Raw genomic sequence first — 1153433 nt, 5'->3', positions numbered from 1 at the left:
TTACATGAACTTAACTTACCTTTGGGTGTGAGCAGCATGCTATTTTGAAAAAAGAAATATTAGTATTGTAGGACACAACAAATAAATAGTTACTCACAAAGTCTTGAAGCCAGGATGTCCAGCAGGTCCTGCTCCCGGTTGAGGATGTTGGGCCCAGCGTTGCGTCAACTGCTACTGGGTACGATGGACTCCAGTTCTCCTCTGCACACACAATGCAGCCTCCCCCACAGCAGCAGCTCCTGCAGGCCATACCTCCTCATAGATCTTCCGCCTGCTGTCAGTATAGACGGGAGGTGACGCTGCACAAACAAAATGAGTGCAGCCACCTCTGAAAAAAATGGCACAGGCTGCATCCCTTGGCAGCACCGTCGACCGCAAGGTATATGTTTAGCACCCACACTGGCACCACGTCCCCCATGCTCTGCTATGGTGCTTGGTGGGGAAAAAAATAATAGGAAAAAGGAAGAAATGAGGAAGTAAAGGGAAAACTAAAATAAAGTAGAAAATGTCACAGAAAAATAAAAAAAAGACAAAAATGTAAAAAACACACATACACACACAAATATAATAAAGGTAAAACAGGGGTGGATGAGTTGGATATGGGCGGATTACAAAGATTTAGGGTAGATTAATATATAGGCCCAACACCATGTGCAGAACAGGTAAAACAAAATGGCTGTGCATGCAACCATGTGGTGCCATTCGTGCTCACTGTGCACTGGCACCAATCAGCGCGAACGAGCAGCCGAGCATATCTCCTCCCACTTGTGGAGTGAGGCAGAATCTCACAGAGCTTTTTACACACTCCGTGGAATTCCAAGTAGCAGAACTCCACAAGTTCTGCCTAGGCTTACCCTAAACTGTCAATAGCTCACGAACAGTCGTACACATTGTTCTCAACTAGCTAAGCAGACTAAGGACCTGATTTAGATCTTGGTGGTCGCACTGCCAATCAACGGTGGACCCGAAAAGTGAACTGTGTTCCACCCGCTGTATTTAGATGTTAGAGTTCTCTAAGGAGATTCAATGGCAACAGATTTCTGACGGAGGAAGACGGCGATGGATCCCAATGGACTTCGTACAATGGCACGGGCTATAGAAGAGAATTAGTACATACATACACCCCATACGTACATATATGTACCCCTGCACTAGACACTACACAACACACCACATTCACAAAATAACCCATTGCTATCCCAACACAACACAACTCCTACATGCCGAAAACACATATTGACATACATCATGACAAAACCCGCACACCATTTACGCTGCACCTACACACCACACAACCACAAGAACCAACACAACTACACACTCAGCTACACAAACACACACAAGCACAACACACAGCATGACAGCAACCACCACACAACAACACTCACCTGAATGTGTCACACAGCAACACAACTTAAACAACATCAGTCTTGCATGCAAGTGACACACATAGAGACACAACCACACCACCGAGTGCAGCTCCCTCTACTTCAAACAGCCAATCCACACACACAGACACACACATACACATAATGACTCACATGCACAACAGCTAGCACAAACTTACCTGTAAAGGTCCCCTTGTAATGCGTACAAATGGACTCCATTGTCCAGTGTGCGTGTAACATCATTGTGGTGACAGCATTCATTTTGCAATGAATGATGACACCACAATTACAGTTGTGTGTGTGTGATATGCATGTTGTGCCAGTGTGCCCCCAGCCATGTTTGACACAATTGTGTACCCTACATATACAGTACATATCACAGTAGGTTTAAGAAATTACTGTGGCATGTATATGTCTGCAGAGGCCCGACCTCCCATGCAGGGCCCACCCAACGTACCTTGGCAATGTAGAGTCCCTACCTTTGAACCCTGAGACGGGTGTGCCATGTTTTCTTCGTGTGTTTGTGGCAGCAGTGGAGGCAGATGTCCAGTTGTGTCCAGTTAAAGATGGGGGTGGAATGTGTAAAAAAGTTGAGTTTTCAAACATTTCCCTCCCAATCGCCAAATCAGACAAGGAGGTTTGACCGCCACTTTTGTCTTGGTGTTATGGCACATCCAAATCTGCACGACGGGAAGGGTGTCTGAGGTTTCCCCTTCAGCCACTTTTCCCTATTGAGCTATCAACACGGTGGTCTTTCTTGTCGGAGACAGCGGTTTGAATGCAGGCTTTGCTCTATGGGGCCACCAACATCTAAATATGGCTGGTGGACCGATGCAGCAGCGGATGAGTTTTCAGTGAAAAAGTCGTCGGCGGAACAGTTACCGCCAAGATCTAAGTCAGGCCCTAAATCAATTATAACTTGCCCTGGTATGATGTTGGTATATCTGATGTTATTTCAGATGGCTTGAGTGTTGTTACAAATGCTATGCTTGAACATGCTATACCTGATGTAATTGGAAAGAGAATGAGCAGTGCATGATGAAGACATGAGTTGTAGTTAGTTTAGTCTGCCTAGCAAGTTGAGAATACTGTCTATGAAGGTTCATGAGTTATAGAAAGTTTTGATCAGGGCAGATATTATAACTTTAAGCTATAACTATAATTTTTAGGTTCTAAGGTTTGTGTAGTTTGCATTCTATTTATATAGAAATAATAAATAAAGTTTTCATAAATATAACTTATCTTCAATGTTTTTTTTTTATTGAAGTTCTATATTTTGTTTTTGGTAAAAATTGTATTTTCAATTATATAATGTTTATTTTGGTATTCATTCTTTGATATATAGTACAGTGACGTAGAGTAGCATGGTATAGAGTACAATGGCATAAAGTAGACCGGGGTAGAGTGAAGTGGCATAGAGTAGAGGGGCATAGAGTTGCGTATAGTAGAGTGGCTTAGAGTTGAGTGGAGTGATGTAGAGTGGAGTGGCATAGAGTGGACTGGCATAGGGTGTTGTGGCGTACAGCAGAGTGGCATAGAATGGAGTGGTTTATAGTGGAATTGCATAGAATTGAGTGGCATAGACTGGAGTGGCATACAGTGGCAGGCACAGAGTGTAGTGTGGTAGAGTGGAATGACAGGGTGGAGTGGCATAGAGAGGAGTGGCATAGACTGGAATATCGTAGAGTGGAGTGGTGGAGAATAGAATAGCGTAAAATGGAGTGGCATAGAGTGGAGTGGTGTGTAATACAGTAGAGCGGAATAGTGTGTCATAAAGTGGCATGTGGAAGAATGCCTTAGGGTGGAGAGGCATAGAGTGAAGTGGTGCAGAGTGAACCTGGATGTCATAGAACTGAGGGGCATACAGTATAGTGGAGTGTTGCAGGTTGGAGTGGTGTATAGTGAAGTTCTGTACAGTGGAATAGCGTAGAGTGGAGTGGCATAGAGTGTAGTGGTGTACAGTGGAGGAGTGTAGAGTGGAGTGGCGTAAAGTGGAGTGGCGTAGATTGGTGTGGTATAGAGTGGAGTGGTGTGCAGTGTCATGACAGAGATTGGAGTGGCGTAGAATGGAGTGATGTAGAATAGAGTGGCGTAGAGTGCAGTAGCATAGAGTGGATAGGCTTAGAGTAGAATGCCATAGAGTGGAGTGATGTGTATGTGATGTAGGACTGGCCTCCTCATTCTGAGCTTTGTATAGGGCAAGAACTCTATGTATAAAAAGCTGAGCCTACTAATAAGTGGTGGGTGTGGTGAGGGACTAGCCTCTTTATAGTAAGCTTCGTTAAGATCAGCTGTATGTGAAAGAGGCTTGCCCTACTATTAGATAATGTTTATGGAGGGCGGCTGGTCTCTTGCTCAGGGGGATAGCTGCATGTAAAAAAGGCTTGGCCTAGTAAAAGAACATTCCTTATCTTTTTCACCTTTACTTTGAAAATTAACTCTGTGTTTTGCCACATGCTGTTACATATATTGTGAAAACAGGAGCACAATTTCAAAATATGCGTGAAAGACTTTGTTGAGAAGGTTCATGGGAAAGATGAGAATCTTGAGTGCAACTTACTGAATCTCTTGGGGCGCCAACCTGGAACCAAAGTGTACTGGTTCTGTAGGCATTGTGATCTCAAGTGCATGTTGTTTAATTTAGGCCCACCTACCTGGTTCAGAACTCTTATCCATGCAGAAAATGCATGAAATGATTTGTAAGACTGCCTTAGTGAAGCTAACTTCAATATTGCCTGAATCAACTTTAAAACACCAGATGACCCGTGCTTGATAGATCACGCCAATATATGTAGGTTCTTTAATCATAGATTTTAAGTTATTCTTCATTTTATCTACAACAAAATAAATCGTCCTCTTGGTGAGAATGTTAACTACTTTAGGAGGAAAGCATACAAATCTGGAGGTCCTCCAAGTATTCACTTGTGTAAAAGGTGCGCTAAAATCTGTACAGTTTATTGTTGAGTCAGTACTGTTATTCACTGAGCATTTTATAAAATGCAAGATTCCCCATGTGAGTGAGGACAGAACCCTTAGACAGCAAGTGTTGCAAATTCAGTCCCACAGGTGTGACAGACACTGTTCTCACCAATACAGCGCCAAAGGTAAATGCTACTTAATATATCTATTTGGGTGTCCTAGTGCTGTTATCTGTAAAGAAAGAGTAAACAGTTTCATGCCTGCAGACAGATATACAGTCACTGGCTGTGAAGGGACTGAGGGAACCAAGGAAGATGAGGCAGGATATGTACCTGTGCTCTGTCTGCTCCACTGGTCCAGTTTCCACTCGATTCACGAGGCAGAGAAAGGCAGTGCTTAATTTGTGCTTGTTGTTTCCGGTGCTGAGCACCGGCACTTATTTTTGGGGGCCGGGGCTTATTCTTCTGCCTCACGCATTCGCTGCGAGCTGTTGTAGTAAAAGACACATATCCGAAAGACGGAGGAAGAGCAAAGCGAAAAAACGTCACAAAGTTAGAAAGCAGAAAGCTGCGAGAGTGAGCTGGAGGGGCAGGGTGTGTCTGTAAATAGATGAAAGAGGCCTGAGATGTCTTCAGGGTTCCTCTACCTCGGTATCCTGAGTTTGCACATTTAATTGCAGCAGCCGCGTGTTTCAGAGGAGAGCTTTGAGCACCGGCACCTTTTTATTTACAAATTAAGCTCTGGAGAAAGGATTAAAGACAAAAGAAGTACTTACCAAGGGAGACAGGAAAAGAAACATGGAATGAGATAAAGGACATTCTCTCCCTCCACAGGAGGAAAAATAGGAAGAGGGTGTAAAGAAAGGAAGGAAGCTAGGCGAAAGGGAAACAAAGAGTGAAGAGTAACATAATGAGTAGTGGAGTCCCAGAAACGAGAGTGAAGATGCAGTGTGCTGATCCCAGTGGGAGAACACCGAAGAGGAATGTGGCCATTCCCACAGGGAAAGTGAGCCTTACAGGAGGCAAGGTGTCAAGCTGCTGTGCCTCCAAGAGAACAGAGGCACTACAGAGGCACTCAGCTCCAGCCACACTCACCAGGGAGTCATACAACGGCTCTGAGTATGCTTTCGATGCAGGTAAAGACTATATTGAAGGTTCAGTATTTCCTACTTTTTTTTAACATGTTGGAAGATGAGATTTAACAAGGGTAGACAATAGCAGCCAAGATTGCAAAGGATAGCTCACAAAGCAGTACATGTGAATAGTCCACCCATAGGGGAGTGCATTGAGAATGAGCTATCCACAACACTGAATAGGATATCCTATTTGGGTAGAGGAGTTATTTTTGTTATGTGTTTTCAGAAGAACACAAACAGCAGAGTTGTTTCTTGACACTGATGGCCCTGAAGAAGCAGGCTTTCCCACGAAACGTGTTGGTTGCTTATTTAGACACTGGCTGCTAACTGCACTGTTACCTTCGACATTGGATGCCAATATTGAACTGCCTTAGCTTTGATTATGAAATTTAAAGCCTGCAATGTGTTCATACATAGTTCATACATACAGATAGCACTATCTAGTTTTCATTCATATTAGTCATATTAAGTCATAACGCATAGGACAATAAATTATGTTATTTTATGATACATTGCATCTCTAGGCTATGTTGCTATCCAGAGAATTGAAGTGATAATTGAATCCTCCCTGAAACATTCTTGAATTAGTTAAAGTGTGACCAGTAAGGTATTTCTAGTCTTTTTCAGGTAGATGATAGCAGGGCCTATACAGCAATTATTTACAGTCTATACAGAACTTATTCAAGTAGCATTAAAAGTGTATCATCATTTTCTAGTTCTCACATTATTTATATGTATTTTGAGTGCATGAACAATCCTTCTTTCACACCAACTACAGAAGACAGAGAGCTGCTACAGAAATATCACCTTACATTTTAAAAATGTATGAGAAAAACAATTTATGATGATTTCGACATTTTTATACATTTTAATCGTTGTCAATATCAGAAGAAAAAGAAGAAGAAGAGGAAGAAGAAGAAGAAAACTATTTAAAAGTGGTTGAACAGCTAGTGATTGCATAATGGACTGTTTGCTTTTCTATATTATTTAATAAGTGGTTTTACTATAGCCCTTTGCCTGTACATACTGAAATCAAAAGTAGTGGTAAGTATTTACTATAAACATTGAAAACCCTCTTCAAAGTGCTCACACAGGTAGCCAGCAACAGATAGACACAAACAAATGAACATATATTTTCACATACATGCTCACATACACAGCTACAGATACATACCTTCAACACTTAGGGACAGATACAGAGACACAATCTCACAGGAAGAGAACCATATACAACCAGACATATACATATAACTTTAAAAAAATCAACATAAAAAACGGACACAAAACACACTCACACAACTACATTTACACACAGACACACAGTCAGTAACACACATACACACACACACACACATACAAATCTACACCCACACACAACCCCCCACACTCAGTCACAGCTACATGGAAAGATTCATACAGTCACACACCAACACTCCTCAGCACACATTACATCGCATAGACACACATACACAGCTACATCTAGTCAGTCAGAAACTCAGTGGCACACATACATACACCCGCACACATGCATTGACATACACACTCACATGCACACCTATATATACCTCTACAGACTTTATTGCAGACATAGAGTAGCACAGGCACATACACATGAACACACACTACTAGAACCACACACACAATCCGACACACTTAGGCGGTCATTACAACATTGGCGGTAAAAGCCGCATACCGCCGTGCAGAAGACCGCCAACACACCGCCCCGGCCGCGGCAAACCGCCACAGCTATTATGACCCACAGCACGGCACAGCACAGCACCCACAGCACGGAATCCGCCAAAATTCAGACACCCACACAAGTCCGCCACACCAAAGGTCAGTGATGAACTGGCGAAAACAAAACCTCCACCGTCACGCCAACAGAAATACGCCCACACTATCACGACCCACGAATCCACGCGGCGGTCTTTCAACCGCGGCATTCCATTGGCGGTACACACCGCCGCGCTCAAAATACACCCACATATACAAAACACTACCACATTGGACAATTCGAAATACACACACCTGATACACATACACACACCACTCCCACACACCCAATACAATATAAAACACACACCCACATCACCCACAAACCCCTACGACCACAAATCACAAACGAAGGCCAGAGAGAGACACCACCATCAACAATACAAGCATCCACAGGCACACAACACCATCACCCACATAACTTCTACGCACCTCACACTACACACCACACATATCAGCACACTTATCACCACACACACCACCACACACATCACCTACACCACCCCATGGCACGGCAAAGACACCCCAGGTTCTCGGAGGAGGAGCTCAGGGTCATGGTGGAGGAAATCGTCCGGGTAGAGCCACAGCTATTCAGATCACAGGTGCAGCACACCTCAATTGCAAGGAAGATGGAGCTATGGTGAAGAATAGTGGACATGAAATGATTTGTAAGACTGCCTTAGTGAAGCTAACTTCAATATTGCCTGAATCAACTTTAAAACACCAGATGACCCGTGCTTGATAGATCACGCCAATATATGTAGGTTCTTTAATCATAGATTTTAAGTTATTCTTCATTTTATCTACAACAAAATAAATCGTCCTCTTGGTGAGAATGTTAACTACTTTAGGAGGAAAGCATACAAATCTGGAGGTCCTCCAAGTATTCACTTGTGTAAAAGGTGCGCTAAAATCTGTACAGTTTATTGTTGAGTCAGTACTGTTATTCACTGAGCATTTTATAAAATGCAAGATTCCCCATGTGAGTGAGGACAGAACCCTTAGACAGCAAGTGTTGCAAATTCAGTCCCACAGGTGTGACAGACACTGTTCTCACCAATACAGCGCCAAAGGTAAATGCTACTTAATATATCTATTTGGGTGTCCTAGTGCTGTTATCTGTAAAGAAAGAGTAAACAGTTTCATGCCTGCAGACAGATATACAGTCACTGGCTGTGAAGGGACTGAGGGAACCAAGGAAGATGAGGCAGGATATGTACCTGTGCTCTGTCTGCTCCACTGGTCCAGTTTCCACTCGATTCACGAGGCAGAGAAAGGCAGTGCTTAATTTGTGCTAGTTGTTTCCGGTGCTGAGCACCGGCACCTATTTTTTGGGGCCGGGGCTTATTCTTCTGCCTCACGCATTCGCTGCGAGCTGTTGTAGTAAAAGACACATATCCGAAAGACGGAGGAAGAGCAAAGCGAAAAAACGTCACAAAGTTAGAAAGCAGAAAGCTGCGAGAGTGAGCTGGAGGGGCAGGGTGTGTCTGTAAATAGATGAAAGAGGCCTGAGATGTCTTCAGGGTTCCTCTACCTCGGTATCCTGAGTTTGCACATTTAATTGCAGCAGCCGCGTGTTTCAGAGGAGAGCTTTGAGCACCGGCACCTTTTTATTTACAAATTAAGCTCTGGAGAAAGGATTAAAGACAAAAGAAGTACTTACCAAGGGAGACAGGAAAAGAAACATGGAATGAGATAAAGGACATTCTCTCCCTCCACAGGAGGAAAAATAGGAAGAGGGTGTAAAGAAAGGAAGGAAGCTAGGCGAAAGGGAAACAAAGAGTGAAGAGTAACATAATGAGTAGTGGAGTCCCAGAAACGAGAGTGAAGATGCAGTGTGCTGATCCCAGTGGGAGAACACCGAAGAGGAATGTGGCCATTCCCACAGGGAAAGTGAGCCTTACAGGAGGCAAGGTGTCAAGCTGCTGTGCCTCCAAGAGAACAGAGGCACTACAGAGGCACTCAGCTCCAGCCACACTCACCAGGGAGTCATACAACGGCTCTGAGTATGCTTTCGATGCAGGTAAAGACTATATTGAAGGTTCAGTATTTCCTACTTTTTTTTAACATGTTGGAAGATGAGATTTAACAAGGGTAGACAATAGCAGCCAAGATTGCAAAGGATAGCTCACAAAGCAGTACATGTGAATAGTCCACCCATAGGGGAGTGCATTGAGAATGAGCTATCCACAACACTGAATAGGATATCCTATTTGGGTAGAGGAGTTATTTTTGTTATGTGTTTTCAGAAGAACACAAACAGCAGAGTTGTTTCTTGACACTGATGGCCCTGAAGAAGCAGGCTTTCCCACGAAACGTGTTGGTTGCTTATTTAGACACTGGCTGCTAACTGCACTGTTACCTTCGACATTGGATTCCAATATTGAACTGCCTTAGCTTTGATTATGAAATTTAAAGCCTGCAATGTGTTCATACATAGTTCATACATACAGATAGCACTATCTAGTTTTCATTCATATTAGTCATATTAAGTCATAACGCATAGGACAATAAATTATGTTATTTTATGATACATTGCATCTCTAGGCTATGTTGCTATCCAGAGAATTGAAGTGATAATTGAATCCTCCCTGAAACATTCTTGAATTAGTTAAAGTGTGACCAGTAAGGTATTTCTAGTCTTTTTCAGGTAGATGATAGCAGGGCCTATACAGCAATTATTTACAGTCTATACAGAACTTATTCAAGTAGCATTAAAAGTGTATCATCATTTTCTAGTTCTCACATTATTTATATGTATTTTGAGTGCATGAACAATCCTTCTTTCACACCAACTACAGAAGACAGAGAGCTGCTACAGAAATATCACCTTACATTTTAAAAATGTATGAGAAAAACAATTTATGATGATTTCGACATTTTTATACATTTTAATCGTTGTCAATATCAGAAGAAAAAGAAGAAGAAGAGGAAGAAGAAGAAGAAAACTATTTAAAAGTGGTTGAACAGCTAGTGATTGCATAATGGACTGTTTGCTTTTCTATATTATTTAATAAGTGGTTTTACTATAGCCCTTTGCCTGTACATACTGAAATCAAAAGTAGTGGTAAGTATTTACTATAAACATTGAAAACCCTCTTCAAAGTGCTCACACAGGTAGCCAGCAACAGATAGACACAAACAAATGAACATATATTTTCACATACATGCTCACATACACAGCTACAGATACATACCTTCAACACTTAGGGACAGATACAGAGACACAATCTCACAGGAAGAGAACCATATACAACCAGACATATACATATAACTTTAAAAAAATCAACATAAAAAACGGACACAAAACACACTCACACAACTACATTTACACACAGACACACAGTCAGTAACACACATACACACACACACACACATACAAATCTACACCCACACACAACCCCCCACACTCAGTCACAGCTACATGGAAAGATTCATACAGTCACACACCAACACTCCTCAGCACACATTACATCGCATAGACACACATACACAGCTACATCTAGTCAGTCAGAAACTCAGTGGCACACATACATACACCCGCACACATGCATTGACATACACACTCACATGCACACCTATATATACCTCTACAGACTTTATTGCAGACATAGAGTAGCACAGGCACATACACATGAACACACACTACTAGAACCACACACACAATCCGACACACTTAGGCGGTCATTACAACATTGGCGGTAAAAGCCGCATACCGCCGTGCAGAAGACCGCCAACACACCGCCCCGGCCGCGGCAAACCGCCACAGCTATTATGACCCACAGCACGGAATCCGCCAAAATTCAGACACCCACACAAGTCCGCCACACCAAAGGTCAGTGATGAACTGGCGAAAACAAAACCTCCACCGTCACGCCAACAGAAATACGCCCACACTATCACGACCCACGAATCCACGCGGCGGTCTTTCAACCGCGGCATTCCATTGGCGGTACACACCGCCGCGCTCAAAATACACCCACATATACAAAACACTACCACATTGGACAATTCGAAATACACACACCTGATACACATACACACACCACTCCCACACACCCAATACAATATAAAACACACACCCACATTACCCACAAACCCCTACGACCACAAATCACAAACGAAGGCCAGAGAGAGACACCACCATCAACAATACAAGCATCCACAGGCACACAACACCATCACCCACATAACTTCTACGCACCTCACACTACACACCACACATATCAGCACACTTATCACCACACACACCACCACACACATCACCTACACCACCCCATGGCACGGCAAAGACACCCCAGGTTCTCGGAGGAGGAGCTCAGGGTCATGGTGGAGGAAATCGTCCGGGTAGAGCCACAGCTATTCAGATCACAGGTGCAGCACACCTCAATTGCAAGGAAGATGGAGCTATGGTGAAGAATAGTGGACACGGTGAACGCAGTGGGACAGCACCCAAGAAATCAGGAGGACATCAGGAAGAGGTGGAATGACCTACGGGGGAAGGTGCGTTCCGTGGTATCAAGACACCACCTGGCGGTTCAGCGGACTGGCGGCGGACCCCCACCTCCTCCCCCACAACTAACAACATGGGAGGAGCAGGTCTTGGCGATTCTGCATCCTGAGGGCCTCGCAGGAGTAGGTGGAGGAATGGACTCCGGTAAGTCAAATCTTAACTATTACATCCCCCACCCTACCTGCATGCTATCACATACACCCACCCTCGCCCTCACCCCCATCACTCCAACTCCTCACAAATGTCCCAATATCACAAACCACACATCCCAACACCAAGCCCTGCATGCAACACCAAAGCATGGACACCCATCATCAAAGCATGTCCACTGCACATACCCATACACCCCACAAACCATCATCACACAAGGTCCCACACAGGAATGCAAGCACTGGGGTACACAGTCACCCACCCATTGCACACCGTGGCACACATAGATGTAATAAACATCCTTTTATACCCCTGCAGGACCCCTACCCAACGTCACCGGACAGGAGGGTCCACACATGTCCACCCCACCAACAGAAGAGGCCCACAGTGATGACAACATCTCTGTCCAACTGGATCTAGATGACCAGCCCGGACCTCAGGACAGTCGGTTCCCCTCACCCGGTCACAGGCCACCACAGAGCTTCCCCCCTCTGGAAACACCAGCACAGCACCCACCCAGCGGGCCCATACCTCCGTTCCCAGGACACGTCAGTCAGCAGTGTGTCCACCACTACAGGGAACCCAGGCTAACCCACCACCCCAACAACAACAGGGACCTGGGGGCAGTGGTAGTGGGCACACGGTCCAAGGGACGGAGGCCCAGGAACACAGGGGAACTGGGAGGGCTGCTATGCGACAGGGGGTGGACAGGCCCAGGGAACCCACTCTCCACGAGGCCCTCTCCAACATCATGGGAGCCTACCACCACTCCCAGGAGACGATGGCAACGGTACTGGCCAAGTTTCAGGAGACCCAGCGCCTGCAGGAGGAACAGTATTTGGGCTACAGGGAGGAACTCAGAGCCATCAATTCCACCCTGGGCACCATCGTAGGGGTGCTGAAGGAAGTACTCAACACCAGGAGGGACACTGTGGCACCACAAGGGGCCCCTGACACTAGCCTGGACGATGAGCTGCCCACCACCTCCGCAGGCGCTCGTGGACAGGAGGCACCGCCACAGGACCACCACACCAGCACTCCACCCCCTGCAGAGGGAGAACTACCTCGCAAACTGTCCCTGAGATCCAGGACAAAGACAGAGAACGATGCCAAGACCCCCGCCAAGAAATGAGACCACCCTGATTGTCATCCTACTGTCCCACTTTGTCACCCTGTCCATCCATAAACTGCCCCAGCTCCACTTCCTATGCCCATGTGGCCAATGCACCTGTGAGACTAATAGACTGGACTCTGCCATGGACATTCCTCTGGAATCACCCCTCACCATTTTGCTACTCCCTCCAATTTTGAGCACTAAAATAAACACCCTTAAAGCACAAAACAATCTGGAGTCAGTCTGTGATTTCGGAATACTGTATTAGCAATTACTGTGGCAAAAAGCTCTTTCATTTGTAAGGTCAACATACCCATGTCACACAGCTGTAGTCCATGAGGAATCAAAGCAGATGTCACACTGTGGGACCCACATCTGTAAAATCGTAAGGGAAAGTGACAACTCAGTGACCACACACTAGGTGAAAACGACAGACAGTAGAGAGGTAGTAGTGTTAAAGTACATGTAGTAGGCAGGTTTGTATTCTTACCTGTGTTTCACTGGAAATATTGCTGGATCACTGAATCCCTGTTGTCCATGTCTTCTTCTTCTGCTTCCTCGTCTTCACTGTCCACAGGCTCCACAGCTGCAACAACACCGCCATCTGGACCATCCTGTCGTTGCAAAGCCAAGTTGTGAAGCATACAGCAGGCCACGATGATCTGGCACACCTTCTTTGGTGAGTAGAATAGGGATCCACCTGTCATATGGAGGCACCTGAACCTGGCCTTCAGGAGGCCGAAGATCCGCTTGATCACCCTCCTAGTTCGCCCATGGGCCTCATTGTAGCATTCCTCTGCCCTTGTCCTGGGATTCCTCACTGGGGTCAGTAGCCATGACAGGTTGGGGTAACCAGAGTCACCTGCAAATGGCAAGGGACAACTGTTAGACACACACTAACCTGTAGGGATATCCCCAGACAACCATTCCCACTGACTAGCTTCCAGGTTCTCACCTAATAGCCACACACGGTGCCTCTGGAGTTGACCCATCACATAAGGGATGCTGATATTCCGCAGGATGTAGGCTTCATGCACTGAGCCAGGGAACATGGCATTCACATGGGAGATGTACTGGTCTGCCAAACATACCCTCTGTACATTCATCGAATGATAACTCTTCCAGTTTCTGTACACCTGTTCACTCCTGTGGGGGGGTACCAAAGCCACATGTGTCCCATCAATGGCACCTATGATGTTGGGGATATGTCCCGGGGCATAGAAATCAACTTTCACTGTAGGCAAATCCTCCACCTGAGGGAAAACGATGTAGCTCTGCATGTGTTTCAGCAGGGCAGAAAACACATTGGAAAACATAGGCGGGACATTCCTGATGCTATGGCCACTGTAGTTTGAAGTGACCCACTTGCAAGGAAATGGCGCACTGACAGCACCTGCACTTGAGGGGGGATTCCTGTGGGATGGCGGATAGCTGACATCAGGTCTGGCTCCAACTGGGTACACAGTTCCTGGATTGTGGCACGGTCAAGCCTGCATGTGATGATCACATGTCTTTCCTCCATTGTCGACAGGTCCACCAACGGTCGGTACACCGGAGGATGCTGCCATCTCCTCACATGTCCCAGCGGACGGTGCCTATGAAGGACAACAGCGAGCACAGAGTCAAACAACTCAGAGGTACGTACCCACAGCTTACACAGACCACCAATCATAATCTAAAAAGTGGCCTGTATGTGTGTTGAGTCTAGGCCTAGGTATGTGTGATGCAGTTGAAAATGAAGCCATGTGGACCCCTGAAATGGTGGCTGCCTGACCTGTAAAGTGGGACAATGGGATGTGAGGTAACTGCGCTGGCGTTGTACACCGTCGCGGTAGGCGGTCAAAGACCGCGGCGCAATGCTGCATTGGTTAACATTGGACCCTATGGGTCCCAGGAGCCAATGACGATGTACGCCGGCGGTGACGGTACGCACCGCTGCGGACGTGACCGCCATTTTCTATCACTTTAATCACTCAATACCTGATCTTCGACAGGAGAGGACCTACACTGCAAGTGGTGCTGTGACCTCGGTCTGGAAGAGACAATGGCTCGAGTGTCTGGGGAAAGGGCCCCTGCCTTCACATCGGAGGAGTTGGAGAAACTCGTGGATGGGGTCCTCCCCCAGTACACGCTACTCTACGGTCCTCCAGACAAACAGGTAAGTACTCTGGGAGCATGCTGTATGGGCTATGCCTGTGTGGAGTGGGGTGGATGAAAGATGGGGGGGGGAGATCGAGGCGTGCATGAAACGATGGTGAGTGCATGTGCCACATGCCAAGGGTAGGGATGGGGGCCAATGACTGTGACGGTGCAGTTGGTAATAAGTTTCTCTTCCCCCTGCACAATTCATGTAGGTCAGTGCCCACCAGAAAAAATATATTTGGCGGGCCATCGCCAAGGACGTCCGGACCCTGGGGGTCTACCACAGACGGAGCACCCACTGCCGGAAAAGATGGGAGGACATTCGCCGCTGGAGCAAGAAGACGGCGGAGGCTCAGCTGGGGATGGCCTCCCAACGTGGGAGAGGTGCCCATCACACCATGACCCCCCGATGTTCAAGATCCTGGCGGTGGCGTACCCGGAGTTGGATGGGCGCTTGAGGGCATCACAGCAGCCACAAGGGGGTGAGTACACTCTCATTCTGCTGATTTTGCGCGCAGTGGAGGGGTCTGGGTGGGGGAGGTGGGCTGTGGGTTTCTGTAGGCAAGGTCCCTCCATAAGGCAGGCCATGTGGCACCCCACCGCACCTCTGTAGAGTGCCAAGTACACCTATTCATGCCCCTGTGTTATCCATGTGTGCAGATGTCGTCTATAGCCTAGTAGGCCATTTCCCAGGAATTGAACAGTGGAGCCCAAGAGTGCGGCGTAGTGCAGGGGGCTTGTGTGTCTGTTGTGTCTGCCAACGGTAGCGGTAATGCATACACTCAACATGTCTTTCTTCTGTCGCCCCCCCTTTTTGTGGTCTCCCTGTTCTTGTGTGCATTAGTATCATCAGGCGGAGGTACAGTGGCACCGGAGCACGAGGGGGCTGGATCCCACATGGCTATGGAGGGCCACACTACGGAATCGGACTTCACCAGTGGGACGGAGGGCGAGGGGAGCTCCACGGCAGGGACAGGAGCTGAGACCAGTAACACAGACTCGTCCTCTGATGGGAGCTCCCTTGTGGTGGCGGCAACATCTGTTCACCCCCCATCTACAGGTACAGCTGCCACCCCCCCTTCCAGCACCGCCCTCCCAGCAGCCCCTCAGCCTTTGCCCCGTGCCCGCTCACCCAGGAGGGTGGGCATCACCTTCGCCCCAGGCACCTCAGGCCCTGCCCCAGTCACCCCTGCTGCCCTCAGTGAGGAGGCCATTGACCTCCTCAGGTCCCTCACTGTTGGGCAGTCTACCATTTTGAATGCCATCCAGGGTGTAGAAAGGCAGTTGCAACAAACAAATGCATTCCTGGAGGGCATTCATTCTGGTCAGGCAGCCCTTCAGCGAGCTTTTCAGACTCTGGCCTCAGCACTGATGGCAGCCATTGTCCCTGTGTCTAGCCTCCCCCCTCCAACTTCCTCCACCCAGACCCAATCCCCTGTACCCCAGCCTATCCCAAGCACACCTCTAGACCAGCATGCAGACACGTCAACACACAAGGGAAGCTCAGGTAAACATAAGCACCACACATCCCACAGGCACTCACGCAAGCATCAGACACATGCAGACACACTAACATCCACTGCCTCCACTGTGTCCCCCTCCTCCTCGTCTCCCTCCTCCCTCCCAGTCTCGTCTACACTCACACCTGCATGCACTACCTCTACAGCCACTACTACCATCACCAGAACACCCACCACCACACCCCGCTCATGTACAGTCACCACCCCCACTACCATTCACACGTCCCCTGTGTCCTCTCCCAGTGTGTCTGTGACGCCCCCTCCCAAGATACACAAACGCAGGCACACACCCACCCAACAGCCATCCAACTCATGACAGCCTCCAGCGCATGCACCTTCACCCAAAGTCAGCCAACGAACACCTCCTACAACCACAACCTCTTCCTCCACTCCCAAACCCCCTCCAGCTACCCGTCCCAGTGTATCCCAAAAACTTTTCCCGTCCAACCTTGACCTCTTTCCCACACCTCCCCCACCCTGTCCGTCTCCTAGGTCCCGAACTAGCACCTCAGCCACAACATCTCCTGGACCAGTGGTGCCTGTAGTCACCGGAATCTGGAGTGCACTGGCCACCAGGGCAGCCAGTGTGGCACGGAGCCACAGCACAGACAGTCCACCACTTGTCAAGCATCAGAAGTTGGCCAGTGCCCGGCGGGAGAGGGGGAAGACTCCAGCCACCAAAGCCACTCCCAGGGGTCCCGGTGGGAGTGGGAAATCAGCTGCGACACCTTCCAAGGTGGGGAAAGGGCACAAGAAACTCAGCAAGTCTGGGAAGAGCAGCACGGCGGAGAAGACCGCCATCATCCCTGCTGCCAAGGAGGCCACCGCCAGCACCAGCCCTGCTGCCCAGGAGGCCACCGCCACCAGCCCTGCTGCCCAGGAGGCCAGCACCAGCCCAGCTGCCCAGGAGGCCACCGCCACCTGCCCTGCTGCCCAGGAGGCCACCGCCAGCACCAGCCCAGCTGCCCAGGAGGCCACCGCCACCAGCCCTGCTGCCCAGGAGGCCACCACCAGCCCAGCTGCCTGGGAGGCCACCGCCTGCACCAGCCCAGCTGCCCAGGAGGCCACCGCCAGCAACAGCCCAGCTGCCCAGGAGGCCACAGCCGTCATCCCTGCTGGGACAGAGAGGACCGCCAGCACAAGCCCCGCTGGGCCATGAAGGACCGCCAGCACAAGCCCCGCTGGGCCATGAAGGACCGCCAGCACAAGCCCTGCTGCGACAGAGAGGACCGCAAGCACAAGCCCCGCTGGGCCATGAAGGACCGCCAGCACAAGCCCCGCTGGGACAGAGAGGACCGCCAGCACAAGCCCCGCTGGGACAGAGAGGACCGCCAGCACAAGCCCCGCTGGGCCATGAAGGACCGCCAGCACAGGCCCAGCTGGGCCATGAAGGACCACCAGCAGCTGAGTCACTGCAAAGGAGCCCGCCGCTCCAAGCACCGCAGAACAGGGCACTGCCGTCTCAAGCAACGCTGAACAGGGCACTGCCGTCTCAAGCACCGCTGAACAGGGCACCGGCGTCTCAAGCAACGCTGGCCCATGAGCGCCAAGGGCACTGACGCTACTGAGTCCGTCACGGGCAAAATGAAGCACTCTGGCCACCATGCCCCCTCCAGAACCAGTGGAGAGATCCATCCACTACCTCTGTCCTTAGCAGCATGAAGCACTCTGGGCACCATGCCCCCTCCAGAACCAGTGGAGAGATCCATCCACACCTCTGTCCTTAGCAGGATGAAGCACTCTGGGCACCATGCCCCCCCAGAACCAGTGGAGTGATCCATTCACTACCTCTGTCCTTAGCAGGATGAAGCACTCTGGGCACCATGCCCCCCCCAGAACCAGTGGAGAGATCCATCCATTACCTCTGTCCTTAGCAGGATGAAGCACTCTGGGCACCATTCCCCCTCCAGAACCAGTGGAGAGATCCATCCACTTGAGAGACTGTGGCTTTGCACTCCCCAGGATTGAACAGTGGGAAAACCACCCACTGTAGAGACTTGAGAGACTGTGGCTTTGCATGCCCCAGGATTGAACAGTGGGCAAACCACCCACTGTAGAGACTTGAGAGACTGTGGCTATGCACTCCCCAGGATTGAACAGTGGACAAATCACCCACTGTAGAGACTTGAGAGACTGTGACTTTGCACTCCCCAGGATTGAACAGTGGGCAACCCACCCACTGTACAGACTTGAGATACTGTGGCTTTGCACTCCCCAGGATGGAACAGTGGACATGTGGCCCTCTCGTGGATTTGGCATCGTGCACTCAACCGGCTGAGGTGCCCCCCCTTTCCCTCCCCTGAGGTGCCTGTTTAGTTGCTCTCTGATGCCCCTGCAGTGTTCTCTACGTCATGGTCGGGGATCTTGTGTGGGCCTCCCCCATACCGTGTGGGCCCAGTGTTCCACGGACTTAATTGGAGCACTACCTGGAGTACTATGCTTGGTGTATATTTTGTTAATGGTGTATATATATATTTTTGCCTACTTGATTTTAATATAATACAATGGTTACACTAATTTTCTTTTGTCTTTGCATTCTTCCGGGGGGATGGGGGTTGTAACTGTGATGTATCAATATGTATTAGTGTGTGTGTTGTCGTGGGTGAGGGTGGGGGTGTTGCGTGTTGCGTCTCTGTGTCCCTGTTTTTTCAAGCCCCCAACCCCTGTGTCATAGGTGCAGTACTCACCGTGGTCTTCGCCGCCGGCGTTTGTGCTCCTGGTAGAGGAGCCGATATACTATCGCAGGGAGAATTTAGAGTTCCGGCTCCATGGTGTCCTGATTCCTCGTGGGGTGTGTAGAGGTGAGCGTTTTCCCTTCGAAGTCCTGTTTCCACCGTGTTTTTATCCGCGGTGAATCCGCCATGGAAAAGTTGGCGGATTGGTAGGTTGTGATACTGTAGGTGGTACTTTGTCCTCCACCTGTCTGTTGGCGGTGACCACCGCGCTGTTTGTTTGTACCGCTGTGGCGGTAGGAGTGTTAAAGTGGCTGTCTTTGTTGGCGGTTTCCGCCACGGTCGTAATTGCACAATTTTTACCGCCGGCACTGGTGGTGTTCTTACCGCCGATTTAGCACCGACCGCCAGGGTTGTAATGACCACCTTAGTCACATATATACACACATACACAATCACACACAATGTCACACACACAACTAGACATGCACATACTAGCATGTCCACAGATATTCACTTACACACATGCACAACTAGACCCACACACATACCCTCACACACTCAGGCACAAATATACAACCACATACTCTGCCACACACACCCAGACATGCATTACTCACATGTCCACAGACATTCACTCACATTCACACACAAACATACACACATCTAGACCCACACACAATAACCTCACTAAGGCACATACACACTCATCCTCACTCACTCATTCTCACATATACACATTCAGACAATCTGTTTTACACACATAGATACACACATACTCAAATGCCCACAGACATTTACTCACATACACACACAACTACACCTACACACATGCCCTCAAACACTAGGACTCTCATTATGACTCCGGTGGTCTTTTCTCAAGACCGCCACAACCGCGGCCACTGGAACACTGCCAGTGCTGGTGGTCTTTTGACTGCCATATTATAAGTGCCACCGGATATCCGCACCGCTGGTGGTCGGATATCCAGCATCAGTCACTACGGCGGTTGGTGGCGCTTATGCGGTTCCAATGCTGACACCACCATGCCAGATAAAGACCACCCACAGAATTATGACCAGTAATTCTGTGTGGCAGTCTTCTTCTGTTGTGGCGGTGCCGGCGGTGAGAGCGCCAGGTCCCATCCCCTCACAGAGGAGCACCTCGTCAGATGAGGTAAGTGTCATCTGCAAGGGGAGGGGAGTAGGGGTGTGGGAATGGGTGTGTGTGTATGTGTCATGAATGTGGGGGGTTTGATTGCACGTGCATGTGTGTAAATCTGGTGATGAGTGTGCGTGCATGTGGATGGGGTCGGGGGTGTGTGTGGGTGAATGTGTAAGGGGAAAGAGGGTGTGAGAGTGCGTGTAGGTGCATGTATGTTTGTATGTGTATATGGTGTGTGTGCGGTGAGGTACGATTGGGGTGGGGGTGTGATTATATGAAGATGAGTGAGGGAGTGGGGGTTGTGTATGTATGTAGTTGAAGGGAGGGGTGGGGGATGTAGAGTGTATGCGTGCATGTGTGATGTGTATGGGTATGTATGCGTGTCTATGGGGGTAAATGCTGTGAGTGCATTTGTGATTGGGGGTGTGTTTGTGTGTGTGTGGGTGCATGCGTGCGTGTGTGCGGAGTGTTTGGAGGGTATCTTGGAAACAGGAATGCAAGTTCCTGTCATCAGGATACCTTTCCGCCAGCATTTTGTGGCGGTGAGACTGCCAGGAAAATTCTGGCAGTGTCTCAAGTCGGAATAACCTTGGCGGTTAACTGACTTCCGCCGGGCTGCAGGTGGAAAGCTCCAGGCTGGTGGGCCGGGGTAAAGGGGCGGGACGGGCGAGGATGCAGAGGTTTGGCAGTCGCCAAACCACTTTGGTCATAATATGGCGTTCTGCACCGCCAGTCCCGCAATGGTGAGACCACCACAGCGGCCCTGGCGGTCCATGGATTGCCAGGGTCACAATGAGGGCCTAAGTCAGACACATGCACAAACCCCCATATATTCAAACATACGTATACATACATAAACTACTACACACTCTTTCACACACACACACCCAGACACATATGTGCAGACATATCTACAGACATTTCCTCTCGTATATACACGCACACTTAATGTCACACCCCCACACTCTGTTACATACACACCCAGACACACACACATCCATATTTATTTGCACTCACACAGAGAAACACATAAATCGAATTACACACATCCCCACCCACTCAGTCAGACACATACACACAGAACCACACACATTCAGTCACACATATATACAAATACAACCCCACACCTTTGTGCTACACACACACACACACACACCCACACAGTCAATGATACATATAAATAATATTACACTATCACACAGATACCCAGACCCATGTACTCAGAAATCCACAGACACTTTCTTGCACATAACATTTACACATAAACACATATACAGCTGTACACACTAACAAATACCATGTAGTTTTTTTTTATTTTGGAGCCAAAATAGTTGGTTCTAAAAAGAACCTTTTGTTTTGGGTAACATTTTTTAATTCTTTTTTTTGGGTGATTGTTTTTCATTTGAACATCAGAAAGTTTAACGACGGAAAAGAGGCTTTAAATTTGGCTGTACTGAACTGCAACCGAACAAAAATCACACTTATGGTCTGCCACAACGCTCATAAATGCAGGCATGGACTGCTCCACATTGCTCACAATTATTTAAACAGCAAGCAGTATGTTGACACTTTCTGGAGCTGGGGAAAGGTGGATGTTAAATTTGTGGTGATATTGTTTGGTACAGGGTCTCCTGCAGCCACAAGTGGTGAAGTTGACGAATGTGATGCCTGCACAGCATCTTGCGGGATCGCCGCTCTTGCAAACTGCGTTGGGTGAATTTTCCAAAGGGGCTTAATCATACTTGAGGTGCCATGGGAATAGTTTTTGCCTGTACCTTAAGAAAGGTAATTTTGACACTGCCTGGGTTTCTCCTGATCAGATAGCAAAGAACTCCCAAACCATTTATTGCTTCTTAGTAGATGTGCCTCTTCCTCCTGTTCTTCCTCCTGGTGCTTCTTCTGAAGTCATTAGAGATAGCTGTTCAAGTACAAAAATAAAAACCATGAAAAATATGGTACATAGGTTTAGAAAAAATCCTTTGAAAGTCTATTAAAAACTCACTTGAAGTTCAGTTATCCTTTCAAATCAAAACCACAAAATCACTGAAATTCACAAGTTATAGTTAGCTGTGCTCAGTGGGCATGCAAACCATAACTACCCTTATCTTGCCATCTTCAAAGTTTTTTTGGTTTTAATTTCATAACAATCACTGCACTTTAACTGTTATTTTTATTAGAATTTCAGAGGTTTTTCTTTAAGCATATGGTATAGTATTATGAGCAGATGCAACCAAAACGTCCCATAAATGAAGTTTTTTCAGCTAGTATCTTGGATTTTTGATGATGGTATGCATTCATATTCTAGGAAAGAAACCCATGCTGTGTATGGCCTTTGGTTTGCCCACAGACCCTGTATCCAACCCTCCAGAACAAACTAGCCCTACCCACATTGCCAGCCCCTGAAGCAGCAATGGGTCCCACAGTGCACACCGTACACGGTCTTTGCCATGCATATTTGTGTTCTGTGATTTTGTTTTGTTCTTTTACATTTCTGTCAGGATTTCAAAAAATGATGTCATTTTTTTCTTTAAAAAAATGCAGCTTCACTGGCAGATTTGATGATCTGCGGGTCCAAATTGTAATCCTGCAATTGCATGGGATTTTCTCTACTTTTGGGGGGAAATATCTGTCAAGAGGGGCAAAAGGACACTTCCTAGATGCTCCATCACCCTCCCTATGCCTGCTCTGTCATTTTCTATAAGACACAAGCTCCAGTGCCTAGCCAGATCCTCAAATCCTCTGAGAATGTGGGAATTCCACATTAGGCAAAATGAAAAATGCTCCTTCTTCCAATGGGGTTTTTAATTTTCTAATTTTATATTATCTGAGAAATTGAGGATCAGGATCCTTAAAGGATCTTTAAACTACCTGTCAATATGCCTTTACAATTCCCTTTGAAGCCCACCCAATGCCTTTTTGTAACACTAATTCTTTAGAAACTACTCAATCGAGGCATATCAAGCCAAGAAAAAGTACATGCCAATTCTAGTTTCATGCCAAGCCTGCTGTAATTCCATTCAGTGGTTCTTGCTGTGGTAGAGAGGTAAGTCTCTTATGGGAGTTAAAATTTGGAAACACAAATTGTTTCGCCACCCCTTTATTTTTCCTCCCAGAGTAATCTGCATGAAAATTAACATGATGAAATATAGTCACTAATGCTACTCAAATTTATATTTTTGTACAGATTTGCCAAACAGAGCTAAAGGTGTGGCCAACGCAAAAATCACCTAACCAGAGCCACCTGTATCTACACAGTCTCTAACACCAACTGTGTAATATATGTATATGTATGTTACATGTTTGAGTTCTGTTACTTCACAAGAACCTGTAATTTAACAAACAGTATTTAAAATCCCATATTTCACTGATATGACATAATTCCCGTGAAACATGGATTCCATCCAGTAGGAGGCCTAAATTCAGTCTGCAGTCCTTCCCTGCAGCTAATGTGTGATCTTAACAGTACATTTACATAATGACAGCCCTAAACCACTATATAGAGCACCATCATTCCCTGTGTTTAACCTGTAGTCTCTTAATTAAAGCTAAGACAATTCTCAATATTCCAACTGCAAGTAGGGCCTACTGTTAAAAGAGCACTGCAAATGCAACTTTAAAAAACAGTGATATCTGGGCACATTTTTAGCATTACCTTGTTGATAGAGGCTTCAGAAATCTCTGATTTATACGGACAGAAACAAAGAAAAGACTATTTTTCATACCCATATATTATGAACAACATGAAATTTCTCTTAATTTTACTAGAAACAGTCAAACAGTATAGTCAAGTGTACTCCACGTACTGCTTAGAATAAACATTTCCCTGTTCGAAAAGAAATATTTACACTCTAGCGGCACCAAAATACAGATGTAGTATACAGACACATAATAGGTTACATGTAAAATCCCCTTATGTGCCCCCACCTGCCCTCCCTTCTCTCTGTTTCTTGCACCCACCCATCCTCCCTCCAGTTCTATCCATGTGTGTGCTTGGCCCCACAGGCCCTCCCTTCTTCTGTTGTTGTCCATGTTGCTGCTTGCCCCCAGCTGCCCTCACTCCTTCCATTGTCCATCAGCTTGCCCCGCCCCACTTTCTGTTGGCAGTGTGGTTGCTCCCAGCCCCTCACTCCCACGCCGCATAGTTTGTGTTGCTCCTTCCCTCTGTACTACCTCCTGCCCACTCCCTACATGTTCTCTCCCACTCCACTCCCTCCGTCTTGCCTCCTGACTGCCTTCCATCTATGTTGTCTCTTTCCTCCCACCCAACAATAAACAAAAAATGTGCTTTTCGCCATATTTTCTGCTGTCTGCGTTGCCCTGACACATGCTGTCCCTCTGTGTTGGTTCCCGTCCTCCAGCAATTAAAAAAACACTGACATTTTAAAAGTCATCAAAAAGGCTCTCTTGTAGGCAAGGTTTACTGGTTTCGCCAGTGATTGTTCATAATGTATTTTTTGTATTTTTCAAAGGTATTCAATAGACTTCTGAACTCATTTTTCTGTACTGCTGAGGTTTTATGGAATAGCGGGTTCACAGTTACATTTGTTTGGCTTTGTGGTTAAAAATGAGTTAAGAGTTACTTGGAGTTGGGTTATATGCTGGCTACGGCAAGGATAGTTGGGATGGAATTTTTGGGAACTGTAAATGTTTTACAACTGAATTATGCGTTTTTTACAGATGGGCATGTTACTATGTGTTTTTAATTTAAGGTTTCCATATTATGTTGTTAAGGTGATGAACTGTTGAGTTTCTTAGAAGTCATTGTTCAGCAAATGTCATCATCATTCTAGGATTAGCCCATAAAATCTGATATTACTTCAATTAACAAACAACACAGTAAAAAAGAAACAACCTTGCTTAGTGTGTGATAACAATGTGCTTTAAGGGCTTGGTAGCAAATTGGTTAAGTTTTGTTTTCAGTTGTGGCTGATAAACTGTTTTAGCAATCTGGTGTAGATTATCAGACATATGGTAAGCATAATGCATTTCCTGGAAACTGTGGGCCTGATTACAATCTTGGCAGATGGAATATTCCTTCACAAACATGACGGATTTCCCGTCCACTTGTGATCTCCGTAGGATATAATGGAATCATACGTAACACGGCGGATGGGAAATCCGTCACATTTGTGATGGAGTAACCCAGTCCACCAAGATCGTAATCAGGTCCTAAATTCTCTTTTTAGAATGTACACGCAATTGTAAAGTGGTGATCAGCTTATACCTATAGTTGAGAACAGGAACTGTGCCACCTCTCCCCTGAAGTAGCAGAAGTAGCATTTCCACTAAGGTACAGAGTATTTGGGAGGCCTTCTATGCCCAGACCTTTTTCAACAATTACTCTAAGCATCTTCTAAGGAATGCAATATGCCTGTCAATGTTTCTTCTGGTTCTGTATAAAGTTTTCTTTCTGCCAGTTGGTTGTAATGTTCATCTACATGTATGGGAGGAAAATACATTACAGCTGTTACAGTTTGCTGTCAGTAACATATATTTTATTTTACAGTAACTGCTAAATCGGCAAAAAGCATCCAGGTGTCGATGGATATAACTGTCTAATGGCTTGAGTTATTCGTTGCTCGAAATCAATTCGAGTTTGTAGGACATTTTTCCATTTTTTCAACCACTAAAGGACTGGACTGAAGAGTAGTAGATGCACCTACCTGGGACAGGTGAAGTCCATAAACCTATCAGAGTCCAGGAGGGGTCCGGCCTTGCCAGTTGGGTGTCAGGCAGGAGGGTGTCATTAAATCAAAGAAGGTAGTCAGAAGGTCCAATTGCCAGAAGGAAAAGAAAGGAAGAAAGAGAAGGAAAGGAAACAAAACTAAAAGAAAGAAGGAAAAACTCTAGGAGAAAGTTGTTCAAAGGGTTAATTTGATTGATGCCCACTTAATATTTATAGCACGAGGGAGAAATAGCTTGCAGAAAACCAAATAACCCAAGGAGCTTTGTTTCCCTTTATTGCTTTGGTGTGCTCAAGGGTAGAAGGTTGAGGGTGAAGGGGTTGTTTACAACAGAGACTTTCACTCTAAACAATAGATGGTGGAGGAACTTATGACAGGATATGGAAGAGAAAGAGAAAAACGGTGAATAGTTACTTGTTTTTTCCTTTCGATGTATTTATTTATTTTGTGGCTTGTTAGACCTGACAGCCTTAGAGTGGTCACCCCTAACTTTTTGCTTTCTTCCCTCCACTTTTTGGACACTGTTTTTGCTGGTTCTTAGACTCTGCGCACTTTACCACTGCTAACCAGTGCTAAAGTGCATATGCTCTCTCCCTTTAAACATGGTAACATTGGATCATACACAGTTGGACTGTTTAATTTACTTATAAGTCCCTAGTACTGTGCACTCTATGTGCCCAGGGCCTGTAGATTAAATGCTACTAGTGGGCCTGCAGCACTGGTTGTGCCACTCACTTGAGTAGCCCCTTGACCTTGTCTTAGGCCTGCCTTTGCAAGGCCTGTGTGTGCAGTTTCACTGCCAATCCGACTTGACAATTAAAAGTACTTGCCAAGCCCAAAACTCCCCTTTATCTACATATAAGACACCCTCAGGTATGCCTTAGGTAACCCATAGGGCAGAGTGCTGTGTAGGCAAAAGGCAGGACATGTACCTATGTAGTTTACATGCCCTGGTAGTGTAAAACTCCCAAATTCGTTTTTACACTGCTGTGAGGTCTGCTCCCTTCATAGGCTAACATTGGGGCTGTCCTCATATATTGTTTGAGTAGTAGCTGCTGATCTGAAAGGAGTAGGAAGGTCATATTTAGAATGGCCAGAATGGTGATATAAAATCCTGCTGACTGGTGAAGTTGGATTTAATATTACTATTTTAGAAATGTAACTTTTAGAAAGTGAGCATTTCTCTGCACTTAAATCTTTCTGTGCCTTACAATCCACGTATGGCTGGGTTTAGTTGACAGCTCCTTGTGCATTCACTCAGACACACCCCAAACACAGGATACTCAGCCTCACTTGCATCCACCTGCATTTTGAATGGGTCTTCTTGTGCTGGCAGGGTGGAGGGCCTGCTCTCACACAAAGGACTGCCCCCCCCCCCCACTGGGACCCTGAACTGAAAGGGGGCCTGGTGCACTTCTAAGCCACTCTTTGAAGACTCCCCCACTTCAAAGGCACATTTGGGTATATAAACAGGGCCTCTGCCCCTTCCAACTCAGACACTTCCTGGTAAAGAAACTTGTAACCAAAACCTGCATCTTGCCAAGAAGAAATGCCTGGCTGCCCAAAGGACTCACCTGACTGCTTTCTGTGAAGGACTGCTGCCTTGCTGTTGCCCTGCTGCCTTGCTGCTCCCTGGCTGTAGTGAAGAAGTGCTCTCCAAGGGCTTGGATAGAGCTTGCCTCCTGTTCCCTGAAGTCTCAGGACCAAAAAGACTTTTTTCTTGCAACTGGATTCCTTGTGCGGCGAAAATTAGACGCACATCTTGCTAAAACCGACGCACAGCCTGCCCCGCGGTAAGAAATTCACCGCACGCCGAAACCGGAATGACGCAGAGCTTGTGACTTCGCTCCACGAGCCCAGGATTCCATGCACAGACCCCGGGGCGTCTGAAAACCCCACAACCCCAGGAGGATCCATGACCTAGAGACGTAAATCGACGCACAGCCGTCCCTGCGTGGAAACTAAACAACGCATCACCGTGTGCGGCCCAAGAAATCGACGCACACCCCCTTTGTTTCCACGCTTCTCCTCCTCTATGGCCCATTGCGGAGATTTTTCACGCGAACCAGGTACTTTGTGCTTAAAAGAGACTTTCGGGGTCATTCTGACTTTGTCGGGCGGCGGAGGCCGCCCGCCAAAGTCCCGCCGGCAGAATACCGCTGCGCGGTCAAAAGACCGCCGCGGTAATTCTGAGTTTCCCGCTGGGCTGGCGGGCGACCGCCAGAAGGCCGCCCGCCAGCCCAGCGGGAAACCCCCTTCCATGAGGATGCCGGCTCCGAATGGAGCCGGCGGAGTATTAGGGGGCCCCTGCAGTGCCCATGCCATTGGCATGGGCACTGCAGGGGCCCCAAGGGCCCCACAACACCCGTTACCGCCAGCCAGGTTCTGGCGGTCAAAACCGCCAGAACCAGGCTGGTGGTAAGGGGGTCGGAATCCCCATGGCGGCACTGCTTGCAGCGCCGCCATGGAGGATTCCCTTGGGCAGCGGGAAACCGGCGGGACACCGCCGGTATCCCGTTTCTGACTGCAGCTGTACCGCCGCGGTCAGAATGACCATGGGAGCGCCAGCCTGTTGGCGGTGCTCCCGCAGTCGTTGGCCCTGGCGGTCCATGACCGCCAGGGTCAGAATGACCCCCTTTGTTTGCTTTAAAAAGACTTAAGACAATTTGGCCCATATTTATACATTTTTAGCGCCGCATTTGAGTGGTTTTTTGACGCACAATCAGCGCAAACTTACAAAATACAATTGTATTTTTTATGTTTGCGCCGTTTTTGCGTCAAAAAGCGGCGCAAATGCGGCACTAAAAAAGTATAAATACGGGCCTTTATATCACTTTTCAGTGATATGTCTACATCTACTTATTGCATCTTTGATCATTTTGATCTGCAAATACCCAGATAAATCTTATATATTTTTCTAAACACTGTGTGGTGTATTTTTGTGGTGCTATATTGTGGTATTGTATGATTTATTGCACAAATACTTAACACGTTGCCTTCTAAGTTAAGCCTGACTGCTCAGTGCCAAGCTACCAGAGGGTGGGCACAGGATAATTTGGATTGTGTATGACTTACCCTGACTAGAGTGAGGGTCCTTGCTTGGACAGGGGGTAACCTGACTGCCAAACAAAGACCCCATTTCTGACATGGCTGCTTTGTTATCATAGATCAAGAGTAAAATCAAAAGTGAAATCAGAAGACCCCCAAAGAGAGAAAGAGACAGAAGTAAAACAAACAGTCAGTTATAGGGGAAGATTGCTTCTTACCAGTCTCAGCAGATAAAACCAAATGGACTTTCAACTGCTGGAAACAAAGCAGGTAAGTTCCATGTGGTGGCATCCCTCCAGCTGCATATGTTTTTTTTACCTTACGGGACTTCCTCCTCCACCACCCCCTGCAGTACTTGTTTTTATGCCGACATCCTGCATTTACTATTGCCTCGGGAAAGAGCAGTCAGGACCTCCGGCAGGATGAAACCTGGAAATAAAACCCCAAGCCATCTTCCTTTATGACCAGTTTTTTCACGGTTTTATTTTATGTGGGGCCCCTACTGCCCGTGCCTGACACAGTTTTAAACAAGAAATGTCCACTGGCCCCATAACACATTGCTCCACAAAGGTGAGTTACACAACAGCCACTTGCAATGCAGTAGGAGACCGAAGTGACTCTGGCTTTCATTGATGGTAAGAGGAGTAAACCTTCAGTGTTGCTGACTTTGTGCTGAGTCATCATAGGATTCTACCAACCACACCAGTGCACAGGAGAGAGGCATTTAATTAAAAAGTAGCTGTCCAAGTGAGAAACGTTGGCACCGTGGGATATGTGCTCAGGCCTTAATTAGATATGCTGATGCAACCCATTAAAATAGTACAGGCGCGGCTCCTCCGCTATGCAAACCTTTTACTATAAAATAATAATAAACTATGCTTATTATAGTTTTATAGTGAAAAGAGCGGGCCATGGGCTATGATGAGGACGGAGGGGGAGTGCATAGCACTCCCCCTTACCGCACTTGTATGTTTGGCCGGCCGGCTCGGGCTTCCCAAATATACATGCACTCTGGGCTCCCTCCAACCTGGCAATGTGTTGCTGGGTTGGAGAGAGCGGAGCACCCTGGCCGGGCACTCCGGCCATTCTGAAGGCCGCCGTCATGCTGCCAGCAGCATGACAGCAGCGTTCAGATTGGCCGCAGGGCAGGTTTGGAGCCTGTGCCTGCAGCTGCAGCACAGGAACGGTGCAGCGCAGGCGAGAAAGGTAAGTGTTTTTTTTTATTAATTCCAATCCCACTGCATGCGCCACCCCACCCCTTCAAAGCGCCACGAGCCGCTCCTGAAAGAGTAGCAGTCCAACTAAGAAATTCTGTTATGGTCTGTTAGACCTGTCAGCTCTTGCCATGGTTTCTTCTGTCTTTTTGGCTTCTGACCTCCTGTTTTCGATTCTGTGCTGAGTTTAGTTTTTGCTGGCTTTAGGACTCTGGGCACTTTACCACTGCTGACCAGTGCTAAAGTGCAAGGCCTCCCTGACTAAATTGTGTTGGTGATTGGTTTATCCATGATTGGCATATTTGAGTTACCAGTAAGTTCCTGGTATAGTGCACCATGGGAGCCCAGGGCCTGTAAATCAAATGCTACTAGTGGGCCTCCAGGACTCATTGTGCCACCCACATGTGTAGCCATGTGTCAGACCTGCCACTGCAGTGTGTGTGTGTGGAGTTTTAACTACCAGTTCTACCTGGCAAGTGCACCCACTTGCCAGGCCCAAACCCTTCCTTTTACTACATGTCAGTCACCCCTAAGGTACGCCCATGGCAACCCCAAGGGCAGGTGCAGTGTACTTAAAAGGTAGGACGTACTAGTGTGTTTTACATGTCCTGATAGTGAATTACTGCTAAATTCATTCTTCACTATTGCAAGGCCTATCTCTCCCACAGGATAACATGGGGACTGCCTTGAAATATATTTCAAGTGTAATTTCCCCTTGGCAGCAAATAGAGATATAGAGTTTGGGGTCTTTGAGCTCACAATAAAAAAATACACTTTTTGGTGAAGTGAGTTTTTAAATTGTAAGTTTGAAAATGCTGCTTTTAGAAAGTGGGCATTTTCTTGCTTAACCATTCTATGCCTCTATGCCTGACTGTGGAATACACGTCTGGGTCGGGGTTACAGTTGTGCTGTTTCTGAATTCACTCTAGACAATCATACTAAAGGAGCAGCGGTGTGCCCTGCATATCACGATGGGTCTTCCTAGGCTAGAGTGTTGGAAGGAGCTGACACTTGCACCTAAATAGGACTGTGTCTGTCCTTACACAAATCAGTCTCCAACCCCCTGGAGTGTGTCTGGGGCCAGGGCAAGAAAGGCAGGGTCTAGGCACTACAAAGACTTTCCTTTGAAGTTTGCCTACTTCAAAGGCAGAAATGCGTATAAGTATTGGACCTCTAAGATCACAACTTCTGCCAGGAAGAAGAACTAAATGCCATAGGAGGGAATGTCATTTTGGCCTGTTGCTCTGTTGTGCTGCCAAAGATCGAATTTCTATGGCCCAACTCTCTCTTCCTTTAGAATGCCCTTTCCTATGCAATTGAGGGTGATCAGATGGGATATGGACCAATTTTGCCCATTGTCAGAGTTTTGAAGTTATAAAGGATTGAAAATCCACATTGTGAATCCAAAGTTATTTATTAATGTCCATTTCAAACAAAGACGTAGACATTTAAATGGAGAGCCATAAAGCCCAAGGTTGTTATTTATTAATGTCCATTTCAAGCAAAGATCGTAGACATTTGGGCAAAGAGCCAGAGAGACGACATGTGTTTTGCCCCCTTTGGTGGGTCTACCTGGGGCTTTTTCAAGGCTGCAAGATATAGAAGATAAGGGTTCAGTATGTGAGGAGGCTAATATAAGGGTAGAAGGTTTGTTTCATGCATATTCTTAGGTGTGATGTAGGAAGGAAAAGTGCCATGAGGTACCCAGTGAATCCGGTGCAGATATAAGAAAGGAATATATAATTGAGGGCACCAACGTGTGAAAAAGAGTATAGACGAAATCCAAGAAAAAAAGAAAAATGAAAAGATTTCCAACCAATATTGTCAGTGAATTAGGTATTATGAAATATAGTCAAATTAGTCATTCTCTTTACTAATTATGGGTGAATCATGCACGTATAAGTGTGCTATTAATTAGTAGGGCAGATGCTGGCAAGGGATGGTTGTGGGTGCATTAGCACAGGATTATTTTATTATTTTTGTGATGCCAGTAGGTGACAAATTAAGACAACTCATATCTAGTAAACATCATGAAAGTAAATCCAGTATTGAGAACACTTGTTGGTTGGTCACTATATTCAGTCTGTTTAAAAAAATAATATCGTATAAGATATGGTATCAATAATGGTTCTGTTGGGCTAATCATGTTGCAGGTAAATATGTCATTCAATGGTAATACCATGATCATATGTTTGTCTAGTCATAAGCATAAAATATTGCCAATATTGATCAAAGAAAAGCAGAACTGTTGTACACATTTTGAAAAACAATTCAGAGATGACATATTTACATATACAAAGATATTGCCCAGGAGAGAATGCTTGTACACAGTAATATAGACATAACAAATCTTTTACAAATATTGTAGATCTTATGATATAAAGCAAGCGAAACTGTTATGCGCATATGTAAAGGATTTTCAAAGGTGACATGTCTGCACATATTAGAGACAAGTTAATTGCCCAGGAAGGAATGGTTGTAAGCAGTAGTTGCTTCACAACTAATTTTATTCCCTAAGTAAACTTAGAGTGACATTGAGTGTGGTAGGTTCTCTAAAATGAATCGGGAGCTGTGTCTTGATTAATGTTAAAGTAGTGTGTTCGTTATGGCTCACTTAGAAAATAGGTAATCGGCAGTTAGTCAATTCGTTGCTTTATCAGGACGTTTTTCGAAAATTAAAATGAGATAAGCAGACTGCAACTATGTCATAAACTGACTTATTATTCTGTCCGTGTAAGGAAGAGGCGCTTGCTAGAGTGTTACACATCTCTGGCCCTTTGTTATCGGGCCGCTTACCAGTCTGAGGGCAGAAACTATGTCATATGTCGATCGGCCATGTCCTGGGGTGAATCCCACGCTGCGCTACGGCGTTTTAAACCAGCGCCATATTTGTTATGAACCGGGTTAGATGTCCTTTTGTTAATATAGCCAGAGAGACAGTCAGATTAAAGAACGTTGTAACCACGGCCATATTTAAAAGGTACTTGTGTGCAGTAGATAGAGAATTTGGGCTGACAAAGCATTGTAACTGCCAGTGGTGACTGAAGTAGCCATAAGGTGGATATAAGTACCTGCCCTGTGACATATGAGGATGCCACTCTTAATTATAACAGAAACTAGTATTATATTCAAAAACATTTTATAGTGTGTGCCTATGCTGGGGTAGTCCTTGTTATAAAAAGAGTCTGATTTTTCTAATTAGTACTATTAACACCCGAAAGTTTGACCTTTATGTTCCTCTGTTCTTTTGAAAGAGATCGTAGTGGAAAATAATGCGTAAGTATCAAGAATAAAAAATAAATATGATTAGATATAGAAACAAAGCTGGATCATTCTTGGCACTGTAAAGAATAGGTATCTAGTATGAATATCTACCTATTTTTGAGTACTCTTACAGCTCTTAGCACAAAGTGGGTGTTGTTTTGGATACATTAAAGATTTTCAGAGATGCAGAATTCATACACCCTGAACAGTGTTGTAATTGAAAGAATCTCAAACATGGTAACTTACCCTCCTAAGCTATCCCAATTCTAATATTGATGATTTTATACCTATGTGAGTTAGGGTAGTAATTCTAAAAGTCTTTATACATGTTGAGAAAACATTACTCCGTGCTAGTCCTCGTGTGATATCAAATCCAACCTATTCAAAAAGTTAAAAATGACAGGTGAACAAAGACAATAAGTAAACATTAAGTGAGTCAATAGTCACATGTTCAAGTCTATCAGATATTCAAAGGAGCCAATAATGCCATTCTGCATCTTTGTTGAGACCACGTTGGAGTGTGTCAAAGCGGATAATGAGTACTTTCAAATTTTCATAGTTTTAATTCGAGGTCCCCACCATGAGGATGTTGTTTGAGTTTTTGTATACCACAGAATTTAAAAGTTTGTGTGGAGGGGTGACATTTGACAAAGTGTTCAACCAATGGAAGTCTTACATAGTCCTTTTGTATGTTTCAATAATGCTCCTGTATTCTCAATTTCAATGCTCCAGTTGTGCTGCCTATATACGTCTTTTTACAAGGGCAGGTGATAAGATAGACTATATTGGTGCTCTCACAGTTAATGAAGTCACGTATAGTAAAATGTTGTTCATTGTTAGCGATCTCTTTAGATTTTGATAGGCCCAGTTTACAGATTGAGCAATTAGTGCAGGTGTAGAAGTCTTTGGGTTTTTTCAAGAAATGTTTAACACTTTTCTTTTCTTGGAAAAATGAAGAGAATGTTCTGTCTCTAATATTTGGTGCTCTTTTAAAGCCCATCTGTGGATCTGGTTGAATATTCTGTACGATTGAGGGATTTTTAGTGAGTAAGTACCAATGCTTGTGAAGCAATTTGTGGATATGTTGTTGGCCACTGTGGAATTGAGTGGTGTAGCGGAGAGGTGTCTGGTTAGTAGTGGCTTTGCCCTTGTTCAAGATAGCAGTGCGGTCAATTTTGGCAAAGTGCTCTTTTGGTTCAATCCAGAGGTGTTGTACCTTCTTCTGGATAGACGTTCTGAAATTTCTGATACTGCTGTCTCATAATCCCCTATGTTGCTGCAGTTACATCTGGCCCATCTATAATCCCCAGCTGGAATATTTCACATTGTACTTTGTGGATGGCAACTGGTTGCATGAAGAATAAAGTTGGCAGCTGTTGTTTTTCTATAGAACCGGGTATGCAACTGGTTCTGGTCTATATAGAGTGTGAGATCCTGCTATTCAAGTGATTTCCTCGAAATATGATGGGTCACTTCAATACCCCACTTGTTGGGTGTAAAAGTGCATAAGAATTGTTGAAGGAGGGACACTTGGCCTTGCCAGGTAAGGAGAATGTTGTCAATATATCGACCCCAGAAGATCAGGTGTTGTGAGAAGTTTTCTATATTTTCATTCCAAAGCCAATGTCTTTCTAGTTCACCCATCAGGATGCAGGCGTACGGTGGAGCAACGTGAACTCCCATTGGTGTCCCTTGTTGCTGAAGGTAATAATTGCCTTTGAATAGGAAAACCTTTTCTCAAGACAGAAGGACAGCATAGCTATGATCATTTCATTTTTTTCAAGAAGGTGTACTGATCTGGTGGATAAGCATCTCTGGACTGGTCCGATACCGTCTTGATGTTTAATTTGAAGTGTAGAGGCTGACCACGTCTATAGTTATGAGTATATAATCTGGTTGCCAGTCCATATTTTGAAGTTTCTGAAGTATGTCTTTTGTGTCCTTAATGTAGGAGGGTAGATTCTTCATGAAGGGTTGTAGTTCGGAATCAATAAAAATGCCCAAGTTCAAGCATATTGAGTTTATGCCTAAAATGATTGGTCTACCTTTGGGTGGACAGTCCCCCTTATGTATTTTTGGAAGAAGATATAGAGTGGGTGTAGACGGGTGTTTGGAAAATTCCTTTCTTCCAGGGAAAGGATTTCCCTTGAGTACCAGTGGTCTAGTAATTCCCCTAGTTTTTCTTGAACCTCCTGTGTTGGATTGCATATAGATTTTGTGTATCACGTGATATCATTGATTTGTCGGTACGCCTCTTGAAGGTATTCTTTGCTGTTGAGGATGACAATATTGCGTACTTTATCTGCTTCCTTAATCAGAATTTTATTATCTGCTTGTAGTTCTTGTATTGCCTGCCTTTGCTTGAAGTTGGTATTCAAGGGAAGATATTTTTGTTTTCTTATATATTTTGGATATTCCTGCTGAAGGTCCTCCATCATAGGTGTGAGGAAAAGGTCAGTGATGTTGCCTGATGGTAACATAGGTGTGAATGTAGATTTTATCAGTAATCTAGATTGTTTAGCATGTAATTTGTCAATGTTGAGTTCCAGTGCTATCTCTGTTAGTGATTGTTCATATTCCGCAGTACTGGAGAGGTTGCTAAGTAGTTGTATTGTTGCTAAGTCTTGGACTGTGAGATCACTTGTGGTATATTGTTGTGGGGGTTGGATTGTGTCTCGCTCCTGTGTTGCAAAAAAAGATTGAAGTTTCAGTTTCCTGGTGAATTTCAACAGGTCAATTTTTGTTTGGACTAGGTCCCAATTTTGGGTGGGGCAAAAAGAGAGACCCTTTGTTAGGATCTTAGTTTGAGGCTTAGAGAGAGTTTTGGCAGATAGGTTGACAATCAAATCCTTGTATAGTTTTTGTGCCTGGCTGCTTAGCTGCGAGCCTGTGTCTGTATGCCTGATGTACTGGGTTCTGGGGTTGTGGAACTTGGTGGTCTTGTGCAATTGTCTTGTGCTGTGCCCAGACAATGTCTTCTTACTTCTTCGTAAAAATGTACTCTTGGTCTGGATGTTTGGCATGCTCCTGTTTCCTCTAGAGTTTCTATCTCTGATGACGGTAATGTCTCAGAGCAGCTTTGTATTTCTGTAGAAGAGTTTGATGTCTTGATGTTGTCATATTTCCTGCTGAAGGTATAGACTAGGCCAAGTTGGTAGTCAGTAAAATCTCGTCGGAATTTTCTATTTTTCCTTTGGATTATGTCTTCTTCATATTCATCAATGATTTTGTTGAGAATGTCGTAGTTTTTCTTGGTGATATCACCCCAGTTTGCTTCTTCAATTTGTTTGTTAAGTGTGTCCACTTCATCCCAATATTTTTTAAATTCCTCTTATGCTATTTCTATTAATTGTCGTAACATGTTGTTTAAGGCTGTCTGTAGGTTGGCTGCCCATTGTTTGAACCTCTCTTGGAAGGTGGTTTCAATAGGTGGAAAGATCAGAATTCTGAGGCCTCTTGGTATAAGATTACGTTCAACATATTTCTTAAGTGAAGCTGCGTCCCACCATTTGGAAGTTTCTTTTTTGACAGCTCGTTCCAAGGCTTGAAAGGTATTTCTAGCAGAGAACGGGTTTAAAGGATTAGACTGATTAAGACCAGCACCTGTTGTGTTAAATACTTGATTAAGTCGGCTATTTCTTTGTTCATGTCTATTGTGGTGACCTGTCATATTATTATGATTTGTAAACGTAAAATTTAAAAGTTGGGGGCTTAGCGGTAGAGAGACATGAAAGTGATTCCAAAGATCAATTTTCTATGGCCCAACTCTCTCTTCCTTTAGAATGCCCTTTCCCACGCAAACATGGGTGATCAGATGCGGTATGGACCAATTTTTCCCCAAGTCAGAGTCTTGAAATTATAAAGGATTGAAAACCCACTTTGTGAATCCAAAGTTATTTATTGATGTCCATTTCAAGCAAAGATCGTAGACATTTGGGCAAAGAGCTAGAGAGCCGACACGTGTTTTGTCTACTTTGTTGGGTCTACCTGGGGCTTTTTCAAGGCTGCAAGATATAGATGATAAGGGTTCAGTATGTGAGGAGGCTATTATAAGGGCAAGAAGGCTTGTTTCATGCATATTCTTAGGTGTGATGTAGGAAGGAAAAGTGCCATGAGGTACCCAGTGAATCCGGTGCAGCTATAAGAAAGGAAGATATAATTGAGGGCACCAACTTGTGAAAAAGAGTGTAGACGAAATCCAAGAGAAAAAGAAAAATGAAAAGATTTCCAACCAATATTGTCGGTGAATTAGGTATGATGAAATATAGTTAAATTAGTAATTCTCTTTACTAATTATGGGTGAATAATGCACGTATAAGTGTGCTATTAATTAGTAGGGTAGATGCTGGCAGAGGATGGTTAATAACCTTACTTCTTGCCCTTATAATAGCCTCCTCACCTACTGAACCCTTGTCATCTATATCTTGCAGCCTTGAAAAAGCTCTGTTATGCTGTCCTGCTGCCTGCTGCTTCTGTCCTGGGAGTGAAAGGACTGGACTTTTACTTTCTATTTCTACATCCTGCTTTCCAAGGTTCTCCAAGGCCTTAAACTGAGTGTGTCTCCTGCAAGAGGTCTCAGGCACATCATAGACCTCACCTGCCAGTGCCTGGGCTCTTCTGCTGAAAATCCTAACTTGGTTTGTGGTGCCAACTCCAGATCCTGGGCCCTTGGAAGTGTAAGCTGGTTACCTGAAGAAGAAAATCCACGTACTGACAAGTTGTAGTAGAAAAAGCGATGCAGCACCTGTCCTGCGGCACTGTAGAATCGACGCAGCACCTATTTCAGCATGGTTTCATCAACACAGCGCATCTGGATTTTACATGCATCATCCCTGGGGGGTCAATTTCTCATCAAGCCCGCACTGCAGTAAGGAACCGAGGCTGCATGTCCAGAAATCAATGCATCACCTTTTCTGCAAGGAAAGAATTGACACATCACCTCCCCTGTGCAGTAATGAACTGATGCATTGCTTTGCTTTTCGATGCCTCACCTCCCCTGCGGCCCACATCCCAGGTACTTTGTGCTAAAAAAATACAATCATTGATTCCTACGGATTAAGACTCATTTCCACTTTTAAAAGGTGATATCTATACTTGTGTATGGTTGATGTTTGTCATTTTGGTCTTTTTTAATTCAGATAAATATTGCCTATTTTTCTAAACTGGTGTAAAGCCATTTTGTGGTGTTTTTACTGTGTGTGTGTACAAATACTTTACACATTGCCTCTGAGGTAAGCATGATTGCTTGTGCCAAGCTACCAAATGGGTGAGCAGGGGTTATTTTAGCTGTGTGACTTCCTTATCCTGACTAGAGTTAGGGTCCCTACTTGGATAGGGTGCAAACCACTGCCAACTAGAGACCCCATTTCTAACACTGGTGGCCAGCGGTGAGGATTGGACTTACATTTGTACTTTACATACAGTGATTGGTGTACACTACTCCCATATTGCAGACCACTGCACCTCAACATACTGATTTGATTTTTCTCTTTTTTGCACCTTTTGATTCACAATCATGTCTCAGGCTGGTGAGCCATCAGTTGGAGCTGCAGAGTTGATGTTTGAGCAGGAGAGGTGGAAACCTATTCTGTGTCTCACCTCAAACGTTCTGCAAGGCCTCAATACAAAGAAGGAACTGCAAAAGGCGCTGAAGGCCTCATTGGCACCAAAGGAGGCTGATGACCACACAGGGGAGCAAAATGTTATTGTGGAGACAGCAGGATGATTTTGTGGAGAATCAGGATCTGCCTGTGAAGAGAGCACCTTCCAGGGCAAGCTGCAGTGTTTCCTCAAGAGGTCTGACCCTAGAGAAGGTAAAGGACATGCGGGAGGCTTCAAGGCTCCAGATGAAGCTGGAGAAGCTCAAGCTTAAGCACGAAATGGAGTTTCAGTTGGAATTAGCCAGGTTCAAGAGAGAGGCAGAGAAAGAGAAAAATGCTATGAAGAAAGCAAAAATCACCATAGAGAAAGAGAAAATCACCATAAAGAAGAAGAAAATGCTCTTAGCTCAAGAGCTGAGCTTGAAGGAGCTGGATCTAAAAAGTTGGTACAGCACAGATGGTGGCAGCAGTACCGCAGTGCAGTCTGAGGGGAAAGTACACATACCCACAGATGTGGAAAAGGATTTTCTTGTGGGGGATGACATAGAGCAGTGGTTCAGGGGTTATGAGGAGGCACTGAGAATGCACAGGATCCCTGAAAGAGATTGGGGGAAGGCCTGTGAAAGTAATTCTCAGTAGAGGAGAGGGGCACCTTGTTGGCTTTAGAAGAAGAGGAAAGGATGAAGTACTCTGTCATGAAGGACGCCCTGACCAGGAGGTATGGTCTCACCCCCGAGAGTTACAAGGTAAAGTTTAGGGGGGCTAAACTTGGGTCTCAAACTTGGGTGGAATATGTTGATTCTTTCTGCAGAACAGTGGATGGTTGGGTGAAGGGCAGTGTGGTAACAGACTATCAGGCACTGTGTAATGCTATCTGTATTTTAACCCCAGCTCCATCTTGACCACTGACTCTATTTTGTGCTTAGCTTGGCCTCAAACACCGTCATATTGGTGGTGCAGGTATTTTTTCGTGCACAACTTATGCAACATGTTTTTCGCTCCTTTCACTCTCTTTCTCACCAAGGTAGGGACATAACATGGAGGAGTGAGGGAAAGATAAGGATGTACCAGAAAATGTTAATGGTACGGCAGGGGACAGTTCGGTCTTGGGAGCGCACCTTGGGATGAGGCCACTCTCTAAGCATGTCCTTTCAACACAGACCTCAGTACAGCCAGCGTTTGAACAACAGCTTACAGTATGGGAAGGGGGAGTTTCTAGAATTCTCCTCTCCAGCTTGTTTAAGGTATTTAGGAGAGAAGCTTGACAACCGACAACCAGGTTTAGACAGATCTTTCCGGGAGGGAGACGCCTTTGCTCGGATTCCCATTGTGGTTAGTTCTCTCTTTTCATTGTCGTTTGGATTCACGGCTTGCAGCTGGCAAAGAGATGATGTCTATGTCACGCCCCATGGTGATACATTTTTAATTCTTATTGTTATCTTTGTGTTGTGCATGAATATATAATCACTATATATACATATATTATCCATGGTTGATGTAGTGTATTGTCTTTGTTTGTTTCTATGATCATTATTATTCTACTGCTGCGATTATTTTCAGAAGTGTTCTTGTGTTGCTGCATTTGACCTACACTCTTTCCCTGTACAAACCTTGAGAAATGCCTTAACAAATTCATTACTCAGACTAACAGTACGCTGTTGTTGGCATTCCTTTCATTTAGTCTTTTCTCAGTCTGAAGTATAGCAAAACACTCAGGTCACACTTGGGGATGTTAGGATTGCCAGAATAGACGTGTATGATCATACGCTCTATGGCCACCAGAGAGGGTGATCAGAAGGACCTGAAGTCTGAAACAGTGGCCCAGGTGCCTGCCATGACCAGGAGGGGCAAAGCGTGTGGAAAACCCACTCCTGAGATTCCCACAGTCTAGGAGGAGGCTGAACCTGAGAGGGACGCCACAGAACCTACAGGGGAGGACATGGCTGAACCGGGGGACCCACCTGATCTGGCTCATTGGCAAAGGGAAGGAGGCCCCACCAGGGAGGAATTCTGCACAGTGCAGAATGTGACCCCCACTCTCGAGGGTCCTTGAAGACAGGCCAAGGCCCAGGCAGCTGGTGACACCTCTGGATGACACCTGATATGCTGGGAGAATGATCTCCTGTATAGCGAGCCTAAGGTTGCTCAGCCTGGGGCAGCCCATGTGCTGGTGGTACCCCAGTGTTTCAGAGCCTTCCGACTGGGTCTGGCTCATGATGTGCCACCGACAGGTCATTGTCAGTGTCACCCACTTCTATGGGCCTCACATGAGGAAGACCTCACATGCATTCTGCAGGACTTGTCAAACCTGCCAGCGAGAGGCAAATCTGGGAAGAGGTGCAAGGCTCCTATTCAACCGTTTCCTGTCATGAGCACCCCTTTTGAGCAGGTGGGCACTGACATTGTGGGGCATCTAGATCCCAAGACAGCCATGGGCAACAGGTTTATTCTGGCCTTGGTGGACCATGCCACTCGGTCTCCGGAAGCTAATCCTCTGAGAACAGTGACTAAGCCCACAGTGGCCAGGGGATTTATGAGGATGTTTACTTGTGTGGATTTCCCCAAGGAGGTGGTATCTGACCAGGGTACCAATTTCATGTCATTGTACATGAAAGACAAGTTCACCACACCTTACCACCCCAAAGCAATGAATTGGTTGAAAGGTTCAACTGTACTTTGAAGGGCATGATTATGGGTCTCTCAAAACCCATGAGGCATAAGTAGGATGTCCTGTTACCATGCCTGTTGTTTGCCTACAGGGAGGTAATGCAGAAGGGGGTTGACTTCAGCCCTTTCAAACTTCTTTAGGGGCACCCTGTGAGAGGGCCTCTCAGTTTGGTGAAGGAGGGCTGGGAGCAAGCTCCTAAGAAGCCACCCCAGGGTGTATTCAGTTACATGCTTGCCCTAAGGAATCCGCTTCTGGAAGCTCACCCAGTAGAATCTGGAAGCTTGCCAGGAGGACATGAAGTGATGGGACGACCAGAATACTACTCTGGTTGAGTTTCAGCCTGGTGAGACGATGTGGGTGATGGCCCCGGTAGAGGCCCCTGCTCGCCAAGACCATTGGGCTGGGCCTTTTGAGGTAAAGAAGCGCAAGAGTGATGTCACCTACGTGGTGGACATGCAGACTCCTAGGAACCCTTTGTGGGTCCTGCACATGAACCGCCTCAAGCTACATTTTTAGAGGTCTGAGTTGACCATGCTAGGTCATGGATGATGGGGTGGAAGAGGAGAGTGAACCTCTCCCCGACTTCCTGTCTTCCAAAGAGCAGGATGGGTCAGTGGAGGGTGTGAACCTCTCCGCTACTCTGACCCTAGAGCAGCAGAGCGACTGTCACCAGTTACTGGGACAGTTCGCCTCCATGTTCTCACTCACAGCTGGAGTCACCCACTGGTGTACTCATGACATTGACACTGGGGGCAGCCTACCTGTTAAGCACAAGTCTTACCGGGTGACTGATAGAGTCAGGAAGAGCATAAATGAGGAAGTCTCTAAGCTGCTGGAGTTAAGGGTAATTGAGCACTCTAACAGTCCTTGGTCCATCCCAGTGGTTCTGGTCCCCAAGGCTACTCCACCTGATGTCACACCTGAACTGAGGTTTTGTATTGACTACTGGGGGCTCAATGCCGTCACTAAGACGGATGCACACTCCATCTTCTGGGTTGATGAGCTCATCAAGCGGTTGGGAGCTGCCAAATTCCTTAGCACGTTTGATCTAACGTCTGGGTACGGGCAGATTGCCTTAACCAAAGGGGCCAAGGAGAATTTGGCTTTACCAGTTCTGTGTTATGCCCTTTGGGTTGAAGAACACCTCTGAACCACATTCCAGAGGCTGGTCAAAAGGTCTTGGCTGGGTTGGAGAACTGCAATGCCGCTTACCTGGGCGACATTGCAGTCTTTAGCTGTAGCTGGGAGGACCACTTGGACCACCTCCAGGAAGTGTTGAGGACTCTGCAGAGTGCAGACCTCACTATCAAGGCCAGTAAGTGCCAGATAGGGCAGGGGTCTGTGGTGTACTTGGGACAGCAGGTAGGGGACGGCCAGGTGGTGCCTCTAGAAACCAAGATTGACACTATCATGGCTTTGGCACCCCCAAGACCTAGACAGAGGTGAGAGCCTTTTTAGGTCTCACCAGGTACTACAGTGGATTTGTCAATGGGTATGGCAACATTGTTGCCACCTTGACAGAGCTGACTTCTAGGAAGCAACCCGTCAGGTGAACAGAAAAGAGGTGTGTCAGCCCACTTTCGGCACCCTGAAGGAGGCCATATGCACAGCACCAATGCTCAAGGCTCCTGACTTCTCCAAAGAGTTTGTGGTGCAGACAGATGCCTCACAGCATAGTGTGGGAGCCATGATCTTACAGCTAAATGAAGAGGGCCTAGAACACCCTGTAGCCTTCATTAGTAGGAAGTTACTTTTCTTGGAAAAGAGGTTGAGTGCATTAGAAAGGGAAGCCTTTACTGTGGTCTAGGTGCTGAAGAAGCTAAGATCCTACTTGTTTGGGACTCTTTTCTGGGTTCAAACAGACCACGGGCCCCTCTGATGTTTAAAGCAGATGAGGGGTGAGAACCCTAAACTGTTGAGATGATCCATCTCCCTACAGGGAATGGACTTTACGTTGGAACACTGCCCTGGCACAGAACACACCAGTGCTGATGGTCTGTCCAGGTTCTTCTGCCTTAGTGATGAGAACTGTCAGCTGGGGGGGGACATGTGTTAGACTTGTCAGTTCTTGGAATGGTTTCCCCTGTCTTTCTGGCTTCTGACCTCCTGTTTTTGATCCTGTGCTGGATTTGTTTTTTTCTGGCTTTAGGACTCTGGGCAATTTACCACTGCTGACCAGTGATAAAGTGCTAGTGCTTCTGTCTAAATTGTATTGGTGATTGGTTTATCAATGATTGTAATATTTGATTTATTAGCAAGTCCCTAATATAGTGCATGATAGGTGCCCAGGGCCTCTAAGTCAAATGCTACCAGTGGGACTACAGCAGTCATTGGGCCACCCAATTGAGCAGCCCTGTAAACATGTATCAGACCTGCCACTGCAGTGTCTGTGTGTGCAGTTTTAACTACCAGTTCAACCTGGCAAGTGCATCCACTTGCCAAGCCCAAACCTTCCCTTTAACTATAAGCAAGTCACCCATAATATAGGACCAAAGCAACCCCATGGGCAGGGTGCAGTATATTTAAAAGATAGGACATGTATTGGTGTGTTTTACATGTCCTGATAGTGAAATGTTGTTTTTCACTATTGCAAGGCCTATGTCTCCCATAGGTTAACATGGGTATTGCCTTGAAATATCTTTCAAGTGTAATTTACCTTTGGGAGCAGATAGAGATTTGGAGTTTGGGATCTCTAAACTCATAATATAAAAATACATATTTTGGTGAAGTTGGTTTTAAATTGTAAGTACGAAAATGCCACATTTAGAAAGTGCGCATTTTCTTGCTTAACCATTCTGTGCCTCTGCCTGGTTGTGGATTACACGCCTTGGTCAGGATGACAGTTGGTCTGTATGTGAATTCTCTCTAGGCAGTCACACAAAGGGAGCTGAGGTGTGCCCTGCATATCTTGATGGGTCTTCTTGGGCTAGAGTGGTGGGAGGAGCTGACACTTGCACCTGAATAGGGTTGAGCCTGTGCTTACACAAAGCAGTCTTCAACCTCCTGGAGTTTGTCTGGGGCCAGGGCAGGAAAGGCAGGGTCTTGTGCACTACGAAGACTTTCCTTCGAGGTTTGCCTACTTCAAATGCAGAAATGTGTATATGTGTTGGACCCCTGAGACCATAACTTTAGAACACTTCTGGACTGAGAATATTCTGCCAGAAAGAAGAGCTGAATGCCAGAGAAGGGACTGTCATTCTGCCTGTTGCTCTGTTTGTGCTGGCCTGCTATTTGCTGCTTCTGTCCTAGAAGTGAAAGGACTGGGCTTTGCTTTCTACATCCTTCTTTCCAAGGTTCTCCAAGGGCAAGAACTGAGATTGCTTCCTGTTGCAAATCTCAGAGACATCAAAGTTTTCATCTGCCAGTGCCTGGGCTCTTCTGCTGAGAGTCATGACTTGCCAAGTGGTGCCAACTCCAGTCACTGGGCCCTTGGAAGTGTAATCTGGTGACCTGAAGAAGAAAATCCACTCACCAATGAGTTGCGGCAGAAATATTGAAGCAGTTCCCACGGCTGAAGAATCGACACAGCACCTGTCTCGTGGCTGAAGAATTGACACAACACGTATTCTCAGAGACCTGCAGACAGACATGCTTGCAGTGCAACATCTACACACAAGGGACAACAAAACGCACTTGGTCATCAGAGTAATTGCTGGTGCCATTGGTTTCACCTATGTAATGTTTAATGAGGGAGAGACCGTCCCGATTGCATACAAATCACATTTGTACTCAGCAGCAGAACAACGCTTTGATTCCACTGAGAAAATTCTCACTGCTGTTCAGATGGCTGTCATTAAAGGAAGACCTCTAGCCCAGGGCAAACGCATTATAGTCGTTTCTCCCATCCCAGCCCTTGAGGCTGTCACAAAAGCCAGCGTTCCTAACGCTGAAGCATTATATCCACGTTGGATACAATGGGCCACGTCTTTGACAGCCACTGATGTAGAATACATTTTTGACCCAAAATTACAAACTCAAGAATTTTTGCAATATGAACTAGAATACCCAGTTCCTGCAAACACACTGCCTATTGATCAATATCAAAGAGTCCTATACATCGATGGCTCTGCACAACCTGCAATTGGCACAAAGCATCAATACTCCAATGCTTGCACAGTCATAAGTATCTACATGGAGGGCAATACATTTTGGGGGTGATTCTGACAGCGGCGGTCGGCGGTCGCCGCCCGCCAAGCGGTTCCCGCCGAAAGACCGCTCCGCGGTCAAAAGACCGCGGCGGTCATTCTGGCTTTCCCGCGGGGCCGGCGGGCGACCGCCAGAAGACCGCCGGCCGGCCCAGCGGGAAAGCCCCGTCAACAAGGAAGCCGGCTCAGAATTGAGCCGGCGGAGTTGAAGGGGTGCGACGGGTGCAGTGGCACCCGTTGCGAATTTCACTGTCTGCAAAGCAGACAGTGAAAATCTTTGTGGGGCCCTCTTACGGGGGCCCCTGCAGTGCCCATGCCATTGGCATGGGCACTGCAGAGGCCCCCAGGGGCCCCTCGACACCCCACACCGCCATCCTGTTCCTGGCGGGCGAACCGCCAGGAACAGGATGGCGGTATGGGGTGTCAGAATCCCCATGGCGGCGCAGCAAGCTGCGCCGCCATGGCGGATTCCCATGGGCAGCGGAAAGTCGGCGGTACACCGCCGGCTTTCCGCTTCTGGCCGCGGCTGTACGGCCGCGGTCAGAATGCCCGGCGGAGCACCGCCAGCCTGTTGGCGGTGCTACCGCCAACCTCCGCCATGGCGGTAATTACCGCCAGGGTCAGAATGACCCCCTTTGTCCCCAACATACATACACGCAAACCCCAAGGGGCTTGCACAGCTAGCAGAGCAGAAGGCTCTGGTGATGGCACTGGAACATACGAATCCTGCAGAGCTAACACTGATTGTTTGCGATTCGTACTAGTGTGTCCAGTCCTTCAATGAATACCTGCATTACTGGCACCAGAATGGGTTCAGAGACTCTAAAGGTAACACCATTAAACACAGATTACTCTGGGGGAAAGTAGCGGATCTGAAGGAAACACTACCAAATGTCCATGTTGTACATACACTTAGACACCAGCGCGTTGGAATACACGTGGCTGGAAATACACTGGCTGATGAAGCCGCAAAGTCAGCAGTTGCTACGGCCACTGTTGCTGCAATAACCCCCCCCCTTAAGTGCGAAACCAGACGAAGACATATGGGCTGCCGTGAAAGCTACAGCTGATAGAACGCCCTATCCAAAAGCATTTCCTGCCAAACATATCTACCGAAAGGGAGGCTGCCTAAACCCTGAGATTAAGATACCAGGCGTAGGGTTTCGAGATATTCTCAACAAAGATGTAAGACCAGAGTTCATTAAAGCAGCGCATGAGGGGATAGCATCTGCCCATGCTGGTGTGGTGGCTACGATATCATTGTTACAAGCCCATTATTGGTTGCTAGGCCTATATAAAGAGGCCAAGCAGTATGTCCTTTGTTGTAACATCAGCCAACAAATTAAAGTTTCCACTGCTAAACGCCCACTGCAGACACCCCTCCTAATCATCAACAAACCCTTACAATGTGTGTCCTTGGACCATTGCCGTTCCCTAACACCGGACAGTGCATACAAATACATCTTAGTTGCTGTTGACTCCTGCTCCAGATTTCTATGGGTGTGGCCACAACCCTCGGACTGTTATTAAAGATTTGCGAGTCTTTATCGGTACATATGCAGTTGCGGCTTTCCACACGGACCAGGGCCCTGCTTTCGCCTCAAGGGCATTCAGGGATGCCATGGCTTTGTTGGGGATCCAACTCCAGTACTCGTCTCCATTTCATCCCGAGGGAAATAGTGTTGTGGAGCGAGTCTTAGGTACGGGTCATAGTTGGCTTAACCACCATGGAGACCATAGAGCACTTAACAATCTGCCTAGAAGGTCCCTGGGGGATTGTACTTCTTATGAGTGTCTGTTTGGAACTCAAATGTATGTTACAGATCTTGATGGTCCTGGCGTGGAGGGGCAGAAACACCCTTTGACATAAATGAACATGTCACTGTCTTACAGGATTTGCAACAGTTCAGTGACGACAACGCTTCTGCCAGTGCTGCCTCCACAGGAATTAAGGATGTACCTGTAACGCCTACAGGCTGGATTCCTAAAGTTGGGGATCGAGTACGTGAAAAGGCTGCTGTGAAAAAGGAATTTGGTCCTTCTTATTGTCCACCAGTCCTAGTCCCCTGTCATTCTACCACCGTTTGCAGGTGTCAAAGAAAACCGCTTTGTCTCCATCAACAATGTCAAACTACACCGTGTGGCCGATCCTGCACAGCCGACCAAAAGGAACAACCAGTAGTTCCTGAATCCCTCTCACTACTGGTCAAGAAGTTCCTCTACAAGTTGTAAGCAGCAACACTGACACCTCTCCGAGCTTGGGGAGGGTGGAAAATAATCTTGCATTAGTTCCACTGACATCAAATAATACAGAAATAACTGATCGATTTGACACAACTTCAACACAGACGGATGGTGCCATTTATTCTGTGCCACCTCGGGAAACACCAACACCCTCTACTAACACGGCTCTAGTTTTTGCACGAACTGCTTCTGGATACTTTGCCAACATCAACGACGACGTTTCGGACTCATTCGCCTCTTCGACACCTGAACTGTCAAAAACACATTAGCTGAAACTTGGCTTAAAACAACTTATTTCATTCTTCCATGGAACTATCCGTGGCTTTCTTTGACTGTATTGGCTTTCCTACTTTGGATTGGGTTTGTTATAATATTCTTATATGAAGTATATAATGAAATCTGGAAGCTTTCACAACAAGAAGCTGCAGCCCGGGTAAAGCAAATAGACCAGGAAAATTTACCGAAGGCAATAGCTGTTGTGGATAATGGGATTAACACCCTGTCCGACCGAATGTACACCCTAAATAACATTGTCTCTTCTGCAATACACATTATACAAACAGATATGTCTTCATTACACCATGGGCAGAGTCAACTGAGGTCCATTATGCAGTTGACTCCCTTACCTTGACTAGAGTGAGGGTCCCTACTTGGACAGGGTGCAAACCTCTGCCAACTAGAAACCCCATTTCTAACATGGTCCACAAAGAATATACTTGTCCTGCTAAGATGTGTTAGTTCAGTCCCATTAAGATACAGCAGCCTGCCTGAGAAGCACTGGTACAATCCAGGCAGATGTATAGCAGAATGATTGACACTGCTGCTTTAAATTTGAATATTTGTCAATCCTATTGAGAAGCATTGTCACAGTATTATAATAACAGCAGGCAAGAGAAGTATTGGTAATTTTGTTGAAAGTTAAAGCAACCATGCAAACAGGAGCAGCTAATGCCCAACACAGCCATGCCCTGGAGAAAAGTGCAGGTACCATCCAATTGAATTACAGCAGTACTACTGAAATATGCTGCCACTTTCAAATCAGATATGTATCACATGCCCACAGGTAGTCAACTTTCAATTTGTTTTACTCTTTATGCTTGCTTAGATTGCATCCTGCCTCAACATTCCAAAAACCTTACATAAAAAAAACTTGATTTATTGTTAGGGACTATTCTCCCTCCTGCCTTCCTGTTAGAAAGATACTATCTTTACACCCCATCCTCTGCATGTCTTAGTGCCACTGAGTTTACCCTACCCCTGCACATGCCTGCTGCCTGTCTACTCTACTCAGTTTCAGTAAAATAGCCACACTCCTCCTTAAAAGCTTAAACTTGCCTTTAGAATAACAGTTCCTAGAACAACAAAACCTATCTACTTTAACTGCTCCCAGGGATCACAATGTCTCAGTCTTAAACTCTGATTGCTATCTCACACTATGGGCCATATTTATAGTTTTTGATGCAAAACTGCGCAATGCAGTTTTGCGTCAAAAAGTTTAACGCCGGCTAACGCCATTTCTTTGCGCAACCCGGGCATAAAATTTATACTTTGATGCTCCGTGGCGCAAACCACGGGTTAGAGTCATTTTATTTGGGCTCAAACCATTGCGCCATATCGTAAAGAAAAACAACCTTAACGCAGCGAAAAAGACTTTTATCCGGTTTACGACGTCGCAAACCAGATACCACCTTTTTTTGTCACAATAGCATCAAAAAGCGGCGCAAACACAGCAAAATGTTCAAAGGAGCCCAAAAATGGATCCCAGAAGCCATGAGAGACCCCAGGAAGTCTACAACCGACCAGGAACAAGCCAGGAGGACCCAGACAAGACCCAGGAGAGGGAGAAGAAGAAAAGGAAGTGCCGTTTCAGTGCAGAGGAGCAGGAAATACTGGTGAAAGAGCATCAACTTTTTGTCACCTCAAAATTGCCAATTGGGAGGAAAGAGGCAATTTGGCAACAAACTGTCGACAAGATAAACAGTGTGGCAGAAGTACGGAGAACAGTCATTGAGTGCAAGAAACGCTGGCATGACTGCAAGCGCAGGACCAAGGAAAAGATGGCAAGGAACAGGAAGGCAGCACTGCAGACTGGAGGTGGGAGTCCAGCACCGCAGGAGACTCTGGACCACATGGAGGAGATGGTGGCAGCCGTCATCCCAGAGGAGATCGTCACAGGGATTCAAGGACAGGACAGCGCAGACTACCAGGAAACAACACAGACGCAGAGTAAGTTGCATGGGGGACAAAAATGCCTAAATGTTAACTGTAAGCAGGGGGGGACATACCTACTACACAATGCATTTCAACCATGATAATCAGGTAGTGGAAAGGGCAAAGGGGCACGGTACGGGTGCATGGGCTGTGCAGGGGAAACCTGGGGCACAGCACAACACTACACAAACAACCTTTGCATGGGGGTACTCTGCCATGCCAAGGCTGTTGGAAAGGCAAGGCCAGTCCTGGAGGGTAGGGTATAACATAAAACTGGCCTGCTGTCACACGACAGCTGGTATTGTTGCTACATGAACCAGGGCTCAATTACCAGTCTCAGGCCATATCCACTAGTGGTATTTACCATTGACAACAGTTTCCACTACCACCTGTGCTGTGTGTGCAGGTGAAGTAGCCAATGGCAGTTACGTGCCCATGGATCAAACACACATTAAAAAATAGAGGGTTCAGGGTGACAACGTTATCAATCCCCTGTAATTCCTAACAAAGTGCAAATCGTGTCAAATGCTCATGTCTATAGGCGCAATAAACATCAGGTATTGTTATTAACATTATGAAGTACACAGCAGTAATCTCATACCCATGCTGCACATTTCAGGGTCTACCCTGTGCCAGTGTTGCAATAGCTGCAATGCCACCTTGCAACATCCCAACTGTCATACTGCTAAGACAACAGCATTGAGGCGGAGGACATGTGTCTAGCTAGTTAAACACACCCGCACAGTCATAAGAGGAAATGGAACACTGCCAGGACCATCAGTACAATCCAATGTAGCACACATTCCCCAACATCAGCATTACACACTACCAATTCTGACACCTATATCGTGCCATGCCAATGCTATACATAGTATATGCTAAGTCTCAGCAACATATAGGTGGATGTGAAATATCTGAGACTGGGTCAGTTCCAGATTGTTAAGTGTGGTGCAAGTGCCATCAGAACACCCACAGCCAGTGCAAGGCCTCTCACCATGATAATGGAAGTAGATGGAGGGTTGAGTAGGACAAGAAGGTGGCAACATACAATTTGGACAGAACCTACACCTAGAGGATGTGACACAGACAATTCCCCAAACTGCCCACACTACATGTGACATGCAGGTGGGGCATTGGCCTGTGAGAATGCTAATCTTAATGACTGGAACAATGAACAGGATCCAAGATTACAATGTTCCACTAAGTCAGTAACGTCACATTACAAATGCCACAACACAGACACACTAATTGTACAATATCTAATTGCAGAGGACGATGGCTCTCCTGGGGATATGCCTGTCCTGGACTTCCCTGATGACATGGATGACGAGCTGACAAACATTAGCCAGCAGACCCTCCAAGATGTCCTTGGAACCCTCCAGACCCCACCTTCAGTAGCAAGGAGGAGCACAGAAGTAGCAGCCATCACAGAGGACCCACCCACCACCCCAATAGTACGACCTGCCAGCTCCAACTCAACTGAGGACTCTGAGGACACTGGTACCACCTTTGAGAGGACTGTAGTTGGAGTACAGCGGGAACTGGCCAACGAGGTGCGGGTGGGGATGCAAAATATAGCAGCCAGCCTTGAGGGGATGCGTACGTGCATGATGTCATCTGCAGAAAAGGCAGCAGCCATGCAAGCGCTAACATCCATCCTGCAAGGACTACAACAAAGTGTAAGGGAATTCACCACAGCAGTAAGGGAGTTGCCACAACACCTGGCACCCCAAACCTTTCACTGCATGCACAAATGCAATCATGACCCCCTCAGGGCCGGCCTGGCTGCCTACCACAGTGATGTAGCTGCTATACTCAAGAATCACCAGCTCCTCCTTGCTGTAGTAATGCCCTTAATAGCCCTACCCTTGGCAGCTATCGGGAATTCTGACTCCACGTCTTCAAACAATGAAGTGTGTGTTGCCCCTTCAAACCCACCGCCACCAAGGGCAGAGGAGACAACACACACATCAGAAGATGAAAACGTGCAATAGATCACCTTCACCCGTAGGAGTACCCAGTAGCACCAGTCCATGCCACATGGGCACTGATATCCTAGGTCCTGTGCTTGTTAACATGCCAGTCTTGCTACAGTTGGTCACATGCACTGTTCTCCAGCACACTGTTTACCTTGACACTATGCACTGTAATTGTCTCTCACTACCTCATTGGCAATTCATGTACTACTGCACTGTATGACACTTCACCACAGCATGTCGAATGACATGTCCCATTGTACTTGTGTTGCATCACAATAGAAGGCGTCACACTATTGGACTCACAATCCTGGACTATGTTATTATTGCACTACAGCACTTTAAAATAAATAGCACTTACACAACCACTTTGTCTCTGTGTAATGTGACACATAAACTGTGTAGGGGATTAGTGATGTATATCACGTCAATGGCCATAGAATGGCAATACAACAGTGTAGAAAGAATGTGGGCTGATAACTATGCAATGGGGTCTGGATTGTATCATCATCTGCGCTTCCTGAGGCTTATTTCTGAAGTAAATTGAAAACAAACAGTATAATGCTGTGTTGGACTGAGAAGGTCCGCTTCAAGGTATGTATAAGCTGAAAATCAATGTGGCCAACATTCCCTTCAAGACAATCTTTATGTATGTGACATCTGACTATAAACTTTAATCACACACACACCATACACCAGGAATGGATGTGTACGAGTGTATGGACAAATATGTAACCTGGGAGTACAATGTAAGAAATGATAGGTGTGATTTATGTATACAATACTACATAAGATTATAACACACTCAGCTTATCAGGGTTCACATGAACATCAGGCTGCAGGCAAACGTACCACAGTGCCCAAGATTCCAAATCAGGACTCAAACGATGACAGATTTAAAAACACATCCAAACTTCACAACACATTGGGAACCATAGTAACCCTGAGTGGTGGGTGCAATGGATGGCAGATGCATAGAGAAGTAGCTTTGGTGTAGCTGCCATTGTGACTGCACATTAGGAATTGTGAATAACCATGTCAATAATGGGATTCGGGTGCAAGATGGAACACAAATGCAAATCTAAATTGACACTGCTCACCCATGCCAAGGCCCTGATCCCCAAGCATATGACACCTACTGTAAATGAGTACCTAAAATTTTATTTAACAGTAATAAGGGATACTAAAACTAGGGGAAACACCTTAACTAATCTAACCTATCCTAACTACACATTACCCACAACTGGCCCTAACTACCCTAATCTAAACTTACCTATCACATTTAACTAAACACTCTAAACATCAACCACCCAACCCCCTTATATGACGGGACACATGTAGGACAACATATACTAACCTAAATACATACTATCTTATTCTAAACAAATATATATTTTTCGGGTTTTTTTTAATTATATTTTTATATATATATATATTTTTTTTTTATACACTTAAACCCCAACATCATCCCCCACCCACAAAAAACACATGTAATAATTTAACACCCTCCACCCCAACCCACTTATACTAACTAAACTAACAGCCTACTCTAATATAACACTAAGCCCCCTAAACCCACTAAAAATAAGAACCAGGAAAGAGGAGGGAGGGGAGGGAATCATGGATGAGGATCCAAAAGTCACAAATTGGCCCTTTGCAGGATCTTCTTAATACCCTGCAGTCTCCTGCTATTGCGGGACACCTCCTGCTGCAGCCTGTCCATCCTGTGCAACATCCGTTGCATGTCACGTCTCATGGACTGAAAATCTGCATTGTCTATCACAGCAGCTGGGGTTGTCTGTGTTCCACTAGTTGATGGCACTGCTGGTGCTGGTGCCCTGCTTGGAGGGGGAGGTGCAGGAGCTGCTATCTGTGGGCCTGGAGCAGATGAGGTTAACGGACCTGCAACAGTGGCTGTCATCCTTTGGGTGACTGTGGTCTGAGCTGTAGTGCTGGTGGTGGGCAAGGCTGGCCCCCCTTGGGAAAATTCCCTCCAAACCCCTATGGCTCTCTCATGGTGATAACGCCGTGCCATATTGCGGAACCCAGACTCCACATCTAGTATGTGGCAGTAATGCATTGCCGCCTCTGGAATTCCCTGATCTCATGGGCATTCATGTTGGCAGCTGTAAAAATAGAGAAAGCCAAACATTAGTAACATCATTGTGTGATACATCTACAGTTGATACTCTAACACTTCCTCAAAAATAGCACATACAGTCCAAATCACAGTACAGATCATAGAATGTCCCTGAGGAATGACATGCCAATGCAGCCTACACATCTACTATCTAACAGCACAGCAATGCACAACAAGGTGTGTACGCACTTAAATGATCTGTTCCTCTTTGTACTGCTATTAGTCACATAACAAATGCTGTAAGTACTCCAAAAGTGACAGGCCAACTAATGACTATCTTCTGGATGACAATCAAGGCCCACAAGACCTGTAATTTGTAAATGGAATTGCCTAGACGGTATGCAGTTGCTAATCATGAGGGGGAATCCTAGGTTGGAACAAATGAATGTTGAAATTACATGTCTGTCTTCTACACTGGGATCCTCACACCTAGGTACACATATTTCATAACCCTAACCCTGTGCCTCAGGGGGTGATGGGCATGCAACACATACTTTCAAACATCAAGGACAACCAGGAAGCTTTGGACAGCTGTCCATGGGTTTAGTCAGTCCACCACAGGTAAGGAAGGCTGCCAACTAGGATTGACTTAAACATTGGACAATCACATCCACATTTATGTTCCTAATTGCAGACAATTGTCAACATCATTTGATCTCACTGATACCTTTCCAAAAACAAGCACATAGATGCAAGCACCCATCTGGGCTTGAGCTGAATGCACATCTATGACATTCTACTCAAGTGCCACATAAACGGAGCACAACATGTGGAGCTAGATGCTGCTAGGAAGTCATACATACAGTCCTACATGTTCATCAGTTAACAGGGATGCTCAAGTCTGTGGGTAAGACTTCGGCATCACTGGTCTGTGTGAATCAGGGTATGACTTGCTGACTAAATCATGAAAATGGCCACCTCCAAATTAATCATTGGCATACATGTAGCAACAAATATCACCCTGCTCACCTGCCCATGCCTATAGCGCAGCACTCGACTCCCAATATATGACTCTCCGCCACAGATTGTCCAACTCAAACATGGAACAAAATGTCAAACTCCAGTCAAGTCACATATCAGATCATGTGCCAGCACATCATACCTTGCAATGAGTCCAACACACAGGAGTCAATCGCACAACCGCTGCGAACACAACACGGGACAAACATATCAACACTTACTGGATATGTCTGGGTCCGCAAATTCAGCCACTTCACCAATTGTGTAGGGGGCTGGTCCACCTGTAAAACATGGAAGGGTGAAATGTGCTCAGTGTCTGCTCCTTGTACAGAACTTGGATCAACAAATTATTGTGTGTGACATTTTATATGATAGAGCAGCACATCAGGCATGTAGACACCCCAAAAGACATACTACTGCAAACATGCATTGATCCTGTCACTCCAGTGAGTGATAGACACACATATACACAGACTCACAGGCCCTAACCCACAAACAGCCCAATAATACCCCAACTAACAATACCCACTACACACTCCCAACAGTACAAAGACAAATTTAAACCCAAAAAATGACAAAAGCACACTTACAATGATTTACACAGACACTTACAAAAACAACAGATGACAATGGAAAAGGCACAATATTAACAAACACCACTCTCTACGCAGCCACACAGTCTAGAAGAATCACAGACTGCAAAGTGAAAGTGAAAGTACATCCACTGTGCCATTTCTGTAAACAGGATATCCTATTACATCACTTCCTGTTTAAAATGCGGTGCATTTTTATTATGATGCGTGGAATATTATGACGCTTACCGGCTTTGCGTCAATATTTCTTTACGTATATGCTTAAAAATTCCCCCGCATTCAAGGATCAATATTTTTTTCATGGATAACTGATTTCATGGGGTGCAGTGTTGGAATTACCGTTATGGACCAATCGATGTATAATGGGTGTAAGCGTCATTTTTTAACGCATATGCTTCTTTTTTTACGCTTTTGTGTCAAAATATCTGTGTATAACTGTGATTGTGTAATTTTTCTCTTGTTATGGCCTTCTATGTGTGTTCTAGTGTTTGGGCACATGTGGCAGACCACATTACTGCGGACCATAATACTCATGTTGTTGTGCAACACAAACCTTTGGAATTAAAATTGGTATTTCCTAGTTTGAGCAGGTGTTGCATCGACAGAGGATAGCAAGGCTACGCAACTTAAAGAATTCACTCATGGCCTGTGTGTTTATGTCTGTAAATTGGCTATTTCAATTGTTGTTGTGCCTCTGTGTGAACGTCACAAGATGTGTTTTGCATAATGTGCTTGTATGCATGTGTTGTAATTGTGGATAAAAATCAGATGCCATTCATTGAGGTACATCAGTCATGATATGTCTTTGTCATATCTGTTGCGTCTTATGCTGTGTGAACTTCCATGACTTTGGGGACAAAACATCTCCCATGACAAACTTTACACAGGATAGATAGAGGACAGTTGATAATGGCAATGTCAAAAATGTAAGCCATCACATGTAATGGAATGTTGGATACCACTTCATGGTCTGTTGTGTGTATACTACCTAGGAGTCAGGCATTTGAACATGCTAGGTAGGTACACTGTTTGTGACACAGAGTCCCAACTCCAATCCAAAAATGTTTTGGTACACCACAGTTTGAGTCATGTAAATTACCTATGTTTTTCCTGTGGCTGTGGAGGACCAGCAGTCCATCCTGCATGTGTTCACATATTTCCAGTGGTTCATTGCACAAAAGTGTCCAGTTCAAGTGTGTGGCCATGTGTACCATGTGTCAGTATTCGCCTCCATATTGTCATAGTTATGTGCAGGTCTAGTCATGAGTCTGTGGAGCCATTCCCTCAATTAACAGAGTATCCTTCAAAGCAGATTTGCCCTAAAACCAAAGATAAACTAACAACACACATGGTGATAGCCCAGCTATGGTACAGCAGAACATTTAGAAGGCTGACAACAGAGCAACCTTGGTGTGCTCAAATACGTTATGGATCAGTAATATGAAACAGGCAGGTTTCTTCACAACATTTAGACACAGGGTGGGCTCTAAAATTCCCACTGCAACAGGGAACATCAGTGCCTCTGTGCTCATTAATCTCACAGCTAGTCACCACGCGAGCCCCATCAGAAGGTGGCGGCAGAAGTGAATCTGTGTCTGGACCGTCAGGGCACACACATGTTTTGTCCTTGAATACACATTAGCAACCCTTGTTTGTTGTGCTGTAGGCACTGTAACAAATCCATGCATACAGCCATAGCACACTGACACTGTTTGGCACTAATGAATACATGCAAAACCAGACAAGGGATGGAAGCTGGAGTAGGCCATTTGAATACATGTCCCAGAACAAAATACCATAAGTAAACTGATTAAACTATACTGTACATTTGAGGATTCATTGTAGTCCTACCAGACACAATACCCCAGGAGGAGACAGAGGGCATGGAAAGCAACTATGAGACAAATGTAGCCACAGGGAACCTCTATGGCTAACACAAAGACTGGAATCAGTCTGGCTAACAGGATACAGGATCTGTCGGGAACAAACATGAACAAGGCAAATACACAGTGAGCAGACTCTGACTGGGACAAGCAGGAACAACACTCTGGGATCAAAAAACAGTTTTTGTTGTGGTCTGCACTGTTACACAATCCCCCAAGGCCCCTGGTACACAAGTGATTTTTACGCCAATTCACAACAAGGAGATTCAGAAAATGGCAGCTTCTAAGAAGTTCCAGGCAGCAGCAAGGGCAGGATCAAATGCCTGGTCTGCATGGTAGTGCTCACAGGTGTGTGCAGCTTCAGTCTCTCTCAAATTGTGGAGTTGGGAATCAAGTTTAAAGGGCCAAGCAGACCTTTCACATGGGAAGCAATGGACAGCTGATTACAGGTCTTACCGACTACCAGGCAGTGCATTATTTGACCCGAAGTCCATGCAGACTGATGAACTGACTATGGCATGCCATCCTGAATTGGGAAGCACACAGGAGTCAGAATGGGAGTCTGGGTGTGTGTAGCTGAGGAATCTCAGGCTACAGATAGTCAATTTACAGGGCCCCCTAGAAAAGTGTGGGGGAGGCTTAAAACATGTCACTGGCAGGACTTATTACCTGGGATGGACTGTGCAGGGCATGTTTTGTGAGCAATGCTGGTCATACTTGGGGCACTCGTGCTAACCATTTTTAGCCTAGATGGACTTCTTGTCACACATGCTCCCTGCAGAGAAAGCTGATGGCACACTTACTGCTGTCAAGGGTCTGGTCATACATTCCTGTTACCAATGCAATAGCACATCCACTGCCTCATGTATGAGACACTTTTTTTCCTTATGATTGATGGTGTATTAGTTGTGTGTCATGTGCTGCAATGGACCACGTTGGGAACAAGGATGTGTCTCATAGCTGTGGTCTTCTGATATTGCCCTTCACATGTGAAATAGACAGGGTATATGTCATTTACACTGTGTGTGATGTTGGGTGTACATTCATAGCCATCAAATCTGATATGGCTTTTTCAGTATCCTAATCTGTATTTCTGCAATGCACCATGAGGCTAAACTCGGATTATGATTCCTAGGGATAATGTGATGCATAACAATTACCCAGAGCATGATTGAGTGATGAAGGGAGGTGTTTAATGACATATGATAACAAAGTGGTGATGGTGACTATAGTTAGAAGAAGTTTTGTACAATGTGTTGTCTCCGATGCAATCCTGCTGTAGTGTTTGGATGGTCCCCCTTATTTTCACGGACAGCATCCTCCTCTTCCTCCTCTTCAGGCATTTGTGGGCCTGGTTCACAGAGGGGAATGTTCCTCCTTACACAAATGTTGTGCAGGATGGCACAGGTCAAAATGATCTTGCAGACCATTTCAGGTGAACATAGGAGGCTGCCTCCGGTGATGTTGAGGCATCTGAATCTGGACTTCAGGATGCCAAAAGTCCTCTCAACTATGGTGAATGTCCTACGAAGTACCTCATTATAGGCATGCTCTGCTGCTGTGCTTGGGTTGGCAAATAGGGTCATGATCCATAGCTGGATACCGTAACCCTGATCAGCTGAAAGAGAAAATGAGGGTAAATATTTGGTTGTTGGTTGCACCTTGATTATCACTTTGCATGGCAGTTGTTATCTTGTGTCATCTGTGTCTCATCTGTGTTTGTGCTATTGTGTGGGATCCTCGGCTTCTAGGATGTTCTTTCTGCATTGGGTTGTTTAACTATCAAAACTGGTGTTTGGCTTGTTCGTTGGTTAATTTGTATTTCAGGAATATGCCACAACAATACCAAGCGCTGACAAAGCCAATAGGTCTCACCTTTATAATGTGATGGTTGAGTAGTTCGCTTTAGCAATGCTTGTCTAAAAAGAATTGTTTAAATAAAGTAAAGGAAAAGCAAACAAATATCTCAAAACTAGATGAAATTCAATGTTTTTGATCCTATTTTTAAAATACATTTCACCCAGGAAACTCTGGACAAAATTAAAACAGAATATGAAATTGTCAGAATGTAAGGGGAAATGCCTGCCAAGCCCTAATTTACTTTCCACAGGATTCAGCCTTTTGTTTTTCTGCAGCAGGCCAGTGAGTAGATTTATGGGCCTCTAGGAGAAGTGTCATGCTAAGTACATCTGCCTCAGATGCCAGCTGAGTGATGGTAGCAGATGGCACTTCTCCCAGTGCCATGAAATCCTTTGTAGTCTACAAATAGAGTGCTGAATGAAAAAAAGAAAGTTTCTTAACTGTGAGCAGAAGAGAGATACAAGTCAGACAATCAAAAAGATTGTAAAGAGGCTATGCTCCAGTGGAGGACAGGCAAGACATTGAAGGAAGTAAATGAGAATGATACCCAAGCCAACCAATGGTAAGCAATGGCCGGGCTGTAAATCCACTGTAAACTCACAATCGAACTTTTAAAGTTTTTTTTATTGACCATTTTACAGTAATTCAAATGACATACATTATATACTCCTTGGATGAATGAGAAACATAATAGAAGCATTCACATTGCTTCATTCCAATCGTAAATCTAGGCATTGTGAACCTGAGACAGAAGTACTCAATCATAAATTTGCTTTGAAGTACCGACCGGTTGCATCTACTACTGACCAACGGTAATATAACAATGAGTACAGTAACAGTTATCCTCAGTTCTGTTGTTGTTTGCCTTACACATCTGGGCTTGATGTGGAGGGAGGGTAAGGGTGATCAAAGGAGGCTGTCTTAGGGTTATAATAAATAAATGAAATAAAAAAACAAAGATGCAGCTGTTTTACTACTGATTGTTTTAAACAACAAGCTTTTCAGTTGTGCTGTAATTATTTGTGAAGGCGAAAAGAATAAAACACCACCTAAACAAGCACTCAAATTGCAGGCAGTTTCAATGCCACTTAAAGACCTAACATAGACTTTTAAAATGAGTGCATGCACAATAATTAGCTAGCATTTATAGCTAATAAAAAAGGAAACTTTGAACCAGCTTTCCACCTGAAGAAAATGGAACTATTTTAGGCAGTCACTCAAAGTGAAATGAGTCGGAGAGCATAGTGGGGTGACCCACCCCCCATGCCACATACTGTGGTGAGTGGAACCAAAATGTACGTGACAGTTTAACTTACTAATGGATGAAGCCCGCTCACAAAAGCCCCTCTATGTAAGTAAATTATGTACGATTTTTGGTAAAAACAATAATTTGATGAAACTGCTAAAGCTGCCTCAAAGGCCAATGCAAAATATGGAAGACAAAGGAGAGGAAGCTGATGGAAAATAGATGAAGAACAAGATGATGAAAGTGGGGACAGATGTCAAGGAAGAAGAATATGCACCAGTAACCAACCAGTAATACAGTGGAAAATTATGGTGAACAGGGGGAAAATGACACAAAAATGTTGAAGTTGACAAGCTGCACTGCGTGATATAAGGAATATAGACACAAATAAAGAAATAGAAGAGGTGAAAAGCGAATGAAGAATAAACACTAAGATGGAAAATCTGAAAAAAACTCAAAGAAAAACATTTTTAGTCAAGGACAATAATTTATTACGCAACAATATTCTTCATTTTTCTAAGATGCGTGTGCAACCAGAAAGGTCAAAGGTTGGATATCTGGCAGGGCTGACTCAGCCTTGCATCATTTGAAAGTTCTTAAATCGAGGCCCTGTTATCACAGTGCAAGATGAACACATCTGAGGAATTCCTTAGTTCACATACATTTCGGTAAGGTATTGCATAACAAGGCCTTAGCAGGCAGAGCTATTTTTTCCTACTCAGATGTGGATAATGCCTAAGACATCAAATCTATACCACAGGTGCTAGAGTGAGTGTGCTTAACTAGGCTCAGTAGTTGTCATACATACATACCACAAGTGTGCATCATACCTGTTCAGGAAGATAAACTAAGGATTAGTATTTCAGAACCATTTAATGCTGGGCTTCTCTGCTGAGGCAGCTTACATGGCACAGTCCTGTATCTTTAAAAGTATAGCTGCCTTGTTGAGGAGTGGGGGCACAGTATAGCAAGTGACAGAGGCAGGGGTATCCCTTTAGAGATGAGTTCCCTGGTAAAAAGTGTCCAGTTCATTTTCTAACCAGCAAAAGACTTTGTTGAGATGAGTTTGATCTCATATGCTTTACAGACCTAGAAAACTAGATCAGGGGGTGTGGTTTCGGAGCCACACAATATGGTCACCTAATACGGAGGCTCCCGCCGTGGATGGAACATTTCACCACACCACTTCGCCTGAACATCATGAAACGAGGTGAGTATTTCATTCCTCGTTTTCTATAATCTAAGAAATTCTTTTTTATGAGCAACAGTGTGGGAGACAACCACTTTCTTTACTTTTTCTGCATTTAGCGGTGGCGGAGTGTTTTCATTACACGGCCACCATTTTGTGGTTGTATGTGTAAGCCCGGTTTCCTGAGAGAGCATTTCAAATGGCTTAAATTTTACCAAAGGGATGATTTTCACCTATTTTGAGGAACTTTCAATCTGTTCTTTCTACTTTCCTGAAATGTGACCCATGTGAAAGACCTTAAATCAGTTCTACCACACGGATGCCTTATATTTAGGAGTTCCGCAGACAGATGTGTGGAAGCTTACTTTACATCCTGTAAGATAGTTCACTGGCAAATACTCTTTCTTGGTGTTAGTAAAATCTTCTGTGAGGAGACATCTTTATTGAATGATATTCAGTGAACTGTTGATCCTAGCATTCAGTGTAAATCCATTTATATTCTTCATATCTGAATAATCACTCTTGTTGTTGAAGATCATCTTATGGGAAAACTGAAAAAAACATCTTATGCTTGCAATTTTAAAACCTTGCAGCAGAGTTGTCCTTCATATTTTCTCTCAAATTGTTCCATGATGGGTAATCCAGTTTCGTGTGAAATAGTGCAGTCGACTCATCCTTGCAGTGTTTCTTCTGCTGGTTCTTCTATGAAATCTCAATCACCAACTTCAACAAAAGAAAGACTTTAGAAGAATCCCCGTCACCAGAAAAATCTGTGAATCCTATTTCTATGGAACTGGTTCTGAAAAAGAAATAGAGCTCTTCACCCATTTGTTAAACAAACTAGTGACCATATGCAAAATTGGGATGTCAAATGGTCTCAAATGGACTCAAGAATTTCTGAACTGGGACAACGTGTCAGATTTCCAAAATAATATTAATAAAATGATGGTCTTGGAGAAGGAAGTCATTCAACTTAAACAGCAGACAGAAGATTTGGAACACAGAAATATATACAATAATCTACAGATCTACGGGTTACCAGAAGGAGTTGAAGGCCCTGACCCTGTTGCCTTTTTCAAATCTTTCTTTCCAAAATTGTTAGACTTTCCTCCTACATCTAATTTTAATATACATAGAGTACACAGCTTGGGCCCCCGTTTGACTAATTCATCATCACCTTTGAAACCTAGATAAGTAATCTTACTTTTTTGGGAATTTACAGACTTACTAACAGGTCTGGAAGCAGTAAAATAAGCTCTTTATTTCTCAAGATGTCTCCAATATTATAGCCAACAGAAGGAAGGAATTTCTTGCACTTCGCCCAATGTTGCGATCTCTGGGTGCTCAATATGGGTTGTTTCATCCCTGTATTTTCAAAGTCACATACCACAATAAGACTACTACATACAGTAAGCCAGATGAGCTTAAAAAAAGTATTGACTTACAGTCAACATTAAATATGGATACTGCTGGCCCCTCTAGTTAAAACTGATTGTATTTTTATCTATTGACGATATGCACAGTTGTCTCTTACTGAGTTTTTCTGTAATATGTGTATATCCTTCAAATTATTAAGTTAATATTACTTTTTCTTGCAGAATTATTTCATGTGTTACCTCGTTCGTTCTCCCCTTCTTCCTTTGTTTGGTTCCGTTGTGGTGGAGATTTCATCTGTTGGTTATGCCATCATCATCTTTGCATCATCACCACCTCATCGTGTCTTTTTTTTTCTTCAGGTATGTATTTCAGTCATCTTTATAGACATGTATTGTCTCTCTTTTCTATCTCTGTTTTCTTCTTCTTTTTGTTTCCTTTCCTATCTTCCCCTTGTTCTCTTTCTCAATTCCCCGTACTACTATATCCCACTGTTTTTCTGTTTTTTATACATGTTTTGTTTCTTATTTGTTCAAAGTATGGTAATCCGCATTCTTTCTAAATACTTTTATACTCACAACATTCAGAGTTATTTAATGGAATGTGAAAGGTTTTAATAATCCTGTTAAAAGACAGAGAGTATTATCTCACCTTGCCAAATCTGCTCCTGAAATTGTGTTATTGCAAGAAACACATCTTGATAAAACAGAGGCCTTGAAGCTTAAGCGTAGTTGGGTTGGTCATGTAGTTGTATCTCTTTGCTGACAATAAGAAAAATGGTACCATTATTTTATGTAACAAACAACTGCATTTTGCTGTCTTTTCATAAGAAATAGACCATAAAGGTAGATGGATTATTCTAAAACTTGCAATCAACAAAATACCTGTAGTTATTTTTAATATTTATGCCCCGACTCGAAGTGACTTAAATTTTTGGCCTACAATTTCTCATAAATGTATTCAGTACCTGGATACTTATAAGATTTTTGGTGGAGATTGTAATCAAATTATGGATCCTTTTTTAGATTGACAAACTTCGGTTAAATTTTCTTCTCATAAAATTCATAAACAATTTCACTGTACAATAGCAAACTCCTCATTCATAGATTCCTGGAGACTCGCTAATTCCATCTGACCTGATGTACATCCACTCATGATTCACTCACTAGGTTGGATCATATATTTATATCCAAACCTATGGCACAACATATAATTCAATCTTTTATTGGTCCTATAATGCTTTCAGATCATGCCATGGTGGTTACAGATTTGGTTCCCCTGCATATTCATTCCCATAGATGGTGTTTCAATAATTTCTTGTTAAATGATCCACAGTTCTCTAAATCATTTATCTCATTTACCTGCAAATTTGTTTAAATTAACAACACCCCCAATTTGTCACCCCCTCTTATTTGGACTTGTTTAAGTCAGCTGCTTGAGGCTTTATTATAGACTACACCTCTAAGAAAAATAAACTTCACATTAAAGAACTTAAGTCCTTATTATCAACCATTAAGAATTTGGAAACAAAATATTTCACATCTAAATCATTCTGATCTCAATAATTTGCTTAAAGCTAAGTTACAGTTTAATACTCTTTCTACTGATGAGGCCTCTTCCATTTTATTAAAAAGTAATGTGCGTTATTATGGAGGTAGGAATAAAGTTGCCAAGTTATTAGCTAATTATCTTAAAGTTAGGAAGCAACACTCTCAAATTGATCGTTAATTAGTTCAGATGGTACTATGCTGAGGAAACATGACGATATTTTTAATGAAATTTGTTAACTTTTATAAAACATTATATACTCCAGGGACACAGGTATATCATTCTCAAATTGATGACTATTTATCCCACACCCCTAATTCTGAATCTTCTAATCTTGATTTTGCTTCCATTGAAACAGATATTTTCAGATGAAGACATTTTACAAGCCCTAAATACATTAAAAAAAGGTAAAACACCTGGCCCAGATAGTTTTACTGTCTATTTTTATCTACATTTTTCACACATCCTTATTCCTCGTTTGTTCTCTTTATTCAGTTACTTTACCATATCTTGCGATACTTCAGGCACTTTTCAAGAAGCTACAATATGTCTAATACCTAAAGATGGGAAAGATCCTACTCTATGTAAGAACTAAAGACCTATTTTCTTGATTAATGTGGACTATAACATTTTTGCAAAGCTATTAGCATTAAGATTAGAATCTTTTCTTCCAAGGCTTGTTGGGAAGGAAAGCTCAGGTTTTATAAAAGGTAGATTAGCATCAGATAATACCAGATTCTTTTTTAATGTTCCTTTTCTTAATAAATATTTAGCTGCCATAACTATTGATGCAGAAAAAGCATTCAATAGAATTAATTGGGAGTTCATGATTAAAACTTTATCGTGGCATGTATTTGGCCCTAAAATAATTTCTCTTATGGCTTTATTGTATGAGTCCCCATGAGCTTCAGTTCTAGTTTATGATGCAGTCTCTTCCTATTTCTCTCTTACCCGTGGTGTGTGACAGGGCTGTCCTCTTTCTTCTTTACTATTTGTTTTAGCTTTTGAACTCTTTCTCACTCGTATTTGTCCAAATTCAGACATTTCTCACTGTATATATGGCGATAAACAGTTAAAATTAGCGGCACATGTGGATGATATCCTTCTTTTATTTCTCAGGTTTCTGGGTATAAAGTTAATAAAGATAAAACTGAAGTCCTTCCACTGAATAAATTTACATTTAAATATTATTTTATTGACTCTGGCTTCAGTGGGCATCCTCATCTAAGATCAAACATTTAGGTATTTGGTTTACTTGTTCCGTCAAAGAAACTATTGATATTATTTTTAAAGAACTCCGTCACAAAATTTAACAATTAATTTCCTCTTGGAATCCTTTATATTTATCTTGGTGGGGACGATTTTACTCTATTAAAATGATGATTTCTCCTTTATAATTATATACGATTTCTATGTTACCGGTATCTATTCCAAATATTATTTTTACCAAAATAATTCTATATTGTCTACATTTTTATGGAAAAACAAAAAAGCAAGAATATCCCTTACCTGTTTACAAAAATTGAAAACTGAGGGTGGGGTGATTTTTCTGAAGTTTGCTAAATATCATAATGCTTTTGGCTTACGTTAAGCTTCTGTTCGGCTTTCTGAGTCTGTTCATCCATTTCCCTATTATGGTTTCAAATTGAATCAGCCTTGTTAAACCCTTTTACAACACAATAAATTCTATCTTTTACATTGAATTGCTCTCTTGTTTCTACTCCAGTTCTTAAATATACATATTCTTTATTATTATTTACTTTCAGTAAACAATTATTAACTTCACCTATTTTTCTCCCTAAATCTCTATGGTATCATAAATTAGTTAAAATCAATGATAGACTTATTTTTTGACGTTCTTGGAGGTCTAAAGGTATGATATGAATTAAACAACTTTTTGAGGGAGATGTTCCTCTTTCCTTTCCTCAATTTCAACTGAAATTTAAATGTCCTTCCTAATTCCATTTTATGATTGCGATTTTAGATACTTTATTTTCTATATGAGTTGATCCTCCTATCATTTCCTATATTTCTAACAAATATTTTGACTACTTTAGTTGTTTCTGCCCCTAAAGCTTCTAGTATCTATAAAGTTTTGTTATCTCGTATTTTAATCTGAGCCAAATCCAAGTCTGATCTTCTATGGGAAAAAGATCTGGGGGTTGAGTGGGATGTTATCTTTTGGAACAATATTTGGTCACGTATTTATAGAATTTCTAGAACAGCTAATATCACACAAACTCTTTTTTTATATTTACACACCATCAATGTTCAAAGTTTTCACCTTCTAATTTACCTAACTGCTGGTCTTGTGACTTTCCCAAACTATTTTATGCATTTGTTATTTTGGTGTCCCAACACATTGGAATTTTGGCACAACATATGGTCACTACTAGGTCACATATTCAATTTAGGACACTCCTTTAACATTTTGCATATATTGTTGGGTACTTTATCTAAGGAACTATTTTCCAATGCTTCCGATGATAAATTATTTGATATTTTTCTGGCTATTGCTGTTCAACAGATTGTGTATCATTGGAACTGTTCTTCTAAAATATCATATATGGCATGTGGTATAATGTTTTATATCATCATAAATTAAATACTTTTTTTTTGCTTTTGCAATGTCCTAAAGATAATAATGCTCATATGTTATGGGTATCCTTAACTAGTTTTTTTTACATAAGATAGCTAATTTTACAGATGATACCAATTGCATACTGTCGGAGAATTTTCTCCCACCATGATCTTTTATCTCTCTGTTGTTTAGTCTTAATCATATTCATTTATTGTTCATACTATGTTTTATCATAAAGTACTATTTTGTACTCTATTGTACTGCAATTTAAATATGAGGAAATCTTTTTTCTCTCTTTTGAATTTATAAAGATAAATATTACCCATGTTCCCTTTCCCTACCCTTCCATCCCTGTTTTCTCCCCAAAAAATGTCGAAAGACTTTAATTGTGTTTTCATTATAGCACTTCATTGTTTTTAATGATAAACTAAGTGATGTTATGAATTCCTATGTTTTTCTTAATAAATCTAAATAAAGTATTTTTAAACACGAAAACTAGGATTTTCACATTTGTACCAACCCAACTCCTTTCTATAAACTATACACATTAAAAAATATAATTTAAGACTTCCGTGAATACAGGTAGATCACAGCAGTTCTACCTACACAACATATACTGAGATTGTTCTCAGAGCAGTATAGGTAATGGAAGCAGCATACTGGCACTTACTATACATGGAATGACAGTCGCAGCACTACATGTACCACATGTACAAAAGCAGTGTGATGGGGAGTACAACCTGCATGAGTTACAAAGATAGCAATACTAATTGCATGAGGCGTAAAGAAACAGAGTGCCCCCAATTGTACTACCCACAGTATACAGGGTTTAAAGAAAGAGCAAATGAGACAGCAGATGTGCTACAGGCAGCAGATATCCATCAAAAGGGCTCCCCTGTACAGCTACCAGCACTACAATGTCATGCTGATTGTAGACTGCACTAGATCAGTGCCAATGACATAACATAACATAACATAAACCATGCACAAATGATGTAGCTGCAACAGTGTAACATGCACCAGCTCTATGGAAGTGGACATTGAGACAATGCCATTTGGTACCCAAAAGAAGAAATATTCATTTTATGAACCTATTGTGAGGCCTTGTACAATATTAACATGCACTCCTTCTGGCACTGTAGGTAGCCTATGAGGTGGGAGGTGAGGTGGTCACACATTAGATTGAACATCAGGCTGTTCTCTGAGTGGCAAGAAGAGGTCAGAATGGGGGCATTGGACCTGGGCTTGTGGGCTAAGGGATGAAGGTTCTAGCTCAGCTCCCTTGTACTGAATAGCTTGGAGGATGCAGAAAGAAGTAATGTCATACCCCCCTACCCACGTCCTGCTTACTTCCTCCTCCTGAAATCTGTGGTTGGACTTACCGCCAAGCAGCATGAATAATCTCAGAGCCTAGCCCTCAAAGGAGTCAAACTCCTCCTGTGACATCAAAAGAGAGATTGGCTGGGGCTCTTGCCATGCCAAGAAAGGAGTACTGGACACTATCCACTTACTTCCCAGCACCCCAGGTCCCTGAACAAGGTTGGTTATGCTTTAGGCAATAGAAGACATCCACCTCACAGTGCCATCTACTGGTGGCACCTAGGTCCTGCCAGTGATCCACAAAAGTGTCCATTCGCATAAGTGACAATTCTTGCACTGCTCCTGACCCCAAATGCACATTTGTGGCCAGGTTTTGTGAAGAAATTTATTGCATGGCTATAGGGGAAGTCACAAATGAGAGTAGCATTGGTGTATTAGCTTTCTCAATATAAGTCCTGACCCTAGAACCACCTGCAACTCTAAAGCCCTGCTGGTGACCCTATGGGGGATGAGCCAGCCCTGTGCCAATCAAGGACTCTTTGAGGTTGGTGTTAACCTCATTTATTAGTTTTTATATTTTTTTCCTTGTTTATTCGTTTTTCATAGTGTGGAGCACATCTGTGTGACAACAAAGTGCCTTATAATTGAGGCAATGATAAACACAAAAATATGCATTGAGTTTACAAATTTGCATTATCTGAGAATATATATAATGAATGAGCATATCAAATAATGTTATGGCAACTTTGTGTGCAAGAATCCATAGAAAATTATGGTCTATATTTATACTTTTTGGCGCCGCGTTCGTGTCACTTTTTGATGCAAAAGCGGCGCAAACTTACAAAATACAATTGTAATTTGTACGTTTGCTCCGATTTTGCATCAAAAAACAACGCAAATGTGGTAATAAAAAAAGTATAAATATGGGCCTATATTTCCTATTTAGCCAGAAAGATGGGGCTGTAGCCCTGGAGTCTGTGAAGAGCCCCCATTCAAGGAATTGATTTTTTTTCATGCTTCTTGTGAAGGGCTATCCTGAGCTCCTTGGTAAGGTTATTCCAGATTCTCGGTGATGCCTCAGAGAAGGCTTGCTTTAGTGATTTTTGCTACTTGTGCTTAGGTATTTAAAGTACCAATTCTTTCTTGCTTCTGGAATTTCTTTAGTCCCTTATGCCAGCCCCACACCTTTTCTTCCTTCAAATGCATTGTTGATCCACTGCTTTAAACAGGCAACTGCACAAACCAGTGCTTGAGTTTGCTTATGGAAAATAATTTACCATAGCTCCTAATAGAGGACTGACTCAAGGTGATGTAAGTACATTTAGATTAACTGTGGTCTGTTTGAAAGACAGATAATGAACATTCAGTCATATAGTAGACCTAAAAACACTGTAAAGAAGGGACCCTTTATTCCGCTGGTCATCCACCAGAAGTTGTTTGAAAGGGAGTGGCCATAGAAGGCTCCTATTGGCTGGGTACAAGTTTCTCGTAGGGACATGGAACACATTTTGTTGCACAGGTAACTTAGTGCTGACTATTACAAGCATATAGAAAACTGGATACACTTTTAAATTGAATTCTGGAGCCATTTGAGGGTCTATGGAGGCAGAGGCATCTGAGAGATCTGCTGTTTACACTGCTCTTTACTAGGCCTTTTACATTTCAGTTGCCTTCAGACTCTGCATTTCAGGGGTGTTAAAACAAGTCCATACCTTTTATTCTTCAGGTCCATTTCTAGTTGGTACACAATGGGGCATATTCACAATCTCATTTTGGAGTGTGCTTTCTCATACATGCCTTTGTGGATTAGCCCAAAACACCTAAAATAGGAATATTGAGGGAAAATTCATATTTAATTGGTACAAATAACTGTGCCTTCTTTGAGCTTTTACTAATAGGGAGTGGAAATTATAGGGCTGATTCCAAAAGGTGAGTATGTAAAAAACTACTACTGTAATACCATATACAAGAAGGGTGACCGGAACCTGCAAACCAATTATTGGCCTTTCAGCCTTATTGACTCCATACAAAAGGTGTTTGCCGGGCAGCCTTAGCCAAAATTCAGGATTGGCTTGAGCATAACAACATCATTACTACCTTGCCTGCTGGATTCAGAAAGAAAACCAGCACAACAGAGCAGGGGCAGATTTAAGAGCCCTTAGGTGCCTCCTTGTGCCACATTAGCATAATTTTGTTTTTACGATAATGTGGCCCAACGAGGCCAAAATCGCGGCACCACATTTACAAAGTGGCACAATGCATGCATTGTGCCACTTTTTAACCCTTTGTGCTACATTTTGTCTGCGCCAGGCATAATGTATGCAAAGGGGGCTTTCTCCCGTTAGGGGGGGGGCAAACAAATGGCGCAAGGAAATCTAAGAGATTTCTTTGCATAATTTGTTTCAGCACTTTTAATGCCTACAAAGCTCTGAACTAGCGGCAAACATGTTTGTCTGATGCACCATTGGGTGGACATAATCGACCAGGAACAGGACCTGCTCGACTTGATGGATGTTGAGTTGTCGGGCTCAGTGAGTAATATTTATTTGTTGTGTGTTCCACAATGCTATTTTTTTTCTAATTATAGTGCTGGCTCTCAGAGGTAAGTTAAAGTTACGTTTATTTAGTATGTGATCCAGTTTGAGCTAGCCAGGTGAATCAGCGCTTCCTAATTGTACTCATGGGTGCGTGTTGGGGTTGATTATTTAAGAAGACATGCAGACAGAGGCCCTCATTCTGACCTTGGCGGGTGGCGGAGGCCGCCCGCCAAAGTCCCGCCGGCAGAATACCGCTGCGCGGTCAAAAGACCGCCGCGGTTATTCTGAGTTTCCCACTGGGCTGGCGGGCGACCGCCAGAAGGCCGCCCGCCAGCCCAGCGGGAAACACCCTTCCATGAGGATGCCGGCTCCGAAAGGAGCCGGCGGAGTGGAAGGGGTGCGACGGGTGCAGTTGCACCCATCGCGATTTTCAGTGTCTGCATGGCAGACACTGAAAATCTTTGTGGGGCCCTGTTATGGGGGCCCCTGCAGTGCCCATGCCATTGTCATGGACACTGCAGGGGCCCCCAGGGGCCCCACAACACCCCATACCGCCATCCTCTTCCTGGCGGCCAAAACCGCCAGGAACAGGATGCCGGTATGGGGCTCGGAATCCCCATGGCGGCGCAGGATTCCCCAGGGCAGCGGGAAACCGGCGTACACCGCCGGTTTTCCGTTTCTGACCGCGGCTGTACCGCCGCGGTCAGAATGCCCATGGGAGCACCGCCAGCCTGTTGGCGGTGCTCCCGCGGTCGTTGGCCCTGGCGGTTTTTACCGCCAGGGTCAGAATGACCCCCAGAGTCTCCTCCTGTCACCAAGAATAAGATGGTGGTAATAGTAATAAGTAATATCAGTGAGTCAGCATTCCCTTCTCTGTGCCTTTCTTTATGTAGCGTAAGCAGTTCTTCCCAGTCCCAATCTTCTGGTGATGTGTAGTATGATTTCATCATAGTATGTATGCATCGAAAAAAAATGGAGGTTGAGTCACTCCATCAATAGTGGTTGAGAAGCAAAGATCATTAGTTGCAATATGTACGCATTGTTAGTAGTACATAGTTGTAAATATAGGGCCATATTTACAAGGCCCTTTGTGCCACTGGAAGTCATGTTTAGTGACAGTCCGGCGGCACACACTGCAGGGCCATATTTACAAGGCCACGTAAAGCCACTCTGTGTGGCTTTTCGTGGCCTTATAAACGTGGACTGAGTCACCGCAATGTAAGTCGCTGCATTGACTCACTGTGCGAAAGGGAGGGCATGCCAGGGGTGTTACAGTGGGTGTTCCAACATAACACCCATGGCATTTGACATGTTTTTGTAAACCTGGAAATGCGCCAAGGCATAAGGGAGACACAAACAGGAGAAATACCTTTATTTCTTCTTGTTTTTTCCTTTTTCTATGTGTGCTGCACTCTGCAGCACACATAGAAAGAGTAAAACTCCTCTTGTGATTTTTTTCTTTTGCAGGAAGGTGTCCCCTCCTGCACAAAAAAAAATCATCCCTGCAAGGCAGGCACCCATGCAGCATGGTGCAGGGGTGTCGGAACTGACTCATGACAGCCCATTGTACGTCAACGCAAGGGACAAGTACAGGAATGTGCTGTATCTTGTAGATTCAGCATATTCCTGCCCTTTTCTTTTGACGCACGGCAGCGCTGCAAGAAGGCTTGCGGCACTGCCCTGCATCAAACGCTTGTAAAAATGGCCCGCAATTTAGTAAATTTGGAGTACGGCTTAGTGTAAGAATTAGGAAAGTCGCTGCATTGACTCACTGTGCGACAGGGAGGGCATGCCAGGGGTGTTACAGTGGGTGTTCCAACATAACACCCATGGCATTTGACATGTTTTTGTAAACCTGGAAATACGCCAAGGCATAAGGGAGACACAAACAGGAGAAATACCTTTATTTCTTCTTGTTTTTTTCCTTTTTCTATGTGTGCTGCACTCTGCAGCACACATAGAAAGAGTAAAACTCCTCTTGTGATTTTTTTCTTTTGCAGGAAGGTGTCCCCTCCTGCACAAAAAAAAAAATCATCCCCGCAAGGCAGGCACCCATGCAGCATGGTGCAGGGGTGTTGGAACTGACTCATGACAGCCCATTGTACGTCAACGCAAGGGACAAGTACAGGAATGTGCCGTATCTTGTAGATTCGGCATATTCCTGCCCTTTTCTTTTGACGCACGGCAGCGCTGCAAGAAGGTTTGCGGCACTGCCCTGCATCAAACGCTTGTAAAAATGGCCCTCAATTTAGTAAATTTGGAGTAGGGCTTAGTGTAAGAATTAGGAAAGTAAAAGTAATAGGTCAACTCAAGTTGAGTTGATCTATACTAGGGCCCTCATTGCGAGTTTGGCGGTCTTTTGGCAAGACCATTGTGCTGGCGCCGCCAAAAGACCGCCAGTGATGGTGGTACAGTGACTACCGTATTACGAGTCACAAACTGAAGACCTCTCAAATACAGCCAAAAATCCTAAACCGCCAGGCCCACCGAGGGCAAGCGAGAGACAGACCCACCACCAGCACCACCACGCCGACAACATCCCGCCCTCCATATTACGACCCACAAATCAGCACAGCGGTCATTGCATGGTGGAAAACCATTGGCTGCGGTCTACAAATCACCTCCATCAGAACCCAACACTACATTGGACAGTCTGAATACCCCACACCTGACACACACACACACACACACACCACAAACACCTGTTCACTGCACTATATAACACACCCTCACACACACACACAATCCTTTCCACCCACATCTACTAAAAGAGACATCAAGGAGCACAACAACGGAGGACACTGCACGTCAATACCATGGGCACCAACACACTTCCCACACATCCCACACCACACAACTGCACGAGCAACACAATACACACATCGCCACTGCACACACACACTAGATACCATCAGCACACATGACCAAACACCCCCACCCTACCAAGCACCCTACACTGCACCCTACACACACAACACACACCCCCACCCACAGCACAACCACCATATCCAGTCAGAAATCGTCAAGTTAGAGCCACAACTGTTTGGAACTCAGGTGCAGCAAACCTCGATAGCCAGGAAAATGGAGTTATGGCAGAGAATCATTGACAGGGTCAACTCAGTGGGCACCCATCCACGCAAAAGGGAGGACATCAGGAAGAGGTGGAATGACCTACGGGAAAAGGTGCGTTTCATGGCATCATGTCACCAGATTGCCATCAACAAAACTGGTGGCGGGCCCCCACCTCATCCCCCTGAGTTTACATCGTGGGAAGAGAAGGTCTTGGACATCATGCATCCTGAGGGCCTGACTGAAATCATCAGAGGACTCGACTCTGGTAAGTGAACAACACTCCCCAGGCACCAACCACTCCTGTCCAGCATTTGTCCCCACCACCCATTACTCCCTAATCCACCCCATCTCACACTTCTGCACCCCCATCACCCTACGCCCTTCCCCTGCATGCCACACCACCCCACTGCCACTATCCCCACACAGTCCCTCCCTAATGCACGGATACCAATCACAATGGCAAGCACCACAACTCCCACAATGCATCACTTCCTACACATCAAAAGATCACAGTCCCACTTCACAGTGGAACACCTGAACTGAAAACCATAGCGCAATCCACACCAACTGGATGCTTCGACTGTGTTCCAACACATGGCAATGATAACAATGCTATCCACTATCCACAACCATAAATGGAAATTGGAAACAATGGCACAATCCGTCATCCGCAAGCAATGTCTGCAGTGCTGCGTCTGTCATTGCCATCACTAGGAAGCAAGTCAAGCTGCTCGATGCATCAGACGATAATATGAACAAGTACATCTCCACAATGTAACTCTATCCCTTTCCAACCACAGGTCCAGCGGATGCCAGAGACAGACATCCCTCCCCAGGATAAAGGTCCCAGTGGATGTCTGGATAGTGACGAGTTGACTGGCCCAGTCAACACTTCATCCCCAAACCTGTGTCCCAAGGACAGGTCAATCAACAGTGTGCCCCACAGTACAGGGACCAGAGTCATGGACACACACCCAAGTCGATAAAGGTCCTGGTGAAACTGGGAGTGGGCACAGGCACAGGGGGCCAGGGGCAGTGGGAGGGTACCTGTGGTCCAAGGGATGGGGCACCCACACCAAACAACTGACAGGAGGCCATCTCCCAAGTCTTGGGAGCATACCACCATTCCCAGGACACTATAGGCTAGATCCTCGCAACCGTGCAGGAGAACCAGAGGCTGCAGAGGGAATACCACCAGAAGGCCATACAGCAGAGGCAGACCCTCAGTGCCATTATGGCCTCCATTGCAGGGGTGCTGAAGGAACTGACCACCATCCTGTGTGCGTCCTCCACCCACCAGCAGGCCCCTTCCACTAGTCACATTCCAACAGAGCCCTCCACTTCTGTGGCAGCTAGTGTAATGGAGGCCCTGACAGTGGTCCCACAGACCACCAGCACCCCTCCCACTGGAGCTGAGGAACCCCCAAGCAAGCGAGGACGTCTATCCAGACATCCTGCAGGACCTGATGCCAACCCCAAGACCACTGCCAGGAAGTGACCCTCTTCTGAACATTCTCCCTTGTCTGTCACTGACACACCCTGTTGACTGTCCACTGTCATGTTTCCAATTTCCCATGACCCATTGGATACTGGACCTGGACTACCTATAGCTCGGCCAACTACTCTGATGATTTCATCCACCATGACCCCACTCATCATCCATTGCACTTGTGAATCACAATAAACACCTTTGAGCACAGCTACTACCTATGTGTCTTTATTGTAATAAGTAAGATTTTCTGTTGCATAACATGTCATTACAGTCAACCCATTGTCCTGCAAACGTCTGTGAGACAGACAGAAGGGGCGCAATATGCAGCAAGGATGATAGTAGAGCAGACATATTCTGGATACATGTGTCAAGGGAACCAAGGCAAGGCAGGAACCACAGTTGCACCACACGAATGCCCTGCAATTAGACCAAGATAGGGACAAATATCACAAGCTGAGTCAATGTGGGCCACACATGCAGTACAATAATGAAATTCCTAGTGTGATTTGGCAGGTCGTATCTCAAACCATATGCCCATGTCAGATCCACATTTCCTAGACATCCATACCTAATGGTCCTTCCCTCGCAGCTGACAAAACTCAACTAAAGGCATGTTCCACAGTCAGTAACAGGTTACACATTCTCCCATTGTGGACTGTGAGGATAAGTAGCAATACTGAGGACACCACTATGTTTGGCACTACAATTACAGTTGACATAGCAGTACAGGGAACATAGAACATGGACAATAAAGTGCATAAGTGATGCAAGACAACAGCAGTGTGAAAATAGCACGGACTTTTGAACAGTAACACCTCCTCTGATGGGCAATATGTCCCCCCCACCAAACCCACCCAGAGGGAGAGCTGCACTCAACACCTCCACTGATGACAGACACCAGGAGGAGCTATGTCACAAGGCAGACAGGAGTACAGGTCACATACAAAACAGTTGACACATACCTGTTTCTAATGGGAAGTACACATTCTGACTAGATTTAGATACATCTGGAGTAGAAAATCTACTCCAGGTGCATTCACTCTCATGAGCGGGACTGTTTTGGCTGCTGCCGTGGCCGGATGCCCTAGCCCTAGTAAATGCAAACTTTTGAGCGTGCGGCTGGAAACAGAGCGATCAAATGCAAAGTCTTGCTTGAGCTTGATAGCTTCCTGGGAGTATCCTGACACTCGAGAAAGAGTGCCAAAACCCAACCTCACACGTGCAAACTCTGCTCCACTCTGGATTGCAAAATTCAGGAACTACGCACTACTCCGCATAGCACGAACTGCCTCAATTCTGCAAACTCAGCTGGCGGAGCGGGTTTCTACTCCCGGGCCTACTAGGAGCACATAATGAGGTCTTTCTGTTTGTGTTTTCTCTTTCTATTCTTCTATTCTAGCTTATGAGCCCTAGTTCACTGTGGGCGCTACTTAATATTCAAGCTCCCCGAAAGCATTTTCAACTTGCCATCTTTGTGAACAAATGCTCCCAAACACGAAGCGCCACTCTTTATTGAAATGTGTCTAACTAGACCAGTGTTACTCAAAGTACGGGCCGGGGGCCACATGCGGCCCTTTTGACCTTTACATGCGGCCCCCAGGACACCAGTAGGGCCAGGATGCTGTTTACTCAATTGAGCACCAATGTTAAGAGGATGTTAAATTAACAGGCAATCCTTTATTTAAACATTATTTGAAGTAAGGAAGTTGCCCTGCACTGCTTAAATGCAGGAACACTTTCATCCTTTAACAAATCTTGCAGCAAATGTCTACACTATGATAAGGGTTCTTAAAAATTCAAAAAGTGCATTTCATTAACACAGAACCATTTCATCATAGTACATCGGATAATATCAGTGCATGGAGAAGTATTTTTTTTTTAAGTGATAGATATCAAACATAAATTCAGCAACATTAATTCTTCCCCCACCTTCATAACAATGCCAATAGCGAAATAAGAGGCAAGTCAGTTGTAATCTGCACTCTTTGATTGGCCTGATTTCCTATTATACATGAACAATTTCATCATTTATTAAATTAAACACAGGAGAAAGGTTTGCTCGGCGCACATCCTGAAGCCATGCATTGATAGGTCCTCTTGCATACAATAATGAAGAAAATGAAGGGAACATGAAATAAAACTGCCTAGGATCACACAATTAGGTAAAGAGGGGAAGCTGGTATTAATGCCAGGTTTTCTGGTTTCACATTGTGCGATTCATCTACTAGATCTATATGCTTTCCTGCCCCCTAAGCCCACCATAAGCTCTCCCCACCCAGAGCCCCCTTCTGCCTTTCATCGCCACTCTGCTAGCATCAATGCGGCCCTTGGTCACACAACAGACCAAACGTTGTGGCCCCCGGGAAAATGTTTGCGAGTACCCATGAACTAGACTATGTTTTACGCCTGTTAAAGTTGTGTTGCTCCCTCGAGTAATCCTGTGTATATTTATTTGTGTCATCTGTGCTTCAAGATGTTCTTTTATCTGATCTTTTACTTATGCAAAGCGCAGTCAGAATGAATGTTTTAATTGATGAAGAGTGATGGTCACTCAGCTGGGTATTCTGCTTTTTCTTCTATCTTATGTTTGTACTTTCAAGGCCTCGGACCGAAATAAAGTTTGTTACCACTACTTCTCCTTCCACTGCTCATACTTTTGTGAATGGGCCTGATATGTTGGCATACTTTATTTTTCAGGTTGATACAAGTTGCACTATTAAAATTCAGTGCTTCTAAAGTGAAGAGTATTTTTCAAGCTGAAACTATTTTTTCAGCTTGCAGCACTAACCAGCCTTACCACAAAGCCACATTGCGGGCTACTTCTGTAACTAGTTCCTTGTTGAGAAATGTTTTTCAACCGTGCTTTGCTTAGTGGATTTAGGATTGCAAAGGAGGGCGAGTTCTGAGCCCAGGAACAATTCATCTTCCCGAACTGGACTGTTGTTTGTCTCGAGACAGGAGAGATCATAAGAACCACAAATGTCTCATAAACAGCAAGGGCACCGCCCATCTGCCAACTCACAGCACACAAAAAGCATCTTCCTGCGCAACCGCGAAAGCTTTACACCACGTAAAAACAGACGTATCGGCTTTGACAGTTTACCTTAGCAGGTGAATGAATTCTGCCTCACACAATAGCAAACTTGGATCCAGCTCCTCTGGTCGAGCCATATTATGAGACGTGCAAACTCAAGCCTCTGGTCAGCAGACTCGCTCTGAATGATTTCGCTTTCCTAAGGGAAGTCAAACATTTCCGGTGTTCAGGAAAATGTGACTCAAGCTTCTTGCCCCGAGCAGGACTTCTAGACCCCTTGCCAGAATGAGAGCTTTTCTACTCACGCAGAGTTCAGGTCATGTACCCTGTGGTGTACAGCGCCTGGCATCACAGCGCCCAACAAGTGACTGTACCGCAGCTAAGAAGCAACAGGCCCCGCCAGGCTGCACGATCCCACCCCTGCTTCTGCTTTCGAGTTCCCCTTGTTTCTCGTTTCCTCAGAGTGGTGCCTCTGTCAGACTGAATTGCGAGGTTTATTTTTAAACATCTCCTCAAAGTTTTACTTTCGCTATCCTCTGGGGGCGAAATTGCTACCCAGTGCTAGAGATGGAATAATTTAGGTTCAGATGTATAAATAGTTGGCTGCAAAATACTGGTCGAAAATTGTAACCGGTATTTTAAGACAAGTAAAGATTGTTAAGAACGGACCCATACACTTAAAGATCTGAATTTTAGTGGGTCGCAATCCGACCTACTTCATGAATAATAATAGGGTAGGTCACAACTTGTGACTGATTATCGTTAGAGGCCATCACAGGGATGGTGACATGCTGGGGCCAGCAGACCCACGTCTCTGATTGCGTTTCAATAAAACTTTCTTTAAAGTTGCCAGTGTTCCTTAAAGGAAAATGGACTGTGTTTAAAAATAAATGTTTGCTATTTTTTAAGTGTTGGAAGTGGTCCTGTGAACCACCAGATACTCTGCAAGAAACGTTTTTTACATTTGCAAAGGGTAAGGAATTTATGAATATTTATGACTCTTACAAAGGGATTAATAAACTAGAAAAGCATTTTAACAGTCTTGGTGAATTGCAGAGTTCACAACCGTTACATTGCTTATTACGTCTAGCCAATATTTGGGAATTTACTCTGTTTAGAGAGTTTTTTTGTAGGGGGAGAGGCTAGGGATGGAAGAGGGTGGTCTTGGCAGAAGAGAAAGTTTTACATGCGCACAACAAAAAGAATCAATGCTTTTGCATTATGATTATTATTCAATTTATAAAGCATTCTAATATCCAGCACAGATGTCTGGCACTTAAAAGCATCTGACATAGGCCCAGAGAGTGCTGATGGAACAGCCACAAATCCCAACAAAGCTCATTAATGCATCCTGGTTTTTAGGTGCTTCTTGAGCAGAAAGTTCGCCTATCATCCTAGTGTGAGGGGCAGGTCTTGGACCTAAATAAGAGGATGCATGTCCACCACAGTGGCTGCACTCTATTTTTGAAAAAGGTAGCAAGTTCACATTGGATGAATGAAGATTACAAGAAGAATACCTTGCCCTGAAATATTTCAGGAAAGTTCCATTTACAAATAAAATCAATAGAGTGAGAAATAACTGATTGGTAGATCCAACCATCCAACTCATCCCCTAACCCTTCCAGAGGAAAATCCTTTCTCTTTTTAGAAAGGACTCTCACCCACTAGAAATTCTTATTGGATATTTCATCGAGTGCTCACCCATACACCTTCCGTATCTGGGTTGGTTCAACCTTTGTAAACATGGAGTTCTTTTGAAGTTTGATGGTGGGATCTGAGAATCTTTGATTTTGATCCTACATGGGAAGTGTTTTAATGTCCAGCTTGATGACCACAAGGTGTGGTTATTGTGTTATGGGATGCAGTGCCTGGTGGTGTGATATGTTGAGGGTATGTGAGAGATAGACATGAAAATATAATTATAATTAGCACAAACCAGTTTAGCCACAGGGGCAATGGGATTCTGGCTGTCCATAAACCAAAAACGGAGGTAATCTGACAAGGCCCAGCAATCGGTATAGTGTCATGTCACCAGGAAGAGATGCTGTCAAACGAGTTAAAGGATACTAAAATGGCAAGCATAGGAATTGAACACATAAGCAGCATTCATGTACCATTTTATTTTATTTTGTTTATTATTTAAATGCGGGAATACTGCCTACTGCTGAATAAATACAACCTATAAAGGGGAAAGATCTGGAACAACGCGTCCAGAACCATGCCTGCGTTGTTCACGCAAGTGGAACGACGCTTGCCTGAACAATGCAGGCCTTTTTCTCTGCCTTAACCACCCATGTGCTGAACAACGCACATGCGTAGTTAAGGCAGAGAGAAAGGAAGATCCATCGGGAGACGATGCGGTCAGGTAAGTGGGGCTGGGGTAGGGTTGGGGGTAGTTTTTAGGGGTGGGGCGGGGGGTGAAGGGGTTGGGGTAGTTAGGTTATTTTATTGTGTTTAAGATGCAGTGGTGGGGGGTCAGTACTATGGTTTTTAGGGTGTGGGTGGGGGGTCGGGGTTATTTTGTTTTTTTTAGGGGCAGGCGTGGGGGGTTGGGGTCATTTTGTATTTAGGGGGTAAGGGGGTTGGGTATTTAGGGGCGGGGTTGGGATAATTGTGAATTTAGGGCGGGTGGGGGGTGGTGTTTTTAGGGTGGGGGTCAGGGTAATTTTATATTTGGGGGTTGGGGTAATTATGTTTTAGGGCAGGTGGGGGTGGGTTTTTAGGGGTGGGGTAAATGTGTATTTAGGGTGGGTGTGAGGGCGGGTTTTTAGGGGTGGGGGTTGGGTTAATTTTGTATTGGGTTGGGGTAATTATGTTTTTAGGGCGGGTGGAGGCGTTTTGGTTAGGGTAATTTTGTATTTAGGACATATGGGGGGTCAGAATTTTAGGGGCCAGGTGGTGCGTTGGGGTAGTTTTTTATTTAGGGAGGGTGGGGGCGGGTTAATACGGGTGGGGATGGGGGGTCGGGGTAATTTTGTATTTAGGCTGGGGGTTGGGGTTTTAGCGGTGGGGGAGGGGGTAATTTTGTATTTAGCTCAGGTGGGGTGGTCGGGTTTTTAGGGGCGGGGTGAGGGGTTGGGGTAATTTTGTTTTCAGGGCAGGTGGGGGGGTCGGGATTTTAGGGGCGGGGGTTGGAGTAATTTTGTATTTAGGGTGGGTGGGGGGCAGGTTATTAGGGGTGGTGTTGGAGGGGTTGGGGTAATTTTGTATTTAGGGCGGGTGGGGGGGCGGGATTTTATTGGCTGGGTGGAGTAATTTTGTATTTACAGCAGGTGGGGGTGGGTATTAGGAGTGGGGGTGGTGGAGTCAGGGTAATTTTGTTTTTAAGGGTTGGGTAGTTTTATTTTTGGGGTGTGGATGGTTTTAAGGCTCAGGGTGGGTGGGAGGTATCGGGGTAGTTTTTAAAGGTGGGGGGTCGGGGTACTTCTGTTTTTAGGGGCAGGGTCAGGTAATTCTGTTTTTAGGGGTTGGGGTCAGTTTTAGGGCTCAGGGTGGGTGGGGGTATCGGGGTAGTTTTTAAGGGTGGGGGGGTCGGGATACTTCTGTTTTTAGGGTGGGTGGCATCCAACAACCATGCATGCCATTTCCACACATGCCTTTACTAGGCATGCCTTTACAACGAAAAATCGTTGTAAAGGCATGCGTAGTAAAGGCATGCGTGGAAACAATGTGGTTGTTGTTCCGACTGCGTTGTTCAGGCGTGTGTGGTTGCCGCATGTGTGGTTCCTTCATACAACCCTTATAAAGGAGGAATGAAGTGTAAGAGGAGCAATTAGGGCTGGCAACCTGAGCAGAAACTACACCAACTTTAAAATGCGCAGATTCCACCTACTCCTGCTAAGGCAAAAGAAGCAAAAATTTTGAGCAGGGGTTCATGCCCCAAGTGACTCTCACGATCTGTAAGGCTTTAAAAGAAGATGAGCACCAGTTTGACTATCCATAGCAGGGTTGTCACTCAGATCACATCCAGACTGTCATCCTGCACAATCAAGGGCGAGACAACGTGCTTGGCTTGCTGCTGACCTCGCAGCGCAAGAGCGAATGAGCCTTCCTCCTGTTAACCTGCCATCCTCTCCCTCTCCACGCAAGCCCAGTACTTTTCTTAGATTTCAAAGATCAGTGTAATTTTAAGTTAATTTCATGATTTGGATTCATATAAAACTTGTCAAAATATAAACGGAGATCAGTAGAGTGTGACATCCTGCTGGAAACTTCGTACTTGTATAGCGCAGTACTCACCCGTTAGGGTCTCAAGGCGCTGTACGCATACCGCTGTGGAACCCCTCCTGGCATTTCCCTGTGAGGTGCCCACTCCTGGGCAACCTCCAAGGTGAAGTCAGGCATCCCAGCGCTGTTGGGGCCGTTGTGGAGATAAAGCAATCTATTGCCCAGAGTTACAGAGTGGGACCCATGAATTAGATTAGGCACTGATGCGAGAGTTATCAGGTCCAAGGAAATTGAGCCCAAGACCCGTCGAGGCGGGAATTGAACCCTGGTCCTGGGCCAGATTTCTGCATCAGGGTTTGCCACTCTAACCATTGAGCCACACTTCTCCACACTGCTCTCTGTAAGGGTTCTATCCTACCTGGCAGCATTTACCCAGGAGCCTTTGCACGTCGCTCTCCCAGGGTCAAAGGCTGTTGCTGCTCCAGCGACCGAGAGCTAAGGGGCAACCACCTCAGTGAAGGTCAGCTTTCTTTTAATGAATAGCGCTCTTCCAGTCTGGGAAGCAAGTGCTTCAAAGTAAAAGGAACTCCGCAGATCCTACTGGGGGTAGGAGGAAGCTCATTTGATGCTGTGCAGAGGATTTCAGGTAGGGACAAGTGAGGCACCAACGTAGGCACCATGTAAGGATGTTATAATACATACTTGAGGATTCAAAGCTGCCTATGTACAGTCAATGTGCCCTTGCCTTTGCTTACACCATATGTGCCCACAGTGTCAAATTAAATATAGAAATAATATGGGAGGCTGAACCAACCCACTTTCAGTAATGTTCCAGAACTGTATTTCTTGGTCCTTCATTTTCAAATGAAAGGAAGCAATGCCCTCACGTGATGTGCTCAATAAATGCTTCTTCCGGGTAGATGCAGGACCTTCACATTTTTGTGTAATCGTATGAAATATTTGTTCGGAGTGCTGTACGTGTATCATGGCCCCTAAAATGTACATTCACATCAGATGCTCAATCTGCCCTGAAGAAGCGGTTCATTCGCACAGTTTCCTTTGAGCTGGTGGAGGGCACAGGCATTCATTTTTGCTTACCATTGTCGCTTACCTTTTCAACATCAGACATTTACAAGAACAAGAGAAGGAAAACACACAAAATGGAAAGATGGAGGAAGAGAAAGACGGAAAAACTGTCAAAAAGAAGAAAGCAGGAACCTGTAGGAGTGAGAAAAAAGGAACAGGGAGTGTCTGGTAGTGAGTTATAGAGGAATGAGGTGGATACCTCCCACCGTTTCGCTCAGACCCCACCGAGATCATCTGCGGCGTACCTCAAGGCTCATCGCTCAGCCCGACACTCTTCAATGTCTACATGAGCCCCCTCACCGACATCGTACGCAAGCACGACATCATCATCACCTCCTACGCCGACGACACCCAACTTATACTCTCCCTCACCAAGGACCCCGCCAGCGGCAAGACCAACCTACAAGAGGGCATGAAGGACGTCGCAGATTGGATGAGGCTCAGCCGCCTAAAGCTGAACTCTGACAAAACGGAAGTCCTCATCCTCGGCAACACCCCATCCGCTTGGGACGACTCCTGGTGGTCCACGGCCCTCGGCACCGCACCGACCCCCGCAGACCACGCCCGCAACCTCGGCTTCATCTTGGACCCTCTTCTCACCATGACCAAGCAAGTCAACGCCGTGTCCTCCGCCTGCTTCCTCACCCTCCGCATGCTCCGCAAGATCTTCCGCTGGATCCCCACTGACACTAGAAAAACCGTGACCCACGCCCTCGTCACGAGCCGCCTGGACTACGGCAACACCCTCTACGCTGGGACCACCGCCAAACTCCAAAAACGCCTGCAACGTATTCAAAACGCCTCGGCCAGCCTCATCCTCGACGTACCCCGCAACAGCCACATCTCCGCACACCTGAGACACCTGCATTGGCTCCCAGTCAGCAAAAGGATCACCTTCCGACTTCTCACCCACGCACACAAAGCCCTCCACAACAAGGGACCGGAATACCTCAACCGTCGCCTCAGCTTCTACGCCCACACCCGTCTCCTCCGTTCCTCTGGCCTCGTGCTCGCTTCCGTCCCTCGCATCCGCCGCTCCACGGCGGGTGGGAGGTCCTTCTCCTTCCTGGCAGCCAAGACCTGGAACTCCCTCCCCACCAGCCTCAGGACCACCCAGGACCACTCCGCATTCCGGAGACTCCTAAAAACCTGGCTCTTCGAGCAGCAGTAACCCCCCCCTTTCCCCTAGCGCCTTGAGACACGCACGGGTGAGTAGCGCGCTTTATAAATGTTAATGATTTGATTTGATTTGATTTAAAGACTATGCTGCCTGGGGATTCTGAGCAGAGCTTTGGGCACCAGCAGATTTTCTTTTACAAGGTAAGGACTGTATTCACCAGACTGTAATGGGGTTCTTTGCCTCCAGACGGAAGAGATATTGAAATAACTCTATAGGCGCAAGATTTAGTGGATAAGTGGTTTATTTATACGTAATTAAGGTTGTCCTTTTGATTCTTATGTTTCAGGTTGGCTTCTTATTATATTCATCCGGGTTCTTTTTTCTCTGGTAGGATTCTGGATCGAGATTCCGGTGTAGCCCGTTCCCGGATAGGAGGAGGTCTGGTCTTTCCCTCGTGGCAGCAGCCCAGGTTTCCCCAAAACAAAAGAAGAACAGGACAACAGGTAAGTGTAGAGGTAAGGCAGGGGTCTTAATAGGGTTAATAGGTTGGTGGGAGGGGAGGGAGGTGTAGGGTTGTGGTGGGGTAACTTCCTTCAGTAGTGAGTGTCACCTTCCCGTGAACCTTCTGGTTTATTTTCTCTCTTTGGTTTTATATCTTTTCCTAAGGAGGATTCCCCTCACAGTGAGGTTAGTGGTAGGGTCACTAGATTTCCCCTTCTTTATAGGACCTCCCCTCCTTGCTCCCCGTATTCTCCTCCCTCGGTTTCCTTCCCCTTAGCCAAGCCGGCCAGAAACCCCAGGTTAGGTACGAACGTACCTGTGGGTGCCACACCCCTCCTGGGACGTGGCTGGCCCCTTCGTAGTATCCTGACTTCTCCCCGGTAGTGGCGGGAGGCACTCCGTGGCCTCCTTTCTTTCCGGCGTCTTTCCGGTCGTGTCGCGTTCTTCTACGACTTTCTCCAGTTCCAGCATCTCTCTCTCTTCGGTCTGCGTCTGTTGGGCTCTTTCCTGCTCCCTGAGACGGCGTTCTTCTCGTCCGTCCTCTCTTTCAATGGCCGATGAGACGCCTTCTGCGTCTGACGTCACCCCTTAGGGACTCTCCTGAGTGCCCCGGGGGTATGTTGGTACGGGCTCTGTCGGCGCGCGGGTAGCCGCGGCGATAGATGCCCGGTTACACAGACCAATATGTAAAGTGTGTGTGTGAGCCATTCCATCTGTGCCCTTTAGTAGAAAAGGAATTGGATCAACGGGAGCAATTAGGAGTGATTGAGAAAATAACCCCTCATGATAGCGCCCAAGTTCAAGCAGCCAGGAACCATAAGACTGCGTATGGACATGAGGCTCCTAAACAAAGCAATACACCGCAAATTCCACATCACTCCTACCAAAGGTGAGATAGTGACAGACCTCAATGGGGCTGACTGGTAATCAAAGCTAGATCTAAACACAGGCTACTACCAGCGTGAGCTTGACGAAGCAAGTCGGTATATATCACCATGTTCTCAACTCACGTGGGCCTCCACAGGTACAGATGCTTCCTTTTTGGCATCTCGTCTGCTCTGGACGTCATTCGGGAGACCTTGTCTTTGCTAGTTGGTGTGCTCAGTGTGAGCGACGACATCTTGATCTTCTCTGACACCCTGGAAGATCATCACACAAGGTTGCGGGCCACACTGAAAAGGCTGGTGGATAGTGGGCTGACCCTCCACAGGCAGAAATGCTCTTTCTACATGAATGGCATCAAATTCTTTGGATGCCACTTCTCGAGCTACGGCTTGCAGGTCGACCCAAAGAAAGTACAAGCTATCAGAATGGCAGCTGTGCCTCACAATGCATCAGAGGTGAGAAGTTTTCGTGGGATGGCCACATATTGTGGGTGATTCATCCCCAGTTTGGCCACCCTGTCTGAAACTCTGAGTTTTGACAAAATGCGACCGCCGATGGGAGTGGGACCGCACAGCCGAAAGACCATTCAGAAGTGTGAAGGAAATGCTCCTGGATGATGCAACAATGGTATATTTGAATTGGAGATGCAAGATAGAGATGCAAGATAGAGCGGGTTGTGGATGCGAGTCCTGTGGGACTGGGCGCAGGAAAAACAGAAAGGATCATCGGTCCCCATTGCCTACGCCAGTTGGGCCCCCATTGATGCTGAGACAAGATACACACAAATTGAATGTGAGGCATTGGCAATTCGGTGGACGTGCCAGCATTTCCACCTATATATCTGGGGACAGAAATTTTGGGTGGTGACCAACCATAAACTGCTGGTCCCCCATCTTTACATGGACTGCCAGGAATGGACCATAGCACATTGAGTGCTAGGTGGTGCAGCTGCAGCCTTACTCTTTCAAAGCTGTGTACTGGCCAGGGATCAACAACCCTGCAGACAGCCTGTCCAGACACCCCATCACAACAACCAGTAGTAGCGACCCAGAAGAGGACAAAGGTGTTGAAGAATTTGTACGAATGATAGTCCATGCCGCTTGCCCAAGGCTTTATCAATGGAAGAGATCAAGGAGGCCACCCTAAAGGGCGTGAGCATATCCAGAGCAAAGGAGGCACTTGAAGAACATTGCGGGTGAAACTTCTTCGATGAGGTGAAAGCCCTCAAACACAGAAGAACAGGAAACAATAAGCTCCCTGTGGCACCTGCGAGATAAGCTCAGCATGAGTGAAGAATGACTATTACTCCAGGGTCGACAGATCATGAAGCTGAGACAACTGTGGTCACATGTAGTTGAGCTGGCACACCAGAGACACCAAGGCACTGCGAAAACCAAAGCCTGGTTAAGAGATGAAGTATGGTTTCTTGCCATGGTTAAGCTAGTCGATGAAAGGGCCCAAAACTATCCCCATGCGCCATCACAGACGAGGACCCACCCATTGCCCCAGTGATTACTCAAGAGGCTTGCATGACACCTTGAGCCTGTGTTAGCATGGATTTTGTCAGTTTTCCCGAAAGCTGCCTCACTGCTGTCATAATGGACAGACTCACCAAGTAACCTGTGGTGGAACTGATGCCATTCGTTGCATATGAATATGGCAAACCTGCACTCAAAAAGATCTTTGCACTTTTGGGAATTCCTGAAGAAATTAGGACAGACAACTTTCAAGGGCAAGAATTTCAGTTGTATCTTCACTGTCTGAACATAAAACATCACATGATAACCCCACAGTGGCCCAAACCAAATGGTAAAGTAGAGAGTTTTATGCGCAATGTGAATAGAGCACTAAAAATTGGAATGCAGCATGGAGAAGATGAAGAATACTGCTTGCACCAGTTCTTAAGAGCGTACCGGCAGACGCCACACAGTGCCACCGGGTGTACTCCAATGGACCTGCTGATGGCAGGGCTGAGTTGGAGTCTGGCTGTCATAGACACTCAAGCCATCCAGGAGAAGTGACTAGCCACAAATGACAGAGCCAGCAAAGACTGGAGGGCTGTGATCCCAGACGTAGTGGTCAGGGACAAGGTAATCATGAAGGATCGACACCCAGGATGGAAGTTCCACACTCCATTTGAGAAAGAAGTGTGGGAAGTCACTGACCTCTAAGGAACTCTAATAGCAGTGCAACACCGCCCATCCACAGTTTCAAGAAATGTATCCTTGTTCAAAGTCAGGCCAGTGGAAAGTGAACAAGACAACAGCCAGGATGCAGTGGGTGACGACCATGAACTGGTGATGGACATGTTCGACATCAACATGGGCACCACACCTGCCTGTTGAGATCCGGCATTGGTGACCCTACACCAGCCAGGTAGTCAAACGCTTGCCACCCAGGCAAACAATGATGATGGGCAGGCCAGGAATCAAGAAGTTGGTGGTCGCAGCCAGAAGTATGGACTATGGCCCAATCCTGCTCCTAGCCAGAGACTAAGAGACCCTGTGTGTTACATCACAGGGTTGTGAACAAACAGCCATAATTCTACATTAGTAAAAGTTGGGAGGGATGTAGAGTGCCACCCGGCCTCTTTACTACAATGTAACAAGCACACAACTGAGGGCCCAACGTATAAATAAAATGTGGAATGACCGCTTCGGGTCACTCAGCACAGCTGTTCGTTTTGTCCTAGAGTGCGCTGCATGGCATAGCTGTAGTAGGCCTCACCTTAGCCCAGTACACCATTCTACAGTCTCATCAACAAACAAACCTCTATCAGGTAAGTTGTCTGCCAGAGTGGTATTTCGTTTTACAGAGAAAAACAAGACTTTTTTGAGTGCCAGATAAAGATTGTGAATCTATATTTTAGCCTAATGTAAAGAATTTTTTTAAAAAATATTTATTATTTATTGATTATTCAAAAGAACAAGGATGTCAAATAACAAAGCTGCCCATCAAACAGGATTAGCATGATAACCACATTTTACAATCCCAAACAGGGCCAGGAACTGCAGCCGAGTGTAGAACACCAGTTATAAACACATAGACGCTCTGCACCCTGTCCATCTGGAATGCCTGGGCAATATCTCGGCCCATGGTCATAGAGCATATACAAGTCAAAATCTAGGGGCAAGAAACCAGGTGCAGGCATTCACAAGGCGTGAAACATCTGTGATCAACTAGAAAGAAAAGGGCAAAGAACAAACAGGGATAGGAGGAAGGAGGGCAGGACAGTTAACAGACCCCATATAGCAGCTGCGGCGCTGAAGGAAGGCAACAGTAACCTGAATTCCATGCTTGCGGCCAGCCAGAACACACCTAAGCAGCCTCACAGAAGAGATTCCAAAAAGGAACGCAGCGGGCCCCATATATCCCGTGGCCGGGAGCCCCCAGGAATCAGCTCCCAGAATATCATCAGTTGTTCATGGCAGAACGAAGCATCACGCAACCAATCCGAGCCGCGGGGGACCCGGCCTCGACCCAAGCACATTGCGACCCTACTCTTCGCCAGCAGCAGCAATAGGCCAACCAGACGCCTATGGACCGGCGGCACCTCATCCACATACCCAAGCAGTGCAAGTTTGGGGGAGAAAGGAAGCCCCAGCCCTATCATCTCCTCTATCATATGCAGTACCTCCACCCACCCAGAAAGCATGGACAACCCCGCAGCGCCACGCAAGGTGTAGGAAATCAGCATCCGGAGCTTTGCACCTCTCACAGCACGCATCCACGCGTAAGCCCATAGCATGTAAGCCTCTCGGAGTGTAGTACAAGCGATGCAGAAACAAAGTGTATAAGCCGCAGCCTGTAATTAGGTGACAGGGCTCTCATGTGCGCACAGCATTTCTGTCACGTTTCCTCTGTGATGGGCTCGCCCAAATCCAACTCCCAGCGAGCTCTCGCAGCCGATGCAGCGCCAACCTGCTGATCTTGCAGACAGGTATATAGTTTGGTAATGAGCTTTCACGGCGACTGCGCCAGGCACAGCACCTCAAGAGCCTGGCACACCTGCGGGGCCTCCGGAAGACTGGGGAAACTCACACGCAGCATCGCGCAGACACGCAGTACATACAACCTATGCAGCGCAATATCGCACCCATTCTCCAGCACAGCTTCCAGAGATATCAGCCACCCGTCCGCAAACCAATCTCCCAATTCAGTTATGCCCGAATCGCGAAGAAAGTCATGCAGCTTCACATCAAGGAACATTCCTTCGTCTGCGACATCTAGCACCGACAAGAGAACAAAAGGCTCGCCCACACCAGACCGGCGCAATAAAGCGGTCCAAGCTCTAACCGTGCACTGCACTGTATCCACACCGCACACCCTGTGCCGAGGAAGATTGCCGAGAACTCTAGACAGACCAGCAGGCCACACCGCATCACTCTCAGAGGCAAGATGCGGTAAGTACCAATTAGGGTGCAGCCAGTAATACGCAAAGTGGGCCTGAGTGCAGAGATAGTATAGCTCTAAATCTGGGGCAGCAAGGCCGCCCAGCTTGAAGGGCAATGTCAGCTTCTGCCAGGAGATCCTGGGCTGTCCACCCGCCCAAACCAGATGTACCATGGCAGACCGAAGACGCCGCAGAAAACTCGCAGTGATAATAAGAGGAAGATTCACAAACAGGTACAGGAACCTGGGCAGCACCAATAAGCGAAAGCGGCAGCAAAGGCCACGTCTTAACTTTATCCTCCAACCACACAATAGCCTTAATGTAATTGCCACTGTTACCATTAATAATACCAAAATGTTCTTAAATATTGACCTTCTTTAATACACAACATGCGGCGCATTAATCCCCAAATTCTTCTGTAAATTGAATCTTTGCATCTATTTTCCACTTTTCGCACTGAAGTCCGTGCTATGCCTTCTGCTTTTCTGTACGGCACGGTATTGGAAGTTTACAATGAATCCACCCGGCCTGGTACCGGAAGTGATGACGTGCGCTGGTGCCATGGTTGCTTAAACAGAAGCTTCACTGAAGAAACAGGAGCCCCGCCTACCTAACACATCGCACCGAGGGAGCCTTAAGCAACAGAAGCATAACTATGAAATGACAGACACGTGGGAGCGCAGCTCGGTAAAAGAAACATTATGGCAGGAAACATATGGGAGCACGCGTTAAGATGCAGTGCAGACGGCCTTAAATCGGGAAGAATCATGTAATACTTTCTAACTCGAGCTTCATTTTTCTTTCTTCGACCTTGGCAAGAGTGCCAGAAAGTTCTGCTCTAATGACTTTTCGGTTCCCTAAAAACCTATATTTTGCGTCACTGGCAGCGTAGGAATTTGAGGAACGCGTTTCCCGTCTGCTAAGGAAACCACAGCCCAGCAGCCGAGGTTGCTTGCTGTACTGGTGCCAGGCTCATGTTGGTAACTTGTTCTCTTGTTTAACAGGGGCTTCAAGTGATGTAGCTTAGCAGGCGTGCTCTTGAAATTCAAGTTAACCAGCTACAAATGGTTTGCAATAGATCCAGAAGTGCTATAGAGGTTTTTGGAATTAGGCTCTACATGTCTCCTGAAAAAAATGGAAGGCAAATCCTACCGATTAAAGAGAAAAACAGACTGAAAAAGACAACATTAGAAACCAGAAAACACTTCCAAGGTTCAACTGGAATCCATTGGTAGTTCTTCCACAAAACTTCAGCATTTGTCTAAAATGTATAAGCCACCAAATATAATCAGTGCAAATCACCGGTGAATGTACCCATTGTGGAAATGTGCAGAGAATCGAAAAGTCACAGCTTGGAATTATGCAGGACCATTTCACCTGTCATCTTTCTCAGGGGCGTTGTGAACCCCCGCTTTACCAGCCACAGCAGAGGTGAGATTCTTTATCCCTCACAGAGACCTGGATGACCCCCCCACCTCAGCCCTGAAGATCGTCACCACCATACTAGACAACTGCAAAATTGTCCATAAAGACTGAGTCAACCAACCAGGAGGAGGCATCGCCATCGTCTACGGGAACACACTCCACCTGATGACCATCACCGAGGCACAGACCCAGTTCACCACCTCTGTACATCTACACTTCCAAATCCAGACCGACCCCAACACATCCCTCTGCGGCACCCTCATCTACAGATGTTCTCGACCCCAACCCTAATTCAGCGAAGCCATCGCCGACCTTGTCATCCCACACGCACTTGCCTCCACCGACTACATCCTCCTTGGTGACCTTAACGTCCACCTTGAAAGCCATGATTACCCAAACACCACATCCCTCCAGCATAACCTTGCCACCCTCGGCCTCAAGCAACTAGTTAACGTCCCCACTCACTCAGCAGGACACACCCTTTCACTCCGTCTTCTCGGCAGGAAAGAACATTGCCCTCACACACCTCAGAACACTACTGGACCGACCACCAATGCGTCCAATTTACCTTCACCAAGACCACCCCATGCCATCATATCCCCCCACCCCTCTGGCAGAAACTGGAACAAGGTCACTGAAGTCCAGCTCACTGACGCACTCAGCCACTCCCCTCCACCTGACACCACAAATGCTAATGACTGGCACGCAACCTCCACTGCTGGATCGCAGACTGCATAAACATCATAGCCCCCCTCAGGAAACCCTACACAAATCAGCACAGCAAGAAACCCAACTGGTTCACAACAGAACTCCACGAGTCCAAATGCACCTGCAGATGAATGGAACTAAATGGAGAAACAGCAAAAACACTGCTGATCACACAGCCTACCAAGACGCAGTCACCACACACCACCAACGCATCTGAGCCTCAAGGAAGGCTGCCATTCAAGAACACCTCAACACCAATGCACACAACAGCAAGGAGCTATTCACCATCGGCAAGGAATTCACGATCCCCAGAATGGACACCTCAGACATCCCCCAACCCCCTCAAGACTCTGTGACAATCTCTCCACCTTTTTCCACCGGAAAATCCAGGGCATATACAAAGGATGCAAGTGCCAAATCCCAACACCCCCCACACACCCACCAGGACCACCACAGATCCCTCCCCGCAGTTGACTCTGAACCAATGGACCCCTACTTCCACAGAAGATACCCAGAAGCTCATGAGCTCCATCCACTCAGGGGCACCCTCGGACCCGTGCCCACATCACATCTTTAACCGCGCCAGCGCCACCATCGCCCGAGCTATGCTGGACTGTCAACTGCTAAATGGAAACCACCAAATGACTGGAAGCATGCAAAGATCTACCCGCTCCTAAAGAAACCCTCCACCAACCCAAAAGACATGAAGAACTAAATCCACCTTGATCTCTCCACAGCATTCAACACAGTCTCCCACAACACCCTATGCACCAGACTACACAACACTGCGTTAAGGACCTGGTATGGATCCGCTCCTTCCTCACCGGAAGAACCCAGAGAGTCAGACTCCCACACTGGAAACCCAAAGAAACCTGTTGTGGAGTACCACAGGGCTCCTTCCTGAGCTTCTTCAATATCTACAAGACTCCGCTCGCCAAATACGTCAGACAGCACAGACTCAACAACGTCTCCTATGCTGACAACACTCAACTGATACTCTCCCTCACCAACGACCCATCAACAACCGAGAGCAACTTCCACAATGGAATGAGAGCAGTCACCACCTGGATGAAAGTCAGCTGTCTCAAGTTTAACTCAGACAAGACTGAGATCCTTGTGGTGGGCTCCACACCCTCCTCTTGGTGTGACATCTGGTGGTCAGCAGCCTTAGGAGATGCCACCCCACCCAGTGACCATGCACGCAACCTGAGCATCATCCTGGTCTCCACACTATCCGTGACCCGCCAAGTCAACGCCATCTCGTCATCACGCTTTCACACTCTCCGTCTCCTGTGGAAGATTTTTAAGTGGATCCCCCCTGAGACAAGGAAGTTCACCCACACACTTGTCAGTAGCAAATTGGACTACGGCAACGCTCTCTATGCTGGAAAGACAAAGAAGTTACAAGCAAGACTCCAGGGAATCCAGAACACAGCAGGCATACTCACCCTGGACATCCACAGCCACATCTCCACCAACCTTAGAGACCTGCACTGGCACCCTATCAACAAACTCATCACCTTCAATCTACTGACACACACCTACAAGGCACTGCAGAACATCGGACCAGCCTATCTTAACCACCAACTGACATACTACACCACCGCCAGAGAACTGCGATCTTCCCAACTCACCCTCTTCACCATACCAAGAAACAGGAAGAGCACAGCTGGCGGTAGATCCTTCTTATACCTCGCAGCGCAGACTTGGAACACTCTTCCAATCCACCTCAGACAGGTCCCCTCGCTGAAGCAGCTCAGGAAGGACCTCAAGACCTGGCTCTTCGACTGAGCAGCACGCCCACTACAGCCCCTTGAGACCCCACAGGTGATAAGCTGCGATTTACAAATACTTGATTGATTGATGGATTTATGGGTCTCTTCTGTCTGCAACTCAGCAGAAAAAAGCTCATTGTTAACTCTGGAATAAAGCCGCAATAGAAGAGCAAGCCGAGCAAGGAAAAAAACGACAGCTAGGTAAATAGAACAGAGAAAGAAAGAAGGAATATTAGAAGGAAGGTTGAAAAGAAGGAAGTATCAATGAATGAGTGGATGAAAAGTGGGTGAAAGAATGACTTAATGATAGGTGGATTGGCAAGTGAAAGAATGGCAGACTAAAAGGATGGATGAGTGGGTGGGAAGATGAGTGGATGGGTAGCAGAGTGGATGGATAGATAGAGTGGATGGATAGCTGGATGGCAGAGTGAATGGATGGCAGAGTTGATGAATGAAAGGATGGTTGGCAGAGTGGATGGATGTATGGATAGCACAGTGGATGCACTGATGAATGAATGGCAGAGTGGATGGATGGATGGCAGAGTGGATGGATAGATGGATTGGTGGCAGAGTGTATGGATAGATGGATGGAAGGCAGAGTGTATAGATTGCAGATTGGATGGATGGCACATGGGGTGTATCGATGGATGGATGAATGGAGGGCAGGGTGAGTGGATGAATGGAACAGTGAATGGATAACAGAGTGGATCAATCGATGAGTGGCAGAGTGGATGGATGGTAAGGTGGATAGATACATGGTTGGATAAATGGATGCAATGGGAAAGATTGAATGATGGATGAAAAATGAATGGATTTCAGAATGTAAATTGAAAGAGTGGGTATCAGCAGGTGGGGTGAATGAATGAATGGAAAGATGCATAGATGGAAGAGACAATGAAGCTATTCTAGAGAGGGTTCGGTTCACTTGCTTGGTGGCATCAGTGCTTCAGTTAAAAGTGGTTTCTGGCTACTCCCTTTAAATGAATACTGTTAAAAAGGATGTCAAAACCGTCCACAGTGAGTGCATAAAAGCGATTCACTGCGTTACCCCGCATTTAAACCATTTGACGCAAGTACTGCAGTGTGAGTTGTAAAAACATCCCCAGATTATGCCGCTGTAAAACGTGGGGGGCAGATTGTTGAAATATATTCTCCATAGCTCTCTGAGCTACTGAATTACTAACGACTAGAAAAAAGGTTTACCGTTGTGACGTGAAGTTAAATCTCACAGGTATCGAAACTCTTTATACATATGCACTTGTTGGGTGGGTAAAACAGGCCATGTGGTAAGTCTAAAGCGACCTGAGTGAACGGCCGGCGGGATCTCCTGGTTTTGACATGATGTGTTTTTAAATTCTCAATTTGGATGGCTACTGCGTCGAGGATAAACAACGAAATCGGTTTAAAAAAAAAAAAAAAAAAACTGACTGTCACTGAACTCTTAAGCGCCTGCTGCCACCTAGCGGCGTAAGAAGTTGTTACTGCTCGTGGGGTTCTGATTCTACATTGGCGAAGGCTTGCAATGCCCCTGGTTAGTGTTACTGCCACTTATACCCCCCGCCCCCAAAAAAGTCCTTTTTCCAACGGAATATTCATATTTTATCTTGAAATCATCAAAGTGTTTATATAAGTCTACACTATTGCACTGGGTATATTCTTTCGACCTGATCAGCCTCTAAGTTGGAACACAGCTTGTTGGCACCAGATTAATTTTCAAAAATGATTTTTCAACATTAGAAGTGGTAATAGGAACCATTGAGTTTGGGCCCCTGTATAAGGAAGTGAAAGAAAAGGGGGAAATGCTTGTGAGAAACAGAAGATGAGAAAGACAATCATATGAGGCAGGGAAGGCTTAGTGTAAGGGAGTGGGGGTCACAAGGGAAAAGAGGATTTGAAAGAGGGAAAGCAATGTGAGCACATGTTTGTGAGAAGAGCATTTCTTTGAGAGGGGATGCTGTGTGAGAGCATATGTGTAAAAAAAAATTGTATTGAACATAAAAGAGGATCTTTGAGAGAAGGGTGTTAAGAGAAGGTGAAACTAGAAGATATGTGAAAGGACTATGTAAGAAAGGAGTGCACGCGATACAATAGAGAGGTGGCTGTCAGGAAAAGTAATATGTGTGGTGAGTTTGAGGGAAGTTAGAAGGGCAGAGAGCGGGGTATTAGAGGACGTACAGACGGGTGTGCAAATGAAAAGTGTAAATGTGTGAGAGGATAGTATGTGAGCTAGAGAAAGGAGTGGAGGGGTGGAAAGAGAAAGTGTGAGGCTCGTTTACTTAAAAAAGGGAAGACGTGAATGATAAAAAAGAGTTAAAGAGAGTAGCTGTGAGACGAAAGAACAGTGAGACACATGAGAACAGGGACAATTTTGGGGGAAGAGAATACTAGGTGGATGCATAGGCTGCCACCATCAGGGGGTGTCAGATTTCTAGTAAAAGCAGTGAATGTGGTACCAATGTGAGGCGATGGCATGGAAAAATGTAAATTGAGCTAGGGATGACAAAAATCCTCGTGTTAGCCCTAGGTGGGTACAGAATGAAATGGAAGTACAACAGATAAGTAAGAAAGAGAGAGGGTATGAGAGCAAAAGAAGGAGTAAAAGTGGGAAAATTAGAAAAATGTGACAGTGGTAAGTAAAATGTATTAGAGTGGAAAACAAAGAGTGAGAGATGGGCAGGTGTGAATGAAGAATATAAGGTTATTGAGGGTAAGAGAAAAGGGCGAAAAGGTAAATGAAGGTGAAGGTGAGAAAAAGAGAAGAAACTGAGAAGAATTAGAAATATATTCCAAAGAGGGGCACAATAGCGGGGAAGAGAATGTGAAAGAAGGAAAAGGTAAGTTAAGAGGGTGGCTAGAAAGAGTGAGAGAGAAAAATATTTATCCATTAGAGAAAGAGGAGCTATAAAGACAGAAGGGGCAATGGTCAGGTGGCATAGAGGTATATTTCTGTTTTGCCATTTTCTTAAACTGGCCATATGCAGCACATGCCCCTCATTCCAACACCGTTCTCTTTATTGGTATGGCAAGTGAACTGCAGCAGTTTATTCTAAAGGAAGTGATAGCAGAAGACTGCAGGATATAACTCTAGGAGGTACAGCAGTGACAGCAGGTCTCCGAGGGGCAGCAGCAGGACTTTCAGGATGCTGATGTAGGATACCAAATTAGTGCAAATTGTGTCACAACTTGCACATTCACTCACTCATCCGCCTATATATTCATCACCCCCACACCAGAGATCTGACTGTAACCAGCATGTTACTTGCACCTTAACTGTGCATGTTCTGTGAGCAATGAAAGCTTGTATTGGTCTGCCCACCTGAATCTGGTCTGTCCAGGAATTGAAGATTGCACTTGCTCCTTTTTGTAGCAAACTTGCTTTGTTACTGCTATATTGTACCTGTTCAGTGAGGAAGAAAAGCTTGCACTGCTCCTACCTGATTTGAAGGTGTACTGGGAAGGGGAATGCTTGTGCTGATGCTGCTTGAGCTATTCCTGTCCTCTGACACACAGAAGCTTACATTGTTTCTGAATAGATGCACTTTGTATAGGGTTGTTTCCAGTGCTTTTGTCCCATCTTTCGAAAAAACAAATTATTTATTGAATGCACTCATAACATATCTTATGAATCATGCCTTGGTTCACAATATTTGATGCAAGATACCAAGACCTTCAGTCTTGAGGATGGTAGTGAACCTGCTGCATCAATATTCAATCTTCGAAACACTGTGAGGAAGAGAAGTAGCGTTGATTGCTCGACCCTCCTGTTTTTAATCTGGTAGTGAGTAAACACAAACATTTTAGCTCACCCACACACAATTTTTTTAATAGGTCTTAATTAAATAAGGGAGAACATAAATGTTGATTTGAAGGAAATAAACTCACCCAAACTAGGAAATCATAACATAGGAGACTGTACAACCACTAAACAATAGAACTCTTGGATGCTTCCCAGTGCTATATGTGGAACCCATTGAAGAATAATACCAAACTAGGCAGGTGAGGGCTCATCATCCTCTGTGAGTACATGAATGTATGGTAATTCCATAGAAGATTTGGTTCTTTCTTCCAGGACTGTTGTATTTCTTGTAATGTTTATGTCTGTTCACGGAGAGCATTCAACAGTCCTTCATTTCTCTGACTTCTCCTTTAGGCCCATATTTATACTTATTTAGCGCTGCATTTGCATCATTTTTTGACGCAAAAGTGGCGCAAACATACAAAATACAATTTTATTTTGTAAGTTTGTGCCGCTTTTGCGTCAAAAAGAAGCGCAATTGCGGCGCTAAAAAAGTATAAATATGGGCCTTAGTGTGCTAGCCACCTACACTGTACTTGAGCTATACAACTGAGAGAGCCATGTGATAGGGAAGGGTACACTGCTGCTGCCCATACTTCACCTTTGTTTAAATATGTACGTATTCAATTCCTACTTCACAATAGACAAAACGATTTGTGCTACTAATGCTTGCTTTAATGCATGATGTGAGTGAAAACTCACAAAAATGTGTGAACAGTTTTCTTTTGTTTTTTGTGTAAAACAAACAGGTTTTTTTAAATAGGCTAGTGTGGCACGTGGTAAGCACAAGAATGAAGGAAACGTAGATGCCACAAATTGGACCACAAGGAGATGTTTATTTCACACAAATATATGACCCACAGCATTGCGATGACTGCAAGGTTAGAAGGCAAACGTCCCACTGCCTTTTGCTCAGTCATCGCCAACCCCGGGTGCTAAATAAAGAATAATGGTACCAAAACATTCTACATTCTAAAACAGTGGACATAAAGGAAATACTGCTAATACTACAGCTACATTACTTTATTAAAATGTAAAACATAACTGACAAGTGGCTTAATGCCATCACACTTTAGGCTAATATAATGCTGGCATAATTGCTAACAGCACTTTGCACGCCATAGTTTAGAGCCTATGTTGGCAGCGTTCAAAACAAAACTATAAGCCCCACATTTCAACTTGCTGTTGACTGAAAAGTCAGGAATGGTGGACAGTATTAAATGCAGGGCCACTGGAACTATGCAGCAGAGGAACATGTTATCCAACAGAGTATACACACTTGTGCAGCAAGGAAAGGCAAATTATGCAACATAATTTGACAAAGCCCATAGCCAGTATTATTTCTTCCTTTATTTTGACATTATTAAAAGTGTTTGAGCAACGTTGCACCACATCATTACTAGTTTAATACCTGAATACATCCATGAGCAGCTGAAAGGTGACCCATTAAACTTTACAAAGGAAGTCACTGCTGAAAATTTCAGGTACCAGTTTTTGTTTAATATGGTTGGATCCTTTTAAGAAAAATCATTTTTTGTTTTTAGTTACATCTTCAAATCATACAACATATGGTCCATGATGTGAAAAATGAGGAAAATCCATGTTTATGTGGAAAATGCTGCAGCTTTAGAGATGTATAATTCCAGTAGCTCTTGTTATATGTCGTAATGCCAATTGGCAGCCTTCTTAAATGCAAAATAATTTTAGTTCCTGATTTACTGCTTTGTTTTCCTTGTAGCCATTCAAGTCTCAAAGGCAGATATGACCACCTCACTCCTCAAATAATTAAATGGGCGTGTTAAAAAGACATCTACAGACACCAAAGTGTTTGAAGAGTCATGGAGAAAAGAAAAACAATGCGCTGGTACCTCTCTTCTTGATCCCATCATCGGTCCACAGGCTGAGGTGATTTAAGTGGAGCTCCTGAAACAGGCCTTGATTTGAAAAAATGCAGCACATCCCATAGGCGCTACTCTGCTAGGGCCACCAATGTATCCAGCTTTTTCCCCCATCAATCCATCTTTTCACCCTTGCATCCATCAAGTCATCTAACTATTCCTTCTGCCTTCCACCATCTAGCCATTTACCCATCTATTGCCTTTTCTCTTCATCCATCCATTCCATGATTACCCTCTCCCATCCTTTCTTAAACCCTTCCTTTAATCTGGTACCGATCCGCCTTCTCGCCCATTATTTCTTCCTTTTACCCAAATATCCTTTCTTCCTTCCATCCTTTCACCATTTCCTGTTTGACTACTTTCACCCTTCCACCCCTTTTACCCATCTGTCCTCTCACTCTTTCACGTATCCTTTCAACCTTCCATCCTTGCTTCCACCATTGCTTCCTCCTTTCATCCTTCCTTTCCCATTATACTTCTGTACTACCAGACCTTTAATGTACATTATCCATGGTCATGTTTTGATGCATATTGCGCCGTGGGCTTTCTCCCTTTCCACTTTCCTTCCTTCCTGTTGCGTGTATGTATACACCTGTGAGTGTTTCCGGGTCACGCTCTTCATGGAATGTTGGGTTTCGCAGGATGTGTGGGTTCTAATGTAACTTATGAATTATATTTAGACATTTGAGGTATTGAAGTGCTGGTTGTCCTCTTGTGCAAAATAAACCTGCCACAGTAACACTACGTGTGTTGTCATCACCATACAACATTTTCGGTGACGATGTCAAGACATGCATGGAGACTGTATGTTGCTGCTTCCTCCGGGGCCGCACAATTCATTGAAGTGTTGTATCCTAATCGCAGCCAGAGGACCACTCAAACCTAATGCACCATCTTCTCAACTGATGCCATCCAGGAGTGATGGGCCACCTCATATAACATCAAAAAGACGTGTCCATCAAAACTTAGGCGCCTTCTGCATCCATTTCAAGCGGATTGTGCGTACTGCCTGAACGCCCGCCTTCCTTGCCACAGTCATATGGCATGAGCGAATACTCCTGTGGACAGAAACAAATCAAGCAAAAGGAACACGTTTCCCATCCCTTCAATATGGCTGACTTCCTTATTTGTAATTTGATTTATGTAACAAACAAAGCCATCCCTTTTCACCATGTTTTTTTGTTTCTCTGCAGGTAAAGGTCACCACGCACAGGTTGTGTTAGGTGGGTAATATGTCTTACTAATGTGTAATGTAAGGCGAGAGAATCCGCTTTGGTAACTGCCTAGCTGGTAGTTTTCAGTGGTAAGAGGTCCTTCTCTAGTGGACCCGGTGCAACATTGTTCATATTGCTCCACGTTAAAGGTCTTGTTTTAGCCGAGTATCTTTTGCTGATTCCTGCACTGTTAAAACAGAGGGCTGGTGTGAATAATAAGCTTCTACTGTAATCAAGCGTGGTGAGTACCGTGGATGCAAGCTCCACCTGGAGTTAGGATGGCGGCGTCTTCTAGAGAAATTTGGTTGCTTGGCAACAGATGAATTGGCCGGTAGCCTGCATTAGAAGGAGTGCAGCGATTGTTACTGTAGACTTTAGGTAGGCAAAGGGAGTGTTAGATCACTTTTTGCATAATGGAGCACTACAGAAAATGTGGGGAGAAGAGACACCATACTGAAGAGGACATTTCTGGCCCTGAGAGAGAGACGGCGCATGAAGGAATATTTTCCAATGCTGACATACAGCATGATTGAAGTGCCCATTGCGGCAGCTTTTAAAGTCCGAGACAATCCTCCCCTCCAAAAATGCAGTCTGACCTGCCTGATATAGAAAGGCAGGAGAATGAGGAGGATGATGTCAAAGCGAGATTTATTAAAAGGGCTGAATTGAAAGAAGTGTTGCAGTATACGGGAGAATAAGACAACCATTGGTATGCCTTTGGTTGAGGGAAGTGAAGAATTTCTGTCAGTACTGGAAAGCACAGAACCCAAATCACTTTCCCTCCGTAGTGCTATCAACAAGTCATAGATACGAAGTGAAAGGAGATAGACAGACATTCCTTTGCATGATTCGTATTCCAAAAATATCCTATTCAAAATGTTTCACATGTGTTCCCAGCGGTGGTGAGAGTGGACTGTCTTGAGGCAGGACTAGCCACTCGGGGCACTACAACTTCAGAAGTTGCTTCTGCTGACCCAGTCATTAAACAGGTAGATCCTGCACTGAAAGGAGAATATGTTGTTTTTACTTTATCTATTCGAGCCTGAGCCTACTCTAGCTATGCTACTGAATACCTTATTACAGATATTGAGAGATTGGTGGATATATTTTTGAGCGCCTCAGCGGCTGGACTATCACTTGTATCTAGGCATCAGATTTGGCTAAGATCGTGGAGGGCTGATCCAAAGAAGTCACGCTCCAGGAAATTCCCTTTCCTGGAGCCTAACTGTTTGGAGGCAAGATGGAGAGAATGGTAAAAAAATACTTGGCTGAAGACAGAAGTCATATGGCACCAACTAGACCAAAAAAGGGAAGTTTTATTTGGAAATCACAGAGATTTTGGGCTGTCTTATCAAGCCAAAGGCGTAAATCAACCCGTTTGAGGAAGGCGGGGACCATCCTTGAGATAAAGCCTGGTCTCAGCAGGCTCATTTAGGTGATAACTATAAGTTATAAACTATAAGTTATCAACTATAACTATAGGTTATTAGCTAGATGACCCAATGAACCTCATCTGTTATCAGGTGCATATTCATTTGTAATCATACCTATAGTACTCAGTAATAAAGGATATCAATTTGTTTTACTGCCAAGTATTTTTACAATTATCCGAAACTTTGCAATTAATCCGTCTTGCACTTACATAAGAACTCCCAGCAGTGGTGAAGTCCACTGAGATGGTATTTACCTGCCAAGTTGTGGGGAACCACCAATGATGTAGCATGACACGATACATTGTGGCTGAGGCATCTTCCCCAAAATCTTTTGGATTCCTGTAGGTCTTTAAACATACATTCAGCTAAAAAAAAACCTCGGCATCCTTTGTGTGTGTTTTTTTTATTTTTTTTAACAGACTCGTTTTAAAGACAGTGATCTGTCCTCATGTGACGCTCAAAGTGCTGGAAGCAATCTTAGCATTTGTAAGAAAGGGATTTTTCTTAGCGTCTTCAGATATGCATAATGCATATCTTTGCATTTCAGTTCATCCAGCATCCAGAAAATGTCAACACTTTTGTGTCCATGTGACTGTGAATATTCTGACACAGGAGATCTATCTATGGAAAGAAATCCCTTTGCTGTCACCAATCATCTGCCAGGAAAAGACATTTGGACAGCAGACCACTTCAGCTCATCTTCATTGAGCAGTGTATTTCAGCAGTTGACGAAGAGATTTAGGGTATCGAAGACAGACTTTGCATTGAAGGAAAATGCTCTGCTCCCTTATTTATGCACAATTACACCCTGCCTACAAGCATGAAGAGTGGATACAATGTCATTCAAACAGCCCAAAATCCTGGTATATGCTTTCCTCCCATTCCCCTGGGTCTGAAAGTGTTACAGAAGATCAGTGAAGACAATGTTTCTGGTCTGCTGGTTATTCCAAGCTGGAAATTATGTCCTTGGCACCCCTGACAATTGAAATTGTCAACCGAACCTCAGTGAGAATTTCCAACAGAGCCTTACCCCCCTGAGGGCATCCCTGCTCCCTCAGCCAGTATTATATCAACTACACCAGGGGGCATGGGCAGGGAAAGGTTGAATTTGTTCCACTGGATTGACTTGAGTCAGCAATCTAGGCATCCGTTTACATTAAAGTCCTATTCAGGTCATTGGAGTTCATTTGATAAGTGGTGTAGGGATACAGGTCTTTCTGGTATGACAGTAGAACCCATTTTAATTTTTTAAAGGATGTATTCTTGTTGGGATGGCAGCATCTATTCTGTGTGCCCAGTGGGCAGCCATAAGGTCATTTAGATGTAGCCAATTAGAAAATATAGAACCTTTGGTGTCCACATTGTTGAAGGTTTTTATTCTAAAGAGAGCTATGAATCATTGTCTAACGTCACACTTGGATCTACCTTTAGTGCTACAGGCTTTACAGGAGTCCCTGTTTGAGCCACTTTAGAAGGCAGAATTGAAATCAATTTTTGACTTCTAAAGTGACATTTTTGGTAGGCATTTTTTCAGCGAGAAGGATTGTGGACTAGGGGGCATTGTTTAGTACAGTCGTTTTTGAAGGTTTTTCCAGCCACAATTGTTTTGTGCCCACGTCCAGAGTTTGTGCCCCCAAGGTTCCTTCCGCATCTCATTGTAGCAATGATGTAGTGTCGCCAGTGTCTGTTCCTTTCCCATCTTCAGTAGAGAGGACATTTTACATTAATTGGATGTGAAAAGGGGTCTAATGATTAATTTGTCTAGAAACTAGTCTTTTAGAAAAGTTGATGCTCTGTTTGTAAGTTTTGTCGTAGCTGGACAGAGCTCGAAATCTTCAAATTCTACTCTGAGTACATGGATTAAGCAGACTAATATTCCTGCAAATGAGATACAAGGAAATACTTTTTTGGAACAGGTAGAAGAGAGGTCAACCAGAGGGATTACCACCCTCGAGCACATTAAAAAATACATCTGTGTTATTTAGTTAATCTTTTTTCAATGTTTTATTGTAGAAAAAAGGTTTACATCAGTTAGCATAACAACACATAACTTTGACTTACTGTAATCCCAATAAGTGAGCAAAAGGGGTATGCATGATCCCACAAGAAATTATTATTAACTATAGTTTGTTGTAGCATCTTCACCAGCACTGGAGCATACATATACATATGAATTACGCCATAGGGGAGCTGTTTTCAAACGTTACTTTATTCCTCAGCATACAGTAATGTACTGTGCATTACATCATACTTTCTGTTAACACCTTAACTCCTACCATCCATTAGGTCCATCTTGCTCCAAGTCCTCCCAGAACCATAAAATTTCTAGTGCGCATACCTTCAAGATGCCACAACCTGAAAAGGATCAGCAGCAAAAGGAATGTCCATTTTGTGTCTGCATTTCTGCTTAACCAATACCCAGTCTCCGTTGTCAAAAACTGTCTCTTGGGCATGGCGACTCTAATCTGCTTATGTTTTCATTTTTCTTTTCCGAGCTGCATTGGCGTCTCAAACTTTGTCAGTATTCACTGATCGATCTGGGGTCCACTGAGGTAGTTTTGTTCTGATGGCTATCCCAAGTAGTAAGGTGGTTGGGCTCACTAGTTGTGGAGTAAGGAGTTGATCGATAGGTACATAGGGCCTGACACATGGCTTCGTTCAAATCAATTCCTTTCAAGGATGCTCTTTGAATGACCCTCTTAAAGGTGCCCATGAATTGTTTGACTATGGCATTGGCTTGGGGCCAGAGAGGTGTATTCTTCTGATGTTTGACATTGAGTTGAACGAGGAACTCTTTGCACTCTTTGCTGTTAAAGGACAGGCCATTATGAGATTTGAGAATTTCAGAGATGTACCCATGGTGCAAACATGTCATCAAGCCGTTCTATAACTGTGTCATGGGTTGTTGAAGATAGGTCTTCCACTAAAAGAAAACATGGGTATTCATCTATGGCTACCATGAGATGGTGTCCATTTCCCAAAAAACCCAAAAAGTCAACTACAACTCTCTCAAGATTTGGCAGGAAGTTCAGATGTTGTTACTTGATGATTTATCACTTTGGGGGACAGAAAATTGCAAATGTGACATTCAGCATTTTCCCGGCTCTCTCATCTAGCCGAGGGAACCACACCCAATCTCTTAGTGCTCTTTTAGTGGCTGCAACACCACAGTGTCCTTCATGGGTAAGCTCGATGATCCACTGCCTGAAGCTTCTAGATATGATAATTCTCAAGCCTCGTAGTATCATGCCTTCTTGGGTGACTGCTAACTCATCCTGTACATTCTTAAACTTTTGGAATTCAACATCGTCTGCAAGGGGCCAGGTCTTTCTCCTCCATGACTGCGTGGTAATCAATTCTTCGATTAAGTTCATGTCTCTGTCTGCATTGGCTGCAGCAATGATTTGTTCCACAGAAAGAGCTGCTGGTGTGTTGGAGTTCAAAATAAAGTTAAGATATGCTTCAGCTGTCTTGGATGTCAAACTGCGATGATGCAGCGGCACTCATGAAAAATAATCTGCTGGATCTTGATCCTTCTCCGGTTCGTGCACAACTTCATAGTCATATTCTTGTATTCTTAACCCCCCCTCCCCTCTATGCGAGGGGGCATGTTGTGGGGTATAACGTAGTAATGAAGGTCTACTAGGAGTTTTGCCATTTAGTTTATCTTTATTTCAATTGTCTGAGGTGGGGAACATGTAACTTCATAGGCTGTTTTTCTTTTTTCTGTCTCTTTAGGTCGTGTCCTGAGTATTCACCCTTCCCAGATTTACTTCCGTGGCTTGGGATAGCTTTCTCTGGGTCAAGATCTAGACTAGTCCCCCTTGGAATAAAGTAACATGGACTAGTGTCAGGTAAGTGTGTCTAATATTTAGTATGGGGGTTGGGCCACCGGGGAGGTGCTCGTGGAGGTAAGTGGGGTATATACATTAATGGTGATTTATTGTTCAGGGGTGATTCTCATGCAAAAGGTGCTATCTAATAGTCTTCTGCCACCACCAATCAGGATAATTCTATGATTGTTTCTCCATGAATGACCTCTTATACTCACTCTCCCTCCCCTCATTCTTCGTGAATAATGGCCTTTTTTGACCTAAATACAGCCGCACCTTGTTCAGCCACGTCCCTCCAGGAACGTGGCGTGACTGTCCAGTGGTGTTACTCTCTCAGTGTTGCTCAGTGCTCGTGGCCGGCTTCGTTTCTTCTCCTCTTTCCGCTCTCACCTGTTTACGTGGTTCCCATTTCTCCCGGTCTGGTCCCGCGTCTTCTTCCTCAGTGTCTCCTTCTTTTATTTCTTCTGGTTCCCCCCTTTGCACTGTCCTCTCAATTCCTTCCTCCGCTTCAGTTTTCTGTTCTCAATGCTCTTCTGGGGTGTGAACCCAGAACCACTCCTCTTCTCTGGGGGAGTTTCTCCACGTCGTACCCCTGGGGTGCCTTGCAGGGGAATCCTCCTCTGTTGCGTCCCGGCACTTGGTTTTACTCGTAACAGGACTTCCGTTACAGGGCATCTTAGCCTTCGTGTTCCTAAAAATTGTAGAGGAATACATGAAAGTGTTCACAGATCCACACCACAGCCAGACTCTTTTTTATCTGGCAGATAGTAAGTACGTTCTGTATCAGACAGCCTTCGACTGGCATAGGCCACAGTGTGTCTCGGAAGAATCTGGATGGCCATTGTGTTGAACATGGCTGGCTTCTAGCCCTACCGGGCCTGCATCAACAATTATATCAGCAGGTAACTTGGTATCAAAGTAGGCCATTTCTGTTGCATTCTCAATCTCATGTTTAATGTCTTTGAAGCTCTGGTTGCATTTTGGAGATAGCCGGAATAGTGAATTTCACTTTGTAAAGTCTCTCAATGGGGCACTCACTGTAGCAAAATTGTTGATGTATCTTGAGCAATAACTGGCCATGCCTAAAAAAGGATCTCAGCATGGTGACATCTTGGGGGAGTGGCAAGTGAATGATAGTGCTTGCACTTTGTCTGGATCTGGAGTCAACCCCCTTTAGAGAATATGTGCCCAAAAAATTGGAGCCTGGTCTTGTGAAACTCACATTTTGTGGCATTTAGTGTTAGGCCTGCATCAGTGAGTAGCTGGCACGGTTGGGTCAGGGCTTTATCATGTTCTTTTTGTGTTTGCCAAAAACCGGTATGTCATCACTGTAATGGATGCCTGCGTAACAGGTTGAATCACTTAGCGAATAACATCCTGAAATATTTCAACAGCCAAAGATACTCCAAAGCTCAGTCTCTTATATCTGAACAAAGCAACATTAGTTAAGAAAGTAGTAATGTACATGGAGTTCTTCTCTAGCTCTAGTTGATGGTACCCTTTATTCAGGTTGATGCTGGAAAACGTTTTTCAGTTGCATGATCATGTCTACTATGTGTGGACCAGGATGTCTCTCCTTCTCAATGGTTTTGTGTTGCTGGTGCATATAAATGCAAGGGCGCACCTCTCCGCTACTGTCATTTTTTGGTACTACTACTATGGGTGAAACCCATAGTGTGGGACCTGTGGAGTGTTTAATGATGTCATGTTTCAAGAGGGCTTCCAACCCTTTCTCTACAGCTTATTGTAGATGGAAAGCAACTCTGCGGTTTCGCTGAGCAACATGGCGAATGTCTTCATTGATATGAAGCTGTATTTTCCTGAGTTTTCCCAGGCCATGGAACAACAATGGGACTCAGCTTGTAATTTCCAATGGAACACATACGTTGTAGTTAAGGGATATCAGTCCCATGTCAGTAGCAGTGGCAAAACTGAATAGACACGCACTCAACGAAGTTCCTTGTAGAATGTGAATGGTGGCCCACACCAATTTCTTTTTGTATTGCATTGTTGCTAAGAATGACCCTTGGCTTTGCAGTGGTTCAGAAGCAACCCAAGTATATACCTTTGTGCCTGATGGAGTGAGGTGAGGCACAGACAATAGGCTGTTAAACTTTTCTAATGGCATGATGTTATTCGATGACCACTGTCTATGATTAAGGTTATTCGATGATCGTTCACCTTCAACTCGGTTTTGGAACAGTGTCTAAATGATAATTGCCATCTGTTTGGTGAGCTTTCGTTGTGTTATAGTCCTCTTCACATGTAGCTAACCCCACATATGCACGCCATCTTTTGATGGATCTCATCAGTGCACATTCATCTTCTTCGCTGGTACTTAATAGTGACGTTGAAATACATTTGCATGATGAGCTCAATGACAATTGATTTTACCTGGATTCTATTTGTTGTAGCTGATGTTGCTCTTTGATGTTAGGAGTGTAACATGAATGCTTCTGGAACGTTCTCGCTGCCATTTTCTCTTGTGTTCGTTACGCCTTCAAGTTTTCTTTAGCCTGGCACGCGGTTATGAAGTGGTTCTCTCTTCCACAACCTTTGCAAACCTGTCCCATTGCAGGACATTTATCTTCATGGGGAAATGAAAGCCTGCAATAGAAGCAGTTTTGTTTTCTTTGAAGGCGTCGATCAGCTTGTGTCTTGTTTATGGTTCTGCTTGCTTTTCGCAGTCAATGCCAACTCATGGTGTGCTGATCCTGCTTCTATGTCAGCAGCTTGTCGATCTGCTCATTCTTCAGCTCTCGCAGCCATTAGTATTTTTTAACTGTGAGTTTCTTTTAGCATGCGTCTTCTAAAAGAGTCTAAAAGGCAGCCATAAATATTTCTGAAGCGCATGGCTTTTTCGTCAATGAAGTCGCAGAACATGCAATGTTTAATGAGTGCATTGAGTCTTTCAGACATCAACCTGTTGTCATGTCTGGCTGAAGATATACCTTTCATAGTCGACATTTGGCATTGGATTGAACTTGGTATCTAATGCTTCTTTTACCTTTTGGTATGATTTTTGCATCAGCCTGTGAGATTTCCATTAGCACTTTTTTACTCCATCACCTGCAAGATTTTTTTAAATATTTGATGATCTTGTCATCTACTTCCTGTAGTGCATCTATGAAGTTGTCAAATGTTTCAATCTATGTAGCCCATCTGGCACCGATGTTTTCCTTCTTAGAAGCATTGAAAAGCTGTGGTGGCTTCAGGAACATGGCTGCATTATATTTCACACACCCTTCTGCCGCCTTAGAGAGCATGCGCTATTCAGACAGCTTTCACCATGCAGAGTGGCACTGACGACTTCTGCAAGCAGAGGTCGCAGGAGGAGTGTATGTCGCCGGGTGCTTCAGTCACCCTTGATGATGAGTAAATTTTCTGCCTTTAATACCTTGCTGATGTGTTTGTTATTTCTTGCTTCAGTTGAATTATCGTTCTGTATTGGATGCACGGCGCAGCATCTCTATCAACCACCCCCTCTCCAGTTTTGGTGGGGATTTTGAATGTGCTCCGCTGCTGTATACGGGCTAGAACAGAGCTTTGACTCCACATGTGCCAGTCACAGACCACTCTATATTGGTTCTGGGCACGCACGAGCAGTTTGCTGTATGGTTGCAAACTCTCAGGAAGAGTAGTCTTGTCTTCTCGGGCACATATTCCCTATTTGTCGCCAGTTGTAGTGTCTTCCCCAGCCCTGGAGCATGCATATGAAGTATGCCACACTGGAGCTGCGTTCATACATTACTTTATTCTTCAACAAATACTAATGTACTAGGCATTACATCATACTTTCTGTTAACCACATTTTAACACTTCCCATCGATCATGTACTTCCTGCTCCAAGTCCTCTCAGACGTTTCTAGTGCGCATACATTCCAGATACTACATTTGTGACAGCCTAAAACTATATCCCAGTGTCCTGCAGGCAGTACATACCATCACACTATTATGTTGACAAATCCCGAGTGCTGTGAGTCACAGAAGTCCTTGGGTTGTCACTTAGGAGCATATTTATACTCTCTCTGCACCAAATTTGCGTCAAATTGTTTGACGCAAATTTGGCGCAAACCTAACACCATATTTATACTTTTACGCCTGACCCCGTGAATGTCAAAATTCAGCAGTGTGCGTCATTTTCTGGATGCGTGAAACCACCTTGCGTTAATAACATGCAAGGTAGGTGTTCTCGTCCAAAAAATGACTTTAAGGCATGTGCGCCTTATTTATACTCCAGCGTCATTTTGACGCACAGGAGGGAGCGGGCCTTATAAAATGGCGCACAGCCTGATTTGTGCCGTTTTTTAACGCCTGGGTGAGGGCAGGCATTAAGGGACCTGTGGGCTCATTTCCATGGTCTCTGACCATGGAAGCAGTCCACAGGTGCCCTTCCCTGCCCCCAGGTCACCCCCTGCCACCCTCCCTCACCCCTGGAGGACACCCATGGATGGGGGGGGGACCCATCCCAGGTAAGTACAGGTAAGTAGTGGTAAGTTTTTTTTTTAAAGTGGCATAGGGGGGCCTAACTCGGCCCCCACCTACATGCCTCTGTGCCCAGTGACCATGGCCAGGGGACAGAAGTCCCCTGAGCATGGCCATTGGGCAGGGGGGCATGACTCCTGTCTTTCCTAAGACAGGAGTCATTTCAATGGGGGTTGTGCGTCAAAAAATGGCGCAAGTCCGGTTAGAGCCATGATTTTTCACTCTAACCTGACTTGCACCATTTTTTGATGCACAACCCCCATTCTTACCTATGCCTGCGTTGCCCGGTTAGAGTAATTTTTTTTTACTCTATCCAGGCCGCAGAGCTGGCTAATATCAATCCATAAATAAGGCGCCCGCTTGGTGCGTTGGAATGGCGTTAGCCGGCGGTAAAATTTTTGACGCATACCAGCACTGGTGCTGGTTTGCGTCAAAAATTATAAACATGGGCCTTAGAGTGTAGTCCCTCTACATAAGTATCTAACAGGGCTCTGCAATAAATCATGTCTTGATTCCAGAATTCAAATTTGAGGAAGGACTCTCTAATGCAACTCATCGCCACACATCTTTTAGTGAGCAACAGAACTATACTGAAAAAAATCTGACTGTAGCGAGATTCACTGCGTTAGCTCCCAGAAGTGCTAATTGTGGATAAGGTGTCACTGGAACGCTAGTCATAGTGAGTATCAGTTCAAACACCTGTCCCCAATATCCAGTCAACTTTAGACAAGATCGCGCCATAGGTATAAACTTCACATTTGTTTGACCACTTTTCTTAAATGCAACAGTTGTGCTTGGAGTAAATGTGCCTATACGCTCCAGTGTATAATAGTAGCGGTGTAGGAATCTAAAGTGCAGTAGCTTATGTCGTAGTTGAATGCAACCTGTTGTAGTTGAGCACAGCAGTAGGACCATCCTTTGTCTGGTAATTCAGAACCAATCTCCCTCTGACAGACCAGAAGTGGACCCAACCGCCAGCCGGTCTTGATTTCTGAGTACAGAAAGAAGATAGATTTCCCGGCATTAGCTCATTATATGCATTTAGGGCCTGATTTATACCTTTTCAGCGCCACATGTGCGTCATTTTTAATGCAATAGTGGCGCAAACTTACAAAATTCAATTATATTTTGTAAGTTTGCGCCGCTTGTGCGTCAAAAAATTACGCAAATGCGGCACTAAAAAAGTATAATTCAGGCCCTTAGTGAGCAGTGTGGGCTCCCTCGAATGGTGCAAGAAGCTCAGAAAGGTGTCTTTTGCCGCCAACAACAGGTCTTGATAGTAGAACATAGCCAAAGGTGAGCGACCGCCCCGTTCAGTGTAAGTATTGAGGGACATAAATTTGCCATAGGAGAATAGATCCCATATGACTCGAATGCATTCTGGTTAATCTGGTCTCCATACGGTAGGAAACAAGGGGTTAGGCATCACGGGTAACAGCAGGGAGTAATATCGCATTGCAAATAGCGTACTATATGGCCAACATGCCCTCAGTCATATCCATCCCACTGATGTGGTCCCTGGTGCCAGTAGGTGTATTGCAGATAGTTGAGAGCAAGGAAGTCGGGTGAGCCAAGGTGTATTCAATGCGAGCATGCATGGGAGCTAGTTACGGTTGGAGGCAGTACTCCAAGTAGTGGGCCTGTGCTACTAAGTAATAGATCTATAGGTCAGAGACAGAAAGACTGCCCTGATTTATTAGGCGAGACTGCACAGACCATCTAATATGCACTTCCATCCCCCTTATCTTCAAACTAGGTGAGTGAGCAGTTGGTGCAACTGAACGAAGAAAGCCATTGGGAGTTGGACAGGAATATTTAAGGAAAAGTAGAAGAAGTTTGTATGATTAACATTTTAATCTAAGAAATGCGACCATACATTGATATGAGCAAGTGCAACCATCAATGCACATTAGTTGTAAAGTGGATCAGCGCAGTCCTGAAGTTGCTTCTCTAGTTAGAAATACCTTTTCTAACATATATACCCAAATATTTAACTGTGCCCTGCGTCCATTTAAGAGGGTGTTCTATTGTGGGTACTGTGGTAAAATCCGTGGGGGGAAACATTTTAGATTTGCATTAGTTTATCTGGAGTCCAGATAAGACACCAAAAGACATAGCTTCTCTTATGACAGGAAGAAGGTTAGTGTTAGGTTTCTGTACATATGGAATATCATCGGCATATAGAGACAGAATCAATGAGTGATCTCCCATACACAGGCCTCTATGCGAATGACATTCACAAAACAAGCACGCCAATAACTCATTGCCAGTGCAAAGACCAGCAGCGACAGCCATATCGGGTGCCCCTCCCAACAGGTCAGAAAATATTGCCCTTTAACCCTAGTTCTGGCGTTGTGTGCAGTATACTGTAGGGTGACCATTTTCATTTCCAGCTCCACGCGGCGTAAAACCTCGTGCATGAAAGGCCATTCAAAGGCATCATATGCCTTTTCCATGTCTAGAAGCTTTGCTATGGCTGGCAATGAGAGCCCACATGTTGCAAAAACAATCATCAAAAGTACAAAGGCTGAAAGCTGTGGACCTCAGAGGAATAAACCTGGACTGATCAGGTAGTTCAAAAAACTGTATGAGGGATTGAAGACGCTGAGCTATGATTTTTGCAAAGAATGCATTATCCCTGCTGAGGCGGGACAATGGTCTTTACAAAGTGCATAATGCTGGGTCTCTACCAGGTTTGGGTAAGACGGTTATGACCACTTCCAGCATAGTGGAAGGAAGATGGCTGGTTTCCAAAGCTGCTTTGTCAACTTCAATCAAGCAATCTAGGTGCTACGATGTCAACATATGCCTTGCATGCCATCGCCTCCTGAGGCTTTGCTGCTGGAGAGATCTTTGATAGCAGCCAATACGTCCTCCAAAGTAAGCAGAGAATAAAGCTGTTCCCGCAACTCACCCTCCACCCAGGTCAAGGTGAACACGTCCAGGTACGATGCAATCTCCGGATTCATATGGTGAGATAAGGGAACATAAAGATTGGTATAATATTGGGCAAAAATAATTCGAATGTCTGCAGTGACAGAGAACACTATACCCAAACCATTTGTATACTGAAGATTTGGTTGGTGGCAGCTGAAGACCTGAGCATCCAAGCCAGAGTTCTTCCTGCTCTGTCACACTCCCCCCAATCTTTGAGCTTGGGAGTGCTTTCCAAGATATAGGATTTCGTGATCTGCCCCTTTACAGAACTCTGCAAGCAGGTCCTGTCATTTAGCAAGTATGGTTTTTGCCCCATTGGGAATATACTCAGTTTTCAACATCTTAAGTTCCTTTTCAAGCTGATCTAACTCCCACCCCCCTCAGGATTTTAGTATGCCTACTTCTTTAGAAATGTAGATCCCATTAATATAAATCTTAAATGCTTCCCACAGGGTCTTTACTGATGAAAGTCTTTGTTTACACTGAAGTATTCTAAAATAGCAATTTTAATCTCAGAGCAAAGTAATATGGACAGTCCAATTCTGTCCTCTGCAGCCACAAGCTGTAAAAGTGCAGGGAAGGCTTGGGATTATCCATCATGAGCAGCACTAGAGGGTGATCCGACAATATTCCAGGAAGAATGTTGACATCTTGGAACATGGCCAAGGGGGGCTGGGACAACAACCAAAGGATGATGTAGGAGGACATGACGTGAAGAGTAGGTGTATTCCTGTTCCGAGTGGGGTGATGAGCCCTCCATTTATGACGATTATTTTGTTAAAGAAATCAGGAGCATCTAAGTTTTGGTCATAGATATTAATGAAAAGTCAGGATGAGTGTCAAGCCTACTTGCCAGCACTACCAATCTTCAGCTGGTTTCAGTCAGGCATTCTGTGAGAGAAGTTGCAGCTCATGGATTGCAAAAGGGGCGAGGCGGCACACGGGGGTGACACCTTACATTACATTTAAAAAAAAAAATTACCTTCTCCCGAGCCGTGCCGCTCCTCTGCTTTGTCTCTGGGTCAGGCAGGCACAGGCTCCCAACCTGCCCTGCTTTGAGCAGCGTCAGGACTGGCTGGGAGCCCCTAGCGAGTGCGCTCCAAGGCAGAGTGGGAGCCTGTGCAGGCTCTCTCCAGCCCAGCAACTGTGTTGCTGGGCTGGAGAGAGCCTACTGCGCATGTGTGTTTGGCCGGCCTGAGACGGCCAGCCAAACACACATGCGCTCTGAGGGGAATGCTCATCACCCCAATGCCCCGACCCTTTTCAAGAAAATGATAATCAACACTGTTTATTATCGTTTTCTTGAAAAGGTTTTGCAGCTGCCGCTGCTGCCGGGGGTACAACACTACTCCGCCCTAATGGAGGAGCCACCCCTGTGTAAGAGTGACCCCCCAAAGTCTTTCCTATAAGAGTTACTGTCCACTGGGGATAAGTAGAATATGAAGAGAATTATCAATGAGTGCCCTAAGAGGATGCAAAAACAGGACAATCGGAGGGTGAGAGATGGGTTTCATGGAGTAAGGTGATGTCTATCTTATGCCATCTAGACAGGCGAGGACCTGCCAGGCATTAAACGGGTTGTTCAGTACATGGGTGTTCTAACTTGGACCATGGGACACGGGCATATGTGTGCTGACTGTGCGGTGGACTGTGTCCAATTGATAATGAATCATCAAGAGGGAGATGATTAAGATACTGTAGTGTGTCATACAAGGTGAGGGTGGGGGTTGCTGTGGTGTGCAAGCCTGCCTCAGAGAGCTGAGTACAATAGAGAATCTTAAAGTTTCCATAGCTAATTGATGGGCCATAGAGAGATACAACCATTTTGCCAGACTGCAATTGGTGCAACATATCCGATCAATGTGTGTGCATGTGGCTTTAGCACGGCAGGATGTAGCAAAATTAACTGAACATGACATTAACGATCAAAGCAGCTTAGACAGTACAGCAATACACTGAACAAGAGCCAACCAGTTAATCATGAGCACTGAGTTTGGAGTTGCTGCTTGTCTGGCCTCCTCTGGATGCAGCTGGACTAGCGAATGCTGATTTGGGGGAATCACTGCTTCAGAGGAGCAAGTTGACAAAGTCCAGAGTGGCACCTGGTTGCAAAAAGAAGTGTGTTTTGCCATTAAATTCCATTTGCAGTTGGGACAGGGACAACATGAAGTGCTTGATAGCACGTGTGTAAAAGCCTCTTGAAGTTCTGAAAGGAACATCTAGATGCTTGGACTGTGAGCATGAAGTCAAGATAAAAGACGACCAGGGAACCCGCATACTGTGGTTTAGGGGTGGCCCTGTTGAGTTTAAGAACTTGGTCCCTGTCGAAATAATTACAGAGGCATACTAGGAGCTACGGAGTTGTGACAGCATGCTCCATGATGAAGACCGAGGAAAAGGAATTGTGGCTAAACAGTGATTCCATTAGTTGTTTGAAGAAAAGTTCCATGTTAGCCACATTCATGGACTCCGCTATCCAAAAGATGTGAAGATTAGTGTGCCTGGAGCATCCCTCAAGGTCCTCGTTCTTGGCCTCTAGTGCCAGCAGGTCAGTTAATCGGGTGACTGTGTTGAAGAGAGTCTGATGTGAGTCTTTCTCATCAGATATTGTGGATTCCACCTGAGTGTGCCTCTGGTCATGCTTGTCCGTACGATGTTTAAAGGGATCGCTCTGGTTTGTCAATTTGTCAATTTTATCAATGTATCAAGTGTCAATGGATGTTATGACTCTTTCATATAACGCAGCAGTGCGGCAATATCATTGGAGGTGAATACCACAATGGGGGTCCTGAGCATCTGTGGCTGTTGGGGCCAACACTTTTTATCAAACTGCATCTTTGATTATCTAAGATCCACTTTGCACGTGGCAAACCCAGCCCGGTTTCCAGTCAGGGAGAGCAGCGTGTGTCCCCTCGGCCATCTATGTCTCCAAGGAGCTAGGTCAGTGGGGTCTGTTAGGAGACCCAGTCAAATTGCTCACTGTAGGGGAGTCAGGCCAGTTGATGTAGTTATACTGAACATAAAGACGGTGCACACCACAGAGAAAGGTGTAACACCTCGCAGCACCAGAGGCCCAGGGTGCTGGAGCAGGAACACCTAAATTAGGAGGAGCTCCTGATGGTTAAAGCTCAGTATCTCGGCCGCCCATCCAGTGGCAGTGACAGGCCATAGCCCCAAGTGCAGTCCTCAGCAGGAGGCCCCTCAAAGTTGCAGAAACACTCAGTGTGACTCTAGTGAGCCTGACGCCACCTGCAGGGATGGCAGTAGTGATCTCGCCCCAACTGCTGCACCTTCTGCAGGTAGGCCTTCAATGAGGGATGACAGAGGCAGAGAAGGACAATTTTCCACGGGGTTCCAACAGAGACAAGTAACCAGTAATGGCCCATGGCCCATCCCAGAGTGTATTGCCCCCCCCACAGAACCCCGGTCAGCCATCAAGCAACAAAAGAGGCCCTGGCAGGTCCCAGACAAAGGCAGCAGCCTGCGGCAGCCACAGGCCCCACTGGTGTGGGTGGCTCTCTGGCATCACAAACGATCAGCTCCGGCACCCCTGCAGAGTGGTCATGGGACTAAGGGGGCAGATTTTCATGGGGCTGTGGTCCCAATGGCAAGGCAGTCAGCATCACTCTGATCAGCCGGTAAGGAAAAGCCTCTGATAATCTGCAGCTGAGAGTGGTAGCCCAAAGCCAGTGAGGCCACAAGGAACAATTATTCATGACAACCCCGATGACAGAGCTATTCTCTAAGTTCAGCCCCCTCCTGGCTCACACAATACCCCCACTGGCTGGCTGATGGTGGAAAGATAGGCCCCAACAGGCGCAAGCCAAGAGCAGACGCCCAATGCAATCATGGGTCCCACCAGTACAGGCAAACACCACAGTCAAGGTATAACCGGGTATAACTCCACAGCGTGGCTCTCACTGCTGGTGTTGGAGCAACAGATCACATAGCATCAGTTTAGGGCAACTGCTAGGAAAGCAGCTTTTGGAAAGATGGGCTTGCGGAGCTCTATGATTAAGCCGCCATCTTGGTGCTTGCTCTGGCCCCCCCAAAAATACATCTATGTTAGACATTAGCAATAATGAACCTGCCCACATCGCTCACATACATTTATGAAATATTATTGGAGGAAATCTGCCTTTTCTGCGTGGTCAACCCTTATTTTTTGCCTTTTGCTGGCCCATATATTGTTGCTCATGTTAGGCCTCTGTGCATTGTAACCCTGCTAACCAGTGGTAAAGTGCCTGTGCTCCCCCTTTAAACATGGACAAATTGACATATTTCTTGTCTGTATGATTAACTTGCACTTAAGACCCTGGCATCTGGTACAAAATGTACCTAGGGCCTGTAAGATAAATGTCCTCAGTGTGCTGCAGCACTTATTATGCCAACCACTACAGTGACAGTATAAAACATGGCTTCAGGCTGACGGGTGATGTTTGATTGCTGCAGTGCAAAAACTGCTATTTGACATGTCAAGATAAGTCCTTTTGACAGGTTAATACCTCCCTTTTAAATATTAATGAGCCAACCGCATGCTGGCCTTGTCACCCATAAGGCAGGCTGCACTGAATTTAAAAGCAGGGCATGTCGATGTTTATATTAACATGTCCTTACAGTGGCTAGAACCCAAAAGCTATTTTTCACTGTGGCAGGCCTGTGTAGAAAACCAGAGTATAGATTAAAAATCCTAATACTGTACATTATCTTGACTATGCGACTAGCAAGATAAGAAATGAACTATTGTTAATGGTTATTAAGATCCAATCCAATGGTTATGTTGAATTTTCAAGGAACAGTAACTTTTAGAAAGTTATTTTTTCCCCTGCCTGAAGTTCCTGGAGGCTAATTTGCATTAGCTCTGAAACATCTCTCAGCAACTGATTAGCATTACCAGCATCAAAGAATAGGCTGACCTGAATGGGCAGAGAGACCTCCTTTGAACCTACCAGGATATGTGGGGTAGTGGCTGTGAGCATCCTTTTTGACATTGCAGTGTCAACTCCTGCTTGAATGTCAAATCCTGCTGAACAGGTCTGCTGGGTTTACATGCAGCATGAAGCAGGGCGCTCAAAAGGAAGGGAAACAGGATGCCAAAACTATTCTTGTATCCATTCAGGTGACCACCCATCCATAATTTTCACGGACTGCCCGTAATTTCACCCTAATGTCCGTTGTCTGGGATGAAAGATTCAACAGACAGCATTTGTCTGTAATTTTGGCCTTTCAGCCAAAGGACAAAATTAATGAAAATTCTCCAACTGAAGTGGAAGGGAGGAAGTCTCCTTTTCTGTGTTCCAGTGGGAGGGGCAGAAACATAAACAAAAACAAGATTTCTTCACAGGGTGCCTGCTTCCCAGAAATAAATGCAAATGTGTGCATTTGGTTAAATCTGCAATCATAGAAGGTATTCTGGAACCAGGATAGGCCTTAATTGATGGAATCACTTGAAGCTTCCTGTGACAAAGATATTTTTCGTTTTGAGAAGGACTGTAAGGGTGCTACAAGCTGAGCTGTGGAGTGCATGAGTTTTATAGATAGTTATGAAAAAAAGGTTTGAACTATGTATAATGTGTGTTTTATTGTAACATATACTTTAGAAGCTCTTTTTATCGTAACCTAAATTTATATGCACATTTTGTGGCAGACTATATTACACTATGTGTAATGCCAGTTTAAATGATGACTTACACATTCAGAGTGCTTCCAGGGACTTCCGAGCTCTAAAAATACATGTCACTTTTCCCTGCTGCACCAAATGGGATTCAATTCTATGGGCCTGTGGTTGCACAAATATACATCTGTAGTGATTGCATTAGCCAATAGTGGTTTCATGACATAAAATAGTGCATTTCCCACGAAATAGATAAACTTTCATTTATTTTTCAATTAGGGTCTGTGTTATTTTATATATATTTACTTGATGGTGAAAGACCAACCAAATAGTTACAGAATATTTTGTTATTTTTAGCTACGTCTTTGATTCTGCCTCATTGTTTCCTTGTTCACTGACCCCATCCCCATTGCAGTATTTAAACTTTTTCAATGCAGTTCAACTGCTGGTTTGAAAAGTTATGTAGACCCAGCTTTAACATTTAATATTTTTTCATGCAAAACAGCAAAGTAACATGCTGCTCTGTTTGAAGGGCGAGGGCAGGAATATGCCCAATCAAAATATGATGTATTGCTGTCCTCTTCCTGCGCTAGCGCACAATCTGCAGGCTAACGCCAATGCAGGTAACCATGTGCCATGGAGCAAGGGTGCCTGTGTTACAGGCAGGATTGTTTTTGTGCAGGACAGGACACCTTCCTGCACAAAAATAATCCGTAAAAGGCATTTTTCTCTGGTAAATCTGGGAATCCTTAAGCCCCACCCATGTAACGCTTTTCCAGCGTAATGTACCACAAGGCAATGTCTTGTGCTGCCTTGCGTTATAACAGATTTACAAAGCCTTGAGGGTGCACATGCGTGGATTGGCAAATCTCATTTTCGGTTTTGCGCCACCTTGCATGGCACGAGGGAAATGCAAAACCTTGCTAAATCTGCCCTGTAATTTCCAAAAAAAGCCAGTGTTATTGGGATATGGTGCCCTGCCTTCCTTTACCTTCATTATGTACCTTTTTTAGTGTCGAGGCTGCGAGTGCATGCACTTCGCTTGCAAGACTCTGTTGTGTACAGTAAAGGGCTCAGAGCCCGCCTGTCGCTTACCATTTGTTGGCTTGCGTGGCACTCTTCTTCACAGCCTCGTAATTCATCACTACAGGCCAAGCATTATTTTCATTCCTCTGTGGGCGGCAGTGACCAAGCACTAATTGATTCAACGTCATCAGTGCCCATCTGCTGCTCCCAAAGTGATTGAAGTACTATTTTGTTCTTTTTAAGTTCCAGTGCCCTGCAAACAGAAGACTTGTGACTTGAAAAAAGTGCACAGCGGGACAACATTTTTAGAGCTAACATTTTTATTATTATTTTGCCAAGTTGTCTTTTCCCACTTTGAACTCATGTTTTCTTTTGTTTTTACACATAGGTGCTGTTCTCAAAAGATGATGAATATCTTGTTCTAAATATTGCAAAGTAACGTTGTTTCTTTATCAACTGTAATTTCTGAAATTATGCTCTAACACATAATCGTGCAGTACACCCCACTCCAATCCTCCCCGCTACAATCCACTCTACCTCGCCCACCCCAATCCGTCCCACTCAAATTCAAACCACTACCTCAGTACACTTCAACCCACCCTCACCAATCCAAAATCGTCCGCACCACTCCAAAACAATCTGCCCACTTCAATCCAAAACAATCTGGCCCACTCCAATCAGTCCCACTCCAGTTCAAAACAATATACCCTACTCCAATCCAAAACAATATGTCTCACTTCCATCTACTCCACTCCATTCCAAAACAATCTGCCCACTTCAACCTATCCCAATGCAAAACAATCTGCCCCACTGCATTCTGCTGCAGTACAATCCAAAACAATCTACCTCACTCTGATTGGCTACTGCAATCCTAAACAATCTGCCTAACTCCAATCCAAAACAATCTGCCTCACTCCAATCCGCCTCACTCCAATCTGCCCCACTCCAATCTAATCCAAAACAATCTATCCCACTTGGATCCAGCCCACTCCCATCTTTCCCACTTCAATCCAAAATGATCTGCCCCACTCCAATCCAAAATAACCTGTCCCACTCCAATCTGCCCCACTTCAATCCAATCCACCTCACCCAGTCCAATCCACTCCACTCGACACCTCCCAATTCACTCCCATCCAATCCACCCCACTCCTATCCAATCCACCCCACACCAACCCAATTCACCTCATTCCAATCCAATCCACCCCACTCCAAACGACCCCAGTCCAATCCAGTGAATCCAATCCACCTTAATCCAATCCAATCCATCCCACTCCAATCCAAAGTAATCAAGTCCAATCCACCCCAATTCACCTCAATCGAATTCACCCCACCCCTATCACTGCAATGCAAACCACCCATCCCAATCCAATCTAATTCACCCAATCAAATCCACCCCAATTCAGTCCACCTCAACCCATTTCACTTCACCCCACACCAAGCCATCATACTCAATCCATCCCACTCTACCCCAATCCAATCCACTTCACTCTACTCCAGTCCAATCCACCCAACTACCTCAGTGCACCCAAACCCACTTCACCCTATTCCACCCCACTTTATGACACTCTCTGCCACTGAACTGTACGTCCCTCTACTCAGTTCTACAACACTCTACTCCCCCACTCCGACAGCCCACGCCACTAACTTTTAGCCACACTGAACAGACTGGTGTACAACAAGGCAAAACACATTGCCAAAGCCAGTAGCTCTTGCATAAGCGAGACCTATTCGCTTTTCCAATGCTTGATCTTTTTTAGTTATTGTGTCAGATTATCCTGTGATCCGTATCTACTTATCACACTGTACTGTAAATTTTACAGACTTGTACCAAAACATTGTCTTCTAGTTTTAAAGGGGATTGGGAAAAATAAATTAATCTATTCAGTGGCTTAAGTACAATGTGTGTGAGTAGGAATCCTGGGTTAAAATCCTGGATTACTCAAAGGGAAGTTAAATTTGCATTACAATGAATATTATGTGATTCAGTTTGAGCTAGCCAGGTGCTCAGTCAGTGCTACCTAATTGTACTCACCAGCGCGTTTGGGCTGATTATTTAAGAAGCCATGCAGACTGAAACTCTCCTGTCACCAAAAATAAGATAGTGGTAGTAGTAGTAAGTACTCTAATTCTCTTCTCTGTGCCTTTCTTTATGTAATTTATGCAGTCCCAATTTCAGTCTCCCAGTGATGTGTAGAATGCATGTATGCATTAAAAGAAAGGGAGACTTAGTTGGCCCATCAAAGGTGGCTGAGAAGCAAAGATCATTTGTTGCAATATGAATGCATTAGTAGTGGTATGTAGTTGCAAATATAGTTAAGGTTTAGGACATTTGGAGTAGGGCTAAGGTGTTGGAAATTAATAGGCCAACTCGAGTCAATACTAGTACTATATATCGATTTAATTTAGAAAAGTACAATGAGACCATGTTTGCCTTTGCCTGTCAAAATCGTTTTGGGAGATTAACTGTACCACTAATCTATTTTTTTATCTTCTTCATTTCTAACCTCAGCACTCAAGGAGAAGAAGAGGGCAAGATCTGAGGCAGCCCAGGAGACGAGGGTGCCAGTGCCACCACCAGTGCGGCAACTGGCGGATCTGCTGGCCCTAGTAAGTCTTCCTGTTAGATTATTTCCCTAACTTTCATCTCTCCTAATTTAGAATTATTTATTTTTTTACTGTGCCTGTCTACCTTTTTTTGTACATATTTTCATTCTATCTAATCTTTGTTAAATTCTTGAAACCCCTGCATTTTTCATGTTTCTGTACCCGATTTCCTCCTGCCTGTACCAGTATGTAGCTTTCCTTCTGCTTTGTAACTAAGCTTACCTTTCCTTTCTCCCCTAATGTATCTTGTGGACAGGTGCTGTAAAACTAAGAGGGTAGATTTTTAGGACAGGTACTCTACCAAGAAGATTGCATGCCCAATTCAGCTTTTCTATGCATGTTTGTGAAGGTTTTATTTCCCTTGCTTCTGCTCAAACAGTAACTGAAACAATAAAATGAGACAGTAATGATGGTCATGGTGCCCGTACCCCATGTTGTGTGTATGTATTATTCATTTATACAGTAGTATATCATACCGCCACTTTCGATGACAGTGCAACACGACTGGAAAGTATTATGAGGATGGTTTCATTGCATTTGCCTACCAAGACCTCACCATAGGTCCTTTATTGCACTTAAGCGACTTAGCTCTGGCCCTTCATTATGAAACATTTGCGATTGACTTGACTACCTGGCTTTTCTAACATATGTAACCAACAAAATTCCTAAAGTGAATGATAGAAGAAGATAAAACTGTAGTGATCTATTGTGGATGTATTTTGTTGAATTAGTTCTTAAAAGTAACAAGGGGAGGCGTATCTGGTATCTAAAATGTGTAATGTTTTTACCAGCCGCACTCACCATTAGTGCCGGAGCCAGTAGCAGCACCAGTACGCCGGTCATGGCAGCGGTCAGAGGGGGAGAACTGGCGGCAGCAAGGAAGGGCAATGGTAAGTCATATTAATTGCTTATTGTCTCACTGCAAGGAAATTGCTATGAACACCCTGCTGTGCAGCCACAGCGGGGTTGAGTTCTTAATGGCCTCTTCTATCTGCAACTCAGCAGTCAAAAGCTCATAATGAAGGGATGCTACAAATGATGGATTGATGGAAAAGGAAACAAAGAATGGACGGATAAAAGAAATGATGGGTGAAATGGTATATGAGTTAAAGGAGGTGTGGGTGGGTGAAAGGATGCATACGTGGGTGATAGGAGATGCCTGGGTGAGTGAAAGGATGGATGAAAGGGCATATGGGTGAAAGGATGCCTGGGTACGTGAAGGGTGGATGGGTAAAAGGAAGCTCAGATGGCTTAAAAGATGGATGGTAACGATGCATGGGTAAATGGATGAATGGGTGAAAGAATAGTTGAAAGGCTGGATAGATGAGTATATGGATGAACGGGTGATATATGGATGAATGGATTGGCATGGTGAGAAACTGGATGAGAGAGAATGTAAAGCTTAAATGGTGGATATCAAAGGGTGAATAGAACAATGAAATATGAATGGATAATTGCTTGTATCAAGAAATAAGGGAGCTCTTCTGGAGAGGGGCGTGTTTACCTTGGTTAGCAAAACTTTGGTTTAAAGGGAGGGATATTTTAATTTTCTGTCTACTCCCTTAACTCACTGTAATTGTTATGCAACGCAGATATGTATCCTCCCAGCCATCATCATTCATTACCTTCCTATCCATGACATTTAGCTACCCATGCTACTATGACGTAACTGCAGCATGGTTCAATGTGGCAGTACAATAGTGTTGTCTATGCAGTGTGCATCTGCTTCAGTTAATGCAGCATTTACAAAGTTGTCAATGCATTGCAATCTTAAAACAAGTTTTATTTCCCTTTCCTCCCAATGCCTACTGTGTCACCCCCTAGTACTTCAGTCCTTTATTCTTTCCTTTGTTTTGTCACAGCCACCCAAAACAAATTGAAAAATCAGTTTTTGGCATGCCCCATATTTATGTACAAGTGATTTATATTTCATGCCTTTCATAACAGAGTCATGCCAGCTCACATTTTAACCTTTTGGCATTCATCAGCTACAGTGAGGCATGTGGGGGTAAGAAAAATGGCCCTGTGACTCTTAATTAGCCACATCAAGTTCTAATGGCCCAAGCAATGTACTGCCACTGTGCCACTCTACTTTTTAAAAAGTTGTGTGAACAGAGCACTGTTTACAATTTGTCACTTTCCTTTTTCTTTCTTGCTATAACTACTCATGGTGGATATCTTTATACATACCAGGAGATAGCAGCCCGGCTGTTGGGGCAGAGGGTGGGAGCCCTCTGCATGGAGTACCAGTGGATGGTGGCTCTGTAGGAGGAGGAAGAAGAGGCAACTGTCAACATGCCTGGGGTCCGAGCTCCTCCAACCAATTGCCAGCTCATCCAGCCTCCCAGCAGCAACACCACCGTCAGCACCATCGCCAGCTGGCAGCAGCCCATCTGCGTCTCACCACTGCTGCCCCTCCCTCATGTTCGGACCGCATGTTACAGCGCTGCATCCAACAACACCTCTAGCGCCTGGACTGCTGGGTGGTATAGATTGAGGCAACCCTTAATGATCTCCAGACCCACATGGAGAACACCCTCTTTAAAACCTTGTTTTCATTTTTTTTTTTTTTTTGGGTGGGAGGGACTTGTTGGTAGAGAGGGTGGAAAAGGGAGTTGGTACTGTTTTTTTCACTTTGGACTTTTTCTTTGGACTTTGGTAGGGGATGAGGCTATTTGTTTGGGGGAAGGGTTGGGCCTGTTGTGGGTGGAAAGGAAGGGCTTTATAATTCTAAAAGATAAAAGGGGAATCACTTACTTTTACTTTATTTATGCCTCAAATCCTTATTTTGGTTTTTAGTTTGCACTGCTGTCTTTTAGCACAGCCCGTTTTTTAAAATCTGCTTAAAAAAGTGTATGTCATTTAGTTATACCCTTGCTCTACTACCCTCTGTAACTATATTGACGACTAGATAGGTGACTGCCATTGCCTATGGCTTCCAAAACCTAGGTACACACAAACAACATCTTCAGTAGAAGTTAATTATTAACTATACGAGTTTACTTCACTCCATAGTTCTCTTACCTCAATAGATGAAGCGAGGGCTGCTATCTCAGTCTTCTTATTGCAGGATTTTCCCAAGGTGCCATCTTATGGTGGTGGTGGTGGTGGTGGTAGTAGTAGCAGGCTAGCACACTAACAGACAACACAAGCAAGGTTCCACGCCCACTTATGCAAACTCCAAATCAAAGGGTTATCTATCATTGTCAACTAGATTGGAAGAAAACAGACAGTTAGTGGGTTATATTATGTCACAACTTTATAAAGGGTGAGACCAGACTGCCACGATGACAGTATGACAAACAAAAAAGACTTGATATGATAATAACAACTAACAATATCAACTTCTTCTGAGCAATGGGGAGCTAGTAATTAATGGAAACTAAACTTAGGAAATGAAATCCTTGAGTCAGGAGAAGTGGCTCAGAGTCAGGAATGGAGTGGACAAGATTAAATCTTTACGCAACACAACACAAGGCCTGAATTATGATGTTGACAAATGATGATTGGTGGGAAATGGAGCTGGTGTGGATAGAGGAATCAAACATAAGTGAGTTGGTGTTGCTTTCACCACATCCACCCCAACAAGTGTGTGATCCACTTATGGGGTAAAATTAAGTTACACCTCAATAAACAAAATCACACAGCCCGGGGGAAGAGGGACAGAGGTTCGATGAATGGATGGGAAATGGGATTTGGGGAAAGGTGTGACAAAGAAAAATTACATAAAACAATGACAATATTCATCTTGGCGCTGAGCAGCACAACATCATCAATCTGTTGAGGAAGGAATTGAAGGAATGAGTATGACACAGTTCATTTGAATGCATTGCAAACAGTCGTTCAGCCCAAGAGAGACCTGAGGTAATAAATCTCTAAATGTTCTGCCTTCTAGGTTTGAAAAATACAAAGTATAGAGGAGTGAAGTTAACCCACCCAGTTCTAAAAATTATGATTGTTAAAAGAAAAATTACACTGTATGCCAAAGGTGGAGGTGCATCTGCATTCTTCTTGGAATGTCACTCTTGGGTGTATGGCTGAACCGGTCCGTTCGATAATTTTCTTCTTCTAGATGTTGAGGTAGACCCACCATGAGTCCCTTCATCCTCCCCTTTCTGAATTCGAGTAACTCTATCCCACTCCGAACTGAACAAGTTAGCCCTGTAGTGCACCGCTGTTGAAGAACAAACAGAGAAACAGAACTGGGCTATTTTGTGTTGATGTGTGTTTGTTAACTAGAGTGACTGGTCTGGTCTCTGAAGAACCAGAAAAAAGGAGTTGACCCTAAAGGTAAATTTTGCCAAGTTTGAAAGGTCAATCACCTTCAGGAAAAATTATTACCTATCAGCCCCCAAACATTGTAAACTATCGAAATCAAGTTTAGGAATTTGTTGAACACCCTCCCTCACATTGTGGTAGCAATGTGCCAAATGCTACCACATACATCAATCATCACTCAAAAATATATCGGCACTCATTTGTGCAATAGTTAGCAGTTACCTCTTCCAATCCAAGCACAATGGTAGATGCAACATTGTATCGCCTCTTTGATGCTAGCAACACATTGGAATTTGGCACTGGCACTGGCAGTCTTTTAAATCAATGATCCTCTGCAGCAGCCCTGCTAGGTGATGCAAAAAAAGGATAGGCAATGCATGCGAAGGAGGCAGGCATTTTCTCCAAAGTCCTCAAGAGAATGTGGAGGCTTTTTCACTGCACACTGGTCCAACTCCAATCTGGCCATGTGTGAGACTGAAAAATGGTGGGGCAGCGTAAATCCAATACAAATATAATGTTCCACTAGCTACCTTTTTTAGCTAAGAAAAGTTCAACAAGAAATAATTAAAAAGTTCTGTGGTGGAATTGGCATACTCAGTCTGGGAAGTAGAGTTTGTCCTCAAACCCAGAAGTTGGTCAGCGAACACACTTGATTCTGACCATCCTCCTCCTCCAGTGCTGTTTCAGGAATGGTGTAATCAGGTGGTATGACGTGTTGGTTCATTTTGATCATTGTCAATCTCTCCATGTGTTGTGGTAAGAGACTGGCCCTTGTCACTGTAACAACTGCACCAGCTGCACTGAACACACTGGCTACAGGACAAACCAGATACTTTGCCAGCCTGCTGAGATCTGGCTATTGGCAGATCCTCCAATACCAATAAACCAATGGGTTTGGATCCACATACACCTCTTTTGGGTAATCCAGATACTCCTGGAACATCCTATGAATGGTAATAGGTGCAGCCACTTGCTCGACCTCTTTAGTCTTCACCTCTACACTGGACTGGACTTAAGACCTGTCACTTGAAACCAAGCCAATGCATGTCTTGGGTCTAATTCTTCTGTTACTGTTGTTGCCAATGTTCTTGCTGCTGGTGTTGGCTGCTGTAATGAGACAAGACTGCCCTCTCTGGAAGTTGAAGGCAGCACCCCAGAACTGTGCAGTGGAACTCTAAGTTCCAGCCATTCTTTTTGGTGTCCGGCTTGCTCAACAATCCACCTCTCGTATTTTGAAACATCCCCTTCAGAAAAAGGAATGAAAGTGAGAAGAATTTTTTGTCCCGTGAATCAAGTAGGGTGGCACAGATATACTCTTTGGATGAGACAATGTAATTTTGCAGCCTTGCATTACAAGCCAAACGAAAGATTAAGCTCTCAACCAAGGCATGCACCTCTGGGTTTTCGTTCACACCTGCGAGAGTGAACCATTTAGACACCACCTTTAGCTGGTCCTATGGCAGATACAACAGTGGAATAGCTGTCCTCCTTGCTAACTGCCTGTATGAAACCTCAAAAAGGAGTAGCATCTTTTTCAAGCATTTGACTACGCCCCATTTGTCCGCATCAATGGTCATAGCTTTCCCAATGTCATCCCCTCCTCTTTGAATGACAGTCATTGATCTGTCTATACTGCTTAAGCAGACATTGCAACATATAATAGGTTGAGTTCCAATGTGTTGGCACCTCCTGTCTTATGGCATTAAGTGGTACTGTGTTAGGACTCTGAATAGTCTGAAATTGCTTCTGGGCTTTAAAAGAATGGCTGAAATAAGTGCAGATTCTTTTGCAGCTGGTTAGTGTGTTGCTGACACAGGACCCTGAAATAGCCAACGTCTGACATTGCCTTGACAATGTTACTGCCACTGTCCATGGCAACAAATCCATTTCTGAGACCTCTGGGTCACAGCCATTCAGATTAAGATTGCTGTTAAATTTATCCAAGATGTTTGCATCTGTATGTGGTTTCTCCATGGCAAACATGGCTACTTTTACATGCTTCTGAAACGTTCTTCTGGGTCAAGACCTGTAGATGGCATTTGCTTTACCCCCACAAAAGAGATCCTGTGTGCAATGATGCACATGGAATTAGTCGCCTGATAACGTTTCCACATGTCTGATGTCAGGTGGATAGTATGGACAACACATTGCTGCAAAGCTTGTCCAACCAATTGCAGCACATTGTGATGCAGCGCTGGAACAGCAACTCTGGCAAAATACGTCTGACTTGGAACTTTCCATTTCGGGCAGATGGCTGCCAGAAATTCTATGAATCACACTCCTTCCACAAAAGGAAAAGGGAGGAGGTCCAGCACTAACAATTTTGCCAGCTTCTCTTTATACAAATGTGCCGTTGGGTAGTTTCGGTCATAGGGCCCCTCTTGCCTAAACATGCTCAAATTAGTAGCCTGGACTTTCTTCTTTTCTGGGGCCACTGACAGACAACTTTCGAGAAGTAAGTGGTGGTAGACTCAATGTGCTTTGTGGGGCAGTCACTGATACGGACTGGTGTCTCCATCTGATTCGGAGTCTTCCTGTGACATTATGAGGTCAATGAGGAGGGTGATTCTGACGCACTGCTGGGGACAGGGCAGCTTTGTGTGAGGATGTCACCCTCTTCTTCCTCATCATCACATCCCACCATGACTGGACCTGTAGCTGATGTTTCCCAGCTCTCCTCACCTTCACCAGCACAAGCACGTTCAGCAATTTCTTTAAAGTGCTCCTTCCATCCGGCTTGTGTGATGTTTTTTCATATGGGTCATTTGGCTTACAGTACCATAATGTGAACCAGGCTTAGCCCGATTAACACTTGTGGAGCAAATGGAGCATATTGTAATGTTCTCCTCCTGTTTGCTATGCGTAAAAAAATACAAAACCGGGGAGGAATACTTTCTTACTGTGCTACTGCCAAAGCCTGAAGAAGAACTGGAGGTAGGTGGGTGTGTCATCGATTGGCTCTCTGCAGTGCATACTTCTACTGAAGGGGTTGGTGCAGGTCACATCTGGGGCCTTAGGAATATGGAAGCTGGTGGTGCTGCCTGTGCCACATCTCTCGGAGCAGGTTGAATGGTAATGTCGGACTCCTCTGTGCCAGCTTCCACAATGACTGGCTTGTCATCATTATCCTCCTTATCATCCCCTTCCATAATTCTAAGACTTTCAGGAACTTTTATTTTCCCTTGCCTCTCCTGGCATATCCTGGACTGTCGGGGTCCATTCCTTGTCCCTGTCATCATCATCAGAAGTGGTGCTTGGAGAAGATGGTGGAGTAGTACCCTTCCTTTTTCTTGCTGGAGATCTGGGAGCCAATGATTCTAAAAGAGAAGGTTCTTGCTCGGCAGGAACCTCGACCTCCTGTTCTACTCCAACTTCAGGAAGATCTACTGTTGCTCACTGCGCCTGCTGTCCACTTTGCTTTATTTCCTGAAACAAATGCAATTCAGCATCACTGCTTGTCGACATCGTCATTATTGCAGTGACTGCCTCACTGCAGACCTGGTCCTGTGCTTAGGTTGGACAGGTGCTGTTGATGCAGGGGTGCAGGGGTGCTGCTCCCAGGTTCCTCTCTGGAAGCCAGTGTGGCCGGCACACTTCTGCCAAAAAAAGATTGTGGTTGGCCCACCACTGGTGGAAAGCTGCTTCTTCTCACTGACCACTTTCTTGGGAGCAACTTTCTTTGTGCCCATTTTAAAGCTCTCAGTTGGCAGTAGCATTACACTTCACAAGCGGAAGAGATTGGAGGACTGACATCACTGTATAGGCCTTCCATTTGGCAGTACTGTGGGTGATGTCTCTTCTTCTCTTGTGCACCTAAAAGCAAACAAGCAAGACAATAATTTAGTGAAACATATCATTGTTGTAGTTTGAATTTGTACAGACAAAGGCAATATTAGTGGGGTTGTTACTTCGGTAATAATAAATCAACCACTTTAAAGTGAAACCACACCATCATACCATAAAATGTAAATTCCAATCATGATAACATACAGCATACAGATATAGCTCTTTGCTTTATGTCCGTCTATTAGAAAGGAGACACCTGTGCAGGGCGGGAAGTGCATGGGCAAATGGAATAATCTTTAAAAAAAAATTAAGGTTAGTGTGCACCTATGGCAGGCAATGTGGTCTGTGGGAAATGGAATAATCATTAAAAATGAATAACGTTGAATGTGTCTGCAGTGAGTATCCAGGAGGAAATGGGATTTACCTAAAAAAACCTGATTGCTGTTGTATGGCTGGGTGCCTTGGTGGATGAATGGATCGAGGCAAAAAAGGAAAAAAAAAAAAAAAATTTGAAATAACGAAAAAATAAAAAATAAACAAATATTTTAAAAAAAATTAAAAATTTAACAAATAAAATACAAAAATAAACTAGAACAATAAAAACAAAAATTAAAATAAAAATGTTTTAGAAATCTAAAATAAAAATTACAAAAATAAAAAATACAATACAAATAAAAATGTAAAATAAATTTAAATGAATAAACAATAATTAATTTCTGATTCTTGTATGGGAGGATGAGAAGCAACCTTTTGGGAGGCAAGGAGGTACAAAATAAAAAAATGCATGCAATATAAGCACTGTTCATCAAAATCATATTCATAATATGCATATACTACAATGATCCTCAAGCATATTGTTAAACTGATATCACCTTCATCCATGCAAGCCTATGGCAAAAACATACTGGCTGGATGCACAAAATGGCTGCCAGTCACATGGTCAAACAAGAGCAGCGAGCAAGAAGGCATAGAAGACAAAGAACACATGCAAGCCTATGGTGAAGACCCACTGGCTGGATGCACAAAATGAACCCAGCCACATGGTCAAACAACAACAAGCAAGGAGACATGGAGAACAAATAACACATGCAAGCCTATGGAAAAAGCACATTGGCTGGATGCACAAAATGGCCACCAGCCACCTGGTAAAACAAGAACAGTGAGCAAGGAGGCATGGTGAACAAAGAACATATTCTGTCCTATGGACACAGACTTCACAAAATGAAGCCAAATGGCATAGAGAACAAAGACAAATGGTGGCCGATGGGGCGCATGCGCGTGCATACAAATCAAATCAAATCAAATCATTAACATTTATAAAGCGCGCTACTCACCCGTGCGGGTCTCAAGGCGCTAGGGGGAAGGGGGTTACTGCTGCTGGAAGTGCCAGGTCTTGAGGAGTCTCCGGAATGCGGAGTGGTCCTGGGTGGTCCTGAGGCTGGTGGGGAGGGTGTTCCAGGTCTTGGCTGCCAGGTAGGAGAAAGACCTCCCACCCGCCGTGGAGCGGCGGATGCGAGAGACGGCAGCGAGCGCGAGGCCGGTGGAACAGAGGAGACGGGTGGGGGCGTAGAAGCTGAGGTGTCGGTTGAGGTATTCAGGTCCCTTGTCGTGGAGGGCTTTGTGTGCGTGGGTTAGAAGTCGGAAGGTGATCCTTTTGCTGACTGGGAGCCAATGCAGGTGTCTCAGGTGTGCGGAGATGTGGCTGTTGCGGGGTACGTCGAGGATGAGGCGGGCGGAGGCGTTTTGAAAATATTGCAGACGTTTTTGGAGTTTTGCGGTGGTCCCAGCATAAAGGGTGTTGCCGTAGTCAAGGCGGCTAGTGACTAGGGCGTGGGTCACGGTTTTTCTGGTGTCGGTGGGGATCCAGCGGAAGATCTTGCGGAGCATGCAGAGGGTGAGGAAGCAGGAGGAGGACACGGCGTTGACTTGTTTGGTCATGGTGAGCAGAGGGTCCAAGATGAAGCCGAGGTTGCGGGCGTGGTCTGAGGGAGTTGGTGCGGTGCCAAGGGCCGTGGGCTACCAGGAGTCGTTCTTTGCGGTCGGGGTGTTGCCGAGGATGAGGACTTCCGTTTTGTCTGAGTTCAGTTTTAGACGGCTGAGCCTCATCCAATCTGCGACGTCCTTCATGCCATCTTGTAGGTTGGTCTTAGCGCTGGCGGGGTCCTTGGTGAGGGAAAGTATAAGTTGAGTGTCGTCGGCGTAGGAGGTGATGATGATGTTGTGCTTGCGTACGATGTCGGCGAGGGGGCTCATGTAGACATTGAAGAGTGTCGGGCTGAGCGAGGAGCCTTGAGGGACGCCGCAGATGATCTCGGTGGGGTCTGAGCGAAAAGGTGGGAGGTAGACTCTTTGAGAGCGGTTGGAGAGGAAGGAGGCGATCCAGTCCAGGGCCTGGCCTTGGATCCCGGTGGAGCGGAGGCGGGTTATTAGGGTGCGGTGACAGACGGTGTCGAAGGCAGCCGAGAGGTCGAGGAGGATGAGGGCGTCTGTTTCACCGTTGTCCATCAGGGTTCTGATGTCGTCTGTGACTGAGATGAGGGCGGTTTCAGTGCTGTGGTTGGTTCGGAATCTGGATTGTGAAGGGTCGAGAACGTTGTTGTCTTCCAGGAAGTTGGTAAGCTGTTTGTTGACGGTCTTCTCTATTACCTTGGCAGGAAAGGGGAGGAGCGAGATGGGGCGGAAGTTCTTCAGATCGCTTGGGTCAGCCGTAGGTTTCTTTAGTAGGGCGTTGACTTCGGCATGTTTCCAACTTTCGGGGAAGGTAGCAGATGAAAAAGAGGAGTTGATGATGGTCTGGAGGTGCGGGGCGATGATGTCGTCGGCTTTATTGAAGATGAAGTGAGGGCAGGGGTCCGACGGGGCGCCGGAGTGGATAGAGTTCATGGTGGTTTTGGTCTCTTCAGTGTTGATGTGGGTCCAGGCGTTGAGGGTGATGGCAGGGGATGTGGGTTCGGTGTTGCTTGGCTGGGTCTGGTGTCCGAAGCTGTTGTGGAGGTTGGTGATCTTACGATGGAAGAAGGTGGTGAGGGAGTTGCACAGGTCTTGTGAGGGCGTGATGGCGTTGGCGTTGGCGTTGGGGTTGGAGAACTCTTTAACGATGCTGAAGAGTTCTCTGCTGTTGTGGCTGCTTTTGTCCAGTCTATCGGTGAAGAAATTCCTTTTGGCTGCGCGGATCAGGTGGTGGTGTTCGCGGTTCGCGTTCTTGAGTGCGGTCATGTTGTCAGCGGTGTGGTCCTTGCGCCAGGCTTTCTCGAGGGCGCAACAGGTTTTCTTCGATTCCTTAAGGGTGTCAGAGAACCAGAGAGGTTTTTTGGTGTTGGCCTGTCGATGCGTGCGTCTGAGGGGAGCAAGGTTGTCTGCGCAGTTGGTGATCTAGGTCGTGAGGCTGAGGGCTGCGTCGTTGGGGTCGTCGGTGGTGAGGGTAGGTTGGTTGACGGTGAGCGTGGAGAAGAGCTGTTCTTCGGGGATTTTGTTCCACTGTCGACGAGGGATGGGTTGAGTGCCGAGGTGGCGGGTCTCGTGTCGGAATGTGAAGTGGACACAGCTGTGGTCGGTCCAGTGTAGAGCGGAGGCGTGGCTGAAGGAGACGTGTTTGCTGGCGGAGAAGATGGGGTCAAGCGTGTGTCCGGCGATGTGGGTGGGAGTGTTCACCAGTTGCTTGAGGCCGAGGTTGGCGAGGTTGTCGAGCAGGGCGGTGGTGTTGGGGTCGTCGTTGTGTTCCAGATGGAAGTTGAGGTCACCTAGGAGGATGTAGTCCGGCGAGGCGAGGGCGTGCAGGGAGACGAAGTCGGTGATGGAGTCGCTGAAAGCGGCGCGCTGTCCGGGGGGACGGTAGATGAGGGATCCTCTGAGGGTGGTCCTGGGGTCGGTGCGAATCTGGAAATGCAGGTGTTCTGCGGCGAGGGGGGTGTCTTCGGTGGAGGTGGTGACGCTGATGGAGTCTTTGAAGACGATGGCGATTCCTCCTCCTACTTGGTTGGTGCGGTCTTTCCTGGAAACAACCAGAAAAAAGGAAGCATGGTGATAACACTGAAGAAAACACTACCATTAACTCAGCAAGGCGAGAGGACAGAGGGTTTCAAGATTGCCCATGGGGTTCACAGGGATGTGTTTTTGTTATACATAAATGACTTAGGTCCTTCTCTCTCCGTTAAGGTCTTGTAGCCGGGCGATCCCGGCTACGGACACGGGAACTGACGTATCGGCCAAAGCCGATACGTCATTTCCGCGTCTTCCCGTTGCCGGGGAGACGCGGCCGGAACACGGCCGGCAGGGTAACGTTGCCCGGGAAACGACGTGTGTTTCCCGGGTTAAGGAGATTGAAAAAGGAGACGCGGGAGAGACGAGGAAGAGGAGAAACGCGGTAAAGGAAAGGCGAGAGGAGGAAAAAGAAGACACAGAGAGACCAAGGGGAGAGCAGCGCGAGGAGGAGAAGGACCCCAGGAAAGAAGCAGACGAGGAACTGACTGACAGAGAGGGAAGAGAAGAGCTCCTGAACCTGGAAGCAGGACGCCAGCAGGAGGAACACTACCAATCCAGCCACGACCCTGGAGGGTCGTGGCTTAACAAGGTACGGTCCTTTTGGGACAGAAAGAAGGGAAATTGGGGAGAAGGGACTGGGGAGGGGTCATAAAGGAGGGTTGGAAAGGGAGGTAAAAGGAAGGGCACTATAAGTAACGCACTGGGGTCACTTATTTTCTACACTAATAATAGAAGTGTGCGCACTAGTCCCTGAAACCACTTCCCCACTGGCACCAACCCCCTCCTTTTGTGTGTACCACCCCCCCAGTCCAAAAGTAAGAGTATAGGAAAAAGCCTATTACTAAAAACCAATACTTACCTTGGCGTTCTCCCTTCTATTTCCGGCACCATCCTGGACTCCGACGAGCGAGTAAGACAGCTGGGTTACCTGTAAAATAATAAGCAAAGATATACCATCACGAACCTGGGAAGCGATACAAAGGAAGAACAAGTGACTAAGAAAGACGATAAAACTTGTGACTTTGGGCATACTACTCCAAAACCACCCCCCTATCATAAGGAAAATAAACCACTTACCATCACCTAAAATACGTCTCAGTGGTCTTTATACTGTTCGACCTGCGACAGTGGTGTCAGAAGTGGGATTTAAACCTGTATAGTCCTCGCAGTAATCGAACAGTATAACCATGAGTGACCAACCCTCATTAGAGGATATGATAAAGCAATTGGCCGAGGGCCAACGGCATCTCCAACTGGTGTGGGAGGCCCACCAGCGAGAGGCCAAGGAGGACAGGGAGGCGTTGCAGTCAGCTTTGAAAAGTCAGGCAACTATCCTCGCGAATAATCAACTGGTACATGAGACAGCCATGAAAAAATTGACCAAGACCATTGCTAGTAGTAAAGTACATCCCAATGTCCCAAGTTCCGTTTTACAGAAGTATCAAGACGGAGAAGACCCGAAGCTTTTTTCACTAATTTTGAGAGAGTGGCATCCTCCTCCCAATGGCCTGAGGATAGATGGGGTCAGTATGTCGCCCCCTTACTTACAGGGATTTTACAAGCGGCATATCAAGCAGCAAACCCGGGCGGAACCACGCCATATCAAGAGATAAAGACTAGTATTTTGGAACGCGTGGGACATGACACAGAATATTATAGGGTTAAGTTTAGAAAAATCAAATGGGGACCCAATGAAGACCCCCGAACCTTTTATTATCGGGTAAAAGACTTGGCCTTAAAATGGTTGGGGTCTTCCGGAAATAGTAGGGAGGAAGTGATCCAAACAATCGTCCTTGAACAGTATCTAGAGTCCCTGCCTACCTTCACTAAACATTGGATACGTCAACACCCAAAGGTGACTACTGACATGGCAATTGATTTAGCGTGTGCTTATCATCGCTCCACTGATGTAAGAAATATGCCCACCCGACCCAGCCTAAAACCAGGACCTCCCATTCCTAAAACTGCATTTAAAACCTTTCCGGAGGAACCAGTACCTCACCGAGTTCCTAACCCTCCCTCGGTAGCAGGACCCCAATGTTACAGCTGTGGGGAGTGGGGCCACATTGCCCGAATGTGCCCCAGGAAACAGGATAGTAGTGAGCCAATGGAAATTGGAGCTACTAGGCGACGGGTACTGTGTACCGGAAAAGGTAACCAAAAATTTAAACAGCTTTTGACAGTCAACGGGAAACTCATATGGGCCCTTGTTGACTCAGGGTGTAGTCAGTCGGTGGTGAGAACAGATATAGTCCCCGTAGAAGATGAGAGAAAAGAACAATGGGTGAATATATGTTGCATACATGGAGATAAAGAACAATACCCTTTATGTGACGTCACAGTCGAATGGGGAAAACACCGAGATATCTTGTCGATGGGTATAATGCCTAATCTGATTGAGGAGTGCATCATTGGAACTGATTATGAACATTTCCAAGAAATACTAGATTATGTTCGACAACCCAAACTGACACAGGATTGGTGGAGAGAAGCTCCTTTCTCCAATAGCAGTATAGAAAGCCCCACAATCCGGAGGAAGTTATCACGCAGAGAGAAACGAATAGAAAAATTAACTTACTTGGGGAAGGAGAGGACAGGACCCGACACAGGCATTATTGCAGAAACACATGAAGTCCCTGTCAGTTTTCCCCATCAGCAAAGAATAGATCCTTCTCTCGCTCACGCTTGGAAGTCGGCCAGAGAAGAAGAAACCGAAGAGGTAGGTCCCTACTTCCTCATTAAGAAAAGCCTCTTATATCGGATAACCACTACCAATACCGGAGAACATAAACAGCAATTAGTGGTACCCGATCATTATCGAAATCAGGTCCTAACTATGGCACATTGTCAACCAGGGGGAGGCCATTATGGGAGAGAAAAAACAGAAGAATACCTTCTTAGACGGTTCTATTGGCCGGGAGTGTTTGCTCACATACGTAAGTTTTGTTCCCAATGTCCCCGATGCCAACTCACTGAACCCGGCAGACCTAAGAAAGCTCCTCTAATACCACTACCCATTATTGACATTCCCTTCAGTAGGATAGGAATGGATCTAATTGGACCTGTAATACCATCCACAAAAGGTTATACGTACATCCTAGTCCTGGTTGACTATGCCACCCGATACCCCGAGGCCATTCCCTTAAAAAGTATGACAACTAAGACAGTGGCCCAGGCCATGATTAACTTTTTTTCCCGAGTAGGATTCCCACATGAAATACTCACTGACCAGGGGACTCCTTTTATGTCCACTCTTATGAAGCAAATATGTAAAACCTTAGGTGTTTCCCAAATCCGTACCTCGGTATATCATCCTCAGACGGATGGATTAGTGGAAAGATATAACCAAACAATAAAAAACTTACTAAAAAAAGTGATGGAAGAGTCAGGGAGAGACTGGGATCAAAAACTACCCTTAGTGTTATATGCCATTCGAACACATGAACAGTCCTCTACAGGACACAGCCCCTTTGAACTGGTGTTTGGAAGACAGCCAAGATCTCTTCTTGACATGGCCATCGAAACATGGGAGGAAGAGGCCGAAGAAGGGGGAAGACCCCTTCTAGAGTATGCTCACAATTTAAGGTCGCAACTACAAAATCTATGGGATATGGTCAAAGTAAATATGGAACAAGCTCAAAACACTCAAAAACGATATTATGACCGCAGAAGTAAGTTACGGGTTTTACAACCAGGGGATCAGGTCTTAATTATGCGTCCGACCTCAGAACAAAAACTAATTGCTAAATGGCAGGGCCCATATAAGATAATAAGAGCCGTATCTCCAGTTACCTACCTGGTTGAGTTATCAGATACTCCCCGGAAATCACAGATTTATCATATAAATCTTCTAAAAAAATGGGAAGACCCAGACCCCTCGAACACTGCCGGCGTGTTGGCAGGAGTCCTATGTCCCAATAATAAGTCAAGTATTGAGTTCTGTCCAACCGAACCCAGTAACGAGGAAAATCTACCCTCAGTAAATGAAACCTTAACAAAAGCCGAAAAAGAACAGGTATACAGAGTACTTGAACATTTCCGGGATTTCTTTTCAGCATTACCAGGTAGAACCACCTTGATAACTCATAAAATAAGAACCATACCAGGGAGGATTGTGAGGTTACGGCCATATCGTATTCCTGAAGCAAGGAAACAGATTATGGAGACTGAAATACAGAAAATGTTAGACCAAGGGGTGATTGAACCGTCAAATAGTCCCTGGTGCTCCCCGGTGGTTTTAGTACCAAAACCCGACGGTACTATTAGATTCTGTATTGATTTCAGGAAGCTAAACGAAAACTCCCTGTTTGACACATATCCTATGCCCAGAGTTGACGACGTATTAGAGAAACTAGGGAAAGCCAAATATATGACTACCTTAGATTTGACAAAAGGGTATTGGCAGATTCCCTTAGACACAGAAGATAAAGAAAAAACAGCATTCGCCACCCAGTCCGGTCTGTATCAGTTTACTGTACTACCCTTTGGTTTACACGGAGCACCAGCTACGTTCCAGAGGTTAATGGATAGACTCTTAAATCCCTTCCAGTCTTTTGCAGCGGCCTACCTAGACGATGTAGTAATTTTCAGTGAAACCTGGAGTGATCATCTAAAACATTTACAGCAAGTTTTCCACACCCTTGTCACCGCAGGGTTAACTGCCAATCCAAAAAAATGCGTCATAGGAACTCCCGACATATCATACTTGGGGTATAAAATTAGTCAAGGGAACCTGAAACCCCAAACAAAAAAAGTAGAGGCCATCCTAAATGCCCCTAAACCAACAACCAAGAAAGAGTTACGCTCCTTCTTAGGGTTAGTAGGGTATTATAGAAGATTCATACCTGAGTATTCTACCATAGCTGCCCCTCTCACGGACCTTCTATCTAAATCCCATCCTAATCGGCTAGCACCCTTTTCGGCCCAACAGACGTCCAGCTTTGAACAACTAAAATCCTTCCTAACCAAAGATCCGATACTCCGTTGCCCAGATTTCTCCAAACCTTTCCATCTCTATACTGATGCATCAGATGTGGGTTTAGGGGGAGTATTGGCCCAACCTGACAGGGACGGTAGAGACCACCCGGTAGTATACGTCAGCAGGAAACTATTTCCCCGGGAGCAGCACTATCCGACCATTGAAAAAGAGTTTCTGGCCATAGAATGGGCCGTGGATACGTTACAATATTACCTTCTCGGCCGCCCCTTCATACTTTTTACAGATCATGCTCCCCTCACGTGGTTATCTGCCCACAAGGATACCAATTCTCGGATATTACGATGGTTCCTTGAACTGCAACCATTTTCCTTCCAGGTCCGTCACATCCCAGGTCGCCAACAGGCCCCAGCTGACTATTTATCTCGCTTCCCAGACGCTGCCACGGTCCTCGACCAGGACCTTTCCTGGGGAGGGGAGTGTAGCCGGGCGATCCCGGCTATGGACACGGGAACTGACGTATCGGCCGAAGCCGATACGTCATTTCCGCGTCTTCCCATTGCTGGGGAGACGCGTCCGGAACACGGCCGGCAGGGTAACGTTGCCCGGGAAACGACGTGTGGTTCCCGGGTTAAGGAGATTGAAAAAGGAGACGCGGGAGAGACGAGGAAGAGGAGAAACGCTGTAAAGGAAAGGCGAGAGGAGGAAAAAGAAGACACAGAGAGACCAAGGGGAGAGCAGCGCGAGGAGGAGAAGGACCCCAGGAAAGAAGCAGACGAGGAACTGACTGACAGAGAGGGAAGAGAAGAGCTCCTGAACCTGGAAGCAGGACGCCAGCAGGAGGAACACTACCAATCCAGCCACGACCCTGGAGGGTCGTGGCTTAACAAGGTACGGTCCTTTTGGGACAGAAAGAAGGGAAATTGGGGAGAAGGGACTGGGGAGGGGTCATAAAGGAGGGTTGGAAAGGGAGGTAAAAGGAAGGGCACTATAAGTAACGCACCGGGGTCACTTATTTTCTACACTAATAATAGAAGTGTGCGCACTAGTCCCTGAAACCACTTCCCCACTGGCACCAACCCCCTCCTTTTGTGTGTACCACCCCCCCAGTCCAAAAGTAAGAGTATAGGAAAAAGCCTATTACTAAAAACCAATACTTACCTTGGCGTTCTCCCTTCTATTTCCGGCACCATCCTGGACTCCGACGAGCGAGTAAGACAGCTGGGTTACCTGTAAAATAAGAAGCAAAGATATACCATCATGAACCTGGGAAGCGATACAAAGGAAGAACAAGTGACTAAGAAAGACGATAAAACTTGTGACTTTGGGCATACTACTCCAAAACCACCCCCCTATCATAAGGAAAATAAACCACTTACCATCACCTAAAATACGTCTCAGTGGTCTTTATACTGTTCGACCTGCGACAGGTCTCTAATGTACCTGCTATAGCTGGAAAAAAGGATCTTCTATTAGTATATGCAGATGATGCCGTGCTTAAATCTAGAACTCCCAATGGCCTAAAGACACTATTCCATGAATTTGTCAACTTTATGGGTTTGCTAAGCCTTACCACAAACCTTCACTATGACATGCAACTTAAAGCAAACCAAGATGAGGGGTGTCAAGTTGCAAGGCCATCTTGTGCAACTTACCCAGGAATTTCCTTACTTGGGTGTAGTTTGTGACTCCAAGAAAAACTAGGGGCTCTGCACCCCAGAAGTACAGTGTAAATTCTCAAGCTCGGCTGAGTACCTTTTTTAGCCTGGGCAGATGTATTGGAAAAAACCTGTGCCCCCACCCCCTCCACGGCAGGTATACAGGAGGAAATGTTTCTCCATTTCGATGTATGGTGAAGGTATATGGGTTATAACAATGCCAAGACACTCCAGGGGTGCAATATGGAGTACTGAGGAGAGTTCTGGGAGTCCCACCCACCTGCTCCACCTTTATCTTACATCAGGAGCTAGGGATTCAATATGTGGAGGACTCTATCCATCTACCTCTTTTGCTGTTGTGGTGCTCGATATGGATCAACCCGCATGCTGCTTTTAATAAGGAAGTAGTTTTAGACTACCTGGGCTGTGACAGAGGGCTAAAAGCCCCCTGGATTCGTAATGTCAAGTCTGTGTTTGAGGACCTGGGGGTGACAGTTTTTGAATCAGTCCTGAAGCCCTGTCAAAGCAAGATGTGGCTTGGGTTAAAAATCTGTTTAAGACAATTAGATATTATCTTAGAGCTGCAAAAGAATCCTCTAAAACCACTGTCAGAGAGTATGCAGCCCTGAATAACACCTTGGTTAAGGCACCATATCTGGGGTGGATAGGATCTTCATGGGAGAGAATGATATTAACGTGTTTCCACTTGGGCTTTGTAAGATGGCATCTGAATTTCCCTCTGGGCCAGCATGACGTAGCTTGCATAGTGACATGCCCATGTGTTGAAATCTCTCCACAAAGTCTGCTCCATTTAGTTTTTTTGTAAATTCTATCAGGACCTTACACAAATGTACTTACTCCCTATCATTAGGAAGCAAAGTATTCACTCCTCCCTGGCTGCCCTGGAGCACCTTCAAGCCCTGGCGAGCCCAACAATGTGTGTTAACGCTTGATCCTTTTTAAGACGTGCCATCAAAAGAAGGAATAGAATGTTGTTTTAACCCATTTAAACCAGTTTAATTCTTCTGTAAGAATGTAGCCCTTTTTAGCTTTGATAGATATGCCATGAAGTAAGTTTACACATTTAATAATGAATTATCAATTGCTTTTTAATTAACCTGGGCAGGTGTCTAATGTTGGGGGTGTTCTCCCCCATGACATCTGAATTTCTGCTAATATTCTGATGCCTTTTTTAATGAATTTCTTGTTCTGGCCATAGTGCTTATAATTTAATGTAATTGTGATTAATGATGGGTCCGTACTTTGTAAGGCCTGGTTTTTCTGTTCCTTTGTGTTGAACTCCTATACTGTAATGTACTGCTTTCATATCTGCTGTATGTTTATGGCCACCATTGTGGTTGAAACAAAGATTTAAACTAAACTAACTCAAAAAGTCTTATGCACCCACTTATGATAGGATAGTGATTTTAATATTCAGCTGTGTGAAAAAAATTGGGCATCAATCTGTGGTTTTGTTGACATGTGGAGATACTCTTAATACTCTATTGCTAAAACACAACCTGACATATGTGACAGATCTCGCAGACTCAAATGAATTTGGGTTACCCACCTAAATGGGTGGGGGTGTCCATAGTGGTATAGACCATATTTGTTATCATTTGATCTATTGTTGCATGTTATGTTATATAAGGTCCTACCCAACTGCATTAGTTACCACAACCCCTTAGCTGTCATTTTTAAAGAAGGTAAAAGGTTTTAATCCCCTGTTAACATTGGAGAAGGCTTAGACTTTTCTAAGAACAAAGGGTGGCAAGACAATTGGTGAATATTGATCAGTCCATTGTTTTGAGCACAAGTTTTGATTGTATAGATGGCCCTGGAATGAGATGAGAATACTTCAGCAAACATTATTACTTCTTTTGAAACTTTATTAATATTAGTTAGTTCCGCCCTTCTCTTTATGCCTTAAACTGGTCAGGATATTTCACAAAAGTGGTTTGACCACTCTTGTACACAAACACATCATAGCCTTTCCCCAGCCTTAAAAAGAGAGGCACATTCACAACTAGAAGTACATTTTTGTAGGAAAGCATCTAAAGCTGCTCTGGCTGCAAGAAAGCAGTTTATCAGAGATGAAGCTTGGGAGGCTTTGCTGACAGCGAGTAAGACTAGGGATCAGCAGAATTTTGATTGTGATAAATTCTCCCTTTTTTTTGCAGAAGATCATATGTACAAGATGGAGAATCTGACCCTATCTGAAACCTGGGGTAACCACTTTAAGGCTGTTTACTCAAGCTTACTGAATGATGGGTGAGCGGCCCTCTCTGGTATAGAGAGATGACTAAAATGAGTCCCATCGAGAGTCTTAGGTGGAACATGCAATAAAAGGGAGCCTCAGCAATAAGACACTGGGCCCTGATGGGATCCTGGTGGATATATTTATGGGAAATATTCCACTGTGGGTCTGATTACTTACAAATGTGTTTAGGGCCGCAATCACGTATGGCTTGCCAAACTCATGGTTAAGGGTTATTATATTACCTATCTTTAAGAAGGGAGCCAGGAACATTCCACTGTGCTACCGTCCATACTCAATACTGGACTCCTCTGTAAAACTTCTAGGGAGAGTTCTGCTGGATAGACTAGAGGCTTGAGTGGAAGAGACAGGAATATTGCTAGATGTTCCGTACGGATTCAAACATGGGATTGGTATGACAGAGCAATCCTTAAATCTCCATTTGATAGCAAGTAAATAAATGTGTCTATGCGAAAAAGTCTCCTGTCTACCTGCCATTTATGGTCCTCAGCTCTGCATTTGATAATGCTGACATTCCTAGGTTTTGGGTGTTGATGCCAAAGAGGAGGGTAGGGAAGCCGTTGGTCAACTTATTGGCGGAAATAAATAAGAATGTGTCTACTAGGGTCCCTGTATGGTCAAAACAGGGAACACACCGATCCATTTTGTATAAACACTGGTGTGCTGCAAGGGTGCATGCTGGCACCTCTCCTGTTTTCAATCTACATAAATCAACTAGAGGACTTTCTTTCTTTAAGGTGGTGTCTTCCTCCAAGTTGGCAGAACACCAATTCTCATACTGCTATATATGGACAATGTGTTCCTGCTCGGCCAGACTGCAAATGGGCTGCAACAATTACTTGACTCTTAATTTGTTTAGGAATCATTTTGAGTTATCTACCAATTTGTCCAAATCCTACACCATGGGATGTGGCTCAAAAATCTTCAAACCTAGGGTTCACTATATTGTTAGTAGAAGGGTGAGTTCAGTTACCACTTTTAAATACTTGACGATCACATTGGATAAATCTCTAGCATAAGATAACGCAATTATGATGAAAAACTAATAGTTTATGAGAGCAACTGAATCAGTTTTTAGATTTGCGACCAACCTGGGCCAAAAACCTTTGCCCTAGATATTGAAATTATATATGTCCAAATATATCTCAATGGTGTCCCATGGAGCAGGACTGTGGGGCTATTCCATCTCTTGTTTAATTCAGAGAATGGAAAACCACTGCCTAAGGATATTGTTGGCAGTCCCACAGTCATGTTCCAGTATGGCTTTAAGAGCTAAGGCACCATATGTAGAGGATGTGATAAAGATTAAACCCATGCTCTTATGGATTGCAACATGGGTGAAACCAGACAAAGAGCCACTGTGAAAGACTGTCATGTCTTCACAATGGATCTCTTGCTATTCTGTGGCTGAACTTTTTAAAGAGACCATTCTATAAGATGTGGGTGGGAGATTTTTGTTGACAGACCAGACCTATTAAATAAGTCATCTAGAGCTATAAAAAAACATGTTTGAGTAACACGTGTCTAAGTCTCAATGGATGGCAGAGACCAGTAAGTCAATGGTTATGTCATATGCTATTATTTCAACACGATCGGTAATTGAAAGCATGTGATGAGCTACCAAGAAATGTACTGTTTGATCCACTTTAGGCTAAATCTGGTTTGGTGACCCTGAGTATTACAACCCAAAAGCACACTGTACTTCTTTTTTATTCTGTAAATTTTATACAGGCCAGATGTGAGAAAAAGATACTTATTACCAATTTCCCATGTGGCAAGGACCACTCGGCTCTGGCCCTTTCACAAATGCTTTCCTCATCATGTATTGCGGCATCGATTAAAGCATTTAGCCAGGCTGCTATTAAGATGTGGGACAAATTGTAGTCTGCAGTATGGTCATACATATGTATTAGTAAGATTTGTCTTTCATAGTTTGTTTTGAACACTTTATTTATAATATTTAAGGTTTTTAATTTTTAGCGACGTGATGTGTACTGTACTATGTGTATTCTTTCATTGTTGTAATTGACTGATTAAAAATATATTTGATTTGATAACTAGGATACCAATAGGTTCTATAAGCTCATCCACAAATGCAGGGGAAACTGATGGACAGCAGAAAACCACCACAATACAAACAGATAAAGCAAGAGAAGGGGAGAGCTGACAAACCACGACCTCCTCCAGGCAGACACCTGAAATTAACATATAGACAATATTCAGATGAGACTTAAAGGCATCAACAACCTGCCTGCAACACAATACTTTCTATCAAGATGTAAAAGATCTACCATGTTTTGGGCTGAGGGACCTTGCAATCTGGTTTCCATCACAAAGACTGATAATCAGCTAAGATCAGGTGCAGCTCACTCTATGCAGAAGAAGGCTGGCCCAAAAAGTTACCTGTGGTGAGTGACTCAGATCATGGTTATCTAGTAAGGGTTACCACCAGAGAGACTAATTCTAAGTTTCTTAATCCTATCAATTACAGAAGGTGAAAGATGGCAATAAGCAACACCTGATATGCAGATGTAGAATATTCAAACTGGCATAATTTCCCGCTGGCCCACACAGACTCTGCACAGATGGCCTTCCCTTTGGTGCATAGCCTCTATATCGACGTTACTCAAAGTACGGCCCGCGGGCCGCCAGCGGCCCCACGGACCTACCTTGGCGGCCCGTGGACACGTCCAAAAACACCATATAATAATGGCCGCAGTACATAAACATAGAAGAGGGCCGCGGGAGCATGCGCAATAGTGGCTTCTTTGCGCATGCTCCCGCGCCCCTCCTCTATGTTTACGTACGGCGGCCATTATTTATGGCGTTTCCATGACGATCCTGGCTAGTGGTGGGAAGCCAAAGCCCCTTAAAAGTCAGCGCTTGCAGCTAACTTTTATGGGGCTTTTTCGTCTGCTTCCTGTCACCGGCTCCACGTCTGCCGCCCGCCTGCCTGCCTGCCCGCCTGCCGTTGTACATTTGTGGCATCTTTACAGTGCTTTATTGAGGCAGGTAAGGCTCTTTGGTTATTTATTTATTTGTTTTTAATGTAGTGTGTGTGTTACTGGGGTAGGGGTGAGAGCAGATTGCGCTGTGTGTGTGTGTTACTGGGGTAGGGGTGAGAGCAGATGGCGCTGTGTGTGTGCGCTGTGTGTGTGTTACTGGGGTAGGGGTGAGAGCAGATGGTGCTGTGTGTGTGCGCTGTGTGTGTGTTACTGGGGTAGGGGTGAGCAGATGGCACTGTGTGCAGATGGCGCTGTGTGTGTTACTGGGGTAGGGGTGAGAGCAGATGGCGCTGTGTGTGTTACTGGGGTAGGGGTGAGAGCAGATGGCGCTGTGTGCAGATGGCGCTGTGTGTGTATGGCGCTGTGTGTGTTACTGGGGTAGGGGTGAGAGCAGATGGCGCTGTGTGCAGATGGCAATGTGTGTGTTACTGGGGTAGGGGTGAGAGCAGATGGCGCTGTGTGTGATACTGGGGTAGACGTGAGAGCAGATGGCGCTGTGTGTGTATGGCGCTGTGTGTGTTACTGGGGTAGGGGTGAGAGCAGATGGTGCTGTGTGTGATACTGGGGTAGGGGTGAGAGCAGATGGCGCTGTGTGCAGATGGCGCTGTGTGTGATACTGGGGTTGGGGTGAGGGCAGATGGCGCTGTGTGCAGATGGCGCTGTGTGTGTATGGCGCTGTGTGCGTTACTGGGGTAGGGGTGAGAGCAGATGGCGCTGTGTGTGGTACTGGGGTAGGGGTGAGAGCAGATGGCGCTGTGTGTGATAGACCGGACCCTGCAAGGGTAAGAACTGTGCTGCTGTATCTTTGTCTTGTAATGCTTAGGCAACAAGCTAGACCTTTGTTTGTGCAACCTCCAAACAATAATGCTTACTTTTATAACCCATACCCACCAACCCAGTACAGCCAGAGAGAAACCACCCACCCATGAAAACTACCAAAAATCAGATGACAATCCCAATATAAATCAAACCATTTGTGAAGTGTCCAGTGGGGTACACTTTATGTGATGGGCAAACACCTTCAGCTTACTCCTCCTCCCAGGGGTGTGGTTGATAAATGGCTGCTGCATTTAATTAAATGTCTCTTGTGATTAGGATAGGGATATACTCTGGAACATTCCCATTTGGCTCTTGTGATTCGTGTAGGAATATACTACTAGAGCCAGGGCTGTTGAAAATGTCTTACAATAATACACTTTTTTTTATCTGGCCCCTCGCATTTCGTGCACAGTTGATTTCTATTGCTGTGTGACCCACCATGCTGAAAAAAAACAATCTCTAAAAAGGGGCCCGTATACCATTCATTGGCCTCATTATCACTCTAGTATGCCTAGCAGGTTGCAAGCATAATTGCAAAAAATACTTTTTAAAACATGGTTCTCTGGGAATCGGCAAAGGCCAGCATGTGTGTTGACAATTGTTAGATCACGGTATGCTTCGTTTCCTTTTACACATCACTTTATATTACTTTGGTGTTGTGCACAGAGGTCTGTAGCGAGACGCAGTGTTGGTCCATTGGTCGTGAGGCGGTGTCGGTCCATCGGTCGCTCGTGAAGTGTTGTTGGTCCGTCGGTCGTGAAGTGGTGTTGGTCCTTTGGCTGTGAGGGGAAAATCAGATTCCTGACCCTTGATACTCATTACACAAACTCGCCTGAGACCAATGGCCTACAGTCCAGTTACCAAGCCTTGCAAACGACCCAGATCCATACAGAGTGAACACAGATCATTCCAGGCAGCATGGGAAGAAGAGTACTTGTTTGTTGAATGGCCAAAGGAGAAAGCTACCTGTTTGCTTTGCAAAGAGAAAGTAAATGTTCTTAAGAGATATAACCTGGAACGGCACTACAAAACTCGACACGCAAGTTATAGTGAGAATTTCCCATTGCACTCACAACTGCATTCAGCAAAAGTGGCATCGTTAAAGCAAACACTTCTTTCCCAGCAGAAGCTCTTCCTTTGCCAAATGAAGGAATCTGAGGCTGTTACAGAAGCATCATTCAAAATATGCTACCTGCTTGCCAAACATAAGAAGCCATTCACGGAGGCAGAGCTGGTGAAGAAATGTTTCCTTTCAGCAGCTGAAATTTTGTTTGAAAACTATAGCAACAAATCCAGCATTTTAAAAGAAATCGGTGCATTACAGCTATCGGATTCCACTTGTGCACGCAGAATAGAGGCAATGGGTGAAAATATCCAGGAGCAGGTGATCAAAGTTGTCAGAGAGTCACCGTTCTTCAACATTGCCATGGATGAGTCCACAGATATAGGCGATGTGGCCCAGTTATTAGTTTGGGTGAGGTATTTGGACCAATCGCTTCATCCCAAAGAAGAGCTTCTGTGCCTTCTACCACTGCACGGGCACACAAGAGGAGAAGATATTCTGGACAGTATCTGCAACTACTTCGAAACACATCACATACCACTGGACAGTCTTGTTAGCATCACAACAGATGGCGCTCCTGCTATGGTAGGCCATGATAGAGGCTTTGTATCTTTGCTTAAAAATAAGCTCACTGGACAGCCTGTAACAGACTACCACTGCATTATTCATCAGGAAGTTCTGTGTGAAAAATTAAAGCATGGAGAACTGAATAACGTCCTAAAACTTGCAGTGAAAATTGTTAATTTTATTCGTGCCAAAGCCCTTAACCATAGACTTTTTAAGGCTATGCTGCAGGATTCTGAAGCTGAATATACAGACCTCTTGATGCACACTGAAGTGCGATGGCTAAGCAAAGGGAAAGTTCTGGAGCGGTTCATTGCTTTGCTTCCTGAAATTGAACACTTTGCAAACAGCAGAGATCAAACATTCCCAGAACTAAAGGATGTGAAATGGCTTTTAATGCTCCATTTTCTTTCAGATCTATTTGCACACTTCAATGCTCTTAATTTGATGCTGCAAGGCAAACAACAGCTTTTGTGGTCCATGATGAATGGTATTTACTCATTTGAAAGTACGCTTGTGCTATTCAAAGAACAACTGGATGTTGCTGACTTCACCCACTTTCCAAAACTGTTGGCTGTAACTCAGAGGTTTCCAAATGCACAAGAAATGCTGCCAACGCTAAATCTTGGTGCATGTCTTGAGGAAATTTCTGGGGAGATCAAAAGGCGATTTTCTCAATTCAGAACCCTCACCCCCCTGTTCAGGCTGGTTGAAAACCCCTGGATGGTGAGTGCACAAAATCTTGATGCTGTTGAACTTATTGGCGTGAAAAGACCGCAAGCACAAATGGAGCTGATAGACATACAGCACAACTCAGCTCTCGAAGCATCTTTTTTTGGGGCAGGCACCAGAAGAATTCTGGAACACTGTGCCTTCTGACAAATTTCCTGTTCTTTTTACAGTGGCCCAGAAAATAATTTGTATGTTTGGGTCAACATATGTTTGCGAAAGTTCGTTTTCCACAATGGGACTTTTGAAGAGTAAACTCAGAAATAAGCTAACAGACTTACATCTGGATCAGCTCTTAAGGCTTGCCGTTTCAGACATAATACCAGATTACAGAACACTAATAAGAGACATGAAGTGCAAAATAAGTTCTTAGTATGTCTTCCTTTGACATACCTATTTTCCAGACTCAGAGAAAACTGTGCTGCATTGGGCCTGTGCTGAATATCCTGTTCACAAGGATTACCATGCCATGCCTCTTAAGATAACTATTGTCTGATAATAAAAATGTTTTTCAAAATGTCCTCTTTGTAGGCTTGTAGTTATACCTGGATTCAAAATGCAGCATTGTTTAGCAATGTTTTGAAAAAGGGGGCGGGGTGGTTGTGCCCCCTATAAGACAAACCCCCCACCCCCGCTATCAATTCAGAGCGGCCATCGGCCGCAAACCATACTGCAATTTTGGCCCCCGAGAAAAAGTTTGTGAGTACCCATGCTCTATGTTCTTTCCACCCAAGATGGTGTCAGGTAGAGATAGGAAAAAGAATAACTTTGTGCAAGCTACTCAAAACACCAAGAGTGTTTTTTTTTTTTTTTAAAGATGCCAAAAGGCAAGATTTAGTGCCAACTTTAAAGCCTATTTAATAGTGAGATAAGTGCACAAATTGGAATCACATTCAGAAGATTTACTTTTAAAAACAAAAAATCCTCAGACTTAAAATACATTTTTAATCTGTGCTAAATCACATAGCAGATCAAGCACGACAAACAGATGGGTATGATCAATAAAAGTAGTCTTGCCTTGCAGGGTAAAAGAAGTCTGCTTCTATACAGGCACATGCCTCACAACACATGGCCCAAAGACTAGACTGCTACCCACTAGTTAGGTCCTCCCCAATGATAGAGCTGGGTAGAGATAGGGAAGAAGACAACATAGGTACAAGCAACTTAGAGAATAACTGTGCTTCAAAAAAAGTATCAGAAATAAAATTCAGAAGACTCACAATTAAAAAAGAAGAATTAGTAATAGCTAACCAGTGCAAAACCACCAGCCGATCAAACACATGTTGTCATTTGAACTAACAGCTAGACATGAGCTAAACAAGCAGTCCCATTTTTAGAGTACTTCCTTTTTTATACGATACTTGGCTTTACCACCACTTGTGTTATGTGCTTAAAATATGCTTCGGCATACAACATGCCTGGCTCTTCTCCACTCATACAAATTACAAGAGGTTGATGGTTCTTCTGCTGCCACAATGTATCTTGGTCGCTGTCCTCTTTAATACTTCAGGTAATGGTTGCCTGGACTTTCTATATAGTGTAGTTAAATACACAAATATTACATTGCATGCAGACATATGTTATGTGGTGAAACCATATTGTGTATGATGTACACTAATAAAACACTGTACTGATTCCAGGTAATATTCCTACATACTGTTAGTATATTCTGGAGCCATCCTGAGAAACAAGCAGAAACTGGGCACTTGCTTTTCTCTAATTAAGAAATCAATGTTCTTACTTACAGGCAGTATGCAAACCAGACTATAAAGGACAGGGTCAGAATCCTTCGGGTACAGAGCTTTAGTATCTAGATCACCTTCCCAACAGCCATGAAGCTGCAGACAAAAAAAAAATTCTTGAGGATCCCACAAACAAGTAAAATGAACTGACACCTCAGGTACTCAACTGAGTGATGCAGAATGGGTATATTGTGGGTGGGCAGGGCATGGCACTTAATAACCTGCATCCACCTCCCACCATAAATCACCCCTCAAAAGATTATCTTCTATTTTGAGTATCATATAACTCCCTCAATGTTGATGCAGATCAGTATTTATGATAGATTAAATGTATTGACCTTTCTAATATTATACATACAACTACATGCACATTACATTCCAAAGTAGCTGAAAGTCAGCATGCTGGCGCCATAAAAAACAACAAATAAATAACCAGTTGATCAGATAGGAAAGGGGTATTGATAAGATAATATATTTTATTATACACACTAAATATTTTTCTTTCTTTAATGTAGATAGAAAAATGGGTAGTCAAGGAGATGAGGAGGCTGTTGAAGGAATGCTATTCTTTTTACTTTGCTAATATGCCAAGTTAGAAGACAGGTATAGTTACAAGGGAAGGGCTGCAGACCATGTTTAACATACTTTAGATAGTGTTAACTATACATACAATAAAGGTGAAATTGAGGGCAGATGTAGTAGTTAGATGTGGAGACTATTTATTTTGGGCTTTATGCATGCTGTATTCAACTATTATTAGGGTGAGTGCCAAATGGATACTTAAACTGCGGGCCGTTGAAAAAGGCCTTAATATTGACATGTGTTCCTTACCTGACAACTTTCCTCTGTAATATATCTGTGGTCACTTCATACACTGGGTCCTTAAATTGTGTACATACTGTTAACACCCCTCTTTGTCTATACCTAATTCTTTTCAGACGAATACACATGTATGACATATTTAATACTGTGTAGTAATTTCATTTGTTCAACCGCTTTGTTTAAATGTTATGAGCACTCTGCTCACTGCAGACATACTGATATTTACAATTTTCTTTATGTCCGTATTGTAACACTTGCTGTTGTTGATCAAGTAGTTACAGTACTATCTTACTCTTTGTATAAATGTTTACTATGGTGTCTACTCATATTAGCAAGTTTTGTATTAGTTACTCAATCTGATGCACTTACTCCGTGCCCTTTCTTGGACAATGAAATGTTATATGTTTACCTGTTATCCACATTACCCTGACTTACTTTACTATGTAGGGCTGATTGACTCACTAGTAGGTACTTCATCTTATGTACCTTTTGGGATTTCCACTTTTAAGATCTCTATCCAGTCCTTTTACACTATTTTGCACTCTTTTGCAGGGTTTTCTCCCTCACCCAAAATGTCCGCCATCCTTTTCCAATGTCTTAGCGTTTGGTCCTACTTCGCTGTCCACTGTTCTCCTTACCGTTCTTTCCAATCCCCTTTTCGATTTTGTGACCCTTTCTAGCACATATAAGACCTACTCGAGCACCGTGTTGCCACGTACTACTGATTTTGCAACATGAGCTTCACCCTGTTACGGCGTTATAGGTAAGATTTAGCACCCCGACTTTCTTGATCACTGCAGCCTGTTTTTTATTACTTATCCCATAGTCTCCTAGCCTCTTGCAGGTCTACCTATTTCCATATTACCGGCTACGATACTTGCCAACACGCTACCACCATTATTACTCTGTATTCGAGTTTACTGCTCGTTATTTAGGACAGCCTATTTTTTTTTTTTACTTCACCGCTTTTTAATATTGCGTTTATTTCACATTTTCACTTGTACGTTTTTTCATGTGCGTTATTCCTAGCGTTTTATGCTTTTACACGGACTCTCGTGCCTTGCCTTACCCACTATTACCCCTATAGCCCCTACTTTATGTTTTACTTTAATCTATGCCTCCCCTTGCTTTCAGGACTTTACCAGGACTTACCATGGTCCTGTGAAATACATTACCGATTTCATTCTGGACACGACCTTTCACTACAATGTGATTTTTTTAATCTAGCCCTTTTTCTCTACACCAACTGGAATCTCAGGTAACTCTACCATACCTTACCCTTCCCTACATCCCCCTTTAGTTTAATTGCCTGCCTTTCATTTACCTGACAATTTTTTGTCCTCTCTCTCTTACTCTCCAGCAGTACTGTATGCGCTTACCTCTACTCGATATCTTCCCTAATTTGCATTTATCTTAGGTAGGTCCTAGTCTGTCTGTTTTCTTACCGTACTCACTCACCCGTACTTTGTTTCACTTCTTATTAATGTGACGGCTTTTACACTAGTTATGGGCACTGTATATATTTGTTTCCAATCTCGGCATCTCACAGGCATGTCTTATCCAAATTTAGGAAGTGGGGATGTGTGTGTGGAATTCTTTTCTGATGTTTTTTCTTATATTCGACTACTTTGCTTTCAATTCACGATGGTGCTGTCTCTTTTTTAGTTAAAATCTTTGTACTTCCATTGCCATGTCTGTTTACAACTCAATTTTACACTACTTACCTGGATCACTTACCAACACTTTTTGCACATAGTTCTATGTTTTCACTTGACTAGTCGAACAAAATATATATTGTATGTACATCTTTTACAGCCTTGAAGAAGTCACGTTGTGATGAAACACGTGTTGGCTGTGCTTGATGGAGTTGTTATTCTATTCTCAAGACTGTTGTTCAAAATAAAGAAACAGTGATTCACTTTATTTACCGACGGATTCTTCATATATCTTAATTTACTGGCTTACTGCATTATTATTTTATACTTTGTGTGCTGTGGTCGGCTTTGTCTCTTGAACTAATATTAATTATGACAATTGGGAATTTGCAACCGGATGTGGTAAGGACTACGCTGCTTACCTGCAATAACACTTTTTTTGTTGCCGTACATTCACATGCTGTACACTCACCTTCTATTGAGTACTTATCTGCCATCTAATGGTGGATTCAGAAAATTACAAGGTGTTTTTCTTTAAAGATGCTCTCCGTTGCGAGTGCGCATAGTAGTCTATATAACGTGTAACACAGGGAGAGTTACTAGAGGAAATAAGGAGATCATTTAAGATATGACATACTATGTACAATTTTATAGTGGTAAAGTGGAGGGAAAGGCGCAGTTGTAAATGACAGGCATGGAAATCTTTAACTTAATGTATAAACTATTACAGTTCAGCACCAGCAAAAAATTATATATATATATATATATATATATATAAAGCGGTCGCCAGTAGGTATAGTTAGGACCTAGTTTCCATTAAAAAGTTATTTTGTTTTGCCAATAACTTTGGCACCGTTTGACGAATCGTCACAAAGGTTCACAGCTAGTACGCACCTGAGTTCAACTGCTGTCTTGGAAGTTTTGGGGTGATTCGTCAAGCAGGCGCAGAGAAAAAGGGGTGGTCCCAAAATGCATTTTCCCCATGCAATTTACCATAGAGATTTGACTACAGCCTGAATCACTGGAGGGAATTACACCAAATTAGTTATTAAAGAAAAATAGAATTTGTATATCTAGGGATGCGAATCCAACAGAACTCATGTTGAGATATGATTGGCTGCCAACACTTCAAGAAAGAAGTGTTGACCGTAATAAAAAAAAAAAAAAAATTAAAGGGAAGGGGGTAGAGTTGGAATATCCTGACACCCTATGCCTGGCGGTGGGGTCCACTGAAGCTAAAAAGCATTTTTATGAATTTTTGCCACAAAAATAGGGGAGGATCTGTGAATCTTGGCAAAAATTAAAAAACAAAAACAAGAGTGGTCTCCTGCGCTTGTTTTTACTTAAGCCCCGTTATAGGCCAGCTCCCGGGACATAATCAAATTAGTATACATGCCCCTCCATCCCAGGCCATTTACGGGGCCAGGGATCACCACCTCCCCGGGACTAGGCCAATTTTCCAAAAGTGGGAGGGGGCCACATGGCCCTCCTCCCAGGCCATTTTCGGCCCCGGGTATCACCACCTCCCCGGGGCTAGGAGGGGTTTGTGAATGGGGGAGGGGTCACACAGCCCCTCTCCCGGGTCGTTTTTGGCCCTGGGGATCACCACCTTCCCAGGGCCCGCCCTTCAAATAAAAAGGAGGGGGGCAACGTTGCGCCCCATCCTGCAGCCATTAATGGCCCTGGGGACCATCATCCCCCAGGGCTGGCTCCCTATGTCCCGAAGTGCCCACCCTCAGGACATAGATGTTTGCTTTCACTTAGTGGGAACTATCAAAGCTAAGCCAAGCAAGAGCAAACAGTCCGATCCCAGCAGGCAAGAGCAGGAAAACTGCTCCCGGCCACTGGGAGCAGGCTTTTCATCTGTTTTCATGTCCACTATTATGAAGTGGGTGGGGCCCCTGGGGATGGTGTCCCAGGACCAAAATTGGCCTGGGGAGGTGGGCCACATAGCCCCAATCCCCTTTTAGTAATTGGGTGGGCCCTGGGGGATGGGGTCCATGGGGTCGAACTGACCCAGGGAGGGAGGCTTCATGTCACCCTCCAGGGTTGGCTTCATAAAGGGGGTAAGGCCAAGGGCCAAAGGTTGTGTGAGGTGCAGTGGTGGGTGCCTTGAGGGGTTAACTGCAGGTTCTGGCCACATCTCTGTGCACGGCCAAAGGCTGTGCATGGTTGGGTGCCTACGGGGTGTTGGCTGCAGGGCCAACCCCCACCACGCATGGCCTAAGGCCATGTGGGAGTGGGTGCCTACAGGGTTTGGGTTCAGAATCTGGATGCAGACCGGACCCTGTGCCCAATCCCCACTGTGCATGGCCACAGGCCAGGAGTGGCGTGGCGTTGTGTGCCTACGGGGGGGGTTGCCCGCAAGCCAGGCCGTGCAGCTAACCAGCACCACGCACAGCTAAAGGCCTATGTGGCCAGGCCCTGTGACCAACCCCTAATGTGTATGACCAAAGGCCATACATGGCGGGGATTGAATTTACGTTAAGATAATTATTTATTACTTAATTTAAAAAACTAACTAGAAATTCACTAGAAAAAAAACAAAGGTTACATGGACGTTACAGTTAGGAAATAGAATTAAAAAGCCTTAGAAATTCACTAAAAAAACCAAAGATTTAGAGGGGCGTTATAGTTAGGTTCAGATTTTACATTCACAAAACCATAGAAATACAACAGTTATACTTATCTCAAGAAACTATAACTTGAGCTCTAAGCTAATTATAACTCGCGCCCTCGCAATGCACTGCTACTTATTCCACCTATTATATCAATAATAATATCTTCCATGACATAATTTATAATATAACTGCAGCATTTGCAACAAAATTACTTATGAGGAAACTGTGCATGACTGTTGCATTTTTATGGTTTTGTGTGTGTCCAGAGAGGCCAGATCAATTAAAAAGGTTGCATTTCTGCTGTCTTCAAGTGCTAGCTCTCTTTCTTATGGACGTTTGTAGAAAATATATAAACATATACATAGTTAAGTAGTTAGGACCTAGTTTCCGTCGGAAAGGTGATTTGTCAAGTGGGGGGCAAATAAAAGGCAGAGGGGGAAAAATGCTTTATTCTCATGCAATTTCCATAGGGGTTTTTAGACATCACTACAGCCCCAACTGCTGGACGGAATTACACTAAATTTGACAGAAAGATAGCTTTTAGTCCAGTATGCTTTTTGCTATTTGGTGTAAATCCATTCATAGTTTTTGAGACACCAAAGGAAAAAGAAATTTGTGTATCCAGGGGGAGCCTAAGCACAGATCTCATGGGGAGATCAGATTGGCTGTCAGCACTTCAACCAGGAAATGCTGGGGCATCTATATTGGGACCAATATACATGATAGCACCCACTGAAATGCATTACAGTGAATGGCAGGTGTTGAGGGTCACAAAAAGGAGAACATATAGAGGGTAATAACAGATTTTACTTAGAATATAAATCATTTGTGGATGGTACCATACTAATTTTAGGAATTTTAGTGTGTTCTAAAATGATTTTACCCTGTGAAAAAGCCTCCTGCTGGGATTTAATCAATCATGTTTGAGAGAAAACGGTTTTCTCATGATTTTCCCACAGAGGTAATGGAAGGAGCTCCAGAAGCTAAAATGACAGCATGTTTTCTGTAAACTCACATTATCTTTTTCAGCCACATGAGAATGAAGTTTGACATTCTCAGTAAAACATGTACTTCCAACAGGAACAGCCTGTCAGTTGATTCCCTTCTGTTCTACTGCAGCCTCCCAGAGATTTCTAAAGAACAACTATTGCGCTAACAATCTTACTTATGGCAAAAGGATGGCACACCTGAAGCCATTGTGATTGACTCAAACTTGTAAAACATTTAATTTAGAAAGGAATACATTGAGGTGGTTCATTTTGTCATAGAAATTATGGTTAGCCCTGTAGAAAGAAAAATTATGAAACGTTTAAAGTTAGTTCTCAAATATCTTCCTTTTCTATTTCATTAAAACATTCTGACATGTAGACTGAAAAATGCACTTTCAACAGAAGCAGCAGACAGCCAGGTAATTCCCTAGTGATCAGCAGATTTACTACAGTATTCTAATGAGTAACTAGAGTGCTAACATTCTGAATCTGTGGCAAAAGTGTGGCATATGTGAACACCATCTTGACGGAATTAAAGTGCAAAACTGAAAGCATTTTCTACTGAGGATACTGCAGTAAATGAGGAAATTAGGGGACTTCATAACAAAAATGTCTCCCAAGATAGCCACCACCGAAAAAAAGAGCCCAAATGTAGCAGAACTTTCACCCAAATGTAGCCCAAGTATAGTCAAATGACAGACGTTTGCAAAACACTTATTTTGCTTTTGTTTTTTGCAGTTTTATACAGTGCAGACTTGACCCAAAGGTCTAGGAGTGCTTTAAATGAGCATCAGTTACATTACACACGGACACCTTTATTTTGGTTTTAGGCATAGAAAGATTAAGTGATTTGCCCAGAATCACAGGATATAGAGCTGACGCTGAAACTCAAAACTGGTTCCCAAGTTGCAAAGTCTTCCGCTCTAGCCATAACATCACATCCTCTACTCTAAGTTTAACTTATAATCAAGAGATCTACTGGAACAGAAAGATAGCAAATAATTTAAAAGTGCTCTGTCGCTATTGGATAACTCTGAAAATATGTCCTCATTTTAGTTTTTTAGAGCACTAACCATAATTTCTATGGGGATAAGACACTCACTTTTATAATTTCTAAAGGAAATGCTGCTTTAGGTATTACAGTTTTGATTACATCAAGATAATGTAGGCATGCCACACTTTTGTAATAAATATAAAATGTTAGCAATCTAGTTGTTCATTAGAATACTGTTGGGAGGCAGAGGTCATGGGCACAGACTCGGATCATTGAGGGCAGGGGGGGGAGGGTGCAGAGGCAACAAGTTGACCCCGATGGGCAGGCAGGAGGGGCAGTGGATGCACAATGGACCACTGAGTGTAGGGGAAAGGGGGCAGGGGCAACAAACCAACCTCGAGGAGAGCAACTCTCTGGACCCATCCCAATCCGGATTCTGCAGCAAACACAGCACCGAAACCGCCCTCATCGCTGTCACCGACGATACCAGGATCATACATGACAATGGCGAAACCGTGGCCCTCATCCTCCTGGGCCTCTTGGCCGCGTTCATCACCGTCTGCCACCACACCCTACACACATGCCTCAATGATGCAGGGATCCGTGACAGAGCCCTGGACTGGATCACCTCCTTCCTCAGAGAATCCGCCTCCCTCCATTCCGCTCTGAAGCCACCAAAACCGTCTGCGGCATACCCCAGGGATCGTCCCTCAGCCCGACCCTCTTTAACGTCTACATGGCGGTGCTCGCAAACATCACCCGATCTCACAACCTCAACATCGTCTCATACGCCGATGACACCCAGCTGATCCTCTCCTTCACCAAGGACCCCGCCACCGCCAAAACCAACCTCCACGAAGGAATGAAGACCATTGCCGAATGGATGAAGAACAGCTGCCTGAAACTGCATTCTGACAAAACTGAGGTCTTCATCCTTGGCTCCACTTCCTCTGCATGGGACGACTCCTAGAGACCTACCACACTGGGAACCGCACCCACACCCACCGATCATGCATGGAACCTGGGATTCATTCTGGGCTCATCGCTATCAATGACCTAGCAAGTCAACTCCGTCTCTTCTTCCTGCTCCAACACCCGCTGCATGCTTCGGAAGATCTACAAATGGATCCCCACTGAAACCAGAAGGATGATCACCCAAGCCCTTGTAAGCAGCAAACTAGACTACGGCAACGCCCTCTACGCAGGAACCACGGCCAAGCTCCAGAAAAGACCTCAACGCATACAGAACACCTCTGCACGCCTCAACCTGGACATCCGCTGCCACATCACAGCCCACCTGAGAAACCTGCACTGGCTCCCTGTCAACAAGAGAATCACGTTCAAACTCCTCACCCATTCTCACAAGGCACTACACAACACCGGACCAGAATACCTCAACAGATGGCTCTCCTTCTACAACCCGACCCCACAGCTTTGCTCCCCTGGTCTTGCCCTCGCCACCATCCCATGCATCCACAGAAGGACCGCCGGTGGCAGATCATTCTCCCACCTCGCCGCCAAGATGTGGCACACTCTTCCCACCCACGTACGACAGACACAGGACCTACCTACCTTGAGGAGGCACCTGAAGACCTGGCTGTTTGATCAGTAGCAGGTCCTCGCCTCCCCCATCAGCACCTTGAGATCCTCATGGATGAGTAGTGCGCTTTACAAATGCTTTGATTGATTGATGCAGGAGCAGCAGAAGAGGCTGTGGCAGCAAAACAAAACATTGCGGGCATAAGGAAGAGGCAGTAGCAGTACAACTATAAATGCCAACAAACCTGATTCAGGTAGGAGACTCCTAATGTTTTTAAGCCCAAAAGGGCTTTATTTTATCTGCCTCCTGCCTAAAATCTCCTCTTTTCCAATGTAAGTCAAAGGGGAACATCAATAACTCAGTTTTCTTTTCAAAATCTCCCCCTTTCTAAGTTCAAAATGTTGGCAAGTATGGTACATTAGATCAAAAAGGGCAGGAAGAATAGGGTAGGGACATGGACTCGGATAACAGAGGGCAGGAGGGAGATGGCCAGGGCAGGCATCCGGGGTTGCAGCAGCACAATACACCACACATGGCAAGCGGGACAGCAGTGCAGCACAAGGGACCATAGAAAGCTATAGACAGGGGTCAGGGCCATGCATATGGACAACAGAGAGCAGAGACAAAAGAGGCAAGGGTAGAAAGCTGACCATACCGGACAGACAGGAGGGACAGCTGCAGCATAACAGATCATGAAGGGCCACAACAATGAACCAGACAAGGCAGGAGGGAGAGGATAGGAATCTGTACATGGAAAACGGAAGGCAAGGGGCAGGGCAAGAGCAGCAGGCTGACCATGTAGGGCAGGCGGGATGGGCACTGGAAGCACAACACACCACGGAGGGCAACAGTGAGACTATAATAGCATACAAACAGATAACAGGGTGAAGGTGGGAGAGGGTCAGAGGCAGCAAGCTGACCACACAGAGCAGATGGGAGGTGCTGGGGCAGCACAGAAGACCATGCATGGCTAGCAGGAGGGTTAGTGGAATCACAACTGCCAAGGTGGTGCAAGAGGGAGGGAGCAGGGTCATGCACAAAGGACGAGGAAGGACAGAAGGGAGGGGTATAGGCTGTTCACAGACAAGAGAGGGCAGGGGAAGGGGCTTCACAAGAGGCCATGCAGGACAGGCAGGAGGAGCAGTTGCAGGACAACAGAGCATGGAGGGCAGAAGTGCGGCAGCAAAATGAACCATGGAGGACAGGAGCAGGAGATAGGGGCATGGAACTGTGACAGACAGAGTGGAGGCGGCAGCCATGTGATCATGCTAGGCAGGCGGGAGGGGCAGTGGCAGCTCAACAGAACACTCAGGGGCATATTTACAAGCCCCATGTGCCACTAGAGCATTCTGCAGCACACAAGAGAAAGAGGGGAAACACCTCCATGGATTGTTTTTGTGCAGGAAGGTGTCTCTACCTGCACAAAAACTATCTCGCATGCAACGCAGGCATGCTTGCACCATGGTGCAAAGGTGCCTGCATCGGCACAAGGCAGCCAAAAGGGTGCCAGCGCGGAGAGAAAGGACAGAAATGCAGAGCATTTTGTAAATACTGTGCTCTTCTGCCCTTTCCCTTTGAGGCAGCGCAGCACAAGGTCACTTGCTGCGCTACCCTGCGCCACTTTATTGTAAATATGTCCCTAAGAGTAGATAGGAGCGGCAGTGGCAGGCCCATGGAACATGGTAGGGAAAAAAGGAGGGAGCAGGGGCATGCACATAGATATCGAAGAGCAGGGGGAAGAAGGGTAAGGACAGCAAGCTAAGCACAGAGGCTAAGTAGAAGGGTAATGATGGGGCATAGAATTGGACAACGGAGGGCAGGAGAAGTGGGCAGGGACATCAAGCTAAATAGAGGGCAGTGGCAGCACATCGGGCCTTGCAGGGTAGGAGGGAGGGGGTTGGTGCATTGACTCGGACAACAGATGGCATGGCGGAGGTGAATGGGGCAGCAAGCAAACTGTTCAGATCAGATGGGAATGGCAAAACAATGGCCACATAGGATTGTAATGAGGGAGCAGGGGTATGAATTTGGACAATGGATAGCGGGGGGGGGGGCAGCAAGCTTCGGTGAGGGCAGCACATTGCCAGGCCCTGTGTACAACCCCCGTGCATTGTAATGGGCATCTTACTTAACGTTAAAAAAGCCCTTGAAATTCACTGAAAAATCTAAAGGTTACAGGGATTTTATAGTTAGGATTTAGAATTTTTTTTAAAACAGAAATTCCTTGAAAAACCAAAGGTTACAGGGACATTATTATAGTTAGGTTCAGATTTTACACGCACAAAACCATAGAAATTCTGGTGTTAGAGTTATTCCAAGTAACTATAACTCATGCCCTATGGTAACTATAAGTCGCACCCTCGCCATTCACTGAAAATTACCCCAGATATTACATCACTCATGACATCTTCTATGACATCACTGATAATATAATTGTAACATTTGCAGTAAAATTATTGATGAAAGCTGTGCATGGCGAGGGCACAACTTATAGTTACCTTAGGGCAACGGTTATAGTTACTTGAAATAACTAACTAAAACAGCTGAATTTCTATGATTTTGTGCATGTAAAATATGAACCTAACTATAATGTCCCTGTAACCTTTGGGTTTTTTTTGTGAATGAATATATATATATATGTATATATATATATATATATATATATATATCATGCTTTGTGTCTCTACCACAGCCCCAGCGTGATCATGCTCCAATATGCATGAATCAGGATGCTGTGGCCATTTTCTTTTCAATTTACCACTCCAAAATGGTGGACAACCGTTGATAAGTTAGGAGAAAAAAAACATAGGAAGTGCACCAAAGTTCTTTTCCTTTCAAGAAAGGACAGCTGGGTGCTCCAATTACGATTTTTTCCCCTTAAAAAAGTGACGGGGAGGGGAAGTAAATGTCGACAAGTGGCAAGAAACTGGGGGAAGAACGGATGAGCAATACAGAGAACAGGAGTGAAGGTGTGTGACAGGGAATTAGGACATAAGGGAGAGAGAGGAAGAAGAGCAAGTTATGTACCTTCAGGAACACCTTCTATGGTGGCTAGTCTATCTAATGGCAGATTTATCTCTTAGAAAATGTATGAGCACCGGACTGGCTCCGTAGATTTTTGCAGCGGTGGTCACATGCACCTCTAGGTGAAGTTGTGCAGCTCTGCAGTGGCTCCATACTGCCCAGGAAGTGACAAAGCGGATAACCCTTTAAGCGCTATCACTGAGCGCTGACCTCACTTTCTTATCTTGTCTCTTTCTGTGCTCTCAGAGGCACAGTATGAACAATTGTTAACAGTATGCGGAATATTAATATGGGATGCTTAGATGCTAAAGAGGCCACAGTATAGGAAGGTGGGAGAGATGTCAGGAATCTGCAGTTAGATAGAGTAACAACCAGAAAGCAAAGGTAAGTAACTTGTTCTTCTTCTGGGTCCTTCTAAGAGTAGATTCCTTACCTTAGAATAGATATCAAAGCTGTTCCTTCCTCTAGGTGGCAGATGTGGAGGGTGGACCCAGACCAAAATGTCTAGCAGAACTGAGCTTGCAAAGTGACCTCCCCACCAGACCTGGTTGTCAAGGCATTAGAACTTCATGAATGTATACACCCAAAGCCCATGTTGCAGCCTGACAGCTATCAAAGACAGGCAAACCTTGCACCAATGTAGTGGTAGCAGTCGTGGCACTCTTGGAATGGGCCCTGAGGCCTTCCACTGGCTGCCTCTTGGCCAATGCACACCAGATCTTAATGCAGAGGACTATCCACCTCAACAAGGTGCTCTTGTGCACCGCCTTCCCTTCTTCTTTGCTCCAGAGAACCACACAGAGGGTTGATATTTTACTTAATGGACCTCTGTGCAATTAATGTACAAGGTAATAGTCTCTTTGGGGTCCGTCCAAGGGAGCCTCTTTCAAGGGCTCAGGAGGGTTAAAAGAAGCTGGTAAAGTGATTGCTCAACGTGAGAAGGAGTCACAATTTTTGGTAATAAAGCCACTTTGTCCTCAGCACCAGTTTGTCTGGGAAAAATGAGGTGTATGGCATTTGAACCAACAGTGCCTGCAGTTTAATCACCCGGTGAGCTGTCAAGATTGCAATGAGGAAAACAGTCTTCAAAGTCAGGAGAAACTGTGAGAACAGGCTTGAAAGGTGTGCACATAAATTTTGAGAACAAGTTAAGGTCCCACTGTGCCATCACAAGGTATTTAGGAGGGAGCATTTGTTACAAGCCTTTAATACATCTCATCACAATAGGTGACTTAAGGACAACTAGTCCGACAAGCAGGACGATTGTAATGACTGATGTGTAACCTTTTACAGTGCTCTCTGCAAGGCCTTGCTGGGCTAAGAACAAAACAATCAAATGAACATCCAACAGTTTAGCTTTCTAAGCGGTCACTGAGATGAGCACCACACCCTGGTTATAAACTTGTTGCAGTCCAGCATAGAAGGATTTTTATGGATGGGCACTAGTTATTGAGGATAACATCTACTACATCTGATAGCAGACAAAGGTTGTAAGTTGTCACCATTCAATCTCCACGGCTTAAGTTGGACAGATTCAGGTTAAGGGTTCTGCTGCTGGGACAGGACGTCCTTCCCAAGTGGTATTGTGATTGGAGGACAGATGCTCATGCTCGGAAACTCCAGGTTCATCCTAGACTAAATTTGTCTCCTAACAAGTGTTCTAATGGAAAGTCCAAAGCATGAAACTGTGGCATTGTGCGTTCTCGGCAGTGGCAAAAAAAAACTAGCCAGTGTTCTTCCTACTTTGCCAGGTGACACCTGCTCAGTTTGTCTGCTCTACCATTCAGGGATCCCACCATTTATCAACCAGAAAGATGCTTTGGCATTATTACCAAAGCTTCCTTGCCACAAAGCCAAGGGCCCCACTCTGCCCTTCCTGTTGCAGCACAACATGGTGGTGGTACTGTCCATAAGGACCTGCAGCAGCCTTATCTTAATGGATAACAGTTAGGTGTTCAGGGTCAGACGAATGGCCAGCAGCGCTAGAAGGGTAATATGGAGATGGCCCTCCCCTGGAAGCCAAAGGTCTGACACCTAACTCCCCTAGAAAACCACCCCATCCCAGCAGCAATGCACTCATCACCACTGTGAGCTCTGAGTGAGTAAGGGAAAGTGGCCTGCCACAAGACAGAGTGTAATCTGCAAACTACCAGTGCATATATTGAGCCATCTCCCCTGAGACCTGGATGGTGTCGGAAAGACAGTCTTTTGTGCTGTGCTCACTGGGATTTTAGGTTCAACAGGGGGGCTTGCATGTGCCACCTAGTGTGGCTGACAAGAAGGATGCAAGAAGCTAGGAGGCAAAGAAGCCTCACCGCCAGCCTCACTTGTATCCAGAACCACACCTGAAACATTGAGATCATAGCATGAATACTGTGGACTCGGTGCTGCAGCAGAAATTTTTCAAAATCGTCCCAATGAACTGAAGCCTTTGTGATGGATTCAGATGGGTCTTTAGATGGTTGATGGTAAAATCCAGTGATATCAAAAATTCTGCCATTGTTCAGGTATGCTCTGATATACCCAGACATGGGTCCAATGCACAACGTGTCACTGGAACCAAGCTATACATGGGTGTTTAAGCCTTTAATAGGGCAAAACCGGTCCTGGATGGCTTGTGTTCTGGTTCGCTGAGTACCTGACCTGGGAGTTTGTGCTGGACTGTTTCCGTTGGAGCAGGGTCAAGACTAACTTCCATATGGCTGGGTCCAAACTGCAGTGGCATGGTGTGCAGAATAACAATGGACTGAATGCAGCCCCAGTAATTACCAGTGGCTGAGCCTAATTCAAGCATTCAATGTATCACTTTTTGTATACTTCAGTGTCACCTTAAGTGGGACTAGTATACCTAGATGTGGGTTCCATGCACACTGTCACTGGAACCAAGTAACACCTGGCTGATAAGCCCAAACTTGGGCAAAACTGGTCCTGGGTTGTTTTATGCTCCTGTTCATGGAGGACAGGACCTGTCAGTTTGGGCTCGGTTGTTCCTACTGGAGCAGGATCAAGACTGATTTGCAGGTGGCTGGGACCAAGAGGTGGCATGGTGTGCAGAATAACGATAGACTGGGATACATCCTAAGTGATTACTAGTCTCTCAGATTAACTCAAGCACTCTATCCATCTTTTTTGTGTATTTTGTTTCTAAGGTGGTCTGCGACTTGAATGCAGTGAGTCTGCCTACAACAGATGTATGTCAGCCCCCTAGAATAGCCCCTACATTTCTAGAGTTGTATGGAAATAGACTTGCAGGGGTCAGAAGCCCTAATGAGTGTCTTATTTCTAATGTCTTTGAGGATTTCTAAAGCAGAGTTCCCCTTCTCCCTAAAGAGACAAGACCCATCAAAGGGCATATCCATTAGTGAAGCGTGTATGTCACCAGTGGAATCAGTGGACCTCATTTTATGTGTGCCTGCAAAGAACACTGCCCTAGCAATTTAATTTGTGGTATCTGGGATGGCGCAGACAACACACTTTGCTGTGTTCTGCCTGTAATGTATTGTCTGAGCCCGACAGGCCCCAGGATCCCCAGCAAAGATCTTGCTGGCCATGTCGCAAAAGGTGAGTGTATCGGCCCAATAAACAGGCCACTTTTACAGGATATAACATGAAGCTGTCAGAGAAAAAGATGCCATTACCAATAGTGTCAATATTTTTAAATTCCATTTCAGGTGGCGTAGTTAAAACAAGTTTTCACTTTGCTAGTTGAGGGGTGTACAACAAAGCTATCTGGAATGGGGTTATCTGGAATATCCTCAGCACCAGTTTGTCTGGGAAAAATGAGGTGTATGGCATTTGAACCAACAGTGCCTGCAGTTTAATCACCCGGTGAGCTGTCAAGATTGCAATGAGGAAAACAGTCTTCAAAGTCAGGAGAAACTGCGAGAACAGGCTTGAAAGGTGTGCACATAAATTTTGAGACCAAGTTAAGGTCCCACTGTGCCATCACAAGGTATTTAGGAGGGAGCATTTGTTACAAGCCTTTAATACATCTCATCACAATAGGTGACTTAAGGACAACTAGTCCGACAAGCAGGACGATTGTAATGACTGATGTGTAACCTTTTACAGTGCTCTCTGCAAGGCCTTGCTGGGCTAAGAACAAAACAATCAAATGAACATCCAACAGTTTAGCTTTCTAAGCGGTCACTGAGATGAGCACCACACCCTGGTTATAAACTTGTTGCAGTCCAGCATAGAAGGATTTTTATGGATGGGCACTAGTTATTGAGGATAACATCTACTACATCTGATAGCAGACAAAGGTTGTAAGTTGTCACCATTCAATCTCCACGGCTTAAGTTGGACAGATTCAGGTTAAGGGTTCTGCTGCTGGGACAGGACGTCCTTCCCAAGTGGTATTGTGATTGGAGGACAGATGCTCATGCTCGGAAACTCCAGGTTCATCCTAGACTAAATTTGTCTCCTAACAAGTGTTCTAATGGAAAGTCCAAAGCATGAAACTGTGGCATTGTGCGTTCTCGGCAGTGGCAAAAAAAACTAGCCAGTGTTCTTCCTACTTTGCCAGGTGACACCTGCTCAGTTTGTCTGCTCTACCATTCAGGGATCCCACCATTTATCAACCAGAAAGATGCTTTGGCATTATTACCAAAGCTTCCTTGCCACAAAGCCAAGGGCCCCACTCTGCCCTTCCTGTTGCAGCACAACATGGTGGTGGTACTGTCCATAAGGACCTGCAGCAGCCTTATCTTAATGGATAACAGTTAGGTGTTCAGGGTCAGACGAATGGCCAGCAGCGCTAGAAGGGTAATATGGAGATGGCCCTCCCCTGGAAGCCAAAGGTCTGACACCTAACTCCCCTAGAAAACCACCCCATCCCAGCAGCAATGCACTCATCACCACTGTGAGCTCTGAGTGAGTAAGGGAAAGTGGCCTGCCACAAGACAGAGTGTAATCTGCAAACTACCAGTGCATATATTGAGCCATCTCCCCTGAGACCTGGATGGTGTCGGAAAGACAGTCTTTTGTGCTGTGCTCACTGGGATTTTAGGTTCAACAGGGGGGCTTGCATGTGCCACCTAGTGTGGCTGACAAGAAGGATGCAAGAAGCTAGGAGGCAAAGAAGCCTCACCGCCAGCCTCACTTGTATCCAGAACCACACCTGAAACATTGAGATCATAGCATGAATACTGTGGACTCGGTGCTGCAGCAGAAATTTTTCAAAATCGTCCCAATGAACTGAAGCCTTTGTGATGGATTCAGATGGGTCTTTAGATGGTTGATGGTAAAATCCAGTGATATCAAAAATTCTGCCATTGTTCAGGTATGCTCTGATATACCCAGACATGGGTCCAATGCACAACGTGTCACTGGAACCAAGCTATACATGGGTGTTTAAGCCTTTAATAGGGCAAAACCGGTCCTGGATGGCTTGTGTTCTGGTTCGCTGAGTACCTGACCTGGGAGTTTGTGCTGGACTGTTTCCGTTGGAGCAGGGTCAAGACTAACTTCCATATGGCTGGGTCCAAACTGCAGTGGCATGGTGTGCAGAATAACAATGGACTGAATGCAGCCCCAGTAATTACCAGTGGCTGAGCCTAATTCAAGCATTCAATGTATCACTTTTTGTATACTTCAGTGTCACCTTAAGTGGGACTAGTATACCTAGATGTGGGTTCCATGCACACTGTCACTGGAACCAAGTAACACCTGGCTGATAAGCCCAAACTTGGGCAAAACTGGTCCTGGGTTGTTTTATGCTCCTGTTCATGGAGGACAGGACCTGTCAGTTTGGGCTCGGTTGTTCCTACTGGAGCAGGATCAAGACTGATTTGCAGGTGGCTGGGACCAAGAGGTGGCATGGTGTGCAGAATAACGATAGACTGGGATACATCCTAAGTGATTACTAGTCTCTCAGATTAACTCAAGCACTCTATCCATCTTTTTTGTGTATTTTGTTTCTAAGGTGGTCTGCGACTTGAATGCAGTGAGTCTGCCTACAACAGATGTATGTCAGCCCCCTAGAATAGCCCCTACATTTCTAGAGTTGTATGGAAATAGACTTGCAGGGGTCAGAAGCCCTAATGAGTGTCTTATTTCTAATGTCTTTGAGGATTTCTAAAGCAGAGTTCCCCTTCTCCCTAAAGAGACAAGACCCATCAAAGGGCATATCCATTAGTGAAGCGTGTATGTCACCAGTGGAATCAGTGGACCTAATTTTATGTGTGCCTGCAAAGAACACTGCCCTAGCAATTTAATTTGTGGTATCTGGGATGGCGCAGACAACACACTTTGCTGTGTTCTGCCTGTAATGTATTGTCTGAGCCCGACAGGCCCCAGGATCCCCAGCAAAGATCTTGCTGGCCATGTCGCAAAAGGTGAGTGTATCGGCCCAATAAACAGGCCACTTTTACAGGATATAACATGAAGCTGTCAGAGAAAAAGATGCCATTACCAATAGTGTCAATATTTTTAAATTCCATTTCAGGTGGCGTAGTTAAAACAAGTTTTCACTTTGCTAGTTGAGGGGTGTACAACAAAGCTATCTGGAATGGGGTTCCTTGTGAGAAAAGATCAGGCCACCAGGCACTGATCTATGACATCTGGACACCTGTCTGTTTACAGGCGGGTAGGGGCATGAGGTCGACGTAGTAGCCACCAGAGTATGTGAAGGCATCACTGAATGGGGTGAAGGGCTTGGATGTAGCTGTCCTGGACTGTAAAGTTTCTGTCAAAATATTTGTCTTAGTTTCAGTGGAGGACAACTGTAATTTTAATAATTCAGGTGCCCTCTGAACTACTAATGTAAAAGATGCAATTTCTTTCATTGGTGGCCCAGGTGTTGAGTCCAGCGCTATTTCAGGGGAGGTATCAAGCCTGTTGGCATTATGTAAGCCATGGTATATGACATCGTCGGTATAATGAGAGGGAGAAGGCCATCACCATCACCATCAGTATCCAGATAGGCAATTTGTCCTGGGACACGATCAGAGTCAGTGCCAAAGATAAAATAGAGCCTCTAAAGGTAACTCTGATATGGCGAAAGCACTGGGTTGGAGTCAGGCTGTATGCCAACTGGTTCATAACTTGGTCATAGCATGACATCGGTCAAGCCTGGGCTGACATCATCTAAGAGTGAGTATATGGGCACTGGTCCCAGATCATCCACCGGCACTGGTGGAGTCGGTACAGTCATCCATGTGATAGGGATTGTTGTAAAGCTCAGGGCCAGTGGGGAAGTCTGTACTGGTATTTGTATTTGCAAAGCACGTTCCAGCCGTAGCATCGAAGTGCTAAGCGGAAAGAAATGCAAGTGAGAGCAGAAAAAAAGATGGAGGAGCAGCAGCAACTTTTCATGGGCAAAACGTTATAGGGAAAAGAGCCATGTTTTTAGTTGTTTCCGAAAAAGTATAAAGGTTTCCTCTTTCCTGATACGGAGCGTGGGAGAATTCCAAAGCTTAGCTGCCACCACCGAGAAAGCTCTGCCACCCCATTTAGATTTCCTGCAGCGGGATACTGAGGCCAGATGGAAACTGGTGGATCTTAGGTGGCGACTAGGCGCATACAATCTCAAAGTTGTTCAAAGGTATTTGGACCCCTTGGAATGGAGAGCCTTATGAGTGAGGCAGAGAGCTTCAAAGAAAATACACTTCTCCACAGGTAGCCAGTGCAGCAGCCTCATTTCTGTATGAGTTGCAGCTTGTGGAGAGAGCTTTTGTTGATGTTCAGCATCAAAACATTGCAGTAGTCTAATTTAGATATCACTAAAGCAAGAATCAGTATGGGCCCAGGACAGATCCAGGGAGTGACCCGCTATTGGTAATCCAAATGGAGGCTGTGGGTCCATGGTGCCTTAAGGCACACCACAGGGCGTCAAAAAAACATTGTCATTTTTCTGCATGGCGTCCTTGAAGGCCTCGATCTGATGTGGTTTGGAGGACAGCCCCGAGAACTAGGGGCACATAACAACCAATGGAGGGATTGGCTCCAGGGCCAGCAACCTTGAAGGAGTGTGACTAATATCTTGACACACTCACAACTTCTCTTTGGAGTCAGAGTGACAGGAAAGGGTAGAGTCAAGCTTCGTTTTATTTTACTTTGGCTTAGTCTTGGGACTTTGACTAAATTGTAGCATTTTAAGCGGGAAGTGGAGTGGTCTTAGGAGCAGTCCTGTAACTAGTACCGAGAACTAGCCCACAAAGAGTGGGAGCTATGTGAAAGCTGTGACTATTTCTTCTGCTTGGCAACATACAACTTCATCTCCCAGTTTCAAATCACCTTCAAACTTAGAGTTGTGTTCTGAAGCCAGATAACAAAGACACACTTCACATGTGTCTGTGAATGAAATCTGCTTCTATAGGCCACATAACAGTTTAATCTTGTTGTTTTCGGTGGGGACATTGTTCATGTGAACACTGTTTATAACAAAGTTTAAAAACGTCAGAAAACTGACAAATATGGGAAGAGAGCCCCAGAACCGCGTCACAAGGTGAATGAAAAAGGAACAGATGGTAGCGTGCAGGGGTGGCGCTTATATGCATCTCTGCTCTTGGGATCACTGCTACTAAATCTCTGGATCCAGTCTGACACCTAGGGGATATTCCAAGGTGAGGAATCTACCATTAGATGTATCAATCAGAAAACACATACTGAAAAGAAAAAGGAAAATGTTACTTACTCAGTAGCATCTGTTCGTGGCATGTAGTGCTGTAGATTCTGGTAGTGCAAGTTGTTTTTCTTCCAAGAAGCATTTCAAGTCACAGGATGGGGTGATTCCTCTTCTGGGTGATACTGTGCATGCACATTGACTCCTTCCTTAGATTGTTTTTCCACAGAGGCGGGGGTGAGAAAGGAGTGCAAGTAAAGAAAGTAAAGTATGGAAAACAGAGATCCATACAAAATGTAAATAAATATGTACGAATTTATATACAAGTATAAAATAACTGCAGCTTCCACAGGCATCCGGGGAGGAGTGAGGGCCGCATGTGAATCTACAGCCCTACATGCCACAAACAGATGCTTACTAAGTAAGTAACATTTTCAGTTTGATGGCATGTGTGCAAGTAGATACACATGCTCTGCATAAACATAAAGCAGTTCCTCCTTAGAAGCGGTGGCTAGCCTGTAGGAGTTGTAGTAGATTGGAAAAGTGTACGGATCTACATTAGCCTGTTGATGAGTTAGTACATCCACATGCTAGTGTTTCGTGAAAGTATGTGCTGTGGGCCCGTATAGCTGCCTTACATATGCCAGCGAAATGGATGTTACCTCAAAAACCCATAGTAGCACCCTTTTTCCTAGTAGTGTGTGTGCTTGGGGTAGCAGGCGAAAGCTTCTTAGCTTTAGCATAACAAGTTTGTATGCATTTGAATATCCATCTGACTATGCCTCATTTGGATATTGGGTTATCTTTATGAGCTGTTTTACTAAAGTCTTTGGTTCTATCAGTATAGCACATGAGTGCTCTTTTGACACTTAAAGTGTGAAGGGCCCCTTCTGCAACAGAGTCTGGTTACAGAAAGAAGACTGGTAGTTCAATGGACTGGGTAAGTGTGAAGAACTACTTTATCCCTATGAATTTGGAGGAAAGGTTCTTCCAAGGTTAGTGCCTGGAGCTCATTAATATGCCTGAGCGAAGTGATCGCAACTAGGAAAGCGACTTTCCAGGAAAGAAATGCAAGTGGACATGAGTGAAGTGGTTCAAACGGTGGACCCATGAGTCTTGTTAGGACAATGTCAAGTTTCCAGGAGTGGGTTGGGGGTGGAATGACACATTTGAGTCCTTCCATAAAAGCCTTTATGACAGGAATTCTGAATAAAGTAATATGCTTTTTTGTCGATATGCAGCTATAGCTGCAAGATTTATGCAAAAGTAAGTGTAGTAAAGATTTGCTTTCTGCAAGTGGAGCAGATAGCAAACAATTTATTCTACTGTGGCTTTCATTGGATTCATTTGTTTAGATTTGCAGTAGCAAACAAAGCATTTCCACTTTGCAGCATTAATGGGCTCTAGTAGTGGGCATACATTCTGCGGGCAAGCCCAAGAGGTTCAGTGACTTGGGGTCTGGATGCCTGATCGGTCTGTGGTTCTGAGTCAGAAGGTCTGGTTTGTTGGGGAGCTTCTCATGTGAGACTACTGAAAGATCTAGTAGTGTGGTGAACCAAGGTTGATGTGCTCAGGTGGGAGCCACAATGATCATGGTGCGAGACGTATACCTGATCTTCCGAACCAGAAATGGAATGAGAGAGAAAGGTGGAAAAGCATAATTCTAACTTGTGGACTTGTTGCTTCATCCTGATAAGCAGGTCTGCAAAGTCGTCGTCCTTTCCAGGAAGATACTCTGCCAATGAGTGAATGTGATGGGTGAGGAGTCCAATTCCATTGAGTCTGAGACAGGTGTGATAGTTGTGAAGACCCCCCCCCCTCCTGTTTTTGTAAGTAATACATGGCTGTCATGTTGTCCGTCCGGACTATGACAACTTTGTGAGAGAGGTGAAGAAGGAAAGCTTTTAGTACTAGGAAAAACATCTGATGCTCTAGGAAGTTGATGTGTAGGGACTGATGTTTGGCTTCCCAGAGACCTTGAACTGTTAAGTTTTAGAGGTGAGCACCCAAACCCGTCCATGATGTGCTTGTGGTGAGTGTGATGTGAGGAACAGGGTCTAGAAAATGCCACACCTTAGGAGATTGTTGGTGTTCCACCATTGCATAGAACGGTGAGCTTGGGAGTCTAACAACACTAGATCTCCCAGGTGACCCTGTGACTGAGAGCACTAGTGAGCCAGACACTGCTGTAGGGGCATATATGTAGTCTGGCATGGGGAACTGTGGCAATGCAAGAAGCCATTTTCCCCAGGAGATGCATGATGGACCTGACTGTGTAAAACTGTTTTTCTGAAACTGCAGGAGGTGTCTGAAAACTCTGGATGTGGGCTGGATTTGGGTACTTTAACACTAACTCTGCGTTCAAGATTGCTCCTAGATAAGTTTGAACCTGAAGTGGCTGGAGATGAGATTTGGGAATGTTAAGTGTGAAGCCCAATTTTTTTTAGGAAATCCAATGTAATCTGAGTGTGTACTTGCCTCTGATGCAATGTACTGACTTTGAAGAGCCAGTCGTCCAGGTAAGGAACGACATGAATGTTCTGTCATCACAGTGTGCTGCGACTACTGCTAGACATTATGTGAACATCCTGGGAGCGGTAGTGACTCCAAAGGGAAGGACTTTGAATTGATAGTGTTTCCATCAATGATGAATCTTAGATATTTTCGGTGTGCAAGGTGAATTAATATACAAAAGTAGGGGTCCTTTAGATCTAGAGCTATTATAAAGGCGCCTTGTTGCAAGAGTGGAATGACGCCCTGAAGAGTGACCATGTGGAAGTTTTCTGACAGAATATATTTGTTTAAAGGTCTGAGGTCGAGTATAGGTCTGAGAGAGCCGTCCTTTTTGGGAATGAGGAAGTATAGGGAGAATACTCCTGTCCCTTGTTGTGGTAGTGGAACCGACCATACGGCCCCTTTGAGTAGAAGGGATTGGACCTCTTGTTTGAGAAGAGTCAGGTGTTCCTGAGATAGTTTGTGAGTGTGAGGGGGAATACTGGGAGGAGTGGTTGTAGGCTCCAGAAAATAACCATGTTGGTTAATGGAGAGGACCCATTGGTCTGTAGTAATGTTGTCCCAGTGTGAATAAAAAAGTTGGAGTCTTCCCCCGACAGGAGTGGGATGTAGGGGGTGTGAGGTGGAAGAAGTCAATGTTTAGCAGTGGAGGAGGAGCCTCTTGAGGCGGTGGTCTTTCCTCTTCCCTTATTACTGACACCTCTAAAAGAGCCTCTGATGAAGCCTCTGTAATAGGCGGATTGCGTCTGCCCAGGATGGGAGGTGGATGCCTCAGAGGTGGAGGGCTTGTAGGAATCTCTGAACCCAGGGCGAAGAAAAGTGCCTCTTTGTTTAGGGGACTGAAGGGCACCCATGGCCTTAGCGGTGTCTGTATAATTTTTAAGTTTCTCAAGTGTGATGTCTAGTTGAGGCCCAAACCGATGCTCCTTATCAAATGGCATGTTAAGGACTGCTGTACCTCGGGTTTGAAACCAGAGCAATGCAGCCAAGCAAGTCTCCAACGAAGGATGCTGGTATTAATACCCCAAGCTGCTGTGACTGCGGCATTCAGGGCACACAGAATTGAGTAGTTGAAATCACTTGCCCCTTTGCAACTATCTGTTGCCACTCCCCCCCCCCCCCCCATTTTGCAAATCTGGTAAGCACTGGAGGAGCTTCTCCATTTCATTCAAGTGAGACAGGTCATATCGGGCTAAAAAGGCTTGGAGTTGGTGATACACCGATGATATGAGGCCTGTGCAGCGACTCTCTTGCCGGCAGCACCGATCCTATTGCTCTCCTTCTCAGGCGGGAGGAGAGTCCCCAGTAGCCTGACTATTGGCTTGTGTGTGAGCTGTGGTAGCTACAATAGAGCCAGGTGGGACCGGAGACCAAAGGTACAAGGAATCAGGAGCATTTGACATATTTCTTATCCACCCTAGATGTGCTGACCCTACAACAGGCTCTTTAAAGATCTCCTAAGCATGGCAAAGCATGCCAGGGAGCTTAGTGAGATATTGTATGTCCCTGTGAGTGGTAGTTAGTGTATCAAACAAGAAAACCTGCTTGATAGGGTCCTTAAGCAGCTCCATGTTATGGAACGCAGCTGCTCTTGCTATTACCTTCTGATATGAGGTAGTGCCTTCAGGTGGTGAGGGGCCTGCGGGATAGAGGTTGGGCTCATTAGGGGCAACAGGGTCAGGATCATAAGTGTCCCAAGGGTCTATGTCATCTTGAACCCCTCTGAACCTCCCAGTGGAGAGCGAAGGAGAACCCTGGGGTGTGTATTCTCCCTATGGCGGTGAAGTGGGAGAATGTGGAAGGAGTGGAGGTGAAAAAGGAGGTGGAGGAGGTCTACGTGGAGGACTGGTAGCCTTAGCCTTGGTCCTCTTTTTGGCTGGTAGAGGAACATTCAAAGCCTCCTGGAAAGAGTGCTTCCTTTCTAAGGAAATAGAAGAGGAAGATGTGGCAATAATCCTGCCAGTACCCTCTTGAATTTGGAGACAGCGCTGTCAAGCATCCATAGTTTCCAAGATGGGCTACACTGGAAAAGGGGTAGTAGAAGACTGGCCTGAGTCTATCTGTTGTGAAGATTTTGGCGCAGTTGATTTCAGCACCGAAGATTTCGGTTGGTATGGTTTGGTTAGCACTGAAGTGGAGGCTGAAGGTTGTCTGCTCGGTGCTGAGGTTCGAATCAAAATAGAGGGGATCTCTTGGCCTGAGGAGACAGAGGTCATTGCCGAGGACGGAGCATCGGACTTCGCAGATGTTTTCGGTGCTGAGCTGAAAGGTGGGGCATCCGAACAGCCCTTTGGTGCTGACCATGGCCTGGTGGCAGTGGCAACCCAGCAATTTCCAGGAAGGGGTTGAAGCAACTTTTTTACAGTTTTATGGTGGATGGGAGGGGCCACGGTACTCATGTGCAGAGGTGATTTTGTGACTTTTGATGTCCGACTGAACTTCCGAGCTGTCCTGAATGGAGAAGGCCACCTTCCTCCAGTGTATGCTCCTCTTGAGCGTGCTCCTCTCCAAAGATATCAGGGTGTCGCTCGGTGTCTTGTGGGCTATTGCCAACCGACATGCTCTTTGGTCAAAGAGTCTTCTTGGAGCGTAAGGAAATAGAGGAGTCGCAGTTGGCCTCTCGATGTTTGGGGGAAAGACAGAGGTTGCACACGAGATGGTGGTTAGTGTGTGGAGATTTGGTGTGGCACAGAGGGTAGAAGCAGAATGGAGTCTGTTCCATCAGGGAAGCATTTTCTTCACTGCTGCGTGGAAGGTAGGCCCGAGGCAGCCACTGGGGCCCCGAATGGTGGGTGGTCGTTGCCCGACCCAACGAACCAAGGAGAGCTCTAAGATGAGGAAAGAGCGAGTGAGGACAATACCATTGAAATAGGTAAAGGTTGAGAGAAAACTGAACTGAAGCAAGTCGACAGACTGAGCAAAGACACACACGTTCAAACCAGATGGCAGGGAGAAAACAATCTGACAAGGGTGTTGATGCTCATGCGCAATATCACCAAGAGAAGGAGTCACTCGATTCTGTGACTAAAAATACTTCTTCGAAGAAAAACAACTTCCACCACTCCAGACGCAACACTAGATGGCAGGAGTATGCAGAGCATGTGCCATCAAACAAGTAGTTTCCTGGTGTGAAATGATACAAGCCATTGAATCAAACACTCCAGGGAACGGACAAAAACAAGAACAGAAAGGAAATCATCTTCTTAGATGGAAGTCAATGAGATTGACAAGAAAGCCACCCAATGGCAAGCAATGGACTAACCCAAAGATCACTGCAATTCTTGGTATTGACCACAATGGGTCTTTGACTACTGACTGCTAAATGTGGTATGTTGGCAAGACTTTCTAAGGAGGACGATTAGGAACTGAGATGTGTAGGCCATCTTTTATTTAATAAAACACTGAATTCTAAATGAACTAACGGGTCTATAGGGAAGGGTATAAAAATAAAAAAAAGAGTGACTAAAAGTTTATTCTATACCGTATTTTATATGTTCTAAGGCATGAATATGTTTTAGTGGAGCCTCGTTATATCATGCTTGGGCACACTGCTGCTTTCATATTCTACCTGGTCTTCGTGTACCATTGAGAAAAGACTGTTAGATCTTTAAGGGAGCTTAACTCATATTGAATATCACCACACTGCAATGGACACTGGACACAATGTTATTTTAGACAAAGCAGAAACTCAGACTATACTGAGGACCAATTGGACGCCAAGGAAGCTCAGTACTGACAAAAACCTGGAGATCAACCTGCATGTTAAGATTATCTGTTTGCATATATTTTAAGACTGAATGGGCAAATAAATGTAAATAAATTAAATAAATGTAAATACATTTGCATGCTCAGCCAACATCGAGGAATCTGTACATGAACAGCCATCAAGGATTCAACGCATACCCAGACAAGGATTAATCTCATCTTTACAGAAGGTAGGCATATCTCTTCTTAACGTCATGAGGGAAAACGTGTTCCCCCTTATGCACAAAGTTGTTCTACAACGTATGTGGTAATAATACCTGCATACGTAGAAGTGGAAAAATATGTGTAAAGCAATATTTTTGTGCTGCATAAAGGGCAGTTTGTATAGCTGAATTGGAAAAGATGATGCACTGGTGAACATGCACTAATCAGCCTGTAACTGCACACGGAGATGTTTCTTGATAAGAGAATATGCCAGAACATGTACAGAAGAAATTCAGAATCTGTGGATAGGTGGACATCGGGAATCTGTGTCCAACTGGACCCGGACGAGTCAATGTATAGCTGCACTAGGCAGAATCCGCATAGTTGAACGGGGGAAATGAGGATAGCTGGACGAACATCAGCTTCCATAACTGTAACTGGAGTAATCTGTGTGTCGGTGGACATAAAAGTTACCTGACTGCTGCTCTACCACAGTTGTGCAGAGAGCATCACCAATCTCTGGATGATTCTACATAGCTGAACAAGGTGGAATCTGTGCATATACAGTATGGTATAATCTTTACACATCTGGAAATGAATTACTTTGTGCATAGCTGGACATGGAGCAATCTTTGCATAGCCGGCCGAAGAGGATATACATAGAATTGGTGCACCGCATGACATGGAGGAATTAGCAGCGGTGCCTTCTTTAGGGTACGTGAGAGTCGCCCACCCTGGCTGCCAGTGCAGCAAAAATGAAAAAAGCTAATAAAATCATGTTCGGACCGTTTTATTTTTAAGTGCCACCAGACAGCCTGAGATAAGTTTGGGGTGGGGCGATGACTGGCAGCAGGGGAGTAGAAGTGGGCACTCCAGTTTAAAATGTGCATGTCACTTTGACCCACTGTCTTGCGACGGCCAGCCTGACATGCACACTTTAAACCTCTCCACCTGAGCTGTCTTAGAAAGCTGGATGGAGAGCAGGCACAGGCCCCCAGGGACTAAAGGAAGGTCGAACTAGCATGCTCCAGCCAATCCTGGTGTTTCTCTCATGCTGCCCAAGCAGCATGAGTGCAGCACCAGGATTGGTAGAGGGGAGTTGACTCAGAGACCCCCTTGCTGCTGGACTGCAGGATGGAGATGACCAGAGTAGGTAAGTATGTTTTTTTTTTAATTATTATTTATTGTGCCGTGTTATTTTGTTTTACACACTGCTAGGCAGTGTGAGAAATTTGCACTAACTTCAGCCTGAACTCCAGAGCTCTTAATCATGACCCGTTATAAACACTGTTCATAACGACCACATTTGAGAGTTTTGGGTTTGGGCCTTAGGGCATTCCTGATCACCCCACCACTTTAAACAGGAAGCGGCCACCACTGGGAGGAATCCGCGTATAGCTGCGCATGGAAGAAGATGTCTATAGTTGCACGTTAATTAATCTAAGCAGAAGATTTTGCAAGATATGTGCATGGCTGGACATGTTTACATCTGTGTATACCTGCACATGGAAGAACATGTGCATAGCTGGACATTGCATAATCAATGTATAGCTCTACAAGGAGGACTCCGTGTATATCAGGGCATGGATGAATCTGTGCTTCACTGGATATGGAGGAACCACTCCATGTCTAGACATAGTAGGATTTGCACTATATGAATTCTATATGTGGTCAATAGATTTGGTTAAAATGGAGCGAATAAGGGATTATTTTCTTCACCATTCCATACGTTAAGAATTAACATGTCTTAGTGGAGGAATCGGATGGTAGCAAAGCACTAGGAACGTTAAGGAAAAAACAAGCACAGTGTAGTAAGGTAACATAATTCCAACCCAGAGCATGAGCTTCTCTTGTGCTATGCCTATGCACACAGACACTCACTAGTAGCTTAGTAGAGAAGGCTGAGAGAATCAAACTGGTGAACACCTTCAAGTCACAATGTGTTTTGGAGTAATGATTCAAGACGACTGAGGAGCAGTATTCATCAAATGAACATAGAAGTATATGTAAATAGTGTTGTAGTGGAGCGCTTACCGTCTCTTCTGAGTTCTGGTACATGAACGCCGCTGATCGCTCTAATAATCCCAGTGGCACTGCACTAGTAAACCTATCCCTGACATATTCACAATGACCTGGACTTACTCAGTGGCCATTTGCAAGAACCAAGATGTCACTTAGAGAACAAATGAATCGTATCCAGGAAGGTGCAGAGCAAACTAGTCCACCTAGCAGTGCAACGTGTCTAACCCAAACTATGCCAGGAGATTTTAAAGGGTTAAATTCGTGTAAGCTTCTCGAAAATATCAACAGTCAATGAAATAAAAGAAGCGGGGGCTATACATCTGTGCAAACGCCGGGGCTTTGCCTCTTTTATTAAGTTTTTTTTTTCAAATTGGTTTCCTCAGGTTTTGCTTCAACCCATTCAAATGTAATAACATACTACAAAAACTGGACTGTAACACAATGACAAAATTAAAATAAAAAATTATTTCGTAAATTCAATAGTAATAAGACAAGTGCGTGCCAAGATGCGTCTTAGTCTGCTCAAAGGGGGTAAATTAACAACCTGGAGCCTGCTTCTTGGTCCTTGTGGATCCGGTCATACTTTAGCTTGATGAAGTCAATTTTCTGGACTGGGCTATCCTTTACATTCGTTCGCAGGCATGTTTTATGTAGATTTATTTTGTTGGAGTATAACAGGAAAAACTCTCCTGTTCAATGTCCTGTACCCAGCTGTATATTAACAGTACCTTGTCTGACTTTAGCACAACATCAAGTCTGACAACATAAGACTCACCCGGCTTCCTTTGAACTGGGTCCTGCTTTCAGCAAAGTGGCCAGTGCTAAGTGAGTCCAGCTGACCAAAGAGTTGCCCAATAACACCCAGAAATTTGCTGTGCTTCACAGACACTTTCAGGAGACACAGACAACACCCTCTTTAAAAAAAAAAAAAAAGTCATCCTGTGACACAGGAAACCGCATCAGTCAGAAGCAAGTATTATTACTGTATCCCACAATCCACATTTGAAATCCACGCTACGCGTACCACCAACTTGTACACTCTAGTCTTCTGGCTGGGACGGTCTGCTCTGCTTTGACGAAGTCTGAACATGTTGGGCCATTCGCATTTTCCTCCCCGAGGATACACAGTATAAAAAAATAGAGTGTGAATCATTACACACGCAGATGCATGTATTTGTGTGTGCATAAATGCACACACAACTGCATATACACAAATATGCTGTGCTAGTGTATAGCTGTACACACACACATACAACTGTATATCTGTGTGCATCAATATAAAACGCACACATCTGAATATAGACTCACACACATTTGTGTTTCCCAACATTTTCGAACTTCTCACTTGTCATATTAAAAAATTGCTGACATCGAATATCGCTTTGCCCCATCATGGTAAAGGGAACCGTACCCTGACTTGTGATCCAGTTTATTTCAGATGATTCCCTCAACTCATCCAACAAAAGAGGAAGATTAATTTGTAATTAGAAAACAGGAAACTGCAATAGTGTTTGGTAAAGGATCTTTGTGGGTGCACCACAGATCGGGACTTTAGGGGGTAGCTCGTGAAATATATTTCTAGCAAAAAAAAGATCGAACTCTCCTGGATGAAAAACCCATCTATCGGAATTGAGAGTGATCTGAAGTTACAGCACACCTTTACCGTTTAGCAGGTTCTTGGGAAGGGCCATAAACGCCACAAAACAGTATTGCCAGGGGTGTGACCATTTTTCGACTTGTCTCAAAGTGAGTTCTTTTTTTTACCCTTTCATAATTTGTCACGACGTTTTAATTTGCGTTGTTTAATGCCAGTTGCACAACCCTTCCCCCAGAACATAAAGTAAGCTACGGAGCTATATTTACAAGCGAAAATATTCACATCATGAACTGAATTTAATACAGTTCAATAATACGCCCTGATCACAGGCTGATGCACTAATCATTATCGAAAAAAAAAACTCGGTATGCATAAGCCTTTCAGATGCATCAGTGCTTAATCACTCAAGCATATTTCGATGTCCTTTTTCAATCGAGAATTCTCGTGAGCGTGATTTGCATGATCAACACAAACTCCTATCCAATCACTTTAAAGTTTAGTGGAATTTATGCATCTGGCCTAGGTTAATCAGGGTTCAATTTATCATTCTGTTTAATTTGAAGAGAGCCACGAGTGTGCTAATAGAAAGGTTGTTTGCATTAATTTAGAACTACCTCTGGCAGTATTTGACTACATTAAGTTCAAACATATAGCACATTAAATCGAATTTGAAACCTAGACAGATCTATAGTGATTCGATCTATACTTTGGAGGGCGTGGTCAGTCCTGGTGACATCAGCTGTGTCGAGGAACTCCTTGGGAGTACACACTATTCGAGTTCAGTCCCCGGCGCTAGCACAACACAAGGAAATCTGTAGGGAAAAAGTACCTGCTTTAAAGCCATACTCCATTCCTCTGCCATGGCAAAACCTGAAAAGAGATTCTGAAGGACAATGGGTCCCAAATATCTCTTCTAGTCCAGCTCCACATTTAGCTCTGTTCCTGCATTCCAATGACAGTACCCACTGAAAGTGCTCCAGATACTGTTTTGCGGTGTCCAGCTAGAGTATGATATTTGGTGTGATAAGGAAATGTATATTTTATGAATTCTGCAATCAACCATGCTGCAATCTGTGACATGTCATGAGGGAAGGAGCACAACGCTGAAAAATACAAAAAGTGCTATCCAGAAACCCAAAAACAAAACGTACGCTTGCCCCATAAAATATAATGCCATGCTCGAACCCACCGCCCACAATAGAAAAATGTATCTATTTTGTGTTCTTGGACTCTAAAAGCAGGTAAAAGGGCTGGCAGAATGTAGGATGTACCCTTCTCTTCTTAAAAACAAGACAGTCAAATCCACAGCTGAAATGTTGTCCTGTCCTGACCGCGTTTTCCTATGAGCTTCAAATACAAATGGATAGATCACCAAAGGAAGCAAGGATATCATCAAACCCCAAAAGGACAGCCTCAAATCAAAAATCCAGCAAAAAAAAAAATTAGCTATTTCTTTGTTACAAATATGCAGAAAAATTCCAGAAATGTACACCTCCGCTCCTATACAAAAAAAAAAATCTTGAATATTAGAACAATGTCTTGAAAGTTTCAGATCCTCATCCGTAGATGGTGGATCCATGAATAGCCGCATGCACGGCCGGGGCCCAATGCCTTCTGTTTGGGGTGAAGAGGTCTTCAGAGATGTTGCTTCCTCTACAAACCCCCATAGTAATGATATTGGAAGTGTGGAAGGTGGTGTACTATAAGATGGGTTTTATACTGGGGTGGGGGGGATAACTGGGCAGAGGGGACTGGGCAATACTTGGCAGACAATACGGACAAACAGTCATGTGCAGAGTCTTCCAGACAAGTTTCCAAAGTCATTGCAGAAAATGCCACGGCAGGCCAGAGGGGTGCAGAGAAGTGTCCATTGCGCCCCCAACAGCCTCGTATGCTTTGATTTTAATTTAATGATTACACATAAAAGAATGGCTCAACTCGGAGGAGTCAAGCACTTGACGAGCACGGGAGGGAATATGATGTTGGTTTCCCTTGGTACACCTGACGCAGAGGTCTCTGGGCCACTCCTGCCCTTTGTCGGCTCCGTCTCGTTTCATTCACAAGTCTGCGCTGCAGCCTGCAGGAGACTGGACTTCTGCCACTCGCTGCCCCTGGTTACACGTCTGTGGAGAAGTAGAGTGTGTTGCGTTTCAGCTCTGTGAAGGAGATGGGCTGGTGCTGTAGGTAGTACAGGAGGACCTGGACCTGGAAAGGAACAAGCAAGAGTTCAGATGGTGCACCCGGTGTCTGACTGTAGGACCAAAAACAGCAACAAGACATGATTCTGGCCCTGAACAGTTACTCATCACCTTGTCACAGACCATGGCTAACAACCTCAAGCTGTAAACACAACCTGAAAGAGACCGCGACCTCAGCTCTAGCTTGTTGACGTTCTCACAGCAGTTACAATATCTGAGACTGCTGCAAACCACCTTTCTGACTATAAGTAAATCCTGCCTTTGGCAGATTGCAATTATTATAAAATGACCACACTCCTGGAGTTTTCCCTGCACAAATTTCTCCATGCACAATTGTGAGGAATTTCCATGGGAATACCAGATGGTAATGGGTTCATGTATGATTACTGGGTGCAGTAAAGGGGCCCTTATGGGAAAAAGATGAACGGTGCAGTAATACCTACCCGATCATAAGTGTCAAGGCTGTGACTCCCTCACGTAAGCACCTTTAACTGCAGGGCAGGAGTGCCTTCGTTCTTGAACAACTGTACACATGTCCGTGACATCATTCTTTGCCAACCTTCGACACAGACCATGTATCACCAAGGACTCCAGAGGAGTCTGATAAGTGCCGAAGAGACTAAACAATATGGTGCGGCGGCCCTCTGCGCAGATAGCGCCACTGCGGGGTCTCCAGGCGGGGTCTCCAGGCAGAGTCCCCGGCCGCCTCTGAGGGACTAATGCAGAACAATTTTACATCCGTTTGTCGGCAAAGCGATGGTCTTTCATAACATGACCTTCCTTTTTGCAGTCAGCACAGAAGTGTAAATTATAGCGACACCACAACATATCAGCAGCGGGAATAAACATGGAGAACACGTATTTCACAGAGCTAAAATAAGTTCCTGTAATATAGGAAACAAAGAGAATAACTATTGTTTATTACTTACATTTAAAGGATGAAACTAAGTTTGTGAAAGCCAAATTGTTCCATTTAGCATTATAAAATATTAAAAGTTGTGCAAAATCATTTTTGTGTATTTTTAAATCATTAGTCATTGCGCTGTAATTTTTTGTTACCAGCTCTGAGTCCTGTAACTGCATCAATACAAGGTACCCTGGCATATCTTTCAACGGAGCTGCCCACGTGACTAAGAATCGGAGGCTGCTTTGCAGTGGTTGTGTTTGTGAGTTCGTAGCGCCGCAGCGACGGCTCTCTAGAAGTCATCACATACTCCGTGATTCAACACACACAACTGGGACCTAAAAGTCTATTATTTTAGCGAACTAATGCTCTCAAAACTGTTCATCATTCATCAACACTGGCTTAATGCTTCCCTTATAACCTTCCGAGGGGTACTGGTGCTCGAGCCCCAGCGCTGCTGCTTTTGAGGGGCTCGTGACTGCGCACAGAGGAGCCCGCCCGCAGCCAGGGCTTCCTCTCATCCACTCAGAGCTCAGCTGTATCTGCTGCTGCTAGTGAACACTCAATGGGTGGATGCTGCAGATGATGCTGTGATGCAGGCCCCTCGTTGTGGTGCCAATGTTTTTAGCAAGCCACATTGTCCTACTGAAATGTTTATTTTCTAGCACTAGAGGCGGGCAAGCCATGAAACCTCGAGCGAGAGGCCTAGCTCTGGCTCAGCTCGCCCTCTGGGACCCTGAAGCCCAAAGAAGCCAAGCTTACAGGGAAGAGCTGCGGACCATGCATCCTTAGACCGGGTGGGAATCCACGCCTCAGTTTATCAGAAAACAAAATGTGTATATTAGTCTGTGCTTGTTATGGAAGGGCTCTAATGTCATTCCGCAGGGTTATTTCTTTATAAAACTGCCTACAATAAAATGTTGATTCTGCTTGTCACCACTTATGGACAAAGCATTAACCTTTGGTTATCATCTAGTGGCTGAACTGCAGTGTGAAACTGGAAAATGTGGGATCAATCCCAGCTTCTCTGCTTGACCAAATTGTGTGATCTTAGGCAAATACTTTATTTTACCAAGCTTCCTGTTATTTCATCATCACATATGACAGCACCGTCATTACGGGAGTTCAGGATTGTTCTGTACAAAAAAAACTGTCTTGCGTTTAATAGTCTGTACTGTTGTGTAATCTAGATTAAGAACCTAGATAACATTTAGGGTATGCATGACAAATGACCTACCTTAGATCATCAATAGCATTGTCAATGGGGCGAAGGCAGGAATGTTTCTTAGTTCATGTTTAGACATTTAATACTTTACTAAGGTAAAATGTTTTGTGTGTTAAAGAAATACATTTTCTTTAATTTTGAAGTCACCTACCCTACTATAAAGTGATGTTTCTTGCATAATTACAAGCCAAATATTTTCAGGGCTCCGTTAATGCATGGGTTCTTAGAGCCAGAGATGACCCTTGGATTGGATCTCCCTGTTAATGTATTGGCTCGTCCACCTCAACTTAACACCAACATCTGCACATGAAATGCCATGTTCGTCCATTTACCATCGACTAATTACACTTTAGTCGTTTTCAGGACGAAAGGGCAAAATTAAGACTGAAAGTTGATTTTCTTAAACTTTTTAATAAGTTGCAGAATGTCCTGGCTTTTCAGGCACGACAATGCTGAATTCTGGTACTTGTAGTCTTTTCTTAATATTGTATGTAAGGCCTGCAAAATCTGAACATTAAACGCGTTGCTGGATAAAAGTCAGGACTGGCAGTAGGAGTAAGAACATCATTTGACTTCTATGCTACGTATTAGATTTTTGGCCACCTGTTTCCAAACTCTATGAGAATGCTGAAAGAAAAAACTACAACCTTCTCACACAAATTACTGTTCTTTGGGAGTTTCGTGGACATGAGAATAAACATGCAACAACTTCCTGTGTCCTGCAAACTCCATGATTTCTCCCCAACGTGTGTGCATGATTCGACAAGCGCAAGCTTAGAAAAAAGGAGGGGGGCTAAAACGTGTTTTCCCCATTCCATAGGGAATTTGAACACAACTACAGCCCGAACCGCGGAATGGAATTACACCAAATTTGGCAGAAAGGTAGATCTTGGTCCAGAAAGATCACTTTTTGTGATCTGGTGTAAATCTGTTAAATAGTTTTTGAGATATTAATGAGAAAAGAAATAAACTAGGGAAGCAGATCTGGCATATCTCATGCTGAGATCTGACTGGCTGGCAACATTTCAACCGGGGCGTGTTGGCAGCCATCTTAGGACTTGGACGCAGCTGAATCCCAAAAAAAAGTAAAATAAAAGGAGAAGGGGGCAGGGTACCCCCATGTAGGCCAAAAAGCATTTTAAATAATAAACTTTTTGCCACAATAATTGTGGAGGATCCTTGATTCTCGGCAAAAAAAAAGAAACGTGCAGTGCCGAAACTGTGTAAACTACACTGTGTGAAAGGAAACTTCTTCACTCCTTACAACTCGTGCTAATTATTCAGAGCTTGGAATAATACAAGTTGTGGGGTAACTTTTATATCCTTCCTGTTTCAGTTCCTCTTTATTTATTTTTTAGGTCTTTTCAATTTAAATGCAAATTAGTGTTTTGTGGGTCAGCCCCTGCCTTGTCCACTGTAACGGATATGGTATTTGCGGCAGGAATGGAAAAAACCACACCAGTGATATATAGGGCTCTAAAACGCGTTACTGTGATTTTTTGGGTGGGCTTCCCAAAGATGGTGTACCCATAATAGGTATGTCTTAGCCTGTATTTATGTTCCTACACGTACTTGTTGACAAGAAAGCATTCTATCTATCTTCTTGTGTGTTAGTTTATCTAGATTGGCATCTCCCTCTGTGCGTATTTTTGTTATCCAGGCAGTGTACTGTTGTGCGTCTTACTGTCCCCATGTGTGTGTGTCTACCTATGTGATTTCACTTGAGATCCCATGAAAAAGAGTTAGTTCAGAGTGATCAATAACACATGGAAGCAGCCAGGACATGCATCTGAGCAGATGTGATTAACAGTGCAGATCAGGGTGATTTAGGGGGGGCATACAGAAACACCTAACAGCGCACTAACAGGCTGGTTGATGGCTGAGGTGTTTAAAAATATCCCCGCACCAGGACAGTCACCAAGACATCCCAGGCCCTTCTAGTGCTGCAAGGCTGGCACAAACACATGTGGTCGCAGTTACCCTCTGACAAGTGCACCCGTGTGAGGCTGTATTATAGGCACAACAGTCAAATAAGTGTCAGCTTATGTGTACTTTCAATTTAGTTTCTTAAATACAAACCCTCCGATTGCCAATGAAACTACAAAAGAACAAAGCCGCAGTACTTGGAGTCAGCCGTGTCTAAGACATTCACTGTGAACACTTCAGTACACATCAGCCAGCGCCAAAAATACGCAGTTCAGAATAAGAGATCAGGCTGCTATTTTCTGAATTTATGTGGCTATACAGCCAGGCAAGCCATGTATACTATTTTTTGAAAGACAAGGAGTTTTATGTATTCCAAAGAGATCATCACATTTCATTTATATCGCCTAAGAACGTCCCTCTTCTAAATCTGCACCTTCCACATGACCTGAAACTGTTATTATTTGTGACAGTTCGTATAACATCTGTACGTTTAAAAAATCACACAGGTCAAAGGGCTTTTAACCTTGTGCAGTAATGAGCACAGTTTAATTTAAAATGGGTGTGAAATTGCGGTACAGTTAGCAGTGTTTTGCACTATTTGCCAAACAGGCAGAATTTGAACCAATCTTTGCAGAAATGCTCCCCTCTACATTCAGTAATTGGCTGGGCTCCAGGAAATGGGGTATCTGGGCTGAAATTGCCTGGGAGGGGGTGCTGCATGGTCCTCTTCCCCTTGCAGTATTGCAGTAACTGCCTGGGCCCCAGGGTATGGGGCCCTCGGGCCAAAATCAGCCCGGGAAGATGGGCTGCAAAGTTCCCCCCGCTTTTAGTAAGTGGGTGGGCCCCAAGAGATGGGGTCCCTAGGACCGTAATTGATCCTGGGAGGGGGGCTGCATGCTCCCCTCCTGGGTTGCCTGCACAGTTATAGTTATCTCAAGAAACTATAACTTGTGCCTTAAGGTAACTGTGACTCGCGCCCTCGCCATGCATTGCTACTTACCCTGCATATTACTTCAGTAATGACATCTTCAATGACCTCGTGAATAATACAACTACAACACCTGCAATAAAATTATTGATGAGAAAACTGTGCATGGCGGGGGGTGAGTCATAGTTTCGTCAGGGCCTGAGTTATAGTTTATTGAGATAAGTATAACCTTAAATGTTGAATATGTATGGTTTTGTCCGTGTAAAATCTGAACCTAACTATAATGACGATGGATTAAACCCAGATCTGTGACTGGGGGTGAGTGTTTGCAAAGTTTCAACACTCCGTCCATCATTTTATTTTGTTTTGTGATGTTGCTTTGTGCGCCCTAAGTGGCAGGGGTATGCCCATACGTGGGTCCCTTGCTCGCTGAGCCACTGGAATCAAGCTAGCCTGGCTGATGAAGGGTGATACCCTGAAACCGGTCCCAGGATGCTTGTTTCCTGTCCAAGAAGGACCTGGCCTAGCAGTTCGGGCTGGACTGTTCCCATGGGGAGCAGGGTCAAGACTGATTTGCATATGGCTGGGTCCAAACTGGGGTGGCGTGACGAGCAAAATAACGATGGATTAAACCCAGATCTGTGACTGGGGGTGAGTGTTTGCAAAGTTTCAACACTCCGTCCATCATTTTATTTTGTTTTGTGATGTTGCTTTGTGCGCCCTAAGTGGCAGGGGTATGCCCATACGTGGGTCCCTTGCTCGCTGAGCCACTGGAATCAAGCTAGCCTGGCTGATGAAGGGTGATACCCTGAAACCGGTCCCAGGATGCTTGTTTCCTGTCCAAGAAGGACCTGGCCTAGCAGTTCGGGCTGGACTGTTCCCATGGGGAGCAGGGTCAAGACTGATTTGCATATGGCTGGGTCCAAACTGGGGTGGCGTGGCGAGCAAAATAACGATGGATTAAACCCAGATCTGTGACTGGGGGTGAGTGTTTGAAAAGTTTCAACACTCCGTCCATCATTTTATTTTGTGATGTTCCTATCTATAATGTCCTTGTAATCTTAGTTTTTTCAGTGAATCTATCTCTCTCTCTCGCTCTCTCTCTCTAAATATATATATATATATATATATGCCATCAAAAAGAAACGGCAGTTCTTCTACTAAACTCAGAAAGCCTCTTTTCCTGAAATCCCTGTGAGAACACTTCTAGGTTTCAACCTCTTTTAAAGAACTTCATCTCCAAAACATTCAGCCAGCAGAGGGCACAAGAGACAAAGACATGTGAAATGAGACTGGCAAGGTTGGCTGTCTCTCCCATGTTAAGTACAAGGTTTCATCAGTTAGATCTATAAACAGAGCTATAATCTTAAAAATATTTTAGTTACACTATTCGTTTTTGCTGTATATACGAAGATATATTCTTGAGCAAACCAGGAGATTGTAAGTGGAACTCGAGGTGATAATGACATACAATAGCTGCATGTGCAACGGAGATCCACAAGCATGCTCGATTTCAGGCATTTCTAAGTTACTAGAATTTTATTTACTTTTGTTCCTTTCATGCTTTAAGAAAACCGTCGAAGGTCAACCATAAAAGCAGAGGTAAGTGTCCTGGTGCACTTAAGGCTGATGAAATAGAAACTACTTACTGCTCCAGAAATATTTATGGTCTTCCAGGTGTTAGCTTAATACTGCGTGGTGGTTGCTGCCTTTCAGCAGTAAGGTCAAAAGAGATTTATCAAATAACAGAACCTGTCGAGAACTGTCATTTGGCAGGTGAGTACTCTCATGTTTCCTCTAATAGAAGTACTCAAGCAGAGTGGTTGCAAAGTTGAGAAAAGATAACTTTTATCTCTCCGTGTATCTATGGTAGCCAAATTCAGACACAAAACACGTAGTAGCAATTGGTTTCATTATTTGATCTCTCGTCACTAATTGAATGGAGCTAGTTCTAGTCCCTTCATAGTTATGGCTAGGAAGTGATGAAGGAAAGGGGCAATGTTAAGCAGTCACATAGGCAACATTTACAGTTCTATCGTCCAATGAAGAGCCTCTCCTTTTCAATGAGTAAGACTGCACAATGTACAGGTCCACTAAATGAGACTATTCTTCAAATTAAAGATACCTTCTTCCAGTAGAAACCCTCCCTTTTAGTGAAAGGGTGCCCTTCATATGATCTACATCCTATTTGGAGAACGATGTTCAGTGAATGGAACCATCTTCAAAAGAACAAGTTAGGCCGTTCAATTAACACGGCTCCCCTTTCAATAAAAACTCAAGCTTAAGAGCATATTTCAATAAGTAATACCTTACTTTCAATAAACTACTCCCTTAAGATAAATGCAACACACACTCCAGTGTCGAAGCTCTGATGCTTACATGTTCAAAACCGTGTTTTCCAACTTTTGAGAGATGAGGTATATCTTTAGCTTTCAAGAAAACCCTATCAACGAGAACACCTCCATAAAACAAATGATCGTAGTGGCTTTAAAAACTCAAAAACACTTAATGAAATTCTAGAGACATGACTGCTTAGTGTCAACCTCTTCTGGAGAGATTCTTCTCCGAGTAGTTACCAGCAGAGGGTGCTAGAAACCATCGTATGTGAAATAACAGCAACGAAAACCAAGACAGGCAAGATCGTCTGGAAAAGAACCTCCCCAGTTCCTAAGCAGCACCACCTCCCCACTGCCGGGATGCTGCGTGTGTGGGGAAAAGGGCCAACGTTTAATGAACTAAGCATCAGACGTGCCAACTCGCACAGTGGCACCTTATGTCACTCAATCACTCACAAGGTAACATTATTTTCATAGGTGGCAGGTGTTAAGTATCTTCCAGATGAAGGTGTGTGCACAGTTATTGACCTTTCCCTCTTTCTGGAATGGTCTTACCTGTGCCATGACGTCGTGTGACCAGATGTCTGACGCAAGGCTCATGGACGTTTTGCTCTCTACTTCAGATGGCCTCAGTAATGTTGGGCCAAAGACTGTGGCCAGATTGTGGAGGGACATTTTGTTGATTGGTTCCTTTTCTGCGACCCTGGAGAATGAAATTGGGAAAAGAAATTAAACATTGAAAGAGGGAGAAGGAAAAAACAAGGGGACTCAGAGTGGGATGTGATGAGCATAGGAAAAAAGAGAAGAAAGGATATGCGTTGTAAACTGAGAAAAATACTGTGTGCAAGAAAGAGGGATGCTGTGAAGAGAAAAGGGAAAAAGAGAGCCCAATGTGGAGTAAACCTAGGAAAGAGAGCAAAAGCACCACCAAGCAGCAAATATCTGCGACAGGTTGTTCTTTTGCCAATTGGAGGAGGACCTACGATGCAAAATCCCTTCTCCCATACTTAAACTTCAGAGTGCAACTTTTAAGATAGGACTGTAGCTCAGAACGCTTTTTTGAAAACATGGTGCCGTGCGTGTAAGTTTGTTAAATCATAGAAATTTCCCTCCGAGGACGAGACTAGAAGTGAAAACAAGTATTTAGTCATGGTAAGCATTATTGAAACCACCATGCACTGGCAAGGAAATACTTAATGGTTAGTGCCAATTTCTTTTCCATGTCTCTGAAAAATGTATTTCGTAATTGATTAAAAATATATGCAGATCAGTGGAGAACTCAATGAAAAGGACAAAACTGAGAAAAAAATTCAAAGTCCAGGTGGATCAGTAAACACCATATTCTGGATCCACCCAATTACGTGCCCACACTGACATCCTCATTATCTTCACTGGCAGCTTCTGAAGCTCAACACCACTGTGCAAGGTTGCTTGAGCTATCTCAGCACAAAGGTTACATGGCTGAAGGCCCCATCAACGTCAGTGAAAAACACTGATCTCAGGCAATGCCTTTGTGCTGAGACACCAAAGATGAAACAAGCATTTGGACTGTTTAATGGAGTCCAACAGCTCGTCGATATGTAGAAGTGAGATATCTGCTGGTGAGCAGGATGAAGGCTTCGCTCTCATGGTAAAGCAGGCCACCGCCACATCTGAAGCAGAGCAGCTGTGGTCTTCTTTTAGCTCTTTCTGATGGTGAAGAATTCCTTAGTCCGGCCATCCTCTCTATGTGGTCAGTCACAACTGGAGGCGTAAGTACCTTGCATCTTCTTGAGAGGAGGAAGGGTGGTCGTGCATAACCACTCTTGGCGGAGATATCCTTCTACCCAATTAACCACCGATAGCTACGTCTTCCCCCTGAAGTCCAGCCAACACATTCTCCCTTTCCTCCTTGACAGCCCTGGGCTTTGGTCTTGCAGTGCCTGCAACCACTAGGGCCATGAGCAGCAGGGCCGAAGCAACACAAAAAGGACAGTACAGTATAAAAACGTTGGAAATGATCCCCACAACATTTGTACTGTCAGGAAAAAAGCCCACAGTTATTCGGAGATCCTAGCCCTGCAGAGTGGAAACAAATAGTAAGAAAGACAGGTGTCTTGGAGTAGTGCATCGTGGTAACCACCTTACAATGGAAGTGAAAGGATGAAAAGGGCAGAGTCCAATTTATTAAGGCCCTTGAAATATATATATTTTACATTTACTTTAAAAAATGTTCCAGGGGTTTTGCCGGGCGGTGTGGAAGATATTTAAAGTATATACGCCTAAGGAGGACTCCTGGATGAAGTACTGTTTAGTTGTAACAATAAATAAAAACACACTTTGGAAGCAATGATCTATTAAAGGGTTTAAGGTGCACCAATGAGACACCAGCCGCCAGGCTTTGAATCCTACCCTACACTCTTTGTGCTGGCGCTTTCGCAGCTCCAGATATACTGCCCATGCTCCCATCAGCATTGATGGCATTAGTGGTGTCACTGAGATAAGCAAGCACCAGCTGGGGGATGGCTGCTCTTCAGATTGGCTGATGTACAGTAATCACCATCCAATGAAAGTTGATGGATTTTTCCCATTTGAGACTAAGCCTTCAGTCACTAAATTCACAGCGAACCCTCCACAGCATGGGCAGGTGCATGACTGTCATCGGACACATGCTAATGCAATGAAAACAGCAAAGCCACAGCAGATTGTGAAGTGCACAACTCATCATTAGGCAATGGAATCAGAAGCGCACAAGAACTGCACTGAGCTGCCATGGAGCTAACAGTGGACGTACATTCCATTAAGCGTTACCTATTGAGAAGCACAAGAGTCATTGGTAACCACATCATCTTGCAGCCAACATGACCAGCTGCGTATGGGAAAGACCAACCAATCAGTTTCAGTTGGAACTTCACTAGCAAAAGGCTTGCTGACGCCATCAGACACACAAAACTGGGAGAACAGTACACAGAGCACATATAAAGAATTACTGCATGCATGATAAATGCACTCCAAGGAGGGCAGCTTAACACAAGCCTGAAGGGGAAGATCCACACTGGATGATGGAATGAGTGGCACTTGGTCACAATAGCATCTGTCCCCATCACACACTTTTACCTTTTTAAGTGCTCCAAGAGGAAAAGGAAGGTGATGAGGTTGGGGTCAGGCAGGGAGCGGAGAAGGTGCATCATACAGTTTTCTCTGGCAGCAGGATCAGAAAGTGCTAACGATAAAAGGATACAGTGTATTAAGACATTATATCACTTAACAAGGAGCACAGAAGAAACCGGCTATAGGCAACAAAAGGCTTCAGCTGAATACAAGAGAAGCCTGGCTGAGAATGTAACGACAAACACATTGGCTAGTAAACACCCATACGATACCTGAAATCGTGTACATACATCTATACAGAAAGAAGCAATGGCCGAAATTCTGGGCAGAGTCCACATATTTGTGATTGTAATATATTTAAACCGCAGGTTTAGTAGGGCATGTCGTCCTTAAATCATGGTGGAGTATGAAAGGCATCTCTGACAGAATGCAGTTCAGCCACCTAACATGCACCATGGACCCTCCTGTTATAGAGTATGTTCCTGCTATGACATCCAAGCATCTTACTTAAAGGGAGTAAATAACCAATTCATACACGAAATAGGCCTGAGGCCCTTACTACTTAATACAGGGATCAATTGCTAAAGGCATGGTCTGCTTCATGGTTTTGGCAATTAAGAACATCTTCCGCAATGTTATAGGTTGCCTATAAAGGATATTGACATAAGATACATTTACATAACTTTTAATCTAACTAGAGCTTATTTAAATAGTCAGTGGTTATCATAACACTATGGTATGAATACAGCCCTCTTGGACTTTTATGAAACACTTCAAAAGGAGCTGGAGTTCACAGAGAAGGAAAGTGTCTTGCACAGAATCACACTTTCTACAAAGTGGTCTAAAGGGAATTCTTAGAACTGGAGGATCAATTACACACACACACACACACAGTCCTCTTAATCAATCCCCCAATCATTCCTAGATATGTATCTCTGACCATTTACCTCTTGGCGCTCAGAAGCATTGTGCGCCTGGTATGCAATGCCTAAGAAATCAAAAATAAATCTTAAAATACTCAGAAGCTGATGATCCAACCATACCTCTTTCTCAAACTGAACTGCCTGGTTCAGGTACAAGATCACAAGTGTTACCTATGCATTCCAGGGCACACCTCAAACTTGCTGTGTCAGCACCTAAACCTGCTGCTGGTGGCGTCAGCCATCTCAGAACTATGCTGATTCTATTGCTTTGGATGTCATCGGCTGTAGCATGGCGGCCAGCTCTGTAGCTTGTTTTTCCGGGTATCTAAAATTTCACTCAGCAGAAAACTTACCGGCAAGACCACTGCTGAGGTAGGCAATTTATCAGGCGGCTCAGGTGGAGATAAGAGTGTGAGCGGAAGGGAACAGAGAGGGCGAGGATGATAATAAGAAAATGAAATAGTGGAGAGGCAGAAGAGGGGACTGGAATGGAGAATCCAAGAAGGGGCGGAGAAGAAGAGGGGAAGGCAGAGCTGGAGAAGACGGAAGAACGGATGGGGAGAAAAGGGAACTGTAGGTAGGAAGAAGAGGGAGTTGACAGTGGGGAGAACAGAGGAAGGTATAATCAGTGAAGAGTTGATATTAGAGTTCGAAAATAGAGGAAGGTAGAGTGTGAAAAGACAGAAAGGTGCATAGGTAGGAGAGGGCTGTGGATGGGGAGGAGAGGGCTGTGGATGGGGAGAAGAGGGCTGTGGATGGGGAGAAGAAGGCTGTGTGGATGGGGAGAAGCGGGTGCTGTGGCTGGGGAGACAGGGCACCGCGGCTAGGGATAGAAGGAAAGCAAAAAAGCAGAGGGTATGGTATAAGAGACTACTGGCACAATGAGCTGAATAGGAGATGCAGAAGGAGAGATGAAGGTGGAAAATTGAAGGGAAGGTAGAGGAGAGAAGCATGACAGAGGATTGGGGAAGGCACAGAGGGTACGTGTGGGGAGATCAGAAATGCACGATATGAGAGGAAGCTGAAGGATGAGAAATGGAGGAAGCTGGAAGAGCAGAAGCTAGAGGTGGAACACCTACTGAGGGAAGACAGCCCTCTCCAGGGAGAAGAAGGGAAGGGTGGACAGCCAAAGAGGGTCTATGAGGGACGCTGGGTGTATAAAAGTTGCGGGTCAGACGAGCGGAAGACGGGAAGAGAAGAGCAAGGTGGAAGGGAGTTAAATGTGAATAAAAAGCTAAATGAGGATGCAATTGTATTGGGCAAGCAGAAAAAGAAAAAAAAACACTTGTTTGAGAGGTAATAATGTATACAGCTGGGGAAATAGATGCGTGACAGGAAAACAAGGCTAGATTGAGAGGGGAATATGGGTGAAACAGAAGGCAGAGATGCGCAGGTGTCTGTTGGGTTTGGCCACATCAATGGTAACACAGGTATGCTGGTGAGAAAATTGATGGGGTGAAGAAAGAGGAAGATATGGAAGATGAAGGTGAAATGGAGAGAGAAGGGTGGCAGGGAAGAGAAGGAGACTATGGGTAAAAGAAAGAATGGAGGATCGGGCAGTGTTTGGAGTTCCAGTGGGAAACATGAGAATAGAAGATCATAACAGGGAACCTCTGCAGACAGGAGGGTGATCTAGGAAATGGAAAGACCTACAGATGTTGGGTGGAGATGGGTCATGAATGAAGAGAAGAGTATGAGAATGGCAGGGGACGTTGCAGAACAATAGGCTAATGGTTAAAAATGAGCCATTGTTTTCTAAAAAGGAAAACTAGAAGAGTTTGAAGTGAAGGTAGACTCGGTCTGCTATTGGCATCATGGAGTGCCGGATTACACTACCTACACAGAAAAAGTTGAAACAAACATTTCTGGTTGAACCTCGCCCTTATCCTTGCCTTCTGAACATCCCCAAAGCCCTCTAACCATCAACAAATCCCAATGAGTGATGAGTGCAATATCAACAGCGATTACTAGCATCAGTACCACAGAAACAAGCTTTGGGTGCAGCACTAAAATTCAGAAACCTCTCCTCCAGCCCTGGAGGGATGCAGACCACATGCTTCCCATACCCACACATTCACTATCGATGCTCTGAAGCTCGGACTGTGTGAGAATAAAACACTAATGCAGAAGGTGATTCGATCACCTGACTTATTACTGCATATTTTGACAACGGTCAGAGGAAGAGCTGTAAAGACAAACCCCCTTGCAGATCACGAGGGGAGTGTTCATAATGGACTTACCTATCCCTTGCATGAAGGCGCCGTACAGCCGGTCCGTGAGGAGTGGCTCGGGGAGCTCTCGAAAGTAGAGTTTCAGCGTCCCCGCGATAGCATTGATGTCCATGTCGCTTAGCATCACCAGGATGTCTTTGTTATCTGCATATGTTTAAAAAAAAACAGGAACCGTGTTTATATCCAGCAAAGTATAATTACATCATTAAGTAGAACAAATGAAAGAGGCCATTAGCGGTCGCTTATGTGCATTGTGCTGTCCTTGGACGGTACAAATAAATTATGAGGGATGATGGCAAAAAGGCTACATCACTAAGAGCAGGGTGTGTGCTGTGCTCTTCATCCACATTTCACTAAAACTAGATATGACACATGCAAACACGTTAACAATGCTCCCATTTATATGGACTGAGATCCAAGCAAATCTTAGGATGGAATCCTCACGCTGGAGAAGCCTCATCTGTCTTAGACAAGTCATGGGCGCTCCTATTCTCCTTCCTTTCAGAGCAAACACAGGAGGATGAAAAGCAGGTGCCTTTTTAAAAACATAGCAGCTGAGCACTTGTGAGGTCAGAAAGCAGCTTGCCAAATCCATTTGAAGCAATCTCTGAGCAGAATTATAAACTAACATAGCTGCGTTCGCAGAAAGCAGGATGTTTACGGTCTGAAGCACAGGGTTCCTGCCAAATCTGAGGCTTGGGTCCTTTAAACATCCTCAGAATAGCCATCTTCTTACCTCCGTCTGCAGCCAACCCTCCCCACCTGCCTATCACTTCCTTTCTAAACTGAACCTCACTTTGGTATGATAGACCAGCCCAGTGGCACTATGGGATAAGAGTAAGGCACCTCTGGCAATTACTGAAGAAACTACAAGGTCAAAAGTGCCACTAATGAACTATCGAACTGCTGTGCAGGAGCCTGGGGTCACTGCCCCGAAGGAGGATGGAAGCATCCTCACCCACTCGAAGCCCTCCCTCTTGTGAATCAAGGCCCCGCCCTCGACAATTAAAAAGGGTACTAAATAATATATCACACTCGTCGCTTCCCTAGATGTAATACAGTTTCCTTTTTTCACGACCTCTTTGCCATAGCATCTACGGTGATCCCCTCCACTGATCATCGCAGCCTTGCCTTCTCCCTAAATATATTGGTTTGCATCACTTTTGTATCTTTGTTAATGAGTCTATTGTGTTGTCACTGCTCAAGCTTCAAAGGAGTGATTTCAATGAAATGTCAAAGAGCCTGCTTACAGGGGTTTGCTCTTTTGATAATTTCAAAATAGGCTGTTTCTTTAAGGAAGCTGTTTCTTTAGGGGAATTGCCATTATATGATTCCCCATTTGTCACCCTTTAGTGCAAATCACCCATCTTAGCTTTTTTTTTTTTTTTTTTCCATGCAGCCCCTTCATTTATAGCTGTTAACAGAAATTCCTCGAATTTCGATTGCATCTGAGTGCCATTGGTTGGAGCTTCTCCATTTCCCTGCTCTGATAACTCTTTCTTTTGTTCGGTCCTTCCCTAGGGACCCACCTCCCCGCAATGCACTCACTTGCGTCAAAAGCTGCCTTCAGAGCCTGAATGTCGGTGGCCACACCAGAGATCCTGTAGATGCCCACTTCCTCGATGCCGCGTTTCTCCACCTCCTCGACACACTGCCGCACGATGTAAGGCACTTTGGACCGTTCTCGCCTGCAAGATGAACACATTCATAAGAGGGAGATATTTCCATGCCTCTCCAGAGGCCAATTTCTGTCACTATTCGCTTCAAGAAGAAAAGGGAGTTGCAGTGTGCAAGAAGTCGAAGGGGTTTAGGTTGAGATGCTACATCAAGTCTATGAACTGAATGAACGGAAAGCTGAATGAATGGAAGGATGAATTAATTGTAGATTTCTTCACAGAGCTTCATCCTGTGCTTAAATACTAGGTCCCATAATCCTAACCAAGTCCTGCTGCAGCCCTTGCTATTTCAGGAGTATATTTTGTCAGCATCCATCACTCCTACTCTGTGGAAGCCCCAACTATTGCATTAGTATTGGCAGCATAATCCTGCTATGCAGCATCTCTAGTACTGATGAACAGGAATCCACATTTAAAGCTTCCCACTGGGCCCCGACATAGCCATGCTAATGCACCCCAATTAACAGTGTGCTTTAGCGTTTACTGTTCCAGTACTGAAACCTGCACACAGCTCTCCTGGATCCACCTGTCATGACATACAGTGTGCACCACAATTCCAAAATTGGAACACCGCACTGTTAGTCTGCAACACTGTTATTACAATACTGACTTTCATACAAATCTCTATCAATGCACTTGCTTACTACACAAGAAATGAGAAAATAATACTTCTGGTAATCTGCCTAAATAGGCACCTGCTGAACCCCATCCCCTGCTAATGCAGAGCTGTGGCCAGAATATTGCTTTGTCAACGAAGAATTGCCATGTGGTTTTGCAGGAGTGGTAATATGCATCTCTGCCATTGCTCCTCAGTCCTGATCAGAACTACACTTCTGTCATTCTAACAATAGCTCACCCCTTTATTAATTTACCATTTACCTCGTGCAGCTACCTTTTGTCTGCCCTTCTCTCAGTATGTCCTGGATGAAATGGGCTACTATATGGACATTAGAACATCCAAAGGATATACAAGTTGTTCTTCAGACAGGCACTTTTCTTAGGAAGGATACGTCAGTATCCGATCAAAGTACTTACTAATAATGAGCAGATGGTGCGAAAAAAGCAACAATGGGACTTTCGAAATGCACAGAATGAGAAAAGAGTATTAAACTAAGTGAAAAAATAAATAAAAGGTGTCAGATTAAAAGTTACTGATAATCACTGCTTTCAAAAAGACCTGAAGAGACTGGAATATCTTTCTCTCTTCAATAAATATATCATTTAAACCCTCCACTTTTTAACAGTCCATAAAGTTCTACTAAAAAAGAAAAAAAATCGCCCGGGGACTTACAATCACACCTCTACCACTGGACTTTGATGGACAGAATACTAAGATGAGCAAAAATCCATCTGAACTTCTACCTCCAGTAGTTCTCACATTTCACAGTTCTACAGCCTTCAGGAGGTAGGGAGGTACAATGCCCCACCTCACTCTTCCATCGCCCCCTCCCTAAAAAAGGGGTCTAGTGCCCCAGGCTGCAATTCACGAACGAGTCACAGAGGTGACGTGGATTAAATCAGTCACATGCTCAGTGCTTTAATACTTCCCAGTGACCACAGATAGCTACCTCTATCCTCAAAGGTCACAGGTCTATCAACCTTACCTCTGGCGTCCGAGACAATACATTCCCACCTATCTAATGTCAAGGCTTGAAAATCGTAAGCACGTGCAGCACGAGGCCTGGGAAACAATTAGCTGGACTGGTACCATGGGCTTGGGAACCAATGACCACATCCAGCCACAGGCTGGGATACGGCGAAAGCTGCCGATGAGCAAGCTAGGGAGGTAGTCACCACTGCTGCATGTAGGAAAAACAAGCTTCCATTTGTGTTTAGTTCAAATAACGTGGTTAAATGACGACAAATCCTACTGAATGGAAGGCGGCAGCATCCCTTAGCCCGTTGCTCACTCTCGATGACTGAGTCCCTGTCTCCAGATAATAGGGGGCGTAAGCAGCAGACGGAGGGGTCAGAGAAATGCCAACACTAGGCAGGAAGGTGGATCCTTCTCACTTACTTTGTGACGACGCTGATTTTAACTCCGAAGACACCCGTTTGTTTTTTGGATGGAGTTCGCTTTAGGCTCATGTCCCGACTTGTGAACTTCATGGAGAACTCCACTTTGATCTAAGTGAGGAGAGAGTGAAAATAAAAAGTGAGGTGAGATCGTAGAAGGGTAACAAAGGGAATGAAGAGTCGGCCAAAAAGATGTAGAAAGCGATGGGACGAACAAAGGCAGGAATGACAGGAAAGAAGTGACGTAAAGACTAGTTGGGATGGGAAAAGTTGAATGGAGTGACTGGGGATCAAGAAAGAAGTCAGAAAGAGGGGGATAGAATTGTTAATAAGATGTTAAGACAAAGATAGGAGGGGAAATCAAGAGGAAAGAAAGTTGACAGCAAATGGAAGGCAAGCATTGGCAAAGTCAATAGGTCGAGCCCTTGGGGCCTATTAAGTTTGTCAATGGTTCTATCCATGCTGTAAAGCATTCCCCAATCCCCAAGCATGGCTTTAAAAACAAAAACCTAAAAAAAAAAATACATACACCAGGCACTACAAAATGACACAAGTGCTTTGTTTTTTTTATATCCCAGTTCGAGTTGATGGGTAAACTAAAAAAAAAAGTTACTGGTGGAGGGGAAAGCAAAACGGGAGAGACCAACATGGATGGGACTACACAAAGGTGGGGAAACAACAGTTGAGGATGGGCAAAGCAACAAGGGGGTGCGGTGGGTAGAAGCAACAAGGAAGGCGCAAGGAAGGAACATGAAGGGCAGAGCAAAAGGAAAGCAAGAGCAACATAAAGGCACAAACAAACGAGAGAAGGCTCACTGCGAGCTAACAAAATGCCTCCCAACAGACAGAGTATGCACTGCATTAGGCGAGACCTAAAAAAATTGGGAATACAAAAAGGGCATACAGAAAGACAGAGGGTTAAGGTACTGAGTCCACAAGGCAGGCAGGAAAATAATAGGGAAGTGGATGAGAGGAAAAAAGGGCAAGTAAGACATGAGTAGTTACTAGCAAAGGGGAGTGAAGGAAGAAAGTCGATGTGGGATGGACAGTAAAAGTGATAGGACAAGGAAGACAATAAGATCCGAAAAAAGGAGAGGAAATGTAAAACAGAATGGAAAATGTGTGGGTTAAATCAAGGTGATTTGGGAACTGTTAATGGAAAAGAGAAAAAATGGGAAATAAGACATGGTACATCCATGGAAAAGGAAAGGGGAACTGTGAGTAGTAAAAAAAAAAAAGAAAAAAATATGGTCATTGAGTGTATGGAGGAGTCAGAGAAAGAAAGGGGCGTTATATACAATTTTCTGTGACCATACAATACTCACTGTTGCCATGTTGAAATAAATACGTATGAAATAGTGATAGTAATTTGATGGTAATCTGTAATATCACACAGCGACTAAAAATCAAGCTTTTAATCAAAAACTTCCTTTTCAAAAATTCCCATTTGTTACAATCTTTGGCAGCAATGCCAAGACTTCGTACTTCAAAACCTGACCAGCTCACTTCAGCGTCTCCTGCAACGTCTTGCACACATGATCAACAACCTAATCTCTCCTTTACTCCCCCTCCTCAGTGAAAATCACTACCATAAGTAGACATCTCACTAAGCTACGAACTTCTCCACTATATGATCACACGGCTCCACACCCTCCATTCCCCACCTCTATGCACCTCCACATTCAAGGTTTGATGCAACATCCACAAAGGAACCTATTCCTATAACCAAAACTCCCAGCCCATCCTGTGCACCACTGGGATGTCTCAGACCTCACACAATCATATCTCTTTCCACCACATCCAGCATTTTTTTTATGAAGAGCCCCCATTTCAACTATTCCCTCGCAACCTGCTTCAAATTTGCAATGGTGCTCTCTCTTACAAAGAAAAGAACTGCTGGTCCCTCGTCTCTCTATGACTCCACCTTTTCTCCAAGACACCTGAGTCACTGGTCTTAAATTGCTTCACTCTTTATCTGTACTTCCAGAATATTCTCAACTCTCTTGAATATGGTTTCAATAATCTACACTCCAAGCAAACAGCAAGATCACACTTGCCAACATTTGTCACCACCACCCATTACAAACTGCTTTCTTCCATTATCATACCTTTGAACCTATCTGCAGCCTTCAACCCTGTCAACCACCTCTATTCTCCTCCTCATGCTCAATTGGCATCACCAGCTCAGTACACAAATAGCTCACCTCCTCTTTACAACCTCTCAGCCGCCTGGAACTCACATGTACCACCTCTTACTCCTTTACCAATGGGCATCATATACGTTTCTTATTCCCTTTCATTTTCTCATGCTGCAACACTTTTATTCGTGGCCTTACCTCCTCATTGTATTCTCCTCTCACTTTCATGATGCTCAAATCGTTTTCTTCTTTGCACCTTTAAAACACACCTCCAGTCCTGCATCACTAACTGCCTCACCTCCATCAGACATTAAATTGCACTCAGGTCACTCATGCTAAACTCCTCTAAAATTCGAGGTCTACACTTTCCCTTGACCACTGCAACCATCTCTCGTATTGATGCCATCTACTTTCCTTCCACTGTCCCTCACTTCTTCCTGAGTCTAAGAAGTTTGCCTCCCGGTCAGAAGCCGTAGGGTTCTCTCCACCCTATCCATTAAAATCACTGGCAAGCCAATAGGTCTAGTGTTGGCAAACTGGTGTGATGGTTAAAATATTTATTTTTATTGTAAGCATATTCCACTAAAATTAAAAGGATAAAAAAAGTAACCATGCCACCATGGCCTTATGCTAGCATTAAAAAAGTAAAAATTAAACAAAATTTAACCATCACATATAATTGTATGAAAACAGCATGGGTGCTTCGTAGCAAGCAGGGCAGGTGTACAAAGAAGCGGTACAGATATACTTTTTAGTTTTCATGGACATCACAGGAAAATATGATTCTTATTTTAGGATTACAAAAATTTGCTTTAAAGGATAAAGAATTGAAAGAAAAAAACACCTTGACAAGGTAAAGTACTGTCCCACCTGCCCTGGCATTGATGTTCACTTCTGTCTAGATGTGCACAAATCAGGCAACATGCCGCCCGTCACAGTGCAAGAGCATCAGTGGCGGACGTGAGGTGGCCCTTTCAACCTTACCTAAAGCTGTGGTGTGCAAAAGCAAAATGTGAATAACAGATGAACAGACCAATATATAAAGAGGGCTGACTCACGGTCTCTCTATGTATGCTTAAACCTGTATGTATTTAATATCTATTGATTACATGGTGCTGCCAAAACACCTAATGTGACCTCACAGACAGACCTAAAAATAGAGACCTTTAATTTAAGCACAGGTACAGCATCTCTTGCAACTGAAGAATAAATATTAGCTATGCTCATGTATATCACTCAACACTGCCAACATCTTAATCAACTCTACTTTCAGTAGATTCGACTGCTGTAATAGTCTTTTCGTAAACCTCAGCCTTTACACATTCCTGTACCATACATTTTGATAGAAATACCTTTTAAAATGTACCCAGGAATACCAAAACCAAGCCAAATAAGCTCGCTGAAAAGATCTGGTAGCTAAACAAACGATTGCAACTCACTTTTAAGTTATAAATGGGCTTGCTCCAAAATATTTTTCTGACATCCTACCCAGCTACACCCGGACATGAATTCCAACATCCATTCTTTTCAAACTTCTAGTAACTCACATGCCACTTTGTGGCACAACAAAATTCAGGTCCTTCCATCTTCTGAGCCCTCTACATTGGAACTCCCTGCCGGCAGACCCCTGTGCTACTCCCGCTTGACAAAAATTCAAATTAATGCTGGAAATTCGTCTTCTGAGACCTGACACAGGAGTGTGACTACTTCTCCCTACCCCGGTGCAATATGGACATTTCATACCAGTAGGCCCCATTCGGTCTATTTTTTTTAACATTAGCTGTGTATATTCCTCTGCTAATTACAATCACACAACTGTACACCTTCGATATCTAGAATACATAAGTCATTCCACCCTCACTGGGATGTCACAATTGCTATGCAAAACATTCTGTTTGAAAAGTTACTGCTAAACAAATAACCTCCCTTACTCTGAACACATTTCCAATTATTTCCACCTGCAGCCTGCCAACCATTGAGTTATCCTGCATCTTTCCATTCCTCTGGGTAGAAGACCCCTGAAGAGTTTACAGATGGATCTTCCATCTTCTCTTCTGATTCGACTAATGAAGTGTGATCTGAAGAGTGAACTGTATTGTGCTGTGCTAAGAAACAAACGCATTTACAAATTACGAACAGCAAAGCATCTCTCATGAGAACTCTAGCACTGCTCACCCCATTCATCTCTATGACATCCATGTGCCAATTCTTCGACTGCACAGTCTGTGGGTCCAGCTGTTGGAAATAAGAGGGGACGGGTGGTTATTATGGAGGAACAGAACATCAGAGATCTCAGGGTTATCTGCAGGCACCACGCAATGTGACGACGAAGACAAACGAATAAAATGTGAAACACTAGTGTGCTGCTTCAAGCATCTGAATACATAGAAGCATTCAATGTCATTAAAGAGTCAATCAGTAGGAATATAGTCAATAACCTGTGAAAGGATTCTCTGATTTATAAAACGAGCCTACTAAAATGTTCGGTTTTTGTCAGCTTAAAAATAACATATTATAAGCAAAACAGGTTAGGAGGCACAGATACCAGCTGGGGAAATATGGAAGCAATGGTACCGCTCTCAAAGTTTGTAAAAAAAAAACTGCAACTCATTGCGACTGACGCTTGCCCTACTAACAGCACTCTTTCACCAAGCCGAATTAGTGCCCAGACTGCCCTGGACTACGGCACAGAAGTTCAATGTTGTGCGTTATACAAGTGCTAGTTAACAATAACACTAACTTATGGAATCAAAGGGAAAACCATGAGCACGAGCCAAACAGGATATACCTTTGAAACAGAGGTGGGGGGAAATTAGAAGTGGGATAGAACAAAATGCTGGGTCTCCATTGCTGGTAAGGAAGCTGGTAGCAAATCTTGTACGAACATGACGGGTGAGCAGTTGTATGTCACACACACTGCGGACTGAAGTGCTCAGGGAGACGACAGAGTACAGCAGGCAACAAGAACACAACCAACGCACAGGGTGAATGCAGGAACACCTAGCAGACTACAGTAGAAAATCATGCCAGCAGGATAATGGGTGCCAGCCCTATTCAGGGGTCCATATACGAGTCCTCTCCGTCCAGCAGGACTCATGATTCTACTTCAGTTGCAGTCTTCCCAGGTACAGTAATGTTCTGAGGAGGAGGTAGTGGTGGAGGACGTACCAGATTTATTGTGTGTATTAGCCAGTACCTCGGGGAATTCTACTGCCCAATCCTAACAATTTTTGTGCAGTCCCCCAATCCCCTTTCACGGCACATCCTCTTTATCTTCCTGTAAAATTACACACGTACCCCTGTTTCAAGATGGCAGGACACAGATCCCACCAGGTAAGGTCTGTCTTCAGCTTCTAGACCCCACTCCCACCTGACAGGGTCAAAGCTGGTATTCCCTCCTACTAAGGCTAGACGTGAAAATAACAATTTTAATCCCACTTAGACCGATAAAGTATATCTTGGTCTAAATAGCGTTTATTTCACTGCAAGGGCACAATAACTTCAATAATTGTCCTATTTTTATAAACTAGTACCCTTCCTCATGGGTCTACAAGGCACATTTTAGGACTGACCTTCCAACATATAAAATAGACTTTTCCAACATGGCAAAGGCATTTTTCCTACCATAGGTCACTTTGGTGCATGTAGAGTGCAGTTTAGCCAAAGCTCAGTGGTGCTCCTGGCAGAAACAGTCATACATGTGGGTGTAAATACACCCTGCGCCCCAGATATAACAATAACATTTCCATGCCATAGGCACACTTAATGTACCTTTTACAATTGACTTATAGGGAAGTTAAATCGGCCAAGTAGGGAGTTCCAATGCACAGCAAATGATTTAGAGAAGAAGCACAGACGCGTTATCATTGTAGGAAGTAGTAAAGTACACATAGTCCTAGAGCCAGCAAAAATAGTACCTGGATCCTTGGGGCTGAGCATTGGGGGATCACAAAACACAGCTAAATCTTTCTGGTAGCTCCCACTTCCCCCTCGCACCCCCCCCCCCCCCCCTCCAAGTGCTATCCCCTTTACAGCCAAGTGTCAATGCATATAACATTTTCTTTGAGCCTCCACCCCACACTGCAGCTGTAACCATGTGTTGTGCTTTACATTAGTCAGACTAGAGGAGAGCATGACAAGCTGACCTTTGTGACCATCTGGGCAGACTGCTGAGCGTTTGGACCAATGGGATTGGGGTCCTGAGACAAGACTGGCATGAGGGTTTATGGATCACAGTGTTTTACCAAGCAGGTTAAATAGGAGATGCCAAAGTTCAGGGTTTGAGTGGCTACATAGGCCCATTAACAGATACCCAGTCCAACACATAATGACATGTGCTCTTGGGCAAGTCGTAAACTGTTTCTCAGTTATGAGGTGAGAGAGAAGACTGGGGTACCGCTAGTCTCTAAAGAACTGTGTGATTAACTGTTACAGGCAGCTGTAAACATTTTGTGTACACACAAAGGGGGTCATTATGACCCCGGCGGACGGCGTTAATATGGAGGAAAGTACTGCCAACAGGCTGGCGGTACTTTTCTCCATATTAAGACATTGGTGATTTGGCTTGTACCTCACCGGGCGCCACACTGTAACGACTGCTAGGCTGGAGACTTCAGTCTCCAGCCCGGAAGCCGTCACCTGCCCATCTGTGGGATTATGACCCCGCCTACCACCATGGTTTTCGTGGCAACCTTACGGCCACGAAAACCATGGCGGTAGGCACTATCAGTGACAGGGAATCCCTTCCCTGTCACTGATAGGGGTCTTCCCCGCCCCCCCTCCCCTGGTTTCCCCCAGTCCTCCTCCTGCCCAGACCTCCCACTACATACACGCACCTTCATGCACACACGAACACACGCATACACACACTCATACCCACATTCATCCACGCATGCATACATCCATTCACACACACATCCACACACGCTGACAAACATACAAGCACACACGCATTCACACAATACAACATACACGCACACATCCATACATGCACGCACATACAACATGCATCACACACCCGCATGCACACACACATAGACATACACACACACCCCACACCACCCCCCTCCCCTGTCGGAGCACCCGACTTACCTGATGTCAGGGGGTCCTCCGGCAGGGAATGGGACAGGGCGCTGCTGCCAACAGCAGCCTCCACCAGCAGAACACCGCCGGGCAGTATCGTGGGTCATGATACGGTCTGCGACGGTCTACTGGTGTGTCGCTGCTGGATTTCCGCCATCCTTCTGTCAGAAATCAGGCTGTGGTCATAACCCAGCTGACAGCTGCGGCAACGGTCTTTTGCCGGCCGTAGCCGCAGCGGTAGGTGGTTTTTACCGCCAAAACCATAATGAGGGCCAAAGTGTTATCGTAGCACAGGAACTCACAAGTAGCTAATTTATGTTAGATTAAGGCCTTTCTGTGTTTGTATATTAAACACGGCAATTATAAATATCTTTTTTAAATACCCATCGTACTGCCCATGTAATCTATCAACAAAGCGTCTGGACATTACACTGTCACAAGCTGGAGTATAATCTTCGTGACTTGTCTTCAGTCAACCAACTAAATATGTAATTACCAATTAACAAATCACTTTACAGACTGACTGCACTTAACCAGATGCTGCCCCTCCACTATGGCGGAGGAGTGTCTCCCTGCTGCTGAAAGCAGGAAAATAAAGGGATAATAAAAATAAATGGATAATAATTTTACTATGCCTTTATTTTGCTGCTTTCGAAGGGCAGGCTGGGGCCAGCATCCTCCCTGTCAACAAGTAGAGAAGTGGTGGTGCGCCTCTAATTGCGCATGTCAGTTTGGCCGGCCATCCAAGGCCGACCAAACTGACATGTGCACTTAGAACTCTCCACCCAAGCGCAGTGTCCCACTCCCTCCCTGGGCGGCATTTCTGCCCACTCAGGCCAATCCCTGTGCTTCTCTAATGCTGGTAGCAGCATGAGAGAAGCATTGGATTGGGAACGGAGGGAGGAAGACGACGAGAGGCGGCTGGAACGGTGGAACACGGAGACAGCAGGTACGTTTTTTTTTTATAGCACTGCCCCGCTCAGCATACTGTCCCCCCCCCCCCACCCCCTCTCCTAGCAGCAGCTGCTACTGCACTTAACTGGCTACGTTTATCTTTTCTTTAATTAACCTTTGCAGAATAAGACATTTCTGTGTTTCCCAGGCATTGTTTAAATATATCTTGTGACCCCAAAACTATTCACTGAGTACCGTGTCCAGTACTCATAGCCATGAGCACAAGGACAGAAGCCATGTTGGCCTATGATCCAGAAGCCACAGTATGATGAAGTGTGCCATTTATAAATCATCAGAACTGTTTTTAATCCATGAGAAGCTGGGCAAGATGTCAGAAAAAGAGCAACGAGACCGAACGAAGGATTTCAAGGTCTGGCCACAGTGACCATTACAAAGAGGCATGGGACACCAGTAAACTCCAAAGCTCTTGGGTGCAAGACAGTGGTACTGTCCGCTCCTGGCGCCGAGCTTTTAAATGGCTCCAGACCACTAGTCGGGCATCTAGGCATCTTTACACGCAAAGAAAAGGATTCATTAGAATCAAAATCGTTTTTTCAAACTATTGCACTGTTACAATCAGAACACTTTCCACGTGTGGGTTAGAACTGAAGTCAACATGCTTTTGTTCCTAAGTAATTCATAGCCTTCTTCGTGGCATTAAGGAGACTTTTTAATGTTTATTCAATCACAGTTAAGATCCCTTACCGGACTTCATATCAACAGCCATTGGTTACTAGTGGTATCTTTTCACAGATAGTCTGGTTCCTCCTTAAGGATCGTGCGTGTCTGTATCAGTGTTGCCATAATCACGGAGAGGGGGGGTGAGTATTTCACCGATTATGATGCGTTCTGCAGTGTCAACATGTCACCTTTGTCCTGCTGCAGACTATTCTGTTGTACGTACTACTATGACAGTTATATAGTGGTTGTTGTATTAGTAGTGTTAGGGTGCATGTTTTCAAATGTAAAATTATTTATTTTAATTATATGGCTCTCCAGCTCTGCCGATGTATTGAATTACTGTGGGTGTAAAATAGACCATGACAATTTCCATGCGAGTTACCTATGTAATTCAAATGTATTCCGGAAACAAAGTGGCTGATGGGAAGTGAGACGGGTATACAGGTGCTGGCGGCAGACGGGCCGTGGAGTTGCATATGTTGGGGGGGTGGGGGTTAGGACGGGGGCTGTGGCAGGAGGTACGTGGGTTGCTGATGGCTGAACTGCACAGGGACAGGGCGTGATGCAGCAGAGTGGAGTATCAATGCTCCCCTGTGGGGATCATTTAGGCAAACTACCTGGAACCTTTTTATGATCTGACAGAACAGAAGGAAGGCAAAGAAACAAAGAGATGGAAAAATAACTATATTTCTTTATTTTTGATCACGTAGTGCGTGGAGGGTCCTTGATCTTCCTGACAGCTTTTGGGTAAGAGAGCAGAAGGAGAAGGTTACCAGAGTTTGTGTCTGGCAGAAACTAGAAGGATAAAATGCAGACTTAAAGAACCGTGATTATTGTCCTAGCCGCAGAACAAAATGGCTGCCCTGAGCCTGTGCTTTCTAGCTTGGACAGCCCTATGCTGCTTGATACAGGGGTGTGCTGCAGGCCCCTGTGGTGGAAGGGTGCCCCAACTCTTCAGGGGCCCCTCTTAAGCTGAATGACAATGCATATCTGTGATGAGATGCCCGAGTCTCCCATATCTCACATTTTGCAGTGGGGCCCCATCATTTTGGTCACGCCACTGGATTGATGACCACAGGTCGGTCATGCTTGCCAACGAGACCATCCACTCAGCATTTTATCCTCTATAAGACTTTTATTTTTCCTATGAGACACCTTGCGAAAGGAAATCCTGCAAAACTCAGCATTTCAATAAAAGCATTTTTTTCATACGAGTCATCTTCATGCAGTGAATGTAAACTGCTGTACAGCTGATCTTGGATGTTGTTAACAGTAGGTTAAATGATTCCGTGGTATAATCAGTACCCAAGCATCTCTGGTCACGCAGATGTTTCCTGTAGGATATTTTAAGGCCAAAGTCTTGAAATATTCCACAGGATGGGAAGCCTATGCACAGATGGGTCCTACAGCACGGAGCGTATACGAGTAGCAGTAAGATGAATAGATTCATAGACTGCCAACACCTGATCAATACTGCATCCAAGGAGACAACTCCCTGAATGCAGTAAGGCGCATGTTTGGAGAGGGCTAGACCCTCCTTACACTCAGTGCGGGGTCACTGGCAGGACTAGTTTCACCTTCAAGAACACCTTAGGCAGCGCTGTCCTCAATCCTGTACATGTAATAGAAGACTGGGTCATCACTACTCTCGTGCGTGCAAAGGACAAGCCCTTCTCAAAAGCCAAAGTAAGTGGTACCCACAGAGGCGCCGAAGTAATGTCCGAGATGCCCTATTTACAATCGCACTCCACGCAGCAACTTTATAATCTGAAATGTGAGCAACTGGTTTCGCTTTTACTAACTTCTGAATAAAGGTAGGTAAACACTTCAAGGGATAGGATTAGAGAGGTGATGAAAAGGAACTATTAAGCTAGTGTCGGTGCAGAGGACCAGGATCAGAAGCAGACCAAGGACCGGGAGCCACAGCTCATGTGATTTCAGAGTTCTCAAAAGGCCAACCCAGAAGGTGGCACGGTGTAGCTAGGACAATGACAAACTAATCTCTGACATGAAACTGTAGCAGTGCTTAGCAACTTGGCTCTTACCGTCCTCCTGTTGTGATAGTAAGAACAGCCCATTAAAGGGGCGGCTGTGTCCAGTCAGAGTCAATAGGAGTCTTTCTGATGACAGTGAATATGGTTACATCTATGGGGAATAAGAGTGTATCCATTGATAATGCATGAACTATGCAGCCTGGGTGATCAGGAACTTTGCTATACGTAAAAATCTTAATGACAGGTTCCACTACTGGAATGCATCCCCTGCTCAGGGTAGACTGCTTCTAAAAGTGCATGAAATGGAACCTTAGTGCACGGCTAGCCGGAGAGATTTCACTGCATTTCTTGAAAAATGCTAAATACCAGTGGCGTAACTGGAAACAGACTGGATGGGCTATTTTATGTCAACTGGATAGGACGAATGCTTCCAAGGTAACACACCTCCAAGGCTCTTAAAAATATCGGTGCTTGTAGGCATGTCAAAGCGCATTAGGCTATTCACAGCGGAGTATCTGAGAATGCAGAAGACCAGACAGAGCAACCATCTAACCACAGATAAGCTGTGATTCTGGGTTTCACAAGTCCACCAGAAACACATTTTTAGAAGTTCCTCTTCCACACTCTATGCCTCTTTCTACACTACATTCCTTCTTGCTTTACACTCTGTTGTACTCTCATTCTGACTTACGGATCTTTCTACATCCAGTTCTTCTCTCCTTACCCTTTGTCTTTCTCTTGCAATTTTTCTTACTGCCTTTTTGCACACACTTCTCCTTCCCCGCTCAACGCACCCCTCTCTCGTTTCATTTTACTACTGTACTCCACTCTCTGCATAGGTTACCTCTACAGCATCATGCAGGCTATTTTTCCATCTTCACAAACAGCACCCAAATTTGGTTCACGAGTCGGAAGCTTCCAAACCTTGGGAAACTGCTCCGATAGATAACCTTCTTTCTATTAATAGGGCAGATTCGAGTCACAATAACAACTCAGTGGCGTTCCCACGAGTTGGCCAGCGGATAGGTCCAAAGACCACTTTCCACAAATCCGAAAAATGTTCATCAACAACAGAGTGTATATTTTGCGCCCCTGGGATATAGGTTCATTTCGAGGATTCATTTTCTTTTCTGATGCCAGTTTCCATCAATTACTGGATCCTGTAGCCACACTGATGTCATGCTTAGAGGGGGCATGGTCACCCACTCTGAACAGTGCCACAGAGACCCTGGTGAGCTAGTTAGGAGAGTGGAAACATCATTCTGCAGTGATGAAGGTGAGATATTTCTATCTGTATATGACAAAATACTGAGAACACATTTATACAAGCCAGAGGTGTGATAGGCTATATCTCTGGGTCACACAGAAGTCTGGAAAAGCACACAGCTCCTATAAACATAGAAACATAGTTAATCCTACCAAAGAGGGCCTGGATATTTTGACACATCATGCCCATCCCCATTTACTAGCCCATGTCTCTCGGAAGTGTTTTTATGCAAACAAAAGCTTTATGGTTATTCAGAGACAAATGTTTACAGAATTGGAGAGCATGGTCGATCTTGGAGCAGTGCTTATAATCAACAATGACTTCATGAAGAGGTCTAACGTGCTGACCTAGAGTGAAATAATACACAACTACACATTAGCACACCTCTGCATTTCCAGATGTTCGCAGGCTTTTTCCACACTCTGCTTCCAAGTCCATGTGGCATCCAAATCTAAAGCCCTGAATGGATGGGTTCAGCCAAGCCTCGAGATGGCTGTGCTGTGATGTCATGTCGTCCTTGTGAGAGATTCGGTGCCAAACAAATGAGTTAATAGTCAAACTGTGCCCAGAATCAGCAATAAACCTACTATTACTATTGCTGTGAATTAGATCCAAGAAGAATACTGATCCAGGGTTAGGACGCCGGGATGTGTGTCATACACGTCTAGGCATTTAAGATGATGCATGGATAAAGGAGAGGAATGGAGTCCAAGAAAGAGTTTGCCTACCTTAAAGGTCTATACAATTAAGTTTCAGGAGTGGATGAAGGATCTAGAATTACTTAGAGGACCGACAGGGTGGAGTGGCTTTTAGGAAAGCCCTCAGTGTCTGGAATGAAGGTTCATTCACCTTAGAGAGTAATCAATTAAGCATATGGGATGAATAAAGATTACACGAAGAAAGGATTAAAGAAGTGAGATGGCTTTGAGTTTAAGACTCTGCGGAGGTCAAGAACAAAAGAGTCTCCACTTATAAGAAAGATTTGGACCAGCAGAGGTATTTAGCTTTAAAGAATGGGGAGGAACACGATATGGGTTTCAGATGTTGATGCTGACTAATTATAATAGTGCACAGCAGTTAAGAAGCCATGTGTGGAACTGAAGTAACAAAGGTAAGGAATGGACTGAGCCAAGGAATGAAACATAGGAGAAATGGCTCGGGCAGCTTCCAATATAGGCTTTGAATAAGGATGCGTACAGATTCACAGAATGCGCTAGAACTTTACAATCAGAGTAAATATATAAGTACAGGTCACCCATGTAATTTACAACAATTGTGTTCCCTGCGAGAGTCTGTTTAGGCAGCGACCGATCTCGGAACCTGTACTCTGAAAACGGATTCTAATATTGTAGAGAAGGCTAGCAAGAGTATTTGGGCAAGAAATGTCTATGTAAAGAACTCAGTCCCCCTCTGGATCCGGTCCTCACTATGTAAATGTGCGAGTAAATATAAATAGGGAATAAACAAGACAACGCAGCTACACCTGCAGGTGAGACAAAGCTGAGAGTGATGGTTTTGGGGCACAATCTGGAAGACTACGCTGTGGGATTAGCTCTTAAACCAGTGGAGCTCGCTTAACACGATCCTATGTAGCTCTAATTTTAGGTTTTATTTGACTTGGCCCCAACTGCCCAGATGGCTCTTTTATCTGTTTATTGTGACTCATTCTAGCTCATTGTGAGCTTTGCTATTTTACCTAATATTGCGTTCACTGTTTTAGATTTCTCATCTTTATTTACCTATAATTTCCCAGTAGGTGCACATGAACATTCAAACTCCCAGGAGCGAATGGGCTTTCTTTCTTTTAGTCCTATTACTTGAAGCGGGTTCCATCTGCTTCACGCGCAAGTGAATGAATGTGATGAGCATGGCCTTCAATAAGTGACCGCTGCTGCAATAAGGTGCAATGGGCGCACTGGCGGCGCACCAAAGGTAAATCTGTTTGCGCGGAATGACCAATCGTGCTACTTACCAGCACCAAGCAGTCCACCCTCCACGTCCTTTTATGCTACTGAAGACATCTTGGCCTTGACCTAACAACTACATCAGCCTGCCTGCGGCTGCTATCACTAAGGTGCGCTCATCTGACAACTTACACAGCAAACCCAAGGTGAGCCACATGTCCTCAACCAATCTGCATACTCTCTCTTGTTAAAATGTGACTTTCTAAATGCACTGCAGAGTTAAACAATCTCTAGATACTCCTACAGACTTCATCAGTAATGGAAACATTGCTCAAGGAAAGCTCAACTCCGGCTCTCATTGGAGCTACCCCACAAGGCTACCACACTCTCCACGTTGGCTGCGAAGGAGATAAACGCGGGAATGAGGTGGGGGACTGCCATTTTCTTGCAACAGTTTTTCATTATCTGCTTACCTGATTCAGATACTCACAACTCAGACATTTTAGCAATTGAGATCTCACCTGATGCTTACATCACTTACAACTGTTTGCTTGTCGAAAACCTGCCTAACTATCCCTAGAATATTTAGCTAAATGTATCAAAGCGGTCCCTTCTTTCACCTCCTCACAGAGCTGCGGCATTATTCATGGTAATTGTAATTTACAGCTAGACAAGTGTGCGGACCCCCAGAGCTCAGCCTGTAGCTTCATCCCACATTCTCACTCCTTCCAACTATATGTAGAAACCTCCACCCACGTAGCAATACACATAACTGACTTCATTCTCTTTTCCATAAGAGCCTCTCCTGTGGGCTGGTCTGACCATCCCTTAGTATTGTTCCACATTCTTCTCAGTCCTCCCAATAAAGCACCTGCTTGTGCACACAAACTAGTAGGTAACTGAAGAAAAATAACCCTGACATGCTTTGACCTCTACTTACATCTACACTTAGCCTAGGCCTCTGTATTCTGAGCCATCCTCTACATAAGAGATATACTGAAACCAAATCACAAACAGCCTTGCCCAGTAGCCAATCTCATACATTGCTCTGATCGCAAATTCTTGTCTTATGATGACGATACCCAGATACTGGGTAACCTATCCAGCCACTCTAATGGCAAACAGGACCCGCATCACCATTTTCTCAAGTTTAAAAACTGGCTGAAGCTCACCTCCTTTAAACTTAACATTGACAAAAGAGAAATCATGATGATTGGCACCAATCCTAGTCTATAGAACTCTGTGCTCTGGTCATTAACCTCTGGCCTCTGGCCTCTACCCAAAGCTTAGCCTGCAGTTAAACGTCTAGGGATCAAGACTAACTACAACCTATTGACATCTTCCCAAGTTTCGTCTTTCATCTCCTACGCCTTACAATTATAAAACTTTGCAAAATTAAGCCTTCTCTGACTCCAGAAGGCAGACGTGCCTTGGCACTAATACTGGTGGGCTCACATGTGGATTAGTGTAAAATTGCCTAGCTCGGCATCAGGACCTTCTTACCGAACCCAAGTCAAGCCATCCAAAACCAAGCTGTGTGCTTGTTTTGGATCACAGGTTTTCCAGAGCACATCTTTACTGGATGCCAATCTGCATCAGGATTTCATTCAAAAGTATGACTGCTGTTTACTGCCTCTTCTGCTGTATGCTCTCAGGTCCATCTCAAAACACCCTATCTAGTATTCTTCCTTTGGCATTGCTACTTTGGGAGACCTAATCTACTGCACATTCCAAGACTCTGAAAAGACAGATGTTGTGGCTGCATCTTCTGCATATCTGCTCCCTTTCTCTCAAACTCACTTCCTTGAAACCTCTTGGCATCTTTTCCAGTCTTAAAATCAGAAAGTATTTGAAGATCTTCCACCTATCATGATCATTTAACACCATTCCCCACTCCCTTTTAGCATGAAGAGACCTCTATGGTAATAGTACCCTGTATCAATGGCTAATATAACCCTCTGGAAAAAAGGAAGGTCAATCCTTCGGGTAGCCCTGCTTTGAGCTGGGTCTCCAGGACTTAACTTTTTGATGTCCCATTGGAGAAGAAAATATGGACAATGAAAGAATTTTTTTTTTCTTAGCAAGGCCTGATCTTTATCTCCCTTTTTAGGTCGGGCCTAGGCAGTGCATGAGCTGTCTCTCGACATGCTGTAATCTACTTCTGTGGGCTTTCACCATGCCCATCACTTTCATTCGTTCCTTAGCCTGCCTTTCAAAATTCCTTTGGTTTGTTAGATAAATGCTTTATGTTTGTCCCGCCTTGAGGCTATTTTGTTACCGCCTTGGAGACTGACCCTGTTATATGGATTATTGCATGAATGGCCACATACCTTAGTGTCGGCACACTATCTTTTTCGTTTGCCTCTCCATTTCGCGCTCCGTGACCGTATGTTGTTGTTTCTTCCTCTTCCTTGTTTTCAGGCATCTTGCTGTTTCTTTGTGGTGCCTGCGCCTCACAAAGGCTGCAAGCTGGAGGGGAGTTCTTTTTTATTTATTAATTAATTTTTTTGCAGTTTTATAGAATGCAAACTTGACTCGAAGATTGGAGTGCTTTACACAAGCACTGGTTACATTACACAAGGACACATTCATTTTTGGTAGGCACAGGTAGTTTAAGTGATTTGCCCATAATTACAGGATGTTGAACCGACGCCGAGACTCAAACCTGGTCCCATAGCTCCAAAATCTGCAGCTCTGGCCATTATGCCACATCCTTTCCCTTATGCTGCACTATGTGTATGATGCTTGTACTACATTAGTATAGCGTTTGTATGGCGCATACTACCTCTTTGTGGGGTGCGGACACAGCACAACTAGTTTTATGTGTACAACTGCATTACTCACACTGTTACTGATTTGAGAATCACAGTCCTTCAAATTTGCAACCCCATTCCTAAATTCTTCTCAAGTTCAGCAGTTGAAAAAAAAAAAAAATGGTGCCTTTTATATAGAAAAAAACACAAGGGAAATCCTCAACACGGCTCTTACCGGCACAGTGGGAGAGCTGATACTACAAAATTCACTTCACTAGGAAAACTCATCCCATAATGCTTTATAGGTCATTCCTTTTATAGCACATGTTTGCCCATAGCTCCGCCTGTGCTGGTCCTAGGATAATGGGACAACCACCAAAACGTTCAGCACGACATGCACTGTCTGTCCGGGTAATCTTCTGGGTTCCCACGCTAGGTTGGAGGGAGACCAAAATCATGACCTCTCCCACTGCTCAATGTCTTTTTAAGCTCTCTCATGGCTGAAGCTTTTTGTTTTACAGCTGGGAGTAGCTTGTGTTCTAAGGGCCGTGTTTGCAATAATATTCCAGCACGCCTGCTAGGCCTGAAAATGTGTAATGCACTATGCCCTCTACGGGCTGAATATATGGTTACACTGCAATGCTCCAAGCCATTCTGTCATCATGTGGTTATGCCCTCTAGGGACGGACATTATTATCACAAGAACATGTTTCTTCCAAATGCTGCTTTTATTGTGGGACCCTCTAGCAGCTCTTCTGACCATTACAGTCTAATGCCAAGTGCATGAAGGAATGCACAAACAAAGTTTATTTCTTCGCTACCCTGTGAGAGTCAAGCACTACAATGTGGTGTTTGGTTCCTACTGAGGACAATTGAGGAACTAATACTTGTGTTGGCCACCCAACTAATAGCCCAATTTCCAACATTGGAAATAGTATCTGGCTTTGGTACAATAACCTGCAAGTCAGAGCCAAATGAAATGTACAATGTTTGTACAAATCCAGTTTTTAAACCTTATGCTGGTACAGTCAGACAACCCACCTACCTTAATTTGCATACTACTATTTCTTAAAAACGTTTCTTTAAATAAGTACTTCTCAATGCAGTGCTATAATGTGCATATTAATGTCAAAGCTTCCACGTTAAAGAACAACATAATGTGCTACATGCGGAATACTTAAAAGTTCCCAAAGGCAAGACCTATTCGCTATGCCAATGCTTGTTTAAAGACTGCAGTAGGAGGACTAATCGTATTCATTTCTATATAAACAGAAGTAAAGATTAGACCACAGCTTGGACTACTAATAGAAATATCAAATACAGTAGAACCTGACGCAATGGTCAGAAGGACGGAGCAAGCAAGGACATTAACAGCTGACTGTGCAATAGGGATCTGACAGGATTCCAGGCAATAACTGCAATACTAGACATGACACCAGATGGAATACAGATACCGGTCTTGGCAACAGTCAGTATATAAGGAAAGAGACTGTTCTAAGGCCAAAACTGCAACGACAGACAGAATTTGGTATTCAAGTAAATGTTAGTATCCCATAATTCTTTCACTAGATGTTTCAATGTGTGGCTTTTCTTGCTTTCATGTATTGAACCTCGCTCTTATTGTCTTGTTCTCCGACCACCAAGACCATCAGCACGTACGTATCTGCCCAAGCTGCTAAAGTCCTGATGTGTCATGTCCCAATGTGTGATGGCCTGTGTGACACCCTTCTCACCACACCTGAGCTCCACAGTGGAATTTCTGCAAAGTAGAAACCAGGAACACATGGTGTTGTAACAAGGAGTTGAAGAAGAAATAACTAATACCGTCACATGTTAAAATTAGTTTGCAATTGTAAAGGATAGCACTAGACTGATAGATTGACTGACCAATGTGATTAACTAACTCTGTTAAGGAATGTTAGTCTTTCAAATGCCCAAAGGCAGAACTAGAATCGTAAGTGGTAGGGTGGGCACCAGGTGGCTGCCTGGACGTTAGAGAATCCTAATCTCAACATAACTGCTCAACTACATGAATCTCCATAACAAAATAACTGATGTGCAACAATGTGGCAATCATGCTACCAAGCATCCAAGCAAGTGTCGCCAGATTAGGGACAGTGAGAGCGAGCAGATGTGGGGCCGTGAGAGCATAGAAGGAGGAGGCACTGAAAACATCAAAAGACGGGGGCGGCTAGAGCAAGCCTGGGAAAGTCGTGCTCTAAGAATGCCTCTGCAACTCTAGGGTGAATGTGGCGATGGGGAGCAAAATGTCACGGGGGTGGTGGTGGGGGTACAAATAATGGTCAAAATGAACATTCCCAAACTAAAATAAGCATTGGCAAAGTCAACAAGTCTCTTCTTATTGCCCTACTGGCTTTGCCAGAGTATTTTACCCATGCTATGTAATACTAGTTTAAAAAAAAAAAAAAAAAAAGCTTTTTGCCATTGCAATGCAGTTTTGGCAACCACAAAAAAAAGCACTGAAGCTGCTGGACAGAGCATCATTTTCAAGGCAAGTGCATGTGCTACCATGTTGAGTTCCTATATGCATGATAATGAAAATGTCACTTACCCAGTGTACATCTGTTCGTGGCATTAGTCGCTGCAGATTCACATGTTTGGCACAGTCCGCTGCCTGGTGTTGGGCTCGGAGTATTACAAGTTGTTTTTCTTCGAAGAAGTCTTTTTGGTCACGGGACCGAAGGACTCCTCCCTCTTCGGCTCCATTGCGCATGGGCGTCGACTCCATCTTAGATTGTTTTCCCCGCAGAGGGTGAGGATGGAGTTGTTTGCTATAAACAGTGCCCATGCAATGGAGTGAATATGTATGTACGTTAAGAGTTTATAATAATTATTTACAAATGTACAAATGTTTAAGATTTATGATCTACTTCTAAACGGCTACAGGCTTCCCGGGGAGGTGGGAGGGTACATGTGAATCTGCAGCGACTAATGCCACGAACAGATGTACACTGGGTAAGTGACATTTTCAGTTCGATGGCATATGTTGCTGCAGATACACATGTTTGGCATAGACTATAAAGCAGTTACCTCCCCTAAAAGCGGTGGTTTAGCCTGTAGGAGTTGAAGTAGTTTGGAATAATGTTCTTAGTACAGCTTGGCCCACTGTAGCTTGTTGTGCATTTAGTACGTCTACACAGTAGTGTTTAGTAAACGTATGAGGCGTAGACCAGGTTGCAGCCTTACATATTTCGCTCATAGGAATGTTTCCTAGAAAGGCCATTGTAGCACCTTTCTTTCTGGTTGAGTGTGCCTTTGGTGTAATAGGCAATTCTCTTTTGGCTTTAAGATAGCATGTTTGAATACATCTGACTATCCATCTAGCAATGCCTTGTTTAGAGATTGGATTTCCTATGTGTGGTTTTTGAAAAGCTATGAACAGTTGTTTTGTTTTCCTGATTAGCTTTGTTCTGTCAATGTAGTACATTAGTGCTCTTTTGATGTCTAATGTATGTAGTGCCCTTTCAGCCACGGAATTTGGTTGTGGGAAGAACACTGGCAATTCTACTGTTTGATTTAAATGGAATGGTGAGATTACTTTTGGCAGAAATTTTGGATTTGTTCTTAGAACTATTTTATTGTTGTGTATTTGAATAAATGGTTCTTGTATGGTAAATGCCTATATTTCACTTACCCTTCTGAGGGATGTGATTGCAATGACAAATGCGACTTTCCAGGTTAGATATTGCATTTCACAGGAATGCATGGGTTCGAAAGGTGGACCCATGAGTCTTGTTAAGACGATGTTAAGATTCCATGAAGGAACTGGTGGTGTTCTTGGTGGTATAATTCTTTTTAGCCCTTCCATGAATGCTTTAATAACTGGTATTCTAAATAGAGACGATGAATGAGTAGTTTGTAGGTAAGCAGATATTGCTGCGAGGTGTATTTTTATAGATGAAAAAGCGAGATTTGCTTTTTGCAAATGTAGTAAGTATCCTACTATGTCTTTTGTAGAGGCATGTAATGGTTGTATTTGATTGGTATGGCAGTAGTAAACAAATCTTTTCCACTTAGATGCATAGCAGTGTCTAGTGGAAGATTTTCTAGCTTGTTTTATGACCTCCATGCATTCTTGTGTGAGGTCTAAGTGTCCGAATTCTAGGATTTCAGGAGCCAAATTGCCAGATTCAATGATGCTGGGTTTGGATGCCTGATCTGTTGTTTGTGTTGTGTTAACAGATCTGGTCTGTTGGGTAGTTTGACATGCGGTACTAGTGAAAGGTCTAGTAGAGTTGTATACCAAGGTTGTCTTGCCCATGTGGGTGCTATCAGTATGAGTTTGAGTTGGTTTTGACTTAACTTGTTTAATAGATATGGAAGGAGAGGGAGAGGGGGAAAAGCGTATGCAAATATCCCTGACCAACTCATCCATAGAGCATTGCCTTGTGATTCGCGGTGTGGGTACCTGGATGCGAAGTTTTGGCATTTTGAGTTTTCTTTTGTTGCGAACAGATCTATTTGGGGTGTTCCCCAAATTTGAAAGTACTTGTTCAGAACTTGGGGGTGAATTTCCCATTCGTGGACTTGTTGGTGGTCTCGCGAAAGGTTGTCTGCTAGTTGGTTTTGTATTCCTGGAATAAATTGTGCTATTAGGCGAATGTTGTTGTGAATCGCCCACTGCCATATTTTTTGTGTTAGGAGGCACAATTGTGTTGAGTGTGTTCCTCCTTGTTTGTTTAAATAATACATTGTTGTCATGTTGTCTGTTTTGACAAGAATGTATTTGTGTGTTATTATGGGTTGAAAGGCTTTTAACGCTAGAAATACTGCTAACAGTTCTAGGTAATTGATATGAAATTTTGTTTGGTGTATATCCCATTGTCCTTGAATGCTGTGGTGATTGAGGTGTGCTCCCCACCCTGTCATGGAAGCATCTGTTGTTATAACGTATTGAGGCACTGGGTCCTGAAATGTCCGCCCTTTGTTTAAATTTTTGCTGTTCCACCATAGAAGCGAGAGGTATGTTTGGCGGTCTACCAACACCAGATTTTGAAGTTGACCCTGTGCCTGTGACCATTGTGATGCTAGGCACTGTTGTAAGGGTCGCATGTGTAGTCTTGCGTTTGGGACAATGGCTATGCATTATGACATCATGCCTAGAAGTTTTAGCACAAATTTTGCTTGTATCTTTTGGTTTGGAAACATAGCACTTATTACCTTGTGGAATGCCTGCACTCTTTGTGGACTTGGAGTGGCAATTCCCTTTGATGTGTTGGTGGTTGCTCCTAGATATTGTTGTGTCTGACACGGTTCTAGGTGTGATTTTGTATAGTTGATGGAAAACCCCAGTTTGTGAAGGGTTTGTATGACAAATGTGGTGTCGTTTGCGCATTTTTTTACTGTGTTGGTCTTGATTAGCCAATCGTCTAGGTAAGGGAACACATGTATCTGTTGTCTCCTGATGTGTGCTGCTACTACTGCTAGACATTTTGTGAACACTCTTGGTGCAGTTGTTATTCCGAATGGCAACACTTTGAATTGGTAATGTATTCCTTTGAATACGAACCTTAGGTACTTTCTGTGAGAAGGGTGTATTGGTATATGAAAGTACGCATCCTTTAGGTCTAATGTGGTCATGTAATCTTGCTGTTTGAGCAGTGGAATGATGTCTTGTAGTGTGACCATGTGAAAATGGTCCGATATGATGTAGGTATTTAGTGTCCTGAGATCTAATATTGGTCTTAATGTTTTGTCTTTTTTTGGAATTAGAAAGTACAGGGAGTAAACTCCTGTGTTTTTTTGTTGTACTGGTACTAACTCTATTGCATCCTTTTGCAGTAGTGCTTGAACTTCTAGTCCTAAAAGTTCTAAATGTTGTGGTGACATTTTGCGTGTTTTGGGAGGGATGTTTGGTGGGAATTTGTGGAATTCTATGCAATAGCCATGTTGGATTATTGCTAATACCCAATTGTCTGTTGTAATCTGTTGCCAAGATTGGTAGAATTGGCTTAGTCTTCCCCCCACTGGTGTTGAGTGAAGGGGTTGCGTGACTTGAAAGTCACTGTTTAGGTGGAGGTGTTTTTGGAGTCTGGAATCTTCCCCTACTCCTTGGGAATTGACCCCCTCTATATCCCCTGAAACCTCCCCTTTGGAAGGAACCCTGATATGGTGTGGTTCTTGTTTGTTGGCTGGTGGTGTCTGTGGGTTGGCCACGAAACCCCCCTCTAAATGGAGTTTTTCTAAAAGAGCCTCTGCTCTGCGGGGAGTAGAGTGCGCCCATGGCCTTGGCCGTGTCTGTGTCCTTTTTAAGTTTTTCAATGGCTGTGTCCACTTCAGGGCCAAAAAGTTGTTTTTCGTTGAAGGGCATATTAAGGACAGCCTGCTGGATTTCAGGTTTGAAGCCTGAAGTGCGGAGCCAAGCGTGTCTCCTTATGGTGACAGCAGTGTTGACTGTTCTCGCTGCAGTATCGGCTGCGTCCAGTGAAGAGCGGATTTGATTGTTTGAGATCGTTTGTCCCTCTTCTACTATTTGCTGCGCCCTTTTTTGGTATTCTTGGGGAAGATGGTCTACGAGAAGTTGCATCTCATCCCAGTGAGCGCGGTCATATCTGGCCAGCAGCGCTTGAGAATTTGCGATGCGCCACTGGTTGGCTGCCTGTGATGCTACTCTTCTGCTTTCTTTGTCCGGAGGTGAGGCGTCGCCAGATGTATGGGAATTTGCTCTTTTGCGAGCTGCCCCTACTACTACGGAGTCAGGTGGTAACTGCGAAGTAATAAACACTGGATCTGTGGGTGGTGGTTTGTATTTTTTATCCACCCTTGGGGTGATTGCTCTTGATTTTACGGGCTCTTCAAAAATTTGTTTTGCGTGCCGTAACATCCCTGGTAGCATTGGGAGACATTGATATTGGCTATGTGTAGCCGAGAGGGTGTTAAATAGAAGATCATCCTCTATAGGATCGGAATGCAGTTGGACATTGTGGAATTCTGCAGCCCTAGCCACCAGTTGTGAGTATGAGGTACTGTCCTCTGGCGGTGACGGCTTTGTGGGGTATGAATCTGGATCATTGTCCGGCACTGGGGTGTCGTATAGGTCCCAAGCGTCTTGATCCTGATTATCTTGACTTATGGTAGTTTGCGCTGGTGAGTGCATTTGTGGCGGTGTTTGTGCCGGCGATGCCTGTTGTGGTGGAGAGGGCGGAGGCGTGACTTTTTTAACCACTTTGGCTTGTGGTTGTGCGTCATCCTTGAGGAGACCGATTCTTCTTTTCCTCATTATTGGGGGAAGGGTTGATATCTTCCCTGTGTCTTGCTGGATGTACAGTCTCTTTTGTGTGTAGTCTGATTCTACACTTTGGAGCTCTTGTCCAAATCTGTGCATCTGGCCACTTATTCCTTGTTCCTCTATGTAGGATGAAGGTGTGGAATGTTTCGGCGCCGAGAGAGAATCTTTTTTCGGTTTCGGCACCGACAGAATTTTTGTTCCTTTCGGCATGGATTCTCGGTGCCGATGTTTTTCGGTGCCGGTATCTTGTTTTTGTCTCTCGGAGCCGCTATCTCGGCTCCGAGGTTGCTCCATGGCGGTCCCTCGACCGGAGTCGGGTGTCTTCGCTATGGGCGTGCCCTTTTTCGGCGCCTTCGACGGGTCGCCTGTTTTATGGGTCGAGCCATGGCCTGTTGGCAGTGGCGTCCCCTGGGCTTTCGTTTTCTCGATGGTTTTACTTTTCGACGTCTTACTCACAGTTTGTTGCTGTTGTTCGACGTCGGAGTCTCCGGATTCTGAGTCCGGAACCGAGAATGTTTCCTCTTCGTCGTCGAAACGTTGTTTTGTCGGCGTGGACGCCATTTGTAGACGCCTGGCTCTTCGGTCCCGGAGTGTTTTTCTGGACCGGAAGGCTCGACAGGCCTCACAGGTATCCTCCTTGTGCTCGGGGGACAAGCACAAGTTACAGACCAAGTGCTGATCTGTATAAGGATACTTACTGTGACAGTTTGGGCAGAAACGGAACGGGGTCCGTTCCATCGGCTTCGATCTCGCACGCAGTCGGGCCGACCAGGCCCCGATGGGGGAATCGAAGCTACCCCAAAGTCTTCCGATGATCGGTGTCGATGTACCTAACTATCCCGATACCGAACGGAACAATACCGACGCTTTCTTCCGAGATTCTGACTAACTTTCCGAACCGAAACACGGAGCGAAAAGGAATACGTCCGAACCCGACAGCGGAAAAAAAACAATCTAAGATGGAGTTGACGCCCATGCGCAATGGAGCCGAAGAGGGAGGAGTCCTTCGGTCCCGTGACCAAAAAAGACTTCTTCGAAGAAAAACAACTTGTAATACTCCGAGCCCAACACCAGGCAGCAGACTGTGCCAAACATGTGTATCTGCAGCAACATATGCCATCGAACAGTTAGTTTCTTGTGCACAGTTCTATCTTGTATATTAGTTTTGAGTGTTTTAGTTACTACTTGGCACAGTGATGTGTATGCAGGGCTGGCTTTTGGACGGTGCGACCGCACTGGGCGCTGACCTCAGGCGGGTGCTCTGTTTATCAATAACTTCAGAAACTTGCGATTTAAAAGCACCTGCTGAAAAGTTCCTTGTGCGTTTAGCCTTCAAGAAACAATTAAAATGTCAAGATACCACTTGTGATTAATGTTTCTGCTAGAGAGAGAGATGGGAGTTTGGTCCAGTGGCAGCTTTGTCTCAACATAAAGTACCATAGAGGGTTAATATGCCTGCTGCAAAAAACAGAACTATGGGGCATATTTAAGAAAAGTGGTGCTGCACACAGTGCAGCGCGACTTTTCTTGCACCCCTTAGCGCCCCCCTAACACCGCCATGTGTGCGTCATATTTATAATACGGTGCACCATGGCGGTAGTTAGGGGACTAGCGTCAGAATTTTTTATGCAAGTCTGCACGTTGCAGGATCTTGCAAAGCACCCAAAGGCCCATTGTAACCAATGGAAGCCTCCTTTTAATGCCTGCTCTGAGCAGGCTTTAAAAGTACCGGAAAAAAATGCTGCAAAGAAATCTAACAAATTTATTTGCATCATTTTTTTGGCCCCCCTAACGGGGAGATGCCCCCTTCGCATACATTATGTCTGGCGCAGGCATAATGTAGCACAAAGGGTTACAGAGTGGCTCAATAAATACATTGCTCCTCTTTGTATATATGGCGCAGTGTTTTTGGCCTTCTAATGCCCCATTAGTGTAAAAAAAAAAAAAAAAAAACACTAATGTGGTGTTAGAATGGCATTAGGGGCTCTTAAATATACCCCTATGGCAGTGCTTAATTTGTGCTCGTTGTTTCTGGTGCGGAGCACCGGCACTTATTTTTGAGGGCTGGCGCTTATTTTCTGCCTCAAGCATTTACTGCGAGAAAAAGACATTTGGGAAAGACTGAGTAAGAGAAAAACAAAAAAGTGTCACGATGGGAAAAAGCAGAAATCCGCAAGAGTGAGCTGAAGGGGCAGGGAGTGCCTGTAAATGGATTTTAGAGGACAGAGATTGCTTCAGGATTAAGCTGCCTCCATATTCCGTGTTCACACATTTAATTGCAGCAGCCACGTGTTTAAGAGGAGCGCTTTGGGCACCTGCACCTTTTTATTTACAAATTAAGCACTACCCTATGAGACATATTTGAAAAAAGTGGCGCTGCACACACTGCTGCGCCACTTTTCTTGCACCCTCTAGCACCCCAGCTAATGCCACCATGTGTGCGTCATATTTAAAATACAACGCATCATGACGGTAGTTAGGGGACTGGCAGCAGAAATGTTTATGCTAGTCCGGAGCTTTGCAGGATTAGCACCAAAAATGTTGATGCTAATCCTGCAAAACACCCAGAGGCCCATTGTAAGCAACAAAAGCCTCCTTTTAATGCCTGCTGTGAGCAGGCATTAAAAGTGCCGGAAAAAAAATGACGCAAAGAAATCTCTCAGATTTCTTTGTGCCATTATTTTGGCTCTCCCTAATGGGGGAATCCCACCCTTTCCATACATCATGCCTGGCGCAGGCATAAAGTAGCACAAAGGGATACCAAGTGGCGCAATGCATGCATTGCGCCACTTTGTAAATATAGTGTGGCGTTTTTGGCCTTCTAGCGCCACATTAGCATAAAAAAATGATGCTAATATGGCGTTAGAGTGGTGCTAGGGGCTCCTTAATATGCCTCTATGTTTTATGTGGCTAGCTGAGTGGATTAGTGAAGCCAGCCTTTATAAGTGCTTTAAAACACATGAATGTATGTGAAAGGGGAGCAATGAAGATTAAGGGCCACATTTGCCGGGTGGTAGTGAGTGAAACCGAGGAGGAGGTCATGGGGTGGGGGTGCCACAATAAACTTGCACAGGGCGCCACCAGTCCTTAAGCCGGCCCTGTGTGTATGATATGCTAGATCCAAGAGATCAGAAGTGTGGCACACGTAGGTGAGTGAAAGAACCAGGTAGTCGTACAGTAGAGCTCAATCTATGTCTGGTGCTGAGTGTTGCATTGCCAATGAGAAGTTTGATGCCCTTATGATGCGTATGGATAATGCAGGCAGAGCAGATGGGAGAAGTAGAATGTTGACGTGAGTTAAGCAGGAAGTGCACGTGGACTTAAGATATCCAGGATGAGATGTAGTCTGAGTGGGTTGTGGGTGCAACACATAGACTCATGCTAAGCAACTTCCAATAAGGTCAACAACCCAACACCCTCTTTCTCCCGATGCACAGAAGAGGAGACCATTAGATGTCTCAGCAGCATTTACCAACACTGACAACAAGGTATAACTTTACAGACTGAAAAAGCAGCCTTGGTGATTCACCTAATTGCTAGATGGTTGCACAAACTAAGGTATGTCTTTCCAGTTCTTCACAAAGGTCGCTAAAATCCCCTTCCACAAAGATAAACTTAATACCTGATCTCATTTCAGCATGTACTGGGTTCTGCTGGCACCCCATACAAGCTTTGCCTTCACATGTACAAAACCCAGATACAGTTAAAACCACATAAAGATCATCAGTAACAAATTGCCATATATTTGTCATGTGACCAGGGCTAGATGCATCAAACAATGCTTTGCCTCAGAAAAGAAAAAAATGAGATTCTGGACACGGCAATCCCTAAAGCCCAAACATTCAGCTGGCCAACGATGATAGGTGCTCGCCTCCCTCCTCCCGTTGCACAAATGATGCAGAAGTATTTGAAATCGCAGTAATCTTCAATGCTGGTTTAACTTTTACGACTCAAAAATGTAGTTACCTTAAGAGCACTTAAGGGGTTGCACGAGTGATCCTATCATAGCCAACAATGGTAGCCAAGATTGGATTGGTGCTGACCTTGTGAATGTCTCGCCATCTATGCAAACCCCAACAAACCCGGATCTATACTGCTGTGTGGCTTTAGGACTAAAACGAGGGTCACAACACTGCAGCACTGAGGCATTTCAGTGGCTCTTAGTACAAGGAAGAAGAGAATTCAACCACATTGTGGATCACAAAGGGCTGCATAGCTAAAAGTCAAGCTTCCCTCCAAATACCCCCTAACCCTGCTAGCGAACCGGACATCCAGGATCCATAACTCACTTGTTATTTGTGCAGCCAAAGAACAAAGGTATGAAGGGAAGTTGCTTTGTACCCAAGACTCCTTATTTTGGTATCTCCCCTTAGAACTCAGACACAAGAAAACTTCATACATATGTGCCTAAAATACACAACCTTGTGATTACAGAGGCTGTGGATGAACTGAAAACAGACAACTGACATCCAGGCATTGTATCAAAAGACTGGTTGTCCTTTCCGAGCCCCCAATCTAGACCCTCTGCCCTGCATTGGCTACTTACTAGCTTTAAAACAGCAGCATTATTAGCAGGATCCCACATTCAGAGGCGTCTGCCCTAAAACCCAAAGCACTTAAATGACAGTCCCCAAATATTACAGAAATATATGATGTCCTCCTGATGGTGCCCCTTTGAACATGTTAAGAAAAACTCTTGCGCATTCATATCACACAGAATGTGGCAGAGTTTACGAGCTCCTGAGCTCTGAAATTTCTGATCGACTCTTGAATTCTCAGATCTGCCCTCAAGCCCTCAGATCTTTCGGGATTGGTGCCACCGGAAAACAGAACATTATGTTCTAGGGACAAGCTACAAAAGCCTAAACTGAGGGCCTTTATATTTGCTGCACAGCCTGGCATTTCACATTTACAGCTTTGCTTTTTTCCCTCCAGATGTTAAGGAGGAAGATGGAAGTCTGCCAGCGGCGCCACGTAGCCCATCTAATGGCCCAAGCGGAAGGAAGAACAGGTGCAAGGCTCGTGGCCAAGTGGTGGCTATGAGGGCAGAGAAGAACTGGAAGGAAGAAGAAAGATGGCGTGGGAGAGAGACCGAGGGGTAGGAATGGAAGCAGGCTTGAGTGGGTAGGCTCCAGGGCTCAGTGTTTTTCTAAGACGGGGTGAACAAAGGCCAGGTCAGGAGTGGTAACAAGAGTCCAGTTGTTTCAGGGAATTCACTGGGCTCCCCACTGGAAAAATGATCACGATGAAGGTAGAAATGTGGGGGTAGGGTAGTAAGACTGTAAAGACTGCTTGGTTTCCTTCAGCTTCCTAAATAAAAACTCTATCCAGTTTTGTCTTTTGTATAATGTAAAGATTTGGCCGAAGCTTCCCAAACACTGAACACAGGTACAACATGAGTAGCTTCTCTAACAAAAATCCTTACGGGGCGATGTCAGCCTGCAAGCTGCACAGAGAACAACTCACCTCGTCTCTGTCCAGTCAGTTACACCGTGTACAGCAGACATGCATTGCAGCCTGTACATATACAAAGGTAGAACATATACAGCATGTGCAGAAACAGTGCAAGCTTCTCTCACATACACACACCTTTACAGTACAGGAACGTCAGTGCAGACTGCTTCACGCAGCACATATACAGCATGTGCAGAAGTAATGCAAGCACGTACAGTACAGGAACGTCAGTGCAGACTACCACACACAGAACATATACAGCATGTGCATAAGCAGTGCAAGCTTCCCTCACATGCACATACCCTTACAGTACAGGAACGTCAGTGCAGACTGCTTCACGCAGAACATATACAGCATGTGCAGAAGTAATGCAAGCTACCCTCACATTCACACACGTACAGTACAGGAACGTCAGTGCAGACTACCACACACAGACCATATACAGCATGTGCAGAAGCAGTGCAAGCTTCCCTCACATGCACATACTCTTACAGTACAGGAACGTCAGTGCAGACTGCCTCACGCAGAACATATACAGCATATGATATGCAGTGCAAGCTTCCCTCACAAACACACCCTTAAAGTAATTTAATGTCAGTGCAGACTGCCACACGCAGAACATGTTCAGCATGTGCATAATCAATGCAAGCTTCCCCCACATACACACACCTTTACATTATAGGAATGTCAGTGCAGACTGCCACACGCAGAACATATATAGCATGTGGAGAAGCAGTGCAAGCTTTCCTCACATGAATAGCATAAGCAGTGTAAGCTTCCCTCAAATACACATACCTTTTACAGCACAGGAACGTCAGTGTAGACTGCCACACGCAGAAAATATACAGCAGAAGCAGTGCAAGCTTCCCTCACATTGTTTATGTGCGAGTCATAATTTGAGGCATGAGAGTGAAACTGCTTGCATAGAACTGTTGGCTAAAAAACAGGATTGGCAGAAAGTGTCCAAAGAGGCTTGAGCTGCTTGGCAGAAATAAGAAGGGATGCTGTGTACACTGGGCCTGAAGTCCCCCCTCCAAAAAAGCAGTACAGCTGCCTACCGCACCTTTACATAACAGCAAAGATAATTTGGTTCTCCTTGTCTGTGATCTTCCACAGAGCTGCCCTGGTCTCATCTTCACGTGCATTAACCTCTTCGTTGCGGGTGTCGGCCACTGGCCGACGCCCACACACCCTCCCTGGTGCGGGTCACGACCAGTGGCCGACACCAGGAAGGGTATCAATAAATCCTGATTTATTATTTTTTTTAAACCCCCCCCGGAGACACGGAAGCTTCCGTGTCTCCCCCCGCCCCCCCACCCGCCCCTTTGTGACGTCAGCGCGCCTCGCGGCGCGCTGACGTTGCAAAGGTGTTTTCCCCATCAAAGCAGGAAGCAGCCTTGCGGCCGCTTCCTGCTTTGATGGGGAAAACGGCCTTTCCCACGTTCGGGAAGGCCTCGTAAGAAAGGGGAGAGTCTCCCCTTTCTTACGAGGCCTTCCTGAAAGTGTTTCCTGGCCCCCGATCGCAGCACAGCTGCGATCGGGGGCCAGGAAACACCACTAGACGCCAGGGATTTCACTTTGGGGGGGCGGCCCCCTCGGAAAACGGGCCGCCCCCCCCGGGGGCATAATTAATTAAAAAAAAAAAGGTAGGTGCCCCCAGGGGGGGGGGGGTCGATCGCGGCCCCCCCCCCCAGGGGACTGTTTTTTTTTCAAAAAAATAAAAATAAAAAATAAATAAAATGACAGGGGGTCGCCCGTGGGCAGGGTGACCCCCTGTGGGGGCAATTTTTTTTTTAGATGTTGTAGGGTTTCCCTGGGGGCCATTTTGGCCCCCAAGGAAACCATACAACAACTAAAAAAAATATATCTATATATAGATCTATATTTATATATCTATGTAGATAGATATATCTATGTACATGGATATATCTATAGATATATCTATGTACATAGATATATATATATAGAGGTAGATCTATATATACCAAAGAGATTTATAAAGTGTGCTACTCACCTGTGAGGGTCTCAAGGCGCTTGGGGGGGGGGGGGGGCGGGGGGAGGGAAAGGGGCTGGGAGGTTCACTGTTCGAAAAGCCAGGTTTTGAGGCCCTTCCTGAAAAGAAGTAGGTTTTGGGTCTTGCGAAGGTGGGTTGTGAGGGCGTTCCAGGTTTTGGGTGCAAGGTAGGAGAAGGATCTGCCCCCGGTGGTGGTGTGTTTGATGCGGGGGACAGAGGCGAGAGAGAGGTCAGCTGAGCGGACGTTTCGTGTGGGGGTGTGGAAGGTGACTCTCGTTGAGGTAGGCAGGGCCTGTGTTGTGGAGTGATTTGTGTGCGAGGATGAGGATCTTGAAGGTGATCCTTTTGTCAATGGGGAGCCAGTGGAGGGATTTGAGGTGTGGAGAGATGTGTTCGTGTCGGCGGAGGTCGAGGATGAGTCGTGCTGCTGAGTTCTAGATACGTGTAGTTTGCGCTTGAGTTTTAGAGTGGTGCCGGCGTAGAGGGCGTTTCCGTAATCAAGCCTGCTGCTGATGTGTGCGTGAGTGACAGTTTTTCTGGTCTCTGTGGGGATCCATTTGAATGTTTTTCAGTATACGGAGTGTGTTGAAGCATGAGGAGGTGAGAGCGTTGATTTGTTGGGTCATCGAGAGGGAGGAGTCTAGGATGATGCTGAGGTTGCGTGCGTGGTTGGCGGGGGTGGGTGCAGGGCCTAGCGTGGTGGGCCACCATGAGGGGTCCCAGGTGTTTTTGTGTGGGCCAAAGAGGATTATTTCGGTTTTGCTTGAGTTGAGTTTCAGGTGATTGGCTGTCATATATATATCACTTTTGTCAATATGTGTGTGGTTTCCCTGGGGGGAAAAGGGTCCGACTTGTCTAGTGGCAGTTTTAGTGCCATAAAGAAGCGCAGAAGGTTTATATGCCTACTGCAAAGAGCAAATCTGTATTTTATGTAAATAGCTGAGTACATTAGCAAAGTCTATGGAGAGATGAAGGGCACTTTTGCTGGGTGGTAATGAGGGAATCCGAGGAGGAGGGAGTGGGAGCACCAATAATGATTGTTGGACTGGGCACAGGAGGTGCTAAAGACTGTGACGAATGGTATGTGACAAGGTGTTTTTTGAGTGTCTTGAAAGTACGTGCTGATTGAGGGAAGAAGCGCAGGTAAGGTGGCCTCTACTGTTGCACGTATCTCACACACCATCGATTTTGTGACTGTCTACGTAGGCTAGTGTTTTAGAGCAACAGTTTAGCCAATAGCAGAGATGGCATCTTGATGGATGACTGCTGCCTGCACTCGGGTTATAGAGGACCGCTCTGACATAGGATCAGAGACTGAGACATCAGATACTGAGACAGCATCTGAGGGATAGGACAATGGCGCAGACTCTGGGAGTGATTTTTCAGTCAGAGGAGTCCCATTCGATAACTCCTCTTCCAGTACATTATGAGGGAGGTGATGAGGACAGTCCTGCTGTCCCTTCGCAAGCTGTTTGTGCAACTGGGTAATAGTGGGTTAGGCCAAACCAGAGAGCAGGTGAATGCGGCGGCAAGCAGAGAGAGAGTGCTCTCTTGGGAGCTCCCCAATTTAGTTCAGCCCCAAATTCCACCACCCAAATCATATTGTGGAGACATCAAAATTATCCATGGCAAAACAAACTGGTTTTGTAAGGCAGGCACCTGTGTTTTTGGTCCTGGATTCGGCGGCCATATAGAGAAACACACTAAACCCAAACATTTCTGGAAACTAGACATTCGGGGGAGTCCACAGAGGTGTGACTTGTGTGGCTTCCCCAAAGTTTTCTTACCCAGAATACCCTGCAAAGCTGAAATGTTGAAAAAAAACTCAATTTTTCTCGCATTTCTGTCACACAAACTACAGGAATATGCTGGGATCCACAATATTCCTACCACCCAGTGACTCCTCACCTGTCCTGATAAAAACACTACCCCACTTGAGTGCCTACACCTAGTGTCTGTGTCAGGAATGGATCACCCCAGGGTCAACAGCTGCCTCACGTAAGGACCAACATTGACCGTTGTGTGATCTATTCCTGTCGCAGGCACCAGGCCTAACCACACAAGTGAGGTATCATTTTTATCGGGAGGCTTGGGGGAACGCTGGGTGGAAGGAAATTTGTGGCTCCTCTCAGATTCCAGAACTTTCTGTCACCGAAATGTGAGGAAAACTTGTTTTTTTAGCCACTTTTTGAGGTTTGCAAAGGATTCTGGGTAACAGAACCTGGTCCGAGCCCCGCAAGTCACCCCTCCTTGGATTCCCCTAGGTCTCTAGTTTTCAGAAATGCACAGGTTTGGTAGGTTTCCCTAGGTGCCGGCTGAGCTAGAGGCCAAAATCTACAGGTAGGCACTTTGCAAAAAACAGCTCTGTTTTCTGTGATGTGTCCACGTTGTGTTTTGGGGCATTTCCTGTCGCGGGCGCTAGGCCTACCCACACAAGTGAGGTATCATTTTTATCAGGAGACTTGGGGGGACGCTGGGTGGAAGGAAATTTGAGGCTCCTCTCAGATTCCAGAACTTTCTGTCACCGAAATGTGAGGAAAACTTGTTTTTTTAGCCACTTTTTGAGGTTTGCAAAGGATTCTGGGTAACAGAACCTGGTCAGAGCCCCGCGAGTCACCCCATCTTGGATTCCCCTAGGTCTCTAGTTTTCAAAAATGTACAGGTTTGGTAGGTTTCCCTAGGTGCCGGCTGAGCTAGAGGCCAAAATCTACAGGTAGGCACTTTGCAAAAAACAGCTCTGTTTTCTGTGATGTGTCCACGTTGTGTTTTGGGGCATTTCCTGTCGCGGGCGCTAGGCCTACCCACACAAGTGAGGTATCATTTTTATCGGGAGACTTGGGGGAACGCTGGGTGGAAGGAAATTTGAGGCTCCTCTCCGATTCCAGAACTTTCTGTCACCGAAATGTGAGGAAAACTTGTTTTTTTAGCCACTTTTTGAGGTTTGCAAAGGATTCTGGGTAACAGAACCTGGTCAGAGCCCCGCGAGTCACCCCATCTTGGATTCCCCTAGGTCTCTAGTTTTCAAAAATGTACAGGTTTGGTAGGTTTCCCTAGGTGCCGGCTGAGCTAGAGGCCAAAATCTACAGGTAGGCACTTTGCAAAAAACAGCTCTGTTTTCTGTGATGTGTCCACGTTGTGTTTTGGGGCATTTCCTGTCGCGGGCGCTAGGCCTACCCACACAAGTGAGGTATCATTTTTATCGGGAGACTTGGGGGGACGCTGGGTGGAAGGAAATTTGAGGCTCCTCTCCGATTCCAGAACTTTGTGTCACCGAAATGTGAGGAAAACTTGTTTTTTTAGCCACTTTTTGAGGTTTGCAAAGGATTCTGGGTAACAGAACCTGGTCAGAGCCCCGCGAGTCACCCCATCTTGGATTCCCCTAGGTCTCTAGTTTTCAAAAATGTACAGGTTTGGTAGGTTTCCCTATGTGCCGGCTGAGCTAGAGGCCATAATCTACAGGTAGGCACTTTGCAAAAAAACAGCTCTGTATTTTGTGAAAAAATGGGATGTGTCCACGTTGTGTTTTGGGGCATTTCCTGTCGCGGGCGCTAGGCCTACCCACACAAGTGAGGTATCATTTTTATCGGGAGACCTGGGGGAACATAGAATAGCAAAACAAGTGTTATTGACCCTTATCTTTCTCTACATTTTTTCCTTCCAAATATAAGAGAGTGTGTAAAAAAGACGTCTATTTGAGAAATGCCCTGCAATTCACATGCTAGTATGGGCACCTCGGAATTCAAAGATGTGCAAATAACCACTGCTCCTCAAAACCTTATCTTGATCCCATTTTGGAAATGCAAAGGTTTTCTTGATACCTCTTTTTCACTCCTCATATTTCAGCAAATGAATTGTTGTATACCCAGTATAGAATGAAAACCAACTGCAGGGTGCACCTCATTTATTGGCTCTGGGTACCTAGGGTTCTTGATGAACCTATAAGCCCTTTATATCCCCGCAACCAGAAGAGTCCAGCAGACAAAACGGTATATTGCTTTCAGAAATCTGACATCGCAGGAAAAAGTTACAGAGTAAAACAAAGAAAAATGGCTGTTGTTTTCAGCTCAATTTCAATATTTTTTTATTTCAGCTGTTATTTTCTGTAGGAAAACCTTGTAGGATCTACACAAATGACCCCTTGCTGAATTCAGAATTTTGTCTAGTTTTCAGAAATGTTTAGCTTTCCGGGATCCAGCATTGGTTTCACACCCATTCCTGTCACTAACTGGAAGGAGGTTGAAAGCACCAAAAATAGTAAAAATGGGGTATGTCCCAGTAAAATGCCAAATTTGTGTTGGAAAATGTGGTTTTCTGATTCAAGTCTGCCCGTTCCTGAAAGGTGGGAAGATCGTGATTTCAGCACCAGAAACCCTTTGATGATGGCATTTTCAGGGAAAAAACCACAAGCCTTCTTCGGTGGCCCTTTTTTCCCATTTTTTGGGAAAAAACTAAATTTTCAATGTATTTTGGCTATTTTCTTGGTCTCCTCCAGGGTAAACCACAACTATGGGTACCATTAGAATCCCTAGGATGTTGGAAAAAAAGGACGCAAATTTGGCGTGGTTAGCTTATGTGGACAAAAAGTTATGAAGCCCTAAGCGCGAACTACCCCAAATAGCCAAAAAAGGGCTCAGCACTGGGGGGGGAAAGGCCCAGCAGCTAAGGGGTTAATTACTCCATTTACCCAGTAGTGTGGGGAGGCAGGCTGGAGGTGGTAGTAAGCACTCACTGTTTTCCCCATATCTGAGTAACGTTGATGTAAATGCTTGAGTTAGGCTAATGCATGCACAAAACAACAACAGAGGAAGACTGTTTTCACACTAATGAAGATCTACCAGGAAAAAACACATTTTTGTTGGTCCGTTCACTACTAAGAAAAGTTATCTAAGAGAGTAGGGAGAGTTACAGAGCGAACTTCTTGACAGAATTTGTGTACTGATATGTCAAGACATGCAGACGTCTACAGTTATTCTACACATAGTTGCTCAGAATTGTGAGGGTACGTATGTAACCTAAGGCATAAAGTACCCTCCACCATATACAGGGAGTGCAGAATTATTAGGCAAGTTGTATTTTTGAGGATTAATTTTATTATTGAACAACAACCATGTTCTCAATGAACCCAAAAAACTCATTAATATCAAAGCTGAATATTTTTGGAAGTAGTTTTTAGTTTGTTTTTAGTTTTAGCTATGTTAGGGGGATATCTGTGTGTGCAGGTGGCTATTACTGTGCATAATTATTAGGCAACTTAACAAAAAAAAATATATACCCATTTCAATTATTCATTATTACCAGTGAAACCAATATAACATCTCAACATTCACAAATATACATTTCTGACATTCAAAAACAAAACAAAAACAAATCAGTGACCAATATAGCCACCTTTCTTTGCAAGGACACTCAAAAGCCTGCCATCCATGGATTCTGTCAGTGTTTTGATCTGTTCACCATCAACATTGCGTGCAGCAGCAACCACAGCCTCCCAGACACTGTTCAGAGAGGTGTACTGTTTTCCCTCCTTGTAAATCTCACATTTGATGATGGACCACAGGTTTTCAATGGGGTTCAGATCAGGTGAACAAGGAGGCCATGTCATTAGGTTTCCTTCTTTTATACCCTTTCTTGCCAGCCACGCTGTGGAGTACTTGGACGCGTGTGATGGAGCATTGTCCTGCATGAAAATCATGTTTTTCTTGAAGGATGCAGACTTCTTCCTGTACCACTGCTTGAAGAAGGTGTCTTCCAGGAACTGGCAGTAGGACTGGGAGTTGAGCTTGACTCCATCCTCAACCCGAAAAGGCCCCACAAGCTCATCTTTGATGATACCAGCCCAAACCAGTACTCCACCTCCACCTTGCTGGCGTCTGAGTCGGACTGGAGCTCTCTGCCCTTTACCAATCCAGCCACGGGCCCATCCATCTGGCCCATCAAGACTCACTCTCATTTCATCAGTCCATAAAACCTTAGAAAAATCAGTCTTGAGATATTTCTTGGCCCAGTCTTGACGTTTCAGCTTGTGTGTCTTGTTCAGTGGTGGTCGTCTTTCAGCCTTTCTTACCTTGGCCATGTCTCTGAGTATTGCACACCTTGTGCTTTTGGGCACTCCAGTGATGTTGCAGCTCTGAAATATGGCCAAACTGGTGGCAAGTGGCATCGTGGCAGCTGCACGCTTGACTTTTCTCAGTTCATGGGCAGTTATTTTGCGCCTTGGTTTTTCCACACGCTTCTTGCGACCCTGTTGACTATTTTGAATGAAACGCTTGATTGTTCGATGATCACGCTTCAGAAGCTTTGCAATTTTAAGAGTGCTGCATCCCTCTGCAAGATATCTCACTATTTTTTACTTTTCTGAGCCTGTCAAGTCCTTCTTTTGACCCATTTTGCCAAAGGAAAGGAAGTTGCCTAATAATTATGCACACCTGATATAGGGTGTTGATGTCATTAGACCACACCCCTTCTCATTACAGAGATGCACATCACCTAATATGCTTAATTGGTAGTAGGCTTTCGAGCCTATACAGCTTGGAGTAAGACAACATGCATAAAGAGGATGATGTGGTCAAAATACTCATTTGCCTAATAATTCTGCACTCCCTGTATGTTTTGAAAATACTGCAAGTCACTGAGGTGTTCTGTGACCAAACAGAGGAACAAGGCAAAAATATGCAATATCTTTCCAACGTAAGGCAGAGGGTATTTTATTCCTTGGTGGCACCATTACCCTTCTTCCAACAAATCTTGCTCCATCCTACGAACGAGAAGGTTGCAAATCTGTAGAATACATGTGAAATCAGTACTGTAAAATATACAGCTAGTATTTTTTAGGAAAACATTATATGCATTGTAAGTCACTCTAAAAATAAGAGATGTTTGCTGTCGTGATTAAGTTAGCAACGTAAAAAAGAAAATCTGCTGTAATGGCTCATTTGTGGTAATGCCTGTTCATTTTAATAAAATAGTTAAGAAGATCTGAATGCTTGCTTGTTCTCATTCTCATTGTTTAACCAGCAGTTGTAATTCTGCTCTGTGACCTGCATTTACAGAGAAGGTTGACTGCAACAGGCAGTGGAACATCACAAATCAAATGTAATAAGTTATGACAGTTGAGCAGTTATCTATTTTTTATTACAGGTGACTAGTGATGATACTACTAGTCTGTAATAAGAAAACAAGCATTTGCAATGCAATGGGTCTCACATTTGCTCGAGTTACAGCTATTAGCACTGTAAATTCCTAACTGGACTTTTCTTGCCACTTACATTGAAAATGAAAAGTAAAACAGTTGACTTAAGCAAGCTGAATCAAAGCGCTATGAGTGCGAAGGAGAGACACAAACAGAAAAAGAAGTTAGTTCGCAGACAAACGTATCAGCAATCGTGCAATTATCCACGTAACAGGGACACTCTGCAAGATGGTAACAAAACCGCGCCAAGGAGCGACAAACGTGAAGCATTTACCAAAGATAAAGGATTTTTGAAAGGCAAGCCCACGAATGAGTGAAAGTGATGGGCGTGGTTAAATGCCCAAAATGCTTACTACAGGTCCAAGTGCTTATGCACTCGACCTAGTCAGAGACTGTTTTTATACAGTGATCACAGGCTACCTAATATATATACATGGCTATCGGCAACACGAGTTTTACTTGAGGCCCAGGTAGTGGACACAGTGTAGCTACAAAGGCCAAGAATAGTGGAAAGGTGAAACAATGTGTGTCATCAGTCACACCAATGCACATCACCGGCACTGGGTGTAGCCGACACGAGGTGCAAAGTAACTGGTTGCCAGGTATGGCAAATGCCTACTAGCTACAGCTTTCACTGCTGTGAACTGAAGGCAAAGGTGCATGAATATTCTAGGCACCTCTTCAAGCACATTATAATTTGTATTTATTTTTAAATCACGGAAAAAATGATTGTTAATGGAAATTATTGGTTGTCCACAAAGATCAGTAACTAAACAATTTTCATTAAAAAACAAAACAAAAAAAATGTCTGTAAAATTCTAGGTGGAAGGATGATATTGTTAGGATCCCAAATGACAAAATACACTGAAATACAAAAGTCATGATGAGATAGGCATCCATAACTATCTCCCAAATCGCTGGACATAAGCTCAGAGATGACATCGCAAGTTACATCATTGATAACATTAGCGATATTATTAGTGTCAGTGTATTTAACATCAGCATTTTCTACTGAACCTGCAAACAATCCACATCTTGTGATGAAGAGTGGGAATGCGGGGTTTTATCATTTCTGTGGGAATCTGCATGTTTAACAGTATCATGCGGCCGCAACCTTTCAGCTAGGATTATACTTATGGGGATCTGAATTAGCAGGGCGCGTACATTCAGTCGTATGTAATCTCTATCTACCCAGAAGGCGTCAGAAATGATAATCGACAACTTCAGCTGCTTATGTCTGCATCTGTTTGCTAACAGTGACGATACAGCCTTCTGTCTGGAAGTATTAATTGCAAGGAAATACATATTTTAAAAGTTTGCTGCGGTCTTGCAACAACAATTAATATTTAAGTGAATGGGCATAGCTGTAGCAGTCTTTCTTTTCTAAAGATTTGTTACAATGAGCCCTGGTTGCCGACAGTGAAACACCACCTTTACAACTGCACTTAAATTGCTAATGTTACCAAAGTCAACGGAGATTTCCTCTGTGACATCAAGTATGAGTGGGCGCAGCGTATTTGGGGTGATATTTGCTTACATCACCATTTTGGAGGAATGTCAATATTATTGAGAATTTGAGCCTTAACCCTGATGCCCCTTCAACTAAAGGTTTTGGAAGATTTCCTTTGTGTTGCTTAGCTTTTGATGTTAGCAGACATCCTCTCATCAAATGCAATGCTTATGACCTGGCAACACCTATACCAACACACAACACCTAAAAGCAAAATGTATTTAAACAACAGTAGATACTCAAACCAATAAATGATACTTCATTCATAGTCATCTCTGTCACAGCGGTAAGCAAAAGGTAATATAACTTCATATGTAGGATGGTTTACATCATTTATAATTGCATCTGTTTCGTTACAGGTGTGGTCATAAGCATTACACTACAGGTGTGAAGTATGAGTTGCATGACTGTTGTGTGAGTTATGGATTGAGATACAAACTGTAAATTCAGAATGTCAGTGTTTTTTCTGTTCTATTACCAAACTGGGCTTTATCTGTGGTTTTTTAAGAGGTGTTCTCTTTTTTTTTTTTTTTTTTAAGTCAATGTGTTTTAACCTAAGCCAACCACAGTTCCACTGTTTTTCAAGTGAATTTATATGTATGTGTGTGTGTGTCTGTGTATATATATATATATATATCTCAGCTCCAACAGATCCAAACAGGCGCGCTCTTCTCATGTTGGTGCCCGCATGGGAAGGACCTTTTCCCATCAATAATCTTCACACCAGTTTGACAATTAGGTCAAAAAATGCGGCACTCACGGCAACAAGTTTGAATCTCGGCAAGGCTGATTCAGGATGGTCTCTGAAGTCACTCTTGTAGTCCCAAAGTTTCTACTGGTTCTTCCAAGTTATTGTGAGATGTTGGAGCACCTTATTTGCCCACAGCTTGCACATTGATATGGATAGCTAATGAACGCCGGCAAATGTGATATTTTACTATATGTGAAACCCCAAATCTTAAAGAATGTAGAAATATATATACAAATTCCCTCCAAAAACTAGGAGTGCTACTCGGCAGGATAAAAACAATGAAGAATCCTGCAGCATGAGTTAGGCCCATCAGAAGTGGGACAATATTACTCTGTACATGCTTGTCCATTTATTTTATTGTTACAGGCGTAAGACCCACGAAAAGAAAATCGTTTCACTATGTGTAATGCTTTTGCACAAGCGTTTACAGACACGATGATAACATTTCCTCCTCATCATAACTGGTCCTATCAGTTTATGGTCTCTCTCTCTCCTCCAACACTCTCCTGTCCCACCACCTCACCTGCACGGTATGAACGTGCGCTTCTCCTGTCCCTGTGTGGCTGCACAAGCACATCTGTAGCTGTTGCCTCTTCCACATATCAAATAGATTGCCAACAAAAGTCATAAGTGTTTTGCTGCTCCACATTGGAGAAGTCTGAGACCGAAAACATTTGGTTTGGCTGCTTGGTAGCTCCCTTATTATACGAGACAAAATACCCCCTAACAGAACTTATGAAAGAATGTTTGAAGCCACCTCAATGGTCTGTAACGTCATAGAGGCCCTCGGCTGTGACGTCATGTTTCCATATAGTCACAGAGCCTCACTGACAGGTAATACAATGTCTATGACGCACAGGTGGGGCTTTTCTATCCAATATGCTGTTAGCGTATGTTTGTACCGGATACTGCAGCGGATAACATCTGCCAGTGTAATATACTGTGCCGAGACAGAGCCACGAAATATTCATAGATCATATGATCATGTCACAAATGCAGGTGCAAACAAATACAAAGCAAGATCCAAAAACACACGAACAATAACAAACAAAACCTCTCTAAGCTTGCTCATGTTTCTTTAGATGCCAAAATTATCAGGGGAGATGCTTGGCACCAGTCAGAAGTACACTCTGGGAGCCAGCGGAAGCGGGGGAGGAATGCTAGCCGGAAGCAGTTTCTCTGCTTAGAACGCTAATTTGACTGCAGGATGGGAGGCCAGGGTGCAGAGGTGGGAGGTTTGTACGCAAGGTATTTAAAAAGGGACCGAGAGACTGAACAAGCCCCGGCCAAATTTCTTCCTTCCCTTCAAGCGCCGCATTTATGGTCCTAGCGGCGGTGCAACTAGGCGCAGCCTGGAACAACGACCAGCCAGGGAATCACTGGCTTCTGGTTAGGTTCTAAGGGGCCCCCACTCGTATGAATAACCGGGACACGAGCACAAGGACACAACCATACAGCGCTACTTCAGCAACCTTTGGTCGCGTGTCTTCAAGACTCCACCCACCCCCATGTGAACCTGCTACATGTAACACACGGGGGCCTTCTGGCTTCGGTTAAGATGTTCAGGAAAAGATGGCTTCTCAAATCCAGCATCCTTCTTCGGCTGATTAAAGGACATGATGTGCCGGAAGAGCCGACTGTCGACACCGGTGTGCCAAGTTTTCAATCCTTGGGGGCTTTCGATGTGGTCGGGTGCGCTGGAAAAATGGGGTTCGGGCATAGGAACAACCCGTCTAGCACCGCGCAGCTTACTGCTTATCTCTGTTGTAAATGTCCCAGTGAGAGCGGGGACCCCTCACCTTGCCCAACTCTCATTACTTTCATATTAAGGCTACAGAGTGGAGGAGCCTCTCGGCCTGCTGTCCCCTACACAACGCCCATAAATATCTCTCAAATACCACTTGGTTAAATGCTCTACCAAAGTCACACCCACAAACAACAAACACAATTGTTTAGGGGATTTCCCAAATCCACTCGGAAGGAGGCCCAGGGACACAAGTCCTGTGATAATACATCGACGGTAGTGCTATACAAATGTGAATAACATGCCATGTCTATGGTCCTAACAGCAACAGCTTTACTTCACACAGGAGTATATTTCATTCTCATTACATCTGTCTGAGAGTATATAAAGAGCACACGACCCATCAACGCTGGCCCTCTTCCAGTCCCATGGGAAGGTTCTGTGATGATCAGACACTTCTCACGGGGTGACCCGCATGATACAATCGTAACTGCTCTAAGCATCCTATAATCCACCATAAAGAATTCTATGCATCCATCAATATAAAAAAAAACTGGATCGTTACTATACGGGCAGCGGTAAATCCATGAAATGCAGTAAAATGGTCACCTGGAAGTGGTTTCCTGATCATGTGATTAAAGTTGTACCACACTGTGCCAGAAGAACAGCCCTTTATGAGTGCAAGGTGCACCACAGCCGCCCCGTCCCATGTCCTCCTTAGCTTCTTCTGATACTGGGCTTATAATATTTGTCAGCCAATACTTCCCCACCTGAAGGTGCTCCTGAGCACTGACTACAGCATCTTTCTGCCAGGAAATATAGTTTGACATCCCTAATGTTCAGAATCCAGATGGTCCATAAAACTACAGCTAATTTACTGAAGTTTGTAGCATGCACAATTTAACTGCCAACTTATGCAGAAAAACGTTTATAGCTGGTTTGGTCATGGTTTTCTCACTGTTGTGTTATTTGGATCATAACTGCTGTCATCAATGTGGCATCTAGGCGCTAAAGATAAACTAAAACATCCTCCGTAAATCTATGGATACTTCAATAAGGCTAGGAAAGTGCAATAGTTTCCAGGTTCCATCTAAACAAAAGACGGTTTTAGGCTGCCTTAGGCAGATAGGAAGATCGCTCCAGGGAACAAGAGTCAGGACAGAAAAAGCTGCCCTCAGAGTTGCTTCTTCTATTTTGGTTTAGGTAGTAAGGAGGAGTTGGAAGAGCGCAGGATGGAGATCAACTGTATGAGTAATGCAGAAGTTTAAAATTAAACCCTGATGAAGCAAGAACGCGTGGAGGGCCAAAGAATAACAGGGGTGCTCTTTGGATTTTGGACTCAATTTTGGGCAGGACAGCCCTGTTTGGTGGGTTATTTGAACCCTTCAAGTCCACTCCTCTCACCTCACCCCTTCATATTAAATCTGAAAATATCAATCATGACAACATTCCCTACACGTGGCTGAAAACGTTCTGCAGCTATTTTTCTATGTACATATATATATATATATATAAATCATGGTTGTCACTGAAGCGCCTAAGACGAGGTGATAACTTGTTGGATAGACATTACACCTTTAGGATTAACCAAAGGAAAGTGCACTACTCAACTGTCCCTAAACCAAGTTCCATGTTCCTCACCCTCATACAACTCCCTCTCATGCAAGGGACACTTCTGCTTGACCCTAAACCAAGCTCCAAGTACCTCGCCTTCATGCAACTCTCCCCTCCAGTCACACAGGGGACACCTCTCCCTGACCGCAAAGTGAACAGCGAGGACATCACACTCATGTAAACTCTGCCCTCCGGTAACGCAGAGGACACCTCAAACTGAAGTGCAAGTGCATCACACTCATGGAACCCTCGCCTTCAGTCATGCAACGGACACCTCGCCTGGACTTTAAACTGAGCTGCTAGTACCTCGCCCTCATGCACCTCTCTCCTCCAGTCATGCAGAGGACACCTCTCTGAACCTAAACTGAGCTGCTAGTACCTCGCCTTCATGCAACTCTCCCCTCCGGCCATGCAGAGGACACCTCTCTGATCCTAAACTCAGCTGCTAGTACCTTCCCTTCATGCAAGTCTCCCCTCTGGCCATGCAGAGGACACCTCTCCTGGACCTTAAACTGAGCTACAAGTACCTCGCCCTCATGCAACTCTCCCCTCCGGCCATGCAGAGGACACCTCCCCCTTACCTCAAACTGACCTTCAAGGGCAACACACTCATGCAACTCTCCCCTCCGGCAAAGAGGACAACATTAAACTGAGCTGCACATACCCTCTTGCAACTGTCTTCTCAGCTCATGGAAAGGACACTAGATCCTGACCCTAAACCGGGCTCTAACTACCTCTACCCTAATGCAGCTCTCTCCTCTGGTCACACCAGGAGCATGAGGATCCTCATAAATAGAGGTGGACTAGGGCAATGGGTGTGTATTTTAATCCCCTACATTTGGGAGCTGGAAGTAATACATATAATGTGTACAAAAGGTAATTTATCACACTGATGAAAAGCATTTTTAAAGAGCTAAAACATTAAAAAATATCTTGTAATCATAAACTAGATGTAGCTCATGCAATCATTCTTGTAGAGGATATTCACGTAAATGAAAACGTGAAATTTTCACCCTAAAGCGCTTCATCATCAATATCATCCTGCAGCAGGAGTACAGCACTTTCTTGTAGCAGGTTCCTGCAGATGCCACGGATTTAGACATATTGCTGATGCAGGTGGTATTAGCATGGTTCCCTTTTTCTGCGTGGAATATTTGCTACTTGTAGGACTTGAAAAACAAACACGGATCTTATCTGGTAGTCAAGAGAGCACAGAACTACATCAACCTCAATCCTCTTCCCGAATCTCACACTATCACTCATCGTTAAGTTCCCATATCCTGCTGGCCTGGACCTAATAAATGTCACTCTGTCACAATGACGGCCATGGCATCAGACAGACAAGGACGGAGCAGACAAATCAGATACATAAAGACATCTACACAGTAGGCCACAATTAAGTACACTGGCAGCAAAGCTGGTCATCCTGAAGTCTTCCAGTGGTCTGACTGGCACTGTAAACTTCGTTGTTCACCATTTTTATACACAGAATTGCGAATTTTGAATGGCCTACTCGAGTCCAGTCTAGTTATGGTCAGTCAAGTTAAGATCTTCCAATATTCATTTCACAAAAAATCCATTTGATATCAAGCTGATCACGCATACCAAAATTCAGTCAACTTTTAAGTCCAGCACTCTAGTCTTTTATACAAATTGCAAACAGCAACATGACAATAAACATGGTTCAAAAAAGTGCTTCAGCCACCCAAAGACTGCTTAAAGTGTAAGGACTAGGAGGGGTGGAAGATGAGAAAATGTAAGCAAAGAATGTTACTTTTATTCACTTTGTCACGGCCTGTTGCCAAGTCGAAAGGTTTCCACACAAAAGTGGTTGGCACCCTTTTGCAGAAGACTAAGCAAAATATGACACAAGAGATCTGGCCAATATGGAATCGTTTTTAACATTGATGAGGCTCAGTGTACCATTCAGTGGTCATACCATACACAACCCTCCACAAAGCAATACAGCGAATGCGCCTGCTTATTCACAACCTGGTTGGTATTCCGAGTGCTCTTAAATTGATAAGTTATGTCACAAAACTCATTGCGACAGAATTTAACAAGTGCTGGCTAAACAGAGTCGTTAGACTGAAAGGCAGATGGATGCAATGAATGCATTCCACTAGGAGTGGAAGGACACATCTTAACAGCCAATAGCATTAGATGATAAAGAAATATTCTGCTCGGCTGAGTCAAAATGTGAATGACAATGTCTCAAGCCAACGGCTGAAAAAGGTTGGCCACAAAAAGCGAATGGCTCAATGGGCTGGCTCAAATTTCAGTGTGTATGTTAGATACAATATGTCTGTTTACATAGCTGCATTGGAAAATCCATTCCTTAAAGTGTAATTTTTCGATGTGAGTCGGGCTCCAAAAACAGGGCAAGCCCTGTACAAACATAACGTGGCTTTTTGGGATTGAGCTGGAGAAGTTATCATGCAATTGCTGGCCGTGCTCCTGGAGGGCTATAGTCTCCCTTCCTTTTCGATCGAGACTGTATAGGTTTGTACACTAGCAAAGAGCAACCATCATGGCATAATGTGAAGACCAGACGCCGAGGCCTGTGCCAACACCTCCTCTTCCTTCCCGCCCTCAGTGAGGAACTGCACAGCAGGCAATCGGTGATTCTACTTAAGGCTCTAGTTATAAATGGCATCTGTAAACCGGCTCTGCAGCCGCCTGTCCCCCGGCAGATGAGCCCTGACCTGGAGAACGGAGATGCACCCACCAATGCCGCCATGGCGAGGTGAGCCCTGTGACGCTGCTGTCATATCAGAGGAGAGTGAAAGAGAGGAACTGTGGCATGAAAGAACTGTAAGTCATTGAAAAAACTTAGATCGAGATGATGTTACGAACCAAAAATCACAAAACATTGCCGGCTATGCTTAGACCTTGGCCGTGCTCTGTTTATACTTAGCACAAGGTATAATCATTAGTTACGTCTTTTGCCCAGTACGCATGATTGGTCACACCTGCAGGTGCAGAGCATATGTCATTGCCTGCCACCATGATCTGGCGTCAGAGCCATAACTTTTGTCATATATTGTTTTAATGAACCTTTAAAAAAAAAATTTGACCAGAACAAATATAAAAATGTGCATGGTGGTCCACGAACCCTGCAGATAAACCTGTTTTTTTTTCATTTGAGGAGCATTTCTACCACTTGAACACCCAAGGATGGCATGTGGTCATCCTGTTCATAAATCACTTCAACATTTTTGTTAGGGTATTCTTTGATGGAGCAAACATATTTATTTAATTCTTTACAGCTAATCACAATGCTCAGATATAAATTACGGTTGGCAGACCCAAATGTCCCATATCTTTACTCATTACATCCTCAATATATGATTAAATGCTGATCAGAACTTCAACAAACCAACCAAGATCCAATTTATAATATACACCCATATTCGTAACAAACACTTGTCACAAAAATGAATATGTGAAACAAATCAAGCCTTAGAGGGAATAAAATACAATATATCTTATTAAAGACATAGAAACAGTTAAACATACTAACAATGTTAGAGTTACACAACCAGAATTAATTTAAACTTTAAGACGAAACTTTAAAAAGTAGAACTAAAGTTTAGTTGCCATTCAGGACGTGTCTCACGAACAGTACCAGTAAAAGCAATGCAATTGCTACCAAATATATTACATCCCTTTAGTGTACACTGAATTGCACATCCCTTGAAAACAAACAGAACGCACAATGAAGGGTACATGAAAGATTAAATAATGATAAAACAGTGAGTCAGCAGATTTAAAAAAACAGATATAAAACCAACTACAACAAATAAAATACAATATTTTAAGGCCTATGCGACACATACGAACATGATGCAACCAAACGTCTTACTATAACTACACAAATAACACCCAATTGTGACACCATGTGACATAACAAAAAAAAACAAAAATGGCGTGCAACACTCAGACGCCATAATACATCAAGCTACATAATAGCTAGACTGGCAAACGATGAAAAAAACTTGCAATTTGAAAGTGAAAATGTTGCAATGGCATGATCACTTTTGCATTTCCCTTAATTATTACACTTCTCTGTTTTAGGTTAATATTGATTGCAACTTATTCTTGCTTTTTAAAAACATTTTAATCGCATGCATGTGTGTTTGGAAGGGAGGATCCCTTTGTTCCCTGTTAAAGACAGCTACACAATACAAACGTTTACAAAATTACAGTTCACAAATGACATATCCAAAGGCAGCATACATGACAACAATTATAGAGAGTGACTAGATGCCTGCAAACTGAGTAAAGGCTGCTAGAGATGTCCTGATAGATCACACACGGATGCTGAAGCCTGAAGTACAATCAATGACTCAAGCACAATATGTGGTATGTTATTTTTTTTGTAATGCCCACATTCGAAAGTGAGAAGCTGAAATTGATCTAAATACTTGGCCTCCTATAAATTGTTTGAGCGGCAAGGTTGCAATACCACTCAGTAAACCAGTATATACAAGTCCACAAATCGGATGGGTACCAACTTTTCTACTCACGTAACAGATATTCACAGGTAATTATATGGAGGTGTAAGACCGTGGTTCTACTCACAGAAACTAAATCTTGCACAGAATATACAGAAATGGATACTGTCGTTTCATTCACAAGAATCATATGGCTTTACAGACATTAAACACGAGTCTGTTGTATTGCTGTCGACGTGTAGATGTCCTTACAGACATTACATACTGAAACAAGTTACCTCTTACACTGTCAGTAATATGATGTGAAACGTAATTCTTTTATGCTCTTACCTTACAGCCACTCTGCATGGTGGCTATAGAATGCAGCCATGCCAAGTAGACTCTGGTATTAGTCTATAAATACAACCTATCCCCATTCTTAGCTCCCCCCCCCATGTTACTGCACTGTGTCAAGTGGCATGTGAGGACAGGAACTGGCCTTCTGTCACATCCTGCTCGATGGCCTCGTACTTAGCCAGTAAGCAAAAAGCGTGGCTTCTGCTCATGCCAAGTGCATGTAATTTGTTTTTGTTTCTATCTACTTCATCATGTCCTCGAGTATGCTCATTAAATGTTAAACAGTTACTAAACATTTACACAATGAGGTTGGGTACTGGGGACCCAGGTGCAGAAGCCTGGAGAGGTTTCACGAACCTGCAATATTTAGTCACACTTCATTTCAGGGAAAACATCTGGCACATCTATAGGGTGTGCAGTGGCTCCTTCTAAGACTGGGTGGGGGTACGTGAGGTGTGGGAGGGAGAGAGGCACGGCCCAGCAACCTTTATTACATAACAGTTCTTTAACCAGAAGTTTTAGCTTAATATCTGCCAGTTCACAAACCAAGAGAACCAGTTCACAAACCCCAAGCCTAAGATAGGATGAGAGGGCTTAAAGTGGGACAAGGGGGCTCGAGATGCAGATCACTGTCCTTTGTGCGGAAAGCACTCAAATTGGGGCCACCTGGTGGGAAAGCACCGAATTTAATAGGAGACACAGTGGATCAGGTTTCAGTGCTGGATATTGCGGCGAAAACAAGATAATTCAGAAGACACACTGTGACACAGCAGTGAAAAAAGCCCCTCTGTTCTCAACTGGGCAACAGGAATGGGTTAAGCCACTGCACAAAACAATGTGTATACACAGAACATGAATGACACTTGAACAGACAGAAAAGGTCTGACCCAAAAATCCACAATGTATGTATATGTATATAGAGTTTTTATATTTAACAAGGGCAGCCAGCTATACCAACCAGGCCCTCCTAAGGGGGCCTGACAAGGTTGTTTACTTGCAAATATTCTACTCCCAGGATTTGACCAGAAAGGTAACTAACACCAGAATCCTTTCCTGTTATATCAATCTGCAAAAATCCATGTAAGGCAAAATCTGTCTACAAGCTTTAACACAGAATAATAACAGACACCCTTACAGTCTATTGGCTTTAACACGTGGTTTTCACAATAAGTTATGCATACTGCCTTTGTAATAAAGTTTTATATTAAAGACATCAAGCCCATGGTGTCTGAAAAAACTTTTACCAATGAACTTATCAGGCCTATAGCCTTGAAATATAGCTTGCCACCGTTAAAAAACACTCAGGGCTACTGTACAGAGCATAACATTTCCTACTGGGTAACTACCAACTGTACAGTCAAACAATTACAAATATGTACACCTAGCAAAATAAAAGACACCTCCTTCTTACTGTTGGCAAAAAATATGCAACCCTTCCTAAAATGGCATATTGACTATCTTCAAAGAGCTAATTTTCTACCATGAAGGTTTGTCACATGGGTAACCAACATCAAAATCCTTGCTTGCCATGGTAATTTGTGAGATTCCATGTAACAAATTCAGTCTTCGAGCTTTAACATAGCGCAAGGACAATCCATCCTTAAATGCCTATCAACTTTAACACATGCGTTTCTCAATAAAGAATTCAGGCTCACTGTCTTTCTTGTAGCTGTCCATAATAAACAGAACAGGCCTTATTTAATGTCTTGTCATCATAACCAACTCAGCCTTGCTGTGTTGAGCATAAGCCTTCCTGAAAGGCAGAATGTACAATCCAAGCACTCGTTTTTTTTGCGCAAGCACACAACTTGTGCCACATCAAAATCCATACTGAAGTTAATCTACATTTGGGCAGAGCCAAGATCCAGTCTCGGTAGAGCTTTATAAAGCTCTTTTTCTGTTGATCATAAGAGGTATAGTGAGGGCTGCACTGTCACACCAGACCTAAAATGAATGCCGACTTGACAAAAAATGACTTTTTGTCCCAAACTCAGCGTAAATTCCTCAAATGGATTTTTGCTAGAGCATAAATTACTTTGTGAAATTTAAAAGGAAACAATTGAAGTACCCTCCTCCAGTTTAGAAGACTGCATCCCTTGGTCAATCTGAACAGATCACAGGATCATAGTTACTTGTAAGTATAGTGTTATTTTTCAAAACGTTGTGCAGGTTTATCAAATGAGACCATTATCTTTTTTGGGTAAGGAGTAGAAAAAAAAATATATATATATACACATATATATTTACACACACACACACACAAATGCGCACACATAAGCAGCCCAAGATCAGCTTCAATGAACAGATGTATTACAAGTACTGCACAGAAGGAATCACTCACACAGAGTTGGACATTTTTTTCACGTCCTGCTAACGTGGCAAAAGCTAGGGCATCAGCGCTACCTTGGGAGGGTGCCTTAAAATAGAAAGCTGGCATACCCTTCCGGAAGCATCTGGTAGTCTGTTTCCCTATGTTTGAAAAAAACATATATAATCTTGAAAACATTCACCAACAGTCATCCCACAAAAGCCCTGCTATAAACACCAGGGCTCAACATTACTCTCACATTTTGAAAGAGGCTGTGATGCGCCCTCTTTGCTTGTTTGCTCTAGCACGACCAACATTTTCTCGAGTAGTGAATGAGAGGCTAGAGACAACCACCATGCACTTGGTGGTGACACTCTTGTGATGAAGGTGTGTGGTCAGACAGGGCAGAATGAGCCTTTAGCCTGACAGTGAAATGCACTACTATGCATAATTCTCCTCTCACTGATGATGGTGTTTGAAAGAAGTGGGACCCAATGGAGCAAACACACAAAGTCTCTAGGTGCAAAGTTTTTATAGCTAAAAGTTGTGTGTTCAGCTGTGGAAGACTATATACAAGGAGAGACCTGATTGGAGTTTAATTATGGTAAAAATGCTCGTGCAGTGAGGGTTGAGAATACTGTACTTTTCTGCAATGTGGGTCCAATCACAGAACAAGAGGACTACTTAGCATGCATAACGATGTCAGCAAGTGACCTTATGTGAGTGATGGCACATCCTTCATACCCTGGGCTTTAATGAAAATGGGCTATTTCCCACAATTACATTCTGATGTTCTGTGCGAGTAGGTAGAGAGGCTTAAACATCTGGACAAATATAATTGTATATAACTCGTGTACTTTCTTTGTTAACTTTTAGCTTTGATACAATGGTTATATGATTTAAGAAAGGTCTCTTGATCATTGCTGGTTTAATAAGTTCACATCTAGGATAATTAGCTCAATCTTTTATTCTTATAAGGCCAATTAAATAACGACTTTGCTACATACTGAACAATAATCACATACAGAATGTTCCCTTTAAAGTGCTTTAGTTTAAAGAGCAACATAAGTGGCATTGTCCAGCACAAAGGCGCCTCCTTCAACTCGTTCCAGTTAGATTCTCAGCATATTGAGGCAGAAATGTATGAATCAAATGGTGGATGGGGCAGTCTGCTCCGCAAACAAAATAGAGCTGACATTGTCCCCTCTCTTGTGCCGTTCTCAGTGATAATGGGGGTTGCCACTCTCTTGAAAGGCACCCTCTGAAGCCACAATAAAGGTATATCATTACTCAAGCTGGGAGCGGTGATCATGGGTCCCAAAGAAAAGCGATTTTGTGTCTCACAATAAAGGGGATGCCGCCCCCTCCAGTCCTAGCTACAGGGGAGCAGCTTCCTATAGTGCAAGGACACTACCCACTGCGTCAAAGGAGATACCAGTGCTTGCACCATTCTTTAAGTGCATTTTGCCGGCTTCGAAGTACTTACAATTTTGGCAGATGAGGGCTATGGGGAAATGAAGGACATATATTTTTGCCCGAGATCACACAATTCGGTGAAGTGGAAAAACATATGACCAAGACACGTCATAAAGTACCGAAATGGTTATGTTGCGTCATCAACCAGTATACTACAGGTCACATGGAAGACAAAAAACATTCACTATTTAAATGTCGCTGTGTTTGTGGGTAAGCAGGTTTCTACGGTAAAACTTGTCAAAACTCAGAGCATAAGGAGTAGGGAGACACAATGGGAGATGCGTCACGGGCTTTGTGACAAACATGATTGTTTTTTTGCACGGACCAACACAAAAGGCTGCACTTTGACATATAAAGGCACATAATTTGATGGAGAACTCTACCACAGCTAGAGTAACTATCTCCCCTCGGCTTCAATCTTGCGTCCTTGGACAGAGGACACCATTATCACATGTTGGGAGTTTGCAAGATATGTGCACGCACTTTCGGCATAACAGGCTCCCCTGACCCAGACGGCGTCCTCCTGACTTATCAGAAACCTCCCAGATCTAGAAAATTACCCGCCCAGACCTTCCTTCAGATGCCGTGGACATGATTATAGCAAAAATCACTAAAAAGAGACGTTCTGCAACTGTGCGCCAGGGCAGGGTTTGTATATGGCTCATATCAGCACATGAGACATGAAACAAAAACAATTCAGAGGTTTGGCGGATAAAATGTCTTATCCTCACTGGGGAGAGAAGCGACGCTAAGAGTGTTAATCTATTAGTCACAACAGATCGAGACTACGCTTCTGGTAAAGCACCCACTGGCAAAGCCAACAGGCCAACAGCTCCTCTTGACCATGAGAGCTGATGGATTGGGCATTGCTTTGTAGCCATGCTGTACAGCATTGCAGCTGTTACGCAGCATGGCCTCCAACGAATAAGAAAAAAAAAGCGTTATAACGTGGCCAGCGCTAAATATATATATACATTTTTTTTTTAACAGATTACAACGCATATTAGCACGGTCTGCGGCTCAATATATTTGTTTAAATGTCCATGTTCACTCGTATTCCAATTCTTTGTTTTTTCCCAACCGCCTGGGCAGTGGGTTGGGGGACGAGGCTACGCAGTGGGAGGGGGAGCAGGAGAGAAGGACACAGGCGCTGGACACACAGGAGAAGGGAGAGGGCGAAGGCTCCGATAATGCAGGGCGGGAGGGAAGGGCTGTTGAAAGCATGTGGACAACTGAGGTGGGCGAGGGTTCTTAGAGGTGGGCACACAGACAAAAGAGGGTGGGCTGCAGGCAAGCACACAACAATAGTGGGTGGGCTGCAGGCAAGCACACAACAATGGAGGGTGAGCAGAAGGGGCTGGGGACAAGCACACGGACAACAGAGGTTGGACAGGAGGGTCTGGGTTAAGCACAGACAACAGGGGGTGGTGGGTTTTTAGGGATTTGTAGAAGCAAGCACACAGACAATGCACGGTAGGTGGGAGTGGTTGAGGGAAGCACTCGGACAACCCAGGAGAGACAACAGAGGGTGAGCATGAGCAGCTGGGAGAAACAAACGGAGAAGCAAGCAGACAACGGAGAATGGCAGGAGGAGCAGAGAAAACACACCGACAACAGAGGGTTGGGTGGGAGACTGGAGCAAGCACACGGACAACACTGGGCTGGAAGGAGTGGCTGGGAGAGGAACATGTAGCGGGAGAAGTACATGAGGAGACCAATGAAATACACATGCACTCTCAAAGAGAACTTTAACTAAAGTAAAAAAGTAGCGCCTGAAAAAGCAAGCAGTGGAAGGACAGAACGCAATCCATGCTCCAGGGGAGAGAGAAACACATGAAGAGGAGAGAAGCCTACAGCAGCTGACGAAGAAGAAGCAAGCCAATGAGAGTCACAAGGAAGCCAACTAATGGGAAGCAATGTGTGGCCTCTGAGCTCCCTCGTAGGTAGCAGAGGATCTAAGACACACTATGTGCTGACTTAGGCGACATCTAAAAAACAGAACAAGGGTCAGAGATAAGAAGCAGGGGACTAACCAGTCAAAATAAACCTTAAATTGCAAGGCTTCCTAAAAAATGAATAAACAAATATAAAAAATATGTTCTTAAAATAGGGAACAATAAATAAAAGTCCAAAAGGGCATTTCTAAACTATCTAAATCTAATTTCAATTATCAATGCCATTCCACTTATTTACATTCTAATCACTACTTTGCTGTGGGGGTTGTCATGAAAGTCCCTTTCCTGTGCATGAAAGTTCCCAGCTGTTTAAATCAGTTAGCCCGTCCCACTACTTTTGCTGTGTCCCCAAATATGTAACCACATTTTTTTTTTACGTTTTACGTTGTGACAGTGACCTCCCATCGAAGGACGTACATGAACACCAATTCAAGTACTCCACAGGGATCACAAATTCAAATCTGAACTGGTCGCTAAATCCAGTCAAAGGGTCGGATTTAAGTCCTGGCAGATGGCCCACTGCAGAAGTTAATTCATGAATGAGCCACTGCCAAGAGAAGGGCAATGCAATGGCTTAGCACAGTAACAGAAAGACCCCCTGGAGTTGCCAAAGGTGTAAAAAAAAAAAAAAAACAACATGAGACGCTCAGATTTCTGACAGAGCTTGATTGAGTCTGTTGACTAGTATGGTTTGGACCAACTGAAGGGGGGCACTAAATTACATCCAGAGCCCATTTGCTTAATGCCTATTTTGCTCCATGCAGGTACAAAGAGTCTTATGTTCTCCATTGCTGTACAAGGAAGAGGCTACCTTTGACAGCACAGTGGTTACAAGATCACTGGACAAACTAATATTCTATACCAGTGCTTGCAAAACTTTTTAGAACCACTATTCAATTTTCGGAATGAAACTTTTGCAACTCATCTAACTGTAAAGGACATGAGGAGGGGTGATTTTCTAAAGCAATTCATTTTTAATACTGTTTATTTACACTAATTGTTCAAAAAAGAAATCTGCAGCTTGCAATAACGACCCCTGGTAGCCGGTGCATGGTGCAGCTGTGTGCATTGCCAAGGGAGCTGAGCTATGCTACGATCATGAACATCTGATTTTGGAGCCTGAGGGACTTTCTTCATCTTGTGTTACTGACGATAAAATATGGGTATAGTTTGCTTCGGTCACTTTTTTAACAGAAGCTGTAATCAAGCTCCTTCAAGACATGATACACAGATATATCTGACTTTGACACATGTGCATCATCTACTTTTCAGTTAATTTTGCAGATCAATAGCCACGACCTGAGTTTGGGGCTGCCGCCTGCAGTGTCTTGGTCTTGTTAAATGCACATGCCTCTCTTCAGAGCTACATAGGGTGACCAGCCTACACAGACAAATAGTAATTACTTGCATGCTAGTCCTGCTGGAAGGCCAGTAGGGCTGAGTGTTCTCATTGACGATGGGGAGATGTGAAAACGTAGAAATATGTTAGCGGTCAATGTGCTGTAACATGATTTAAACAGGACAATACTTAAAACGCAGAAGTCAATGGAAACGACCAAAAATATATCAGCTTGTGGCCCACCTGTAGATTATAAGTGATGCTCTGGAAAATCCACTATTTTGCATGGTTCCCATCTTTTTCCCAACCAGATACTGCTGACTCTGAAGTTGGCGGGGGGAGGTTGTATGACCAGTTAGCCTCTGAGCCCATACTTGTGAGGACTTGCAAGGGACAAAGTACAGCTAGAATTCTAGGAAGAGAATACACACAAACTCATGCAGGTTTGTGCGGTGCATGACTTGGAAGTGGACAGAGGATGCTGAGCTGTGGGTGGGGCTGTAACCTACCCTGACCAAGGCTTGTGTGTTTTATTCTAGCAAAGGGTCAATGTTGGCTGATACCTGCTTAACTAATCAAGGCCATACAATAGCATTGGAGGACTTATCTTGTGAAGGAAACCGGACCCTCCACAGGAAACAAAGACTTTAGAGTTAACACAGAGGACTGGGCAGGCACCTGAGAAGGAGGTGGTACTGTTTACTGCCTTAGGCAGACTCGGAAAAAAACAGAGAGAATCTGCTTGCAGTGGAGGCACACACACTAGAGACACCCGCAGAATGACTGAAGTTTGAGAAGCTGTGAACAATTCCTGACCATGCAAGGTGATTGACTCTCATGCGGCCCCTCTGGCCTGACTGAAGGCTAAAGTCAGCCTGGAGCTGGAGCTGTGACTGAAGGCGTAGAAGCCTCAAGTAGCTACTTGTGAGTACTGAGCAGGGACTTTTCACCGATTGTCCATGCAGATTGGAAAAGTCATGTGAAATAGTCGCTTTCTGTGTGTTCTGCACGGGGGTGCACGTGGCTGTCTAAGAGTAACAATGTTTGCCTATGACCTAGTTTTGCACAGAGATAGGAGAATTTGCGCCACTGGGCACTCCAGCTTAATATAGCTAGAGGCCAAGGTACTGTTGGTATACAATGCCGTAGCTATTAGTAAGGATCGCAAGAGGTGTAATATGTTTACTAAAGAGCACCAGAGATATAGAATATCTTTACAGCACACCATAGCTCAATCTAGTGGTTTCTGAGAGGAAGGAATTAAGTATTCAATTGCTAGTTATGATTTGATAGCAAGGTCGAAAAACACTGAAGTTCCACCCCGTTCTATTTCACAGAAGGCATTAAGCTGGTTGAGGAGTATATTGTGGGAATGCTGAGGAATGAGGTATAACACTGCCTCTAATACTGATGGGCAAGCAGTTTCCTCTGGTCATTAAGGTCATGTGTATCCCTTTGTAAGGTGACACCATCTTGATAAAATTTGCAAGAAATGGTAGTTGAAAGACTGGGCTAAAATTTCTCAAGATTTTGCGTTCAACATTCTGCTTCCTTAGTGGCGCTATTCCAGTGACATGCTTATGTTTCTGTGCCACAACCCGGCATTAATGATGCAGTGATGAATATTTTTATACTAGGCGTCATGTGGGACTCCGTCTGGTGACGGAGTGTCAGCCTGTTCAAGACTGGACAGAACAAGGAGATTGCATCACTAAAGAGACATCAGTTCACAAAACAGCCATTGAGACAGTGCTGCTTTACACAATGATCATTCTAAACAGAAAATGTACCCCCAAGCAGCCATTACAGAGAGCTCCAAACCAAAACAAACACAGTACTTTCAGTGACCCGTGACCGTCAGTGCCTACAGCTATCGGCCACTTAATAAACTCTGCTTCCCCGACAGCGCCGGTTACCTTCACTCGCACAGCAGAAACAGCAACGTCTCTCAACCCTGACCTGCTGGAGGCACCTGCTGAGCATCACAGCCCTGGGCGCGCGGTGAGTCAGCGGCTGGGAGTCCGTCTGTGCGGCCTACTGCACCCCGACTTCCGGTACGGCAGACTAGTGTCACACAGCAGGGGCCAGGGAGGCACTTCCGCCTCCTCCTGTGAGACTCTGCCCCTTCAACTGCAGACAGTCTATAAAAAGAACACATCTTAGGGGGAGCGTCAGCGAGAAGTGATCGCATCCCGGAACCAAGTTGTTAGCGTCTCTTGAAAAATATACACTGACTGAGAAAGCACTTACCCACGCGGTCAACATCTCGTCAGCAGTGACACACTTATTTACCAGCATTTACTCTCTAAGCTCACTTAATCATACATGGGCTTTCAACGATGTGGTAATAACCGAAATACTTCCTTGAGCTCTGGGCAAACGTCTCGTTCACACAGACGGAGCATTAGCGACCAGGCTACAAGATTTCAAAATGTGCGTGTGGGAAGCAGAAGGGACACAGGACCGCCAAAAATAAAAATAATAAGCAGTGCACGGAATCCTTGTTGCTAACTCAGCAGAAGTGCCTAGAGGAGAACAAGTGTTGTTCGGGCTGATGTTTTCAATCCAGTGATCACAACAACTCCTCCCAAAAGCACAAAATGTACACAAGTGACCAGAGGCTGTTCATGCCTTAGCGTGTTCTACTGGTTCCCTCAATCACATCCTTGGAAAATGCAGATTCTAAACTCATTAAACATACAAGTCACACACTGTCCCCATAACATAATACTTTATATAGCTCGAGCTCATTTAAAAAATCAGTTTTGTATCCTCAGCAAATCAAATGCTGCCTCCTAGGTAGGTCAAAATGGTTTGAGTGAAGCTAACTCTGCGCACTGGAGAATGGAGGCAGGGGTAATACCTACAAACACAGAAACCCACAGGGTCCAGATTTCTTTTCCTTTACCATGCACTCTTCACCATGCGCCCAGCACAACAGATGAACCAATTCCCGTACCCAGCTGCACAGACACCAGACTACCTCAGTCTGAATGCCAAAATAGGCATATAATGAGCTATTGAACAACAGTACAATCGGGAAATGCCAAACGTATGCTAAGATAGGTGCTGCTGCCAAACTCTGGTCCCACACTTCTAAGCTCTTAACCTGCACTTTCTTTTACACAAGGGATTAGACAAAGGAAATAATGTACCCTCTGCTCTACATAATCAATCCAGGATTTCCGATAAAGTAGCTACTGTGTGCACTCCCCCCTTACCCACCAATAGAAATAGGAGCTCCAGGGCCCTGCCCCTCTTATTCCAAGCAAGTTCTTCTCATTAGGAAATGGCCCAGTGGACTTCCTAAGCCATCCAACTGCCAAGCCTCGTCCTCAGATCAAAACTTCACCATTTCAACAAAACATCTCTCCTTGTAAAGCGTCCATCCTAGGGATGGCTCGAAGTGTGTTCTCGAAGCAGAGTGGCATTCTGAGCACAATGTGCCTATCTCCTGTCAACCACATCCGCCCCAAGCCAGCTCGTAGCGCCTCATTCCATACCACGATGCAACAGGGCCCTTAGAAGCTTTTTTCGCAGAGCCGTGAGGTATGTCCCTGAGGAACCACCCCGTAAAGATCTCCATTAAGGACCCCTAAACATTTTAACGGCTGAGGGAAATCCAAATGGCTAACGCTCATATGTTTCATGGAAACACAATATACAGAAACAAGTGTGCGCTCAAAGAGCGCGCGCTCCTTGGTGGGCCATGTTTAAAGATTCCTGGTGGGTGGGCTAGCCCTGATGCCCTTTCCATAACATGAGCCTGGCAGATCTGTTTATGGGGTTTCGCATTTACGTCCTGTCACGTTAAGTGCTCTGAAAGCCAGTGGCCTCATGCTAAATGATGAGGATTCCCTACAGAATGTGAAGATGGGCCCTTTAGTCCCCATATCGTACAGATGTTCACTCCTCTTGGGCTAAATGCCCACCCCCTCTTGAAGGGTTATGGGATCCCGTAAGGGTTGGGGCCACCTTGTAATGCAGGGGCCTGCCTTACACCCCTACCGAATGCCAACTCTTAGTACACACTGCCCGAGATCAGGGTACAGCCCCATGATCTGTGACAACGGTTCTATGGGCGATCCTTGTCCACTGTATAGGCGCACAAGGACTGTAATATTTAGCAGACTCTTGAAAGCAACTCCCGACCGCCTCCCAACACCCATCGTCAGTGGCTGCCAACTTTCTTGCAATCCTTTTCAAGCATACAACATGCCAAGTGTCTCCAGGTATCTCGGTGACCTCACATGCCAAATATTCCAGCACCACCCTCAACAAAATAATTTAGCTTCACTGACCAATAGAATCACACCTCAAACATCTGGTGTCTCCCCCCTTAGGGGGTTTAGAGGGTGAGAGGCACAGATGTACCACGCAGCTATCACGGGCGCGCTGTATATACAACACCTCCTGAACACTACAGAGAGCATCCTCGGGTGCACACTCCAGAGTCCGGTCTCGGAGAGCCAACTTCCAAAAGGCACCTTCGCGCTTTTGCTACGATCAGGAGCCGGGCCGCGCCAGAACTCGTCCATCTTAATTACCGGCATCTACTACTGTGGCTATGAAGACTCCTGGGGTCTGAGGCACGTCAACTTGTTTTTTTCACCGAAAGCACCTACAAGTGGGCAAAACGTTATAACTAAGAATAGTTATGGTTCTACGTGGATCACGGTCTCAGCAGGTGGAGCAGGACTCTGCCATGAATTAGAAGGAGGGGCTGTGTCACCATGACAAGTAGGGCTGTCAGTAGGAAGAGTAGGGCTGTCAATAGGAAGAGTAGAGCTGTCAATAGGAAGAGTAGGGCTGTCAATAGAAAGAGTAGGGCTGTCAGTAGAAAGAGTAGGGCTGTCAGTAGAAAGAGTAGGGCTGTCAGTAGGAAGAGTAGGGCTGTCAGTAGGAAGAGTAGGGCTGTCAGTAGGAGGAGTAGGGCTGTCAGTAGGAGGAGTAGGGCTGTCAGTAGGAGGAGTAGGGCTGTCAGTAGGAAGAGTAGGGCTGTCAGTAGGAAGAGTAGGGCTGTCAATAGGAACAGTAGGGCTGTCAGTAGGAACAGTAGGGCTGTCAGTAGGAACAGTAGGGCTGTCAGTAGGAAGAGTAGGGCTGTCAGTAGGAAGAGTAGGGCTGTCAATAGGAAGAGTAGGGCTGTCAATAGGAACAGTAGGGCTGTCAATAGGAACAGTAGGGCTGTCAGTAGGAGGAGTAGGGCTGTCAGTAGGAGGAGTAGGGCTGTCAGTAGGAGGAGTAGGGCTGTCAGTAGGGTAGGGCTATCAGTAGGAAGGGGAGGGCTGTCAGCAGAGGCACTAGAGTGCTTTCAGCGGGGGACTAGAGTGGAATAGGGATGTCAGCAGGTAGACTTCCAAAAGGAAGAGTAGGGCTGCCAGCAGGGGCAGAATGATTACTGCCAGGAGGAGTGAAGCTGTCAGCAGGAGCAGAGGTGTTGTGAGCTCGCAGGAGTGAGACTGCTAGCAGGGGGAGTGAGACTGCCAGCAGGGGGAGTGAGACTGCCAGCAGGGGGAGTGAGACTGCCAGCAGGGGGAGTGAGACTGCCAGCAGGGGGAGAATAGCCATCAGCAGGAGGGGTAAGACTTCCAGTATGGGGAGAATGGCTGTCAGCAGGGGGAGTGGAGGAGTGAGTCTGTCGGCAGGGGGGAGTGGCTGTCAGAAGGGAGACAGACTATCAGCAAAAGCAAAAGGGTGGCTCTCTTTCCAAGCAAATTAATTTTTGGTAAATCACACCCCAGTAACCCGAAGTCCTAGATCCACAAATTCTCCAGACACAGACCTGTTAGGGAGAGGATATTGCAAATAAATCTACAAATTTGCCTCAAATATCAAAATGAAGCAAATCTGCCGAGTTTAGCGGTACATTCACCTATACGGGCCTGCATTAAAGTGGCAGGTTCCAAAACAGGAATGATCTTAACATGCTGTACCCGTTGAAGTGTGCAGGGGATTTTTAAAGGGTGGGGCTCGAAAGAGCAGAGACCAGACGCTTCAGCAACCCTCAATCAGGGTAAGTCAGAGGTTGGTGGCGAGAATGCCCCAGGCTTTTCACTTTAATCCCTTCAGCACACACTACAGGATGGTCCAGGGCCGCTGGAGGGGGTGGGGGTAGTTGTCGGAAAGCTGTAACATTACTGCTTCGCTACTGAAGTAAAGTAGCTTCTCAAAGTAGTCTAGGCCCTAAGGAAAAAAAAAAACGAATCCATTGTGGAAGTTAATTCATGTTATTGCAATGACCCTGGTGGTAATTTCCTGAGCAAAGGCCCTGGTGAGGCACCTCTCAAACACGAGAAGGTGTGCCGGTGCCATCCCAAAATGGACAACCAGTTTTTTGATTCCCCAAAGAGGCATCTCTCAACTTCTGTGGCAACACCAACTGCGTATTAGATTCATATAATTTAGTGGTACTTTCTGGAGGCCCTGATAGCTCAGAAAGCTGACGCGTCTGCTGCAGAGGTCGGTGTGATAGTTATGTGTCACAGGCTGCGCCTCTGACGGAGCTTGGACAGCATTTCACATATTGCTGATGTCAACGAAGGGAGTCACATTAAGTAATACTGTTTACTATCGAAACACCAGGAGACAACGTACTTTGCCATTCCAGCCAAGCACAAGGATCAATGTGTATTACTCATACATACATAAGAACGCATAAACGCATCACTTTAAAAGGGAGGCAGGCTACAGTTTAAACAAATATCATAAAAAGTAAAAGTGTTCTCTTATATGCGAGTAAGTTCCGCATAATGCATTAGCATAGCCGAGTCGGAGGCCGGTATAAACACGGCAGGAAGATTCTCGACAGAGCCTTTCATCACACATTTCAGCCGAGGTAAATGCTTTTATGACAGCAGAACCCATCTGAGAATTGATACTGGAATGTGGGTCCCATCAAAACTGTTCGACTTTGATTTAAACGAAACCAAAGCTTCAAAAAAGACTGCCAAAGATGCAGTTAAGATCAGGACCTCAAATCCGGCTCAGTCACACACCACTGGTGCTCCGGGTACCAGTAACAGAGAGGCCACCTAGTGCTGCCAAGAGGCTAACGTTCTGACCCTAGGCCTGCCTAATTGCAGCATATGGAGAGCTCTCTGGGGGCTGCTGGGCAGCAGCCGAGGGCAGCTGCAGGACATGGGCCGCCATCTGCCATTCCAGGGTGTGCCGGGGATTTCTATGCAAGAATGTTCTGGCATTCCACGGTGCCACCTGCCAGTTGGCATGCACCGGTTCCCTGCTGCAAGGCCTTCTTGTGTGTAACGCTAAATTCCGGGGGTTCCCGCCCAATGTCTGTGACAGACTGGCTGTAAGAGCATTGGGTAATTCAGTAAAACAGCTGCACTCGCACAGCAAAGACATGAAGACGATTTCTCAAATATGTAGAAACTCCGGGATGGGGTCTCGCCTCGTTTTTTGGGAAAAATGCTCAGTAAATGAACTACTTGTAACTGAAAAAAAACACATTTTCAGGGCGTTGAGACCTAATGAGACACAAACAAGATTTATGCACAGAACTTCTAACATCGTGTACCTATCGAGTATTTTTAATGTCGAACACCGATGGCTCTGTGCTCCCAGCATTCTCAGCAGCGGCGCAGCATCCATTGGTGCAGTGACACAGGACCAGAGACCCGAGGGTCTCCCTGAACCTTTAGTATTGCTGTATTTTCCAGTTCATGCAACGACTGGGGGGCATTTCTTTCCTTGCACTAGGGTTCCTGACACACTGGCTCCACCACCATATCTCAGAAGGAAGAAGGCCGCAACGATCTGCAGTAACTGTACTAAAGAGATGCTCCTGAAACGGTCCATTCTGCTGTGATCAGCGCACACCCTCCTTCGGCCTCGAACACGAGGAAGTCCAGGAGCGGGGTCGGGCCTGGGGCCTTCTCCTACATCGCACCTACAACCTGGAACGACAGCGGGCCTCCCCACACGAGGAACCATACTCTCCCCCCCCCCACCCCTCATGGAATTCCACAAAAAGCTGAAGGCCTGGCTCTTGGACTAGATGCAGGGAGCTCAGCATCACATCGGCTCAGCGCCAGGGTACCATCAGGAATGATGGAGACCTCTACGAATATCACAACGCAGGGTGCCTAGGAGAGCAATGCCATGGTGTCTGAGGCCTCAGCACCCTTGAACCCTGGAGGGCTCAGCTGTCCGCGGGGAATGCCCAGGCTATGTGCCAGGATGGATGGCTGCTAGCCCTGCGGCTGGTCTGGGGTCCTGGAATTTGGCGATGGCATGCTGGCCAGCCCCTGTGTGCCCTGCTCAGCAGGGCAGAGCTGCACCTTGGGGGGTGCACACACATAGCATTAAGACTGCCCATTAAGATGGCCGCCCTTGCCATCGCCGCCCCCACCATCGCACAAACTTGGCCAACCACCTATGGAGTCATCTAGAAATCACCCTGGAAACCGTACATCTTCCACAAATCTAGCAGCGGGCTCCTCTAGCCATCCACCAAACATTTCTTCATTTAGAAATAGAGACCCTATTGATCCGTTATACAACATACCTGTGAGTGCTGTTTTCAAGAAATTCAGCCATCTGTTTATCCATGACAGTTTAGATACCTTCGGCAATCCAGTGAGCTCATTATTAATCTAGTAAACCAACCATCAACATGTAAAGGTTGTTCACAGTACACCGGTCATTACGCTCTATCATTCACAACATGGATTTAGGAATCTAGCCAACAAATTGTTTGCCCAACCGCCATCTATTACAGAAATATTAAGCGCCGGGGGTACAAAGTTTGGTTTCGAAGCCAGACCTATCAAATGTCGGGATTCTGAACACCGATGCTGTGTATTCTTGATTACACCTAATGCCCCCTTAATCCACTCACACTCACTCCCCGCCTCTATCTTACTCTTGCAGGGTCTTTTCACTCCTGTTTTCTCCTTTGTCACTGTTTTTCTGTCTTTCTCTTCCTTTCCCTATTTTGTAGATTTCTCTCTCTTGTTCTGGATCAATGTTCATTGATGAGAAATTACTGGCAATCCCCAAAAATAAGTGCTGGTGAATCCCACCTGCAACCTACGGCTCAAATTAAGCACTAGCATAACTCATCCAGCACTGGCGTCTATTAGTCCATTAAAGAATACAGACTGAATCCTTTCTTATATTTGCCTATTAACTCATCTCTCTAGATCTTAAGAAATACATTCATCCACCTAAGAATTCAGTCATCTTTTCCATCTATAAATGTATTTTCTTTTGTCTGGCAATCTGTCCATGTATACAATTATATAATAATGTATTCATTTTTATAACTTTAGAATTCCTTCAAACCACCAATCAAATGGAGTAAGAAACACATCACCTACTCACATACTTAAACCACCCTCCATCTAGTCACCGCCTTAAACACTCCACCTTCGATTTATACAAATTGCTGTTCCGCTACTGATATAGTTACTGTACTAATATATGTGGAACTGTGCATTCATCCATGTCTCATGCGCTCTGATGTCTATCGATCTGATTCTCTTTCTGTCCATGAAGGCACCAAATCATCAATCCATCGAGTCACCCATAAAAGCATTCAGCAATGTATTCACTTTGCCAACTTCCTGAAAAACCACGGTTCCAACTTTGAAGTAAACACTAGCCAAACACTATCCGATCCTTCCTTGAAGCCACTCACAAACTTATCTGACATCCACCTGGCTACGGCTTAGTTAGTGAACATACCAGTGCCTTCAATGAGGTAGTCCATACATTTCTCAATGGTTTAGGACATAGTACATCTGTTCTGTAGATGTGTTTTTGTTTACATAGTTGTGAGGATAAACTGACTGTATAACACTTGCTCCTATAGCTTATTGCACAAAGTTTCAAGAGTTATTTTTGCATTATATATTGTCTTTCCGTTTGTGTGCAGCATCCCTAGTCATCTCACAGGTATTGCAGCAGCCCTGCATAACATCCTTGAACCAAGGGCATCCAGTAGCCAGCGGCTCTGGCCTAACCTCAGTTTAACTGCAGCAACCAACTTACAAAACCCTAAACATCTCAAACTCTAGAAAAAAACAGATCAAGCCAGGGGTTACAATAGGACCATTCAGCAGACCTGAATGTCCCACTGGAAACTGAGCCCTACAACTCTTGTCAGGAAGACACTGGACAGTGCTTAATTTGTAAAATAAATAAGGAAATAAACCAGGAATTGCAAATGCCAGAAGTTTGTGTCAGGAGCCTGCTGCCAGGGCTACTGTATACCAGCATTTTCCAAAACCAAGGTGGACTAATCTTGTTTCTACCTCATGCCTCTTTCTTTCACCACCCCATACTTTTGTCTTTGTGTCCCACTGTTGCAAGTACTTTTTCTCCCAGTCTTCTCATTTTAAATCTCTTTGTCTAGCTTTCTTTTCCTCCTTCATTCTTCCTTTGCTCTGGATCAAAGTCGATGTGCCGGGGCCCGTGCCTGCTTGAGTGATGCACTGCTGCTCAGACCTGAGAGTAGACCCCAAGCATAGGCTTGAATTTATAGGGGGCTGCAGACACCCCTGAGCATTCTGCCACATAAATACAAGCTACAAGCTAGCAGCTGGCCTCCAATCCACTGGGTATCAGACACACCACAAAGACGGACCATTTCTCGTCAGGAGACTTGTGTCAGCGGGGGCCGTGGCACTAGTGAGGCCCATGTCCATTTCTCGCCTTTTTAACTCAAGAGTGCTTGTGTCGCTGCTGTGCTCAATAACAAATCTGCTTGAGTTTGAAGCATTAAACTCTTCCACCCACGTGCCCCGAGTGGTTCGCAAGAGTACCCCCTATTCCTGGAGAGCCCTCAGAGACGCCTTTCCACGTCACTCCTCTCTTTCGCTCTCTGAAACCTACAGGCAGGACTTGATCACGAAAGAAAGTGCCTGACCTCCGCCTGGGGGGTAGATGACCTTCAAAAGTAGTAGTCAGGATTCTGGCGCACAATAAAAGGTCCCAGATGTCAAGCAAGCAGCAGGTTGGGAGCCTTAGCTGACTAGTATACAGCAAATCTTGAGACCCTCACGGGTGACTTGCCTGGCTTATAAATCCTAACTGATTGAAATCGACACATGGCCAAGGAGGGCGAGCCACAAGGGGGCTCAGGGGAACTCCTGCATCGGTGATACAAAACCAGCGAGGGTGTCCTTCTGCCCCCTCCCCCCAAGATTAAACACAGGTCACCACACAGACAACAGATGGCTCTGCTTTTCTGACCTTGCTGACCGGGACTGCAGTCAACTAATCTCTTATTCTAGTCTTTGGTTTGCACCTTTATGTAAACAAAACTCTTAATATAGTAGTTACACCGATACAGGAATAAGCAAAAGGAAAAAATGGCTAAAAATCATTGAGCATTATACTCCCATCAAAATCCTCATATTTCCTCACTCTTCTCAGAAAAGTCTTCAGGGATCTTGAGAGTTTGTAAGTGGAGCTTGTAGCATCCCTACCATTACCTACATGAGTGCATTTGTATCTGGACCAGCACGGCCTTATAAGTGTATTTTGTGCATACTGACCTATAGTAACAATTCAGACAGTATTCCCACCCAGAATAACCGTGTACTGCCTCCCCGATGTGGCTTTAGAGAACTGTGGACATGTAGCGTTCACATTTCAAGTCTTTAAAAACACCAGCGTGTTGTGGTCTCAGAAGACTAATTCGTAAGCAAATATGTGCAGAGCCCCCAAACGGAATGCCTAGATTACTAAATACCAAGGTTGCCTAGGCTGGAATCCACTTTAAGCTTTACCCATCACCCTACACCCCTGGTTTCTTCGTCTCATTCTTGCATCTTGTTTACATCTCAGCTTTAACCTTTGTCACGGGTTTCTTTCACATATTTTCTCTATCTCCTTCTGTCTCTATTTTCTGGGAATACTCTCTTGTTGTGGGTTTAGGTCCGTGCCCACCACCTACACGAAGTCAGCCCTGTTGCTGTGCTGAGAAAGGGCCAGTATATCCTATTCCCCTGGGGGATTCTCCTGTGACCACCTTAAGTCAGCTGAATGTCTCACTCTAGAATCGAGCACTGCAGACAACTGTCCACTGCACACAGAAAAACTCACTACTTGTCGGCACCAATCAGAACACGCATATTCTGGGTGAGAATAAAATGACACATTAAAACGCGCACAGATGCCTAGAATAACACCAAATACAATGTATGCAGTCAATGACACCAGGGAAGAGTGTGACCTCTGACCCCGTGAAAAAAAACCTGTTTTTGCTTCTACCACCCCCTCGGCTGTTCTCTGCAGCATGACAACAGCTGCTCCCCAGGTCTTTGTTACAGCAGAAAAACAGTGTCAGCCCGCAGAGGCAGGTGCCCCACCTGGGACCAGCCCAGCGTCAGAACAGCACCGAGGCAGCGACGCTTGGTCCGGCCAGGGCTCCAGTGCAGATGGCTTGGAAATATTTCCCAGCCACGCACTGTGTTTTTAATTTAACTCGACGCGAACAGCTTAAGCACATTAAAGCCCTTCCAAAGGCTATCCTGTTCTGCAAGTCCCGTGGTTCAGCCAGCAGCTCTGAGCTTTTACACCGGTGCGCCACACAAAGGGGCAGAGAAATGCACTCGGGCGAGGTGGGCATTTAGACATCTCTTTCGATCATCCGAGGTTTAAGCAAGCATCTTTAAGTACCCCAACACCTCTAAATATCAAGAATCCCATCTAGCGGACATTCGGACCATGATTTACAAACCACTAGAGTACACACTTTATCACCTACAGCGCAGCAGGACGACACCTCAAGGAGCAGTGTTCTAAAGACCAGGGCTTACGAATAAAAGGTGCCCATCTTTTATTACCAAATAATAATAGATTTCAAAATAAGCAAACTCTGAGAGAAACAGTGTGCTCAGAAAATAGAAGGATAACAAGTCAATTCCATATTTGACTATTCCAGATGGGCTGAATAGAACGAGTACGGCCAAACTGCACTGCCAACATGCACACTTTCAAACCCCAAAAACAACATTACAAAAGCCCCCTAAAAGAACTAGGTAAGGATGAAAAGGCACCTTCTGCCGCAGCAGCTTGTTGCGGACCCGGCCCCACAGCCTGGCCCCGGTGTTGGGGAGCCGCTTGGTCCCCGCGTCCAGGCAGCAGTGCTCCACGCGCTCGCACACGGAGTTCAGGTTACAGTCAGGTTGGACCAGTACTTCCGTCATGGTGAGGGGGGCGCCGGGACGGACGATACTCCAGGCCTTACACCGCCGTGCGCAGAGCGTGACCTCTGCTCTCGAGATGTCTCCTGGAGGCGAGGGGTGCGGGCTGCGCCTCTCCCGGCCCCGTCTCCAGCGCTCTCCGCGAGACCCCCGCAGTCCACCCTGGGAAACTATGCGCTGCCAACACGTTCTTGGATGAGGGTTGCTTCAAACCTCCAGCACGAAAGAAAATCTCATTCTTGGAAGAAAAAACAAGAACGCGGCAGCGTGGTTATTCTTCCTCGGCGATGCCAGCGGCTCGTTCCAAGTCTGCGTCTTCCAGAAAGTCGAGGATTAGCACTGGCAAAGGACACCGAATCCCCAGCCCCCGGGGGTGCGCCTTCCCGGATCACTGTGGCGCTTAGGCGCAGCGAGCCTCAGACCAGGAGCAAAGGGATGATCCCAGGGTGACGAGAACTGTCCCAAGAGTGCTGCAGTGCCCTGCCAGCGAGCTGCGCGACTCAGTCTCCCTCGGGCTCTGCCTCCGAGATGCACTGACGCATCCTCTCGGTACCAGGTTGTGCGAGGCAGCAGATGCGCCTCAGCATCACAGAGTGAGCTGCCTCGCCCCCTCCTGCCTTAACTCTTTCAGCACCACCGCCTGGCACCTCTCATCGAGGGCCACCCCCTTCGAAAACCTTTGTAATATCAAGTAAATAAAGTTTGACAGCATGTTAAACATTGGCCAGCGCCAGCAGGTATAAGCCGGGGGCGCAGAAGTTAACCCTTCCCGCTGAACCCTTGTCAAATTTTCCCAGGACAAGTTCTTAAACCTACTGCTTTCCCAGAAATGCAGAGCGTGTTTACATTCGACAGTAATTTAAGATTATAAACCGAACACCAATCTTTCTTAGATCCCGCACTCCAGTTGGGTTTCCGATACCATGTAATTAGTCCTCCACTATGGCTCAAAGTTTCTTCCTACCACATTTTCCTCCTCCAGCCAGAAAACGACAATTTATTTCGCAGTGCAGCGCCATATGCTATGTAACCTTTTGTGTATATGTACAGCGCATGAGTCGCCCAGGAGAGTATTTCGGCCCTGGTACAGATTTGCACATTTGCCACTTCCGAATCATGTCTGCTGTGTAATAGTTCTCATCTTGCTGATGAAATGTTTCAAACACTCCAGGGGATATATTTGCCCTCATCAGAGCCTAGGATTACTCATCCCCGGTAAAATAACCACTACCAAGGCAGACTGCTACTTACAAATTGTAGGGGACATATTCACTTCTGTAGTTGGGGAGGCTACTTACTACAACCATATTATTTTTTTCCTAATAATGCACAAAACTCTGTGTTTAACAATGATTTCTAATCTTGGCACCTATAAATGGTTAGGTCCATCTAACACGCGACGTGTGAAACAAGGCAGGCATTCATTCCTTAACCAACCCTCATCTTCCATTAAAAAGATCTGCGTCGTCCTTTCTAGAAAGGCCAGTTGTTCTAGGACTCAGACGATAAGTGGTCTCAGGCAGGCCTTGCGCCTCACAGCCTTGTTTGCAAGTTGGACTCAAGCGCCTTAAGGAGAATCTCAGGGGATAGCACAAGACTTGCTCATTCTGCTTCTGAGAAGTCTGCACACTGCTTACTACCACTCACTCAGCACTAGTCACTCCTAAGCCTTCACCTGCTCTGCACCTTTCCCTCTCCAGACGCCCATCTGTGTAACACCACAGACTACTGCAAACCCTACTTTCTATTCATCATTCCAGGATTCCAGCCGTCACTCCCCTTCACCTACCCCACATTCCTACCTCTTTCCCTCTGTGCCCTGTCCATGACAACTCTCCACTACCAATACAATTTAATCCTCAGCCCTAACGCGGTCTCGACTGTGTATTTCCACCTACCACCCATTCATCCGCAGACCTAGCACGTCCATGTCCTGCACTACACCCTCCCTCCACTTACCACTATCGCCCTCAGCTTTCACCAACCGCCAAGCCCTCACTACTGTAGCGCCACACTCCTTCAACGTACCACCATTCACTTCTCAGCACTACCACCGCCTAACCGTGCACCACTGTCAACACCATCTCCTCCGCCTGTCACACTGCCTCCCTCTGCGCTACAACAGCCTCACCCTTTCAAGGCATCTATGTTGTCCTCTCCACAGCCCATCACACGCCACCATGACAATACACCCCTGTACCCACCTACTGGTTCCTTGCCCTCCCCTTTCCCCATCTCTCCCCACTCCCTTCTCAGTCACAGACAGCTGCATGTCTAGGGGAGGGACAGAAAGAAAGCCAGAGCAGGAGATCTGTCTACAGAGGTGTGCGCGTGGGAGGCAGCAACAGAAAGGGATGGGTGTGGTAAGCAGGTGAGGTCTGGGAAAGTAAATCACCTGCTCCCCACGGGTGTGATGTGCAACGTACCACCCGCTGAAGGGAATCTCCCTTTTCTTTAACAAAAAGCTGCCACTTCACTTCTTACGCTACAGCATTCTGGAAGAGTCTCACACCCAGCTGTTATTCGCAGCTTCCGGTCTCACTCATCTCACCCTTCCATCCTTACTCCGTGGGGCCTCTTTTGGAGGTCTGTGCTCTTCTTTATCATTGGCTTTTGCCTCATGTTTTTCCCTCGGTGTTTACTGCAGCGGAGTTAAATGATATAACCCTGACCTATTTCTGCCACAATACTGTCAACTCCCTACTACCAGGCCCCTCTTACCCTACCACTACTCCTTCTGCACCAAGTAGTACCACTGAGCATGGTAACAACCCCTAGTACTTACAGATAATCCAGCATGGTACACTCTACATTAGTAGTAAATATTAGGACCTCCTCTAACAATAACACATTTATTGCTCTCTCCATCAACAAACACTATTGCTTTCGCTGGCCATATGACATGTCTTCACATCCAGCCTTTTCTGCATGAGCTAACACATTTTTATTTAACCTCTGAAAACTCTCATGTTAGAGGTGGGCGAGCCTATAGTTCAGCAGGGAGAGCAGAGCTAGAGCACAGCCAAGGGTCTGGCTCGGATCTTCGAGCCCATGCGTGACCCAAGCCCAAAAATGTTTGTGATGTCAATCACACAAAAAACATCAAGTAAAATATGATAAAATCTGCTCAAACTTAAAAAAAAAAAAGTCTATTTCTGTAACACGTAGAAGCTTTGACATTAATAAGTCACATTATCACACTGCGCTTACCAGTACTCAGTGAAGTGATAGTTTTTAAATATGAACTATTAGTGAATTAAGAGGCAAAACAATTGACAGATAAACACTAGTAATTTTAGGGAGGAGGAGGGCGGATGGGACACACAAGCACACATACCTACACCCACGCCTTCACACATACCTACACCCACGCCTTCACACACACACACACACACACACACACACACACACACACCACAACACACCACAACACACCACTAACTCGGAAATATTTATGCACCAAACATTAAAAGAAAAAAACAAAATCACTCTTACCTTCACAAGTCTGCCTCGGAGGTTCCAGGAGTGTTGGGACTGCTGCCTTCTTTCATTGGCAAACCAAAATCATTGGCTGCCCTTTGGACAGCCAGTGAGAGGAGGCAGCATTCCCTACCTTGTTACTGAATGGGATGGGGGTCAGTGAGAGTTGCTGACCTCACCTCACTCTTTGACACCGGGTCAGTGATTGACACGCAGCCTTGGGCACTTCTGGGCTTACAACTGAAGCGCCCAGGTCCGAAGCAATGAGTGACGCTACTCCTCGTCCCGAGGGGGAGGGCCTGAAGGTGCTTTGCTAGGTTGAAGAGGTCATGACCACAAAAGCTGTAACATCTTCAGCCTGGCAAAGTTGAGCTCAGGCAGCCAGGTGCCTACACATTTAGCACATGTATAACTCTTGGCTGCCTGACCTGAAAATAAAGAATGTCTGTCAGGCTGACCTCTGCTCAGCCTGACAGACACTTTTCTTGTTGGCAAAAGGTGAGGAGGTGTGGCCCCTTTGCGCGTTAGCACAGGCCATGGCTGATCAAGTCTGAAAATAGTCCAGATTATTATACAGCAACACTATAGCGTGTTAAATTAAACACTACGTTTTTGTACAAATGGCATTCTGAACACTTATATTTCAAAGTGCCTTTATATGCAACAATTAATAAAAAAAAAAGAGTTTTGGTGAAATAAAAAATATTTGCCTAAGATCACACCATTTACGAGGGGAAGCTGAAATGTATCCATGTTTTCTGGTTCCTTCTTGTAACAAACAGCCAGTAATTGGTTATCTACTGGTCTTCCCATATGCTAAGGCTTTGTTTTGACCTCTGTGCGTTTTTCTGCAGTTTCTATTTAGTAGTAAGAATTTGACTCACACATACTGGAGTGCTTTCCATTAGCATCTCTAACATTACACAAGGCCACCATTCATTGTTTATAATGATGGGGAAGTTAGGTGACTTGCCAGAATCACAGGATGTTGAACCTAAGCTCCCCAGTTCCGAAGTTCGCTGCTCGGATCGTAATGCAACACCCAGACACGCAGGGAGGCAGGCACAAGGCTCAGGAAAGCTCGGCTCTTCATGGGCTCTAGGTTCCAACAGAATGTTGAGCTGAGCCAGTGCGAGGCTCCAGGCTTGAGCTTTCAAAGGCTCGCCCACCTCTACCCAATATGTGTTGCAAAAGTGCATGAGAGGTGCTATACCTTGGCTGTCATTAATTTGCCACAATGACTTGGAATCTGTAACATACTGCAATACTACTGCATTTTGTGCATGGATGTAAAAAACAATCTTTTTACTTTGTGTGAACTGCAGTCATTATGAAAGATGACCGGGTGCGCGGGACGTTTAGTTCAGCACAGCATTGTCTTAAACATGCTACCCTTGCTAGCCTAAAGTAAACTTAAATAGGGTCAGTTTCTGTAGTCCACACTCAAATCCATAACCATTAAACCATAACTCTCTGCACTATTTACCAAAGGAATTAAATAGGAAGTGCCTCCCTCCTTGGGGTTACTACAGTAGCACAAGCTCTACCCCTGGACTCCGTAAACATTCCCCGTGTCTCAATCCACTCTACTGTGAGAGAAGATGAGACAGTTCAGCATCACACCTTTAACAGTTTGCTTCAACAGACACTAGTCAGCCAAACACTGGCTCGGAAAGAAACTGAGGCATTTTCAAACACTACAGAAATGATTCAGGTTCTAAAGATGAGGAAAATAAAAAAATCTTTACACACCTGCCGAAATTAAAAATATTTTGATTGTGTCAGAGGAGGAGGGGCGTCTGAAGGGTGGGATCTGAAGAGTGTGGAGCTTAGAGCCCCTCATTGTCCATCCAGTTATGTCCTGGGCGGAACTAGTGTAAGAAGGTGGCGGTGCTTCGAGTTTGATAGGCTTGAGCAGAACCTTCTACCCTCCTCCCAAAATACAAAAAAAAGCTGCTGATGCTGCCACCGATGTTTCACGGATGCAGCAAAATCCATGATGGACCTAAACAGTGCACAGCCTCTAACCACAATAGAAAAGACACCATTGCGGAGATTAAAGCTAACCTTTAGCTAGTGTGGTGTGACACACCATGGCACAATCTGACCTGGGAAATCTGCATTTCAGAGGTTGGAAAGAAGCCTCACTGTCAAAAGTTTTTAACCATGGCTCACGACAGAGCAATGGTCACCTTTAATGCGAAGGACTTACAAAAGCAATTAAGGGGATTCACACCCCGGAAATGCCTATTCGGAAACGTCACAATCCCATTGCCCCTTTAGTGTACTGTGGAGTGAACCAAAGAGCTACACAGTAGTGTTAAACAGATTAAATTCAGAGACCCAAGAGATGGAGTGTGACTTCCTCTCAGCCTGTATAGGTTGAGCTTCCTAAGTGATGTCCAAGGAACAGTTACACCGCCTCAACCCCTGGATAAGGAGGCACATATAGTGTGTTGTGGAACCATGACTTCAAGGATGGCAGTGTACACTGCACTTGGTGCTTGATAACCCTCAAATCACCGAGGGGCATACATACTCCTAATTTCAAGTATAGCAAAGTTCCATCTAATCAGGCCAAACTAGACAGCAGACCAGTACAGACGGAGATAAAACAGTGGCTGAGGCTTCAAATGTGATCCGTAGACACCACAGTAAATGATTGTGTCCTTTGTAAAGTAGGGCTATAGATCCAGGTATCTGCACCAATTTATACAGGGATCAATTTATGTGTTGCAAGCGGGTCAACCTATTGAGTGGTTCAACCCATGAAATCCACAATATGATAATGATAAAGTAGTTGAGAAATAGGTTGTACCTTGAATTATAACATTCAAGATTCCAAAATAGAAACTAGACCATAACGTCCATGGATCATCTCGTTAGATATGTTATGTTATTATTCATAATAATCATATATCTTGAATGGTATCTTGAATGCTATATTACAAGGGTGCAACCTACTTCTCAACTACAGTAAAAGACGGAAATACCTTTCTTTTTAGTACATTCTGGATGTGTGGCATTCAGCACAGTAACATGGATGCCGCCATCCCTGCAGCCCCAGGTCTTTTCTCCTTTCTAGCGGGAGGGGGGATGGATGTGGTTTAGAAGGGAGACACCTAAAAACGGCACTGCACCAGTAGCCATTTATTAAAAGTGCTGGGAGAAGCCCACAGACATGCAATGCCAGGAAGAGGATGGAAGTCCACAAAAGCATCCGTGTTTCTCATGATCTGAAATACAGATTCATATAAAACAGTTTACAAACTAGGGAAGGGAGCTCTCAAATAGTTTTTATCCTCAATATGGCAGCATAGATAAGTTTATTTAACATTGCAATTAAATCAGTTGGTAGTAACCTCATGCCGACTGACTGAACAAAGTATTTTAGCTGAAGTCCGACTCTAGCAAAACAGCGATCTCTAAAAACCTGATTTGCTTTGATCTGTGGCCTTTCTTTTATTCCTGCAGCTGACCACTGCCAACGCTTCATAGTGACTGATAGGTAAGAAGGCTCTTCTACACTATATTGCCTACTTCTGATTAGTAGCAGGCACCGCGTGCAGCACTCCAGCCCCTCTCTACAGAGTGTGGTCCACACCAGCGCAGACTGGACTAGCATACACCCCAGACACCTCAATGGACTCTAGTATTTGGAAGATAGCTCCAGAGTTTCCAGGCGGCTAAGCTCTTACATGATCATATTTAATCATTGTCTTTTGATAATAGTTTAACTGAAACTAACTTTTCAGGAGACAGCAAATAAGCTGGCACACAGCAGAACCCGGCACCACTCAAAGATACTTTCTTGAATATCTTTTGAACGATTAATAACGAGACTTGCTAGGTGTTATTCTTTTTACAGGACTATCCCTCATACGTTTTTGTTAAAGTACTGTTAAATTTGAAGTGTTTCACTTTGTCTGTCTCATCATTCACATCATGCTCCGCAAGCTAAGCCTTGACTGTTCAACAAAGCAACCCCTTAGAACCAAGGAGGATGTGAAGACCAGTTCTGTTGTGTCAGTCCAAGTACCTCGTGTTAGGTTTCTACACAACTCTTGCAGTCTTACCTTTGCCACCAGTAGGTAGTTTGTGCAACCTCTAGTAACTGGAAAAAAAAGCCCTATTCAGTCTTTCACCATATCCATCAGCGCACGGTGGTACTAGAGGTGCTTCATCCTTCAAGTACTTCTGGACTTCCACAGAAGCTAGTGCTCTCTCTTGCCCGTGGTAATTTAATTTAGAAATGCTACTACATCCTGTGACACTTTCTTCCACAGGACATACATACCTTTAGCCATCCTTCAGATCCGTGTATTTTTTGTGCAGTATGTCTCTAGGCAACTCTGCAAGCATTTTCCAAGTGCTGGTCATTTAACACCTTCACAAGGCTGATTTGCCGTTTTCACGAGCCAAGTGAACATTGCATCTGCCCTGTTGCAACTCAGAAATTTAGTGCTCTTTAGGTTGAGTATAGCAGCGCACATGCGCTGCTTTTCCGACATGTTAGTATCTATGTGGGCTTTCAACCACACCCATCTCACGCCCATCACTTTCACTTGTTTGTGGGCTTGCCTCTCAAAACTCCTTTGATGACATTGGTAAATGCTTTACGTTTGTCCCACACTGAGGGGGTTTAGTTACTGCCTTTACATGGATAATTGCACGTTTGCCAATACGTTTCACAGTGAGTGACCTTCTTTTTCCTTTTGTGTCTGTCCATCGTGCTCACGCTCATAGCGGCCGTGGCGCTTTGAATTGACTTGCTTATTTCAACTTTTTTACTTTTCATTTTCAAATTATGTGGCAAGAAAAGTCTAGTTAGGAACAATGCTAATAGCTCTAATTTGAGCAAACATGAGACCCACTGCACATGCTTGTTTTTTTACTGCGGCTTCCTCAAACATTTATCTGTTTTGCATACAATGAAATTCGTTTAGCGGCAGCACTATTTATATAGATGTCTAAAGTCTTTTTGCCGCTGGAGCAGAAAGGGACATTTACATTTTCGGCTTTGGTTGAAGCCAAGATTTGGACACATGTATTAACAACAATATTCACAAATTAAAGCAATAAAGTGCCATTAAAATCATTTTAAATTATTTGTATTTTCCAACAAGGCATACTCCACTTTTCATAGCTCTCCTAGCTACCGATAATTATAGGTATGGCTAATGTTAATCCCAAAATCTGACAGTTACACAGTTTCTTGTAGAGCAGAATGGCCTGGATAAAATTTAAACTCAATATATACACATACTTTTATCAGTTGTCACAAATATTCCTTGTGCACGATCAGTCATTCCTAAATGTGTATGGAAAAAAACATATTTCCATGTAGAGGTTTACATGATTATTTCTGAAAACAGTTTTGATGCACTTCCACAATGTACATTGCTTACTCTTGATTAAAAGTGGTACTCAAATTTGGCTCGTTTACTCCAGGGAAGAAACCATCAGCTTCTCAGAAGGTGCTTTTCTGGCAATGGGATGCACAGGGGACCAGTAAAATATTTAGGCGAACTGACCAAAGACACAACAATGGTGAGAAGGTCATCTTGAAGATCCTCATTAGCAAAGCCAGGAAGGGGATTAGTGCTCCAAGGACATCTACTTGTCCTACTGACACTGCATTTCAGGAAGGAGAGTACAACAAACAGAGAGGAAGTCAGACACATAACTAGGCAAGTAATTACTGGTGAACCTTCTGTCTCATAGCGCAGCTCAGTTTGAGATGATGTACTACTAAAGTGCCAAAGTGTGTGCAGGAAGCTGGATCTCTATTTAGTGTACTAAAATGAAGTACACTGTGCAAAGAGACCAGTGGATCCACCAAAGATGAGCAGAGGCATAACTAGATAGGTCTAGAGTTCTGTTTGTGGTAGTGTGGGCAAGCAGCTAGGCTTATCAAGGAGTTGTGTTACGCATTTGTTGAACTCAAGAAGCAATAAATGAGACATATTCAAAGAATAAATCTGAGATCAATTTGAAAAAAACAACAATTGCTTTTATATATGCTTTGAACCCAAGAACTTTGTTAGAAAGCAAGCAGTTTTTAAGTTAAAAAAAACTTTGTTGTTTCAAAAATCGACAGTGCAATTTCCAGAATCTTCATTGTTAGTCTATGAAAGGAAAACAAAAATGCAGTTTCTCAGGTAGGTACACAACTTACAACCCCAGTCATCAGGGTCTCAGGCTAGCACCGGGCAAGGGTCAGGTTGGTACCAAGTGTGCACCCACAGCGGCACCCAAGGTCGAACTCGGAACTGGTGGCCCAATGTTAGTCAACGGAGACTGTTGGGGACTGAAGATGCACTACTCCCAGGTAAGTACAGTTGGTGTCAAAGGTTGGTCTCTGGTGTTGAGATAAGCAACTGGGGGACCACAAGGCAGCACCAAACTTACACCCTCAGCAGCACAAGGGCAGCCGGGTGCAGTGTGCCAATTCAGCGTTGGGCTCCCAATGCTATCCAATGGAGACGGGGGTATCTGCTGCAGTGCTGCTTACAGGGAAGTAGAGCGGGGTCAGGGTTGGATCTCCCGGGGTTGAAGCAAGGACAAGGGGGGGGGGCACAAGGAAGCACCAAACGTACACCCTCAGCAGCACAGGGACAGCTGGGTGCAGAGTGCCAACACCGCCTCAGGCTCCCAATGTTAAAGTAGGAAATCACTTTCAGAAACTGGCTGCCGGCTCTGGCCGGGAGAGGTCACGCCACAGCTCCCAGGTAAGTTAAGATGCCAGGGGTCGTAGGGACACCAACAGTCTCACCAAGGCCCAGGGGCTCTGGGTGCAGGGGTGTCTTTTGGCATCCGAAACAGATTATCAAGCAGGTTGTGGTCAGGGGAAGCCTTCCAATTTAGGCTGCAGGCTTTGCTGTGGAGTCCGGCAGTGGTCAATCCATGATGGACTCTACATCCGAAGTGCTGGGGAACCTTCACTGGACTGGTGGGGCATTTAGTCTCGGGCTGAGGGTGTCAGGTGCAGAGGTGGCTCCAGGCGATGGTTTTGAGGAGGAATGGGGAAATGGGGGGGAGGGGTTGCTGGTCATCTCTACAACCAGGAGAGACCTGGGTCACATAACAAAGGAGGCAAGACCTTTGAAGCTCCCCTCCCTGGAATGTCTATCCTGCTTGGGAGAGGAGGTAACACCTCTGACCAGTGCCAGCTTTTGTCTCTGGGTCTCGAGAGCCCTGGCTCTCACCGTGGGGGTCCAGAAAAGCATCTGGGGTGGTTAAACTGGCCAGGACCAGTCAATCAACACATTACTAGCTGGTAGCTTTTCAGGGGCACCTTTTACGTGCCCTCCGTGTGCATTTGTTTTAAATAAATCCATCACTGGGATCAGTGAGCGTTTGTTATTCTGAGATGTTTGATACCAATCATCCCAGGATTCTGAGAAGCCATCATGTTGCTGGGGAACTCGTAATGACCAGTGTCCAGCACATGTATTTAAGATGGCTTCTCTGCACACTTATTATGTCTAAGAATCAACAGAGATATAGAGATATTGCAGGGGCATAGCTGCTCAAACAGATATGCCATCACTTGTAATATAATGCACTCTGCCTTAGGGCTGTAAGGCCTGCTACAGGGGTGACTTACATATATTGCATACAGTGATTAGGGGACATGGCACAAAGGCTTTGTGACATGTTGGTCTTTTAAATTTTGGGAGCACCTTGTCATGCAGCCTGCAATGGCAGTCTGCATACGGTTTGTGCTGGGTCCCTCAGAGTGGCAGAAGGTGTGCTGAAGCTCTGAGGGCCCTCTCCAGTACCCATGCCAAAGGTACCAGGGCTACCATTTACTAGGGGCTGAAGGGCCTGGCCACTTGGGGATCAAGTGACCAGGTGTCTTTGTTTTAGGGAAGGACCACTGGAACTGGAGACCTGGCTAGCAAGAACCCAGCGCACCTCAGTCGAAGTTGCATCCAAAACCAGGCTGAAAGTAGGGGGTACTGCAACCAGAACCCAGCTCCCGACAGTGTGGCACACCAGGAGCCACAGATTACTCAAAGTCTGGAAATGTGCTCAAATAAGGAAGGTGTCCTATAAAGGAAAGTATCTTATAAATGCTGCTTTGTGGGTCACACAAACTGCTGTCTCCAGGAGCTATATTTTACCTTATTTATTGGTATTTATTTTTGCAATTTTATATAGCTCAGGCATGGCCCGAAGGCATCAGGGCACTTTACAAAACACATAATACAGGGTTACAGCAAGTTACATTAATAGTAGTTGAACTCGGAAGTCTACATCAGTGTATGTATGCAGGAGTTACCACAAGAGGCAGTTACAACAATAAGGCAGAGGACATCAACAGTTAAATAAAGGCAGATAAAGGCACATTGAAAAAGTAAATAAGTCTTGTTGAGGGTGAGTTAACCAAGATGTCTGTCAAATAGAAGGAGCTTGAGGTCCTTTCTGAAGTTTGCTAGGCAGGTGGCTAGACAGAGTGAAGGAGGCAGAGTTTTCCAGATTCTGGTAGCGCTGCCAGAGAAGGAACGATTCATGTATCATTCTCACCCGAAGGTGGAGGGGTTCAGGAGCAGGGATTAGGCAATTCTGGAATGCCTATTTGCTCTGGACATTTTCAGTTTCTCATTTAGATTGGAAGGTGAGGGGCAGTGCTCAGTGATGCAAGTGATTCAGAATTGAGCCTGCTCTTCAACGGGGAGCCATTGGAGGGCTAGCAAGGCTCTCAGTGGGCCTATATGAACTTTGGTAATGCCCGAGAAAAGGACAATTCCAAAGTCTAGTAAAGAGAGAATGAGAGATTGCACCACTGTTTTGAGGACTTGTTCCGGAATCATTTGCCTGATGTCCCAAAGCTACCTAAGTTAGTGTTGTGAACTGTTGGCCATGGCTGCTATGTGGTTGTGAAAATTAGGATGATTGTCCAGGACGATACCAAGTGACCTGGCATTCGTGAATTTAGAACGGCGGGTCAGCCTACAAAGGTGGGAGAGTTGGGTATCCACTCTTGTACAGGCGTTTTTGCTTTCGGAGGTGAGATCAAAAGAAATTCCATTTTAGTTGAGTTTTAAATGGTGGCTTGACATTCAGTTTTGGATTTTTTTAAGAGTGTATTTGACAGCAGGGCAATGTCCTCAGGGGATGATATTTTCAAGTATATTTGGGAACTGACGGCATAGAGGTGGAAGTGAATCCCAGAGTTTCTGAGAACGGCACAAAGAGGTTCTGGGTAGAAGCTGAAGAGGGTTGGGGAGAGAATCGAACCTTGGGGGACACATTGGTGAACGCTGACTGGTCTTGAGAATGAGTTGCCCATTTTCACAATTTGGGAACGGTTTGATAGGTAAGAGGAAAACCAGCTGAGGACCGTTCTTTCACCTCCCATGCAAAGTTCAATAATACCGAGGAGGTCATGATGGTTGACACTGTTGAATGCGGTGGATAAATCCAGGAGGACCAGGAGGCAGGAGTTGCTGGAGTCGAGGATTCTAAGGGAGTCATCGACTATTTGGAGGGTCGCAGTTTCTGTACTATGGCCCTGAAGGAAACCTGATTAAAGAGTGTCTAGGAGAATGTTTGTTTGGATGTGTGAGGCTAGTTGGGATGCTAAGCAGCTTTCGATGACTTTGCCTAAAAATGGGAGTGTGGAGACTGGGCAGTAGTTGTTCAGGTTCTCTGGATCGAGAGGCTGTATTTTTAAGAGCAGAGTGATTTCACCCATTTTTAGTTGTTCAGGGAAAAGGCCCTGATTGAGAGAGGAACTGACCAAGGTGGTCCATATGGGGAGTATCTGTGTTACAAGAGATTTGCGAATGGATCCTGGAATAGCGTCCTGAAAATGGTTTGAGGGTTTTACTTTGGAGATAGTTCATAGTAGGTCCTGCTCGGAGACTGGAGAGAAAGAAGACCATGATTGTAATGCTTCGCACGGTAGAGGCGAAATATGGATGTCTCTAACGTTATCAAAGAAATCAACAAAGTCATTGCAACGGGCCATGGCTGGCTTAAGAGCCAAAGTGATAGCGGAGTTAGTGGACTGTGCAATAACCTCGAACAGGTGCTTCGGTCTATTGTTTGCGGAATTCACAAGGACTCTGATATGGGAGGATTTGACTCCGAGGATTTGGTCTTTGTATTGTTTTCTCGCTTTGCGAAGCTTAGTCATACTCAGGAAGGCACTTTTCTCCATCCTTTCTCATACTTTCTGATAAGCTTTCATTCTTCGTAAAGCTCTTTAAAGAACCAGGGCTTAAAGTGTTTTGGTCTGGACAGTTTGCACTTCAGTGGTGCACATTTGTCAATAAGAGATTCCAAGCAAGAGTTGAACTTGTCGTTGGCCTCGTTGATGTCATGATGAGGTGTGATTGCAATTAAGGAGTGAAAGGCCATGTTGGACATGGTTTCTGTGTCAATGTTGGATGTGTCTCTAAACCATATTTTCTTTTTCTTAGGTTGCCAATAAGTTTTGGTGTAAGAGCTGGTTAGAGAGAGAACAGGCTCTGCATATGATTAGATCAGTCAACTGTAATGGGGTTGCATGTCTTTAGGTAGAGGAGATTATCAGATACTGAATGGCACCTTTGTGGTGTGTAGATTTAGGGCAGTGCTGTTGGAGATTATTGGCACTGAAAAAGGAAGTAAAAGTATCCACATAACTATTGCCAATGTCTCCCCAGTGGATGTTGAAATCACCAAGGAAGATATTGTGTCAGAGCTGATAAGTTGAGAGGTGAGGAAATCTATGCATTCCTTGATGAAGGTGTTGTTTTGACCCGGTGGATGGTAAATCACATTCAATCGGAGGTTGGAGGTAGTGGATGTGGACAGTTCCACTGACAAGCATTCGAAAGACTGAAAGTGAGTCGGTGGGAGGGTTCGGCATCTCAGAGAGTTACGGTGAATGAATGCGAAACATCCTCCATGTCTATCTTCATGGCCCTGCGCAAAATGGAGTAGTTGGGAGGAAGAAGAAGGTCAAGAACATGGTAAGATGAGCACTGAGCCACGTTTCCATGAGGATTAGGATGTCAAGATTATGGGTCAGGATCAAGTCTGATAGCTCAAGACAATGATTGACTGCAGATCGACAACTGTGAAACATGCAGTTCAGGGAGAAGCTGCTGTCTTTCTAACTTGGCAGATCCGGGAGGGTTGTTGGGATTTGTATTAAGTTTCGAGGGGATGAGCGTGCACTGGGGTGGTGTGTGTGAGTTTTAATGCAGTCAGAGATGATAGTGGAAATTTGGCAGCCCACTTTGGGAAGGCAGGAGGAGGGGGTAGCGGGCAGATTGAAGGAGATGGGTAGTGGAATTTGAAGCTGCATAATTATTTAGGAGATGGAGTAGGTCTGAGTTGTCAAGGGGAGGTAGTGTTCATTTGGGTCTGGGTAGGTGGCTGTCTCTCGGTATGATGGAAAGGTGCGAGGAGAGGATCTGCAGGGGCTGATGAGAATAGGAGTGGCAGGAAGTCAGAGTCACAAAGATGGAATTAAGCCAAAGGGAGGATATCCAATCTTCGAGAGAGGTGTGAGAACGAGGAAAAGAACTTGTTGAAAAGAGGCCAGTAATTGTGGGTGGATTGGGGTAAACTGTCAGGAGTGGACTCTGTAGGGTTAAGGTGCAACAGGGGGAAGGCGCTGGTTGTCGGTGTCTGGTGGTTGGAGATGCTGGAATGAGGAAACAGCGGTGGTGACGGAAACCGGAGTGGGTGATAAAGGTTTGAGGAAAGTTGGAGAAAAATGGTGTAGAAATAGTTTTTGGGAGGGATGTTCGTGGTCTGGAATAGGTGGTGGGCAATGGGTTGTGGAGGGCATAATGGACTGCAGGAGAGTCTGGGGTGAGATAAGTTGTCTGGATGGACGGGAAGGGGGGGGGGGGAGAGTGGGTAGAGGGTATTATGGGTGGATGGAGAGGGGGAACGTGGAGGATCCTAGGAGGGCCCAAGGGTGAGATAGACTAAGTTGATTGTATCCAGGATTATGTTGTTGGCTTGGAACATGATCTTCCCAAAGGGGCAGCATTTGAGTTTGCATCCAAAGGGAATGCTACAGAGAGAGGAGGTTGGGAGAAACATGCTTAAGGATTTGATCCATAGGTCGGTGTTGTATATGAAGAGGAGGAGGTATGTTCAAAGGGAACCTTTGTGTTGGCAGTGATAATGGCCTGCGAAGAGAGTTTTGGAAAGGGTGCAGGGGGGAGCTGGTGGCAGCGGGTGTCGACGACATGTTGGGGGCAGATGCCTGTTAGGAAGTTATAGGTAATAATCCTTTGCTAGGTTAAGGATGATCTGGCAAATCTGCCACATTTTCATTTTATTATTGAACGGGCCAGCTGGGAATTCGATTGAAATGATCCTATGGCTAGGGGAATCACCTGTGTTAATTTGCAATTAGAAGGACATTTGAAGTTGAGGGCTCCTAAATGTCAGTCTCTGGGAGACAGAGATGTGGTGGCATAGAAATTGCAGGAAACACAGGAGAGCTGTTTGGGGGAGATGAAGTAGTGGCATTTCCAGCTGCCAACAGGCACTTGCATTAATGTGAAGAAGCTTGTGCCATCACAAGTAGCAAGGGCCACTGCAGCATTCAGGAGGACCACACAAGCCGTAGTGAGCCCACTAAGGAGTGCGGCATCAGCAAGCAGCAACCAGGCCTGGCCATTTCTCTGCCCCAGTAGTCTTGAGTTAGGGCCGGAGCATGCTGTTCAGCCAGCGTCCCTGACAGACTAATAAGCCACTGCCTAGTGCTGCCTCGCGATTGCCTATAGTAGTAAGATGGCTGCCTGCTGTTGCTAACACAATAGTCACTCTTCACTGTCCATTGCGGCCTCTCGGTTGCCTCTGTAGTGGTAAGATGGCCGCCTGCCAGCACTCACACAGCAGTTCCTCCTCAGTGTCCAGTGCTGCCTCTCGGTTACCTCTATAGTGATAAGACAGCCGTCTGCCAGTGCTCATAAAGTAGACACTATTCAGTGTCGCCTGCTGCCTCTCGGTTACCTCTGCAGTAGTAAGATAGCTGCCTGCCAGTGTTCACAGAGTAGTCCCTCTTCAGTGTCCAATGCTGCCTCTCGCTTACCTCTACTTCAGGAGATGGGGAACAGACATGACTGTCACTGCTTGATCCACGTCAGGCAGAGATGGCCCTCAGCTGGTACTTTATGCTGTCTAGAATCACCTCAGGACCGCTAGGACACGATTCCATTGCCAGTTCCCAGGGCGGACCTTCCCCCCACTCTAATCAAAGTCCACGTTGCAGCTCCTTCACACACTACGGGCAAACCAAGATGGGCAGTGCTCGACTCCGTGTGCCTTAGATGATTGAATGTAGGTGTTCTCTGTGGCTCTGTTCGCCCCCCAGCCACCGTGCCTAGCCCTTCTCCTTTTATCTGCAGAGGACCACGCCTCTCACCTGGGTAGGTCTGCAAGGCTGCCTCTGGCCCCTCAGATTCTCATGATGCCTTCCATGCTCCCCCAGCAATCTGGTCGGCCCCTGCAGGTGTCGCTCACAGCAATGCTATTAGATCTGGAGCAGAGTTTCTCCTTGCGACTCTTCACCAATCCCTGGGTCTGTATTGCTAAAGCGTGTCAGAGGGTTGGGAGGCAGCAACACAAACTGGGTGGTGGGCCCTCTGAGGCCCCAGGGCCCAGTTTTCCTTCCAGGCTCGTTCTCACAGTCCCCAACAAGCCCGCTCTCAAAGGGGGCAGAGAAGCACTCACCGGGAATCCTGCGTGTCCGGGAGGGTTTCCTGTTTCTTGTGCAATAAAGCATTACTCACTGACCAGAAGGTTGTGTACTAGAGTAGAAAGAAAAAGAGACTCAACCCCGACCCTCCTGCATTCAGGGTTCTTTGCAGCATCTGAGAGACAGCCATACATTCCTCTATTTTCCACCTTCCAACATTTTAGTGTATCTTAATAAATCATATCCCAAGTATGGTCTGTACGTCAAGCGCTCTAACTGATTGCAACCGTGCCTACTGAGAATCACTTCCCAACACCTCTGTTGGCGGGATGCCTTTGAGCTCAGCTGCTGCCTCCAGTGCCGAGTCAAAGGCCACAACAAAGCAGGCTTTCTGACTGTCTTAAAACATCTGGATTTGGGCTGCCGTAGATCAACTAAACCACTGAACTTATAGCCGCTATTCCACTACTGCTCTGCCGGATGGTTTCTTAAAAGTCACTATCTAAAATAGCCATGTAAGCTCGTATATAGTACGGTGTAACGAAACCGTAATAGCGATTAGTCAATATTTAGTGAAACTGTTCAGGAGAATTGTATCGCCTGAAGTAACTTGACATTTTGGTAGATTACAGTGAATTTAATCTTTTAAGCATTTGAAGTCCATCCGGCTCATTGTCTACAAGCAAAGAAGCACACGTGCTTGTGAAATTAACTCCACCAATTTTGCAATTTTCTTATTTGGGGTACACCAGATAATTGCAGTTTGGTTACTTTACACACATAGGGAGTCGAAGGTAAAGTAGATTAGGATGGGTTTTAAGTAGACATCCTGCTTTCTCTGAGCCAGACTGAAATTTGAAGGTCCTCTTGGCCACAAATATTTATTGGCAAGAGCCACTGCGGTGAAGCCCAACTAGCGGAGCACACTTTTCCTGATTTTCTAGACATCATAGCTGTGGGGTGGTGCAGGTGCTGCTAGGAAACTCATAACTCGTTCATTATAAATGCTTTAAAGTTTGGAGCTACAGGTCAGGGGGCCACACAAAGGGTAACACATAAGGAAAAACATAGGAGGTGTAAGACTAATTCTTTAACCTAAAACTGCAAATGCAGGTGGTGCAAGATCCCAACATAATATCCTCTGCAGGAGGATGCCATATCTTCTGGATGCAACAACCACTTCGGCTCCACCTAGGGAGAAGACACCACACTCATCAGATGATACAACCACTTCAGCTTCATCAGGGAGAGGCAACAAGTTCTTCTGATGGCCAAAACCTGGACAAATACAACAAACAATGATATCATCCATAAAGAGAGGTGATGCCAAATCTTAGAAGAGACATCTACCCCAGTTCTTGCCTGGAGGAAGACAACAAATCACAGGATGGCACCCTAACTTGGTATTCTAATTAATGGAAGGGTTATGCTTGCTTCTGTATTCAGCTTCCCCAAACTCCTTGAATATCAATAGGTGGGGGGGGGGGAGAGTTATGTGGAAGGATGAGTTAACATGTGGGGTGAGAAAACAGCATAATGGGCAGATAAAGGGAAAGCACATTTTAAGAATGTCTTCATCGTGTTACTTTCATTAAATACCAACCAGAAACCACATACTGGGTGGACGTAGCTGATAGATGTCATTTCAATGGAGTCTATAAATAGTGGTTAGGGTCAAACTCTTACTGCAGATACCTCTGTGTAGTCTGAGCTTCAAGGGTTCAAATCGCAGTCAGGTTGAGTCAATTTTGCATTTTACTGAGACTGATGCATGTAGTAAGAACGTATTTAATGGTATCTGTAAAGCAGAAAACTAGCTGGGAAGCAGCAACAACTGGTGACAGTCCAGGGGTACGATTCAGATCGTCTGGAAAGGGACAGGTAACAAGTGTGCTCCCATTGAGTAGCTGCTGATGTTCCTAGAAGGCAGGAGGGGCTAATAAGCATCACATACGTCAGAAGTGCTATTTCAGATCCAGGTTCTAAAGATGGAGAAAGGCTGTGTTCTGTTTTTGCACGCTTTCGTTTCCAGTTTGGAGACATCCTGGATTCTGGTGTGACACTTTCGGCTGATGTGGTTATCTTCGTGGCCAAATAAGTTTGGCAATAGCAACATCAACTTAGATACACCCAGATGAAATGCATTTTAACGTGCTTGCTCCATGGATTATTGAATAAAAAAAGACTCCAATAAGTGCCTGTAACAGAGCCTTTGCGCTCTTCTTGTGTAAGAAATACACGTCCCCGAGATCCGAGCATCAGTGAGTGTTCATTCATAACCAACTGGTGAACTACCCAAGTTTGTCACTGAGGAGGAATGTCTGGATCGTTCATGGAGTGGACAGATCCCAAATACCTGCACCCCCTCCCCCTCTCTCTCTTGTGCATGGATGTGCTTTGAACTGCATGCACACATGTTAGCAGTCAGAGGGGAGGCCCTACCAGAGGCGCCCCATAAGGAACCACTTCGGCCCCAGCGCCGAGGGATTTATCTGACACATCGGCCTCCCGGCACGTCCCCCAGGCAGGCACAAACACGGCTGCTCCAACCCCTTGCAGATGGATGCAGGAAGCAGCCTCGCCACGCTGCTGGGCAAGGCTGACGAATGGCACGAGGGCAAGGTGGGTGGCGGCACGGGAAAGGACAAGCACTGGCAACGCCCACTGGTCTCGCCTTTGCGACCTATCTACTTTGCTAATGCCGTCCAGCAAGGTTAAAGAAAAAAAAGTAAAGCTTTTAAAGTGGCCGGTCATTTATTTTGTGGGCGCGATCATCATGCATGCAGGCGCCTCCAAAATGAATCCGCCTTCCTAGCTGCCTTTTTCCATATTAGTTACCGATCAAAGATACCGATTTTTTTTTCCTTAAAAAAAAAAAACACAAAACTGGTCAGCAGGGTGCGAGTGGGGGCGGAGGGCACAGGAGAGGGGAAGGATAAGACAGAGCAACGTGCAGTGCTGCGAAGAGGGATGGAACGGGCGAGAAAGATGTGGAGCTGCTGCGAATAATTACGGGGGGTGGGGGGCAACGCAGGGAGCGTGGGAGGGGTGCGCACAGGTAAGGGAGAGGAACACGAATGCAGCGGGAGTGCAGAGAAGGGCACAAGGGAAATAACTGGGACACATGCGCTCTCGTGGAGTGCTCAAACAAAGAGAAAACGGTAGCATGTTAAAAGAGAGCACTGGAAGGACACAAGTAATGCGTCTGGGCTCCGTGGAGCGGCAAACACAGGAAGAGGGAGGGAAGATTGCATACATTCACTACTAAAAAGCAAGTACATCTGATTGTCAATGACGCCAACCAATGGTAAGCAATGGGAAGGCTCTAAGCACAATGTAAGCTAACAATACATCTCACAACAGTAAGGGGAGACCTAAAAACTCAAGAGGCAACACACGATCCGTGTGGAACAATGCTGCTTGAATTTCAGGTACCATCTCTTTGCTCAGTATTTTGTTACTGGTCCAAGAAAAAAAATACTAGAACATCTTAGACACAGTTTAATTTTAATGTCCATTTAGAAAAAACAAACTAAAACACTATATTGATTTGGTAGTACTTTTGAGGACCTCAGCAGTATATTTCCTACGTTTAGTTGATGTGGAGCGCCCGACACCTAAAGAGGTAAAACAAACATTCCTGCACTACCCACTGCAAATTTAACACGCTTGTCCAATGGGTCTTGGTATGGGCGGGTATGATAATCTTTTTTCCTCATACCTGCAAAACATCTGTACCAAGATCTGATTAAAGATAATTCTAGCCTTTCCCACAACAACCATAACTGATTTCCTCATCAAAGCTCCCGCCACCTTATTGACATGTCTGTCAGTTATGGTTTTGTCTCATTGTCACTCCAGATGCTCTGTATTCCAGTGAGAAAGGTCTAGGTTTGATTTGTTAAATATCTTTAATCAAGCTACAAACAGTTATGCCAAAATCTAGTGCCCCACTGACTCCCCAAGCAGAGGCAACTAAGCACTGCATACACTGACAGACAGAATACATGAAACAGAGAACTATTATGTATCTCATGCATGGCAACCATTTTTAAGCTGTAAGTGTATTCCGTAATCGAGTTGGACCTTGAACCGATGGGCATTACCACCTTCTCCAGGGATCTCTTTCACATATACAAAAAAAAAAAGGTATAAAAAGGGTCAGATATCTACTTGTGGCTCTCCTGTAAGGTTGAATCCTGCTCTTTTAATACATTGAGAATGTGTGATCTTGGTTGTGACATCTACATAGGCTGGTAAACCCGGAAGCAGATATACATATGGTCACAACAGTGACTAGTCAGTGATAAGAAAGGCCGCAGGTTGGCCCCAAAACAGTGTTCCTGAATCTACAAGTTCAGATGTACTCTATCCCTTTCCTGTGCTTGCATTTCCTGTCTGCGCTTAGCTCAAACACAGACTCCAACGGGAACTACAGAAAGCGTGGAGCCAGGCTAACCATTAAGAGAAACATTGACAGCTCCAGTTTAAGCACCCCATCCTTCTGCCTTCAATCATTTCATTCACTTAGTTTTGTACCAAAGGGCAAAAGGAAGAAGTCACACGAAGAATTTGACCACTGCATGTTTGAAACTAGGCTGACGGTTCAAAAATAAAGATTAGGGTTGGCAAGAGTGAGAAATGTATAGTATTAGATTTATTGTGGCCTGTGTAATTGAGAAATACGTTTGAAAGCCTAACACATATAGTTTCCATTTTTAAAATCATACATTTAGCTTATAAGTGTTCTCACCCTCACTGTAAAACATCCTGCCTCTAGCTCCAATTCCGTCCAAACCATAATACTAACTGTAAACCTAGCCCACACCTTTCCCTATCTGCAACTCAGTCCAAGGTTTACTCATTACCAAACCCTATCCTAAAGCCTTGGTCTAACATTTACCCTATTCACATCTTTCCCCTCAAGCTACCCTTAAGATAATCCTAAACCTTGCTCAAATGTTAATCTTATCCAGGATGCATAACGTAGTTCTAAACTGCACCCCAAACTCCAACCAAGACCATTAAACTTAAGTATTAACATTTACAAACTTTTTTCGGACTGTCTGCTTTTACAATCCTTTGTTTTCAAACTCTGTGTTTCGCTTTGTTTTTTTCCTGACTATTTGACATGAGATTCAGGCTTTGTACCACACTTCTGCCCACAGAAATCATTGGTATCAATGTGGAGGTACTGGTAATATCTTGGGTAGACAGCCCGGTCAACTAGTAATGGAAGGGTAACAAGATCTTGGAGGAAGATGTTCAGCTGAAGTCAGACCAACCTTTGCAGTGGATTTGGCCAAAGCCCTTTCAACCCCAGACGTGCTGAACCTTTGTCTGAGACACTGACACTTCTTCCCACATGATGCAAAAATACAAACAGGTATTTGAAGATTCTTGATGTATTCACCCAACTAATGTCGGCCGTCCCTGAGTGGCTACTTTCACTGATATAAGTCACAAGGCTCTCTCTCTTCTCATCAACAAAGGGCCGAAGGTCTGTGTTATATGGTAAATGGAATCCGTAACTGTTTATTGTTGATGGTACCATACTCAATTGCTGGTCCCTTCTTACCCATATCTGATCTCTGGCAGCCATTGATAAATCTAAATACTGAAAAGAAGAGGGACTGAAAATACTCCTTGTGTTCTGTACGGATACTCATTGTGATTGTGGCATATCCTCTACTACCCTTTGCTGAAAAGTATAAGCAACAATGGTTCCTTCAGAGTATTTCAAGCACATTTAACAACTGGTGTATACATATCAAGCTATAGCTCATGAAATACATTATACTGTACAGAGAAATAAATGAACTCATAGCCAGAAAAATTTAGGTGATTTATTTTGATATATGAATAGCGAACAAAAACATTCGAAAGGGTGCCCCAAATAGGTGATACGACTCAGTGCATGCAGATTGTGAAAATGGGCTAGAACAATACACGCTAGTCACAGACCCTTTCATTGTTCTGGTTAGTATCCATATAGCAAAAATAAATAAGTAGATCTATAATCCCGACCCAAAGCTGGTAATATATCAGGACCACAGGAAGCACGCTCTCAACAGATGGAACTCAATGTCCTTTGACGAAAGATGCAAGCAGATAGCATAACATCCTACAGATCGCTAGATATTCTGTGCTGGACCATGTCAACTCCTAATAATAACTGAAAAATTTGACTGGGATTTTTTAAATCTTCTGAAAGATATCCATCTTTGAAAATAACATGAACATATCAAACTTATTTTGTTCATAATTTTGATTTAAGCTTTAACAAAAATCTAAGAACACTTATCTTTGAAAGAAGAAACTATTTAAAAATACTAACAGATATAAAAAAATAAGTAAAAACACATCACCATCATCACTTAATTGGAAGCATCATAAATACGGTAGGAGTGATCCTAAATATCCCCATTAAATCTTTACAAAACCTCCACTTTATGACAAATGAAGCATACAATTGATGGCACCTGTCAATAACAAACTGGTTGACTAGATGACCTTTAAACAATACAGCCCCATCAACTAGTATCCGGTGACCATGTTGGGCATTACCATAATCACTCTCAGAGCCTTTTTCATACATGTTATAGTTTCACCCAAAAATACTATGAGTGAAAGCAATTTAGGAGACTAAAAGTTGGAAGCAATTGATTGCCTGCCACTACATGGCAAAGGATAAGCCATCTCATACTATTTGCCCTGTAAGGATTGTGTGTGTAACAATTGAAAGAACACACATTTTCAAGTAAATGTGTCCCTTGCTTTCATCACATGCACCCAGTGAAAGCACCTGGGGAACAGCCTCAATTACATTCCAATGCTGCATAAAATTAATACTATACAAAACTTGGTGTAACATACTCTAATCAAGAAAGATTTTAAATAAAATTGAAATGCACATAGTGACTTGGACCCTCAAGTGGATAAACAAAATCCTAGGCCCTAGGACACTAGAATAAACCATGCTAAGAGAACTCTTCCGAGCAAGTTCCCGTTGTCAGTAGAGTGTGGAAAACTGGCAATCAAGAGGAGTCTGCACAGGACAGGTTGCAGACCTCTCTGAAGGCTAAGCATGAACAACAGGCTGTGTTGTTGCTTTTTATTTAGAAGCCTTTGAAGAAGTAGTTACCTGTCTTGTTTTAGGGTCTCAACTGGTTGGTAGCATGAGAGACACTGATCTATAGAGCAACGCATTGTATTGCTATTTATACAGCGCTACCGTACTCCTTGGGAGGCCCAAAATACTTTCTGGATTGTCAATTAAGTACCTACTCCTTATGTATTTATATTCATTTTCACATCATGACTGGCTACAAAGCACTTCTAATTTGCATCGGTTTCTGGGGCGCCCTTCGGGTGCATAGCAGGCAGGGTGTTGGCAGTAAATTGGCTTCAAAGGGAACATCAGGGTGGAGTGCCTAAAGTTTGAAGAAGGGATGCACGAAACTTCATTGAACTTGGTAAGCAGGAGGTGGTGCAAAGAAGGTAAAAATAGAAGTGATTGCGCATAAGCAGGTATTTATCGTTGCCTGGTATAATGTTATGAAATAAAAGTAGCTACTGATGGAGTTGGTGTGGTTCACAAATAGATTTTTTTATAGACTGAACTACGTAGTGAAAAAGAAGACATCTCCATTAATATTGTGCCCATCTAGTGCTGCTTGGAGGCCTTACCCATTAGGGCACTGAGAAACCATCAGGTAGTATGTAAATGGGTCCTTACTATGGCTGATACAGGCAATGCCCATTAGTGCCCAGATTCATAAGATGCACTGCTAACCTGCTGGGGAAATGGCTCTCTAGTTTATCCTGGATGAGAGGGTCACAATCCGGATCAGTGGATGACTTTATGCTATGTACCAGACTGCAGAGCTTCGTAGTAGTAACCAGGAAACCGGGGCACCCCATACTTGAGTAAATAAGAGAATAAATGACCATCTTGAATTCAGAAAAGAAAAACTGAATTTCCATCAAAAATGTGACTCAACCTATTCTAAGTTAGGTTGTAACCCAAAGGAGAACCTTAGATCAAAAATGGCCCCACTCCTAACCATTCCCCTTCATAGGAAGCCACACAGATGGAAGAGTCTTCGTTGTGCAAACCAGAAAACTATGGAACACGATCCTCAAACAAGTGTGAATCAGGAACCACCCCGGATTCAGAAAAGCAATACAAATTAGGCTTTGCCTGAAAATCACTCAACTTGCCCTAAATTATGTGAGCGAGAAGTTTATCGTTGTCCTTATTCATGCCTTGAGAACAAGGCACAAAAAAGACTCAGGCCAGTGCACAAAATTTAAAGAGGGTTAATGGCATTATCGACTATATGGGAAAAAATGGAAATGGAATGAAGAAAAAAATAGGCAATGCAGTGCACATGTGCTGTAACAAGCAGGGCAGGCTTTAGCGCTGGTGGCACCCAGTGCAACAATGTTTATTAGCGCTCCCCAATGACCATATCCACCATGAATTTCCTCACTACCACCCTTTAACAGAGGCCCTCAAGTCTCCATAACCACTTTCTCTCAGATGCGTTTAATTTGTTTTATACCGCCACTCATACCAGTGTAGGGTGTCCGAGCATGTTACATCACACACACATTATACGGAGACAATCAATCATACATGTGTAAATCGGTGAATATGAAATATAAACTAAGAGAGGACTAAAAGGTGTAGGAGTCACGTCATCCATACTGGTAGGCAGTAGAGTTCAAGAATATAATTTAAGAGTGCTTGGTCTTGAGAAGCACAAACTCAGAAGTTAAAACATAACACCATCTCCTTACTGATAATAATTGATTTTTACCCGAATGAACCACTTTGCATCATTAGGATACTGAAAGACTGTGGAAAATTCACAATGCTCTAATCTATACTTTGCAGTTTTCATGCGTCTCTTTGATGACAGTTAATAGCTCACTGTTCTTTTTAAGGATGTTAAATTATAAACTGCAAGTAACAAAACGACCTCTCTGACAAAATCAGTTACCCACTGACCTATTTGCATTATATAAATGTTGAGGTATGCACGGTACACGTTCTTTGCAGCAGGCATATTAACCCTCTGTGCTTCCTTGCGATGAGTCAAAACTTCCACCAGACAAAACTCAGATCTCTCTCCAGGAAGAACGTTAATCACCAGAGTCATCTCGACCTTTTTATCTTTGTGTGAAAATTGCTGGAGGTAAGAAATGCAGGTGCTTTGAAAACCATAATAAACTTGCAATCAGGCACCCCACCCGAAGTCAATGTCGCCGTCACACTGCCCTAGAGCCAGCTCTGGTAACAAGTCACACCCAAGGCACTGTCACCAAACTGAAAAATCTTCTACGTGAGGCACCACATAATGCAGGCAGCACAAAAGGAATCTGCTTTCTAGCAATAAGTACTGGTGGGGCTTCAGATATGAAGAAATGTGAGGCTTGTTAGGTCGAGCATGCAAGTGCTTTGACCTGTTGTTAGAATTGTGGGCTTTTAACTACGCCAACCTCACGCCCATCACTTTTACTTGTTTGTGGGCTTGCCTTTCAAAAACCCTTTATCATTGGTAAATGCTTTACATTTGTCCCTCCATGATTAGGTTTTGTTACCGCCTTGCAGACTGCCCCTGCTACATGGCTAATTGCACAACTGCCAATTTGTGACTGCGAGTGAACTACTTTTTCTTTTTGTGTCTCATTCGCGCTCATGCTCATGGTGTCAATGGCGCTTTGAATCAGCTCGCTTTTGTCAACTAATGATTTACTTTTCATTTTCAATTTATGTGGCAGGAAAAGGCCAGTTAGAAATTTACAACGCCAATAGGTCTAACTGGAGAAAATGCGAGACCGACTGCATTGCAAATGCTTGTTTTTAATATAGCTAAAACACCAGAAAACAAACAGTGTGTTGAAATGTGATCTGACATCAACACAAAGGTGTCAAAGTGGGTATGAAATACACATCTCACACCATATTAAATGTGTTGGCTTGGGATTTTGGGGAACTTACACTTTAGCAAGCATTCTCGGCAGGTAGCAGCATCTTTTCTAACTGAATCTCACATTGTGCAGATTGTAACAGATGGCCATGGCTGTCCCACCGCACGCACCTGCGAACAGCGCTCTTGCATACGCAGAGGGTTTTTGCAGCAGTCAGGGCGCCAGGAGAACAGGTGCAAGAGCTGTACAGGGCTTCTCTATCTGTGCTACAGAGAATGACCTCTCCTTTCACCTTGAGCCAGAGCCTGACAGCAAGATGTGCAAGGCCGGTGCAACAATTGAACTAGAATGTGCAGTCCCCATGGGGTGTTGCAGCTTGTAGTTTGTAATGTAATGAGCATCAACATAGTCTGTTGCGTCACTTCAGCTGTGCCAGCAGATTTCACATTCAACATGCAGAACAACCCGCCCAATAAGCATTCACTGCAAGGAGGTGGTTCACAGAAACTGACATGAGCTGGAAGTAAGGACTAGAACAGGAACTGGGGTATGCATTATGCCTTGACCACATTCCTGCTTTCAAGCAACCATTGAAGCCCTCCTCTGGTGAAATTCAGGAGTAAAACGTGCATCACAAGTTAGACTAAAGCAAAAACATAAGAAATCATAATTATCATAATCTATTGGTGCTTAAATCCATTGGGCTTGGTGCAATTTTGATGCAACAAATGAACTACAAAATGACGGGGTCGCAATGTAAATTTGCAGTCTGCAACTTTACACCTTCACTCTCTGAAGACAATCAAGCATTTGTTAACTCCTAGACACTGGAAGGCAGGAGCCCGTTCATTGATAATTTTACTCGGGACGAAGGCAGCATCATTCTAATGCAGTACCTTGATCGCTCCACGAGCCTCCTCAAAGCGTTCTTCATGCTAGAGTGAAACTCGCATCACTTCAGAGAGGAAGTTGGATCCTATCCTGCTAATAATTAAACCGTGGAGGCCTCTTCCAACTGAGGTCAGGATAAATAAATCCTCTACTACGCTGACTCACAAAGTTATCCACCTAAAATACCCAGTATACTTCACCTTTTTTCTTACCATTTTGGGTGGCTTGCATGGCTTCAGCAATAAGAACCCCGTCCAACTTGAAGCAATATTATAAACCTCACAAGCACACAAACAGTCAATCACAGATGCAGCAGCAAACTTATGGAACTCATTTCCTGCGTCAACCAAACTTACTCTTTCAGGAAGTCCTAAAATAAACATCTCTTCGAGATCCTCCTGAATTAACTCCAATCTACACGCTACACATGGTGTTAGGTGCCTTGCACTGCACTGTGCCTTGCATTGTCCTATTCACTTACTACCCAGTGTATCACACTTCTTGCTGTCTGTAAAGTGCAGTATCTCTTTGGTGCAGTAGCACTTTAGAAGCCGGATCATAAAAATGGGAAACCAAAAAAAGAAGAAATGCTACTAAAGTCAAGAAGCACTCCTGCAAATCATTAATGCTGGCTGCTGGAGTGTGTGGACTATGTATGTTTGGGAGTTAAATATGCTCAAGATGCCTCGTCTCACTTGCCATCTCTCACTCTCTGGTGATGTCATATCTAAGAACTGCTCTTTGAAACGTATGTGCACATATTTCTCTATTGCAAAAAAAAATGAAAATTAATTTTGAATAGAATATCCGTCTACAATGCTTCAACATGTGGAGGTGGGGTGGCTAAGGGGAGAACTGGTTCCCAGGTGGAAGTTTACTTACAGAAGCATCAAGTCATATTGCTGCTACGTGGCTTTGATTTCATCGTAGAGTGCTTGGGTGCCCCAGACATCAAAGTCTCAGCTAGGAGGGGCGTTTTCTGTCTTCCGCTCTCCCCCGCACAAACTAAATGTGAGCTCCGGCTTGATATAAAGCATCTAATTTGCAGCTTGCTTAGGTGTCTTCGGTGCTACTCAAAATGGAACAGCAGAGGATAAATATAAAAAGTACTCCGGATTTCCGGGAGGTTGCAGATTCCTCTGCAGAGAAGAGCTGTAGCAGTATCCCAAGAATTGACAAAGCGCACGTGCGCAGAACCGCTAGCTGCACCTGCCCGCCAGAGTTGAAGCATTGCTAGAATGGTCAGCCTCGTCTCAGAAACCCTTGCACTCGCTGAATCCGAGGGATGGGCTCTGCTGGGGGTATCAGTTGCCCTGCCTTTAGAAGTGCCCACTGCAAGAAGTGCCTCCCTTCTCAGGGTATCTAGCTGCGTCTCTGCTAGAAGTGGCAGCCATCTTTCACTTTAAACCACCAGATCGTGTCCACCCCTGTGTTGAGGTACATTAACCATCTTTGGTCTCCCGTTGAGCTTTCAAGCTGGGCACGACAACGCTTCTAAAAGAGTCCATACTGTTTCAGGATTCATGCCGCATGTAGTCAATTTCTGCTGCTCGGGGACTACCCATGCATCTGCAGTGTTCATATGTCACATTACAAGTCGTTTTAGACTGCCATTAATCTCTGGACGCAAACAGTGGCATGGATTGGGCTCACAAGAGGCACGCAGCTCGCCTCCTGCAGGATGTAGTGGCGTAACGAAAGTGGACCGCCCCCTCCACACTCCACCCGTATAGAATATGGGCCTCCCTCCCCCACCTTTCCGGACTCCCTCAGGCCAGGTGTTGTGCTGAGGGGGGTCCCTGGAGCTCTGGGGACCCCTGCACCGCGGGGTCCTTTGTTTCGACCCTGGCCAGATGGTGCATTGCACTGACCGGAGTTGTGCTCAAGTCTTCACTTGCAAAAAGAGAGCACATTCTGCATAGCAGTTATAATACCTGGGGAACATGATGGGGCATCACTGAAGAGACGACGGCGCTGTCCCGCTGCCTGCCGGAGGGTAGCGCCAGGATAGGAGACGGGCGCGCTGGTACCAGGCCTGGAAAGGAAGAACACCTTCCAGGCCATGGCCGACTAATCGAACTTTCATCTCCATCAGAACAGATTCTAAGTAATTTCCCGCACATACCATGTGACGGGTGGCTGGGGGAAGGGGCGAAGCATCACTCTTAAAGAGCACGTGGAGAGATGTCATCCAGTACAAATGTTACACTTGAAGGGCGAGAATCTCTGACCCCTTTGTCGGATTTACGAGTCTCTTCACTCCGCAGAGGGTCAACAGGGAAGATAAAAGGCCCGAGAGCAGCTGCAAGAGCATAACCCAGCAACCCCCACATCTGCCCTCCATTGTGCGCTTCCGCTTTCAGCGAGTGCAGGTCAGTGGATCCAGATGGGCCTGGAGGGAGGTGGGTGAGTGACGTACACGAAGAACAGGGTGGTGGGAGAAACGAACGGAAGAGTGAGGACGTGGTTTCATCACACGTCAGCAGCACAAACACACCCGCCACTGGGAGCTATTGAAGGTGGAGATCGAAACAACGTCGCCTCAGAGGCGGTCAGCTTCGAGTACACGTCAGAAGGCCGCAAGGACCGTGGCCTCCCGAACACGTGGCCATTCTTAAGTGTACATTGCAGCTCCAATGGCTACTTTCCCCTTGAAACAAGTTTAAAATAGGGAGGCTTCAGAAACGTTTAATAGCGCTGGCAGGGTTAGCTTTTGGCCTGAGCACTGGGCCCAGGCCCGGCACCCCTACAGTTAGTGGGGCGCACAGGTCGCTCACCTCCCCAGCGCCCTATAATACTTCCAGTGCAGGCCACCGTTTAGTTTGTTTCTTCGGGGGTGCAGGCGGTATACTTTCAAATCCGGGGGTAAAGTGGAAAATGTGTGTTAACACAATGATTTTGATACTTATGAGCACTCGTACATGTTTCTATGTTAATAAAAGCGGCCAAGTTGTATCTACAGATAGATCGTTGTGCATTGTTTGGTTGTTTTGAACGCCTGTTGCGGGGTAAACATGGGCAATGTAAAAGGTACAGGAGTGAGACAAGTGGGGGAGTTAAAGGAGGGCGCCAAATGTAGTTTCTCCCAGGGCGCTGTCAGAGAAAAGGCCTGCCCTGAGTGCTGGGAGTAGAGCTAGCCTGCAGAGGGGCACCAGACCCGTGAGGACGTGAAAGCTCCCCTATGACTTTTTTGTGGAGAATTTTACCTAAAGCTGGCTGGCATGTAATAATATAAAAGTCGGTCAATATATTGGGATCTAGATTAGGTTTTGAAAGCAGATGGGCCTGGAGCCCGAAGATTGCTTACCATTGGTTGGCTGTCCTTGTTACACTCATTTGTTTGCTTCTCACTCGTGCCTGATTGGCTGGCATTACTGCTTGCTTTTGAAGCACTACTTTTGTTTGCTGTGTGAAGCACTCCATTAGAGTGTGTTTGTTTTTAAGCCGTCTCCCTCATGTAAGTCTCTCCCACTGCACCTCATGCTGCTGTCTGCTTCTCCCTACAGTAACATATAATCACAAGAAGCAGGAGAAGCATCAGCCATTGAAGCCCTGCAAGGATGGGAACTGGAAGCTTCTCAGTAACAACAATAAATAAGGAGGGCCTTATAAAAAGCTGAACTGTGACACCACACATCATTGCCAATTGATGTCTGGAGGAGTCTTAGCTCAACTAACAACTAACCTCATTCCATATTGAGCAGGTTTCTTAAAAATTGGAGACATGTAGCCATGCATGGTGACACAGAAGGAGACTAGAGTTAATGCTGCGCATAGTGGTGTCTGCGGCAGCCAGAGCATAGCGAATGTTGGAGATGATTTTCTCCTCCGTCACCAACTCATGCCCCTATTCGCTGTATTGTTCTGGGAGATGTAGAATAAGATACTCCATCTGATCCCAGTGGATTTGATCAAACTGGGAGAGCAAGCCAATGGAGTTAGCGATGCACCACTAAGTGGCAGATTGTGTTGCAACATGCTTGCCAGCTGCATCTATTTTCTTGCTCTCCTGGTCTGGAGGAGGCACATTCCCTGTACCCTGGAAGATTTGCTTCTGAGCTTTATGAACCACCAGTGAATCTGAGGGGGCGGGGTGGTTCAAAGGCTCCTTGAAGAAGTCCCCTGCAGGTTTCAGCATGCTCTTCAACATGGGTAAGTGCTAGAGGGACATTTGAGTGGAGTAGAGGGTTTCCAGAAGGAAATCATCCTTCTCAGGGTGAACGTGCAGTTCAACCTTGTGAAAAGCAGCTGTCCTGTGATGTACCTTTTGGTATGAGGTTGTGTTGCCAGGGGGAGCTGGCTTGGTCAGGTACCAGTCCAAGTCCATGTTTGCTGGGGGTTTTACTTGGTAGTCATTCCAAGGCTCAGAAGCCAGGGGATCATATGGGTCACAGGGAGACCCTGGGCTGTCCCTACTCCCTGAATGTGAAGATTCCTGTGGTGAATGTGGGTGGGGGTCCACAGGCAGCTAATGAGAGGTCTTTGGGTGGCTCCACAGAGTTAGCCAGATTCATTAGTTCAGTGTTAACCATAACCATGAGGCAGAGGTGATCCAGAGCTATCAGATGAGGCATGGGAGCTTGAGGCTGGTCCCTCCGAAGGATGGGAGATAGAAGTACTCACTGTGGTCCTTGGCAGCAGGAGTTAAGCCAGCAGGGGCCCTTCAACTTGGACATCGGATTCAGAGTCAGAATCTTCCGATGAGAACATACCTTCAAACTCGGTGCTAGATGCACCCAGTTGCTGCAGAGCTTCCCCATCATGTTCGCCTAAGATGTCCAGCGTGCCCCCTCTCCCAGCACTTTGCCATTGAAGCAGAGGGAATGCGTTATGTCCTTCAGTTCCAAAGTGTCTTTTCGTTGCAGAACACAGGATTCCTCTTGATGATCTGTGGACAAGCACAAGCTCCAGACTTCATGCGGGTTCATCCTGGGGTACTTGGTGTGGTAAGTTAGGCAGACTCGAAAAGGAGTCCTGTCCATCACATGGACATTCTTGGCTGCCGAAGTAATGGGTGTTGAAGTGGGGCGTTTGTGGAGGCAGAGCCCCAATGTAGATCATCTATGGTTACTTAGAGTTGTTGACCATGAGACTGATTCAAAGCAACACCGGACGGTGAGACCTACAAACAGCGAGAATGTTTGGACTGAAAAGGGACGGTGCCGAAGGCCTGGTGAGAAAATGTGGCTTTGAACCAGAGCTCATGTATACACGTCTGAACCCGACAGCAGAGAAAAACAATTTAACTACGGAGCCGACGCCCATATCTACCTAGAGGTGGAGTCACCACACCTCATGAATTGAAAGACTTGTACGAACATAAAGAACTTGCACAGGACTAGACCCAACACTAATTGGAAGGAGTATGCACAGCATGTGTATCTACAGCTACACATGCCACGAGCATATGAGCTATCAAGATTCAAAAAACAAATTGCAAAGTGAACTTTTTACAGCCAAATGCACCAAGGTATGACATACATTTACCTTGTAAGGGCTACAACAGGAATCATACAGCAGGTAAGTATTTTCACAAAAGCTTACCACCTGTAACGCTGCGCCACATTCATTGCGTAACATTGAGCCACATTCACAGAACAATCATCCTTGATGTTTGGACTAGCTTGGCCAACGTGCATACTCATATTTACTCGATCACACACCACCAAGTTTGCTGATCATTAAAAAACAAACAAAACAAACAAAAAAAACCAGCATAGGGTCATTTTCCTCTCCCTTTCTCTATTTTTCTATCCTTACCTCACCCATATCCACTATTCCCTAGTTAGGGGCGAGCCAAGCGCTCCGTCCCTCTTCTAATCTCTCTTTATGGGGATTTTAACCACACCCATGTTACGTCAGTCACTTTCATTGGTTTGTGGGCTTGCCTTTTAAAATCCGCTTGTTTTCACTTGTGAAAGGCATGCATACGTCATGCCTTTTCAGGTGTTTAGCCCTCCTGGAGAGCCTGTTTTCCGTATGGTTTCTGGACTACTTTTTCTCTTTATTTTGCAGAATGCTCACGCTGTGTTTTACACAACGCGATTGTTATTTTTTTTTTCCATTTAATGTGGCAAGAAAAGTCCGGTTAGGAGCTCACAACGCTAATAGCTCTAACTCGATGTAATGCGAGACCCGTTGCATTGCAAATGCTTGTTTTACTAGAGGACATATGGATTGAAAAAGCAGAGGAAGACCATTTCCTCTACTGAATAACAAGCACTTAGTCACTCCGTGCTCTTAGTTTGGTCTGTGTGAGCAACTGTTTGCTGAGGGATACGTCGAGGGGGGAACACAAGAAAATGTAAACGTGAAGTACGAATACTTAAAGCCCCTCAACCCCATGAGCATTAACTTTACCCAGCCGAGGGTATCACTTTCATCTTCCAGTTTGCAGATAATGGGATCTTCCTTTATTAAAAAACACAAGCACAGGAGAAATGAGTGAACCATTTGCCTTTTCATTAAATAGTCATTAAGCAGGAACAAAGCCAACCCACCCCAATTAAAGGTCCGAAGCTGGGTCTTCAAGGGAAAGCTACAGTGCGATATTGTTCAGAGGCATTCCAAAAACCCATTAAGCAAATGGCAGCGTTTTCAGCATCCCTGGCGGTCCCCTTATAAAACCTTCGATCGCTTCTTCCATTCACAACCTGCTTAGCACACAGGGGCATCTGCGGCAGTCTTCGAAAGACTTTGCCGATGGTCTGCCGAGCCTATCTAAAGGAGGGCGCTCAGAAGACTAGCGTGGAAAAGGCAGATAGCCAAGGGCGCCTGTTACTGGAGACGTCTAATCTAGTGTATTCGTACATCCACAAATAATAAAGTCAGACACAACTGTAGTTTTAGCTCAAATTATTTGTGCAACTAAGCTGGATTTTGGAAAGTTTAGTGTCGTTTTTTTTCAAAGCACGGAAAGGTTATTGGGGGTTGGTGGAGTCTGCAAACGTTCAAATTAAAAAAACTATTGGAATCGTGATGTCAAGGAAAGTCCAAAAACTGCTTGACAGATCAACACCATACCTGGCATGAATCTATCACTTGAGTGTTGTGCTTTGGTGTAATTCTGTTAAGCAATTTCAGAAAACTTCTCCTAACAAAAGAGCAAAATATTTTAAAGGAGGTTCAGAGACAAACAAGTTTAATCTCAATTGGCCAACTCATTAGTTGAGAGGAGCTTAAAGTTTTTACTTCTTAAACACCATGGCTACCGGAAACCTATAATTTATTTTGCAAACTTGAGAGGGATGGAAGTTTTTGTTTGTCGGGAATTATCCAATTTCTGGCATGGTATCTGTGGACCATCACTTTGTGTCCATGCTGAACTACATCAGGCAAGTTTTTTTAAATTTTTTTTTTTTAATTTGAGCCTACACTTAAGGTGAGCCCAAAACATACAAATTAAATAGGACTAGGTGATGTATTAATATTGCACTTACAGCATGGCCAAAGGACATGACTTGGGTAGATGTACTGCTGTACAAAGAGTGCATTCGTTTGATAGCTTTGCCTCCTGCTTCTCTTTTTCACCCGGTTTTTACCCCTAAAGTGTCAACACTGACCTGCCATCCGGAGAGGCTCCTTCTTGATTACTCAACCAGCACGGTACTCAGCCCATCTGGAATGCAGTGTACACAAAGCATACTGCTATTCCATAGTGAAGAGGGGTTACTGGCCCAGCACCAGGCAAAGGCAGAAGGAGTGGTACTGTCAACTGTCTGGTATGCAGAAAGTCATGATTGTGGAGCTAACTCATGAGTGAGAAGCATACAGGCCTTTCAGTCAGGTCCAATCACCCACAATGTAAGGGGTTCTGTTATGTGCACAGAAAGAAAGGAGAAGACATCATGCAGTAGTAAGCATATTCCTTTACTTGAACTTAGTCTTCAAGTGCAGCAAATACTGTGCGTCCCTTGACGACCAACTGACCACTCCCAACGTTGCCCCTCGAACCACCTTCGAACCTCCACCCTCGGATTCAACTCAAACATTCCGCTTGCTGTTTCTGTGCACACCAACTAGCCAGGTGTAGCGCGAGGACACAAAGTGCTATAATATAACACATCTTCCCCTTTAACAACACAAAAACCCCACAAAAATACGTTAAACCAACACATAATCTTTCAGATACTTGGGCTTCCTGACAATCTGGTTGGGTTTTTGAAAATCACCTTGAACCCTCTCTCCAAACTCCTCACTATCCACATTAATAACTTCTGCACACACACCATTATTTGCTTCAGTCACCTCCACCCTTGTATTCAACTCAAACATTCCACTTGCTGTTCCTGTGCGCACCCACGAGCCAGGTGCAGCACAAGGACACCAAGTGCGATAATATAACAGGTTTGTTGCCACAAGTGCGTGCTGTATGGCTGTATCATTTGTGGGATGCAGGATGTTTTTGTGCTGCAAAGATTGTGCCCTTCTGGAGGACCACATAAATAGCTCTAGATGAAGGTACCCTTTATTAGGGTTAAAGCGTTTATGATTTCCCTTTTGTTGGGAGTGCCATTTGGCCTGTTCCACAGAGATCACAACACATTCAGTATGGAGACCTTCCCTGAAACACCACCAGTCTAAAACCAATGAGGATGCTCGACTGCTTAGCAGTGCAGACTCCTGATCAACCTACCAAAAAATTATCTCACATAGGAGTTCTGTCCCGTGACCTACCAATCCACTTGCCTTTGGTATTTTTTTACTCGCTCCTCCTGCAAATGCAAGAATCCAGGACTGGGTTTCTGGAGGCAGTACTTTATCATCATTTTGGACTTCAAACATATGCAGTCCTGCACCAAGTCGAGGAAAGATGGGCTAGAGGTAGGACACTCTCTTACCTCAAAGCAGGGAGTAAAGCTGAAAATAGAGAAAGCTGAAATTGCTGCTGCTTGGGCTATTTGTTGCAAAGAGGAGCTGTCCTGATAGGGAAAAAGTCTAGACGTGGCTGACTGACACTCCATCACAGACTGCTTCCCGAACAACATGTCCACATGCTATAGATCTGCTACTCAGCTCTCAACACCAGTATGCGTTGGTTCCAGTAGATAATGCACAGGTCATGGGCATCGCCCATGACCTGTGGGTACCTCGGTCAAGGACTAATAAATGAACTTGGTTAAGGTCCCAGGATTAGCACTGGAGCATAACACAATATATAGAAAATATTAAGTGAAAGGTTCTGATCACCATATTTGGAAAAGGGGAGGAATTGATAGACATGCGTTCAATGCCAGGCTTTTAATTTGTGTTTTTGTCATTTCCTTTGGCTCACCATAAGGAATCTGTTAAAATGATGACTATTAAAAGAAAGCTAAACTCAGCTGACCTTTTGTTTTTCAAGTATATTTATTTATAACCGGCTGACTATGTACATCTCAAATCTGTCTTTCTTCTATTCCTGCTCGCTAAAGCTATGTACATCTTCATACAGTTATTGTCTTCAGTAAACTGTGAAAGCTGCGCTGGCAAAGCCAAACCAATGAGAGGGGAGGGCAACAGTTATGTGGGAAAGGCCCTCCGTTTCCCCAAACTGATATAGATAAACCAAAGTGGAAGGTGTCTCCCAAAAAAAGGAGTCACCATGGCCTGCTCCTTAGTGCTCACAAGGATCACTACATGTGTTCTTATAGAACCCTCACCCACATGCTAATCATGTGCCACACTGCATCATAGGGTCCCCATCCGGTGAGGATCCGATGTTGAAGGATGCCACATGATTAGCATGTGTTTGATGTTTCTTTAGGGGCACATGTAGTTTGCTTGTGAGCACTAAGGAACAGGGCATAGTGACTGCTTGTTTCGGGAGACACCCTTCACTTTTGGTTTATGCACTTACAAAGCAGGCACATGAATCTCTGAAAGTATACGCATGTCATGTACAACATGGGTTGCGGAAGTTGAAGAGTTATGTGAAGGTCTACTGTCATTGCACCTCTAGACTGCTAGGAGACATCTAGAAGAGTGGCAGAACCCTCCAAGTAGTTAATTTAAGGTATTGCTTTGAAGGAAATAATAAATTTTGTGATTATATATATATATATATATACACACACACACACGCAGTGGTGGTTGATAGTTATGGTTCAGGCTTACTTTCCATTGAAAAAGGCATTTTTTGATTTGCTTATACATTTTGGGCAGATTTACAAGATATTTGGCAGTTCATTAGCTTAGTCAACTAAGCTTCATCATATCAAGCTTCATTAAGATCTATTCATGAGAAAAAAGTTAAGGGGGGGAATAAGTATTTTCCCATTTAGATGCCATCATAAATTTTGTTCAAGCCTACAGCCTGAACCTCTGAATGGATTTACATCAAGATTGCTGAGAGGGTTTTAAAGGATTAAAATGTTTGTATATATCTGTCATTTGGGACAAGCAACTTGTGGGACAATGTATAGAAAAAAAAAACAGAATCTTGATTGGATGAAGAGGTCCTTTCTTCTGCATCCTTTTTGGATCCACAGTTCCAGAGTTGACACATTGGTTCCGAGAGAGCTGGCTGGCTGCTGCAAGAAAAACATTTCTCTTGCAGCAGCTATTTCAGGACGGGTGCACAGTCCCCATGCCCCATAGTTTACGGGATAAGAGTAAGCATACCCTAATCCACAGGCCACGTGGTGTGGACCCTCAAAGAGCCCTCAAGCACAAAACGCGGGATTTGCAAATTGTATTTCTGACTTGCGAAACCCCACCACCTGAAATGGCAGCCTTTGTAAGTGGTGTGGATTAAAGTTCAGAGATTCAACTCTCAATCCCGATAGAAGCTTTAGGATCCTGTGACACTTGTAAACGACTCATTCTTGTGGTTTATGATTTCATCGGAATCCCTTGATAGGATCATATTACACGGTTACGTGTTATATATCCATGTCTCTCTCTCTGCATTGGTACAACAATGAGACCTGTCAAATAGGGTCACTGATCATTATGGTTTATGGCGTGGACCTTTTTACCATCTGGAGCGAGGCTCGACAAACACGGGCCAGTGATGGTAATGTCTTTTCGGAACCTACCAGATACCATAGATATGAAAAACATTTTTGCCAATTGCCAAACACTAGAGCCACTCAGGCAGTGCGGAAGCTGCCAGTGAATACATGCATCTGTCAACTATGCCTACTTCTCAGTCCCAGTCCCCTCAAGCAGAAACAAGCAAAGGGTCTTTGTAATCCTGGATCTCCCCGGGCACTCAGTCGCCTATGCTGACACGAACCTGCAGCATCTGCCGCACCTGGAAGAGTGAGAAGGTCCCTTAAGGATCCTTGAGCTGCCACGGAGCCTACACACAACCAGAATCCTCTTCTCACACCAAGCAAGCATCACTTAAAAATATATTGTCAATCATTAATTGGAATTCTGACACCTGGTGTAGTACTTCCTGCTAGGCACGACAAGAAAACACTCAACTGCTTTTGATATCATACAAAGCGCTACAAATGTAGCTCTCCCGAGGCGCTACCCCCAATCATGTTACAATGCCAGACTGCCGGCTGCACGGCTATTAATATCCCGCCTTTGTACACAGAACAGGATCCTGGGGCCACCCAGGCATCGGAGACGTCTGTGCAGAGCCTCTGATGATCGCTATCTCTGCCTACTCCAAGTTCAAGTCAAGACCCCAGAGCAAACATGTCCTCTAATCGGGAAGATCACGTCTCGCTGGACAAATCCGAAGAAATTAAGGCAGCTAAATCCCGGATGCCGCGTGCATGACGAAGTGGGCTGACCTCTGCCCCCTGACATCCGGCGGCGCAGGCACTAGAGCCTGCTGCAGGTCTAATGGCGCTCAGAGGCGCCTCACCCGGACTCTCGAGGAGCCGGCTCTGAGCCCCAGCGGTACCCCGCTGGCCGAGCAGCCCTGCACGGCACCTTCAGCACGAGGGACATGTGTGATTACTGCCTAAGATGCTGGAGCACTGTGTACAGAGCGGAGACCTCACAATGAACGCTCTTCCGTGGGTAGTGACCTTTAAAGGGATCTAGACCCCGAAGCACCCTGTTTTGAGTGATTCCCTTGAGAGAGGGGAACCAGCCAGACATTCTGGCAAAGGAAGACATTAGCGACTCTCCTTGAACGCCACTGAACTCTCTCTGACCATAGTACGCACTGCCATCTTATTGGTGGCTGACCTGGTTTCTCTTGTGCACAAGACTGGGATCCCCAATGCCGGTGCTTCAGACTACAGGGGTCCCCAGCCTTCAAGGGTACACAAGCCTTGATTTCTAGTGTATTTAGACCAATTGCTCTTATGCATGCAGCTTCTCACCCACCAATCAGTACCAGCTTTTCTCGCTGCCCACCAGAGCTGGCTTCTCATGCTTCCCTCTTGTGAGACCTTCTCACCCTACCAGTAAGTGCCAGGTTCCCACAATTCATGCCAGTATGAGTCTCTGCAGAAAAGTAGAAGTTTCTGATGTTGAACACTGGCGCTGTTTTCATGCTAATATCACTGAAAGGTTCTTGCACTACGCATCAACATGCGGTCTTACACAACATAATAAGGCTTCACACACGTCACCATCATTGTGAAAACATATTTGAAAGGGATGTACATAGCGAACACAACAAGACAGTTACAGCTGCAGGTGAAGGGTTTAATACCAGTACTGCAGAGAAGTAACAAGTGATTTGATTTTCAGTATATGGCCTAGCAGCCACTGCTAGCTGCAGTGTAAGTTGAATAGCCAGCTAGTGACACTGGAGGCTCCAGTCCTCCAAGGCAGAGGAAGCCGCATCACATGCCCACCTTGCTTTCTCAAGGCAACTCAAATATTATTACTTCAGTTTGTTTCTGGTAAAAAGCAGCATAAGCCATTATTTCCCTTGTCCAGGTCATCTTGATTTTAAAGGTTGCATTGGCATCTTGGATGTAGAGGAGTGATGAAAATGAGAAAGGATTGAGGTTGTGAAGGTCAAAATTTGGAACCCATAGTGGAGGAATAGGTGGATTCCTTCGCCCTTAAGACCTGCCAGAAGCAGATATGCACAGTTTCGTATGAATCGCTGCTCAGACCAGCTTACTTTCTCCTTCCAGGGATGCAGTTCCAATATCTGCTAGAATAGAATGCTTTCGGCTTGAGACTCGCAGTCCTAATATATCTTTTCGTGCCTCTATATTAAACTCCCTGCAGACATCTGCATGACCCGGTATCTCACAGAAGGGCTAAATGATGACTTTGAAAGTCCTACTCACCGTAAAGCATCAAGCACCTTTCAAGTCTCTTCCCACATTGAAACTTAACTGCCACTTCATATCCTTTGTGCGATTCAAAACTACTCCCAGGGCTGAAGACCCACAAACTCATCAGATGCCAATGTAGCCGGTAACAGTTTCCATCTCCTGTGAGAGCCCATGGCCTGCAATGCCTCTTCCTCCTCTGAAGCAGTCCAGCTCCTGTGAAACATTTTTATCCCTTGTAAGTCTTCCTGTCCTTGTGGAGTTTTTGTGTCCATCCATAACCTTGATGTTCCTCCTAAACCACCATATGCTATCCTTCCCTTAAGGGTGAAAGGTAGATGTGCATGACACAACTGAGATTCTTCTATCAACTAAGTATGTGTTGAAATATAAAACATCACTTAAGGGCACCTTCGATTAGTTTACATGTCCTTCAAGAGCCCAACAGCATAATTTGAGTCAACAACCCTAATATTGCTACCTTTTAAAATGTCCTCTAGAAGCACATGTGATAGTGATGGCATCTGTACAGATAATGCATACACTAATTTTTCATGGAACCAGATTCTCAAGGTCGTCAATAGAAGGAAAGGGCAAAGAATCTGCCATACCCCTGCCAAATTTAAGCATCTGGAACTTGAGAAAGCAAAAGAAAATAGCTTTCTGACAGGTACAAGAAGAGAGTGAAGACTACAACTGGTGAGAGCAGAATTGAGACCACAAAAATATCACTAATTTAGTGTATGTATTACCTTTAATGGGCAGTCTAATAAGAAAGCATCCCGGAGAAATCCTTGCACTAACCCCCTCTACCTATCCCTCCCTCCCCCCACACACACACACCCCAACTTCTGAGCGGGAGGCGAACTTGGGGCAATTAGAGTTGTTTTCATAGCAAAATGATCTATGAATAGAAAAGTCCAGATGAGTAAAACTATGTATATTACAATCCAGTTGATTTGCCACGCAGGGATAGCATGCCGAGTCTGCTTAGAGTATCTGTTTTTGACATTCTCCTGTCATCAGAAAGAATGTTGTTTTCTATAATCTTGACCCAGAAATTATTTGTAAGCAGGCAATAGGATTAAGAGGAAATCACAAAAGTTTCCCTTTCCCTGTCTATGCAGGTGCAACAAGAGCAGAAAATCAGAATTGTCTGTTCTCAGTTGGACAAATATACCCTGGAAAAGAAGGAACAGACTGAAAAACAGTCTTGGGCTCCATCTTGTTGATGTGGATCATCTAATCACCGTACATCAGAGGCCCAAGACAATGACTCCAAGCCATACTTCGCCAAATTAGTTGTCTTAATTATTTGTGGAACAAGATCCAGAAAAGGAGAACATTTTAAAGGAAAAGTTTCTAGACACCATCTCTGGATTAATTGGCAAGTGAAATATTGTTTGTTTTGTGCTCTGTGGTCTGGACCTAGTGAAGAGACAGATGTAACTTTAAGCTTCTCATTCCCTGCCTTCCTAATGGAACCATATCAAGCATGATGCCACAATGCTCGAAAGAGTTGTTAACTGCCCTGCTGATCACACAGCACGTTTGGCAGAAACTGCATTATCTGATTCAATACCAGAGTTCTCTTGATGGGAAGACTTATTAGAATCAAATAGGTATCAATTAGTGCTCCTATAAAATGTGCTCTTCGATAGGATATGTGCGGGATGTGTTTTGGTTGACAGGGAACCCAGCCTACACAATAAAGACTCACTGGGCAAAAGGGTGAGATGCTTCTGCCTCCCAGCACCTCTTCTCTCCACTCATCCTCTGTCTCCACCGTTTCCCCAGCTCTTACGGGCTCATCCTGCGCATTCTTTCACCACTTCCTCTCACGTATACTCTGCTCTCACTCGATGTACAGCAAGGGAAGAATCTGACAGTTACCGATGTTATAATTCTGTTGTTCTATGCACTGATACCATGCATTTTATTGTGGAATGTGGAGCACGCTGACACCTTGTGTTGGAACGTGCTTTATAACAAATAAATATAATATATAGGTCTGGGTACTCAGAGAGCGAGACTCATGGATGTGTAACGGGGGAAGCATGAAAGTTAGTATGATCATTCACTTAAGTAATGCTATGCTTGTTAGCTCATGAACCCAGTTCCCTGCCTCTCTGAAGTCAACGGTTCCCTGCTTCTTTTTTTGTGTTGTGATTTGTTTATTGAATGGATATAACAATTCTGAAACACAGTGCACTACAGGGTAAAGCATAATGACAAAACTGCAAAAAGGGACTACGGGGAGGGTGGAGTGGAGGGGGAAGGGTGACATACATTTTATGTGATATGGCAAAACAATAACAGATGTGAGGGCATGAAAATGCGAAAAAGCCCGGTCTGCAGGGAGTAAAGGTCCAGGGTGTCCCACAGGGGAGGGCAAAGCTCCCATGTGGCAGTTAGGAGGGGACACGGGTGCAGTGAGTAGGTGTAAGGGGGGGAATATATTAAGTAGGGGTAAGAAGCGTCTGGGCCAATGGGTAAAAGTGTCTAGTGGTGTGTTAGCAAGAGGGGTGCATAGGGGGCATGCAAGCCGGAGACAAGGTCGGTGACATAAGCGGGTGTGTAGAAACGTGGTAGGAATGTGATAGGCCTGAGTAAGGACGGAGCGCTCAGCATCCGGGTCAGTCTGAAGTGGGGAGGGAGGTGGATTAGGGTTGGGGGAAGGAAGAGAATGGGGTATAAGGACACAGGAACACTGCAGTGGAAGGGAATAGAGGGCGAGGCGGGAGAGGAAGGGTGAGAGGGAGGGAAACAGGAAAGGGGGGATAACACAGGATTATGGTGCAGGAGGAAGAGCCAGGGAAGTGGGGGGGGGGAGGGAAAGGCGAGTGGGTCATGAGTGTGCCTGCAATGTCCCACGCCACCCTGGTAATGGGGAGTGCCATGAATTAAGAGCTGTCTCTGAGAAAGGGTGCCCATTTTGTCCAATTAACGTTGACTGGTCTTGGAGGCCGTAAGTGACACATTCATGGGCAGTCGTCTGGATCATTCCCACTGTCTACTGCCCCGGGTTGGTGGAATGGGAGATCTCCAGTGACAAAGAATGCAGATCTTGGCAGTCGCAAGGGCAGTGTGCAGAAGGCAACATTGTGATCTGGATAAGTCAGGGGAATCCCCTGCGTCATGAAGGATGATGAGAGAGGTGTCTGAAGGGCTATGGAGGCCTAGGGTTGAACCGATTGCCACCTAGAAAGGCTGAATTGAAGGGCATTCGCAGAGGATGTGCACAATGTCACAGCGAGTGGACATGCACCGCCAACAATTAGCATGAGGCAGGAGTCCTGCCCTATGTAGTTTTACCAGCGTCCAGTGCTAATCATGCAGCGTCTTAAATAGGCAGCATTTCAGACGGGTTTCCCATGTGCCCTTGTCCAGGGCCTTCACCATATCTAGTAAGCCTTCTTCTTTGGTTTCCATCTGGAGACAGGATTGCCATTTAGTGCGGAGAGTGTCAAGAAGGGGTTTTGAGAAAAGATGGTAAGGACTCCATAAAGGCCCGACATCAGGCCCATAAAACAGCCCCATGTCATAAGATAGGACACCACGGATGAGGGTTGTAAATTCCAAGGACCGGCTCCCATACAATGGCATAGAAAGTTTTGCAGTTGCAGATACCTCCGAGCCTGCGGAGGCATTTATTGCCTCATAGTGTGGCCTGCGTATGAAGGCGAGGATGTACATCAAGAAGGAGGTGCACCCTGCGCCAGGCTTTATGCATGGCCTGAATCATTGGGTTGACGGGGCGAGGCCAGGAAGGGCTATCCCTCTACATCTATAAGGCGAAGGGTCGATAGAGGCACCAGAAGGGGAGCATGCCCAGCATGTATGTGAATTGCAGCAGTGTGACCATCCGTACCGCTTGCACTAGGCCCCACATGGAGAGACTCAGTTGCGACCACTTCTCAAAGTCCAGCGGACTATCAGGGGATCTAGGTTGTCTGCCACCACGCGGTCTAGCCCCCTACTGAAGCATTGAGGAGGATCCCCAGGTATTTAAGATGAGGTGGTGTCAACCGAAAGGGGTAGCTGTGGAGCGCCAAACTTGTAGTGGTGGATAGTGGTAGTGCCTCGCTCTTGTCCAGGTTTACCTGGTACTAGGACAGAAGCGTGAAGCAGCTGATCTATAGTAAGGCCAGGAGGGAACGTTGCAGGTCCTTCAGTGCGAGCAGAATGTCATCTACTTACAAGTAGAGTTTTGACTCTCCCCCAGAAGGGGTATCCCAGTGAGAAGTGGGGAGTGGTGGATGGTGACCGCTAGAGGATCCAGGACCAACAAAATCCCTGCTTCTTTTAACTGACTTGCTATAAAGTTTATTTGTCTTGTCACGCCACATTGACAAGATACCCTTAAGACGTTTGATTCATATGAAAAATGTGGGGTCTTTGAACTGTGTCTAAGGACCTGCTGCCGTTTTTCCCCGAAACAGCCCTTAACACAGCACAACATCTTAGGAGAGAGGCAGCGCAATGAATGCACACGGAGAAAGAAATTCTGGTTTCTAACTATAATGAAACCCACTAAAACACCTAAAAGCAGAAATTCCAGAATGTTCAGTTAAAATATTTTAATGTTGAAATATTTCATCCTGAAACCCTACGTAAAATATTGATTTACCACAATTTAAAACTTTTGTAACTACAACGTTAATTCTTAAAACGTTACCTGCTCTCTCGTTTTTGCTAACTTTTAATGCATTTTAACACAATCCGTGTAATTCTCACAAGTGCTATGGGTGGTCCCAGTGTTAGTACTGGGCTCAGGGCCAGCGCTAGGATTAGAATTATTTTAGATGTAGGCTGCGAGTGGTCTTAAAATGCGTTTAGGTTCTGAGTTCGGGGTGACGTTTTTGGATGAGGTCAGTTTGGTTCACTTTCAATTCATTTCGGGATAACAACTGTAATCATGTTTTCGGTATTCACATTTCTGCGTTTTGTTTGCCTTATAACCGTTTTAGTCCCTAATGTTTAGGTATAATGGTTTACAAGCGAGGCTCTGCAAACAAGTGGGGGCTTAGCTTTACGGGGCTATTGCATTTTTCTTAGCCGTTAACTTAAGCCATGAAAAGATTGATCCGTTCAAACGACCTTCAACACACTCCGGGGCCGGCAACTCGCTTCTCCACCGCATGCTTCAGAGCTGAGGTTACCGCACATTACCTACACATTCCTAGAGGGGGGGGAGGGGTAATGGTTTAAGATTTCTCCAAAAGCTAGGTTGCAACCTCAATGGAGGTCACGGAGAAGTCACCCCAAGGTCATAAAAACCCCAGTGGGGCATGTGCCGCTAATTAGTTTTGGACTACGGAGTGTTAGAATCTAATGCACAGGGTCACATTCCGTCGACCAGCATGTTTGCATTAATTATTCTACCCCCATCGGTCGTGGCCGGCTTACTTTTTTTCAGGAAAGATTTCTGGGTTCAAATTACAAATGTTTTGCAGAAATTGCTGCAGCCGCAGGATAAGGATAACCTTGGCCGGTCGCAAAAGTGTGCAGTTTGCATTTCCGCTGCAAACGCTTACAGAACGACCGAGGTCGGATATGTACGCTTATGGTGCCAGAGTAAGCATTTTTTGTACATGTATATTTACCATGTATGTATGTATGTTTCATATAGGTCAGTCGGTATGTGTTTACGTTGCTGCGTTTGAAACTGTGTCACGTGTCTCTAGATACCTGTTCACGTGCACGTGCGTGAATCTGCACGCGTGGGTTTCCTTGGGTTTTCTGTGCGTCCGAGTACAGCGATCTTGTTTGCTTGCGAGACCATATATGTGCCTGCCTTAAAGGCGGTTCTCCCCTCTCCTCCTCCTGTTTCTGATCAAGCCTGGGCCCTATCAAGCCTGGGGCGCCATTAATCACTGTGTGCCAAGCTCCAGCATCGCCGGCGCCAGCAGAGGCCCCACCGACATGCCAGGGTCCAGCTGCCCGCCTTGGGGGCAAATTAATATTTACGGAGTGTGCCCAGCTGGAGGCAATCAAGGCGGGATTCCGCCGGCCACTTCCAGGCCTTTCCAGCGCATTCCTTCCCTACAGGACGGGAGTAGAGCGAGTTCCGCGGGAGCGCTGCAGCGCCAGGCAACCTCCACTGGCACTGGAAGCCACGACAGCATTCCTCGCTGCAGGGCCCGGCCGGGTGCTGGGAAGCAGCGCTGCAGATGTCACGCTGAATGGACGTGCCGCGCAGTGCCTCGAGGCTTGATATTAGCCCCATGCCCCCCAGTCCTCGGAGCTCAGAAGCGCTCCGGGCACGTGGGACGGCAGCCCAGTCCTTGCCTCCCGGTTAGTGCTGTGCGGCGCAGACACTGGGCTCCAATGGTCGCGCAAAGCACTGGGGACCTCAGCGTCAGTGGTGGATGCGCTGCATGGGCCCGGCCTGGGTCTGGCCGCAGCACTGACAGTGTAAGGCTGCAAACACTGTAGTTGGTAGTGCTGTGAAATGCAAGCTGTGCTTAATTTGTGCTTGTTGTGTCCGGTGCTGAGAACCGGCACTCATTTTTTAGGGCCGGCGCTTATTCTTCTGCCTCAAGCATTTGCTGCAAGCAAGAGACACATGGGAAAGAGGGAGGAAGAGAAAAACGACCAGAGTTGGCGGAAGGAGCCCAGTGTTGAGTGGGGTTAGGGGATGAGAAGGGCGGATGAAGGGACAGAGGGGAATATTGAATATGTGGGGTGGCACGGCTCCAGAGCAAAATGCCCATCAAAAATAATTGGGCATAAATTCAACATCGGTGGAAATGAACCAACGCAGGAGACAACCTGCCTGTTGGGTGGGCGAAAGCAAGTCCTGGGAGGCTGGCATCATCCATACGAGAGTGGGCGAGCGGAATGCCTGGATTCGGAAAGTTCTAGGCAGAATCTCAAACCAAATAAGGCTAAAGTAACTCGGCATGAGGAGGGACATGGCACTGAGAAAATATCTGTGCTCTTTAAAAGAGGGCAAAGGGTAAATCTTCTCTGAAGATGAAGGGCAGGCACACAGCTGAACAAAGTAACTAAAAACATAAGTATTTTTCAGACTATCCACTTATAACGAACGTATGTAAAAGACTAAGGGCCTGATTCATAGTTTGGGGGGGTGGTAGGGTTTTTTCCATCACAAATGTGACAGATTTCCCATCCGCCGTATTACAATTGCATTATAGCCTATAGAACTTCAAATACCGTAAACAGGATATACGTCACGTTTGTGAAGGAGTAACCCCTCCGCCAAACTCTAAATCAGGCCCTAAATCTAAAAATAATAAAAAAAATATATTGAAAGTGGGTACCCCTGAGAGTAACCTAAATCAGGACAGCTAAGATCCACACTAGCGAGCAGACACTGACTGGCATCAACTCTATATTCTGTAAAATGTCAAACTTTGCCACCCTTAGCCAAATTCAAACCAGACATGCAATATCTACTGCTCCCAAAGAAGTGTGCTCTTCATGCCACAGTGTGACACATCACATGCCTGAATAAATAAAACACCATCACTGGAAGAGCTTCTCTGTCTGTGCATCTCCAAAACCAGTTGCATCAACTTTAATGCAGTAACAGGTCACAATCCAACAGATTTTGCAGAAAATACAACACCCAAAGCCTTCATATTGCCAAACAGGGAATCACAAACTGCATACAATGAAAAGACTGGGTTCTGAGCATTCTCAAACAATGCACCAAGGCAATGGAATAACATCATGCCACAGGTCAGGTTAGCTTCTTAACTTCGCTACATCACAAACGACCTGAAAATGCACCCCTTCAACCAGCACCTCGTCAACCCACAATCACCACTGTCAGCTGCGCCAGTCCCTGGAGAGCCAGATAAGAACTCTCCCCTCCCCCCACAATATTCATAAACGACCTTTCCCTATAACTATGTGCAGCGTGTTGTTGCTTACCAGCTGGGAATGTGCTACACATATGTACATCCTCAAAGAACTTGCCTCTCTTGCCAAAAGATCATGCCATATATGCATAACAGCCCAAGTGGCTAAATAAAAAAAAGTAAGCATTGGCTTAGCCAGTAGGTCTCAGATGTGAAACCTAATGGCTTTTCAAATGTTTTTACTTTATGATAATGGCCGCCACAAACACACAAGCATCCACAGCGGCCAACTTTTAAGAGGAGTTACAAAAATATAAGAAAATCCATCTACCACAGATGTACTTGCATCCATGGAGCCGGGGGGGGGGGGGGGGGTCATCTTGGAAAGCATTGCATTCTAGTTTTACAACCCTTGTTTAAAGACGGCTGATGTGAATGAGTGTGCTTCAATGGTAGAAGTATCCGAATGGTATCAGTAAAATAATACAAAAATTATTGAAAGATGCACGTTTCAAAAGTGGAGTAATAAGGTGATAGTTGACAAAAATGTTTTGACAGCATGACAAACACAGCAAAGCCATAAAAAGACAGAACAGAAAAATATTTTTATGAATAGGTTGAAAAGTCCATATAGCACATACAATGATCCCCCTGGAGACCCAGATCTGCTCTTCCAGTAGAGGGTCTGTTGACGGTGGACTCTTTAGTTCAAAAACATTTACAAGAAATATTTGAGGCATCCAAACATCTCCACTGACAAACCACACAATTGGGTCCCGTTCTCACAACTGTACGTGTATACAAGCCTCCTACCAAGCTACCCGCTTTCCCTTATCCACACATTTGCCTTCAATTATAGCAAGGGGTAGATTGTAAGCACCCACCAGACCCAAAGGGTGCAAGCCTGGACTGCTGTCTTAGTTCTATTAAACTAAGATACTAAATCCGGCTGGTGCAATCTGCAAACGTACACAATTACGTTTTTGATTTTTAGATGTATCATCTCTGGTTCAAGCATTTTCTAAGTCCTTGGAAACCTGATATACTGCTACTCAGGTGATTTCTTTCCTAGCCACAACTACAGTTTGCAGCAATGTGGTGTAATCTGGCACCTTCTTGTGGTGGCTCTGCAAGGCAGCTGCCAATAGTGGCTTTAATAATGCACTTGCAATGTTTAAGGTAATGTCGGACCTCCATAGTCCCCGACTGTGGGAGAGGTAGCAACACTAACTGTCCTTTCCAAGTGGCTTAAAGGTCCAAATGTTCTATTACAGGAGCACAGTTCTCTAGGACCTCAGTCTATGTTCCTATTCCTCTGTTTTTTTACTTTCTCTCCAAAAAGAAGTTCCCAAACCATCCACTCTTCCTTTTTTGTTTGCTGTTTCAACTTTTGTGGGTATGTAGAGAAACTAAGCATCAGATGTTTTAGGTTGGAAGGAAGATATTGTCTCCTTCATACACGAAACAGAAAGGTCTCTGGGATCTAAAATGAAGTATCGAGCCTACATGGTGGAGAAGACTGAAGGATGATGTGGTGCTGGCCTGAGAAGCCCTCTTCTGTCAGGGCATCAACCTACCAAATGTTTCACATCACCCTTCACGTGTACAAAATGGGAGTCTTGCGAGGGTTTGGGTCATGGCCCTAATAGGGCTCTCCTGCTTGACATCATTATTCTTCCGAAGCATGAAAGGGACTTAGTATACAAACGCCTGTTAAAAATTAGCCTCTCCAGATCTAGAAAGATTATTAAAATCCAGGCTTTTAAAGAGTTTTGAAGATTCTTCCTGTGTAACCAAATGTGATGATTGTTTCTGTATCTGCCTTTAATAGATTTTGCCAGTCCTGCTTGCCTCCAACTCTAATTGCTGTTGCAAGTGCGGTTCCCTCATTTTGCATAAGTGTACATAAGTAGGCAGTCTCCCTGCATTTAAAAGATTGCATAGCTTCTGCTTATGTCACCTTCTGAATCAAGTGGCCTGTTTCAATTATGTGTTTTTTGGTGTAAGCACACGCAGGATGCCACTGCCCCTTTGTCAACAAATGTGCTATGTATATTCCTATGGGCATTTAAAACCCCAGAATGCTTGTTACCAAGGAAAAATGAATGGTGTGCACGTGTATCAAACTAACTTCCAAGTTCACACTTAGGGCCTGATTACGACCTTGGCGGATGGGATACGCCATCATAAAAGTGAGGGATTTCCCATCCAGCATATTACAAGTTCCATTATGTCCTATGGAACTTGTAAAACACAGGTGGGATATCCGTCATGTTTGTGACAGAGTATCCCATCTGCCATGGTTGTAAACAGGCCATTAGTCTAGGACAGAGCAGAAACACCAATTAGCTGGCCCTAGGGTATTCACAGCAGCCCTTTTCAACATGACAAAGCAACTAACATCCCCAAATGCATCTGCCACCAAGAACCATCATACACACAGCTCCTAAAGCATGTTTATGGATCTAGAAGATGCTTTGGTATGTGGAAAGTCCTCCTGACTAAACGTTTAAAAAACAAAGCCATACTGCCACAGCTGAATGAAACCCATATTGTTACTTAACCGAGACTAGGGGCCTCATTATGATCCTGGCAGTCGAATGAATGCCAGAGTCGTGGTGGTGGTCGGACCCCCATATGGTGGCGTTCTGACCGCCATATTACGACCGCGGAGGTAGTGCCGTGGTCGGTCCACCAGCACTGCCAGTTTTTGTGTCCGCGATGGTCTGGCAGTGCTGGCAGTCCTAATCCGCCAGGGCAGCGCCTTGAAGCGCCGCCCTGCGGATTATGACCAGTGCTTAATTTGTGCTTGTTTCCGGTGCTGAGCACTGGCACTTATTTTTGAGGGCCTTCACTTAGTTCTCTGCCTCAAGCGTTTGCTGCGAGCTAAAGACACATTTGGGAAAGATGGAGGAAGAGAAAAACGAAAAAGCGTCACAAAGAGACAAAGTAGAAAGCTGCAAGAGTGAGCTGAAGGGGCAGCGAGTGACTTTAAATGGATTGAAGAGGCTCGAGATGGCTTCAGGACTACCTGCTTCAGTATTCCATGTTCGCACATTTAATTGCAGCAGCCGCGTATTTAAGAGGAGGGCTTTGGTCACTGGCACCTTTTTATTTACAAATTAAGCATTGATTATGACCCCCTTCTTCGCCAGTGGTTTCATGGCGGTAACCCCACATGAAAAGGCTGGTGGAGACGGGGTGCAGGGTGCCCCATGGGGGCCCCGGCACTTGGCATGGGCAGTTCAGGTGCCCAGTGGCCAGCCCTGTCGCAATGTTCACTGTCTGCTGAGCAGACCCATTGCAACGGGTGATGGTGCACCCTACACACTACAGCATTGCCGCCGGCTCCATTACGAGACACTGCTGTAGGCCGTAACCCGCTGGGCCAGCGGGAAACTCGTTATGGCCCCGGAGGGGAGGCAGCCACAATGGCGGCAACCTCCCTGTTGGAACTTCAGTGGACGGGCTTTTCTGTCCGCTGAAGTCATAATTACAGTCTAGGTCCAGAATCTGTGAAACCTCATCAAAAACTCCAACCGGCTCTGGTCTGTGAAGGGGAATACATACCCGTGCGGATAGTCACCAGACTGTCGACTGGCAGCACGTGCGCTACATAAAAGTCATTATCATATCATAAGCAGCATGAAATTCCCTTCACATGTATTTTCTGTAATTAGGGCACATCAAGAATTACATTTTTACAAATTGGAATGTCGAGGAAAACACCACTGAAAATCTATAATTATGAATCCATTAATGCCAAAGTGTCATGCAATGAAGACGCATTAAAAACAAACTCAAGTACCTTGACAGAAAGAGAAACGATTTATAAACGTAAAAAAATTTTTAAAAGCTATTTCTAAAACGTAACTCATAGTACAATAAAGAGACACTATCAACTTTCAGTAGGCCCAGTAATGCCCACACGCAAATTAATCCAGCTCTTCTTGAATTGACATCTTTAAAACGGAAAAACACTTTTTTGAAACTTTCTGCGTGTACAGGTGTATGCTACCGACTGCAACAAAGCCTGCTCCTGGACTATAGAGCCCGAGTGCCCTTGAGGTACCGTATAAAACTGATGGAGGTGTACGTCCAGAAAACAACCATAATTTACAGGTAGAGGAAACACTTCATGAACATTTTAGTTAAAATGTAGTAGCAGTTTGGAACGTTTACTTTCGACCCCTCATCCATTTATACACCAATTATGCATTCTTGCTAGGTCTGGTCAGGAAAACAGTCGAGGACCCCGAATCCCAGCCTGCCCAGCAAACTACCGGGAAAATGTAATCGCCATTGGAATAAGAGACCCACGCCGGGGGGGTGATAGGATGCGTTATGGCACTGCCCACCAGCTAGGGCCACCCTTAAGGCATCTTTCCAGAGCCCAGATTGATGCAAGGACGTCATCGTCATTGTACATAACAAACGCCTCTCGGGCTACGGCTTGACATTGAGAGAAACACTTCCGATCTTACGTTTCCCATACCCTGCTATGCCAGCAATATATCGTGACATAGATTTTCCAAAATCATAAATTCCGCTCCTTTTGTAGAATTTAGCTCGACTCCAGATAATGAGAAGTCATTCTTTTGTTTCCTTGTACGTCACACCCTCACATATCCGAGGAGAGTACTGCATACGATTGAGCCACCGTTTCTCATACGAGACTGCTTTCGCATCCCACCTGAAGCGCCCGCCGACAGAGCTCCGCACAGGTAGCGGTCTAGAACGGAATGGACCAGCTTTTATGAACACTGAGAGGCATCAGACACATCTTGAGTGGTTTACAGCATCACTTTTAAATCTTAGGCAGAAACCCCATGCCTCTTGGTTCGTGTCCCTTGCTCTTATGCTACATCGCCACTGGGAGTTTTCTGTAGCGAGCCGGTCATGCTACGCACGGGATGAGAAAAGGAGGCAGCGGTAGGTTACCGGGGTCCTCCTGTTGTGGTCAGTTGCGCACCTGAAAGGCCCTCTTGGAAGAGTTGGATTTGTCGTGCTGTATCTTTCTACAGTCACGTCCTACCGTCCAGTGATGCTGAATGGATCGAAATGCTGCAACCCTTGAGACAGAGGTCCAAGGCAGCCATAAGGAGGCAGATGTGCAGATGCCCATGTTCACATGTCTGAGGGCCCTGACGTTATGACCACCACTATACTGTCATTGGATGAAAAAACACGAGGCTGGTCTATGAACATGGACTTTAGCATTTACAAACATTTGAAAGAAAAAAATTCTCCCTACATTGGGTCTGCCTAAAGAAGCATGTTCTATTCCAGAGATAAATGGAAAAAGAAAGTCTGGACAGTGCCAACAATACACCCATGTGATCATGCTGTAATCAACAATCTGGGAGGATTTGTGGCAGACATAAATGCAGCACCTAAAGGGACCAAAAGCTTCCTGCCCCAGTGTGCAGTACATGGAAACTTCTTTCATGGTGCTAACTTCTGGCCGTCTGCCTTCTCCATCTCTTACCCTCCCTCCAGGGAGCTCTGGTGGGAGAACTTTCCCAGGGCGAGGGTTGGGGTCAGGACTAGGAGGGCACACTGTGCAAATATCCCACAGGAAAGCATGGAAAGTTTTATTTTGGGACTTGGTGACTTTCTCAGCGTTTGCTGCCTGTTTACTTATGCTTATGTACTTAAAAAGGAGAGCGGTGTGGTGGTGGCTGGCAGTGTCATGGCATCTTAGGCAAATAGGTGTCCGTGCCAGGGTGCAGGAGTCACAATCTGCCAACACGATGGATTCCCTTCTGAAGCCACAGACTAAATGCGTAAGTTGCCCAGGAATAGAAACTGTCGAAATGGTAAACACTAAACAAATAAGTAAACCTCACTAATTAAGATACGTGTAAGCATGCACACTTGATAAACATACGCTGGGTATCTCACATTCATACTTAACTTGACAAACTCAGGACACTGCATAATTATAGCTCGTTATAAGAGCCAGACCCCAGTTTACGAAAACAAAATAAAATTGTACAAGCAGCTTTTCCTGCCTGGTCGCTCAAACATGTCTTGCACTCAATTTCGTTTTTTTGAGCGACTTGCATTTTATTCCTCTTTCGAAGTCAGAAGCTGCATTTGTTTCTCCATTTTTCAGGAATAGATGAATGTAACATCACAGAAGGTGTACTCTGTCTCCTGCTTCTGGTATTGCAAATGCAGAATCCAAACAGCCATGACACAGCAAACAACCAAATAGCGGACGTTTCATCCAACATGTGAGGGGAGACTGTAAACCCTGGAGCAACACGACTGTGCTCCCATCACCTTGCAACAAGCAGACAATGTCTGCAGTGTTATTTGGAAGATACTGATACCAAGATACAGCAGGCAAAGACTGCAATGGAGGACAGAAGTCAATGATGTTCAGTGAGCAAGTCCAAAGCTCTGCTGGGCACGAAGGTCGTTGGAGCATAGACTATAACACCACTGGCTGTCCCAAAGCTTCCTATGCTGCCATGCAACGCGCTTAAACCTCAAAGTGAACATGGAGATGTCAGAATGGACTTTAATTTAAAAGGAACCGTAGAGATCCGTTTCCATTTTTAGGCACGTAAAAGCTGAATTACATTTCACCCTATTGCCCTCTTCCAAAAATGAATAAAACAAATTTTGCCAGATGTTCCCCAGTTATACAAAAACATTCTTTGTCGCAGCTGCTGCGCCCATCTCACACTACTGTTGATTCAGAAAGGAAACAAAAGTGTTCCTGTCCATATTAAGCCAACAATACTATGCAGCTTGTGCCTCTGAGCTACAGTATTAGTCACACTTCGTGACATTGACATGTTTTTTTAATCTAAATGACAGCTGGCCTTAAGTCTGCTCTATGAAGATTACTATTCTATAGTCAAGGTTACTTCATGAGTCCCATCTACAGGCATAGTTTGGATGGAGTATTACTTCGATACTTCTTAATTCATCTGCAGAACAATCAGCTTGGCGCACCATGCAGTTTTACCATGTTCGGGATAAAGCTCAGTTAAGTTGAGGGAACAATGGGAGAAAGAGGGAGCAGAAAGATACAGGCTGAGGGGATGGGACCCCTGTGTGTCTAAGGTGCTGTAGTGTGTTAGGGAGTGCTGGGATACAGGATATGAGAGGAGAGTGAAGGGTTGGTCTAGCAGCCGTGCTCTCTTCCTTCAGGTGCCGGAGCAGCCACAGGCCTTCTGGGAGCAGATGGAGAGTGGTAAAACGGTGGTCAGGTCCCCATAAGCCTACTGAAGAACAATGTTTAGGGCTCTGCCCTGTCAAAGAGCTAGGCCCTGAGGGGGTTTTGGAAGGCATGGATAACATCACACACTATTTCTGCCATGTCTTTATAAACTGGGTGATCTATCATCAGCATTCAATACGCATTACAAAGAGCTCTCTCGAAGGAAGTTACTAACATATATTTGTTTTTTCAGAGGCAGGCTGGCCTGTAAGGAAACCTGGGTGCATCTAAAGGACTAAATACTGATGTTTGTGCTCAGAATACCCAAGCACTGTCCACTTTTCCCCCCAACGCTACTGAGCCGAGGTTACCCCAAATATGCATGATTTGGAACTTGGCTGTGCAATGCCAGTTTCCCTATAGCTCCTTTCACCTCCCCGGTCCTTTTTTTTTTTTTTTTTGCACCAGTCATCTATTCCGTGCAGTAGTGCTCAGTGGTAACCCCTGGAAATAGTGTTCCTCATACTACACAGCACCACAGAATACACTATTAGCTGTGCCTTGGTACAGAAAAAGCAGTTCTTATTGCACAAACCTAGGTGGGCACATACTAACAAGGTGAGAGCTTTTCTGCTGTGCCATTTTCTTCTTTGCCCATCATAGACCTGTGAACAATTCCAGTGGGCCTACCTCCAGAAAGACAGTCTAAGTTCTCTAGTAAATGAGTCACATTTGAGTCCAATTTACTCCCAACCTAATTGAGATGTGGGTTTATATAAAGCACAACATGTGTCAATCTGACACACCTACATAGTATTTTTCCTTATCGTCCATTCACTGTGGAACACTCTCCGTAAACCGAGAATCACAGCAAACTGCAAGAACTCACTGCAAACTTGGTTTTATATTTTGTGGTTCACATACCAGCTGGACTTTTTGTGAGAGATTCAAGTTCTCTTTTCACAAATCATTCCTCCCTTTAGCCGAACAGGTACCCAGAGTTTAAAGAGAAATTAACAAGAATATTCTTTGATTACAGGGATACAGCGACCAGGGCAAGCAGGCCAGGAGTTTAATTCCTTGAATCTCTCTCGAAGGTGTCTTACCTGGATCTGTCCTTTCCCCATGATCTTGTCCACGATCTCGTTGTTATCTTTGTTGAGCTTTGTTTTGTCATAGCATTTCTCATAGCAAAGTATCCGGAAACACTGGGAGCCTTCCAATTCTATCTCAAATTCCTAGAAAAGCAAGGGAAAGACAGAATCAGTAGAGACAAACCAAATTCGCATCCAGACATGACATGAGAGGAAATAATGACCACTCTACAACAATCAGTGGTCTTCCTATTCTTGACATCTGGAATGCCGTACAACATTTAACAAGTACCTGAAGTTCCTGCATTAGAGAAGAGTTTCAGGTCACATTCAGGTCCATCTGGTCTCATTCCTTGCATTCATCTAATAAATGTTCTCAGGCTCTGTTAATTAAATTTAAGTCAACTATTTCCTCAGTGCTTCTACCATGTTTCTCCTTCTTGACTCATTTGCCATATTAGTTATTTCCATTTAAGAACCCCTGTCTGAGTAGTGACCTGTTAGAAACAAAGTTTCTTGAAATTTCAGCACTCCCAGTAGATCCTTCAAATTATTTTTCCAACGCGAGAATAGCTTTGTGAAGCAACTCAATATTTTTTTTTTTTAGCCTTGAAAGAGTTTTTAGGCTAGGGTGAAAGCTATACATCATATGACTTTTGTGAGTATGATTCTTTAATTGAAATACATCGGAGTTGTCACTTTGCATACCCTGTGCCCATGGCTCTCTGTGTATGTAAATACCTCTTCTCTGCATCTTTATCCACGATCTGTCAGCGTAGCAATGCTTATGTTCCTTACATCCCTTGCTTGCATTTGAACATCTGACCAATTAACCAGGTTCTCACCGTTACAAGAGAATTTCACAGATGTTGAGAGGCAAACTTCGAGTCTTGCGAGGCATGGGTCTAAAATGATATTTAATGGTATGGGATACGAGTGGAATCTCTTCCCCCAAACATTAGCAACCAAGAGAGGTAGTAATACAACATATTAGAACATTGGAACGTTGGCAGCTCCATTGAAAACAATGGAGTGCTCTGGGCTGTAAAAGCCCACAGCGCCAACATTTCAATCTTCTTTGTTCACAGCAGCAGCTGTGAACAAAGCCTCACGGAGCCTGAGGGGATTTTAATCCCCTCTGGTTCCGTGAAGCCTTTGTTTTATTTAGGAGAACATTCTGCCCTCTAATAGGAGAATGTTCTAATAGCCTTTGAACCCGCCGTAGCGAGCTCTACCGGCTATTAAAGGCCCTCTCCCTTTAACACGGGAGCGAGCCTTTAATAGCTGGTAGAGCCCGCTACGACGGGTTCTAAGGCTATATTAAGTCAGTGCATTGATTTCAAGAGTTCCGGCTCTCCGGAGCCTCAGAACCTCCATTCTCTTGTCCCTTTGTATCTTTCCTCATGTTCCTGATTTAATGTCCACCTGCTCCTTTGCTCCCCGGACACACTCACTGTATTTCTAATTCCAAGTTAATGGGTGTGATTTGTGCTCTATTGGTGCCTATGGACTCCTCTCATATGTTCTTCAATTCATATTCCCTAGCTACGTTTGTTTTTTTGGCCAGGTTAGCACCGTGACCGCAAGTTCCTGATCATGTTCTCTTTATTTCCTATGGAATATCTACTTAGTTTATAGGTAAGACATGTCACTTCTCACTTACTTCATTCCACTGTGGTTCTGTCGTGTCCCGAAACACCCTGGTCTTGGCTTTGCTGACAAAATAACCAAAAGAGTCGACTTCCAGTGTGCAGTAAAGATCTGCAGACGAGAATGGAGAAAAGAAAGCAACCAGGGTTTTAAGTTTCATTACAAAAACGGACACACACTGGTAAAACTTTGGATAAATACACAAATTGGCTTGCAGTGTTTGAAATTAGAATGGCTGGGATTGCTGGAATTTAAGAGAACCATGTTCTTTTAAAGAGCTGTACAGATATCTATGTGAGCACTAGAATAGGGGAAATGCATTACATAAGCAACAAGAAATTAAAACATTCACCCTACTGAAACAATGAAATACAATATTTTCTTGCTAAGCACTTTATCTTTGCAAGTTGTGTGATAACAATTAAGAAAGCAAAGCTCAGGTCTGTGGAGCCCAGAGTTGCTTTGTAGTGTTAGCTGTAAGTTTTACTGTTTTATACTAGGCAACGTTATCATAGCTAGGAAACTGGTTAGTTGCATGCATTTTCTAGTGTAGAGGTAAGTTAGGTTTTAATTGTTTTTATTAATGCAGGTGCTCTAGTTATGTATCAATTCCCTTCCTAATTGTGCCTCTGTGCCCAAAGTGAATATGTATTTTCCACTGTTTGTTTGTCCTGGTGCATTTTGGTATTAGATGACAAAAGTACTCTTAGAGAATACAGTTCTGAGCATTAGGGGTCATGCTTATGCAACCTGAGCCATTGAGTCTGGTGGAAAGAGCTTAGTAGTAGCAAGTTCGGAATGTTAAAAAGTATAGGACAGAAAGAGACATGGACTGACACGGATTCAGCTAGCGGGGGCATGAAACACGCCTATTACGCAAGTGATGCACATTTTGGTGATTGCTCACATGTGCCATGTCAAGGACTATGAATACAGGATGCGGTGCTTTTTTTTTGTAATGACAGCGTTGCATCCTTCAGATTATGTGAGAACTGAAAGTTGACAGAATTTGATTGGTGCTGCTCAAGCCTCTGCAGATGTGTGTGACACAAGCAGGACTTCATTTTTTGTAAATCTTTCTTTATTGGCACTTATTATTAAGAGACAGTAAGGCACAGACATACATATGTGCTTGATACACCTTCCTTGGTGATAGCGGCAATAGTATTTCAGGACACAACGCAACAAGGATTATCGATAATGCAAGTGTTTTACCAATACTTGTCTTATGTCTACATCCAGCCATACATAGTATTAACGGAGTGAGAAGCAAATATACAGACATGTCGGAGGATAAGAACAGTCATATGCGAGTCACACTCAATCACATAGAAATAGAAAGAACAACATTGTAGCAACTAAAGCATAAGCCTTAGGGCTAGAGCGAAACCAGACACAGGATAATACGCTTACCACCCATCTGCAGTGACAAGTGTATGAACCTATGAGAGGGTGTGCGGGTATGGGGGCGGCCTACCAGGAGATACAACTCCATTATCTAGAACTCAGGGGTACTCCAGGCGGGAGTCCCGGTCCCGGTTAAGTCAGTACAGTGAAGTGTGACATATTACTTGGAGAATACAGGGTGTCGAGACCAGGCATCTCAAACATTTGTGTGTTATGTAGGGGCTTCCCATTTCTCCCGTAGCTAGAGAACATATACATCCCATAACGTAGCCACCCCCACTGTTCCTGTACGTTGAGAGTCATAGGACATGGCATCCGCCTCTGCAGCAGCCCATTTGTATCTCACCCATAGCCAACAATCAGTCATAGGGTGTTGTGCGGCCTTCCAAGACATTGCAATGAGATGCCTATAGAGAGTCTTAGCAAGGTCGGAAAATTTCAAATAACCTTTGGAACGTTTCGATCGCTTAGTAACTCCTAGTAGGCAAAGCAGGGGATGTAGTTGCAGCTGCACATCAATCACGTCTGAGATGTGCCCCATAACTTGTTCCCATTCCCGTCCTAGTGCTGTGTGCATTCCCATACCATATATGAGAAAGTTGCGTCGGGATGACTACAACATGGATGCAAAGTCACAGCTGGGAACATCCTGTGTGATCTATGTGGTGTAAGGTATGTGTGGTGAAAGTAGTTGAAATGGGTGAACTTGAGGCGTGAATTGTGTCATACGTGTTGCACCTGTTCCACAGCCATTTCCCACTGTTTAGGCGTCAGTGCAGTCGCCAGGCAGTCCTCCCATCTGCATCTGATAGATATAGCACGCCCGAATCAGCTCTCTGCAGAGCCACATATAGCAGAGTGATTGCCTTGCTTCCCAGGCCATGTCAGGATACATTGCAAACCATGATGTATGGATGGACCCTCATACACCACTTTCCAAGTATTTCCGAGCACTAAGAGAAGTGCGTTATAAGCCAGAAATGATCCCACTCTTAACCCGTAAACATCCTGCAGATTTTGAAAGGAGCGTAGGGCTCCATCTTCGTAAATGTCACCTATTGTGACTACAGTCGCATTGCACCATTGAGTCGGGTCATGCGCTCTCCCCAGGGCTCTCATTCCAGGCATGCTCCACAGGCAGCAGCTGTGGTGCGTAGGGTGGTATAATTTGTCTGGGCTAGACATTTCTGTTCCAATATACATTGGTGATTCGTGCCAAGGTACCCAACCCCTCATACAGGCAATCTCGTGAGAGCAGCCAGTCCAGGGCAGCCACTTCATTCAAGTGAGCCCTAATAGCCCTACTCTAACCCATCGGATCACCTGCATGGGCCACTGTAGCTGTGATGCTGCGAAGTAGAGCTCAAGGTCGGGGACACCCAGACCCCCTTTCAGCATCGGATGCTGCAGTATCTGAATGGAAACCCTCATGTGAGCCCCGCCCTGCACAAGGTCAGATACCAACCTACATAGGTCATGAAAGAACACTTTGGGTAGGTCCACTGGGGCTGCTAGGAAAATGTATAAAAATCGCGGAGGTAGAATCATTTTGGCTATCGATGCCCAGCACATTGGAGAGAGGGGCATGCGCGTCCAGAAATCCAGAGAGTCCGGATCCTTGTATGATTTCTGTCAAGGCAGCCACAATCACTGTGATACACATCGATGCCCAAATAACAGAATGTCTCATGATACCACGAGAGGCAGCCACCCTCCACTTGTCGCAGTCTGTGCAGGGGAAGATGCAGGATTTACCCCAAATCACACGGAGCCCTGACATCTCACCAAAGAGATCAAGTAGGCAAAATAACTCTGGCATCACAAACTCATGGTCCCACAGAGAGATCAGAACATCATCTGCATAAAGGGATATCATATGCCAGGTTGGTCCCACCACTATGCCCCAGTCAAGGCCCTTTGCTCGCAACAGGGCAGTAAGTGGTTACAAAGCCAATGCTAAAATTATAGGTGATAAGAAAAAGCCCTGGTGGGTGCCCCTGTTGATGCATACCTTGCATCCCGTTCGAACTCTGGCCCCAGGCATAGTATAGAGTAGCTTGATCAACTGTAAGATAGTCGGTCCTATTCGGAGGACCTCCTGCACTTGGAGCAGGCCACCCCAAGGTGTCTAAGGCCTTTTCAACATCTAAGGAGACTGCCACAGGTAGGTCTCTAGTCTCCCTAACTGTGTTCATAATATAGCATTATCGTCGAGTATTATGAAAGGATGCTCTATGGGGGATGAATCCACACTGGTCAGATTGTACTGGGCATGGGAGCAGGGGCAGCAGCAGATTAGCAAGTACCTTACTCAGGGTTTTGTATTCAATGTTGAGCATTTATCAATGCAATAAGAGCTCACGTCTAGGAAGTCAATACTGGGACCCTCCACCCCCTTTGGAAAGATCAGGAATCCAACACTGTTACAGCTGGGGTGTCCCTCTAAGTCCTCCACTTTCATCTTAAGGTCTTGCACCTCGGTTTGTAGGGCGTTCACTTGCTCCTGCAGGGTGACCACACAGGGGCGAAGCAATGACAAGGAAGACCCCACCTCATCTACTTGCTCTGTGAGCTTGCCCTGATCAGCCCTGAGCAGGCCCGTCTCAATTTGAATTGCCCCCAGCTGAGCCTCCAGGCTGCTTTAGAGTCCTGAATAGCTTGTAACACCTTGGCGAACATCTCCTTGTGGTTCTCAGGAGTACATTCAGTTGATGGATCAGGTCCAGAGGCATTGGGGGGGGGGAATAAGAGGGAAGAGGGAAGCATATGCTGCAGATTTTGGAACCGACGAACTATGTTTGATTCCCTGCATCAGCTCAATATCCTGTGATTCTGGGCAAACCACCTCATCTTGCCTAAAATAGATTTGTGTAATGTAATTGGTTAGGCACAAACCTGTCAAACTCTCACCTTCCATTGTTTGAACAATACTGATTCGAAGCACTGATGCAACACTTTGCCTTTCATGACAAATCTGAAGCTGCATTTGTAGGGAGACGGAAGTAATAGAATAAACTTGAAGTAGCAGCCTGCAATTCAGTCACTTCATGTGGTTTCTGCTTTGTCTCAGAATATTACAATTGCAGCAACATTTACAATGATTTCTTGAATCTTTTGACGTGTAGGGTGAGGCTCAAAACACAGACACAGCCTTGTCAGTTTATTTCAATAAGTTCAGTCCACAGCAGGAGAAATGCTGGCAAGTCGTATCTGAAGTAGGTGCAGGTAATATTTGCATAATGGCAATACACTGCTCAGTGTTTTTGTGCCTACAAACATTCATTATGTAAATAACCTACAGGCATGATTGTTATGACCGAGTTTAGGCTTCACAAATTAGGCAGTTACGCCCCGGCTGCATAAAAAGTCCAGGGATTGAAGAATGGTTAAACTCCCAGGGAGTAGCTTTGGTCTATTTATGACAAAAATAGTTTTGAAAAGTGCGCTAAAATACCCCCCCAAAAAAACCTTTTCATAATCATCAGGCTTGCTCGCTCTGCTCGTAAAAATTAATTCATTATGCTTATGTCCCACCACTTTCGAATTCCACCACTGGGAATATGTAAACCGCAGAAAGAGCTTTCCAAACTACCTGAATTATGTACAGCAGATTTAACAAGCGCTGACAAAGCCAATAGGTTTTGCCTTTGTTTTTTTCTTTAGCATTCTTACTAACTGGACTATAAGTATTAGAAAAAGTTTATAATAATGTTTGTTTTAAATTTGATAAACCGTTAATAGTTGTTTATGTTGTGATGCATGTTTAGTTAATATCCCAGGGTTTCAAACTCAAAATCTGTACCTTATTTAATATGGCATTGTATTACAGTATAGTAATGTGTAATTAGTAAAGTGCCACTACACCTGTTGCAGAATTCAAATCATGCCCCTTTTAACTGCAAGGTAACCACAATTGTGACTGCCTGTTTAATAGTAAAATATAGCAATATTAGGAGGAGTTCTGACTACTTTTGGGCCTGGTGCCACTGCACCATTCAAATCATGACCCTAGTGCCTGCAAGATAACTGCACTTGTGACTGCCTGTTGATAAGTCACTGAGAGAATAACAATTTGAAATAAAAAATAAAACATCACCCAACTATACAAATGACTTTTTTTAAAATATGAGTGAGTGGTAACTTAAGAAAGAAACAAACACAAATAATTTCAATATTTACAAATGTTATTAATCAGAAATTTAATTAAGTCATTAAAAACACAACATAATGAGCCAACTTGCTGCTTGCTTTATATCTGCATTCAATACTCTATTGCAAGATGGCTGACATCTTTACACACATTTCAATGCAAACTGACTTGCGTTCAGTTCATCTTTCCACGTACAAACACTAACACGTAACCAATCATAAAAACTGGAAGGTGTACTTCGGCCACACTTCACACAATGGCAAAAGCAGAACAGAAGGCAGAGCAGAAGAATAGAAAGTGACTTGCTAGCCAATGAAAAGCAAGTAAATTCAAGCAACGTTAGAGAGACGTGTGAATGAACAAACTGGAAGTTCAGGTATGTAAGGGGTGAAATAGGGACATTTTTTTTTTAGTAACATGAGACTTTGCAAGCACAGCGCAAGCACTGTGTAGGCTAAATCTAATAAGGAAAAGCCCTGTATGTCCTTATAGAATCAAGCTCGCTGTCATCCCTTGTAACGTATTTGCTTCTTGCACAAAAGCTGAAGACTAGTACTGGCTGAGGTCACGGCGACCCTGGAGTACACCTATACATTTTATGGACAGCGTTTCTCCTCCCTTATGGCTACATCTGTACCCTAGTATAAACAACCTGCTAAATACCTTGTAAAAGCACTATCAAGATTGCTTAAAAAAGATCACCTGCCTCTTTTGTCATGCAAGACTTCAAAGGTGAGATTAAGGAAATACCTTGATTATTCTATTGACAAATGCACATGGGATCTACGCAAAGTCAATCTCCAAAGAAATCATTTGCCTGTAAACAGAACATTTTCAGATCTGGGACATGGATATGGCACCTCCTGCTGAACAGGCAGTTTCACAGATTCCCACGAAAAAGGGAATTTGCATTATTATTTTAGAACACATTTTAAAATAATGCTTATGTTTTTTCAGTGGCAAACATAAGCCTATGGGACAAGATTGTCAACAAAGGTTTAGAAGGCCACAACCATGTCACATTTTTAGCATATCAATATGAGATAAATTTACACATCATGATACTAAATGGAAATAATTAAAGGTTGTCTTGAAATTCTGGAATGCCACGTGGTTTAAAATATGTCTTGATCAGATCAAGAAGATTCCCGTTTTGAAAATGTGGTTATATCTGCTCCATCCCCCTCCGTTTAAACAACTTTGCCAGGGCTAACAAGATATAGATACACCTGTTACTCAAGAAACTTTAGATGTCAAACTATCCCATATCAGCTGTGAGAAGCTCAGCTAGGCCTAAATTTACATTGCATTCTGAGGCATATAGTACGGCACCTGTGAAGGGAAAATAAGCGAAGTTGAAGGATCCATAAGAAAAACTGGGACTGGCTATGCAGCTCACACCGGTCACTGAACAACCTGAGGGCTCAGAGGACTAGTGTGACTGCGCACCTTCTAGCAGGCATACAGAACAGTGCAGAACTTTACGCAGCAACATGATGGCCTACAGTTATAATGGACCTTAAAAGAGATCTCTGAAATCTTCCAAAGGACAACTGCATTTATACATATGTTATACACATATGTGTTGTGATATTTTTGTCCAGTAAAATAGGTCACTGCACTGGTCTTTTAAATGCTATCAAACATGCTTTCCTTTGGAAAGACCAGTGTAAGAAAACGAGGAGGTTAAGGACTGAAGTGAATAAGCTCAGTTCAGTCTTCCTGTGCTAGCAGCTACATAGGGCCGCATCAACAACAAGCATTGGCAAAGTCAATTGGTCTTGCCTTCGAGATTATTGCCTCTCACTTTTCCTTTTGTTCCTGTGGCATGGATTATTTGGCGTAGAGCGAAATGATGTGATGTTCAAGTAATGGTGTGGGGTGGAAATATGTGGCATGGAATTGTGTGGTGTGGAACACGGTCACTGAATGGAATTATATGGAGTGTAATTATATTGCATTGAGAGGAGTGAAATTATGTGGAGTGGCATTGTGGTGTGGAGTGGTATGGATTGGAATTATGTTTCATAGTGTTGAATTATGTTTTGTTGGACAGAATTATGTGATGTGGGTGTAAATGTGTTGTGTAGTGGAATTATGTGATGTGGTATGAAATTATGCAGCACAGATTTGTGTGGCGTTGAGTGGAATTTTGTAGAGTGCAATAGTGTTGTGTGGATTTTATATTGTGTGGTGTTGAGTGGAATTATGCTGAGTGGAATTATGTGGCATGGAGCGGAGTTGAATTTTGTGGAGTGTAATATGTTGTACACAGGAATTATGTACATAGGAATTATATGCCATGGGGCAGAGTAGAATTTTGAGGAGCTGAATTAATTATGTAGTATGGCGGGGAGTGGAATAATATATTATGGAGTGGAGTAGATGTATGTGGTGTGGAGTTGAAATATGTAGTATATATGTGACCTGGTGTACAGTGGAACTGCGTGGAGTGTAATTATGTGACATGGGGTGGAACTGAATCTTCTGGAGTGTAATTATGTTTTTTGGAGCTATGTGGATTGTAATTATGTGGCATGAAGTGGAATTACGTGTAGTGGAATTGTGCTGCCTATTGTGGAATTATCTGAAGTTGAATTGTGTTGCGCGAAGTTTAATTATGTGAATTGGAGTGGAATTATGTTGCATGGAGTGGTGTTATGGGAAGTAAAATTATGGGGTATGGAGCAGAGTGGAAATATGTGAAGTAGAACTTGTTGGACTGTAATTATGTGGCATGGAGTGGAATTATGTATTATATTGTTGTATTGTAATAGTATTTATATAGCACTTACTACCCCCTGACGAGTCGAAGCGCTTTTCGGAGAGTAGCACACAAGAGGAATTAGTGGTGGATTAGTATAGGGAAATATGAGTTCAGTTTTAGTATTTTTTTTTTTTTTTTTAGTTAATTTGAGGAGATGTGTGTGGAATTGTGAGATGTTGAAATGTGTTGTTTGGAGTGGAATTGTGAGGTGTGGATTTGTGTGTTGTAAAGTTGTGTGGTACAATTGTGGGTGTTGTGTTGAATTATGTGGAATATAATGTGGCATGCAGTCGGGCTCAATTATGTGGAGTGGCATTATGTAGCATGGAATGGAATTATGTGAATGGACAAGGTGGCAGGAGGGAGAAGAAGAAAGAGGGATGGGGCAGGAGGGGAATGGACTCAAACACAAGCTTCCCAGTGCAAAAATAAATAACGCCAACAATGTCTCTGTCCCTCCCACACCTCTGCTGTACCGCTTCATATGCTGCCCCTCCCACTGCACCCCACCCCTTCTGTGCCAGCACCGCAGGCTTGAGGTCCCCCGGGCTGGTCTGCCTCGGTCTAGGCCACACTTCCACACTTCCGGGTGTGAGGAGGGACAGGCACTCAGAACAGTGGCGTAACAAAGGCCCCTGCAGTCCCTGCGGTGCAGCCCCCCCCCCACCACATGCCTCTGACTGGGTCCAGTTGGGACCACCCAAAGGTACTTTGCAGGGTGGCCCTCTCAAGTTTCAGTTCGCTAATGGCTCAGAATAGAGTAGAGCGGAGCACAGATGCACTATGCTTCACGCATGCCCCTCTGTCACCTGACCGCCCGCTTGCTAACTCCAGAGAGATCGGAAGTGGAAACTACCATTTAATGACAGACTGCTGATTACTAAACACTTCCTGGATGTTGCAGTCAGTCGCGCTGGTCAGTCACATGTTGGACCAGTGCCCCTGAAAGGATGGCAAAGCTGGGGGGCACGTCCACACCTTCTTTTTAATAAAGTATGGTTAAAGGTACTGCCAGTAAAATTTTCCGTGCTTCCGGAAGTGCGCAGGGATTGGGGAAATGTAACTAAAAAATAAATAAAAAATAAAAAATAAAAAATCAAGCAAAGAGACAATTGAAATGATTCAATAAACATGAGTAGTTGACATGGGGAGAGGCAGTGGCCTAACAGCTAGCACTGTAGACTGTGGATCGAGGTTTGAGTATCGGCGCCTGCTCAACACCCTGTGATTCTGGGCAAATCACTTACCCTACCTGTGCCTACACAAAATGAATGTGTGCTTTTTTTAAAGTGCTTCAACACCACTGGGTTGAGTTTGCGCTATATAAAAGCTATAACAAAAAAAGGTCAAGAGGACAGGACGAAGGTATCGGGCCTCCCTGCTCACTTACTGTGCTGTGCGGGTGCACGGCAATGGGAGGGAGCGGAGCAGGCAAACACAGACACCGGGAGGCAGCTGACAGTCAGCGACAAAAGATGCAAGAAAAAGGAACTGGCCGCTGCAGAGCCGACCGGAAGGAAGCAAGCAAGCTATTGAGAGTGGCTCTGAAGTCATCCAGTGGCAACTTATGGGTGGCCTCCAAGCCCATTAACAATAAACAACATGTCTCGAAGAGACGGCGCACCTAGACCTAGAAAAAGTGTCAGCTACAGCAGAGACCTAAATCAACTACACAAGACTGGGTCAGCATTAGCTACGGGGACTCAAATCAATAAGTGTCCTGCACTTCCCCGTGCAGCACACCTCAATTGAAAGGTATCATTATAGGGGGATACATTAAATCACCTCCACTCTGCCAAGAGATGGTCTAACGCCGTATGGTATCATGTTTAGTTGAGTGGCTCTTGTATAGCACCCTTCTGTCCCTCAGTCATGGGTATGCCCTCGCAGTGCTTCGGGTTGGCTTGCAGTGTCTTCCCACCGGCTGGGTTGTGATAGGTCAGGGTCTCATTAATGTATAGTTATACTTAGCGCTGCTGTTGCTTTCCTGGGTTGAACTGATACTTTTGCCCGTTTTACAATATCTCGAGGATTTACATTTTGCTCGTGCTTTTATGGCCTTTGGCACTCCGCTGGGTAGCAGAGGGTGCGATGTAGGTCAATCTTGTGTGTGCTGCCCTGTGGAGTGATGCAGTCTCCTCACTGAGTCAGCTATAAAGATTAGCATCAAATCTGATGACTCCTCCTAGCTACATAAAGCTCCTCTCTGCTTATATCAATGGAAATGACGGCTCACATGATCCATGGGTAACCAAGATCAACATCGGCACACCTGCAGTGCCACCGGAACCAGCATCAACCACAGGGGCCCACGGCACAACGGGATCAGTATCGCCCACTCCACTCTACACCATCCACTGAGACATACATCAGTCCCTGGCGCCCTCAGAGCTCCTGCCAATCCAGGGTTGGTCTACTGAGACCAAAATGAGCAGCCTCAACTGCAACCTGCACCGCCCACATCACCCTTCATTAACAAGATGAGGTCACGTCAGCCACAGAGCAAATATCAACTAAAAGGGCCCACGTCAGCCATCAGGAAGCCCCTTTTCAACGAGCCAAACCAACATCATGAGACGATGCAAAAGCAAGCGCGTAGCCCTGCATTACTCCACAGCCCTACGCTGCAGCGGCCTCACCTGGAGAAGGACTGAGGTTTACTGGAGAAGGGGTGACGTGACGCCACTTCAAATCCCATTCATCTCAGTCTGAAGTAGAACATGGGGCCACCTCTCCAGCCAGGGACTGGCCACAGTGGCTCCCCGCTAACAGGCCAAGCGGCAGCCTTGCACTCCCAGGCTTGGCAGCTTTTAGGCCGCAGCGCAGAAGCGCCCCTTGTGCTTATCTCCTCAACCCCAGGCTCAGGCGTTTATCCCTGGCAGGGCAGCGCACACGTGGCCGTCACAGTTCAAACAAAAGCCATTATTAATGTCTTGTCAGCTGCGAGCTCAAACTGTGCAGGAGCCACGGATGAAGTAAGATTAAAGGCCAGAAATATCATCAGCGACTTAAAAAGCCCGCAGATTAAATGCTCAGGCCTTGCCTTTCACTGACGGAACAGGCAGACGCTCATCAGAGCTGGAGGGGGGATAACTAACAATTTAACAGTCATCTTTTTTTTTTTTAGATAATTTTAAACAAATTATACTCAAAAGATAATTAATTTCGCCGAGTAAGTCTCTGCATCTGCATGCCAAATAAAACGTGTTTATTTTATTGTTAAGAGTTGTCCTTTAGAGAGCTCTGCAGTTTTAACAAGCATTAGGTTTCCTCTATGCAAAATCTATTGGCTTTGTAAATGTTTTACAAATTCCACAGCAGCACGTGCTGCTGTGCAACATCGCTTAAAGTAAAAACAAGAAAAAAAGGCACTGACGCAGCCAGAATGGACAAGAGCATTGATTCAGCAGAACGTCAGGGGTAGCGAAAGTGACCTCACAACTCGTTGACATCACAGGAAGTGACATTATAAGTCCTTTGATCCCGAATCCTAGGATATAATGGCACTGGGAGTTGTGAACAACATAAACGTGAAAACAGAGGAGAATGATGAGGTGACCAAGCCAGGGAGGCATCCCAGAAAATGAAACCACACATGGCTGTTGTTCCCCCAAATCTAGAAAAAAGTGAAAAAGAAATGCAAACCTTTGGATTTTTCATGTGAACTGCCAAGGTGTGCTGCCCTCTATTACTCACTTGTTTCCTTATCAGAAGTCTGAAGTGCCTTTAGGAGGAGGGAATCTCAATTCGGCTTGGATCAAATTATCCAAAGAAGAAGATAACGAGATCCAAAATCAAATGAATTCAGTATTTCAAAAAATGTCTTCTATATTTTACATTAAAGTTCAAAAAACGTTTTTTTCTTTACTCCGTTATACAACTTAAATTTAAAACCAGGACATAGCAAGTTCACACATGCCTCATGACTATAAATGTAGCTTGTTATCAAAACTGTTGACAACTGACCATCGTAAACGTGGCTAAATCACGGCTTAAGATAGGAGAATTTTGTGAAAGACATACTGGTTGCTCCCTCACTTCATGGAGTTAATTTGGAAGGTGAATATGAATGTGATCACAAAGGGATTCAGAGTTTAAGATTGTATTCCTCGATTGAAATTCTGATAAACTAATACCTCATTTATAATAAAACCTGAATTAATCAGGCCCTTGAACACCTATTTAACTTGACTTTGGACCTTATTATCATCTTCTCTGGAAATCAATTTCGCCGTCACAGGCTGAGGGTTAACACTGTTGAGGTCTGCCTTCTGCCAGTTATTTTTTCAGCAATTTTTTGGGTCTATTCACCCACTATAACCAGGATCAAATTATGTAGTTGTGACTCCTCTCCGAAAGAGGTTTTAACACCTTGCCTCAAAAAAGTAAATCCTTCTGGGTCTAGACTGCAGAGTTGTGATGGTGAAACCATGACAGGTGGAAATACTGAGCGCAGGGGCAGGGTACAGGCAATAAATGCAGTGTTCATTGTGCTGGGTTCATTTCTTATAATGCCTGATTTTGCCATTTCAACTGTAGTCCATCAGAAGCAAGTTTTTGAGGAGCAGAGGCCCAGGATACTGAACTAGCTAACTTTGTTAAGGCAGTCGGAGAGTCTGCTAGAGCGTTTCGAATGTTGACAAATGCAGTGCTTAATTTGTAAATAAAGAGGTGCCGGTGCTCAAAGCCCTTCTCTTAAACACAAGGCTGCTGTAATTTAAATCTGCCAGCACTGAATACTGAGGCAGCGTAATCCTGAAGCCATCTCGGGCCTCTACAAAGCCTTTACGGCCACCCCTGCCCCTTCAGCTCATCCTGCAACTTTCTACTTTCTCCCTTTATGACGCTTTTTCGTTTTTCCTTCCTCCGTCTTTACCATATGTGTATTTTGCTCGCAGCAAATGCTTGAGGCATAAGAATAAGCCCCGACCCTCACAAATAAGTGCCGGTGCTCAGTACCGGAAACAACAAGCACAAATTAAGCACTGAAAAAAGGTATCTTCTATGTGCATATTTTTCCAGCCTTTTTCAAATAATATGATTAAAACAAAACAAAACTAGGTGAAGGTGTAATAGCTGTTTCCAGGACACTCTCACTTGATGTGCAGTGCAAGACTCCGACATTGCTTCCATAGACGGGGCTACAGCAGGTTTATCTTACTGGTGATAACATGAAATGACCTGAGCTGCTTCCACAGTAAGTTCTGAACTGATCTGGTATTACAGTAATCCGCATTCCCAACCTGACTACAAGGGACATTTCAAAAGTCACCTGGAGAATCCCACAGAACACTAAAGTCACCGTTGTACAGCAGCTCGGGCCCGAGACTCACACCGCAGTCATTCTGTGCACTTAGGATTGTACTTGCATTTCTACTTTCTTTTACCCAGAACCCCATACTACAATCCTGCTCTGCACAAAGCCTCAAACAGAAATTCTTCTGTACACAAAGCGTTGAAAAATATAACATTTGTTAAGCAAAACTCATTTAGGTAGAAACAAAAAACAAAACAGGTTAAGCTGCTTCTTGGCTTGAAACAGACAATTGAGTGTTTAGCAAACTGTGTTCAATTTAAATTTCTCATAAAGAGTTTCATCGCCTTGAAAGGAAAGTGCCACTTGCTTGAGATGTCAAGTATTCTGAAAGTACCAAAACAACACTTTGGAAAGGGAAGTTATACAAAATGACACTATACAGCATGTTATGTGCGTGAGGTCTGGGGGTAGGCGACGGCACTGCAAGATGAATCATGTAAAATACAACTAAAGGAAAATATACTAACTAGCATGTAGTAAACCCTGTCCTCTCTCCATAATGTACCTTCTCATTTACACCACAATCGTTAAATATTTTATCTATGACTTAGCTTATGCATAACCGTGACACTGTGGAGATCACTGTTCAGTGGATGAAATAACACAAATTCTTTGGGTTGTTCGATTCTAGATTCATTGGCGTTCTGAATATTCCCCAGTGTTGAACTGGGCAGCCAGGAATAAAGCAGTTAAAATGCATTTGTTGATGCAAAAATGTGTATATGTCTACAATATGGCCTTTATGTGAGATGCTCTATCTTTCCTCCACCTGCCCTTACACTACTGAGTTAGGCCTGTCCTTGTAAGAAGTGGCGTTTTGAGATAGGCTTGAAGGAGATGTAAGGTAGGCGCAAAGCGCAAATTGTCTCTGTTCTGCAAGTCGTAAACTTCTTCCATAGGACTCAGCCAATTAGTGCTTTCTGTTAAAGGAGAGGTCCCACCCCTTCTCCTAAGACTCCTAAAAGAGGAGGAAGAGATTGCAGTTAGACAAGGTGCATCCTCTGGGCTATGAGATTCAAGGCCTAGTATGTGGCATCTAAGTGTCCCATCTCAGAACCGAGGAGGAGCCCGGCTACCTGCGTGTGCTCTGACTTGTGATCTACAGGGAGGACATTTAAGCGAACCAACAGATATGTGCCTATGTACGTGTCAGTATACAGAGTGAAAACATAGCTAGACGGCAAAGGTGCAGTCACTGGTCAACATGGCAAGGCAAGAAGAGATGGTACGCAAAACATATGACAGGAGACGGAGAGGGTAGAGACCAAGCAGGTGGAAAGAATAGGGACGTTCTTATTAAAGAGGGTTGACAGGTTCTTGGAAGAGATGCGTTTTCTGTTCTTTCCTTAATTGCACAGGATAATTGACAATACTGAAACACATGTATTTCGCAACTGGAAAAGGATTGCCAACAGTTTTCTTCTAATTTATATTTATTCATTTTTATCTGACAACGTCCTGATTCCTTGGGTTGCATTGGTCCTCGCAATAGTTCAGTCTTTGGGCCCGATAGGACGTTGTTACTTTTTGATGTGATGCATCATGCCAGTAAGATAATGAGGCATAGATCTGCAACCACTGTTGATGTGCCTCGGTAGGGTAGATGCTGTTACATTTCTTTTATCCCCTTCAGAGATGTGCCAAGAGGAAGGAGATGCTCCTTAGTGGTCACAAATTAGAAACGTGGACACTGGCAAGTATGGAATGGACTCTGTCCAAGTAAAAGCTTGAATGGGGATTGTCAGCTTTGAGGATGGCTTCGCTTTCCATAGGAGAAAGAGTTGACACCATGCTATTTGTATTTGCATGGTGTAATGGATTTTAAAGACAAGAACTTCTTTTTGCAACCTGTCAGAAGTGCCAGTGCACTTACCTGGTGCAAGCACACATGCTCTGCTACACTTTCTAACCAATTATATTAAGAAACTTAGAGCCGCATTCTGAGTCTGGCGGTCCGAATGTCACATTACAACCCTGGTGGTTGGGCCGCTAGGGAACCACCAGATCCCAGCGGTCTGGCCAAGTTGGCGGTCCTAATCCGACTACCCTCTCTGCCAGCGGTTTCATGGCAGTACCACAGCCATGAAAATGCTGGCTGAGAATGGGTGCAGGGGGCCCCTTCACTGTCCATGTACTTAGCATGGGTAGTGCAGGGACTCCCCTGGTGAGCACCATTGCAATGTTCACTGTCTGCTGGTGCACCCTGCGCTCTACAGCATTGCAGCGGCTCAATTATGAGCCAGAGGCAATGCTGTAGGCTGTTTCCCACTAGGCCAGCGGTTAGAAACTCAGGTTGCCGCCTGCTGGCCTAGCGGGAAACTCTTAATGGGGTCGGCGGGAAGGCAGCCACTATGGCGTCAACCTCCCCATCTGAAGTTCGGCGGATGGTGTAAACCATCCACCAAACTCATAATCAGCCCCTGAGTGTCCCTAGCTGAAGGAAGAAACATTGAGACGGGGCAGAAAGTAGGACAAGGCAGGGTAGTGAAAAAGCCTAGCAAATGTCCTCACCAAAACTAGAGGAACAGAACATTGAAGGTTCCATGCCAGAGGAGGCAGCTCCTTAGCCCTGGTTAGAGAGGCAATAATCTGAACTTCCATAAACCCTATCAATGAAATACAGATTGTGCAATTGTGGGGACAACGAATTGCACCTGGAGATTCCCGAGCCTGATCAGGTCACAGACAGTAGCTAAGCATCAACTTCAAGCAAACTGAACTAGTGCTACGAGCTTTCAGAGCTTAGAGGCCAAGTCTGAAGTAAGGAAGTTGGTGTCCCTGTCATGGGAAGGGCGTGACACAGGAATCACTCCTTGAGTAGCTTTAAAATTTTAAACTGCCCAACAAGATCCAGTGGCCCAAACACCCCATAAATTTGCTAATCTGCCTCTCACCACTCATGATCCAACCATTCAACGAACATCCACCATGACACCCCTTCACAGTCCAGTGAGCCTTCATACTGACAGATGTGATTGAAAGGGAGGAGGACCTCCTCTAACCTTTTGTGTAAGACCGGATGGCCCACATCGTGACCTGGAATACGTACTGACTATGCAGGGTTATGTGACAGAAGAATCACGGAACCAATGGCAAAAGGGAGGCCTGCATCCTAAGGTTTTTTTTTTTAACTTGGTTAAAGGGAAGCAATTGTGACTCAGTCATCTATCTCTACAGGAAGTGGTGAAGTGCAGGGCAGAATTAATTTAGCATTTAGCCTATGAGGGTGTATTGGCGTTTACAGCATCATTCTATTGCCAACAGGCACCATCCTCAAAACCAGCTGCATTACCTAATAACCCTCCACGACTGGCAATCCCATCTAGCTGGCTAACAAGTTCACCACTTACAGTGACCCTCAGTACACCTGAGGAGGGGGCACTATCAGAGTGGGGATTAAGAAGTGCAAAAAAGAAAGAACAAGGCAACAGGTCTTCATCTATGCACTCGGGATCTGGAACAACATTCCCAGACCCAATTTAGAAAAAAGCTGAAGAGGTAACAGTCCACTTCCCCTCTTAGGATCCAGCAAAAGCTCCAATCACCAAATGACTGTATCTTTTCCTTTGACCCAGCACAGCCCTAGGTGTGCAGTATACAAATACCACATACATTCATACGTTAGGCCTCAAGGGCACCTTAGAACCATAGCAGGTGGAATTAGGCCTGGATACCTCAGATCAAGAAAATGGTGGCTTCAGGCCATGTTTCATCTAAGAGGACCCTCTATGTTTTCTGTCTAATTATACCTCAGGTTTACCTGAACCCCTGATGCCAAAAGACTTCAGTTATATATTCCCTGACAGAGAGAAAATATAAAAAAAATACAACTCTCCAGTTCAGGGGCCTTTGGAACAAAACAGAGTGTGGGCCAATCAACTAGAACTTTGGAGGTCTCTTCTCCTTTATTGGTATATATTCCTGCATGCTCTGCGTAGTATACCTGCCAAAAACCATAGGCCACTGGTGAACCCAATTTAACAACACCTTAGAGGAGATAGCATTGTAGCTAAATAAACAGGCTGCGAGTGCTCAGCATCGAGGCACTGCAAGCACATGATGTATGCCAGATTTGGAAAAGGCGCCCTTACATGACTGGCACATTTTGAAACCAATCATCAATTACATCAGTATAGGCAGAAGTCAGATGAATAAAGGGAGCCATCAAGAGCTGCAGAAACCTAAGAAGAGGGTAGCAGTCTGAGAAGCCATATTATTTCATCCCAGATGGAGAAAGTGACGGAGGTGTGAGAACCGACTGGCACTTAAGTAGCAGGATCCAGTGGTGTGCACGAACATGGAGTTCAACACTTCACCTCCTGCTTCCCAGCTGTTACTATGCCTCGTCCTTTGGCTACGAACCGTGAACGAGTCTCCAGGAAAGGGGACCGTATGTGCCAGTAAGAAAGGCAAACCACAAGCCTAGAGTGTAATGAAACATTACTAAACACTAAAGTTATAGATAGTTAGAAAAACATGTGAATAATCAAATAAACCTGCTTCTGGTGAATATACTTTAAATAACCTGATACACAAAAGTGAACAATAAATCGATAACGTCATTAAGACATTGACGTAATATATTCTGTCACGTGTAACATAATGGCTTGTGTGCATAAAATGCATACCTGCGTGAGTGCCTGCCCAGTTAATCAGACTTGTTGAACACGTTGCTTGTGCTATGAGCTGCACTGAACCAGATGGCAATATCATTAAGGCTAATTCTTTACTAGAGGGCCAGTCCTGAAAGACTCGCTGTCTGCTTGTAAAGAACGCTCACCAGTCTTCAACCATTAATTGGAGGTGAGTCGCTGCCAATGGTGAGCTCGCTTCACTTCACGATAGTGAGGATACGCAGTCCCACACCAAAGCTTACACTGCGGACACCTTGAGAAGAACTACGGAGAAACATTGCAGCGTGCCTCATGGCATCGCCAAGTGGCCCGGCCTCTGCTCAAAAGTCACATTCCAAGCCACATGAGGTCTCAGGGACTTAAGGATGGAGTGGATTCTCAGTTTCATGTTCCCTTCCAAATAAATCTCTTCTCAGAAGTGTGCCAGTGCTTGGTTTTCACCTGATAATGCATGAGTTGACTTCCAACACTGGTGATGTAATCGTTAAGAGCAGGCCACATTCCACAGGAGTCAAAGCCAGAGGCCGAGAAAGCCTGAGTGCAACCAAATAGCTTTAGCTCCCAGGAGGACTTGCTGCCAGATCCATATTAAAAGGACCTAAGCCTTTGTTCTTTTCATTTTAACAAAATCTGCAGAATGTAGGCTCCATAAAAGCATCTGCTCCTATACATAAGTATTTGGTTCCAGCATAAGTAAAACATACATTACTGGACACGCTCTGGTGCAAGCTTTACTGACGAGGAGCCAAGTAGAGGTTCTGACCTCTTATCGAGCCGCAGACATAATTTGAATCAGAATCTGTACCTGTGGGATACTGAAAAACCATGTCACGACAGACCCATCAATATCGCTTATCAAAGAAAAAAATGCCTAAGACATTCCCATTTCAGTGCAGCATTCCTTAATACCATGATACAAAACTGAAAAACTCCTAAAAGGAAATTCGATTTGCATAGTTTACTGTTTGCTAAACATGCCACCGTTGGACCTCATCGAGGCTGTATAATACCCAAACACAGATGTTTGCCACAAGAGAAAATGTAAATCAAAGACATATAGGAACTAAAAGACATAATTGACTCCAGAAGAGGCAGTGATGCTGTACAATTAGGCAGCCAGGTCTGGATTCAAGCTAGATTTTTAACATAACCACTGGCTAGGGGTTCAAATTAGATTACTGCATGGAAATTTACCTTGCATGTATATCCTGTAAATCTGGTTTGGGCCCGGACCTTCCATGATACAAACACTGTATACAAACACTGTATACAAACACTGTATACACACACACACACACACACACGCGCGCCTGATCGAGTAATTAGCATGGTATACCCATTTGAGAAGTGCCTGACTTTCTTGTGGGCGGACAGACCAATTAAAGATTGTTCTATTTGACCTCTACATGCACTTTGTGCTTCTTATATTTAAGAGCAACCAATAAAGTGAGAAAAGCTGATGATTGATTCCTCAATTAATCTTTTTGGCTCTTTGTTCCACACAAGGCTTTGTCCTGAAGGCTCAACAGGCAGCCAGTGCAGGCCTGCTCAAGCAGATGAGCCACCGTTTCCCGCTTCGGAAGCCACCATTTGTTTCACTTTCGCACCATCACTGCACCATTTCACGATAACATCACACTACGACTTTTACCTACTCCCACCAAGACTAAACTACTTTTCTCAGACACATCCTATCCCTTGATTCGTGGCTGCTGTGGGCAGAGCACCTTGGCTCCTCTCAGCAACTGGCTTTATGGGTGTTAGGGCGTTAGTCCTTCACCATCTTTCCGGCTGCTCTTGGCTAAGAAACCCTTCCTTGCCTGGTGAGGTGACCATTGGCTTGTTATCTTCTCTCCATCCTCTTCAATCCTCCTGTCAGCATTGCTATTGCCCTCAGTATCCCTGGACCCACCTCCCACTAATGACTATCCTACACGAGTCTCTTTGCTCCTTAAAGGGAACCTATCCTCATGTCCTGGCATTGGCCCCAACTCCCTGCAGCATTCTGCGATGTGGGTGCTAAAGATACTTTTATGATCACCAGAGTCACGCTCTGCATTTGGTTCATACTATCATTAGCCCATGGTCCTGGGACTGTTGCTCTTCTAGACTTTGCCGATTTTACTTCTGCATTCCTGTTGCACCGGTGTCTAGTAGGAATGATGGTAAAAACTGCACAACGTCACATTGGGTTAGTCTCTTCCCTTTCCTACGGGTATTTTGTTTAATTTAGGGACAGAGCCCAAGACATCCCTTTACCTATTAGAAAGACACTCAAACATGTTTGGCAGTCAAATACAATGGTTAAAAGTTAAACAGTGGGCAGCTGCCTTTTTAGGCAGCTTAGAGCTCCAAAGGCCGCCCTCTTTACCCCCTGACAATTGCCAGACACTGCCATTTAAAAGTCACCAGCTCAGACAAGACTGAAGGTTCAAGTGATCTCACACTTTGATTATACACCCGAACAGCCATGGTGGTTTGGCTTGACGTGACAAACCTGCTTAATTTACAATAGGCTAAGGCCTAAGGTACATAATTCCTCTCTCTAAAATAGCAGAAGGGCATGATCCACTAGTGTACACGCAACACTGATACCCTGTTAGACCTTTCAGCTCTTGGCATGGTTTCCCCTGTCTTTTTGGATCCTGTGCTGAATTACAATTTTGCTGGCTTTAGGACTCTGGGCACTTTACCATTCCTGACAAGTGCTAAAGTGCAAGTGCTCTCTGTCTAAATGGGATTGGTTTATCCATGATTGGCATATATGATTTTATAGTACGTCCTTATTACAATGCACCAGGTGTGCCCAGGACCTGTAAATCAAATGCAACTAGTGGGCCTGTGGCACTGATTGTACCGGCCACATGAGTAGACCTGAAAACATATCTCAGACCTGCCACTGCAGTGTCTGTATGTGCCATTTTAACTGCCAGTTAGATCTGGCAAATGCACTTACTCGCCCGGCCCAAACCTTCCCTTTTTCTGCCTGTAAGTCACCCCTAAGGTAGACCCAAGGCAGCCCCATGGGCAGGATGCAATTTATTTAAAAAGTAGGACATGCACTGGTGTGTTTTAGTTAAATTCGGTATTTCACTATTGCAAGGCCTATCTCTCCCATAGGGTAACATGGGAATTGCCTTGAAATATCTTTTAAGTGTAATTTCCCAATGGAAGCAGATAAAGATGTGGATAGTGGAGTCTCTGAACTCACAATTTAAAAATGCATTGTTTGGTGAAGTTGTTTTTTAAATTGTAAGTTTGAAAATGGGCATTTTCTTGCTTAACCAGTCTGTGCCTCTGCCTGGCTGTGGAATACACATCTGGAACAATTGGGCTGTTTGTGAATTCACTCTACACAGTCACACAAAGGGAGCTGAGGTGTGCCCTGTATATCCCAATGGTTCTTCCTGGGCTAGAGAAGTGGGAGGAGCTGACACTTGCACCTGAATAGGGCTGTCTCTGTCCTTAAACAAAGCAGTCTCCAACCCACTGGAGTGTGATTGGGGCCATTTCTGCGGCCTGGGCAGGAAAGCCAGGGTCTTCTGCACTACAAAGACTATCCTTTGAAGTTTGCCTATTTCAAAGGCAGAAATTAGTATAAGTATTGGACCTCTGAGACCACAACTTTGAGTTCTGGTGTAACCAGGAAGAAACCAAGTACATCAACTCCAGAGTGACTTCGGAATCGGTGCCGGACTATGCACTACTGCCTGCACCGGAGCCATGGTCCACGGCGAGTGCGATTGCGACTGATGCTGCAGGACCAACGCTACCGCACCGCCTCTGAAGTCCTGCCACAGCATGAGTCCTGAATGCTGTCTCCCCGACATCCAGGACACCTGACTCCACCGCAGCACCTGTGGCCTGGTGGTGTGATCGCGACACCACAAAGTCAACGGATCGTAAGGAACCGATGCCTCGCCACTGATGCCGTATCACCTTCCCAGCAACTGTACGGAACCGAAGCTTCACCCTGCCGGTAGCAGTAAGGAACTGATGCCACACCGGCTCCAGTGATGCCTCACCTACCGGACTCCATACAGCATCTTTGTTTCCTCATTGTTTTCAGAGGTACTGTGCCTGGAATTTGTGCGACTCTGTGACTGGCCTGCACTCCCTTGCGAATGGCGTCTATGGCGTTTATGGAAGGCCTAAAGAGAATTATACCACCAAGAACACCACCAGTTCCTTCATGGAACCTCAACATTGTCCTAACACGACTCATGGGACCACCTTTTGAGCCCATGCACTCTTGTGAAATGCAATACTTAACGTGGAAAGTTGCATTTTTAATTGCCATCACATCTCTAAGAAGAGTGAGTGAGATTCAAGCATTTACCATTCAAGAACCATTTATTCAAATACACAAAAATAGAGTTGTTCTACGGACCAATCCTAAATTTTTACCAAAAGGAATTTCACCGTTCCACCTAAATCAAACGGTAGAATTACCAGTGTTCTTCCCACAACCAGATTCTGTAGCCGAAAGAGCACTACATACTTTAGACATCAAAAGAGCACTAATGTACTACATTGACAGAACAAAACTAATTCGAAAGACAAAACAATTATTTGTCGCCTTTCAAAAACCTCATACAGGAAATCCAATTTCAAAACAAGGCATTGCTAAATGGATAGTTATGTGCTTTCAAACCTGCTATCTTAAAGCTAAAAGAGAACTGCCTATTACACCAAAGGCACACTCAACCAGAAAGAAAGGTGCTACCATGGCCTTTCTAGGAAATATTCCAATTAACGAAATATGTAAGGCAGCAACATGGTCTACGCCTCATACATTTACCAAGCACTACTATGTAGATGTGCTAACTGCACAACAAGCAACAGTAGGTCAAGCTGTATTAAGAACATTATTTCAAACTACTGCAACTCCTACAGGCTGAACCACCGCTTTTGGGGAGATAACTGCTTACTAGTCTATGCACAGCATGTGTATCTGCAGCTACACATGCCACCGAACGGAAAATGTCACTTACCCAGTGTACATCTGTTTGTGGCATTAGTCGCTGCAGATTCATATGCGCCCACCCGCCTCCCCGGGAGCCTGTAGCCGTTTAGAAGTAGATCTTAAACATTTGTACATTTGTAAATATATTACTTAAAACTTTATTATGTACATACGCATTCACTCCATTGCATGAGCACTATTACTAGCATACACAACTCCTACCTCACCCTCTGCGGGCAAAACAATCTAAGATGGAGTCGACGCCCATGCGCAATGGACTCGAAAGGGGAGGAGTCCCTCGGTCTCGTGACTCGAAAAGACTTCTTCGAAGAAAAACAACTTGGAACACTCCGAGCCCAACACCAGATGGCGGACTGTGCACAGCATGTGTATCTGCAGCTACACATGCCATCGAACATATATATATAAAACACACTCACACACACACATACTTTACACCAGTAGTTCCCAACCTTTTGACTTATGTGGACCCCCACTATATCAATACTGGAACCCGAGGACCCCCACTGAATCATTATTGGAATGCGGGGATCCCCCACGGAGTCATTACTCAAAGCTGGGGACCTAATCTATTAAAGAATTATTAAATTTTCGAAGTAGTTGTGGACCCCCTGAGGAGGCTTTGTGGACCTCCAGGGGTCCTCGGATCACAGGTTGGGAACCACTGCTTTACACATTGCCTCTGAGCTAGCAGGATTCTGTGCTACTTGAGACAAAGGGGCAGTACTCAACTCCGCAAGGATTATGTGCTGCTAAGACTGAGGATGCGTTAAACATCAACTCTTGTACAACATTGGCTTGCTAGAGTGAGGATGCGAGGAGACACTGGTCACAAACAAATCCTTCTCCATGGGGAAAGCATTCAGTCTCAACTTTCTCAGGACCTCAGCTTCACAAAGTGACAAAACTGTAGAACTCATCTTTATTAAAGGTGCTGGATCTTCAAAGACTATGGGGATGCAGCACAACTCTCAGAAAATTGTTTGCTCATCAGAGGATGTGGAAGTCACAGGATTCAAGACTCACAGGGCTCAAAGTATAACATAAAATCACAGATCAAAGGCCCAGAACGTTATCGGGTGTCTAAAGATGAAGCAAAAGCACAGTTTGCTCTAAGCCTGACTCACATCCTGCCTACGAGTGTGGATAGTTTATTAAACAAGATAAAGCCTGTCAGACAACAGTGACTACAGACAGTCAAAACAGCAAACTTCAGCAAAAAGACAGCTGGTCTACCCTAATCTGTGTGCTGACTTCAGTCTGGTAAGTGCTGGGAAATGTTAAGATGCAAGGACACATTAATAAGTGGTGTGTAAGGCAATGCAAAGCCTAAGAATGGAAAGTGCAGTATTGAGTATTTTATCTGTAGACTTCTCTCAAGTGTGACAACAGAAAGCGTTCACACTAGGTCAGATGTATAATTGGTAAACAAGCATTCAAAACATATATAAAGTAAACGTAAAGCTGTATGTGAAGTGCTGTAAGGTTTTATTAGTACAGTAATTGGTGGTCTGGGAAACATGGTCATAAAGAGGCAGACTGAGATGAGTTGTAGTTGAGAGTTGTATTACACACTAACCTGCACCAGATACTTTTCAATACTAGAGCAAATTATAGCCGCTTTGTACAAGCCAGATATGTGGGATAACACTGCTAAGCCAGCCAGCAAACCGCCCCGTGATAACAGCAACAACAGAAATCCTATAACTTTATGTATAGGTAATTTCATGTTCTAAGATGTTCTGTCATTTTTAATCTAGTTTAGTTTTCGCAGATGTATGTAATTATTTTGAAATAAGGCCGAGGATAATTGGTACAGAGATCATCTCTCTATGTGCAGGCGCTCTACCCACGGGTGAAGATATAACACAGCACCCGGGACAGGGGTCTTTCTAGGGGGAGTTTTCTGGGTGGGAAGCAAGAGGCGAGTCAGGTGAAGAAAGGAAGCAGGGGTGGTAGGAATACAAGAGAAGGCGTGAGGCAAAGAAAAAAAAGAAGTGGAGGAAAGCAGAATAGGGAGAGAAAGAGCCTTGCAATGCGTGTTAGGAGCCCAGCAGTGAGAAAAATTAGTCAAGAACTAAAAAAAAAAGGGTGCAGCACAAAAAATGTAGTGGGAGTTAAAAGACAGACAGTAGAAGAATTGTGACACTTACTGGCAGACTGCTGGAAGCCTTTGGCAGAGTGGACGATCACATGGAGGAAGCCGTAGAGACCTGGAGACTCATCATCTGCAGAGAAAGAATATAGGGTGCACCATTAATCTCATCCAGAAATAAACTGACCGCCGAGTACTGGATTCTGGTCTGGCCAACGCAGAGGTCCGGTGGTAGGGCTGGGGAGAGATACAATGAATTGCATGCAATGCTGCTGCCGGATATGGAACCAATAGTGTCCCACCTCTACCACTATACAGAAGTCCTAGACAGAGACATTTTTTGGTTGTGATGCCAGAGGTGCTAATGTTGGAATGGGAGAGATAGCACAGAGGAGTCTCTCTGGTCTTTTATCTGCAGTAGAAGATGGTGCACCTCCAGAGGACGACCGAGGGGCCTGCTGGGACAGCAGTGGGTAGAGCAAGATCAGATGGACGTGCATAAAGATCAAGTTGGGATTCAAGCAATGGAGGAAAATAAAAAGTCTTGCAGGTTAGGTTTCAGGCACTTCAAAGGGGCTGTTTGTGTGCCTAGTTTTGGACCAGTAGATTATGCCACAGGACTAGAGCAACAGAACGTGCAGCAGATCAAGCAGCTTCTATAGAGCTATCTGCGAATTCCCAGCACTTGGTGGGGCAGGACTGTGGCGTATTAACAAATCTGCAGGACTATCTCATCACAAACAGTGGTACTGACTGTAAGTCAGGATAATTGTACAGTGGCTGAATGTCTGAAAACAAAATAAATGCAAAGGCCTTTGTGAAAGGTCAAGGGACAGGAAAGTAGCACGGAATAGTTGGCGGTGCTAATTCCATATACAGACAATATTGACAGATTTTGAAAACTGCTTTTTGAGGGCACATAATATATCTAAACATGCAGGCTGATCAAATAAATACTTTCGTTGGTACAGTTTGCATTAGCCACTGAATTTGTGGACTGTGGTACAATGTCTGGGATCAGTTTAAGATTGTAATATTTGGAATGGGGGTGCCAGGAAATCGAGGCACAGAGCCTGGCATCAACTGAAGAAACCCCCCATCCAAAGATCAACGTTCCTAGCCAGGGACTGGCCGATAGAACACTTTTCTTCTCAGTTGCATGTCTCGGAGTCTGCTATAGAAACTGACATTCGCTGAGGCGGCATGGAATCTGTACACAGGGCCGGCTCTAGGGCGGTGCGACTGGTGCCACCGCACAGGGCATTGTCTTCGGGTGGGGGCGCCGTGTTCTAGCTGCAAAAGCACCTGCTTCCGTGTTTCCTGCCTCCAGCAATTTTCAACAGTTAAAATGCCAAGATAACTCCGGTGATTCAATGGTCCTTCTGGAGAGAGCTGGAGTTTTGTCTAGTGGAAGTTTTGACTCATCAGAAAGGAGGGCAGTGGGTTAATATACCTGCTGCAAAGAATATGTACCATGCAGATCACAAAGTGCATATAATTTAAATAGGTCAGTGGGTTACTGCTTTTGTTGGGGGATACTTTAGTTACTTGCAGTTTATAAGTTAAAATCCTAACATAGAACAATGAGCTAGAAACTGTCATCAGAGAGCTTTGTGTAAACTGCAAGGTACTCTTCAGAGCGTTTTTGATTGTTTCCATGTCTTTCATTCCCTAATGTCACAAAAAGGGTACATTTGGGTAGAATTCAATTCCTATTCATAAAGGCAACCCCAAACTATGGATAAACCTTTTTAATTCTCAGTCTGTGCTTCTGCAGATCAAGCACTATTGAACTATACTGCCTACCAGTATGGAACACGTGACTCATACACCTTGTAGTCCTCTGTCTGATGTAACATTTCCTACACACTGATTTACACAGTATAAATAATTGTATCTGTGTAATGTGTGTGTGATGTAAAGTGGTATGAGTGGCGCTACAAATCTAAATGCATCTGAGGGAGTGGTTATGGAGTCTTGAGGGGCACTCTTAAAGGGTGGCAGAGAGGGAATATGTGGCAGAGGTAATCACTGGGGGGCGCCAACAAACACTGTTGCACAGGGCGCCGCCAGCACTAAACCCGGCCCTGCCTGTGCAGATCTATTTATGTTAATTGTACTGTAGAAGTTATGAACATAGCAAAAGCTATTGGACAAGAGCTGATAATTAAAAAAAGAGGATGCAGCAGTTCCTTGAATGGGCAGTTTAAAATAGTCTAAATGTCATTCTTTTACCAACACCCAAACCAAGAAAGAACACAGGAACCTTTTTGGTCAGGAGAAATGAACATCCACTTCTGGGGGCAGAGATGCACTCTCCAGCTCTACAGGTTATGTGCTATGTAAATATGAGTCCAAGTCTGAGTCCAATTAGCTGATCCAAAAACCTGCAAGTGGAGAAATGCACCTGCTGGAAGATCATATGTGGATTTCATGACCAGGTGGATCAGAAGGGTAACTGAGCAATCAAAAGGATTCTCTTTCTGGGGCTCAGCCAGTTCTCCGTTTCGATGTCCACTAAGTGCTATAATGAAGCAAGCACTGTCAAAGTCAATCGGTCTGGCTTTGACTGTAAAGGTATTAACTGTGCCAGTGCTTGCTTGCTTTCCTATAGTTTGCGCTTAATTTACCAATCTAAACAGGAACACAAGTGGGCATATTAAAATGGTAAAGTATAACAAAAAGCATTCTCAAATGGCCAACAATGTGCTCTGATACATATGGATAGTTTGCTAGCCTTCTTGCAATGGTTTTTGTTAAAGTTTGTCACAAACAATTAAAAGATGACCACCTATGCGCGCACGTGTGGCCATCTTGCTATGGTTTTGATAAACTATAACAAAGAAAACATTCAAAAATGGCCCCCTGTGCAAGACAACACAGGAGTGGCCATCTTGGAATTATTTTAAAGCTCACTTAATGATGGGCACCTCTAGCAGTGAACACACAAGATGCAGCGCGCTGTAAGTGGCAGCAAAGGCCCATTAACAGTGTCTCGGGAGCTACTGGGTACTCACAAAAGATAAACCAATTCAATAAAAGATTTTTTTTTTTTTAAACAGGACACAGCTGTCCACCAGTTCTGGGAACTGAGGGGGGCTACTTTTATTTTGTGGCAGATGTGATACATTCCGTCACTCACTAGCTAATGAATGAAGTGGGCTTAAATAAATGTAAATGACACTTCAGTTGGCAAATAGGTGACGAGGGTTGACATAGAGAGAGGGAGAAGAAAGAGTGTGAGAGTGTATGTGTGTGTGTGTGTGTGTGAGAGAGAGAGAGAGAGAGAGAGAGAGAGGGAGAGGGAGTGTGTGAGTGTGTGAGTTTGTATGGATGTGTGTGTATTTTTGAAAATCTCTTTTGTAGTAAAAATAGGTCTTGCCTACAGTAAGATCTGAAAATGAATAACAGGGTCTGGTTTTTTTCAGTACAGCCATGGCCATGGCCAACAGCGTCAAGTTAGTTCCACAGGTTTTGGTGCCAAAGACAGTGCCTTAAAGGCTGTCCAGAATGGCCAGCAGCCCAACTTTAGGGCTGCTGGGATGACCACTGTGACTTTTACTCAAGGCATAACATGTTGGTACTTGATCAAGTAGCCTGCAAAACAGCTGCAACTGAGCATGTACTTCTGGAGCAGCCTCTGCTCAGATTTAAGACCTTGTACGAATATGCATAAATAGCACAGATAAGGATTGCCTGACAGGGCAAATCCAGCCTCTCCTCCCTTTCCCAAAACTACGAATACTTGGTTTCCAGCTTTACCCTTTATTTCGTATGAGGCCTATAAATCACTGCATAATGAAGCCACCTCCTACAAGCCACTCTCTCCAAACCAAGACTACTTAGCCCAAGATGAAAGTGGACGACCTAATTACTGCGTAGGAAGGTGCCTTTTGATAGTGGTGAATGATATGGTGCCCTGTCAGTAAAAATGATCTCAAATATCGAGCTCTGGAGATCCTTTTGCTGCTGCAGCCATCATCTCAGACTCTCTTTCTGCCTACGCAAGGAGGGCTTGCAGTAATTTTGGTGTCTGCCTCAGCCTGATGGGTCTCACCCACTATGCACTGGCTGGAGATACCGCGTGGTCTTCAGGGACAATGCTTCAGCTTATGAGATTTCCTACTGTTGAAAACTTTAATGTTCCGACTGGTCACCTGTCTGTGCAGAAGATGATCCATCTGGACCCCAGCTGGGAAGTTTTTTATGTTGCATTAACCGATTCTCCCAAGCTGCTGGGGTCTGTATTATTGCAGGTCTCTTGGCATGTCCTTACATTGGCAGTAATGTTCATCAATGGCGAACACAGCAGCACCAAGTGCTATCCCTGAAGTTCTCCTTTTTACGTAGATGCACACCCTCTGGCCACACCGTAACAGGTTTCTGAGCAGCTGTACATGGCACAAACCCAATCGGAAAGGCCTGGAGGCTCTTAAAACCCATTTCAATCCCAACTGGAGAAGTACCTTTAACGCCACAGCTCGCTTTGGACCTTGCCCCAACCCAGCCTTGAATTCACATTCTAACCACCTGGCACGGCCATATTTACACCCTACACGCAGAGAGTCCGCTGCTGCTCCAGAAATGTGAAAGGGATGAGGGTGATTTTATATTTAGCTGACAGGGCACGTCATGCAATATGCTTCTGCATCATTCTCTGCATATGGAAATCGAAAATATGCAGCTCGCGAGGTGTTCCCGACCTCTCGGCGCAGTCTGCTTCACCTTGTGACGGTGGTGCACAGCGAGCTGCACATTCTCCATTAATGGCCATGGTCTGCGCTCAGAAAGCGATGCAGACAGTAGTAAGGTAGCAAATATTGCGGAAGCCTTTGGTTTGCACTCCGATTGTAGGACTTCCGGGATGCACCAGCAGTGACATACACCATAGGAAGGGGATGGCCGCCAGCAGGTCACGCGCAGGACATGTTCTGCTGCGCAAAAGAGCGACCCGCTGGTGGCATCTAAGAAGCCAAGGAGTACAGCGGTCCGCAGATGCTCAAAGGAAAGGCTGAGCCACCATTTCAGTTAATGTCTATACTTTTATCAACTTTATGCACTGTCGGTGTCCGCTTTGCCAGTGCCAGTCTTTCTGTTGTGCTGATAGTGTGCACTGCACCATCTTACACTGAACATGGTTCAACCAACACACGGCTTTTATCATAACTGAAGAATTCGCTTTGCCTTTCCAACAGCGCCATCTAGTGTTACGAATCCCCAACTCCACAAATTAGTACTGAAATGAAGGAAAGACATCGGCACTATTTTAATGCTTTGATTACAATGCGGTAAACCTCATCATTCTGTGTTCCAGCGCAATAGCAATCAATAGTGCAGCATGTGCAGTTGCACCAGGTTACAAGGGGCTTACAGGACATCTGAACCCCAATTAATGTTTTTGTTTTACTACCTGACCCGAGGAGTGGGGTCCCATTCTCATAGCTCGCACCTGAGTCCATGGATCCCTTGCTACAACCCTGCGTATTCTCGACCTTGTCCTCTCTCAATAAGGCGAGAAAAGCCCCCTCCTAAGGCCCTTGTTTCCAACCCCATTCTCCAGAGCCTCTGCGGTTCCTATCCAGTTTGCTGTAAGAGGAAACAAGAACAGACCCCAGCGAGTAGGAGGAGAAGGGCCTTAAAGGTTGTTATGTTCGAACAGGGCCTAGTTACTTTGGGCTGTTGCCTTCCTGTGCTTTTAAAGCTGCAGAGAATTTTGAACTTTGTGCCCCGCCAGGTGCAAGCGAAGGGCCTTAAATGGAAATGAGGGGCAGCCTGACACACAACAGACTAATTGAAGATTATTATTATTGTTTGTAAGGTACAAATGCCCGAGGTCCAGCTTCAAGGTGCAGCAACTAATGAAGAAGGGCAAATATCACAATTGTGTTATATAGTTTTGTATAATAACACATACAGCTAGAGCAGGGCATTCAAGTCTGCAGTAAGTACACAATGCAGACATTCGACCCAAGGATGGGAAACGTACAGTAAGTGGAACAGCTGGATCTGGAGGGACAGCCAAAGCCATCGTGACTGATGCTTAAGCAGAAGATGTTTTAATGTTTTTCTTCAAGCTGGTGAACGTGTTGTCCACCATTAGGTATTTGGAGCGCTTGTTCCAGAACTTCAGTACTGACGTTTTTTTTTTTTTTCCATCAAATTTGCACAGTCGCATTTTGACATCCACTGTTTTCTCTTACCCTTGGAGTCAAAGGATGTGAAAGGCTTTAGAAATTAAATAGATCTGAGAGGTACTTCGGGGCATTTCCACAGACATCTTTCGAAAGCAGGCATAACACACCGGTCCTGGATTTGGAGCCCTTGGGTAACCAAAACACCCGAGCTTTTGTTTGTGGTAGGATAATGGGTGTTTTTTCTTCAGCCCAGGAATGATAGCTATAGCACTGCTTTGTGGACGTTGCACTTTCTGACGGGAGAGTTTAGAAAGGTTTAGATAAGATGCTCTGTTATAATGTAGCCTGGGCATCACTGCTACACGTATGAGTAACTTGCAGAGATCAGTACTCAAGATTTAGAAAGGAACATACTTTTGATAAAACATTTGCAATATAAAACACATTGTCAAAGTATACAAGTGGTAAGTAGAGTGGTAGAACAGTATGAAAAGCGAAAGATGAAAAGGAGTGAAGGCGTCCTTCCTCCTATGCTGGGTGAAGGGGAAAGGAAACAGATTAAAAAAAAAAATTGCGCCGTCTCCTCATGCAAACAGATCTTTTGGACCAAAGTTTTTTCAGTCACATTTTTCACTATAACCAATACTTTTGATCACTCTTTGTCAATGTTTTAACTTTTTATTTAATGACAGTTAAACAGATGTTTGAGATCACACAGGATCCTACTTTCTCGAAAGTGGAACATAATCATTTTCTGGTTGTTAACACACGACGGCCTCAGTAAAAAAAAAAAAACAAAAAAAAAACAAAAAAACAAAAAAAAAAAAAAAACAACCAATGGTATCAAGTGCAGCCGATGAAAACACAGGCACGCACCCCGAGGCTCGGAGCCTGGTGCACAGTGTCGGAACATGTTGGATGTGGATTACAGATAGGAGCCCTGTATTCTGCAAGTCGTAACTAATACTGAAGATTATAAAATATTGGCAGCAAAACGTTATAAACTTCCATCTTCATGCAAAGATTTAGTCCTCTGCAGAATGTAATGTGATACCGTTTGCATCCTACCCAAGGAAAGGCTCATTTAGAGGGTGGTCCTTCAGTGACCTCTGCTTCTGGCACCGTGGGTTGTAAGCCATTTAGCAGCAACCGCACACAGTTTACTCCCACATGTTAAATCAACCAGGTGCTTGTAGCTAATATGCACTTCTCTACAGCGTCACAGATTCCAGGTGTTCTTTTGTTAGGTTGCGCATAGCTGCGCGCAAGCCATGCTTTTCCGACATGTTGGTATGTATCCAGACTTTTATCCACGCCCATCGCTGTCACTCGGTCATGGCTTGCCCTTCAAACATCCTTTATTTTCATTGGCAAATGCTTTACGTTTGTCCCTCCTTGGGGCGGTTTAGTTAGCGCCTTGGACATCGCCCCTGTTATATGGCTAATTGCACTTTTGCCGATACATTTGACTGCGAGCAAACTTTTTCCTTTTGTGTGCTCCTTCATGCTGTGGGCACTATGAATCGGCTCGCTTATGTGAAACTATTTTACTTTTCATTTTCAATTTATGTGGCAAGAAGAGTATGGTTAGGAGTTTACAACGCTAATAGCGCTAATATGGGCAAATGCTAAACCCATTGCATTGTAAATGCTTATTTTCATTTGTAGTGCCCTCAACATAGCATGCAACAACGGGGGCTGTCTTGTGGTACCTGCTTTACAACCAGTTGACGATCGGGAAACAAATAGGAAACAGATATGCTCTTTTTAGGATGGGCAGATTTTTAAAGCCAAAAACCGGGACGTTTCATAAAAAATTGAAGAATGACTACAATTTTACCACAACCAAACATATAAAATGACAGCTCTCATCAGCATACAGTTAACAACGAGGCACTGAGAATGTAAATTACGAGCATGATACTGGCTTTAAAAATGCAGTTTAATTAAATTGCTTTCTCATAACAACTGATAAATATACCTGCTTTAGAAAACATAAAACCGCACCCCCCACTGTTTTCAGCCGACTCTCTCTAAAAACCAGGACATCAGCTACATTTTCTGAAATCTGCCAGGACAGCTGGTGAAAAACTGGGACTTTTCCAGCAAATCCGGGATGTCTGGTCAATCTAGCTCTTTTGAAAACTGAGAACCTTTGTTATATCATCTTAGAATCTGGCGTGATAGAGTATAGTGCAGAATTTGTAAACCACTGGGCAGATGTCTTACTAACACAGAGGGAGACTGAATGTAATGGGTGACGAGAGAACATATTTAATGGTATGAAATAAAAACAAAAATTTACTACTGTTGCTGCGTCCCAGACACTTGAAAACGTAAACTATGGTGAACGTTGATATTAATTTGTGTGTTTAGATGAATTTATCTGAAAAGCATGTGAGTGGAAAAGAGATAGTGGCATAAATATAGAGGCATTGGTACTGCAACCAAGTACTACTCAGCCAGATATTGAATTGCTTTAACATTAATATTCTTTAAACATCACATGCTTTAAAATGCATTAGTCAGAATGGATGAATATGTGAATTACTGATATTAATTAATTTCTTAATATACGAGGGAAACCGGACACTGGAAAGTTGAAGTCAAGGCCAGCCTTTCTGCCAGCTAACCTGCACGAATATTATGTTATATTGATGTGTATAGTGCACTAATCACCAAAGATGGTATCTAGGCACTTGGACAGGTGTGAGGTGCCCAAAGTGCTTACGGGAAGAGCCAGGTCTTCAGCTTCTTGTGGAACTCAAGAAACGAGGAGGAGGCTCTGATGTGTTGAGGGAGGTTGTCTCAGGCCTTGGGTTTGAGAGCCTCAAAGGCGAGATGCTTCCCTTTTTTGTAGGACGTTTTAGTGCTAGCGTAGGAATATTAGTGCTGGACGTATCTGCTATCAGTAGCGAACTCGCGCTACCAGTGGTTGCAGGCGTTGGCAACGATATGGAAAGTTAAACCGTGAGGCTAATGAGTTTTAACTGGGTGAGCAGTTTTATCAAGGGAAAAATCTTAGATTATATTTGATATTTAGCTTTATTATGTATGCAATAATAATGGACAGCCAGAGCATATGGAGGTCACTCATGTGGCATGCATACGAGGAGATAAGAATCAGAGGTGGCAAACAGTTTTGTTACTCCGGGTGCATTATTTAACTGGGCACTAGAGAATCAGAGTCGACTTGACAACGAAGCGATGCGTAAGACTGCGCTGCAAAAGTGTTCGAATTTCTGTGCACAGGGACCATACCAAATCAGTATTTACATGCATGAACACTGTTTATAGAAAATACGACAAGTGCACATACCCACCACTTGGAGACACAATATTTGGATAAAATCAACATTTTCATATTTAGGGCAAACCCTTGGACCTGACAAACATAAACGAATCCAATGCACAAGGATCATACCATCAGCCCTCATTCTCTGTCTTTTCAAAGCCAAGCAAGAGATGATAGAGATCTGATTGGCAGCCTGATCAACAGTTTTCTTTTCACTTTTAAACATCTGTGGGTGGCACTTACCATCTTTATTGCTGGTAACAGGAATGCTATGAACTGTCCGAAGCTTGAAACAGGCACCAGTGAGAACCTGGAGCTCCAGAGAAGAGAGAGAAAAGGTCTGCAGATCTGTGGGAAAAAGAGAACATTGAAGAAAAAGCATGTTGAGGAGATAAGATAAGAAGCAGGCCAAAGCACGAGGATATGTGAAAGGAAAGTGACACAGGGTACTGGAGGTTTTAGGGTCTGTGGCAGATTAGGTATCGCCAGTGAAGACAGTGGAAAGAAACTAGAGGCCTGGGGCTTTATTTGTAAGGGAACATGGCAGGGCTCAGAAAACAAGAGGGAGAAAAGGGTATAGATGAGATATTCTCACGGAAAAGACAACAAATAGTATTAGAAGAATATAGCTCTATAGAGAAGAGAGAAGTAGTGTTGCACATGGAGAGGGCTGTGAATGAACGTAAAAGCAGCCAGTGAGGAATCAAGATCATGAAAAGAAGCCGAGGGGCCAGACAGTCGTCAGAAGAAGGATGATGGGCCCCAAGTAAGAACACTTGAGGACATGAAAAAGAGGACACATGGTCATTGAGGAGATAATAGCAAGAACGAGAAGAATCTGTTGAGACGCTGCCAGTGAAGAGATATATCTGAACAGAATCTATGAGACAGGTGGCCTAGTAGCAGAGAAGAGACAGTCACTGAAGGGGAAGAACTTCCTTCTGAGGGAGGCACCAAGATCAGAACAATAACATGGGGAAGTTTGAGTGAAGTCAAATGGAAGGGTTAGATTAAAGGGGAAATGGTGGATACAGGAAAGACAAAACCAGACACGATGTTCAGTTGTACGTAATCTTGCGTGTCACAGCTGCGGCTGGATTGTATGACTGTTGGAACTTGGCAATGTCACGTCTTATGCGGATAGCTTGAGTCATGCAAAATAGTTATAACAGCTGGTGGTTAGAAGCAGCCAGTGTTCATAGCTAAGCCAAAGTTTATAAGCACTTGCTTGCCAGCAGTCTCGCCTGCCAGCCATACCACAATTCGAGACAAGGATGTAATGTCATTTATTTGAATTATCTTTGCTGTTGAGGGTGTCTTAGCCCCATGTACTTTACCACACAACACCCCAATTATCAGAAGGCTAACAAACAACTAAACTGGACTTTCTATTTTGCTGCAAAAACTGCAAGGGGTGTCATATCCTCTTTTCTGAGTAAATTTCCAAGTCTTAAATATACTTCAGTGATTAAAAGTGAGAGTATTAGTGTTCACAGGGCATGGTAATACCAGCACACCTCCTGCCACCACAAACAATATATGTCTTGCTTATTGCATATTTTACAGTCATGATACAAACAGGAACTGGATATCTGTGCCCAGAGCAGCCTCAGCACTACCCGAACACTACTGGAAACACATTCCGGCCTCACCCTTCTTCAGGAGATTCTGTATCGCTTCCCTCCACTCTGACCTCTCGTAATCCGAGGACAACAGGAACAGGTAGCTCTAGAAACAGAGGACAACCATTACAGCTTTCAAAGAAAAACATTGAGAAGTTGTGCAAAGGTTAGCATAGGATCCATACATTATAATGAGTGAAAATACTTAAACGATAAAGAACCACTATGAAGCGATGCAAAAATATGGGTAACAACATTGATAACTGAACAGTCACCGCTATACAGCATAGTTGCATGGCATATTGGTATAGCTCCAACTGCACACATCAGTACCTGCCACTTCATGAAGACGTAAGACATCTACATCCAGACATGGGTAGGGTACCTTATAACATATATCCATCTCAGATAAAATCTTAATCCCATATTTGTCAGTCCACACTTTCTGCAATATGTATTTAGGTGTCCTGTTTCGACCCACCTTACAAAGGCATGAGTACATCTTTCTGGGCTTTTAAGTTCTTCATCAAGTTTGTTTCTGAAATGTTAATTTACAGTTTGCCCAACGTTGACAGCAAGCAGTGCAGAATTCTATATTTGAGGATAATTTAGAAACATAGCGCCTTATTTAGTGTTTGGCGGAGGGGATTAGTCCATCACAACGTGACGGATATCCCATCCGCTGTATTTCGATCCCATTATAGCCTATGGAGATCATATCTGATTGGCTGAGATATCAGTCATGTTTATGACGGAGCAACCCGTCCACCAAACTTTAAATCAGGCCCTTAGTTTTTTCTGTGCAGTACCAAACACTGGTTTCCAAGCACTGGTGGACATGAGAGTATGAACATACACCATTGGTAAATGTTCATCTCCTTTTTTCTAATAGTGCCTTGGTATATAACAGGGACATGCTGCACATCAGTGTGAACATTCTCAGTGGGCTGCGATTCCTACTCCTATTTCTTTATGGCTCGATAGAGTGCAAGTCCATCTCTTCTAGCATGTGGAGTTTTTTGCTATACTTCTCAAAGACATCTGCGCTTTACCACCAATGTTTCTTGCATTCTTTGTAAACATCACAAAAGTCATCCCTGGGGTGTCCATCTCCTGATTGTTATCTTTAATATGTTTGATTACTTGTGCTGCAGACATCCTTGAATGCAGAAAGGGTCTCTTCAAAGTTGCTGGTTTTCGCTGATTAGGTGCCTAAATATGAACTGTTGATTAAATATGTTTCAACTGAACCCTTTTTGCAGCGAGAAGATCATCCCCTCCCTTTCATTTGAATAATTGTATTTACTAAAATTGTCATCGATTGATTCACTGAACTTACAAAGATTTGAGGTATACTTCTGTTTTGTGTTTCAGTAGTTTCCCCATTGCAGTCTAGGATGCCACTTGTGTTTTATCTGTGCTTCAGCTTGTGTCTCTACCCGACAAGGACCTGTGTGATGCTGCCGCAGCAGTGAGGGATGCACCCAGTGTGCTACTCCTGCAGTAATGTCACATCGGAATAGGAGGGCGCTGCAAAAAGTACGCCTTTGAAGCGGATATATACACAATACTGGTGTCTCACAGTGATGAAAGTGCTGCTCTGGCACATCACATTGTCACGGCACCGCCAATCCCAGTGTGATGTCACTATAGAAACCCCAGGTCTCCAGTCAGGCTTGCATTCAGTACATGTTACTGCAAAGGCAGCAGCGCTCAGTAACATCTGCCAGCTGCTACTACCGTAAGCATAGTAGCAAGTGTGCCGCCCCGTCAGTGGGAGCGCATTACCGTGCGACGCCACTGGAGGCGCCCACGGCTGATGTGACTGCAGTGCGACCAGCTCGTCCAGTGTGATGGTCCTACAGCAGAGGTTTCAGTGGGTAGAGGAGCTGCAGTGTTTCCAGCTCCAGCGGGGTACAACTAGGGTAAGGGAAGATTCTACTGATGTCGCTGCAATAAGGGCAGCGCCCAGTGCGATATCAGTGCAGGGAGGGTAATGCCAAGTGTGATGTTGCTGTAAGAACGGAAGGGTCCATTATGATGCCACTGCAGCGAGGATAGCTCCCAGTGTGATGTCACTGGAGCGAGTGTAGCGCCTAGTGTGATCGCATTGCAACGAGAGAACCCACAGCAGTAATGTTGCCATAGCAAGGCACATCCGGGTGCATAGACAGTAGAATGGCCTTTTGAGGGCAAGAGAGATGCAAACCCGTGACCCTCGAGTGTGGCATCAACAATAAGAGGGATTCAGCAAATACACAAGCATGCAGGGGGAAACGAAAGGAGTCCAGAGCACAAGCAAACATGCACTGGGGAAAAAAGAAAAATTAGGGATTTTTTTTGTATAAATTTCTCTGGGGCGGTCAACTGCTAGTCCTTACTCCAGAAAATGTATCCGAATTAGAATCAGAATTGCACTAACCAGGCAGTCATCTCGCTGCCGCTCTGGGAGAGTCTTCACTCTGCCAGCAGTATAATGGGGCCGGCAGCTATGTGGACAGGTGCTACCAAGTGAACAAGGGGTGGTCTACGGGCCCGGACAGCCCGTTTTTATCACTGGGCCCTTCCCCAGTGGTCCGGAGCCCTCGGAGGCTGGTATTTAGGAGTGGGGACCACTGGTCGCAGCTCTGTCACTTTCTCCAGGTTCCCCTGGAAATTAAACCAGACGCGCGGGGCTTCAGGAGAGGGGTGGGGGGGGGGGGGGAAAGGAGAGAGAGAAGGAGAGAGAGAGAGAGTGAAGGAGAGAGAGAGAGAGAGAGAGAGAGATAGATCGATCAGTGAAGGTGGAAGAGAGCAGTCTTAGTTTGAACATTTGTGCCAGGGCTGCTTTTGGTTCCCACTTCAGCCCTAGTAGCAAGTCAGTTCAGGTGGCGCATTCATTGCCTAACTATTGTCCTTGGCAGATGCATAAACAAACCCACAGAAAAATGGAAAGAGTCGGACATAAAGATAAAGTTTCAGGCAATACCATGCACATAAGGAGTCTAAGCACAGCGAAGGTTACTGCCTGATGTGACTATCGGCTGTCCACACACATTTTCATTAGTATAAAATGACATCAGTGCTGGTTGATAGGAGTGGGGTTAGGATTTTACTGAAGTTGTTCGGTCTTGAGGGGTCCGAGCGATCGGTTTAGTTGCTGTTTTGTTCTCACATTCAGGACGGGTGCGTTGGGCAGAAAGATCTCTCACGGAGGAGGGGTGGGCAGAGGTGAGCTCCAAGAAGACTGTAAGGGGAGTATACACATTTGCTAGGACTTCGAGGCCTCTAGTCTTTTCCTGATTTCTAACCGCCCTAGCTATGGTGAGGTCTGCTTTGTGCACGGAACGAGCACAGGGAACGTAACACTATCCCTGAAAGAGAACACAAAGAAAGATCAAAAGTAGGGACTAAAGAAATAGTTTAATCCCTAATTAAACAAGCATTGGGAAAAAACTATGCCTTTCCTTAATAATGTGAGTGCCGAGCTGCAATGTTTGTATTGTTAAAAAAACAGGTATGAGAAAAAAACATTTCAAAGTACTGGAAGAAAAGCAAACATTTTATGGTACCTCAAAACTATACATTCAATTAAATGTTTTTAATCTTAAATAATGCCATAATTTATTTTCCAAATACTTTTCAATCAGGAAACACTGAAAGAATTTATGAAGCACAAAGAAGTGTCAGAGTGTTAAGGGAAACGATTGACAAGTATAAACCAGTGATGCCCCCGCTGGTAGCGATGAAGTCTTGAAAATCCCCAAATTTGAGATGGATGCTGGGAACTGACTTCTCCTTGCCAGGGTTCTTCTTTTAAAAATGATTTTGATGGAAAACGCAGTGATGCCACTTTCTAAAGAAACTGTTGCTAGGAAACGCAGCGCTGTTATCTCCAGTAGAGTAAGATACTGGGACATTCGGAGGTGGCATCCTGTTGTGATGGTTGATAGGAAACGAGGTCCGCCTGCCTGGCTGCCTCTTTTATAGATGGTTTTAGCAGGAAACATATCTACAATGGTAATTTCAGATTTGGCTGTTGACTAACGATGTGTATTGTCTTGCTTAGTTTCTTATGCAAACGTTTATTAGGAGGGGTCTACTGTGGAAATGCAAGACTTATAGAATTTCTGACTCGAACAAATTATTTCAAACGCAAAGAGAAAACTACTGTGTGAGGCACATGAAAAAAACAATAATAGAAATGTCCAGCAGGGGGCTCAATGAGCTAACAAACCTAGTATTCGGAGTTAATTTACAATGAAGTAGAATGAGGGAGTTTTTGCACCTAAAACAAGTCTTGAGCTGACAAGTGGATATTTTAAGACTTGTGTTGAGTGAAAAAAAAAATACAAACGCAAGTGTGTTATGAAAGACAATAAGAGCAAATCAAAAAACAAGCTAAATAACTTTGAACGATTGAGTAACAACTGTGTAAGAAATAAAAGAAAATGACATTTTAAAACTGATAGTAAATGTTAACTGTGACTACTGACATTGCTAAGGGCACAGACACTTTGCAGCCGCAGTTATCGGCAACTTGCTGAAATCCCTGCACTAGTTAAAAAGACTTCCCCAGCGAATCAAACATCTTTAATAGCCACGCTCGAATGAAGGGATATTAATTTCACTAAGATCATTGCCCCCATTTTAATTCATGCGCAGGGACTCAAAACCCCATCAGACCTTGATAATAACATCAATTTAAACTGAGAGCTTCACGTTTGGAGTTACACTACTTGGGATCTGCACATTAGGCCAATCGGAGATAGAGCTTCGCAGGCGTAGACCACGACCCTTCCACAGGGTGTGGACGGTGCATGTCTTACCTTTCCATTCCTGTTGTGGACCCGGAAGGGAATGGTGGGCGAGTTCATCAGCAGCCAAGACTCGCTCTCAAACATCTTCTTCTTCATGCGGTCAATGGCTCGACTCTGTCCCTTGCTCGCTTTCTGCTCAAGGAGACACAACACAATGCACTGTGAGTAATACAAGCATTGGCAAAGCCAACAGGTATCGCCTATGCAAGAGCTATTGGGTTTGCCAATGTGTTTTAGTCATGTTGTACATCTATTCAACAGAGACATCACACCCTAGCACCCAGATACCACCAGGTTGATAGTGCTGCGCTATACAAGTACTGATTGATTGACAGAGCGGAGTAGAGTGGAGTGGGGTAGAGTGGAGAAGAGTCTCAAAGAGTGGAGGGTTGTAGAGTGAAATAAAGTAGTGTGGAGTGTCAGAGTGGCATAGAACAGAGTCGAGGAGTGGCGTAGCGTATAGCAAAGTAGTAGAGTGGAGTAGTCGTAGAGTGGAATAGAGTGGCCTAGAGTGAAGTGGAGTAGAATAGCCTAGAGTGAAGTGGTGCAGAGCGGAGGGGCGCATAGTGGGAGAGAATGGAGTAGAGTGGCAAAGAGTGGAATTTTAGTGAGTGTCATGGACTTAAGTGTCTGCGAGTGTCAAGGAGTGGAGTAGTGTGGAGGGCTGTAGAGTGGAGTAGAGTGGAGTGTCAGAGTGGTGTAGCCTAATGTCTCAGCGATAGGCATAGAATAGTGGCATAGAGTGGAGTAGAGTGGAGTAGAATCACAGAGTGGAGTGGAATTAGAGTAGAGTGGAGTCATAGAGTGGAGATGTGTAGAGTGGTGTAGAGTGGAGAAGAGTGGCCTAAAGTGAAGTGGTGTAAAGTGGAGTGGTGCATAGTGGCATAAAGTGGAGTGGAGAGGCGAAGAGTGGAGTACGGTGGTGGAGAGTGGAGTGTCATGGAGTGGACTGTCGTGGACTGTCGAGGAATGGAGTAGTGCGGAAGGGCATAGCGTGCAATAAAGTGTTGTAGAGTGGAATGTCTTAGTCAGGAGTAGTGTAGAGTGGAGTCAGTAGGGTGGATTTCAGTGACGCAGGGTGGAGTGGTGTACAGTGAAGTAGCATAGAGTGGAGTAGAGTTGCATATAGTGGCATAGAGTGTCAGAGTAGAGTGCACAGGGCAGCATACAGTGGCATAGAGTGAAGTAATGTGGAGTTTAGTAAAGTGGGGTAGAGGTGAAGGGAGTGGTGTAGAGTGGAGTGGTGTACGGTTGAGAAAAGTGTCAGAGCGGCGTAGCATGGAGTGAAGTAGAGTGAAGTGAAGTAGAGTGAAGTGAAGTAGAGTGGAGTGAAGTGGAGTGTTGTAAAGTGGCATGGAGTGTTGTAAAGTGGCATAAAGTGTCGTAGAGTGGTATAGAGTGCCGTGGAGTGGTGTGGAGTGGCATAGATAAATGTGGAGTGTTGTAAAGTGGCTAGAATGAAGAGGCATAGAGTGGTGTAGCGTGGACGGGAGTATTGTGTCATGGAGTAGAGTAGTGTGCCGCTGAGTGGGGGTTGTCGTAGAGAGGTGTGGTGTAGACTGCAGTGGCCTAGAGTCGAGTGGTAGAGTGGAGTATGCATGGTACAGTGACGCACTGCCATCACAGACAACACACTTTCAATTGCAATGACCATTACACATTTGCACATTCAGTTTTACTGAAAAAACTAAACAGTGCACAAATGATAATGTGTGGAAAAGCCATCAACTAGTTTACTGATTTGTTTTGATCCTATTAAAATGATTGTTTCCATCATACTTCCAATATTACAAGAAACGTGCTTAATTTGTACCTTCCTAAATCTGATATATTCTGAACTTTTTGCACCCTTCATTTACAGATTCGTAAATCGTGTTGAGTGGAGCAGGATGAGCTAGAAAGTAGGCTTGCTGCACAGACCTTACTGAAGGAGTAGGGAAAAGAGAAGAAATGCTTGCAAGTTGAGACTGGAGTAAAGAACTTTCATAAAGGGCTGTGGCTACATCTTGCTCTTGGTGGATGTGACTGTATCAGGAGCGCGTGCATTGACGAAAAACTCAAGAGTTAATTTCCCTGTACGGGAAAAAAAGAAACAAAAAAGAAAAATCAGAAAAGCCTAAGGGCTCAGTGGGCAAAAAAAAAAAAAAAAAAACAGGCCTAATGGAGAGATGCGAACCAAATCCGAGTGATGAAGTAAGAAGCAGAGAGGACAACACAAGAAGAGTCAATTCTGCTGCAAGAACAGCGCGAGATGGGATCCAAGGTAATGGGAAGCTTGAATATGGAGGCGATCTAGAGGGCAGATTCAGGCGCAGCAAGCGTCTGAAACTGAGGTGCTAGGAGACAACACGCAGCCGACAAGATTTCAAAACGTCTGCTTAAAAATAGCTCGAAAAAAATATGCGAGAAAGGCACTCCACATGTAGCTTAGGCATACTTTGAAACAGGATATTTTAAGACGAGTATGTGGTCGGCTTTGATTCCCTTTAAAAAATATCCGTACTTTGTTCACTTATTTTGCATCTTCCATGATGCTCTCATGGCCCCTACAGAGGACAAGCGTGCAGTAACAAAAGCACACAGTCACCTAGAGCCCAATACACAGGCTTCAGAAAACATATACGAGTTTTGAAAATGCTCCAGTGTGGTGGAATTGGTACATTTGTTAGGTATGGGAGAGTGGGCTTTCTGTGAGGGTACCATGCAGAGGAGGCTGAACATCCATAAACTCGTAACTGGCAAGTAGTCACATAGTTTCTCCCCTGTAAACGCACATACATGTAATCATATGATAGGCAGGTGCCAGGGCATTACCAGGGTGTGAAAGGATAATAAACCAATGTTTAAGGAGTTTCTCCACAGAAAGAATCATTTCCTTGCAAAGGTTAACAGGTCACGGGTCCAGGGTCAGATGTGTCCTGCACCGCCTATGTAAGACATCCCTCTCCTCATTTTCTCATGCTGGCTGATCCAATATGCTTTATCGTGCAGGAAACAAACGTGCCTTTATTTGGGGATCCCTTTAACTTGTATGCAACTACAATTGTGGGGTGCTCCCGCAGGGTTTAGTAGCAATGAGAACTGCTATTAAACCCCTGACTGTCCTCTTGTACTATTCATCCCTCTGCAAAAACCCACTGAAATTAGAAAATTAAGTGTCTGTTTAGAAATCACATGAACTTGGATTTTAATGGAGCACGAAAGAACCTTTTTCTTATTTTCCCTGGATTAAGCCCGCCCAGCAGGTTAAACTTTGACCTATGAGAAGAAACACCTGAAGAAAAGACTCTGGACAAAGACAAGGTCATAGCTGCACACCTACAAAAAGGGATGCGCTGCCTGCCTATCCCCGCGTCCTGCTTTCAACTCTGCCAAAATAATCAGAAACATCCTCTCATTGGACAGAGGCTGACATTCGTCAATTTACAAAAGAATGACAGGTCACCTTGGTTGCTTGTTGCCATGCAGGCATGTTACACCGAAAAGAAATATACTTTTGAGTGATTGACTCCTTCCTAAAACTTCACACCAACTTGGGCATGGTGGGGCCAGTTGGCTGGTGACCAACTACCACCGTTTCGGGAAATAAAATTAGGGCGCTGGGCACATTTACGTTTGAAAGGTCTGTACCCCTGCACAGATAAAAGCTAAGACCAGAGACAGGGACTTCGGCTGTCTTTCCACAAGGGGTAGGGAATACACCCTAAGACCGAGGAAAAGACTTCCTGCCATAGAGCCAAGTTCAATGATCTAAAGTGCTGCTATGAGGAGTTTGGTAAAACTAAGACTGCCAGGATCAAAGGCCTCTGACTGCTTGACCTAGCACTAAGTGACGCCGGCCCAAGTGTTTGACACAAAGTACCTCCACACTCTACTGTTGTGTCTTCTAGTTCCTTGTGCAAATGGTGCAGTTGAGCATGAGGACCCGAGTACCTTCACCTGTTACCCAGACTCACAGTGCTGAGCAGGTCTGAGGGCTCATGCCTTTCTGTTAGCCACAGCATTGGTTTCCCCAGACGTGCACTGTTCAGCCAAACATGTCGAGTCCATGTGAGGACTTTGTGAACCTTCCTGCCCCCACCACACCTACATCTGTCCACACCTTGTCACTACAGATGGTAGCGCCTCTGCTACCTTGCAAAGACCTGCATCCACTGCTTCTAATCCATTGCAGAAAAGAAGCGTGACTGCTCCCAGGCACAGGCAGCGCCCGGGCTGAACGACTGCAAGACACAATCAGACTGGGTGTGTGCGCTGTCCCACACAAAGGCAGGTTAAGAAACATATGTGCTGAAAAAAACATACACTATATGACACTGCATCCTTCCACTAAGGGGAGCACATCCGGATATAGTACAGAAGCAGTTACAGTAGTTCAAGAGTAACCACTGACACTTACTTAGAAATGTTATTAATGCCTCAAGACCTTCCTGAAGTTACTAATCATTTAAATACACCATGGATAATGTCTTATTCATTGCTGTGATACAGATAGACTGACTGGACAATACATTTATTGTGCAATGCAAGTGCAAGCTGAAGTTGGTGGGCAACCCCACACTGCCTAATAAAAGTAAGCCTTGCCTGTTCAATCTCACAACCCACCGAAAGACACAGCCTACAAAGGAGGTATTTGGAAACTGATATGAGCTCACAGGAGTAACTTGCCATGAGGATTACCTCATTACCCCCAACTCCACCAGGCCCTGGCGAAAAGAAACATGTGATGTGCTAATGCACACTCATGCGTGCATAATTCCTTATCTGGTGGAAATTATGCGAATGTCAATTTAACATATTTGAGCATTCTAGCAAATATATGAATTTTCTCGAGTACTCCTGGGCACTCTGTGAATTACTAAAAAAGTACTACTGTAGGGGCAACCCTTCGGGGTGGATTTTTTACTTTGAGCTTTGTGAATCGAATTTCTATATCAACTTTCTAAGAAGGTCTACCATAAAATGCAAAAACTTTTTTGATCAAGGTAGTCACAGGCAAGAGCCTTCAGAAGCATCAAATATTTGAAGTTTTATATATGATAATGCTCTAATACAATAGGCTCAAACCTGAACGCTCCAGGAAAACTTATGTTTTGAAGGAGTTGTAATTGAAGGTTATTGACAAAATATTAGATAAGGTGTACAACACGGGATACATTTTCTGCTGCAAGAGATGTCGCTTTTAGTAGTAACATAATATGTTCCTAAGAACAAAATTTAAATTATCGTTGTCCAGGAAAGCCTGGGAGTAAGATACTTTGCAGGGAAGTAGCAAGCAGGTGGTTGGGAGAAGAGGAAGAAAGAGGGTCAGTTGCAGATGGATGCAGAGGGAGATTCAGGTGGGTTGTTTGAAATATGGGTGATAACACAGGCGTAGCTCCTCCTTTGGATGAGAATTACTCAGACCACAGATGTATGGGAGTCGGCAGCACACCTCACATTTACTGGTGGACAGTGAAAAGACTAGAGGAGGACTCGAGAAGTCAGAATTTTTCTCCTTCAGAGAGGACAGATGTCACTACAGATTTTTTTCTCCAGCTAGCATTCTCGGCACCTAAGGCTTGCCCAATAAAATTACTGCGCTGCTCAGACAAGTGGCCACCCTTCAATACCAACTTGTCATCCACACACGTCCTGCAGTTTAAAAGACTAAGAGTCAAGCTTTTCTACAGTTTGGTGTCATTTGTGACTGTGTCCTTCATAAACCTGACAACAGCCCCACAACGTACCACTAGGGCACTGACCTGGGAACTCCAGCAGTCACCCACTTTTCTGACCATTGTTATCTAGCAGAACAGTGGCTGGGCTGTTATATGTTTCACTTTTAACCAACAATGGAGTTGCATGGAAATTGTTCAGGATCACCACCTCTCCCTCCACTCCAAGCTGGGAGAGCCATGGACACCCCCTCACCAAGTCTGTAGGACACACAGTCACTTAGGGCCTCCGCTTGGCTCATTACTCGTGCTGGAACATAAAGGATGCCGGAGGTCCATATCTGCCATCTGCTATCTCTATCTTCCCACTTCATGCAGGAACCATCTCGGTTTGCACTCCAACTCTTCAGCATCACAGGTCACATGAAGCCTGTGTTCACACCCAGGCTTTTTGATTAAACACCACTCCATTTAATTCAAATTTTTGCAGGATCCTTCAGAGACTGTGCCTCCGAGAAGTATTCCGAAGATTCTTAGAGACTGGGTTTATACACAACCTATTGTGAATATATGTGCCCATCTATTCAGTTTTTTATTGCTTTTACATTCATTTGTGTACACCTAGCGTCTTAACAAGAAACTATGTATGAAACAAAGGTTGTACGGAAAGGTACAGCAGCTGATGGTTACATAAACCAAAGAAAAGTTGCTGATGGGGCGTGGGTGAAGTACATGGATAGACTTGTAGACGCAAGCAATATTAATGTCCATCTGGATGTTTCTTGAAGGCAGTGTCAGTCTGTTAATGGAAGGCAACATGTCACGGGATTACTGATGAATTCTTGCAGGGGGTCCTCATGGAGCACGTGGTAATCACTGAGAATCTCGGTGAATCTTGGGGACGTGAAGAGAGATCACCTATCTTGTACAAAGATGTTTCAAGTGTAACCGGGCAATGAGTGAGAAGTTCCCAAACCAGGAAGCAGTGAAAGGAAGCTCGGGGTGTTATGAAAAAATACCACAATTAGGCCAGTCTCTTGTATTTAACCCAACATGTTTTCTGCCAGCACCTTCAACTGGGTCAATATTTCATATTTAAATCACAAATTACCAATTATTGTAGTAATTAACTACCACCACCTGAAGATGAGGACAATTAACAAAGAATAAGGAGTTCTTCAGCTCATTGACTTCCCCAGAAGCCACTGCTATGGATGGATCCCACTTGAAACTGAGAAGGATCCCAGGACTCCAAAACTACAAACAAGTGGGAGGAACAACCCTGGAGCCATATTAGCTCCTTTGTATACACACTTCATGCGGTGGTGGGAGTGATGGTCGTGGTAGCATGGTCAGGTAACAACTTACGACACAGACAAAATATCGTTATGTAAAAATATATCAAGGACCCGTTTGTCAGTTGAAACTGCAATATGTGCAAATACTACGTAATCCACCTTATCTGAAATATGCATAATGGTACGGAGAACAGAACTTTGCATATTTAACTTTTAAAAGTGTATGAAAGCATGTCGCTGTCCTCCATTCAACTATCAAGCACAGGAATTATCTCACAATGGTTTTCTAAAGACCTGAAAGAATAATTCTTTGCATGATGTTTTTGAGGCAGATTTACAGGTGCAACAAAGGCATTTATTACATAAGAAAGCGCAAGGAAAGCGCCAAATCAACCTGATTCCACAGATTCACTGAAAGAGAGTCAGATGAAAAGTCTCATCAAATCGCCATCTTTTAAGGTTTTTTTGATATTGTTTTTTTAAAGTATCTGCCTCAAAAATATATGAAATAGCTACCAGTGCTCCAAACCGGTTTCAAATCACACACATTTCCATTTAAAACAGTTTCATTTTAAACATGGACAAGAAATTTGCTTTTGTACGAACTTTGAAGATTAAAATAATTTCAAGGCAGAGAACTAGTTGATGCCAGTGGTACTCCAAGCTTACAAATGCATTTAATAAGTTTGAAGAGCTCTAGTGCTTATGAGTTTAGGCGCGCCAGCCTTTATTATCAATACATTTCCATCGAGACTCCTCTGTGTTAACTGTGGCGCTGCAGGCTTTTAACTTCCTTTCCTGTCACTTGAGAACTACAAATTACGAACGCAATTCTATCAGCATTAATACTCTAAAATGCACCTGAAAGACATCTAAATGTTGACCGTGTTTTTCGTAGCCTTAGAACTGCAATTAACCTGCATGACAGCACATGGTGTACAGCTTGGAAGTGCAGATGCTATTCATGTCGGCATATTTAACATGAAGGGAACTATAGCCTTATCGTTTTTATTATTTGAAGCTGAGCATGACAAAGACATTGAGAGCAGAAGGCCCTGCCAATATGAGGCCATCTGACCACAGTTCTTCAGAAAGGTCTTATAGACCTGGGTTTTCATGCTATATGGAAATCCCCAGCATGTTTGATAATCTGTTCTGGCTGAATCGGACCATAGACTATAGCGCCTTTACACCTACGGGCATTTGCTGCGCTTTATAAATCTCGTTCAATTCAAATCAAATCAGACATTTGGTTGGAAGAACTGAGAGGGCTCCTCCCATCAGAGAAAGTAAGAACCTATTCTAAACTTCTTTTGGAAATGCAGCCAGCATTTCAAAACAATACCAAAGTACTCAAATCCCTGCACTTTCATCTTCTGGTCTGGGCACTTGTGGCAGCAGTACTGCTCTGAATGAATTATGTGAACAGTATTTAACACGAATCCTCTATTACAATATTTGAGGATCTTTTAACATCCCTCCTCAAATATTGCAAAACAGGATTGAAATGTTGTAATTCAACATCAAGCAGAATGCCAGTGGCGGCTCTCCTGAGGGTGCAGCTCGAGTCTGAAAACAAGGAATGTTGTTCTGGAATGAGACAGATAAGTAGAATAATAAAAGGAACAATCATATCCAGTTCAATATGTGAACCAGCCATTTTCATAAAATGGAATATCTGCCCCAAGCTTATGCTGTGACAATGCACAGCAATGGAAGGACTCTTCGGTGGGAGGGCGGGAAGTGCCCACAGTTGAATATGGTGATGCGCATGTCACTGCCAATCCAACTGCTTCCATCTCCTTGAAATACCACAGCCAAAGGCGAAAGATTTAAACAAACAATAAAAAGAGCGACGTGGATGATTATAGTTTTGACCTTGTCAAATTTGTGGAAAAAACACATTTTGTGAATTAAATGTAAAACTCCCTCAGGAGTCGAGTGGTCTAACGGTGCAAGGTCAAGAGCACAGAAAAATGAATCTGGTGAGACAGGCTATTTGTCTCTCAACTACCTTCACCCGCTACACTTCATCAAGTCAGAAAATACACCGGCATCAATATTTCAACAAAATTTTAAGAGATGAGAAATCAATGTCACCATAAAAAAATATTGGTTATATCATAAAGGGAAACACTGCCTACGTTTCACGTTTCTTCCGATTCATCCAATGGAAACGATACATTTAATAAATACATTTTACGAGGTAAAAGAGTGAGGAAGGTAATGGCAATCCTTTTACCTGTTTTCAATCTAAATAAAAAATAAATCTCTTTAAATGAAGGTCATCTCGTTAATTGCAATTATTTTTTCTGTGAGAAAAGAACCTCTGCTAACTTAACGCCACGGGGCTCCTTCGATCGACACCTACAGCTCCTTCTGCTCTTTCATGCTCTGTATAATCTCATCCACTCGGGATTCAAACAAAGATCAGCCACAGAGAGGGATTTACATCCACTTATGCTGACTTTCTGGCCAGATGCCAAACAGTCTAAGGCAAGGTGTTGTTCACTAGGTCTCCTATGTCAGCTGAATTCCTTACAGCATGGTTAGTCAGCACCTGTGCTTCTGTTATCACTTCTTGCCTTTTTCAGTGTACCGGCAAGAACTGGAGAAAATACTCAATATTTTCCTGCATGTTCCAGTGACATCTCTTCAGAGATGCTGATGCATTTGTAGCACTCACCATCGGGGCCCCTTTGGTAGTAATTTTAATTTCACCCCCATCTGGCCACTTGACTATCATCGGGAAGGCCAGTCACCACAGAACCCTTTTCCTTTCCACTAATTTAATTACAATAGAGGGTCAGGTATTTTCTCTAAATCCTGTAGACCTGTGGGCATCATCTTGAAGTGCCAGTGGTGCTAATTCAATTGTCTCTTTATTAGCCAAGAATTCCCGATAACAGGAATGCAATGACTAGAAAGGACAGTGTAGCTTTCACAGCTCTTCTTTGGTAGCTGAGGTCGTATAGTCGACGCTTAGATAAAAAGAGGTGGTTGGAAAGTAAGCATCAAATGCAAAACAGCACAGTTAAGAAGCACAAACAATAAAGATCAATGTTCATACGGGGATATTCTCTTTCAAAAGTATACATATTGAATACAAATGTCTCTAAAACCATTAAACTGGGGATCCTCAGTGATATTTGAAGACTCAAACCCAAATCCATCAAACACTGTATCCCAAAACACAAAACCCATGGGAGTGATCGCAATCCCTAAAATCTAGAACTCTCATAGAAACCAAAGTCCCAAGATTAGTCTATGGGCAATGTTTGTAATCTATTTTAACTGGCAGGTAGGTTGTAAAGAATGGCCAAATGATATCCAGTGGGCAAACATTACCTGACAGACAATCCGCACCGTGCATACCCCAGAGATTACCTACGTTTTTAAAATTCTATTCTGGGGGTCTGGGAAAGGGAAGAACTCATTGAAACATATATTTTGTGCAATGGTAAAAACATTTACAATTTTGTTTTATGGGTACCACATGGTTCTTTGCTAGCAAAATACACAATTTACTGAATAAACTAGATACATTCAATAAGTTACTTTTGTTAGTTAGTTTGATTTCTTCATACTATTGACAAGTAATTCCCACCTCCTTGGGTTCACAGTTCTGGTCTGTACGCACTTAGTGGTAACTAGGAGGCAAAATGGTCTATCATCACTTCTTTCATAATTTATGTCAGATTTTCTGGTGCAACAAGGGTGCCTGACATCTTGTGGTTTGAGTCTGGTTCGTTTAGCAGCCCAAATTAAGGTTTGTCCTATATTTTCACTAGTCCATATGCAGATTTACCAAGGTGAGCTCCTTCCCGCTGGGCAAATTTTCAGCAAGGGATAAGGATTCTTATATTTTAGAGTCTGTTTACCCCAACTGCGCATGCACACTTCTGTACCAATTATACAGTTAAGCATGCCAGAGTTTCACACAGCCATGTGGTTTGAAGAATCTTTATTGTGCACCGTAGCTATGCCTGCAGCAAAGGTGGAGTACAAAAGGGGTATCAGAAGGGAGGGCCATCCACCCTAGCACATGACCCACGCACAGGGACTGTGCTGTGGACCTTTGAAGTGGCTCCTGGGTTGAAGCTCATGAGAAGGCTTGGCTTCTACTACTGGATTAGAATTCACTCAGGTTGATGATGAAAGCAGCTGGGCAGGCATAGTAACCATATTGATATGTCACGTGCAAAGTGCTCATTTCATTATCTTAGTCTTTCTCAGGCTAGGCTCATAATCCTGTACAGAGGTCAGACCTATGACTACCAGGACCATGGGGCAGGCTGGTGTAAACACGCACCTTCAGGTTTGACCTGGCACTTCCAGGGAGACAGATAGGTCCAGGGGCTGAGCTTTACTCAACTGCATCACATTTCCTGTTTCACTCTCTACAGCCTTCAATCAGTCACTCATGTATTCAGGATAGTTCAAAGTACTGGCTGGAATCGGCTGAGTACCTGTATTGATATCGACTGTTGCATACTTGTGCAATTCAAGTGAATTTGTGCATCGCTCAAAGTTTGACAACTCTGACCAGCATGGACACTCTACTTTTTATAAGCACTATTTCTATGTGTTTGACTAATGGGCAAGTTTTTGGGAAGGATGTGTATTGGGGCAATCAAGTCCACAAATTAGCAGATGAGAAACAAAACCCCCAAATAAAGACATTGTTGATCTGGTGCTGCTCAGGAAATGGGGGCTTATAGAGAGAGGGAAGTATGTTCATAGCCAGCATTTCATACTCACAGATCTGAGACACATTTCTGCAGCTGGCATTCCTGTACCAGAAAATACACTGAGTCTTATATCATCAGTGAAGAAAATAGGGACACTGTAAGGTGGGAAATGCTGGTGTACTTGGCGTGGGAGGAATATATCACCCTTTCTAGATAGACACTTGTATTATCCCCACTGTTAGAGACTGCAGCCACCAGTAAGGAGTTATGGCCACACAAGGCTTGGGATCGTTGGAGGACACTGGTTTCACTTTGCATATAATGTGCAGATTTGCTGGGTACAGCATGGCATAGTCTATGTCCATCTGTTGAAGGCAATTTTTGGATGGGAAGAAAGCCAGTCTTGCCTCCTGGACAGCTATAGTGAAGGCAGGAGAGACGGAAATTTTGGAGGGTTCATAGTTAAGATCTTTGTACTCGCAGGGCCAAACAAAAGACAATGTCTCAATCACTTTAGTTGTGAACTGATGCTATGATTACACCAAAGAGTTTTTCCAAGATGGTGTAGGGTTTTAGCATGTGCAGTGGATTCATCCTACAGGTCTGCAGGAAGTAAGCATTTGATTTTCTTATCAATGGTCTGCAGGCTGCTTTGAGTGTGTAGAAGCAGTACCTTGATGTCATGGAAGCTAGCATTTGTAGCTTCCTTCCCATCCCATACATGTTTCTTGTTGCCTTTTTGACCTTAAGAAAGGAATCTTGGATTGCAGGTTGTTCATTTTCCCCATATTAAATGCCAAGGGGTTCACTGCTGCAGAATTACTTCTGGTAGTCTGCGGGGGACCCACCCCTTCTCCCAGAGTTGCTCAAAGTAGTAAAATGTTGGTAAGGACTGGTGAGTCTCAGCCTACTGATGAAGTCTTAGTTCATGGTGGTAGTGAGTCAACAGTTTCAGGGTATGCATGAAGTGAAAAGGTGATGGCCCACCCATGGTGGGGTATAAGTTGTGGGATCAATGCTCTGCCCCCAGCAAGCCCTTGATTAAGTGACCTCATGCAATGCACAATACGCAGCTCCTCTCAAGTTAAATCAATCCACAACCAGCTAAGCCACTACCATAGCACCATCCCCAGGATGCAACACCCAATTCACAGCCTAACAGGTTGCTCACAACACCACCATGAGGACCAGGTCGTGCCCTCCCCCACTGGCCAGCAACCACCGCGCATGTCAGTAGCAACAATGATCACCTACATCCGTTGGGCGCCAATAAGCTGGTGCCTTGGATCATGAAACTTTAGGCATGGCTGGAATGGGCCAATCATTGAGTCAAATAATGCCCCTGGCACTGCCACAGAGTAGGCCAACCACCAGGATCTTGGGGTTCAGCACATGACTCAGCTGATGCAGGTGTTTACAGCTCAGGCTCCCAGATGTGGAAAGCCTGATAACAGTTGAGCAAGGCAAGTAGGCCGCAACTCAATTCTTCTGCTATCACTGGCCTTGCTGGGCTCGGATGTCACCCAGAGTCAATGGAGAGTGGCGGGTGTGCCGGAGCCTCGGAAACTTGCTCAGCTGTGCTGCACTGAAAGTAGGAGTCACAGGGGCATATGGTCTGTACAGATGCACTCTGCTGCAGGATAGATTTATAGACTTATTACAGGGGCCGGCGGATCTCTGTCATTTTGAAGCCATTTTGGACGATGCGCTCTACAGCTCCCTCCCCCTTGCTACAAATGGACGAGTGTGGAACTTCACAAAGAAAAATAGATGGCACTTCTCTTCCCCATCAATCACCAGCATCCACAGGCATGATCTGTTTTATCACTGTAGCAGTATCTGAGGACTAGAGACATCAAGTGGAGGCCAAAATAGGGTCATTTCACAAAGGCAAAGTTAAAGATCCAAGGGTGGAGCTGCTGCTACTTTCAAGCTAGAATGCCATCCTTTCAAAACACTGAGGAAATCGTCTGGAGTCACGTCTTGTTTTCGAAGTTGCCCAATTCCTGAATAGTGCAGTGGCTAGTTTTAATGTGTCCCAAACCACTGGAGTTTCATCCTATTCTGGGTCTTAACCACAAGGAGGGCAGTAAGGAGCGGTTTGAAATTAAATATCAAACTCAGTCGCAGCCCGCTGTGTGAGGTGGTCTATTGTGAGCTCTTCTGAAGGACAGTGCCTTGCACAATATAATGAAACTGCCCGCATACAAATGATTCTCTAAGCTTTCTAAATGGAAACCTGTTTTCTGGGACATTGAGCTCATCGGATGAATGTTGTTTTACCACCTGTGTGACAAGAACTTTGCAAGATTGAAGAAAGATCCTTATAAGAGTCACAGTGTTACAAGGTGAGGTTCTCATTCCTTGAAACATGGTTCTCTACTGCACCATGCAATACACTACTGATGACAAGTACCTTAACTGTTCTGTACTAATTGTATGGGACATCGAGCTGGGCGCCTTTAGGAATACTACTCCTTCGATTTACATCAGAGACATTGAAACCTACTTTGATATAAGGTGAAGGAATGGCATTACAGAATGCAACAGACTTGGAATATAAAGTACTCTCATTTTGACAGTGACGCGGTTGGACAGTTTACACTAGCTATGGTGCTGAGGACCTAGAATAGACTCCCAAAATGCAGGGTAGTTCCCACAGGATGTCACAGACACTGAAGACACCTATACCAGTTCCCACCTTACAAACTTAATATAATACAGGCTTATGCTTCTAAGCCCATTCTGAGAAGACAACAAATTGTAGGTAAAACCTGTTGTGTTAAATTCATTCTCATCTTGTTTTTATAAGGTGTGTCTTAGCATGCACACTTCAATTTATGGAACAGACGGAAATATGGCTTTTGAAATGTTTTGTTACAGCTTCCCTCTTGTTTAAGGAGGAAGATATTTCTAGTTGTGTCCAGATCAATAGCAGTTGAAGGTAACAATTATGCAGCCATCACACTAAACCATGGCCTATCCAAGAAATACAACCAAACTGATAATTTGGACCGATCTCCCAATAAAATCAAACACCAGAAAAAAATCAAAATTGGAATCAGGTTGGTTATAGTATTCAGTTAAGCAGGTAGACTGAAAATCAGGTTACTTGTTGTGCCATAAGATGGAGGCTGATCACAAAACAGAAGTTAGATCCATAATGTTCTTAATACTGTTACTGAGTGGTTAGACTAGAAGAAAATGTGGAACTCTTGCATTACAAGACCACTTGGTTGCCTTAAACTGAGGTCCCTAGCGCTTCTGCAGTGAACCCACTATCTGAGTCCTGGCCTCATTTTTAGGTCTGGTGTTAGCCAAAGTATTTAGATTTTACTAAAATTAAATAAATGTATATGTATATCACTCTTACTCATAGAGGTTTGCAGCCAGTAATCTTTATTCATTGGTCTGCTATTGTGTCATTCACATTTATTCTTACCCAATCTACAGCATGTGGCAATGGGTCAGCCCAAATCAGCCATTGGCTAACTTCACTGAGAATGATGGCATTTTGCCCTTTCAGGAGCACATCCACACACAAAGTAGTTCCCTTTAGTGCCAATGATGACTATGGCAATGTGTGCTTTTTGAGACCAAAAATATTTTTGTGTCTAACCAGTGTTTGTGTTTTTGATGAGGGTACTAGCAGCTTTCATAACAATGTTTTGCAAAAAACATGACAAAACAAAAGAAGCAGTTACAAAGCCAAAAGGCTGGCAGCCAACACCAGATCTACTGGTTTTCCCAATGCCTACTTGTCCTGCAGCAGAAATAATAACCACCTCTGCTCCACCCAGTCTTCTTCAAACGGAGTCAGGGAAACATCACTCAAACAAAAAACTTGATATATTTTCCTGCAGAAACGTAGTACACCATAGTGACTCTTGCATTCACATGAGGGTATTATAAGAGAAGGGATAGAGTGTGTCAAATTGACTTGAGCAGTTTTGCTGCAGATGAATCCCCTGCTGAACCTTTCAAACTCTTGAGTTCCGCATATGAGTATGGGGGCAAGGTGGGACAACCGAGCAGGAATGAGTGCAGCAAAGAGGGGCTGGAACGAACAACAGAACGCAGTAAGACACTAACCTAGAGGTGTCTCAAGGTTGGCATTTAAAAAAAGCAGGAAACTGGCCATAACCTCATGGTGCCGACCCAGAGGGGAAAGGAAGTAGTAGATGGCTTCAGCAGGGAGGTATAGGCAGGGAGATAGGGTGGCGGGCAGAAAAGGAAATGACAGCCATGCCGTAGGCACGGAGGTAGGTCGCACCCAGAAGCACAGAGGTTCGGCATCCAAAAGATCACAGATGAAGGAAATAAACCACCATTTAAAAAAACTGAAAAGAAGATATGAGTAATCAAGGACACATTTACACACCTTTCTGTACAGCTGCACAGGATGAAAGGAGAATGTAGGTAGCAACTAACATGCACATAATGATGAATGCAGGGAAAGGTCACCAATGAGGACAGTCAACTCCACGTGTTGAACTAACCTAGAACCATAGGCGTATGTCTCCAGGGAATTAAGTTTGTAATGCAAATTATTGTGGAATATGATAATCACTAACGATTACAGTGTCAAAGCATGTTCCTGAGTTTTCAACAGAAATACTAGTATTAATTACAGAAAGATGAAATGCTGAGTGAAGCTGTCATTAAACGAAGCTATAAACAGATGTAACAGTAAAGAGTCAACGTTAGCATGCTTTTGTGCAAAAAAAGAGCTAAAAGTCCTATCCCCACACCACTGCTGCGAAAGGACCAGCTGGCCATCCTTCTTCACCTGCCGAGAGTCAGAGTGAGACAGACATCTGCAAGGAGTGATGTGACCAACACTTACCTTTTCCTTCAGAATCTCCTTTTTCATGCAGGATATCTTTCCCTTCATGTCCTCGATCTCGTCGTCAGGTATGGCGTGGAGCTGAGGCAGGGGTTCCGACTCCTCCAGGGAGGGGAAAACAAGGTCAGCCAGTGGCATGTACCATTTGCACTCGTACTGCTGGTTCTTTCTGTAGGATGATAGAAGAGAACAGATGCTCTTACCTGTGCCCCTCTATTCCAAACATTAACATAATTATCTACAATAATAATACTCTATAGTTTGGCCAACGTGCTTTACCTGCTATGTGTTATATTTAATTATTGTACCCAGTCTTATTGCATCAAATGCTATGTTGTCTATCATTTCCAAGACCAGAAGGCTTGTTCGGAGGGTACAGCCGCTGCTCTAACCAGCTCTCTCTGGTGTAACGGTGGAAAATCTCTAGAGAACCGACCACTAAATTCCCCTCCCCTTAAGTTCATCTTCAACTCAGTCACCACCTTGGGAGACGTGGACGATTAATAATAAATCTGCAGATGTTATGGGTGGAGATAACGCCCCATTATGTTAGCTCAAGGGATAAAGTGAATAAGGAGGAATGGTGGTTACCTAATGAGTCTGTATGGTATGTTCCTCAAAGGCTTTATTTAGTGCAGCTCTGAAGTGGATGAGAGAGAAGAAATCGGATCTTAGGAAGCATGCCATTCCAGTTCCTTGCTTACAGCGAGATAAGTCTTGTTTTTCTAGTAATTTATTTTGTGCACCTCTTTATGCAGAAACGGGCGATGTCACTGTGGTTTTGCACTGACATTTTGAGATGGTGACTTATTGGCTGCTATTTCCTTGCATAAGACCGTGCGACAGGAGCCTATAGCAGTAGTCAATTGTACTCTCTCAATGTGGAGGCAATGTCGTCACACTTCCTTAAACAATTTAATAGTCTGGAGGCTGGGCGGTAGATGCTCTCGAGCAGTGGAAGGCTGGGTGCTATGACATGGTCACTGTCCAGGTGAAAGAGGGCAAATGTTTCACCAGTGAGAGCTGTCAGGAACCACTTTTGAGAACCTGAACAATATCTGCAATGTATTTTTTTTAAATCAAAGTACTGTGAGACATATTTGGCATGCGTTTTTTGTTGAAGTAATATGATAAAAAACATTTGTGTAATTGTTTTGAGAATATTTGGCTGATTTCTTCTTTTTCTGGGACTCAAGGCACAATATGCAGCTCCTCTTCTTTGTTCATAATGCGAGTATCCGCATCTATCACTAGTCAACGCATTCTTTTTTCAGCACTTACTAATGTGCCCAATGACGGCCAAGGGAAGACGGGGGCAGCTCTCTGACTTTGGGCTATTGTGAGCCCACTGTAAGAACAGTGTTAAATAGACTGAGAACCCGATTTTAAGTTATCGATGAAAGAATACCTTGCAGGGGCAATTATCACCTTTTGCCATTGTGTTTGGAAATAAGCACTAACACAATGCAGGACCGTGTCTGCAAAAACACTACACTTCTGCTCTAACCATCAGTCAAGCTGGTAAATGACAAACACATAGCAGCCTGTGTATGCATCATCCTTTGTGTGTTAAAGCCACCAGTTGTTTTAAAATAAAGTTCATAAAAGCTTGCAACAATACAACAAAATATTTCTAGCGATCTCACCAACTCGGAGACAGTAGCTTAGAAAGACCACTCATCGCAAGTCAAAGTAAGAAGTTCCTAAGGGTTTTTATGTTAAACAATCTTGTGTCCAACTTTTATGGAATCTCTAAATTGCACAAGTTCACATGCCCTGTAAGAAGTGAAATATGTCACACACTGAGTGGAATATGAGGAAGTCAACCACTTACAGAATACTAGAAAGAGTCTATGTTGGCCAGGGGTCTCCTCTTGTATGCATACTGATGCATGGCTGTGGTGAGACCACACAGCACTGCAAGAAACACACATCAGGCAAAACCAAACTGTCTGTCTTGCAGAAATACTAATGGCATTTGTTTTTCAGTTTCAGAATTGAAGAAATTAATGGATGACCTTGATGGAGACTAAGGTCTGTAATTACATCAAGGTGACTACGAGAGGCGCGATCGATTAAGCTTTGATACGGTTACCAGAAAGCATCAGATGGAATTACAGACTGAAGAATTTACAGGATATTAATACACATTTATTTTGCTTTGGACACAGCATTTCCTTCCACTGGAAGAAAATGATATTCTCATCCTCACACTGTTATCTGGCCTATGAAAATAAGGAATGTGATAACTTTGCATGATGTGGCATACCAACCAGGAATGCTGCAGTGTATGAATCATTAGGTGAAACATATAGCTCAGTACCCCCAATAATGCGCACACTGATGGACACTGTGTCCCCTTACAAGAAGCTTTATCTTTGAAATATTCCAGCCACTAGGACAGGAACCCAGATTCATTTTTACACCATCATAGTGCTCGGAAGAGGGGCTGCACTGTTGACCGGTGGTGAGCATGTCCTGTTGGTCCGAGATATTTGCAGCTCAAAGGGAAGCCCATAATCTAAGGAAAATAAAGGGGTTCGATGACTAATAAGGAATCTATAGGGGAAATACTATGTTATTCAGAAGCAACATGATGAAAGGTTTGCAACAACTTTCTATAGATGTCATTTTCTCCATGTATTAATTATTTCTCATTTCACTACGAAGCAATAGCAAACACATCTGGATGGAAGGTCCTAACACCGTGAGAGATGGTAGATCACTCAGTTTCAGCATTTTATTTTGGGCAAAGTGTTTTGCATGGGAAGTCTAAGAGACCACTTCGCACACCTTTTGCAAAGGTGTCCCATTTCAGAAAGTAGTTACAGCTCTCTGCCCGATGAATCTCACAAGGATACCAGAAGAAGTGGTATAATTGCCTGCTTCTTAGCACTCTTTAGTAGAAGCATGTATCAGCCCAACAACGTATGGTCTGTACATTCTGCTGCACTCTTGGTCCATTTGACATTCTTATGCAGTAAACAGTTGTCTGATGATCAGACGTCACTGTTTTTGTTATGTGTCATGGTGGTGAGCTTTTTCTGGATCCAATCTATACAGCTTCTCTTCAACCTTGGACATGGCGGGGGCCGTCAACAAAAAAACAGATAGCTGCACAGAATGGTTCAGACAAAAATCTGTTGTCATCTTGGAAAACTACAGTATTAATAGTATTCTCAGAAACCACTGTATATAGTAAGTCCACAACTGTTTAAATGAAGTTATGGCCTCCAGAAGCACTTTTTTAGGAGTAATGGAAATCTAATCACAGACCCATCAGTGGAGCCAGCACCTGACTCAAATCGCACTACGAAGAAATAAAAATATATTTATTCACCAGAGCCTTCCAAAACTTAAAGACCAGGCTGCTCACAAAGAATAACAGTTTTTCTGAGGTTAATATATATACACAGCGAACACACAAAGGTAATGGGAGGAATGCTTGCAAGAAATCACTCGGGTAGCATTCCAAACACATTGTTCTTTTGCCCTCCATTCAACCTCCGATTAGACCCAGTCATACGTAAGTCAGTCTTGGTCCTGCTCTCCTAGAACAGTCCATACCCAAGTGCCAAGCCAGGTTCTCTCTGAACTGGAACACAAGTAACCAGAGACCAGAGTAAGCCTAATTGGGTGTATTCAGTCGGGTTTATCTTAGTCCCAGTGGATAAGTAAGCAGTCGGAAATACCTTTGGCTAATTAGGGCAGAGGTCTTCCACCCTGGGGTTAAGAGGCTCCATTCTCAGGTGCGGCGCGAATGTGTCTGCCAGCACTTGTAAACAAAGATGGCCAGAAAGCGCTACCTTTTTGATGCATTTCCAGGCTGTCTTTATTTACATAGAAAAAGGGGCATGAACTGTGACCCAGAGTGCCACGTGGCAGGGTCAAAGATGTGGCTGGAAAGAACAAAGTGTTCTGTAAGTATTTTGTTGTTTCTTCATGTTCATGTAACTCATTATAAAACAATAGTGTGTAAACCATAAATGAAAAATAATGCACGCTAAGTTAATTGGCGGTAAATGTACTCATGTTGTGAAAACTTAGTCCATGAATGCAATGTGTATGTGGCAAGAGTTTCACAGAATTAAATACTGGCTGATGCTGAGGAATAATAACTTGTTTATTTATAGTGCTACAAGGTCCAGACGGATGACAAAAAGCACTGTGAATATGCAAGTTGTTATTTAAAAGTTGTATTATACACATTATAAAATAGGCTGCCTAAAAAATTCTGAAGCTTTTAAGATAAAGTAAGGGCTTTAAAAATATTTTAGTAATAACTGATCAGACTGTACCTATTGAAACATTATTGTCTCCATTAAAACAATACACTTCAAAATTCCTGTGATACCTCCCTTATTTACCTCAAAAAGATTATGGCCCATGTTCACTAATATGTAACGCAAGCCAGCGCAGCAGCCAGAGCTTCTGCACTGCCTTGCATCATAGTGGGAAAGAAAAAAATCAGGAAAGAAATTTGCTATATCTACCAAGATATAACACATTTTTTCTCACCTCCAGCACTGGTTTACTTTTAGTTGCCATTTGCTAGTGCACACACCCTTGCCCCATAATGCAAGTGTGTGTGAATTCTCTAAAGCATAGGTTTTATACCAGAAGGGGATGCTTCCAGCACAAAAAAAACTATTCTTTAATACTTTTCCCACTTTGTATGTGTGCTATACAGGGCAACACACAGGCAACGATTGAAAAATAAGGAGAAATGAAAACATTTCTACTCTTTCCACCAGCATTGAGAAGACGTAAGGTTTTGGCACACATTCTCACCTACCAATGTTAGTAGATGGGGGTTTGCATAAAAATCCACGGATGGATGTATGAGAATGTCTAGGTACCAATCATGACACAAAGTAGTGCATAGCACAAGTTTGTGTTACTTTGTGAACCTTTCCAAGGCAACTTCCAGTTTGCGTTGAATGGTAAATCCCACCCCAATCTTTTGCCCTTGGTTTGTGTCACTTTTGTGAAGCAAACTTGGAGCGAAGTGTTAGTAAATACAGGCCTAGTTCTTTGTCACCTTGAAGTTTCAAATGACTTCATCAATTAAAGCCTATACTTGCTCCCAAACAGCCTTTATAATTGGTGATTAAACAATCGGACACATCTACATTTCTTTAAGGCAGGAAGCAGCCTGGCAAGAAAGCTTGTTTCTTCTTTACCCCTTTCTTGCTCCTCCAACTTCACAAAACAGGAGCCTTTATCTAAGCCCCCCCACACCTCCCTCTACACCCCCCCTCTCTTTGCTTTCAGGCAGAGGTACCTCAAGGTTAACAATAACTGTTTAGGGATTTGTTTGTAAAACTTTGAGTCCAGGGGTGGCAGGGAGGAGGCCAGTAGGGCTGTATTCTGATGCAGAGCCCTGGTCCTCCAGACCCCTACGGCCGCAGAGTAATGGCCCAGGAAAAAGAGGAAAGGAGGACAATCCTAGAGTACTGTCAAAGAGATGGTCCAGAAGGGGTGGCACCATGTGGGGGCTCATTACTTGTTTTCAAGTAGAAAGTGAAAGCTTTTTCGGAGGAATAAGAGGTCGATTACATAGGGGTCCTTTATTTTTATTATTTTCATTATTGCTATTATTTTTAGAGTGCTCTTAATGCAGCAAGTGATGGGCAAGGTGTGAGTGGCCACTGCACCACAATTCTGGTTGTCTTAGTACAAATAAGGGACTTGGGAGCTTATATGTTTTCTAGCTATAGGGCCCAGCTCAATGTTGTTGCACAAAGAACAGGGCCCAATCAACAGGGAGCGAGTTGTGGGGCTTGCTTTTACAAATGGCAGAAAGCCTGCTTTGGGCCTCTGGTCTAGCAGTGATGGTCCAGTGGAGCGGATACAGGACACAGTCTATGGAAGAGAGCTGTTGCTGTCATTAGTGTGGTTTAGTTGGCCCCTCACATCACTGGGCCCTGATGCAACTGCACCAGGGCCCAGTGATATGAGGGGCCAACTAAACCACAATTCCTTCTGTTTTACTATCCTTCCTTGCTTGCATTAGGGACCAGTGCCCTCTTTCTGTGCTAATGTTGCTTTGGGCCTTGGAGCAATGGCCAAGGGAGGGAAGAACAGACAGAGAAGACACTTTAGTCTGAGCATCAGAAGGATAACAGGGAAGTAGATAGAGAGAGAATGCAGCCATCTTTTTAAACAAAAGGCAAAGATGTAAGCCTGTTCACAAGGCATTAGCTATCATTAGCGAAGTAGGTCTAGCAGCACTGGAACTCTGGGTCGTAGGGGCCAAGTGCATCACAATTAAGTCTATCTTTTACAAAAAGGCATGGTAACTGATTTCCCTTGCTAGCACTGGGGTTCAGAACACCCTTGCTGCAAAAAAAGAGGGGCAACATGTGGGAGCTTATATTCTTTTTTTAAAGGGACAGAAGACCTGTGTCACGATTGGAGTGATGGTCAGGCATGGTGGGGTAGTATTGAAAGAGATAACTTGACACTCAGGGTTGCAGCTATCATTAGTGCAGTGGAAGCAGTTGCTTTTCAGCCCCAGAAGTGCTAGGGGTTCGCAATACAACAGCTATGTTTTTTGTCCTGCACTGTTTTTGGTTAATGCTTTTTTAGAAGTCTCACATTTAGTGTGGCTTTTAAGCTACAGAATAAGCACCTCTGACATTATTTCATAAACCCCGCCCCCTGTGCTCAGCCCTGCCGCGGCTCCTCCAATCCTTGCCAAAAATGTTTTAAAGGGAGTCTCTCTTAAACACCTTTTTAGGGGGGAAGCAGAGGAAAAAAGTTTGAAAACTTCTGAGTTAGGGCATTAGGTCAAACACAGAAAAGATGATGGAAGGAACGCTTGGAATATGTCTAACCACTGACTGTCGCTTGGGGTAGCATTATAACACATCATTCTTTAGCCCACCACACCACCTCAGATTAGACCCAGCCTTAAAGTACATATACATAAAGCAAAACTGAAAGTGTGAAAATGTTCTGTAAATATGAAGGATCTTGAAATGTGATGCTAAAAATGTAGTTTGCATCCTTATCTTGATTCCTGGGAGCAGCACAAGTACAGCAAACTGAATCTGGAATGGCTGATTGGTAGTCTCAACTGGAATAGCACTGATGATGCACAGAGAAAAAAGGTGCATCCATTAGGAGCACAAATGAAACTCATATGCAGGAGAGCAGCATATTGCTTTGTCTTTTGGAAACAAAACTGGACTGTGAAAAAACTCCAGCCTTCTCAGTAAAATTCTATTTTTTACATGTATTTGCTTATGAATTAAATACAATATTTCAGAATAAATGTATTTGTTTGATGTATACGTGTTTCTGTATTTGTGAGAATTATTTTGTGGTTCAATCATACAAATTGCTTATACGGGGATCCCCTGATTTCCACTAATGACTCTCTAGGGGTCCACTGAAGTCAAAAGGTTAAGAATCGCTGACATAGACAGTGCTGTCACAAACTCTTACATTAGGAATGTGTAACCACTTACATGATAGTTGTACAACACAGCATAGTATAACTGCGAAGCATGCCAAATGTGTGACGTTGACAGCAACACTGACCGAATCGGTGCAATATAATGGCATAAAAATGTCCTGTACTTGCCTTGCCTCTCCTCAAGCATGATGCCAATCGTTGCAGGAATGGAAAACCCCCAGCATTGTCCAACATCATAACATTACTGCTGCCCAGCACAGCTTCATGGTTTACACTCTACTCTCCCAGACTTTACACACAGTGCATGACAGTGAAGTTGTCGGTTAAGACTATATGATAATTACCTTACAAATAGTGGATGATGGATCGAATGGTGGCTGACACCTCAGCTCCAATAGTCTGGTATGGAGCTCTCTCTACTTGACTGACTATACATCACTGACAATTAGGCCTGCTTAGTAAGCCTCCCTTCACCATCAGTGATGCATATTGTTTTCCATCTGGGTGCAGTATTTCTGTAAAATCAAGTCTAGTTTCTGTGGATGTTTAATGTCTTGTATACAATAAACCGGTATCTGAGATTCTGTTCCTTCCAGCCACCAACAGTAAATATGACTATTGTTCTACTTGCTCCTGGTACCTATACCCACTACCGAACTGAAGCCTGTTGTGTTAAAACGACACATTTCACTCAGTGTACTTTCACCTTAACATTCTTCAGGGCATCAGTGCAGGTCAGGATCAGCGGAATGACAATCTGACATTTCATTTCATGTTAATTTGGTCTTACATCTAAGCCTATTTGTGTTCTGATAAACCCTTGTAAACTACAACTAAATACTGTCTGTAACTGCAAATACACTAATGAATGAAATTTTCCTGTAGGAATATAGTTACATCACATACAAGATATTTCTTCTGGATACCTTGTGAGTTATGAAAGCCAATATTTGGGCCCGTTGTAAATCAGAGCGGGCCGATCTCAAGAACCTAAAGTTTGGAAATATCCACTGGGAAGTTTGGTCACCCTCAGTGTGGTGCAAGGAATTTATAAATCACTCCTGTTCAGCCAACTCATGGGCAGTTCCAAACCAAGAGCCACATAAAGACCCAATGCTGTTACCTCAGCAATCTCAAATGCCTCCCGAAGAGGGATGTCGTCACCAAAGACCTACAAGTAGAGGCAACTGTGTAAATCCTCAAACCTGACTAGGAAAAATGACTTCTTAACTCGCATTTTACCCACCAGTGTGCTTATGAACGCCATGATTTTTGTGAAATATCTTTTGCCTTTTAAAATGTTTTTTAAAATGTAATAAGTGTATTGCAACCATTTAAAATAACTGTACAATAATCACTATTCTGAGTAAAGTCTCAGTTAGATAAGGTGCCCTAATGTCTCCATGATCTGGCATATTTCAAAAGCTCAACCCTATCTTTTTTCACTATTTGACTTAAAGATTTCGGATCTAGACAAATTATTCAAACAATTAACTGACCTAAAATCTAAGGAAGGTAATGCAAACATATACTGTCATAGTATCAATTTGTTGTGCCAGAGTCACCATCAGAAAACCTGTATAAACCATGGGCCGGTCCCGAGCACTCACGTCATGTACATCCTAAGAATCCGCTAACAGGTAAAAGGAGTCACATTACATATAGGCAGAGGTATTTACTTTGCACGCATCTATGTGAAACCAATGAAGTACTGTACAATGAAAGGTGTCTGGAGAGGATAGTCATGTACATTAAGAGGAGGAATTACATCCTTCAGTTGATCAACTTCATTATGTTTACAATTGCATTTCAAATATTTACATCTCTAAGCACAAGGCGATCGAGAGGCCCGCCAAGAATCACACGAAAAATGCTGCGGCCGAGTTTGAACCCAGCGCCCCAGGTTCCAAAGTCAGCTGCTTAGCTAGTGGGGGAGCTTTGGGAAGCAACTCATTGAAGACAGTCTCTGGAGCTGATCTGATGCACGTTCTGAGCAGTCTGAGCATCCGAATTCTCACCAGGCTAAGTAAACACTCCTCTTCCACCTAAGTAGCACACTCCCTGGCATCTAGGCCATATGAATTTGCTGAAGGGGAACTGCTCTCTTCCGCTCCCTTTCATAATTATTTTTCTTTGCTTGATGACTTAACAGTAATTGACATTTTTATTTTATTTTTAGTGCAGCAGTATCTCCCAGGCTTACCTCTGACAGACTTGTCACCTACGGGACCAAAAGAAAGACAAATGACCATGTCTCCCTCATGCAGTATTATGACCAAAACCGTGGCTGATGTAACCCTCTCACAAGGTGAAAGGTCATCTAGGTCACCAGAGGCCTGACCCGCACTGTTCATTTTTAGGGTCGAGCCTGCGTTGCGTGCGCTCGCGCATGCGTATCGCAGCAAGACTCTTTTGTATTTAGAAAAGGGCTTGGAGCGCTGTCAACTTCACGTCAGTGTTTTTTATTGGTTCGTGGGCTTGCCTAATAAAATCTGCTTGCTTTCATTAGTCGAAGGCAGGCATAACTCATTCCTTTTCCGGTGGCTAGCCCTCCTCGAGCGCAGCGACCAAGTACAGAAAACATGAGAGGCTCGCTGTTTTCCATCGGGCTCGTGGACTTCTTTTTCTCTAATTTACGAGCGCGATCTTGCTTGGCAGAAGTCGAGCGCTTTACATAGTTAATTTCACTTTTTCGGGTTATGTACATAAATGCACTTTTGCCCGATAGGTGAAAAGTCGGGTTAGGAGTTTACAACGCGATCAGCTCTAACATGAGCAAACGCGAGACCCGTTGCATTGTAAATGCTTGTTGTAAATGCCACAGCCCCGATTTTGCACCATGTAGTGGGTATTGTAAAACTCACCTAAGTCCTTTTCTACTTCATTTGCATCATGATTGGGCCTGACTGAAATTTTAATTGTGGTGTTCTGGTACATGTACGTTTTGAGAACTTTGCATTAAAGCTTATTCCGAGAAATTCCTGCCACTATGCTATAACTCCATATCGCGGGGACATCTCTGATACTGAAGGACCTCCCACATTAATTCAATGTTATCCCACTCAGTCATCTCGAAGGCTGCAGACGATTAATGCGACTTCACCTGCAACGTGCCCCCATCTACTATGGTGCAAGTAAACCACCAAGAGAAGTGTCTCTCCACGGAACCCCAAATATTCACATTATCTAAGGTGCATGATACATCATGTAACAGTATGTACAGTGCTTTAAATGGGCCGGTACTGTCCGGTACTGAGTACCAGCACTTTTTTATTTTGAGAGGGAGAGTACGGCACATCTCAAGAAAAACGTAATTCTTTTAATTGGAGAGTACCAGCACTTCTCAGAACAAAACAGGTACTCTGGCACAGAGTACCTGCACTTTAATTTTTCCATTTCAAGCACTGAGTATGTAGGCTCTTTGTGCCTTATGTAGGCTCTTTGTGCCTTAAAACTTTACACCATTTTTGTTGATACGTGAAAGTTCATGAGGCAAATACTTTTCCAGTTCAGTCATCCCAATGCATCCTTATTGCACTCGGGTAAATACAACAAAGAGTGAAAATGTCTCTGATATCAGCTTATGAAATGCCTTTTGGATGAAACAACTGATCTTTGAATGATAATACATTTTCATTAATACCCTAGGTTCTTTCTCTGGCTGAAAAAACAAGCTCCTTTAATGACTTGAGAAATCAGTCAACAGTGCTCAGTCTTAGAGCCCATGGCTTCATCATCACTCCACCTAAGATAAGGACTGAGTGCGCCCTGACCGAAGCCTTTGTGATTTCACCTATAGAAACAGGCGTCCATCACATATCCAGAACAGCCAGATCCATGTGAGGTGCTCAGTACATCCACAAAAGATACATTCGCATTCAATGAGTGTAAGTGGGACAGATTTACATAGTCAGTGGTTCCCTAGTATCAATCGTGGATCAGGTAGTCGTGGATGCATCTGGTATTTGATGGCCGGGATACTCTCCAGCCATGATGCAGCCCTCAAACAGGGATAAGAGCCACGTGGCTTGCGTCTGATAGGATAAAGAAGGTGGATCCGGTCTGGTCTTTTTCGATTTCTTTTGTGCAATACCCTGAACTATGAAATTTTGAAGAAACTCATCTGCAACCACTCGTGAGTTTTCACTTCTTCCCAGAGGATTGCAAATCTAAAGTAGCGAAAGGGGAATGCAGCATGGTGCTTTACATGTCTGTTTAGTGATGAAAAATGACACTTGCCAGAGTCAAACAAAATGTTGCGTTTTTGTTCCTTTTTTAGTAAATAAACTTTTTTTTTTTTAAGAAAAAAGTGCAATTTACATGTCAAGTACCATAGTCACTAAGGCGCCTCCATAAAGGCATACAACAAGAAATAGCAAACTGTGATGTGATGAACTGCCAGGCAAGTGACCAAAAGAGGCGAATCCTTGCAGTGAGTTTGCACATTCAGGTCATTCCACACAGTTGAACCCCATGCTTCCCTGCTCACCAATACGAGAATGCCTCCATTCAGCAGTACATCTGGAGGCAGTAGTGAATCACCATACTCCGGTCTGATCATGTCCTGTCTGTAAACATTTCAGCCAAGCCCAGCTCGGCTTTTATTTTGTTATGAAACAGGCCAAGTCCCCACTAAGTGAACTTATCAGAGATCCTGAACGTTCTGGGACTGATTTCGTGGTCTAAGGCTGCCCTTCCAAGAGCTGGGTCAAATTATATAGGGAAATATGTGGCATTTATTTTATGTGCAGATAAATGCGCATATGTGCTAACATCTTCATAGCATGGACCCTGACAGGAAGCAGTACTCCATTCTCGGAAGGGAATGCAACTTGTGGAATCAAATATTTCAGAAAATTCAGAGCGGCAAGGCACACTGATATTTTTGAGACTAACACATTCTGTGTCACCCCTTCCTGAACCATGTAGTCAGTCCCATTTGGTTTGATATGTGTGGGCTTAGTGATTAATACTTTGAACTATTTTTAAATGTAATGTTCAGTTTGCAGACACAGAAAGAGGTCATTAACCAAGCCCCAAAAGGCAACAGCACCAGTTTAATTCATTACTAACCCCAAGATTCTGAATACACATATTCGCTCAGGTTGGTTTTGTGTTTGATCATAAGGAATCAAGAGTCGATAGCATGTTGTGCTTATCAAATTACGTAATTGTCTCTCCCTCCCAACCAGCATTCACAGCTGCATTACAATACTAACTCCTCAAGTGCGACATCCACCAACAGTGAGACACATCATCTGCACCTTTACTTCTGGCTCATGATAGCCCCTTTTTAGGGTCGAGCGCACAAGCGTTCTAAGCCTGCTGTAATCTCTCTGTGGGCTTTTAACCATGCCCACTGCACGCCCATCAGTTTCATTGGTCCGTGGGCTTGCTTTTTAAAAATCACTTGATTTCATTTGTGAAAGGCATGCATCCGGCATGCCTTTTCCGGTGTTTAGCCCTCCTCAAGTGCACCGCCCAACTACTGAAATCATACGAGGCTCCATGTTTTCTGCATGGCTTCTGGACTACTTTTTTTTTTTTTTTCCTACACAGCGCGATCTCGCTGGGCAGTAGTCGAGCACTTTGCATGACATCGACCCTACTACATGGATAATTGCATAACTGCAGATACGTTTCACTGCGAGCAAACTTCTATTCCCTTTTGTGTGCTTCTTCACACTCACGCTCATGGCATGGCGCTTTAAATCAGCTTGCTTATGTACAACTGTATTACTTTTCATTTTCAACTTATGTGGCAAGAAAAGTCTGGTTAGGACATTGCTAATATCTCTAAGTTGAGCAAATGCGAGACCCATTACATTGCAAATGCTTGTTAAGTCTTGTCTATGATAGCTTTTATCTCTCTGTAGGCAAAATCCTCTTGTGAAACATATCAAGAACTTACAGTGGGCATAGAACTCACTCGCTCCTTGTGGATAATAGGTTGACTTTGTCACTCATTTCCTTACTTCTTGGTTCACCTTCCTTTGCTTGTGTTTGTCCCTTCACTAGAGCATAGCCTCTTTACCATCCTTTTGATGGGATGCCTTGTATACTTCCACTACTCACTTCTTGGGATCTATTTTTTGCCTTTTCTGTTAGGCTCTCCATTAAGCTGCATGTGTTTTCTATCTTTCCTTAGTTTGCTTCTCCTTTCCACCCAAGCTCAGGGATGCTCTCTCCCACTTATGCTGCTCTTCCTGTGATTCTCTACTTGCCACTTCCCTGTGCTACGAGTCACTCTCGACTTCTTGTGCAGCTTTTCCCCTCCTTTATCCTTTCTTTCCATATTAAGCTGGTTTATACCCTGCTGCTCCTCTGATGTCCCCCCCAGTCCTCACAGTCCTTTATTTTTTTTTCTTTCTTGGAGTGCCCAACAGCTCCCATTTGCTGATGGGCTTCTATGCTGAAATGTTCTGTAGCACAACAGAAAATTAACTTTTTTATTTGCTGCACCAAGTGGCATTCTCTATCGCAATATGCAAATAAACACAAAAATAACATAAAATGATGCCCGTGTCATTCAGAAGGTGCAAACTGCATGGTGACACTTGCACATATGTCCGCATGTATGTGCCTAATGAATGATAAAGGCCTCTACAGTGTTATGATACGTACATGTTTTCCATGGCACCTTTTTGTTTTTTTTTGTCGTTGCTGGACAGCATTTTCAAAAAGCACTGGCAAAGCCAATAGGTCCCAAACAAGAGACTTATTGACTTTGCAGAGGCTAAGTATCATGTGCCTTTGCACCGGTCTGCTGGGGTCTCTAGATATCCCTTACATTTACTTCTCCTCTCAGATCAAACTTGAGCCACCTTTAACAGCTGTAAATATGTACAATGCTTTGATTTACACTGTTAGAGACATTCATTTAATTAATCATCAAAAAAGCACTCTCACATATTACTCGGGTATTCTCCTAAATAACAAAGCTCTCTATTTACTTTGACCCATTGCTATGTTAAGTGTTTCTCTCTGGTATACCCCATGCCTAGGTCTCAAATAAATAAAAAATACATTAATCTAGATTCCATTTCAAGTGTTTTTAAAAGAAGTCGCAAATACAAATTGATTGTCTTGTGAACACTACTATATCACCGTCATGAAATGTAACTGGAGACTGTGGTGTGGGTTTTAAGTGAGAAGAGTAATCCTTTGCGAGTCTGTCTTCATAAATTCCAGTTTCTCTCCAGTGTTCAAGTTCATTAGCCTAGTTAAAAATGTTGATGCGTTTCGATCCAACCGTATTAGGGGGCTCCTCAGGACAAGAAACGCTTAGGCTAGTCTGCCTAGTGCAGGTTTCTGCAAAGTCCGTCCTGGAGAGCTGTGCCATGCCAGGTTTTTTAGCATATCCACATTTAGAAAAAAGATGTTTCAGAAATCTACATTTTTCTAAATGTGGATATGCTAAAAATCTGGCATGGACCCGGCTCTCCAGGACCAACTTTGCAGAACCCTGTGGGTAGTCAACTGGAAGACCTAATGATAAATCCTTGTCAGGGTGTGTCTGGATTTCAAATTGATTGGCCTCAGATTATCGCAGTGCATGTGGCTGGTAAGTATCATATTTCATTTTTTATTTTTATTTAAAGAGTTTTATATAACGCTGGCAAGACCCTAGAGTATTAGAATGCTTTACAACATCACAAGGCATAAACAGTCATTTAGTCTAATTGTAGTGTTGAGAGTCCAATTATTATCAGTTAATAACAATACAGTACAAATGTGGTTGAGTGTTGAGTCAATGTAAAAAACTTTGGGCAATATCTGAATATAACGTGGTAGTATTCCAATGTACGTTAGAATTTATATCCTGGAGGGTTTAGGTGCTGATTTAAGAGGAATTCTTTTGTTTCTTGAAGCTCACAAATGAGGGGTTAGTTCTGATATGTATTGTGAGAGAGTTCCAGATTTTGGGTGCGTTGCCCGAGAAAGCCAGAGAAAGAGCGAGAGAGGGCTTTTTATTTATATTTTTAGGGAGGATGAGAAGAAGTGTGTTGGAGCTTCTAAGATTTCTTATTTGGCCTCTTGTGACTTTAGATGCAAGGTAGTCTGGGGTTTACCAGTGTGTACAGAGTTGTGGGTGAGACCAACAGTTTTGCAGCAGCACAGTGTTTCAACTGGTAGCCACTTCAGCTTTCTCAGAGAGGGGGAGATGTAATCATATCTCTTAGCTCTGGAGACCATCTTGCTGCTGGATTTAGAGTGGCACTCAGGGGAGGCTAGGTATATTTTCAGTGCGCCTGTGAGGGTGGCATGCCCGTAGATTGTCTGAATAGAACCAGTCAGTACTTGTGTGGTGATTTTTAGGTCATTTGGTAGGAGGAGAGGCTTAATTTTGTTGAGGACTTTTAGGTTATAGAAGGCTACCTTCACTGTAGACCATATGTGTGTGTGCTCATTTTCAAACTTAAGTCCATGGTGATCCCCGAGATTTAGTGGAGTCTTCCAGTCAGGTCTCCATGTAGCTGTTGAAGAGTGTCGGCGAGAGGACTGATCTTTGGGGGATTCCTTTGGTGATGGCAGAAATATCAGACATCGAGTTGTTTATTTTTACTAGTTGGGAGCGGGTGTGCACAAATGAGGTGAACCACTGCAAAACTGTGCCATCTGCTCAAATTCGTTGTTGTAGTCCAAGAGTATCTTATGGTCGACCGTGTCAAAGGCCGCTGATAGGTCTAGAAGGATGAGTAGGCAGCATCTGTTTGTGTCTTGGGATGTGTGTATTTTGTCTACTATATTCAGTACTGCCATTTCTATGCTGCATCCCTTCCTTGAACAGGACTGGTGTGAGTCAAGTAGGTTATTGGTGTCAATGTGTTGGTTGAGTTTGGAGGGAACACATTTCTTGATAATTTTTCCCAGGAAGGGAGGGTTAGAGATGGGCCTGAAGTTGATGAGGTCCTCCGGGTCTGCGCCTGTTTTTTTAATATTTTTTTTTTTTTTGCGGGGGTGGGACTTGGCCCAGTTTGAGGTAGTCAGGCATAGTCCCTTTGCTCAAGGAGCTGTTTTTTGCCTTGGTCTATAAAGGGGTTAAGGCGTGGTTGAGGCTTTTTGCCAGGGAGGATAGGAGTGGGTCTACGTAGAAGGAGGATAGCTCGGCTCTTGCAATCACCGTTGATATGTCCGCCTCTGTCACAGTGTTGAATGCCTTTCAACTCTTTGGTGCTATGGAGGCCCTTGAGCACTGGTTGAGTCCAGTAGTCATTGGAGGAGAGGCCTCTGTTGTGGGGATAGAGGAGCGTGCTGAGGTTGTATTTACCTCTGTTGTGGGGGAAGAGTTGTGAGTGGAGGTCCGCATGTGATGGTCCAGGGAGGATTCAATCTTTGTGATTCAGTCCTTGAATAATTTAGCAAAATTGTTGCAGTCTTCCTTTTCGACAGAGCGAGCATCTTTGGTAGGTTCGGCAGGTTGTTGTTTGATGATGTTTGGGGCGGTTTCTTGCTTTGTCTAGTGCATTACGTAAGAAGGTGGCTTTTTCTTTTAGATGCAATTTTTGTATTTCCTGCATCCTCTTCTGAGCTGGAAAAGGTGGATTGTAGATGGGTTAGCCCTCCAGAGTATTTCAGCAGCTCTAACTTGTCTTCTTTCCAAGTTGAGGTTTTTGTTAAACCAGGATCTTGAGGGAGTGGTCTTCAAGGGCTTCACATTTTTTTCAGAAAGCTTAAAAACCGCAGCAGCGTTTAAGAGTGAATCAGCCCATTGGTCTAATTAACTGAAGTAACCATAACTTGTGCCCTTTTCATGCACAGCTTATGACATCCCATATTACAACACTCATGACATGTTCTATGATATTGTTATTAATAACATCACTGATCACAAGTGAAAAAATGCCATTGATGACAACACTGTGTATGGTAAGGGTGCGAGTTATAGTAACGTCTGTTAACTATAATTGGTGAATGTCAGTGAATTTTTTTTCTTTAAAAAGGTTATGTTTTAACTGTCATTTCCTCTACCTATAACGCCACTTTAACATTTGTTTTTTTCAATGAATATATGTACATCCACATGTCACTATGTGTGTACTGATATATGCTACAATCAAGTATGGAGGGCATTTTTATTGACCGAAAGTGCTTTTTAGCCTCAATTGTGCTTGCCAAGTTTCTTGGCACTAGTAGGCCCAGAAGCCACTTTACTCAGAGTAGTACATTTGGACATTTCTGCAAAGTGTAACTGCGTTTTTAGTGTTGACAACTGGAAGGAGAATAATGAACTCAAAATAGTATTCAGGAATACCTTCTCCTCAAGAATGTCTTGTGCTTCCTCCAGGAGAAGATCCTGCCATCTTCTCATTAGATGAGTATTTGCTGAAATAACAGGTTTCTGGTACGTGATTAGGATACATAGACTTGATTTGAGAGAAAACATGTATAACCCTCCAAAATTTAATGTGCTGTAACATTAGGCTTTAACTGACAGTTTTCTAGTGAGAGCTCTGGTCAGTTGAAAGGACAATTATCGTTTCATTATTTGCTATGTTGCTTGCTATATTTCCATTAAACGCATTTTAGACGGAAGGGTTTTCCGGTGTGATGTGTTTTATTTATAACAATGTATAGCAGAAATGCATCATCACACATGCCCATGTATGCTTGATGATGCGATGACTGCTGCATGCATCACTACTGATGCACACATGTGTGATGATGCTGAAGTCATTCTGTATTTTGTTTTAATTTACTGTTTCAATATGGTGGATCCCCTCTAGTAGTGGTAATATAAAAATCAAAAGCACCTTTTTGTTTTTCAAGACAGGAGCGGTGCAGTAGCAAGTTACAGCTACCAGGCCCTCCAAAAAAGTGAAATCAGCAACACGGGAAGGGAGCGAGGGAGTATCAGTGAAAAGGGTGGGGTGAGGGGAGCAAGTGCCAATGAGCACCAGAAGTAACGCGGTGAGGTGGAGTGAGTGGAGAGGTACATTAATTTCTTTTAAATCAACATGATGGCAAGGGTTGCAGTAAGCAATGAGCAAGCTGTGTGGAGCAACAAGAAGATCACAGATTTGAGTGGGGATGCAGCACATGAGAAAGCAAGAAAACACATTCACCCCAATAGAATGCTGAATGAAAAAATAAAAAGTAGTTTCCTGAATGCAAGCATTGGAAGGACACAATTATCCAATCAAAAGAACGGTAAAGAGACTATATTTTAGTACAGGGGGCGACACAACAACGAGGAAGGAAAACCATCAAATAAAAAGCAAGCAGAATTGACTGACAAGAAGGCCAACCAATCATAAGCAACAGGAGTCCGCAAAGCCTATTGTGCGTATTAGTATTGTCCATAACTGGATTCTGGCCACAGACAGTGAAAAGCTGTCCACAGGTCAGACCTAAAATGTGGTCTATAATGTGCCATTCTACCCCATTTAAAAGTAGTTCTCAATTATTTTACTCATGACCACAATCGTCATCACAGAGGCCCCATCCTCAAGTCCTACCAGCAAGATAGGGTCATTTTTGTGCTGAACATGTAGAATTTTTAATAAGTCTGCATTTTAGGCTGAATAATAAAATGACTATTACTTTGCATATTTTATAGGGTTTGGTATATGAGTAATGAGTGTCTCATATAAAATATGATAGAGGGAATTTTGCAATATGCACACTTAATTGAGGGAGCGGTGCAATTTATGTATCACCTAACTCTTATTAACAGAGTCCAATCGTGGCCACTGAGACGCCAGGACTCAGTCATTTCTTAGAAGAGTACTTTTTCTTTAAGATCTTTATGACATCTTAGATGGTCAGATGGATTTCTATGGTCACATATTTCTGTGGCCTTGGTAATAAAAGTGTCCGCCACAGTGTCTTTTGAGCCTAATGGCTGAAGGCTACACTAAGAACTGATGTGACCCTAATAGAATGTTGGGGAGGGACTGGATAGAAAGGTAAAAGTATTCATCATCAACCAATGTCTGCCAACCACCCCAGTTCATTGTTAAACCACAAACATTTCCCAATGTTACCATCTACCACTTTCCAACAACCACCATCCTCTAATCAGTAATATCCAACTGTTTTCTATGTAAACTACTGTCCGCTCAGCATCAAGCACCTTCTTTTTACTGACAGGCAATGTTAAACACTCCCTATCCAATCAGCTCCAGTCAACAACTTGGCCCATAAAAGACCCATTATTCCAGATCAAGCATATAGTTTCTAAACAGAAATCTTTTTGTAGAATTTACATTGCACTCAATATTGCCTGTATTAGCAGAGATGAACATACTATGAATGTACTTCAAAGACAGTTTTTTAATTCCAGCAGAGTGTGTGTTCTCACCCGCCTAACCCCACAGCTGTCTTCTTCAGTTTGGCACATAGGAGGAGGTCAGTGAAAAGGAAGACGTGCCGCAACTTTCGCGAATTTTCTGACAGCTCCACCAGGAAGCCATCTTTCACGAGCTGTCGCACCTAAAATGTAAAGACACCTTGTGAAGACTGTGCTATAAAAAAAAAAGAGGGAGGGAAAGAAAACAGGAGACTGGGAAGGCTTACAGAGAAGAGTGAACACAAGAGGGCAAGGTGCCATAGAGCAAACGTAAGCAATACTGGCTATCACCTTGTGATGTGGTGGATACAAAAGGCAGCCCAACCCTGGGGTTAAAAAAACAAAACAAAAACAGAACCATAGTCTCTAAGCTTGCCGCATCTAAACAAAGATGTTAGGTTGTAGGAGAGGATGGGAAATAAATCTAAGATAGCTAAAGAAATCTTTTACAATGACCTCTTTTTATGGACCTGATAAGCAACATTACTAAGTTGGGATAGGACTGCAGCGAAAATGCTTAGCAAAACCACTTCTGACCAACAAAACTTTCACAACAATACCAAAGACTGGACTTTATACCACAGTTGTGTAAATGTACATTATGCTTGTCTTTTATTTGGCACATCTTTATGCATATCTCAAGCCATCTAATGTTAAGTTGCACGCTCACGGACCAGCTCTTAATCTCAACATACATTTTTAACCCAGCCATGAGCACAGAAATGTAACTACACCAGCAGTAAAGAGAGGAAATGTAATAAATGTAGTTTCAATTCAACTTTGCATACACTACCATAGGATAAACATGTAATTCATTACTCAACCAGATGACTTTCATTTGCTCAACTCATTTTTAATGTTTAGAATATCAGAGCAAAGGTTTTCCATCACCTGTTTTTCACCTCCTTGATTTTTACTTGGATGATCTTTGATAACTCTGGCATGTTCTCTATAATTATTACAGGTTTCTTAAGCTCAGGGGGTAAGGGAATGTTTTTAATTTTTGGAAGCACTCCTTTCTTATCCTTTTCATATCATGCAATGCTGTGTTCTGGTTGGGACTGTTCATTCACTGAGATGGTGTCTCAATCACACCTTATTAGCTATAGAGCTGCTAGCCTTGTCCTGGCTTCAAAGAGTTATGGAGCAGACCATGGTGAGATTTTGTACGAAAGGGGATCTCTTCTCTGGACCATTTATAATAAACTATCCACAGCAACTAATCAATATTAACTAGAGTGAAACCTTGTCTGCCAGAAGGACCACTTTACTTAGTGGGTGCTAATCTCTTGGTTGCATGCGTTTCCCTGGCTTGTGATTGAGTTAAGAGCCTCTTTTGCATACTATGCACCATTGGGCCACATATGTGAATTCTATCTGCTGAATGCAAGAGCTGTATACGCTAAATGTTAGGGAGTGCTGCTTGGAAAAGATGCATCATATGCCTTTGCTATTTGCTACATGTCACTTTCCTCTGCGGTGATTCAAAGAACATCTCCCCCTTTACTGAGTGTTTTCAGCAAGGTGTGTGCTTTAGTGTTTAGGAAATGAAGCACTCTTTCAATGACTACTAAATTTCAAATTCCTACAGAAAGATCACTGAAGTATGTGTCGTGAAACATTTGGAGATACAGCATTGTAACAACAAGAGGAACTCGGAAGCCAAATGTTATAAACTTAATGACATTGAAGAATGTCCTCTGAAAAATGCTTGTAACAAGATCAGAAACAAAGAAATCATGTAATCCTTTACTGACTTAAGGCACATCTCTTGCAAACTCAAAGCGGGGTGCTGGATAGGGATCTCCAAGTACAGCCATGTAGTCATGAAATGCACACCAAGTTTGATATCTACCTTTCAGCAGAGCACATTTCTGGTACAGCTCATGGGACAGATGGAACAAAATTTCAGACATTCTTTTCAAAGTAAGGGGTGCCACCATGTAAAAAGATGAAGATTTGACAGGTGCTTAGGTGAACAACTCTAGCACGTTAAAACAGACTATCTCTATTTGAGCTAACAACTAAATACAGGGCCCTACCTAAGGAATTAACCTTTGATTAAGGTGAACTGCATTTATATACTAACCTACACCAGTCTAGTGGCTTTCTACGTGCCACCTTTCCCAATTGAAAATGCATGTAAGTTCATTTGAAGATTGATAAGCTATTTTAAGATTATGTTATGCATGAACCAAGTCCTAAAAACAGCACAGTGTTGCCCAAATGAGCAGGCCAAAACCAACTTCTTCTCTCCCTAAAATGCTCTCCTATCCCACACTGTGCATAATCCATTGAGAAACTTCAAATAATCAACTTGATCTTTAAGTAGTGTCAGATCCTTGCTGAAATGGTTGGCAGAGGGTTGCTATAGTTCAAATACTTTCTGATGTTAGAAGACCTCATCAGATGAAATGCTGATATGTACCTCACTCTGCCCCTCACTTTGGCTTTTCGGTGGATAGCCCCCATTCTCATTTCTTACCTCTCCCCTGGGTGTTGTTACAGGTGTCCGCTTGTCATCAATGTTCTCGTTAATGCTGGAGAGAAAGTTCTGGGATATCCGAAGGGCATCCTGGAGCAAGGGGTAGTCCGGATGATCCGAAGGTGTATGTTTCAGGAGGTCCTGAAATGGAGCAAAAGCACATCAATGTTTACAAAGTTCAGTTCAAGGCACAAACAACGTTTAGCCACATGCCTTTGCTTAATACCACCCTTCCAATGCAGTACAGAAGGTTATTTGGCCCATCAGTTTGGGAAATATTAACAAACTCTTTTCACAAAAGTGATTCACCTTGAATTGCAGTGTGTATAGTTATTCTAAAACAGAGCCCTCTCATAACGCACTCCATACTCTACTTCCAATGTACAATTACAGGACTGGGTCTTGACTCCTCACTGTCGAAATAGGGCTCTCTTATTTGCTTTAATCCTTGCACTTGTGATGCCTAAATTACACTTGGTGTCTGTGTTAGCTCATAGGCACATACACACACTGAGCTTTCTCTGTGAACTCCCAAGAAGACTACTCATTGAGCCTATTCTGATCTAGAGGTTGCAACTAGGTCTGTGTAGAAATTAGTAGTTACCAGGTTGCTTTCGGATCTGTGCAGAAACCACAAACTCCACTAAGCTATTTTAGCTCATTAATTACAACTTGTTTTCCTCTGCTTGTGACTGACTTCAGCCTATGCCTATCCTTATCCGACAGGAATATCACATAGGAATATGTTCAGTAACCCCACCAGCGATGTACCACAGATTTCCACTATTGAGAATTGACACACCTCTGTCATTGCACCTTTTTTTCTGGAAAAAACATTCTCCTATCTAAATAAAACCTACTAACACTCCGAAACGTTATGTAAGTGTACCTTGTTTTTGACTTGCGGAAGCTACTGCTATTTGAGGGCACAGTGTCTGTTAATATCTTTACATCCGTTTCTGCTGTACTACAGTTATTCTCTGCGGAGCCTTGCATGGAGCTCTATGGACATCCCACACTATTCCAGCACCTGACCACACAGTGATCTCTACTAATCTTGCACAATCAAGGCTTTCAGCACCACCTGCTATTCCAGATCAGGGGCTCAATTACCTACTAGTGATTTAATAATGGACTGAACCACTTGAGTTGGTCATATCAGTACCAAACTCTTCTGAGATCAATTGTTAGGTCTCACTGAAGGAAGTTTTAGCAATGAGAAGGCCAAAATAGGAACTGGAAAATGTATATACAAAGGATATAGCAGCCCATGCATAGAAAAGTGCCACTGCACTCTATGGCACTCCACTCTACACAACTGCACTCTATGTCATTTTACTCTGCACCACTCCAGGCCACTGTATTTAACACTAATGCACACTATGCCACTCTACATACCTCCACACCATGACAGTCTATTCTGCAACACTGCGCACACTGCCACTGAACTCTGTCAATGCCACTCTACGTCAATGCACTCTACACTGTTCTAATCTACTGAGCACCACTGCACTCCATAACGCTGCAGTCTATTCCTTTCTACTCTATACCAGTGCACTCCACCACTCTCTACTATGCACCACTGGACACTTGGCCACTGCATTCTACAACCCTGAACTCTCCGCCAGCGCCCTCTGCCACTGCCCATTGCACTCTACCCTGCACCACTCAACTCTACAGCAATGCACCCTACGCCACTCTAATCTGTATGGCACCACTGCTCCCACGTCACCACTGCTCCCACGTCACTGCAATCCATGCCACTGCACTTTACACATCTGCACTTTACCCTGCACCACTCCATGCCACTTCACTACTCTGAAACAGTCTATTCTGCGCCACTGCACTCTATGCCACTACAGTCTACTATGCACCACCCTACTCTACGCCAAAGGACTCTACACAACTTTACTCAAAACCAACGCACTCTACACCAATCTACTCTGCATCACTGTACTGTATGCCATTTCACTCTAGTCCACTCGACAACACTCCATTCTAGAACACTCAACTCCACAATACTACAGTCTGTGATGCTCTACGCCATTTAACTTCACTCCACTCTATGCCACTCCACTCTACAATACTGTACAATGCTCTATGCAACTCCCTCTTCACCACTCTATGCCACTTTACTCCACTCTATTCTATGACACATTACTTCACACTACTCCACTGATCCACTCTATGCCTCTCCACTTTACAATACTTTACTCCACTTTATGCCATTCCACTCTCCTACGCTACTCCACCCTTTGCCACTCCAATTTATGACAACCTACTCTTCTCTGCATCACTCTACTATATAACGCTCTACTCCACTCTATACAACACCCTCTACACGACACTATGTCACTCCACAATGTTCTACTCCAGTCAGCTCTACTAAACTCTATGCCCTTCCACTCTAAGACATTCTACTCCCTCCATGACACTCCACAAAACTCCACTGTAAGCCACTCCACACCAGTATACTCCATACCACTCAACTCTAATCTAAGCTGCTCCACGACTCTCTACACCGCTCCATAATACCCCAACGTACTCCACTTTATGACACCCAATTCCACTCTCCTTTACCCCACTAACATTAAGCAATGCTGAACAGCAGTCACACTGTGGTACAACATGGCTAAAATATCTTGGCAAAGCCAATAACTCTTGCAGAGGTGAGACCTATCGGCTTTGCCAATGCTTTTTTCCAAAGAGGATAACGAGGCAACATATCTCATTTTCAGTCTGGTCTTGGGAACCAAATTACTGCAAAAAAACCATAAAGCCAAGGACTGTCTGGACACTCCAACCTGTCATTTTGGTCTTAGTCAATAGTGGAATACTAACTCCTTTATTTCACCTCTTTCCAGAGAGGGATAGAATACACCTCTGAGCAAGTCCCGTATGGCACCAATGAACTGAACTCTGGTACAGGGTACTGGATTTGTACTGGTTGATATCAAGGTGTACTCCGTAAAGACCAGTGGACGTTTTGAGGCATCCAGGTGACGGTCAGTACAGACTCTTTGGAAGTTAGAAGCAGTGGCGGAATTAAGAGTTTTGGAGTTGAGTGAAGACTAAATGGAAGACTTCTATTGGAACTGGAGCACCCTCATTTAATACAACTTATAACTATGACGTGTTTTGGAGGAAAGTAAGCATTTTGGAGGTCAAATTGGCATATCCAGTTCTCTGTGTTTACAGATACCAAAAGATGCACCAGAGGTACCTTTAATTCTTGTGTTTTCAGTATTTGCGGCACTCGTTGCCCTTCTGATAGTCAGGGGCCAATTCATTTTTGTTTTAAGACGACACTAGCGTTGAGAGAGAACCTGTTTGAATTGTCTTAAGTAGACAAGTCTCATGGGTGAGTTGTATCTACTGATGAGGCTTGGCACTCTATCCAACAGGGGCATATGCTTGTTGATGGACAAGTAACTAGAATTTTCTCCAAGAGTCTTCTTAATGGAATCTTAGGAAACCGTTTCAACTGTTTGTTGAATGTTGTTGGGAGTAGGTTCTATAGTTGAAACTGTGTCATAAACCAATAACCCAACACAGCCAAACAGGTTCTCGACATCATGGTTGGCATGGCAGCATCTGTAATGCCTTTATCCATAATGGACACAGAACCACAGTTTGGCACAGGGGTGTGGTCTGAAGGATATAGCAGAGGCAGAAAACGTGTTATTTCTACAGCTTATGCATCAGACAGAGGAACACCCACCTCAGGACCCTACACCACCAAATGAGTAGGGAAAGAACCCTGCAAAGTGTCAGGATTAACCTCTGGTGAAGAGATTTGGTCACAGACTTATCGACCTTCGAGAGGAATTTGACTGAATACAGATCAACTTCAGGATGCTCTGTGCATTTTAGTAATAAAATAATCTTCTAATATCAGGGCCCCAAATTAGTTCTCCTGTACTTTACCACCAAGGGGTACTTACAGGTAGTAGATCCCAGAAGAAGAGCCTTCTAAACTGGTGCCTGAGGCTTCAAAAACTCTGAAACAATACTCCCTCAGGTGTAAAGAAAATACCATTTGGCGATATCACTTGTGATACTGAAACATTCACTTAAATGAGATAGGGGGTCATTCTTAGAAGTGGGCTGAAACCAGCTTCTCTGAGACAATTGGTCATTTTGATGCTAGAGTATGCAGAAACTCACCAGGAGGCTCGATGGTGAGCTTTATAGCATATGGCATTAGGCCACAAAAAACTACACACAAATCAGTCAAATGCAGAGTGAACAGAAAACTGAGAAGGCAATTTGTGCACACCCCTGACGAGTGGACAAAAACAGAAACAGGAAGGGAATACATTATTACTAACGAGCAGGGAACTGGGCCCATATTAGAGAAGCCTTTCCTGCCAAGACAACGACAGCAAACAATTTCTAAGGAGAGCGAGCAAGTGAACGCAGTACTTACAGAACCCCACACTTGCTCACCAAACTACTACTCTATTTTGAGATGACAGGGTACTCCACTCCATTTGCCTTTTTTAACCATCACAATCCTAAATTCATTTTACTGCACTCAAATACAAAAGGACCACCCTCTGCCACACGCAATATGTTTGTGGGCACAAGGTGAAGGGATATGCAGAGCAAAGAGTTCAGAGGATATGTTAAAAATGCACAAATTTAATGCCACTGAGTAATAGTTATCTTGGGTCAAAGAGAATAAACGAAAAAATGGGTGACAATATTAGAAATTACACAGTGAAACATCAGTTGAAAACTAAAATGCAATACAAATGGTAAAGATACAGTTACGTGCTATCACAGTGGGTGTTATTTAAACCGAAGCAACATGGGAAACATATCTACAGCCTTATATTTCCTCGTATCCTCTTGATAAGCAACACTACACTGACTGGTCGGTTTCCATAGTCAACAGAAAATGATGACTTCCTTGGTTGGTGACTTCCAGCCAAGAAGGGTGAGTTAAATGTGAGACGGACTACATGGTAAGAACAAAGTGCTGTCTTTACGCATTCCATCTTCCGCCAAATGCGCCTCCAACTACCTCACCCTACAGGTCGCCCAAAAATTGTCACTTCTGCCCAGTAAACTACAGCTTAAGAAAATTGGATTCTTCAGCATCACATGGAAAATTTAGATACTGAGCAAAGGAGCATTTCAAATGACTAATGCCAATGCCATCAGGAAACGTAGCCGCCGAGAGATATCAGGAAAATAAGTGTAAAGAGCCCCGTGTTATCAGGTTAAGGTTTTGAAGGGATCCATCACTATCAATAAAAAAGATGGAAAGAGTCTCAGGCTTATAGGAAATGGACAAGTGTTGTGGCATTAGGATTGAATGCAGAAAGCGTCCAGTGCCACCAGGAAAAAGGGCGAAGGTGTCCAGTGCTTTCTCATAAAGGGTGGAAGGTCTCCAGTGCTTTCTGGGTAAAAGGTGGAAGGACTCCAGTGCTTTTATGAAACTGGATGGAAAGGAGTGCAGAGTCATCAGGAAAATTGGAAGTGCTATCAGAAGGAGGGAACAAAGGAGTCCAATGCTTACTGGAAATTGGACGGAAGGAGTCTAGAGTCATCAGGAAGAGCATCAGAAGAAGTCCAGGCCTACAGAGAAAAGGGGTGGAAGGAGTCAAGTTCTGTCTGAAAAGGGACTATCAGAGTTCAAAACTATCTGGAAAATCAGCATAATAGGTCTTGTTCTTTTACAACTATCAGGGTAAATGATGTGAAGAGCCCACTGATGTTAGAAAAAACTGTTTGATGGGTTCAACGTTAGCAACAAAAGGAGCAGCAGAAGTCTATGGCTATGAGGGAAAGCGAGAGATGTAAAATGGCAGAAGGGCTATAATGAAGCATGATGCTACAGTAGCAAACAAGGCAGTGAAAGTCAAACTAGAGAGCAAAACCTTCACAAGAACCTTGGGACCTACTGTGACCTGCTGCAGCCAATGTGTAGCAGTATGAAACCGATCAACTGGCACGAGCTGCAGCGACTGTGGCACTAGTATGTGCTTGTAGCAGCCCTGTTCAGGCCTTCGTAGTATTACCACCCACACAACCAAATGTCAATCAACTGGGACTGGCGTGTTAATAGAAAGACCACTGATTCCTAGAAGGCAGCAACAAGCCTCCTGCTGCCCACATTCAAGTCAGACGGTGAGTGAGTCTGAGAGGATGAGGAAGGCAGCATGTCCGACCCGTCTCATCCAGGGTGGCGTTTCTTGCTGCTTCTGGGGCTGTAGCAGTGATACTGAGCAGGGCAGAAGTTTTCACCACCGAAACAGTCACTGTTCCGAATTTTACATCACAGAGTTAGGCTGTCAAGTATCTGGCTTTGATCCTCGGTCCCCTTCGAGGGGTGGCCTGTGTGACACTACACAGGACTCAATCGGGGGAGGACTGAAAGGAATCTTGAGCCTACAGTCACAGGATATCAGCATCAAATACTCACCACCGCCATTGCACAGTAGAGATCACAGCCAACACCTCCCAAACGCCATTTTGGGGTCATGAAATGCTGTTATATATTTGGGGATTGCAGGAGTGGGGTCAAGAGCATTATCCAAAAAATTTAAACTGCAGAATGTACAGTTGGTTTTTACTTTTTACACTTTCCATATTTTCAATCCATCCGAGGCAAAGGGACAGAATTTTCACAGAACCACACTTTTATTCATTTGAGTGCCAAAGTGGGAATTAGAAGTCAGGTTCGTAGGTCAGCAGTTTAGCTACTAATCTAGTATGTCATGGATAGAGGCTACTATGCAGATGCCAAAAATAGAGCTATGGCCCAGAAACCAGGAATATAACTGCTGGCAAATGTAAGGCAGATATCCCGCGAAGCTCCTTAACTACTCCTCTGTGGATTCAAGATTAAAGGGTGTAAGGGGCAGTGCACCCGCCTCTAGTGAAATCAGCACAGGTAGCCAGCGTGATACTCCAGTGTACGAATACCCAGATGCTAGGAATTAGACCTCCAGCTAAGACATGGGCACAACATTTGGCTTTAGTGTGTTGCCAGCACAGCATCTGACAACACACTAAAGGCAGCGCTCTAATTATTCTATGGAATAATAGCGATGTAAGTCCATAGCTACTATCTAGGTATTTTGGAAAGACCTCATACATCGATGCCAAGGATACAGATTCTGCCTAGGTGCCATGAACTCCACTTAGCTGACAGGGTTAGGCTCCTGATGCACCATGGACAGAGTTCCTGCCTCGATTCAAGCTAGAAGCAAGGACAGGTCAGGAACAGAGATGCTAGAAACAAACAGCTGGGTACAGATAGCAAGTACAGAGACGTAGGGAGCAGAGCTCTTGTGAAATGTCAGAGGAGATAGGGATGCTATAAATGTCAGGAGCAGAGCGCTTGTGGAAATATCAGAGGCAGAGATAGTAAAGAGACAGCTCAAGCCTAGATGCCTGGTATAGAGATCTCAGGAGCAGAGCTCCTGTCCAAATGTATGGGATAGAGATGCTATGGATAGGGCACTTGCTTGCCACAGCAATGTCATGGAGAGCTTCTGCCTGATTCTTGATGCTAGAGCCAGTCTTCTTGACTAAATACCATGAATGGAGATTCTATGGGCAGGGTTCAGTAGGGATAGCAATGCTAAGGACAGAGTTCCTGCCTAGATGCCCCTATTTAGAACTGGTGTGAACGATGATAGGGATAGAGCTCCTTCCTAGATGCCATACAAAGAGACAATGGGGCGAGAGTTTGCCTAGATGCCAGGCACAGAGCTGTCAGGATCAGAGCTTCTTCCTAAATGCCAGGCACAGATATACCAGTGGCAGAGATTTAGAGATGCAATAGCTACAGCCTGGATGGTAGGAATAAAAATCCTGCAGGCAGTGTCCCTGGCTAGATACAGCAAAAGAAGATGCTAGAGACCTGAGACGAGGGGAACTAAGCTCCAGCTTAGCTGCCAGGTAAATGGATGCTAAGGACAAAACCCCTGCGTAAATGCCAGACATATATCCTTGAGGCAGAGCCCTTGCGAGGGTGGAGATACTAGGGCTAACTCTTTTATGTAATTGTCCAGGGAACATCAAACTGGTGGACTTCATGGACTACTCAAATGCAGATACTCACGTGAAGGACAAGTGTGCTCCGCGTCACACGATCAATGGGCTTGTACAGTAATGCTGTAAAGGGAAAAGAGACATTGGGATATGTCAGGCAGCAATAAAAAGCATTCATTGGCACAGAATGCAGCATCAGCAGGAAGGAGACAAACTGCAACCATTAATATCCTGCTATATGTATCGGCAAAGGAAACGCCTCTTATGAAAAAAAAATATGTGTACACACACACACCAAAAAAGTGATCGTTCGCAAACACAAAGATATCAGCACGCATACACAAATAAATTCAGACATGCTAAGAGGCACCAATACAGCGACACCAACACATAAGCCACATAATCGTAGAAAACGAATTAAACAAACATTGAAGTAGACACTAAAGTGCAGGTTACAGACGATGATGCAAACAAACAAACCAAAACAAGCATTTGCAATGCAAAAGGTATCGCTTGTTCTTAAGTTAGAGCTACTGACATTGTAAATTCAGAACTGGACTTTTTTTGCCACATAAATTGGTCAACACAGTCTCACAATTTCGTCTTTTCCTGCCTTGTTTTGGTTGTCACTGGCAGCTACTGACATCAGAAAGGTCTGAACAGAAATTAGAAAATAAGGCTGGAAAAATATTTTATTTTTATTTTTAACAGAATGAAAAGTCTTGCAAGAGTTCTTGCCTCACATTTCAACAAAGCTCTTATGAAGTTAACAATAGAAGAGCAGCCTGAGAAGATATATGTCCCCAATAAAGGGGATAAGCAATTCCCTGTGTGAGATGTCCTGAGTGCTGGCACGGAGAGGCCCTGGAGAGAGAGACAGCGAGGCAAAGCAAGTTTCACATAATTGCTTCTAGGTTTAGCTATATTCTACCAGAAAGGGCACATTGTGGCATTCATGAGCAGAGTGGTAAATGACTGGGTGTTTCTTTTGTGAAATAAGCTTATTTTAGGAGCCAGACGTAAATGAGGACAGCACTGGAATAAAGCTAAAACAAATGTCAGCAACACTGGAGGAGGTGGGAGGAACGGATTGTTGCAATAAAACAGGCAGCTACCAGCCTAAAAAACCCTCAGTGAAAAGGCAGCAACAAAGAAACACAAAAAAAGTCAGTCACAGCAACAGATAAAGAAACCAAAGTAGAATAATACAGTAGTTGGTCACTGCTCTGAAACAGAATAAGGAGGGAGAAAAAGGTCTTTAGACAGCTGGGTTAGAGAAAGCACAGGCCTCCAGTGCTCTTAAGAGTGCTGAGAGAGGCCACCCCCTCCAACCCGGACACTTCTTTCATGCTGGTTACCAGCATAAAAGCAGCACCAGGATTGCTTAGGGGAATTTGCTGGAGCCCAGAGCAGGAAGGCTGTCATGAAGCAAGCAAGGTAAGTGTTTTTTTTATTTTTATTTACATATACCACTCACCTTGCATGCATGCACACATGCACCAACACCACATTTGTCCGCCCCCACTCCTTCTACATACCAGTCGCCCCATCAGCCACAAACCTACACCACCACACCCATAAATATAGCTATGTGCCTTCGTTAATACACAGAAAAAATGGCAGACCTGCTCAGAGACACTGATACTGGCATGTTAAGTCACCCATCCATAGACGGGTAAAGAATTTGCAATGAGCAGCCAATTATTGTAGGAAGCCATTGTTTGTTCTTTAATAGGGGTCCCCACTGAGAGCGGAGAATTATGCTAGCCATATCTCTGCTGCACCGCTGTCTAAAATCTTGGCCTTTGCGCTACTTAAACGATAAGACATGCCTTATAACACTGGCAGAGGACTAATGTGCCTCACCTGTTTATGAATATTAATGTCTGTAAAACACGCAGCCATGGAAGGAAAGAGATCTACTGCACAAAACAGACAAATACATGTGCCCAGGAATTACCTTAAAACTCTTAGATGGATTTGAAATATGTCAGAGAATATAAGAGGGGAAGCCACATTTAAAGGGTACTGGAGGAACAGATTTAACTCGTTGTAACAGTGGAAAAACTACAAAAGGACGCTTCCCCCAGTTTAGAAAATAACCAATATATATCTCAATTAAACAAGACCAAAACGACAAAGATTCAACCTACACAAGTAAAGATATAACTTTTTAAGGGTTTCAATGAGTCTTAATCTACAGGAATCAATGGTTGCATCTTTTTAGCACAAATTACCTGGGATGCGTCAAAAACAAAGATGATGCGTGGGCCGCAGAGGAGGTGAGGCGCCGAAAAGCAAAGCAATGCATCAGTTTCTTACTACGCAAGGGAGGTGATGCATGGATTCTTTCCTAGCACGAAAGGCGATGCGTTGAATTCAGGACACACAGCATCAGTTCCTTACTGCGATGCAAGGTCGATGAAAAGTTCATGCCCCGGGGATGATGCGTCGAAAATCCAGACATGCTGTGTTGATGGAGCCACGGGGAAACAGGCGATGTGTTGATTCTGCAGCCATGAGACAGGCGCTGCGTCGATTCTCCTGCCGTGAGACAGGCGCTGTGTCGGGTTTTTTTTGCCGCTGGGCATTGGTGCATGGACTTTCTCCTTCTGGTCACAAGCTAACACTTCTAAGGGCCCAGGGGCTGGAATTGGTACCACTTGGCAAGTCGGGGCTCTCAGACGAAGAGTCCAGACACTGACAGATGAAGCCTCTGATGTCTCTGAGAATTCTTAACAAGAGGCAAGTTCAGTTCAAGCCCTTGGAGAACCTTTAGGAGCAGGATATGGAAAGCAAAGTCCTGCCCTGGCCCCAGACACACTCCAGGGGGCTGGATACTGCTTTGTGTAAGGACAAGCATAGCACTATTCAGGTGCAAGTGTCAGCTCCTCTTACCACTCTGGCCCAGGAAGACCCTTCAGGATATGGCGGGCACACTTAAGCTCCCTTTGTGTGACTGTCTAGAGTGAATTTAAAAACAGCCCAACTGTTATCCTGACCCAGACGTGTATTCCACAGCCAGGCAGAGGCACAGAATCGTTAAGCAAGAAAATGCCTGCTTTATAAAACGTGGAATTTTCAAACTTACAATTTAAAAACCACCAAAATATATATTTTTAAATTGAGAGTTCGGAGACCCCTAACTCCATATTTTTGTCTGCTCCCAATGGGAAATTGCACTTAAACCATATTTCAAGTCAATCCTTGTGTTACCTTATTTGAAAGACAGTGCTTGCAAGAGTCAAAACCGAATTTAACAGTAGTTCACTATCAGGACATGTAAACTATATCAGGACATGTAAACTACACCAGTACATGCCCTACCTTTTAACAACACTGCACCCTACCCATGGGGCTGCCTTGGGTCTACCTTAGGGGTGAATTACATGTAGTAAAAGGGAAGGTTTGGGCCTGGCAGATGGGTGCACTTGCCAGCTAGAAATGGCAGTTTAAAACTGCACACACAGACACTGCAGGGGCGGGTCTGAGACATGTTCAGGGGTGGCTCCTCCATTTGGGTGGAAGAGCGCCCCCCCCCCCACCCGCCAGAAGCAGCGGCTGCCAAACTTCTACAATACAATGATAATAAACTATGTTTATTATAGTACGCGCCGGCCTAACATACATGCGCACTAAGCTCTGTCCAACCCGGCAACGCAGTGCCAGGTTGGAGAGAGCAGGCAGACTCTCCCAGTCTGCCTAGGAGCACTCTGGCTGGGCGCTCTGACCAATCCGAACGCTGCTGTCATGCTGCTGGTAGCATTCAGATTGGCCACAGGACAGGCTTGGAGCCTGTGCCTGCAGCAAAGGAAAGAGGAGCTGTGCGGTGGTGGTGGCAACGGAGGAGCATTCAGGTAAGTTTATTTATTTTTTTAAATTATTATTCATTTTCTTTCAACCCCTGCGCGCTGCCCCGCCCCCACCATGCATCGTGAGCCGCTACTGGACACGTTTATAGGCTACTCATTTGGGTGTCAGTGCTTCCCAATTGTAACATTTGATTTACAGGCCCTGGGCACGCACTGTGCATTGTACTAGGGACTTACAAATAAATCAAATATGCCAATTATGGATCTATTTAGATAGAGAGTACTTGCACTTTAACACTGGTCAGTAGTGGTAAAGTGCCCAGAGTCCTAAAGGCAGCAAAAACGAAATTCAGCAAAGGATCTAAAACAGGAGGACAGAAGCCATAAGGACAGTGGAAACCATGCAGAAAGGGCCATTTCCAAAATTTTGGCTCCAAGTAAGGGCCCAGTGTCTGGTAACAGAACTATTATCACAGAAGAATACACTGTGTACCACACCCAATGTTTCAGCTGCAGGATGAGAAAGAATGAAAGGATTTCCCTACATCCCTTGTAATCAGTCAGTTAAATGAGGTGAAGTGATGGCTGGATTGACTGTTTTCAATTGTCTAAGAAAAGCAGCCTAGATCCTTTGTACTCCCCTCACAGCGGGTTAACTGTTCAACTATTCTGCCCAGTGAACGAGGGGGAAATGGTAGAAGGGTAAGGTTCTTCCTATAGGTTTCTGCAAACTGAATAATGGGAACAGCTGGGTTTAAATTACATAAGTGCAGTCTAACCGGGGCATGATGGCTAACAACCAGGCATCCAGGCACTGTGAATGATGGAAAGGGAGGGGAGGGGAGGGCCACCCTTTTCCCAGAGTGGCATGCCAAGTGCATGACAAGAAAGGATGTCTCTCAGTGCCCACTTCATGTGGTATGCAGGATGGGGAGAGAGGAGCTATAAAAAAATTCCAGTGCTATTTGGTGTTGTTTTAGGGCTTCCAGAATAATGTGCATAATGCATAATGATGCACACGTAATCCTGTTTTATACCCGATTAACCTGATTTGTATCCACTGTAGCATCTCACAACAGGATGGGCCAGGTCTTAGGATCCTAAATGTGTCCCCTATTTCATGGTGGGAAGTACTTGCTTTATCTTTTCAGCATTATAAATGATGAAACTAGTATCTATCACAAACGTCCAACTGAGCTCTGCTAGATTTATTATGGCGTCTCTCACCATCCACGGTGAGTTAAACCTCTTGAATGCATGGCAGGAGCTTGGTTTTACTATTCCCAGTGTTACTGGCCTGCTGCATGATGGAATAGAACCAACTGGCTTGTGATGCATGCAAGGATAGGACAAACTCCTCCATTAGGTTTTGTAGGATTACAAGCAGGGTCTGGCTGGACTATAGGGCAATCAGGCAGTGCCCCATGGGCTGGCTTGAAAAGTCAGTGGGTGGGACTGTATTTTGGCTATTTGTGGGACTGTTTTGTTGCCTTGGGGGTTGGTTTTTACTTTAGATGTCCATGATACTACTATAAATATTTCCTGCAGCAAACACAAATACATTTGTTCCCAAAGATCTTACAAAACATCTTATACAGTTTATTTATTGAGTTTAAAGTGGCTCCAATTTGCACTCATGGGCCACTTTTTTAGCCATCTGGTTTACCAATGGAGGCCACTTTTATTTTGGTGCACAAGCCTATTTTCTGCCTCACTCGGAGCCTGATAGCAAGAGCTGGGTCTATCAATTCTGTGGTGCATAATGGGAATGGCTGGGGAGGAGTGGACCTGCCCAAGTCCTGTGTTCTGCTTGATCGAAAGAATTGGGTGCCAAATCCCTCCACGATGCTTACAAGGATGGTGCTCACAAATCCTTCAAGGAAGGGAATGGTATGATGTGTTGAATGTAAACTTACAACTCAAAGGCTACACCACGAATCAACACTCTACTAAGAATGCATAACTAACTGAGAAGCTACTTACTTGAAGACACAGAAAGCACTATGAGGTGTTGTGAGGGGTATGAAACACTATACATATGATATAATACAATATGTGATGGAACTGTCTCAACATCATGTGCAAATACCATAAAGGAAGCACTGTTTCTGATGATTGGTGGTGCATCAAACCCATTACACAGTGGGAAAGGCCGGCTTTCAATATCACCAGTGCCATCTGAATGGTGTCCTTATTTCCAGGAGTAACAAGCTTCATTGGATCTAATCCTTATCAGTGCGAGTCCTCCCTTTAGTTTTTCCATCTTTCCTTTTGTGAGCTTCCTTTCCAATCCATTCCATTCCTACATCGTTGTACATCTTGCTTGATAGTGAAACTTTGGAAATATCTATAGTTAGCAATGCTTTAAAATATAGTGTGCTGTGCCTCTGGACTGAAGATCATCTCTCTCTCATCTCATGCTACTGGCCATTTGGTGTATCCATCTGCCTCCCACAGAGTGCTTGTATTACAAAGCATGAGGGATTATTTTACATCTCAGTAGTACACTGAATCAACACACAATACATTTTGTTTTCTCACAGATACATTAAAGACAGAAAATAAACCCTTTTTGTTTTGTCCCCCCACCCCCATTGGAGCAGGTGTTTTTTGTTTGCAAAAGACATCTTGGGGAGTTTCAGAAAGTTGACCTGGGAATGCATTCTGCCCATAGCTTACCATTGGCTTTGTGGTTCGTAACTCACACTTTCTGGGTTTTTATTGGCTGGCTTTATTTGCTTAAGTCTCCACAGCTCAGGTTTGTACCTGCCCATGCTAAAGCCATGTTTACAGTATACTTCCACACACTCATTTTCTGTAATAAACAGGCCTGTAAATCTTACCTCATCACATTTGTTGGGCATTCAAAGACCTAGGTCAAATGTCTAGCGGTTTCTTCTAGGAAGCCTGGTGTTTATTTCCTTACCGCTGACTTCAAAGTGAGAGTGTTTACAGGAAAAAGGAATGCAGTGCACTTTCCCCATGGAGCCTATTTTTATTTTAGATGTAGCCGTCTCAAAAGTTATCTCGTTCTTCAGCTGCACAACCTATTTTCCCTTCAATCGTGGGGCATGAAGTTCATTATTTGCATTGTCAGAGTAGTTTCTAAAATCATGTTTGAAAACTATTAGGCAATTTACGCTGTTTATGGCCCATTCACTGTCAAGCCCAGGATAAGGTCTTTCCACAGGAAAGAGCCAGCCACATTGTAACACAATTTAACAATGCTTGGTTTTCACATTGATGTGTAAAGCATATGCTTTATTTATGCCATCCGTGGCAACTCGTTTTGGAGAGTTGGATTATTTTAAAGGAAATGTTGTATTAAAGTCTTTGTGTTTAAGTTTAGCTACACAATAATTATGTATTCCACCTTCAACTATGCCTATCTCTTACTAACAAACAAGCAGTCACAAGTGCTGTTACCTTGAAGGCAGCAGGGCCATGATTTGAATGATGCAGCAGGTACAGTGGCACAGGGTCCAAAAGCTCTAGGAAACCCACTGAACACAGATTATTGCTATATTTTACTAGCACACAAGCAGTCACAAGTGCAGTTCCCTTTGAGGCACTAGGGCCATGATTTGAATGGTGCAGCAGGTGCAGTGGCACAGGGGCCAAAGTCTTTAAGAAACCCACTGAACACCAATTGTAGCTATATTTTACTGGTAAACAAGCAGTCACAAGTGCAGATACTGTATAGGCACTACGGCCCTGCTTTAAGTGGTGCAGCAGGTGCAGTGGCACAGGGCCAAAAGGACTAGGAAACCCATTGAACACCAGTTATTGCTATATTTTACTACCAACTTGGAACCAGCTATGGCCAATATCTCCCCGCTCCCTAGTAACTGTCTGCGGTCTCAGTGCTCCCTGTGGTGCAATGCATGCGCCGCCTCCGCCACTGCCACGCTTCCTCACCCTTCCTCTCTCCCCTCACATGCTTCCTCCCTCGCAGGATTCCTCTTCTCCTCACCTAGGATACTGGCACACCTTAAAAGTGTTGGGATCATCTTTATTCACGGTACAAGCAGTTTTTATAAAAAGCACATAAATGTTCTATAAATCATTTCAGCGCTTTATAAGAGCACCCGTTATATTGCACAAAGACACTTCGTTATGGCACTGGGGAGATTACATGATTTGGTCAGGATCACAGGATGTTGAGCCGATGGCAAGACTCAAACCCATTTCCCTAAGACGGCAGCTCTTTTTGTTACTTCACAGCTTTATTATAGTCATCTGCAACATGCACAAAGAACAATGACAAAGACAATAGATTGTGCAAAGGGAAACCTATAGGCTATGCCAATGCTTGTTCTTTATCATTACATATATTATTATGATCTTGCAATACATACCTTCAGGATGTGCGCTATATCAAATAATGGAGACTTTTTCTCTTTACTAAAATGTTGTCTATGTAAAATAGCAACCCATGCCATCCAACGCGTGCACATAACTGACTTGCCTTTTAGTTCACTATTGGCATTGTCAGGGTGGGTGGAAGCATGAACGTTACGAAACTCATGTTTGAAAACTATTCCTGAAAAAAAAAAATACTACTACTGAGATGAAACAGTTTTACATGCGAATACAATACTTTTTGGGAATTTTTGAAGAGACTATTTTATATTTTACAAATTTGTTGCAGAATGTATTTTACAATGAAGGTGGCCCAAAAGTTAACTATGCAGGACACCCTAGCTACTTGATTGCTTTCATGTCAATTAACTTGTAAACTAATGCTTAACCATTTTGAACAGGGAGCCACATGAAAAATTCGGGAGCGTACTTGCGAACCCCAAATTATAGATCTACAGGGACGCTAAAGTATAGATGATACAGCAGCGTTGGCTTCAGTCAGCATAGCTGCAAGTATTAAAAAAAAAAAACACTATAACATAGCCAATGCTGGCTGTGCCATAAAGCTTTTTATCTTTACTTTTAGCCATTTGCAACATGGTTAAAAACACATTGGCAAAGCCAATAGGTCTTGCATAGGCAAGACCTATTGGCTTTACCAATGCTTGTTATATTCTAGCCAGGACTCAAATCGCAAACTAGTCCTTTTGGATTTGTCCAAACAAGTTTTATTTATAATAACAAGTTCTGCCATGCCATGGTTGATTTGCAATCACCCCCTCTATCTTGCATATTTCTCTTTTATTTATTTTCTGTTTTTAGGTCGAGGGTGCAAGAGCTCTGATTTATTATAAGTATTGTGGGCCTTTAACCACGCCCATCAATTTCACTCCTTTGTGGACTTGCCTTTCAAAAATTACTTGATATCATTGGTAATTGCTTTACTTTTGTCCCGCTTTGAGGCTGTTGTTGTCACGCCTTGCAGACTACATGGATTATTGCACAATTGCCGATACACTTCAAAGTGGGAGAACTATTTCATTTGTCTCTCCCCTTCGTGCTACATGGCAGACATGGCATGAACAGGCACAATAGCATGAACTCAATCAACGGTATTTCGAGCGCTCGTCATATTGTTCGCAGTTACTTAATCAGAGTCATTTCTTGTGGCTTTCCCCTTATAACACTTGAAATTGGTGAATGTTTTACTACAACCGAAATACTCAAAGTGAAAGCAGCTCTCCCAGCACAGTGGGAGAGCTGATAATACAATATACACTGCACTCTGGAATCTCGTCCTATAATGCTTTGCAAGCATTCTTTTTCCAAACATTTTTGCTCTTAACTCAGCCTATGGTGGTCCTAGGAACGGGACCACCACCAAAACGTTCACAAAAACGTGGTCTACATCATCTTTGGGTCCCCACACTAGATTAGTGGGGGACGCCAAAATAATAACCCATCCCACCATTCAGTGTCTGTTTAACCTTTCTCATTTCTAGAACTTTTGTTTTACTGCTGAGAGTATGTTGTGTTTTAAGGGCCTTCTATGTAATATCACTGCTATAGGCCTGTTAACCCTGAATATATGTAATGTATTATGCCTCCTAGGGACAAAATATATGGTTGTACTGCCTTACTATCTGTCATTGTTTTGTGTGGTTATGCCCTCCTGGGGCTAACTATACAGTCACATGACCATGTTTCTTATGAACGCTATTTTCATTGTGGGGTCCTCTAGGGTCTGTTCTAAGCATTACAGTCATATCAACATATTAAAATTTTCGTGGCAGGGAAACTTGTCCCATAATGCTTTGCAGTACATTACTTTTGCAAAACATTTTTGCTCATAACTCAGCCTACGGTAGTCCTAGTACAATGGGGCCACCTTCAAAACATTGACCACAATGTGCTCTGTCTACATCATCTCTGGTCCCCATACTATGTTAGTGGAGACTCCAAAATAATAACCCCTACCACCATTCATTATCTTTTTAAGCTTTGTCATGGTTGGAACTTTTGCTTTACAGTTGGGAGAAGTTATGTTTTATGGGCCTTGTTTGTAACACCATTGCAATAGTCCTGCTAGCCTTGAAAATGTGTAATGCACTATGCCCTTTAGGGGCTAAATATCTAGTTACACTGCATTACTTTTGCCCATTCTTTTTTCATGAGATTATACTCACTAATGGCTGACTGTATGGTTACATGACCAGGTTTCTTTCAAATGCTATTTTTATTGTGGTGTCCTTTAAGGGTTGTTCTGAGCACTGCAGTCAGCATACTATATTATTTGTGACATGAAAACTCGCCCCATGATACTTTGCAGGGCATTACTTTTACAAAACATTTTTGCTCATAACGCAGCCTCTGGTGGTCCTAGGACAATGGGACTACCTTCAGAACGCTCTGTCTACATCATCTCTGGATCCCCCCACTAGGCTAATGGGATACCAAAATAACAACCCCTCTCACCACTCAGTGTCTTTTAGGCTTAACTCATGGCTACAACTTTTGTTTTACAGCTGGAAAAAGTGTTGTTTTAAAGGCCTTGTTTGTAATATCATTGCAGTAGGCCTGCTACCCCTAAAAATGCTCTCTAGGGCTAACTATATGATTACACAGCATTACTTTCTCCTGTATTTTTTCATGGGTTATCTCCTCTTGGGGCTAACAATATGGTTACTTAACTATGTTTCTCACAAATGATATTTTTGTTATGATGCCCTCGGTGGGCTTCTTTCAGCATTACAGTCCAATGCCAAAGGTTTATTTCTGATAAATGTTTATATGTGAATTGTATATGTTTTAATAATCTCTCCTTGTTACAATTGTGACCATAATTCAGGCCAATTTAACATCCGTATTATACTATAACTGTTTGAACTCTCTTGATATGTTTGGGTGGCCATTCTAGTTTATTTCTCTCGTTACTCCTCTGTGGCGGTCTTGTCTTTTTGGGGGGAATTGTGTTAGCCAGCTAGGAACTCTGATGGTGGGGTGGTGAAAGTGGTATTCTACTGGAATTAACATGGCAGATTTAAATTAGGATGCTAAATGGCAACATTTTCATTTTTTGCTGCAGATAGAGGAAGAAGGTAAATGGAAGTGCTGTAGTTAAATGCAGGGCCACTGGAGATGAAATAATGAGGCAGGGTTCAACAATTTATGTGGCAAGAAAAGTCCAGTTGTGAATTTACAATGCCAATCGCTCTAACTCAAGCAAATGCGAGACCTATTGCATTGCGAATGCTGGTTTTCCTTTGCTCTTATCTATGAAGACCAGTAAACGTGCACTGAACTGGCGGCAGCTTCCATGAAGGCTGAATGTAGGTACAAAGGAATGTGCTTTGTTTATTTCTGGATTTAGGAAAACTTGGTATAAAAGACAACAAATACATTCAAAGTTGTAAAAAAATGTTATTAATATGGTTGCATTACGAGAAACCCTGACAGGGGGTTCGGCACAAGGCTGTTTCTTTGGTAGCAGCTGGCAGTGCCGCTATTTAATCTCAGCAAGTCTGGAAAAAGATGAACGGTCTGTCGTGTTGCTAGGTAAAAAATAATTTAGCGTCCCGATGCCTCCGGAAAAACACCAAAGCTAAGTGTGTACTAAGAAATCCAGGCACGGATCGGAGATGTTTCTGCGACCCTGACTTCTCCCCTCGGCCTACCAGGATCAAGCAGTAAAGCGCTTGAACCCCACAACCCCTCCCACCCCCTTCCCCCCGAGAAGTGGTACCATTTTTACAGCGTGAAATATCATTAAACGCTATGAACACCTCCATCGTGTCAAAGCTGCCAATCACTGATGCTGAGATGCAACACAACCGAGGCTTATGGCAGCAAAATCATCTGTGTGATATGAAATACAAGGAGAAACCAAGCTAGGGTACTGTCTGAACTGAGACACAAAAGCAGCTCCCTTCGTCAGAAGAAAATAAGAGATTATAAAACTACTCGTCCATGACACAGATAAAAAAAATATATCTGTCCTGTGCAAAGGAGCCTCGGAGACCGAGAACCGAGAAGGCGGCGTCTGCGGCACAGCAGTAGTGTCGTGGTCGCTGGGGCAAGCGAAGCAAATGGGCCCCGTCCCCAGGCTAAAGCGTAAAATAAAGCCAGAATGGGGGTGCATTGCTTCCCATGTCCCCCGGGCCCTGGTGCTACTGCACTTGCTGCACGTGGGAGCCATGCTACACCGTGGCAAGCGCGGACGTCACAGAAGGGCAGCGGGGTGTGGTGGGGCAGTTTACAAAAGCAGGGCACTGGTACTCCCACCTAAGCTCCCTCTGTGCCCCCTACAGCAGTCAGCTTCACTTCACATGGGGGTGCGAATGAGTCCAGGGCGCACCCAGAGTTCTCCGGAGTCAAGGGGACACGGATACATGTGAAAACCGTGACTATTTCATTGAGAACATATAGTGGAAAATCTGCTTCGTGAGTTGCACAGAAGAAAAGCTGCAGGTCTGATCCTGAAAGCCTGCAGTGGAACCTGTTAGGTGGCACCACGTGCCTCGCAGCCGGGTGATTAGTTCGGCTCTGAGGTGGCATGCCGACTGGCAGCCTGACCCTCTCTCTGCGCTGATGTCAGGTCTGGAGGAAGTCGTTTATGATAAGAGCTCCGCCACCTTCACGGATTTAGTTCACAAATCAGGGAGCTGATTACTTCCCGACTGTTTCTTTCCCGTGGGAGAAACTGTGCACTCGGCTGAGCCAGCAGGTTGGCACCGGCCTGCAGGGCAATCAGGCAGTGCCCGGCGGGCTGCTCTTTCAAGTCAGTGTGTGGGTCGGTTTTCAGCTATTTGAGGGCCTGTTTTATGGTCCGGCGGCCGGTTCTTGCTGTTGATTTCCCTGATATTATCCATAAATATCACCTCCTGCAAGCTCACATCCAATCAGTCTTCCACACCTTGCACAACACTTGTCTAGCGCGCGCCTTCAAGTTCATGGCTGTCCCACTTGCAAATATGTGCAATTTATTTTAGCTATTTAATTCACTAATGGGGGCACTTTTAATTTGGTGCCCGGGCCTATTCCTTGCCCCCGTCCGACGTCAGTCAGCCAGTACAATAAGTTGCTTGTAAATCCACTTCCTCCATCTGGTACCAACCAGAGGTGTTGTGGGTGCTGCCGGTCTGGTTGATTTGGAAAACCTTTTCGTTTGCCTAGACAAGTAATTCTAAGGTTAAGGAGACAGTATTTATCAGCCGAGTAGATTAGGTTGAGACCCGAGAGCAGAAACAAGCACTGATGTCAACACTGTCAAGCAAGGAGTTACTTGCACAGTTCTCTAGTTGTTTCTAACAAAACCCTGTAGTGCTGAAAGTGTGCATCGTGTGTCATCGCATCCCGTGTGGATCTTACGTCCAATGTGGAGGGTCAGTTTCTGGCACACAGCAGCCCAAAATCCAAGTGACTCCCAAGATACTGGTCCCAGTTTCCCCCTTCACAAGACCAATGGTGCTGCTGGGTGGAACGTGCACTAAGTACCTATGGCTAGTTCATGCATCCCTTGATCCACTGTGGGACAACTTCCTGGTCATTGACAATATGATCTTATTTAGCACTACAACATTTTTTGGTTGTTCTCTGAGCAAGGTCTGTTGATAACCCTAGGAAAATCCATGCGGTCCCTTGGCAATGGAACGATGCATGGTAACTGCGCATCTATTTAAGTGATGCAGCAAAGGCCTTGTCCACTGGAGGGTCAGCTCAGTGGAGATGGCTTTTAGTTGCTTCCTTCACCACTTCCACCCAGAAAGCACCCTACCTCTTACCTCTGTACCATGGGCGCCTTAGCTTGTGGGATCGCACACAACACTTCCTACCTAGGTCAGTCCTCTCTAGTGTGTAGAGCAGCCTGAAAAATGACTCGCCTGAGGAAGGAACTCCATAAAAGGCGGGGGTTTTCTCACGTCTGGTTTGTAGTCTGGTTTCCAGAGGGAGATAGTGAATGAATCATGTTTCTCCCATTTGGCGGAGCAGCTAAACTTTGAATATTCCTCTTGCACTGATTGGAGCTGAACCCCTTGCCAGCACACCCAAAAATATTTAAATACTAGTCCTCCACGCTAGTGCTTGGAGGCTTCTCGTAGTGTGAGCTCCTGCGAGGCTGCCATGCCAGCACATTTTGGCCAGTGAGCTACATGGCATGCAGCGCTTAATTTGTGCTTGTTGATTCTGGTGCTGAGCACCGGCACTTATTTGTGAGGGGCCGGGGCTTATTCTTAGGCCTCAAGCATTTGCTGCGAACAAAAGACACATATGTGAAAGACGGAAGAAGGAAAAACTAAAAAGGGTCATAAAGGGAGAAAGTTGCAGGATGAGCTGAAGGGGCAGGGGAGGCCGTAAATGGATTGAAGAGGCCCGAGGTGGCTTCAGGATTACGCAGCCTCAGTATTTAGTGCTGGCAGATTTAATTACAGCAGCCTCGTGTTTAAGAGAAGGGCTTTGAGCACCGGCACCTCTTAATTTACAAATTAAGCACTGATGGTATGCTTTCCACCTAGGCTGAGACTAATCCTAAATAAGCATCAATATTAAAATCTGCCTGTGCACTATTTCTAAGTCCCAGAGATCAATACAATTAGGCTGCATTGACTGAGAACGGAGATAAATCAAGTATCATTACGTTTGTTGATATCAAACTGGGGCTTTATAGACTGAAGGGCGCGGTTTTATTTGGAAGCCACTTCATTATTATGAATTTAGGGCAGAAACAACGTTTAGAGAATTAACCTGATTAAAATGAGCCTACAAAATAAATAAATTAAAACATCGGATTAAAGCACTTTGTTAAAAGGGATTTTTAAGGGGGTGGTCAAAACACGGTCATGGTTGTACCAGAGTGGCTATGGCAGTTGAAGCTCAAGCCCAAATGTATTGGCTAGGGCCTTTTCTAGAACCTATCCTTCAAAATCCTGAAATGTAACACACCGAACTTCCAAAAAATAAATATACTTTATGAGGAACACAGACTCCTTGCAGATCCAATAAGCCCCACATCGGAACCCAGTGGCGTAAAGAGAGACCCACACTACCACATTCTTTCTCAGGATTTGCTTCAAAATTAGAATGTGAGAAAGGGCCATCCTTAACCTAATGCAAGACTCTCCTAAAAGCATTTAGACCTCAGTCACCTGACAACGTACCATCAATCTGCTCCTGCTGCAGAAGCGATCACCACAAAGCAGTGCACCTATGAACTGCATTGGCAACGAAAACAAATCTGCAAATGTTACTATTTCTCTGTGTGCATTATTGTAGCAAACATATGCATACATGTCACACACGCGCACACACACCCACAATACGTTCATCTCCTCTTCCCAAACCCTGTAAAGCACTAACATCCCTTGGGATAATGAAAAAACTATGCATTCATGAATGTTTTAAGAAAATAAATAGTCAAAGCTCTGCATTAACCAAATTCAAGCATTAAGAATTGGAGGATTTCAGGAAAACAGGCACTTGTTTAGGTCTTGGACAGACAGTTTTTAATTAAGGAGCCCCAAGCAGAATTCAGTGAACTTACAGTACGCAAAACCAACAAATATATATATACTGTCTTCCTAACCGATCATACAAGTCCTCCTTTGTTTTTGCTTTACTGGCTTCTCATATATAAGTGGCACCTAGAAGCCGACCCCAGGCATGCGATGCACATTACAAATAATAAAATAAATAAACAAACAACCTGTCCAACCAAGAAATCACAAAAACGTGCAAAGAACTGCAGTGAAAATATTGGTCTATTTGGAACTGCCAACAGAATCCACGGAATGACCTCCCAAGCTAGAGAAGCAAAGGAGCTACCATGGAAACACAACCCATGCAACTGAGAAAGAAGTTGGTAACAGTTACCAAGGAAAGAACTGTTTAGCCTTATGATTTACGTCTGGTCAGATTTGTGAGATCCTCCTTTTCCACAGCCTAACCCACAACCCGCTAGAAAGTAAATGTAAAAAACTACTGAGAAAGCACTGGCCAATCTAGAAAATCTAAAGAGGAGCTAACAAAACAAGATCTGCCTAGTTAGGGCACTACAAACAGGTGGCAACAGTCAACCATTTTGTTCCGAGTAAATAGATATTTTAATAAGGTCATTCTAAAAATACGATTTCATTAGATTTTTGAGAAGGTGAGTTTACTGATTAGCTCCAATTTGTACAATTCTCCTCTGTCCAGAAGAAACAAAACTGCTTATAGAAGTGTGTGACTTCTGATCAGCTTTACACTGAGGGACCATGTAGCTTTCTCTAGGGCAATTCTGGAAATAGACATGTGGACATAATTGCAACCCAGGAAAACAGGAAATAAGTGGTTGATCTTCTCTAGTTAGTTGAGGCAGGGGCGTAACTTGGTCAGTATGATTGGGGGTGGAGGGTGTTACTTTCAGATTCATGCTGGCACATGATGTAAAAATGCATTATACAATAAGTAGGGCGCACAAGAGGTGCTTATGGGGCAGTGGAAAAGGAGAGGAATGTGTATTAGTAGGTGGACTAAGTGAGAGAAAGTGCATTATTTAGTGAAATAACCAACATTTTTGAAGTTTTTCTAAACAGATAGAGAGAGAGAGTGTGTGCGTTTTTGTCTGTGTGTAAAAATTCCTTGTGGAATCCGACAGACACCGCACCATACCTGACTAAAATCACCCACACCCAACTATTTATCACAAAATACATTTATTCGGGAGTGTAACACCCCACACACACCCCTGAAGCTACACCCCTGCGTAGAGGCGAGGCAAGGCTAAATAATGCCAGGCAGCTCACGATATGGTGCATCACAACTGTGTAATCACTTTCACAAAGAGGCACGTATCAAGTCAAATGGCATTTTTGGAAGAATGGCAACGATTTAATAGAATATAAAGCACTTTGGAGCTCCCTTGACTGGGACTGAGCTCTAATGATGCTACACCTCTCATGAAGATACCTTGTGCTTCAGCATTTCCCTTGTGCAGGAATGAAGTTATTACAAGGAGTACCAGCTGCAATGTCACGACAAACTGAGACCAACCAATGGAAATCAGTGAGCATAGGGTCTGTGTCTGGGCCTTTCCACTTAGGGGCATGGCCAAGGGACTGATTTACTTATTGTTGCTCCCTGCCTGGACTGACAGTGAGCAAATAATCTAACTGGAATGTGGCCAGAAGTAAATATCAGTGATCGAGCTAAATTACAACACGCAATACTTCATCTTTTTATTTTTCTCCATTAACACTTCACTACAACCACACACATTCCAAACTATAACACATAAAAAATAAACACGCTATACACATCTATAACAAAATGAGCACTTTATCAGGTCACAAAGACGGACATTGCTCTCTCTGCAGAACGATAAACATTTAAATGCATTTCAGCCACTCAAAACCCATTTCTTTTCCACATCTGCTTAGTGTAGTCTGTAGCCCATCAGACACATGCACACACCCTCCACAATTATATTTCCCATTGTTTGCAATGGCGAAGGAGCAACGCCCGATGCAAAAACAACAAGTGATGGACGGAATGCTGAACATTGTCAAACATTCACCCCCAGTCACAGATCTGGGTTTAATCCATCGTTTTTTTGCTGCCCATGCCATTCCAGTTTGGACCCAGCCATATGCAAATCAGTCTTGACCCTGTTCCCCATGGGAACAGTCCAGCCCGAACTGCTAGGCCAGGTCTTCCCTGGACTGGAAACAAGCATCCTGGGACCGGTTTCGGGATTTCACCCCTCATCAGCCAGGCTAGCTTGAATCCAGTGGCATGGCTGAGCCAGCAGCTGAAAAATAAAAATATATTTTACTATTGTTTTATTTTTCAGCTTCTGGCTTAGGCTGCATGTGCAGGTAGTGGCGGGCTGCACCATGGGAGAGGGGAGAGGGGAGGAAGAGTGGAGTGAGTGCACTAAGGGCGCCTATCAGTTTGACCGGCCATCTTCAGCTGCCAACTTAGGTTTCTCCAGCCAGGTTGGAGAAACTGCATAGACTCCGGTGCACTGTCTGAGCGGCAGACCAAGCCGCTCAGACCAATCCTGGCGCTGCTCTCGTGCTGGGTATAGTAGGACAGCAGCGCCAGGATTTCATGGGGAGCCTGAGCTGGTGTCTCAGGCACTGTTGGGACACCAACACCATCGGCAGAAGAGCAAGGAGGCCGGCGGCGGCAGTAGTGGGCAGAGGTATGTTTTTTTTTTATTATTATTTTATTTCCCACGTTCCGCCCCACCGCTCCTTCCCTTGAAATTTGTGGCAGCTGCCGCTGCTATCGGCTGCAGTGATCCTTGGTCAAGTACGGACCAGTGCAAAGAGCAACTGTCTCAGTGATTGGATTGATCAGATATGTAGCTTTAAAGTCACGGTGTGGCCCTTTTTCAACTAAAAGCAGCACTGGGAGCTAGAGAAAGTGGTGACAATGTGAATAACTACCATCCTTGCCAGTACTGCAGGCCACGCACTGGCCACTACAAGCATCAAAGACTGCTAGAAGCAATTGTGAGAACAGAACACCAGGCTTGCCACTTCAACTGGGGAGGAGCCCAGACCACAACTCTCCCTTAGCTGAAAGTGCAACTCATCCCGAGCCGCTAACCAATATATAGATCCTGGGTGATTCAGGTCCCTTGAGGCTTACGAACATTGCTTAATTTGTGGGGATGGGCACCAGAACTATTTTTTATGGACCAGGATTTCATCATCAAACTTTGACCCAGAGCAAGAAAGAGAAACACAGAAAAAGGATGAAGAGAACTATCTGAAAACAGCCACAGAGAAAGAAAGCGGAGCTGAAAAAATAATCTGCTTGAGTGAGATAAGGAGACAAAACTGTAGGATAGTGGCATAAGGCACCTTAGAGTATTGTCAACTGGCTTCTAAGCAAATCTTTGGAGCCCTACAAGTATTATCATTTATAGAGTAAGCGCTCACCCTCTGATTCGTGATGGTCCCTCGGTTCAACATGGAGGAGGTCAAAAGGAGCAGGGCTATTACCGTGTACAACAAACACCAAAAGAACCTTCTATACATAGTCCACCAGAGGCTCCACCGCTCCAGCACTGCAGGTTCTCAGTACAGGCACAGCCAGGATAGCTTACTTGAAATCGTTGGGTCACCAAGACAACACAGAGGAAGAGCAGCTTCAGACCTGGCTCTGGATTTGTGGGATGCTGCGTTGGAAGCTCTGCTGATTGAGGCTACTTGTGCCACATTTCTGAAAGATATTAGGATGTATTCGAACCGAGGTTGAAGTAGCCATTGGTCTGATGTCATGATGTGGGATTTGTCAGTGACATGAAACCTCTGTGCGCAAAAACGGTGTAAAGGATGACAACACCACAAACTCACACAACCAGCTGAGCTCTGAAGCCTATACAGATGCTGAAATGAAGCTGTTCAATAGCACCAAGCACAATGTTGCAAGACTTAATTTGCAAGAAGATCGAGTACAATTGACACAAAGATATCTATACTTCAACTGCAATGCCTCCCTCCAGCACGACATAACGTGATGGATGCACTAACATCCCACAGAACCAACACAGCACAAAAGGCCAAACAATTCACAATATTCAGTCAAACAGCACTCGCTGCAAACAGCCTTACTTCTTAAAAACAATTACATAAACATTACAACACCAATGACCCCCACACAGAATACCAGCCACATCCTAGCAAATGCAAAAGAACTCAGACCCAGGCCTGTATAGAGCCTACTCCATAAAGTACAGTTCACCGGCCCAATGAAAAACCAACCATTTGCTTCAATGAATTTGAAACAAAAATACATACTGTCTAGAGCCCCTCTGCATACTAAAACACTACTCGTGCCCACACCATACAAGCAAGAGCTACAACAAGCCAGCCAAAGTGTATCCACCAGCCCACAGCCTGGTAGGCCAGACAAGCAGATTCCACCTAAAAATTACTGCAGACTGGTGTACACGCCTTCCCTCTACTACTTTAGACACCTACAATCAACTAGCCACCACAAAAGTCACAACAAAGCTCTGAAATGCTGTCTTTTTGTGCTGCAGAAATCCCAATCTCATACGGAAATACCATTCAGCAACACCCACAGCTCTACACGCCCATACCAACGGCAGATGTAAGCTGTACAAAAATTAGTAACATAGCATCACTAGGTCTCCTTACGCCGCCAACCCTTCCCTTCTCATATCTGCCACTGGCACACCATGGACTTTCTGTAAAACAACTCTCACTCTACCCACTACCTTCGCCTTTCAAGCAGTACTACCTACCAATGGAACCTAGCTTCCTGCACCATACTTCACCCACAACTATCCCGTCTATCATGAGGTCGGGCGTTAGGAAGAACGTCTGATTACACTAAAACTGTAATATAGTCAACCCTCTTCATTCATTGGTCTGCTAATTTCTCATTCACGTTTTTATTCAGCTCAATATACCAAACAGGCGGGGGCAGAGGGTCCGCCCACTTCAACAAACGCCTAACTTCACTGTAATTGACTGCAATCTGCCCTTACACGAGGAGCACATTCACACAGAAAAGTAGTCCCCTTCTGTATCTGGGACCACCTCGGCAATTAATGGTTTTTGAGACCAACATATATATATATATTTTTTTTACTTTTACCATTTTTTTTCTTCCACAAGCCAAGCCATATCAGCTTCCCCAACAATATATTTAAAAAAAATGTATGACAAAGCAAGCATTGACATGGCCAGGGTGATGAAAGCCATTACCACAACTACTGCCTTTTCTTCGGACCCCAACCCCACACCGTCCCTTCGTGACCTTGTCTGAGCGCCTTCCTGCTTAGCCCACTGGCCACGCACCGGCGCCACCACAGAATGTACCTAGCGAAGCAAAACCCGGACAGATGTCCGATTCCCCTGCCAAGGGGCCTTCCGACAGCGGCTTGAAACCTGTGCAGCGTCACTAGTGCTTCCAAGAGCAGCGCCTGACTGCTACATCAGTTTCCTCTCTTCTAGCAGGACGTGTACCAAAACAGACATTAAAGAAACGTAAGAGGCGGTGAGAAGCCAGACGCACTGGAGCTCTGGGGTTTGTCCGATGTCTGCCACTTCACATCACCCTCTGCACCAGATACGAACAGTGCAGAGCGCCGGGGGCTCTCGTCCCGGCGCCGACAACTGACCGTTTCACTATATGAACGACAACTAAACGGCGACACTGCAGCGTGGGGCAGTGTTGGTGTTCCCACTAATTAAAAGGCGCCCCCTTAAAATATCTCATGAAAAATACACAATATTACGAGAAAACTCAAAATAAATAAGGATTCGAGTTCAACAATGGTTTTCGAAGTAGCCTACACAATTGCCTCTATAGACGCCAGGTTGCGTCGCTGCTTTAATAAGGAGAGAGAGAGACTGGAGTTCGAAAAGGCTGCTGTGCCTCTACCCGCTGTGAAGCGCCCAATGCCACATGCAAGCGCTAGCGTGACAAATTTACATCTTAAACTTGCAACATACAAATGACTTGGCTGCAAAAATTCTCCAAACCAAGCAACCATGCAACATAGTCATCCTTTTCATGCGATCCCCCTTTTCAGCAGGTAGAAGCCATAGGAGCCACCCCGCCCCCTCGCTGCTGCTTCCTACAGCATCCAGTACCAACAGTGATATCGTAGAAACAACGGTTGTTTATCCGTGCTTTCACCTCTGTCCTCTAGAATCCCTTTAAAGCACAAAGGAGTCTAGCCCTCCTGAGTTTGCCGTTTAAACTCTAAGCGGAAATGGACAACAGCAAACGCATCGCTTCAAAAGCAGGTCTCAGTTAACGCAAAGGCTGGGGTCGTTACCGTAGGTGCAGTTACAGCACAGCCTCAGGACCAGCAGGATCTCCATCTCAGGCTCCCTCTCAGGCGCGAGCTCTCTGCGCTCCGTCCATTGCACGCGCCGCGCTCCGAGCAGCCCCGGCGCACAATGGAGGGAGGAGGGGGGAGGCAGGGAGGGAGCGACGGGCGCCGCATCTCAAAGAGGGGATTCGGTGTCAGTGTTTCTTCAGCAGGAGCACAAAGATCCGTGTCTTAAGGTGCCACAATCAATAACCGTCTGCACCACCGGCCCGGGCAGCGCTCGAGGACGGCAGGCAAGAGAGGGGAAGGGCAGAGCGGCAAACAAGGGGCGCGAGACTCGGATCCGAGAATAAAACACAAGAAAGAGGGGTGAAGAGGGTAACGAGGGAGTGAGGCAGTGAGAGGAGCTTAAACGGAGAGGCGGACAGAGTACAACCAACAAAAAGGGGCAGAGAGGGAGTAAGTGGAGAGGAGCTGAGAGAAAATGAGGTAGTTCCAGTAGATTAGGTGAAGAGGTGAGAAGAGGTGAGTGTGTGGAGAAAAGGTGAGAGAGTGGGGGGAAAAGTGAGTGTTGAAATGGTGAAACTAGGGCTAGAAAAGTGGGATCAAAAGATAAAGGAAGAAAGAGGACGACAGCAACAGAACGAGAAGGAGTTAAAGAAGAAACAAAGGGACAGAAAGAAGTTGAAAGGAGAAAACATGATGAAAAAAATAGAAAGGTAGGGAAATTGTGATACAGGTATGTGAAGTGAGGGAATGTATGAGAGAGACCAAAAAGAAGGAGAAGAGCAAGGTAAACTAGAGAATAAAAATGAGAAAGTGCCAGAGCGCAGATAGCAAAGCATCATGAACGTATATGACACATAAGGACGGTGACAAATGGAGAGGAGTAAAATATACGAAGACAGTTTGAAATACGTTGAAAAGAAGAGAAGAAACTATAAGACCACGAGAAAGCAGCAAAGACGAGTAGGTAGAGAAGCAACACAAGATGACAAATTAGGGACAGTTTTAGAATTTTTGGCGCCCTTGGCAGAAAGAAAATGTGAGGTCTATCTAATCTGTATACAATGTGATATCACAGGAAATTACCTTACAGGAAATGTAATCAATTAACTGTTAGTCCTCTGGCTTAGTTTAAGGGACTTTGCAGGAGGCATCTTTCAAGACGTGGATAGCAATAAAACAATACAAGCATGACAAATGCTAATAAATTAGGTACCTATATTTTAACATTCTTTTAAGTGGAAATACATTGTATTAGTCATAGTGGATGAAATAGTTTGGCCTAAGTCTATCTAAAATGTATAATTTTAAACAAATATTAACAAATTACCAGATTAGTGCAACATTTATGTATATATGTGATATTTATAAAGCACAAAACTAGACAAAATGCAGCAGAGAGGTGTAAAGGGTTAAAAGCAGATTCACAGACAACCTTTGATAGGAGCCATAGCTGGTTTGTGGAGTGGTAGGCATCATGATGTTGAGGTCTTCAAAGAGTTAAGTGTTCAGCGGTTTTCCTAGACTGGAGCTGGGTTGGGGCTGTCCTGAATATGGGTATGTTGCTCGAGATCCTTGGGGCATATTTGAGGAAGGCCTTTAGCCTTGTTTTTTTTTTTTTTTTTTTTTGCACTTCTTCATCTTCCGACTGAAGGTGTCTTCGGTGCGGGTGTGGGGAGAGACACTGAAGATGGCAAGGTTGCCATCCAAGTGGTCAGGGATGTCAATCATATGTATATGGCTTTTCTATAGCACAAACCTAACAAAAAGGCAGTGGGTCGCTGTACACGGTCAAAGACAAGCATAAAGTTAAGCAGCGATAAGACGGTAGCTGGTGTGTGAACTGTTAATGCATTGTGAGGGCATTGTAGAGAATGCAGCTGGTTTTCAAGGTGGTAAGGGCTGGCAAGGGGAGCCTGTGGAGCTCCATCAGGGAGAGGTGATGTGATCATACTTCTTCATGCCCTAATGAGGTTTGCTGCAGCATGTAGGATGTCCTGAAAGGGGGGGAGAGGGGCAGGGCAGTGTGGATTCAAATTCCAAGATGGTTTCTCAGATACCCAGTCCAAAATGAGGTGTGTGGCACAGACAATTTTTGAGCACAAATGATATGAAGGCAAACAAAGCAGTACATAACAGCTTGACCTCTATTGAAAGCTTTAAACAAGCCACTGAATAATACCGCAAACTACTACAATGCAATGAAATAGGCTAAAAGGGTTTAATGATGTGCCGTAAGCCATGGCTAAAAGTCCCCTATCAACGTCCTCTGCAATCTTTAAACGTTTTTATGCTAATTATTAGAATACCCGTATGTGGTTCCAGAGTGCATTTCTTTTTGTAAATTATCATGATGCACATTCAATTAACAGTTTTGGGATCTATCTCTTTTCACCTGTAAAGTGTGATTTTCCAAATTCTGCAGCACAAGACCAAATGCAGTTAAATGATGCAGGAAGCCTGGCTCACTAACAGGATAATTTCCTTGAGACTGGTAGTGCTGGACTATAGTTACCAGGTCACAGGGTGGGAGACCAGGCCTCTAGGGTTGCAACTGGTCAGGATTTTACCGACATGGCCTACACTTTCATTTCTAAACCAGAAGAAACATTGGATAAAAGAAACAGAAGCTGGTTATTTTCCATGCTTTCTATAGCAGGACCAAGTCTGATTTGCACATGGTTGGTCCACGTATGTAGCACACCAGCCAAAACAAAAGCCATACTGCTTACTTCAATAATTATCAGGGGCCGAAATTAATTCAAGCACTCTACCATTCTTCTTTTTAGGGTCAAGCGTGCAAGGGCTCTAGCCTGCTCTAATTCCTTTGTGGGCTTTTAACAACACCCACCACATACAGTTTAGTTGGTTCATGGGCTTGCCTTTTAAAAATTGCTTTATTTTATTTGTGAAAGTCATGCATATTTTATGCCTTTTCTGGTGGTTAGCCCTACTCGAGCGCACCGGGCAACTACTGAAAGCATACGAGGCTCCATCTTTTCAGTATGGTTTCTGGACTACTTTTTCTTTTTATTTCCTATGCAGCGTGATTTCGCGGCACATTTGCCAATACGTTTGACTGTGAGCAAACTTCAGTTTCATTTTGTGTGCTCTTTCACGCTCATGGCGTGGCACTTTAAATTGGCTCGCTTATGTAAAACTGTATTTTCATTTTCATTTCATGTCGCAATAAAAGTCTGGTTAGGACTTTACAACGCTAATAGCTCTAAGTCAAGGAAATGCGAGACCCATTGAATTGCAAATGCTTGTTCTTCTTCTTAATGGTCCTGCTTAAAACTTGCAGAGCTTGACCAGGTCTGTGAGGCCAGAGGGAAGGCTTCCACTTTGGTGGGTGCTTGCTCATTTAGTGCTTTTTCATGCTCAGTTTTTACATTGCTCCTTTTTAGCACCTCTAAATGTAAACAAATAAGCACATAAATTGACCGGTGTAGGTCACCTACTGTGCTACAAGTAATTCCTTTCAATTACCACATTAACAAGTGCTGGTTCGTCGCATCTCTGCACAGTGGTTGTTCCCAGAGTCATGGATGGGACATCTTTCTGGGCTGGACTGTTCCTGGCTTCCCAGCTGGCCTGTTTACTTTAGACCCGCTACTGATTACCCTGCTTGTTTGCATCAGTCCCGCATTGAGCAAAACAATTGGAAATATGGAGCTCTGCAGGAACTCACAGCAGGACAAACATCTAAAATGAGGGTCAATCCAGCACTCTGCCACTCTACTTCACTGGGCCTCACAGCACTGGACCTTGGTTGTGAGGTCCATGGGAAGGGGGTCCTTTCCTGGGCCTCACAGAGCTGGATCATAGCTGCAAGGCCCAGGAGACAGGGACAGAAATGTAGCGATGGTGCCATGGGCCTTGGAGAAAGCAAGGTAAATGGTCCACTCTAGTACTCTCCTCCCCAACCATCCACCCCCACCATTCAACCCATTCCCCCCCTCCCGTCCACCAGCTAGATGTAAATTACACCCATAATGTTTGTAAACTGGACCAATAACTCCCCTGGGTTCCAGTGCCACTTCATCTTTAGGTCTCATAGTGGCAGACCAGAGCTCTGAGGCCCAAGAGTGGGAAGCCACTGGTGCATCAGTGGTGCATTGGACCCTGGTGCAAGGAAACGAGGTAAATTGGCCTGGATCACTAACATACAATAAAAAACAGCCATCATTTGCGTGCAATGGGCCATAACCCCATACAATCACAGTGGAACTGCACTTGCCACACTATTAGTAGCTACACCCCTCAGAGGGGCCTCGCAGCCATGGTCCAGTGTTGTGAGACAGGCATCGCCGTGGCCTCACAGTGCTGGAACATAGCTGCGAGGCCCATGGAAGAGAGGCAAGTAAAACAGAAATGGTGCCATGGACCTTGGTGCAAAGTAAAACCATCTCCTAACCTTCATCTACTGGTTCACAGAAAAGTACCACCATAACTTGGATACACTGAGCATCTAAAATCCCTGGGTCCAGTGGCACTGCACCAGCTACAGTACTTATAGCTATGCCCCTGACATGAACCCAGACACACAGCCATGGTACAGCATTGTGTACCATGACCCCCCACGTACTGGGCCTCGCAGTCATGGTGTAGCAATGCAAGTACAGAAGAGGAGGCCTACCTCCAATAGGCTTCACAGCACTGGATCATGACCCAGGAGAGGGGCAAGTCTGCCCCTACTCCTTGCAATGCTACACTATAGCTATGAGGCTTAGGGTAGTGGCCCCTAATCCCTCAGTCCGCACAACCATGGACTGGTGCTGCAAGGCGTGGGCAGCCTAGTGTAGGGGAACCCTCTTACTTGGGCCTTACAGCACTGGTCTTGCACTGCAAGTCTAGAAGAGGGGTGTCCTCTCCACTCGGCCCCACCATGATTCAGAGGTGCAAGGCCCTAGGAAAAGGGGAATTTTACCTGGACTTCGCAAGTATGATCTGGTGCTGCTGGCTCATGGGAGGAGGCACCACTCTCCTGAGCTTCACAGCCACGCCAATGCTGAAAGACCTCTAAGGAGGTCACTGCCCTGGGACTTGCAGCCATTGTCTAGCGCTGCAAGGCCCAGGCGACATGAGTTCCCTTTGCTGGGCCTCACAGATATGACCAGCGCTATGAGGTTAGGGGAGAGGGATTCCCTTCCCATGGGCCTCACAGCCATCGTCTAGCACTGAGAGGCTCAAATAAGGTGGGCAAATTTCCATTATCTCCTCACAGGGCACTTTGTTCCTGTGGGGAGACACTGCACATGCAGGGACATCAGGCTATGTTTGCTGGGGAGTCAGAGGTCTCTGATTCATATAGTGCATTTTTGGAGTTTCATTCTAAATCCTCCTCCTCGAACGAAGACCATCTTAAAAGATAGCTTGTTTAAAGATAGTTTATAGAGTGTGAATAGCAGTCCTACTATATTTTTATTCAAATCCTTTTAATTTCTCCTGGAGTGAGCCTTAGTGCTCGCCTTTGTAAATTTTGAGACATGAGTTTTAAAAATGAACAAACGTGTTATCCAAATCAAATAAAATAGTAGCAAGCTTTGAAACAGCAGTGGGAAATATCAAAATCTAATACAAATACTGCCAAGTAACTACCCTTGCCACAGCACCTGGTTCATCAGTGGGTACTCTTTAGCCACAGAACTAGAATATTTGACATCTAATCTCAGGTTTACCATTTCATGTAATTATGATTGAAACAAACACAGAGGTAAGAGGACAGAGATGAAAATGGAGAGCAGGGGGTTTGGAACAGGGAAATGCAGGGAAGAAACGCATGAAACGAATGCACATGTGAACAGCTGAGGCTCCTACCTTGCATGGTGACCGATGTTGGCTGCTCCTTTGAATCCTTAGGTCCTTTTACTTTTAGTTCCTAAAAAGAAAAAAAAAAAACTATAATTTCCAATAGGGTGAAGACGTTAGTGCTCACCATCCCTAGGTGACAGTAAGGGAGCAGCGCAGGGGGTTGCTGGTGAAAGGGCTTTACATGTTCATTTCAACAAGAAGATTGATTCTGGGGCACTGGCCGATGCAGAGCAGTGGGGGAAGGGATCATGGAAGTTTGATTTAAAAACGCTTGGTAACCATTCTCGACCACAAATATAAATACATGTATTTGCATCTCATCAGCCGCGGTCCAAAGCACTAACTGCAGAAGACTTACATTTAGTACAGGAAGATGATACTATCTTGCCCAATAGCACACACAGTGTCAGGGGGTGTGCGGTGACACACAGCTAGAAGCGCAAACTTTGATATGTGCCTCTTGGATCTCTTCAGGTCCTCCCAGGGATGACGATTCCACCATCCTAAGGAGTGTCCTTCCAATAATTCTCTCCTGCACTTATCGATGGGCATTAGTGCACGCTTGCCTCCTCCTCAGGGGACCTCACTCACCTTAGAAAGCTGCTTGAACTGGTCGTTGGACTGACATTTCTCTGCGGTCTCCAGAGCCACTTTATAGTTATCCACGAAGGCTTTGTATACGCTGAGTTGGCTAGCCTGCAGGAGAGAGATAACAGGCCACTGCTTATTATTCCATCACTCAAGGACCAGGACATGCCACGGCGCGTGCAGCAACACTCCCTTCCCCCATCAGCCAATCCCATGCATGCCTCAGAGCCCTGCAGGGTCCATGGAAACACAGAAGCAAAGATTACACACACTGGTTGGTCTAAACTGCCGTCCTCATCGTAATCGGAGGTGATGCAAGGACGACGAACAGCGGGGTTAAACATTCTTTGCCACCCAAAAACTTTAGAAAAAGAAGAAAAGTTAGGAGATAACAATTTTTCATCCTGAGTCTCCTACTCCCAGTTTTGGCTACACACAGAGGCTTCACAGCAAGCCCCATCCCTCCTATACCTATTTGATCTGGGCAGAGACTTCTGTTCCAGCAGGTGCTAGGATTGAACGGATCCACATCGTACTACTGTGCCCAAAGGTGCTGATAGATTTGGCTCACGTGGTACGCCTATCCCCGCAGATGCTTCAAAGTTTGGGCCCACAAGGCACTTATATCTCCACAGATGTTGGGGAGATATTGTGGCCATCATACACGCCTGTCCCTAGAGGTGGTAAGGCAGCAGATGCTGGCAAAGAATGCACCTAAAATGCATTTCTGCCACCCCACCCCCACGCATGACAGGACAGATTGTGGCCACAAAACGCTTCTGTCCCTGCAGATGCTGGTTCAGAATTGCTGGGACAGAATAGACCAACAACGCAATTCCGTCCCCACTAATGTAGGAGCCCATTGCGGTCAACAATGCACCTCTCTTCGTGAAACTGCACAGTAAATTGTGGACCCAGCACAGTGCTGTCCTCTTAGGTGCTGGAAACGACTAGACTCCCCATGCATTTCTGTACCTTCAGGTGGTTGGACAGTCTGTGGGACTTGGACACAGAAAAAGACAATGACAGAGAGAGTGGAGAACGAGAAACAGCAAAACAGATACAAAAACACCGGGATAAAGACAAAAGATAATACAGTGAAATACAGAAGAATAAGGAGAGACAGAATAAGAGAGGAAGAGACAGTCACAGAAATACAGAGGAAGACAGGCAGGTGCTATAAAGAGCATAAAACAGAAATACAAGAGGGAGAACAACACAGAAAGCTAGAGACAGGCTGAAAGAGAAATACTGGAAGAGAGAAACGAGAAGAAGTAGACAGGGTGAGAGGCAGCAAAAGAAAAATAACGAATGGCAGGGATAAACAGGAATGGAGAGTGAATTAAAGAGATGGGAGAGCTAAAAGAGAGCGCTAGTGAGAGAGGAAACTGAGGAGTAGGGAGCCAGAAAAAGACACTGAAGGGGGAAAGGCAAGGACAGGACGATGTAAGCTATTGCAAGACATCCAGTTACATACTTCCGCTGATAATTCTGCTTTGTGGAATGTGTGTTTCCACTTGTGCATTAAAACTTGTCGCAGATGTTACTTTCTGAGCCTTCGCAGTTCTTTGATTCGTTCCTGTATGTCACCACTTTCCTCGCGCCCAGTGACGCTGGCGAAAGCTGCCTGTGCACTCAGGGCACTGGCCGAGCAGTCCTAGCCCCACCCCGAGCATCTATGAAGAAAGCAAGTGCTACCTCCATGACTGTCCCTGCAGGCGTAGAAGGGCTGCCCCCTCCACACAGGATGACAGGAGTAGAGAGTGCTGTAAGGTGCATGGAATGTAGGGATGGAATGCTTCCTGGCATCTTATACGGCAGCGCTCTAGTGGTTCAGGCACCATAGCACAATTACTATTTCAGGATGACTGCAGCGCGGACACACAGCAAGCGTGCTGAAGGCGCACCCAAGGCAAGCCCGTCCGCGCCCGTCCGCGTCCTGACCATGGCCAGTGGCAGCCATTAAGATGGGAAACACACAGAGATGAGTCCCTCATTTCCTACACCTCAAATGACCTACTGTGCCCCCTAACTAAGCAAGTACAATAACCCTAAGCTCCTTGACATGAAGAGCCCTGTTTGCTGCCACTTTTGCAAATCGCCTCTCCACCCTCTAAACCTTACAGCCAGCAATATAAGGGAGCAAGGGGTCACCTTAAGAATTTAAAAGCATCACTTCATCAACCCCTTCAGTGTGCCTGACTGCCAATGGCTGTCACGTGCACAACCTCCCTTGTGTGTCTGGCGGCCGTCACCAGGGAGGGCTTAAAATAATTCTCCGGTGCTTTACTTCTTGGGGGGAGACGTGGTATCTCTTGTGTGTCTCGCTCCCCCCCACCCATCTGCAACATTAGCATGTCACGAGGCGTGCTGATGTCACTGTTTTCCCTACCTGAGAATTGGAGGAGCTGGTGAGCATCCTCTCCCCACTCCAGTGGGGAAAAAGGGCCAAAACGGCCTCCCTAGATACAATGGAGGCATCCATGGTAAGGTAAGAGTCTCCCCTTCCCATCGATGCCTTCCTGGCTCGTTTCCTGGCAGTAGATGGCAGCTGTGCTGCAATCAACAGCCAGGAAATGGCCCTAGGCACCAGGGATCATGCTATGGGGTAGGGACCCACCGCCACAGTGGCATTATTTTAAAAAAGAAATACTAGTTTTCCCCAGGGATGGAGATTGTTCCCCCCCCAGAGGGTGAAAACCCCCCCCCCCAAAAGTATATAAACCCACAATGAAACTGATGGGGATCAATCCCCTATAGGTGCATAATGTTTTTTTTATACATGTGTGGTTTCCGTAGGGGTTGCGATCTGCCCCTAGGGAAACCACATATGTTTTTTTTTTAAAAGTGCTATCTATCTATCTATCTATCTATCTATCTATCTATCTATCTATCTATCTATCTATCTATCTAGCTAGCTATCTAGCTATCTAGCTATATAGAGAGAGAGACACTATGTATAGAGAAATAAATCTGTCTCCTCTCTTTCTGTGTGTATATATTCTATATATATATATATTCACTGAAAAAAACAAAAGGTTACAGGGATGTTATAGCCGGGTTCTAAATGTACTCGCACAAAACCATAGAAATTCAGCAGTTAGAATTAGAGGTCTTTGAAGTAACTATAACTTGCGCCCTTCAGGTAACTATAAATCACGCCCGCCATGCACAGGTTTTTCTTCAAAAATTTGACTGCTAATGTTTAATTTATACTTTTAAGGATGTTATAGAAGTTCTCATTACTGCTGTAATATCTGGGGTAATTAGCAGTGAATGGCGAGGGCGCGAGTTATAGTTACTTAAAAACTCTTATTATTACTGATGAATTTCTATGGTTTAGTACGAGTAAATTCAGAACCTAACTATACCATCCCTGTAATCTTTGTTTTTTTCAACAAAAGTTATATTTTTTTTAACCTAAAGTAATTTTAATTACATTATGTTAATCCAACCACCACCGTGCATGGCCTCTGGCCAGGCCCTGTGGGCAACCCCTAAAACAACCGCAACCCGCGTTGCAGAGGCTGGCCGCAGGGTCTGACCTGTGGCCACGCCCTGTAGCCAATGCCTATAACCACCCTACCCTGCATGGCCAGGGTTGGCTGCAGGGCCTGGCCTGCAGCCAGTCCCTGATTTCAACCCCTATGACAACCCAACCCGCACGGCTCCCTCTCCCCAGGACGATCTCGGCCCTGGGGACCCATCACCTGGGGCGCGCAGCTAATGATTACATTTTTGGGGGGTGACGGGAGGGGGGCGCATGGCCCCCCCTCCCCAGGCTGATCTTGGCCCCAGGGACCCCCATTCCCAGGGTGTTGCATAATTATTATTTTTGGTCTTTGCCCTGGAGACTTCATCCTCCCTGAGCCCAGCCATGTGACCTGGGTGCCCCTCCGCGCACCCAGCCCCAATGTTGGGGACTGTGGCGACAAGCCTGAAGGCCCCCACGGTCCACCTCTTGTGGGAGTCAGAATTGCTGTCACAGAGAGGAGGCTGCTAAAGCTGAGAGCAATTGTTACCTCTGTCTCCTCTGCAGGCAGGGATACACAGGAAACCTCTGCTCGCAGTGAAGGAGAGCTGTTTGGCAGGTGAGCACCCTGGGGGGTCTGTGTAGGGTGATGGTCCCCGGGGCCATGTGCGAGTCCTCAAGGGGGGCTGTGTGGTCCCCTCCAACTAAAATAGCCCTGGGGAGGTGGTGGTCCCCAGGGCTGTGGGGGTCCGAAACTGACCCCATTATCCTGGGACCGCAGGGAGGTTGCTCGGCCCCCGCATTCAAATAAAAACAATCCCCCTGGAAGTGGCGCTCCCCAGGGCTGTCTAGGGGCCGCACCCAACGCACCACATTCTTTTAGTGCCCCAGGGAGGAGATGGTTCCCAGGGCTGCGGCCCCTCCCGCATCACATTTATTTAGTGGCCTGGGGAGGTGCCGGTTCCCAGAGCTGAAGGGGGGCGGGGTCGGGTGGCCTCCCCGCATATATAAATAAATGCCCCCAGGACCTGGCTCTTCCGGTGGCTCTATAGAATACAAGCATAGAAGCGCATGCGTTTTTTTTTTGCGTTTTTTTCGTATCTGTGAATCCACTGTGAAATCACAGCAAAAATTTAGAAAAAAATGCTTTTAAGCTCTAAGGAACACCAGAGCTAAGGGATCAGGGTGACTACAGTAACCAGTGGAGTATCGCTTTTATCTGGACAAGTTTTGGAATGCTGAGTGGTAGGACGTTTGTGGATCCTTGCATATTCCTGTAGTTAATGTCACAGAAATGCAAGGAAAATAGTATTATTCAATGTTTCACCTTTTCAGGGTATTCTGGTAAGAGAACATTGAGGGATCCACACAAGTGACATCTCCCTGGATTCCCCTTGATATCTACTTTTCAAAGATGTCTTGGTTTGATTGGTTTTCCTGCATGGTTGCAGTTTCGAGGACTAATTAGCACACCCACCATTGTTATCATTATCACCACAATGTGTTTTGCGCACCATTTTTCTGGGGAGAATTAGGAGAACACTAGGTGGTAGGAAATTTCTGACTGCTTTCAGATTCCAGAATTTGCCATCACAGAAATGTGAGGAAAATGTGTTTTTTTTTTAGTCTAAGTTTGAGGTTTGCAAGGGATTCTGGGTACAAAAAATTGTGGTGAGAGCCATGCAACTCAGGCCACCCTGGATACCCCTAGGTGTCTAGTTTAAAAAAATGTACAAATTAGCTAGGTTTCCCTTGGTTTCAGCTGAGTTAGGGCCCAAAATCTCGAGCTAACCACATTGAGGAAAAATGGCCAGTTTTCAGTGGAAAAATATGCTGCATCCATGCTGCGTTTTGGGCCATTTCCTGTCACAGGCACTAGGCCTACCCACACAACTGAGATACCATTTTTAATCGCGAGACTTGTAGGAACATAGAATAGTATAATATTTGTAATTACCTATTGTATTTAGCTGCATTTGTGCCTTTCAAAAGGCAGCAAGTGTGTAAGAAAGATGACGTTTTGAAAAATACCCTCCAAATCATACGCTAGTATGGATACTCACAAATTTAGAGATATAGTAATGACCACTGCTCCTAAACTCTATATCTTGTGCCGATTTCAGAAATACATAGGCTTCCATGATAATCATTTTTCACTTTGTCTATTTCACTATAAGAATTGGTCTATACTCGGTATTCAATGAAAAACCATAGTACGGTGCAGCTCAGTTGTTGGCTCTGGGTACCTTGGGTTCTTGGAGAACCTGCAAATCCCATACATCTCTGCAATCCCAAGGGTGTAGCAGATGTAATAGCATATTGCTTTTGTCAATCGATCATCGTGCCAAAAACTTACAGATGAAAATATTGTCACAAATGCCCGTTGTTTTCCTACTCATTTTCAACATTTCTTTATTTCAACTGTTCTTTTCCTTGCCAAAACCTTGAAGGATCTACACATATGACCCCTTGCTGAATTTGGAATGTTGTCTATTTTTCAGAAATCTATAGCTTTTCTGGATCACCCATGGGTTTTACACTGGTTTCCACCACAAACTGGAAGTAGGTTGAGATCACAAAACATAGGGAAAATAGGCTACCTCTTAGAAAAATGCCAAAACTGCAGTGATACAAAAAAATGTTTTTTTGATTCAGCTCTGCGTGTAATCACTGGGAAGATTGTGGCTTTAGTACAGTGAACTATTCATGGATGCCATTTTTAGGGAAAATAACAGGCACTTAACTGGAGCACTTTTTACCTATTTTTCTCCCAAAAATTTCTCAAGCCCCTTCTGGGAAATCCACAAATCCTGGGTACCTTTACAATCCCCAGGATATTGGAAAAAAGGATGTAAATTTGGCGTGGATATCTTGTGTGGGAAAAAGATCATTGAACCCTAAGCACAAACTACCCCAAATAGCCAAAAAAGGGCCCAGCACTGGGGGTAAAAAGGTCCGGCAGCTAAGGGTCCACTCCCTACCTAAGTATGCTTTAGATATATACAACTTGATTGAGGAAGACGAACTTGAGGCCTTCTTCATGACAGAACCCTGGCTAAACGAGGACTCATGTCTGACCTACAACTAGCACTGCCCCTAGATCACTCCTCCATACACATAGATCGAACTGGCAGGAGAGGAGGCGGAGTGGCAATTGCGTTAAAATAAATCACTTAAATGCACCACCTTCCAGGTGGAGGACCAGGCTGATGCGGAAATCATCATTTCAAGTTAAGCCTGATGCTCCTGTACAGGAGTCCTACTATACCACCCTCTGGGCTAAAACAGAGCTTTTATTAACTGGATCCCCAAGCTTTGAGCCATATAATCATCCACTATGCCAATTTTACTATCCAACCAGACAACCCTATGGACAAAGTAGCAGCACAACTGACCCAGATGGTGGCTGATGCAGATCTCACTACGACTAATTGGACTATGCATAAAGCAGGTCATATTATTGATGCTATTTTTACTAATATCTCTTTGCACCTAGATAGGCCAAAGGAAGTTACACGGTCTAATCACTTTGTCTTACCTTTTTCCTGGTCTTGGTCTCCCACCAAACATTCAGGAAGATTGGGGCTTATCACCACTAATCGTGCCTGGAGCAAAGTCAATATTCCTCTACTGAAGAAGGCACTAGACCAACATTAACAGGACACGCGATGTCTGACGAAAGCAGGCCAACAACTGGCTTTTAGAAGCTGCATCCACAGTCACTCCTATAGCCACCAATAGGACACCCAGAGCCAGCCCTTTGGCTCCATGATTCACAAGGGAACTAGTGGAGGAGAGGAAACTATGTAAATCACTTGAACACGCATGACATAAATAATATAATGCCTCCAGTAAAACTCAGTACAAAAATGCCCTTAGTACATACGACATAAACCTAAATCTGGTAGGCCGTCCATTCTATACTAACAAGATCAATAAAGCTACTGACAATGCAAAATAAGTGTTTAAAATCGTAACCAACTTTACAGACCCAAATGCACTGCATCCCCATTGAAGCCACTGCCACCCTATGCTCCCAATTAAGACCTTTCTTTGAAGTAACAATTCAGAAAATTCAGGACAAACTTGTGGAAGCACAAGCCAGTGTACCTGCTAATATCGTCTTCCACCCTATGCCACAGGCTAAACTTAAGCGGTTCTCCCGCCCAATCCATTGAGGATGTGGAGCCCGAGAGCCAAAAGTTGATCTGTGTCGCCCCTGGACCCCCTAATGTCATAAGCCTCATAGTGGATTGCCTTCGATCCCTACTCCATGAGGTCTTCACCTCCCCTTTTCAATCAGGGATAGTGCCCCCTGCTGAGCCCCACCCTTCTTAATATTTATTTGATGCTGTCAGCATATCTTATAGACTCCTTTGGCATCTATGTCTTCTTTTACGCTGACGACACACAGCTGTTGCTGACCTACAACAACGAGCCAGAAAAAATAACTAATTTTGCAGCTTGCGTGTCAACTGTGATAGGATGGCTGAAGGCTAACTCCCTCCAATGCAAATGCGACAAAACCAAGGTCCTTGTATTTGGCAATAACCCCCTACCCAGATGGTCAGGTGCCTGGCCGCCCAACTGTACAGCACCCCCCCCCACCCCGCCCCCCCCACACACACACCAAATGGGCTAGGACCCAAGAAGTTCTTAGACACAGCAACTTATTCCTCAAGCCAAAGATCTCTGCTGTAATCACTACCTCTTGCTGGATTGTCAGGATGCTAAGGAAATTCCTAAAACTCCTGCCCTGGGAAGACCAGAAGACTGTGGTACGGGCTTTGATCCCAAGACACGACTATGATAATATTTTGTACTTAGGCATACCAGAAAACCTCATCCAGAAACTTCAAAGGGTACAGAACATGGCCATCCGCCTTCTGTTTAACCTGCCTGAAAACACCTCGATATCCCACTATCGAAGCCAGCTACACTGGCTTCCAGTCAAGAAGAGCAACCTTTTTAAAGCACTGACTGTGGTACGCACAGCCCTGTACAGAACTGGTCCTAAACACTTTCAGGACAAATTGATCCCCTATTGTCCTAAAAACCATTAAGGTCTCAATCAGCCCACATGCTATGTATTCCCTTTACCAGAAGAAATAAATGGGGCCACTCTGCCTGCTCAGTACTAGCAGATAGATAAATATCGGAATTAACTCCAAGTAGCCCTTAGAAGCCTCCCCGACATGATGACCTTTCATAAACAACTGAAAACCCCTCTTTTCAAGGACTAACCTGGCTCCCGCTCCCTTCTGCATTGGGCCTAGCGCTGGACACACAAGCAGTAGCCATGTGCTCCCCAAATCCAAATATTCATTCATCCATTAATTCAAAAGCTTTTCGGGCAGAATTAAGACAAAGGTTACTCTCCAGGAGAGCCACGAAAATCACCACCTGCTGGTGTTGTTAACACAAAGACAATACGCTTACAGGGTACTGCTTGTGGGTTCTGAGAGAGGAAAACACCCTCTTGTACATACAGTCCTTCCCATATTTTTGACCTGTTTAACTCATGCTAAAGCCATTAAAAATGAAGTTTTGTGTGAAATCCCTTCAAAAGACCCCTTCTGAGCCACTTTCATTCTTATTGCTTTTCTTTTTTCTCCTTGTTCACACTCTAGTGAACAAAAGCTGTCTGAATTCTGGCTTAAAGGCTTTTGAAAAGGTCTAAGCTTGAAGCCCTGCCTGGGACCCTGCTCAGACCGCATTTGAGGGAGGGTGTGGAGCAGAAATGGTGACTGGGCAGGATGAGGCTACTGCACCTCAATTTCAGGGGTTGAGGTTGTTTGCTATTGCTGCCCCAGGGCCCATTCTCACAGAAATGGGAACAATGTGTAAAGTAAAACCTCTTCTGCACTTGTCTCTCAGGGCTGTGATGGGGAGCAGCCTTGACGTTTTTCAACCATTTCACCACTCAACAAGCAATCCGCAAACACAGTCTCAATGTCCAACCCAGTACTTGTCTTTTCAAGAAAGGAAGAACTTTATCACACAGTTCTACCAAATACTACACAATCCAAATAGTCACACAAGTCAGTGTGCCAGTGATATTTTTCCACAAGACATTACACACTCCTCACTCTCTCTGCTGTTCCCTTCTGGGTGGCCCTCAGATCTCAGTTCCCTCCCCTTCAACAAGTGAGGATATAGCTTGAATCAAGCCCACGTGCAGTATGCACACTCATTCTTGTCTTATCACCCTGGTAACAGGTAGCACATTTGAGTGCTCGGTCGCCTCTGGCTGCAGCAGTGAACCTGAAGCATCTTGTCTGCTAGAGCTGCAGTGAGTTAAAAGTTCATTGGGTCATGTCTAACCATGAGCCTGCTAAGCTTCAGTCCATGGAGCCTGCAGCACCAGTGCAGATGCAGACCCGGCTGCAGCAGTCTGTGGAAGGCGCAGTAATGCGGCCCTGCCTGGGTCAAGGACAGATGTAGACCGGGTCGGGCTGAAGATGGTCATAGAAGTTGATGTCCTGAACAGACCTGATGTAGGTGCAGCCAATGTCTAAATTTGTCCCGGCAGCTTAGCTCCCAGCCAACGACAACCAAGCAGTTGCAGACTTCATCTGTTTCTATGTCACGCATGTAGTTGCAGTCCCCGTCATGGGCACACGATAGTCACTGCACTGTGGTTTTCATCTGGAACTGGGCTTAGAGACAAGGAGGCCACAAGTCTTACCTTGTTTACTCTTCAGCAGTCTATCTCTGGATGTCCTACAGTAACTGGGGGACAAGTTGGTCCTCTCTCCACCTGCAAGGTAAACTCCTTCATTCTCTTAGCAGACAAGCTTCTAGTTGAAAATACATCGCTCCTCCAGTAGAAAGTATAGATTTTAGGTGGTGTCCCCTCTCTGTGAAAGACTGGCTGTCAGCTAGGCACCAGTTCTTCTTGCAGAGGAGTCCTTTGAGGACCATAAGGAGAAATCCCTTCCATTGTGATAATCAATGTGAAACTGGATCAAAGTGAGGTAAACTGTGTCTCACTTTTATATGCAAATGTTTGAGGGTGTGCATCCACTGAAACTGCAGAATGAGTTAGAAGTGGTTCTTCTTTCAAGTGTCCTCCTCAGCCTGCTAGAATAGAGTGATATGTCACACAGCTGGTAGAACTGAGGCTGTGTCCAACCTGGAGCACACACTACAGAGTCACAAAGGGGGTGTGGGGTTTCTCTATTTGGCTGTCATCAGCCCAAACTAAAGAGTATTCAAATAAAGACCGACAAAGGGATGGGTCTCATCTAAAAGCTTCTGCACTTCTAAAAACAGAGATTGCAGTCCCGCCCTCCAGCCCTACCGTCCACCAAACAGCTGTGCTTAGGAAGACTGATCAGCAGCTCCTTGCTAGCAAAAGGCCTCGTGGATTTTATAATGGTAGCCCTGTCCCATCTTCTTCACTTTAATATGTGGATCTCCTGCCCCAGCTACAAGAATGCAGGAAATACACTTCCACTATCTGGAAATATAGTTCTCTCTCTCCATTATGCACTATACCAGGACAAAGGCATCTAAAGAGATCCCAAATGACTCCATTATTCATGCATACTCATGCACACAACTTATCACCGGACATATTTTACACACTAGACATGCGCACACACACACACACACACACACACACACACACGCAGGGGATGCCAGTGCAAGGTTATGGGCAGACACATAATAGGGGACTTTAAGAAAGTGGGCCACTTAGCAGCCACAACTACAGCAGAGCACGTTAAGGGAGACTGAGTGCTCGCAACATTTTTTTTTAAGTTATGAGAAGCTGTATGATGGCTGGCTTCACACACCCGTACTCCCAGAGCATACCGTTAAGTGTACAAAGCTCACTCTATTCACTGTGACTTTCTGAACCCTACTTCATCTTGTTTTGGCATTTCTGCACCCTAACACTCTGAAAGAACCGTAGGACAATATTTTAGAGGTATGTAAAATAAACCTACACCTCCACGCTGGGTATCTCTCATCCACAGACTCTGGGTGAATGCAGAGTAAGAAGGACCTGAATCCATACTTGGGATAACTTCTTCATCAGATATTGTTTCCATATCCTCAAACAGTTGCACAGGGCTCAAGTGGTCTAATCAATTAAATGGTGGATAGGGGGCGTGTCCAAGATAGCGACGCGAGAGGACGCTCAGTAGAGAGCTCCGCGCACGGCCCAAAACAGATCCTGAAAAGCATCCGTTCCCTGGACACCCGACTCAATCCAAGGTTTATCGGGTGCGCAGAGAAGCAATATACTCCAACGAACCTACCAACGACTGCGCGCGTCATTACTGGCGCGATCAGAGCTGGGCCTGAGTCAGCTGCAGAGTCGCGGCCGTGCTGGGCCCCACTGAGGACCGACGCATCCAGACTGCTGGATCCGGAGCTGACAACACGCGAAAGTGGAAGGCGCCCGAGGTGAGAGGCTGGCGAGAGTGTCGAGCCGACAGTGCAGGCCAGCGCCGCTGACGTCGTGACGTTTAGCCGAAGCGGGCCACCGGGCCCAGAGAGATCACGGAGGTGCCGCGGGGTGGCGGGCGGAGTGGGTGCCGGGCCGAGACGCAACCCAACGACGCTAAGACTAGCGGGGACATGGTGGCAGACTGCTGGATTCGGCAGTGCCAAGAAACCCCGAGCTGCGAAGGCATGGCCGCGAGCGTCCTCAGCAATAAACAAAACGCAGAACCAGGACGTGGACAATAATAACACTGGGACCTACCTGTAGCGCGGGCCGGGCCACGAGAAACGGAAGACGCGGTGCGCCTTCCCAATACGCACAGGACAGGTGCACACACACCACAGCATGTGAATCAATGGTCGCGCACCCGGCTTGGGACCCTTGAAGTGACCTCCCTGGATCTCGTGTGACGGGAGCCCGGCCAGAGCACAAAGCCCGAGCCGCCCTAGCCTCGCGGTGCCAGTTGGGTGCTCCCCCTTCTGCAACCACCCGCTTCAAAAGGCATAATTGGTGATCCCACTCGGGCCCCCCTATGGAAGACTCTGCGTGGATACTTAATTAAAGGCAATTACCCACAAGAGCCAACGCACCCAGGGCTAATATAAACTGAGACGCCCGAGTCGTTTTGGACTGCTCACTCGACGACCCGAGATAAACTCACAGGGCACACACGACACAAAGTAAGGTATACACTTAACTCTACAATTAATGCACAACGTGCCTAAAACGAACACAACAATGGTGAAACCAAAACCCCTGAGGGGCCAACTCGAAGTCAGACCCACAGTTCCATTACTAGAAACAGACACAGAACTCAACTCAAATACCCTGCGCCAAGTGACAGAGACATTAGCCCACTCCACACAAATTGAGAAAGTGCTGAAGGCGGTACTTGACACCAGAACATCATTAGAGGGCAAAATATATACAGTGGTGGCTGAAGTCAACATCCTTCGTATGGAACATCAGAACTAGCAGATAGGGTCACTACAGCTGCAACAACCCTCGTAACGTCTCAACCAGAAATCGAAGACATGAAACTCCATCTCCAACACCAGGAATCAGAAATACTACGGCTGCACAAGCGTGCTGATGAAGCAGAAGGTTGTTCATGCCGCAATAATGTGAGATTCCTAGGGTTCCCTGAATGGATCGAACTTCCAATCGCAGAATAATTTCTAGAATGCTGGCTCAAAGAAACCATATCAACACAAGAGATCTCGCCTTTCCTATCGGTGGAATGCGCACATCGAATACCGGGAGGCCCCCTTGCCCAGGAGCCCCCCTCGCCCACTAATAGTGAGATTCCTAAACTACTGGGACAGAGATCAGGTACTGAAGGGCTTCTGTACATCTGGCCCAATAGACATTGAAAATGCAAAAATCCCGGCTTACCCAGACTACACAGCCGAAGTTCGACGCAAATGCGCCACCTTCTACACAGCAAAACAAGTACTGCGAGACAAAAAATATTCATACTCCTTAATGTACCCGGCCAGATTACGCATGGTGGATGGTGACAGATCTCACATATTCCCAACTTCAGAAGACGCATGGACCTGGATACACGCAAAGGGACTGGCAGACCCTACTGTGGAAACTTAAGAACAAAAGGAATGGTTGACCCGACAGCCACGCCGAAAGAAAAGATCAAAGCCCAGAACTGAGTCATGCCCAACTAAGTCACAGACAGCGGACGAACAAGCTCAAGCCTTAAAAGTAGTAAACAACCCAATCAAGACACCAACAACTCTGACTCTGACTCAGCGAGTAGTCAGCATGGCCCATTCACATCACCACTAACCTCCGGCCCAACATTTACCCCACGATCGGCAGACGACCTCTAAAAATAATACGCGAGTGCTACAACCACATAAACTCACGTGTCTGCACCAATGTAAAAGCTTAACAAGTGTCGCACAAGACCAGCCAGCCCAAGGATAGTGGTGATTGAGTTTGTTCAATCATAGACCCCTACGGGATACAAACAGAGGACACATTAATATACAACCCACTGCAACATGAGAGTAAAGGCTCTAAAAGGCGCAACATAGAATCCAAGATGGGAAACGACCATATCCGTACAGGCCGGAACACAGGAGCTATACTGGACTACACACCTAACACCCCCCTTAACCCAATCGGGTTACCGAATGGACCTAGATGAAACCAATGCAGGAATCTGTCTCGTATGTTGGGCGCCTGGATTCAAGAAAGGGAACTACATGATGTTTGGAGATGCTTACATCCCATAGATAAAGAATACTCCTTCTACTCACCGGTACACCACCTCCACACACGGATAGACCTGCTCTGCCATGCTAACACACATGATACACAGCGCATCTTACATGGCAAAAACCCTATCGGACCATAGTCCTTTAATCGCAACACTAAAATGGGGCCAACATGCATCCCCACATGGCGCCTGCAAACCACCCTATTACGAGATCCCCCATTCCGGGATAAACTAGCAGAAGAAATAAAGTTCTACTTTGCAATAAACACCAAGACGACTACATCACGCGCGATAGAATGGGATGGACACAAAGTAGTCATGAGAGGCATGTGTATGACAATGGCAGGGGGGGGGTTAGACGGGCATTAACCACAGAGCTACACGATAACGAAGGGAAAATATGAAATAAGGAATGCGATTTGGCCTTGGGTAAAATCAACAGCGACAAACTAAATAATCTTAAAAAACAATGGAGCGTAATTGAGACCCGCCTGCGAATATTCGATTATCAACACTATACAGTGCTCTTACATGCTGAAGGCGACCGCTCCAGTAGAATGCTAGCATGGTTAGCAAAAGGGACGCAAACGGGTCACCCCCATAAACGCCATTAAACAAGACACAGGCACGATAGTAAACACACAGCTAGAGATTAACGATGCCTTTAAATAATAGTACAGCACACTATACAAGGCTGAACCCCCCATACCCATCAAAACTGGCAGAGTTTTTTCGAAATGCCCCGTTGACACGACTACACGCAGAACAACTAGCGGACCTAGACAAGCCTATAGAAAGGGAGGAGATACTACAGGCAATAAAGCAGCTCGTCCACAATAAAACCCCTGGGACAGACGGACTACCAATTGAATACTACCAGACTTTCACGTCACAGACATTCGCGCCATACCAAACAATGCTACAAGAGACATACGAAACAGGACAACTCACAGACTCACAACGCGAAGCGACAATCGTACTCCTACATAAAAAAGGCCGCGACCCTCTAGACGTCCGCTCTTACCGACCCTTATCGCTATTAAATTCAGACTACAAATTACTAGGGAAAAGTACTAGCAAACCGCCTCCTACCATTGATGACTACCCTGATACACCCAGACCAACCCGGTTTTATACCCGGATGTAATACTTTTGTCAATATCAGGAATTTACTACACCTAATGGCCGAGACTCCCGAAGCGGGCCACTCTCGTGTAGCGGTCTCGCTAGATGTCGAGAAAGCTTTCGACACGCTGGGTTGGCCCTTCCTGATGGCAACTTTTTAGAAAATGGGATTCGGCACAGGATTCATGCACTGGATATCCATATTATACACTAGCCCCCAAGCACGGGTCAAGACTGGTGCCATCATCTCAGAGAAATTCAAAATTGGTAGAGGCATACGCCAGGGTTGTCCACTGTCAACACTATTGTTTACATTAGCAATAGAACCCGTAGCAGCGAGATTGCGCAACGAAGCAATAAGATGGGGTATCCCAGACGGAGAGAAATTCTGCATAGTCTCCTTATACGCAGACGATGCATTAATATACCTACGCAACAAAACCAAATCCCTACCGAACATGCTACATCTGCTTAATACTTATGGGGCCTTATCTGGCTTACGTGTCAACTGGGCCAAATCATGCATATTCCCCATGCAGTCACTTCCAGAACCACGAGACGATACTGTAACCGGCAATGACCTAAAATGGGAATACACAACTTTTAAATATCTAGGTGTCCACATTTACCACAGCGCCTCCGATCTAAAAGAAGGTAACTTAGACAGAGCAATCAGATCAATAAAGGGATCCTTACCTTTCTGGTGTTCCCTACCTCTCTCACCCATGGGCAGAGTAGCCTTGACTAAAATGATTGTGCTTCCCCGATTACTGTACTACTTCGCTGCACTACCACTCACACTGCCAAAAACCCTCTTCACACAATTAACCAAGCTACTGACTGAACTGATATGTGCCAACGGACGCAGGAGAGTGGCCATGACTAAGATCTGTCTCCCAGTGGAGAAAGGGGGCATGGGAGCCCCACAGCTTGAACTCTATTATGCAGCAGCACAACTACAGTGGATTATGGCCTGGTTACAGGATCCCTTAAGCCCAGAAAGTCACGAAGTGGAGACGTGCCTGTGGCGCGCAAACATGCTAGGTTGGCTCATGAGACACGAGTTCCCCTCACCTCATAGTAACGTTCTGGTAACAGTGGCCGACCGTATCTGGCGCCGCTACGTATCAAGGGGTGCCCACATGCCACCATGTTCACCCAAGATTCCACTACTAGCTACACCAGGAATAGATAAATTACAAGGTAGACCGGGCCTCACTTTATGGACCACAAAAGGTATACAACTGGTTGGCGACCTGTTCGCAGACGGCCACTTTATCTCCTGTGCGATGCTAGCAGAAACATACACCTTAGGACTGGGCGGGTTCATCTTGCACGGGGCACTAAAGTGCCTAATACGCAAAACATGGGGCTGCGGAAACTCAGAACCACCAACATCACCCACTCAACACAAATTATTGACGGGCGCTGGCACACTAAAAAGCATCTCCTGGATATACAACACACTACAGGCCTGTCCAGAAGAAGCACAATCACAAGCTAAGGCCAGATCGGATAAGTCCTTACAAACACCCCTCACAGCGCAAGACTGGTCCATGGCCCTCGCAACCACACGAGAAATATTGCGCAATGCCCGCTTCAGATACACCCAACTTAATTACACAGACATACTTAACCCCAACCCGCATAAAACGCATGTTCCCACAAGCTACATCTGAATGCCCAAGGTGCGGAAAAACAGAGGCAGACTTTTACCACATAACCTGGAACTGCCCATCGCTACTCCGAGTGTGGCATGACGCCACAAAACAGATCGCCACATGGTCAAGATTGCCACTGACCCCCACACCTGAATCCTGTATACTAGGAATACGCCATAGGCGCAATAGACAAACAAAAACACAGATGCACGGATTTAGCGTTTGTCGCGCTTAAGCGGCTCATCGCAACACAATGGAAGTCACCTGGTGCCCCAGACATGCACAGATGGACCAAAGACCTGACACACTGGACTAATGTGGAGATACAAGTGCTACGCACACTCCGAGACATCGGGATCGAGGTCAAGGGCGCAGACATATGGGACACTTTCCTATATCAGTTACAGGAAAAAGACGTTACACGCCCACCTTAGACCACCGACACAACACTAACACAAGAAGATAGGTGAGCTAGACACCACGTCTGGGAAACTCCTCCCTTTCCACTTACCGCCCCCTCCAAAGAGCAAAGACGAGACCACGTGAACCCCCCCACTGCTTCCCCCGCGCCCCTGCGCGTCTTCTTTCTCCCCTGACCTCCAAAAGCGAGACTCCAAGATTTCCTATAGAGCAACCCCCAATAGCATCGACCTCTCCTCTAATATCCCTTTATTCAACCCCCACCCATCCCTTTCCCCCCTTTACTACAGTTTTCTATCTCTCCCATACGAAATTACGATAAATTATGTTAACTGTGGTATGCACAAAAACGCATAAAATATAATATTGTAAAGTAACAAGAAATGTAACTTTCAGGTGAAGTAACCTGTAACATAGACCGACAAAATATTGAGATCACTGTAAAATAATCCAAAACTTTAATAAACAGATTTAAAAAAATAAATAAAAAAAAGGGTGGATATATATTGGAGCCACTATTGAGAGCCTGATAGGTGAAAGCCATTATCTTAGTTACGGTGAGCGCACATGATTGGTTACAAACTCTAATCTTTATGTTTTGAAAAGTCTGCAGGAAAGGTTTTAGGGTTTTATAAGCATACTTCGTTTATGACAGGAGCCTGAAAATTAGTTTAGAATAATGCAAAAGGCACATCGTTTATTTAACGTTATTAATATGGACCAGAGTTAAAACGAACAGTAAGCAGTTTGTGCCAAGGCATGGATGGATTGCAACAAGGTTACGCGGAGTGGAGCACTCAGTTGTTTTATTTTTGGATGAAGTGAGAATGTGGTTTACATGTATGAAGAACTGTCTTTTGAAAAAATAGTTTGAAGCAACATTGGTGTGGGAAAGGTCAGATTTTTGGATTTGCTGCCACGGCATAGAAGGCCTCATTGCCTGGCGCATCAGTGGCTGCCTTGGTAGAGGACTTGAGAATTCACTGCCTGCACCAGAAAGCACTTTTAGTAGTATGCACAAGGTCACGCTCATCTAATCAGACATTATTATTGTTTGGCTCAGACAACCCCATTTTCTCTTGCGGAGACTGGCCGGCAGCCTGACCACTGGGGACAGCTGCCATGTTGGACGGCCCGCCTGAGACACCAGACAGGAGGCCAATAGATGGGGACCGGTGCTGGGTGCGCTGTCGTCGAGGCAGGATACACCTGTACCAGAGGTGACCTTGTACATCCTGACACTAGCGTGGGAATAATCTGAATAGGGACCGGTGCAACATTCTGTGGCGCAGAAGGAGGCTGGAGTGAATACCTGACAAGCAGCATGATGCTCATTGAATTAGGCACCTGAAGGGTTTTCAGTGAGTTGGTTGTACTACTAATAAATCTTGCAATAGTAACGCTTAAAAATGGCAAAAGTGCGATATGAACCTTAATGTAAAAATAAGCTATTATTCACAACTCTCAGTAGCCATCACTTTCCCTGGTTAATAGCCATCACTCCTGCCTACTGAACTCCAAGACCCGCTTTCGTTTGATACATATAATGTTTTTTTTACAACAAGGATTACCTAGGACACATCCTGTGTTTTATTTTCTCTAGGTAGAAGCAAAGATCAGCATTCGCGTGACCGGATTTCTTCTAACTACTCTGGTGGTACTGATGCAGGCAAGCATATATCTAAAACCACCAAAGCTAGATGCCTTACCTCCTGTTTTACCAGTGCTTGGAGGTGATATCCTTTCTTGAATGTCCGCACACATTCCATTACATCTGAGCTAAGGAAAGCTCTGAGCACTGGGTAGAGGCCAGGGATTGGATTAGCATGTTATCTGAACAGTTATGGCTTATTGAGTCAAGCTGCCATTAGCTTCGGCTCCAGAGCTCTCAATCGTGCCCCTTTAGGAACCGAACCTCCCCCCAACCAGAGCTCATTTGTATCATACACGCATTGGAAAATCCAATAACTTACCCTTTTAGATCAAGGCCTCTTGTCTTTGCCAGTTCTCAGTAAAGTCAAATTCAATACAAAATTTCACTAAAGCAAACAAATTCAAACTCTTAAGTATACAATGCATTATAATGCTAAAACCCCTGGCAAAGCCAATATGTCTCGGAGATGAAACCTATTGGCTTTGCCGATGCTTGTAATACTGTGGACTGTGCGAACCGATTGAGACTAGGAAACGCAAAAGATCTAGGGCCAGATGTATCAAGGTTTTTTGCATTAGCAAACGGTGCGAATGTCCGTTTGCGAATGAAAAAGCCAGTTCAGAATGTAGGAAAGACATTCTGAACGAAATTTTAAGGAATTGCTAAAATAGTGATTCCTTAAAATTGCGACCCTGTTTAGAGAGTCGCAAATTGCGACTCTCTAAATAAGAAATCGCAAATAAGGATTCCTTATTTGCTATTTCTTAGCACATGTATGAAGCCATTCCTAAATGTGATTTGGGCATTTAGGAATCGCTATTTACCACCAGGTGGAACCTGGTGGTAACCATGTGCAACATTTAAAAATGCATTTTAAATGCATTTTTAAAATGTACATGTAAAGCACACATGACCTTTTGGCATGTGTGCACCTTACATGTCCCAAAAAATAATTTTGGGGTGCAGCAGAGGGGGCCTTAGGCCCCCAGCACCCTGGGGTTTTGCATTTCCAAAATTGCGATTTCTGGTTAAGAAATTGCAATTTTGGAAATGCAAAAAATTCCATTGGTGCGAATGGGGGCTGTATCGCAATTTGCGATTCGGTAATAGCATTTGCGATTTTTAAGAAATCGCTATTACCGATTTGCAAATGTGATACATGGCATTTTGCGAGTCGGAAATAGCGATTTCTTAAAAATCGCTATTTCTGAATCGCAAAAGGCCTTCATGATACATCTGGCCCTTAGCGGTATAAAAAATGCTGCGATTGGGCATCTGCGCGAGGGGCGGCGTTGTACATACAGGTCCATGCATGCGCTGTATCAGCCTCACAAATCTCCGACATACTTTGAGCAGCAGTCTCAGGCCCTGTCACAGTTGAGAACCTATGGATTAGGAGTAACAGAGTCACTATGAAGGTAACTTGATTTTTACTTTGTATGCTGCTCATGCAGCCGAGTTCTACCACTGGATGCGTCGAACAGGAAGTGCGTTTTGAAACACAGAAACTGGCGAAAAGTGATTTCCTGCTCTCGGACGAGTTTAGTAGAAGTGCTTCCTCTTCCTAAATCATACAGACTTAAATGTGTCAGCATATAGAAATTTCTGAAGGCGCAAAGGAAGACCTCGAGATATAGTTCATCTTCAAAACATAGCCTTGGAAGCGCCAACGTGCACCATTTGCAAGCACTTGAAGCACTAGCCGCACCGCACACGTTTACCTGGTGGGCCCAGCGTGGTCGATGACATGAGATCAGCAAATGAAAGAGAAATTAAAACAGCACAACAATTTACTGCACTTATTTGAGTTAGTAAGTCTGAACGGGACACTTTGATGCGTCTTCGCCGTGATCAGTGAGCTGAGAGAGAGCAGTGCTTAATTTGTGCTTGTTGTTTCCGGTGCTGAGCACCGACACTTATTTTTGAGGGCCGGCGCTTATTCTTCTGCCTTAAGCATTTTCTGCAAGCAAAAGACACATATGGGAAAGAGGGAGGAAGGGAAAAACAAAAAAGCGTCACAAAGATAGAAAGCAGAAAGCTGCAAGAGTGAGCTGAAGGGGCAGGGAATGGCTTTAAATGGATTGAAGAGGCCCGAGATGGCTTCATGATTACGCTGCCTCAGTATTCCGTGCTCGCACATTAAATGCCGCGGCCGCAAGTTTCAGAGGAGGGATTTGGGCACCGGCACATTTTTATTTACAAATTAAGCACTGGGAGAGAGTCTTTGGACATGACAGCGAAGTGACAGTGCACTGGCGTGCGCAGATGAGAGAGAAACACAGAGAGAGAGAATTTGCACACTTGCATGAGTGTTTGCGAATGTGCAAGAGAGTAAGCAAGTGTAGACGAGTATGAACGAGTGTGTGGCTCCAGTAATATGACAGCGAGCTCCTTCCTCCTTTGCAGCAGACAATGACATCCTGTGAAAGACGTTAGCTTTGCTGCAGAGGCCTGAGCTCTGAAAAGTAGAAGTGCAAATGAAGACACAGTAGCAGCAACGCCTAGGAGTGGAGCACGGGGCCCTGAGCTGACGGTCCCCTTTACAGAGAACCAGCTTTTAACGCATTTGAAGGCAAATGCACACAGCCTAGAGCTCATCAAAGCAGCTGGATGTGGCACGTGAGCTCACTATTTACTGGCAAAGGTAGAAAGGCTGCTAGTCTCGAGTTACAGGAGTTTAAAGTACAAAGAAGCATTGACAACAATCTGAATGTTTCACATATGGATGTGATGAAAATGCAGAAGTGCCAACCTTCATATTTGAGGGTGGAGATGCGAGCTAAAACGGTAGAAGTCGTGTAAAAGAATTTCCCAGACAAGCACTTGCAAAGGCAAATATGTCAGACAAGTCTGATGCCTAAAATTGGTAACCGATTGACACCTCTGGGAAGAAATAAAGGCAACACCAGGGCTCCGTGCAGGTCTAATGCTTGGGTACAATTCCATGGACTGTCTGGTACCTCTAAGGTCACCAAGACATCAGTGAGTTCATGGGGCCTTCTTTGCATGGCTAGACGCAAAGGACTGGAGCACCTCTATCTAGTGGCAATAAGTAGGAAGGTAACCATAGAAATGCAGGCATCTGCGGCAACAAGCAATATCACCAAACGTCTGCAAATGATTCCCATGAAATCGTCCACTGTTATGACCTGCAATGAGCTGGAGTTGACCATACGGAGGAATGAGGAGAGCACAGCTCTGGTGGGAGAGAAGGAGGGCGGGGCATCCATGGGAACTGCCCTTTACTCAACAGGGATAGACTGACAGGTGACTGCACATCTCTCCATAGGTTTCCTGGGCACCTGGTGCAGTCCAGGAGACCGCAGGGGCTCTATTGGACAGTTGGCTCTGGGGGGTGGCATTTGGGAGGTAGATATGGGAGGAAAAGGAAGTTAGGAGTCTTTTTCTGGTTCAGTGGGGCACATCGGCCACTAGGCCTGGTATGGACTATTTTGGTGTCGAAGGATATGCCAACTGGGTTTTTAAATGGTAAGTGGTGCGGTCAGGGTTATGAGGTTGAGGCAGAGAGAGAGGCTCTTCTGACCCCCCCAGGGCGCTGGCACATGGAGGTGCGGAGTACAGGGTGCGCCCTCTGTATAGGGCAGCGGAGGTGCAGATGCCAGTTTCGCAGGCACCTGTGAGGCATGTGTATTTGAAAGCAAGAGCCCTTCAGAAGGACAGCCGGCTTTGGTGTGGGCCCAACCTTATGGCCAGATAGAGTTAGAAAGCTCGTGGACAAAACAGATTTGGGAGGAGACGTGGTCAACTGATGAGGGCAGTGACAATAACAAGGGATAGAAGGAGGAGCATTTAATGAAGAGAAGTATGTGTTGGACCAAGGGATGAACATGGATACTGCGGAGAGCAACAAGAGTAAGACAGAAGGTAGTGGGAGCTGGAAGTATAGAGGACATGGGAGAGATGGACACGAAGACAGTGACAGAGAAGGAGAGTAAAGAGATTTAATATAAGAAGCTGCACAAAAGGGGAATTACGAAGCCACTGGGAGAAAATTTGATGGCGTTAACTGAAGATAAGATATGAAGGGGCAATATCTAGGTGCTTAAGTTACTTCACAGGGTTAGGAGAGCTAAAGAGGGATTGAAGGAGGAAGAGTTTGACAGGTCTAAGCAGTCTTAGGTCCCAGTCACCAGTGAAAATTGGACAGTGGTGTTTTAATATGCACCAGCGTATACTGCGAGAAGTTCCCTAAATGCTCTTCAGTGTTGCTTAAATACATTGATGTTACAAGGAAGGCACAGGTTACATTTGGTGGTTATATCTCTGCTTGTTAGGATTAGGATTCCTGGATGTACCTTGCACAGACTAGTAGCGGGGGGTTCATGTTGACTTATGGCTGCAATATATGGTGCTGGTTTGCTTGGCCCCAACGGTATACACAGCGAGTGGTTTATTAGCCCTTTCAGGGGGAGCCCATCCAGGGACAGGTAAGGCAGGGCAGGCAGAGGTCAGGCAGGACAGTCAGGAGCTTGCTGGGCTTACAATAGAGGCTTCCGCAGTACACAGTATTGCAGGTTCCATTATGAGTGTTCGAAATGTGGCAGTAAGCATGCCCTCCCATACCTTGGCATACAATCGGGGGGAGGTCAAGGGGTGCAGTGCAGGGGATAGCACCAAAAGCCTCACAGGGGTGGCAGTAGAGGCAATCAAGCATCATAGGAAAAAAAGCAACTGTAGTTTTGGTTATAGTGTTATGTTTTGACAAGCGAGAGTACGCTAAGATACTGTTGTGGGGCTCTGAAGTAGGTTTTTGTTTGGAGTATGAGGGGAGAAGGAAGAGAAGATGGGCAGCTAATTTGTGCTCAGCCAGGAAGACTCCAGAGGTGATCCACCAGAAGTTGAAAAAGATAGGGGAAGGTAGGGTGGAGAGCCCACTTGAGTTGTGGCCTTTGAAATGATTAATAACCTTGCCCATAGGCATGATTCTAAAGAGAGAGAGAGGTGAACACAGACACATTTAGCATTTGTCATGGCCAGAGGAGCAGTCAGTTAATGATTTCATACAATCCATAAGACCTGTGTTCCAGGACCTATTTTTCAGTGGATGTAGCCATGCAGCTGGTGCCAGGGACAGTGAGGGCATGTACGTCAAAGGGTGACAAATGCAGTGTGCATTTAGAGGACTCTGTGGTGCTGGGCATGCAGTTTGATAGCTTGTTGTTCACAGGTAAAGCTCTGCCCATGATGTGTTCCATCTCATGTGGATTATTTGAAATGTTAAGTTCATTTTTGCAATGGCTGTGTTGCCTATAATGCATTATTTGGACAATTTCTTGTTTATTGGTCCTCAGAATTCCCAGGCATGAGCAGGCTGGCTAGCAGTTTTTCAAGATTTCATGGCCGATATGGGAGTTCCTTTGGCACCGGAGAAAACTGTGGGTCCGAACACAGCACTGTTTTTTCTTGGTACTGAGATTGATTCTGTTACCATGGAAGCCAGGTTACCTGAGGATAAGAAACTGGCTATGTTGTAGTTGTTGGACGAGGCGCTGGGGAAGGAGGAGGTGCAACTGTTGGGTATTCAAGTGTTGCCAGACCACTTGGTGTTTGCATGTAGGATGCAATAGGCAGGAAGGATGTTTTGTAGGAGCTTAAGTTTGACACTGTCAGGCCATGTGCTGCAGCACCACTGGCTGAGGTCATCTGCAGTGTGCAAGTGGATTTAAGGGTTAAAACATGTATTAAACATTTCAATGGGATCCCCACAGGAGACCTTTTGTATGAGGCACAATGGTCTATTCAGCTCTACTCTGACGCAGCAGGAGGAACAGGGTGGACTGCGCAGCGGGCAAAAGATTGGAAGAAAGATGGCTGTAGCATTGCACTTCTGGAGTACTTTAAGCTAGTATTAGTTTTTCCCTTGTGGGGAAAGCAATTCCAGAACAAGTAGGTTTTGTGGACAACATGGCAGTAGTGCACTTTGTAAATAGGTAGTCTGTTCGCAATGCTAAAGTTTTGGAGCTGTTGTAAGTTTTTGTTTTAGGATGTCTGTATTTAAATATTATCTTTAAAGCAAAGCATGTCACTGGTGTTTCCAACAATGTTGCAGATGCAGCATTTCGTTTGCAGTGGTGAAGATTCGCCCGGCTTGCAACACGTGCAGATTGTGTGAAGACTCCAATGCTGCAAGAATTATAGTGGACAGGAGGAAAAGGATGGTCAATTGAGGGTTCATTAGGATTTTCAACAAGACCAGCATTAGCATAGTTATGGGCTTAGTTTTTGACATGTAGAGCACGGAGGAGGCATATTGAGAAGGACACTGGGTGGACTCTCCATGAGGATGTTGTTACATTCATATTGATGATTGAGATAGGGTTGCTCTCCATGACTATGGCAGGTAAGCATGCTGGAATTCCATTTTACAGAAAGTTATAGTGGGGCCACGAACTGACAACTGGGGAAATGCGAAGGAGAATTCTAAAAAGGTGGCAAAACAGGGAGGGAGGGGAGATGAGGTTGCGGAATTGACTGGCGCTGGCACTGTTGAAACTGACTTGGAGTGTGTTCCCGGAGCTCTGCTTTGATGCAGGAGAGGTGATTTTATTTTTTGCAGCAATGCTCTGGTGCTTTTTGAGGCATTCAGAGCATCAGAAATATTGGGGGTGGGAAAAGGGGGCAGTTTGTGAGAAAGTGAAATCGTAGCAAGAGAAGAAGCAGTTGAGGTGTTAAGCAAAGTCAAAAACAGATCAGAAGAGTAGGGCCACATGGGTAGTGTTGAGGAAATATCAAATGTAGCAAGTATGTCCAGTGTATTGGTAGCAGAAGTATGCTGCTTGTGGTTTTGAAGGAAGGAAGAGGGAGGAAATTCCTACAACAAGAATGGAAATAAGTTGTGGAGTTCTCAGCTAATGTTGGTTTTGTGGAAGGCTTTGCAGGTTTTGGACTTGCCGGCAGGGGAATTTGGCATGCATTCCTTCAGAAAAAGGGCAGCAACAGAGGCTGAAGCAAGGGATGTTCAGTTGGAAAGATATGTTGGGCGGGTAGAGGTCGTACGGTTTTAAGCATTCTCTGAGCCCAGACACTTTGTTTTAGTCACTTTTGCGATTTGCACGCCTGAGGCTGAATTGTATTCTGTTTTATTGCTGATTACTTTGCAGGCAGTGTGATGGGCCTGGAAACGTCATACTCATTTACTGTACAGCTACGCTGTCCCTTATCAAATGGGTAGCAAAGGAGGCTAAATGACGACATTTCTGATGCCCACTGGGATTTGACAACACCAGAATTCAAGTCAAATGGTGGGCCAAAGAGGGCGGTGGTGGGAGAGTTGTTGCCAATGTTAGTCCAGTTGTTTACGGTTTATGGGTGTCATGATGCATTGCTAAATCATTTGAATTCATTTGGAGAGAATGATCTCATTCAATTAAAAGGCTTAATTTACTGAAGAGCATAAAGAAAAACCTGGCAGAAATAAAAACTACTTTGGTTAGGGGCATCCATATTTTGGACAGAGCTTGTCCTGCGAAAGGAGGGGAGGGGGCTAGGAATCTAGCTAACTGTATATAAGAGGAAGGTTAACAGAGATGTGGAATTTCACAATGAAATAATGTGCAGCATGGGTGGTGCACACTAAATTAACATATGTGACAAAACACTTCTTTAGAGATGATGGAGTGCATTTAGGTAGATATAGAGTTTTATCTGATGCAGATGTATGAGGGACTTTGGTGAATAACTGTTGAAGGGGTAGTCATCTTGTGGGGTGGGGGAAGGTAGAAAATCTTAGGAATGGGTTTTTGTGTATGGCAGGTTTGCAGACTGTTTTAGGACTTAAATGAGGCTGGATACGCTACTGGGTGGATGTGGCAGAAAGGGGGCAAGGGTAAATGGCTAGGGGCTTAAGAGAATTCAGGGGCCACTGGGACACAAGGGCCTGGGTTGCCAATATGCTGAGTTATTCACGGTATGAGCGTAATGAGGGGCTGCTGCACTTTTGGGGAATGCTGAAGGAGGGTTTATTAGGGGTGAGTGTATGATGGCAAGACAAATTTATGTAGCGTGAGAAATTAAGGATAGTCTATATGGTAAGTGTAGGAAATATGCCTTTTCTGCATAGTCATCCCATATTTGTTGCATTTTGCTGGACCCTATAGTTTTGCTGGCTAAGAACTCTTTACTTTACCCCTTAACCAGTAGTAAAGAGCCTATGCTCTCCTTCGAAACATGGTTGAATTGGCATGCTCCTAATTGGTATAGTTAACTTGCCTAGAAGCCCTAAGCATATGGTACAAAATGTACCGAAGGGCCTGGAAGTCAATTGCCACACGTGGATTGCAGCCCCTATTGCAACATCCACCATAGTATCAGTGCAAACATGACTTCAGGCCTACCACTGTAGCAGTATGAACATGCAATTTGACCTGTCAAAATAAAGTCTTTTGATCGGTAAAACCCTCTCTTAAATAATAATTATCACCAATTGGCGGTGTAAGTCACAAGGCAGGGTGTATAGTATTTAAAAGTAAGAAATGTAATGTTAACATGTCCATGCAATGACCAGCACCCAAAAGCTATTTTAACTCTGGCAGGTATAGCTGCCCTATGTAGAAAGCCAGAGTACAGATTACAATACTAATATTGTATCTCAGAAAAGGAATCAGCTAATTAAACTTCTATTTTGGATAGTTATTGAAAATCCATAAAATGGTGAAGTTGGAATTATATTAAATAATTAAGGAAAAGTACATTTTAGAACTCTTGTGGGTACTATCTTGTTGCCAAATGACTATGCTTTTCTCCTACCAGGCGTCTGTCTCTGGGTTTGTTGTGGGCACAGTGGCTGCCTTAAGCTGGATTTTAGTGTTAAATGTGGGAGGGCACTAGGATTACAGTACCACCCCCCCCCCCCCCAAACACACAACCCTAAGAGTCCAAGCTTAGTAAGGCTGAAGACTCTTGCCAACTTGAAAATATGCAAAGTGAGTAGGGTGGGACCAGGGAGTTGTAATTCCATTGGTTAGGGTGTAGCCAGGAGTCATTCCCATCAACTAGCTACTACCAAGCCTAAATGTGGAACCTCCATGCACTCACCTCAGAACACTTTCTGGACCTACAGAAGAGGACTGGGCCTGCTTTCTGTGACCAGACAGGAACCCTTAAGAACTGGACCTACCTCCTACCTCACTTATACCCAGGAAAAGAAGTGGATTTCAAGGGTCAGGAGGCTGGGCTCCTGTTCAGGATACAGGGATGCAACAGACTACAAAAAGCATTTTCCTGAAAGTACCCAGCTGACCATTGGCAACTGGACCTGGATTGGTCCCGGTTTGCCTTTGCCTGACACCTTTGAACAAAGACGTTTTAAGGTAGAAGTAAAGTGGGGTCTGGCCCAGGGTCCAGCCTTCAAGGGGATGGGGGGCCGACAGAGCCAACTCAGAGTCTTTCCCTGATTACATTGATTAACTCTTAAATAGATTGTTTTAAATACTGTGTTCCTTTCATTTATTTTTGATGTTGGTGATGTGCCATAGTTTATTACAGACATTTTGCAGTGAAATATTGTGTTTGGGTTTCATGCAACACCCAAAGAAAGTTTCTTTTAAACCAAAACAAGACTTCACATATGATAAATACGAGGATGTCACAGAGATTATTTGCAGTAATATTAGTGAGCAGTTGCTGTGTTACAATATTGAAAACATGTCACTATCCCTGAATATTAGATGTGAACACATTTGGAAGTAGAATCAGGGTGCCTGTACACTGTCAGTGAGTTGGCCAAAGAGGGCATGAAACAGCTGGAGCTAGATCATAAATTCAAAGCTGTTATGAACAGGGGGCCCCAAAATATGTTTGGCCATGGGTTCCCAAAATCCTTAAGCTATCCCTGCCGGTGAATGTCTAAGTACCTCCCCAGATGTCCTGTGCATCTTTAGAAGTGTACTCCTGTGGTAGATCGGGACTTAAAGGACTACATCAGAGGGTAAAACCTTTGACAAGGACGGAGCTGGTTAGGGTGTGTTCCATTACGGTCACCCTCAAATTGTGCTTAGTTCCCGGTGTGCTGCAACCATAGACAATCATTTGCACTTGTGCCTTTTGGTGCTATCGTCCCTTATGTCTTTAAAAATACATCTCTCTGGTTCTCCTTATTGGATTGTTCATTCAGTTTTATGCATTTGTTTTGCGATTCTTATTGTTTTGCATTCTGACTTCATTACTGTGTGGGTACTGCATAAATACTTTACACATTGGCTTAAGCTTGTCTGCTCTGTGCCATAGCTACTGAGGTTTGAGCTCAGGTTAATTTAGTGACTTTAATGGTTCACTCTGACAAGGGTATGATTATTCCCTGAGGTGGGGAGTCCCCCACCCCCCCTCCACCCCCCAAATTAATAATTTAGTTTCTTACAGCGAGGCAATAAAGTATTTGTCGATAATTGTTATGGGCACCTGTGTCACTTTCACACACATTCTTGCATTGAGTTTCTTGGGTTATGCCATGTCGCTGAAGCTCTGTGAACGTGAGCAGCAACTGAGGCGGAAATTATTAGCACTGTGGTCAGAGGGGAAACCCAGTCTCACACTGAATCACACCGTATGTGTTAGCAATGAGCAGCTCACAATGGCATGAAAGCCACGTTGCCCTGCCTCAGACCACTGAATATATAAAAAAGTGGACAGTTCCACATATGGAAAGCGACTAGGACTTTTAAAAACACCTCAGCCTGAGCTTGCTCCCAGCAGTACTCTGAGGGAAGAGGGGAGTGACGCAGTGCCTTATTTCTGAAAATAAAATGAGTGAGAAACCCGGCATTTTCCTTTAGGCCTGACCATCGTTGCTAAATGCTGGTGTAGCCAAATACCAAGGTTGCCGAATAAAAATACCCCCTCGTGCCTTTTTCTTCCACCACCTACTCTTCCTGGCTAATAATTTCACTCGTGCATGCTTTCTTTCACATCTGCTTTCTCCACTTATATTTATCTTCCTTCTTGTCTTCCTTTTCTGCCTCTTTCTTTAATATTACACTGGGTCCAACTCGGACGATAAAAGAAAAATCTGGTTCTTAAAAAAATGGGTATCAGTGCCACTCACCTAAAATGAGCACCGGCACAAATTAAGCAATGAAGCTAGGAGCATCCTTGTGCTGAACAACGGGGAGGGTCTTGAGAGGACAGTGGGGGCGGGTGGGAGTTATACTGCCCCTAGCAATTACATTCCTGTACATGGATCCGCACGAGTAACAAGGAGTGGCAATAAATGGCAACTCAACCTAGGCTTAAAGTCTCCACATCGTGCAACAACAGTGTCAACCGAGGTCACAGAGATCTTCTAAGAGGCAGACTGCATGGGTGCAATACAAGCGTGTGCGCGAGAGAGCAGGGGGTGGGGAGATTAGGAAGAAAAGTGCTGCGTTGCCAGTGTGCAGTCATAGGTCAAACGTATGCCCTTGATAATACAATTTTACCAAATGTGTAGCAACAGAAGCGTGTGTTACAGCGCGTTTACGGTCATGAAGGAGAGAGTAATAGTGTGGGGGGGGGGGGGAGAGGAGGGATACAGTGCGCATGTTTGCAAATAATCAATGTGTGAAAGGACGGGTGGTAATCTTTACCAGGTGCTCAAAGAGATTAACAAATGGAACTCAAATTGCTACTGGCATCGCATGAACTAATTAAGAAATATGGCGGCGATAAAAGGCACGGGGTGGCAGGATCCGAAGTGCTGAGTTGCAATCCGCCCACCCCAGCAGCAGGCGGCATGTGGTGCCTGCAGCGTCTGCGTCTCTCTGGCAGTCGGCACAGCGCATGCGTTAAACAGAGTCCGTGACCACGGTTCGCATCACCTTCACACTACACGAGCGTGGGGCTCTGCAAGCCCAGGAAAGGGTCGGGGATCCAGTTCCGAGTTGCAGTGTTGCCACAGCTGCCTAGTAACCACTGATTGCTTCAGGCAGAGGTACACAGAAGTGAGCTGCCTATTATTAGCCACCGCCTCTTTGTTTCACAATTTAAACAATCGTAATATTACCGCTGGACAAAGCAAAGGCTACTGGAGCACAGGGACAAACAGCGTCGCAGCAAGAGAACCTGGTGCCCAATAAAATCAAGGAAAATCGGCCTTCAGCCTCAGTTTAGGACGAAAACATCTATAACTGGGGTACAAAGGGCTCCTCGCTTCACTGGCCCTGGTGCCTCTGCACTAAGGTGACCAAGCGGCCCGGATTTAACGCGACAGTCCTGGTTTGTAACCAGCTGTCCCGGCAGATTAAGGGAAATTTAGCTCATGTCCCGGTTTTTAGCGAGGGTTGACCGAAAACGGTGAGAGGTGCTTTATATGTTTTCCAAAGCAGGGCTAATTAGCAGGTGGTATAAGAAAGTAATTTAACAGGCATGATGCTGGCTTTAAAAATTGCCTTTTAGTTATGTTTTTAGGGGCTCTGCTGTAGTTCCATGTAGTTGAGCACTGTCATTCTCTGCACTTGGTTGAAGTAAAATCTCAGTCCTTTTTCTATTTATATGAAATGTCCTGTGTTTTGGCTTTAAAATTCTGGTCACCCTACTCTGCACCTGTGCCACTACAGACAGCTGAGGGCAAATCAAGCACTCACATGCGCCATTTCATATAAAACATTTGTGAGGAAGGGCAGACGTTCCATACATTGCCAGCATCTCGTGCACACCTGTTTAAGGTGAATGTGGCAAACGCTGCCACATAAATGCGACTGACCGTCATGTGCTCCTCCGTAAATAGCATCCCTCAGTCCAACGTTACTTAGATTTGTCAGAACTGAAAGAACATTAGTTAGCGAAGTTGGCACCTTGAGGTTCAACAATAAGCAAAGCACGGAGCACCCTACAACAGTTGCCATGGTCGGAGAGCCTGTCTTCAGTGGACCGTCAACCCACTGTGGTCAGAGTGGGAAACATGCCATACATTTGGTTAAGAAAGGTGTTCAAAGTAGGAGAATGGCGTAAATGTGACCAAGTTTGAGGGTTCCGTAGTGTCAGAAGTACCCACACACGACCCCTACATGCAGACACCAATAGCTGAGGTCTAGACACACATTAGACACAGATTTAGGAGAACCAGGTCATTATACTCTGCTTTCCCTTTCATCATTTCTAATCTTGACAAGGGATGTCAGGTTAGATTAAAGATTTGCTTTTTTGACACCAGAAGTCAATTCTAACGCACCTTTTTGCCCAATACCTCACTCTTGCACTCATTTCTGGCAAATTTATCAAAAAGATCTCCAGCAAAGAGCCCTCTAGCAGGGCCAGTTAGGCATTGCAGTGCCGGCCTGACAAGGAGCATGGCCCAGTGATGAAGCATGTCACCTGATGGTGAGTGAGGGCTACCGTTCCTAGTAATCTAATGCTTGCAGGGACCATGAGACTTCTGCCCTAGTAGGTAGCGTGGAGTCTCCTCTTTTGGAACTGTGCATTTAGTTTTTTTAATGTATTCAGGCAGACTGATGCACTGGACCATATAAATCTGCCATTGTTCACCACCTTTTTTTATGGGCAAGCACAAAGCGCTCTGTCCATTCTGTACGCTCTCTTTGGGCTTCAAACCACACCCATGTCATGTCAGTCACTTACATTGGTTTTTGGGCTTGCCTTTTAAAATCTGCTTGCTTTCATTTGTGAAAGGCATGCATACGTCATGCCTTTTCTGGTGTTTGGCCCACCTACACAGCACCGGTAAACTACTAAAAACATACGAAGCTCAATATTTTCAGCTTGAGGTCCGGACTACTTTATCTGTTTATTTTCCATGCAACGCGATCGTTCTGCATTTTACATAGTGCGATCGCGCTGTTTTTTTTTTTCTTCTTTACAACGCAAATAGCTCTAACTCGAGCAAACGCGAGACCTGTTGCATTGAAAACGCTTGTCTTTTTTGTGACATGAAAGTTGTTCAGACTGGGAGAGTTGTGTAAATGTCGATGTGAAGGGTATTCACGAAGGGTGGATAGCCACTCAGAAAATATAGACAAGCAAGGATGATGTCCAAGGGGGCAGACTACAAACATTTATTTTTGCCCTCAAATCATTCTGTTTATAGTATACCTCAGACAGAACAGTTCCTTGTGGAGAGAAATGTTTCAGGTGATATATGTCTGGACAACATCATCTTGGACAACGCAGTTTATGGCCATTATGGATATAGTCCATGTGAGATTCTGGCCCACAAAGGTCTTTCCAGCTCTGAAGGATACTACCACCTGAATGGCCGCTTACCCACTACGTGGCCCACCAGGTGATCAATCTCTCCCATTAATGGCAGTCTTAAGACAGCTGTCCATTAAGGGATAGTTGAGGACCAGGTAATGTCATTGTCATCCTTTGGCCAATTGCCTGCTGTTGTGTCTTAAAGAACTATTCTAAGGTGCCATCATTTGAATCGTTATCCAGTTTGTTTCTGAATGCTCACCTGAAGTAAGACACAAAGGAGGTGCTCATCACATTCTGAAACCCATTCATGCTTTAGGAGCCCAGACACTGGCTTACAGCAAACTACCTCACTGTCACTCAACTTCTGATAACATAACACTGCAGGGCATAATCATGTATCATACTTAGATGCTTTTCATTGCCCTGGGAATGTTGGAACCTGTTATCAGGGTCTACTGTTGGACTCGGAGTCAAACAAACATTATTCTACTTTGTGCAGATCAACTGGAAAAAAACTTTGACAGTCATTTCAGCTTCCTCCAGTAAATACATAATCCCCGTCCTGTGAAAAAAGGAAGCCCTCGAGTGTTGGCATCTGATATTACTATTCACTGCAACTTTAACGGTGGCAGCTGTTTCATTTTTTGTCCTTCACCATCTACTGCTAAAGTCTACTTATTGCCTATATAAACCACCACTCAGAAGCCTCCTCTGGTTGCCTTCAGCACTAAAAAATGAAGAAAAATAATAATTAAAAAAACCATTAAATATGATTTTAGATAATTTTATTTCCAAGAGTCACCTATCACAAACCAACAACCTCGGGAATCAGATTGCTCTTGCCAGTTAGTGTAACATTTCTTTTTAGTGGCCTAGTGTCTCGCTTGCCCCTGTTCAAAATTGCACAGCCAAGCAGCCTCTTGCATGCCTTTTGAATAAGTTGCTTCTGAATTTACTGCCTCTGATCATTTGGTACTATGTAGTTGTTATCTGTGTTCTCAAAGCTGGAGCATCACAGCAACATAGCAAATTAATTTGTAATCTCAGCAAAGTTAAAATGAAAGCTTAACCAAAAACATTACATTCATAGAAAAATTCTGGAGGTAGTCAATTTCTCTTCCGTAGGCTGGATGGACTTTGAGGGACATCGAGAAAAACACATTTATTAGCTAAGACTGCTTATTTGTGAAGCCTTTCTCAACAGTTAAAAAAAAAAAGGGAGCACACTGCCTCACACTCCAGCAAAAAGTTGGCCCCAATGCATCTTGATAAATGCAGTCAGATTCGTTTCACATTAACAAAAGTAATCAAAGTCTTTCACCTTAGTAGGTGCAGCAAGTGCTGTATATCTCTGGACACGTGTTTCTGGGTTTCTCCCGTCATCAGCAGAGAGCAGCAAGACTTTTGGCGGCATTTCAAGCAACCCCACAGACTTTGGCTGCTCTCTGCTGATGACGGGCTAAAACCTAGAAACACGTGTCCAGAGGTACACAGCACTTGCTGCACCTACTTAGGTGAAAGACTTTTGATTACTTTTTCAACACAAAACAAAGTGACTACATTTACCATGATGCATTGGGGCTAATTATTTTGCTGGAGTGTGAGGCAGTGTGCTCCCTTTTTTCTTTTTGTCCTTTCTCAACAGTTGTAGGGTTAGTACAAGGTCAAACAACTCAGAACATTCCTCTGGTTGGTGTACAGTTGAAAGAAACTATTCTGAATTGCTTGATATAGCATCAATCCTCACTCGAACATATAACATTCTACCCTTGTGACAAAGTGTATGATTGTAATGGCAAGACTGCAACTATTATTCATGAACAGATTGCCACCATTACGTTTTAAAGTTTTTCATTAGTTTCACCTAGGTTATATTGATGTGTTTGGCAGTTTTAGTTTTTTTCTACTGTGTCTGACACCTAATTTGCTGCTATTGTTCAATCTGACTACCACCTTTTATACCGACAATCCACTTCAAGCTTCAGTAATCAAGTGTATATCTAAATTCATTTTTCTGCTAGGTGACTCGTTTTCACAAGGGTGTTTTTTCGAAATTGCTGAAGGACAGCCATGTATTTACAGTTTTGGAGGAAAAAAGCTTGACCCTATTGTTCTAGCAATTTTTCACCCAGTCACTGGCTTGTTGTGTTTGCACAATCTTCCGTACGTTCTGCTGCAAATCAACATTTAACACATATTACAAACCGCAGACAGATGCTTGCCATTGTGTTCAAATCAGAAGTCAAGTATTAAGGATTTTTTTCAAACAAAGATTAAGAATAGAACAGAAATCCCATACCTAGGGTCAGTGTTATTCTCCTTGAGCAGATTAAAATACATTTTGTACTGGAGGGTGGTTATCCAACCTCTGCTCATCTTTCATGGCCCAACTTAGTTTGCATCAATCAATCTGGTTTACATATTTGCTGAAGCACAGAGGAATCAATGGTTTGGTGGGTGAATGATACTGTGAGCAGCCACTATGGGGGAGGTGTTGATCTCTTGCTTCACCTAGATCACTTGAGAGGCCTTTGACATGGTCAACCATGGGGTACTGTTTAAAGGGGCTATTCAGTGAAGAGTAAAAACTGTTTTTAGGCCAGTACTGCATTACTAACAACCACAAATAAAAGGGGTTCTAGGAAGTCTAGAGGGATTTTGAGATTCACTGGGCTATCAGTCACGTTGTGGTCCCTTTAATGACCTTTAACTCTGAAGGGGAGTGTGGACACCATACCCAGGAGTGATTCTCCTTATTTGAGGAAGAATGTGCCCAATTTGTCTGGATGGGTTCCTCCAAGTCTGCCCCACGACCAGGATGCATGGGGTTCCCCCAGGAGAGCTGGCTAAACACTATTTGCTGAGCCACTGGGAGATCTAATAGCAAAAATAGACACTTTAATCTTTTGGCATGCAGGCAACCAACACTTTTATATCTTCGGGTGTAGACCTAGGATGGACTGCCTGAGAGCAATTTAATGCTGAATGTCTTCTTACAACTCAATCCTACTAAGGCAATCTTCATATTTCTTAATTATGTTGATGCTCTCGGGTTCAAGGCTAGTATACTACACAAGATATCACTCCCTTACTCCTGTCCTCTTAAATTATTAGATTTTCTCTAAATTAATACTCAAACCTTCCTGTACATTTTGCTTTAATCTACTCACTTTACTAAAGAAAAACAGATTTTCAGGGCTTCTTTCAGTAATCCAATCTTGGATTCTTTCCATGACGGCCAGCAGAAAAATCCTTTTTGTTGTTTCGTATGCACCTTCTGTAGTGGCAGCTCAGCTTAAAACAGCAGAATATCATCCCACCTGTTTTTATTAATGTATTGCCTTGCTCTACTATTGGTTTCATTTATTTATTTTTCCAGTTTTATAAAGCACAAATGTGGCCCAAGTGAATTAAAGTGCTTTCTAAGAGTGCCAGGCTACATTACACAAGCTTAGATTTTTTTTTTTTTTTTTTTAGGTAGGGAGATATTAAGTAATTTGCCCAGAATCACAGGATACTGAGAGGGCGCGGACTCGAACCTGGATCTCCAGTTCTAAGGTCGGCAGCTACGGCCGTTAAGCCATATCTCCTCCTCGGTTTGTCTACATCAGCTAAAGGCAATCTATGCATGAGGTTGAAAATCAGAAGCTCTTGGGAGGGCAAGAATGCTGGTAGGTTTCAAGCAATGATGACTCATCACATCCTGAACGACGACAGACAGGGTCGCTGGGTCGGACTGTCCTAGGGGGCAATATAGCAGTGCCAGAAAGACCAATCTGAAATGTCACTGTATGGGAAGCTTTTCTGGCTGCTTGTGGGCCCATTTTATGGTCTGTTTTTTCTTATTACTCTCCCTTATAATTACCATAGACAATGCTTGCAAAAAACACAACCGACGAGTAGTCTCGCTTACCTTGTAAAACACCTATACAGTGCGGTTTGCAGGTTCAGAACTGCAGAGATTTTTTTTTTTACAAATGGGAGATCACTTTTTTTTTTAAAGCTATGACTAGCTAATGGGGGCCACTTCTGTTCTGGTGCCTGGTCCTACTTTCTGTTCCAGCCAGACTCGCCAATACACAGACTGTTCCCAAATCTCAGCTCTCTAAACTGAAGGCTCAGACTGTCCTAGCAGCTCTTAGGGTCTGCCGTGGGTAACCTGTGTATACTCTTTTGCTGGTCTTTAGTGAACTTCCATTGCGTTTAAGCTATTTATCATTTGTCTTGTTTAACCCATTTTCCTTTCTTCGTCAAACTGTACTTGTAATGTCTGGGTTCACAATGTGTATGAAACTGCATGGCTACCCAGTGTCCCCAAACATGCTCGAGGCCCGGTGATCCTCTTCAGTTAGGATAGTGCTTAACTAAAAGTTTAAAGGACATATGTAACGATAACAAATGCTGGTCTAAAGTTAAAGGAGATTTTTCAGGGACTGAAGGAAGCGTTGGACGCCTTAACCAGGGGCGTAGCTCCAAGGAGGTGTGTTTGGCATTTGTCCATCCCCCCAATAAATGTATTCACTAGTAAATAGTTGGGTACCGGTTCTTTCAGTCAAGTATGGTGAGGAGTCTGTCGCATTTTACAGGGGATATTTATATGCATAGACCGAACAAACAAAAGTGCATTCTCTTTCCTCACTGTTCTGAAATTCTTCAAAAATGTTGGTTATTTTACAAAATATTGTTTTTTAAGAACCCCTAACGCTCCACACTGCTCTCCCTTTCCACTGCCCCTAAGCGGCCCTCATGTCCTGATGCTCATCTATGTATTTTGCCATGATATGCTGGCGAGGATGTTGGAAAATCTAAAGCTCACCTCCCCCCAATTCTTTCTGACCAAGCTGCGCCCCTGCGCCTAACATGTTCAGGTCAACAGGCAGTAGAGCTGCGCTCACTCCCAACAGCGAAGAGCAGCGTTAAAGCCTATTTTCAAGCGTTCAACCGTACCCCGTTATCAGAGCTCGCTCTATTTATCTCCACTCTCTGCACAGACGAGTGGAATTACGCACAGGCCAGAAATAGCAGCCCCTTGACAAGGCTATTGATTGGCCACGGAGGCTTGTGATAAATTGATGAGCTCTCGCCCCCTTGGAGGATAGCACACATCCACTCGATTCGCAGCATGGCTCCGATTACGCTTATAATGAAAAGCCCGGCCGTGGGGCCGCTATGGAGTCCCTCCCTCGGGAAACTACCTCGTGAACCATCAAACATGGCGGCCGCGCCACTTTGCGAGAGAAAGGTCACTGACGTATCCCGGACATGCACGTCCTTGGAGCCAAGGCCACCCTGGCAGGGGGTGCTGGGCTGGCACTGGCGTCGCCTGCCTCAAGGATTCGACAAGCAGTGGTAGTAGGCACAGGCGGCACTTCCGAGAGAGAGAAACGTGCTAAGGGACAGTGGTCGTGTTATATAGTCACGTGGCTTGGTCTGCGCTCCATCTATTTCGATTGGGTATTGCCTAATGTATTGCCTAATGTGTCGTCCTAACATTACCACTCCGCCTTCTGCCCTTTGTTTTCTTCTAGTATTTTTCCCCATTAATCTATTCTGTTAGCCGTTCACTCACCCGCTGCAGCACCCAACTCACTCACCGCGCTTTTTTATTCTCCAATCTCCATTATTTTGCCTCTTTCTTTTCCTCTCCAACTCCATGTCTTCCTTATTTTTCCCTCCCTCCACCTCACTCGTTCTCCTTCGAATTCTTGCTTTCCTCCAGGGTCACTCCCTGCTTTGCCTCGCTGTCTACCAGACTTGTTTCTCTCCCTCGCTCGCGCTCTACATGGTAAACGGTGCACAACAATACGTAAAACTTCGGTATAGACCTAATCTTAAACATCAATCCGGCGTGTGAAGATGACCTTTTACCCGTGCAGTGACAATAACGGGACTTCAACATTCTTACACACAAGAAAAGGAACATAAGGGAACATCACGGGATGCTGAGAAGAGGAGACGGCGAGAACAGGGAGAGAGTATGGACTACGAGAAAGGAAGTAAATATTATGGATGCTGAGGTAAAACAAAGCATCGTTTTGCAAAGCTATTTGGTGCCACCTTGTGGCAAAAGTGCGACCTGCAGAAAATACTTCATGTTAAGCTATTTCGCCTTGGCATGTCTGGCAAGACTGGCTCGGACAGAACTCTGCTCATTGGAATCGAATCGAAATATTATTAAGATTCTTGGGTCTACATAACTTGCCGCACCAGAGGTAGAGGTGAATTAAAACAAAAAACTAGGGGAGCTGTAGTGGGGCTGAGTTACAGCAGTGGTTCTTCACCTGTGCTCTATCGACCCCTGGGGGTCCGCAAAGCCTACTTAGGGGGTCATGACTGCTTAGAAAATGAAATAATATTAACAGAATAATAAAGTGTATATAAATTAAGAAGCAAAATATAACATTTAAAAGCGTTAAGTAAATGTGAAGGAATTTGAAATTGAAGGATAACAAATAACTTGTATCTTCAGACTTATTGGTGAGAGCAGTGTACGGGCATCAAACAGAATATAGTATAGATGAAGAGTGGCCTCAATTGAATTTAGATAAGCTCCAACCGTCCCATTAAAACTAAAATTTTGTCTTTGTGAATTAAATAAAATATTTAATCATTTGTGTATTAGTTTGCTGAAAGCTTGTGCATTGTTTTGCAGTTCAGCTCATGGAAAATGCTTAGGCTGGGGTCTCACTTCCAGTAATAATTCAGCAGGGGTGCCCAGATTCCAATAATGATTCAGTGGGGGTCCACAGAAGATTTGTGACATTATGTTGGGTGACATTATTTTGTGACAACATCGTGCGGGGTGATTGAAAAACATGGCATTTCAGAAGTCTCCCTTCTCAAAGGGAGCGCGTGTGAAACAGTTACCTTCAACTAATATCAAGTACAATTGTAAACAAATGATACGTTTTAAATACAGCAAACCAAGGCACCATATTAGATTAGGTGGCTATAGAAAGAAGTGGAACTATCAACTAGAAAAAAAAATAGCTTAAGTAGCTCAGTACCCATTAGTTCCCACTTCCTTCAAACCCTTGGTCTAACCAGTTCCTCGGCCATGCAGGAACTGCATCGTTTCTCTTAGACAATGTCTAGAGGAGAGGCAGGGACAGAGTCAGAGATCTCACATATTTCTGGAACTACACTGGCTATTGATAACCAAGAAAGACACACTGGCAAATGCTACATGGAAACCTCTGCTAAAGCATGCAAGCACACTACGATGGACCAATGTGTCACCAAGCACTATTGCCCACATATAAGCCATGACAGGACACCTTCCCAAGACATCTCCACCCATATCTAAAGTTTTTTTTCTAGCCCCACATTACAGGACCAAACTCCAATTGAGGTCATCTCCACCCACGTGCTCCACCCCAATGGAAACATGTAAGTACACTTTTCCACCAAACCACTTGGTAAGCATGCACACGACCGTGTGCGCCTATGCTCATTCTATATAATATGTTTTTGTTTGTGCGTTCTTTGTGACCAACCACTGTTTAAAACAATTGCATGGTGCCTTCAAAACATTCAAGTATAAATCCAACAAAGAAGGCAGAGGGCAGCTTGTGGGACATTAAGATACATTTGCAGTAATAAGACCGTGACAGAAATATCCGCTATTTTCAGTAAGAAATGAGCCTTCCCATAGCCAGTTCTTTTATATTGTATAACATCTAAAGTCCAACTACTGAAGGAAGAGAGAAGGCTTCCATGGGAACCCAGAGCACATCTTCAGTAAAACCAGGGACAACACAAACAATGAAGAACAGAAACTCTTCCCCAAAATGTCACTGCGAGCAGGCATGTACAAATATCTTAGTGTTCATGGGTGATTTTCACTGCTCCTCTTTTACGTTTTTATTTATTTCATGCATTTTATTAATTACAATTTCAGCAATATTGAGATTATCTAGTAGACATCTCACACGATTCAGACGGAGGCCTCTCTTACTGCTGCAGCTAGTTATGTGTAACAAGATGCCTTGTCTAGAGAGCTGACAAATATCATTATTGATTATGAAGATATTTTACTAGATAACAAAACTACAAAAGGTGCTGTAAAAACCAAGTTTATGCAATCCTACTAGGAAATACTCAATTGAGCTACCATGAGTCAGCGGCACTAGGGCGGAAACGTAGTTCAGCTTCCACACCGACCTCTTAGGCAGGCAGAGGGCGCACTCACAGACTCAAACACGCCACATGAAAGGAACTCCACCCCAAGTCACCCAACTACATCAGATCGATGGTCCGAACCATCACCTTCATGGCCCAAGGGCCCGCCGCTACGAGTAGGGCTGAATGTTGACACTCAAGTCTGAATGAATCCTCAAGTGGCTTCAACCTTCCCATCTATTTTATAACTGTAAATATCAGAAATCTGCCGTCATCACCAAGAGAGCCCACAGGGGTGAAAGTGCGCTGCATAAGTGCTTCTGTTAGGGTACATTCAGAACACATATCTCGTAAAAAGCAAGAACAGCGGGCGAGTTGCAAATTCATCAATGGCAGGACTACTTCAAAGTGTCAGCGACTACTGAAATTCAGTACACCACCCTTCCGGCTTTTAGAAATGCAGCTGACAAATAACTTTAGGAGCGAAGGAATCTCACTGTGGTGAATCCCATTATATCACTAAATACATTTCACAGGGTCAGTTTCACAATATTTTATTTTAATCATAACTCTTTACACACTTTAATTAGGTTTTTTAACTTCTGCCATATCATTTGTTCTTAATATTTTGTGGAAAACGAATATTTGCTTTTTGACATCTAAAACAGTGCACATTCTTCAAGATTTTTTGGAGTGCACATCGCAGCTGTATTTTCATAAAATAGATTGTATTAATGTCAGTTATTGTGGGCGCACAAAAATATTTTAATATTAAGATGAGGGCCCAGTACTTTTTACTGACAGAAAACCAACAGAAAAACAGTAAAACACGACAAAAGAAGCACCAAAGACCTGATACACAATACATTAATTGCACATGAATGGCCCTTTAACCACATTTTAAAAAAATGTACAAACCTTTTCAGTCCGGCTAAGACTGTATTTACCCTCTCTTTAAAAATCCTAAATGTGGTATTTTACGCAACGTGTGATAGAAGACAATTATTTTTAAAAGAAGCAGCTAATTGTCTATCTAATTTCTGACATTAAACTTTTTTTTAAACTCCGACATATGCACATTTTTTTTTAAACAATCATTGACGAATTTAAGATAAAATGCTTAAAAACATACTACGCACCAAAAATCACTCCTGAAATAACACAGAAGACATTTGTTCTAGGATTAAAATCCATCCTGCTCATGGAGTTTGTTTACTAAACTAAGTTATTACAACAAGAGGCCTAGAGTTCAGGTGCTTCGCTGGCGGTTTCTGTACATTGGTAGTTGTTCCATAAGGAGCGAGACAATGGCAGGCACTGTGCGATAGTTGACTTATCTGCTTAATGCTGATGAAGATCTAAGGTCCAGAACTCACCAGCTTCTGGAAGAGGTGGCCCACCGTCACCTTGTTGTCCCACTGCTGCACCTGGGGGCAGAGGCTGTCGTAGAACTCTTTGTGGATGTCATAGATGTCTTGGATCTTGTAGAAGATGTTCTCGATCTGCTGGGCAGTGAGCACCGGCTGGGACGTGGTCGCCGTGGCCTTCAGAGGCTTTATTGGCTGCAATTAGAAGTCAGGGGTTAAAAAAGGAGAGTGGCAAACGTGGGGCGCGCGAAAGGGCAGTGGCATGAGACCAGTGTCCCTGAGAAGAGTGGCTGAAAGGGACGTAAAATAAAGAACAAAAAGCTTTGCGTGGATCCACAGCTTTTCGGTCTCATCTTTGCCCCAAGACTGGAATGTGTCATTTTCACTACATGCCTTACATTTGTTTCTTTTAAACATAATTTTGTGTTTCATTCATTGTGACTTCTGTTTTCAAAGTTCTTTCTCCTAAAGCACACTGTGATGACTGGTGGATGATCACTACAGTACTTTGCACTAATCAGTAGGCTTGTTGATAATGTTCGGTCTTAAACAGTAATGAGTAAGATTCATAGGATTCTGCTCCACTGACCCATCTGAATAATCCTCTACATTCTAGCATCCCCATCCCCAGGGCGTCACAGACTGTTTTTCCAACCACAATAGTCCTACGATCACCAATCAGGCTGGGTGAAATCTCTGAACACCCACAATGTAGAGTTTATTGAGCATTTATTGGACGATTTTCCTCTCTGACCCATCTCTAGGCAATTTTTTAAATGGCAAGGAACATCTCTACTGGGTACCTCTGCTTAGTGGGTCTAATAATTCCTCCCATACGTTTCAAGCACTACTACACTTCTACACAGGGGCGGCTCCTTCGCTATGGCATCGCCCCACTGGCTGTGCCAGAATCAGACAAATAAAATGATAGATAGTTTTATTGGTCTGCTTCTGGCACAGCCAACAGTCAGGAAGAGGTGGGGCTGGGCCATGGGAGGTTGGAGGGGAAATGAGGGGAGAGTGAACCTAAGTGTCTATGTGTGTTTGGCCGGCCGTCTGAGGCAGGCCAAACACCCAAGCGCATTAGGTTTCTCCAGCCCGGCTTAGGTTTTGCATGAAAGCAGCACCGGGATTGCTGGGGAGCCTGTGCTGGTGTCCCAGCAGTGAATACTGGGACACCAGAATGAGAGGAGCGTGAGGCAGCAGGGACAGAGGCAAGGTAAGTTCTTTTTATTTATTTGTTTTTTTATTTGTACCTCGTTTCCGTCCCCCATCCCCCACCCTTGCATTATGTGGCGGCCACCACTGCTTCTAAAGTTCAGGTGGGGGGTTGGAGCCATGCACAGCTAATTCAAAAAAATATAAAATACAAACAATCAAGTAAACTATGAGGGAACATTGGCAACAAGGTCATAGGTTACCCTATAGATTGCAACGCTGAACAAATCATGCAGTAATGTTTTAAAGACAACAAAAATAAGTATGAAACAAAAATTTCACGCGGAACAAACATCAATCTTTCAAATGCAGAGAAAGGAATATTTGTGAGGGTGCTAGGCTATCCTCTTGGAAGTATTTGAAAAGATGCTAGCATTCAGAGTCCAGAAAAGGAAACAAGAGTCAAATCAAGTTACAAAAGCCATAGGATGTCCCAACGTGGTACGTCTGCTGGTGATGGAATGATAACTATTCACAACTATGGAACCCCAACAGGCAAGGTTTCCAGCACAGAGTCTTGAAACAGTGACACGAGAAGGTCCTTATGATCTGCTAGAGTAGACCCTGTGCACAGTGCATAGGATTTTGGAAGTTATCATGGACTTCAAAATTGGGGTTTGGAGTGAGGAGTTTAAGTTGATTTTGGTCTGCTCATTTCTTTTGGGCTTAACTTTGCCAATGCTGACATTCAGGTGCTAAACCAAATCTTTACTATTTAATGAATCAAAGGTTGGTAGATCCTGGTAATCGATGAGTTTACAACTATCAAGAACTGAGACACAGGATGACTGTTTGTGGAATCCTTTTTACAGAAATTTTGAGATCCCAGAGACTGTAGACACATCACACAAATTAAAGGCCCCATAAGAGTCTTACAATGCAGGGAAGGAGGTATATCACCAGAACTCTAGAGAACTGGCGATTGCTGAACTTCCATATTAAATAGACAAATGGAGAAATCTAGCCAATGGAGAATGAATAACTTAAGGGAGCATTATAAGGCTGTGAACCACGTGCTCCCGATGTTTTAGAAATAACCCCCATCCCTCCGGCCCCAAACTAGTTTCCAACACACTGCAGAAACCTGAGACAACAGACTTGGAAGATAAGAGTTGGACTTCCTTCGAATAGAAGGCACAAGTGTATTTGTTATGTGTGTGAATCAGGGCCTGCTTTTGGTGGATGTCTTAGGGAAAGGTATGCTGACTGATGTTTGAAGTTCAATAAAACCAACTGCATCTCTCTTTATAGTTACAGCCTACAGAAGTTAATAAAACGATTCTACTGAATCATGATAGAACAGCAATCAAGGAATTAAATTGTTGCAAATATTACAACTGATAGTTCCCTTTAATCCTGTGGGGACAGAAGGAAAGTGTTAACTCAACACTATTCTGTTCCTATTCTGCATTTCCTCCAGTTATTTCTGCGGTTTTATTTCACAGCTATGAAAGCATCCTTTTTTTTTTTTTAGAATAAGTTAATCACTTCGCTGTGCTCATTTAGAGTAAAATGTTATGATGCTCCACTTATACTGGGATTCTTTAGTCGCTTCATCTTCCATGATCGTACTCCACAGGTAAGCCTGTGTTGGTGCATAAATACTGGATCTGTATTGGCTTTATGTAGAGGATAATTATTTATAGCATGCCTCAACAGTCTCAGAATTTAGCGTTGAGCAATTAATGTAATCACTCATCTTGTGATGATGCAAGCAGCTGGGCACAAGTTTACATACTGGATTATCATTTAATCCTGTTTGGTAGTCTCATCACGTCTGGTTTCTCAACAGGATTCCGGGGATGCTGTGCCTGATTGTATGTACAGCGCCATGTCCTTGGCCTTAGGTGGATGCTATTATGGGCTTACTATTGTCTTTAGTTTAGTGCCCATGCTTCCTGCACTCCTCGGCTGAACACAAAGGGGTTTGCAATTCTTGCTCAGCATAGAGGCTTAGCTCTGTTTCTAGGGTGCACATTTGATGGTAACTGTTTCGAGGAGTTAAGATGTCAGTTGGAGGTCAAGTAGGGTGTTTGCCAGTGGTGAGTTCTTCATATAAGTTAGCTTTGGATACTATGGTACAGGAGTGTGAGAGAGACATACGAAAGAGAGATAGGCAGTCTCTAGGCCAGACTGGTTTGTTGTGATGGTTGAACCCTGGTGTGGGGTTCAAAGTCCATGTTGGGTGCAGATACTCTATCTGGATCACATGGCTGGTCCTTTGGGCTATGGTTCTTCTCAGTCATGCTCTGGGATACTGTGTGGTTCTGATCTATGTGTTGGGGGGGGGGTCAGCATTTTACTGGAAGAACTTCGAAAGTCAGTTAGCAGTAGTGATAACTCATTTTTAGGTTGGGCACAGCAGCGCACAAGTGCTGCTTTTCCGACGTGTTGGAATGTATCTGGGCTTTTAACCACGCCCACCTCACGTCCATCACTATCACTCGTTCATGGACTTGCCTTTCAAAAATCCTTTGTTTTCATTGATAACTGCTTTACGTTTGTCCCTCCTTAGGGCGGTTTTGTTACTGCCTTGGCCATCGACCCTGTTACATGGATAATTGCACATTTGCCGATAACTTTGACTGGGAGCAAACTTCTTTTTCCTTTTGTCTCTCTCTTTGCGCTCACTATGACGCTTTGAATCTGCTTGCTTACATCAACTGTTTTACTTTTTATTTTCAGTTTGTGTGGCAAGAAAAGGCCAGTTAGGAATTTACAACGCTAATAGCTCTACCTCGAGAAAAACGAGAGACCCATAGCATTGCAAATACTTGTTTAATATTGGATGGGGCCAGGCTTTGAATCTCCTGCCATTGGTAATGGGGAGTGTTCAACCAAATTCAACTTTCAGTGTTAGAATGGAACTCTTTAAAGATGGGTTTAAGAAATCAGAAAAGTCATCATTCGTTTTCAGGGGTTCACGCAATCAGAACTTGATAATAGTGAAATTTCTAACACAAATGGAGATCATTCATAGGGAAACAATCATAGACACCAAAATATCAGTAATAGAGCAATGTTTTGCACGTGGAGATTCAATAATTGGGAGGGGCAGTGTAGTGATAGGCTTGCAGGAAGAGAATGGATGTGGAGGAAATGAGCATTCCAGGTTGGATTGGAAGAGTGAAGAGTCTGGAGGCTGGAGAGTGAGGAGCAAGCTGAAGAGCTGGGAGTTGTTATGTTACTACTGCTGTACAAGAATCTATTACTGGAATAAAAGACTTTCAACTTTATTGGCTGCGCAATTACTACATAATTGGCAACGACGGACTCTGTGCAGGGGGCAGAGAAGGCTCAACAACTCCCAACCCTTAGCTCAGATGTGAGTAACAAAGAAAACTAAAAAAAAAAAAAAAGGAGAGAAGAAAACTAGGAAGAATATAAGGAAAGGAACAGAAAAGTGGCGATAAGTGGCGATAAGGAGGACCCTGAAGCCTGAAAAGCGGCGAAAAGAAGGACCGTAAAGCGTGGTAACCACGAGTTGACGATATACGCGTGTTGCCAAATTGAATGGACATTAATATATTCCTTTGAAATAGACTTAAATTTTATTTAATTTGCCTGCGCGTCAACGGTGAGCGCGCAACGCGGCTTGGAAATAAACAGTCTGTTTGGGTGCGTGCCAACGGGATTAAAAGCTGTTCTCGGCTCGTGTATAGACGCGCGCTGAGAATGAAAATAAAATAAAAGCTGATCGCGTGTACTGGCATGCACGCGAGGTGCGCGTTGAGGATGAATAGAGGAAGCTGACCGTGACTCGTGTATTATACACGCAATTTGGGAACCTCGAAGACAGCAATGGCAAAAGGAAAAGAAATGAAAATGTCACTTACCCAGTGTACATCTGTTCGTGGCATCAGTCGCTGAGATTCACATGGTCTGCATTAGCTCGCCATCTGGTGTTGGGTCGGAGTGTTACAAGTTGTTTTTCTTCGAAGAAGTGTTTTCGAGTCACTGGACCGAGTGGCTCCTCCTTCTGTGCTCATTGCGCATGGGCGTCGACTCCATCTTCGATTGTTTTCCCCGCAGAGGGTGAGGTAGGAGTTGTACTATAGTATTAGTGCCCGCGCAATGAAATGTGTAAGTATGTACCTATTAAAGGTTTAAATAATATATATACAAATGTACAAAATTGAAGGTAACTTCTGAACTGCTACAGGCTTCCGGGGAGGTGGGTGGGCCCATGTGAATCTCAGCGACTGATGCCACGAACAGATGTACACTGGGTAAGTGACATTTTCAGTTTGATGGCATCTGTCGCTGTAGATACACATGGTCTGCATAGACTAGTAAGCAGTTATTTCCCCATAAGCGGTGGATTAGCCTGTAGGAGTAGAAGTTGTCTGAAATAGAGTTCTTAATACAGCTTGACCTACTGCGGCTTGTTGTGCGGATAGCACATCTATACAGTAGTGTTTGGTGAATGTGTGAGGCGTAGACCATGTGGCTGCCTTACATATTTCATGCATTGGGATGTTTCCTAAAAAGGCCATTGAAGCACCTTTTTTCCTGGTTGAATGTGCCCTGGGAGTAATGGGCAGTTGTCTTTTTGCTTTAAGGTAGCAGATTTGGATGCATTTAACAATCCATCTGGCTATACCTTGTTTTGATATTGGGTTACCTGCATGAGGTTTTTGGAATGCAATAAATAGCTGTTTAGTCTTTCTGATGTTCTTTGTTCTGTCAATGTAGTACATTAATGCTCTTTTGACATCTAATGTATGTAGTGCTCTTTCAGCCACAGAATCTGGCTGTGGGAAAAAAACAGGTAGTTCTACCGTTTGATTTAGATGGAACGGTGAAATAACTTTTGGTAAAAATTTTGGATTAGGTCGTAGGACGACCTTATTTTTATGTATTTGTATAAAAGGTTCCTGTGTTGTGAACGCTTGAATTTCACTTACTCTTCTCAGAGATGTAATGGCGATGAGAAAGGCAACTTTCCAGGTTAGGAATTGTATTCCGCAAGAGTGCATGGGTTCGAAAGGTGGGCCCATGAGTCTTGTTAGGACCACGTTTAGGTTCCATGAAGGAACAGGTGGTGTTCTTGGTGGTATAATTCTTTTAAGACCTTCTATGAATGCTTTGATGACTGGTATCCTATACAAGGAAGTTGAATAGGTAGTCTGCAGGTATGCAGATATTGCTGCAAGGTGTATTTTAATAGAAGAGAAGGCTAGCCTTGCTTTTTGTAAATGGAGCAAGTAATTTATTATATGTTTTGGAGTTGCGTCTAGTGGTTGTATCTGATTATGATGGCAGTAACAAACAAATCTTTTCCACTTACTTGCGTAGCAGTGTCTAGTGGATGGCCTTCTGGCCTGCTTTATGACCTCCATACACTCTTGGCTAAGTTGTAAGTGTCTGAGTTCTAGGATTTCAGGAGCCAGATTGCTAGATTCAGCGATGCTGGATCTGGGTGTATGATCTGTTGGTTGTGTTGCGTTAACAGATCTGGTTTGTTCGGCAGTTTGATGTGGGGTACTACAGAAAGATCTAGCAGTGTTGTGTACCAGGGTTGTCTTGCCCACGTTGGTGCTATTAAAATGAGTTTGAGTTTGTTTTGACTCAATTTGTTCACTAGATAAGGGAGGAGACGGAGAGGAGGAAAAGCGTAAGCAAATATTCCTGCCCAGTTCATCCATAGGGCATTGCCTTGGGATTGCTTGTGTGGGTATCTGGATGCGAAGTTTTGGCATTTTGCGTTCTCTTTTGTTGCAAATAAGTCTATCTGAGGTGTTCCCCAGAGTGTGAAGTAGGTGTTCAGAATTTGTGGGTGGATTTCCCATTCGTGGACTTGTTGGTGATCTCGAGAGAGATTGTCTGCCAGTTGATTCTGGATCCCTGGAATAAACTGTGCTATGAGGCGAATTTGATGGTGGATTGCCCACTTCCATATGTTTTGAGCTAATAAGCTTAACTGCGTTGAATGTGTTCCTCCTTGTTTGTTTAGATAATACATCGTTGTCATGTTGTCTGTTTTGACAAGGATGTATTTGTGGGTTATGATTGGTTGGAAAGCTTTTAGTGCTTGAAAAACTGCTAATAATTCTAGATGATTTATATGCAGTTTTGTTTGATGTATGTTCCATTGTCCTCTTATGGTGTGTTGATTGAGATGTGCTCCCCACCCTGTCATGAAAGCATCTGTTGTTATTACGTACTGTGGCACTGGGTCTTGGAAAGGCCGCCCTTTGTTTAAATTTATACTGTTCCACCATAGAAGCGAGAGGTAAGTTTGGCGGTCTATTAACACCAGATCTAGAAGGTGACCCTGTGCTTGAGACCACTGTGAGGCTAGGCATTGTTGTAAGGGCCTCATGTGCAGTCTTGCGTTTGGGACAATGGCTATGCATGAGGACATCATGCCTAGGAGCTGTAGTATTGTTCTTGCTTGTATTGTTTGATTTGGAGACATGTGTTGAATGACTGTTGAAATTGTGAATTCTTTGTGGAGTTGGCGTTGCTACTCCTTTTGTCGTGTCTATTATGGCTCCTAGATATTGCTGTACTTTGCTTGGCTGAATGTTGGATTTTGCAAAGTTGACGGTGAACCCTAGTTTGTAGAGGGTTTGTATGACTTGATTTGTGTGGTTTGAGCATTGTGTGAGCGAACTGGTTTTGATTAGCCAGTCGTCTAGATACGGGAATACATGTATTTGCTGCCTTCTGATGTGTGCAGCGACTACTGCTAGGCATTTTGTGAATACCCTTGGAGCGGTTGTTAAACCGAAAGGCAATACTTTGAATTGGTAATGTATTCCTTTGAATACAAACCTTAGATATTTTCTGTGTGATTGATGTATTGGTATATGGAAATATGCGTCTTTGAGGTCTAGGGTTGTCATGTAGTTGTGTTTTTTGAGCAATGGTAACACTTTTTGTAGTGTGACCATGTGAAAGTGGTCTGATTTGATGAATGTGTTTACTACTCTGAGGTCCAGAATTGGTCTCAGTGTTTTGTCCTTTTTTGGTATCAAGAAGTACAGTGAATAAACTCCTGTGTTTATTTGTGTGCTTGGTACTAATTCTATTGCATTTTTTTGCAGTAGTGCTTGAACTTCTATCTCTAGAAGCTGTGAATGGTGTTTTGATAAATTTTGTGATTTTGGTGGTATGTCTGGAGGGAATTGCAGGAATTCTATGCAATAACCATGTTGGATAATTGCTAGGACCCATGTGTCTGTAGTTATTTCCTCCCATGCTTCGTAATATTGACCTATCCTTCCCCCCACTGGTGTTGTGTGGGGGGGGTGAGTGACGTGTGAGTCACTGCTTGTTGGTAGTGGTTTTGGGGCTTTGAAATCTTCCTCTATTCCTAGGGAATTGCCCTCCTCTATACTGGCCCCGAAAACCTCCCCTGTACTGTCCCTGGTAGGTGGACGGTGCGGACTGTGAGGTACTGGCTTGTGTGGCCTGACCCCGAAACCCTCCTCTAAAAGGTGTTTTGCGGAAGGTGGTATAAGATCCTCTGCTCTGCGGGAAGTAGAGTGCGCCCATGGCCTTGGCAGTGTCAGTGTCCTTTTTGAGCTTTTCTATGGCTGTGTCGACCTCCGGACCGAACAGCATTTTTTCGTTTACTGGCATGTTAAGTACTGCCTGCTGAATTTCTGGCTTGAATCCAGACGTTCTGAGCCATGCGTGCCTACGGATGGTAACCGACGTATTAATGGTCCTTGCGGCTGTGTCTGCTGCATCCATAGAGGAGCGTATTTGATTGTTGGAAATGTTTTGACCTTCTTCAACAACCTGTTTTGCTCTTTTTTGTAGATCTTTTGGGAGATGTTCAATGAGATGCTGCATCTCATCCCAGTGGGCTCTGTCGTATCGCGCTAGCAGCGCTTGTGAGTTTGCGGTGCACCACTGGTTTGCTGCCTGGACAGCGACCCTCTTCCCGGCTGCATCAAACTTTCTGCTTTCTTTATCTGGGGGAGGTGCATCCCCAGAAGTGTGTGAATTTGCCCGTTTTCTGGCAGCCCCTACCACCACAGAATCTGTGGCAGCTGAGAGGTGATGAATACCGGGTCCGTAGGAGGCGCCTTATATTTTTTGTCCACTCTAGGCGTTACTGCCCTGCTTTTGACTGGCTCTTTGAAGATCTCCTTTGCATCGCGAAGCATGCCTGGGAGCATAGGCAGGCTTTGGTAGGAGCTGTGGGTGGAGGAGAGGGTGTTAAATAAAAAGTCATCCTCTACTTGTTCAGAGTGTAGTTCCACATTATGGAACTGAGCTGCTCTAGCCACCACTTGTGAATAGGCTGTGCTGTCCTCAGGTGGTGATGGCCTAGTTGGGTATGTGTCTGGGCTGTTATCAGACACTGGTGCATCGTACAAGTCCCACGCGTCTTGATCTTGGTCGTCGTGGCTCATGGCGGTGTGAGCTGGCGAATGTGACGGGGTGTAAGTTGGTGAAGCCGGAGTTACAGGTGGAGGCGAGGGAGGAGGTGTTACCGTCTTTGCTGTTTGTTGCTGAGGAGCCTCTCGTGCTACAAACTGAAGTGTTCTCTTTCTTTTGACAGGTGGAAGGGTACTGATCTTCCCTGTCCCCTGCTGAATAAAGATACGCTTCTGCGTGTGATCCACTTCAGTGGATTGCAGTTCCTGTTCGAATCTGTGTCTTTTCATTTGTGAAGACATAGAAAGTTCTTCAGTATAGGAGCCTGAAACTGGGTCTGTTGGTGCTTTTTTCGGCTCCGAAAACCCTGTTGTTTGTTTTTTCGGCTCTGAGGTAACCTTCCTCTTCTTTTGTGGCGAAAAATCTTGGTCTCTATGATCTTCGGCGCCACTGTCTCGGCGTCGATCCGTGTCGACACCGAACTCTCGGTGTCGATGCTTCTCTTTAGCACTCTCTCGGTCCCGAGGAGGCTGCGTGCCGGTGTCTCGACCTGAGTCGGACGATCTCGACACTGAATGGGCCTTTTTCGGTGCCGATTGTTGGTCACCGTGAATTTGGGTTGAGCCATGGCCGGTTGGCAGTGGCGTCCCCTGGGCCTTTTTGCCTTTTTTAATTTCTGATCTCGACGTCTTACTCACTGTTTTTGGATGGTCGAGTTCGTCGGAGTCTGAATCCTGGATGGAAAAGGATTCCTCCTGTTCCTCTTCTGTCTCGAACTGTCGATGCTCTTTTGGCGTGGACGCCATCTGCAGTCTTCTCGCTCGACGGTCGCGCAGAGTTTTTCGGGACCGGAACGCCCGACAGGCCTCACAGGATTCTTCGCTGTGCTCGGGTGACAGGCACAGGTTACAGACCGAGTGTTGGTCCGTATAAGGATATTTGTTGTGGCATTCAGGGCAGAATCGAAACGGGGTCCGTTCCATCGGCGTTGTTCTCCACGCGGTCGGGCCGACTAGGCCCCGACGGTGTGCCGAAATCTACCCCGAAGGGCACCGAAGCGCTTCGATGTTCAATGCGTTGTCGTATGTGTTTATCTCGAACCGGATCGCAACGATACCGTCGAAAATCTTCAGTTTTCAGCTATCTTTCCGTTCCGAAACTCGGAGCGACAGGAACACGTCCGAACCCGATGGCGGAAAGAAAATAATCGAAGATGGAGTCGACGCCCATGCGCAATGAGCACAGAAGGAGGAGCCACTCGGTCCAGTGACTCGAAAACACTTCTTCGAAGAAAAACAACTTGTAACACTCCGACCCAACACCAGATGGCGAGCTAATGCAGACCATGTGTAACTACAGCGACAGATGCCATCGAACATAATATTTAGGCTTACATTCCCATGGAAGGAGGCACTGACCTGGTTGAGCATTCATGTGAAGTGTTCACCGTCAGTGTTACAGACGATTGAAGTAGAAGAAGAACTATTGTAAACATCGACTACAATAGAAACAAAGAGGACTGTACGTGGTTTATTTAATACTAGTGTGAATTATAGAGGACTACAGAGGATTATTATTTTAGATTGTTGTTTTAGCTGTTTATTTTAGATTATTAATTTCAATTGTTATTTTCATTTTTTTTGGTAGTTTGTATACTTTCATTGCAGGAAAAGAAAAATCTAAATATCTTGTGTTATAGATGTGGGTGTCCTGGACATATCGCTTCAAGTCGCATGTGTACCGCACATACTCTAAGATGTAGGATGTGTGGAAGAAGAGGTCATCTGGCCAAAGTATGTAGGTCAAAAGGGAAAATGCTAAATAATAGTGTCAAGTCTGTGGACAATGTACATGATGGGCATGAAGAGATGGTACTAACTATTAATGGCATGTTGGAAACTAACCAGCAAAATGTGGAGTCCAAAAACGATAGAAACTTGAAGAAGGAGAGCTCGACTAAACTGGACAAACCCCATCGTGACATAACGCTGGAGTCTGAGACTGTAAGGGTATTAGTAGATTCTGGTAGCTTATTTACTTTAATATCCTAGGACATATAGGAAGAAGTTTTGAAAGGGAAAATTGAGGAGTTGCAGTGTGCAGATGTGAAAGCAGTTGGATATGGAAGGAAGAGAATCAACAGTTTATGAATGAGATGGATGGACATCTTGTTCAAGGGCAATGATGTACATGGAAAGGTGTACGTAACCAGTGAAGGATCAAATCTCTTAGGATGGCGACATCAGAAGGACTTAAATATTGTGCTAGATCCTAATGCAACTGAACCAGTTATGATCATGGAAAGAATGAATGTGGGATATATCGGGACTCAAGAGACAGAATGGTGTGAGAGATTGATGGAAAAGTTTCCGAAAGTTTTTACTGATAAGCTAGGTAAACTGAAGAAATTTACACACTGCATAATTTTAAAGGAAAATGTGACACCTGTAGTTCACAAGGTAAGGGCAATACCATTTTTAATGAGGGAGCCACTCCAGCAAGAGCTTAACAGATTATTGAAGGAAAAGATAATCGAACCAATAGAATCTTCGGAATGGTTGGTGTCTATTGTCGTGGCACCTAAAGACGGAAACAAGATTCGTTTGTGTATTGACTTAAGAGATCTTAACAAGAACATTTGGGTGGATAGGCAGCCTTTGCCGAACATCACGGAAATGCTGAGCATGATGGGGGGTGGTAAGGTATTTAACGTACTAGACATGTCTGCGGCCTACCATCAGGTTAACCTGCATCTGGACTCCCGTCCGTTGACTTCTTTTGTCACTCCTTTGGGTGCGTATCGTTACTGTAGAATGCCTTTTGGGCTAGCCTCCACATCAGCTGTATTTCAGCAGATAATGCAAAATGCTTTTGATGGGTTGAAATGGTGTTGTGTTTCCAAGATGACATCATAGTGTTGGGGAAGTCTTTGAAGGAACATGATGAGCTATTAGGAAGAGTTTTTGAGAGAATTGAAGCTCATGGTTTGACTGTGAAGAGAGAGAAGTGTCAGCTGAGGAAGGATCGAGTGAATTATTTAGGTCATGAGGTGTCTGCTGATGGGATAAAACAAAAAAAAAAGCATTGTGAGGGCGATTAGTGAAGCACCGAACCATGCAACAAGGACCAACTAAAATCATATTTGGGATTAGCAGAGTACTGCTCGAAGTTTGTGCATGATTTTACTGAGGTTGTTGAACCCATGAGGTTATTATTAAAAAAGGGGACAGTGTATGAGTGGGGAACGGAGTGTGAGGCAGTATTTATGAAGATTGAGAGTTCTATTATCAGTGTTCCTACACTAGGACATCTTGATGCGAGCAAGAAAACAATTTTAATGACTGATGCTAGTAGTGTAGGGTTAGGAGCCGTTCTTATACAGATGGTGGACAATGAGGAAAAGGTCATTGGACTTGCGTCACGCAGATTACAGGGGGCAGAACTATCGTATTCTGCCACTGAGAAAGAGGCATTGGCTTGTTGTTGGGGTATTAATCATTACAGGTACTATTTATGGGGATTGTATTTTGTACTTTGTACAGACCCTAAACCTCTGCTACAGGTTTTCAGATGTGGTCGGGGTTTGGAAGGAAGTATGACACCTCGGATTTCTATATGGTTGATTAATGTTATAGACTTCAATTTTGTTGTGGAATTCGTAAGAGGCAAGAAAAACATTGTGGCTGACTGTCGTGCATGCCAATTCATGAGTGTCCTGAGGAGGTCTCACTCGTGTGAGATGGAGGTAGAGGCGTTTTCAATAGATGGGGAATTGACTTTAGGACAAGAAGAATGGGAGGATGCTATGGTGGGTGATGAGGAATATGATGAATTAAAGAAGTTCATATGTGGTCCAGATCATGATGGAAGTCACTTACATGAAAGTTTGAAACAGTATTTAGAAGTAAAAAATGAGCTGAGTGTTCAAGGAGAGAAGGTACTAAGACGTGGAAGAGTCGTTCCTCCTAGGAAGTTGAGAATGAGGTTGATAAAGATAGTACATGAAGGTCATCTAGGGAGGAGTCTGACTAAGAGAAGATGAAGACAGTTTTATTGGTGGCCTGGGATGGATAAAGATGTGGAGTGGATGGTGAGTGAATGTGTAGCGTGTGGAAATGTTGATAAGGCTAGGACTATCAGACAGCCACCTTTGGGATGTGTACAGTTTCCAGCAAGACCATGGGAGAAGTTGGCTTTGGACTTTATAGGACCGGGGGACAAACTGGGTAGGAGGAATCAAATTCTCGTAGTCTTGGTAGATTACCATAGCAAATGGTTTATAATCAAGACTCTGGAACAAATTACAACTAGCAATGTCAGAGATGTTCAGGGAAGTATTTTTGGAGGGCGGTGTGCCGAAGGTTCAGGTTACTGATAATGGTGTGCAATTAGTGTCAGCAAATATGCTGGAGTTCCTCACTGGATTAGGAATTAAGCATAAGAAAGTTGCATTATTCCGTCCGCAGGCTAATGGGTTGGTGGAGAGAGTGAATCGAATTATTATGGAGAATATTCAACTCTCTCTAGCTCGTGGGCTAAATTGGAGAGTGGATTTGAACAGAATGTTATGGGCACATAGGGTAACATCGCATTCGGTAACAGGAGTGTCACCATTTGTTGCTCTTAAAGGAAGGGAACCAGTGACGAAGGAATCCCCTTGGTGGTTGCATGAAAAGAGACAGGTGTGGGTGGATCGGGGAAAGAGCGAGAGTGTTGGATTTTCAGGAGCCTAACAAGTTAAGTTATGATACTAGGAAAAGGGTGAAGGAAATTGGTGTGGAAGTTCGTGTTTGGGTGGCAGTGAAAAAATTTGGTATAGTAAAGAAAGGTGAGAGCACATTTTCTAAACCACAAAAAGTAGTAAAGGTATCTAATACAGTGGTTAAGTTGGATGATGGGAGAAAATGGAGTATGGGAAATTTATGCAAAGTTAAGTAAGTGGGTGAATTTGATTATTGAGGAATTTGCAAATTGTAAATAGTATATGTCTTAGATTTGTATGCGTTTATTATTTGCTAGGATGTGTAAAGGGGGAGATGTGTAGTGACAGGCTTGCAGGAAGAGAATGGAATGTGGAGGAAATGAGCATTCTAGGTTGGATTGGAAGAGTGAAGAGACTGAAGGCTGGAGAGGGAGAAGCAAGCTGAAGAGCTGGGAGTTATGTTACTACTGCTGTACAAGAATCTATAACTGGAATAAAAGGCTTTCAACTTTATTGGCTGTGCAATTACTACAGGCAGCTTACAATATTAGAAATGTTGAGAACTGATTAGGCCATTAAGTGTTTTTTTTAGCGGGGAAGAGCACATGATGTACAGATGCCAGTAATGTGGGAGGGGCTTCACATGCACAGTCACAATTGGACGAAGTTATGCTTACTGAGGTCAATTTATGGTAGGGTTGATGGGACACTGGGCAGTTGAATGATATTCAGTCCTTAGGTGGGATAAAGCTATGAAGAAGGGTGAAGTGGCCAATCATAGCTCAGTGGTCTTTGATCCAATGTGAGACAGATATTACAGATGGGTTTCCCCCCTTTTTAAATGCAAAGAATGGTTGAAATCAACTTCTGCCTGCTTCCATGGAGACCATCCTGATGATCTCCATTACACTACTCGCAGAACAGCAAGCACGCAGCCTTCACCATCTGTCATGACAATTACAGACACAGCGAAACAGTGAAATAAAAGATCATTTGCAGCAGCAGGAGGACAAAAAAAACAGACAGAAATAAGCCAGGAGAAGAAACAATAAAGGATAAGAAATTTGTGGTTGTTCCTCTAAATGTGGAAGGGTAAAGCTAGTCCAATTTTCATGCATTCAGACAGATCAGAAAAGCAGTGCTGCCAGCTGATGGTCTGACAGAGTAGGACAGATTTACTGGCCCAAGACAAACAGAATCCACCAAGGTTTAAACCCAGATGCTCCTAGGGTTCCCCCTACGACAGGAATGTGGGCCCAGTGCCAAGGCTTGGAAAGGACCAGATAAATAATTGTACAGTGTCTCATGGCACAGGCCTACATAAGGTGCTGTTATAAAGAAGCCATGCTCCAGCGTGTGAGAACTATCCCCTGAATAATACGTAATACATGTGGTTCACTCTTCCAGTGCCTGCCCGATACCATCTGGTAGGAGCTTTTCTTAACTCACATAATTCAGGAAGGGCTACTTCACCTATGTACCACTATATAAAATGGCACTGGCCCCTAATTTGAGACTTCTGAGGCTGGCCCGCTTGAAAAAGGAACCCATTTCAACTCTACCTTCACTTGGGATTGATCAGCTGAGTTATCTGTATTGAGTTGACATACACTTCACACCAACATTTAGGTCTTTGGTTTCAGTTTAGACAATCATTGAATTTTACCAACCTGCCATTTTGGCTGAGGAAAACAGCAACTTCTACCAGTCCATCTGATTTACGTAATCCCCCGATCTCCATATTCCTCCATACGCCGGCAGGCATACTGGGTTATAAATGATCTTGTGGTCAAAATCACACCATCATAAACCTATTGATAGACACCTCAGAAGAGAGTTTGGTATCCGCCCAAACCAATCCTAATGGAGGGGGGTACCTCTAGTAAGGCCAAGTCTCTCAGACTAAAAACCAGCTTAAGGGGCAGTGAAACGGTTTGCAAGACCTGCCTGCTATGCAACAAACCCAAGGGGTGAGGGGGAGGGGGCAGTTTCTAACTATAGCCCACTAGATCCCTTACAGAACATCACCCGTGCCTTCATATAGAGAAAACAGGTACCAGTAAGTTTTAAGCAACAGCCTGTACAACAAAGGGCTAGAAGGTCTCAGTCATGCAGGAGGCATAAAGGAAACACTGAATGGGAGTTGTTTATGAAGCCACCTCAAGGTCAGCACATTCTCCACAAATGTAATTACACCAGTCTCAGGGTTCAGAAACAAGTCCAGTGTAGTAAGAAATACTTTAACGCATCTGGTTAGATGCAATAGTTTCATATTTATTCAACATATTTACTGATACAGATAGTGCCAAAATGTCCATCTCGCAGGCTGCTGGGATTGTAACTTGGTTACAATGCAAACAATTTGGCTATTCAGATAGTCTCTCTAGGGGTCGCACCAATCAGTCTCCCAGGGTGCATCACTCTCACCCCATTCAACTTTGCCCTAATGGCCCTTTGCATTTTGGAGTTTCACTGTACAGATACTCTGCAAATTCATATTTCTACCATTCTCATAAATCCCAGGGAGCTACCCCACCACCTCCGGCAATGGCGACAGACTTGTAGAGGGATACAGAGACCAAGTCTATGATTCCATCATGGCAGGAGGTAATAATCTTCCTAACTGTTTTCCAGAAGGCCACCCAATAATGGGTTGCGCTAGTGATTTCTGTAGAGGAACCTAGGGAAAAGACAACACCCACCCAAGATGTAGGAATGGATCCCAATCTACCCTATTCTTACAGATGTGGTCATTAGCTATACAGTGGCTATCGGTCATGCAACACCTGCCATTCCACTCTTGAGTGGCGCACTAAGACTCCAGGTTTCTGTGGCTCCAGTGCATCACCAGCCCCAAACCAACATATGCAGATAGGAATAAACCAGAAAACCTGAGTGCAGGTGGAAGAAGTCAGCCTGGCGCTGGTCTGTCCACCCATTGGGACCTCAGGGGTCCTCTCTGGTCAAGAACTACCTCTCCCTCTACTATGAACTTCTCAGATTAAAATGCCTTGCTGCTATTATCCTCAGAATTTAGGAGGCTCAATCCCATGCTATAGACCATGTATGACCATTGACTCCTCACAAAACCAGTTGCTACTTGAACATGTACACACGACAAAAATGTTCTCCTGCCAACAGTACTACATCACTCCTGAGCAGAGGAATAAAAACAGAATGGAGAAAAGAGGGGGAAAAGACAGGAAGAAAGAGCATACATGAAAAAGGATCTCAGTTTAGGTTTATGATAAAGAGAAAAAAATGCAAGGCATTACAAGACTGGATCTCCAAAAAGGTGGTTGATACAGAGCTCTAATGTTAAGGGATAAATGAAACCTACATTTGAGCTTTGTCAGTCTAGAAAAGACACAAAAGGTGGAAATGAAAGGTTTGTATTCAAAGTGGTTGAGTTCAAAGAGAGGAGAACCAAGACAGATCCCTGGGAAATGCCACAGCGAAGCTGGACAGTAAACAAAAAGGTACACATCCTGGACACGAAACAGGTGTAATTCGAGAGAGAACAAAACATCTGATGATGTTCAAAACTGATAAACTTTATCAAAGCCAGCGGATAAGCCAAGCAGAATTTATGTGTTAATAATCAGAGAGGACTGTCCAATTCTCGGTTTGAAAACGTCTTAAAACAACAGAGCAGGCATCATGAAATCCATGGTAGGAGATCACTTTTAAGCCAACAACATACTGTAACACAAAGACATGTAAGAGGGGCCAGCAGGCTGATAAAGAGCAACATTATTGCAAGCTGTATATGAGTTGATGCCCTTTACTTCTAAGGGTTAAGCTACTGGTAGTGAACCATGCGGTACATGGTCACGTTGTTCAGGATAAAAGGTTTCAGCTTTGAAGAAATGAGAAGAACAGTTTTATACATGGTTTATGGTTAACCTGAAAAACTATAAAGGGAGCGATCAAGACTTCAGTTGTGTTTTTTGTTATATTTTACGTTTATGTGGCCGAGCACATGAAGAATGGTCATGCTCAAAAAGTATGCAGATGCTTTCTCTGTATTTGCATTAGTAAAATGGACACCACTATGAACCTTGCAAACCACTGCGACATTGAGCTCAACACTGAAGTAATCAGAACTCCATTTCTTAGAAACCATTTTTTTGAAGCGGAATTATCAGAAAAGCAAAGTAAAAACAAAAATGAAACGTTGAAGATTATTATTTTGAAAGCACTAGGACCACTTGCCTTGTTAAGTACGTGCAACTATACCAAAGACGTATATCTTCCAAAAAGTGGCACCAAGATCTACACCAAACAAGTATAACTTTTCAGTGTACAAACGTATACATTGTGTCTCTTTGCCTGTAAAAAGCCCAAACCAGTACCCTTTGGCTTGACTTTTCCACCCTGGCTCTGCGGATTCTGCTTTGCTGGTAAGAGACCATGTATTCCATTGGCAGGTGACCCTTACAGCCAACAGGTTTCCAAGAACAATCATCTGTCTAGCAAGAGGCGAGGAAAGCCAAGGTGCTACCATGACAAAGATGACTTGGCCATCCTTCACTTCCTTACCTCGCTTTATTCCAGAGGCCAGACTGGAAAATGTGGCGGGATGTATCCATAAGACGTATGTTTAAGTGCATGTGGAGTTGCTGACTTCAAGGGGAACAAGCATTTGCAATGCAATAGGTCTCACTCTTTCTTGAGTTAGAGCTATTGGCATTGTAACATCATAACTGGACTTTTCTTGCCTCACTCATAAATTGGCCAACTCTGCCTCATAATTTTGTCTTTCCCTGCCATATAATTCTAGTGGCCCAGCATTTAACTAGAGCACTTCCACTTACCTTCTTCCTCTATCCTAAAACATATACAATTATTATATAAACCTTTATCAGAAATAACCTTTTGGCATTAGAGTGTAATGCTCCAAACACTAACAAAAATATAAATTTTGGATGGATTGGAAGGTGAAATACAACAGAAAAAAGGAAGAAAGAGGAGGGGTTGCAAAGAAATAAAAGAAAGAAGGGAAAGAAAGAACAAGAAAAAGAAAAAACAAATAAAAGAATAGAGCAAACTTGTGAGTTAAGAAAAAAGGGAAGGAAACTAGCAAACAAAACATAAAGAGTAAAAAGAAAGAAGTGTGAAAAGAAAGAGAAAAATTAACATTAAAGGAAAAAAAGAGATGTGGGTGAAACAAGCAACGAAAAAACCCGGGCATGTATGTACTGACATTTCCCACAGACAGAATGAGAAAACCACTGAAACTTGGGGTCTGAAAAAAAATAGTTGAAAGAGAGAGCGAATGTGGATTTTAAGAGCTGGAAACAGAAAAGTGGGGGAGAAAGAAAGAATTGAGAGTATAGAGAGTAAAGGAGTGAGATAGGTGAAACATACCCTCTCAAAGATGGCAGCTAAGGATAGATTTCATTGGCTCCCCACGTCCTCAAACAGAAGTCAGAGTGTGGAACAGCAGGCAGCACTGTAGAGCAGCAGGAGGTGCATTAGTAGAGTTGTATGTGAACCCCAAAACAGCAATACTGGGGCACTTCCGATCAGGATTGGGGGTATAGACAGAGCTGTATCCTGGCCCAGTGCTGGAATAACAGGAAGGCAGCGGGTGAGGAATGAGAAATGGAGCGCCGTGTAATTCCTGGTATTGGAATGATGGGGCGCTGCAGGTTAGGGTTGAGGTGCACCAACAGAGTTGTATTTGGGCTGCAGTACTGGAATAGTAAGAGGCACATAAGGTCAGAAGTAATGTATGTTGATGGAGCTATGTGTGGAACCTAGTATTGACGTGCCAGTGTTGCCGAGTGTTAGCCTCGAGGTGCCCTGGTGAAGCTATGAGTGGGGCCCAGCATGGAAGTGGCATTGCCTCTGAAGCACAGAAGCAAGAAGTCCTGAGAAGAAATGTGTGCTGAATATTAGAATGGATTGATTCTGGCAGAGCTGCGGTGGTTCCCATCAACAGTGGCATTGAATGTTAGACTTGAGATGCACTGGCTGAGCTGTGTTTTGCTCTTTTAGGTCCAGTATTGGCTTGGCAGTGGGACTGAATATTAGAATTGAGCTGCTGTAATGGAAATGTATGTGAGCGGTGTCCCAGTATAGGAAAGGAAGTGACCTTACTGGAGTAGAACAGAGGTGCACTGATGGAGCTGTGCCCGAGGTTTGAGTACTGGAGCAGCAGAGTGTACTGACTTAAAGAACTGAGGTGATCTGACACACTGCACGTATAGGGTTCCTAGCACTGGCACAGCTGAGGGCTTGGACTGTGTGAACTGAGGTGCACTGATGGAGCTGCACCTGAGGTCCCAGTACTGGAGCAGCAGAGTGTACTGACTGCAAGAATTGAGGTGCTCTGGGAGACAGCACATATGGGGTTATTGGCACAGCTGAGGGCTTGGAGTGTGTGAACTGAGGTGCACTGTAGGAGATGAGCCCTAGGTCCCAGTACAGGGGAAGCAGAGTGTACTGACTGCAAGAACTGAGGTGCTCTGGCAGAGTGTGTGTGTGTGTGTGTGTGTGTGTGTGGGGTTCCTGGCACTGGCACGGCTGAGGGCTTGGAGTATGTGAACTGAGGTGCACTGACGGAGCCATGCCCGAGGTCCCAGTACTGGAGCAGCAGAGTGTACGGACTGCAAGAACTGAGGTGCTCTGGCAGACGGGGCATGTGGGATTCCTGGCACTGGCACAGCTAACGGCTTGGAGTGTGTGAACTGAGGTGCACTGATGGAGCTGCGCCCGAGGTCCCAGTAGTGGAGCAGCAGAGTGTACTGACTGGAAGAACTGAGGTACTCTAACAGACATCGAGTGTGGAGTTCCTGGCACTGGCACAGCTGAAGGGTGGGAGTGAATGAACTGAGGTGCACTAATGGAGCTTCAAGTGGGATCCCAGTATGAAGCAGACGTGGGCACTGTCTCTTAGGATTGCAGAGCCCTGGTAGAGCTGGGTGCATAGGCTATAATAAGTAATCCTCTGCCCTTGCTCTCAGCACCCCGCAGGCAGACACACTTGGTAAAGAAAATCCAAGCCAATAAAAGGTGGGAGCCAGGCAACTGAGAGAGGGTGCAGCGAGCCCACAAAGACAAATGTGACCAAGATAAGAATTTGATTTATAGACTTGTTCACAGCTAAGCTCAGAGCAGAAAGCTCTGCAAATGAAAAGTGAAACTTCCCTGGGCAGGAGCAGGAAACAAAGTCCCCTACAGGCCAGTTAAACAGGACAAAGCGTAATTATACAGTAGTTGGTAACTGCTCCCATACAGAAGAAGGCGGGACAAAGAGGCATGACTGACCATTAGCAGGCAAGGATTTTTAAATGACACTGAAACTAACAAATGAAATAGCTGGAAGCCCACAGAAGAAGTATACTTAAAAGTATACAAGAGGTTGCACGCTTACGCTCGACCTAAAAAGGAAACCTGACTTGGGCATGGGAAGTTTTGGGTAGGCCTAAAGCTAAGCACTGTTTGAATTCTCTAGGAGGGCGGCAGAAAGAGATGCCATCTTTGCACCAAAGTTGCCAACTGTATTTACAATGGGCATTTAGTGATCTGATCATGGAGACTCATTAAAGTAGAAAAAGCCTACATGGAAACGTATTATGGATGTTTGCCTCTCTGAAATTCTCTAGACTGTGATGAGACCTTTGTTACCTTACCATAGATGGAAGAGAAGAAGTGCCTTATGACACAGCATGGCTGAAACACATTGTGTGTCTGAGTCTTTGAAGTATCTTATACAAGGCAAGTAAGAAAAAGACCTATTTCCCCCAAAACCACTCAGGAGCCACCATCAAGGGACACATGAGATTTGCTGACACAGCTAATCTTGTGGGAATTCATGAAACCAAATCTGTACTAAAAGCAGGGCAAGAAACATTGAGAGGAATATTTCCCAGTGGTTAGTTGAAACGTGTGAGTATATCACTAATCCAGGTTAGAGGCTGCCTTGTAAACTGTCATACGTAGGATCAACTTACTGATTCATCTTAAGGTTCCTTTAAGAAACTGCAATCCAAGCTAGGCAGAAGTCCTGCCAAGGGGCAAAAAGGATCCAGTATAGGACCGGTGTATGTCCACAACCTGGGGATAGGAATATGTTAGTAACATTTTCCCCTAGATAATTGCTAGATTCCTGGAAGCCAACATGCTGAAATCTGTGTAAGATTTGTGAAACGGTTACCTATCCAGTCATGTGGATATCTGTACTTGAGGTACCTATAAAGTGCCTGGAAGCCTGCCTTTTGTTTACCAAGGGCTACTTTTCTGAGAGCGGGATAGTGCCAGACTTGAATTCAACTCCTCACAAGCCAAAGAAATGAGTTTCCTTACCACCTGTTGCCAAGGATCTTGCCTAATGTAGACAGGTGCCTAAAGCATAAACAAAGTGCTGCAGGAGTTACCCAAGATGTCCCAGTCTAATGATGGCTTAGGCTATCCCGGCTCAGATCCCCAAGGTCCGGCTTGAAGGTTTCAGACATTCTTCAGCCATATTTGATCTCTGCATTGTCAGGGGACTATTATTCTTTGAAAGACTCTTGAGAAGGCAGACATTTCAAAAGCTCTTCTTTTCATGATCCTTTTGCTGTTGTACTTCTTGACCATTTAGTAACATGATTAATGAACTTTAATCTCAGACTATTTTTAGTGTATTTTTGTTAAACTTAATTACAAGTATTTTCTAAACCATTTTTCATACCTACCTGTCTAACCCTTAGCTTTATTATCTCTTGTGTGCATCACATTTCTCCGATTTATTCCTGCACAGCCCCAGTTTCCTGAAGAATTAAACTATAAGATTGGCTAATGCTGCCAACACTGAAAGCTTTTCAGCCTGAAACGCTCGATTTAGGTATTGTGGTCGTTGAACTCCAGTGCAATCAGCCTCTAGTTTCTCATCCCATCTTACCAATGGTTTAATCTCATCCAGTCAAATGCATCAGACGTTGCAGCTCAAGAGAGGCATGAAAGAGCCCCTGTTGAGAAAAACAAGCCTCCTCAGTTGATTGTCTGTGTGTGTATGTGTGTGCGTTAATACACTCGAGTATCTCAACTACTCAGAGCCATCAAGTGATTTTGATTGGGTATCTGGCTAAAAAGAAGCACTGAGTTAAGAGAAGATTTCATGTTATTTGGTCACGCATGGCATATTATTATGTCCAGTATTGATCTTTTTTGGAGGGTCACTGCTTAGTTACCAGAAGTCTGAATTTTATCCAGATGTGGTGATAGACTGGACAGATAAGCTGAACTGTCTGAGTCTACAGCCTGTGGCTCAGAAAGTGAGGCTTCTTTTTACCTGGCACAATATCAGGTGACCAAAGAACTGGTAGCATAAATAATTGTTGATTTCCTCGATCTCTACTTCTCCCGCCAATGCCATTCTGATAATATCTCTTCCCCTACAATCCCGATTTACATCTATCTTTGACAACTTTTTTAACTCAATCACAGCATTCGTTTTTATGTGTAATTCCCCCATAAAGATGAGAGCTATGTTAGTGCATCTACCTAACAGAGGGGCGGCTCCTCCACTAAGGAGGAGGAGTGTCGCCCGCTGCTTTTAAGCAGAAGGGTAAGGGAAAATAAAATGATAATAACAAGGCGTTATGATCATTTTTTACCCCCTGGGAGTCAGGTTAGGGTGGGGCTGGGGTGGAGGAGGGCTGGAGAGAGGAGTGGAGTGCACAATAAGTGCGCATGTCTGTTTGCCCGGCTGTGTTGGGCCGGCCAAATAGACATGTACACTTTGCAATTCCCCACCCGGCTGTATTAAACAGCTGGGTGAAAAACGTGCACAGGCTCCTACTCCCTGTGAGATCCCTGAAGCAGGGCTCTCACACCAATCACAACGCTGCTGTCATGCTGGTGAAAGCGGCATTGTGATTGGCTGGAAGTCTGTGTGCTGCTGGGAAGAGGACAGAGAAGACGCAAACACAACTCAGGAAGAAAGGTAAGTGTTTTTTTTGTTTTGTTTTTTCCCCACCACCGCCGCCATTCAGTGGCAGCCGCCACTGACCCAACACCCAGATCCAAAACAGCAGATGCACGGTGTGCTTTACAGCAATCTAATCCAAGCTAGGCAAACTGACTACAGACTCATTAGGCATGTCAATGAGAGCCATCACAGTGACCAATCCAAACCTGTACAGCTTGATTTTACTAAAAGTTTAAGAAAAAGAATCACTGAAAAAATTTAAATGTGTGTTCAAAGAGTTACAACTATAAATGAAATGAAAATAAAGTTTTCCACTTGAAAAAAAATTCAGTAACAAAGAAAGAGGAAGACAAAGACGCAAATTAGGAATTGGACAAATAACCAGTCTTCTGCTTGTTTTACGCAACAACAGGAAGCTGCTGCTGTCCTCTCTCAATCATTCTTCTTTAAGTATCATTCTGAAGCCTGTGGGCACCCGCAGATAACGCTCCTGCACGCGAACAAGATGCTGCTACTTCAGAGAAGGATGTGGGGAAAGACTAGTGAGGAACTGCGCTCCAAGTTTTAAATGCAAAATTGTTCTGGGGTTCAATACCATTTCTAGAGTTTGGCCGTCATTGTGGCATGTGTGACAACCCTAAGTCACATCCAAAGATACTGAACAGATGTAATGAAGCCTAAACGCTAAAACGGCTTATGGTATAAGCTTTACTCCAGGCTATTCTAAGGCTGTACAAGTTCTATGCAAAAATACAAAGTTTTAGACAGCTTGGGTGGGGGGGGGGGGGGGGGAGGGGTGCGTGTGCATGCACATATATATATATATGTATATATAGATATATATATATAAATTCCAAACAATTCAGGTAGTACAGCACAGCTGAGGTGGGCTATGGCCCCAATTCACTCAAGCCATCAGTCAATGTTTGTCTTGAGGTTCTACAATGCCCTTATCTTGGTAACCATTCCATCCTATGGACATCTTTCTCCACACACTCAAGTCATCCAACAGTGTATTATGAGTTCCGACATGAGCATCTCCTTGGCCTCAAGCCATTCTTTTAAATGTCACCTCTGCAAAGTCAGTGATGGTAAAGGGAGCTGTACTCTACGAATCGCAATGCGCCTTTTAGTGCTCAACTGACTTAGGGGCACACATTTAACTGGAAGTTCTTTGTTTTGGGATTTGGATCGTGACCCAGGTTACAATGATGAAAGGTGAATTAGACCAAAGCTCCCAACGCTCTCTGTATTGCCTGCACTACTTTTCCCCAGTAGTTCACCATATTTCGGCACTTCTATGTAGAAAATTCAACATTTCAACGAGTTATCTGATATTCTATATAGCAGTGCTGAAGTCAAGTATCGCCTGTACATAACCATCACACGTGCAAATCTAGCATTGCTCGACACACGTTTATTAAATGCCAGGAACCGGCTCCATTCTTTATCGGTTACAGCTCCCTCAATATTTGCCTCCCGATATGCGCGCACCCCCACAGAGCCTTTGAAGCACTGACAGCTGTAGGTTTCCCTCTTTCCTCAACAGTTGAACTAGGGCCTCTAACCTAACAAAGTCCTTGCCACTTCCTGTGAAACCCTCCAACGTGTTGCGAGCAGCCCTGGTCAGCCTTGAGTACACTTGTTCTGAAGCAATCAGGAGCTTCCTTGAATGTCACAAAAGCATCACCCAAAAACAGATCTCCCATTGTACTGCAACATCCCTGTATCCAAAAAAAACCACAGATGATTCTCGGCTCAGCTTTCGGGAGTATGGGAGTCCCCATACCTCACCTTCCACTGAGAATGCAGTGGAGTTTTTGTCACCCTCTTTTGTCACCCATTCCCAGAAGGGCCCCATCAGCCAGACCCAAGTGCATTCTCCAGACACGGTCTCTCGTGAAACTTCTGTGGACAATCCAAAGACGTATCCCAATGGCATCCTGTCAAAAAAGACTATTATCTATTAAAAGACACGCCCAAACAACCCCACCCCCCAAAGACAATGAAGTTGTGCTGCCATACAGTGGCACTCGAAGTCTGGCAGGGCCCTCTGGTCTCAGAGCAATTTCAGGACATTTAGTCAAACCCTAGTTCAGAGCCAGGCTATATCAATTTGGTTAGCATCTTAACAATCTTTTTAAATTGTGATATTGGTAGCAGGCCCACCACTCTCTGAAACAAACAGAGGAACCTGGGGGCATGATCATCTTTGCAATGGCCACTCTGCTTTCAGAGGTAATGGTAAAGTAGTCCAGACAGGATGGAGCATTTCACCCTACTGATGCCCCCACCAAAATTAAGATCATCTCAGTGTCTCTAGGTGCATAATTACTATACCTAATAATTTTAATACTCTGGGTTGCAATTCGAACTCCAGATCTGGAAGTTTGTTTTCTCCTCTGTTTACCATTCCTCCTGGTGGGTACAACCTTGATTTTGACGAGTTGGTGCACAGACTCAAAAGGTCCTCAAGTTCTTCCATTATGCCCACTAGTTTGGGGTCCATCTACTGGGGTTTTATTTTGATTCCTTAATTGTTTTTCCACATGAAACTTACAGCCAGTGATTAGGGGAGCACTTTACATACACAAATAAATACGATACATTTAACAAATCACCATACACCACCCAGCACTATCTTTAGTGCTTTCGTATCCATGGACTTGTCAGCTCAGTGGGAAATGGCAGCAGGGGGCATTAGTGCACAAGGCCTATTGTTTTTGTGTCCTCATATCCCAGGCACTGCACTTTAGCTTCCCTGACTGCCCTCTGCTGCCAGGCAAGAAGGAGGAGGGAGGGCGGGTAGGGGAAGGTGGGAGGGGGGGGGGGGGTTCCAAGCCTGAAACAAGGACGGAGCAGGGATAGGAGCTCTTACCAAAAGTAGTGCTTCCAGTTGGTTTATGTAGATCTCTTCACTGGCCAGGAATCCAGAGAGGACAAGCTTTCTCATCACCAGACCCTTCTCAGAGTCATTCTCGCCCTAAGGGGAAAAAATGAAAATCATTAATTGAGATTCAAGACATCATGCTCTTGTCTAACGTTACAAACACTAGTGTGATGCATGTCAAGCACAATGTCTATTAGCTGATGAAGGACACTGCTGTGCTGTCAGTACTGCAGCTCAATAGGGAGTAGTGGATGGGTGCAGAGATAATTTACGATCTAGAAGTGGAAGAGCTGGGGGACACTGAACATATCCCTTATCATTGACCACTAATGGACAGTGGACCAATGGCATTCACTGAGTCCTGACAGTGAGCCTGCAGCCTTACTCTGTCACTATGAGAATAAGATCAATATTTCTCTCTTCTGTTCGAGGACAAGGGAACACGTTGCATGAACATTTTCTCCAAAGTGATCTATCTCGAGTGTCTGAACTCTGCAGCACAACCAGTGAAGTTCAGTGTGTCCAAAGTCTGCAGGGGAGAAGGTCTGACCACAGCATTAAACCAGAAGCTTAGTTGAAGCAGGCCAGAGAAATTGGGTTGAATACCTTTTTAAAATAAAAGCTCAACTTGTAAAACCACGACCATAATTTGAATACAGTGGCTGGCTTCTATGGGCCAGATGTACGAAGCCATTTAGTATTTCTTAACGGACCAAATCGTTATTTCATGCTGTTAATAAATGCTAAATGGGCTTTTCATTCCTACAAAAGCCTCTACGCGGTCACAAATTGAGATTTCTACATTGCAGAAATCGTAATTTGAGACCCCCCTAAATAGGAAATTGCAAAAAAGGATTACCTACTTGCGATTCCTATGCACATGTACAAAGCATTTCCTAAATGAGAATTGGGCATTTAAGAAATGCTATTACCATCAAGTCCAAGTTGATGGCGACCAAGTGCAATTTAAAACAAGCATTTGCAATGCAATGGGTCTCGCATTTGCTCGAATTAGAGTTATTAGCATTGTAAACTTCTAACCGGTCTTTTCTTGCCACATAAATTGAAAATAAAAAGTAAAATAGTTTCACATACGTGAGCCGATTCACAGCGTCATGGCCGCCATGAGCATCAGTGTGAAGGAGAGACACAAAAAGAAAAAAGGTCACTTGCAGTCAAACTTATCGGCAAAAGTGCAATTCGCCTTGTAACAGGGGTGATGGCCAAGGCGGTAACAAAACCTCCTCAAGGAGGGACAAACGTAAACCATTTACCAATGTCAAAGGATTTTTGAAGGAAAAGCCCACGAACGAGTGGTAGTGATGGGTGTTTGGTGGGTGTTGTTAAAAGCCCTGATACATACCAACACGTCGGAAAAGCAGTGCTTTCGCGCTGCTATGCTTGACCTAAAAAGCACCCAAAGATGTTTTTTTGAAAGTGCAATAGAGCGCACACATGCCCCTATGGCATATGTGTGCTCTACATGTGCACCACTATTTTTGGGGTGCATCACAGGGGCCTTATTCCCATAGCCATCCATGGTTTAGCATTTCCAAAATAGTGAATAGGAAATCACCATTTTGAAAATGCTAAACCAGCCCATTGGAACAAATTAAATAGGATCTCCTTTTTGCGATTTCCTAATAGCGATTCCTACTCTGTAGGAATTGCTATTAGGAAATCGGATATTTCAGACATATCATTTTGCATTTTCTAAATAGCGATTTCTAAGGAGTCGTTATTTAGGAAATGCAAAATTGCATTTTTGTTTATCTGGTCCTATATTCTGAAGGAGGCGGTTCCCTAGAACACCGTGTGAATTTAACACAGTGAGGACTTTGGAAGACATTACTGTACTGTACTAATGCACCTCACATACAATGAATAATGTATTTTGCATAAGTAAACTCAGCAGATGAAAATGCAAACAGTTATGTAGAAAGCCCGCAGTCAGACCTCGCTCAGGAACACCGGCCCAGGGACAAACGCATCTATGGCCTCCTTTGTTCTTTGTCTGAGTCTTGAACCCACAACGACTCTACATTGTGCAGCGGGTGCACATGTTTGCATACGGAAAGGTCACTATACCCACAACGAGACAGATTTTGCATCTTTCCAAGGTGAACAAAAAAATAATGTCAATAAAATGGAATCACAGTATTTACGGTAAAAGCATCATGTTATTAAATATGTCAATGTGAATTTGCCCTCTGGCAGCACGTGCGAGCCCGCCGGCAGTGCATGTGCATCTATGTGTGGACTAGCCACCTAGCAGCTTGCGTGCTTAACCTGCAGCAATGTATGCGATCTATGTGTGCGGATGTGTGAGGGAGACACCTCTAACAGTGTGTGTGGGCAGCACACTATCAACTTGCGTGTGAGCATGCGTTCTTGTAACATGTGTGGGTTGCCCTCTAGCAGCACCCACTAGTCTGTCCTCTACCACTGTACATCTGCAACCCACCTCTAGCAGCATTTCAATTGCTGTCTTCATATACCTAGAGTTATGACTGAAAAAACTAAAATGCCAAACCTTCAGTTCCATGTTCAGGAACAAGTGATCGTTTGGGGAGTCATTTTCGATCATTTGGAACAAATAATTTGCCTATGTCTTCCCTCGGTTGCCCCTGCTTCCACACACCATAAGCAGACTACAGGCAAGTTATACAAAAATTATCCCAATGCTCACCAACTGGGCACAGCAGATATGGTACATAATTCAGCTACAGATGTGGATTCAACACTATTGAACCCCTCAAGTCACATTCCTGAACACTGTCCAGAGATTCAGGCAGAAGATTCCAACACACCCCAGACTCTGTATCTAACAGTATGGCCCTCATTACAACCTCGGCGGTCTTTTCAAAAGACCTCCAGGGCTGCGGGGGCCAGAATACCGCCAGTGCTGGCGGTATTTCTGGCTCCCTATTACGACTTTTCCGCTGGCCCAGCGGAAATGTCACATCAACAATGCTGCCGGCTCGTAATAGAGCCGGCGGCAATGCTGATGTGCAGCGGGTGCAGTTGCACCCGTTGCACATTTCACTGCCCGAAATGCGCGACAGGGCTATGCCTGGGGGCCCCTGCACTACCCATGCCAAGTGCATGGGCAGTGCAGGGGCCCCCAGGGGCACCCCAAGTCCCCCTTACTGCCAGCCTTTCCATGGCGGTATTTACCACCATGGCCAGGCTGGCGGTCATGGACTCAGGTGGAAGCCTGGCGGTATAGTGGAGGGGCCGGCGGTATGGTTGTGGCTATTGCGCCACGGTCATAATAGCTGGGGGAACATCGCCAGCCTGTTGGGGGTGTTACCGCCGGCCACCAAGGTCATAATGAGGCCCTATGTCTACTATAATCTTAGATTTGGGAAGTCTTCATCCACCACAAGATATGCATGAAGTAGAAGGTTAGACCTGTGACCTACTGAATTAGGGTTTCCTTCTGGTGTGGAGATGATAGTTTGCAACTATTAACTAGTCACACACACAATACCACCATTCCTCCTTCATTGGGGAAAATCCTGCCTATAGCACATCAGAGAGGGTGCAAGAAGCGGCCCGTTTGCGTTAGAGGAAAACAGTTGGCAACGACACGCCACTATCCGCCCCTTAAGGGTCTGTAAAGAAAGTTATCATTGATCAGGAGCAAAACAATCTGGGATTTGTACTCCACAAATCTACTTGGAACTCCGAATAAACACTTAAGTTGAAGCCTGAATGGTTCCATTTTGCCTTTGGAAGGAAACCAATTGATCTGTTCCTTCAAGAGGTTAGAGTCTCACAAGCAGGAGCTGTAATGTATTGTATTAAATTGCTTTCAATACCTGGCCCTTAAAAATAAGCAGGGAAAGGTCTTACCTTCTCGTACTCGGATATCCCTTAAATTCCAGGTTAGGAGCCAGGTTTCCTAGTTAATGTGCAACCTCCATTTGATGGGAAGAAAGCACATGCGTATCCTCTCCTTTATGTGGAAAGATCATTTTTAGATTTACATAACATACCGAATCTATTTTCTTTTTAATGCAAACCTAAGACACTACTGTTTTACCTTGTTACTGGGGCATCCGTAGGGGCAGGTGGCAAACTCCACTCCGCAGGCAGAGTTTGCACAGTTTTGCCACTACACTTGGAGCATGGAGTTCAGCAAAAACAAAACTCCTCCAACCGCCGGCGGAGCAGAATTTACCACTGTGCTATAGTATAACCCCGGTGTGTTGAGCCGCAGGAGTGAGTTACTAGTCTAGTATTTACTGGCACCAGGCTCAGATGGCTGCCATTATAAATACCAGTGCATCCGTATTCATTGTTGTCAGATTTCGGTTTCTATGTTTTTTTCATCTCCCTTCCCAATCAGATGGGAAACGTGGCTCGGCTACTCAGGCCGGAGAAACCAGTTGCTGTCCTGGGGTAGTCCTGGCACAGCGGTCTGTAACAGAGGAAGAGTTGCTCAGCACAGCCATGTTCTGTGGCAGCGGCAGGTGCGGATGCGAGCAAGCAGTGCTGAGAGGCGTGAAGGGCGCTTGCCTCTCAGTGAGTGAGGCACTTTGAAAGACGGGGTGTTTACTCTGAACAAGCACCGTATCAAGCCTCCGACCCTGGAGGCTGCACGACGCGCTTTATTGTGGGCAGGTCGCTGTGATATCCCACTCCCTCCTCTTCTCGTGGGATGTCCGGATGAATGTGGCATTTTGTTCTTGGGAAAGGTGATGGGGTCTCGCATCTCCTTGAGGTGGCCAGAGTAGCGCTGTGTTTTGCATTTCATACTCGATTCCTGTGGTTGAGCGCGTGTTGGACTGAGGAGTTTTTATGCCTTTACAGAGCGTTTGTTTGAGAGACTGGTGTGAGGCCCCACTTTTCCTAAAAGTTATTTTCATTGCACCGCTGCAGCTGTGTGCAGAGTCTGCAAAAAGTCAGCAATCTCTTCCAGTAGAGGGTGACCCTTTCACGTGAAAGTTAATAGCTGAGTCGTTGGGGTGGTGGGGGGCGTCTGGAAAACAATGGGGAAAGGAGACACCAACGGTGCGTGTGAAAGTAACGCTTTGTTGTAAAAACATGCCGAGGTCATCCTCATTTCCACGTGGTGTACACGGAATGTACACAGAGTGGCACTGCTAAACTCACCCTTGTGAGAAACTTCAGCAGTTTTTTTTTCTCAATTTGCCACAAATCGAACCCTTGCTACGACGATCAGAAGTTTCCGCATTTACCGAGCGCTAATGACACCTGCCGGACGTGAGATACTACCAGGGATTCATATATTTAAGGATGGCGAGCATTACTCCGCCCACCAGTGGACCTCTGTGGAATTCGGTGAAGTTTTCCCGTAGCTCCACGGAATTCCATGCAGTGAAACTCCACGCACTCCGCCCTGGCCTAGACATAAGATGACTAAGCCAGGTTGGTGCCTAAAGCTGTGCACCCTGAATATTGACCCCCAGAACATCAATGGGACACAATATTGGGGGCAAACTATCCCAAAAAAATATTGACAGGCAAGTCTAGATTTTCTATACCTAACTACACATATATATACCTATGTGACATGTATATCCTCAAGGTACGTAGAGGTGGAGTTAGGGATCGAAAATCTATAGTTACCCATATGAACTTATCTTTTTAGATTTTGCCCCTTGATATTCTGTCCTCAATATTCTTGTGCCACAATATTCTAGAGGTCGATATTCAGTGGTACAAACACAACAGTGGTTGTAACAAGCATTAAGCAAATGCCTTTTATAGTTTTTCAATCAAGTCAGCTGTACAGCATTGAAAAGTAATGCAGTCTTCAAAAAATGCAAATGTCCACCATTTGAGATGATTCATTCAATAGATTCTTCTCAAGGAAGATGGCGTTCATTGTAGCGTGGTGACAGGCAGGTCTGGGTGACTGTGGTCAGAAGAGCCATATTTAAAACTGCATGTGAAGTAGTGACAATATGGACACATCCAACTTCAACCAAAGCTGATAAAGACTTTCACTTTAAGTAGATTGTCCAATGGACTTTCATTCCCCACTTTTGCCTCCTTGGCCATGCAGCAAATCCACTGATCTGAAATCTCACTAAAGTGTTCACTGCTCATTAATGCCGTTCAGTGAAATACCAGAACAAGGTACAGGTAAAGGGGCTAGAGCTACTGGAGAGCCTACATACGGAGCAGTGCCTCCAAAGAAGGTGATCACAAGATTTGAAAGTGACAGTCACAGAACCTAGAGCCATCACAAACATGCAAAGCTGGCGGTGGAAGCACATAGTCAATGGAGCATGGAACTATGAAGGACTAAGAACCACAGTGGGAAAAAATCAAACCACTGGTATCACCAGAATGTCATCTTCAAGAAATAAAAGCACTCTGACTAACTGGGCTGGTACAACCTCAAGATCTGGTAGCTCCGAGAACTGGTACCACTGCAGCAGCTTAAGTGTCCCATGACTCAGAGCCACAGTAACTGGATGACACTCCTACAGACCTAAGAACTGGCACCACAGTCGCCTTACAATTCCTTGCTCCAGTATATACCCATTGTCACAACATGTGGAACTACCAAGGGCTTATAGAGTAACAGAAGAGATTACATAGGAACAGAAGCTAAAGGCACCACAGAATGAATTCCATCACCTTGAATTTCTTACATGGCCACTGCAACCGGTCCCATCATGGACCCCTAGAGTCAGAGCCTGATACTACCAAAGCCTGTTTGATCTATACAATCTAGTGCACCACAGACTTACTGAAGGATGCACCAAGGTGTCACAAAGTAGCTGGAACCATGGGACTTTGCATTGTTGTTATGAAGTGGTGCAAGTTGAATGGCCAACATAATTTCATTCAGCCTCACCCAGTTCCTTTATCAAACTTGGAAAGGAGTGGAGTACCTGTACTGCTTTCTTATCACCAACCTGTGCACCTACGATTGTTTGTCTAACGAGGCCAGGGAATGGTCAAACAGCCAGAAGCCTGAGTAAATATACAATGCACCTGACGTGAGGTTCCTTCATCACACCATCCTCCATCCTCGGTGCTGTGCAAAATTATTCCTCTGAGCCAGCACTGTACCTGATCTAGCCAGCAATACACCAGAGAGTCAAGGGAGACAAAGGAAGATGGAGAAGGATGAGTGAGAGGTGCAGAGAGTCCTTCTGTATCTGCCTGTTGGAGCCTCTTGCACATTGAGTTTCCTCTTGGAGACCCTCCCGAAACACTTATGCTTTTTAAGAATATGCCCATCTTTGAGAAACATGTTTTAACAATTGTTTGTTCATGATCCAGTACTAAAATAATAAACTGCCAAAAGTGATCTCACAAACGTACAATGACTACTCAAATCAAAACACTAACGGAAGCTGTGTTTCTCTTTAATTCTTAATGTCAAGTTGTTCCTGAGGAGTAAGACACAATTTTAAACCTAGGTGAGGGAAACTATCTTTGTCGTCTTTAATGTATAGTTAGATAAATTATTTAAACTTCCATGTTGCGCACAAGCACTCAGAGGGAGCAAGGTTACTGACCCATTTATAGAGTTTTCATTATAGAACAAGCTATCTCATGGCCTTGTGTACAAATGAACTCTAAAATCCAGCTGGGCCTAGAACAACAAGTGTAACTAAAACTACAAAATAATGGATACCTTTAAGCCAAACATCAGTTCAGGAGAGGGTTTATAGATCCCACCTGGTTTTGTAAGATAAGAGAGAAGCCCTATTGATTCAGCCAGGTCAAAAGGTGCAGGGCCTCTTGGCAGAGAGCCAGGACCTCAGATCGCCCTGCTTGTTGCAATGCCACATGATGGTGGTGTTGTGCATGAGTACCTGAAACAGCCTCCCCTTAAAAGATAACAGGAACATTTTCAATGTCAAGCGAATGGCCCACAACTCCAATACTTTGCTATGGAGACGGGGCTCAACTGGAGACCAGAGTCCTCTGATCTCATCGGGGACGCAGCAGTGACCCATCTGTCATCATTATCACGTCTGGGTGAGATGGGGTAGGGAGCGGCATCTGGCACTGGTCCACTTGTGGTAGAGCAGCCACCACTGCAGATCTTTTTCAATCTACTTCAAACCTAGATGACATCCGACAGATAACCTTGGTGCTTGGCCCAGTGAGACTTCAGATTCTACTGCAAAGCCTGCATACGCCAAGTTGCATTTTTGACAGGCATGATAGTAGTCCATGAAGCCTCAAAGTCATCCTCACTGGAACCCAAGAATGATGTTGAATTGTCAGGATCATTGACCTATTGTCCTGAAGTCATCATACCAGAGGGAAGGCTTGAGAGTCCACCATATTCAGGTTGGCTTTGGTGAAAATGAGCTGCTGTGACTAAGTTAAGTGTGACTTCAGCACATTGATTATGAACCCTAAAAATGTAAGGAGGTTCGCCATTGTCTGAAGGTGGTTCATGACTGACTGTGGCGAATCTGCCTTCAACAGCCAATAGTCAAGTTAAGGTAAAACTGCTATCCCTAACCTCCAAAGGTAGGCTGTTACAACCGCCATCACCTTGGTGAATAACAAAGAGGCAATGGTGAGGTTGAAAGGGAGCACAGCAAACTGAAAAGGCTTGTTGAGCACCTTGAATGAAAAGTAGCATCTTTGGACCTGGAGAATGGGGGTATGGAAATAAGCATCATGCAGATCCAACATCATCCAGTATCCTAGTTCCAGGGCTGATAGAACATGGGTCAGAGTGAGCATCTTGAATTTGTCATTCTGCTGGAAGAAATTGAGGGGTTGAAGATCTAATATAGGATGAAGGCCTCTGCCTTTATTCAGCACTAGGAAATAATAAGAATAACACCGAGTCCCGCTCTCGGGCCGTGACCCTCTCTACATATGGCTCCTTTCTAGGGAAGGGTGCCTGAACTTCTGTTGCAAAATGGACAAATGGTCCTCCCAAAGTCATGCTCATGTGGGTGGATGTTATGGCTTTCCACCCATAGATGCTGGTGCCTGCTGGTGTGGACGTTGACTGTCAGGTCTCCTACCCTGAAAAAATAGGGGGGTGTGCTGCGGAGGCAGTGGGCCTCAATGCTGTCTGAAGGCAACGCTTCTAGTGATGCCTCGAAGGGGGCACATTGTTGCAGATATTGCTTTCAAGGTGTAGAAAGACATAGGGAGTGTGCAGTAGTTCTACTCTCTTTAAAAAAACTTGAGGACAGAGTCAACCTAATCACCTGTGATAGCTGTCATAAGTGATAATCATGAGTGATGCCAGAACATAACCAGAGAAGCCCATGGATATCATCCACAAGTGGAGCTTGAGCGCCACGCTAGTGCTAATTGCTGTACCTAAACAGTCTGTCATAGCTAGCCCTGACTGGATGAAGCACTTGGCAACATCCAAGAAATCTCAAATGGTCTGTGGCAAACTGGAATGAAATTCTTCCAGAACTGCTGGTAAGATCTCAGCAACCGAGTCCCACGGTGCATGGGAGTACCTGCCCAACAAACAGCTGGCATTGTCTAGCCCTCACATCAGTCTAGTGGAGGAGAACATCCTCCTCCCAAATGCCTCATGTCTTTCTGACTATCTGTTTGAGGGAGTAGTGTGGAAAGAATTGGGGTCAACCCTATAGTGGAGGCCTGTACCACCAGGCTTTCTAGAGTGGGGTACTGAATTAGGAACGGAGGGGACTCTGTGTCAACGTGCCACCTGTTTGTTTATGGGTGGGCAAGAGCAGGGTTCGTTCCAGGTGCCCATGAGGGTGTCAGTCAGGGCCTCATTTAAGAGCAGTAGGGGTACAGACAAGGACTGTCCAAGTTTCAACACTTCAGTGAGAACGTTGGATTTTACCTCATCGGAAGGTAATTGTACATCCAAGACATCAGCCACCTAACTAATGATCAGGGCAAATAAAGCAGACCCTTCTGTGGCAGGGCCAGGGGAAGAAGGCAGTCCTATGCCAGGGGGAAGTGTCCAGCCCATTGACCTTTTGTAGGTCTATACAAACATTATCATCTTGTGGGGAGACTCTGTACCCACCATCATCATCATCATGGTTGGCTTTGGTCAGAGCCCAATCCTAACAGTTGTTGGAGCACTAGAGGACAGTCCTAAGCCAAGGCTCTGTCCTATCAGAGTCAGAACATATTGCGGCCAGGCGCTCAGGAACTGAGCTCGAGTGTGGCTTCGGCTGAGATTGAAATACATTTTTCTTGAAGTCGGATATGACAATAGGATCAACAGCCTCCTCCTATGTCGAAGTGGCAGAACTAGTATGGACCAAGGTGCCTGGTGTGAAGTTGGAATGAGAGTGAGAGTGAGAGCCCAAAGGGGGTTCAGGAAGCACCAATGGGGCTGAGAGTGGACTTGCGTGTGGTAACCGAATGGAAACCTCAATGTATCCATGAATCCTAAAAATGCACCAGAAAGAGCCGGTAAGGTGCAGAAGATTCAGAGCGTGGCTTCCTTGAATTCCTTGACCTATTGTGGCAGCTATAACAGACGTAGAAATTTGGGGAGCACAGGAATCAACTGGGAATCAGTTCCTCAGAAGGGCACCTTGAGTACAAATGAGGGGCCTTTGATGTCCTTGCGGCTTCCCAGATGGAGAGTGATGAGGCTGGAACAAAATCCGCTTGAACTATGAGTTTCTTTTTAGTTTTAGTCTTGGACAAAGACTTGGATTCGGAGGGTAGCCTGTTGTGGGGACCAGCCTCAAGATTAAGGAACAGGTCAGTGTCCTTACCTTCGAGTGGAAATGATACTTATGAGACTTCCTCTGTTGCTCGGCTTGGTGATTCACGATTTTTTCTGGGTGCATCAGGGCGCACTCCTCGAAAAGCTTGGAGTCTTGACCTGACCCCCAATACTAGAAACCCACCTTGTGGGGATCTGTCACAGACATCTCTATATGACAGTCCCTACAATGCTTAAACTCTGTAGTTTTTTGGGAGGTGACATGCCCTCTTTACACATTGAATAGGATTTAAAAAGAGTAAAAAGCTCATCAACTGACAGGAAAAAGTAGGAGCTAGCTCCGGATTCATGTATGAAGGTGGGGAAAGGAAGGCATGGACAGCAGCATGCTCGGGTAGCACCTACATATGGCCCCAATCATGGAGCAGAGACTTCCGGATCCAGTCTTGCACACAAGGATATTCTAAAGGTGTATAATCTGCAGTTAAAAGTATCCATCAGAATATCACTTTTTCCTATTTCCAACCAATTTTCCCCTGAGCAAACTGTGACCAGATTTATTCTGGCAAAATCTGCACAAGGAAAACAGCTGGGTGCAGTAAATCTGAACAATTTGTGATCCTAATTTAGGTGCAAGATATAGTTTGCACCCGAATCGGTATTATAGAGATGTAGTACTAAAGCCCTTAGGGTAGAAAGAAAGAAAACCTTCATCTTTTTTTTAATCACCCCTGTAAAGTTTAAGCAGCAGTTATGCAGAAATAGTTCCTTTGTTTTAAAATAATGTAGGTCAGACGTGAAGAGTCTTTTTATTAGATTTGATTGTAGCCAACTGGATATTATCCAGAGCTCGATCATCCATTGAAATGAAAAGGGTATTGTACTGCTCACAGGAACATTTGATCTCACTTCCCCTAGCAGGCTAACTACTGTGGGAATTTCTGAACGTCTAAATGGAGAGGTTTTAGAACTGAAGACAGGTTCATTCGGTTGTGATGTCATTGACAACCTTCCGTTTTTTGTCAAACAGGTCTCCACATCCTTTCATATATTTCAGTCCCAGGCAGTGTGAGTAGCTGGGTACTCGCACAGTTTTAGGTTAATGTTTCCAAGAGGAAAGTGTATGCTGCAAGGTGTTTAACAAATTAACAATACATTACTACATTGTACTATAATGAAGCGGCATTTATATAGCACCTCATACCCTGGAAAAAGCACCAAAGTGTATTAGCAGACAGGTAGCATGCTACACTGTGGGAGAATGCATGGTTGGAAAAATGTTGAACTCCATTGTGGCCTATGTGGGAACTGTTTCCATGTTGTGCGTAATTGACCTGAGCGGTGCTCATATCCTGACTTATGTCGCTGTACCTAAGCAAGTAGTGGATGGGCGAGGAGTGTAGAATTGAGTGCATGGAGTTAACATTGCTTTATTGTTGTTTCCGGTTGAAAATGTTTCTACAGATTCCACCCAGAAGCAACAGAGGAACCGCCCACAGCATGCACTGGATTCAAGCAGCCAAAGCAGCAGGAGCAGCAGGGGCGGCTCCTCCATTAGGGCGGAGGAGCGTCACACCCCATCCCCAAGCAACAGAAGCTGCAAGCCTTTCACCACGAAGGGATAATAAACTAGCTTTATTATCCCTTCATGATGGAAGGGGTGGGGCCCATGGGGTGAGGAGCACCGAGGGGATTGGTGGGCACTCCCCTCAGAGCGCATGTGTGTTTGGCCGGCTGTCATGGGCCAGCCAAACACACATGCTCTGTAGGCTCTCTCCAGCCCAGCAACACGGTTGCTAGGCTGGACAGAGCCTGCACAGGCTCCCAGTCTGTCTTGGAGCGCCCCAAGCCAATCCTGATGCTGCTTTGAGCAGCGGCAGGATTGCCGGCAGGGCAGGCTGGGAGCATGCCTGTAGCCTGAGGAGATGGAGGACAGGTGCGGCGAGAAGCGGGTACGTTTATTTTATTTTCCTTTAATAAATTTTGTGGCCAAGCATTGCGCATGCCCCCCATCCCCTGCTCAATGATGCGAGCTGCGACTGCAAAGCAGATGATATTTGAAGTCACCAGAGGCGGGAGCAGCAGAAGAGTAAAACACAAGCATAAAATGGTTACATACAGCTAGGTTAAATGCTGTATAGGCTTCATTCAGGAGCAAACGTGGAGCAGCACACAACATGCACTGCTTACAGGCAGCCATGTGAATGCTCGGTAGACTAATCCCGAAGGGGATGTGAGCAATCAAGAGGCATGCTCTGGCTACAGGCAGGCAGGGCAGATACTCCACAGCATCTAGAAATTGAGTGTTGAATGAACTAGACTCTTGCACTGGATACAGGGAGGCCAGAAAGCCAATCTTTAGGCTCCACCCACGAGCAACCACAGTAAACCACAGCAGTGCCCAGACGAAATATAGCCATGCTAAAAAGCTTCTTAAAGTCTACCAAGGAGTGACAAAGGATGAAACCAAGTCATGCACTGGTTATAGATGGCCATGGTAAAAATATCTGAAAAGGTCATCCTGAAGTGATTGCGAAGGAACTCACAGATATGCATAAGAGAAAGTCAACCACAGTAAATGCTATTTACAGACAGCCTCGCCTCAATGCATTGTCTGTTTACACACAACCAGCGTAAAGGCCCGATGGACTACGCTCAAGGGAAAACAGAGCAGCCCACAACATGCAGGGGTTACAGGTAGCCAGGATAAATGGTCTATAGGTGTCACCCCAAGAGCTACAGGTTACTGATCTGCACGCATGTACTAGATACAGGCAGCTTGGGCAAGAAGCCCTACACGGGCCACCATAACCCCAGGAAGTAAACCTAGTAAGTATCAGGCGGTTTTCCCGACTCATGTTGATCATAAAGATGTAATATTATAACATTTATGGGGAGGGAGAATGGAAGGAAGTAGACAAAGTTAAGAAAACAGTGGCAAAGCGAGAACTCAGGGATGAAAAGGAGGCTGGAACAGTGAGGTAACGAGATAGGAACACAGAGCGGTGGGATAAAGACGTCAGCTGTAACCGTGACAAGGTAGCACTGGCGTTTAGCAATACTAGCATTCGGAAAAAGTAGCGATGCACTCCTAAAAAAACAAGGTGGGACCCTAAACATTTTATTCCGTTTACATATTTTACAAATAAAGCACTACATTCGCTTGGGGAAAATGGGCTTGCACTCGTCTGGTGAATACAACTGTAATTCAAAACATTCAAAAAGTAACCTGATCGGAGGTAATCCTAAATCACTGGGCATTGTTGGGCCTGCTTGGGAGGTACAAACTTTTTACTCCAAGAAATTAAAATATTGAAGAAAAAACGATCAAAACTGCACGAATTAAAAAAAAAAAAAAAAAACATACTTTCTCAAGGTTTGGGGAATTATGTCTAAATGAATACCCACTCAATGCTGCTACATTTTTAACTCCTAATACTACCTCGAAGCACACTCCACCTACTTTAGTGCTTTCACATCGTTTTAGGTGCTGAAAAATACAGATGTTACTTTCTCAAAGGAGACTCTGCAATAAAAAACTCTTTAGAATAATAATCTGAGACGGAAGGTCCCAAGACTTTCTCTTTGACTGCGAACGGAGGAGATCCTTTGTGCATTTACTTTCCTCGCATACAACAGGTCAGAGAGATGTTGTGGTCACAGGGTGCATCTTGAACTGGGATAGACTCAAACGTCTACAAACGAGTACTGGAGAGTCCTGCCTGCAGACACTAAGCAGGTTATTTTTACCTTGCTTGGCAGCTGGGCGCTTAGAAGTACCCAGAAAAGGAAAAGGCCAGGAACTGAGAAACACAAGAGCTAAAGGGAAAAGTACAGCAGAAGAAATGTTGACAACTGCAATCAAGCAAAACATATGGCGTCCGTGTAGCAAGTGACTTGTAAGCCTGGGAATCAAAGCCCAATTCCAAAACATAAAAAAGCTTTGAGAAAGTTTTACCAAATTTTATTCAACTGCTACTGGAACTCCAGACGTGACCCGCTACCCCCGAAGATATCTCGACCTGCCAGCACAGAAGTAAGCATAAACTGAAGACCGAGAAAGGAGCCAACAGAAGCCAATATTGTTTACATATCACATGCGTATAGGGTCTCAAAGTGTCCACGTCCATAGCTATATAAAACAATAAAAAGAAACACACAATTTAATAGGATGAAAGCCACAGCATCCACAGGGTAACCATGCACAGCCAACACTGGAGTTGCTCAACGGAGAGTGCAACATTCTCCCAGACAGTATTCCCAGGGTATAATATGGCACCTTGAGAAGGTAGTGGTCAGTTAAATGTAACTGGGTGGAGAAGAGTGTTATTGTGGGGGAGGAGGGGGTGGAGGGGTCATGTCTTATGTACCTGACATACAACTGTGTCTGAGATTTTGAGTTCCGAGACACAAACATGGCCCCATCTGGAATGTGTGAACCTACAACCCCCTCCCCTCAAACTGCCATTTTGCCACTGAGTGCGTGCATTCAGTCCACTGACTGGAAGAAGGATGCAGTCAGTTCAATGCCACCAGCCTGAGTTCATGGCCATGCTGTAAAAAACAAAAATCACTCTTTTCCAGATCTGAAACAAAAATAGGTCAAGTTGGGAGGGGAAGAGGGGATGGCACCCATTTGCCAGCCATGGCATCTCACTTACCTACTGCAGTTTCTAGGACTTCAAAAAGAACCAATTTATGAGTTTGCAGGGGACTAGAATCCATTGAGGCGAAGAGTGCTTCCGCTTTGTTCCTGGGCCTGGAGGTTGACTGTCAAAACATGACCTTGCACCTTTTCCTCCTACCTGCAGTACGCCTCCCAGACTGGGCAATGCAGCAGAATACATTGCCTGTCACCCATGCCTTCAGTAATCCATAGGCTGCAATGCTCAACTCCAAACCCTGCTGCCGCAGCACATCTTTTCTTCGGTATTGAGACTACAGCACATATTTCACACAGTTAAGACGCTGCAGCACCTAATTTACCCAGCTCTGGTACTGCATCACCATATCCACTGATCTGCATCACTGCTGCCGATTTACACAACATTTCCTGCTTCGGAGGCTGTGGTGCCTTCATTTAAGAGTCCTGCATCAGTACATGAACTGACCATTTGTTGAGCTGCGTCCTATAAACGCCTTTATCCTAACCTCTGCGTTAGTTAAAAACAAATCCCAGGGCGGAAGGGCATTACATTCCAAGACTGAGCAGACATCCCACGCCTGGTCCTCAGACTATAGTGACACTGACGTAATTTTGAGGCAAAAAAATTTATATTGCGGCACATTAATAATTGCGTCAGTAATTATTCTTAATTGCAGCATAGTAAGATTAATGTATTCCACCGCATGAGTAGGAACACGATATCCTCTTTTGGGTTTCTCATGCCAGCTTTTTGCTGGTAATAGACCCATCTTTGTTTCCTTTCTCTAACCACCTTCCACCAAACTCGTTCTAATGTATTCATTTAGGAGTTGTGTAGACTGCTGGTTGTCATTCTACAGTAGCTTGGAACTTGGTGCTTCTTCGTAACTGGATACCTACTTACAGCACCCAAAACCTTCTCAATCTTCTTCTCCATCCCTTTCCACTCTGCTCTAATTTAATTCTTCCATATGGAAGCCATGCCCGTCCATTTCAAATCTATACTGCAAGAGTCAACCTCCATCATCTCTACTGCCATCTATTCAACTTCAAGAGAAATGGACTGTCCTCAGCAGCCACGCATCCTAAACACAAAGGCAGTAGCCCTTACTGACCTCGAACACCGAATAAAGCGTCATGTCCACCTCAGAACCTGGATCCCCGAGGGGGTATGTATGCTGTGTGTTCCGCACAAGAACTGGATAAGGATACCCTGGTAGTGTGCTTTGCACAACAGATGTGGGAGGACGCAGCAGACCTACTGGCTGGAAGGGCGATGAAAAGCATGATTACTTTTACTATAACTACAAGAGTTACAGACCGGTGCAATAGTCACCTCAGCACCCAGAAGATTTATGCAACCCCAAAGAACGATATGTCGAGGGAAAGCAGCTTTTTGGAGGCGAGTGGGAAGAATCCTCCATAGAGCATTTAAGAACCAGAAGCATCATCTGACTTTAAAGGATAACAGGCAGTTCAGGCAGTTCTTGCACAATGATTGTGGACCTGTTGGTGTGGCTGTTGGCTTCCTGGACTGAGGTAGCTCTACCTAGCAAGATTTACTGGGTCTGAACATGTATGCCTCTTCCACCCTTGCCTCCCAGAACAAGATTAGACGTTCAGGGTAAGAGGCCCCCTGAGGTTTGAATGAAAAAAACTACTTTACGCTACATTTTCTTTAAGGGATCTGGCATTATTTTAGGGTAACAGGTCTATATGGATCATGAGGTTGAAGACTCTGTGGACTATATTAATCAGATAAGAACTTGGATGAGGAAGGGCTTGAGGAGGTAATGCAATTGTCATCTTCAATTTCTCTTCACTTTAGTACTCACAAACACTACCCTGCCTCCCATGAATAATTACCACGAATCTTAGCTGCACTTTGGTGCTGCCGAGTGGAGAATACCTCCTGGCACCCTCAAGGGGAAGGAAGAGGCCTGAAGGAGGCAGTTAAGATGAGCAGGACTCGGGCAGCCTTTGCTTGGGTAATACGGTGCCTGTAACAGGTTGACAGGCGTCATTATGTAAGTACTGAGATGATAAAGAGAAATATTGGAGTATTTACAGCAATTTATATGTGAACTGTAGGTAACCGCCATAATAAGCTCCTTTTTTCCAGCATGGACGCAAACCATCACTTCTGCCTCTAGCCGCTGTCACAATGGTCGCCGCAAACCTTAATGTGAATAAAATGGCTCCTTAAACTAACGCCTCAGGCGTCTCCCAACATTTCACTCTGTGTGTGATGTAAACACTTAACAGCCTTGACCTAACACAGCAACATGAATGGTGTTGGCTGCCTCATGTGTGGCACACAAACATTTCACTGCAATGGATTCCTGAGAGAAAAGATGTATAAATAAACACTCGTCATAATGAGAACACACAGCTACAAAATAAACTGAGAACAATACAGTGAAAATATCTTCCATTTGTCTAGTAATTTAAAAAAAGGGTTTGCAAAGACAGTAGCTTTGGAATTGCCTGCCAACCCACTGGCTTTGCAAATGCTTGTTTCTTTGTCGTGGTTTTTTTGTAAAATGTTATTGGTGAGTAATCATCCAGATCCTCATCAACCTAAAAATAATTTGGGTAAAATCGTAGATATTTTCAGTCTTTAAAGCACACATTCATAATAGTTCCTGAAACTAAGATAACTACTTTGTGTGTGGAAGGGTTCCTTGTGAAAGGGCAGATGTCGTTATGCGCAGTGAAGTTAGCCAATGACCAAAGTGGGCTGGCCAACTGTCCCATGCTGTATTCTCTTGTGGGTGGAATAAAAATGTGAATGACAATAGCACATCAATGGATGTAAATAGATGTAGAGGGCTGACTGAAAATCCAATAACAATATTAAAAACAAACATTGGCAAAGACAAATAGGTCTTGCCTATGCAAGAGCTATTGGCTTTGCCAATGTGTTCTAGCCATGTTCTACACCAGGGTGACTGCTGTTTAGCACGGCTAAAAGCTAGTGGCATGGAGAAGAGTGGTGTGGACTGTTGTAGAGTGGAATGGCCAAGAGTGTGGTAGAGTGGAGACCCAAAGAGTGACGTGTATTGGAGTGGCACAGTGTGGAGTCGTGCAGATTGGCGTGGAATGGACTAGTGTAGAGGCGTAGAGTGTTGCAGAGTGTAGTGGCATTGAATTCAGCGGCATATAACGCAGCGTCGTAGAATGCAGTGGCATATTAAAGTGGTGCATGGTAGAAAGCAGTGATACAGAGCAGAGTGGGGCAAAGAGGAGTAGGGCAGAGCAGAGTGGCAAAGAGTAGAGAGAGCAGGGTAGAGTGGCACAGAGTGGAGCACAGCGGAGTGGTGCAGGGTGGAGTGGAGCAGAGTGGAGAGGCACAGAATAGAGTGGAGTAGAGTGCAAAGTAGAGTTGTGTGGCATATAGTGCATTGGTGTAGAGTGGTGAAGAGTAGAGTATAGTGCCATACAGTGTAATGGCAGAGTTCAGTAGTATAGAGTGGAGTAGTGCAGAGTAGAGTGGCGTAGAGTTCAGTGGTGGAAAGTGCAGTGTTGCAGAGTAAAGTGTCGTAGGGCAGTGGAGTAGAGTGGTGTAGAGAGCAGTGGAGTAGAGTACAGTGCTGCAGAGCAGAGTCCAGTGACAGATTGCAGTTGTGGAGACTGCATTCGCATAGAGTGCTGTGGTTAAAAGTAGGGTAGCATAGAGTGCGGTAACAGAGTGCAGTAACAGAGTGCAGTGGTGCAGAGTGCCGCAGAGTGAAGTGGCACAGAATAGATTCTTTCAGAGTAGAGTGAAGGGCTGTAAAGTGGAGTGGTGCAGGGTAGAGTGCAGTGGCATAGAGTGTAATGGCATAGAGTAAAGTGGTGTAGAGTGTAGTGGCATAGAGGCAGTGGTGCAGAGTAGATGAGTGGCATACAGTGCAGGGACACAGAGTTGAGTGTTAAAGAGTAAAGTGCATTGCTGTAGCGTGTATTGGCATAGAGTGCAGTGGCAAAGAGTAAAGTCTTGCAGAGTGCTGTAGAGTACAATGGCAGAGTGGAGTTGTGCAGAGTAGACTGGTGTGGCCTAGGCTGGAGTGGTGCAGAGTGCAGTGGTGTAGAGTGGCGAAGAGTGCATTGGCATAGAATAAACTGGGATAGGGTAGAGTAGAGAGGCGTAGCATGAAGTAGCAGAGTGCAGTGGAACAGAATAGAGTGGTGCAGAGTGCAGTTTTGTGGTATGGTGTAAAGTGGAGTGGTGCAGAGTAGAGCAGAGTGGCGTAAAGTGGAGAATTCATGAAGTGGTAGCACACTGTCATTACAGACAACACATTTTCAATTGAAATGACCATTACATTTGCATGTACATGCAGTTTTACTAATAAAAGAATATAGTGCACATAAGAAAATGTGTGGAAATTGCATCACCTCATTTGATTAGTTTTGATCATATTCAAGTATCTGTTTCCAACAAACTTCAGAAATAACCAAAAATTGTGCTTCATTTGGGGGCAGGGCTAGCCGTCGACAGTAATTGCTGCACTGTGGTGGAGCTCCCACTGGTCCCAGGCCGAATCCCCTATAAAATCCGTTCTATCATTCGACTTTGGAGCGCACGTTGTGCCCTTTGGGAGGCAACAACTCCGAGGCACCCAAGGTGCTGCGCGTGTAACCCCAGGCCGTGCAAAGATGGAGGAGAGAGGTGGGGCCTGAAAACATCACGGAGGCTGCGGCCTCACATGTCAAGCACAGCCCAGACAATAGAGAGGACTGGAGTGGGTTGCGAGACTCCTGGACTGACGTATGGTGGAAACGGGCAAGTAGAGTGTGCTGCCAGGCGACCCGCCACAACTGAGAGACACACGGATCAAGGGACTGCCTGGAGCTGGTGTCCCTCCATACCCCACCCAGATGTGTCAGCCAGGCCCTGAAACCTGCAAGTGCGGTGGAGCAGAAGCACCCCGGGAACCCAGGACAAGGGGAGCCAAGCACAGGCCCACCACCGGAGGTGGGGTGACATTGAGCTGGGGGCCCTGGGCTTGATCTTGGGTGAGGGAAACTGAGCGATACTTGGGGTGTGCGGGGACGCCGCAGTAACAGGCGGACCGGTGAAGCACCAGAGTAGCCCGGGGGACCGACCCCCCGAGATCACTGAGGTGCCAGGAGGATTAGCGCACTAGGGCAGCAACCCCCAACACTTCAGCCTCACCACCATCTACATGGATACACAAGATCAGCATCGTGAGTGCCTACCCTGTCAACACACCTCAAAGCGGACATGAACACCACAGCAAGAAAAGCACGCACACTGACGACTGGATGCCACAGTGGTGATCAGCGCAGACTGCTGGTTCCCAAGAGGAAAGTAAGCACCGCCTCATGGAGCACCCCCTCTCCCACAGAACTGTCACTCCGAGCTTGTGCAATGTGGTGTTGACATCCGCACTTGCTTTGGTTAATGACCACGATCAGTCACCAATCCCTGGCCCGCATCAGCATGATGGGCAGCAGAGGAACAAAATAGGGACATCAACTTAAACAAGTTCACTCAGCCCAGGAATGTTGCAAGGGCCCCACGGCCAGAGGTGTCACATTTAGAAGTGGAAACTGCAACACCAGGGGAAGGCACCATATCGTTATAGGACATCATGGCGGCCATATAGGGAGTGGCGCTCTTGAATCCTAGACCAACTCAGTCACAACTGAAGTAGCACTGATGAGGGCAGACTTCCAAAAGCTGCCAGGCCTGTTGTGCACCAGCCTACCCCATGTGCAGTGCACATGGGACAGGCTGGTGCACAAGTGGCCTGAAACAGCAGCTTTCACTGCCTACGTCCAAGGCCTGAATTCAGGTCAGGTCATAGGCAGCAAAAGCTGCAGTTTCAGTGCTTGTTTGTGCACCACCAAACAATGAAAAAAAAAAAAAAAAGACGATGACTTACCTGGGTCTTCCAGGGGGTCCTCCTCTCCTCATCGTCCGACAGTGACAAGTCTGCAGTGGTGCTGTGCATCATATAGTTGGGCTGCAGTGTGCACCTGGTGACCTCTGCTCCACTGGTGAGGCTAGCAGAGTTTTTGGACTAACTCTGCACTCCAAGCGGAGCGCGAAATTCCAAAACCTCAGTTAGCTCCGCCAGTGGAGCAGAGCTCCCCGCACACCCATAATTGGCTCTCAAGCCGCTGGGTGTGGGTGAGGATGGACCCCCTGGTCAAAGGGATAAACTGGGGTGAACACTGGGAGGAAAGAATATCATTGTACACGGGCAACATCCTGTTGTATGTCACAAAGCCCTTCACCTCCCTCGACCAAATAATGCACATACTATCCCTGTTTGGATTCTGGGTAGGCAATAAATTGGTCACAGTCCGTTAAATATATCCTTAAGGGTGACACTCTCCATCTCCCCCGGGACTGCCCAGCTGAAAGAAAAACCAATGGTTTTAAATACGTAGGCATCTATGTGACGGTAGACCCTACCACCTACTATTCCCACATCCTGCTTCCCCTCTTGACTTAGCTCAAATTAGACATTCAACATTGGAGAACACAGTCACTGTCTTCTGGGAAGAACCGCCCTCTTCAAAATGATGGCCTTGCCACATTTGTTCAGTCCAACACAATACTCCATACCAGTTCCCCCTACACTATTATAAAGCAATAGTGTACTCTAGAACCTCCTTTGGAGTGGAGGACAGGCTAGAATAGCCCTGACTAAGCTAACCAGAGACCGCCCTTAATGACATAAATAAATACCACTGTGCCACACAGCTGACAATGATAAACTATTGGACGCATGAACCTCAGGACGAACCAGCCTATCGGACGGATTGGTGACTGCTACATCTGGGAGGGTGCTTGAGAGCCCTCTATTCCAACCCTCTTGGCCTCCCAGGATAGACTAACAATCTCGGCTCCACGTCAGTGACCCTTGGCTATTGCCAGGCCACACATAGAGCCCTCAAGCCGGGAGGGAGGACTAACCCAGGCCACCCTCCTCTGGTATTCCGAGGCACTGGGCACCCTGGGTAACCTCCCTGGATTCACAAAGTGCAACTTCATTGGCATATCAAAAATAGGAGACCTTTGGCCACACAATGCCATTAAGACCTTTAGTGATCTGTAAGAGAGGTATAAGTTAGATCCCTCTCAGTACTTCTGATACCTCCAGGTGCGACATGCATTACACTCAGTACTTCCAAGAGAGGTGGCGCTCCCAAAGGCCTCGCCCTTGGAACGCAGGTTGCTAGAAGAATACTTGAATAAAAAAGTCACCTCTATCACACATAAAACAATATTGAATAACTCGCATGACACACTCATACACCTCAAACTCCAGTAGGATCTGGGCAGTCTAAAGGACGAAGAGTGGGAGGAGGCACTGGTGTCCCTGAGGGAGGAGAGAATACACTCTAGGTTCCGCTTGATTAAGTAAAAAAAATACTCCATAGAACATACCTACCGTGCACACTTAGGCTCAAAATGGACAGGGCACCGGATGGCTTGTGCCTCAGGAGATGCGGGCTGGAGGGTCCTTCATACATATTCTGTGGAAATGCCTGGAAATAAGACACTGTTGGTCCTTAGAGCTTACATGCCTCAGCAACCTCCTAGAGGAGGAACTGTCTCCATCAATGGAATGATGTCTATTGAATAAATGGGAACCCATGGATCTCGGAAGATCAGAGAGACTGCTGATAACATTCGGCACGGCAGTCGCAAAGAGAAATATTGCCAGATTATGAGGATCACCGTAGGCACCAGTGCTGAGAGACTGGAAAAGGGACATGGACTGGTGTATGCTAGCAGAGAAGGTAACCTATGTGAGTCAGGGATGTCCAAGGAAATGGGGAAATGTGTTGGGGAGATGGAATGAGTATAGGTGTGGATTGTGCACTCCACCCACCACATTATCCCACCATGCGCCTGCATTTTTATGTACACTATGCTCCCAAAGAAAACCGCTAATGAGCCGGGACTGGGTTGGCAATTTTTATGGAATGAGGCAGGGGTGGGAGGCACAGTTCTGTCCCATATATGCTGCTTTGTGCAGAGTGATATTTGCAATGTACCAAGTATTCTTGCCTAGTTTCTAATAAAAAGAATTATTTAAAAAGTGCTTCATTTGCGTGTTCATAACTGATATATTCTGAAATACTTAGTTTAAATGTTAATGTGTGCAAGAAAAAAAAAAAACTCTTTCATATCTCGAGCACCCAGGAAGACTGTCACATAAAGCCTCTCACTTTGAAGTCATAGAAAGAAAAGTAAAAATCGCTCTCCGAAGACAGTGCCTGGCATTTGACCTCGGTCTTAGAATGCACAGCAAAAGTGAGGAGATAAGAACAAGACACTGTGTGCTAGAAAAACACTCTTTCAGATGCCAAGTAATCAAGAAAGATGATCTCTCACTTTGAAGTCAGAGAAAGAAAAGTAAAGAGCCCTCAGAAGAGGGGCCTGGCATTTGACCTCTGTCTTTGAATACACGGCAAATGTGATGAGATAAGAACAAGATTTACAGGCCTGTTTTCCGAAAAAGGAGCTCTCAGAAGGATACTGGTAAATAATGTTTTGCCAGCAGGAGGGATGAAGTGAGCCTGAAGAGCCTAAGCCAGTAAATGGAAAGCAAGAAAATATGAGTTACAAACCACAAAGCCAATGGGAAGCAACAGGCAGAATACATTCCCATATCAACTTTCTGAAACTCCCTAAGATGTCTTTCATGTACCAGGCAGCTGTGTTGCCTGGAAGGCTGCAACCTAATGAAACTTGGTAAAAATCAAAAGGTCTTAGCTAACACCAGACCTAACAAATAAAACTGAAAAAATGGAGTAGCTGCAAGTAAAAGTATGTTGGTGTTGTAATGGTTGGTCAACCACTAAGGAGAAAACAAGCATTTACAATGCCGAGCAGTACTGCTTACCTTTACATGCAAGCAAGACCAATTGGTACAGTAGAGTTTACAGTAGTCTTCAATATCTGCCACGGCATAGGAGTTCATAATGTCTGTCAAGACTGATTTTGTAACTTCCATATTTCTGCTGCAGTTTCTCTAGTTTTCACTAGGTGTCAGCAAACTGGAGCTATTTAAAGCAGGCTCTGCAGTGCTATCTTCAGAGCAGGATGACTGACAAGTCTACAGATGGAAAACTAAAAAGCTCCTGTGGGAGAGTCAAATACAAGAAGGGAGGAATCCCACAAATAAAAGAATGGCAGCTGAGACTAACAGGAAAGCCAACCAATCCTAAGCAAAAATTGGCTCTTGGAGTATGGTATACAAAGCTTGTCAGAGAGACAGCAGGAGCAGTCTGTAGCAAAGCCTGAAGACAGATTCTGGGAAGGACTGTAAACATTCAGGACAATGGGTCAACATTCCAGACAATGAGTCACAATTCATGACAAAGGGTCCAAATTCAGAACAAAAACTCAGGATAAAAATTTCGGACAAAAGTTCTGTTTTACAGCCACATCTCTAAGAAGGCAACATTCCATTAATTACTCAGTAGATTTATTAACTACACTTGTATATTGCATAATTTATTCACTGTCCTCTGTGTGGGATTTCCTCTAGGCATATTACATTCTAGTGGTGCACTACTTCCTTGTTGAATAGTAAACTGATGTTCTTGAGTACAGTGTCGAGGGTATCACCACTAGCAGAATCTGCCCAATCTTTTTGGGAGAGAAAGTAACAGTGAAATTTTGATTATGTTTCGAAACATTTAAAAACACATAGCAAACAGTAATGGAATCATTAAGGTAAGCGCCTTTTTCATCTTCTGTTAGATAAGACAATTCCAACAAAAACATCTGGTTCAGGTTGCCCTCTATTAAAGTCAAGCCTAAAACAATAATGAGAGGTAGAAAAGGAGAACATATAAAATATGAAAAATCTTATGAATAGCCCATGTTCATCATATCTCTGCTTCACATTGCACCATCCCCCAATTTGTAGCATGTCCCCACCAGCGTTCACCATCATCCACTGTAGGTATCTGTCAATGTAAAGTGTGAAAAATTAGCATAGGGAAAAGCAAAAAGCAACAAAAAATGTAATATAAAAATGTCCCTCTGTTTAGAAGGCTTATTGGAGTTGGGAGGAGTGTGGAAGGCGAGGAAGGGATGGATACATATAAGGCTTTGTATCATGTTCTGAACTATACATACTGCAAGCTTCTATGTATTGCTGCGATATAAGGCACCAAAAAAAACTCTGGAAATTATTCTCCATGACAACCCACTGTACACAGTGATTTTTTGCAGGTGTTATGGTGCTATGTGAAATGGGGGTACATTGGGGATTACTGTGTGGGCTAGCTAGTGGCTTTGCTAGAGGGAGTTAGTGCTCATCTAGAATATACCACTGCACTCAGAGCTTTGGGCTATTTTTCAGCACGATATCTCAGTACATTTTGTAAAAGGTGCATACAGGGGCGGCTCCTCCGCAATGGCGGTGGAGCGTCAGCCCAGTGGCTAAAACCCAGCAGGGAGGGGCAGGGCTTGGCCACAGGAGGTGGGATGAGGAATTGTGTGCACTAAGTGCGCATGTGTGTTTGGATGGCCTAAGATGGCTGTCCAAACACACATGCGCACTTAGGTTTCTCCAGTCCGGCTGCGTAAACAGCCAGATTGGAGAAAGTGCACAGGCCCCAGGGTTATGTCTAAGCGGGAGTCACTGGAGCACAGACCAATCCTGACTCTACTTACATGCTATGTTTAGCATGTAAGCAGTGCCAGGATTGCTGGGGAGCCTCTTCTGGTGTCCCGGCGAATGCTGGGACACCAAAAGAGGAAAGGATGGCGAGCGAGGCGGCAGGACTGGACATTTTTGTGACAATTTGTAAGGATGGGTATGTTACTTGTATGGTATACGCCATGTTTCCCTGTTGGGAGTGTCCAACTGTGTGAATAACTGGCATACTGCTTTTTTCATTTTAACCCCCTGAATCATGGTGATCCAAGTGTGGGTCTATCTCTAATCATGAGAGTTCACGCTAGAGCACGTTTGAACTGTGGGCACCAAATCACTACACCAGAGACCAATTCACGCTACTCTTGATTACTCTACATGGAGGAAACCAGAACCAGGAAGAAAGCCAGGGGGCACTGGATGACAAAAGTGGAGCAAAGTGGTGTGGCGCCTCAATGAGATAGTGCACAGGGACATGGACTTGCGTGCGTTTGTTGAAGCAAGTAGTAGTTAGTACAACTGTGTTATTAAAGTACTTTTATTCTTGTAAATTTATGCACTAAGAAGGACAGCTACTTAATTGTGTCTTGACTAATTGTCAAGTGCTGAACTGCCTCCCTGGGAAGCCTGCTATAGCTCGCCCTCGCTATCCCGAGGGTCAATTGCGGAAGGGGTCATACTTGGCAAAGCATTAGTATGAGGGGCCCCAGATCAGCAGTAAAGTACCTCGACCCCCACAACTGAGGCCCAGTAGCTCATGCCTGCCCCATGGCTCTCCAAACAGAGCCTTACAAAAGGATTGCAGGGCAAGATGCGTTTTAATCCTGCAACAGCACCGCTGGCTGCTTTATATTTCAAAGTTAGGGCACCCAGGCATGAGCCAGTAATTACTGCACCTGTGGAGCTGGAGATAGGGGGCGTCAGGGCACCTACTGCTTTCCCTCGTCAAGATAGCACAGAGGATAAATCCATGAGGGACTCTGAGAAAGCACAGAAACCCGAAAGGGACAGATGTATAGAGCCATCCCATGACACTAAAGTATCTGCCCAATACCTGCATGTGCAGGAACAAGGCAGAGTAGATGGTGTGGGAGACAGTCTCATACCTTGTGTCAGGATGTGAAGGGCACACAACTTGTTTGTGGTCTAACAGCACCTAGAAGGCTAGACTGCTAGATAGGGGGGGGTGCCAGAGACTCTACATTTATCTCAGATGTGGGAGCCTGAACCACCAGAGGAAGAGAATTAAAGAGCAGGATGAAGCTAAGGTCAGATGGAAGATCTGCACCAACGGATGAAAAGGATCATTGCTAAGAGTGGGGCAAATAAGGAAGAGAAGTGTGAAACAATGCCTAAAAATAAGATAAGCAGTGCCCACTATGAGTATCAGAAAATGTTTCTTACCCGCAGAGTAGTCTCTGCAGAGAGACCAGGAACAGAAGAGGCACAGTTAGCAGCTGAACAAGCAGCACAGAAGGTGGTAAAGCCTAGAGCTGCACTGTTTGGGGTGCTTGAGGAGGGTGGGCGGTGGCTGGGTTGCTTGGAAGGTTGTGCAGTGAACAAAAGCCTACTCTGGACCAGGTCTTAAGGGGGACTCTGCTGTCGAGCCACGAGCGAAGCAGTGGTCTGGCTCAGTCGTAAGAGCCAGTGCTCTAGCAAAGCCTTCAATATATCGGAGATGTAAATTATGCAACAAACACCATGTGAGAACATTATGATTAAAAAAAAGCTATTACCTATGAAATTATTTTAATGTACTAAATTAGATCCGATCACTACACTGACATTTATTTGAGGTGAAAGTTTCTAAACATGATCTTAGAAACATTTATGAACTCATCCTTCTGACCACCTGCCATGAGTGACCTAAGTGAACCAATCGTCATGTGTCCTCTGCATCATAACTGTTACTATTGTTATAGATTATGTAACATTACAGACTATTAAATCATTTAAAAGATAGCTATTTGTGCAGGGTCCTTCTTCAACCAAATTACTTGGAGGTGCTCTCAAACACAGTGAGTCAGTACATTCGACTCAGTGAAGTAAAGTGATTGGACTTAAATCCCGCAATTTGGTTATGCAGGAAGCTGGAATGTGAACCCAAGATCCTGGCTACACATAGTGCAATTAAGCCACTGTCTAGCTCAATTTCTTTCTCTCAAACCTGTTTAACACCAGAGGACAGTATTTTGTCAGATGAACAGTACTTTGTGTTAAATAAATACACCAATCACATGTTAAATTAATCTGACACAACGGTTAACAAAAAAAAAAAGTATATAGGGTAGGCTGGAGACCCTAACACAGGCCTTCTAAGGCTTAACACCTTACAGGCAATTATATTCTTTAGTCTTGTGCTAAAATGTCATTGAAGCAAAAAAAACAAAATCGGATTTTCTGCTGGGACAATCGAAGCCAGAAATCAAAATTACTGCCTGCAAACACACACCCCGCACTGGTCTCTCTCTGGTTGCAGTCTGTAACAATGTAATCTGACCAGGTCAGGACAGAACATGGACAGAGCTGAATCTTGTTTCCAGAATCTCAGCATATTCCTCAGAAAATATCTACTTGTCCATGGGACTGGTTGCTTCTTAAATCTACTGGTCCTGCAAAAACATCTACTTGTCCCTTTGGTGGCGTGTAGTGTGGCAACAAATTATGGCAGCAATTTCAATATGTAACAGCTCTAATAGCCTCTCTGATTATGCCAGGGCTACTGCTATAGTAGGACGTGAACACTTGTGATTTCAATCAATTTCCTCATTTTTCCACCTGGGCCTGGAGGAAGTAGTAAGCAATAGTTCCAGGGCTGGAATACCTTTGAGTCTGAAAACCTACTAACTTGCATGTTTTAAGGATTTTAACCAGCTCTTCTCTTATAAATTTCCCATAATGAGCAATGGAAAGAAATTTACTCCTGACAATGGCAGAAGTAGAAGTTCTTCCTCGATTGGGAAAAAAATGGATGGAGGGAGAGTGAACTTGTAAGCGCTCAATTGATTTTCAGATGAGCAAATCTACACATGCATATTTGCTCGTGCTAAAATACACTTCACAAATATTTTCAGTGGTACAACAAAAATGGAGGAAGCCCTTCTGAAAAGAACATAGAAGGGGCTCCCATCAGACTTACTCAGGGCAGGTGCTGTGCTGAGGGGGCCCCTGTACTGCAGGTCTGTGGGCCCTTTGTTACGCCGCTGGTGGCACATGTGCTTTTTGAGACCAAAAAACATTTTTTGTTTTTTGTCAGTGTTAGTTACAATGATGAGGGCTTGGCAGCTCCCACAACAATGAAGTGTTACAAAAGCCATGCATTGATGAAACCGAAAGACTCACAACAAATGTCAGATCGGTTGGCTTTGCCAGTGCTTGTTTATTTTCACGCTTCCCATAATCTTGTTGAAAATGGTTACAATGCTTTTCCATTAGGAATATTTTTTGTAAATACTAGCATGCATGAACATATTTTACTAAATTACACCTTCAAAGAAATAGCACCTAAAATTTCACAGTAGCGAAACGTCTTTTTTTCCTACTTTCATTTTATTCTGAACGTTTTATTTAGAAAGCAAAGAATCATCGCTCTTGCTTACACGCTTCTGCAAACATTTGCATCTAATCAGAGTGCATTCTGCGAGCATGATACTTAGCCTCATATTGTTAAACTTTTCAAACGTGTAAACTTTTTTTTTTTTTTTTTAAATGGAGCAACTGTCAGGAGTGCAGTGTGACCTTAAAACATTTATTTACAGCTCTCATCCTAAAAAATAAAGGGTTTTAATTAGTGAACCATAAATACAAGTCCGAACAGTATTAACATATGGATACAGTTACCTCAACTGTAGACAGTTCCCAGCCAAAGGTTGTGTGCTTCAGGGGTGGTTTCCCTACTTGTCCCAAGGGCAAAATAACATGAAAACTTGTTGCCCTTGACCCCAAACAATATATCCCAGCCATTGGGCTATAGGAATTCCACATCCCTGCAGAAGATGTGGCTAGAGAGGTTAAGGTTAATTTATGGGTAGTCCGTGTAGATTATTGATGGGTGGTCAGCCTATCTGTTGGGTAAACATGAAAATGTCATAGGACTGTGCTTCTTAATAACAATAGAAAATACACTGTAGGTTACATTTTTAAAGTGTGCCATTCTGATTTTTCTCAGAATCTTTAAAATGATAAAATGGCATTTTTTTTAATTGAAAAATTCTTTGTAGCTAACCTAAGGAAACCATCAAGCCTGAGAAAGCAGTGGTTGTTGTCAAAAGATGTGGATTGGTATGGTTCTTCTAACTGCCCCAAAGACACAAAAGGTTTTTTTATCAACATTTTGTAGTTTAATTTCCACATATGCATGTTCTCAGCATTTGTAGGTATTGTCAGAGGTGGTAAACTATATGCATATGAGAACGTGCTGTTGGACATTGCTGTTTTATTTGTACCATGATTTTGGACAAGTTGTGCACCACACAGCCTGAGGTGTGAGGTCTACTGTACAGTACTATTTAAAAGTTTTTTGTATGTGGAGCCATGTTGAACATAAAAGTGTAGTGCTCAGGACTGAGGCGTTATTTTCGTTTTGTGAACGTAAAGCCATACTGCGGTTTTAGTAATGTGTGTGGCTGTTTCTGCCAGGAAATGTTTTGTGAACCATGTGATGTTGAGGCAACAGCGCTTTGCCATCTAGCTGTATTTAGAAGTGCATCTGTAGCACTGCAGGAAAAGTCTGTTTTGTCGTACACATTGCTTAATAATTTGAGGCAGTGGTTGCCTGTGGGGGGCCACCGGTACTTATTTCGCCACATCAGATATTTGTTGAGTGCAAGAGAGGGAAAAACAGATCAGAAAGACAGGGAAGAAAAAGACGGCAAAACATCACAAGGGAAGAAAGCAGGAACTCACAAGAGCGAGAGCACGTGTGACGCAATGTCTGGTAGTGAATTAAAGGATCGCAGCTTTGGTGTTCGCCGTACTGATGTTTAATTGCACCGACAATCTGTTTCTAAGCAGAGCTTTGGGCCCAGCACTCATTCTTTCACAAACTAAGCACTGCTCTGTTGGAAAATGGTTGTCCACTGCCTAATGTTTGCTTGTTGCCTGAATATCAGCAGGGAAATCTGCACTCTGTGTGGTGCTGAAGAGACACATCTCCCAACACTATATCATTTGGTGCTTGGCTGTATTTTTGCAAAATGTGTACGCGACTCTGTATGAAAAATAATAAGATTTGGCAACGTTAGCCTTGAAGGACAGCAGAGCTAACTAAAAAAAAGTCCACTTATGTTTTAAGATCTCCTTTCAAACACCACTTTCTCAAGCGCCTAGAAGCCAATGAATTGTGCAATGCATGCTATGCAAACAGGGGCGTAGCTCGGTCAGTATGACTGGGGGCGTGAGCTGGGACATCTTCCTGGAACACTTTATATGAGAAGCAGGACACGATAGGGGCTGAAGGGGCTTTGAAAAGAGAGAGGGGAGTGGATGGATTGTTAGCGGTCCTCAAAACGCAATATTTTCCAAACTAACCAATATTTTCCAAGGCCCTCGAAACAGACGAGTGTGTGTACGTTTTTTTGTCATAGTAGGCATGTAAAACTTCCAGGTGAAATCCGACAGACACTTCACATTACACGACTGAAACCACTTGCACCCAACTATTTAATGCAGTATAATGTTTTTTTTGTTGTGGGGGGTGTAACACCCTAAACACCCCCTCTGGAGCTACGCCCCTCTATAAAAATTGGATTAATAAATCACTTTAGCTTAATGAAGAATCATAGTCATAGGAGCACGTTGCTGCAGGACCTGTTCTTTGAGAAAACCGTTATTCCTTCAAAATAAAATATTCAAAGCAATAAGAGGGCAACAGAAAAATAATTTTAAAAATACACTAAGCGGTATGAAGAAGCAGGAAAGAGACAAGACAAACTGCTCGCCACTGACTTCCCTCTCATGCACTAATCTAAGAATTGACATAGGATTTGAAAATAATGTACCGGGGCTCAGAGAGATCAAAAGAGGAAGGAACGGAGCCAAGAAAGAGGCAGGTTCTGCAAATGTCAACATAGCGCCATTGCTTTCCACTGCGCTCTCAACACTCATGCTGGTCGATGACCGCAGCTTCCGGTGACTAAGCCTCCGGCTTCATGAGGTCAGTTAACGGCTGAGCCATTTTCAGCCATGTCGCACAGTAGGGCCGTTCATTCTATACATAGGACATGAAGAGTCACTGGAACTGATGGCTGGCTGTTCACCCACAGGCCAGATGTCAGGCATACATTCACAGGGCTAGCAACTCCAAAGCGTTCGGGCGTAGGAGCAAAACACATGAGAGGGGGCCGGCAGGCAAGGGCAGAACGCGCTATGGAAGAAGTTCCTCCTCCAGTTCATTGGGAGCGCTGGACTGGAGGCGGAAGGATACAACCAAACAGCAAATAGCATTAAGTGAGTTTTGAATATTCTACTAAACTGAGCAAAAATATGATTAAGAATTTATCAAACTACTGGCTGAAAGAGACTGGTAAAAAAAGTCAGCGGTTTTAAGCGAGGGCAAAGGCCCACGCTATGTATATTGTTAGCAAAAGGACAAATGGACAACAGTGCTGTCAAAAGCCAGACCTAAAAGGCGAATCTGAAGTGTGACCCCCCCCCCCCCCCTTCACCCCCCCAAGGTGGCAGGATACTGCTCAGTATTTTGTGAATTCATCTGCAACTAACGTAGTCCGACGTGTAGCTCAGTGCAGCGAGGGACCGAGCTACATACCTACGCCGTAGAGCCTCTGAAGGTGAACGAAACGATGTAATTTAAGGGAAGTACAATGTAACAAAGAACTCAACATCGAAATTACAACGTAGCACCGTCATTTTAAGCAGCGAAATTAGACTGTAACCTCCAAGAAGCAAAACAGTGACTAATGGTACAACTTGTTAGCCCCAGTGTAGTTACCAGTAAATACTGTAAAACAATGCTGTGACATGCCATCATATTATCAATCCCTCCGAAGGTAATTATGGCCTAACCCCAGCAAAGCTACACACTGCAAGCTGTAATTACAGTAGAGTCAGAAAGTAAACAGAGCAGTTTAGTAAGGTATGCCAGACCCATCACCTTACCAACCCATCCTACTGTTCCACTGTGCTTATTTCTAGCGTCATTTCACAGATGATGAAAGCTCGATCAACTTTACTGCAAAAATAAATAAAAAATACTAAGTTTACAACTTTCCTATAGAAGAATGCCCAGGTGCAGGTCTGAAACAATCCCTACCCTCTTTCGAAACAGACATGCTATTCATGATCAGTGATGCTCTACTCGAGGGAATCGTTTCAAGATTCTCGAAGCATGCCATTGTGATACCACTCCTGAAGGGGTTGCATAACTGTCACCTGCTCTGAGAGGGATTCTCAAAAAGAAAGCGATGAGAAATTCAAGCAATACATCAAATTGATCATCATCCTGCACAATGATAAACCAGCATTCAGGCCTCAGAGGGGCACAGAATCAGCCTTGGATTTACTAAGAGAAGAGCTCCTACGCTCCTCGGATGAAATCAAATCCCACGCTCTTAATCACTCAGACTTGTCAGCAGCCTTCAACACCATAGCCTACCATATACTTCCACTCAGACTTGAGCAATAAGCCACACTGTCATGAAGTGCTCTGGAACGGATCAAAGCCTTGCTTTCTGATTACAGCTATCAAGTAAAAACAGAAGCGAGTGGATCGTCCTCCCGCGTCATATCATGCAGAGTTGGTTAAAACATTCCGCCATCTTGCTTGTTTTTTTTACATTTGTCTATCAGCGGAGATTCTACAGCAACATAAGGTAAACGTTTAGATATAAACGGACCACACCCAAATATATTTCAAACTGAATAATGGGCTAGTGATCCAGGCTTTCAATTCCACCCACTTGAAACACATGTTTTTGGTGACAGGAAAGCCTCTTGTGAATAAGCCAAGCTAAGACTGAGATCACGTCATTAGTAAGATTAGGTCAATTACCCAGAACTTTCCAGTAAATTATGTAAATATGTGTCATGTCCCAAATACAGTTAATGTTTAGACCTTAATCATACTACTCAATTATATGTCTATGGATCATATGCTCAGTCTGATACACCGCGCCCAGACACTAAAAACTCTTCCAGATGCTTTATACATGCTCACTTTGTTCTCTCATGGTTCCCAAACTACAGAACACTCTTCAAGAAACTCTCTGGTGCAAAATTAAAAATCCATCTGCCTTGCATAGTTTTTCCTTATCCATCATAAATTCTCCAAAATCTTACCTTTTCTGGACTATTTTTATGTATTGATGATTGTCCAGCTATATAAAAATGTTTGTAATAAACTGCTGCACAAATTAAATATACTATTATATATGATATTCCTCTATCCAGAAGTGAAGAGCTACTTTTTTGGGCTATAACCCACACTCCAGCGAACTAAAATAAAGAGGCATCCCCATGAGATCTTACTCCAGGGCAAAGGGTAAGACATTGGTGCACATCATCACAATTCACACAGGAGTACAGTACAGTGGAAAGAGATCAAAGAACTTCATATCCAAACCTAGTTTATAGAAATTAAATTTAAATCAATACTAAATCAACAAAAACAATCAAATTTGGATCAAAAAGCATCACCCATCATAGATTGCTGAAATAAGAGATCCTTTTCTTTACTACAAAATATGTTTATTTCCTCTAGGGATAGCAAAGCTCTCAGCAGCCCTTGTGCAGAAAAGAATCTAAATTCATGGAACAAATGCTTCCTGGATCAGTGGTCCTTCTTAGCCGCAAAACTCCTACTGTTTTCTAATTCTTGTGCCTTAGAGAACAATTATCATTCCAGTTTCCTACAGGATACTTCCTGGACCCATTGTGATCAAGTACCTTTTAGGCCTCTTCCGCCCTTCGCTTGAATCTGATGAGCCTTCCTGGAAGAGACCAAATGGTGCAATTGCAGCCTTTGCATTCTTTTATAAGGTTTCCTCTCTCAGGTTTAAATATGAATTCATCTTAATCCAAACTGAGCTGGAATTAAGACAAATATATTTTTTTACATCTTATAAAAGAGTTCTCAAATCTGTATTTTCATTTAGTATATCCTCATGAAGGACTTCATATCTGTACATAGCTGAACCGCATCGACTGACGCACTGAACGAATACTTTTATAAAATTGTAACACAAAAGATGGCTTGAGTTTGACGGCCATCCTTGCCATACAGAAGTTAAATTACGTGACATTTTTCAGGGAGAAGACAACTTGTCTTTCTTTTCCCCACCTTAACTGATTTAGATACCAGGCTTCCTACCTTTCTTCAGTTCTGAGCATTTGCTGTATATTGGGACCTTTCAGTCCCACTGCCTGGAGTTTCACAAAGTGGCTAGCAAGTGCCATATTACAGAAGCGGCACTGAAAGGCAGAAAAGGTACTATTATAAAACAGCACAGACATCCCAGGCTTTTCAGGCAGTCCTTAGAGACAGAGTCAAAGCGAGCAGCCAAAAACCCCAAATGTTTTAGGAGTGCGAAAACCTAGGAGAAACATCCAGACGGGGGATATTGCAACAGTACACAACATTAGGATTTCTAAAGTATGAAATAGGGATAGCTCTAATTTTCTTCAAATTGTCCATACTCAAAACCAATTGACTGTTGTGCCGGATGAATGCAGTCTTTATATTCTAGATTCTAATAGTCTCAATCAATGCAATGTTAATTGGCAACAAAACTAAAACCTTTAAAATGTGTTGACAGGGTCCCGACATTCTTGTAGATATTGCCCCCATTTAACTACGTATTTGTTTCCCAGACTTCTTCAATTTCAAGAGAATCCAATTAAACTAGTTTTGTTCTAAACCTATACCCAGTGCCGAGAAAGGCACCATGTTTATTTTCAAAAGCGAAATCACAATTTGTCACTAAGCATGAGGGAAAGCATTGATGACACCAAGAAGAAATATTTCAGAAAAGCGCAGAATCTTGAGTGCTGAAGCATAGCTCTCTTGTTTCCAAGGAGAACCAGTAATGACATCTAACTTGTGGGGATTTTGGGTAACATTAAATGAGTCTACAAAAACTACCACCAAAGTCACCTAGAGATCAAGCACTGAAAAGGAAGGTCTTATCATTCTATACACACACACAAACACGCATACAGTTTTACTGCAACTGAACGCACAGGTTAGGGGGATGGTCACCTCATTAGGCATGCAAAGTTTGATTTTTGGCACTTCATTCAAAATCCATGGTCTCTATTTGAATGTTCTGCATTGTGAGCACTGAACCATCAAAATCTACATCACACATCACTCTGAACTTTAGAGAGAATGTTTAGAGTTCTATCAGCTGCTCTGCAAACAAAATATACTTCCACCGCAGCCCCCCTTATTCATATCTGAAAGTGTGGTGAAATACACTTCCCACAGCGAATGCCATGCAATCATAGTGGACAATCACAAGGTCCTCCCAGAGAAGTGCTATTGTTTAAGTTCTTCCACAAAAGCTACAAGCTATATGGAACTTTAATGCACACATTTTAATCAAAATGTTGTATGTCAAGTGCTGACAATTTTAGTATGGCAAAACTAGCATGAGTTAAGGTCTTTAAAGAAGACATTCTGAAGAACGCAGGACTGGGTAAGTTCCACAGACCTGAACTCTTCTCCTAGCCACTCGGTTGCAGATGCTGCCAAATTCTACCTGTCCTCATTTTCACATTAGACAAACATTGGCAAAGCAAATTGGCCTCACCAATGAGACTCATTGGCTGTGGCAATGATTTTTAACCATGCTGTACAGCATAGCGTCAACATCGCATACTTGCATCAACACGGATGCGCTTACCTACAAAATGAGGTAAGAATTTTTTTTCTTTTTATTTATCAATCCGAGATGGATAGAGAGGAGCTGGCGGGGGACAAGGCAACAGGGAGGGAGAAAGGGGACAACTGAGTGTAGGGTACAGGGAAAGCCCGCAACAACTGAAGGTGAGCGGGCGGCAAACCACACTGACTAAGGGGGCTCAGGAAAGGGAGGCCCCATGAGAGCACGTGGGTGGCCAGTGGACAACAATTCCCAAGCACATACTAAGGTAAGCTGTAGATTATGAGAAAATGGATGTTCGCGCATAAGGCAGGCAATGGCAGCCACTGCTGCTGTCACTAGCAATGTTAGGGTAATGCCGCCTCCTTACAGCAGATGTATCGACGGAGCACAAAAATCCAAGAAGGTATGCAAGCGGTGATGCTGACACTCGAGAAGCAACAGACAGGGAAACATAAATAGCATAGGTAAGATATTAATACAGAAAAATAAGAGACTAAAGTAGCAAGGGGCCGTTGCCTTCTACATGAAGTCCAAGATGTTTTAATCGCAAAGGCCTTGAAGCAACCTGCCATATTAAGCCTCCAAACTGGAGGGATTGCTCGGTCTACAGGCAGTGCACATACTTAAATATTCCCTGGAGGTGGTAAAGGATGGAGCAGAGGCGATCTATGCCAGCGGATAGCAAAAAGCCACAGCTGACAAAAATTCAAGAATTCTGGGGCCTGGTACAGCTGCCAGTGTAGCTTAGCATTGAAAGATATTTCCCCTTGTGTAATTTCTACTTATAGAGAGTGCAGGGCTTGAGGCATTACCGAAAGGCTATCAACAGACGGGAGGTATGAGAGGAGTAGAGTGGCTCTGGTTGTGAAGAGCCAAAGGAACCAGCATTACAGCAAAATGGGGAAAAGGCCCCCAAAATGTGGGGAGCTGAGGTGGAAATTCAGTTAAATGATTTAGTCTATTTAAGGTACCAGCTGCACATGCCTTTACGTCTAACAGTGTTAGATCAGGGACTTGAGTTTACCAGAGGCAGTGAGCCTTCAAAGGAAGGCTCTATGCTCATCAGTAGTGTGGCAGCATTGTGCAGGATGCCACACTCATTGTGTTTCTGGACAGCCGAGAGGCCTAGACCGCTCCTGAATTTTAGTGGTCCAGCCATCCAGAAGGGTGCTATGCAACCAGCGAGGAGTGTCGGGTGGGACAGAGAACAGTGGGATTGCGCAGTTCTGCATCAGAAGAAAGATGTAAAACCTGGGCTCCTTACTTGAATGTTTCAACTGCACCATACATTAGAAGAAAGCAGTGCACTCAAGACTTATAAACTGTCTTTTCCAAGACTGCAGATGGTCCAGCGATTACTTTTCCAATCCAAAATGAAGTGGAGTCTTTTCCAGTGATGTCAATTCCTGTTTGAATCATATATAAGGAGGCATTAATGACTGATGGATGTCAAGTAAAACATTTGTCTCCTTATTCTTCATAGCATTAGTTGCCCTCTTGCTACTATTTTTGTTACTGATTTTTGCTCCTTGCATCCAGAATTCATTTTGGATTTTCTACTGATGTCCTTGCTTTACTCAATCCTCTTCCCTGATATCAGGGAAAGTTTAGTTAGTTCCTTGTTTATCTAATTCTGCATAATCCTCTTCAAGCAAAGTTAGAAGACTGCAAACGAGGTTGTTTGTGATATATAGCTTTTTACTCCCCGCTAGAATCATCTTACTGAGATGCTTGACACCTTTTCAAGTGTACTACTAAAGTGCAAGGTGGTATCATGCCAAATTGAAAGAATTACCCCTTATTCAGTCAATCAAGAAGGAACCTTGACAGATCTTCACAGCATTCAGTCCTCGACAAACAGCTAAATAAGTGATTTTCTGACTCCTGTAAGGAAACATACCTATAAATGGCATTCTATAAAGTCAACTTAATCTCAAGTGATGAGTGGAACATATATTTTAAGAGTCGTGTAATGTGAAGTTCTCTATGTTTAACTACAGAGAAGACTGCAGAAGAAGGCAAACTGCTATTAGAAATAATGTAAACATATAAAATCGCTCAAGAATGGGAAATAAGAAATTCACTGGGAGAAAAAGCAAGTAGTATGTTCCTGTAACATCGTGGTTACATTCCAGCATGCTGTAAATATGGTTTTGACCATTTCTTTTGTACACAGACCTTTTCTACTGCTGCATTTGTCAATTTACCTTTTGCTCTAAGAGATTGATTTTATCAAATTCTAAATCTAGGAAACTGCTGTTATGATTTGGCTTTTAAGCAATCTGGGTATTTCAGAACGTCGTATTAAATTTTGCACATTTGCAATGTATCAATAACTGAGGGTACAACAAGCTGAGGCAAAGTTACTCACCCTGGCTTCTGGTACTAACAGACGACTTGTGACTGAACTCTACAACTTGCCACGATCAGATAATGGGAGGGAAAATGTAGGCATCCTAAACCATGGATTTCCTTTAACTGACCAGTTCAACCTTCCATTATGAACTACCTCAGAGCCTTTGAGTTCAAGTATAATGACACCAGTTATTGGTAGTGTTATGAATGTACAAAATTGCCAGCAAGCCCTAAATAAATTCATATACTTTGAAAGTTCTAAAACAAAAATCCAATATCTGCCAACCTTGCATCTGACTTTGCTAACATGCAGCTCCAGTACTGGCAAGCGTCACAAGAACACCATACCATTTCCCTCAGAAAAAAATAAAAAAAATAAAAACAAGAAATGTACCTAAATACTCAATGAAAAAAAAAACCTTTCAATAATTTGACAAAATATCTCCATAAGCAGCACAGAACATGTCAGCCACGAATTAGGATATTTACTGGAAGTACCGTCAGGCGTGTCTCCAAATGCAGGATTGGGAATTCTGATCGCCAGACAACCAGGTACTGTCTGGGGGCAAAGGTCAAAGTGCTCATGTTCATTTTTTTCCTCTGGACAAGGAGACTCACTGCAGCACAAACTCTTTGACTGACAATTTGCAATGTGCAGTATGATTGTGGGAAATTGGACTGCCTGCTGGTAAGGCAGGGGATGCATCTCTATGTATGAATGTTCAAAACTGTATTTATCGTTCATTTAAGCTCAACCTTTCATATAGTGTGAAAGGGAAATACAGAAAGCTGTAAACTCGGCATGCACACACTGGCAGTGGTTACAACAGGAAAACATATGCATGTCTTTAAAGTGTAATTATTGTGGCTCTTGATAATGCTCCTAGGATAATAATATGAAAATACGTGCACAAGAATGGAAACAAACGATTCTTTTAAAAATGCAATGAACTTAATATTTGTAATACAAAAATGACAGACGAGCTTTAAAGGCAGGTTTTCTAAACTATCATCAATTTCAACTACTATTTCTCTAAGGCACTGTTTAATTAAACATGTTTGAAGCATGCCAGTATTAAAAAAAGTTCCATGATGTTGTGGTAACAGGTTTACAAATTTCAAGAACTGACAAGAGTTTACACAAGTAGACCCTGGAACCATGATTCTGGCTAACTTGTGTGAATTCTATGTACACAGACACATTTGCTCATGTGGAAACTTGAAAAACGAGTACACATTCACTTGTTAAAATGTTTTTTCTCATTTCTTTCTGTTGTGGGAAAATATTCCTTACGACGCACAAACTTTTTCTCTACTTCCCCAGTTAATGTTTTGGAACAAGTGATCTCTTCCCACCTCGTGCACCGTTTTACTCCTGCTCTTGTTAGAAGTAAATTATAACCTTTTTCATTGCTGGTAAAGGGTTAAAGAGGAGTTGGTGGATGCCCTTACAGATGTGTGTTCCTGAGTGTACAAAAACTTACAGGGCATTCCATTGGCATAACAATAGGCCCCGCAGCCCTGCGGGTGCCCGCCGAGCTCCAGAGGGCCCTCCAGGCACTGTGCACGGGCCCCTGCCTCGAGAGCTCCTGACTGTGTCAGAGTATAGGGGAAGGGTCGGCTTCAGGGTGATGCGGCTGGTGCAGGCGCTGTCTTTAATAATAACTTATGGGCTTAGAAGCACTGCACTTCCATGAGCGTCCAGCACTTTTCAGGCAACAGTAAAAATGTCAAGATAACTGCTAGTGATTGTTACCACTGGTGAGAGATGCGAATTTTGTCTAGTGGCGGTTTTTACTCATCATAAAGTAGCACAGAGGGATAATGTGCCTGCTGCAAAGAACGTGTACCATGCAGACCACAAAACTGAGTGTCAGTGAACTATGAGTAGAGCTTCAAAAAAGAAAAAGAAATGTATGTCAGAGAGGGGCTATGGAGAGGTGAGGGGCAATGTTTCAGAGTGTTAGTAAGGGAATTCTAGAAGAAGGTGGTCATGGCGGGGGAGGGGAGGGGGCACAAAAAAAAGACTTTAGCACCAGGCTTCACCAGCAGTAATCCCACCCCTACATGGGGGCCCCATACGTGTATTTTGCAGGAGGGGGGGCTCAAGTTTCGTTACGCCACTGGGTCATTACATCACCATAACTACCACTTTATTATTAACAGTAATTATAAAGCGCAAATTATCTAAATATGGCATTCTGGCCTTTTCCACTGCTTCCACGCCCTGTGTGCAAGCATGCTCAGACAAACCTTTGAGCAAGAAAATAATGCTAGGATTGTAAACCAACTTTTGAATGCATAAGTCAAGATTATATGTGTAAATAGCTTTAGGAATCGAGCCTATAACATTTTGCAAAGTTTATCTAGTTGTAAAATGTAAACATGTTATTGACCTAGCTCAATGTTATATCCTCACAGCAAGGGTAAATAAGGGAACAGAGGCACAGTGACATGAATGGATCCTCCCAAGAATTAGTTGGTCTGGTGAAGCGGATTGTTTCCAATTGTGAGTGGTCTTGTTGAACCTCAGTTGGCAACCAATGTACTGGACCACAGATATAATTTAGGTTTAATTACAGTAACATTTTGCAAACCAAGTGAATGCTTAAAAGTAAAGTTGCCAAAGCAATTCACAAGACGTTCCCTCGGAAAGTAAAGAGAGAGCAACAGTACATTTAGAACAATTGTTTATTGTGAACTCTGCTATAAAGGTACTGGCATATTAAGATCACTACAATGATCAAAACTATGACCTAAATACTGCCTGTGAATATTCAACTATTTGATAGAAAGGGAACCCTGGTAAGTTCAGCATCTGGTAAAATCATACATGGTATGATCACAGTCTTGCTAGAATCCAAACATGAGACCTGCATAATCAAAGAGGTTATTATCAGAGTTCCACTATAATGAGAACAAAGCCATAATCTGACTGCGTCTAATGGGACTAGTGGATATTTATACAGAGCAAGTAGATCTCATGGTCATCCAGTCCCTTGGACAAATATACATTTTATAAAATTCTACTCTTCTGAGGTACGTCATCGAATCTCCTCAAATAGTCTGCACAGTTAAGCTTACTTACGTGAGTAAGTACACCGCAGATTGGAAACACTCCATTCTGCTTCAACAATAATTTTCTCACACATAGATGTGTGTGTTTAAGGAGGAGAACTGTCTTGCACAACTACAACAGTGGGTAAATACTTTGCTATGCTGGGATGCATTCAGTTTTTATCCCTATTAGAGTGTGTGCTATTCGAGGGCAGTGCCTCAGCCATTACACCATACTTCTTTCCATTTCTAAGTGTGGTAAATAACTTATGCTACTCATGCTCTGCTTACAGTGTTCAATTTGCCTAACTCAGAAGGTGGACTTCAGAGCCTGCCTGAATTATCTGCGACAAGTGCTCTACGCAAGGGTCATCTGGATGTCTACTGCAAGCATCAGTAAAAAAAACTATTCATTGGAGCAACACGATCAGCAAAACTAGGAAGTTTTGGGACGTTCATCATCCTTTTAGTGAAATAATTGGAGAATGGTCAAATTAATCTAAATTATTTTTAGTCACAATATAGAGGGGAGCTTTTTAAACACTAAAAACTCTCCCACTCACCACTTCTTAACATTGAAATCCCTCTCCTATGTGCAAAACAGGGTTGAATGTTCTAATTATTTCACTTACGTATGGGCATGGATCTTTTATTTACACTGTGACACTTTGATACAACTTAAAATGAGAAGTGTGTGTGTTGAGAGTCCAGGAAGGGCCTAGAGACTTCATAAAAGCAGCATCGGTATTGGCTGGGCTTGGGATCCCAGTGATTCAGTGGAGACCGGGTGTGCAGTCTTTGTCCCTCACCAGCTACCTATTGCTATGTGCATTCAGATGAAAGGACTTACATTTTGCATCTTTGATCATTGACATTCCCCTGCGACTCCTATAAGCCATAGGACAGAAAAACCACATTGTCAACTCTAGCAAACTGCGGCTGTAAGCTGCATCGTAGCACGCGGCATAAAATGACCCAGGCCACACTGCTGGAGGCACTGTGCGGTGGCTTACAAAAAGAGGGGCACAGCTGAAAAACTCCAGAGGATGAGCCGCTGCTAACTAAAAGCATCGGTCACAGCTTTACGAACCTCTTCCAGACTGAACCACTATCAAACATGTCCATATTTGCTACTAAACCACTGAAGCTAAATTCACTGTTTAAATGTTGGTGCCAGCACGTGTCAAAGGTACAATGATGTGCTCTAATCAAACAACCAGGGATTTGTAAAGCGCACTACTTACCTGTGAGGGTCTAAAGGCGCTGAGGAGGGGAGGCGGAGAAGGTGGGGGGGGGGGGGTGGGGGGTGCTGCTACTGCTGGAACAGCCAGGTCTTGAGAAGTTTCCTGAAGGTAAGGAGGTCTTTGGTCTGGTGCAGGTGAGTGGGAAGAGTGTTCCATGTTTTGGCGGCGAGGTGTAGAAATGATCTACCGCCGGTTGTAGTTCTGCGGATGCGTGGGACGGTTGCGAGGGCGAGGTCAGCGGAGCGGAGATGCCGGGTCGGGGTGTAGAAGGAGAGTCGTTTGTTGAGGTATTCTAGTCCGGTGTTGTGCAGTGCTTTGTGAGCGTGGGTGAGGAGTATGAAGGTGATTCTCTTGACTGGGAGCCAGTGAAGGTTTTTCAGGTGGTCTGTGATGTGTCAGTGGTGGGGGATGTCCAGGATGAGGCGTGCAGAGGCGTTCTTTTCTGGAGTTTGCCCGTGGTTCCTGCATAGGGGGCACTAACACAACTAACCAGAGGCTTATGGTTTATGATTTCTTTACTGACAGAATTAGTCACAACTCTGTAAACTATGCTTATAGCGGACTCAGATATTTGCCCAAATCAGGACAAGTGTAAACCTTTCCCATATGATAATTGCCTATACTTTTCAGATGTAATAGTCCCTCATGCACTCCAATGAAAACACTTTCTGGAGGCGCGATGATACAGGAAACAGCAAACACCAGGAGTTGTGAGATCAACACTCCTCTGTGCGGAACCAAAGCCCATTCTTACGTATTTTTAAAGAATTAGTAACAAAAACTCACCCAGACTGTCACGTTAGACCAAAAAAGCAGAAATGCATTTGCACGTGGGCTACCACCCCAAACAACTCTGCAAATGACTCAGTCCTACTAACTGAACCCAGAAAGGCACTTTTGTCAGAAAGTTCCATGGTCTGCCACAATCAGTAAATACAGAGCTGTTTGCACAACGGCTAGACAATAACAAAAGAATATTTCAGGATGCACAAATAAGAACTCGCAGTGAAGGCTGAGCCACCTTTTAATTAGCGTGGGTGGCACGCCTAGTTGCGGCCCCGGCAGGCAGCCTGGCAGGTGTTCATTTTACCTGGAGCTTCCCAACAGAACATGCAACTCAGGTGCCAAGCCACCCTGCACACACAGCCTTGACTTATCAGTTCACAAGTCCAGTACTCAGCACGCAACTGCAGCCCATGCACGCCCAGCCATAAAGGTCACCTGGTCTGCCCATGGCCTCCATGCAGAGCTAGAAAACAGACTGACTGAAGGAAAAAAAACACAAGCTTCTTCGACTGTGGTGGTGAAGAGGCGAGTGGGTGGGGCGAGCTGGGGTGGGTAAATCAGGGGCAGAATAGGCTTTATTTGCCTAATCTTTCAAAACTTAACTGCATACAATAATACTGGTACAAGTATGGATACTGCTTTTTAGGGCCAGGGTGGACACAGTGAGGGCAAAAAAATATACATTGTGTTGCTGCAGAGAAATACCTCTCTGGAGTTCTACGGTAGACCCTGGAGTGAGGCAACTCATGCTTATTAGAGGAAAGACCTAACCCTTTAAAAAAAAAAACGTGACGCGAATCACACACATGCTATGCTTGATTAGTGTAAAATGGAGCTGGTGCAAAATTTTAGGTTTGATATGCAATCCGTCAACCAAGCTAGCCTTCAAAAACAACATGCAGTTGAGCTTCCAGAATTAACTATCAGGAACCTGGGCTACAGCCGAAGGACAGTTGAAGGTCTCCCACTACTAGTTATATTCTAATTTGCCCATTCCGCTAACCATACAAAAGAACTTCAGTCTTGAATATGAAGAATGTGGAAGCCCATCACCGTTGATGAGATGTCTTGAGACCACAGACTTTAATGAAGACACTCAGAAGGTAATCCTGGGAGAATAAGCATTTGAAACTGTCCAGGTGGATTTGGTTTACTTTGTCTTCGAGTCCATAAAAAGTAATATATTTCTACGAAAGTGAAGGCAGTGTGAGGAGGTGGCCAAATACATACTTTCACCTACATCAAAAATGGATCACCCAGTAGACCGAGTGATTATGAAACAAACCTCAAATGTGTTGTTAGGAAAAATAAACACGTTCAGATTCCCGAGATTAATTCAGGTAGAGATTTAATCTAAATTTGGTGGTGCAGTTTATTTCAAACACAGACTGGGTTGGTTATTTACTAACCTGTGAGATTCTTAGTGAGAATTTCAGTCACACAGAAAGCAAAGTGTTGATGTCATAGACAGTCACATAGATAAATCATCATTCATAAAATACATGTAATAGTAATCAGAAAAGCTAGGTAATAACAGTTTAAAAACAGCAATCAAGGATGATATCAAAACACCGAGCTTCTTATTGATATAATAAATAACTAGCTATTAGGGCTAAAATGAAGCTCACTGCTATCGTGGGGATTCAGGAGGGAGTCATGACTTCCGAACAATTGTTACAAATATGGACATAAACGACCAGAGCAAGATACATAGCAAATGAGATTACTCAAGAGACAAAGACCAGAATCAAAGTGTTTTAGGAAACTATGAGAAAACTAGACCAGACTAACTGAAGGAGAAGGATGGTTAGTACATTGAGGTCAGGATGAGCATTTGGAAAGCTCTGCAAAGGGTTGTCTAAGGAATGGGTGCCGCAAACAAAGTTTTGGAAGACCAGAGTAGGGGGATACCAGACATGAACAGAAGATCAGAAATGTTGAAGGGAAAAAGCTCAACATTATTCCAACAAAAATAGTGTTACTGATAAAGAAGTTGCATCTGCAACCCGAAACACAGAGAGCGATTTAAGTGAGAGAGCAGAGAAACCATAAGGTGAGAAACACAGAAAGGCAATTTATTATAGGCATGCATAGGATCCTAGGATTGGTCAGGAGACAGGAAAGTAGTTGCTATTGACTTTTAAAACAGAAGATGTATTTATCAGCAGATTACACTCAGAAAAACACAGGAAACAAATATTCCTGGATAAAAGAATTGAGGAGAATATTTTAAGAATCAGTGTCTCAAGTTATGTACTGCACCCAGTATTTAATTTGTAAATAAAAAGGTGCTGGTGCCCCAAGCTCTCCTTTGAAATACGCGTCTGCTGCGTTTAAATGTGGGAGCACAAAATATTAAGGCAGCATAATTCTAAAGCTGTCTCTGGCATCGTTAATCCATTTGAAGCGACTTCCTGCCCCTTCAGCTTACTCTTGCAGCTTTCTGCTTTCTCTCTTTCTGAAGTTCTTTTGTTTTTCTTTCCCTCCGCCTTTCCCATGTGTGTTATTTGCTCACAGTAAATGTCTGATGTAGAAAACGAAGTGCCGGCCCTCAAAAATAAGTGCTGGTGCCCCGCAACGGAAACTACTTGCTCATATTTAGCACTGACTGCACTTTAATCCTCCAAGGTAACGGGTTCATCAACTGACTTTGGTAGCTAGGCCAAATTTTCAAGGCATTCTACATATAAATAGCATGAATTGTTGTAAGCATCAGCACAACTAAAATGAAATGCAGTTAAGAAACATAACACGTAAACGGCTCAAACCAGGTTTAGTTAAACCAAAGTAAAAAAAGACACGGTTTACTAAGTAAAATACTTTAAACATGGTAAAAATAGGACAAAGGGAACAATGGATATGGTAAAAAAAAAAAATGTATACTAATGTGAGCAGGATCATAAATGGGGAAATGCGAAACAAGAAACAAGTTCCTCTGTTAAGAAACTTAAATAGGGAAACAATACAATGAGTATTTATTGAAACGCTGCACAGTGCACTTCTGAAGAGGATGTTATAGAAAAGGCCCTAAGACATCCTCAGAATCACAGACCTTTGCAGTTTCCCAACAAAAATCACCCTGAAAATAGACATGTTCTTAGCAGGGGCAGGTTTAAAGATCACTGTGGCCTGATCCCAAAACTGCCCCTACCGCATTCTCAACAATTCCTAGAACAACAGATTCAGACCTGGGGTAGGAGTAAAAATTATGTAGTGTTCCCAAACTAGAAGATCTTCTTGCAGTGGACAGGGGCTGCTATCTTCTTTCAGGTTTGCTCTGAAGAGCCACAGGGCCAAGCAGGAATCCCTAAACTGGGAGCTGTCATACTATTGTTGTGTGACCCTAAACCAATCTGTATAAAGTTCAACCACATTCACTACTTTTATTTTACTGTCCCTGTGGTTACAAATGCATTCCTCTCAGTACGAGTTGAGTTCTAGAATCCAAAATGGCAATGTACCACATTGAACTAAGGATCTCCTCTGAAACATCCAATGCTATCAACTAGAAACCAGTCAACTCCGAAAAGATTCCCACACCAGATGCCCACTCGACCTCAGGAAGCCTTGTTTGGCAGTAGTGTGTTTGAAATGAGGGGAAAACCCTCATTGTTAAATTAACCAAGTGTAACTTCCTTCTTCAATCATGAATGTCCACACATTGCATAGCAGGGGTTGGTTACCCCTGCAGACCTTGCACTGGGATAAATTGTCTGTCTGCCAGATTTCATTCGGATTCCTCAAACAGCATCAGTTATTTGTGCATGAAATCTTTATAGGCCCAAATGCATCTGCACCCCCTTTGACAGAGCTGCTCAAAATTTGACATAACTAACAGAAAGTAAAATATCTACTACATTTCATTGAATTTCATAAAACAGTAGCAAGTTTATTAGCAAATTGACACTTCTGTTAAATGTCCCTTTAAACCAGCTCTGCACTCCCGCTTTATGGGCTTTTGATGCACTTGCATAAAATGGACAAATCCAAGAGTAGGCTAAATATGCTAAGTATCTGCCAAAGTTCGTGCAGATTCCTCACATAGTGCCAAAGTTACAACAAATTCAAAGTGTTTTGACCTAATGGATCAGCACAAATTTGAAATTTCCAAGAGCAGTCTCAGTGTAACATGTCTACCAAACTTGACATATCCTCTTCAAACGGTGCAAACATTGTAAGCAAATCAACAATGGCTTTCCAACTGACAAGATAAAAATGTGCTAATCCTTTCAAGCATACCTGTGTCTTTCTTCAACATTAACAGCTTAAAAACTCTTGAATAAATTAATAGCCCACTTTCTGAGTAAAGTTCTACTTTCATACCACAATTGGTGTAAATTTAGCTGCACGTTTATTTTTATATGGGAGCTAATATTTGCAAAATACCAAAACATATCTTTTTTTGACCCCCTCTTTGACTTATTTTCCCTGCACAGAAGGCATGAAAACTGCCAAGACGGTCCTTAGTTGCATAGTCTAAGCCACTACCAAATTTGGTTCTGATCCATCCATAGGGTTATGTGCAAATAACATATTGCTATTTCAATGGAAAGTGTCGCTAAAGCAGGACTTCATATCATATATCACACAGTGGCAGTCATTATGGTGTAGTCAGACACAGACACACACACAAACACTTACATTTTAAAAATTAAAAACAGCCATGCTGGCCTGTCAAAAAATATTCATAAATACTAAATAGAAAGATATCCACAAACTAATCTAGCAAATATCTATCCAGCCTTAAAAGGATGTTCCCCTAATTTTTAATCGAAACACCCCATGCAGTACAATAAACAGCTATCTTCTGCAAAATAGAAAGCAATCTGTACAGTAATCAGTTGAAGCAGATTTCCCAAGAGCTCAGACGCAAGGTTTAGTCATTCTAAGTCTCCTTGGATAAGACTGCCTGCTAAGGTGACTCAACTTTACCACCAAAAATAATACAATGGAGCTGAAACTACTTTCCAGAGAGAAAGAGTAATGTGTGGAACTGGTCCAGAAGAATGGTACCTGCCTCTATTGCATGCACTTTCTAAATTTGCCATGTTTGTATAGTGATATGCAAAGTGTTCTCTGATGTGCTCCACTACTGGCAGGCCCTAAGGACGCCATACAAACATATGAGCCACAAACCAAATGCAATGTCTGTGGACTCACAATATTTAGACAAATGATACCTAAAAGTGAAACGTATCTGAACAACAATACATACTAAAACCAGTGCATCATACTACATTCACAGTGATCTCTGCCAAAGTGGAAAGAGTAATATAACACGTCTTCTAGATGAGATTATATGTTACAACACTTGTAATTGCATCTGTTTCATTAGGGGTGAGGTCATGAGCAGTGCATCTGATATGTGAGGTATGGTTTGCATGGCTGTTGTATGAGTTATGGATTACTATCCCAAACATAACTTACGAAGTTCGGTGGTTTTCCAGTTTTTATTTGCGGCCATAATTGCACTTCAACTGTGCATTAACCTTAATTTTAGTTTTTTTTAAACATACGCTAATGAGTTATAACGAGAACCACAACTACGCTGTAACTTAGGGGGGGCGGAGTCAGTGACTGTCACCTGCGTTGACAACGACCAAGGTGCATCTTATCCTGCATATAAAACAGAAAATAATTTTTAAAAAGTTATAAATGTTTTTGAAAGGCAGCTTCGAGCACAGCGATATGCTTAAAATAAAAAATCTCCGATTGATGGCTGTGCTGCTTTGGGGCTTAACCACATAGCTGCAGCAGATGGATGAATAGCAACATGTTTCTACTGCTGGCGTACCCCAGAGCAGCTTTTATGCGCGCTATATCTACAAACGACTGTCTGATGCACAGAGCGATGAAAACATTTCGCCCATCATAGTGCTTGTGTTATGGCGGAGCCTTGATAAAAACTTACCTTTTGGGAAATAGACTGAAACCGATTCAGACTAAAACTGGGTGTAAAGGCAGGAAGTGGAGTTGAGAGAACATGGTTGTTTTCCTTCAAGGGGTTCCCTGTGACATCACATACAATGGGAGCAATGCTCAAGTGATCAAAAAATGTCAAGTAACTAAAAAAATAAAAAACAATTAAACATTCTTTAAAATAACTTGTGGGTTTGAGGGAAACGCCTATGAATGGATGATGCCTCTACAAACCCTAAAGTTGAAAAGATCTGCTTGCTAACGCCAAGGTTTAACAGTATGCTGTGTATGCTTCCCCTTCCTTGGGTTGTCCTCCTGCACAATAAAAGTTAGGAGTTCGAAGAGGTGTTGTGGAACAACCATAAAGCACACAGGAGAAGCTGTGGGATGCAAACGCATGCACTGTGATGTGAGTGCAGTTGACAACCAATGAAATGATCAAAGAACTTGACACCATCTGCCAGAAATAACAGCTTCCTGCTGCAGCCTTACAAAATACAATTACAGTACAGTAACTGGGAATAATCAGAATGTTTTTCACCCTGCGGTCTAGGTGACATGAAATAGAGAAAAGAGAAGTTAAAGTTGCCTCTGATGTCACTCAAAACCCCACGATGAAAAGAACCCATTTCTGTACACTTTTAAGTAAGCTGATGCCTCGGCAGGGAGTGGGGGGTGGACATGGCGTCATGCACAAGATGGGCCTTTTTTACAAGCCTCCAATTATTTTGCACCCATCCCACATTTACACATATATGACTGCTGTCCTACAGCTTTCCTCAGAACCCTTAGCAGCTCCCCCAACACAAGATAGACAGCATGTAATTTGCAATTCTCCCCACCTATGTCAGTAGCTTTACCCAGTTGCAAAAAAGAAACTGGGTATGGTGTTTTGCCTCCCTCTTAGCATTGCTTCCCACTCACACCACTAGGGCAGTGCTCTCAATGAGAAAGTGGTAAACAGATGCAGCCAGCATGGAGAGAAACTCTCTCTCTGCTGCAGGTCTGCAATAACCTGCACGAAACAGGCGAGTGAGTGGCGAGAAACGCTCTCTCTGCTGCAGGTCTGCAATGGCCTGCAGCAGACGTGTGAGTGACGGTAGCGCAACAGCATCACCCACACTTCACTGCGTCCCCAGGTCTTTGGCATCAACGCGTCCACCACCTCCTTCTGGCCTTTTGAGAAGGTCAATCAGAGTTCTCCCCTCTCCCAGTTTAAGAACTCAACTTTTCAGTGCTCTGATAACAGAGCTCTGGATAATCAGACATTAAAATTTTAACTGTTGAACTGTGCACAACATATGGACTTACAAATGGATAGATATAATGGCATTGCTTTGCAAAAGGGAGCTCCAAGTGAAATCACAGACAAAGCTTTGCTTGTCTATGATGTTACTTTAAACCACAGGGGTGTGGAATTTAATAAAATATCTACTTGTCCAGGGGACAGGTTGCTTCTTAATTCTACTTGTCCTGTAAAAAAATTTTAAAAATCTACTTGTCCCTCTGGTACAATGTAGTGCAGCGACTAATTATGGCAGCAATCTCATTCTGTAAGAGCTCTGATAATAGCCTCTCTGATCGTGCCAGGTCAAATACTATAGTTAGGCTTGAATACTTGCAATTTCAATCTCTACTATAGCAATTTCTTTATTTTGCTACCTTTCTGCAGATCTACGTACTGGGGCTTGAGGAAGCAGTAAGCAATAGTTCCAGGGCTGGAATGCCTTCGAGTCTGCAAACCTACTAACTTCCATGTTTTAAGGATGTTCACTAACTGTTCTCTAATCTTTCCCCATACTGGGAAAGGTTGGAAATGTACTCCTAACAATGGCAGAAGTAGAAGTTCTTCCAGGATTGGGAAAAAAAAAGTGGTTGGAGTCAACATGAACTTGTAAACGCTCAATAGATTTTCGCATGAGCAAATCTACACATGCAGAAGTGCTTGTGCTAAAATACAGTTCAGATATTTTCTAGGAGTATGATTTCCTTGTCTACTTCTGTAAGTTCTTGTGAATTCATGAAAGCCACTAATTCAAAGACATATAGCATGGGTGCACTTTTGTGACTTTCTTTAAGAATTGGATCCCTAATGAGGTCTGGCGTTGATCAAGACTTTTTGTTTTTATTATTATTCTATTTCTCATTTTGTTTTTATTAATATTCTATTATTCTCTCTATCTATCGGCTGGCTTTAATATGAGTGATCGCATTCTGCTGTACTGCAAGGAGAATATTGGCACACAAATTAGTTTTGTTCAGTGCCAGGAACTACTGTGGCAAGCAGTGGTGTAACTAAACTGGAGGGGGGACCCCTGCAAAGAACATGGAGGCCTCCCCGACCCTCCAGACCCACACGGGGCAGGTGCTGTGCTAAGGGGGTCCCCGGGAGGAGTCTTCCTACACCGTGGGGACTGCGGGAACTTTGTTACACCACTAGTGGCAATGTGTGCTTTTTGAGACCAAAAAGTTTTTTTTTTTGCCTTTTGCTAGTGTTTGTTACATTAGTGGGGGCCTGGCAGCTCCCATAACAATAAAGTGTTGCAAATGCCACATCAAACAAAACATGCATTGATGAAACCAAAAGACTCACAACAAATGTTGGATTGGTTGGCTTTGCCAGTGCTGGTTTATTTTCATGCTTCCCATAATCTTGTTGAAAATGTTAAACTGATTTTCCATTGGTAATATTTTTTGGAAATACTAACATGCCACTTCAATGAAATAGCACCTAAAATTTCATAGTGGCGATAGGTTTTCGTTTACTACCTGCATTTTGTTTTCCATTTTATTTTGAAATCAAAGGATCATCACTCTTGCTTACAAGCTTCTGCAAACATCTGCATATAATCAGCGAGCATTCTGGAAGCATTAAACTTAGCCTCATATTGAAACTTTTTTTTTTTTACTGGAACCACTGTCAGTAGTGCGGTGCAACTTTAAAACGTTTTTTTACAGCACTCACCCTAATAATAAAGGCTTTTCAATAATGAACCATAGATACAAGTTCGAAAACCATTAACATATGGACACAGATATTACCTCAACTGCAGACAGTTCCTTCTCTGTAAACTGGCAGCCAAAGGGTTTGTGTTGCAGGGAGTTGGGCCTACTTGTCCCAAGGACAAAATAAACATAAAAACTTGTTGCCCTTGACCCCAAACAATATGTCCCAGGCGTTGGGCGATATTAGCCATAGGAATTCCACATCCTTGAACCATGAGGGAGCAACGCCGTGGCCTTCCTACCTACCTTACCAAAAGTTTCATATTGCATTGACGCTCCCCTTTAAGCGTTTACTGCAACGTGTGCAGGAAGGAAAGAGAGGTAGGGACCTACACAAAATGCAAATCCTTGCCTTTTTGCAGTTCCCTCTGGTCCCCGTCCCTTCCAACATATTAGAAATAAAAAATATCCACCTTGTCCCCTTCTCCCACTCAGCAATCCACGCACTTCATCACAAATATTCCAAGGACACCTGGTGTATTGCTACCATTTACCACTTTCATCTGGGATTACCTCCCCCTCACTCCCCAGCAGATGTAGTGGTCAGGTCACTGTCAGAGCCACTGCTGTGGGTCTGCAAAGACCCTAAGAAGGTTGGGAAGACTGTGGCTGGCAGCACCGCAGTGCCACACGCCATTCTCCAGCCTCCCTCGGATTGGAGATGCACAAGGAAGGAAGGCAGGCAACAGTGCAAGAGACAGTGGTGCTAGTGATGGTGGTTTATTATCTGCCATTCTGCCACCACCTTAGACTTTCTGTAGACCCAACAGAGAAGGATGAGGACAAGGATAACCACAGGTCCTTCCACAGTCTCCATCACATCTCTGGGGACTTTCTGGAACTAATATTCAACAACAGGTACATCATGGCCGGTCTTGGACACTCCATACTATGAAACAGGAGCGGAACTGTAGAAAACATATAGTCCCATAACCCAATATCAATAGGAACATTTAGGTAAGATCCTTAATGAAGTGGAAGAAGGTCGGTGTCAAGAGTTGTGCTACAGATCAGAAGCAGAGTCAATTGTGAAGATACAAGGGGCTACTCAAAGGAGATGCTCATGCATCTGAGCCTTGGGCTTCAGAGAACTGACCTGAAGGTGAAGTGGAGCTGCTGCAACAGCAAAGAGTGGAACACTTATTTATGAGGCAATTGCTACACACATCCTAGTGGTAGAGTCCTTGGTGACAAATTCAACGGTCAACAATGGGAACTTCCCCCACATTTATTTATTGTGATAATTTCTGTTTTTGAGCAGGTAGCCACTTCATAGTGTGTAAAAACTGCATTGGCAAAAACTGCACAAGAAGCCACCAGTCAAAAGTGATGGAGATCTGAAACCCAGGTGGGATAACTTCACTAAGGCATGGCTCATAGCCAGGTGGTAAAGAATGTAATGAAAATTAAGGGAGGCCCTGCAGAGATCCTTAAAGGAGATATGTTATTCCTTTGTCAAGGCAAAATCGAAATGATTAGTCTAGGCCATGAAAGAAAACAGATGGGTGAGGAGAATGAAGCAAACAAGTTGGGGAATATAGCTATTTAGTGGTACTCATTTGAACCAATAATCTAAAGGTAGCAATGCCACCATTAAAGGCCCAAGTGAGGGCTCGGACTGAGTTTTATTTCAAGTGTGGACTCTGTCTTCCATGAGATACTGAAAACAGTCAATGTCAAGGTAAGAAAAGCATTTGCAATGCAACGGTCTCGCATTTCTCTGAGTTAGAGCTATTAGCAGTTGTAAACTCCCAACCGGATTTTTCTTGCCACATTAAATGGAAAAATAAGCGCAATCGCGCTGCTACAGTTCACTCGTAGTGAAACCTATTGGCAAAAGTGCAATTATCTATTTAACCGGCAAAAGTGCAATTAACTATGTAACAGGGTCGATGTCATGCAAAGCGCTAGACTTCTGCCAAGCGAGATTGCGCTGCAAAAAAAGATAAAAAGATAGTTCACAAATCAGATGGAAAACAGCAAGCCTCGCATGTTTTCAGTACTTTGTCGCTGCGCTCGAGGAGGGCTAACCACAGGAAAAGGCATGACGTATGCATGCCTTCCACTAATGAAAGCAAGCAGATTTTAAAAGGCAAGCCCACAAACCAATGAAAGACACTGACGTGAAATGGATGGAGCTCCGAGCCTTTTTCTAACTACTAAAGCGTCTGACAAGCGATACGTATATGCAAGCGCATGCGACACAGGCTCGACCCTAATAATACATGATGCACGCCACGGAGACACAGTCTGCTATGAATGAGGACGCAACAGCATGAACTATAACAAGACACACAATTGTGTACATTCCCCATAGCTGTACAAGAGACTGCAGATCCGTATGGATGTGAACGGTACTTAGAAGTCACTGTGCACACAAAGGTATGGTTACATGAAGTGCTGGTCAACACCCAAGATAGCACATTGGAGAGAACACTGAACACACATGGAACAGAGCTCAGATGTTTATTACAATTGGGTATCACTGAGTTCACAACAACAGTACCAACAAAAACAATAAATCACAACCCTGAATAAAGCACATTAATCAGTACCACCCACATACAGCTAAACCAGCTCAGAAGCACCGTCTCAGAACAAAACTTCATAAAACAAGATACCTGTCAAAGACAACACATACTGAATCAGCACTCAGCCCACCAGCTAAACTGACAAAGGGATAGTTTGGCCCTAACAAGAGATGCCTTTCTCAGTTACCACATCCACAGATCTAAAGCAAGGCACTGCACATACCAATCCTTCAGATGGCACATACCCAAACTAGTAGAAATCTCTGGCTTCACAAACCATTCCTACAACCAAACATATCCTCAAAATATTAACTGCATCAACACTACTTAAAACCCAACTCCATGGTCTCTGACAGAATCCTTGAGGCCAGGTGTAAGGAAATGCCTCCATGTCATGATTACCCCCTACCTTTTTGCCTTTTGTTGCTGCCAGTTATGATTGAAAGTGTGCTGGGACCCTGCTAACCAGGCCCCAGTACCAGTGTTCTTTCCCTAAACTGTACCTTTGCTATCACAATTGGAACATCCCTGGCACCTAGATAAGTCCCTTGTAAATGGTACCCCTGGTACCAAGGGCCCTGATGCCAGGGAAGGTCTCTTAGGGCTGCAACATGTCTTATGCCACCCTGGGGACCCCTCACTCAGCACATGCACACTGCCTCACAGCTTGTGTGTGCTGGTGGGGAGAAAAAGACTAAGTCGACATGGCACTCCCCTCAGAGTGCCATGCCCACCTCACACTGCCTGTGGCATAGGCAAGTCACCCCTCTAGCAGGCCTTACAGCCCTAAGGCAGGGTGCACTATACCACAGGCTAGGGCATATGTGCATGAGCACTATGCCCCTACAATGTCCACGCAAAACCTTAGACATTGTAAGTGCGGGGTAGCCATAAAGAGTATATGGTCTGGGATTTTGTCAAACACTAACTCCACAGTTCCATAATGGCTACACTGAAATCTGGGAAGTTTGGTATCAAACTTCTCAGCACAATAAATGCACACTGATGCCAGTGTGGAATTTATTGTAAAATGCACCCACAGGGTATCTTAGAGATGCCCCTTGAATACCAGTCCGACTCCTAGTGCTAGGCTGACCAGTTTCTGCCAGCCTGCCACAACCAGACGAGTTTCTGGGCACATGGGGAGAGTGCCTTTGTCACTCTGTGGCCAGCAAAAAAGCCTGTACTGGGTGGAGGTGCTTCTCACCTCCCCCTGCAGGAACTGTAACACCTGGCGGTGAGCCTCAAAGGCTCATGCCTTTTCTTACAGCACCCCAGGGCCTCCCCAGGACCTCCAGCTAGTGGAGACGCCCGCCCCTCCGGCCACTACCCCCACTTCTGGCGGCAAGGCTGGAGGAGATAATGAGAAAAACAAGGAGGAGCCACCCACCAGTCAAGACAGCCTCCAAGGTGTCCTGAGCTGAGGTGACCCCTGCCTTTAGTAATACTCCATCTTAAGTTTGGAGGATTCCCCCAATAGGATTAGGGAGCCACCCTCCAGGAGAGTAGCCATTGGCTACTGCCCTCCTGACCTAAACACCCCCCTAAATTCAGTATTTAGGGGCACCCTAGAACCCAGGAAATCAGATTCCTGCAACCTACAACAAGAAGAAGGACTGCTGACCTGGAAGCCCGGCAGAGACGACAACTAACTTGGCCCCAGCCCTACCGGCCTGTCTCCAGACTCAAAGAACCTGCACTGCGACGCATCCGACAGGGACCAGCGATCTCTGAAGCTTCAGAGGACTGCACTGAACCCGAAAGACCAAGAAACTCCCGTGAACAACAGCACTGTTCAAAAACAGCAACAACTTTGAAACTTTCTTGCAACTTTTAAAGAACTCACTTTTCTGGACGGAAACGTGAGACTTCACCCTCTGCACCCGACGCCCCCAGCTCGAGCTCCAGAGAACCAACCCTACAGGGAGGACTCCCAGGAGAATTGCGACCTCGTGAGTAGCCCGAGAGGACCCCCCTGCACCCCCACAGCGAGGCATGCAGAGAGAATCCAGAGGCTCCCCCTGACCGCGACTGCCTGAAACAAGGAACCCGACGCCTGGACCAAGCACTGCACCCGCAGCCATAGCCCCAGGACCAGAAGGAACCGAACTCCAGTGCAGGAGTGACCACCAGGTGACCCTCTGCCTAGCCCAGTCGGTGGCTGGCCCAAGAAGCCCCCCTGTGCGCTGCCTGTACCGCTAGAGTGACCCCCGGGTCCCTCCATTGATTCCTATTGACAACCCGACTCCTGTTTTGCACACTGCACCCGGCCGCCCCTGTGCCGCTGAGGGTGTGTTTTGTGTGCCTAATTGTGTCCCCCCCAAGTGCGCTACAAAACTCCCCTGGTTTGCCCTCCGAAGACACAGGCTCTTACCTGTTGGCAGACTGGAACCAGAGCACACCTGTTCAACACATAGGCCTATGTGTTTTGGGTAAACCAAAAAATTGCACACACAGTTCCAAAAAGAGGAAAATTGTATCTACCGGTTCTGCATATCAGGAAAACCAAAAGGTTGTAAGCACGAGCCCTCACTCACCTTTCGGTGACATGCTTCATCATAGGGCTGTGCTCCTCGTCAGGCCGGCGCTGCAATGCCTGACGGGCCCCACACGGGGGCTCTTTGCCGGAGATCTTTTGAGCGAAATGCGCACCGGTCAAAAATGGGAATCGAGGATTGGAGTAGAAAAGTTTAAAAATGTCTAGAGGTACAAACCGTTGATATCTTTAATTAAATGTTAGTGCCTCTGACAAGATTAAAAACAAAGAATAGGGATATGGTAAAATAATGTCTACACTCCCCATAAAGTATAACAAAATGATGTTAACTATAGCCACCAACCCTCATACTAAAGAGTGGTGAAAAAGACAAAAAGAAGAAAACACAGGATCCCCAGTGCTACTCTACATTACAGGTCAACATGTTTCTTGCTATGCGATTCGTCAGGACCTCAAAGACGTACCTAATCCTTCAAATATTTGGGCTGCCCATATTAGGGGAAGCAGAACCTAGAAGGTAGAAAGAGACATACATCAAATAAAAGAGACAAAATTAAACAGAAGTGGCATGTACTCACTGTCTTTAAAAATACCACATCAACTCGTGACGAAACCCAAAGGTGCCATGCAATAAACATACAATGATCATAGGGAGGAGGTTACAGATTAATATCGCTTCCTCACTGCTTACCCTTCAAATAATAAATGTAGGGCCTCATCGGGGGACAAACATCGAGATGCGTAAAATCCTCTGTGGTCTATGTAGACATAGAGAAAATACATAGACTTCAAGCCATGTGTTAAATAAATACAAGAAGGTAATCTTCTAAATATATGAGCATTGACCTGAGCACACACAATAAATACATGCGTTTTAATCAGGGAACCCTCTATTGGGGTCTGATATTTTTTCTTAGCTGAGCAGGGGGAGGTACAAAGTATATAAACACACGTATACAGAAAACGCGATAATTATAGAGTTAAAGCCATCAAACAATAAATATTGTCTGTCATAGATTGTATGCACATGTACCAACGATTCTCATCTATTTGGTTTCTATGAGGGTAGATAAAGGATGTAGTCTATACAAAGATTGTCTCAGTCAAGTAGTTAAATTAAGCCCCCAAACTGGGATACTGGCGGTATACAAACATCAAAAATTAATCTAAACACAACAAGTTGGACTAGTGTAGTCCAAAATAAAACAGCCGGTTACGTAGTGCCGGCAGCGGTATATAGTGAATAACAATGGTAGTGGAGCGTGACAGGCAGCGCGTCTCCAGATCACCATGAGCAACTGCCTGAGGCGTGTTATAATGTTACCCGGCCCCGCTCGCAGCGAGTGCCGGCTGGGGCGGAAAGAGGCTCCAAAGCGGCCTCATGTCTAGCAGACCTCGTTAGTAAGCAAACAGATTAACGCTCGCTTCTAAATTAAAGGGCCGAAGAATAGGGAAATTACAAACCACCCGATCACGATTCACTTACTTTACTAAAGTTGCGAAGTCGACTGTAGACCTATGCTCATTATGGTTCCCCGGAACTGGGGAAAGCGCTCACCCACGAGACTATAAAAGCCGAAGAACTCCAATTGGAATAGAGGAAGGACTGTGGAGGACACAACAAAAAAAAAAAAAAGCAGTATTGTGTCGGCCATCTTGGAAAGAGGGACAAGTCATCAGAACTCTTATAATAGATAACGATGTGACTCTAGAGACTACAGAGACCCAAAAGTATCATCAAAAATAACATCAAAAATCGAAACAGTAGCTGCAAGGTGGTGCACTAAGTGGGATAAAGGCACATTGGTTTGGTTTAGCCGGATCACGATATAAGGAAGGTGTGTCACCACTAGGGGAAAGCTAAAAATAAAGAAAGGGCTTGCAATAATACATAATAGTCCTCAGTGAATAAAGTTCACCCACTGAATGTCATCATTGAGTCCCAGGTTGTGGGTCTGAAGTCTAAACACCCATCGTTGTTCTTTCTCAAAAAGTCTAGTCGTGCAGTCTTTATTATCTCTAATAGTCTCTAGCACAATCCATTTCATGTCATCAGGAGTATGTCGTTTCTCAATGTAATGATTCGTCAACTTCGTAGATGATCTCTTGCACCTGATAGTGCTACGGTGCTCATTAATACGGACTTTAACCATTCTGGTCGTCATGCCTATATATCTGAGATTGCAGGGGCAAGTAATCATATAGATGCAGTATCTAGTGCGACAATTGGTATGGGATCTAAGTTGCCAGGTCTTGGGTTCACCTAGATCCACCTCTTGCATACAGTTAGTCAGGGTACAGACATTGCAGCCACCACAAGGGTAGTGGCCTTTGACTCTTAACCAATGACTCGGGTCCACGACATCTGTATGTCTGTGCGTCATTGGTCTCGTGTGAACTAGAAGGTCTTTAATTAATGTCTGTACCCTGACTAACTGTATGCAAGAGGTGGATCTAGGTGAACCCAAGACCTAGCAACTTAGATCCCATACCAATTGTCGCACTAGATACTGCATCTATATGATTACTTGCCCCTGCAATCTCAGATATATAGGCATGACGACCAGAATGGTTAAAATCCGTATTAATGAGCACCGTAGCACTATCAGGTGCAAGAGATCATCTACGAAGTTGACGAATCATTACATTGAGAAACGACATACTCCTGATGACATGAAATGGATTGTGCTAGAGACTATTAGAGATAATAAAGACTGCACCACTAGACTTTTTGAGAAAGAACAACGATGGGTGTTTAGACTTCAGACCCACAACCTGGGACTCAATGATGACATTCAGTGGGTGAACTTTATTCACTGAGGACTATTATGTATTATTGCAAGCCCTTTCTTTATTTTTAGCTTTCCCCTAGTGGTGACACACCTTCCTTATATCGTGATCCGGCTAAACCAAACCAATGTGCCTTTATCCCACTTAGTGCACCACCTTGCAGCTACTGTTTCGATTTTTGATGTTATTTTTGATGTTACTTTTGGGTCTCTGTAGTCTCTAGAGTCACATCGTTATCTATTATAAGAGTTCTGATGACTTGTCCCTCTTTCCAAGATGGCCGACACAATACTGCTTTTTTTTTTTTGATGTGTCCTCCACAGTCCTTCCTCTATTCCAATTGGAGTTCTTCGGCTTTTATAGTCTCGTGGGTGAGCGCTTTCCCCAGTTCCGGGGAACCATAATGAGCATAGGTCTACAGTCGACTTCGCAACTTTAGTAAAGTAAGTGAATCGTGATCGGGTGGTTTGTAATTTCCCTATTCTTCGGCCCTTTAATTTAGAAGCGAGCGTTAATCTGTTTGCTTACTAACGAGATCTGCTAGACATGAGGCCGCTTTGGAGCCTCTTTCCGCTCCAGCCGGCACTCGCTGCGAGCGGGGCCGGGTAACATTATAACACGCCTCAGGCAGTTGCTCATGGTGATCTGGAGACGCGCTGCCTGTCGCGCTCCACTACCATTGTTATTCACTATATACCGCTGCCGGCACTACGTAACCGGCTGTTTTATTTTGGACTACACTAGTCCAACTTGTTGTGTTTAGATTAATTTTTGATGTTTGTATACCGCCAGTATCCCAGTTTGGGGGCTTAATTTAACTACTTGACTGAGACAATCTTTGTATAGACTACATCCTTTATCTACCCTCATAGAAACCAAATAGATGAGAATCGTTGGTACATGTGCATACAATCTATGACAGACAATATTTATTGTTTGATGGCTTTAACTCTATAATTATCGCGTTTTCTGTATACGTGTGTTTATATACTTTGTACCTCCCCCTGCTCAGCTAAGAAAAAATATCAGACCCCAATAGAGGGTTCCCTGATTAAAACGCATGTATTTATTGTGTGTGCTCAGGTCAATGCTCATATATTTAGAAGATTACCTTCTTGTATTTATTTAACACATGGCTTGAAGTCTATGTATTTTCTCTATGTCTACATAGACCACAGAGGATTTTACGCATCTCGATGTTTGTCCCCCGATGAGGCCCTACATTTATTATTTGAAGGGTAAGCAGTGAGGAAGCGATATTAATCTGTAACCTCCTCCCTATGATCATTGTATGTTTATTGCATGGCACCTTTGGGTTTCGTCACGAGTTGATGTGGTATTTTTAAAGACAGTGAGTACATGCCACTTCTGTTTAATTTTGTCTCTTTTATTTGATGTATGTCTCTTTCTACCTTCTAGGTTCTGCTTCCCCTAATATGGGCAGCCCAAATATTTGAAGGATTAGGTACGTCTTTGAGGTCCTGACGAATCGCATAGCGAGAAACATGTTGACCTGTAATGTAGAGTAGCACAGGGGATCCTGTGTTTTCTTCTTTTTGTCTTTTTCACCACTCTTTAGTATGAGGGTTGGTGGCTATAGTTAACATCATTTTGTTATACTTTATGGGGAGTGTAGACATTATTTTACCATATCCCTATTCTTTGTTTTTAATCTTGTCAGAGGCACTAACATTTAATTAAAGATATCAACGGTTTGTACCTCTAGACATTTTTAAACTTTTCTACTCCAATCCTCGATTCCCATTTTTGACCGGTGCGCATTTCGCTCAAAAGATCTCCGGCAAAGAGCCCCCGTGTGGGGCCCGTCAGGCATTGCAGCGCCGGCCTGACGAGGAGCACAGCCCTATGATGAAGCATGTCACCGAAAGGTGAGTGAGGGCTCGTGCTTACAACCTTTTGGTTTTCCTGATATGCAGAACCGGTAGATACAATTTTCCTCTTTTTGGAACTGTGTGTGCAATTTTTTGGTTTATACAGTATTGGGAACTTCACACACTGGACCAGGAGTCTATCCTCCGAATATCCCACTCTCTGCCCCACTTGCTGTTGTTTTTTGACTATGTGTTTTGGGCCCTCCTTTGACCTCTGCACCTGACCGACCCTGTGTTGCTGGTGCAGTGACTTTGGGGTTGCCTTGAACCCCCAGCGGTGGGCTGCCTATGCCCAGGAACCTGAACTTGTAAATGCCTTACTTACCTGAAAAACTAACCAATACTTACCTCCCCCAGGAACTGTTGATTTTTGCAGTGTCCACTTTTAAAATAGCTTATTCCCATTTTAACTAAAACTATGTATGTTACTGCTCTAATTCAAAGTTCCTTACTTATCTGTGTGGAGTACCTTGCATTTTATGTATTTACTTCAAATCTTGAATCTTGTGGTTCTAAATTAAATTAGGAAAATATATTTTTCTATATAAAAACTATTGGCCTGGAGTTAAGTCTTTGAGTGCGTGTTCTCATTTATTGCCTGTGTGTGTACAACAAATACTTAACACTACCCTTTGATAAGCCTACTGCTCGACCACACTACCACAAAATACAGCATTAGAATTATCTAATTTTGCCACTATCTTTCCTCTAAGGGGAACCCTTGGACTCTGTGCACACTATCTCTTACTTTGAGATCCTATATACAGAGACAAGTTCCTACACCAGGGGTTGAAGATAACCAGTGTAATGCAAACAAGGCAATGCAACGTAATGTAAAAAGGTTCTATTAAGTGCACTGATACCTAAAAGGTGTAGTGGTGGTGAGACGTATACAGAAAATATCAACTGCATCAACTCTGCTTACAACTAAACTTCAAGGTCACGGACAGAATCCCTGAGACCAGGGCGTAAAAATGTCTAATGTAATTTAACATAATGTAATGTAAAAAGGATGTATTAAGCGCACTGTTACCTATAACAGTGTACTGGTGCTGAGACATGTACGTCAGACGGCAAGAGACTCAAAAGAATAAATTATTCTCGAACATAAGAGACAGCAAACAAAATTAACGAAAAACAGAAAAGTTTCAATGCTTTCGTGAGTGACAGGAGCTGGTTGGTAGCACACAAACTTCTCGGCAAGGAATTCAACGCGTTGGCCACAATCCCCGACAAGGCACAGGCACCTGGGAACTGAAAGTAAATAATCCAATGGCCTCAGGTGCGGCCTGGATCACGATGACCACATCTTGCTGCAGATACCGAGAACCATCATGGCAAGCACTAAATACCACACAAAGTGCCTTAAAGGTAAATACAAAAAATGACTGGATTCAAGCCAAGGGAAGCAAAGGAACGCCGAGGAAGCTGGGGGCAGGGGTTTGAATCCGTTGTACCCCGGAAACCGTAGAACCTGAAAACAGAGAATTACAATAGTCCAAGGAGCTGTGCACAGGCGCCCGAACCATCAATGGAGGCATCTTTGCGGGAAGGAAGGAAAAACTGCGAATAAGTCTCAAAATTAAGAACCAGGTAGAAGACAGCGTGTTGGCCGGAATCCAACAGCGCTACAAGGCCGTGCTGATGGATACACAGCACTAGGCAAATCTCTGCCTACATAACATAAAGGACATTAACTACAAAGAGGTTTTATCTTTTGATCATAATTCAGAACAACTTTCTCTGGTCTGCCCCTTAGTTAGGTCGGATGCTGAGAGGCTGTCTGCGGCTTCACTGAGCTATAAAGAGATACAATTCAGCCCTATTTTCATAAATACTTCTCATCGGACCGGTCCCTTTCCAAGGAGTGTATGTTGGAGGTGAAACGGTCAGAGAATTAGGCGATTTAAATGAATTAAAGAAACAAAAGAATGGCTAAAGCGATGAACAACGAAAGATTGGTCACTGAGGGGCTCGTGGAGGTAAACGCAGACAGACTAGAGGGTCAGGAAAATACGAACACGTGGCTTGGGAGTCCGAGTGGAATGAGGATTGTGGAAACCTGAGAGGTTCGGAGAGATGAAAAGTGTGGAAGGAGGCAGTAACACTCGCATCAGCAGCCGAAGGCCAGGAGCACAGCTATGCCGCCATGGATCGATGAAGTCCACCTTATGTATAAATTATGGGCTGGGATTACATTGAGCACTCGGAACATAGAGGGAAAGGCCTGGATCAGGTGTATTGCGAGGACTTAACGCCTAAAATAAAAACATCAGTTTCCTGGATTAGAAGTAGGAGGGTGAGTAGAAGGCCCCCACAGCTCGGAGGCAGAGTACACGCTGGTGAGTCGGAGGGGCACTAAGGGGTGCGCTCTGTTGGCACGGGGGCACCTTTCTTGGTGACTGGCGTTAGGAAACGTGTAGTATGGCAGAACTGCGACTACCTGCCTGGCCAAATCGTGCTGCAACCTGGTAGCTGGGTTCGGCTTGTACTTAGATGCTTTGAGTGAGGCAGCGATGCCCGCAGGGCACCGAGGTATGTCGCCATCCCAGCCATGCCCAGAGCACCGTGTGCGCGTGACTCACACCTGCAAACAGAGGGGAAGCAGTGCCAGCAAGCTGCGGCGTGATCCTGCAAGAGGCACACGGCGCTGGCACCACACCAAGGGGGCAGAGGGAGCGCTCTGTTCGCCCAGGACAGCGTCTGCCAAGCTGGTAGCACAAATGGGCCTCTGGTTCATGGCCTGCCCCCTTCTGAAGAGACAGCCTTCCTGGGAAACGAGCAGCAGGCACGCCCTCTGCTCCTGGCACTGGTAAAACGCATCTACCACGAGACGAGTTTTCCAGAGCCCGCCGGCCATGGCAGCAACAGTTGTACCCTTGGCACCGAAAGCCTCGTCTATAAACAAGAGGACAGACTTTACTTTGCGTGCTGAGCGCCTACTTTTAAGGAGGCAGGCTGTGCCAACCTCAACACCCCCCTCCCCCCCCCCCCAAACCGGTCCCCAAGCACTGTCCGTACATTGCCACATTGGTCTTGCAACTGGCACACAGCTGCAAGACATCAATAATGTAAACAAGTAAAAAAGAGTGTCTGCACATCTGCCCACCTGTCCCGGCATGAGAAAGTCCAGCTCCAGGGGGCTCGCTGGCATCACGATGATCTCAAAGTCTTCCAGCAGGAACACGTCCTCCTCCTCCAGGACTCTGTCCAGGAGCCCAATGGCCTCCTCTTCGTCCTCCATACTTGGGTTGAGTAAGGCGGGCTGGGGCTGCTGAGTGCAGAGCTTTAATTATAAACAGCGAGTTCTTCAGGGGTGCAGGCTCGCATCCTGTGAGAAGTGGAAGGGGCCACTCCGTGCAGCGCGCGCACTTAAAAAATCACTTCAACCCGCTTTCTTTCCACCTTTGATGCGGGTACTCTGAGTTTTATCAGTGCCCACCGCCTGCTAGAATCCTGCCCTCTGGCACCGTAGCCACCTCCCAACACAGCGCTGAAGCACCGTTTACGAGGCACTGAAGCTAGTAGGACTGTAAGCGGCCCACCGTGCCAATCCTGTTTTCGTGAGAAAGCCCAGTGCCAGCCCTAGGAGGAAGATCGGGTGCCAGCCTCGGGAGCAGGCAAGTCTCATGTGCCAGCCTCACTTCACCAGCCTGAGGAGCAGGCCAATCTCAGGAGCAGCCCGGTACCGACCTCACACCAGCCTCAGAAGCAGCACCGTGCCAGCCTCAAAAGAAAGCCAGTCTTAGTAGAGGTTCGTCTCATTTACCAGCTTCGAGAGCAGACAGGTGGCATTACCAGAAGCAAGTAGGTGTCTCAAGTGTCAGCCTCAAGAGCGGGCATCTGGCATTCCCACAAGCATGCCAGTACTTGACGTGCCAACCTCAGGAGTATCGCAGTCCCAGTCTACGGCGCGGGCCAGTCTCCGAGGCCACCCTCAGAAGCAGGTCGGTGCCAGTTTCAGTTACCGACCTCTGGAATAGTCCGGCACCCATGTGCCAATCTCAGGAGAATCAAAACGCCATCCTCTGCGCGTCAGCCAATAGTACCCATGGGTCGCTTCTGGGCAGCTCCCTGTCAGCTCCAGTGCCAATCCCTACAAATGGCTCATCGAGTCACTTTCCGAGCAACTTGGCTCTGCCCGTTGCCGTCTGCAAGGTAAACCAGCCAGGACGCGGCGTGTTCTTTGTTTTCAGCTCTCCAGGCTAAGTACAAAAAGTGAGAAAATGAAAAAAAAATCCCCCAAATCCTGCTGCTGCTCGACTAAGCTGCGCTGCCGGCCTCTACGACAACGGAAACGCCGAGCGACCAAGGACTGTCGACATGTCATGTGCAGTCATTGCACTCCTGACAGAAAAGGGGCAGGCTGGGGAAGCAGAGAAAACACATCGACTGGCACCACTTCCTGATTGCAGCTTCCGCGGAATAAAAATTAAAAAAAGGGAATCAACCTGCCTGCACCGACTTCCTTTCGTGTGCCTGGACTCTCCTACCAGGCACACAGAAAACTTCTGTGCTGTGTTTGAACTAAGAGAGGGAAGGGGGACGTGAAACAGGAAATGCTTGTGTGTACGCGGCTCAGACAGCCCCTTCAAGAGGGCCTACAGAGGGCCCTTTAATGCGGTGAGATGTGGGCAGGCACTGGGAGGAAACCCTCCCCCTCCACCCACACCAGGACTGCTGCAGAACTAACAGCTGCCCAGTGTTTCCTCCGATGAAATGACGGGCCTGGAGGCTCCGACCTATGGGAAGGACTGACTGTTGTGGCAATGCCCGGGGTTTGGTAACACACAGCAAACACTCTTGGCTTTGTTTATTTTATTTTTGTAGCGCCACGTGGCGCCTACGGCCATTTTAGGGCGCTTTACGAAAAATATACATGTAAAAGAAGACCTATTTATCACAATGCACAGCTAGTTGACAGCCCGCATCTTTGCGATTCGTTAAGCTGTTTTTCTATGAAGACTGTTCCTCAATCTTTTAAATATATTATCCATAAAGAATGCACTTAGCCTAGGTGACCACGTACGTCAATGTCCCGTAGGCCCCGTCTTTCAATAAATAAATCACTGCATTCTGGGACTGATACTGGAGTGCTCTAATTGAATCAATTACACAGACACATTTGACTGAAAAGACTTCTAAAAGGAAAGCCGAGGACTAGGATGTTTCATCCAACGACCCCAGGACTCACACTGCAGCGTGGGGGGTGGAAGGTAGGGCAGAAAATTACCCCTTGCTAAAATCTGAGTGCGAGGTTATAATTATAGCATGGCCGATCAGGCTCTAATCCTTCCGAGGTCGGTACATCGAGTTGGATACTAGTAAACTGTTCTCACAGTGTTACCACATAGGCAGGGCGTGTGTCATCATTAAAGTGAACACATAGTTTTAGTACACGGGTAGAAAGATGTAGCTCAATCAGCTAGCCACCTAAACTCCACGGCAGACAAGGCTGGCTTTGAAGTCTGTTCTCTCTTTTACCGGTCTCTGTAGTGTCGGTGCACTACACTGCCTGCACGGACGCTAGCGCAAAAATGACAGGTTGATGCTGGGTATGTTTGTAAGTGGCGTCAGCGGCTTCGGTTCATCGCATTGTACCCTCTGACCCCCACCCACTGGCCACACTTGATTCTATATCCCTCCACACGTGACCAGCAGGTCAAACACATTCAAATACAAACACGGAGGGGAGTCAGAGCGGCTCCCCTCTGATTACATTTTCACTGACAATGGTAGTGCCCTGCGACTAGTTACGTCACTGGTGCGACCGTACATTCCTCCCAAAAACAAATAACAAAGCAACTGAGGATCACAAACTAGTTGGGGCAGCAGTTCCCACCAAATGGTCTCGCAATCTCTGAGATGGGGCAGGATTGCCACGTAAACTGTATTTAGTACAAATAAATCTGTCTGTCTCTGGATTTTGTTCTGGGACACCAACAGGTGTCAAACTAGTTGCAACTGGTTCCGAATTTGGACTGGACACTGACTGAGAGGTCCAGAGATCGTTGTCTGAGTCAGGAACGGACATCTGATCAATATCAGACAACAGTGAGTCAGATTCTTCTCCACCCGGGTGGCTGTGGGGGATGAAATCTCTTGAACATGGAAATGCTCCTGGTGACGGTGGAAGTCCCTCGCCAGGAGACGACCATGGATCCACACCTGCGCATAATGGTCCTGGGATGATTGTCAAATGGCAGGCAGAGCTTACTTCCCGGAGAGTGTTCCATTAGCAGCACTGAATTTCCACAACGCTTATGGCTGGCTTTTTGATTTACACTGGTACGTCTCTGGTGGACCTGACAATCACCAATGGCTCCAGGTATCCACTGCCAGTGATGAGGAATGGAATCTACCACTGCTTGACCTAAGGAGATATGCCCGGGAGCCTGGCCAGAAGTGGAATGGGGAGTCTGTCGATAGTTCCACAAGAAGGTATATATGGCATGTTCACTTGACTGACCACTGGCTGCAGCGATTCGTACAAATTTCTTTAATGTATGCATGAATCTCTCGACTTCCCCATTCACCTGGGGCCATTGCAGTGTGATCCGTTGGTGTTGGATACCAGTGGTCTCAAAGTAAGACGCAAGCTCTCTACTGTGAAATGGGGGGCCATTGTCAGTTCTTATTTCAGAGATAAGGCCGTGAGTGGCCAGGATCTTCTCAATCCAGGGAATAGCAACCTTAGCCATGAGAGCAGGGATGATCTCCATTTCGGGATATTTGGAGAAGTCATCAAGCATCACCTGGTGTATTGTCCATCAGGTAGACTCCCAAAATCGAGACTGGCTGAAACCCATGGTTGTTATGGACCTGGTTCAGTCTCAGCAGGGACAGGCCGGCTGGATTCTGCAGAGGCTTGACACCATTTGCACAACCGCACCATGTTCTCGACTTGCTCGTCCATTAGGGGAAACCACACCTTCGTCCAAAGTCGACTCTTAGTTTTCACCATGCATTGGTGTTCCTTGTGTGCCAACTGTACCACCCGGTCATTGAGGGGGGACGGAATTACTAACCGGTAGCCTCGCAGCAAGCACCCATCGGGGTCCACTGATAGTTCCTTGCGAACATGGTACAAGCTCTCCATTATTTGCTTGGCGGTGGGGTTGAGCGAGGGTAGGTGCTTCCTCACGGCATGCCACTGATTGGAACGGATTGCCTGCAAGGCTTTCTGAAGTCAGTCATCTTGTGCGTGGCCTGAATTATCGTGTCGGCTGAGACAGATAACGGTCGGGACCTGTCAAACACATACCTTACATACTTCTTGGTTTCATGAGCTTTGTGGATTTCTCTAGCAGTGGCAGCTCGCGGATGACGAGACAAGTAGTCAGCCGGATTATCCAACCCCGGCCGTTATTCCAAACAACATCTATAGTCCTGCAATTGAAGCATCCATTTTTCTATCCATGGCGGGGGTTTCAACACGGTCCCGTTGAAGAGAGGAATGAGTGGCTTATGGTAGTGGTGATGAAGAACGGTTGGCCATATACATAAAGGTGAAAATGCTTGCAGCCCCAGTGCATAGCTATGGCCTCTTTCTCAATTTGCGAGTACCGTTGCTCAGTGTCAGTCAATGACCGGCTCGCAAATGTCACTGGTGACCACTCATCATTGTCTTGTTTTTGGAGCAACATGGACCCAAGGCCTTTTGGGCCAGCGTCAACTGTAAGTTTTGTGTCCTTGTGGGGATCAAAGTATTGTAGAATGGTGTCACTGGATAAGGCGTCCTTGGTGGCTTCAAACGCAGTTTGCTGGGCTGACCCCCACACCCAACATTCTGAAGACTTCGTCAGGTTTCTGAGAGGCTGTGTCAACGTGGAAAGGTCCTTAATAAAACGACCACAGTAATTGACCATTCCGAGAAAGCTTCGGACTTCAGTCACATTGGTGGGTGGGGGCACGTCCTTAATGTCATGCACCTTCTCAGGATCTGGTGCGACTCCATGCGCTGAGAACACATATCCAAAAAACTGGATCTTGTTGGTGAGAAACTCACACCTTCGGGGGTGAAGGGTTAGGCCGGATTCCTTGAAGCACATGTAGCACGCTCTTGAGCTTGGCATTATGCTCTGGGATGGTCGCTGCATGGATTAAGATGTCATCACTGACATTGATAGTGCCAGGCAAATTTGCTAGAAGTTCGTGAATGACATCATGAAAAACCTCAGCAGCACTAGAGATGCAGAAATTCAGTCTTTTGTAACGCCTTAATCCTACATGTGTCAAAAACATTGTTATATAGCATGACTCCTTTGCCAGAACCAACTGGTAGTACCTTGAGCGTAAGTCCAGCTTGGGGAACCAACAGGATCCGCTTAGTTCACCTATCAAGTGAACTAAGAGGGGGTTAGATGTCTTTGTGCTTGATAGCAACGTTGGGGAGACGCAGGTCTACGAAGATGTGTACTTCTCCTCGCTGTTTGGGCTTCCGCGTGAACACTATCGGAGTGGGCCCGGTTACTCGTTCTATGATGCCAGCAGCTTCAAGCTTGTCCAGCTCTTTCTCTACCTGTGATCTGAGGTGGAATGCAATGCGTCGGTGCCGGAGTACCACTGGCTGCACAGTCTTATCGATGTGTAGTTTTACCTCTCTATGATGCAAACAGCGTATCCACTCAAACACTTCGCGGAATTGGTGAAGGAGTTCATTCACCGATTCTTGATGTATGCCAAAAGCAAAGGTGACGACACACAAATCTTGTGCTGTTTGGCATCCCATTAGCATTCCATGCCCTTCTTCAGTCACATATTCTTGTGGGTTGACCGACCGTGATCTATACACAATGGATGTCTGGAATCTGCCCTTAAGGGCGAGTGGCGTATTCTGGCCATACGCGTAAACTTTTACTTTTGCTGCCTTTAAGACGGGTGCCGGACCATCTGGTGATATACAACAGCAGCCAAAATATTTATGGAGGCACCAGTGTCAACAACAGCAAGGGTTGGATGGGCGCCTACCTTGATCTGGCACCGGACAGTTTCTTGGACGATTGGGCTGCATTGCCTATGGTGAACAAGGAGTGGATGACATGTTCCTCAGCGTCATCGTCATCCATGTCACTGCCTCTCTCGGACCTGCTTGTGGTGGCATTGACAGAGGCATTTCCTGGTCGTGGTTTGCTCGATCTGCATACCTTCACAAGGTGATTGAGCTTCCTGCAGCCTGCTCATTTCTTTCCTTGGGCGGGGCAGTAACTTGGCCGGTGCAATGGTCCACCACAATACTCACACAGCCTTGATGGAGGCCTGCTGTTTCAGGGTCTCACTTTGTTAGGAGGTAGTGCCACAGTGTTGACTGGTTCTTCCTTGATTGGTCTTTGGAGTGCTGCCTCCATATGTGAGGCTTGGGCCTTGGATAACTCTTTAGTGCGTCCCATCATGAGGATGTCAGGTAGGGACCTCCCAGATTCCTCAAGGATTCTTTCTCGCAGCTTTGCTGACGCGCAGCCCTGAATCACTTGGCCTCTGTTCTCTTCGGTCTTATCAATGTCTACATGAGCCCCCTCGCTGACATCGCATGCAAACACAACATCAACATCATCTCCTACGCCGACGACACCCAGCTGATACTCTCCCTCACCAAAGACCCAGCCAAAGCCAAAACCAACCTGCAGTATGGAATGAAAGACGTCGCAGAATGGATAAAACTCAGCCGCCTGAAGCTGAACTCAGACAAGACGGAAGTCCTCATCCTCGGAAACTCCCCGTCCGCCTGGGACGATTCCTGGTGGCCCACAGCCCTGGGTACCGCACCGACCTCCTCAGACCACGCACACAACCTCAGATTCATCCTGGACCCCCTTCTCACCATGACCAAGCAAGTCAACGCCGTCTCGTCCTCTTGCTTCCTCACACTCCGCATGCTCCGAAAGATCTTCAGCTGGATCCCCGCTGACACCAGAAAAACTGTGACCCACGCCCTCGTCACAAGCCGCCTGGACTACGGAAATACCCTATATGCAGGAATCACCGCAAAACTTCAGAAACGTCTTCAGCGAATACAAAACGCCTCTGCATGCCTCATCCTCGATGTACCCCTCCACAGCCACATCTCCGCCCACCTGAGACACCTACACTGGCTACCCGTCAACAAAAGGATCACCTTCAGGCTCCTCACCCACGCACACAAAGCCCTCCACAACAAGGGCCCAGAATACCTCAACCATCGCCTCACCTTCTACACGCCCACCCGTCAACTTCGATCCACCAGCCTCGCTCTCGCCGCCGTCCCTCGCATCCGCCGAACCACTGCAGGTGGGAAATCCTTCTCCTAGCTGGCAGCCAAGACGTGGAATTCCCTCCCCGCCCACCTCAGGACCACCTCGCCTTTCGGAGTCAGCTCAAGACCTGGCTCTTCGAGCAGCAGTGGCCCCCCCCCCCCAGAGCCTTGAGACCCTCACGGGTGAGTAGCGCGCTGTATAAATATGATTGATTGATTGATTGCGAACCCACAATTGCTGGCTAGGTCTTTAAGTCTCATGTGGAATTAATCAATCGATTCTTCTGCTTGCTGTCTGGCTTGCCTGAACACAAAACGTTCGTAGTCTGTGTTAGCCATGGGTTTGAAATGCATATTTAGGGCAGCTATCAAGGTTACATGCATTTTAGGGATGGCCTCTGTGAGGTTTTTGGATATTTTGTAGATGTCTTTTCCCCTGAGGTGTAAGATCACATCTCTTTTCTGTGCATTTTCGACTTTGGTGGCCTCGAAAAACAGTAGGGCTCTGTTAACCGATTCCTTCCACAGCGGGGCTTGTGAAGACAGGGCTCCTTCAACGACAAAAGGCTCAACTGGAGGGATGGCAAACATGTTGAGTCAAACACAGGAAATGGATGATGTGGCTTTCTCTAGTCTGTAGTGCGCGAGGAGGGGAGATACTTGTTCAATCTCACAGTATTTGTGCCACTCGCAATTTAAATGAGCATTATCTGTCCTGTTGTGCTGTGTCCTCTGGGTGATGTCTATGCGGTACTTAGCTGTACAATATTCAGCATCTAGTGTTTTTAAACATACATTTTTTGATTTAATTTTTTTTCCCAGTAATGTGCAGCACAGTGGGATTTGGACTGTAATAATTAAGGCTTGTTCCTTCTATCCTTTTATATGTCTATTTTTGTTTCTGTACTTGTGAGCACTTGAAATAGTCACAGTACCTTCATGGTGGAGCACATCAGGCAGGATGATGAGGTTACAGCTGCCCTTGCCGAACTTTCAGTTCCAGCACTCCTGTCTCACTGAAAGGCCATGTGTGGCAGCGGGTCTTAGTCTTCAGAGCTGACCAGGGGGAGGCGGGGCCTTGAAGGTAGGTAAGCGTGCTTGAGCACGCACTGAAACAACGTGCTCCACTCCTCAGTGTCGGCTCAGAGAGTTTCTGAAAGGCTGATGAGAATTCCAAAGTCTCCGATGACGGTCGGACTGCGGGAGAGGCATCGCCGTGTAAACGCATGTGGCACGAGCACCGTGTGTGATCAGCGGCTGCCGCGCTGTGTTGAATCACGGTAAGGGTGTGACTCCCTCGTCGTCAAAATGTAGTGTCGGCGCACTACACTGCCTGCACAGACGCTAGTGCATAAATAACAGGCTGACGCTGGGTATGTATTGAAGTAGCGTCAGCAGCTTCAGTTTATCGCTTTGTACCCTCTGACCCCTGCCCACTGGTCACACTTTATTTTATATCCCTCCACCCATGAACGGCAGGTCAAACACATTCAAATACAAACACGGAGGTAAGTCAGAGCGGCTCACCTCCAATTACATTTTCACTGACAATGGTAGTGCCCCATGACCAATCACGTTACTGGCGCAACACTACAGTCTCAACGTCTTAAGCTGACCATGCACTCTACCCACCCTGTCTCCAAATAATGTGTTTTATTTACTTCAGATGAGCTCCATGGTCTTCAGCTTTGCGCTAACTTGGTCTTCAAAGTCAGAGGAAAGCAGAAATGTCCACTTTTTTGTACGGTAGCCCAGCGCCCAATTAAACCCAGTTGAGACCCTTAGGCAATCGAAATATTGGACCCCCCTCGCAAATAATCTCTTAACATGTTTTTAATTTTACCAACCAACAATTTTAATAAACCAATTTTATTACACAAAACGAAACATTACACGTATGTAGTTTGCACCGTTTTCTTTTTTTTTTTTTTTTACAAACTGACAGTTGACAAAAGAGCTTGTAAGAGACAAACTTATGTGAATCTGATGGCTATGGTTTATGTATTAAGCTGTTAATGGGTACATTACATTAATATAGTATTTTCTCTATAGAATCTTTAATGTAAAGTTTTTGTTTCTTTGGGTTGATTCATTTTTTTCTATCTTTTGGAAACAATTTAAGAAAGCTTGATTGTCATTTTCTTTCAAGATCAAATCAATATTATTTTGATCCATTGTCGCAGGGCCCCTAAAAGAAGTGGGGCCCACAGGCCGGTGCCTACTTTGCCTATTTGGAAATCTAGCACTGCTGTAGCCCCTCTTGCCTCATTTTTACACTGCTTTGTCAATCCCACTTACTGCACCAAATCCCTCCATTGAATGCATCTGTGCTCTCTTTCACCTGACCTCCATCTGCATCAATTCCCAACCTGTGGCTCTTCGTTCTCTCAATACGCCCCTCTTCCTTTTGACTTTTGGCACCTCTTAAGTTCCATTCCCAAATGCCACCTGTGCCCCAAACTTTGGTGAAGGTATCACAGCAGTAGTTCTGCCAACACTACAGACACTCCAGCAGCTCTTGAATAAACTAACGACTTCACACAAAAGTCATCAATTGACAATCAACTTTTCAAGAACATCAATTTCTCATGGCTACTTTCATTCTAAGGCTTCCCCTGCGACTGCTTACTTTGCCTTCCCCAAGCATGAATCCCATAACTGAAATCTGTTCTTTCTCCTGGCATGGTGAAAAGCCTTGCACTGATCTGGAGGACCATGCTAGCCATTAGTTTGCCATTCAGAAGAGCTTAAAATAAGAAAAAAACATCTATGCAGATGTTTGAATCATTATATGCTGGAGACAGCCCATAAGTATTTCTTTTAATACCACGGATATCCAATATAGCCTTAGAACCCGCCGTAGCGGGCTCTACTGGCTATTAAAGGCCCGCTCCCCGCGTTAAATGCCCGAGCTGAAGGCGAGGGCATTTAACAAGGGAGAGGGACTTTAATAGCCGGTAGAGCCCGCTACGGCGGGTTCTAAGGCTATTAGAACATTCTGCCACTCAGGGCAGAATGTTCGATTAAAAAAAAAAAAATTCACGGAGCCCGAGGGGATTAAAATCCCCTCGGGCTCCGTGAGGCTTTGTTCACAGCTGTTGCTGTGAACAAAGCGAACATTGGAATGTTGGTGCTGCGGGCTTTTACCGGCCAGAAAAAGCCCGCAGCACTCCATTGTTTTCACTGGAGCCCCCAGCATTCCAATGTTCTAATATTACAGAGAAAAGATACTCTGGGTATACCCTCAAGATATGTTTTGTGGCTGGAACCTAGCTCTGATCAAGAAAAAGTATTATCTTGAACTCCCACAAAGGTTTGAGCCTCTCAAGGTGATATTATCCTGCCTTGAGGGGAAGGAGCACATATGATGAAGCATGCCACAATAAAGTGGGTGAGAGGTCTCTTTCCATTATCTCAGAATATCCGAATATAAAAAGACCAAGAAGGACTGAGCTTACTATCTAGGACCAACATACCTATGGTTTTTATTGTCTAAGGCTAGGAGGCTGTATGTAGGGGTTATTTTTCCTCACTAACCCTATAGCGTGTAATTAACTCATTAAGTCCCAAATATATACCCACATTGTGCTTCAGCGTCCTAACTTTAAAAGATACTGAGCACCTAGAATTTCTTTGGAATGGTCTTCCATCACAGGACCTTTTCATCTACATGGACACATTTTTTTCCAACGAAAGGAAGCTCCATTTGTTAAGGCATAATGGCAGCTGCTAAACCTTGTTGCCCCCAAACCACCCTGTCCCATCCACCCTTGGTTCCCGAGCCTCCTCATATCTGTCTTAAGCTTGCAAGTTCCTCCTCGCTGGCGTGCTTCAATTATGATACCACCCCAAATGCTGACATCTGCCCTCTCCTTCAAGAGCTTTAAGGCACCAAACTGTGCTACAATCCTACCTCTTGCCTCTCTTACCACCTTACATCACAGTGACTATCAGAGACGGTGGGATGACTTCAATCACCACTAAGTCATGCAGTTACTGCACTCGATTGTCCAAATGAGCACATACAGATTTCAAGAAACTTCCACTGACCACCCCCCTTCATGTTTAATCCACTCCCAGATGGCATTCAGTTCCAACATGAATCAGCAATATCCTTGTGTGCCAAAGTGAATCAGTATGCCAATGATCGAAGGCATAACAGTCTTCCTATGTTAAGGCATTCACCATCTGAAGGGAAGCCTAATGCTCAGTTCAATCGTAGAAACCAAGATCAACAGACAAGCCCATGTCCAAGGTTGGTTAACAGACATGAACTTGTTAACCTAGAAAAAAAATCACACCAACCTTTTCCATTATTTCTAACTCCCTCAGCCTTATCAACAATAAACTCTTCTTCAGAACTCTGATGATCAAAGGCACCCAGAGAGTGTGGTAATAACTATCTTTCTTCTCAAAAGTAAAACCTTAGTGTGGTGCAGTGCAAACTCCCTAATGGATATCCTTGCTTCACTGTCATCATATCTGCCCTTACCAGAGTTCCTACAAACCATCTTCACTCCGTTTTAGACACTGAATTCCTCTCCTTACCCATATCGTTCTTTGAAACCCTTACAGGTTTCCTATTGGGACTCCCACTCAGGGTACAAGCAAACCGATACTGGCTGGTATCAGACACAAGATATCCATACTGCAATACAGTAAATGATTTATTCCATGAATAGCACAATATAACTTCTGTCACTGACTCTCTGAAGTTCCTACGTGCATGAATTCCAACTTTCTCAAATTAATCTACAAGAAAACCAAAATGATGACCGTGGGTGCTCCTCCCTACGTGGATCTCCCTTCCGGTAGCCCTCTGGGGCAAAATCCCTTCCTGTATCTTCCGAGTGAGTCAAAAAGCTTGGTTTCTTCCTTGACCACAATCTCTCTTTTACTTCTCAAATGAACCACATTTTAGTCTCATAGATCAGGCTGCTCAATAAAACATTTTACATTCTTCTTCATGATTGCCAGAAATCCAGTGGTACAAGCCATCATTATTTTATGCCTGGGTTATGGTAACTCTCTCAAATCTGGCCATGCTGTAGTCTAATTTCTCATCTACAAAACGTGCAGAATTCTGCTTCATGACTTATTCTCGGAATTTCTCACCACTCATTTTTTGCTCAGTTTCTAGTGAATCTTGGCTGGCTCCCTGATGCAAAGGGCTTAATCTTCAAGAAACTTTGCCTCAGCCACAGAAGAATGTTATTTCTTGCAGACTGCTGCTTGTTGCGGTAAGCTAATGCCAACCTTTTCAGCATCCATAGCATTAATGAAGCATGGGCAGGTGGTCGATCTTTTTTAACCCAGCAAGTAATATCTAAACCAGTGTTCTACTTTGCTGCACCTGCAATCCAATCATCTTTCTTTAAAAAAAATTGAAACATTTCTGTCTTCATCTTCTACCTAGGCAATTTTTCTGTTAAGGCCCTGCGGGGTAACACCACATTTTGCAGGTGTAACCAATCATGAATGGGGAGGGCAATGTATCGGTATTCAGTAGTAGGATATTCGGTTCAAATGTATCTGAAATTCCTGTGCTTGACTCTTCTCAGGTCGGTAGATAACTGGAACTCCAAAGGAGGCAGAGAAAAGGTTCCACTTATAAAAGAACTAATAAAGGGACCCATGATGGCTGCCATGTTCTTAAATGCTCACATTGCCAAGACAAGGGAATTTACCATATGATAGAACAAGGGAATGATCATAGGGTAATGCCACATTAGAGTGTCCATCTAATATCAAATCAAGAGAAAGAGAGAGGGGCCATCCACACAACTGATGACCTTTGGGTAGACCAGAGGGACAGAAGTCCTGATCTATGAAGAGCTAGGGCTTAGCAGTGCCAGTGGTACCATATCCCCTTTCCCATGTCATTACTGGTGGTCCCTACACTGAATCCCTTTACCAGTCAGCTCATGGTGGATCTTTTGGCCTTACTTTACTCACCTGCTCTAGTTGCCAATGTATCTTACAGGTAAGAATACATCTTTACTGAAAAGGGCTGCCACCAGCATGCCAGACGAAGTGTGATTTGCCGAGGGTAGGGAACTTGTGAGTCCCCGCAGTAATGGACCAGAGGAATGGATGCTACGGGGGTCAGAATATGAGAAGGAATGTTTCAGACAGATCCTGAGGACTTAGAATTCTCAAATATGTGGTACGGGTAACTGAGGAAGGAACAGAGGGATAGAGCATGGGAAGAATGAGGTGCTGAGTGAGACAGACAGAAAGAGACAGGGTGAGAGCAGTCTTCTCTTTCCCTGACCAGAATGCTAAGAAGTTGGACAGAACGTAGGTACATACCTCCTTCTTCTGATGCCAGAAGGCAGGTCAGGATGTATGGTATGATGTCACACATTCAAGGCGACTGGGGACAGAGATTATACATTATAAGTGCAGGTAAAGGGAAGGTAAAGTAATTTATCAAGGAATATGAAACACCACAAAAAAAGGATCTGCCTTGGCTAGCCCAGCAGACCCATTATGATCTTCAAGATGTACTGCACCACTTAAAAGGTAGAATGACCAATGCAGTCCCAAACCTTGCATGAAACTGGAGAATCTGAGACAGCTTTGCAATAAAAAAGGCAAGGTATCACCAATGAAGTGGAGAAACTAAAAATGAAAAAAAAGTAAAGCAGAATAAAGCTTTCAAAGCTCCGTGACACACATCACCCCTGAACTTCCAAAAAGAACTGATGATGCACCTTACGTAGAGCACCTCACGTAGCACCATCAGTGATCCCGCCCTTTCCACCCCCCTTCCCCTATTCTTGGCCTCAGGGCCCCGTTCTTATCTAGGGCATCCCTACGTTATTCGTATGCATACAATCTAGAATCATTCACTTTTTTTTGTATTTTGCTTTGATGGTTCCAAACATGAACAGAAGAATTAAGCCTTCATGGACACACTGACTAAAGTGACGAAAGTGGCGCCCTTCTAATGGTTCCACTTCACGCCCTTTCAGGAAGATGCAGGAAAACAATATTCCAGGCAATTCTTGAGGAAGATAGGAAAACATATCTCTGAGGTTCATATAGAAAAAAAACTGTTAGATCGTGTTTCTACCCACATACGTGCCTCAGCCCACACTTGCTTCTCTTTAAATAGCTAAAACATTCCCCATTTAGGGTTCCAGCTGCAATTTCGTAAACAGATGCCATTGGCTCCCACGCCAAAAACTGCAGGCAGCACACCAAATTTTTAAGAGGCACCAATGTCAAATACTAGCTAACTGGATGTTGAAAACAATTGTAATCAAGTCAGCTGTACACCCCATGCTTTCACCCACTCACTTCTAACCCCTCTCACCCTATCTGCAGACTTCCCTTAATCATGCACGCATCCTCGATACACATTATCATTCCATATTATGATTGTATTTTTAAAGCGCGTCAAGTACCCAAATTAGGGCATCCTGGCACTGCGGAGTAAGGAATGATAAAACAAATTAGCCAAAGAGCCATGTTTCATTTTTCTTTCTGAAGATCAGATAGTTTGCTTATAATCTGATGGTAAGTGGGAGATTATTTCAAAGTTTAACAGCTCGAAAGTAGTATTTTCCAGCAATTAGCAAACTTTTCTTTTTAGGAATGGAAAGCAGATGTTCCCAAGAATAACCTAGTGTGGTGGAGGACACCGGACCTCTGTCTGCAGGGGCTTTCTGACATTTACACAGGGTCTGAATAGGAAGCCAGTATAGTTCACATTAAGTGCGGAGTACTAAAACTTATAGCAAGTAACTTTGTTTACATGTGCAGAGAGGGTAAGATTGGAATCAAATGTTACTTTCAAGCTTTTTAATTGGTAGATGCATGGAGCAGACCGAAATCAGCAAGTCACATACTAGGGGACCAAACAGAAGGGGCCCGGGGCACCAGAAATAAGGACCCCGGTCTTTTCTCCACTTATTTTCAAGGAATTAGCGGTCATCCAAAAAGAAACATCTGACACACAGTGCCTGAAATTATCAGCAGTAGATTGATACTCTTCCTTAAAAGTAAAAACAATCCATGTGTTATTGGCATAGGAGATCAGCTGAAGCTCAAAAATCGAATAAGTTAAGTCAAAGGAGTATCACAAAAGCTAAACAATATAGGGGTCAGCGATGATCCCTCAGGGACACCTCATGGCATGCATGGTGGAACCCCATCCACTTATTCACTCTTATTCTCAACAAGCTATAGCCTGCATCCACTCTTACTTCTCCATCCAATATCTTTCCGCATATTCTTGTAAATCATCTGCAAAATCCAAAGAAAAAGTAATGTTGTGCTTTTTCACCAAATGAGTGCTCTAGTGGTGGGTGAAAAATTCCGCTCCGCCGGCAGAGTTCATGGAGTTTTGCCCACACTGCGCAGAGTGTGGAGTTCAGAAAACCTCTGCGAAGTGATGCGGAGTAGAGTTATTTTCTCTTGCTTATGCTCACCACCATTAAGTTGGTGAGCGCGAGTGAGAGAAATCGCTAAGTTGGCAAGCGTGAGCGAGATTTCGAACGAGTTGTCACAATAGGCCGCGACCACTAAGATTGCTGCCGCTCGCGTTTAGGAAGCTGCTGCTCGAGTAGAAAATCTACTCGAGCAGCAGAAAAAGGTTAGCGCCCCGTGTTGGCACTGAATTTACAGCGTGGGAGAAACTTCTAGTGCTGAAAATCAGCATGACTTACCCACACTCCGCAGCTCACGAAACTCTGCACAGCGAGGCGGATTTTTATCAGCACTTCGTGGAGTTCCACATAGCAGAACTCCACCCAGACCTACTTTTTTCATGTCTATCTTCCCAGTCAGCTCAAACACTCACAACATTGTACCAACAGATGTATGCTTTGTAACAAACCAGTCCAACATACACCATTGTGTATGTTGGAGAGTTTTTCATTATAACTATTTGCAATGTAAATACGTTTGTTTAAAGTCACTACATGTAAATTGACCGTATGTGTATATCCAGAAAATCTGGCATGGGCCTGGCCCTTTTGGACCTACGTAAGACAGCCCTGCTTTTAACTCTTTCACAGCCCGATATCTTTTTAAAAATGCAAATAAACAAAACCTATTAAGAAGTATCGACATTTCTGAAGCACCCAGTGCCTTCTTACACACAGAAAACTAAATCAAAGTGGCCAGACTGAGTAACGTGTGTGGCTCAGCCAGACATGACAATGGCCAGGATGTGGCTGTGGAAGTTTGTACTGCCTCAGTTATATATGCCTTCCTCTCTGCAGATTACATTTTTTGTCTCATCATTTGTTATGATGCTTTCTTTGTCAGTTGCAATGTAAGAGGTCTGATTGAAGCACCGCAAACCTAGAGAAAACCATCTGCACTTCAATGTGAGAGATTGGGTTGGGGCAGTGAAGCCAACATCTCCCTTGCCACTCTGAGTGGAGGTAAGATGACTGACCGCTGACTTTCCAAACCTTGGTGTTAGTGGACTAGGATGGGTAACTGGCTTTAGTGTGGTGAGTAGGCACACAAAGCCATGCAACCACTGAGGTTCGGTCTGCATGTACAGGCTCGAAATCGGTGGTATCGTTGCCCCTGCATCACTCTATATGTGTCAGGATGGCAATAGGCTGAGGTATCGCATATCCCGGTGTCCTGCTTCCCAACTCTTGCCACCCACATCTTGATGCTAGCTATAAACTCAGGAAGCACAGCTTGAAGAAGCAGGACATGGGCAGGGTGTTTGTGATGATCCTACACCCTTTTGATCATGTTTCTTAACTTCTGTCTACCATCTAGTGTGTCAGAGGGTACTCTGCGGTAATGTTGCATGGGCGCAACAGCCTGTGGTGTGCACTAGTTGTAGCATCAGTGAACTTTAGTGGCATACGAACATGGCTACAACATACAATATACCACAAGGGACAATCACACACCTTGGTTTCAAATGTGCACAGTATTTATCCCAGAACACACAGGTGGCTCAATAGGCCCATGAGCTGAGCTTTCCTCCCTGTGATTCAATACTGGTCATGCTAGCATTCTGGTGAAAACAGTTCTCAAGATTACCGCTTCCCATGCTCACACACACTTCTCCTTGCACTATAAAAGAGGGACTGAACCTTGCTTGAGGGCCACCTGAGACCCTTATCGTGTTTGAGGCCCAAGGCTCTACTAGGAGCCCTTCTCTGCTTGGGTCTTTGGATTCTAACTGCTGCCTGGCACCTTACCCTGTCTATCTGGTTGGGTGCTCCTCTAGAAGGCATCTACCAATGTATACCCTGCATGATGCCCTTGTTTGGAATCTGGCATACTATTAGCAAATCATTACAGCAATAGCCTCTTCACAGCGTCTCAGTCTACGGCGGTCTTCTAGAATGTATCAGTCGGTGCCACTGTTGCCTAGTACTTTTAGGTCGAGCGTGCACGCGCTCTCACATGTTGTAATCTATCTGTGGGCTTTTAACCATGCCCACTGTATGCCCATCACTATCACTCCTTCACGGGCTTGCCTTTCAAAAATCCCTTGTTATCATTGGTAAATGCTTTACATTTGTCCCTCCTTGGGGAAGTTTTGTTACCACCTTGGCCATCGAACCTGTTACATGGATAATTGCATGTTTGCTGATACGTTTGACTGCAAGCCAACTTTGCAAATTCTTGTTGTATATTGCTGACACCTACTTCACTAGCTTTTGGTGTACTATGAGATTGAAGGACTGCTTCCTCTGAATTAGGTACTCTCTGAGAACTGGCATGCCACTCTTTTGATGGTACTCTCACTTCACCCTGGCCTACAAAAGATGTATGCCTTCCGCCTCTGAACCCAGAGTACCTTTGCATGTCAAACAATTCTGGAATGTGACAGAGTGAGAGCCTTTAAATCTCACAAAATGTAAAGAAAGGAGGTAAGCCACTGGTGGAGTGTCAGCAGACACAACCTCTAACGCCTCTACGGTTAGGTGAGAAACAGGGCATACATGGTATGCAGGAGAGGAACTTACATGATGCCTCAGTTTCATGATGCCAGCAGTACCGTCTGTAGTCAACACATGTTCTCACTTGCACTATCTGCTTCCAAAAGATCATACAAGGTCTTTACAACTACCATGCAATGGGTGAAGGACTGAAGAGGCCCAATTCTGTAAAAGATGGCATACAATGGGTGGCCATGCATGTACTGTGGTTCGGTATTTGGGGACAGCAAAGAGCTGGGTTAACCCTATTTCACCCGAATGAATGCCCGGATGCAGCCCATGATCGGCAGTACTCGCTAGCCGTTACTCCAAGATTTCTGTAAGTAGAATTAGGCAACACTTGCATACATCTGTCTTCTACTTCTGGGAAATCTCACCTACCCTGCCCCGCACTTAAATCTCTGTGTAGTGATCATGTTGGGTTTTAGTGCTATATTATCGTGCTTTTGTGTGGTGTCCTCTAGTATTTGATATTCAATATACCAGTATGGAATGTTTCCTTTCACTGTTTTACATTTTTTTTTTTTTGCACTATATTAATATTTATTTTCCATTGGCAGGTCCTACCTTCTACTCATCAGTGGTGTCAGTTCTCTCCAATTCATCTTCTGATTTAACAGGACTTCAGTGATGATTGAACTAACAGCACTGACCAGCATGAAAATAGAAATGTATGGACAGAAACAAATTATATATATAATTTATGCATCACTCTAACCCTGAAAGAGCTTTGTTTTGACATATACTGGGTGCTCCCTTGTGTCTGGACAAAGCTAAAGCTCTCTGAAGAGCTCTAATGAGAGCGAAGCACATGTCAGGGGTTGCTTTTACTCATTCCAGGTGGTCTTGGATGGTATTTTACTAGTCCAAAGCTGTAATACTGTGCCTGGAGTGGTAAATGGCTTCTGTCATTTTACAGGTCGGCGAGAATGACACTGTGCAAAACCCATGCTTAAAGATTTTGTTGTACAAATGGCAAAATACTTTGTCCCTATCTAGGTCGGCGTGGATAGCACTGTGCTAATCCTATGCTTAAAAACGTTGGTAGATAAACAGACATTTGAGGTGAGTAAATCTAGAGTGTCAATGGTGTTGCATGGTGCCCCTTACTGGAGCTGCTCTCCACCTATACCTGGGAACTACCCAGAGTTATCTCTTCTTTTTTTGCATAATTTATGCATCACTCTAACCCTGAAAGGGCTTTGTTCATATATATCTATATATATGTACATATGTATATATATATATATACATATATATATATATGGAAATGGCACTTACCCAGTGTACATCTGTTAGTGGCATGTTCGGCTGCAGATTCAAATACTGTGCATTATCCTGCCATCTATCAGGGCATCATGTGAACCGGTGAATGAAGCCAACCTATGATTAAGAAAAAGTGACCCTGGGCAAATAAGAGCTGGATCAGTACATATAAAGGCCTGCTGTAGGCAAATAAAGACTGGGTCTGATAAAACAAGGGCCAAGCTCTGGGTGAATAAGTGCCAGCACTGGGTATAATAAAATCTGCCTGTTGATGGATAAAGGCTGGCTGTGGAGAAATGATGACTAGGTCCAAGCTAGTAAAAGCCAGCTTTGGCTAGCACTAAGTGGCGATGAACCGGCTTTAGGTGAAGACAGGTTGGCTCTGGGTGAAGACTGTCTGGCTGGGTGAAGGCGGGCCAGCTCTGGGTAAAGACAGGCCGGCTGCAAGTGAATAAGGGCCATGTCTGGATGAATGTGGACCGGATCTGGACAAAAAATTACTGGCTCTGAGTTAAAAAGAGCCACCTGATTATGACTAAAGGCCGGCTCTCTACATTACCAATTACAAGCCTTTAAGAGAAAGGGGAACAGACGTAGCACATTTGATGCTGTTATAGCAAACCCCTTCTTCTTAGTTTGCTTGTCTATGCCTATTTCCTAATTATAGTTACACTCCTGCTGTATGTTGAATCACAGCATTTATATGGGCAAGTACCATCACTAGTGTGGCCCAAGAGCGCAGTGGCAATCCATACATACATGGAGGGATTATACCATGCTTCAACTTGTGTACATCAAAGTTGTCGAAGTGTGTTTGTGTGTGTGTGTGTGTGTGTGTGTGTGTGTGTATATATATATATATATGTATATATACATATATATATATATATATATATATATATATATATATATATACATATATATATATATATATATATATATTTGATGGCATGTGTAGCTGCAGATACACATGCTGTGCATTATCCTGCCATCTAGCGTTGGGCTCGGAGTGTTACAAGTTGTTTTTACTTCGAAGAAGTGTTTTCGAGTCACGAGATCAAGTGACTCCTCCTCTTCGGTTCCATTGCGCATGGGCATCAACTCCATTGTTAGATTGTTTTCCTGCAGAGGGTACAGGAAGAAGTGATAGAGTATATAGGTAAAAAATAAGAGATGTCCATGCTAATGTAAATATATATACATATATACAAATGTTTGTAACTTAAACGACTACAGGCTTCCGGGGAGGTGGGTGGGTGCATGTGAATCTGCCGCGGAACATGCCATGGACAGATGTACACTGGGTAAGGGACATTTTCAGTTTGATGGCATGTGTAGGTGCAGATGCACATGGTGTGCACAGACTACAAAGCAGTTTGTCCTCCCACAAAAGATCGGTGGTTAGCCTGTAGAAGTTGAAGTTGTTTGAAATAATGTTCTTAGTACAGCTTGGCCTACTGTGGCTTGTTGTTGTGATAATACGTCTACACCGTAGTGTTTAGTGAATGTATGTGGTGTTGACCAAGTGGCTGCTTTACATATTTCAGCCATTGGTATATTTCCTAAAAAAAAACATTGTCACACCTTTTTTCCTTGTAGAATGTGCTTTAGGAGTAACTAAGAGTTGTCTTTTGGCTTTAATGTAGCATGTTTGCATGCATCTTACAATCCATCTTGCTTAACCTTGTTTTGATATGGGATTGCCTGTATGAGGTTTTTGGAAGGTGACAAATAGTTGTTTAGTCTTTCTAAATGGTTTAGTTCTATCTATATAGTACATTAAAGCTCTTTTGATGTCTAATGTATGTAGAGCTCTTTCTGCCACAGAATCCGGCTGTGGGAAAAATACTGGCAGTTCCACTGTTTGATTTATATGAAATGGTGACACCGCTTTTGGTAAACATTTTGGGTTTGTTCTTAGAACAACTTTATGCTTGTGTACTTGGAAGAACGGTTCCTCAAGAGTAAAGGCTTGGATTTCACTTACTCTTCTTAAAGAAGTAATTGCCACTAGGAAGGCAACCTTCCATGTTAGAAATTGAATTTGGCATGAGTGCATAGGCTCAAATGGTGGTCCCATAAGTTGTGTAAGAACTATGTTTAAATTCCAAGAAGGAACTGGTGGTGTTCTGGGTGGAATGATACGTTTTAAACCTTCCATTAAAGCTTTGATGACAGGAACTCTAAATAAAGAGCTATGTTGTCTATTTTGTAAATATGCTGAAAGTGCAGTAAGATGAATTTTTATTGACGAGAATGCTAAATTTGCTTTTAGTAAATAACATACAATGTCTTGTGTTGACGCTGTAAGAGGGTCAATATTTTTGGATTGACAGTAATATACAAATCTTTTCCATTTGTTTTCATAGCACTGTCTAGTAGTGGGTTTTCTTGCTTGCTTAATAACTTCCATACATTCTGATGGGAATTGTAAATATCCAAACTCTATGGTTTCAGGAGCCAAATTGCTAGATTGAGTGTTTTGGGATTTGGATGTCTGATTTGACCTTTGTTTTGTGTCAACAGATCCGGTCTGGTTGGGAGTTTGGAGTGTGGTACTACTGACAGATCTAATGATGTTGTGTACCACGGTTGACGTGCTATGAGTATCATGTTGAGTGAAGTTTGACGCAACTTGTTGACTAGAAACAGAAGGAGTGGGAGAGGGGGAAAAGCGTATGCAAATATCCCTGACCAATTGATCCATAGAGCATTGCCTTTGGATAGGGGATGAGGGTGTCTGGATGCGAAGTTTTGGCATTTTGTGTTTTCGCTTGTTGCGAACAGATCTATGTTTGGTGTTCCCCACTTTTGTAAGTATTTTTGAAGTACTTGAGGATGAATTTCCCATTTGTGTGTTTGTTGGTGATTTCTGCTGAGGATATCTGCCAATTGATTGTCTATCCCTGGAATGTATTGGGCTAACAGATTAATTTGGTTGTGAATTGCCCATTTCCAAATGTTCTGGGCTAGAAGGGAGAGTTGGGATGAATGTGTCCCTCCCTGTTTGTTTAGATAATACATGGTTGTCATGTTGTCTGTTTTGATAAGAACATTCTCCTATGTGAGAAGAGTTTGAAAAGCTTTGAGTGCTAGAAAGACAGCTAATAACTCCAAGTGGTTTACGTGTATCTGTCTGTGTTTGACATCCCATAGCCCTTGACTGTTGTGATTGTTTAGGTGAGCTCCCCAACCAATCATTGATGCATCTGTTGTAATTATGGTCTGAGGCACAGAGTCTTGAAATGGCAGTCCTTTGCTTAGATTTGTGGAATTCCACCACTGAAGGGACATGCATGTTTGGCGGTCTATCAACACTAGATCTTGAAGTTCACCGTGTGCCTGTGACCATTGTTGTGCAAGGCACTGTTGTAAGGGCCACATGTTTAGGCTTGCGTTGCAATACATGATGCCATCATTCCTACATTTTTCATGACAAATCTGACAGTGTATCGTTGATTTGTCTGTATTTGTGTGATTATATTTTTGACAGCTTGTATCCTTTGTGTATTTGGACATGCTAGAGCTTGCTGAGTATTTAGTATTGCACCCAAATACTGTTGTATTTGTGCTGGTTGAAGGTGTGATTTTTGGTAGTTTATTGAGAACCCTAGTGTGTGCAAGGTTGTAGGAAAGTACCATCTTGCCTGGCATGTTACCCCCATATTTCACTGTATATATGTTGTTTTAGTCTATGTGTCACTGGGACCCTGCCAGGCAGGGCCCCAGTGCTCATAAGTATGTGCCCTGTATGTGTTCCCTGTGTGATGCCTAACTGTCTCACTGAGGCTCTGCTAACCAGAACCTCAGTGGTTATGCTCTCTCTGCTTTCCAAATTTGTCACTAACAGGCTAGTGACTAAATTTACCAATTCACATTGGCATACTGGTACGCCCATATAATTCCCTAGTATATGGTACTGAGGTACCCAGGGTATTGGGGTTCCAGGAGATCCCTATGGGCTGCAGCATTTCTTTTGCCACCCATAGGGAGCTCTGACAATTCTTACACAGGCCTGCCAGTGCAGCCTGAGTGAAATAGCGTCCACGTTATTTCAGAGCCATTTACCACTGCAGTTAGGTTACTTATAAGTCACCTATATGTCTAACCTTCCCCTGGTGAAGGTTGGGTGCAAAGTTACTTAGTGTGTGGGCACCCTGGCACTAGCCAAGGTGCCCCCACATCGTTCAGGGCAAATTCCCCAGACTTTGTGAGTGCGCGGACACCATTACACGCGTGCACTGTACATAGGTCACTACCTATGTACAGCGTCACAATGGTAACTCTGAACATGGCCATGTAACATGTCTAAGGTCATGGAATTGGGGTGAAAATTCCATGGTCCCCCGGCACAGAACCCAGGTACTGCCAAACTGCCTTTCCGGGGTCTCCACTGCAGCTGCTGCTGCTGCCAACCCCTCAGACAGGTTTCTGCCCTCCTGGGGTCCAAGCAGCCCTGGCCCAGGAAGGCAGAACAAAGGACTTCCTCTGAGAGAGGGTGTAACACCCTCTCCCTTTGAAAATAGGTGTGAAGGCTGGGAAGGAGTAGCCTCCCCAGCCTCTGGAAATGCTTTGATGGGCACAGATGGTGCCCATCTCTGCATAAGCCAGTCTACACCGGTTCAGGGATCCCCCAGCCCTGCTCTGGCGCGAAACTGGACAAAGGAAAGGGGAGTGACCACTCCCCTGACCTGCACCTCCCAGGGGAGGTGCCCAGAGCTCCTCCAGTGTGTCCCAGACCTCTGCCATCTTAGAAACAGAGGTGTTTGTGGCACACTGGACTGCTCTGAGTGGCCAGTGCCAGCAGGTGACGTTAGAGGCTCCTTCTGATAGACTCTTACCTCTCTTGGTAGCCAATCCTCCTTCCTAGGTAGCCAAACCTCCTTTTCTGGCTATTTAGGGTCTCTGCTTTGGGGATCTCACCAGATAACGAATGTAAGAGCTCACCAGAGTTCCTCTGCATCTCCCTCCTCACCTTCTGTGACTGTGGAGGTTTCCTTTGCATTCATCATATTATGCTGAGCTTCTCAGTTTCTACCCATGTCCTTTAATAATGCAGTAAGGAAGTAGTCACAGTTACTTTGTGTTGTATAATATGCTTTGTAATTCAGTTAAGTTTTATTTCTTTTTGCAGTCTTCTTAGCAATATCCTAATGAAGCATGCTAACCTCAGAAGCCACACCTACATTTAAAATGAGTTAGACTTGTTTCACTTACGCCAAATTCCGCCATTCATTTCTTCACTGAGTTCAGACTTTTTATTTGTGCTATTTATCGGCTCTGCTCTGTCTTTTCTCTTTGTGGTGGCTTATTGTCATTACTAATAATCAATTTCTGAAGTATTGTTGCCCAACTGGTAAGTCGGTTACACCTAATCTTCTCAGCCTTGTACGTCATTCAGAAGTGAGTGGAAGTTATGCAGTATCCTGAAGTGGCTTATCATGGCGATTAAGAATTGAAACAGGTTGAATTGGAACCATTAGGAGTTACGTATAGGAACTTCGTAAAGAAACATATGCAGCAGAATATGCATTGGTGGAACATTAGAAGACTTTGAAGTCTCACATGAATATAAAGATTAATGCCCTGAGGAAGTTCACAGGTGGTGAACGAAACGCGTTGGCTGTTTTCTGTGACACTGAAGGAAATAAAGACTTTGATGGAATAACAAGCTTGGATGACTGCCTTTTTTCGTGCATCCAGTTGGTGCCCCTCCACCTGTTATGTTCAGACTTTGGACCTCTTTGGTTGCACCCTGGGTGCAGCGGGTGCTTCGGTTGGGAGCACGACATAACATAATATTTGGGACAAGGTAGAGATGCAGTTGGACTATTGGGCTCTTTGCTCCAATTAGACGATAACTGATGTGTTATGTGTTTTATTAGTAAATTGAAGAGAACATTGTACAGCACTTGAGAGTTTTGTGAGAGACCATCATGTCACCTCAATGTGATCGGGGGCGATGGGGAGATTAAAAAAAGGGATCTAGGAGAAGAAAACAGAGAGATATCATAGAGAGTTAAATGAGGAAGTAGTTGTGAGAATGAATTGATCTTCCTCAAAATGCTAGCATCGCTTGGGTCGGAGTAATAATGGGGTGTAAACGTTTTTCCTGTGCTATTCTCAGACTGCCTAAGTGCTCTGATTTCACTCGGTTTGGGAGAACGGTGAATGTCCAAAATCTGCTCTGTGTTCCGGACCTTACTACAGAATGAGTAAAATCAAAGATGAATGGGTTTTTCACACACGACATCACAGATACAACCACTTTTTAGCTCTTTGCCATTTAATCCGAGTAGACCTGTGCCTTTAACTACAGAAAATGAATAGCAGTGAACAGAGACTCATGGAAAATTTACTGAAGACCAATCAAAAGAGGTTGATCATCTATCGATCTATAGCTTGGTTGCTTTAGCCCAGTAGCATAACGAATCTTGAAGGCCCCCCACTTGCAAAGGGCACAGAGAGGGCCGCGGGGGCTAATGTCATGCCACTGCCTTAGCCAGTGCAAAGTTTATGTTGGAAAAAGTGCTGCTTACCTTTTACACTGATATGTCTCTTTGTTGACCCAGTATAGCAAACATAATAAAAATATAACTCACCATAGGAAAAGCTGAAGACTTATTCCTTCAGGACGTTCTGTCATACCTACAAGATGTTTGATGCCACTGCACTGTCCGGATCAGTCATACGGCACTTTAAGAAAAAAGTGTGCCTTGGCATGAGTGGCTCCACTTGTGCCTCTCTCACTCAGCCCCATTCACTTCAGCGGCTCTCTCCTATGCCGGTTGGTGGGAACCTTTTATAGTAAGGAGTGAGCCCAGGGTTGGAGGATGAGCGATGTGACTCAATGGGATAAGACTAAAAGCATTATAGTTACTACCTATATTACTTGTGAAACACTTATTTGCACTTATGAACAAGCCCCTTAGCCCTACCTATGGGATGATCTCAAACATGATGCATAGTAGGAGGCTGCAGTCTGTCGTCCATAAAGCTATTTACTCAAACCTTTTCTCCATATAGTCTTCCCCGACTGAGCATTGAGAGAACACATAATGCGTAAAAAGCAGCCCAAGTGGCCACTCTACAAATTGACTCAGTGCAGACATGCCTCCGAAAATCATTAGAATTTGGCTGTGCAGAAACCGAGGGCCTAATTCACAAAAGGTCCCTGTAACCACTGTGGGGGCCCCACACCTGTGTCAGGACATCCACAATGAAAAAGTGCTGTACGGTGGTTCTGGTGGTTCTGCCACGAGTGCGGGACCCCCGCCATCACTGCTGGGCTTTTGACCCGAAGGCAGGGGACTTTTGGGAATTAGGCTCTCAGTGTGGGTGAGCCTCTGACGGGGAGGCGTATGCGAACCCCTCTCTGAAGATCAGACAACCTTATAAGCCAAAGCAGGGCTGCAGTTAACCTTTTGGGAAGACAAATGTCTTTCTTGCGATCCAGGTCCAAAGAGCCCCAGAAACATTCAGATCCTAGAATTATCAATGTTTCATAGGAAGCAACGAAAAAGACGGAAGTCTTTATGGTTCTCTCTCTGTCGCTCATTCCTCATCTTCTATACCCGCCCATCATCTTAAGATGAATACATACATCACCCTAATGCTCTTAGATGCCACAATGCAGCTATATATTTTTATTATATTTTTTTTTGCTCCAATAATGCAAAATACAAATAAAGATACATTTTATAGTCTAGAGGCACACCTCTGTATCTGATTATGAGAATAGTGAAGTGTGAGACAGAGAATTACTTTGTTTTACAAAGAATACCATGCCTTACTCCTTAGCCAAAACAGCCTATAGCTTTATAAGTTGTCTAGCTTGTCGACAACTTCCAAAAAAGCAGGGGTTCATCTCATCTGCTTAATGTTCCTAGAGAATTTGGGTCCAAAAGGTTTAGCACTCCTGCACATCGAGAAATTTGAGAAAGAAAAGGTGCTCAAAGAACTCTGCCTTCATTTTGTGTAAATAGACAGGTTTAAGAGTGCTCACAAAAGCCCCAAATTGTAGTAAGACAATCCTTACAGGAGTCAACTAATATGCCTGAGTGATTTAAATTAGAAATGGATGATGTGCCGTTTGCAGGGCATTTTGAACAGATCTTCAGCTTATCTACAGTGCAGCAACTGAAGGCCAGCCACTTGCTCCTTTACTCCTGCCTGATGGAAGATTTCATGGCTGCATGTATGGAGGGCAGACTTGCCCTAATCAGGCAGAGGCTTGAGGGCTCAAACTCTTAGGAACCAAGTAGGCAAGTTCAGGAATTGACAGGAAAAGTGGAGCAAACAAAGTCTTTTCTTTGTTTGTCGAGCAATCAGTGGTTACTCAGTGCAGTACTGGTCATGGATAGTGTAGTGAACAACCGGATGCCCAAGAGAACCAATACTGTTGCACTCTAATTGGACAACCCGGTTATGCCCATTTGTCACTTGGAAGCCAAGGGGTACTACAGGGTGTGGTAGGGGTTAGATAATCAAATACAGCATGTCTAAACCAATGTGTGCCAGTGCTATAACTTCAGACAAGACAATTACGTCTTAATAGATAAAAACAAGTGAATTACAAATTGTACGTTCTGTGGCAAACAGACGCCCCCTTGTGTATCTGTTAAGTGTTTACAAACTATGTTATTAAGAGACCTTTAGCCCAATGACCGATGTTGTCTTAAGGGTCAGTGTTCATGAGCTCTCGACCATCTTCAGGACTCATCAAGTAAATACAAACGTCCATAAACAAACCAACAGTGACGGGCCAATAATGCCTGACACTATTATACAATGCAGTAAGAATTGTTATTATGAGTCTGGACTCAACTTCAAAGTGTAAACTTCAAGGTTCACTTGAACGAAGCCCCAGTAACTAGGTCTTCAGTCCAGCAATCCTCTGACAACAGTGATGACACCAAAGTAAATCATAAATGGTGATGTTAGGGTGCATATATTTCTCATGTCCAGTTCTGGAAGTCTTTAATTCAGGTCCCATTAGGGTGGAGACTAGTAAAGGACCGAATTTCCTTGTTCTTGTAATGGTTGTAAAAGTAGTAGTAAGTCTGCACCAACTATGGTATCCGACCACACATTAAATGCCACATCTCGAAAAAGAAAGCTAGTCACAATCAAGATCTTCTGGTGACACGGGAACTCCGAAGACTTGAGACACCCACCAGAAAAGACATGTTTTTTACATTCCGGGTCCACCTGCAGATTCAATCCACAATAAACCTGCAGTTAGAGCATCTAGGGAGGAGGATGATTCTACACAATTAACTGAAGCAAAAAGGACCCAGACAGGCAAGGGTATTATGAAGCAAAGAACCTCCCCAGCTCTGTGGGACTGGACGAGAGAGACACAGGGCTCCTACTGATTACAGGGCAGGATATAGGCATTGCAGACTGACTAGAAGTGATGTACATAAGAATACCTGTTACCCCATGACCAAATTACTGTTCATTGTTTGTATTTGGTCATGATCCCACTAACTGCACTGCAGGAATCCCATGGCTCTGCAGACTCAAGCCCTCACTAAGAGTGTTTTGGTCTCGAGACTGCCACAGGGTGATGACTGTCGGACCACCTCAGTTGCAATCCGTCAGGGCAGCGCTGCAAGCACCTCTGCCCTGGGAATTTTGAGTCTTCTTTCGCTAGCCTTTGCATGGCAGTCTCACCCCCATGCAAAGGCTGGCAGGAAGGGGGCATCAGGGGCCCCCATCTACACTGCCCATGCACTTGACATGGACAGTGCAGGGGCCCACATGGACAGTCCCGTTGCATTTCACTACCTGAATTACTGGCAGTGAAATGAGTGACAGGTGCTGTCACACTCAATGCACCACAACATTGCCGCTGGGTCGATTACGAGCAGGCATCGATGTTGTGGTAAGTTTTCTGCTCAGACAGTAGGTGGAAACGCTGTTTTTGCCCGCTGGCCCAGTGGAAAACTCCTAATGGGGTGGCCAGCATACCGCTAGCAATGGCGGTATGCTGGCTGCAGCGGCCTCAGCGGTCTTAAAAAAACACAGCTGAAACTGTAACGAGGGCCTCAGTCTGTTCAGACGTCCTCCATGCAGATTTGTCAAACAACTGCGTGGGAGTGGGTTCAGCTCCTCTATTTCAATCAATCAGGATTTATAAAGCATGGCTAATCACCCGATAGGGTATCCAGGCGCATGCAGGTCCCGGAGGCCTATTCAAACAGCCAGGCCTTGAGTGCCATTTGGAGTTGCGGAAGTAAGGCGAAGGCCCGGAGGCGTGTGCGGAGGGTGTTCCAGGTTTTTGCTGCAACTTGAGAGGAAGAGCATCCTAAAATTCTGCTTCACTCTTCTGTGTGGGGAACCAGTGGAGTTGCCTGAGATGGGGTGTGATGTGGGTATGTTGGGGAAGGCCAAGGATGAGTCTGGCTGCAGCATTCTGGAGGATCTGAAGTCTCTGTATGAGGTGTGTGGCGATTCCTACGTAGAGGGCGTTTCCGTAATCTAGTCGGCTGGTGATGATGGCCTGTGTCACGGTACGTCTCGTGTGTAGAGGTAGCCACTTGAAGATCTTACGTAGCATGCACAAAATGAGGAAGCAGCCAGAGGAGACGGGGTTGATCTGTGATTTCATGGTGAGCTTGTTGTCAATGATGATTCCAAGGTTTCTGGCATGGTCAGAGGAAGTGGGTGTGGGTCCTAGGTCTGAAGGCCACTGGGAGCCGTTCCATATGTTGCTACTGTTGCCAAAGATCAGTACTTCCATCTTGTCTGTGTTCAGCTGCAGGCAGGTGTTCTTCATCCAATCAGCAACACATGTCATGCATCCGTGGAAGCTGGTTTTGGTGGTGGAGGGGCCATCGGCGAGTGAAAGGATGAGTTGGGTGTGCTCTGCGTAGGAAATTATGTTGAGACAGTTGGATCTGACAAAGCTGGCCAGTGGGGTCATATGTGCTTTGAAGAGCGTGGGGCTGATGGAGGATGGATGAGCCCTGGGGGACCCCGCAAGTGATCTCCTTGGGTTCGGAGATGGAAGATAGATATTCTGGGTCCTTCTGGTGAGGAAGGAGGTCATCCATCTGAGCATGTCCCCTTGGATACCGCTGTGGCGGAGTCTTTCGATCAGCATGTGGTGGAGAGGTGGAGTAGGATCAAAGCTGCTGTTTGTCTTCAATCGAGGAGGTGGCTGCGATCAGGTAAGTTTTGTACTGTGATTGCTGCAGAAGCCAGATTGGGAGGCATTGAGTAGTTGGTTCTGCTCCAGGTATGTCATGAGTTGCTTGTTGATGATCTTTTCCAGTACCTTCGCTGGGAATGGGAGCAGGGAGATTAGCCAGTAGTTTTTGGGTTCGCTGGGGTTTTTGAGTAGTGGTCTGACTTCGGCGTGTTTCCAGGCATCGTGAAATGTTGCAGTGTTGATAGAGGTGTTGAACAGGGTGGTGAGTTCCTGGCTGATCCTTTGGTTTCCAAGGTTGAAGTGGTTGTGCGGGCATGGGTCTGTGGGAGTTCCTGAGAGGATGGATTTCATGGTGAAGGTGATGTCGTGGGTGAAGAGGATGTTCCACGTGGTCAGTATGTGGCTGGTGTTGATTACGGTGGTGGCGTATCTGTCGAGGAAGTCCATAGGTGTGGTTTGGGGTTCAACGTTTCTTTATATTGTTGCGATCTGGTGGTGGAAGAAGTGGGCAAGGTTGCCACACAGCTTCAGTGAGGGTGTGATGATGTTTTTGCTGGCAGCTGGGTTGGATAATTCCTTAACATATGTTCCTGCTAACCTGAGGAAACAAATTATGCACCTTTTTTTGTGGGCTCTCATGTTGGTAAAAAAACCTGGAGAGGATGGACTGAACCACTCAATGTAAGAATGTTGATAAGACTGAGCAGGAGGGCCACGCTGGCTACTATGCCCACCTTTTGTGGGCAAAAGCATCATCAATGTTTAACACAAATACACACACACATCCATCCTCACTCAGGAAGACAGGCAAGGGGCCCCAGCTATGGAGAACCAGATGTGCATTAAACAAGAAGATCGATTAGACAGTCTCCTCACAGGCATGCTATTAAAAGGATGTTTTCTACTGATGGAATGATTCTGATACCACCACAACCAGCAGTCAAACTATAGCATGTATAGGCCACACCAAGTGCTCTTCCTTTCAGCAGTAGGTCTTTTTTAAAGTTTGATTCATAGAGTGTCATGTCTACTGAGGGGAAACACATTAAGCTGCTAGAACAAACAGAGCAGGGTGGCACCACTTTATAAACTGGAGATAGTATATGTCCCATTACAGCATCAGCCAACAATTCTGTCATGCCTTCCCTTCTGAGACAAATCATCTTAAAGAGAAAATGTCCAGTTAGGTACCACAGACAAAATTGGGAGGACCACAAAAAAACATGTTGGAGTCAAAATGGATGATCCTGCAAAAGGACCTTCTATAGAATTTGATAAGTTTTTGATCAAGAAGACGAAGGGAAGAAAATGAGGAGGGTATTGTCTATTCACCGCAAAAACATGCATTTGCAGCAATGAACTATCCCGACTTATGAACAGATATGCAAAGGGGTTCATTAACATTATGAAGGCAGTGTTTATTATATTTCGATGCAGAGTCTCCTCATAGGTGATGAATGTAGTCACTGCAGCATCTTTACATGGTTGAGGTCACCATCTAGATGAGTCACAAGTGGTGATGGCAAGCACAGATATAGTACTCTAAAGCGCATGCCTCTTGGTGTGGCTACATTTTGGTGAAGTACAAACAAATAAGAATTTTATTTCACCAAAGGCATGCAAATTTAGAATTTTGCCTTCAGCTAAGACACTTTGGGGGTCATTACGATCCCGGTGGTCGGCGATAATATGGCCGTAAGTACTGCCAACAGGCTGGCGGTACTCACCGCCATATTATGACATTGGCAGGTTGGCTGCCAATGTACCTCCCAGACCGCCACGGCGGTAACAGCCGCGGGGCTGGAGATATCTATCTCCAGCTAGGTAGCCGTAACTGTTCCACCTACAGGATTATGACCCCGCCTACCCCCATTGTTTTCGTGGCTTTCTTAATGCCATAAAAACCATGGCGGTAGGCACAATCAGTGACAGGGAATTTCAGGCCCCTTCAGTCAGAACACCGCCAGGCCATATTATGGGTCATAATACGGCTGGCGGCGGTCTACTGGCGTAGCACTGCTGGTGGCAGCAGCGCCACCTTACCGCCATCCGCTGGCGTGGCCACAGCTGGATTTCCGCCATTCTTCTGCCGGAACTCCGGCTGTGGTCATAATACGGCAGACGGCTGGTAGCCACGGCGACGGTCTTTTGGCGGCCGTCGCTGCGGCGGTAGGCGGTTTTTACCACCAATCTCAAAATGAGGGCCTAGGTGTTTTACATCTTTTTGCAAAGGCATGGATAGATTTTTGAGAACCTCAAGACCTAGATGGGCAATATCTACAAACTCAGAGGGAATCAATTTGGTCAGTCAGGTGCATTCTTTAAACACCAGAGTGCAAGAGGCCAATGGTCCACTAGCCTCTCAGCCATGCGTCATTTTTTTAAATAATAACAGCTGTGCCCAGAATTGTGTTCATGTGCCTGCGTTCAACACCTACAATTTCAGGGAACTCTATATCAAAAGGATGCATAGTCTTAATTTCACCTCATACTTCCTTCAACCTCCACCAAACACTCCCTATCTCTTTATCTCATTATTGCATGATCCTGCTTTCTCCCTTTGTCAATGCTTTTCCATATTTCACTTCCTTCTTCTTTCCTCCTTGTGAGTTTGTCTCTTTTGTTTTGTATGAAAAGTCTAATGAAGAAAAATAAGTGGCAACACCCAAAAATAAGTTCCTGTTGGCTCCACCTGAAAACGCCGCCTCAAATTAAGCACTGCCTCCCAGATAACCATTGTGACGTCAGATGGGAATGAAAAGATAAAAGTCAATAGATTTGAGAAGATATTATGAAAAATGTTGGTAATAAAATATCTAGAACATAGGCCCCTGTGAATTTGACTGCTATAAAAACCCTCTAACAGTGACCTCTTTCTGTCTCCAAAGGGGTAATCAGCACTACTGCCCTAGATGAAGTTTCTGCACCTCCGCTCTAAGAGCTGGTAATTGTGAGACATATGACTGGCAAGGAAGAGGAAGTAGAAACACCTGGCACATCATTAAAGGGATGATTTAGGTCTAGAGTGATTTGCCTGCACTGTAGACCAAATTTGTCATTATGATTTATTTATTTTGAGTTTGTCATAAGTGTTTCTTTGCTCTAGTATTCTTCATATTCACACAGACATTAATCTTTTGTTTAGGCGACTGGTTTCAATTCCCAGTTTTGGTGTCTTTTTCCTCCCTTGAATGAGTGTCTCTGTGTCCTAGGGTCAGCGTATTTAATAATAACTTATTTTTTGCTTAGTGTTTATTAAAACACTGCTGTCAGGTTTAGTCTATGTAAATAAAAGGTGATAATATCACCTAATATCATGGTGCACAATTCACTGACTAGGAAGATGGGAGGCTGAAACGACTTTGACAAGATTCAAACTTCTGACCTGCAGATCACAACTGATTTCAGCAGTAAATATTTAACTCACTGAGGCATTTTACTAGCTTTGGCCCAGATTGAACTGTGGTCTCATTATATTTTTTTCCACTCACTGTATGTCAACACCTCAAGGCTGACCCATCTCTCACCACTTAGTGCAACAAGGGAACTGTGTACACCTTATGGCTTTTCTTGCTGTAGCAGTACATTTAGCAAGACAGGTTAACATCATGGCTTATTGTTGTGCATTCCGATGCAAAGTGCCACAGAGTCCATTAAATGGATGTTTCACAGACACCAACTGGAATGACCTGGGCATGAAGAACCTATTTATTGTATTTGTTAGTTCTTATTTTCATTAGCACCTCTGATAACCAATGTGATGCACTTCAAGTCTAGGTGGGAGCAGGAATTGTGGCCCCGTTGCTAGGTGATGAAATGTGGAGCCACAAGACATGGTTGAATAGAACTTTTTTCACAACTGAACTAAGATGTACATAAATATTAGTGTTTTACATTTGAATTTATGTATATATATATATATATATATATATATATATATATATATATATATATATATATATATATATATTTTAACATGTAGCTATAGCAACTGATATGAAATTATTATGATGTATTTTACTGTGTTTTTGAGTTACACTAAATTAGCCCTCCGTTAGGCCTCAACAGCATGTTTGTTAAAATGGCTGCTGTATCATGATTGTCCTTCTGTGTTTATATTTCTCACTTGACAACACATGCAGCAAGATGTGCACTGTTTATTTGTATGACATTGTTTTTAAAGTACTCACTAGGGGAAGCCTTTTGCTACTTTCTACGGCTCTTCCTGCTAGCACACTTTATTGCATTCATTCACAATTGTTTTCTGTTGTTTAAGTAACTAGTTTGTTCTGACACTGCTGAATGACATGAGGACAGAAGTGGGGAATCAATATTTATGCAGTGGGTTAGTGCTAAGGTGGTAGGGTTATCTGACGTTGTAGAAATATAGTGTGCTGCAGTAATGCTCACACCATGCTGACTCTGCAGTTCCCATAATTTGCTATGTTGCAAATAGCTACATAAACCCTTGAACCTGAGGAACAGCATACTATCCCTTGTGCCTCTAGGAATGCTACCTAGTTTTCTATTGAGCTGCTGTACATTTGTGACTTCGCCTATTTTCCTGATTTTGATTGTTATTAGATTATTGTTGTAACCAAGGGCCTTTGTGGCAAAAAAAATCCCAGGTTTCTTAATGATTACTGCTGCATTTGCATTTTTCTATTTTCTGTATTACACTACTACATTTGAATAAACTTTCATGGGGTTTCCTAAAATTTTAATCTCAACGTCCATTTCTGAGTCAGTCTTTTGTTACGGATTGTATTTTGAAATAATGTTTTGAATCTTGTCCCTGGGAACACATTGTCTCATAGATCTTGAGGTTAACACTGTCCCCAATAAATCTGGCATGCCACAAGCATACAGATTATCTAAATTCATAGTTCTAATTCTAACTCTCTCACTTGACAAAATACTTAGATTTTTCCTTAATGGCTTAATTTGCCAAAATTGTGCAGAGCTATAAATGGGTTAAACCAAGCACTATGCATAGAAATACATTTGCATGTATTACTAAGTTGCAAAATCTAGAAGCATTTTCCACATGCATGTTAAATTCTACAGAGAATATTCATTTAATATTCAAACACATGTCATCTAGAAAACCTCTTTACACTCTCGCCGTCAGAGGTTGGAAATTCACACTTTTTCACTAAACATATAACTGCATGCTGAACTCAAATGGTTGTAAATGAATATGAATTATTGAATAGAAAGCCATTTCCCCGTAGAATTACATTCCTCTAAAGTTGGGACCTCGTTATCACTCTTGGTGATCTCAATGATAGTTCCATATGAAGTTAAGCCGAAAAGAGTAAACTAATGATTACATAGTCACAGTGTGCTGGCTGATTTTTAATTTTTGGGATGTTAGTTGGGAGTGGTGTCAAGTGCAACATGTTAGTTCAGTCTTAATATCATTTTTAAGCAAGTACAAGTTAATAAACTGGCAAACAGGATGTTGTGTGGGATGAGGTGCTCATTTAAAAATGCTAATAAATTTCACCTTCAAGATGAGAAAAAAAAGACTTCTCGGTGTAGACAATGAGACCATGTGAACAGGCTGTACACAATGACTCTAATTGCAAAACAAGGAAGCTTGAGGCAAAGTACTTCTGTTTTTCCAGAACACCTTCCTCCTTCTCGAGGCTGCTCACCATACATTGTACAATGTGCTTCCTGAAACTGGGGCATCTGCCAGGGCCGCACTGGGAACCAAAAGCAGCGCTGGCACAAATGTTCAAACCAGCCCTGCCCCCTTCCTCATCGCTCTCTCATCTCGCTCCTGAAATCCTGTGCCTGGTGTAAAACTACCTGGGGAACCGAGAGAAAGTCACTGAGGCACCACCAGCAAATCCTGACCTAAAATCTAGTCTCCAAAGGCTCAAGTCGTCCATAGGGGAAATGTCCATTGGAAAAGCGGGCAGTTTGTGCCTGGCACCTGCACTCCCAACCAAAAGGATCCCCTTCTGGCCATTAACCAAAGTTGTCTACCAGCTGGACTAAGAATTTTAGTTAAGTAAGAATCACTGAATTGTATCTTCAGGGCGCATATTTGCCTATGTAACTGGCATGGGATATTGTGTAAAAGTTAAGACTGAAATTATATGTTTTGGGGGGTCAAGGTGTGGCAGAGGAAAAGTGTCCGGGTTACAAGGGGTGGACCTTGAAAGCAGAGTCTGACAGTCAACTTTATACATTTTTTTTTTTTTTTTTTAAACAAAGGTCTGCTGCAAATAATTTGGCAACAAGGACAAATGTGACAGAAAATCTGTTCTGGCTTGATTAATTGGTCCAAATAGGCTGCATTTTGAAATATTTTACAAGGTTAAAATACTTGCTGCAGAGATCTTTGTGTGCCAGCAATTGTGAGTGGATTAAAATAACGGTCAGATAACAGCTTTGTCCAATCCCAGTTGTGACTGAATGTGGCATAAAGGGTTAATGTGCCTGCTGCAAATCATATTGTGTAAGATGCACATCACAGATTTGTAATGTATGTGAATAGGTAAGTAGGCTTCTGTGTTTAACACTGAGATGATTTTGTTACTAGACGTTGATACGTTGCAATCCTTCTAATACAGGACAGTGATCTATTTACCTGCATCAAAGAGCTGTATCCAGACTCATGGTTTTAGATCCTTAATGTTTGATCATCAGTCTGTTGTTTTTCTAATATTGCAAATAAGGGCTATTCTGGGAATTAATAAAGTCTTGCTAGTACAACCCCAATCACTGTTACTGTTCTATATCCTGACTTTGTGTTTCTTCCAACCGTTCACTCTAAACATATAATATCCACAAATATGGATGAAATCTGATTTCCACACCTTATAACCCTAATTTTCCTAAGTAACATTTCCTGTATGTTGATTTAAATACTAGCATGATTTATTGTGTCTGTGTGTGTGTGTTGTAATGCACTCTGACACCCAACACTGGGATAAGAATCACTACAAAATAACTATTTGAAAAATACAGTGCTAATTAAATCATTATTAGTAAATACTTGTACACACACATAAAGCTTACATTCTTACAGTGCATCCGCATCTCGTACACATGGGGGTAAACCAAAGACAAAATCCTGCCTGCTAGTCATAGTTTCTTTAAAGTACGTGTGAAGTGATAAGCTATGAGCACTTGTTTCCCTCCATTGCATTGGCATCTAGGGGTTAGGTCCCAATGGCTTCCAGCCAGTATAATTCCTGACCAAAAGAAGGGCTGATGGCCCTTTAAATCAAGCCTTTGTGGATGTACGGATTTCGGAGAAAATAGGAAAGCCTGAAGGTTGAATTAGATAACATGCAGGCACTGCTGAACTGTGTCCTGGTGTTGGAAAATGACACCAGGAAAAATGGAGCATATTTTTCTGGGTCAGCCAGATCACCCAGAAATAGCTGCCAGAATTGGGATCTGGCATGACCCCACTACTTTCCAGCTCTACATGCAATAAACCAGAAAGCATATTTATGGTAGATACAAAGAATTACTTTCCTGAGGGGACCTCAAATGAAAAGCGACTCACCCTATGTCACTCAATAGTTTAATTTAGTTGTTGAGGTCAATAGGTTTCCATTGAAAATAATTTAAATTATTCTTCAGGTTTAATAGCTGATGTACTTTATTCAAACAAAAGTAATAATATCCCAAAAGTTTTGGTTAACACAAGTTTCACATCTAAGAAATCAATTAAAAATGCTCACTTCTTCAGGGCCAACATATAATTAATTTCATCTTGACTATTACTTCTATATACATACAGTGGACCAACAATTACACCACAAAAGGGTGGGTTATAAAGATGAGATATAGGACAAAAACAATTTTAGAACATGTGAAAAGGCAATATAAATTTGTGAGTTACACCACAATGAAATTACTTAGAGAGTAATAACATGTAAAACAGAACAAAAACACACACTATAATCATCACATAAAGGGGTTACCGAGAATAAATGAAGCAAAAAGCTAGAATCTAGTAATGTTAAAGTGTACAACTCATATTGTGTAAATCAGAAGTCAGGTGCTGCTGGCATATATTTAATGAATTCATCTAGGTAGTAACACACAAGGTTAATTCTACTGTCAGCATTAGTTTTGGGTGTAGCGTAATAATTAAAGTGACACCTAATACTATTATGGCCATGTTCACCAAAAGACACCTATGGTCTTGCATCATATGCTATGCCCGTATGTTAAGTTATGTTATGTTCTTGGTGTTTTTATAGTGCAGAAATTGCCCTTAAGGGTATCTGAGAGCTCTGTAGCAGGTGTAGTAGATAGAGGACAGCCCTGGAGGGTTTACTCAAGAGCCAGGTCTGCAACTTCTTATGAAAGTCCGGAAGAGATAAGAGGGTTCTGATGTGTTGTAGGGGGTTGTTCCAAACTTTAGGAGCTGTAGAGTGTGTGATGATAAAAGACATGCAGAGCGGAGGTGTTTGGAAAGTTGGTGGAAGTAAATGCGGCTGTTCTAGTAGACAGGACCTGTGTTGTGGATTGCTTTGTAGGTGAGGTGTTAGAGGTGTGTGCTTGTGTAGTGGGAGCCAATGGAGATTGGTGTGATGTGGGCTCGGTGTGGGAGGTTGAAGACTAGTCTGGTTGCTGTGTTTTAAAAGGTCTGCAGTCTTCTTGTCAGCTGGTTGGTTTTCCCTGCTTACAGGGAGTTCCCATAGTCTAGTCTGCTGGTGATGAGGGCTTGGGTGATTGTTTTCCTGGTGTTGTCTGGTAGCTACTTTAATTTTTTTTCAGTATTCTTAGTTGAAGCAGATGGAGACTACTGCCTTGACTTTGGTGGCTTTGTACAGTTTATCATCTATAATGATTCTGGGGTTTCTCACTTGCGAGCAAGGCTTGGTGGTGGGTCCAAGGTCTGTGGGACACCAGCTGGAGTCCTATTGCAATGCGTTTTTTCCCAAAAGCCACCAATTTGGTCTTGCCCATATAAGGAACATACAAGGTACTTACGTCCACATAAGTAACAGTCTTATATCCATATAAGGAACACACAAGGTATTCCCCAAGGGTTAGGTTTCCTGTTCTATGCAAGATAAATGCACACACTACTTTTACCTGTGCTTTTACTAGTCGGAGTGTGGGAGAAATGAGCTCTTCAGATGCATCTGTGGCACATGGGTGTATTTAAAATTATAACAATTAGTACTTGTTATTTGTGTTGTGGAGGCTTGCAGTGCGGTTGTGTATGCTGTACCTGGTCTGTGTATGTGAAATTTGCACTGCTGTTGCTTGTGTGTGGTTCATGCATACACTACTGCAGCTTTACTGAATCTACTGTGTGTGTGTGTTTATTTGATAAGTGTGATCTAGTGTGCTACAGCACATAAGGTATCTCTTCCAGCAGTGGCAGCCGCCTAACTCAAGTGGAAGGGGGGCGGGTGGGAACGAGGTGAAAAGAAAAAAAAAAAAAGATTAAAAGCACTTACCTTGCCTCCGTCCCTGCTGGCTCCTGCCGCCTCTCGCTCCTTTTCTTCAGGTGCCACAGCATTCACTGCTGGGACACCAACACAGGCTCCCCAGCAATCCTGGTGCAGCTTTCATGCAAAACCAAACAAGAAATCAGCGCCAGGATTGGTCTGAGCAGCAGTGACTGACACTCAGACACAGCCCTGGGTCTGTGCAGTTTCCCCAGCCCGGCTGTTAAACATAGCCGGGCTGGAGAAACCTACGTGTGCATGTGTGTTTGGCCGGCCTCAGACGGCCGGCCAACAACACATGCACACATAGGTGCACTCTCCCCTCCTGCCCCTTCCCACCTCCCCTCCCTGCATTCTGGCTGTGTCAGAAGCAGAAAAATAAAATGATAGTATACTATTGTTTTATTTTTCTGCTTCTGGCTCAGCCAGCAGTGTAGAGACGGGAAATGGGAGGGGACAGGAGCCACCCCTGATCTCTTCTGCTCCCATTGCTTCTAGCTTCTCTGCGTAAGAATGAAGTGTGCACTGTTTCTGCCTGCCATACACCTCCTATACATGTGTACAAAGGAAACTCCGATTGCTAATGACCATGTTTGGTGTGTAAGGGAAACTTTAATTACTGTAGTCTATGCAATGCCTGCACTGTATGTATGTGAAGTGGCACTGTTAGTGCTTGTGCTGCACATGTGTGAGAAGCCGTTGATTACAGTGTCCCCACACTGGTAGGGGTGGGGGCAGGAAAGGGAGATAAGTATGTGTTACTGCTGCTGGATAACATGTGCTCTGTTTGCATTTCTGCTCAAGTTCTTTCCTTGTTTTGTTCCTGAGTAAAGCCTACAGTTCTGCTGTCTGTTTGACTGCAGTCTGCACTATTCCGGTTTGCAAAAAAACATTTCTGTACGTATGAGATGTCCGAATTGCTGGAACTCAACTATACCTATTCTCTATTAGGGAAATATTCACTATAATTGGCAATATATTATCTGCTGTGTGCTTAGGGAAAGATCATCTAACTGTTGGCCTCATTGTACACATTCTGCAAACATGGCTGGTGGAGGTCTGAGACTGTGAGCTGATAAACTGCCCAGTTGATGTCCAAACCGTACCTAACCTCTATGTGTGAGAGAAGTTTGCAAACAGATGTAATGGCTGTACCTGCTCTCTGCATGGAGTGAGGTTAGCTGGCTACGGCTCATGATGTGTTCTCTGTGATAAAGAGCGTTTGCACTGAAAAGTGCGCCAAGTGTAGGTTTTTGTACCAGTTCTGGCCTAAACTAAATTATGGGAACAAAACAATGCATTAGATGACAATACTGATCACAAAAAATGTCAAAGACAATTTGCACCTTGCACGTTAATCTCGATATCAGGATGCAATAGATGGAACTGGACACAAATATGGCCGAATATCATGAACAACTGATATTTCACCGCAAGGTTTTTGTATTTGACTGTATGACGACATGCAGAATTAGGTTGTAAGCGTGCTACCACAACAGAGGTATCCTTTCCAGCTTTTATTCATTTCTAATTTATCAGAAAGTAAAGGTTACTAGCTGGCCTACTACTTCAGTGCTCTGCTTCATGTTAAGTCACAGCAACCAATGTAGTACTTATTACCCACACCAGAGGGCGGTGCGCGCACACGAGACGTATACAACTCCGTGCTATGTATCAAATGAGATCAAAGATGAAGGTTTAGAGGACTCTTCACTGCCAAGGCAGTGGCGCCGACAGCGAAAAGAAGTGTGTTAAAGATATTTACACTTCTAGCAAAATAATCTCTTACAAGGAATGATATATACATAATTGCATTGAAGATCGTTTTCCGACAAATGGTTCCATACTTCAGGTTTTGAATACCCCTTCCTCATTTTTTTCACAAACTGCTCCGCTAGTTAGGTTTCAGGGTATTTTCCTGTTGGTTAGGCACTGGAATGGCTGCAGTCATTTTTATCACCACTGGATGGCGGTACCTGCACTTAAATGCAACAAGAAAGATTCGAGATTTAAGGTTAGAATAGAAAAGAGCACCTGTCTTCTTCAACGAACGCATGCACACACACACGAGAAGAAAGTGCAGTGCCGCTTCAAGGCGGTGTGACCTGGGCGTCTTAGCGGGTGGGAGCCAGGCTCGAAAAACTGTAATTTGCATGACAGGCTGACGCCAGGCAAGAGCGGCTTGCAGAGATCTTTTTGTCCGTAGAATTGTTCAGTTGGATAATAATAAGGCACGATGTGGTTATTGAAAGAGACCGGGAGATTTCTGATTTGCCTAGTCAGAGTTTTGACTCATCAAAAAGTAGCAAAGAATTAATGTTTCTGCCACAAAGCGCAACATGCTGATAAGTTAGTATTTTATGTTTATATCTCAGTGGGTTACTGCTTATGTCACAGAGAAAGATTTATTATCTGCAGTTCATAAGATGCAATACTTCTAATATAAGCACTGTGGCCTATGAACTAGTATCGAAGCGATGCATAAAACCTGCAAGGCATAGGTTTAGAATCTTACTTTTTCCTCATTCTTTAGTTATTCTAAGGTTGCTTAAAAGGGTTTCTTTGGGGACTAATACACTAATAGTATAGACAACCACAACCACTGTGTTGTGTGTTAAGTCTTGAGTTTGTAGGGCAGATTTACTAACACTTTGTGCTGGGTTAACCAAGCACATAGTGTTATATTGAGATTTACTTTCCAGCTGAAATTCTGATTTGCGCTGGAAAGTAGCTCGAAAGCAACTCAAACTAGTTGTGTTACTTTGTATTGAGCGTACATACCTTGGGTGATACATGCCCATGCAGCCACCCATGGATTTTGATACAAATCCCTATTTACTAACACTGGTAGAAAGGGATTTGCATCAAAAAGTTATGCCTCCTTGAGGAAGGCATAACGTTGGAGAACATTTTTATTTTTATTTTTCCATACAATCACCAATGGTTGTTGCCACTAATTCCTACCTATTAACATTGGTAAAAAGGTATTTGTGTCAAATAGTTATGCCTCTTCGAGGCAAGCATAATGTCGGAGAAAAGCTGGATAGCAGTTTTATTTTCTCAAAACCCTTCCAACTTTGAATGTATGCTACACTGAACAGCAGACATCCAAAGTGGGAAAAGTGAGAAACTTTGTCAAAGGATAGTATTTTGTAATGGAAGGGTAACTTTCCAGTACGAAATCTATGCCTGAGATTACCCACATCCTTGCATCAAACTGCAAGAGTGTGTGTGTGTGTGCGTGTGTGTGTGTGTGTAGGTATAAAACAGTCTAAAGTGCGCCAGCGCTAGGGTAGAGAAACATCACCATTTCTTAGTAGATAAAGCACTAGAGTGCTCTCTCCATTTTGCACACAGCAGCATAGCAACTTTGCATATTTTCCCTTTTGTCTCTTCAAACCAAGCATTTTTAGCATACACATCCTACCAGGATAGATCACGTGACTCCTACACATTGTAGGCTTCACTGCCTTATGGTACTTGTATGATTCACTGCTGCTGTACAATATGTGTTTGATGTGAAGCACTGCAACACCTTATGTTGGGATGAGTAGCACTACAAAAGAAATTAAATATGAGGGTGATGGAATAGGGAGAGATGAGGGGGCACCACTGGAGGGTGGTAGAGATGGAATCCATGGAGAAAGGTAATGAGGTGCCTACAAAGGTCGTCATTTGTTTTAAAAATCTGTGGACCTTGGTAAAAAAAATGTTTAAACTGCTTTATGAGTGTAAAAAAAAATGCACTGGATTTCATTTTTGAGTGTCACCTCAGAGACTATTATGGGCAATACCAGTACTTTGTGCCAGCCCAGTGGTTATCGGTGATTGATTTTCTTGTCACTCTCTTTTGCTTGTTTTTTTAATTTGGTGGCTTTTCTTGCTCTTCTTGTGTTTGTTCCTCCAGATGCCTTTGATTAGATACCTTGTATCCTTCCACTGTTCACATTCAGAGAACAATGTTTTTCTTTCAGTACTCCAAAGCAGCGCAAGTGTTTTCTTGCTCTATCCCTCCTGTGTTGCTTCCACCCTCAAATAAATACCTCTTCTCACCCCACAAACATTGTGTTGCTCCTCCCCCCACTCCCTGCCTGGCCTTTTTTCCTTACACTTTTTCATCACCTTCCCTGCCTTAAGCTCCTTTATTGCTCCTCTGTAACCCCTTCATCGCTCCTCATTGCTCTCTCCCACCTCCACATTTGCTTCTCCTTCCACCCACTCCTGGCAGGTAGATATCATCTTGTTTTCTGTTTTTTTTTTTTGGCCAATGCTGCACACTTTTGGCACACGCATTTCCCCCTCTTTTTGTTAATGTTAAACGGGATCAGCAAAAAACAATGAAAAATAAATAGGTCCGCAATAGCTGCCATAAATACCTACTGGCTTTGCCAATGCTTGTGTTTAAAGAGTTAACTGTTTGCTGTTAATGCATTTGGTTCTTACTCATGTTCCTTAACCAGACTAATGCACCTCACATTCATCCTTCGTCATGCAATGGAACAGTTATTGGTGAACAATTACGCGACCTACATGTAACCCCCTTCTTGGCTGTTTTCACAAATAAAGAGGGTGCTACCAGTAGGATGGAGGGTTAAAAAAACAAAAACTGTAGGCCGCATAAAAAGTGTATCTGATGCCATACAGTTTTTGCAAATGTGACCAGCAGCACGGCTGGGGCACAAGGGGACAGGGTGAGCACCTCCAAGCCTCAGACAAGATCTAGGAGCTCTAGTAAAATTGCATCTAGCCATGTCTCCCACAAGCTGAAAGTAGATGGGACATTACCCCAGGCATAGTGCAGCCAACACCCAGGCAGCCAACACAAGGGAGTCTGGCCTCTTTTGCGGTCAGTGTTCACCTTCCCACCCAGCTAATGCTGAGAATGTACTTAACAATTTTGTTCTCAGAGTTGAAGTCCGGAGTTATAAGGCAATCCTACAGCTATACAGAAGAAATTCTTCCAGACAGTAGGTCTGGGAGACACAAAGCGATTCCTTGGGTTACAGGAAGCCAATTACCGCGGGACCTGAGACAAACGCTCCGAAATCCTTCAAGCGGTAGTTGGAATCCGGAGCAACTGCAGAGACTGATCTTAGGTCACTCAGCCGTGTCAGATCTTTATTAAATTGAAAAAGTTAAAGTCCTTTTCATATAATAGGCTGTAATCTCAAAGGTGGGAACCCATTACATTTAATGAACTTGAAATTTACATTACAAATGAAATGTTGGTTGGGAAGTTAACAGCTAATGATTTCTCATGATGGATGTCCGATGTTTACTTGAACTCGCAGCTGAAACCCAGGTCGCCCGCAAGTTAACCCAACCTGTGTAATCAATAAATAGAAGACAAAACATTGTCCACATGAAAGGTATTATGTTCATTTATAAAACGTCGCTGTGCAGGATAACTCTCATCTTAATAAGAGCTAGGACTAGCAATGGTACGTGCTTGGTACCAGTCCTGACGTTGACGAGGATGGCACATTAGAAAAGATGTGGAGCGAGAAGAGATTTAAGTCAGGGCTAAGGATCCATGAAAATGCCCTGGTGAAAATGCCTAGATCTCAGTAGATATCAAGGAACACAGCATTCTGAAGACAAAGTACAATAATATTCGTGAAGTATAAAATTATAAGAAGTTGTTTATTAGCTATTTGAAATCTGGACACCACAAAATACACTCATCTTAGAGTAACAAATGAGGACTGTGCACCTCCCATCAATAAGGCAACAATACCCCAGTTTCATCTGACAAATAACACATGTATAACTCACAAGTGTACAATTTTTGCAATATTTTATCAGTAATCCCTGTCATGTCCCTGTTGTGGAGGATAAAGCCCAGCATGTAACCAGTGCAATAGCTGTAGCTGTTCAGGATGATGCTGGACTGGGATGGCTGTGTGGATACCACACCGCAGCAACAGCAATGACCATGGAACAGTGATAGTAACACGTGGCACCTGCACTGCCACGTCAATGTAGGACGGTGCTCAGCTGCCTGAAAACCTCACCAGAAAGCTTGGAACTGTGAAATATTGTTTATTCCTGTGTACGAGGCCATCCCATGCAGTAGCCACTGCAGAAGGTTACGGGCTTTTAGGATCAAAAATGGCTCCATCTGTCGTGTTCTTACAGTTCCTTTGGAAGGTCACCAACATGCTAACATATACAGTTTAATTGTCAAATTTGTTTTATTCATTTTTCATATAATAGTTGTCTTTACTTTTAATACAATAGTTGATTAATATTATGTTATATAAATAAGTCAAAGATATTATCATTAAACCATATGTAGCTCGATAATATTTCTAGTCATGTATTATGTATACATATATCAGATGGTAAAGGCATCAAAAGAGAGCAAACAACGAGAGGAAAAAGGTGAAAGTAACCGTAATCTTCCATGTTGCATACACCGAGCCAGCATCTTAAACATTAGCATGGCAATTTGTTGACAACTTGTCTAATAACAAAACATTAATCTCCATCCAAATTATCCGTTCATTAATACCAGTAGTTGGTGCAATCACTTGGCACTAGTTCGTAATATGTCCCATACTAGGGCTGCAATCGATGCTGTGCTATAATGGGCTTTACTGTGCAAAAATGTCTAGTGTTCAGACATTTAACTTCATCTCCCTTAAGTCAAACCTCTGAGAGGACACTCATCGTTTTTAGCTTCTAGTTTCTCAACAAAAGCATCCGAACATTTCCCTCCTTGTATTGGTATCCCCTTCAATTTCATATTGAGGTGGTAGGCAGCCTCAGCACGAGTCCATGCTAGAAGTGATTTCAACCACTCTGTCGCCTCCGGAGCAGTTGAGACTTTCCAGGGCATAGCTATTTGATGTTTAAATATAATTAAAGCTAAATCAATAAATCTGTGGGTTTGTGATGCCTTTGGATTGTGTGCTCAGATCCCCAAGATGCAGGACTCCGGTGTATTTGCCAAGACATGTTCCATGTTCCATGATTTCACTAATAGTTCTCACTATTATGTCCTAAGTATGCTGAAGAGAGGGCATTCCCATACCATGTGGTAAAAATTCGCCCCAGGGGATGGACATCGGGGACATGACTGGTTCACCGCTGGGAACATGCGTGCTATTCTATGTGGGGACAAATATGTTTGATGTAAGTAATTGAATTGTGTGTATCAAAAGCATGCATTGCGAGAGACACTCTTTATCGGTTGTAGCACTTGTGTCCACTGGATGTCAGTTAATGAAGCAGCTAGTACTGTATCCCATCTCACCCGCATTTGTGTAGCCCCTTTAGGTGCTGTGCCCTGCAACGCCAGGTAAATGGTGGTGATAGCGCACTTATTGCCCCCAGTCGTAAACAGAGTATGTGCTGTCTGGGAACAAGGAGCCTCCCTACCACCCTCTCCCCATGTGACTAATAACCATCTTCACAAAGCATAACATATCAAAAAGTGACCGATAGGTATCTTAAATTTGTCTCGGAGTGATTGAAATGTTAAAAGGACACCTGTCCTTATATAGATCACCTAATGTTGAGAGGCGCTTTATTTTCTGTAGTTCCACAACGGTTCGGTCTGGTATCGTAATCAAACCTGGAGTCTGCCATAGAGGGGCTTGGGGGGAGTATAGTGGGGATGTACTGCGTCCCATAACATATTTTGCCCAACACATGCATTCTACCCTCATTGGTCTACATTCCGCAATATGGTGTGGTTTCGGGGGCATCAGCTAAAAATACATTGGGGTGCCAGTGAGGAGTTTCTGGAACCAGGGTCTCTCCGAACAGTCCTCAGAGCCTAGCCACCGCATTGGCCGTTGCAATTGGGCCGCTGCATAGTACCATTCATAGTTGGGTGCTCCCAATCCCCCTTCTAGTTGTGGTGTTTGTAGCGCTGCTAAAGCTACTCGTCATCTACCATCACCCCAAATCAATTTGGTTAGTATGCTTTACACTTCTCTAAAGAAGGTTCAAGACAAGTAAATTGGGAGAGCTGCAAAATAATATAGGAGACGGGATAAAACTACCATCTTAGCTATTGCAATTCATCCTACTGGGGACAATGGCAAGGAGGTCCAAAAGGGCAAGGATTTACGTATTCCCTTAAAAGCTTCATTAAAAATACCCTCCCTGAGGTCATCTGGGTTATGACAGATCTGTATTCCCAGGTATTTAAAAGTGTTGTGACACCATCTTAGGCGATAATTAGGAAGAAGGTCTTGTTCCGCTGCTGGGACTGGAGTTAGCGGGAAAAAACATGATTTGTCCCAATTTACTCGCAACCCTGACAGCTCTCCAAAACCCCCCCTCAAAGTCATTAGGCAGGGGAGCATAGAGCGGGCATCGCGCAGGAACACCAATGGGTCATCCGTATATAGGGAGACCACATGAGATTCTCCATGTATTGGAATGCCCCATTGTTCCGCTCAGAGCCGCCGTTCACATGCTAGTGGCTCCATAGCGAGTGCAAACAACAGCGGTGACAATGGACATCCCTTCCTAGTACCCCTAGAAATGGTGAAGTCTTCCGATATAGTAATACCCATGTACACCATTGCCATCGGGGTTCCATATAGGGGGTTATTCTAACTTTGGAGGAGTGTTAATCCGTCCCAAAAGTGACGGTAAAGTGACGGATATACCACCAGCCGTATTACGAGTTCCATAGGATATAATGGACTCGTAATACCGCTGGTGGTAAATCCGTCACTTTTCCGTCACTTTTGGGACGGATTAACACCTCCTCCAAAGTTAGAATAACCCCCATAGTGTTTTGATCCAGCTTATAAATACTGGACCAAATCCCATCTGCTCAAGCGTGGCCCATAGGAATCCCCACTATGTCGAAAGCTTTCTCAATATCAAGTGACACCGCACACATACCACTACCATGCTCGGGCATCACATCCATCAGATAAAGCAGTCGCCGAATATTGATAAAGGTGTTCCACCCTGGGATGAAGCCCGATTGGTCCGAATGTATTATCCTACTAATTATGGGGAGCAACCTAATAAATAATATTTTCCCCAGTATTTTACAGCCCAGATTTAATAGGGACAGAGGCCTAAAGGAGTGGACATCTGATGGATCACGGTCAGGCTTAAGTAACACCACTATCAGAGCTTCCTGGAGTGTCCTGGGTAGTTGACCTGTCTGTTGGGCCTCATGAAAAATCTTTAATAATTTGGGCAGTAGTATTACTGCATATTGTGCCTAGTATTCGTCAGGAGACCATCGATCCCCAGGGTCTTATTCCTGGTGATCTGCTGTATTGACAGTTGGACCTCAGCGAGCTGCAGTGGTGCTTCTAGTTCTAGGAGCTGTAGCACTATGCAGTGATTGATAGTATGCCCTAAATCCGGTATTTATGGCGGTCTGTGTATTCGCAGTCTGCCCATCATCCAAAAGGATCGCTCCTATTGGGTGCCTAATTCCATCAGCCAGGCTAACAGTCGACCAGATCGGTCTAACTGCACATGCAGCTTTGCCATTTTTCGCCTATAATCATGCCTCCCCAGTCTTGCATCAGCCTCTTTATATTCCCCTCTTAATTTATGCAATTTCTCTACCACTGCGGGTTGGCCCCACCACTTCCATCTCTAGGAGTCTTATTTCTGCTTCCAGTTTGGTTACTTTGTCCCTCGGTATTCTCTGGACCCCCCATTTGGCCCCAAGCAATGGCCCCTAACCACAACCTTATGTACCTCCCATTCAGAGGCCCGGGTCGTTGCTCTGTTGTGATTCTGTTCAAAGTAGGTGGTTAATAGTGTCAAAAGGTCCGCTCTATATGGGGCATCCAAGAGAGCCTCTGGTTGGAGACGCAGTGTGGTAACTGCTGATCTCTCCCTAACCCAGTGCACCAGAAACATTAGTGGAGAGTGATCAAAAAGTATGCACGCCGATCCCTGCAAGAAGGAAACTGATCTATCCATTATAGTGTCAGGCACACAATTATAGTCACCCCCCCATATGCCCGGGATCTGGTGATTTAGTAATAATACGGGTGTGAGGATATCTAGGAATGCCACCTGGCCAATGGTCGGGGCATATATCCCTGCTCCCAGTAAAGGAGAGCCATCCAGATATCCCTCCAAGACCACATATCAACCGTCTTGGTCAATCCTCATCATTCTCACCACATAGGGCACATTTGGAGCGATCCATAACAGCACCCCCCTGGCAAACGCGGAGGGGGGTAGTACCATATACCTGTCCCCTCTATCTTCTTTGTATTGCAGTTAGTACGGGCTGTGTGATATGTGTTTCCTGTAGCATTGCTACATGTATGTGACGGAGTTTAAGATGACTGTATTTTGCATTGCTTAGCTATTTTAGCCATCCCTCAGCATTCCATGTGAGAATCCTGCACCGGGGGGTAGAGCCAGTAGAACAGTCCCCCATGTATATGTCTGACAGTGTACGCCTGTAGTCTTCTCTTAGGATCCCTTGGGGGAGGGTTTGAGGATCTACCCTCCTCTCTAAGGGTTGGGAGCTTCATATTTCTAGAAACATAATGTAGTGTCCTGATCATTATGTCTAACATGTATTGACAATCCCATGTATCACTGTACATTAAAAGAATTACAGCAGATAGAGAATAGAGAGCAAACATTTTGAAATGAACATCCCCCCTCGCTGGAGCGATTAACAGTCTCCAGCCTAAAGTTCCCCAAAAAACATTTATAGCAAAAAATGTTATCTGATTTCCGTCAAATAGAAGTGTCATCCAATTCGGTTCTTCTCTGGGGCGTGGCGCTCTTCAGTAAGCGCTAGTCCTGCTCGACTGCCCGCAAGTCATCAAAACTATAGCCTCAGGCCTGCATGCTCAGCGCCCCTCCTGGGCAGACTGTGACCTCTCCAAATGTCCTTTAGATCCAGTAATAGGTAAGTGCATAGAGCACTCCTCTTTTAGAGCAAATAATCCACCATACGGGGCGTCAGGTCCGGGCCCTGGGGCTCAGTGCTCGATGAAGTCTCTGAGTTATCAGTTACAGAGCTGACTTCCAATGAGTGAGTTGAATCAAGTGGTGCAAATGAGTTTGTGCTGATTAGCATTACCTCCTCCACTGCTTTTGTCTGTGCTCGATCCAGTTGGTGTCTTATTTTTTTTTGCCGATGACATCGGGGTTGCAACTACTCCCCTTCAATCCTGTCTACATCAGCTGTTTCCGCTAGGCCCTTGGTGTGAAGCCAAGTCCAGGATCCTCCAGGGACGAGAAAAGGTGCGAGGCCCCCTCATGTACAACCATCAGCTTGGCTGGATACATGAGAGGGTATGCTAATGAGAGTTCACAAAGTTTCCATTTCACTGTGTTATATGAGCCACATCTTTGCACTTCTGCCGTGGAGTTGAGAAACGCCATTATTGATTGATTCTCATTATGCCATGGTCCCTGTGATCGAAACAGTTGCAATATCAGGTCCCGGTCTTGATAACTTAGAAAGCAGGCAATCAGTGGGTGAGGGTCATTCCCCGGTGGAGGTGGTCGCTAGAATCCGGTGTGTCCATTCCACTGAGAAAAATGTGGGAATTCTGCCTTAAAGTACTGATGCCATCAGCCAATTTTCTAGAAACAGATTGGTGTTTGGCCTTTCTGCACATTCTAGAAAACCCAGAAATCGAATCTTGTTGTGGCGGGACCGGCCCTCCGCATCTTCCCCTCGTCGGTGAAGTGTGTCTACTTTTGTTTGTAGATCCTGCACTTGTGTCTGTAGTCCCCGCAGAGTAGGTCTCATGCTACTGAGTGCTGACTCTGCATGATCCACCCTCTCAGTTAACTTATGGTGATGTGCTGTGAGGAGGTTGACTTCTATAGAGACTGTGTCAAGAGTGGCATCCAATCTATTGAGCGATTTGTGTTGTAAGCCCAATTGGGTCCTGCCCAGTAGTTTTCAGGTTTTTGCATGTTCGTGTTTGCAGGCACCATCATGGTGAGCAGCAGGCCGTCCAGTGGGGTAGTAGCAATCGGACTATATGCAGGGAATTCCTCAATGTGCTGTCTAATTATAGTGGTGTACCAAGGATTATCATGTCTTAGAGGACAGACTCGATGGCTGGTTCACGCCAACAGGTTTAGTGATGAAACTAGTAGGGGATCTTGCACGCATCTGCTATTGTGCATGAAAACATACACTGTGCTTCTAACTGGGCCACCCTCGCAGGCATGGACTGGGCCTGTCCGTCGTTCCACTGTCCCCAGAGAACAAGGAGGCCAATGCCCGGTCCCCAACCTCGAGAGTACTTTACTTTTGATAGTGTCCCCTTAGATGATTATTGCACTCCCCCCTGCTCTCTCTGACATCTGTGGAGGTGTCACTGTGTCCACTTCCGCTTTCAATTGTTCACCTCCTATAAATCGCTGCAGGTTGTAGATTACTACTCTGAAGTTCGCTGTGGTAGAGAGTCCATTTATTCTACCATGGGATTCGCGTATCCCTACGTGAAACCCTTCGAAGGCTGCACTCTAATCACTCATGGGTATATGTCCCTGCCTCAGTGTCCCAAATCTGGCGTCTCGCTGGCCGCCACCACAGGTCCACAAGTAATGCCGCACCAATCTTGCTTTTATGGCTTGGGATTTTTCATTCTCAGCACACACTGATCTAGAACCTGTACTCTTGCAAAGTATAAATCCAATCCATTTTGCAATGCGTGGGGTTTCCCTACTAGCACCTGTAGTAGACATTTGTACCAATCACAAGCCTTTGGTTGATATTTTCTCCAGTTTCATTCTCCATAAATAGATGCTCATGTATTGCATGCTCCACCAGCTTGCCAACACTTCCTTTTCAATAATAGAATAGATTTTCTTCTCCCCTTAAAGTCCTACATGTAAACAGTGCCATTTTATTTTTTGTTTGCTTGCTCTGCACTAACACAGCACCCAACTCATAGGCACTAGCATTAGTTATCACACAGGTTTCATTCACAGGGATCATAGTACTTTCTGTCCCACAACAGCCTACACTTTAGCCTCAAAATAGTTTATGACACTCTTCCGCCCCCATAAAATGTACTCCTTCTTTAAATAGTGCCCTCTCCACCTACATTCTCTAAAAAAAAAAAAGTGCTTCATAAGCTTTCATCAGTATACCCCAAGTCTCAGCAAGGATCACTACTGTTCCTTATCCTCAGTACTGGATGCCTAGGGGGGTAGCTTGGAAAGGGGGGACGGGGGCATTGGGTGTTACTCCCCCGATAAATGTATTTTGTGATAAATAGTTGGGTAGAGGAGCTTTCAATCGGGTATGGTGAGGAGCCTGTCGGACTTCACCAGGAATTCTACACACACAGACAAAAAACGCACACACACTCTCTCCCTCTCTATTTGGACAGACTTCAAAAATGTTGGTTAGTTCACAAAATAATGCTCTACCAATCAGCATTCATCTCCCCTTCCACTACCTCTTAAGCCCCCCTTGCGCGCCCTGCTTGTTGTATAATGTATTTATCAACACAAAATGAAGATGGACGGAGTGCTGAAAATGTTCAAACACTGTGCCACCGGACTAAAGCTAGCCTGGCTGATGAAGGGTGATACCCTGACACCGGTACCAGGATGCTTGTTTACGGTCTAGGGAGGACCTGGCCTGGCAGGTCAGGCTGGACTGTTCTCATGAGGAACAGGGTCAAGACTGATTTGCGTATGGCTGGGTCCAAAGTGGGGTGTCATGGTGAGCAAAAGAACGATGGATTAAACCCAGATCTGTGACTGGGGGGTGGGTGTTTGTATTGTTCAGCACTCCGTCCATCATCCTTTTGTGTTGCTATGGTATTATGTATTTAAACATCATGTCCCAGTGTGATTGTCAGGAAATCTGAATCTAACACCCCCACAATCATACTGACCAAGCTACGTCCCTGTGGATGCCTGTCATTCACCTCCACTATCTTCAATTTGAGCCTTATTCCCACAGCAGATATGGTGCGACCTAGAGGCTCAATTCCTCAATGGCAAACAAAAACGTCCCTGTCCCTACACTCACCCGGTCACATGCATGACAGGAATAACACCGTTCTCAACAGATCATCATGCTCCTCCTTCTTCACTCCACAAACCAAAGTGTCATCCTGGAAACATGAATGAATCCTAACAAACTACGCATGGTACGCTGAAATGTAGTGGATGCTGAGGCTAATCAAAATGGCATTCTCAAATGGTAATATGTTCCCCTCTGGTGTTACAGAGTAGATCAAGTGTCTCAAACTATTGTGCAGTGTGATCTGATGATATGTATTTTACAGGTCCAGGGTTGAAAACATGATCACTCTATCCAGCGTTGCCAGCACCTTATTTATACTGTGTAGAGGATGCCTGTCAATCCAGATGGAATCGTTCAAAACCCAACGGTCCACATACATCCTGATTTTACTATTCAGTTTCTGTCCTAAACCTACAGGACACAACCCCTCCAAAGCTTGTCTGCATTCAATTATTCAACGTCACACAAACTCATGATCGCTTCTCCACTAAAAATCCTCAAGGCAATATTCCTAACCTTATGGACTTTGGATAACGCCCTTTCATTGAGTTTTATTTTGTGAGTGAATCCCTTTAAGCATCCTCGTTGATTCTTAAGCACTTCCAGAAACTCCTGTCTCCATTTCTCCTCATCATCACCCCGCATTACTTAATAACCGGGATGACTGGGGTTTAAAACATTTCCCCATTCCTTTAAAATCTTTCAGTTCTTTACAATGTACACCTCAACACACATTTCATTTTGGTCCTTTTAATTTTTAATTTGACCACAAAATGCCTTACCACTACTAACTTTATGCTCCAATATCCAATTGTATTTACGTTTGATCTCTTCTAGGTTAAACCCCTACCTCTTGAGCGTATGAATGTCAATCAGGGACTTTGACCGCAAATGCACCCCTGCCCTTTTGTTTTAACCACACATTACATTGGATTATAATATTAATTCACTTCATACATATTTCCATTCCCATTAACTTCATTTGAAACCACTTACACTTTATCTTCTTAATAATCTATTCATTGCAACTCCTGCCTTCGTGCACATTATTCCCCTTTTGCTGCTGGTGCCTGGCTCATTATTACATACACATGCTAAATAACCTATTTTGCTACACTTGTAGCATTTAGGTTTTACTGCTGAGCAACTCTTCAATGCTGCCAAATGTTTTATGCTACTGCAACCATGACATCATGGCTTACTTCTACCCTCATCCCTTCTTTCGCTGGCACCCAATTTCCTTTCTTTCCTCCAGATTTATTGGGGACTACTTTCACCTCCTAGTCTCCATCTTCACGCTTGTATAGCAAGTCGTAAGGATTCAACTCCCTGAGATATTCAATTCTTTTAATTAGGCTTATTGCTTTTCCTCATGTAGGCTCCTCTTCAATAAAATTATATCTCTTGAACAGTAATACTGTTTATGTGACTCACAAGTTGATCTCTAATAATTTCCTCCTGTACATTTCTAAATGTGCTTATTGCTGAGTGTTCATAGCATTAACACATAATTATTCCACATTCGCTCCCTGCTTCTGTGCCTTTGCAGAATAATTTGTCTCTCATATCCACAGCATTCAACCCTCCCCATCCTCCAAATACATGCCATCCTCTACAACATCTCTTCATCGTTCAGAACTGGCAGGTGTTTTAATATTGTCCTAGGCTCTACACCCAAGCTTTGCTTGAGCATAACTAGCCTTGTTTCTGCAACAAAAATGCTTCACAGTAAGGCTCAGATGTCTTCTTCCAGGGTTCTCATTGCTTCGGTGGTTTGCCTAAGCTTTGGAATAAAAATGATGAGGCAATACCGATTCCCCTGCAACTGCATCCAGTATACACTGTTAACTTAAAGCTGTTAACTTCATTAAGTCGAATTACTTTATACATTATTAGATCAATTGATATTTTTCAGGAAAAAAAAAACTTCAAAGCAGTTACTGTCGTCTTGCACTGACAGATGCAAATTTAGACTGAGGTTAAAACAATAAAATTGGTCACCATTTCTTTGCACAGGAATACACAGTTCACATTTATTTCTCTAGATTTTTCTATTGCAGAAGTGTGTCTCTTCTTTTTACTGTTCCATTTTTTCAAATTGTTTTCTCTCTTACTCCAGGAAGGTAGTGCAAAGTTAGGACTGGCTGGAGGGGAGAAGGAGGAACCATCCCTCCGTTCAATGACTGCAGCCCTCGTTTGCTGCAGGACTCACCCAAGATGATGCAGATTAAAGACTGGGTGCATTGAAGTAGTAAGACTTGCACTTCTGTCAGTGGCCTCCTTTGTCCCAGGATGTGAGCAGATTCTGTGCAGCAGCTCTCAATAAGATACAGCATGGCAACACACAGTCTAAGATTCAGTGCTTGGGATCGCAGAATACCGGATGCTGCAATAGTGAGCAAGTGCTTGCACCATCAACATCTGCTTTAGTGTGTGATAGTACACAGAAATACTTAACACTAGTGAATGCTTCCTCAGCAGAATCGCACTAATACTGTAGGTTAATATACACATATGCAGCCAAAATACCATACTCTGTGACAGCATTAATTTGGGGGTTGGGGAGCAGTAGGAGGAAGTAGGCGTGGAGGGCAGTGCTAGATAACACCAGTTACTTTCTGCAGGAAATAATGCAGTATGTAGAGATTCTTTGCTGCAATCACTTCCCTTCTACGGAGCGCTGCAGATTCTCTAAATCACGGTCAGCTGCACAGTGCACTGCCATGGGACGAGCGCAGAAACGCGAAATGTCAGCTCATCGCACGCAGTTTTATTTCTCATCAGTCGTATTGTATGAGTCCCTGGTGCACTAGTATAAAGAGTGCAGCCCGAGAAATATCACTTTCACCCATCGTATAACCCTTTTTTCATATTTCCCAACCACTTTGCCTTAGAACTGGTCACCATCTCTTGAAATGCACTAAGCCTACAATATTCAACACAATGTTTACAACTAAAGAGAAAAGCATTTCAGTACTGGATCATACTGTGATCTGCTTATAGCCAATGTGTTCTGGACAACTGTTTGAAGGTAAAACCTAGGCTTACTAAGCCTTTGGTGTATGACAGATCATGTGCATTTTGACAAACTGCGTGTCAGAATCAAATAGCCTAAACATTAAATAATGATTTTGAACTTGATATACTCTTCTTCACACTTGCTGTTACCAACTATAATCACCAAGTGAGGGGCCCAATTCTTACAAAATTAAGAAATCTACGAGGCATAGGTCTATATCTACAGTCCACATTCACACCACATTGTTAGGATTTATAAAAATCTAAAAAAACATGTATCTTTAAATCCATTCAAGTAAAGCTTTTCGGGGTGAACAACCACCACCTATCTCTTATCCCGTGGACTGTCTGCACTTCAGCCAACCTGCATATGTAGAAATACGGTTATCTGCGTGGCTTACTTTTGCCACTTTTTTCCCTCATAAGGCAACTGTTGTTCTTGTGCAGGATAAGCTTATCATACATTCCCAGAGAACACAGGGACACATGGTGAACTTTCAGACCCAATTAGCACAAGAGTCCAGAATGTCTTGCATTTAGAGTAAAGTATGCAAAGTGGGTGTGTAGGAAAATGTCTCCTTGTTGCAGTTGCCCCCGACTTCTTGCCTGATATTGATGCTGACTTGACTGAGAAGTGTGCTGGGATCCTGCAAACCAGGCCCCAGCACCAGTGTTCTTTCACTTAAAAATGTACCATTGTTTCCACAATTGGCACACCCTGGCACACAGATAAGTCCCTTGTAAACGGTACCAGTGGTACCAAGGGTCCTGTGACCAGGGAAGGTCCCTAAGGGCTGCAGCATGTGTTGTGCCACCCTAAGGGACCCCTCACCTAACACAAGCACACTGCCATTGCAGATTGTGTGTGTTGGTGGGGAGAAAAAGGCGAAGTCGACATGGCATCCCCCCCAGGGTGCCATGCACACAAAATACTGCCTGTGGCATAGGTAAGTCACCCCTCTAGCAGGCCTTAAAGCCCTAAGGCAGGGTGCACTATACCACAGGTGAGGGCATAGCTGCATGACCAATATGCCTCTACAGTGTCTAAGTCCATTCTTAGACATTGTAAGTATAGTGTGGCCATATTAAGTATATCGTCTGGGAGTTTGGCAAAACGAACTCCACAGCTCCATAATGGCTACACTGAATACTGGGAAGTTTGGTATCAAACTTCTCAGAATAATAAACTGATGATAGTGCTGGATTTATTACAAAATGCACACATAGGGCATCTTAGAGATGCCCCCTGTATTTTACCCAATTCTTCAGTGCAGGACTGACTGGTCTGTGCCAGCCTGCCACTGAGGGACTGAGGGGGGAGGCCTTTTGGCCTCCCCCCTTTAGGAACTGTTACACCTAGCAGTGAGCCTCAAAGGCTCAGGCTTCATGTTACAATGCCCCAGGGCACTCCAGTTAGTGGAGTCCGCCCCCCGGACACAGCCCCCACTTTTGGCAGCAAGTCCGGGGAGATAATGAGAAAAACAAGGAGTCACCCCCTCAGCCAGGTCCACCCCTAAGGTAATCAGAGCTGAAGAGACCCCCTCCTTGGAAAATCCTCCATCTTGTTTTGGAGGATTTAACCGAATAGGGATAGGGATGTGCTCCCCTCCCCAAAGGGAGGGAGTACAAAGAGGGTGTAGCCACCCTCAGGGACAGTAGCTATTGGCTACTGCCCTGTGACCCTAACACACCCCTAAATTCAGTATTTAGGGGCGACCCTTGAACCCAGGATTTTAGATTACTGATGACCTAACAAGAAGGACTGCTGGCCTGAAAACCCCACAGAGAAGAAGGAAAACGACAACTGCTTTGGCTCCAGCCCTACCGGCCTGTCTCCTGATTCAAAGAACCTGCAACAGCGACACATCCTGCGGGTCCAGCGACCTCTGCCGAATCAGAGGACTGCCCTGTAACTCCAAAGGACCTTGGACAGCAACCCTGTCTAAAGCAAGAAAAATAAACCATCGTTAACGGGGCCCTCACCTCACTCCAGAAGCGTAAGTCCCCACCACTCTGCACTCGATGCCCATGCCCCGTGTCCAAAGAAAGAAACGCCGCAGAGAGGACCCCCATGCGACTCCAACAACGTGTCAACCCTGAGCCAATCTCTCTGCACCCCCCGACGACGCCTGAAGAGTGAAACCAGAGAAACCCCCTGACCACGAATGCCCGGTAACAAAGAAAACCGATGCCTGGAAGAAGCACTGCACCCACACTCCCCAGGCCCATGAAGAACCAACCACTAGTGCAGTAGTAACCAGCAGGTGGCCCTCACCCTTGCCCAGTCTGTGGCTGCCCCGAGAAGCCCCCCCCGTGCCCTGCCTGCATAGTCTGAGTGACCCTGGGGTCCCTCCATTGTTTTTTATACAAAACCAGACACCTTGTTTGCACACTGCACCCGGCCGCCACCTGTTCCGCTGAGGGTGTATTTTGTGTGCCTGCTTGGGACCCCCCCCAGTGCTCTACTCTACAAAACCTCCTTGGTCTGCTCCCCGAAGACGCAGGTACTTACCTGCTAGCAGACTGGAACCGGAGCACCCCTAGTCTCCATAAGTACCTATGTTATTTGGGCCCCTTTTGACCCCTGCACCTGACCGGCCCTGTGTTGCTGGTGCTGGGTGTTTGTGGTTGACTTGAACCCCCAACGGTGGGCTGCCTATGCCCTGGAGACTGAACTTGTAAGTGCTTTACTTACCTGCTAAACTAACTTGTACTTACCTCCCCCAGGAACTGTTGAATTTTGCAGTGTCCGTTTTTAAAACAGCTTATTGCCATTTTTGCCAAAACTGTGTACATTACTGTTTTCATTCAAAGTTCTATATTTACCTATGCCAGATACCTTACAACTTATGTACTTACTTGAATTCTGAATCTTGTGGTTCTAAAATAAATTAAGAAAATAATATTTTTCTCGATAAAACCTATTGGCCTGGAGTTACGGCTTAGTGTGTTCTTATTTATTGCCGGTGTGTGTACAACAAATGCTTAACACTGCCCTATGATAAGCCTACTGCTCCACCACACTACCACAAATACAGCATTAGTATTATCTATTTTTGCCACTTTCAACCTCTAAGGGGAACCCTTGGACTCTGTGCACACTATCTCTCACTTTGAGATAGTATATACAGAGCCAACTTTCTACAGGGTGTGAAATGTAATTTTGCAGACTTGTGAAAACCTGCAAAGCTACTGCCTCCTTCAAGGTGTTTAGCACACGCCTCAAAGGAACTCTTTAACCCTCTCCTGGGAGCACCTGCCAGGGTCACTGCGTTTATGACAGTAAATTCTAGCATATTTGCAATTTTTCCCCAATTGTAAGCACACTCAGTATTTGGGAATTCTGATTTGAAATACATTTTGTCAATGAAATCGTGAAAAACCTTGCACAGTGCGACCCAGTGCTTACCACCAGGAGTCACTGTTGACACCATCTAATTTACCATCTTGATTCATACTTGATGCATGCAGTGTTCCAAAATAAAACTACTAGATTTTGACACTAGCAGTAAGTAAGTTAATCTTAGGCTGTGGTGAATGCACCATAATGCACTCTTACAACACAGCACATTACCTGCACAGAATAGAAAGACACTAACCACAACAATTACCATTTGTTACTCAAATATTTTTTTTTTATATCACACGCTCAACCGCATGGAATCTTTGCTTTTTTAGGTTTTGCCTACAGACCATAGTAAAAGCTGTAGGAGGCTGGCTCAGTTTATGGTGTACACCTATGGTGTGGTACCCTATACTGAGTCCAGACAACCCTTAGTGACAGTGTTCAGGTGTCCAGATAGCACAAGCTCTCCAGGGGTAGCTGTGGTAAGCAGCTAAAGCTTATCTAGTAGGAGTGTAAAGCACTTGCAATGCCACAATAGTCAGTCAGTTACCAACCCCAAGAAAGAACCACACCAGGTGTTGCAAAAATAAAGGTTTCTTTATTACAGCACTATAGGTCAAACTAACGTTGGTATAGCGCCACTTGGAGACACCTACACACAAAACATACAGTTAGAAACTATTAGTAATAGTATAGGAATACATGGACCCCAATGGGGGGGTCAAATCATATACTAAGAAAGTGGTATAAGAATGGAGGTGCCCAACCAAGGTAAGTGTGTTTGGATTCCAGGTGCTGCGGGAGACAGAAAATACCAGAGGTAAGTAACTGTAATCCCACGGGCGCCCGGGTGCAGAGTTGTGCCAGGTGTCCCATAGACTAACAAAGGAGCGTCAAGGTTGGATTTTTATGGATTCAGGACCTTCCCAATGGACCTGAGGAAACCAGTTTGCATAAAGAAGGTTGGAGAGTGCCCCCATCCTTAGATACCAAGAAGACCAGAGTACATACCCCAGGGAGCCCTGGTGCATAGGGGTGAAGTAGGGTGGAAAACCCTCGGAGTCACTGGAAGCCTTGATTGTCCAGCTGCTGTTGCGACTCGTGGACCAGGTCAGTGGAACCAGAGGGTGGATTGCAGACGAGAAGAACCTGTAAAAGAAGGGGGCTGTGTCCAGACCACTCAGATAGGCCCAGGCAGTGCAGGTAGGCAATGCTCACCCTCTTGAGGGTAAAATTCCTGCAGGACAGTGAAGGTAAAGTCCAGCTGCAGAGTCCAAGAGGATGCAAGAGATCCTTGGAGTCACCCACAAGCTGTCCCACATCAGTCACTGGATTGCTTAAGGGTCAGTAGCCAGAATGGCCAACAACAAGCCTTGGCAAATGCAAATAGTATTTGCAAGGTAAGTCGTAGGTTTTTGCGGACCAGCAAGGTCCTAGTGACTCAACCCTTGAAAGAGAGACAGGGCAGGCCTTCAGCAAAAGGGAAATCATGCCAGAATCAAAGGAGTCACCACGAGTGACCCACTGGCAGCAGGGAGTCATAGGGAGGCCTCAACAGCACAATAAAACAGAAGTCCCACGCCTCAGGAGCTGCAGAGTGGAAGCCTATCTTGGCGGTGCAGAGTGCTGTAGACTAGGACTTTCTTGGAGCCTGAAGAATTCCTTGAAGGATAAGCAAACAAGCCATGGCAAGAGCAACAGTCTCAGTGCTCAGGGGTGCTGTTCCAGTGGCTGCAGAAGGGGCCCACAGTCTCCCAAGTGGATCGGAAGACAGGAGGGACCCAAAGAGGATGACAGAACCACCACCTATGAGCAGATGCAGGGGAGCGACTCCTTCACTCCAAAGAAGATTCCTTCTTGCTTCTTGGATGCAAGCAGAGTCCTTGTAACCCTGGAGGATGCACAGCCACAGATGTTGCAGAAATCTTGCAGGAGCTGGAGTAACAATGTTGCAGTGGGAGTCCTCCCAACTGGTTAGTCTTGTTTCAGTTCTAAAGCAGACCAGGCGTGGTTCCGGAGGCCAGGGGCAGAAGATGTCTTGCAGAGAGTTCCTTAAAGATTCTTGCTTGATGAATCTGAGCATCCACTCTCAAGGGAGCCCTTAAGTAACCCTAAAAAGGTGTTGGTCACTCTCTGAAGTGACCCACCTATCAGAGGGGGTCAGGGATGTCATATACCTGGCCTAATCAGTCAGATGCTCCCAGGGGTCTCTGCCTACCTTGTTTCCAAGATGGCAGAATCAACCAGCCACCTGGCAGAGCTCTGTGCACCTCACTAGGGGAGGAGCTGGACAGGGGGATGGTCACTCCCCTATCATTTGTGCGGTTTCACGCCAGGGCGGGAACCGCGGGTTCCTGCACTGGTGCAAACTGGATTATGCAAGGAGGGCACCAAATGTGCCATTCAAAGCAGTCTGGTGGTGTTCAGAAGCCACCCCACCCCAGCCCATAGACACCTACTACAAAGGGGGTGGTGGTCACACCTATGCCTTGCAGGAAATCCTTTTTTCTGCCTTCTGCTGCTTGAGTCCGGCTCACCAGAAGGAGGGCAGAACCGTGTCTGCAGTCGGCAGCAGCGTGGGCTAGCAGCCAGACCCCGTAAGGCTGCACAGGCAGAACTGGAGAATCCTCAATGGATTGCCCCCCCCCCCCAAAGTACAGGGGATCAGGCAACTAGCACTGGCATCAGTGTAGTTGCATGATTCCAACATGTTTGAAACCAAACATGACTAGGTTTGGAGAAACCATTATGTAGTTAGACCACTCGTGTTGACCAATGTCCACTACATACCTTAAGATGGCTTCCCTGCACTCACAAAGCCTAGGGAATGGAGTCTGGGATTTGTAGGGGTACCCTGCTCATGCAAGGGTACCCTCACACTTGGGTATATGCAACCTGCTCTTAGGCTGAAGGGCCAACCAGAGGGGTGACATATAGGGCCTCATTACAAGACTGGCAGTCACTAGACCGCCCGACTCGTGGATGGCAGTCGGACTGTAGCCAATGCAGTAGTCCAAGTGCCTCATCACAACCCTGGCAGTCGGACTGCCCGGGAACTGCTAGCTCCACCAGGATCGGAGCTCCCGGCAGTCTGGAGGTGGCGGAGGTCCTAATCTGGGGATTATGACCCCTTTCTCCACCAGCAGTTTCATGGCAGTACCACCATGATGAAAAGATTGGTGGAGAACAGGTGCAGGGGGCCCCAGGTGGGCCCCTGCATTACCCATACACTTGGCATGGGCAGTGTAGAGGCCCCCCTGGCCAGCACTCTCGGAATGTTCACTGTCTGCTTTGACTTCTGTGGACCCCCACTTCATCATTACTGTAGCCCGGGGACCCCCACTTAATCTTTATTGGAATCCGTGGGCCCCCCCACTGAGTCATTACAGAAATGTGGGGACTTAGGTCATCATTATGACATTGGTGGTAAAAACCGCCTATCGCCGCGGTGACGGCCACCATCATACCGTCACAGCGGCTACCATCCGTCAGCCATATTATGAGCACTGCCTGACTTCTGCCCCAATAAGGACGGAATCCGGCAGCGATCATACTGGCGGACAGTGGTAAGCTGGCGCTGCTACCACCAGCACGCCAGTAGAACGAAGCCAGCCGTATTATGTCCAGTAATACAGCCTGGTGGTGTTCTGATGGCAGGGCGCTGCTGGCAGTAGCAGTGCCCCCTCCCATTACCTGCCGGAAGACCTCCTCGACCAAGGTAAGTCGGGCTTCCTACAAGGGTGAGGGGAGAGGGGTGGGAGGGTGGTCGGTGTTGTGTGTGTTTGAGTGTGTGCATGAATGTGTGAGTGAATGCGTCTGTGTATGTTGTGTTGTTTGCGTGGTTGTGTGTGTGTGATTGAATGCGTGTAAGAATGGTGAAGTTAGTGCGTGTCTGCATGTCAGTGTGATCGTTGTAAGGATGTGTGTGAGCATGTCTGGAAGTATGCGTGTATGAATGCGTGTATGACAATGTGTGTATGAATGCGTGTCTGCCAGTGTGAGTGATTTGGTGTATGTGTGGTGCATGTGTGCCTAATGCCATGGTTTTCGTGGGGTTGCTAATGCCACAAAAACTATGGTGGTAGGCAGGCTCATAATGCTGCCGGCGGTACTATGCCGGCCGTCGGGCTGGAGATAGACATCTCCGGCCCGGCGGCTCATACCGCCACTCATAATGTGACGGTATGTACCGCCAGCCTGTTGGCGGTATTTCCGCCACATTATCACTCACCGCCCCAGGGGTCCCCAGACCACAGGTTGGGGACTACTGCTCTACAGCATTGCCGCCGGCTTGATTATGAGCCGGAGACAATGCTGCAGGCTGTTTCCCGCTAGGCCAGGGGGCAGAAACTCAGATTTCTGCCTGCTGACCTAGCGAAAAACTCTTAATGGGGCTGGCGGGGAGGTAGCCTGTGTGGCGGCAGCCTCCCTGTCGGACGTTCAGCAGACCGTGTAAACGGTCCGCCTAACTCATAATGAGCCCCATCATATTTAAGTGCAGTGACAAGGATATAAGGTAAGCCTTATACTGGTGGTGAAAGGGTGCATGCACCATTTGAAGCAGGCTGCAAAGGCAGGCTTGTAGTCACTGTTTGCATGGGCTCCTATGGGTGGCACAATACATGATGCAGCCCATGGCTGACCCCTGGTGTACCAATGTCCTGGCTACCTAAGTACCATATACTAGGGACTTACATGGGTGCACCAGTATGCCAATTGTGGATGCAAAATATTTACCAGTATCCAAATTTAGAGGAGAAAGCACAGACTCTGGGGTCCTGGTTAGCAGTACAGTACAGTCAAAACACACTGACACCAGGCAAAAAGTGGGGGTAACTATGTCAGAAAAATGCTACTTCTCTACATAAGCATCCTGTTTTCAAGCAACTATTGTGTGCAATACCAGAGTGGGCTCTGGGTCAGCTCATTGCTTATTTTTGGTTTGCTTTCTGGTCAATCATATTTGCTTTTTTTTATATTTGATGGTTTCCTTTCCCTTCTTGCATTTTCCCTCACCTGGGGTATAGCTTCTTCACCATGCCTCTAATGGGATGACCTGCATCCCTGAATGGCTATCAGGGAACTACTTTTATCTACAGGCATAAGATGGAAGTGCATGTGCTTTCGTGCTCTCGCCCATGTACTGCTTCCGCTTCACATTCATGCTTTTTTTCTATCCCTCACCTCCCTTACTCCCCATACCTCCCAGCCCAGCTCCTCTGCCCACACTTCATTCTCATTTCACTGTGGTATGCACCCCCCATCCCCATTGAGATTGAAGTGTACAGAAAAGCTGTTAATACAAAACTGTCTGGTTGAATTCCAAAACTGCCCATGAATGGTCAGCAAAGAAAACATGAACAGGCCCAGAAAACAAATGTGTTTAGATTATTCAAAGTTATGTAAACACAGCACAAAGCAAATTATTTATCTGCAATCACAAGGCTTCTCCTTCAGGAAACCGGATACACCTGTACATAGGGCCAAGCCCTAGATTTATCGTGCATAGCCATACAATGTTCAGGGATATACAAAAGGTTAGCCCTGTAGCTGTGGCATGTACATAGTAAAAGGCAACTAACCCTTGACTTCAGCTAAAAATCCTTAAGGCACCTTTGTTAATTTATTGATACCTGTCATCATATTGTAACTTTCAGTGCCTTGGTCCAGTCTAGCTTGGACTAAGACAATTCCTCACACAAAAAAAATCTTTGTATAGACTTTAGCTGATATGGCTGCAATATGGCTAAACATCAACATATCCAGGCACGCTCCCATTACTCCGATCCTGAAACCATTCCACCGATTGCTCAATTCACTGTAAACCTCAATTGAAAATCAATGTGATTGTTCATCCTCTCACCTAGTCTAGAGTTCCTAAACTGAAAGGTAAAAATGTCCATGCTCCCCTTACAGCTGCTCTCGATGATGATTTTGTCTTACTAATTATCCCGAAAACTCAAAAAAGTAACAAAGTGATGGAGCATTTGGCAACTGCTCTACCTTTGGCTCTCCACAGAGAATCCGTGCTTCTAAAATGTACTTCTGAAAATGTTGCTTGTTTCCCTAAATATTTTTGCAAATAGTCTTTTCGTCTGTTTCGTCTTAAAAGCCAATCCAAGCTTTCTGTACATGCACTCCATATACACATTACCACAGACTCGTGTGCTAGGCACTTAACACCATATACCAGCCTCTCATTTGCCCATGTCTACAACTGCAGATCCATAGAACTATTTTCTTGCCACACCATGTGAAAGATGGTGTGGCTCATCATACAGGACCTGGGTGATCCCACCCACATAAAGTGAGTAACTTTTTTTTTGTCAAGAATGTGTTTTCCAAGCCTTTGAGATGTCGCACTTTTGTGACAAGCCTAATATCTTTTTTCAAGCACCTCTGATCTGAATATTGGGACCGGAAGAAATGAAAATGTTCAATTAGCTGCTGCAAATCATTTGCCCAGTTTACATTTCAAAAAATAAATCCCATCTGCAAAACTCTAATATTAGACAAAATATCAATAACTTGCCCATGTTTAAGTGATATTTCAAAAGCTGAACAGATTAATAAAATTTTATAAAATGGTCACAAGGTAGTGGGATCACTGGCTGCATACCAAGTTTAGCACTCTCACTTTCCAAAATGTACCATGGCAATGTCATTAGAAAAGACAACTCTGCTAGCCCCATATGACTTTGCATCCTCTTGATCAATACAAACCCACACTTCCATAATCATCATTATGTGGATAAATATCTATCTGGAAACATCATATATAACATTTTCAGCACATGTTACTATCTCATGGTATCCAAATATTTCACAGCACCAGACAGAACACAATTGACACACATCCACACAATCCTGAATACCATGAAGTGGTAGATACAAAGAACAGTCAATCAAACATCACCATGATTGAATTACTGCAGCCAGACTCTTCCTCCCTATCCGCCTACTCTCATGCAGCCTCCCACTCCCATCTATCATTAGAATAATCAAAAAGAACATCTATAGGCTGAAGCACAGCGTCTTGGGATCCCACGGGTGATAAGCTGCGCTTTATAAATACTTGATTGATTGACTGAAGCACTCCTTATTGGCACCCTTTCAAATGCTACGCTGGAGGATGTCTTGCGTTGAGAAAATTAAGCCAAAAACATAACAGTGGTGCCTGTCTTGGTAAAACTGAATGTTTATGAATGTCCATGTGGCTGCAAGCAAGTAATTGGAGAGGCTATGTCTAACTTGGTGGTAATGGTACCAGTGAAGCGAAATGAACAGGTGCTGCGGCACGAAAGGCCAGCAGGGAAATCTGTCTCTGTGGTGAACTGCATTAAATAAGGGGATTTCTCCTTCCAAATATCAGTGAGACGCTATCATCCTTGTCTGGGGTTAAACACTTCACTGTGTTAGATTTGGCTTCAGAATATCATCAGGTTAGACAGTATGAAGAGTCGCAAGACCTGACTTCATAACACCCAGGGGGGAATTTCAAGTTTCTCAAGATGCCACTCAGGTTAGTCTGGGCAATATCTGTTTTCCAGAGGGTAATAAGAATGATGTTAGGTGATTTACCTAGATACATTTCTTCAAGATGATGTCTTGATTTCTGGTAATTCATGGTGGGAACACAATTGGAGCGTCTGTGAATCACAGGAAAATTTTAAGACATATGACGTGAACCTGAAAGTAGATAAGTGCAGTTTCACCAAAATAACATTTCTTATCTGGGATATAATGAGTTGGTGAAGGGGTGGATCCACCTAATTAGTAGTAGGTTTGTTCACAAAATAACAATTTATAGTGGGTCGCAATTTGATCTACCTCATTAATAAGCATGAGGCAGGTTAAAAAACTGAGATCTTCTACGATTGGTTGGATCACACAAATAGTGGGCCTACTCAGGCCAGCAGGCCACCATGTCTTTGGTTGCTTTCAAATAAAGCATTTTTTTTTTTAATGCCGCCCATTTTCCTAATTGGAACACTGGATGCATTCAAGAAAAGAAAATATATGTTTTATAAACATTTTTTAGGAGCAGGCAGTAGTCCCAGGGACCACTGACTGCTCCTAAAAAAAAGTTTTTGACATTCACAGAGGGGTCCCCTGGGGACCCATTTCGGTTTGCAAATGATTACCACCAGTTTTTATTTGGTGGTAAAATATTAATGTTTTGTAACTGGATTTTGGTCACAAAACATTAACATATAGGATAAAGGATTTGTATTAGAAACGGACACCCTTTGCACACCCTTTTCAAATACAGATTCTGTATTTATTCTAAAACCCACGTTGCGATCTGGTAACATGTCACTGAATCACAGTTTGGGTTTTTTACATTTAGAAAAGCCGTTTTTGCGGTCACAAAGGCTCAATTTGAACTTTGTGACCACAGAACCGCTTAGTAAATCAGGCCCGTAAGGTTTCGACTAATGAAATGTTGATACAAGGATGAGGATGAAAGAAGCGAGAAAATTAAGAGAGGAAGGTTTATTTTTGAGAAACCCTATCGGTGTTGATGACTATAAATGTTAGGGCACCCAATGGTATCAAGCAATGGTCCAAGTTCACTGAACCAAGAAGAATTATGAAATTGTTCTAAAATGCCACAAGGTTGGAAAGGTTTGGAACATCAGTAGGATTTTGTATGTAATAAGTGGTGAAGACAAGGGACTTTGTGACGGAGGGCTTCTCTGACACCAGAGAGGTATGCTAGCCTCCAAAGGGAAGCAGGAAGCACTCATGTAAGAATAGCCTACCTAGTTGTGATAGGAAGAGATAAGGGTACACATAAAACTAGCATTCTTAAAAAATTATGTATCTGTGTAAGTCATTTTTGCCAGTTGTGGTTTTTCCCCAAACAGCAGCGTTTTGCATTCTTTATTTATCTTTGCTTGCTGTATAAAGTACCTGAAGTTAATTATGTTTACTATTGTAATGTAAGGAAGAGGTGTGGTGTGCACCAGTGCTGATGAGGTCTGAGTACTCTGAAATGTGGAGCTGAAGTCACTCTTGTAAGACTCCATTGTGACAGCTGCTTCATCACAGGCAGTAGCTAAGTTGTCTCTAAACTTCCATCTTGAGCCCTTCTGCTTCTGCTTCTTGCCTGCTTATTTAATGCTACATTCTCTGCGACTCTAATCACACCTTATTCACTCATCCAGTCAGCTCAGTAGCCTCAGAAAAAAAGAAAATGGTGTTTCTCGGCCTCTGTCCCTCCCACCTTCACGACCGGTGTAAATTCCTGCTGACGCAGGCATGGCTGACACTGCTCTATAAATAAAGGTATCACTTTAATTCTGTAGGGGCTCTCCAGTCTCCTGCAAGCACATCAGCCCGCGCACTCAGTGTTTAATTGTCAAATAAATATTAGCAACCTCAAAAATAGCAGGTTATCTTTCATCCCTGCTTTCTCACAGTTTTCCTGTCTATTCTTCCTCCTTCTTTTTCCCTTTTCTGCCTTTCTTTCTCCTGCTCTGGTCAAAGACAGATGATGAAAAGTAAGTCAAATCCCCCAAAACAAAGTGCCTTTGCCAACCACCTGCAGCCACGGGCACAAATGACACACTGTGCACACCTGCTCCAGCTCTCTACCCACGCACTTCAAGCCCTCTGCACGCACAGCCAGCATGTTCTGCCTGAATGTGGAATAGAAGCAAAGCAAATGCACAGAGGGCACAGAAGGGATGTGAAGGAGAGGACATAGGGCTAAATGTACCAGCTACGACGAGAGCAAACCAAGAAAGAGGCTTTCCACAGAAATAAAATTCAATTTGCGTGATACTACAAGCTTAATCAGGTGTAACTATGGATCCCAGGTGATACTCTCAAACCAAGACCCCTCTGGGGAGCCTAAAGACTTACAGGAGCCTAAAGGCATTAAACCACCAAACAAATCTTCTCAGTCTCAGTTCTGGTGCAAACTGGAAACTCTCTAACTATTGCACTCATATGACAAGAGTGAAACATGGGGGGCATGCAAGCACAGTGTGCTGAACACTCTCACTACACAGTTAAGAAGGTGCCCATTACACTTTTGCTGCAGTGGTACTATTTTATGCAAGAGGTACTTCTTCCTGTGATTGGCTTTCAATGCTTGAATGAATGAATCGGTGGGAAAGGGGGCTGCAGAGTAATGGTACCAGGGGCAAGCTGCAGCTCTGCTCAGCTATTTCTACCAAGTGGAGGAATCTACGCTTCTTGGACAGGCTTGAGCAGCACGTTTTGGCGACAAGGCTAAGGTCTTGGTGGCAAGCCTGGCAACTATCCCAAATCGATTTGGATGCCAATTAACATAGATGGATGTCTATATTTGTGCACCAGTGCCCTACTATGCAGTCTACATAGGTAATGCCTCATCGAGCAGGCACTGGCAGAGGTGTACTATATAAGACTCTATGTGAACTGTACTCTGAACTCAGAACAGAAAATATTGACGAGCACAACACCCTCATCCTCAAAGAAAAAAAAATGCCAGCCCCCAACTAAGCCTCCCTCCTTTGCGGGTCACACAGCATCCCCCTTGGAGCCTACAATCAGCTACACTGGATACATTCACTTAAAATAACACACAACAACAAGTTAGCAAATGTAGTGCTTTTTCTTAAAACAGATGGGAGTACTGGGCGCTTGTGAAGATTAACTAATGCACCTAAAGTGTTAGTAGCTATGTTCATGCATTCAGGTCTTACTCTGGAAAAAGATTATGGTTCTGGGCACAGGTTAAAATTAACACAAAAACCACCACATTCAACCCAGATCCGTCTGGAGTTATTTCTTTGCAAAATAATGCATTAACAGTTGAAAAATAAAGCAATTAAAGCAGAACTAGAAGTCAAAACTATCATGGCAGACTTTGATTACTTTATTGTTTATTTACTTATTAGTAATGTTTGTCAAGAACAGACCAGGTTCCATAGGAAATGCACAGGACTTCCTAAACATTCTAGATAGTGACCAACGACACTAAGGATCAGGATGGACATGGCGGTGAGGTCATAATTTCAGACCTTACAAGAGATGGAAAGAGAAAAGGTGTTACAAGCTGTTGTCAATCTGCTCAAGACTTTTTCAGGGCTCCCTGGAGTGAGTAGCACAAATAGACTGGTCTGAGTTCTAGATTAAGGTCGTTCCAGATTCTAGATGCACAAATGAGAAGGAACAGGCTTGGCTACCTGTCCGGCGTTTTTTTTTGTTTCTGACAAAACGTTGAACACCCTAGATGCTAAGCTTGTTAGCATGGTACTAGAGGGTGCCCTGGCAGACTGCACCTTGCTAATCTATTTTTTATGCTTTATACCATGCAAACTATGTCCATTGATATGAAATTGCCCATGTTCCCTCTCCCAATTTATCCATTTTGTCAGGAGTCTAACCAAAATGTAACAAAAGCCTCTGGTCTAACTTCCTTCATCAACTACCTTCGCCCATGAGCACCCCCCCCTTTCCCTACCATGTTGTCAAAACTGGACATTCTCAAGTGCCCTTCCGCAGTCTCAACCAGCACTCTAATGAGATAATTTATCCTTCTAGCCTCTCTAAATAAGGAGCCAAAGAAATTCAAGCACTCGTTTAGCAATGGTAACTCTGAATTTATATTGCCTGACCAATACCATGACTTGTCCAACGAGTGTTTGAAGAAGATCAATCTTTACACCATCAAACTACTCTGCCTTGCTAAGCCTCTTTCTTCATGCCTTTGGAATTCCTCAGTAATGCAAAGCTCATTACGGTAGGAAAGCTGCCGTCTCAGAGTTCAGCCTATTTGACAATGTCAAAGTCATAGTTCAAGCCAATGATGACAAACTCTGTTTCTTTAACTTGTGGACCACAATTAATGATGCACATTCGGTCCTGGGTCCAGATCTGGAAAGGGATTAAAAATCTCCATTCAGGATGTTATCAGCTATAAAATTATTTAGTTGGGAATTAACACAATTCAGAGGTACGAGAATGTTTGTATTTTTAGATGCTAGGGTGAAGTAAGGAGAAAGTCAAAATCCAAATCACACTCACAAACACATGGCTGGCCTTGCTGGATCTGCAATTGTGGACTACGCACTGCAGGAATCGATAAGCCCTGTTGGAGAGTGAAAAGTCATACAGAAGTCACATTATGAAATTAGATTAATCAGAGAGGCCATCCTTACATATCTGCAGTGAGGTATCACTCTAAGGATGGTTAGGATGACACACTGATCTGAAGGAGCCTGGGAAGATGGGTTATTGTGATGTGCCCCAACGGAGGCCTGAGCGGGTCTTGAGGTCTGCATGCTACAGGCAAGTCTGTTGTGTTGATGTGAGTGAGGACAGCAAATGTAAGGATGGTGTTTGAAGCTCAGAGAATTAGGGCAGAGTTATGTTGACAGGTTTTGCAATATAAGGTAATTAGGACTTTCTTTTATTCCAGGGTGAAAGATAGAAGTACTCGTAATGAAGATGGACTCTAGTGTTTAGGCGACATGGTTAACGATCTTTACAACGGATCCAGTGAAAAGGGACAAGCTTTTGAGTAGAGCAGGAAGTATGGGAAAGCAGGCACACTGGCATTTCATGGAACCTAGGGATCAACAACTAGGATGGCATGTTAGTCATGGTTGGATTTGCGTTTCAAGGGGCCAATACCGCAAGGCACGTTGATTTGCTTATTTGTATTGCACAAGAACAGTTTTCCAAGGTGTCTGGGTTGAATATGCACAAAGCGGGGTAATGTGTGACTTGTATAGCAAGTTCTCTATGATGCAGGTGAGGCAGACCTATCCCGATGAGTTGGATCTCACATGTGCGGGAAATCAGCATGATACTAAGATAGGTAGTCGGCCAAACTTTTGCAGGGTGCTATTGCTTATTGCTTATTAGGTGCTAGTCTATTGGATTGACTGCAGTATGTATTTGTTTGGTGTGTGAGAGGTCTTAGAGTTTTCACATGATGAAGAGGGCCAGAAGGGAACGTAATAATGGGTGTCATTTGTTTTAAGCATGCATTCACATTATGGATGGTGGATGTTCTTGTCTGCTGAATCTCATTAAGTTCGGAGCAGCTTTTCATATAGTAGATTATTCCACTCTCTCATCAAGACCATGTACTCCAGAATGGTGACCGATAGTCGGGTGCTAAATCAGTCAATTTCTTACCCATTGAGTTGTTTTGTGAATGAACAATTCACTTTTTCTCCCAAGACCTCCCTGCCTGCCTATCAGAGGGCATGACACTCACCCTGTTGCTCTTCAACATAGGCCTGGAGCCTTTGAGAGTCTATCTCCTATCATTATAATGCAGAAGGAATGCAGTTGTACTAGCATATGAGCTCAATGACAGTTGTCACATATCTGTCTAATTGACTTCTATTGCTACTCAATAAGACAAAGCCAACTCAAACTGGAAGAGGGCAAGACAGAGTCTCTGTTCCTCAACTTCGACCCAGCAGACAGGTCTGACTCAGTTGCCTGACTCAACCCCCCAGGCAATATAATAGATTGCCCGAAATTAACCACTGTAGCCAAGTCCTTCGTACTTAAGCTGGATAATATGGTCCCATATAGCCTCAAACATTCAGACTATAAAAAACAAGCAGTACAATTCCAGTTATCAAAATTAAGCACTATATTCAAGAGGAAGATTTCACATTTGACTTGTAGGCACTTATAGTTTCTCACACTGACTATAGCAAAGCCCTCCACACTGGCTTTCCAAAGTCAAAGTCACCTTCACCAGTTCAAGGCAATTTACTACATGAGAGGAACGGGATGCAAGTAGGGGTTTTTAGTCAGTTTATTGATGGTGAACTGATGTCCAAGAGGTTTTGCTCAGGGTAAATATTTGGGGCCACTGAGTGAACAACAGGAGCCATTAGGTTGGAGCATCTATGGCAGGTGACTTCAAGTGCTGCCCCAGTGTACTTGACCTTTACAGGCTCGAAATCTTGAAACGGACCAGCTGTGCTCAAAATAGTATGGTGCTTTGTGTGCCTCGGTAGGCCTACTGATGTGGAAACTTTAAAGCATAATATGTCAGTAACTGCTGGTAGTGATTGAAATATTCTGTCACCAGTAGGTACCTACTTTCTAATGACATATTCTGGCCAGGTTCCTGTGGCTTCAAGCAAGAGAAACCTGGGCTCATCTATGTTAATTGGTGTTCGACTTTTAATATTTCTCTATTGTAGTTAGTGGGAATGCCAGGTTTTGCTAGATACATTCAACGTCAACCCTGGGGATTCTTAGCCAGAGGCCGAATGTACAACTAAGATGGAGATAGGCAGGGAGCTCTGGCATACAATGGGAACCTCACATTGGCAGCAGGGAAGCATGTTTGCCAGCCAGTCAAAAACACTACTCTAGGGCTGCTCACATACAGTTTTGTAGTTTATCATCTTTTTGTATTATTAGTCTACTCGATCCAGTCTTTCACTGTCACTGGTCCCTGACTCACACAGATCCTACAGTCTCTGGAAAAAGTGGGCAGGTGATCCAGGACACTTAAATATACTCCAAAAAGTTTTTCCAGCAAGCAAATAGAACGTCCTCTCAGGCAGAAATTAATTCCAACTTGCTCCCAAATGATCCGCCTGAAATACAATCTCCCTGCATGCCTGTCTGTCCGGTGTTGAGCTGCAAAAAGAGAAAGCAGCACCACCAGCAGGATGAGTCCAAAATCACCTGTTCATCCTCCAGAGGCCATGGTTGACAGTTCCTTAGTAAGGGGCAAGCGACAATGCAAGAAAGTGATCAAGTGGCTCAAAACACGTTCATCTTACTTGTCAAGCTTCCTCCCTTGCATTAATGAGAGAACCTTGTTCTTGGGAACCACCTCCCTGGTGCATTTTGAGGGTGTCTACTTGGGATTCCTTATGACCTCACCAGACCTTGAACAACAGAATTCTTCGCTTTTTGGAAGTTAAAGGTTCTTTTACCCTTGGAGACCGAAAAACATATACAGAAGCAAACATTGCATCAACACAAGCAAACTTATTTTTACTGAAATCTGTGGCATCTAAGATATCAAGCGTTAAAGTTTCTGTGGTATATCTTACCATGACCAACTAGTCTATTGGAATAAATAGAACTTAGAGGCTCCAATTTTATTCAACTAAAGGTGTTGTTTTGAGATACAGGCCTGAGAAAAATCAGTATCACAGAGGCCCATAAACAGTCAACCACGACTAGCCATGCCCAGGTTAATGATGCCTAATGTTCATTTGGTATTCACAGGGTGTCTACTTGGGATTCCTTATGAAGTCAACTTGTGACCTCACCAGACCTTGAACAACATATTTCTTCACTTTTTGTAAGTTAAAGGTTCTTTTACCCTTGGAGTCCGAAAAACGTATACAGAAGCAAACATTGCATGAACACAAGAAAACTTATTTTTACTGTAATCTGTGGCATCTAAGATATCAAGCTTTAAAGTTTATGTGGTATATCTTACCATGACCAACTAGTCTATTGGAATAAATAGAACTTAGAGGCTCCAATTTTATTCAACTAAAGGTGTTGTTTTGAGATACAGGCCTGAGAAAAATCAGTATCATAGAGGCCCATAAACAGTCAACCACGACTAGCCATGCCCAGGTTAATGATGCCTAATGGACATTTGGTATTCACAGTCACTGTGAGCTAATAAAGGTTCTGGGTAAGTTGGAGGACCTTGGAAAAAAATTATAAGTAAATTCCTGTGACAAAGCTCAAGTCTCCCACAGCTCATGTTATAAAGAGCTCCCAAATTGAGGTAACTTTAAATGGAGTTTTCACCACTGCATGGTAGACCTCCTCGCCTAGCCACCTTGGACCAAAGTAAACAAGACTGTTCTTCTAGACATGGGCAGCACCTCTTGCAACTGGTAAGAGTGTCAACAACATTTTCATCCCTACCAACCATCTAGGATATTACTTCACAACTTCAGACTTACTGGTTATCCACCCAACTAAATATGGTAGGAGATTTTGTCACACAAGGATTCTAATTATGGAACTTCATTCCACCACAATTCAAAATGGATGCAAACTTACTAAACTTCTGATGTGGGTTGAAGCTTTATCTCTTCCATTTCAATGTTTGTTAAAGGATCAGTTCTAAACTGTTCGAGGTCCCATTTGTTACTTTGATCGAGCATTGACCAGCCTTGCCATTCTTGGATTGGTTGCATGCTTAAGACTATTATTGACTCCTTTATCTGTGTCTAGCACTGAAGGATCTATTATCTGTAAAGCAGTCACTTAATTCTTACTTCATTCTCACAGCAAACGTTTTTATTCAGTATTCTCACAGTAATTGTCCTTATATTTTACTTATACTTTTGTCCTAGTTCCGTCCAACTTTTGCCTAGCACTCTAGAGTTCCTCAGCAGCTTGCAATCAAGTTCAATAGATGCCTGGGGTTCTGTTTTGGTCCCATAGAGTAATACACGGATGCACTTGTGGTCATATCTCATCAACTATAAGTGCTCAGCACTTCAAGTATTTGTCACTGTGTTTTACTTGAACTGCTCAGTTTTTCCAAAGACACATTAATCTGCAAATAAATACCTCCAAGTGGGCATTTATCTCTACTTCCATTTCATACCACTGATGGACCAAACTGGTTCATCATATTCATATTCCATCTTTTAATATTAGATGAAAGTTGATTTTGTGGGACCAAAGGATGTGGACAGCAATAAATCCAAGGCATCCAAGCTAGTATACCACCAATATGAATATCAAAAGCACCATCGTGATCCAGGATAGAGACAAACATTAGGCAGAGTTTAACAACATTGACACCAACACCCCACACTATAGCTCATGATACAGAATCCTGAATGGCATTACTTTTCTGGGGGACCCTCAACCAACATCAACTACTAGACAATTTTTAAACTAGGGCAGAGCTGAACTCCTGCTTTCTGGGAATAACCATCCATGTGTCACAGCAACTGAACATTCAAACCAAACAATATGCTCATTGCTGGTAATCAAACACAGAGGACAAACCTTTGGATGCAGCCAAGTTCATATTTCATCATCAATCAGTAGCCCAAATCACATCCCAGAGGCCAAGTGCAGGTGACATAGGAAGGCAAGAGATGCTACTAAAGGCAAACACTTACCACACAAGACCAATAGAACTAAATCACAAAAGCTGCACATGTTGGCTATCAATGGTTTTGCAACTGGTAATGCCAGGGTGGCTATGTGAACAAAATGGTCAAAGGAAATATAAGCGACATCCTTACAGATAACCTGGAAATACTCATCTCTGGCCACAAATTCAGGAAAAAATTGGTACAAATTAAAATCAACCTCCTCTTCTTTACTTCTAATGGACAACCTACATTTGCACTGCCAAAACTCACCTGAAGGAAGCAAGTCTTCAAAAATCTCTGTTGGTATTATCTTCTAGTAACAAAGCCTTGCCCAGCCCTCCACCAAAGGAGGATAGTACAACATAAATATCTATGACAATGGCATGGTCGTGTTTCAGAACAATAACAAGCATATGGGAGAGTCTGAAAGAGGTAACTGCATACAATCAAAATAGGTTATATGAACATCTTCCACACCATGCCAAGGTAAGAGACTATAACCTACTGGGAAGTGACAAACTCATCAATCAATCCATTCATTCCACAAGAAGCTCTGATTGATACAATGAAAAGAATTGAGACAGCTGACCACTTTCCCATACAGGCCTCCACTCTAAGTGGAACCAGTTCAAATCCACAAGAAAAAAGCACATCCATCACAAGTGAACCCCAGCAACCAAGCCTAGAGTTTATGGATTAAAAACACATTTCTCACATTTTATTTTGTTTTTACCATGTAGGCTGCTATTAAAATACATATGGATCGTATAGACAGAGAATGTTCCTCATTGTGGACTTTTTAAGTTGGCGGTATGCAAAACACACTTAGTCCCAAGGGGATGGATTATGAGTCCCTAGGATTCCCTGTATAATACCTTATTGGGAATATCCAATGGCTACAGGCTGATCCTGCAGGACTAGCCTACCTACAGGTGTAGACCACATTACTGAAGCAGGAGTGAAAGAGAGAATCATATAGTAATATTTATTTAAGAGATAAGTACTTCATTTTTCTACTGTGACACTGTTGCTTCAATTTAACCGCTTCTGTGCCTTGGACGAGGTGACCTCGTCCAAGGCTACAGTTCCCGTGTGCCTTGGACGAAGTCACCTCGTCCAAGGCACGGGAACTTGGGGGATTGCTAGCGCGCCCCCCCTGTGCACCTCCCTCCCTCCCCCAAGGCCGGGATGGAAGGGGAAGACCTTCCCCTTGCACCCCTGACCCCCCTGGCAATCTGATGACGTCAGCGCGCGCACAGCGCGCCGATGTCATCAAGTGTTGCCGGGACGCGCTGGAAGCCATTTGCTTCCAGCGCATCGAGGGGAAAGGACCCAAAACTGTGAGTCCTTTCCTTTTTGGGGTTTTGGGGGGGGGGGGAAACAGACACGGGGGGAAAGGAAAGGGTTTTTCCTTTCCCCCTGTGCCTGTTTTCACTAGATTCCTGCTCCACGATCACGGGCAGGGCCCGCGATCGTGGAGCAGGAATCTTCACTAGCCACCAGGTTTTTTTTTAGGTCTGTTTCTTTTGGGGGCAACCCCTTGGGCAAGGGTCACCCCCCTGTGGGGCTATTTTTTTAGTATTTCCCCCCCCCCCCCCCCCGGGGGGCAGATCGACGATTTTTCGGCGGATCTGCCCCCAGGGGGGGGCGAAATCCACTAGCCACCAGGGATTTTGTTTTGTTTGTGTATTTTGGGGGCGACCCCTTGGGCAAGGGTCGCCCCCCCCCCGGGTCCATTTTATTTAGTGATTCGCCCCCCCTGGGGGCAGATCGCCGATTTTTCCACTAGACACCAGGGATTTCTTTGTAAATAAATGTTTCTTTTGGGGGCGACCCCTTGGGCAAGGGTCGCCCCCCTGGGGGGCTATTTTTTTTAGTATTTCACCCCCCCCCCCCCCCCCCCCCGGGGGCAGATCGCCGAATTTTTTGGCCGATCTGCCCCCAAGGGGGGTGACGAAATCCACTAGACACCAGGGATTTTGTTTTTATTGTTTATTTTGGGGGCAACCCCTTGGGCAAGGGTCGCTCCCCTGGGGGGCTATTTTTTTTTCTGTTTCGGCCCCCCGGGTGGCAGACCAGCCATTTTTTGGACGATCTGGCCCCCGGGGGGTGGAAGCACACTAGGCGCCAGGGATTGTGTGGTGTGTGTTTGGGGGCACCCCTTGGGCCACCCTCGCCCCCCCAAAGTGGGGAAAGTTCGTATTGGCCATCTCTGCCCCCTTTGGGGGCAGATGGGCCTATTTTTGTAGGCCCACCTGCCCCCAAGGAGGGCATAACCACCAATACGCCAGGGATTTCTTTTTTTTTCCCTTTTTTTTGTTTTGTGCTGGGGTGCCCCCTTTGGGAAGGGTCACCCCCTAAAGGGGGCACAGAGGTGTTGCCCATTTCTACCCCCCTTGGGGGCAGATCGGCCAATTTGTTTACGCCCATCTGCCCCCAAGGGGGGCAGGATCCACTTACGTACCAGGGACAACTTCTAAGTTCTTGGTGGTGGGGTGTTTGTCAACTGGCAAAGTATCTGTATTTGTGATTATAACAATTTATTTCTTCTTTTTCTTCTAGTTCAACGCTTTTGCTTCCTTAGCTGTGGATCCTTGCGGTTTTGGCAGTAGTTGTCCTGCGGTTTGTATAGTTGCATGTTTTAGGTAAGTGAAAGCAATTTACTCTAAAGGAGTATTGTTGACATGCATGAATGACATTTTTGTAGGTGGTGTACTAAATGCAGTATTGTGTGTTTGAAATTGTTCTTAGATTTGAGCACAATGATATTTGTGTTGTCATATGTCTAATTTGCTTTTTTCTTTTTTCTTTTTAGTGGGATATCATTGGTGATTGCCGTGTCTGTGCAGAGTAGTTGCTGGTGAGTAGCTTTTTCAGGCAAGTGAGTGGTATAGTTTTTTTAGTACATAACTCTTTGTGATAAAGCTACACTTTGTTTATTACTTATTTTAGTGCTAGTTGTTGTTGGCAATCCATTTGTTGTTAGTGAGGATCATGGCTAGCCGCAGAGTGACCGCTCAGCAGGTTGTTCGCATGCTCTTTGAGTCGTCTTCAGACCATGATTACGAGACTGACTCTGCATCTGAGGCAGAGGAGGAAGCGGGAGATTCTGGAAGTGAGTTTTCTGTCCGAGAGTATTCTTCTGATGAGGAAGCTACTCTCAGTGCAGATGAAGGGCCTGTGTTAGAGGAGGACATTGATGTGCCAAGAGTGCAGCAGCCTGGGGCTGAAGGGTTTCCCATTAGAAGACCTGACACCTGGATTGCCCCAAACATGGAGCACCCACAGTTACCTGCATTTACCGGTCTCCCAGGGTGTAGAGTTAATACGGAAAACTTTTTGCCTGTCCATTTCTTTCACTTGTTTATGGACGATGTATTTTTGGAAGAGATTGTGGAGCAGACAAATGTGTATGCAGAGCAATATTTGCGGGACAACGCTGCCAGACTTAAGCCTCAGTCTAGAGCTACTCAGTGGGTTCCCACATATCTGGAAGAGATGAAAAAGTTTTTAGGTTTGTCTTTTTTGATGGGGTTGATCAGGAAGCCGTCACTGGCTTCTTATTGGTCTACTAGTCCCTTGATGGCAACGGCTATATTTCCTGCAACTATGACACGTAATCTGTATTTGCTTCTTCTTCGTATGCTGCATTTTGTAGACAATGCTTTAGCCTTGCCACAAGATCACCCTGATTGTGACCGTCTTTTTAAGATTAGGCCTGTCCTTGATCATTTTGTAGATCGGTTTTCAGAGGTCTATGTTCCAAGCAAAGAGATAAGTGTGGATGAGTCTTTGGTCCTTTTCAAGGGGCGTTTAGTTTTTAAGCAGTACATTCCTAGTAAGAGGACACGGTATGGAATTAAATTGTATCTGCTGTCAGAAAGCAGTACAGGATATGTGTATAATTTCCGGGTCTACACTGGTAGGGATTCCAGTATTGACCCTCCTGGTTGTCCGGCCACTTTTGGAGTTAGCGAAGAAATTGTGTGGGAACTTGCTAGACGGCTGTTTAACAAAGGTAGATAATTTCTACACTGGAGTGCAGTTGTTCAAGGAGTTGTTTAGAGTGGACACTGTTGCTTGTGGCACAATCCGTTCTAACCGGAAAGGCTATCCAAGGGAGCTTGTCTGTAAAAAACTTGAGAGGGGACAGTGCAGTGCCTTGCGGAATAATGAGATGCTAGCTCTGAAATTTTCAGACAGGAGGGATGTGTACATGCTATCTACCATCCATGATGAGAGTACTTCCCCTGTGACTGTTTGGGGTCAGGTTGTGGAAGTGTGCAAACCTACGTGCATTTTGGACTACAATAGGCACATGGGGGGTGTTGATGGAGTAGATCAGAGGTTGGAACCTTACACTGCTCTTCGTAAGTCTTATGTGTGGTATAAAAAGTTGGCCCTACAGTTATTTCATTTGGCAACTTTAAATGCCTTTATTGTATACAAGGGTTTTTCACCTGAGTCAAGGATGACATTTGTTAAATTTCAGGAGTCTGTGATAGAAAGCCTTATTGTGGTGGAACCGGCAAGAGTTCCTAGAGTAGAAGTGGTGGAGGATGTGGCTAGATTGAAAGATCAGCACTTTCCAGATCACATTCCTCCCACTCCCAAAAAAGACTTGCCCACAAAGAAATGTAGAGTATGTGCCCGGAGATTAATCCGGAGGGAGAGCCGGATGTACTGCCCCGAATGCCCTTCAAAGCCTGAGCTGTGTGTGCCCAGCTGTTATAGAAGTTACCACACAAAGAAAAACTTCTGGGAAATACCGTGAGCGTAAGCTGTCTGTTTTATATTTTCATATGTTTCACGGTTGGCATCTCTGTCATATATTTAGTTAGAGCTTTTGTGTTTGTAGTTTTGTGCTTATTTTATAATTAGTTAGTGGTTTCTTTGTTGTTTATAAACAAAAAAAAAGTGATGGTGGTGTGCGTGGGATGGCGCTTGGCTGGTGGTGTACGTGGGGTGGCGCTTGACTGGCGGTGTGCGTGGGGTGGGGCTTGGATGGCGATGTGAGTGGGGTGGGGCTTGGAAGGCGGTGTGCTTGGGGTGGGGCTTGGCTGGCGGTGTGCTTGGGGTGGGGCTTGGCTGGCGTGTGCTTGGGGTGGGGCTTGGCTGGCGGTGTGCTTGGGGTGGGGCTTGGCTGGCGGTGTGCGTGGGGTGGCGCTTGGCTGGCAGTGTGCGTTGGGTGGCGCTTGGCTGGCAGTGTGCGTGGGGTGGGGCTTGGCTGGCGGTGTGCGTGGGGTGGGGCTTGGAAGGCGGTGTGCTTGGGGTGGCGCTTGGCTGGCGGTGCCAGCCAAACGCCAGTCCACACTCCCATCAGCTGGTGTGATTCTTGTATCAGGCATGTGGGCGTATGTAAGTGATGGGCCCTTGAGTGGCGCGGTCTGTCGATGTGAGTGTTGTAATGTGCTGGGCCCGTGGCTGGCGGTGTGAATGGTCTTGTGCGTGTCATGTATGAAAGGTGTGTGAATGGACTGTAAAGCGGTTGGTACCTTGTCGCGGCTTTACAGCTCACGAGCTGTGAGTCATTGGTTAAGTTTTTTGCCTTTCAGTTATTAACAGTGCATTTCATTTTTGTGAAATCTCTTGTTAATAATATTTGATCCACTGAACCATCACTCACCCTCGTGCTCGCAGCACACTTGTGACACGCTAGGTGCCTTGGGTGGGACCCCGATGACGAAGCATGCAACCAACTTGGTTGGTGGGTGAGGGGTCTTTTTCACATAACCTACGTGTGTTTCTTTTCACAATTTTAGTGTTTGGCACATCACGGACGTATGTGGACACGTCAAAATGATATATTACAACACTACCTGTGTTTGGGGGGGAAGGGGCACCTATGTTTTTGGTCCTGGGTGCGGCCTTCATCTAGGTAAACCTACAAAACCCAGACATTTTTTAAAACTAGACACCCCAAGGAGTCCAGGGAGCTGTGGCTTGCGTGGCTCCCCCAACATTTTCTTACCCAGACTCCTCTGTAAACCTCAAAATTTGCTTAAAAAAGCATATTTTCCTGACTTTTCTTAGTAGGATCACCGCTCCAGCACAAAATTCCTACTCCCCAGTTTTCCCCTCAGTCTCCCAAGTAAAATGACACCTCACTTATGTGGGTCCCCAAAGCAGAGTCAGTCTAAATATGTATAAAAGAATATGTCCTTATAATCTCGCTGTGCTATCCCCTCTATCTCTACAAGTGTTGGGCCTTATTCTGTTGCAGGCACCTGGCCCACCCACACAAGTGAGGTATCATTTTTATCGGGAGACTTGGGGGAACGCTGGATGGAAGGAAATTCGTGGCTCCTCTCAGATTCCAGAACTTTCTGTCACAATAATGTGAGGAAAATGTGTTCTTTTAGCCAAATTTTGAGGTTTGCAAAGGATTCTGGGTAACAGAACCTGGTCACAGCCCCACAATTCCAGAACTTTCTGTCACCGAAATGAGAGGAAAAGGTGTTTTTTTGCCAAAGTTTGAGGTTTGCAAAGGAATCTGGGTAACAGAACCTGGTCAGAGCCCCACAAGTCACCCCTTTTTGGATTCCCCTGGGTCTCTAGTTTTAAAAAAAAAGCACAGGTTTGGTAGGTTTCCCTAGGTGCCGGCTGAGCTAGAGGCCAAAATCCACAGGTAGGCACTGTTTTCTCTGAAAAAATGTGATGTGTCCACGTTGTGTTTTGGGCCATTTCCTGTCGCGGACGCTAGGCCTACCCACACAAGTGAGGTATCATTTTTATCGGGAGACTTGGGGGAATGCTGGGTGGAAGGAAATTTGTGGCTCCTCTCAGATTCCAGAACTCTCTGTCACCGAAATGTGAGGAACATGTGTTTTATTAGCCAAATTTTGAGGTTTGCAAAAGATTCTGGGTAACAGAACCTGGTCAGAGCCCCACAAGTCACCCCATCTTGGATTCCCCTAGGTCTCTAGTTTTCAGAAATGCACAGGTTTGGTAGGTTTCCCTAGGTGTCGGCTGAGCTAGAGGCCAAAATCTACAGGTAGGCACTTTGCAAAAAACACCTCTGTTTTCTTTCAAAAAATGGGATGTGTCCACGTTGCGCTTTGGGGCATTTCCTGTCGCGGGCACTAGGCCTACCCACACAAGTGAGGTATCATTTTTATCGGAAGACTTGGGGGAACGCTGAGTGGAAGGAAATTTGTGCCTCCTCCCAGATTCCAGAACTTTCTGCCACAGAAATGTGAGGAACATGTGTTTTTTTAGCCAAATTGTGAGGTTTGCAAAGGATTCTGGGTAACAGAACCTGGTCAGAGCCCCACAAGTCACCCCATATTGGATTCCCCTAGGTCTCTAGTTTTTAAAAATGCGCAGGTTTGGTAGGTTTCCCTAGGTGCCCGCTGAGCTAGAGGCCAAAATCTACAGGTAGGCACTTTGCAAAAAACACCTCTGTTTTCTTTAAAAAAATGGGATGTGTCTACGTTGCGCTTTGGGGCATTTCCTGTCGCGGGCGCTAGGCCTACCCACACAAGTGAGGTATCATTTTTATCAGGAGACTTGGGGGGGAACGCTGGGTGGAAGGAAATTTGTGGCTCCTCTCAGATTCCAGAACTTTCTGTCACCATAATGTGATGAAAATGTGTTCTTTTAGCCAAATTTTGAGGTTTGCAAAGGACTCTGGGTAATAGAACCTGGTCAGAGCCCCACAAGTCACCCCATCTTGGATTCCCCTAGGTCTCTAGTTTTAAAAAATGCACAGGTTTGGTAGGTTTCCCTAGGTGCCGGCTGAGCTAGAGGCCAAAACCTACAGGTAGGCACTTTGCAAAAAACACCTCTGTTTTCTTTCAAAAAACTGGGATGTGTCCACGTTGCGCTTTGGGACATTTCCTGTCGCGGGCGCTAGGCCTACCCACACAAGTGAGGTATAATTTTTTATCGGGAGACTTGGGGGAACGCTGGGTGGAAGGAAATTTGTGGCTCCTCTCAGATTCCAGAACTTTCTGTCACCATAATGTGAGGAAAATGTGTTTTTTTAGCCAAATTTTGAGGTTTGCAAAGGATTCTGGGTAAGAGAACCTGGTCAAAGCCCCACAAGTCACCCCATATTGGATTCCCCTGGGTCTCTAGTTTTCAAAAATGCACATGTTTGGTAGGTTTCCCTAGGTGCCGGCTGAGCTAGAGGCCAAAATCTACAGGTAGGCACTTTGCAAAAAACACCTCTGTTTTCTTTCAAAAAATGGGATGTGTCCACGTTGCGCTTTGGGGCATTTCCTGTTGCGGGCGCTAGGACTACCCACACAAGTGAGGTATCATTTTTATCGGGAGATTTGGGGGAACGCTGGGTGGAAGGAAATTTGTGGCTCCTCTCAGATTCTACTTTGCAAAAAACACCTCTGTTTTCTTTAAAAAAAATGGGATGTGTCCACGTTGCGTCTTGTGGCGCTTCCTGTAGCGGGCGCTAGGCCTACCCACACAAGTGAGGTATCATTTTTATCGGGAGACTTGGGGGAACATAGATTAGCAAAACAAGTGTTATTGCCCCTTCTCTTCCTCTACATTTTTTCCTTCCAAATATAGGAGAGTGTGTAAAAAAGACATCTATTTGAGAAATGCCCTGTAATTCACATGCTAGTATGGTCACCCCGGAATTCAGAGATGTGCAAATAACCACTGCTCCTCAACACCTTATCTTGTGCCCTTTTTGGAAATACAAAGGTTTTCTTGATAGCTATTTTTTACTCTTTATATTTCAGCAAATGAATTGCTGTATACCCGGTATAGAATGAAAACGCACTGCAGGGTGCAGCTCATTTATTGGCTATGGGTACCTAGGGTTCCCGATGAACCTACAAGCCCTATATATCCCCGCAACCAGAGGAGTCCAGCAGACGTAACGGTATATTGCTTTCGAAAATCTGACATTGCAGGAAAATGTTACAGAGTAAAACGTAGAGAAAAATTGATGTTTTTTTCACCTCAATTTCAATATTTTTCTTTTTCAGTTGTTATTTTCTGTAGGAAACCCTTGTAGGATCTACACAAATGACCCCTTGGTGAATTCAGAATTTTGTCTACTTTTCAGAAATGTTTAGGTTTATGGGATCCGGCATTGGTTTCATGCCCATTTCTGTCACTGACTGGAAGGAGGCTGAAAGCACAAAAAATTGTAAAAATGGGGTATGTCCCAGTAAAATGCCAAATTTGTGTTGAAAAATTGGGTTTTCTGATTCAAGTCTGCCTGTTCCTGAAAGCTGGGAAGCTGGTGAGTTTAGCACCGCAGACCCTTTGTTGATGCCATTTTCAGGGGAAAAACCACAAGCCTTCTTCTGCAGCCACGTTTTTGAAAAAAACAAACTTTTCACTGTATTTTGGCTAATTTCTTGGCCTCCTTCAGGGGAACCCACAAAGTCTGGGTACCTCTAGAATCCCTAGGATGTTGGGAAAAAAGGACGCAAATTTGGCTTGGTTAGCTTATGTGGACAAAAAGATATGAGGGCCTAAGCGCGAACTGCCCCAAATAGGCAAAAAAAAGGCCTGGCACAGGAGGGGGAAAAGGCCTGGCAGCGAAGGGGTTAAGGGAGAAACGTGACTTTTTTTTTAACACTCCTACACGGGTTCTCTACAGGACCAAATATGTAGAAAATTATAACTGAAACTTTCAGGCACAGCTCACAGAATGGAAATGAATATTTGGTTACAAAAGGTATTAGCAGGCATGTTGGGTTCAGTGCAATAACAGGATCTTTATAAGAGCAACCTGTAAAATGTTTAAATTAAGGCATTCAGGCCCAGCTCTTACATTACCCAGATCAGCTGTGTGTAGTTGAGTGGGTTACCTTGGGTTCCTTAGGGCTTAATGTACGTCAGATTTAAAAGAACACCCCAACTTTCAGAGAAAAGAGGTCTATGGTTCTTGTGTTCAGCGTGCTGTGTAAATACACAGTGCACTGAGACCTCTCTCTATAGTTATCCGGTAGTTTGGCACACTTTGACAAGGAATAAAACTTGTAGAGAGAATTTGTAACTGGGTTTCTGAAGCAAGCACTTCTCTGATGGTGACCCGTGATGCTCCAGCTATGTTTCAGCTTGGCATTGTCTAACTCTGCATTTAAAAAAATGAAAGGTGCTTTTATGTTTCCTGGGAAGAGGTGCCAATAGGCTTTCAAAAGGCAGAGCATCCCGATATCTTGTGAAGAGAAGATCTACTTTTCCAAAGGTGGAATGTTACCCTAGGTGGTGGCTGACTGCATGAGTTCCCCGCCGTGCAGTAGTGGGGGTTATGATGCCTCAAAGTACAGTTTCATGCATGACTATCAATGGTTACAGTAGTCAGCATGATTTTTGTTATATCTTTAGGACAAGAAGGCAGGGTACGCTGATGAAGTAGCCTGCAGTGCAATTTGTTGCATAATATTTTTGGGGATGAGGGGTGTTTTGCAATGTCACGCCAAATGGATTTTTTATTTAACATTTCAGTGCTATAAAACGGTGCTTTGTCTTCACAATTAGGGTGATAAATAGCACATCTTGTTTCAAATGCTTTGTGATTTACATGTATTCTTTTCCTACATGTGTTGTGTGTTCACTGCGTGAGGTTATTTTACACATGGATGTTTAGTTGTGTAGTTCGTACTACACAATGTTGCATAACATGCATATTTATTAGAGAACTCCCAGTGTCCTGACTTATTGAGGTGGTAAGACAGGGAAAGTAACATGTTTTGCCACAAAGACATCTGATGCAACTCATCCCTCCTCCACCCCCACCTCAGCCTCGTCCAATAAGGTGTAAATAACAATTTACCTGAAGCCAGTGTAAGTGAAGGCATGCTCAAAGGCACAGAGTCCAGTGCTTTTTGCTGAGCTTTGAACTTAAGTACGGAAATGTCCAAATGTCCATCCAATTACAACTTTCAAAACATAGTGCAATTTTCTAAAGTTCTAGTTTACAAAGAGTACACCATCAAAAGTCGAATTAAAACTCAAGCACAAAAACTGTTCTTTAGAAGCAATAGCAATGGCAAGGTGAACCAGTTGAAAACCTTAACAATGAATGTGTAGGAAGATCAAAGCACTAGGGTAAAAAACATAACCACTGTATATAAGTAAGAGGACTACTGAGATGAAATGGTGTAAGTTAAAAAAGCTCTCTACTCGACGTCTATTAGCTCAGCCTTAAACCAAACTAATAAATATTTCAGGATCGATCTAAAAGTCACAGAATCAACTATCCCCAAGACCACCTGCTGCACCACTCCTGAACATAGTGAATACATTCCATCTTTCTTCAACAAGCTTTTGATAATTTGAGAAATAATCCAGAGACAACCGAACTCTCATTAAAACCAAAAAACACACTCACTAAATTAACTAGCCAGGTCCAAGTTCTCAAGGCAGCAACACGAGTATAAGCCTCAACTGACCTATGCCCTGCCTGCTTCATCAAGGTCCACATTTTTACACGGCAATGAGACATAACAGAAACCCCTCAAACATGGAATTGTCTACCAGGAATGCAATCACAGCCTTTCTACTTTGATCAAAGAATGGACTCCATTCACTAACTTCCTTTATCACAGCAAAATCCTAGAAAAATCAAAAAATGCTAAGCAATTGCAGATGTTTGTTGAATTATTAGTTTCTACACTATCAGGTCTTTGACTCAATCAAGGCACACTTACCACTATACGCTGTGTTAAAGAAGACATTCTGGCACCGATAGGCAACAATACTCCAGCAGTCCAGACAATACTGTGCCTCTCAATGGTATACAATACAGTAGATGGCAAAATAACTCCAGAACAGACTGGAGATAAGGTTAGAAGTAACAGGGCTCCGGCTGACACCAGCAAAACAATGCCGGCACGACCATGTCAGCAACAACAAAAAAGCGTGGTGTCTCAAGACTTTCTTGTTGCCACGAAGCATATAAAATGCCTATCCATCACCCCTGACAGAGAGAAAATACTATTGTCACTTCCAAATCAAACTGTAGTTGATAATATACAAATCTATACTGTAGAAGAAGCCAACATCACAGAATGTATGAAAATAATCTAAATCAAAATTACAGCCCTGGAGGACAGGGAGTGCAATGCCACTGATGTGGCCTGAAGAAATCCACAACTCATTTAGAGAAACATAAAATAAAAAGTCTTATGGTCATATTTGCTTCTAAACCCTCCAGTCCCAAAACTGACTATCATTATGAATACAATTTTTCAAATAATGATGCTAAGGAGGGTGTCCATCTGCTCCGAGCCAACCACTAAGTGCAAATCATTAGCCTGCTGATGTTTCCTGAAATGAACGCTGCAACAGCATCTAGGGTGCCTGGCAACAAAAAAAGGTCCAGGTTTCAAAGACTCCAAAGTCAAGCTGCCAAATTCTGAACCTGGAGAGATCTGGTACAGAGCCTACGCTCTGAAATCAATGCACTAGCTGCATGAGATCTTGAATCAGCCAGTCTTCATTGCATGGTTAATTAAAATCATTACTAAACAAGAAACTATAATAACAAATATAAATACATAAAAACTAAGGAGGACCCAAGAATTTACTTACAAATAGAGACCATCAGGTTCTCTAAAGAAATGTAGCTAAAAATAGATAAAGCAGCGGTATATAATCAATCTCTTAATGTTAACATTAATTGCTTAGCCATTAAAATAACGGCTAATGCCTTCGTTTAACAGTCACAAAAAATGCTTCATATGCTTGACATTTTCGTGCAAAATACAAGAATTCCACAAACGTCCCCAGCATTTCACAGTTCTCACTGATGAGACAAAATGCTTCACGACATTTCTTAATGCATGCTTTTTTTTAAAACTCCATCCTTAGCAAACGACCACGCATTGTAGCTCAGGATAATCCGACATTTAAAATGTGGACCAATGTCACCTTCATGTGATCACAGAGACAATGCTTTCTACTGTAATTGGCAAAGGTCTTACAACCCTTTCTAAACTCACCCAGGGGAATTAAAAGAAATGTCAAAGTAATGTACTTACAGCTCGTGACAATGGACATTGACTCCATGGGTAATTCTGATGTCTTCTGGATCTATAGATTGTTATGCTCTATCATGAATGTTTGCAAATTCTGAATAATGTTCTTAACGGATCTGAGCCTTGTAGGTGGATCCCATTTCCACAGTGTGGTCACAACAACGTTAATAAAGCAGCGGAAATCATACTGCAGTTCGCTGCATGGCCTCCACGGAGACAACTCACAGCAGACTAAAGGAGACCTGAAGGCTCATCAGAGATGACACGTGGTTGGACTCAGAAGCAGACACCACAGACGTTTTAGGACACGAGCAAAGTGGGCTCTGGCCGAGGGCCCCAGCCTTTCAGGGGGAATCAGCTGTGATCTGCAGAGTCTTGACCTGATGGCCTTGAATAATTCTTAGACAGATTGTTTTAAATACAGTTTTCCTGTCATTTATCTTTAAGCTGTTGGTGGTGGGTGAGGGTCTATTACATTTTGCAGATAAATGTTGTGTTAATGTTTTATGCAACATCCATAAAAAGGTTTCTTTTAGATAAAAACAGGACCTCACATATGAGAAATGGAAGGGTGTCACAGAGATCATTTTTAGTAATATTAGTGACTTCTGCTACGTTATAATATTGAAAACACACATTTCTATCCCTGAATTTTAGAGGTAGAAGCATTTAGAATTTGGATGTGTGTGCGTGTATTGTCACTGACACGGCCAAAGAGGGCATCAAAGAGCTGAAATTGGATCATAAATTCAATACTGTTCCCAACAGTGGGCCCCAAAGTACCTTTGACCCAGGACCCCAGAATCCTTAAGGTGTCCCTGGCAGACACACCACCAGTTAAACTAAACTGTAGAGCTCATGTCTTTGGTCCTTACAATAACCCTCAACATAAGAAGCACGAAATACCTGCTTAGCATTTTTCAAACTGTATTGATGAACTTTGAAGATTTATATTCAACCACCAAGCAAGCAGTCCTTTACAATGACAATACAGAAGATATATTGGTAAGTAAAAAGCAAGAGGCGATGATGCAGTATTTCATATTGAAAGTGTATATGTTTGAACAGAAGAAAAGTAAGCATGCCTGCAACTTAACTACCAAAGAACATGCGCAATTTGTGAACACCCCCTTCCCTAACAACTTGAGATGTCATCTGCCCATTAAATTATGGATTTGATAAAGATTTTTTGAGATGTTTAAAGGTTTGTTTTTGTTTCTATTTTAAACTCCACCCACCATAGTGTATTTCTACTCAGCTTTAATCGGTCACTTATCCGATTAATTCCACTGTACTTTCAGCAGGGTTCTGTGAAGTTTCCATGCAGTTTACTAACTTTTAGCATACAGTCAATTCAAGAAAGGTGCAGTTTCCCCTCCTGTAGACTTGCACTGTACTGGATGGTGAATAAAGCGCCTCTTCATTCACTAACAGCTCTAGTCGGAGAGTCTTTTTAACCTGAACAGTCTTTGATGTCCTAAGAATGAGTGAATTTATTGCTGTTTCATGGTTTCTTTTATAATTCATTGACTCAACCTGCCTGAGGAGCGGCGCTATGGTATGTCGTTGTTTATCTATACACTGCATGATCAATGACGTTTTTTGGTGGTAATAAGATTGTTATTGAGAAGAAAGTGGAAAGATCTAATGTAGACATGAATGGAGCAACTTAACTGTAGAATGAAAATGTCTCCATTTTCTGCACCTGGGACATGCACCGGCCTATTCCAGAAGCCAGGATTGAGTCATGACCACCCTTTCCTGTCTATCATCTTACAAACCCAAGTACATTACAGGCTTTAGGGATATGAGCTGCAGCTCCCCCAATGCACGTCATAAGATGCAGCAGGGACAAAGCAAGATCTTCATCCTGGGCTGTCCTCTCAAAAAGTATCTGATGGTGCAGATCTATAAGCCTCTGCACATACATTCACCCCAGTACTGAGTGAAACTCGCAATATAGTAGGGTTAGAACATTTTCCACACCTAGGCCCCATCAGTGCATTGTAAGATTGAGGACTGAAACTCCCGAGCTCGGCCTGCAACTCCGAAAGGCACATTTATATATGACATGGTAGGGCAGAATATGATTTCAACTCGCTGCTCTTAGAGCATTGCCTTTTATGGAACCCTGGACAACAAGCTGAATTACACTGTGTTCCTTATAACTATAACATTTTCAGTGTGGTTGGTCGAAAGCCTGTGTGACAATGAAAGCAGACGAACCAGCTGTCATTTAACAAGCATCAGTGGAATTCGGGAATGGAGGTGTTAGTATCTCAGGTTCCCTTTTCAATTTCAACTACATTTTTACCAAGCTGCAGTAAAGAATCTATTCAGTGCTGGTCTCTGCACTCCAACAACATGACTGAGCAAGACCTGAGCTGTCTGTTTAACTCACTCGGAGCATCTTGGAAACTATGTATGACTTCAGAGAAAGACTGTATGAGAACGTGTTTCATAGACCTCGTTAGACAAAGATGGAGAAACTTTAGGAAAGAGAGAACAAAAGCACAGAACAACTCAGGTGTAATGGGCCTGTCCCTGTACGTACTCTGTAACCAGAGTGATATCGCTGCAGTCCCAAGCCCGAACCTGTGGGGTTTCCACAGGGACATGACTGGTGGAGAGGCACGTGTTATTTGTTACTTTAAGTATGTGTATGCTTTGTTATTTTGGCAGGACTGCTAAACATTAAGTAACAAAGTAACATGTGTACCTTTCCCACTTAAAACGTGGGAAAGAACAGTAGGGCCAGAGAAGCAGGGCTGCTGGCAGATGAACACTTTCAGCTGCTGAAGTGAGGACAAGTGACAGACGTTACAATGGAAAGTATAAAATGACTGGGTGACTCTGGGAAACTGTGGGCTATTTAATGGCAAAAATCGGACGGGTCTCCCCCTTTAAGTATTCTTCTTTTGGAACTCTCAGGATTTGATTCCTTGTCAAGCACAGAATCAGCTTGAGGAGCAGGTCCTGTATCTACTGCCAGCCGCAGTAACAACTGCTCATCCTGCTGGAAGGCTGCCAGGTGAGATTTTTGCCGCCTGCACTGTAAGTCCAAGAACTTTGATACAGCGGTGTCAGGATGTGGTTTGGTCCACGCTACGGAAGATTATCACAGTGCTGAAGAGCCCCTGCTCACTACAGGCCTTCTGAACTGATTACAGCCAGAGAATACCCTGGAGAGGCTGCCATGAGACGGGGACAGTGGCAAGTCCAAAGCCTGCCTTTCTACACTCAAGAATGCATGGAAAAGATTCCTGCACCTCCATCAGTGTCTGTGGAATCAACATAATGCATGCCCAGTCAAAGGACATGGGGGGAATCAGGGGCATAATGCAAACCGTGCAGTGCAGGGCATCCCCAACCCTTACGGGGGCTTACATTAAGACCGAGGCCAATAGAGATCTGTGAGATTTGGGACATTCGGTGGTCCCTCTTTGCATTCTGACGGGCTGCCCCATGATTTTTGCCTTACACCACTGATGGGGTCTTAGGAGGCCAAGGTCAGGAGCACAAGGAACATGGGACACAGCAAGGCCCTGACCATTCATAGGAGAGGGACACACCTGAGGCACTGAAGTTTACCCTTTCTTGAGGCAGTGCCAGCACATTTAGAAAGGAGCAAGGAAGTACTTGCTGTATTACCATAACTGTGCTACTTCTTGCCAAGAGCATTCAGTACTGAAAACAGGACCACGGACTGCAAAAGCATTTCAATCTGTACAGAACTGGTAATGGAAGAGGAAGACAGGTCCCTTAACGTCAGAATTAAGAGGATGGAAGGGTGAAAGGTGAAAAATATCTGAAAGCATCTCGCAAAGGAGACTGAGGACCACCCATATTCGATTGGTGAAAAACTATAAACATCAAATGCCATAATAACAGATTGCCAGTGAGGAAACTGTTGGCCAAGGTACACATTTCAATGATCTTTGCCATGGAGTTGAAGGGGAAATCAAGTGAAAGCAAGAACAATGAAAAGGAGGATTGTCATCACCTCACAGGTGTGCTGAACAACTTCCCAAGTGACCCTTTAAATTAGAAAGGTCACTGTCTTCTCCAGGGAAATGGGCCTCATAAGAAGGCTGAGTAATATTTTCTTTCATGAACAATTGTTTCAGGAGAAACTGCTGAAAGTACAGCTAGAGTCTGACAACCTCATCACTGGACAGGAAGAGAGATACTTTTGCTTATCAAATGTCTCGTCTTGCGTGTGTGGCGTTTACTTGAATGCGGATGGAAAGAGAAAAGTCCTAGCATAGGTGCCAGAGTTGAGATTTTTATAGCTAATGCTCCTCTTTGCCACTGGCTGAATCTCTCATGTGTGGAATATGAGTAGAAATTGAAAGATTGCATGATATCATCTCCCAGTAGAAAGTTAGGCTTTAACCTCTGCATGAGTGCACCTGTCGGGAACATAATCGACCTTTGAAAGTGATTTTCAGTGTCACTATGGCCTGCTCCCATGCAAATCTGTGTGAATTCAGAAAGCAAAAAATGAGAACACTTTGAAGGCAAAATCAGTAAATAAGTGCTAGAGGAAATGGGGTTGCAACCCTGGCATACAGTTCAATTGGTTTATCTGCCTGCAGCTATGAGCCACATTTAATCATATAAAACTGACTGAATCCCACAGCGAAGTCGATAACAGCTTGCAGTTCCAGATCACTGCTGCTGATGGACCAGAAGGATTACTCAGTGGTCTTAATGCATCTTGGGCACAACATAGACAGGCCTCCTTGGGATGAATTACCTTAGCAGATGAAGTAGATTCCAAATGAACTGCTGCATGGAATTGGTTTAGGAAGCTGGTACACTGCTTGTAGAAGGTGGTGTGCAGGACATGTGATGATGGCAAGATAGTGACGTGCTGCTATATTATCCAACCAAAAGTAAAGGGTCAGTAAGAGCCAGAACCCCACACACCAAAAATTTCATGTATCCCTTTTAACACACTCAATCCCCCCAAGGACTAAAGTGTAGTTGACAGTGCCATAAGCTTCACTGAAAAGGGGTCAGTGTGACACTGAGAAATGCATTCCTTCAGATGCCAAATAAAGAAAATCAGGAACTGATTGTGCACTGATTATTACACACTGTGAGATGCAATGAGCTTTACGAGTGAAAAAGGATGAACAGAGGTGTACCCCTTTAGATAGCCAAGGCAAAAATATTTGAAACCAGTGCTCAAGTACTCTATGGCAGCAGGTTACACTCAAAAGTCCTGAAGGATGTAATTCATTCTCAGAATACGGAGAGAGTTTCTGGATAGACAAGTAATGTCCACCCACATAAATGCTCTCACAAAGTGGTTCTTCTATAGCTATCCCTGAAGTTGTTACTGCTGTTTCCATAATTTTATGCCAGATGGGGTGCCTACTGTTGTACTGCCGTGGCTGCTGCTGTTATCCTTTTTATAGTGGCTACTATGGTTATGACTACGGTCCTTGCTGGTATTGCAGCTGTACATCACTGCTATACTTGCAACTACTGTAGTTGTTCGGTGCTGCTACAGCGGTGGCTGTGCTCAGAGAAGATGTGGCTATTATTGTGGCTCTTGTTGCAGCTGTAGTTCTTGCCGAGGCAGAAACCTTCTGGCTGTTATTGTTGTGGCAACTGTTGTGATGGGTGCGACTGTTTCTGCAAAGGTTGCGCCTGTGCTCTTTGCTGTAGTTCTTGCTGTATGACAATTGACAGCTGTAATAACTGCTGTGGTTTGGGGCTCCAGTTTTCCTTGTAGCGGTGGAAGTAGTTGTCACTGCTTTTGGCCTTACTCTGGTTGCAGCTGCTGTCATGGAAGTGGATCCTCCCGTCATTACCAATATGGTGTGCTACTCGGGCGGCTGCTATGCTCACAGTTGTAGCAGCTATTGCTGTTGCCATTGTCTCTGCGTGGGTGCACCTGAGGTTACTGCTGCTGCTATTACTTTGCTGGCAGTTTTTGTTGTTGTGGTTGGCCCTGCCATGCAAGTAGATGGGTTCCCTGCTGTTACATCAGCTATGGTCACTGTAGTTACGTTGCAAGTTGCTGCTACTGAGGTTGCAAGTGTTGCTACTGAGGTTACTGTTGTTGCTACAGTGGTCCATGTTGGAGGGGGTAGATGTGACTGTTGCTATGGTCCCTGCTATTATGGCAAATCTTGCTGTTGTGGTCTCATATCCGCTGAAAGCAGCTGTTCCTCCTGTTACTCTTGGTGTGGCATCTGCTGTGCTAGTTGCTGTGGTATGTTGTGCATGTCATGAGGCAGTTGTGGTTCTGGTTCCACTGAGCTCCGTGTTAAAGCTGCAGCTGCTGTGCCTCCTGTTGTTACTGCTATGTTCTCTTTCTTGGTAGAAGTCACTGTGGTTCCCACTGCTGTTGCTGCCATGATGGAAGCTGTTGTTGATGCTTTTGTTCCTACTGAGGCTGCCATGGTGGAAACTCTGGTAACAGCTGCGTTCGCTGCAGTTAACCTTGTTGAGGTGACAGCCGGGTTCATTGCTGTGCTCTCTGTTGTTGCAGCTTGTTACTGGGGTTGCAGAAGGGACTCAACCAAAGTCCCTCTCTTTATATAGATTCTTGTTCAATTACTGATCTCTGGCAGACAGATAAAGCTAGATCAGGGATCTCCAACCTATTGTTTGTAATAAGAGCTACTTATGTTCATTGGAAATCAACCCACGATACTAAAGTGCTATAATAGTGACCTAATCAGACAAGATTACTTACGTGGTCAGCCATCGTACTGATTGCCTGAGTTCATCAGGCATGATTGTCCGCAGTAATGTTAAAACCACTTTGTCCATGTGGAATTCCTCTGGTTGTAATACATAACAGCCATAGCTGCAATGCCCATGACGCAAATATCAGCAATAAATCTCCCAAAATCTGCCTGTTGTGTCACTCAAATATCAGCTTTAAATATATTTGGAAATGCATCCATTTTTCTCCAAACATCACCTGATGAGTTCTGAAAATGCACACATCTGTCCTAAATACAAGCTTTTACATTTTAATATACATATATTAATTCAACCAAGCAAATGCTTCCAATGTGGTAGGCTGGATTGCACACAGGAGAGCTATTATGGGTAACTTAAGAGCTACCAGGAGCTCATGAGCTACTCATTAGAGAAGCCTGAGCTAGACCTAAAAAATGTGTCACTCTCTTTAGGACACCTTATACACTTAATGATTTATCAGATTGCCAGTTACCATAAAGAGGCTAATAAACGTTGCAAAGTCTCTCTGCGTACTCTTTTCGGTCTTTTTGGTTATGACATCAGCTCTGGCAAACACCTAAAACTATATGATACCTGCTATAAACAGACACCCTTGAGCTCCAAACCTGAAACATTTGCAGTTGCTCTGGCGAGGACTGGAATAAAATGTGAAGTCTTCTGTCTTGCATACAAAGAATACGTGGCGAAACCTCTTCATATTTTCTCTGCAACAAAGTCTCTGAATGTATGGCTAGTTAGTCCTTTGATTATCTCCTGCAACTTGCTGATCTTAGAACATTAAGATGGAGAAAGGCATTTCCACAGAACTCCTCCAACTTTTGCAACAGTCTCCTCGACCATTCACATGAAATCCTTCCTGGTCCTCCTCTTTCAATAAATCTTGAAATTATCCTGTCCTCACCGTCTGGTGCCCAATTGCACCAAGAACGAGAAGAACAATGATCAAATGGATGGCATTAATTCACCTTAAAATCATTCAATTGATTCTATGCACAACACAAATTTTCTAAATGAATGATAAATACGTGTGAGTAGCACAACCAACTCAGCAGGCGAAGACGTGTTTTGTTTCAACCAGGAACTTACTGGGACTGTCAGTGCACAATTGCTGAGGATTTATGTGGGGGAAATAACGAGGAGAAAATGTTGGATGCCTATATTCGATCACAAATATATTTTGTATGTTCTGTTGAGTACAAATCATTTTAAATCTGTTATTGTTTATTCACGCTAACAGAGCAGGGATTGTGATGTTTTTAATTAAAATCCAAATCCATTTAGTAAAAAAGGTATTGAAATGGTCTTATATTTATCAGCTTCCTGCAATATATGAACGATTAAGATATGCCCATCATAGGTAATGCAATAATTAATGCAAAATCTGCACTGCACACTGTCATTTTTTGTTGCAAAATAGAGGCACCAATGCAGCCAGGTCCTTGTAACGGGCTACTACAGGAGTGTAATGGTCCTGGCTCTCTTCTCACTGCTGACTTACAGAGTGGACTGCACAGTAAGCCAAGCCTCTTCCAGTATATGTTCACTCTTTGTGTAGACCAAGAACCCCAGCTGACTGAAGGCCCAGCTATGTCAACTGGTGGAAAATAGCTCGCATGAATACTGCCGATTTCTGCAATTTACTGAGACAGAAAACAGCCTTACAAAACTTTTACAGGTCCAGAAACAGTTCTCTTATTTAGAACTGTAGGAGGCTGGACTGGCTTGTAGTGAGTACCAAGGGGTACTTGCACCTTGCACCAGGCCCAGTTATCCCTTATTAGTGTATAGGGTGTCTAGCAGCTTAGGCTGATAGATAATGGTAGCTTAGCAGAGCAGCTTAGGCTGAACTAGGAGACGTGTGAAGCTACTACAGTACCACTTAGTGTCATATGCACAATATCATAAGAAAACACAATACACAGTTATACTAAAAATAAAGGTACTTTATTTTTATGACAATATGCCAAAGTATCTTAGAGTGTACCCTCAGTGAGAGGATAGGAAATATACACAAGATATATATACACAATAGCAAAAATATGCAGTATAGTCTTAGAAAACAGTGCAAACAATGTATAGTTACAATAGGATGCAATGGGGAAACATAGGGATAGGGGCAACACAAACCATATACTCCAAAAGTGGAATGTGAACCACGAATGGACCCCAAACCTATGTGACCTTGTAGAGGGTCGCTGGGACTATTAGAAAATAGTGAGAGTTAGAAAAATAACCCTCCCCAAGACCCTGAAAAGTGAGTGCAAAGTGCACCAAAGTTCCCCTAAGGACAAAATAGTCGTGTTAGAGGGAGAATGCAAGGAAAACACAAATCAGCAATGCAACAACGATGGATTCCTGTCTGAAGGTACCTGTGGAACAAGGGGACCAAGTCCAAAAGTCACAAGCAGCTCGGAGATGGGCAGATGCCCAAGAAATGCCAGCGGTTGGTGCAAAGAAGATCTTACTAGGCTGAAGAACTGTGAATACTGCAGGAACGACAAGGGCTAGAGACTTCCCCTTTGGAGGATGGATCCCCCACGCCTTGGAGAGTCGTGCAGAAGTGTTTTCCCGCCGGATGGACGCCAACAAGCCTTGCTACACACAAATCGTGCGTTTGGCGTTTTTGGACGCTGCTGGGGCCCAGGAGGGACCAGGAGGTCGCAAATTGGACCTGCAGAGAGAGGGGACGTCGAGCAAGACAAAGAGCCCTCACTGAAGCAGGTAACACCCGGAGAAGTGCCAGAAACAGGCACTACGAGGATGCGTGAAACGGTGCTCGCCGAAGTTGCACAAAGGAGTCCCACGTCGCCGGAGACCAACTTAGAAAGTCGTGCAATGCAGGTTAGAGTGCCGTGGACCCAGGCTTGGCTGTGCACGAAGGATTTCCGCCGGAAGTGCACAGGGGCCGGAGAAGCTTGCAAAGTCGCGGTTCCCAGCAATGCAGCCCAGCGAGGTGAGGCAAGGACTTACCTCCACCAAACTTGGGCTGAAGAGTCACTGGACTGTGGGGGTCACTTGGACGGTGTCGCTGGATTCGAGGGACCTCGCTCGTCGTGCTGAGAGGAGACCCAAGGGACCGGAGATGCAGCTTTTTGGTGCCTGCGGTTGCAGGGGGAAGATTCCGTCGACCCACGGGAGATTTCTTCGGAGCTTCTGGTGCAGAGAGGAGGCAGACTACCCCCACAGCATGCACAAGCAGGAAAACAGTCGAGAAGGCGGCAGGATCAGCGTTACAGAGTTGCAGTAGTCGTCTTTGCTACTATGTTGCAGGTTTGCAGGCTTCCAGCGCGGTCAGCGGTCGATTCCTTATCAGAAGGTGAAGAGGGAGATGCAGAGGAACTCGGCTGAGCTCATGCATTCGTTATCTAAAGTTTCCCCAGAGACAGAGACCCTAAATAGCCAGAAAAGAGGGTTTGGCTACCTAGGAGAGAGGAAAGGCTACTAACACCTGAAGGAGCCTATCACAAGGAGTCTCTGACGTCACCTGGTGGCACTGGCCACTCAGAGCAGTCCAGTGTGCCAGCAGCACCTCTGTTTCCAAGATGGCAGAGGTCTGGAGCACACTGGAGGAGCTCTGGACACCTCCCAGGGGAGGTGCAGGTCAGGGGAGTGGTCACTCCCCTTTCCTTTGTCCAGTTTCGCGCCAGAGCAGGGGCTAAGGGGTCCCTGAACCGGTGTAGACTGGCTTATGCAGAATTGGGCACACCTGTGCCCAACAAAGCATTTCCAGAGGCTGGGGGAGGCTACTCTTCCCCTGCCTTCACACCATTTTCCAAAGGGAGAGGGTGTCACACCCTCTCTCAGAGGAAGTTCTTTGTTCTGCCATCCTGGGCCAGGCCTGGCTGGACCCCAGGAGGGCAGCTGCCTGTCTGAGGGGTTGGCAGCAGCAGCAGCTGCAGAGAAACCCCAGGAAGGGCAGTCTGGCAGTACCAGGGTCTGTGCTACAGACCACTGGGATCATGGAATTGTACCAACAATGCCAGGATGGCATAGAGGGGGCAATTCCATGATCATAGACATGTTACATGGCCATATTCGGAGTTACCATGGTGAAGCTACATATAGGTAGTGACCTATATGTAGTGCACGCGTGTAATGGTGTCCCCGCACTCACAAAGTTCAGTGAATTGGCTCTGAACAATGTGGGGGCACCTTGGCTAGTGCCAGGGTGCCCTCACACTAAGTAACTTTGCACCTAACCTTTACCAGGTAAAGGTTAGACATATAGGTGACTTATAAGTTACTTAAGTGCAGTGTAAAATGGCTGTGAAATAACGTGGACGTTATTTCACTCAGGCTGCAGTGGCAGGCCCGTGTAAGAATTGTCAGAGCTCCCTATGGGTGGCAAAAGAAATGCTGCAGCCCATAGGGATCTCCTGGAACCCCAATACCCTGGGTACCTCAGTACCATATACTAGGGAATTATAAGGGTGTTCCAGTAAGCCAATGTAAATTGGTAAAAATGGTCACTAGCCTGTCAGTGACAATTTGGCAAGAAATGAGAGAGCATAACCACTGAGGTTCTGGTTAGCAGAGCCTCAGTGAGACAGTTAGGCACCACACAGGGAACATACACATGCACACCTATGAGCACTGGGGCCCTGTGTGACAGGGTCCCAGTGACACATACATATAGGCCACAAACCTATGAGCACTGGGGTCCTGACCAGCAGGATCCCAGTGACACATAACAACCATACTGAAAACATGGTGTTTTCACTATGAGCACTGAGGCCTGGCTATCAGGATCCCAGTGAGACAGTGAAAACAGTGACAAACACCCTGACATACACTCACAAACAGGCCAAAAGTGGGGGTAACAAGGCTAGAAAGAGGCTACCTTCTCACACAACCCCCCCCCCAAACGAAGGACAATAAGGCTAACCTTGGCCAGTTGAGACTTTATTGTCTAAGTGGTGATAAGTAGAGAGTAGCTCTGCAATAGACTGGTTACTCCCTTTATCATCCACTATATGGTTACTTCCCTGTGGGGATGTAAACCACCCTGTTTGAAGTTTTTTAGCTAAGCAACAATGTGAAGATGTATTTTCAGAGTTTCTATCAGTAAGTTTTAGTTTAGAGCAGTGGGAATTGTCCACTGAACCTATTTGTAGTGATGGAAATGCCAGACAGGGATGCTGTCTCAGAAAAGCCATAGCTGGGCAAAAACTTTGTCCATCTGGCTGGAAGAGAGAACAGGGATGCTGTTTCTCTTGAGTTGGAGCAGGGCAGGGATGCTGTCCTATGAGCTCCACACTAGGGCAGGGATGCTGTCCTAAGTGTTGTGAGGTAGTGCAGGGTTTCTGCACTAAAGTTTCTCTGGAAGGGTTGGAGGGATGCTCCATGTTAACTAAAATGGTGCTGTTTTTCTCACCAATGTTAGTTATCCCACAGAGAGGTACTTCCACCTCAGGGAGTCCAGCTTTGCCAGCTGATGATTCCCTTAGAACAGGTGCCACCCCAGGAGAGGTTTCTCCCACCACAGGAATAGTATCCTGAATGGTAGGGTGGTTAGGGGATACTGTGATACCCTTTTTACCTGTTGATGGAGAGGGATCCTGAGTTTTCAGGCCTTCTCTCCTTTGCTTTTTCATTTCACTTGAAATGAGAGGGAACAATTCCTCAGGGATGCCCAGCATGGCTGCATGGGCATAAAACTCTACATCAGCCCAACCTGAGGCCTCTAGGTCATTACCTAAGAGACAGTCTACAGGTAAGCTAGGTGATACCACCACCTGCTTAGGGCCAGTAACTCCACCCCAACTAAACTGAATTATAGCTAAGGGAAGAAACTTAGTGGAGTTATGGACATCAATAATCTTATACTGTTGTCCAATGATGTGTTGTTCAGGAGGCACTAGGTTGTCAGTCACCAAAGTGAAACTGGCACCTGTGTCCCTGTAGGCCAAGGCCTCAACACCATTTATTGAAACTGTCTGCCTGTACTTATCCATTGTAAGGGGACAAGCAGCCAGTGTGGCAAGGCCAATGCCACTAGGTGTGACAGAAACTGTCTTGGGACTGATTACATCAGTTTCCACTATGGACCCATAAGTGAACCCAACTACACCCTTTGCTTGACTGTTGCCAGCAGTCCCACCACTAGTACCACTACTGCTAGGGGCACTAGAGCTTGATGTATTAGTGGTGGTAGGCTCAGGGGGTTTACCTGGACAGGACTTATCCCCTGGCCTATGGCCTCTGTTTTTACACACAAAGCACCAAGGCTTTTTAATGTGTGCAGGTTGGGAAGAAGAGGAAGAATTTGTTTTATCCCCACCCTCTGAAGAGTGTTTAAGATTTGAAGTGGGATCTTTGGTTTTACCCTTATCCCCATGCTTATCTTGAGATTTTTCACCATCTTTCTTCTTATTGCCATCTTTGTCACCCCCTGTATGAACTTTTCTGTTCACCCTTGTTCTGACCCATTTGTCTGCCTTCTTTCCCAATTCTTGGGGAGAGGTCAGATCAGAGTCTACCAGGTACTGGTGCAACAAATCAGACACACAATTATTAAGTATATGCTCTCTCAGGATTGTGTTATACAGGCTTTCATAATCAGTAACTTTACTGCCATGTAACCACCCCTCCAAGGCCTTCACTGAATGGTCAATGAAATCAACCCAGTCTTGTGAAGACTCCTTTTTGGTCTCTCTGAACTTTATCCTGTACTGTTCAGTGGTTAAGCCATAACCATCCAGGAGTGCATTCTTAAGAACTGTAAAATTATTGGCATCATTTTCTTTCACAGTAAGGAGCCTATCCCTACCTTTTCCACTAAATGATAGCCATAGGATAGCAGCCCACTGCCTTTGAGGGACATCCTGTACAGCACAGGCCCTCTCAAGTGCAGCAAACCACTTGTTAATGTCATCCCCCTCCTTATAAGGGGGAACTATCTTGTGCAGATTCCTGGAATCATGCTCTTTTGCAGGATGACTATGGGGAATACTGCTGCTGCCACCATGGGTATCTAAACCCAACTTCTGTCTTTCCCTCTCTATTTCTAAAGACTGTCTATCCAAATCCAGCTGTTGCTTCTTGAGCTTCAGTCTGGTTTGTTCCACTCTCAATCTATTGAGCTCCCTTTCTAACAATCTGTCATCAGGGTGGGTGGGAGGGACATTTCTAGATACAGAGGTATGATGGGAATGAACAGAAGGAGACCTGTCCCTTACAGAGGGCACCCTAACAGCTTGGCTACCAGTATAATGTGAGAGCACATCATCAGTATGATGTGATTCAACCTCTGTACCAACTATGCTAGACTGTCTAGTAATGGGCAGGCTGAGAAGTTTCTTTCCTGAACCTTTTCCTGGGGGAGTCCCTGGATCAGATTGAGAACCATTAGCTACTTTTTCTACAGATTGGGCACTTATGGCCTTATCCTGTACTCTAAGCATATTAATTAACAGTTCTAAAGAAGGATTCTTCCCTACACTCAAACCTCTCTCTATGCAGAGACTCCTTGCTCCTTTCCAGCTAAGGTGATCATATGCAAGTTTGGACAGTTCAACTTTTTGGCCTGTGCCAGACATTTTTTAGAGAGAGTTAAAGTGATAGACAAAGAGAAAAAAGTTTTCAGAACTTTTTGGAAAGACAGAAAAAAAACTTTTTAAACTTTTAAGAACTTTTTGAAAGTTTAGAAGTACTTTTCAGCACTTAGAAAAGAGTGAAAAGAGGAAATGCAAAACTTTTTGGCTATGTGTATATACACTGACCTTGTTTTGTATATTTTTCTCTTATGAAAAGTACAATGACAAGAGTGGTAAGTAGTCTCAAAGCACTTATCCCACCACTGCACAACCAATGTAGGAGGCTGGACTGGCTTGTAGTGAGTACCAAGGGGTACTTGCACCTTGCACCAGGCCCAGTTATCCCTTATTAGTGTATAGGGTGTCTAGCAGCTTAGGCTGATAGATAATGGTAGCTTAGCAGAGCAGCTTAGGCTGAACTAGGAGACGTGTGAAGCTACTACAGTACCACTTAGTGTCATATGCACAATATCATAAGAAAACACAATACACAGTTATACTAAAAATAAAGGTACTTTATTTTTATGACAATATGCCAAAGTATCTTAGAGTGTACCCTCAGTGAGAGGATAGGAAATATACACAAGATATATATACACAATAGCAAAAATATGCAGTATAGTCTTAGAAAACAGTGCAAACAATGTATAGTTACAATAGGATGCAATGGGGAAACATAGGGATAGGGGCAACACAAACCATATACTCCAAAAGTGGAATGTGAACCACGAATGGACCCCAAACCTATGTGACCTTGTAGAGGGTCGCTGGGACTATTAGAAAATAGTGAGAGTTAGAAAAATAACCCTCCCCAAGACCCTGAAAAGTGAGTGCAAAGTGCACCAAAGTTCCCCTAAGGACAAAATAGTCGTGTTAGAGGGAGAATGCAAGGAAAACACAAATCAGCAATGCAACAACGATGGATTCCTGTCTGAAGGTACCTGTGGAACAAGGGGACCAAGTCCAAAAGTCACAAGCAGCTCGGAGATGGGCAGATGCCCAAGAAATGCCAGCGGTTGGTGCAAAGAAGATCTTACTAGGCTGAAGAACTGTGAATACTGCAGGAACGACAAGGGCTAGAGACTTCCCCTTTGGAGGATGGATCCCCCACGCCTTGGAGAGTCGTGCAGAAGTGTTTTCCCGCCGGATGGACGCCAACAAGCCTTGCTACACACAAATCGTGCGTTTGGCGTTTTTGGACGCTGCTGGGGCCCAGGAGGGACCAGGAGGTCGCAAATTGGACCTGCAGAGAGAGGGGACGTCGAGCAAGACAAAGAGCCCTCACTGAAGCAGGTAACACCCGGAGAAGTGCCAGAAACAGGCACTACGAGGATGCGTGAAACGGTGCTCGCCGAAGTTGCACAAAGGAGTCCCACGTCGCCGGAGACCAACTTAGAAAGTCGTGCAATGCAGGTTAGAGTGCCGTGGACCCAGGCTTGGCTGTGCACGAAGGATTTCCGCCGGAAGTGCACAGGGGCCGGAGAAGCTTGCAAAGTCGCGGTTCCCAGCAATGCAGCCCAGCGAGGTGAGGCAAGGACTTACCTCCACCAAACTTGGGCTGAAGAGTCACTGGACTGTGGGGGTCACTTGGACGGTGTCGCTGGATTCGAGGGACCTCGCTCGTCGTGCTGAGAGGAGACCCAAGGGACCGGAGATGCAGCTTTTTGGTGCCTGCGGTTGCAGGGGGAAGATTCCGTCGACCCACGGGAGATTTCTTCGGAGCTTCTGGTGCAGAGAGGAGGCAGACTACCCCCACAGCATGCACAAGCAGGAAAACAGTCGAGAAGGCGGCAGGATCAGCGTTACAGAGTTGCAGTAGTCGTCTTTGCTACTATGTTGCAGGTTTGCAGGCTTCCAGCGCGGTCAGCGGTCGATTCCTTATCAGAAGGTGAAGAGGGAGATGCAGAGGAACTCGGCTGAGCTCATGCATTCGTTATCTAAAGTTTCCCCAGAGACAGAGACCCTAAATAGCCAGAAAAGAGGGTTTGGCTACCTAGGAGAGAGGAAAGGCTACTAACACCTGAAGGAGCCTATCACAAGGAGTCTCTGACGTCACCTGGTGGCACTGGCCACTCAGAGCAGTCCAGTGTGCCAGCAGCACCTCTGTTTCCAAGATGGCAGAGGTCTGGAGCACACTGGAGGAGCTCTGGACACCTCCCAGGGGAGGTGCAGGTCAGGGGAGTGGTCACTCCCCTTTCCTTTGTCCAGTTTCGCGCCAGAGCAGGGGCTAAGGGGTCCCTGAACCGGTGTAGACTGGCTTATGCAGAATTGGGCACACCTGTGCCCAACAAAGCATTTCCAGAGGCTGGGGGAGGCTACTCTTCCCCTGCCTTCACACCATTTTCCAAAGGGAGAGGGTGTCACACCCTCTCTCAGAGGAAGTTCTTTGTTCTGCCATCCTGGGCCAGGCCTGGCTGGACCCCAGGAGGGCAGCTGCCTGTCTGAGGGGTTGGCAGCAGCAGCAGCTGCAGAGAAACCCCAGGAAGGGCAGTCTGGCAGTACCAGGGTCTGTGCTACAGACCACTGGGATCATGGAATTGTACCAACAATGCCAGGATGGCATAGAGGGGGCAATTCCATGATCATAGACATGTTACATGGCCATATTCGGAGTTACCATGGTGAAGCTACATATAGGTAGTGACCTATATGTAGTGCACGCGTGTAATGGTGTCCCCGCACTCACAAAGTTCAGTGAATTGGCTCTGAACAATGTGGGGGCACCTTGGCTAGTGCCAGGGTGCCCTCACACTAAGTAACTTTGCACCTAACCTTTACCAGGTAAAGGTTAGACATATAGGTGACTTATAAGTTACTTAAGTGCAGTGTAAAATGGCTGTGAAATAACGTGGACGTTATTTCACTCAGGCTGCAGTGGCAGGCCCGTGTAAGAATTGTCAGAGCTCCCTATGGGTGGCAAAAGAAATGCTGCAGCCCATAGGGATCTCCTGGAACCCCAATACCCTGGGTACCTCAGTACCATATACTAGGGAATTATAAGGGTGTTCCAGTAAGCCAATGTAAATTGGTAAAAATGGTCACTAGCCTGTCAGTGACAATTTGGCAAGAAATGAGAGAGCATAACCACTGAGGTTCTGGTTAGCAGAGCCTCAGTGAGACAGTTAGGCACCACACAGGGAACATACACATGCACACCTATGAGCACTGGGGCCCTGTGTGACAGGGTCCCAGTGACACATACATATAGGCCACAAACCTATGAGCACTGGGGTCCTGACCAGCAGGATCCCAGTGACACATAACAACCATACTGAAAACATGGTGTTTTCACTATGAGCACTGAGGCCTGGCTATCAGGATCCCAGTGAGACAGTGAAAACAGTGACAAACACCCTGACATACACTCACAAACAGGCCAAAAGTGGGGGTAACAAGGCTAGAAAGAGGCTACCTTCTCACAAGAACCCACACATTTTTTTTTACCAATTGCAAGAACACTGTCAGTGTGTATACGCACATCAGTACAGCTGAGAAGTGGGGTTAAGACCAATTTGTGATTAGCATGAGTTCAACCCAAACGTCTTGCCAGTTTATCTGAAATCAGGTTAGCCTTTAGCAACAGTACCGATGCACACAGCGCCAGCATCCTCTTAACTCCTGCGTAGGAAAACACAACCTACTAACATCATGCAAGAAGCACATGGTCACTTCCACTTCTGATCTCAAACAAGCAGAAAATGTGCAGGAATGGCTTCCAATTCTGTTGCCACTGCAAAAATATGTTATTTCCATCCTAGAGACTGCAGGCTGATGTGGGGAAAATAGCGGCAACTTGATGATAAAACAACGCTTTTGGCACAGTTGCGACTATGCAATTTTCAAGAAGGATGGCAGTCTATTCAATTTGCGATGGGGGCATAACTGTGGGAGGGAAAAGTAAGGCTTTTTTTATCTCAGGGGAAAAACAGCACACTCTGGGTCATTCTGCCGTTGCTAGGCAAAGCTAGCAATGTTCACAAATAGAATGTATAAATTCGATTCTCCGTTCTTTTGGAAACCAAGGGGTTCATCTGAGTAAATAGTTTCAAAAGCCAAATGACTCAGATACAATATATATTTAGCACAGGCAGAGGCACGAACACACATGTACATTTATTTCCTATTATGGAAGTGGGGTTAGTTACTTTCCCACGTTTTAAGAAGATGCACACTTACCCCAGGTAGCAAGACCTCTGATGGGGTGGGGGACACTCCATCGTCGCCGCTGTCCTGACTGCGGGCGCTGAGCTGTGGCGACATGGTGGGCGACTCGTCGATGTAGGGCATGGTCTCCGAACCTTCCTGCGCCAGTTTCTGCTCCTCATGCCCATCTGCGTCGTAGCCCTCCGTGCCGTAGTTGAAATCTGCGACGAGGAACAAGAGAGGCCCATGAGCGCCTTCGATGAACGCCGACAAGGAGGGGCGGGAGGTAGGCGCTGGGCGCCGTTGGCGAGCAGACATGGTGCTTTTCTAAGGCAAAGGTGCCAAGCCCAGGTACTGAGAAAGATATGAGAGTGACTGAGAGTGGAGGCAAGAAAAGAGAGCAAAATGAGGGAGGGCGGATGGAGAGGGAAGAGGGTGGTCAGGCAAGTGTTGAAGACCAGAAAAGAAGATAAGGGGGCAGTGTGAAAAAAAATGTGCAGAGAAAGAAGACAGAAATCGGGAGAGAAAGAGGGTAGATGAGTGGAAGAGAAAGGGGGTAGATGAGTGGAAGAGAAAGGGGGTCGAGAGAGAGAAGACGGAAGGTTAAGGTGAGAGGCACCAGAAAAGTAGAATCCTAAGGGGAAGAAGCCGAGAATAAGGTAGAGGATAGCAAAGAAGCAAGGGGACCAGAAGTCGAGAGAAAAGGGTTAAGGGAGAGGCATAAGGAGGAGAAGAAAGCTGGGGGAAGAGAACGGCAAGGAAGAATGAAGGGAGAAAAGGAGTGAGTGCGAGAGCAGGAGGGCCAGGCGTCGAGCCCGAGCTCTCGGCACGACTCCCCACAGATCACCGGCTGCATTCACCACGCACTGAACATTTCGTTAGAGGTTGCTGGGAGCTACAGAGCATGATAGAAAAAAAAGCAATCCAGGCATCCCACAAACGCAGCTCGGGAGACGGCTTTGGGTGGCGAGCATCGCCACGGCCCACCATATGCCACTCAAGTGATGTGCCAAGTTGAGGGGGCTCTGGCCCCGCACTATTCGGGTCCATGTCGCTCCCTCTCCCTTCGCGCTTCTCTCCTCTGCTCTCTCCTTTCAAGCGTCTCTCTCTATGTCTTGCTCCTTCTCTCCCTCCCCTCACGTGGTCAATGCATGGCAGCTTCGGCTGCTCACGTGTGATGTCACTTCCAGAGCTCAGCCCCGTGCCGTGACGTCATCAGAACCGAACTCAACCTGCGTTCAGTCCTTCATACAGAAGATGGGGGAGGTTCACGTTCAAAATTCTGACCGAGCAGCAGCCTGTTCGCAAGCTGCAGCAGCACTATAATTACTCCTTAACAAAAAGAAGAGGGGGAAAAAGGGACTAGTCATCCTGATTTACAAATAGATACATTATTATAAGTTAATTTCTCTTTGTAAGGAGGAAACTTTCTGAGAATTCTAACTCCCAGTATAATAAACATAAAAGATACTTCATCACAAGTAACTTAAGCTGCATACTTATTTTAAATTAAAAGTTGTTGGTACTCCTAGCCCCCAACTCACTATTGTTAGGGTCACTAAATTTTGTAAACCAAAAACCGGGACAACCCACAAACATAGAAGTGGAACTGTAATTTTGCATGGATTAATGGGCATAAAACTTAACTGGCAGCGCAGACAAACATAGGAAAGACAGACAATAGGTGCTACAGGGAATTAAATGAAACTTTTACACACAGCATTATCTATGCGAACTAAATTGCTGTCTATCAGCGGCTAATAATTCATTCTGCACCAAAATACATGAAACCTTCCTCCCTTTGTATTGTTTACCCTCGTCGAAAACAGGACATACGCTGAAACTTGAAGAGAAATTTCGGGAGAAAACAGGCCAGCCTCAGCAAATCCAGCACACCATGTCATGCTATGATGAATTCACTTACTGACTTGGAACTTGTGCCATTTTGTTAAGCTTTACCTAGCTAACAGAAGACATTAGAGGTCTCAAGTTGCCTTATCAGTAGGTCATTAAGCCTGTTGGCATTCTGGGACTTGTAGTCTTGCACCTTTAAAGGTACAAACAGAGCTGAAAGTGACCAAATCAAATTATAAAATCATAACTTGACAAGAGTACAGACGTGGCTGCAGTATATAACATGGAGAGATGCACAAGGGTCCATAAAAAATATATATGTGACTTTGCTACAACATTGAACCAAAATATAACATACAGTGCCTGTTTTTAAACATGAGATAGCATTAAAATTGTGCCCACGTCTCACAATCCAAACTAAAATAGTGGCGTGTTTTCATTAAATAACCCCTCTCCTTCATTTCCAGATGTTGGGATGTACCTAAGGGGGCAGCTCGGGCGTCAACTGAGGGTCTTCTCAGATTCTGGTGTGACCCTCTCTACATCCTGCTGTGCTGCTTCAAGGGCACTCCAGCATAGCAGGAAAATCTTTAAAGCGAAAGAAAAACTATTTACATTTAATGTGCACACGACCTGTCACGGTCCCCAAAACCAGGACATCTGTTGGTTTTAATTAAAACTATTGGTCTCTGGGATGGTCCACAAAAACTATGACTGTCTGGGGGAATCCGGGAAGTCTGGTCACCCTAAGTATTGACAATATTAGTTCTTTTACACAAAGGTTCTGATGTACGACAGGCAAGGCCACTATGCAGATGCGTTTTTGGTCAATTCCTAGATTCTGACCCGGCTTCATTTGTGGTGCAACTAATATCATGTCACATGGTAAAATGTGAATTCACAATAGATAACAAAACCTCTACCTAAAGAATATCAATTACACGGGAAGCATTTTGCACCTCTCCTATCAAAAGCAGAATTAGAAGCCTGCAACGGACAACTAACCTCCGTCCTTGTATTTGTATTCCTGACAGGAAATTATTTTTAAAAGAAGCCCATGCTTCTTAAAGAAATCGGTGCTGCTTAAAAATAATAACAAGAAAAATAAAAATTGCAATAATAATGACCTCAGGATGGACTATGCTGTGGCCCCTGGACCACTTTCCTCCCAGGCTGGCAGTCTTAATTTCCAAAAAAAAGGGAAGCAGTCTTGCAGGGATAGATTTCCTATTTGCTTATCAGATATTACGCAAGTTGGGGCTGGTAAGAGATGAATGGTATGTAACTGCAAATAGGGTCATAAATCAGTGTTGCATCACTTGCAACTCACAAATAAGAATGGAATATTACTTAACGACCTTTGTGATCCGGAAAGAGTCAAGAAAGGCCTTTTGCGAGTCTGAAAGTACCTTCACAAATTTAAAAAAACAGCTTGATATATTGTATTTTTAAGTCGAGTGCACAAGCGACTTGACCTGTTGTAAGTATTGTGGGCTTTTAACCACGCCCATCACTTTCATTCGTTAGTGTCCTTGCCTTTCAGAAATCACTTGATGTCATTTTTTAATGTTTTACATTTATCCCACCTTGTGCCTGTTTTTGTCACGCCTTGCAGACTGTCCCTGTTACATGGATTATTGCACGACTGCCGATATACTTCAGCGGGGGTGAGCTATTTCTTCTTTTGTCCCTCCCGTTCGTGCTGCATGACGTTCACACCCTGAACAGGCACAAAAGGGTGAACTCAATCGGCGGCATTGGAGCACTGGTCACATTGCTAAGAGTCACCTAATCAGAGTCATTTCTTGTGGCTCTCCCCTTAAAACCCTTGAAACGGGTAAATGCTTTACGTGAAACAGAAGTCCTCAAAGTGAAAGTGGCTCTCCCAACACAGTGGGAGAGTTGATACTACAATATTAACTGCACTTGGAAAACTTGTCCTATGATGCTTTGCAGAGCGTTACTTTTACAAAACATTTTTGCTGATAACTCAGCTTGTGGTGGTCCTAGGTCAATGGGACCATCTTCAAAACACTGACCACAATGTGCTCTTTCTGTCTACATCATCTCTGGGTCCCCACACTGTATTAGTGGGGACTCCAAAATAATAACCCCTACCACCATTCATCATTTTTTTAAGCCTTCTCATGGCTGGAACGTTTGTTTTATAGCTGGGGGAAGTTATGTTTTATGGGCCTTGTTTGGAATATCATAGCAATGGGCCTGCTAGCCTTGAAAATGTGTAATGCACTACGCCCTCTAGGGGCTAAATATATGGTTACACTGCATTACTTTCTCCCATTCTTTTTTAATGTGGTTATGCTCTCTAAGGGCTGACTGTATGGTTACATTACCATGTTTTTTGTAAATGCTATTTTTATTGTGATGTCCTCTAAAGGGTGTTCTGAGCATCGCAGTATATATACTATAATATCTGCGGCACAAAAACTTGCCACATAATGCTTTGCAGGGCATTACTTTTACAAAACATTTTTGCTCATAACTCAGCCAGTAGTGGTCCTAGGACAATGGGACCACCTTCAAAACACACTGGGGGTCATTCTGACCCTGGCGGCCGGTGGCCGCCAGGGCCACCGACCACGGGAGCACCGCCAACAGGCTGGCGGTGCTCCCACGAGCATTCTGACCGCGGCGGTTCAGCCGCGGTCAGAAGCGGAAAGTCGGCGGTCTCCCGCCGACTTTCCGCTGCTCGGGGGAATCCTCCATGGCGGCGGAGCGCGCTCCGCCGCCATGGGGATTCTGACACCCCCTACCGCCATCCTGTTCATGGCGGGAAACCCGCCATGAACAGGATGGCGGTAGGGGGTGCCGCGGGGCCCCCGTAAGAGGGCCCCGCAAAGTATTTCAGTGTGTGCTTTGCAGACACTGAAATACGCGACGGGTGCAACTGCACCCGTCGCACCCCTGCAACTACGTCCTCGTTGCAGGGGCATTTCTGCTGGGCCGGCGGGCGCTCTTTCGGAGAGCGCCCGCCGGCCCAGCGGAAATGTTTAAATGGCCGCCGCAGTCTTTTGACCGCGGTGCGGTCATTTCACGGCGGTACCTTGGCGGACGGCCTCCGCCGTCCGCCAAGGTTAAAATCACCCCCTTTGTGTGCATCACCTCTGGGTCCCTACACTAGGTTAGTGGGGACCCCAAAATGAAAAAAAACACCTGTCAGTGTCTTTTAAGCGTTCTCATGGCTAGAACGTTTGTTTTACAGTTGGGAGAAGTTTTGTTTTAAAGGCCTTGTTTGTAATATCATTGCAGTAGGGCTGTTCGCCCTAAAACACCCTCTACGGGCTAAGTATATGGTTACACTGCATTACTTTCTCCAGTTTCTTATATGGTTATGCACCTTCTAGGGTGCTAACAATATGGTTACATGACCATGATTCTTACAAATGATATTTTTGTTATGGTGCCCTCTAGGGGCTGTTTTCAGCATTGAAGTCTGATGCCAAAAGTTTATTTTGGATAAAGGTTTATATGATAATTGTATGTGTTTTAATAATCTCTGCTTATTACAGTTATGACCATGACTCAGGCCAACTTAACATCCTTACTACACCATGACTGTTTGAACACTCTTGATATGTTTAGGTGACCTTTCTAGTTTATTTCTCTTCTTCGGCTGTCTTGTGTCTTTTTTGGCAGAACTGTGTTAGCCAGCCAGCAACTCTGATGGTTAAAGATTTAAATTAATATGCTAAATGGCAACATTTTCATTTTGTGCTGCAGATAGAGGTAAAAGGAAGTGCTTTAGTTATATGCAGAACCACTGTTGTTTTTATTTTTTTCCAAATGCCAGCCTTAAATGTTAGCAAGTGATAGAATTTGCAACAGCAAAATGCCTTTATGCACTGGGCCCATATTTCTCTAAGGCCCGATTCTATTTGGTTTTTTTAAACCATATCAAGACTCCAAAGTTTATCTTATGTTTGGAGTAAATTTGCGACTTTTAAATTAATTCTCTAAAAATAGGAGTACTTCCAGGATGCTATGACAGTTGCAGATTTTCAGCTGCACATGCAAAAATGTAGCAGCTGTATTCTTATGCCTGCACAAATGCTTAATAAAAGCAAATTTGCTCTTTAAAACTCCTCTTCTTTTATTTTTATCAAAGTACGTTCCCCTTGTAAAAAAAAAAAAACCTTCTTAGGAGGTATTCTCTCCTTGACCCCACCCTTAATAGAGACTTAGACCATACCCAGCAGAGAATGTGCCCCTCAAAAGCTTATGAACATTCACAAACATATCCTCTAACGTCTACGTTTATTGGTTTCTCACTTGACATGTAAATTCTACAGCCAAGGAGGAACAAGCTCCCCCTCCACCCCGCCTCAAGCCTCAGAACCAAAACAGTGATTTATATTCATGCAACACTGCAGTTACAACAGTTGGCATGTGCAATGGGGTAGAAACACTACACAAAACAAATTGTGAATGTTATTCCACAAATCGAAATGTGATTTAGAAGTATATGTGATTTTGGTGTTGAACTACTGGCTGTAGATCTAAGTGAACAAGCAGAGTTCTAACCATCCTTTGAAAAAATAATGTGAATCTGGGCAAAGCACATAACCTAAAATATGTTTTATCCAGTGCATAATTTGTAACTAAAAATGTGCCAGTGCCCAAAGCTCTCATTTGAAATATATGGCTGCTGCATTTAAATGTGCGAGCACTGAATGTTGAGGCACATAATCCTGAAGACATCTTGGGCCTCTTTAATCTATTTACAGCCACTCCCTTCTCCTTCAGCTCACTCTTTCAGCTTTCTGCTTTCTCCCTTTGTAACACTTTTTTGTTTTTCCCTTCCTCCGCCTTTCCCAAATGTGTCTTTTGCTCACAGTAAATGCCGGATGCAGAAAACTAAGTGCCGGCCCTCAAAATAAGGGGTGCTGGTGCCCTGCACCGGAAACCACTTGCTTATATTAAGCACTGGTTTTATCTGACAAAATGGAAGGCCTGAGAAGCAGGCAGAAAACCAGTGTTATGCGCTGTACATAAAATTAACAATTACTTTATTGTTGCAGGGACTACCAAGTGGGTGTTAAATTGGTGTGAGGACATTAACAATAAAGACAAGAAGTAAGTAAAACATAGAATGAAGTTGGTTTACAAGAAATAGTAATTAAGACAATCGGGCTACAATCAGATCAAAATCTGAGTATGTAGGACTCTAAAAGCAGACCCATATGAAGAGTCCTTAAATCTTTTAAAGTTTAATGGCCAGCTGAGATTCGAGTTAATGAAAGACCACCATACACAGGTGCCCTGATGGTGTAGTTTGTGGTTCTTGTTGTACACATGGACAGATGCAAATTCAAAGTGTCTTAAGGCTGAAATTGCTAGAAATTGAGGGTCCAGGGTCCGCAAACATTTAGCAATATCTGAGTAGATGACTACCACATTTTAAAAGACACTCCTGCGTGAGACCAAATCTTCCTGTGTACGCTCAGGGAAGGTGGATTTTAATGTATGTATTTAGCATAAAGAAGTTACAAAAATGTTCTTCCCTGAAGACTTTTCAATAACTGTAGCACTTAATTTATAAAAGAATAATTGCCAAGGCCCAAAGTTTTGCTCACATGCCCGTGCCGGAAGCTATCGAAGAGAAGAGTGCTAGATACTTAGACTGCGTAGTCCTAACTTAAACTCATGGCTCTTAAATCCACCATGAGACTTTTTCCATCATTTTATCTTTCTCTTGTAGGTTTTTTTTCATCCAGCTTCCCCCTTTGACGCTGTCTTTCTATCTTTCTCTTCCTCCTCTTTTCTGTTTTTCTCTCTCTTGCTACAGCTCAAAGTCTGTGGAGAAAAAATATACACCTGTCGCCAAAAGTAAGTGCCAGTGGGCCCCCACCTGCAGCCACTGGCTTAAATTAAGCACTGAATAGCACATTGCTGAGGTGACTGTTCCTTAAACCATCTCACAAAGGTAGAGGCTTTGTGAGATGGGTCTTCATACTATCTCTGTGGATACCCTGCCCACTAGCTGCCGCTTCACAGAACTGTATGTATGAGTCAACTTCCATAGTCTGAGGAACGCCCTCGGTCTGCTCTTAGCAGTAGTGTGCTTCCATGACTCCACCAGCCAGTAAAGACCAGCTTGGACACCCCGCTCTGAATCTAGCTGGCAACTGATGACACCTCAGTCAATTATAACAAATACCATGCCTCTTTCGACTGGGAGAATTTTTCTACAGGCTGGTTCAAAGTAACCTAGACCAAATACCTGTCCCCACTACTGTATTACTGCCACACCAAATGCTCCCACTCACAGCTGTCTGTGCAGATCTTGTGTTGGGGAAGAACATTGGGGATGGGAGGCCTTTCTTTTTCATAGCTCCATGGCACCATAAACTGAGCTTCGGTAAGCTACACAGGCCAGCGTGTTCACTTAAACTCCCTGTGCATATAAGACTGCTCTTACATCAAACTTAATTAACAACCGACCCAGAGCCATGGACAACTATAATAAGAAACGGGATTTTAATGCAAAGCAAACAGTATAGAAGAATTAAGATCCTGGAATTAATTTTCCCAGAAGCCATCGCTGCATCTCCTGCATGTTTTGAGTTATTCCAGCTCAGTACGTCCACCATATGGTGTTTATTTGCCAATAGGATGACAGAAACAGATTTGTTCAATATTTTGCAAAGACAAATGTGGGGTTATCAAAGTATTTATTTTGTCCCAAAAGGAATGCACATGTATAAAGAAACCACCTAAACCAGTTGTTGTTTAGTCAAGGATTACACATGCTAGTCAATGTGCTCTAGGTTCACATCTCTCTTAAAAGTCAAAGATCTTCATATTGAGAGTCTTAACCTCTATGTGTCCAATTAGCCATTCATTAATTACAAGGAATCTGCTGTAGTGATCTGAAACAATTATCTATCCCGTGGCATTCAATGGAAAGTGGTGCCTCACCGACAGCTCAATGTAAAATGACCTGTTAAAATTGGTATCTAAAGAGTCAAAAGAAGCAGCTCAAAGTGAAATCCGATCATAAAAACTAACCACTGCACAGAAGCATTCAAAGTCCCCTATCAATCAGGCACATAAGCAAGGAAACTAAGAGAATACTGAGCATCACCAGCCCCTATGCACACTCATCCCTGCCCACCTTGACTATTGCACACAGTTTCTAGCTTGTGCTTGAGTTGACCTCTTAACCCAGATTTTACGAGGAAATAATAAAACTATATAATGCACAAACTTGTTTTACTCTGTCCTGTGCACCTCAGTACTGATCTGCCGGTGCACCTAGGAGCTTCGTCCTTGCACAATCAATACTCCCAGTAGCGTTGGAATTAAAATAGAATTCAAAGAAGAAAGTGCCATCAGGCGGAATCAAGAAACCAAGGTAAGCCCCTGGCTTTGATTGGGATCTTCATTAACACATTGCACAATGAAGAGACACAAGGGTAAAAGGAGACACGCAACTTCAGAAAGCCTTGGCACAGGCAGGAAGAGTTAACAGAAGAAAGTTCACAGGACCCCGTTCACAGAACAACAGGGTAATGTTCACAGTGCGGACAGAGTGAACACGGGAAGATGGCAGAGAAGAGAGGCGAGAGAAGCAGAAAGATACACGGATATAAATGCAGGACTTGCGACAGATTCTCAGTAACGCCTCCACGTCAGACCCCTCTTAACCCAACCCCAAAAAGGTTAGTATCTCAGGTGCTGAAAATGGCCCAAGTTCATATGCGCAGAAGAAAGGCAAGGCAACCATTCGCTCTCTACACTAAAGGATGTCACATCCACTGCCGGAGGAACGCCCTGACAGGTACTAATGATAAACTGGGGCTCAAAGACAAGCATATTTCAAATTAAAGCTTTTTTACTCAGAAAAGGAGTTGAGGACCAAAACGTTAAGAACCAAGAATAACTAGAGAACTGGACTAAGAAAAAGATAAAGTCCACAGAATTTTCAGTAACGTTACTCACTTGAGAGAAAAGCAACAACACATCCTTCCAGAGCACACGGATGAAGCACTTAAATACACTTCTAAAACGCTTTCAGAGCACACGGACAGGCCGGCTATATACCTTCCTGTCTAAATGAAGACCAGCGACCCGGAGTAAGAACAAAGACCGTCCAGCAGCACACCTGTTCACTAGTCTTCAAGGCTGTGAGCATATCACTCCTCTTGAGGCACGTAACACCCATCTATTCAATGAACCATGAAAGGCACAAAGATGCTGGTGTGCACATACCAACTGACAGATACGTAAATGAAGGAACACCGTAACCTGCCATTTTATGTATCACTTCATGCCCCAGACCATATTCTTCATATTTCCCAGTTCCTCCATACAGGAGAGATAGCACAATTGAGATATTACACCCTTTTCCTTGCTCTAGGTATAAGAACAACAAAAGATCACGTGACCAAGAGATTGTGTATTCAAGAAGTGCTCAGGGTGTACTCATATGCATCTACTTTCAAAGCCTGTGCTCTTCATCGATCAACCTGACTCTACTACTCTCAGTTCTAAACCCTAGCAAAGCATAACCATCAAGAAAAAATCCCATTACTTTGTAATTAAGGTTGAGTCTTAGGGATTTGCTTAATCAACCATCCTAGACGCCCCCCCCCCCCCCCCACCTTTGCTGCTCAGAACTCAGGGCAGCTGCTTTGTCCTGAAGGACTCCCTAAATACAAGGATTCATGACTTACTTTAATATCACCCAGGGAGTCCCTTTATCCCACATCTTCTTTAACATACACATGCTTTGAGCATTCTTTCACCCAACTCTAAATCATTTTCCTAGCTTGCACTGTTGCCTCCAGATATGTGCACAGTGTTCAAGGTGGGGGTTCGCACCGGTGATGTACTACCTGCCAGCTCCAGAAAAACCAATCCACAGTCCAAAGTTTGCATATTCCTCATTCTAACCAACTCCAAAAAACTGTAATATGTAGTTTCATGTACAATAGTTCCAACGGAATTCCCTTCTTTAGTCAAGCTCGGTTCTTCCAGTGGGTGCCTTGCCTTTGCCAAGGTGCACCACCACCTTTCCAGTCTTTTCACCTTCAGGCTCCTGTCGTGGCTTTCCTTACATTTACATAATTGATGACCAGCTAAGAGCAGGAGTGTGCGTATTGTGCACTAAAGCCACTCCAGTAAATGAAGTCCGATCGATGCGTGGAATTTATCTGTTCAGTCGAGCAGACTGCAGTGGTGATGTAGAGGCTTTTCCACCACTGCTACAGAGCATCATTGCTACCCCTGAGTAATGACGACCATTTCAGAAAATACAAGTTCCTCTTATTGACTTATTTATTTGAGAATTGTAAATTTGGGGCTAAATCGTTTGTTAATTGTAAATTTGGGGCTGAGTATCCTAACTTCATAACACTTAATAGTTTAATTATTTCTTTAATTCAAGTTTGTGATGTGGTGATGATCAGGCATAAGGGCTAACTTAAAAAATGTCAATAGATTTATTTAATGGTTCGTACAAGGAGAGGTTAGTGGCTTAATTTTGGGAATTGTAAGGGATCTCTTAAAAGGCTGACCTGGAAGCAGTTTGACTGCTCTCTGAATCAATGGACAACTCAAAGAAGGAGCAATTAACAAACCACATGGTGGGAAAATTAGTCCTACCCTTTAGTATCTAGTGTGTCTGTGACACCATCACTAAGGAGGTAAGTTCATGACTACATAGAAGAATTCAACACAGTTGGAAAAGTTCTGTGGCTCACGTAGGCGACTTGATATCGATTTCATGGTGCATTGGGAGACAACTTTTGTTTGTAAGACGTTAACCTTGAAACACACTTGGGGTTACATTTGCATGTGACTACAGCTATGTCATGATGCAAGCAGGGGTAATTTCATAATTTATGTGGCTGAGTTCATAACCCGTGACAATTAGTAGTTTGCCAAAAAAATGCATTTTCACAAATCAAACCTGCCAGGTTTTTATTTTCTTCTGCCTTCCAAAGCTCTTAGAAATATTTGATGGTGCTAGCACCTCAAGGGTATTGAGGAAATCCACATGTATCCTATGTGTAATTAATACTTCTCAATACCTACTCCATGTGGCCTTTTAGTACATTAAATCAAATGCAATACCTTTGTTTACCCAATTACATTGACTGTTTAAATGTAGGATAGTTCCAATATAGACCAACTCCCAGTGTTTCCTGAAAGATATTACAATACGAAATATGTCAGCCTCCACGCTGAATTAAAACATGATATTCCTCTCCAGAATAAGAGTTTAGGACATGAGGGATAAGCCCATATTTATGCCCATTCACATCATGGCCTCTCTGGGTAGGAAACCACTCTAGTTGCCAGAGTGCATTTTAGGTGCTTCAGTCCTTGTCCTCTCTCTTATAGGGTAATTCGGGTGTTAGGGCTATTACATATCGGGAATTTTACATCTGGAATTACACCTACCATGTGGATTGGCAATTCATAAGTAACACTACCACTTGCTATTTTCCCCTACTATGGAATGGGAAATTACTATGGAAATCTGTGTTACTGCTATTTACATAGGTAATTCCAATTCCAGTGACAAACTTCGGCAGGCTTCTTCTGGTGAAACTTGTCCCTGGAAAATTTGATGCGAAAATACTGCATGCAGTATTATTGCACTGACTGTATAATTGATTCAGGCGGGCACTCCTCTTCAGATTGAGATCATTATCAGGGATCCACTTAGAATGAGGGCCATGGTGGGATCACCCTTAAGGAAAATTCAATCTCCATGCCTCTTTAATTCTTGGCTTCTCTTTGGCGGAACTTCCTTAAAAATTCAAAAGAAAGTAGAGATGCTATGGCCCTTCAATCCTTGGCATCGTTTTGTAGAGCCATCTCGTGGTCAGGGGTTCGGGCTCTGTGCCCTTACACCCCTGGTTTCTCCTTAAAGAAGAAGCGTGTAAGGTTTAGCGGTGACTTCAGGCTACATTTCCATCCAGTTCTTGAACGCTGTCTTAATCATTACCTCCCGTCCCTCCCTCGCCTTCCTTTTAACCAATGAGGCCTCCCGCCTCCCCCTAGACCCTCCCTTCCCCTTTCAAAACCCCCCCCCCACCCTTATCCCCTCCTGTTCTTTTGTCTAGCCCACGCTAGACGTATTTCTTTTCCCTTTCTCACCTGCAGGGCGGGGCCTGGAGGTCATCGAAGGAGGCACTCCTCGGGACGCGGAGCTCCGCGAGGAGTGCTACGGCTGGGGCGCGGCTTGTACGAGCAGCATGGCTGCTCGAGAGGCGTGTTCTGGGGGCCGGCTGACGGGGTCAGCCGGCCCTCTGTGGCTGGGGCGTTGGTTTCCGGTTTTCCGCGCCGCGGAGCCGCGAGGAACCGAGGACCTTCATGTTTGTGATGCAGGTAGGACGGGCGTTCGGCCCGTGGTTTTTTATGGATTTTAGAAGGATGTTGCCTTTTTAGGGATTGGTGGAGCCCTGTTGGGGGGAGGACCATGGTCCCATATATAGGCAGTTTTTTGGGAATGAAGTCAGTGTGATTTTGTGGTTTACCATGCCGAAAGCTGCAGCAAAGAGACGTAGGATTGTCTCTTCTTCCTCCTCGGAGGAGGGAGGTGAGGATAGCATGGCTCTTCCTGAGAACCCTCAGGTTCCTGACAGAGGTACTCCCCTCATGTCTAGAGAGGAAGTGCAGGATATGATTGAGGTAGCTGTTACCAGGGCACTGCAAACAGGCGTGGCCAGGTCGGGTCAGGCTAAGCGTGCGCTCTCATCGGTAGCGGCAAGGAAATCCTCATCAGAGAGTGAGGATGAGGCCCCATCGACGTCATCTGGGGGAAAATATGTTTCCAGAGAAGAAATGTGGGATGTGATGGCACATGTTCGGGACAATTTGGGTTTCCCAGTGTTTCAACCTACAAACTCGGATTCTCATTTATTTCCTCAATATCAGACACCTTCGAAGTTTGCCATGCCTTTCCAGGGACCTGTGAAGGATATGGTGTTTCGTGAGTGGAAGGATGTGGAGAAGGCTCAGGTTCCTCGATTCCTTCAGAAACTTTACTTACTTGAGGGTGAGGAGGTTTTGCCTCCTTCTATTCGCCTGGACTCTATTTTGGCTACTCTGATTGGCAAGACGGCAGTCAATCCGGAGGATTGTGTGCCTACGGATGCCACAGACCGTAAAGTGGATTCGGGTCTTAAGAGGGCTTTTGCTGCGGAGAATCTAGCGCTGAAGGCAGGGATTTATTCTGCTTATGCGTCACAGTCATTGGTTCAAGACTTTGATAAACTGGCGGTAGCTGTACAGGAAGGGGCGGAGTGTTCAGAGCTCCTGGCTGGCATGGAGCAGCAGGCCAGATTGTTGGCTGATGTGTCTTCAGATGTGGTCCGTACTTCGGCTCTGGCATCCGGGTCTTTGATTGGGGCTCGTAGATCCCTCTGGTTGCGTTCCTGGAAGGCTGATCCAGGGGAAAAGGCGGCCTTGTTGAGACTGCCGTTTGAGGGCCGTAACCTGTTTGGAGATCAATTACCATCCATGCTTTCCAAGGCATTTAAGGAGAGGAAGCATGCCTTACCTTATAAAGGGGGCTCTTCTTCGAGTAAAGGGTGGAAGAAGCGTTCCAGATCTTCTCCTTCTAGGGATGCTAAATCCTTTTCATTTAGGAAACAGCGTTTTCAGCCGTGTTTTTCGCCTAAGAAGTCTGCTCCTGCGACCCGGGGTGGTTTCAAGAAGGGGTCCTGACAATCACTGTGGGCCTGGCAGAGGGCCGGTTGGGGGAAGATTGAGTCACTTTCTTTCAGCTTGGGAGGACAGTGTAACCGATCATTGGGTACTAGACATTGTGTCCAATGGTTATGTCATAGATTTTGTTGTGGTTCCTCCAGATTCAGGGGTTCGTCCCACTCCTCTGCCTTCAGAGGGGTCACGGAGAAGGGCTTTATTGGACGGAGTGCGAGACTTACTGGTCAAGGGGGCCATTTCCCACGTTCCGCTAGACGAACGGGGTCAGGGCACTTATTCGGTCTTGTTTCTTGTGCAGAAGGTTTCAGGGGGATTTCGACCAGTGCTCAATCTAAAGGAGGTGAATACCTGGATCAGGACAGTGCATTTCCGCATGCTGTCCATTCAGACTATTTTTCCATTGGTCAGGCAAGGGGACTTTCTGGTGTCAATGGATCTGCAGGATGCTTACCTACACGTGCCTGTGGCAAGATCCTCTCAAAAGTTCCTGAGGTTTGATGTGGGTCGGGACCATTATCAGTTTTGCGTTCTGCCTTTCGGTCTAAAATCTTCTCCTCGAATTTTCACAAAGGTGCTGGCTCCTCTAGTGGCTTTGCTTCATTCAGAAGGGGTGTTTCTGCATCCTTATCTAGACGACATTTTGATTCATGCCCCATCACGAGACCTTTTGCAGAGGCAGATGGTCCAAGTTCTGGGGGTCCTGCAAAACCACGGGTTTTTAATCAATTGGGAGAAGTCAAACTTAGTGCCGTCCCAGGATCTGGTTTTTCTGGGGGCTCGGTTTCAGACTCTTCTAGGGTTGGTGACTGTGTCAGAAAAAAGGTTGGGTGTACTCCAGGCTTTGGTAAAGAAGGTATTGTTACTGTCTGCTCCCCGAGCTCTTCTATGGTTGCGTCTGCAGGGTCATTTGGCGTCGGTGATCTTTCTGGTGCCTTGGGAACGTTTCCATCTCCTGTGCTTGATGACTTGGTTCTTGAGAAGGTGGGCACCAGGGTCCAGTTCTCTGAAGGACAGGGTTCCAGGGTCCGGATTGATTTGCAGGGAGTTGCAATGGGGGTTGGAGGCAGCCCACCTGAGGGTAGGGGTTTCTTGATCACCTCTGAGACCCGTGGTGGTAATGACGGATGCCAGCCTCTCAGGATGGGGGGCATGGATGGAGTCGGCTCAGATTCAGGGGTTTTGGTCCCCTCGGGAGGCGAGTCGGTCTTCGAATTGGCGCGAATTGCGGGCAGTATTCCTGGTTCTGGTCCATTTCCAGGATTCCCTGAGGGGGTCGGCGGTTCTGGTTCGCACGGACAACTTAGTGGCCAAGGCTTATGTCAATCGGCAAGGGGGGACCAGGTCGAGGGCTCTGTTCAATCTAGTCAGGGAGATTTTTGTGTGGGCTCAGGAGTGGGTTCCTTCTCTCAGGGCTACGTACATTCGGGGGGTGGAAAATGTTCGAGCGGATCTGCTGAGCAGAGTGATTCCTTCCTCCCAACTTTTCTCTCTCCGGAAGTCTCTATTTCAGCATCTGGTTCAGCTTTGGGGTCTTCCAGTGCTGGATGTGTTTGCGTCAGTAGGGAATGCGAAAGTGGAGCGCTTCTGCTCCCGGTTTCGGTGTCCCCAAGCATGGGAGGTGGACGGGATGTCATGTCCTTGGCCGCAGGGCCTTTTGTATGCATTCCCTCCTTTTCAACTACTCAGGGCATTTCTGTTACGAGTAAGGGATCTGGGGTCCAGGGTTATCCTAATTGCGCCTCTTTGGCCGAGAGCGAATTGGTTCCCATTGTTGATGCTGATGGCAGAGGGGAGGATGTGGCCTCTGCCTCTTTGTCCGTCTCCCCTGGAGTTTCCCTGCCTCCCAGTGGGGTCATTGAGGAGGTTACACTTGACGGCCTGGAAGTTGAACGGAGGGGGTTGACAGGTCTAGGGGTGCCGGTGGCTTTGAGTTCTACCTTGCTGGCGTCAAGGAGACGTTCCACTTTGCTTTCTTATGGTAGGCAGTGGAAGGTGTTTTCGTCTTGGTGCTTGAGTCGTAAGTTGGATCCTACCTGCGCTTTTATCTTTGAGGTGATGCAGTTCCTGCAGGATGGTGCTCATTTAGGGTTGTCAGTGGCATCTCTTCGGGTACAGTGGGCGGCTATTCAGGCATTCAGAGGACCATGGCGTAATCTTCAGGATGAAGGGCGATTGATGCCTAGATTTTTTCAAGGGCTTGTTAATTTATTTCCTCGCCCGGTACGTTCTTTTCCTTCATGGGATCTGTCCTTGGTTTTGGATGTGTTGACGGAGGCCCCTTTTGAACCATTGGGGGACTGTGATTTGCGACATCTATCTTTGAAGGCGTTCTTTTTGGTAGCCATTACTTCGGCTCGTCGGTTGGGGGAATTGGGGGCATTGGCGTGTTCCTTTCCTTTTTGTAAGATTTTTCCCGATAGGGTGGTTCTGGTTCCGGTTCCGTCTTTTATTCCTAAAGTCAATTCTTCGTTCCATTCCCGGCAGGAGGTCATTCTTCCTTCATTTTGTCCAAATCCCTCATCAAGGGAGGAGGGTCGTTTGCATTCGTTGGATGTACGTAGAGTTTTGTTGGAGTATCTGCGGGTGGTGGCTCCTTTTCGTAAAGGGGATTCACTGTTTGTTAATTTTGGTCCGGCTCGCAAAGGTGAGAAGCCTTCCACGGCTTCCTTGAGTCGGTGGGTTCGATCTTTAATTCTGTTGGCCTATTCCTTGAGAGAGGTGGTTCCTCCTCTAGGGATTCAGGGGAGATCTACCAGAGGCATGGCGGCTACGGTGGCAGAGCTTCAGGGGACTTCGGTGGTGGAAATTTGCAGGGCCGCCACTTGGGCTTCTCCTTCGACGTTTGTGCGTCATTATAGGCTGTCTGACTTGGGTAGTTTGGAGTCGGTGCTAGGTCACCGGGTCTTATCCTCTATGAGATAATGTTGGGGGATGTTCTTGGTGCAGGATATTAAATAAAGGTCTTGCAACTCGGTGTCCGTCTCCTGTGTGTTTTCTTGCTATGTCTCATTGGTTAAAAGGAAGGCGAGGGAGGGACAGGAGGTAATGCTTCCATTTTCTTACGATAATGGCATTACTCCTAGTCCTACTCCCTCGCCTTCCTTTTCCGTTCCCTCCCACCCTCCCAGTACGGACTGTCCGAGTTGCGGCTTGGGCTTGGTTTTTGTACAGGAGGGGATAAGGGTGGGGGGGGGTTTTGAAAGGGGAAGGGAGGGTCTAGGGGGAGGCGGGAGGCCTCATTGGTTAAAAGGAAGGCGAGGGAGTAGGACTAGGAGTAATGCCATTATCGTAAGAAAATGGAAGCAATGCCTTGTGAGTGCCTCAGTTTACAAACCTTTCAGACTGTTGTATTTTTTTTTCCTCTATGATTTTGGTGCTGCCTAATTTCGCCAAGTTAATTTAATGCACCTAAAGACTAATGTCTTAAACAGTGACATCAGCAGAGTGATAATCCACTTGGAAATGCTATCCAAGAAGACAACTGACTACTGGGACACTTTCACAGAGGACACCAACCAGATGACAACACATTTAAATTGCTTCAAGTCTGCAACCCATCTAAAAACTGACCTAGAATGGAAAGTAAAAAAGGCCAAATTGTGCCAGTCACCTTGGCTCTTTCCATCTCACCTGGAACACTAGATGGACGAAGTACTGAAGACACTTAAACACTAACAAGTATGTGTAAATGAACACAATTGCCAACTCAAGAAGAGAAATTGAGAGAATATTACCAAGGTCCATCTTTTCCCATACAACAATAGATCGAGGAGGCTGTTCCTCCCGCAAACCCCCCACCAGATCCCATGAGCAGCAATATAACAGGTTCTGTCTTTATGCAATAGAAAAAGCACCCACACCTGTCCAGCATCCAGGTGAGTGGCAGCGAACGAGGGGAGGGGCCGAGCACCAACATGGTCCCTGAAGAAAAGGCTCAAACTAAAAGTTGCCTCACAGCATACATTGGTTACCTGCATAATACGTGCAGCCATGTTTGAGAACCACCAAAAATGTATTTAATAGACTATCAACTCTTTAAGAAGCACTGGTGAAAGACTTACTGTAGGCACGAATGAGAGTGCACCTGGGTGAAGGGCAGATGTATTTGCATGTGGTATAGCAGATTATTAGTAAACACGCCAATGCAATATGGGTACCTGGGTGGAGATGAAATAGCTAATGGAATTCAAAGATCAAGCAAAAGAAGGTCAATGTCAAAACAGAAATAACGGCAATAACACTGCATTTAAATAGATGTCCTTCAGCATCACTGCAAGTCATCATATGGGCGTGTTTAGTACTTGAGTCCACACCTGGAGTCGCCTGTGAATTTGCTGTAAATCACAGTAACCAGAAGAAAAAAATCTGACAACCACGTCTACCTGTCCCTTTACGTCCATGTAGTAGCTGCCCTCGCATCTCCACGATTCTTGCAGAAAGGGGTTCTGTGTGCCCTACCCTCAGTCATGGGCAGGAGATAGGGCATTGGAAGATGCTCTCCAAAGTATTCTCCAGACAATTAATTCAAATGTGAATGGGGTACACGAGACGGGCCCTCAGACCCCTTTAGCGTTCTCAAGCTTTGAAAACAAGTGCGCATCTGTTCTGCGTAGATCCAGCCATGTTTGACACGGTATAGAAAGCTGGACTGTGAATGCATCATGAGATTCACAGTCACCTTGTTCTCCAAGAGTTCTATGATATCTTCAGTATCAAAAAGGCTTCTAAAAATATTCATAATTCACACACCCAATATTGCACCTCTAATCAGGAGTACTACTGAATGTGGATTATAAGCAATGTGACTACAGCACGACTGCTACGCCTTGTATAATTTTTTGCAGTTTGTTATGGTCCTTGTTTCTGTATTGAAAACCTACTAAAAACAGCTAAATATATATATATATATATATATTGCACCTCTACACACAACTCTGCGTTGCTGTATCACCTATTTTATAAAACTACCTTCGCAACCCCAGAAAAAAACACAATAAAAATAATCACTTGAGGGGTGGGGAAGGGATAACATTTACCCCTGCTAATGTTGAAGACGTGCATATTCTTAGAGTCCGATCTGTAGAACAGCCAGTGACGTGATGGCCCTACTTGGAGTGCAGAACTCTAACTCCGAGGTAAACAAGCATTGTAATAACAGGTTTTACAACTGACGAACTGATAAGCACACTTTTCTTGACTATAGGGGGGGGTGAAAGGCCATTCGAGCTCCACTGGTATTCCTAGGAGCAATTAAAGTACATTTGGGGAAAGTCAGTGCACCCCTTTCATGCCTACATAAAAGAATTCTCTGAGTCTGCGCATTTACCATCTCAACTATTCTACCCACTGGAGGCAGGAGTTTTTCTACACTTACACATGTAACGTTTGGTTAAATGAAAATTTGTGCGCATGTTACCACGTGGTTTGTGTCTCCCAGTAGACTTCTACAGTTGCCACGTGGAGCTGATGTGTGATTGTTCTGTTCTCAGAAATCGTTGCACGCAAGCACACCTGGGAGTTGGCTTCACTGTTTATTCCTGCCATGTGTTTGTTTCCATTTCTATCAATAGCTGCACTGGAGTTTGAGTACTTAGAGCAAACTGCTGGGGCATGCACAACAGGTTCTGCTACACTCAAGGTATTCAACTTGTTAACAGTGGCAACTGATATCACTCCTCACAATCTGACCAATAAGCATCTTTCATTAAATGTAGAAACAGTCCAAAAACTATTTTGACCCTACAGTGTGCAATATACCAAGTCATGAGGAAAGCTACACAGCATTTTGGCATTTTTTGTTCAAAACCCATGTGTAAGTGGCTTTATGAATTTTTGGCAACAATGAACCAATCCTCAGCATTCTTTACCACACATTACTTCACCCAAAACACGTTTCAGTCTTTTCATCACAATGTTTTAGGGTACCTAGTACTACAAGGCATGCCAGGCTTACGGTTATCGAAAAACTTGGAAATTGGCAAAGGTTAGATGCATTAGGGATTAGCCCAACCCCCTGGTTCTTAGTTCAAAACAGTGTGAGTTCTGCTTCCAGTAGGACAGAATTCAGAATGTGAGACAAAAATAGTTTAAAACACCTCTTTTATGAGAGTTTGGTATTGAAGCAATCTGGGTGCATCGGGATCTCAGCATTAATTTACAACATGTAGCCTTAAGGGACACTTAAACTTAGCTAAGAGCTGGTGAACAGTATCAAGTTTAGAGATTTTTGGTTTAACATCACTCCTCAAATTCCCACACCACTTGGCTAATAAGGTTTAATGACAGTTTTAAAGAATGGCCGTGAATTGATGAAAGGATTCCCTTGCTACCCCAAACCCAAAGCAGCCCATGTGTACAGAAGCAAACGAGTCCTGCACTGCAGTGAGCAGGCTGCCCCGTCATTAGAGGAAATGGAAAATCCAGGATGCAATCTCATCTATCAGCGCTCAAAAGTCAAGGTGAAGAGATGTCCCTACACGACATTAAATGGATCCTGATAGGCAGTACCAGGCTTGTCAATCAGTGACCCCTGCACGAAGGGATGACTGAAAACCTCCCCGTGTTATTAGCGACAGCAGAGACTCACCGTGGTTCTGCAGTAGCTCCATCGATCACGTCGGCACTAAAGTCCCAACAGCATGGTCCCCACGTAGGCCCAACGGCTTCCACAATTATTAATTGGGACTTCCGGGTCCCTCGCGTGAACCCAAGTCATATGAAGTACTGGTGTGTAGGAATGTTCTCCAGGGGTGCTCCAGGACCGCACTGAACTGAAGAATCCAGGGAGCTGATGCAGCATCAATGGCCACCAATGGGCACGCGGTGCCACGCGGGGATACGACCAGGTGCTGCCCCGTCTGTTTACTCGCTGCGATCCACAGTAGTGTGTGAGAGACAGTGGCACGCGCAGAGCTGGGGAGGGGGCTGGCCTCGCGCAGCTCGGTCAATTACCGGCATGGAGTCATCTCAGGGGAAAAATTCCAACTCCTGCGGAGCAGGCAGAGTGTGTGTGAGTGGGGGGGAGGGGCGCTCGCTTATGAAATAATGCCGCGGCTTTGGCAGCCGCGGTGGCTTGGTGCATTACTGCTCCTGCTGTGCGTCATGTGCAGGGCTGGGACAGGGAGATGCTGCTGCTCGCACCTCTAGTCCGGTTCTGCTCGGGAGCACGATGGGGCAATGGGAGAGACAGCGCTGCCCCACTCGTAGAAGGACACCAATTCAATTAGAAGAAAATCCACCTGTTCCACCATCCCGGGCGCGCGACAACGACCAATAAAAAAACCTGCAGTCCGGTGCTCGACAGTCTCTGACGGGATTATTGGGCAGTGCCTGCCTTCGGACCACAATAATATGCGGGGAAGGCGTTATATAGCTGGGGGACCCCAGTACAAAGAAACAAAGTAAAAATAAATCACGAAGGAGGACAAAATAATATAAATATAAAAAAGGGCTCTTTACTGAGTAGAAGTATTTACGGGCAAACGTTTAAATAAAAAAGCTACACGTAAGGTTTAGTAGAAACATGGTAGTACAAATACTCGAAACATGCATTCGTATATTAAGTAATAAAGGGTTATTGTTCCACACAACCTCAATGACTGACATTCACAGTAAAGTGCAGGAGAAACCAACCCAGCCTCGCTTGATACCCTTTTATGCATTTCGCTCAGAATCGGGGCGCATTCAGGAGATGGCTGGGTTCGGCAGAATCTCAAGGGGTGTCAAACATTATGTCAGGCCCAGATGACTGAACATGTGGAACACTTTGATGCGCTCTCTCAGACATTCTTCAGAATTTAGCTCAACCTGCCCGGCTCACCCCAAGAGTGTTTGATAATCTTTCCTCTGCATTCAACACAGATCTGGGTAATATTTAACAAACACATCAATCGAGATTTCTTCTGTGCTTAATGATTAGACGCTCATTACTGCCAGTCTGGTGCACCCAAATGTCAAAGAACGCTTGACGAAGCGAATTCAGCAACTGTGTGTTTTTTTCTGGGTTAGCCAGACAGTAACTCGGTGGGCAAAACAGAGGCAGATTTTGCAATAAGTGCCAGAGTTGTGTTGGGAAAAATAGAGCACTGGACCCTGAGGCAGGGGCCCAGAGGATCATGGTTTCTATATTTAGGAAGAGAGTTAACGGCCTGGTTGAAGCTCTTGCTAATAATACGACAGAACTCACACCTTCTTATCAGCCACAGCTCACGCAAGAGGAATCTCCATTCAAACCAAGCGCGGGCGGGCTGAGAGCGCGTCCCTAATGACAGGGTCTGTTTTTATATCCACAGACCCTGTTGCACCATTCTGTAGCGCTTTGCTTCTACCTACAAAGAAACTCCGTGCCATAAATGTGCCTGCTCTAAGGTGCTGTTAGGACAAGTTACACTTCTGCCTTGTCCAGGTTCACTCTTTTATCCACTAGGAAGCACCCTCCCTGGCAAGATACGTGGGTCTGGCTAGGTGGTGCAGCTAAATTTGGAATAACTTTTCAATGTACTCCTGTGGTCTCCTGACCGCTTCCCATAGAAATCCAATGTATTCATTCCTATTTAAAACTTCCTTTCTTGCATACTTGTGGGTGTGGTTTTTGCACTACAAAGGAGTCTCTTCATGCCGGATGCATTTGTTGGAAGTGATGGTTAGACAGGGTCTTGTTTTTCCAATTGCCAGCCCCTCTTAGTTGTCTCAGAGTTATGGCTCAGTTGCGATGGCTTCTCCTGGTATTGGCGTGGTCCTCACCACCTCCCAAGAAGTCTCTGTACCTGTAGCCTTCCCCAACATCTTGCTTCTTGACAGAGTGTTGGCCCGTGTCTGGAGCTTAACTCAGTATCTAACTCTGGCTAAAACTGGTTCTGGTGTACAGGGAACCCTGCTTTACCTCTGGTAGGCTACCACCACCATCTTAGAATGGAGCACAACCAATGTTTTGAATTGGACTCCAGTCCAGTTCCCCTTCAGGACCTGGAACTCTGTGTGACCCATCTTCTTACACTTGGGTCGAAGATTAAACCAAGTTTCCTGGTGAAGAACTGAGTGGATTCATAGAAGCCCGAATATAAGGAGCCCCAGATGAGTCAAGAACTATTCACGATGCACTCTTTAAGTTGATTTTAAACATGGTAGACTGTGCTGTGTGGGAATACTGCCCACGTACATAGGAATTATTTTAAGAGTCCGCTTTGTTAATGTATACCGGTGTCACTAGTGCGGGACACCACTTTTGTCACTTACTAGAACATTTGTACTGTTGGTGCTCACTGAAGGCCAAAACAAAGCGCACAACATGTTTGGGAGGTCATGCAGGTGCAGAAGGAATGCTTAGAGATGCAAAATGTCCTTAAACCATGGAGTACAGCATCTTGAAAATATTGCACAAAATTACTCACAACATTGTACATGACAAACTGACCACCAGTCTGGGTAGGTGCATTTGAAACAGACATTTACGAAACACTTCAGAGGTCTTCAAAATACTGTACACGTGTATCATAGGAGAAAAGGCATCAAGGTGCTAAGAGCTGGTTCTCCCAAATGTTCATGGATAGAACACCTAGTGAGATATACTTGTAGCTTCTTGCCCTGCACATCAGTCACCAATGTTTGAGAGAAAATTCGCCTACGCTGAATGCTGTGGCAGAGTCCTAGAACTGCCTCCTACCATCAGCATCACAAATGTGTCGGGTCAGAGGGAGGGGGGTTCAGGACGGAGCTAACAGGAACAAAAGCAAAAGTGGCACCGAGGCGCTGTGCTGTGTTTACTTAACAGTGAAGGGGACAGCATCGTGTAAATAGGATGTGATTGGTTTATCCCATTTGGAAGAACCCCAAAAAGGCTAGATGCTGCACAGAAGTTTTCGGGAACCAGAAATACTAAACCCTTTCTTCTTTTTCACAAGACAGTTCAGGAAAACTGCCAAATGACAGTGGCTAAAGGAAAACGGAATCCATATAATTTGGGGCAGTTTTCAGCAAGAATGGGTGAATTTGTTCGGGAGGGACTGCAAGTCTCAGGCAGTGGGTAGACTGCCATGGGAACAGACTGACAAGTTTGAGTGGTTCAGGCGGGCCTTCAACATAAGTCGAAGAGGGCTACCCAGGTGAAACAGACAATATATGTGGGGCCTCCTACTCGTTCCTTTTACAGATCTGCCAACATTCCCTATTGTCTGTAGTCTGAGAAGCAGCTGATGGAAAATGGATACTTCTTTTATAAACATTTCACTCTCTCTTCATCTCAAATTAAAGTGTACTCCTAACAGTGTGAAGGAAGGGGGCAGAGTTATCACTCGCCGAATAAGGCAAGTGACTAAGGATTGACTGTATGTTAGTACATGAACAGCAGGTGCAATGAGATATCACCACAGCTGCATGCTGCATCTGCCTTACAGGCATGAAATGTAATTAGCCACTGCATCAACACCAATACATTCTCTATACATCAACCTCGACCCAAAGCCTAACCCGTAACTCTGCTCCTTAAACTAAGCCTAAATATACCCCTAGCTCTTTGCCCCATCCTACTGAAACCCAACCATGGATCATACATTTTACCTTTATCCTACACACACGTGTTGCCCTAACCTTAAGCCTAAATCTTATCATACTAGTCCCAGGCCTAATTCTAAGCCTTACTATAACATATGTTGTAACCCAAAGCCTAATGCTAGGTCTACTCCTTATCCTAGTACCACTAAACCAGTATTCCTAAATCCTAGGTATATTTGTACTAGCCTTATTATTAAATGCAGTCCCATTCCATCAGTTGTAAGCATCAACGTAGTGCCATCTATGTTACTGTATTCTGATGTGCAAAACCTGAAGTACTGAGACAGCTTCAACCAGTGACGCCACAGGATGTCTGTGCTGACCAGTTGGGATAAGCAGAAGAACATAATTCTTCACTGCATTGTACACTTTATAGGAAAGGGTCTTTGAAGCTGGAGTAGGATCTTTCTTCTCTTTTTACTTGCATTTCATAAATCATAAATAGGAAATTGTACACATAATTTAGCTTAAGAAATCTGAATTGCAATTTCAAATTGTGAGCACTGACTAGTGAGGAGTCACCTATAAATAGCTTTAATATAGCGCTAACACTTGACTTTACCAATGCTTATTTTACTGGAACAACTTCTGCTATGACCACCAGAAGTAGCAGAAGAATATATATTTCTTTTATTTCTTTTGTAATATGAAACAGGCCTTTATATGACTTTTGATCACAGGCTGGGAAGATGTGGGAGGAATGCAGAACCTAACCTAATCAGTGTTTATCTCTGAAACCAAGTCTGTTCATTATCGTTCTGACACCCGAACTTAGGCTCGGTAAAAGTTTAGCTTTCCTCTATTTTTTTTTGCTAAGCAAACACTCTTCTAATATTTGGGCAAGGGGCAGTCGCATGGGCTTCTGGTATAAGAAAGCAGAGCATTAAAAAACAGGGTCTGCGTGAAATAGCAACGTGGTGAGTGAAGCAATTGTGAATACAAATGGCTGGGTATCACGTGCTGCATGGCACAGTAGGGAGACCTCGAAGTACCCTGTATTTATGGCATATGCTGTATGATGTTTGGCATTTTATATGGTGCCCCCTGTCACTAAAGTGCTTTCAGGGTACCGGTTCAGCCACATGACATGAGTAAGAGGAGTTCAGTGATCATAGACAGCCTCCCAGGCTTGAGCCTTTGTTAACTGAAGGAAGTTTACTTAAAACACAAATATCGTGCACTCTGAATACCTTATGGGCATTCAACGCATTACAGAATATACACAGCATAAAACTGCATGGTTAACACCACTGAAATAAGGGCATACTATGAAAATGTGGACCCTAAAAAGTACTCTCAAATACCTCAGGCATACTTGAAGCCGGGCAATTTACATTCCAGTCATCCCACATACCCTAGTTAGTAAATACCTTCAGTTACACATACCAAACAACACTTTAGTGCACTATTATAGCAATCATACAATCAAATATATACATGTAAGCAGCATTCTACTCTCTGCAAAGTTCTTCAATGCCTTGTCAGGAGTGGTAAATGCCTTTTTAAATATAATTTACAGTTACAAATTTAAAAACACCCACAGTACTGGTGATTCAACTCCATCAGAAAACAGACTCCTGTCTGTGACCTCCAGACAAAGGTGTGAAAACATTTGAAACCTTACAGCGCTGCAAGGCCATACTAACTGCAATAGGACACTATACAAATCTCTGTAACACAGCATAGCATGTCATGCCATGCAATAACGAGAGGAACTACACACAAACACCAAAGTAAAACAAATGGGCCCTTATGCATCAATGCATTGCTCAATAGATACAGAACAGGAAAAACCTGTTTATGTATCAAAGGGCTGGGTGCTCCAGTGAGACTCTAACATAAGGTTTAGTTAGTAGCTACCCAACACAAATATCATTTAACAACTGAACAAACTGTAAGATAATATAAATCTGTTATATGGTCCACTGCTGAGCCCGTCCTTTAAAGCCTGAGCATGTGACAGGCAGAGCAATCTCTGTACTAGATTTTCAGACATCACTGCACAATGATATAGACACCAGAAGTAAGTGCCATGCAAATGAAAAAGGTGAGAGAAACATTATTAGTCTCTCTCTCTCTCTCTCTCTCCTCCAAATCTGCTTGTACAAACTATCGAGAAATAATTTTGTGTGGACAAATAATTGTGTCAAGAATATCAAGTACAAAGATATTGTGATGGTAAGATTTTATGGGTAAACAAAATTTAACTACACTTAACTCCACATATATGTCCCTTGACGATATATGTTTCTTAAAGGCATGTAGATGTGGTGTTAATAGTAAATCTATACTTACCTCATTGCACGTATCTTCTCGATATTTTGGTCTTTGATATTTTAGACACAATATTCTGTCCACATATTTGTTTCCTCAATATTTTTTCAGACAGTCCCTCCAAAACCACCTCGTCACACCCCACACACAATTCACCATGGTTTACATTGACAAAAATCGTTTACATTCATGTTGGCTCAAGGTTCCCGTTTGGCTTCTTACCTGTTGAATCTGAGGCCTGCTGTTGACATCCTTCCAAGGCCGCCTCAGAGGAGCCTGGGGATATGTGCGACACAGGGGGGTCAATCCGCGAGTGTCTTAGGGCTTTCTGCTTGTCCTTCTTCTTTTCCATACCGCCACCCCTTCAGGGTTCAGGTCCGTCCTCGCTCTCGCCGTCGGATGCACCGGGCGGCTGATGCAGCAGGCCCCGGGCTCAAGGGCGGTGGCAACAGAGTGGAGGCTGATAAGGTATAAAGGACGAGGTTCGTGTGCGCTTCTGGCTTGTTTATCGGGCCACAAGCCTAGGCAGGAGCCAGTGCCTCCTGCCATCACCACGGAGATCTCTGCCGGTCCCAGGAGCGGCACCCGAAGGAGAGGGCATGGATACAGTGACGCCATCCTAGGTGCTATGCCACCCTGGCAGACTTTGCGGGAGGAAAGGCAACTGCGTGAAAAAGAGGAATGCCGGGCCTCCAAAGTTCATGATGATCTCTCTGGGCCTGGCTTCCAGGGCCTCGATAAGTCGTATTGGTGGCAGCAGTAGGAGTAGCTGTGTCACCGGTCACCGACTACCTAGGAGGGGATGCAGACAGCGCACAGAGCACTCACTGCCAATAAATGTCCTTCAAAAATAGGGAAACAAGAAAATAGCACCGGGACCGAGTGTGAGGCAGCCTGGTTTGGCACAGGTGTCCCGGTGCGGAGTACCAAAACCGAGACACATCTGCGACACAAAAATTCGCCGTCTGCGTCGCCCCATGGATGATGCAAATGGCTCTCCTACTACCCTTCTGCCATGTTACTGCTTAGGAGCAGCTAGAGCTCATACTGAGCTCTGTTCTGCTGAAGCCGCCCCCCGCCCATCGAGGGAAATTAGATGACACTCTGTGTTCTGATAAACTGGCATCAGATAAAATGAGATCTGAAAGTTTTTCTAGATACATTGTCAAGCAACTTGCTCTGTGAGAATGTCTGATACATGTTCAATACAATGACAGTGACAATACAGAGAATCTATTTTGACACATACACATCAGTGTTTAGTAATACCAAATGGAACCTGTACATCGACCTTATATTTCACTAAGGAAGGGTTTAGTTAAATGCTGCAAGGTTTGAAATGTACACCTTGGGAGTTAGTGGAGCTGGTTGAGGCTGCCGCCTTACTCATTCAGCTAGGTTACCAGGACTGTAACTAGAGAGCTTACAAGTAACACCAGGATCTCTTCAACAAGATAATAAACCCACTGAACTATCCTAATTAAAACATAAATCTGTAACCTACGTTTTACCCCCTTATAGCCTGAAGAGGGCCCCATAACGTTCTGTGCTATTTTACCATGCTTCAAACTTGTGATCAGTGAAAACACACTCATCTTTTCAAAAAGGGTATCAACTGCACCATTTAACTTACAACTATTAAGGCCTAAGACTTACTGGATACACATGGAGTCCAGCTGCAGGTGCCATAACCCCAGAGTTTACATTGGGATAGATCGTTTCTATACCTCGTGTCAACAAACCAAACAGGCATTAGCAAAGCCAATAGGTATAGTTTTGGAAAGATAGTTTGATAATTAGTTTTTTAAAACACATTTTTATTGTACGTCTATACCACCCAGCTAGCTACCTAAACGTGGCAAACATATGCTTGAAAAGTAAAAAAAAAAACCTTTCTATAAAAAAAAGATAAAAGTTGTATGTAATATTAATAGAACAGTATGAGTGCCTTATAGTAGGGAGGAGAGATGTTGGACTTTACCATGCATGCCTTTACAACACAACCTTTAACACACATGCTTTTAATATGCAGATGCCTTTTTTGGTGGGGGGGGGGACCCCTCTTTTTTTTATTAAATTACCCTTACTACCATTTACCATCACCCATCCCTAAAACCTAAAATTACCCGTACCACATTTTACCACTACCCACCCCTAAAATTACTGTTCTGTTACCACCCTTAGCAACTACACACCCTAAACCCTAAAATTACCCTTAATGCCCTATACCACTATTCAGCCATAAACTATTAAAATACCACCACCCACCCCCTAACACTAACAATGCCATTACCACCCTCTAACACTACCCACCCCAATCCCTAAAATTACTCTTACCATCCTTAAGCACTACCCAACTCTAAACCCTAAAATTACCCTTACCTCCTTATACCACTACCCAACCTTAAATCTTAAAATTACCCTTACCACCTTATAGCTCTACCCAACCATAAACCCTTAAAATGACCCCTCTTTACCATTACCCAACCTTTATCTTTAAGGGATTGTCTGGTCAAGGCAGTTTACCGTAAGGCGTGCTTAGAACAGATAAATACATCCTTTTTATTTCAATGCATATTACAGTTTCCTTACAGGCACATATGAAGTGCACTATTAGCTTTTAATTGAAGTAACCTGTAAACACAGCTTAAAGCAAGGAGGACAACAAAACTGAAAAACAGGATAATGAATTGAAAGAAAAAAAAGCATTAGCAAAGTAAAGAATTGGCCAACCAGCTGTGGCACCGAAACACACTTCTTTTTATTCAGATGTGAATGTGTCATCAGGGAAATTGCAAGAGTGGCTGGAGTTGGCAGACCCATGCTTCCTGCTGTGCTGGGTGGAAGCAAAATGTGAATGATTCCTTAACCCAAAGCCAGAATTACCAGCGAGAACTATAGCTGGTGAAATAAAGTGGATTTTTGAGTTTAAAACGTTACATTGTCACTGAAATTTGTACCTAACTATAATGTCACTCTTGATGTGTATGTGGGGGTAAGGGGTGTGGGTTTGGGGGAGGACACTTGCATAGCCAACCACGAGGAGGCTCTGGACTACAGATGACGAGCATAGAGGGCCCCAGCCAGCAATGTATTAAAAAAAAAGGTAAGCCCTACTGGTGTCATCTGTTTGATGACCCTTGGGACTTATTGTTCGTTTATTTATTGTTGCTGGGGGGCTTTGGCATTTCCTGCAGCCCCAACAACATTAAAAAATGTTTGGGGGTGCCTTTATCTCTTTTAGGGGCACCACCAGCTGTAAAATATATATTGAAAAAAATGACCTAGGGCATTATGGGAGGCTCCTTGACTGTGCATCAAATAATAAATGAGTGGCTCAGCTGTTCATTTACCATTCACTTAAAAAAAAAAAAAATCTTCTTACTGGGTGTCCCAGGGCCCACCTGTGACACCCACATGCTTTATTTTTGTTTGGGTGCCATGGCAGCATCCGTAGGGCCCATCCTGCCGCAGCCCGTTACCCTGGTGGGAGCTGTCATTTTATTTGGCTGGTGGGTGCCCCTGTGCCCACCTGGGGAACCCATATTAATGAGGTCAATGGGGGCCACTGAGGAGGTGGACCCAGGGCTCCCATAGCCAACGCCGACTCCCCAGCCACCACTGTGATGGGAGCCAGCCAATTTCTAAAATTTGCAGTGGGTGCCCGGTGCCCACTCGGAGCACCTAGACTACTGCCTTTCATAGAGGCAGTGGGGAAAGCACCAGGGCCCCCACGGCCCCAACCAACTCCCCAGCCAGCCACCATATTGGGTGCTGTCGGAAGCCAGCACCTTTTCTTTTCTCCTGCAAGTGGAAGCAGCTGGTTGGACCTGGACTCCCCGGGACACTGTGAAATACCACACCCAGGGGATAGGGTCCTCGGGGTGATATCAGCAAGGGGACAGGGGCATACGGCTCCCCTCCCTTTCAAAAGGAAATGCAACCCAGCATAATGTCATCCCCAGGGCCTAAGAATGCCATGCACCTCCCTCCCATTCACTGAATCTTCTGCCCCAGGGATGGGGTCCCCAAGGCCTCTTTGAGGCACGAGGAGGGATGCTGCAGGCCCCGTCTTCTTATTATGAACTCAGCCCTGAGAGGTGGGGTCCCTGGGGCCTCGTAGAAGCTTAGTAAGGAGGGCGGTGAGCCCTCCCTACCTCAAAGTTTACCCACCATTCTGCCCACGGATACAGCCCATCCCCAGGGTGTTTTAACATTAATAATGTATGAGCCAGCTCTTTTTCATGATTTTGTTGTTGATTCGCAGATCCTCTGCAAATTTGTGTCAAAATGCTTTAAAAAATGTGTTTGGCCCCAGGCAGGTCCCTCTGGTGTACCTCCCCTGGCCCTTTATGTCTTTTTTTTCATTTTTTGTTTTAGACTTGGGATTTGGGCCTGGGTCCTGAGATGGCTGCCACCACTTTGTTGCTTGGGTGGTGGCAGCCAATCAGGTCTCAGCATGCAATCTGTCCGATCCAATGAGCCTCTGTGACATCAAATATATATATTCTTTTATCATCAATTGCTCAAAAACTACTGAACGGATTTACACCAAATCACAAAAAGTAGTCTTTCTTGATCTAGACTTAGCTTTCTGCCAAATTTGATGTAAATCCGTTCAGCATTTTTGGTAGTAACCTTGTAAAAAGTTCCAATGGAAAATGAATGAGGAAAACATGTTTTGGGACCCCCCCTTTTTGTTGGTCCCTGATTGAGGGATCACCCTGAAACTTTCCAGGAAGGAACTGAGGTAAAAAGGAAAACAAATGGAAAGTTTCATGAAGATTCATCTAACAGTGCCAAACATATAAGCAGACCAAAAATGCATTTCCTATGGAAACAGAGTCCTAACTAGAGCTACCCAGTGGCAACTGCCCGGGGGGGGGGGAGGAATAAATATATATATATATCAGTTTTATATAGTGGGAACACTGCCCAGGTCCACTCGAGTGCTTTACACGAGCACCAGATTACATTACATAAGGTCAGATTCATTTTATTTTAAGCATAGAAGATTTAGTGATTTGCCCAGAGCCAATGCTGAGACTCAAACCCGACTACCCAAACTTAGCAGTGCTGGCCATAAGGCCACATCCATATCTCAAATTAAGTGTGAAAGTCATACACAAGTGAGGTGACTGTGTATGATTGTGTATAGTACGCACATTCTCTGTTGAAATGGCTTTGTGAAGTAAAAAAAAATAAACATCAGCAAAAAATAGTGGAAGGTTTACCTAGAGTCCTGCTTGGGAATACCAGCAAGTGTTTGTTTCAAAACTGGAATTAGCAAAATAGTTCAGCACCACTGCACCAGCGGTGCTGGAGCAATCTTCAAAGTGGGTGTGCTAACATCAATGTTACATCACTGAAGTTACACGGATTGTGACAAATCATAGTTTCACACAAAGTGCAGCAAATGTGTTCAGCAGGACACCGTCACAAAAAATATTACTAAATCATTGTGCAGTAGTGCACTGTCATTTAGAGACAGCACATTTTCCATTGCAATTCCCACTAAATTTGCACAGACCTACAGTTTTACTGATAAAATCAAATGATGAGTCATAATCAGGTTTTAGTGCGTATTTATCATTCACACGTCTCCAAGTAAAAGTGTCTTGATTTGTTTTGATCCTATGAAAATCTTTGTTTCTATCACACTTCAGAATTACTAACAAAAAATGAAGTGCTTTGTTTTTTCTTTCCCAACTGCTGATATTTTCTGAAATATGCCTACAGTTCATATACAGGTGTTTACATTGTTTTGTGTTTTACACAAAATGACATCCTACAGCCTTTTATTTCACACTCTATGTAGTCCAGCAAGATTGTCACATTGATGACTTTAAAAACTCCTCTCACTTTGCGGTCAGAGAAAGAAAAGTAAACAACAATCCCCCTGTTAAATGATCAAGCAGCTATTTGTGAAAAGACATAGCCTGACATTTGACCCCTGTCTTTGAAGCACAGTAAGTGTGACAAGATAAATAGAAAATGAATGCAAAGGCATCTTTACTTATTGATCTTTTGCCTCCCATCTGAAATCATATGGTGACCCACAGTTTGGAAAATTCTGGTCGAGACAATAGCTCTACTCAGTGGTCATACCATAAGCATAATTATTGTTAGACTGCAGAGACCATTTCTTTTGCCATAACTGTTCCTTGATGTACAGGTTTTACTATTGGGAGCAACAGTGCTTGAAAACATTGTCCCTAACCTCACAGTGTTTCATTAGTTCCTTAGAACTATGCCTTCTTCCTGGGGAGGCATGCAATTATGAGGTAAGAACATGAGCCCAATGAAACATGTTGACACGCATGTTGTCTGGTTCCTCGGGCTGTCAGTGGTTACTGGGCAGTATCTGTGGTAGTTACTCTCATTTACCACTGATCTTCCTAGGCCTCAGGTACTAAAAGCCCAATAGGATAACCAAGTTAATCCCTTTGTACACTTGACTCTAAAACAGTAATATGCAGACAATTAAGCTTTAATCCAAGATGTGGTAGAGGATTTGGAACTCAGTTACTGTTTGACACAATTAATTATACTTGAATTGTCAATGTGACAGCTGCATCTCTGAAAATGAATAGGTCAATTATTTAGAGGTTGGAATGCAAGGCAGCCCAGATAAAGATCCACAGAATAAAGTACATCTGTAACAGAGATGTAATGCCTAACATAATTACTGAACTTTGAATAGGAAGGTGCTTGACTACAAATAAAATGAGGGTATATGGCCATTATTTTCCTAAAGACAATGATTTTGGTGTCCTCAACAGACATTGTAAGCTCACTACACTGTCAGTTATTGAAGTGCTTCCCTGCAGGTTTATAGGACACACAGATGCTCTTAGTTGGTTCTGGCCAGCTGTGCCACAAGGTCCTTGTTGCAAATCCTGCTAGGCAAAGCCCAAACAGACATCAACCAGCTGGGACTTAAGTCTTTGTCTCCCTGATCATGGCTCTGCTCTTTTCCTATTAATTGAAACACAGCCTTTCCAGTTTCTTTAATTCAAAGACATATTGTAGCCAGTGGGGATTTACAGGTTACTTAAGCCTGGTTCTGGCCTTGCATGGGTAAAGCAAAAATATGAATTCTGACCCTGATAAACATCACCTTGGCAGAAGGAAATAGTCTCCTTCCAAATTTCATTGAACATGCTAAAAGGTGTTACTATCTATCCTGGTTTTGTGTGAGTAGTTAGAGTTGGGTTGTTTTGAGAAGCCAGATCCGGTGTGAGCCAAGTGTCCTAAAAATGTGTACTCTCTTCCTGTCAGGACAGAGGAAAACTTTTGGAGCTTCCTGTTGTCTTCTCAGGCTTTTGGAAAAAAGAAGTGGCTGGTACCAAATAGTCGGTGGAATGCGGACTTCCCCAGGACTCACTCAACCAAGGCTTTGTTGTTGGTTGACAACACTGAGCTCTGGTCAAGTGTAAAGGGGAGCTTAGGTAAGTCACAAACAGCACACTTCACACCAGTATTTGAAGAGTGCCCCCCCTCAGTTATGGAAAAATGCAGGAATTTTTCAGGGGAGAGCCATGCAATAGAAGTAAAACACCTGTGCCCAAGGGAGCAACGAAACTGAAGGGGGCGCCCTCCAAAGAATATAGGGGGAGCCTTCGGACTCACTTAGGCAAGGTGCTGTGATGAGGGCCCCCCCTAGAGCTCGAGGGACCCCTGCCCCACAGAGTCTGCAAAGTCCTTTGTTACGCCTGTGCCTGCGCCCCTGAATGGAATTGAGCTGCCGCTAAATTAAACTCCTTGCATAGTGGTCAGAAAGTCACCATTGACTCTTCGGGTGCACCCCATAGTTAGTATCCCCAAAATCATGGAGCACCGCCAATGGACTCAAAGATTGCTGCGTCCTCTGGGGTAAAATCACAGGGCATGCCAGAAAAAGTCAAAGAGGGGCAAGGTGGAAGGCATATCCGGGTCATGCAAAGACTTTACATTCTACACAAACTTTGCCTGTTTCGGTTCTACTATAAAATAATAAACTTCTAGGCACACTTAGACCCATTCCAAACCTGGATACTGCTGCAGTTCAGGTACAAGATGGACGCCTGACCATCAGATCAGCGTTGCTCCAGCCATCCTTACAAATAAACCAAACCAAACTGCTAGTTTCATATTAACACATGAAGATGCTGTAATGGCTTGCCCTAGAATTGACTGTTTTTCACACTGCCGGCTCGTGCAGACGCTCTACAGCCCTGCAGGAATTGTATGTGCACCCACTGCTAGATTCTCTCTTGCCAGGACTGTGTGAGCCTGTACTCTGAGCTGGTGCTTTTTTGAGAGAACCCCCCCAGTACCATTTATCAAAAGATCAAACACCTAACTTCAAGGAGCTACAGTTATTGGAAATTGGCACTTCTGATGATTAATTTAACCTGATCAGCCACACCTCCTGTATATTTGACCCTCCCCCTTCTGCTCTGAAAGCTGTGAGAACATCCTCACAATAACATTTTACTATATTTAATGTAGGTTTAGAAGTTAGTGAAATTTAAAAGGTGCTGCTGTCATATCTGTGTGTTAGAGAGACATCCGAGAATCCTGCGCTCTGACACCGCTAATCATCTTTCTACATCATGATTTTACCAAAGAAGACAGTTAACATAAAGAAATCGCTTATGTATAAGATAAAAAGAAGACCGAAGGCCCAGGGTTACACTTGTGGGTTGTTTGATCCAGACACAATAAGAATAACTTTGACTGGAATTTCATGATCCATTTAGGGTTCAGTGGTGTTCATAGAGAAGCTCACAGTATATTGAGACCTCAGCCGTGTAACTAGAATGACAATGCCTATGAGAGGGGACCTGTTGAGCAGGAAAAGGGCCCGCTTTAGCGCTGGTGCCAACCGGTGTAACAATGTTTGTTGGGGGCCCCCCCTCCCATTGAGCTTCTTCTCCATTGATTATCTCACTAACACCCTCTAACAGTACCACTCATGTTTCCATACCCTCTCTCTCACATGTATTACTTTTGTTTTATAGCACTACTCACACCAGTGTAGGGTGTCAGGGCACTATACATCACACACACATTAAACAGACACAATGAATCATTAGTGTTTAAATCGGTGTATACAAAATGACAAAGAGGACTACAAGGTATAGGAGTAACATGTCATCCATACTAGTAGCCATTATACTTTAGAGTGCTTTGCCGGGAGAAGCACAAACTCAGGTTTTAAAACGCAACACTGTGGTTGGGGGTTGACGTTACTAATAGGAATTTATTTCTACCCAAATAAATCATTTTTAGCAATCTTCGGATAATGAAAGACTGTTGAAAAAACATAACGTTCTAACCTATACCTTGGAGTTTGCATGTAGAATGGAGCTATATGATCTTAGTACGTAGTTCACTGTGCTATATTAGGACTGTAAATTATTAACTGCAAGTAACAAAAGCATCTGGGTGACAAAAGCAGTAACCAGCTGAGCTATGTACATAATACACAATTCTATGATCTGTATGGTGCATGTTATTTGCAGCAGGCATATTAGGCATATGTGCTACTTTATGCTGAATCAAAACTCCCAAACGCTGATCCCTCTCTCCAGCAGGTAGATTAATCACCAGAGTTATCTTGGTATTTTTTTTTGTTGCCTGAAAATTGCTGGACACCCAAGAAACTCTGCAGCACGTGCTTTTAAATCAATAATATATTTAAAAACACATCACCCATCGAGGTTGGCAGCCGGTACAATGCCACCAGTCACACCACCCTAACGATGGCTCTGAGCAGGAGTGATGTAGAACAAGGACCACACTATAAAATGACCCAAGATTGAACTCCTTGGCTTAAGGGTATCTTTTGAGAAGTGTTTATTACATTGTCCCATTTTCTCAATTTCATATCAGAAAAAACACAATGTAAGCATAGCCTATTTACAGTGCAGTCTACACATTTTCACTCCTAAACCAGAACCCTCATTTGTGTTAATTGGTAGACTCATGGTCCAGCACCTTGTTCAAAACAAGAGTCCTGCCAATTTATGTAACCATTCGGCTCTCCCTACTGAGGAGTAAGGCCAGCTCTGATGCGGAGCTGGTAACCATGCCAGGGGCATCACTGTCAGGACCCCCTGGCACACATCAGAGAGATGGGCCCGAGCAACCCAGCCAGATCCAAAAAACACGTACTAGATCCCTTGCAGATAGGCGGCTGCAGGACTCAAGAGGCAAAGGGATCAACAGATCGCTGGCCCTTGAATTTGAATAATTTGTGAGACACCCCCTTCCTCCCAGAAGCCTCTAACCCAAACAAGCCCACACCCCTGGCTTCTACTAGTTGCCCATTTTCACAGGTTTCCTTGCCCCTCTATTGCTGGGTAATGGCTTGATATAATTTGGAGACAGTTCAAACTTTAAAATAAAAATATAAGACATGGGTTAAAAAATGATAATGATTGCACAGTACGGTACAAAAAAGTGCAAGTCGGTGTGTGTGATAACTGAAGAACTGCAGCATTTGATAGGAAAAGAAAGGTGTAAAGAAGACATGGTTACTCAGTGGCTGCCCCGGTTATGAGAGTTGCCCCCCCTCCCCAGCACTGGAACACCAGTTCTAAATGCGTACATCCAGTAATAACAAAAGTCGTCCGTTTCTGGCAGCTTTAAAGAAATCAGGTGGCCTTAGCACAAGTCATTGGGATAGAAAAGTATTCAATAGTAACTCTGTGGCAATCAGCACTCATGTTCGCAGTCTCAGTTGTGAGGCCACTCTATATCGGTCTGGACCTAGCAGGTGCCTACAGGTGGGCGAGCCAACAGATTAATAGAGGGAGCCCAGCCAAAACCAACCCATAGGTCTGGCTTGGCTCTAGGAGCCTGTGCACAAGCTGAGCCCTGGACATGTTTGCCATGCATATCATGCACCACAAAATCACGTAAAAATAGATAAAGCCTCTCCATAATTATAAAATCACATTTCTTTAACATGGGGCAGCTTTGACACGAACAGATCACATTAAAGGTTAATTGAGAGGTAATGAAGAAAAGGTGGATTGGTGAAACAAACTATTTGCCTAAGATCATACAATCTGGTTAAATGCGGAAGCCAGGATTAATCTCAGATGTTCTTGTTTCACTTTGTACAAATATACCAATAAATGGGTATCTAGTTGCCTCTCCTTTTTGCCTCAAATGTTAATGTGTCTTTTTTTTTTAGCTTTTGGCATAAGGATGCAGGCACAATCCACATGAAAGTTCGGCAGGTTTGGGGTTCGAGATTTCAAGAAGACCTAGAGCTGAGTCAGAGCAGGTACTTGGCTCGAGCTTTAAGTGGCTCCCCCACCTCTACAAGTGCCCTGCTTTGGTCTACGCAGCACTTGACTCGTGAGGCAAGGAGGGCTTCGACTACCGCGTCATTTACTATTTTGCTTGTAGTAAATTTACTAAAAATGCCTACAGAAGTGAACTTAGCCAAGTCCTTCCCACAGAGCAGGAACGAGTAGCATCTAAAGTGGATTTAATTGTCTGTCGTCTTCAAGATTTAGTGTAAAGGCATGAGCTTTACTACAATCCCGGGGGGCTTGAGGGAAGCCCTCTTTGGTGTGAAGAAGCCGTTAGCGTCGCCTCGACACCCCTCCCCCTGGGAGCTACTGTACTTCTGCCCCAGAGTATGAACGCCTCGTCCCTGGATCCGCACCAGCGCTGTGCTTTTCATCTCCCATTGCATCCCCGACTCTCGGTCTCCATAGCAACTGGCTCCCTCTCCATCAGGGGCGGAAGCAGAGGCCTGAGCTGACACTGCCGGGAGCGGAGGGGCGGGCCCAGCAATCAAAGCGAGAGGCATTCCTAGGAAACCTTTACATTCCCGCTGGGCGACGAAGGTTGGGAGCCTCAAGTTAGGAAATTCACTATGTATACAACTGGTGGCAGAGATGGTACTGGTGAAGTCAGCCGGGCGTCACCGCCGTATAAAGGTGTAATGCTTCCCCTAGAGGAATAGAGCCGCCTTTCATGTTGGGAGACGTAATGCACAACATGCGTGAAGCCCTGTTTGGTAAATACTATTGTGTCTTCATGGAGATGCTGGTGATAAAATCACCCAATGCACAGTTCATACGTTTCAGTGCACAACCAGGACCACAATGTCACCAGATGATTCACTAGGTGGCACGTTTCAGCTTTATTTAGAGGTAGGCTCCATGGGCGTACGGTTTAAACGCCACGGGCATTCAGTGTCACTGCAGACTGTAAAACTACCACGCTCTTTTTTGCTGGTTCAACCTACTGCCTGCACAAGGGTATTTCACTTCCAGTCGCCAAATACTGTTGCAGGAGCTGGGCTGGTGACAAACAGGTCACCAGCTCCAGTGAAGACAGGCTCTCTTACCCTGACTGGAAGAGGCAGGCTCTTTACCCCCTGAACAAACAAAAAAAGTATTGACAAAGCCAACAGGTCTGAGTTTAATGTGCTAGTGTCTGGGTGAAATGTGCTGGCACGTACAGTGTACATAAGCACATAAAAGTCACACAAGAAATGAATGGTGGACTGTATTTTTCGCTCACTTGCCTTCAATACAGTCTGTTTCCATTTCCAATAAAGAGAGTTGAAGCTGTAAATCAGTCACCCGTGCATTTCAGTGTAAGCATTTGAGTGGAGGCAGAGAGATCTACCCAGCCATCAATTAAGATGTGATTGACAAAGGTTTCAACAGTGGCTAATAGTGGCTGGTAAAAGAAAGCCAATGGTTGAAAGATGCAAACCAAAAGATCACTCTGTATGTATGTATGTATGTATGTATGTATATGTGTGTATATATATATATGTATATATATATATATATACATATACACACAATTTTTAAAACAATTTTATTTTGCATTTCGAATAAAACAATAGGATACGCAGTACATTGTCGAATGAAGCCGTGTGAAAAATAAAGTATGGGGAACACAGCCTCAACACTATTGTTCAAGACAATGATTACACATTTAGTACAAGCTCGCTCAATAAGAATAGGGTAAAACCCTGAGGCCCCTTATATGACCCCCAGTAAGCCTGAGCAATCAATTTGGTCGCCAGGCTCCATAAGAGCCATTGTCTGTGTCCGAAGGAAACATAACATATTTCAGATGCCCTCAGAGTCCTGGACATCATCATGTGGAGCCCCCACCCTTTGAAGCCATCATATGTAAGTGGAGAATGGGCGCCATGTCGCGTCTAATCTATTTTAATTAACAGGTACTTTTGGCAGCTGTGCTGTCGAAATCAAGACCTAAGAAAGAGGCTCTAACTATAGCAGCGTAGTGACAATAACTTTAATCTTGACCTGGCAGCAAACGATTACATAAGAATTGTTGGAAATGGCCCTTTTTGAAGGGTCATCCCCAGTCTTTTTGTCTCCTTCCTCCTATTTTTTCTGACCTGTTTTTGTTGGCTTTAGGACTCTGGGCACTTTACCACTGCTAACCAGTGCTAAAGTGCATATGCTCTGTGTGTAAAGTGTACTGTTGATTGGTTTATCCATGAATGGCATATTTGATATACTGGTAAGTCCCCAGTAAAGTGCACTAGAGGTGCCCAGGGCCTGTAAATGAAATGCTACTAGTGGGGCTGCAGCACTGGTTGTGCCACCTACATTAGTAGCCCTGTAAACATGGCTCAGACCTGCCACTGCAGTGTCTGTGTGTGCAGTTTTAAACTGCCAATTCGACTTGGCAAGTGTACCCACTTGCCAGGCCTAAACATTCCCTTTACTACAAGTAAGGCACCCCTAAGGTAGGCCCTAGGTAGCACCATGGACAGGGTGCAGTGTATGTTTAAGGTAGGACATATACTAGTGTGTTTTATATGTCCTCACAGTGAAATACTTCCAAATTCGGTTTTCACTGTGTAAGGCCTATCTCTCTCATAGGTTAACATGGGGGCTATCTTTAAATATCCTTAAAGCGCAGATTCCCTTTGAGGGCAGATAAAATGTGGAGTTTAGGGACTCTGAACTAACAATTTAAAAATACATCTTTTAGTGAAGTTGTTTTTTAAATTGTCTGTTTGAAAATGCCACTTTTAGAAAGTAGGCATTTTCTTGCTTATACCATTCTGTGACTCTATCTGTTTGTGGATTGTTTGTCTGGGTCAGTTTGACAGTTGGGCTGTTTTGCACCTCTCTTGACAGTGACACAAAAGGGGCTGGGGTGTAGCCTGCATATGCTGATGAGCCATCTGAGCTAGAGAGGAGGGAGGAGTGGTAGTTCACACCTGAAAGGACTGTGTCTGCCCTTACACAATGCAGTCTCTGACCCCCTGGTGTGCGCCTGGGGCCTGGCCTGAACAAGGAAGGATCTTGCAAACACTTGAGACTTTGCTTTGAGGTTTGCCAACTTCAAGGGCAGCACTGGGTATAAGAAGAAGACCCAAAACCCCAGACTTTTAGAATCTTTCTGAAATCAAGAGGAACCTCTGCAAGGAGAAAAGCTGAAGGAGGAGTACTGTCCCTTTGCTGGCCTGCAGTTGCTGCTTCTGCCTGAAGAGAGTGCAAAGGGTTAACTTTGCTGTGTGTCCTGCTTGAGAAGATTTTCCAAGAGCTTGGAGTAGAGCTTGCCTCCTGCTGGAAGTCTCAGGGACACCAAATATCAGTTTCCTCGACCTGCAGCACTGGGAACTGTGTGTTTTGTGCTGTTCAAGAGGAGAAACAACCGCAACGCTGCCAATGATGCCACTGGCCTGCACCGTGACCTGCTGACGCCACACAGAGTCGCATCACCCCGCTTTGCACCGTGACCCTGGTCTCCCCAACGCCGTCATCGAACGACTTTACCGAGCCGCAGCTCGCACCGCGACCTGTGGGCCCCACGCTCTGGCATCGCCTGCTCACACCTCCGCCTGGGCATCCCCGATGACGTCGCTTCTGTGGACACCGGCGCCGCTGCCTGCCCCGTGGCCTGTGGACACCGCTTGTGAGGTACACGAAGCACCGTCCTGCACCGCAGCCCCGGTCCACCGACGCCAGCACCATCTACTCCTGTGTCGTCACCAGGCATCCTGCCTGCACCGTGGCCTGTAGACACCGCTCGTGAGGGTCACGAAGCACCGTCCCACACCACTGGCTTGGGCCTACCGACGACAGAACTTCAGCAACGACGACGACGCTGCCTTCACCGTGACCTATGGACACCGCACGCCGCACCGCCCTGCTTCACACTGCAGCCCTGGTCTCACCGACGTCGCTGGACGCCGTCACCGAGCCGCTGCCTGCACCGTGACCTGTGAGCACCGCACGTCGCATCATCCCGCTTCACACGCAGCCCCGACGCCATCCACGCTGGCGCACCTGACTTCATCAGCCTGGAGTTCGATCCACAGCGCGTGTGACATCAAGGGCCCGACGACTCCTGCACCAACTCTAGAACCGACACCACAACGCCACTCTCTGGAGCTCACTGCGAGGATCACGACACCCTGCAAATCCAAGGGACTGTTTGTTGGTCTTCCCGACACCTTAGCTTGCTCGCAACGCCACGGCCGGCCTGAACTGTTGGTTTTGTTGATCACAACGCCATGATAGCCCCAGGTGGAGCTATCGACTTCAAGGAACTGTATTTTTGAGTAAATCTTGCAGAATTCATATTTTTATTACCTTCTGTTGGATTTTTATCATATTTGGTCTTGTTTTATATAGATAAATATTGGCTATTTTTCTAAAACTGGTGTGATGTTGTTTTGTAGTGTGTTCACTTATTACTGTGTGTTACATGCAAATGCTTTACACATTGCTTCTGAGATAAGCCTGACTGCTTGTGCCAAGCTACCAAGGGGGTGAGCAGGGGTTATCTGAGCGGGTATCTCCCTTATCCTGACTAGAGTGAGGGTCCCTACTCGGACAGGGTGCAAAACGACTGCCAACTAGAGACCCCATTTCTAACAAGAATGACCTTGGCTATGGCAGTGCTTTAAAACTAGCATAGAGATGACACACTCCCAAAATCCACCCAGAGGTTAGAGGCTCTCTAACTATAACATGCAATTAACATGGTATTACCATCCTCAACTAGTGAAGGGCTCGCTATCCCAGACTGAAAGTGAGAGGCTTCAACAATGAACCACAAAGAACACGCTTTAACTATTCCTTAAAGAAGGCATATTCAGTGGCCACAACATGGAGATTACAGGCTCTCTAAGCCTGAGCTAGAAATAACAAGCTATTACCCACTAGTCGGTGAAAGGCTCACTTATCGTGATTAGACATTAGAGGCTAAAGCACTGAGCTACAAATGGTATGTTCAATTTCCCACACTTGAAGGTGACAGGCTTTCTAATGTACAGATGATAGGCTTTATTAACTTTTGTTACCGTGATCTGGAATAACAGGCTGTAGATCTTGCACATAGGTTATAGAGTCTCTGACCCTTATCAAAAGAGTTCACGCTCTCTGACCCTACTCTAAAGCTGGCTTAGCGATGAGACATTATATAACCTGGACCTGGAGGTGACAGACTCTCTACCTGTACAGCAAAGACAACTGCTTCTAATACTGGCCCATGAACGTAGGCATAGAAGTGACGAGCTCTGACTGACAGGGGATGGAACTCTGGAATAAAGTCATGCACAAAAATACAAGGTGATGATGTAATTTCAGCAATGGGAAGATAGTGGACGGTCATGAGCACCTTGAACTATCCCTCAGCCGTAAAGTACACAATATGAATGCAGGTACTTCACTCACTCAGTCACTCACTGAATTCAGGAAGTAACGCAGAGTGAATTTTTTAATGTTTGCTATCACTTATTGTTCTATGATTTACCACCATTGAATGACATGGTCAGACATGAGCTTGTGATATTAAAGGCATGTCAGTTTTTAGGTCTCACCTACCAGGCAGCGCAAGTAGCTTGGGTGGAAAAGACATTGTGGGCTTACCAAGAATTTAAAGTGGGCCTGCAGCCTGGACATTGCTTAACTTTGATTGGCTTTATTGCCACTCTCATTTGCTTGCTTCTTATTTGATGGCTTTCCTTGTCCATACCCTGGAGCATATCCTCTTTACCATCCTTTGGTTTGGCTGACTTGTATTATTCCACTACTCACTTTTAGGGAACTACTTTTATTCTTTCTTGCTTAAGGACTCTATGACAGTGCATACGTTTTCCAGCTCTCCTCCTTGTGTGTTTCTCCGTCATGGACTCCATACTGCTGTCTCCCACATATTGCAAGTTACTATTTGCTTCTCCTCCTGCATTTCCCCTGTGCCCGTGTTGCTGTCCCTCATGTGCTGCTATTCACCTAACCCGCTATTGTTCCTTATTGGTTTATTGATTCCCCATTCTGCTCCACTGTTGGCCTCAACATCTATGTTTTAAAAAATATATATTTTATTTGTATTTATCTTTTTTTAAGGGGGGGGGGAAGAGTACCAGGTAGCAAACTGCTGCCTACCCTTCTACTTAAAAAACACTTTTGTGATACTTATATTTCTTTTTAGTTCGAACCTAAGCAGCGCGCATGCTCTGTCTCCTGACATGTTGTAATCTACTTCTGTGGGCTTTCACCACGCTCATCAGATCCACATCACTTTCATTCATTCCTTGGCCTGCCTTTCAAAATTCCTTTGGTTTCTTTGGTAACTGCTTTACTTTTGTCCCACCTTTTGGCTCTTTTGTGTCCTCCCTGGAGACTGACCCTGTTACATGGATTACTGCATGATCACCCATATAGGTTAGTGAGGGCGCTCTACTTTTTATGTCAAGCGCAAGCGTTCAACATCATGTATACTTTTATTATACTTTTTATGGCTTAAAAAGATTTCATTTGTTGATTGCAGTGTCCTTTAAAAATTCTTGCTCGCTAGTGGTCAGTTCTGCCTCGTTCTCCCTCCTTTTTCTGGTTCCGAGCAGTGACCACCTACTGTATTATTCCACTTTAGTTTCTTTATCTGTTGCTGTGATGGACTACTTTTGTGATTTCTTTGTTGCTCACTTTTCAGTGAGTGTTATAGGCTGGTAGATGCCTGCCTTTTATTGCAGCATTCAGTTCCTCCCACCTCCTCCCATATCGCAGACATTTGTTTTGGCTTTATTCCAGTGCTGTCCTTGTCTACCTCTGGCTCCTAAAATAAGCGTTTTGCCTAAACATTTAGCTCAATGCTCACAAAAGCCACATATGCCCTTTCTGGTAGAATGTAGCTAAACCTAGAAGCATTGATGTGAAACTTGCAGAGCCTCGCATCTGGAGTCTCTCTCTTCAGGCCCCTCCCTGCAAGCCCTCACAACATCATCCGCACACAGTGCACTGCTTATATCCTTTATTGGGGCCATAAATCTTCTCAGGCAGCTCTGCTTTTGTTTACTTCATTAGAGCTTTGTTGAAATGTCAGGCAAGAATGCTTGCAAGACTTTTCATTCTGCTAACATAAAAAGAAAAATACTTTTCCAGCCTTATTTTCCAATTTCTGTTCAGACATTTACACAACTCGAGGTAGTGCAGTCATCTTCTCATCTCTCCTCAAGGGCTTGTGATTTCTGATGTCAGTAGCCACCAGTGACCGCCAATACATGGCAGGAAAAGACGAAATTATGAGGCACAGTTGACCAATTTAAATGGCAAGAAAAGTCCAGTTCTGAATTTACAATGCCAATAGCTCTAACTCAAGAAAATGTGAGACCTATTGCATTATAAATGCTTGTTTCTTTTGCCTCTGGGTTCGTGCTCTGTGGTGGTATGTTGTTACTTCCTCTGGCATCTCTCTTTTTCTTCGCGTTGTCTGTGCATGACAAAGGCTGCAAGCTGGAGGGGGATTCCTTTTTGACTGGAAGATTAGAGGCTTTACATGAGCACTGGATAAATTTGCAGCCCCATTCCTAAATTCTTCCCAAGCTTAGCAGTTGAAAAATTAACAACCTACTACCTCTTAATTACAAAAACACAAGGGAAACCCTCAATGCATCTCTCCGCAGCACAGCGGGAGAGCCGATACTAGAATATTCACTGTACTCAGGAAACTCGCCCATTATGATTTGCACGGCATTCCCTTTACAACGCATTTTTGCTGATATCTCAGCCTGTCGGGTCCTAGGACAATGGGATCACCACCAAAACATTCAGCACGTGTGCTCTTTCTGTCCAGATCATCTTCTGGGGACCCTCACTAGGTTTGGGGGGACCCCAAAATCAATCTCTCCAACCATTCAATGTAATTTTAAGCACTTTCATGGCTGAAACTTTTGTATTACAGGTGGGAGTAGTTTGTGTTTTAAGGACATTGAAAAATGTGTAATGCACCATGCCCTCTAGGGGCTGAATGTATGGTTACAGTAAAATGTTCTCAGCCATTTTGTTTTCATGTTGTTATGCCTTCTAAGGGCTGACTATATGGTTACATGACCACAAAAGGGAAATCCTCAAAGGTACTGCCATACAATATTCACTGCATTCGGGAAACTGGCCCCATAGTGCTTTGCGGGCATTCCTTTTACAATACATTTTTGCCCATAACGAAGCCTGTGGTAGTTCTCGGGCAATAGGACACACCACCAAAACTTTCAGCACAACATGCTCTTTCTGTCCAGCTCATCTTCTGGGTCCCAACACTAGGTTGTGGGGGACCCCAAAATCATAACCTCTCCCACTGTTCAATATCTTTTTAAGCTCTCCCATAGCTGAAGCTTTTGTTTTACAGATGACAGCAGTTTTCATTTGGTTATGCCTTTAGGGGCTGATTATATGGTTACATGACCATGTTCCTTCCAAATGCAATTTTTATTGTGGTGCCCTCTGGGGGATGTTCTCACCATTACAGTCTAATGCCAAATGTATGAAGGAGTGCATCACACAGTTTATTTCTGGTAAAAGTTTAATGTGCTGCATGGCTACTCCAAAGCTCGCTTTTGTTTTATTTACAGATCCACCCATGCTCGGTAAATTTTTAAAAAACAGCACCCAAATCATACTGAAGGTGTGCACAAGAGTAATGACACATGCGCGCACATGTCCTCACGCGTGCATGTGATTACAAAATGACGACACAATTGCTGCAGCAGCACCTTTGCTTTTGGCTTTGCTGCACAGCATCTTGCTGATGTTTACATCACCGCCAGAAAGCACTGACATCTCCAACAGGTGCCGACAGCGAGACTTTTTGGCTTTGTCAATGATTGTCAGAATAGCTACAAACTATACATGGATACCATTTAGATGCACTGTGTGTACATTTATCCAGAGAGAGTATCCTGAAATGTCGACTTGGTTCTGGCTAGTGGTGTACTGAGGTTTGTATTACATTAGCAAAGCTTTGCGTAGATCCTGTTAATCAGCGTATAGTGGTTTGTGGAATACCATGATGTCCCTTCATCCACGCCGACTCATATTTTTTCCCCAGAATTCTGCCATATATTGCTAAGTGTGCTAGCTGGCGCTGAAAATTGATTCTGCGTACTTTAAAAAAAGGCTTTTCTCACTGCTTTGATACTGATGGATGTATGACATTTTTTAATGCTGACACAAGCTAAAAGGCGAACACAAATCCTGAGTTTAATGTGAAAACTAGCCTGCAGAAAACAACGTACTCTAAGGGGAGTATTCACAGTATGCGCAAGAATAAATGCGCGTGCCTGCGAAACCCTCTAATTTTGTACGGGCCTAAGTCTTCAGGTCCCTGAGGACTAATGTTGGGCCTTCACGTTTCACGTAGAGTGCCAGATTTCTGCACACCTTACATTCTCCTTTCAGGTGAGCGCCTTGGTTAAGTGTCCTGGGTCTCGAAGCGCTATGCGGATTGGGGTGTGGGGTGCAAGGGAGGAGGACGTGTGGGGGTCAGTAGCGCATCGCCTTCTACACGGCCGGCCGCAGGGACAACCGCTCGATACAGGCCTTTGGATTTTCCGCAGCTCTTGCCTTAATTGCCTGCCCGCAGCTCCAAGTAATAACGTTAATGCAGATGGAGGGGATTGTTTTGCATTAGAACAATTCCAGAGGGCAGGAGGTCTGCGCGCGCGCTCATTCCGTCATGCACGGAGCCATGGAGGAGGCGCGCGCAGGAGGGGCAGCCCTAGTTCCATCTGGCCCACTAGCGGGCTTCTCGCTGTAACATCAGCGGGTTGCTGGGAGACCCAAAGATGCTCCCAGGTCTTATTACTAAATGCAAAGGATGCAACATAATATACACAAACGTTCCTTAAATATAATTATATTACCGGTTAGGACGCAAGGAACAAACCCTTCTATAGAAAAGATTCGCTGCAAGGTGGAGCCGGCTTGGAAAAAGAAGCGTTGACAAAGCTCATAGGTTTGGCTTCTGCGTAATGCGTGTACACAACGCACCACACCTGCACACACTGGCATAGCGCATACTGCTATGCACGGGTAAGAAAGAAACACTGACGCCCAACCAAACTGCAATGTAAAGGAGTCGAAATACCAAACATGCACGCAGACTTGAAGGCACACTGGCTCCTAAGCCACCAAGCATGCAGTCATCCAGACACACATACAAGCTTAGGCACACCATGCGCATATTCTCAAACAACACACAGCCACCCCTACAACAACAGGCAGGACTGCAGAGATGGCAGGGCCGAAGAAGAACGGATGGAAGCATGGATGGATGCTTCATGCCCACTGAACTTCCTGTCGAGAAAATGCAATTACAGTGGAGGAGAGTTCACAGTCAATAGCCATTCAGTCCTTGGCCTCTGGTGATGGAATGCTTCAGTCTCTAAGCCAATCCAGGGTCTGAAGCATAACAAAATGAATAACAAATGAAAGCCGCTGGTGAACTCTGCACAAAATCAAGTGGCGGTGACTGGGGTGGAGCTACCTAACGGGTAGTATGTCTGTCGCCCAACCTCGTTCAGTTTATTTTGTCTTTCTTAGAAATTCTCTTTCACACATGGAGGGGTTACAAGTAAAGGGCGGTAAAGCTAAGCAAGCTACGCGGAGCTCTATGCACGAGGTGGAAAATGTGAGAATGCTCTGAGGATCACAATGCAATGGGTGGAAAATCTGAGAATGTTCTGAGGATCACAATGCGATGGGTGGAAACTCTGATAATGCTCTGAGGATCATAATGCAATGGGTGGAAAATCTGAGAATGTTCTGAGGATCACAATGCAATGGGTGGAAACTCTGATAATGTTCTGAGGATCACAATGCAATGGTGGAAACTCTGATAATGCTCTGAGGATCACAGTGCGATGAGTGGAAACTCTGATAATGCTCTGAGGATCACAATGCGATGGGTGGAAACTCTGATAATGATCTGAGGATCACAATGCGATGGGTGGAAAATCTGATAATGCTCTGAGGATCACAATGAGATGGGTGGAAAATCTGAGAATGCACTGAGGATCACAATGCAATGGTGGAAATTCTGAGAATGCTCGGAGGATCACAGTGCAATGGGTGGAAACTCTGAGAATCAATGCAATGGGTGGAAAATCTGAGAATGTTCTGAGGATCACAATACAATGGGCGGAAACTCTGATAATGCTCTGAGGATCACAATGCGACGGGTGGAAAATCTGAGAATGTTCTGAGGATCACAGTGCAATGTGTGGAAAGTCTTTGCAAGTTGCAAGGAATGCTAAGTTTCAGATGACATCACTGAGCTGTTGCTGATGGGCACACATCTGGGCACGCGCTGATGATAATTACAGAGCACACTGGCACTTTATGAAAGACTGCATTTTTACTACAAGTCTGCTCTTAAAACTGGATGGCACAATATGGAACATTATTACTGTAATGTGTTCACAGCAGGGGCTGATAAGCTTATTACAACCTCCTGGCAGGAATGTTCATAGTCATAACGAGTCTAAATATAGGAGAACAAGATGGAGTTAGCACTCTCTACTGTCACACCAGACACTGGTCTGAGCAATCTGTCAGTCTTGCAGGCCCTCGGCAGAGCTTTCACTTTTGGAAAAAATGAATATGTGGCTAAAAAGTAGAAAGAAGCCCATGTGGACAGATTGGTGGCTGCTTAATTGAAACCGGAGAAATCCAGGTTTGTTGTCCACTTAAACTTAACCACATCTTTAGAGGAAATCGCATTTGAGGGAGAGAGAGGCAGAGAACATAGTGGAGTGTTAAACGCTTTGTACCCTGGGCCTCTCCTTGGCAAAGTCACATCCACCTGGTGATGATTGACTTTAGTCTCCCAGGCCGTCATTCTTGTACTATTTGAATGATCACCTGCGCATCTCTGTGCCATGCACTCTGCATTCTCATTCCATTCTGGTCTCTTTGGATACTTAGTACTGAATGCAAACTCTATCATTGGCACCTTTGCTTGAGGCATACGTATGCAGTAGTGAGTCATACATACACAGCAGTGCAGTTCAATGTCTGCATTGTTCTAGGATACGTCACATGATGGCTGCCAGATCTCTCTGTTTATGCATAGCAATATGTATTCATCATTGGGCATTGCTTCAACAAACCACCACTGGCATATAGTCCAGTTGGGCTAAAAGTAACAAATGCTTACTCCAATAATGCACCGATTTCTTAAACAAAATCTTCAGAACTAGAAACATGGGAAGTAGTGTATGTTGACAAGTCTTGCTATCGTAACACGTATTATCTGTACAAAGTTATATCTAGTGTTTACTATGTGGCAAATTTCATGCATTCTGACTTGTTTGGTAGCTATGAAAAAGCGGTTTGGCTATTTGCAGGAAAGTTTACAACACACCCAAGTCCTTAAATGTGTTGGGCTAGCAAAATTTCCATTAGCCTGTATTCAAATTCTCAGCAGGGTATGCAGTAAAACGTCATGATGGCACACAGAGGATGAGACTTTTGAATCCATAGTCCAGCAAGAGCATTGGTTTTGTGCCATTGACAAAACTGGGTTCTAACAGTGCCAAGGCAACAAAATGAGCAGATGCCATATGGAAAATATGGAAAAAATGGCTAAACTCCATTCGTGAAGCATGAAACCTGCATATCTATTTTGCATAACAAATTGTTAAACAAATAATTCCACCTACTTCATTCCTATCCCCTTATTTTTGCTGCGTATCATAAAAGGATTTGGAATATGAGTCTTGCAAGCAACATTAGTAAAGCCAAAGCTAAAAACGATGTAAGACACTATACTAAACCGTGCTTTCCAAGACAGTTTTTCAGTCCCCATCTAGAATGAAGGAGTGCTCCGATTAAGGAAAATACCTATGATTTGAAGAAAAATCATACTAGTGAGGAAGGATCAATCCTACAAAAGCAGAGTTTTCTATTTGTCAATTGCCTGTAGCATGACAAGTTGGTGCCTTAAAAGGGCTATGGAACCAGGCGTGGTCTGCCAAGTGACCAACACAGTCAATAGCTCTTCTGGCCTTTTAAGGCAGTCTATTCGGTTGGGACATTGGGGATTTCAATGTCAGACAGTATAACTCGTTTCTCCACATCCTACTACACCTCTGCCCATATATATACAAGGGTCACACATTGCCACAATGCCTCAAAGGCACATGCTTAGTTTCATGTGCTAACATTTTGCTGCAAAACACAGGCGTTGGGAGGTCGTAATTATCACCGCCTTCCTTTCTCTTTGTCGGCCCCAAAATGACCCCCAGATTTTCAGAGACCTGTAAGTGACACAAGCACAACTACGTGCACCACAGTAAGCGCAACCGAATCACCATCAAGGCAGGTAAGAGCTTGTGAGCAGAAACCTTGCATGCAAACACTACAGTGCAACTGGTAACGTAAACTGCACTTGGCGAAGGCAGGGCAGGGCACATCATGATATTTTGGTTTCACCAATCAATGAAATAAAATAGTTACATAAATGGCAAACAGGCAACCCAAGAAGACATCTCAGTAGCTATCCAGCTTCCCACAAGTGTAAATAAGATCTTCAAACTAGAGATTTCCAAGTTAGCCAATAATGTAACAAATTCATGAGTTGGACTTTCTGTCGTATAAGACGTCTCTTTTCTTTTTCTTTCCAATATTTTATCGACAAACACAAAAAGGAATACAGTGTATGACCTGAAGGAGCAACTCGACAAAAATACCAAGTAAGCAAGAAGATTATAATGAATTTGCTGTTCATGAGAAATGTGCGAGCCACTGCGAAAGCAATACAACCCGCATTTTTCTAAAAAAGAAGGTGCAAGTTAACGTGGAGGATGAGCTTTGAATTAAGTGGACTTTTTTAATGTAAAAAAATTGGAAGCCAAAAGGAAATTAAAACCCATATCAAACAAATGAAGGACAAATCACAACACAAGCGAAAATAGGTGAAAGTGGAAAAAAAGATCAACCAAATAAGCCTATGTACAGACAACCATCACCAGAAGGGGCGAATGATATCATGCAAATTTTACATCTTTCCAGCCTTCACCCATTCCATACATGAACGAAACCACCCAAGTCACACCAATCTTTAAGAGAACTATCTTGATACTAGGGGTTATGGTCATGCAGGGGTGCAACTAGAACCTCGCCAGCCCTATAGATCTACTCAAAAATAAAACCCCCAAATAAGAGGCCTCAAATGTAAGAAACGTCACTGAAAAATAAGGAAATGATCTCCGAGAAGAACAATCAGCAGGTCTGGGACAGGCAGGGCAAGCTTCCCTGACACAAAGAACAAGTACAGTATGGGCATACCCCAGTAGGGACAGGCAGGGCAAGCTTCCCTGACACAAAGAACAAGTACAGTATGGGTGTACCCCAGCAGGGACAGGCAGGGCAAGCTTCCCAGACAGAAAGAACAAGTACAGTATGGGTGTACCCCAGCAGGTCTGGCTCTGGGACAGGCAGGGAAAGCTTCCCTGACACAAAGAACAAGTACAGTATGGGCGTACCCCAGCAGGTCTGGCTCTGGGACAGGCAGGGAAAGCTTCCCTGACACAAAGAACAAGTACAGTATGGGCATACCCCAGCAGGGACAGGCAGGGCAAGCTTCCCTGACACAAAGAACAAGTACAGTATGGGCGTACCCCAGCAGGTCTGGCTCTGGGACAGGCAGGGCAAGCTTCCCTGACACAAAGAACAAGTACAGTATGGGCGTACCCCAGCAGGTCTGGCTCTGGGACAGGCAGGGCAAGCTTCCCTGACACAAAGAACAAGTACAGTATGGGCGTACCCCAGCAGGTCTGGCTCTGGGACAGGCAGGGCAAGCTTCCCTGACACAAAGAACAAGTACAGTATGGGTGTACCCCAGCAGGTCTGGCTCTGGGACAGGCAGGGCAAGCTTCCCTGACACAAAGAACAAGTACAGTATGGGCATACCCCAGCAGGTCTGGCTCTGGGACAGGCAGGGCAAGCTTCCCTGACACAAAGAACAAGTACAGTATGGGTATACAGCTGCATGCTTCACTCGCACACAGAGCAGGTAGAGAGACAGAAGCAACAGTGCGAGTCTTCTCAAAGGAGAACTATACCACGGGCAGCAGCACTGTAGGGAACAAGTACAATGCCAACAGTAGTCTTCCTTCTCACAAAATAGGTACATAATGGACAGCAGCAGTCTAAGCTTTTCTAACACAGAGAACAGCAGTGGCGGCTCCTTGTCAGGGGCTCCAGAGCACCCCCCAGCCTCCTGGGACACCGCAGTCTGCACCTTGCCTTTCTGAGTCCTGACTCTGAGCATTATTTAATCTAGCTGTGCTACAAAAACACAACTTTCAATGTTTTCATGACCACTGCCAGTGCCCAGGTCTGTCCTGTCGGCCTGCCTCCAGGCTCCTGATGACAGGAGGAGGAGGAGGGGGGGCTGGGAGGTCTGGGGCAGTCACCAGCTACAGAGTGCTGTTAAAAAACACACTTTGTGGATGGATGCCTGGATTGCACATGTCTGTGGAACGTAGTTCTATTAAGGCCCCTCACACAGGCACAGTACGTTTTACCAGCCAACATCCTGTGCATGCCTCAGGCACCACAGTATATCTAGTAAAATATGGCTGTCGAGGTGCACGTCAGTGCATCCCTGAGGCCAATGAGAATCCACTCGCAGTTGAAGGGCTGTGGGTCCAGACCCAACAAGAAGCTGGGGCGTGGTTTGAGTTGGGGCTTTCCTTTCTCAGATCTGCCCTTCCTGCTCTGGTTATCGCTCACTGGGAATCATGGCTTACTGGTTCCAATACCCACAACCAGTTGTCTGCTCTGTTGAAATGGAAGGAAGGAAAGTATAAAGAAATATTGTTTCTCTGTTCATGTATTATTATGTTTGTGAGTGTGTGAATGATTGAAAGTGAATGGGGCGGAGTGAAAGTGTGTGCGTGTGTTTGAGAGTATCAATGAGAATGAAATTGAACAAATATGTGAAAGTTAGTAGAAAGGAGTGATGGAGAGCGAGTGCATTACAAGGAGTGAGTCATTGGAGATTGTGAGGGTGAGGAAGTGAGGCAGGGTTATGGCTATTAATAGTGCAGGAGCTGCAGTTGCACCAGGGTCCAGAGTCAGTAAGCATGAAAGGGTGAGTGTGAGTAAGGGTGTTTGTAAGTGAGAATGAGAACTAGTGAGTATGAGTACGTTTGAGTATGATTAACTGGGTGGGATTGAGTATGAATGAGAATGAGTAAGGACGAGTATGAGAGTTAGAGTGAGTGGGAAGAGAATACATGTGAGAGTATATAAGTGAGACAGTTTTTGAAACAAATAGGGTCAACTCCTGGCAGGTATTATGCCCTACCACTTACAAAGTTTACCAGTCGCCACTGAGTTACAGCACAGGCAGCAGGAGTACAAGCTTCCTTGACACACAAAAAAGTATGGTGTGGGCATCACCACTACAATCTTTACACAGACCTGGAACACGTACAGTGCTAGAAGCAACTGCCCAAGCCTCCTTCTAACAGGATGGGCATTCATTGGCTGCTGCAGCAGTGCAAGCTTTTCTCAAACAAAGAATTATGGTGTGGGCTGCAGCTCTGCAACCTTTACTTACACAAAGCACTGGCAGAGGGCAAGTCTCTGCCCCACAGGATAGGTACAGCACTGGTGGCAAAAGTGCAAGATCACCTGCAACACAGAACAGCAGGACCAGAACAGGCAGGAGCTTTGCAAGCTTCCCTACTGCAACGAAAAGGTGCGCTGCAGATAGTAACAGCACAGCCTTCCCTCACAGAGTTTAGGTAAAGAACAAGCAACAGCAGTGCTAGCTTTCTCACATCACACATGAAACAGGTGCATCCTAGGAATCAGCAGAACACAGTTCATGTTGCAAAGAAACAGAAGTGGAAGAAGAAATACAAATCTTGTCCAAATATACCTGCATAATGTAGATGACAGAGCACATCTGATGACATCACTCATGACAGTATCCAGACAAATCAATAAACTTACTTTGGCCATGCATAGCGGGGGCTAGAAAAAGGACGAGGTCCTAAGCCCATCACTCTTAGTGACCAACCCAAACTGAGCACAGCCTTCTGCTGAGTACAGCAAGGGTTCTCCGCAAGGCACTGACTTTTTCCAGGCCCTACACCGCCTCTTCACAGGCAGCCAACCCCCATTGTGTAAGTTCATCTGCTGTGCACAACTGACGTTGGCTTCAGAGCCTGACCTAAAGCCAGACCATGGGTCCAACCCTCCAGTCGGTCCTGGAGAGCCGGGTCCATGCCAGATTTTTAGCATATCCACATTTAGAAAAGAGATGATTCAGAAATCTACATTTTTCTAAAGGTGGATATGCTAAAAAATCTGGCATGGACCTCGCTCTCCAGGACCGACTTTGCAGAACTCTGCCCTAGTGCACATGGTCCCTAGTCACCTTTAGTAGAGGACATCACCTTTGGCAAAGCCCTTCACCCAGGCAACAAACCCCCACTACTCATGATCTTCGTCTATGCAAACTAGACGTTGGTCACAGGGCCTGACATATGGCCAGGCCTGCACTCAACCCTCCATAGGCAGCCAACACTCACTGTGTATGGTTTTCTGCCATGAGTAGCGCATGCTGCACAAAGGGTCTGGTAGTATGGCAGGCCCTGCACTCATAGCTCCAAAGACAATGAAACACCTGCTGTAGATGGCCATAGGCCCATTTTATTCCCAACAGTACTACAATATGTTGGCAACTATTTATGTAGCACACAGACTCTGAAGTTTCATGGCAGTACCATAGCTGATCTCATCAGTGAGAACATGTCATTTCAATGAGACCATTTAAGCTGTCATGAGTGTGGTCATATGTACGGTCATATGAAGCACATTCCAGGGTGTATGTTATAGTTAGTTTACCTAACTAAAGCTGGTGAATTTCAGTCGTTTTTAACTTTTCTTTTCTAACCATAACTGAATATTAACTGTGTTTTGGTCAGTACATGTCTGTGTTTTATTTTTTATTTTTTACATGTATGTTAAGGTATTATAGCTAAACCAGTCTATAACTTTACATTAATCTTTGTTTTTTAAGAGAACGTTTCTTTTTTCACTTTTTTATTTTTAACCATGCATTACATCCAGCTGTTTCTTGTGCCTAACCTCCTATTTAGAGCCAACTCCCACTGATTACGACCTTTGGCTGTGCATGAAGGGCATTACAATGGGGCCTGGCCTACGGCTATACTCTGTACCAAACCTGCCACAGGCAACCAAACTCTATTGTACAAGGGATCTTCAGCCATGTGTAGCAGGTATTGGCCTCAGGGCTTGGCCTTAATCTAGACCTTGCTCCTAACCCCATGTGCAGACAAATATAAACAGCAAACTTAGGGGGTCATTCTGACCCTGGCGGTAAAAGGCAGTTACCGCCGGTCAGAAGACCGCCATAACACCGCCGCGGCCGCGGTAACCCGCCAGGGTCATTCTGACCCACAACTGGCAAACCGCCAAAAACCCGACCTCCACTGAAGGCCGCCACATCAGCGGTCAGCGATAAACTGGAGATGACCAAACCTCCACCGTCACGCCAACAGAAATACGCCCATGCCATTACGACCCACGAATCCACGCAGCGGTCTTTCAACCGCGGTATCCCATTGGCCGTACACACCGCCGCGGTCAAAATACACACACATCTACAAAACACTGCCACATTGGACAATTACATACACATCACCCACAAACCCCCACAAATCGAAATTCAGAGACAAGGCGCAATACACAGAGAGAGAGCACAGGGAACGCAAACCACAACACACACAGGAACCCAACATCATCCCCCACACTACATCTACGCACAAAACACCACACACCACTACACTCATCACCACAAACACCACCCCACACCTCATCCACACCACCCCATGGCACCCCAAAGACACCCCAGGTTCTCGGACCAAGAACTCAGGGTCATGGTGGAGGAAATAATTAGGGTAAAGCCCCAGCTCTTCGGCACACAGGTGCAGCACACCACAATAGCCAGGAAGGCGGAGCAATGGCAAAGGATCGTCGACAGGGTCAACGCTGTGGGACAGCATCCCAGAAATCAGGAAGACATCCGAAAGCGCTGGAACGACCTACGGGGGAAGGTGCGGACGATGGTGTCAAGACACAACATCGCTGTGCAGAAGACTGGCGGCGGACCCCCACCCACTCCACCCGAATTCACAGCATGGGAGCAAGAGGTCCTGAACATCCTGCATCCTGAGGGCCTCGCTGGAGTAGGCGGAGGAATGGACTTTGGTAAGTCTAATCTCAACTACTTCACCCCCCCAACCACCAGCATGCCAACCCACACCCCCACCCTCACCCCCAACCCCCCAGCACATATCCTCCCTGCTAATGTCTCACCAGCACAACCCACCCAAACCAACACCAACCCCTGAATGCCAACACAAACCATGGACACCCATCACCTAAGCATGACCACTGCACATACCCATCCCCCCCCCAAACCACCCTCACAACTCCTCCCACAAGGGAATGCCAGCACTGGGGGACAAGGGCACCCACAAATCGCACGCCATGGCACACACAGAAGCAATAACCATACTCTTTTACCCCTGCAGGGCCCGAACGCCAACACACCGGCCCGGAGGGTCCAGAAATGTCCATCCCACCCCCAGAACAGGCCCCCAGTGATGACAGCAGCTCTGTCGACCTAGAACCTGATGACCAGCCCGGACCATCGGGGACCTCTAGACAGTCGGTTCCCTTCAGGCAGCCACAGGCCACAGCAGACCTACCCCCCTCTGGAAACCCCAGCACAGCACCCACCCAGCGGGCCCATGCCTCTGTCTCCAGGAGAGGTCAAGCAGCGGTGTGTCTACCACTACAGGGCACCCAGGGCAACCCACCACCCCAACAACAACAGGGACCTGGGGGCAGTGGTAGTGGGCACACCGGCCAGGGGACAGAGGCCCAGGAACAAAGGGGAACTGGGAGGGCTGCTGTGCGACAGAGGGAGGACAGGCCTAGGGAACCCACTGTCCAAGAGGCCCTCACCACCATCATGGGAGCGTACCACCACTCCCAAGAGACGATGGCGACGGTCCTGGCCAGGTTCCAGGAGATCCAGGCCATGCAGGAGGGCCAGTACATGGAGTTCCGGGAAGAACTGCGCAGCATCAGTTCCGCAATGGGTACAATCGTGGTGGCACTCAACCAGATTGTCACCACATTGCGGGACCATGTGGCCCCCCAAAGGGGACCTGCCACTAGCATGGAGGAAGAACAGCCCACCACCTCCGCGGGCGCTAGTGGTCAGGAGGCCCCGACACAACAGCAACAGGCCACCCGGACCCCACCACCTGCAGAACAAGAACCACCCCGCAAGAAAGGCCTGAGATCTAGGAAAAAGACAGAGTAGGATGGCAAGCCCCCCGCCATGCACGGATCCCCCCGGATGTCATCCCACTGTCCCACTTGTTCACCCTGTCCAACCTTGAACTGCCCCTGCTCCACCTTCCACAGGCATATGGACAATGCACCTGTGCGAACGAGAGTCTGGACTCTGCCATGGACATGCCTCCACCATCACCCATCACCCTTTTTGAACTATACACCAATTGTTGCACTTCAATAAACACAATTATTGCACAAAAACCATCTGGAGTCTGCTATTTATTTTTTTAAACCAAATGTATTCGATATAACCAACCAAAAATGTCCAATTACATTGTGATGACAACATACCAGTGTCACACAGCGGTAGTCCATGGGGAAATAAACCAGAGGGCACTCTGTGGGGACCAGATCACTGAAATAGGAAGGCAAATTCACAACTAAGTTACCATACATTGGGGTGAAAGGTCAGACAGTAGAGAGCCAGTACTGTTACAGATATAATAAAATGCAGGAGTAGATTCTTACCCGTGTGTTACTGGAAATACTGCAGTATCACTCTGTCCCTGTTGTCTGTGTCGTCCTCTTCGTCTTCCTCCTCTTCACTCTCCGCAGGCTCCACAGCGGCCACAACACCACCATCTGGACCATCCTCCTGCAGGAAAGGCACCTGGCATCGCAAAGCCAGGTTGTGAAGCATGCAGCAGGCCACGATGATATGACACCTTCTTTGGTGAGTACATTAGGGATCCACCTGTCATATGCAGGCACCTAAACCTGGCCTTCAGGAGGCCGAAGGTCCGCTTGATCACCCTCCTAGTACGCCCATGGGCCTCATTGTACCGTTCCTCTGCCCTTGTCCTGGGATTCCTCACTGGGGTCAATAGCCAAGGCAGGTTGGGGTAACCAGAGTCACCAATTAGCCACAAACGCTGTCTCTGTAGCTGTTCCATCACATAAGGGATGCTGCTATTTCGCATGACGTACGCGTCATGCACTGACCCTGGGAACTTGGAATTTAAATGGGAGATGTACTGGTCAGCCAAACAGACCACCTGGACATTCATCGAATGATAACTTTTTTGGTTCCTGTACACCTGCTCATTGTCTTTTGGGGGGACCAAAGCCACATGGGTACCATCAATGGCACCAATGATATTGGGAATGTGTCCAAGGGCATAGAAATCACCCTTCACTGTAGGCAAGTCACCCACCTCAGGGAATATGATGTAGCTCTGCATGTATTTCATCAGGGCAGACAACACTCTGGACAATACCTTTGAAAACATAGGCTGAGACATCCCAGATGAAATGGCCACTGTAGTTTGAAATGATCCACTAGCCAAAAAATGGAGTTCTGACAGCACCTGCACTAGAGGCGGAATCCCTGTGGGTTGGAGGATGGGTGACATCAGGTCTGGCTCCAGCTGGGCACACAGTTCCTGTATAGTGGCACTGTTGAGTCTGTAGGTGAGTATGACATGTCGTTCTTCCATTGTCGACAGGTCCACCAGCGGTCTGTACACGGGAACATTCCTCCGTCTCCTCGCAAGTCCCAGCGGACGGTGCCTAGGAAGGACAACATGGAGCACAGAGTCAATCAACCCACAGGTAAGTTCCCACAGCCTGCACAGTACACGAACCTCTCTGGATTGAATGGCTTGTATGAGTGTCGATGTAAGGCCTAGCCATGTGTGACGCAGTAGGAATTAAGCCATGTGGGCCCTTGAAATGGCGGCTGCCTGACCTGTGAAGTGTGACAATGTGAAGTGAGGTCATTGCGCTGGCGTGGCACGCCGTGGCGGTAGGCGGTCGGAGACCGCGGCGCAAAGCAGCATTGGTTAACATTGAACCCGATGGGTTTCAGGAGCCAATGACGATGTGCGCCGGCGGTCGCGGTACGCACCGCCGCGGTACGCACCGCCGCGGGCGTGACCGCCATTTTCTCTCTGCTTAATCACACGAGACCTGAGCATCACAGGAGAGGACCTATACTGCAAGTGCTGCTGTGACCTCGGTCTGGAAGTGACAATGGCTGCTGCGAATGGGGAAAGGGCCCCCTCCTTCAGTTCCGAAGAGTTGGAGAAGCTCGTGGACGGGGTCCTCCCCCAGTATGCGCTACTCTACGGTCCTCCAGACCAACAGGTGAGTACACGGGGGCCAATGCATAGTGGGCAATGCCTGTGATGAGTGGGGTGGATGTACGATGGAGGGGAGGGGAGCGAATTACGAATGCATGGCACGACAGATGAGAGCATGTGTCACATGGCAAGTTTGGGGAGGGGGGCCACTCACATCGAGCATGCAGAAAAGTGATGATGCTTCTTTTCCCCCCCTGTACATGTCACATAGGTCAGAGCCCATCAGAAGATCGATATTTGGCGTGCCATCGCCAAGGACGTCCGGGCCCTGGGGGTCCACAACAGACGGGGCACCCACTGCCGCAAGAGGTGGGAGGACATCCGCCGCGGGAGCAGGAAGACCGCCGAAGCTCTGCTGGGGATGGCCTCCCAACCTAGGAGGGGTGCCAGTCGTACCTTGACCCCCCTGATGTCCCGGGTCCTGGCGGTGGCCTACCCCGATTTAGATGGGCGCTTGAGGACATCACAGCAGACACAAGGGGGTGAGTACCAGCACATTCAGCTATATTTGCGTGCAGTGGAGGTGCCTGGGTGGGGGAGGAGGGCTGTGGGTATCCCTTGGCCAGGGCGATTTCTGTAGGCTAGGCCCCTCCGTGAGGTATGGTCCTGTGCCCCCGCCCCCCATCTCTGTAGGGTGCCTAGTAACGCTATTCATGGACCTGTGTATTCTGTGTGGGCAGTTGTCGCCCATAGGCTTGTAGGGCATGTCCCAGTGAATGAGTAGTGTACCCCAAGTGCGCAGCGTAGTGCAGGGGGCTTCTGTGTCTGTCCTCTCCGCCAACGGTGTCCCCAATGCATGCACTCAACTTGTCTTTATTTCTCCACCCCCCCCCCCAATTTTCTTTGTTTTTTGTGAATGTGTGCATTAGCATCATCAGGCGGAGGAGAAGTGGCATCGGCGCAAGAGGGAGCTGCATCTCACATGGCCCCGGAGGGCCATGCAACGGACTCCGACATGACCAGTGAGACGGAGGGCGAGGGGGGCTCCACCACGGGGACCCGTGCAGACGTCAGCGACACCGACACGTCCTCGGATGGGAGCTCCCTTGCGGTGGCGGCAACATCCGTGCCCACCGAAACTACAGGTACAGCCGCCACCCAGCGCACCAGCTCCGCCCTCCCAGCAGCCCCTCGGCCTTTGGCCCGTGCCCGCACGGCCAGGAAGGCGGCCATCTCCTTCGCCCCAGGCACCTCAGGCCCTGCCCCAGTCACCCCTGCTGCCCTCAGTGAGGAGGTCATTGACCTCCTGAGGACCATCATTGTTGGGCAGTCTACCCTTTTGAATGCCATCCAGGGTGTGGAGAGGGAGGTGCATCAAAGCAATGCATACCTGGAGGGCCTTCATTCGGGTCAGGCTGCCCAGCAGCGATCGTTCAACGCTCTGGCCTCAGCACTGATGGCAGCGATTGTCCCTGTCTCCAGCCTCCCTCTTCTAACTCCCTCCACCCAGTCCCACTCCCCTGTTCCTCTGCCTATCCTCACCTACAGACCAGCCTGCACACACCTCAACACCCAAGGGAAGCTCATCCAGACATAAGCACCACAGAACACACAAGCATTCACACAAGCAACATACAGATGCAGACATGCCAACAGCCACTACCTCCTCTGTGTCCCCCACCTCCTCGTCTCCCTCCTCCCTCCCTGTGACGTCTACACTCACACCTGCATGCACACCACCATCAGCCAGTACACCCATCACCAGCACACCCTCCAGACCAGTCCGCACACGTGCAGTCACCACCCCCACTGACATGTAAACGTCCCCTGTGTCCTCTCCCAGTGTGTCTGTCACCCCCGCTTCCAAACCACACAAACGCAGGCAGGCACCCAACCAACAGCCATCAACCTCACGTCAGCCTCCAGCCCAAGCACCTGCACCCAAAGACACCAGACTTGACTCTCCTACAACCACATCCTCTTCCTCCACTCCCATACCCACTCCAGCTACCCTTCCCATTGCTCCTAAAAAACTATTCCTCTCTAAAGTGAACCTCTTTTCCTCACCTGACCCACCCCCTCCATCTCGTAAGAGTTCCAAAAACACCTCAGCCACCACCAGCCCAGCAACTCCCAAGAACGTCGTGCCTGGTTTTTGGAGTCCGCCCTTTCCTTGGGCAGGGACGTCGGCCAGCAGCAAAGGCACCGCCAGTCCCCCCCCCCCCCCCCCCCCCCTGGGAAGAGGAGCAAAAAACTTAAGGGCAGGCGCGAGAGGCCTGATACGCCTGCCCCCAAGGAGGGTAGCCTTGCACCGTCACCTGCCACATCGGGTAAGGGAGCCAAGGGCCACGGAGAGTCTGCCAAGGAGGGCAAGGGCAGCAAAGCGGCGAAGGCAGGGAGCAGCCGACCTGGCCATGAGGGCCCCACCAGCCCCATTCCGGGGGTATCAGAGGAGACCCAGGGCCCCAGGACTCCATCACAGGAGGGCCCCGCAACGGAAAGGTCCGATGCTGACTGAGCGGGAAGTATTGGCCAGGTGTGGTTCACTCGAAACACAAGACAGGCACCGCTGAACAGGCCCCGCCGTGAGAAGCACCGCTGGACAGGGCCCGCCGTGAGAAGCACCGCTGGACAGGGCCCCGCCAAGACAGGCACCGCTGAACAGGGCCCGCTGTGAGAAGCACCGCTGAACAGGGCCCGCCGTGAGAAGCACCGCTGAACAGGCCACGCCGTGAGAAGCACCGCTGGACAGGGCCCGCCGTGAGAAGCACCGCTGAACAGGGCCCCGCCAAAACAGGCACCGCTGAACAGGGCCCACCGTGAAAAGCACTGCTGAACAGGGCCCCGCCAAGACAGGCACCGCTGAACAGGGCCCGCCGTGAGAAGCACTGCTGAACAGGGCCCCGCCGTGAGAAGCACAGCTGAACAGGGCCCGGCGAGAGAAGCACCGCTGAACAGGGCCCCGCCGTGAGAAGCACCGCTGGACAGGGCCCCGCCGTGAGAAGCACCGCTGGACAGGGCCCCGCCAAGACAGGCACCGCTGGACAGGGCCCCGCCAAGACAGGCACCGCTGAACAGGGCCCTCCTGTCAAGCACCGCTCCGCTGGGCCCTCATCTCAAGCACCGCTCCGCTGGGCCCTCCTGTCAAGCACGGCTCCGCTGGGCCCTCCTGTCAAGCACCGCTCCGCTGGGCCCTCCTGTCAAGCACGGCTCCGCTGGGCCCTCATCTCAAGCACGGCTCCGCTGGGCCCTCATCTCAAGCACCGCTCCGCTGGGCCCTCCTGTCAAGCACCGCTCCGCTGGGCCCTCCTGTCAAGCACCGCTCCGCTGAGCCCTCCTGTCAAGCACCGCTCCGCTGGGCCCTCCTGTCAAGCACGGCTCCGCTGGGCCCTCATCTCAAGCACGGCTCCGCTGGGCCCTCATCTCAAGCACCGCTCCGCTGGGCCCTCCTGTCAAGCACCGCTCCGCTGGGCCCTCATCTCAAGCACCGCTGGCCCATTGGCAGGCCCGGTTCTGTATCGGGCAGGGCTTCACGAGGCACTCTGCCCACCATGCCTCCTCCATGACTAGTGGACTCTGTAATCCACCTGATGGACTGTGGCTTTGCACTCCCCAGGATGGCACAGTGGGCAATCCACCCACTGTAGAGACTTAAGAGACTGTGGCTTTGCACTCCCCAGGATGGCACAGTGGGCAATCCACCCACTGTAGAGACTTGAGAGACTGTGGCTTTGCACTCCCCAGGATGGCACAGTGGGCATGGAGGCCCTTCGTGGATCTGGCGTCGTGGACTCATGTGGCTGAGTTGCCCCCCCTTCCCTTCCCCCTGAGGTGCCAGTATTTTATTATTGTGATGCCCCAGCAGTGTTCTCTCCAATGGACTCGATCTCGTGTGTGGGCTTTGCCCATGTGTTGCTGCACATTGACCCACGGACATTTGAACTTTGCAAAACTGTGCCGGACTTTTGCTACTTGTATATATATAGTTCTAGATGTGTAATAATTCTGTATATATTACTAAGTTCGCTATACTTCATTATTGCTATAATATAGTTCTATTTTTACAATCATTGCCTTTTGTCTTTGCATTTTTGTTTTGGGGGTTTGGGGGTGTCACTCTGACTTTTTAATCTGCATTGGTGTGTAGGTATTTCGGTGGGGGTGGGGGTGGGTGTGTGGCGTATGTGTGTGCCCGTAACCTTTCCTCCTCCCCCCTCCCCTGTGTCGTAGGTGCAGTACTCACCGTTGTCGTCTGCGGCGACCTTCGTGATCCTGGAAGAAGAGCAGGAAGGCAATGGCTGGGAGGATGTGGAGTTCCGGTTCCATGCTGTTCCGATTCCGCGTGGAGTGTGTCGAGGTGAGCGTTTTCCATTGGAAATGTCTGTTTCCGCCGTGTTTTTATCGGCGGGGCTCCCGCCCCGGAAAAGGTGGCGGATTGGTGAGTCGTGATAGGGTGGGCGGTACACTGTCTGCCGCCTGGCTGTTGGCGGTGACCGCCGCGCTGTTTGTTTGTGCCGCCGTGGCGGTCGGAGTGTTAAAGCGGCGGCCTGTGTTGGCGGTTCCCGCCAGGGTCAGAATTCAATTTTTTGGACCGCCAGACTGTTGGCGGGTTGGCCGCCGCTTTAACACTGACCGCCAGGGTCAGAATGACCCCCTAAGTGTTTTTTTTTTCATTACAGGATTCATGAATTCTGAGGCCCCAGATGGATCTTTGGGACCCATGGAGGGTCCATAATCCACAAACTGACCATTCACAAGTCCAGAGATAAAAATCATGGTTTAAATATTTATCTTATTGTTGGTGAGGTACGTTTTAGGCCACCCTATATGGGCCATGCCCTTTTTCTTTTTCTTAAGACAATGCTCAGTGCTGCATAATGATGGCTGCAACAGAAACTCTGCTGTGATGTCCACAAATCACAGCATGGAGCATCTGTGACTCTGCAGCCATATCCAAAAATCTGCAGTGCATAATGGGAGGAAAAGCTTTCTTGTCCAGTGGCATATCTTTATGGTTTTTAACTGGGTTTGCAAAACTTCAGAGGGACTGTGAGCTAACAGTCCAGATATCTCTAAAATATGTTCACTTCATGCTCAGACCAGAACATATTTGAAATGCTAATTTCTCAAACACTATTGAATGGATTTATACCAAGCCAAGCAAAGGCACTTTCTTGAATAATGTTCTATTTACAGGCCAGCTTTGGTATAATTCTGTTCTACTGATTTTTCTGTGTCAAAGAACAAAGAATCCTACAGCAGTTAAAATGGGAAATATCACTTTGGGGAACCCCATTTTAATGCAAATTTAGTGCCCACTGGTCAAACAACATCAAAGTTATTAATAAAACATAAAAAGGCCTTTTCAGTGAAAACTTTGACTTAACTGATCTATTACCTAGTGGCGGTTGCCACTAGGTAGTTATAGTTAGGACCATTTTTAAGTAGAAAAAATGTTTTGTTGCCTTGCCTATATCTGTTTGACGAATCTTCATGAAATTTTACAAAAGAAAGTGTGTTGGTGATTCTTGTTATGCATTGAAAGTTTCGGGGTGATCCGTTAAGCAGGGGTCAAGAAAAAGGGAGGGCTAAAAAAGTTGCATTTCCCATGTTAATTCCCATAGGACCTTTGAAAACGACTACAGTGCGAACCACTGGAGTGAATTACACAATTTGGCAGAAAGCTAACTTTCAGTACACAGAGTGTGCTTTTTCTTATTTGGTGTGAATCAGTTCAGTACTTTTGAGAAATTTAGGGAAATCCAAATTTGTATATCTTGGGCCACGGCGACCTCGCGATTATTTTGAGAATATTTAGTGGAAATTTGTGAATTTTCATGAATATGTGTGCAAAAAGAAGCGCTGTAATTGACTGACCGCAACCTGATTAGAAAGTAGCGACTGCCATTTTATTTCACAGGACATGGTCCCCGGGTGTGAAAATCCAAACTGGAAGTGGCATAAGGGGTCAGGGTGTAGGTACCCTGACCCCAGAGGTATGATATAAGTGTGTTTTAGGGGTAAATTATGGGTTTAAAATACATTTTCATCACCATGCACAATATTTGTGAAAATGTGTGCATTTTCATGAATTATTCGTAAAATATTTGCAATTATGGAAAATTTTCAAAGAAAAACCACAGACTCATTCTTACACTAATTCATTCACTCATACATGCACTCAGAGACTCATGCACCCACTCAGACCCACTCATAGACTGACACATCCGCTTTCAGACCCACTCCGACACTCACGCCCCACTCACAGATCCACAGACAGAGACAGGCCCTGTGGCCAACCTGCACTGTGCACTGCCAAAGGCCATGGGTTGCGCAGGGTTGGGTGGTTATAAAGGATTTGGCTGCAAGGCCTGGCCACAGGGCAGGCCTTGCAACCAACCCCGCGGCGCACGGCCAAGGGCTGTGTGCAGCGAGGGTTGAAATAACGTATAGTAATTAAAATTACTTTACGTTAAAAAAAACATAGAAATCCACTAACAAAACAAAGGTTACAGAGGCATTATAGTTCGTTTCTGAATTCTCTCGTACAAAACCATAGAAATTCTGCAGTTTTAGTTAGAGTTCTTTCAAGTAACTATAACTCATGCCCTAAGGTAGCTACAACTCGCTCCTTCGCCATTCACAGATAATTACTGCACATATTACATCACTGTTGAGATCTTGTATAGCATCTTTGATATTAATACTGCAACATTTGCAATAAAATTATTGATAAGAAAACTGTGCATGGCGAAGACGCGAGTTATAGTTACCTTAGGGCACAAGTTATAGTTACTTGAAAGAACTCCAACTAGAACTGCTGAATTTCTATGTTTTTTTAACGGGTAAATTCAGAACCTAACTATATCGTCCCTGTGACCTTTGTTTTTTTCAGTGAATATACATCATATGTATATATACATATATATATATATATATATATATTACACACAACGATGATAAAACGGAGGTTATGTTTTTTGGAAATAAAATCCCCCCTTCTAACTCTAGCATACTGAGAGGAATATCGACCCCCCCCCCCCCTAAAGGCCTGATTAAAAGCCTCGGGGTATGGCTTGATCCCCTTCTCTCAATGGCCCAACATGCAAATAAAGTAGCAGGAACGGCCTTTGCTCTGCTAAGGACCTTGAGGAAGGTGTTAACTATTTTACCTTTCACAGCGAGGAGAATGGTTATCCAGGCACTGATTGGGGCCCGGATTGACTATGGAAATGCGTTGTTCATTGGCTCCCCGAAATATGTAATTCAGAGACTGCAAAGAGTACAAAACGCAGCGGCTCGTCTGCTACTAAACATCCCTAAACATCACTCAATACGGCCAGGAATTGTTTCTTTACACTGGCTCCCGGTAACAGAAAGGATTCAATTCAAGACCCTATGCCATGTTCACAGATCTATATTTGAGAAGGGACCTGAAATGTTGAAATCTGTTGCTCAGGCCTATATTCCAGCTAGACCTCTTAGATCCTCCTCAGCTAATCTGGCTAAAGTTCCAATCATGAGGAAAGCCAGATGGGGAGGAAGATCGGTAGCCTATCAAGGCGCGTTACTTTGGAATAACCTTCCTCTCAAGTTGAGAGTCAATTCTCAAGAGTTGTTGTTCAGAAAAGAATTGAAGACATGGCTATTTAAAACTTAATCCCCTGAATAATTTTTTTAAGCAGTATGTCATCACTATGGCTGTATAAGCGCTACGAGGCCGTTGGCAGTTGGGCGCTATATAAACCTCTATAACATAACATAACACACACACAAATGTATATATAAACATATATGTACATATATATATATATATATACACACACACAACCATATGTGTGTGTGTGTATGTTTCACCAACTGGCGGTCATCAGTAGGTAGTTATAGTCAGGACCTTGCTTCCATAGGAAAAGCATTATTTGTTTTGCTAATAACTTTGGGGCTGTTTGACGAATATTCATGAAATTTGCAAAACTAGTTTTCCAGTCACTTCAGCTGCTGTCTGTAAAGTTTTGGGGCTATCCGTCAAGCAGGAGCCCAGAAAAAGGGGGGGGGGCAAATTGTGTTTTCCCCATGCAACTCCCCATAGGGATTTTAGACACAACTACAGTCCGAACTGCTGAACGGAATGACACCAATTTTGGCACAAAGCCAGATCCTGATCCAGAAAGAGTGTTATTTGTAATTTGGTGTAAACCTGTTCGGCAGTTTTGGAATTATTAAAGTTAAAAGATGTATATATATCTTGAGACACAGGTTCACACACCAACAGCAAAACATGCCATCTTACTGAACATTATCTTCATTGTTCAAAGCAGGTATGTGGTTGTGGACCACCTTTGAAACTCGAAGTAGGCATTTCTTTTGGTGCAAAGCTTAGCAAGCCAAAGAGATGAAGGTGGATCAAATTACATAATCAATGTGCTGTAATATTTTTTGTTGTACACACATCTCCTACAACATTGCAGTTACAATTCTGTTGGTTTTCATCATAGATACTACCCATACTGGATAATATTTTGATTGTGAAATGAATATTTAAAATACGTCTATTTTTACTAGTGTTCCTAAATGTGCCTTTCTGTTCCGAAAGAGGATTTGGGTTCAACTCATTACCCTGGTGATATCTCATAGAACTGATCATTACCTGAAACTGCTATCACTCAAATATTGCTCAGTGGGTTGTGGGGTGGCTGCAGTCCAATTGGCTTTCTCACTCATGTTTGCACATTGACAAAGTTCATAATGCAAAGTCTATTCCTCTGCCGTATTCTGGAAGATCCAGAAAACATTTCACTAAGTTTGGGTATTTACCAGTCAGGTCTTGCATAAGATTAGTGCCCTGTGAATGATTCAATATGATAGCTCACCTCTCAAGATACTAATGCACTTTATATAAAGTTCACAGGTTTCGCAGTTATATTGTTAAACCTTTAAAGCAAGGCTTGCACTTATGTTTAGCCTTTACGAAAAGCAGATTACCTTTGCATCTGTAAATTAGGTTTAACCTGCCTTGAAACCTGGGACTAAATATTTTAGTCAATGACTCATGAAACACATCTGTACTTCAATGAAAATCTTCATCTTGTTCAGGTATGTGACCTTTATTTTTAACTGAGTGTGCCTTTATCAATGTATTGAGCAGGTTAGGAAATGTGTAGCTGTGTTTTAATATTTAACACTGTTTGTTATTGTGCTTTATTTGCATTTCTATAGGACTTGTTACCCCTGATGAGGCATTTAAGTGCTTTACGCTGGACAGCACATTGCATCGTCCCAAGATAAGTGGTAAATCCAGTGGTTATTGGGGTTAGCCTTGGCTCTCAAGGAGACCATTCCATGGATTTACTCATGTTTTTTTGGCAGATTAATTTAGTTGGAGTTAGGTGTGATCATTAATGGGGAATATGTGTTTTCATGCAGATAGTAGGTGGGACAGGTAGATGAGCTAGATGAGATTAGGTATTGCTAGGTTGTGGAGTATGACTTTCAGAGAAGGACTGGTTGCGATCTTTGAGAAGGTATGGGCAATTTGCAAAAATACAATAATAGAGATTAAGGCAAACATGTACATGACTTAGATTATGCTGTACTCAGAGAGAGGAGGCAAGCAGTGGATGAAAAGTAAGGGTTGAGTTGTTCAAAGAAAAAAAAGACAGGCGGTAATTGGAAGTTTTAAATGAAGTCAAAATTTTCATGCAGAGTTTCAGAGAGTCATAGTGGAGTTTTGAGTCAGAAAACACTATAAGGATACAGAACTATTCAAAAGAACTCCATTTTTTGCATGTGAGATAGTTCTATATTAGGTGCTTTTGATAGGCCCTAGAAAAAGGTGTATAGTCTGTCCGCCGCTACGCTACTGCTAAACCACGATTTACGCAATCAGCTGATCAGCTCAGGAGTTTGGCCATAATTTAATGAGTGAATGCATTTATAGGGAACTACTGAGAGATTTAGGCAGCTCTTAAATGAAGGAGTAACCTCATGATCAAATCAACATGAGGGATCACGTAGGGTAATGCATCACATACAAACATTGAAAATGAGATTCTGTAAATAGTGGCATGGTTGTCTTCTGATGTTTACCCTTACAGTTTGCCCACACAGTATTAATTACCAGGGAAAGTGGGGTCTATTTGAATGCCACTGGTTTAGCAGGCTGGGAATAAGGACAGATTCAGAGGAAGTGTATTGACTGTATTACTGTAGCTGGTTGGAGGTGATCCCGCAACTGAAGTGAGAAGGGAGAGAGCAGTCTACCTATAGAAATGCCACGAAGCCTCTTGTTTACTAAGGATATGTGTATTAGGTTTCCTGGACACTGCCATTTAGCGGTCAGCAGGGGTGAAGAGTGGAACTGCAGTTTCTGCCTTTTGGAGGTGAGGACGTTTCTAGGCCAGGCCTGCCTTTTTCTGTGAGTGATTACCACTCCATGAAGGATTACAGAGCCGGGCATTGGGAGTGCACAATACATGTGTGCGCTCCAGCTTACACTTATCCCCTTCCGCTGTGAGAAATATCACCCCACACAAAGGCTGTGTCTTGAGAGCAGCCAGAGAAAGACTTGAAAAAGAAATCACCGCACCCCAATGTGTGCGCTCCACAAAATGTTAAGCTCGATTTTGCCCCCCAACCCATGAGCATGAGACAAAACACTCCAACTGCGCAAGAGGAAGCTGTTCAAAGTGTCTGTGCCGACTTCGCTCAAACCAGCACACAAAAGACGAGAAGAAACGAAGGGGGCACGGTGTGTGCGAATCTGCAGTCCAGCACATACAGACACCACCCATGAAAATGGCGATTAATTACCTTCCACACAGAACTAAAAGTGTCCCAGGACATATATACTTACCTTCTCGCGCAAAGCACAACGTATTAGCTCAGAAAGCTGTGGAGAGGTTACTGTGCATGAGGTTGGTGCTCAGTTGGCTTATACCAGCTAGATACAAACACAGGAAATACCTCGTCTCCCACTTCTAACTAACGCTTCAGAGGCAGGCAGACAGGCCCTCTCTGACAACTGTATAGCCCTATGACGTAATCTAAATGTTGTTGTCTTTGCATAAAACTTCAAATGAATAAATAACTCCGACAAAACAGCAACACCGGCGAAGTAATGTGTGTGCGCTGTCGCATCTCATCCTCTGAGACTACCCAACGACAAATTTCAAAAGGTTTCGGTCGGTTAGATATATACAAATTTTGGTGAATATAGCCAACGGGACAAAAAAGTTCAAAGGTGAAGACAGAGAAACCTATGGAAGTAAGAAAACAAAATAGAACAGTGTGGAGTTTATTAACTAAATAGAAAGTATATAAAAGGTAAAACTGAAAGCGAGTTTACAGTTCGACCCCCTCAATATCAGTGAGTTGGGGTGGGTGGTTCCCCTTGGTGCCCCAGCGTGGATCAGGTAACTCACTTCTGGCACATTGGTAAGCCTCCGATAGGGAGAAGGGAATGAATTAGTAAAAATACGGTAGACCAGAAGTTTGGGACGAGTACAGAAGACACACGGCGACGAGCTGGGTGTATAGTGAATGGCCAATGGCGCGCAAGAACGCAAAGCGCCCGTGAACAGTGAACCATTATACCGTTATACAATGTCGGATACTTGGTGTTTTCACTTTTTATCATAGCTGTATACATTAGTCGCCTGTTCAACCACATAAACTTTTTGACTACTAATAACATTCCATTCTAGGGTGAATTTGCCTTCTGCGTTTGACATATATTACATTTATGTGCGAAACTGCTTTAGAGAAGCAGCTAGAATGCGTAATCGGTGTAAAGTGTGTGAGAAAGTGTGTGTTTGGCTGATGTTCTGAAACACACCACTAGATGTCGCCAGAGTAGCATTATTTGACCGCCCTGCATGATCCATGCAACTTCTGAGCTTGGATTTCACGTTTGAAGCGCAAGACACACATTTAAGGGTTTGCAAATCACAACCTGCACCCTAGCGGCTGTTTTAGCGCATTATAGCACAGGTCTTTGCTGGCAAACGTACACGTGTCAGTGTTTTTCATACCCACTGCCAGGATTTATTGCCACTGTTCGACTCTGCAATAGAGCCTGCCAAGTTTATTAATGATGAGGCAGATTACAAACCCATCCCCGCTAGATGGCGCCAGATGCTGGAGCCGCCATGCGCACTCTTTCCCTCGATAGTTTATCAGATTATTGTAAAAAAAAATTATGATCATTCATATTGATATCAGTAATTTAGTTAAATGTAATCATAGATTTGGTGAGATTTCGGTTGCTCCCCTACTGAAGTCTATGGAAATGACAATGCCGCCTGTGGTTCTGTATGGACCTAAGGTTATAGGATTGGACAGTTCTGAGGTGTGGGCAGAAATTCGAAGCGTATGAACTTTCTACGTGCTCCATGGCTGCAGCCGGCCGCCAGGCATTAACGCACACATCCCGGGGTGACCCGGCAGGAACGCGCCTCTAGATATTTTCGTAAACTCTCTTGCAACGAGCACGTATTGAAAATTTCCCGTCTTTGCTGTGGAAGCTTTAGTTAGTGATAGGAAGTGGGCTTGATCTCTTCTCCATGACTTGGTAGCAATTAAAGGCTCACATTGATACGGTCCTTATTGGGCCGTATAATCATGTCCAGACCAAGACACTGCACGATTTCCAAAACAATGAATGTAAAACACAGCAAGGTAATCCAGGCCAGCGATTTAGTTCCTGTTTATATTTCACGTTATGCTTAATTTTCCATTCCCTAGGAGTGTTTTTTTCTTGGATTTGGTGCTTCTGTAGTATTTTTTGTGAAGCATGTTACTCTTCTATAGTGCACACTCTGAACTGAGTCACCTCTACATCTTTACAGTGGGATATTCTTGAGCGCTCTAGAGTTGAGGCTTAAGGTAGCAAGAGTTTCTCACAATGCCTGTCACTTAGTCAGAAATGTGTTCAAAATACATGGTTATCCAACCCGGGGCCTATCTGCAGAGCAACGGTCACGTATGCCATTTGCAACTGCGATTCACTAGAAATGCGTCAGAAGGATATAAACAGTGATCAAGGGATCAGGCGTCAAGAAAACACAGCGCTTACAGGTGAGTGGGCGCATGGTGTGAGGGGGAGGTGGAGTGAAGGCAATGCAAGGATGTACATACATGGGAGAGTGAAAAGACGGTACCCAAAAGGGAAGAGATGAGGTGTGAGATATGCATATGGAGGATTTCAGAAAGGCATGTATCGAAAAACAGTGTATGTGTCCAACGTACACTGCAGAAGAACGTGGCGTGAACGTAAGAACAGGCACGAGTGAGACACTCGTAGGACTACCCATTCCACAGAACTCAGTAATGTTTAATTCACAGTCTCATAATCTCAGAATTAAAACATTTTCAATATTATTTTACAATCAAATTATACTCATTTATCTTATTCAGCTACCAACCACTGACAAAGCCAGTAGTACTGGCTTGGTTTAGGCGTGTGTCAGTTGTTGTGTTATATATCTGGATGCCATAACAAAAAGCACAGAGAAGCAGCAAAATATAGTCAGGAAGCACACTATGGGAAGCACAGATTTTTAATTTACATCTTTAAACCATGCCTTTAATTACACAGGCCACGCCACCTTTACAGCTCCCCCAGTTTTTCCATCCCACTTAAACCCCTTACATGTTTATTTACCTGACTAGGTAAAGACACAAGATATTAAAGTTGAGGATTAGTTGCAACCCAAGATTCTCAGAGCCAAAGTTTTGTGAACTGGTTGAAGAGAAAAAACGAACTCTAATTATGTAATCTTTCAACAAAATATACATTATGTCCTGTTATTAATGACTGTCCAGTTTTTTCTAAATTTAACAAAGAAGACTTTTAGAACCTCTGCTTATTAAATACAGGATCCAGACAAGACAATTAGCAATCGGTTTTTAACAAATATGAATCTCTGTGATATTGCTATAGGTTTACACTCAGTTTATGGTCATTATATTTTTAATTTCAAAAGATCAACATATGAATTGTAATTTTATGAAATTTTAATTAAGTTTTTATATGCTTCTACGTTGATTTTATATATCTTATCCTTGGCATTTGGTAGAAAAATATCTCAATAAACATTGATACGTCTTTTGCTGGAGGGAGGATGGATGGATGGATAGACAGACAGACAGACAGAGAACCACAGACATGCCTTTCCCCCTGCCCCACCCTCTTCCCCCCATGAAGCTTTTGACTGGGCCATGCATAGAGGGCTGCCATGCTTGCTCTGGGATGAATACTTGGAGCCTAAAGTGATCCCGTTGTGGAGCTGGGTAGCCACTGTGGGTTGTTAGCATGTGTTACAGGGGCAGTGGGGCTCACTCCACTTGTTTGAATGTAGGGGAGCTCACACGCCAACTTTAAAGTTTCTCCTGATCAGGTAATCATTCTGTTGGGACCTCTTCTCCAAATTCAAACTGTTCCAAAATGCAGGAGTCACCGGACTCACTGAACCTTCTTCCTGCATGTTTCTTCCTTTTGAACGTCTTTGGCCAGATTAAAAAGCTTAGGGGGAGCAGAGATTGTTGGCAGGGGTACAGTACATAGCGGGTTTATGAAATGTTTAGGGCCCTTTCTTTAGAATGCTTTGTTTACTGCACTTCCAATCATCCACCTCAAGCCGTTATAAAAGTGTGAGGTATCAAAAATTGATTCTCTTCGATGAGAATATATTATCAAATATGTGGGTGGATCTCAAAAGAATTCCCTCGACATTTTCCCTGCCTCTCTCTCCCTTGCTATCATTAGAGGCCCTTATCTATCTGCTGCAAGCCAAACATTCAAAAATGCCTTGATGGAAAAACACATACAAGTGACCGTGCTGATGTACTTTTGCATTGCACGTTTGCAATCAAGGGAGTCATTAAGGGCCATATGTATGAACACATTTTCCCATAGACACAGAATGGGTAAAACCCTTTGCTACATCTGGCCCTAAGTTCCTAGTGATACTGTTATATAATTAATAAAAGTGAAATTAAGGTAATTCTTACACAGTTGCTCACCAAGGGGTGTGTTTGTCTCAGGAAGGTTCAAAATGAGAGTCGTGGCTAGACTAGCAAAGTTGAGGTTTCCATCCATGAAACAGCAAAAGGATCGTGCAATGTGGCAAATGAGCCGAGGGGGCAGTGGAGCACTACAATTCTGCTGACATGTCAGAACGTTTTGAAAAAAGAAATGTCTGACAGAATTCGTAAAATCATTGAAAGATACAGTAGCCGGGGAGTTTATAAAATAAAAATCAAATGGTCAATGTATTGGGAAAATGTAAGTTTTTTGTGACACTGGAGAGAATCTGTCACATTTGGAGACTGATGTCACACAATGAGCAATATGGCAGAGTTTGACTTGAAAATCATGTGGGGAATTCACTGAAATTGCATAAAAAGCAACTGTGCGAAATTATCATTAAAAGTGTTCCAAGCTCTGCCTGCAAGAGTGCAGTGAGAGGGGATGCAGCTCATCTGAGGGAAAGTACATAGAACCTTCATTATGTCCAAGCCTTGCAGAACATTAATGCCTAATCGGAGAAGAAATGCAAAAATACGTAAAACTATAAGAAAATCAAAAGACTCACAATGGCTGAAACAACGTATTAAATTAAAAAGGCACTTGCATCCACCATTTACGAGAGTGGTGGGCACAGCTAGACACACATTCTACATGCTGGACCAGAGAACCATGGGTATTGCACCACTGCCTAAGTAGCCAGAGGATACATTCTACAGCTCATGACATACCTGAAAAGGTTCAAAGTGCCAGCAAAGAGAAAAGGTGAGAACAAAATCTAATATGACAATGGTGAAAAGAATCCGAGACTGAAGACGGAAGATTTAGCCATGGCTTGATGGTCATGGCTCATGAAACACAAAGAGAGGTATAATCATTGTAGTGACTCTACTCTTGGCCTTATATAAGATGGCTGCCTTCCTGTCCAGTTGTGGATATCTGGAATAAGGGCGATTTGTTATTTCTTCAGTGTAGGCAGCAAAGGCTGCTTGGCATGCTAAGCCTGGGTACCGTTAAAGGAAGATGGCACCAACAAGGGCAACACTCGCCCATATAGATTTGGAAGAATTGTGGACAGCGCTCAAGCTGCCAGCACGGGGCAAGGCGCTATGGGGGGGATGGCTTTCTACCTGCATTTTATCAGACATTCTCAGCGACACTCATACAGGGACTCCTGGAGGTACTCATGGAGACACAAGACAGAGGGATGTTACCGTAGACAATACGAGAGGGGAAAATAGGCATGTTTCTTAAAGCCTGGCGGTGATGAGGCTGATCCTTCTTCTTCTTACAGACCCGCTCACTATGATAAATGCAGACATAAAAGTTCTATGTAAGCTGCTCGCCACTCAGCTGGTGCCCTATATTCCTCGGCTGGTGCACAAGGACCACTGCGGATTCATCCCTGGGAGTAGCACGGCATGAATTTGCGACATCTATCACATGTACTGCACAAGGTGGAAGACCGTGGGGAGGAGATGGCTCTGGTCTCTACCTGGAGAAGCCCTTCGACACAGTGGACTGGGGATATTTACTTGCAGTGCTGAAGGAGATGGGGTTTGGCCCCCGGTTTCAAGCTTGGGTGCGTCTGTTATATACAGAGCCCACAGCGAGGGTGCGTATGGGACATAGTCGATCGGAGGTGTGGGGGGTATGCAGGGGCACCCAACAGGGTTGTCCTCTGTCACCCCTCCTGTTCGGACTGGCTATCAAGTCCTTGGCTATTTGGATGTGCTGTGACATGGGGGACAGAGGTATAAAGTTGGGTGATGTTAATCATATCATCTCACTCTATGCTGATGATGGGTTATACATATCGTCCCCACGTGATGCACTGCCGAGGCTGTTGCGACTTCTGGAGGCATTTGAGGACATGTCAGGTCTCCATTTGAATGAACATGTCACTCATCTTTCCATTGGCGGCGTTGGCTACCACACCGCTGGATCGTCTCCCGAAGCTGGGCGTGCGCTGGGTGATGACCAACTTCAGATATTTGGGGATGCAGATGGCGCACACCGAAACGCAGCAATTGCATCTCAACATGGACAGAGTGGTTGACTCCCTGAGAAAGTTGGTAGCATTCTGGAATACACTGCCGCTCTCACTCATGGGTAGATTGGTGGTATCCAAGAAGGGTCCTATACCATGGCCCTATACCACAGAGGGTCTTTTAACAATTATCCTCAGTGCTCACCTCATTGTTGTGGGTGAGACATCGCAGCAGGGTGGCTATGACTACACTGCCCCGCTGTAACGCAGATGGGGGACTGGAGGTGCCAAGGCTTGACCTCTACTATTATGTTGCACATTTGAAGCATCGGGCATGGTGGCTTGCAGAGGATGACAATTGGGAAAAGCGGCTGGTGGCTGGTTCGGTGACCGTGGAACAACTCCCAGTTACGTTAATGGAAGGGGCTGGAGGGAAGGATCCCATATGTAGTCCGCCACACTGCAAGTATCTGGCAGCGGTGTGTGGAGGTGTTTTTGTGGAGAGCTCCCTTTCACCAAGACCTGCCTCTTTGGATACTAGCAGCAGTGCGCCAGATGTTGGCCAATGTGTCATTTCAGGCCTGGAGGGAAAGGGGATGTATGCAGTTTGGAGACCTATACCCAGGTGAATACTTTATTACGTTTGAACAAGCATGGGACATGTTTGGACTAGGCCAGGGGCATTTTCTCCATCATGCAGGACTGGTGGAAATGGCCAAACAAACTTGGCTCACCTACCCCGCTATACCACAGTCATATTGAGTACTAGAAGTTCTATTAATGTGCGGAGGGGGTCGACATTTGATTGCACTGCTTTATATTGAGATGAGAGAGGACGCAATGGGACAGACAGTCAGGGCACGGGCTACATGGGAGTCAGAGCTGGGATCCCCATTAGAGGATAGCGAATAGTCCAGCATTTGCAAACGAACACGCACGGTCTCGTTAACTCATTATAATTTTCTGCATAGAACGTATTTGACACCCAGGGGACTTCATCACATTTCCACAAGGCCTGATACGTGTCCCAGGAGCGGAGAGGAAGGGGTAGGACTAATGCATTTAGCATGGGAGTGCCGGCCGGTATATGACTTCGGGGTACAGGTAGTGGCAGTCCTACAGGGACCACAAGCATCCCTATGGAACACACACAGCTACAATGCCTATTGGGGCAGGTAAAAACGACCGAAAGGTCACAAAGTGACCTACAAATTCCTACAACTAGCGCTGGTGTTTGAAAGGTGCAGAGTGGCCATTATTTAGATGGGGCAGCACGCGTCTGTATTTGCAAATTGGCGCAGAGAGGTGGGGGGATGGGCGCGACCTGAGGAGACCCATATGAAGAACAGGAGGGGTGAAAAACTGGCAGATGATGCGGTGGTCTGGAGGGCAGTGTGTGAATCCTTCCTGAGATCCTGTGCAGAGGCGGAGTCTTCCGATAGTGGTGACGGTCCCGCATTATTGGGGAGTGTGACATACTAAAAAGGGACTAGGGCTGGGCCCCTGACATAGGTGGAATGTATCAGATAAAAATATAATGTGCAGTTTTTCTTTGACATATGGTTAATGAGGTTACAACAATGGTATGTGAAGAAATATGTACACCATTGTCGCTGTTACTGTTTGGTTTTATTTTGAAAATGAAAATAAACGACAAAAGACTGAGGTCGTTGCTATCACCATGAGCCCAGTGTCACAAAGGGCCTTAATATGAAGCCCTCTGGACTCCTGATAGTGTAACACTGTACCCGAGAACCTCAGAACTGGGAAGGGGGTTGTTGTAATTTCGGGGTGCAGTACTGCAGCACCATTAGGAATTGAGAATATCGGAATGAAAGGTAACCGCCGGAATCTAAGCTTACACACTCATTCCTGCATGTTGTCAGGGACTTTCCTCCACACACTTTGCCAGATCTTTTCTTACCCCTCAGGCAAAATGCGCACGGGAGAAAAAAAGAGGGAGTGGGGTGTTCCCAAAAACCTGTAATCCCAGTTCAGCAGGTAACCTACAATAACAGCCTAACCAGGATAACCCCTCGACTTGTAGTAATCGCCTGAGCCACAGTGACTAGCAGGAAGCATCCCTGTCTGGAGCTGGATGGACAGCTGCTGGGGGCAGGCTAGGACCACACATGGTGTCGCCTCCCCTTGCCTTTAACAGGCACCACACACACTATAAAGGAATGATGGATGCACAGCAACAGTGATGTTGGAAACCAAAAGAGGGAGGGCACACAGAATTAGAAACTTAAAAGGATTCACCATCCAGAACAGAAGAGCTTATTTCTCATGGGAAATCTCACCTTCATGGTCCAGGGTATCATGTGGAGGTCTCACCGGGAAACAAAGAGAAGGTCCATCACCATTATGTTTTTTATAAATCTGAGAAATCATGTGTCGTCATTGAGGGGTGCCATCCAGAAGTGAAAAATGCAGCCTACTAAGACTTCGGGTCCTCCTGACTTTAGGAGGAAGGTAACAAAAGTAGGTAAAGTTACTGGCAAAGAGGTGCAGGGTCCTTGCTGGCAAGATGGGATAGGTAAATGGGGGTTGGGACATGTCATAGTCATGCATGATGGTGAAACTGCAGATGCAGGTCTTGCCATGAAATACTCACACTTGTATTTTTTTGCAGCTAAGACTTATAGGCACCTCAGAGGAGGCAGCGCATGTGCAGTGACCCTAGTTATTTTCATGGTCAGTGCAACAATGGACTCTCTGTGGCTCAGTGTTCCTATCCATCTCCTGTGCGGTTTAGTCTGGGGCTTGTCTAGCAATCAGTCATTTACAGCTCCAAGGACAATATTTATCTGGATGTAGTCACAATGCATGAGGTACAGTATGGGGGCCTCACAGTGCATTCATGTTCTTCGGGTTTGAGTAGCCTGCGAATACCTGACCTTGAACTAGTTGAGCTTAAGCCTAGCTAGTACAAGATCTCAATTGCACACCACTTAAATTTACCTTGGGTATGTCAAAGAACAGCTGATGCTTGGTCTTCATGGCTTGTAATGTTAGTAAAAAATGGTCCCAGAACCCCTGGGTCCACTGTCATCTACGCCCTACATAGACAAACTTTGGATTACAACAGCTTTGAGTGTGTACACATTGTTCTGGTCATATGCTGTGCTGCCTAAAATTAAGGGGCCAGAGGGGTCGGGTGAGCATTGCATCTGTGCATAAGTGAAGATACAAAGGAGCACCTCAGTGATATAAGGTCCCTGGTATATAGAGCTGGTGTGCCATGCGAAGGCATGAATGTGCACAAATTAGAGTGCATAGGTGCATCTCAGTACATAAGACCTGAGGTAGGTCCCTGTAAGGTAAGAACATTGTTGCTATTAAAAAAGGTAGACTCAGGTCATTAGGGGACCCCGAATTGGGGACCCCCTTTCCTGGTGAGATGGGTGGAAAGACATGGGCACCTCATTTGTTGAGGCAGTTCCGCACTTTCTGTCCTGTGCCAGGCTGTGCCTTATTATCCTGACAATGGTTAACTTAAAGTGCAGAGGACTGGTCTCGCCCACATCGAATCCACCCATGTCCCAGGTATCCTTTGCCTGTTGGTTAGTTGGAAGGGTCCCGAGGGAAGATCCAGGAAACAGAGGAGTAGTGCCTAGCTCCTCCCTTGCACTACAGGCTGGTGATTCTCACAGTGCACTATTTTCACAGAGTAAGGGACTGCACTCTCTAACACACTCCATAGTGTAAGGGAGGTTTGCACTCAACAATGAGAAGTGACTTCAATACAGAGGCGTGAAAGTACCCACCTGCAGGCCTAGTTATCCAGCTGGGACTTTGTCATGCCCCAGAATTAATTTGTGTCCCAGATCCCCAACATTCCCTCTGTGCAACTCTAATGCAGGCCAGGGGTGGGCTAGAGCAATGGAGAGATTTATTTTGCAATTTGAACTAGTGCGACGTGGCCAAGGAGCTTTAGAGACACTTTACGTTAAAATGAGACGTTTCACAAGAGTCGGGCCTTACACTTTTTTGTATGCACGACGGGGTTTCGTGATTTGCCCAGAATCCCAGGATAAAGGGCAGACGCCGTGATTCCAGCCTAGTTCACCAGTTCCAAGGTCTGAAGCTCTAGCCGTCAGGCGACATCTCCATCTCCACCGTCTCCTCCTTTCCCAGATAAACCATTCTCCTTGAAGATGAGGAGTCCGGGCAGCAGCGGCGACCATAAAGCCAAGCAAGAGGAAGGGGACGGCCTGTGCCGCCCGTCAGATGGCTGTAGTCTCGCGCGTGGGGCTGCGGCCCCTAAAACTAATCCTGGGTGGAAAAAAAGCTACTAACACGTGCCTATTTATTTATTCACGTATTTATAAAAGGTTTTTCCTATTGCACTGACACATCACCTTGGTCACTTCTGAAGTCTAATCTCCTTCTCTTATCGATGCGCTGGTATACTTTTAATCTTTCTAGTTGTGTAGGTTGTAGGCGTCACCAGGCACATGTGACGCAGTTTTCCTTTGGGTCTTGCTATTAAAGCCTGATGAACACGGATGTAGACTCATGTACCCCTCCTGGGTTGCAGGTGATAAGTATGTGCAGGACGACTGCCTTCCTTCTGGTGTTCTGCACCTGTGTGCAGGGACATCTCAAAGATTTTGGGGGTCCTGTGACAAACATATTTTGGGGGCCCCATTCAGAACAGCTTTGAATTTATGATCCAGTTTAAGCTCTTTCATGTCCTCATTGGCCAGAGCACTGATAGTGCACAGACCCACTCCTCCGAATTCTAAATGCGTTTATATCTAATAGTCAGGGCTAGTGACATGTTTTCAACATTGTCACACAGCAGCAGTTCACTAATAGGACTGCAAATAATTTCTGTGACACCCTCCCATTTTTTATATGTGAGGTTCTGTTTTGATCTTAAAGAAACATTTTTAAGAATGTTACCTGAAACAAACAACATTTGCGGCTTCCTTTCTTTCCAGATTCTGCGCCCGTGAGTAGACTAATGTACCACTCGCGGGGCATGTGTTGAGTATGTGCACTGTGGCTGCCCTCCTTCCCAGGTTCCACACCAATGTGTAGACTCATGTTCTGCTCTGGGGGGCATCTGTTAACTATGTGCAGGGTGGCTGCTCTCCTTCCTAGGTTCCACACCCATATGTAGACTTGTGTACCACTCTGGGGGGTGGGGGTAGGGGAGGAGGTGTTGAATATGTGAAGGGTGGCTGTCCTCCTTCCCAGGTTCCACACCAGTGTGTAGACTCATGTACTGCTCCTGGGGGGCATGTGTTGAGTATGTGCAGGGTGGCTGCTCTCCATCCTAGGTTCCACTCCTGTGTGTAGACTTGTGTATCACTCTGGGGAGGGGAGGTGTTGAATATGTGAAGGGCGGCTGTCCTCCTTCCTGGGTTCCACTACAGTGTGCAGACTCATGTTCTGCTCTGGGGGGCATCTGCTGAGTATGTGCAGGGTGGCTGCCCTCTTTCCCGGATTCTTCATCCTTGTGTAGACTCATGTACTGCTACAGGGGGATGGGTATTGATTATGAGTAGGGCAGCTGCCCTCCTTCCCGGGTACTGCACCCATGTGTGGACTCAAGTACCACTCTGGGGAGGCGGGTGTTGAGTGTGTGCAGGTCAGCTGCTCTCCTTCCCAGGTTCAGCACCCATGTGTAGACTCATGCATCGATCTAGGGGGGGGGCATGTGTTGAGCATGTGCAGGGGGGGGCTGCCTTCCTTCCAGGGTTCCACACCCGTGAGTAGACTCGGGTACCACTCCAGAGGGATGGGTGTTGAGTATGTACAGGGCAACTGCCCTCCTTCCCCGGTTCCCCCCTGTGTCTAGACTCATGTCTGGCTACAGGGGGTGGGTGTTGAGTATGTGCAGGGCAGCTGTCCTCCTCCCAGGGTTGCGCATTCATGTGTAGACTCATATATCGCTCCAGGAGGGTGGGTGTAGAGTATATGCAGGGCGGCTTCCCTCTTTCCCGGGTACTGCACCCGTGTGTGATCTCATGTACCACTCCAGGGAGGCGGGTGTTGAGTGTGTGCAGGGCAGCCGCTCTCCTTCCTAGGTTCTGCACCCATGTGTAGACTCATGTACCACTCCAGGGGGGCAGGTATTGAGTATGTGCATGCCGGCTGCCTTGCTTTAAAGGTTGTGCACTGCAAGGAGCCACAAAAGAAATCCACTGGGAAGAGCTTCCTTGGTTTGTGGTCAGTAAGATGCAAAAGGGGAAGGATGGAGAGAGAGAGCTCAGCCTAAAGAGCATCATTAAGGGCAGCTGGACCATCAAAAGTTAGATGTGCTTGTTAGAGAACATGTGTATTAAGAAAATGTACTCCAACCGGAAGACTCATCCACTAGAATGGGACAAAATACACGCACGAGATTGTGTTCACTTCTCTTTTTACCCAAGTAATGAATACCATATCTCAGTCTGCTTGTGTGTAGGTATGGCGATTTATAGAGCATAGCCCTAACTACAAAGCAAGAGAGCACTGTACAAAGGTGGGGACATTAGGGGAGTGGTGTACAGAGCAGTGGGGTGAGCGGGTGGATACAAGAAGGACAAGGAGGTTCCCACGTGGGGACCAAAGCCAGAGTATTTCATTGGTGTCCATATATTGGCCTGATGATGCTTGTATTTCAAGTTTATCTCAGAAGTGGTGAGTGGGGGAATATTCATCTGTATAGTTTTGGGACTGTTCTTTAATGCAATGTGAAGGGCTTTTATTGTCAGCTATACACATCGCCCTGTCATTCCGCCACATCGTAGTGACCGAGAAGCTCAGAGGGAACATCTTTGGCGTTTTAAGCCTGCAAATTCTTGGGTGTAGTATGTGCTTAACCGTGGAAACACAAGCGAGTTACTGCTGGATTGTTGCACACGCGAGTCTTTCACCCTGCACCGCCATTGCCTGGGCATCTTCCGTTGGTCCTCTCTGCCTGCTGCGTGACGGTGGACACCAGTCACGTCAAAGTAGATCCAATGGAGTTTGGTCCTTCGAAATCATGTGAAACCAGCTGAAGCATCAGTGCCAGAATACATGCTGGATACTAGGGGAAGGTAAATGCCATAATGTGCAGTCTCAGTTTCTTAACTGACACAGAACAGATTGAAAATTATAAAGAAACGTATATCCACATTCATGAAACTGCATCTGCACATTTATCCACGTCAAAATATGAATACCATTGTAACATCAAGGTAAACATACCTAGGGAGTTCAGGATACACTGCTTTAACCCCACATCTACGTAATTTAAAGTGAATAATAGAAGATACATATTAATGCAGGTCAGTATTTAAAACTCAATATTTTGGTACCACACAGAGAGTGGACAATATTGAGCACACAAGCTTCACTCCAACAGTTTGGAGACTCCATCATACTTGACCTATCTGGACACATAATACACTTCACCATATAAAACCTTGTGCACATGTCGACCTGAGGGTGTGATGTCTAGAGTGCAGTCCGTGGTCCTACTGCTCTGCTGCGGACTGCTTTTGTGGCGCTCGCATCCAGGGAAAGAATATCTTTAGGATGCCCCCTGGATTACCCTACCATTGCTCTTTAACAACCACCTCTTCTTAGACTGAAGGGATCAGCCCTTGTGTAGGTGACCGGACTCCTGCAGTGGTGACTCTATCTGGCAAGGAAGCTTCTCTGCTCCATCACTAATCTGAGCAGGGGTTTCCACTTGTAATCTTACTTTCCACCTCCTAACTCTGTCCACTGTAGCATGAACAAAATCCTGCACAGGTCCTGGGTGCTGGATAGTGTCCCAGAACCTTACTTGACACTGCTGGGTGGCGCAGAGGCCTGTGCCTTGGATGCAGAGCTGGTCTCATGACAAGCAAGCTCTTGTTTAATAGTGTTTGGCAGAGCTAGGCCTGGATTAAAATTAATTTGAGCCTGGAGCCAATTTTAATCTATTCCATGTTTTAGAGGGCTTCCCCAGGGGAACTCCAGTGGGCCCCAAAAGTGTTGTCCTGTTTCTCCAGCACCTACTGGATTGGAGCACATGATCCTAAAGTCCACGGAGGCCCTACCTATACCATAGCAACATTACTCCCGCCTACACCATTACACTTACTTCGTGCCTACCCCTAGTACCTCTACCCTGTTTATTGCCCTACAACTTGTACCCTCCCCAAACAATAATACATCTACCGCTGCCCATACTCTAGTACTACGATCTTTACCTATATACTAGCACCTCCACCTTGTCTATACCCCAGTAACTCTAGCCCTACCTATAAAGTGGTACCTCGTCCTAATCGCCCGGTCATTTCCCGCCTTACCTACTATACTGACCCATTTTCTCTTCCTCATGTCTCCCCTTTTTTGTTTTTATTTGTGAGTTTCCTTTCTTTAAACAAAATGGAGGTTCTCATTTTGGAAATTCACCAAAGCGCGGGTAGTTAGGCTGCTGTTCTTCATGTTGTGCTTTCTCGTAAATGAGGTATGTAAATGTGTAGTTGCGCCTAAAGCACAAACCAAGCTGGGAGGTAACAGAGTGCTACACGCAATAGAGTGGCAGGAAGCGGTTCAGGGGAGGGGCTGGAAAAGTAATCATGTTCCTTAAGAATAGTATATTCACGAGCTCCTTGAAGTGATTACTTTTGTAACTCCCTATCCAGGGTTCGTGTTTCTTCACGGAAAGACATGTTTTGAACTCACTGACGTAAGCCAAGATCCTTATTCAATCTATGAACGTTGCTGATACTCACTGACCCATCTGTGCCAGATGTGGTGGGTAAGGACACTGGGTGGGGCATAGTCTGAAGCAAACACTGTCAGCAGAAGGACATAGCGTGTCACAGGGTGGAGCTTAGACCAAAAGGGACGAGGCTGACTGCCGCATTAGCTGTGGTGTCATCTGGCGGAAAGCATGCATCCCCTCTACTAGGAGAGATAGAGGAAACAGGACAAAAGAGGATGGACAGAAGTGAAATAATCACAGCAAAACAGGGAAAGGGAGAGAGAGAAGTGGAGAAACACGTGCTGGGAAATATAAAGGAACACATTGAGAGCGGAAAAAACAAAAACCGCATGAAAGGAGGATTGTAAAAGTTGTAAAAGAAGGAGCATAAGTAGAAGAAAAGGGATGTTAATGTGAAGATAAAGAGATTGAAACATCCCAGGTATTTTTTTTTTTAAACTTGTTTAATAAGAAGCATGGTGCAGTTGTCACAAGAAGCCAAGAAAATGAATTTCTGACCCATGACAACGATCACTCACTTGAGAAGCGGGCTGGCAGAGTGTGCTGCTGGGGTGAGCCATGGGCGCTGGGTGTGTAGTCATCTGACGGAGGACATCAGACAGGAGCGGGGCGTACACTTCAGAGGACGGTGCCCACCTGCCACCTTCAATCTGATGGCATATCGCAGAAAATGTAAATCTCCCAATCTCCAGCTTCCCCATAACCAGTTCTCGCCAGTCTTCTCGCTTATGGGCAGCTTTTTTTTAATTCTCTGTCCTGTCCCTTCTCTTGCCTCTATTCCACCCTCCGTTCTTTTCAATTCCCATCTACCAAACCAAGCTTGTTTTTCTCACTGCATGTCCCTTGACTATCGTCCCACACCCCAAACATCACTAATTTTATGTTTTTTCTTCTGGTTTTATATCTCCCCTCTCTGACATCTTTTTCTTCCTCTATTCTCTTGGTTGCTTTTAATATTCTGTGTCGTTCTCTCCCCTACTATTCTTGCAGTAATGTCACACTTTCTCACCTCTCCCTCTCGTTGCCTCCAGTCTGACTTGTTCTTTTCTTTCCCTCTGCTCAGTTTACCTCGTTTGCCTCTTCACTTCCATGTTCACTGTCCTCTTTCTCTCTTTCAGCCTTTATATGCCTCACAAATTAATCTCACAATCTGACCCATCAATTTCTCCGACTTCTGCCCAGTGCTTAAGTTGTAAATAAAAACGTGCCGGTTCTCAGAGCTCTCCTCTGAAACAAGCAGCCCTCTTCAGTACATTTAAAGCCACTCCCTGCCCCTTCAGCTCACTCCTGCAGCTTTCTGCTCTCTCCCATTGTGCGTTTTTTCATTTTTCTCCTCCTCCGTCTTTCCCATTTGTTTCTTTTGCTCACAGTAAATGCTTGAGGCAGAAGAATAAGTGCCGGACCTCAAAAATAAGTGCTGGTGCTCAGCACCGGACACAACAAGCGCAAATTAAGAACTGCTTCTGCCCCCCTGCTCGGTCTATAACATGTCAAACCTCTCTACCCACGACATGGAGACTCTAGCTTATTTGGGGAAAAGCCCACCAACTAGGAAGCATCATTGCATGATGTAAAACTGTAAGGTCGGCCATATGGACTAACCTTAAATGAGGCCTTTAGTCTTCCTCACAGACCAGAGCACGACTGAGTGGGAGGATTATTTTCTGGTGAAATCATCCTCAGAGTCAATTGCAGGTGTTTTGTTACTTATAACCCTACTGATCAAGGTGACTAGCTCAGTTCATGCTTGGCCAGTCACTTCATCTTCGTAGTCCACGCTAAAGGTGGAGCCCATTTTCAGTTAGGAGATGGGGATTCCACGTGCAGAGATATTACATCAAAATGTAATGTCCTTTGAACCGAACCAAAAGCCCTTTGTGGAGGGTCGAAAGGAACCTACCCCTTGAGGAATATATACTGTTACTATCACTGAATTTGATCGACTTCTTGGTGGTTCATGGGATTCGGTGTTCCAGCCAATGTCAAAACAGAAGACCACACATCAGGGGAAAGAGAACGAAAATAAACAGCAGCTGGGACATTCAGCTGATGACTTATCTCTTCCAGGGGAGAATTACAGTTAAGATCCTGCTTGGACCATCCAATATGTGATGCCACTGCGAGGGGACGATAATTGCTAGAAGATGAAAAATACACAAATCACCCAGCCTTATTCTTCATAGAGCAGAAAAAAACTGATCTCCTCTGAGAGAGCCTCTTAAGAAACTGGCGTTTAGGAAGGACCAGTGGATCGAAGCAACCTATGCAGCACAGCTGAAACGCTCCAAAAATATTGGTCTGTTTGACGATAACGAGCGTGATCTTCAGACTTTTGCCCTATGATACCCTACAATCCTGTTATCCTCTCTGGGGTAGATTGGTGTAATATAAACCTGCCCCCAGAACAAGGAGCTCATCAAAGGTCCTTCCATACACCAAGGTCACACACAAACTACCCTGGCAGGCGTATTGGCAAACAGGTTATCACTGACTCAAAGTATAGTTGGGATCGGATGCGGATTCTCCAGAATAGTGCAGAACAGGCCCCAAAATAGCAGTGTGACGTTGGTGTGTGTAAATCACAAAATGGCAGTGTCAAGGGGATGGATCATTTAAAGAACGTGATGCGGACAAAGGGTAGGACACAGTGTTGAAGAGATGTGAATCACGGACAGGTATTGGTCGAGAAGGGGTGAGGTGAATGGAGGGGGAAAGTCTATCAATGTGGGGGCTTAGACCTCTAATATTTGCTATAAAATAATTTCAAGCAAACAATATATCCCCCTCTCCTAAGTGGGGTAGAGGAAATCATGGCAAAAGTGAACTCGTAAGGTAAGAAGGGAATAGAGATCAAGAAAAGACAGAGGGGGCAATAAGAAGATAATGACATTGAATAAAGAGCAGACAGAAAAGAGGGACTGAACTTATTCGAGAAACAATAAGAAGTGGGAATACGGAGGAAGGAGAGCTGCAGATATGTCCTGAAGGCATGCTGCAGTTTTCACCAGTAAATAAGTCTACCGGCCACTAGCCGTGGCCCACACTCTAAAAAGCAGGTTGTCAGACAGCACTGCCTACTTGCTGGCTGAGCACTGAGCATGAGGCAGTCATGTTGTGAATTTAGTATTCCAGGCAACGAGCATCCAGCCTTGGTTTGAGTTTGCTCACCTCAGTGAATAAAACTCACAGATCTGCCAGGCTTTCACATTTTCTGCTCTGTTATCACAGGGACCCGTGCCAGAAGAAGTGCCAGAAGAGGTTTCTGCCTGAACGATAACACCTTGGGAACTGAAATCGCTGGCCCCACCTCCACAGACTCAAGAAAAAGAAAGATAGCCAAATAAAAGCGTAGTTTTGAGCTGCTCACACACCTCAGATAGGGTGTTTCTGGAGCGTGGGGAGCAGACTATCCATTAGGGTTCAGACCAATCCCTCTAAGATCAGGTTCTAAGTGCTTTGATTTTAGACTTCGTTGAGCGAGGAGGACTGGAACAGCATGGCTCATCTCATGGGACAGAGAATGGGCCGAATGGCTACCACAATCCACCAAAGGTTGGCACATCATGATAGGGAGACTCACCTGGTAGATTAGTTGCTCAGCCGCATGCATGCGCACTCGCTCTACCTTAACCTCTAAAGAGGGATCATACTTCTGTCAGACGCAAAAGCTTACAGTGCTGCGACATGGAAGAACGGACGGAGAGCAGGAAAGCACAATATAACATGAGAAAGGGGGAGCAAGAAACATTGACAAAGGAGGCAAAACTAATTTACTAAGGCAAAAGAGAAGAACCGAGTTCTAATCCTAACTTCTACTCTTGGCCAACATGTAGGATCCTGGACAATGTCTGTTCATTCTGATTTGGATCTTTTATCTGCCAAAAGGAGGGAGACTGTTTAGCCTGCAGTAAGCTCTACCGGAGAAAATTATCATAATGGCGCTTTTCTACAGACATTGTAGAAGGGCGTATCATAGAGGTGTCCGCGAACCCCGTGTCCTACTTACTTCCATATATTGAGTATTTGACAAACACCAGTATTACTTTGCAATGTTTCGAACAAAAATAACTGATTGCTGCTTTTGGCTAAAGTTTGCGATCTGCTCACATACCGCTGTCAGAAACCTTTGGCTTGTGGTGTGCTTTGCTTGTTGATGTGCTGCTGTCTTGGTTAAACAGTGTATTGTGGAGTAGCTCGTCACCTGCACACCTCTCAAACGTGTATGTGCCTCAAGTGCCTGTACTTAAAAACAAATATCTGAGGATCACAATTATAAATACCTTCACTTTCATACATCTTGAGATTCATCTACCGCTGTAATCAGAGTAGTTCAGGCAGTTTGAGGATTCTCTTACAGGACACATTTTGTTGGTAATTATCGAAAGTCTATTGGTATTGTTCACGCTGCAACAAACAACCTTTAGTCATTCACGGCCGAGCTACTGAACCAAAAAGAAATTATTTACTTGCCAGGGCTAAGGACAAATATTTCAGGTATTTGATGTGAAGACGGCGAACGGCATCACACTTAGCACACACCTCTGTGTTCTGGGTACAGAATTGCACAGCATGTTCACAAGACTCATCTGTGTTCTTCCGCGTTGCTGTGCAATAGGGACGATGCACAGCACCCTGCCAAGGATGGCTCTAGCTGGCCCAGCTCTGCCCCCTCAGAAGTCTAACATGGACCCTCCCTGCCCCACGGCGCTGTCATTGGGTGAGACATCTGCTTCCCTCATTAACCCAGGCAGATCACTGCAAACAAAGCTCTGGAGTCTTTCCGCCCCATTACCAGCCTATGTGCAGGGTATTACCGCTGGGAAGGAGGGGGTCTCGCTATCCTCCAGTAACTTTACAGCCCTACACGCAAAAACTCCAATCCACAGTCCATTACATCCCTGAAAACATGGCGATAAAACACGACAGGGGACAGCAGTGGGGCTGTGGTACGCGTCGAAGATCGCAAACCATATTATGTATCAGGCAGTTTGAGATCTCTAGGGGAGTCCAACGACAAATATTAATCCTGTTAACAGAATGCGTGAAACAATGAACGCCCCCTTAAGGACTGCAGTGCACTTTGTGCTATCAAAAGCATCCCAGTGCAAAGGTCGTTCCAATCAGAAGCCCTATGTCTCTAAGGCAGGAGTTTATGGTCCCACAATATGCTACTTGGGAGTGCCCTTGGACAAAAAACGCCAAATCATGAGTAACATACAAAACACACAGTCATCAAGAGTTGTTGGATTAATAACTTGATCGTGTGCCTTTCCCCTATGGTGGTGGCGGGTTTATGTTTAGAGGTGGTGCTTTCCTCCGGTTCAGACGCAGTTTTCTATAGTTAGCAGTGTAAAGATCTCTGAACAACCATGTTGGAGACTACTTTCTTAGCCACGTCCAGATGTCTTTGGGTCTTAGGTTGGGGTCCCGGACCTGACTAAGGTACACTGAGGTTAGGCTGGGGTTCCGAGCACTCCAAAGCAGCGGGCATTGTCCCACTGATGCACTTCTGCATCTGTTCCATCGGTAGCATCTCTTAGTCCAATCTCTAGACTGTAGCTGCCCTTCACCTGTAGGCAAAACTTCACCCCTATAGAGAAATGAAGAACATGAGGCCAGAACCGACTCTGAGGGATTTTATATCGGCAATATGGGACATAAAAATGCACAGCTGCTTACGCTCCTCGTATGTCCACTTATTTTGATACAGTTGGGTGCAGAGGACAAAGGCACTGATTCTAGGACTTTAGCCGTAAAATTCCTAAACTAACCCAGAGTCAGGGACAGCTGAGCTGTCCATTTGTGGGTTTAGGTACAGAATATCATACTAAGAGTCTAGTCTCAGCACATCACATTTGGCTAGGGGTTTAGGCTCAGTATGCCATATTAGGCTACAGGTTTGGGCTCAGTATACCATATTCGGCTACAGGTTTAGGCTCAGTATATGATATTTGGCTAGGGGTTTAGGCTCAGTGCACTGTAACCAACTACGGGTTTAGGCTCAGTATATCATATTCGACTAGAGGCTTAGGCTCAGTATATCCTCACTGGTTAGGGGTCTAGGCTCATTATATCATGTTCAACTAAAGGCTTAGGCTCAGTATATCTTCACTGGCTACGGACTGAGGCTCAGTATATCATATTCAGCAAGGCGCACAAAGAAATATTTTAATAAATGACATGTCTATATAATGAGCGCCTTATTGCTATGGACTCGAGATCGACTTAAGAATTAAGCTGCACTAAAAAACTGTATTAAGGCAGGCCATTGCTTGTAACATACATTTATTTAAGGGGAAAGGTCTTTGAGATTTATACATTTACGGGGTTCACTAATGCAATCTAAAGTATGCTTAACCTTTCTACATGGTTTCAGCCTTAGGGATATACTGCTGAAGCAGAGACTGGGCCTCCCTTGGGAGAAATAGAACTTTGGCGCCAAAACTGACTCAGGAGGTTTTTGTAGCAACAATTTGGGCCTTAGATACGCTGCTCCTAATTTTGTAGCAAAGAGCTTTATATTTAAAGAGAATTGTATGCAATACCAGATGCTCTCTCTCTCTACAGTTACATTTGGTGTTTCTTGGAGTAAGACCGCAGATAGAAGCAATCGTGGTCATGGAGGTCGCGACGAGAGATCTAGCACTTTCTAAGCACTTTATAGCCTACAGAATGGATCATTTGTAACAGAGCAGGTTGAGCTGGAAACTTGTACAGTGGACTGCATTCCCAGGGCTTATAAAGGAAGGAGGGAGGCACAAAGTGTACATATTTTGTGATCCAAATTTCACTACCACTGTCTGCGTGTGTCAGGACATCGGTAAATTGTATGTCCATGCAGTAGCAGCAGTGGTAGCAGGTGGTGGCCCCTTCACGTGAGCGGAGAAGCATCAGGATTGGCTTGTGCAGTTTCCTGGTTCCCGTGAAGTCACGCATTGGAGATGGGAGGGACAACGCAAAGCGAGATAGAAGATCTTCTACAGGTAGGTGCTTTTTTGTTTTTAAGTTTTACTGTATCCCTTCTCCCACACCCCCATTGTAAATACAACCTGGCCCCCACTGAGTAGTAACAGGCACATGGGTATCCGAGCACTGTGAACTCAATGTGTTAATAAAAACTCTAACGCAGTACTGTTTATACACTAAACGTGTCAAACACCACACAAGCCCAAACAGTATATAAATTATTTCTTATTAACATTTGGAAGAGACAAACTGTGGGAATAAGCTGCATGTATAGTAGGATGACGAGAATTTTACAGCCAAAAACCGGGACACTTAACAAAAATAGAAGAAGGACTACAATTTGACTTCAACCAAGCGCAGAGAACGCCAGCGCTCATTAGCATAGAATTGTAGAAGAGGCACTAAGATCATAAACAAAATGCAATTTTTAAAGCCAATGTAATGTATGTTAATTAAGTTGCTTTCTGATAACACCTGCTAACTATCTCTGCTTTAGAACAGAACAAATCAGGTTTTCAGGCGACCCTCTCTGAAATCGGGACATCAGCTAAATGTCACATTACCTGCCGGGACAGCTGGTGAAAAACCGGGACTGTTCCGGCAAGTCTGATTCGCCTGGTCACCTTAGTGTACGGTTACTCCGACGTAATAATCACTACAGTAATGGACCGAGCAGCAGTGCGTAGCTCTGTCTCCTGTCAGCACCAGGGAGAGGGCTCGGGCCTCTGAGGTACTGCGCATGCGTGGCCACACTTCCGCGCCACGGTTGAAGAAGGAAAACCCAGTTCACGTAATGGCAGATTTACTTTATGTGTACAAGTCTTTCCATTCCTAACACGTTAGGCAGGCATTTATAGTAAAATAAGTTTGTAATAATGTGTCTCAGAGGATCAGAGATGTCCACTAGGTGGTGCCGAGGCACGACAGGCAGTTGCAGCGAAAATGCCAGAATTCCGCAGTTTCTCCAGCGGGAAAACTAGGGGTTAAATATGCGTTTCTGGTTCCAAAGCAGATGATTTAACCACCGCAGCACACTTCTCACATATGTATCACATAAGCACGATCACTGCAGAAGTTACAGAAGCTGCCTGTGAACCTAGGAATACCCAACCCCTGCACTCCCACGAACTGTACCACAAATCCAAGCAGGTGCTGTTTCTCAGACTGCAAGCGATACAAAACAATGTGCTCAAGTGGCTAAACTACGGACCTTGAATCCCGGGGCTTGTGCTCTAATCCTTTGTGTGATCCTGTGCAAATCGCTTTATCTGCCAGCGCCTTAATGTGCGAATAGCAAATGTAACTCTGTTAGATGTAAGCTAGCTGTGTCACAAAGATCTAATGGTGCACAAAGTCCTGCCAGGGACCTCTTACGTATTTTGGGGGTCCAAGGACAAACATTTTGGGGGCCCCTGTTGGGAACAGTTTTGATCTTATCATCCAATTATAGCTGTTTCATGTCTTCTTTGGAAAGGTTAGTGACAGTGCACGGGAACACTCCTCTAAAATCCGCAAGTATCAAAATGCATATCTGATCAACAGACAGCACATCACTTGTTGTACTATTCAGGTTTGTTCTATGAATAGCGCTGTTTTTGATGAACTGATTTTAGCCACTGATTAAGTCTGGATAGATCTAGAGCCATATAGCACGTGTGCTTTGGGAGCGCAACTGGCAGGTGCACCCACAGGGCACCTTCGTATTACAGAAGGAGTCGCAAATGCTTGTGCAGCCCCTTCTGTATGTGTGATAACGCTGTGCATATGTAGTGCCAACACTATCTCTTGAGGGTGTTTCCTCATTGGCATGGGGGCGTGACCCCAGGCAAAACAGGGAATCACTTTTTCTCTGTGCTGAATTATGGACACAGGGGCAAAGAGCTGTCAGGAGGTGATGGCAGCCCACTGGAGAAGAAGAAGCGGGTCTCATGGACCCCCCCAGACATCCTCCTGCCGGCAGGTGTTGTCATTCACTGCATCTGCCTGCAGGGGGATCTCTCTCCCCTCTTGAAAGTGCAGTTGGGATGCATTCTGCACTGTGAAACACGGAGCAGCTTTGAAGCAGCCACCAGGAGCGGCTCCTCCATTAGGATGGGGGAGAGTCGCCCCTCTGCCTAAAATGCCTCACAGGGATGAAAAATACAATGGTGGCACAGTTAATTGATTACCATTAAATTTTCCATCCTCCTGTCCTGAACTGAGTGTCAGGACAGGGTGGGGCCACTGCTGCTGAGCGGCAGCAGTGAGCTGTGCACATTTTAAAGTGTGCGTGTATTTTTGTCTGTCTGTCTTGCGAAGGGCAGCTAGATGTGCACATTCTAAACTTCTCTAACCTAGACAGCTGGGTTATAGAAAGCACAGTCCTCCAGTGCTTTTGTCAGTGCTGAGAGAGGCCGCTCCCTCCAATTATGGCACTTCTCTCATGCTGGTTATCAGCATGAGAGAAGGGCTCGGATTGCTTAAAGGAAATTGCTGGAGACCGGAGCGAGGTGGACGTCGTGCAGCAAGCAAGGTGTTTTTTTTTTTTTTTGTAAATTAATTTACACACACCACTCACCTTGTATGCATGCGCGCATCAACACCACATTTGCCGCCCCACGCCTCCACTCTACCTACATGCCAGCCGCCGCTGGCAGCTGCTACATATTTCACTTGAATGTGCTGCCCCAGGACAGCCCGAGTTCATAGCGTCCCTGAGGGCACTGCATCCTCTAAAGAGGGCCCCCTTTCTCTGTTTGCACATGACACACCTATTGAAAGTTTATTTTTACATTAGAGAGGCAATATAAGTGAAGAGTAAAGAATATTAAAAAGAGAATCAATCAGGTGCACAATAATGGTCAGGCAGTTCTCTTTATCCTTTTTATTGTTATATTTTATTACAGTTATGCAGCAAATAGCACATAAAAGAATTAATCAGATGTAAAATCAATCATTATTATAGGCCTGGGGCATTTTGGGCCCGGTACATGAAATCTCCTAATTTGCCTCAATATGTTCCAAATAATCCTTTTCATGCCTAACACACGTGTGACTGTGCCATTCATGGCGAACAAACTGTATTCTATACCTACTTTAAGGGCCCCTGGGTCAGCCTTCTTCAGCTATTGGTATCTTTTGCGCCTTGGAAACTAAATTATCAATCACATTTGGGCTCAGCCCACAGGAGTATTTTGGTGTCACTGTTGTTTTCTTTCTTGGCTGTTCAGGAGTGTTGTTCTGCCTCCACCGGAATGTATTTTTTCCAATGCACAAACTACCAGCTAGGACTTGCGAGCCAGCACTGACTAAATTATCTGAAAAATGGATGCTACCAATTTTAGGATGCTTTCAACTGTAGTCGCACCCGAGAACACAAAAAGTACTAGCAAAGCCAATTGTTTTGCCAGTGTTTGTTTGAATACTGCAGTATTGCTTTCCCTTCGTCCTTGTCTGTCTCTCGGCAACTGGCCATCTGTTAGGAGAGCTTATGCAGCAGATAGGTCTCACATGCTGCAGCCTCCAAAACAGGGGTAGTTTAGTGCCCCCCTTACTAAGGAGTTTCCATTTTAGTTTGCCAGTATTTTGCCCACATTGCACCTTCTCTGCTACACTTAATGCCACAAAAGCATAGCCCATGGCACACCACGTGTACTCTTCTTTGAACATTTGCCAGCCATGCAATAATGCTATATGCTTGACATTTTAATTTCTTTATTATATAGTTTATCTCAGTTCTCACCATGGACAAAAGGTGTTATTACCTTTGAAAGATAAAAGCATGAGAGGGCCCAACAGGACTCGAACCTGTGACCTTCCAGTTACACAGAGATATCTATATGGATGCATTAATCCACCGTGCCATTTTACCAGGTGTGGAACTTGAAATCCAGTTCCCTTAATCTAGAATCTTTAGGGAGCCCTCAGTCATCACCTTACACTCTCTAAAGTGGCGCCATTGTAGAGGCATTCATATAGTGCTTTTCTACAGCCCACGAGGCCCAAGGCGCTTAGATTCTGTTTGCGCTGCTCAATATAAATCACACATTCACCACAGAATGTGTGAATCTGCCTCCCTGGGTGCACTGCAGCTGTACACACCAAACATCACAAGTTAGTACAAAAGGTGACCCGAAGACTGAAAATCGTTTGCCGGGCTGGAGATGGACAGAGACAGAGGTAACATGTCACAATACGAATGCAGAACTACCCCGAGTAGAGGCTGCGACCCCGGTAGGCACTTGGTAAACACAGCCGCCTTCCCTCCTGCTATCATGTGCCAGCCAGTGTCCTCTCCGCCAGTCTGGCATTTTTACAGGCGCCCTTCGGAGGGGAATCGATGCACCAATTTATTTCACTATCAGCAGCGTAATGTATTGCACCCATCTAGCACGACCCCTTGTCAACTTCAATTATGTCAGGCGGAGAAGAGCAAGCAGGGTAAACGCAGGGATGTAGCTTCAAAAGAGGGGGGCGTTTGGGGCAATTTACCCTTCTAATAAATGTGCTTTCTGGTAAATAGTTGGGTGCTGGTGATTTCATTCGGCTATGATGAGATGGCTGTTGGAGTTTTATATACACACAGACCAAAACCTACACTCATCCTGTTTGTCATATAATGTATTTTAACATTATATGGCAGAATTTGGAAATTCTGAATCTGCCCCCCCTACCCAAAAAAAGAATATTACTGACCAAGTTACTCCCCTGGGTAAACAATGAACCGCCACAGAGCCAGGGCGAGGTAGGCTTATTACAAGGTGCATTGCAGAGTGCCTCCTGCCTGGGCTACCCGCTGCTCCCTGCAGCCCCGCCCCCTCGCGGTGCCTTCATAGAAGGCACACAGAGAGAGGTGAGAATGAGGTATGCGACAACACCGATGCTGCAGTAGAAAGGGAATCACTTAACGCTCCAATCAGGGCCGACTACTTTCCTGCCAGCGCTGGGATTTATGTGTTTATTTTTTTATTTCTGGCCTTTTACGTTCTCACTCTACCCACAGATTTCAAGTGGGAGTCATCCTGTTAGGGTGCTGGAATATCTATTTAAACATTTTAAGGGACACTTTGCATTGGATGTATGACCTTACAAGGCATGTGTTTACCACGCATATCACTTTATCACGCAAAGTATAGTTAAAATAAATATATATATATTCACTTAAAAAACAAAGGTTACAGGGATGTTACAGTTAGGTTCTGAATTTACTCGCCCAAAACCATAGAAATTCAGCAGTTATAGAGTTATTTTCAAGTAACTGTAACTCACGTAAGGTAACAATAACTGGCGCCTCCGCCATGCACAATGTTTTCTTCAATAATTAGACTGCTTAAGTTTTATTTATATTTTTAGTGAAGTTATAGAAGTTGTCATGAGTGCTATAAAATCTGGGGTAATTAGAAGTGGATGGTGAGAGCACGAATTATAGTTACCTTAGGCCAAGAGTTATAGTTACTTGAAATAACTCCAACTATAACTGCTGAATTTCTATGGTTTTGTGCGAGTAAATTCAGAACCTAACTATAACGTTCCTGCAACCTTTGTTGTTTGAGTGACTTTCTATTTTTTTAATTCTATTTCCTAACTATAACATCTATGTGACCTTTGCTTTTTTAGTGAATTTCTAGGGTTTTTGTTTAACGTAAAGTAATTTTAATAACTATACCTTAATCCAACCACCACCACGCAGAGCCTGCAGCCAAGACCCCAAAACCACCCAACCCGCGTCATGCATGTTTTTTTACTTTGCGTGGTAGGGGTTGGCCAGACCCTGTAGCCAACCCCCCTATAACCACCCAGAGCGTTTGTCTAGACTTTGATGAGTGATATACTTAAAATGAGATATTTTAGGACAAATTGAAAACAAAAATGTATTTGTCAAATAAAAAGAGTGCAATTAGATTTGGTATGTATCTTAAGTATTAAAAATTTTAAAGTAATTAAAGCAGGAATGTGTCTACTGACACACTTAGACTGGAACTCTCAACCTTCCGGGTGAGGGCCTCAGACTTTAACCTCTAGGCCACAGGTGACGTTTTGCTACGTAGTTTCCAGACATACATATGACATTCAACCCAAAGATTTTGATGGCAAAAAGGCTTAAATATTCCATCACTAGGTATTTTTAGCATTCACGACACTAGTAAATAAACAGACACTGCATGAGATATCAGGATTTGAACCTTCAACCTACTGAGTGACAGTCTAATAGCTTTACCAGTAGGCCAGCAGTAACTCTATTTTTTTATTTTCAAAATAGAACTATAACATTTGAACCAAACATCTTGCTAGTGTGACACTGAAGTTACTGTATGGAGAGACCTTTGCAATAACAATTTCTCTCTTGAAAGGTTTATTATTTAAAAAAAAGTAGGTGACTGTTTTTCTGGAGTGTACTACTGAAAAGGTGGTGACTGTTTCTGGGGTACATTCATAATTGTGGAGCATATTTTGTATTTCTGGATTCCTTTAGGGAACTAGGTTATGGTTCAATAAATCTGAGGAGGCAGTTCTCTTTTCTGGGATTAATTAGCAAATGAGGTGGTATTACTCTACTTTGCATCTGGCAATAAAGCCATGGCTCAGTATTTCTGGGGGCGTTTGTGAATAAGTTGGTGGTTGTGTATTTTGTGGAGCAGTGATGAGTACAGTGGCGGCTCTTTTTGTGGTACTTTAGTGAATTAAGCTACGACTGCAGATTTCTCAGATGAGTGAGCTGAGTCAAAGAAGGGCTAGTTGTGTGTTTTGTAGACATTGTAACTACGTTGGGGATCTGCATTTGCATGGTACATTAAGATGAGAAGAAACAGCTGCATTGCTGGGTGAGTTGCAGAATAGTCTGGTGGCCATATGTTTGGAGGATCAAGTGAGAAATGCTCTGAATTTCTGGGTTCATACATGTATTTACTTTCTGTTTGCCTTTCTGGAATACTTTAGCTAAAGGTGAGATTAATATCTATTTTGGGATGTATTGGTGACAAATTTGGTGACTCGTTTTCTGGGATAGATTAGTGATAATGTGGTGCTACCTTGGAAAACTGGGCGATAGCTCTATATTGGTGCTTGACACAGTGAAAGAACTGTTAGCTTCCTATTTCTGGGGTACACCTGTATACAGTGCTGTCACTGTGTGGTATAATCCTGAACGAGGTTTTACATTTAAATGTAGTTTATTTACGGTAATGGTGTGGTAGTTCTCTGTTTGCGGTGTGTTTGCCCACTGAGTTCTCACTATGTGTCTCTAAGCATTAGTTTGAGTGGCAGCTCAGATCCTTCACCCACAAAGCAAACAGGTTTGTTTCTGTGATCGGCGTGCCTTCCTTCCCACCACCCAACTCTTACCTGGTGACAGCCCAACATCGCTCCGCTCCCTAGAGTCTGTCTCCGTGGCTGGTGGAACGCGCACATCCAGGAGGGGGATTTGCTCTTCTGGATTTACGTGCTGCCGCTACCACAGGTGGGGTGGACAACAGCACGTGCTCAGCACCTGCTGTTGAGCAACCCAGTTTCTGGGTCCCTCCCCCTTGGGAACTGTAGGACCGACTTTACCACTGGTTCTACATACACACTTAATAAATCTGACGGAGCTTATTCAAAGCTGAAACTGCTTATTCCTCGCTTCAGTGCCAGGTCTCAGCTTGCACACTGTACAACCAGTGCGTAGTACCTGTGGAGCCTCACTTGCTGTGCTCAGAGGTATTTAGTTGTTTTTACCAGTCTGCACATTCCAAGACGTTTCTTGAAGAGCTCTAGTAAAGATCAATGAGCTGCTGCTGTCTCTTGAACACCAAAGCTGGTGCGCCCAGCCAGCCCCTCCTCTCAGTTAGGAGGCAAAGGGCTCCAATGCCCGCTGGTTCGCAGACCAAGAGAGCACACTTTCCCAATTCACCAATACATATGCATAGTGGGTAAAGCAAAATCACACTAAACAGCTCTTCTTATGGGGAATATAATGTAAGAAGTGACCCCAGGAAGGTGGCAGTCCCTGGGGCCCAGGGGGCTACACACCCTCCCCTGCACATTTTTCTCTCAGTCCCAGATAGGCGGTGGTCCCCAGTGCACCAATAAGTCTAGGAAGGGTGCCCTGTGCACCACCCTCCTTTTTAAGCCACCAATGCCCCCAAGACCTGGCCTACCCAGGGGGAAATTAAAAGAAGAGCAAAGGAGACTGCTATTTTTTGTTTAAATCTCGGAAAATACGTGGATCCACCTGCAGATTTTTCCAAGATTTTTTTAAAAAAATGCTTTTTTGCCCTGTCGGGATCCCTGGGAGACACCTGCACCAGGGCTAGACGCTCAGGGTGTCCCTACACTGACCCCTTTTTTTTTTTTTTTTTTTTTTTTGTGGGACTTCGCAGAAGCCGAGTCCCAAAATGGTTGCCAACACTTCCTTGTTGAAGTGTTGGCAGCCAATCGGATATCAGCCCAGGGACAGTTGGATCTCGGATGATCTGTATCCCTAGATATCTATAATTTTTAACCTTTATTATCTTAAAAACTACTGAAGGGATGTACATCAAATCACAAATAGCATGCTTTCTGGACCAAGAACTAGCTTTCTGCCAAAGTTGGTGTAATTCCGTCCAGCGGTTCGGGCTGTAGTTGTGTTCAGAATCCCTATGGGAAAATGTGTTTTGCCCCACCCCCTTTTTCTCAACCCTCAGTTGGTGGATCACCACAAAACTTTCAGCACAGCAGCTGAACTGACTGAAGTATATATTTTGGAAATTTCATGAAGATTTGTCAAGTGGTGCCAAAGTTATTGGCAAAACAAAAAACGATCTTCCTATGGAAACTAGGTCCTAACTATAACTACCTACTGACAACTGTCAGTAGGATGGATGGAGATATATATAATTTATTCGGCAACACATTTCGACCTTGCCGGTCTTACTCACGGACAATATGTTTAATGTTGAAATGCATTGCCGAATAAACTCTTGTTGAAACACATCCTGTAATGGACGGTTTTGTGTCAAGAAATGTGTGACACAGCTTTTGTGACTGACAGTGGCCCCAGCTGCTTGGCACCGACCCCATCTGATGGATGTAACCGGAGTTCTGTGGAACACAGTTTGGATAACTTAACTACCATTCACATCACTCCCCTTCTTCCTCTCTAACCCATGGATTTCTGAATAGGCAAAGACTAGTACAGGGCTGGTCAGCAAACTAAAGGGCTTCAAAGCACTCTTTCACTACGTACCCATCCAAGGGGCGTAACTGCCATTTGTGCAGCAGGTGCAGTGGCACCAGGGCCTAGAGGCGTACACTCAACCCCGATTATTGCTGTAAATTAGAATTCAAAGATCAGACACTTCCTTTCTTGTACTAGGGCCCATGACACACTGGCTAACACACTGGCCCCTCCAGTACAGTACACCAGTGAGCAACATTTTAGAGGGTCTCACCTTGTAAATGTGAAAATAAAACCCGGAGATTTTCACTAGATAAACTTTGCATTCTAAACCAGCTGTGCGGTCCAGCAGACATCCAGCACCAGAAGGGATTATAGCGCTTCAGGAAAGGCAGCACCAGTGTACATACATGTTAAATACAAAGCAAACTGAGATGGCTAAAGGCATACCGGGAGTAGCGCTGACGCTCAAGAAATGTCCAGTCAAGAATCTCATTTATCCTCTTCTGTCTTTAGGCCTCCAGTGCACTCACACCAGAAGAAAGCTTTAAGAGACAAACATTCCCACAAACAGGCAGGAGAACCTGAGCAGGTCACAGCCCTGAAGGAAGCCAAGGTGCGTCACTTTCAGTCCTAATCTAACAACTCTGCACTTCATTTCCCAAAGTCAACGTGAAGCCATACTAATGGCAGATTGTGTGCTACACGAGTGCTAATTAACAAGAACTCGAGTGTTAATGACTAATGAGGTCATCATTTCCATCCTAATATTTTTCCTACAGATCAGGGTCTCAGATTCGAGAGAGTGAACGTCCTGGGAGGCTGCACGTCTATCTAACCTTGGGAACCTCTTCTTTAAGGAGGGCTCTCTTCTTATCCATAGCCCTCCCCATGAATCCTGCTCTAGATGCTCCGGTGGGTCTGAATGGGCATGCTACTGCCTCACCTGTTCACTTTTCTAGATCAGCGGGTGGTGTTAAATCATGTAATCCTGTTGGAAAGAGCAGTTGCACTGTAAATTGTTGGTGCTACTAAGGGATAGGACCCAGTGTGTCAGACTGGGTAATGTCATCTGTGCGACTGCACCTTGCATGGAAGGAGTTACCATGAGGTCTCTGTTTCAGGCCTTCCTTTTAGTATTTAAGACCCCAGTTCTGCCTATCACAACTGTATGTACTGCTGCTTCATTCTAATACATATAGCAACCAGTGGTACATGAAAGGAAATTATACATGCATTTCATTTGGTAGATGCAACACTCTTGTGGTCCCAGGGCAGTCAGAGATTAGTTGGCCTCAATTCTGACAAAACTGCGGTCCTCATCTCTGCCTCCACCCCCTCTGCAGGGGACGACTCCTGGTGCCCTGCCACACTGGGAACTGCACTGACCCCCACCGACCACGCACGCAACCTGGGATTCATCCTGGACTCATCACTATCAATGACCCAGCAAGTCAACGCCATCTCTTCCTCCTGCTTCAACACCCTCTGCATGCTTCGGAAGATCTACAAATGGATTCCCACTGAAACCAGAAGGACGGTCACCCAGGACCCCGTAAGCAGCAAACTGGACTACAGCAATGCCCTCTATGCAGGAACCACGGCCAAGCTCCAGAAAAGACTGCAATGCATACAGAACGCCTCCGCACACCTCATCATGGACATCCCCCGCCACTACCACATCACAGCCCACCTGAGAGACCTACACTGGCTCCCCGTCAACAAGAGAATCTCGTTCAAACTCCTCACCCACACTCACAAGGCACTGCACAACACCAAACCAGAATACCTCAACAGACGGCTCTCCTTCTACACCCCGATCTGACAGCTTCGCTCCGCCGACCTTGCCCTCGCCACCGTCCCACGCATCCATAGAACAACCGCCAGTGGCAGATCGTTCTCCCACTTCACCGCCAAGACGTGGAACACCCTTCCCACCCACCTGCGACAGACACATGATCTACTTACCTTCAGGAGACACCTCAAGACATGGCTGTTCGAGCAGTAACAGCCCCCTCCTCCCCTCAGCACCTTGAGGCCCTCACGAGTGAGTAGTGCACTTTACAAATACTCTGATTGATTGATTGATGGATGTCCTGGGGCCACAATACTGATCTATTCCAACAGGACGACCAACTGCTCCCTTTTTGCACTTGACTCTGAATGCAGTAAACACAATAGTAATAATGAACAATGTCACTGTCCAGTGAAGTCTTTACTTTGAAAAAGAAAAGAACTTTACTATACAAAAGCAGAAAATACTGCATAGAAAATGATGATTTGCAATTAAAAAAACAGAAGTCTACAGCATCTCCCAAGCCAGAGAAAGAAACTCACACTATTGTGTAGCATATAGCTCCTGTGTGCTAAGCACTGTAGCTACAGTTGAGATGGGTCCTATAGGTAATGTGATCTCAATTACTAGTGGTAGAATGTTTATGAATGTCTATGGAAACTAGCCCCAGCCCTATGGATAACCTATGGATACACTAACCAAAAACAAAGAGCCCACTCCAAGCTTGGCAAACAAAACAAGCTCCTTTGGATGAATTTGGAGATATATAGTTAGGTAACCAGTGATCTGTATCTAGTACCTGGTGTGCAGGTACTGTTCACTGAAGTCCAACAGCACAGTAACAAGTAGATTGCCAATCGGGGTCAAATGCTGATCATTAATAATATATTTATTTAAACATTTATAAAGTGCTCTGTAACCAATTCAGATATCCTGGCGCTGGTATAGCCCTACAGTGACAGGGAAGGGAGGAGGAAGGAGAAGTTCATGGTGTTACTATTCCTCTTTCTGTGAGATATTTAGTTTGAGGGCAATATCACAGAACCAAATGATTGTGAGACACCCACGGGCCCTACAAGGACTCAGAGACTCACTACCGGTGCAGACAGTGCCAAGGCAAAGCTGAAGCCTAAGTTAGCTGATACAGATTGGTTCTTCAAATTACCAAAGTCTCTGGAACTAATTGGCCTAGGAATGACAATGCCAATGTTTACAGAATCAGATCAGTCTCCACTAGCTACACCAGCGTATCCCGGTATCTTGCCTTCCAGTCAGGCTAGGCAAAACCAATCCAGATTTTGATGCATTCCAGCTGTGGGCAGCTCTTCCAATTCTGAGATGTGTGATCCTGACATAAACACAAGAATGTAGCCCGCCTCCCCCCAAGCTGCTTTAAACTTGTCCAGGAGAAATAGCTATTGGCCTCAGACAGGAGCTAGATTCCTTGGCAATACATATTTGGGCAGGAAGAGGCAATGAACTAGTTGCTTTCTGGCATGGGAATCTGCGGCTAGTTTAAAGGGATGGTGGAATCCCTCCACCACCCACAGCGGCAATGGTTATTAAAAAGAGGGAAAATGAATGTGGATAATAAGGCTCCCATGTTTAAAGTGGACCCTGGGCAACCATGTACAAAGCCACCCTGAACTCCAGTATTTACTCTATCAGGCACACAAAAAAAAAAAGAAAAGCACCAATCTCCACACTCATATGCGTAAGTACACTCCATATGTGTTCCGGACTTGAGGTTGGTAAAAGGCTGCAGTCAAGGAAAACTGCATACACTTTACATGGCGGGCGATAGGCCTTCCCTCTAGAAGGATGTAGGAACAAAAAAATCATGTGCCCCTGTCTACTGATATTGCTGCCACCACTGTCAGCCTCAAAGAGCCTTGTTAGAGGTAAATCGTCACTGTCAACTACATGGATGACACTTTGGGTATCACCCCAACATCAGAACCCCACTCTAAACTGTCACATCATTCAAAACGCATGGGCCATCAGTGGGTTTGTACGATTGTTGAGCTCACAGATGAAAAACAGCACAGAGCTATCCAAAAGCGCCATAAGGGTAGAACAACATAATGTTACCGAACCATCTAGAAAACGATCACCATAACAGCTGCACGGGTGAAAAGTTCTTAAATTGCAAAAAGAGATGAGAGGCGCTGTCACTTTTCTCAGTGATAGCCAAACACAGGTGATTGTCTTATTCTATATAACCACATAATTGTAGGTCATTAAATCCACTGCCACAATATAATGCGCCACTATGTCCCCCACCCACCACTACTCTGTGAGATATTACATTCCACCTCATACCTCTTTCATCCGCCACCAGACACTCCCAGTCCCTTTATCTTACTCTTTCAAGTTTGCACCCCTTTTGTCACTGTTTTTCTATTTTTCTTTTTCTCCTCCTATCTTCCTTTAAGTTTTTCCTCTCTTGCTCTGGGTCAACGCCTGATAAGGAAAAGTATGTGTCGGTCCCCAAGAACGGGTGCCAATGGGCCACACTTGCAACCACCGGCTCAAAGTAAGCACTAAATTATTATTTATTCTTAACAATTTTATGTCCCAAGATGTAGTGGGAAAGATGTATTGGAGTATACCCTCTCTGCTCGACACTAATATATTCTGAAGATTTAAAGAATGATAGTTGACAGTATATTTTTTGGAGAAAACAATTGTGTGTGACGATGAATGGTATAGAATTTGTATTTTTTAATCCTATCCATTCCTTGTCACAAAACCTGTGGCTCCCATTTTTTTTTCTTGCTGTTATAACAAACATGTGGGTACACATTTCTAATATTAGAGATCCCGGAAAATCCACTCAAAATGCTCTTTAGCTTCGGGTTGTTCAGAATTCCATGGATCATCTATTGAGTATTTACTGAAATTTGAAATGTATTTCCTTCTCTCAGACGTTTTCATTGGTTGGCAATGGGAACAGAGGTGTTAAATCCTCTTTATCGAATATAATTTTATTTTGGGTCCAGAGCCAAAATAACTCCAGCGGATTAGTCTGTTTGAACCTCAGTGAATTCAAAATGAGCTACGGCCCTTGAATTCGGGCTTTCTGCATTTGACCGCCGAGCACCATTTCACAAAAAAAACATATATAAATTAATTCATCTCTCCTCAATGCATGTGCTGGGGGTGGGGAGTCACTAATTCGCACAGCTCTAGTAGTTATATTATTCCTTACGATCTTGTAGGCACCAAAACGAGTCCAGGACAATGCTCAAGACCCATCTTTTGAAATAATGCTATTTCCTACTCTATTGCCTACATTTTCAGCATTTTAGCTGTGGGTCACCAAGATAAGAATGGAGGTGGGCAAGCCAAAAAATTAACAGGGAGAGCTAAGCAAAGGGTCTGGCTCGGATCTTAGAGCCTGTGCACTAACCAAGCCCTGAAAATTTTTGCTTTGGAAATTATACAACAAACATCCCATAAAATAAGAAAGTCTCTTCAAAAAAGCATAGTGATGTGGAAGCTTTTACATTAATATGTTACATTGCACAAGGGCAAATTTATATTTTAAATGGGCAGGGATATTAAGTGATTAGTCCAGAATCCCAGGATCTTGAGCTGTTGCTGAGACTCGAACCTGGTTCCCCAGTTACTGTCAGCACCTTTGGTCACAACACCACATTCAGTGTGGAGGGCGGCTGGCAGACGGTGGCCACATGAAAGCTCAGCTTGTTGTGGGCTCGAAGCTCCAAGAGGACCCTCGAGCTGGGCCAGTGCCAGTCTACAGGTTCAAACCTGGCTCGAGCTTTCAGTGGCTCGCCCACCTCTAGATGCCAATGGGTATCTGTCATACGTAATACAAACTGGTTTTCATTCATTCAAGAACCAACAATTTTATCAGTATTTAAATATGTTTGTAAGTATTAGTAAGCAGCAGTGTCAAGTTGCCTTTGTTCCCAACACCAATGTGCTCCGTCATCACCAGTGCCAGTCTTTTGACACATCTGTGTAAATGCAACCAACACCCCATCACACTTGGCACTGATGGCTCCAGTTCTGCTGCATTCCAAAGCACCTTTGCTCCCAGTCCCACATTCAGCATCAATTCTCATTTCTTTGTTTCAATATCCTCAGTTCACAATTGCTGCTTATACCAGTGTAATGTCTGCCATGCATAATCAAAGTAATCACGCAAAAGGCAAAACGCGTGCCACAAATAAACATCTGCATTGGTGCACCACTGACTATCGAGGAGTGTGCCATAAAATATGTACATCAAATCACATATGCACACCCACAAATACATACATAATCATTAATCTGAGACACCACATTACTTCAGGAGGAACATATGAATATGCCCACTAGAATTACTGTGGTATAAAAAATGTATCGGAACTTTCATGGTTGCACATGCCAACCAGGGTTACTGTGCTATAGAATGAGACAATTGTGCCACTGAAAATACTAACTAGAATTACTGTGCCTGAACATATGCAAATATTCTCAAGGAAATTACTTTGCCACGAAAGATTTCCATCACAAGGTAGGAGGCATGTCAATCTCCCAAAGATGCTTGTATATCTCATTCTCCCCTGTAACCTGCAGTCTCTCAGCTGTGCCACAGACCAGGCTTGTTCTTTGTGGACGATCTGTCCAGGGGTTCGCTTTGCTCATCCCCTGCCCCACCCCCTGCCAGTCGTAGATATTTCAATTGCATCCTATTATTATCGCTGACAAAGGAACGGAAGGGGTTCGTCCTGCCCTGTCATTTTATTCTTTGGGGTTTTTCCACATAGGGAAGTGCTGAGCTAACTCCATCAAGACTTTACTGAGCATGGAAATAAACAAGCTTATTAGAAGCTATTGATTGCAGTTTTCCTCATTTGTGTGGTCCTTTTCACACTGCAGGGCGGCTTCTAATAAGTGAGTCCAAGCCTAGAAATGAGACAAAATCTTTGGTGAGTGTCCCTTGGCAGCAGCATTTCAATGAATGGAATCCACACGCTTCCTTTTCTAATAGCCATCAGAAGACCAGTCTGAACAGGAAACAAAAGCTACAACAGAACAGTAATAGCTGAAGTAGGCACACTGACAAGCACGGCTTCAATGAGCATCTGCCTAGAGGAAACTCACAAATGTGCACACGCCCAACGCAGGCGAAATACGCACAAGCATCTATGCTGCAAATAAAATGTGCGCTAACTTGAATGGGAAGGTCAATACAGTTATTTTTGCGTAACATGGCAAGAAAATGTCTAAGGATCCCCAAATAAACAAGTGGCCAAAGAAAAGGCAAACAGAAGCGAAGTACACCGAGGAAGCACAATTGCAACTCCTTGGAATTTTTGTAGAAAGACCTTTACCATAGCACTAGGCCAAGGCACATCTGACCTTACTGTGGATCACTGAAGGGGGGCATGATAATGCCGGTGCGGCTGCATGACGGAGGAGCTCTCGACAAGAAAATCAGCCCAAGTATGCGTAATCAAACTGGACTCTTTATTATGAGGGTCCCCCAAGGTAGTGTGACCAAGCGTCCAGGGTTTGCCGGGACAGTCCCGGTTTTTCGCCAGCTGTCCCGTCAGATTTCGGACAAATTTAGCCCATGTCCCGTTTTTAAAGAGAGCGTCGGCCTGAAAACGGTAATGAGTGTTTTTGGTTTTGTTTTTGTTGCTTCCCAAAGCATAGATGCTAAGCAGGTATTATTAGAAGACAATTTAAATAACAGGCATTAACTGGCTTTAAAAATGGCATTTGATTTCTTTTTGTTGTTCCTCTTCTGTAATTCTATGCTGATGAACGCAGCTCAGTTGACGAAAACTTGTCTTATATTTTTGTGAACTGTCACGGTTTTTGGCTTTAAAATTGCGGTCACCCCCCCCCCCCACCCCAAGGGCAGAAAGGCCATCACTGTGCCAAGATCCCTACAAGTGACAAGTGTGACGCGTCGCACGTTTGATCCTGGACACTGGAATCGGGCGATCAAGCGGATCACTACAGTCACCTGAAAGCGGGACTGACCTCGAGCCCCTGTGGTGACCTGGCTTGGATTAGAGGCCCTGCCCGGCGGAGGGCTGTGCTCCCGAGCCGTCCAGCCCTCGGCTTGCAGGGGCGCGGCGGGCGTGGGCAGCGTCCTGCCAGGCACCTGGTGGCGGCCGTGTCTGGGGGCTTAATGGCGCAGATCGATGCTGCCGCCGCGCTGTTGTCAAGGGCTGTGGCTGACAGATACAACCGCAGCTTTACTGGGAACACGCGACCGCAGCGGTTCAGTAAAAACACAAGGATCCTGTTTCGGTCCAAGCTCCCCAGGCAGCGGAACGGAGCGCCTGCGCACTGCGTGAACTACGGCCTGGAGAGCATTGTAGAGCAGGCTTCACAGGGCGGGGGCAGGTGGGAGTTTATGTCCCCGGGTGACTGCTCCAGACAGACGGACTGCTTACGGTGCTGCCGAATACCATTGTTGTCAAACACTAAGGCTGTCTGGCCTTAATTCCATCTCCTCTGTCTTTCCTCCTTCACCCCACACATCCTGTCTTTATCATCTCACTACTGCAGGCCTTTTTCATCCCTGCATTCTCCTTTTATCACTATTTTCCTTTCTGCCTCCTCCCTTTTTGCCTCCTTCTTCCCTCTTGCTCTGAGTCAAAGTCTAATAATGAAAAACAAAGTCTGTCCTCACAGACGTGTGCCATGACCACCACCAGAAACACGATAATAGCTGCTCTCACATCTCCATCACTTCATCTCACAAGTATTCACCTGGACGAGCAAACAGAACTGCTACAAGGAGAGGCAGCTCTCTGGCATGTCAGTGCGCTTCCCAGGACACCGGATTCACTGCCTCTCCCCTCAGCTTCCTTCTCCAAAATGTCTCACTTCGTTACGTCCTACTCTCAGACATCACTCAACAGCAGAAAGCTCAAACGGCTCCAACTTTCCAGCACAAAAACAGAGTAAAGCCAAGTGAGTGTAAACACAAACAGTGGATCTCATTATATTATTACTAGGCAAGGAACCTCTCAGGAACACATTCCCCTTCGGGTGACCCAGTTGTATCCAAGATATAAAGTGTAGGTCCCCAAAGTCTTCAATCTCTTCTCAAGCTTCATCAAAACCACCTTCAAACTACACCCCGGCTCAGAGTGGCATAACCAGGCCCAAATCATCCTGGACTCTGGACCCTCTCCTAGAGTTCAATTCTCAAAGGTATTTCCACCTCTTAGGTGAACTTACATACACAAATACATTCACTTGCTCACACACGTTTTGTATTCATTCACAAAACATTAATTTACTCTAAAGAATGGTTTTGCTCACCAATGATATTAAACCTCTATGATGCATTAGTAAATGTGAGTAAATTTGTTCATGTGGGACATAATTACGGTTTTTCAAGGCAGGAATAGCTGCCCAAGTAGGTAAACATACGAAATGCATGAGTGTGTGTGTATTCACAAGCTTATAGAAGGCGTACTCCCTGCTGAATATGATTGTCTTACTCTTGTCAAGGGAAGACGTAAATGCATTTACAGGATGAGAATCGGTCGGGGTGGACTCCCAACATGGCAAGTCTATGCTGGAAAGAGTTGCTCAAGAAAATATATTTTCTCAAATGGAGAAAAAATGAAAAAAAGATTTAAAGTGCAAATATGAATTTGCACACTTTTCACACTTGTGTAATGGCGCCCGAAGGGCACCTCTTTGGAAGGGGGCACGGGGTTCCCTTGAATCTCCAGGCATTTTGCCGGACGTCACTCCCTGCATCCGCCTGCAAGGGAATCCTTCAAAGTGAAGCCGTGTCATGGCCTGCAGCGCAAGCCAGCCCACCTTTCGCTAGTGCACCGTTCTTAGCGCAGGCATGTTTCATGCACACTTTCTGTAGAAAGGAGCACTGCTTCAGGCTGTGCTGGCGCACCCAGGCTAGGGTGAGCCTTAACGCAAATAGTGACAGTGTGCCTGAACTGTAACTTGGGTTTAAATGGCCTACGCTGCCCGGTAAGTCAGCAGTAAAACAGCCTGTATGGACCCTTCTCACTGCTGCCCTCAGGTGAGCAGCGCTTATTCTGTCGCGCAAAGTACACTAGACAATGGTAGGTGGTACCCAGACTCTCACAAAAATGGGACCTATAGGGATTCATGAATAAAATATGGCAAGTAATGTTTGATGCAACAAAAATGAGTGGATTCCTTTGGTGTGAAGAAACAGAGGGGGCAATATAAGATAAGCTGTAACTCAGGAGAAGGAATGCTGTGTTATTTTATCCAACCTACTCAAAGGTGACAAACAGCAGCTGAAAAAACACAACCTTTGCTCCCAATGCTTAGGTAACTTGAGAACAATGAAATGCAATACTGAGTCTAGGTTTAGGATCACATTTCCAGAAAAGTAACTATGAACAAGAAGCAGTCCACATAGAAGTACCAAGAGATTAAAGTCCTTAGTTGGAAACAAAAACACTCGAGATTTTATGTCTGTATTGTCTTGTTGAGATGCAGATATGGGGCGATATGACAGACACAGACCTATCACTTGCAATAGTGTAAGCAGGCACTACTATAATGTAGGTGTCTTTTAGATCATTTGCTCACAGCATAGGGCAATGCTAATTTGCAAGAGGCTTAACAGCGACACAAGGAGGTTCTGCACAGAAAGAATATTAGACTCCGCAAGTAACATAGAAGCACGAGCGGGAGGTCAAAATGGCAGCATAAAGTAACTCAAGAAGTTTAGTTGAAAACGGAGGTAAGCAATAGTAGGTAAGAGCAAAGGTCGAGCTGAAGGATAATGTTCAGTGGGCAGTGGAAGGACCAGACTGGTCAGCCATGGCGGTCGCCATCTGCTACCCAATCTATGTATATGGTACTTTATTCATGGGTAAGTTGCCGAATGACTGTGCTGAGGCCAGCTATTGATTCTAGTTAAATATTAGCCTGTTCCTTGAAATCATGGGTGCACATAGGGCCATGGATTGACTCAACAGAATTGGAAATCCAATGCCTGGCCTTGTTAGAAACTCTCAGTTACTCTATGACACCTATAAAAATGTGTACTTAAATTTATCATTAATGGAAAAGCATCTTTTACAGCAGGTCCTGGCCTGCACATCATTGATGCACCATACAAGGTGAGTCATCTAAGCCGCTATGACAGCGCTGAAGTGGTCATATGCAATATCCTACTTTACAAGCAGGAGCACGTGCTACAGTGTACCTCAAAATATCTAAGTGTTCTAAAAGTTAGTGGCAGAAGGACATCCTGAAAGGCAGGGATGCCTACTCTGGTGCGCTGCAATCAGGAATTGTGTTGTGGGGATGACCAGTTGTTGGTGACAGGTTATGGACATTCACAGCATTTTGTGTTTCCCGTTCCCTCTGCACTGCTAATAGGAAGGGGGCGCCCTTACTCTCCCACTGCTGCAGGCACTTGTGTGCGAGTGGGTGGTGGTGATGCGATGAGGCAAGAGCTAATGCAAACTGAGAGATGTCGCTGCCGTAGAGTTTGGTGGGAGCACCGCAACAGTCACAACCTCAACGCACACATCAGCAAGCAGTGATGAGTGGGAGGTGAATGAAGATAATAGCACCCAAGGAAGAAAGCAGTGTGATGAGATCGTGCGAAGGCAGAAGAACTGTCACTCAAGGAGGCGGGAAACTTCAACTGAGTGGTTTCGAATATTCAAATGCCTCCCACACTGAGTTACTCACTACAGGTATGAATGGTGCAGGGAAGTGCTTGGAATATCGAATTTTAAGTCATTTGCATTCCAGAAATTCTAAAATGGCACGGTACTGAAGAAAAAAAAAAATCAGGTTGCTAAACAGTTCTCACACACTGCAAGCCAGTCAGTGGTGGAAATTCAGACTGGACATTCAGTTTGCACCACAACATTCTTAATACAAATATATGGAAACCTTGAATTACCCAAACCGGCCAATATTCTGCCAATTCATGATACTTAAAGCTGCAACTGCCCCTTCATCTTTATAATTATCTTACGAGATAACTGAACTAGCACTAAAGATTTAACTCTCTAAAGATGTCCGTCCTATGTTATTTTTTTTACTTTTGCTGGCACGTACTGCTGATAAAACAGTAATTTTTCAGCTTAAGAAGGGAACCAGGTCCACCAGCTACCAAATCAGAACCTCATCGGACTCCAGCAATGCAGACCAAGGCCACGAGGTGCACCCAGCATGCACCACGGTGGGCATCTATGAACAGCGCATCATACTGTAACCCCAATCAGTCTTTGGCCTCTATTTGGCGGAATGCAACCTGCATTCCAATTCAATCATGATTCCCTCATGCCAAAGAAGGGGTGTAATCTATGCCGATGCAGGGGAGGCCCACTGGACAGAGTCTCCACCAGCTCTTCAGAGTCAGCGCCACGTTCCAGAAAATGATCAGCAGGACTTGTGCTTATCAGCTACACTTGCACTGCAGTTGAGACCTAGGGCCATATGTATGAACACATTTTTCCATAGACACAGAATGGGTAAAACCCTTTGATACGCCTGGCCCCTGGTTTCTACCAACAGCCCTTCCCAGACAACAGGGCGGTATGATGTTGGCTGCTGGTTTATACCAGGGACCCATCCCAGAGACCTGTTAGCTGCCTGGTTTATTACAACAACTGCCCAATCCAGAGAGCAAGGCCCCTTGTGGGTACCTGCATGTTTTGTAGCAAGAAGAGCTCTCTGTCGTTGGCTGGCAGGTTTCCGAGTGGGCTTGTAAGGCAGTCTACCAGCTCACCGTGTGCCAGCGGCTTGTGGGTGCATGTGTGGGCATTGTTCCTTGGAAGGAGACAGAGTTTGGTTATAAGTGAGCTCCATTCCCTTTTTGCCACAGCACTACCTAATCCCACCAAAAAATGGATTTGTTTTTTATCTTCTTGACGACTGCAGTGGTCGGTATGATGTCCAGGAGCGAGTGGACTACAATGGGAGCTTGCAATACCCATTACTTCACATCTGCAGAAGAACTGTTTTGAAACCACAACATTTGCAAATTGTCAGTACCTGTACATGGGCACCTGGAAGTGGGCTGTCCCTGGGAATACCTGGAACTGGCCGCACTAACTAGCTCCTGTGTGGAACGGGAATTACCCCAAACAGAAGTTATCTGAAACATGCAAAGCCTCATTACTGTCTACATAAATCAACAGCAAACGTTTGCTGGGAAAATAGAAAAACAATAGCAATACTGATCAATGTGACAAACGCACACCCCAGGTGAAATACATGAAACTTTTTCTTTAGCATAAAGACAACACTTTAGATGGCAAAAGCATTAACCTATTCTTCCGGCGACAGCCAAACAATGTACAAACCTTTTTCCTAATAACTCATGAAGCACTGCACGGAATAGTCAGGACATTTTTTCTCAAATAAAATAACCAATATCAAGATTCATTGATCCATGTTCATAAATGTGTAGTGTTAACCTAGCAACACTGCAACAGTAAAAGGGGGGTGAGGAACATCAAGATAGGGCAGAGGACAGGGGTCGTTTCAAAAGGGGTGACTGATGAAGAGGATAGGACGTTAACCAAGCAGGTGATCAGTAGGCGAGGGAGGGATTTGGGCCCAAAGGGGTTGGGGGGGGAGGGGGAAGTATTGCTGAAGCAGTGGGAGTAAACAGGAGCATTTTCTCATGAACCGTGCAACCTGTAGGATAGACCGCAAAGATGTGTGAGTTGCTGCATCACTAAAATCAAAGACAGACTACCATACAACATTCAAATAGTTTTATACTTCAATGGAACCAATCAAACTTCACCACTGAACAATAGCTAGCACAATTTTTTTCCAATCAATTACAATAATGCACCTTATTAGCAAGCCAAATTTTCAGAAAATTTTAATTGTATCCCTCTCACAAGGAGACTTTATTTACACTCAAGAAAGTTAGCAGCTTACCTCATCTGAAAACATTCAATTTAGATCTGGGAAATATTCAAGTTCTGAAACCCATACAAAAAAAAATTCCTTAGAAATATTATCAAGAATGTTTTCAAAATAATACTGAAACACATCTAAATGCAGTGCTGTTGGAAACTGCCAATCTGTTTTCAGTTAAAGTGGAATACCAAAATGACTATGCAGAACAAAAACTTTATTTATGGATTCTCAGAACATTTCACCACCTACTTCATCGGACATGCCCATACCACTCTTTTAGGTGACTTCATCGCCCCAGACAACAAAAGGCCAAAAAACAAGGGACATCCTCCTCACCCCTACTGACACACTCAATGTGGTACAACGCTTCACGCAACCAACATATCCCAATGCCTGCTTCCTCAACCTCTACTTCTCAACATCATCAACAAAACAATGCAAACCACCCATACCCTCTGGACTAAACCAACCACTTCACTACCCCAAGCTCCCTGTTCAGTTTAGTACCAACAAACTAATGTCTACACAAAAGAGAACACTAAACTTTCATATCCTTCATAGACATCTCCATTGGCTACGTAATGCTTAAATGCATCCCTCACCCTGCCCAATTCCACTTTGGTCACCAAAACATTTTTGGAAAACTATCTGAACATCCACACTCCTTTTAAAACATGCAACTGCAGGCCAAAACCTTCAGCACCGTAGGACTTTAATGATCTCACCGACAACATAATATTCCATACACTGGGAGTAAAGAAATGGAAGAAAAAATAACTTTCAACAAGGCTGAAATCCTGCCACCCAACACGCAGAGAGCTCATTAGATCAACTACAGCAAAGTGCTGTATCCCAACACCATCAATGAAGCCACCAACATAAACGGAACACTTTTCAAGACAATCAAGCACTGACTGATCTTCCTGTCTCACAATCCACAGGCAAATGCAACGTCAATAACCTTGCCTTCAGTGAAGTAATACGCAAGATCCAATAGCACATTGGCAACATCAAGCTCTGCTTCTCCCCTCACACCCACCCCTTCTAGTAGAATCCTGCAATGGCCAACCTTCAAAGCCCTATCTTCTCAGATTTTTTCCACAATACCTAATTCCCTTAAACTCCCTCTGAAGATCTCTTACTCTTGCGCTTTCTTAAAGCTCGCTCTGGGGAAGCTCTCTCATCCCTAGTCGCCAATGTCAACACCTCCCTCAATCAAGGAATCTTACTGGAAGTTATCACGAAAGGCCAGATCCTCTCACTTCAAGAGAAACAAGATCCTGATAAATTCACCAAGTTCAGCTAATTACTCACCAACCCATGATCAGCAAGATCGTCGAAAAAGTAGTCTACAAGCAACTTGAAGATCACACCAATGCTACCATCTTTTGCAAGACTACAAATCTGGCTTCTGATCAGGCTGCTGGCCAGAGACCAAAACCTTATACGTTGTATAGAACATCGTTAAAACCGCAGATTAAGATGGCCACTTTGTTACTATTGGAATAGATAATAAGCAAAAAAGCCTCTAGTGAAAGCAGGATTCACCCATCACATAATAGAGATATACCATGTTTTAATTCCAAAGCCATAAACTCTTAGGTAATTTCACAAAGTGGAAAAACAATGGCTGTCAAAAACCCCAGGTACAACAGAGATGTGAAATATGTTTTCTATGCCTGGGATATCTTACGCCTTATCATATCACAAGCCTAAAGAATGAACTCAATACATGGAGAGTGCCAGCTTTAAACTGACCAGCCGTGTGACTACAACGATCGAGGGGGATGTTGGCCAGGTTAGGAAGGGGCAAAGAAAGACACTGAGGGAAATTAACTTTGAAAGTTGCAAAATAAATGAGGCTAGCCAAATTCTGGCTGAACAACACCCTCCATAGCCAGTTCTGCTCTACATCCACACAGCAGTAGTTGCAATGTATGCTTCTTCTTTTGTCACTACATGGTTGAATGGAAAAGTTGTGGCACAAACACTGCCCTACAAATATGGAGTTTATTGTCTTAAAGTGCACGTGCGAGTTTTTGGAGCTGTGGCCTTGGGTGCCAGCCTAGCGTACTTGGCATGAGCGATGAATTTGGGCGCCATCTTGGATGCCGAGTTCTCTTTCTAATCTCGGGCGAAGTTCATCTTCAGTGCCTGCTTGAATCTAAAACGATATAATACTTGTACCTTTTCCACAGCAGGTTCCAGTGGTCCGCGCGGTGATTTATTTCTCTCAAGGGGAAAATCACACCTGCGTTTGCCCGAGATTAGCCGTAATTCGGCGAAACTGAATACTGCTGCTCGTCCGCTTGCAAAGGGAGACCCCATTTCACCCCATTATTGAACGTTCTTCGCTGTCTCTGAAAGCCTTGATTTCTGTACATCGTACTCTGCACAGCAGAGGTCACTCGCTTCCCTCTGAAAAACAGAAACGATGGGGTCAAACAGCACACCCAGATCAGCTACTAGTTGGGCGTTATGTGGAGGGGGTGGGGGCGGCTGTGAGCAAGTCGCTCTCCAGTGAGGCTCGCACCTCTTGCGCGGCGTTTCTGCAATAGTTACGACAATTCACGTTCTCTGGCCGAGTCTAATATTACAGCATACAAGGTGGCGCTTAAAATATAGCGCAGCGTTAAAAGTATACCCCCAATTCTGCTGCAGGGTCTCTCGGAAAAGCGTCTGAATAATAGAGTGGCGCATGCGTTTAGAAAGGCGAAGCGTAGCTGAAATGTCCCCCTTTTCCACAACATCTGACACATTCCAGGGAGCACTCAGCGATGGCCTTGCGGGTGGAGGTCAGAACTTCCAAGATGGCCCATTCACGAAAGAGTCTCTGGGGTAAATGTCTTCGAGGACGGAGTCGTATGCTCTCTGTAACTTGTTTTTGTGGCTTGTCTTAACACAATACTCTGAATGGTCTGCAGCTAAAATACTCATTAAGATTAGGTCCTCGTCAGGAGAGGTTCAGCTAAAATCCTCTGTGCATTGGATCCAGTTATGAGCTGGTACCCAAGGATATCAAAGGGGATCCTGAAAAAAACTCATAATATAAATTCATATGAGGATCCACTGACAGCCTGATATACAAGGTTAGCATAGCGAACAGTGAAAGCCTGATATACCAGGTTTGCATATTGTACAGTGAGAGTTTAGTATACAGACTGACGTAAAGTAGAGTCCATCGAAAGCTTGGTATAGCTACCAGGGTAGTTTAGCATGCAGTGAAAGCTTGATGCGCCAGGCTAATGCAGGGTAGGGTCCACTAAAAACTTGATAAACCAGGTTAACAGAGGGTCCATGAACATGTCATCCTAATCCCGATAACCCTGAACAGAAGCCAGATGTTTGTTCAAGTCGGCCTATACAGAGCATTACGTTTTACACAGTGTAGCAGCCACAACACATGCACAAAAACAAATAATCTCAGTAAATTCTCATTTGGTCCGACGTTCTGACTCTCACTCTAGAAACCGCCCCTCTGTTTGAAAAAACTAAAGCAAGCTTTCCCAGAGGATCATCTAAGTGTCTGGAACTTGCTACCCCAGGACAAATCCATCCAATGACAGTTACAAGCTACAAACTAAAGTCCTAAACACCCAATGTCCCTTCCAAATACTGGCAATCCAGCATGCTATCAATGAAAATCTAGATCTGGATAACAGAGAAGAATCCTTTGACCTGGTCCTACATCATTCAACCTGAGGAACACTAAGAGTGAGGTACTAAAATCAAACTTTCAATGACTAATTTTCCCATGAGTTTCCCCTTATCATTTATTCTACTAGATGACACCAGTTATTGAAATTGCATTTTTCAAATTGTCTCTTCGCCGTTTAATTAACCCAGCTATGTTGCATATTATTCTCCATCACTTTGTATATTTACTAATCCTTTGTAATGCACTCTGCTTTCCTGGTGGGTCTGGTTTGCACTATAAGAAGCTGCAAATATAAATGTAAAAAGAAAGCCTCAGGCAGAAGAAGGAGCCTTTTGACAGCTGATGATGGATGTGCAGGTATCAGCTATGCTAAACACCTTCTGTTCCCACCCTCCCCCAATGTTGCTGGACCTCTTTCCTCACCCGCTGGAAGAAGCTGCAGGCTGAGACCAAACCATCTTACAGGACCTCGGATCAACTTTTTGATGGCCCCCAGAAAAGGGTGCCGCTAGGCAGTGCTGAACACTGCTCACTGGAATGCCACAGTTGAGGTTCTGTGAGCTTTAGTATCTGCATATTAAGCACAAATATTCAGGCACAGCCTCACAAGCAGGTACAGTTAATATATGGCTATCCTACTCCTTTCAGGCTCTGTGTATTGGGTTTGCTCAATTTAAATGATTTACTTAACCTTAGGAAGAATATGATTTGGAAGCAAGATTTCACTCTCCCTCCTTTTCCATTTCAAAAGAAGCACAATGTTCGGCAGAGGGTTTATGCCCAAACACACAGAATCACGTTCCGAGATGTAGCATTTATTTAATGTTATCCCAAAGTATCCTGAAGGCCTGGCTGGAATCAGGCCGCACACCTATTACCAGCGTGGTTTGTGGATGGTTCAAGGGTTGGTGCTCATTAACAGAAGAACATATGGATTTCGAAAAAAATTACACTTGAGGTCTCAGGCCTCGGTGCAGGTCAAGAACTAGCTCAGGAAACCGCAAAATCTTTGTAGATTCATTCAGAGTCAGGTGGGATCCATAAAGTGTTTTATTCTGAACAAAAGCAGCTGCCCATGGACCTCAGCCATGGCTACCAGTATATTCTCCAGTTCCAGTACTGCATGCATGTACAGCTCTGTCAAACCAACACAACTTTAGTACTGAGAAATACGCCATCATTAGGAACTTGTGGAGTTTTGATAAATTGCCTAAACCCAGATCACTAGCACAATACACTTTGTCAGTATATGAGACATGCAGATATCTAAAAAAGCACCCTGATCTGGACATCTAGCATCCTAAACAAAAATACACCAGGCACCTCATCTTGCGCTTACCGGGATTTCAGGGAACAGGCATTTTGTCCCAGATTTGTTAAGAGCTTTTGACAAAAGAGAATTTTTGTTTCAATACCATCTTCCACTATGTCTACGTTTACCTAGATGCTGGAAGATGTTTTATTAACCTGAACTCTAAATCAAACAATTAGTAGATTATAAACAAGGGCAATACTCTCTTTGTTGTTTCCCACAAAGCCTAATCATTTGTGTGTGGGTGAATTAAATGCCAATCAACAGTAGCGGAGCCAGATAAAAAGCTTAGTCTTTTATGGGAAAGGGCTAATATGGGCCTTAACCACACACACACACACTGCACGTGAATCTGGATAGCAGACACACTGACCAAATGAGCAATGCCAAGTTAATGGACAACATATGGGATAAGGTACCCCCTGCTGTATATTATGCAGGTATCTCAGTTCACCGAGGTGTTCCTTTGATAGGTGACAGAACTCCGAGGTGACTGACAGTATCCTTATAATGTGTTGCAGGGCTACTTTAATCCTTATAATACATGGTTATGCCATCACCCTCCCTACAAATCACTTAAATCTTTGGTGCATTGCTCTTTCATATGAAAGAGATAGGATGTTTGCAAACATGAACAATCTTAGCATAACTCTTTTGTGCAAACTTAGACACACCCAAAAGCAGTTTGAAATTTGTTGTAAAAATATTAGTTTAATACAAGTCAGATTTCAAACAATATTGTAAGTCAGAATGTGTAAAAGCATGAAGAGACATTCTATCTTTCCTATAATTTCCTAAAGTGCTTATAACAGCTCATATAGGAAACACAGCTAAAGGAAGGAAAATACAGGCTTTGTGTTAGCTTTTTAAACTACACCTTTAACTTTTATGTGTCCTGTCTTTTACCTTGGCTGCTGGCAGGAGATACTGTGCTTTAGAACTCAACAGTAATAAGCTATTACATTAACCAGCCTCTTGTTTCTGAAGGATTCCATGTATTATGGAATAATAATGCGTGTTACAGTGGAGGCATCCATGTGCACAGGAGAAAAGTTACACAGGTGTCAGGCACATGACTGGCCACAGTAGGGAACATGCTCCTTATTCACAGAGCAGGCATAGTAAGGACAGGAGTAGTTAATACTTACTTACACACACACACACATCGGATCCCCCCTTTAATTATGAGGACCGGCCATTGACTGTAATGAAGTGTGTACTTACTCTTCTAACTCCACGCGCCCTTTGATAGTAGGGAAGGTTATAAAGCAGACCGAGGCAAATATAACTGCACTTTTAGTTTTTTTTCATACACTTGCTCGAAACTACTTAAACACACTACGGGGACTGGTTCCCATAAGGATAGTGTTTGTCTTGAACTGACAGTGTTTACCCACACTATGAGGACCGAACAGTCAGTCAGTCAGTCAGTCAGTCACACACACACACACACACACACACACACACACACACACACACCCATCTACCTGAATACACAGCACTAGAACCATACTTAACCCTCACTCGTTCACACACACTTACGCAGAGAGCAGTAGCAGTGCAATCTGTTACCACATAAAACAGGCAGGAGCGTAGCTATCAATCAACAGTGCAACAAGTGCAGTGCCACCGGGGAGCAGAGGTCCTTTGGGCCCACAGAACTCCTATTATGGCTGTATTTCATTGCCCAATCAGTAGGACAGGGGGCACATGGTCTTTGTTTGCACCGGGGCACACTGAACATAGGCGAGGCCGCTGAAAATAGGTCAACATAGGCACTGACTGTGCAAACTTCACACAAATCGTGGGCAATGGTGTCAACAAGGGCGTGTGTTGTTCTCAACTGAAGTAGCAATTGGGCAACAGGAGTGCACGGTTGATTGGCTTACACTGACGAGGTGCCCCAAAGGCGGAGGCAGTGATGGCTAATCTCAGACACAGGTCAGGACAGCCGGAGCCGCAGCAGGGCAAAACATCCCCCAAAAAATCCCGATCGGCCACGAAGGAAGTGTAAGGCAGCAGTGAAGGCAAATGTATACTTTTTGAAAAACACGAATTTGTCATTTCAAACATCTTAACCAGACTACCTGCATCAAGTGCAAAACTTAGCTCTTCAGGAAATTTCTTTGGAAAGCTTTGTTTCAATATATAGGTTTAGTGGTGTTTTTTCAACATGTTCTTCTCCCTCACTCTCACAACACCCCGAAGACCCTCGAGAAGGCTTGGGTAAGCCCATTAACTAGTCGAATACAATCATGAATGTGCCTGTAAACCTGCCTGTAAAACCTATGGCTTTTCAGATATTTGTAATATTTTGCTGTACAATTCCTCATTTTATTACAGATGTTCTCCTTAATGAGGGGAGAACCGCTTCACACACACAACCCACCTAGGCGTGAGCAAAGGCAGGTGCGTGCAGGCTCACTCAATGATGTTTGGGTTCTTTGGTTACACCTTCTGTTTCACACTGCCCCTAATGCCACAGTTAGTGGAAGGAGACGCATGTCAACATGAACACGGGGTGAGCCTCGGGGTACTCCACAAGAAGTGAATAGGACTGCGCAGGTAGTTAAGAAAGAGGCGATCCCAGCCACGGGCTTGTCCATTAGTCCACCCTCACACAGGAAGCACAAGGTATGGGGTGCAGAGAGGTTGCAAGGCTCCATGTAGGAGGCTGGTTGCTGCATGACTGCCTTGTCTAGCTATGTTGCTGGATCTTTGAGTTGGTGCTGAGATATGAAGGATCATTATTCGATTGCTTTAAAAAAAGGAGTAAGAAAAACTTTATAAAAAGCTTAGGCATCAGGACCAATCCTAGAACTAGGAAGTATGCTGGTGCTTGGCGCTCAACTAGTTCTTGGATCCATAAAATATTGACAGAGGGGAAGGATTCTCAAGCAAGACAGCGCATAACTTTTTTCAACCAAAACAGCAAAATCAAAATGGCGCAATAGGAAGAAAGATTAAGCGGTACTCAATTAGAAGGATACATTCACATGAAAAAGAACGGAGGAGAACAAGATCTGTGCATGTTGCAGAAAAGACCTAGCACGAGTCAGAAAAGTGCAGCCAAATGAAGAGGTTACTAGGCAGAAGGGCAGGCTTTACACACTGACAAACTGTATGAGTAGGGTCAGAGTATGGACTTGATAAGCAGGCACAAGTTAACCTTTAAACACATAATTGTGTATGGGACACGGTCAGCTTCAGGTTCATATATCGCCATCACCCGTTGAGATTATCGATCTAGTCCATAGAGACGGCTGACTCACAGTCAGCACTTAATGTACTTCCAACAGCAGAGGGCACTGCTCCACTTACCCCCTATGTCTACTGTAGGCTACACTTTGATGTAGCTTTGATCCTTTAAACAAATGGATGTGGGGCCTAGAATAGCAGTCCCTTCAGTATCTGCCTAAATAGTGGAAGGTTCAGCAGCAGGCGGAAGGAAATAGTAAGGTTATTCCATGTAAGTTGCACAAGAAGCCTCCTACCCTACTAAAGGCCCCACCCCCTCCTCTTTAGCCAGGAAAATGTGTTCTTTCCACAACCCAAAGGGCAGACTGGATTTGTAGACAGACACTTTCGGTAAAGTTCTGCATTAGATTTGATACTGATATGTAAAGGCTACACAGACCACTGGAAAGGTGACATTCTGTTTAAACAGGAGCAATTAAGTTGCTACTTGAGCTCCCAAAATATGATCAGACTTCTCCACCCATAGCATTCCAAAACACTTGGAGACAATTAAGTAATGTGTGTGAGATCTGGGCACTGATGAAGCTACAACAGTCTTCTGAGAGGTCACTGTATATGTATGTATGCTGTATTTCTATAACACAAACCTAGCCAAAAGATAGTGGAGCACGGTCAAAGACCAGCATGAACTCAATGAGTGATATGGATTATGGACGGTTAATGCTTTGTATTGTAGTGTTCTTTAAAGAGGTGCATCTTCAATGCTTTTCTAAATTGGAGCATCGGGGCAGTCCTGGCAGACACAAGTATGCTTTTCCTAATCCTGGATGCATAGATAGCATGGATTACAACAGCTGAACTGATTTTAGAGACAAATAAAAACTGCTGTGCAAACTCTTGCAAATTGAAGAAAGCATCTTTTGATGAGCATCCTGCAATTGGCTCAAACTCCAGCTCTCTGTCTAGGTTCAAGCCAAGGTTTTAACCCACAGAGTTGGAAGGCAGCAGTACCTAAATACAAAAGAAGGGTGTGGTGTGACAAAGGTGAGCACTCTTTATGGCCAAAACAATGAGCTGGATTTTATGGCTAATAAGTTGCAGCCATCGGCCTCCTACAGAGGACTGGGCTCAAGCACATGGTAAAGCAGGTGATCAAAAGCAGAAATTACAGAGTATTTTGTCACTTGAAGGTAGAGCCAATAGCACCAGCACAAACTAGCTTTTGCTGAGCAATGTATTGTAAAGCGACCTAAAAGTCTCAGGCGTGATTTGGTACAGGCTCCAGTTTCACACATGGCACCACCAGAAATGTCACCCCTAGACTACTGAAAAGCACAATGTGCTATACAAATAATAAATAAAACTAACAATCCAAAATCAAAAATGAACTACTGTATCACTGAGAAAATGGGCCATATAAAAATCACTGGCAATAAGTACAACTGCTGCAATTCACCAAATGTCAGCGTGAGTCATGTTTTTTTCTCCCCTCTTTCACTGGGTTTTAACCCATGTCTACAAATGAGCATCACCACTAATCACTGCAGAATCTCCATAAGTAATGTAAGTTTTCTTATTAAAAATGTTGTGATGACTTCTCAAGTTGAAGACTGTAGGGCGAGGGGCAGGAGTATAATTCATTCTTCATGAGCACTGTACACAAAAGAATATCACATGCTGCAAACATCACTGAAATGATTGAAGACCAGTCCAATTACAGCTGGCAAGCCGCTGACTGTTCGGTGACGTCAGTGACCAATTGGAAATTAGTGTTTGGTCAATCACTGAAAAGGAAAACAGATGTATGAAGCACGCATACACCATCCCAGGTCAAGACGCTGGACCCATCGAAACCAGTGGAAAAATAAAGAGCAGCCAGACTTGAAAAACTCATGCCCCTAAAAAGCAAAAAGCCAATTTTTGAGATATTTTCTAAAGGCCAGTTGATTCTCCATTTTTGTTAGGTGGGGAGAAAGGGTGTTCCACAATTTGGCTGAGGCCACAGAAAAAAAATCTGCCACCCCATCTGGCCTGACGAAGTCCTGGGACCGGCACAAGGTTTCTTTTTGGTGAACTGAGCAGCCTTGTCTCAGAGGGACAAAGACATTTATATCTAATAAAGCTAGGTCCCAAGTTATAGAGGGCTTTATGTGCAGTACAGAGGGACCTGAAAATGATTCTCTTCCTCGCTGGAAGCTAATGTAGCTTATGAAGTTCACTAGATATAGATTGGAATTTGGGGATATCCAGAATATGATGAGCTGCTGCTTTTTGGACAGTTTGCATTTTTTAAGACAAATTGTTGCCATTCAAGGGCATTACAGTAGTCAATCCGTGAAGAGTTCATGGCAAGAACCACTGATTTCCATGCGGTTATTGGAATAGAAGAAAACATTTTCCTCAAAGATCGATAAATATTGAAGCATGGGAACACTGTACGACTCACTTGTAGATCAATGGAAAGTTGCTGATCAAAAATTACCCCAAGGTTTTAGGCAGACTTAACAGGGGAGGGTGGAGCCCCCAAAGTACTGAGCCACCAATTGCTGCTCCAAACTGAAGGCTTGCAACCAAAGATGATGACCTCCGTCTTTTCTGTTTTTAATTTGAGACAGTTATCCTTCATCCATGAAGAGATAGCCTTCATGCAGTTGTTAAAAATCATGGCTACTGAACGCACATCCTTTGTAACAGTCGCTATAATCTGTGTATTCTCTTCATAAGATAATACCTGAAGGCCATAGGATTGAATCAACTTTTCCAGAGAAGACACACACAGGTTAAACAAAGTAGGATTTAACAAGGGTCCTGGAGGGACCCTGAACAGAAGAGAAAATTATTTTGACCTAAGCTGTCCACAAATGCTGACTGTGGACTGTCTGACAGAAATCATCTTAAAAGAGTCGAGGCAGTACCAGTAATGCCAAAATGAGACAGAAAGGATGTTTGGCTCCATGGCGGTTAGGTTAAACAGGTCTTAAAAGCTTAATGATTAACACAGAACAGGACTAATCCCTGTCCAGCATGTAAAGTAACAGAGTGATAGTCCCTCTTGTTACCATATTTTATAGTTTAGCAAATCCCCTTCTGTTGCAGCTAAAACTAATAACAAAGTCAACAGTACACTGCTGTACATCATTGGCTTCCGCAGGGCCATCTGTCCAGTGTTGCCCACTCTCTGGCTCAATATGTTGTGATTGGCAAAAAACAAAATCAGATGATGGTTAAGGAGTGAAGAGCTGGTTTGTTTCATCTGACATTTCCACAACTACAATTATGCAAATTAAGTTTATAACAAGAACTTTTTTTAGGTGTTTGCAACTCAGTGAAGAACCAGAAAGGAAACATTTTTACTACTGTGAAATAGCCCTTACCAACAGTGCAGAAAGATAACTTCTCACACTCTGTAGTGAACTATAATTTTCTATGGGTGGCTTCAGACTATCTGTGGTGAGTTATCCAAGCCAGCCACTTAGCTAGACTACTGGCCCTTATGTTCTCTGTAGCTGCTTTACTTTGGTAGCCCTTTGTTTCGTGTATTTGCCTCACTGCCAAAGCTCTCAGTTCTCAATGGCCTGTCCTTTTTATGCTTCATAACAAGCTAATGTCAATATGTCCAGGCTTTGAGGTGGCATCCTGGTATTTTCAGAATGTGATTATGAGAGAGGTGGTTGTGTCTTGCCCATTGTTGTGGTTCGCTGTAGAAATCACTAGCCAAAAACTTGCTTTGAATGTGAATCCTACCCAGATGTTGTGCCAACATACTCGAGAACTCAACTTTCTCATGGAGAACACCGTTTCATGTAGGTAAGTTGACTGGAGTATCTTATCCCTTTGTGGAAGCTAACGAATGGTCCCTAAAACAAGAAACTCCCATGTGCGTATCGCAAATCATCTAGCAAGAGAGCACTCATTTGGAACTGAGTTGTAAGGCATGGTCCCCTGCCTTTTACTCTTAATAAGCAGCAAACTTTGAGGTAGTTTTGTTCCTGCGAAACAGGTGGAAAGGATTTCGTAAAGTAATGAACTTAGGAGCCAGTTTTCTATTGGCCACTAAAACGGTGGTCCTGCACCTTTCGGCAGTAAACAGAAGCTTATTGGTGACTTTTGGCAACTGCTTGTTGATATCTTCAATGACATAATACGACTGCCCATCTGTAAGGTGCAAAGCGCAGATGAAATAGTTTTTTGGTGCTCAAACAATTTAATCATTCACTGAATAGACTGCAAGCAGTGCAGGAGGTCACCACTTGAATTTGAGAAACATATTTTTGCAACTTCTAACAAGATCAGCTGACAAGTCTCTCAGTCCTCTAGACATGTCCTGTTTCAGCATGCTCAACACAGCCCAAGTCCCCTAAGACTCCTACCTGCAAAGCACCCACAAGTGTTAACTCATGGCCGCAGTCACACGGGATAGGCTGGGCGGTTCTAAGATCCGCCTTCTCTCTCTGGAGCATCACTCTACCAACCACTTCTACGACACCTACACAGGCAAGCGGGTGTCATTCACCAATACAACCCCTCCTCCCTCACACTGAAAACATCAGTTGGGTACATCTGCAGACCGCTGTTGGTCTGAAAACCTAAAGCGCAAAGAAGCTTGTAATTGGGAAATGTTGCAGTATACAAAAAACATATAACATGAAAATTAATATCTTAGGCCATAAAACTGTGCAAAGAGAATTGTCATGCCACAACATAAGTCCCTCTGTACCCTTACAATCCAGCAACACTCAAATATTCCTCTGATAACATAAGAGCGATGACAGATAGCACATCTTAAGATGTGCATAAGGCCATATAATGTCCCTGGGGAATTATGACTCATGTATCTCCGCACATCAGTTAAATCATGATCGCTGTACAATGTCTTGTACTGTTTGAAACATGACTCACAGACCTTTATGCATCAATCAACCATTCTAACCACCATCTACGCCATGTGTTATGCCACAGGAAACAAGAACTATGCCCCGCATAACATCTATCAACCTATAACCAGTGCACAACACCGATCATATATCAGAAGAAACCCGCCCCACGATCTCCATGACCTCTACCAACTTAAAACCAGAGCACGTGACATCGCTGACCTCTAAGGCACAGGTCAGCATTGTCTTCGATGTATAGTTCAACTGAGGATGCATAGCTCACATGTCCAGGACCACCAGGTCACAGGTTCAGATCCCAGAAGAGAAAATGCAGAACCTTACTGACCTAAAGTTGACGAGTCGCACAATAGCACCACCAATTACTGAACGCCCTAGAGGCTATTCAGTTCGAGTTGTGTGCTCCATAATTGGTCATTACAGTCGTAGTTAAACATACAACCATTTTAATTACAGTATAAGTCAGCACAAAGAGCTGTCTCTTACCTTGAAGAGAAAAACAAGTTACCAACTTAAAGCCAGTACAAAAAATATTGAGAAAAACATTTAGTGATATGTCCGCCGAAACCTGTTTTGTAAAGGTGTAGAGTGAAACAGGGCTTTCTACGCAGATTCACTCACGCCACACTTACGAGGACACCTCACTCACCTGGTATAGGTCTGCCTCAACCTACTAACCATCAGCCATCTTATGATCACACCTCTTGCAGCACACAACATCTGCACAACTGAACTTATGGCGAACAACGAGAGACATTGCATATTTCACACTGGCAGAAAAAAAGCTGTCAGATAGTAGAAAGTCGACAATAAAGTACTATAGTGTTTCTTGGTTTCAGTGTAGTATACTGGAAAAAAACTATTAGTGCATTAGAGAATCCCAGAACTGTGAAGAACGTCCGGATTCCCAAAATGCTGCAAGGCCATAGACATTACAGTAAGCGCTATACTATACCAATGCAAACAACAACTAGATTTGCAAGGGCTGCTGTTTGAAGGGGGTTCACTCTACAACGCAGGAACAGCAGGCTGCCACGATATTCAGAATACAGAAGAGGTATTTCGATGCAATATTTTGCCGAACTACAATAATTTTATAGACCCGGTCTTTGAAGCTTACTCGCGGATTGACACCAAACTGGGTGCAAAGGCTCAAGCGTCCCCCATATGTGCGGACTAAAATACGAATTGCTGCCACAATGTGACTCATTAGGACAAGCTCTGCGCGCGCGCCTATTTGGACACACCAATTACCAAAGGATCAAAACAAATGCACGTAGGCAGTGTTTGTCCTGGCGCTGCGGATCCCAGGCTGCCTGCAGCCTCCGCGGCGCTGCATCTGCGGTTCTTAACCAGATATGCGCGAAATGGCGAATCTTTTCAGGTACTGTCAGCTTGCTTTCTTTGAATCTGCGGCATGTTTTCCTTCGAACACCTCTGATATGGAACACAAAACACATCTTATTTCCCTAAACGCTTCATTTATCTGGGCTCTTTCTATCCAGCTGTTTAACACTGCCAATTACGTTGCATCACTTTCGCCTTATGGAACAGGGTAAAAACGTGGCACAAAGTTATGTTTTTAACTAATCGGCGTAGAAGTGGTTAAGCCAAAGGAAGCCCACTGAAAAATTAATTATGCAGGTTTTACAAAGGAAAGCACGCAGAAATCGATACAAACATGTTCACCTAATGACATTACCTGGCAAGAGCCGCTGTCTACCTTTTAAATGCGGAAATAAACACAGCTAAACACACTCCAGACAGCCCCTCGTGCGTGATCTAACCCGGTATTATCTCGGTCTCAGATCGATGCCCACCACCATACCAGGGCTCAGAAGTCGTAGCAATCATTCACCCACTCAATCCGCGATAGATCGATAAAGAGGGCACGTACTGCTGTAGAGAGTGTCTATCCAGGAGAGACGGGCCAGGCCTCGGTGGCTGGGGGGCTCCATGCTCCTCTTCGGGGCTGCCCTCAGCGCCCCGGCCCTTCAGACATCTCCCAGCGCCGGGGCGGGCTGCGAAGGGCACCACTCGCACCGGAGGCTGGCGGGCTCCCGGGAACGGCGGGGCTGTGGCGGCGCACGGAGCCGAGACTGCGGTCCCACAATGAAGGATGGCTTCAGCTACAGAGGGAGGGGCTGTAGAAACGGGGAGGGCTGGGGCTGCTGCTGGCGGGGGTTCTTTGGAGGGACTCTGGCCTATGTGGGGGACTCCGCAGGAAAAAAAAAATATCTGTCCCTCGCAAACCGACAAATAACAGGAAAATGTTGCGGACAGGGGGTGTACAATACATCAGTCACTTGAGGCTCCGAGCCCTTCCCCAAAAGAGGGGGAGGGTGTGCCGAGGGGCATTGCTATCAGACGCCCCCGTCTTCTGTACGCCGCTACTCAGAGACCCCGGGGGTGCCTCCACCCCGCCCTATGAAAGGGACGACGAAAAGGGGGCGGAGGATTTGAAAGCAGGTGTTCCTTCAAGATGAGAGCGGGCGCAGTCCGGCCGGGGACATCCTCCCCTGCCTCTACCCGGAAGATGCTCTGAGTCCGTTATCCGTGATGCTGGGACTCTGGTACCCACGGGGTGTGGCCAGCCTGACAAAACTGGAAACAAATGCGAAGAAGAGCCATCCGCATCCCTCCTTCTCAAGTTGATGTGGTTGATAGGACTGAGGGAGCAGTGGGAGGGGGCTGAGCGGGTGAGGGCTCTGCTGAGACTGACAGATGGGCAGGAGTTTCCCCTCCGATGCAGTTGGTAATTAGCCCGGTCTGCTTCGGCAGCATCACAGATTCCCCCTCCAGGCACCTGCTGGGGAATAGAGCCCCCTCCCCTGTCTGCGCTCCCAACAGTGAAACGCAATTCAGATGCACCAGGCCGGGGAGCGGGGGGGGGCACCATCAGTGGGCAGCATCCGAGGCACAACTGGCCTCGGGCACAATAAGGATTGATTGCCAAATTAGTATTTACGAGAGTTTGTCTGTGTCTCCCCCTTCTGCAGCTGGCCAGGGGCCTGTGCTTTACAATCTAACGTTTCAGTTATACTCTCTCTTATAATGCAGCGCAAGAGAGCTTTGACTTTTCTTCTCAGTGCTTTTTGTGCACTCAGGCAACAACAGGGTAAGTCTGACCGGAGGATAGGACGGGTGGAACTCACAGGGTGTTGCCCAAGATCAGAAAGTGCAGCACGAGGCTCAAGAGGGCACGGACGTGATCTGACTATTGCTTTTAAAACCGTTGTTCTCTCCCATTAATGAAAAGACACATTACAGCTGCCAGACTGAGCCGTGTTGTTAAATAAGAGCATTTATACCACTGCCTCTTGAGCGATAAATGCGCATAAACATGATATAAATATATATATATATACACTCAGGCCTTTAAATGTGTAGGTGTTGTTGGTTATGTCTATGTACCACTGAAAAGGCCTTTTTTCTTTCTTTAGAACTCTGTAATGTTTTCTGCAAATTCGTCGAATGGCGCTAATTAATAAGCATTAGTGGCTAAGATTTGGCATGTCCAGATTTAAGCAGCTGTGGTTCAGGGAGGATGGGTGAGCAAAAAGGGAAAGAGGAGATCTATCACTTTCTATTTTGACTTCCACGGGAAACTTTGCTCTCTGCTACAGCATTTCACACAGAATTCCACAAAACATCACCCCGGGCGGCTGTCAGCAAGCACCACGCTGGGGAAAAATGGGCATAATGGAGTAGGGTTAGCATACCCTGACCCCCTGGTCTCCAAGCGGCTGGGGGGGCGGGGGGGGCAAGGGATCCTCACTGACTTCAAAATTCATTCTAAAAAGTGGATTTTGTCACAGGATTTGTAGATGATGGACCCTCCTTGGACCCAGCTGATCCTTCTAAAGGGTCTCAGGAGCCGTAGATCCTGAAATCTTTTAAAAAAATGAAATGATGCAAGTCAGTTGCACAAGGTGAATGGCATTTGCAGTGGGGGTTGGGTGCAGGGCCTGGTCTAACCCCACTCCTCGGAACCAAGGGCTATCTGCAGCAGTGGTTGGGCACAAGTGTGAGGGCCCTGCAGCCAATCTCTAATAAGCATTCATAAACGCGGTGAGTAGCATGTGTAGGTCTTGAGTTGGGGTTGGGCCTAGGGTCTGGCTGAAGGTTGTGCACAGCAAGGCTGGGCGTTTGCTTGGGCTGGGCATGCCCAAGGGTTAGGGGCAGGGTCTGGCAGCCATACCTTGCTGTGCCAGTGGCTGTGAGCATTAGTGATTGGGTGCGCAAAGATCGGCAACCTGCTTATGATAATGTTTGGGACCTCATACAACGTAAACCAATAAGAAAGTACACCTGACAGCACATTGGCCTTCATTACAACCCTGACGGTTGGTGATTAAGTGGCAATAATACCGCCAACAGGCCGGTCATCAAAAAAATGGAATTGTGACCACGGTGGAAGCCGCCAACACAGACAGTCAATTTAACACACCGATCGCCACGGCCGTAGAAACAAGCACCGCGGCGGTAACCGCCAACAGCCAGGCGGAAGACAATGTACCGCCCACCCTATTACAACCAGCCAATCCGCTAGCTTTTCCGGGGCGGTACCAACGCCATCAAAAGCACGGCAGAAACAGAACACAGAAGGGAAACGACTCACCTCTGGACACTCAAGGAAAAACCACAACGCCATGGAGCCCGAACTACAGGTGTTTCCCATGCTGGTATACCTCCTCCTACACCAGAAACACGAACGGCGGCGAAGGCGACCACGGTGAGTACTGCACCTAGCACACAAGGGAGGGGGGAGGAAAAAGAGAGTGACACACACACACAACACCCCCACCCCCAACAACATACACACAAACAGATGCAACAACATTACATATCCACCCCATACACCTCAGGAATAATGCAAGGACAAAAGGAAGTGAGTAAAGCCAGTGTAATAATAAAAAGTTCAAGAAATACTTCCTCAAAGCACAAAACTGCATCAACAAGATATACAAATGGAGGGACAATGCCCAGTCCAATATATCCGTGACCCACAGGGCCATATCACATAGGCAAAGGCCACACTTGACTCCTGCCTCAATACGGAGAGAACACTGCTGGGGCATCAGGTGGAAGGGGAATGTGGGGCACCTCAGCCAGAAGATGGTACAACGCCATTGCTCCTGGAGGGGGCTACATGCCCTCTGCGATGTCCTGGGGAGTGCAAAGCCACATTCTCCCAAGTGGGTGGTTTGCCCACTGCTTGGTCCTGGGGAGTGCAAAGCCAAAGTCTCTCAAGTGGGTGGTTTGCCCACTGCTTGGTCCTGGGGAGTACAAGGCTACAGTCTCTCAAGTGGGTGGTTTGCCCACTGCTTGGTCCTGGGGAGTGCAAGGCCACAGTCTCTCAAGTGGGTGGCTTCTCCACCAGGTTCTGGAGGGGGCCTTGTGCCCACTGTGCTTCCTCCTGCCAAGGAGGGAGTGAGTGAATGCCTTCGTCCACTGGTTCTGGAGGGGACCTTGTGCCCAGTGTGCTTCATCCTGCCAAGGAGGGGGTGAGTGGATGCCTTCTTCCACTGGTTCTAGAGGGGCGCCTTGTGCCCAGTGATGCAGAGCAGATCTTGGATGGTGCAAGGTCACAATCTCTCACCTGGGTGTCACACCTACAGTTGTTGCAGGGGCCAGGACACACTACAGCCCATGGAGGCATGACTACACACTGCTCGCCGGCGGTGACTGCTGCTCAGTGGTGGCAGGTGGCGGTGCAGGTGGCGGTGCTGTCAGTGGTGGGTGGAGGATCCAGCCCTTCCCCCACAGCCTTTGTCGGCTGCCCACAAGTGTGAGTGGAGATTCTACTGGGAGGGAGGTGGATGAGGAGGAGGAGGGGGACTCAGTGGAGGCAGTGGATGTTGGTGTGTCTGCATCTGGATGGTGCTTGTGTGAGTGCCTGTGGGATGAAGTGTGGTGCTTGAGTCTGCCCGAGCCACTTCTGGGTGTTAATTTCGGTGCATGCTGGTCTGAAGGTGTGCTTGGGACAGGCTGGGGTTGAGGGGAATGGGACTGGGTAGGGGAAGCTGGAGGGGGAGGTTAGATACAGGGACAATGGCTGCCATCAGGGAGTTGGGCCAGAGCCTGGAACAAATGCATTTGTTTGTTGCAAATGCCCTGCCAGACCCTGGATGGCATTCACTATGGTTGACTGCCCAACAGAGATGGATCGCAGGAGGTCAATAGAATCCTCACTGAGGGCAGCAGGGCTGACTGGGGCAGGGCCTGAGGTGCCTGGGGCGAAAGAGATGCCCACCCTCCTGAGTGAGCGGGCACGGGAAACATACTGAGGGGCTGCTGGGAGGGCGCAGCTGGTACGAGGGGTGGCGGCTGTACCTGTAGTTGGGGTGGCCACAGAGGTGTCCGCCACCACCAGGGAGCTTCCATCAGAGGAGGTGTCACTGTCTGAACTGTCCTCTCCAGTCTCCACTGTGGTGCTCACCTTGCCCTCCGTCCCACTGGTGCCCTCACCGTCGGTGGATTCGGCTTCATCGGCCATATAGGATGCAGCTCCCTCCATCGCTTGTGCCTCTGCTCCTCTGCCAGATGATGCTAATGCACACAAGGACAGGGTGACAAAACTAAAAGGGGGGGGGGAGACAGAGGATACATTTGGTCAATGCCAGCAACGCCACCACCGTTGGCGTACACAACACACAGGGAACAGCCCTATGCACTAGGCCATGCACTACCAGTTACAATGCTAGTCACCAGGCCATGGGGTACAATGCCTATCGCCAATAGCAGCACACCTGAAACCCACAGGACCCTGCCCAGTAGTAGATGCCCACTAGCATATTTGGGTTTGGAGTGCATCTGAGCCTGCCCATCATGGAACCTACCCTGCCATGTTCGTCCTGGACTAGGGGCACCCACAGACTCACATCCCCCACCCAGATAACACCTCAACAGGCACAATGTTCTGATTCTGAAACTGTACACACCCCCTTGTGACTGCTGTGATTCCTTCAAGTGCCCATCCAACTCCGGATAGGCCACCGCCAGGATGCGGAACATCAGGGGGGTCAGGGTACGACGAGCACCACTTCCTCGTTGGGAGGCCATCCACAGCTGGGCCTCCGCCATCTTCCTTGCCCAGAGGCGCAGGTCCTCCCACCGTTTGCAACAGTGGGTGCTCCGCCTGTCAAAGACCCCCAGGGTCCGCACGTCCTTGGCGATGGCACGCCAAATATCCTTTTTCTGATGGGCGCTGACCTGCAGAAAGAGATACATAGAAAAAGGTATTAGTCATACCGTCCGGCATGTTACACTCATGGCCCACCATATCCCTCCCATCCCCTTACACACAGACATTGCCTACCATACATGCAGCACTCTGCCCTGGACCCCTCAGCCACCCCCCTACAAGAGGCTTACACACACAGCACTCCATGTGTTCATGCCCCATGCATCGTGCTCACAGTGAACTCACCTATTGGTCTGGAGGACCATAAAGTAAATGGTACTGGGGTAGGACCCCATCCACTAGTCTCTCCAACTCCTCCGAAGTGAAGGCAGGGACCCTTTCCCCAGACACTCGAGCCATGGTCGCTTCCAGACACAGGTCACAGCAGCACTTGCAGTGTAGGTCCTCTCCTGTTGAAGGTCAGGTAGCAAGTGAGTGAACAGATAGAAAATGGCGGTTACGTCCGCGGCGGTGCGTACTGTCACGCCAGCGTACATCACCATTGGCTACTGGAACCCTTAGGCCCCAATGATAACCAATGAGGTGCTGCACGGCGGTCATTGACCGGCTCCCGCAACGGCGCACAACGTCAGCGGAATTACCTCATTTCCACTTGTCCCTCCTCACAGGTCAGACGGCCACCATTTCAAGGGGGGGGGGGGGGGGGGGGAACAGGCCATGGCACCTAACTGCGTCACAGCAGACATAGGCACATTAATGGACCTAACTGTTCACATATTGTTTCTGTCACAAAATGCAAGGCATTTTACTCTAAGGATATCTTTGAATCTGACCATCTGCTCACCGTTTTTCACCCTAGAGTTCAACCGCTGAGGATGAATAGGAGATGGAGACATCCCCCCGTGTAGACCCCTGGTGGACCTGGCGACAATGGAAGACAGGCACATTATCCTCACCTACAGACTTGATGGGGCCACAATCCAAGAACTGTGTGCCCAATTGGAGCCAGACCTGATCTCAGCTGTCCGTCACCCTAGTGGGATCCCCCCTGTTGTGCAAGTCCTATCAGTGCTCCATTTCTTAGCAAGTGGCTCCTTCCAAGCGACTGTGGCCATGGCAGCAGGGATGTCACAGCCTATGTTCTCAAACGTGCTGACCAGGGTGTTGTCTGCCCTGATGAAACACATGCACAGCTACATCGTATTCCCCCAGGTGGATGATTTGGCCACAGTGAAGGCTGACATCTATGCAATGGGACATATCCCCAACATCATTGGTGCTATTGATGGTACACATATTGCCTTTGTCCCCCCACCCGGAGAAATGAACCGGTGTTCAGAAATCGAAAGAGCTTTCACTCTCTGAATGTGCAGATAGTGTGTCTGGTGGACCAGTACATCTCCCATGTGAATGCAAAATATCCTGGGTCTGTACATGATGCCTTTATCCTGAGGAATATCAACATTTCATATGTGATGGCTCAACTCCAGAGGCACAGGGTGTGGCTAATAGGTGAGCCCATGGTCCCCACCCAGTGTCTGTTGGTAAATGGGTGTGGGTTTGGCCCTAAGGGTGAGTGTCTGGCTAACAGGTATCCCTCCATATTTACAGGTGACTCTGGTTACCCCAACCTCTCATGGCTACTGACCCCAGTGAGGAATGCCAGGACAAGGGCAGTGGAACGTTACAATGAGGCACATGGGTGAACAAGGAGGATCATTGAGGACACCTTTGGCCTTCTGAAGGCCAGATTCAGGTGCCTCCATCTGACCTGTGCTACTCACCCAAGAAGATCTGCCAGATCATCGTTGCATGTTGCACAACCTGGCCTTGAGATGCCAGGTGCCTTTTCTGTAGGAGGATGAGGCTGGAGATGACATGTGGCAGCAGTGGAGCCTGTGGACAGTGACAAAGAGGAGGCAGAGGAAGAGGATGTGGACAACAGAACAACTATAATTCAACAACACTTCCAGTAACACATAGGTAAGACACTGTAACTTCACCTTCCATTGCAGTTTTGTGTTGTATATTTTCACTGGCTGGCTGCTGTTCCCACTAATATGGCCACTTATTGTACCTTTCAACATGTCTATTTGCAGATATTTGTGCCCTCCTGTGGCTCCTGGTGTATTGACTGCAGCACATTACAGGTCATAACTATGTATACAACACTGAACAGTCTATTTGCAATGTCTACTGATTGTTCAACAACTACATCCTTAAATCATTTGACATACTCCATACTTGTGTTTTCCAAGTGTGTTTATTTAAGTTCTGAGAAGTGAATGGGGATGTGCAATGGGCTTGGGTGATGGTGAAGAAAAGTCCAAGATATGGTCCCGTCTATTTGTATCACAGGTGCATTGTCCAAGGGGGCATAGGAAGGTCAAGTTTGACAGGGTGACAGAGTGGGACACAAGGGTGACAATCAGGAGAGTCTTATTTCCAGGCATGGGTCTTGGCAATTTCTCTGGCTTCTGCCTGGATCGCAGGGACCTTTTGCGTGGTGGTTCTCCTTCTGCAGGGGGAGGGGTGCAGGTGGCCTGTTGTTCCTGTGGCGGGGCCTCCTGTCCACTAGCATCAGCGATGTGGAAGGCTGTTCATCGGTGTGGCTAGTGTCAGGGGACCGTTGGTGTGCCACTGCCTCCCTCATGGTGTTGGCCATGTCTGCCAGCACCCATGCAATGGTGACCAGGGTGGTGTGGAGGTCCCTCAGGTCCTCCCTGATTGCCAGGTACTGTCCCTCCTGCAGCCGCTGGGCCAGTATCTGGCCCATTGTCTCCTGGGAATGGTGGTATGCTCCCAGGATGTTGGTGAGTGCCTCGTGGAGAGTCGGTTCCCTGGGCCTGTCCTCCCCCTTTAACACAGCAGTCCTCCCAGCTTCCCTGTTGTCCTGTGCCTCTGTCCCCTGAACAGTATGCCCACTGCCACTGACCCCAGGTCCCTGATCGTCCTGTGTTTGTGGGGTTGCCTGGGGTCCCTGTAGTGGTGGACACACTGCTGATTGACATGTCTTGGGGACAGTGGTATGGGCCCACTGGGTGGGTACTGTGCTGGTGTTTCCTGAGAGGAGAGGTTCTGTGGTGGTATGGGACTGTGCCTGGGTAACCAACTGTCCAGAGGTCCCTGATGGGCCAGGTTGTTCATCCTGATCCAGGCGTGCAGAGCTGCTGTAATCACTGTGGGCCTCTTCGGGGGGAGGACTGGATGTTGCTGGCACCTACTCTTCGGTGGCGTTGTGTGGGGGTCCTGTGGGTATGTAAAAGCAGTGTTATTGTTACTGCATGTGACATCTTGTGCATGGGTATGTTTCCCCCTATGGTTGTTATTACCAAGGCAGCTTTGGCTTGTGTGATTTGTAATTTGGTTGACTAAGTGATTGTCACTAGTGTGCATGCTATGGTGATGGGTGTCCATGCAGGGCTGTGAGTGGTGCCCATGCATTAGTGGTGCATGCAGTGCTGGTTACTGGGATGGGTGGGTTGTGATGGTGGGGTATATGTAAGGTGGTGGGGTGATGGGGTGGGGGTATGCGATGGCATGCAGGTAGGGGGGGGGTGAAAGTAGTAAAGAGTTAACTTACCAGAGTCCAGTCCTCCTGCTACTCCTGCCAGGCCCTCAGGATGCATTATTGCCCAGACTTGCTCTTCCCATGTTGTTAGTTGTGGTGGAGGAGGTGGGGGTAGACCACCAGTCCTCTGTACAGCTATCTGGTGTCTTGCAACCACGGAATGCACCTTCCTCCATAGGTCGTTCCACCTCTTCCTGATGTCATCCCTTGTTCTGGGGTGCTGTCCCACGCGTTGACCCTGTCCACGACTCTCTGCCATAGCTCCATATTCCTAGCTATGAATGTCTGCTGCACCTGTGATCCGAATAGCTGTGGCTCTACCTGGATGATTTCCTCCACCATGACCCTTAGCTTCTCCTCAGAGAATCTGGGGTGTCTTTGTGGTTCCATAGGTGTAGTGTGAGTGGTGTGTGTGAGGGTGTGTGGGGTGATGTGTTGGGGTGTGTGCTGTGAGGTGCATGGATGGTGTATGGGTGATGGTGTTCTGTGGCTCTGGTTCTGTGGGTGCTCCTGGCGTGTCTCTCTGCCTGTTGTAAATTGTTTGTAGTGGTAAAGGGTTGTGGATAATGTGTGTGTGTGTTTATAGTGGTTTGTGTGTGTGGGTGTGGTGTGTGTCAGGTGTGTGTAGTTTGAATTGTACATTTGTGAGCGTACTAAGGTCGGGGATTATAAAGGGCATCACAGTAAACCCAGAGTTCCGCTTCTTTTTTGTGGCTCAGCGTGGACTCAGTGGATGGTTCCTCCCTGCACGGGCGGTTTGCCACAAATCAGAATGTAAGGGCTCAATGCCCTGTATGACAAATACTAATTTTTTCTCAAAGCTCAATATTTCCAAGAATAAAGTGCCAGATTCGAAACATAGACTAACATTAATTTCTCATTTCACGGATCAGTGATGTCATTTCCGTGTTCAGGCCCTCTGGTGAAATTATTCATCAGAGAGTGCTTAAGTGACTAACATACAGGAGTTGTAGCACAATCTACGAAGTGAATCTCCCCAAGGCATTGACAGTTTTTTTTTTTATCTTACCTAACGTAATGGCTCTTACTTTCATCTACATCAGTGGTTCCCAACCTTTTGACTTCTGTGGACCCCCATTTTATCAATACTGGAGCCTGGGGACCCCCACTGAGTCATTACTGATAGTTGGAACCTAATATTATTACATTTTCTAAGCAGTCGCGGACCCCCTAATGAAGCTTCGCGGACCCCCAGGGGTCCCTGGCCCACAGGTTGGGAACCACTGATCTACATCGTAAGGATGACAGCCTGAGTAAACCCTCCAACACTGAAATCATTGACTTTAAGTTTACTGACTGATCTCTGCAATGGATTCATGAGTTCCCAACCAATCTAATTCACTTGACTTTTCACTGAGCCACGAGGAATGTAATTTAGCCTGTGGAAGAAATACATGTTGTTATTTATTATATAGGCTACATGTTAAACATAATACAAAATCACTGAAACCTTCAAACATTGGATCGCTTCGTATAAACTCAAGTCAGATATATTTTAGAAAAATCAAGTCAAATCCAGAAAAAACTACTAATCACAATTTATTTCCACTTTTGAACTCGGTTTCATGCATACATTCTTCCAGTGATCAATTTAGAAATTGGGCAGTAACCTTACTTCGGTTAAAAGAATCCAAAATCTGCAGCTTCTGCTTCACCTCAAATGTTCAATTGTCCATTAATTTTTCAAGGTATGTTCCGAAAAGTACTATCCTTAAAACTTACTTTAAAATATTTCTGATCGACACTCCTACCGCCGTCTACGGTGACAGTATGCAAGCATTCAACTCACTCAGAGGATCGCACATCAGCCGCTATATCTTAATGTCTCTTAGTTATATTCACAGAGTCTTTCAAGGACCCCACCCACGCCTCTTGAGTGGGGACCCTTTCAAAATCTGTTTCCTATCCTTCAACTACACACCAAAGGCCACAAAACTAATGAAAAGACAGAAGTGCCACCTTTAATTATTTAAATACATAATTTCCACCTTTGACAAGTATTGTATGCTTTTTGAAGACAAATGGACAACAAGCATTGGCAAAGCAAGTATGTTTCGCCTTTGCCTTTTTTTTCTATCTAACAGGCTTAAAAGTATTTGAAAAATGTTATAATAATGTTTGTTTTATATTTTGTTAAACAGACATTATTATAACATTCTTCTAATATTTGTATGCCAGTTAGATAGAAAAAAAGACAAAGGCAAAACCTAATGGCATGCGGCTTAAAGGAAAGAAAGCAGAAGACGGCATGCAGGACAGAAGACTGGAGCGAAGACAAAAGACAGCAGTGAAGACAGAATACGGCATTTGGTAAAGAAGAAAGAAGAAAGAAGATGGCACGCGGTAAAGAAGACAGATGATGGCATGCAATAAAGAAGCAAGAAGACAGCGAAGAAAGAAGACAGAAGATGCAACCAAACGCAGAACACAGCAGTGCAGACAGAAGATGGCATGCGGTAAAGAAAACAGAAGATGGTTTACAGTAAAGAAGCAAGAAGACAGCGAAGGAAGAAGACAGAAGATGCAACCGAACACAGAAGACAGCAGTGCAGACAGAAGACGGCATGCGGTAAAGAAGAAAGTAGACAGCGAAGACTGAAGAGGGTACGCAGAAAGAAAAAAGAAGACGGATGCCAATGAACAAAGAAGATAGAGAAGAAGGCATCAAAGAAAGAACACGTCAGCAAAGTGAGAATACGACATGCAGGTTGGATAAAGAAGTACCTTCAAAGTTGTAGCCAGAGGAAGGACACTGGCCAGTGTCCAATGGGAAGTGACCGGAAGGAGTTCGTGGTCTGCAGGCAACTCGACGGCAAGATCGGCAAAGAAGACAAAGACGACAAGCGGAAGTGACATGAAGACAACGTGCTGGCCAATCCGAAGTGTGTAAACAGAGCGACGTTGGAGTAAGCCAATGGTAAGTTCAGGTAAGTAAGGGGCTGGTTAAAGTTTTTTTGTTAAGAAAATATTTTGCAAGCATGCGCACAAGTGCCCGTGCAGGTGAAACCTAAAAAGGGCCTTCAGCGGAGTCCTACCATATACAGAACATTACTCGCTCCCAAGTTCAGTTTTCCCTGTTATATTCAAGTTACAAAGTTTGATATGTTGAGCAGACATTCTCGGAGATGAATATTACAATTTGGTTCGGAAATGCAGTGTTTAACTGACGTCTAGACATACACAGATGCCACTGCTGAATTCCGACAGTCATCGCAGCAGCAGAGCCTTGATTAATTATTAATGAACTAATTTACATTGTCCTTGCTAACCGGAAAAAAACGCAAGTGATAAACCCACCGGAACACAAGGGAAAGCAAACAGACACAGAGGCCATCATCACGTACTACAAATCATCAGAAACCCAAGGCACTGGCCTCATGAGGGTTGGAGCTGCACCAGCACAGTGTTTACAGAAAAACACATATGTTTGTGGAACTCCAAACAACTGTGAGAAAAAAGGACTACTATGTCAGATTTTGTATTTGAGATTGTTAGAAATTGGGTCTTTGGTTGGCAGTTAGGATACCCCCTGTCCAAGTAAGAACCCTCACTCTAGTCAGGGTAAAAGAGAATCACCCTTAGCTAGCCCCTGCTTACCCCCTTGGTAGCTTGGCACGAGCAGTAGGCTTAACTTCAGAGTGCTAGGTGTAAAGTATTTGTACCAACACACACAGTAACTCAATGAAAACACTACAAAATGACAACACAGGTTTCGAAAAATATAAAATATTTATCTAAACAAAACAAGACCTAAACAACAAAAATGTACAATACAAAAGTCAAGTTATCAATTAAAAAGCAAAAAGAGTCTTCATGTAGTGTACCTAAGGTGCGTCAAAAATAACCCAGCACGGGTGAGTGCGCGTCAAAAAGGGCTTGCGATGCGTCAATTTCACTCATGAGCGAGACCTTGCGTCGTTTCTCCTTTCGTCGGGTCGGGGTGCGTCGTTTCTTCTCTCTGCAGGAGAGCGATGCGTCAATCCGGTCAGCACTCTCGGGTCCAGGCAGGCCTTGCATCGTTTTTACATGCCAAGCAGTGTTTGCATCGGAAATCCAGCCACATGATGATCCAAAAACCACGCAGTGCGGGTTGCGATCTCCGCAGTCTCTGTCAGCGATGCTGCGATTCGTTTCTCCAGCTCCGTGCATTGATTCTTTGGTCGCGTTGCAGACGATTTTCAGCTGCGAAGCCGGCGGCGCGTCAGTTTTTCAGCTGCAGATTAGAGTCACGTCGACTTTTTCCCCGCACGGCGTTCTGTGCATGGATTTCTTCCTCTTAGGCTGCCAGCTTCTCCTTTCAGGGTCCCAGGAACTGGATGGGCACCACAGGGCAGAGTAGGAGTCTCTCCAGAGACTCCAGGTGCTGGCAGAGAGAAGTCTTTGCTGTCCCTGAGACTTCAAACAACAGGGGGCAAGCTCTAAATCAAACCCTTGGAGATCTTCACAAGATGGAAGGCACACAAAGTCCAATCTTTGCCCTCTTACTCTGCCAGAAGCAGCAACTGCAGGATAGCTCCACAAAGCACAGCCACAAGCAGGGCAGCTCTTCTTCCTCAGCTCTTCAGCTCTTCTCCAGGCAGAGGTTCCTCTTGGTTTCCAGAAGTGTTCTAAAGTCTGTGGTTTTGGGTGCCCTTCTCATACCCATTTTCTCCTTTGAAGTAGGCCTACTTCAAAGCAAAGTCTTTTTTGAATGTGAAATCCTGCCTTGACCAAGCCAGGCCCCAGACACTCACCAGGGGGTTGGAGACTGCATTATGTGAGGGCAGGTACAGCCCTTTGAGGTGCGAGTGACCACACCTCCTCTCCCTTCTGGCACAGATGGCTCATCGGGAAATGCAGACTACACCCGAGCTCCCTTTGTGTCACTGTCTAGTGTGAGGTGCAACCAGCCCAACTGTCAAACTAACCCAGACAGGGAATCCACAAACAGGCAGAGTCACAGAAATGGTATAAGCAAGAAAATGCTCACTTTCTAGAAGTGGCATTTTCAAACACACACTCTTAAAATCAACTTTACTAAAAGATGTATTTTCAATTTCTGAGCTCAGAGACCTCAAACTCCACAAGTCCATCCGCTCCCAAAGGGAATCTAAACTTCAATCATATTTAAAGGCAGCCGCCATGTTAACCTATGAGAGGGAGAGGCCTTGCAACAGTGAAAAATGAATTTAGCAATATTTCACTGCCAGGACATATAAAACACATTACTATATGTCCTACCTTAACCATACACTGCACCCTGCCCTTGGGGCTACCTAGGGCCTATCTTAGGGGTGCATTACATGTAAGAAAAGGGAAGGTTTAGGTCTGGCAAGTGGGTACACTTGCCAAGTCGAATTTACAGTTAAAACTGCACATACAGACACTGCAGTGGCAGGTCTGAGACATGATTACAGAGCTACTTATGTGGGTGGCACAACCGGTGGCACAACCAGTGCTGCAGACCCACTAGTAGCATTTGATTTACAGGCCCTGGGCACCTCCAGTGCACTGTACTAGGGACTTACTAATAAATCAAGTATGCCAATCATGGATAAGCCAATTACATACACATTTTGTAAAGGAGCACTTGCACTTTAGCACTGGTTAGCAGTGGTAAAGTGCCCAGAGTGACAAAACAGCAAAATCAGAGTCCAGCACACATCAACAACCAGGGGAACAGAGGCAAAAGTTAAGGGAGACCACGCCAAGGATGATAAGTCTAACAGAGAACCAATAATATCCTTAACTGTAATAAATCCGCTTCACTCAACATGTTGTATGCAGATAATAGCTTTATTTCTGGGGTTAGACCACAGAAGGGAAGAAAGCCTCTTCCCTGGCCAACCCAACAGCTAACTTCTGGCCAGGAATCCGATAACCTCAGTGGAATCAACAGCCCATTCCACTGACGTCACCTAATTCTGCAAAGAACTCACATTATAACAAATCCCCCATCTTTCCAGTAACACCACAATGGAATGATGACAACACACAGGCACAACATAAAAAGATATCTAAGGTGAACATTGGTAAAAATAAGTAACAAAGCATCGGTAAAATGGAAGAATGACAACATGTGCACAACAAAATATTGTTTAAAAATTAACATTGGTGAAAATGAGCATTGAGAACAATGTTAAACACACCATGAATTATATTAAAGACTTTACATTGATGTAATGGTAAATTAACAATAAGTCCTCCTTGCCACACGGAATCATTCAATATGATGGGAGTTTGCCATACACTATGTAGATCTGTTTCCCCTAACTCCACACCACTTTCCACAGACACACCACCTGGCACTCTTGATTCATTACCAGTAACCGGCCTGTCAGTATCACTCTAACTCTTTACATCATTCATTTTTTAACCATTTACAATTTCAATATCACTCATCAATATTGGCCCTCTACACTTTTCCTCCATGCACTCTGGACGTTTTGCTTTGATATTTCTATTGTCTTCATACAATGTCATCCTCCTTCTATTCCACTTTGGGCAATTTGACATTCTTTCTTTTCATCTCACTGCACTGACTTGATATGATCTTAGACACCATCAATCACTTGGCTCAGCTTTGTTTTAACTCAATCTCCAATTATCAACCATTTTTCATCATTTTGTTCCAATTCCAAAGCTGTCAGCATGGCTCCATCCACTACAGAAGTATTCTTCAACCATTCCAGAACTAATTTGGTTTGTCCTTCCCTTCCTCTCATCAGACTGAAAGGAGTGAATCGGAGTACCCATTGATACATGTACGATGAGTCCAAGCCATCACCAACACATATTTTTCCACATCCTTGTTACCCTCAACAGCCATCACTCCCTTCACTAATTGGCTATCCCTCTCAACAATTCAATTTCCTTGTGAGTTATACAGTGATTTTCTAGAATTGTTGATATCACATTGTATTAAAAGTCTCTTAATTTCATTTGAAGTTAGTTGTCTGCCATTATCAAGTACTAACACTATGGGATTACCTTATCTGCAGAGATACACCTCAAAACTGTAATGGTTCTGGCCTTGCCTTTTTTCAGTGCATTTAGCCATTCGTTTTTTTTAAATGGCACCCCCGAAACAATACCATATGCACATGCTGCTACTTCTTCATTTTCTATAATCCTATCCTATGTAGCCCTGGACAAAGGTAACTGTGATAAGCAATCAGCTGGCTTACTGTTCCAACCTGGAATATATCTATATGTTTGTAATTTGCCAGCTCGCTTGACCAACCTTGCTGACATAATACTTGTAGCAGCAAGCTGCAATTCCTTGATGTGTATGCAAAATAACACCCCCCCCACACACATAAGCCTTGAAATATCCCATAATCTGAAAAAAACCAATAGTGGCCCAGACGTCCACGTGAATATGGGTATCTAACTAAAGCAAGAACAAATGTTGACATGATATTCATTTTGTATTGTAAATATGAGAAAGCAGGAAATCCTACGCAGAGTCAATCAACATTAGAATATTTTCATTAAGACAGTACCCATTCTATCAAGCATTTCTCTGTGATAATAATAATGATAAGGCAGCAACCAGTACATAGTTGTATTGTTCAGTTAGAACTGAAAACATTTGTTTATTCATATATGCATAAAAATGCAGCACGGACCTGAAAATCACGACTGGTGTATAGTGAAATAGTGGTAAGTACACCCCAAGTGAAGCAAACAAAAACCAAGAAAAAAGAGAAAGATTCTCCATTAATGTGAAAATATTTGTTATATTGGTATCAAACACAAAGACAGCCACAGGTATTTTAATACAAATAATCACATACGGTTAATTTTCCAGTGAGCAATGACCATCAAAAAGGTCTGCCTTATTTAGTGTCGACTGTGTTTTGAACCCTCCTGGGATACCAGGGTCTCATCAGGACATAGAATAACCTGGGGAGCTAATGTCAAAGTAAAATTAGTACTTAAATTAAAAAAAGAAAAACAAAAATCAAAATGGTCCTCAGTAGTATTATTGAGTAGGTACTGGTTGCAAAAGTGAAATTGGTCAACGTGGAATGTAGTACCAATCATCTGCTGACGGCCGCTTCAAATGGTGCCGAGAGGTGACCTGTGGGGAGAATGAGCGGCATCAAAATGAAAAAGAAGACACTAACATTTCCAGTGTTGCTCAGTGAAAAATACACGTGTGCTGCTTCCCCAAGATGCGATGGAAAAATAAGGTCACTGATGCTCAAATAATTGGTGAAAAAAAGATGATAGTCACAGGAATCTTGAGGCGGCAATGGGAGCCAAAAGAAAGAAATGAGAGCCAAAGAGGATAACAATCAGGGCAATGTAAGACAATGCACGGCTGATAAACTTGGAACAATACAGGAAGAGATAGTAGCCTTAAGAAACGCGACAGCTTACGCATGAGTATTCGATAGACGGTGGCAACTGGCCTACAAAAGGGGGCTGGAAGCTAAACAATGCAGCGAAAATGGTGGGCTACCGGGGATACGCAGTGAAGATACCGAAGAGGATACTCAACTATCATCTCCCTAATAAAGGAGCGAGCAGCACAGGCACCTTGTGAGTATCATCCTTTTTTCAACAATTATTTGCACATCAGTGGCCTTATTTTTACATAACACCTAGCAGGACATATATATTTTTCACTGAGCAACACTGACAATGTTAGTGCCTTCTTTTTTATTTTGATGCCGCTCATTCTCCCCACTGGTCACCTCTTGGGACCATGCGAAGTGGCCGGACATCCAACCACTCTAACTTCATTAACATACCACTCACTAGAGCTCACACCGCTCCCACAACAAAATACAATTAACCAATGGTCATCAATGCACACACTCATGCATGCTCCAGATACTGACAATATCATCACCAAACACAAGCTAGATGCACTTCATCATTGAAACCTAGTTGACATCCTGGGCATATTCACCCTCGATGTTTATAACATCCAACACATAGAACACACCCTGAAACAGGAGGAGTACTGCCAGTCATATACAGGACATCCTGGTCCTACACATTTAGCAACTCTGCTCACTTAAATTGTTTGAGCTCCGATCCCACCATTTCCTTATTTTAACCTCCAAAACATCATCCTTTCATCTGAACTACAGACCACCCAGACCAAAGGAGCACTTCAAAATACAAATGTCAGGCCTCATCGACCAAGTTTCCATTCAATACATTCCTTAAAGGCTTCTTCTCCCCTGCAACTCCAACATGAAATGCATAAAGGAAACCTTTTATATGCTTCTCAACACACTGGAAATAAAACAGCTCATCAGCATCTGAACAAAATTCCAAAAGCAACACAATAAAACTCACTCATATTCACAGTGTCCCCTAATATCCACTGCCAGCCATATATTGCCTAGGACTGAACCATCTACTTTGACATCCCCTTCATCTTTTCATAAACTACACCTCAGCGTCAATGTCAACAGAAAAAAAGGAAAAATACCCTTACACTCCATCAAAGGCATTCATCTGGAAAAAATACAAGAAGAACTAATCCTGTCACAACTCTTCCAGCCGATGACAGATTCCAATACTTTTCTTAACATCTACAACACCACTATGAGAACTCATGGTGAATGCTAGGCTGCACTGAAAACCATATGTACAAGCTTAAGCCCTCAGCACATTGGTACACTCAAAAGCTTTGCAAAAACGAACATAAAATATAAAAACAGGAAAATAAATTGGGAATATAAAACACCTGGAAGATCTCTTCCCTACTCAAAACAATTGCCATTCCCTCATCATCACAGCTAAATCCTCTTACTACTACACAAGCATCAGTAAGGCAACTGACAGAAGCAACACCCTCTTCAAGGCTTTCAAACAACGCACCAATCCTTTTCCAGAAGTCACAGATGCTGCTCCAGTCAACAAATGCACAACCATCAACCTCTTCTTCACCAGAAGATCAACAAAAACAGATGTAACATCAATCCTATTTCCATGGCCTTCGCATTTCTGGCCACACCTCACCACCGAATCAATCTCCTTCAATCCAGTCTTGCACATGGCTCTCTCCTTTATTCTGAACTCTCTTTAATCAACCATCTATGAAGACTGTTCTGTCTCACATCATCAAAGTGCTCCAAGGAGAGGCCTTCAAACCTCTTCTCCAGATAGTCAGTGCCTCCCTAAACCTAGGAATATGCCCAGATTCTTTTAAGACCGGTCAGAACCTTCCCTTTTTAAAGAAAACATCCCTTGAACGAGCTGAACTCACCAATTTCCACCCTATGAACCGTCTTCCTTTCATGAGGAAAATCACAGAGAAAGCAGTTGCCTCTCAGCTACAGAAGCAAATAGCAAAAATAATATTCTACAAGACTATCAATCAGGTTTCAGATCACACTGCAGCACTGGTGCAGCCACACTCCAATTCGTCAAAGATACCTTCCTCCTCAATGACAGGCAAACCACTGCCTAGGGGTTCTGGATGACGTCCCTGCAGATTTCAACACAGTTGATCATCCAGCTCTGATCAGCATACTACAAACATGCATGGGATTTTCAGACACTGTCTTGAAATAGTTCAATTCCTACCTCATCAACTAGCATCAACATGTGCAAATTGGCTCCACAAGATCATAGACACTCCCAGTCCATTGTGGAGTACCCCAGGGCTCCATACTCTCACTTATCATTTGTAAGGTTTACATGGAATCCCTCAGATCCATTCTTGCAGACAGCAGCATCAAGATACACCAGTACCCAGATGACACTCAACTCTACATAGCAATATCCTCACCCAATCACAGAGACCCAAAGCCTGCCTTAATCTCATCCAATGTTGAATGTCAACTAACGTCCAGAAGCTAAATACCATAAAGACTGAATTCCTGCTGTTTGTAAATTTCATGAAACAACCCTGATTCATGAAACATATAACAAAGGAAAAGAAAGAAAAATAAGAAAATACCGGAAGAGTGATGAAGAGACTATAACAAATGAAGCACAAGTGAGAAAAACAAACGAGGAAAGACCAGAGAAAACATAATATGCACGGCAAAGTACTAAAGAACATGCAAGGCAAACAGACCACAAGAAAGAAACAACAAATGAAGAATGAATAAAAGAAAGAAAAAAAATCGAGGGACGAGCAACAAAAACAAGTGACAAAGACAGGAATAAAAATTAAAAAAAATGAAAGAAAGACCAATAGCGAGAGAGGAAAATTAAAGGCATAAAAGGAAGACCAATGCAGAAGAAATCGAGATGGAGACAAAGAATAATAACGCATTTGCAATACAATGAGTCTCGCTTTTGCTCAAGTTAGGGCTACTAGCGTTGTAAATTCCTAACCGGACTTTTCCTGCCACTTAAACTGAAAATGAAAAGTAAAACATTTGATATAAGCGAGCCAATGCAAAGCACCGTGGCTGCCATTAGCATGAGCGCGAAGTAGAAACACAAAAATAGTTTGCTCGCATTCAAGTGCATCGGCAATCGTGCAGTTATCCATGTTACGGGGCAGTCTGCAAGGGGGTAACAAAACCACCCCAATAAGGGACAAACGTAAAGCATTTACCACTGATAACAAAGAATTTTTGAAAGGCAAGCCTAGAAACGAGTGAAAGTGATGTGTGTGCGGTGGGCGTGGTTAAGAGCCCACAATACTTACAAAAGGTCAGAGCATTTGCGCGCTCGACCTAAAAATGACAAAGGCACAGTAGGTGAAAAGGCATACGGATGCACTGATAATTATGGTTGACAAAGACGATGATAAACATTGATTGGTAAATGCAGGGATGGGGCAAACGTCAGTGTAGGTTTCAGAAAAATTATTATTTCTTGCGTACAGAGGGGTACCCAGAAGGCGTCTTGAACATGAAGCAAAACACTGCAATACAATATCTAATTTTCTGAATCTAAAACTGAAAGCTAAGGTCAAGTACATTCCAGGCTTGTTAAATCCCAGACTGGCTTGTTCGGTTGCTTTAGCCACGGTGGAGCACTTCCCTGTATTCTCATTAGAATGCCGAAGAAGTGAAACAAATTCCAAATGCATTCTGACTCGGTAAGCAGCAAAGTCCACTCAACTGGAACTGTGAAATACACTGACAGGCAGTTCCTTCGTTCTTAACCTCTAAGCAAAAAGCGCTAAAGACAGGAAAAGTGTCAATCTCTGGGAGACTAAATCAGATGAGGACACGGTGTCCTGTGGTTTAAATTGCCCCGAATTGCTGAAATGTTCGAGACGGCCATTTCTGTTTATGAAGAAGAACCAGCACAGACAAAATTCTTTGAAGAACCACGTGGACACCGTAGAGCTCCAGCAAGTCTGCTTGGCTATGTGAACCTTCAAAGGGTCATTAATATCTGAAAGAAAAGAAAGACACAAGCCCTGGCAATGCCAACAGGTCAAGCTTATGAATGCACAGTCAAACCAGACCTAAAATTCCATGTAGGTTAAAGACTGCCTTCTTCCCAATTGTGTTGCGGCCAGAGAAAAACACCATACATTATCTAGTTATCTAAGACACTTTAATAGCATTACTGTGTGTGCATGCCTCTGGGCGTTCAACTTCAGCCTGAATAGGTTTGTATAAACAAACAAAATGATCACAGATGTGTGGAAGGCAAGTACTTTTTTTGTAGAAGTACTCAACTTCTGCATAGTCAAAACATGTACTCTTGGCTCCCAACATGTGGGAGGAGCCAAAGCTCCTCTCTACAGATGCTCACATAAATGTCTGGCCACAGCTGCGCTGTCAAGGCAGACCATAAAAAGAGAAGGGGCACAAAGTGAAGAGAGCAGACAAAGAAGTGAGGAAAGATGCAGAAATGGAGAGACGAGATACACAGATGGAGGGATCGAGAAAGGTAAATTGTAGGAGCCAGAGACAGAAGGGATGTGACAGACACAATGGACGCCATTATACCTGGCCTCTTATTGTCCAAACTTGCCCTCTGTCGTGCCTGCTTCAAAGCCAAAGCAAACTACTATATCTCTGAAACAGCACTCAAAAATAGTACAAAAAAGTAGAGGGAGATATCAGGGACACAATCCAATGCTCAAAAGGCACCCTAACGATGGTCCCATAAATTCGATTGAAAAATGTTTGTAAACTTTCAAAGAGCTTTCAAATGACAGAAACCGCACTATGCTCGTTTTTTACAGATTAGAATGTGAACTTTACAGAGAATATTAATGACACATTGAGGTTAAAGCATTCTTAATTTGTGATGGGTTCATGCAAGGTACCTGTAGATACAGAGGTTGATGCTTCAGTGCTCCAAGGTGGGTGGTTGTGTTTTAAGACATATTTTAGCGCATCTAGAGCTATTCTGGGTTGCCACAGTTGGTGTTTCACAGGGATAGTTCCACCTGTGACAAATACTGAGGATTCTTTTGACAACATCTGGCCATGTTCTTGGCAGTGACAGACTCTGCTTGGCACAGATACAAGCCAATCATCCTTTTCACTCACATTACCTTCCTTCTCTAGAGAAGCTGACAAACGACACTGAAAATCCAATGATCATGAACATCAGCGCTCGGAAGCCAACCAAAATGACCTGCAACCGACATTCCAACCTAGGGCTACCTCAAAGCAAGGATCGAATACAGGTCTATGGGCCATATGTACGAACACTTTTTGCCATAGACACAGAATGGGTAAAAAACTTTGCTACATCTGGCCCTATGTTCGAACCAAACATCCAGGGGACCTGATACCACAGAAACTCAACAGGCTTAAAAAGCCAAGGCTAGAGAGTGCTTTTTGAAAAGCTACTCAGAGTTGATATTGCTGTTTTGAGAAAGTAATTAAGCCTACTGTACTGGTATTAGGTTTGTGGTTCGCCAAGCAAGTTGGGCTGTACTAGGCTGCCCCACTGCACACTGAAAGCTGAAAAGCCCTTGCGGTTTCCATAACTAGCCCCTCGTAAAAGAGACAACCGCGTGTAAAAGGTCGCTGAGAAAAAGCTCTTAGCTACAAGGAGAATTATTAGGTGGTCACTATCTTTTGTGAAATTGTCACAGGCAGCGTTCTGTAGACCTCTAAGGTCTTCAACTATTAAGCAGCTTTGAGCTGAAAGGAGATCGTCTGTTATAACCTTAGCTTGATGCCATTTCACTCTTTGAGACAAGATAACTCCTTAGAAAGCTGCGCTTTGGGCAGATTCCCTTTGGAAACTAGCAGGTACGTGACCAATGACAACTGCCTTGTCCAGGCCAGATTGTTGCTAGGATAGTGAAATCATTTTCATGTTATGCAGTAATATGGAAGACTGATGTAATGTTGGCTGTTGTCTTTTTTAGACAACATTTGGTCAGCATTCTATGCAGTGTATTAATGAAGTGCTCTCCTGGCACATTTATCTTTGCTGTGACGTCTTGGCTCACATCTGTAAACAGTGGATCCACTAGATAACCTAAAAAAGCACTGTAACTGTGATGAGTTTCTGACTTCTGACCACTACAGTTGTTTTTGTCTATTCTTCCAGCTGTGTCTGCATGCAAGAATTTGTTTCAGTAATGTATGTAAAACTACAACATATTGCACTGTAAACGGATACTTATTATTGTATTGTCTATCATCTTATATTTTACCAACCTGTAAAATAAAATCATAAATTATAGATTAGTACAGAAGGTTGTGTAGTCCTATTCCACGCTTTGGAAGGTAAGTCCCTTAGTTCAAAGGGACATTATTTTTAATGTCTTCTCTGGTCATACCCCAGATGGCAATGGTTGTGCAGCAATCATTTTTTAGGTTTCGCCTGCATGGCATGTGGTTGCACACTGTGCTTGCAAAGCCTTTTTTTAATGAAAAAACTTTTTTTAAGCGGTTTAGAACACACCTTACTTACCTGAATTTACCATTAGTTTCCACCAACGTCGCTCTAATTTACGTGCTTCTCATTGGCCAGCATGTCATTCTGCACGTCGTAGTTTGCACTTCGCCCGCTGTTACTTTGCCGTCCTTGCCTGCTTGGCTCTTTGACCAAGTACAGTTTCCAGTCGCTGGCCATTCGTTAGGGGCCAGTGTCCATCCGCTGCCTACACACCTTGAAGGTACTTTTTAAAAATGAGTTGTGTTCACACACACCATGTGCATGCATCACTAGGCTGCCTGTATCGAACACATTGTAAAGAAGAAAATGTGCATCAACTGCTGATAAGGCTTATTTAAAGTCTCTTGTTCCCGGTCAGTCTTGCTTTCAGTTGCCTATTCTCCTGTCTGTAGTATCATACTGTTATGCACATTAACCATTTCTGGATTTCAATGTTTGCTGCACTGTCTTCCATCCCACACACCCCCCAGTTATGTGCGTGCAACATCCTCCCCAACTTGTACTCCTTGTCCCAGTCCTTACTACATGAGGTATCCTTCACCTCAGATAGACCTTTCGCCACCTAGGAGATCTGTGATCTCAAAGTAAAGTCCTTTCTTTTCCATTGAGTGGAGTTGATGAAGGCTTCTCCTCCTTACCTCATCCCCTGTGTTCCCCCGGCCTCTGATGGAGGTAAGCCATGTAATGCTGTATTTTTTTTACTATAAACGCTTTGTTTATTTGTAATACTCTTTAATTATGTTTCCTATTGACGGCACAACAGCAGCTTCGAAGTTGATGTCTCTGCACTACCGCTGACGTGTGCCCCCCTAGTGTGCCGGTTGGGGCTTGGAGCTACTCCAACTTCAGCGGTAAAGCCATTTGGGAGCAGTTTACTTGGTGTCTCGAGTCCATGCTGGTGCAGCTTTGCGTAACCTGCATGGGAAGGCTGCAGGTGTTATTCAGCCTCTTCTAACTCAGCTGGGAGTTGGAGGTGGGGCAAAATGTTTTTTAAAAACGCTGCTGTAGGGCATCTTTATTTCGGCAGTATCTCTCCTGATGGAAGGCAAGCTTCAAACGCTTAAGGTGAATAGATGCCCCCGAGTTCCCTGGGCTGTCCCCGTTTTCAGAGGACTGTCCCGGTGTCTGGAAACTTGTCTTAATTTTAGGTAAATGTCCAGGTGCTTTGCTTCACTAATGACCGAGCTGAAACACTCATGCACTGACAAAAATCTCTGGAATGCACTTTTTAGTCCAAAGAAAACATTTATTATTTCACTGTGCAAGGTTCCTAAAAGGAGATTAGCATGCTGAAAGCACATGTTTAAAAATGGTCACAGCAGTAAAATGAAAACATGTACAAATGATTCTCCACTGCAATTTATGCAGCAAATATATGTATCTATATTATAATGCAAAGCAAATAATGAATTACAAAATATGCATCACCATGATGAGGCAAGGGCAAAACTGCTTCATCTCCCTCCTATTCAGCATCAGATCGCCAGATTCCAGAATCGATTGAGGAGAGAGAGAGATCAATTATCCTCATGGGAAGGATGACACACTCCAGCGTCCTGGATATGCCTGAGAACTGCAAACACTCTATGTCCCGGTCCATCCGGTCTCGGCATCTTATACTTTGAACAAACAAGTGAGGAATATTTTAGAACCTCCCTCTCACTGCAGAGGTTTATATATTCAAAATATGCTGATTGCTTTAGGCCAGCTTTTAAAATAACACATTGGGACACAATTGGCCACACTCCCAAGGTGCCAATTCAAAACAAGACCGTCCCTTGCCATATGAGTACATTCTTATCAGTCGAAGCCCTTGGTGGAAAAGAACAAGAAGAATAAAAACATGTGCACATTGTACAATGTGAAAAACTACTTGCAGCTTTTAATGTGGCATTGGCTAAGGCTAAAATAAAGTCAATAGGCAAAATGAAGCTGGTGGTCGCTAATGTGACGGTGTACTGCTAGGCTAAGTGCAACGTGGAGTCAGTGGTCAAAACTCACATATCATTACACCCAGTTATGGGGACAAAGCTCGGGCCACTCTTTAAAGCCTAATCAAAAGTTATAGGCTTCATTCACAGAAGCCTCGGAAGATTGAAATGCTTCATGTAATTTATCTATTTCTGTCAGGCAGCATAGGAGGGGGACGGCTGCATACTCTGAGCAGAGGAGGGACAGGGCGGGTAGGAGGGCTTAGGGTGGAGGTCCTGCAATATAAATTTTTATACAGTTATAAGCCTATGTGTGCATATCCATGAATACATATACAAACACATACATTCACAAGCCTATTGCATGTGTGTGTGTGTGTGTGTTTGTATGTATGTATATACACCTATGTAAAAAAAAAACAGGACAGAACAGATTTAGAAAGAAGACTAAGGGCCTTTGTTCTTCTTTTATATCTTGCATGTCCCAGTTTGGCTTCTCAAAATCAAGTCACCCTAAGCAGGCTCCAGAGGAAGATGAAGTGCTGCAGATTTACAAAACCTAATCAAAGAGGCTGTAGACTCAGCCCTTGCTGAGCCTTAAGCAAAGAGGCAAAAAGAGGATCATGAGGAGGACATTGAGGGTGATCAGAAGAACACAAATGTGCAACCCTTCCAAATGCAGGATCCCCTTGTTCATATCTGGATGATCATGGGTTTGAGAAAAAAAAAATCACCCCACTCCAATCCATCCAAGTGCAGCCCACCGGACCCAATCCAATCCACCCCACCATATTTCAATCCACCCCACTCACTCCAATCCAGTCCACCCGATCACAGGTCGGTCCACCCCAATCCAATCCATCCAACCAGCCCCACTTCAATCCATTCAGCCCACCCTAATCCAGTCCACCCACCCACTCCAAATCAATCCACCACACTCCAATCCAATCAACCACACTTCAGTCCAATCCACCCCACTCCAATCCAGTCTAATTCACCCCACTCCAGTCCAATCTAATCCACCCACCCCACTCCAGTTCAATCCATCCCACCCCAGCTCTATCACTTCAGATCATCCACCCCAATCCAATCAAATCTATCCCACTTGAATACACCACAACCCCATCCACTACACCCCATTTCAATCAACCCCATTCCACTCAACCCACCCCACCCCACTCAAATCTACCCCATTCAACTTCAATCCAATCCACCCCACTGTTTCAATCCACTCCAACTATTCCACTCCACTACACGACATACTCTGCCATTGAACCACTGAACTCTACTCCCTTCTACTCAACTCTACGACACTCTACTCCTCCTACTCAATTCAAACAAATCCACTCTACAACACTCTACTCCCCCACTCCACACTGACAATCCACTCCACTATCTTTTAGCTATGCTGAACATCAGCCACACTGGTGTACAACCGGCAAAACGCATTGCCAAAACCAATAGGTCTTGTATAAGCGAGACCTATTGGCTTTGCCAATGCTTGTTTGCAAAGTAACCATTTTCCCTAAAATAAAAAGTAAAAGTACTTATTTGGGACACAATTGTTATATTTCTTACATGCTCTACAAGAATCTAAGCCACTAGGGCATTTATTGATAGGGAGACGAATCAGGTCCAGGTTTCCTCAAAATACACTCAATCAAATCCACGTGCCTGGTGTTGAAAATACTACTAACACAGCAACAGACTCCCCTAAAGTATCTTTAACCACACGATCAAAAATCATACAAATCTCCCAAATCACCAAGTCAATTACCCACTATGTGTAATCTGTTCCAAAATATGCATTAATCTCACTTATAACAAGCGTCGTAATAATGTCTTTTATTTTAAAAAGGACAATTTTTTTTAAACGCTTTCCTGACAATCAAATCACCTTGTCAATGACTGAAACAATCAACAAACATATATACACGTACTTGGCCACACATAAAAAACATAAAAACATTTAAAGAATTACAAAAAAAGACAACAGTAATCCGTATTTAAAAATATACACAAACTCAATAGTGTCACTGTACGATTATGCCTCTGTATTTCGTACACAGATGTTTGTGAACAAAGGAGTCGTTGTTACTCCCAGATCTACATTCTTTAAGACAAAAGGAGGCGCTAGCCTCGCAAATGAGAAACCGAACACCTGATCCGCGCCTACAACAGCCTGGTGCCCCAATCTGACGTGCTGCAAATATAATCAAAGCCTCCTTTGAACTGTGCAATTAGCATTGGTATCGCGGGACATTTCTCTGGGGTTTCCTCTCCCTAGTATTTCTCTTTGTAGAGTCCACATTAATCAGCTCATTTCTTCTTCTCCGTTTCCTCTGCTGCTCCCAGCAGGCCGGGGTGGGGCACAGCTCACTTAAAGTCGAGCACAATCACTGGGACACAGTTCACTGTCTCTACAGAAGTGTAAGTAGGCTCATGATTCTGCCACAGGGAGGGAGAAGGGAAGGTGATGAAGAAGAGATCAGAAGAGACTTAGATGGGGAGAAGTGTACAAAATGCCTCCTGTGAGGACCAAAGGTTAGCAGAGCATCTATCGCTGCTGCCAAGTGAGAGGAGCGTGTGAGTGTAGCGCCCACGCCCTCCAAACACCCAGCTTCATGGAAGATGTTGTGGGCTAAATGGAGAAGTGAGTAGGAAACAGCCGAGTAACTGAGCAAAAAGAAGAATGGGAAGAGGAAGAGAGGAGGCCATTCAGGTGAATGGAGCGATACCGGGAAAAGGAAGAGGGAGGAAGCAACAGGAAAGAGGAAAAACAAGGAGGACAGACTAAAAGGAATACCAGAATAAAACTCATGATGAGCAAGATGGACAATAAGAAGAAAAGAGAAGAAAAGAAACAGGCAATGGGAAAATGTTTAGAGACTGCAGAGACAATGAATGTAGACTGAAAAAAGGACAGACCCAGGGAGGGTGACATCATGCATCAAATAAACAGGCGCCGCGAGACAGCACAGAGAAGGGGGGCAGAGAATCCACTGAGCAGAAATGATGAAAGAAAGCTGGATTGTAAAGTACCAGCGTGGGAGGTAAGCTGACAGCTAAAATGAAGGTGGGTCACCACTAGGGCTCCGAGTTGCACAAAACTGCCTGGTCTGGGAATAGAAGTTAGAAGAACCATCATGTACTTCCTGCACGAGAGTGTTACCTCTCTGTAAGCAGTGGCTTCAGCCTTTCTGCCTCTCCAGTGAGGGGCTCCGGCGTTTCCTTCACCTCTAGGGTCGGGGGGGGGGGGGGGGGGGGGGGAATTCGTTTTTTCGTTACACAGGAGAGGTTGCAATCGTCCTGTAGGTAAGAGGCTGCAACCTCTCTCTTTATCTGGGGAGAGGATGCACCCCTTCTCCAATTAATTCTCTAGGAAGACACTGCAGTCTTTCTCCTTCTCTAGGAATAGACTGCAGTCTTCTCTTCGTCTTTAGGGAGACCCTGAAGTTTTTCTCCATCTCTAGGGAGAATCTTCAATCTCTTCTTCGCTGGGAACAGACTGCAGTCTTCTCTTCGTCTTTAGGGAGACCCTGCAGTTTTCTTCCATCTCTAGGGAGAATCTGCAATCTCTTCTTCGCTGGGAAGAGGCTGCAGTCTTTCTGTAGCAAGGCTGGCATCTCTCTTCTTCTCAAGGGAGATGCTGCAGTCCTTCTCAATGGGTGGCTGAATTCCTGACTCTTCTGTAGGAAGAGGTTTCAGTCGTTCTTTCTGTATAAAGAGTCTGTCGTCTCTGAAGTGACAGCATTTTTGCATCTTGTTTAGAAAGAGGATGTTGCATTTCTTTTGATTTCCAGTTTTATACGGGCCATAGTTCAAAATCGCTAGCCATCCGTGTCAATCCGTGCTTCTTCTCAGCAAGTGTGGGGAGTCATGTAGCCGCCCCATCCGAGGATCTTTGTGGTTTAGTTTGTCGCGCTATGTATGAAAGAAGCTAAGAAATGTTCCACAGAGGCTGGTGTGGGTGGAGGTGTCAGGGATGATGTTACTTCTCCCAAGGTGATAGGGAGAGGTTGATTTCATATGCTAAGCTATGCTTCTACACTCTGAGGGTTATTGTTGTTCTTCTCTTTGGCAGTAGAGACCGTCGATATCTTAACAGTTTTGGTGTAATTCTGTTATCACATTTACCAGTTCACCCGCAAGTGCTACATTGAGCACTGACGTGGGTTGACATGGCTACACGCATCTACCTTACTGAGCAATTTACACTGTCATTAGTAAGCCTACGGTGTGGGGCAAGGTTGAGGATCCTTTACAGATGTGTTCCTTGGCTCGGTACAGACTGGTTAAGTGCTTGTTCAGTGCTCGGTTGCTCTCCAACTAGGTTTGTGCTATATAACCCCAACTGCGTGCATGTGCTACTTTTCCCACCAGTGCTACATATATCCAGGTTGTTTTCTAAAACCAGAAGGCACAGGTGAATGTTTGCTTTTTATCCCTTTTGGCCCTCTGAAGGGCCAATTGTGATGAAACCGTTCTAAATGACTTAATGTCACACGGGAGGGTTTGATTTGTACTTTACACTTATACACCCAAAAGTCTTCCTTTGTTTTTAAGCATGTGGGGGAGCAGAGCATCTTCTTTCTCCTACCCCAGGGATGGTCTAAAGTCCTTGCCACCAGCCTCAGCAGCAGAAGGCAGCCCTTTTCTCTCTCTTTTTATAGGTGCAATCTCTATCGTTCCAGAGGCAGCGAGTTCTTGCATCCCGATTGAGAAGAGGTTTCATCCACTTCACAATCAGGCTTTATCCCAAGGGTAAGAGGGCAGGAGCTCCTTACACCATGGAGCAGGACAGATTGTGTCACTTCCTCCATCTCTATGCAGGGGAAGACGTCTCCTTTTCCTCTATTGGCTGAGGTCATGGCTTCTTCTTCAATCTAAAGAGAGCAGCAGTCACACATTTGTACCTACACAATGAGCTGACTCTTATTCTTCCTCTTGAAAACTGCGGAGTACCACATCTGACAAAACCATAACACCTAGATCCCTGCTGGCACAGGGGACTGCTACAGCATGAGCGGGCGGTGACCAATAGTGCCCCACAAGCACATGGGATCTTTACAGCGTAAGCGGGTGGTGCCCAACAAAGAACTCCACAATCAATACCATACTAGAACAGTAGACACCTGAACTACTAGTGCCCTGCTGGCACAGGGAATCTCTAGAGCATGAGCAGGCTGTGCCCAGTAGACAGCAGGACAGCTGGCACATAGGTGTGTGGTACAAAACATAGTCTAGGTCAAATAGTGCCCCACTGGAATCTTGAGAGCAAGAGCAGACTATATGCAGCATGATCAAAAGAAATTGCTGGCGCAGGGAAACTCCAGGACATGAATATTAAGCGGTAGACTGAGGTTCCCCGGAGCAGGGGTGCAGGCTTAGACCGAATGCCGTGACAGCTGTGGGAAGGGCACACAAAGTAGGGGCCAAGAGAAGACAATAAAGCAAGACCGAAGACAAAGCAGGAGACTACAGTAAGCAGCAGACAGGCCACAAACTGCAAAGCAGCAAATCAAATGAGCACCCAAAATCAATACAGGACCCTAAGAAAGGCTTCACAAAGCTGGAGAATGAAGCAGAACGAGTATTCATGGCCTCTACAGCTGCAGCTGCAGTTGAAAGGCAAGTTTAACTAAACCCTCCTTGCTCATGGCAGCAGAGGGTGAGGCTGGCAGCAGAGGGTGAGGCTGGCAGCAGAGGGTGAAGCTGGATCCAGCGCACCACAACTGAGAGCAATTAGGTCTCTCCTCCAGCTCTTAGCATCAAGGGCTGAACAGATACCAGAATATAACGCTGAACAGAAACAAGCCTTGGAACTGGATGCGCTTTCAATATCCTGGTAAAAATGCATTCTAGATATGGTTATGTTGTAGATTCACAATGGGGCTAAAATAGCTTGCAAATTCTGGGGTACCCTCTTTTTCTGCTCCAAGGAACACATAGTGATCCAATAGGGCAACAGCTGGTAGCGCCAAAGGCCCTCTCTCAGCAGAGTCACGCAGCTGCACCCTTCCACAGCACTGCCCAAATACAAGGACTGTGCTAGCACCTACCATCATAATATGGTGGTACCGCATGATATGAAACAAAAGGCTAAGAATTTGACAAAACTCGCCATTCCCTTTTTAATGTGCTCAATCTCTGCATGTTGCCTCTTTTCACTCGCTGAATCCCACAGCTTTTACGTGGACAGCTGAACAGTGTTGTGCAACACAACATCTCTTTCAAATTGTGTTTAACTTCACAAAATGCAATGTTGAAAAGGTGAGTGAGAGGGTTGGCATCACTACAAGTGCAAACAGTGTTGGTGTGCAAGAAGGTTGTGTTTTTGCTTCAAGTTCTAATGCAGCCAGGAGTGGCAGCAGAATAGGACGGTTATATAATCTGGTAATAAGAGTTTCTAAGAAAAGATAAAGGCAGAAAGGGTCTGCGAGCAAACACATGCACTGGCAAAGCCAATAGGTCTCGCCTATGCAAGATATTAGCTGTCAGTGTTTTAGCCATGGTGTACAGCAGCACAGTTGGAGTACAGCACACCTTAATGTTAAAAAGTGGAATGATGCCAGTGGTGTCCACATCATAGAGTGTTTTTGTTACAGGGTTTTGGGGCAACACAGACAACAGAGAGAGGGAAGTGAATTAATGGATGCAACATGGACAATAACAGAGAGAGGGCGACCGGGTGGGTGCAAGCAACACAGGCAACAACTGAAGGAGGGGTGGGGGATCAGGTGGGGGCAAGCAACACAGGCAACAACAGAAGGAGGAGGAGAGGAAAGGGCAAGTAACACAGGCAACAATATGGACAGGAGGCAACACAGAGAGAGGGGAAGGAAACTTGGAGGGTGAGTGGGGAAACAAAGTACTATGACAAGGCCAGTGGTGTCCAGGTCAAAGTGCTTTTTGTTATGGTAGGTTAGAGGGGCAACAGAGACTATAGAGAGAGAGAGGATGGGTGGGAAGTGAAAGCAACATGGACAACAACAGAGTGAGGGCGGATTGGACAAAGAAATATGGGCCACTGCCCATAGGGAGGGAGGGAGTGTGGGGGCAGCAAGTCAGCAGAGAGGGAAAACGTACACAAGGGAGCCAAGAGAAAAATATGCACTCTTGTAGAGAACATAAACAAAGAAATAAGTAGCATCTACAAAAATGTTCAGTGGAAAGACACACGTAAGAAGCGCATGTTCCAGGGTAGAGAGATACCCACAAAGAGGAAAGGAAGCCTACAGCTGCTAACCAATAAAAACAAGCAAATGAGAGTGACAGTCAAGCCACCTAATGGTACACAATGGGCAGGCTCTAAGCACACTGAAAGAAAACAAAAGGTCTTGAAGAGACAACACATGCTCTCCCTAGGTGAGACCTAATGAGTGGACTAGGAAACCTTACATTTCCCCTATTGAATTTTTCTGCTTTTACATTACTTTATGTGGAAGTTTCTTGCCCATTTGTTTCTCAAGGGTCTCCTTCACTTGCGTTAATCTCAGAATGAATGTGCTGATCAGTGACTAGCTGCCGTGGGTCAGGTGAACATGCCCCCCCAGGAGGGGCGGTTTCTATATTAGGTTTCTGGGGCTCTGCCCCTCTGCAATTCCTACACGTTTACCTAAAAAAATATTTAAAAGATCAGTTCATTTAGAGATACACTTATATTTCTAAAAAAATAGATTAAAAAGTCTGGGCTGTCTGTCCCAGGCTGCCTGCCACACCTCGCTCTGAAGGAGGAGACAGGCGCCAGGCTGTAAATTAACTTTCTGCAATGTGACACAGAAGGCAGGGCTTACCTTTCTAAAGCCCTTCATTGCCATTTTAGTCTATGGTGGTATCCACTATAGGCCGGTGACGGTGTCAACATCACGGTAGCGGGCACTGGAATCTGCATCCCTGCATGAGACCAGACATCTGTCATTCACGGGCATCGGACATAGATTCCACCCTTTCCCATTTGTCACACGGTAGGGCTGAATAGAAGAACGTGATTTGGAGCCTTATCCTCAATAATGGCAAGCGTCATAATTCTAATCTTGTGGTATGTATATTGTACAGAGACCCTTAGTCATGCTTACCTCTCGCACTGTTACACCCCAGGCATTGGCTGCAGGTCGCTGGCCCCTTTAGAAACAGAGATGCTGGATTTGTTCCCCTGCGAAATTGATCCAAAAGATGAGCTAGGTTTTTGTTCCCTTGCAAAGTTATTCAAAAGATCCAAGCCAAGCGAAAAGGGAGAAATTTGTGCTTATAGTGAAGACAGTCCAAAACTAACAAGGGCTCCCCGACTACAGAAAACTGAAGTGGGACAGGGAAAAATATAATCAACAAATAAAGCAAACCTACCTTCAGATCAGAATTCCTAAAGAGCAGAATCCCCAACAGACAAATGATAACAACATCAAGTCAACAAAGATTGATAAACAAATACAAGTCTCTAGTATTCAGAACACAGTTCTGAGAAAACTCATTTTTATTTGACAAATAATAAATTTATTGAAAAAGATAATCAAACGAAGATATATGATACAAAACAATCCTACGTCACCTGGGACAAAAAAAGTAATTAAAATAACATACAATCACACCATCACAATCATACAATATAAAAAGCACAGCCTGGACAGAGCATCAAATAATATATACAACATAGAAATCTAATAATTTTCCATAGAGGCTCACATGATGTCATTGGTTAACAATTCTTCCATGACCCCAAATTTAGATGTCCAACAGGGGCATTGTACATTTTATCTGAAAAATCCCCTATTTTTATAATAAGGCCTTAATTGAAGAACAAAGTTCTTATAGATTGATGAAAACTTTCTTTTAAGTGGCCATAGTTCCCAAACACAAAGATGAAAAGGAAAACGGGTCCAATGAAACATATGCATCCAGGTCAAGGAGGTCAGTGCCTTATTCAACTGGAGCTCTTTCATCACCTCTCTCTGCTCCAGTGTAAGATTGGGAGTAGGGGCTGGAACATATCTAAGTAGTTGTTTAATATTATCCGAGACTATTCTTTCAAAAACACCTACCTCAGGGCCTACTTGATCCAAGTGCGGAGTGAACCTGGATTGGCGTTTGAAGACCACTAAGCTCCGATCATCAGTAGTTTCCTTATTCTGAAAAAAACTTTTTAGTCTAACTTTTCGGAAAAAGGCCTGTATATCTTTCATTATTTCAAACTTGTTTATCCTCTGGCTAGGGGCAAATGTAAGATAACATACTAAATGTATCTGGTTACACAGTGCTATATATGGTATAAAGTAGCCCCTGACGTACATTATAAAAATATTGCAAGTCGCACAGAAATTCCATAACCATATAGAGGAACGAGGCAGAAGACCAAGTTCCTTTATAAGGTTATGGAACTCTGAGGTGACCTGCAATATCCTTGTCATATCCCATTTAACAGATGGTCACACCATCACCTTTCCCACAAACCACTTAAAACCTTTGTGTGTAGCTCTTACATATGAAAGAGCAAGCATGTTTGCAAATATGATTACAAATAAAACCTCTAGTGCAAAATTAAACACCTCAAAAACCTGTTAGATATTTGTTGCAAACAGGTATTAGAAATAGTTTAATATAAAAGTCGGTAAAAATAAAAAAGCTGCAGTAGCCCAAAATGTGTAGAAACAAGCAGAAAGATTCTATATTTTCTCCATCTAAGGAGTGCAAAAAATAAAGATAAGTCTTTCTACTTGTCATTATAAGCTATTAAAATAGAGCAGAAGAAAGAAAAGCAATGGTCCTTTTCTGTTGCTTTAAACAGCTGCTTCAATTAAGCTCTGTGACCTGACCTGCCTTTCACCTCAGCCGCTGGCTCTGCAGGAGGCATTGTGATGCCAGAATTTGACTGTCATAACTTATAATAGTTGAGTTCTGATGTATTTTCTTTATAATAAGTCACTGAGTGTGCCACTAGCCCAATGCTTAATTTGGGCCAATGGTTTCCGGTACTCTGTACCAGCACTTAATTGTCAGCACCGAAACTTATGATGTGCTGCCACAGGGTGGAGCTGTCAGTCTAATTTAGCGATAAGCACATCAACAGCTGTTTTGTAATTCAATATACAATAAAAATGACTAATGTCTGCTGCCCAAGGCAATCTTTCAGTGTTGAGTGACCTGGAATAATCTTAATTGTCACACTTCCGTAGGAGTTGTGTTGTGTTGGTACTGTCATTGGCAGCGCTGGTAGATGCAGTGAAGGGTGCAAGCTGTAGTGGCCTGCTGACAAGGGCCCTGGCACTTACTTTATTTTTTTACAAACTAAGCACCTCACTAGTCGCCAATTATAAAGAAATTAGAGACCTGCATTTATACAGGGATTACAGAATCCCATGTACTATAAAGAAATTAGAGACAAGCTAATGTCCAGGAATTGCAGAATCCCATGTTTTCAGGGGTGTAACAAAGGCCCCCCTTAGCCCCGCGGTGCGGGGGGAGCCCAAGCTCCATGAGGCCCCCTCAGCCCAGTCCTTGGCCTGAGTGAGTCCTGACGGGGCCCCCCTCCATGTATTGTGCAGGGGGGGGGACTTCCAGTTTTGTGACGCCACTGCATGTTTTATCGATGTTATTATGTAGAACAACTATAGACTTAAATATATACACCCTGCGCCTTTGTATTTACCTCTCCTAGTTAATTTTCCATTAGTGCAGGAAAACAGGGAGCTAAATCACACTTTTCCCACAGTTAGTTTTCGTAGAGAGGAGTAATTAAGAACTTGCAATCATGGGGTGATCCGGAACATATTCTGTCCAAGGGGAACGGAGTAATTCTCTAAGTTTCTACAAATCGGAGTAGGATGAACAGCACAAATATTTCATCCACAAATTCAAATAGTAGTTAATTACTGTAGAACTACCAATAACAATTCACATTCAAATCTGTAACTTCCAGAGAAGATGCTGGATCATGATGAACCAAGGACGACGCAGCAGGACTTCTGCAGAACAAAGTGAAACCTCCGAACCGCATAATTCCAGGTCTTAAAGGTTACAAAGACCCCATGCCTTGCCCTGTAAAGGTTAAACAGCGACAGCTAATGAACGGTCTACAGTGGGGTCTTATCAGGACCCATCCCTTCTGCCACAGAGGTAAACTATCAGAATAAACTGGTTACCAGGCGCCACCTGGTGGACGTGGAAGGTTGCTGGGTTGGTAATAAACATGCAGACGTTCATTGCATTGCAGAAAGCTCAGAGAGGGGGACAAAGCAGGAGGGCGGCTGAGTCAGCACCGGAGACAGAATTATAAAATAGAAAAACAAATGAAAACGTCACAAAATAAGTTGCCTCGCCGTGACCTGCAGGGACTACACAAACAGGAAGAGTTGGAATCCTGAGGCATATTTATTTTTAACAGATGAAATAAAGTTTATTTACATATCAAAAATGCAATAAAAAACTAATATCTGTGCTCGGGCATTCCTGCATAGATGTGGTGTTTCCATGAGTGCACACGTTCAACAGCTGTTGGATTTTTTTTCTCCTTGACCTTTTGGTATTATCTGCTTGATCATTTGCTTTTAAAGAGGAATTATTTTTCAAGTCGCTATACTATGCAACAAAGCAACTGACTGGGAAAATTAAGTACTTTACAAATGAAATTTAAAACTGAAAAGACAAGCATGGATCAACGCTATTGAGGGAAGAATATGTTAATGTCTGACATGAAAAACATTCTCCCAATCTGCATAGTTGGTTTTTCTTTTCACTAAGCATTTACTTGAGTGCAGCAGTACTTTGGTGCCATTCAGGTACCGATATCTTACATAGTAGCGTTCACTATAGTTATGGTTCAAACGCACTTCCCACTGGAAAGGTATTTTGATTAGCCTACAAAATTTGACCCCCGATAATGTATTTGCACCAAATTTTTCAGTCACTTCTCGTAGTCAGCTAAGGTCCAACATTCGTGCAGGGCAAAAACAATTATGGAAGAGTTGGTGAAAAAAAGACGTGTTTTCATTTTTAAGCTCCCAAGGGAAATTTCGCTCCAATTTTACAGCCTAAACCTCATAACAATTCGCCAAACTTGGCATGAAATTAGAACTGTACACAGAAAGTTTGCTTTGTTGATGTGGTGTTAGTAAATTCAGTAATTTTTCAGATATACACATTAAATAAGTTGTTCAGCAGGCTTTAAAGGCATCAAATGTTTGTATATCTATGCTGTTTGAGATTTATGGCTCCTCCACAAGCCCAAAAGTGAAAAGAAAACAAGGGTATCTGATTGGATGAGGGAGCCTTTTCTCCTGTTGTGCCTTTCAGATAAACGGTTCCAAAATTGGTAATCTGATTGGCTGTTGCAGTAGAAAAATCACTCTTGAAACAGCCACTTCAGAATGCCAGCTAACAAACGTAAAGGGCCATATAAGGGGCAAAGTAGGCACACTGATCCACCCCAAAAATACAAATGAGTCACAGGATTTGCAGAGATTTAAATACCTAAAAAATAGGACTAAGTGGAGTTCGGGGAGTTCTGCTACATGTTACTCTGCGAAGTGCGGAAAAAATTCTGCTGCACTACGTGATGTTCCGTAAGCAGTAGAGTTTAGGTAAGTCGCGCTGTTTGCTGTGATTTTTAGTGCCAGGAGTTTCTACTGCGGTTTAAAATCAGCACGAACTGCATCACGTGGAGCGCCAGAGGGTGCTACCTTCTTTTGTGCTGCTCAAGTAGATTTTCTACTTGCACGGCAGCTTTCTCAACATGAGCGGTAGCGACCCGCGCAACCACCGGCTTTCAGAAGTCTTACTCTAGCTCGTCAACTTAGCGATTTCTCGCGCTCGCCAACTTAAGGCTGGCAAGCCGTGCAAGATATAAAAAAAAAACTCTGCTATGCAGAGTTTTTCAGGACTCCACGCTGAGCGAGGAAAACTCCGCAAACTCCACCACCGGACCGAAATTCTTCACCCACCTCTACTAAAAATCGTGGTCAGTGTCCACAGTATTAACTCACAGACTCCAGTTGGCATTTTAGGTGCTGAAAATCTGCAAATTCAAAAAATGCAATGCAAGCATCATGCCCTGTGCCACAATCCCAGGAAACACTTCTCAAACACATGTATCGCTTATCATGGAACTGTAAATATGGATTTAGATAAACAAACCTCATAAAGAGCGGTATGGTGAAACCTGCCATGGGTTCATGGTACCTGGGCTTGATGCTTGCCCTGGATTTGTAGTTCCAATTTAGGATCTATAAATCCATTAAAAAAATAATAACCAATAACCTGAGGTCAAAAGCCAAGCTCTAGGTGCAAACCATGATGTGCAGCTGGGGCTGGCCATCCACAAAAGGAGGAGCACTGGGCCTGGCTCAATGTAGACAACTCCTGCTGTGAATGGCCAAAGGCCTTGGGGGCCAGTGGCCAGGTTCTGCATCCAACCCCAGCAGGAATTTGCCATACACCATGGGGTCTGCGTGCCCACAGTCGGTTGTGGCACAGGGCTTGGACTATAGCATCGCAGTGAAAATAAATCTGTCTATTTAACACATGTTGTTTAGATCAATTGTACAAAGAAATACACATTCAATCATATATTACTACTATGCAAAGTTAAAATCTGAGTTTAACACCAAAGTACAGAGTAATTGATTTTGCTGTACTTGTTTCATTCTTCATCACAACAGATGCCACAGTAACGGGATTCTCGGTGCAGGGGCACTGGGACACATGTCCGTGCATGACAAACTGTCAGCGACAGAGGCCTACCATTCATATAACCTGAGGGACCTGTCAGGAATATCCTAGGCCTTGAAGCTGTTCTCACCCAGACCTATGCATGTGCAGAACTCATCCAGATGCACAGTCAAATGGCAAAGCTCTATGTCCACTAGCATGGTGGAACTCAGACCAGCTCCTCCTAGATTTAGGTCATTCCTGCACTTTTCTTACTTCTCCTTAGCAATAGGCTTGTTTCTCATGTCTAAGTCAATCTGATGAAAAATGAAAATGTTACATATTTATCAGACCAACATAATGAGACTAATGGTTGCCTAGCAATGCTGTGATTAGAAAAAGAGATTACCAAATTAATATCACAGGCTTGGTATTGAATACTGGTACTGAAAGAAAAAATAAAAACAACTGAAAACTTCTCACAGGACCTAAAACATTATGAATTGTAGGGAAGGCAAAGCAAAAAAAAAAGTTGTGAAGAGTTTATAAGGGCAAAAAATGATAGTGGTAGCCCGTTTTCAATGTCAACAACAACACAAACAAGAATACAATATAGCACAGGATGGGATGTGTGAAAAGACAGGGGACGGGAGGAAACAAAAGAAAAGGAAAGGATGGACACGAAGAGGGGAAGCAGAGTTGCAAGGGAATATTCTGAAGCCGACCAAAGGGAGAAAAAGAAGACAGAAAAACAGAGACACTAAGCTTTTGGTGGAGGGAATCATGCAAGACAGGTGAGAGGATATACCCACAAAGAGAAAATAGCAGGTTAAATCATGGAGGGCATTTAAGATGAAATGCATTCTGCATGCAGACCTTGATGGGTTGGACTTGGCACTAAAAAAAGACTGTTTATGGCCGTTTGCATTTGTTAGGGAAAGCCTATGTCACACTATATAGAATTCTACATGGATAACAGTGAATTGTGGGGATGTTTTTCAACAAGGGGTTCTAAGAGACGTAAAATAGATGAGAATGAATCTCAAGTTGTCTATGATGTTACTCTGAACCCCTCAGTGAAAAAGATCCCCGTAATTCACTTTTTACCCACCTTAAATGGTATACCTATGCCTGCTTTCAACTGCTATGCTGGGGAAGAGGAGTAATGGGGGAGCTATAAATAAAAGAGCCTCTCCTCTCAGCCCCAATAAAAAAATAAAAAAAAACATTAAAAAACGTACTTGCCATCCCTGCCTTCCTTCCCCCTCCTGCAGCTGTGAGTTCTGCTTTCATTCCTGACAGCTTGGTCTTCAAGGCATTTATGACATCATAACAGTTCGTCATCTGTTTTGTTGTTAACTGTTGCTATGTCATAGCAGTGAGTTATGACATTGAGAAACTGATATAAACGAGAGAGAGAGACCCATTCTTAACAACATGGAACCTTAACTTGACTCTATTCAACAACCTTTGAAAGCTCTGACCATACTCGTAGACACTTGGGGGGTTATTACAACTTTGGAGGAGGTGTTAATCCGTCCCAAAAGTGATGGTAAAGTGACGGATATACCACCAGCCGTATTACGAGTTCCATAGGATATAATGGACTCGTAATACAGCTGGTGGTATATCCGTCACTTTACCGTCACTTTTGGGACGGATTAACACCTCCTCCAAAGTTGTAATAACCCCCTAGGTCTGTTCGCCCTAGTGGACTAGATGGGAACATCAGTCAAAGATTTGGGATTTCCAAATCTGGAGATTCTTCTTCATGGGCTCTGGTCCCAATCTAACCACTCAAAGTGCTATCCCAAGGTATTTTTGATACCATGATATCAATCATTCCCTTAGGGGAGTGCAGTAACCAAGGGCATGAAATTCCAGTGTCATATGCATAGCAAAGCTATATCCTTGAAGAACGTCAAAAATAAAGTTCTCCCAGTATGTGTCATGCGGTGTTTGTGGTTGGACTACTGCAATGGAGAATAACCAGGATCTCGAGGAAATTCAGAAAACAACTCTAACTGGTACAAAACTATGCCTCACGACTCGTATTAGGTCTGACAAATCAGACCCCATAGCACGTGCTTTGTCCTCCTTGCATGGTCTCCTCCTAGAACAAAGAGCTAGTTTCAAGATGCTAGGTATGATGCATAAATAACATTGGCTTCAAGGCCCTAAACATCTGAGTAAGCTGTTCTACCATTACACCCCAGCTCACAACTGATCGGTGTCCGACAATAACACTGCAACATATTTTTAACAAAATGCATCCAGCCAGGAAAACTGAGAAGTGGGTTGTCCTGAAGCATGAAACAAATTAAGCGTTAACTCATTGACAACAATAAGACTAAACCAGATTTCAAAAAGATCGGACAATGATGCTCTTGCTTCAGGCATTCTGTGAGTAGCGAACAAACACTCAATTGAGAAGCCACACAAATCTTTACTTTCCAAAGCAGAAGATTAAAATTAAAAAAGCACAAGAGGTGGAGTGTACCTTCCTAGCATGCCAAAGAGAGGCTGGGGTGTGGTGCAGCAAACCTGAGACCGTACCTGTTGGACGCATTTCTTTATATATGATATCTTCTGTTTGACTTGTGGTGCATTACGGCAGCTCGAAAGCGCCACTGGGTATCATAGAAACAGCCAATAAAAAAAAATACTCAATACAAATGAAAAAATGGTAAAATAGTAAAAGTTAGTTGTTCCATAAAAGTGAAAAAAGTGTGAAAGTTACAACTAAATCCCCAAGCTGTCAATAGATATTCAATAAAACTGGTTCACGATTATGGCCCTGTCCTGCAGTTTGCTGACCGGTTTAAGGACCCTTAAGACTAAGTTCAGCTCCATGCATAGCTCTAGCCCTGTGGTCCTATTTCACAGATGGACAACAGGTGGAAGGCCCATTTGGTGGCTGATAACAAAAAAGACCGAGGATTACACACAAAACAGTTATTCCTGCCAACAGATCAAATGAAATAAGCATTGGCAAAGCCAAAAGATCTTGCTTATGCAAGAGCTGTTGGCTTTGCCAATGTGTTTCACCCATGTTGTACACCTGCGTGGTTGCTGCTCAGAATGGCTAGAAGTTAGCAGTGTAGATGAGAGAGACATGGAGCAGGCTGTCAAGGAGTGCTGTGGAGTGGCAGAGTAGAGAGTCATGGAATAGAGTGTTATGGAGTGCAGGAGCGTAGAGTATCATGTAGTGGAGTAGAGTTGTGGAGTAGAGTTGTAGAGTGAAGTACAGCAGTAGAATGAAGTGGTGTAGAGTGGATTAGAGTCGTGGAGTGGCGTAGAGTGGAGTGTAATAAAGTGGAGTGTAATAGAGTGGAGCAGAGTGCTGCGGGGGGGGTAGAGTGACACGATGAGGAGTGGAGTAGAGTAGAGTGGAGTCCTAGGACAGAGTTGTGAAGTAGATTCGTGGAATGGAGTGGAGTGGCATACAGTGGAGTACAGTGGCATAGAGTGAAGTGTAATAGAGTGGAGTACAGTGGAGTATCGTAGACTGAAGTGTCATAGATTAGAGTACACATAGTGTGTAAGTGCACTGTCATTAGATTCAACACATTTTCAATTGAAATTATCATTACATTCGCACATACAGTTTTACTGATAAAACTATTCAGTGCCTAAACGATAATGTGTGCAAATGGCATCACCTAGTGTGTTGATTTGTTTTGATGGTATTAAAATATTTTTTTTCACCACACTTCAGAATTACAAAAAAAAAATCTTCATTTGTGTTTTCCTAATTCTAAAATAGTTGAACAGTACATTTACAGACATATACATTTTGTTGTGTGCTAGAAACAAAAACATTTATTTTCCCAGTACCAAGCAAGATTGTCGGATAAATCCTCTCACTTTGAAGTCACAGAAAGAAAAGTAAACAGCAAGCTCCCCTGGAAGACAGAGCCTGACATTTCACCCCTGTCTTTGAATGCACAGTAAATGTGACAAAATAAGAACAAAAGTTAAGACCTGTTTACAGAAAGCGAGCACTCATGGAAAAATACAGTAATCCAGTGATGCTCCATGGGAGGGACGAAGGCATACTGGATAGCCTAAAGCAAAGCCAGCAAATAGGAAGCCAGAAAATGTGAGTAACAAAGCACAAAGCCAATAATAAGCAACGGGTGAAATGCATTCCCATGGAGGCATTCAACATGCTGCACGAAGTCTATTTGCTTCAACCTAAAAAGGAATAGTTTTGGCCAGAAAAGAAAACCTCCAGTATTTTGTTGATTCACCCTTGAGAAAGGTTTCTAGACAAACTTAAACCTCTTTCATCATTATTTATTTAGGACTGGTACTGAGACGGATTTTTCTGTCAGGCCAACATCATATTTTCCAAAACAATATACAACAGGCACATAGATACATAGTTTGAGTGGCCTTAGTTTAGGCCTCTTTATCCATCGGTCTGTTCAACTGTCATTCTGATTTTGCTTCCATATTCCCCAGCGTACAGCAAAGGACAATGGTTCTGCCAAACGTCGTCGACTGTCTCTTCTGTATTGTAAGTGACTATGTTATTCCTGCTCACATAGGCACAGATGCCTGAGAAAGAATGCACTTTAGTGTCAGGGATGGAGTGGTTGCGCTGCAGGCCCAAATCTGTATTTTTTTTAACGCTAACATTCTTCCTATTTGCCTCTGTTTGCACAAAACATATATGATTAAAATATGGATTGCTTGAAACGACCAGACCTATTGGTTTTGCCGATTCTCATGGTAGGAAACTTAGTCATGTAAGGGCTTAAGGCCTGCTGCGTCTGGAACTGTGTGCACCTGAAACCACTTTTCACCTCAATTAACGAGACTATAAACCATAAAAACAGCCCTCTGTGTGAGGAGGACTATGTTGCCTTCTTGTAGCAGCCGGAGATTTTTTGGGAAAAGTAATCTAGAGCGCCTACTGCGTGCTTCATTAAAAGAAAATGCAATTGTGCGGTGTTAGCTGTACCCACAGCACCTGTTTCAAGAGCACATTGCCAATGACGGCAGAAGAAGGCAAGCGGGCACGTCGGCCATCGGGGACATGCTGGGATTCTGCCTGTACCGCTGCTGTTGGCCAGGATCATCTTTCCGGTACTTTATCTGACTTACACTATTGAAAGCATTCTGATGTTATGTCACAGCTTGCAGAGCAGTCATTAAATATTCAGAAAAGGATTGTTGGGTGAGCTGTAACAAAGCAGAATACGCCACCTCAGCCCACACGAAAGGCAGATACCAGCCAATCCACTCAGCAGCAACAATTCTATGGCATTCCAGAAATTAGCTTATGTCAGCGACGCCTCCGCAATCTTAGAAAAATGAGCGCTAACTTTCAAAAAATGTATGCCACTTTTAAAACACCTGTACGTGTAAGCCAGCATTTAGATTACATCCATGCTCTGGTAAAGCACTAAACGCAGATAGTGATTTCTTCATTAATAAATAAGCTTTTAGGGAATCAGAAATCCCGATTTTCTTAGCATGTTATCTCATTGATCAACACTAATAACAATGTAGACCTCCAAATCGTTTTCGTTGTGATACTATGCCACCTTCTGAGTATTTCCGGGAATGCATGTGTCTTCATTAATATTTGAAGTTTTATTTAGTCCGAACTTGTTTCCAGGACATTACAGCGCTTTACACGAGCACCACATGACATTACACAAGGTCAGTGTTTTTAGCCAAGAGGAGATTAAGGGCCTGAGTTAGGATTTGGCAGATTGGATACTCTGTCACAAAGTGACGTATATCCAGTCTGCCGTATCACAAAAGTCAAATAATGTACATGTAATACAGGAGATGAGCTACCCGCCATGTATGTGACTGAGTAGCCAAATCGCCAATCTCTAAATCAAGCCCCGATTTGCCCAGAATCACATGATTTCGAGCTGACTTAGAGACACGGACCTGGTTCCCCAGTTGCAAAATCGGCAACTGTGGTGGCTAGGTCATATTTCCTCCCCATATTGACAGCTCGAATGAGAAAGGTAACTTATTCATACGTACTACTGGACATCTCCTGTACAAAAATTACATTATGACATTGTTTTAGAAGTTCTGGGCCTGGGCAAGTGCTTCCCCAGCCTAGGGTGGCCAACTTACCATTCATACTTTGCAGGACACTGTGCGCGTCTGGAGACACACTGCGAAAACAGAGGCATAAGAAGATGTTTGTTGGGGTGGCGGGGAGGGCTAAAAGTCAGGGTTTCACTCTAAATTCCCCTACTTTACATCAACCCAGTTTAAAAGATATAACTCTGCTGAACACTGAGCTTATGGAGTGTGATTACTTATTTATACTGTATTTAAAGCTATTGTTTTACCACCCTGGTGGAGTGAACTTTTGCTGTGCTGTTGATTGGAACTTTTGCAAGACAAGTTTAGAAAATGAACACCTCTGGTATCCAGATGGCATGAAATAGTCTTAAGGTTTGAAACACCGCCAAGTCGTATCAGTATCTTCTAACTGTAATTGTCTACTGCACAGGGCCTGGTCCAGTGGGTACATTTTAGCCATGGAACTAGGATACTTTATATTAATCTTAGCTGTCCACTTCACCTAAATATGATGGAAATCAACACTGTATGGTAGAGCTGAGCACAGCCCAAAACAGACTGACATTTCCCTGGGAAGGGCAGCCACTTGGCTTTGCCATGAGAGTCACTTCTATCCCCATTTGTGGTCTGGTGGGCTTATTGGAAATGTGGGAATAGGAGATACGGTTTTCAATCAAGGCCTCCTTTTTGGCCAAATTGTGTGCTACTGGGCAATCACTTTTTGAACGTATTCCCCCAGCTTTTGTTTTAGCAAAATTGGGAGTGTTCAGAATCAGTGTAAACGTTGCTAGTAAGTGTGTGGCTAAAACAATTGGATATGATCTGAGGTGGTTGAGAAGTGCCTCGTGGTAGTCACCAAAATGCAGCGTGATAGTAAATGTGCAGCCTTTACAGCACATAGCAATGTGTTGCAGTCTTGAGTCTGCTATTTTGGCATTTTACCATTCTAGCAAACTCTTTTTTTGGTTGAGCAAATCATACTGTCCAACGGCCTATATCCACTGATCTGACGATATAAGTTTACAGGAAGAAATAAACACCCAGGACATTCTGCCAGGACAGGTCCCCAGACTGTTTTTCACTCGCACATTGAGGGATGTTTCTCAGCAGGAGGCTGGATGTGTATGCCCGGAGCTGAACGCGCTCCTGAAGGCGCTTTGTGCAGGACTGATCCTGTGCTCCAGGTCCTCCCTCCCAACCACGAGAAAGGTACCATCTTTAACAGCCATTAAAAGTGCTGAAAGAGTAAGGGTTGCCTTTAAGAGGGTTAAACGTGGCGAGGAAACAAAATGCGTCCTGCACTGCCTCCGTGCTGGCGGGGGCAGGAGTTACAACTGAAGGACAAACCTACAAATACGGAAAGGGTTGGCCAACCTACCCTAGCGACGGTCAGTCGCCCGTAGCTTACCGATCACCGTTCTTCCCAGTGCTGCATTCCGTGCAGGGAGATTGATGCAGACCGGAACCAATCAGCAGGGACGTGTTCTCTGCTCACAGCACAGTCTGCTTCAGTACCACGGGGTGTCTAGTCGTTAGCTTCGTCTTCACTCTCTTATATTTGTTCCTGTGTCCTCACAAGATCGTTTTGAATGAATCTTGACTTGACAAATGTAATCACTGCAGTCATGGTTGTTAACACATTTTCAAAACGAGATCTTGCATTCTTCAGCGACAAAGCTCCGACATGAAGATGAAGCACATACAAGTAAGTATATGTGAACTCATTGCTCTCTGGAGGAGAAGCGTGAAGGGAAAACTGTGCTCCTCCTCAGGATGGACTGGACACAAGAGCTGTGGCTGACAGGCCCCTCTAGCCTGATGAAATGAGGGAATTTACCTCCCACCGTGTACTCAAATTAATGGCAGAACGGTCGGCACCCAACAAGTGAGGTTGATTAGTGACAAGAACTTAAGCTTGATGTCACAGTAGGCATTCGCGCCAGGGCACAAAAGTAAACATGAACTAAGGCAAAGCCAGGCACGGAGCAGTGAAAATAACACAAATCCAACACTACACCCTCTGACTCTTGGGGGACAGGTGCAGGTCCGGTACTCTCCATCAGCTAAGGCCAACTCGTCAGATTTGGTGGGGCTAGACAGCTGCACGGAGAACACGAGCTCACACAATGACCATTCAATGCTATGTAATGCAAGTAGTGAGCGAGGAAGATGCTTGAAACTACAGGTAACAAAGAAAACATGGCTTCAAACATCTAGAGAACAGGGTGCCTGACTGAGGCCGCCGAGCAAATGAGGAGAACACGAAAACAGATTCTGAAGAGAAAAAGGAAAGATGCCTGGTTGGGTGATCCAATCTGCACCTGAAGGTAACCGCAGTGGTGCACATCAGTGCAGAGCAGGTACCAGGGTACTGTGTACGTGCAAAGCACACGTGCCCCCAGCTCTCTCAACTCTAAGAAGCGGTTCACGGCCTTCAGCAACCGATACTGAGAGACAAGGAAGTTAGAAATAGGACATATTTGTCAGCAAGGTGGAAAATGAGGGTTCACTGCGAGCTTCTGTCATTGACTCACCACCGCGCTAATTCATACCAAAAATGGGCAAGGCTAGAACCCTCCTGCCTTTAGACAATTTGTGATTTATTGGATTATACATTTTGGGTTTTGTTCAAGTTCTTAGTACGACAGTTGCATCTTTATCAGGGTGGGAAAGGCGTCTGCAGCTCTCACAACAGGAAGTGCCCACAGTGATCAGATGGGCTGCAGATTCAATCTTCCACCCAGCCTTAAGAGAAAACGCTGGCAGGGCTGCAGGGCTGACAACAATACTTAACCGAAGTGCTAGAATGCAGCTTGCAAAACCTTTGCAACTGAAGAGTACTTTACATTGTATACATTTGCAAATAAGAATAAATAACTGAATAAGTGCAGGATTCTAAAGTGGTTCTTAGGTGCCTGCGAGCGGCCTACATTTCATTCCACCTCATGCCTCTTACTTTCACCACCATACACCTACTCTCCCTTTATTTCACTCTTGCAGGTTCATTCTCATCTATGCTTTCAAACACTGTCTTCCTTTTCTCTGCTTTCCACTCTCCTGCTTTAAGTCAAGGACCAATGATGAAAAGCATGGCCTAGTCAGCAAAAAAGAGTGCCGGTCCCCACCTCCTGCACCCATTAAGCACTGCTTAATAGTGATGTATGTGCAATCATTACACAGCTCTATGTCATTTTGATGGGCAAGTACATAAACATGCATTAAGATTCCCACTCATGGGTCTACAGTTCATCTCACAATGTCAAACCTGTGGACCTCAAATGTTGGTGATTTCAGCCAAAAGACAGAATACTCCTGACTACTGGTGATATCACACACAGGAAGAAGACACAGGTCCACTCATGTTTAGTGATGTGATACAGGAAGTGGCAGGCTGCATGGTATCTCTTGTGATGCCATGCAGAGAATGAACTAAACAACTTCTCATTGCTGCCCATCTGTACCCTTTCTAGATTGTTGTGTCTTGGGAGCATGTATGGATGATGGAAGCATTTTGGCTTCTGAAAGACTCCGTAGAAGGATGACGTAAGTGTTAGAACATGGTGAAGTGAATGCAGGTTTAAAATGGTGAGGTCAGGGTTACAAGCTATAGAATAAAGAGGTATAATACATAGTTCCATGTTTGGAGGGGACCCAGGCTAGGGAGGACTCTTCATTGTTGAGGTATACCTCAGGGAATGAACACAGAGTGCAGTTCATCCTTTGCCTGGTGATCTTATATAGCGAGGGAGGATGCCCCTCTTTGGAAGTGACACCTCACATGGAATTCATGGCAGGTAGAAGGCAGCAGGCTACTGGGTATTTCCTACAGGATGTGGAAAAAGAGTACATGCCATCACTGCTCACAATATCAAATGAAATGGAAGGCGAATGCACCTCACCGCTGGTCTTGTCATATGAGATTGATCATTAGACACCAACATTTCACTAGACAGACACTCAAACCTTCTTAATGCTGATCCAACAGTCTCCCTGGCTACATTACATACACCAAAAGCTGGGTCTGCTGGTTGATCGGCACCACAACGGCCCTGTGCCCCCAAAGTGAGAACCTGCCATAAGCATTGTTCCTTTCTTCTAACCTCGCACCGCACTTCCATGCATAAACTCCCTTTTTAAGGAAATCACATGTGGCCCCTCTACTACAAGTCCTGTGCTGGCACTGCACTGTTTCTGTTGGGAAACCACAACACATCACTGGGGGAATTATCCATAGAGAAGAGAGAATAACAACGTGTCTGGGATTAACAGAAAAATATTCATTTGATGTTCTACCAAAATGATGTTTTTAGGGATTCAAATGCAAGTTTCAAATCCTTGCCAATGTTGGGAAGAAGATGAAAACAGGTGTTGGACAGGGGCGTAACACAGGCCTGTGCATCCCTTGCAGCACAGGTCACCACCAACACTTTAGAGGGCCCACAACCCATTAGGGGTCCTATATTAAACTTAATCTTAATCTAATGCCATACATGCCAACATTTTAGAGCAGGCAAGTGGGAGATTTAAAAACATAGTCGGGAGAATGTATTTTCCCCGCTGACTTATATTGAAGCAGAGGCAATCTGTCTGAATCGGGCCTATTGGTATGTATGGTGACAATCAGCATTTCATTCTTGGAAGTTTAATACCATAGCCCAAACAAAAACAGAGTTATGAGTTTTTGTTTGCTATGTAAAACACCAAAAATAAAATGTTGAAGCCTGTTACATGCTGTAATCTCCCCCTCAAAGAATTAAGGAGAAAGCATTATCATTTGATGGCAGAGATCATTCTTGGAGGGGTAGATTGTGGTGTGCATGACAAACATTTTATTTTTGACAGTTTCACAAAACTCAGAATCGGGTTTCTGCATGCCTTAACATCGGTAGTCTCCCGCCTGAATCGGGAGGGTTGTCAGGTATGTAATGCCATATATTTTTCCGTAGATAGGGGATACTCATAGGCACCTCATCACATTCGTCAGGGGGGCTATCAATCTGCATTATGCCACTGGTTTTGCAACAAAACCAGTCATTGTGCTTAAACATTCTGGTCATACAGGTCAGCAGCAACGTGTTCTTTAATGAGCTAAAAATGTAATTTGGAATTAAAAGGAGGTGGCACAGAATGCCACAAAAATGGACCACAGTTTAAAATAAATATTTTGAACATTGTGAGATGGCTGTGTAGTTCAGTGCCTTTAAATATCTGCCAAGAGTGCGAGGACACTTGTGAACCATTCACGGTTTGACTGAGGCCACGTCACCTGGTCGTTCCTTCCCACGTCAGTGTACTGTTGAACTCTTTCAGTCATTTCATCAGTTCATTCCTCCCTCCCCTCGACTCTTCAACAATTTCGGGCAGAAGACCTTCCATTCTCACCATGTTGGCTCCAGGGCCTGCCTGGGAACCAAAAGTGGCGCTAGAAAGTTCAAACCAGCCCCACTTTCTTCCTGCCTCTCATTTGACATCGTCCCTGGTGCCTAATTGGTAAAAGATTAAGGGGGTCATTACGACCTCGGTGGTTTTTTCGCAAGACCGCCGTGCTGAAGACCGCCAGTGGTGGCGGTCTTCCGCGCCGTGTATTATGACCGCTGGCAGGCTGCCGTCCTTTTTCATACGGAAAGCCGCCAGCAGCCATACTGGCGGACGGCAGGAAAGCGGCGGATGGAGGTCCCATGATTTGGTGTGGCGGTGTTCTGGTGACGGTGTTCTGGTGGCGGAGCTGCCCCCATGGATCCCGTCCCCTCCCGGAGGATCAACGGACAAGGTAAGTTGATCGTCCGTTAGGGAAGGGGGTGGGGGCGTGTTGTGTGCGTGCATGGGGGTGTGCGAGTGGGAGTGTAGAGGGGGTGAGTGAGTGAGTGTATGCGTGCGGGGGGTGTTGTGTGTATGGGAAATGTGTGCGGGTCGCACGGTGTGCATGTGTGCGGATATGTGTTGTCGGGGTGTACATGTGTATGTTGGGGGTGTGTGCGTGTAGGGGTGTGTATATGTGCATGTTGGGGGTGTGTGCGTGTAGGGGTCGGGGTGCGGAGGTGGGTTGTGCCACCTTTGGGGGGTGGCAGGGAGGTGTGGGGGGCGGATTCGTAGGGGGTAGCGGGGGGTGGGGGAGACCCCTATCAGTGCCAGGGAAGGAATTCCTTGGCACTGATAGTGCCTACCGCCATGGATCTCATGGCGGTTCACAACCACCCGAGATCCATGGCGGTATGCAGAGTCCTGATACCGTCAGCGGTCTAGTGACGACCGCTGGGCTGGAGACCGCAATCTCCAGCCCAGCGGTCTTCACCGCCATGGCGGTCGGAATGGTGAAGTGGCGGATGCGCGGTCATAATTCCATTTTTTTTTTTCGCCGGCCTGTTTGCGGTCTTACCGCCATTTACCACCCACCGCCAGGGTCGCAATGAGGGTCTAAGTGTTAGTGTCCAGAGTTTTGCGCAGAACCGCGCCATCAGCACAACTGAAAATCAGAGTGCTGAACATCAAGGCAGTGTTGTCTTGAGTCCACCTGATGCCTCTTTAATCCATAATCCGAGACTCTCTGTCTCACTATCAAACTCTTTCAGGTTCTTTTTCATCTGTGCCTAATCCCGTTGTCACCGATTTGTATATTTCTCTTCCTCTACCTTGTGTATTTCTCACTCTTGCTCTGGATTGAAGCCTGTTTTGGAAAACTAAGTGCCAGTGACCACCTCAACGTAAAGCCCTGCCCGTCCCCTGCTGCAGGGAGTTAGAGACAGAGACAGCAGCGATAAACCTTCAAAGCCAGGACTGCACCAAACCGTTTTTGGGGAAATCCTACGAGGATAAATGGTCGTCCCCAGAGCTGGTGGGCTCCACATGTTGATCTGGGTGTTGCACATATCCTTTATATCAATATTTTTGCAGTTTTTTTACAGCTCAAACTTGGGGCTTTACATGAGCATCAAATTAAATTACACAAGGTCAGATTTTTTTAGGTACTGGAAGATTAAGTGGTTTGCCCAGAATTACAGGATGTTGAGCCAAAAGCTGGGGCTCGAACCTGGTTCTTCATTCCAAAATCGGAAGCTCTGACTCAGCCCACATCTTCCCCATTTCAATTCTTTTACATCACTCTCAAGGTTATGTGTGTCAGAGTCTCTCAAGGTAAATTGTAATTGCAGTTTACATGCGTTTGATTGTCAAAATAATGCACTGGTGTTACTTGGAAGTAAATGCTTCTGTGTAGCTGTCTTTTGGAGGTTGCCACTTACCCCTGGTTTTATCTACCCCACACCGTTGATTCCTCAAATGCCTGAATCTACATCTTAGTATGTTCTTATCTCTGTGCTCATTTACCTACACCCCACCCCCTTCCTGGGCGTGCCACACTCTCCGCACAAGCTGGGTCTACCCATAGAGCACACATTGTCAGAGGAATTGAACATTTTGGGTCCCCCTGAGAAGTTGGGTAGGTACTTTGCAGAGTTGTATTTTCAAGGGAGTATTTGTGGAGTCCCACCTATACAATAAATGTATTCTATGGTGTGGGAGTGCCAGTGGCGTGTGCCAGTGCCTGTCATGTTCCAAGTGTGACATGCAGCCATCTCAGCATAGACCATTCCCTACCACACACCACTGGACAGAGTAAACACAGGGATTCATTTGCATGCAGTGAAGCAAGATGGTTCTGAACAAGCTGATTCCCAGAAACTTCTCACACTTTCTATGCTAAAAAACACTACCACTTTGTTTTCTTTTATAGTTTACAAACATACAAAGTTAACCCCTTTGCTGCCAGGCCTTTTCCCCCTCCTGTGCCAAGCCTGTTTTTTGGCTATTTATAATTGTAATTGTAATCGTATTTATATAGCGCTTACTATCCCTGACGAGGCGTCGAAGTGCTTTTCGATGAGTAGCACGCTACTCCGGTACCCAACAAGAATTAGTGATGGATTAGTATAATTTAATAAGGAGTACAGTTTTAGTATTATTATGAGTTAATTTGAGTTGCGGATATGAGAGTTTGTTAGTTAGATTGACTGGAGTAATGGAGGGGTGGAGGAGGAAAGAAATCCAGAAGTGTTAATTGGGAGTTTATCCTTCATTTGCTCAATCCAAAGGCTTGAGATGAATAAAAGGGGGGCGGAGGGGAAAGAGGATGTGGAAGGGTTAGGGAGAGCATAGTAGCAGGGTGAGATGAATGCAGGAGAATTTAGTAGGGTTGTGTGGGAGGTCACAGAGGTAGAGTGAGGTTTGGTGAGTTAGATGTGGGGGTGGAGGGATGAGCTTAGGCAGAGATATTTAGGAGATGGAAGTGGTCGAAGGGATTTGGGATGAGTCCGAGTGAGAATGGAGGATAGTTTGATAGAGACATGACATAAGAGCGATGAGTAGATAAGTGTGATAAAAAGAGAGCAGAAATTCATAGAAACATGCCAGGCACAGAAACAACATATACACACATGTATATATATATTTATACACACACACACACATGACTATACACACACATCTGCACATACAATACATAATTAGAAACATGGGTAAAAATACTTAGTCGTCCATCCATCATCCTGGTAAAAAGGCGGGAACTCCCCCACCTACCTCGAGGGTGGACGGGCGTGGCCCAGCGGGCGGAGCCCACAGGTGCTCCACAAAGGGAGAAACCCTCCACTCTGTGTCTTCAGCAGAGGAAGACAGAAACCGCGCGTCCCAGTCAGACACAGACCACGCTCCAGCACATCATCAGCTCACCTCCAGGAAGGATTCCAGATCCCCTCCGCCATGGGATCTCTGAGCGCACAGCCCCGCCCCGCCCCATCCCTGCTAAGCCCAAGAGCCAGGGTGGGCCGTCCTTTCCAGAAGGTGAGCTTCAACCGCGGCATCTGCCGCGTCCACATTGTACACTAGGGTACGTGATGGGCCACGGGGGCAAAACGTCTTCAGCAACCTTGTGTGCCCCCGGCAATGTCATTGCCATTAGTGCGTCCCCGCGGAGATGTCCTCGCGCCCCTGCGCATCAACGACGCACCACGCGAGTCGGCGGCAAACGCAGTGGGGTCGCCTTGGAAAGCTGTCCATCATTCTGGCAAGAGGTGGGAATTCCCCTACCTATTTCGAGGGTTGACGGGGCGTGGCTCAGCGGGCGGAGCTTACAGGTGCTTCATAAAGGGGGAACCTTCTACTCTGTGTCTCCAGGAGAGGAAGATAGAAACCGCGCGTCACAGTCAGATACAGATTATGCTCCAGTACATCATCAGTTCACCTCCAGGAAGGATTCTGGATCTTCCTCTGCTATGGGATCTCTGAGCGCACAGCCTTGCTTTATCTTTGCCAAGCCCGCGAGTTAGGGTGGCTTGTCCTTTCCAGAAGCTGAGCTTCGACTGCGGCACCTGCTACGTTTATATTGGTAAGTGCTTCCTTTGAGGTTTAGTTTCTGTAAAATGAGCATCGTGGCCTACACAACCGGAGTATTTTCTACGAGTATGTCAGTAAGCGTTACCTGGCATGTTTTATATACCCTGTTTATATTGTACAATAGGGGTACGTGATGGGCCACGGGGTAAAACGTCTCCAGCAACCTTGTGTGCCTTTGGCAATGTTATTGTTACTAGTGCGTCTTTGTGGAGATGTCCTCGTGCTTCTGCGCATCAACAACACACCACCGGAATCGGCGGTAAAACGCAGTGGGGTCGTTTTGGAAAGCTGTCCGTCATCCTGGCAAGAGGCGGGAATTCCCTACCTACTTCGAGGGTGGACGGGGCGTGGCTCAGCGGGCGGAGCTTACAGGTGCTTCATAAAGGGAGAACCTTCTACTCTGTGCCTCCAGGAGAGGAAGATAGAACCCGCGCGTCGCAGTCAGATACAGATTACGCTCTAGTACATCATCAGTTCACCTCCAGGAAGGATTCTGGATCTTTTTTTGCTATGGGATCTCTGAGCGCACAGCCTTGCTTTATCTTTGCCAAGCCCGAGAGTTAGGGTGGCTTGTCCTTTCCAGAAGCTGAGCTTCAACTGGGGCACCTGCTACGTTTATATTGGTAAGTGTTTCCTGTTGAGGTTTAGTTTCTGTAAAAATGAGCATCGTGACCGAACCATCCGGAGTATTTTCTACGAGTATGTCAGTAAGCGTTACCTAGCATGTTTTATACGCCCCGTTTATATTGTACACTAGGGGTACCTGACGGGCCACGGGGTAAACGTCTCCAGCAACCTTGTGTGCCTTTGGCAATGTCATTGTTACTAGTGTGTCTCTGTGGAGATGTCCTCGTGCTTCTGTGCATCAACAACGCACCACCGGAATCGGCGGTAAACACAGTGGGGTCGTTTTGGAAAGCTGTCCGTCATCCTGGTAAAAAGCGGGAATTCCTTTACCTACATTCGAGGGTGGACGGGGCGTGGCTCAGCGGGCGGAGCTTACAGGTGCTTCATAAAGGGAGACCTTCTACTCTGTGTCTCCAGGAGAGGAAGATAGAAACCGCGCGTCACAGTCAGATACAGATTACGCTCTAGTACATCATCAGTTCACCTCCAGGAAGGATTCTGGATCTTTTTTTGCTATGGGATCTCTGAGCGCACAGCCTTGCTTTATCTTTGCCAAGCCCGAGAGTTAGGGTGGCTTGTCCTTTCCAGAAGCTGAGCTTCAACTGGGGCACCTGCTACGTTTATATTGGTAAGTGTTTCCTGTTGAGGTTTAGTTTCTGTAAAAATGAGCATCGTGACCGAACCAACCGGAGTATTTTCTACGAGTATGTCAGTAAGCGTTACCTAGCATGTTTTATACGCCCCGTTTATATTGTACACTAGGGGTACCTGATGGGCCACGGGGTAAACGTCTCCAGCAACCTTGTGTGCCTTTGGCAATGTTATTGTTACTAGTGTGTCTCTGTGGGGATGTCCTCGTGCTTCTGTGCATCAACAACGCACCACCGGAATCGGCGGTAAAACGCAGTGGGGTCTTTTTGGAAAGCTGTCCGTCATCCTGGTAAAAAGCGGGAATTCCTTTACCTACATTCGAGGGTGGACGGGGCGTGGCTCAGCGGGCGGAGCTTACAGGTGCTTCATAAAGGGAGAACCTTCTACTCTGTGTCTCCAGGAGAGGAAGATAGAACCCGCGCGTCACAGTCAGATACAGATTACGCTCTAGTACATCATCAGTTCACCTCCAGGAAGGATTCTGGATCTTTTTTTGCTATGGGATCTCTGAGCGCACAGCCTTGCTTTATCTTTGCCAAGCCCGAGAGTTAGGGTGGCTTGTCCTTTCCAGAAGCTGAGCTTCAACTGGGGCACCTGCTACGTTTATATTGGTAAGTGTTTCCTGTTGAGGTTTAGTTTCTGTAAAAATGAGCATCGTGACCGAACCAACCGGAGTATTTTCTACGAGTATGTCAGTAAGCGTTACCTAGCATGTTTTATACGCCACGTTTATATTGTACACTAGGGGTACCTGATGGGCCACGGGGTAAACGTCTCCAGCAACCTTGTGTGCCTTTGGCAATGTTATTGTTACTAGTGTGTCTCTGTGGGGATGTCCTCGTGCTTCTGTGCATCAACAACGCACCACCGGAATCGGCGGTAAACGCAGTGGGGTCGTTTTGGAAAGCTGTCCGTCATCCTGGTAAAAAGCGGGAATTCCTTTACCTACATTCGAGGGTGGACGGGGCGTGGCTCAGCGGGCGGAGCTTACAGGTGCTTCATAAAGGGAGAACCTTCTACTCTGTGTCTCCAGGAGAGGAAGATAGAACCCGCGCGTCACAGTCAGATACAGACCACGCTCTAGTACATCATCAGTTCACCTCCAGGAAGGATTCTTGGAAGGATTTGGGGTAGTTCGCGCCTAGGCCCTCATAACGTTTTGTCCACATAAGCTACCCATGCCAAATTTTTGTCCTTTTTTCCCCCAACATCCTAGGGATTCCAGACGCACCCAGAGTTTGTGGGTTCCCCTGGAGGAGACCCAGAAATTAGCCAAAATACAGCTAGAATTTCATTTAAAACGAAAATGGAAAAAAGGGCTGCAGAAGAAGGCTTGTGGTTTTTCTCTGAAAATGGCATCAACAAAGGGTTTGCGATTCTTAAATCACCATCTTCCCAGCTTTCAAGAACAGACAGACTTGAATCAGAAAACTACATTTTTCCACACAATTTTGGCATTTTACTGGGACATACCCTACTTTTACTATTTTTTGTGCTTTCAGCCTTCTTCCAGTTAGTGACAGAAATGGGTGTGAAACCAATGCTGCATCCCGGACAGCTAAACATTTCTGAAAAGTAGACAAAAATCTGAATTCGGCAAGGGGTCTTTTGTGTAGATCCTTCAAGGTTTTCCTACAGAAATTAACAGCTAAAATAAAATAAATATTGAAATTGAGGTGAAAAAAAGAGCCATTTCTGTCCATGTTTTCTACTATAACTTTTTCCAGCTATAGCAGATTTTTGAAAGCAATATATCATTACATCTGCTGGATTCTTCTGGCTGCGGGGAAATATAGGGCTTGTAGGTTCATCAAGAATCCTAGGTACCCAGAGCTAATAAATGAGCTGCACCTTGCAATGGTTTTTCATGGTATACAGCAATTCATTTAGTTAAATATAAAGAGTGAAAAATAGGTATCAAGGAAACCTTTGTATTTCCAAAATGGGCACAAGATAAAGTGTTGAGACACAGTGGTTATTTGCACATCTCTGAATTCCGGGGTCCCCATACTAACATGTGAATTACAGGGCATTTCTGAAATAAACGTCTTTTTTATATACTGTCTTACATTTGGAAGGAAAAAATGTAGAGAAAGACGATGGAGAATAACACTTGTCCTTCTATTCTGTATTACCCCCAAGTCTCCCGATAAAAATGGTACCTCACTTGTGTGAGTAGGCCTAATGCCCGCAACAGGAAACGCAACACGGACCCATCACATTTTTGCATTAAAATCTGACGTATTTTTGGGAAAGTGCCTAGCCTGCACCCAGGCACACCTACCAAACCTGTGCATTTTTTAAAACTAGGCGCCTAGGGAAATCCAGGATGGGGTGACTTGTGGGGCGCTCACCAGGTTCTGCTACCCAGAATCCTTTGCAAACCTCAGAATTTGGCAAAAAATAACAAAAAACACTTGTAACTCACATTTCGATGATAGAAAGTTCAGGCATCTGAGAGGAGCCACAAATGTCCTTCCACCCAGCACTCCCCCAAGTCTCCAGATAAAAATGGTACCTCACTTGTGTGGGTAGGCATAGTGCCCACGAAATGCCTCAAATCACAAAACGGACACATCACATTTTCCCAAAGAAAACTGACCTGTTGTTTGCAAAGTGCCTAGCTGTGGATTTTGGCATCTAGCTCATCCAGCACATAGCAAATCTGGAGATTTCTGAAAACTAGACACCTAAGAGAACCCATGATGGGGTAACTGTTAGCCAGAATCCTTAGCAAACCTCAAAATTTGGCAAAAAAGACTTTTTCCTCACATTTTGGTGCTGCAAAAAACGGTACTTCACTTGTGTGGGTAGGCCTAGTGCCCGCAACAGGAAATGCACCAAAACGCTATATGGCCACATTAGAATTATCAAATACAAAACTACCTGTTTTTGGTCCTGGGCTATGCAGCCATCTAGGGAAACCTACCAAACCCAGACATTTCTGAAAACTAGACACCAGAGGGAGTCAAAGGAGGTGTGACTTGTGTGGATCCCCCAGTGTTTTCTTACCCAGAATCCTCAGCAAACCTCAAATTTAGCTAAAAAAAAAAAAAAACATTTCCCCCACATTTCTGTATGGGATCACCGCACCAGAACAAATTTCCTACCACCCAACATTTCCTTCAGTCTCCCGATAAAAATGATACCTTACTTGTGTAGGTGGGCCAAGTGCCTGTGACAGGGAAGAGCCAAAAACATGTCAAAATTGAGGGGGAAGCAAAGCGGGTCCAAAAGGGCAGTTTTTAGGCTGACAAGTGGGGCAGAATCTTTATCTGTACAGATGCGACAATGCTGGGAGGTAGGAATTTTGTGGATTCCTGCAGTTTCTGGAAGGTTCCATCACAAAAATGTGGGGAAAATGTGTGATTTCAAGCAAAGTTGGACGTTTGCAGGGCCATGTGGGTACAAAAATGATGCGGGTGCACGTGAAGCACACCACCCTGGACTCACCCAGATGTTTAGTTTTCAGATGTGTCTAGGTCTTGTAGATTTCTCTACATGGCAGTGTCCCAAAGTTCAAAAATCGCAGCCCTCACCATTCCAAGTAGGACGATTTTGAGAGTTAGACAAGCTCTTATGGCCCAAATGTAAAACCAAAACCCCAAATAATCCAATGTCCTCTTGCTTGCCATTGGGATAAGATCTTCTGGTGTGCAGTGGTAGAGCTGAAAGACTGTTACCCCCTTCAGTTGGGATGGGGGCATAACCTTGCCCATACTGGTTGGTAGCCATCAACCCACTATTTATTTTTTTAATTCCCTGGCATTTAGTAGGCTTCCTGCCCCCTCCCCCCTCTGGGGAGTGGATCAGGGGTAATTTCCCCATCTGCCTACCGGTGGGCAGAACAACTTTGTCCCCATTTATTTTGGGTGGGGGTATGACCTCTTTCTTTGAGAAAAAATCTTTCCTGGTGTCTGGTGGGCTTTCTGCCCCCATTAGGGGCAGATGGGCCTTACAAAAATAGGCTGATCTGCCCCCAAGGGGGCCAGCAATGGCCAACAGTAATGAGCCCCCATGGGGAGCAACCCTTGCCCATGGGGCTGTCCCCCCCCAAACAAAGCACACACACACACACACACACACACACACCAATCCCTAGTGCCTGAGTGGTTTCTGCCCCTATTGGGGGAAGATCACCTAATAGAAATAGGCCGATCAATGGCCTAAAATACATTTTCCCCACAGGGGATCGACCCTTGCCCAAGGGATTGCTCCCTACCTGTAAAAAAAAAAAAAAAAAAATGATCCCTGGTGCCTAGTGGCTTCTGCCCCCCTGGGGGTAGATCGGCCTAATTAAAGTAGGCCGATCTGCCCCCTGGGGGGTGGGGTGAGGGCAGAAAAGGCCTAATAAAAAAAAGTTCCCCTTGGGGAGCGGCCGTTGCTCAAGGGGCCGCTCCCGTCATATGTAAACAAAAAATAAAAAGACAAGCTCCCTGGTGTCTAGTGGGCATGCGATCGGGCTGCAGGAATGTTCAGAACGACATGAAAGGAATGGAAAACCCTTTCCTTTCATGCCTCTCTGACCCCCAATCCCCCGATCAGAAAAGAAATGCAAGCATTCTCTTCTGATCGTGCTGGAAGCTGAGCGTCATCAGATGTCGTTGGGGGGTCAGGGGTGGAAGGTGAAGTGATTCCCCCTCTACCCCTACCCTTGGGGGGAGAGGGGTTGGGGGAGGGGTGAGAGGCCCATGGGGGGGGAGCGCTAGGGCCGGTGTCAGGATGTAAAGGTTATGTCAGTGGCGCAGCAGTGCTGTGTGGCCCGAAGGGGTTAAAGGATCTTTTCTACGATAGATAAGGGGAATGACTGAGAACTCCCAGTGGCCCCTTGTTGATCTGCTTTTCCATTTCTTTTGAGAGGGAAAACTGAACAAATGGGCATGAAAGCTCTCCTACATTTTTAAGTCTGGCTAGAGACAGCTGTAAGTCTGCCAGAACTCATGTAATACCAAAAAGAGCTTTAAAAGCAGTAATGGAGGGGGGAGCGTAGGGGCTTTAGTTTTGCCTCCAGGGTATGTAGGGGCTACTGTACCACAAATGTTGTGGCTGCAATCATTTGTCTCTGTTGTCCTGGGGTCAGTTCTACTACAGTCTGCACTTTACTCTCAAAGGTAGCAAGGGACAGCTGTTAAAGGCTTCTCAGGGAGGTAGTTTTTGGGGTGGGAGGTAGACAATGATTTAGAACGGAGCCTTTCTGACTCTCCGAGGACTCTGAATCAGTGTGAAGTAATGGTTAGAATAGAATGTAATGAAAGCTTGGTTTAGAATGCGGGAGTTCACAAGTACACACAGAGGAATAAAGATGTGGGATTTACAGCTCTTTGTGTCACCTAGTCTTTCAGCGGGTACCAGGCTGGGGATGACGCTACAATTGGTGATGAGATATGGAATAAGTAAACCGAAGAAGAAAGTGTTCTCCTGGAGAGTTTGCCGTGATCCAAGCAAACTGCTTGTGCGTGCCACTAGTGCCTTCATTGAAGTGCAGTCGACAGTTGGTGTATAACTCCAGCCGATGTGAAGCATGTGAATGGAAAGACAGCTTCACGGAAAACTCTATGCATCCTTGGTGAAAGAAATGCAACCAAGATCCTTTAAAAAAGTACTGTGCTGTCACACAAAATAAAGTTATGTAGTAAACGGAGTGTTAACGCTGAAGGCAGATTTAACCAGATTTACAAAGCTCAGCTAAAGACAAATATAATTTATCAAATAATGCCACAAACAGAAGTGCTGCAAGGCAGAGATCAACCAGGTGTAAGAAAATGCAAGCTGAAGTGTAAAAAGAATTAAATAGATAACTTATAGAGCCAATAAGTAGAGTCATCATACTCCAATTGACAGTGGCCCCAAGAGAAGTGCCTGGAGTTATGCTAATGGACCGGTCCCTATCTACAGGAGCCAGAAACTTTGCAAAAGACCATTCGGCCAATGAACCTATCAAGGACGACCCAGAGGCCGGCTCATCACAAGGCAAAGGTTGGAACATGAATGGAACTGATTCTCATTTTCAGTCAGAGAGGCCGGGGAAAGCTCCAATTCTGGTGTCAGTAAATTCCACACTGGTCTACAATGCTGCCACCTTCCTGAAATCACGACCTCCATTCGACACCACTAACAAAATAAATATTAGTGATAGATGGACTACCTGGATAGAGACTCTTGAAGATTTCATTGATGCACTTGAAGAGACAAGACTGATAACATGACGATTATCAACTATCTCAAAACTCTTGCTGGCTATGGTGTGAAAGAAGTCAAAAAGAAAATGGCAAGAATTGACGAAGAAATCAAATACTCTCAGATTAAGAATGCATTGAATCTAAAGTTCTATCCAGTACCAAATACTGACTATGAAAGATATGTTTTCAGTCAAGAACGTCAAAGGGCTGGTGAAACAATCAATGAATTCATAGAAATACTCAACACACTCAAAAAACACTGTAAGTTCAATGAATTTAATGATGAAGAAGCCATGTGGCTAAAGTGATTGATGGATACTAGTCCGATTCTTTCAGACAACAAATGTTGAGGGAAACTCTTAGTCTGTAGTGAGTTTTAATGGATGCCATAACTGAGAAATGAGCTGAAAGTGAAGAAAGTGATTGTGCCATGTCAATGCGTACCTCAGAAAAAAGTGCATGTCGGTTTGTTCGCCTGTGAGGAGTCAATGAAAAGTCGAGATGGCAAAGCAACAAAATCATACAAACACTGTCCAAAAATTACATTGAAAATAAATGAATGTTCAATACCTTTCATTATCGAGAGCAGTGCATCAATAAATATAATGCCTGAAGAACAGTACACTGAACTGTCTCCATTACCATGGCTTATGACGTCAAATACCTAAGTGTACACTTGGGCTGCACTGGCACCCACGACAGTGATACATAAGAAAACAAAAGCACAAGCAGCGATCCATGTGCTTCAAGGTACAGCCGCAAGTGCCTGCTTGCTCAGCTTCAAGACGGCTTATGACAAGGGATGGATTTAAGTGAATTACAACATGAATGCTCATCATGAAACATAAGTCAATTCCTTTCATTGTTTCATGATTTAAGAAAGTTAAAGACTATGAAAGTAAAGATGCATATTAATAAGGATGTCCATCCTGTTGCTCAGAAACATAGACGAGTTGATTTTCATTTACAAGAAGCTGTTGAAAAAGAACTTGAGTCGTACTTTAAGCATGACAGTATTGAATGTTCCACTGGTCCAACGCCATGCGTTTCTCCCACAGTAGTAGTCCCTTAAAAGGACTGTGAAGGAACTGTGCACATATGGGTTGACATGCACCAGGCAAGCAAAGCAATTGAATGAAAACAACAACCAGGACTGCACACTGCTGACGTGATAACGCAATTGAAAGGTGCCAAGGTCTTTTCTCGACTTGATTTCAATAAAGGTTATCATCAGTTAGAATTTGAAGAAAGCTGCAGATATACCACAACATTTTCTACACTTGTTGGTTTGTTTAGATAGAAGAGACTTAACTTTAGTGTGTCATCAGCTGCAGAACATTTCTAAGACATCATACAACGCATCATACAACCTGTTATGAATGCATTTAATTATAGTAGTGACATGTTAGTTTTTGGAGCTACACAGAAGGAGCATGATAGAGCCCTCACACAAGTATGTCAATTATTCAATGATGCAGGATTGACCTTAAATGCAGAAAAATGTGAGTTCAACGAGACAAAACTGAAATGTTTTGGTCAAATCTTTTATGATGGGGGTATGACGCCTAATCATGCAAAAGTACAAGCTTTGTGGAATGCTCACCACAAGATGTTTCAATGGTACAATTTTTCTTGGAATGGCCAGTTACTGTTCAAGATACATAAAGGACTTTGCCACTGTTAGTGCTCCATTGCGAGAGTTAAGAAAGAAAAAGGTTTCTTTAAATGGTCACAAGAAGGTGAAAAAAGTTTTAAGAGAATCAAACACACCATAAAAAATTCTACAGAAATGCTGTATTTTAATCCAAAGCTCCATACAGAGATTGTGGTAGAAGCTAGCCAAGTCGGGTTAGGCCCTATACTTGCACAGCTTACTGGACACCCAAATGCTAGATAACATATTGTGGCCTGTGCTAGTAGAAGTTTGTCTCAAGCAGAAAGTGCTTTGTCACACCCTGAGAAGGAAAGTATGGCTGAAGTATGAACTGGTGAACATTACCATGTATTCCTGTATGAAAAGCCTTTTACGCTGGTGAATGGTCATCAATCTTTGCTGACCATCTTTGGCAAGATGCCTCCTCAGATTGGACTACAATTGCACAACTACTATTATACAATTATGCATTGACCAGGAAAGGATCAAAGTCCTGCTGACTACTTTTCAAGTGTACCTATCCAAGGTCATGGTACTCCATCCAAGACGGCTGAGGCCTACATCAATTTAATTGTCAAGTCCAGTACACCAGCTCCTGTGTCTTTAGCCCAGATTGTCATTGCCACAAGTCATGATAGTGACTTGCTAAAGTTAAAAGACATAATTATACATCCTTCGTATAATAAACACATTTGATCTCTCAGTAATGATGGTGAACATCAAAAATACAAATATGTTAAAGATGAATTGCCCAAAACTCGAGAAGGAGTTATCCTTCGAGGATCCTGATTCTGGAGAGTCTACGACAAAAGGTGATCAAAGTGGCCCATGAAGGACATTGTGGTATTGTTGCTAAAAAAGAGATCTCTTTGAGACTGAATTTGGTTTCTATACACAGATGAAAGAGTTGAAAAGGAACTCAAAGTCTGTCACATATGCAATTGCCTGTCAACCAGTTACTCAACATTCTCTGAGCATGTCAGAGCTCTCTAAATATGCCTTGGAGTGAAAAGCCATTGATTTCTTTGGGCCACTTGATAATGGACATCAATTAATGGTGACTGTAGATGAATATTCATGTTTTCCTTTGGTCGAAGATCTTTCATCCACGGCAAATGCAAGTAGTCAAAAAACTTTATGGCATCTTTGCAACATGGGACACAACAGCCATTATAAAGTCTGACAGTGGCCCACCATTTAACAGTAAAGAATTTAAAGAATTTCTGGAGCATCTGAACATAAAGCATCAAAAGATCACACTCTTATGTTCACAGGCCAATGGACAAGTTGACGTTTTATGAGTAGGCTAAAGAAAGCAGTACTGCGTGCAACTCTTGAGAAGCTCAGTTCAAAGACAGTATTAAATTCTACTTTTGAACTTATTGTTCAACACTCCACTCGACCACTGATGAAAGTCCTTCGACTTTGCTGTTCGGGAGAACAATGTGAACTAATTTACGTCAGTGGACCACAGAAAGAGACAGCAGTGAAAACATGATTTGTGCAAAGGACTTGGTTCACAAACAGAAAAGGAAAGTTTATGCAGACAAGAGGCGACGTGCAAAAGACATCTCGTTCAGAAAGGGAGATCTGGTGATTGCTCGACAGTTAAGCAAAAGAAAATGTAATGCTTCTTATGATGCTGAACCTTTCGAAGTAGTGTCTACCAAAGGGCACATGGTGACTGCCCAGTGGCCTGGGAAGTCTATTACCAGAGACTCTTCTCAACCCAGACCTGTATTTCATAGGTCTACGACTCGAGATGGTGACAGAAAGACTGATTCTGACAACTCAGTGACTGTTGCTGACTCCTTACCATCTTTAGCGATTTCTGACATTCCAGTAGCCGGATGGGGCTGAATGATCAAAGTGCCAAGAAAAATAATTGAAGAGATATAGTAGTACAATGCTTCTATATGTAGATATTTGCATATGTCAATGATTTTATGAAAAAAAAGAAATCGTTTTTCATTTAACCGAGGAGAGGATGTAGTGTCTTGCATGATTTAGAATGGAACCTTTCTGACTCCCCGAGGACTTCGTATCAGTGTGACGTAATCGCTAGAATAGAATGGATTGAAAGCTTGAAGCAGTTCACAGCTACACAAAGAGGAATAAAGATGTGTGATTTACAGCTTTGTGTGTGGCCTAGTCATTCAGTGGGTAACATACTGGAGAGTGTGCTACAGCAGTAATGGCATTTCAAGTCCAGCTACCTTTCTACCAAGTACAACAACAGCGTTCGAGTCAAGGTCTATAATTTTTTGATACCGACTACAGAGTTCTAGCAGCAATGAAAAGATCGAAGACATGAATCACTCACCAGTGCAACCTCACAATTAGACAGTGTATGCAACTATTCTATTCTGTAACCCTTAGGGCAATTCATAAAGTATGCTGAGCAAAAAAAGAATTCAAGCAGGCAGTCGTTGATCTCTCTAATGTGAAAGATTATCTTCTAACCCCAACACAAAGTATCTGAATCTCTCAATTCCTTTACGGTCATGCAGTCATTGCATCAGCCAGAGCGCGCAAGATCGCAGGCAGTGGCCCCACCTCTCATCCAAGTCACACTGGTCATGTCAAGTGATACTAGATGGCATGCTTTCACTTGAGGGTTGTCAATGTTTCACATAGTTTGCCACATAAATCATGCAGGGAGGTTGCATGACCCTTGCATCTAGGTTGGAAACAGTTACACTCTTGTTGGCATGTCTGCTCTTCTGTGTGTTCCACATTCCAGGAACATGGCTGGGCCTCTCCTCTTGGACAGTCTCTCCTCTGTAGAGAGACAGATTTCTTCCTCCTCTGTGCAAGCAGCCAAGCTTCTAGATGCTAGGCAGCCCACAGCTCTCCAGCAACTTGCAAAGTCTTCAGGTGATGTCCCCTCAACACTGGGAGATTGGCTGTCAGACAGACTCCAGCCTTGTAGCACAGCAACTCTTCAAGCACTCTGCAGAGCGTCCCTTCCTTTGTCATGAAGAACTTGGAACTGGAATAAAGTGGGGTGATTGGAATCTCATTTTTGTACTAATTTGCCTGACAGGGTATGTTTCTCCACACTCAAGGGTCCAGGTGCTGGTTTGGAGTGGTTCCTTTTCAAATTTAATTTTCTGGCTGCAGTGCAGACATAGGGACTCATTGTGATTTCGGCAGGCAGAAAAGCACATCCGCCGAAATTACGAAAGGGAGGTTGCCGCCATTGTGGCGGCCTCCACACCGGGCCCATTATGAGTTTTCCGCTGGGTCAGTGGGAAATCTCAGTTTCCGCCCACTGGCCTAGCGGGAAATGGCCTACAGCATTGTCTCTGGCTCCTAATAGAGCTGGCGGCAATACTGTAGTGTACAGGGTGCAGCAGCACCCTCGCATGGTTCACTGTCTGCAACGTGCATGGGAAGTGCAGGGGCTCCCTTGGGGCCTCCTGCATCCGTTCTCCACCAGCCTTTTCATGGCGGTGCCACTGCCATGAAATCGCTGGCAGAGAACAAAGGCGGAATCCCCAGGGCAGTGCTGCTTGCAGGGCTGCCCTGGCGGATTAGGACTGCCATGACCACCAGACCGTCGGAATGACTAATAACGGCAGTGCTGGAGCACGATCGCTGCAGTCGTATTCTGGCGCTCGGACTGCCACTTTGGCGGTGGTGAAACTGTTGGTCATGAGATCACCAGGTTTGTAATGAGGGCCAGAGTCTTTGTGCAAGGCAAGGGGTCTCACAGAGGTAATGAGGATGCTGACAACAAGCAAGAGTATCCAAAATATGAGCATAATGGAGGGTGGAGACTGCACTTGGCTCTTATAAGCTTCCCTAAAGAAAAAAAGGAGCCAAGATCTCCATGAGTCTAGCGACAGTCTGCTCAGTCGCTTTCTCCCAGCATCAAACTAATGGCAGTGCTCAGAAAAGACAAATCAGCAACCCCACTAAAAGGATCCCATATAATTTGTAAAGGTAACCCTGCCTCTATCCTCCCACACTCCATTGTGTGGGGCTCCTTCTATTAGCTCCAGGAATGCAGCCAATACATGGCCACTGCCTAGGAAAGCGGTACTCCAAACTCCATTGTGTTCCATGTCAAACCAGAGGCAATCCAGAATTGATCCTTAGTGGTCCCAGGAACCATACTCAAGCAGAGGCCTTCTACTATTTATACCTCATACACAAGCACTCAGAATGCACACAGGATGTCAGTGCAAGGGTCTGAGTGTGACATACAAGCACAAAGGTACATGATTGAAGCCTGAAGGCATTGCACTTTGAACCAGAAAAACAGGTCTGTTCAGTACTGTTATCAACAAAATATGTTATGCTGCCACCACTCTTATGTACATACAGAGTAGTTCCATATCAAGGTAGAGGTCACACTCTGGGTTTCACTCTGGGTCGCATAATAGGTTCTGGATGCAGAAACCTCATGGACGGCCCTAGACCTCAGCATGCTACAATAGAATGTTAACTGGGCCAAAAACATCAGGATACCAATTTCACACGAAGTCAGGTCACTCTGAGCAGGAGTACACCAGCATATATCCTGCAGTGGAAATTCTCATCCCAACAATATTCTTTCTCAAGGGCCTCTGATTGGTCAGCAGTTGGTTTATTCCACAGATGAAGTAGTTCCGTTACTCATAACTTACAAAGACATTGTTAAAGCAGACCCCATGTCAAATACAACAGGAGTGGTCTTTACACTGTGTAACCATGTAACAAACACAGTACAAAGGGGTTTTACATTGTCAACTCATTGAAAAAATGCAGTAGCAATAGGGTTAACCTTGTGAGCGCAGACAAATGCAAAAAGAAGCGGCCTTGAATGAGGCTGTCCATAGCAAACACCAGAGGAAGGGGTTTTATAATGTGTAATACTGACAGATCATCTTCCACAGCTCTCTATTTCAGGAAGGGCCAAAGAGGTCTGGTTTTCATTGTGCACAGTGGTGGTAATTTTACGTTTAGTACTTATGTGAATTTAAAATACTTTTTATGTTTAGCCAGAGACAGCATTGGCAGTATTCTGAGAAGGCCTTCAGCTCTGCCCCATGTTGATCTCCTCTAGACACATTTAACTGGTTAAGAGTTCTGTTATTTAGCATTCTCTGGGAGGCCCTTAAGGTCACCCTGTGTGGAAAAATGATCAGTTATAATATGGGGCAACAAGGCAGAGCCCAACAGATGGTGTGGACCTAGAGTCTCAGGTCCTTGAGCTCGAGCAGAGTTACCTTGCTACAGCGGGGGACTCAATCCTGCGTGACTCCCTACACACTCAAACACTGTAAAGGAACGCATACGAGAGGCCCATGAAGCATGGATGGCTACACGTAGCAGTGTCTATCAATGGAGGTCACAGCAAGTAAAACGCACTGGCTGTGCACACCTTGTGCCTCAGGTGCTCCTACAGCTCATATTGAGGCAGACAAGTGCTTGCACATTATGAGCAGCGGGGCCAGAGTGGAAGCCTTTGCTGAGTATTATCAGCAGCTCTGCTGAACACAGAGGTCAAGGTGTGGGCCAAGGTGTTAGCTAATCTGCTGTCTGGTGTGATCAGATACCTTGTTCACCTCAATCAGTCCAGGTTAATGCCCCAAAAGGCCACTAAACATACCATATGGTTGGTTAACACTATCATCGAGATGAGAGACAATTTACCCAGCTATCAAGCTTTGCTACTGGTGGACTTTCAGAAGGTGTTCTATTTGGTGTACTGTGATTACCTGTTTGCCTACTTGGCCAGTCTTCACTTTGGGCCAAAATTAATCAACTATGTGCAACTGCTATACACAGGTCTCCAGGCGAGGGTACACGTCAGCGGGACTATGTCCAATTGGCTCAACATAAAGAGGGGCACCCACTTTCCCCCTTTCTGTTTGCCTTGGCAATTGAGCCCGTGGAGGACTGGGTAAGGGTCGATTCCCTGTTTTGTGGCATCCAGTGGTCCTGGATGGTCAGTGACAGAATATCGCTCTATGGAGACAATGTCTGTTTCTGGATGATCCACTGTGACGGGCCCATATGCCCTTCAAACTCTCCACATTTTTGGAACACACCAGGTCTCCGCAGGAACGGGGCCAAGTTGTCCATTTATCCTATTGTCGAATTCCTGACGGCTATGCCATGGGAACCGCAGTTGTGGGTGGTTTCATTGGCAATTAAATATCTGGGGGGACTTGTTACTGAAGACAGGGCCTGGGTCTATGAGGCTAACCTACAATTTCAACTGGTGGGTCTGGAGAAGGATGAGAAATTCTGACCCTTCCTCTCATTGTCCCTACATGGGAACTTGTATGTTCAGCTATATTCCAGATCGTTTCTCTCCTGCGACTTTTATATTGGCTCCAGAATCAACCCTTCAGAATTGGGCCAGGCTTCTTTACTAGAGCCAGCTCTCTGAGAAGGGATCTCCTGAGGGGGGTTTCCCTCGACATGCTCTCTGGAAGTGCTGTAGGCCTGCTTTAGAAGGCAGCATAGTCCCCTTGAACTACTGTTATATTACAGGGTGGCTCACCTTTTGGTGCTTAATGACTGGTGGCTTGAGGGGTTTCAAAACCTAGCATATGTGGTAGAGGGATCGGGTATGGACCAAGATTTGCAGAGCCTGTTTGTGCAGTTTTGAACTGCTGTTCCAAGATGGCAAAATAAACTTTTTGCCCGGCCAAAACCTTCCATTTTGTTATATGTGACGCCTAGGGAAGACCAAGGACAGCCCAGAAGCCAGCGTGAAATGTATTTCAAATGTAGGACATGTACTTTTTAGTTTTACAAGTCTTGGCTGTGAAAAACTCTTAAATCCGTTTTTTTGCCACTGCAAGGCATATCTCTCCCATAGGTTAACATAGAAATTTACTTATTCCACTTTATAAGCATAATTTCCAAACAGGAAGCGATAACCCCTTCAACTTTGGTATCTCTACAATCACGATTTAAAATCCTAACTTTCTGGTGAAGTCGGACTTTAAATTGCAGTTCTGAAAATGCAGGTTTTAGAAAATGTGTATTTTCTTGCCTTAGCCATTTGGTGCCTGCAGTTTGAGTCTGGTCACATGACTGGGTGTAGTTGGTCATTGGCTGTTGGACTTTGTGTATTCCTCCTACACAGCCACACACAATTTGAGCTTAGTTGTGATTTGATGGGCCATCCTGAGCAGGATGGGAGGGAGGAGTTGGACTCCGCCTCACTTACACCTGAATAGACTGAGTCCTGTCTCCACACAAAGGGCTGCATGCCCCCTGTAGTTTTTCTGAAGAAAGGACGGGGAGGGCAAGACATCTGTGCACTTCAAAGGCATGTCTTTGAAGTCCCGCCCACATCAAAGGTACCACTGGGTATAAGAACTGAACCGCAGACACTACCACTTCAGTACACTTATGAACCTGTGGATACTCTGCCAGGAAGAAGGACTGCTGTGCTGCTGAAGGACTGCTACTTTACTGGACTGCACCCTGCTGGACTCCAGCTTTGTTGTTCTGGCATGTTGCCTGTTCCACTCTTGCCTGGGAGTGAGAAGGACTGGGCCTGCATCTCTCCAACCCAGACCCCTTTGTGACTCCAAAGGCTAGCTAGCTGGCCTCCTCATCTGAAGTCTCAGGGACACAGAATACTTCCAAGCACCCTAATTCTGCACCTGGAATCTGCTACCTGTGAGTCTACCCTGTTAAACCTAAGTCCAGGCCCCTTGAAAGTGGGTCTAAGGTGCTTCCCAGCTAAACTGACACATCCTGTCTAATGAGTGGTGCATTCTAGAGCAGAACAGATGCATCTACTCAGCTGTGCAACGTATCCTCGAGCAGAACTGAAGCATCATCGCTGTTGTGTGGATTGAACCCGGAGCAGAAAATTTGCTTTGCCGCTGCATCCCGCATTTTGGGTTCAAGGCATCACCTTTGGAACCACTGCTGCACAACGCTTCCCCAGAGCAGGTCCTCACATTCCTTGTCCACGGCAGCCTCAACGATGTCGCTAAAAATCTCTGCATCACAGCTTCACCGCTCATTGGAACAAATGCATCGCCTCGACTGTGTAACATATGCCCGACACCGGCCTTCCCATTGCAAGCTCCGTCAATGGGCTCCTTGACGTCGACTCAGCAGGACCTTGTATTACAACCTTGTCGCACCTCTGAACCAACACTTCTTATCGGCTGCACAATGCAGCTTTGACTCTGATCCACACCACACACAGGTCTGCAACTAGGATTTAAGGTACTTTGTTCAGCTGGCGTAGCTGGGTCCCTAAAGCTGATGTGCGCCCCATCGCAGTCAGTTTGAACATTTGACAATGTCCTAGTCAAGCGCAACCAGATATCCCTGGTTAGCACTTTTTTGCTTTTGTGTGCTATACTATAGTACTTTAAAAATTCATAATGCAAGTACTACTGATTAGATTTCTGTTGTTTTGGTCTTGTATTTTCTACAGTATGTTCTATTTTTCTAACCTAGTGTGGGATCCTTTTTGTCTGGTGTGTCTACTGTTTTAATGATTAAAGTGTTGCACAAATACTCTACTCATTGCTTTCAAGTTAAGGTTGACTGCTCTGTACCATAGTACCAGTGGGTGAGCACAGGTTAATTTGGGGTTTGCTTGTGGGCTTACCCTGACAAGAAATGTGGTCGACCAGGTTTCACTCCCCAGTCAACCAACAACCCAGTTTCTCACATCACAGTATGTATTTAGATGTGTTGGTATGTCTCTATATTTTTTTATTTTTTTTTATCTAGCAGCAATGAACAATATAAAAAAATAATAATAATAATAATTTCCCATTCCAGCTATATTCATATCTCCACTTTCTGAAGGTCCACGTCTACCAATATATCCAGCCCCTATATCTGGCAGGCAGAAACTTTACACACCCATTCTGTAACACAACCTTGGGAAATACTTTTGATATCATGATGAATAAATGACAATGTGCGATATGCATACAATGTGCATAGGACATAACCTTCTATTATTGGATGAACATGAACAAAGGGGTGCCTTGAGGGCATGGGATGATATAACACACCAACAAACACAAGTACAGACATAAGTGCGCAGATATCACAGATCAACATACACACTACAGGTATCAGATACACAGTGCTTAATTTGTGCTTGTTTTTTCCGGTGCTGAGCACCGGCACTTATTTGTGAGGGCCGGGGCTTACTCTTCTGCCTCAAGCATTTGCTGCGAGCAAGAGACACATATGAAAAAGAAGGAGAAGGAAAAACTAAAAAGCGTCATAAAGGAAGAAAGTGGAAAGTTGCAGGATGAGCTGAAGGGGCAGGGGGTGACCGTAAATGGATTGAAGAGGCCTGAGGTGGCTTCAGGATTACGCTGCCTCAGTATTCAGTGCTGCCAGATTTAGTTACAGCAGCCTCGTGTTTAAGAGAAGGGCTTTGAGCACCGGCACCTCTTTATTTACAAATTAAGCACTGCAGATACACCATCTACACAGAAACAATCATGTAAAATGTAATTTCAGTATAGAACACATTATGGCCTGTGAATCTAACCAACTAAATATAAAAGGACTGTTTTGGTTGTTTCAGCACAGGCTAGAAGGTATACACGTATAAAGTGAAGCAAGGAGAGGCCCGAAGTAAAAGCATCAATCTGACAGATGTAAATCGAAAACTTGTAAGCGGCTATTTACGGCTTCAAATTCTGCAAGATGTACAAGCTGGTGCCCAAGATATCCCACCAGTAATCTATTGGTTAGAAATGAGGAATCCAGGAATAAAGCATTTGTATGTCTAGCTACAGCTTGCAATCAATCAGAAAGAGCCCTAACGACCCAGAGTAATGCTTTAACACAGTGGTTCCCAACCTGTGGTCCGGGGACCCCTGGGGGTCCGCGAAGCCTTCTCAAGGGGTCCGCGACGGCCTACAAAATTAAATAATATTAACAGATTAGGTCCCCCGCTTTCAGTAATGACTAAGTGGTGGGTCCCTGGATTCCAATAATGATTCAGTGGGGGTCCCCCGGTTCCAGTAACAATAAAGCGGGGGTCCACTGTAGTCAAAAGGTTGGGAACCACTGCTTTAACACGTTGAACTAAATGTTTACAAAACAAAGGGTTACTTTTGATCTTTGCAGTTTATCAGATCCAGGCACTAACTTATCCAGCCCATGATTATAAATGCGTTCTTGGGATTTCAGTTTTGTTAATCTCATTATGCATTCAGGACTTCAAGTACCAGGATGCAACACAACGATTTGACGGAAGTAGCTACAAGGACCAGTAAACGTGTGCGGGCCATTATCTCAAGGTGTAGGCTCAACCTTTCAAACGGGTTGGAGGGATCTGTGGTTTAAGAGCCAGTAAACCATGTCAATAATTGCAGCTCTCTCGTGGAGCACATCATTTGCTCTCAAATAATATCTGAAGTATTGAATACTAGTATTCAAAGTATTTAATATTATATTGCCATACATTTGGACTTGAAAACATGAACTAGGCAGTGCTCACGCTTGTTTATGTAGGGAAGGAGTTTAGAACCCATCATGTTTATATCTCCCCGTTATCCCTCTTTCTAAAGACAATCCTCTTCAGACCTGTGCAGATTTGTCCTAATAATTCTTGAGCTGAATGTTGGAGGACATCTTTTCCTACTGCCGGATTACCAAATAGGCAAAATAGGCACCAGCCTATGGGCCCCCCTCCTTTTCGGGCCCACGACAACGGATCAAAATAATATTGATTTGATCTTAAAAGAAAATTACAATCAAGCTTTCTAAAACTGTTTCTAAAAATTGGGAAAATATTAATCAACTCAAAGAGACTTAAAAAATGTACATTAAAGGCCCTATAGAGAAAATACTGTATTAATGTAATGTACCCATTAACAACTTAAAGTACATAAACCATAGACATCAGTTTCACATGAAAGTTTGTCTCTTAAAAACTCATCTTCTGTCAGTTTGTAAAAAATAAAAACGGTGCAAACTATGTGCGTGTAACGTTTAGTTTTGTGTAATGAATTTGGTTTATTAAAATTGTTAGATGGTAAAATTAAAAACGTACTAGGAGATAATTTGCGAACGGGCACCGAGATTTCGACTGCCTAGGGGCCTCCACGGGGTTTAACCCGGCACTGCTGCTGGACCCTGGAGCACTGGACCCAGTAGGATGGTAATTGTACACAGGCTTGTGTGCCCAACCCCCACATCAACAGTTTGTATTATTTCTGCTTTTAAATGGCCTTGAACCACAGACTTCGAATCTAATCTTGGTTAGTTCATGTGACCAAACATTATGACATTGTGGGCAAATCAATATATCTCCATGTGCCTCAGATCAAACATCTGATGTAAAATATTGTGGAAGGTAAACTTTAACCGTAGTGCTGCAAAAATATGTGCCATCGGTGGCCCTTCATCTCATTCAGGAGTGAGAAAGAGATTTTAACGCAGTCACAAGCCCTCAATGTTTCAAGGTTTGAAGAGCTTCAAGAATTTGGTTTACTTCTAAGAATGTTGTTTTCCTCCCACTGGCACACCTACACTTTAATTACCCAACAACACACTCAGCCTACTTTGTTCATCACGGCATCTTTTTTTTAATTTTTTAACTGGGCACATGGAGGGGCCCGCGGGAAGTAAGAGCAACGCTCTAGTCTTCCCGCGGGACGATTCGGGAAGGAAGTGACGGCAAAGAGGACAGGGATTGGGGGAAAAGGTAAGTGGGGGTGGGTTTACAGGGAGGGAATAAAAGGGGTTGGGGGTGGAGGGACCGGCCTCTTTCCGCGCTCCCATCGCGCATTTTATTTTTGGAGAGGCCGGTCACTGGGGCTCTTCACTGCGGGATCTTTTGAGGTGCAGGTAGGGTGGGGCCCAGGGCGGGGAAGGGGTATGCGGGTATCTTCACTTGTGCATTATTACAGTAGGCCGGGGCGCGCGTTCAGCCCGCGCCCCCCCCTTTCATCCTTCACACCTACTGGGGGCGGCCATACGCTCCTTTTCGAGCGGCCGCTCCCCCCCTTCACAGGGATCAAGGCACGTGTTTGCTGGCCGGCCGGCCTGCAATAGTAGCTCCGCGGACGCGGTAACAGGTGGCTGGTTAAGCCATTGCGGCCCCTGGGGGCCCCGCCAGCAGGCCTTTTTGTTTATAGGCCCAACATATTCTTAATTTAGCGGCGGTCCAGATTGTACTGGCCCCGACCACGTGGGGGCCTAATATATAAAAATAAAAATTAAAAAAAGAGAAATAAGAAGAAATAAATAGAAATAGAAATATATATATAGATATAATACTACGCGATAGACTCAGGCTGGGCTACTACAGTTATATAGGTGAGGAGCCTCACATCATTACAGTGTGGGGCCCTCGCCACTGGCCTTTATGGCACAATTAAGTGATTTAGAGACAATACAGCTCCCCCTCCCCCCCCCCAAAAAAAAATAATCATTAATTACAATTTTGTACAAGGAGGTTATCACACAAGGCAAGACCAACGCCTATAGGGACCCCCTCTTGCCAGGCCCCCCGCAGGACCCCACGGGAGGCGCCAGGTTACGCAGGGCCCACGTATCCTTTCTCAGCACGCCCTTTGCGGCCTGCAGCAGGGGAGTACAGGCGGGTTAGGAACTACGCCCTGGGATTTGTCTTTACCAAAGGGCGGAGCGGCAGCTGGGTATGGGTCCGGAGCCAAGGGGGACAAGAAGTCAGGGAGGATCGTGGTTTAGGCAGCGCGATGGGAGCCAGTGGCGCATACGGCCATGCGGCGCGCGGAAGGTCAATGCCAACGCAAGAGGTTGGCAGAAAGAAGGCGATACCAACGGGGCGCAATACGGCCCCGGCACGTTGGTCAGAAGCGCTAGAGGGGTCTCCGGCGGCCTTCTCTACTCCGCAGGATCGGGGACAACACAGAGATGGCGGACGCCATGTGGGTCACAATGACATGTCCAATAACTACATGATGAGGAGTGGGAGTGTTGAAAAGCGGATGGATGTGTGTGAAGAGGATGTGTGGGAACTTGACTATGAAGAGGATCTGGAAGAATGGGAAGAGGGGGAGATCAAGGAAACAGAGGTACACAGCACAAGGGGGAGGGGAAGAGGACGCAAGAGCGGCGCAACCCCTCTCTCCGTTTCTATTTTTCAGGAGCGGGACAACAGCAGTGGTCCACAGGAAAGAAGGCAAGAACAAGCACGGGGCTGAACGGTTTCGCGGCCGGTGGCTGCACATTGCAGAGGTAAAGGGCAATGGTGGTCGGTTTGGGGGACGGTGAAAAAGGGGACGACACTCCAATTTACAAGTCTGTGGGGGTAGGAGAAGGTTCGATATTTGACACGCTAACAGGTAAAGATAAGAAAGGCGGGGAAAAAAGGCACAGAGCTGCAAGCCAGAGGTACAACTTAGGGCGGAGACAAGGCGGCGGAGAGAAGTCAGGCACAGAAGAAAAGGAAGGGGGAGAACACAAGAGGAAGCTACCCTAGATGGGTCTGGCTATGCCATTGGGCCCACACATAGTGGAGAAAACAAGGCCAGAATAGGGAGACACGAGTACGTAGGCGTTTTTTAAAACTGTTATATAGGGACATACAAGTCACGGAAGGGTCTAAGGAAGAGGAATGGGAGTTGGCCCCTAGGCCGAGGGTGCCAATTAATGTGGACAATTGGACATCAGTGTTTAATCTTTGCAAGCATTTATTGCAAGAAATACCCTGACAGGGCTATAGCGCTATTTAAATACATGGACATCATTAGGAAAGAGCAGATGCATTTTGGGGGTTCAGAGCTGGAGTGAGCATTAACCCAGATGAGCCATGGGGGGACGTAGACTCAGAATTATGGAGGCAGTGGATGGCATCGTCACAATCCGCAGCATGGACACATACGGCCAGGGGGTTACCAGTGGCACATAAGCCGTTTCAGGAACGTCCCGGCCCGGTGGGGGGGCGGGTGTGGGACAAAGAACTACACCTAACACGACAGGAGCGTGCTGGAATTTCAACAACGTTTTTATGCTACAGACACCCTTGCAAATTTAAACATGACTGCTCCAAGTGCGGGAACCGTCACCCGGTCGCACAATGCTTTTCACTCACCAGTCCCTCCGAACAATGGAGGGCGGCTAAAGGCAGAAGGACACAGGGCGCTACTGCTCCAGAAGGGGCCTACGTCAGTTAGGTTAGACTTTATCTTACCACGGCTGTGTATATACACGGATAGGGCAGCTGCTTTTAAGTTGGCAGAAAGTTTTTCAAGAAGGTTTCAGGATCAGTTACCAAGGCCCATGGGGGATGGTGCAGGGCAGACAACTTGCGGTCTGCAAAGGAACTACCACAGGTGGTAAAAAAAAAAGTGGGACAAGGAACTGTCATTGGGTAGAATTGCAGGCCCATTTTATGAGTGGCCGGGTCAGAATTTGAGGATATCCCCATTGGGAATCGTGCCGAAGAAGGCCCCGGGTGAATTCAGGTTGGAACATCACCACTCATGGCCGGAGGGCACATCTGTTAATGATTTCATTGCAGCGGAAGACACCAGAGTGGTGTATGCATCGGTGGATGATACTATAAAAATTGGTCAGGGCATGTGGCCATGGGGCAGAACTAGCAAAATGCGATATACAATCAGCTTTCAGGTTATTTCCGATACATTCAAGGGATTTTTTGACTGGCTGGGGATGCAGTTTGAAGGAGCAATCTATGTGGGCAGGGTCCTGCCCAGGGGTTGTGCGATTTCATACGCCTTGTTCGAAGCGTTTAGCACCTTCATGCAGTGGGGTTTTTTGTCAAGAGCAGTGGGGCATTATGCGGTGACCCATTGCTTGGATGATTTCGTTTTGTAGGAAGGAAGGATGCAGGGTAATGCCGGACGGCTCTGGAAAATTTTCAGGACATGGCACAGCAGATGGGAGTGCCGTTTGGCACCCGAAAAGACCGAAGGTCCCTCATCAGTTCTCACCTTCTGGGTATTGATTTAGACTCCAGTACAATGACGGCCAGATTACCAGCACAGAAAGTAACGGAGATGCTGGTTTTCTTGGTCATGGTCAAGGAGGCACGAAAAATCGATTTGAGAACAGCCCAGAAGCTGTCGGGGTACTTTAACTTTGCGTGTAGGCCAGTTAGGGGGGGGGAGGACGTTTTTGCAGGCGACTAGGTTTGTCCGTGTCAGGTGCAATTTGTGCCACACCACAGAATAAGAGTGTCAATGGGACTCAGAGAAGATGTTAGGTTGTGGGAAACATTCTGAAACAATTCAACGATGTACCCATGGGGTTTCTGCAAAGGAGACAGTAGGGCAGGTACAGATATTTTCAGACGCAGCAGGAGTGCAGGGTTTTGGGATTTTCTGGGATGGCAGATGGTGTGCAGAGGCGTGGCCCAAGACAGCGGTCCCGGCAGACATTTGGGAATGGGGGGGCATGATGATCACGGGATTGGTGGAGATGTCTTTAGCGGAATCCACTCAGCGATGTTACCGGTTGGCCGGGCTGGATTTTTCAGTCTTTTGAGCGGTTTACAGGAAATATTTTGGGGGACAGAGTGACAAACAGCTAGAGCATCGGGCGCTGCGTTTTGCGCTGTGCATGATTTGGAGAGGTTTATAAGCGGCCACTATCGGGGTAAACTGGCAGGGGTATCTTTTATGGGAATTTGTTTTTATCGCGACCCAGCAAGAAATGATCTGTTGGGAAGAATGTAGAATGTTTTGGGGCAGAATCAGAGCGGTAGAGGGTAGAACGGCCAGGAAACCTGTTGATTTTGATTTGTCACTAAAGTGGTTTACACGTACGGCCGGGATGTTGCACAGACGAATGCGAACTAGCACTTTTCCGCGCATGCATGGGTGGATGTTTTTGGAGCTTTTAGAGTGTCAGATTTGTTTGGGGGGGCAGCAGTTTGGGATGCGATACAGGGAGGTGGTGTGCACGGCGATCGATTGGGGGTCATGACTTAGACGATCGGAAACCGATCAGCTAGGTAAAGGGAAGTGGGTACGGTTAGAGAAAGGGGGCAATGTATTGACCTGCCCAGTCACGGAATGGAGCAAGTTTCAATCCTCACGGATGTCAAACAAGGAAGCCGGGGTTTTTTGTGCACAGATCAGGGTCCAAGCTTACTAGATTTCAGCTTTTACGAGGTTTAAGGATGGCGTTGGGACGTGTGGGTCGCCAGGCCATGGTTTTTGGCACGCATTCGTTTAGGATTGGGGACAGCTACGGCCGCGGCGCATTTTGGGTTGGGACTGGGCTAAGATCAGGGCGATAGGCCACGGGCGATCGAAGTTTGGTGAACGTTACGTTAGACCCTGAAAGGTGGGGAGAGACAGCTGTAAGGGGTTTTGGAAAAAGGGGGGGGGTTTGTTATAAAAAAAAAAACATGTTACAGTTGTTTTCCATTGCAGGAGACGCGTTTGGTCCATCGCAGGGCAAGATGGTTACATGGCTGGTCGGCCATTCATTTGTCCATGGGGCGGCGAAGTTCGCGGAGGAACAGATATATGGTCGGGCCCAGGGACTATCCAGCAGACGGCACGAGGTGCTATGGTGGGGAAAGAGCGGAATGCGATGGGGTAACCTGCTTCCTTTCATCACTGCTAACTTATTGAGCTGGGGATGTACAGACTTGTTAATCATACATTTGGGAGAGAATGATCTCGTGAAATGGTCAGGTCTCATGCTACTGCAACACATGCAGAGGGGTTTGGAGTTTCAAAAAAAACAAACAAAAAAAAAACAACGAATAGTACATGCTTGGGGTGGACAGAATTGGTTCCACGTAGAGTGTGGAGAGGGGCAGTAAAGTATGGAGCCATGGAGCGGGCTCGAAGGAAACTTACCAGAGCAATGAGGGTTTTGCTGGGGGAAAGGGAGCAAAGTACTGAAACATGAGAACATTACTGAGCAGGAGGTTGCACTGTTCAGAGACAATGGTGTTCACCTGTCCGCACTGGGAAATGCAAACTATCTGACAGATCTGAGACTGCTGGTTGAAGAGTTGTGGGGAAAGAACTTGTGGATTACAAACAAGAAATGAGGAGTACTGGTCGCAGTGGCGTGGCCTTAGGGGGGGTGGGGCAGCAAAACGCCAAATGTGTTTTTGCTGGTTGGCAGTAGATGGGGGAGGGTGGTGAGTCAGATGCAGGCTTGGCCACCCTTCCAGGGAATAAACAAGCAGGTGAAGGCTCTGAGTGGGGGTACGCGCAAACCAAATGGGGCATGAAAGGAAAAGGGGAGTGCGTAGGGGAATGGAAACGAGATAAGGGTTTGAAGGGGAAGGATGAGCGAGGAGATGTTAATGGGAGGGCTTTACTAAAGTTACGGTTACGTTTAAAAGTTAATGGTTATGTTACTTATGCAATCCTGTCCTAATAAATGACCTTTTACACTAAATCAGCTGTCACTGAATTATTTCCCGATGGAGGGGCCCGCGGGAAGTAAGAGGAACGCTGTAGTCTTCCCGCGGGACGATTCGGGAAGGAAGTGACGGCAAAGAGGACAGGGATTGGGGGAAAAGGTAAGTGGGGGTGGGTTTAAGGGGAGGGAATAGAAGGGGTTGGGGGTGGAGGGACCGGCCTCTTTCCGCGCTCCCATCGCGCGTTTTAGTTTGGCCTCCCACCCACCTGGCAATTAGAAGAGCGATTGGCAAGGACGGAAGTTAGAGTCAATTAGCAAAGGGGGGAGGGTAATTGTCAGTTAGGGCAGGTTGCAAGGGCGAGTGAGCAGTAGATGGGGGAGGGTGGTGAGTCAGATGCGGGCTTGGCCACCCTTCCAGGGAATAAACAAGCAGGTGAAGGCTCTGAGTGGGGGTACGCGCGAACCAAATGGGGCATGAAAGGAAAAGGGGAGTGCGTAGGGGAATGGAAACGAGATAAGGGTTTGAAGGGGAAGGATGAGCGAGGAGATGTTAATGGGAGGGCTTTACTAAAGTTACAGTTACGTTTAAAAGTTAATGGTTATGTTACTTATGCAATCCTGTCCTAATAAATGACCTTTTACACTAAATCAGCTGTCACTGAATTATTTCCCGATGTGTGTTTGTCAGGAGATCTTTAGTTCCCGACAGGACCCCTCTGACTCTTAATAAAACAACCTCCTGGTTATGTGTCCTTTAGGGCCCCACCCCTGCTTCCACCGCTGCATCGTTTCGGGTGTAGCCTCTCTGTCCCCCCAGAAAACTAAGCAAGGTGCGAGAAAGCCAGAGTCATGGGTGCGATCCAACCAAAGAGCAGGCTTTCTAGAGAAAGCAGGACGGATACCCCAGGCAGACATTTTGTGACTGTGTTGATTAGCTTACTTGCGAGTTGTTTTCACGTTAGAAATAAATGTGGATAACACTAATCACGCAAGATGAACACGTTACTATCAGGTGATGTGACCCACAGAGCAGACAGTTAGTACCCCTCGAGGTAAGCATTTGTGTGATCTGCTGTGTGTAAATCATGACGGAAAGAAGAAATTATACGAGTAAGTTTCGTCTGGTAAGTATGTGTCAGAGGCTTCAACATTTGCCTCCCAGGCCAAGGGGTGGCTCATGAGACGCATATCATTCATGCCTCTTTGCTAAAACCAACACTGGCGTACAATTTACTTCCTGGTTGAGTGAAAACCGGCATTCCAGGGCACGCACGTGCGGGCCTTGCAGGCACAAACTGCGAGTACTAGTGTTTAGAGCAGCGGTCGAAGTGCATTAAAAAAAAGTATGGGAACTGTGAAGGTGCATGCAGTGGGGGTGGGGGTCAGTAAACATAGAGACGGAGTCAAACGCGTGGATAAAAAAAAACAATATATTCTGTACGTTTTGTTTTGTCTTTTACCTTCAGGTAGCTACATATAAAATAACTTGCAGCTTAAATGAAAACTAAATTAAAAAACGTTAAGTTAATCAGTGGCAAGTGCCCTATTGTACATTATGAAACCTCTATTAGTTAATGCACTGCAGATGTCTGTGTGTGTCCAGAAAGCCACAGAAAAAAAATCTTGGTTAGTGCAGTGGAGAATAGTGGCTTGTGTATTTTTAGTGCTAGGAGGGCCCAGCCCGTGACATAAAGCACTGAGAACATGTAAGTCATTATGATAAACTTGCATTACACACAGTATAAGATATACTTCTACTAAATGCACAAAAAGGTTTCAGATACAATAGTCCTTCCACATATAGATTTTAGTAATACCCAGACAGTACACAACAATTTATTTTCATATAACTACCCTGAAAGGCACACTTTTGATAGCTCAGCTGGTAACTCCCTTGCACTATCACTGGAAAATAAAAAATCTTTGCCATCACAAAGGTTCATGTGATTCGATCAACTAAACCAGCACCGCTTCTAAGCCGCTTTTACATATGCCATTAACCAGTTGTGCACATTTACATTTGTTTCAGCAAACAGGCACCCTGGCAAGAAGGCCTGTTTATTGTTAAGCTCTCTGCCACTCCCTCGGTTTCACATCACAGGAGACTCCCTAAATTAAACTTCATGTGAAGCATTTGCAATATCGAAATGTACCGTTCCCGGACGGCTGTCTTTCAACAAAATGTAGGGGAACGTTTTTCATAAATTAAAAAAGTATTAGCGCATAGTGCCCCTCCTATCCTTTAACCACTGGTTTAGGGCCCTAAAAGGGTGAAGAAGAAGTCGAAATAAAATCTGCGGCCACAGAGATTCACACGTGTTGGGCAGGTATGCACAGGGTGAGCTAAACCTTCAAGCTAATCATCCTCCAACAGACCCCACAAACATGTGTGCAGAAGTTTGTATGATGATAAGTAGGGGCCAGGTGGTACCCTACATAGTGGATGCAGAACTCACCCCCAGCCACAAACCCCAGCAAAATGTGTGTATAAGCAGGAATCAGGGGAGGGGAGGGTGGATAGGGAACACAATCACAACTAAAAAGATGGTGACCAAACATCACGGATTTCCCCAGACTGTCACGGTTTTCAGAGGACAGGCCCACCATGCCAATGGTTTCCTTAATTTTAAATGCACATCTTGGTTTTGGAATAAAGGTAAAAACAGAATTGAAATGTATACTCTCTTCAAGTCTAAAGACAGAAACGTCAGGAATGTATCTGTTTCTTTCAGACAGGAGTTCAGCTGAGACAGAGTGGGTTGGGTGTGAAGGACGTAGGGTGGAGTTCTTGCCATATTAAATGTTATGTAAACATAATCCCGTAAATGTGTGTATATCTATATATACACACACACACATATATATATATATATAAAAACTTACTGGCGGTCGCCAGTAGGGGTAGTTATAGTTAAGACCTAATTTCCATAGAAAAATATTTTTTTGACTTGCCTATATCTTTGGTATCATTTGACAAATCTTCATAAAATTTCCCCCCAAAAGTGGCCTCTACGGTCTTATTGTGCATGAAAAGGTTTGGGATGATCCATCAAGCAGGGGCTGAGAAAAGGGGGTGGGGGGAGGGGAGTGTGAAAAAAGTGTTAATCACCATACACTCTTTAGATACGCCTGCAGCCCGAACTGTTGGATGGAAGTACACCGAATTTGGCAAAAAGGTAGCTTTTGATCCAGAGACCACGATTTTTGTTATTTGGTGTAACTCCGTTCAGTAGTTTTTGAGATATTAAAGGAGATCCAAATTTGTATACTTGGACGGAGCCTAAGCATAGATCTCATGGTGAGATCTGATTGGCTGCCAGCACTTCAACTAGAAAGTGCTGGCAGCCATCTTAGGACCAATTTACAAGATAGCATCCATTGAAATGCATTGTAATGAATTTTAGGAATTTAATGTGTTCTTAGGTGAATTTACCCTGCTGGGATTTCATGAATCGTGTTTGAGAGAAAACTGATTTCTCATGATTTTCCCCATAGACGTTATGGAAGGTTCTCCAGAAGCTAAAACGAGAGCATATTTTCTGTAAATTCACAGTATCTTTCTCCGCCACATGAGAGTGAAATCTGACATTCTCAGTAAAACATGAACTTCCAATAAGAGCAGTCTGTTTCTTGATTCCCTGGTGTTCTCATGCAATCACCCAGAGTGCGCTAAAGAACAACTAGAGAGCCAAGAGTCTTACTTATGACAAAAGTGTGACACAACTGAAGCCAACTTGATTGAATCAAACTGGTAAAATGTAAAACATTTAATAGAGAAAGGAACAAAATTGTGTGGGGGGGGGGGTCATTCTGTCATAGAAATTATGGTTAGTGCTGTAGAAAGAAAAATTAGGACACATTTTAATTGAGTTCTCAAATATCTTCCTCTTCTATTTCATTAAAGCATTGGGGAAGAGGAGGCATTACCGATACTGAAACTTACTTGTGTGTGAAAAAGGTTTATTTATTGGAAAACAAATGCACTTACAATTCAAAAACCTTGGCCTTTGCCTTACAAAACTATATACCTTGCTATACAGCCAGTCACCTAACACTCCTCACCCTGCCCTTTAATCTTAGCCTTGTCATCTAGTACTCAAATGTTCTGACTGTTTACTACCCATTGAAACTGTTTCCTATCATTAACAGCCTTCTGATGCAACATAACAAATGAACTTGCAACTAGCATAACTCCTAATGCAACGTTTTACTTCCTGTCTCGTCCCGGCCTGCTGTTGTCCACTCCCCATTTCTTCTCAATGTGTACAGCCTGTTTCGCTATCCGTACCTATTTGTATGCAATGTGAACTCGCCCTGCCACCACCTGCACCTGCTCCCAGCGACAACTTTCCAACAACATCACCCCTGTGCACACATCACCCAACAAAAACAGCCTAGAACAAAAAATTCCACCCACTACTGCCCCCTGAAAACCCTTTCTATATGGTGGGGGGAGGCGTGCAAATTATTGTCTGCCTGCCAACCACCGTGTCACCTTCCTCAAAATAGTGCCCTGCACCTAAAATGACCCCCTAATATACCAGCATGGACATAGACCAAAAACTAGTCAAACCAGCCCAATGCAGCCTCGGACTGCACCACTTCCCCACTTCCCCAATTTTCCCCGGGGTACCGCCCTCCAGTCTACAATCCCCCACAAAACCCCATTCTAACATGCAGGCTGAAACATGCACTTTCAACACCAGCAGCAGACTGCCAGTTAATTCCCGGGTGATAAGTGGCTTTACTACACTGTTCTAATGAGCAACTAGAGTGCTAACATTCTGAGTTTATGCCAAAAGTGTGAGACATCTGAACGCCATCTTGATGGAAGCAAAGTCAAAAACTGAGGGCATTTTTTACTGAGAATACTGCAGTAAATAAGATTAGGGAACTCATAACAAACAAGTCTCCCAAGATGGCCAGCAGAGAAAAAAAGCCCAAATGTAGCACATATTGTAATTTTATTTATATAACTTACTACCCCTGAGGAGGCACTGAAGCACTTTTCAGCAAGTAGCATGCTACTCCAGAACCCAAGAGGAATTAGTGGTGGATTAGTATAGGGAAATATGAGTATAGTATTAGTATTATTATGAGTTAATTTGAGCAGAGGATATGTGAGTTTGTTAGTTGTGCTGATTAGAGTAATGGAGGAATAGAGGAGGGAAGTGTTAATTGGGAGTTTATAGTAACCAACTATAACAGATGAATTTCTATTGTTTGGTACGTTTAAAATGTGAGCCTAACTATAATGTCCCTGTAACCTTTGTTTTTTTTAATGAATTTCTATGTTTTTTTAATTCTAGTTCCTAACTAAAACTCCCTGTAACCTTTGTTGTTTTTCCAGAGAATAAATATATATATATATATATATATATATATATATATATATATATATATATATATATATCTCTCTCTATATATATATATATTTATATATATATACATACACTGTAGTTAGGTTAAAATTTCAGTTTGAGTCATAGGATAAGGCTTGGGATGAGTAATGGAGAGATGGCGCCTGTGGAAAGGGTTAGGGAGATCATAGTAGCAGAATTGGGTTTTGGATGAGTCAAAGGTGAGATAGATGAGGGAGAAGTTAGTAGCGTTGTTTGGGAGATCATAGTATTAAACTGAGATTTGGGGTAAGCTAGATGCGGTAGAGAAGGGAAGAAGTTAGGCAGGGTTATTTTGGAGATTAAAGTAGTAGAATGGGATTGGGATGAGTCAGAGTGGGGATGGAGGATAGATTGACAGTGATGGGGAGTCAGAATAAAGCTCAAAAAAGAGTAGCATTTATATTATTTTTTTATTTATTTCTTATTTTGCATATATATATTACATATATATATATATTATTTTTAATGGAATCTAATGGTAAAGCTCTTTGACTGTCAATAGGTTGAATGTTCAAATCCTATAATCTCATGACAGTGTGGCTGTTTATTTTCTAGTGTTTTGACTGTTAAATATTCCAAGTGATGGAACATTGAACATTGACCTCTCAAAATCTGTGGGTTGAATGTCATAGCTAAGTCTGGACACTGCATAGTAAGGAGTCACCTCTGGCCTAGTTGTTGAGGTCTCAGACATACACACTGAAGGTTAAGGGTTCCATTCTAGGTGAGTCTGTGGTCATTTCCTGCTTTAGTTTCTTTTCAACTATAAATATTTAAGTTACATACTAATATGTGATCTCACTCTTTTGAATTGACAAAAACATTTTATTTTCAATGTGTCTGGAAATATCTCATTCTAAGTATGTAATTCATCAAAGCCTCTTTTTTTCTCTCTCTCTCTCTCTCGCTCTCTCTCCCCCTCCCTCTCTCTCCCCCACCCCCGCAGGCCCTGTAGCCGACCGCCGCTGCACATGGACAAAGGCCGTGTGCTGAGGTGGGTTGATTAATGTATAGTAATGTAAAGTATATTAATGTGGAGTAATGTATAGTTTACGTTGAAAAAACATAGAAATTTACTGAAAAAAACAAGTTACATTAGGTTACAAGTTACAGTTAGATGAGATAACTAACTATGACAGGTAAATTTCTATGGTTTTCATGTTTAAAATGTGAGTCTAACTACATCTGTGGAACCTATATATATATATATATATATATATATATATATATATATATATATATTTAGGAACACTTTTCAATAGGAAAAGCATTTTTGGTTTCGTGTGATCAGTCTTGCGGAAGCCGACAAAAGGGGAGGTCCCAAACGTATTTTCCCCATGCAATTTTCCATAGGGAAATTAGACACAGATACAGCCAAAATGACTGAACAAAATTACATGAAATTTGGCAGAAAGCATGATCCAGAAAGTGTGTGTTTTGGTGATTTGGTGTAAACTCTTTCAGTGGTTTTGATAAACTAAGAATCAAAAGCAATATATATGTCATGTCATGGAGGATTCGTGGATCAAACAAATCAAAAGATATGATCTGACTGTCTGCCACCACATCAACAAAGATCTGGCAGCATCCATTGTAGGACTCGGCCCTTGGCCGAACCTCATGCATGCAACAGACATCTTACTTTAGATTTGTTTTTAAACATAACAAATTACTGAAAAAACAAAAGTTAAAGTGACATTATAGTAAGGAATTGTATTGTCTTCTTTTAAATTAAAAAAGGACCTTAGAAAGTCACTACAAATCCCAAGATGTGAGGAAATGGCTTTTTGCAAAATCACTCCAACTTTTAAGGCACTGGTGTAACAACTTTGGTATGCACTGGGCTCTGCTGCCAAGGCCTCACTGCATGTGCTCTGACCCTTAAAAGTGTATATTTAATTGGCTTCTACCCAATTGACATAGGTTAACTTATTTATATGGTACCCAAGGCCTGCATGTAAAACTGACCTCTACAAAGTGCAGCACTTATTGTGCAAACACAAGTGTGACAAAGTAAAGCATTTCTCCTCACCTGCCGCTGCAGACTGATAGAGCCTTTTTAAAGTTTTAACTTGACTTTGACATTTAAACTAATGGCAAATCCCAAACCTTTCTTTTATTATATATAAATAACCCTTAAGGCAGATCTAATGAGACCTAAGGAAAAGTGTTCTATATTAAAAAGTATGAGATGTATTTTTACATGTTTTGACTATAAAAAAAAAAAAACACACTGACACTTTTGCTGTAAAAAGGCGAGTAGCTCCATTTGCGAGCACAGGACTACATGCTGACAACTCAGCTGTATTAACTTCTGAAGGGGACTACTAAAGTTGGCACTTCAAGGTATCAAAAAACTATAACATTAAATCCGGCCTGTTCCTCCAGTCACATTTATTGAAACTTTTGCGCAAATGGCAACTTTAGGAAGTTACCACTCTGTCGCTCAAGATTTCCAGTGACCATATATGGTTCCTGGCCACAAGACAGCACGCCCTCCTAGATGGGAGGTGTGGACGACTCTCTGGAAGGAATATAAAGCATCTACCAAGGCAAGAGGTGTGCTCTTACTCTGACAAAAAGGCCAAACAAGGTGTGAGCCCAAAAGGCGAGCTTTTAAGGGGAAGCTGCATTTGAAGGACAGGAGGAGCTGCTCTTTTGTTATTACAGACAAGCTGGAATCTTGAGTAGAGAGGGAAAAGCTGTTGCCAAACCATTTTTTCAAGGGGAGTGAAGCCTCCAAGTAGCCACGCCTCTGGAATGGGCTACGGAGGTCCACAAACAAAGTTACGGGTTCTGCCATCTTGGGAGTGGACAGAATATTGCATGCATTCTGGGATAGCTAGATGCTACACTATGCAGGACCCTACAAAAGGGGGGTTTGACCCAGTGAAGGAGAATGAAGGTAAGGGTACCTAAATATAATCAACAAGGCCTTTATACATTATAAATCTTTTTAATTCAATCTCAGACGTGCAGACATTTTTCATCACTTCGGTTAGCAATCCATGGCGAGGGCACGAGTTATAGTTAGATTAGGGAACAGGTTATAGTTACTTGATATAACTACAACCAAAGCAACTGTGATTTTGCGGCCATGGCAATTTTCGCGTAGTTATAGATTTGTTGCATTTTCCACATAATCCATTATCTCCAGCATAATCTGTAGATTTTAGCAAAAAGAAAATTTGTTTCTAGCTCAAACGGTTCAAAAGTTACAAAAAATGCAGCGACACGTGTTGTCGCACAGTCAAAGGTCTTTTGAAAAGCTGGACTGGTCACCTTTTTGTTGCATATTGCTATATTTGGGTATTAAAATTTTACTTATGAGGTGCAACCAGTGCCCAGACAGTGTTACAGAGTTTAAAAATGATGAAATAATGATGCAATACTAGTACTAAATGTGCCGCATTATGCCACATAATTTTCCTTTTCTTGTTGCATAATTTACTAAACCCTGTCACATAATTTGGCCATCACCTGCCGCATAATTCCAGTGACCCTGACTATAACTGGTGAATTTCAGTACTTTTGTTTGTTTAAAATGATACATTGTTACTGACATTTTCATGTAACTATAAACTCGCTTTCAACTTTTGTGAGATCTGGTTGTGCAACCTCATCATGTAATAAGCTCGCAAACCCGTCTTGGGTCCAGTCAAGTTTATTTGCAAAGCCTTAGCTCATCCCTGGGTAGCTGTGGCTTGGAGCAGTCAGACTTGAAATGTTCATGGACCTCTTTAATAACATCGCTACAACATCTGAAATGTCATCAGGGATGACAACACTATGCATGGCGGGGGCGCACATTATAGTTACTTTGGGACACAAGTATTCCCTTTTCAAGTGAAAGTCACCCAGGCCCACCACAGGTAGGGGTAGACAGTAATCTGGCACCTTTCCAACTGAAGGAAACTGAAGTCACTACAGGTGATTTCATTTGGGAAGTAAAAAGCGAGCACCGAGTGAATGGAATGCGCGTGATTTACAAGTAAACAGATTATATGCACGTTATCTGCTATATTAAGAATTTTAGTAATTTCTTCCCACACTCTAACCCAAGAATCAAAGATTATTGAACATATAAAGAAACCTGCTGTGATGACCTGTTTGAGGCTTGCCATGTTGACGTCAGAAGCTAACGTGATTGCAGACCCCTGCAGTTTGTGGTCCGGCTCCATGCAGTGCTGGTTTGACCTTTAGAAAGAAGCAAAGGTCGTCGCAAACCCATTGTTGCCGTTTCTGAGTGGACACAGAGGTATCCGGTGGAATCCGAGCAAGTGAATTCCGCAGTTTTTCATGAAGTGTATCGATTGCGGTTGTAAGAACAATACGCAGGCCAGGCCCCGAGCCAGATTCAAACTACGCGATAAAAGTTCAAAAGAAGAAAAGCAAGTTTTGTTGCATCGGTGCACAGCAGTGCGATGAGTCACCGGAAGAGCGACTGCAGCTCGGATATCTCTTCCAAGGTCCTCTGTGAGGCTGACAAGAGACGTCCAAGTAGGCCTCTGAGGAACGCAGTGTGTGATCCCACTTTACACACCACAGTAACCAGTCAAGCAGAGCCCGGCAGAGCTCTAGAATGAAAAGACTAAAGGTTTATGGAGATCTCATTGCTTACTATGAGCAGACATCATTTAAGTCCCTCAATGATCAAAAGTGATGGAGAACACTGTATGTATGTATATTACAAGATCTGCTACTCACCGGTCCACCTAAGGCCCAGTGACATGTTCTACACCATAAGAGACAACAATGACACCTCTGTTTATAGAAGTGCGGTGATATCTCTTGTACCAGAAGAGACTTTAATCAAAGCACCTTCAAACTTAAACCCAGAGAGAGAACACATCCCTTACACCATATCCTTTCTGCATGGTAAGATGCGCACATGGATTCTAGCACAATTTCACAACTTTAGGGCCCAGGACACGGTGCACGCCTTGTTGAGAGGTGATTTGCTTGAACCCCCCCGCCCCGCCAGCTTAGGCATATTTGCTAAGCACAAGCGCACTGCAGCGCCCTATATCCCAACTGTACTCACCTGCCCAAGAAGCACGCAGATCTGGAGTCACTAGGGCTAGACTCATGTGGCAGAGGGAACTGTCAGTCACCATCAGTGACAGAAAGTGGGCATATTGCTGTTCCTTGGTACGATCAGTGTCAGTGAATAGCCAGCACTGATTGATCCATTTTAAATACATTAACAGAGCATATTATACATTGGCTTGCTTGCATTGTTATGGCTTGCGGAATAGCGCCCACTGTGGAGCAGATGACGCCGTTTTTGCACACATGGCATGGTTATGCCAGGGTGTTCATCGGTTTTGCAAGCAGTGAGGGCGGAGCTTGAAGAGATAATAGGTGAGAACATGGATATTCCACCTGAGCTTGCATTTCTGGGTTAAGACACGGAGGTAGCCCCTGGCATGCAGCGATTTGTTGCCTTGGGGTTACTGTTAGCATGGCACAGAATCGCAATGAGTTGGGCGTGTGGTCCACTTTTGGCACTACAAGAATGGCTCACGGACATGACCTATTGCAATACGCAATTAGATGTTTACCGCAAACTGTTACAGTTGAGCAGTCGTCCAAAGATAAATGGAGGCCCTATCCGCATACCTGGCGTGCATTGGGGCAGATGTGGGATCTGAGATGGACGATAGAGAACTGATGTCTAGCCCATTACAGAGTGCACAGAATGAAACGTATTGATAGCAGCTGACATGATAGGATGTGGAAATGAAGTAGCCTCTGAGGGGCGATGCGGAGCGGGCAAGTGCTGGCTCTGAAGAATGAGGGATTGTGAGAATGGGGTTCGGGGTGATTTGGGAGGAGAAGCCAGTTGGACCCAGAGAATGATCTATTCTTGATGCACTGCTCTGTTTCTGATCCACATGTTAATTGTACCTGTGAGTCTGCTTTTCTATGTTTCGCAACAAAAGTGATGTACCTTGCGGTTACAGTCAAATGCTGCCAAACCAACTATGCATTAGTCATTACCTCACTTATTTTTCTCTTCTTTATGTGACTGTAAAGTCCCAAAATAAAGTTTAAAAAATAAAATAAAATGAAAACCTTACATGGGAGAACTTGTGAAGTTATCACAGGTGGATGTTAGACCATCGTATTCAAGTGGCCTGAACTAATCATGACACCAGTGGCAATTATTGATACTGCTATTGGAAAAAGAGTGGCGTACGGAAGGTTTTACGCAAGAAGATGGTTGTTGCGGGTAATGTTAATCAAACAGAAAGGTATTATGGCGCAATAGGTACATTTAATAACCAAGGAAAAGTAATTTAGGCATGGAAAAGCAAATGATAAAATCGAATTCCTTTTTCTGAGTGACCAAAACAATTAATGTAATTTAAAATCAATGTTCTAAATTAAGTTTAAGAGCTCTAATATTATTTTCTAATCGTCTATGGAGTATGTTAAATTATTCTAATGACCTTCATGATATATTGTGAATATCTTGTTTGCACTTCTTGAATTTAGCATGATGAGGTACTTTATTTGCATTTATTGAATTTTGTACGATTTGGGAAAATTAAATCCACATTTGCTGAATAAATAGGTTATCTGCAATCCCTACCCTCCTACAATATTTGTCGTTTGCAGGCAACCGTGGACAGAAACTTCAGGAAACAGAAGGGAGAGTGAAATCATGGACATGCAAACAATGATGTAAAAGGTAAAACAGGCTTCTCAAGCGTTAGTGATCAATTCAGGGAGACATAAGCTGCCTAGTTAAACTTCACAAACAGGTCTTTGGCCTGTGGCTGTAAATCGATGAGAATGATAAACTTAATTGGGCCCATTAGAGAGTGTCTGCATCACAAAATGCCGCCAGAGGGCACTGCGCCAACCAGTAAGCTGCCTTGACAAACCCTTTCACACCCTGTTATGTACACAGGACGCTAAGCATACAGAGGAGAAGCACAGCTAGGGTGTGTTTCCTTCTCACAAAGATCCCAAATCCAGTGGGATGATTGTGCATGCACGTTTTACATCACGTTCTACAATTGTTTTGTTTTCCCTCAGCAAACAGGTGAATCATGTTTGGCACCAGGCTAAGGAGCCCTGCTAGGTATTGGTTGGCTGCACCACCTAGGCAGAGCGCATCCTGGTGGCTAATGATCCTTCCATTACCACGCTGTACTCGGATTGTGAAACCTGTGACGGGCGAGACTAATGGCTGAACAGTGGAATCTGGATGAAACCAACGGCTGGGAAAAAACTGTAGGTGATCATTTGATCGTAAACAAAATGCCATAGTTCCCTTGGTCGTGCTTTAATCAAACTCTTCAAGCAATGTCTGGACATTTCATAAAACAAGAGCAGGTACTGTGCTTGTGGTGCCAATTTGGTCTAGTTCATTGAAGAAATGTAACAATGCATGCTTCTCGCTTATTTGCTTCTCTCTTTATATGTTTTAGTATTCTGAACATTTTCTGTCTTATGAATGTAAGCTACTGTGCTAGATCGAAAAAAACAGTGTATTTGACAGTCTGAGATTTGCTCCAATGGGATTACTCCTATGGTCGAAGCAAATTTCTGAATTTCAACGGATTCACAGATGATCCCAAGAGCAATGAAGAAATTTTACAACACACGTCAAGTCCCTTGCGTAAACAAATATGCAAAATGTAAAAATTTATTCATGTAAATTTCTACCTCTACTACCTAGCCTCACAGCTCGTTGGTGAGTAACGTTTGGTTTGGCGGAGGATGGGCTGACCCTGCATACCAAGTGGAACTGACCGCCCTGGGGGTTTCCCCGAATTATGGCCGTGCTCTACAGCTCCCTGGTCCCCTCCTCAGTCCCTGTGGAGGCTAGGGTGGTTTTCCTTCTCCACCACCACATCAAATGGGATGCCAAACTCACATTATAGGCTCCCCTATGGCATGGTACATAGCTGTGCGAAGTTGTAAATCTGACAGACTTTGTGGGGTGGGTTACTATTGGTATAACAGCTGGGTGACGTGGTCTGGGACAAACATGTGCTCCTTTCAAGAGCTACAGGACACCTACAACTTCAGCCCCTCACCGTTTTATAAATACCTGCAATTATGGCACATGCTCCACACCCACATGCCACGTGATGCCCCTATATCCAAATTCAGTCCCCTGGAGGGTAAGCTCCAAATGGGCACCCTGGGCATGAGCGGCATCTCACAAATCTATCATACTCTTGTTACCAAGGCCCCCGGCACACTGAACCACCTCTGGACGTTCTGGGAGGGATACCTGGGCCCTTTAGACGAGGGCTAGTGCGATCCCCTGATGGCACCCCGAGTCATAACAATTTCATCCAGGCTCTGCCTGGTCCAGACCTGCTACCTATACTGTGCCTACCTTACCCCAGCCAGGTTACACCGGGCAGGCCTCCACCTGGAACCCGCATGCCCTGCTGTTCACATGCCCCAGCTGATTTTTATCACAGGACATGGCAGTGCCCAGAGATTCAAAGATATTGTACCGCTGTGGTGGGTGAGTTGACAGTGGTGTTAGGCAGGGAGGTGCACCTCTCGTCATTGATGCTGCTGCTCGATGTCCTGGAGGTTTCCGACAGCACGAGGGCAGACAGCACTTTTCTGGGTGCAGCCACTTTGGTGGCTAAACGTGACACTGCGGCCACTCGAAGAACCCTGTTCCCCCAACGTTGTTTCAGTGGCAGCATGGAGTAGACTGGTGTGCATAACTGTAAAAACCTGTGTTTGAAGCCTGAAGGTGCCCCTCGAAGCACGAACAAATATGGGTCAGATGGAGTAAACCTTTGTGATGGTGTACCCTGTTATGTGTTGCCTTCTGTTCAAATAATGCCTTATTGTATCCTTCAAGTCTGCATTGTGGTGTATCTTACATGCCTATGCCTCTTGTGATACTGAGGGGGTTATTACGAACCTGGTGGTCTCATGACCACCAGATTCACGGATGGCGGTCGGACCGTCGCCAATGTGACAGTCAGACCGCCATATTTTAACTGTGGCGGTTGGGCCGTGGTGGGACTGCCAGCACAGCCAGTCTGGTGGTTATTGCAGTCCTAATCTACCAGGGCAACGCTGCCCTAGGGATTATGGCCTCGTTCTCCACCAGCGATTTCTTGGCAGTAGCACTGCCATGAAAGGCTGGCCAAAAATGGGTGCAGGGGTCCCCCTGGCTAGCACCCTTGCAATGTTCACTTTCTGCTTTGAAACTGAGGTTTCCGCCTGCCGACCTAGCGGGAAACTCTTAATGGGCCCGGTGGGGTGGTAGCCACTATGGCGACAACCTCCACATTGGAAGTTTGGCAGACAGGCAAACCGTCCGCTAAACTGCTAATGATGCCCTGAGTGTTGTATCAGTTCAAAACTCAATAATATTGTTTATAAAAAAATGTATTCATTCAGATTTTTCGGCAGTCCCATTTTGCAAAGGGTATGCACCTACCAGTGCACGTGCGACTAGAAACCTTGAGTTTAGAGGAAAGGTCATCTGTTTTTCTCACAGGGATAGCAAGCACGTGCAGCTACTTCAGGTTAGAAGAGATAAGACAAAAGATACGTAAATCACAATTACCTCCTGCTGAGGTACAAGTCTGACATCCCCTGTAGAACAAAAGAAGGGACCCGGCAGACCTACTAACATAGCAGTCATTGGCTGACAAACAGTGAAACATGCACTGATTTCATGGCCACAAACGTAAGCCATGATAAGCCACTGAATCTACTGGCATGTGTAAGATAATAGTCAGAATCAGAAAATCTTTATTTTAGCCACACTATGACCATAAAAGCACCAGCACAGCATTTGCCATCAAAGACAATACAAATCCAGCATTAAAACCACATTCCCCCAAAGTGCACATGTAAGGAAATGCCTCCTTGGCATTGTTTCCCCCTAACTTTTTGCCTTTGCTGATGCTAAGGTTTGATTGAAAGTGTGCTGGGACCCTGCTAACCAAGCCCCAGCACCAGTGTTCTTTCCCTAAACTGTACCTTTGTCTCCAAAATTGGCACAACCCTGGCACTCCGGTAAGTCCCGTGTAACTCCTACCCCTGGTACCAAGGGCCCTGTTGAAAGGGAAGGTCTCTAAGGGCTGCAGCATATCTTATGCCACCCTGGGGACCCCTCACTCAGCACATGCACACTGCCTCACAGCTTGTGTGTGCTGGTGGGGAGAAAAAGACTAAGTCGACATTACACTCCCCTCAGAGTGCCATGCCAACCTCACACTGCCTGTGGCATAGGTAAGTCACCCCTCTAGCAGGCCTTACAGCCCTAAGGTAGGGTACACTATACCACAGGTGAGGGCATATGTGCATGAGCACTATGTCCCTACAGTGTCTAAGCAAAACCTTAGACATTTTAAGGGCAGGGTAGCCATAAGAGTATATGGTCTGGGAGTTTGTCAAACACGATCTCCACAGTTCCATAATGGCTACACTGAAATCTGGGAAGTTTGGTATCAAACTTCTCAACACAATAAATGCACACTGATGCCAGTGTGCAATTTATTGTAACATACACCCAGAGGGCATCTTAGAGATGCCGCCTGAATACCAATCCGACTTCTAGTGTAGGCTGACCAGTTTCTGCCAGCCTGCCACACACCAGACATGTTGCTGGCCACATGGGGAGAGCGCCTTTATCACTCTGTGGCCAGGAACAAAGCCTGTACTGGGTGGAGGTGCTTCTCACCTCCCCCCTGCAGGAACTGTAAACACCTGGCGGTGAGCCTCAAAGGCTCACCCCTTTTGTTACAGCGCCCCAGGGCATCCCAGCTAGTGGAGATGCCAGCCCCTCCGGCCACTGCCCCCACTTTTGGCGGAAAGGCTGGAGGAGATAATGAGAAAAACAAGGAGGAGTCACCCACCAGTCAGGACAGCCCCTAAGGTGTCTTGAGCTGAGGTGACCCCTGCCTTTAGAAATCTTCCATCTTGAGTTTGAAGGATTCCCCCAATAGGATTAGGGATGTGCCCCCCTCCCCACAGGGAGGAGGCACAAAGAGGGTGTAGCCACCCTCAAGGACAGTAGCTATTGGCTACTGCCCTCCCAGACCTAAACACACCCCTAAATTTAGTATTTCGGGGCACCCCAGATCCCAGGAAATCAGATTCCTGCAACCTGAAGAAACAAGAAAGACTGCTGACCTACAAGCCTGCAGAGAAAGAGGAAGATGACAACTGCTTTGGCCCCAGCCCTACCGGCCTGTCCCTAACTTCGAAAACCTGCAACCAGTGACGCATCCAACAGGGACCAGCGACCTTTGAAGTCTCAGAGGACTGCCCTGGACTAAAGGACCAAGAAATTCCCGTGAACAGCGGTTCTGTTCAAAACCTGCTACTTCTTTGCAACAAAGAAGCAACTTTCCAAGACTGCACGTTTCCCGCCGGAAGCGTGAGACTTCTCACTCTGCACCCGACGCTCCCTGCTCAAGATACAGAGAACCAACACCTCAGGGAGGACTCCCCGGCGACTGCCAGCCCGTGAGTAACCAGAGATGACCCCCCTGAGCCCCCACAGTGACGCCTGCAGAGAAAATCCAGAGGCTCCCTCTGACCGTGACTGCCTGTAACAAGGGACCCGACGCCTGGAACCAACACTGCACCCACAGCCCCCAGGACCTGAAGGAACCGAACTTCAGTGCAGGAGTGACCCCCAGGCGACCCTCTGCCTAGCCCAGGTGGTGGCTGTCCAGAGAAGCCCCCCCTGTGCCTGCCTGCACCGCTAGAGTGACCCCCGGGTCCCTCCATTGTTTTCTACCTGAAACCCAACGCCTGCTTTGCACACTGCACCCAGCCGCCCCTGTGCCGCTGAGGGTGTGTTTTGTGTGCATACTTGTGTCCCCCCTAGTGCTCTACAAAACCCCCCTGGTCTGCCCCCCGAGGACACAGGTACTTACCTGCTGGCAGACTGGAACCGGAGCACCCCTGTTCTCCATAGGCGCCTATGTGTTTTGGGCACCTCTTTGACCTCTGCACCTGACCGGCCCTGAGGTGCTGGTGTGGTAACTTTGGGGTTGCCTTGAACCCCCAACAGTGGGCTGCCTATGCCCCAGAACTGAGACTTGTACGTGTTTTACTTACCTACTCATCTAACCTTTACTTACCTCCCCCAGGAACTGTTGATTTTTGCACTGTGTCTACTTTGAAAATAGCTTATTGCCATTTTTACAAAGACTGTATATGATATTGCTTTTATTCAAAGTTCCTAAAGTATCTAAGTGAAGTACCTTGCATTTACAGTGTTTAATGTAAATCTTGAACCTGTGGTTCTTAAAATAATCTAAGAAAATATATTTTTCAATATAAAAACCTATTGGCCTGGAGTAAGTCTTTGAGTGTGTGTTCCTCATTTATTGCCTGTGTGTGTACAACAAATGCTTAACACTACCCTCTGATAAGCCTACTGCTCGACGCCACTACCACAAATTAGAGCATTAGGATTATCTACTTTTGCCACTATGTTACCTCTAAGGGGAACCCTTGGACTCTGTGCACACTATTTCTTACTTTGAAATAGTATATACAGAGCCAACCTCCTACAGCACATATTAAGTTAAAAAGATTTTAAAAAGTCTAAAAAGCAATTTACATAAAAAAAGAATTAAAACATCAGAATTATGTAATTAAACAACTGCCTTGAAACACAGACCCAGCATAAAACAAACATCCTGGTAAGGCAACTACTTAAGGAAGAGGAGTGCTGGCCTACACTTTGTGATCCTTGCTTTCCAAAGAACTGGAATAAGCAGGCCGCTAGTCAAGTCTTTGTAGAACCTACAAAAGAACAAGAAGTGCAATAAAGTTTGGGCAGACAATTCATCACAGGGGCAGCGACAGATGGTAAAAGCATCATACTGTCCAAGGCTGAAACATAGTTTCCACCTAATGGACCCCAGGTACAATCTGGTAAGAGACCGCTCCCAAGGACTGGGGACACACTCAAGATATGGTACAATCCCAGAACTCATCTGAATGGACACAAACATACCATACCATACCATAAGACTCTGAACTAGATAGGGCCAACTCCCTTGCCCTAGTGTGCATCAACAGAAAATCCCTAACCCATCTCTTATCCTCCTTCGTAACTGATGAGAGGTCATTAAACATGGACAGTTTACAGAGGCTGGAAAAAGTCTTCTGGATGTATTGCAACCAAGGCAGCAAAGGGTACAGCACAAACATCAAAAAGTCCTCTATTACATCCCTAGTGAAGGAGGCTTTTTCATTACTCCAGTGGGTGCACCAAAGTAACAGAGGAGCTAGTTTGATACAGTCTTCAACATAGTCTAGTCGAAACTCCTCATGCACTTTAAAATTAGTACTACTGGGAGGGACCCCTACCAGATTACGTTGTACCCTATTTTTCCTCCAGCTGCAAGGGGTTCCTTATTTGAACAGCCCCAGATCCCAGCACACTTTTGTGTTTATAAATCTCAATAAGCGGGCAGATTGGTTTCTTCCCAATACCTGCTGACACACTGAAGACTGACCCAGACCATCTAATAGCCATGCACGGGGCCCAACTCAAACTTTCATCAAATGTATCACCTAAATACAGAAACAAATGCACCCTTTCAATGCAGATGGCCTTTATAAAGAAGGCGCAATTCTTCAAATTTTTTGGGCTGCAAACCATTCTAAAAGTTTTTGATTGATTAGTCTCCAAATTAAAGACCATAAAATCCACAAAGCCTTCAATAAGGTTCCTAAGGCCATTAGTAGTTCAGGCTATCCACTCGGCGTTGTCAGCGTAAAGAAGCGCCAGCACCCTCTTACTCTTACATGTCAGCTTCTACGCTAGCTAAAGCAGTCTCTAACTTGTTAACGTAGAAAATAAAAATGATTGGGGCTAACACACACCCCTGCCTGACCCCTTGGTGTAAGCTCACAAAATCAGAACATAGTCCCAAACCTCACTCTGGCCCATAGCTCCCGGTGCAGCTCTCTCAAAAAATCTGCACAAGTCTGTTCTCAACACCCCAGCTAGCAAGTTAATATTTAAATTATGCTGGCCTCTCACTGACAAGCATGCGTTCACAGTAGAGAATAAAAGACAATAACTCCCTCAAGATTATGGGCCCGATTATGATTTCTGCGGGCGGAAAAAGCCTGTCCGCTGAAATACCGACGGGTAGGTTGCTGCCAGTGAGGCAGCGTCCACGCTGGGCCCATTACAAGTTTCCCACCGGGTCAGAGGACGGAACCTCAGTTTCTGCCCGCTGGCCCAGTAGGAAGCGGCCTACAGCATTGTCTCTGGCTCGTAATAGAGCCAGCGGCAATGCTGTAGTGCGGTCTAACCACTACGCGAGTCCGTGAGACTGCTAGACTCGTAATGATACCCTTTGTGTTGTAGCTTAATTCGTAAGGAAAGAATATTATTGGGTATGTTAAATTTGGCTGCAATGGAAGAATTATGGCACTGACCATAACATCTTCTTAAACCTAAAAAAACAAAAAAAAAACTGATCCTAGACAAATGAATAACCCAGAATTAACACAGAAAAAACACTGTAAGCTCATAGCCTATTGCAGAATTACTCTTGTAGGTTTTGTTTTATTAAAAAGATTACTTTTATGCATATTGCCTTTGCGATGTAGCTGTTATGTGCAGAGTGACATTCAAGTACTTGTAATGTGCTACTGCTTCTCTTAAGTGCTATTTATTACTCACACTCAACAACATCTCCTCAATAAACAAAAAGCCAAAAAAGAATATGCCGTGCCAAATCATGTTTAAATGGTAAGTTTCCAGTCCCACCATTAAAAGCTGTCAACCCCCACAACCAATTGGAAAAGGAATTAAGCCGAACATTAAAGTTTGATCTATTCTGGCATCATGTATTATGTGACATACTATGTTCTTTCCCTTTAACTTACCTGTTCTATTTTGTGTTCTGTGTTCCATGGCTGCATCAGTGCTCTGGTGGGGTTCTAGAGCCGGCTGTTGGCAGTTGGTGGCTGGCTCTGGACTCGACAGGGTGCTGCCTGCTATTGTGGATCTTTCCTTAAATAAAGAAGTTACTCAGTCTGTTCCGGTATTGTATGCAGATCCTTTATTTAAACAACCGGAGACTCCGTTCTCCTACAATTTTTGGTACCAGGAGTGGGGTGGTACCTGTTTGATACTTGATCCACCGACCGCCGTACTGCATCCGAAGATTGGACGATGTCTTTGGTTGCTGCCAGGATACGACATGGGTGTGAGACACAGAAGATCGAGGAGAAATCTAAGGATTTCCATGAAAGTAGGAAAGGATCGTAAGAAACCTGCCAGGGTGAGCGCTCGAACGTGAGGGAGTTTTTCCTTCAAAGGTTCGAGCGCGACGTGGAATTCTGGCGCGTGTAAACCCGAGCGTGCCGGACGTTGCCTAGCAACCACCAGCACAACGCTGTTTCCCAGCACAAGAAACGCAGGCGTGCTTGATGCCAACCGTTGCCTGGCAACCCAGCAGCGTGTGTGGACGCTGACCTATGCCTGGCAACTTTGCGGCTCGTTTCTAAACACGAGCGTACTTGCAGCACCTTCGCGTTTGGAGACAGTTGTTCTGTTCAGTGAGTGACTCCCATGCTCTGCAGGATTCAGCAGAACTATTGAACTATTATTGTTTTAGCAGAACTATTGAACTATTATTGTTTTAAAGACAGATAATCAAACACAGGAGAAAGAAATAAAGGGGTATATATATATATTTTTTTTTAAAAAGACATTTTCTATTTTTTGTTTTTTTGTTATACCCTCTCAGATGGCTTCAAACCAGCTGGTCATTCAACCTCCTCCTTTCTTGCAAAAGGCTGGTAAGCCGGAAATTAGATGGAATGAATGGTTGAGAATTTTTCGAAAACTATTTGTCAGCGATAGACGCCGTTGGATACTCACCATCTAGGAAGTTAGCGCTTCTGTTTACCCATCTGGGAATTGCTGGTCAATGTATATTTGACAATCTACCTACAATACAACCACCTCCGGGTGATAATGTCGTGTGGGATGTTTATATCGAAGGAAAAGAGAGGATCAAAAAACAATATTCACATGACTCAAATGTTTTACTGGAGAGATTCAACTTTGCTGTTTGCAGGTAATCTGCAGATTAATCTGTAGATGAATATTTAGCTAATTTGCATGTACTGGCAGCTAAATGTGATTTTGGTAATATTGTTGATACGTATATTAAGGATCATTTTGTTTTTCATTGCTATTCGAAAAAAATTCAAGAACGCCTACTTGCTTGCAGCAACCCATCCTTGGATGAGGTTGTTGATTTAGCTAAATCTATTGAGAGATCATTTGTCACATCCAGAGTTGCGTGTGGACAGAGTGTTGTGTGTGGACAAAGTGAACAAATGATTGTTAATCAGTTAGGAGATGAACCAACTGTAAGCTTTATTAGAGAGAGATCAATCAAACAGAAGAAAGTCCAACCCCAATTGCGTAGGGTTTGCTTCCGTTGTGGTTCTCACAATCACTTAGGTAACAATCCCGTTTGTCCTGCTCTAGGAAAAAAATGTTTGAAGTGTCGCAAATTTGGCCATTTCCAAGCTGTTTGCAAGCAATCAAGTTTTGATTCGAATTCTGGGTCCAAGGTGAGAATCAATAATGTGTACACTGAAGATGCTGAGGAAGTAACTCATTGTGCTAGTAGACTATCTAATGTTGTTCTTACTGTGGATCTCCCTGATCAGAGCAAAGGGGGTGTGGGTGAACATTTCAAAGGTCCAATATGTGAAGCAAATGTGGATTCTAGAGTTATACTTGTAATGGCTGATTCCGGCGCCCCTATCACCATTCTGGCAGACAAGACATTTTTTCAGCTATGGCCTGACACTAAGAGACTGGAAAAGGTTGACATTGCACCCAAAGCATTTGAAGATCAAGACATTGATCTGTTGGGTTTTTTCCATGCTGAGTTAGGAGTGTTGGGAAGGTCTATTGTTACCAAAATCTATGTGGCTTTGAGGGGTAGGAACTTAATAGGCTGGAAGGACTTAGCACGTTTAGGTATTGTACTATGCCCAGGGCAGAAGAATCCCATAAAGTTAGGTGAGAGGCCATACATAGATGAAGGCGATTCTGTTTTACACATCGTTCCCAATAATATTGTTCCAGAACATTATACAAACTGAAGGAAGGTGCCATTCCTGTTTCTCATAAAGTAAGGCCCGTCCCGCTGTCTATCAGAGACCAACTTGGGAAGTTACCCAAAAAATTTGTAACAGATAACATTATTACTCCCACTAATGCTTCAGAGTGGGTTTCTCCGATTGTAGTCACTAAAAAGAGAAATGGAGATCTCAGATTATGTGTAGACTTGAGATCACTTAATAAAAATATCTTAGGGGATTGTCACCCCTTACCACATATACAAGAACTAATTACCACAGTGGGAAATTCAAAGTTTTTCTCGACTATAGACCTACATTCGGCTTATCATCAGATTCCTCTTAGCAAGGATTCCCAAGATCTAACCACTTTTGTTACTCCATATGGTGCTTTCAAATTCCTCAGATTAGCTTTTGGTCTTGCCTCAGCGGCAAGTGTTTTTCAAAAAATGATGGACACATTGTTTGGACACCTTAAGGGAGTTTGCGCTTTCCAAGATGACATCCTAATTCACACAGAAACCATAGAAGAGCATGAACAAGCTCTAAATTAAGTTTTTGGTATCCTGCAAAATTATGGTTTGACTATCAAAACTGAAAAATGCAACTTCTTGGTTGAAAGTGTAGACTATCTCCGTCATTCTATATCTGCTGAGGGCACCAAACCTAAAATGTGCAAACTGGAAGCTATTAAGAAAGCCACTCCTCCGTCCAACAAGGACGAGTTGCATTCCTTTCTTGGACTGTGTGAGTATTACTCCAGATTTATTAACGGTTTTGCAATAATAGTTCAACCTCTTCGGTTACTATTAAAAAAGGGGTACAAGTTCGTCTGGGACATGGAAGTCAATGATGCGTTTGAGCATATCAAACAAATCGTCCTATCTGCCCCAACTTTGAACTCTTTTATTCCCATTTCCTTTATAACAGTTGATGCTAGTCTTAAGGGACTTGGAGCAGTGTTTGGGCAGTTGCAGAATGGTCAAGAATATACAATCGCATTTGCATCTAGATCCCTTTCTAGTGCAGAGAGTAACTATAGCACTATTTAAAGGGACACCTTAGCTTGCGTTTGGGCGTTCAAAAATTTAAGACATACATTTGGGGAACTCATTTCGAGATATATTCAGATCACAAACCTTTAGTATACTTATTGAGCGGCAATGGTCTGGGTAAGGCATCTGCTAGGTTGGTGCGACTCTTGTCTAAATTGCAAGAGTATAATCTGGAAGTCAAGTACGTTACTGGAGGGAAAAATGTGAGAGCAGATTGCTTATCTAGACTTCCACTGCCATACACTACTAATGTTGTTGATAATAAAGATGCAGAGTGTGTAGTGGGGGTTCTAGGTCTGGTTTCTGCATCGGATGGGTTTTTCACACAAGAAGACTGGGAGTTGGCCATAGCGGATGACGCAGTCCTATCACAAGTCCTGTATTATGTCAAGCATGGTTGGCCGAATAAAACAAAATATTGTGGGGAAATGAACACGTACAAACAACTTGCTATGGGACTGTCATGTGAAAATGGCTTCTGTATGAGGGGATCTGTTTGCGTACCTCCAAATGATTTGAGACCAAGATTAATTAAGATAGCACATGAGGGTCACCTTGGGGTTTCTGCCACATGCAAAATACTGAAGGTAAAATATTGGTGGCCCAATATGGATAAAGAAGGAGCTGAGTTTGTCAACACGTGTCCTTCCTGTGTGGTGTCTGATAAACACTGGAAAAATAATATTAAACCCTTGCATACTGTTACTTTACCATCTAAGCCATGGGATAGAATTGCTTTGGACTTTTCTGGTCTGTATTTGTTGTTGTCTAGAGATATGAGGTATGTTGTTGTTGCTATTGACTACTTTTCAAAGTGGATATATTTTTCATTTGTAGAAAGAACAGATACGGAAACTGCAATTCAATTTGTATCCAATTTATTTGATCTGGAGGGTGCCCCGTCAGTGATAGTCACTGACAATGGGGTACATTTCACTTCTAAGAAAATGGCAAGTTTTTTTAGAAAAATTTAACATTCAACATCTACAGGTTGCTTTGTACAGTCCTGCCTCGAATGGTTTAGTAGAAAGAACCAATAGAAGTTTGAAAGAATGTATTCAGACAGCTGCAGCTAGCAATCGCGATGTTAGAGATTTCCTCAAGGAGAAAATTTGGGCTTATGTGAACATGCCTCACTCCACCACAGGTGTTTCTCTTCTCAGAGGTAGAGAATCAAGATCCAAGCTTGTACCATCTTGGTTGGCCGATTCGCTTAAGGACAATTCAAACAAATCCAGTGTAGCCATGAGTGAGATAAGAAATCGGGTCCTAGAGAAACAATTTATTCAAAAAACGAATTACGATAAAAGACATAAGGCCAAGGACACGGAGATAAACGTCCATGATTGGGTACTGATAAGAAAACCTTAGAGAGTTGCTAAAGGGGAATCAAAATATTCTCTTCCGGTGAAGGTATTAAAGGTGACCAAACAACCGGAGTCTCCGTTCTCCAACACATCACTACAGAAATCTGAGAAGTCATTCCACTCTCTGCGTACGTACATGTGGAACGCAACACATCTAAATATCAAAGAGAAAACTAACAACTACTTGGAAAGCTGGGGCTCATATTCGCTCTAAAAGGCAGAGCCCTTGGAGTGCATGCATGTGTTCAGTAGTAAGCGCATGCATGGCTGGTAATTTTCAAATGGGTTTTCTCTTAAAGAAAACTCATTCAATATAGCTGCCAACGTGCCGAAGAAAGTGGCACAATTTTTTTTCTGCTTTTATTAACATTAGAGAAGCACAAATGCAATGTTCTTACTATGTTTAAAATAACAAGATCCTTAAGATTGACACGAGTGGGCCTAGTCGTGTTTTCAATCTCGCTGTAAAATGTGTGTGGTGTGCAGTGGCGAAAATTGACTTTTTTCTCCTTTCTCTGCCCGTGTACCAAGAAGAAAGATGTGACCTTCTTTCTTTTACAAAATGTACAAAAATCAGTTACCTCTACTGTTTTGCTTGCAGTGATTTAAAAAAATATTATTTTCTGTTCATGTTGTTCCTGAGTGGTTAGATTTCAACTGTATACAACAGGTGTACAGGACAGTATAGGATTATTCAATAGATGTAGAGTAAAAATCATATTACAGTGTTATGGTTTCTGTTTTACTTTTGGATAACAATAGGTAAATATTATGCCAAACCACAGTGACTGCATTGTTTCTCTGTCTAAACATGTACAAAAACATGTACATTCACGTCGTCTTTCATTGATCAGAACTTAGAACATTTTCCATATCCCTTCCCTTCTGCTAACTTAGCAGTCCTTATGTGGCAAATGCCCTTTAATTCTTTTTATTTTATTTTTATTTGATTCTGGTTATTTACTAGATTAGGACTCAGCTTCCACTGCCAATACCGATTTGCATTTTATTTGCATTTATGAGTATTTTTAATTGATTAACTAACCATTATAATATTGCCTTCTGGGATGTTTGTTAAATTTTAAATAAACCTTCATGGTTTGTACTTTTAACATTGTCTTGATTTTTCTGTGTGGATTTTCCTGTGTGATTACTTTAGACTTACATTAATTTTTGTATAGAGGTTCGGTCTTGAAAGTCTCAAAATTGCCTTGATCCATAAATCAACCCTTTTAATGCTAAAAGCACTGACAGTGCATTCATGCACCATGACGCAAATACTAAAGCCATATAGCATGAGTGAGCATGCATCGGGAACCCTTTTTACGTCAAGCCTACAAAAGTGCCTGAGCTCACTTGCAAGACAAACTGTGTCTCTAAGAAGCTTGGAGCCTGGCCAATACTTACCATTTCTTGGCGTCAGTGTCACTCTTTTTGCTGCCTCCTAACTGGCCAATGCAAGGCAAACCTTACTTCCGTTCCTTTCTGTGGAGCATGGACCAAGCACCGGTCCAGGTACCACCAAGCACAGATTGATTCAACACAGATTGATTCAACTTAATTAGCGCCCGTTCACTGCACACGCTGTTATTTGAGATACTATTTCTTCTTCCCCCTTCCACCCATCCCTTCTCTATGTTGCTGCCCTGTCTGGTGCTCCCTCCCTTCTCTTCCGCACCTCCCTTGTGTTAATCTTTCCCTCTTCTGTTGTTGCTGCTTCCACACTCCTCCCTCTCTAGAGCTGTTTCTCCCTCCTGATGTTTTTTTCACATATTGCACAGTAGCGTAGGCTGCTGTGTAGCATGACTTAAAAGAAGCTCTGACGTGGTCAACACTGGCCATGTCATAGCACTATTTTTTACTTGAACTCAAGCCATGATGTACAGCAACATTGCTAAAAAAAAAAGCTCTGTCAAAAGTATCTTGCATAAGAGAGACCTATTGGCTATGCCAATAATTGTTTAATGTTCCATTCTAACATAGCAGAACACCATGTTAGACAAGTAAACCAAAAGGTATAGGTAAATAAATAAAACTAAGTGCAAGCAAGATCTCATAAAAAATTAGTATACATTTAATTTTACTCAGGGAGGGGGACGGGTAGGGGGAATGGAAAGAGAGGAAGTGGAGGGGGACAAATTAGAAGCTTAGCAGAACTTTACAGCTGCCTGTCTCTCATAAAAAATACACTTAATATATTTTTTCACAGGCAGTAGTATGAGACGGAAAGAGTGCACTGGCATTAAGAGGGTGGTTAGACATGTGAAGAGAGCAAGGAAGCACATGCTGTCCGAAGGGATGCTGAATAGCTTAGAGTAAATAAACAAATAAATAAATAAAGTGTTGCCTCAAGTGTGAAGTGCAAGGATTAGAACACTGAGACCAAAATGCTCCTGGGCAGGACAAACACAAAAACAGCGAGGAAGTCTACTGAATCAAAAGGAGAGAGACAACAAAGCCATCCAATCTTGATTAAAGAGCTAATCCAAAGTCAACGCTAAGAATATGTTGCGTGTTGGAAGCAATATATAATTTAGCTATAGCAGAGGTCTAAAAAGTAAAAATTTAAAACAATGATTAAAAGCAATAGTACTTAGCGCATAACTTCAAAAAGCACATAAGGGCATGGTGTTGTGATTTTTAAAAATTATTTTTCATTTAATGATATAAACTATAAAACTTCACAAATACAAGATATACTTTGTTGGATAATAAATGTAATTGCATTCTTGTAACAAAGAGCAGCAATTACATTAACACCTACACACCAGTCTTTGACATTCACCCTTCCCAACCCACCTGTAGCGTTGCGTTTCTCCTTCACATTTCATGTATTACAGCTGCCTCTTGTTATACACCATTCGATGCATAATTCTTCATTGCCAGATTCACTCCTTCAGTACTACAACCAATTTTATATTTATAAGTTTAAATTGGTTTATTATTTGAGGGTCTATTAACCTAGCAAGCACCTCTGCCCAAATCAGTAAGGTCCTCACTCAGTTTCACATCCCACCTTGTATTTTTCATAGGTTGCAAATTCTCTATTGCCAACTCAAGCAAATCTTTTTTCCAAGCAATGTCGTAGAACTCGTGCACACACCCAACGTATTACAATTCTACGCTTGGCCATCACTGTATCCGTTGACGTCATTCTGTATTGCAATTCCAGGTTTGGCCAATACTGTATCCGTTGACGCCACTCTTTATTATTTATATCAGCGTGCTAGGGAGCATACAGAGCAACTTAGTTGCAGTCACTGTGTTGGCATGCCATTTGTCATTACTTACACATTTTCAACAACTGCACCCTAAAATTCAGCCACCCGCGGATAGCCCCAAAACATATATAAATGTATGCCCTTTGTATGTAACATTTCAAATATCCGAGGTTCTACACCTGGGTAGATTCTGGCTAGTTATTTAGGTGTAAGACAGGTCATATAAAGATAATGAAACTGAATTAATTTAAAGCCTGCATTTTGTGAGACGGTCTTTACCTGCACGCACTCTTTCCCCCATACCATTTCCGAAAATGGTCCTAGACATTTATGTGACCACCTTACCGTGTACCACTATCAGAAACTAGGTCTATGTATAAATTAGTGATTGTCTCAGCCCTATCAAATACACAACATACTTACTTATAAAACAGATACAACCGATATATTTCTTTTAAGAAAACGTAATAATATCTGAGACACTGTTGCTCCAGAATTTGCTCAATGGCATCGAAGAAACATCACAAAATAATGAAGAGTTCAATTAAAGCCCAAAAAGCATATTTTGTTAGTGCAGTGCCTTAACAACGACAGGCTCATTTTCAAATCATATGATAAACAATGGTAAAGCCAACAGGCCTGGCTTCCATTTTCAATTAGGAGTGAGGCCTTTTGACTTTGCCAAAACTGTACGAAGCACTGCATCGGTTCCAGCAGTGCACCAGTAGCTGGCGCAGGAGAGCCGCCAGGCTTGCTTAATCTTATCAGTCAACCAGTGGCTGTATGTGGATGTTAGGGACATCAAATTGACCTTTTGTACCCTTAACTATTCAGTTGTTTGGCCGTAAAGTGAACCAGCATGTCTTGAAGTGAAAAATAACAAAAAGAGGGTGTGGGTAGTTTGTTTTGTATACAATGCATGTAAGAGATAAATAATTGAATGTGACAAAGTGTGATAATGGAATGTATTTTCCAGATGTTAAATATTGCTTCACGCATTTCAATGGAAGGAATTGTTGGGGGTTGTAAGTATGCACCCAAAAAAACAATGATTGTACTTCTCTGGAACAGTAAAAAAATTGATTGTCAATGCCTTAGGGCAATGGATAAAGGAGCTCATGCACATATGTCAATGGTTTGACCCTAATCACACACTCTAAATACTGAACACAAGTGGTTGCCTTTGCCAGATCTAAAAAAACACATAACATGTCCCTTTGAATTTATCACAGTCCCATGAAAATTGCCAATTGTTTCAAGTTAGTGTTACTTCTATAAACATGTCTTCATTTATAGAAATCACAATCTCCAAGTATAATATTCAAAAAGATATTTGGACAAAATATTGAGTTTTAAATTTCGAGTTACAAAAATATCGGGAAAAAATATTGTGATGCCGAAATAGTGTTGTTAACAATACTGATTCTTTTCCAGATACGTAATGTTGTTGTTTATATTTTTTGTATAATTGTTAATATTTTTAATTATACTTTGTAATGAAGTGATTTATAATGTTAACTTTCATTGCTAATATTAATTTATAGTGTCATAGTAGGTTGCTAGGTTTGTAGGGGTATAGGGTGGGAAGTTAATTGAGTATATTTAATTAATTAGGAGTGTAATATTTAGTTGATTAATATTTACGTAAATTTTGTAAAAGTTATATTTTTAATTTGCATATTAGGCACAGCCTGCTGGGTTTGTAGGGGTTTAGGATGGGAAGTTTAGTATGTAATTTATAAATATTAATTTATTATTGATTATTATTTTAGTTATATATTAGGTGTGGGAGGCTGGGTTTGTAGGGGTAGAGGGTGGAAAGTTAATTCAGAAACAGTTACTGAACAATCTATTAATAACTATTTGATTATTATGTCACTTATGTCATATTTATTTTGGTTATATTTTAAGTGTGGGCTGCTAGATGGAGGTATAGTGTGGGAGGTTAATTAAGTAATAAATAAATATGATTTTTTTATTAATAATTATTAAATTATTTAAAATCGTGTACGTTTAATTGTTTTTTATTTGTATAATTTCTTTCTGGTTAATTAATAATGTTCATATTAAGAGTTTTATATTTGTTGTAAATAAATAGAGTTGTCCAAACATGTTATGTGTTTGAATTGGAGTACTTTCTCTACTCCTGCACAGACTGAAGTGGATATAGTAAATAGTACCCGTCCGAAGTCCAACGATTTCCCTACTGTTGCACAGACTGGAGTAGGAATAGTAAATTCAACCCCTTCGATGTCCAACACTTTCCCTACTGGTGCACAGATTGGAGTGGGAATAAGTACATTTCACCCCTCCGAAGTCCAATGCTTTCATGGCTGTTGCGCCGACTGGGGGGTGAATAATAAATGTAATTCCTTCAAACTTCAACGCATTCCCTACTGTTGCACAGATTGGAGATGGAATAGTAAATCTTACCCCTCTGAAGTCCAATGTTTTCCCTACTGTTGCACAGACTGCAGTGAGAATAGTAAATTTACCTTCTCTGGAAGCCTATGCTTTCACTACTGTTGCATAACCTGGAGTGAATAGTATATTTATTATTCCCAAACTTCAATACCTTCCCTACTATTGTTTCAATATATATATCTATTATTATTTGTTAATGTGTTTAATTGTATAATATATATATATATATATATATATATATATATATATATATATATATATATATATATATATATATATATATCAAAAACGAAGTTGTCCTCATGTGAAAGCGCACTCCCAACAGGTTATATAAACGGGAAAAAAAAGCAAAGCCAGCAACTCACAGTGAATTCTTTAAGCAGTTTCATTATTCCAGGCCTAAATGAAAAAATTGCAGGACCACCACAACCAGCATGCACTGCTCACTTGAGAGGCCCACTGGGGCGGACTAGTATTTAAAGAGACTAATCAGGTGCCTGTAATTAGACAAGCTGAAGCCATGCCGGTCTTTTCAGTAAGAAAGAGATGCCTGGAACACCTCCAGCACTGGCTGCACCTATGAGGGTGAAACACTTTTATATTTTTCTCTGCTGAAGAAAGGATTGACCTTGAAACACGTGTCCAGAGATGATTTTATAACTTAAGGCCTGGAATAATGAAACTGCTTAAAGAATTCACTGTGAGTTGCTGGCTTTGCTTTTTCTTCCCGTTTATATAACCTGTTGGGAGTGCGCTTCCACATGAGGACAACTTGTTTTTGATCTTTTTTTTTTTTTACTTAAAAAAACAGAGTTAGAAGGACATTAGAGTTAAGTTCTGTATTCACTCATACAAAACCTTAGAAATTCAGCAATTATAGTTAAGAGTTATTTCAAGTAACTATAATTAGGCCCAAACATAACTATGACTTGCGCCTCCGCCATGCATAGTTTTTCCTTCATTCATTTGACTGCTGATGCTACAACGATATTTTTAATGACTTTATAAAAGTTGTCATGATTGCTGTAATATCTGGGGTAATTAGCAGCGCACAGCAAGGGTTACAGTTACCTTAGGGCGTGGGATATAGTTATTTGAAATAACTTACTATAACTGCTGAATTTCTAAGTTTTTGTTAGGGTAAATTCAGAACCTAACTATAAAGTCCTGTAACCATTTTTTTGTTCCAGTGAATTTCTATGGTTACTATACGTTAATCCAACCACTGCCGGACATAGCCTTTGGCGGGAGTTTACCGCAGGGCCTGCAGCCAAGCCCTTATAACCACCTAACCCCACACCGAGGGTTGGCCACAGGGCCTGTCTCTGTGAGTGGGTGCATGAGTGTCTGAGTGGGTGCATGAGTGTCTGAGTATGTGCATAGGTGTCTAAGTGGGTGTGTGCGTGGGTGCATGAGTCTCTGAGTGCATGTATGAGTGAATGAATTAGTGTATGAATGACTCCCTGAATTTGTTTTCCATATTCTTGAATATTCTTGAATATCCTCAAATATTTGGAGATATCGTGCATGGCGAAGAAAATTAATTTTAAACCCATAATTTTACCCCAAAACAACCCTATATCACACCCCTGGGGTCAGGGTACTTCCACCCTCACCCCTTATACCAATTATAATTTCTATTTTCAGCCCTGGGGACCCTCTCCCATAACATAAATGGCGGTTGCAGCTTTCTAGTTAGGTAGTGGCCAGACAATTACAGCGCTTCTATTCGCATGTAAATTAGCAGAAATTCACGAATTGTTGAGATTTATTCATGGCCAGAGATATACAAATTTGGATTTTCCTTCATTTCTCGTAAACTACTGAATGGATTTACACCAAATAACCAAGTGCTTAATCTGCTTACCGACAGATAGCTTTTTGCCAAATTTGGTGTAACTCCATTCAGCAGTTTGAGCTGTAGACGTGTCTAAAGGTCCTATGGGAATTAACATGGGCAACACAACTTTATTGACCTCCTTTTTTCTCAGCCCCTGATTGACGGATCACACCCCAAAACTTTACAGGTGCAACAATAACCACCGGGGCACTTTTCTGGGAAAAGTTTGTGAAGATTTATCATGGAAACATGGTCCTAACTATAACTACATACTGGTGACCACCAGTAGGTAATATATATATATATATATATATATATATATATATATATATATATATATATATATATATATATATATATATATATATAAGTTTATATGATTTTTAGATTTTTAGTAAATTACTTTTTCAGATTTTATAGTTTTTTATATTTAATTCATTTTGTAATTTATTTCATGTTTTGCAGTTGATTATATATGTATATATATGCTTTTTAAAGAAGTGAATTAAAAAATAACAAAAAATTGAATATAATGTAAAATATATATTTTTAATTGTGTTGCATTATATATATGTATACATAACGTAACCACGTCTTTTGTACAAGTATATATTTAGATACAGTTTTAAATATCTACATTTATTTAATGTACATTATATTAATGTTATATATAAAATACTTTGTGTCAGTTTTAGTTTCCACATTTGATCTTCCACCACGTTGCTTCAAGTCGACGATGTGCTGCTTTTTTAGAGCACTTTGAATTCCGCTGAAAGCAGGAGACAATAAATGCCTATATTTGGAGATATATATATAATTGACTGAAAAAAAAACAAAGGTTACAGGGACATTATGGTTAGGCTCTGAATTTACTCACACAAAACCTTAGAAATTCAGCAGTTATAGTCGCCCTTGCCATGCATAGTTTTCTGATCAATAATTTTATTGCAAATGTTGCAGTGATAATATCAAAGATGCCATAGAAGGTGTCATCAGTGAAATAATATGTGGAGTAATTAGCTGCACATGGTGAAGGCGCAAGTTATAGTTACCTTGGGGCGCGAGTTCTAGTTACTTGAAATAACTAACTATAACTGCTGAATGTCTAAGGTTTTGTGCGAGAAAATTCAGAACCGAATCATAATGTCCCTGTAACCTTTGTTTTTTTCAGTGAATTTCTATGGTTTTTCTAGCTCGCACAAACGTGAATATAAGCAGCGCTGTGCACAGCCTTCGGCCGTGTGCAGCGGAGTTCGGTCACAGGGCCTGGCCTATGGCTTGACCCGGCGGCCAACCCTTTAGCATGCACCCAAGGTGCGCATGGCCTTTGGTCATGTGCAACATGAGTTTGGATACAGTGGGTAGTTTTTTAAAAAAAATGTTCTCTGAATTTGCAAATCCTTAAGTGGATTCGCAAATCCAGGATCCATCCGGGGATGCGACAAAAAATATATATATTGTGTTATATGGGGTCAGGATACCTGTATCTTGAACCCTTATGTGTTTTTTCTCTCTTCTTTTCCCACCCTGAGCCGATGAGACAATCAAAATGGCGGCCACAACTTTTCTGTCAGGTTGCGGCCAACTAATCAGGGCCTTGCTTTTCCGAATCCAAAAATCCAAATCTGCTGTGCTAGATATCTATTTTTTTTTAAACTCTAGTATCTCAGAAACTACTGAATGGATTTACACAAAAAGCATAATCTGTGGAACAGGATCTAGCTTCGTGCCAAATTTGGTGTAATTCCGTTCAGTGGTTCGGGCTGCAGGCCTGTCTAAAGAATGCAAAATCCCCACTGACACAGAATACAGAACAAGTGTTTTGGGACCCCCGCACCCCCTTTTACTTCAGCCCGCTTCACGACAGCAGCTGAACTGACCAAAGTATAAGTTTTAGAAATTTCATGAAGATTCATCAAGCAGCACCAAAGTCATTGGCGAAACAAAAAATGCTTCATCTATGGAAAAAATTGCCCTAACTATAACAACACACACATATATATATATATATATATATATATATATACACACACACATTTGGAAATAGCAGTTTACGAATGTCTGATCGGTTCAAACAATAGGAAGCATATTTGCATTAGTCAGAGCCAAATCTATACAAAATGGGAGATCTAATAAATGTCTTTTGTGCATATCTCCCTTCATCTATTCTTTAATTGGACCTAGGTAGTGCAGATCAGCAACTCCACTAGGTCATTTTGTGCAGGGTTGTTAAATTGCAGACTCCATCACCATCCACCACGTGTTATCCTTGATGTTGTCAGAGAGGTAGTTTACCTCTTGAGAGGTACAAACAACAACATACTCTGGCAGAGAGTACAGGATGTGAACGTTTACAGCAGTATTAGCAGTATGGAAACTAGTGTAATAAACCATGATCATGTTACAGTAAACCCTATGGCCCTTCTTAACTATAAGGAAATGTGGCTAGTAAACAATTTTTCTCCAGTGCCCCAGGGGCACAAGACTGTATACAGGTTTTCTGAAATAGTTTTTAACTCTCAGCAGTTCCTCTAGTCAATGTAGAGGGCTTTGACTACAATGGGGTCTGTGGCAGTCAGGATCAATAAGGTATAGCTTCATGTGTGCAAACATTTGTATGGTTGGGTTGTTGTTGGCTTGGGGATGTTTGCCTAATACAATCTACATCCTCGTCCTCACATGAAACAGCAGCTCCTGATGGCTCTGTAGTTCTTTTCTAGTTTTGACCTTGTTTGGTCCCATACAGAAGATCCCTTGGAGGAGAGCGTCATCACCTTCCAGATTCTTGAGAGCAGTGTCAATCAATCAATCAATCAACATTTAAAAAGCACGGCTTATCACCCGGGGGTCTCAAGGTGCTAGCTGGGGGACACGGGTCTTCCTGAACTGAGCCAGCGATGGGGGCTGCCTGAGGTGGAGCAGCATTGGGTTCCAGGTCTACGTGGAGAGGTAGAAGGATCTTCCTCCAGCTCTGCTCTTCCGGATCCTGGGGATGGAAGCGAGGGCCAGTTGCACTGAGCGAAGTTGCCTCTAGGGGGTGTTCAAGGGGAGGCGGTGGTTGAAGTAGGCAGGTCCGACGTTGTGAAGGGCCTTGTATATGTGGGTCAAGAGTTTGAAGGTGATGCATTTGTTGATAGGGAGCCAGTGTAGGTCTCACTGGTGGGCATTGATGTGGCTGTGGATGTCCAGGATCAGTCTGGCCGTGGTGTTCTGTATTCTCAGGAGTCTTAATTGGAGTTTTTGTTGATTCAGGCATAGAGTGTGTTGCCGAAGTCGAGTTTACTGCTGACAAGTGCCTGTGTGACTGTTCTTTTTGCATTGATGGGGATCCACTTGAAGATCTTCCGGAGCATGATGAGGAGACGGCGTTGACTTGGCAGGCCCTGGACAGTGATGAGTTGAGAATGATGCCGAGGTTGCAGGTGTGGTCAATCAGAGGTGGGGCAGTTCCAAGGATTTGTCCCAGGAAGAAGTGGCGGGGCCCAGGATGAGGGTCTCCATTTTATCTGAGTTGAGCTTGAGGCAGTTGTCACTCATCCAGTCGGCGACTGCCTTCATTCTGTTGTGAAAGTTCTTTTTTGGCTTTTCATGGTTAATCAGTAAGGGAGAGAATGAGCTGAGTGTTGTCAGCGTATGAGCTGATGTTGAGCCCGTGGTGTCTGACGATCTCAGCGAGGGGATCATGTAAATGTTGAAGAGGGTGGGGCTTAGGGAGGAGACCTGGGGAACTCCGCAACTTGTTTCCATCAGCTTCGAGGTGAAAGGGAGGAACCTGACTCTCCGAGTTTGGCCGGTAAGTAAGTAGCAGATCCATTCCAAGGCTTTGCAGCAGATGTTTGTGTTGTGTAGTCTGGTGCACAGGGTGGTGTGCGAGACAGTGTAGAAGGTGGTGGACAAGTCGAGGAGGATGAGGGCAGCTGTCTTGCTGCTGTCCAGTAGGGTACAGATGTCGTCCGTGGCTACTAGAAGTGCGTTGTTGATACTTTGGTTGCTCCTGAATTCAGATTGGGAGTGGTCCAGGATGTAGTTGGCTTCGATGAACTGGGTGAGTTGTGCGTTTATCGCTTTTTCGATTACCTTAGCTGGAAATGGGAGCAGTGAGATTGGTCTGTAGTTTTTCAGCTCGGTTTGGTATGCAGAAGGTTTCTTCAGGAGAAGGTTTATCTCCCCATATTTCCAGGTGTCCGGGAAGGTGGCGATTTCGATGGAGCTGTTGATGGTAAGGCATAGTTTGGAAGCGATGATGACGCTGGCTTGATTAAAGATGTGTTGGGGGCATGGGTCCGAGGGTGACCCAGAGTGGGTGGTTTTCATGAGCTGGAGGGTGCCTTCTGGGGTGAGGGAGATCCAGTGCTCCACGTTTGGATGGTGATAAGCATCTGTGGTGGTGCTAGGGGGGAGGGGGGACAGGCCTTTGCTTATGAATCCTTCGTAGGTGTCCTGAATGTTTTGGTGGAAGAAGGGGGCAAGGCTGTTGCAGAGGTCTTGGGAGGGTGGATGTCAGTGGTGTCTGTGTCCAGTTTTATGAATTCTTTGACTATAGTGAAAAATTCCTTGCTATTGTGCGAGTTGGTGTTGATTCCTTCCTGAATGGCTTATTTTCTAGTTGATCTGATGAGTCCGTGGTGTGATGTGACGACGTCTTTGAAGGCTTTGTGTCTGTTGAGGTCTTACTGCTTCTCCGTTTTCTCTTGAGTTTTCTGCATGCACTCTTGCATTCTTGGAGGTCAGGGGAGAACCAGCTGGGTCTCCTGTGGTGTTGATTGCAGGTGGGGGCTACAGTGTTGGCACAGACGGTGATCTATTGGTGGAGGTTGTGGACTGAGGTGTTGGCGTCTGCGGTGTCTGGTGGTGGGGAGTGGCAGAGCAAAGTGGTGATCTGGGCTTCAGTGGCCTTAGTCCAGTTCCTGCGCGGGTTGTTGGGGGCATGGTGCTGATCGACCATCTTGGTGAACGAGAAGTGGACGCAGTGGTAGTCGGGTCAGAGGAGTTTGGAGGTGTGTGAGAAGAAGATGTGGTTTCGGGTGGAGAAAACAGGGTTGATGGTGTGTCCTGCTGAGTTTCTGGGGAGGTTGACCAGTTGCTTGAATCCTAGTGTGGTGAGGTTCTCCATGAGATAGAGGTGTTCGGGTCTCTGTGGTTCTCGAGGTGAAAGTTGAGGTCGCCAAGGAGTATTTAGTCCATTAAGGTGAGGGCTTGGGGAGCAATGAAGTCAGCCAGTGCCTCGCTGAAGGGTGGGTGGGGTCCGGGGGGTGGGTCTGCAGATGAGTATTACACAGAGGATGGTGTCTGAATGTGTCTGGATCTGAAAGTGAAGGTGTTATGTGACAGGGGTCTAGACATTGACGCAGGTCGTGAGGCGGAGTGATTTTTTGTGGATGATGGTGGCACTTCTTCATGGTCGGTTGACAAGGTCTTGATGTATGATCTTGTAGCCATCTGGAATGGCAGCGGCGATTTCAGGAGCTGAGGAGGTAGTGATCCAGGTCTCTGTGAAGAAGGCGATGTCGGGGGCTATGGAGTCAAGGATCCCAAACCTCTATTGTGTGCTTGATAAGGTAGCGAGTGTTGAGTAGTATACATCTGAGGTTTCCGAGAGGATCAGCAGAGGGGGGGATTTAGGGTGCGAGGACAGGTGAAGGTGCAGTTGTGGCAGGAGAATGGGCCTTAGGTGTTCTTGGGCGAGGCGGAGTGGCAGGTGGTTAAGCCTCCGGTGTTGAGGGTTTGCAGGGTGCTGGCATCGTATCAGTGGATGGAGCGGGAGGCAGGGTCCAAGGTCCTGTCCAGGGATGGACAGGCGTAGACGAACTTGCCTTTGGCGTGCCTTCGACTAGCCAACGGCGTGGACGCACATAAGCCGCCATTAAGAAGGGAAGGGAGATGGGAGGGGTCACTCACTCGGGGGCACGAGGGTGGGAATCATGGCACTGGGAGGGGGGCGGGCCACAGGGGCAGCAGCGGCAGGGGAGGTGCAGAGATCCGAGAGTTAAGAAATAGAAAGGCAAAAATGCAAAAAGGCAGAAAATAAACGGTACAGAAAAAGGCAGAAAAAGGGTACAGAAAAAGGCAGAAGGCAGCAGAGAGAAAGTCAGAAGGCAACTACTAAACTACCAGGGATGAGGCACTGGTGGGAGCATGCAGGTGGAGGAGGGCCTCAAACTGCTGCAATCCTGCAAGGAATAATATGTGTGACAGGTGTCAGGTTTCTCCTTAAGAGGGTCCCAGTTAGGCTAAATGCCAGGTTCACTCCAACCTGGCATTCAGTATCACCAGCACCAGATTCCAAAGAAAAATATGGTTCCCTGCACTTTTCTTTTTAAGTAAAGGAATGTACTGACTTCTTAGGCACTGTAAATGTGCTAGCCTTGATAACACAATTGGACAGAAAGAAGAAAGACTGGAGATCTTCGGTCAGTGATCCTGCATGAGCACACAGCCTTGGCCAACTATTTCTAAGCTATAAAACCTGTCATTATTGCAGCTCATCCCACAGAAAGTATTATCTAGTGGCTTTTACCACTAGGTAGTTATAGCTAGGACCTAGTTTTTATAGAAAAAGTATTTTTTGACTTGCCTATATCGTTGGTGCCACTTGACAAATCTTCATGAAATTTTCAAAAAAAAAATTGACAGTCAAATCAACTGCTGTATGGAAAGTTTCAGAGAGATTCGTCAAGTGTAGGCGGAGAAAAAGGGGGTCAGGATTGGTCCAAAAACGCTTTCTTCCCATTCATTTTTCCTTAGGGAATTTTGAACAGTGATAGCGCCCGAACTACTGGATGGAATTATACCAAGTTGAACAGAAAGGTAGCTCTTGGTCAAGAAAAAGACCTTTTGAGGATGAGTGCGCAAGCGCTCTAACGTGTTGTAATCTATCTGGGCTTTTAACCACACCCATCACTATCACTCATTCATGGGATTGCCTTTCAAAAATTCTTTATCTTCATTGATAAATGCTTTATGTTTGTCCCTCTTTGGGGCAATTTTGTTACCGCCTTGGCCATCTACCCTGTTTCATGGTTAATTGCACGTTTGCCGATACGCTTGACTATGAGCAATCTTTTTTTTCCTTTTGTGTCTCTCCTTCGCGCTCATGCTCATGGCAGCCATGGTGTTTTGAATTGGCTCGCTTATGTCAAATGTTTTACTTTTTGTTTTCATTTTATGTGGCCAGAAAAGTTCTGTTAGGAACTTACAATGCTAATAGCTCTAACTTGAGCAAATGCAGGAACCATTGCATTACAAATGCTTGTTTTTAGTGTAAATCCATTCAGTAGCTCTTGAGAAATTAAGGAAAATCCAAATTTGTACATAGAGGGATGCCAAGGCTCTGCGAAACCTCTGGATCTCGTGCTGAGATTTGATTGGCTGCCAATACTTGAACAAGGAAGGGTTTGGCAGCCATGTTGCCGCTTCAGCCGAGTCCCAGGAAAAAAGATTAAATTAGAAAAAAAATAAAGCCAGGGTAGGGATACCCTCACCCCTTAGTTCTGATGCTGGGGTCCCAGAGGAACCACACCAGAGCAAAAAGGTATATATTATTTTAATTTTCACCACGGACTGTGGCGGATCCGTTGATCAGGTGAAAATTATAAAAAATGAAATAAAGTAAAAATAATGCGCAACTCTTGTGCTTCTTAAATTTGGCCAAGTCCTGAGGCATTGTTATTTTTAATGTGATGGGACCTTCAGGCCCCCTCACAGCCCCTGCGACCACAACCTCTCTAGGGCTATGATCAATTTAAAGTAGGGGTACTGCATGCCCCCCTGCAGCCCCAGGGACCATCTCATCCCAAGGGCTTTTCACAGTTGTAACGGGGGCCTCCCCTGCAGCCCTAGGTACCTCCCCCAGACTACAGTAGAAGAGTAAAGTGCATCCATTTCGGATCCCTGAGCCCTGGGGAACACCCACCTCCCCAGGGCAATGCTCAGTGGAGGGAGGCCGCACAGGCCCCCATCGTGGAACCGTTGATGGCCCTGGGGACCGGCATCCCCCAGGGCTGGCTCCTACTACGATCTGGGGTGCCCACCCCCAGGGACATAGCTGTTTGCTTTTGCTTCCCACCAAGCAAAAGCAAACAAAGTCTACTTTCTGCAAGAGAGGGCTGTAAAGCAGCTCTCCCTTGCAGAAAACAGAGTTTTCATCTGTCTTCCCTGCACGCAGATATGCGTGTGTGGAAGACAAATAAAAATATTGCTCCTACAAGCAGCACTATGCTTGCAGAAGTAAGGCCGGCTCCTGCAGGAGACAGGAGCTCGTGGGACCACGGAGCCTTAAAGCTACCACCACGGTCCCAAAAAAAACAACAACAATAAAAAAGCACAGGCACAGCTGCCAAGGTTTCAGACTGCTTAAGTGTGACATTTTCATAATTTCATTGTAATTATGAGATACATTAAATGACTATGAGTGACACTTTCTTGCTACCAAAATCAAGCAATAAAGACGAAGGAAACATAAAAATATCAGAAATGACACCCATCTGAGAAACTCTAAGAAGATCTTAAAACTGCTGCAAAGCACCAGAAATGGAAGGGCAGTAACTTAGTGCCCTTGTAACCTGATTGCACTGAAAAACAAATGTGTAATCATGATCCATGATTTTAAACATTAGCGTGTGCGCCAAAAAAGCAAATTTAATTAGAATTTAGCAACTTACATAGGCAAGAAATGGACAGAGAGCCACAAACTCAGGGCAAGAAACAAGAAGAAAGGCAGAAACAGAGGGCAAGGAATGATGTAGTGTTGGGTGAGTATAAGGGCCTGGCTGTAGGGCCTGGCCGCAGGACAGGCCTTGCTGCCAAACCCCACTGCGCATGTTGTGTGGTGATAGAAGGGGACTACACAAGGTAATAGAAGTTTGGGGGCAGGGACTGACCACAGACCAGGCCCTGCAGCTAACCCCTGCCATGCACAGTCAAAGTCCGTGCATGGTGGTGGTTGGATTAATTTATAGTAATTAAAATAACTTTACGTTAAAAAAAAGCATAGAAATTCATTGAAAAAACAAAAGGCCACAGGGATGTTATAGTTAGGAAACAGAATTTAAAAAATCATAGAAATTCACTAAAAAAACAAGTTACAGGGACATTATAGTTAGGTTCTGAATTTACTTGTTGAAAAGCATAGCAATTCAGCAGGTGTAGTTATTTAAAATAAGTATGTCACGCCCTAAGGTAACTAGAACTCGTGCCCTCGCCATGCACTGCTAATTACCCCAAATTACTCCAAAATATTGAAGAAAAAACTGCATGGCGAGGTCTTGAGTTACAGTTACCTTACAGTGTGAACCCCGGCCTGAGTCAATGCACTTTGCAGGGCCAGCTTCATGGTGGTGCAGAAACACCTGGCACTGAGTGCTGTGTTTAGAAGAAAAAAAAAACTTATGGGTTTCAAAGCACTTGCTGCAAAGTTCTTTGTGTGTCCAGCAGTTTTCAGGCCACATTAAAAATGCCAAAATAGCGCTGGGGATTAATTCTCCTGCAGGAGATCGGAGATTTGTATAGAAGCAGTTTGGACTCATTTAAAGTAGGACAGAGAGTTAATATACCTATGGCAAAAAATGTGTACCACGCAGATCACAGAACTGTATTTTATCTGGATAGCTCAGTGGGTTACTGCTTTTGTAGCCGAGCTCCTTTTTTTCTTGCAGTTCATAGGATACAATCTATATATATAGAAGTAACCTAGGAACTGTCACCAAAGAGCTGCAACCAAACTGCATGGTATAGGTTACAGCGTTTTTGTTTTTTTTTCGCCCATCTTTCATTACCGTAATGTTGCTACAAAGGACTTGTTTGGGTAGAAATACATTCTTATCAATAAAACCAACCCCAACCACTGTGGTAAATATTAATTCCTGTGTTTGCGCTTCTGCAGACCAAACACACTTAAAATATCTGATTATTATTATGGAGGATGTAATTCCTACACTTTATAATCCTCATTGTCCTATGTAACATTTACTAACGACTATTTTTTTTCACTTATGATTCATTGCCTCTGTATAATATGTGTGGTGTAAAGTGTTCTGACACCCTACAAAGGTATGAGTAGCGCTATAAAACAAATAATTTAATTTGAGAGAGGGGCTTTGGAGAGGCGAGGAGCACTGTTTAGGGTGTCAGTGAGAGAATCCATGAAGAAGGAGGTCACTGTAAAGGGGGCAGAATTATTGTCGCACAAGAGCGCTAAAGAAGGCCGAGGCGCTATGGATGGCGTACATCCTTCTGTGCTGCGAGCCGAGCCGTGCCATGTCTACGTACGGAGGCTGCTTGTGGAGCTGGACTGACAATAGGGGGGGGGAGGGGGAGATGGAAGAGGCGGGGGAGAAAGACCACTGCTTGTGCACCTGCCGGTTCTAGTGCTATCATATAGGAACTAGAATTCCGCCACGGACCGAGTCTCGCTGCGGAAGTTGCCGTTTCGGGCAATCACAAAGCAAATCGTTTTCAACAATGGCTTTTCTCGGTTTCTTTGCTGTCTGATCAGGCAACCAAATCACTGTGGTTTTTACTCCACCGCATGCGCTTTCCTTCTTAGCACAAAATCTCCCGCGGCCTTCCGTCTTTCTGTGAGCAAACACGAACACAAACCACAGGCCAACCCTTACTCACAGGGCGCCCGCGTCACTCCTAAACTGCTCTTGTCCGCTGAGAAAATGGGGATAGGAAACTCGGGGTTGCCCAGTGGCTCAACAATAGCCCCGCACCCCCGGAGCAGCTCCAATTGGGGTGGGGGGCTGCTCGGTGGAGGGTGGGAGGTCCGTGTGTTCTGTAGGTTAAGCACAGGGGTTGCCGCTTTGGCCTGAAGAACCCATTCCAGTCACAATCGACAGAGCCTGCGAATGTACCGCAAACCTCGTCATTTAGATGCCTTTTGGTGTCTGTTCCGTGTGGGCGTAGACTGCTTCCTGCTGCTTCAACCAACGTTTACCGTACGGAGCGCGAGCTGTGTCCTGAACACAACCCCTTACCATGATCCCAAATTTAACCTGAACACCAAATCTAACAATAAACACTCTCACCCATGTTTTTGCAATCTAAAAAAGACCATTTATTCAATTTTCTATATTTACTTGCAATAACTTTTCACTGCTGTTTTTAGCTGTTAAATGTTCACCGGTCATGGATTGTCTGTAACGACATAACCCACCCCCGCTTCTAGCCAGATCTGTCTGTAATCGCTCAAAAGGACGGGAATGAAGCAGCTCTTTTTACACAACAGGTCTGCAGGCAACCTGGGTGCTGACAAAGAAGGCTTATTCATGCAGAACCCGACACGGAGTCTGTGCCAACCAGACTGTGCCAGCGAGATGGTGCGGTCTGCAGGAGCCTTGATCAGAGCTGTTCCCAGACTGCCGGCGTCCACTACCGTGCAGGGGACGAACGCTGCACAGGACCGTGCGGGGAGGGGGGGACCGCAGGTGCACATAACTGACCTCTAATACATATCAAAGAAGAGAAGGCCAGGGGTGCAGAGAACTGACCTGGCCTACAATACCTATCCCAAAAGAGAAGGCTGAAGGTGCACATAACTGACCTCTAATGCCTGTCCCAGCAGAGAAGGCCAGGGGTGCACAGAACTGACCTGGCCTACAATACCTATCCCAAAAGAGAAGGCTGAAGGTGCACATAACTGACCTCTAATGCCTCTCCCAGAAGAGAAGGCCAGAGGGGCAGAGAACTGACATCTGATGCCTCTCCCAGAAGAGAAGGCCAAGGGTGGACAGAACTGACCTGAACTCTAATACTTGTGCCAGAATAGAGAGGCGGTGCACAGAACTGACCTGGCCTCTAACACCTGTCCCAGAAGAGGCGACCATGGATGCACTGAACCGATCTGGCCTACAATACTTATCCCAAAAGAGAAGGCTGAAGGTGCACAGAACTGATCTCTAATGCCTGTCCCAGCAGAGAAGGCCGCAGGTGGACAGAACTGACCTCTAGTACCTGTCCCAGAAGAGAAGACCACAGGTGCACATAACTGACCTCTAATACCTATCACAGAAGAGAAGGCCGCAGGTGGACAGAACTGACCTCTAATGCCTCTCCCAGAAGAGAAGGCCAGGGGTGCAGAGAGGTGACCTCTAATGCCTCTCCCAGAAGAGGAGGCCACGGGTGCACAGAACTGACCTCGTACACCTGTCCTAGAAGAGAAGGCCAGAGGTGCACTGAAGTGACCGCTAATACCTGTCCCAGAAAATAAGGCCACAGGTTCACACAGCTGACCTCTAATACTTGTCCCAGAAAAGAAGGCCGCAGGTGCACAGAACTGACCTGACCGCAAATACCTGTCCAAGAAGAGAAGGCTGCAGGTGCGTAGAACTGACCTCTAATACTGGTCTCAGAAAAGCAGGTCAGACGTGCACAGAACTGACCTCTAATACCTGTCCCAGAAGAGGAGGCCACAGGTGCATAGACATTACCTGATCTCGAATACTTGTCCCAGAAGAGGAGGTCGTATGTGCGCAGAACTGACCTTTAATACCTGCTCCTAGAAAAGAAGGCCAGGGGTGCACAGACCTGACGTCTAATGAGTATCGACAGAAGAGGAGCCCACAGGTGCACAGAACTGACTTGGCCTCCAATACCTGTTCCAAAAGAGAAGGCAGAATGTGCACAGAACTGACCTCTAATACCTGTCCCAGAAAAGAAGGCCACAGGTGCACATAACTGACCTGACCTCGAATATCTGTCCAGGAAGAGGAGACCACAGGTTCACATACCTGACCTGCCCTCTAATAACTGTCCCAGAAGAGAAAGCCAGAGGTTCACAGAACTGACCTGACCTCTAATACCTGTCCCAGAATAGCAGTCTGCAGGTGCACAGAACTGACCTCTAATAACTGTCTCAGAAGCAAAGGTCACAAGTGCAAATAGCTGACCTGACCTCTAATATCTGTTCAGAAAGAGAAAGCAGCACATGTCAGAACTGACCAGAACCCCAATACCTGTCCCAGAAGAGGAGGCTTCTGGTGTAGAGAACTGGCCTGGCCCCTTATTACTGTCACAAATAGAGATTGCTTTCCCAGAGTACTGGCCAGATCTCTTATTCTTGTCCCCAGAGATGACACTGGTTGTGCAGAGAACTGTTTTTACCAATTATCACTGCACTAGCAGAAGAGGCTACAGGTGCATAGAACTTGCCTGACCATCTATTCCAATTCCAGGAGAGGACACTGCTGATGGACAAAACTGGCCTGACCTATTATTCCAGCCCTAGGAAAGGAAGCTGTGGGAATAGTAAAGCCCTGGCATGGCCTCTCACTCTAATCCAAAGACAGGAGGGTGCTGGGACAGAAAACTGAACTGCCCATTTCTTCCAGTCCCAGGACAGGAGGTCGCTGGAGCCCAGAGCTGGCCTGACATGTGACGCTCAACAGCGCGAAGGCTGCTGGTGCAGGTGTAGCACCTATAAAGACAGCCATTTTAGGGCCTTCATTTGAGTAACTGTCATAGCTGCTACATCAATTGATGTCTGTTTTATTTTGTCTTTATTGCAACATTATTTTGTTTCTCAATAGGAGTTGCATGTCATGCTATTAATGCAGTTTTCTGTTTAACTGGTCAGTACACAGAGACTGCCAGCAAAAGTGCATTTGATGTTAATAACAGAATGCTGGAAACTGGAAAGACAGGAGTAGGGACTGAAGTCAACAGGGGCAGAGCCCAGGTGGCCCAGATTTTCCAGCTAACCCTGAGAGAAGTCTTTTGTACAGATCGCCCTTTGAGTAACTTACAATCAAGAGTTACCCAGGAACTCTCTCAGGATTACCCTGAGACAGATCACAGTTTCTTAAAATCATAGATGTGTTTTAATAAATGAGCCTCTCTTCCTCTGTAGGACAGCTGCAGATGAGAAATGGAGCCCAAGATACTGGTATTTTTCATGTAAACTGCAGGCTCCCACATTTTGATGCAGCATTGACAAACCTGAATAATTCCACTGATTACCTGTAGTAGATCAGAGTACTGCTCAGATGGGACTGAACTGATGAGTGTTGAATAGATAAACACAAGTATCAAGTAAATGCCACCTGCAACCCATTAACTTGTAAGTCCACCAAAGTCATTGGGAAAAGACAGACAGTTATTTGACATGATGCTAAGTTAGTCTCCCAGACCCTGGTGAATGAACTGTACGCTACATTGAGGCTACTTGTAAGAACTAAGTTCACAACAAGTTCTGTGGCATTCAGTTGTTCCAAAGTAAAGTGATCATGTTTACATTTATTGGGGTTACACGTTGTAGGAGAAAGTGTTTGTAAAGAAAGATATGGTCCCAGAGATTCAGCTGTCTGTTTGATGTTATGTTATGCAGATTTGTAGAGCGCACTTGGAGGGTATCCTGGTGCTGAACCGCTGTGGAGTGCAGGCACACCTAGGGCTTAGTGGGACCACTAAAAAAGCCAGTTCTTCATCTTATTGCAGAATTCAAGCAGTGAGGAGGAGGCTCTTATGGGTAGGGCGGGCCATTCCATGCTTTAGGAGCAAGGCTAGACTACCAGATCTAGTGTTCTGTGTGTGTGGGACTTGTGCAAGTAGGAGTCCAGATGAGTGGAGGTGTCTGCAAGGTTTGTAAAAGTAGATGTGATTGTGGAGATAAGCTAGACAAGTGTTAAGTAGTGTGGGTGAGGAGTTTGAATTGTGCTAGTTTGTGAATGGGAGCCACTGGAGCTCCTTCAGGTGTAGTGTGATTCAAGTGCAGCATGGAAGGTTGAGTGTGATTCTGGCTGGTGAGGTTTGAATAGTGTGCAGCTTTCTGGTGAGCAGTTTGTTTATCCTGGCATATAGGATGCTCCCATAGCCCAGTTTGCTTGTGACCAGGGCACGACTGACAGTCTTTCAGGTGCTGATTTTGAGCCATTTGAAAATCTTCCTTAGCATCTTCATGGTATTGAAGCATGAGGTGGTGACAGTATTGACTTTGGAGGTCATGTTGAGTTTGCTGTCGATGATGATCTTCAGGTTCTTGGCATGGGTGGTTGGTGTTGGTCCTAGCTTTGTTGGTGACTATGTAAGTCCCATGGTGATGCGTTTTTCCCTAAAATCACAATTACAATCTTATCACTGTCAAGATTTAGACAGTTAGTCTTCATCCACTGAGCAATTGCAGTCATGCAGACGCTGAACTTGAGCTTGGTACTGACAGTTTTGACCATGAAGGAGAGAATGAGATACGTGTCATCGGCTTAGGAAAGGACAATGATATCGTGAGAGCGGATGATGCCAGCTAGAGGGAACATGTATACATTGAAGATGGTCGGTATCAGGGATGATCCCTGAAAGATCTGCATATGAGGTTACAGGCATCCAAGGCATATGGTGCCATGCTGACAGACTGGGTCCTTCCATTCAGAAGGTGCAGATCCATCAGCGTGCTGTCAAATATTCAAATATTGTGTAGGTGTTGAAAGAGGATGGGGTGGTAGACTGTGTCAAATGCTGCAGAGAGGTCCAGGAGGATGGGGGCCGTTGAATCTCCTCTGTCTAGAGTCATGCAGATGTCATCCATGGCAGCAATGAGGGCAGTGGAACCAGACTGAGTGCTGTGAAGTTCTTGGTGGTCTTTGAGGTATTTAGTGAGGTGTCTGTTGATGGTATTCTCTAAGACCTTGGCCGGGAATGGTAGAAGAGAGTGATCCTATCCTGCCTTGCGCAGGAGTTAACATGTAGGCTCACATAAATACCTGAAATAAGCAAAGATGAGACACTTAAAATATTAGTTGGATTCCCGGATAAAGTTAATCACAAGGGATTAGGAATGTTTTTCTTTTTAGTTTTCCGTTTATTTACGGTCATGCAGGTTCCCAATAATTCAGGTTGACATAGCCTCAGCCTTCTTGCTGATACAGCTAAACACCTTTTGTTAATCACATTACCGTGCCAATATGGGACAAAGGAAAAGCTTCTTCATGGACAATGTATATGAAGCACCAAGTATGGTACATAGTTCTGACACAAGGAAGAAACCCATTGCACAGACAACCATCCTGACGTCTTATTCTTGTCCCATATCTGTGCTGACTTCTTGATCTTGTCTCAGGAAAGGTCGCTTATGGTGCAGAGAAGTGGCCTGACCCCGCTGGAGCCCATGAGAGGAGGCTGTTGGTGCAGGGAACTGGTGCAGTCTTGGAGCTCTGTCCCAGGAGAGGTGGCCGCTATACAGAGCCTACAGAAGCTTTGTATTTCATGACTTGCATGAGCCTAATGCTGCATAAAGAGAAGAGAGTTTGCATGCACATAGGGTCATAATAAAGTTGGAGTAGACCTCTGTACCTACAGTCTGTAAGTTGCATCATAGATGCTCTGATTGCTAAAATAGCACCAATGTGCAAAACTGCCAGGGGAATAATAGTGACAGTGCTTCCCCAAGCATGCCATGATATTGACTAGGATAAAGTTCCTGGTTACTCATGCACTGATGCTAGACTTCTGATGGAAGAACTCACTGTTGATGTGTCCTCCAAGACACAGAAGACGCTAGTGAATATTACAGCTGACTTCATGGCAAAACTCTGGGGGGAATGGGAAAGTGGCATAGGGAACATTCAAGATCTTTACTGAGAGGCTGTTGTATGCCCAAGAGAAGTGGCCAATCAAGTCACCCTCCAGTTAATACAAGTTAATAGTCTAACTATACCATATACAAATTATAGGATTGGTGTCTGATGGGTCTTACCACGAGCCACATAGAGGATGGTACATTCCTACACACTTTATGGGTTAGTCCAGTCTTCATTGATTTTTGGAAGAGTGTGGGTCTTGACCTGCCATCAGTATGGTGCCCGACTTTCTCATCCCAAATTGCAGTGTTAGGTCTATCGGAAGATCTTGTCTTCCCCAGACACAATTTCACTTTCTTTCTCACGGGATTCATGGCTGCAAGACTTGATACAGTGAGGGAGTGGGGCAGATCACGATCTCCACAATCTATCAGAGAAGGGGTAACATGATGGTACATGGACTCTGAGAAAGTAATGTAGGAGGGAGGGTGCTCCCAACATAAAGCTCACCACGATTTAGTGCCTATGGTAGTCCTACTTTGGGATGATATTTCTGTTTAGATTTGGAATTAATTCACTGCTCTGATGATGCAACTTGTTGATGTGTGTTTTTGTTTTAAAAAGTTGTGATACTCTTACAGGTTCTCTGTGCCAAACAGTGGACACAAATGTATGCAATATGTGGTGACACATTAATCGTTTCTCCTTCCACTGTACAGATGATTTCCATTACTGTTTATATGGTTTGCTTTGTTCTCCATTTAACGCTTATTTGTCTGCAAAAGCAGGTGAATACAAGTGTGCCTTTTACAGAGAAGGGTAGCATGTGCTGGATGGTCCTGGTACTAATGGATATGTTAGGTTGGTTATGAGGACCACTTTGAGTGTGATTGTAGTAAATATCTTCCAGTGCCTTCTGTGAGTGTCACATCATGGTGACAGGGGGTGACCTCTGCGTTAATCAGCACTGGTTAGCCAGCCAAAAGAAAGCAACAGGTAGGACTTCAATGCCTGCAACCACAGGCTATTTAAGTGGGTGACTGATTCTATTTTTGGAAAAATATGTGTCAGCTTTATTTTTATATGTGTGATACAAGAGGGGTACCACAGACTGATGGAATTGTGGAAGTTTATTTTGGTAGTGCAGTTTCTGGCTCTGTCAAATAATAAAAAAGGACTGGCACTCAAGTTTAGAGCATCTCAATGATCAGAGACACTCAAGATTACCTATCGGGACAGGCAGAGTTCCCAAGTGTGAACATCACATACTGAATGGAAAAACGCGACAGAGTAGCATATACGAGTAGGGACAGCCCAAAATGATGGGTGGCGAGGCTCTTCGCCCTTCCATTTTACAAAGCATGATGAGTGTTCATCAGGCGGTGCAAAGGTCAGCCTGAAAGACACTCACCATGACAGGGTGACGCAGACACATGCTTTACATGCACCAGGCAGCCTGAGCCAGGTGTTGCTGGGCTGAAAATTTCACAGCCCTGAGGCCACTGACCTCATCAACCCAGCAAAGCTGTGTGCAATCCCCCCTCAAGACAAGAGAGAGCTTCAACAATAGAGTCAGTTGTGGGTTCTTCAGGTTAAACTCCTTAAGCAACAAAGGTTGGCTATTAATGATGCTTTGTCACAGAGCTGGATGGGGTCAGCAAGTTTCCTTGAACCCCACCCCACTCTGTAAGGAGTTAGGGGAGGTCCTCCTCTCATTACCTAACCCATGACAAGGTCAGTCAAAGAGAGAAGGTGGTGGGATCTTTTCTTGTTCCATTCCCTCTCCAAAGCCTTCAACACCTTCTTCTACCTTTGTGGTTTCCCCCCACCCACTGGCCCCGTGCCATCACCATCTGTAATGATTTGTGAGGTTTGACCACTGACTCTACGTTGCACTTAGCCTAGCACTACACTGTCATTTTAGTGACCACCAGCTTCATTCTACCTTTTGACTTTATCTTAGCATTAGACACTGCTACGGTAAAAGCTGCAAATAGTTTTCCACATTGTACAATGTGCACATGTTTTTATTCTTCGTCTTTTTCCCCACCAGGGGCATAGGCTGATAAGAATGTACTCAGGCGGCAGGGAACAGACTTGTTTTGGATTATCACTTTGGGATTATTTTCAAAGCAGGCCTAAAGCAATCAGCATTTTTTAATAAATAAACTTCTGCAGGGAGAGGGAAAGTTCTAGACTTTTCCTTTCTTGTTTGTTCAAAGTATAAGAGGCCGTGACCAGATGGACCGAGGACAGAGAGTGTTTGCAGGTCTCAGGCACATCCAGGACGCTGGAGTGTGCCATCCTTCCCATGAGGATAATTTATCTCTCTCTCTTTGATCGATTCTGGGATCTGGCGATCTGAGGCTGAATAGGAGGGAGATGAAGCAGTGATGCCCTTTTCTCATGGTGATGCATACTTTTTAATTCATTATTTGCTTTGCATTATAATATAGATACATATATTTGCTGTGTATATTGCAGTGGAGAATCATTTGTACATTATTTCATTTAATTGCTGTGACCGTTTTTAAACGTGTGCTTTCAACAAGCTAATCTCCTTTTAGGAACCTTGCGTAGTGAAATAATAAATGTCTTCTTTGGACTAAGGAGCGCATTCCAGAGAATTTTTGTCAGTGAATGAGTGTTTCAGCTCGGTCATTAGTGAAGAAAAACACCATCACAGCCTAGTAAGTGTTGTTTGGATGCATGCGTGTATCTATGAATGTATGTGTATTTATGTGCATGTGAATGGTATGAGCATGTATGTTCCTGTAAATGGTGGGTGAGTATGTGCACTTGAAAATGGATAGGTATGAGTAAGTGTGCTTATGAATGGGTGGGTGAATATGTGTGCACGTGGAAGAGGATGAATGGAAGTGAGTGTGTATATGTGTACCCACCTCACTATTCGCAAAAAATACAAGCAGCTCTTTCTTGCACCAGGGTACACCGAACACCCAAGAGAGTTAAGATCATCATTTTGAAACATAATTTATCTATTTACTTCAGCCTCCAATATCGAAGACTCCTTTTCTGTACCTAAACAAGATCTCCACACATGTATTGACTATAGGCCAGTGAACAAAATCACAATCCAGAACAAATGTCTCTTTGATACTGCTCTTGCTTGACCAAGTACGGACTGTTCAGATGCACACGAAGCTCAAATGGGCATATTTCATATGATAGCCTGCAGGGAAACAGCGGAAGACTGCATTTGGGACTAAATGTGGGTTACCAAGATATGCTCTTCAGCATCTGCATAGCACCAACTGACTTCCAACACTTTATTAACAAAGTACTTCTACAGTACTTAGATAAATGTGTCATTGTAGATCTGAATGACATTCTGATATACTCCATAACCAAAGATCCCTATATAAAAGTTATTACATTAGTTTTAGAAAAACTCAGAACGTAAACTACATGTAGGGCAGGAAAACATATTTTCACACAGCATCTGCAGTGTTTTGGGGTTTATCTTGGCCCCAACAGGAGTTCCTATGGATCCACGGAAAGTTCAGGCAGTTATGGAATGGCCAACACACGGTGCAGAAATGCAGAGGTTTCTGGAATTCTCAACTTTCTATCAACATTTGATTCCTAAATGCTCACACATCCCCTCACCTAGGACAAAACTCTCCAGAAAAGGGACGTCTTTCCAATGGACTGAAGAATTAGAGAAAGCATTAACACAAGTAAAACTGCATTCAGTATTTCACGTATTTTGAAATACTGTTTCTACTGCTCCATTTTATGTAGAAGAAGAACCTTCCAATATGAAAGTAGGAAGAGTTTTGTCTTAGTGACATGCCGCTACAAGACAATCATGCTTAGTGGCTTACTCTTCTCGTAAATTGATCCAGCCAGAGATGAACTATGCTATCAATGACACGGAATTACTTGCTATCAAGGTGGACTTTAACATGGGGAAGCTTGTTGAATGCTAAACATACATTTTTTGCCAACTAAAATTTTGTTATTGCCCAATGACACAGAAACAGCAATGACTAAGATTATGCTTTTGGGCAGAAAAATAGAAGTCACCAAGAAGAAACACCTTCGATTCGGCATATGTTGCACACCACTCATTTTTTCACACGTCACTATACAAGACACTTTTGTGCAGGCTTCTACAGCAAACGCAAGTCCAGAGGAAAACAAACATGGATTGAGTGAGGCAGCGATAGAACACTCCAGAACGGTAGCTCTGTACCATAATGGAAAGCTTTATCACCCCACCGAGCAGTCTGAGCATCCTGTCTACTAAAGGACTCTGAGGAATGTTCAGTTAAAGACCTTTCATGATGCCTTTCAGCATTTCCAACTATGTAACTGCACATCAGCATCTCTCAGACAGACACTCCAAACCCTGGGTGGGTTTAGTGCCTTAAACAAAGTCCAGCAAGAGTCTACCCAAGTGACTACTGTTTATACTTCAAATTGAGAGCTTTACCTAGCTACTAAACCTGTTACCGTGAACTCGGCTGGTTCTTTGGTAATTTAATATCCCTGCATAAAGATGTATGACTGTCCCATGCATATCCAACTGTCTAAGGGTGCCCAGCATACATCCCGGAAGGCCAGATCCAGGTCATAGTTATAAGAAGGGATACATTTACATGCAATGAGCTTAAATATAAATCATTACAGAGACAGAGTTTATGCTGAAACTTGATATGGAGTTAATGCCCCTGCACTACGTTAACAATGTCTGGTCTATGCAATCTCATCATTTTTAAAATTCTTATTTTGTATGGAGGTCTAATACAAAGTGAGGTATCGTCGTGGGGCCCCTAACCATAAATATGTCGGCAGAACCAATGAGGGCATCACTGAAGAAGAAATGCAAACTTTCTGTCCAAGAACAACTCGGTTTTCAAGGGTCTGAAGAACAAGTGTTTGAATTTTTCGTGGAAAGTGCCTGGAACAGTTCCATAAAACGATGGCGTGCACTGTACAGACGTTGCCTAACACCCCATAGGGTCTTATATGCATATTTCGGTAGAAAGCCTTCAGGCCCTTATCGTCAGATTCAGGTGGGTATATAACTATGAAGCTTGGATGTGTGCAGATATTAACACAGCAGCCTGCTTAAGATGCACTCATGCCACGTTGTCCGGAGACGTCTGATCGCAGCACCAATGTAAGATAAACTGCATTTACGAAGAATCAGTGATCTGGAGAAACAGCAATCCATCTGATGCTTCCTAATCTAACACAATCACCTGCTGTGGTACTAGCATGGGGAAGATTTCGTCTCTGGTTGACAGTCTCTGGAGTTATTAAACTATTATCCCCAGACGAAAAACAAAGATTGTTTCAAAAACAATACCCCCTTGCTTGTACCTTAGTTTTATTTAACTTGCATGTGTTTCCCTTTTCTGATGGAACTTATCCCTATGTGCAAAGAATTTCCTCAAGCATTCTCCGCTAACAATTTCTTAAAATGCAAAGTAACTGCCTCATAAAGAAAATGTGAAGCAACTTTCATAACTACATTGTTGGTTTATTCGTTCAACACCGTTGTTGCGTATTATTTCTTTAAAAAAATCAAAACTGGGTGTAAAAAAAAAAAAACCTTTATTCGGCAAAATGCCATCAAAGTACATAAAACGCCAATATTAAATTACTAAATCTAGGGCTTGAGCACAATAAATGTCAATATACATAAACATTTAAAACCACATTAGCACCGATCTCAGTTGTGTTCTAAGATACTGCATTTGAGAGTTAAAATGCTTTAAAAAAACATGATCTACAATTGTTATGTACTTTACAAGGACCCTTATTGTCTTACAGCAAGCCTTAGGACATACCTCTCCCTCTAATCATCCACATAGCCAGCAAGAACTAAGATTCCACAAATACTACACACTGGCTTGTGTCAGATAATCTGACTCAGATTTTAAAATTCGTAAGGCGTCCCTGTAGTCCTTAGCCCCTATATTCCAGCAGAGTGGTAAAATCCATTTTTTCCTAATTATCTTGTAAGTGGGGCAAAAGAGTATAACGTGCTCTACTCACTCTCGAGTTGGTGCAGAACTCAAGAGTCAATAGAGCATGGTATACTTTTTTGTCCCACTTGCCAGATGAATTGAAAAACAAGTTTTATCATCACGTATTAATGGCCAGCCACTTAGCACTTAAATGGGAGAGGGGCACTGCTGATTTCAATGTAACCTATGTTGTGTGATGCAATTCAATGACACCTTTCTAGGCCTGTAATACTGCTTTGCCGTTCTAGAAGGCATGCAGTTGTTGTCACTATTTGTTGACTTGGATGTGCGCTGACTACATCCTCTGGCCAGGTGTGGCCAGAGTGTATAAATAAACGGGGAGTAGACCACTTGAGGTCTTCTGCCCCAAACTACAGTAGTGTGTCTGTTGGAAATGGCCCTTTTTGCAGGGCTATCCCTAAATATTTTTCCTTTCTCCTCCTATTTTTCTGACCCTCTTTTTTGTTGGCTTTAGGACTCTGGGCACTTTACCACTGCTAATATATCCTAAAGTGCACGTGCTCTCTCCCCTACAACTTGGTATAATTGGTTTACACCTGTTTGGCTTATTTAATTTACCTGTAAGTCCCTGTAAACGTGGTATACCATATACCCAGGGCCTGTAAATTAAATGCTACTAGTGGGCCTGCAGTGTGGATTGTGCCACCCACATACGTAGCGTGGTATTCCCACTGCTCTGACCCTGGTGCCCCCAGTGCTCTCCCAGGGGTCAGCATAGGATTCCCCCTGTTACGAGTGCTGCCCCTGGCCCTGTGCCTATAGTGTTTGGGGAACGCTATACTTCACTCTGGAGCACCCTGAACAAAACATCCCTGCAGAGTGTGTCATGTTTCCCCGCCATCTCCCCTTGCCTGAGAAGAGGGTGTGAGGATTGAGTTGGCCCTTGGGAGCGCTGGTCTTTGTCTACGTGAGCACATGGAGAGCACGTCCCGGCACCCATTCTAGGATATCCACCGAGCCAAGAGGGGGAGCTGCGACAGATGACCGCCCACGTCCAGAGGAGGTCTCCAACTCAAAAGGGCACCTTCCTGTCCTCCCCCGCTATGCAGGGGTTGGAACCTCCCAAACATGTTTCAGGAGGCTGGCACAAGCGCCAGCAGGGATGCCGTTGGGTAGGCCTGATGGATATATGGCCTGTCTGGCTGGCAGAGACCACGGTCGTGCAACACAAGTAGGAGCCAGGTCAGTCCATGGAGGCAGCCACACCACATGTTTGAGATCATCAGCATGATATTCTTTTTGAGATGGCCGAAGGTGCATAGAGGTGCCATCCCCTGTGTTTTTGCATACCTTGTCGAGAGGACACTGGTATGCCTGGCTGTGGGGGCACCTCTTTGGGGCCAATTCCGATACGTCTTGCAGGAGGGGGAGGAAAACCCCAGAGAACCCGAGTCTGCCAAGCCCCTTTGTGTTTCCCACCCTCACTGTAGTAGGAGCGCAGGAGCTCCTGTGGGGATGGAGTGCGTCCTGGTTACTGCATCTCATATAAAAGAAGTACAGACCCTCTGAGGTTTTGCGTAGTTGTTTTTAATGCTTACTTAACATTCTGCATTTCCCTAATATGTTTCATGCCCTCATATTCCTGGAATGCTGTAGGATATGACTGGGAGTAATTTATGGTGCCCTTTTGCTATGTTGTGATAAGGAGCATTTAAAGGTCTACAGTTCCTGCATCAGGAGGAAGGGGTATATGATGACATATGCAATGGGAGAGTAATGTTTGGTTTATGACACGTGTAAGATGGAAAATGTTTTCCCTCATGTTGCATTTATGATGGTGACATTCTGATCAGTGACTGTTTGGCAGCATATTACTGATTCATGTCGTTTTTGGTCTAATAATGTCTTGGCAATACAGTATATTTTTATAAAATTCTTCCTGGAGTCTTTTCTGTGGTGTATTTATGGTGTCACTGGTGTGAATGTGTTACACAAATGCTTTACACATGACCTCCAATGATAAGCCTGAATGCTCTGTGCCTAGCTACAGGGAGGTGAGCAGAGACTATCTTTGGTGTGTAACTTACTCGTCCTGACTAGAGTGGTGGGTTCTGCCTGGCTGAGGTTCCTACCCTAGCCAACCAGAAACCCAATTTCTAAAATTGGTGATCAGGGGAGAGAATAGGATTTGCGTTTGCGCAATGCCACAGTGACTCATTTTGCACTACAACTCTGCAGTTAGACCATTACATGTTGTATTTTGTGATTCTCCTGTTCTCTTAGTCATTTTTATTTATTACCCCTATTTCGTATTCCTGCACCTGTGACTCTTGTTGTTTTACACTTGTGTTTTGTTGAACTCACCTGGCCAAAATGAAGCCAACCTTTAGTCTTGAGGAACTGGTGTATTACACAGTGGAGGAGTTAAAGGGCTTTGGCAGGGAGAGAGGGTTAGCGGTGAGTGGGGAAGCCACACATCCTGACCTCTGGAAAACCCTGCTGGCATCTGAGCATGAAGGGGAAACAAAAACCTAATTTCTAACAAATGTCCTTCTGTGTTTCATCTTGCTGACTGAGACTGCTACCCTGCAACCCCTGCCCTGTGGCCTTACAGGGCCTAACAACTAGGTGACAACTGGTGACATGGGTTGTTGCCCACGTGCCTTGCTGCTTATCTTCTTGCCTCACCAGGTGCTGCCCGCACCAGCTCAGCTCAGCTGCTGCGACGAGCCCCGTGGTGGCCCTTCACGCACCATCCCCGTGGGACCAGCAAGCCCTACCTACTTTCAATAGTCCCTCATCTGTCTGGGTGATCTCTGCTGGCGGCTGGCATGCCATCCTGACTCCAGGCTCATCCAGACTCCTACCCTGGGGCGTGTTCTTTTCCACTCAACGAAGCAAGATGGAAGCCCCGCCCACAAGGCCGACCCAGTGCCAAACACAGCCCTGAGGAGGCTTGTGCAGCAGCCCAGAGCAAACCATCACAATCTAGGCTCACACAACGAGATTTGACCTGCAGCTTGTGAACTGTGGGTCTCTTGTGGTCAGCCAGACGGGTGAGGGTGTGTTTTCATGCATTTTGGTGAAGAAGTGTGACTGTGTTATGTGGATCCTTCCATGTCGTCTGATCCCACCACAGCTGGTCATTGCCCCCACAGGGCAGTGCACCCAAAAAACACAGTCCTCATTGTTGTTGCCATCGTCTCCTGCTCCAGCAGTCATGCAAAGGCAAGGAGACACTGTGCACTGCACAACACAATCGGTTTGACTGGCAATCGTGTGAGCATCAGTGGACTCTGGAGTGCATGATGGGGCAACTCCTTCTACATTTTGGGGGAGATGAAATATATGAAACACTGCCACTGTTGCCGACAAAGCAGTGAGGGTGCTGAATGCTCATTTCCATCCGCAACTGAATCCAGATTTCAAGTGATTTAAACTCCGCCAGGTTCATCAGAGAGAAGGGGAATCCATTGACCAGTTCTATGCCAGGCTCAGGGAGCTCACAAGCACGTGCACAGAGGACGACCAACCAAAGAAAATGTACAGATCATACAGGGGTGCAGAAACAAAACACTCAGAGACCTCATCTTGAGGCAGCCCAACATCATCCAGGATGTTATCTTGATAATGGCACAGACACATGACCTATCAGCTGCCATATCAGTTGAAATGGACCTAGCAATCACACAAGTACCTGAGAAGGACCCAGTGATAAAGATGGAATGTGCGGATGTGCTGCAAACATAGCTAACAAGGAAAAGATCCAGGGCTTACACCCTGGTCAAACCAGGGGGATACTGTGAGTAGTGTGGAAGAGAATAAGACGCTCCCAAAGACTGCCCAGCTCAAGGGAGGACATGTTCCAGCTGTGGAAAGCTAGATCACTTTGCAACTGTCTGCAGAGGAGGCTCAAGAGGGAGTTGAGTGAGAGGGAGAGGTGCTCCCACAAGGGCAGTGAAACAAGTGTTGCTGGAAGAACCAGTGTCACATGACATCTTACCAGGTGCCACAATACACCCTTGAAGACTCCTCTCTGGATGAAGAAGTTTTCCTTGTTTCGTTGATGAACAATATGAAGTGGTGCAAGGGACCCCCAGCCGACCTGTGTGATTGAAGTAGCGGGGTCCAAGGTGAGAGTGCTCATATACACTGGAGCATCCATGAACGTAACGGGAAAACAACAATATTGGCACCTCCAACCTTGCCCAACCCTGCTACCTTCCACCACCAAAATACTAACACATGGAAGCCTCCAACCTCTGCCTCTGAAGGGATGGATGACAGTAAGTGTCAGTTCGGATGACAAAGAGATCCAAGCCACGTTTCACATGGTTAACAGAGAAGCTGACATCCTTCTTGGCAGCCACTCACCAGAAGATCTGGGACTGGTGTATTTTTCAAATAGCATGAAAGAGTTCCAGCTAGATGAGCTTTTGGGGCAATTCCCGGAACTGTTTACTAGCCTGGGGTGTTTGAAGGTGCCCCCCCATCCAACTACACATTGAAAAAGCCATAAAACCTGTTACCCTTTGACACCGGTGCATCCCGTTTCACCTCCACCCGTTGGTGGAGCAAGAACTAAACAAGCTGCAGGAACAAGCGGTGATAGAGAGAGCGTCAGGGCCCACCCCCTGAGTGTCTCCTATGGTCATTGCGCAGATTGCACAGAAGCCTACACAGCCAGGAAAGATACGGCTATGCATTTACATGCACCTCCCCAACAAGGCGTTCAAAAGGGAGAGACAAATAATGCCCACCACAGATTATATCATCGCTGACCTCAATGGCTCCCGTTGGTTCTCCAAGTTAGACCTAAAGGCAGGATACCATCAACTTGGCCTAGCAGAGGACAGTAGGTACATAACTACTTTTTCAACACATCTGGGATTAAGAAGATATCAAATAATTTAAGCCTCAGCATTTCATCTGCGGAGGAAGAGTTCCAAGATGCCATCTGGAAGACCCTGTCAGGGCTAAAGGGTGTTATTAACATAAGCAATTATATGCTAATATATTCCACCACTGCCAAGGAGCCCCATCAGCATCTGAGGGCCACCCTCATGCGACTGGCAGAACATGGCCTCACTCTTCATAAGGAAAAGTGTTTGTTTTTTCAAAAACTCCATCAAATTTTTTGGGAAATCACTTTCATCAAAAAGGGCATCAAAGTTGACCCACAGAAGTCCCATGCTATAAAGCAAGCCCCAGGGCCAAAAACCGTGACTGAAATGTGGAGCTTCCTAGGCATGATCACTTACTGCAGGTTTATGCCTAACCTTGCAACTCTGTCTGAGCCACTCTGAGCCCTCGCAAAGACTGTTGCTCCCTGAATGGGGGAGCCAAGAAGAAGAGACATTTCAAGCACTAAAAGAGGCACTACTGTGCAAGACCACCATGGCATACTTTGATCCGATGAAAAAGACTTAGGTGGTTGTTGACGCCAGTCTGGTGGGCCTGGGTGCTGTCGTAACTCAAGAAGTCGAACCTGGCTGCTGGGCACCACTCACGTATGCCAGGAAGGCATTGACACCGACGGAACCTTGGGCAAGGGTCGCTCCCATTGGGGGCTAATTTTTTTTCTTATTTGGGACCCCCCTGGGGGCAGATCGGCCACTTTTTTGGGGGGGCGAATACCACTAGACACCAGGCGAATTATTTTATTTGTTTTAGGGCAGCGACCCCTTAGGCAAGGGTCGCTGCCCCGGGGGCAATCATTTTTTTTATATGCTTCGGCCCCCCCTGGGGCTAGATAGGCCATGTTTTTGGCCGATCTGGCCCCCGGGGGGGGGGTCGAAACCCACTAGGCACCCGAGATTGTGAGGTGTGTGTGTGTTTTGTGTGTTTAGAGGCACCCCTTGGTCGCCCCCCCCAAAGGGGGGACATTTTTTATTGCCTATCTCTGCCCCCTTGGGGGCAGAGGGGCCTATTTTTGTAGGCCTATCTGCCCCCAAGGAGGGCAGAAACCACCAATACGGCAGGGATTTTTTTTTTTGGTTCCCCTTTTTTTGTTTTGTGCTGGGGGTGCCCCCCGTTTAACCCCTTTGGCAAGGGTCGCCCCCTAAAGTGGGCACAGAGCTGTTGGCCATTTCTGCCCTCCTTGGGGGCAGATCGGCCAATATTGTTACGCCCATCTGCCCCCAAGGGGGGCAGAATCCACTTAGGCACCAGGGATCCTGTGTGTGTGTTTTCTGTGGGGGTGGGGCGGCGGCACCTTTGGCAAGGGTCGCCCCCCAAAGGGGGCACGTTAGTGATGGCCATTTCTGCCCACCTTGGAGGCAGATCAGCCAATTTTTTTTTTTTAGGCCTATCTGCCTCCTAGTGGGGCAGAAGCCACTTAGGCACCAGGGACAATTTCTAAGTTCTTGGTTGTTGGGGTGTTTGTCAACTGGCGAAGTATTTGTATTTGTGATTATAACAGTTTATTTCTTCTTTTTGTTCTAGTTCAAAGCTTTTGCTTTCTTTGCTGTGGATCCTTGCGGTTTTGGCAGTAGTTGTCCTGCGGTTTGCATAGTTGCATGTTTTAGGTAAGTGAAAGCAATTTACTCCAAAGGAGTATTCTTGACATGCATGAATGACATGTTTGTAGGTGGTATACTAAATGCAGTATTGTGTGTGAAATTGTCCTTAGATTTTAGCACAATGATATTTGTGTTGTTATATGTCTAATTTGATTTTTTCTTTTTTCTTTTTAGTGGGATATCATTGGTGATTGCTGTGTCTGTGCAGAGTAGTTGCTGGTGAGTAGCTTTTTCAGGCAAGTGAGTGGTATAGTTTTTTAGTACATAACTCTTTGTGGTAAAGCTACACTTTATTACTTATTTTAGTGCTAGTTGTTGTTGGCAATCCATTTGTTGTTAGTGAGGATCATTGCTAGCCACAGAGTGACCGTTCAGCAGGTTGTTGGCATGCTCTTTGAGTCGTCTTCAGACCATGATTATGAGACTGACTCTGCATCTGAGGCAGAGGAGGAAGTGAGAGATTCTGGCAGTGAGTTTTCTGTCCGAAAGTATTCTTCTGATGAGGAAGCTACTCTCAGTGCAGATGAAGGGACTGTTGTAGAGGAGGACATTGATGTGCCAAGAGTGCAGCAGCCTGGGGCTGAAGGGTTTCCCATTAGAAGACCTGACTCCTGGATTGCCCCAAACATGGAGCAGTCACAGTTACCTGCATTTACTGGTCTCCCAGGGTGTAGAGTCAATACGGAAAACTTTTTGCCTGTCCATTTCTTTCACTTGTTTATGGACGATGTATTTTTGGAAGAGATTGTGGAGCAGACTAATTTGTATGCAGAGCAATATTTGCTGGACAACACTGCCCGACTTAAGCCTCGGTCTAGAGCTGCTCAGTGGGTTCCCACATATCTGGAAGAGATGAAAAAGTTTTTAGGTTTGACTTTTTTGATGGGGTTGATCAGGAAGCCGTCACTGGCTTCTAATTGGTCTACTAGTCCCTTGATGGCAACAGCTATATTTCCTGCAACTATGACACGTAATCGCTATTTGCTTCTTCTTCGTATGCTGCATTTTGTAGACAATGCTTTAGCCTTGCCACCAATGCCTTGCCACTGATTGTGACCATTTTTTAAGATTAGGCCTGTCCTTGATCATTTTGTAGATCAGTTTTCAGAGGTCTATGTTCCAAGCAAAGAGATAAGTGTGGACGAGTCTTTGGTCCTTTTCAAGGGGCGTTAATGTTTTCAAGCAGTACATTCCTAGTAAGAGGGCACAGTATGGGATTAAATTATATATGCTGTCAGAAAGCAGTACAGGATATGTGTATAATTTCCGGGTCTACACTGGTAGGGATTCCCTATATTGACCCTCCTGGTTGTCCGGCCACTTTTGGAGTTAGCGAAAAAAATGTTTGGGAACTTGGTAGACGACTGTTTAACAAAGGTGACCATTTGTACGTAGATAATTTCTACACTGGAGTGCAGTTGTTCAAGGAGTTGTTTAGAGTGGACACTGTTGCTTGTGACACAATCCGTTCTAACCGGAAAGGCTATCCAAGGGAGCTTGTCTGTAAAAAACTTGAGAGGGGACAGTGCAGTGCCTTGCTGAATAATGAGCTGCTAGCTCTGAAATTTTCAGACAGGAGGGATGTGTACATGCTATCTACCATCCATGATGAGAGTACTTCCCCTGTGACTGTTTGGGGTCAGGTTGCGGAAGTGCGCAAACCTGCGTGCATTTTGGCACATGGGTGGTGTTGATAGAGTAGATAAAAAGTTGGAACCTTACACTGCTCTTCGTAAGTCTTCTGTGTGGTATAAAAAGTTGGCCCTACATTTATTTCATTTGGCAACTTGTAATGCTTTTATTGTGTTCAAGGATTGTTCACCTGAGTCAAGGATGACATTTGTTAAATTTCAGGAGTCAGTGATAGAAAGCCTTATTGTGGTGGAATAGGCAAGAGTTCCTAGAGTAGAAGTGGTGGAGGATGTGGCTAGATTGAAAGATCGGCACTTTCCAGATCACATTCCTCCCACTCCCAAAAAAGACTAGCCCACAAAGAAATGTAGAGTATGTGCCCGGAGATCAATCCGGAGGGAGAGCCGGATGTACTGCCCCGAATGCCCTTCAAAGCCTGGGCTGTCTGTGCCCGGCTGTTTTAGAAGTTACCACACAAGGAAAAACTTTTGGGAAATACCGTGAGCGTAAACTGCCTATTTAATATTTTCATATGTTCGGTTTCACGGTTGGCATTACTGTCATGTATTTAGTTAGAGCTTTTGTGTTTGTAGTTTTGTACTTATTTTATAATTAGTTAGTGGTTTCTTTGTTGTTTATAAACAACAAAAAAAGTGATGGCGGTGTGCGTGGGGTGGCGCTTGGCTGGCGGTATGGGTGGGGTGGCAGTTGGCTGGCGGTATGCTTGGGGTGGCGCTTGGCTGGCGTGTGCTAGGGATGGCGCTTGGCTGGCGGTATGGGTGGGGTGGCGCTTGGCTGGCGGTGTGCTTGGGGTGGCGCTTGGCTGGCGTGTGCTAGGGATGGCGCTTGGCTGGCGGTATGGGTGGGGTGGCGCTTGGCTGGCGGTGTGCTTGGGGTGGCGCTTGGCTGGCGGTATGGGTGGGGTGGCGCTTGGCTGGCGGTGTGCTTGGGGTGGCGCTTGGCTGCCGGTGTGCTTGGGGTGGCGCTTGGCTGCCTGTATGGGTGGGGTGGCGCTTGGCTGCCGGTATGGGTGGGGTGGCGCTTGGCTGGCGGTGTGCTTGGGGTGGCGCTTGGCTGGCGGTGTGCTTGGGGTGGCGCTTGGCTGGCGGTATGGGTGGGGTGGCGCTTGGCTGGCGGTGTGCTTGGGGTGGCACTTGGCTGGCGGTATGGGTGGGGTGGCACTTGGCTAGCAGTGCCAGCCAAACGCCAGTCCACACACTCATCAGCTGGTGTGATTGCTGTATCAGGCATGTGGGCATATGAAAGTGATGGGCCCTTGACTGGCGCTGTCTGTCGATGCAAGTGTTGTAATGTGCTGGGCCCGTGGCTGGCGGCGTGAATGGTCTTGTGCATGTCATGTATGAAAGGTGTGTGAATGGACTGTAAAGCGGTTGGTGCCTTGCCGTGGTTTTACAGCTCACGAGCTGTCAGTCATTGGTTCAGTTTTTTGGCCTTTCAGTTATTACCAGTGCATTTCACTTTTGTGAAATCTCTTGTTAATAAAATTTGATCTACTGAACCATCACTCACCCTCGTGCCAAATCCAACCAGTATGTGTGGTAAAAATGACAAAACCTGCTCCGCTGTAATCAGGCGTCACAGCACACTTGAGACACGCTAGGTGTCTCAGGTGGGATCCCGATGATGAAGCATGCCACCAACTTGGTTGGTGGGTGAGGGGTCTTTTTCACATAACCTAAGTACGTTTCTTTTCACAATTTTAGTGTTTGGCACATCACAGACGTATGTGGACACATCAAAATGATATATTACAAAACTACCTGTGTTTGGGGGGGAGGGGGCACCTATGTTTTTGGTCCTGGGCGCGGCCTTCATCTAGGGAAACCTACCAAACCCAGACATGTTTTTTAAACTAGACACCCCAAGGAGTCCAGGGAGGTGTGACTTGCGTGGATCCCCCAACATTTTCTTACCCAGACACCTCTGCAAACCCCAAATTTGCTTAAAAAAGCATATTTTCTTGACTTTCGTTTGTACGATCACCGCTCCAGCACAAAATTCCTACTCCCCAGCGTTCCCCTCAGTCTCCCAAGTAAAATGACACCTCACTTGTGTGGGTCCCCAAAGCAGAGTCAGCCTAAAGATGTATAAAAGAAGAATATGTCATTATCAACTTGCTGTGCTATCCCCTCTATCTCTACAAGTTTTTGGCCTTATTCTGTTGCAGGCACCTGGCCCACCCACACAAGTGAGGTATCATTTTTATCGGGAGACTTGAGGGAACGCTGGGTGGAAGGAAATTAGTGGCTCCTCTCAGATTCCAGAACTTTCTGTCACCAAAATGTGAGGAAAATTTGTTTTTTTAGCCAAATTTTGAGGTTTGCAAAGGATTCTGGGTAACAGAACCTGGTCAGAGCCCCACAAGTCACCCCATCTTGGATTCCCCTAGGTCTCTAGTTTTCAAAAAAGCACAGGTTTGGTAGGTTTCCCTAGGTGCCGACTGAGCTAGAGGCCAAAATCTACAGGTAGGCACTTTGCAAAAAACACCTCTGTTTTCTGTCAAAAAATGGGATGTGTCCACGTTGTGTTTTGGGGCATTTCCTGTCGCAGGCGCTAGACCTACCCACACAAGTGAGGTATCATTTTTATCGGGAGACTTGGGGGAACATTGAATAGCAAAACAAATGTTATTGCCCCTTGTCTTTCTCTACATTTCTTCCTTCCAAATATAAGAGAGTGTGTAAAAAAGTCGCTTATTTGACAACTGCCCTGTAATTCACATGCTAGTATGGGCACCCCGGAATTCAGAGATGTGCAAATAACCACTGCTCCTCAACACCTTATCTTGTGCCCATTTTGGAAATACAAAGGTTTTCTTGCTAGCTATTTTTCACTCTTTATATTTCAGCAAATGAATTGCTGTGTACCCGTTCTAGAATGAAAACCCACTGCAGGGTGCAGCTCATTTATTGGCTCTGGGTACCTAGGGTTCTTGATGAACCTACAAGCCCTATATATCCCCGTAACCAGAAGAGTCCATCAGACGTAACGGTATATTGCTTTAAAAGATCTGACATTGCAGGAAAAAGTTACAGAGTAAAACGTAGAACAAAATTGCTGTTTTTTTCACCTCAATTTCAATATTTATTTTTCAGTTGTTATTTTCTGTAGGAAACCCTTGTAGGATCTACACAAATTACCCCTTGCTGAATTCAGAATTTTGTTTACTTTTCAGAAATGTGTAGGTTTCTGGGATCCAGCATTGGTTTCACTCCCATTTCTGTCACTGACTGGAAGTAGGCTGAAAGCAAAAAAAAAATCGTAAAAATGGGGTATGCCCCAGTAGAATGCCAAAATTGTGTGGAACAATTGGGTTTTCTGATTCAAGTCTGCCGGTTCCTGAAAGCAGAGAAGCTGGCGATTTTAGCACCGCAAACCCTTTGTTGATGCCAGTTCCAGGGGAAAAACCACAAGCCTTCTTCTGCAGCCCTTTATTCCCATTTTAAAAAAAAAACGAAACTTTAATTGTATTTTGGCTGATTTCTTGGCCTCCTTTAGGGGAACCCACAAAGTCTGGGTACCTCTAGAATCCCTAGGATGTTGGAAAAAAAGGACGCAAATTTGGCTTGGCTAGCTTATGTGGACAAAAAGTTATGAGGGCCTAAGCGCGAACTGCCCCAAATAGCCAAAAAAAGGCCTGGCACAGGAGGGGGAAAAGGCCTGGCAACGAAGGGGTTAAAGATTTCCTGACATTCGTCAGAGCATTGGGCCCGCTTTCAGGTGCAGCTCATCTGGAACATGCAGTAAGGTCGAGAAGTGCCAAGGACCGAGGGAGTGACATTGGGAGATCCTATGGAGAACAGTGGCCAGCAGGACACCCGCCACCACTTCCTGTGAGGAGCCGAGGACGGACAGAAAGTAAGGAAGGACAGGCCGTGGGGGCAGGCAATACCAGGTCGAACAGGGGGCAATAAGAAGAGCACGTGAAGAGGTGCCGCACAGTGAACGCCGCCAGTGAGAGACATCACTCCACCGGCTCCGGTGCAGTCTGCTCAGCTTTCCTAGACAGACAGCAAATACACTTCAAGGACACGTTCAGACTTTAAGCGGTTACCCTTACCGCCGCCCTTTAAGCAACACGTAGTATGTACTCCCCAGCTAATGTCTAAAATCGTCTTTCAAAGACCCTATGTAACCCCATGCTCAAGGTCTACAGTCACACTATTGTATAAATGACAGTTGTGTATTTTCTACCTCTTGTAGGTCCTACGTATCTATTATTTGCAGTGTTTTGGCAAATTTGTTCACATTCCATTCCCGACTCCATGCACCCTTAAAACCTGCACAGCGCTCCGAAGCTGCTTGGGGCTGGCCCCGCACTTTAGATGTTCAAATAAATGTAAAAATATATATAGCAACGGTCTGGTCATTTGGCCAGTTCTTTCTTAGAAGCAACAGAGCAGGGGAGCCTCCAGAGCACGAAGCATGAAACATTAACAACATTCAGGAGCACGAGGGAAGGCAACGGGCGGGATGACGTGCCTGCACCTGCCAGGTGACCCCAGGTCACCCTCGTGACTGAGAGCGGCTCATGTTCTCGCGCACTGGGCTGTAGCGCTCCTCTGCAAACAGGTAAAGCTCAGGAGCGCCGAGACTCGGGAAAGGATAGCAAACAAGAAAGTGGCAAAGGCAAAGTTGTGTCCTTTGTACTGCGAAACCCTAATTCTCCTGTGGGGGTGACAATCATGGAAAGTTGCTCTTAGGGGCATCACGGGGAGCACACTGACAAAGCCACTGCACTGCCACAACGAGAGAGTATCATTCCCCAGCACACACAGGCAGTTTATGAGGAGATACACAGACACACTGACCTGCGCTTCTTGATGACTATCATCAGACGAGCAGTCATTGCAGTCTTGGACAAAGTCAGCAAAGAGGAGACCGAGACAAATATTTTTGCTCTGCCTTCTTTGATTGCACAGGGTTGCCTCGCCGAAGAACAGTGCAATAATTTTCAATGCCTCAGGGGGAAAATTGTCCTCTTGCGTAAGGTAACATGGCCCCCACCACTAAGTAGTGCCCAAAGGCTGCTGAATTACAGTTGGTGAATTTAAGGCAGGGGGTTGCAGGCAGCGGCACAGAGCAAGATGGATGCCGCACAAAGGAAGGGTACCGAGGTGTTGTCACTAGGCAGGGGAAAACAGGAGGGCAAGATGGAAGGATGGGTGAGTTGGCTCCACATATACACTGGAAGAGTTCAGTGGAATAAAGCGCAAGCACGCGAGGCCTAGCCTGGGGGAAGAATACAAAGGTAGAGGTGCGGCAAGGCGTAAGAGAGAGATTGGCTGCAGGGATAGGGTGCTATGCGTACAAGGGTCCCTAGGTGTAAGGGGAGCACAGACCGTGCTGGGTGATAGCTGGATGGCAGTGATCTCTCTTCTGCAAGTTTTCATCTCCAGTTATCTATAAGTGCATACCCCTGATTTGTATGCCCGAATCCCCTCACTGTGAACCTCATGAGATCAACTATCTATATATTTTTTTGAAAGATGCCTCGTCTATTTTTATGTCCCAATGGCATACCAACCATTGAAGTGTCACATAACACTGCAGCTCGGTGCTACAAAACCATATCCCAACTACCTTCGGGCTAGCCATTTGCACTTGCAAACCAGGTTTACAAACAAAATAGCAAGATTTCAGGCATTTGCAAAAGGTGACCTAGCAGCCATAAATCTATTTACTCCTGTGTTATTGTATGGCAACTTATGTACAATTACACAGGGGCATATATCCGTCTGTCCCGGAACAAATCACTGACCGTTTCCAGTGGGAGGGAAGGTCAGAGTGGAGTTGTGATTGCTCAAAAACATGTTTGGGGTGATCACAGACGCCTTAATCTTCCCACCAGGCAAGTGGGTGGGCCAAGGCGTGGTTTGCCTAGTCAATTTTTAAGCATCCACAAAATTGTGAGTATTTACAAACTCTATACCAACCCTGTAAATGATTAGACATTTGTTCCTGCAAAGAGCTGGAGCACATCAATTTCAAAAGTGGTATTGGGAAGACAGCAACTAATGTGTTTAGTTGAAGATGTTATCTTTGAGGAAAAAATATTTTCACTGTGGAGAAAAAAAATATTGTTGCACAATAGGGCTTCCATCTCCCTGTGGGGAATTAGAACTTGGTGCACAACTCCACTTTATGAGAATAACAACAATATTCCCAAGTGGTATGCCTGAAAATCCACAACTGGCACACATTTCTTGGTGTACTACCAGTGCTTTAAATGGGCCGGTACTCACCGGTACTGAGTACCGGCACTTTTTTATTTTGAGAGGGAGAGTACCGGCACATCTCAGGAAAAACGTAATACTTTTAATTGGATAGTACCGGCACTTCTCAGAAACAAGCAGGTACTCTATTACAGAGTACCTGCACTTCTATTTTTCCATTTAAAGCACTGTGTACTACTGAAAATGTTTGTGAAACGGAAAAAATCATAAATCTGCACATATTAGTACAATTACATTTATGGGGACAGAATTATTAATACATTTGTGAATCGGACACTTACAGTCTCCACTGTGCATTGGAAAAGTTGGAAATAACAGCTGAAAGCAGGGGCCAGGGAGGTGATCCCTCAGGAAGACCATGGTCATAAAGTAGTCAACGCTGATGGTCCAGGCTTTACAGTCTCCCATGAAGGCCAGTCCCCAGGTAGTAGCTGGGTGAGTTTAAATGTGCACCTCAAAGGTACTCGTACTGAGCTGTTAGACAGAGGCAAGGTATATTCAAGCTAGTCATATGGAACCAGCCATGTCAGAAAATGACAGCCAAGGACAAAAGGATCTCTGTGCCTTGCTATCACCTTTAAGCACTGCCACATTAGGCACCACAGATGAATTCCCATTGCCACCTATGCTCAATTTCCCACTCTTGTAAAACCAACACAATATTTTGCCCTTAATGGACTAAGGGCCTGATCACACCTTTGGCGGAGGGCGTTAATCCGTCCCAAATGTGAGGGATATCCCGCCTGCTGTACTATGAGTCCATTTTATCCTATGGAACCTGTAATACGGCGGGCAGGATATCCGTCACATTTGGGACGGATTAACCCCAACCGCCAAAGTTGTAATCAGGCCCTTAGGCATTAGGAATTGAGAGGTTTCAATTCCAAACTGACAAGCACATTTTTTTAAAAAAATATTTATATGGGAAATGCCGCCATATATTTATCCTACAGCAATTGTCTACATATTGCAGAGATGTTCTTTAGGAAAAAAATAAGTCTAGAATTATATTAGCTATTGTTTCTGTAGAACAGCTACACAATTAGAAAATTAAATGAAAGCTTTTGTAAAGCAGAGGGTGGGTGAAAAGGATAGCCACAGAGAGAAAGACATACTACTTCCATAAGTATATATCTTTAGGCTTTTGTGCTACCTCCTCAAGGCTGTTACGGGCAAATGTAGGAAGTTCATAGAGCGGGCCTGATCTGTTTGTATCTTGGTGCAAGCACTGAGAGCCAGGTATGGGAGGCCGAATTTAGGGTTCTGGACAGAGTGTCCAGTAGCAGCACTTTGGAGGGATGCACAGACTCTGCAAAGCAGGAACTAATGTACATGGCAGGGGACTATAACTCGACCCCCTGCTTGAAGAGCAGCCACAGAGTTTCTTCATCATCGCTGTATTTTCCACTGCACTGGCTAGTGCCTGAGATGGCATCTGCAAGAATATCTGCGCCAAAGATGAACCATAGGTTTTAGATCAAGTGCAAGGGCATCGGGTGTGCATCCTTGGTATTGAAGCATAGGAGCCTGAGCTCTTTTTTTTGCAACATGGAGGCATAACCATTAGCACCTTATCCGAAGCTGAAGACGAGAGAAGCAGTGTGTGACCAAAATAGCCGCCCTGAAGTATTAATTGTAAGCAAAAGAAAAGGACCGCACAGCTCCCCAATGTCTTAATTGAGCTAAATGCACCATAAGCTCATTGAGGTGCTTCACAAGCATCAGTCCCAGTGCTTCGTCTGATTAAATACCTTTTGATTGACACTAAGGAAACCGAACTCTACAAATACATTATGTATTAATAAGACTTTTTTAAACAATTTTAAAAAATGTGGATTGGTATTGAGTAGTCGGATATGTGGAGCATTATTATTCTTTGTGGCTGTGCATACAAAAGAACTGGTTGGTTGGTGATCGACCAAAGAAATATTCACATTTGTTTGTGAGACTTTTAAATAAATCAAGGAGGCTATGGGGTACCAGTGAGGTATGATGCTAGGGTTTGTGTCTCACAGTCAGCATTTCTGCTGAGTTTTTCTCTCTTGGCAAGTGGTCCAAGAATTTAAACGAGAGATTGATGTACAGGGAGCTGCAAAAGAGTGAAGACTCGCACATTCCGGTCATTGCCCAGAATGTCAGGATATTTACTTGAAAGATTGCATTATTGGGAGTTGAAGCATTTCATAATGTCTCTCACTTATTTTTTCAATGTGATATATTTTACAAAAGAAAAACACGTTCAGTGCTCATTTGCTTGGAGTACTGCTTTTTAACCACTGTTCAGGTGGACTGAACAGAGCATTGCACCCCCCCCCGCAACCCATAACTAAAGCTCCACTAACATGAGATCATTTTTGCAGTCAATGACTTCCTGTATTGCACACTTTCGGTTTAATGGTGTTTGGCACCATGAAAGATGAAAGATCTGCGAGAAGAGAGCATGAAGACTTTCCCAGGACCACCATGGTGCAACATTCATTAATTAGCAATACTTTATGATGGAGGGTGCTTCTGAGTATGAAACCTTTACTGAGACAGTGAAATATTCCACTCAAGGAATGTATTGCATAATTAATGTTCATTCTATTGTAATATGACTTTGGTAAGTTTTTTTTAGGTTCAAGCGCAAAGCGCTCTGTTCCTGGTGTAATCTCTCTGTGGGTTTTTAACCACGCCCATCAGTTTGGTTGGTTAGTGAGCTTGGCTTTTAAAATTCGCTTGATTTAATTAGTGAAAGGCATGCATATGTCATGCCTTTTCTGGTGTTTAGCCTGCCTCGAGCGCACCGGCCAACTACTGAAAACATACGAGGCTCCATGTTTTCCATATGGTTTCTGGACTACCTTTTCTCTTTAATTAATTTTGGCGGTTACATGGATAATTGCACTTTTGACGATACGTTTCACTGCGAGCAAACTTCTGTTTCCTTTTGTGTGTCTGCTTCAAACTCATGGCGGCTCTCAGCTCGCTTATGTGAAACTGTTTTACCCTTTATTTTCAGTTTATGTGGCAAGGAAAGTCCGGTTACTTATGTGAAACTGTTTTACTTTTCATTTTCAGTTTATGTGGCAAGAAAAGTCTGGTTAGGAGTTTACAATGTTAATAGCTTTAACTCGAGCAAACGCAATACCCAGTGCATTGCAAATGCTTGTTTCTAATGGAATATGGTAAAGGAAGCATGCCTAGGGCCTTTGCATTAGAAATTTAATAGGTACTGAAAACCAAGGTGACTAGAATTATTTTTTCCTACGTAGCTTTGAGTGGGCTGTAATAAAACACTGCTGAATTGTTTTCTCTTGGGCTGCCGTCTTTCAACTGGGAGCTGGCAGCAGAAAAACCCAGGCTCCAAACTCTTGAGCCTGGCAGGGAGATTAGTCCACACCTTCAAGGACCAACATCTTATCAGGCTCCATCAACTGCAGTCCAGTTCAGATACAAAATAGATTCTTCGGTCTGACTCGGTAGACTCCCCAAAGTTACGTTCAACAAGAACAGCTTAAACTGAAACTCTAATGAAGTTACAATGCAAGCCTTTAGAAAAAGTAGTGACTTGTAGGTTTTTCAATTTCCGGAATGAAAAAAATACGTGCTCTGACTGAAGGAGGAGTTTCTCAGATATAAATAGAACATCGCACACTCACCACACAGACTCTCCGAAACATGTACGAACCTGCCGCACCTTAAAATACGTACCATGAAAAGGCAGATTGTAAGTCTACATTTCCCAAAGCACAAAATGTTGACATTCTCAGGCAGATGTGTTTGTTACGTCAAAGCAAAAGTATCTAGTTGTCATTATAGCTCTGTTGCTTACACAGCAGTTGTCAATTTGAAATAAGCTTTGGTAAAACTAATAGGTTTTGATTTTCATGGGCATTCACTGACCTTTTGGTTTTGCCCATGTTTTTTACTGAAGCATTACCACATCAGCAAAAATAAAAACAATGCGTTTGTGGAAGCAGAACAGCATCGGAAAAGAGGAGAAGCCCGGGAAATGGTGGAGACTTTTGAAAAAATATCATTAAAAAAATCCAAGGGGGTCAGGGGAAGCAAAGGACAAGCAGGGGTGACAGGTGGAGGGAAACATGACAAGTGCAAGTTTGAGGTGCAGATTTACATGGGTAACAGCACATAAGAACGCGCAAAAACACATGTGCGCCCATGAAATGCTGAGAAAAAAGAAAACAATAATCTGAGTACAAGCAGTAACGGGATACAAATCATTCAATCAAAATGTTGATAAAGAACTCCAGGGGAGGGACAAACACAGGAAGAGGAAAGAATACAATAGGAAGCATGCAAATAAGATTGACTAGAAAATCAACCAATGGTAAGCAGTGAAGCAATAAACTGGCCCAAGCAGTGAGCGGACACAAAGCCCACACTTAGTATTGGTACTATACTAGGTCGACAACAGAAACCTAAAAAATAAGGATGCAGCTTCCCTCTTGAATCAAAGAAAAGACAGGTGCACTGCTGTAATATAACTGCCCACGATACGTCAAGTCAAGGGTTGCTCTTGTTTCAGGTTCCTTTTAGTTAGCCTCACAAATACACAACCAACAGTGTGACATCCACAAATCCAAACAAGTGTGCCAACTGTTCCAAGCAATAACTTAACAAACTTACACACTTCTTTTACAAATACTGTGCAATACCATTTTAATATAGATCCAGCCATCAGTTGCCCACCACTATACAATGTTATTGAACTATACTCATCAGGTGAACGACATAAGTTCACCAACATTACACAACCAACAGCTTAATAGAGCTTGCACAAATGCAAACTGTGGTGTTGATAAGTTAGCTTATGCAAACATTGGCATGACAGTCTGTACAAAGGCAACTAATGAACAATTATAATCGGTATTTATAGCCCAATTGCTTGAGGTTGCCTGTATCCAGGAAAAGGTTTGATAAGATAATTTGTTAATGGAACCAATGTTGTTCTTTTGCACAAAGCAATAAAATCCAAAGTGCGGTGCAGCCTTCGCCTCCACACTCAAGACACACTTGTACATACAGCACTAAATGTTTGCACTATAACTTGCAATCATCCATTCAACAGTGTCACAAGCCAGCCACCTACGGAACTGATCATGTCATAAACCTCTACTCATACACTCTACCATATGAGAGAAGAGGATTGAACCAGTACTGTAACAACATACGTGTCGAAGGATGGGTTTGCATTTGTGTCTGGTGGGGAGTTAAATGTTTCTTCCTGGTTTATAGCACTGGCAGCAATGACCACGCAACAGTACTATTGGCTTTGTCAGGTTTTGATAAGGAGCCAGACTTTAAAAAGCCTGAATCAACATTTTCTCTTTACGTTTAACAGAGTACACCAATCGCACCACTCGTTGGTCTTTGATGGTGATGATGATGATACTTTTGTACACTGGTGTGAGGGGATCCCCTTTGCAAATGGGAAAGTAGGAAACTTCTGTTTTAACAAAATGACTGCCATACCTCTTACTACCTGTCCAATGCACACAACAACGGCACACTCATGGCTGCTGTTGGGGAGTTTGGAGGTGACCAAGGGAGTCTCCAGATGGAGCCAACTGCATCTTTGATTTTTGCAATGCAGCATATCAACCTACATGACCCTTCTCCTGAGGGTCCTTTACATAGCCTGCTGATGACTCCAGGGTAAAGGCGGGCAGGTCAGGCAACACCCACCTTTGCATATGTGTAAGTCGCAATGCGAGTCGGAGGGTGATGTGGCAATGCTAGTTGCACAGGGGCAGCTTCCACATCACTGCTTTGGTGAACTTTGAAAGTGGTGTTGCTTAAACACCAACCTCAAATTAAGCTGAGGTCAACTTTTATTATGGGAACTCAGGAGTATTACCTCTCCCTTTGAAGAAATTTTGAAAGCTAAAAGAACCAAATACTGTATTTCACAGCATAATTTTCACATAACTTGGGCTAGAAATACCTGCAAAGTTTCTCAAGGCTCAGAAACAAAGCATTCCAATACTTTCTTCACTATGTAGGAGGGTTGGGAGTTGCGCTAGAAAACTCTGGCAACGCAGTTTATTTTTCAGGAAAACTATCTCAAAATATGGCTAGAAGAATTACAGGCAGTTATCTAAATCTGGTTAATGCAATGTTGTATGGCATATGATTTTTAAAAATGTGTATAGCATTTTCTTCACTTAATATTTTCTTCCGGTCAATTCCAAGTATAAGCTTGCAGCCACAGAATTGGGTCGTTTGAGACCGGAAAAATGCTTTTCTTTCAAATGTACAAAGTGGGATTCAGTAACTTGTCCCCAAATCGCATTTTGCATTTATGATTCCTTATTTGGAAGGGGCATATTTAGGGCATCCCTTCCAAATACCAAATCGGTATTACTGTTTTGTGACCTAATCCACAATGTTGACAAGAATGCTCACCGTATGGCAAACAAAGGCCACTATTATGCAAGTGATAGCCAGAATGTAATTAAGAATGGGTCACTATTATGCCAGGAATAGTCAGAACGATTACAAAAGTATTCCAAACATGTCATGGGTGGGCCTCTATTCTTAACAGGAAAGCTAGATTGTTGTTAAGAATAATGACCACCTTTCCATGATCGGAAAGAAAATAGATCACCCCAAACTTGGAGGGAGTCTAGTGGAAAGGGTTTCTTTTGAGACAATAAAAAAAATTTGCATTTTCCCAGGGATTCCATTACCCCAGTGAGGAGTTCTCTGCCATGGAGATTTCTGTACAGATGAAATGGGCATACCGATCTGGAAATCATGCAATTACCCTAAGAATTTGCATGAAAACCAGTGCTAAGTGCAGCTTTCCATGCATACTTCATGAATTCCCAAAAGTAGAAAATCTGCACTGGGGCGTGTATGTAAATCTACAATAGACTTGGTCCCAGATACTTAAGTGTCCAGGACTAAATGTGTCAAAATTATTTTAGCTCTGCCCATTCCCCCTCCCCCCCCCTTGCAGACACTTCATGCTCTCCAGTTTAGCCTTCACTCTTCCACCACTGGGCATACCCTGTACTAGACACACTTGCTCCACCCTCACAAGAAAACACATGGACAAGAAAACTCCTACTTCCCACAGTGCAAGGCACTTGTGTCAGCCCTTAACTGACAAAATAGACATTAAATCGTGAGGCGATGGGCGCTTCAAGCAGCCACACCCGACCACTCTTAAAAAACCTAATATGGGTCCAGTTTCACTTATGAGCAGGTCTGGCACCAACCCGGAAGTATCACCAGAGCAGTGGCCAATCACCTGACTCTGCACCAATACATTGTGAAGTTCTGCAGTGTTGTTACCAGTTTGGAACCTGGGCAACACTAGTCCAAGTGTCGCCCTGTGGAGAAATCCTACTAAGTCACTTGGGGCCGATTAATATTCAACTCTGGGTAAATGTGATCTACTGAAGCAGACAGCAAATGATGTCACACTTGGTGCGAGTAAGTCGCCTATTTGTAGGGGAGAGCGCAAAACGCTCCGTCCCCTGCAGTAATCTCTCTTTGGGCTTCTAACCACACCCATGTCACATCAGTCACTTTCATTGGTTCATGGGCTTGTCTTTTAAAATCCTCTTGCTTTCATTCGTGAAAGGCACGGATAGTCATGCCTTTTCCGGTGTTTAGTCCACCTACACAGAACCAGTAAGCTACTGCAAACATACGAGGCTCCATGTTTTCAGCATGGTTTCCAGACTATTTATCCTTTTATTTTTCGCGCAGCGTGATCACGCTGGAGTTTACATAGCGTGATCGCACTCTGTTTTTCCGTTTTCAATTTCAGCACAATCACGCTGCATTTTACATACCGGAATCGCGCTTTGTTTTTTTCTTTTAATTTGTGTGGCACGAAACGTCTGGTGAGGAGTTCACAACGCTAATAGCTCTAACTCGAGCAAATGCGAGACCCGTTGCTTTACAAATGCTTGTTTATTATTTGAATTCTGGTAGTTTTGATCCTGTATTTACATTGGAACAATCCAAAATAATATGCAAAATACATTAAAAATTACATTAGGGAAAACTTGACTGAGTGAAGTGTTCGCACCTGGCTTGGGACAGGGCGAGATCTCCGGACTGGACGACTTTAATTATGAGCACTTCCAGTAACATGCTCACATTAACACAAAGAAGGTCGGTGGTAAACACCAGGCCTGTTCGTAGGTTAACTTAAGTGGGTGGGGCATCATTTGTTTAAAGCTGAGAAGGCCCTGTGCTCAGAAGATAACAAAAAGCCACGAGCGGCGATCAGGACTGACGTCATAAGTGTCACTCTTCCTTGGGCGAAAAAAAATGGAACTGTGTACGCAGCGGGAAGCCTGGTACTAGAACCAACGCCCTTACAGCCGGAGCAAGGACTGGCTTCTCACGCCTCTGGTAGGGGGGCAATCGTTTACTTTCAGGCAACATCTGGCGCGTCCTCCTTCTACCCAGTACCCGTGGCACCTCGCTAGACTGCTTACTCCTGTCTTGCGCTAGAACCAGGTCTGCTTGGGGTTGCACAGAAGACAGCGCAGACCATTTTAGGGTTTCAGAGAACTGAACAGCATATTCATGAAATCAAACTGGGTAAACTACATTTGAGATGTAATTATTAGAAGATGGACCCCGATAGTTGTCCATTCAGATCTAAATTCTCAAACCCGACGAACAAATTTAAGACTAAGGTGAACTCTATTGGTTGTTCTTCCCAGCTTTTATTTACTGCTCTCGGTTCTATCAGCAAGGGACAGAAAATGAAAAAAATACTGGTTGATTTCCATATATGTCACACACATTTTAACAGAAATGTTTTATTCAAATTATATAATATTAGATTTAACTGTGTGACATCTAATAATACAAATTATGCGGCTAAACTAAAAATATACGTTTTCGACCAAACTATCCAATAGAAAGTTTGTTTTAACACAGCCCAGTGGCGTAACGAAATTTGAGGGGTTCCCCTGCAAAGTACCTGGAAGGGATCCCTTCTCCACTGGACCCAGCCAGGGGCCTGCCGTCCCTGCACAGTGTACTGTGCTGAGGTAGCCCCTGGAGCTCGCCCCCCTCCTGCACCGCGGAGGTTGCGGGGGCCTTTGATACGCCACTGACACAGCCAGACTCATTTTAGCACAAGCTCTTAAAACAAACTTTCAAATAACAAGGTTTTTTGAGACACAACAGTACTTCTAGAGGACACAGAACTCCTAGCTATAAACCCACAGTGCTAGCAGGAGGGGGTACGAATCTTCATTTGGGGCTCTTGAAGCAGTTCAGCATGGAGCAGGCAGGAGGCGTATACGCTCTTATAATGAATCACATGCCACACAAAGTCGTCTAATACAAGAAATCTAGAACCCCCGCTACTTCAGCTGCCTGCTATGTTCTAAGCATTTGGTTGAAACCATGTCCAGTGGGCTGCAAACACGAGGTTCATTCTTTCCACAAAGATGTATTTTGTGCAGAATGGTTAGATGCTGACATGAAACATGCAGCAGAGGTCCCTTTCCTGGCTTTCCCAAACGCTGCAGAGCAATCAGATGAACTCACTCGGATGAGCACATGATTTTGCCTTGGTTATTTTAAACTGCCATTGACCAATTCAATAGTATGGGCTCCTGTACAGCGAAAGGATTTCAATGTACACAGGCAGGCTTGTACCCAGGAAGGTCAGACGGTGAGAAGCAATGGCACTACAGCACATGCTTTATTTAAGGCACATGGCCTGCTTCTGTGCGCCTCAGTGTGACAGATACAAAAAGTGAGGCGCAGGATGATGACGTCAGGTGCCCAAGACCCGTGATACTCGGCTCTGTGGACTGGGGAAGGCATTCAGCAGCTCTCCTTCCTAGGTACAGAGGAGGCGGCCTGAGTGTCTGACTGAGAATGCGTTATGTAAGAATGGTATAAAACGAGACCTCCTTGCCACAGTGTGTTCTTACTATGGGAGTTTCTAGGTGAACATTGAATAAGTACGCATAAAACAGGGACAATTATTAGCTCGTAAGGTCTTCCTACTGCCACGGACCAAGCACAAAAAAATGGCATGCAGATTTTCAGACTTGACATAGGTGATAGCCAAGCGGGCTACAGCCATCAACTGGAAATCGTCTTGGGCATCTACAATGCAAAATGGAGGTCAGAACTGTAAAAGTGGGTGCAGGCCGAGGGTACTGCTATCTGTGTTTTACACTTCTGCCAAAGGAAACCAGCAGCATTGAGGCATTGGGCCACTATTTTACTCAAGATTGGACCAAAGTCAGATGACAAATCTCCTTGATCTGGGATGCTCTCTTTCCATTGACTTTTAACACCAATACAATATTGTATGTAAGTATTCCCTTTTGTTTCGTTGATATAAATGATATGTGTAATATAATGCAGCAACGTGTGTAGCCCACATTTGTTTAATATTGGACTGGTTCAGCGGTTCTCCCAACATCCTAAAGTCTATGTACTAATGTATATGTGTGGAGAACTCCATGGGAATATTCCTCCTTTGTATTTTGGAAAAAATACACACATTTAAAAACGTACCCATAAATTACTAAGATTTACCTAAAACCACAATCCCCACTGTATGTCCGCATCTATCACCACTCAGCTTTTAACACACACAGTACCATGTGAGATAAGTTTTATGTCTTTCACGGGGGCAATATGTTACAACGCTAGCCTGGGGTACATGCTCGAGTGTTTTTCCAACAGCTTGGTGGTTGTGCAGGTGGTTAGAGTGCCAGACACTGTGTGTGCGTCTGACATCAGGGCCTGGCAAGACATTCTGCCCAGAAGAGGCAGTTTACTTGATTAAGCTGATAGAATTCCAAGCAAGATGGTTCTCTTCTCACTTACCACAACATAGCATTTGGTATGTTTTCTGAAAATCTCAGCGGAAATCAAAAGTCTGAAAAAGGCAGCAGGCAGACATCGCTAACTCTCTAATTTAGTAAAGGGTTATTACTACAGTACATTGGGGCAAAGTCTGACCTGCTACAAAATACAGAAAACCCTATGTGAGCCCAAGCATTTTCCACATGTAGTTAAATAAACTACAAACTCACAAAGCACCAATTAAGATTTCAGGAGTGCTTCAAAAACATTAATTGTGGTAGACCTGTTCTAGCCAGGCAATGACCAGACCCTGTGACTCATCCAGAAAATAACTGCAGTTAAAGGCTGAAACCTGTACTTCCCAGGACGTTATTTGTCAGAGGAAAGGCACAGTTAACTTATTCTTGGAGATACGTGCTCTGTGTTCCTTCCATAAGGTTAGTCATGTAGAAAAGGTTGAGATCATTAACTCCACTATGTTTAGTCACTATTTTGAGTTAGGCTCCTCCTGATTATGACAGATGACTGCAAATGCTTGCTCATGGGTGAAGTACAGAGGGTTGCCCAGTACATAGCCTACAGCAACTTTGCTGGTTGTGGGACTGAAGTAAGATCTTTTAGAGTATGTCTATTGATGGGTGCTTAGAGGTAGGCAATGTAGTTAATGGTGGCTTTATACCTTAGCAAATGCATGTATTAGTGCAATTTAACTGTTTCACGATGCTTCTCTTAACAATCATTCACTTTATGTATTATTTGGTGAACTTTAGGCATCTGAGCCAGCCTTCAGTTTTTGAATTTTCGTTTTCCTCTCCTCTTGACGGGGTCCAAATCTGTTCTTTTTTTATTAATGATTCAGATAAGAGATATATAGTAAAATGTTTGTTGAAGTGTAAAGGGTCATGAGAATATTTGTCAAAGCACATTCGTGGACTTATAATTTGATCCGGTGCTGGCCTCTTGTTTTATAACTTGTGGTGTCCAGTTCTTGCCTTTTGGACTTGCCACTCCACCGGATCTTACACTTGGCTCCCCGTTGTAGCATTACAACATGGCGCGGTACTGCTTACCGCATGAGTCTACACTTTTCCTGGAGAACAGTGGTGGCCAACACAGGAGATTCTTTGCAATGTGACAATTTAAAGGCGTTTCTTCCCGTGTCCTTTTGTTTGCTCACAAACTTTGAAACACACATCTTCTCTTTGCTAGTCTGATTTAATAAAGTGCAGTGATACACATTTAATTCAACATTTTATCGGTGGCACTTTGAAAGCATACCAAGTGTACATAAAGGGAAAAGAGAGGGCAGGATCCAAAGCTGGACTTCCAGCCCACATGAGCCTGGACTGACACAGCTGCACTCCTTACACACCAGAGACAGTAGAATAAGGCAAACAAGCGCTGCCAAAGCCAATAGGTCTCACCTATGCAAGAGTTGTTTTGCCAATGGGTTTTAGTCATGTTGTACACCAGCGTGGTTGCTGTTCAGCAGGCGAAAGGTTAGTGGCGTAGAGAAGAGTAGAGTGGAGTGTCGCTCTGTGAAGTGGTGTGAAGTGGAGTGGCGTAGAATGGAGTGTTTTAGAGTGAGGTGGAATGCTTTGGAGTAGAGTGGTTTAGAGTGGAGTGTAGGGTCATCAAGTGGAGTGACGTAGAGTGTCATAGATTGGAATGGAGTGTTGTAGTAGAGTCAAGTAGAGTGTCATAGAGTGGAGTGTCATAGAATGTTATGGAGTGGCCTAGAGTGTGTATTGTGGAGTGGCTTAGAATATTGTAGAGAGGTCTAGAGTGCTGTGGAGTGGCCTACAGTGTTGTGGGGTAGAGTGGAATGCCATGGAGTAGAGGTGAGTGGCGCAGAGTGCCACAGAGTGAGGTGGGGTCGAGTGAGGTGGAGCACAGTGTCGTAGATCGCAGTGATGTAGAATGCAGTAGAGTGTCAAATGGGAAATGATGTAGGTTGAAGTAGAGTAGAGTGGAATGGAGTACAGCAGTGTTTCCCATTATGTAGCACACATGCAATAATGTATGAAAAGGGCATTTCCTAGTGTACTGATTTGTGTTGAAAGTATTAAAATATTTGTTTCCCTCGCCCTTCAGAAGTATCAAAAATGTGCTTCATTGGTCTAAATTCTGATATATTCTGAAATAAAGTTCATTTACAGACATTTACATTGTGATGTTCTTTTGAAAAAAAAAAAGACTTTCTTTTCACACCCCCAGACCGTCACATAAATCCTCTCACTTTGAAAACACAGGAAGAAAAGTAAACAACAGGCTCCCTCATAAGAAAGAGCCCGGCATTTGACTTCTGTCTTTCAATGCACAGCAAATGTGACAAGATAAGAATAACATTTAAAGGCTTGTTTACAGAAAGTGAGTGCTCACAGGAGAATACAAGGAGCGCGTCAGAGAGGTGGTAAACAGTTGTTGTTTCACAAGAGGGGCAAAGACATGCTGGAAAGCCCAAAAAAACAAAGTCAGCAAATACAAAGCAAGCCAATGTGAGTTACACAACACAAAGCTAAAGGTAAGCAATAGGCAGAACGCATTCCTAGGTCAGCCTTCAGAATGTCCCCAAAAAGTCTCTAGCAAAAAGGCTTTGATAAAAAAAAAAAATCAAACAATAAACATTTGCTAAATATATGAGTTAACCTTAACCCCTTCGCTGCCAGGCCTTTTCCCCTCCTGTGCCGAGCCTTTTTTTGACTATTTGGGGCAGTTCGCGCTTAGGCCCTCATAACTTTTTGTCCACATAAGCTAGCCAGGCCAAATTTGCGTCCTTTTTTCTAACATCCTTGAAGGAGGCCAAGAAATTAGCCAAAATACAGTGAAAATTTCGTTTTTTTTAAAAAAAGGGGAAAAAGTGGCTACAGAAGAAGGCTTGTGGTTTTTCCCCTGAAAATGGCATCAACAAAGGGTTTGCGGTGCTAAAATCACCTGCTTCCCAGCTTTCAGGAACAGGCAGACTTGAAAACCCAATTTTTCAACACAAATTTGGCATTTTACTGGGACATACCCCATTTTCACACTTTTTTGTGCGTTCAGCCTCCTTCCAGGTAGTGACAGAAATGGGCGTGAAACCAATGCTGGATCCCAGAAACCTAAACATTTCTGAAAAGTAGAAAAAATTCTGAATTCAGCAAGGGGTCATTTGTGTAGATCCTACAAGGGTTTCCTACAGAAAATAACAACTGAAAAAGAAAAATATTGAAATTGAGGTGAAAAAAACATCACTTTTTCTCTACGTTTTACTCTGTAACTTTTTCCTGGAATGTCAGATTTTTGAAAGCAATATACCGTTACATCTGCTGGACTCCTCTGGTTGCGGGGATATATAGGGCTTGTAGGTTCATCAAGAACCCTAGGTACCCAGAGCCAATAAATGAGCTGCACCCTGCAGTGCGTTTTTACTCTATACCGGGTATACAGCAATTCATTTGCTGAAATATAAAGAGTGAAAAATAGCTATCAAGAAAACCTTTGTATTTCCAAAAAGGGCACAGGATAAGGTGTTGAGGTGTTGAGGAGCAGTGGTTATTTGCACATCTCTGAATTCCGGGGTGACCATACTAGCATGTGAATTACAGGGCATTTCTCAAATAGATGTCTTTTTTACACACTCTCTTATATTTGGAAGGAAAAAATGTAGAGAAAGACAAGGGGCAATAACACTTGTTTTGCTAATCTATGTTCCCCCAAGTCTCCCGATAAAAATGATACCTCACTTGTGTGGGTAGGCCTAGCGCCCGCAACAGGAAATGCCCCAAAATGCAACGTAGACACATCACATTTTTTGAAAGAAAACAGAGCTGTTTTTTGCAAAGTGCCTACCTGTAGATTTTGGCCTCTAGCTCAGCCGGCACCTAGGGAAACCTACCAAACCTGTGCATTTTTGAAAACTAGAGACCTAGGGGAATCCAAGATGGGGTGACTTGTGGGGCTCTGCCCAGGTTCTGTTACCCAGAATCCTTTGCAAACCTCAAAATATGGCTAAAAAAACACGTTTTCCTCACATTTTGGTGACAGAAAGTTCTGGAATCAGAGAGGAGCCACAGATTTCCTTCCACCCAGCGTTCCCCCAAGTATCCCGATAAAAATGATACCTCACTTGTGTGGGTAGGCCTAGCGCCCGCGACAGGAAATGCCCCAAAACGCAACGTGGACACTTCACATTTTTTGAAAGAAAACAGAGGTGTTTTTTGCAAAGTGCCTACCTGTAGATTTTGGCCTCTAGCTCAGCCGGCACCTAGGGAAACCTACCAAACCTGTGCACTTTTTAAAACTAGAGACCTAGGGGAATCCAGGATGGGGTGACTTGTGGGGCTCTGACCAGGTTCTGTTACCCAGAATCCTTTGCAAACCTCACAATTTGGCTACAAAAACACATTTTTCTCACATTTAGGTGACAGAAAGTTCTGGAATCTGAGAGGAGCCACAAATTTCCTTCCACCCAGCGTTCCCCCAAGTCTCCCGATAAAAATGATACCTCACTTGTGTGGGCAGGCTTAGCGCCCGCGACAGGAAATGGCCCAAAACACAACGTGGACACTTCACATTTTTTCATAGAAAACAGTGCCTACCTGAGGATTTTGGCCTCTAGCTCAGCCGACCCCAGGGGGCAGAAATGGCCTAAAATAAATTTGTCCCCCACCCCCACAAACCCCCCCCCCCCCCGGAGCGACCCTTGCCTACGGGGTCGCTCCCCGGTGTGACATTGGCGCCAAAAAACAAAAAAATCCCCGGTGCCTAGTGGTTTCTGCCCCTTGGGGGCAGATTGACCTAAAATCGGTCAATCTGCCCCCAAGGGAGGGCAGAAATGGTCTAAATACAATTTGCCCCCCAGGGGAGCGACCCTTGCCTAATGGGTCGCTCCCCATCTCTGAAAAAATAAACAAACAAAAAAAAACAACACAAAAAAAAAATTGCCCTGGCGCCTAGAGGTTTCTGCCCCCCATGGGGGCAGATCGGCCTAATAACAATTAGTGTCCCCCACCCCCCAAACCCCCCGGGAGCAACCCTTGCCTACGGGGTCGCTACCCCTGCGTGACATTGGCGGCAAAAAAAAAATCCCCGGTGCCTAGTGGTTTCTGCCCCCTTGGGGGCAGATTGACCTAAAATCGGCCAATCTGCCCCCAGGGGGGCAGAAATGGTCTAAATACAATTTGCCCCCCAGGGGAGCGACCCTTGCCTAATGGGTCGCTCCCCATCTCTGAAAAAACAAACAAACAAAAAATAAAACACAAAAAAAAAAATTGCCCTGGCGCCTAGAGGTTTCGGCAGATCGGACTAATACCAATAGGCCGATCTGCCCCTGGGGGGGCAGAAATGGCGTAAAATAAATTCCCCCCACCCCCAACCCCCCCCCGGAGCGACCCTTGCCTACGGGGTCGCTCCCCCTGCGTGACATTGGCGCCAAAAAAAAAAAAATACCCGGCGCCTAGTGGTTTCTGCCCCCTTGGGGGCAGATTGACCTAAAATCGGCCAATCTGCCCCCAAGGGGGGCAGAAATGGTCTAAATACAATTTGCCCCCCAGGGGAGCGACCCTTGCCTAATGGGTCGCTCCCCATCTCTGAAAAAACAAACAAAAAAAAAAAACTCAAAAAAAATTTGCCCTGGCGCCTAGAGGTTTCTGCCCCCCCTGGGGGCAGATCGGCCTAATAACAATAGGCCGATCTGCCCCCAGGCGGGGCAGAAATGGCCTAAAATAAATTTGCCCCCTAGGGGAAACGTCCCTTGCCGAAGGGGTCGTTCCCCACCTAAAAAAGAACCCCCCCAAAAAAAAAGAAAAAAAAAATGATCCCTGGTGCCTAGAGGTTTCTGCCCCCCCGGCGGGCATATCGGCCTAATAATAGGCCGATCTGCCCCCAGGGGGGGCAGAAAGGCCTGCCCAAAAAAATGCCCCCCCCCTGGGAGCGACCCTTGCCCAAGGGTTCGCTCCCTTATGTCAATTTCCCCCCCCCCCAAAAAAAATCCCTGGTGTCTAGTGGGGTTTCAAAAGCCGGATTGCAACAATCCGGCTTTTGAAACCCTGGGAGAGACTTCAAAGAGAAGGAAATACATTTCCTTACCTTTGAAGCCTCTCCGGGTCTCCCCCCACGTGATTGAAAGAGAAATGCTGAGCATTTCTCTTTCAATCGCGCTGGAAGCAGAGCTTCCAGCGCGATGGGGGAGACCCTGTGACAAATCAGCGCGCGCGCTAACGTCACAGGGGGGGCGGGGGGGCGGGGGTGGAAGGGGAAGGGTTTCCCCTTCCATTCCTGACTTGGGGTGGTGGGGAGAAGCACACAGAGGGAGCGAGAGCGCTCCCTCTGGGCTGTGTGCCGAGGACGTAGTGGTTACGTCCTCGGCACAGCAGCACTGTGCCAAAGGACATAACCACTACATCCTAGGCACAGAAGGGGTTAAAACTGTCTGAATGAAAGTAACAGAGACAAATAAAAAATGTCCCTGGGGTGAGTAGGTCACCACCCCTTAAGGGCAGAGTACCCCACTACACCGCTGGGACTGCAGACCGCACATTATCTCTCCTTAATTTCGTCCATGAACATGGCAGCTCAAACAAGGAATCCTCCCAAACCCAGCCTCCTTAGTGAACACCTGAGCCACTCACTACAATCAATCACAGGTGCCATAGTCAGGCTGCACAAAAGAGATCAGTAAACCATGCAGGAACTTGTGTATAACATGGTATGCCTGTTCGCCTTAATGTGCAAGTAGAATGAAAGCATGGCAAGCAGAATTCCCTTTGTAAGACAATATTTCGACTAGTGGCTCTAACCAAAGCATAAAATAAAATCTACACCAACTCTGGCCAATATTTCTGTACAGAAATCTGTAATACAAGGCATGTTTTAAAAGCAAAGTTAATAAAAACGTGCATTAGTCTGTCATAAAACAGTGTTTAGTGGATGACATGCTTCAAATCTATTGTTGCAAATAATATCTAAACCCTTCTAGACACTTCTCAGGAAACGCTTGTAAAAAATCGATTGGCCTACCACCAAGGATAAGGCTGGCACAGTCTCTGCTTCCCAACCCACTAGCATGACAATCACCTAAAACTCCACATAAGTATTTTCCAGTCTAGACATCCAATGTCTCAAGCACTTCCTGCACCTAATGCAGCCCTGGATATCAAGCACCTATCTGAAAATTAACACCATTAAACCTGAATTCCTCCTTTTTTCCAACAACAAGTCTAAACCTGACTAGAATACATTGGATGGATTCGAACTACACATTTTGACCAATGACAAGTCACTTGGATTCACCCTTGAAAGTGACTCACCTTTGATGAACATCCACAAGAATACCAGACATCCTGGCACCAACTCTCTCTCTGCATTTTGATGGTGGCAGCTCCCTGCGCCATAGCCTCCCGGACTCCACACTTATACCTAGTAAGGGCATCCTATACATTACATAAAGCATCATCGAGGCCCTAAAGAAACATGATCACATCATTCCACCCCAATGAAACTCCACTGCACCATCTTCAAGGCCAGTTACATCGTGTACAATGCCATGGCAACTGGCACACCTGCTCACTTGGCTGACTAGCTCACTGGCAGCTCTGACACCAATGTAGATGCAGTGGTACAATAAATCATCATCTATGCACTCAGAAACTGGAACAACATCCCCAATTCCTTAGGGACTGCCCCTACACTTCTTCATTTTAGTTCTGATCTAAAGACACACCTATTTAAAGGGCATGACGTTGTTACAAAGTGAATAGTCCTCTCCACCTTCCACAACCAGCATCTCCCACTTTGCATCACTTTGTGACTGTACCTCTGCTTTTGACCCCCTACAGCGCTCTGATGCCTTCAGGCTAAGTTTGCACTATGTAAAGACGCCATAAATGAATACATTCCTTTTAACCCACTTCCAGATACTACACCTCACCCCGCGAATATTTTAAACTATCCTCCATGAAACAAAGGATGACATTGTATGAGAAGAATCGCACGTCAGCGTTAGTTCCTTTACATTTTTGCTAAAACCATATTTTTACCTCCATAACAATCTACTTATCAGCCAACTGTTTGCTCCTGCTTTTCTCCCAACATGCCTTTTCAACAAAGTGTGCTCTGCTCATTTGCTCCTTTACCCTGGAGAATACCCGACTTGGTACTCTTGTTTTTCTGATAGAATTGTGTACAGCTCTCCGTCTCTTGTTTTACCGTGCCTAGTTCGTGATTAATAAAACCTCAAATAAATAAACAAAAAAAATGGAAATTTGAAATCATGAGTAAACACCGATACGTAGTTCCGCCTGTCAATAAATTGAATTATTATGACTTCTCTCTCTCATAACGTTTTTCAAATATTTGTTTAAATATTCATGCCAGCCAGAGAGTGCCAATAAATCCAGGCAGGGTAAACCAGGGCGGCACATCAGATGAAAAACTAAATGAAAAAAACAATAGAAAATTCAACAACTGATACAAAAATAATATGAAAATCAGCTTCAGACCCTTTCCCATCCTGTACATTGTCAAGATTTACTCCAGGATATTGCTGGAGAAATTCTCCTTCCGTGGTCAAAAGGGGGTCAAACAGCTTCCAACAGGAAAGTGTTTCTCTCAGAAAAATGCGCATTTGATCACTGGCTGCCTTTAGTCTACGCAGCTTTCTACTACAGGTAAAATAGCAAATGTCCCATGACATTTCCAATAGTATGGCTGGAAAACTCATAAATCTACACTCGTGTACAGGAGTATATGTTTGTGAGTCTAAAGTTTATTTTTTTTCTCCAGAAAATGTCTATGTTATGCATATCGTGTTCTCTTTCAACAGATGAGGCGAGAAATTATTTTCACAGTCCCGGAAAACGGCGACAATCATTAAAATATGGAGAATTCATTTCTGAAGTAATGCATGCGGAAGTCCATGTCTTGGGAAGTGGTGGGAAAACTACACCCATAGGTGCCCGACGTACACCACGCCTTTCAGCCTCAGCTGAGCGTCCTTGCCCCAAGGCAGGAGTGAGCGCATAATGAGCACGAGGCTTGTCACATGAGCAGAAGACAGGAACACTCCCGGGAGCCTGGTGAGACACAACAGTCATGGCTTCGATCAATCATTTGTTTGTAAAGAGCAAAATCCCTCAGGATTTCTGTGCTTCCATAGCTCATATAGCTAGAATAGGACACAGAGCCCAGCAGTGGTGTAGTAAGCGTGGCATGGTCCCCAGTGCAAGGCAAAACAAGCATTTGCAATGCAATGGGACTCGCATTTACTCGAATTAGAGTTATTAGTGTTGAAAATTCCTAACTGGACTTTTCTTGCCACTTAAATTGAAAATGAAAAGAAAAACAGTTGACATAAGCGAGCCGATTCAAAGCGCCACGGCCGCCATGAGCAGGAGCGCGAAGGAGAGACACAAGAGGAAAAAGAAGTTCGCTCGCAGTCAAACGTATCGCCAATCGTGCAATTATTCATGTAACAGGGTCGATGCCCAAGGTGGTTACCGAACCGCCCCAAGGAGGGACAAACATAAAGCATTTACCAATGACAAAGGATTTTTGAAAGATAAGCCAATAAATGAGTGATAGTGATGGGCATGCAGTGGGTGTGATTAATAGCCCACAGATAGATTACAACAGGATAGAGCACTTGCATGCTCGACCTAAAAATGAGCCACCATGCAGAGCTTTAGTTATAAAAGCTTACAATAATTTGGGTTAAAGTGGCCCCTCACAGTCCTGAACCCGCTGCCCCTTCATCTGCAGTCCAGGGGTGCCACTTCAGGGACAGTGGGCGGGGGTTTTACACACCCTCAGCTAATGCATTCTTAGCTTGGTTTTTGGGTCTGAGGACCGTGAGTCGGGTCTGCAATGCCACAATGGCCTTTGATGTAAAACAGGTGTGTGTGAGAAAGAGAAAGAGAGATACATCTAGTGGCTGAATTTCAAAATGTGAAACCAGAAACCTGAAATAAAAAAAAGCTTCCCTGCTTGTCCAAGCAAACTGTGTGATCCTAAGCAAACATTTTACCTCACAGAGTCTCTATTTTTTCCTTCATCATCACATATGAGAGTTTTAATTTTTTGAGTTCAGGATGTGTGATGTACACTGCCTTTTATGTTTGATTTCATAGACCATAATGTTGCTCTGGCTGGAGTAAGAATCTAGACCACGTTTAGGGTTTACAACTAATGACTTGCCTCTTAGGTCACTAATGTCATTGTTGGGAGGAGGGGGCAATAATGTTTCTAAGCTCATGTTTAAAAAATGTTACTTTATATAAATGTCTGTCTATACAGTGATATATTCTATCCTTCCGCATGTTAAAGAAATACAATTTTTTGAACTTTGAAGAGACTATATCATATTTTAAATTAGGTTTGTTGTCCTATTTACTTGCCAAACATTTTAATGGCTCTGCTTGTACATGGACTCTTCGAGCCAAGCCAGACACTTGGCTCGTCTCTGGCTCGGCTTGCACTATTAATTTGTTGACAGGCCCACCTCTGTTTGAAACGTGGGGTTACTACATAGGGGAAGTCAGTCACTGATAAAAAGGCAAGAACTGGAAACATGGAACCCTGCCTACATGAACCAATTTGACAACTCTAACATCAAGGCTTCTCGTAACTAAGACAAAGAAGAGCACGTGCAGTGAAAATACAGTTAAAATAAGTGATCCCAGGGCAGGGACTCCAGACCGTTGCTTTCCTAAATTACCATAGTCATTAGTTCCCAGGGAGAAGTACCATGCCTAGGTGGGTCGGGCAGTTGATTAGCTTGAAAAGCTGTGCCAGTCTCAGGTTTTCAGGCACTCTACTGACAATCGAACACCCAAAAAGTGATGGGATGAATGATTGCATATTGTCTAGCCAGTGGCAATAGCTTTGGGTAGCATTTCAGCCCATTGTTTTTCAGCCACTGTGCCACTCTAGACAGAGGCCCACCTAATGCAAATTAAAAGTCCACCCCAAACCTTATTCATCTCACTACTCTACCCCGCAGCCCACTGCTTTTTTAGTTAGGAAATTTGAGATCCCACCACCACCACTGAATCTCTACGCCCCTGCTGCTGCCATGTTGCTAGCTGAGCCTCTGAGGGCCCACTGACTTTTCTCCAATTGCCAGAGTCAGGGCTGTGTGCTCCTCAAACATCTGTAGGCCCCTAGTCTATACTGTACTGAATAAAGAAATTAAAAACAATTGCTGGTACTCCCCAAGTATTGTGATCTGGGCAGTGCCTGAATCTACAATACAAGATGGCAAAAAAAAACATACACCACCCCTCTCTGCCTCAAAAATATGGCTGCAACAACTTAAAAAATGCTGCCCGTGGCTGCAACACAGAGCAGCATCTACAAAGTTAGTGGTCATATTGTGCATGCACTGAAGTAGCACAACATTCCTACTGAAATATTACCACACTAGCTGGACAAGGACCATAATTATAATATGTGCCTAATGTGGCAAGTGAAACAGCTCCATGGATCAAGGATGCACACCGGCACAGGTCATACAACCTGAATTGGTAGCTAGACCAGTGTTCACGCAGAAATCATGGGGCAGGATTTTAGTGAGAGAGATATTTTGTTGCTTCTTTTTACGTGTGGAAAGTATGCCAGTGTGAACTTACTACATCACTTGGCCTGCTTCTAAGTTCTTAATGTTTCAGAGATGAGAAAAGGCTTTGTCTTAGCTGATCAAGCAGGGACACTGCCTTTTGTTGTTGGTCAGGGCTTCACCAACTAGGAAGGTCCTCTGCCACTCGTTCCCACTTTGAGTTCCAATGATAGACCCTCCTACATATATGACAATCACCAGAATAAAATGACAAGCATTCAAAAGGTCCAGCTTTACAACATCTGCCTGATGGATAAGTGATCTGTTGTGATTTCAAGTAGACAGAATGCAAATAAAACACATATAAATAGAAAAATGAAACATTTAGCATCTAATGTCTCACCATTAATAGTTAGGGGCAATATCACAATAATGCATATATTAATCCCGTAAGATAAGAACAAATAAAGTTATTTGAGGCGCACAAGCCAAAGAAGGGGGAATCAATCACCACACTCCCTACTCAAAGCAGATATAAATAGCTGTCCTCATTGAATCAATAGTCATATGCTGCTCAGCACACTTTTGTAATTTTAGAGCATGAGTCCAGACCAGTTCTTTAAAGGCGCGGAACATAAGTCCTAAATCGTTGTAAGAAATCTTCCCTAAATATTTTCAGATTTTATTCATACAATTTGCTTGCAGCGAACTCTTTTCACATAGGGGTGCATACTCACTAACTGTTAACTCTCACAACAAGTAAAGGAGTATGGATGTTGGTTACAATGGGCAAGTTTCTTTAACATAGTAGGACATATTTCTACTGGGATTCAGTTGTAGTGAAAACTAGTGAGTACGCATGACGTGCAATAGTAGGGGATGAATACCAACATTTTCACTGATTAGCTCAGTATGGCTACTGAGTATGCCTTTGAAGGAAAGTCCTCCTACTAATAGGCATCATTTAGACACTGAAGGATCATTCAAGATGGCGCTGGCCATAGACGCCAAGAATGCATGTGTTCCCAGAGGTCCCTGGAACAGTTGTGTAAATCAGCAATATTTATTTTAATATGTGAACTTTCAAAATAACATTTCACATGTGTGATCTGCGGAAACACTGCCTTATGTTCACACTTTTTCTGTGATTTAGCTGTAGGGTCACACATAAAATTAATAAAAGAGTAAATTAGAGGTTACAATTAAGCTAGGCGTGAGCTGAGTGAAATTAATTTAAGAGAACAGATCGGTGCACTATGTACATGTGGGATTTGCTGCTTAGAAAGTAGGAGTGAACTTGTTGTGACCTGGTCACTAATGGACAACATCTGTAGCCTAGAGCGTTGCCAATATCATTGCAAGAATATACTAGCCTGATAACATGTCTTACATTCCATTAATGGGCATTAGGGGAAGTATTTTACATACTCCACAGAAGTAGAAACAAGCACAGTTGGGGACTATAACTTGGAGAAAGTTAACCGGGAGGCATAGAGATAAGATCCAATTGGGGCACACATTATTGGAAAGAAGTTTGTTATAATTATTTAATGTGAGAAAATGTCTCGCAAGATGCGAAAAAACATGGTGATTTGTACCATTTAGAAATTGTATAGATTTTTTGCAATAGCTTGCATGATGAATGATGATTAATTTACTTTTTCAAAGAACCACATCATTAGTGAATTTATGGCAGACTCTGGGTAAGATCTTAATTGCAATAAATATATACTGATCCAACTATATATTAGATGGAGGGAATTTACACAAGCTTTTTAAAAATATATATATATATATATCCAGAGAAATTAATATTATGCCGTACTCCGATAGGTCCGGAAATATCTTATGAACTGAGATACCTAAAATGTAACTCTCGAGGGGTAAGTTCACATAGTAATGATAATATATCATGTTAGCTTAGCACAAAATAGGACAATGTGAATGTTGACAGGTGTAATTATGGAGGGTCCTCCTGCTATACAAAGTTGACTAGAACACTAGTGACTGTTATACACATTTTTTATATGATTTCAGTCATTAGGTACAGGCAATGAGTGTGTGTATATATATATATATATTACCTACTGCTGGTCACCAGTAGGTAGGTATAGTTAGGGCCTAGTCTCCATTAAAAAAGCATTTTTTGACTTGCCTGTATCTTTGCCACCATTTAACAAAGCTTCACAAAATTTTCCAAAAATGTGTGCCAGAGAATCTTATTGTACATGGGAAGTTTTGGGATGATCCGTCACTCAGGGCCTTGGGAAAAAGGGGGGGTGTAAAAAATAGTGCATTTCCCGTGTTAATTACCGTAAAGATTTTAGGGAAGACTACAGCCCGAACTGCCGGACGGAATTACACCAAATTTGAGAGAAAGAGTGCTTTTTGTTCTTTTGTGTACATCCGTTCAGTAGATTTTGAAACATTAAAAGAAAATCGAATTTGTATATCTGGAGGCATGAAGGCTTCGCAAATACTCCTGATCTCGTGCAATCGAAATCTGATTGGTTACCAACACTTCAACCATGAATTGTTGACAGCCATTATAATGTTTGGCTTCAGCCGAGTCTCAAAAAAAAAAAAAAAGAAGAAAAACGAAAAGGGGGAAAGGTACTGCTACCCTACCTCCCTAGGCTTTGTGCAGGGGTCCCCCAAAGACCACCCAAGGCTTAAAAGTATTATTTTTTAATCACAGTGAAAAAATGCAAGCAGGGTCTCCTGTGCTTGCTTTTAATATTGTCCCTGGGTGGGCCAGGTCCTGGGGGCAATGTGGAAAACTAGAAGGGGGGAGCATGTGGTCCCCCACTCCTACAGCTTATTAAAGCCCCGGGGACTGCCACCTCCCCAGGGCACTGTATATTATCTATGCAAGGGGTGCTCACAAACCCCCTGCATCACAGGGACTGCCACCTCCCCGAATCAAAAGTTGCTAAATTAATGTGAGGGGGTGGCACACCTGCCCCCCACTGCAGCTCTGGCAACCTCCACCTCCCTGGGGTACTACAAATTATTTATGCTGGCAGGCCAGTTTGGCCTGCCCGTGTCCCTGTGACTGCCACCTCCCCGGGCAAAAGTTGTTAAATTGATGCAGGGGGCCCATGCGCACCCCCCTGCAGTCCCAGGGACCACCACCTGCCCCATGCAAAGCGCAATATAGTATGTGGGGGACCACAAAGCCCCCCCGCCCCAGCACATCCCCAAGGCAAAGTACAATAATGGTTGTGGGACCTGAGCAGCCCCTTTGCACCCCGGGGACCACCACCCAGGGACAAATATATTTAAATTGATGAGGATGGCCCCTGCGGCCACCCGAGCCCCAGGGACCACCTCCCAGGGGCTAAATTCTAACTATGTAGGGGGGCCGCACAGTCCTCCTCATGGAGCCATGGATGGCTCTAGGGACCATCGCACCCCAGGGCCTGCTCTTGCTCCTTGCTTTTGTGTGGTGGGAGCTGGTAGTTCCCACCAAGCAAAAGCAAACATAACTCAGCTTTCTGCAAGTGGGAGCTGTCAAACAGCTCATGCATGCAGAAAGTGGAGTTTTGATTTGCTTCCCTGCGCGCAAATATGCATGCAGGGAAACAGATGTAACCATTGCTCCTGCAAGCAGGGAGCTGCTATTTAAAGCAGCTCCATGCATCTGGGACAAATGTCAGCTCCCACAGCCAGCTATGACTGCAGGGTCCTTGAAGCTCCCCCTGGAGTCCTCTCCTGGCAGCAAGCATCTTTCTTGCTTGTCACTTTGAATGCACAGTATAGCAGAGTCACTGGGGGCCAACTAGTAAAGCTCTAGGACTGTCACTCAGTAGCAGGTTCAAATCCTGGTATCGCATGGCAGTGTGTCTGTTTATTTACTTGTGTTTTGACTGTTAAACATTGCTGGCGATGGAACATTTACGTCTTTTTGCCATCAAAAAAGGCTCTCATCCTGTAGGTTGAGGGTTCCAGTCTAGGTATGTCAGTAGTCACATTCCTGCTTTAATTACTTTTCAAATTCAAATATTTAAATTATATACCGAAATTTGATGGCACTATTTTTACTTGACAAATACATTTTTCTTTTCAATGTATCCTAAAATATCTCATTTGAAGCATATCATTCATCAAAGTCTAGAAGGACTGAGTGTGCGTGGCGACAGGTTGAGTGGTTATATGGGGTTGGCAGCAGGCCCTACCGCCAACTCCCACCACGCACGGCCCAAGACCATGAGTGGCGCGCGGTTGGGTTGTTATAGGGTCTTGTTGGTTTTAACAATAGAGTCTGGTTAAAAATAGGCGCTGTGTGATAGTATCAAAAGGATATGAGGTACTTTGGTCATAAAATTATACATAAACACTGGAGGGAGGGTTAAAATGGGCCTTTCTGGTCTCTCATAACTTTTAGAAGTTCAACATGGCTCAATCGTAGACCAGTCAAGGCATAAATCACCAGTAGTATGGGACACTTTGGGACAAGGGTGAGGTTAAATTGCCTTGCGCAGTTCCTTCCTCAATTTGGACTGCTTAGTCTTACAGTATCCCACCACAACAAAACATACTCGTATGTTTTGTAGTACCTGGTTCAAAAAGATTTGCACACTTCATAAATATAGTTGAAAACAGTTTTGATTCTGCTTATCAAAGCTTCACCCTGCCATGCCCTCAGTCATTCCCGATGAACTAATTTACTCACCCACTTACTCATTTTTAGTTCCTGCCTGGGGACAGCAATTTCTTAACTCTAGTGTGAGTCATCTTCCTTTGCCCATAAGCCCAATATCCTCTTGGCACAGCACCAATATCAGCGATAAAAAGGAGCTATCTCTAAAACCAGCTTCAAAAGTTTATATTCTCTGATATTCCACCAACAGGACATTTGCCCAGTTCCCACAGTCCTCTCCTCAGAGCTTCTAGAAGGATGGTGAAGTTGCCAATCTGGAAGTTTCAGGGGATTGCATCAGGAGATTGACAGACCCACATCTACCCTTATTTGAGAGTACCCCTTACCCCACACATTTAATTTTTCTATGGAACCTCTGTTGAGGGACCAGTAAGAGAATTGCCAGAATCCGAGAACAGCTCCCTTTCAGCCATCAAAGCCACGTTGCTCATGGCATGGAATTGTCAGGCATATTATCCTGCCTGGACTGCAACAGAAAATACAAAGTAAGCTTTCTTTCCTTGCTTTCGTAACTGCCTGTTTAACAGATGGACAATCTAATTATCTGCTTGGCTGAGGCAGAAGTGCAATATTAGCACAAGTTAAGGCACATAGGTGGAGTCACATTCACAAGGCCCATTTTTCACCAGGTGTCAAAACCCCTACGACAACTCAATAGCATACAGTCAAATAACATCCATTTTTAATTCATTATTGTCATATCTCGCATTATCTGCTATAGTATCAAGTGAGTAAGAATAGACAATGCCTTTATTACTGCAAGCACATTAGATGATGCACATACTCAATTTATTCAAAATGGATAGCGTTATTATAACAAGAATAACTGCAATTACAATTTCAAAAATCCTCATTTCCCAATTGCTATGCAGACAGTGCGCATTTCTAGGGTGCTGGTCGGCCCCCTCTGTGCTACCAGATAGCACTCAGCTTCTTTAAGGAAGTCATTTGCTATCTCGTAGCACCGTTCCAGCCGGTCTGACTGGTAGGAACGCTGTATTGCAAGGATCCACCAGTCAGCCGGGTCAGATCTGCAGAAAAGTTTTGGTAGGACCTGAGGGGAGAACGCCACTGCCATGGCGGTAGGCGTCCTCCCCGTGAGTTTGGCAGTCCCGCGTTGGGACTGCCAAACTTGTAATGAGCCCCTAAGTCTGATCTTTTGCAGCCTTCCCTTTGAAGACTTTTTACAATTTCATATTTTGGAGGAGACTTCAGATAATGGCATACCCACAGAGACCCCAATTCCACTGGGATGACAATATGTACAACAATAACACATGTTTTCCTCTGTAAAAATTTCACAAGGTATACAAAACCTTGTGGAATTTGTGAAGGTAAAATACTGCATAATCCCTGCTTCGCATCTCAGAACAAGAGAAAGTATGAGCTAGGTTATCCTAACTGTAATTTTAAGAAGTTTTGTGGCTCTGGCTTTTTTTTTTTTTTGAGTTTCCTGTTCGCAACTAGTTTAACAATTAACATTTATAACCCATTTCCTGGTAATTGAAGTACTCAGGATGACAGATAATACTGAGTGATAAATTATATTTGCAGGAAATGGGTCACACAAAAACAGCTAAAATCTTTCTTGGCAGGGGCCCCAAAATCCTTAAAATGACTTTGGGTCGAGAGAGAAAGAGAGCTAGAGTCTGAGGTAGAGGTAAACAGAGAGAGCAAAAGAGACTGACACAGATGAAAAGGGATGAGGCGATATAGAGAAAAGTAACCAGAGGACTCCAAGAAGATGGGGGACCTTAGCAATCGTCCACGTTGCTCATGTCTTAAAACATCTTGGGTTATTCCCCATTTGGAGGACTGGAACTCAGAAGTGCAGGTAAAACATCTTCCTGGTAATTGTGGTATTTACAGGTGCGGCAGTACCTCTCAAAGACAGAAAACTCATAATGACGGGGGTTTTCAAACCATGTTTAATCTGGATCTAATGTGAATACTTCCTGCCTACTCCGAGCCGCCGAGTAAGAATGGTAACGCGGCTCTGACCCCCCTCGCCCACCTTTACAATCATCTGAACGCTGCTGCAAGTCACTGATATGTGAAATAAACCTACTCCTGTGCAGCCGCTTCAAGCAGTCAGACAAACACCGCCCATACTTCTAGTTTACTAAATTCAAAATCTGCTGACAGGTGTACACATCAAGTCGAACAGCACACAACAGCCTCGTCTGCACATGTACTAAAATAGATATGTCATGTGCGACGCATGACTCGGTGACAATATGCAGCGGAAGATGAAGAGAAACGCCAAGCTTTGATGAAACAAAACCACAATGCAGCTCAAAGCCCAGGGGAAACCATCCGACTGTGAAACTGCAAAGCAACGAAGGTGCAGCCCGCAGGAAGTTACAGACCGTCAAAAACACATGAAACTGCAACACAGCTCACAAACAAGAACACGTAACAGTATCTCTTAGGCTTGGAGGCGACATGGCAATATAATGTTGCACAAAGTAAAAAATCTTCCCAGTGCATTTGCAATATGAAAACATTTTTCTGTGGAAAGGAACAGTGCAGCCCCCAAGGTTTATAACAAACGTTATCACTGTTGCACGCTTAAATGTTGCATATCACTGTAAAACTGCCCTTTTAGCTTTGCAATGCTGGGTGAAAAAAAAAAAAAAAAAAAGAAATGCTGTCCTCATAAAATGCACAAAGCACATAAAGAATTAAATGAGACAAACAGCGGGATGACTGAGGGTATTTTACCGATGTAAAATAGTCCCTCATGCATTCCGGTGGCGCACTCTCTGGAATGCTACCAAATAGCCTGTTGCATGAACTGCAAGTTGTACTCCTCTAGAAAGAGCCAAAACTCACTTTGTGTATTTTAAGAAATTGGTATCAGTGCATCAGCTGGGCTGTCATACCAGACCTAACAAAAAGTTATTCTTCTGCTTAACATCAAAGCTCAGTACATTGTTACTATCATAGTACAGTGAAGTTGCAAAAATGTAAAGAAAACTGTAAATAGAAGTGGAAGGAAGAGAACACGCAGCTATTATTTAATTTAAAAAATCTTGGTGCGCCCTAGAGTTACAGCACATTTGTGCTAGGAAGGCCTCATACCCCCAATACTAAGCGGCCATGAACAGCGGCTGTGCCCAGAAGTTGTTGAGTGTTGGTGTGATCTTCAGCGATGCCTATGAGGAACTGGGCACAGGTCACGTCTTTCACCCAGATCCTGTAGCTAGGTCCATTGCACCAGTACATGATAGGCATGACCCCCAGCAGTGGTGCTCAAGGTTCCTTGTAAAGAATTCACCATGGGAATTTTAATTGAAAAGATTATTTTTTGGAATCCACCATATACCTAGCTCCCTGCTTGACTAATTTGAGCACAGCTTTTCAGGAACTAAATTATGGCCTGAATTTGAGTTTGGCAGACCAAGTAATTTCCATTGGCATGGTAGAAGTTATGACCTCCGCCATCAACAGTACTTAGCCTGCCAAATTTAAAGATGACCAACAGCTCAGTGGTCATCTCTGTACACTGAAAAACGAAGGAAAGGCTAGGGTAATTTATATTAAACCAAAGACAGGAGCTAAGATGGCCGCAGCCCATGTTTGCTTCACGTCTGGTGTAAATCTATCTGCACTTCAGCAACAACTCCCACAGGTGTTCCAGTGGGAAATTAAACTTTTGGCACCTGTTCTATAATATGCTTCATAGAGCTGTATTTACTTCCTCTGCTCTGGTCTGGAAAACGAAATGCAAAGAGTTAGCACTGGTGACTGCCCAGTGCAAGTTACAATGGCCTTTTTTGTGGAATATACTTTTGGCCTCTGCTAGTCAACGTGCACCAAACTTTTCAATACGGTTTTGGACAAATTAAAAAAAGTTTGCTTTTGTAACGAAATTCCTATAAAGATGGTTAACACAGGGATTATTCACATCATCACACTCTTCTTCACTGTGTACACAACTGTGAAATCCATCCAATAGCAGACAAGGAAGTATTAATTTGAGGATTCATTGATTCAATGTATCACAAATGAATGTCTAAATGCAACACATGATGTAGTATACTTTGTTTCTAAAACTTGCAACAGACCCTGCAAACACCCCACGTTACTGCAAACAAGACCTGGCAATTGGCAGAACTTCTAATCCAAGGCACCTTCCCTCTCCTCTCCTCCCAAAAAGACAGAAGTGATTTTTGTACAGGTCACAGTTATAAACCAAGACCAGCTTGATGGCGACCTGTAACTGGACATGTAATCATACCTGTTACTGCCGGTCACACGTTTCCCTTGAATATGTTGTCATTGGATCGAGTAAAGTCACAGGATATTTTTTGCAGAACATCATTTCTAGAGGTTTTATTAAAATCATTGCACGCGTTTCAAATATATTCAATCATGGGAATGGTCTTCATTCAAACTGAGTTTGACAACGACAGAACATTTTGACTCCGATCATTGGGAATCTCAGAACTAAAAAAAGGGTGCCAAGTTTCCTGAAGCGCTATCTAATAACAGATGGTAGAAATGAGCTATAAAAAGGTGGAACATGCATAATATTCTACAGTGCAAGAACCAGAGTAGCAATTTCTTTTAACCTTTCAATACCAATGACCACTTTCCTGAAATGTTATAACATATCTATGTTTCCATATAGAGATATATTTATAAGGGGCTAGCATACACGTAAGGGGTGCCTTGCTGCCATCATGAGAGGTGTGGGGCTGGAAGATTAAACGATTTAGGGGTAGACATGGAAGGATGAACTGAAGCTGAAGGTTGGGTGAGGAGGATCTATGAAGCAGGAGAGGCTGTTGCGGGTATATAACCGGAGTGAGTTCCAGGAGAGGGGTCAGAGACAGGGCAGCACTCTCAATGTGGGAGGGGCAGGAAGTCTTTAAGGGGGTCACATTTCTTGCTAGAGTGTGGCGGGAGAGAGATTCAGGGAGGTGTGTTATAGTCAGTAAAGACAGGTGGGTGTCCGCTTGTGAAAAAAGGCCATGTTGCAAGTTTGGTTAGTTCATCTGAGAAAAAGGCTGTACACTGTGGTAAACCAGTTGCAGTGACTAATCGTGCCAATAATAACTGCACTGACTGATCAGTGCACTGACTATGTGAAGGGTAGGTGGTGCATTGTGCACCTAGTATCTGGCTGCTTCCGCGGAGATGCTGGTTTTCACACCCACGCAAAGAGGAGTTGACTTTTACTGCAAGGTTTCTTGCAGAGGGGGTGGCATCTGAGTGTGGGCAGGAAGAGAACATTGCCGAAGGGGGGTGTGGTCCTGCGGGGGGCGCGAGAGAAGTGTAGTATTTGGGTTTTGGAAGAATTCCAGTAATAAGATCAGCCAGATATCTTTTAAATGGCGACATTCAGACAATCCGAGATCTGCGTGAAGATGGGAAGAAGGAATGAAGACAAAATGAGGGCCATTTGAAAATGGGTGGTAAGGGCGTCCGAATGATGTCCTTGTTCTATACGGAGGAGGTTTGCCACCGAGAGAGGTGGAGTACAAGGACAAGAGGAAAGCACCAAGGACAGAGACTAGAAGGACAACAGTGGTTAGAAAAGCTGCAGGTTTGAGAAGCAACAGGACACCGACAATGGCCAGGTGGAGGGCCGAGGACGAGCTAAACTGGACACACGAGGGAACTGCCCAGAAGTGGGACTGACACGTTTAAAAGGGTTTTGTTCAGAGAGACTGTGTGAGACCAAATCGAGCAAAAGCCCTTCTAGTATCTTAGACGTTAAGGGCACAGGCGAGGTGGGTGTTGGCGGGAGAGTGGGCGTGGCTTTTCACCTGTTGCACACAGATTGTCGACTGCAGTCAGCAGGAAGGAGTGCTTATATAGTTTAATAGAAGAAGCTCTGCAGGCAGGAGCTCGGTGCTTAGTTTGAGGGCCGAATGTATCGAAGGTTCGCCAGCATGGGCTCGCAGGCTCGAGAATAGGAAGAGGAATGTATGCTCTTTTCTCAAGAGCATCTATAAAGACGAGGAACCACTTTAAAGTGCTTACATACTGGCACATTTCATTATTAATTCTAGGCAACCCTGAAATGTCAAGTTCCATCCAGCCCATTTAACTTGCCCATACTTCTGTTTTTTTGTTTTATAACAAACGTCAGTTCTGGGACACAGACAAGAGACAACCTCCTTTGAAAAAGCGACCTGGCTCCAATAAAATATGCACTGCAACTCTCAGGATAGACTTTCTATCCCCCGCACATAACCAAGCCCAGACCTGGCACGCCCTTGGCCCTTATGGTTCCTCCAAAGACCCCTTTTACCTGCGGATGTCCAGTCTTCTTCGCTGTTGTATTCATCACTGCCCTTGTCTAAAGAGTCCAGGACGTAGGACTCCATGGTGGGCATATGCAAGAAGCGCTTCATCTTCCGAAAATGATCCCGGATCGCTTTGGCCATGGACTCTTCCTCGTGGGGCTGCTGTAGGACGGCCATAACAGAATACCTATCCCGTGCCTGCGGCTCGCTTGAGCGAGGAAAAGGCTCCTCGTGCTCCTGTTCGCTTGCTGCCCTGGGTTTGATCCCCATGTTAGGAGGATTCTCTTTGGTGGCCATGGGCTCCCTCTCCTCGGGCTTGCAGTGAGGACCAGGGGGCTGACGTGGTCCTGTGGCCCGTGGCCACCGGTGAGGGCTCCCCACCCGACCTCTGCCCCGTTCCGACTCATGGTCCCGGGGTCGGCGACGCCCAATGGATGGCAGCAGGTAGCCCCGCACAAACCTGCTATTGTGGTCAATTTCATCCTCGCTGTCCTCAGACCTGCAGGCGTCTTTATCCTGGGATTGTTGCTTTGGCACCGAGGAAGGCGGCTGCTCCCCAAGCTCCTCAATGGGATGAACATGTCCTCCGCTTTCCAGATCCAATCCCTGCTCCACAAATTCTCCAGGGGGTTGAGAAACACTGTCTTGGGACAGTAGCTCTTCTTTCATCTGCTCTGTGGGGGGCATCCGGCCCCCTGTCTCACCCGGGAGCTGTGATGTGACCTCAATAGTTCCCATGGCAGGCAGCCTCTGCTCTCCTGAGTGATCTATTGGGGGAGGAACCCCTGCCACACCTGGACTATCATGAGTCTGGTCACAGGTTTGCCCTGTCTGCACTGTCTGTATTTGAATTCTTGGCTGCTCTTTGCGTTCTGCAGGTGGTATCTCCTCTCTCTCTGTCTTCTCGGTTTTTTCCAGGGCCTGTGGCTGCAGGGTGATCTCAATGGTGGGAATCACCACAGCCCTCACCTTCAGGGGTGGCTGTGCCTGGTGGCTCATCTCAGTGGGAGACAGATCTGGCCTCTCCCTAGTCTCCTTCATGGGCTCCCTCTGCTTCTCGGCGCCTTCGAGGGACTCAGGCTCCTCTCCAGTCTCCCTCTGTGGCACCGAGGGTCCTCGGGGCTCCCCTGCGGGAGCAGGATTTTCACTGACATCTCCTAGAGGAACAGTGCGCTTCGCGGTCTCCTCCACGGTCTCTGGCTGCTTTCCAGTCTCCGTCTCTGTCACTTGCGGCTCTTCCATCTCCCCCTGGGGCTCCTGCCTTCCACCGATCACTCTCAAGTCCACTGGCTGCTCTCCGCTATCCCTCAACAACTCCCCTGGCGGCCCCCCGCACTGCCCGGGTGCCTCTGCCGTGTCCTCATTCTCCGTCAGGGGTGGTGGTTGTCTGCTTTCTGAAGATGGTTGCGTTGTCTTTCCTTCTGGCGCCGGTTCCACTTGGATCTCCCCTTCCTTTACACCTTGTGGCTTTGGTGCACATTTTTCGGTTGTTTTGACGTGACAGCCCCCGTTCTCGGCAGACCCTCTGTGCACACTCGAGTCCTCACTTCCTTTCTCGGGGCCTCCTTGTCCCGAGGACGCCGCGTGCAGGGGGTCGGTACTGGGGCCCCTTTTGTGCCGCTCCAGGGCCCCTTCCAGGTAGCGCAGCCGGAAGGTCTCCCGCTCCAGCTGCTGGTGCAGGAGGCGCAGGGCCCCCCGGCAGCTCTCCAGTTCGCGCTCCAAGTCCGGGGCCGAGTGCAGATCCATGCAGGGGGCAGGGCAGCCGGGGAACTGCTCGTGCCAGCAGCGCGCGAAGTCCCCGGGGTCCCACATGGCGCAGCCCCTCGGTGGAGCCTGCAGTCAGGGGGGCAGCGCGAGGTCGGGGCCTCTCCCGCGGGAGCCTCCGTCTCACAGGATCCTCTGCTGTGAGAGTTTGCGGGTCTGTCACCTGAGGGCGGTGGTGCCTCGAGCTCCCCGGCTCTTCTCACACCCCCTCTTCTGATGTTTAGCCGTCACGGGAGTCAGTCTCTGTATCTCTCCCTCCTTCCCCAGGTACTCCAGCGCCCTCAGTCTCCTGTCTATAACTCGAAGGTGCTTCCTCGGCTACTCTGGCTGTGTGCACGCTGGGCTCCCACGGTCCTGTCTTCACCGGAAGTCTGTACCTCAGGCGAGTCCCGGATTCCACAATGTGTCGGGGCACCTGTGCCCCTCTAGGGTGTCCACCACTTCAGTCTCCCAGTGGGTGTCTCTACTTCAGCTCCAAGCGTTAGTTCTCTTTTACCAGAGATGTCCTGGTCGGCAGTCTGCTTTTTGCTGTCTCGCGTGGCCCTGGTGTCTCCGGACTGTCTGCGCTCCGTGCTGTCTCAGGGAGCCCGCTCTCTTTGCTGTCCCTCGCAGTCTTGCTCTTTCCTATCTCTCTGCCTCTCACAGGCTCCGGAGCTTCCGGCAGATTCTCGGTTTGTTGCTTGTTTCCCTCCTGTCTCAGCCCTCCTGTCTCAGCCCCGCCCTCCGTGGGACTGACAGCAGCAGCTCAGCTGACGGCGGCCCCTGCCGCCTCACAGGTGCGCTCAGTCAGGTCAGGGTATGATAGGGGTGTGCACGGGTCACTCTACTGTGACCCCTCACACTCCCAGCGAGAGGACCTTTACTGTGACCTCTCACACTCCCAGCGAGGACAACTTTACTGCCAGCCCTCACACTTCCAGCAACGGCCACATTACTGCAATCCCTCACCCTTCTAGCGAGGGCAACTTTACTGTAACCCCTCACACTCCCAGCGAGGACAACTTTACTGTGACCCCCTCACACTCCCAGCGAGGACAACTTTACTGTAACCCCTCACACTTCCAGCGAGGGCAACTTTACTGCAAACCCTCACCATTCTAGCGAGAGCAACTGTGAGAAAGTAGCCTCTTTCTAGCCTTGTTACCCCCACTTTTGGCCTGTTTGTGAGTGTATGTTAGGGTGTTTTCACTGTCTCACTGGGATCCTGCTAGCCAGGGCCAGTGCTCATAGTGAAAACCCTGTGTTTTCAGTATGTTTGTTATGTGTCACTGGGACCCTGCTAGCCAGGACCCCCGTGCTCATAATTTTGTGGCCTATATGTATGTGTTCCCTGTGTGATGCCTAACTGTCTCACTGAGGCTCTGCTAACCAGAACCTCAGTGGTTATGCTCTCTCATTTCTTTCCAAATTGTCACTAACAGGCTAGTGACCAATTTCACCAATTTACATTGGCATACTGGAACACCCTTATAATTTCCTAGTATATGGTACTGAGGCACCCAGGGTATTGGGGTTCCAGGAGATCCCTATGGGCTGCAGCATTTCTTTTGCCACCCATAGGGAGCTCTGACAATTCTTACACAGGCCTGCCACTGCAGCCTGAGTAAAATAATGTCCACGTTATTTCATAGCCATTTTACACTGCACTTAAGTAACTTATAAGTCACCTCTATGTCTAACCTTTACCTGGTAAAGGTTGGGTGCTAAGTTACTTAGTGTGTGGGCACCCTGGCACTAGCCAAGGTGCCCCCACATTGTTCAGGGCCAATTCCCCGGACTTTGTGAGTGCGGGGACACCATTACACGCGTGCACTACATATAGGTCACTACCTATGTGTAGCTTCACAATGGTAACTCCGAATATGGCCATGTAACATGTCTATGATCATGGAATTGCACCCTCTATGCCATCCTGGCATTGTTGGCCCAATCCCATGATCCCACGGGTCTGTAGCACAGACCCGGGTACTGCCAAACTGCCTTTTCAGGGGTTTCACTGCAGCTGCTGCTGCTGCCTACCCCTCAGACAGGTTTCTGCCCTCCTGGGGTCCAGCCAGGCTTGGCCCAGGAAGGCAGAACAAAGGACTTCCTCAGAGAGAGGGTGTTACACCATCTCCCTTTGGAAAATGGTGTGAAGGCAGGGGAGGAGTAGCCTCCCCCAGCCTCTGGAAATGCTTTCATGGGCACACATGGTGCCCATTTCTACATAAGCCAGTCTAAACCGGTTCAGGGACCCCTCAGCCCTGCTCTGGCGCGAAACTGGACAAAGGAATGGGGAGTGACCACTCCCCTGACCTGCACCTCCCCTGGGAGGTGCCCAGAGCTCCTCCAGTGTGCTCCAGACCTCTGCCATCTTGGAAACAGAGGTGCTGCTGGCACACTGGACTGCTCTGAGTGGCCAGGGCCAGCAGGTGACGTCAAAGACTCCTTCTGATAGGCTCCTTCAGGTGTTGCTAGCCTATCTTCTCTCCTATGTAGCCAAACCCTCTTTTCTGGCTATTTAGGGTCTCTGCTTTGGGGATTTCCTTAGATAACGAATGCAAGAGCTCATCAGAGTTCCTCTGCATCTCCCTCTTCACCTTCTGCCAAGGAATCGACTGCTGACCGCGCTGGAAGCCTGCAAAACTGCAACAAAGTAGCGAAGACGACTACTGCAACTCTGTAACGCTGATCCTGCCGCCTTCTCGACTGTTTTCCTGGTGGTGCATGCTGTGGGGGTAGTCTGCCTCCTCTCTGCACTAGAAGCTCTGAAGAAATCTCCAGTGGGTCGACGGAATCTTCCCCCTGCAACCGCAGGCACCAAAGAACTGCATCACCAGTACCCTGGGTCTCCTCTCAGCATGACGAGCGAGGTCCCTTGAATCCAGCAACTCTGTCCAAGTGACTCCCACAGTCCAGTGACTCTTCAGCCCAAGTTTGGTGGAGGTAAGTCCTTGCCTCCCCACGCCAGACTGCATTGCTGGGAACCGTGACTTTTGCAGCTACTCCGGCCTCTGTGCACTTCCGGCGGAAATCCTTCGTGCACAGCCAAGCCTGGGTCCACGGCACTCTAACCTGCATTGCACGACTTTCTAAGTTGTCCTCCGGCGACGTGGGACTCCTTTGTGCGACTTCAGGTGAGCACTGTTTCACTCCACTTTGTAGTGCCTGTTCTGGCACTTCTGCGGGTGCTGCCTGCTTCTGAGAGGGCTCCTTGTCTTGCTCGATGCCCCCTCTGTCCCCAGACACAGTTGGCGACATCCTGGTCCCTCCTGGGCCACAGCAGCATCCAAAAACCCTAATCGCACGACTTGCAGCTAGCAAGGCTTGTTTGCGGTCTTTCTTCAGGAAAATACTTCTGCACGACTCTCCACGGCGTGGGGCATCCATCCTCCAAAGGGGAAGTCTCTAGCCCTTGTCGTTCCTGCAGAATCTTCAGCTTCTACAGTCCAGTAGCAGCTTCTTTGCACCCACAGCTGGTATTTCCTGGGCATCTGCCCATCTCCGACTTGCTTGTGACTTTTGGACTTGGTCCCCTTGTTCCACAGGTACCCTCGTTTGGAAATCCATCGTTGTTGCATTGCTGATTTGTGTCTTTCCTGCAGAATTCCCCTATCACGACCTCTGTGCTCTTTGGGGAACCTTAGTGCACTTTGCACTCACTTTTCAGGGTCTTGGGGTGGGCTATTTTTCTAACACTCCCTGTTTTCTTACAGTCCCAGCGACCCTCTACAAGGTCACATAGGTTTGGGGTCCATTCATGGTTCGCATTCCACTTTTGGAGTGTATGGTTTGTGTTGCCCCTATCCCTATGTGTCCCCATTGCATCCTATTGTAACTATACATTGTTTGCACTGTTTTCTAATACTATACTGCATATTTTTGGTATTGTGTACATATATCTTGTGTATATTTGCTATCCTCATACTGAGGGTACCCACTGAGATACTTTGGCATATTGTCATAAAAATAAAGTACCTTTATATTTAGTACATCTGTGTATTGTGTTTTCTTATGATATTGTGCATATGACACTAGTGGTACTGTAGGAGCTTCACTCGTCTCCTAGTTCAGCCTAAGCTGCTCTGCTAAGCTACCATTATCTATCAGCCTAAGCTGCTAGACACCCTATACACTAATAAGGGATACCTGGGCCTGGTGCAATGTGTAAGTACCCCTTGGTACTCATTACAAGCCAGTCCAGCCTCCTACATTGGTTGTGCAGCGGTGGGATAAGTACTTTGTAACTACTTACCACTTTTGTCATTGTACTTTTCATAAGAGAAAAATATACAAAACAAGTTCAGTGTATGTACACCTAGCCAAAAAGTTTTGCATTTCTTTTCTCACGTCTTTTCTAAAGTGCTGAAAAGTACATCTAAACTTTCTAAAAGTTCTTAAAAAGTTTAAAAAGTTTTTTTTCTGTCTTTCCAAAAGTTCTGAAAAACTTTTTTCTCACTTTTTCTATCACTTAAACACTTTCTAAAATGTCTGGCACAGGCCAAACTGTTGATCTGTCCAAACTTGCTTATGATCACCTTAGCTGGAAAGGAGCAAGGAGTCTCTGCATAGAAAGAGGTTTAAGTGTAGGGAAGAATCCCACTAGAGAATTGTTGGTTAACATGCTTGTTGAACAGGATAAGGCCAGAGGTGGCACTTCTGTTGAAAAGTTAGCTGATGGTTCTCATTCTGATCCTTGGGCACCCCTAGCAAAAGATGTAGAAAGGAAACTTCCTAGCCTGCCCACTGGCAGATCACCTGGCATAGCTGGCACTGATGTAGAGTCACATGATACAGATAGTGTTGTCTCACATCACAGTAAGAGTATTCATTCTCATCATAGTAGAACTGCTGTTTCTGTTAGCCAGGTTGTTAGGGTGCCATCTGTTAGGGCCAGGTCTCCTTCTGTTCATTCTCAGCATACTTCTGTTTCTAGACATGCCTCTCCCACCCACCTTGATGACAGAATGTTAGAAAGGGAGCTCAATAGATTGAGAGTGGAACAATCCAGGCTGAAGCTCAAGCAGCAACAGCTGGATTTAGATAGGCAGTCCTTAGAAGTGGAAAGAGAAAGACAGAAATTGGGTTTAGAAACCCATGGTGGCAGCAGCAGTATTCCCCATAGTCATCCTGCAAGAGAGCATGATTCTAGGAATCTGCACAAGATAGTTCCCCCTTATAAGGAGGGGGATGACATTAACAAGTGGTTTGCTGCACTTGAGAGGGCCTGTGTTGTACAGGATGTCCCTCAAAGGCAGTGGGCTGCTATCCTATGGCTATCATTTAGTGGAAAGGGTAGGGATAGGCTCCTTACTGTAAAAGAAAGTGATGCCAATAATTTTGCAGTTCTTAAGAATGCACTCCTGGATGGTTATGGCTTAACACTGAACAGTACAGGATGAAGTTCAGAGAAACCAAAAAGGAGTCTTCACAAGACTAGGTAGACTTTGTTGACCATTCAGTGAAGGCCTTGGAGGGGTGGTTACATGGCAGTAAAGTTACTGATTATGAAAGCCTGTATAACATAATCCTGAGAGAGCATATTCTTAATAATTGTGTGTCTGATTTGTTGTACCAGTATCTAGTGGACTCAGATCTGACCTCTCCCCAAGAATTGGGAAAGAAGGCAGACAAATGGGTCAGAACAAGAGGGAACAGAAAAGTTCATACAGGTGGTGACAAGGATGGCAAGAAGAAAGATGGTGAAAAATCTCAAGATAAGCATGGGGATAAGGGTAAAACCAAAGATCCCACTTCTAATCTTAAACACTCTTCAGGGGGTGGGGATAAAACAAATTCTTCCTCTTCTTCTCAACCTACACAAGTTAAAAAGCCTTGGTGCTTTGTGTGTAAAAACAGAGGCCATAGGCCAGGGGATAAGTCCTGTCCAGGTAAACCCCCTGAGCCTACCACCACTAATACATCAAGCTCTAGTGCCCCTAGCAGTAGTGGTACTAGCGGTGGGACTGCTGGCAACAGTCAAGCAAAGGGTGTAGTTGGGTTCACTTATGGGTCCATCATAGAAACTGCAGTAGTCAGTCCCAAGACAGTTTCGGTCACACCTAGTGGCATTGGCCTTGCCACACTGGCTGCTTGTCCCCTTACAATGGATAAGTACAGGCAGACAGTTTCAATAAATGGTGTTGAGGCCTTGACCTACAGGGACACAGGTGCCAGTATCACTTTGGTGACTGAAAACCTAGTGCATCCTGAACAACACATCATTGGACAACAGTATAAGATTATTGATGTCCATAACTCCACTAAGTTTCTTCCCTTAGCTATAATTCAGTTTAGTTGGGGTGGAGTTACTGGCCCTAAGCAGGTGGTAGTATCACCTAGCTTACCTGTAGATTGTCTCTTAGGTAATGACCTAGAGGCCTCAGGTTGGGCTGATGTAGAGTTTTATGCCCAAGCAGCCATGCTGGGCATCCCAGAGGAATTGTTCCCTCTCATTTCTACTGAAATGAAAAAGCAAAGGAGAGAAGGCCTGAAAACTCAGGATCCCTCTCCATCATCAGGTAAAAAGGGTATCACAGTATCCCCTAACCACCCTACCATTCAGAATACCATTCCTGTGGTGGGAGAAACCTCTCCTGGGGTGGCACCTGTTCCAAGGGAATCATCAGCTGGCAAAGCTGTACTCCCTGAGGTAGAAGTACCTCTCTGTGGGATAACTAACATTGGTGAGAAAAAGAGCACCATTTTAGTTAACATGGAGCATCCCTCCAACCCTCCCAGAGAAACTTTAGTACAGAAACTCTGCACTGCCTCACAACACTTATGACAGCATCCCTGCCCTAGTGTGGAGCTCATAGGAAAGCCTCCCTGCCCTGCTCTAACTCAAGAGAAACAGCATCCCTGTTCTCTCTTCCAGCCATATGGACAACGTTTTTGCCCACCTATGGCCTTACTGAGACAGTATCCCTGTCTGGCATTTCCATCACTACAAATAGGTTCAGTGGACAATTCCCACTGCTCTAAACTAAAACTTACCGATAGAAACTCTGAAAATAAATCTTCACATTGTTGCTTAGCTAAAAAACTACAAACAGGGTGGTTTACATCCCCACAGGGAAGTAACCATATAGTGGATGATAAAGGGAGTAACCAGTCTATTGCAGAGCTACTCTCTACTTATCACCACTTAGACAATAAAGTCTCAACTGGCCAAGGTTAGCCTTATTGTCCTTCGTTTGGGGGGGGGGGGGGTTGTGTGAGAAAGTAGCCTCTTTCTAGCCTTGTTACCCCCACTTTTGGCCTGTTTGTGAGTGTATGTCAGGGTGTTTTCACTGTCTCACTGGGATCCTGCTAGCCAGGGCCAGTGCTCATAGTGAAAACCCTGTGTTTTCAGTATGTTTGTTATGTGTCACTGGGACCCTGCTAGCCAGGACCCCAGTGCTCATAAGTTTGTGGCCTATATGTATGTGTTCCCTGTGTGATGCCTAACTGTCTCACTGAGGCTCTGCTAACCAGAACCTCAGTGGTTATGCTCTCTCATTTCTTTCCAAATTGTCACTAACAGGCTAGTGACCAATTTCACCAATTTACATTGGCATACTGGAACACCCTTATAATTCCCTAGTATATGGTACTGAGGTACCCAGGGTATTGGGGTTCCAGGAGATCCCTATGGGCTGCAGCATTTCTTTTGCCACCCATAGGGAGCTCTGACAATTCTTACACAGGCCTGCCACTGCAGCCTGAGTGAAATAACGTCCACGTTATTTCACAGCCATTTAACACTGCACTTAAGTAACTTATAAGTCACCTATATGTCTAACCTTTACCTGGTAAAGGTTGGGTGCTAAGTTACTTAGTGTGTGGGCACCCTGGCACTAGCCAAGGTGCCCCCACATTGTTCAGGGCCAATTCCACGGACTTTGTGAGTGCGGGGACACCATTACACGCGTGCACTACATATAGGTCACTACCTATGTGTAGCTTCACAATGGTAACTCCGAATATGGCCATGTAACATGTCTATGATCATGGAATTGCCCCCTCTATGCCATCCTGGCATTGTTGGCCCAATCCCATGATCCCACGGGTCTGTAGCACAGACCCAGGTACTGCCAAACTGCCGTTTCAGGGGTTTCACTGCAGCTGCTGCTGCTGCCAAGCCCTCAGACAGGTTTCTGCCCTCCTGGGGTCCAGCCAGGCTTGGCCCAGGAAGGCAGAACAAAGGACTTCCTCAGAGAGAGGGTGTTACACCCTCTCCCTTTGGAAAATGGTGTGAAGGCAGGGGAGGAGTAGCCTCCCCCAGCCTCTGGAAATGCTTTCATGGGCACACATGGTGCCCATTTCTGCATAAGCCAGTCTACACCGGTTCAGGGACCCCTCAGCCCTGCTCTGGCGCGAAACTGGACAAAGGAAAGGGGAGTGACCACTCCCCTGACCTGCACCTCCCCTGGGAGGTGCCCAGAGCTCCTCCAGTGTGCTCCTGACCTCTGCCATCTTGGAAACAGAGGTGCTGCTGGCACACTGGACTGCTCTGAGTGGCCAGGGCCAGCAGGTGACGTCAGAGACTCCTTCTGATAGGCTCCTTCAGGTGTTGCTAGCCTATCTTCTCTCCTAAGTAGCCAAACCCTCTTTTCTGGCTATTTAGGGTCTCTGCTTTGGGGATTTCCTTAGATAACGAATGCAAGAGCTCATCAGAGTTCCTCTGCATCTCTCTCTTCACCTTCTGCCAAGGAATCGACTGCTGACCGCGCTGGAAGCCTGCAAAACTGCAACAAAGTAGCGAAGACGACTACTGCAACTCTGTAACGCTGATCCTGCCGCCTTCTTGACTGTTTTCCTGGTGGTGCATGCTGTGGGGGTAGTCTGCCTCCTCTCTTCACTAGAAGCTCCGAATAAATCTCCTGTGGGTCGACGGAATCTTCCCCCTGCAACCGCAGGCACCAAAGAACTGCATCACCAGTACCCTGGGTCTCCTCTCAGCACGACGAGCGAGGTACCTTGAATCCAGCAACTCCGTCCAAGTGACTCCCACAGTCCAGTGACTCTTCAGTCCAAGTTTGGTGGAGGTAAGTCCTTGCCTCCCCACACCAGACTGCATTGCTGGGAACTGCGACTTTTGCAGCTACTCCGGCCTCTGTGCACTTCCGGCAGAAATCCTTCATGCACAGCCAAGCCTGGGTCCACGGCACTCTAACCTGCATTGCACGACTTTCTAAGTTGTCCTCCGGCGACGTGGGACTCCTTTGTGTGACTTCGGGTGAGCACCATTTCACTCCACTTTGTAGTGCCTGTTCCGGCACTTCTGCGGGTGCTGTCTGCTTCTGAGAGAGCTCCTTGTCTTGCTCGACGCCCCCTCTGTTCCCAGACGCAATTGGCTACATCCTGGTCCCTCCTTGGCCACAGCAGCGTCAAAAAACCCTAACCTCACGACTTGCAGCTAGCAAGTCTTGTTTGCGGTCTTTCTTCAGGAAAACACTTCTGCACAACTCTCCACGGCGTGGGGCATCAATCCTCCAAAGGGGAAGTCTCTAGCCCTTGTCGTTCCCACAGAATCTTCAGCTTCTACAGTCCAGTAGCAGCTTCTTTGCACCCACAGCTGGCATTTCCTGGGCATCTGCCCATCTCCGACTTGCTTGTGACTTTTGGACTTGGTCCCCATGTTCCACAGGTACCCTCGTTTGGAAATCCATTGTTGTTGCATTGCTGATTTGTGTCTTTCCTGCAGAATTCCCCTATCACGACTTCTGTGCTCTTTGGGGAACCTTAGTGCACTTTGCACTCACTTTTCAGGGTCTTGGGGTGGGCTATTTTTCTAACCCTCACTGTTTTCTTACAGTCCCAGCGACCCTCTACAAGGTCACATAGGTTTGGGGTCCATTCGTGGTTCGCATTCCACTTTTGGAGTATATGGTTTGTGTTGCCCCTATCCCTATGTGTCCCCATTGCATCCTATTGTAACTATACATTGTTTGCACTGTTTTCTAATACTATACTGCATATTTTTGGTATTGTGTACATATATCTTGTGTATATTTGCTATCCTCACTATCCTCATACTGAGGGTACTCACTGAGATACTTTGGCATATTGTCATAAAAATAAAGTACCTTTATTTTTATTATATCTGTGTATTGTGTTTTCTTATGATATTGTGCATATGACACTAGTGGTACTGTAGGAGCTTCACTCGTCTCCTAGTTCAGCCTAAGCTGCTCTGCTAAGCTACCATTATCTATCAGCCTAAGCTGCTAGACACCCTATACACTAATAAGGGATACCTGGGTCTGGTGCAAGGTGTAGGTACCCCTTGGTACTCACTACAAGCCAGTCCAGCCTCCTACAGCAACTTTACTGTAACCTCTCACACTTCCAGCGAGGGCCACATTACTGCAACCCCTCGCACTTCCAGCGAGGGCAACTTTACTGTAACCCTTCCACTTTCAGCGAGGGCCACATTACTGCAACCCCTCGCACTTCCAGCGAGGGCAACTTTACTGTAACCCTTCCACTTCCAGCAAGGGCAACTTTACTGCAATCCCTCACACTTTCCGCGAGGGCCACATTACTGTAACCCCTCACACTTCCAGCGAGGGGAACTTTACTGTGACCTCTCACACTTCCAGCGTGGGGAACTTTACTGTAACCTCTCACACTTCCAGCGGGGGGAGTTTTACTGTAACCTCTCAAACCTTCAGCGAGGGCAACTTTACTGTAACCCCTCACAGTTCCAGCGAGAGCAACAACTTTACTGTAACATCTCACACTTCCCGCGAGGGCAACTTTACTGCAACCCCTCACACTTCCAGCGAGGGCAACTTTACTGCCACCCCTCACACTTCCTGCGAGGGCCACATTACTGTAACTCCGCACACTTCCAGCGAGGGTAACTTTACTGCAACCCCTCACACATCCCGCGAGTGACACATTACTATAACCCCTCACACTTCCAGCGAGGGGAACTTTACTGCAACCCCTCACACATCCCGTGAGTGCCACATTACTGTAACCCCTCACACTTCCAGCGAGGGCATTGAGTCGCTCACCCAGACACGACTACAGTAACTGGGATTTCTCTTCAAGGGTGGGGCGGGCGCGACCCTTATCTAGAGCCATCCTGTCGCCGACCCTCCCTCTTTAAGCAAACGATGATGTTTATATTTTCCTTGTCCATTTCCTTCAGTGCCAAACTTTCCAAAACATCAAAGAAACTTACCACGTGCTGACAATTAAGGTTGTTGCACTTTTCCAACTAACAGCAGAAGCATCCATGCCAACAGTTGGAAGCGGAAAAGAGAGAATTTTTTTTACACAGAAGGTAAGTGTAAGTGCGCAATGTGTTTTTTAGGGATATAGGGCCATATGTACGAACACATTTTCCCATAAGGACAGAATGGGTAAAACCCTTTGCTACATCTGGCCCATAGTCACGACAGCGACTTTATCTGTAGATGCAAATAGTTCACTGATGTTGCTATTGGCACAGAGTTGGAGAAGTAAATACCAAGTGGCGATAGATTGCCACCATGTCAACTATCATAGTGTAAAACATGGGTCTTCACACTGGGGGCCTCAGGTGATCCCAGGGGGCGCCAGGCTCTGGCCAAAAGAAGCATCATGCTGATAACATGGCTTTGGTTTAAGCTGAAAAAGATGAGCACCAGTGACCCGCTCTGTAACGGGCCACCACTAGCATGTTTGTCATTTGTATCCAAGCTGGGAGTATGTGTCGAAAGGGAAGGAACTCCAAACACTCTTCAACCCCCCTCCCCCTACTTCTAATGATCACACTGTGGATACTTTTAGCACATTAGTAAGGTCTGCCTGACCAGAAAAATGTTTAGTATAATGTATTTAATTGCATTTTTAAAACAGTAACACCACTTAACTGCAATATTTAAATAAGTCTAGACATATTTAAACATTGGCAATTTGATAAAATACTTGTGAAAATTTGGAGGGGGGTCCCTGATAATTTGTTTTCCACTGGAGGGGTCGCAACACAAAAAAGTTTGAAGACCAATGGTGTAAAACTTCAAACGCTGGTAGTAACGGCAAATGAAGATAAGGACGTGCATTTACATTTTCACAAACTTACACAGACGTCTTGGTAGGCTACACTTTTTTCAAATCTCATTGTAATTTTTCAATAATGTATTCTATTTGTCTTCACCCACCCCTAAGAGCTCAAATACCACGTTCACTCGTCTGCTGCCAAATCTATTGCCAAATCTGTGGTCAGTGCCACACAGTCCAAAGCTGCCAAATGATGATGTGTAGTCACGTGTTACACGATCATCTAGTCCTGGATGTTTTTGTGCCTAAACAAGTCTGTTTCCTGGGAAATTTAGGCATAAAGTTTAAATGAGAAAAAACATAACTCCAAGTCCCAGAATGCAATGGGTTGTTGGTTAGAAAGCCAGTGCTCACTGACAGTGTCACATAAAAGTGTCCTGAGCCACTCAACGAAATTACGACCACTTACAGGGAAATCCCACCATGCATCCAGGAAAACATGAAACATGCCTAGTTGTCACACTCCATCAAAGCAATTTCAATTCTAAGCCACCAACCAGCAATGCAAGAGTCTCACTCCCAATTGCCTTTCTTTTCCCAATAGAAGTCACACTTTCCCTATCAGGGATCCTAACTGCAACAGTGGAATTCACTCTCTGTAGGTGAAAGACGCTGCTCCAACTCAACCCAGTGAAAACCCAACCGTCACCCAAGGAATTCCCATCGCTCTTCAGGGATGTCACACCACACATCCGGAAAGTTTTATTTTAAAAGGCCAAATTCCTTCACCCACCACAAGGTGGCATGCTTCATCACAGGGAACCCCCTTACCCCGTGACAACTGGTCACGGAGCGGGCTACAACTCTTCAACTAACGAGGAGGAGCTCAATGGTGAGCTTTGTAGGAAAGCACATGCTTTATTCTACTCTGACAAAATGAACAAGGCCCAAAATTGTCATAAGAAGCTTATCAATGTTGTGAAAGAGCGTTCAGATCTTAGTCAAACATCTCCAGCGCCTTTGCTGTCGCAGACTTAATGCGAGGAGCTGGCCTTGTTTTTTCCTAAGAAAAGTAGCTGATGTTCACTCGCAGCTGGCGAAGGACTTGAATGATTAAGCAAATTTTTGGGATCCCGACACTACGTGCTATGGAGTCAATTCCACTCACATGGAGCTTAACAGTCGCACACCCTTGTTAAATCCCTCTCCTAAACTGAAATTGTGGCCCCTGTTCAATATCTCCACCTTCTCAGCTATTTTATAGTCTATTAAATCTGGCTTGCAGCTAGATTCCTTACCACCTTCTAAGCTCAGTCTTGTGGACCCGGAACTACTTCAAGTAGTGCCCAAACTTTTTAATTACTCTCTTTGTGAGGGTTTTGTTCTAGCAAGTTGGAGGTACACTATGGTTTTTCCACTCGTAAAGAAACCAAATTTAAACCCAAACTTGTGGTTGAATTTCTGTCCTATTTCTCTGCTGCATTGTTTCACCAAGGTTTTGGAGAAACATGTGAAATTATGCTTACATCTTAAGTGGAGACCTAAATCCTTCTACATCCTTCACAGTCAGGCTTCAGGGCTGGGCATAGTATGGATTACACCCCCTTGGGAGTTACTGCCCACCTTAGAAGGCACTTGGATGGAGGTGGAACAGCAGCTCTCGTTTTACTTGATCTTAGTACATTGTTCAGTACCATGTCCCATTCTATCCTGATTGAGAGGTTGACAGCTTTGGAAATGGAAGGAACAGCGCTGTCCTGGCTAACCTCAATCTTGAACAATTGGACATTTCAGGACATTTCGGCTAATGCAGTGTCAGAAATATAACTCCTAACACCTGGGGTCCCGCAGGGCTCAGTACTCAGTCCATTGCTGTTTAACATCCATGCCTGTCCGTTCGCAGAAGTAGTGGCCAGCTGTGGTTTCACCCTTATTTCCTATGCAGATGACACTCAAATCATCTTTTCCTTGTCATCTGCACAGGGCCAGGGTCCCTCCGATCTCAACCGGGGCTTGAGGCTTATTGCACTAGGATGAGCAACAAGTCTCTTAAGCTTAACAGTGATAGGACGGAGGTGATGATCCTGGATAAGAATCCTCAATTTTAGGCCCCTCAATAATGGTCTATTTCCCTTGGGTCTCTTTCTGCCTTCTTCTCCATGGTCAATAATTTGGGCTCTGTACTGGCCGAAAATCTCTCAGTGAGGCTTCCGGTGGTGAAGGTGACCTTCACAAGCTTTGCTGTGCTTAAGTAGCTGAAAAAGACCATATGTGTGATTTCCCTATCACCCCAAAAGGCAGTGATTCAAGCCCTAATCTTGTCCAGATTGGATTATGGTAACATCAAGCATCTAATCACTGCCTACAGACAATTCAGAACATGGCGGCAAGACTTCTGTTCTACCTCCCAAAGCAGGTTTCCGTTTCCCATCTCCTTCAAGATCTCCATTGACTTACAGTCATAAAGCACATTCAATTTAAATCACTGTGCTATATATTTAAAGCTAGAGTTGGAACTGACCCTTGTTACATGCAGGAGTTGGTGTTGCTCTATCAGCCTGCATGTTAATTGAGATCACAGAATCTGACTCTCTGTATTGTGCCTAGGTTTCGTCTGGCCCGGATAGGTGGACGGTTCTTCTCAGTCCAAAACTATGGAACTCTTTCCCAGTTGCCATAAGAAATTGCTCAACCCTACTTGCCTTTTATAAAAACCTGAAGACTTGGTTATTTTAGGTTGGTAATCTATGTTTTTTGCTTGTCTAGCTCAGGGCAGGGAAACCCTACTTCAGTATCTGTGCGCTTTACAAGATAATATTAATAATAGGAGTTGAGGTGATACTGTGTGGGAAGGAGAGAAGAGTGTAACACTAGTGCAGAGAAATGAAAAAGGTTAAAACTGGCTCTGAGGTGCACCTATACTTTTATTCCCGTGCTCTTGGGTCAGGATTAAAAACACTAGAAGAATGGGAGCATCACAGGGCTGAAGTAGCCGACTGGGATATGTCAATACATGGCGTCAACATGTTTCTGCCCTAAGCACTCTCAGAATGAGATGTTTTGGCATTCATCAGGACCCAAGGAAGGATCACTTCTGCTCAAAAGAAAATGTAATGAAATAAAATATTTACTAAACCATGCAGTGGCCTGATGACACATTCAGTGTAAGATCCACTGTGGAATATCCTGTGGGGAAGCACAGAAAGCTAGGTTAATATAATTACAAGGCACAGGTCGGCCCATCACCAAAATACTCACATAAACACTCTCACTCACAAGCATTCACACAACATACATTTAAAAACTCTTACTTACCAGAGGTGTCACCAAAGGTCCCATTCCAGCTAATTGTGCTTTTTTATTACACTAATAGTGAATAATAGAATAATATTCACCATTAGTATGTAGAAAAAAGGGCTTAAAATAATTGATGTGCAGCTGCCTCTGTGTTCCTGGCACTGATTTTACCACCTCTGAGGCCAGTGGTTGCAAATGGAAAGCCAGGGGTCGCAATTGCAACCCCTGGTGCTCCTTCAGTTCACGAATTGCCATAAATCAAGTATTTCATAGTTTAATACACAGAGAATAGAACAAATGCATCCATAAGTTACTATTGTTATTTCAGAAATTAATCAGTTAATAATCACTCCACGAGTTGAAAATATGGTATTCAATTTATGTTTTTCGTGTTTCAATTGTAAGCCAAGAAATATAAAATCCACTGCACTGCAAAAGTTAAAACAACACAAATTCAGTTGACTAGTAAATACAAAATAATATATTATGTTTTTACAAAGTATTAAAACAACCGAATACTATATAAATGTGCGTAATTCTCTTCCTCAAACTCCAACAAAATTCCATGATTATAAAATATAAAAAGAGAGGACAGTAGACTTGACACAGTCCAATTGGCTAAGCGCTGTGCTAGCGCTTCCTGGCACTGATACCCATTGATTTGAAACCCATTTGCACTACACTGGGAATATATTTAGGCAGCTGATAATGCTCAGAAACAGGATTTTTTTCCTTTGGTAGAGCTAGGACCTAATAATTTTACAACCAGACATAGGGGGTCATTACGACCTTGGCGGGCGGCATCAGCCGCCCGCCAAGATCTGACCGCCATGTGGCCGGCAATGCGGCCGCACCCCCGCCGCGGCCATTTGGAGATCCCCGCTGGGCCGGCGGGTGGAAACCTGGTTTCCGCCCGCCGGCCCAGCAGGGATCAAGGCCGCAATATAGGAACCAGCTCCAAATGAAGCCGGCGGTGTTGCGGCCGTGCGACGGGTGCAGTTGCACCCGTCGCGCTTTTCACTGTCTGCATAGCAGACAGTGAAAAGCAGCATGGGGCCCTGTCAGGGGGCCCCTGCACTGCCCATGCCAGTGGCATGGGCAGTGCAGGGGCCCCCAGGGGCCCCCACGACTCCCCGTTCCGCCAGCCTTTTCCTGGCGGTGCAAACCGCCAGAAAAGGCTGGCGGTCGGGGGCTCGTAATCCCCTGGGCAGCGCTGCAAGCAGGGCTGCCCAGGCGGATTAACACCGCCGGGGCAAAAGTGGCGGAATACCGCCGGCTCCGGCGGTGCGACCGCGGCGCTTCCGCCGCGGTCGTAATACGCCTGGAAGCACCGCCAGCCTGTTGGCGGTGCTTCCGTCGTTTTAGCCCTGGCGGTCCCGTACCGCCAGGGTCAAAATGACCCCCATAATATTTAATAAATTAAGCAATGCTGCTTGACATCTAGAATCTAAAGTGCAAATGTGCTTAGCAAAAAAACATATTAATTTAGTATCAAATTTCATGTTACGAAATTTGCCCAATTACATAAAAGACAATTTAAAAACTCCTAGTTGATGCCTTTAGTACATTTCATAAGAATGCTACATTTCCCTAACTTTCACATTTCAAATTTATATGTACTGCAAATTCCCATATAAATCAAAACGCATGAATTATAGTGGGAGGCCGTCATAATAATATAATTTCTTCCAGATTTGAGTTTGCTGCAAATTTTAGCTCAAAAACGAATAACAAAGTTACCTTTGGGTTTCACAGCGTGAACAATATAGTTAAATATGAGTCTATAGTTATGGTTCAATATCAGTCTCCTCATGAGGTGGCAGCCCTGTGACTTTCAAGGCTGCTTAACTATAAGAAGCCACTGGATTAACAAGCATTTGCAATGCAACGGGTCTTGCGTTTTCTCGTGTTAGAGCTGATAGCGTTGTAAACTCCTAACCCGACTTTTCACTGGTAATGAAACCTATTGGCAAAAGTGCATTTATGTACGTAACCCGAAAAAGTGCGATTAACTGTGTAACAGGGCCGATATTATGTAAAGCGCTCGACTTCTGCCAAGCGAGATCGCGCTGGGAAAATAGAGAAAAAGTAGTCCACGAGCCGGACAGAAAACAGCGAGCATCGCATGTTTTCTGTACTTGGTCGATGCGCTCGAGGAGGGCTATTCACCGGAAAAGGCATGACATGTGCATGCCTTCCACTAATGAAATCAAGCACATTCTAACAGGCAAGCCCACAAGCCAATGACAGACACTAATGTGACGTGGACAGGGCTTCGAGCCCTTTTTAATTAGTAAAGCGTCTCGCTTAGCGAAAACGCATGCGCAAGCGCATGCGACGCAGGCTCGACCCTAAAAATGGATATACTGTGAGTTCGAAGGCATAACTTCATGGCAGCATTGCAATGTCTTATATTATGTTTCTTAAAAAGTGGGCGAAGATAAAGCATTCTTTCTGGCAGAGCAAAAGTGCACAGCTGCATAAAGTGCAGGATTGAGCAATAACACCTTGTCCACAATTACAGATAGTGATCTGATTCTTGTTCGGCCCATTCTTTGCGAAGGTCATTATAGGAAGCTATCCTAGCCTAAACTTTTTAAATAAAGCTCTCTTTGTTCCTGGAAAAAGTTGGTCCAAGTATTCGCATAACAAGGGGCAGGTTTATTTTCCTGGAGCAATTTTAACAGCTTACCTCCCTGCATTTTGGACCTCCATGACCAGGATTTTTCTTTGAATATTTCCAACGTTAATGGAAACAGGAATTGGTCTAGGGCTTTTTTACATCCTATGCTGGTGAAAAACCTCGCAATATGATTTAGCCCTGGTACATTATTTCACAAACAGACATACAGTAGATTGCAAAGCTAGGTGTATTCCATATTCAGTACCAGTACAATAAACGTTTAAGCACAGAACCAGGTTTAATGTTATTTGTACCCAAGTCATACCTTAAAGCTGCCATTGGCTCCCGGGCCAAGCTGCAATAGGTGGCACAAAAAATGCTTTTCAATTTTCAGGAGACCAAGAGCTGTTTAACATCCCGCTAGATCCACCCTGTACAGACCTGCTGCCTGTGCTTTGGCTTGGTAGGCCTGCAAAGCTGGTTTCATCCGTCTTCATACAAATTTGACACTGAACGCAAAACAGCATTTGCGTGTTGGGACATGCTAGCATAACTCTTGATTTTCTGCTTTGCCAAAGTCAGGTTTATGTCAAGCCTTATTCCCAAATAATCATAAAAATCAACCTGATCCAGCGGCCAGTTGTAAACTTTAAATATGTTCCACAGGGTATGCCATGAAGTAATCAATATATATTGTTGCTTATTAATAGTGAGTGTGAGGTTCTTCTGTGTGCAGAAATTTACAAAACCCTTTAGTAACTTGTGCAGAGAGAGGTTTGTGCATGCGAACAGTACAGCGTCATCAGCAAATAATAGGATTGGTGTATAGACCCCCCCTAATAGTTGGCGACAACCAGATTAAGATAAGTAGGTGCTTTCCAATATCATTAATGAATAAGTTAAAGAGCAAAGGTGCTAATACACATCCTTGCCATTGGAGAATATTCACTCTTTGGACCAATTTTAACTGTAGTTGTGGTATCTTGATGAAATAGTTTTACTACGCTCATGAGCTTCATACTGAGAACAAGATTTTGTAGGTTCTGCCAAAAGACTTGCCTATCCACAGAATCAAACGCTGATTTAAGATCAATAAAAATTAGAAAGAGTGCAGAATTTCTTTATAGAATGAAACTTTAAAGAAGTACTGTGCAATCTAGTCTCTGTATCAATCGTGCCTTGTGACTTGCCTAAACCAGCTTGGAACAGTGACAAGATCTTGTGGTCGTCGACCCACAACTCTGAACGAGCCGAGAGTAACTTGCTGTAGATTTTTCTGGTGCCGTGCAACAGTGAGATCAGGCAATAATTTTTGGGATCATTTTGCAGACCTTTCTTGTGCAGTGTCCAAATGACTGTGGCACTCTAAGATGCAGGCACCTCTTTAAACTCCCAAAATGCTTTATAGGCTGTAGTTAATACTGGCACCCAAATTACCAAGTTATTGCAATAAGTGTCTGTTGGAATTCTGTCCAGGCCCAGAGCTTTCATTCGTTTCTGGCTTAAGATGGCAACTTGAACTTCATCTTCAGTGAATTCTGGACGTGAGATACCAGATTTGTCCAGGACTCCTGTCAGAGAATTAGTTGAATCTATTTATCAGCTGTGGCTCAGGGCAGACATATTTGCTCACTTTGGTAGATTGAATTATACATAGCCGATATTGCTCTGCCAAAGAGTGCACTTGAGGGCCTATTTTGAGGGTTTTAGCCGTGACTGCACAGACCCATCTAATTAAGCATCAGAAGCGCTTTATATTCTTATCTTGTACTGGTAGCTTGCGTACTGCCCATTGTTTAACATGAATTTATTTTTTCATATTTAATTGACTGCTCATATTCTTCCTTCAATGCCAGAAGGCATTCCTCACATGTTGCAGAATTATTTCTCTGTGGCAGAGCAATGGCTAGTGATTTCTTCAGTTGTAGACATTCACTATCAAACCACTTGATGTTGATGTGTTTCATTCTGCATGAGAGCCCATCTGAAGAGGGTTCACTGTTTTGGGCCAATTTTGGAGTTAATATTAGTAGGGTTTCCAACTGGGAGATGGCAGCAGGATCTATAGACTCCTTTAGTTTTAGCAGTTCTTTGAATTCCCATTTCCACCAGTCGCCTACTCAGCAATTTCCAGTCTTTGCAGGACAGCTCCAAAGTCTGCCAAAGAATATTTTTCCTGTTCGGCTTCACAATGATTTTGGCGGACTCAAGTATACACAATAGTTTCAGGTCTTGTTCTTGCTCAAACAAAATTTTCAGTTTTGCTCTTAGAGGATCATGATTGCTCTTGATCCTCCTTGTAATGCTGATATCGACAACAGCACGCCAGGACTCCATACTCATCAAGATGTAATCGATCAAGCTGGTATAATTGCCAGCTCAATGTATAAATATATGACATACAAAAATAGGATGCAAACCACACAAAATCAAAGTAAATACAAACATGAGATCAGAGTGTCTCATTAGCAAAGATAGTTGTTTAGTCCTTATTAAAGTTTGCCTTCTTTTCAACAAATTAAGTTCTCTGGGACATTGTTTCGATACCTTGATTAATATATTGTTCAATACTTGATTTATGGCAGTTAGGGAGTCATTCTATTCTGTTTTTAGTCTATTGATCTTTCCCCCATGAACCTTAACAGGAGCAAAGCTCGTTTTAGATAAAAATCTATGACACTATGCAGAATTCATAAACCTAATCCCAGGCCAACAATGACTTACAATCTGCAGAATCAAAATTGGGAAGGCCAATTTTCCTTCTCTGTGACACTAGGCCGCAGAGTTATTGGCTTTGCTAATGCTTGTTTTTTTCCATCATCTATGGCAAAAACTATCAAGAGCTGATCTTCTTAGCAACATTTGGTAAGTCTTCTTCATTTGTAGTTATGAGGTACTATCCCCAGAGGGAGTGCCAGATGCAAGATTTAACTGGGAGTCTAGAGCACTCCTTAAATAATATAATCAGCAGCTAGGAAACAAATGGAATCCAGAAAAACCTTCCTGCTGTCCAAGCCAAGTAGGAAGGTGAAGAGTAGGAAAAAAACAGGCAGGAACTGGAAAATGCAGAGAACCTATGGAATCCAGTGAGCGAGCAATCTAGTAGAAACAACTACAATGCAACCGGACTCGAAATGGATCCTCCTTATACAGTGCTAAAAAGGATATGATGCAAATTGGAAGGAAGTTTAGCAATCTTGGATTGGGAATAAAACTACTTCTCACATAAATTTAATATATTCCTTACCAATCATGTCTTAAATTTATTATGTGCTACAGAATACAAAAATATTTGTATATTGCATTTTTCAAACTGCATAAAGCCCAACTGAATCTCTTACATGCTGAGCTTCCAAAATGTCTTCATGCAGGCATGAACCACCCCCAAAATGTTATGTATGGCTCCGTTGAGCCAGCATCCATTGGAATAGGAAAACAATGGCACCTGAAGACACTGCCGTACACCTCAACCTCCACATGTGACCACAGAGGTGATGTGAGAGGAAGCCCATAGGGAGGCGGGCCGCCACACTGACCACAGACCAAGGTATGGTAAGGAGAAATCCATACAAAACATTGAAGTGAGAGAAAGCTTGAGGGAGAGACGGCAGATCAGTGGTAAGCAGAGGAGGCAGAAGAGAAAATATTCCTTTATTCACTGCTCTCCACTGGAGCAGAAGGACACGAAAATAGCCAATAGAATGAGATGGGAGACCAAATGATTGTAGGCAAGTTACTTGACAAAATTTCAAGGAAATGGCAGGAAAAGGGAGACCACAGAAATGAAATGGGTTGTGTATATATACAGACTGAGGAAAGACATGTAATGCTGTCTGTAGGCTAAACCTGAAAATGAAAAGACTTTTTAAATAAATGATGAAGTCACTGCTCAAAGTTTATTTAAAAAATCATGTCTCAACAGAGCATGCAACACCTATAACTCAGACAATCATCATTTCTTCCTATGGCATTCTAAAATAGGCAAAGTAACATATAGGAATTTCTCATATACAACCTACATTCATAAAATGTATGCATTAAACGCTGCAATCCAAGGCTTCAGTGCATGATTTCGAGACATGATACTCTGTCACTAACCAGCTACAAAAATTGAAACCCACGTAGCACTAACCTGAGGTAAAACAGTTCCAAAAGTTCTTCTATTTACACTTTTAGCTAAATAATCTCTTACAAGAAATTATATATACATACTTGCATTGAAGATTATTCTCCGACAGTTCATAAATATATCTTATTGCTGTTCACCTGTGAAAAGTACAAACCCATCCCCAATTCTAGAATCTAGAAGTTAATGTGTTAGACATGATGCATTAATAATTAAAAATAAAAGTATTAATAAATGTTACGTTTGTTGGGACTATATCTAATTCTGGATGTCAAATCTCTGACATCTATGATTTTTTTGGATAAATGTAGGGCTCCGATTAATTAATCTGCTAGGAAATTCACTTGATTTACATTGATTCTGGCATGGTTGGAAAGGTCCGTAGTTTCCCTATATTATACAAAATTTGCATAAAATTGTTTTATCTGTCTATTTGGAGTAAATGGTCTTGATACGCAAGGAGTCTAATAAGGTGTTAAAGGAGGATTTCTAACCAACCAGGTCACTGCCAAATTTATACACAATTGAAAACATGTGTTACCCAAAAACGGTGAATTAAACTTTCTTTGAATGTTAAGCTCTCTTCTGCAGCAGAATTGTTTTTTATTAAATAAAGTCTACTCACAAGATGTAGATTTTATATTCTTCCACGTACTTACTTGACAGGAAGATGGAAACATGGACCAGATGTGTGCCTTTGTGACAACCGTTCTGTACAAACCCCAGGATATATGTTATTCTTCTTCCTTTAGTATTTGATTTACTGAAAATATTGAAAATATTTGATTTACCTCTAACGTATCTGCTGCTAATATCAAGTGACACGTTCAGTCTGTATTGGACCTTGCTACAGTTCTTAACTGAAAGCCAGGCCACTTACAACCGCTGTCACATCTTATAGGTTGCCTTCCCAGGAGTTCTGCACCTGCACCTGGCATGGAGCACTGGGATGCCCCCCCCCCCAAGGTTACCATGTGCTATAAAAATTGACTTCACTAATTCACTATTTAGCATAGTCCAAATGCTGTGTCTCTGATGGAGCAGAGAATAAGCTCCCAGCCATGGTGGTGGAGTTCTTTGCAAATTTAAGTATGCTACTTTCTAGTAAATGTGGGAGGGACCGAGAAAGATGCAGGAGAATGGGGAATACATATTCAAGAAAGGGTGAGGCTGCTAAAAATTTAAGGAGGGTTTTGGGAGGAAAATGCACACCCATAAAAGAGTAATACCATTAAAGTTCTCTAAATGGTAGCGAGGGTGGGTAATGCTGTGAAATTATGCTTAAAAAATGTACTTTCATAAGTGAAATTCCTAAATTTAAATATTGTTATTCTTTAATTTGATAAGGTAATGTGCTGTAATATTTTATTTAATTCGTTTCACATTACTAATGAATAATTAATATAACTAATATATATGTATAATTATTTTACCTTTATATTGTACTTAGAATATTTAAAAATATAAAAAATAATAATAAACCTCATTAAGGGCCAGATATATCATCTAACCCATCTGCATTTCCAGTCATTTTTTCACAGAGAGATCTTTGCCCGATAGTGGACATTTCCATCAACAGGTGAAAGTTTACTGGTAGTATATGTACAATAGTTGTTGTAGGAGGCTCCAAACCCTCATTTTCACTTGTAAATAGTGAATAGCAAAAAGTGGATAGCTCCAACTAGGTGTAGGAGAAGGTCTACACATGAGTAAATTTACATTCACATATGTGAATCAAGCCAACAGTGTATAAAATAAAGACACAGCTTTGAAACTGAAATGATGATTACAGGAAAGGCTGTAATGTTTATTATATCTGTTTACCTTTGCAACACTGGCCATACATACCAATAAGGCAGCTTGTGTTGTAATAATGGCACTATAGTTAACCACAGGCAAAATGTGTAATGATTTAGTGCACGTATGAGTGTATAAACCAAGAACAAGAGGGCACAAACATCTCAACTAAGGAGAGAAGCTCTAGGTATAGACCCATAGGGGAAAAAGATTGACATAAAAACCTCTGGCACACACACTCTGATGCCCCTAAACACAGAAACTATGAACAGTGTTCTATTACTATTGCATAGTACCTTTTTTAAAAATATGGGAGGCATACCATCATGCATAAAATAAATGTTAACAGTTAAACATTTATATACATCAAAACTTTGATTAAAAGGATCACCATTAAAACGTCAGTGTAGGAAGCTGGGTTCTGGTTGCAGTACTCCCATACACACACCTTTTGCCTGTGTTTTATGATGCAACTTTGAAGTGAACTGGGTTCCTGCTAACCAGGTCCCAAGTGCCAGTGTTCCTTCCTCAAAACAAGACACCTGGTCACTTGATCCCTAAGTGACCAGGCTCTTTGGCACCTCTGTATGTTCCCAGTAAATGGTATCACTGGTGCCTAGAGAATGGGTACTGAAGAGCCACAGCACAACTTGTGCCACTCTAAGGGACCCAGCACTGACCTTATGCAGACTGCCAGTGCAGGCTGCGTGACAAGGTGCTCCCAAAAATTGATAACACTAGTGTGCCCTGCCCCCCACCAAAACATTGCTGTAATATTTGTAGGTCGCCCCTACAGGCCTTACATCCCTAAGGCAGGCTGCATTATATTACATGTGTGGGCCTATGTGCAAGACCAGATATGGCCTGCTATGTCTTTGTGGATTCTTAGACATAGTAAGTGTGTAGTGAAGACATTTGAAATACATGTGCTGGACACTGGTAAATACAAGTTCTCCAGCTACATGATGAGTTCACTGAAACTAGGGATCTTTGGGATTAAACGTCTCATATTAATAAACCATTACTCAGTCCAGTGATGGATTTATTAATATTTGCACTCAGAGGGCAACTTAAAGGTGCCCCTCGAAAACTTACCAACCGCTGGTGAGCTCACTGACGAGCCACAGACAAAAATCTGATTCCAGGAACTCATATCTTCAGTGGACACTAAAGAAGGAGTGGAGAAGAAGCCTGCTGAACCTGAGAACCGAGGAGAATGACTGACTTTGCGCCAAACCTGCTGGCCTGCCTGCTGCACCTGATCCTCGAGGAGCAACTGACCTGTTCTGCCACTGCAGCCTCCAAGAAACTGGGAGAGCTGCCAGTGCTTTGCAAATCACCAGGAAGACCTCCCTTGGAGTAGAGAAAGAGGAGCTGCTCCCCTGCATTCACAGGCACCCAAGAAAGGACTATGAGACCCAGGACCGCCAGAAACCCAACTCCAGACATCACCACTGCACCCAAGCTGCCTAACCCATGTTGAAGTGGGCCAATGGTGTCAATGTGGTCCCCAGGTCCTCCAGAGATGAAACCCACCTTGAGTGCACCCACTGTGGACTTCACAACAGTGTCTGCAGCCTGTTTCTGCAGCCCCCCCCGGCAACCACATGTGACCAGGAGAAAAAGACTTGACGCCTCAGGACACCTCTGCACCCATCTTCCCCAGACCCAGGAGAAGAGAACCAAGGGTGTGCCCACATCTCCCAGCCTCGTGAGACCTGAGCCCACTTGTTGGCTTGGTCAGACTAGACACCCCAGTCCATGCCTGCAGATTGTTTCTGCAGTCCCCCCGGCAACCGCAGGGAACTCCAGTACTGGACCCATTGCCAGAAGACACCATTGCATCCATACCCCACAGCCTGAGGAGAAGTGGACCGACGGTATCCTCATGTACACGAGGTCCTCGAGGATGGACCCCCCCTGTGTGTTCCCCTAGACTGACCTTCCATTTCATCCCTGGTGACTCCTCTGATCTCCTGGTCTGCGTCTGTTGCCCTCCCCTGTGCAGCTCCACCTGTTGCTGCTGCCTCTGCCTTGGGTGAACTGAGAGCCTGCTTGACTCTCACTTTGAGGCCCACCTCCACCCGCAGGCTCCCATCTGCGCCTCATCCCTGGTGGCCTAGTGGCCATCTGCAAGTAAGTATCTTCTGTCTCTCTCTACTCGTGCCTTTTACTTCTGCCTTTACTTCTGTTTTTTACCTCTTTTTTTATTCCTGTCTTTTATTCCATTTTTGCTCCACTTGTCTCTTTTTTACGCATTTCTTCCTGCGCTGCTGTTGCCCCTGAGGCTCCACCCCCCTCCCTATGATGCACTTTTCCCACCCTCCTGCCTCCCAGCTGACAAGACCTCCCCACCTCCTTCCCCTTCTTAATTGCGGCCACTGTGTAGCTGCACCACTGGCGTACCAAAAGCCGCTCCAAAGGCAAGCCGTCTGCACCGGTTTGCACCTGGACCGTGCCCAGCCCCACAAACCCTGGTTCTCGCCCCTTGCGCCAGTTTGACCCCAGCACTCTATACGCCCTCAGCCCGGGAAGATCCTTAGCCTGCCACAGAACCGACCCCAGGAACACTCATGGACCTTTTTCAAGCCGCGCTTGCTCCAGCCCCCTCCAAGGACCACCTTATGATCCCTCACCAAGCATGGACAGCTACCTTAAGTGTATACTCCTCAACACACGCTCCCTCGTCAAGCACACAGTAGAAGTCTGGGACCTCCTTGACTCAACAGCCCGGACATCGCCTTCTTTACGGAGACATGGATCACCCACACCACCGCCCCAGACATCTCCACGACCATCTCGGACAACTACAAAATCACCCACAAGGACAGAGCCAAATGACCTGGAGGAAGCATTGCCATAATCTACAAGAACAACCTCCACCTGACAGCCACCACAAGCACCTACACTTTCAGATTCAGACCACCTCAAACACTTCCCTTTTGGGCACCCTCATCTACAGGCTACCCGGATCCCGACCCTAGTTCTGCAAAGACATCTCCGACCTTGTCCCCCCCCTAATTGATCACCTCCTCTGACTACATCCTACTCTGCACCCTAAACTTCCACCTTGATACTTACGATGATCCCAACACCATAAACCTCCTGGGCAGCCTCAAAACACTCGGCCTCAAACAACTAATCAACATCCCCACCGACAAAGCCGGACACCTTCTCAACCCCGTTTTCTCAGCAGGGGACAACATTACAATCCCTCACACCTCTGAATACCATTGGACTCAGCTCCACCTCTTCTGCCTGGAACGATTCCTTGTGTCTCACCGCTCTAGGAAACGCCCCCGCCTCCACGAACCACGCACGCAACCTGGGCATTATCCTGGACTCCTCTCTCTCCACGACTCACCAAGTCAACGCCATCTCTTTGTCATGCTTTCACACCCTCTGACTTCTGTGAAAGATTTTCAAGTGGATTCCTTCTGATGACAGTCACCCACGCACTTGTCACCACAAACTGGACTACGGCAATGCACTCTATGCCAGCATCACCAACAAACTTCAATAAAGACTACAAAGAGTCCAGAATGCAGCAGCCAGACTCATCCTGGACATCCCCCAACACAGCAGCATCTCCTCCCAACTCAGGGACCTACACTGGTTCCCAATCAACAAGTGTATCACATACAAACTCTTGATCCACACCTACAAGGCACTACACAACATAGGACCGGCATACCTCAACCACTGCCTCGCCTTCTACATACCCAACAGACATCTCCCCACCCTTGCATCCATCCTCAAGATCTGGAAAAATACAGGAGGAGGACGATCCTTCTCCTTCCTGGCAGCCCGGACATGGAACACGCTACCTCTCAAGCTCAAGCAGATCACATCACTGAAGCAGTTCAGGAAGGACCTCAACACCTGGCTCTTTGACTGAGCAGCATGCCCACAAACAGTGCCTTGAGACCCTATGGGTGATTAGCCACGCTTGATCGATTGATCCCTGCTGCAACTTTGTGACCGGATCGATCCCCATTGAAGTGAATAAGACACTTGATGCTGTAACACACCTCTGCACCCAGGCGCACCAGAGCCTCTCAAGGTGATCTGTTGATTTGGCCTTGGGAACTGCCCCAAACTCACCTTAATTCCTGAAGAACAGTCCTGTAAGTCACTGTGAAGCGTTCTAATGCAGTACATGTTTTCCCCTATAGTATAACATTGCCGCACCCAAAAATTGCAAGTGTCAACTTTTAAAAACTCTGAAAATCTATAACTCAAAAAGTACTCACCTGATGATGGTGATCTTGGTATCAAGGTTGATATAAAAGTATGTTATTTATAGAAATTGGTGTCAGATTTCTTTATTGAGTGTGTGTCTCACTTACTGCATGAGTTTGTGCCTTACATGCTTAGCACTACCTTCTGATATGCCTAACTGCTTGATCCCACTACCCAAAAAGAGAACATTTGGGATGTCAATTGTGCCTCTGATACCTCTGGGAATGCTCAGACTCTTTGCACACTGTACCTCATTTGGCCCACTGTGAAGAGAATAAGCTTGCTTCACTCAGTAACTTTGTGGGGCCTGAATAACAAAAGGAAAACATTGTTAGTCACCACCATAGTTGCATTTCAGCATGGCACTAGCCCCTTGCTCCACGAATTTAGTTAATATCGCACACTCACTATTATTATTATTATTATTATTATTATTATTATTATTATTATTATTATTATTATTATTATTATTATTATTATTATTATTATTCCCTTGCAAACACATATCAAAAGCAGTGTGTGGTGAAAAGGTTCAGTTCAGCTTAAACGTCCCTTTCAAATAAAAAATTCTCCAGTCACAAACAGGTAAATATTCACCAGCAAAAATCAGCAGGTGGAAGATGGCTTGAATATTGATGTTAATATTCAAGCTGAGGCAAGATGGAATTGTGACTCTGTCTTAACTGTGTTCAGCAAGGAAGTGATGAGGAAACTTTGGGAATTGAAAAGATTGGGCAAGTTGCGCTAGAAAACAATGGATTGCTGTTGCACGAGCATTCAGAAAGGTCACACGGAGAAATCAATCTATTCTATTTTCGAGAAAAGAGCAACAGTGAAAACTGGATATGTAGTTTGGTCTACACAGCAGGTCAACAACAACCAACTGCATGAAACAGGGAGAACTGCAATCCACAATCTAGCACTAAATTCCATAAATCATTAAGCCTCTCTTGTCCGAAAGGCACTCACAAATGTAGTGTGACACCATAAATTCAAATATCAGAAAGATTACAATAGATCAACATGTCCATATTTTTGTAGGAAGTCCACCGAACAGTCATCAAAATGTAGACAATATATGTGGCCTGGTATCAATTTTTAAATGAGAATGCTCACTTCATTTCCCCAGCCAAACCAGAAAGAGAAACAAAAGTGCAAAAATCTTTGTCAAGGGACAGTTGTGGCCCATTCAACAAATTCAAGCTGGGTATTACTCCTACCTATCAAGCTGAGGGTGAATATGACGCCCTAGACACGGGTAATATTCCATGCCTACAATTTAATCTTGAAGGCCTTAAAGATATTGTCCCTCATTACAACATTGGCGGTATAAGCCGCTTACCGCCGTGCAGAAGACCGCCAACACACCGCTGCGGCCGCAGAATTCCGCCACAGCTATTATGACCCACATTTTGGATTCTGCCAAAATTCAGACACCCACACAAGTCCGCCACACCAAAGGTCAGTGATAAACTGGCAAAAACAAAACCTCCACCGTCACGCCAACAGAAATACGCCCACACTATCATGACACACAAATCCAAGCGGCGGTAATTCAACCGCGGTATTCCATTGGCGGTACACAACACCGCGCTCAAAATACACACACTCTTACAAAACACGACCACATTGGAAACACACACACCTGATACACATACACACACCACTCCCACCCACCCATCACAATATAAAACACACACCCACATCACCCACAATCCCCCAAGACCACAAATTCCGAAAGAAGGCCAGAGAGAGACACCACTAGCAAGAACAACAGCATCCACAGGCACACAACACCATCACCCACAGAACTTCCACACACCTCACACAACACCCCACTACATATCAGCACACTTATCACCACACACATCACCTACACCACCCCATGGCACGGCAAAGACACCCCAGGTTCTCGGAGGAGGAGCTAAGTGTCATGGTGGAGGAAATCGTCCGGGTAGAGCCACAGCTATTCAGCACACCTCAATTGCAAGGAAGATGGAGCTATGGCGAAGAATAGTGGACAGGGTCAACGCAGTGGGACAGCACCCAAGAAATCGGGAGGACATCAGGAAGAGGTGGAACGACCTACGGGGGAAGGTGCGTTCCGTGGTCTCAAGATACCACCAGGCGGTTCAGCGGACTGGCAGCGGACCCCCACCTTCTCACCCACAACTAACAACATGGGAATAGCAGGTCTTGGCGATTCTGCATCCTGACGGCCTGGCAGGAATAGCTGGAGGAATGGACTCTGGTAAGACAAATCTTAATTATAACATCCCCCACCCTACCTGCAGCCAGCACATACCCCCACCCTCACCCCAGTACCCCAACTCCTCACATATGTCCCAACATCACAAACCACCCATCCCAACACCAAGCCCTGCATGCAACAACAAAGCATGGACACCCATCACTAAAGCATGCCCACTGCACATACCCATACAACCCCCTAAACCATCATCACACAAGGTACCACACAGGAATGCAAGCACTGGGGTACACGGTCACCCACCCATTGCACATCATGACACTCACAGATGTAATAACCATCCTTTTATACTCCTGCAGGACCCCTACCCAACGTCAACGGACAGGAGGGTCCACACATGTCCACACCACCAACAGAAGAGGCCCACAGTGATGACAGCACCTCTGTCCAACTGGATCTAGATGACCAGCCCGGCCCATCGGGGCCCTCGGGACAGTCGGTTCCCCTTACACTGGCACAAGCCACCACAGACCTTCCCCCCTCTGGAAACACCAGCACAGCACCCACCCAGTGGGCCCATACCTCCATCCCCAGGACACGTCAATCAGCTGTGTGTCCACCACTACAGGGAACCCAGGATAACCCACCACCCCAACAACAACAGGGACCTGGGGGCAGTGGTAGTGGGCACACGGTCCAGGGGACGGAGGCCCAGGAACACAGGGGAACTGGGAGGGCTGCTGTGCGACAGGGGGCGGACAGGCCAAGGGAACCCACTCTCCACGAGGCCCTCTCCTCCATCATGGGAGCCTACCACCACTCCCAGGAGACGATGGCAACGGTACTGGCCAAGTTTCAGGAGACCCAGCGCCTGCAAGAGGAACAGTATTTGGGCTTCAGGGAGGAACTCAGAACCATCAGCTCCACCCTGGGCACCATCGTAGGGGCGCTGAAGGAAGTACTCAACACCAGGAGGGACACTGTGGCACTACAAGGGGCCCCTGACAATAGCATGGACGATGAACTGCCCACCACCTCCACCGGCGCTAGTGGACAATATGCCCCACCACAGGACCACCACACCAGCACCCCACCCCCTGCAGAGGGAGAACCACCCAGCAAACGGTCCCTGAGATCCAGAACAAAGACAGAGCACGATGCCAAGACCCCCGCCAAGAAATGAGACTACCCTGATTGTCATCCTACTCTCCCACTTTGTCACCCTGTCCATACTTAAACTGCCCCAGCTCCACTTCCAATGCCCATTTGGGCAATGCACCTGTGAGACTAATAGACTGGACTCTGCCATGGACATTTCTCCGCCATCACCCCTCACCATTTCACTACCCCTTCCAATATTGAGCACTAAAATAAACACACTTAAAGCATAAAACAATCTGGAGTCTGTCTGTGATTTCGAAATAGTGTATTATCAATTGCAGGGACAAAATGCTCTTCAATTATAATGTCAACGTACCTATGTCACACAGCTCTAGTCCATGAGGAATCTAAACAGATGTCACACAGTGGGACCCACATCTGTGAAATCGTAAGGGAAAGTGACAACTCAGTGACCATACACTTGGTGAAAACGACAGACAGTAGAGAAGTAGTAGTTTTAAAGTACATGTAGTAGGCAGTTCGGTACTCTTACCTGTGTCTCACTGGATCACTGAGTCCCTGTTGTTCATGTCTTCTTCCTCTGCTTCCTCGTCTTCACTATCCACAGGCTCCACAGCTGCAACAACACCGCCATCTGGTTCATCCTCCTGCAGAAAAGGCACCTGTTGTCACAAAGCCAAATTGTGAAGCATACAGCAGGCCACGATGATCTGGCACACCTTCTTTGGTGAGTAGAATAGGGATCCACCTGTCATATGGAGGCACCTGAACCTGGCCTTCAGGAGGCCGAAGGTCCGCTCGATCACCCTCCTAGTTCGCCCATGGGCCTCATTGTAGCGTTCCTCTGCCCTTGTCCTGGGATTCCTCACTGGGGTCAGTAGCCATGACAGGTTGGGGTAACCAGAGTCACCTGCAAATGGTGAGGGACAACTGTTAGACACGCACTAACCTGGAGGGATATCCCCAGACCCAGACAACCATTCCCACTGACTTGCCTCCAGGTGCTCACCTAATAGCCACACACAGTGCCTCTGGAGTTGACCCATCACATAAGGGATGCTGCTATTCCACAGGATGTAGGCGTCATGCACTGAGCCAGGGAACTTGGACTTCACATGGGAGATGTACTGGTCTGCCAAACATACCATCTGTACATTCATAGAATTCTAACTCTTCCGGTTTCTGTACACCTGTTCACTCCTGTGGGGGGGGACCAAAGCCACATGGGTCCCATCAATGGCACTTATGATGTTGGGGATGTGTCCCAAGGCATAGAAATCAATTTTCATTGTTGGCAAATCCTCCACCTGAGAAATGTGTTTCAGAAGGGCAGACAGCACTCTGGACAATACGTTGGAAAACATAGGCTGGGACATCCCTGATGCTATGGCCACTGTTGTTTGAAATGACCCACTTGCAAGGAAATGGAGCACTGACAGCACCTGCACTTGAGGGAGGATTCCTGTGGGATGGCGGATTGCTGACAACAGGTCTGGCTCCAACTGGGTACACAGTTCCTGGATTGTGGCACGGTCAAGCCTGTATGGTATAATCACATGTCGCTCCTCCATTGTCGACAGGTCCACCAACGGTCGGTACACCGGAGGATGCCGCCATCTCCTCACATGTCCCAGCAGACGGTGCCTATGAAGGACAACAGCGAACACAGAGTCAAACAACTCAGAGGTACGTACCCACAGTTTACCCAGGACACAAATCATACACAAAAGGTGGCCTGTATGCGTGTTGAGTCTAGGCCTAGGTATGTGTGACGCAGTTGGAAATGAAGCCATTTGGGCCCCTGAAATGGCGGCTGCCTGACCTGTAAAGTGGGACAATGGGATGTGAGGTAACTGCGCTGGCGTTCTACACCGTCGCGGTAGGCGGTCGAAGACTGCGGCGCAATGCTGCATTGGTTAACATTGGACCCTATGGGTCCCAGGAGCCAATGACGATGTACGCCGGCGGTGACGGTACGCACCGCCGCGGACATGACCGCCATTTTCTATCTGTTCAATCACTCGATACCTGATCTTCGACAGGAGAGGACCTACACTGCAAGTGCTGCTGTGACCTCGGTCTGGAAGAGACAATAGCTCGAGTGTCTGGGGAAAGGGCCCCTGCCTTCACATCGGAGGAGTTGGAGAAGCTGTGGACGGGGTCCTCCCCCAGTACACACTACTCTACGGTCCTCCAGACAAACAGGTAAGTACACAGGGAGCATGTTGTATGGGCTATGCCTGTGTGGAGAGGGCTGGATGTAAGAAGGAAGGGGGGAGAGTGCTGCGTGCATGAAAGACGGTGAATGTGTGTGCCACATGGCAAGGGTAGGGATGGGGGCCAATCACTTTGACGGTGCAGCTGGTAATAACTTCTCTTTTTCCCCTGTACATTTCATGTAGGTCAGCGCTCACCAGAAAAAAGATATTTGGCGTGCCATCGCCAAGGACGTCCGGAACCTGGGGGTCTACAGCAGACGGAGCACCCACTGCCGGAAAAGATGGGAGGACAGTCGCCGCTGGAGCAAGAAGACGGCGGAGGCTCAGCTGGGGATGGCCTCCCAACGTGGGAGGGGTGCCCGTCGCACCATGACCCCCCTGATGTTCAGGATCCTGGCTGTGGCCTACCCGGAGTTGGATGGGCGCTTGAGGGCATCACAGCAGCCACAACAGGGTGAGTGTACTCTCATTCTGGTGACTTTGTGCGCAGTGGAGGTATCTGGGTGGGGGAGGTGGGCTGTGGGTTTCCCTAGGCCAGGGTGAGTTCCGTAGGCAAGGCCCCTCCGTAAGGCAGGCCATGTGGCACCCCACCCTACCTCTGTAGAGTGCCAAGTACACCTAGTCATGTCCCTGTGTCATCTATGTGTGCAGATGTCGTCCATAGCCTTGTAGGCCATTTACCAGGAATTGCACAGTGGAGCCCAAGAGCGTGGCATAGTGCAGGGGGCTTCTGTGTCTGTCGTGTCCGCCTATGGTAGCGGTAATGCATGCACTCAACATGTCTTTCTTCTGTCGTCCCCCCCCTTTTTGTGGTCTCCCTGTTCTTGTGTGCATTAGCATCATCAGGCGGAGGAGCAGTGGCACCAGAGCATGAGGGAGCTGCATGCCACATGGCCCTGGATGGCGAGACTACGGACTCAGAGTTCACCAGTGGGACGGAGGGCGAGGGGAGCTCCACGGCGGGGACAGGAGCTGAGACCAGCGACATGGACTCGTCCTCTGATGGGAGCTCCCTTGTGGTGGCGGCAACATCTGTGCCCTCCGCATCTACAGGTACAGCCGCCACCCCCCCTTCCAGCACCGCCCTCCCAGCAAACCCTCCGCCTTTGCCCCGTGCCCGCTCACCCAGGCCCTCAGGCCCTGCCCCAGTCACCCCTGCTGCCCTCAGTGAGGAGGCCATTTACCTCCTCAGGTCCCTCACTGTTGGGCATTCTACCATTTTGAATGCCATCCAGGGTGTAGAGAGGCAGTTGCAACAAACCAATGCATTCCTGGAGGGCATTCATTCTGGTCAGGTGGCCCTTCAGTGAGCTTTTCAGACTCTGGCCTCAGCACTGATGGCAGCCATTGTCCCCGTCTCTAGCCTCCCCCCTCCAACTTCCTCCACCCAGACCCTATCCCCTGTACCTCAGCCTATCCCAAGCACACCTACAGACCAACATGCACACACGTCAACACACAAGGGAAGCTCAGGCAAACATAAGCACCATACATCCCACAAGCACTCACGCAAGCATCACACACATGCAGACACAACAACATCCACTGCCTCCACTGTGTCCCCCTCGTCGTCATCTCCCTCCTCCCTCCCAGTCTCGTCTACGCTCACACCTTCATGCACTACCTCTACAGCCACTATGTCCCTCTCCAGCACACCCACCACCACACCCCGCTCACGTGCAGTCACCATCCCCACTACCATTCACACGTCCCCTGTGTCCTCTCCCAGTGTGTCTGTGACGCCCCCTCACAAGATACACAAACGCAGGCACACACACACCCAACAGCCATTCACCTCACGACAACCTCCAGCGCATGCACCTTCACCCAAAGTCAGCAAACGAACACCTCCTACAACCACCACCTCTTCCTCCACTCCCAAACTCCCTCCAGCTACCCGTCCCAGTGCGTCCAAAAAACGTTTCCTGTCCAACCTTGACCTCTTTCCCACACCTCCCCCACCCTGTCCGTCTCATAGGTCCCGAACTAGCACCTCAGCCACAACATCTCCGGGACAAGTGGTGCCTGTAGTCACCGGAATCTGGAGTGCACCGGCCACCAGGGCAGCCAGTGTGGCACGGAGCCACAGCACAGACAGTCCCCCACCTGTGAAGCATCAGAAGTTGGCCAGTGCCCAGCGGGAGAGGGGGAAGACTCCAGCCACCAAAGCCGCTCCCAGGGGTCCTGGTGGGAGTGTGGAGTCAGCTGTGACACCTTCCAAGGTGGGGAAGGGCCACAAGAAACCCGGCAAGTCTGGGAAGAGCAGCACGGCAGAGAAGACCGCCATCATCCCCGATGCCCAGGAGCCCACCTCCAGCACAATCCCAGCTGCCCAGGACAGGACCGCCAGCACCAGCCCACCTGCCCAGGAGGCCAGCACCAGGCCAGCTGCCCAGGAGGCCACCGCCAGCACCAGCCCACCTGCCCAGGAGGCCACTGCCAGCACCAGGCCAGCTGCCCAGGAGGCCAACGCCAGCACCAGCCCAGCTGCCCAGGAGGCCACCGCCAGCACCAGGCCAGCTGCCCAGGAGGCCACCGCCAGCACCAGGCCAGCTGCCCAGGAGGCCACCGCCAGCACCAGCCCACCTGCCCAGGAGGCCACCGCCAGCACCAGCCCAGCTGCCCAGGAGGCCAACGCCAGCACCAGCCCACCTGCCTAGGAGGCCCCCGCCAGCACTAGCCCCGCTGGGCCTTGAAGTATCACCAGCAAAAGCCCCGCTGGGCCATGAAGGACCGCCAGCAAAAGCCCCGCTGGGCCATGAAGGACCGCCAGCAGCTGAGACCCTGCAATGGAGACCGCTGTCTCAAGCACCGCTGAACAGGGCACCGCCGTCTCAAGAACCGCTGAACAGGGCACCGCCATCTCAAGCACCACTGCGCAGGGCACCGCGGTCTCAAGCACCGCTGCGCAGGGCACCGCCGTCTCAAGCACCGCTGAACAGGGCACCGCCATCTCAAGCACCGCTGCACAGGGCACCGCCGTCTCAAGCACCGCTGCGCAGGGCACCGCCATCTCAAGCACCGCTGAACAGGGCACTGCCATCTCAAGCACCGCTGCACAGGGCACCGCCGTCTCAAGCACCGCTGCACAGGGCACCGCCATCTCAAGCACCGCTGCACAGGGCACCGCGGTCTCAAGCACCGCTGAACAGGGCACGCCATCTCAGGCACCGCTGCACAGGGCACCGCCGTCTCAAGCACCGCTGCACAGGGCACCGCCATCTCAAGCACTGCTGAACAGGGCACCGCCGTCTCAAGCACCGCTGGCCCATGAGCGGCAAGGGCACTGACGCAACTGAGTCTGTCACGGGGTGAATGATGCACTCTGGGCACCAAGCCCCCTCCAGATCCAGTGGAGAAAAGAATCCACTACCCCAATCCTTGGCAGGATGAAGCACTCTGGGCACCAAGCCCCCTCCAGAACCAGTGGATAAAAGCAGCCACTACCCCAATCCTTGGCAGGATGAAGCACTCTGGGCACCAAGCCCCCTCCAGAACCAGTGGAGAAAAGCATCCACTACCCCAATCCTTGGCAGGATGAAGCACTCTGGGCACCATGCCCCCTCCAGATCCAGTGGAGACTGTCATCCACTTGTGAGACTGTAGCTTTGCACTCCCCAGGATATGGCAGTGGGCAACCCACCCACTGTAGGGACTTGAGAGACTGTGGCTTTGCACTCCTCAGGATATGGCAGTGGGAAACCCACCCACTGTAGAGACTTGAGAGACTGTGGCTTTGCACTCCCCAGGATGGAACAGTGGGCAGGTGGCCCCCTCGTGGATTTGGCGTCGTGCACTCAAGCGGCTGAGGTGCCACCCCTTTCCCTCCCCCTGAGGTGCCTGTTTAGTTATTCTCTGATGCCCCTGCAGTGTTCTCTCCGTCATGGTCGGGATCTTGTGTGGGCCTCTCCCATACCGTGTGTTCCCAGTGTTCCAGGGACTTTCTTAGTGCACTACCTGGACTACTGTGCTTGGTATATATTATGTACATGGTGTATATATATATTTCTGCCTACTTGCTTTTAATATATTACAATGGTTACACTCATTTTCTATTGTCTTTGCATTCTTCCGGGGGGTTTGGGGGGTGTAACTGTGATGTATTGATATGCATTAGTGTGTGTGTTGTAGTGGGTGAGGCTGGGTGTGGGGGTGTTGCGTGTGTGTGTCACTGTTTTTTGCCTCCCCCCTCCCCTGTGTCGTAGGTGCAGTACTCACCGTGGTCTTCGCCGCCGGCGTTCGTGCTCCTGGTAGAGGAGCAGGAAGACTATCGCAGGGAGAATTTGGAGTTCCGGGTCCATGGCATCCTCGTTCCTTGTGGGGTGTGTGTAGAGGTGAGCGTTTTCCCTTCGGGATTCCTGTTTCCGCCGTGTTTTTATCCGCAGAAAAGGTGGCGGATTGGCCTGTCATAATAGTGTGGGCGGTACGTTGTCTCCCGCCTGTCTGTTGGCGGTGACCGCCGTGGCGTTCGGAGTGTTAAAGTGGCTGTCTTTGTTGGCGGTTTCCGCCACGGTCGTAATTGCAAAAAAAATTCTGCCAGCCTGTTGGCGGTCTTACCGCCGCTTTAACACCGACCGCCAGAGTTGTAATGACCACCATTGTCTTAACAGATATAACATAATTCTTGGCTAATTCTGAAATGTGCAACAAAGAATCTACAAGGGTACTCTGGAAGGGAATGGGCCACTGTAAAGCACTATGGGCCCAAAGGGAAAATATTGCCAGTTTCCGAATACTTGCGCTGAAGGTTGCTGAAGCAAAGTATCCATTTCTGTTAAGGCCACCTCAGCCAAGAATCTGTGTAGCAACAATCATGACAAGGCATATTTGTTAAGTAGAAGATTGATTAATATAAAGGGCCCTGATTCAGATATCTTGGGCAATGGCACACCCATCAACATCAATCGCACATGGTACAATGAGACACCGTTTTGATCGCATTCAGGAATATTGACCTGGAGGACAAGTGGCTCTAAAGCCCCTTTTAAGTAAAAAATCTCCTTACACCAAGCATAAGCAACACTGAAATGATGGATTTGTTTAAGAATTTGCATCCGTCACAAAGTTAATTCCCTCAGACCATTGTAATTATGTAACCTCTGTTAGTACAGAGCATTCCGCTTATGGCAAGCCTGTGGACCTAAACAGTATGGGCTCATGCAATTTGTACTCTTTCAACATGTTAAGTTGGAATATTGCAGGACTGGGACAAAAACTTGCTAATCATGTTTTGCTTAATTTTGTAAAAAAAAATGAAATCTGAATTTTCCAAGAAACATGGGCATTGGACCCATATAGAAGGCTGAATATACATTGTATAATGTACCAGCTCTTAGGTAACTGAGAGGAAGGCCATTAAGTGGGCTAACAATATGGGTACATATCTTAATTTCAAGGCCAGAGAATTAAATTGTAGCCACCAAGACTTACCGCAATTGCTACTGACCTTCAAGTCAGGGAATGAATTGATGATACTAAACATTCATAACAGAGACAATGATAACATTGAGGCCCCCTCAACTATGGCTTGCCTTGAAGATAATCTTCATAAGACCAGCATCCAAAGAAATGTCAGGAAGAACGCCACCACACTTGTCGCTGGTGATTTTGATACCATCTATGAACTCAGGGATGACTCTACAGCAATCTGTTCAGAAAAGGGGCATTCCTTTTTAATAGGAAATAGGATTAAACATCAGTCCTCTGTGGGTGGCCAACTAGTCTCACTTACGATTAACTATGGTCTACGAGCCTGCAACAGACAGTCCTTCTCCGATTCTCACGAGCATTTTACATACAATAAGAACTTTAAAAAAAGAAACATTTATTACATCATGCTCAATCAATCCATTGTGTGTATCATGATTGACTTGAAAATCGAGTAAAATGTCAAGAGTGACCATGATCTTATAACTGCAAACTAAAATCAATAACAATATTATTGTCAGGACACAATGGAAAATAAAGGCGGTCGTTATGTACATGGCAGGAAAGACCGCCGACCGCCGTGTCGACAGGGAACAGAATCCTGCCGTTGGCGGTGAATGGAAACCCGCCATATAATGAACGAAAAACCCAACCCACCAAAAATTCCCAGACCACCACTCCCCGCCATGACTCTGTCGGCGGGAATCCCGGCCCACCCCACCCCGCCACCGGCAAGCACATCCACATCCCACCCTCCAAATAATGATGCACAAATCACCTCGGCAGACAGTGGAGGGCAGACGACCATTGGCAGCTGCGACCGCCACGGGCGGCAAGTGGACTCAGCAGCAACAAGTGCACACATTGGATAGGCGTATCACCCACACACCTGATACACATCCAGAACCCCATAAAACACCCACAGACACCCCCCACAATCCCTTGCATTGAAACCAGGACCAGAAGACGGAGAGCACCAGAGCCAGACAGCGAAGGGCAGCATACAGGGGATGCACATCGACCCACAGAGGAGCACCCTTATCCTGTCCCTAGTCCCGACGCCATCCACCACACTCACCATGTCCCCCCCAAAAGTCCACGCTTCACCGAAAGGGAGCTAAGGACCATGGTGGATGAGATCCTGAAGGTGGAGCCACAAATATTCGGGGACGAGGTGCAGCACACACCCATCGCGCGGAAATTTAAGCTGTGGCAGACCATTGTCAACAGGGTGAATGTAGTGGGTCACCATCCACGCACCAGGGACAACATTCGGAAGAGATGGAAAGACCTGCGGGGGAAGGTCAGGGCCATGGCATCTAGGCACCACATCGCAGTGCAGAAGACTGGGGAAGGGCCGCCACCAACACCACATGACTAGACGTGGGAGGAGAAGGTCCTCGCCATTCTGCACCCAGAGGGACTCACAGGACTCACTGGAGGAATGGACTCGGATAAGTCATCTACAATTACCCCATATACAACACATCTGCAATGCATGCACCACCCCACCCCACCCACACTCACCTGGACCTACACCCCACCCAGCCATTACCCACCACATCCACCACCCTGCATTACCTACAACCCACTAACAGGCCCACATCACTCCCACTGTGCAGAGCAACCCACGCCTGCACGTACCCACAATGGAATAATACCCCCACCACAATGCAACCCCACCACTGGTGCTAAATGCTATGTCAACCTCACAAAGGCACCCTGGAAGGCCACTGAATTTAACACCAGCACAAAATAGCACAGTCCTGTACACCTCAAACCTACATGCATATGTAACAGACATGTGTATGTCCCCCAACAGGCACCACCACCCATGCAACTCTAACGGACGGGAAGAAGGGGTGCCACTGCCCTCCAGGGAGACAGAGCCACCTCACAAGACCTTGGCGAAGGATCCCTGGACACTGATGAGCAGGCAGGCCCCTCACACAGTCCTGGATTCTCACCATGCAGCAGCTCCATCCAGGAAACCACTGTCACCCCTAACACCCAGTCAAGACCAGCAGGCCAGGGGAGGCGTACCCACACCAGTGTACCCAGGGCACAGACTGGTGGAACACAGCTACAGAGACCACAGTCTCCCACTCCCAACATGCAGGAAGGCGAGGGCCCCAGTACAAGTGGCACGTCCAGACCTGTGCAGGGGACACAGGCACAGGGGGCTAGGGCAAGTTCAAGTGTCCCAGTGGGCCAGGGTGAATGCAGCAGCCCAGGACGTTATAGCAGAGGTATTGGGGGCCTACCAACATACTCAAGACAGGTTGGCACAGATTGTGTCCACCCTGGAGCAAAGTCCGAGGATGCAGCAGCAACAACACCAACAGGCCATGGAGCAGTGGAAAGAGCACAATGCCACAATGGCCACCATTGCTAGAGCACTGCTGCAGTTGGTCAAAAACCAGTCTGACAGCCACACCGGACAAGAGGACCCCACAACAGCCCTGGACAACCAGCATCTGATGACCCAAGCAGCAGAAACATCCCAGGAAATACCCTCCCAGGAAACCCAAGGGCCAACCATGCCACCTCAAGAAGCTCCACAGCAGGCGCCCAAACATATTCTTAGGCCAAGATCTGGCACTGGAAACCCAACTAAGAACAAGGCCCCCTCCAACAATTGACTCTGCTACTAATGCAAAGCAACCATCCCACTGTCAGAGTCACCAGATCCTCGGGGTCTGCGCCCATTCCCAACACGTCCACCACTGAACAGCTCCAAGACTCTGATAGATAAATCACAGAGGCTAAGAGAGTTCAAGAGGGGATGAGGGGATTAGGAAGGGAAACAGCTGGGAAGGAGACCTGTAGTAAGAAAAAGGTTAGAACACACAATATGAAAATTATGGGCCTGATTACAATTTTGGAGGAGGTGTTAATCCGTCCCAAATGTGACGGATATACCACCAGCCGTATTACGAGTTCCATAGGATATAATGGACTCGTAATACGGCTGGTGGTATATCCGTCACTTTACCGTCACTTTTGGGACGGATTAACACCTCCTCCAAAGTTGTAATCAGGCCCTATATCTCCTTAAATCAATACTAGACTATGATTCTAAGCATAGTCATTCTGAAAACATGAACAATCTAAGAATTAAGTTTAAAATGACTAAGTTTCAAGATGGCCGGATACCTGTAAGGGAATCAAGATGGATTAAATGAAAACTTTCTTATTCAAGTACTTTCCTTTAAATAAGAATCAGAAAAACATTCTGACTAAATCTTAAACCAGTCATATAAATCCTTTTTTGAGAATGCATACTAGGACCGTACAATATTGCATCTAGACACTCTGGGGGTTATTACAACTTTGGAGGAGGTGTTAATCCGTCCCAAATGTGACGGATATACCACCAGCCGTATCACGAGTTCCATAGGATATAATGGACTTGTAATACGGCTGGTGGTATATCTGTCACTTTACCGTCACTTTTGGGACAGATTAACACCTCCTCCAAAGTTGTAATAACCCCCTCTGATCTTCTGTGTACTCTTAAAATGTTTCAACTAAAATTGCGCATATTGTCGATTTATATATATTTATATATATAGTAAACACAATAAAAGGATTGTGCACCATGAATAACACAATATGGATTCAGGAAAAACAAATCACATAACTTGTCAACTCGAATATTACATGATAAATATCTTAGAATAAGTGGCATACAATAAACAACATGAATTAAACTCGAGGAGATAATCGTGCTTCTTGCCGATTCGAGTGTCACCATGTAAAAAGCCAAGAAATGGTAGTACGCAATGAATATCAAAGTCAAATCATCATTAAACGAATCACGCGTCTTGCCGATTCGTAAACCACAATGTAAATGCCAAGAAATAACAGCTCACAATGAATAACAAGATCAAAGTACAATGAAACGAATCGCGCGTCTTTTGCCGATTCTTAAGCCACCATGTAAATGTCAAGAAATGGTAGCGCGCAATGAACATCAAAGTTAAAACACCATAAAACGAATCGCGCGTCTTGCCGATTCTTAAGCCACCATGTAAATGTCAAGAAATGGTAGCACGCAATGAACAACAAAGTTAAAACACCATAAAACGAATTGTGCGTCTTGCCTTATTCTTAAGCCACCATGCAACTGTCAAGAAATGGTAGCGTGCAATAAATAACAAGATTAAATTATCATGAAACGAATCGCGCGTCTTGCCGATTCACAAGTCACCCTGCAAATGTCACAAACACCCAAACGAATATTTCACACGCGCAAAGTACTTTGTCAAATCATAAAATAATTAGGCCCAAGAACATGAGAGTTATCGATAACGGCGTCGGGAGCCCAGCCCAACCACCGTCTTACCGCCCAGAACAAGGATCTCCAAATGAAGAATGAAAGTCAGATGTCTGGAAGATCAAATAGGCCACCGGGACAGGAGCTCAGGAAGTAGCTGCTGCTGTGCACCGGGACCTCTGAATAGTGAGCACTTGGAGCTGGGCTGGCTCCTTTTTATAGAGTCTTGGCCCAGCCCACAACCACACCCAGGCATGTTGCAGGGAAAGTCTCTAGAAGGCCCTGGAAAGGGACCACACCCTAACACACTCTGAAAGCCTGCAGCAATACATTGCAAATGAACAGCATTTGTAAGCACATTAAAAATAAGTCTTCAGGATTGAACTCTGCAATGCAAAAGGTTAAACAACAACATATCAGCACAGTGCATAAATTAAGTTGTTTTGAGAGTGCTGGGTTTTTGCATTCTAGTCGCCAATAGAGCGCGCACTGCCCTGGTGTTGACACCCAACCATTCACCAACAACACTTAGCTGAGGGCAATATGAAGTACTGTTCGACAAAATGGACACATCTAAACCATCCAACAAGGCTGTAACCAAGTTGGTTGTGAGGACACCCAACCCTTATTACTCCCATTACTGTATATAGCACAATTCACTCAATTCTACCAATAAAACACATTTCACACCTGTAACACTGTCCCCTGTCTTAAACTGTGAACAAAGTGGAGTATGGATGCAACTGGCAGATGACTACTTTATTGTCAATGTGTGCTTGATGGTGGTACTGTGTGCCCAAATGGTGGCAAGGAGGGATTGCATATATTTTCTGTCAGTAACATGCAGAGGTGGGCCATGTATCACTTATCATGACCAATCCCCCCTAACCCCAATGACAGGCTTAAGTCCCACACAGTTATTGGAAGTAGAGTTGTATCAGTTGGTTCCTGCAATCTACATCTTCCCCTTCCTCATCCTCACCATCACTCTCCTCACCGCTCTGAGGTAGCTGATCAGGATCTATAGCACCCTCTACCTCCAAGAGAGGGATAGAATGTCTCACTGCCACGTTGTGCAGCATGCAGCAGGCCACCACTATTCTACACACCTTATCAGGCCCATAGGCCAGGGAACCCCCAGAGATATGTAGACACCAGAATCTAGCCTCCAGGAGACCTATAGTGCGCTCTATTACCCTCCTAGTACGTCCATTGGCCTCATTGTATTTCCTCTCTGCATCCGTCCTGGGATTCCTCACTGGTGTCAGGAGCCAACGCAAGTTCGGATAGCCAGAATCACCTACAAAATGGTTCAATACAGACTCGTCATTGTTATGTCCCTTAGTCAGACAGGCTGGTTTTCTGCAATGTGTCAGTTATTGACAGGCAAACTTACCTATGATCCACCCTCTGTCCTCTTGTAGTTGTTCCATCTTCTGTGGCACACTACTGTTCCTCAACACAAATGAATCATGGACTGAACCTGGAAACATGGCATTCACATGGGAAATGTACTGGTCTGCAGTACACACCAATTGGATGTTCATGGAGTGAAAGTTCTTCCTATTTCTGTACACCTGTTCACTCACTCTTGGGGGGATGATGGGGATGTGTGTGCCACTGATGACACCTATGACATGGGGAATGTTTGCAAAGGCATAGAAGTCAGACTTGATGGCAGGGAGGTCAGTACTTTGGGGAACCCGCACATAGGATTGCAGATGTTATACAAATGCATTCAGAAATCTTGTCAGTACCTGGCTGAACATTGGCTGTGAGAAACCAGCACCCATGCCCACTGTCACTTGAAATGAGCCGGTGGCCAGGAAATGGAGTGCAGAGAGCACCTGCACCTCAGTGGGAATGGCATGCTCATTACGATTTCCCGGAGTTAGTGCAGGATCCAGTAATGCACAAAGGTCCTGAATAGTTGCACGTGTGAGTCTGTAAGTGATTATGATCTGTCGCTCCACCATGGTCCCCATATCCACAAGTGGTCTGTACACCGATGGTGCCCTTCCTCGCCACAAGGGTCGGTACCTACGAGGGGTTACAAAAAGGAGTGATGAAGACACATACAAAGGCTCACTTCTCAACATTTCTGCACTGCATTGTTCATTGTAGTGTCCCTACAATAACTGCTGGCTGACAGATATACATGTACATCACTAGGAGGGAACAGAGTAATTCATGTGTGCTACTATACGGAATGGATAGAGGCCTAGGTGCTTCATGTAGCTAGTAGGCCCTGCATTGTGAGTGGTAGGAAAATCAAGATGCGTTGGTAATGGCAAAATGTCTGCCCACTGTAGATTTGTCCCTTGGTTGTGGAAGTGACTTCATACCAGTAGCGGTTGACGTCACAGCGTAAGGCGGTGTTGACCGCTGTTCGCACCCTCATTGGCTAACATGGATGCCAATGGGGAATCCTGACGTATCATGATCGCCGGCGGCGGTGATGATGCATACCGCCGCGGAACGTACGCGTGTTCGTCATCGTTTGATCACTTGACTCCCTGATCTCGTGCAGACAGGTACTCCACTCTGTGTACTGCTGTGGCCTGCCTCTGGCTATGGATGTGCCATGTGGTGCAGGTGAAAGGGCCCCGGCCTTCACCCAGGAAGAACTGGAGAAGCTAGTGGATGGGGTCCTGCCCCTCTACGGCAAACTCTATGGACGGCCAGAGGTCCCGGTTTGGAGGGCACTGTGTGTGTAATGGATGGTGTGGATTGGACATATGTGTGCTCCTCTGAGCCTGCATGGACCATGGTGCATGGAATGCTGCGTGCGACTGTCCTATATGTCTGAGAGTACTGTCAGTCTATTGTTGGCCAATTTGCCAGCTGTTCCTATTGTGCAAGTGCCTGACCTCTGTGTTCCATTTCTGTGTTGCCCTTCTAGGTCAGCGCCCACCAGAAGAGGGCACATTGGCATGCCATCGCCAAGGAGGTGCGGACCCTGGGGGTCTACAACCGGCGGAGCACCCACTGTCGAAAGAGGTGGGAGGACCTGCGACGCTGGGCGTGAAAGATCAGTGAGGCCCAGCTGGGGAAGTCCTCCCAATGTGGAAGGGGTGCCCGTCGGGCACTGACCCCCCCTCACACGACGGATCCTGGCGGTGGCGTACCCAGATCTGGATGGGCACTTGAAGGCTCCACATCAGTCACAAGGGGGTGAGTACTCATTGACCATACTTCAGTCTGGAAGGATGACTGGGTGTGCAATAGGGTTCATGCTGCTTAGAGCAGGGAATTTGACTGGTGTCCATCTACTGTATGTTCCCCAAAGGGTGTAGGGGTGTCCCTGTCAGGTTTCACCTACCTCAGTTCCAAAAGTATTTCAGGGGATGGGGGTGGAGCAGTATTCTGGTCAGTAGTCCGGGGCATGGCCATGGGCATAGTGTACGGTGCTGCCTGTTGGGTGTGTTTGCTGGATGGGTGTATGTCTGGCCATTCTGTATCTGCATTCAGCTATTTACAAGTATCTCCTGTTTTGTCTCCCCATCCCTGTTCTCTTGTGTTGGTTTGGTACAGCATCAGCATCAGGCGAGGGAGCTGCGGCACCGGCAAGTGGGGAGGCAGCGGCCCACGGATCCTCCGAGGCAGAGACAATGGACGCCCAGGGGACAAGTGGGTGGGAGGGCAAGGGGACTTCCATGGGGGATGCTACTACCACAGGAGGAAGTGACCCTGAGACCTCCTCCGATGGGGTCCCCCGATGGTGGCTCACCCCAGTGCACACACCACTACCGTGAGATCTTCCGCCACCACCCATACGATCACCGCCCTCCCTTCTGCTCCCCACCGAGTTGCCCGTGCCCGCCAACCCAGAAAGGTGGGCGTCTACTTCGCCCCAGGCACCTCCTCCCCTGCCAGCCCTGCTGCCCTCACAGAGGAGGCTTTTGACCTCCTAAGAAACATCTCTGTAGGGCAGACAACCATTGTCAATGCCATCCAGGGGCTAGCATCAGAGGTGGAGCAGACCAATGCCTATCTGGATGGCATTCACGGTGCTGTGTCTGCCCTACAGAGATCTTTTCAGGCTCTGACCTCCTCTTGGACGGCAGCCAGTTTTCCTGGCCATTCCGTCCCCCCCTCCAACCTCCTCTTCCCCTTCCAGCACTCCACTCCCTTCACCCGTCAAAAGCACACAATCAGACCCGCTGACAGGCACATCAACACACAAGAAGCACACTTCAAAACACAAGCACCACACCTCCCACCACAAGCATTCATACGGCCAACAGACACCTGTAGACACAACAACGTCCACTTCCCCCAATGTGCCACCTCTTCCGCCTCCCTGTCTGTCCCCTCTACATCCACCCCCTCAAGCACTGCACCTTCATTCACTGTTATTGCTCCTCTTCCTGCACTCACCACAGTAGCAGACAGTTGTACATGCACCCCATACACCACACCTGCACTCACCACCTCTACTGTAGTTGACACATGCAGCACACTCACCAGACTTGCAGACACCCACATAACATACATCCACACTAGCTGTCTTCTCCCACTATGTCCACCCCCCCACCTCCCAAGACTCACAAACGCACTGACACCCACCCATCAGACATCCACCACACGACAGCATACTGAGCAGTCACCTGCACCCACTACATGCACCCCTACACCCCATACATCCACTCCCTCTGCCTCCACTCCCACGCCCTCATCCACGCCCACCCCAATTGCTCCCAAGAAACTTTCCCTCTCCCGTGCTGACCTGTTCCAACCCACTGGCCCACCCCGTCTTGTCCCCAAACGTGCCCACCTCCTTGCCCTTACCGCTCCTTCCACATCACAGCCCACCCCGGTCCACCCTTCACATTCCCGTGCCCTTCCCCAGAGAAGAAGAAGGCCCGATCAGAGCCTAGGCCATCCAGCTCCACCCGAGCCAAACAGCCCCCACCCCTTCAAAGGAGAAGCCCACCCCCTCCACCCTCTACAAGAAAGTCCAAGGCCCACCCCGTCGAAACTCCCCACCCCCACCACACCCTGCCCCCCTTCCGTGAGGTGCCTGGATCCCCATATGGTGCCCGTTCTGTGGAGTACCCAGCACTTGTGGGAGTCAGGTGTGGCCCATTGTGGCCCATGACAATTGTGATTTTACGGACTGGCCATTGGCCCTGTTTGCACTGTTTGGCTCAGTGAGCTTCTTATTAAAGTTTCTGTGTGGCCTGTGTTTGGGCTGCATGCAGTTACACCCTGGTGTTTGTTTTGAATTTTAATGGGTGTGGGGTTTTGTATATACTATGGTCAAGTTGCATTAGCCTTCGGTCGGGTAAGTACCTCTTGCTGTGGGGTGTATGACTTGTGCTGCTGGGAAGGGTTGGGGGCGTTGCCTGATGGGTGGAGTGGGTGGGTATGTAACTGTGCCCTTTCCTCCCTTGTGTCGTAGGTTGCGGTACTTACCGTTGTCGTCTTCGTCGGTGGTCTCGGTCGTGTAGGTATATGGCAAGGAGCATGGCTGGCATGACCTGCAGGTCTCTATCCATGGCTGCCGCTGCACGTTCTGTGGGACTCCGGTACGTGGTTCCTTATATTTGGTTCATTTCCACCTGCCTTTGTGTGCCGGTTGTTCCCGCCCCGGAACTGGCGGCGGAGTGGTGGTTCATTATTTGGTGGGCAGGTTGGGCCTTTCCGACGGCCTGTGGGCAGACTCTGCCGGCGTCGGCGGGACTCCTCTCCTGGCGGTGGGTGGTTCGCGGGATACGTGTGTTTCGTTTGGATCATTATTATAAAAAGTTAGTGACACATCAATTGGTTTTGCTACCCAATTGTGTGGCAACATGGTTGGCATTGCTCGTAACGAAACCATTGGCTTAAACGAAGATACTAAACCATATTGTGTTTCAATGATTTGATAAAGATTTTAAACTAACAAAGACAACACTAATGCTAGCTGTTAATAAAACTGATAGGGAGGACATCAAAAGGAGAAGGCACCAGTACAAAACCATATTGAAAGAGCAAAAGGAAATGAGAATATAATAAATGGCAGGCCCTGTTGAGAGCAGTTAAAAACTAAAAATACCAAAATGTTCTGCCATATAACATCTCATAGCAACTCTCAGGTGACCCCTAGGCCACATCTCCATATCACAGAAGACTTTTGGCATGCTCACTTCTCACTACTATACTCAGTAAAATGCATACAAACTGGGGGGTATACACATCTCTTAGCTGCAGTGAGTACCAGTATGGCGATAGAACCATGTTTATCAAAGTATAAATTCAGGGAATTAATAGGCAAATAAGGGGTAATCTCCTGGCCTGGACAAAATCCTAACGATGCACATAAATCCAACTCTATGTTATGGGGAAAATACATCATATATCTGAGCAATGCCATTTTGAGAGTAACACCTATACCCCCAATTATTGAGGATGCAAAAACCATACACAATGACAGAAATAACTTGGCTAATGACTGCCCAATAAGGCTGTTAGATAACATTCAAAAATATTTTCTTGTGTCTTACATCAAAGACTAAAAATAAATATTTATTTTCTGGGAAGAATGGAGAAAAATAATATTGTGTCTCACTACCAGTCTGGATTTAGGAAGAAGACCAGCATGCTTGACCAGGTATTCAGCTTTTATCTACTTCTTCATAAGTATTTAGTATTGAGGAAAGAAGCTCTATATGTGGCATTTGTTGACTTGTGCTCTGCTTTTGGCAAAGTCCCACGGAATCTCTTAAAGACATCACTGCTTTCCCAGGGCATTTGGGCGGGACTCCTTCATTGTTTGATTAGATAATATAATGGAAAGACGGCCAGAGTACACTGGGGTCCAGCAGGCGAAACAAGTCATTTTCCCCATCCAAAGGAGTGTTCCACAGGGATGTTCATTTGTCCTTCTATGAATCTCTGTACATATTAACGAGGTAGTAGAATCTGTTGAAGCATGTCCGAATGAAGCACCGATAATTAGGGGGTTGGTGGGGGGCGGGGGTGCCTAAAATTGCTACCCTACTATTTTCAGATGACACTTTATTGTCCAAGAGACTAAGGGGTCGGCAGAACCTATTGGGTAAGTTTGTGGTGATGCATACCGTGGGTGGGGAGTTTCCATTGTGTTAGGGATGTTTGTATACCTTGCAAATAACCAGTACAAATGTTCTAAAAAAAAAAAAAAGGGGCTAGCTAATAATTTGTCAAAAACAAAGCTAATGATGCTTTGCCCGCATAAAGGGGTCAAAACAGCCTCTAACAAGGAGCAAGTGAGAGAATGTACCTATCTGGGAATTGACATAATACATACTGCAAAATGGAAGATGGACCCACACAGGAGTGCTTATCTCATAACACAGATTGCAGGAGAACATTTGTGTTTTGCTGTGTCCAGCCCTTTGGTTCTCCAGCTATTGAAGGGTATAAGCTACATGCCCAGACTCTGTTCTGTATGGAGCAGAGAACTGGTGGGGCTATTCAGATCTTTTAGAGCTCTTTTGCTGTGGAAGAGCATTACTCAAATATTTATTAAATTTACCCTCCAGCACCCCAACGGTGCCGTTATTTCCTTGATCTGGGGATTTTGGATATCTCTAGGTTAGCCAAACTGTGAACTGCATTATATTGGGGCTGGATATGAGGCACACCCGAGTTGGAGCAATGTAAGAAGGCGCTGCTGGAAGCATTGCCCCTTACTGGAAGTGGCTCATTAGGGTGGTCCAAGCATGTACGAGCATTGTTACACAGATGGGTAATTGTCATCTCTGGACCACCCCCCGAGTCTATTACACCTCAGTGAGATCACATTTATATACAAACAATGCTGCATTCCGACACGAAAAAAGTGTGTTAATCAAGGCCTTGACAGGAAGTGCTCCCGTGTTTTTGAGATTTGTTTAGATAGGGGTCGAACCATCAATAGCCAAACTGTATATTTTGATCAGACTTGGCACCTTGCCCCCCCAACCATTTACCTATAAAGGATGGAATGATTGCCAAGAGTGCATTTAAGATCAAATTCACTTTTTATTCTTTTGTCCATTGTACAGTGGCCCGAGAGCAAAATGATTTAAGCACTTGTTCAAGAATATGGTACTGACTGTAAAAAACTGTCGTCGCTGTACATTTGATTAAGCCAGGCACTTCGAGGACTGTGGTGTTTACTATCTCTAACTCTTTACTCAATGTCTGGAAAATTAGGAAAAGTTTTACAGTTCGCAAACCTTAAACGTCTCTCCTTTCAGCTTACTGCATGTTCTTATAGTTATGTTTTAAATGCTTTTAACTTGTCCACTTATAATGTGCCAAGGTATGCAAAATGAAGTTGAGCGACCTTCAATTATCCTTTTATGTATATGGGCATTATCCCAAAATAAACCACTACTATATTACAGCACACTAACTAGGTCTGCTAAGTAGATAGGAAGTAATGTAGAGTTAAGAGTACAGTCTTGTTTAAGTCTCTTTAGAGTTGAGGATTAAAATTCTTTTAAAAATATGATGTATTTCCTATTTATACTTGTACCAATGTATTTAAACTGTTTGCAGTAGACATGAGGTCACCTGCGGGGTGAGCAAACTTGTCCGATAGTGTCTTTCTGTTTACCTTACAAATGTGTGCTGAAATTGACAAAACAACAATATAGTTTGTCAGGAATCGCCAAGCGCGCGTTCCCCAGTGGTAATGACATTTAATGGGAAGGCGCTTTCACACTGTCTGCATTCCATGGAATAGGCTTACTATGGACCGGCCTTGGTTATTTTGGCAGACCTTCTACTGGTGGTTGGGGTGGCAAGGAAGGAGAAAGGAGCCACCAGAGACTGCTGGGCATTACTTCTTGGCCACAAAAGGAAGAGTAAGAACAGGGAGGGCTTAAGCACCAGTTTCACATTTTGCCTGAAAACAGTGGTTGGTGAGTTCTCTGCTCTGATTTGTGCTCCATTAAACTTTTTTTGTGTTTTACTTTCTGATTTCCCTCCTCCTCAGATCATTATCTATCTTCCCCAGATGCAGTTCCATGTCTTTCTGACATCCTGCACTCCTTAACACCTTACCACCTTAAAAAGTCTACAAACGACCACGCGACCTCGGGTGTATACAGCAAGAACAGAATCTCTCCTTCGGCTCTTAGATGAAGTCCTGGTCGTTCAGCTACCTAGAAACTTCTGTACACCAAAAGTAGTCAAAAGTGGTGTTCCTTCACATTCTGCGAATTGACTTGTGTACATACTTGGCCTAACTGTGCTTAATCATCACTGCATTTAATCCAAGTTTTGCATTCCCCTCAGAGATTTACGAGAGACCCCAAACTATTCAATTCTTTTTGACTCAATGAAACTTGCATTTTTTAGCCACATTCAGATACATTTCAGACAGATCAATCCAAAGCTACCTTCTTCTCTCTATCTAGCCAAGGGTGATTTGACTTTGGCAACATGATTACTCCTTCTTCGTGGGACAATTCAAGGGTATATTTAGAAAACAACTATCAAAACAAGACACACATTTAGGACTCCTCACTTGAAACAATAATTTCTGAACCACTTCCCCTATTGGAACTTCAGTCATTGGAACAAGATGAGGCTGACAGACTTATGATTACCCTAAGGGCCCAACACATTGAACTCAAAGAAAGATTCTATAAACAGGAACATTTTGAACAGTCTGCTGTTGCATGCCAATCACTTGCAGATGCCTGAATATAACTTTCAACAGCACCTGTTACACCATTAACATGATGCTCCAGTGGCCGGTTAGGCGGAACCTAGGAACATTGAAGAGTGCAATAAATTACATTTCTGTTGAGAGAAGATTGATCAGTATGTAAAGCAGTTTGTCAATAAATTGTGCCATTTGTGCCAGAGCACAAACAACCCACAGCAGTCCTAGGTGGTCATTACAACCCTGACGGTCGGTGTTAAAGCGGCGCTAAGACTGCTAACAGGCCGGCGGTAAAAATTTTGCAATTATGACCGTGGCGGAAACCGCCAACAAAGACAGCCACTTTAACACTCCGACCGCCACGGCGGTACAAACAAACAGCGCAGCGGTCACCGCCAACAGACAGGCGGTGGATAATGTACCGCCCACAGTATCACAACCTACCAATCCGCCACCTTTTCCGGGTCAGATTCACCGTGGATAAAAACACGGCGGAAACAGGATTCCGAAGGGAAAACGCTCACCTCTACACACCACACGAGGAACTAGGACACCATGGACCCGGAACTCCAAATTCTCCCTGCGATAGTCTTCCTGCTTCTTTACCAGGAGCACGAACGCCGGCGGCGAAGACCACGGTGAGTACTGCACCTACGAGACAGGGGAGGGGGAGGGAAAAAACAGGGACACACACACGCAACACCCCCACCCCCACCCTCACCCACGACAACACACACAGTAATACATATTGATACATCGCAGTTACACCCCAACCCCCTCGGAAGAATGCGAAGACAATAGAAAATGAGTGTAACCATTGTAATATATTAAAATCAAGTAGGCAAAAATATATATATACACCATTAACAAAATATACACCAAGCATAGTAGTTCAGGTAGTGCTCCAATTAAGTCCGTGGAACACTGGGCCAACACGGTATGGGCGAGGCCCACACAAGATCCCCGACCATGACGGAGAGAACACTGCAGGGGCATCAGAGAGCAAGAAAACAGGCACCTCAGGGGGAGGGAAAGGGGGGGCACCTCAGCTGCTTGAGTGCACGACGCCAAATCCATGAGAGGGCCACATGCCCACTGTTCAATCCTGGGGAGTGCAAAGCCACAGTCTCTCAAGTCTCACAGGTGGGTGGTCTGCCCACTGCCATATCCTGGGAAGTGCACAGCCACAGTCTCTCAAGTCTCTACAGTGGGTGGGTTGCCCACTGCTTTATCCTGGGGAGTGTAAAGCCACAGTCTCTCAAGTCTTTCCAGTGGGTGGGTTGCCCACTGCCATATCCTGGGGAGTGCAAAGCCACAGACTCTCAAGTCTCTACAGTGGGTGGGTTGCCCACAGCTTTATCCGTGGGAGTGCAAAGCTACAGTCTCTCAAGTCTTTCCAGTGGGTGGGTTGCCCACTGCCATATCCTGGGGAGTGCAAAGCCACAGTCTCTCAAGTCTCTACAGTGGGTGGGTGGCCCACTGTTCCATCCTGGGTAGTGCAAAGCCACAGTCTCTCAAGTGGATAACAGTCTCCACTGGTTCTGGAGGGGGCATGGTGCCCAGAGTGCTTCATCCTGCTAAGGACAGAGGTAGAGGATGGATCTCTCCACTGGTTCTGGAGGGGCCATGGTGCCCAGAGTGCTTCATCCTGCTAAGGACAGAGGTAGTGGATGGATCCCTCCACTGGTTCTGGAGGGGGCATGGTGTCCAGAGTGCTTCATCCTGCTAAGGACAGAGGTAGTGGATGGATCCCTCCACTGGTTCTGGAGGGGGCATTGTGCCCAGAGTGCTTCATCCTGCTAAGGACAGAGGTAGTGGATGGATCTCTCCACTGGTTCTGGAGGGGGCATGGCGCCCAGAGTGCTTCATTCTGCCCGTGACGGACTCAGTAGCGTCAGTGCCCTTGGCGCTTATGGGCCAGCGGTGCTTGAGACAGCGGTGCCCTGTTCCGCGGTGCTTGAGACGGCGGTGCCCTGTTCAGCGGTGCTTGAGATGGCGGTGCCCTGTTCAGCGGTGCTTGAGAAGGCGGTGCCCTGTTCAGTGGTGCTTGGAGCAGCGGGCTCCTTTGCAGTGACTCAGCTGCTGGTGGTCTTTCATGGCCCAGCGGGGCTTGTGCTGGCGGTCCTCTCTAGCCCAGCGGGGCTTGTGCTGGTGGTCCTCTCTGTCCCAGCGGGGCTTGTGCTGGCGGTCCTCTCTAGCCCAGCGGGGCTTGTGCTGGCGGTCCTCTCTGTCCCAGCGGGGCTTGTGCTGGCGGTCCTCTCTAGCCCAGCGGGGCTTGTGCTGACGGTCCTCTCTAGCCCAGCGGGGCTTGTGCTGGCAGTCCTCTCTGTCCCAGCTGGGCTTGTGCTGGCCGTCCTTCATGGCCCAGCGGTCCTTCATGGCCCAGCGGGGCTTGTGCTGGCGGTCCTCTCTGTCCCAGCGGGGCTTGTGCTGGCGGTCCTTCATGGCCCAGCAGGGCTTGTGCTGGCGGTCCTCTCTGTCCCAGCGGGGATGACGGCTGTGGCCTCCTGGGCAGCAGGGTTGGTGCTGGCGGTGGCCTCCTGGGCAGCTGGGCTGGTGCTGGCCTCCTGGGCAGCAGGGCTGGTGGCGGTGGCCTCCTGGGCAGCAGGGCTGGTGGCCTCCTGGGCAGCTGGGCTGGTGTTGGCGGTGGCCTCCTGGGCAGCAGGGCTGGTGGTGGTGGTGGCCTCCTGGGCAGCAGGGCTGGTGCTGGCAGTGGCCTCCTGGGCAGCTGGGCTGGGCTGGGCTGGGGCTGGCGGTGGCCTCCTGGGCAGCAGGGCTGGTGCTGGCAGTGCCTCCTGGGCAGCGGGGATGATGGCGGTCTTCTCCGTCGTGCTGCTCTTCCCAGACTTTTTGTGCCCCTTCCCCACCTTGGAAGGTGTCGCAGCTGACTCCACACTCCCACCTGTACCCATGGGAGTGACATTTGTGGCTGGAGCCTTCCCCCTCTCCCGCCGGGCACTGGCCAACTTCTGATGCTTCACAGGTGGGGACTGTCTGTGCTGTGGCTCCGTGCCACTGGTGGCCGGTGCACTCCAGATTCTGGTGATTACAGGCACCACTGGTCCCGGAGATGTTGTGGCTGAGGTGCTAGTTCGGGACCTAGGAGACGGACGGGGTGGGGGAGGTGTGGGAAAGAGGTCAAGGTTGGACAGGAAAAGTTTTTGGGAGACACTGATACAGGTAGCTGGAGGGGGTTTGGGAGTGGAGGAAGAGGTTGTGGTTGTAGGAGGTGTTCGTTTGCTGACTTTGGGTGAAAGTGCATGCACTGGAGGCTGTTGTGAGGTGGATGGCTGTTGGGTGGGTGTGTGCCTGCATTTGTGTATCTTGGGAGGGGGCGTCACAGACACACTGGGAGAGGACACAGGGGACGTGTGAATGGTAGTGGGGGTGGTGACTGCACGTGAGCGTGGTGTGGTGGTGGGTGTGCTGGTGATGGTAGTAGTGGCTGTAGAGGTAGTGCATGCAGGTGTGAGTGTAGACGAGACTGGGAGGGAGGAGGGAGATGAGGAGGAGGGGGACACAGTGGAGGCAGTGGATGTTGGTGTGTCTGCATGGGTATGATGTTTGCGTGAGTGCCTGTGGGATGTGTGGTGTTTATGTTTGCCTGAGGTTCCCTTGTGTGTTGACGTGTGTGCATGCTGGACTAGAGGTGTGCTTGGGATAGGCTGGGGAACAGGGGATTGCGTCTGGGTAAAGGAAGTTGGAGGGGGGAGACTAGAGACAGGAATAATGGCTGCCATCAGTGCTGAGGCCAGAGTCTGAAAAGCTCGCTGAAGGGCCGCCTGACCAGAATGAATGCCCTCCAGGAATGCATTGGTTTGTTGCAACTGCCTTTCTACACCCTGGATGGCATTCAAAATGGTAGACTGCCCAACAGTGAGGGACCTGAGGAGGTCAATGGCCTCCTCACTGAGGGCAGCAGGGGTGACTGGGGCAGGGCCTGAGGTGCCTGGGGCGAAGGTGATGCCCACCCTCCCGGTTAAGCGGACACAGGGCAAAGGCTGAGGGGCTGCTGGGAGGGCTGTGCTGGAAGGGGGGGTGGCTGCTGTACCTGTAGATGGGGGTGGCACAGATGTTGCCACCACCACAAGGGAGCTCCCATCAGAGGACGAGTCCGTGTCACTGGTCTCAGCTCCTGTCCTCGCCGTGGAGCTCCCCTTGCCCTCCGTCCCACCGGTGAAGTCTGATTCCGTAGTGTGGCCCTCCATGGCCATGTGGGATGCAGCCCCCTCATGCTCCGGTGCCACTGCTCCTCCGCCTGATGATGCTAATGTACACAAGAACAGGGAGACCACAAAAAGGGGACGACGACAGAAGAAAGACATGTTGAGTGCATGCATTACCGCTACCGTTGGCGGACATGACAGACACAGAAGCCCCCTGCACTACTCCGCGCTCTTGGGCTCCACTGTTCAATTCCTGGGAAATGGCCTACTAGGCTATGGACTTCATCTGCACTCATGGATGACACAGGGGCATGACTAGGTGTAGTTGGCACTCTACAGAGGTGCGGTGGGGTGCCACATGGCCTGCCTTACGGAGGGACCTTGCCTACGGAACTCGCCCTGGCCTAGGGAAACCCACAGCCCACCTCCCCCACCCAGACCCCTCCACTGCGCGCAAAATCAGCAGAATGAGAGTGTACTCACCCCCTTGTGGCTGCTGTGATGCCCTCAAGCGCCCATCCAATTCCGGGTACGCCACCGCCAGGATCCTGAACATCAGGGGGGCCATGGTGCGATGGGCACCCCTCCCACGTTGGGAGGCCATCCCCAGCTGAGCCTCCGCTGTCTTCTTGCTCCAGCAACGAATGTCCTTCCATCTTTTCCGGCAGTGGGTGCTCCGTCTGTGGTAGACTCCCAGGGTCCAGACGTCCTTGGCAATGGCACGCCAAATATATTTTTTCTGGTGGGCAGTGACCTACATGAGTTGTACAGGGGGAAGAGAAACTTATTACCAACTGCACCGTCAAAGTGATTGGCCCCCATCCCTACCCTTGCCATATGGCACATGCACTCACCGTCGTTTCATGCACGCCGCACTCTCCCCCTTTCCTTCTTACATCCACCCCTCTCCACACAGGCATAGCCCATACAGCATGCTCCCAGTGTACTTACCTGTTTATCTGGAGGACCGTAGAGTAGCGTGTACTGGTGGAGGACCCCATCCACAAGTTTCTCCAGCTCCTCTGATGTGAAGGCCGGGGCCCTTTACCCAGACACTCGAGCCATTGTCTCTTCCAGACCGAGGTCACAGCAGCACTTGCAGTGTAGGTCCTCTCCTGTCGAAGATCAGGTATTGAGTGATTGAACAGATAGAAAATGGCGGTCACATTTGTGGCGGTGCGTCCCGTCACCGCCGGCGTACATCATCATTGGCTCCTGGGACCCATAGGGTCCAATGTTAACCAATGCAGCATTGCGCTGCGGTCTTCGACCGCCTACCGCGACGGTGTACAACGCCAGCGCATTTACCTCACATCCCATTGTCCCACTTTACAGGTCAGGCAGCCGCCATTTCAGGGGCCCACATGGCTTCATTTTCAACTGCGTCACAAATACCTAGGCCTAGACTCAACACACATACAGGCCACTTTGTAGATTATGATTGGTGTTCTGTATAAGCTGTGGGTACGTACCTCTGAGTTGTTTGACTCTGTGCTCGCTGTTGTCCTTCATAGGCACCGTCCGCTGGGACATGTGAGGAGATGGCGGCATCCTCCGGTGTACCGACCGTTGGTGGACCTGTCGAAAATGGAGGAAAGACATGTGATAATCACATACAGGAACTGTGTACCCAGTTGGAGCCAGACCTGATGTCAGCTATCCGCCATCCCACAGGAATTCCCCCTCAAGTGCAGGTGCTGTCAGTGCTCCATTTCCTTGCAAGTGGGTCATTTCAAACAACAGTGGCCATAGCATCAGGGATGTCCCAGCCCATGTTTTTCAAAGTGTTGTCCAGAGTGTTGTCTGCCCTGCTGAAACACATGCAGAGCTACTTCGGGTGGAGGATTTGCCTACAGTGAAAGGTGATTTCTATGCCCTGGGACATATCCCCAACATCATAGGTGCCATTGATGGGACATGTGTGGCTTTGGTCCCCACCCCCCACAGGAGTGAACAGGTGTACAGAAACCGGAAGAGTTATCATTCGATGAATGTACAGATGGTATGTTTGGCCGACTAGTACATCTCCCATGTGAATGCCAAGTTCCCTGGATCAGTGCATGACGCCTACATCCTGCGGAATAGCAGCATCCCTAATGTGATGGGTCAACTCCAGAGGCACAGTGTGCGGCTATTAGGTGAGCACCTGGAAGCTAGTCAGTGGGAATGGTTGTCTGGGTCTGGGGATATCCCTCCAGGTTATTGTGTGTCTAACAGTTGTCCCTCGCCATTTGCAGGTGACTCTGGTTACCCCAACCTGTCATGGCTACTGACAGTGAGGAATTCCAGGACAAGGGCAGAGGAACGCTACAATGAGGTCCATGGGCGAAATAGGAGGGTGATCGAGCAGACCTTTGGCCTCCTGAAGGCCAGGTTCAGGTGCCTCCATATGACAGGCGGATCCCTATTCTACTCACCAAAGAAGGTGTGCCAGATCATCGTGGCCTGCTGTATGCTTCACAACTTGGCTTTGCTACGACAGGTGCCTTTTCTGCAGGAGGATGGTCCAGATGGCGGTGTTGTGGACAGTGAATACGAGGAAGCAGAGGAAGAAGACATGGACAACAGGGACTCAGTGATCCAGCAATATTTCCAGTGAAACACAGGTAAGAATACAAACCTGCCTACTACATGTACTTAAACACTACTACCTCTCTACTGTCTGTCGTTTTCACCCAGTGTATGGTCACTGAGTTGTCACTTTCCCTTACGATTTCACAGATCTGGGTCCCACTGTGTGACATCTGCTTTGATTCCTCATGGACTAGAGCTGTGTGACATAGGTATGTTTACATTACAAATGAAAGAGCTTTTTGCCACAGTAATTGCTAATACAGTATTCCGAAATCACAGACTGACTTCAGATTGTTTTGTGCTTTAAGGGTGTTTATTTTAGTGCTCAAAATTGGAGGGGGGTAGCAAAATGGTGAGGGGTGATGGCGGAGGAATGTCCATGGCAGAGTCTAGTCTATTAGTCTCATAGGTGCATTGCCCAAATAGGCATAGGAAGTGGAGTTGGGGCAGTTTAAGGATGGACAGGGTGACAAAGTGGGACAGTAGGATGACAATCAGGGCGTTCTCATTTCTTGGCGGGGTCTTGGCATCATTCTCTGTCTTGTTCCTTGATCTCAGGGACCGTTTGCGAGGTGGTTCTCCCTCTGCAGGGGGTGGGGTGCTTGTGTGGTGGTCCTGTGGCGGTGCCTCCTGTCCACTAGCGCCGGCAGAGGTGGTGGGCAGTTCATTGTCCAGGCTAGTGTCAGGGGCCCCTTGTAGTGCCACAGTGTCCCTCCTGGTGTTGAGTACTTCCTTCAGCACCCCTACGATGGTGCCCAGGGTGGAATTGATGGTTCTGAGTTCCTCCCTGAAGCCCATATACTGTTCCTCCTCTAGGCGCTGGGTCTCCTGAAACTTGGCCAGTACAGTTGCCATCGTCTCCTGGGAGTGGTGGTATGCTCCCATGATGGAGAAGAGGGCCTCGTGGAGAGTGGGTTCCCTTGGCCTGTCCGCCCCCTGTCGCACAGTAGCCCTCCCAGTTCCCCTGTGTTCCTGGGCCTCCGTCCCCTGGACCGTGTGCCCACTACCAGGTCCCTGTTGTTGTTGGGGTGGTGGGTTAGCCTGGGTTCCCTGTAGTGATGGACACACTGCTGGCTGACGTGTCCTGGGGATGGAGGTATGGGCCCGCTGGGTGGGTGCTGTGCTGGTGTTTCCAAAGGGGCGAAGCTCTGTGGTGGCCTGTGACTGGGTGTGGGGAACCGACTGTCCCAAGGTCCCCGATGGGCCGGGCTGGTCATCTAGATCCAGTTGGACAGAGGTGCTGTCATCACTGTGGGCCGCTTCGGTTGGTGGTGTGGACATGTGTGGACCCTCCTGTCCGGTGACGTTGGGCAGGGGTCCTGCAGGGGTATAAAAGGATGTTTATTACATCTGTGTGTGGCATGGTGTGCAATGGGTGGGTGACCGTGTACCCCAGTGCTTGCATTCCTGTGTTGGACCTTGTGTGATGATGGTTTAGGGGGGTGTATGGGTATGTGCAGTGGGCATGCTTTAGTGATGGGTGTCCATGCTTTGTTGTTGCATGCAGGGCTTGGGGTTAGGATGTGTGGTTTGTGATACTGGGACATTTGTGAGGAGTTAGAGTGATGGGGGTGAGGGTGTGGGTGGAGGTATGTGCTGGTAGGCAGGTAGGGTGGGGATGTAATAGTTAAGATTTGACTTACCAGAGTCCATTCCTCCACCTACTCCTGCGAGGCCCTCAGGATGCAGAATCACCAAGACCTGCTCCTCCCATGTTGTTAGTTGTGGGGGGGGGAGGTGGGGGTCCTCCGCCAGTCCGCTGAACTGCCAGGTGGTGTCTTGAGACCACGGAATGCACCTTCCCCCGTAGGTCGTTCCACCTCTTCCTGATGTCCTCCCGATTTCTTGGGTGCTGTCCCACTGCGTTTACCCTATCCACTATTCTTCGCCATAGCTCCATCTTTCTTGCAATTGAGGTGTGCTGTACCTGTGATCCGAATAGCTGTGGCTCCACTCGGACGATTTCCTCCACCATGACCCTGAGCTCCTCCTCTGAGAACCTGGGGTGTCTTTGCCGTGCCATGGGGTGGTGTAGGTGATGTGTAGGGTGGTGTGTGGGGTGATAAGTGTGCTGATATGTAGTGGTGTGTAGTGTGAGGTGCATGGAAGTTATGTGGGTGATGGTGTTGTGTGCCTGTGGATGCTAGTATTGTTGATGGTGGTGTCTCTCTCTGGCCTTCGTTCGTGATTTGTGGTCGTAGGGGTTTGTGGGTGATGTGGGTGTGTGTTATATATTGTATTGGGTGTGTGGGAGTGGTGTGTGTATGTGTATCAGGTGTGTGTATTTCGAATTGTCCAATGTGGCTGTGTTTTGTAAATGTGTGTGTATTTTGAGCGCAGCGGTGTGTACCGCCAATGGAATACCGCGGTTGAAAGACCGCCGCGTGGATTCGTGTGTCATGATAGTGTGGGCGTATTTCTGTTGGCATGACGTTGGAGGTTTTGTTTTCGCGAGTTTATCACTGACCTTTGGTGTGGCGGACTTGTGTGGGTGTCTGAATTTTGGCGTATTCCGTGCTGTGGGTCATAATGGCTGTGGCGGTTTTCCGCGGCCGCAGCGGTGTGTTGGCGGTCTTCTGCACAGCGGTATGCGGCTTTTACCGCCAATGTTGTAATGACCGCCCTAGGGAGGTATCGTAACCTTTGCCTATACCTATTCAACCTTGGCCCCTACCACCCACAAATTTCGTTGTCAATCTCCCCAGTTCCAGCCACTACCCCACTGGCCATTTCATCCATCTTTGCGCATTATCATCTACCCTGAAGTTATCTCATGTCTTCCTTAAAGAGGTATTCTGCCTGCAAGGACTTTCAGAAGTCATTATTATAGAACGAGCATCACAAAGTTTTCTAAAAATAAGTAATTACTTGAAAATTTACCATGAAAGTCTTCTTCACAAGCTATCACTACTAGTCTGACAACCGGATGCAGAGAAATAATCAGGCCCTCCAATAGTAGATACTTTGTTTTCTCATATTGTGTGTTATTTTTAGCAGAATTACTTTTTCTTTGTTACTTTAAACTAATTAAACTATTGGTTCTTAATGATGCTATTTTACTTTCTTTGCAACAGTATATCAAGACTGAATTTATGTTCCTGCTCTATTTTACTTAAAACTGTCGTCTGCTCTTTATTTTGAAGGTGACGATACAGTTTTACATACCAAATTACAGCCTCCTTCCCAGGAACTAATAACATCTTCTTGAGCTTGAAGCACTGTAAACATTTATGCTTTTTTGCACCAACACTTTATCCTATCTAAAATTGTCAATGGCTACTTAATACCCATTTTTCGTCTTTTCATCAATGTCTTCACTGATGACACCTCCTGTTGACTACATTTCTCAATTACTAGACCCATTAGCACTAGCAAGTTGAAGGTATGTACTATTTATTGAAAAGCCAGCTATTTCTCTATGTGCAATCCATATTTCAGTGGTTCTTAACCTGTGATGCCGGGACACCTGGAAGGTTCGCAAAGCATTCTCAAAGAGGCTTGGAAAAGTAACTATTACTAACATATTAATAACGTGTATATAATTAAAAAATAAATGTAACATTTAAATTTTTTTTAAATATTCTGTAAATGTGAAGGCATTTGAAATTGGAGGCTAAAAATTAAAGGCCTGATTTAGGTTTTGGCGGATGGGTTACTCCTTCTCAATGGTGAAGGATAGCTCATCTTCCAAAATATAAATCCCATTGTATCTTATGGAATTCATGTTTCGGCGGACGGGCTATCCGTCATCGTTGGGATGGAGTAACCCATCCGCCAAAATCTTAATCAGGCCCTAAATTAGTATCCTCAGATGGATTTGTGTGGCCAATGCAAATGCATCAAACAGAATATAGTATTAACATTGAATGCCCTCAGTTGGATTCAGAAAACCTCCAACCTTCCCATTAACATTACAAATTTGATTTTTTTTTCATATTTGTTGTGAACTAAATAAAATATTTCAACCTTTGTGTATTTGGTTGATGGATGCTTGTTTCGGTATTCTTTGTGTATTGTTTTGCAGTTCAAATAATTGAAAATGCTTAGCGGTGTTCCTGCCCTCCAATAATAACTCAGTGTGGGTGCTCGGTTTGCAATGATGATTCAGTGAGGTACATGGATTCCAGTAATGATTAAGTGGGGGTCCACAGAAGTGAAAAGGTAAAGAGCCTCTGCCATATTGCATGAATGCCAGGGAAGTTATTTGAGTAATTCTTGCCAGTGGGTCCCTGGGAAACCTACCATTGAAGGGACATACGTTGGCTAAACAGTCCTTGCCTCCTACTATTGCCTTTTGCTCTGTGAAAAATGTTTGGTGCAATACCCCATTTTGAACGTGCCCGAAAGTATTTCTCTCTTTCTTTTTTATGAAAAGATTGAAATTAAAATCACCTTGTGAATGCGGTATCCATTAACACCTAATGAATGAAACCTGCTGCCACAGAGGGGTTATCTTCAACACTGGTATCTCAGAAAAGAGAGAAGGAGGTCAAATGGCCAGATACTCTGTCACATAAGAATACTGGGGAACTAGAATCTAGTCGCCAAGAATTGTCTCAATAATTCAAGACCAGGTCAACTAGGGACACGAGAAAAGGTGCCAGTCCCAATTTGGTGGGCTGGAAATCTCAAAGCCACTGCAGCTATTGAAACACCAACCAATTTACATACTTTCTGTGGACTCATTTCTGATCTAGAACAGTGACCCTTTTGCATTTTTATTTCTTGTGCACACACAATGGAAAGACAGCAATTGGAACCAATGACAACAAGTGGCTCTGTAAACTAAACGATAGCTGCTGGCAAATGCAGTATTTTAGGGGTAATTAATTTGAATCCCAGCAACACAGACTCAACTTTTTATTCTTCCGAGTTGCCTAATGGGAGTACCATAAATTCTCCAATAGTAACATTTACATCACATAGAAAAGACAGATTTGGTATATTTACTATTAAATTAAACAAGTTGTATTTTTGCCTTGCAGGACTGACTATTACAGGAGACTTTTCCGTTGTGTCAGCTGGTTCCTGAGCCTACTGCTTGGTCACCTTGGTAAGCAATCAGCTATTAAGGCAACTTTAGGATTAGGAACACCTTCCTGTTGACTCCAATGTTAGAATTTGTGGAATCTCAGAAGGACTACTTTAACGAGCCTCATAAACACCTGAGGGCAAGCCTTGGTGGTAGGCATTTGTCTTAAGTCATACCTACACTTTGGAGTAGTCTCTGAAATCCATATCAACACCTTGGAGCAAACTAATTTTACACCTTCTTGATAGCTTATGATGGCTTTGGGGACCTATAGAGAGGTGTACAATGTTAATGTCTGCCTTTTGAAAAAAGTACCACTCTTCAAATATAGACTTGCCTATGAAAAAGTGGATTAATCAAAAACTGGTTTACCTAAGACATAATTTGGTAACGTTTCTAGAACCTCGTGTTGAAGGAGTCTGATACCGAACTTCAAAGGAATCGCAAAGGGCACAATTGGGATATTGTTACTGTAGAACTAACCACCAAAGAATGATGGTAGAACCAACCACAGAAGCATTCGTGGTGGAATCTTTGTGGCAAAAATAAAATCCATGAAATCTGTATCTCCTTATGATCCTTGCCCTCATAAGGTGGTTAATTTAGTTTCAGATACAACAGCAGCTAAGTTAACAGAAATATTTTCACTCATGTTTAAGGAGGGTTTTTTCCCTTTCAATGGAAGTGAACTTCGCTGCTCCCCCTAATAAAAAAACAATCTCAATGCCTGGGACCCTAAAAACTACAGACACAGAACTAGCCTACCCATGCCTGCAAAAATAGTGGAAAAATCATGACTAAACAGTTAACTGAATATATTGAAAGCAATCACCTTTTGGATCCAACACAGTTTGGATTTAGATCCGGACATAGTACTGAGACAGCACTGACTGAAGCCACTGATGATGTAAGAATTTCACTTGACCCAGGAGGAAGAGCAGCTCTCATCCTACTCGACCTATAGGCAGCGTTCAATACAGTTATTGTACAATACAGCCTGTTGCTGGATCGCCTCGCTCAGCTGGGATTAAAGGTTCAGCCTTGGATCTGCTAAGCTCATTCCTCCTTGGCAGTGAACAACCATTGGCACTGGGAGATTTTGTATCCCAGTCCCTTTCTCTTCCATGTGGGGTCCCTCCGGGATCATCGCTAAGCCTGACCTTGTGCAATGTTTACATCACCCCCCTTGCCGATCTAATACGGTCCTTTGGCTTTTCTTTTACATCCTATGCAGACAACACTCAAATTGTTCTCTCCCAACCCAGCTTTAACACTAATACAGGACCTGGATTCCACCACTGCATGTTAACGGTCAGTGGATGGATGAACAAAAACAGTTTGAAAATTAATTCTGGGGAGACGGAGGTTCTTCTATTTGGTAACCAAACCTCTTTTTGGTCCCCAACCTGGTGGCCACAAGAATTGGGCGCACTCCCGGCTCCAGTCAGCAAAGCACGCAACTTAGGGGTTATAATAGATGACAAATTGTCGTACACTGACCACGTAAACTTGGTTTTCTCCTCTGCTTTTCATGTCCTGAAAACTATTAAAAAAATTCTTCCCTACATTCCATCTGATTTTCAGAAAATGGCTGTTACTTCCCTTGTTCTTGCAAAACCTGATTATTCTAACTGCCTATACCTAAATATGCAACAGCAGTTCTAGAATAACTCACGAACGGCACAGAATGCAGTGGCATGATCGCTCCTGAGGTTCACTGCATTTCAGCCAGCTGCTAAGGCTGTTAGGAAACTTCATTGGCTTCCAGTTATACAAAGAATCATTTTCAAAGCCTTATGCATCACCTATAAAGTGGTGAATGGTTTGGGTCACGCTTTTCTGAAGAATTGTTTTAACTGGTATATTCCAGCACTGCCAAAAAATCTTGTTATCCCCAGATTTAATAAAACCTCTTGGGTGGAAGAAGTTCTGCTTTCGGAGCTGCCAAAGCTTGGAACTCCTTGCCTCTCAATACAAAATCTATGCCGAATCTTTTAGCCTCCCAGAAAGCTTTAAAAACCTGGCTATTCGATATATAGTGTGGTATCAGTTTAATGGAACAGCAGAGCTAGTGCCACGACACCCAGGGGTATTCGAGTGCTTTATAAATATCTTTAACATTGACATGGTCTGCAGTTAAACGTTTGAGAACTTCACAGGGCGTGGCAGCTATTGTTGCAGTTACCCTTCTTTGGTACAAAAGGCACACAGGGTTTGCTGAGGGCAGCTAGCAGCCAGAGGGAATTTCAAAGAGAAAGAAAATAAAGTATTGACGTGAAGGGTGCACATTGGTTAATTAAGATGATTTTGCAATAAATGTATGGCCCACTTGAACAGAGGAGAAATGTTGAGGCATAGGAAATTCTTTTTGAATTGTAGAAGGGCGTTTATTTATTGTGAAAAGCTCTTTTGCTGTTGCACACACCTTGGTTTTACAAATTTCAGGGTTTACAACCGGAAATGGAATTTGTACATCCGGGACTATGTTTTGTGCAGTGCATGCTTTCACATGAACATAGGAGGAGAGTCAAAGTTCATCTGTCAGCCAACAAATTAATCTCCCCTGTTTTGTCCTCCCCCGCCCAATTCAAATAAAGAGTCACTGGAATGAACGTTAAAAAATGGCTTCTAAATCTGGGAATACAAAAGTGGCCAAGAGCTTTTCTGCTGGAAGCAGATGTTTCACAGTAGGCAGAGCAGAGTGAGACAGCAATTTAAATACTTTTGTATAGGTGGCATGGAACCAGTTTGAAATACTAGGAAAATGGTAATTAAATCCGAAAGAGTATCCACTAGGTGAAATTCTACCACTCTAATCTCTGTGTTGGAGTAAATTCAGATGGGAAGTTCTCCAATTGGAGGATCTGTTTTTTTAGTCTTAACGCTTCTTACTTCTCAACAAATTTGAAACTGAGCAGAAGCTGGAAGAGGCTGGAAATTGCTTTTACAATGAAACATAATAAGCTGGGTAGAGAACCAAGTGAACATTCATTTGGCCTAGATGTCTCAGAATTATCAAATATGTCAACAACCGCCGGTTCAAATTTACTGATTTTGTTGCTACAGGAGTTCAATCAATATAGTCCTGCTGGCAGGCGCGGCTCCTCCGTCACCCCGCTGGATTTCCCAAAAAGGAAAAATAAAAAGATAATATCGTACACTAGGTTATTATCATTTTGTTTTTCCCTGTAGTGCGGGGCAGGCTGGGCTGGAGGGAGTGGGCCAGAGGAGGGCTATGTGCACACAAAGTGCGCGTGACTGTTTAGCCGGCCGTATTGGGCAGACCAAAAAGACATGCTCACTTTGCATGTTCTCTATACTCGGGTGAATAACTCAGCCGGGTAGAGAACATGCCTAGCCTCCAATTCCCAGTCTGAGCGGTGAAGCAGGCCGCTCAGACCAATCACGATGCTGCTATCAGCAGTGTCGTGATTGTCTGGGAGCGTGTGCAGCTGGAAAGAGGAAGAGGACGGGGGGAAACAAACGTTTCTTCCCTCAAAGGTAAGTGTTTTTTGTTTTTTAAATGCCCCCCATCCCTTCGCACCCTGTCTTGCCCCGCCACCCCTGTTCAGTGTCAGACACCACTGCCTTCTGGCCTTCACATCTGAAGGCATGTGAGATTAGAAAATGTGTGTTTCTTGAAGTTACTGAAGAGGATTAAAGGGAGCACAATTACATTACAGGATGCAGTAATCCTGTATCAAAGTTTTTTCAAAGATGGTTATGGAGCAACGTGGGAGAAAAACCAGAAAAGGTTTTTTTTTTTTTTTTTGGAGACCAAGGCCTGACAGACTTCAGTGTAGCACCATACAATATACAAATAAAGTATTACTTCTGAGTTTACAACAATTCAGTAATTACAGCATAATGTCTCAAAGTGACTAGAGTGAGAGAGGACAAGAAAAGTTTGTCTATTACAAAGGTGACAGGAGAAACTATACAACACTGCATTAACTTTTTTTGTTATATATGAGACTATTGAGCAAAAAATTATCATGCCACTAAAATACTGTAGCCTAAATATTGATTGCAAAAATATTGTGAGGTAAGTATACATGGGTAATTTTAGCTGTGATGTTCATAACTCCCCATCTACAGACCTTGAAGATGCATTTATTGTCAAGGTATATAAAGGCAGATTTAAGTAAGTAAGTCTCCACTTACCTATATGTGGGTGTGTGTGTACATATATGTATGCCACATAACTTAAGGAGGCGAGAGAAGTCAAAGTAAGGGGTGCCCTCAATTTCCCAATTTCTGACACAATATATAAACACAAGAGAGAGTAACCCAATTAACAAAAAGATAATTATTGCTCAAGAAAGCGTGCCCTTCCAGACATCACCAACGATTGTAGGAAGCACCCAGATAGATTAGTGCTCTCTTTACATCCAATGGGATACTTTCGGATTCATTTGTGGAGTCCTCACCCACAGGTACCACCCGTGGCCTGGTTCATCATCGGACCACCACACGAATCACCTAGTGTGATCAAGTGGGCTCTAAACGTTTGTAAGCAGACCACTTCTAAATTGCACACAGGAAGGGCTGTGGGTTAGTGTGGGCTAAAAATGCCTCTTAGAACCTACAGATTAATTTTACTGAAATAGGTCTTGGTCAAGATTAAAAACAGTGAGATGTCAAGAGAAAAGCAATGAACTTCAATATCAATAAGGTTCGCATGTTTGAGACGTTTTTTGCCCAAAAAGGTCAATCAGCTTTCTACAGGACCAATGTAGTAACTTCCAGCTCGTTAGGTAGGAAATTCAAACCACTGACATGCTATTGCAAAAACAGATAGGAAGCATGCATGCAAAAGTACCATACTGTAGGAAGTTCACCTCAATATGGATGTAGATGGTCTATTGGTCTATACCTTACACAAGCCTCATAGGAAAATTGCAGGGGGACTGTTCCTGTAGTCACACATTCATCAAGGGATCGCCTCCATCATAATACCTACAGTGGTTCCTGCAACCCTGCATGGTGTAGGCCATCTATATATATCTATACTATATATATCTATAATATATATATATATATATATATATATATATATATATATATATATATATATATATATATATATATATATATCCATAAATTGTATAGGTTTTTGTATATGTATGTTTTAGTGCATTGTAGACTGTATTTGTAGAAAACCAGGATCAAGGTAATCTAATGGTTTAAAGTCATCCTGATGCATGTAAATTATGGCTAAGTGCCCAGTAATAATAGTAAAATCTATTTCAATAGCCAAGGTCCTGGCGATCCTAGCCAGGATTATTGGCTGTGCACATTCATATGCATATGAATCGTGGCTCAGTGTCAACATACAACCCAATTTTAACTCGCCATATATTATTTCTATCTCAAAAAGCCACTATATATCTACAAAAACATGAAGAAAAAACAGTCACATCTTGGTAGTTACAGTTGGCTCTGTTAGCAATAATTTCTATTCAGTCAAGGTTTTAGACCAGTGAAACTCTGCAAAAAACAGCAGCTATAGATGCACATAAAGTTCTTCATCAGCGTTCAGTCCTTCCGGAGTCTTAGTTGGATAATCTATTGATGTATCTTCTCTCCAATCTGTGAAGTTGGTGAGTTCTGTCCCCTTCTCTTTCATTGGGGGGGTACACGTTATATGCCATTGTATTGTAATGATTTCCAATCATGGCACTGGGTCAAGGTAAGATGTTTAGCAATGGTATAGCTTCCATCTTTATGTTCCACTGTGCGTATGTGATCTAATATTCTTTTTCTTAGTGGACATGTTGCACTTCTAATGTATTTGGGGCCACATTTACATTCAATGTCATAGACCACATGGGTAGTGCCACATGAACTCCTGTGTTCTATTTGTATCTGTTTAACTTTGGAGTCAATTATGTGTTTAATATTTTTGCTAATTTTACACCCTTTATAATTAAGACATTTTACAGAGATTGTAAAATTTTTGGAGAAATTAAGGTTACAAATTTTTATATTTCATGCTGCACAGCTGACAGATCTCAAAGTGCTGGTGCTGGCTTAAGGGGGACTTCCTTCATTTCAATACGGGCATGGACCCATGCAAATGAGGGAAACACTTTCCCCCTGCACCACTGTTCTATCATGATAGTGTGCCACCTGTGGGCAGCATTCTGGAGGTAGTAAGGAGATTCCATGGACCCCACCCAGGCATTCCCCCATATGCACCTACCTGAAGTGGAGTTCTGTTCCCTGTCTGAAGTTCAGCCAGATAGTGTCCCCCCTGTGAATAGCAGACAGGCTGCTTCGGAAAGTGAGTCAGTTTTTCTCTAATACCCTGCCCTAGAGGCAACACAAGTTTGTGGCTTCCCTGGGGTCACCACATCGATGGTAATAGGGCTCACTATCCTTGCTTGTGCCAGCACACCTGTTTATAGAAGCATTATGGCACAAACAGGGACCATGCATCCATTGAAAAGTATGGGCCCAGGATCTTGCAGAGCAGGTTCTGCAAGAATTGCACAGGTTAAAGCTCCATCTGCTGTACAAAACCAGTGCAAAGGTGAGAAGCCAAATATGGTAGGCCATCATCAAACAAAAGTAAATGCTGTCTCTTCTAGCACCATTAGGGAATGCAGGAAGAGGTTCTAAGACCACAAATACCGTGTAATAGTCTGCATTTCGAAACACAGGTGAAGTAGCATAACCTGGCTGCACCATTATACTTCTTAAAATGTGAGAAGGGGTGGTTATTTCTCTTTTTGTAAACTGTAAAACTAATTGTCAAACATAGTGCAATGAAATGTATTAGTAAAAGTGCATATAAGCCACATATAATACTCATTTGCAAGAATGTCAGTTTTATAGTATTTTAAAAATGTTCTTCTTTATAATCATTTTATATTCGACAAGTTAGACATTCAAAGCATACTTGAACTAAAGTATATTCTTGTTCATTTTAGTTGGTCAGAGTGAAGGCTGCATTCTTTGGTGTGTTCTAATCTTCAACGTGAACGAGAGATAAGAGTCTGAGAGAAGTGTTACCGGACTAAAGGAGTATCCTGCCACTGACAGCTATAACTTTTGAGATTCCTGAATGTGAGGGTGTGTCAAGGTCGAGTGCCAAAGGCTTGGGAAGACTGTAGTGTTATTATAATTCATTTGCAGTTTTGTTTTTCAAATGAGAGTTTTGGTTATGATGTCATCACACCTGAAAAAACTAAGGGCCTGATTCCAAGCTTGGCGGGCGGCGGGAGCCGCCCGCCAAGCAGGAACCGCCAGAAGACCGTACCGCGGTCAAAAGACCGCGGCGGTCATTCTGGGTTTCCCACTGGGCTGGCGGGCGACCGCCAAAAGGCCGCCCGCCAGCCCAGTGGGAAACACCCTTCCACGAGGAAGCCGGCTCCGAATGGAGCCGGCGGAGTGGAAGGTGTGCGACGGGTGCAGTAGCACCCGTCGCGAATTTCAGTGTCTGCTAAGCAGACACTGAAATTCTAAGTGGGGCCCTCTTACGGGGCCCCCTGCAGTGCCCATGCCATTGGCATGGGCACTGCAGGGGCCCCCAGGGGCCCCACGACACCCCATGCCGCCATCCTGTTCCTGGCGGCCGAAACCGCCAGGAACAGGATGGCGGTATGGGGGTCGGAATCCCCATGGCGGCGCAGCAAGCTGCGCCACCATGGAGGATTCCCCTGGGCAGCGGAAAGCCGGCGGTACACCGCCGACTTTCCGTTTCTGGCCGCGGCTGTACCGCCGCGGTCGGAATGCCCAAAGGAGCACCGCCAGCCTGTTGGCGGTGCTCCCGCGGACCACGGCCCTGGCGGTTTTTACCGCCAGGGTCGTAATCAGGCCCTAAGATTTAAGTGTGGTTTATTTAGTAGGAGAGATTCAGATTCTCTCTGCCCCTTGCTCAGAATGAACCTTTTTGTGGTACATACCTCATACTTTCTAAGTGGCTTTATGCCACAGCACCTCTCTTGAACAGAACCTTCTACTGACGATCTGTTCACTAATCTTTCTCAGAATATGCCCTTAGTATTAGAATAGTTTAATAGTTAGATTCAATGGTTAGGCAAGAGAACTTATTTTTAGAATACAAACATCACTTACTTTTCCTGATCGTCTGCATTGTTGCTAATGAAGGCTTGGTCTTTTATATGTTACGATTGTGTGACGCCTTAATTCTCCATTGGTGATTTTGTATGTCTATACTATGGTTTTGAGACTTACCTATGTAACTTTGGCTTTGAGTCTATAATTGAACTCCTTTGAAAACTTGATTTGGACTCTGAGGTTTAGTGTGTGACTATTGAGTTGCACTGTAATTGATCTGAATCATCAGGTAAAATTCTATTCACCCCCCAGGACAGAGAAGAAAGATTCATCAGACCCCAGATAAAAAGATAGGGCCCAGTGCTGGATCCCATGCATGAAAGCCGTGCACCCAGGGGAGGAACAGCTTCAGTCCTACAGGTGACCCCATTGAATAGGAGGTGTGCAGCATCATTAGCCTCAGCAGAATTGAGGTGATAAAAGGTGGATCAGAAGCTGGAGGTGTGGAGCAGCCAGGTGAGTGACAAATACATTCACCTGACATGCAGCTCGTGCCATCACGAACAACTAAATGAGACGTCACTAAGCATAATATATTAATTTACTCACTTTGTAATACCTGTCGAAATACTGCATGGGATAAAGTTACATGTCTGAAAATCTGGAATCTGCTGAGTGGAATTGAGACATGAAACCATGCGAAGTTTTGATCCAAAACGCTTGTAATCGTAGCCAAAGTATACAAGAAGCCTCCATCCATTTTACATGGTTGCCTATAAACCTGTATCTGTTTAATGACGTGTTTTGTCTCTGTGTGCTAGAACTATAACAAAGCCATTTTGACTCTGTAAACTCTTTGGAATTATACTAACTTGGCATAATTTCATGTGACATTTCGTTTTGTTTGCTGAAAATCTTGGGAAATTCCAGTCTTGGGTTACTTAGCAACAAGACGAAATGATTGACAATTTGACAATAAAAGATGCAGGAAAACATACACCATGAGAGGAAACATGCTAAGTAAACAAAGGAGACGTTCTGGGTGTGAAGCGAGAGAAAAATGAACAGGTCATAGAAGCAAAACCAGAGGGAAGTTTAAGCATGTTTTGAGGAAGGACATTTTAACATAAGGGATCATAAAGATTAAAGCAAAAGTCCAATGTAGGCGTTGGGCTGATGTATGGTTGAAAGAAGGCCGCACATTGGCTTCTGTGCTTTGACATAATTCTGTGCTTTTTATTGGACAGTTTTAGTGCCTTCCCCATCCAGGTAAACGCTGACCCCCAGAGCACTGATATTCTGAATTAGGTTTTGTGTACTTTATTGTTGTTTGACTATAACTGGACGTCTGCATGTGCTGTGGCAAATGAGGAACTAAATCTCGTTAAGACTGAGAAAAAGACTGATCACAGGAAAATCTTCACATCCACATTTTACTTGTAGATGTGCAGAGCTGGAAAGCTGCAGAAATAGGAGAGAGCTTCATTCTGACCAATCTAGGATTCATGGGGCTTGTTCACAAGGTAAATCTGCACGCGTAGATGTACCACCAGTACATTTACTCTTACACTTTTGAGTAAAAGTTACTACACTCTTAGAAGTTGAATAGCCAAGGCAGTAAAGTTTCTAAAAAGTGCATATTTCCATTTCCCCATCCCCTAAAATGTGGTATGGAGTCAGTAAAATTGTAGAGTAAGTAATGTTGCTACTAGTAGGGGCTTTACGACCTTATTTGATGTTCCACAAATTTGGCAGAGACCTCCGCAATTTGGCGGAGATCTCCACAATTAGGCAAAGACCTCCCCAACTGTGTAAACTATAGGGAAAAGTATAAAACTTAATTGAACTTTTTTTTAAATGGGAAAACATTAATGTAAATTTTATATACTTATTTTATGAATGGAACAATATAAAAATGTTACAGTATTAACAACTTAATTTTAAATTAAATAATTATTTTGAATTGAACAAATCTGACTTTTAAATCAAAGAAACTTCCCACCAAAAGTACAAATATATATATTTGCATATTATGAATTAAAAATACTAAAAGTGGTGTATAAAATTAATTAACTGTAATGTAATTATTTTAATACATGTTAATGTTGCATTAATAATTAAGTGTAAAAATGTAAATAAAATATTTTAAAAGAAAATAATTGCCTAAATGTGCTCCTTCTCCTTCAGGGCTAGAATGTTTTTTCATGCCTGGGCGATTGGCTTTAGGGTACTGGAAGAAGTATGAAGATGCATAAATCAGCAAATATTTCAGCTGTATCAACTACTTCCAGGGATCTTAACTTCATTGGTGCAAGGTTCAGAAAGGATCTAGACATGTTCGAGCTAATTCACAAACTGCATTTTGTAATTTGTTTAGTAGTACTATCATAGCACTACTCATGTATTGCAAACTGCTATTCAGAAGCCTACATGCAAAGGTGTCGATTGCGGAGCTCTCCGTACATGTACATATATAGGTTTTAGTAGTAAATGTGGGCAAGACTGGGGAGTAGCTGGCAAATTGGGAAATGCATTCAACTAAATAGAGTTTAAGGAGAAACAAGGAGGGGATTAGGCAGGGCTAAGGAGGGCTTTAGTGCTGGACATGTACCCACTCACAAAATAGTAAGTCCACCCCTAACCACAAACTGCACTTCTAGAATTACAACGGCCATAAAGGCCCCAAAACAGTTGTAAATGTACCCCAGCTCAGACCTCGAGTAACTTCAGCCCGACACATGGCCAGCCACTGGTACTGTACACTCTCCTGTAGAAAATAATGGAGGCAGGGACATAAAAAAAGAACCCCTTTAGGAAATATTGTGAAAATAAATTGCATTTATTTTGACTTTATAAAAAATATAAAAAAATATACATTTCATTTAGTGGTAAAAAGTATATGTACACAAAAATAAATATTATTTTAATATAAAATGTTTTATTAACCAATTTTAATTTAAAAATAAATGTGACTTAATCAAAAATATAATTACATTAATTCAGCTTAATTGTGTGCATAACTTTAAGTAATTTTTAATACATAATAATGCACATAGATATTTTACTTTCGATGGGTTTTTTTAAAACAAAACTTAAAAAATATATAAATTAATTGAATTTACTATATTTGCACTAATTTAATATTTAATGCGAAATGTAGTTAGTGTTGTAACATGTTTGTACGTTGTTCAAATATAATGTAAATGTTTAAATTAGTTTACTTTCATATGTTACATACAAACATTTCTTTAAAGTTTAATAAATGTTTTACCATTTCTCTATACTTTACGATAGGGAGCTCTCCATCCCGTGAAGGAGGCTTCCGTCTTTGAGTGATAGGTTACTAGTTGTAACTTTACACTCCTAAATTTGGCTCCACTCCCTGTCTGCATCTATATGTATCTGAAAGTGTGAGCATGTACAAAAAACTGCAGTGCTTGGAACTGTTGAAAAGTTGGGTAATTGTGTATGTGTGTGTTGCAAATTCATGTTGCAATGCAAAATGTGGTCAAGGGGACATAAAACTGCACTTAGGTCAGGGCCCTCTCTCAGTGTAGAACCACTTTCATTGCAGGGGATAAATAGGCCATTGGTATTCCCTATTGTATGCATGTTGAACTGTTGGGAGTGACAGTTGTAAGTTGTTTTGAATTCGAGAGGACTGTCTTCCCTTCCCTGAGACGTCATTGTATTCTTTCATTATGTTTCAAACCTGAAGCCATTTCAAATGTCCGTGCTTCAATTTACATGTGATGTGTAAGATAGTTAAAATGTCAGTCTTTATGCTACCCAGTTTGTGCAGGAGTTACACATATATATTTTGACATCCCAGTTTTAGGATTGTTTGCCCACACACTTTGTGTTTAACAGAGAGAAATGTCCCTAGTTTGACATGAAGGAACAGACATTTGGTTGTAATTGTGTACAAAAATGCCTTTCCTTCATTCCACCATTAGTTTCCTAAGTAACATAATGCTTTTAAAAGAGGAAGAAAGGTTGTATTCTCTAACAAACAATTCCAACTTGAATGTTCTGGTTGTTTCTCAGCATTTTAGAAAGTTCTTCTGATGTGGTTCTCCAGTTGCTTCTGAATTTGCTGGGTACAGAGTAGACCACAGTCTTATTCTGTGAGGGACACTTGATATAATTGTCAACCTGGAAACTACCACAGCCACTCAAAAGAAGGTTATGCTTTCATCCATGCCTCCTATAATCCAGGTAGCACTGAGGTTCACCAACCCTTAAGCTCAATGTGTGTTGATGGTGTGTGGATGTGAATATCTATCTTATTTTAGTCGATATCACTAATGGCCTGAACTGTTTTAATTTCCCTGCTTTTCTGGCTAAGTTTTATTAAAAAGTCAGTAACTATCACAATGAGTGGAAAGGATGGGCTTAGGCGAACATTCCCTGCTTTAACACCCAACGAGTTGTTAAACTCCTTAACCCTTCTTCTTGTTCTCACTTTGTTTGAAGTTACAGTTATACTAAATCTGCTTTCTAAATGGCCAGATCGTAGGTCCTTTTGATTTAAATCTTGTACTGCGTATTTTATGAGGTTTCTGTTTTTAATGTAATTCAAAGGAGTTTGAATGTCAGAGAGTTATGTTATGCACATTCGTAGAGCGCACTGTCACCTGGAAGGGTATCCTGGTGCTTAGCAGGTGTGAGCCTAGGCACAACAAGGGCCTAGTGGTATTACTCAAAAAGCCAGGTCTTCAGCTTCTTGTGGAATGCAACAAATAAGGAGGAGGCTCATATGTGGCGGCAGGTCATTCCATGCCTTATGAGCGATGTAGAAGAGGGCTCGACTGCCAGATCTGGTTTTCCGTATGCTCAAATTTGTGCAAGCAGGAGCCCAGACGAGGCGAGGTGTCTGGAAGGTTTGTGAAAGCAGATGTGATTGTGCAAGTATGCTGGGCCAGTGTTATATAGTGCCTTGAAAGTGTGGGTGAGGAGTTTGAATTGTGCTTTTTCATGAATGGGGAGCCTTTGGAGCTCCTTCAGGTGTAGTGTGAAGTAAGTGCATCGTGGGAGGTTGAGACTGATTCTGGCGGCCACGTTTTATATGGTCTGAAGCCTTCTGGTGTGGTGTGATCTCAGCTTAGAGGGTGTTCCTATAGTCCAGCTTGCTTGTGACCAGGACCCACCTGACAGTTTTCCAGGTACTGATTGGGAGCCATTTGGGAGCCATGCTTCCTCAGCATCTCCAGTTTCCATCTGCGCTGAAGTGCCAGTCCTTCCTTACTCGTCAGGTGCGTTTCTTGTAAAAGGGCGATCTGTATTCCCCTCCGCTGCATGTAGGAGTGAATCTTATAGCGCTTGCCCATGGAATGCATCCCTCTTATATTCCAAGTAATTATCTTATATGTTGTGACGTCTGCCATGTGTGATTTGTCCCTCTCGGACACTAATACTACCCGTCCCTGCTCGTCACCCTCTCAGTGATTCTTTGCCTACCTGCAGTTTGATTCGTGTGGCAATGTGACCTTCTGCTCCCCTACCCAAACTAACTGTAAACAATCCCCGAAACTCTCCATCCCCAGGACAAGTAGGTCCTCTTCCTCATCCAAACCATAACATAAAACTGAACATTGGCAGGGTTTTCCACCAAACAACACCATGGGTTGGATGCCATCTGCAGACGGTATCCCGTCTGAGTCGCCTCCACCCCGTCGAAGTCTTCAAATATCTGGACCCAATTTTTCATGCCCCAATGCACAGTCATCTGAATATGAGTAGCCAGCTCTTACATCCTCAGTGTCAGGCCCTCGAGTTTCAGGTCTGGTGGGTGCGCCTATTGCATGTTTTGAGTTCTGGCGTCAGTTCTTGTTCTGGGCCCGCGATGTGTATGAAGTGCCTCTCCTCCGCCTGTGGGTGTCGCAACCCTCTGAATGCATATTGCCCAGGTTCAAAAACAATCATCCGCTGTGTGGGGGGTAATTTTAGGCAGTTCATCCTCAGACTGTATAGTAGAATCGTCACTGGTGGAGATCGAGACCTCACTATTTATGACCTTCCCCCTTGGGCAATCACTTTCTCGCCCCTTCCAGTTCAGCTCAGCCACTGTTTGCACTGGTCTTTGCTGTCCTCCCTGAGCTTCAGTTTTAGTTGGTGTTCCTCCCAAGATTTTTCTTTGCTATCCTCTCTGAGGTTCAGTTTTAGTTGGTGTGGCTTCCAAGATGTTACGCCTCTTCTTTCTGACGTTCTTCTTCCGCACAGTTTTATCTGTTGGCATGGGGTGGCAAGGACCATGGCACTCTTGGACCTCCAGCCAGATCCATAGGGCTTGAGGTGTGTGAAGAAATTGCATTCCTTCAGTAGTAGAGACTCGGAGGCAAGCAGGAAACATCATAGCAGACTTTATATTTAAATGTCGTAGTCTTACTTTAGCCTCTGTGAACGTTGCTCTTTGTTTCTGTATGGCCTTGATAAAGTCCAGGAAGATCGTCATTTTATAATTGTCTATTGTTATCTCTTGTTTCTCTCTTGCCTTTGCTAGGCCATGGTCTTGACTCCAGTAGTGTAAGAGATGAGCAACAATCGGTCTAGGCGGCATGCCAGGTTGCGGCGGCTTCGCTGGGACCCTATGTGTCCTCTCCAAATCATAGAAGGCTGAGAGTCCCTCCGGTGCTATTTCTTCTTGCAGCCACTTCTCTAAGTAAGTTATTGCGTTTCTCCCCTCTCCATTTTTTCAGACATCCCCACAATTCTTATGTTATTCCTCTGGGATCTATTTTAGCTGTCTTCTGCTCGGGGTTCTAGGGTGCGGACTTTCATCTCCATGTCTGCAAGCTTTGAGTGTATCACGCACATGTAAGGGTTAAGCTCTGACATTGTTTTCTCTGTTGCCGTAACTCTTTCAGCCAGTTTTCGGTGGTCATCTTTTAAAAGATTCAGGTCCACTCCCAGCGCATCTGTCTTGGTTTCAAGCGATTCTCTTGTGGTGGAGATGGCTTGCAAAATGTCCATCAATGTGGGGTCTCGTTGGGGCATCTCCGTAGCAGCCTTCTGGCTGTCTGGGAGTGCTCCACTGTTCTCCTCTGGTCCCCCTGCTCCATCCTTCTTTTTAGTCACTTTGCCCATAATTGTCAGGTAGGGGGGTATCTGGTCACTTCCGTTCTGCTCAATGTTGGCTGCCTCCCGCTGCTTGTGCTATGATCTGTGGTGTTATGGGTGCTGCTGGATGTCCAGTGCATCATCCCACCGTCCCCCCGGTGGCCAGGGTCTGAGATGCTCACATCTAGGCTTTCCCTCAGCGATGGCTCCGCTTTTGTGCCAGCGGCAACACAGTACTGCTTCGTATTAAGCACTGTGCTGCTTGTGTCCCTTGTTTGATGGCCATAGGGATCTCACTCTTTTCGTGGCGTCCCTCTCAGTTAGTAGTTTTCCATCCCTCTCTACACGACTTGTGCTTCTGTCATGCTTGTTCATCTCAGTGCCTTTTTATTTAATTATCTTGACGCCCCTTGAAAGTGCTATGTTGGCTTCAACTATGCTGCAGCCCCCTCCACTTCGGTGCCGCTTATGACCACTGGGGCACCGTTCTGGACTTACTGTTCTGTATAAAAATCTTCTTTTCCATTGCGGGGCCTCTACTGTATTGCAAGCTTTTCCGCCATTTTGTCCTGCTCTGGACGCTGTTCCGTCCCTCCAGTCCCCTCGCAACTGCCCGATACCCTTAGGTGCAGGGATTACATTAGCGGTTCTGCCTCCCTCTCAGCCGCTCACATCAACGGCCTCTCTCACAGCTGCTCACCTCCATGGCCCGGGCCCACCGCAGGGGAAGTGCCCATTGGTCCTGCTCGAAGGCCTTGTATCCCACCAACTCCTCCCCTCCTTACTTCCAGCTCTCCATCTTGTGGAGGAGGCGCTGCCAGCTGCGGACTCCATGAGCGATCGGCAGTGTTCTGTACCGTGGTCAGTTCAGTCTCCAGCGTTTCGAGGCTTCCAGGATCTCTCTCAGGTCCCCGCTCTTTCATCTCCGAGCCGGGCACCGCCATTTTGTCTCAGCTCCCCCTCAGCGGTCTGACTCTTGCACTGTCACCAATTCTAGTGCGTTTTTTATTTTTATTCCTGGTTTACCATTACTGCCTAGGTGACTTGAGGCAAGGTGTTTCGGTAGCCCCTACTGCGTTAGGTCCCCCAGACAGGCAAGATCTTTAGGGATGTTGGGTCGCCAGACAGGTGCTCGACGGCTCACGTCTTACTCCATCGGCCCTTGGCCATGCCCCCTTCAAGGTCCTTAGGTGATCAGCAAAGTTTAAATAAAGATGCAAAAACATATCTATGCCATAGCTTTCAGCTCTGGCTTTGAGCAACCATGTATTTAAATTCCGATTTAATATACATGTTGTAAGATACATGATGTGTGAGTTATGTATAATTAGTGGCATGGCCTGCACCTTCATGGCAATTGGATAGATGGTATTAGTGTCTATCATATATGAAACATGATAAGCATGTCATTATCACTGAGACTTTCAGTGACATGCGTATCCGTTTCCTAGTCATAATCGAGGTAAGGGGATGAAATTGCAGCAATAAGCCATTATTTCCCTAGATATGTCCTGTGTACCATGTTTAACTATTTCATATGGCATGTCCACACATCATGTGTGACATATGTGGATTCACCCTTACAGTGGACACAATGACTGATAGACATTCCTTCTTGTATTCCTTCATCCAGTTACCCTGCAATGAGAAGGGTCAGACATCATCCAGTGTACCGTCCACTAGCAGACCTGATGACCATGGAGGATCGCCATGTCATCCAGATCTACTGCCTGGATAGGCAGACAATCATGGATCTCTGTCGTCAGTTGGAGCCAGATCTGATGCCTGTCATTTGTCATTCAAAAAGCATACCACTCATTGTACAAGTCATGTCAGTTCTGCATTTCCTAGCCACTGGGTCCTTTCAGAATACCGTGGCCCTAACTGCAGGCATGTCCCAGCCTATGCTCAGTCTGATCTTGAAGGATGTATTCTCTGTATTGTTAAAACACCTGGACAGCTACATCAGATTACCACAACGTGAGGATTTGGCACATGTGAAGGCAGATTTTTATGCTTTGGCACACATCCCACATGTGGGGGAAGCCATTGATGGTACCCATGTAACATTGGTTCCTCCAAATGGCAATGAACAGGTGTATTGGAACAGGAAGAACTTCCACTCCATAAATGTACAAATAGTCTGTTTGGCAGACCTCTGCATTTCCTAAGTATGTGCAAAGTACCTGGGTTCAGTTCATGATGCCTTAATCATGTGGAGCAGCAATATCCCACTGCTGATGACAGTACACAGAGGGGGCCTGGGTGGTTGGTAAGTGACATATGTTATGTGTGTCAGTACTTTATGTCTGCTGTCAAATGTAAGGAAGTCAAAGATTTATGTTTTCACACATATAACAATTCCTTACAGGGGATTCTGTCTACCCAAACCATCCATGATTGTTGACACCAGTGAGGTACCCAAACACACCAGGGGAAGTTCACTTCAATAAGGCCCACAGAAGGACAAGGCATGTCATGGAGCGGACTCCTTTACTCACCCACCAAAGTGTGTGAAATCATTGTTGCCTGCTGCATGCTCCACAACCTCACCCTGAGATGTCAGAACCCATATATACCAGAGGAGGGGGAGCCAGCAGTTCCAGTGGGTGAGAATGCAGAAATACCAAGTGAGGATGACTGTGATGAAAATGAAGGTGGAGACAGCCGGGCAGATCTCATAAATCAGTACTTCAACTGACTGTAGGTATGTGTTGTTCTGTTACTTACTTGACTCAGTGGGTTATTGGGGGGCTTAGAGATGTTTGAAAAGGGTCTTTATATGACCACCAGACAGCTCATTAGTTGCTTAGCAGTATATAGCGCATGTGTTTGTGCAAAATTGTACTTGGAGTTGTGATTATCATGATGATCTCCTTTGTTAATGTTTGCTACACTGCACAATCAGTGTTACTGTTGTATTTGGGACATGTCTTAATAAGTCTCCTTTACCTTTACCTGCGTATACCTTTTGTATCACATTTATACTTTGCAGATTTCTTCACAAGTTCATTCCCATTTGGTCAATTCTGAATTGTGTCACAGACAGGTGGGATTTGCAGGTCTGACATGTGAAGTGAACATGGATAGTTCCAGGTACTGTATGGCATCATATTGGTAGTGTATGAGTTCCATGCCCAGACTTTCAGGACAGGGGGGTGGTGGTGTACTGTTCCACACATTCGACCTGTGTGCCATGTTATCTGGGACCAAGTGTGTCAAATGTGTGATCTTGTGTGTCTGGCACATCATCCTGTGCAATCCATGACCTCTACCTTCTCGTTGGTTTGACGATGATACTATTTAACTTGTATGTAGCTGTCACTGTGTTACCTCATTGCAGGCCACTGTGCATGTGTGTTAAGACTGACATAGGTGAGTAGCATGCCTGAAGCTACCTAACCATGGTAAGTGGAAGGTTCAATGACTGGGGACAGTTGTACTGACCTCTGTCTGTATCATGGGGTATGGTCAGCAGAGTGGTATGGTATGGGAATGAGATAAGGCTTTAGCCGATGATTAATAGAACCTATCTGTTTGCCTAATTGTATAGTCAAAGACTGGCATGTCCCTAACTTCATTAGTCTGTGAGGTGCTTGTTATTCACACTTATGCTGGAGCATTAAATTGGGAAGCTGTGCTGCACTGTGTGATATTTGGCATGTTGTCAACCTACTCGCAGGAACGTGTAATAAATATGATTAGGAGTGTTTCCATTTGTATAATTGTACCTATATCTGAACCAGATTCAACAGTACATGTGAGATGGGCCTTAACAGATTTGGTACGTATGTCAATATCATGTGTAAGCAACAACTTTCACAGTTAACTGTTAAAAATAGCTGAAACATGACTCTCAAACATGATATGTGGTTTAGTTGTGTTTATTTATAAGTGCACATGGACATTTAAGGAATGGGATCAAATTATTTAGTGCAAACAGTGAAGGGTTCAGGCATGGCGGATGTAATCATCAGGGTAGCTGCTACAACATTTGAAGTCTCAAGTCCAGTGTCCTTGTGTCATTGGAAAATGGAGAGTGGTTGTAACACAGTCAACAGGGTGTATCTGTGACACACAAAGGGGACCAATTAGTAGAGGATCACTTCCTGGCAGTGGTTTAAGTTTTGGCATCTGCTCCTCCTGGATGTTTTAGTGGACGTCCATATTTGCAGGGGGGTTCTTCAGCTACAGAGGCTGTGGTGTCTGGGGCATGTCCTTCCCCTTGCAGAGCCTCCATTCCATTGGCTTCCACAGATGTAGAAGGGGCTGATGTTACATGGCCAATGGAAGGGGTCTGCTGTTGAGGACATAACCTACTCAGGGTGGTGTTAATGTCTCTCAGAACCCCTGGTAGGAAGGCCATGTTGGCATTGTGGGCCTCTCACTTTTCTATGACTTCCTGTTGGTAGGCTCCCGAGACTTGGGAATTGGTGTCCTGGCCAGTTGTATCTCTAGGAGCCTCAATCTGCTAGCCTACACCATCCCTCCCATGCACTCTCCCCCCACATGCCTGTGCCCTTGGTGCAGTTTGCCCACTCCCACTGGTGCCAGGTCCTTTATTGTTAGTGTTTTCTAGTGGTGAATCCGGTACCTGTACTGGGTGGCACGTGATTGTATCAACTGTGCTTGGAACACAGGTATGGTGGTGAATGGTTGCTTGGGATGCAGGTGTAACAGGGCTGAGGCTGACAGTTGTAGACTGACCATGTGTCCCAGATGGGACAGAGTTATCCACAATGTCCTCACATCCAGGGGTGTTCTCCTCACTGAGGGCTTCGTCCGGGGTGGAATTGGCTGTTTCAGGTGTCCTCTCCCTGGTCACAATGGGTAGGTGACCTGTTGAAGAAGTGGGACAGACAGTTACTGATTGTAATGCAACATGTGGATCAAACTTTGACAGGTAGATATGCTTTGAGCCATGTACTTAAAGGCTTACCTTGATTCCCTGATCTGACAGTGACACCTGCTTTCAAATCTGGGGTAGAGCTATGTGGGATACAGGGAAGTCCTACGACATACACCTTGCTACAGGATACCAGATTAGTTTGACAGTTGGATGTCTGTTGATAAACTCATATCTTGTCTGCTGAATAGCTTAATATTGTCCATGTTAGCTTCTACTTAGCAATAGTTCAGTATTGAGGCACCCGACAGCTGTAGAATGTCAAGTGGAAAGTGACCTGTGCATGAGCTTAGGGGTAACCAATCTACCCGGCAATATATATCAGGTTATACCTAGTACAGAACACTGCAGATATGTGTGTTCCTCCCAGGTGAGTAGCTTTCAATGGGTGATGGGAGATAAAAGGACCATTTTAGCATTGGACACAGCTGTGTCTGTGTGTTATTGTACTGGCAGAAGCCCATGGCATTTCTGGCATTGCCTTAGACTGTGATATTGTGGATCATTCAGTTGGGTTTAGTCAATTGTGTAGTTGACATGTAAGGCTATTTTCATTTTGGTACACTGTTCTGGTTTTCTTGATGGTAGATCAGTATCTGCTGAGAGCTGTAGTGCTGTCAGTCCCTGTACTACCCCGCCATACACAGACACTGTGCCCCCAGGTAAATTTGGCTGACATGTGGTATGCCAGAGAGAGTTATTTGGACAGTTGGGCACAGGGGTGGTATGTGTGATGGCTGCTAAGACGTCAAAAAGTGATCAGTGAGCATACAAGACAGAACTTTAGGGCAACATTTTAAGTGTTGTGTCTTACTCAACGTGACTCCCCAGATATTCCTGTCAAGCCCTCAGGTTGCAGGATATCTAAGACCTTCTCCTCTCATGATGTGAACGTTGAGGAAGGAGGTAGGGGCCCACCGCCAGTCTTGAGGACGCCAGATGGTGCCTGGCGGCCATGGAACGTACCTTGCCCCTGAGGTCATTCCACCGCTTCCTTATGTCTTCACTTGTGTGTAGATAGCTGACTACAGAATGTAGCCTATCAACTATATTTTGCCACATCTCCATTTTCCTGGCAATAGAGATTTGTTGGACTTGTGCTCCAAATAGTTGTGGCTGTACCCTGATGATTTCATCCACCATGACCCTTAACTCATCGTCTGTGAAGTGGTTATGTTTTTGTGGGCACACAGTAGAGGTGGACAACACAATAAGTTAAAAAAAAAAATGGGTGATGGGGGTGTGGGTGCTATGTTGTGAGTGGGTGACGGGTGGTGTATGAAAAAAGTGTGTGATATGTATGATGTGCAGTTGTGCAATGAGTGGTATTTGGAGTGCTGAGGGGTGCCTAATCTATGGTTCCTAATTTCTGTGTGCGGCCTCTATCTTGCTGTGTATGGCATTTTTGATGCAAAGGATTGTGTGGTGTGAAAGAGTGTGTTTAATAGTGCAGTTTGTAGGTGTGCTGGATGTGTGGATGTGTGTTAGGTGTGTGGAATTCAAACTATCCAATGTGGTGTGGTGTATTGATGTGTAGACCTCAGACCGCCGCGGTTCGCCGCCACTGGATTACCACCATGGGAGAACCACTATCATGTTTTGTGGGTCAAAATTGGTTTGGAGGACTTTTGACGGCTGGCAGTTTCAGAGTGCTGGTGGTGTCAGAATTTCTGCTGGGTTTAGGTGGTCCTGGATCGGTAACGCGTAAAGCTGCAGTCTGTATGACCGTCAACATGGCGGTCTTTTGGCGTCCGCCACTGTGGCGGTCTTACCATCAGACCGCCAAACTCGTAATTAGGCCCATAGTCCTTTAGATATGATTGATATTTGACCTTTCTGCCAGAACTATGTAAACCAGCACAATTGGAATTATTATGCTTTCTGATCATCTTCCTGGTCATTGGACTGTTATCAGTAGCCTCATCTCTTCTAACCACAAGAGATTCATTCTCTTCCCCAGGATTTTTCTTTACTTTTATACTTTACCACTCTGTTTAGGTTCCACACCTGGTGATGATATGTTTTGATAGCATTTGTGAACATTTTTATCACTCCTCCTTCTTTCCCTCATCCCAGTCTTTTTATCAACACCCAATCACCTTCCCCAATGTTGTTTTCTTGACTGAATTTCAACTGCCAAAATGTTGTTTGCTGATCTTAATACCTCTTTCCTCTCTAGTCTCCAGTTCCCTGAAACCACTCTCTTTCCTCTGTCACACAAGAAATCATTCACTCAGGATGGTTCAAGAACAGTATTAGGTTGTCTACCACGAAACAATGCAAATGGTGAATCCCCCATAGTGGCATGTGGAGTAAATCCGTAGACACTAAGGCCCTCATTACAACCTTGGCGGTTGGTGTAAAAGTGGCGTTAATACCGTCAACAGACCGGCGGTAAAAAAAATGGGATTCTGTCCCTGGCGGTAACCGCCATCAAAGAACGCCACTTTAACACACCGACTGCCAGGGTGGTAATGGCCGCTGGGCTGGAGACTTCGGTCTCCAGCACGATGGTCGTCACAATCCCACCCTCTGGATTACGACCCGGCCTACTGCCACGGTTTTCGTCAATACCACTCAAGATTTTTTCCATCACACATTGAAAGACTGAGGCTGCCGAGATTAACCCAAATGGTAATCTAACAAATCTAAACATACCAAAAGGTGTTATACATGCTGTGATACTTCTAGATGATTCATCTAATTCAATCTGATGGTAGGTCAAAGCAAGATCGATAGTGGAGAATACCCTTCCTCCTCCCAACATCATTAACAATTCTGAGATGTTAGGGAGGGGGGATACTAAGACATACCTGTTGAGCTTTCAGAGATCTACGCATAGTCTCACGGTCCTATTGGAGTTCCTAGCTACAACCATGGATGCTAATCATTCTGCCCCCTCAACTTCTTCAATTACCCCTTGACTTTGCAATTTTTCTAATTTAATTTGCATCTCATGCCGCTCTGCTATAGGCAGACTGCAAACCTTGCTGCAGAATGGTACTACTCTGGTGATCAATTGTATCTTGTGAGAGTACCCACTCGTGCATCCTAGATCATTTCTGAAAACATCTGGGAATTCTTTTCTTAAATCAGCCTGTAAAGTAGAACTAGAAACTTCGTTGTTCACAACTTCATCTACCATGTGTCCTCTTTTAACAATAATGGGAGGAGAAATATTAGGATCTAACATCACACCAAGATCTTTTTGATGTCACCAGTTTATGATACTGTCACCTCTCTGAGACACATAGGGGGTCATTATAACATTGGCGGTAAAAGTCGCTTACGGCCGTGAAGAAGACCGCCAACATACCGCCGCAGCAGTGGAAATCCGCCACAGCTATTATGACCTACAGCTCGGAATCCGCCAAAATTCAGACACCCACACAAGTCCGCCACACCAAAGGTCAGTGATAAACTGGCGAAAACAAAACCTCCAGCATCACGCCAACAGAAATACACCCACACTATCACGACCCACGAATCCACGCTGCAGTCTTTCAACTGCGGTATTCCATTACCGCCGCACTCAAAATACACACACATCTCCAAAACACAGCCAGATTGGACAATTCGAAATACACACACCTGATACACATACACACACCACTCCCACACACCCAATACAATATAAAACACACACCCACATCACCCACAAAACCCTATGACAAAAATTGAGAACAAAGCACAGAGAGAGACACCACAGTCTATAACCAGGCATCCACAGGCACACAACACCATCACCCACATAACATCCAGACATCTCACACAACACACCACTAAATATCACCCCACATATCACAACACACACCACCCCACACATCATGGCACGGCAAAGACACCCCAGGTTCTCTGAGGAGGAGCTCAGGGTCATGGTGGAGGAAATCATCAGGGTAGAGCCACAGCTATTCGGATCACAGGTGCAGCACACCTCCATAGCTAGAAAGATGGGGCTATGGCGCAGAATAGTGGACAGGGTCAACTCAGTGGGACAGCACCCAAAAAAAAGGGATGACATCAGAAAGAGGTGGAACGACCTACGTGGGAAGGTGCGTTCCGTGGTATCCAGACACCACCTTGCGGTACGGAGGACTGGCGGCGGACCGCCACCCCCTCCCCCACAACTAACAACATGGGAGGAGCAAGTCTTGCCGATTCTGCATCCTGAGGGCCTCGAATGGACTCTGGTAAGTCAAACCTTAACTATTACAACCCTCACCCTACCTGCATGCCATCACATACCCCCACCCTCGCCCTCACCCCATCACTCCAACTCCTCACACATGTCCCACTATCATAAACCACACATCCCAACACCAAGCCCTGCATGGACACCCATCACCAATGCATGGCCACGGGACATACCAATACACCCCCCTAAACCATCATCACACAAGGTCCTACACAGGAATGGAAGCATTGGGGTACACCGTCACCCACCCATTGCACACCATTCCACACACAGATGTAATAACCATCCTTTTACACCCCTGCAGGACCCCTACCCAACGTCACCGCACAGGAGGGTCCACACATGTCCACACCACCAACAGAAGAGGCCCACAGTGATGACAGCAGCTCTGTCCAACTGGATCTAGACGACCTGCCCCGCCCATCTGGGACCTCGGGACAGTTGGCTCCCCTCACACAGTCACAGGCCACCACAGAGCTTCCCCCCTCTGGAAACACCAGCACAGCACCCACCCAGCGGGCCCATAGCTCTGTCCCCAGGACACGTCAAGCAGCAGTGTGTCCACCACTACAGGGAACCCAGGCTAACCAACCACCCGAACAACAACAGGGACTTGGGGGCAGTGGCAGTGGGTACACCATTCAGGGGACAGAGGCCCAGGAACACAGGGGGACTGGGAGGGCTGCTGTGCGACAGGGGGAGTACAGGCCCAGGGAACCCACTCTCCGCGAGGCCCTCTCCAACATCATGGGAGCATACCATCATTCCCAGGAGATGATGGCAAGGGTACTGGCCAAGTTTCAGGAGACCCAGCGGCTGCAGGAGGAACAGTATTTGGGCTTCAGGGAGGAACTCAGATCCATCAATTCCACCCTGGGCACCACCGTAGGGATGCTGAAGGAAGTCCTCAACACCAGGAGGGACACTGTGGCACAACAAGGGGCCCCTGACACTAGCCTGGACGATGAACTGCCCACCACCTCCGCCGGCACTAGTGGACAGGAGGCACCACCGCAGGACCACCACACCAGCACCCCACCCTCTGCAGATGGAGAACCACCCCGCAAACGGTCCCTGAGATCCAGGAGAAAGACAGAGCACGATGCCAGGCCCCCCCCCAAGAAATGAGACCGCCCTGAATGTCATCCTTTTGTCCCACTATGTCACCCTGTCCATCCTCAAACTGTCCCAGCTCCAATTCCTATGCCCCTTTGGACAATGCACCTGTGAGACTGATAGACTGGGCTCTTCCATGGACATTCCTCCACCATCACCCCTCCCCATTTTACAGCACCCTCCAATATTGAGCACTTAAATAAACACCCTTAAAGCACAAAATAATCTGGAGTCTGTCTGTGATTTTGAAATAGTGTATTAGCAATTACAGTGACAAAATGCTTTTACAATTGTAATGTCAACATACCTATGTCACACAGCTCTAGTCCATGACGAAAAAAAAGCAGATGTCACACAGTGGGACCCACATCTGTGAAATCGTAAGGGAAAGTGAAAACTCAGTGACCATACACTGGGTGAAAAAGGACAGACAGTAGAGAGGTAGTAGTGTTACATTACATGTAGTCGGCAGGTTTGTCTTCTTACCTGTGTCTCACTGGAAGTATTGCAGGATAACCGAGTTCCTGTTGTCGATGTCCTCTTCTTCTGCTTCCTCATCTTCACTGTCCACAGGCTCCACAGCTGCCACAACACCTCCATCTGGACCACCCTCCTGCAGAAAAGGCACCTGTTGTCACAAGGCCAAGTTGTGAAGCATACAGCAGGCCACGATGATCTGGCACACCTTCTTTGGTGAGTAGAATAGGGAACCACCTGTCATATGGAGGCACCTGAACCTGGCCTTCAGGAGGCCGAAGGTCCGCTCTATAATCCTCCTAGTTCGCCCATGTGCCTCATTGTAGCATTCCTCTGCCCTTGTCCTGGGATTCCTCACTGGGGTCAGTAGCCATGACAGGTTGGGGTAACCAGAGTCACCTGAAAAAGGCGAGGGACAACTGTTAGACACACACTAACCTGTAGGGATATCCTCAGACAACTATTCCCACTGATTTGGTTCCAGGTGCTCACCTAATAGCCACACCCGGTGCCTCTGGAGTTGCCTCATCACATAAGGGATGCTGCTATTCCGCAGGATGTAAGCATCACGCACTGAGCCAGGGAATTTGGCATTCACATTGGAGATGTACTGGTCTGCCAAACACACCATCTGCACATTCATCAAATGATAACTCTTCCGGTTTCTGTACACCTGTTCACTCCTGGGGGGGGGGGGACCAAGGCCACATGTGTCCCATCAACGGCACCTATGATGTTGGGGATATGTCCCAGGGCATAGAAGTCACCTTTCACTGTAGGCAAATCCTCCACCTGAGGGAAAATGATGTAGCTCAGCATGTGTTCAGCAGGGCAGACAACACTCTGGACAACACGTTGGAAAACATAGGCTGGGACATCCCTGATGCTATGGCCACTGTTGTTTGAAATGACCCACTTGCAAGGAAATGGAGTACTGACAGCACCTGCACTTGAGGGGGGATTCCTGTGGGATGGCGGATAGCTGACATCAGGTCGGGCTCCAACTGGGCACACAGTTCCAGGATTGTGGCACAATCAAGCCTGTAGGTGATTATTACATGTCTTTCCTCCATTGTCGACAGGTCCACCAGCGGCGGAGGATGCCGCCATCTCCTCACATGTCCCAGCGGACTGTTGCTATGAAGGACAACAGCGAGCACAGAGTCAACCAACTCAGAGGTACGCACACACAGCTTACACAGAACACGATTCATAAGCCGAAATTAGCATGTATGAGTGTTGAGGCAAGGCCTAGTTATGTGTGACGCAGTTAAAAATAGACCCATGTGGGCCCCTGAAATGGCGGCTGCCTGACCTGTAAAGTGGGACAATGGGATATGAGGTAACTGCGCTGGCGATGTACACCGTCGCGGTAGGCAGTTGAAGACCGCGGCGCAATTCTGCGTTGGTTAACATTGGACCCTATGGGTCCCAGGAGCCAATGACGATGTTCACCGGCAGTGACGGTACACACCGCCGCGGACGTGACCGCCATTTTCTATCTGTTCAATTACTCGACACCTGATCTTCGACAGGAGAGGACCTACACTGCAAGTGCTGCTGTGACCTCAGTCTGGAAGACAATGGCTCGTGCGTCTGGGGAAAGGGCCCCTGCCTTCACATCGGAGGAGTTGGAGAAACTCGTGGATGGGGTCCTCCCCCAGTACACGCTACTCTACGGTCCTCCAGACAAACAGGTAAGTACACTGGGAGCATGCTGTATGGGCTATGCCTGTGTGGAGTGGGGTCGGAAGAAAGATGGGGGGGAGAATGAGGCGTGCATGAAACGACGGTGAGTGCATGTGCCATATCGCAAGGGTAGGGATGCGGGCCAATGACTGTGACGGTGCAGTTGGTAATAACTTCTCTTTTTCCCCTGTACAATTCCTGGAGGTCAGCGCCCACCAGAAGAAGGATGTTTGGCGTGCCATCGCCAAGGACGTCCGGACCCTGGGGGTCTATCATAGAGGGAGCACCCACTGCCGTAAGAGATGGGAGGACATTCGCTGCTGGAGCAAGAAGTTGGCGGAGGCCCAGCTGGGGATGGCCTCCCAACGTGGGAGGGGTGCCTGTCGCACCATGAACCCCCTGATGTTCAGGATCCTGGCGGTGGCATACCCGGAGTTGGATGGGCGCTTGAGGGCATCACAGCAGCAACAAGGGGGTGAGTACACTCTCATTCTGCTGATTCAGCGCGCAGTGGAGGTGTATGGGTGGGGGAGGTGGGCTGTGGGTTCCCCTAGGCCAGGGCGAGTGTGCTAGTTAGGTCTCCTTTTTCAGGCAGGCCCTGTGGCACCCCACCCCACCTGGATACAGTAGCAACTACACCTAGTCAGGCTCCTGTGACATCCATGTGTGCAGATGTCGGCCACAGCCTTGTAGGCCATGTCCCAGGGATTGAATAGTGGACCCCAAGTGCGCGGCGTAGTGCAGGGGGCTTCTGTGTCTGTCGTGTCTGCCAACGGTAGCGGTAATGCATGCACTCAACATGTCTTTTTTCTGTCTCCCCCCCCTTTTTGTATTCTCCCTGTTCATGTGTGCATCAGCATCATCAGGCGGAGGAGCAGTGGCACCGGAGCAGGAGGGAGCTGCATCCCACATGGCCCTGGAGGGCGACACTACGGAGTCGGATTTCACCAGTGGGACGGAGGGCGAGTGGAGCTCCACGGCAGGGACAGGAGCTGAGACCAGTGATATGGACTCGTCCTCTGATGGGAGATCCCTTGTGATGGCAGGCCCATCTGTGCCCCCCCATCTACAGGTACAGCCGCCACCCCCCTTCCAGCACCGCCCTCCCAGCAGCCCCTCAGCCTCTGCCCCGTGCCCACTCACCCAGAAGGGTGGGCATTACCTTCGCCCCAGGCACCTCAGGCCCTGCCCCAGTCACCCCTGCTGCCCTCAGTGAGGAGGCCATAGACCTCCTCAGGTCCCTCACTGTTGGGCAGTCTACCATTTTGAATGCCACCCAGGGTGTAGAGAGGCAGTTGCAACAGACAAATGCATTCCTGGAGGGCATTCATTCTGGTCAGGCAGCCCTTCAGTGAGCTTTTCAGACTCTGGCATCAGCACTGATGGCAGCCATTGTCCCTGTCTCTAGCCTCCCCCTCCAACTTCCTCTACCCAGACCCACACCCCTGTACCTGAGCCTACCCCAAGCACACCATCAGACAAGCATGCACACACCCCAACACACAAAGGAAGCTCAGGCAAACATAAGCACCACACATCCCACAGGCACTCACACAAACATCACACACCTGCAGACATATCAAAATCCACTGCCTCCACTGTGTCACCCTCCTCCTCGTCTCCCTCCTCCCCCCAGTCTTGTCCCCACTCACACCTGCATGCACTACATCTACAGCCACTACTTCCATCACCACCACACCCCGCTCACGTGCAGTCACCACCCCCACTAATATTCACACATTCTCTGTGTCCTCCCCCAGTGTGTCTGTGACGTCGCCTCCCAAGGTACAGAAACGCAGGCACACACCTACCCAACAGCCATCCACCTCACGACAGCCTCCAGCACATGCACCTTCACCCAAAGTCACCAAACGTACACCTCCTACAACCACAACCTCTTCCTCCACTCCCAAACCCCCTCCAGCTACCCGTCCCAGTGTTCCGAAGAAACTTTTCCTGTCCACCCTTGACCTCTTTCCCTCACCTCCCCCACCCCGTCAGTCTCCTAGGGCCCGACTCTCCAGGTCCCAACCTTGCACCTCAGCCACAACATTGGCGGGATCAGTGGTGCCAGTAGTCACCGGATTCTGGAGTGCACCAGGCAGCAGGGTAGCCAGTGTGGCAAGGAGCCACAGCACGGACAGTCCCCCACCTGTCAAGCATCAAAAGTTGGCCAGTGCCCGGCGGGAGAGGGGGAAGACACCAGCCACCAAAGCCGCTCCCAGGGGTACAGGTGGGAGTGTGGAGTCAGCTGCGACACCTTCCAAGGTGAGGAAGGGGCACAAGAAACCCGGCAAGTCTGGGAAGATCGGCACAGCGGAGAAGACGGCCATCAGCCCCGCTGCCCAGGAGGCGACCGCCAGCAGCCCCGCTGCACAGGAGGCGAACGCCATCAGCCCTGCTGCCCAGGAGGTGACTTCCAGCACCAGCCCGCTGCCCAGGAGGTGACTGCCAGCACCAGCCCGCTGCCCAGGAGGCGACCACCATCAGCCCCGCAGCCCAGGAGGCGACCGCCAGCACCAGCCCCGCTGCCCAGGAGGCGACCGCCAGCACCAGCCCCGCTGCCCAAGAGGCGACCGCCATCAGCCACGCAGCCCAGGAGGCGACCGCCAGCAGCAGCCCTGCTGGCCCAGACAGGACTGCTAGCACCAGCCCCGCAGGCCCAGACAGGACCGCCAGCACCAGCCCCGCAGGCCCAGACGGGACCACCAGCAGCTGAGTTGCTGCCAAGGACACCGCCGCCACAAGCACTGCTGCCAAGGACACCGCCGCCACAAGCACCGCTGGCAAGGACACCGCCGCCACAAGCACTGCTGCCATGGACACCGCCGCCACAAGCACCGCTGGCCCATGAGCACCAAGAGCACTGACGCTACTGAGTCCGCCACGAGCAGGATGAAGCACTCTGGGCACAAAGCGCCCTCCAGAACCAGTGGAGATTTACATCCACTACCTCTGTCCTTGGCAGGATGAAGCACTCTGGGTACAAAGCCCCCTCCAGAACCAGTGGAGATTTACATCCACTACCTCTGTCCTTGGCAGGATGAAGCACTCTGGGCACAAAGCCCCCTCCAGAACCAGTGGAGACTATTATCCACTTGAGAGAGTGTGGCTTTGCACTCCCCAGGATTGAACGATGGGCAACCCACCCACTGTAGAGACTTGAGAGACTGTGGCTTTGCACTCCCCAGGATTGAACAGTGGGCAACCCACCCACTGTAGAGATTTGAGAGACTGTGGCTTTGCACTCCCCAGGATTGAACAGTGGGCATACCACCCACTGTAGGGACTTGAGAGACTGTGGCTTTGCACTCCCCAGGAATGAACAGTAGGCAAACCACCCACGATAGAGATTTGACAGACTGTGGCTTTGCACTCCCCAGGATTGAACAGTGGGAAAACCACCCACTGTAGAGACTTGAAAGACTGTGGCTTTGAACTCCCCAGGATTGAACAGTGGGCATGTGGCCCCCTTGTGGATTTGGTGTCGTGCACTCATCCGGTTGAGGTGCCCCCCTTTTCGCTTCCCCCTCAGGTGCCTGTTTTATTTCTATCTGATGCCCCTGCAGTGTTCTCTCCGTCATGTTCGGGTACCTTGTGTGGGCCTCGCCCATGCAGTGTGGGCCCAGTGTTCCACTGACTTAAATGGAGCAATACCTGGACTTCTATTCCTGGTGTATATATTTGTTAATAGTGTATATATATTTTTGTGTACTGGATTTTAATAGATTACAATGGTTACACTCATTTCCTTTTGTCTTTGCATTCTTCCGGGGGGTTGGGAGGTGTAACTGTGATGCATCAATATGTATTAGTGTGTGTGTTGCCGTGGGTGAGGGTGGGGGCAGGGGTGTTGCGTGTGTGTGTGTCCCTGTTTTTTCCCTCCCCTGTGTCGAAGGTGCAGCCCTTTCCACGGTCTTCGCCGCTGGCGTTCGTGCTCCTGGTAGTGGAGCAAGAAGATGAAGGCTGGGAAAATGTGAAGTTCAGGTTCCATGGTGTCCTGGTTCCTCGTGGGGTGTGTAGAGGTGGGCGTTTTCCCTTCGAAGTCCTGTTTCCGCCGTGTTTTCGTTTGCGGTGAATCCGCCCCGGAAAAGGTGGCGGATTGGTAGGTTGTGACACTGTGGGCGGTACATTGTCTTCCACCTGTCTGTTGGCGGTGACCGCCGTGCTGTTTGTTTGTACCGCTGTGGCGGTTGGAATGTTAAAGTGGCTGTCTATGTTGGCGGTTTCCACCATGGTCGTAATTCCATTTTTTTTACCGCTGGCCTGTTGGCAGTCTTACCACCGGTTTAACACCGACCGCCAGGGTTGTAATGACCACCATAGATCTTTTCCAAAGTGTAATGTTGATCATATTCAATCAGGCCAACAAAATAACCATGCAAATCAATAGGTTCTCCACCTTATACACGAGGTCTGATATTAGGTTTCAGCAAATTAACCTTCCCTTTAAGTTCAATCTCATAGAACGTATTTGCAATTATGGTGATTTTAGCCCTAGACTCGAACAGCATTTTAGCCCTTTTTCCTTCAACATGAATATAGTCTAAAGGGCCACCATGACTTTTGTCCTCAACTTGTAAAACTATTTGTTCACACTCAAAATCAGGATTTATATCCTCCTCATCATCACCTACAACCATCTCACTAACATTTTATTTAGCTTTCCTCAATCTGCATGCTGAAGCAAAGTGTCCCTTCTTTTTTCAAAACAAACAAGTCCCTTTATGTGCTGGACACATTTTATCATTTGAAAAAGGTCCTTCTTTGCCACACCTATAACATTTTTATCTGTTTTACTCTGCATGCCCAAGTTTCTTTCATTTCGAATGACATTCACATCTTTTTTCATTACTTCAACACACATCATAGAATGTTCAGTTTTCTTAGCAACTGTTAGAATCTCATCTAGAGTAGGTTCATCACGTAACCACAGTTCATCGCGTACCTTCTCCATGCTACACTCTAACATAAATTAGTCTCTAATTCTCTTGTCAAGTAAGGTATGAAATTTAAATAAAGAAGCCAAATGTCTAAGATCTGTTAAGTCATTTTCAATGGATTCATCCTGGTTTTGTGCTCTTTTCCTAAAATAGTACCTTTCAAGAATGGTACTAAACTTTGGCAGATAATGCAAGTCTAATTTTGTAATGCATGTTTCATATTCATTAAGGTCCGCAGCTTCATTGTCCAGAACTTCAGGAAGGTAGTCAAAAACCTCCTGGCCCTATGTCCCAAGACAGTGAAGAAACAGCGCCGTTCTTCTCTTGGCACTCAGAGAAAAAAACTACCAGCACAATGGTTCTACTCAATGACTTGTAAATAGTGTATTATAAATGATGTTGTAATAAGTATTGGGATAAGTTAATTTGTTTATCTCTATATTACGATCGTAATAATGGTATGCTCCTGCCTACCTTAGAATGTTGGCATTGGGCCGGCCTGGAGTTTGCCATAGAATGTTGGATGCTGGCGCTGCATTGTTGTGTGAGGAGTCTTTGAATAAACTGGTTTCCCACTTGCTCTGCGTATTTTCCGCAGATTATTTACAACTGGAAATCTTTGGCGATGAGGGTGGGATCCATTTAGAAGAGGCTGTGCAGGGGCAGCTGGACTCCTCACTCCTGGGCTGGTGTGAACTATTGCTGTCTGCGCTGGCCTGCTGACCTAATATGCGGTGCTGTGCGGAGTGAGCGCTCTGGTGAAGATGACAAGCACTCCCCTGGCCTTTGTTGTTGGCACAGCGTGCTGACTATATTGGCCTTTTCCTTCGTCAGTCCATTGTCGGTGCGGCACGTAAGTGTCAACCAGTTCCTCCTGGCTCCTGTCAGCGTGGCACAGTGCGTGTACCTGCGCTCCATATGCCAGGAAACATATCTGCAGGAAGGCGGCATGGCAGAAAGCGTGGGGGTTTCCTGGACGGGGGCTCCTTCAACCGCCATTGTTCCTGTGCGTCAGCGACGGCAGCGGTGACGCATGAGGGCGAAGCAGTCCCTGGCAGAGTTCCCCGGGACGGCAGCTCCTTCGACAGCCTGGTTCCTGTGTTGGCTACAGCAGCGGTGACGCCGTGAGTATGAGGCGGTCCCTGTGCGGAGCTGGATTGGGAACGCGCCCCCAGGGATTTTTGGCTGCCCTCGTTCTTGGTAGGATGACGGCAGAGGTGACGCTGTGAGGAGGAGGCGGCCCCTAGGTGGATTGAAGTTGGCAACATGTCCCCAGGGATTCCAGGCAGCAAGGAAGCGTGCTTTTATGTCGGTGGTCAGTTGAAGACCACACCAGTATACAGGAGTGTTGGACAAGTCTTCATCTTACTCATGTTGGACATTTGACTTATACCGGCTGTACTGACAGCTGTGCAGAGTATTTGGACCCAAATATTAGAGTGATATATAGTGTGAAGGCACTAGTGTGTGATGATTTATTTGAGATTGAAATTCAGCGTAAGTACTACTGTATGACAAATTGCTCACCAATTTTGGTGGATGAGTGCTGCAAGGTAATATATTATTTGTGCAATTGTCCATATTGTACAAACATTTTTTTTTTTTTTTTTTTAATTAGTGAACGCAAGTTGTCCTTTGGATTATCCATTATAATTCATATTATCATGGCTACAGCCAGCATGTCACAACCTCCTCCATTCCTGAATGAAGTTGGGGAACCCAGCTTGCTCTGAAAGGACTGGAGGAGATTGTTTGAATCACATCTAATTGCAATTGGTGGGGAGAAATTCTCTCCACTAAGGAAGCAACACATCTTATTGCACAATTTGGGCATACATGGAAGGAAGGGCTATGATAGTTTAACAGAGCTAGGAGAAGAGGAAGAAGAGGAGGAAGTGGAAGAGTAGACGTATATGAAATAACTCTTAAAAAGTTAGAGGGTCACTTTGGAGTAAGAGTGAATGTGGTCCTTGGGAGGCACAAATTCTTTAGTAGGGTACAGGGTAGAGATAAGAAGGTGTCCAGTTACATAGCTAGTCTCAAAGGTCTTGCCGCGACATGCGATTTTGGAGGTCTAGAGGACTCTCTAATCAGAAATCAATTAGTAAGGTGCACCAACAACAGTAAAGTGCAGGAGAAATTGTTAATTTTAAGTCCCTCATTGAAGGAAGCTGTTGAGATAGCCCAGGGCATTGAACACACGGCAGAGTGTATCAGATTAATGAAGAGTACCACTATAACTGATGAAGTAAAAGCGGTCAGAGCTGTTCCTAATCAAGAGTGCAAGGCACACAATGAGGAGGAGGAAGTTAAAACCCAATAAATCTCAGTAAAGAAGAATGCTGTAGGAAACACCAAAAATAGATGCTACAGATGTGGGAATGTTAGGCATTTGGCCAACAGCCCCGAATGCCCTACTCGCAATTGTATGTGTAGGAACTGCGGAGAAGAATGAATATAAGGGCAAGAAAGGAGTGCACAAAGTGGAGGATTTACAAGAACCCCACAGCAAATTTGTATTGCAGGTCAAAGGAAGCATGGAGAGTACATGTAAAAATACCATGTATCCAACTTCTGATATAAATCTAAATGGTGAACAAGTAAGAATATATGCCGATTCATGTTCCCCCTTCACCTTCATAAATTACAGTATTTCTGAGAGCAAGTTCAAAGGTAAAGGATACAGTTTACAGTCTGAAGACATATCCCCTGGGGGGTACAATAGTGATCCCATACCATTGAAAGGGATGATGATCATGCACATAACTTTTAAAGGCAGATCGACCACCGAAAAAGTTTACTTCACCAACAAGGGTTCTAATCTGTTGGGATGGGAACATCAATGCGAGTGAGGCATACGACTGGACCCTAACAGGGAAGAACCAGTGTTATTGGTAGGAAGTCCAGAAAGTGAGTATGCTATATGCAAAGAGTTCCCTTGTCTCTTCGAAGATAAGATGGGCCGTTTGGTTAATTATCAGCATAAGATAATAGTGAAAGAGAGTGCAGTTCCCGTTTCGCACGAGGCCAAGCCTGTACCGCTTTTAATGCAGGAACCTCTTAAACAAGTGTTACATCGCTTAGAACAGTTGGGGGTCATTGAGCCGATTGAAAGTGCTCTTTGGTTAGCACCTATTGTTGTTACCAGAAAGTCTGGAGGAAGGGGCATACGTGTCTGCATGGATTTGAGGGATCTTAATGCTAACATTTGGGTGGAAAGATTTCCATTACCCAGAATCAACAAAATGTTCGGTACCTTGAGTCCTGCCAAATTTTTCAGTGTCATAGACCTATCTTCAGCGTACCATCAAGTGGAGCTACACCCCTCCTCACGTTCCCTCACTTCATTCATTACGCCGTTTGGTGCCTTTCGGTACCGCCGGATGCCGTTTGGTCTAGCATCTGCGGCAGCCGTGTTCCAACGGATTATGCAAAACATTCTGAATGGGGTGGAACATAGTCTATGCTTCCAAGACGATGTCTTGATTTACGGAAACAGCAGAGCTGAGCATGATGACACCTTAAGACAAGTGTTCAATGTCTTGAGCAAAGCAGGAATGACAATTAAGAAGGAGAAATGTCAAATTGGTATGGCTTCGGTAGCGTTCCTTGGGCACAAGATCACCCGGGAGGGTATACAACCTAAGCATGACTTGGTTAAGGCTGTGGGAGAAGCAATGGCCCCTACTAGTAAACCAGAACTCCGAACGTTCTTGTGATTGGCCGAATACATGGCAAAATGTGTAAGAAATGTTGCCATGGTCACAGCCCCTATGAGGGCACTCTTGAAGGACGCTCCGTTTATATAGAGTAGTGATTGCCAACAAGCATTCAATGATATCAAGGAAGCAATCATTCATTTTCCGCATTTGAGAAAATTTGACCCGAAATTGAAAACTTGTGACCACTGATGCGAGTGGCCAAGGTTTAGGGGCAATGTTGTCTCAGCAAGATGTTTGGCAGGAGAAAATTGTGGCCTTTGCTTCGAGAGCGTTGAGTGGAGCAGAAGGTAATTACTCGACTGTTGAAAGGGAAACGCTAGCCTGTTATTCGGCCATAACGCACTTTAAGTTTTTCCTATGGGGCCTACCTTTCACGATTAAGACGGATCATAAACCTTTGGTCAACATTTTTACAACACTAGGCAGGGAGCGGGCTACCCCACGCATAGCCAAGTGGATGTTAGGTCTAGAAGGTTACAACTTTAATGTTGTGTATGTTCCTGGTAACAAAAACACTATTGCCGACTATCTGTCCAGATCTACGAGACCTAATTTGGTAAGAGAGGGCAGTCAAGAAGAAGAATCACAGATATGTGAACCCATATTGTGGATAGATTTAGCCAGTCTTACGAAAGAGGAATGGGTGGAAGAAACAGAAAAGGATCAGACGCTACGATTACTTAAGGAGAGAATTGTCAGAGGGTGACCAAATAAAATAAAGGATGTGGAGGAAGATCTTAAGGGCTATTGGAATGTCAGACTAGAGTTACATATCTCCAACAATCTAGTAATGAGGGGTGAAAGAATCATTCCCCCCTGCAAACCATGGGGCAAATTGGTGGAACTGGCTCATGAGGGACACCTTGGACGCAGTGTCACCAAAACAAGCTACGTGCTACATATTGGTTTCCACAGATGGATAGTGAAGTGGAAAAGGTCGTGCGAGAATGCTTGGCATGTGCCATGAGTGATAAAACCCACCTAACACGTAAGGCCCCATTGTCGACTGTGAGCATACCTGTGAAGCCTTGGGACAAACTTGGGCTTGACATTTTAGGACCCAATGAATATCTGGGGAGCAAGAGGCATTACATCTTTGTGCTGATAGACTATCATTCACATTGGACAATGTTTAAGATTGTGAATCAAATATCTACTGTAGATGCTGTTAACTTCCTAACAGAGGCATTTATGAAGGAAGGAATTCCCAGCACCTTAGTAACTGATAATGGTGTGCAGTTTACTTCCGACAAGATGAGAGAGTTCCTTAAGAAGTGGGGTGTCCAACATTTCAGAACTGCTTTATACAATCCTAAGGCCAACGGGTTGGTGGAGAGAATGAATAGAATGTTCAAGGAGTGTATTCAAAGAGCTAGAGTCTCAGGGTTGTCATGTGAAACAGCGTTAAATCAGATGTTGTGGTCGTACCACACCACTCCAAACACAGACACAGGATTTTCACCTTTCCAGTCTCTGAAAGGAAGGCAACCGGGTACCAAATTAAATCCAAATTGGTTACTGGGGGGTGAGCATGTGTGTGTGCAAAAGGAAGTGACTGCAGAGTGTTTCCGACGCAAACAAGAAAAATACGTGAACTGGTATAATAACAAATTTGGAACCAAAAATAAGACATGGCAGGTGGGGAAATGGGTCAAGGTCAGGCTCCCTGATCGTGCACAAAAAGGTTGTAGTAAATTTTCAGAACCCATTAAGATTAAAAATGTATATCGTAATGTGGTTGAGTTAGAGGATGGAAAAATTTGGAGCATGGACCGTATTGTGCGTCATCAGGGGACTGTTGACAGGCAAGAAGGCGATCCAGTTACCAAGGACAACGCCGAACATACTGCAAGTGCACAGCGGAGAAGATGGAGTTCCCGAACCAGGAAAGTACCCAAGTGGCACAAGGACTTTGTGTTCGATTCGTAAGGGGAGAAGATATGTTATAAGAATAGTCAAGAGAAAAGAAAAACAATATAACAGGAAAAACTACCAGCACAATGGTTCTACTCAATGACTTGTGTATTATAAATTATGTTGTAATAAGAATTGGGATAAGTTAATTTGTTTATCTATATATTACGATCGTTATAATGATATGCTCCTGCCTACCTTAGAATGTTGGCATTGGGCCGGCTTGGAGTTTGCAATAGAATGTTGGATGCTAGCGCTGCATTCTTGTGTGAGGAGTCTTTGAATAAACTGGTTTTCCACTTGCTCTGCGTAGTTTCCGCAGATTATTTACTACAATGTGCCTGCCACCGAACACAACAAGCGAGTATCAGAAGTTGCTACAATGTAAAATCTGCAATAAATTAAATCCATTGTCTTAATAGCATGCTTATCGCTGCATAAAATAGTGGTATAGTAAGTTTCAGATGTTCTTTTATGAAAAATAGTTAGCTACTATAGTTTAACTAGTGTGCCTATCGCTGTGATCAAACAACAGACAGGCAAGATATTAAGACATGGCTGGCACTGAGAAAATCTTAGGTTGATCAATGACCTCAATCATGGAGCGTCTCAACAAGTGTTTACGTGGCTAGGCATCAAAACTAGCATCTTCTGTGCCGCGTTGTTTTTGTATTCTTATTAGATGTAAATGTGCAGCATGATGTTGTTTCACGTAATATCTGCAGTCAGTCGAGCATATGGGTCGAAGACTGTGCTTGCATTATCTGGGAGGTGTCTCCGGACCGAGACTTGGATACATTAGCTAAGCATGCACGAGAGAAATGCACTGTTGTCAAAGAATGCGAGACATAGGGCATCAGCGAAGCGTACAGCAAGAACTCTTTGTATCACGCGCATGCCTAAAGTTAAAACCAGTAGATTTTACTTCGACCAGACTAAAACGTTAAAAAAAATAGTCACGATCAGTAAAGGTAAACGTTATGATAATTTGATTAATCTAAGTCTGAATGGACAGTGACGCCTCCACATACCCTTTGACAGATTTGAAGCCTTGTCCCGATGTGATGTTGAGATTTCTCTTCCTTCAGGGTCCCTTTCCGCCAACATCACCAGCGTTAAATTGTAGACATTCATAAAAGAGGACCACTTGTAGGAGTAAGGTAAGTCTACTTCTTTATTGTGAAACATTGTACACATAAAGACATCTCAGGCATCGGACTCACCCAGGCACTGGTTAATTCCATTTGAATCTTAACATTCTATACGGAACCAAGCTGTGCACTGAGTTCTACCATGATGACTTGAATAGCGCCAGAGATCGTGAAATACAAATAATGCCAACAAATATATAACATAATGTTGGTTAGAAGTCGATCAGGGGATTGGAGCAGAATAAGAGAAAGAAACAGAAACACTGGATACAGTCATTCTGCTGGGACTGCAGCTCATCTCAGTTTGCACTGCTGGGCATTGGTACCTTAAGACCAAAGGAAGCCTGTAGTGTTAGCATTCTGGCTTCTACATCTAATTAGTAAAATTGTATATAGTACCCCTTTTAACAGTTTAGTCCCAGCTCTCTATGATCTGGTGAAACTCTGTGTCTTCCTTAACAGAACACTGCAGACCACTTTCGACCAGCATCAAGTGGTAAGCAAGGACTGAGGTTCCTATTAGCCAATGAAAATGGGAAATGCAAATATCAGCTGTCAAAACCACACAGTCAAGATAAAGCTCATGAATAGGATAAAGTAATGAGGCACAGTTGCACCACCAAAATGAAGGGGTGACCATATCCTTTTTGGAAATCATTTTGAAGGAAATAAAAAAAAGACATTCAATCTGATATGAAAAGTGAGAGAGATAGTTGTTTCACTGGAGAAGTCCACTCACGATAATAGGAGAGAATAAGTTGCTTCCAACAATAACATCCTATTTAGAAAAGCAGATGATGATCTTGAAGGAAAAATATAGAATGCTTTAGAGAATGCAGCAACATACAGATCAAAGGGATACTCAGAATATCCACCCACATGTTTATGACACTCCCTACTGGAACAACCCACTACACCCCTATTGACACATAACAAAGCACACAGAGTGACTCTGGCAGGCCCAGGAGGGTAGTCACATTTGACTTACTGACCGTGGTTCATTACTTAAGTACACAGGCAAATATGGGACACCACCTGATGAGATGGTGATCTTATCTGCAGGGACAATCATAAATATTTCTTTCTATATTTCAATATGTGTTCCTAATGCAAAGGGTACATGACAGATACTAACACCAACTATGCTGATGTACTTACTGTCAGTTATCTAGCATGCCTGTAAGAATCCTGTGCTACGTGGATCATTTAGACCTAAATCACTAATAAACATGGATGCAAAAAAATATTTCAAAAATTCTTGGCTGAGAGAGCAGAACAGCTTATGCATCAGGATATACACCTACACCTGCCAGGCTTTATTTATAAAGAGTAAATCGGGGACAACGGAAAAAGGCATTAACTATAGAGGGTATCACTAAGATAGTGCTTTTTCTGTCTGTGGATGTGGAATGAGCATTTGACAAAGTGAGTTGAAGGTCTCTATAGGAGACACTAATTGCACTATGCTTCAATGAACGATTTATGGCCACTACAGTGACTAACAATAAACTCCCTATGGCCTGTGTCACAGTTAACAGTCCTTTATCAAAAAACATGAATATACAGAGGGGGCAGGTGCATAACATTAGCTGGGCTCTCCCCTCATAGGAAGCATCTACTGACTGGATTGAAGCAAGTGAAATGCATTGGTAACATCTCATGAGTAGTTACATATTGAGAAAGCTTGTATATACCTTACTGGGATATAGAGGTTAAATAAAGCTTCATGGCAATTCTGAAGGTCACCTTAGCAATTAGGAATTACTGGAGGGAATTGCTAAATTTGGGCCTGATTCCTCCAAGTAATTTCTTATTTCTCCAAGACGTTTTACAAGGAGACGTTGGCTGCTTCCAGCAGTAGAAATCTCTAAGTGAAAATAAACGGATCCTTAATCTTCCTACAATTCTCATCGCCCCGATGGAGCCCATAGCAAATAAGCACCCACTTGTAACGAGGGCCTTAATGTCCAGTGCATATCACTCCCCAGCCACGTCTGGATTCAAGACGGTGGATCCTTAAGACACTTCTTGGATTTATGCTTCTTTTTTCGAGTTTTGAGAACATTGTTGATTTGTTATACTAGAATCAAGCCTCCCTGGAATGGACTTGGCATCTCGTTTAAGAGGCTATTTCAGAGTTACCTTTTGAGTGGGTTTGAAGCAACATCCATTTGGAGGTGTGCTGAAAGTAAACATCGGATTTATAGTTTTGTGTAAGATTTTTGGACCGTATCATTGCACTGAGTAGACATGCATGAGGTGGGTGAAGGTATATTACAACTATAGCACTTGCAAGCACTGATGCCATTATCAAACAGTTAAAAGGATTGTATGTTATTCTATCATCATTAAAACCTTCAGGGGATGACATGACGGACTGAAGGACTGCAGACTGACACAGTAAACTGAATGTTATTTTCAAGTACATGCATTTAGTACACATTAAACAACCCATGGCCAAATTTATCAAGGTTTTACATCGCCTTGCACCATGCAAGGGGCACAAGGGCAATACAAAACCTAAGTGAGATTTATCAAGCCATGCAAGGCCACCTTATGTGGCCCGGCATGGCTTGATAAATTTGGAGTAGCACAAGGCAACACCCAGAGAGGCATTCCATGGGTTGAGCAGGGATGTTCCCCACATCAACCCACGGATTCTGGTGCAATCCCAGATTCCCCATTAGTGGTAGACCTGGGAATGTGGCAAAATGCTACACCTCCCCAGATGAGGCATAATGAGGAGAAATCTCTTTATTTCTCCTCGTTATTTTCTTTTCTATGTGTGCTGCACACATAAAAAGAGGAAAATGCCTCTGAGGATTGTTTTTGTGCAGAAAAGTGTCCCTTCTAGTACAAAGACCATCCTGCCTACAACATAGGCACCCTTGCACCATGACACAAGGGTGTCTGCATTGGCACTAGGCAGCTAAAAGTGCACCAGCACTAGGGAAGGACAGTGATGTGTCGTATAATGCTAAATACGGTGCATTCCTGCCCATTTCCTTTCACACAGCACAGCAAGGTGGCTCGCTGCATTGCGTTGCATGAGAAAATGATACATATGGGCCTCAGTATTTGTACTAATTATTTAGTAACCTCTATTCCTTGTTTCAGGTGCCTACAAGAATGAAAGGTGGTAGAGGCTACCCTATGAATTAACTGGAAAACAATGCTACTTAACAGACCAAAGGCTGCCCTTTACCAGATGTTTCTTTTGCCTTTTCCGATCCACCTTTCTAGTCTGTGATTCTTCTTGCTGTCCTTATTAAATTAAAGTGCTGCATAATCTTGTAGCAGAAGAGAAGAAGTCTATGTCACATTCGTGGTGTCCCTGAGGTGTAAATTGAATCTTTAACGCGGAGAGTCCAGACCAACCCTACAATTAAAGGAATTACCTTGGGAAAATAACATATTCTGGTTCACCTTTCACTTATGATGTTGTGTTATCCCTTCGAAATCCTGAGATATCAGTTAAGGATGAAGCTAAGAGCCTTCCATGAGGTAGCAAGTATAAGCTCCACATGAATAAATCCACAACATCATGCTTACACCGAAAAGGGTGGATGAGATATAAAAAAAGACTACAATCAGATGGACTGGGAGAACATCTACATATTTGGAGTTATTGTTTATGCAATCTGCCCAGGGGGATGTGAGTGTGGATTTCCCGGACCTATCCTAACAGATTGCAAGGGACATGAATAGCTGGCAAAATATTTCCATCTGATGTGTAGGAAGAATTTCAACAATCGAAATTATGGCTTTGATTGAGCTATTGTATCTCTTTTTGTCCATGTACCCTCAAAGCAGTACTTCTGAAATATGTGCAGAGTAGCATCAATAATTTTATCAGTAGGGAAAGAAGACCAAAACAGCTTTCTCACAAGCTATAAAACAACCCAGAGAAGAGGAACTTGGAAGACAGGATGTGCTGATGTACTAACAGCAGACACAACTAACTTTCACTCTAGACTTGGTGACTGTGGAGAACACCTGGTGTTTCATTTATCTTAATTGGGTAGGCAGACCCAGGGATCCCTATGCAACAACACGCAGAGACTTTATATCCTTCCCCAGTAATAAGAACTACTCTAAAGACTTGTGAATATGGTACCAGAAAACTGTAACCAAAATATAATCTGCCAGAAAGATAGTGCCTTAAATAACATTCACAAAAATATTGCCTCACTGGGGCCCATTGGGCCTTCATGTATCTCAGAGACAACCAATAGTATAACCAAGTGCCATGCCTATGTGCCAAATGTGTAAGTGCAAGTCAAGAAAGCAAATACAGCAGCAACAGCATGGGTCACACATGTAGATGAAGTAGCTGGGAGATACACACATGAAAATGGGCATATGGTTAGTCAAATGTATTGGAATGTAGCACAATTGGACACCCTCCATGTGTGGAAAAACAAAACTCTAGCTTGCACACATAATGCGAATGTCCAGTCTTCATCAGGGGGACAAATGTAACCCAATAGATGTTGACATTGGTCAAGTCATGATGAAATACTTACCATGTCAAACAACACACAATGCAATGACACCCCAATTGTATTACTACCCACATATCCATCCATTGAACATCTCTCCTTGTCCTGGTTGACACCAGCATTGCTCCCAAAGTCAGATCCTGCCAACCACAGCAAAAGGATCAGCAATCAGGATGAATCAAACACCACTGTAGGCATACATCACAAATTACTTAGGAACAGCAAAAAGGTAGAAAATTAATGGCAGGACAAATGTGTACCAAAAACAGCTTTGGTTTATTAAAGAACTCCAAATATGAGTAAAGGCCAAATGCTAGTCCACAAATGATAGTTCATGCACACTGCTGTGCACCGCAACTTGATTCTCTGATCACTGCCATAGGAACCTCCACAGGAATGGGCATCAAGTGGGCATGCCAGGCACCTCAATGATCACCATTGGATGGAGTGGGTCAGATTTAGGATGAGTGGCTTTGTTTTTTGGAGGGATGGGCTTAACTTTGGGAGGGGTGGGTTTCTTCTTGGGAGTGTGATGGGGTGGCTGGTTTCAGTGTGGGCGGGGGCAGGTGTGACAGGGGAGGACTTGGACGTGGAAGGAATGGGTTGAGATGTGGGTGGGGTCCTTTTGGTTTTGGAAGGGGGGCTTTACAGGGATAAGAGCAGTGTCAAACAGGAAACTTTCTTTGCGAAAACAGGTAGGATCTGCAGAAGGGATTAGGGGTTGGGAGGTTAAGGAAGTGCTTGTGTTGGCTGTGGGTGTTGTTGGTGCTGGTGTGTACGGATTTGAGGTGTGCTTGGGTTTAGGTGGTGTATGTTGCATGTGTGAGGGTGGGCATTTGTGTATCTTTTGAAGGGCTATGCGGTGGAGGCAATGGCTAAGGTGGGAGTGGTGGCTATGCCTGTGAGTGTTGAGGTGGTGTCTGGGGATGGTGTGTGTGGTGTGTGGATCCGTGGGTGTTGGGATTGCGTATAGGGGTATGGCATGTGTGGTGTGTGGATCTGTGAGTGTTGGGGTGGTGCCTGGGGGTATGGTGTATGTGGTATGTGGGCCTGTGGCTGTTGTGTCTGGGGTATGGTGGTTGTCATGTGTGGGTCTATGGGTGTTGGGGTGGTGTCTTGGGGTGTGGTGTGAGTGGTGTGTGGGTCTGTGGGGGTGGGGGTCGTGCCTGGGGGAATGGTATGTGTGGTTGTGTGTGTGTGAGTGACTGTTGAGGGGGGTAGGATTGTGGGGGTTGAAAGGCTCCTGTGAGTGAGGGGCCCAGAGCCTGAAGAGATCTTTGTAGGCCAGACATAGCACTATGAATGCCTTCCAGGTATGCAACCACCATACATTTGGGACAGAAAGAAACAAAAATGTAAAGTGAAGGGGTCAGTCATGGTGAATGAAATCATCAGAGTAGATGCTACCCCACTGGATGTCCAACGTCCAGAGTAATCCTCCCATTGGAACTGGAATGTGGTTCAGGATCAGTCCACAGAATGTATGTGTGACACACAAAGGAGGACATTAAGGAAGAGGTTTCTTGCTGGCAGTGGTGGGTGCCTTGCCATCTGCACCTCCTGGATTCTTACATGGACGTCCCCAATTGCGAGTGGTTGGGGGGGGGGTCAGCTGCTGAAGAGGCAGGGGTGTCTGAGGGTGGTTGTGTCTCAGGCAGGGCCTCCCTTCCTGTGGCTGCCACAGATGTACCCAGGCTTGAAGTAGTTGGCCCACTGGAAGGGGTGGATGGTGGTGGAAAAGCCCTGCTCATAGTTGTGTGGATGTCCCTCATCACCCCTGTTAGGGTGTCTATGTTGGAATTGTGGTCATCCAATTTTGCATCATGTCCCTCTGTAGCTGCTTCATTTCCCGGAGTTCAGTTAAGACCTGGCCCATTGCGCCTTGGGACTCCTGATAGAACCCCAAGACATAGCTGATGGTATTCTGGTTGACAGCAGCCCGGGTGGCCTCACTCCGCTGGCCCACAGTATCCCTCCCATGCAGCCTACCCCTACGAGCCTGTGCCCTTGGCACCGGGTGCCCTCTTCAACTGGGTCCTGGACCCTCAGTGTCAGGAGTGTTGAACTGCACCTCAGGATCCAGGACACAAGATGTTTGAAACTGTGCTAGGTACACAGTTTGGGGGGCAGATTGTTGCCTGTGATATTGAAGCAACAGGGGTGGGAGGTATCGTTGTTGGCACAGTGAGACTTACTGTTGCAGTCAGACCAGGTTGCCTAGATGTGCCAGGACCATCCTCCACGTCCAAAAGTCCAATAGTGTCGTCATCATCACTAAGGGTTTCATCCAGGGGTAGAGTGGGCGTCTGGTCGGTAGACGAAGTCTGCCCATGGGCTGTGCCAGTGTGACCTGTTGGGAAAGAGAATACATTGTTATTGTTTGAAGTGCGACCTACACCTCCAAAGGTTTTTTTGTAACACAAAGTAGAGACATTGGACTTTCTTAAGTGGTAGGTTAGCCTATTGTGCCATGTTGCCATGGTGTTGGAGTATTTGACATGACACGTGTGAAGCTTGCCTGAACTATTAGACTCAAGCAGCCCATTAGATGTGCTGATCAGTTGTACTTTGGATGAGGGAAGTAAAATGACATCTTACCAACAATGAAGCCAACACACTGGAGAGGCAACATGTGCATTTGACCATTCGGAGGCCTAGTTGAGTGAGATACAGCAAACACACAATTTTGTTGTATATATATCTGCAGTCAACATGTGTGCAGTGATGTGCTAATGTGTTTGCTGCTGCTACCAATCTGCTGAAGCAGCTGAAGGCCTTAGGAATACTTGGTGTACAACTTGGTAAGGTGTCATTCCTTTCCTCAATAGTTTAATCTTGGATACCAAGTCAAGATGGAGCTAGGTAGACAGACATGTCTCTGAAGTGAGCATGAACTGTATATTGGTCACTCCCAACTTCATTAGAGAAATACCAAACAGGTGTATTCGGGCAAGTGAACACTGGGCTGGTGGTTGGAGTCACAGAAACAGAGCCTTTTGGGAGTTGCAGTCAGGTCAGGCCCTCTACCTCACACACAAGACAAATGGTATACTCCCAGGTGAGTAAACTTCATTTGAGGGAAATCAAACAGGTGTATTTGGGCAAGTGAACTCTGGGCTGGTGGTTAAAGTTACAGAAACAGGGCCCCCTGGGAGTTGCAATCAGGTCACTCCCTCTACTTCACACAGTAGACAAATGGTAAACTCCCAGGTGAGTGAACTTTATTTGAGAGATGACAAACAGGTGTATTTGTGCAAGTGAATACACGAGGCTGGTGGTTGGAGTCACAGAAAAAGGGCCTCCTGGGAGATGCAGTCAGGTCACTCTCTCTACATCACACACTAGACAAATGGTATCCTCCAAGGTGAGTGAACAGCCTTAGAGAGATGACAAACAAGTGTATTTGGGCACAAGAACACTGGGCTGGTGGTTGGAGTCACAGAAACAGGGCCTACTGGGAATTGCAGTCAGGTCACTCCCTCTACTTCACACACAAGACAAATGGTATACTCCCAGGTAAGTGAACTTCATTTGGGGGAAGACAAACAGGTTTATTTGGGCAAGTTAACACTGGGCTGGTGGTTGGAGTTGCAGAAACAGGGCTTCCTGGGAGTTGCAGTCAGGTCACGCCCTCTACTTCACACAGTAGACAAGTGGGATACTTCCAGGTGAGTGAACCTCATTTGAGAGATGGCAAAAAGGTGGATTGGGCAAGTGAACATCAGACTGGTGATTGGTGATTGGTGTCACTGAAACAGGGCCTCCTGGGAGTTGCAGTCAGGTCACTATCTCCACTTCCCAACACTTGACAAATGTTGGGTATTAAATATCTGTAGCCAGACTGCATTTAGGTTGGAGCATGCATTTACATGCTGAGACACCATGATTCCTGGGGTGATTTTATGATATTGAAACACTTACAGGCACCGTTCCAATTTATGGCATATGATGTGCCTTGGTAGCTGTGATGTTAGGTCCGACAATACACATTGACAGTCTTACATCTCAGATACTCTGGGTATTGGATGTTGGTAAAGTCAATGAACGACACAGTGGCAAAAGCTGTGCTGTGAGCATGCAGGAAATTGCAGTTTAGCAACAGATTTTGTGTTGTAACTTACTAGACTCTGCTCCCCCAGGTATTCCTGTCAAGCCCTCAGGATGCGGGATGGCCAAGACATTCTCCTCCCAGGTAAAGAATTGTAATGGGGCACTGGGAGGGCCACGGCAAGTCTTATTGGCCTTCATCTGTTACCTGGAGACCAGGGAATGCACCTTGTCCCTCAGGTCATTCCACCTCTTCCTAATGGTCTCCTTTGTGTGCAGGACGGTGCCTACAGCATCCCTCTGTTGACGATCCTTTGCCACAGTTCTATTTTCCTATTGAGAGGAATGTGCTTGACTTGGGCTCCAAACAATTATGGCTCTACTCTTATGATATCATCCACCATGACTCTCAACTCATCCTCTGAGAAATGGGGATTTTTTGGAATGTGACATGGTGGAGAATTAAAGTAGGTGACAGGGAGTTACTTACAAAAGAAAGGTGATGTGGGTAGTAAATGGAGAAAAGTGTGTGAAAGGGGTTTAAGGGTTAGTGAAAAAAGGGTGCCTTATCTCTCTGGACAAAATCAAATGTTTGTTGCAGTGAAAATGCAAAGGATCATGGTCTGTGAAGGGGTGTGTTTTATAGTGTGATTTGCAGGTGTGTCCACTGTGAGTTGTGTTGTTTTTTAATTCATCCAATGGGCACTTGTCTGTTGCTTTGCTGAACGTGCACTGCGGTGGTCAACCCCCATTGGCTAACCACTGCAAGGGGACTGTCACGTTGACTGTGTGTAATCGGCTCGGCTCTGATGGCGCCAGAGTACGGACTGCCAAGATAGCAGACCACCGCACCACTGGCGGTCAGCACTTTGGCTTGGTGGGCGGCAGTTCTGTCTGCATACATCGTAATACAGTGGTCTGGGGACTACCACGGTGGTGGTCTTTTTGGAAATGCCGCCTTTGCAGTCTGGCGGTTGGACAGCCAAACTCGTCATTGGGCCCTAAGTCTGAACATAGACATCTTCACAGCGACTTCATCCCAGATGACGACTCCTCTTACTCTTCGGACACTGCCAGCTGCCTTGCCCCGCTGAACTTTACCTTCTCAGGCACTTTCTTCAAAATTTCTTGCAAGTCCGAAAGTAAGCATCGGTCGGCCCCAGTCCGCTTTCAAGTATCCGAGAGACACTCCATCACGGTCACCCATAACTTTCAACTTTGCCTCATTCTTGGGTTGGCACTTTGATCTTTTAGGTGCTATTTTTCACTTTAATCTTTCAAAATGCATAACGTTATTTCTGCTGATTAGATCTTTGTTGTTTTGGTATCAAATAATTTATTGAACTTTACTCTTTTTTTCGAAATTGGTGTAGGATTTTCCTTGTGTTGTGTTTTGACTTTATAACTGTTTAAGTGCTGCATAAATACTTTACACATTCCCTCTAAGTTAGGCCTGATTGCTTTTGTGCCAGTTCACCAGAGGGTTAATCACAGGTGAATTTAGTAACTTTTTGTGGTTCACACTGGCAAGGATGATGGCTGCTGCTTCAGTAGGGTTTTACCCCCTCAACTAACAACTCAGTTTCTTACAGAGATGCACCTGTGTCCCATGGAACCTAGCTGCAGAACAGAATGGGTGGCTACTGAAGGCAAGGAAAAGAACTAGGTGTTTCTGAATAATTGACTGTGGATTGTTTGCATGGAGGTGGGATGGTCATCGAAATGCCACATTACCTAAGGTAGAAAAAACAGTTGTAGAGGCTGTCTATGCAATTAAAATGTTGATCATAGAGAGTCTAAATATTCAAGAGATGACAAATTACCGTTTTTGTATTCAATTTTCCAATGTTAATGTTAACAGTCACATTTAAAGCCAAGGAAAGTAACATCCCTTCCAGCAGTAATCTAAAGAAAACCTTGCTGCAGCCACATGGCACTCACTGAAAGTAATATTTATCTTACACCTTTCTCACATGATGTCACGTTAAGCATATTTAAAACAGTGTGCAGCAAAACCAAAGTCAACAACATATAGTGAGGCATATCCACAGGAACCATCAAAGTGAGCACATTTGAGAAAGAGAATTCAACCTGGAGCAAATTCTGTTTGTTAAAAACGTCTCTTCCCAGTGAAAAAGCCGCAGGCTAATGCACGAAGGAAGTAAATCTTTTCACTTCTCAGATTGCTCCAAATGATAGTCAGAATTACACAAGACCTGAAAGCAACACCTGAACTGCGTGTACACATCAAGATTATTTCTCTGCAAAAAGAGATACCATTAAAACTCACAGCAACTGAAGGACACTTTCCCAGGTTTCCCACAACATGTAATGTATGATCACAGGTAAAACAACTGCTCAGACCTCCAAAGTTATTTTCTTTATATTTTTTGTGGACAACCAGTACCTACCAATTCCACAGGAAATCATGACGTATTTTAAGTGAGAACTCAACAATGCATGCCTGGAACTGTTAGCTTATCTCAATCAGTCTTAATAACAGAACAAGGAGTAGCCAAATTACATAAAACTGAGGTGACTGGCAATCACCTTCTTTACTACAAAGAGAGAACATTCAGTAGTAATCAGCATGTGAATACAATGATTCACTTGTTAATGGAAAGAAGCCAAACGTGTCCATTTGCATCTACTATTAGCTCACTGTATGTTAAATTACACCTGCCGGCTCAAACGAAGGAGCAAAGTGACTGGAGTATCCCGTACAGACAACACTGAATGGCAAAGGTCCTTTCAGTCTGATCATGAATCTCTGTAACTCTGTAAGATATGTGGTAAGGTATGGTATTGGTTTTACCACACATGACCCCTTGCTTTACTTTAGATATATTGGTATTCAAATGTTGAACATGGGTAATCACACTGAACCAATTATATCTGAATTAGCTGTGCCATAAAACTGGAGAGATCCAGTGTGCTGGCTCCAATTCCACTTTCGATAAACCACAGCTACTGTACACAGTGATTACGTTTCATGGTACACTTTTAGCAAATAGCTCCAAACATAACATCCTACGTTGTTATTTTCGCCAAAACTTAAGTGTCGAGGGACCTTTGTACACAGCAGCAGGAGCTAGTGGTTACTATAACTTTTCAGATATATAAACCAAAGAGCCACATTTGGAATGTTCTCTAGCATCTATTGCAAGTTACAGAGGCTTGCAATGACTATCATCATGCCTTATTAACTGTATCAACAAAGAAACTGTTTTCTTAAGTCCAGTAGATCCATCTACAACTCCAAACCAAAGTACTAGTGAAGAAGGTAGGCAATACACCCATACTGCAGTGATTCTAAAATTAATTATTTGGTTATTGATTGACACAGGAATTGGGAACTTATTCTTCACATTAATGCCCAGAGCAATATAAACTGCCCACACATTGCAAGAGAAAAGTATTTCATGCCATCCATTAAGGTGAGTAAGGTATCTGAAACAACTCAAGTAATATTCATAGAATAAATAAACCACTGTGTGAAGTATCACATTCTCACTTATGAGTCCCAAAGCATGGATAACACTTTCACTTTATCTAATGGAGGGCCCTGCTTGCTTCCAATGATGCCTCATCCTCTGTTAATGTCTGTAAAGCCCACACACAGTTTAGAAGCAGAATAACACTTGGATAAGCTATGATTTGAGATAATTTCGATTAGGAATGCTTCCATACGTATGCCCCCGAATTTCTGGCATAATTACAGGCAGAAGAGACTGCAACAGCAAGTTAATATTGTTGAAGTTAGAAACAATATGCATTACAATAAATCAAACAGCACAGTCAGTGCATACTTCACCACAGACCTGGACAGGGAAACAACCTTTACAACGTGGTTATTAGCATACAATGATTTTACTATGCATCTATGCCTTTAACAAGTATATGCCTTTACCATGCAAGACTTTACTATGCATATGCCTTTACCACGCACGCCTTTAAAACAAAATTGTACATATATATAGATATATATATACATATATATATATATATATATATATATATATATATATATATGAAAATGAATATATATATATATATATATATATATATATTCATATATATATTAATTGAAAAAAACAAAGGTTACAGGGACATTACAGTTAATTCATATTTTACCCACACAAGACCATAGAAATTAAGCAGTTAAAGTTATACTTATGTTAAGAAATTATGACTTGTGGCCTAAAGTTACTTCGCTAAACAAAAACGTGTTCTGTAATGGAACGGCATGTTACATTCAGGAAGCAGAGAGGTGCCTGCCGTCTTACAACGCTGTCGGATATATTGCATATTTATCCTGTACTTGAAGGATCTGTGTGATTGTGACCACGTTTTGTTATGGTCCGGTGCCTTCCAGCTGTATTGTTTGTCCTGTTGAAGACCCCAGACTACTGTATTCATTCCTTTAGAAGTCGAAACATCGACTCTCATAGGGTCAATCCCTGATTTTACAAGTGGATATTTGATTCATTCATTCATATCAAGTTCCTGCTTTCTGGCTTGACCTTTTTCCTTTGTCTTCTGGACACGTTGTTTATATTCATGTTGTTTTTTTACTTTATTCACTTTGTTTTGGTACACTGAATCACTCTACAATGCGCAATCACTTAGAGCACCCTTCTGTAGGACAGATCAGTTTCTGTTTACATAGAATAATGTTGGGTTCAACTACACCATATATAAGTATCTAGAACATTTTATTTATGATTCGTTTCTTTTCCTATATTTATAATGGGGGTTTTCTAGCGATTTGTCGCTTTGTATCCCATAAACATCAAAAATTGTTCGACTTGATGATGCTTCCTGGTAGAACATGTTTTTTTTTTTATTGTATTACCCTTGTTCTGTGGATTATCAGGTGCCCTGTCATTTGGGAGAAAGTTACTTCATAGCATGAGTTATAGCTTCTTCAGACCCTCCATATGCACCCAAGATGTGCACAGCCTTTGGCTGTGCCTGGACACGGTTTGGTGGGCGAATGGGTGTATTTTCTTTTTAATTCTGCTTTGGATCCATGGATTCATCATAAAGTTATACTGGAGGTCGCGCTGAGCCCCATGGAGGATCCACAGATTCTCGTGTAGGCCAAAGAAAACATTTTTGACCAATGTCTTGCCCATATGGGGTCTATCAGGGACCCACCATGTGCACTGTGGGGATAGGATACCTGTATCCTGGCCCCTTATGTGTTTTAACACTTTATTGTTTCCTCCCCTGCCCAATCGGGAAACAAAATGGCAGCTGCTACTTTCCTGTCAGGTTGCAGCCAGCCAATCAGGGCCTTGCTTTTCACCCACATCTGTGGATCCTCCATTGTTGGATCCACCGTGGATCCACACCCCTATATTTTTCTCCTTATTACGAAAAGGGCTCTTTCTAGACTAAGATCTAGCTTTCTGACAAATCTGGTGAAATAAAGCAGCTACTCTCAATAAAACAAGAGTGTTTGCAGAAGCTTAGAGTGTCTTTGAGCAGTGTGAAGTGGTTTGAATAAGGAGAAAGCCTTTTCTGTTTTTGCCAATGCTCCCCTGTGATCTGGAGCTTAGTGGTCTATGATGTCAAAAGAAGAAGTTATATATATATATATGTATATATATATATATATATATATATATATATATTACCTAGTGGCTGTATCCACTTGGTAGTTATAGGTAGGATCACGTTTCTATTCAAAAAGCATTTTTTTACTTGCCTATATCTTTGGCATTGCTTGACGAATCTTCACAAAACGTTCCAAAAAGAATTACCAGTTCCGTCAGCTGCTGTCTGGAAAGCTTTGGGGTGATCCGTCCGGGGGGCGGAGAAAAAAGGGGGGTCCAAAACACATTAATTTTTCCATAGGGATTTTGAACAACAATAGCGCATAAACTACTGAACGGAATTACACCAAATTTGGCAAGAAGGTAGGTCCTGGTCCAGAAAGAGTGTTTTTTTGGGGGGTTTTGATGAAATTCTGTTCAGTAGTTTTTGAGAAATTAAGGGGAAAACAAATTTGTATATCTAGGGACACAAAGCATTCGCGACCCCTAACGATCTTGTGCTGAGATCTGATTGGCTGATAACACTTCAACAATAGAAGCTGTTGAAGTGTTGTCAGCCATCTTGGGACTCGTAAAAAAAAAAAAAAAAGGGCCCAGGGTACGAGCACCCTGACCTCTTAGCTGTGGTGCTGGAGTCCCAAAGGGACCCCCCCGGGCTAAAAATCTTTTATTTTTATTTTACGAGTGCAGACGCGGTGGAGCGGCGAATCCACTCCTAATTTTTTTTTTTAAACGAAGCGTGGGTTTCCAGGTTTCGTTAGTCTGATGCCCCCAGCTCGGCCAAGTCCTGGGGCCTTTTTAAAAAAAAAAAAAACAGGTGGCCTCCTGGCCCCCTCCCGCTGCCCATGTCACCACCACTTCCCCAGGGCTCAGTTTTTTGGATGTGGGGGGGTCCTGTTGCCCCTCGCTGCCCTGGGGACCGCCACCTCCCCAGGGCTTTAATGATATATGTGGGGGGGGCGCCGTCAGCCCCCCTCTGCCCCCCTCTGCCCCGGTGACCATCACCGCCTGGGACAACACTGTAATTAGAGCGGGGTCCACGTGGCCCCCTCACGCCCCAGGGACCATCACCTCCCCGGGGCAATCTCTTAATGCGGGGGCACCCTGCGGACCCACCACAGCCCTAGGCACCCCCCCGGGGCAACACGTTATTTTGAGCCCCTCACTGCTCCAGGGACCACCACCCCATGGGGCAACACTATATTTTTTGGGGGGGCCACGTGGCCCCCCCTGCAAAAGGGACCACCACCCCGTGTCAAAGCAGCTCCGTGCTTGCTGAAGCACTGAAGCACAGGTAGCCCATAAGAGCATTGTTTAAAAAAAAAAAATAATAATTAAACAGTAGGGACCGCGGGGTGGGGGGATCCCTTGCGGTCCCACATAGCCCGCAAAGGGCTTTTGATTATTTTATTTTTTTAAACAATATTTACATAAATAAAAATATATAAGGACTGGGGCTCCCTCGTGGTCCCTGAAAGCCCATAAAGGGTTAAAAAGATCAAATAAACCCCCAGAGCTCAGTGTGAAGGTCGCAGACTTTCACACTGAGCTATGGGAGGTCGAATCCAGCTGGGCTCATTGCCATTTTTTTTTTTACAAAAAAAAATTATACTTTAAACAAAATATTAAATACATTTTTTGTTAAATCCAACAAAAATATCACATTCTAACTATATGAGATATTAAAGCCTAAAAGACTCTTTCTCTCTCACTTTCTTTCTCTCTCTGTCCCTCTTTAAATCAATTTCTCCCACTCACACACTCACTTACACACTTACGCAGACACTCACAGACCCACTCAGACACACACACACCCACTCACAGACCCACTGACACCCTCATGCATCCACTCACAGACCCATGCACAGACTGATGCAACCACTAAAACATTGATGTACGCGGTCTCACATCCAGACAGACAATCTGACAGCCACTCTCACCCCCAGATACACCCTTTCACACCTATTCTCACACTCAGAGAAGCTGCGGCTAACTCCTGGCGTGCACGGCCAAGGGGCTGTGCACAGTGTGGGTTTGGGTGGTTGGAGGGTGTGGGCTGCAAGGTCTGACTGCAGGACAGATCCTATGGGCAACCTCCCTTGTGCATGGGTGAAGGATGTGCATGGTTGGATGCTTATAGGGGGTTGGCCTCAGGCCCTGTGGCCCGCCGCTGCCACGCATTGCCAGGTCATGCACGGCGGTGGTTGGATTAACGTATAGTAATTAAAATTACTATACGTTAAAAAAAAAACTTAGAAATTCACTGAAAAAAACAAAGGTTACATTGACGTTATAGTTACATTCTGAATTTACTTGTACAAAACTGTAGAAATTCAGCAGTTATAGTTACCTGAGCTAACTATAACTTGCCCTCCTGTAATGCACTGCTTATGACCATATTACATCACTCATGACGTGGTCAGTGACATCACTGATGCCATTTATATGACAACACTAATGACATCACTGATGACATCATCCACACACAGTCATACACTTACTCATTTGCTGATACAAACTCTTGTATACCCAAACACACACAAATCTACTCACATACTTATTCAGAGATGCAGAAAAGTAGTGATATGCAGACATTAATTCAGACAAACAGCCACTGACACAACCACTCACTCACCCATACACTACTGAGGTATTCACAGACTCATACAGTTACTTACACACCCACTCACGCACCCACTCACACACCTACTCACACACCTACTCATACTCCCCAGCCCATTAATAGATCACTATTCTAGTGACACATCCAGTTAATCAGCTGTAGAAACACTGACACACCCACACACTCACCCATACAGTCACTGACACATGCAATCACTCAACTATACAACTATTCACACACCAACTCACTCACATGAACAAGCACTTACATACCCATTCAGTCACTCATACAGCCATTCACAAAGCCACTCACTGACCAACACAAGTTCTCACACATCCACTCACTATCCTATATAAAAACCGGCTCACCCACTCAGTTTACAATACAACTACTCATACACCCACTGGCTCTCGCATACAGTCACTGACACAGCCACTCAGTTATACTTACAGCCATACAGTAAGTGACTCACCAAGTCACTGACCAACATATGGACACCCATTCACGTACCCAGACAACCACTCTGACACCCACTCACCCACACGTGCAGCCACCCACAGACCCACTCACTAAATTAAATGCAGCTGCTCACACAGTCACTTGCTCACCTATAAAGCAACTTGCACATCCATTCAGTCTCCCATACAGCAAATGATTAAACCATTTATTCACCCATAGACACATTCACACACCCACTCACACATCAATACAACCAATTACACTCACTGGATGATGACATCAGTGATGTCATCGGTGATGTCATCAGTGAAGTCACTGACCATGTCTTGAGTGATGTAAAATGTGAGGTCATAAGCAGTGCATTACGGGACCGCAAGTTATAGTTAGCTCAGGTAACTATAACTGTTGAATTTCTACGGTTTTGTATGAGTAAATTCAGAACGTAGCTATAACGCCCATGTAACCTTTGTTTTTTTCAGTGAATTTCTAAGGCTTTTTTATTCTAATTCCTAACTAGAACGTCCCTGTAACCTTTGTTTTTTTCAGTGAAAATAATATATATATATATATTCCAAGCTCTAAATATCATGAGAACTTTACAGAACTAAAGGTTCCATGATGTAAGCATCTAACTACAACAAAGTCTTAACCAGGATAATTTCACCATGCAACCCAAACCGTGCCAAACTTCTTGGGACAACCAATGCTAGTAAATTATGTTTTCTGGCTACCATACACCAGCTCATATTGGCTCACCAGGACTCAAGGTGGGGAAACTTTGCACCATCTAGCTACCCTTTAGCCAATATCACAATAAATGTTGGGTTATTTTGGTGGATTATCGTTATCATATATACCCAACAAACACTCATATCTTTTGAGATGTGTACTCTGCATGTGTACTTGTACAGTAACTATGGCATATATTTTAAGCTCACTAGCCTGAATTCTGCCTAAATGACCACCCTGGGGGGCGTGTCCAAGATGGCGACTGCATCGGACACTCTTTAACGAGCTCCGCACAGGGCCTGATCACCATCCTGTATTTTACCGCTGCGGGGATCCTGTTGGCAGTGCACGGACCTGCGAGCTCGCCCCACACTTGCAGAGTCCCGGACAGTGGCAGCGGTGCAGTGTGCGGCGCTGCGAGACTCGTACTGCCTGATGCTGTGGAGGCCACGAACGTGGTGAAAATGGCAACTCGCTTCTAGCGTGCGGACTGGCATTGGAGGCAAGGGCCGCCGGAGGACTGCGGACAGCTCCACCGACATCCACCTAACCTGCTAGGGACACACAGAGGCATCCCGCGAGCGATGACATGCGGCACCGGGCTGGGTGGCGCTGTGCTTGACTGCGGGCCTCCCCAATCCATGGGCCGGCAAGAGGTGGATGCGACATCGCAGATGACGGAAGACCGATGCCACCCCGCAAAACAGTAGGTTTGCTGACATGAAGAGGACAACAGGGCACACGATACAGCTGTCACTATTGCGCACGATCTAATAACTAGCTGCGACCCTAGCTAGTCATTAGCGAAGTGGACCCCAGGGACAATGCAGATGTGAGCACGAGAGGGCCAGAACTACTGATCACAATGCAAAATGCCATGACCTAACAAACCACAAGAGGTCCTGCAACCCTACCGTGTAACTCTCGCACGCTCCTTCAGGGAGGCATTGGGGCGTGAGAGACTACACTGAGCCTACTAGTCGTGCTGATGCCAACTACTGGAGTATATGCTGGGATCTATTTGTTCACCCTGTCTCCCTTGTTCAATCACGAGAGACATTGTAATAGCACACACAGAATACAGACCTACACCCTAATACTCACTCGCTATCCACACAGCATTACGACCCTTGAAGCTCTATTGCACCACTGTTTGAGTGACTTGTTATTCTGCGACTGGTAAGGCTTATGCGCAACAGTACTGTTTGTGTGAAGCCATTAAAACCAAACCAACATCACGAAAGGACGCTCGCTGTCATAGATCCTTCCCTCGCGAAGGTATGGGGAAACCGTGGCCCATCAAAACGACAGGAGACACCATGCACACAGCCGATACTCATTCAACGGACTCCCCATCACAAATCAATCAGTTTCATCACTTGGAATCCACACTTAATAGCCACTCTGAGAAATTTGAAAAGAATCTACATGTGATATTAGACACTAAGGGGGTTATTACAACTTTGGAGGAGGTGTTAATCCGTCCCAAAAGTGACGGTAAAGTGACGGATATACCACCAGGCGTATTACGAGTTCCATAGGATATAATGGACTCGTAATACGGCTGGTGGTATATCCGTCACTTTACCGTCACTTTTGGGACGGATTAACACCTCCTCCAAAAATGGACTCGTAATACAGCTGGTGGTATATCCGTCACTTTACCGTCACTTTTGGGACGGATTAACACCTCCTCCAAAGTTGTAATAACCCCCTAAGACCTCGTTGGAAGCTAAGATTGACTCAGTGTCTCTCGAGGTGAACTTGTTGAGAGCGGATCATTGTAAACTCGCAGAAAGGCTTACCCAAACTGAATCAATCACACAAACTGTATTGCTGACCCTCCAATCAATGCAAATGCAAATAACATCCATGCAAGAAGAATTATCTACACTTCACCATAGGGCTGAAGATGCGGAGGGCCGTTCACAGCGTAACAACATCTGTTTTATTGGTTTCCCTGAACGCTCAGAACTTCCCAGCGCTAAACTGTTCTTGGAAAAGTGGCTTCTATCAACAGTGCTAAAAGATAAAACACTTCCATTGCTCTCTATAGACAGGGCTCACCGCATACCAGGTCGTCCCCCCAAAGTGGGAGCTCCACCGCGCCCTCTCATAGCTAGTCTATTGAATTATCGCGATCGTGACCTGATCCTTCAATTGCTCCACACCAAGGGGCCATGGCACTTTGAAGACGCACTAATCTCAGCATATCAAGATTACACTATGGAGATGCAATACAAACGGGGGTCCCACATGTCGGTTAAACCACGGCTCCGCGACCTGCAAATCAAATATGCTCTTCTTTTCCCAGCAAAACTTAAAGTTATGGACCGAGAGAAAACACATATTTTCCAATCCCCGGAGGATGTGTGGACTTGGCTGCATGCCAAAGGCCTGGCGGCAACACTAGGAGAGAAGAAAGAAACGAACACGTGGGTAACACCTAAACCAAGACGGCGTCATAGGAATCCACCCAACTCCCACCCAGAACAAAATCAAGCAGCAGCAGAAAAGGCTCGAGCGGTAGTGACAGTGACACAATATCGGAACAACTCCTTCACTGCTCTTCGCTCCGAACATATAACGACACTGGCGGATCCGAGATTTCCTCGACTGGCAGAAACAGGGACCCTCACATCACACCTGAATCAGTTGACGACCTCATTTGAATCCAAGCAACCAATAGGTTTGGCATCATATCCTGACAGATACTACTTCCTCCCTCGTTAACCAATGAAGCCTCCCTGTAGACAGTGACTCTTCCAGAACCCTTCTTCATGATCTATCACGGGCCCCACTGTGGGGCACCTCCGTACCTGTGTTGACAACGCCCCCACACGATGTATCTTTGGACACGTTGTTCATTGAGGTATCATGGTAAATGTTACTTTGCGCATGTTTCTGCTCACTGGGCAGTATACTATATGGTTGCGGCCATGGGGGGATTGTTCTTAATGTTGGGGTTATTTTTTTTTTTTTTTTTTGCTTGCTCTACCATGCTTATCATTGCATCACTGTGTGCAACATTACTGTTACGGACATGGGAAGATAACAATGGAGATGAATATGAGTAATAACTGATATGAGTGCAGTGTGGGACCCTTTGGTGAGCTACACCTATTAGAGAGGAAGATACTATCTCTCATGCATTGTTTTAGAAATGATGTCTAGCACACCCTCACTGACCCACACTCCACAATATAGATTCTTGACCTGGAATGCAAGGGGTATGGCATCCTACACCAAACGCTAAAGACTGTATTTGTATCTCAAACGTGAAGGAGTGCACATTGCTATGCTTCAGGAGACACATCCTACATCCTCAGAATTAGGCAAGGTACGATCTAGATGGCAGGGACAAACATATGGCACTATTACATCTCTATATGATGGGCGAGTTCTCATATGGGTGGCCCTGGAATCCCCTTTGCCCTTACAACACAAACTATAGACACAGACGGCAGATACATCGTTTTGGAGGGTAGGCTAGATGGCACACCCATTAACTTGGTGGCCGTAAATGCTCCTAATGCGAACCAAATACAAATCCTAGATTCTCTGACGCCGGCGCTATTTCAAGACCCATTTGTTCCGGCGGTATGGGGTGGAGACTTTAATTGCATCCTGGACCCTCAACTGGACCTCTCTCAGCCCCCATTATCAACTGCCACCAATAATCGTATTGCCCACCACTTTCAGACTTGGAGTACACACATGGGACTTGGTGATGTATGGCGCATGGGTCACCAGCATGACCACGAATACTCACTTTACTCCCCCGTACATGACCGTCACACTAGGATAGATATCCTATTTAGCACCACTAACGGACCCTTCCTAGATCGCTCAGAATACCTAGCAAAAACACATTCGGACCACAGCCCACTGACAGGGATACTGACTTTGGGTTTGCCGCAACCCTCCATACCTAACTGGTGCCTACAAACGGAGGCTCTATTGGATCCTCCATTCCAGGAGTCGTTATCGCAGACTATCTGACAATACTTCATAACGAACGCTGGCTCTGCCTCCTCTTGGGCGATAGAACGGGAAACTCATAAAGTGGTGATCCGCAGTCACTGCATGGCCTCTACCAGGGGAGTTCGGCTGCAATTAATACGTGACATCTCTGAAGTGGAACGAGACTTACATCAAATGGAAATACATGATGTGAGGTGAACTGTATCGCCATCAAAACTCCGTCAGCTCCACGTTCGTCGCCACAAAGCAGAATCTACCTTAAGTCACCACGATTATTGTACACGAATGGCTCTGCAATTTTCCCAAGGAGATCACTCGGGCAAGGTGCTTGCCTGGCTTGTCCGCGAGGTGCACCGTGGTGCACCGGCTACATCAATTAGGACGCAGGACGGCATAGTAGCCACTTCACCATTGACTATCAATGACACTTTTCGTAATTACTACCAACAGTTATATGAGAAACCGGCTGACCTGGACGTGGGCCGTATATGGGATTTTCTGCAAGGCATTTCCCCCCCTAGTCTCACTGCCCCACAACGCACTATTATGGAGGAAGCCATACAATTAGAGGAGATCAAAGCAGCCCTCACTCAAATAGCTCACAACAAAACGCCGGCTGCAGACGGCTTACCCATTGAATATTATACTACGTATTCCACCATCATTACCCCTCGATTATTTGAGGTTTATCATGAGGCATTTGAACAGGGCTCCCTACCACACTCTTTACGCGAGGCCCTAATTGTGGTGTTGCCTAAACCGTGGCATGATGCAACAGATGTACGAGCCTATCACCCTCGGTCCTTACTCAATTTACACTGTAAGATACCGGGAAAGGTACTAGCTAATCAAATACTCCCTGTAATGCACACATTAGTACACCATGACCAATCGGGCTTTATACCAGGTCACACCACATTCCTTAATATCAGGCGCCTTTTACATTTGATCCACAATAGGTCAACCGGGAACACACATCAAGTGTAGACATAGACATAGAGAAAGCCTTCAACACCCTGGGATGGGATTTCCTCTTTGCATGTCTTGAAACAATGGGATTCGGACTTCATCTTTTGTGATGGGTTAAAACGCTGTACAGGGAGCAATTGGCTAGGGTGAAGACGGGCCGGGTGGTATCGAGCTGTCTTAATATACAACCAGGGACGTGGCAGGGTTGCCCGCTGTCGCCACTCCTCTTTGCCTTGGCCATGGAACCCTTGGCATGCTATCTGCGTAACCAGGCTGAAGCCTGGGGGATATGGGACTCACAACGGTTCCATGTGGTATCCCTCAATGCGGACAAGGCTCTCATTTTTCTTTGAGATGTACGCACCACACTATCTGAGCTCGAACAACTGCTGACAATCTTTGGGGAGATCTTGGGTCTCCAGGTCAATTAGCCTAAATCATGTGTGTTCTCGTCGGCACTATGCCTCCCTGCAGAAAGACTTACTAGGACCAATTCCCGCAATATGATACTTTCAAGTATCTGGGAGTTAATATCTATCATATGACAAAAGACCTTCTTGATGGCAACTTACATAGGGTGATAGCGAATATACGCTCATCCCTTACTTTTTGGCAATCATTACCATTATCACCGATTGGTCGGTGGCAATATCCAAAATGTTAATCTTACCCCGGCTGCTGTATTTTTTCTCGGCGTTACCCATAGTGATACTGCGCTCCTTCTTTAAAGCATTGGATAGCTTGCTTTTAGATTTGATTGGGGGGGCAGACGTCATAGAGTAGCCCTTTCCAAACTCCAGAGGCCCCTGCGAGAGGGTGGACTGGGTGCCCCAAATGTCGAGACACATTACGCAGTGGCACAATTGCAATAGCTGACGGTGGTTGGTTTTCCACTGCACCCGGAAACACTGGACACACAAGCTTACCTGGGGAGCGTTGCAATATACACTTGGCTAACCAATACCAATAGATCTGGTGCCACTATGACCCCACTACTGAAAGTGGCACACACATGCTGGCACCGTTACTTTCACCTCAAAGGGCCTTACATCCCCTACTCACCGGAGATCTCAATATGGGAGGTCCCTGGGATAAAACAGAACACTCAAGCCCATGATTGCACCCATTGGATGGAAAAAGGGCCCACCCACATGGGACACTTCTTTTCAGGGGGCACACTCAGATCCTTTCCAGAAATGATCACAAACTAGGACATTGCACCGGGGCAATTTATTACTTATTACACTATATTACAAAGCTTGCACAGCCTTTGGGGTACAGTGTCTACTGAACCACCCACATCCCACACATTACACTCCATGTTATCAGCCAGGCCCACTAAAGGAGCTATCACCACCCTGTATACAGTGCTGCATGTGCCTGCCAGTAACTTCTTACAAACAGCACACGAAAAATGGAACACGGCGCTGCCACAACCACTGACTGCACCAGATTGGGACACAGCGCTACACTCGGTGAAGGAGATATCCTGTAACACCAGATTCAGGTTCACCCAATTTAATTATATACATCACGCATATCTTGATCCTCAACGCATTCATTGCATGTACCCTAAACATGAACCGGCTTGCCCGTGTTGTGCCTTCCCCTCAGCAGGTTTTTACCATATGGTATGGGACTGTCCAGTCTTACAGACTACTTGGCACAAAATTAATGAGATGATATCAGAAATGACTACTCATCCTTTACTTGTGACACCGACCTCCTGCCTGCTAAGCATTCGCACAAAAAAGAAAGGAGATAAATACCTTCACAGGTTCATTGAATTAGCATTTGTGTTATTCAAACGCAGGATAGCCATGTCCTGGAAATCTCCAACTCCCCCGACCATAACACAATGGTTAAAAGACTTACTAATTTGGTCTAAAGCAGAAGCTTATCATCTCAGCTGGCTCCAAGCCCGTGGCATCCTTCACACGGGAGTGGAATGCTGGGATCCTCTGGTTCTGAAAGTGGAGGCCAAAAATTATTTAAATCCACCCTGAGATATGTAATCATCACTGGTAAACGCATTACTACTCCACACTTGCATACCCAATCAGATGCCGAAGGTGCATGCTTACACTGCAAATCCCCTCTTCCCTTGGATACCCAACGGAATACAACACACTGTAACCATTCTGTCCCATAGTATTGAACACAATTACACGCAAGCATGGTTTTTGTTTTTCTCTCATGGTTAACAGCTTTCATGTTATATAAAATACATGTTTGTGCAGAGTGCTTAATTTGTAAATACAAATGTGCCGGTGCTCAAAGCCCTCCTCTTAAACACACGGCTGCTGCAATTAAATGTGCGAACACGGAATACTAGAGCAGCGCAATACTGAAGCCATCTTGGGCCTCTTCAAAACACTTAAAGCCACTCCCTCCCCCCTTCAGCTCACTCTAGCAGCTTACTACTTTCTCCCTTTGTGATGCTTTTTCGTTTTTTCCTTCCTCCGTCTTTCCCTTATGTGTCTTTTGCTCGCAGCAAATGCTTGGGGCAGAAGAATAAGCCCTGGCCCTCAAAAATAAGTGCCGGTGCTCAGCACCGGAAACAACAAGCACAAATTAAGCACTGTTTGTACACTAATATGATTTTTCTGAAAAATAAGGAAAACTCCATCACAATATTTTCCGAAAATATGTAATTTGCCATTTTCCGCAGCACTGTTAATTGGAACCACGGAACATTATTTTGCATTGTATTATTCAAAGTTTTGAAAATCAATAAAGAAACGTGGAAAAAAAATTATCACCTCTCTGGGATATTCCAGTTCTTCTTCCCATTCTGTATCACCTAAAGGACCTACATCTGTTTGACATTTACCTTTGATCCTACTCGGAACGCCAGCGGTAGTATTAAACAATGTCATCGCCATTCTTAAACAAGGGGTATTCCTAGTCTGCTGCAGTTGTTTGCAAAAAAAGTGTACCAGTCTATGGATAGTGAAGTCAGTAAACCACATGCCATCCAATCGCTAACATACCACGTCGTCTAGAGTTTAAATAGTGGCTGGAAGAAGTGTCCACAGCAACATGGAGGCTATTTTATCACTGAACTGCATTCATATTTTCTATGATTAGTGCAGGAATGTGATGATGACGTAACCACTCGAGGCCCAGGAGTGACATCATTTACCATTGAGGCACCTTTTTAAATAAGCTGCGCCTCCCTTCCAAAGACTGAGAACAGCTTCCAGTGAGGGTTAAGACTCGTAACGGTTGGTTATCATTCAGTGGGTGAAACCTCATTTCAGTTTGTAAGAACATCTTTGCAAAAGTGAGATATTTTCACTGAACAATATTCCCATCCAGTAAGTGAGATAAGTTCCCAAACATTGAGAATAATTTCCAGTGATTGCGACTCTAACATGTTACTTCCCCTTTAGAGACCACAATTTCTTTCAGTGAGTGGGATGCCTTTAGAAGGAGCTTCGAACATTTGTCAATGAACGTGATTTTATTTCAATCACTAGATTTCTTCATTACGATCGCCAAAGAACGGAGGCTTTTTACAGAGAATAAAATTACATTCCTAAGAATCAAACAATGTCTAATGAGGAAGACACCCCACACTATACTGCATTCACCATGGAAAATCGTCTTCAATATATCAGAACATCTTGAAACGTGGTAAGTCCTTTTAATAATTGAGTGAGATTCTCTAGCCGAATGAGATCCTGTATTTTGAGCAAAAGCCTCATTCAGTGAGCAGCTCACTGGACCAGCCCCTGTCACCCGGTAGTCCACATGAGACTTCAGTTAGTGTGTGAGAGACACCAGGCTTTGGCCTTGCCCCGCGTACATCACATGGGATATCACTCACCGAACAGGCAGTCTCTCAACTATCCACCCCAGAGGCATGGAAGAGAGGGCAATTGCCAAGGGCCCTCGCCTTCCTAGGGTCTCCAGGGGAAAACACATTTGATCTCTTTCTCAAGGTCACGGTGTCTAATTCTGTTTTCGAACCTGTTTTCTTCTCTCTGCCTACTTCGATGTCTTTTTTCCGAGTGTCATCCTGAGGATTTTTGTGCTCCTCAGAAATATATTTCAAATGTTTTTTTGCGTGAAATCCGTACAAATTCACACGGAATACAATTAGCACAAAAGTGTGTAATAAAAGTCAAAGCTGCTATGGAGGGCCCCAAAACATTTCTGGCCCGGGGGCCAAACATCCTTAAGGCAACACTGGTCCACCAACGAATTCAAGAAGATTTTATGTTTATCTTCAGCTCAGAAGGAGCTTTTGATCTCACCAAAGGACACGAGTTTCTAATCAACACCCTCGAGAGGCGTGCTGGAAACGACTGGTGGAGTGACGAGATGCTGTGAAGATAAACTGAAAATACAGACAAGAAACCACAGAGGAGAAAAAAATCCAAATCGATATTTTTAGCCTTGCATGTGAAAGCGCCCGCTGTGTAGCTCACGTGTTAAGCAGCATCAGACCATCCTGTTCGGAAAATGAAGTGTGGTGTGGGGGGCGGGGGTCGAGAGGTTGGAGGGACAGCTCTAGTTCAAAGACTTTCCGATGCCGTCACTAGACGACAGTCCCTGCTTCAGTGAAAAGGGTTGTACTTAGTGAAAGGACACCTCATTAACTGGAAGATACCTGGAAGAACTGCAAAGACCACATTCACTGAATGATTACAGTCCCTGAAAGCAGTGTCACTCGGTGGACGAGGGACATCTCTCACAGGAACGAAACCTCACTCAAAAAATGAGGCCTTACTAGTTGGAGGGAGGCTGTACACTAAGCCTTCATTATGAGTGGTTCGTTAAATGATGGTATCTGAGTTCTTTTTGGTCAATCTGCCCAGATCTGACTGGTCATCTTTCGGTATATGAGGCTAAACCTAGGTATATTTGTATTTTTGTGTAAATTACGAACTTACCTAAATAGAAAACACAGGTACAATACTTGGCATACCCGCTCTATCATATCCTTCCTCTGATCACTCAACATGCCTTTCTCATCACTGCATTTCCACATCTAAACAGGGGGGGCTCCTCCATTAGGGTGGAAGACCGTTGGCCCTCCGTCAGCAGCGGCAACTGCAAAACCTTTGAAAGAAAAGGATAATAAACAAGGTTTCTTTTAAAGGGGCTGGGTTACGGGGGGTGACAGGGAGGGGAGTCGGAGTGCTGAGCACTCCCGCACAGAGCGTATGTATGTTTGATCGGCCTTCTCGGGCAGCCAAACACACATGCGCGGTGGGCTCTCTCCAGCCCGGCAACTTCTAGAGACAACCTTCACAGGCTCACAGTCTGCCTGGGAGCACTTTGGCTGGGTGCTCCCAAACCTGATGCTGTTTTGAGCAGCGTCAGGATTGGCCCCAGGGCAGGTTGGGAGACTGTGCCTGCAGCAAGATGACGGACAGGGGCGATGCAGGCGCGGTGAGGAGCAAGGTAAGTTTTTTATTTTTTTATTCAATTTCTTTTAATATTTATTCCCCTGTCCCCCCCCCCGCGCCGCCCTGCCCTTCCACGCCCCACAAGCCGCTCCTGCATTTAAAAATATGTTGTGTCACTTTCTTGCTGTGCAACATAAGCACGTGTGTAAAACACTTAAAGTGTTTCACTATTTTTTGTTACTGTGTAATTTATTTATGTTAACTTAATATGCTCTACATTTATGTGCACATATTCTTTCAGCCTTGAGAAAGCCCCAGGCATACTGTGCCATATGGGGCAAAACAAGTGAGAGCTGACACTCACCACTGAACAATGTGACTATGAATCGAGAAATAAAAAACCTCTGAACAGCAAGATGTGTCTTTAAAGAGTTTAACTACTGTTTGTGACATTCATATACTCTGCAACTATGAACTGCAAGTCCTACGAAAAATGTAGTAATCTTCAGCTAAATGTTATCTTTCAAATTTGGGTAAAGATACCATATCATTCAAAGTAGAAATCCAAGAAGCAAAAGTCCATCACATAGAGTCCGTAGGCAGTAAGTCCAATACAGTGATTTTATTAGATCTTGGAAAACTCTGTGGTTTCCAGTGTGTGTATTATCAAAACAAAAGTCAACATGTGTTTGGTCATGATGAGTGAGGTATTCTACCCCTCGATCCCTACGCTAGGATCCAGGATGCTTTCTAATACAATTATTCACATACCTGTTCAGTCGTCAAAAGACCTGTTTAGGCTAGCAGTATTCGCTTGAGGATTTTTCACAATACTTAGTCCTCAGCCTTGCAAAAGTCACTCATCATGACAAAATACATGCCGGTTGTTGTTGTGACAATACACACACTGGAAACCACAGATGTTTTCAAGATCTAATAAAATCACTTATTGGACTTACTGCCTATGGACTCTATGCAATGTACTTTTACTTATTGGATTTCTACTTTGAGTGCTATAGTGTCTCTACTCGATTTCTATATATACAGTGGATCGCTTTGGACTTCTGTTTCTCGTACCCCTGGTAGTAGGGTACACAATACTGCATAAGCACCAATTTTAAGTACTATTGGTTATTATATGTACCCATAACTATTTGTCTTGATAGGTGGTGCCATATCGAAACCACTACTACCCAGTTTTCTCTAAGTGTTAGCTTTAAGTTAGGTTCCCCTTTATGTCATACATACCATTCAAAAGGGATTCCTATATTTGCAACTAAAAAGCATTTCATTCACTGGAAGGGCGAGATCAGTGAGCAGTGGACTCATGCAAACAAAAGTGGTCCTCCATGCTTTAATATGGGTTACAGAGCTATGATATTTCATCGAGTACACACTCATTAACTCAACTTCTCCACCAACAAGCAGTGGCTAAGAAAATAGATTTGGCCATACACTTTCATCTAAACTAGGCTTGGGCGGAACTCGCAGAGTTTTGCTAGGCAGAAATCTGCGCAGGGCCTAAAAAAGTCAGCAAACTTCTGCCTCACTTCTCGAGCAGGGCGGAGTTGTGCTCGGCCACCCATTTCTGCTAATTGGTGCCAGTAGCGCATTCCATGCGGCAAAGCTAGCATGATTGGCAGCACATAGTCGCTTTTGTGCACATACATTTTGTTGTACCTGTTCTGTGCATGGTGCTAGGTCTATATATTTTATTAATTGGCCCTAAATCTTTGCAATTATTCCACTCATCCAGCCCTGTTTTACCTTTGTTATATTAATGTGTGTATTTATGTTTGTGTATTTTATGTTTTTGCCTTTTTTTATTTTTCTGTCATCTTTTGTACTTTTTTTGGTTTTCCCTTTACTCCCACATCTCTTCCTTTCTATTCCTTCCTTTTTCCTATTTCTTTCCCACCCCCACCCGGCGCCATGGCAGAGCATGGGCGAGGCAGTGCCAGTGTGGGTGCTAACTGCACACCTTACTGTCCCTAGCACTGCCAAGGGGTGCAGCCCTGCACCATTTTTCGGAAGAAAAGGTGGCCACACTCGTTGTGGGGAAGGGTGTGTGCAGAGGAATGGAGTCCAGCACACCCAGCAGCAGCTGATGCACCGCTGGGTTGACATCTTAGACAAGGAGCAGGACCTGCAGGACCTACCGGGTGTCTAGTATGAGGGGCTCAGTGAGTCATTATTTATTTGTTGTGTCCTACAGTGCTAATATTTTTTATTCAATTAGCATGCTGCTCACACTCAGGGGTAAGTTAAGTTCACATGATGTTACGAATATTATGTGATCCAATTTGAGTGAACCAGGTGCGCAGTACTACCTAGTTGTACTCGTCTCTGTAGGTGCTCGCTTGGGCTGATTATATAAGAAGTCAGGCAGACTCCTCTGTCCTGTCACTAAGATAGTGGTAGTTGTAATATCAGTGAGTTAGTGCTTTCTGTGTCTTTATTTTTATGTAGCTCGTACAGTCCCAAGCAATCTTCCAGTGATGTGTAGTATGCATCTGTGCACTGAAAAGGGACACTGACTGCGTTGGCCTATCAAAGGGGGTCGAGAAGCAAAGATCATTCATTGCAATGCAATAGTAGTTCCAAATGTAGTTTAGGAAATTTTGACTAGGATTTAGGCTTAGGAAATTAGGAATAGGTCAACTCGATACTAGTAATTAAGGCAATTTGATTTAGAAAAGTACAATGTCAATATGCTACTGTGTTTGCTTTTGCCTGTCAAAATATTTTCTGGGAGATTAACTGAACCACTAATCTGTTTTTGTTATCTTTTAATTTCTTACATCAGCACCCAAGAGCAAGAAAAGGGCTTAGGAGGGTCAGGCCGAGGCTGCCCCCACCAGGAACGTGGCATGGTGGAAGTACCACTGCCAGGACTGACGGCTCTGCTGGTCCCAGTATGTTCTACTGTTAATACTATTTATTTCCCTAACTTTTACCTTTCTCCATTTAGAATAATATTTCCTAGTTTTTCATAGTGACTGTTTTTTGCAAATCCTCGTCCTTCAGTTTAATGTTTGTTAATTCTTGTTATCCCTGCATTATCCTTTTTTCTGTATTTCATATTTCTGTAGCTGACTTCCTCCGGTCTATACTGCTCTGTCGCTTTCTACTGCTTTGGTATTAAGCTTTCCCTCTCCCCTACCTTGTATATCCTGTGGATTGGAACTGTAAGACTAACAGAATAGGTAATGTACTCTACTGTGAAGATTGAAGAGTTTGCAGACCCAAGCAAGCTATTCTAAACTTCTTTGTTAAGAAGGCTTCTTTTCCCTGCTCATGCTCAAACGGTAAAATGACGAGAGAGTGGTTATGGTTATGGTGACCACCCCAGTGTTGTGTTGTGCGCATTATTCAGTATACGAGCAGAAAAGTAATATGAGGATGGTCCCATTGCATTTGGCAACCAAAACCATATGTCTTTCATTGACAAATTTATTCTACCCCTTCATTGAGCTTCAAATGACTCACAGTCATAACATCTCTGTCCCTCCATTCCGAAAATTATTTGGTTGGCTTGACTTCCTGGTTTTTCTAACATTGTCAGTCAACAAAATACCCAAAGTGATATTATTGATAGAAAAGAAGATACTGTGAACCAACCTGTAGTGATGTATTGCAGTTGTATTTTGTTAACAAAATAAAAAGGGGAGGACTATCTGGCATGTAAAATGTGTAATGTTTTTTGTAGCCACGGGGCCAGTGCCAATGCACCAGACACATCCTTTGAAGGGGAGAGTACTTGCGGTGGCAGGGACGGATGGTGGTAAGTCACATTGCTTGGTTATTGACAATTACTATGATTCTCAGTATAGTTGTTAAGTAATGCAGATCCCACCCATCATCATTCATGACCTCCCTGCCCATGACATTTCGCGACCCATGACCCTACTGCAGCATAGTTCAATGCGGCACTGCAGTGTTGGCTGTGCAATGTGCATTTGCTTTAGTTAACATGGCATTTACAAAGTTTTCAATGCATTGCAAACCCAAACGAAAACAAGGTGTGTTTCCCTTCCCTCCCAGCGCCCACTCAGTCACCTCCTAGTACTTCACTCCTTTATTCTTTCTTAAATTCTGTCCCAATCTACAAAAACAAAAATGGAAAAATCCATTCTTGGCATGTGTCACATTTTTCTAGTCAAGTGGCTTCCATAATGGATTTACGTCTGTTCAGATTTTACCCTTTTGATGTCCGTCTACTTTCAACTACTGTGACTGACTATGCCAAAGCATAGGCACATGATGATGATTGTTGAAACCCCACTATTGTATATTAAAACCTCTTCCTACCCAGCCTTAACTTACCCTGCAGTAGATTAAGTTCAGTTTATTTTCCTTACTGCCAAGCAAATTCTTTTTTTCAAAAAACATTTGTGTTTGAGGGCGAGGCCTGGAAGTACAGTGATTTCTTGTTTTTCAGATGGGATACTCTGTGGCGAACATGTCCAATAAAATCTATATATCCCATTTGTTTCTCTGTATTGCAGTGCATTTTTTCCCCACGTCAATTTGTGGCAAACAGGATATCTATTATTTGCATGTTACACATGACACGTGCAATGTATATTATTCATGTTCCTCTTTGGAGTCAGGGTAGAAATGAAAAACATTTGGAGAAGAGCAGGACCATCGGAATCAAAATAAGCTAATTGTCCCTGGCAGCTGCCCCAGCTGCAGACTGCAGAGAGTAGCAAAGCACCACCTGGTGCACTAGCTAGCATGCCTCCATTAATTTAGCACAACAAGAATAGAACGTTGTAGAACAGAATAGGGGTGTGTTGTTCATAGTGAATGCTTTATTCATTTTGAGAGTTATTTTTCTTTTTCCATACAGAGTGTCTGTGTGTTTTTTAGAAAATCCTTTACAAGAAAAAAAACACAGTTTTTTAATCTGGTGTTATGCTTCCTTAATTCCTTTCAGCCAGTCCCTGCTTTGATGTGAGGCATATGTGCATAAAATCTTGTCCCCGTGACTCTCCTAATTACATCAAAAATTACAATGGCCCTAGGACACCAGCAATGTACTGATACTGTGCCACTATATCATTTTTAATAAGTGTTTCCACAGAGCATTGTTTACAAATTGTCTTTTTATTGTTTTTTTACTTGAGAAATCTACTCCTGCTGGTCCACTACCACCGATAGGAGATAGCAGCCGGGCTGTGGTAGCAGAGTTTGGAGGCCAGCAGGGCGGAATATCAATGGTTGAAGGAGGAGGAGGGTGAGGCACATGCTCCTGCCTCGGGCCCCAGTTTCTCCAGCCAGCCGCCTGCGCCTCCAGGAGACATCAACACCAGTGCTGCTGTCAGCTTGCAGCCGCCTGCACCCGTACCACCATTGCTGCCGCCCCCAAACTGCCTGTTACACTAATGCGTGCTGCATTAGCTGGTACACTTGTGCTGTTAGATGACACGTCTGGAGGCCCAGCTACAACTCCAGAACCTCATATAGATTGCCCTTCTCTGAGCACTTTTTTATTTTTTGTTCTGGTGGGAGGCAGTTTTGTTGTGGGTGGAGAGGGTGGGAATTGGGCAGGGCAATTTCTTTTGGACTTTTTCCTGGACATTTGCTTTTGGACATTGGTTGGGGGGATATAGGGGGTCATTACAACCCTGGCGGACGGTGTTAAAGGTGCGGTAATACCGCAAACAGGCCGGCGGACAAAAAAAGGGAATTATGACCCTGGCGGAAACCGCCAACAAAGACAGCCACTTTAACACACCGCCCGCCACGGCGGTACAGACAAGCAGCGCGGCGGTTACCGCCAACAGACAGGCGGGAGACAATGTACCGCCCACACTATTACAACCCGCCAATCCGCCACCTTTTCTGGGGCGGATGCACCGCGGATAAAAACACGGCAGAAACAGCTTTTGCTATGGGAAAACGCTCACCTGAACACATCCCACGAGGAACGAGGACACCATGGAGCCCGAACTCCAAATACTCCCTGCGCTTGTTTTTCTGCTCCTTTACGAACAACAGCTACGTAGGCGCAGAAGATACCGGTGAGTACTGCACCTACGACACGGGGGAGGCAAAAGTTAGGGGGACACCCACCAAACAACCCCACCCCCACCCTCGCATATCACAACATACACACCAATGCATTATCAAAAATCACAGTAACAACCCACAATCCCCCCGGAAGAATGAAAACACAAAGCCAAATTGGGGAAACATTGTAATGTGCCAATATACATGTAATAAAAAAATATACAGATAAATATATCTCAAAATCACTCTTATTTACACATACAATCCGAGAAGTAGTGCAGAATTGTACACAACAATGTCCGTGCACCAACAGTCCAAAAATGCATGGGCGAGGCCCACAATAAATACCTGACCAAAATCGGAGAGAACACTGCCGGTGCATCAGATGGAAATAAAACAGGCACCTCAGGGGGAAGGGAAGGGGGGGGCACCTCAGCCAGATGAATGCGAAGCCAGATCCACGACGGGGTTCCATGCCCATTGATGTATCCTGGGGAGTGCAAAGCCACAGTCTCTCAAGTACATGCAGGTCTCCACTGGTTCTGGGGACTGGTGCCCAGACTGGATGAGTCTCCACGTGAAAGTACCTGTCCTGTCACTGTCCCAGCTGCACATGGGATAAGGATGCCTGATGTGGCGGCCTTTTCATTCCTACACGGTGCATGCCCTGTTCAGCGGTGCTTTGCCATGGCGGTCTTTGCCCTGTTCAGCGGTGCTTTGCCATGGCGGTTCAGGACAGTTCAGTGGTGCTTTGCCATGGCGGTTCTGGACAGTTCAGCGGTGCTTTGCCATGGCGGTCTTTGCCCTGTTCAGCGGTGCTTTGACATGGCGGTTCAGGACAGTTCAGCGGTGCTTTGCCATGGCGGTTCTAGACAGTTCAGCGGTGCTTTGACATGGCGGTCTTTGCCCTGTTCAGTGGTGCTTTGACATGGCGGTTCAGGACTGTTTAGTGGTGCTTTGCCATGGCGGTTCTGATACGGACATTGGTGTGTGGCATGACGATCTCCACACTGGACATTAGTGTGTGGCATGACGATCTCCACACTGGACATTGGTGTGTGGCATGACGATCTGCACACTGGACATTGGTGTGTGGCATGACGTTCCATCATTGCCCAGCGGGGCTGTGGCAACCTGGCCCCTCCTGGGCTGTGACTCCGGCGGTGGTCTCCTGACCAGTGACGATACTTGTGCCCTCCTAGGCTGTGACTCCGGCGGTGGTCTCCTGACCAGTGACGATACTTGGGCCCTCCTGGGCTGTGACTCCGGCGGTGGTCTCCTGACCAGTGACGATACTTAGGCCCTCCTGGGCTGTGACTCCGGCGGTGGTCTCGTGACCAGTGACGATACTTGGGCCCTCCTGGGCTGTGACTCCGGCGGTGGTCTCTGGACCAGTAACGACGGTGCTGGCGGTTGTGTCTGGACCGCCGGACATGATGGCGCACTTCTCCGCCATGACACTCACAACAGGCTGGGCAGACTTCCTCTGGACCTTCCCCACCTTTGTTGGAGTTACAGATGACTCACCAATCCCCTTCGATCCCATGTCACTTGTTGTCCCACCAGGGGTCTTAAGACGGTCCCGTCGTCCACTCTCCATTTTAAGAGCCTTTACAGGGGGTGGGCTGCCAGTGCCTTGGCTCCGGGTCCTACTGCCTGCCCTGGTGGACGGTGCACTCCAAAAACCTGGAACACGCACCACTGGTACTGGAGGCTTTTTGGCTGAGGCGCTACGACGGGACTGATGAATTGGAGGGGGGGTGGGGGCAAAAAGGTCAATTTGACAGAGGGACAGTTTCTGATGAACACTGGGATGGGTAGCTGGAGGGGGTCTGGGAGTGGAGGAAGATGAGGTGGTTGTAGGAGGTGTCACTTTAGCTGTTTTGGGTGCAGGTCAGGTACTGGAGGCTGTTGTGAGGTGGATGGATGTTGGGTGAGTGATTGCCGGCGTTTGTGTACTTTGGGAGGGGGCGTCACAGACACACTGGGAGAGGACACAGGGGACGTGTAAATGGTAGTGGAGGTGGTGAGTGCAGGTGAGCGGCTTGTGGTGCTGGGTGTCCTGGTGCGAGTCCTAGTGCCTGTAGATGTGGTGCATGCAGGTGTGTGTGTAGACGAGACTAGGAGGGAGGAGGGAGAAGAGGAGGAGGGGGACAGTTCAGTGGTGCTTTGCCATGGCGGTTCTGGACAGTTCAGCGGTGCTTTGCCATGGCGGTCTTTGCCCTGTTCAGCGGTGCTTTGCCATGGCAGTTCAGGACAGTTCAGTGGTGCTTTGCCATGGCGGTTCTGGACAGTTCAGCGGTGCTTTGCCATGGCGGTCTTTGCCTTGTTCAGCGGTGCTTTGACATGGCGGTTCAGGACAGTTCAGCGGTGCTTTGCCATGGCGGTTCTAGACAGTTCAGCGGTGCTTTGACATGGCGGTCTTTGCCCTGTTCAGCGGTGCTTTGACATGGCGGTTAAGGACTGTTTAGCGGTGCTTTGCCATGGCGGTTCTGATACGGACATTGGTGTGTGGCATGACGATCTCCACACTGGACATTAGTGTGTGGCATGACGATCTCCACACTGGACATTGGTGTGTGGCATGACGATCTCCACACTGGACATTGGTGTGTGGCATGACGTTCCATCATTGCCCAGCGGGGCTGTGGCAACCTGGCCCCTCCTGGGCTGTGACTCCGGCGGTGGTCTCCTGACCAGTGACGATACTTGTGCCCTCCTAGGCTGTGACTCCGGCGGTGGTCTCCTGACCAGTGACGATACTTGGGCCCTCCTGGGCTGTGACTCCGGCGGTGGTCTCCTGACCAGTGACGATACTTAGGCCCTCCTGGGCTGTGACACCGGCGGTGGTCTCGTGACCAGTGACGATACTTGGGCCCTCCTGGGCTCTGACTCCGGCGGTGGTCTCTGGACCAGTGACGACGGTGCTGGCGGTTGTGTCTGGACCGCCGGACATGATGGCGCACTTCTCCGCCGTGACACTCACAACAGGCTGGGCAGACTTCCTCTGGACCTTCCCCACCTTTGTTGGAGTTACAGATGACTCATCAATCCCCTTCGATCCCATGTCACTTGTTGTCCCACTAGGGGTCTTAAGACGGTCCCGTCGTCCACTCTCCATTTTAAGAGCCTTTACAGGGGGTGGGCTGCCAGTGCCTTGGCTCCGGGTCCTACTGCCTGCCCTGGTGGACGGTGCACTCCAAAAACCTGGAACACGCACCACTGGTACTGGAGGCTTTTTGGCTGAGGCGCTACGACGGGACTGATGAATTGGAGGGGGGGTGGGGGCAAAAAGGTCAATTTGACAGAGGGACAGTTTCTGACGAACACTGGGATGGGTAGCTGGATGGGGTCTGGGAGTGGAGGAAGATGAGGTGGTTGTAGGAGGTGTCACTTTAGCTGTTTTGGGTGCAGGTGCAGGTACTGGAGGCTGTTGTGAGGTGGATGGATGTTGGGTGAGTGATTGCCAGCGTTTGTGTACTTTGGGAGGGGGCGTCACAGACACACTGGGAGAGGACACAGGGGACGTGTAAATGGTAGTGGAGGTGGTGAGTGCAGGTGAGCGGCTTGTGGTGCTGGGTGTCCTGGTGCGAGTCCTAGTGCCTGTAGATGTGGTGCATGCAGGTGTGTGTGTAGACGAGACTAGGAGGGAGGAGGGAGAAGAGGAGGAGGGGGACAGTTCAGTGGTGCTTTGCCATGGCGGTTCTGGACAGTTCAGCGGTGCTTTGCCATGGCGGTCTTTGCCCTGTTCAGCGGTGCTTTGCCATGGCGGTTCAGGACAGTTCAGTGGTGCTTTGCCATGGCGGTTCTGGACAGTTCAGCGGTGCTTTGCCATGGCGGTCTTTGCCTTGTTCAGCGGTGCTTTGACATGGCGGTTCAGGACAGTTCAGCGGTGCTTTGCCATGGCGGTTCTAGACAGTTCAGCAGTGCTTTGACATGGCGGTCTTTGCCCTGTTCAGCGGTGCTTTGACATGGCGGTTAAGGACTGTTTAGCGGTGCTTTGCCATGGCGGTTCTGATACGGACATTGGTGTGTGGCATGACGATCTCCACACTGGACATTAGTGTGTGGCATGACGATCTCCACACTGGACATTGGTGTGTGGCATGACGATCTCCACACTGGACATTGGTGTGTGGCATGACGTTCCATCATTGCCCAGCGGGGCTGTGGCAACCTGGCCCCTCCTGGGCTGTGACTCCGGCGGTGGTCTCCTGACCAGTGACGATACTTGTGCCCTCCTAGGCTGTGACTCCGGCGGTGGTCTCCTGACCAGTGACGGTACTTGGGCCCTCCTGGGCTGTGACTCCGGCGGTGGTCTCGTGACCAGGGACGATACTTGGGCCCTCCTGGGCTGTGACTCCGGCGGTGGTCTCTGGACCAGTGACGACGGTGCTGGCGGTTGTGTCTGGACCGCCGGACATGATGGCGCACTTCTCCACCGTGACACTCACAACAGGCTGGGCAGACTTCCTCTGGACCTTCCCCACCTTTGTTGGAGTTACAGATGACTCACCAATCCCCTTCGATCCCATGTCACTTGTTGTCCCACCAGGGGTCTTAAGACGGTCCCGTCGTCCACTCTCCATTTTAAGAGCCTTTACAGGGGGTGGGCTGCCAGTGCCTTGGCTCCGGGTCCTACTGCCTGCCCTGGTGGATGGTGCACTCCAAAAACCTGGAACACGCACCACTGGTGCTGGAGGCTTTTTGGCTGAGGCGCTACGACGGGACTGATTAATTGGAGGGGGGGTGGGGGCAAAAAGGTCAATTTGACAGAGGGACAGTTTCTGATGAACACTGGGATGGGTAGCTGGAGGGGGTCTGGGAGTGGAGGAAGAGGAGGTGGTTGTAGGAGGTGTCACTTTAGCTGTTTTGGGTGCAGGTGCAGGTACTGGAGGCTGTTGTGAGGTGGATGGATGTTGGGTGAGTGATTGCCGGCGTTTGTGTACTTTGGGAGGGGGCGTCACAGACACACTGGGAGAGGACACAGGGGACGTGTAAATGGTAGTGGAGGTGGTGAGTGCAGGTGAGCGGCTTGTGGTGCTGGGTGTCCTGGTGCGAGTCCTAGTGCCTGTAGATGTGGTGCATGCAGGTGTGTGTGTAGACGAGACTGGGAGGGAGGAGGGAGAAGAGGAGGAGGGGGACACAGTGGAGGCAGTGGATGTTGCTGTGTCTGTATGTGGGTGAGGCTTGCATGAGTGCCTGTGGTGTGTGTGGTGCCTACGTTTGCCTGAGCTACTTGTGTGTGTTGACTTGTGTGCATGCTGGTCTGTAGGTGTGCTTGGGATGGGCTGGGGTACAGGAGATTGGGTCTGAGTGGAGGAAGTTGGAGGGGGGAGGCTAGACACAGGGACAATGGCTGCCATCAGTGCTGAGGCCAGAGATTGCAGGGTTCGCTGAAGGACAGCCTGACCAGAATGAATGCCCTCCAGGAATGCATTACCGTGTTGCAACTCCCCTTCTACACCCTAGATGGCATTCACAATGGTAGACTGCCCAACAGTGAGTGACCTGAGGAGGTCAATGGCCTCCTCACTGAGGGCAGGAGGGGTGACTGGGGCAGGGCCTGAGGTGCCTGGGGAGAAGGTGATGCCCACCCTCCTGGGTGAGCGGGCACGGGGCGAAGGCTGAGGGGCTGCTGGGAGGGCGGTGCTGGTAGGGGGGGTGGCGGCTGTACCTGTAGAAGTGGGGCGCACAGATGGTGCCACCACCACAGGGGAGCTCCCATAGGCGGACGAGTCCGTGTCGCTGGTTGTTGATCCGGTGGCCGACGTGAAGCTCCCCTCGCCCTCCGTCCCACTGGTGCATTCAGAGTCTGTGGTGTGGCCCTCCATGGCCATGTGGGATGCAGCTCCCTTGTGCTCCGGTGCCACTGTACCTCCGCCTGATGATGCTGATGTACAAAAGGACAGGGAGAGCAGGAAAAGGGGGGGAGACAGAAGAAAGAGAGTTTTAGTGCATGGCATTCCGCTACCGTTGGCGGACAAGACAGACGCAACAGCCCCCTACATTACGCCTTGCTCCTGACCTCTGCACATGCAATTTCTGGGACATGGCCTACATGGCAATGGTGGAAATCTGTGCACATGGATGCCACAGGGGCAACTATACCTCAACTTGGCATTCTGCTGAGGTGGGGTTGAGTGCCACATGGTCTACATTACGGAGGGGCCTTGCCTACCTGACTCGCCCTGGCCTAGGTACACCCACAGGCCTCCTCCCCCACCCAAACCCCTCTAATGCGCGCAAAGTCCGCAGAATGAGGTTGTACTCACCCCCTTGTGTCTGCTGTGATGTCCTCAAGCGCCCATCCAACTCCGGGTAGGCCACTGCCGGGATCTGGAACATCAGGGGGGTCATGGTGCGACGGGCACCCCTCCCACGTTGGGAGGCCATCCCCAGCTGAGCCTCCGCCATCTTCTTGCTGCAGCGGCGAATGTCCTCCCATCTCTTACGGCAGTGGGTGCCCCGTCTCTGGTGGGCCCTCAGGGTCCAGACTTCCTTGGCGATGCCATGCCAAATGTCCCTCTTCTGGTGGGCGCAATGGGACCTCCCATTGTCCCAGTTTAGAGGTCAGGCAGCCGCCATTTCAGGGGCCCACATGGCTTCATTTACTACTGCGTCACACATAGCTAGGCCTATACTCAACACACATACAGGAAGGGGTTTTGTCTGTTGT

General features: G+C 45.0%; 1 protein-coding gene and 1 long non-coding RNA gene across 8 annotated transcripts; both read right to left on the bottom strand.

Annotated features, from left to right (window-relative positions):
* Nucleotides 1-53725: 53725 nt before the first annotated feature.
* LOC138285844 (uncharacterized) lies at nucleotides 53726-79779 on the bottom strand. Of its 2 annotated transcripts, XR_011201651.1 has the most exons (4): nucleotides 79441-79779; nucleotides 64439-64548; nucleotides 55864-55923; nucleotides 53726-54668 (listed from the first exon to the last, which is right to left on the bottom strand). It is a non-coding gene; the product is annotated as an uncharacterized lncRNA (long non-coding RNA). The 2 variants fall into 2 exon arrangements; XR_011201650.1 differs by lacking the exons at nucleotides 53726-54668; nucleotides 55864-55923 and adding an exon at nucleotides 60651-63212.
* A 102306-nt stretch (nucleotides 79780-182085) lies between these two features.
* ABR (ABR activator of RhoGEF and GTPase) lies at nucleotides 182086-1008795 on the bottom strand. 6 transcript variants are annotated; one of them, XM_069226275.1, is made up of 23 exons: nucleotides 1006854-1008795; nucleotides 691751-691938; nucleotides 517067-517171; nucleotides 490022-490207; nucleotides 447357-447461; nucleotides 446772-446832; nucleotides 419044-419096; nucleotides 410964-411104; nucleotides 408491-408621; nucleotides 388764-388932; nucleotides 372281-372403; nucleotides 367503-367578; nucleotides 366094-366198; nucleotides 356480-356554; nucleotides 331078-331175; nucleotides 329427-329558; nucleotides 207130-207189; nucleotides 202818-202927; nucleotides 200673-200812; nucleotides 199134-199268; nucleotides 195977-196082; nucleotides 193436-193583; nucleotides 182086-185568 (listed from the first exon to the last, which is right to left on the bottom strand). In XM_069226275.1, exons 1-23 carry the CDS (start codon nucleotides 1008658-1008660, stop codon nucleotides 185479-185481), a joined length of 4344 nt encoding a protein of 1447 aa, XP_069082376.1. In that variant the 5' UTR covers nucleotides 1008661-1008795; the 3' UTR covers nucleotides 182086-185478. The 6 variants fall into 6 exon arrangements, with proteins under 6 accessions (XP_069082376.1, XP_069082377.1, XP_069082378.1 ...); XM_069226276.1 differs by lacking the exon at nucleotides 1006854-1008795 and adding an exon at nucleotides 823252-823678; XM_069226277.1 differs by lacking the exon at nucleotides 1006854-1008795 and adding an exon at nucleotides 712860-713004.
* Nucleotides 1008796-1153433: the final 144638 nt, after the last annotated feature.

Source organism: Pleurodeles waltl, chromosome 3_1, assembly GCF_031143425.1.
Source record: "Pleurodeles waltl isolate 20211129_DDA chromosome 3_1, aPleWal1.hap1.20221129, whole genome shotgun sequence".
NCBI lineage: Eukaryota > Metazoa > Chordata > Amphibia > Caudata > Salamandridae > Pleurodeles > Pleurodeles waltl.
The sequence above is the reverse complement of the archived record's forward strand: the minus strand, read 5'-3'. Positions and strand labels throughout refer to the sequence as shown.

Coding starts and splice junctions, on each gene's coding strand:
- ABR (XM_069226275.1), bottom strand. CDS start 1,008,660: ATGTGGGACCCCGGGGACTTCGCGCGCTGCTGGCACGAGCAGTTCCCC. Junction 691,939..1,006,853: donor AGAAGACTGGACATCCGCAG/GTAAAAGGGGTC, acceptor TCCTCGTCGCAG/ATTTCAACTACGGCACGGAG. Junction 356,555..366,093: donor TGTTACCAGCAATAAAGATG/GTAAGTGCCACC, acceptor CTTTCTCTGCAG/ATGATGAGTCTCCAGGTCTC.